The sequence below is a fragment of the Balaenoptera musculus genome, chromosome 2 (genome assembly GCF_009873245.2).
Source record: "Balaenoptera musculus isolate JJ_BM4_2016_0621 chromosome 2, mBalMus1.pri.v3, whole genome shotgun sequence".
NCBI classification, from domain to species: Eukaryota; Metazoa; Chordata; class Mammalia; order Artiodactyla; family Balaenopteridae; genus Balaenoptera; species Balaenoptera musculus.
This window is the reverse complement of record NC_045786.1, coordinates 15,321,565-16,208,433: the sequence shown is the minus strand read 5'-3', so window position 1 is coordinate 16,208,433 and position 886,869 is coordinate 15,321,565. Positions and strand designations below refer to the sequence as shown.

At 36.5% G+C, this 886,869-nt stretch overlaps 1 protein-coding gene, 2 long non-coding RNA genes and 1 pseudogene across 7 annotated transcripts; 3 read left to right on the top strand and 1 right to left on the bottom strand.

Annotated features, from left to right (window-relative positions):
• Positions 1-35,483: 35,483 nt before the first annotated feature.
• LOC118891295 lies at positions 35,484-36,398 on the bottom strand (annotated as a pseudogene).
• A 209,281-nt stretch (positions 36,399-245,679) lies between these two features.
• MALRD1 (MAM and LDL receptor class A domain containing 1) lies at positions 245,680-858,534 on the top strand. The gene is made up of 40 exons (XM_036841268.1): positions 245,680-246,043; positions 257,458-257,598; positions 274,992-275,086; positions 275,175-275,336; positions 297,940-298,036; positions 309,739-309,840; positions 310,511-310,657; positions 314,195-314,361; positions 319,481-319,573; positions 322,169-322,376; positions 331,055-331,204; positions 344,541-344,638; positions 352,292-352,465; positions 360,330-360,450; positions 398,869-399,021; positions 399,912-400,017; positions 400,496-400,863; positions 404,466-404,878; positions 431,877-431,964; positions 446,744-446,920; positions 449,411-449,573; positions 492,452-492,608; positions 496,446-496,556; positions 500,049-500,262; positions 533,691-533,938; positions 537,484-537,775; positions 596,455-596,700; positions 598,284-598,441; positions 651,055-651,238; positions 682,665-682,793; positions 691,458-691,619; positions 710,820-710,977; positions 737,051-737,252; positions 752,700-752,963; positions 761,673-761,798; positions 768,889-768,955; positions 828,703-828,782; positions 828,875-828,971; positions 855,684-855,759; positions 858,454-858,534. Exons 1-40 carry the CDS (start codon positions 245,680-245,682, stop codon positions 858,532-858,534), a joined length of 6,639 nt encoding a protein of 2,212 aa, XP_036697163.1.
• LOC118888701 lies at positions 456,344-459,396 on the top strand. 5 transcript variants are annotated; one of them, XR_005018347.1, is made up of 3 exons: positions 456,344-456,371; positions 458,860-458,988; positions 459,118-459,396. It is a non-coding gene; the product is annotated as an uncharacterized LOC118888701 (long non-coding RNA). The 5 variants fall into 5 exon arrangements; XR_005018351.1 differs by lacking the exon at positions 456,344-456,371 and adding an exon at positions 458,066-458,088; XR_005018352.1 differs by lacking the exon at positions 456,344-456,371 and adding an exon at positions 458,330-458,344.
• Positions 467,221-474,730, top strand: LOC118888714. The gene is made up of 3 exons (XR_005018353.1): positions 467,221-467,291; positions 470,895-470,913; positions 474,720-474,730. It is a non-coding gene; the product is annotated as an uncharacterized LOC118888714 (long non-coding RNA).
• Positions 858,535-886,869: the final 28,335 nt, after the last annotated feature.

Sequence of the window (886,869 nt, the reverse complement as noted above, 5' to 3'; positions counted from 1 at the left end):
AACTACAATGACAGAACAACTACTTTTTGTGAAATACTACTGTGTGAAAACTCACAAGTGTTTATTGGAAATTCTTTCTAAAACATCCGATGCTTTCTGTCCTGGAGCTTTGGGCTCAAAATCTTTGAGTTATTGGGTAGAATGCATTGCTCTAGCCCAACATTACAAGTACTAAGACACTTCTGTGGCTCCTTAAATTCAGTTAGTGATTTTGGTATTTGCAGATGATGTGTTAATTTTAAAAAAATCATTAGGGAGGCTTTTAAATAAGCACTGCCACCTAGGCCTGAACAAGTTCATGTCTCTTAACCCAGGGAGTTGCCTATATCCTGGGAAAATCAGATTTCACAAATATAATGATGTTATCCTTTACTTACCCTGGAAAGATAAGATGGGAAACTAGCACACCCTATTCAATAACAGATAAGAAACATGTACTCTTTTCTTTTCTGAGAGCTATGTAACCTTTGGGTCAATTTGTGTGTTTAGAGAATTTTTCTTTTTGCACTTTGTGGGAATTTAAAAGATATATATGTGTGTGTGTGTATATATATATATATATATATATATATATATATATATATATATATATATATATACACACACCAATGAGTTTATATCAAACAAAATGACCTATTTAAAATAGAAAAAAGAGAACTGGTTCCATTCATCTGACCCAGCAGAAGCTGAAAATCCTTGACACTGTTCTTTCCTACCAACTGTCTTCACTTCAGTTGAGTTTCTTTCAATTTCCCTGACACTCCTCCTCGAAGAGGGGCTGAAACCTATCAGCCCCAACACACCTTCAAATGTGCACCCCAGATTCTTTCTGGGAGACCTCTTGGGCTATTCACTCCAAGTTACTATCTGATAAGACAGGACTAACATCCAGAAGCCAACTGTCACTCAAACTCCGTCCACTCCGGCCAGCCTGGAGAGTATCCTAACAAAGGCAGATCTGTCCCCCCCTTCCCTGGGGCACGCCACTCCCTGGCTCAGTGCATCTACAGCAAGCCTTTCCCGTGCTCTGACACTCAATGGCCACTTGGCTTTTGCTGATCTTTAGGTGTCAAGATCTTGTCACCTTCTAGTCCCAAGTGTCTGCATCACCACGTCGTTCTCGGCTTCACTTTAGCTACTGATGCCTCCCAGAACCCAGGGAGCATTCAGAATGTGAAAAGTTTAGAAAGGTCGTCATAAAGCTGAATAATCTGATTTCCAAGGACTTTACTTTCTTACTTTCCAGTATTAATTTCTTTGAGGATTTTTGCTATTTTTTTCAAGATCATGTATGGCCAGTGGTGAGACTAACCTCCATTACTCACTTTCCAACAAACTGTAAACGTGAGCAGACATCAAACCTATTGCTTATCAGAGCCAAGGAGAGAAAGAGAGAGAGCTGTATGCATACACCATCCATGAGAAATTGGTATCCAGAATTCTAGAATTTTCTAAAAATTGAGATATAATTGACAAATAACATTATATTAGTTACATGCGTACAACATAATGATTTGATATTTGTATATATTGTGAAATGATCACCACAATAAGTCTAGGTAACATCCACCAGCACACATAGTTACAATTTTTTTTTATGATGAGAACTTTTAAGATCTACTCTCTTAACAGCTCTCAAATATACAAAACAATATTAATGACTACAGTCACCATGCTGAACATTACATCCCCATGACTTATCTATTTATAACTGGAAGTTTGTACCTTTTGACCACCTTCACCCATTTCACTCACCCCTCATGCCAGAATTCTAGAATTTAAAGGCCCATTTTGCTTATGCCAAATAATTACTGTATCAGAAAGGTCTAGTTCCTTACTTATTATTATTTTTTAATTAAAAAAATTTTTGGCCATGTCATGCGGCTTGCAGCATCTTATCTCCCAGACCAGGGATCAAACCTGGGTCACGGCAATGAAAGTGCTGAGTCCTAACCACTGGACCGCCAGGGAATTCCCCCTTTATGTATTTTTAAAATGAAAATTTCAGTTTAAACCATAATATCTTTAGTCATAACCTTACCTTCTTAGAACATTTTACTCTTAGAAAGCCATTCATTTATACATTACAAATCCAAAAATCCCATGAAATTATGTTGTTAGTTATGACGTTTTGGATAGATTTAGGGGAACTTTGTCAAACCAGAGATTGCTTTTCTAATACCATTCTCAAGGTGACTAAATTTATATACAGTTTTATGTAGGAACTGTTTACCTCATATAGGGACAACGTGGGACAGAAGCCAGCTATCTAGTGACTCGGGTATCTATTTGAATCTGTCTAAATTTAATGTAGCAAATTCAAGAAAAGAAATATTAAGTGATTCAGAATCCATTCAGATATTAAAATTCTAAAATAAAAATAAAAACCTTTACTTAAAAGATCTCAAGACATGAAATCCTATCAGTTATAATTTTCCCAGTGTTGACAGTGGGAGTAATTTAATCATATTTGGAAGCTGAAGTGACTCTTTCAGGCCACTAGGGAGTGAATTTTTTTGTAAACTAGAGTTTTGGTGTGTATCCGATCAAGATTTGCTTACTCTGTGAGGGAACCCTCTGAAAAGTATCTGAACAAACTTCATGGACTTATTCTCTGTTTGGCTCCCCAAATCTGAAATTTTAATGATGATATTTGGAATCAGTCAGACAAAATATTCTCAAAAATAAGTGGACTCTCCTTCCATGGTGAGAATGTTGACCTGGAGTTTTGAGTAAACCATGTGGGACAGTGGTCTGGTTGGAGTGCTTACCTCTCTGTAAGAATTTGCAGGGTATGAAGTGTCCTGAGGAACCAGAGAATAGTAATCAGGCTAATATTTATCAATTGTTGTCATTCTGAAGGTTTTTAAGTGAAAAACTCACTAATCTTACAAAGTGATTTATTATTAAGCCATTATAATTTTGTATTTCATAAATGTATAAGCATGCATACTGAAATACTTTTTAATAGAAAATTAGTGTCTTTTGTCAACCAAGAAATGCAGAAGGCTGCAAACAAGAAAAGAGTTTATATGGGGTCTAATAATCACAGTTTGGGAGACACAGATTTGGGTAAAACCAGAAGACTGTTCTGCAGAAGAGAAAGTCAGGGGCTTATAGGAGCAAAAGCCACAAAGTTGTTAGAGTGGTCTGGCAAGAATTATGACTGACCTTGATTCAAGAAAGGAAATATTTGTCCTTAGGGCATAGGCTATCACGAGTTATTTTAGGGTAAGCGTTCAATAAATTTCTGGAACATTGGGCAGATGGTCTGGATGCCTGCATTAAGACAATAAGTGGTCAAAGTTCAGATTCCATCCAGGCTGAGACATGTGTAAGCTACACTCTCTCAATGCCTCCTGGCTCCACTTTAGACAGCTCTCTTAGCAATAGCGACTCCATTTTTATTTTCCTTTCACACTTTTTAATCAGAAAATTGATGTCATTTATTATACCCAAGTGTCATTCTATTATTCCTTTCTGAGAAGCCTGGAAGTAACCTAATCAAAGAAAAGAGCATTACATTTATTATAAAACGATAAATTTTATGTCTGTTTGATATGAAAGAAACTATGCCGTAAGCAGTAGGAAAAAATAATGCCTTTGTCTTTGAAGCAAAAATTTTAGAAATGATTCCCTTACCCCTAGTAAATTGAAAGATAACATCTCTTGATCAGAAAGAATCACTTCTGGGGGCCACTTTCCCTTTCTTTATCTCAGAGGATTTTTGTGAGGATAAAGTGTGCAAATGTAAAACTGTGTTTTCATTTTTTCAAAAAATTTTTACTGAACACTCATTTTATGAAAGCGTCAAATGGCTAGTCTAATTTATATAATATCTAATCTGTAAAAGTGGTTTACATAACAATGTATTGTGTCTATTTTCTCCCACCTGACATGGTGCCTTTTTAAGTAGTACATACAACCATAGAGAGAAAAAAAGGAGCTAAGGAAGTGCTGACTATCTTTCTGTCTGTTAACTATGACCCCAGTGTTTTCCATTCCCTTTGCTACCTGTTCCATGCAGTCTTGTCATTAGCCAAGCCCATTAAAAATTCCTGGGAGGGACTTCCCTGGTGGTCCAGTGGTTAAGAATCCACCTTCCAATGCAGGGGACGCAGGTTCCATCCTGGTCAGTGAACTAAGATCCCACAGGCCGAGGGGCAACTAAGCCCGTGCGCCACAACTACAGAGCCCATGCACTCTGGAGCCCGTGAGCCACAGCTGGAGAGAAGCCCTTGAGCCACAACTAGAGAGAAGCCCGCACACCGCAATGAAAGATCCCGTGTGCCGCAACTAAGACCCGATGCAGCCAAAAAAAAAAAAAAAAACCAACAATTCCTGGGAAATAAAAATAGAATCTGGGTAATACAACAAAGTCTAACCTTTTTTTCTCTTCCTTTGTGCTTAGTTTAGTTTCACTTGCTCATAGGGTGCTGTGTGCAGATGCTTTGCACCTAGCACTTCAGACCAGAGTTTATAACATGAAATGGCTGCGCCCAACACTTCAACTTGGTGAGGTGTGTGCAGAAGTGCTTCGCACGACACTCATTTCAAGATGGTGATGATGTGTGCAGAGATACTGCACCTGGCACTTCGATCTGGGGTGCCTCTCCCTAATGGACCAAGTTGGTCAGGAACCAACATGTCTAAGCTTCCCTGGGCCAGAGGCAGTCCTCTCTAACCTCCTGTAGGTTATTCTGACTGAGGAGGGACTACCTATCTTAAGCACAGGCTGTTTACAAACTCAAGGGGGACCCCCAGTTATATCAGAGTTCATGCCATTTGGATGCCTCCTATTTTGGACTTTTGAGGAATCCATTAACAGTTTGGTGCTAGTCCCAAATCTCCCAAACCAGAAATCCTATGTAATACAGCCTAGCCCAATACCTGCTGGGAGATGGAGAGAGCTGGCCCATCAGTAGGTGTCTAAATTACAACACCATTTTATAATTGGGCCTACTATGCCAGAGACAAAATAAATGGATGAAATTCCCCATGTTCAGATTTTTGTGGCCTTACAGCAGAACAAAGGCTTTCAGAAGGGGTGTGGGTTCTCCTCCACTGAGGTAACAGTAACACCAGTCCTTGACTGTCCCCTGAGGACTTTCTTGATCTCCTGCCTAACCCTCCTCCTACTGCTCCCTCCCTCCCTCCTTCCTTTATATAACCCGATTTGGGCCACAGGTCCGAGGCCCCCCCTCCATACCAGCCCCCTTCTCCAGAGCCCAGACCAGCAAGTATATGAAGTAGGATTAATTACCAGCCAGGGTCCAACAACCTGCCAGGAAAGGTATTCCCCTTGAGGCAGGTCCCCAGTGGAGAAGGATGGCTCATCCAGGTACACATCCCATTTACCACTTCTGATCTATATAACTGGAAAAGTCATAGTAAGGGGTTGAGGGAAGATCCGGAGGGGTTCCTGAATCTGATTAGGGGCACCTCTCAGACCCATGACCCCACCTGGGCTGACATCCAGAGCCTCCTCAATGTACCCCTAATGGGGGAAGAAAAGCCACCAAGAGGAAGCCGACAAAGAGAACAGAAACAATGCAGGTCATCCTGTTTTCAGACCAGGAGATCAAGCGGTTTCAGATTAACGAACCCAAACTGGGACCACCAAGACAATGGAGAAGGGGTGGAGACAGAGGCTGATAAAAATATGATCCCAAAGGGAATCCAGGCAGCTGGAAAGAAACCAGTTGGAATAAGATAAGGGAAGTCAATCGGGAGCCAATAGAAAGCCCTTCGGCATTCCTGGAGCACCTCAGGGAATGCCTCTGAATCTATTCTACTGCTGACCCCGAGTCATTGGAAGGGAATGCAATCCTGAGGTCGTATTTCATTTCCTAAAGCACTTCTGACATTAGGCATAAACTCCGGAAACTAGAAAGGGAACCAGATACCACTACCTTTCGCCTCTTGGGTGTTTAATAACCGAGATCTAGAGGAGGAAAGGTCAGAGGATCAAAAGGCCTGGAGGCAAACCCATCTCCGGGCTGTTGTTCTCCAGTTTCAACCGGTCAGCATGGGAATCTGGACTAACTGGCCACGGAGACTCTCAACTGTGCTGAGTGACCCCCAGCCCCCAGTGAGGGACAGCAAGCCAAGGAAACTAGGACCCAATCGGTACATCATATGTAAGCAAGAGGGACACTGGAAGGGAGATTGTCCTTGCCACCCCCGAAGGGGGACAGAAACAGCAGATCCCGGCCACTACCCTCAAAGGCAGGTGGTCCAAATAGATGAAGAATGGCGGAGCCAGGGGCTCCTAAGCAGGCACTCTGATTGACCCTGGAGGAGCCCTGGTTGACACGGGACATAGCGGGAGAGCCTGTCAAATTCTTAGTCTACACTGGTGCCATTACTCCATTCTGAACACCAGATCCTGGCAAACTCGGTCACAAGAGTTGTAAAATTATGCAGCTATCAAGGAAGGCCCAAGAACGGGCGTTCATAGAGTCATTAGAATGCAAATTGGACGAATACACACTATTCACCCATTCCTTCCTGTATGTCCCTGAATGCCTTCTACCCCTGATAAGAAGAGATATCACATAAGTTGGGGGCTACTATCCACCTAATGGGAGACAAGTTGGAGATTGGCATCCCTTTAGATAAAGGGCACAAATGATAATGTTAATGACTGAGGACAAACCTCCCCAGACAGAATAAGTCGATCTCCCCAGAGTAAATCCTGGGGTCTGGGCCCAGGGATGGGTGTAACAAGCTGGAAGAGCCAGTCCCTTGATAGTCCATCTAAAACCCAGACATACATCGCCCAATAGAAAACAGTACCCTATCCGGAGGCCTTGTTGGACATCGCCCCTGTTATACAGGACCTAATTGAGCAGGGCCTTATTAGACCAGGCCAATCAGCCTGTAATACCCCCATTCTCCCCATAAAGATACCCACTGGGGAATACTGGATGGTACAGGACCTCAGGGCAGTAATGAAGCCACCAGGGATATACATCCAGTGGTCCCTAATCCCTACACCCTGCTGGCCACTCTACCATCCACCAGGACCTGATATTCTGTATTAGATTTAAAAGATGCCTTCCTCTGTATTCCATTAGCTTCAGAAATTTTGCTTTTGAGTGGCAGGACTCAAAAGTGCAACAAAAACAACACTGTTGCTGGACAGTCCTGCCTCAAGGGTGGGACAACTCATGGGAACCTCTCTCTGACCTGAAGCTTCTCTTCTGAAAAGCAACAAAAGTGTGACCAGGGAGATTCAGGTCCCGGCAGAGCACACTTGCCTACAGGCAGAAAACTGAGATACATGCTCTGTTAGGAAAAATTTGACACGTGACCATTATGCTCTTGCTAATATTTGGGCCACGGATCTTAAACTGCTTGGTGTCCTTTGTCTCTAAATGGTTAGACATCTCTCTTTCCACTGTTCTCTTTAATTCCATTATAGCCTCCCTGGCCTTCTAGCTGTCTCCAACCTTACTAAGCTCATTCCTGGGTCAGGATTTTGCTTTTTCACTTGCTATTTCTTGTAAGATGAAATGAGATGGCTTGTTCCTTCACTTCATATAAATCTCTGTTTCAGTGTCATCAGTTTAGAATGACCCAGCTTGACACCTTTTCCAAAATAGCATCTTCTTTCTCCAACCACTTTCTATCCCTCTAGTCTGCTTGAATTTTCTTCAGAGCACATACCAAAAACTAAAATTATTGTAACACACTACCTGTTTACATGTTTGTTGTTTGTCATGTCCACAATTGTATAAGTTCTGGGAGAGCTGTCTGAATCCCCAGCATCTAACACAGTGCCTGGCATGTAATACTGCCAGGAAATATTTGTTGGATAAGTAAGTGATAATTGTTTCCTTTATAGCATTCATCAAATATTACTTTCCTTTTATGTTTTTTCTTTGGCCTGGCCTTGTGACCTCTTCTCATCTGGAACCTGAAGGCATTAGATCAGTCAGTTGGTGTGGTCCATTATAACTTTAATATTAAGATTTCTAGGGGAATTCCCTGGTGGTCCAGTGGGTAGGACTCTGGACTTTCATTGCCGAGGCCTGTGTTCAATCCCTGGTTGGGGAACTAGGGTCCCACAAGCCCCGCGGCACAGCCAAAATTAAAAAAAAAGAGATTTTGGGCTTCCCTGGTGGCGCAGCGGTTGAGAATCTGCCTGCTAATGCAGGGGACACGGGTTCAAGCCTTGGTCTGGGAAGATCCCACATGCCACGGAACAACTAGGCCTGTGAGCCACAACTACTGAGCCTGCGCGTCTGGAGCCTGTGCTCCACAACAAGAGGCCACGATAGTGAGAGGCCCGCGCACCGCGATGAAGACTGGCCCCCACTTGCCGCAACTAAAGAAAGCCCTCGCACAGAAACGAAGACCCAACATAGCCATAAATAATAAATAAATAAATAAATAAATAAAGGGAAAAAGATGGTTCAATTAAAAAAAAAAAAAGCTCTGCCTATAGACTTTAAAAAAGAAAAAAAAAAAAAAGATTTCTAGAGAAGGTACCTGTGATAATTTGGCATTAATAAGCTGCCAGTTAAGTTCTGCATGCATGAAAATCAGTGCTTCCAATGGCCCGGAGTATAGTAGCTGTTGAAAAGAAATATGGACTTTTTGCAAATTGATAAGAAAATACTAAAATTCTAATAAAGAACAGTCAAAAAAGAGAGACCAATAGACAATCTGAATAGGCCTATATCTATTAGAGAAATTAAATCAATAATTAATAACCCTCCAAAACAGAAAGTACCAGGCCAACATGGGCCCGCTGGTGAATTCTACCAAACATTTAAGGAAGCAATTATATCAATTATCTGCAAACTCTTTCAGAGGATAGAAGTAGAGGCACGACTTTGTAACTTATCCGATAAGGTCAGCATTATCCCAATACTACAATTAGAATAATTTCTGGAACCCTAATGTATAGCATGGTGACTATAATTAATAATGAGGTATTATATCCTTGAAATTCACTAGGAGAGTAGACCTCAAGTGTTTTTACCAAACACACAAAAAGGTAACTATATGAGGTGATAGACGTGTTAATTGTCTTGATTGCGGTAATCATTTCACAAAGTATATGTGTACCAAATTATCATATTGTACACCTTAAATATATACAATTTTTATTTGTTAATCTTACCTCAATAAAGCTGGGGAAAAATAATTGCCTTTAAGAAATATATTTTCCTGTAAATTTTGTTTTATCTTGTAATTTTCCCTCTCTTTCAACATTTTCTGCATATCATTTATAATATTAAAATTGGATTTAAATATAAAATGTAAAATTACTTTAGAAAGTAACAGCTTTTAGATATTAGTTTTGATACTATATTCTTTTTCCATGGGTATTTCAAGTGTTTTTCAATGATAAGTTATTCATAACACAACCTTTTAAATATAAATACAACAGTTCATAAAATTCAGAGGTTTTGTTGAGGAGGGAGGGATATGTAATTGATACATGAAATGGACAAAGAGGAAAATTTTAAAATATTGATATTATTTTTAAAGTAGGGTGGTGGTGGGATAGATAAATTAGGAGTTTGGGATTAACAGATACACACTGCTATATATAAAATAGGTAACCAACAAGGAACACTGTATAGCACGGGGAGCTCTACTCAATATGTTGTAATAACCTGCAATGGAAAAGAATCTAAAAAAGAATATATATATATATATATATATATATATATATATGTATATAAACAGAATCACTTTTCTGTACACCTGAAACTAACACAACATTGTAAATCAACTATATTTCAATAAAAACTAAAAAAAAAAAAGGTAGGGTGGTGGCTATATTGTGCCTATTTTAGTATTATTCTTTACACTGTATATATAGTACATTTGTATGTATTAAATATTTTATTATAAAAATTAAAAATATTCTGCCTTTATGTATGCTATTACACCTGCCTTATACAAGTTCCAAAGATGACAACATGCTCAGGCAGAGACTCATAAAAATACTTAAATATCAGGAATTTGTCAGTTCCTGAACACAATGAAGTCTAAGGTCTATAGTAATATAGTACCTTAAAGTAATATACAGCAATATAGTAGTATCTATATATATAATATAGATATATATAACATATAGTAATATAGTCCCTTGAAGTCCCATTTAAGAATAACATCCCATCCTTAACAACTGTAATAAAAGTGAGAGTAGTGAATGCTATCACATGGGGGTATTAAAAACGAAGATTTAAGGGACATTGTAAGTGTATTAAAATTTTCTATATGACTGTGAAATATTTTTAAAAAGTTTAAATAAAGTGACCCTCGAGTTTAGCATTGATGTCTGAAGGAGAAATATATTTAAAGAACATGTCAGAACAACAGAAGTCTGAGACAATTTTTTTGTATGGGAAAAATCCTCATCGCTGTGCAGAAATCTCTAGATATGTTATATTCTAGGGTTTCGGAAGCAGAGATGAAGCAATAAAAAATAAACTTTCTTTTGGGAGAAATGTGAGGTGAAAACTGATGAAGCAGGACTAGTGAGTGCCAAGGTTCAGCTGCATTTTTACCTCACATGCCCACCTGCATTCATATTTGACCAGGTCAGGAGGTAAACTGTGTTTGTCTGTTCATGCCTGGTAGACATTTATCTCCATGACAAACCCACTCAATGATGAAAGGACAAGAATAGTGCAAACAAGCCATTTCCAAATGTAAATCAGCTTTTCTATTTTACATAAGGCCCTGTCTGACAGTTGACTAGATAATTCTGCTAATTATGTTAATAATTATATGTATTGTCAAAACTCCAGAAGTAGCAAAATTAAAACTACCAGATCAATAAAATAGTATTTAGTAAAAGTTTATTGTGCATGTAAGAACAGTTTTTGAACTGGGAGCTTTGAAATTCAAAACTGATATGAAGTTCAGGGGCATGGAGTTACAGGATGGCTTATAAAGTGAAAATGAGGAAGTCCATTAAACTGTACAATGATTGGTTATCACAGTAGGGGTCTCCATATGGCAGGAGACTGGTTAAAAGTGATTATCTTATACCGTTTTTAGGATGATGATTTAAGTTTCTTTCATGATTATCAGAGGTATTTGCAAGAAATAATCTAAGTTAAGTTTCACTTATGTTGAAATAAACTAGATTTAGTTTTGCTTATATGGCTTAAATGATTTTGTCTGGTGATTGTCAGAGGCAAGGGTTTGGGGGGGGGTGAAATGGGTGAAGGGGCTCAAAAGGTAGAAACTTCCAGTTATAAAATAAATGTCATTTGTTTGTAACATACAGCATGGTGACTATAGTTAATAATATTGTCTTGCATATTTGAAAGTTGCTAAGAAAGTAGATTGTAAAAGTTGTCATCACAAAGCAAAAAAAATTTTGTAACTACCTATGGTGATGGATGTTAATTAGACTTATTGTGGTGATAATTTCACAATATATACAAATTTTGAATCATTATGTTGCAAACCTGAAACTAACATAATGTTATATGTCAATTATATCTCAGTAAAAATTTTAAAAATGTAACTTATCTCTCAAAAAATCAAACCTATTGTGATATCTTAAAAAATCAACCAGGTTTACATATATCACAAATTAATTTCAAGTTAATGAATTATAGAAGGACTGATAAAAAATTTTTGAAAATCACCACTTGGTAACCACCACATTAATAATAATTTCAGGTGGGACTTCCCTGGTGGTCCAGTGGTTAGGACTCTGTGCTTTCACTGCCATAGCCCTGGAATCAATCCCTGGTGAGGGAACCAAGATCCCGCAAGCCATGCGGCGCGGCAAAAAAAAAAAAGAAAAAAGAATTTCAGGTAATACTCATCAATGGGTGTTAAAACTAGTGGGTAAAAGTTTAATCAGAAGTAGGATTTTACACTGTCTCAAGGTATTCCCTACTCCCCCTCCACTCTCCCATCCCTCCCAAATATTTGTCTGCTCAGAGAATTTCCAAGTCTGATCTCCATTTTATATTTAAACAGTATTTAATTACTTACTAATTTATACAACACCATGTTCCACAAATAATAGGAAGCAACTCAATTATGATATTTACATAGTTCTTTATATTTAATGTGTTTTAACCGGTTTCATTCAGTTCTAACAATAAGTCTCTGAGACCAGCATTAACAGCCCATTTTTATAGCTAGAGGAACTGCAGATCACAAAGATTAATTGACTTGCTCAGTTGAGAGGTAGGTATTAACACTGTCTTCTTGTTGGTGGGAAAGTGAAGCTTAGAGCAAAGAAGGAAATTGCTAAAGAAGACATACTTAATTTGAGGTGTTATTAGGAGGTGGGCTTTCAACTCAGATTTACTGACCTTAAAGACTGTCATTAACTGTTGTGGTATATTACCTCCTCAAAATGTTGCTTTTCTGATGGTTTTATCCAAGAAAAAAGAGTCATTCAGTTGACTCCTATTTCCAAATACCATTTTATTTTAGAACATGGATGCAATTTAGAATTAATTTCAAATTCTTCTGACAATATGAGACAATCCATTTTTATTTCTAAAAGATTGGTCCATCCAGGGTATTCTCCTTCTGTTTTCTCCTATAATTTTTACCCAGTAAATTCTAATAGAAAGTTAACCTTGGTAGGAAAACATTTATTGTTTAATCTGCGGAGAAACCTAAGTCAGTGTAGTTGATTTTTAAGAAAGATCAAAATAGTGTGTTAACCTTTCCTGTTCATCTTGTGCCCTCAGCAAATATGTTTTCAACCTAACAAAATAGAATCGATTGCCTGTGACTCAATTTCTTTCACCATTAAAGTGCAATTAGTTTCCAATTACATTATAGAGGTTGAAATAAGAATATAAGAAGTGACAAGGGAAAATTAACACTGGATACTATCTCTTTTTAAATCTGGACTTCATTTACTTGTGAGGATAAGCCCAAGGTTGCTTTGGGAGACATGTTCTGAGAGCTCTTTACCATGCATATAGATAAAGTAAATACTTCAATGAACTGTCTGCTCTTTGCTGAATACTAAAAAGCAATAAAATATTACTCTTCTGACGGCTGTCTGTCCTGGTTGCAGGATTTTGAGACTCTAGGGATCAGGTATGAACCTGGTACCATGCAGGTCAGTTTGTCTCCTCCAGGGGTCGCTGGAACGTAGCCTCTCTCTACAGTTCTTTCTATGTCTGGGGGTGGGATTGGTGGTCCTTGAGACGTTACACAAACTGCTATGTATCTTCTGTGTTCCAATTGATGTCAGGGATGTCACACTTCTGAAGTGCTTACCTAAGGAGCCCCCTAAGAATCTGAAGCCTGGAGCTTGTGCCAGTCAAGCATTTCTCCACAGCTCAGTTGCCGATGTTATCTATGCAAGATGCCTCCATGTGGTTACCTGAGACCAGCCGCTGAGATGGCTTGACTTCTGTCTCCTGCAGTAGGTGATGACGGCTTTATGTTTTCACATTCTCACTGTGCTGTGGGAACTCCTTTTAGGATGTAAAACTGATCCCCCACCACCAGTGTGTGTCTTTGAATGATTCTGATGATCCCCAGATGTGGTTGAGAACCTTCTATCTTGCATCAGCCCCTCTTCCCTGAAATCTGGTCCCTTTTTTCCTTATATTTCTGGCCAACCACCTCCCTAGGATTCTGTCACCAGATGAGACACAGGTCTTGTCAAAGCTTTTACAACACATAGGTGACAAGCTTTGCACTTACTAATGTATAACATAGACTTCTGTAAGTAGGTTGTGGAGAATTAAATTGGGAATTTCTATAATAATTAGAGAAAATTAAAAATTAATTATAAAAAATGAAGCATTAATTAAAAATTGGAAATGGACAAAAAATATAGCACTTAAACTTAAGGGTGGCATACAAACTTCTAGTTATAAGATAAATAAGTCCTGGGGAGGTAGTGTACAGCATGGTGACTGTAGCTAAAAATACTGTATTACATATTTGAAAGCTGCTAAGAGAGTAGATCTTAAAATTTCTCATTACAGGTAAAAAAAAATTTGTAACTATATATGGTGATGCATGTTAACCAGACTTATTGCAGTGATCATTTTATAATATATACAAATATTGAATCATTATGTTATACACCTGAAATTAATATGTTATATGTCAAATATAACTCAAAAAAATAAAATAAAATAAACTTAAGGGTGACAAAGATAGCATTCAACAAGCATTTCTTTAAAACCAAGTAGTTTAGGTTTATGCCTAGGTACGTCAAAACTCTGAATGGCTCACATATAATGTTGTCTTGAACTAAGAGTGTATTAATAGCGTGCAACTTTGGCCTAATGATTGGGAAATGGATACACACTGTGAGAGCCCAGTTGTCAATAAGACCTTCATGAGCTTTTGAAGAAGTGTTGTGCTCAGTATTGACTTTGCTTTTGGAATCTAGGGCACAGCTGAATTGCTTAGTGCCAGTGGCTGACTGTCTCATCTGGAGTAATCTGTCTCACAATCTTTCTTAGCCCAACAGATATTTCAATATCACACATTCACACCAGATATCTACTCTCTTCTCTTCTTTCTACTGTTTCCTTGAAGAGAAGTGATAGTTCAACAAAATGAGAAATTGAAAACAAAATAGCAAACTTTACTTTCTAAAACAGTCGTGTAGAACTAAGGTTACAGTTTCATATGAGATAACTTGTCCATATACCAAACTTTGGAACCCTTGTTATATACCCATAAATGGCCTAATTTAGCATTGAAAAATAATAGTTTTTATCTATTCCTCTTCCTCAGTAGAAGGACATTTGAGTTGTTTCCAGTTTTTGGTGATTATGAATAAAGCTGCTATAAACATTTTTATACTGCTTTTAATGTGAATCTAAGTTTTTGTTTCACTTGGATAAATATCGCTGGGTTGTACAGTAAATGTGTATTTAACTTTAATGGAACTGCCACATTGTTTTCTAAATTGGGTGGGTGTACATTTTGTATTCCCACTAGGAATTGAGGAGAGTTACATTTGCTCTGCATATTTCTGATCACTTGTTATTGTTAATTTAAAAAATCATAGCCATTCTATAGGTGTTTAGTGGTATTGCATTATGGTTTTAATTTTCATTTCCCTGATAACTAATGATGTTGAGAATCTTTTCATGTGCTTATTGCCAACCATATATCTTATGTGGTGCAGTAGCTGTTCAAGTCTTTTGCCCATTAAATAATTTTTAAATATTATTGTGTTTTAGGAGCCCTTTATATATTCTGCATACAAGTCCTTTGTCAGATATGTTATTTGCAAATATTTCTTCTTAGTCCATGCCTTGTCTTTTTAATATCTTAAACGTGTCTTTCAAGGAGTGGAAGTTCTTTTTTATGTGGTTATAAGTTTTTAAATTGAGGTGCAATTTACATGCAGTATTATATTAGTTTCATGTGTACAACATGGTGATTCGACATTTATATACATTGTGAAATGATCACTACAATAAGTCTAGATACCATCTGTCACCATAGAAAGTTAAAACAATATTATTGACTGTGTTCTCCATGCTGTACATTACATCCTGGCTTATCTATCTTAAAACTGGAAGTTTGTACCTCTTGATCCCCTTAGATAGCAGAAGTTCTTAATTTTGAAGTCTAACTCATCACATTTTTTCCTTTATGAATTGGAATTTTGGTTTCACATATAATGGAGTATAATTCAACAATAAAGGAAACAAACTAACCGATATACATAAAAATGTGCCTGAATCTCCTATACATTAAGTGAAAGAAGTCAAATTTGAAAGGCTACATACTGTTTGATTCCATTTACTTGATGTTTTGAGAAAGACAAAACTCAAAAGACAAAAAATAGATCAGTAGTTACCAGGGGCTGGGGGTGCAGGGAGAATTCACTACAAAGAGGGAAGGGGAATTTGGGGGTGGTGGTAATGGAACTGTTCTATATCTGATTGTGCAAATTGCGTAACTATATGTGCTTGTCAAAACTCACAGAGCTGTTCACTAAAAAGGGTGGTTTTACTGTGTGTAGATTATGCCTTAATTATTTTAAAAGCAATAGTTTTACTTAGTTGTCCCCTTACTGCAACTCACTTCCTTTAGAAGCCTTCATTAACAATGGTCAAAAAGTGGAAACAACATAAGTGTCTATCAATGAATAAAAAATATATGGTATACCTATGCAACTGAATATTACTCAGACATAAAAAAGAATGAACCACTGATTCACATTACAACATGGATCAACCTCAAAATCATTATGCTAAGTTAAAGCATCCAGATACGAAAATACATGTTGTATGATTCCATTCATGTAAAAAAGAATAGAAAATGCTATATTAGAAAAAATATATATCAGTAGTTATCAGGTGCTACTGGTGGAGGGTGGGATATACTGCAAAAGGGCTTGAGGAAACTTCTGGGGTGATAGAAATGTTCTGTAGTTTGGTTGTGGCAGTTGTTTTACAGTTGTGCTAATCTATAAAAACCCACTGAGTTGGGTTTTTATTAAATGTATACAGTTCATTTTAAATACATTCTACATCAATAAATGTGATTAATAAATGTGATTTAAATTGGGTTTCAAATTCTAACAGCTAATTTTTCTTAGCAGACAGATCTTCCTCGACTTATGATGGGGTTACAACCTGAGAAGCCCATGATAAGTTGAAAATATCCTAAATTGAAGTGCATTTAATATGCTTAACTTACCAAACATCATAGTTTAACCTAGCATCCCTTAATAATGCTCAAACACTTATATTAGCCAACAGTTGGGCAAAATCATCTAACACAAAACTTACTGAATATCTCATGTAATTTATTGAAAACTCTACTGAAAGTGAAAAAAAGAATGATTGCACAGGTACAGAATGGTTGTCAGTGTATTGGTTGTTCACCCTTGTGACCTCATGACTGGGAGGTGCTGCTCACTGCCACTGCCCAGCATCACAAGGGAGTATCGTATCACATATCGCTAGCCCAGGAAAAGATTAAAATTCAAAATTCAAAGTATGGTTTCTACTGAATGTGGATTGCTTTCACACCATTGTAAAGTCAAAGAATCATAAATCAAATCATCATCAACTGGGAAATCTCTATACATGTAATTCTACTGTCTTTTGGGTTCCATTGTTATAGATGATAATCAGCTGTCAATGTAATTATTAGTAATTATGATTCTCTTTAGGGTAATCTGTCTTTTTTTCCCCCTCTGATTGTATTAAAGGCTCCTTTTTTTTCTTTGATTTTTGGTAGTTTCATTGTGATGTGGATTTCTCTTTATTTTGCTTGATATTTGAGGCTTTTTGATTCTGTGGTGAGGGGTCTCCCATAAATTTTAGAAAGCTGAAGTCATTATTTCTTCAAATATTTTCTTTACTTCATTCTCTTTCTCCTCTCCTTCTATTAAACTCTTTTATTTGGGCATTATTTTTTATTCCTGCACCTTTAAAACCATGGAAACCAAAGCTTAAAATTCCTAAGCTCAGAAATTGGCTTCCTTCAAGGAATAATCTGTTTTAAGTTCTTAGTACCTAGCTGGGTTTCTGCCCTCACTTAATTTTTGGCATCTGAATATTCCTTACTTTCTTGCTGGACTTAGGCATTTGAAAAGATTTTAAAATATATTTTACTTATCATTTTAACTTGTTTTGAATTAGAAGATCAGTTATGGAACCCAGTCTCTACTGTCAGAAGATGGAACTGCATGGTACAGATGATGTCATTGGAAAAATTTATCATGATATATCCATTAATATTTAAATTCTTGTTTAACAATTATCCCTTAATCACTACATAGCTCAGGGTCTAAAGATGTTTTCATAAGCTGAAAGAGACTTTATAAACACAAAACACATCAGAAAATCCTGAAGAAATTTTGCTTTAGTGGTATTGAATAATCTGAGGTCTGTTTCCAATGAGATTGCAATGAAACCAAAGACGTAAATTGAACAAGAGCTTATATTGCAAAGGGTGCACTGTTTCTTAACAGTTCACATTAGAAATTGTATCTGTATTTCAAAATGATCTCAAAATTACACGAAGCAAAATTTGGTAGCTGTGAAGAAGATCTTCTGAGACAGGGCAATATTAAAAGAAAAAGGAACAATTCATTTCTCTAGGTTGGTGAAATAATATTTCAGAAATGACAGAACTTATTGATAGAAAGTTTTAACTCTATTATTATTAAACTATGACAATTTAAACCTGTATTCAATAGAGAAGTTATTCTCAATATTTAGGAATTTGATACCTAGTCATTTCATAGTCATTTTACTTTATTTTATAGAACCTTTGAATTTCAGATATTGTGGTGGTGTTAATCAAGTTTGAGCTTCAGTATTCCTAATGTGCATTGGCCACCATGCTATCTTCTGCTTATGTAAGACAATTTTAGCTGTTTCCCAAATCTCCCAGGGGAATAACTGTACTTATAGGTTGTCAAATTGATCATGCACACACATACATACATAAGCATATACATCAATGAAATATGCATTGTTGATTTTTAGCTCTGAAAGATTTATTTAAGCATTTTAATGAACTAATTTAGATGTCTGTGTTATTTTGTTACTGTTATCAATGTCCTAAATATATTTGTTTGATATATTTTAATGAAGAAGGAGATTTTTAAATTATACCTTATTATGTATCATTCTGGAGGACATTCTTACTTTTTTTGAATAAAACTTTTCTAAGTTGTCACTTCTTGCAATGCACATTAAAGTTTGTTAGTTGTGCATTTGTATTTCAGATGCATGATAATTTTATATAAGGCTCTATTTCTGAAAAAAGTATTATTTTAATAAGCATTCCTTTATATCTCTAAACAGAAAATAGTATGGAAGACTGAGAGCGGTATTTGATATCATAGAAGGAGGGTAAATTTTGAGATTTGAGTCAAGCTCTGCTGTTCACCAGATATGTAGCCCCAGAAAAACATTGCATCTCTACAAATTTCAAATAGCTTAAATGTAAAATAAGTTGAATATTACCCAGGGTTGTTATTTATATTGATTAAGTAAAATATATGTGATGACTGCAACACAGGTACTCAAAAAATTAGCTTTTCTATTTTTGGGTCAATTCTGCTCATTAGCTCAAGTTTATTTAATTTGTGGGGAAAGAACTAATGGAGTCTACAACTTATGCTTAAAGCTGTAAAAAAGACTTTATGGTTACAGCCTTAGTGGCACTTTTCTAGAGGTTCATGGTAGGAATGGTAACTTGAGTATCTCTCTCCATTCCATTTACTCTCATTGTGTGACAATCAAGGACCAGTTGTGAACAATGAGGAAAGCAACCACCTTAGCTGAGAGGAGGCACTCTATCACCTTTTTGTCAAAGAAAGTTTTTAGATGAAGGAATGCATCTATTTTTGTATTTTGAAAACCTCTGCCCCTGCAAGATGTCATGTTAGGCACTTACATAATTATGTTAAAATGACAGTTCTTATCTCCAACAAATTTGAAGACACACAATTGGGACAGATGTTAAACTGAAGGCAGCACACAACGAATTCTCAAGAACTTATTATTTTTAGTATTTCTTAAGCCCCACTGAGATAAATGATTTCTATGGAGGACTGTCTGAAGCAACTCATTCTTCTCTGTGAACTAAGCCAGAGCATCAAAGAGCTATGGAGTGGTCCATATTATTTTGGTTTCCTTACAAAATTCCTTTTAAATTTCTCTTGCATATGCCCTCCCATAAATTACATTATAGGATGCATATATTTTTTCATTTATTGTAAGCAGTTGGGAAAGCAGCTGAAGATATCATCTACTACATCACTGAGTGGCCCTTGTAAGGAAGATCCAAGGCACATATAGGGAATTATAGACTTAAAAATTATTCCTTTGTTGGCCATCAGGAAGTTCTAGAATTAATATGTGGCCCAATTTTTATAACTTTAGAACCTATTAACATCCATAACTATATACTAATGTTTAGTCTTATAGTTCAGGTTTATCTTATAGTTTTCTGACCTTGTTTTATATTCACTTGTTTATATTGGGTTGGCCAAAAAGTTCATTTGGTTAATGAATACGTTTTTCAATAAAGTTCTCGGTGAAAATGAAAAATGTGTCTTTTATTTTTATTTAAAACCGAATGAAATTTTTGGCCAACCCAATATTTTATTTTATTAAATTAAGCTGTCAGTTTGTCAGTACTTGTCAGTGCTTCATATCCTTTGTGTCTTGGTATATATGTAAGTAGATAATTCCTCTAAATAATATTTCTCTTATTATCAACTTTCTGGAAATGCTAGTTCACTTTTGTATTAATTCCCTAGGAATATCTTAGTTTAAAATTCAGTGTTGTATTTTCAACATATTGAGGAGAATTAAGGAGAAAGAAAATGGGAAGTGTGCAAAGATTGGAAAGCTTAATAATGGTAGTTATCACAGAAGACAGAGCTATGCATGAAATAATTACTCACTCATGTAAAATTCAAACTATTCTTTATATAATAGTTTCAAATAGTCAGGCTTTTAAGAAAAAACAGCCTTTTTTCCAAAATAAAAATATACATCACAAAAAAGACTACTTATGAGGTTATACATCATAATGCTTAAAACTGAGTACTTTGTGCATTCTCAAGCTTCTCTCCCCACCAGAAAGTAACCCCTCCTACCATTTAGATAATAAAAATATGTCTTGCTGCTGGGGATTGGTGAAAGTATCATTTAATTTAAAAATAGCTTTTTAGGTGAATTTCATTTTATCACTTCCCTTAAGCATAATTCTGGACTCCTGTGTCCCTCATGCCATTCTTTCATCTTTCCCATTGCTTGAAGCAAATTTATAGCTATTATTTAGAATCATCCAAAATTTATTAATATTTATTCATTTTTATTGTGTATCAGGTACTGTGCTAAACAGTAAAAAGATGACAAAAATATTCTTAAGTGATCTATCATTGGCTCTTGCTGCAGTTAATTACTCTGCCATCTTTGAAACGCTTTGTTTTTCATTCTGTCTTGGATCCCTCCTACCTCACTCTCTTTCTTTTCCAATTTACTCCCTGGTATTTCTTATTTCCCTGAGGTTTGAAATTGGAATGTCCCAGAGCTCTGTCCTTGGCCCTTTTCTCCATCTACACAAACAAACTTGGAGATATATATGGTTTTGTGGTTTAAATATCATATAATAATAATAAATATTGTTATCTTGTGGTTTAAATATGTGCTATATATTATGTGGTTTAAACATCTCAGCCCAGACCTTGCCCCTAAACTTCAATCTTATGTGTCTAACAGTCTAGACAACATTTGTACTTGGACCTCAAACTTTACATTTCCTCAACTGAGCTCTTGATTTTCCCCAAAGCCTGGTCCTTTCTGTCTTCTCCAGCTCAGAGAGATGTAATCCCACCCTCCTAGTTGCTCAGGCCAAAAATCTTGGAGTCACCTTTGACTAGTGTCTTAAGCTCCCATCCCCAATACAATCTCTCAGTATTGTATGAACCAATGGGGCTCATTTTCAAGATATATTAAGATTCTGCCTGCTTCTATCACTGTTACCACTCTGATCCAAGCCATCATCATATTTTACTTGGATTATTGCAATAGCCTCCTGTGTTAGTCATGGCATTAACTGCTGTAACAACTCCAAAATCTCAGCGGCTTAATGCAACAAATGTTGATTACTTGCTCACATGACAGTGAGTGGGTGAAGGGGCACTGACCTACATGGTCATTCAGGGACCCAGGATTCCTCCATCTTTCTCTAGGACATGAAATTCTCCACTGGATTCTCTGCACGTGGCAGAGAATGTGGACAATGTGTGAGTTTTCTTGCCAGGCCTGGATGCTGCATCCATCACTTCTGACTGCTTCGCATGGCTGGAAGTCAGTCACATGGTCTTATCTAATTGCAAGAGAAGCTAAGAAATTGCATTGAATGTGAATACAGGGAGGAAATAAAATTATTTGGTGAACACACAGCAGTCACAGTGAGCTCGTTAAAATGTAAGAATCAAATTGCTTTATTGCTGTAAATTTTCCAATGGCTTAACTTCTCATTCGGAAAAACAGCTGACTCTGTACAAGGGGTTAAGGGGTCCTACATGATCTGGCTACCATTACCTCTTTCACTTTATTTCTATTACTTTTTATTTTCACTCCTCTCCAGTCACTCTGACTTCTTTGATGGTCCTCAAATGTGCATGATCTACCTCAGGGCTTTTGTACTTGCTATTTCTTCTGCCTCCAGTAAGTTTCCTCCAAATATCTGCATGGCATTCTGCCTTATCATCTTTGTATCTTGGTTCAAATATTGCTTTCTCAGTGAGTCCATTCCTGCTTACCCAAATTAAAATTGCAACCATCAACACCAGTACTCCTTACCTTGCTTCTTTGCTTAATTTTCTTTTCATAGCTCTTATCACTTTCTATTGCACTATTTTTGTTTCTTATCTCTCTTCAGACTAGAATATAAGCTCCATTAGGATAGGGATCTCGTTTGTTGTGTTCACTGCTATATCCTCATCTCCAGGAGTAGTGCGTGGCATTTAGTAGGTACTGAATAATAATTATAATAAATATAATTATGTTAAAAATAATTATGATAATAATAATAATGATTTCTTGAATGAATGAATTCTCCATTTCCAAGGACTTTAAAATCAAGCTAGGAAGACAGACAGATAACTATATTATCTCACTACAAGACACAGATACCAAGAGTTATGGAAACAAAGAAAACTCTGATTTATTCTGCCTGGAAGTCTGGAGGCTTCACAATGAGGACAATGTTAGACCTGGGCATTGAAGAATGAATAGGTGTTTTCAGGTCTTAAGGGGCATTCTAGGAAAAAAAATAGCACAAACAAAGGCTTGGAAGCAGGAGTATTGTGACACTTGGGAAACAACTGAGGAATCGGAGGGGTCTGGAGTTGGATATGCATGTGTGTATTTAAAACGGGGATATTAGACTAAAATGTTAGGTTTGTCTAAAAGTGTTTAGTACTGTAACACATTTGGATTTTACTCTGTTGGCAGGGGAGAAACTTGGCAGTCTTTAGTAGAAGTATGATGAATCCTGGTGTGCATGTATGAAAGATAAACTTGGTGAACTGTGTAGAAGACTGAGGGTAAGTGGCAGGGAACTTAGTGAGAGACTATTCATGACAGAGCAAATGAATAGCTGATCTAAAACATTCATCAAGGGCTCATATGGACAAATCTACTCAGTCACAAGGATAGCATCTAAATTGTTTGCCTATCTCTAAATGGCAAGGGAGAGAGGTCTGCGTAAATGTGGTTAACCCTTTAGACCAGAGCGATTGTTAGGAATATTGGCTTTGTTAAACCTAAGCATTCTATACCTTCATCTATGTGAAAACTGCTTCTAATGTTTTTCATGGCCATTACAGCAAGGGTCTCAAAGCCTGAATCTCAAGCATCTTCTTGTGAAGATATTTTGTGAGCAAGAGCAGACATGGGTATTTACATTACTAAATGTTGACAAATTGTTTGGTTTTGAATTTGATCCTTGATTCATCAGGCCTACTTGGCCTCTCTCAAATGAACACCATGATCTGTGAATGATTTATGCTACACTGATTTTATTCCATGCAATAATTTAAAAATTATTACTGAATGCCCACAACATTCACTTTATAAAGTACTACAAGGCATAAAAATACGACTAATACTTAGAGAAAAGCATTCGAGTCACAGTGCCTGTTTATCATTGCCTCAGCCCATTACAAGCATCCCCATAATAAAGTGATAGCAAAAACCTGTGGGCCTTGCAAATAATACTTGTAATAGGATTGCTTCCCTGGCAGTAAAACATCTGTGCTGATTTTAACTTTTTTTTTTTTGGCCACGCTGTGTGGCATGTGGGATCTTAGTTTCCCAGCCAGGGAATGAACCCGCAGCCCCTGCAGTGGAAACGTGGAGTCTTAACCACTGGACCTCCAGGGAAATCCTATATTAACTTTCTAAATCTGAGCTGAATCATTTCCAAAAGACACTCTTTTTGTTTTTGTTGTCTCTGAATGCTCTAAAATTTAGCAAGTGAAGTTGCATATAATAAGTTGTGTGTGTGTACTTATGTCCTGGCTAAGGCCCAGGACTGATAAGAAGCTAGACTGCAACTAAGTGAGTACTAAGACCAAGATCATCCATGAGTTTTTAACTGACATAATACATTTATCCCTTTAGAGAGCACAAAATCTGGAAACAACCTTGTTTTGTTTTATAATGATAGATGCTATTTCTTATTAATGATTTTTCTCTATTCAACATATGTGTACATTAATAGTGAAGAAATGTAAAAACCCAGGCTTACTAGGAAACTGCATATATGAAAAATCCTCTAAAGTAAACATGATGATGAATGTTTCAAGTCCTAGCACTTGGAAAACTGGTGATCTAAAGCATCTGAGCCTGGATTGTAATCCCTCTGTGAGTTCATTTCACACTGAGTGGTAGAACTCGATAAAATATACTTGACTTAATTCTGGACGCTGATGGTATTTCATTTTTGTGGGTGTTTTTAGCTTCATGGACTTAGCCTTGTTCTAGGAGTGTAAATAACAGTCTTCTCATATCCTTTTCATCTTTTATATTTCAGATGCAGCATCCCTTCTCAGCTTCAGTGTCAGCTTCTCATTCTTCCTCCATCTTTCCCAGCACACGCTAGGTACTCTGAACAAAGACATTTCTTTTGGAATCCTGAACTTAGCTCTTTTCATCATTGCATAATACATGGCTGCAGATACTTCTCTTTTAGATTCATTTTCCTATAATCATTAAATTGAAAAGGCTCTGTATCCTATTGGGTACTTACTTTTGGTTTTATTTGGAAGAAAGCAATATGGTCCTAAAAAGTTAAGCAAAACATGTTTTCAGTTGTTATAAGTGTTCTGAAGAAATAGGAGGGTAGAGGAGACATATTTGCATTATTTTAGTCTAAACAGATAAAAAATGCTCTCCATAGAAAAGTGAACTTGCTTATTCATTTTCTTGTTCATTTGAGGAAAATGCTACAGTTTTATATTTTGCTTTGGGAGGACTTTTGATATTTCCAACAAAATAAGTGGTCATTGGTGTGAAAGGGTGAGCAGATGATCATTGAGGAGGCTGCTAAATCCCAGTGGGGATGATCCAAGAATCAGCCTGGTTTTTTTTAAATTTCAGATTTATTGAGGTATAACTGACACATAAAATTTTAAGATATTTAAAGTGGTGATTTGATACATGTATACATTGTGAAAGGATTCCCCTATTGAGTTAATGAACACATCCATCACCTTATATATTTCTCTCTCTCTCTCGGTGAGAACGTTTAAGTTCTATTTTCTCAGAAGATTTTGATTATACAATACAGTATTATCAACTATTGTCATCATGTTTTATATTAGATCCTCAGATCTTATCCATCTTATAGCTGAAAGTTCATACCCTTTTACCAATCTGTCCCTATTTCCCAACCCCTCTCCCCACCCAGTCCCTGGCAAATACTTTTCTATTCTGTTTCTATGAGTATGACAATTTTTAAGGCTGTTATGTCGAATGAAGAAGGTTGAAGCAAATGAACTGAAAGAGCTCTTTAAAAAAGCAAGTGATTCTGTAGACTAAGTCTTCCCCAGTAGTATTTCAATATCTAACTCTGGCCAAAATATGTTTTGGTAGAATTTATCAGTATCAGATTTCCATTATCCATAGCTCATCCCAAGTGTTCTAGTCATGAACTGCTATATTAGAACAGTGCCTGGTGTGTTGTAAGTGCTCAATAAAATATTCATTGAATGAATAATTTTGGAAGTGACATTTATTGAGTACTTACTGTAAGCTAGGCATCATTCTAAGCATGGGAAATATGGTGGTATATAGCAGTACATGAATAAAACAGTTGGAATACAGTGGGAATTCTTGTACTTTCCCCAGTGGAATTTATAAGCCATTAAACCATAGTCATCTCCCCAAAAGTGGATGTACTGGACTCTGATACTCCTCACAAATGTGACATTTTAGAGTGCCTACACTGAGATTATTTTCAATCAATGTGGTTTGTAAACTTTTATGGAAACAATCCAAGTTAGTCCCTGGCATACTAAGGTACTTAAAGCAAATGAGATCTTCATTTTGTGTCTTAGGTGCTTGTCAGAGAGTCTGGTCTGGATTATACTATTCTTCTCTCTCAAAAGACAGATGAAGACACTTCATGTTTGAGAGTCATCATCTAAGGTTCTTCTCAACTGGTATTTCCACAGGTGGGTTGAGGGTATGCAGAGATACCAAGTCCTTGGTCTCCTGCAGTTGTAGATAGGCTTGTTCAAGGCCATTTGGAGGGACACGTGTGGGTCTGAAAAAGTCTCCAAAGATCTGGTCCAAGAGATAAGTGTATCATGAATTTTCTGGATTTTCTAATGTAATACCACCAGAAAGTTGGATTGATGCTTTAGATGACATTAATTTTCTGTAGAAATTCCCACAAAAAATTACAAAATATGTCCTAAGGTTTTGTTTTCAGAAGATTGTTATAAAAAAAAAAGCCACATGGACTAAGTATTTAGCAATATTCATTATGTTGTTAAATATTCTGAATGAGGTTACTGGCAGGAGACTTTCTCTCTCCTGAAAATAAGAAACAAATTGGTAGCAATCATTTTCTTTCTTTTCCATTTCATGAATAATTTTATTATTTTTTGTGGGAAGCCAAATGTTAAATTTTGTGCTTAACTGATGTATATCAAGAATTTAAAACTATATTTTCTTCAAATGGCTAGCATTTTTGTAACGGGAGTGTACCCTAAAGATTCCTTAAAAAATATGCTTTAAAGATTGCCATGGAAATGATAGGATTGAGAAAAATACCTATTTGGCTTTTTTCCCCCTTTGACTTTATAATGAAGCTACAAAACTCTGATATTTGCCAAGGGATAATATAAGAATGGATCCTTTCACATCTTTGAAAACATAAAAGCTGCTTGAAATATTTTCTATCCAAAAACCTTCTCGACTCCACATTTCCCACTAGGTCTTGTCCAATTTCTCTACGTCCTTCACTAGCAAACTTCTTTAAAATGGTAATGAGCACTTTCTGTTTTCTCATTCTCTACAGAACCCCCTCCAGCAGGGCCTTCTTTCTACATCCTCCTACAGCTGTTTCTCATCCATGTCCTCCATGTTCCTAAATCTAGCGGTCAACTCCCCGCCCTCATCTTACTGATGGAGCAGCAGCATTTGACATCATCAGTTGCCCCTTCCTCTTTGAAACTGTGTCTGCCTTTGGTCACCAGAATATCATTCCCTTTTTATTTGTACCTACCTTACTGGACTACTGCTTCTTTGTTGTCTTTGTTGGATCCTACTCAGCTTCAAGACCTCAAATATAGGAGTCTCTCAGGGTATCGTTGTTGGATCTTTCCTCTTCTCTGTCTATATTCACTCAACTGACTTATCTTGACCCAGAGATTTGACTCTCAAATGTTATCTGTTTTTCCCTTAAGCCCCATATTTCAAATTATCATAAAATCTTGTCAGCTCTACTTTCAAAATATATTCTAATTTTGAGCTATCAATTAAATATTTTTAGTCCAAGCCTCTATCGTCTCTCACCTGGACTGTTGCATCAGGTTTGTAATGTGTCTCCCAGCTTCTCCTCTTGCTCTGTGCTCATCCACCCCAGTAAGAGCTTACAAATGAAATACCAAGTGCTTACCTTGGCAAGTAACGTTCTCTATGAAATGGTCTTCACCTGCTTCTCTATCTGCATCTCTGGCCAATCTTGGCCTCACTCACTCGCCTTCAGCCACTCTTGCGGCCCTGTGGCATCTCAATCATGCTAAGTGCCCTCGGCCTTGGCACACAGGGATGCTTCCGCCAGAAGCATTAATGCGCTCGCCTCATAGCTCACTCTCATTTCAGGTTTTCTATATAATACCTGATCCAAGAGTCCTTCCCTGAACCTTTATCAAACATATGAGCCCTGCCAGCATTTTAACTATCTGTCCTCTTACCTGCCTTTATTTTCCTTAGAGTACCTATCAACATTAATTACCTATTGATTCAGTTGACTGATCATTGCCTTTCTCCAGTAGAATGTAGGCTCCCTAAAAGCAGGGTTTACCACTCCCCCCCCCCTTATTTTGCATTTATAGTCTCAGTGTTAGAAGAGTACCTGACCTGCAGCAGGTGCTCAATAAATTTTTTTTTCAATGAACGAACAGAAGAAATAGTAGATGGTTTTCAGTGTATCGGTATGGAAGTATTTGATTTTCTTATTTAAAATCTATAAAATGCTGGTTGTGGCTCTACGATTAATCAACTCTATGACTCTTTACCTCTTTGTTCCTTTGCTGAGCTCATACAGGGTAATGGAAGATTCATTCTAAATGGGCTTTGCTAGAAGACTCTCTTCCTGCTTGGAGTTCTACTGGAAAACTGATCCACCGCTATCAAGAAACATGATTTTAGAGAAATTTCCTCTGCAACACCACTGAAGATCTCTCCTACTCCAACAGTGATAGATCAGGGATTGAACAAGATCAGCACCCTTTGGTCACTTCTTCACAAGGGCAGCATTTATTTTCAACTCCATCTAATTATTTTCTGGAACCTTCTTTTGTAGACTCATTACTGTGTTATTTTATGGGAGGATGCTGGGGGTAAACTGCTCTAAAGCAAGGATATATTGAAAATGTTTCCTCTGTGGCCAGATTGTCCAAATTTGACTTTGGAGTCAATATTTTTATTGGATATTTAGTGCTTATCAAAATCACTTGCAGCCAAAATAAAATGTCAATCAGAGGCATACATTATACTGCTAGAAATTCAAGATTTCATAGGATTTTTGTGATGTATGGTATGGTATGACAGAAATTATATTGAATATGCCACTTAAAATAAATCCTGAGGATGGAAAAATATAGATAATTTTTAATATTTGCTAGAAATATATTATTCTCTAGCAGTGAATGCCACCGTCAAAATACATAACTAATTTTAAGCTAGATCCCAAACGAGTAAATACATATAAAATTTCAAATGTTGGTATGCACAGTAAAAAACAAATAAAAACTAAAAGAACACTGTAGGCAGACCTGTTTTATATAAGGTGGTCATAGACAATCTTCCAAGTCTGAGATATTAGAATGAAGACCTGAAGGGGAGGAGGGAACAGCCTGCAGGTCTGTGGAAGAAGAACTTCCAGGTGAAATAATAGCAAGTGCCAAGGTGTAGAGGTGGAGACATTCTGGGTATTGTCCAGGGAAGCAATGAAGCAGATGTGTTAGGGCAGAGCGAATGGGGTCAGGAGTGGTGTTAGATGAGTTAAGGAGGGTGGTGGGGGTGTAGGTGGTGTAGGACTTTTAGACCACTGTCATGACTTTGGCATTTACTTAGTGTGAGATTAGAATCCAAGACAGGGTTTCCACTGGAGGAGAAACGTGGTCAGGTTTCCTTTAAGGGAGTGACTCTGCAGCGAGGAAAATTGACTGTATAAAGAGACAATATAAAATGAGAAGGAAAAAAGGAAAATCAGTTAGCAATCTCTGTACAAAAGAGAGGTAACTTCAGCTTGGAAACAGTAGAGGTGGTCAGATTCAGGATCTATTTAGAAGCTGATAGGTCTTCTGATGGACTGAATGATGTTAAGTGAGAAGACAACCATGACTGAGACTTCTTGCTTGAGCAACTGGTCAGAGGGGATTGCCATTTATTGAGATACAAAACAGTGTGGGAGGAGCCACTTTCTGGTTCATTTTCAGTTAATTTTTGAATATGGTATAAGGTAAGGGACCAATCTTATTGTTTTGTGGATATCCAGTTTTCTCAGCACCATTTGCGGGAAAGACTGTCCTTTCTCCATTGAATGGTCTTGGAAGTCTTGTCGATGCCATTTGACCACATTTATTTCTTGGCTCTCTATTCTGTGCCATTGGAGTATATGTCTGTCTTTATGCCAGTACCACACTGTTTTGATTACTGTCGCTTTTTAGTAAGTTTTGAAATCAGGAAGTGTGAGAACTCCAATCTTGTTCTTCTTTTTCAAAATCGTTGTTTATATGTGCACAACATTGTGTAAATTTTATATATATATCTGTATATATAACATTATATCTAACACTGTGTAGGTTTAAGGTGTACACCATGATGATCTGATACATGTATATACTGTGAAATGATTACTTCAGTATGGTTAGTTCATATAATTTGATGCTATTTTATTTATTTTTGGTATTATTTATTTATTTATTTTGATCCTTTCAGGATCTTAGTTCCCTGACCAGGGATCAAACCCAGGCCCCGGCAGTGGAAGCTCAGAGTCCTAACCACTGGACCACCAGGGAATTCCCAATGTTATTTTAAATATGAATTGTTTTCTTAATTTCCTTTTGAGGTTGTTGTTATTAAATAGAAATAAACTAATTTTTGGTGAATCCTTCCCCGCCCCTCATATAATTATCTCTTAATATCCTGTGAAAATAGTGTTCTGAAGAGCACAGTTTGAAAAATACTGCCCAAAGGGATATCCTAATTTTTATTGTTGTTGCAGAGACTTTCTTTGAACCTATTTGCTTTTTCACATTATTTGGAGAACTTTCCTTATGTAATTTTTAACATTTATGATGAATCATGTTCTTATTTATTTTGAAGGAAAAAACCCTACAGAATTTTAATAATGCCCATAGTCCAATGAAAGTTAATTTATCCATCTACCAGAACTCCCTATTTATTTACATTTCACTAATTCAAGGGATGAAGTTCAAATTTAAATTCTATTGCATGTGAACTATATGACTTTGGGCATCCTGCTTCATGATTCTGAGCTTAAGCTTTCTAAACCTGTAAGACAGAGTAACAGCATCAGGCTTATTTTTGTTATAATCAAAAAATATACATATGTGTATGTCACTTTAGATGTTTCCGGTTGGGGAATGAAGAATGTGGATTGTATTTAGACTTTGATCTTGGTTCTTTATGTTCTAAGTTATGGTATTAAACTTTTAAAAACTTGCTTTATACCCTAAAAAATAAAGACGTATATGCAGATCATATGGTCTAATAATACCATTCATTCATTTCTATTATTTAGGCTTGAGAGTGTTACTAGACTTATTAATTTCTCTGATACGGTCTGACAAACTGATGTTTGAAAGCACAAAAGTGAGTGGTACTTTCTGAGGTGGGGGAGTTAGATGAGACATTTCTAAACATGATTTCTAGGAAACACTGTTTGAACAAACTAGTAAGTGAAAAAGAGTCAGGTCCTTGCTTTGTGGTAGCAATATTCCCTTCTCTTCATTATAAAATGCAATCATTTAATTTTATTTATTTATTTTGGCTGCACCACGTGGCTTGCAGGATCTTAGTACAGTACCCTGACCAGGGACTGAGCCCGGGACCCCTGCAGCTCAAGTGCAGAGTCCTAACCACTGGACCACCAGGGAATTCCCCACAATCATTTTAATATAGCCCAACATACTGTGTAAGAATAAACTCATTAATAAGGATAAAACACCACTGAAATCACTGACTGAAGAGGCTTTACCTGAGATCTTTTATTTCCCTTATTCAAAATTGTAGATTTGCCCCCAAAGATTGTAATTATTCTTGTCTTTAATCTCAGTTCTCTGGAGTTTAAACTAACTTATCACTAGCCTCAGAAGTGGCATTGCTGTTATCTCCATGGTGATAACATGCTTCCTGCTAGACAGAATACAGTTGCTGTTATTTCTCAAAGGGCTTACTTCCCAAGCAGGAAAGTCCATTCTAGTGTAAAAGATTCTAAAGGAGAAATGTCAGCAGTATGCGGTTTCTTATTTCTTAACTCTGGTTGGAGGTAGGAAGAAGAGGAAAGAGATTCTGGTTCCCTGAGAAGTCACTGTTATCAGAAGTGATGCATGTGTCCAGGTGCCGTCCCTGTGTTTCCGAGGTGCCTGGTGTCCTGCAGGCAGCTCTGTCCCTTGCTCAGGCTCAGTGAGATGGCAGGATTCCATATCATCGCTTCATCCCACCTGCCAAAACCCTCAGTCCCAGAAGGGTCCCCACAGTCGGTTGTCTCTCTGTCAAAACCACAAATGCTCAAGGATCCATTCATCCTTTCCTTCTTTTATTTGTTGACGTACTCACTTGCTCATCAACATGTATGTACTGAGCACAACGTGTAGGGCATTTCTGGGGATACAGAGATAAAAAAAAATTATGTCTTCAAGGGAATCTCAGTCTATTGATCTGATAAACAAATAGGTAATTCAACTCCAATATGATTATTGTCAGAACACAGAGGAAGGACACCTTATCCATGAGGTGGAGGGAGAAGGTTACACTTGAGATTAAAAGATAAATGCACTTTTTCCAATTTAAGGAGTAAAGTTTGAAATTCCAGGCACAGGGGACATCTCACGCGAAAGCGCAGGGCCATGGCACCAGGCAGTTCGCTACGGTTGCTGGAGGATGGACGATGCTCCGGCTGTTTACACTGAGTCTCTGCTGCAGGTGGCCAGGCTGCTGCCTGGTCCTAGTCTATGAAGGAACAGGTGCTTCCTCTTCCCCATCTCCAGGGCACTAGCGCCCAGTGGCAGCTGGGAATTGAGCCTGATGTCTTGGCAGATGGCAGGGTTGGGTGGTTCCTGTCCAGCTCCACTTTCAGAAAGTGGCCATTATCTTGCCCTTGATCACCTTATATGCATCTCCTGGAGTGATCAGACTTTTTACTATGACTTTCTTGGCCTCTGCCTCACTTGATGATCTGCATGTCTCTTTCAACAACTCACTGAGATAAAATCTTTACCGCTGGTGGGGCTAGCTAAGCCTTCTCCCCACATCTGCAGCTCTGCGATTACTCCCTGCAGGCCTCCTGTGAGGCTGCATATCCTCCTTATCTTCCCATAATGGCCAGTTGGTGGACAGTCCCCTCTTTCAACTTCCATCTGGGTCTTCACAGGGATAGAAAAAGAGATTGTTCCAGAAATAAGTTAGAGTTCACTTTTAAGAGAGTAGAGGACATAAAGGGAGTATAAATGGCCAACAGGAAAATAAAACAGTAAACAGTAGCAAAGAAGAGAAAATAAACACTAAAAATAGTAGAGTGGTATAGTCTTTATATATATTATTGAAATACATATAATTAAAGTGGTGGCTCCAAAGCCTTCTAGGAAGGGATGTGGCTACATTGGTTGTCTGGACAGATGGATAGCAATTATGGCTTAGAACATGTATTTTACGATAATGGTTTTAAAAACATTCCATATCTATTAATTCTTTACACAAACCCTCCACCATAAGAGTCCTCAAGTATAAAAATAATTTTGGCTTTATCTGTCATTTACCTTTATGGTGCAATCTGATACTCTAGCAAATTAGGGATGTCTTGAAAAGAGCTGCTGAGGGTATGATGTGGGAAGACACTGGGAGGGGCTTGCTGGGAGGAGGAAGTGTTGTGTCTCCACCCCTGAGGCTTCAGATTAGAGAGAATGCAGACATTCTTTAGGTGGCTTGCTGGGACTTGTTGAGGTGGAACTTTTCCCCAGTGTTCTGCAGGGGCTGGGGACAAGGCACTGACGGAACCCCAAGGTGCTGGCTTCACAATACACAAACTTCTAATCCATTTGCTCAAATACAATCCAAGTAATGGAAAGAAAAATAAAATCAGACAATCTAGTCATTGGACAGCAATAAGTTAAAGTAGTCACAATGTCGCCACTGGAGTCACAGCCTCACACCTTTGACAGGGATTAGTGTTAAGATTTCTAGGTGAAATCCCGGCCACTGGGAATTCCCTATGGGACACCAAGACAGCTGCTAGGGCTCACAGTCGCCATGTTTGCTCTAATATATTCCTCTTGCTCCAAAGACAAAACTTGGGTAATGAACTAGTGAATTTTGTGCAATTTTTCATGAGTTTCCCCCTCTTTTTTTTTTTTTTTGTCAGTTACCAGATGCTAATATGCTAATATGATGATGTTGGCTTAGATGGGGATCATAAATATTCAAATCAGTTCCATGAGTGCTTGTTATGTGCTTGGCTGTGGCTCCGATAAAAGATGAGTAAAACACAGTCCTGATCCTCAGAAAAGCAGGCTAATTGTTTGAGAGGAATGCTAAAAATGAGGTATGATGTTGTCTCACATTTATATCAGAATTATATCCTGAAATACTGAAATTCAGGGCAGTGTATGACAAAGGACCCAAATGAGCATCCCAGATAAGGAATTTTAGTATTTATGTATGGGTAGCAGGTCACATTAGCGTGGATTCACAGTAATACAGGAAGTTTTGGTGAGCTAGTTGTGTCAACAAGAACAGAAGTGATCAGGGGAAAAAAAAGCTAACAGGTAGCACTTGTTTGGGTTTTTTTCTTTTTTTGTCTTTTTTTTTTTCAACTCTGGTCCTGTGCCTCATCCCGTGTCCCCATCTCAATGACACTGCCTGTGGTCACCCAAGCTAAGAAATGAAATCAGCCCCATCTCTCCTTTCCCCACGTCCACTTTAACTCCTATTAATTCTAGCTCAATAATATGCCATATCCCTCCCTCCCCTCTAATCCCTCAAGGCTTCTTTGTGGCCTTGGAACCTTTACCCTGGCTTCCAGGGTCCTCAGTGGTCTGTCTCCTGCCAACGTCCTTGCTTGTTGTCCCTACCTTCCACCCCAGAGGACAGCTGCAAGCTCTAACAAGTCTGGCATGCAGGTTCAGGGGTTCTCTCCATAGGTCCCCAACCCCAACTCTCTTGACCTTAAGACCAGCTTCAATGCCACCTCTGAGAAGAGCCTCTCTAAACTCCAAGATTGCACTGAAGACCTCTCCTATCCAACAACTCCCCCATTAGAGTTCCAATGACAAGGGACTGCACTTGCCTGTGTACTTGTCCCCACTGTGCCATTCACTGGCTGTCAGTACCTATTTACTCACCTGCAGAAATGGAGGTAAAAGAGTTACCTAACTTTGGGATGCTTTGAGGATGAAAATGAGCTAATAATAATGTAGCACTCAAATTCTTTAACCTAGTGCTAAAGTTTCCACTATTGCTCCTCTTTACTAGACTGAGTTCCATGAGGTTCATGCCGGCTCACTCAAAGCTCTGCAGAATGCACTGCCTGTTGATCACGAACGCGCTAAATTTATGGACCCTTCCAGATCTGAGGTCATGAAGACATAACCAAGGGCCAAGCGTGGAATGACTCCACACACACACACACACACAAAATCAGTTCCTGGAACACTTTTGGGCTTATAGCCCCACTTGACTCCATGACAATTCACCTAAATCACCTAAGCCTGGGGAGACTCCCAACTTTACTCCTAATTCACACCCCACCCACCTCATTCACAGGCACGGGTGGGGTGAGGATATAATACTTTATTCACTCTAACACGGGCCGAGGGGATGTAATGAGGGGTAGGTGGGCGCGTTTCCAGGGACCCCGGTAGGGGATCCTCCCTGTCTCCCAGTTCCAGGGCAGCCAGGGCCGCCGTCCCACCCTGAGACGCAGGTGGCGGAGCGGGGAGTTGTCCAGGTTAACGCAGCCCCAGGTCGGGATACCAGCGCGTCCCTCCCCAGTTCGCACCCTGCGGAGACAAGAATGGCGGTTCAACTGCACTCACAATCTGGACAGCGCTCGGTGGCAGTGGCTCCGGCGGGTAGCTTGAAGTCTCGACCGCCGCCCGCGCAGATATAGAGACGGTGCGTGTGCGCGCAACGGTGGCAGACGAAGTGCGAGCTGCGGCGGAAGCGCCGGCGGCACTCGGCACGTGGGTAGGGCCGCTCGCCTGTGCGCGTGCACGCATCCTATGCCAGGTTGGAGCGGTGGCCGAAGCCGCGGCCGCCCACAGCGCAGCAGCGCGGCTTCTCGCCCGTGTGCACGCGCCGGTGCTTGGCCAGCGCCGAGCTCTGGGTGAAGCGCGTGCCGCAGTCGGCGCATGCGTACGGCCGCTCGCCCGTGTGCACGCGCAGGTGCTGTGCATAGTTGGAGCTCTGCGCGAAGCGGCGGCTGCGTTGTGCGCATGCGTACGGCTTTTCGCCCGTGTGGCGACGGCGGTGCTGCCGCAGGTTCGAGGCGGCTGAGAAGTGTTTGTCTCATTCCGGGCGTTCGTAAGGCCGCTCGCCCGTATGCGCGCGGCTGTGTTTGGTCAGCGCCGACTTCTGCGAGAAGCGCCGGCCGCACTCGGTGCACGCAAAGGGCCGCTCGCCCGTGTGTATGCGGGCGTGCTTGGCCAATGTGGAGCGGCGCGCAAAGGCAAGGCCGCAGTCCCAGCATGCATGTGGGCGCGCCGGGTACGCTGACGGCGCTGGCGCCTCGCTCGGGACCTCCTTGTTGTCCATGGGGATCTTGAGTTTCACCACTTCATACTTCTCTTCACCCTCATCCTCCTCACCCTTCACCAGCAGCACCATCTCTTCTTGCATCCTTTCCTCCTCCTCCTCCTCCTCCTCTGTCTGCTGTTCACCGGGCATCTTGGTGTCCAGCCGCAGGTTCGGGCGCTCGCGCTGCCCCAGGCCAGGGCGCCGGGCCCATGTAGCACTTGTGATGTGGCAGACACTTTTCTAAGTTCTTTACTTTGGGGACTTAACGTGGTGGTTCAGTGTAAGACTACACGCTCCCAATGCAGGGGGCACAGGTTCGATCTCTGGTCGGGGAAGTAAGATCCTGCATGCCACACGAGGCAGCCAAAAGATAAATAAGTAAAACAAGTTCTTTATTACATTACTCATTTATTCCTTGCAAAAACTATGGGGTATGTACTATTATAATCATCCATGACGGTAGTCTCTGCTCTTAACTGCTAAATCCCATTGCCTCTCTCTCCAATGGGTACAAGGCGTGTTTATGAAGAAATTTAGATAGCATTTGGAAATTCTATATTGTATGTGAAGAGAGACAGTGCCATCTCTATCCCGTGGGTAGCATTTAATTGTTTCTTCAACATAGCATATTGTTTGAGTTAAGGATAGATAATATACCTTCAAAATAGAATGATGACAGATAAATTTTAAAATTTTCTTCCTTGATTTGCTTTTAAAAGAGCAGAGATAACGTCCATATATTTATTCAAATGCCTCTAAAATGATAGTTTATATTTTCCAGATATAAATTTTGTATTTTGAGATGTCGATTTATCAGACTTACTATTTGCAATTGTAAACGTAAGTGATTGATTCATACTATATACAGACTCCAAAGGAGGACTCTTCTACATATTAGATTAATTGATTGTAGGTTTTGTAGCAAAACCCACACGTTTTCCTTTATACGGTGGGCAATTTGCCGAACAGCTTTTGGGTAACTTACTAATGTGCCAATAACCTGTTTTCAGCTTCACTGTGATGAGTCCTCAGTCCTTATGTCTGAAGACAGAAAAAGACCCATAGAGAAGAGTATATCACTTCTCCAGTTCTTAGTATTTAAGTGGTGAATTATACTTCTAAAGAGAGAACAATCTCATATTTGGCATCTGTTATTAAATATGTGGTTTCCATCTTCTTTGGGGGTAAATTTTTAAGTTGTTTCATAAAAATTCTAACACTTGTATTAGTAACTAATCAACACTGACAGAAGTGTAGAGCATTTTAATTAATATCATATCTGACTGGACTTGTTCTCAGTTTAATGATGGGAGAGAGAAAATATTAATGACCTCAAAATGAATGTATGAAAACATTTTATTGGTCTTGTCCCAATTATAATTTCTTTTAACTTGGTTTTTAGTTTGAAGCATTTTTTTTTCAAACAAGGAAGATACAGCAAGGATATATTTATTTATTTCAACACGGATTGGTTGATTTTAATTAATTTTTAAAGAAGTACAGAAAATGGTCTTATTAATGTGTAATGGAATATGATAGCTCTTATTTTAAATTTTTATTTGAATTTTTCATTTGTTGCATTGAGATGTTTTGGACACATTGAATATTCCAGTGCAAAGTTTCAAGTTCTTTCTTTATGGTTATTTGCAAAGAAGGACAAGAATATTAAAGACTCTTTTTTATTTTTTTAAATTAATTAATTTATGGCTGTGTTGGGTCCCCGTTTCTGCGTGAGGGCTTTCTCTAGTTGCAGCGAGCGGGGGCCACTCCTCATCGCGATGCGCGGGCCTCTCACTATCGTGGCCTCTCTTGTTGCGGAGCACAGGCTCCAGACGCGCAGGCTCAGTAGTGTGGCTCACGGGCCTAGTTTCTCCGCGGCTTGTGGGATCTTCCCAGACCAGGGCTCAAACCCGTGTACCCTGCATTGGCAGGCAGATTCTCAACCACTGCGCCATCAGGGAAGCCCTAAAGACTCTTGATGAAAGAGGCTGATCTTTCAGGAAAAAGCCTCTTCATTCAAGGGCTTTCCAAAATTTGCTTTGGGAGTACTGTTTGTCATTTAACTCTTGCTTGTGTTACCTTACTTTACAATCAAATTATTTCATTTCCTTGCAGGGATATGTGTCTTAATACACCATTTGTAAAAAGATTTAGAATTTATGGGTGAAAGATTTTAGTGAATCTATGACATGTAGACAGAACAGACAAAGTGAACTTCAGAATTGCTGGGACATAAAACACCAGACTGATTATTTGTAGAGTCTAAAGTCACTAGAATTATCTGGCGAAAGGAAAAGAAAAAAAAAAAAAAAAAAAGGATGTTTATCTCCAAATGGTATTCATTGTATATTTACTCAGTGATTTCTATGATTTTAATAGCAATATTTTCCAGAATAGATAATTTTGTGACATGCAAATGAAAACGATCCCCGATTTATAATAGCAAAAATATAGTTTGATAAGTTGCTATGCAGATTGCTGACTTTCTAGTGATCATAGACCTTAGGATAAGGAACTTAGTTAGTTCTCCATGTGCGTAACATTTAAATATTAACATAATAGAAAGTGCAAAACTTTAGTTATGTCTTTTTTGTCAAGACTGTGTAGGGTTGCATGAATTGTTGAGAAGAATGTGCATGAGAAGGAAGAGCAATAAATGAACATTCAAATATGTACTATTTCTGATTATAGAAATATTGTATTTGCAAAACTATATTGTTGGAGGGAGCTTCAAGATGGCGGAAGAGTAAGACGCAGAGATCACCTTCCTCCCCACCAATACATCAGAAATACATCTACATGTGGAACAACTCCTACAAAAGACCTACTGAACACTGGCAGAAGACCTCAGACCTCCCAAAAGGCAAGAAACTCCCCACGTACCTGGGTAGGGAAAAGAAAAAAGAAAAAACAGACACAAAAGAATAGGGACGGGACCTGCATCTCGGGGAGGGAGCTGTGAAGGAGGAAAGGTTTCCACACACTAGGAAGCCCCTTCGCGGGCGGAGACTGCGGGTTGCAGAGGGGGGAAGCTTCGGAGCCACGGAAGAGAGCGCAGCCACAGGGGTGCGGAGGGCAAAGCGGAGAGATTCCCGCACAGAGGATCGGTGCCAAATAGCACTCACCAGCCCAAGAGGCTTGTCTGCTCACCCGCTGGGGCGGGCAGGGGCTGGGAGCTGAGTCTCGGGCTTCGGTCAGATCCCAGGGAGAGGACCGGGGTTGGCTGCGTGAACACAGCCTGAAGGGGGCTAGTGCGCCATGGCTAGTCGGGAGGGAGTCTGGGGAAAAGTCTGGAGCTGCCAAAGAGGCAAGAGACTTTTTCTTGCCTCTTTGTTTCCTGGTGCGCGAGGAGAGGGGATTAACAGCGCCGCTTAAAGGAGCTCCAGAGACGGGCATGAGACACGGCTATCAGCGCGGACCCCAGAGATGGGCATGAGACGCTAAGGCTGCTACTGCCGCCACCAAGAGGCCTGTGTGCAAGCACAGGTCACTATTCACACGTCCCCTCCCGGGAGCCTGTGCAGCTCGCCACTGCCAGGGTCCTGTGATGCAGGGACAACTTCCCCAGGAGAACGCACGGCGCACCTCAGGCTGGTGCAATGTCATGCTGGCCTCTGCCGCCGCAGGCTCGCCCTGCATCCGTACCCCTCCCTTCCCCCAGCCTGAGTGAGCCAGAGCCCCTGAATCAAGTGCTCCTTTAACCCCGTCCTGTCTGGGCAGGAACAGACGCCCTCAGGCGACCTACACGCAGAGGTGGGGCCAAATCCAAAGCTGAACCCCAGGAGCTGTGGGAACAAAGAAGAAAGGGAAATTTCTCCCAGCAGCTCAGGAGCAGCGGATTAAATCCCCACAATCAACTTGATGTACCTGCATCTGTGGAATACCTGAATAGACAAGGAATCATCCCAAATTGAGGCAGTGGACTTTGGAAGCAAGGATGTATATATATTTCCCCCTTTTTCTCCTTTTGTGAGTGTGTATGTGTATGCTTCTATGTGTGATTTTGTCTGTATAGTTTTGCTTTTACCATTTGTCCTAGGGTTCTGTCTCTCCGTTGTTTTTTTTTCTGTACAGTTTTTAGCACTTGTTATCATTGGTGGATTTGTTTTTTGGTTTGGTTGCTCTCTTCTTTCTTCCTTTCTTTTTTTTTGTTTTTTTATTACTTAAAAAAATTTTTTTAATACTTATTTTTTCTTTTAAGAAGGGAGTGGCAGGATATACTTAAAGTGATGAAGGAGAAAAACCTACAACCAAGATTACTCTACCCAGCAAGGATCTCATTCAGATTTGACAGAGAAATTAAAACCTTTAAAGACAAGCAAAAGCTAAGAGAATTCAGCACCATCAAACCATCTTTACAACAAATGCTAAAGGAACTTCTCTAGGCAGGAAACACAAGAGGAGGAAAAGACCTACGATAACAAACCCAAAACAGTTAAGAAAATGGTAATAGGAACATACATATCGATAGTTACCTTAAATGTAAATGGATTAAATGCTTCAACAAAAACACATACACTGGCTGAATGAATACAAAAACAAGACCCATATATATACTGTCTACAAAAGATCCACTTCAGACCTAGGGACACATACAGACTGAAAGTGAGGGAATGGAAAAAGATATTCCATGCAAATGGAAATCAAAAGAAACTTGGAATAGCAATTCTCATATCAGACAAAATAAATAGACTTTAAAACAAAGACTATTACAAGAGACAAAGAAGGACACTACATAATGACCAAGGGATCAATCCAAGAAGAAGATATAACCATTGTAAATATTTATGCACACAACATAGGAGCACCTCAATACATAAGGCAAATACTAACAGCCATAAAAGGGGAAATTGACAGCAACACAATCATAGTGGGGGACTTTAACACCCCACTTTCACCAATGGACAGATCATCCAAAATGAAAATAAATAAGGAAACACAAGCTTTAAATGATACATTAAACAAGATGGACTTAATTGATATTGATAGGACATTCCATCCAAAAACAACAGAATACACATTCTTCTCAAGTGCTCATGGAACATTCTCCAGGATAGATCATATCTTGGGTCACAAATCAAGCCTTGGTAAATTTAAGAAAACTGAAATCGTATCAAGTATCTTTTCCGACCACAATGCTATGAGACTAGATATCAATTACAGGAAAAACACTGTAAAAAATACAAACACATGGAGGCTACACAATACACTACTTAATAACCAAGAGATCACTGAAGAAATCAGAGGAAATCAAAAAATACCTAGAAACAAATGACAATGAAAACACGATGACCCAAAACCTATGGGATGCAGCAAAAGCAGTTCTAAGAGGGAAGTTTATAGCTATACAAGCCTACCTTAAAAAACAAGAAACATCTCAAACAACCTAACCTTACACCTAAAGCAATTAGAGAAAGAAGAACCAAAAAACCCCAAAGTTACCAGAAGGAAAGAAATCATACAGATCAGATCAGAAATAAATGAAAAAGAAATGAAGGAAATGATAACAAAGATCAATAAAACTAAAAGCTGGTTCTTTGAGAAGATAAACACAATTGATAAACCTTTAGCCAGACTCATCAAGAAAAAACGGGAGAAGACTCAAATCAATTGAATTAGAAATGAAAAAGGAGAAGTAACAACTGACACTGCAGAAATACAAAGGATCATGAGAGATAACTACAAGCAACTATATGCCAATAAAATGGACAACCTGGAAGAAATGGACAAATTCTTAGAAATGCACAACCTTCCGAGACTGAACCAGGAAGAAATAGAAAATATGAACAGACCAATCACAAGCACTGGAATTGAAACTGTGATTAAAAATCTTCCAGCAAACAAAAGCCCAGGACCAGATGGCTTCACAGGCGAATTCTATCAAATATTTAGAGAAGAGCTAACACCTATCCTTCTCAAACTCTTCCAAAATATAGCAGAGGGAGGAACACTCCCAAACCCATTCTACGAGGCCACCATCACCCTGATACCAAAACCAGACAAAGATGTCACAAAGAAAGAAAACTACAGGCCAATATCACTGATGAACATAGATGCAAAACTCCTCAACAAAATACTAGCAAACAGAATCCAACAGCACATTAAAAGGATCATACACCATGATCAAGTGGGGTTTATCCCAGGAATGCAAGGATTCTTCAATATACGCAAATCAAAGAATGTGATAAATCATATTAACAAATTGAAGGAGAAAAACCATATGATCATCTCAATAGATGCAGAGAAAGCTTTTGACAAAATTCAACACCCATTTTTGATAAAAACCTTCCAGAAAGTAGGCATAGAGGGAAATTTCCTCAACATAATAAAGGCCATATATGACAAACCCACAGCCAACATCGTCCTCAATGGTGAAAAACTGAAACCATTTCCACTAAGATCAGGAGCAAGACAAGGTTGCCCACTCTCACCACTATTATTCAACATAGTTTTGGAAGTTTTAGCAACAGCAATCAGAGAAGAAAAAGAAATAAAAGGAATCCAAATCGGAAAAGAAGAAGTAAAGCTGTCACTGTTTGCAGATGACATGATACTATACATAGAGAATCCTAAAGATGCTACCAGAAAACTACTAGAGCTAATCAATGAATTTGGTAAAGTAGCAGGATACAAAATTAATGCACAGAAATCTCTTGCATTCCTATACACTAATGATGAAAAATATGAAAGTGAAATGAAGAAAACACACCCATTTACCATTGCAACAAAAAGAATAAAATATCTAGGAATAAACCTACCTAAGGAGACAAAAGACCTGTATGCAGAAAATTATAAGACATTGATGAAAGAAATGAAAGATGATACAAATAGATGGAGAGATATACCATGTTCTTGGATTGGAAGAATCAACATTGTGAAAATGACTATACTACCCAAAGCAATCTACAGATTCAGTGCAATCCCTATCAAGCTACCAGTGGCATTTTTCACAGAACTAGAACAAAAAAATTTCACAATTTGTATGGAAGCACAAAAGATCCTGAATAGCCAAAGCAATCTTTAGAATGAGAAAGGGAGCGGGAGGAATGAGGCTCACTGACTTCAGACTATACTACAAAGTGACAGTAATCAAGACAGTATGGTACTGGCACAAAAACAGAAATATAGATCAATGGAACAAGATAGAAAGCCCAGAGATAAACCCACGCACATATGGTCACCTTATCTTTGATAAAGGAGGCAAGAATATACAGTGGAGAAGACAGCCTCTTCCATAAGTGGTGCTGGGAAAGCTGGACAGCTACATGTAAAAAAATGAAATTAGAACCCTCCCTAACACCATACACAAAAATAAACTCAAAATGGAGTGAAGAACTAAATGTAAGGCCAGAGACTATCGAACTCTTAGAGGAAAACACAGGCAGAACACTCTGTGACATACATCACAGCAAGATCCTTTTTGACCCACCTCCTAGAGAAATGGAAATAAAAACAAAAATAAACAAATGGGACCTAATGAAACTTAAAAGCTTTTGCACAGCAAAGGAAACCATAAACAAGACGAAAAGATAACCCTCAGAATGGGAGAAAATATTTGCAAATGAAGCAACTGACAAAGGATTAATCTCCAAAATTTACAAGCAGCTCATGCAGCTCCATATCAAAAAAACAAACAACCCAATCCAAAAATGGGCAGAAGACCTAAATAGACATTTCTCCAAAGAAGACATACAGATGGCCAAGAAGCACATGAAAAGCTGCTCAACATCACTGATTATTAGAGAAATGCAAATCAAAACTACAATGAGGTATCACCTCACATCGGTCAGAATGGCCATCATCAGAAAATCTACAAACAGCAAATGCTGGAGAGGGTGTGGAGAAAATTGAACCCTCTTTCACTGTTGGTGGAAATGTAAATTGATACAGCCACTATGGAGAACAGTATGGAAGTTCCTTTAAAAACTAAAAATAGAACTACCGTATGACCCAGCAATCCCACTACTGGGCATATACCCTGAGAAAACCATAATTCAAAAAGACACATGCACCCCAATGTTCATTGCAGCACTATTTACAATAGCCAGCTCATGGAAGCAACCTAAATGCCCATCGACAGACGAATGAATAAAGAAGATGTGGTACATATATACAATGGAATATTACTCAGCCATAAAAAGGAACGAAATTGGGTCATTTTAGAGGCATAGATGGATCTAGAGACTGTCGTACACAGTGAACTAAGTCAGAAAGAGAAAAACAACTATCATATATTAACGCATATATGTGGAACCTAGAAAAATGGTACAGATGAACTGGTTTGCAGGGCAGAAATAGAGGCACAGAGGTAGAGAACAAACATATGGACACCAAGTGGGGAAAGTGGTGGCGGTGGTGGTGGTGGTGTGATGAACTGAGAGACTGGGATTGACATGTATACACTAATATGTATAAAATGGATAACTAATAAGAACCTGCTGTATAAAAAAATAAAATTCAAAAATTCAAAAAAAGTAAAAAGATAGTGTGTTATAATTTACTTGATTCTGTTATTTGTACATTTAGTTTATTTCTACTTGATCCTGTAACAATTTATGTATAATTAACATCTTGGTGTATAAATCTTTGTCATCTCCTTCTCATTATTTCCTTAGAGTGATTCCTAGAATTGAAACTACTGGGTTGTTTATTTATTTAATGATTCCTTGAGCAAACATTCTTTGAAAGCCAGCTTTCTGCTATGAAACATTTTTAAGGCTTTTGATACATATTATAAAATTGCTATCCAGTGTGGTCATACCAATTTATTGGTGATTATGCCAAATAAACCTACCTCCTGTTATTTATGCCCTTGTCTAATTCCTTCCATAATGAATAGGCTTGACCTGTGTAAGTCAATATTTTATTATAGAAATGTTTTATGGCTGGTCATAAAAGACATTGTGGCATTTCCTTTGCTGTCTCTTAAATCCCATGCTCTAGAGGAAGCCAGGTGCCATATCATGAGAACACTTACGCAGCCCCAAAGAGTGGTACACGTGGCAAGGAACTAAGGCTTCCTGCCAAGAGCCAGCAAGGACCTGAGGCCTCCATCCACAGCCGTAGGTGTGAGCCATCTTGCAAGCAGACCTTCCAGCCCTGTTTCAGCCTTTAGATGACTTCAGTCCTGGCCAACACTTCGATGGCCACTCATTAGAGCTCCTGCGCCAGGACCACCCAGCTAAGCCACTGCTGGATTCTTGACCCTCTGAAACCAAGTAAGATAATAAATATTTGTTGTTTTAACTTGCTACATTTTGGAATAATTTGTTACACATCAATAGATAAATAATACCCACCCCTACCAGCAGTTGGGATAGAGTCCTTGCTGACATTGTCATTTGTAGGCTAATTTGGCAGATAAAAATCATCTTATTGTTTTATTTGCACATTTTAGTTAATAATTTTCTCATGTTTATTAACCATTTTTTTTCACTTCTAATTTATAGTTATGTCCATCCATTTTGTTTTAATCAGTGTTTCATTTCTTTCCTGGAATTTGAATTTCCATTAAGAACCAATACAACAGCATAAAGATAACAATAAAAACCATAAAGAAGCCTCAGAAATGCATAATTCAAAGATTTTGTTAGATTAACTAAGGGTCTAGATTTGTACAAAAATTAACTCTTAAAGGTGCAGTTTGGTATTTCTCCTGGTACCTTCTTTGGTCATCAAAGCAACTGTGTACATTCCAAAAATGCTACAATATTTCCAATCTACATGCTCTTCCTACAATGTGAATTTCACACTCCTTCCGTTAATTGGTAGGGTCTGTGAACTCCATCACCTTGAACCTGGGCGGACTTGGGTGTGTAAGTGAGGCTATGTAACTTTTGAGTTAGATCATAGAAAATGATTCTTTCTGGTTCTCTTTTGATGCTCACCCTTGGAACTTAGCTTCTCTGATGCAAGGAAGTCCAAACTAGTCCACTTGAGAGGACACCAGGAAACACCACTCATAGGCTTTTCTGGCCAACAGCCCGGCTGAGATTCTAGTCAACAGCCACCATCAATTACCAAATATGTAAGTGGAGATGCCTCCAGATAATTCCAGCTCCCAGCCAAAGAGTCATCTCCAATCTTTGAGTCTTCCCAGGTGTGCTGCAAACATCTTGGAGCAGAAACAATAAAGTCCACTCTGCCCTGTTCAAATTCCTGACCGACAGAAACTGTGAGCATCATACAATTATTTTATACCTCTAAGTTTTAAGTGCTTTTGTTATGCAGCAATAGTAACTGGCACAGCAACCATATAAAGAAAGGTAGGTGATTCAGATGGTTTTAATCCTCATTTTGGTGCTGAGGAAGTACAAGCAAAGACAGAGAAGGAAGTGATATTTTCAGGGTCTCCTAGTAAGTTAGTGTCAGTACAATAGTGGATTATTTCCACCATTGGATGCTATTTCAATGTTATAACTAGTGGTAAAAATATAATGGAAACATTTTACACCCAATCATTGACTCAGAAATACTTACTGAGTAGTACTTCTAGGTTCCAGGCACTAAATGAGGTTTTAGGGTTCAATGGTGAGCAAAAAGCAGGCATGGGCTCCACCTACATGATTACAGTCCAGCACAGGAGATATACATTCATCAAATAATCACACAAAACTTAACGACTTGGCACATCAAATGAAGGAAATTATAACAGTGCTCTGAGAGGAAGAACAATAATAGAGATTAGGAAATTTTAAAGAACTGGCATTTAACTGAAGATGGGTGATTGTATTTAGCTGTACTTAGGTTTTCTTTTTCTCACATTATTCAGTTTTTTATTTGTTTATTCACTTTCCATTAAATTATATACTGCCTTAGGCCAGAAAGTGTTTCATTTGAATAACTCCACAGAGCATACTTATGCTCCTACTTATGCTCAGGCTTCTGCAAATGACTTAATGGAACACAATGGATTTAAAAGTAATTTAACCTAAGTTTCCATTTCTGTAATTGTTTCACAATGCTGCTTTTATGTCACTCACCTCCAGGGTTTAGCTGAGGTCTCTGTATCACTTGCACAAAGCTGTTCTGATGAGTATGAGAGTTTGGACCCTGATCTGCAGTGGAGGATTCAAGTGGCTGATGAGCCATGCATTTATTTGGCAAAATGATGGGTTTTGTTCACTAGTAACATCAGGGCCTCCTGTGCTATTAAGTACGCAGGGACATTTAGTGTTCATGAATTGGTAAACCAGGAATAGTTTATGAAGATTTTCAGAACTGAATTTGTTCTTACTAATAATGTAAGAATGGAAAGAAAGAGATGAGTAAGATCCAAAATCCCAACATTCTCTAAAACTCATTTTATAACTTACAACCTTATTAGGATTCTCAGTACTATATAACGAAATTTCTATGAATGAGTTGTAACTTTAAAGGAAGACTCCCAGACTTAGAGGGTCTGGTGGGACACAGGATGGATAGGCAAGGAGGTGGCAGTGGGAATGGAAGGGAACATGAGGCAAAACCCCTGGGCTCTCCGGTTTAGTCAAACACTGATACTCCATCAGGGCTGTAAAGAGCAGATATTCCGAGATGAATATCACTCCAGAATTGCCCTCTGATTTATAGTCTCCTTTCTTTTGGGAGACCTATCAATTGTGGTACTGTGCCTCTCCTAGACTTGCTGAAATACAGTCCCTTTATCTTCTTGTCAAACACCTTAGCTCTTGAAGGACTGAGCAGTAGTCGAGGTGGACAGAATAGTAGCAGGAGCTGTGATATAGCAGGGTTGGGGACCAAGAGATGCCCTGAAAGGATATATCCTCTGGCATAGTTTCTGATTTGCACCAGGGACAAATGGATGGTGCAATAGTCTTTCTAAAAGCTTGAGTTAAATTAAAGCTGTTTCTTGCATTTGAAGTTAACTTATCTGCTCTGATCAGTTGTATGGCGGGAAGGAAGTACAGTCATATCTGAGACTCAGAAAAGGTTACCTCAGATGTGAGACAAGATTATGAGCCTTTAGCCCATGGAGATGTCATCTGGGAAGTCATGGAGCCAAAAGTCTCATAAAAAGAGGATTTCACATTAGATACACTTACTGAAAAGGCTGATTGTTCTATATTCAAGGAAACTAGTAAACCAACAAAATTTGTTTTCAACCTGTTTAATCAGTCAATGACAATTCTATAGGCATGGTAACAACCAACAGACCTGGTTTACGTCTCTTTAGTCGACTAATAACAAACCACTTCAGTTAAACACACATCTAAAAGCCAGCCATGAATGACAGCTTCACATTTTGAAAATTGGACAATTGATGGTGGAGTCATTCTGATGATCATGCTTCTAAGAGGCTGATGGTAACCCAGTCCCATCTCTGTAACCAAAATAAAACATGTCCACATCAACTCATTCCTGCTAACATAACCAACAAAGCTCTGAAATGAATGCTTCCTTATAACCCTGTATAAAATCAGCAGTTTATTTTGTCCAGTAAGACTGTGCTTGGTCAGCATAGCTCTCCCTTACTTAGCTAAACAATAAATTCAGTTTTTAGTTTCAGATACCAAGATGCTCTTCCTTTGATGGTTTCAAAAGCCGACATGGGATAGAGCATACCATAGAAATCCAGAAAGGAGATGAATTGGGCTTTCTTGTGCTCCGTCTTGGACAAGGGACCAGACTTCTGATGCATGGTTATTGAGAGGATCTAGGCTCTTCTGGACTATTTTCCAGGATGTTTGTAAACATAGTGAACATAGAATAAACATAGTAGACATAGTGTCTTCTGGAATAAATTTGGTATGCTAGGAGGAAGGAGGCAGATCTTTAGAAGAGAGCAGATCAGGTGAGAGAAAACAAGGTGTTGAATTAATGGAGTAACAAGGGAGATAAAGGGGATGCCAACTGGGCTGATACCTTCCATTTGTCTCTCCAGAGCCTGTTCTACAGAGTGTTAGAATCCAGAAGCTGAACAGTTTGGACTATATCAATGAGTATTTTTACTTTCTGACTTCTAATTAAGTTCAGACAATGATGTGCCCTGGCTGGACATCAGAGGAATGAAAGAGGATGAGCTCAGGGTATTTATACCTCCTTCCCCCCCACTCCCCAACACCACCACCAGCTCCTTCTGTCAGAGATTGTCATGGTCTTACTGTGACCCAAGGCCATAGCTCTCGTTAGGTAGCCTTCTCCAAGTAGCTTCCTCTCTCCATTAACAATTTTCTACTCTTGTTCACCTTTTAAACCTAGGGGTAGTAACAGATTCTGCCCCCTCCCTCCACATTATTGCATCTGTATCTTTATTAACCTCTCTTCAAATTGCCCAATTTGAGTGTGTCATCCTAGTTCCTGACAAGACCTAATCAGTACACTATCGATGCGATGATGCAAAGGCAGAAATGATAAGATTCGACAACTGACTATGTTGGAGCAGAGGAGGGGAAGAGGCAAAGTCTGTGTTGTTTAACTAGTAAATAGAGGCTATTACAGAGACCAGAAAACCAGGAGAAAGTTGAGAAGAAACTCTGGCAAATTAACTTTAAGGAAATTGTGTTTGAGGTGTGGGCAGTTAAAATATAAGATTGGTGCTCAGGGCAGAAAGCAGAACTAGAGTTATAAATATATTAATCTATATAAGGAGAATATAGAAGTCATGGGAATGATTGAAAACAACCAAGGAAGACTCTACAGTAATGCTACTAAGCTAGAACTCAGATAGCCCAGACATAAAGCAGGGTGATAACCCAGCAGCATAAGGTATCACCAAGTCTAAGTCAAAGTAATTAAAATATTTACTTGTGTTACTCAAATGTTATTAAGGAGACAATAAGTAAATAGTAAATGCTTTAAAATTTTTTTCATGGATTATTTCTCCACTGACAATTTTTTTCCCCTTGGTAGTACCTTCTTTTCACCAAGTACATGCACATCATAAAACTTCCTTTCCTCCCATCCCATTTTCCTGATCTCTTTATCACAAAATTCTGAAAAGGGGGTTATAAATGAAAGTAGTGATAAGAGGTCAGATTTTAGAGATATTCAGAAGGTAGAGCCAATAGAGCATACTAACAAGTGTGACTGAAGGTGTGAGAGAAAGAGATGACTTAGCAGCTTTGGACTGAGAAAACATTCATAAAAGAGAAAAATGTTAAAGAATCAGTGGAGGGGGCTTCCCTGGTGGCGCAGTGGTTGAGAATCTGCCTGCCAATGCAGGGGACACGGGTTCGAGCCCTGGTCTGGGAAGATCCCACATGCCGCGGAGTGACTAGGCCCGTGAGCCACAATTGCTGAGCCTGCGCGTCTGGAGCCTGTGCTCCGCATCAAGAGAGGCCGTGATAGTGAGAGGCCCACGCACCGTGATGAAGAGTGGCCCCCACTTGCTGCAACTAGAGAAAGCCCTCGCACAGAAACAAAGACCCAACACAGCCATAAATAAATAAATAAATAAATAAATAAAATTAAAAATAAAAGAAAGAATCAGTGGAGAACAAAAGAAAATACACATGTCACTTCCATTACAATTTTGACCAGCCCTGATAACTTCCTATTAACTGTAAACATATGTGCATGCATGTGTATATGTGTATGTGTGTGTGTGTGTGTGTGTGTGTGTAACTGGTGTTAAAATAGGGGATGGATTGACATCTGTAACTGATACACTATCTATTGACAGGATGAAACTTAAAATAGCCCTGGAAGAGCCTCCTTGGAAGTCAGTATTTTTATCAATCTGTATTCTATGAGAATTACTTCTCTAAGACCTTGAAAAGCCCTTACAAAATTGCATTTTTATATTTCTGTTCTGTTTTAGCATTAGGTGTTTACAGTTCAATTTTTAAAGCTCTCAATGCATATTTATGTATTTTTATTTTATTTTTAGGTGAGTGTTCAATTGACATTCACCTGAACTGCTCCACAGAGGAAATCTCTAGGTGATGCTAAGCAAGAGTAATGATTCAGGACCCATTCAAGCCAGACTGCAGCAAGATGCTGGTAGAAGTCAGAATACAAAATGATAAAAATGTGGAACCGAGATAGACTACAGGCATGAAAGGATAGAAGCACTTAGTTTTGTGAATGCATAAATATTAGCTTTAGGACATAATAGCTGTCATTTGCTGTTCCAAAAACATCCCCATATTTATAGTTTTAAATTAAATTCACCATCACGAGTAAAAGTAAGCCTCAAATTTACCTATGTTCACAGATGTGTTAATTTTATAAATGTAGTCATATTTTTTGTGAAACTAAACAGTTTATCTTATATTACAATCAGATATATAAATACTTCTTACATGTTTCTCATCTTTTTTTATCTTCACTTCCTTTGACCCCCAACACTTATGGGGTAAAGTTAAAAAAAAGTTATATAGAATACTGAGCATATAAAGCCTTTATAATCTGGCATTTGCCTGCTCTTCTACTCTAATCTCCTACCATTTTTTACTGAGGCAAGCTTGGGTCCACTTGCCCAAGCGCAGTAAAGACAATCTACTGACACTGGGTTGTGGCGAAGGAAAGCACAGCATTTATTGCAGGCGCCAAACGAGGAGCATGGATGGCTAATGCTCAAAAGACCTGAACTTCCAGATGGGTTTCAGGGAAGGGTTTTTAAAGACAGGGTAAGGGAGAGGCTTGTGGGGTATGTGATCAGCTCACGGACATTCTTTTGATTGGTTCGTGGTGAGGTAATTGGGAGTTAACATCATCAACCTTCTGGTTCCAACTGGTCTGGGGTCTATGTGCTTATGGTCAGCAGGCAGTTAACTTCTTCCACCTGGTGGGGGTTTCAGTATCTGCAAAATAAAGGGTATGGCTCAGAACATTATCTATAGCCCTTTAGGAGGAACTAAAGGTGTTTGTCTTTGTTTAATGGCTAAATTATTATTATTTTGTCTTGCTAGATGGTTTTTCTTTGTTTCTGCCTTTTCTCACTTCTCTGATTAAATTTGTTCTTTGAAACTCGGGGAAGGCCTAGGTGGCTAAAATTTTTCTACAAACAAGCCTCAGGCAGAGGACATGGTGTGTGTGTGTGGTGTGGGTCTGTCCCGGGAAGTCCCTGTAGGGTCCTGCTTGGTTACACATTCTTACCATCTCCTTCCTCAACATAGACACACACAACAAAATATTAATCATCTTCTGTACATGCTAAGTCTGTTCGTGACTCTGCCCTTGCACATGTAGTCCTGATTTTTCTCTGCTGGGAAAGCCTTCTAGGATGTGCACATATCCTGATCAACTCCTTATACTATAAATGTCAGTTTGAAGAGGGCTTTGAAATAAATCTCTGTTTTCATCCCAGGAAAAGAGTGGATTGTTTCAAGGACTTACTTAGCATCTAAACATCTTCTAGCACTTACCACAAGGAATTGTAATTATTTTCTTACGTGTCAACAGACTCTTGACAGGAAGAGCTCAGCTCTTATTCTTCTTTGTGTTTCTAGTCCCAGAAGCAAAGAAGACTTACAGGAAATGGTTGTTGAATTACTGTAAAAAATTCTTTCCAATTGGTTTATGGTAACCAGTGCATGGCAGCTAGGAAATAATCAATGAATGATATATTGGGTGAAAACCTTCTATTTTTGACTATATTTCCTGAAATGTAAGTGGATTTTTAAAACTTTAATCATAATGGACCAAAATTAAAAAAAATAAATTCCACCTATCTTACTTGACACTTTTTTCAAGACTACAGAAATCACACCCAATTTCAACATTTTTTGGCAGTATTTGTTAATTATGATTGTTCCATTTGATAGGTTTTCTTAAATTCCATAAATCTAAACAAAGAATGTCTGCTCACAACATCTTTTTCTTGTGTTTTAGTAAAAATGTCCTTTCCTTGAATAGAATCTCAAGTGAAACAGCATTTCCAGTAGAAGAACTTTTCATCCTCTGTTAAGTGTAGGGACTTGTTTGCTCAGCCTGTTTTTCTGAAATGTGTGTTAATGCCTCTCTTCCTCATAGCTGCCATTAACAGGCTTTTAGGACCACTCCAATCAAACTCTAACAAGGCCTTGCTCAGAAAAAGGTAAAATGAAAAAGAAAAAGTGTATACAGATACACACAAACTCTAAAGTGTCTCTGGAAAATAATTAGTGTTTACTTCTAGTTTTTCCCTTTGAAGACATTTCTTAAAAGCAGATTTGTAGTTCATTAGGAAGACTAATGGGTAACACGTTTGCAAAGAAAAACTCCAGAGAAAAAGCACATTTCTTCCTGAGTTCTTTATGAATATAAACTCAGAATGTGTAATATAAGGGTTAGATTTATAGTTGAGTTTTTGGGGACTAAAACTCTTTTACAGCCAGGATTAATTTATGTCAAGAAAGTGGGAAGTATCTTTAGAAAATGTCAGGAGGGAACTGTTTTTATGAAGGGGTAAGTTTCTAATTGACCCAGAGCCATTCTGACTTTAAAACGTCATAGCACAAAGGTCAAAGCTATACTGAAGATCAATGAGCAGACTGTTGGGGTCAGTTTGTTCAAAAGCCCAGGTTTAACCTGTACTCACAGTGGGACGTTTATAAACCTGGGTTCTGGGTAAAGAGAGTAGTTAGATCAACCAAAATATTATCTCTCGACCCAGAACAGAACACAAAAAACAGCAAGACAAAACCAAGACCAAAAGAAGATGTTTAGCATCTAAACATCTTCTAGCACTTAGCACAAGGAATTGTATTTTCTTACATGTCAGCAGACTCTTGACATGCGTTCCCTAAAAGAGAATCAACATTTATGGAGGATAATTTATGTAAAATAGCATATTAAAAGAATTGTCTTCTTGCTTTCATTGCCTCTAAATTAAGCCTTTCTTTAAAATGGTTTGCATTGGCAAGTGTGTAATAGAAAGAATTGGGTTATGGTAGTACCAGGGGCCCAGAGTTTTGAGCTAAATGTGCCAAAATTAGCCATGTCACCTTGGACGTGACCTCTAGTCTTCAGCTTTTTCCATTTGCAAATTGAGAGAATTTAATTAGATAAACTGGAAAGTCTCTTCTGGCTTGAGTGTTATTTAAGAAGGATTTCAGAGGAAGGATGATTATATTTGGAAGCATAGGTCTGCAATGCCCACTGATGCCATATTAGGACATTTCCTACAGCTAAAAGTTTCTGGAAACTTGAAATTAATTACTTGCCACAGATGGTACAACATTCAGTTGATTTCTGGTTTGAGCATGGGAACAGATCTGAAATTTCTCTCTAGGAAATCTCGGCACAACTTGTAAGAATTCTTCCAGCAGGCTTCCCCTGTGGTCATATTTCAAGTCAGGAACTTTACTTCTCATACTAAAGTATCTTTTAATCCTTTCTCCCCCATTTATATGTCCAATGTAACAAAGATTTATACAAAGGCTATAACAAAGTTTTTCAAATTTTATTGTGCAAAGAATCACCTGCAGTATTAGTTAGAATGCAGATTCCTGAATTCTACCACTAACAGAGGGATTCTCCAGCTCTGGGATGAGTTTTAAAAATATGTATTTTTAGAAGCTACCAAGAGGAATGGGCAAACTTATCTTGGAGACCATGGTTCCTCCTACTTTCAACCAGTGTACCTGCCAAACTTTCACTGGGGCCTTCTACCTTGAATCAGAACAATTCCAGCAATGGCAACTGATTTTTGAAAGTGGCAATTCTAGGAGGTGGTTTTCCACAATCACTTGAGAATCATTTGTTCTATGTGTAGATTTCTGATCCCAACTCCAAAATCTAGGGACCAGTATAGGAATTTACATTTTTTAACTGCTCTTGTGTAATTCTTACATATGATTAGGGGAAACACAGGCTTAATGGACTTGTTAATTTCTCAAGATTTTCTGAGGATAATGTGATACTCATCATTCTTCTGTTAGAAGAAGTTACCAGAAGTCTGCATATCTTTACAAGATCATTACTACTATGTCCTTTGCTTTCACTGATGCTTTGATTGAAAAATAGCCATATGTTGAATAACAACATTCTTTATTCTTTACTGCTTTAGCATTCACAGCCCATTACATTCTCAATGTTCCTTATATAAAGACCCTTGGGACCAATTTTTCATAACACTCAGATTTGAGAAAAAGTTTGTTTCTTCTGATGAACTGATGTGCTTTCTCCTACCAGACAAGGAGAGGTATATAACAGATCAAAATTTCCTTGTTACTTATGATGCTAGGAAGCTCAGGGCAAAGCTTTGAGTTCAGTTTTTATAGCTTTCATCCGTCAGAGTTTTATGGATGTTAATTGTTATCTTCCATCTTTATAAACTGGCATTTAAATTTTATAATAATTATTAAATGTCCATGTATTTGTATTTTATTGTTAGCCAGCCCAAGTCGTTTCTTGAATTGGAAAGAATGGATGGACTCAATGAGAATAAGTCACTTTTAAAAGTTGCATTTATTGACTATTCTATATGCTCTGGTGAAATATTTTCTTCCTTTTTCTTTACATCTAAGGCATGGTTTTAATGACTTACAATCTACATTAGGTAATGTGATCATCAGCTGCCTTTCCTTATCTATTGGATTAAGCACTGATTGTTTCCTACATGTCTTGACTGATTTTAATTTTTCCCCTTATTCAGTGTTTCCAAATCTTGCCTAATCACAGAATTACTTGCAAGTGCTTGTTAAAAAAAAAAACCCAGTCCCAGGATATTCTCCCCTGTCCCAAGATTCTGATTTAGTAAGTGGATAATATAAGGATGCATACTATTTAAGTACTTGGTTGTCTTATTGATGCTGGACTTGAGGAATGATCAAGCCACACCTTTTGTTCCAAGATAGCTACTAATGTCAAGATTCTGCTATGCTTTCATTGAAGAATGAAGTACACCTTTCAGACAGGATTGAGACATGATATTATCTACCACCAGTTGGAGTCCTGGCTTCATGAAGAAAATATCTAAGTCAGATTGGTCTTGTTTTCATCAAGTCTTCCTATGAATTAAGAGACCAGTATTTGTGAAGGAACATCCTGTACCTGAATTGAGAAAGAGGTATAAAAATACTATTATAGGGACTTCCCTCGTGGCGCAGTGGTTAAGAATCTGCCTGCCAATGCAGGTTCGATCCCTGTTCTGGGAAACTCCCACATGCAGTGGAGCAACTAAGCCCGTGTGCCACAACTACTGAACCTGCGGTCTAGAGCCCGCAAACCACAACTACTGAGCCTGTGTGCCGCAACTACTGAAGCCCGTGCGCCTAGAGCCCATGCTCCGCAAGAAGAGAAGCCACCACAATGGGAAGCTCGCGCACCGCAACGAAGAGCAGCCCCCGCTCATCGTAACTAAAGAAAGCCCATGCGCAACAACGAAGACCCAACACAGCCAAAAAAAAAAAAAAAATACTATTATAAATCAAAAGCAAGATGAGTTATAAGATGAAAAGTCAAAGAGATTTATAGCCAATCATTCTTTGATCTATTCAACAACTATTCATTGAAATTTTATATGTTATGCTGGGGGCTCTCGACTTTGGGTGCTTCAGTATTACCTTTGGTGCTTTAAAAAAATACAAATGTTTCAACCCAAACTCTTTGCCTGCTGAATGAGTATCTCTTGGGTTGAGTCTGAATGTGTATACAGTCGTCCCTCAGTATCCACAAGGGATTGTTTCCAGGATGTGCCCCCACCAAGCCCCAACAGTACCAAAATCCATAGGTGCTTAAGTCCCTTGTATAATATAGCATAGTATTTGCATATAACCTATGCAGATTCCCCTGTATACTTTAAATCATTTCTAGATTACTTCTAAAACCTAAGACAGTGTAAATGCTATGTAAGTAGCTGTAAGTACAATGTAAATGCTATGTAAGTAGTTGCCAGGGTGAGGCAAAATTAAGTTGTGCTTTTTGGAACTTTCTGGATGTTTTTTCAAATATTTTTGATCTGCCATTGGTTGAATCCACACATGCAGAACCTGCAGTTATAGAGGGCCCACAGTATTTTGAACAGGTCTATTTGAGAACCCCTGAAATGGGCACACTCTTGCTGAAAAAGAGTTTATTATCTCATAATATAGACCGGTAATTCTCAATCCTGACTGTGAAACACCTGGGAAACATTTAATGATATAAATCCTTGAATTTCATTGCAATTTTATCAAATCAGAATCTTTTGGAGGTGGGACAAGAAACCTGTATTTAAAAGAAAAATCTGAATCGAATCCGATGATTTGGCTACCTTTGAGAACTAGTCATCTAAATTTCAAGGGACTTTGGAAGAAAGAATTTATGAGACAATTTAATAAAATGATCTTTTGAATAGGCAGTAGATCTCAAGCTAACATATGGGAAGTGGTAGAATTCTAGAGAAATATTTTTTCTAATTGTTGGTCTGAAGACAGCCGAAACAATCTTCTCTAGTACCTTCTAGTCTTCTCTTTTCATTTTCCTTCCTAACTCCCTGCCTTCCCTTTTTTCATTCATGCTTGGAATCTCTATTACAGAATTCAGTTTACTGAGTTGTATAATTTATCTCAGTAAACCCTAAGATACAATTGTGATTAGGTTTAGGGCAGAATTTCTCAGATCCAACCTTACATTAGATTTACCTGGGGAGCTTAAAAAAAAAGCCTGGACTCCACCTCAGAGTAATTAAATCTGGGGCTAGAATCCTGCTATGTATATTCTTCTGAAAGCTTTCCAGTTGATTCTAATGGTGTTCAGGTTTAAGAATAACTAGTTAGTTCATTTTGTTTGTCACTGAGGCCTTCATGTTTTAAAGTTAGGACTGAGATCTTTTGCATTCTGCCGTTTTTTGTTGTTGCTTCTCATATCTTTTTAATGCAAAAATTTATATTTTATAGGATAGACTTTAATGAGATGGTAAACTGTTTCATGGAGGTAAAAAAGAAAACAATGTGATAAGACATTACTTTGTACCTTGTAACCTGAGCACTTACCACCAAGCTCTGACATCATCAATGGGAAATAAGGATATAGTCCCCAAAAAACCAAGATTTGGGATTGTGTCTTGCTATCCATTTTCTTTATATAATTTTTAGATTCCACATATAAGTGATATAATATGATATTTTTCTTAGTCTGCCTGACTTACTTCACTCAGTATGATAATCTCTAGGTCCATTCATGTTGCTGCAGGTAGCATTATTTCATTCTTTTTTATGGCTAATATTCCATGGTGTGTGTGTATGTGTATATTTGTAGTGAATTATGCACCTTCCTTAGAGACTGAAGTATTTAGGCCTTAGGCCTTATAACTTCCAGGACATGACACAGCATATTTCTTTCTTTATTTAAATAAATAAATAAATAATTTATTTATTAATTATCAAAGTAAGGAAAACCTTAGATTGTAATTATTTTCACAAAATCTTTTAAAAGTCCATAAATAAGTGTATTTTGAAATACCTGTATAATTGAAGGAAGTAAAATAATGAGATATTACATTTCCTTCAGAACATTTGTATTTCTGTTTATCACACATTTAGGGAATCTCTACACGATGCAATACTGGCCATTGGGAATGAATACACAAATAGCTTTCTGCCCTCAGGGAGTTCACACTGAATGAATGGAAAAGACATGTTCAGTGATAAGATAACATATGTGCAGTCTAGTTGGGAAAATAAAACCAATACACGTGACACAAATATTAGGAAGTTGTTATTTGACCATGGTTGGAGAATTATTACAGAATAATTAAGGGGAAAGTAGAGTGCTGCTGTTTAAAGGGTAATAGGAATTGAGAAGCAATTGGAATAAGCTTTATGCAGAAGGTGGGTCCTGAAAAAGAATGGGACTTGGATAGAGGAGTGTGGAATAAAAGGCCATTCACGTGTGAGCCCCAGCAGAGCAAAGAGGCCAATGTGGAATGTGGATTAATGTATGTGTAGAGGGACGGGGTATAGCAGACACAGAAGAAGTTAGTACAATTTGGAGGGGTGTCCTGAGTCCTTTTGATAAGCTAGTGAAAGCTATGCAGTCTTTTCTCCAGAACAATGTGTATGTATACAAATGCAAAACTTTGTATTTAATTTTAGGGATTTACAACTTCTTTCAAGACTAATGGAGGAAATGAAGCAGAAGTAGTTGGTTTCAAAATGACTACTTATTTATGAGCAGGGGACTGAAATGGTTACACTGTGTTTAAGGATATTTTCCTGCTTTCGGGAAATTTTCCTGGTAGCAGTATGACAAATAATTGGAGCCAGGAAAGAGCTGGAAATAGAGAAATGTAAATATAAAATGAAGACGTCCTGGACTAAAAGGGCAGCTGTAGGCATGGAGATTAAAGCTATTAATGGAAGGTATTGCTCATTAATTAACTGAAGACACATTTTTAAATGAATGAAATGCAATGAGTCATTTTCTGTGTGTGTTTAAATTTTGATGTTTAACGTTCCAAACATTTTAGGAAGCCTTCTATGGTATCAGCGGTTACGTCGTTAGTTATTTTAGAAGCGAGAAGACTTCAGTTGAAGTTTTTAGAAGTGGCTATTGTAAATGAAGGAAAAATAGTATTTTTCACAGATTAGTTTGTGGGAGATGTAAGAAAGGAGGGTCACAATAGGATGGTGTTAGTAAATTCTTCAAAGTTGTTGGAATTTGGCAAGAAGGAAGGTTTGCTTATAATGAGTTCACTAAAAACCTATGGTTTTCATTTAAAAGTTTTCATTTACTAGTTTGTTCATAGCCTCCTTAGGTAACTTGGTTCTTTATAAGAAAACGTGAAATAGAAAATCTAATATGGAAAGGAAACGCACATGAGAGGAAAAGATGATGAATTTATGTTTTGAGAAAGACAGCTATTACCAGCAGAGGGAGCATGTTAACTGGATTTTAGATAGTGTTAACATTTCTCACAGTTAGCAGTGGCTGAGTAATATGAAAAGGGTAAAAAAGCAAAGTCATAAAAGTGCCTTGTATCCTGGTAAGTAGGATTAATTACATTCCTTCAGGAGAATCTCTGCATTGTGCTTTTATGAAATTGGACATGAGACTGAAACTGGCAAACTGAAGAAAATGTGATAATAAATGTTGTTTTAGTCATGTTTGCTGCTGTGAAGTTCATAACTTTCTTTTCCTGCCTTCTGTTGGGATGCAGGAAGAGACGTCTGATTTTTGAGAACTAAGATGTGGTTGTGCAGATGTTCACGTTTTTGACAAAAATATTATTCTTGTACAACTTTTTTTTTCCTAAGAAGCTTAATCGTGTTAACTTATCTTCCATTTAAATTTTATATACTAGACTTTTATGTGAAAGTTTTGCTTAACTTTACACAATCCTTTTGTAACAAAAGCAAACTGATTTTAGATCAGGCTGTGCTCATTTTGTATTACCTGCCAAAACTGAATATGTCATAGAAGGAGTAAAAATAGCTGTAGTTTAAGCAATCGATTCTTCAAGTTAATAGTTGCTTCAAGGTAAAAGTTTTTGGTAGTTCTTTTGGTTATTCTGTTTCAAATGTACAGAATTCCTTGAGATGGCACAGACATAACCAGTGTTCTTAAAATATTAGCCACAAAGGGAAAATATTACCCTATAATTAAATGAAGATGAGATTTTCAAATATGTGAAACTCAGTAAATTACATTTTTGTAGGAATTTTAATTTTGTCTCCTCTAAAAAACTGTAAATCTGGTATACATTGTTACTATAGACTAGGTATGCCCAAACCTGTTGGTTAAAAGAACGAAGTTTAATTAAGTTAATAATAACAGCTTAATTAATGGTGAATAGTGTGATCATTCCAGAGAGAAAATAAGACAGTGTACAAGTTTACCTGGAGACTAAATCGATGCAAAATAAATAAGTGAATAAATCAAGTCTAGAGGGTTGGGGACAGGAGAGATGAAAAGACAAGGGCAAGAAAATGGCAGATAAAGCTGGGATGAAATTAGTATCCAAAAACATAATCTGTAAAGTTTATACATTTACTGGAGTCGTACACAAGTTTGACTGACTTCTTCATAGTAGGAGATAAAAATGTTATATCATTTTCTTCTTTTTTAATTAAAAAAATTTAACAGCTTTGTTGAGATAGAACAATACACTTCACACTTGGAAAATATTCAATTTGGTGGTTTTTAGTATATTCACAGATGTGTGCACCCATCACTTCAGTTAATTGTAGAACATTTTCATCACCTCAAATATGTATACCTTGGCTTTTACCTCTCGGTTCTTCAGCCTACCCCCTATCTTCAGCAATAAGAAACCACTAATCTACTTTCTGTCTCTATAGATCTCCTTATTCTGGATTTTATATGAATGAAATCACATAGTATGTGGTGTTTTGTGACTGGCTTGCCTCACTTAGCATAATGTTTTCAAGGTGTATCTATGCTGTAGAATATTATCAATACTTCATTTTTTTAATGGCCAAATACTATTTCATTATATGGATATGCTGCTTTTTTAAAAAGCCTTTCCTCCATTGATGAATGGGATTATTTCCACCTTTTAGCTATCTTGAAAAATGCTGCCCTAAACACTGTGTACAAGTTTCTGTGTGGCATTTGTTTTCACTTCTCTTGAGTATATACCCAAGTGGCGTTGCTGGATCACATGGTAACTCTGTGTTTGATCATTTGAGGAACTGCCAGACTGTTTTCCAAAGTAGCTGCCCCATTTTCCATTCCCATTACCAGTGTATTAAGGTTCCAGTTTTTTCACATACTTGCAAATACTTATTATCCTTTTTTTTTTTTTTTTTTTTTTGGCTGTGTTGGGTCTTCGTTGCTGCGCGGGCTTTCTCTAGTTGCGGCCAGTGGGGGCCACTCTTCGTTGCGGTGCGCGGGCTTCTCATTGTGGTGGCTTCTCTTGTTGCGGAGCACGGGCTCTAAGTGTGCGGGCTTCAGTAGTTGTGGCGCACAGGCTTAGTTGTTCTGCGGCATGTGAGATCTTCCCGGACCAGGGCTCGAACATATTCCCCTGAATTGGCAGGCAGATTCTTAACCACTGCGCCACCAGGGAAGCCCCTATTATCTGATTTTTTTTGATTCTAATGATCACAGTGGGTGTGAAGTGGTATCTCACTGTGATTTTGATTTGCATTTCCCTGATGATTAACGATGGTTACTTGCTCTTTAATGATCATAGAATAAAAAGAAATAACTTGCTAAATGTCATACATCCATATTTCTGCTATGTACATGGGCCCGAGAGAATTTTATTTTATGCATCTTCTTGAAGAGGACTCTCTAGGGAATAATCTCCTCTAGAACATTCCTGCAGTCAACATAATAATATGCCTCACAGGGTAAAGAGCAGTTAATAAATGGCTCCCATGTCAGAGTTGGGGGATGTGAAACGTACAAGAAAGATCAGAATTTAGAACTGTGTTTTATTATCAGAGCCACCTAATGTTTCCTTTAATGATGTTGATTAAGGAGACAGCTATTGCACAAATATACATTTTCTCTGAAGCACATCTAGTGAACAACTGAGGTTCATTTATTTGTCATTATAGGTGTGATAAGCTTGCCAAATATAAGTCCACAATTCTATTTACTCTGTTTGCTCTGCTTGAAATTAAAAGGAAACTATTTAGGGCTGCTTTGAAGAGCTCATTCTAAAGAATACAATTCCTATTTTTCTTTCCAGGAATCTTTTGTTAGCAGGTTGGCTCTGCAAAGATTATGAATCCTGTCTCCTGCTGAATGTCTGCCCCATTAGAAACTCAGTTTCACTATGCTTTTATCCACTGTAGATTCTATGTTGATCTTCCCAGATTTCTACAGTTGGGTTGAAAATAATAATAGGCAAAAGCCCTGGGAAGGATTCATCCTCTCAGGTGATTTTGCTGCTGGGACTCAAACAGGGCTATTTTCCTGTGTCCTTTTCTTAAAACAGAGCAGCAGAGCAGGCTGAAACTATGATATTAAGAACCAAAAAGGTACTCTCTTTTTCCCTCAAATTAAACCCTGTGGTGTTGAGTTAGCCCCTGGAGATGATTGAATAGGCATACTGCATCTGTTCAAGAATTAGATACCTTACAGTTACTAAGACTGCATTTGATTCTATATTATTCCCTTGTCAGAACCTTATAAATCATTTCATAGTTTTGAAAGAACTGTAGGAAGTTGTGATAAAACTTGACTATCTCGTTGGCAGCCCTTTGTTACTGACATTTTCCTCTAGCTTTGGGGATTTAATCTTTTTGATGATTTGGTTAATGTGTTCTAGATTCTCTGAGTTTGGCAAAGAGAAGTTAGAATTTTAAAAAAATCACTAACTGCCCTCTTTGTGAAATTTATGAGTTTCAATCCCTCTACTGTGAATTTTCACCAAGCAGATGAAAAAAATTCAGCAATATACAAAGATGTTGCTAGGCTGCCCCAGCAGATACACAAAATAACCAGGCAAAATTGTTCTGATTCTGGGCTTCCCTGGTGGCGCAGTGGTTGAGAATCTGCCTGCCGATGCAGGGCACACGGGTTCGAGCCCTGGTCTGGGAGGATCCCACATGCCCCGGAGCAACTGGGCCCGTGAACCACAACTACTGAGCCTGCGCATCTGGAGCCTGTGCTCCCCAACAAGAGAGGCCGCGACAGTGAGAGGCCCGCGCACCGCGATGAAGAGTGGCCCGTGCTCTCTGCAACTAGAGAAAGCCCTCGCACAGAAATGAAGACCCAACACAGCCAAATAAATAAATAAATAAAATAAATTAAAAAAAAAATTGTTCTGATTCATTATCATATATCAAGCACATAGTTCTATATTCTTTTATCAGTTAACTTTCAACTAGTGGGAGAATTAAATTCAATCAAAATTTGTTTCAAATTTGTGAAGTTCCTTGGCACTACAGTGAACAAAAAAATATGTGGCTTGAGTAAAGAGGCAGAAAGAGGTTAAAAAAAAAAAAAGATTTACTTCCTTAACATTTTATAGTTATCCGGTAACAGGAACTCTGTTAATAATAGTATCGCCAATAATAGTAAAAAAAATGAGCCAACGCGAAGCGTTTCCCAGAAAGTCTCACCGTCCTCGCAGATTTGGTTAAATCTCCTTTGTTGTTCCCTGGCAGCTCACCAGAGCAGAGAAAGGTAAGGAAAGGAGGATTTTCCTGGGCCAAAGTAGCCACTTCCACTGGCTCTGTCCGCTCTAATTTGTCATCATTTAATTACTCCCTATGCCCTCGGTTTGGACCATTGTGAGTTATCAGGACCTGTGTGTGACCAGTGCAGGCAACTTGCGGTTTAATGCTCTGCAATTGCCACCTTGAAATTCTTAATCTTTGAATTTGTGCTAAATAAGTGAATTCTGATGGAGCAATGGAATATGCGGGGGGTGGGGAGGGGCTTGGAGCCTTGTTTCAGGCGGGGGCCGCCTCCTGCCACCTCAGTGCCTCCCAGGACAGACGCTCAGGCACCTGCTCTCCTGTCCCTCCCAGCATGCGCCCTGTGGCCTCCACCGGCAGGGGGGTGGGGGCGTGGGCGGGATGGTTGGAGTTGGGAAGCACCCTATGCCTCCACCGGCAGGGGGGTGGGGGCGTGGGCGGGATGGTTGGAGTTGGGAAGCACCCTATGCCTCCACCGGCAGGGGGGTGGGGGCGTGGGCGGGATGGTTGGAGTTGGGAAGCACCCTATGCGCGCAGTTGCGGGGCGGGGCTGTGAGGTCTCGGCTCTCCCAGGAGAGTGCAACATTGAACAGCAAGTAAAAAACACCGTGGCTGGTTGAGAGACGGACGGGGAAATGTAGGAGAAAGCTTTCTGCCAGTTTTGTGAACAAGAGGTCCCGCATTTTCATTTCGCACTGGGCCTTGCAAATTATGCAGCTGGCTCTGTCTGTTACACAGCGATTCTCCCTTCTCACCCTTGCTATCACGTTGTTTTCTTTTGAAACGCGTGGATAGCATAAAAATAACATCATGTTTTCCTTGTTTTTTTTTTTTTCCCCACGCGTCTGAGTGCTTTTACGGGTTTTTCCACTGGTCAGATCCACTCCTAAAGCTCAAGGATTTCAATGACACTTTCCTACAAAGGCCATTGTCCTAAGTATGCCAGGGATTAATATCTGTTTGAATGGATTTTTTTTTTAACCTCGAGGTAATCCAAGGAACCATGACATAAAAGATTTTTGTAATGTTTGTAATGTCCCCATACTTATTTTTGTTATAGTCTGTATCCATTAGCAACATAATTTTACAGTCACAGAGACTTATCCACTTACCTCTAAGGCATGACATAAAGGCTGGTCATTGGTTTTCCTATAGTTTTTTTTTTAAATTAATTAATTAATTTTTGGCTGTGTTGGGTCTTTGTTACTGTGCGTGGGCTTTCTCTAGTTGTGGTGGCTTCTCTTGTTGTGGCGCACAGGCTCTAGGTGCACAGGCTTCAGTAGTTCAGCTCTAGGTGCGCAGGCTCTAGGTGCACAGGCATGCGGGCTCAGTAGTTGTGGCTCACGGGCTCTAGAGCACAAGCTTAGTAGTTGCGGCGCACGGGCTTAGTTGCTCCACAGCATGTGGGATCTTCCTGGACCAGGGCTTGAACCTGTGTCCCCTGCTTTGGCAGGCAGATTCTTAACCACTGTGCCACCAGGGAAGTCCTCTTGTAGTTTTTTGATTGGAGTGCTTCCCTCAGTAGGGTGGGCAAGTCCCGGGGTAAATTTTGTTTTCAGATACGGAAGGCCACTGAATACTCCTCTCTGGCCCCTGTAAAGTAAAAAATGGTCATGGACCCTTATAGATCACTCAGAAAATACTTTCAGATATTATCTAGCCCTACATATTGATATGCCATAGGGCAAATTTTTGTAATTGGTAGAATTTGATAAGAAGCAAAAGACAAAAAAGTATCATATCTTTTAGCAGGAATTTGTAAGGTATAAAACAAAATATGGACATATTCAAATATGTGGTGATTAAATGAGCATGCTGGAACGTCATTTGGCTCAGAAAAGAAATATCTGTCTCTACAGTCATGACCACATGATGATATTTAACTTTTATTTACTTCTAAATTCCCATTCACACCCCAAAGCTTCTGCCTCTGATTTACTCCGTCTAGTCAGAGTAAAACCTTCATTTCAAAATTTGAAAGTCTTATGGAGGCTGAAGTAAATGGATGTGTGCATAAAATTGTATTTATTTTGGGAGGTGATACTTCACTAATACTAAAGACTGTCCATTGACGGAATGACCATCAAGGAGGAATCAGTCCACGTGCATTGATGCCGAGGATGGTCTGTTCTTCTCACGTCCAGAGCAAAGCATCATGGCCTGCGAAGCTGATTTGATCACCTCTGAAGTCCAAGAGCCAGGTATCAATCCTGGGTTCTGCTGCACATACAGGACTGGATTCACTGGCCAGTGGTCGGTTTAAATGGAAATGAAAAACCTTCCACACTTCATTGGCTCAAAACTGTCTTTTCTGAGCTGTTCTGGCATGCTGGCTGCTCCTGTTATTACCCCATCCCTCTACCCTCCCTGTCCTTCCTACAGCTACAGTCTTGTCTTTTACTCTGTGATTTAGAGGCATTCTGTGTATTCTGATTTCTATCTGGGCTGAATCTCCTGGACCAATTCTTCACCTATCTTTAGCAGGCCCTAATCTGTCCCCATGGCTAGGTTATAATTCTTGATGAGGCTCCCCACTGTTATTATTTTTTTCATTTTATTGTGGCACTCAGCTTCAAATCCTGATAATTGGGAACTCAGCATATTGGGGACTAGAAAGGATCATAATTTTTCTGTCTTTCTCATTAAATATTAAGCTCAATTATCTTTCCCCCATCATCAGCAATTATATAGCCTTGCATAAATTTACACTGCCACGGTAGTCATATTGCCCAACTGAATTTCTGGCAAGTATGAATGTCATTGTCAGAGGTAATTTATAGCACAAATCAAAGAGAGAGCCTCCTCAACTAAACTCTCTTTCCCCTTGACTCTCTGGAAGCGTAATTAGAAAACTGTAGAAAGCTTCATGTGAGGACACATGGAAATGTAGTTGCTATATTAAAGGAAAAGAGAATTAACAAAGTAAAATGATTATTGCTGACTTCTTTAAAGTGTGTCTGTGTGTGTGTTTGTGTGTGTGTGTGTGTGTGTGTGAAAGAGGTAAAAATCAAGGAGAGATGGCAAGTCCTTATTTTCCTATATAGTTGGGTCAGCTCACTTAAAATTTCTTTCAATAAACAACAGACATCACACATTTGTCAACGATACAACTCAACTCTCTGCAAGGCATTGTGGATACATTGAAAAATAAGACAAAACCTTGTTTTGTTTTCGGTGAACTTTCTTGGATGAAGACCACTCTGCAGCTTTGAAAATGAGTTAAAAGAGAAGGAACGATACCTTACTTGGGCCATTTGCTATCATCCTTTATGTCTATGTTGTATGGGAGGTTAAACAATTTTTCTCCTTTTCAGTGTCCAAGCTTGGCAAGGTAATTTACGTAATGTCACTGAAGCCTGAAATAGGCAATCTACTTATTTTCTGCAATCCAAAATAATTAAAGAAAGGGTGGCCTGATGCTTTTTTATGTCCTATGCTTGAAATATTTGTAGAGAAAAATGGACAGTGGTTTTCCCCTAAGATTTTGTCTATTTATCCTAGGAGATTCTGTGCCTTTTGGTATTCAGTGAGTCTGTAGTGTATAAAGAATATTTGGTGTACAGTAAGATAACACAAAAGGTGATTTTCAACTTACTAAACTTGTTAAAGTTAGATGGCATTTAATGAGACCCTGATTCTGAGAAAAAAAAAAACTTGCCCTATGTGTATTATTTTTCATTATAGTTTGTTCAATCTCTGTGCTTGTTTTCCTGCTTGAAGTTCTTCCTTTGCTCACACATTTAGTGGTGTAAGGGGAAGGAATAATAGTCAAAGTAGAAATAATAATCCGTTCCTGTTTCACACCATTCTTTGCATTTTTTAAAGGGAATAATCATGAGCTGTATTTAAAAGCAAAGTGTTCTTTTGAAGAAAGATTGGGTTTAAAAACCATCAGAATAAAACTACATTTTTCTCAAAGAAAATGACTTACTGTTTTCTACCTTAAAGTTTCCTGAAAAACATTGTCATAGTTTAAAGTAAATAGTAAGTGCAGTCATTCTAATATCTCCTGCAGGTATCTGACATTTACTCTCCAAGCTGTACCCAAATAAGTTTTCATTTTTGGATTTAGAATTTTATAATGTTTTCGAAATTTTATCTTTTTATGAGGATTATTCAGAAAGTAAAAATGACAACACAGATAATTAAATCCATTTCCAGGTGAAATATTAAGTATTTCATTCAGGAGGGATTTTAGTTGAATTAAATTGACACATAGTAAAGACTCAGTGCAAATATTGTATTCCCATAGGGAGTACATTCTGCTGTTAGGAATCACCCTAATATAGACACTTCACACTTCAGAAAAATTTACCTTTCAGTTTTATGAGGTACATGTCTTATACTAAAAGCAGAAATAGTGTGGTTTCCCCCCATCTACATATTTTACATCTGCATCATCAAACAATAATTATTTGGTGACTTTATTTTCCATCACTAATTGAAGCAAAAATTTACATTTCATTAGGAAGTGAGCTATTAGGATACAACGAATAATTAAAGGATATTTTTATTTTTTTATTACGCATTAGGAATTTTTTTAAAAGAGTGGATTTTAGAAAATTCATGTATGAAATGTTGGATTGCATAGAAGCTGAAAGTTCCTGTTACCATTTTAAACACACACAAAATATGATGGCAGAACTATGTCCACATACATTACTAATAATTATGAATAGAGATGGGTTTAAATCCATTAACACAATCTCTGAGATTCATTAAAGAAAATGAAACCAAATACTATGTTTCATTCATTCTAAGATGCATATTATTTTCACACTTGTCAACTCTGAAATTCAAAATACCTTATAACATGTCTAGGCAACACTTATGATGTAGTTGCCACTAAGCAGTGCAACTTGCTTATTATTCTTTGTGGTATGATTTGGCTATAGCAACCCTTTGATGTTTCAGTCAACAAATCTTTAAGGATCATTTGGAAGAAATCTGAGTCTGTGCTGTTTGAAAACCTTCTGTTGACATCTTTAGATAAGATTAAGAAAGCACTGACATGAAACGTTGCAGGGTGAATGTCAGCAGCTTGGAAGGAAATTCTGGAGACAAGTTTGATAATCTTTTAATAAATGATGTCTCGCCAGTCCTCTTGATGGCATAGAGGACAATATCATATGTGAAGAAATTTTGTTCTGAGGATATCTTTACCATTTTATTTCTCTTTTCCTTTTCTCAAGGCATGCACACAATTGTTATAAATTAACAACCAATTTCTAAGTATTGTATTTATGAGTTTCAATTAGTGCAAAATTGTAGTTCTAAGTAATAAATGCATTATTTGTTTTTATATATTTGTTTATGTTCATTTGTAATATACATTGTATTTATTATTGTATAGTTATTTATACATTAATTGACAGAAGTTTTTCTTTCACAGAGGTGAATAACAAAATGGTATACATATAGCCAGCTTACAATTCCCTGGTGACATATGGCATTGAGAATCTTTTCATATGCTTCTTTGACATTTGTCTATTTTCTTCAGGGTGGTATCCGTTCATGTATTTTGCCCATTAAAAAAAATTGGATTCTTTGTTTTCCTATCATTGAGTTTTAAGAGTTCTTTTTGTATTTTTGATACCAGTCCTTTACCAGATATGTATTTTGCAAATAATTTCTCACAGTCTGTGGATTATCTTTTTATTCTCTTAGTGCTTTCATAGAGCTGAAGTTTTTAATTTTAATAAAGTCTAATTTTTCCATTTTTTTCCCTGGCTACTGTTTTTGATGTTCTGTCTAAAAAAGTCATTGGCAACTCAAAGTCACCTAGATTTTCTTCTATGTTATCTTCTACATAGAAGATAGTATAGTTTTATAGTTTTACATTTTATATTTAGATCTATGATCCATTTTGAGTTCACTGTTATGAAAGATGGAAGGTGTGTGTTTAGATTCATTATTTTACATGTCAATATCTAGTGTTCCAGGACCATTTGTTGAAAAGACTATCGTTCCTCCAGTGACTTGTCTTTACTTCTTTGTCAAAGATCAGTGGACTCTATGTGTGAGGGTCAGTTTATGGGCTCTTTATTCTGTTCCATTCATCTGTTCTTTTATTATTTTGCTGATACTGCACTGTCTCAATCACTGTAGTTTCATAGTAAGTCTTGAAGTCAGGTAATGTCAGTCCTCTGACTTTGTTCTTCGATGTTGATATGTTGGCTACTTTGAGTCTTTTGCCTTCCACATAAACTTTAGAATAAGTTTGTCAATAGCTACAAAATAGCTTGCCAGAGTTTTGACTGGGATTGCATTGAATCTGCAGATAAAGTTGGGAAGAACTGTTTGCTTAACAATATCAAGCCTTCCTATCCAAGTACATGAAATATCCCTCCATTTATTTAGGTCTTTCTTCTTTGATTTCTTTCATCTGAATTTGGTAGTTTTCCTTATATAGATCTTGTACATATTTTGTTAGGTTTATACCTAAGTATTTCATTTTTTGATGGTAATGTAAATGGTACTGTGTTTTTAATTTCAAATAACAGTTGCTCATTGTGTATATAGGGAAGCAATTGATTTTTATATGTCAACTTGTGTCTTTTAACCTTGCTGTAATCACTCATTAGTTCCAGGAGTTTTTTGTTGCTTCTTTGGGATTTCCTGCATGTAATCTGTGAACAAAGATAGTTTTATTTCTTCCTTCCCAATTTGTATGCCTTTATTTCCTCTTCTTGTTTTATTGCATTAGCTGTGACTTTCAGTACAATGTTGAATAGGAGAAGTTAGAGTGGATATATTTGCCTTGTACCTGATCTTAGTGGGAAAATATGCAATTTCTCATAATTAAGTGTGATGTTAGTTGTAGGTTTTTTTGTTAATTGTCTTTACCAAGTTGAGGAAGTTAATCTTTATTCCTAGTGTACTAGTTATGGTTTTCCAGAGAAATAGAACCAACAGGATATATATTTACTGTAAGAAATTGACTCGTGATTGTGAGGGTTGGGAAGACTGAAAATCTGTAGTGTAGGCTGGAGACTCAGGGAAGAGTTGATGTTTCAGTCTTGAGTCTAAAAGCAGTCTGGAAGCAGAATAACTTCCTTTCCAGGGGATCTCAGAGCATCTAGACTGAAGTCTGGACAACCAACTGGGTGCCATAGCCTAGCCAACGTGACACATAAAACTGACCATCACATCTAGTTTGCTGACAGTTTTTAAAATCATGACTGGATTTTGGATTTTGCCAAATGATTTTTGAGCATTTATTGATATGATCATATGATTTTTCTTCTTTAACCTTTTGACATGATGGACCACAATAATTGATTTGCAAATGTTGAAGCAACCGTTTGTATCTATAATAAATTTCACTTGGTTGTGATATATAATTCTTTTTATAAATTGTTGGATTTGATCTGTTATTTGTTAATATTTTGTCAAGGATTTTTGCATCTGTGTTCATGGGAGATATTGGCCTGTAGTTTTCCTGTCTTGTAATGTCTTTGTCTGATTTGATATTAGGATAATGCTGGCCTCAGTTAGGCCATGAGTTAGGAACTATTTCATCTGCTTTAGTTTTCTGGAAGAGGTTGTAGAGAATTGGTTTAATTTCTTCCTTCAGTGTTTGGTAGACTTCATGAGTGAACCTATCTGGGAGGGGTGCTTTCTCTTTTAGAAGATTATTAATCATTTATTCAATTTCTTTAATAGATATAGATATATTAAGATTATCTATTTCTTCTTGTGCAAGTTTTGATAAACTATCTTTCAAGGAATTTGTCAATGTCATCTATCAAATTTGTAGAGATGGATAATATTTCTTTATTATTCTTTGAATGTACATGGGATAAGTGGTAATAGTTCTTTCATTTCTAATATCAGTAATTTTTGTCATCTCTCTTTTTTCTGGCTAGAAGTTTATCAATTTTATTGATCTTTTCAAAGAACCAACTTTTATTTTTCTTTTTGGCCATGCGGCATGCAGGATCTTAGTTCCCTGACCAGGGATCGAACCCGTGCCCCCTGGAGTGGAAGCATGGAGTCTTAACCACTGGACTGCCAGGGAGGTGATGTCAAAGAACCAACTTCTGATTTCATTGATCTTCTCTGTTTTCAGTGTCATTGATATCTAATTTTTATTATTTCTTTTCTTCTGCCTACTCTGCATTTAATTTATCCTTCTTTTTCTAGTTTCCTAAGGTGGAAGTTTATATTATTGATTTTAGATCTTTCTTTTTTTCTGATATATGCATTCAATGACATAAATTTCACTCCATGCACTGCTTTCACTGCATCCTACATAATTTGTGTTTATTTAATTTTGATTTTTAATTTTTTTCATTGAAGTATAATTGATGTACAATAATATATAAGTTAGAGTTGTATAATACAGTGATTAACAATTTTTAAAGGTTATACTCCATTTATAGTTGCTATAAAATGTTGGCTCTATTACCTGTATGGTACGATTATATCTTTGTAGCTTATTTTATACCTAATAGTTTGTAATTCTTAATCCCCTACCCCTATGTTCCCTCCCTCCACCCTCTTCCCACTGGTAACCACTAATTTGCTCTCTATATCTGTGATTCTGCTTCTTTTTTGTTATATTCACTAGTTTGTTGTATTATTTAGATTTCACATGTGATATCATACAGTATTTATCTTTTCCTGTCTGACTTATTTCACTTAGCATGATACCGTCAAAATCCATCCATGTTGTTGCAAAAATGGCACAATTTTATTCTGTTTTATGGCTGAGTAGTGTTCCATTATATATATTTATGTATGTATACTGCTTCTTCCTTATCCATTTGTCTGTTGATGGACTTTGGTTGTTTCCATGTCTTGGCAATTGCAAATAATGCTGCTATGAACATTGATGAATCCTACATAATTTGATCTTTTGGATTTTTATCAACCTCAACATCCCCTTTTTCCTTCCACAAAAAGCACATGTAACTTAGATTTTATTTGTGGATACAAATCATAAAAAGACAATAAGGCTGATCAATTGAGAAAAATTTCATTTTAATAAGTTCAATAAGGCTTATAAGTCATGGATCACATCCATAGATCGAGGTTAAAATCATGTTTATGCTTTACAATTTTTAAACAGCTACTACTTAACTAAGTAGGAATACTCAGGCAATGATTTGGATTCTCAGTCTCCGTTTGGTTTTGTGGAAATTATATTTTTAATGTCTTCACAGTTGGTAGATTATTGTCATTCATGTACAAAGCTTTAAAAATCAGCATATAATTATTTGCAGGAAGCTTGTCAAACAATATAATGCATCATGAAATATCCTGTTTCTCATTAGTGTAAATGTTTTATAGCGTCTTTGTTTTTTAAAGATGTAAAAACCAATCATCTTTCATGCAATATAAAAGAAGAACATATTATTAGGTCAATTCCTCTAATAATTCTACATAAAATATCATTTCTAAGTTTGAGACTTACTTTGGAAAGAGAAATTTCTGTTTTGAATATTTGAGACCAGCACTAGTTAGTGATGTTTTGCTTTAGGTTTGAGGTAATCTAAATTAGTAAATGTCTCTCATTCCCACCTTTATTTCAGGAAGCCGTACTCCCAGCAACAGTCACCTCTGAAGCTGCCTTGATTAGTTATGGTTCTAGACAACCAACTATATAAAATATACATACAGAAAAGACCAATTTTTTGCTTTTAAGATGACCTTTTCCCTCATGAGTTTCTATAAATTGATATTTATAGGACATTCCATCCAAAAACAACAGAATACAATTTCTGCTCAAGTGCTCATGGAATATTCTCCAGGATAGATCATATCTTGGGTCACAAATCAAGCCTTGGTAAATGAAAAAGAAATGAAGGAAACAATAGCAAAGATCAATAAAACTAAAAGCTGGTTCTTTGAGAAGATAAACAAAATTGATAAACCATTAGCCAGACTCATCAAGAAAAAAAGGGAGAAGACTCAAATCAACAGAATTCAAAATGAAAAAGGAGAAGTAACAACTGACACTGCAGAAATACAAAGGATCATGAGAGATAACTACAAGCAACTATATGCCAATAAAATGGACAACCTGGAAGAAATGGACAAATTCTTAGAAACGCACAACCTTCCGAGACTGAACCAGGAAGAAATAGAATATATGAACAGACCAATCACAAGGACTGAAATTGAAACTGTGATTAAAAATCTTCCAACAAACAAAAGCCCAGGACCAGATGGCTTCACAGGCGAATTCTATCAAACATTTAGAGAAGAGCTAACACCTATCCTTCTCAAACTCTTCCAAAATATAGCAGAGGGAGGAACACTCCCAAACCCATTCTACGAGGCCACCATCACCCCGATACCAAAACCAGACAAAGATGTCACAAAGAAAGAAATCTACAGGCCAATATCACTGATGAACATAGATGCAAAAATCCTCAACAAAATACTAGCAAACAGAATCCAACAGCACATTAAAAGGATCATACACCATGATCAAGTGGGGTTTATCCCAGGAATGCAAGGATTCTTCAATATACGCAAATCAAACAATGTGATACACCATATTAACAAACTGAAGGAGAAAAACCATATGATCATCTCAATAGATGCAGAGAAAGCTTTTGACAAAATTCAACGCCCATTTATGATAAAAACCCTCCAGAAAGTAGGCATGGAGGTAACTTACCTCAACATAATAAAGGCCATATATGACAAACCCACAGCCAACATCATTCTCAGTGGTGAAAAACTGAAACCATTTCCTCTAAAACAGGAACAAGACAAGGTTGTCCACTCTCACCAGTATTATTCAACATAGTTTTGGAAGTTTTAGCCACAGTAATCAGAGAAGAAAAAGAAATAAAAGGAATTCAAATTGGAAAAGAAAAAGTAAAACTGTCATTGTTTGCAGATGACATGATACTATACATAGAGAATCCTAAAGATGCTACCAGAAAACTACTAGAGCTAATCAATGAATTTGGTAAAGTAGTAGGATAAAAATTAATGCACAGAAATCTCTTGCATTCCTATACACTAATGATGAAAAATCTGAAAGAGAAATTAAGGAAACTCTCCCATTTACCATTGCAACAAAAAGAATAAAATACCTAGGAATAAACCTACCTAAGGAGACAAAAGGCATGTATGCAGAAAACTATAAGACACTGATGAAAGAAATTAAGGATGATACAAAAAGATGGAGAGATATACCATGTTCTTGGATTGGAAGAATCAACATTGTGAAAATGAATATACTACCCAAAGCAATTTACAGATTCAGTGCAATCCTTATCAAACTATCAATGGCATTTTTCACAGAATAAGAACAAAAAAATCTCACAATTTGTATGGAAACACAAAAGACCCCGAATAGCCAAGGCAATATTTAGAATGAAAAATGGAGCTGGAGGAATCAGGCTCCATGGCTTCAGACTATACTACAAAACTACAGTAATCAAGACAGTATGGTACTGGAACAAAAACAGAAATATAGATCAACAGAACAGGATAGAAAGCCCAGAGATAAACCCAGGCACTTACAGTCACCTTAACTTTGATAAAGGAGGCAAGAATACCCAATGGAGAAAAGACAACCCCTTCAGTAAGTGGTGCTGGGATAACTGGACAGCTACATGTAAAAGAATGAAATTAAAACACTTCCTAACACCAGATATAAAAATAAACTCCAAATGGATTAAAGACCTAAGTGTAAGGCAAGACCCTATCAAACTCTTAGAGGAAAACATAGGAAGAACACTCTATGACATAAATCACAGGAAGATCCTTTTTGACCCACCTCCTAGAGAAATGGAAATACAAAGTAAAATAAACAAATGGGACCTAATGAAGCTTCAAAGCTTTTGCACAGCAAAGGAAACCATAAACAAAACGAAAAGACAACCCTCATTATGGAAGAAAATATTTGCCAATGAAGGAACTGACAAAGGATTAATCTTCAAAATATACAAGCAGCTCATGCAGTCAATATCAAAAAAACAAGCAACCCAATCCAAAAATGGGCAGAACACCTAAATAGACATTTCTCCAAAGAAGATATACAGATTGCCAATAAACACATGAAAGAATGCTCAACATCACTAATCATTAGAGAAATGCAAATCAAAACTACAGTGAGGTATCACCTCACACCAGTCTGAATGGCCATCATCAAAAAATCTACAAACAATAAATGCTGGAGAGGGTGTGGAGAAAAGGGAACCCTCTTGCACTGTTGGTGGGAATGTAAATTGATACAGCCACTATGGAGAACAGTATGGAGGCTCCTTAAAAAACTAAAAATAGAACTACCATATGACCCAGCAATCCCACTAGTGGGCATATACCTTGATAAAACCATGAATCCTAAAGAGTCATGTACCACAATGTTCATTGCAGCACTATTTACAATAGCCAGGACATGGGACAACCTAAATGTCCATTGACAGATGAATGGATAAAGAAGATGTGGCACATATATACAATGGAATATTACTCCGCCATAAAAAGAAATGAAATTGAGTTATTTGTAGTGAGGTGGATGAACCTAGAGTCTGTCATACAAAGTGAAGTAAGTCAGAAAGAGAAAAACAAATACTGTATGCTAACACATATATATATGGAATCTAAAAAAGAAAAAAGGTTCTGATGAACTTAGGGGCAGGACAGGAATAAAGATGCAGAGGTAGAGAATGGACTTGATAACATGGGGAGTGGGAAGGGTAAGCTGGGCCAAGGTGAGAGAGTAGGATTGACCTATATACACTACCAAATGTAAAATAGATAGCTAGTGGGAAGCAGTCGCATAGCACATGGAGATCAGCTGGGTGCTTTGTGACCACCTCATGGGTGGGATAGGGAAGCTGGGTGGGAGATGTAAGAGGGAGGGGATATGGGCATATATGTATATGTATATCTGATTCACTTTGTTGTAAAGCAGAAACTAACACACCATTGTAAAGCAATTCTACTCCAATAAAAATGTTAAAAAACACAAATGTTTGATTTGCCATTTGGCAAAAGAAAAAAAGAACCTCATGACTAAATGGCACAAGGAAAATTAAAACCACTATTTCTGCTCAATTTAGCCATAATTTTACCCCAATTTAGTATCACTGGGGCTATTATTGGCATTTAGATTTCCTAGGCCTCATATTTATATGTGTATACGTATAAAAACCCAATCCTTACTTAAGGGTATAAAAATAAGAACACATATGTCTGTAAAACACTTTATAACTTTGAAGTGCCTTTAATTCCTAATATCAACAGTACATTCTGATGTTCCAAGTGCGGTACAAATTAGAGGCATTGAAAGCATGGATAATGCATTTCCATTTTCAGCCATTAAAGAACACCCATAGTAAAAGGTAATTATTTTCCCTTGATTATGAAACGTTAGGTTGTGATGCTGTATGCAGAAATTTTGTTTAATTATAAACAGAACAGCCTGGGATGACATGGTGACAATGACTAGAAAAGCCAGGTTTAAGTGCTTTCCAAGCTGTGCTTGTTTGATGAATGTGGAACTGTCATTTTTGCTGACTTCTGGTTACTTGCTGTGGAACTGACAAGGGAAAATGTCCATCTCTAGTTTCTAATACTAATGTTAATCTAATCTTAAATCCAGCACATCATTTTCTCTTATATAACAAAGTTATCAGTCAACACCCCAGTGTCTCTGGCAGAAAGAATAAAAGCATATTTTAAAAAAAAAACATGACACACTTTATATTTTCTCAGTGCCCACTATTAGAGCTATCATTTGTTGACCATTTGTGTGCCAGAACATTTACAGACCTCTTCTACATGCCTCATAACTACAGCATAGGGTAAATTTTGTTAGCCCATTTTACAGAAATGACTATTTCTTGTAGTTGTGTGTGAAAAATTGTAGCGTGATTTTGAGGCTCTGCGTGCTATCCTCCTGCCGAGAGAATTTACCTTTGCTTCTGGCATGCAGGAAGTTAGAGGAGGAGTACTTCAGACTCATCTGGGAATGAGTTGATTTGCAGCTGTATTTAAATTTTTTTGAAAACTATTCTATTTCAAGTTGCTCTTATTCCTATAGCACAGCCCCTGATGAGTCCTAAGTGAAAGCTAGGAGTGTTTACTAGGATCCTCCCCTTGGTGGGATCTCATCTTTATTTTCTTAGTCCAATGAGACCACTGAACTCTCTGTTGAACTCTACTCAGCTTTTTGGCCTCTGAGTTGCTGCCTCTTTGACTTTTCAGCCTCTTGGCCACCACCTGTAAAAAGCCAATGACTGAAGGGAAAATATAATGATGAATTTGGGCCTTACCTCTTTGTACTTTCCTTTTCTCGGGGATATTGGCTCCTCCTCCTCAAGTCCTTGCTGCCTTGGTAGCACATTGCCTTCAGGTTTTTTGTTTTTTTAAAAAAATCTACCCAGCTTTTCTAGTTGTTTTCAGTAGAGAATGGTCTGACAGCAGCTAGTCCCCCATAGCTGTAAGTAGAAGTCTTTCATGGAGGCTTTGTCTGGAAGCTCATTGATTTTTTCCCTCAAAACAAACTCCAGCATTTTTGTGGAATCACATTGATTTTGTCGTTGCCCCTGCTCTACCAAAAACAATTCATGATCCACTAAAGCTGAAATAATACATTGCTTTCTACAATATTTCTCTTAAGTGGAAAGCTCTGTCCATCTCACAGTTGGTTGACAGGTACCCCATTCCTAATGCTGCTGTAATTACTGTTGTAATAACTAGAAGAGAGACAAACAATAAAATTAGGGGATGAGAATTCAGGAGACTTCTTTGACTCATATTCTGATTATAATATAGAATATACTGGATGTTTAGTAAAGCATTATAAAATGCAATATTTCAAGCCTACTGTGTGTATAGTGTAAAGGCCAATTAAAACTTTGGGGAAATTATCTCATCAAAATTTGAATTTCATTTACTTTGCTTGATATTTTCTTAACAAGTCAAGCCATGAGGCACTAAATAGTACAGTGATGATCAACCATGGCTGTATTAGAATCACCTGGAGAGTTTGAAAAATTAAACTATACTCCAGGTGCCATCCACAGAAATTCTGATTGAATTGATCTGGGGTGGGACACAGGTGTCTTCCTACTTTATATCCCTGATCTGAATCCTACTTAACTAAAGTGTTTTCTTCTCTGTAAAATTTTCGTCCATATCTCTGGTCTGTTTTTTTGTCTTAATCTGAATTTCCAAGTTTACTATACCCTTATAGTATTAGAACACATTTATATATTAATTCCTTATCAAATTATCTTACACAGGTCTTGCCTCACCACTAAATTGTCAACTCTTTGATTAGGGATTGTATCTCAAACTTATTTTGTATAACCATGAACCCAGCCTAGTCCCTGGCAAAGAGAAGGTACATAAAGGTGAAAAAATAAATAAATAAATAAAGAGGCAAGAGAAGATACCACTCAGAGAAAGCACTATCTTTGCATAAGAAAATAATTGATAAATCATTTATGATGGAATGTGAGAACCTGAAGTTGGTATTAGTAGAAGGATACACCTGAGGCAACCAATAAGCTTGTTAAATATCCTTGCTTTAGAGATGAAGAGAAATCCAGGGGTGAGGACAAAGTAAAGGCTGGATGAGATAGAACCTGAGAGTGGAGAGGTGAGAAAAAAACAGAAGAAAGTAGAGTATGGCTGAACATAGTAGGTGGCTGGGGAAATTTCAAAGAAAGAACATTATTATTCAATTTTAAGTTGTTTCTCTTCCTGCAATTAAAAAAAAATAACAAACTCTGTCTCACCCAAGAAATCAGTAGTTTGCTACATACTGCCTTATTAAACATATTATGACTTATTTAGCTTAGTTTTTCCTTTTTTAAAATAGTGGGAATTGGCCGATTACCATGTATGTTTGTCTCATGGGCCAAAAAAGAATAAAACATAAGGAAGGGCAAGACCAAGCGCAGGATGGACTAATTCAGTGAAGGTCAGGGCTTGGAGTTAGAACTCACCACTTTAAGACCCTGTGTAGAAATTTGGGGAAGGTAATAAGACTTTCACAGATAATACAATGGACGTTCAAGCCAATCTCATTTAAATTTTAAGGTCTTTAAGCTTTAAGATGATAAGATTTAAGATCTTAAGCCGTGACAAGGGCTATAGAAAAAAATTGCTCTTTCTTATTTGATGTAAGGAACACATATATATATATCAATATCTATCTATCTATTTCTCTATCGAAGACTGCCTGGGTTTAAATCCCAGCTCCACCATGCATTTCCTCTGTGACCTTGCGAAAGTTATTCCACTTATCTCTGCCTCAGATTTCTTAACTGAAAAATAGAGATAATAATTTTCCCAGTATTGGAAGGTTATTATGGAGATCAAGTGTGCTGAGACATGTAAATCCCTCAGCCAAGCACCTGGCACATGGCAAGCATGCAAAAATTGTTAACTACTATCAACCTTTTTTCTGCAGTGGTATAGTTCTCCACCTTGCTATGCACCAGTCACCCATGGAGTTTGGAAAAGAAAGTACTTTCTCGGGTTCTACCCCAAACCCATTAATCAAAATTTCTGGAATTGGAGCCTGGGCATGTGTGGAAGAAAACCACAGGGATTCTGAAGTGTAGTTAGCTCTGAGAAGCACTTCTAGGATATGTTCTTTGGTAGAAAAATGTGAGGATACATGAGAATGGCGATCACCTACAGAAATTTTACCACTAGAGACACATAACTCAAGCTACCAAGCCCTAAACCCATTAGCACCAAAGTGAGTAATGTCCATGTGTCTTTGGCTGTCAAATGCAGATGTGGAAAAGCAGCTGTTGAACACATTTGAGGGTCTGCCTGGAACACATCCTTGAGGGAAAAATGTTTGCCTGTGTATTACCAGGAGGCTCTTATTGAAAGACAATAGCATTTTTCTGTTTTGTCTTGAGAATGAATTCAAGGACTCAGAGAAACCAGTGGTTCCGTGGTTATGAGTGTTCGCATTAAAATGCAGAACTGTCTTTTCCCTTCAAAGTGAACCCAACTGTTATTGCTTATTAGGATTTTTGCATTGCAGAAGGCTAGAATGGGAATAATGATGTCCTGACCCTTGTGACAGATGAGGTGGACCTTTCCAAATAGTTGTGGTTTCCTGGAATCCCTCTTGCCTACCACTGACTACTACAGGTTTGTTATATTTTTGTTGCTCAAACTGATACCTGACCACATGCACATGTTCTTAACTTCTTTGTCAGGTTCTTTAAAGGTTCTTTATTATTGTGATTGCTGGATAATAAAGCCTAAACTAGTTGGCTTGCATTCAAGATTCTCCAGTGTGATTCCTCCAGTGCAATTACTTTATTCTTGTTTTAGCCAATTTAGCCTCTTTCTGGTGTACCAAACACTCTAAAGATAGAGGTGATTTTTGATATAATTGTTATAATTAGCCTGGATATGAACATTTGCCAGAAGACTCAGTTCTTTTCTCCTGATCTTCCTTTTACAACCTGAGGATAGGCCAATGATAATTATAAGGAGGCAAAAACTTGTAATAGGGATTCAGGGTGTGATCATATACTCCCAACATTGATCAAATTTTTAATTTGGAGGGAGGCAGAAGACTGCAATGATTAAAGGAAATACTTTGGAGGTAGATTTTTCTTAGAAAAGTTGCTTAGCTTCTACCTGATTCTAGCTAGTCCCCATATTTCATGGGCAAGGTAAAAGCCACTGGGCAGTGTGGACTGAAAGGAGTGTTCAGAGCCGAGGAAGAGATGTGAATAAAAAAACATTTAGGAGAGTGGGGGTGGGCTACTTGAGGGAATAAAACAATGCTGGTTTAAATCGTGCTTTCGTCAGTTGTGTATAAAGAAACATTACTTCATGTAATTCTCATTAGATAGTGAAGTAAATTTTGTTGGGAGGGGGCTTCAAAGAAGTTGAACAATTTGCCTTAAATGAAACAATGGTAGGTAACAGAGCTGGGATTGGCAGATAGATTTAACTCTGAAGTTAACTTCTTTCTACTGGTTTTGGATAAAAGACTAAGAGAAATGATGTGGATCAAAGACTAGCCGACAGGCAGCATTCTGTTTCTCACGTAACTGTTGGAGAGACATTATGTCAGTGTTCATCATGGTCAGTCACATCAAGGTCAATACTTACTTGTGGAGTAAGTATCTATTTAGGGGTGACCATTATTAGCAATGAAAACACACTGGAATTCTGAGATGATTTTGCTTAATGGTGAAGCTAGATACTTTTAAATATATTTTCAGAACCATTTGAGCAAGTGAAATGAAAAGCTGAAAAAAATAGAGCTTTATAAATAATGGAAGTCTTGACATTCTTTAATATTACAGAGCAAATAGCTCTACATTCTAATTACTGGTGTATAATGCTGAATATCTTTGGTGAAGTTAATTAAAGAGTGGCTCTTGAATATTTTGCCTAAAATGTCCATGCCTCACTTTTATGCTTCTAAGTCCTTTAAAAAGCACATACTAATAACTGAGGAGAAGCACAGTCTAGACTACATTTCTTTTCAGACTCTGTATCCCAGTTCTTCGCATTAAGGGGCTGCAGCAGTGGCTATTATTTATGCCTGGAGAGAAGACAGAGGGGTATCCTAAGAGTCAGTATTAGTGCTTTTTGTTCTTTTACATTCTTGCATTAATTTCTTGGGTGAAGTCAATGAGCTATTCTATTTGGGGGACTTTTCATTCTTTTGCTTGTGGGTTTTTTCTTTTGTCTAATGCTGTAGTCTTGCACAATTATGGAAAAGATGTCAGACTACTTTTAATGTTCAAATCATGATAGACCTGGTAGAAAGAAAATTTTACTGCTCAAGGACGTGTATTGATTTTCGACTTTTTCACTACGCGGAGTTCTTTTTTAAAATTATTTATTTTTTTCTTATTTTTATTGAGGAGTTCTTTTTAAAGTAAGAAATTAATAGAAACATTCATGTTATATTACTTATAATTTTTATGGTGGTTGACATGACAAAAATGCTGTGAATTTTAAAATACATTCAAAAAATTTGTAATGTATTAATCACTAAAATCTATTTGAAATGCAATAAGTACATGTGTTAAATACATTATTTGTTCCACCAAAATTCAATGCTTAGTGCTATGTGGATCCACCAACTTATGATAATACTGCCTTCTAGCATTCAACAGAAATGATCTAGAAAATGCCTTCACAGAGGAGTGAGAGGGAAGGTAAGCAAAATAGCAAAGGGCAGTAGATCTCTCAGGAGAGGATGCTAAGTGTCAGATGGTTTTCAGAAATTTCTAAAACCCCAAATAAGAGACATCTAGCCTCACAATCTAAATTTTTACATTCAGTATGGTAAAGTAAGTGAGGGATGTTCATAACAGACTCAGGTTACTCTGAAGATATATTTGCCATTTGAATTTTCTAGTCACTGCTATATTAATTTAGAGAGATTATGAGGGGTTACTCTGAAATGTTTAGCCTATTCTTTTGCCTCTAATATAGAAACCTCTAAAAGTCTAAAACCAAGTGAAGCCATTTTTAATGAGAGACCACGTTGTATAGAGGTCGGGATTCAGGTACTGACGCACGTTCTAGCTCAGAGGCTTATTAGCTACCTGCCCTTGGTCATTGCATTTGACCTCATTGGTTCTCAATTTCTTTAACTGCAAAAAGGAGATATTAATAGGATTGCTGTGGGGATTAAATAGATTATATTTAATGCACTTAGTACAAGTTTGGCACATTTTAGTGCTTATTAAATGATAGCTATTATTATCATTGTCATTGTTATTATTAAATTCCATCCTTTCTAGATGTAACAATAATTTCTTTTTTTAAAAAAAAATTTATTATTATTTATTTATTTTTGGCTGTGCTGGGTCTTCGTTTCTGTGCGAGGGCTTTCTCTAGTTGCGGCAAGCGGGGGCCACTCTTCATCGCGGTGCGCGGGCCTCTCACTATCATGGCCTCTCTTGTTGCGGAGCACAGGCTCCAGACGCGCAGGCTTAGTAGTTGTGGCTCATGGGCCTAGTTGCTCCGCGGCATGTGGGATCCTCCCAGACCAGGGCTCGAACCCGTGTCCCCTGCATCGGCAGGCAGATTCTCAACCACTGTGCCACCAGGGAAGCCCTGTAACAATAATTTGTAAAACAGAAGCTATGATGCCAGAGTTGTACAAGTAAATACTACTAGAAAAAAAAGTCCTTATATTTTCCTGTATGGATGTGTTTTGCTAATATTTCCAGTAAAACTCTTTAAACCTTTTGGAATATGAATTTGTATTAGGGAGTGGCTCGACATTTAAAAAAATCAGTTTGAGGGCAGTAGTCAATGTCAAAAGGGGTTTATGTGGAGGCCTTGATGTTTCTGTTGTGGTCAGTACTTAGAGTGAGGGACTGGCAAGCCACATTGATATTTCAGTGGTTTACATGATGCTTTCTTTGTCATGGATACCACATCCTTACATGTAAAGTTGTTGGAGAGAAAGCAGCCTATGCTACTTATTTTCTCTCTATTATTCTAAAGCTGTTCTCATTAGAGGGCCTCGTCAAGAAAATAAAAAATATAAAAGGAAAACTAATGATCTCTATCCAGTGATTTTTTAAATAACAAATCTAGAAATATGAGAAGGCAATGGATTTTTATAGGTAGTTCTGATGGTACTTAAACTGAAAAAGATAAATATTTACTTAAAATGAGAGTTCAGAAGAGAAACAGGAATGGAAAGTAAACTAATTGCCAAATAAACAGAATGCATTTTTTAGGTAAAACCATGGAGCAATTAATTTATTAAATGAAGACAGCAGCTGGAGTGGTGACATTTGTCTTATTATTGCATATTATTCCGTATAATGTATGTAAGTGTTGCTGTGTAAAAATATAAAAGTAACCAAAAACGTCTCATTGAACTGCATCCTATTACCTTGAAATAAGGAAATACCACAAGCTAGAAAACTAGCTCTGCCTTTTTTTTTTGAAGCTTCAGGGTGAATTTTTGACTTTTCTAAGAAGTAACATAAATAATTCAGTGACTAGACATAACCTCGTTTAAAATATTTAAAGTACAATATTACAAGAGCAACAGCATAAACTCCCCTGAAAACTCACAAAGGTGTTTAATGTCTCTAATTACATTTAAAGAATACAGTGGCTGGGCCTGGGGAATAGCCACTGAGGAAGTCGGCTTACTCACTGATCGACCCATTTGGATAAATAGAAAAATCTGAACTCTTTCTGTGTAGTTGCTTCAGCTGGGGACCCTTGAGGCAATCTCATTTTGCAAGTATCCTCTGAGACTCCAGAAGTGATTTGAGGAGGGAGTAGGTTGAGTGAAGCAGAAATAAAGCTCACTTAAAAACATGGGGTCTGTAAAGATGATTTCCTATCTAAGGGTATTTTTATCATAGCGGCTAATTACTACTGCTGTGGACTGAATATTTGTGTCTCCTCTAAATTCATGGATTGAAACCTAATCCCCAGCGGAATGGCGTTTGGAGGTGGGGCCTTGGGCGGTAATTAGGTCATGAGGCTGGGCCCTCACGTGGACTAACGCCCTTATAAAAAGAGGAAGAGACACGGGCTCGCTGCTTTTCCCAGCATGCACCCGGGGTGCGGGGCAGCGTGAGGACCTGCGAGGAAGACAGTCCTGCCCGGGACCCTGACCTCGCTGGCGCCGTGAACTCAGACCTCCAGCCTCCAGAACTGTGAGTCGTGAATGTTTGTTGTTTAAGCCCTCCCGTGTGTGGTATTCTGTTATATCAGCCCATACTGACTAAGACAACTACCAATTTCAACCTGTCCGTACAGAAATATATAAAAACTTTTTCTCTATTACACTTTTAAGAGGAACACCTGTGAACACTGAATTCTTGTTTTTTAAGGAAGTTTATTTATAGTTAACTATTTTCTTTTGAACTTCTTTAGATTTTTTTTGATACTGTAAGTTATTGTAGCTTGAGTTGCCTAATGATTTGGGAGTAATTGATAATATTTTAAGGCAGCTCTACCTCATGCAATCAATTCCAAAGTAAATGGCGTTAAGAAATCTGCTGTGTCATGGTAAGTTGTTTGGTATCTCAAAGAAGTATTTGTAAACAAATGAGAACACCTGTGTTATTGGCAAAAGGTGAAATTAGAAAAGCAGAATGTGAGAAATTGATATTGAGGGACTAATTCCCTTCTTATAAAAAGACTCTAAGAAAACCTCTCAAGAAAATAGTATTAGAAATAGCTGATACTTTTTTTTTTTTAACAAATTTATTTTTTGGCTGCGTTGGGTCTTCATTGCTGTGTACGGGGCTTTCTCTAGTTGTGGTGAACTACTCTTTGTTGCAGTGTGTGGGCTTCTCATTGTGGTGGCTTCTCTTTGTTGCGGAGCACAGGCTCTAGGCACACGGGCTGCAGTAGTTGTGGCACGCAGGCTTAGTAGTTGTGGCTCGTGGGCTCTAGAGCGCAGGCTCAGTAGTTGTGGCACACGGGCTTAGTTGCTCCGCGGCATGTGGGATCTTCCTGGACCAGGGCTCGAACCCGTGTCCCCTCCATTGGCAGGCGGATTCTTAACCACTGCGCCAGCAGGGAAGTCCCAGCTGATACTTTTTAATGACATTTACCAAATCAGGGTAATGCAAAGAAAACGATTTACTGAGATTCATTTATTTGGAGAGGCACGTGGCAGGTGGGATTGGAGTCACGGTTTTCACTGAGTCTTTTGCATTATGATGATTCTAAGAACCTTGAAATATTTGGGCTTTTGAGGGAAGGGGTGGCATATAAACAAACATGTAGAGGACTATAATGAAGAGTTTAATGGTCAAGTGTTCACCACCTCCACTGTGGGTGCAGGTATTACACAAGCAAACAAAACAGATAGGATGGGCTAAGTGGAAGGAAAGCCACTGTTGAACATAAAATTGGCTCATGGGTTGTTTCATTTCCTTTAATACAGATTTCAAAGCAGCCAAGTATTAATCTTTGTTTAGGTAGAGCTCTTTGTTTAGATACAGGTCTGATGAGTTAATCATCTGATGTAGGAGTTAGCAAACTTTTCCTATAAAGCGTCAGTAGTAAGTATGTTTAGTGTAGGGGACCATGTGACCTCCGTTGCAGCTACTCAACTTTGATGTGGTAGGATGACACAGCCTTAAACAATATGTAAATGATGAGCATGGTTGTGTCCAATAAATCTTTATTTAAAAACAGGAGGCAGGTGGGATTTGACCCCTGGGTCATAGTTTGCCAACCCTGTGGGCTGATAACACTTTCCTGTGTAAGACTTGAAAATTTGCTTGGTAGAGTTTAAGAGGAGTGATAACAAGTAAGCTCTATCTCTGTGACTTTTAAAAACTTGATTATTTTATGCTTTAAAAATTCTGTAATAGCTCATCTTGGATACGACCTTTTATGGAAACAAAACAAATTTTTATAATTTTGCACTTATTTGCCTATATAACCCTGAGACCCATTCCAGACCACAAGCATCTTAAAGGCAGAATGGATTTATTTCACTTCTATATTCTCAGTGCACTGTATAGTGCCCATCACTAAATAGATACTTAATAGACATCTTAACTGAAGCATCAAGTATTTAAACATTTTTAGGCTGCTTCAAGTGAAATAAAAATTCTAAAAATCTTGAAACAAGGAAAGGACTCAAGGGTTCCTTTTTATACAATAATGAGCCCACCAGTCAATGTTTTGCTTGCCTTTGGAAGCATTTTTATTGCTGCAGTACAAAAAAGTTCTTGACTGAAAGCTTTTACTTAGTGTTTCCATGGAGTCAAAGACGTAGACCAGGGTAGGTTTATGTCAGAGGAATATCAAACACAGTGTGTGGAGCAGTAGAATCCAATTTGGTGATATTGTAAAGATTCTTCTATCTGTGACCCTGCAAAAACAACTTGCAGGGTGAAGCCTGATTCCATTGTCAAATCCTTTTGTGTGAGCAGTAAATATGACCAGGGTGTAACAGGTTTCCTTTAAGTTCCAGTGGCAGCTGATGGGCAGGAAATGTTGACTTGTAAACTTTACAAGGACAAAGTAAATGCCTCATTCTATGAGAAAGTTTCACAATTATCATTGAATAGAGGGAGGTTGCAGTTATACTTAATAGCAGTAAAGGATTGCATGAATGAGTGAATCCCATACATAGAGTCATCTAAGTTTTTCTAGTAGTTGAATAACTAGTACAATGAACAGAAACAATTTGTGGGATATAATGAAAAGGTAATTCTCTCTCTTTTTTTTCTCTAATGGTCCCTCCACGTTTATTTGGTGGGTCTGACTTGTCCTCTGCCCTGACTGAAAACCCTGGGAGCCCTTATCTGATGACTCTTAAGAAATAGAAAGTCCTACCATCACTTAAGTCATAAATTTCTAAAATTAAATATGTCTTGTGTCTATTGGATTTGCTTTAACTCCTGAAACAAACAAAACTAGACAAAATATATGAAACAGTTTTGAAGGCATTGAGCATCAGGCATGGAGAGACAGTGATGACGGACAGAAAACAAATTAGTTGAGCCCTATGATTGTTGCAATAGCCTTGAGAAAATTCCTAGGCTGTAGTGCAGAGTGGGGGAACTCAGGTAGAATCCAGTTGACTCCCTGAATTGAAGAAATATAACTGAGAATTCAAGGTGACCAAATCAGCTTGAGTCCATGGGGCAGAGTCCTGGAAAAGAGTTGTAAAAGCCTTGTACAAAGAAAGAATCCTTGATCTGCAAGAAGATTATTGTAAGTGTTTAGCAGAGTATTGACTAGCTCATCATGTGAGAAACCAACAAACCTGAGTTGAGGGAATAAACCATTTGAAGGGATTAGCTGGGGCAGTTATGTGGCAATCAAGGTCAAAATAGTGCCTGTCTCATCAGCTAGACTGGAAAACTTTACAATTATGGAGCCCTGAGTAGAGTACTCAGAGGGTCTTGCCTCAGTAGTGTGGAATAATTATCCCAGTAAAAGGCAAGGGTTGTAAGATTGGATAAAACTAACTATACAGATAGTATACAGATACATGAAAAGATACTTATCATAATTAGTGCTTAGGGCAATGCAAATTGTCTCAATGGGATACCACTGGGTATCTAATAGAATGGATAAAATTAGAAAGACTGACTAGCAAATGTTTGTAGAGTGTGAAGGAACTGGAACTCTCATAAACTGCTGATAGGAATGTAAACTATTACAACTACTTTGGGAAACTGGCAGCTCCTTACAGAATTAAAATACACCTGCCATATAACCTGTGCATTCTGCTTCTGGCTATTTACCCAAGAGAAAAGAATGCATACATCCATACAAAGACTTGTAAGTGTATGTTCATAGCATAGCAGCTTTCTCTGTAATAACCAAAAACTGGAAACAACCCAAATGTCTATAGCTCATGAACAGATAAACAAATCATGGTATATTCATACAATGGAATACTAGTCAGTAGAAAAATAGAATGAACTCTTATTACACACGACAACACTGATTTGTCTCAGAATAATTATGTTGAGTGGATGAAGCCAGATAAAAAATATTATGCACTATATGATTTAATTTATATAAAATTCTCAAAAATGTAAACTAATCTATAGTGACAGAAGGTAGATCAGCAGTGGCCTGAGGGCACAGTGGGGGATTTGGAGGAATGAGAGGGAACAGGAAGTGATGTGTTGGGCCATTGCTTTTCCTTTGAAAGCCCAGTTCTCTGGTATCCCATCCCTGTGGTCTCTGCTCCAGTTCAGAGATGTTGAGGCTGGATTTCGTAGACCAAGTCTGAAGCATTATTGCACCTCAAATATCAATGGTATCTCCACTGAGAAACGCTGTTTTTGAGTGTCGGCTGAAACATCTATTTTAATGTCACATTGCAGTCATCTATACAATTAGAAATAAATGCAGACCACACACTGTTAAAAAGAAAAAAAATTACAAATCAAGAGAATCTCTTCACAAAGAATTAGTGTTCAGTGTGACTCAAATGTGAATCAAGTGTGTTTGCAAGCTTTATTCACATCTAGCCCCTTCTCTACTTCCATATGTTGTTTTAGGGGAGTTAGCTTGAACATCTAAAAATAACAGAATTAAAGACATTTAACAGTAATTAAAATTATTACTTAGTCAAAGCCTTTTATTACAATACTTGGTGATAGTTACACAATGGTACTGCCTTGTGGTTAGGACCTGCTAGCCCCATAGTACATGTGTGTTATCTAGTTAGGGTGTCTACCTTTTTATTCCTTAAATATCAGATGACTAGAATTCAAGACAATATTTCTATGGTATTTGGACAGGAAGGTGTAGACCAGAATCATAAGTACCTCTCTACTTTCATCTAGTCACTTTTCTACCATAAGCCATCCTTTCTATGACACACCTGCCCACCACCCCTAAAACATTCTTGGAAACTAGGAGTAAGTAGCAAAGCTTACCTGGTTTGAGATCTAACTTGTTTCCAACCTGTTCTCTGGTAACGAGTAGCCAAACAATGGAAAGGTTGGAAAAGTATGACTTCCACTTTTGAAATGCTATTTTTCTCTAAGTTTTATGTTTAAAAATTTAGGAAATATTAAAAAAATTTTTGAACGATTGATACTGTATCAGTAGCGCTTTTAACACCTGACATCTGAAGAGAAACCGCTTTAGTTATTTTTTCATTTCTATAATCTCTGCAGTTTCCTCCCCCAGTACACTTTCTGGTGCTTAAAACAATCTCACGAAGTATCGTTTGCATTTTAAGGCTTTCCTTTCTGTTCAGGCAAGGGCCTTATGATATCTGGGAAATATCACTCTTTCTTTAATTTGGACATTCTGGCCCATCTCCTTGAAGTATGAGGCTTACAGGCATTATATCAGTTTTGTGACTCTCCTCCAGGTTGCAATTTGAGATGTTGAGTTTAAATGAAAAAATGTTGTGATTGGACTTTAGTTACCTTAGAAAAATGCCTTTTCCCATGTAGTCTCAAAAATAGGAAAGACCAATCTGTGTGCTCTCAGTGCTGTTTCTGTGATTAAACTTCAAGGGAAGTGGTGATAAGATATGGTTCTCATATCTTTGGATTTCGAATCTGTTCTTGGTCTGTCAGTTACATTGAAATAAAAAATTTTTAAAGCACTGCAAAACCTGTATTTTGAAGAGTTTATCTGTACAGGTGGAACTTGGCCTGGCATATTTTATCATCCAGGTCTGGCAATTTAAAAGGATAATTCTACTTAAAAGGATATGCTTATAAGGTAACTGAACAGTTCCTTTTCTTTAGAAGCATTTCTGTAGACATTTAAAACTGATCATTTTGTCTGCAGGTCATAGGCTTAAATTTTTTATATCATTACTAAGAAATCATATTTATACTGCTGGTTTTGGTAAGTGCTATGCTGAGTAATTTAGACAGTAGTGCTGAATCTCACTCTAATAACACTAATTTAGGGAATTTTGAAAAATGTATGAAATCTTAACATAACTGAATTATAGAACTGTATTCATAAGAGAGCTAAATGTACTTTAGAGGTGATCAGGACACATTGTGGTTTTTAAAAATTGTTTTGAAATATTACTGTTCACTATATACAACAAAACATTTATTTCTAAAATATTCTTTTTTAAAATAAAAGTGTTAATTGCAGTACTTGACCAGAAATCATACAATTATGAGTAGTTGGAATATCTTTACAATCTGCCAGAATGTCTTAGCCAACTTTGTCATAGAGTTTCTACTACATGATTCGTTCATTTGCCAACTCAGATATTTTTGGTTAAAGAAGAAACGTATTGTAAACATAATTGTTTCTATTGCCTTATGAGAGGCACTAAATTGCATCTCCCATGCCGTAGCTATTTACTACCAACGCAAATTCTTGCATTTTTTTTAACCTTAGATAAGGTGTCATTATTTTACAATGCCATGTATAAGGTATTTTTAAAAAGTTTTTTCCCCCACGTAAATGTATTTATTTATTTATTTATTTTTGGCTGCATTGGGTCTTTGTTGCTTCATGCGGGCTTTCTCTAGTTGCAGTGCTCGGGCTTCTCATTGTGTTGGCTTCTCTTGTTGCAGAGCATGGGCTCTAGGCGCATGGGCTCAGTAGTTGTGGCTCTCGGGCTCAGTAGTTGTGGCTCGTGGGCTCTAGAGTGCAGGCTCAGTAGTTGTGGCTCATGGGCTTTGTTGCTCCATGACATGTGGGATCTTCCCTGACCAGGGCTCGAACCTGTGTCCCCTACATTCGCAGGTGGATTCTTAACCACTGTGCCACCAGGGAAGTCCCTATAAGGTATTTCTGCAGAATAAAACATATTGAGGATTATGTTGCTTATCCACATTTACCTTTTAAGCTATTACTACAGGAATATAATTTTTTCAATTTATATTTTTAGATATTTCTCCCAGACTTTTACATGTGCAGAATTTTACTAATGTGTATATTATAGCTGTTTTCTTGTAATGTTCATTTTAATTTTATTTTTTATGACTCCAATGAACATTGATATTATCCTCAGTAGGTATACTTATTTTTTATTCTAAGAAAAATATTGCTATAGGTAATTTAGAAATAACTTTGGTCCTGCCCTTAGAAGTAAATATAAAAATTATGTATATTATAATAATCTGGTATTAATATTATTGGACATTTCCATACATGGTAACATATCCTGGGGTGCTGTGGTAAAAACGAATGAATTTGATTTGGTGATGCCTTTCTCCCCTATCATGGTTAACAATGACTTTAACATATTTCTTCTCCTTCCTCAAAACTTGGCCTCTCAAGCTCTCAATTTTAAGCATTTCCTTGATGATCTCTAACCTGTTCCATTCATTTTCTTTGACTCCATGGAGACCTCTAATCCATTGAGTTCACCTCTAATCCATTGATTTCACCTCTAATCCATTGATTTCACCATTATTTCTATCAATCCTTATTCCCTTTTATATTCTCTACTACTCAACATAGATTTTATGATCCAGCATTATAGTTACTCTCTTTAAATTCTCCAATCCCTTGCCCTTTTCTTCTTGCATGATACTCATCTTGCAAAGCCTAACCTCCCGTTAAACTCAACTGTTTGACCTCTGTACCTGCTCTGAGCAGTTTATTGTTTCTAGAGCAAATCACATACTCTGTTGACTGATTTCACTTTAATTACCAAAAACTTCAAATAGGAACTCAACTATCCATCAGTGCTCCTAGGAGGCTTTTTCTCTCACGCACGCACATACACATGTGTACAAGTACAGATGCATGTATATGAAATGAAGAAATCAATGAAAAGGAGATGTCAGGGAAACTTTCTTTTTTGGCATGTAGAACTAGGTCTTGTAGGGAACACAGGAGGCAAGTTGGGTTGAGGGCAGGATGATGAATACGGTTTTTTATATATTACAAAATAACTGTGACATCTTAGACATGTCAAATAGGTGCTTATGTAGTTGTGAAATTCAGAGAAGAGTTCTGGGTGAGAAATGTCAACTTAGGGAATACTGGTGAATCTAGGAAGAGAGCATATAATGGTGAAAGAAAGGGGTAGAACTGAGCCTGGCCAGATAATAACCTCTAAAGGCAGTGAGTGGTGGATGAGCCTGCAAAGGTGAGGCCAGAACATGAAGAAGTAACCAGAATAGTGTGATGTCAGGGAAAAGATGGCTTTAGAAAGGAAAGAGGGGACATCAGTGTAGAATGATGTGGAGATGTGAAATAGGATAGTAAAACTCTAAGACTAAAATGTTGTATTACTAACATTTAATAGGCAGTGAGGTCGTGAGTGACCTGAGGTGGAGAGTAGCATTTATGAGTGTGGCAGCCAACTTAGAATGAGTGTAAGATCGAAAAGACACATGCAGCCCAGTGTTCATAGCAGCACTATTTACAATAGCCAAGGCATGGAAGCAACCTAAGTGTCCATCAACAGCTGAATGGATAAAGATGTGTTATATATACACAATGGAATACTACTCAGCCATAAAAAGAATGAAATAATGCCATTTGCAGCAACATGGAAGGACCTAGAGAATATCATACCAAGTGATATAAGTCAGAGAAAGACAAGTATCATATGATACTGCTTATATGTGGAATCTTAAAAAACAAACAAACAAAAAAAAACAAATGAACTTATTTCCAAAACAGAAAGAGACTCATAGACATAGAAAACAAACTTATGGTTACCAAAGGGGAAATGGGGGTGGCGGGAGGGATAAATTAGGAATTTGGGTTTAACATATATACACCACTATATATAGAATAGATAACCAACAAGGACAATGTATCGTTTTCCAGGTGAAAGAAATGAGGCTCAGGTAAAATTTTTTGTTTAGATTTTACTACAGTAATATTCAAAGATACACAAGAATAAGGAAAATAGTGTAAAGGAACCCCATGAAATCCAGATTTAAGAATTACTGATACTTGCCAATCTTGTTTCATTTGTGCTTTCTCTCCTGCATCTCTACCATGTTTTCCTTTCCTACAGCTCAGAATTTAAATGTCTTGCCCAAGGCTACACAATTAGCATACTTTTCAAGTCTCTCTTATGGGTTAAACGCTGGGTGAGTCTTCGAGAGTATAGACACAAAGATTTGGTCCTTTTCAACATCACCACCACCATCAAGTATTTGATAGATCTGTAATGAATAACTGAATCAGTTCTTATAGAACAACAATCCCATGAGGTTAGTAAGTATTATGCCCATGTTACAGATGTGGAAACTGAGTTACAGAGAGGACAAGTGACTTGACCGAGAGTGGTGAAGCTGGTTTCCAACCCAGATGGTCTGGCTCCAGAACTGGTACAGTCTGTTAGGGAGAGCAACTCGTAAGTAACTAGAATGACTGGTGATATGACGAAAGGATATAGAAGTTACAGCCTCCTAGTCACCAGCCAGCCCACCCCTCTCTATCTTTTGATCTCCATCTCCACAAGGAGAGCAAATATTTGTGTGACGGCACCAACATCATTTAGAGCAGTGGCCTATCTGGGTCTGTCTCTCCTGTAGTCTGAGCTGCTAAGTCAGAAAGAAAGCAGAGAAAATTCAGAAATCAGTGGCAGACTTTAGCCTGCTTGTGTTTAAGAGGCTGCTAACCTAATGATGTGTACAATTGAGAATGGTAGTATAAATTGGTAGGGTCAGCCTCTGAAAAGCCTTTCGGGGGAAATGAAACTAGAGGCTTTGTAACTGCCAGGTAGACCTTGTTTCGGCCATGCTGAATTCAAATATGCCGGGCTCTGCCTGGAGCATGTCCACCAGATCATCATGTTACTTTAAACTACATAATATCTCAGTCGTTAATAAGCATCGTTCTTTGATCTGGAGTAGAGCAGAGTAAAAAAAATTGCCTAAGGAAGAAGATGTTCCTCTTGATCTTTTTTTTTTTAGTTCCCTATGTATATTCAGGATATTATGCGACTTACACTCAGATTAATTGCTTATATGGTTAGTAGTGGTTTTCGTGCCTGCTCTAGGGACTTAAATGGTACCTTTGTTACCCCATAATTCAAAGGCAAATGGATAGGGATGCAAACTTACATACAGCTGTGGTGCTGGTAGGAAGAGGGAAAGGAGAAAAGGAGGGAAAACTGAGTATGTGGTAGAATAAAATTTGTCTCCTTTGTTAAGAAGTGTGATACTCTGAGTCAGACATTGGGTACACAGAAATCATCACTTATAAGTGAAATTCTTCTCGGGGGGGGTCAGTTGATGTCAGAATTCTTATCTTTTGGTTTGAGGTCCAGAATTGTGTAATTGCATCATTTTTATTTTGCCTTGGAATTCCTTTCTTAGAAATTCAAGCAAAACCTTCTCATGCCTGAGAACTGAAGGGCAGTTCCCTGGGTTGATGTTGAAAGTGTGCCAGTGGGAAGTTAGGTTGCTTGTGACTGATGAAGTGTTTTGGAGAATCGTTGTACTCTAAATTGCTTCCAAGTGTATTTTGTAAAACACAGTGGAAGGTTCTATTTTCTAGATGCTTGGCAAACGTTTGGATATCTAGTGTTCAGCCAGTGAACCCTTTTAGCTATTCATCAAAACAAAGGCTTGCAAATCCTCTTTGAGCTTTTGATGGAAATAAACTGTGACTCTCACCCAGCTCACTTTCCTATTAAAAAAAAAAAAAGGGGGTGGGGAGGAAAGAAGCCTCTGTCACAGTGATTCATTAGAGTCAACCGCCCATATCCCAGTTCATCTAAAGTTCATTAAGTTCCAATTCCCCCAAATGCCAAGTTCCAATAACATTGTAATCCAAGAAGTCAAGGAAATAATTTATCCCAACGGTTTATATACTTGTAAATGCCTTGCTAGGCTTGTGATGTACACTGTTGTGTCTGGCTCATTACTATATTTGACAAGTTTATACATTAACTTTGGGCAATACGATTTCACACAGTGGAGAGCATACCCATTGGCCATGTGTTAGTTTAGCCATACATTGGAATTCTATGTTTGTGTAATTTCAAGGTGTGGAATCATTGCTTTGAAGAATATTTTACTCTTTTCAAAAACTTTTAGAATTTAGTTTGAAGAACGTCATTGTAAATTCTACTCCCTAACTTATATGCCTGTTAAAATTATTTTTGAGGGGTATTATACATTCTTGTGGGGGTAATGAAAATTAGAAGGAACTGTAAAATATTAGCGCAGTTGTTTTAGTTTATGCATAGTTAGTAAGAGCATGAAAGTTAAAAAAGGTAAATTTGACTCTGAGAAAAATGTATTGGTGAGGGTTAATGAACACACTAGGCATATTAATAATTACTGTGAATATATACCTATGTTTGAGTAAAACATCAAATTTGAAAGAAAGCTACTTGCTAAATTTGCATTCATTTTAGATATTGAAATTGTTTTTTGTGACATTGTCTATAGGATCAATTTTTTTGAAGATGAATTTTTCCATATTACTGAATGGGATTATGAATGAGTGAATTATTACAAATATTGGTTGTTCTGAGTGAGAAAAAGAGTGATATTATAGACTATAGGAAGGGAAACATAAATTTCCATTTTGACCTAACTATTGCTAGAATGTGTGATATTCATAAAACACAGTTACTTAAACAAATGTATATTAAAAATCGTGAGTCAGAGTAAATAGGACATACATTCTCTCTTTTGCCATCCCTCTTCTGAGGACTATAGGCTGTATTCCTTCCTTTATTTTTATTTTTTAAGCACAGCACATTTCATCTTACTCGGCCCATGTGGGACATCTGTCCAGACCTCCTAGTTACTCTTGCAAAGATAACCACTAGATAGTACACGGAACTGATCTTCACCTACTTAACAACAAATATTTGTTCAACAGGTATTATGTTCCAGGCACTGTTCTAGGCATTGAGGATATAATAATGAACAAAACAGGCAAAGTCCCTGACCTCAAGGGGCTTACAATCTAGTAGGAGAAACCAGATAAAAAACCAATAAAAATGTAACAATAAACCAGTAAGTCAATATATCTCTAGATATAGACATATAAAGACATATTAAGAAAAATAAAGCAGAGTAAGGAAATGTAGGGAAGAGAGATTTACCATTTTTTAGTGATTAAGGGAGGCAACTTTGATAAAGGATCTTTTGACCAGAGATCTATAGAATGTGAGGGAATAAACCACAAAGTTACCTGTTTGGAGGAAGTGTGTTCTGGGCAGAGGAACACACCAGGAAGCTTGGCATGTTTGAAGGTCATCGAAGTAAGCCAGTGTAGGGGAAGAACAGTAGGAGGGAACGTCGAAGAGTAGCAGATGGCTGATTATGTGGGACCCTGTGGTTCTTGTAAGGACTTAGGTTTTTATGCTAAGAAAGATGGGAGGCCATTGAAGGATTTTGAGCAGAGTGACACGATCCAATTTATATTTAATAGGATTGCTCTTTTTGCAACGGAAGAGATAGAGTATAAGGACACGAGAGATCAGTTAAAAAGCTGCTACAAGAATGCAGTTGGGAGATAGTTGTGGAAGTGGGAGAGGTGATTGTGGTGGTGTTGGTGAGGGGTGGAGGGTTCTGAATGTATTTGGATGGAAGGAGGATTTGATGATGGATTGGATGTGAGGAATGAGAGATTAACCTAAGACCTATTTTTCTGATTTGCAGAACAGCACACTTTGTCCTATACCCCTTCTGTCTTGTTGGGGTGGTGGTAGGATGGAGTAGCTGGGCATGGTAGGTGGGGGACTGTTGAAGTTCAGTTTGGCCTTTATGTGGCTTTGTATATGCTGTGCTCATGGGTGTAGTCCCAAGATATAGGTTGTTGTCCCCAAGATATAGGTTGTTCCTCTACTGTGGTCATTACGTCAGTTCCCTAGATTGCCATAGCAAAGTACCACAATCTGAACATGTAAAAAAAAAAAAAAAAAAAAAACTCTCAAAGTTCTGGAGAACAAAAGTCTAAAATGAAGGGTCAGCAGGGTCATGCTTCCTCTGAGACTTTAGGTAGAACCCTTCCTGGACTCTTCCTAGCTTCTGGTGGTGGCTAATAATCCTTGTGTTCCTAGGCTTGTAGATTCATCTCTCCAATGCTTGTGGCCATTGTCACATGGCTGTCTTCCTGTCTGTTTATCTTCTCATAAGGACATCAGTCATATTGGATTAGGAGCCCACTCTGCTCCAGTATGATGTCATTTTAACTAATTACCTCTGAAGCTACCCAATTTCCAAATAAAGTCACATCCTGAAGTACAGGGGGCTAATCCTTTAACACATCTTATTGGGGGAGACAATCCAACCTATACCAGTCATAGAAATGATGAATCCTGCTAGTGTTCACTGCAAACATGAATATCCTATAGCGATTGTAGTAGTTTTTTCTTGACATTTTGGGGGGTTTCCATCTTTCTCCCATGACAGGTTTCTTTTAAGATTGAGAATAATAGAGTTTTTAGTATTCTCTTCTTTCACCAATACCCTCTCTAAAGGTTGCTAGTGAGATTAGCAGTCACACAGAGCCAGAATTTTCTATTCTCCATTCGACATACCACTCTTTGAGATCTTTTGAGTTTGGGGTTTACCTATTGCTGCTACTTTTTATTAATTTCATTAGTTTTATGAGGAGGAAATCTGTGGTCCAGCTTAACTCTGCTATCATTACCTAGAAGTTCAATATGAAAATTTGAGCATTATATTAAACATGTATTGTAGGTTGTTGTCAAGAGCTGTGAATAGTCTGAGATTTTACTGTACTTGCAGACTGACAAGTCAGCCTAATAGAGTTTCATGGATGCTGGTAGAACAAACCAGCATCCTGGGTCAGAGATAATGCTATTATTCATAGTAGTAACAGAGTATAAGCATTTTTACACCAGTTTCCCAGCCTCCTTTCCTACCAGGTGCTGTGAAGAGAGTCTGAAGATCCCTGCAAACATAATGGACTGCACTGCAGGAGAGGAACCCTGCAGGGAATCTGAATCTTCTATTTTGGACAGTTGCTCTGGAGAAAGATACTATTTCTGTCTGCCAAGGGAGCAAACCTACTCTCCTTTGGTCCTGAGGGGGAAATTATCTGTCTTCCAAGGCTATTTTTCAATCAGATATCCTTGGAAGTCCAGAACAAAGGACAGTTAGTACCTTGCTTGCAAGGCATTCAGAGATGTAAAGGCCTTGTGGAGAATTGTCTTCCAACAATTGTTATGAGGGGATGTTTTCTCATGAGAAGCACTTATAGCAATGTTGCTGTATTTTCCAGAAAATGTGATCATATGCATGAAGTTTTGCAATGACAATATATTTAAATGCTGGTTTAAAAAAATTCCTGCATAGAATAATAGCTCTGTGCCATGTACTGCAGTACGCATTTCATACATGTTTTTAGAAATGGTATTGTGCAGTAGATACAGTGGGGCTTTGGAGACAGACAACAGTAAGTTTTATTGCTAATTGGGCTGTTTCTTCATCCATGGGCAAATTTTAAAAATCCTCAAAATTTTTTTCGTACTTAATCCAATTTACTCCTTGTAAAAGCAGGTCAGATTGGAGAGGTTTAGTATCTTGCCCAGTGTCATAGTGCTAATAGAAGATAGAGTTGGGATTCAAACCAAGGTCTCTCCAACTCCCAATCCTGAATTGTTAACCACTGTATTATTACAAATCCATGGAGTATCTGGTATAATCTATAATGGGTGTTTTACATCTAGTAGTTAAAATTTATGGGAGAAGCTTCATCAACATATCCTTAAAGCGTATTCTGAACTACTCTTAGAAGACACAATTGTGCTAAGGCCAGAGAAATCAAAGCTGAGAACATCCCCAGAAAAGACATCTGTCATTGTAGTTATAGAAGTTGTTTTTAGAGGGAAATTTGATATAAAAAATGTCTTCCATCCAGGCCTGGACATTGTCTATTGGCTGCTGAGATTGTTTGGCTAGGAAAGCCAGAAACACGAACAATGATTTAGATTTATATATTCATCTGATTCATCTGGCCCAAAACATTGGGACAGGAGAAGGAAATATTTATTTTATTTTGCTAGGCAGAAGGACAAAAGGTTTTCTGTTTCATTGGCTTGGTGTGGAAGGGAGTCCTGAGCAGTGCTTCCAGTATTTTCGTTGAGTATATAAACAAGATTGATAGTCTGCTTACATTTTCTCCTTTGTGTGCTTGGCTTTCCCAGGTTTGTCTAACCTCTTCCACGTGGTATTTTATTCTTTGATTTTGTTGTTATATATTTACTGAGTGTTAATGATATGCAAGCAGTGTAGGAAATACCAGTTACATAGGGTCCCTTCTCAGTAAATTAAAAGTGGAAACATCACATGATATTTTCTGGAATGGTAGGTGGGTATACGTTTTTAAATTTATTTTTACAGATGGATCAGTGGATTCTCGAGTTGCATACAATCAGAGCCTATCATCTGACATTTTTGCTAACCTTTAACATTTAATTTGGCTGGCTATTTTGTTGTTGTTATTGCTGGAGTTGACGCTATTCTGTTCTCCTTGCTTAATGGTATAATTGACTGTACTGCCCAGATGTTTGGATAGAGTGCTGTTGCCAATTATTCATAAATACTACTCTTAAGGCTTAGAAAAGGGACTTTGATATTAAAATGTTTATGTTTGGGACATGCATTTGACTTCTGCATGATGTTAGTTTCCTTTGCCCTGATTAGTGCTGGAATTATCTTTTGAAGACTGCCAATTAAGTGCAGACCTGCCCTAGAAAATAAATACCTTTCAAACATTTGCAGAGGGGCACAACTTATCGGCAAAACATCAAAGTATAAGGCTGGAGGATTGTATTTTAATCTTGATGACTTTCCTCATTACATTCTTAATTTGGGGCAAATCTCTTAACCTTTTGGTGACCGTCTTACTTATAACGAGAACAAATGAACATCTCTTAAACTGATATATGTAAATATATCTGACATATGGCCATAAAATGTATATGTATTTGTTAATTTTAATTCTTTAAAATTTTGTGCAGCGTTTAAGAGTTTATTAAGGGGTTACCCAATCACCCCCAAATTTGTTGGCTTGAAACAACAATGTTGCCGCCCCCTTTTTTCTTAATGGGTCTGCAATTTGGGCAGAACTTGCAAGGGGGCAGCTCATCTTTACTGGATATCAGCTGGGGCTGCTTGTATGGAGATTAGCAGGTCCATTTTTATCCATTTTGCTAGCTCTTGTCTCATGGCTAGCAAGTTGGTACAGGCCACTGTCTGGGAACTCAATCAGTCCTGTGGACTGGGGTTCTGGTTCCTGTTTACCTGGACCTTTCCATGGGCAGTTTATAGTTCGTCACAGCATGGTGGCTGGGTTCCAAGAGCAAGTATGCCAAGAGACAGGAAGTGAAAGCTGCCAGTTTCATAAAACCTGGGCTCAGAAACAGATGCGGTGTTGCTTTTGCTATATTTTTCAAGTTTTCACAGATCTCCAGTTCAAGGGGAGGGAACACAGACGCTACCTTTCAATGAGAGGAGTATAAAACGAAACAAAACAACCACCACATCCTATAGATGGTTCCTGAATTACTGACAATATATCATGGACCATCGTACATAGCCTTCCCAGTGTTTAACTCTTTTTCCCTATAAAAACATGAATTATCACTTGATATCCTACATCTGCCTTCACCATTAGAGTTGTTACTGAACTCAGGTTTGACTCATGTCCCCAAAAACCAACTCCAAAGATGCTCAACCATGACAACTTTTAAGGGGAAAAAGGGGGAAACAAATCTGTTAGTCTTTGAGGCAGAAGATCAGATACTTCATTTTTCCATTGTGTGCAGACCTGCTGACTTGTGATTTTCCTTTGGATGCTATCTTGCCTGTGTGGTCTGCCTGCAGATTTTCTAAGGGGGAAGCTGGGTGTAGAGAGTCAGTCATTCTTTTAACTACTTAATTCTTTGTTCTTACCCATTTTAATCCAGGAAAGGAATCAACAGGTTAGGCAAGGCATTGTGTACATTCAGTAGAGCAGAAGTCAGGAGTTAGGTTAAATGTTACCTGGTGATCTCATTTTTATAATTAAGGTTTAAGTGGAACAGAAATAGACAGGAAAAAAAGAGCTGCTTACAAATCCTCACTTGTCAGACATCATTCTGTTTCCATGAGATTAGGGGTGAAGAGCAGTCTTCTGTAACTTCTTCATGCTCACATGGGCATCATATTCTTAGAGTGGAAGATGTCGACATGGGTCTGTAGCATCTCTTTGCTGACAATTTCAGTTTCCTGCTTACATATATGGGCAGAGCAAGCTACAATTATTTTGATGCCCACTAAGATACAGATTATTATGAGCAATAGTGTTAATCCCATTCCCTTGAGGCCAGTTCTTGGAATTGTGTTAGCCATAGACTCAGTAGTGCTCAAGATGGAGCAACATGTCATGGCTACAGTCTGGTTATCAGTTAGCTTTTTCCCTCTGGTGGCAATTATAGTATCTGTAAGAAGACTTAAGAATGTGCATCCGACACTGAGTCTGTGACCCTATTGTCCTAATCTTTAACTGCTTGAACCTGCTCTTTGTGACTCGCGGGGGCCTGGGAGATTTCAACTTTTCTACAAACAAGAGGCAGGGGACATGGAGGGGCCTTTGTACTTGGGGGTCCCTGTAGGTTTTTGCTCGGTTTCAGAGTTGTTTATTTCATACATTCATGTAAGAAATTCTAATGGAGGAAATGGGAAAAAAAAGACTATAAAACAGAAGAAAAATGCCACCTATTTGTTGCCACCTATCTCTAAAAGTATTCAAGGCTCTCATAAAAATAGGCAATATGATTGAATTAAGAAAAATAAAACATGTTACTGAGAAATTCTCATTCAGTGTGATATCAATGCATCGGCACAGGAAAGCCCAAAGCAGAACTAGTGGTCAGTTTTTGATAAATTGTGCTCATACACGTGTTATTTATATGACATTCACACCTTCCTAATCAATGTCACTGATAAGCATCCTCAGCAAGAAAGGGCAGGAGTCACAATCAAGGTAGAGAAAACGCTCCACACATTGGGGTAGAGTGGCCTTTGTGAACGTTAGCTCGGTGTAGAGTAGTAGGATTTTTAAGCAGCTCTGGATATTGAGAGAGAGTTGGAGTAACTGAGCAAAAAGAATGGCCTCAAGTCTTTAAAAATGTTCACCGAAGCACAATTTCAAAAGCTTTAGAACAGTTGAGGTTGGACGATACATAAACCTGATATGAAATAATCTAAAATGGGAAGAGTTTTTTGGGGGGAGAAACTATGAGTCAAATAAGGGGGAATTGAAGTTAATATGGGGCACTGAAAATACTAGCCAAAGCTAAATCCTGAAGATTCCTATAAGAGCAAGGGCATCTCTTGTGGCCCATCACCTTCCAGGAGTTCTGAGGAGGAAGGAGATGGTCATGTGAGAGTAGCTAGTATTCTGGTCACCATCCATGAAGGGTTTTCTAATTCCTCAAGCATACCTAATTCCTTGACACTTCTCTCTGTGCTCCTGGCAATTAGCACTCACCTGGGGTGGCACTTTCCTGTCAGTTATGGTTTATTCCGCTCTGTGTGCATTTCCTTCACTCGATATGCCATAATAGCGTAATTCATTGCATGGCTATGGATCTTTCTATTCCATAAAGCAGTCCATTCCATTTTGTATAGTTCTACTTGCTTTTCATTATTGGCATAAACTACCTCCTTGCTGTCCATGGTAAGTTTAAGCCTGCCTTTTGTACTAACAGAAATATTGTAGAGAAATAATCATCTGTTGAAAGAGTCTTGTGAATCACAAACAAACACAGCCACATCCAATAAGGATTTGGGATTATACTTTAATTGCTTTTGCCATAATATCATGCACAGTTATGTTAAGAGTAAATGCATTGATACTTACACTACTAAAATGAAAGACCAAATGAAACTGGTGGTGCTGGACTCTAGTCAGATTATCACAATGTTTTTAAGATATACTTAACTTATATTTGCTTTTCTTAGTGCATAGTGAGAGAAATAATTTATTTTTTAAAATAGTTCATCTGAAGCTTTATTAAATACAGCATATATTTGAAAATATAATTAAAATGATGTTTAAAAGGGATAGGAAATCAGCAGTGTTGCTCACCTCTTGTGTCTGCCCCCACTCCCCCCTTGTTTATATCCTCATGACCTACCTTTTTACTCCAGTTGTTGCTGTGGCAATGGTTGTATGGACGTATAACCTGATACAACTTTGTCTCAGCTGATCTAATGTTTCTGCCTCAGGACTATTCTGCTATGGTTGTGTTGGATTCCATGGGAGTATACTCAGCCCCTTGGACCTATGCATACATCTGCAAGGGTGAGAGAATGAACACTTCATGGGGGTAGCCCTTCACGAAAGAGCAGAAACCTATAGATGAATACTTCTCTTTTCTGTTCTTCATGTAAACAGTTCTGAAGTGAATTCAGCAAGGATAGCAGGACCACCCACAGTTGTGGTCAGCTCAGTAATGCACATTGAGATGGGCTTTTCCTCCTCCTATGTGTTTTTATTCCATCACTCTCACACCAAATGTGAGGTTTATTTCCCCACATCAACCAATTCTCCCACACCAATTGAGTGTCCTATAGTTCAGTTCAGTTCTGACACTGACTACCTCAAGTTTGCACAGACCCCACAGGTGAGGGGCTCCGTTCTACAAAAATGCACCCACTTTAGGTGCCAGTTGTAAGACTGGGCCACCTGTACTTCTGACCATTTTGTTATAAAGTGAGGCGGTTCCCCCAATCCTGCTCCTCAGGTTTGATGATTTGCTAGAATGGCTCAGGGAAATACTTATGTTTACTGGTATATTATTGTCAACTTAAAAAAAAAAAAACTCAGCGTGAGAGTTGTGGGTTAAGTTTTATTGGGGGCAAAATGAGGACTATAGCCTGTGAGACAGCAACTCAGATAGCTCTAAGAAACTGCTCCAAAGGGTAGGGGGGAAGGTCAGTATATATGTGATTTTGGTGAAGGGGGAGTACATGTACTCAAGCAGAAGGTTTCTGCTAGTCTCGTGAAGGTTACTGCTAGTCACGAGGAGCAGACATCACCATGAAGGATTTTAGTGCTTTTCTAGATATGAGGAGATACAAGAGTTGGGCTCATAAAGTCGGCTCCTGAAAATACCTACCTGAAGACCTGTTCTGCCAGTTTTTCCCAGAGCACAGAGTGCCTCATCTCTGCTTTCCACCCAGAACTCCTTTCAGGGGGTGTTGAAAGTCAGCAGCTGCAGCAACACATGATTTAATCCTTGTAGAGGTAGATGGCAATTGCCAATTTGTAGTTGACATTACAAAGATATAACTCAGGGTGAGCCAAATGGAAAAGATGCATAGGGCAAGGGGAGAGGAGTGCACAGAACTTCATACCCCCTCTGCGTGCACCACCCTCCCAGCACCAAAGTGTGTTCACCAACTGGGGAGCCCTCTGAAGCTTATTGTTTAAAGGTTTTTATGGAAGTTTCTTTATATAGTCATGATTGATTAAATCATTGGCCATTTGGGATTGAGGTCTATCTCCATTCTCTCTCCGCTCCCTGGAGGTTCTAAGACATGGTTGGTTCCTCTGGCAACCAGCCTCCATCCTGACACTATATAGGGGCCCACCAGGAGTCACCTCATTAGCATAAGCTCAGGTATGATTGAAAGGGGCTTGTTATGAATAACAAAAGATGCTTCTGTCACCCCTATCACCCAGGAACTTCCAAGTGTTTTAGAAGTTCTGTCAGGAACTGGGGACAAAGACCAAATATTTATTTCTTATGATCATACCTTCTGTTTTTATTTTTCCCAGTCTCCCATTTCTGTTTCTTTTGATTACCTTCCAGACTAAAGTAGCTGCATGTAAATTCTTATCTCAGATTCTGTCTTTTGGGGGAAACTGAGCCAAGATAGCAGGAAAAAGGGCAAAGGCAGGAAGGATCATGTTCTCAAGTATTCCTAAACACAAGAGAACCTTAGTTGTTCACTGGGCTCTCCATCACTGCCTTTGAGATGCTGCTCTTATTTTGTTATGCAAAATGTGTGCTGCACACACTCTATCCAATCTCCATGGCAATGACATCATGGAGATATTTACAAGTAAGCATGATGGTATATGAAATAAAAAAACTCGTCAATGATTTGTGCCCTATGAGTGTTTTTCATTTGCTCAATTCTAAATTCAAGTACACAAGTCAACCCATAAAAATGGTGCTACTGAATATGTAAAATTCATGTGGAATTCACTCTCCATGCTTATAGAATTGAAAAACTAAAACCACAGAATAGATTAGAAGCACCACTGTAATGAAAGAGGAAGAAAATATGGGAAGCAAAGAATTCACTACCCCAGCAATGTTTTTAAAAGGGAGAACACATAATGGTTGGAATCTTTGTTTTAGCAGCTTAATTGAATTTATGTATAACACAATTACGTTCTTGCATTTTCTTCCTAGTTTCTTATTTTTGCCTGTCTTTTCCTAGTAAGATTTGGCTTCATCTTTAAACATTGCTATGTGATCTTTGTCCTGCTCTGGCCTGGTAATAACCACTTTGATAAGATGAATGTATACCAAACATAGCACATTTCACATTAAGCACATGCATATGACAAATTTCTTCCTGAAATCCTGGAAGATTTGGCTGATTTACTAATCTTTTTGGTGTCCTTGAATAACCTAGGTGTCTGAGTGTATATTTTTTAGTGAAGAATAGCTTAAGTGTATGAAAGTAACTTGCAGAACCTAATAATGAAAGTGTCACTGGGCCATGCAAAAGCTTAGATAAGCAAAATGGAATATTGTCAGGAGCCAAAGCAGCGATTCTTACTATCCCACATAAATGTTCTCTTGTCTCTCTCTGGGGCCACAAGGTCTCTCATCTGTCTTTCCTCTATATGTTTGCTTCATTCTTTATCTTCATAACAGCTCCAGACCTATGTGGTCTCCCACCCAAGTGTACAGGAGACACATACTATATCCCAAATACTTTAAAAGGCACCATTACTTTGTGTATTACTAAGAAAATATATTGTCTATCAAATATGATGCACAAGCTTCTGTAAGATGCCTTCTGATTTTATAAATTATAAAATGTGCAAAAATGTGCATCTTAGCATCAATGAAATGTGATACTAGAGTGTCTGGTGTCTGGACTCTAAATCACTGGATAGAGTGTCAACTAAAAAAGCACAACCTGGGAATTCCCGGGCGGTCCAGTGGTTAGGACTCCAAGCTTCCACTGCAAGGAGCACAGGTTCGATCCCTGGTCAGGGAAGATCCCACATGCCTCATGGTGTGGCCCTCCCCCCCCCCAAAAAAACCCCCACAACCTAAAAGTTGAGAATTATGTTTAATTCCCTGTACTTTCTGAGGACTTCAAGCCCGGGAGGCAGCCTCTGGGATAGCTCTGAGGGACTGCTCTGAAGAGGTAAAGGAAGAGCCAGGATATATAGGGGTTTTTACAATAAAAACCAGGTAGTGGGAACATCAAAAGATTACTGTTAGTTAAAGAAAACCAGATATCTCAAGTTAATGAATTTAACGCTTTTCTATGTATGAGAAGATGCAAGAGTCTGGGCTTATTGAAATCATTCCTTTGATATGTATTTTAATTATGTGTGGCCAGTCTCCTATTCTTTCTCATCTTGAGTCCCATCAGGGCTCACTACTGGGGACGACTGTAGTGGCTTGATGGCTGCAACATCTTTTGTTTACTGATTTGGCAGGCAACATTTTTCATTCACGTGAGAGAATCTGAGTGAATCAGGCCAGTCAGAGGAGCCTCTTTGAGGCTCAGGTGTCTACCCCAGCCTTCATCAGCCATGGCAAGAAGGTGCTAAAGGAAGGTTCTCAGGCAAGGGGCGGGGGGGGGGGGGCGGGGGGGGGGGACAAGAATTACAAACGCTGCCTATTGAATACTGTTCTTTAACATTTTCTCGAATTCTACTTTCAATATTTTGGCAACACAAAACATTTCCATACTTACTCTTAGATTTTCTGTTGGTTTTGAATTGCTGTGAAATGAGTTGAAAAGCCATGAAAACAAAAATCTGATGTATCTATTAAATTACTAATAATTTAAAAATGAAAAAGTGCATTTGAGTGTTAAATTCCATTATGGGCACAGCTATAAATTTAAAATTTTCCATTTTGTTGAGGTTTTAGGTATGACTTAACTTTTAATGAACTTTTAATTTTGAGGTAATTTAGACTTACAGAAGAGTTGCAGAAAAATAGCACAGAGTATTTGGATGCCCTTCATTCAGCCTTTTCTTATGTCAGTGTTGGGGAAGAAGAAACTTTCTTCTGTCCTTCTGGGTTCTTCTGGATGGTCTAAGAATTAATTTGACATGAGACAGATTCAGAGGAGAAAATCAAAAGTTTAATAACGTGTACACAGGAGAGACCCAGGAGAACTGAGTAACTTGCCAAAATGGCTGAAATTCTCACCTTGAATGCCATCTTCAGTTCAAGACAAAAGAGGATGTTGGGGGTAACGGTTTGGGACCTCAACAGGGAGGAAGGCAATTTACATAGAGATGGAAAGCAAATATTTGGTAAACAAATGTTTGCTGGGCCATGCTGAGACAATGAGCAGAGAGGAATTTTAGCAGACTTTGCTAGGTCCTTCCCTGTTTACCACACCTAGTTCGTATTATAGTTGTCTACGGTGAGAGTGCCCTTCCTGGAACAGGTCCTCTACCTACACTCTTTAGGCAGTCAGGGGCAAGGTCAAAGATTCTTCCTGAGTCTTTTAGGCCTTGATTGTTTTCAGCTGGAAATAAAATTCATGCCAAAAAGATACTTCGGGGTGGCAAGTTTTGCTCCCCTACGTCAGAATCTACTGTAACCACAGAGCAATGATCAAGACTAAGAAATTGACCAAGTATAATACTATTAACTAGCATACAGAACATATTTGGATTTCACCAGTTTTCTAGTAAAGCCCTATTTCTATTGCCAGGATCCAATCCTGGATTCTGCATCACATTTAATTCTGTGTATTTTAAGTTCTTCCAATCTGTGCCGGTTCCTCCGTCTTTTCTTGTGTTACTTCAACCAGTGCTCTTCAAAAGTGTGGGTCATGTAGAATGTCCCTCAATCTGGGTTGAGAAGATGATTCTGCATGACTAGAATGTGGTTATGCATAATTGAGAAGGATACCACTGATGTATCAGAACATAGTATCAGGGGTCTTTAATGTCTGTATATTAATAGTGATATTAATCTTGATCACTCGATTAAGGTGTTTTGTCAGGATTTTCTAATAGACAAGTAACTATTTTGCCTTTGAAATTACTGAGTATTTTGGGGGAGATGCTTTGAGTCTAATACCCTGTTTTTAACATCCAGATTTATTCCTATGCTCTTTGATATGCTATCGTCCTTTTTCTTCTCTAGTTTCTGACACCAGAAAATGCTCTAGACTCAATCTTATAATCCCTACCCTTGAAATCAACCAGTCTTCTAAGGACTTGCTCCTTGTGTTGGAGGATGGTATCAGTATTTGGAAACCAGGATTTGAGTACTCAGATGTGTTATTTTTTACTGGTTTCATTGCTTCTAATACCCCTCAGTAAATAGAACTAGGAAATACACGTATATGTAGTAACCCATGTATACACACATCTGCATTTCCCTCTGTCTCTGTCTCTCTATCTTAAAAACATTATGATAATCTGACTACAGTCCAGCACCACCAGTTTCATTCTAAAGGAGTTAATTATTATTACAAAAAATTTTTTTGGCATTATGTTTGGAAAAGAGTGTGCACAACATTTTTGCTTTGGTATTTATTGAGGCTCCCTTGTATTGGGGCCTAATAGTTTATTTTAGTAAATATCCTTCATGTACTGGAAAAGAATGTGTGTTCACTGTTAGATATAGATTCTGTATGTATGTAATAACATATTAGTTTATTTAGCTATTCCATGTCTCTGAATTTTTTTTTTTTTTTTCTGTTTGATAGTTTGAGTGAAATATATTACAGTGGTTCTCAAAGTGTGGTCCCTGGACCAACAGCATTAATATCACCTGGGAACTTGTTAGAAATGCATATTCTTGGGCCTCACTCAGTGATTTTTATTCTTTTGTAGATGATCAGCTCTTTCTCTCTGAAAGGCTTTTAGAACTTTCTATTTGATGTTCTTAAAACGTACTGTTGTTTGTTTTATTTGGGGTTTTTTTCTCTCTCATAGTTGGTACTCTGAGCCCTTTTTGAATTGAGTTCTTTCACCCCTCTTCAATTCTGAAACATTTATCTCTGTTTCTTATACTTTGCCCCTTCAATATTTTACTTTTCTTCTCTCATGACTCTTACATCTGTATCTTGCCTTATGTATTTCCAAATTCTTTAACTTTGAAAAAAATTTTCCACCTCTTTATCCTTTCCAGCTATTTTCTCAGTTTCTCAGTTTGTTTCCAGCTCTCTAATTTGTTTATTTTAATGATGACCACAACAAAAGCAACAATGATTGCAATTACCAAACACGAAACACACTCATACTATGTCATAATATTGACATTCAGTCCAGTAATCCACTGTAACAGCTCCTTTACTTTTCAGTGAAAATTGATTTGTATATTTTTTGCCTGAGTCTGTGTGGGATTTTTTTTTTTATTTAAACAAAGTCACAAAAATTATACTCATCCTCATCAGTTCACTCAGTCCCATGTAATTAATTTTTTTTTTCATCTTGATCTTTTGTTAACACTTTTATGAATTCATCAGTTTTCCATTAGAGTTCTGAAAATGCTTATTCATTCAGTTCAGCAGTATAGTCAGTTACCAGAAACCTGTACTTGTCAGTCTTTTCCATGAATTCCTTGAAGATGAAACCCTTTTATAGGAACATATTTGCAAAAGCATCAGAGTACACCCAGAACTGTCTGTAAATGACAAAAGACTTAAAAATAACCACGGTTAAAGATTTGATGAAAGTTCATAATAATGCAATTGACAAGGAAATTTAGTTATTTCTGAGATACACATTTTAAAGTAATAACTAGAATTATGACTTACAACATTATAGCAGAACATATAAGATTTTTAGAAATTTCATGTAATGTCTGTAACATTTATATTAACATATTTCCATACAAATAACCCAAAGAAAGTTTAGTATTGGTTGTTTTTTTGTTTGTTTTCTTATACTGCAGGTTCTTATTAGTCATCAATTTTATACACATCAGTGTATACATGTCAATCCCAATCGCCCAATTCAGCACACCACCATCCCCACCCCTCTGCGGTTTTCCCCCCTTGGTGTCCATACATTTGTTCTCTACATCTGTGTCTCAACTTCTGCCCTGCAAACTGGATCGTCTGTACCATTTTTCTAGGTTCCACATACATGCGTTAATATACGATATTTGTTTTTCTCTTTCTGACTTACTTCACTCTGTATGACAGTCTCTAGATCCATCCACGTCTCAACAAATGACTCAATTTCGTTCCTTTTTATGGCTGAGTAATATTCCATTGTATATATGTACCACTACTTTATCCATTCGTCTGTCGATGGGCATTTACGTTGCTTCCATGACCTGGCTATTGTAAATAGTGCTGCAGTGAACATTGGGGTGCATGTGTCTTTTTGAATTATGGTTTTCTCTGGGTATATGCCCAGTAGTGGGATTGCTGGATCATATGGTAATTCTATTTTTAGATTTTTAAGGAACCTCCGTACTGTTCTCCATAGTGGTTGTATCAATTTACATTCCCAGCAACAGTGCAAGAGGGTTCCCTTTTCTCCACACCCTCTCCAGCATTTGTTTGTTTGTTGTTTTTTTTTTCACACACACACACTGTATTTTATTTTTACAAGAGATAAATAGACTGACACCAAGCATTGTACATGGATGACCACAACAAAAGCAACAATGATTGTAATTACCAAACATGAAACACACTCATACTATGTCATAATATTGACATTCAGTCCAGTAATCCTCCACTGTAACATCTCCTTTACTTTGCAGTGAAAATTGATTTGTATATTCTTTGCCTCTGAGTCTTTGTGGGATTTTTTTTTTTAAATTCAGACAGAAAGTCACAAAAATTATACTCATCCTCATCAGTTCACTCAGTCCCATGTAATTAATTTTTTTTTTCATCTTGATCTTTTGTTAGCACTTTTATGAGTTCATCAGTTTTTCATTAGAGTTCTGAAAATGCTTATTCATTCAGTTCAGCAGTACAGTCAGTTACCAGAAACCTGTACTTGTCAGAGTCTTTTCCATGAATTTCTTGAAGATGAAACCCTTTTATAGGAACATATTTGCAAAATCATCAGAGTACACCCAGAACTGTCTGTAAATGACAAAAGACTTAAAAATGACCACTGTTAAAGATTTGATGAAAGTTCATAATAATGCAGTTGACAAGAAAATTAGTTATTTCTGAGATATACATTTTAAAGTAATAACTAGGATTATTACTTATAACATTATACCAGAACATATAAGATTTTTAGAAATTTCATGCAATGTCTGAAACATTTATATTAACATATTTCCATACATATTTCCATACAAATATAAGATTTTTAGAAATTTCATGTAATGTCTGAAACATTTATATTAACATATTTCCATACATATTTCCATACAAATACAAATATAAGATTTTTAGAAATTTCATGTAATGTCTGAAACATTTATATTAACATATTTCCATACAAACCAGCATTTGTTGTTTGTAGATTTTCTGATGATGCCCATTCTAACTGGTGTGAAGTGATACCTCATTGTAGTTTTGATTTGCATTTCTCTAATAATTAGTGATGTTGAGCAGCTTTTCATGTGCTTCGTGGCCGTCTGTATGTCTTCTTTGAAGAAATGTCTATTTAGGTCCTCTTGCCATTTTTGGATTAGGTTGTTTGTTTCTTTAATATTGAGCTGCATGAGCTGTTTATATATTTTGGAGATTAATCCTTTGTCCGTTTATTCATTTGCGAATATTTTCTCCCATTCTGAGGGTTGTCTTTTCGTCTTGTTTATGGTTTCCTTTGCTTTGCAAAAGCTTTGAAGTTTCATTAGGTCCCATTTGTTTATTTTTGTTTTTATTTCCATTACTCTAGGAGGTGGATCAAAAAAGGTCTTGCTGTGATTTATGTCAGAGTGTTCTTCCTATGTTTTCCTCTAAGAGTTTTATAGTGTCCAGTCTTATATTTAGGTCTCTAATCCATTTTGAGTTTATTTTTGTGCATAGTGTTAGGGAGTGTTCTAATTTCATTCTTTTACATGTAGCTGTCCAGTTTTCCCAGCACCACTTATTGAAGAGACCGTCTTTTCTCCATTGTATATCTTTGCCTCCTTTATCATAGATTAGTTGACCGTAGGTGCGTGGGTTTATGTCTGGGCTTTCTATCTTGTTCCATTGATCTATGTTTCTGTTTTTGTGCCAGTGCCGTATTGTCTTGATTACTGTAGCTTTGTAGTATAGTCTGAAGTCAGGGAGTCTGATTCCTCCAGCTCCGTTTTTTTCCCTCAAGACTGCTTTGGCTATTCGGGGTCTTTTGTGTCTCCATACAAATTTTAAGATGATTTGTTCTAGTTCTGTAAAAAAATGCCATTGGTAATTTGATAGGGATTGCATTGAACCTGTAGATTGCTTTGAGTAGTATAGTCATTTTCACAATATTGATTCTTCCAATCCAAAAACATGATATATATATCTTTCCATCTGTTGGTATCATCTTTAATTTCTTTCATCAGTGTCTTATAGTTTTCTGCATACAGGTCTTTTGTCTCCCTAGGTAGGTTTATTCCTAGGTATTTTATTCTTTTTGTTGCAGTGGTTAATGGAGTGTTTCCATAATTTCTCTTACAGATTTTCCATCATTAGTGTATAGGAATGCAAGAGATTTCTGTGCATTAATTTTGTATCCTGCAACTTTACCAAATTCATTTATTAGCTCTAGTAGTTTTCTGGTGGCATTTTTAGGATCCTCTATGTATAGTATCATGTTATCTGCAAACAGTGACACTTTTACTTCTTTTCCAATTTGTATTCCTTTTATTTCTTTTTCTTCTCTGATTGCCGTGGCTAGGACTTCCAAAGCTATGTTTAATAATAGTGGTGAGATATGAGTATAGCTACTCCAGCTTTCTTTTGATTTCCATTTGCATGGAATATCTTTTACTGTCCCCTCACTTTCAGTCTGTATGTGTCCCTAGGTCTGAAGTGGGTCTCTTGTAGACAGCATATAGATGGGTCTTGTTTTTGTATCCATTCAGCAAGCCTGTGTCTTTTGGTTGGAGCATTTTATCCATTCACATTTAAGGTAATTATTGATATGTATGTTCCTATGACCATTTTCTTAATTGTTTTGGGTTTGTTTTTGTAGGTCCTTTTCTTCTCTTGTGTTTCCCACTTAGAGAAGTTCCTTTAGCATTTGTTATAGAGCTGGTTTGGTGGTGCTGAATTCTCTTAGCCTTTGCTTGTCTGTAAAGCTTTTGATTTCTCCATCGAATCTGAATGAGATCCTTGCCGGGTAGAGTAATCTTGGTTGTAGGTTCTTCCCTTTCATCACTTTAAGTATATCATACCACTCCCTTCTGGCTTGTAGAGTTTCTGCTGAGAAATCAGCTGTTAACCTTATGGGAGTTCCCTTGTATGTTATTTTTCATTTTTCCCTTGCTGCTTTCAATAAGTTTTCTTTGTCTTTAATTTTTGCCAATTTGATTACTATGTGTCTTGGTGTGTTTCTCCTTGGGTTTATCCTGTATGGGACTCCCTGCACTTCCTGGACTTGGGTGGCTATTTCCTTTCCCATGTTAGGGAAGTTTTCGACTATAATCTCTTTAAATATTTTCTCTGGTCCTTTCTCTCTCTCTTCTCCTTCTGGGACCCTTATAATGCGAATGTTGTTGTGTTTAATGTTGTCCCAGAGGTCTCTTAGGCTGTCTTCATTTCTTTTCATTCTTTTTTCTTTATTCTGTTCTACAGCAGTGAATTCCACCATTCTGTCTTCCAGGTCACTTATCCATTCTTCTGTCTCAGTTATTGTGCTATTGATTCCTTCTAGTGTAGTTTTCCTTTCAGTTACTGTATTGTTCATCTCTGTTTGTTTGTTCTTTAATTCTTCTAGGTCTTTGTTAATCATTTCTTGCATCTTCTCAATCTTTGCCTCCATTGTTTTCCCGAGGTCCTGGATCATCTTCACTATCATTATTCTGAATTCTTTTTCTGGAAGGTTGCCTATCTCCATTTCATTTAGTTGTTTTTCTGGGGTTTTATCTTGTTCCTTCATCTGGTACATAGCCCTCTGCCTTTTCATCTTGTCTATATTTCTGTGAATGTGGTTTTTGTTCCACAGGCTGCAGGATTGTAGTTCTTCTTGCTTCTGCCCTCTGCCCTCTGGTGGATGAGGCTATCTAAGAGGCTTGATGGGAGGGACTGGTGGTGGGTAGAGCTGACTGTTTCTCTGGTGGGCAGAGCTCAGTAAAACTTTAATCCACTTGACTGTTGATGGGTGGGGCTGGGTTCCCTCCCTGTTGGTTGTTTGGCCTGAGGTGACCCAACACTGGAGCCTGTCTGGGCTCTTTGGTGGGGCTAATGACAGACTCTGGGAGGGCTCACGCCAAGGAGTACTTCCCAGAAATTGTGCTGTCAGTGTCCTTGTCCCCACGGTGAGCCACACACCGCCCCCCCCCCCGCCCCCAGCCTCTGCAGGAGACCCTCCAACACTAGCAGGTAGGTCTGGTTCAGTCTCCCCTGGGGTCACTGCTCCCTCCCCTGGGTTCCTATGAGCACACTACTTTGTGTGTGCCCTTCAAGAGTGGAGTCTCTGTTTCCCCCAGTCCTGTCGAAGTCCTGCAATCAGTTCCCACTAGGCTTCAAAGTCTTATTCTCTAGGAATTCCTCGTCCCGTTGCCAGACCCCCAGGTTGGGAAGCCTGACGTGGGGCTCAGAGCCTTCACTCCAGTGGGTGGATTTCTGTGGTATAAGTGTTCTCCCGTCTGTGAGTCACCCACACAGCAGTTGTGGGATTTGATTTTACTCTGATTGCGCCCCTCCTACCATCTCACTGTGGCTTCTCCTTTGTCTTTGGCTGTGGGGTATCTTTTTTGGTGAGTTCCAGTGTCTTCCTGTTGATGATTGTGCAGCAGCTAGTTGTGATTCTGGTGTTCTCACAAAAGGGAGTGAGAGCACGTCCTTCTACTCTGCCATCTTGGTTCTGTTTTTTAAAAATAAAAACAACATTCATCTTATTGCTTAAATTATGTATTGCTTCATTATTTCAAATATAGTATTTTTCATAGTTAATATTACACTTGGCCCTTCTTGTGACTACTTTTTCTCCCTTCAAATTGTCATTTCTTTGAATATCACTCCAAAATTTTTCAACTCAATTTCTTGGTCCTCCTGACAGTAATTCTGCTGTAGATTTTATATGTTGCTAATTCATCTGATTTCATTTGATGTCATCTTAAGCTTCAGTTGTCTAGTTATTTTTGTCTGTATTTGTTTATCTGGGGTACCCTCTGGCAATGTGAATTTGGGGATAGCAAAAACTCAGGATCTTATCCCTGTTATTCTGGGATACTGTTAGGAGAGGAGAGATGAGAGAACACTGGTTATTATGGAACTCTACATGGCATATCCACACCCAGAACCAACTTTATTCCTTGACAGAGAAACAGCATTGGGCCATAGAGATCTCTCAGGTTTTAATTCTCCAGCCCTGGGAGACTTGAACTGGAAGAAGTGGAGGAGGAATGCAGGAGGTCCTACCTGTTTGCATCAACCCCTAACAGGTGTTGTTTGTGTTGTAGCAGGTGTTGTTTGTGCTACTTAGACAGCCCCCTCCCTAACTGGCACCAGGGGCCTAGGCTGTTGCTGCAAATTCCTGCAAGTGTGGATATAACAGGTGTCCAGGGCAGCACAAGGGAGAGGAAGGGCCTTCCTCCTACAGCTGTCACTCCCCCACCAATGTACCCCAATTCGAGACAGCTTGCATTCTTACTGGGAGTTTGTCACATTTGTTTACTTGATTTGGTTTTTTGTTCTGGAATCTGTTTGCTTCCTAATTCTATATATTCTCCAGGGTTGAATTTTGGGAAGAGGTATCAGCAGCTCCATGCTACCTTGCCATGTTGGCAGGTCACTTAATTTGCCGTGATATATGAACTGATCACTGCTGGTGGAAGCCCAAGAGCTACCACAGCCTGTCCATTTCAGATTCCCATTGACCAACTATTCCTGCCCTGAACCGACCCTTCCTAGGGATGCACGCTGCACCTACAATAGCAACTTTCCTTCTCTTTCCTTAAATTCTCAATTTTCTCCTTGTCACTATCAATCTCAGTAAATGGCCAAGATTTCTGTTTGAGAAAGACAGATGAAACATGAGCTCCTCTGCCCAAGTTCTTATTTATTTCTTCATATTCTTTTCTCATCCCAACCTTCCATCCAGTTCTAGAGCTGAGTAGTTATTCCTGAAATAACCTTTCCACTTGTTCTCTGGATCCCATTTTCCCTGGGACAATTTATCCATATTCATCTTTTATATTGTTAGCATTATTTTTGTTTTAAAATAATTTTGTTACCGTTTCCTAAAACTATATAGATTTACATAAAAACTTAAATATATAAGATAATATAAATTTTAATAGTAATAATAAAAAACAGATGTAAAATAATAGTCTTAGTTCTTGTTTGCAGGCAGAATAGAGCCCGAGGCAAAAGCTTTCTGTGCTAAGCTTTATGGGGACCGAACAAAGGCGTGTGAGACAGGGAAGAAGGGTGAGCAAACACGAAGCTGTAGGTCACTGATGCTCACAGCTTTCTCAGGGAGCCTAATGGTCATTTGTGCCCTGATGTCCTCGGAGGGGCTCCATGAAGCTATTGTCCAACAGATAGTCTACTGGGGGCAAGAAAAAAGAATTTGACAAATGAGAGGAAGAACTCAATTGATAAAGTTTATCTTGTCAGAGTGCCACTTTCCTTGCATTTTCTGTCCTGCATCATTGATCGTGTGCCTCAGCAAAAACAGGGGACGTCCAGGGTGGAAGTCGAGGTGCACAGGGAGGGGTGTGGAGAGGCAGGGGTGACTTGTGCCAAGACACATGAAGGACTAGGAGTTGTCACCTCAGAGGGTTGCTCTGTCTAGACAGCAAGGCAAGGGTGTCCCATGTACTGAACTCCAGCAACAGTATATAACGGGTACAAAGAATATGAGGTGGAATATCCAGGTACTCACCATCCAGATTAAGGAGGAGAATAAAAAAAACCAGTAACACTGTGGCTTACTAGATATCTTTTCTCCTTTCAAATCCTCTTCTTCCCCTTCCCAATGAAATCTGTTCTGATTTTTGTATTATAATTCCATTGTCGGTTGCATTTTTAAAATACATAGTACATATTCTTAACAATATATTTATTAATTCTGGATCTTGAACCATCTATAAATTGCATCCTGCTCCGTATTTTTCTGTGATTTGCTTTTGCAATTGTTGAGGAAATGTAGCTAAAGACAAAATCTCCTGCCAACCCAGGCAACCTGTCCATGAAGGCAGAAGAGAAAGAAAACAATTTTATATTGGGTAAGCATTAAAGTAGAGTGTGATGTAGATCGCAGGCAAGTGGTGTTATAATTTGGCAAAATAAGTTTACCAAGATTGTTGACTGAGGTTACCTCACATTAATGGTGTATTGTTTGTTCATTTTATTTATCATTACGTGTAAAAGTCAGGTTTTTAAGTTTTCACCAATCTGATGTATGTAAAATATTCTCTCAGTTTTAATTTTCATATCCCTGGTTAAAAATGAGATTGGGCATATTTTCATTTATTTATAAGGCATTCATATTTCTTGCTCATCTTTCAATTGGTTGTTTATCTTTTTCTTTTTGGTTTACAAGACTTGATTATATATTTTGATTTATGCTCTGTGAATTGCAAAAATACCTTCTAGGTTTGGAACTTGATTTTACATTTTCTTGTAAAATACTTTCTGGTGAAAGATCCTAGTTGTAATGAGTCAAGTTTATTTTTCAATCATGATTTATGCTTTTGTGTCTTGTTTAAGAAAGTCATGCTCACAGGGTCCTGAAGATATTCATCTGTATATTTTTTTTCTTATTTTTCTTTTTCATTTTTTTCTTTTTTCATCTATATTTACTTTTTAAATTAAAAAAAGTTTTCATATGTAAGTATCTGATCTTCTAAAAATGATTTTTCTGTATGGTGTGAATTCCCATTTCTGTTTTTTTATGTGTTTAATCAGTATTCCAACATCACTGTTTTATTAATCCATTTTCCATCATTATTTAAGCTCCTAGTTCATCTCTACTGATCAGCATTGCCTTCCCTGTCATATATCATGTTTCCTTGTATATAAGGGTCAATTTTAGGGCTTTTTATTCCTGAGGGCCCCACTGGGGAGCCACGTGTTCATTGGTGTGACAGGGATAAATTGAAAATTTTTGCATTTCTATTTTTAGTTTCTGTTTCATTCTGCTATTGATTCTCTCCTTTATCTTTCTGTGGTTTATTCTTTTGTTTTTTTTCCAAATGACTTTTTAAAGAATCTTTTCTGCATCTTTGGTTTTCTGCATTTTTAATAGGATGTGTCTGGAGTGTGATTTTCTATATTTTTAAATCCTGTTTGTGTGTTTTGTGTTTTATCATGTCTAGAAAATTCTTAGACGACATTCTCTTTTTTTTAACATCTTTATTGGAGTATAATTGCTTTACAATGGTGTGTTAGTTTCTGCTTTATAACAAAGTGAATCAGCTATACATATACATGTATCCCCATATCTCCTCCCTCTTGTATTTCCCTCCCACCCTCCCTATCCTACCCCTCTAGGTGGTCACAAAGCACTGAGCTGATCTCCCTGTGCTGTGTAGCTGCTTCCCACTAGCTATCTCTTTTACATTTGGTAATGTATATATGTCCATGCCACTCTCTCACTTTGTCCCAGCTTACCCTTCCCACTCCCTGTGTCCTCAAGTCCATTCTCTACGTGTGCATTAGACGACATTCTTGAGATGGTTTTTAGTCCAATCTCTGTATTCTTTCTGTCTGGAAGAGTGACTCAATATATTTCAAAGTTTCTCATTCTATTTTCTGTACCTCTTAAATTCTCCTATTTAACTGCACTGCATCTGGGTCATTTCTTCAGATTTATTCTGCTTTATTAATTCTCTCTTTGGTTTTGTTTCATGTGCTGTTTAACTCTTCCCTTGAGTCTTGAACTTCAATGATTATCTTTTTTAGACCTTTTTCTTGGTTCTTTGTCAAATTGGCTTGGTCATTTTTAATAGTGTCTTGATCCTTGGCTATGGTTTGATTCTTTGTTCTTTAAACATTTTATTGCTTGTTTTTATCTTCTATGTATTCTGGTATTAGATTCCTTGGGGATCTAAATCTGCTTTCTTTGTTTCTACTGGCTCTCACCCAAGATGACTGGTTTTCATATGTATTTGTTAATTATTTTGGACTAATATTTGACTGTGGGAAAATCCTGTGGGAGCTAAGTGGAGGATACTTTCCTCCAGAGAGGATTTGTGTGATCATCCTGGGTCCACTTGAATAAATATTTTGGCTTTTACTTCACAGATCATATGTGTGATATGAAGTCAAGCCCAAGATGCATGTGGTGGTAGGTCCATGGCTAAACTATTTTTATGAGAGACCATTTGTCTTCTTTATTTCTCCCCTAGAACCAAGACTAGGACAGACAGGTTTAGCTCCCTTTGCTGCAGGGCTGAGTTGTCAAGTCATTCTTTCCCTCTGGTTGTTTCTTTGTTGGGGCTGGGGGGGACTTCTGTCCAGTTTCCATCTGCAAAGGTCCTGTCCTCAGATATCAGCATGGTGGAGCTCTAGACTCCTGTTGTTGGTATTTGTCACCAGAACATTTCCAGCTTCATATTCTCTTTATCACTCTATTTTTAGCTTATCATCATTATTTCTTGCCTCTTGGGGATTTTCCCAGACTTCCTTTTTAGAAGAGCAATGCATTTTAAAAATATGATTTTGTATTTTATCAAATATCAATTTTTTAATGCAGTAGGTTGGCCTAGTGAGTTCAGAGTATTAATTCCCAAATGGCCAGAAACAGATGTCTCAGTGTCTTTCCAGAAATATATATGAAACAACATTTCAGTTACTCTGAGCTTCTGGAGAAGAAGGAAATAAATAATTGCCTGGCAATGTGGGAAGATACTTTGCAAATATCTCAACATTTTGGGAGGTGGTATGGCTAAATATCATTAAGAGAAGACATTTTACTGTAACCACAGCTTCTGCAATGCCTGCAGGATAGAAGAGGTTGATTCATTAATTCTGTTCTCTGTGTTAACTGTGAACTGTTGCCCTAAATTACTTTGTAAGGGCTATAGATTATAGTCAAATCCTCATGGAGAGGACTAGATGTATAGAAAATCTCAATTATAGAATCTGTAATAAAATTTTCTTAGCCAAGTCTCTGTTCTAAGATTCTTCTTTCTGACACTATCTACGACATGAATGTTATCTTAGAACTGATAAAATTCAGTATCTGCTGAATAGCCTCACATTTTGAGTGTCCTGACTTAATTTTAATAATGAACCAAGTGATACCACTCCATTAATGAAATTAAAGTGTTTTTTAAAATCTTATTAAAGATGTAAAACTCAGGGAAAACTGAAAATATGTTGAGTTAAATTTCTTGACACTGGAATAACACTGGAAAATTTAAATGACCTCCTGCCTTTTCAATTCATCCTGCAGACAACTATCATAGTATTTTCCTTTTTTAAAAAAATTAATTAATTAATTAATTAATTTATGGCTGTGTAGGGTCTTCGTTTCTGTGCGAGGGCTTTCTCTAGTTGCGGCAAGCGGGGGCCGCTCTTCATCGCGGTGCGCGGGCCTCTCACTATCGCGGCCTCTCTTGTTGCAGAGCACAAGCTCCAGACGCGCAGGCTCAGTAATTGTGGCTCACGGGCCTAGTTGCTCTGTGGCATGTGGGATCTTCCCAGACCAGGGCTCGAACCGTGTGCCCTGCATTGGCAGGCAGATTCTCAACCACTGTGCCACCAGGGAAGCCTGTATTTTCTTAAAGTACAGATCTCAGTACATGACCCTTCCTTTACTCAAGGAACTTTAATTTCTGTTTCTAACTTCTTGCCAGAAATTACTATGCGGATGCTCAGTTTACAGTCAAATGATACCTATCTGAACTGAGCTTAGTTACACTTACCCCCATTAAATCAAGATTTATTGAAGTCTTCCTTTATGTTTTATTCTGTGCAAGGCAAAGTGAGTCAAAGATGGATTAGCCATGGTACTTACCTTCCAGGTGACTTTCAACCCAATGGGGGTGGGTAGGAGGGACAGAAAGCGTGTTTAAAAAAAAAAATCACATGGTATGATAAGGGCTAAAGTGGAAATTTATACAAGTGATCCTTTCTCTTTCTCAGTTTTCACGGTATTTTATCTTTATCTCTCATGACATTATTACTTTCACCTTTTAGTAGTTCTCTCCTCTGACTTCTATGACTTCAAACTTTTTGAGGTGCAAAGTATAGATATTATGTTGTGTGCTTTTTAAGACAATTATTTGGGCAGTTTTAGGTTACAGAAAAATTGAGGGGGAGGGACAGAGATACCCCATTTACCCCTTCCCCACCAACCCCCCCCAGCTTCCCTCACCAGAGTGGTACGTTTGTTACCACTGATGTACCTACATCGAAACATCAAAATTACACCAAGTCCATAGTTTACGTTCGGGTTCTTTCTTGATGTTGTACTTTGAGTTTGGGCAAATATATAATTACATGTATCTACCATTAGAGTATCAAACAGCATATTTTCACTGCCCCGAAAATCCTCTGTGTTCTGCTTATTCAGCCCTCTCTCCCCCCATCATCTCTTTTTAAATTCTCTAACATCTTTAGCTGAGTGCCTTGCATGGAAAAGTAACAATAACAGAACAACAGCAGTAACACCAATAACAATATAAATCACTTCAATAGTGTTAACTGTGTGTTAGTCTCTGTTCTAGGGTTTTGTATGTATTAACTCATTTAATCCACACAGCAACTCTCTACTGGGCTCTATCACTATCCCCATTCAACTAATGAGGAGACTAAGGCACAAGTTAAATGAAATAATTTGCTCAGACTCGCTTAGCTAGTAATGCAGAGCCCAGAGCTGGGCTGTAGATAGTCACTAAATATATTTTGAAAACATAATATCAGGTAGCTGTTTAAAGAAAAATTTAAACACAAAGTCAGAAATTCTACATCTAATACTAATGCATTTTCCTTTGGTGTTCAGGTTACATAATTTGTGGAGACTGTAAAACTATATCTGTATTAAAGATTTTATTTATATCTGGTGGGAAACTCCTTAGTAGTGTTTTTGCCCTAAGACATAAAAGATTGACACATTTTACCCCTAGCAATTCAAGTTGGATTGTCCTCAAAGGACAGAAACTTCATCAGCATGCTGGACATTTCTTGTGTTCTACATGGAAGCTTTCCTAATTCTCTGAATATAAATAAGCTTTACCTGCAATATGTAACAGCTGACTTTATAACTTACTTATTAATGGAATACACTAAACTGAAAGTCATTTAGAAACCTGAACTTTCTGCCCTCTTCGTCTTTTACCTTCAGGCCCGAAGATAATCAGAGCTTGTTAGAGTTAGAAGGGGCTTTGGATCATGTGGTCCAACCAACTCCTTTTATGCACAAGCAAGCTACAGTTCAGAGCAGCTCTGATTCACCTGAAGCCACGCCGTAAGTTAAGAGAGAACAGAAATGAGGATAATCCTGTTTAGAGATGAGATGGACATGCACAAAACAATCGAGGCATGTTTGGAGGATAGCATGAGCTTTTACTTTGGAAAAAAAAATATACACCATTCTCTGTATTCAAGTAATTTACAATAGGGAGAAGATAATGCAGGGGCACAAGGTACTACATTACAGAGCAGACTGCCAGGGTCCACACAGGTGATCGAGGCTGGTTTACATGGGATTACAGAGAAATAAGGGGTGCATTGTGGCTGTCATATTCAGGAAAACTCATTCATTTATTCATTTGATCATTCATTTTTATTTAGCATATGCTCTAAGCTCCACTCTACATGCTGGAGAATTAGTGATAAGCAAGATAGACATGCTTTGTCCTCATGGAGTTTATAAACTTATTGAGATAGATAGGTCTTCATTTATTTCTGCATTGTTAACAATGAAAATTCAGAATAAGCAAAGGCTATTTATTCAGAGCTTGTTATAGCAAGGGAGTCAGCCACTGCCATCACTTGAATTTGACAGAGACCCAGAGACAGGCAGAAGAGTGGGAAAACTATAATAGAGAAAAAGGGAAGGCTTCATATGTGCCCTGATTGAAGGCTGTTGGCAGGGGAAGCTGTAGGCAGGCTAATAAAAGTGGACACCTTATGGGGTTAGCTAGGGGTACATGTTTGGCTTTGTCCAGTTGACCCTAAGTTGGAAGTGGGTCAACAATTAGGGAAGCAGTTATTAACACTGGTCATTTAGGGGCCAATTTGTTACAGAGGTTATTGTTTGGCTTCCTGGAATGGCTGTTAGAGATTGTAGTCTGACTTCCGACAAGTCTGATTTGTAGAAAATAGGTTGGCTTCCTGGGCTGGTTGCTACAGAGTGTGGGTCTGAGTTCTATTTTTACATATGACCTAGGCACTATTTATTTACTTAGTCTCCACCAAGAAAACAAATGCTCTGAATCATATAAATAAATGCTACAAAAATAAAAAATGAGGGAAAGGAATAACGTGTGGTCAAAAGGTGAGAAGGATGTTATTTCAGACAGGGTAGTTGGAGAAGGCTTCTCTGAAAGTAACATTTGAGTAGAAATTTGAATAATGTGAATGAGAAAACCATGAGATTTTGGGAGGTAAGTGGAGAAGAATGTTTCTGGTGGAGGACAAAGCAGGTGTAAAGGCTCAGTGGTGGGAAGAGCCTGGAGAGCGTTGAAGGCAGTGAGGATTGTTCAGAGAGAGCTGGGGCTGGGGGATTGGTGTCCTCTAGATCTTACTCTAAGGTCATCAAAGAAATAATTCTACCGCATGGGATAAATACCACTTCATGTATTACAATGCACTGTTGTAGCAAAAACACAGCTCTTAACATCAGCCATTTGAGCTGGGCCAGGCGTAATTGCAAATAATAGGGAACAATCATAAAGCAATAAGATTCTGAAAAATGTAAGACACTCTTTCAGGCAACATTTGGCCTGGAGGATACAATGCCCATGCCTAAAGCTAGGAAGGTCTAAAAAACACATCACCTTGTGCAAAAGAAAGTCTGTGGTGGGAGGGATCGTGTAGAAGTTAGAGGTCTGTTTCAAAGCACATTTGTCTCCAGGCGGTCTTTTTCTCTGTGCATTTTAAAATAGCTGAATTTGGACTGCAGATAAAATTCCAAGTCATTTTTCACAGGCAATATTAGAACTTTCCTCTGGCTAAAACTCTGGTAAGCATAATTTTTAAGTATATTCCTGTCTGTATGTAAACCTTTGCTAATATTTCAGATTATTCCCTGAGGAAATATTACTAGAAGAGAAATGAATGGGTCATTTCTAGTTAGTTTTGTTCCTAACAGCTCTTGCATTATTCTTGAGAATGTAGGAAATTCAAGAGGTGGAGAGTCTTTTATTATTCCTTTCAAATGCAAATGTGAGAAGTTCAGACATGAATTATAGAAGCACATCAATGGCTGACGCAGAATGAAATAATAGTGATCACTGGAGTGACTACTAATTCGTACAAGGGTTTTTATATATTATCTTCTTTAATCCTCAAAGCCTGTCCTATGAGGCAGGTATTTTTATTCTCACTTTGCAAGGGTGGAAACTGAGGGTTAGCCCAAGGTCTTCAAACCTCTACGCTTGACTCCAGAGTCTGTGGTCTTAATCTGCCGACAAACAAAACTAGACAATAACTTGAGTGGGTAGGTACACCCTAGCCATTCGTGGCTAAGGGCTTCGTCCTTAACCTCATGAAGGAATTATTCTCACCTTAAACACTCCTGCCATCTTCCTCCCAGCCTTAAATATTCTGCTGAAACTCTTTCTGTCACATTTTGTTTCCTAACTGTTCTGTTTGCTTCCACCTTGTTCTGTGTTAACCCTAAAACTATAACCACAAGTTTACGTTCACTTAGTTTATAGCTCATTCTTTAGTGTAAGTGCAGTAGTTGTGAAGTAATTATTTTGTTGTCATCATAAAATATGTTGAAAAGACCCTGAACAACTAAACATTTTTGGTACGACCTTTACACAACCTTGGCCCCTAGATGTTTCTCCCCACCCTCTTGCTAAAACCCAAATTGTCCACTAACAGCTGCTGAGCTGCCGTCTTACTTCTGGTGCCCAGCCCCATGGTTAACCCAACCTATTTCCCTGAACCTTCTGAGAATTTGAACAACAAACAGTTCTCAGAATAGGGGTTGGGTTTTCTCCTTTCCAAAGGAATAAAAGATTTTCTTTAGGTATTTTAAGGACATACTTTTCAACTCAACTGACACGATTGACTTGTTTTAGCCCTAGTTTGGCTAAAACCGTGTGGTCGGTGGTCTTATGCCTCAGTAATAATATTAAAACAGCAGTAAAATCACTTACTGAGCAATTACTCAGTACCAGGCTCTGAGCAGTCTCTCTACACTATTTCTTAGAAGAAACGCATGCGATACACTGAGGATCTTGTTTTGAAAACAGTGAAACTGAAGCTTAGGTTAAATAACTCCCGGAGTCACACACGTGGTGAGTGTCAGAGCTCAGTTTCTAAGCCACGTGTACTTGACTCCAAAGCCTGGATTCCTAACTTCTGCAGGCCTGTATTTGTCCAGTCAAGACACCCCTTAAAACAACTACAATTTCAAACCGAAGGCATAATTCAGTTATGCTTAATTGTTTGTTATGTAACCAGATGCTTAAATGTATAGTGAAATTTCCTGTTTGGTCAGCAAATTATATTTCAAATGGGTCTTCCGTTGGCTCTTCTTACTCTCAGAATACTTTCATCTGTGTAAAAACAATTGTGACTATAATATCTTTTCACAACTGAAAGGGAAAGAAAGCACTTTACTGGGCCTAAAAGTCCATTAATTTGCACTTCAAGTACATTCATACCTTTGGAGACCACAGGGCACAGAACACATCTCTTTTATAGCTTGAAAGCACAAATTTGTTACTTATTTAAATTTTAAGAAAATCTTCAAGATTACTTGACAATAAATTTGTCTAAATGACTTTTGGACATTTTTTGTTAAAAGATCATTTCACTGATACTTTCCATAAATGTCTTTATTAAATAATACATGAGCCACTTTTTTAGCCATTTGTTCGTGCTTTTACTGAGATTGAGCCAAATGACCAGCAGAACCTTAGCTAGTAAAAACAAAACAAAACCCCTCACACCTGTGGGTCCTTGCTGTCAACCAAGTCCTTAATATCTAAAGGGCAGGTTTAAATAATCTGTTGCTACTTTCCAAAGATGATTTGACAGTTTTGTGCCATCTGCCAAGGATGTTGTTTGCTAAGCTTTAGGTTACAAATCCTCCAACTAAGTCTCATTTTGTTCAGTCTTTCTGCGTGTTATGTTGTTAACACTAAAGTCCAACAGAATGGCCACAATCCTAATCATCTGCTGTGCTGTCATTGTGCGGATGGGTTTGCATCAAAGCTATTAAAGTATCAGTAAGCATTTTAAGAGGGCAGGATTTTTTTTCAAAACTCTTTTTCTTTCCTTTTCTTTTTCTTTCTTAAGCTTTTTGTTACTGGAGATACTGAATTATACTCGGGTCATAGATAATTCACAAAATATAAACGTTGATAGCATTTTCATACTTTTTAATAAATCAGTGCACGGTGAAACCACTTTTTCTGCACTTTTATAGGAGAATCAGAATGCTTTGTAATAGTTTACAATTGCTTGGAAAGTTGGAATCAGAATGTGTAAGTGGATTTTTTTTCAAGGAAGAGTATACTCTTATGTTCCTTAATTTTCTTAATTCTAATGGGGAGGAAGGAGAAAGGAAAAGGAAACTGTTAGTTACTTGCTTTATTAATGTGGCTTCTCCTACGGAAAATGCTTTTATATGCGCTCATAACAAGCCTAGAGAAAAGGTAAAGTTAGAAAACAGATATTTAGAATTTTAGGTCAATAACATATTTATCATATGAGGCTGCACACATTAAAAAATGTACTAAGCTCTTTTAAGGATTTTCCTAAGTCCATTCACTGTTTTATTAAATGGTACGTTTTCCAAGAATTAATAATACAGCAACATTTCCTGTCAGTGAGAAGACTGAAGAGAGTGGAAGCATTTAAAGCCATGACTGCCTCCTAAAATATTTAATTTTAATCTTAAATTTGAATTAATGGCATCTGAGGAATTGACTTTTTTTTGTTTTAACCTCTGTCCATGTTTGCTGGGCTGGCCATGGCCTGTTTGCTCTCTGATTCCTTCCCAGCCTTTCTCTTGCTTGGCAGTGTAGGGGTCAACATCGTCGGGCTGATTTTTTTTTTTTTTCCCCCCCAGGTGATGTTGGCTTCCAGCTGGGCCTGGCAAATGGGAGGCTGGAGGAGCAGTGGGCGGGGATTAGATGGCAGTGGGAAGAAAAAGTCAGGGTATCCCCATACTGCTGTCTCCCCTGTGCCCACCCCTGACCTATCTCTGCCAGCTGCTCTATCCCCTCACGCGTCCCCTTTGTGCCTGGCAGGCTCAGCTACTTGCTTTAGCTACTACTTGGTGATTGGCATCCCTGGACTCTGATAACATCACTTCCCCTGTCTCTCCAGTGGAGGAGTGGGAGGGGCTTCTTCTGTGCTAGTGTCTGGGTCACCTCATCATCCTGTTTGATTTTTTCAACCTTCCAAATGCCACTGTAGCCGATTACTTTTATTAAATTAATTCTGTTTTAAATATTAGGAGTGGTTTCTGTCTTCCTGAATGGTCCCTAAACAATGTACTTGCCAAAACTGTCATGATGATTTTAAGAATTTTCTGTATTCTAGTATAGAAGCATAATCCCTTTCTTTGGGGCATACCAATGGTAATGGGGTGAAGGGTTTTTCCCCCAAATTTGTGTCTACCTGGAATCCAAGAATGTGACCCTACTTAGAAGTAGCATCTTTGTGGGTGTTACTAGTTAATATGAGATCATACTGAAATAGAGAGAGGTCCCCAATCCAATGGCTGGTGTCCTTATAAAAAGGCCATGTTACTATAGAGGCAAAGATCAGAGTGATGTATTTACAGGCCAAGCAACACCAAGGATTGCTAGCAAGCACCAGAAGCTAGGAGAGGGGCATGGAACAGATTGTCCCTCAGGAACTCTAGAAGGAACCAATGTTGCCAATACAGTTTATTTTAAGCTTATGGCTTCCTGAAGTGTAAGAGAATAAATTTATGTTGTTTAAAGTCACCGAGTTTGTGGTACTTTGTTACAGCAGCCCTAGGAATCTAATACACCTACTATTTTCAGTATCTGTTATTGTCATTCTTACTTTCTTAATTTATGTTAGGCCGAGGCTGCTGATTTTCCCCATGATTGGGACCAGGTAATTAGCATAGTTGGTCTAATGAAAAGCAAGCCATGACCTTAGAAGGGCTGGTACAATGACATTTCCCATAAGCCACATTAATCTAAAGACATGTCAATTCAGTAATCTAATCTAAAAATGCATTTCTCTAGGAACACTACATTAAAAATATATATAATGATATATACAAAAAATATGTAATATATCTGTAAGCTGTGAAGCACAATAAGCCAAGAAACCATCACTAAATTTATGAACTGGAACAGAGGTTGCTCATGTATTTCCTACAGTATCACAGATTGTTTTTGCCTGAGTATAATTAGATGATCATAGCTCTATTTTAACATAGTACACTTTATAACGTTATGTTGTATTTCATTTTTGTTTCCCTACTGTAGCATAGTGTCAGGAATATTAAATGCTATTACTGTTATTTTGGTGAGTGATATTTGAGTTGGAGGTCTAGAGACCTGGACTTCTGGAGTCCTGATTTATGTAATCAGAACTTCCACTAAGGAAAGGTCCAACTGAATAACGATAAAGTTTCTCTCTCTCCTCTCTCTTTAGCATTCATTAAGCCTAATTCCAACACAATTATTCAAATAATCCAATAAAAAATTATATATTGGTGTTCTCAAAATCATATTACTTTCTAAATATGATTTCAGATAATTTTCAGCCCTAAATTTCATGATTGTATACTTGATAGTGACTGTTTATGTCACCAGGCTTAGTCAAATGAATTTCTGTGGATGAGAAAAACAATTCAGTAAAATGTTTTTCTTAAGTGTTTCTTAAACCTCAATTTATTTTCATGTTTTTATATTGTGATTTGATGTAGTGAAAATTTCTTCTAGGTCTTTTATAGTTTCAAGTCTTTAATCAATTTTAGTTTGTGTATGGTGTAAGAGAGTGGTCAATTTCATTCTCCTGCATGTGGCTGTCCAGTTTTTCCAATACCATTTATTGAAGAGTCTATCCTTTCCCCATTGTATATGCTTGACTCCTTTTGTTGTAGTAAGTTAATTGATCATATATGCATGGGTTTATTTCTATGATCTCTATTTTGTTTCATTAATCTATATGTTTGTATACAAATACCCTACTGTTTTAACTATTATAGCTTTGTAAAGTAGTTTTAAATCAGGAGCATGATGCCTCCTGCTTGGTTCTTTTTCAAGATTGCCTTGGCTATTTTTTTTTTTTTGTGGGTGTGTGTGTTTCCATACAAATTTTAGGATTATTTCTTCTGTTTCTTTGAAAAAATGCTATTGGAAATTTGATAGGGATTGCATTGAATCTGTGGATTGCTTTGGGTAGTATGGACATTTTAACAACATTCTTTTAATCCATGAGGCTTACATATAACAACTTATATCTATAACAGTCTATTTTAAGTGGATAGCAACTTAAGTTTGGCCCCATTCTAAAGTTCAGTGTTTTTACTTTCTTCCACATTTTTATGTTTCTGATGCCATATTTTACATCTTTTAATCTTGTGTATCCCTTAAATAATTATTGTAACTGTAGCTTTTTTATACTACTTTTGTCTTTTATAATAGCTGTATAAATGACTAATCCACTACCTTTACTATATATTTATCTTTCCCATGAGATTTATTTTTTCATGTTTTCTTGCTTCTAATTAGCACCCTCACACTAATTAGTTCTTTCCCATAAAAATGTTATCTTTTAAAAACAAATCTATTTTTATGACTTGACATTTCTCTATTGACATACCCATCCCCAAAACACCCAACAAATTATACATGCTCACTTTAAGGAATTACCACTAAGTGTATAACCACCATCTAAGTAAAAAACTGATTCTTGCCAACATCACATAAGACCCTTTAATGCCCTCTCTCAATCTCCCTATTTTCTTTCTAAAAATAACCACAATCTTGACCTTTAACACTATGGTTTAGTTTCACCTTTATCAGCTTTAGTATATTTATATAATTGGAATCATATGTTTATTATGTGGCTGTGGTTGTTGTTGACTAATATGCTGATGTGATTTGTCCAAATTTTTGTGACTAGCTATAGTTAATTTATTTCATATATATATACATGTATAATTTCTTAAAATAGTTAAGATTTCTTTTGACTGGTGTTTGCATGATATACATTTTTCCATCCTTTTATTTTTTGGCCTTTATGGATCCTTATATTTAAAGTCAATCTCTTGTAAGCAACATACAATTTTTGTTGATTTTAATTCCAGATTGACAATATTAGTCTTATCCTTGATAAGTTTAGTCGATTTAAATTTATTTTAATTGGTAGTTAGGTTTGGAGTTGTTTATTTTCTATTTGATTCATATTTTTAATGTTCCTTTTATCTTCCTTCTCTTTTTGTATTATTTTTGTTTTTTTCCCTATACTACAAATTATTATACATTCTTTTAATATTCTTTTACTGATTACTATAGAAATGCTACTATACATCATTGCCTTATTACTAACTAATAAAAAGTATTAATTTTACCATTTCCCTAATATGGATAGAATCTTAGAATCTCTAACTTTTTTTTTTTTTTACCAACTTTCTAACTTTTATTCTTTTGTATTTTTTCTACATATAATTAAAATTTCACAAAATATCACAATTATAGTCAATTATCTGGGTTCATGCTTATTCATTCATATATATTATTTGCACAGTATTAACATTTATTTATATGTTCATATATATCCAGTATTCATTTACAGTTATTTTTACTGGTGATCTTCATTTTCTCTTGGTTTACACATTTTCTTCTGGAATAATTTTTCTTCTGCCAGAGAAGCCTCATTACTATTACTTTTTTTCATAACTGCAAGGAAGAAAAACTCAGTCATTGGTTGCACATTTCTTTGTTAACCTTTATTTTTAAGAATTATTTTCAATGGATATGGAATTCTAGGTTGAGGGTTATTTTGTCTTAGGCCTCTGGAATTGTCTTTCCACGTCCTTCTTATTTTTATCATCACTGTTAAGCATTCTGTCATTATTGTTCCTTTGAAGGTATATTTTCCCACATTGTTTACTTTTAAGTTTTATTTGTCTTTGGTTTATTGTGCTTAGGATCTACAGAGCTTCTTGAATCTGTGGATTGAAGTCTTATATTAATAAGTTTTGGAGTTAACTCATGCACTAACTGTTCAAGTATTTTTTTTCTTGCTCCATTCTTTCCTCTCATTTTGGTACACCGATTATACATATGATAGATTTTTTGAGCATTTACCATTTGCCTGTTCTACTCTGTTCTTTTATTTTTTCCCCGCATTTCTTTCTCTTCATCTAGTTATTTTTATTGACTTGCTTTACAATTTACTATTCTCATGTTCTGTGTTCAGTCTGTTATTTAACCTATCAATTGAGTTCTTTATTTTATATATTCTGTTTTGCAATTTTCAGTTCTAGATTGTCCATTTGATTCTGTTTTGTAGATTCTAATTTTCCATTAAATTTCTCCATTCTTTTATCTATTTGATCCATATTTTCTTTCTTTAACGTATTAAAGTCTTTACTAACTCTATAGTTTATCTGTATTTCCATTTCTATTTACCATTTCTTTTTCAATTTCAGTAACATTTTCTTCTTTGCTGTTCTAGTAATTTTTAAGTTATATGTTCACCATTTACATATGTTGGGCATATAAATAATGGTAGAGATTCCTGATGTTACAAACTTCCACTAGAGAGGATTCTTTCTTATGTTGTGCAGATAAGAGTGAGAATCTTGTTATCTCAATCCAGTTAAAAATTGAACTGGGTTGAAGCTGACTTTGAGTTTAAGTTACACAGTCTGCCTCTGGCTCATCTTTGTTCAAGGATATGGCTCTCCCAGACCTCTGGTTTAGAGCCTGGATGGTCTTATTTTTCTTAGGTGTGAAATATTGTTGTAGTTCCAGTTCTGTGCTTCAGAGCCAAATCTCCAGGTTCACACCCTGCATATTTTCAAAATTTGACAAATATTGAAAGAAAAACTTGACAGTGTGCTTGAAGCAAGTTTTTGTTTGCCTAAGCACTGAGAAACTAAGAATTTCAGTCTGCTTCTAGATTTTGACCTATGTCTTCTTATACCTTTATAGCCTCAAAATTCAGAAAATCTCCTGTTGAATATATCAACTATTGTTTTAGTTCTCTCAAGTTTTCAATTTGCCACACTATTTCTTTAATTACTCAAAGCTTTTCACTTTACATTTTCCCCATTAGAGGCTCTGTTCTTAGGCAGACTTGAAACTTGGACAAATCAGACCTTGAGTCTACAACAGAAATTATTTCATGTTCCATGGGAAAAGTAATCGGATGTTGTTAGCTCCCCTGAGAGAATTTCTCCTCTTAGATACTTCTTAGAATTCTCCTTAGAATTTTATTTCATCTAACTCTTTGCTTCCACAGATTCTGAGTACCTTTTAAAAACATGCTTTGAATAATTAATTTTTTACTAGTTGTTGCTGCAGGAGGATTGGCCTGCTGTGAAATACCTATAAACTAAAGTTTGTCTGGATTGGTTATTTTTATTATCCTTCTTCCCCTCTTTGTTGGATTTTTAGTTATATAGTCATTTCTCTATTTTAGTTTTTACCCTAGATATTATATTACAGCATACACTTTTACCTTATTCTTAGTGTCTAGACAATGAAAGGTGTTTCAGCTATCTAATTTTGCACAAAAAAACATCACAAAACTTAATGCCCTAATCCAATAATTGATTATTAGTCTCTTCTTTCTGTGGAGACTGGACTTACCTGGAGAATTCTCACTTGGATTCTCTTACGGTTCTAGTCAGATGATGACTAGAGCTAGAATCATTGGAATGCTCAACTGGGCTGGGTGTTTTCGATGGTTCACTCACATGGTCAGCAGTTGATGCTGGTTGGGAGCTCAGCTGGGGTTGTCGATCAATTAAGTTCTTTCCTATGACGTAAAGTTCTTCTATAGTAAGCAGTCTCCAAAGATGTCCTCCTCAGTGAATCATGTCCCCAGTATTCACAGCATTGTACATTCCCCTACCTTTGAGTCTAGACTGACACTTTGACTCAATGTTTCCAGTAGACTATGGCAAAAATAATGCCATATTGTTACTGAGGCAAAGTCGCAAGAAGCCTTGCAGCTTCCATCTGAATCTCTTGGCATGTTATCCATGAAGGTGCTTATTCTTGGAATTCACTTAGCATGATACGACAAGCTCAAGTCAGGTGGAAGGACCATGGAAAAACACTCAGGTTGATATTCCCTTCTTAGTTGATCTTAAACTCCAATTTTTTGGTCCACTAGCCTCATGAATCTTTGTAAAGCCCTGCTCAGCTACTCTTCCTCTTTTCTGCCTCTTTTGGAATTAGAAAATATCCCCAGGAGGGAAATAGCCTCAAATTCTAGCTTCATCTCTTTGGATATTCCTCTTTATCCAGGTCTTGGCCATGCAGGTTTTTTTAAATGCCTCATTAGCCACTTGTTGCTGATTATAGATCTTTAAAACATTTTATGCAGCTTTCTGGTTTTTCTCTGCAAGAAAGTTTGCATTGTCACTACAGGAAATAAATAAATATAAATTTCACTTAAAAGTGAAATGAACCACAGCAACTACTAAGTGAACTTATTATTCCATGTATGCTTAGTGTTATTAAATCTGAGTTTTCTGTGATTTTAAACTGTAATCAATTTTTTTTAACGAAAGCAATTTAAATTGAACAGTGTGTACTTTGACCTTAGTTTAATTTTTATAACAAAGGTGAAACACTTTTCTCCTTACCTCATTTTTCCTTTTGGAAAAGCATGAACCATTTAGAAGCTTGGTGTGCTATATTCCTCTTCATCTGCATTTATCCTGTCTCTTCTAGTTCTACATCTAAATACAACTTGTAATGTAGAATTAAAAAAAAAAAAATAGGACTTCCCTGGTGGTGCAGTGGTTAAGAATCCACCTGCCAATGCAGGGGACACAGGTTCAAGCCCTGGTCCAGGAAGATCCCACATGCTGCGGAGCAACTAAGCCCGTGTGCCACAACTACTGAGCCTGAGCTCTAGAGCCCGTGAGCCACAACTACTGAGCCCGTGTGCGTGCCACAACTACTGAGCACGCGTGCCTAGAGCCCGTACTCCGCAACAAGAAGCCACCGCAATGAGAAGCCCGTGCATCGCAATGAAGAGAAGCACCCGCTCGCCACAACTAGAGAAAGCCCACGCGCAGCTTTCCTATATCTTTTTAAAAACTTATAACATTGAACTTCTAACATCTCATTAGAACAATCAGAAGGCTTTTCCTCTGCCTCATTCCAATATCATTAGCCATTCAACAGAATGTACGGACCTTTTATATTGAGTAGAGATAGGACTCTGAGGATGATGATAAAAGAAAAATTGCTTTGATTTTTTTCCCCTTGATTTTGTTCTCAAATTCTCTTTTCTTGTAGTTCATACATTTTGATTTTGGGGCTTATGTTGGCAGGGTGACAGTTTTAATAGCAAAGTCATGTGGAAATATTTCTGATAAAACCTGGAGAACAAATCTTTCCAACACAGCCACTTGCCTACTATGTAGGTTTTAAGTCCTTGAAGTTGTACCGTCTTGATAACTCATTGTACTTTAATACATTGCATTGGAATCCTCTACTTACGTTTCTAAGTCCACAGTGCAAATAAAATTTCCTCAAGGACAGTGACCATTCCTATTCATCTTCTATCCCCAGTACCTAAACACAACTGTCATATAGTCAGTGCTCAATAGATGTACATTGATCTGACCTGATAGGAGGCACAAGCTGCAGTTTTGTGATCAATTATTGAAAGATTTTTAACAGTTTAAGTCCTGTGGCTCTTAAGTATGAAGAGCTAAATATAAATAGCAGAGAGGTTAATTACTTATTCATCTTTTTTCTTTATTTTTAATTGAAATATAGTTGATGTACAATTTTGTTAGTTTCAGGTGAGCTACACAGTGATTTGACATTTACATACATTATGAAATGATCACCACCATAAGTTTAATAACCATTTGTCCCCATACCAAGTTCTTAATATATTACTGACCATATTCCTTACACTGTATACTACCTTCTGTGGCTTATTTTAAAGCTGGAGGTTTATACCTCTTAATCCCTTCTACATATTTTACCTCCACCACCACCTGCCCTCCCCTCTGGCAACCCACCAGTTTGTTCTCCTTACCTATGAGTTTGTTTTCATTTTGTTTTGTTTTTCTGTTTTGTTTTTTAGATTCCACGTAAAAGTGAGATCATGAGAGTTTAAATATTTTGCTCAACAATAAGGACAAATCATCTAGTATTTTCTGGTGTAAAACAGGGCTTAATTCAATATCAAATGATTGCAATGGTCATTAAGTAAAAGGAAAAAAATGAACATTAATTTGGCAGGAAAAAAAGCACTCACTGCATTTCTCCACCAATCCTATTGTTTTCTTTTGCTAGATCTCTCCCTACTTTCTTTAATTTTTCTCTTCTAATCATAATCATCAACTGACATTATTTGATCCCCACCTAGCACTAAGTGTTAGAAATACAAAATCAGATTATATTTTCGAAGGCAAATGTTGATCACTTATTTGCCAGATATTACCTTAGGAACTTATGATACAATAGAGACCAGAAGCAGATATTGTCACTACTTTCTTGGAAGAGTTGATAAGGTAATCACTGTATTTGATTGCACAAGTGATGTGTAAATAGAAAACGCAGCCAAATAAGCTTCATAGATTTGAAATAAGTCATTATTGCTGAAGACTGATGGGATTAGGTCTCAATGTAGAAGTAGAACTTGAATAGTAACATGATTTTTAAAAGTAGAAAGATACACTGGTTAGTTAAAATTCTTGGAATTTTAGTCGTTTGAAGCATGATCCCATAAAATGACAAATTGATACATTAGACACCAAAACTTAAAATGTTTACTTTTCAAAAGATATTAAGAGAATGAAAAGACTTACTGAGAGAAAATATTTTAAAATAACATGTCTGATAAAGGACCTGTATCCAGAATATATTAAAGAAATATCAAAACTCAATAATAGAGCAAACAACCTAATTTTAAAAATGGGCTAGCGATTTAAACAAAAGACATACAGGTAGAAAATACGCACTTGAAAAGATGTTCAACATCATTTATCTTTAAGGAAATGCAAACGAAAACTACAATGGATACAACTTAAACACACCTTTTAAAAAGGTTGAGCATATCAAATGCTGGTGAGGAGGGAGAAGAACTGGAATTCTCATACACTGCTGGTAGGAATATGAAATAGTGAGACCTACTGTATGATCCTATCCATTCCCCTCCTGGGTATTCACCCAAGAAGAATTGAAATGTATACCCATACAGAGACTTGCACATAAACATTCATGGCACCTTTATTTGTAATTACCCAAAAGTAGAAAGAACCCAGATATCTATTGTGGTGTGTCTATGCGATAGAATACTATTCAGTAGTAAAATGGGGTGACCTATTGATACATCAAACAGCATGGATAAATTTCAGATACATTGAGTAAAAAGCTAGACAAAAAGAGTTCGTACTCTGTGTTTCCTTTTATATAAAATTCTAGAAAATTCAAATTAATCCATGGTGATGGAAAGCAGGTTGATTGTTGCCTGGTATATCATTATCTCTTACTATATAACAATATCATCAAAATTTAGCAGCTTAAGACAACATCCATTTATTATCTCATGCTTTCTGTGGGTTAAAAGTCTGGGCACAGCTTAACTGGGTACTCTACAAGGCTGCAATCAAGGTGTTGGCCAGGAATGGGCTCTCATTTGAGGCCGGACTGGGGAAGGATCAGGTTCCAAGTTCATGTAGTTGTTGGTTCATTCAGTTCCTTGCAGGCTGCTGAGCTGAAGACATCACTTTCTCTCTGGTTTTGGACTGGAAGCTGACCTCAGTTCCTTGCCTCATGGCCCTCTCCATATGGCAGCTCACAAATTGGCAGGTTGCTTCCTCAAGGCTAGCAAGGGAGAGATTAGGTGGACATTACAATCTATGTGCACAATCATGTACATCCTATCACCTTGGCCGTATTCTGTTCGTTAGAAACAAGTCATAGGTCTAGCCCACACTCAAGGGGAGGAGATTATGCAAGGGCATGAACAACAGGAGGCCACCTCAGAGTCTGTCCACCACATTTGGGGATAGGAGGACTGCTGAAATGGGGGATATATATACAGAGGGGCAGAGGGAAACTTTGGAGGTGATGGATATATCACTTTATTGTGGTGATTGTTTCATGGGTGTACACATATGTCCAAACATATCAAATTATATAGTAAAACGTAGTTTATTGAATGGCAATATATATAAATCTATTAAAAAATTATATTTGCTTATATATCCAGATTCAAACTGAAGCCAAGTAAGAATAAGGTGAGAAAAAACATAAGCATTTCCTTAGCTGCAGACAAGTGAGCCTATGTAATGACCTTGACTGTTCTCTAGATGAAACTGTACTAATGACATTAATGCAGTCAGCTTTCTGTAAAGAAATGCAAAGTATACAAAACATTAGTGCCAGTGATACCAATTCACATGTTACAAAAATTATGAGCACTTGTGGTTTCTGTCTTGTAAGCGATAATGAACAATGCAATTTATATATAGTTTGACTAGCAAGTAAATTCCCCACATAAAGTATGAACAGAATAAAAAAATAACCTGTCACATTTATGAAGCTGGAATTAGAGCTCTTAGAGAAGGTATATTATTTTAATGTCAGAAAGCAAGTTCTTTTTCATTTTATGATAATGAAATTATCATAATGAAAATTTGTTTTACAACATGGAAAGCATGGTATAACTTGATAGAAATGTGGGTATTAAAATTGGGTCACTTTTATGTTTACTGCTAATTTTGAAAGTGTATGGGGAAATATATCATCAAAGAAGGAAAGAATGAAAGCACATAGCAGTGTATTGCTTTCTGATGAGAAGAAATACTCACAGGTCAATATAGTCTATGTTAATGAAACTAGAATCAAAATGATTTCATTCATGATGGGAAAAGTAATTGACAACTGAGTACTGACCCTCTGTTAGGAAAATATAGTAGGCATTGATATTGTGAATTGAATATTCAATTTTTATGAAATCCTATGAGTTATTTTTTAAAAGGCAGGAATATGGGCCTGACATCACATTGAATCATCCACGGTGATACTGGGTTTCCAGTGATGGTCTGCTTCATCCCAAGTATTTTGTTTCTTAATATAAAAGGCAGGGTACCATCGTGGTTAGAAGCACAGATTCTGGAGCCATTGTGCATAGATTCAAATTCTGGTTTTATGAACTCTTCCAAGTTATTCTACCTCTCTATGCTTTTGTTTACTGTAAATATCAATAGTATCTGCTTCATAGGATTGTAAGGGATGAGGAAATTTTTATAAAGGGCTTAGGACAGTGCTTGCTGTATAGTAAACATTCTGTAATTATTTCTTCTCATTGTTATTACATGCTCTCGAGCATGTGTATTACTTAGGGTTTTCCACAGAAGCAGAACCAATAGGATTTTTTTTTTTTTTTTTTAAGGAATTGACTCAAACAATTATGGAGGCTGTTAAGTCCCAAGGTGTACAGGGTGAATCAGCAAGGCAGAGATCCAGGAGACCTGATGTTTCAGTTTGAGTCCAAAGGTAGGAAGATGCTGATGTCCCATTCTGAAAGCAGTCAGGTAGGTGGAATTCTCTCTTATTCAGCATAAGATGCGGGCAGGACTATTACTCTGTTTTTGTTCAGGTCTTCAGTTGATTGGATGAGGCCTACCCACATTAGGGAGGGCAGTCTGCTGCACTTAGTTTACCAATTTAAATGTTAATCTTATCCCCAGGCATCTGCATAGAAACACCCAGAGTAATATTTTACCAAATATTTGGGTGCCCCATGGTCCATTCAGGTTGACACACAAAATTAATCCGCACAGCATGGAAACCATCAGACATAACATCAACACTATGCATAACTAGTTTCTATATTCTGTCATATTTTTGACTGAGATTTATTGATGTTTAAATGTTTTATTAAAACATTTCATAGTTAGGTTCACCCCTCTTTATTACTGAATGCTTGATGGTTCCTTGCCTTGTCACAATCATTATGATTTCTCTCCCTTTTGGAGTGAACAATTTACAAGTTGTATTGACTATAACATGACAGGCTGGCTGGTTACTGTGAAAACAAGTCAGAATATTTGAGTGATGAAGTGCCAAATCTTGTGTTTTTTCATTGATGAAAGGCTCATTTATTTTTTAAAATTTTGAAGTAATTCAGAAATGTGGGGCCTTGTTGGATCTTAACTACCATTTCAGCAGCAAATGAGACATGAAACAAAAATTTTAAAATAATTACAGTGATATTAATAATACTGGTAATAACATTTACTGTTTATTGAGTACCTACTCTGTATGAAGCAATGTTAACAGGAACTTCACAGCTGTTACTTCTTTAATTCTCACACACACCATGAGTTTGCAAGCATTATCTTATTCATATTTTACAGTCAAGGAAACTGATGGTCAGATATGTTAGGGCAGCAACGGAGCCAGTCTGGGATTGTAAGACTTGAGGGGTTAGACTCTTGATACCCTACTCTGTCCTTCTGAAGGAAGAGGTGATGCTTCAAAGCGTGGGGCCGCTTGGGAGATGGGTTGCTTGCTGCTGGTCTTCTCTTCCAGATGACAGTTACTGGGGAGGGACGTCTTAGCTTTAGTGTCTGGTTTATGCATTCCCCACCTAGTCACTGTGATCACTCCTCCATGCGGCCTTATAGTGAGAGTTAGTGCCTGTTCTTTTTTGTGATTTTTTTTCATCTTTATTGGAGTATAATTGGTTTACAATGTTGTGTTAGTTTCTGCTGTACAACAAAGTGAATCAGCTGTATGTATACATATATCCCGATATCCCCTCCCTCTTGCGTCTCCCTCCCATCTTCCCTATCCCACCCCTCTAGGTGGTCACAAAGCACCAAGATGATCTCCCTGTGCTATGCGGCTGCTTCCCACTAGCTATCTATTTTACATTTGCTAGCGTATATATGTCAGTGCTACTCTCTAACTTCCTCCCAGCTTCCCCTCCCCCGCCATGTCCTCAAGTCCGTTCTCTATGTCTGCGTCTTTATTCCTGCCCTGCCCCTAGGTTCATCAGTACCATTTTGTGAGATTCCATATATATGCGTTAGCATGTGGTATTTTTCTCTTTCTGGCTTATTTCACTCTGTATGACAGACTCTAGGTCCATCCACCTCATTACAAATAACTCAATTTCATTCCTTTTTATGAGCAGCTGTTCTAAAATGCTCTGGATTAATAGAAAACTTGAGGTATAGTAAGGCTAACATATCGGCACACAATGTTCATTAAAAAGATAGTTTATTACTCACAGTTTCTAAGGGGAGAGGGCATGCCATGCCCTGAGGGACCACCTGGGGAAGCATCGGGGTTGGTCCTGAGGCTGAGGGCTGGGGGTGGGGGAACTGTGCGCACGAACCTTTACTGTGGCTTCCATGGGAGGGAATGGGTGAGGCAGAGCAAGCAGGTTTAGGATTGGCAAGTGGGCACAGGGGCTGTCCCTAGTTGTTGGATACCTGGCTCCGGGGTGATTAGGCAGGTGTATGGTGGCCTGGAATGTGAGCGCCCAAAAAGGAAGTTGGTTGGGAGTGTGGACCCTGGATGGGTTGGTTTGTATTTGAAAAGTGCACCCTCTGAGAGTAGGACTCCTTGCAAGGAGAGTGGATGCTGAAGGAGGCAGGGGGCCAAGTGGAAGTGAATCGAGCACATTGTCCTGTTGTCCAGAACAAGGCATGTCCAGCATATGCATGTAGGGCAGATGGTAAAACATCAAGTTTGTAGAAGCTGGAAACATGGTTAATAGTAACAGCTCAACTTATTTCCATTAGAGAAAGGGGATTTTGTGAGGTTTTAAGTCTTAAATTAGCCCTCTAATTTACCTGTTTGGGCAGAATTGTGCAGAAGTGTTCTTACAGTGCCTCTTCATTCCCTGGTGGTCCACAGACTCCCACCTGCAGTGACAAAGCCCTTTGTTTGCATCAACAGGAGCAGAGAGAAACAGCTCCTGAATGTTTGCTACTCAGCAGTGAGAGTTAACCTGGGCAGACAGTCTCTGCCTGGGCAGAGCAGGTATGAGTGGGCAGACAGGTCTGTCTGGGCAGACAGGTATGAGTGGTTGTCACAAAGGGGAAGAGGGTTAAAGACGGGAATAAAGATGCAGACCTACTAGAGAATGGACTTGAGGATACGGGGAGGGGGAAGGGTAAGCTGAGACAAAGTGAGAGAGTGGCATGGACATATATACACTACCAAATGTAAAATAGATAGCTAGTGGGAAGCAGCCGCATAGCACAGGGAGATCAGGTCAGTGCTTTGTGACCACCTAGAGGGGTGGGATAGGGAGGGTGGGAGGGAGACGCAAGAGGGAGGAGATATGGGGACATATGTATATGTATAACTGATTCACTTTGTTATAAAGCAGAAACTAACACACCATTGTAAAGCAATTATACTCCAATAAGCATGTTTAAAAAAAAAAAAAAAAAAAAAAAAAAGCCTCAGGAAGCCTTGAGGTTTGTGTGAAGGGCCTGTGTTGTGCCGAATGCCTCCCCCCTGCCCCCATCCACAACTCCCTGGGAACAACACATGTCGGGGCCTGCACTGTAGATCTTTGTCTCATTCTCCATTTTCTCCTGGATTAAAACTTTTTTTTATATTATATATTGAAACTAATCTCTCTTCTGAGTTCCTCCAATCTTCTTCCTCCCTCTTTCACTCATTTTCTGTATTCTTTTGGATATGGTTGCAACTTTCTAAAGAAAAAAATAAAAAAAAGTTTGCTGGAGACAAAATGTCTTCACTGACGAGGAAAAGAAACTGAGTGAACAAGTGCTTATAGGACATAGAAACATCCTTTTAAAAGAGAATGAAGAAAAGAAAATTTGGGAATATTTACAGTTGAAAGTGAAGGCCTGTTAGGTTTGTACGAAGCAGATGGATTGAACTGAATAGGGTAATTTATGGATTTTAATGTGGCATGAACCTGTAGTGAAAGATTGCTCTACACATCTGTGCAGACCCAAATGTTGTAATATGTTAGCTGTCAGAAGAACTTTAGGAGAATTTATGGGTGATATCCTATTTCCATTCTAATGTTAAGTGCATGGCAAAGGTGCTATGTTTCTGGGTGACCCTGAGGAACAGGATGGAAGTCTTCCTTGGATTGTCAAGGTTCTAGTGGGACAAGTTGAAAAGCATAGAGAACCCATTCCAGATGAACTCTATGTGGATAACAATGTATGACTTAGCTGAAGGAAAGAATTGTTCTGTGTATCCTTCTAGAATTCATGAGGGATTAATTAATCCATAAGAAATATTAGTTAAAAGAAGACTTCCTTCTTTGAGTCAGCCTTACTTTCCTGCCCCTTTGATGGTCAAGGCATAGAAATGTATTACAAATGGAGCAGTAACAGAAAAGGTATGAATTTGGTGATGGTCCAAGAATATTTCTCAAAGCTCAGGCCCATCAGACCTTGAAGAAATCTTTTTCAAATAGATTATGCAGTTGACTTTGGGTCTTAAATGAAATGGAAGCTAGAGAGATACTAGAAAGTGAAAATTCCATGTATAATCTAATGCAGAACTCACAGACCAGTGCACTGTAGAGTTGCCAGACTGGACATGGAAAGGCCTTTCATTTACTCCAGTATTCCTTGTACACATGACCATGTTACAGGTATATCATGATGGAAAAATGGTTGGAAAGTGCTGATCTGACTTGACTATGAAGTAACTGTGGTCTAGAAGGATAATACTATTTGTTATAGTCACACTGTACCATTGCCTGTTTAGCACAATGATAAGATTTATCCCTTATTATAAGGGTACTTTCAAGGGCAAAGCATATGTGTTATTCAAAAGGAAAAACCTGAAGATATGGGGTGAGTACATGTGTTTACATGAGTGCACATGAATGAAGCACTAAAAATGATCTTGGCTTTAGCATCAGATTCATCATTGTTTATTTTGTTAATGGGGGGGGGCTCTAAATTAGTACATCAAGTTGGATTTATGGAAATCTATTCTGTAGGTGAGCAGTTGAATAGAAAACTACCATCTTTCCTTCTAATATAAAATATTCTGTTTAGGTGAGTGCATTTTATAGCACTACTCTCTATAGGTAACTCTAAGCTGAAAATTAAGCATTCTTTCTGGGTCAAGATATCACACAAGATACATAAATCAAGAATGCTTTGTGTTTTTCCTTTACAAATGGTGCTGAATTGCTATTATTTTCTTTTGTACGTTTAATACAACTTTTGGAAGCATTCTTTTATCCATATTTTCTATTTCAATGACTGAAGTCACTAAATTCTTAGTCCTGTGAGCCAGAAATGTGTGGGTTATCTTTGACATATGCCTCTCTTTTACCTGCCATATTGAATTAGTCCTCAAGTACTTTCAATTTTCTCTCTATTATTTCTGCCTTAGTTTATGACCCTGTGGATTATTGCAACAACTTCTTTATTGATTTCTCAAAATCCAAGCCTCCCCTTCCTCTTCTGTCCCTACTCCACATTGCTACCAGAATGTCCTTCCTAAAATGCAAGCTTGCTTTTGTTATTTGTTGTTGTTGTTGCCTGTAAGATGAAGACCAGGTTCCTTAGCATGGTTGTGAGTAAAGTGTTAACAAAACTCTTTTCTCTTCTACATGAGAAATTTATCATGAATTAAGTGCTTCCTTCCCCCTGAAAACTTGGTAAAGGTAGAATGTCAGCTGTATTACGAGGCAATATTTCTAATGGTAAAGTCGCCTGTCACTGGGATACTGCATCTCGTCCAGGAGAGTTTTGAGTGGAAAACCATAGCTTTGGGCTCCTCAAGTGTGGGGTGGTGCTTGTAACTGGACATGTCTCTGGCTCCCTGGAAGCTTTGTCTATAGAACTGTTACAAGAGATACTGGCTTCTGTGTGGGTCATGGGGCTGCTAAACTGTTGTGACTCCTACACTCACCAATAAGACCTCACTCTTTGGCACCAGAGTATTGGTTGGGATGGGGCCAAAGAACACTAAACTCTGTAAGGCCATGAAGGCTTCTTCTGAGGAAATATGCCTGATACTGCCCTGCTGGTATGTCCATGTCCTTCTAAGTTAATCTTATGCCAAGCATAGATGATTACAGTCCTGTGGGCTTGATGGTTTAGCTGAACTCAAAGATCAACAAGAAGGGGACATGGCAATGACTTACCAGTTCCTGTTCCTGCTTTCCGCATTTATCTCCATCCACTCAAATTCATATCTTATACAGCAGTTCTATTTGTAGTTCTCTGAATGTGTTATACTTCATCCTCATATCTTGTTATGTGTTTCTTCTTCCTCCTTCTCTTCCTCTTTTTTCCCTTCTCCTTTCCCTCTGTCCTTGCTTCCCTTTTTTTCCTCCAGAATATTATTATCCTGATGAGTTCTACTTCTTTAGGTTTCAACGAAATAAAACCCCTCTTGGATGCATTCTTGAACATCTAAAGTAGGAATTGGATGGTCTGCAGAACAAGTGAGGCATACTCTTTGTTTTTTGTATGGTCTGATGCTAGGAATGTTTTTTACATTTTGGAATGGTTGGGAAAAAAAATCCAAAGGAGAATAATATTGTGGAGAATAGAATTAATATTATTATTAATAATTAATATTATTAATATATTAATAATATAATAATGTAAATTATATGCAAATCAAATTTCATTGTGCATAAACAAAGTTGTATTGTACAAATAGTGTAACCACACTAATTTGTTTATGTATCGTCTATGGCTTTTGAACTCTAGTGGCAGAGTTGAATAGTTGTGATGGAGACCATATGACTCACAAAGCCTTAAATATTTATTATCTGGGCTTTTTACAGATAAAATTTTCTAATCCCTAGTCTACAGCACTACTGTTCAATAGAAATTTCTGTAGAGATGGACATGTTTAAATTTGTACTCTTCCTTATGGTAGCTTCCAGCCTCATGGCTATTTAAAATTAATAAAAATAGAATAAAAAATCAGCCCTTTAGTCTCACCAAGCCACCTGTGTGGCTACCATAGTAGATAGCACTGGTGTAGAGATCTGGCTTTGTTGTGTTGGCTAATTTCATAGCACCCTGGACACACATACAGTTAGGTATGCTCTTGCATTTAATATATTGTTTAATGACATTATTTCTTTTTAAACTTTTTTTGGACCCAGAGAGTGAATTTTGGGGAGAAAGTTACTTTTATTTTATTTGACTTTGGATTTGTAGGGCCTATTATAGTACTTGGGGGATGGCAGCACCTCAATACAAGTTTATCTAACAGCTCTATCTGGTGGTCGTGTTTTAAGTATATATATTATACCTCTGTTAAGCTACTTTTTTCAGACTCATTATAAAGGCTTTAGGAATCTACTATAATATGACTACACTTGTCAGAAAGACCAACAGGATGTTTATTGCTCTCTGTCAGCCAGGCTTTGTAATAGGCATTACATATTGAGCATCCTAATTTGATTTCTACAAATTGGCAAAGTAAGTTGTTTACTGTAGTCATCATTATATAGCTAGTACTGATTCACTATTCTCACATTATGGTTTCACTTCCCCACCCCTTGGGGATTTTAGATTTTTAAAGGAACATTCTTTAATCCAATTGAATGATTCTATAATGCAAAATTTCAATAATCCAGAATAACTGAAAAGGGATGGTATTGAGGGACAGAAACATAATCTCTGCTTTTCTTGAAACCTTATCACATGGGTGATGGTCTGCTTGTGTGCCTCATTGGTGGATTCCAATGGTGTTTAAATGATATAATTCCATTTATTTATACAGTGAGGAAAGGTATCCGAATGGGGGTCAGGACATGTTACTGCAAGATGTGGCACCTTGGCATATTGAATATTTTAAGCTGAAGGAATTTGAGAAAATGGCAGAATCAGACCTTCTCTCCGACCCTTCCCTTTATGACCCTGAAACAGGTCATAAAACACTCATGTGAAAGGTGCCCTTTTTACACCCAGAGGAAAAGGAGCATCCTTATCTCTGAAAACAAAGGGGCACCAAGAAAAATCAGAACAAACTGTCCTTGATAAGTTTCTCTCAGTTTACCCATTTTACCTCATACTCGCCTACCTATTGTATTTCTCCATAACTGTCCACTCTTCATCAAACATGGCATAAAAATACACAGCTCTGTTTCTTTGGGTCTTAATTTTCTTAGGAAGGCTCCCATGTTATGTAGGTCTTACATTAAATGAATTTGTATACTTTTCTCCTGTTAATCTCTCTTTGCCAATTTAATTTTCAGACCCAGCCAGGGACTCTAAGAGGGCTGAGGAACACTTTTTCCTCCCCTACGTATTGTATTTAATCTCCACAGTTATCTTGCGAGAGCATAACATTTCACGCTTTTGCACCGATAAAAATAGAAGTTCAAAAAAAGACTGAGAAAATGAGCAAATTGGGATGAAAAAACTGGATTCCTTAACTGAAAAGCTGTGACATTTGTCTTTGTCCTTTCACACTGCTCTAACAAAATGCCACAGACTGGATAGCTTCTAGACATCAGATATGTATTTTTCATACTTTTGGTGTCTGGAAGTCTGAGATCAGGGTGCCAGCATGGTTGGGTGAGGGCCCATGCAGGTTGCATGCAGACTTCTTGTATCTGCAAGTAGTGGACCCCATGAACTAGCTCTTTGGAGTGTGTTGTATATGAGCATGAATTCCTTCATGAGGGCTCCACCCTTACGATCTAAGCACCTCCCAGTGGCCCCACCTCTTAATATCATCACATTGGGCATTAAGATTTCAACATATAAATTTTGGAGGGACACAAACTTTCAGACTGTAACAACTTTCTTAATGGAAACTTCTTTAATAGAGATGTTTAAGAATTAGGTGCCCTAGAATGACACATCTCCAAACATTGGAGACAATTCTGGGCTCAAGGAAATGGTGTTTATATCCAGTATGGTGACAAGGTAGGATTTCCCAGGTAGTTCAATAGGATTCTGAGTGTTGCTCTGTCTTGTTTCTCATCTACCACAATTAAGGCCACCATTAAATAGTATCAACAACTCTGTCAACCAGGGATCTACCCTTAGGTCTGTTGTCCACCCATTTAACTATGCCTTTCTTGAAGAGGCTCTTTCAAGTTCCTAGATTTTCAAAGTGTTCTGCAAGTCAGGTGAAACTCACTAAAATATTTATCAGCTGTAGCCTAATGTTCTTTTAAAAAATGGGCTAAGAAGAGAAAATACCTCCTTGTGCAAGTTTGCTATAGCTATGTTTTATTTTAAAGATGCTCTTAAAATTCTGTCAGTAATATGTGAAAATATACTCACTGAGAAGAAAATTTAAATAAAGATTGTATTGTAGTGTAAGCCCTGACAGTTTTTGGGGGGTGTTTTGTTTTTGTTTTTTTGCTTTGATAAAGCAGGTGCCTGGCTTAAGCTATGATTGCTGAGGCATCCGGTTCATGACTCGGCAGAGAGCCAGGTGGCCTCCCCCAGCTGAGGTTCCTTTGTTTTAGAGATCTTGGTTGATTTTAATAGCCGACCAGTTGGGCTATTTTTTGTCTTCCTGCATGTTAAATTCCTGCTCTTATATTTTAAATTCCCATAAAGAAAGCCCGTCCACTATATATATATATACTATACCATCTTTATCCATTCATCCATTGCTAAGCACTTGAGGGTATTATGCTCAGTGAAATAAGTCAGATAGAAAGACATGGCCTTTTTCTCCATGTGTCTCGCACATCTCAAGAGGCTAGCTCATGCATGTTATAATTGTGGAGGCAGGAATCAGAGTTGAAGAAGCGTACAAGAGTTTGTCAGGCTTCTGTTTGCATCACATTTGCTCTTGTCCCAAAGCGTATCACAAGGCTAAGCGCTGAATTAGTGTGGGAACATACAAATAAAGATGTAAGTACTGGGAGATGTGAAAAATTGACATAATTAATACAGTCTACCACAATACAAATGCAGCATGATTTTATTTTCTTCATCTTTATTGGAGTATAATTGTTTTACAATGTTGTGTTAGTTTCTGCGGTACATCAAAGTGAATCAGCTATATGTATACATATATCGCCATATCCCCTCCCTCTTGAGCCTCCCTCCCACCCCTCTAGATCATCACAAAGCAGTGAGCTGATCTCCTTGTGCTATGCAGCAGCTTCCCAGTAGTCATCCACTTTACATTTGGTAGTGTATATATGTCAATGCTCCTCTCTCACTTGGTCCCAGCTTCCCCTTCCCCCCTGAGTCCTCAAGTCCGTTCTTTACATCTGTGTCTTTATTCCTGCCCTGCCACTATGTTCATCAGTACTGTTTTTTTAGATTCCATATATATGCATTAGCATGCGGTATTTGTTTTGCTCTTTGTGGCTTACTTCACTCTGTATGACAGACTCTAGGTCCATCCACCTCATTACAAGTGACTCAATTTCATTCCTTTTATGGCTGAGTAATATTCCATTGTGTATATGTGCCACATCTTCTTTATCCATTCATCTGTCAGTGGACATTTAGGTTGCTTCCATGTCCTGGCTATTGTAAATAGTGCTGCAATGAACATTGTGGTACATGACTCTTTTTGAATTATGGTTTTCTCAGGGTATATGCCCAGTAGTGGGATTGCTGGGTCATATGGTAGTTCTATTGTTAGTTTTTTAAGGAGCCTCCATACTGTTCTCCATAGTGGTTGTATCAATTTACATTCCCACCAACTGTGTAACAGGGTTCCCTTTTCTCCACACCCTCTCCAGCATTTATTGTTCCTAGATTTTTTGATGATGACCATTCTGACCGGTGTGAGCTGATACCTCATTGTAGTTTTGATTTGCATTTCTCTAATGATCAGTGATGTTGAGCATCTTTTCATGTGTTTGTTGGCAATCTGTATGCCTTCTTTGGAGAAATGTCTGTTTAGTTGTTCCACCCAGTTTTGGATTGGTTTGTTTGTTTTTGATATTGAGCTGCATGAGCTGCTTGTATATTTTGGAGATTAATCCTTTGTCAGTCAATTGCTTCATTTGCAAATATTGTCTCCCATTCTGAGGGTTGTCTTTTCATCTTGTTTATGGTTTCCTTTGCTGTGCAAAAGCATTTAAGTTTCATTAGGTCCCATTTGTTTATTTTTGTTTTTATTTCCATTACTCTAGGAGGTGGGTCAAAAAGGATCTTGCTGTGATGTGTGTCAAAGAGTGTTCTTCCTATGTTTTCCTCCAAGAGTTTTATAGTGTCTGACCTTACATTTAGGTCTTTAATCCATTTTGAGTTTATTTTTGGGTATAGTGTTAGGAAGTGTTCTAATTTCATTCTTTTACATGTAGCTGTCCAGTTTTCCCAGCACCACTTATTGAAGATGCTGTCTTTTCTCCATTGTATATTCTTGCCTCCTTTGTCAAAGATAAGTTGACCATATGTGCATGGGTTTACCTCTGGGCTTTCTATCCTGTTCCATTGATCTATATTTCTGTTTTTGTGCCAGTACCATACAGTCTTGATTACTGTAGTTTTGTAGTATAGCCTGAAGTTAGGGAACCCGATTCCTCCAGTTCTGTTTTTCTCAGATTGCTTTGGCTATTCGGGGTCTGTTGTGTTTCCATACAAATTGTAAAATTTTTTGTTCTAGTTCTGTGAAAAATTCCCTTGGTAATTTGATAGGGATTGCATTGAATTTGTAGATAGCTTTGGGTAGTATAGTCATTTTCTCGATGTTGATTCTTCCAATCCAAGAACATGGTATATCTCTCCATCTGTTTGTATCGTCTTTGATTTCTGTCATCAGTGTCTTATAGTTTTCTGCATACAGGCCTTTTGCCTCCTTAGGTAGGTTTATTCCTAGGTATTTTATTCTTTTTGTTGCAATGGTAAACGGGAGTGTTTCCTTAATTTCTCTTTCTGATTTTTCATTGTTAGTGTATAGGAATGCAAGAGATTTCTGTGCATTAATTTTGTATCCTGCTACTTTATCAAGTTCATTGATTAGCTCTCATAGTTTTCTGGTGGCATCTTTATGATTTTCTATATATAGTATCACTCTCAGTGACAGTTTTCCTTCCTCTTTTCCAGTTTGGATTCCTTTTATTTCTTTTTCTTCTCTGATTGCCGTGGCTAAGACTTCCAAAACTATGTTGAATAATAGTGGCGAGAGTGGGCACCCTTGTCTTGTTCCTGATCTTAGAGGAAACGCTTTCAGTTTTTCACCATTGAGAATGATGTTGTCTGTGGGTTTGTCATATATGGTTTTTATTATGTTGAGGTAGGTTCTCTCTATGCCCACTTTCTGGAGAGTTTTTATCATAAATCGGTGTTGAATTTTGTCAAAAACGTTTTCTGCATCTATTGATTATCATATGGTTTTTCATCTTCAATTTGTTAATATGGTGTATCACATTTATAGATTTGCATATACTGAAGTATCCTTGCTTTCCTGGGTTAAACCCCACTTGATCATGGTGTATAATCCTTTTAATATGCTGTTGGATTCTGTTTGCTAGTATTTTGTTGAAGATTTTTGCATCTGTGTTCATCAGTGATATTTGCCCGTAGTTTTCTTTTTTTTGTGACATCTTTGTCTGGTTTTGGTATCGGGGTGATGGTGGCCTCATAGAATCAGTTTGGGAGAGTTTATTTTGGAAGAGTTTGAGAAGGATAGGTGTTAGCTCTTCTCTAAATGTTTGATAGAATTTGCCTGTGGTCCTGGGTTTTGTTTGTTGGAAGATTTTTAATCACAGTTTCAACTTCAGTGCTTGTGATTGGTCTGTTTATATTTTCTATTTTTTCCTGGTTCAGTCTCAGAAAGTTGGGATTTTCTAGCAATTTGTCCATTTCTTCCAGGTTGTCCATTTTATTGGCATATAGTTGCTTGTAGTAGTCTCTTGTGATCCTTTGTGTTTCTGTGGTGTCAGTTGTTACTTCTCCTTTTTCATTTCTAATTCTGTTGGTTTGAGTCTTCTTTTTTTTCTTGATGAGTGTGGCTAATGGTTTATCAATTTTGTTTATCTTAAAGAACTATCTTTTAGTTTTATTGATCTTTGCTGTTTCCTTCATTTCTTTTTCATTTATTTCTGATCTTATCTTTATGACTTCTTTCCTTCTGTTGACTTTGGGTTTTTTTGTTCTTCTTTCTCTAATTGCTTTAGGTGTAAGGTTAAGTTAGTTGTTTGAGATTTTTCTTGTTTCTTCAGGTAGGACTGTATTGCTATAAACTTCCCTCTTAGAACTGCTTTTGCTGTATCCCATAGGTTTTTGTTCGTCGTGTTTTCATTGTCATTTGTTTCTAGGTATTTTTTGATTTCCTCTTTGATTTCTTCAGTGATCTCTTGGCTGTTAGTAGTGTATTGTTCAGCCTCCATGTGTTTGTATTTTTTACAGCTTTTTCCTGTAATTGATTTCCTGTCTCACAGAGTTGTGGTCAGAAAAGAAGCTTGATACGATTTCAGTTTTCTTAAATTTACCAAGGCTTGATTTGTGACCCAAGATGTGATCTGTCCTGGAGAATATTCCATGTGCACTTGAGAAGAAAGTGTATTCTGTTATTTTTGGATGGAATGTCCTATAAATATCAATTAAGTCCATCTTGTCTAATGTGTCATTTAAAGCTTGTGTTTCCTTATTTATTTTCATTTTGGATCATCTGTCCATTGGTGAAAGTGGGGTGTTAAAGTCCCCTACTATGATTGTGTTACTGTTGTTTTCCCCTTTTATGGCTGTTAGCATTTGCCTTATGTATTGAGGTGCTCCTATGTTGGGTGCATAGATATTTGTTATATCTTCTTCTTGGATTGATCCCTTGATCATTATGTGGTGTCCTTCCTTGTCTCTTGTAATAGTCTTTATTTTAAAGTCTATTTTGTCTGATATGAGAATTGCTACTCCAGCTTTGTTTTGATTTCCATTTGCATGGAATATCTTTTTCCGTCCCCTCACTTTCAGTTTGTATGTGTCCGTAGGTCTGAGGTGGGTCTCTTGTAGACAGCATATAGATGGGTCTTGTTTTTGTACCCATTCAGCCAGTCTGTTTTTTGGTGGGAGCATTTAATCCATTTGCATTTAAGGTAATTATCAATAGGTACTTATTACCATTTTCTTAATTGTTTTGGGTTTGTTTTTGTAGTTCCTTTCCTCCTCTTGTGTTTCCTGCCTAGAGAAGTTACTTTAGCATTTTATGTAAAGCTGGTTTGGTGGTGCTGAATTCTCTTAGCTTTTGCTTGTCTGTAAAGCTTTTGATTTCTCCATCAAATCTGAATGAGGTCCTTGCTGGGTAGAGTAACCTTGGTTGTAGGTTTTTCCCTTTCATCACTTTAAATATGTCCTGCCACTCCCTTCTGGCTTGCAGAGTTTCTGTTGAAAGATCAGCTGTTAACCTTATGGGGATGCCATTGTATGTTATTTGTTGCTTTTCCCTTGCTGCTTTTAATATTTCTTTCTTTGTGTTTAGTTTTTGATAGTTTGAGTAATATGTGTCTCGGCATGTTTCTCCTTGGGTATATCCTGTATGAGGCTCTCTGCACTTCCTGGACTTGACTGACTATTTCCTTTTCAATGCTGGGGACGTTTTCGAGTATAATCTCTTCAAATATTTTCTCAGGCCCTGTCTTTTTTCCTTCTTCTTCTGGGACACTTATAATTAGAATGTTAGTGTGCTTAATGTTGTCCCAGAGGTCTCTGAGACTGTCCTCAATGCTTTTCATTCTTTTTTCTTTGTTCTGCAGCAGTTATTTCCATCATTCTATCTTCCAGCTCACTTATCGATTCTTCTGCCTCAGTTATTGTGCTCTCGGTTCCTTCTAGAGTATTTTTAGTTTCAGTTATTGTGTTGTTCATTACTGTGTTTTTGCTCTTTAGTTCTTCTAGGTCCTTGTTAAACGTTTCTTGTATTTTCTCTATTCTATTTCTGAGATTTTGGATCATCTTTACTGTCATTACTCTGAATTCTTTTTTTCAGGTAGTTTACCTATTTCCTCTTCATTTATTTGTTCTTGTGGGTTTTTATCTTGCTCCACTGCCTGCAAGATATTTCTGTCTTCTCGTTTTGTGTAATTTACAGTATTTGAGGTCTCCTGTCCCTTGGCTGAAGGGTAGTAGTTCTTCTTGCTTCTGTTCCCAGTGGTGAGGTTGGTCCAGTGGCTTCCATAGCCTTCCTGATGGGAGAGAATGGTGCCAGCATTCTGGTGGGTAGAGCTGAATCTTTTCCCTCTGGTGAGCAGGGCCATGTCAGGTGGTGTGTTTTGGCATTTCTGTGAGCTTAGTATGAGTTTAAGTAGTCTGTGTGTTGATGGGTGGGTTTGTGTTCCTGTCTTGTTTGTTGTTTGGTGTGAGATGTCTAGCGCAGGGAGCTGCTGGCAGTTGGGTGGAGGTTGGTCTTGGATTCAGATAGAGGCCTCCGTGAGAGCTCTTGGTGATTAATCTTCCTTGGGGCTGGGAATTCTCTAGTGGTCCAGCGTCCTGGACTCAGTACTCCTACCCCAGAGCCTCAGGCCCGACTTCTGGTCAAGGAACCAAGACCCCACAAGTCACTTGTCCCTGCAATAAAGGGAATCAAAAAAAAAAAAAAAAAAAAAAGACATGACTAACAAAACCCCAGAGAAATGGTAAAAAGTAAAATCAAACAAGCAAAAACAGAAACAAGGAGACACGTACACACACAAAAGAAACAAAAACAGAACCAAAAAATCAAAAAGCAAGAGAACAACCAGACAAAAGAACCCAAGAATGAAATCAAACACTTAAAAAGAAAACTGACAAAAAAACACTAAACCAAAAAATAAAACCAAAGCAGAGTGCCAACTGAAGAATGAAGCAAAGAAAGAAAACAAACCAACAAAAATGATGCAAAAAAAAAAAGAGGGGAAAGAAGACAGTACAACAGAAAAGCAACATAGAAATAGAAATATAAAAACAATAAAATAGAAAAATATATTAAAGAAAAAAACCCCAACAAAACCCCAGGGAAATGGTAAAAACAAAATCAAACAAAAACAGAAACAGGGAAACACACACACACATGCAAAAGAAACAAAAACAGAAACAAATAAAACAAAAACAAGAGAACAACCAGACAAACAGAAGAACTCAAAAATGAAATCAAACAATTAGAATCAAAACTAACAACACAAAACCTAAAAACAAAACCAAAGCAGTGTGCCAACTGAAGGATAAAGCAAGGAAATATAACAATCTGATAAAAATGATTAAAAAATAACAAAATAAAATAGGGAAGAAACAGGACAACAGGAAAACAAAGTAGAAATGGAAATGTTTAAGAAAGATTAAAGAATATATTAAAGAAAAAGAAAAAAATAAGGGAAAATAATACAGCACAACAGAAAAAGTAAAAGTAGAAATATATAAAATAAATAAAAATAAAAAAATTAAGAATGTTATAGAACACGAAGATCCCCAAAAGACTAAATAAAAAAATACTAAAACAACAACAAACAAACAGAAAAAGAAAGAAAACAAAAACCCAGAACCAACAACAGAATGAATCAAAACATAATGAAATTAATGGTAATAATTATGTTTCCCTGGGGTCTCAGCTGAAAGTGTCCTTGCACATGCTGTGAGCCACAGCCCACCTCTGCCTCCCCAAGAGGCTCTCCTCTGCCTCTGGGCTGGTCTCTGGACCTGCTGTGGGTCCTGTGGGGACCACTCTGATCTGGCCCAATTCCTGTGTGCGCTGCCCCCAAAGTCCACAGCTGCCAGAGCTAGACCATTTTCCTTTGTGGGAATACTCATTGTCTACTCAGATATTCCATAGATGCAGGGTCTATCTAGCTGATCACGGGGATTTAATCTGCAGCTGATACAGCTGATGGAAAGATGTTCTATCTTCTTCCTTAGTCACCCCATCCCTGGGGTTCAGCTTTGGTTTTATCCCCACCTCAGGACCCACAGGAGTCTGGTCCTGAGGCTGCCTTGGAACTCGTAGGTCTGCCTCAGTGAAGACAGTGTGCAGGGTGGTATGACTGCTTGGATTGCGGGAACGCTGGCAGCACCAAATTCACAGGGAAGCTGGTGGCCACGGGCACAAGAGATATGGCCCTAGTGAGGGTCTTTTCTGGCACTCGGAATAAGGCATGTGAGGGCCAGCCCTGGCCGGGCTTTTTCTGGTGCCTGGCAGCAGGTGTGCAAGGGCCATCCCTGAGGGGGCTTTTTTATTGCTAGGTAGCTGGTGTGCAAGAGCCAGCCCTGAGAGGGCTTCTTTTATCGTTCATTGGCAGGCGCTGGCGTGTGGGGAGAGAGAGGCTACAATAGTGGTTCCACCCCCTGCGTGTGACTCAGCAGTAGTGCCCTGCTTCCATGACAGACCGGTCTTTCTCTGTAGGCATTCCCTGCTGTGGATTTCCTCCCTCCCATCCCCTCAGTCCGTCTCCCCACAGCCGACGGCAGTTCTTGCTCTGGGCCTGTTTTCCAATCCCACACTCCAGCTTCCAGCCCCCTTTCACGCCTGTGAACATACGTCCCAGTCTGGGGCACATATGGCTGTGGTACAGACCATCTGTATTTCTCACTCTGTCCCGTCTGCTACCGATTGCCCACTTCATCCTCTTCCAGCAGCCTCAAATGCTTTCCTTCTGTCCCAGTCGATTTCCCTATCAGAGAGGGGGTTTCCCTGAAATCGGGAATCTCTCCTCTGCTTCAGCTCCCCTGCCCCAGGGTGCAGGTCCCGTCCTGCTTCCTCTCGTCCTCCTTCTCCCTTCTTTTTCCCATCCTACCCAGTTATGCAGGGATCTTTAGTCCTTTCCAGTGTCCAAGGTCTTCTGCTAGTTTTCAGCCAGTGTTCTGTGAGAATTGTTGCATCTATAGGTGTATTCCTGATGCATCTGTGGAGAGAGATGAACTCCACGTCCTCTTACTCCTCCACCATCTTGAATCTCCACATGATTTTAATATGCCGTGGTCATACCAGCATTTATTAATCTGACCCCCATGATGGATATTGAATGCTTCTCATTTTCACTGTTACTAACATTGTTGTGAAGAACATGTTACTACATATAAATACATTATGGCCACATTTAAATTTTAAATAGGAATACATTCCAAGAAAATCTAGAATTTTATTTTTCAGTGAAAGGAAGAGAAAGTGTTTATGGTAAGAGACTTTTAATCTAAGTTCAGGAAAAAGGCTGCTTCCCCAGTTTACTGTTTTCTGCTTTGGGAAGCAATATTTTGTGTCCTCAGCTTGAGCTTTTGACTTACTATTGAATCAGTAAAGAGTGAAGGCCATGCTTCTTTCAATTCTTTTGTCTCTATTCATGATTTAAAATGGGGTACAATAAGAAGTAGGAGCTAAGGAACTGAATAACACTTAATGTCAGGTGAACACTGTACTTTATTCTATACTTTTCTTTTTCACGTGTTGTTGATGCCAGAACAACTGGTACCTTGTCTCATTAAAGTTTTTTTTTTAAATTTGGTGTACGTGGTTATTTTCCTCTTGGATCTACAGGTAGAATCAATTAAGTTACATTGAGACAAATATAATCACTAACAACTCCATATATCTTGTTCATGTTCTAACCCCCTAGATGGATCAGCGCCTAGAATGTCATAGGTGTTTAATACATTTTTTCTGAGTAATTGTCAAAAACTTGTTTACAACACATGCTGTAAGCCCTCTGTAAGGGAGATTATATGATGGGAGAAGCTGAGCTGATATTTGGCATCTGGAAAATCTTTTATTTTAGCTTCTTAGGGACAGTTTTACATCATGAGGATTCTCTTTTGCTTCACTATTCATTCAGTGTCTAAGATGCTGGGAATAATAATTCTCCACCATGATGCAGTTCCATTCAGTCTGAGATATGAGCCCTTAAGGTACGGCATACAGATCAACACATTAGAAATTGATTTGTAAAGAGCCCAGGGCCTTATTTGGGGTCATGTAATTGAAGACAATTTTCCTGAATATAATGAGAGCAGCCAAGGCCTAAAAGCTAAGAGTTTAAAAGGAACAGATATATGTAAGGATGAGAAATGCCAAGCCATTATATGAAGAAAGTAATTTTTCTGTTCTCAAATTGCACTTTCTAAAAGTCAAGGCTCAATTTATTTTACTTATAAATGAATATACCCTTTTGCCCTGCCTCCTCCCTATTTGATTGCAGGGGTTTAGTTCAGAGTAGGAAAAAAAAAAATACAGTGCTGTTGGTCTCCCTTAGAGGAGAAATGATTATATAATCACCAAATTCAATTAAGAATATGGAAAACATCTTTTTAAAATCTTCATTAAAAAGTATGCTTTCATTGCCACTGACAAGAAAAAATGTAGTCTAAAAGCAAGATAACATTAGCAATCATTTTTTGTCATCCTGGAAAAATAGCTTTAAGAGGTGAAAGCTGATTCTTTCATTAACTGTAATATTACCACTAGCACTATGTAAGTCAATCTCCTGTATTTGTGCTTCCAAGTGGACAAATATGCTGAATACATAGAAACTCTTTTGTCCTATAAATTTAGACTTCTTTAAGAAATAATGGGTTAACCACATTCAGATTCTGTCTTAGAAGGAAAAACATAGAAATATTGTGTAATGTAACCTGTATTTCTCCAAGTCTCATGAAGGGTACATGAGGTAGCGGGAGGGTCCAAATGGGATCACTTCAAAAACAATCATCCTTTATTTGCCTACTGTTAACATCACCTACCCACGCACATCCTTGTCTCCCTGATGCAGGATGCCTGTGACATTGATCGTCCTTGAGGTGTAGTAATGTAGAGTTAGAAAAATAGTATATGTTAAGTATTCCATTTTCTTATGAACAAGGTCAAATACAAATTGTGCATGACTAGCATTTCTGAAGGAAGGAGTTCAGGCTGCCCTGTATTTAACCTAAAATGTGGGAGGGTAAGTGGTGATGGCAATGGTGGTGGTACTTGTAGGAAAAGCTTACAGTACAATACGGTCTGGTGCCATGTTTATGATTATTTTCATTTTCCAGTTTGGTGAAATTATTACTTTGGAAGTAAGACCGGGTAATTCCTGTTTAGTGATGGCTTTAGTGACGTATAGATTTCATCCTGACATTTTCATAATTTATGTAATTCCAACCATAACAGTCATGCAGTGCAAATTTTGCAATTTATTAAAATTATATGTACATTATAGAGTTAAACCTTTGTAACAACCTTGCGGAAGTACCTCTATGGGTGATATTTCTAATTAAATTTTACAGATGAAGAAACTGAGGGTCTGGGAGGTTATTTAACTTGGCCATAGTGACAAAGGCAAAATCTGAAGCCAGGTCACTTAATTGAAATGAATACATTTCTTCCTTTACTGTAGTGATTTAAAGAGTCTATTATTTTCTGATAATTTATTAAAACAGTTCTTTGGTTAAATTCTTCACATGTGCATACACACGTGGGCATTCCATAAGTTCATGTTATATTATGCATCCTCCTCTATTTTTTTTCTGAGCTTCCCCTCTGCTGTTTTTTCCCTCTCCCATCAAATCACTCTGATCCTCCACCTGTAACACAGGTATCCAATGCTAAAGACATCTTCTTCCTATTTTCTTCATGCTTAAATAACCATTTAAAATATACATATACATGAAGATGAATAATAATTACATAATATACACAGTTGTCTGCATTTTACTTTTCTCACTTAATAATGCAGTCTGGAAATCTCTCCTAATTTAAGCTTTATTTCTCATTCATTCTTTTTACTGACTACAGGTTAGATCATGGTTGGGCATACTATAAGTTGTACAGTATTCCCTCCACAATGGGCATTTCAGTTTGTTTGCAATTTTAGCCTCTATCAGCAGTGCTGATTTAACATTATTATAATACATATGTCTTTGTATGGTTGCTGTGTTGAAGGGGTACAATATTCTTAAGTTTAATTGTTGTTGATAGATTGCTTTCCAACAGGCTTACAATAAGGTAGTAAGAGGCCCTATTTCCATAGAAAGTGTGTCAGAGTACCCTTTCCTTTTCATTATACCTGTAAGAGATGATAAAAAAAATTTTTTAGTTTTTGCCAATCTTATGGGGATAAGATGATATCTCACAGTAACTTTAATTTGCACTTCCCTTACTGCTACTATAGTTGGACATCTTTTTCTAATCTATCTTATGTCATTTGGATGAAATATTTTGTGAATGGCCTTCCTGTATCCTTAGTGCATTTTCTACAGGTAGTTTATCTTTTCCTTGGCTATTGGTAAGAAATTACACTACATTATACATTAATCCTTTGTTTGGATTGTGATATTTTCAAAATCTTACTCATCTGTTAGGCTGTGATATCTTCTATCATATAAAATTGTAAAACTTTTAATGCTCAAGTAAGTTTATCTTTTATAGCTATTGGGGTTCTATCCATGGTAAAGAATATTTCCTTAGATTCTATATTGTGCAGGCATTTTATTGTTTTATGTCTTATATTTAAGTTTTTTTGTTCTTCTAAAACTTGTTTATGAGGAAAGAATGAATCTGCTTTAATTTTCTTCCAGATGGAAAGCCAGTTGTTCAGATAGCATTTGTTAAATGTCAGTTTTTCACTGAAATAAAATTCCTCCTTTGTCAAACAGTAACTTCTCAAATACACTAGATCTGTTTCTGAATTGGGTTTTACACTTCTCTTCCAACAACTATGAAGGCTCTGAGATTTTACCTTACTTCTAAGTTAACAAGAGAGTCTGCCACAGTTTTATAGATTCAGGGAGAAAAGTCACGTGAGCCAGAGGCAAAGGACAGTTTATTACTCACAATAACAATAGCCATAGTTCCATAATTCTCTGCCCCCCATCCAGGTTCTCTGAGCCACAGTTCTACAGATTAATGTGGTCAAATCTGGGTACTTTAGCTACATTATTTGAAGGTTGATAGATTATGATTTCTTTCACTCAATTCAAGAAATTTGCTAATTTCCATTGTGAATTCTTTGGCTCATATATTATTTAAAGGTGTTGTTTAATTTTCAAATAGTTGGGGGTTTCTCATTTTTCTTTCTGTTACTGATGGCTAATTTATAATAATTCCACTGTGGTCAGATAACATACTTTGTATTATTTAAATGCTTAAAAAATTGGACTCTTTGTGGTTTGGATGTCTTTTTAATATGTTTTTCTTGCCTAGTTGCTCTGGGTAGGATTTCCAGTACTATGCTGAGTAGAAGTGGCAAGTGTGAGCATCCTTGTCTTATTCCTGATGTTAGAGGAAAAGCTTTCAGCTTCTCACCATTGAGTATGATGATGTTAGCTGTGGGTCATACATGGCATTTGCTATATTGGGGTATGTTCCTTCTATACCTAATTTATTGATAGTTTTTATCATAAAAGGATGTTGAGTTTTGTCAAATGCTTTTTCTCCATCTGTTGAGATGATTGTATGATTTCTAGCCTTCATTCTGTTAATGTGGTGTATCACATTGATTTGTGTATATTGAATCATCCCTGCAACTCGGGGATGAATCCCACTTGATCATGGTGTGTAATCCTTTTAATGTGCTGTTGAATTGTGCTATTAGCTTGTATTTTGTTGAGGATTTTGGAGAAAAAAAACTTTTTACACTGTTGGTAGAACTGTAAATTGGTATAACCATTGTGGAAAACACTATGGAGTTTCCTCAAAAAATTAAAAATAGAACTACCATATCATCGAGCAATCCCACTTCTGGGTATTTATCCAAAAGAACTAAAAATAGTAGCTCAGAAAGATACCTCCACCCTCATGTTTATTGCAGCAGTATTTACAATAGCCAAGACACAGAAACAGCCTAAGTCTCCTGTAATGGATAAATGGGTAAAGAAAATGTGGTATGTATATACAATGGAAAATTATTCAGACTTAAAAAGAAGGAAATTCTGCCATTTGTGACAGCCTGGATGAACCTAGAGGACATTGTGCTAAGTGAAATAAGCTAGACACAGCTTGCACAAGGGTTCCCTTTTCTCCATATCCTTGCCGGAATGTGTTACTTCCTACCTTTTTGATAATAGCCATTCTGACAGGTATGAGGTGATATCTCATTGTGATTTTGATTTGCATTTCCCTGATGATTAGTGATGCTGAGTACTTTTTCATGTATCTGTTAACCTTTATGTCTTCTTTTGAAAAATGTCTATTCAAATCCTCTGCCCAGTTATTAACCAGATTTTTTTTGGTATTGAGTTGTATGAGTTCTTTGTGTATTTAATATTTAATATTTTGGATATTAACCCTTTATCAGATATATGATTTGCAAATATTTTCTTCCATTCAGAAGATTGCCCTTTCCCTTTGTTGATGGTTTCCTTTGCTGTGCAGAAGCTTTTTTTTTGTTTGATTTAGTCCCATTTGTTCAAGTTTGCTTTTGTTGTCTTTGCTTTTGGTGTCAAATCCAAAAAATCATTGCCAAGACTGATATCAACAGTTGACTGCTTGTTTTCTTCCAGAGGATTTATGATTTTAGGTCTTAAGTTCAAGTCTTTCGTCCATTTTGAGTTGTATTTTGTATACAGTGCAAGATAGTGGTCCAGTTTCATTCTTTTGCATGGGGCTTTTCAGTTTTCTCAGCATCATTTATTGAAGAGACTACCCTTTACCCATTGTATATTTGTAGCTCCTTTGTCATAAATTAATTGACCATATATGTGTGGGTTTATTTCTGGGCTCTCTAATCTGCTGCATTGACAGGTGTGCCTGTTTTTATGCCAGGACCATACTATTTTTATTACTATATATTTGTAATATAGGTTGAAATCAGGACGTGTGATGCCTCCATCTTTGTTCTTCTTTCTGAAGATTGTGTTGCCTATTCAAGGGTTTTTCATGGTTTTGTGCAAAGAATTGTTTGTTCTATTTCTGTGAAAAATGCCATTGAAATTTTGATAAAGATGATTTCAAAGATTTTTAAAATACTTTTTTCTCTTTATTCCTTAGATTGGAATATTTAAATTTATCTCTACAAGTTTGTTCTAGTCATTTGGAATCTCAAATACGCTATTAAGACTATCCAACAAAATTTCAATTTTAAATATTGTGAATTTCAATTCTATAATTGCTATTTGGTTTACTATTATGGTTTCCAAATTTATAACATTTTCATCTGTTCATTTGAAAAAAATTTTCGTTACATTTTTGAACATGTTTATCGTAGCTACTCTGAATTAGGTGCTGATTCCAACATCAGGGTAATCTTAGAGTTGGTTTCTCTTGGATGGTTTTCCTCTTGACTGTGGGACAATTTTTTGTTTTGAATTTTTTTTTCCTCCAAAGTATCTTATGAATTCCAGGTTCTCGAAAGTATATTTTGGTTGATGTGAATACTAGTTTTACATTATTTTTTTTTTAATTTTTAAGAGTTTTAAAAAATTGAAGTATAGTTGATGTGCAGTATTTAAGTTACAGGTGTACAATGTGGTGAGTCACAGTTTTTAAAGGTTATATTCCATTTATAGTTGTTATAAAATATTGGCTAGATTCCCTGTGTTGTACAATATATCCTTGTAACTTACTTATTTTATAAATAGTAGTTTGTATTTTCTATTCCTCTGCCCCTATGTTGCCCCTCCCCCCTAACTTCTCCCCACTGGTAACCACTAGTTTGTTCTCTCTGTGAGTCTTTTTCTTTTTTGTTATAGTCACTAGCTTGTTGTATTTTTAAATTACACATATAAGTGATATTATACAGTATGTCTTTCTCTGTTTAATTTATTTCACTTAGCATAATACCCTCTAAGTCCGTCCATGTTGCTGCAAATGGCAAAATTTCATTCTTTTTCATGGCTGAGTAGTATTCCATTGTATATATTACATACCACATGTTTTTTATCCATTCATTTGTTCATGAACACTTAGGTTGCTTCCATATCTTGGCAATTGTAGATAGTGCTTCTGTGAACGTTGGGGTGGATGTATCTTCTTGAATTAGTGTTTTTGGTTTTTTTCAGCTATATACTCAGGGTGCAATTGCTGGGTCAGATGGTAGTTCTATTTTTTGTTTTTTGAGAAACTGCCACCCAGTTCTCCACAGCAGCTGCACCAAGTTACATTCCCACCTACAGTATACAAGTGTTTCCTTTTTTCACATCCTCATCAACATTTGTTATTTGTGTTCTTTTTGATGATAACCATTCTGACAAGTGTGAGGTGATACCTCGTTGTAGTTATGATTTGCATTTCCCTGATTAGTGATGTTGAGCATCTTTTCATGTGCTTGTTGGCCATCTGTATGTCTTCTATGGAAAAATGACTATTCAGGTCTTCTGCCCATTTTTTAATAGGGTTGTTTTTGTTTTTTTGATACTGAGTTGTAGAGCTGTTTATATATTTTGGATATTAACCCCTCGTCAGTCATATCATTTGCAAATATATTCTCCCATTCAGTAGGTTGTCTTTTTGTTTGGTCAATGGTTTCCCTTACTGTGCAAAAGTTTTTTAAGTTTAATTAGGTCCCATTTGTTTGTTTTTGCTTTTATTTCCTTTGTTTTAGGCAACAGGTTTAAAATAATGCTATGATTTATGTCAAAGTGTATTCTGCCTATGTTTTCCTCCAGGAGTTTTATGGTTTCTGGTCTTAGATTTAGGTCTTTAATTCATTTTGAGTTTCTTTTTTTATATGTGTTAGAGAATGTTCTAATTTGATTATTTTACATGTAGCTGTCCAGTTTTCCCATCACCATTTGTTGAAGAGACTGTCTTTTCTCTATATTCTTGTCTCCTTTGTCATAGGTCAATTGACCATAAGTGCATGGCATTATTTCTGGGCTCTCTATCCTGTTCTACTGACCTATGTGTCTGTTTTTGTGCTGGTATCATACTGTTTTGATTACTGTAGCTTGTAGTATAGTCTGAAGCCAGGGAACATGATTCCTCTAGGTCTGCTAAGGTTGTTTTGGCTATTTGGGGTCTTTTGTGTTTCCATACATATTTTAAAATTATTTGCTCTAGTTCTGTGAAAAATGCCTTTGGTATTTTGATAGGAATTGCATTGAAGCTGTAGATTGCCTTAGGTACTATGGTCATTTTAACAGTATTGATTCTTCCCATCTGAGAATACGGTATATCTTTCCATCTGTTTGTGTCATCTTCAATTTCATTCATCAGTGTCTTATAGTTTTTGGAGTACAGGTCTTTTGCCTCCTTAGATAGGTTTATTCCTAGGTATCTTATTATTTTTGATGCAGTGGTAAATGAGATTGTTTAATTTCTTTCTATGTTTTTTTTTTAATGTCAAGTATTTTGTTGTTGTTGTTGTTCAATGGGCATTACTGTTGATATATTGTTGGGGTTGTGGATTTTGTCTTGCACTGTAGAATCTTGGCTTTTGTCCTAGCAGGCATTTTAATGTAATATGAATTGCAGCTCCCAGCTCTGTAACCTTTCTGGTGAGGAAGTTGCCGAAATTCCCTCTCAGTTCTTTAAGCGTCCACCTATTTCTTTCACCTGGTGACCTGACGTCCATGTAGTTCAGGGATCAGAGAAGGATTGGGGTAGAGTCTGTAAACAGATTTAGCCCCCCTCCTTTATAGCTCTCTTCATAGGCAGTTTTCTCTCAGATCTGAGTTCACATTGTACTGAGCTGCTCAGGCTGGAAAGTGCCCTCACAGAAAAAGCTGTGTGAACATAAATTTCACACACTGCAGTTACTCTTTCAAAAGTCTTTTCTCCTTCAATTCTGAAAGTTTTGCTCACTTTCTAGTCCCTTAACTTAGAATGATTTTTTTATTCACATTTTGTCTAGAGTTTATAATTGTTATCTATGGGAGAGTTATCCACTCTGCCATTACTGGAAGAAGAATCTGTACTGATTTTTAGTATGCTAAAGTAGCCATAAATTATGGAACCTGTCTTAAGGTATCTTGGGAAAGAAAAGCCAAAAAGCATTTTTGAAGCCACAGATTATTATATTTTAAATGAACAATCAATCAAACAATAAATGTTTTCTATTTGCAACTCATCCAGTTCACACTGTTAAATAAATCAATTATAGATATTCTAGCTTGTTGCCTAATGTAGTTTCTCCTAAACACATAGTAAGTACTGTGTGTTTACAAAAAAACAAAGGCTGATCAGCTAATTTGTAGCAAAGCTGAACCTTGTGATGAGTACTTGTTTATCAATGGATAGATTTATATGTGGACTTGAAAGTTCATGGGTCAATAAAAACATGTAAAAAAAAATGTCAATGGCAACATGGACTTTGGAGCCTTAGGATTAGTGTATGGAAAAATGTTTTGTGTTTTTGAAACTATTTATATGGAAACTGGAAATGAGTATAGGTAAAAGTTACTCAAAACACCTGGTTGAAATGACGAGCTATTTCCTTTCTCATGTCACTGAAGCCAATTAAAGTTTGGTTACATTGGATGAATAAAATGGGTTCAAGGTGACCTTTTGCTCTCTTTTAAATCACATTTTCTTTGCCTTTTTTGCCAAGAAGGCTGTAATTTTTATGAAACGAGTTTTATAATATGTATTTGTTAAAAACAAACTAACCAGAGTCATTATGTACTTTTCCTTACTATGAATATATGCTTTTGTAGGTTGTTGAAGAGAAGCAAAAAGAGCAAATTTCAATGTTTTAGGCATATCTGGTAATGAATTTGTATGGGAAATAATAGTCAATTATTAAGAATATTGCATTCTTCTTTTTGAGGTGTCTTAAAGTGACTAGTTTTGTATGTAAAGATAGATTAGAATGAGTACTTTGGAGATGGAACTGTATCATACTCCTTTGTACTCTGGTGTCTAACACAGTACCTGACTCACGGTAGAAATCAAAAAATATGTTTTCCCAAAAGTGTTTTTTACTATAAATATATTTTTCAAGCAATGAAGAATAATTTAGATCATTGGATTTTTATCATTTCTATCACTTTACACATTATTTTCATGCCATATAGTCTTTGTATGAACACTTCAATTCTAGATAAATTTCCTCTTTAAACTATCATAATTTATTGGATAAGAAAAAACTTTATTCTTGAAGTAAAATATTAAATTTAAAAACTAAGATCTCCTGCTTTGAAAATGAAACAGTTTCAAATTTTAAAATTCAAACATTGCTAAGGAGACCATTGTTTAAAGGGGAAAATGAGGAGGCTATGAGAATCTTAAGGTGATGGTTGTACTATTCTGGTTTTTCTATTTGAAATTCCTAGCTCATAGTGGGAAATCAATAAATGTTGCATTAAATTGATGGAGAGTGAATGCTAAAATGTTATTAAAATGTTGTCTTAATATTTCTTAGCTAATAAACTGTCAATGAGAAAAAATTCATAGAATAAGAGCAATCTATTTCATGTTTGCACACTCCATCAGAATTTTCAAATATAATAACTTTCAGTGACCTACCTAAATATATTTATCCCTCCCCCTTTTTTGTAGAATTTTATTACATATGTTAACTTGTTTAGATTTGCTGTTTGTTTACTGTTTCTGGCAGCTATTACACAGTATGATGAAGAGTTCTGTGTTTTGCAGTTATTCTGACTGACAAGGATTTTGTTAGAAGGGCTATATGTCAGTGAGTGGATACCAACCCAAGACTTATTTTAGGAAAAGACCACCCCAATGCTCATTGTTTTCTTTTCACCTAATACGTACTGGGACTGTTGATCATGAATATGAAGATAAATTGTCTGTAATATAGCATATTGTGCAATTGCCCTTTATTCCCAACTTTACTCTTTTTTTGACCTTGTGTTTTTCCATTCCTTTTTATGCAACTTCTATGAAATGACAGTAAGAATAATCCATAGTTGTAATATTGTTGATATTTTTCTAGTTTCTTTCATATATACCAACTACCCAGATAAATTGAAAATAAAACAGAAGGATCTGTTTCATATTATCAGTCAGTAGTGTCTAGTCAGAGAAAAGAAACCACTTTGGGTATTTAGAGTAGAGAGGGATGTAATGTAGACGTCATTACAATGATGCTGATTGGGCTGGAAGAAGAAAGAGGATGATAAGTGTTACTGTCCCTTTGCTGGAGCCCAAGATTCCCCCTTGACACCTGTGTCTGTTGAGAACCTCACAGCTGCTGGGGAACCGCTTTCCTCCTCATTTTGAATTTGGAGATAGATTTTTTTGTTTGTTTTAAAACTTTGAGAATGTAGCTCAATAAAAGTGAACTGTATTTAATATGAGTTATTGAGTATAAAGCCAAGTTAATGAAAACACTTCTATTAGTATCGGCTGGTGTAATACTACGACGGCCCCGTTAGCTTTTGAATTCCTATGTGCAAGGTCCCTATCTTTATTCAGTGTTTGTTGAACTGAGTGAAGGAATTTGTGTTTTGTGTCTTCATAAAGGGTATGTGAAAGAGGGAATAGCTAGGTAACTAAATTTTAATACCCTTTTTACTCAGTCTTGGAAAACTGATTAATTTTTATGCTTCCTATTTGCTTCTAAGAATTTCGGGGAGAAACTGATAGAGTTGTTAGGATTGGGATGTGTCTGCTAGTTCATACTTAAAAGTATAATATTGTACTAGGCATAATAGACTATGTTACTTGAAATTTATGTTTATATATTTGTATTAAATATTTGAATATGAAGGTATAATCGTAAAATTCTAAGTTTCAGAGATTTTGTTGTTGTGGAATGAAAAATTTTAAAGTATTGAATAAATTCTATATAATGAAGGATTTCAAGGGTACAGAAAAGTGTAGAGACTAATAGGATGAATATTATTTGCCTATCACTTATTTAGCTTCAGAATTTGGAAAAGATTTTAAACATAAGAAAGCACAGTAAGTAACAATTACATTTTAATGAAATCTTTAAAAATTTGAGTTGATTCTTGAAAGTTATTTCTATCTCCAAGAACTAAAAATCCTATTTCTAAATGAGATATTCCAGAAATGGTACACTTTAGTTATTTTAACATTTCAATAGGTGCATTAAATATTGTCAGTTCAATCTCTTTGACTGTCAGTTTTATATTAAAAACTGTTTATCATCCTATTTTTGGAAAATTATCTCCTTCTATTCCTCTAGTTTATAGTATATGGCACATGAAAAACTCCATAAAAAATGTCTAGACCAAAATCAAAATATGTGAGAACTTGTGCACATAATAATAATACAGGAATATCATGTATGTTCTGGGCATGTGGCATTATCAAGCATGTTTTTGTTTCACAGAATAGTTTACTTGGAATAAAATTATGGATCTATTATTTAAATAAGGTAAAGGATTATATGGTTCTTTATGCAGAAAATATGTCTCGTTTCTCTTTATTATCTCATTGGGTTTTAGGTGAAGGATGTCAGGTTGTATAATGAGGAACCTATTCTCATTTTCACCAAGACTGCCCAAATTTAATACATGTGCTTCAAGCTTCAGTATCCTTCTAAGTAATAATCTGCTATGTCTCTTACTATTTTGTTTGTCAAATGTGGGCAAGGGCATTGTGAGACTTATAATTTTGCTCTGCTCAACTGCCGGTAACAATATTAATTGAAATTATTATAGTGTTCTATGATATTAAAAGTTGTAGTTTTCTCCTATTTCTAATTTTTTTTCAAAATTTTCAGAGTTATTGGAATCATTTGAGGTAGCACCCAAAGACACTCCCATAAAATATTTCTAACAAATAACATAATGAAATAAATACTTAGGTCTAGGCCCGAAAGAGTTTTTTTCTTCCAATAAAATCAATTCAAAGTAAATCATTCAGTACCTATATTCTTCATGTCTTTGTACACATTTAGAAAAATAAAAGGACCAGCGTTATCTAAATGTCTTTTGTATTTTGCATCTATGTGGAATTTACTCAAAAAAGGATTACTTAAGGCTAATGTAGAATTATATTTTACTTATCCCCTTCCCAAATAATGTACACACACACACACAAACACACACACACACACACACACACACACACACACACACGTATATCACATCTTGTCAGGTAGTCCACACTTATTTTACCCAAAGGAAAAATAAAGTAATGATAGTGGTAAAGTGCAGGGGAAAAGATAAAAGGGTCAGCTTTAACAGGCGTGCCCTTTCTGGGAATAAAAATAGCAGGAGGGTTTCAAGTAATTCTTAAGAGGAGTAGAATGGCAATTTACTTAATACCACATTAAGATGAAGATATAAAATTTATACTTCTTAGAAGGACATAATTTGATTCTCCACGTTTAATAAAATAAGGCCACCATTTACCTGGAAATGCATGCAGGAAACAAAATGGCTGCTGTTGAAGAATTACCTTGATCAAATCAACCAAATAGTATTTAACTGTTTACTGCCATACTAGGCACTCAGAAATGCAAAATAAGATGAATAATTTGTGAGGATAAGAAATTATATTAAACTACAAAATAATGATTTCTTAGGGAGTATAGGGTAGATAAGATTAGGAACCCTGGTTTTTAACTTGAAGGATAAGCCCTATTAGGTTAGGCAGTGGGTAGAGTTTCGGACACACAGGTGAAGAAAATACATAGGTGTGCAAGTGAGTGTTAAGTATGTAGGTAGGATCTGGGAAAAAAGGCCTGATGACACTCAAGCCCTTAGCATTACTTTAGACCTGATTTATTTGAAAAGTTTAGCCCTAGAGATAAAGGTTGACTAATGGGGCAGGGTTTGATTTACCTACTGATAAGGAAGACAAGCTGTTGTCCAGAAAACTGATAGTGAAAAATTATCAGAACCTTGGTCCTGATAAGGCAAGGGAAAGATGCTGAAACTGCACAGGAGACTGGTGATGTTCATGAGGACATATTTACACAGTGAGAAAACATTCAAGTATTTGTAAAGGCCCCCTTTTTGATTAACTAATCAATCTATATGGTGTAGTAAACTGTGAGACAAAATCATTAAAAGAAAGTTAAACACTTTCAAAGATATTTCCTGGTTTGTTGTTGTTTGACAAGAAATGAGGAAAACCTGCAGCTTTTCTCCTCTGCTAGAAATTTGATAAAGACCTGCTTTTTATTTGCAGTGCTGGGACATTTCTCCATTATTTCCTTCTCCTAAGTCTTCTGCCTTGAGCTCATATTTCCTTTAATGTAAGAGCAGAAGTGCTTCTACATAATAGAATCCAATTCTTTGATTTCCTGTGATAAGTCTTTATTTTAAAATGACTGTAATGCAATGGATTTTGTTCATTCTCTATCTTGCATATTTTTGACCCCTTTTGAAACCCCAACTAATCATTTTACTTTCTTTTGACTATGCCTGATACAAAGAAAAAAAAAATAGGAAGCTAAAATTCAGTGATCTCAAGGTGGGATTTGGGTGGGTGGGGGTAAATTATTTGAAATCAATGGGAAACTTTTCGTTTTTGATGTGAACATTTGGGGACATCTGGTAAATGGGGAATATGTGTTGGGCAAGTCGCTTGATCTCTGAGGGCCTTGTCATTTGAGAAGGCGGGACAACATGACTTTTAAAGTGACTTAACCTTTCAATCATTCCATAAGGACATAACATGTCCTACTGAAAAGTCATACTGGGTTTTTATCAGCCTTTGCACATAACTTCCTGGCACCCAGCATAGTACTCTGCAAATAGTTAAGTACTCATTCATACAAGGAATGAATGGCATGGATTTTTCTGGTGTAATTGACTCCAGTTGGAAAGTCATATGGTACATAGTGCTATCTGTAAGCATTAACAGTACCTCTGTTTCTACCTGATATGTTTTCATTATCTTCCTTGTTTATTTCCTTCCTCAAACTATCAATGCCTCGTTATGTTACTGATTCCAAGAATTTGAAAAAACCTGAGAAAAGTCTCACTTTTAAAATTTGATAGTAAATCTAACAAGTAAAATTAATTATAGCTGAAAGGATTTTCACCACATCTCTCAAATTTACCATTAAACTGTAACCAGGAAAGGTAAAGTGTAAAACCAGCAGAGATTGTTCAGAGGAGTTATATGCTAGTGAAAATAGGAAATTTTAATAGAAATGGTTTTACACACTTTACTTTGGTGATTGTTATGATTGGAGATCCTGAATTTAAAGTGGGATGAAAATGTTCAGTGATAGACACTTTGATAGCTTTCTGAATGAAAACATCCAGGTACTTTGTAGTTTTAATTCTTTTGAATGCTTAATCTCTGTTAGTTGTCCTGATCTAATTTATTTCTCTATATAGTGTCAATGTCAAAAATCTGATATAAAATTTTTTTAAGTTAAACATGTAGCTATTTATAAAGTTTTCATTTACATTAGTATTTAGCAATATGGCATTACAACTGTATTTTGAGCAATGAAATAACTTCACATTTTCATTAATTGAGAAAGGATGGGAAAAATCAGAGCATGACCATGACATGGCACACTCTTGCCAGATACTAGTAATGTCTTATGTGTGAAAGGCTTTACACATTTGTTAAAATGTTCATAAAACTTTTTCTAAGTGTGCAGCATAGCCTCTTAAGTAATTCCTTGAATGTTAGCCACACTAATTCTACTTCAATAAATTAATTTTTTTTAAAAGATGAAAAAAACAGGCAAAATTGTGGGCAAAGATTTTTGCCACATCACTGTTTCAAGATACGAATAAATAGGTAGAAACTGTTACCTGAAAACTGCGTTCACCTCTTGGTGGTCATTGAACCAGAAAGCACAACCAAGGCAAAGAGCAGGAGAATGAAGGATTTATTACTTGCAGCAAGAGAACACCAGGGATCTTTCCCAAAGCAATGTCTCCCCAGTCTGCAAAACTGGAAGTTTTAAGCTAAGGGTTCATGCATATTCATGAAGGGGCCTGGATCCGGGACAGATTCCAAGCTTTAGTTGATTGAAGTCACGAGGGTCAGAAAAGGTCTACATCATCATCCCTTAGGTACCAGTTGATCTGGTAGTTGAGCCTCAGGCTAATCTTCACCATTGAAACAGAAGTGGGGGTCTTTACACCTGATACATATCTTTGCTATTGTTACTTCTCTTTCCTGATAACAGTTTGTTTCTGTTAAGATCACTAATTGTTCCCTTAAGATCACTAATTCCTGAGACCTGTTCAAGGACAATCATTGAAGCCAGGCTTAGATCACAAAATGGCTTAGGTCAAAAATGGCTTCTCTTATGTCAGGAAAGCATGCCTGGTTCTTTCTCTGGGGACCCCCTACCCCATCTGCTTATAATACTACTTATATATGAAGATACAATTAAATATTCAGCAATAGAAAAAGAATAACCTATTACATTCATAAAATTTATAAAAACTGACATTTTTGTGCAATTTTTACTTGGTGAAACATCTTACACACATAGTAAAACATGGTGTGATGTTAAATGGAAAAAACAGAATAGAGGAATGAATATATGGCGTGACCTATTTGTAAGTAGAGCAGAATATATTAATTGGAAGTAGAAAAAAATCAGAGCAGTTGGCTCTGGGGGATATTATTAAAGGTGATTTTAATGTTACCCTTTATAACTTACGCAGTTCCCACATTTATTTTGTTTTTACTCCTTTAGTTTTTTATAATATACTTTATTTTTTAGAGCATTTAAAAAAAATTTGTGTTCAGGTTTTTGTGTGGTCATAAGTTTTTAACTCATTTGAGTAAATACCTAGGAGGGCAATTGATTATTTTTATTAAGGAAATCTAATTTATCCGTTTTTTTCTTTCATGAATCATGCTTTTGTTATCCTATCTAAAAAGTCATCACCAAACTCAAGGTCACGTAGATTTTCATACTATGTTATCTTCTAGAAGTTTTATCATTTTGTATTTTACATTTAGGTCTATGACCCATTTTTGACTTAATTTTCATGAAAGGTGTAAAATCTCTTTCTAGATACTTTAAAAAACTTTACGTATACTTGATTTACAATGTTACATTCATTTCAGGTGTACAGCATAATGATTTAGTATTTTTATAGATTATACTTCATTTAATGTTATTGTCAAATATTGTTTTGTACATAACATCTTTGTATATTTTATAGTAGCTTATATCTCTTAATTCTTTGTAGATTTTTTTGGCATGTGGATGTCCAGTTGTTCCAACACTATTAGACTCCTTTTTCCATTGAATTATCTTTGCTCCTTTGTCAAAGATCAGTTGACTACATCTGCGTATATCTGTTTCTGGGCTCTCTATTCTGATCTGTTGGTCTATTTGTCTGTTTTTCTGGCTCTGCCACACTGTCTTGATTATTGTAGATCTATAGTAAGTCTTGATGTCAGGCAGAGCCTGTCCTCTTACTTTGTTCTCTGCTTCAGTCTTGAATTTCCATTTGCGATCTTAGCACATTAATCATTGTTCTTTAAATTCCCCATCTGATAATTCCAAAGTCTCTGCCATATCTAAGTCTGCTTCTCATGCTTGCTTTATGTCTTCAGTATGTGCTTATTTTTAGCATTATCGTAATATTTTGTGAAAAGGTGGACATGATGAACTGGGTAAAAGGTCAGGTAAACAGGCCTTTAGTTTGGGGTTTTGTGTTTACCTGGCTAGAAGTTAGGCTGTGTTTACTCTTTGCTGTAGCTGGAGGTCTCAGAGGCTAAAATGTCCTCTGGTGGCCTTGTTATTGTCTCCTCTGTCGTCTTTGGGTTTCTCTAGAAAATTCTCAAGTAGGGTCTGAGATTTCTAGTTCTTGGAGCTGTAATTACCTGCTATCATACCAGTGTCTGATTGTGTTTCTGGACTGTAAACTTGTCCAAATGCTTCTCAGCCATCCACACCCCTCACACCCTCCTAGGAGAGACAGGAAGACTAGAGGGGGCTGGAGTTGGTTAGGTTGTGGTGGAACCTACATTAATTAGGATCTGGTAAAATAGTTTTCCTTGAAGGCAAGTCTTTGTTGAGGAGAACAGAACCCTCTGAGAGTATTTCAAAGTGGTTACTTTTTCCCTCTCCCTGCTGGAAATATGTGAGGTTTTTTCACCAGTCTTTACCCTAAGAACCTGATAGGGCTTCTAGAGGTCAACTCATGAAAGTGGTGGAAGTGGGGAATCTCCCTAAGGCTGGGTTCTCAGGAAGTTTTATCTCTCAATCTTGTCCCTGCTCATTTTGCAACAATTCATTAATTACCCTTTAAGTTTTCCTACCAGTTACTGGCTCCTAGGATGGTTCCTGCTCCTGGTATACTGTGATCATCTGTGTTTGCCTGTTATCTCCAGTTTTGGGGGTGACCTTCTGTTGTGTAACCTCAATTGATGATTTTACGTATATATAAAGTCAGTAGTCAGGTATTTTTTGAAGGCATTTATAAAAGTGTTCCCAGTTTGTATTGATGAGCCAGACTCATCAAGAAAAAAAAGGGAGAGGACACAAAATCAATAGAATTAGAAATGAAAAAGGAGAAATCACAACTGACTCCACAGAAATACAAAGGATTATAAGAGACTACTACAAACAACTATATGCCAATAAAATGGACAACCACGAAGAAGTGGACAAATTCTTGGAAAGGCACAATTTTCCAAGACTGAACCAGGAAGAATGAGAAAATATACACAGACCTATCACACGTAATGAAATTGAAACCGTAATTAAAAATCTTCCAACAAACAAAAGTCCAGGACCAGATGGCTTCACAGGAGAATTCTATCAAACATTTAGAGAAGAGCTAACACCGATCCTTCTCAAAGTCTTCCAAAAAATTGCAGAGGAAGGAACACTCCCAAATTCATTCTACGAAGCCACCATCACCCTGATACCAAAACCAGAAAAAGATATCACACAAAAAAAATTACAGACCAATATCACTGATGAACATAGATGCAAAAATCCTGAACAAAATTCTAACAAACAGAATCCAACAGCACATTAAAAGGATCATACACCATGATCAAGTGGGATTTACCCCAGGGATGCGAGGATTCTTCAATATACGCAAATCAATCAATGTGATACACCACATTAACAAATTAAGGAATTAAAAACCATATGGGGCTTCCCTGGTGGCGCAGTGGTTGAGAATCTGCCTGCCAATGCAGGGGACACGGGTTCAAGCCCTGGTCTGGGAAGATCCCACATGCAGCAGAGCAACTAGGCCCATGAGCCACAACTACTGAGCCTGGACGTCTGGAACCTGTGCCCCACAATGAGAGGCCGCAACAGTGAAAGGCCCGCGCACCACGATGAAGAGTGGCCCCCACTTGCCACAACTAGAGAAAGCCCTCGCATAGAAACGAAGACCCAACACAGCCAAAAAAATTAAAATAAATAAAATAAAGTCAGGAGCTCTTTAAAAAAAAACAAACAAAAAAAACACCATATGATCATCTCAATAGATGCAGAAAAAGCTTTTGACAAAATTCAACACCCATTTATGATAAAAACTCTCCAGAAAATGGGCATAGAGAGAACCTACCTCAATATAACAAAGGCCACATAGGACAAACCCACAGCAAGCATCGTACTCAATGGTGAAAAACTGAAAGCATTTCCACTAAGATCAGGAAGAAGACAAGGATGTCCACTCTCACCACTGTTATTCAACCTAGTTTTGGAAGTCCTAGCCACAGCAATCAGAGAAGAAAAAGAAATAAAAGAATACAAATTGGAAAAGGAGAAGTAAAACTGTCACTGTTTGCCGATGACATGATACTATACATAGAAAATCCTAAAGATGGCACCAGAAAACTACTGGAACTAATCAATGAATTTGGTAAGGTTGCAGGATACAAAATAAATGCACAGGAATCTCTGGCATTCCTATACACCAACAATGAAAAATCAGAAAGAGAAATTAAGGAAACACTCCCATTTATCATTACAACAAAAAGAATAAAATGCCTAGGAATAAACCTGCCTAAGGAGGTGAAAGACTTGTACTCAGCAAACTATAAAACACTGATATAAGAAATCAAAGATGACATGAACAGGTAGAGAAATATACCATGTTCTTGGATTGGAAGAATCAGTATTGTGAAAATGACTACTATCCAAAGCAATCTACAGATTCAGTGCAATCCCTATCAAACTACCAATGGCATTCTTCACAGAATTAGACCAGAAATTTTTACAATTTGTGTGGAAACACAAACGACCCCAAATAGCCAAAGCATCTTGAGAAAGAAAAACGGAGTTGGAGGGATCAGGCTCTCTGACTTTCAAGCTATACCACAAAGCTACAGTAATCAAGACAGTATGGTACTGGCACAAAAAGTGCCGGATAGAATGCCCAGAGATAAACCCATGTACATATGGGCACCTAATTTATGACAAAGGAGGGAAGAACATACAATGGAGAAAAGACAGCCTCTCCAATAAGTGGTGCTGGGAAAACTGGACAGCTACATGTAAAAGAATGAAATTAGAACACTGCCTGACACCATACACAAAAACTCCAAATGGATTAAAGACTTTAATGTAAGACCAGACACTATAAAACTCATAGAGGAAAACATAGGAAAAAAACTCTTTGGCATAAACCACAGCAAGATCTTTTTTGACCCACCTCCTAGAGTAACAGAAATAAAAACAAAAATAAACAAATGGGATGTAATTAAACTTAAAAGCTTTTGCACAGCAAAGGAAACCATAAACAAGACAAAAAGACAACACTCAGAATGGGAGAAAATACTTGCAAATGAAACAACAGACAAAGGATTAATCTCCAAAGTATACAAACAGCTCATGGAGCTCAATATCAAAAAAACAATCCAGTTAAAAAATGGGCAGAAGACCTAAATAGACATTTCACCAAGGAAGACATACAGATGGTCAAGAGGCACATGAAAAGATGCTCAACATCGCTAATTATTAGAGAAATGCAAGTCAAAACTACAATGAGGTATCACCTCATGCCTGTCAGAATGGCCATTATCAAAAAATCTAGAAACAGTAAATGCTGGAAAGGGTTTGGTGAAAAGGGAATCCTCCTGCACTGTTGGTGGGAATGTAAATTGATACAACCACCATGGAAAACAGTATGGAGATTCCTTAAAAAACTAAAAATAGAACTACCATATGACCCAGCAATCCCACTACTGGACATATACCCTGAGAAATTCAAAAAGAGACATGTACCACAGTGTTCATTACAGCACTATTTACAATAGCCAGGACATGGAAACAACCTAAATGCCCATTGACAGATGAATGGATAAAAAAGATGTGGCACATATATATACAATGGAATATTACTCAGACGTAAAAAAAATGAAATTGAGTTATCTGTACTGAGGTGGATGGATCTAGAGTCTGTCATACAGAGTGAAGTAATTCAGAAAGAAAAACAAATACCATATGCTAATGCATATATATGGACTCTAAAAAAAAGAAAAAATGGTACTGATGGACCCAGTTCCAGGGCAGGAATAAAGAGGTAGACCTAGACAGTGGACTTGAGGACAGGGGGTGGGAGGGCAAAGCTGGGTCGAAGTGAGAGTAGCATCGACATATGTACACTACCGAATGCAAAATAGTTGGCTGGTGGGAAGCAGCAGCATAGCACAGGGAGATCAGCTCTGTGCTTTGCAATGACCTGGAGGGGTGGGATGGGGAGGATGGGAGGGAGGCTCAAGAGGGAGGGGATGTGGGGACATCTGTATGCATCTGGCTGATTCGCTTCGCTGTGCAACAGAAACTAACACAGTATTGTGAAGCAATTATACTCCAATAAAGATCTGTTTAAAAAAAAAAAAAACTATCGTGAAGAAATCCCTCCTCTTCACTTAAACAATACATCTTTCTAGAATAATCTCATTTTTAATCTAGTATTTTGACCAAATTATTATCTGTGTTCCCTAAGAACAAAGCAGTAATTTTGTTATTCAGAACCCTTGTGATATTATTTATTTTTGAGATTTTTTCACTGTGGTAAGATACAACTAACATAAAAATGACTATCCAACATTTTTCAGCATACAGTTTAGTGGCATTAAGTATATTCACAATGTATGATTTTCAACTACAAGAAGTTTTGGAAAAGGCAAAACTGTGGAGACAGTAAAAAGATCAGTGATTGCTAGGTGTTGGGGGTGAAGGGCATGAATAAGCAGAGCACAAGATTTTGGGGGGCTGAGAAAACATTCCATATGATGTTATAAAGATGGATACATGTCATCGTACAAATGTCCAAACTCATAGAATGTACAATACCAAGTGTGAACTGTAATGTATACTATGGATTCTAGGGGATTACGATGTGTAAATGTAGTCTCATCGATTGTAACAAATGCACCCTCTGGTGGGAAATGGTGTTAGTTGGGGGGAGGCTGTGGATGTGTGGGGGCAGGGAGAGTGTGAGAAATCTCTGTACCTTCACTTGAATCTTGCTGTGAAGTTGAACTAGTTTGAACAAGTCTTAGAAAGAAACAAAAAATTTAAATATTTTATACTACAGTTACTATTATACTACATAGACGAATATTTCTAAGCAACATGATTTCATAAGCTTTTGCATATATCATCTAGTCATTTAAACATCATTTAAAATTAATGCTTAATATCCCATTTGATATATGGTCTAAAGTATCTAACATATATAAAGCACCTATGTGCCAGGTACATTTCTAAGTACTTTATATTTACTATTTTTATTTTTGACTTAAATAATTACATAGTGGGGACTTCCCTGCTGGTCCCGTGGTTAAGACTTCGCCTTCCAATGCAGGGGGTGTGGGTTCGATCCTTGGTTGGGGAGCTAAGGTCCCACTTGCCTCGCGGCCAAAAACCCAAAACATAAAACAGAAACAATACTGTAACAAATTCAATGAAGTTTAAAAACGGTCCACAGCAAAAAAATCTTTAAAAAATTACATAGTAAAAGTGACTTTTTGGTATACAGTTCTAGGAGTTTTGACACATGTATAGATTCATGTAACTACCACCACAGTCAGGATATGCAGCAGTTTCATTATTCCCCACCCGCCAAAACAACCTTTTGCTACCCCTTAGTGGTCAAATTTTCCTTCTGCCCTTTACCCCTGGCAACCACTGAACTTTTAGTTTTGTCTTTTGTAGAGCAACATATGTATAAAATTATATGGTACATAACCTTTTGAGACTGGTTTCTTTCACTCATCCTAATGCCTTTGATAATCATGCAATTTGTTGTGTGTATTGATAGTGTACATCTTTTTATTGTTGGGTAGTATTCCATTGTATGGCTGTACCACAGTTATTTTTTCCATTCATCAGTTGAAGGACATTTATGTTTCCAGTTTGGAGAGGGATTATAAAAATGTTTTTGTAAACATTCACATCTGTTTTTTTTGCAAAATAATTTTTCCTTTCTTCAGGAGTGAGATTTCAATTATCATATTACCCAGCAGTTTATATATTGTAAGAAACTGCCAAGCTTTCCCAGAGTGGCTGTATCATTTTGCATTCCCAGCAGCAAAGCATCAGAGTTCTAGTTGTTCTGCATCATTGCCAGAATTTAGTATTAAAGGTAATTTTAGTTATTCTAATAGGTGTGGAGTAGTAGCTCATCATGATTTGCGTATACTTAATGACTAATGAGGTTAAAACATCATTTCATGTGCTTATCTGCCATCTTTACATTCTCTTTGCATTTTACACTAATTTGCTCATATAATTCCCACAACAATCTCATGAGGCTATGAGGTAGGTAGTATTGTTATCCCCATTTTACAGACAGGGAAACAGACACAGGAGAAGTTAAGTAATTTGCCTACAGTCTACAGTTACACAGCCAGAAAGTGGCAGAACCAATATTCATACTCAGGTCTCTATAAATGGACATTTAAGCTGTTTATAATTTTCTCACTATAAATATTTCCAAGAAGAAGGTTTTGGGCATGAAATATTTTATGTATGAGATTATTTACTTAAGATTTTTCTTAGAGGTGAATTCAGTGGATCAAAGGATAAGAAAACATTTTATAAATGTCTGTTGGTAGTATCAAATTGTTTTTCAAAAGGGCTATATAAATTTATACCACTCAGCAATCTATAAGGTTACTTGTTCCATTTTTTCTTGGCTGTGCAGTGACCCCTGGGCTTGCTTGAAGTCCTCCTAGTCTAGGTAACTTCTTATTCTGCCTCCTTAATATGCCTGTAAATGCAATAACTGTGAAGAAGAGTGAAGGAGCTTCTATTTTTCTTTTATGCTGTTAATTTAGAATTATTTATGAGATACTAAATAGACTTTACATAAAAGTAAGTCTTTTTATACATAATTAGGTGGGCCAGGCAGTCACATGTAAGTCATATTGAGAAAGGTACCATGAAAGAAGTCCTGCTTACCCATCAAAACATAGTTTTCCTACTGACATAACAAAGTATTCTACCCTGTGTGATCTGTAATTCCAATTATCAGAGGCCAGAATAGCAGAGGTGTAAGACATTATTAAAAAGTTTATTTTGTTGGCTAATTTTTCTTAAATGGGGAGGAAGAAAAGAGAGAGAACTTTCCCAGAAGGGATGAGATTTAATTGTATTTGACTGCAGAGTCTCAGCCACTAGTACTGAAACTCTGGGAAGCCAGCTGAGGAGGTGGAACCCCCAGGGTTCAGGCCCAAGGATGACTGTGTGGAGGGCCAGGACTTGGGTCAGAGGACAGCCACCTTCTGAGCAGTATGCTCCAAGCCCACACTATACTATGTTACCATCAAAAAAACATTGTATGGATTCGATCTTTAGATTTTAAAACTAAATTTCATTTTCCTCAGTTTATTAAATTATCCTATATTCTTCCTCCTGGTAATGCAAGCTATTTATTTTCATCCAGTGGGTTCAATTGGTAGACTTTTAAGATCCTTACTGTCCCACTAGGGATAAAGGGAAACAGTTATAGAAATTGTTAAATCAACTTGATGGATTATTTGAAGACACTGGCTACTTGGCAACATGAAATTCTATGTAAGCCATCATGATAACTATAAAACTGTGTGAATATGGATGAGAATATTCAAAGGAAGACAAAAAATGTACAAGTGTTAGTTTGGTTGTACTAAGGGTCATCATTGTGTATTCTTAATTGGTTTAAGGTTGAAATAGTTAAACGGTTTGAAAAAAGGAAAGATATGGTTTGTTGAGATATGACCTTAATCCTCCAGGACCTCAGTTTATAATTTAGTAGCAGGAAGATAATACATGTGTGCATAGAAAGATAACTGAAACTCTAAGGTTTCATATGATAAGAGTTCAATGAATACCCTGGACAATAAGAATTTTAGTTCTAGCATTTTTCTTCTTTGCTGGCATTTCCATCTCATGAGGTATTGGAGAGGTGGTCAATTCAGATTCCATCAGATGCAGAAATGTATTCCATAAAGAATAACATCCCTAATGCATGACTCCTTCATTTCCAGCTCATTTATTTTCCATCTACAAATCCATCTGATGCTTCTCTTACACAGTGAATGATTTTCCAATTTAAACCATATTCCCTGATATTTTTACTTTTTGTTTTATCATAAAAAGGAATACTCTTTTGGATAAGACAAGGTTCATTGCTAATTAAATTAAAAAAATATTCCACTTAATTCTTGTGAAGTTTACATTTGCATAGGGAATTGGGGACATTGTAATTCAGTTCATCCTATTTCTGAATAATTGTAAGTAAAATGTTTTTGAGGAAGTATGATTTTAATCACTTTAGAGAGGGCTAATTTTCAAGTCTGCCCTTAATGCAAAGGTTGGTGTCTTATGACTGCATATGGTTAGACAAGAGGCTAATGGATCAAGATTGTAGCCTGTTTCCATATGGCCAAGTTAGGTCTGGAAATATGCTGGTAGCCTGTGTCCTGTCTTAAGGACCTTACTAATATTATAGGTTGAATTGTGTACCCCTCAAATCCATATGTTGAACCCATAGCCCCCAATGTATTTGGAGATAAGGCTTTGGGAGATAATTTGGTTTAGATGAGGTCATGAGGGTGGGTCTTCATGATGGGATTAAGACCCTTATAAGAAGAGATACCGGAGAGCTTGCTGTCTCCCAGACATGTAAGGACACATGGGAAGTTGGCCATCTACACGCCAGGAACGAGAAACCAACCATGCTTGCACCTTCATCTTGGACTTCTGGCCTCCAGAACTGTGAGATGATAAATTTCTATTGTTTCAGCCACCCAATCTATATATTTTGTTGTGGCAGCCTAAGCTAAAGCACCACTTCTTGCCTAAAGGTCAGGTTCAATAACCATTTTCTGCACCTTGTCTGAGAAATTTCTCTGAAGCATCCAAAGGCAGTTCAGTCTGCAGTCTGAGAAGTGCCAAGAAATTAACCAATGCTGTCTCAACCCTTAAAGCTCTCAACCACTGGCTGTTGGTGTCTGACTGCTGGCCTCTGGAGAATAACTCTGAGGGTGTGTTCTGCATCATTTATTATCCACATTGGTATCTGGCTTGGTGTTGGAGCCTTTTTTGGCTGCCTTCCCTTTGCTGTTATATCCTCACTCCTTGATAGGAATTTCCTGCACCTCTCAAACTACTGGTACTTGAATATTTGCTCAAGGTCTACTTCTGTTGGAACACAAGATATGCTGAAACCTTCTCTTGGCCACTTGATGAAAAGACTGTGGCTGGTTACCATGGGGAAATTGCAGGAGTCTGGAAACAAACACATGAGCAGCATCATTGTTGGAAAAAGATTTAAACACAGGATTAAGCTCTGATCCTTGGTGGGTTAACAGTATCTTTATTCTTTTTTCTTCTTGCCTAGAACACCTGGGCAGCACATGCGTGGTTGTATTGAATGTGCATGTATTTACAGTGAATATTTTATTTTTCTGCTGGGTCATATAACAGCCTCTCCTATATAGTAGATTTCACTCAAGCAGGGGCAGGCCTTATTCAGTCATCGTGCTGTAAGGGATGCTGCTTATTTGGTTGGTTTACTCTGGGTGCCATAATCTTAACTGCACTTGTTCATTGGAGGTGCTTTTAGAGTACATACTGACCCAGTCAAGTAGTTGTTGAAATATTCAAATAATTCCCTGTTCCTCCTAAGTAGCTTTCTTCCCCTGCCTTCTCCCTCCAAGCTGTCGAGACCCTCCTGAATATTCTCACCATTACGGATCTGACAACTGAAGTGTTGGTGCCTACACACCATTTTAAATTGCAGCACTACATTTAGGACAAATTAAGAAAAAAAAATATGGGTGTTCTTAATGTAAGAATTTAAAAAACATCCTTAGAATGAGTCCACTCAATGAAATAAGCACTATTTATTTTTGCTTATCAATTAACTTATTATCAACTGGCTAAAACGTGAATATATATACATATGTATGAATGTATGTATACACAATTATGTATATTTTATGTATGTATATTATATACATATGCATATACATGTAATCACATATATAACAAATATTTAACACATTCATAACTAGTGAGTATGCAGTATTATTCCCACTTCTGTAGTCTGATCCTGGGCCATCATCCTCTGATCTTCCTCTTCATACCATATTGTCCCTTTTTTTGGTCAACTCTTAGTACGTGTACAGGAAAGCTCAGCTTTAGCTTATCGAGTCTGGGCACCTAGCAGGATAGTGGGGTGGCGCCGCTAGGAAACAGCACTAATCTGAGCTCAGGGTCTCTGCAGGTTGCTAAGAATCAGCTAACGGTGTCCCCTCCGTTCTGTTGACTTGTGACTATCTTAGGAAAGATGGTTCATAAGAAGATTCTTCATTAAAGTTCCTGAGAAATACCTGTAGCCTGTTATCCTAGGAATGGGTTTCTATCCACTATGGAGTTTAGTCTGATCTTTGTGAACTTGCTGATCTGTGCTGTGCCAGTGGGAGGAGTTTATAGGATTTGGACAAGAAAAGAGCAACTTCTGGACTTGACAGTAACCTGGAAAAAGTCTTGTCTGGCACAAAGAACTTATGACACTTCTTTTGTGTTAATAGAAAATATTTCTCTTGCTGTAGTGGCCTCTCAGTTTTCACTGTTTAATTGTATCAAGTCCACTGTGTGTATGTTGTACTTTCAAATGCATCATCTTCTTTAATTTCCCCAACATCAGTGTGAATTAGGATGTTGGAAATTCTACATTTTACATTTACAGATGAGGAAATTGAAGTTCAGTTTTTTGCGGGCTGCATTTCGGTTCACCAGTATAAATGGCCAGATTAATAATGGCAAGAACAACAGCTTGAATGCTGTGTAAGAGCTTTGCTTTCTCGAGTCTCCTGGCATAAATGCAAACTCCTGAAGTTATAGCCATACGTAGGCAATTTGTTTGAAAAATGATGCTCAAAGATAAAGATTTTAGAAATGATTGGTGGTTTGTAAATGTGATTTTAAAGATGCTGCTGGTAATTCAACATGTTTCAGTTCTAATTACATGCTTCTGGCTGTCTTCATTTCTCTTTATTTTTACCTCTTCATCATGCTACTTTTTTTCTTGCTATTGTTTTTCCTCTTTACTTTTGCACTTGTCTTAGGCAGGATCATATACTTAGAGCTTTTTGTTTTTTTGATTACTAGAAAGCTATTGAATGACCACAGTACTCTTCCCCACTTATACTTGGTTTCTATGAAGTACACTGAAGACATTTTGAATTCATGGGGAAGATTTTTGGAGGTGGTGACCATACCTTATTCAGTTTGAACCTCCTGGAGTATCTAACATGGTGTCATATGGGCATTGGGTACCTGCTTGTTGAATGAATGCTTAAAGGAGAGGAGAATAAGACCAGTAATAAGAGTTTATATCCTTTTAATAAAAGGAGAAAATGTACAAGAGTGACAATTTTTAAATGATGGAAAAAGATTCATAAAAATGTGTTTATCATTATTGGGTTGTACATAAAATATTAAGTAGTCAAAATAAATTTAGGTTGATGTGACAAAATATATCAGCTTATATTCTATATAGAAAACGAAATACAATTTTTACATACTCATTAGTCTAGTCATTGATGCACTCAAAAATGAACTATCTCTATGTGCCAGCCATTGTGGTGGGTACTGTGGGTAGAAATAGATATGGCTTCTGTTTTCCTAGTTTATGGACTAGGATATAAAGAGAATAAATACCATCTGTGTGATATATAGGATTCTTTTGATTGTAAGCAGAACAAATGGAAAATCAACATGGTGGAGATAAAAGCGGTAGATGTGGGTAGGAATTTTTGGCACATAACTGAAAAGTGGAGGTTATTTTTCAGACCTTCTGGGACCAATGGACTGCTGTTCTCCATTTCCCAGCTTTGCTCACCTTGGGTAGTTTATCAGACAGGCTTTCTCTATGTCTTAGCTGAGATGACTCTGTACTGCAGGTTTACATGGTTCTTAGCACCAATGACCTCAGAAGCAGATAAATGTTCCTTTCTCTATTGTCCCAGCTCAGATGGCTTCTTATTGGACTGGCAATTACTATGGCTTGGAAGGATGGGTTATTCATGCCTGTGTTTGGAGCAGGTGATAGTTTATCCCCACACAAAACATTTAAATTTTGTTCTTCGTGATGAAAAGTGTTTATATTTGAGAAGAAGGAAGGAGGGATGATAGGCAGACAAAAATATTATAATACATAGTATTTACTATATTATACTGTAAATTCTAGTATATAAATACTATATTCACTATAAATACTGGTGAAAATATACAAATTATTTATTTGAAGGAATAGAATACAATTGTATAAAATCAAGTCAATGCAGTAAAAGTGGCTAACAATAAAATGGCAATAAATATTGCTAATAGTTGAATAGCACTTACGATATGGACACAACAATCAACTTTCTAAGTGAAGAAACATTAAAAGCATTTCTTTTAAAATCTGCCAAAAAAAAAAAAAAAAAAAAAATCTGCCAAAAGCCAGATGTTCCCTTGCCATTATTTACATTCACCAATTTACTGGGGGTTTTGGCTATGCAGTAGGTCAAGGAAAAAATATTAAAAGCATAAAGTTTAGAAAGGAGGAAATACAACTATTGTTGATTTTGTTTGATATACTTGTCTACATAGAATTTTTTTAAATCTACTAGCAACTTATTACAAATTATTAGATCTAAAGGAAAGGCTAGCAAGCTGACTCAATGCAAGGTCAATATAAACAAATCAATTATGTCCTCATTCACCAGCAAATCGTTTTTTGAGCACCTTTTATAGTAACAACAAAAACTAGAAAACACATAAATGAATCTAACAAAAGATGAGCAAGATATGTAGTTATAAAACTTTATAAAAAACATTAAATAAGCCTCAGAAAATGGGGAGTTCTGCCAAATTCAGGAATGAGAAGACTTTATATCATTAATAATTCAGTTTTTCCCAATCTGTTTATAGAGTCCATGCAGGGCCAATAAATATCGCAACAGAGTTATTCATGGAGCTGGACAAAGTAATTTTCTTGTTTATAGGGAAGAACAAAGGGTCAAGAAAAGTCAAAACACTCCAAAAAAAAAATAATAATTACTTGCGTTACCCTATATCAGGATTCTTTGGAGCTATAGTAATTATGACCCTGTGGTGTTAGTGCAGAGGTAGACACATTGAATAATGAAAAAGGATAGAATGACTAGAAATAGACCATGCATACTTGGCACTTGATATTTGGCAGAGGTGACAAAACAGATTTATAGTGGAGATACTATTTCATAAATGAGATTGGGAAAATGGGTTAACTATATGAAAACAATAATAAAAATTCAACCCCTAATGGATTGAAGACATAAATATGAAGAGTAAAGATTTAAAACTTTTAGGAGAAAATACAAGGAAATGCCCTGCTGTCTTTAGCATGAGAAAGGCTTTCTTAAGACAAACAAGTCAACCAGTAGAGAAATTATAGGTATATTTGTTACATTAAAATTAAGAACTTCTGTTTACTAAAAACACCTTGAAGAGCATGAAAAGGGAGGCTACACCTAGGAAGAGATATTTATATTACAAATATCTGACAAAGTACTAGTAACCAGATTATTTAATTAACTGCTACTAATCATTAGGAACACAAAACAGCACAGCATAAAAATGGGTAAAATTGTTCTCGCTTCAGCAGCACATATACTAAAAATGGGTAAAATATATGAATAAATATTTGACAGAAGGAGAAACTTGTACTGGCAGTAATTGAGAAGGCTGACAATTGCCAGTGTTAGAGATATGGATTAGCTGGATCCTTTATACATTGCTGGTAGCTTATATGCTGTTAGTAAAACTACTTAAAAACATTGGCCATTCTATTTTAATCCCTTACCCTATAATGCAGCAATTCCAATCCTAGCTATAAATTCAAGAGAAAATTTTACTCACATGCTCCAAGAAAAATAAAAAATAATGTTCCTATTCTTAAGAGCAAAAAATTGGGGGAAAAAATCTAATTTTTTTATCAGAGTGATAAATTATGCAATGCTCCCACTATAGAATACTTCAACTATGAATAACAGCATAGATAATATTTGTTGTATAGTTTTGAAAGAAAAAATCAAGTCCCAGAAGACTATGTGCTGGATATAAAGTTCAAAAACAGGAAACACTGAGCAACGTATTGTTTGGCATCTATAGAGGGATTAGCATTAATTTAGATTAGTTGTTATCTCCAGGAGGGGTTTAAAGGAGGAGAAAGAGAGATGGGATAGAAGAGGAGCTTGTAGGTAGATTTAAGTTATTGTTAATTTACTAGTTCTTAGTTTGAGTTGTAAATTAAAATTGGTCATTATATTTTTTAAATTGACTAAATGTAAGGCCATGCATAGGTTGATAATGACCAATAACCAAGGATTAATTAAATCCAGTGTTGGATTTTGGTTGCACAGCTGAAAAGATGATAAAGTCATTCACAGGGAAGCTGGAAAGAAGACCAGATTGAAAAATAAAAGACCTGTATTGAATTTTAATGTGTCTAGTTCCTTATCACTAAGGAAATTGTTGTGGTATCGTTTAATCAGAGTGACTAAGATAATTTTTGCAGTGTTCCTTCACGGTCCACATTGTCTTATTTCTTTTTTTTCTTTACTATGATGTACACTATTTTATTCAGGATCCATATCACTAACTTTGTTCATACATATTTTATTTGTGGGGTGATCTCTACGTATGGAAGAGGGTCCCAGATTGAGCTAATGCTAGCCTATAAGTGATACTCAGACATGTCTGAAAACTAATAGGGAATGTGTGTTAAAATCCTACTTGCCTGAGGGACTGAGATGCCTCCTTGAGAACTGTTCCAAAAGGCAGAGCAAGTTAGGCAGAAAATCTTGACCCGCCACAAATTAGAGCAGTTATCATGTGTGGGGTGATACTAAATACATCATGGTGTCTGTCACTTGAATCTCGCTTCTCTGATTTACATGTGTGTTTTAGGGAATGGGGAATCTGAAAATCTTTTATAAAAGAGGAAGTCTATGTTAAGGAAACAGAATGGTTTGAGTTGATATATAAGTATTCTCCTGGTACCAAATACATAGAAATACTGGATACAATACAGTACAGTACAATACACTTTTTAAATATTACCAAGTTCAAGAGACAAGGTAGGGGAGGCATTTCCAGATGCAAAAGACAAAAATGAAAGGAATAGTTGCAAATTATAGTTGATGTTAAAACAATCCATGAGGCATTAGACCTGGATGTTGACCTTTGGGGAAGGACGTTCTAATTTTAACCAGAATATGGGGACAGGGCTTATGGCCCTTGTTCCGCACTGAGTGGAGAGCTGCAACCAGTTTTATTTGTCTTAAGTTGAATTCTTGGAAGTGTTTTCCAGTCAGTGAGCTAGAGTAGAAAAACTAAGGACCATGGCTAAGTAGTGATATCTCAGATGCTCAGTAAAAAAAAAAGTTACAGAATTTCCATCAGAGAAGTCAAACATCAAGATATGGAAGTGAGGTCTGACTTTACACAGTATACTTGCTGTGCGAAATCCAAGCTAAACTGTAAACATAAACATTAGTCCAGAGGTGGAAAAATAACAAAATCTCCAGAAAAATAAGGGGAAAACAGTCTATATATAGACATATGCATGAACTAGAGCACACTGGACTCTCACAATAAAAACCTTGCGTTAAAGGTTATCTCACAGTTAAAAAATTATAAACCTTACAAGGAAGGGAACCATCAGAAGGTAAAGTCAACAGATAAAATAATGGGAGAATTGATGCTCTCAAGATTATAAATAAAATCTAAGAATACAACATGTTTGAAATTCTTCAAGCAGTAAAAAATAAATTGGAACTATAGTGAAGAGCCAAACACGATGAAGAAAGAATAGACGGTATTGTTATAAGTATCAACCAGAACATCTAGAAATGAAAACTATGTTCATTATAATTAACAACCTGACAAAATCTGAAATTAACAATCTGATGGTTTTAGAGAATATTAGACAATGCTTTAGAGAGAATTGATAAATTAGAAGATATAGCTAAGGGATTCAGAATAGACTCCAGAAAGACAAAGAAATGAAAAAATATGAAAGATTTAAAAGTATAAATGTTGTACATAGATCACGAAATACAATCAATTAGAAGTCTACAAGGAGAAAATAGAGACTAAGAGAGAGAGAGAGACAGATTTAGTAAAAGATAATTGGTAGAAATTTTATTGAATGAACAAGAATCTAAACTGAAGATACTTACTGATTCTTAAATACGATAAATAAAACAGATCCTACCTAGATACATTGCAATAGAACACTAGGCACATGAGAAAACTTAAAAGCAATCAGAGAAAAGACAATTATTTTAAAAATGACAAATATATCAAAAACAGACTGTTAACTCTAGAGTGTCCCAACAGGAACAATATCTTTGGAAGTTGGAACCTAAAACTCAAAACCTTTTAATTACAGATAATTGCCAGAAGTGCTGATAAAGACTGCACTTCAATAAGCAGGACCTTGAACCCAGAAGTAAGAAGTGGGGTTCAAGAAGCAATAATGTGTAAGGAGAACTGGTATTTACCAGTTCAGTATATGAGTAATTCTATATAACTATTGACTACAACAAAAGGCAGTAAGAATTACCCCAACAATAACAATAAATATAGTGATAACTAATTTTGAGATTAAATATTTTAAAAACAAATCACTGAGATAAATAAAAATATGTATACTAACTTAAATGGTATGCAATCAGGTCAGGATGTTATGAAGGGAAAAACCAGTGGGAAAATAACATTCAATACTGTATGGTTGCAAGCAATAAAATCATTTACACTAGTAAAACAGAAAATGCCATCAAAAATTATAAAGAAAATGAGAAATTACAGGTAAAGAGTTTTAGGAATGAAAATGACTCACAAACACTCTGGAGATTTCAGAAACAATGAGAAAATACCATGGATAGCTTTTTTTCTCACAAATTTGAAGATAGATGAAATAAACAACTTTCTAGAAAAACATGCATTACAAAAACTTGTCATGAAGAAAGAGAAAAACATGAATAAACCAACATCTTTTTTTTTTTTTAAATAAATTTATTTATTATTTTTATTCTTGGCTGTGTTGGGTCTTTGTTGCTGTGCGCGGGCTTCCTCTAGTTGCGGCGAGCGGGAGCTACTCTTCGTTGCGGTGCACGGGTGCCTCATTGCGGTGGCTTCTCTTGTTGCGGAGCACAGGCTCTAGGCGCACGGGCTTCAGTAGTTGTGGCGCGTGGGCTCAGTAGTTGTGGCTCACGAGTTCTAGAGCGCAGGCCCAGTAGTTGTGGCGCACGGGCTTAGTTGCTCCGCGGCATGTGGCATCTTCCCAGACCAGGGCTCAAACCCGTGTCCCCTGCATTGGCAGGCGGATTTTTAACCACTGCACCACCAGGGAAGCCCCCAGCATCTTTTTAAAATAAAATTTAAATTGATATTTAGAAATTTACTCATAAAGAACATGCTGATACAAACTTATGTAAACTTCAAGTTAAAAAAACTTATACATTTAAAGGGCTATTATTATCTTGAAAAAATTATGACAAATTGACTTACAAATTTAATAAGCTAACAGTTACTGTTTTTATGTGCCAGATAGTTTTCTAAATGCTTTACATAGATTAACTCATTATCATCCTCAAATCCTAGATCAAATATTAGTGAACATAATTCAGCAATATATTAGAAGAATACATGATGATCAAATAGAATTATCTCAGAAAATTAAGAATGATTTAACTTTAACATTAGATAATCTATCAGTATGGTTTTCTACATTAATATAAGAAGGGAGAAAATCATGTAATCTTTAGATACAGATAGTTGATAAAAATTATTTTTCAGCCCCCTCTACAGTTTGGTATGGCCACATTCTGGGTAATAGCTTATAATCATCTGGGATCCTTTCCTGGAGACAGCAGATTTATGTCTTTCTCCTTCTCTTCTTTGGTCCTTCCTCCATCCTACTCTTTGGATGTTGCCATCTTGGACTGTGAGATTGAGACCAGCTATGACAGTCAACAATGTAAAGGAAGCTGGGTCTCCAGTTCAGACACTCTGGAGCAGTGTTTGTCTGATAATTTTTTGATCACAGATGACTAAATAATTACTCATTAGTTTCTGGGGCAATTTGTGATTTTCACATTGTATACACTGAAAGGAAAAATCAGAAGGGTTAACACCTAAAAAATGCATCTACTGAGCCATGGTTTTACTCCGTGCTGAAGCCAGTTACTCTGAGAGATGGATGTTTCTGTCTTTGTGATATTATACCTTCAACTTGGAGGACTTTTATGTAGAGATAATACAGACTAGCATACATTCTTATTTCAAATTTATTTGACTTCCTTGAATAAACAACCATTTGACATCTAAAATAATAATTTCCATAATAATTCCCAAGATTGGATTTTCAACAGCAAAGAGAGAAATTTGTTTCCCCAAATAGTAAAACGTAAAAACAGAACATCCAAGTTTAATAACTGGTAAACTGCAACTTAGATAAAAACCACCAACAGACTGATTACTTTAAAATGAAAGTCACTATCAATGTTGTTTTTGATTCTTTTATAACACTAACTCAACCCTTATCCTCATCTTGATCTTCCCTGTGGTTATAATTAGTGCTGTGGATTTATTAGGCCAAGGTTCAGACACAAGGAACAAAGATAAAGCAACATATATTTGAACTTTGATCTGCTGCTGCTTCTTGGTGATAAAATCTTAGTTTTACTAAGTGGCAAGTGAAATGACACCAGGCAAAAAAATAGCATTTGTCAGTGGGAAGGAGAAATGATAAAAGAAAACATTAAGAAACAGTCAAGAGCTATCCAAAAAATTCAAGAAACTGTTAACACCATTTCAGCCAAAGAATTCTTTCTTTGCATCTATTAAGGCTAATATTTCAAAGTATAATCCAGATTGTACACAAAGTAACTATTTTAATCTCTTACAAATAAATGGTTTGGTAAAAAGGAATGGTAGTTTGAAATTATAGGTTACTTTTTACTGAAAATTAAGATATTGTTTTCTTCCTTTTCCCCCTATATCCCTAATTAGCACAGGCAATTGGAAAAGAGCTATAGCAGGTGTTAAGGTGATTTTTGGGACTCGATTTAAAGGTTCTAATAGTTTTGTGACACTTCCTGGTCCTCAAATATAAAGTTAAGGAAAAAAATATTTATTATGGAGAGGATTGAAATACCTCAGAGTTTTTACTTGGCCTTATATTTCTAGTTTCAGGTATCTATTGATTCTGTTTTCAACCTAGATTTAGAAGAAAGAAGTAGTATTGCAGAAGCTCCTCCCAAATAAGCTTTCAATTCCAGCTTTGTTTTTAATCTGTAAATGCCATATCATGCAAATCTCATTTTAACCTCAAGCACCCAGAAGCTGCCACTTATAGAACACTAAAAATTTCAACCAATGTCCAATTTGCAGCATGAAATGAGCTATTAATACAGAAACAGCAAATGACATGTGAAAAGCTGGAGTAAGATAATGTGTCATGCATTAACAAATAGGGTAATATACATTTTTCTAGTTCCTCAAAATGGAAATGGAATATGAAATAATGAGAAATAAAACATGTTTTGTTCAGCCTTAAAAAATAGAGAGGGGGGCTTCCCTGGTGGCGCAGTGGTTGAGAATCTGCCTGCTAATGCAGGGGACACGGGTTCGAGCCCTGATCTGGGAAGATCCCACATGCCGCGGAGCGGCTGGGCCCGTGAGCCACAACTACTGAGCATGCGCGTCTGGAGCCTGTGCCCCGCAACGGGAGGGTCCGCGATGGTGAGAGGCCCGCGCACCGCGATGAAGAGCGGTCCCCGCACCGCGATGAACAGTGGTCCCCACTTGCCGCAACTAGAGAAAGCCCTCGCACGAACCGAAGACCCAACACAGCCATAAATAAATAAATAAATAAAAATTAAAAAAAAAAAAAAAATAGGAATAACTAAAATTACTATGAAACCTTTGAGAGAAATAAATTTACAACAAATAAAATACTGGCCTAAAAATAAAAATAAAAACTAAAAAAAAAAAAAAAAAAAATACTGACCTATATAGCTGAGAATAAAACAAGGACTTTGTAAGATGTTAAAGGACTCAAAAACTCATGGATAGGAGATAAAATAAATCCTCATTATTCACAGATATCATATTTGCAAATTTGCCTACTTGCCAAAGATTATTTGTAACCCCCAAATTAATACTTACTCTGCATTTGTCATCATTTGTGGAAATGCAGAGTGGTGAAATATTTGAGTTGGCTGAAGCTCATGTTCTCAACTGAAGTTGAACAGGTGATATTCTTCCTTCTTGGTTCAGCTGTCAAACTGTAAACAAAACACAACAAAAAATACCCTTTTCATGGTCTATTTAGTACCACATCTTACTCAATGTCACTAGTCATCAGGGAAGTGCAAATGAACACCACACCTGTTAGGATGACTGGGTGGAATTGCAAAATGGTACCACTGCTCTGCAAAATGGTATGGAGTTATCACATTTTTGTGCTTTTTTTTCCTTTTCTTTCTTTTTTTTAAAATTAATTTATTTTTATTTTTGGCTGTGTTGGGTCTTTGTTTCTGTGCGAGGGCTTTCTCTAGTTGCGGCAAGCGGGGGCCACTCTTCATCGCGGTGTGCAGGCCTCATTATCGTGGTCTCTCTTGTTGCAGAGCACAGGCTCCATACGCGCAGGCTCAGTAATTGTGGCTCACGGGCCTAGTTGCTCCGCGGCATGTGGGATCTTCCCACACCAGGGCTTGAACCCGTGTCCCCTGCATTGGCAGGCAGATTCTCAACCACTGTGCCACCAGGGAAGCCCTTTTTTCTTTTTTTTAAAGCACCTTTATTGGAGTATAATTGCTTTACAATGGTGTGTTACTTTCTGCTGTATAACAAAGTGAATCAGCTATACATATACATACATCCCCATATCTCCTCCCTCTTGTGTCTCCCTCCCACCCTCCCTATCCCCCCTCTAAGTGGACACAAAGTACCGAGCTGATCTCCCTGTGCTATGCAGCTGCTTCCCAAGAGCTATCCATTTTACATTTGGTAGTATATATAAGTCCATGCCACTCTCCACTTCGTCCCAGCTTACCCTTCCCCCTCCCTGTGTCCTCAAGTCCATTCTGTACCTCTGCGTCTTTATTCCTGTCCTGCCCGTAGGTTCTTCAGAATGATTTTTTTTTTAAGATTCCTTATATATGTGTTAGCATAAGGTATTTATTTTTCTCTTTCTGACTTACTTCACTCTGTATGACAGACTCTAGGTCCATCCACCTCACTACAAATAACTCAATTTCGTTTCTTTTTATGGCTGAGTAATACTCCGTTGAATATATGTGCCCCATCTTCTTTATCCATTCATCTGTCTATGGACACTTAGGTTGCTTCCATGGCCTGGTTATTATAAATAGAGCTGCAATGAACATTGTGGTACATGACTCTTTCTGAATTATGCTTTTCTCAGGGTATATGCCCAGTAGTGGGATTGCTGGGTCGTATGATAGTTCTATTTTTAGTTTTTTAAGGACGCTCCATACTGTTCTCTGTAGTGGCTGTATCAATTTACATTCCCACCAACATTGCAAGAGGGTTCCCTTTTCTCCTCACCCTCTCCAGCATTTATTGTTTTTAGATTATTTGATGATGGCCATTCTGAATGTGTGAGGGATACCTCGTTGTAGTTTTGATTTGCATTTCTCTAATGATTAATGATGTTGAGCCTCCTTTCATGTATTTGTTGACAATCTGTATATCTTCTTTGGAGAAATGTGTATTTAGGTCTTCTGCACAGTTTTGGATTGGGTTGTTTGTTTCTTTGATGTTGAACTGCATGAGCTGCTTATATATTTTGGAGATTAATCCTTTGTCAGTTGCTTCGTTTGTAAATATTTTCTCCCATCCTGAGGGTTGTCTTTTTGTCTTGTTTATGGTTTCCTTTGCTGTGCAAAAGCTTTTAATTTCATTAGGTCCCATTTGTTTATTTTTGTTTTTATGTCCATTTCTCTAGGAGGTGGGTCAAAAAGGATCTTGCTGTGATTTATGTCATACAGTGTTCTGCCTATGTTTTCCTGTAAGAGTTTTATTGTGTCTGGCCTTACGTTTAGGTCTTTAATCCATTTTGAGTTTATTTTTGTGTATGGTGTTAGGGAGTGTTCTAATTTCATTCTCTTACATGTAGCTGTCCAGTTTTCCCAGCACCACTCACTGAAGAGACTGTCTTTTCTCCATTGTGTATTCTTGCCTCCTTTATCAACGATAAGGTGACCATAGTTGCGTGGGTTTATCTCTGGGCTTTCTATCCTGTTCCATTGATCTATATTTCTGTTTTTGTGCCAGTACCATACTGGCTTGATTACTGTAGCTTTGTAATATAGTCTGAAGTCAGGGAGCCCGATTTCCCCAGCTCCGTTTTTCTTTCTCAGGATTGCTTTGGCTATTCGGAGTCTTTTGTGTTTCCATACAAATTGTGAAATTTTTTGTTCTAGTTCTGTGAAAAATGCCAGTGGTAGTTTGATAGGGATTGCATGGGATCTTTAGATTGCTTTGGGTAGTATAGTCATTTTCACAATGTTGATTCTTCTAGTCCAAGATCATGGTATATCTCTCCATCTGTTTGTATCATCTTCAATTTCTTTCATCAGTGTCTTATAGTTTTCTGCATACTGGTCTTTTGTCTCCTTAGGTAGATTTATTCCTAGGTATTTTATTCTTTTTGTTGCAGAGGTAAATGGGAGTGTTTCCTTAATTTCTCTTTCAGATTTTTCATTGTTATTATATAGGAATGCAAGAGATTTCTGTGCATTAACTTTGTATCCTGCAACTTTACCAAATTCATTGATTAGCTCTAGTAGTTTTCTGGTAGCATCTTTAGGACTCTCTGTGTATAGTATGTCGTCTGCAGACAGTGACAATTTTACTTCCTCTTTTCCGATTTGGATTCCTTTTATTTCTTTTTCTTCTCTGATTGCTGTGGCAAAAACTTCCAAAACTATGTTGAATAATAGTGGTGAGAGTGGGCAACCTTGTCTTGTTCCTGATCTTAGAGGAAATGGTATCAGTTTTTCACCATTAAGAACGATGTTGGCTGTGTGTTTGTCATATATGGCCTTTATTATGTTGATGTAAGTTCCCTCTATACCTATTTTCTAGAAGGTTTTTATCATAAATAGGTGTTGAATTTTGTCAAAAGCTTTTCCTGCATCTATTGATATGATCATATGATTTTTCTCCTTCAGTTTGTTAACATGGTTTTTCTCCTTCAATTTGTTAATATGATTTATCCCATTGACTGATTTGCATATATTGAATAATGCTTGCATTCCTGGGATAAACCCCACTTGATCATGGTGTATGATTCTTTTAATGTGCTGTTGGATTCTGTTTGCTAGTATTTTCTTGAGGATTTTTGCATCTGTGTTCATCAGTGATATTGACCTGTAGTTTTCTTTTTTTGTGGCATCTTTGCCTGGTTTTGGTATCAGGGAGATGATGGCCTGGTAGAATGAGTTTGGGAGTGTCCCTCTCTCTCCTATATTTTGGAAGTTTGAGAAGGATAGGTGTTAGCTCTTCTCTAAATGTTTGATAGAATTCGCCTGTGAAGCCATCTGGTGCTGGGCATTTGTTTGCTGGAAGAGTTTTAATCACAGTTTCAATTTCAGTGCTTGTTATTGGTCTGTTTATATTTTCTATTTCTTCCTGGTTCTGTCTCGGAAGATTGTGCTTTTCTAAGAATTTGTCCATTTCTTCCAAGTTGTCCATTGTTTTGGCATATAGTTGCTTGTAGTAATCTCTCATGATCTTTTGTATTTCTGCAGTGTCAGTTGTTACTCTACTTTTTCATTTCTAATTCTATTGATTTTAGTCCTCCCGTTTTTTTCTTGATGAGTCTGGCTAGTGAATTGTCAATTTTGTTTATCTTCTCAAAGAAACAGCTTTTAGTTTTATTGATCTTTGCTATTGTTTCCTTCATTTCTTATTTATTTCTGATCTGATCTTTATGATTTCTTTCCTTCTGCTAACTTTGGGGTTTTTTTGTTCTTCTTCCTCTAATTGCTTTAGGTGTAAGGTTAAGTTGTTTATTTGAGATGTTTCTTGTTTCTTGAGGTAGGAGTGTATTGCTATAAACTTCCCTCTTAGAACTGCTTTTGCTGCATCCCATAGGTTTTGGGTTGTTGGGTTTTCACTGTCATTTGTTTCTAGGTATTTTTTGATTTCCTCTTTGATTTCTGCAGTGCTCTCTTGGTTATTTAGTAGTGTATTCTTTAGCCTCCATGTGTTTGTATTTTTTACAGGTTTTTTCCTGTAATTGATATCTATTCTCATAGCATTGTGGTCAGAAAAGATATTTGATATGATTTCAATTTTCTTAACTTTACCAAGGCTTGATTTGTGACCCAAGATATGATCCGTCCTGGAGAATGTTCCATGAGCACTTGAGAAGAAAGTGTAATCTGCTGTTTTTGGATGGCATGTCCTATAAATATCAATTAAGTCCATCTTGTTTAATGTATCATTTAAAGCTTGTGTTTCCTTATTTACTTTCATTTTGGATGATCTGTCCATTGCTGAAAGTGGGGTGTTAAAGTCCCCTACTAAGATTGTGTTACTGTCGATTTCCCCTTTTATGGCTGTTAGCATTTGCCTTATGTATGGAGGTGCTCCTATGTTGGGTGCATAAATAATTACAACTGTTATATCTTCTTCTTGGATTGACTCCTTGATCATTGCATAGTGTCCTTCTTTGTCTCTCATAATAGTCTTTATTGTAAAGTCTATTTTGTCTGATATGAGAATTGCTACTCCAGCTTTCTTTTGAGTTCCATTTGCATGGAATGTTTTTTTCCATCCCCTCACTTTCAGTCTGTATGTGTCCCCAGGTCTGAAGTGGGTCTCTTGTAGACAGCATATGTATGAGTCTTGTTTTTGTATCCATTCAGCCAGTCTATATCTTTCGGTTGGAGCATTTAATCCATTTACATTTAAGGTAGTTATTGATATATATGTTCCTATTACCATTTTCTTAATTGTTCTGTGTTTGTTTTTGTAGGTCTTTTCCTTCTCTTGTGTTTCCTGCCTAGAGAAGTTCCTTTAGCATTTGTTGTAGAGCTGGGTTAGTGGTGCTGAATTCTCTTAGCTTTTGCTTATCTGTAAAGGTTTTAATTTTTCCTTTGAATCTGAATCATATCCTTGCTGGTAGAGTAGTCTTGGTTGTAGGTTTTTCCTTTTTGTCACTTTAAATATGTCTTGCCACTCCCTTCTGGCCTGCAGAGTTTCTGCTGAAAGATCAGCTGTTAACCTTATGAGGATTCCCTTGTATGTTAATTGTTGCTTTTCCCTTGCTGCTTTTAATATTTTTTCATTGTATTTAATTTTTGTTAGTTTGATTAATGTGTGTTTTGGTGTGTTTCTCCTTAGATTCATCCTGTATGGGACTCTCTGTGCTTCCTGTACTTGATTGACTACTTCCTTTCCCATATTAGGGAATTTTTCAGCTATAATCTCTCCAAATATTTTCTCAGTCCCTTTTTTTTCTCTTCTTCTTCTGGGACCCCTATAACTTGAATGTTGGTGCGATTAATGTTCTCCCAGAGGTCTCGAAGCTTGTCCTCAATTCTTTTCATTCTTTTTTCTTTATTGTGCTCTGTGGTAGTTATTTCCACTATTTTATCTTCCAGGTCACTTATCCTTTCTTCTGCCTCAGTTATTCTGCATTGATTCCTTCTAGAGAACTTTTAATTTCATTTATTGTGTTGTTCATCACTGTTTGTTTGCTCTTTAGTTCTTCTCGGTCCTTGTTAATCATTTCTTGTATTTTCTCCATTCTATTTCCAAGATTTTGGATCATCTTTACTATCAGTACTGTGAATTATTTTTCAGGTAGACTGCCTATGTCCTCTTCATTTGTTTGGTCTGGTGGGTTTTTACCTTTCTCCTTCATCTGCTATGTATTTCTCTGTCTTCTCATTTTGCTTAACTTACTCTGTTTGGGGTCTCCGTTTTGTAGGCTGCAGGTTCATAATTCCCATCGTTTTTGGTGTCTGCTCCCAGTGGGTAAGGTTGGTTCAGTGGGTGTGTAGGCTTCCTGGTGGAGGGGACTGGTGCCTGTGTTCTGGTGGATGAGGCTGGATCTTGTCTTTCTGGTGGACAGGGCCTTATCCGGTGGTGTGTTTTGGGGTTTCTGTGAACTTGTTATCATTTTAGGCAGCCTCTCTGCTAATTGGTGGGTTTGTTTTCCTGTCTTCCTAGTTGTTTTGCATGGGGCATCCAGCACTGGAGCTTGCTGGCCGTTGGGTGGAGCTGGGTTTAGCTTCAGAAAGAGATCTCTGGGAGAGCTTTTGCTGTTTGATATTACGTGGGGCCAGGAGGTCTCTGGTGGACCAATGTTCTGACCTTGGGTCTCCCACCTCAGAGGCTCAGGCCTGATACCCGGCCAGAGCCCCAAGACCCTTATTTTAAAATAAAATAATGTTATTAAAATAGAAAAGAATTACTAAAAAGTAAAAGATAAAAAAGTAATAGAAAAAAGAAAGAGAGAAAGAAAGAAGAGAGCAAGCAGACCAAAAAACCAATCCTCCAATGATAACAAGCACTAAAAACTATACTAAAAAAAAAAGAAAAACAATAAATCCCCCAAAACAGACAGTCAGAACCCTAGGACAAATGGCAGAAGCAAAGCTTTTTGGAAGTCCGAGGTCTTCTGTCAGCCTTCAGTAGGTGTTTTGTAGGAGTTGTTCCACAAGTAGATGTAGTTTTGATGTATTTGTGGGGAGGAAGGTGATCTCCACCTCTTACTCCTCTGCCATCTTGAAGGCACCCTCCATGATACGGACCCTCTCCTAGAGGTCTATGTGGAAATCCGTCTTGGATTGAGGGAGTTCCATTTTTGTGCTTTTTGTTGATGACTTCGTTGTTTAAAATTGGCCCCAAGGATAGTGCTGAAGTACTGCCTACTATACACAAGTGCAAGAAGGCAGTGGTGTGTCTTATGGACAAAATACGTGTGTTAGATAAGTTTCTTTCAGACATGAGTTCTAGTGTTAATGAATCAGCTGTTAGCTGTGAGTTCAGTGTTAATGAATCAACAATATATGTAACAACAGTATGTATACATACAGAATTTTTCCTTGACTTATGGAGCGAGTTGGAAGTTATATTTAGGGAGAAAAAGAATGAAGACCAGATGGGGACTTTAATAGATGACTTTTGGTTTTGCCATTGGGTATTTATTTTTCTCTGGGGAGAATACACCTGTTATCTTCTGGAGAACCATATATTCCTCTCTACCTAGAAAAAAAATCTAACTGTGCTTTCCGTTACACTCAGTACCTTTACGTCCAGTCACCAAATGTGTGGATTTTTTCTCACATCAGCCAATTTTTAATACCAGCTGGGTGTCCTACAATTCAATTCATTTCTGATACTACCTACTGGAATTAGTGTCAAATCCCTCAAGGTAAGGGCTTTGAAGTCTCAGGTTGTCACCTGTACTTCTGACCAATTTGCTATAAACTGGAGGTCTTGGGAACCTTGGGTTTGTTCATTTACTAGAGCAGCTCATAGAACTCAAGGAAATACTTATAGTTTACCAGTTTATTATAATAAAGGATACAGATGAAGAGCCATATGAAGAGATACCTAAGCTAAGGTCTGAAAAGGTCCTGAAAATGGGAACTTTGGTAACTTCTGTCCCCATGAAGTTGGGGTGTGCCACCTTCTGGCAAGTGGATTTGTTTATTAACCTGACAGCTCTCTGAACTCCATACTTTTAGGATTTTTATGGAGGCTTCATTATATAGGTGTGATCAATTTTTAACTCAATTTCTTGCTCCTCTCCCCACTCTAGAAATGGGGGTAGGCCTGAAAGTTCCAAGCTTCAAATCATGGCTTGATCTCTGATGACCAGCCCCTTTCCAAGAATCCACTGAGAGTCACCTCACTGGAACAAAAGATGCTTCTAACACCAAGGAAGTATCAAGAGATTTAGGAGCCCTGTGTCACATACTCCTGTCACTCAGGAAATTTCAAGGGTTTTAGGAGATCTATGTTAGGAAATTAGGAAATGGAATCAAAGGCCAAATATTAATAGGGACCTGGGGCAGAGACTAGGTGCTTGAGTAGTAGACCTTTAACTCAGTCTTGGCCCCTCTGAGCACCACATTTCACTGGCCAAAGGGATTGATTTAATGATGGACTTGAAACCACATCAGAGCCAAGAACATGTCTGCTGGGACTGTTGGAGGAGAGACGCGTGTGCTTTCATTGTTGCATTTGGCTCCCTGTAATCAAGAAGAATGGCTGTCTTAGCCAAGGATAAAATCTGAGAATGAAGCCAATCCAGGGAAAGACAGATCGGAGAGAAGGAAACTGAGTCCTGTGACAGTGCTTCACATTCTGGATTGGAGTTTTCAGCTGTCTTAGCAATAGCTTCCTTTTTTAAATGAAAAATACTAATTTTATTCAGATTTTTAAATTTTACAACTAAGAGTACTAATAGCTGCAGATACCCAACTATTGCCAGTCCCAAATTTCAGAGCTGATGAATGCTTTAGCATCAAATCTCACATGTTGCCTTGCTTAGCATAATATAGACGGAAGTGGGCAGTGATTTAATTTTGAAGGAGGAATGTACTAGGAATCCTTCCTAACCTGTGGAGAGTTTGTGGTTGGCCCTATAAAGGCTCACTAAACATAGAATAGTACCAAGGAGATGCTCAAATACTACTTCAATATTAGCTTATACATTTTTCTGGTTGTTCGAATTTCTGTTTAAGACTGAAAATATTTTAAATAAGATAGAACACTATTCACCTTGGCTTAGAATATTTTGACAACAAATATACATCAGAGGCAGTTCCACTGTGTTTTAAAAATGCTTTTCTATTTTGAAAGAAAAAACGCTGACTTCTCCATTCATTAAGTTAAAATAGATTGAATTAGCCGTAAACAACATGGGCAAAAATCAAACGATCATGTCTGTAATATTGCATTAGTTGTCTCAGTGGGAAGGTTCAGATACAACTGCTCTTGAGTTCTAAGATGCTTTGTATAAGAAAGTTGAAGCTTGTGTACTGTAAAAGATTTCATGCATAACTATACCAAATTGGTTCTGCTTTTCTCCCTTTAGTATCTGTTAGCAGAATGTGATATAGCATTCAGTAACCTTCCTAGTAGGGCCTATACTGTATATTTGGGTTACCAATCAAGGTGATTGAATCAATACATCTAGGTCTTATCTGATAAAGTTGACAAGCAGACCTGTGCCTTTGAGAGACATTTTGTAAATTTGACCTTTAATGTGAAAAAGCAAATTGTGCTTCTTTGGTTTTGGAATTTACCTTGTCATAAACCAGTCAGGGCTCTCTCTATCATTAGTCTTAGCACAAAATTCGTTTTCAAAAACATAACTATAAATTCAAAAAAAGAAAAATGTCTTTAAAGTCATTTGGAGGGGCTTCCCTGGTGGCGCGGTGGTTGAGAGTCTGCCTGCCGGTGCGGGGGACACGGGTTCGAGCCCTGGTCTGGGAGCATCCCACATGCCGCGGAGCAGCTGGGCCCGTGAGCCACAACTGCTGAGACCGCGCGTCTGGAGCCTGTGCTCCACAACAAGAGAGGCCGCGATAGTGAGAGGCCCGCGCACCGCGATGAAGAGTGGCCCCCGCTTGCCGCAACTGGAGAGGGCCCTCGCACAGAAACGAAGACCCAACACAGCCATAAATAAAAATTAAAAATAAAAAAAAAAAAAAAGTCATTTGGAAAATATGGGCAAGTGCAGAAAATGGGAACTACTTTGTATCCCAATAAGCCATCTCTTTCTTAAAAGATCATTCTACCGTGAAATTCACAGACATTCATCAGCTTTTAAGGATATGCTGCTGCTTAAAGGTGGGAGTGGAGAGATGAAGATGAGCTACATTACATCAATAATAATCTAAGGGTGATGCCTGGATGAGTCTCGAAAACAATGTATTAACTCAGCAAATGTGAACTCTAGAAAAGAGCTCAAAAAATGAATTCAATGCTCTATTTCTTTACACATTCATAATTCTTCTCCACCAGTGGAATGGAATAAATTGTCTATGGACACATAGACTCATAGAATAAACAACAGAATTGGGAGAGAACATAGAAATAATTTGGTCCAGCTTATCATTTTAGAGACAGGAAATTAAGCTTATTTAAAATAAAATGAAAACCTTGGAAATAACTTTAAACATTTAAATTGTTTTCCTTATTTTCTTTTATTTAAATCAAAAAATTTAATCAAAGAAATAGCTGGTCATAATTTAAAAGTCAAGTAGTACCATAAGGCTTATAATATTAAAAAGCAGTTCCCTGTCCCAACCCTCTGATAATATTGTTAATATAATAATATTGATAGTATGTAAATATTGTTGACAAGTGAACTACATTGCATCAATAATAATGTTTGCAATGATGTATAGTTTTTTCCTTGGAAGATACTTTTTTTTTGGCTTTTGGCTTAGTTTTGGACCAAACTGTAAAACTCCTCTCAATATAATCAACCTTTTTGAGAAAGGTTGCTTTGGTAGCAAATCTTTATTCTCCCCATACTTTTAATTGAGTGTTTAGTGTTAACGTAGAATTCTAGGTTAAAAATGTGTACTTCATTATTCCAGAGCACTGATACAATTGTTTTACCTTCTAGGGTTCTGGCATGACATTCCGGCTCTCGATCCTTTGTGTATATATATACTTTTTTTTCTTCTGAAGACTTGTGGGACCTTTTAATAGCTATGGTATTCTGAAAATTCGTTTTTTCTTTTTTAGTTAAAAATTGCCTCTAGAATTACCATATGTGTGTGTGTGTTGTGTGTAATGAGAATTTTTAAGATTTATTCTCTTAACAACTTTCAAGTATACAATACAAGGTTGTTAACTATTGTCACCATGCTGTACAATAGATCTCCAGAAATTATTCATCTTATAACTGGGAGTTTGTACCTTTTGACCACTTTCTCCCATACCCCCACTCTTGGCAAGCAATAATCTAGTGTCTGTTTTTATGCATTCAGTTTTTTAGATTCCATGTTTAAGTGAGATCACAAATTATTTGTCTTTCTCTGTCTGAATTATTTCACTTAGCATAATGCCCTTCAGTTTCATCCATGCTGATGCAAATAGCAGGATTTCCTTTATTCTAATGGCTGAATAATATTCCATTGTGTGTGTGTGTATCTTTATCAATTACCCATCTATGGACACTTAGGTTGTTTCCATGCCTTGGCTATTATAAATAATGCTACATGGGGAATACAGATGTCTCTTAGAGATAGTATTTTCATTTCCTTTTGATAAATACCCAGAAGTGGGATTGCTAAATCATGAAATAGTTATATTTTTACCTTTCTGAGGAATATCCATACTGTTTTCTATAATGGCTGCAACAATTTACATGAAGGACAGCTTTTTCAGAAAAATAACATTCTTCATTGAGTTTTTTTCTTATATTTTAAATACATCTTCCCACCCTCTCCTGGCCTACAAAGTTACTGCTCAGAAACCACTGATCATCTTATGGGGGGCCACCTTGTATGTGACAAGTCAGTTTTCTCTTGCTGCCTTCAGAATTTTCTTTGGTTTTGACTTTTGAATATCTAATTATAATGTGTGTCAGTGTAGATCTCTTCTGGTTCAAACTATTTGTGGTCTTTTGAGCCTCATGGATCTGAGTGTCCATTTTTCTCTCCAAGTTTGGGAAATTTTCATCCATTATTTATTTAAATAGATTCTCTGTCCCTTTCTCTTCCTGTTCCTTCTTCCAGGATTCCCATAATGAGTGTATTGTTTCTTGTTTCCCATCAATCCCATAGGTTTTCTTCACTCTTCTTATCTTTCTTTAAAAAAAATTTTTTCTTCCTTTGCTCCTGTGGATAATTTCAAATGATCTGTCTTCAAGTTTACTGGCTCTTTCTTGTTTTTTGAGTCTGTTGTTGAAATTCTTCAGTACAGCCACTGTGTTATTTATCTCTAGGGTTTTTTATTTTTATGTTTTGATGGTTTCTATTTCTTTGTCTAAACTGTTATTTTGTTCATGCATTGTTTTCCTAATTTTCTTTAGTTGTCTGTGTGTTCTTGTAGTTCCCTGAACTTCTTTAAGAGAATTATTCTGAATTCTTTCTCAGTTTATAGATCTTTATTTCTTTTATTAGGGCTTTATTAGTTACCTTCAGTGGTGTAATGTTTGCCTGATTTTCATAATCCTTGTATCTTTGCACTGGTGTTTGCATTTTAGTAAGTGGTCTTTTTTCCCCAGACTTTATGGGTTCATTTCAGCAGGGGCATACTCTCACCATTAACTCAGCTTGGGGTACTGTTGTTTCATCTGGTAGCATCTGTGGGCAGGTGAGTCTTGCTATTTGGGTACTTAGTTGGGCAAGGCCACAGCCTGTGATTTGATTTCGGGGGGTGGGGGAGGGAGTGCTGCTAGCAGGGCTCTGTAGTTGGGTGGGCCTGCTGGCTGGGCTGTGTTTTCAAGTAGGTCTACTGGGTGGGCTTCCTGGTTGGGCAGGGCTGCTGGCTATGTTCCACAGTCAGGTGGGCTCTGCAATCACCTCTGGTCAGACAGGGCTGCAGGCTGTGTTCTCTGGCAAGGTGGTGCCAAGATTCCACAGTTGGGCAGGGCTGTGGGCCATGCTCCACATTTGCTCTTGGGTGGGTGGGGCCTTAGGCTGTGCTCCCAGCCTGGATGTTTACACTGGCTGGACTGCACATGCAGGCAGGGTTTTTTGTTTGTGTTTTGGCCGCACAGCATGTGGGATCTTAGTTCCCCAACCAAGGATTGAACCTGCATCCCCTGCGTTGGAAGTGCGGATTCTTAACCACTAGACTGCCAGGGAGGTCCCTGCAGGCAGGGTTATATGCTAGGCTTCATGGTTAGATGGGGCATCAGGCTGTGCCCCAAAGTTGGGCAGGGCTCCAGGCTGGGCTTTACAATCAGGTAGGCCATTGGTTGTGTTCTGCCTTTGGTTGAGGTCACTGGTCTGGCTCTCTAGTTGGGGAGGGCCTTCAAATGAACCCCACAGTTGAGTGAGTCTGGATTTTTACCAATCAGGCAGGGCTGTATGCTGGGCTGCACTGCTTGGTGAGACTCTAGGCTGGGTTCTGCGTGTGGGTGGTACCATAGCCACTATGTGCTCAGAATGAAAACAACGTGGGGAAGATCCACACTGGACATGCAACAGAAGTGAGAAATGATCCTGTATTGTAATCCACGGAGATCTTGGGGTAGTTTGTTGCCATCGTGTAACTTAATAAAAGCTGAGTGATGCAGAGTTCTGTTTTATTGTCTAGATGTAGTCTGGAACTGTGACCTTTTTTATTTTCATAAATTTTAGTTCCTTTTTAAAAGTAGAAGCTAAATATTTTTGATTGAATAAACACTCTGTAAAGTGAGTATATCATTTTTAATGAATTTGGTTCTAAATAAAACTATCTCAAATTGGCCTAGACTGTGGGTGTGGGGAGAGTTCATGGTTCACATATCAGGAAAGTACAAAAGTGAAAGGGTCTTTGATGCTGGTTTGACACAGTGGCTCATTCAGTTCATCAAGGGTCAAGTTCATGTATACTTCTCCAGTCTGCCTTTGACAATGTCAGCTTTATTCTCATTCTTCCTCATTTAGGTAATGATGCTGCCAATCATTGCCAGGGGTACATGCTTTCTTGTCAATGCTAGGAAAAGAGAAAGACCCATCAAGAAGGTCTCTCACAGAGGTGGCTAAACATCTTTCTTAGAATCCACAGTAAACTTCTTACATGTTAGTGACAGGAAGTGAGTCACTCATCCATTTCTGAACTAATAACTATAACCTGTTAACCCTAACCTCAGATATAGATTGAACATCTTGAACCAGGTATGGAGGTATGGTTAAACCATTCCTAAAAAACAAGAGGAAGGGAGTTTGCCCAAAGAAAGTTATATATGCAGGACAGAATTACAATGAACACTATGCATTAACACAGCTTTTTCATCAATTCTGGTACGTGAATATGTGGTACATTGTGCCAGATGATTTGTGTTTCTGATTTTTTGCTGGATATTCGTGTGCATTTAGCATAACCCAAGAGAAGTAGTAATTGAAAAGTTGTGATCTGGCAAGCACACAGCCTGTTCCACAGGGCCACTAGGTTCATCCAGTCCAGTTTTGCAAATTATCATCTCACCAGTTCCTTAACACACTTAACATGGTCACATGTGCCAAATCTTTGATGTCTTTCCAGATTTTATGCTCTTATACTCTCTCTCCCTGCCTCTCTTTGATATGTAGATATAGCTATATAATTTATTTATATCTATATGTGTGTATGTTTGTTTATAGTCTGTTAAGCTTTGTGTGACTTCTTTTTTTTTCATAAGCACTAATCTTGTTGATTTTTGAAAATATCTTCAGGCTTATTTAAGATTCATTTCATAGCATATTACAGTCCTGAAAAAGTAGTTGTTTAACATATAACCTCAAAATGAATAACCTTCATAATTTTAGTGGAACATTCTTGATTTTATCTTTTTCCATTAAATATAGCAACAGTAATATAAACATTGGGCTTATTTTAGTATTCTAGTAACTCCTAATGGGTGTTTGAAGCATAATACCAATTTAACCATGAAAATCCATTTAAAACCTTGATTTTTTTCTTCCTTATTTATCTAATTCTCAGACAGAGATGGTCTAAAGATTTTGCTGAGACACCATTTCACTTGAATAATTTATAATTAATGTGTTTTTTTCTGGTTGTGCTAGATGACTGATCATTTATTTCATGTTTGGGTGTTTTATATTTCAAAATAGAATTTTAATGGGCATTAAATCAATTAGAATACATTTGACAATCATTGCAGATTAACCGTATGTGAAAGTCTAAACTTTTTTATTTTGATAAATGTGCACTGGTAAATACAATACTGAGAATTGCTGAGATTCTCATTAAAATGGGGAAAACATTACAATGAAAAATTTCCTACTCTGTTATATAAAGTAGGCCCTTTAATGCACCCTAGATTTTGAAAACTTCCTGTTTGGTAACAACAAAAGAATTATAAACCATTAGTTTCCTAGTGAAAATGCCTATGCAATACTTAAAGTAAATCAATCTGTAATGAATATTTGCATTTTAAATAAAATGTACTTTTTTTTTGTAAGGGAGTTCCATTTAATTTTCTAATCACAACACTATAAACTTCTTCAGTTGACTCTTCCTCTTTTCACCTCTTACTTAGTTCACAGTGAATCCATCAAGAAGATGCCTAGGGGACATCAAAGATGGTGAAACCCTAATACCAAGCTCAATAGCAAAGAGAGGAAGAATAGTGGTTCAAGTGCTTGGCTACAAATGAAGTTTTTGAGTGACGCAGTCATATATGTTTTTGATGTCAATTCGGACCAAAGCCAGGGTGGCTAAAAAGAGGCATTTGTCTATAATGGGGAATAGGGGACTTGCCCTGTTGTCTGAAATTCTTTTATTAGAGTTTTATCCCAGGAAGGGAGAGAAGAGAGAGTGCATATATCTTAAAGATGTAATGGGAAAAGCAATTACTTTTGATCAGGCAGAACTCAATTTTAATCTCCATTGCACCTCTGAGTAGTCCTGTAATCTCTGGGCAAATTATCTCACCAATTGAAGACCGAGCTTCACCATTGGAACAAATATTTAATTCACTGGCTAGTGGGGAGAATAATGTTAAATGAGTTAATATGTGCGTAAATAATCAGGCATGATGGCTACCACATGGTAGGGGTTGAGCAAGTGCCTGAGTCCTGGCTTATCTTCCTTCTTTACTCATTCTTTCTCTCCTCTCTTTCCCCCACAGAAGGAAGTGAGAGGTCCTAGAAATTAACATAACCACTTTAAAAAAAATTTTTTTATTTTATATTGGAGCATAGTTGATTAACAATGTTGTGATGGTTTCAGGTGTACAGCAAAGTGATTCAGTTATACATATACATGTATCTATTCTTTTTCAAATTCTTTTCCCATTTAAGAGTGTAACCACTTATGGTGTAGTTGAGGAATGGCTTACAGTGGAACAGCTCTTTCTAAAATGCACAGTGAAACATGGAAGATGTCTAATTTCTTACACATTAGGCTTCTCCCATCACAAGATGGTTTTAAGAATTAGGCAAATGATGACACACAAACCCTAACGTGCTGTACAAGGAGAAAGCACTTTGGAGTCAGAAACATCTGAATTCATATGTGGCTAGTCCTAGAGTCATGGTAAAACTCTATCTTCTCTGGGTTCTGGTTTTCTCTGCTTGAAATTGTAGTAAAAAAACGAGTGTGAGATTATAGGTGTGAATTTGTGCAGCAGAGAGTTTGGCATGTAGGAGGCTCTCGGTATCTTGGGGTCCCAGGATCACCAATAAAGTGGAGCTGGTTGAACTGTGTCAAATATTAATCCAGTAACTGTCAGCTGAAAGAATTAAAAAGCTGGCTGTGTGTAGGTCCCGCTTGGCGTAGCCCTGAGTTACAGCTGTCACTGATAATTGCTTAACAGCTCAGTTAGCGCGGCAGCAAGTTGTTGCTTTCAGACGGCTTGTATATTTGGGAAGAGACTTCAAATCATTCCAGAGAATGTACCTGAATTTCAATTAATTCTAAAAGGAGTCTCAAGCACTTTGATGACCTTGGTTTTAAACTTTTATTCAAGTTATTTGACGTAACCTGCTCTCTCTTCTTAAAAAAGTTTATGTGGGACCTAATGAATCATCTTGACAGTCAACACACACAGTGGCAACTGTATTACATGTTCCATCAGTCAGGAGAGCAATAAGAGTTTATTGCTGCACTTAAAATATCTAATGCTAGACATAACCACTAAATTAGCTTCAAATGTTTTAAATTCAGAGTGTATGAAATATGATTGGCCATGCTTAAAAAACTTAGCTGCTGCCAGCAACTGATACATAAATTTAACAGAGGGAACCAAGTTTGGGGATTATAGGTGAGGTGGTTAAAATATGCATATAGAAAGGGTATTAGCAACGGCTGTGAAATTAGCTTTGACCATGATGTGGCCTGTTGAGGGGTAGGGCCTCTTGTAGGAACTACTACCTCCCTCTCCTTCCAGTAGCTAAATTTTCAATATCTCTCTTGAATAATTATGCTTTGGAGAATAAACTTGTGGCAAAGACCACAGTTGCTTCAGACTTAACACAATTATTCCCATAGATTTCTTGTTTGTGGTTTCCAAGATGTAAGCGTGGATCTTTCAACTGAGGTAGATTCTCAGTCCTGCCCTGGTAGGACCTGCATTTAGGAGTCAGAATCTAGGGGAGTGGAATGAAAAAAAAAAAAAAAAAAATTTTTTTTTAATCCATCTGTTTCTGCTCATTAAAATACTGAGCAGGGATTCTCAAAATGGAGGTGTATCAGCATCACCTTGTTAAAATAGATTGCTGGACCTCATTGCCAGAGCTTAGGCTAGGGCTTGGGAATTTTATTTTCATAAATTTCCAGGTGAGACTAAGAGTGCTAGGATAGGGATCACATTTTGAGAACCACTGGTGCAGAGGAAGTGCTGCAGGTGCGATTACTTTATGTAACAAATACTAGAACACCTGACTGAAGATGATTTAACAATAGGAAGCATTATCTTGCATAATCAGAAATCCAGAAATAGAAAGTCCCTGAGTTTGTTCAGTGGCACGAAGGTCAAGAGCCCACACCCTTTCCATCCTCTGTGACATCCTCACTGTGTTGGTTATGTCTTCCTCATATCACTGGGCATGATTTCCACCTATCCCTGGACAGCTTCGGCAGCTCCAAGCATTAGGAAGCAGTCCAACAGCATTCAGAAGCAAGACAATGGAGGAATAGATATTTTTAGTATCTCCAGTGGGAACCCTCATCCAAAAAGGAGGAAGGGGAGGATTGAAATGACTGCTGATAATTAACTAACAACCATCAGAGGTAGACTTGCAAGATGTTAGGAAAAGGTCCTCTAGCTTTTGTTTTCCACAAGATATTTGAAATGACACAAAAACACTGATTGCTTATATCATCCTGCTGACTCTCTCCCTCCCTGCCTACCTGCCTTTCTTTCTTTTTGGTTTTCTATTTCTCTGAATTCTCTCCATGATACACTCTTGTTTCCACCATCTCTTAATGCTGTTTCTATTTAACTTCCTTCTTCCTATGCACTATGAATCTAAAATTTTATTTTGGACAATAAAAGACTACAGTCTGAAATTTGAGAGTCACATGGCTTCACATTCCATAGAACAGAGTTGGATTTCCTTTCTCCCTCACGCCATTCTAAATTTCCCACCTTCACCCTCTTTGGAAAGAAGCTTTTGGACAAGACATAAGAAAAATTTGGATTGCCTTGAAGAGTTCCTCTCTTAAGAGCTGAGAAAAACCCTATAACCTGTGAGATCTGATGTTGAGCCTTTAGGGGGGAACCATGACAGATGTTTAAAACCCCCAGGATTCCACCTTGACCTCCTAGGATGGAGTGCATCCCCAGATCTACTCGTTCTACAGTCTTCCCCATTTCCATAAAAAGGAAGTTCCATCTTTATATTTGTCAGGGCCATATTTGGGAGTCGTTCTTGATTTCAGAAATAAAGCTGCACAGCTTGGCAGCTTTAACTGAAGAATGTGCCCGGGATCTGATGCAACTTGCATAACTCAGACACTGTGGTACAAACCAACATCCTCAGATCTAGTTTCTCTCTCATCTGGATGTTCTCCCTGCTCCCACCTTGGCCTTCTTAAATTTATTCACAACACAGGAGCCAGACGTTTCTATTAAAATGTAAATAAAATCACATCACTACTCTGTTTAAAACCCTTCAATGGCTTCTCATCTCATTACAATTAAGAGCCAAAGTTTTGGGACTTTCCTCGTGGTGCGGTGGTTAAGAATCTGCCTGCCAACGCCGGGGACACAGGTTCGAGCCCTGGTCCGGGAAGATTCCACATGCCGTGGAGCAACAAAGTCCATGCACCACATCTACTGAGCCTGTGCTCTAGAGCCCGCGAGCCACAACTACTGAGCCCACACCCCTGGAGCCCATGCACACAACAAGAGAAGCCACCACAATGAGAAGCCCGAGCACCGCATCAAAGAGTAGCCCCTGCTTGCAGCAACAAAGACCCAACGCAGCCAAAAAAAAAAAAAAAAAACAGCTGGTTTTTACACTGGCCTACAAGGTTCCTTAATGACCTGTTCCCCTCCCCACTTTGCTGCCCCTTGAACATGCCAGGTATACTCCCACTTTAGGATATTTGCCTGTTTTGTTCCCTCTCATGATCTATTTCTTCCTCACATATCACCATCTCAGTGAGTCCTTCATCACTCTATTTATTATGAAATTACATCACTGGCCCTTGTCACTCATGATTTCCCCTCTCTGTCCACTTTTCCTTTAAAGCACTTATACTTCATCTTTAACTTATTTATTGTTTCTTTATTTACTGTTTTATTTTTAAAATCTTCCTCCACTAGAATGTGACCTCCATGACAGTAGCAATGTTTGTTGTATTAATTGCTCTATCATCAAAACTGAGAACACCTAGCACATAAACACAAAGCAATGTTTGTTGAATGAATGATGATTATACAATAATTTAAAATTAATATCATAGTAAATATCAAACATATACAAAGTAAAGGCAATAGTATAATGAGCCCCTTGTACCAATCACTCAGCTTCAACAGTTACCATCATTCTACCATTTTTATATCATTTAGCCTATTTATCCCGTGCTTGATAATTCAGTGGGGACACAATTCTTTTTTGGGGGGAGAGTGGGTAAAATTATATATATTGAAATGCATAAATCTTATCTGTATGATTTTTGACAAATATATATACCTTAGTATACCATGTCTGTATCGTGATATGAAGCATTTCGTCTGCCCAGAAAGTTCACTCGTGTGCCTTCCAAGGCAATCTACTTTTGCCACCATCCCCCTTCCTCCTAACCCAGGCAATGATTGTTCTCATTTTTTTTTTTTCACCTTAACTTGGTTTCGTCTGTTCTAGAACTTCATCTCTAAGTTGACCGTATGTTAGGGATTCTTCATTTTTTCCTGCTTTCACTCAGAACAATGTAAGATTCATTCGTGTTTTTACATGTATTAATACTAATTAGTTCCTCTTCTTGTTGTAGTGTTCCATTGTATGAATATATGGCAATTTGTCATTTCATTCTCCCAATAACGGATATTTGCCATTGTTTTATGTGGTCTATCTAGCTGAATGTTTCATGTGCAATTGAAATGAGTTTGGTTTTGGCTATGGTTCAAAAGCTGCTATATACATTCTTTAAGTCTTTTTTTTTTTTTTTTTGGACATATGTTTTCACTTCTCTTGGATAAATGCTTAAGAATGGAGCTGTTGGGCTAAAGTGTTGGTGTATGTTTTTTTGTATAACAAATGCTAAGCATATCTACAAAGTAGTTGTACCACTTTATATTTCTATTAGTGATGCTTTATGGGTTTAATTTGCATTTCCCTGATGGTAAATGGTATTGAGCATTTTTTGATGTGCTTACTGTTGATTTGTCAAAAAGAATTTCTTATATATTCTGAATACAAGACTGTGGTCAGCTACATGTTTTGTGAATATTTTCTCCCAGTCTGTGATTTGCTGTTAATTTTCTCAATGATGTCTCTTGATGAGCAATTTTTAATTTTGAGAAAGCCTAATTTTTCTTTATTTTTCTCTTGTGATTATTTCTTTCTGCTTTCCAAGAAATCTTTGCTTAAATCTGCAAAGATTTTTTTCTATGTTTTCTTTTAAAAGTGTTATAGTTTTATCTTTTACATTTAGGACTCTGCTACATTTCAGAATAATTTTTGTATATGGTGTGAAATAGGGTGGAGGTTATTTACTCATTTTTCCATTTGGACGTCCAGTTGTCTCAGTACTGTTGGTTGAAAAGATTTTTCTTTCCCACTCAATTGCTTTGACACCTTTGTCAAATATTGATTAACCATGTAACTGTGAGTCTATTTCTGGACTCTATTTTCTACCTGTATTCCAAACTCAAACTGATTACTGTTGCTTTATGGTAAATCTTTTAGTCAGACAACATAGGTTTTACAACTTTGTTTTTTCTTTTGCAGGACTGTTTTGTATATTCTAGGTCCTTTGTATTTCCATATGAATTTTAGAAATAGATGATCAATTCCTGTAAAAAATATCTTGCTGGGATTATGACTGGAGTTTTATGGCTCAGCATGTGGTCTCTTTAGCTGAATATTCGCGTGCTTTTGAAAAGAAATACATCCTACAGTTTTAGGGTATAGTGTCTATAAATGTCAATAAGATCAAGCTGGTTGATAGCCTAGTAATTCTACCAGTTGCTGAGAAGGAATACAAGACTATCCAACTCTGATATTGTTAGATTTATCTAGTTTGCCTTTTAATTTTGTTAGTTTTTGCTTCTTGTAGTTTGAAGCTTTGTAGTTAGGTGCATACACATTACAAGTGTTATATCTTCATGATGTATTAACTATTTTTCATGATGAAAAGTCTTTTATTTTTGATACTGCTTGTCTTGATGTCTGTTTCGTCCAATGTTAACATAGCCCATGATAACTCTTTTTTTCCTCCCTTTCATTTCTATTAAAGTGCATCTTTTAAAGACATATTATAGGGCCCTGATTTTTTTTATCTAGCCTGACAATCTTTGACTTTTTGGTGAAAAGTTCAGCTCATTTAAAATTAACATAATTGTTATGGTTGGATTTGAATCTACCACTTTATTAACTCTTTTTTCGTCCTTTGCTTCCTTTGTCCTACTTTCTTTAGGGCAAACCAAATATTTGAAAAATATTCTATTTTGATAATTATGTTGACATTTTAGGTCTTCCCCTTTGAAAACATTTTAGTGGTACTCTAGAATTTGCAATTCGCATCTTTAATAAAAATCTACTTAGAGTTAATATTGTACTAGTCCATACAAAGTATAGGAATCTTCCATCAGTGTAATACTACTTGCCTCTCTGTCCCTTGTGCCATTGCACCATATACTTACAATTACATACATTTATAAACTTCATAATACAGTGTTATAATTTTTGTTTTAAACTATTATATAACACAAAGAAATGAGCATTTTGTGATTGATTATATTTTATATTTTGTGATGGATTAAACATGGCCACAAATATTTACTTTTGCTACTACTTCTGTTGAAGTGTGGAGTCTAATTTCCAGTCCTCTTGACTTGGGGCTGACTTTAATGCTACATCAATAAAATACAGTGGAAGTTATGTTATTCTCTCAATGATAGCTCATAAAAAGCCTTGCAGCTTCAGTTTGTGTTTCTTAGAACATTTCCCCTTATAACTCAGCCACCATGCTGTGACTAGCTCAAGCTATATGGAGAAGTCTCAGGTAAGCTTCTAGCCAGCAGCCATGGTGTGAGTCATCTAAAGTTGTGTCTTTAGATGACTCTAGCCTCAGCCATCATCTGGCTGAAACCACATGAGAGATCCCAAGTAAGTATTGCCCAACTGATCTCAATTAATATACAGGACCATGGTAGAGAATAATACATTTTTATATTAAGCTACTAACTTCTGGGATGGTTTGTAAGGCTGTTATAGAAAATGTAGTCATATTCTTATCATTTCTTCCACCAGTTATCACCTGGTGTCATTTGCTTTCAGCCTGAGGAATTTCTGTTAGTATTTCTTGGGAAGCATATCTGTTAGTGCTGAATTTTTACATTTTATTAATAATCTGAAATGTCTGTGTTTCACCCTAATTTTTGAATAGTCTTACTGGAGGTAGAATTCTGGGTTGACTGTTTTCTTTTTCCCTCAGTGCTTAAATATTGTTGTTCCATTGTCGTTTAGCCTCTTCTGTTGTTAATGAGAAATTAGCAGTAATTTTTAAAATAATTTTTCTCATGCTACTTCAGGAATCTTTCTTTTGATTTTAGCATTTGATTATGATGTGTCTAATTGTGCTTTCTATGTATTTATCCTGCTTGGGACTTGGTGAGTTTCTTGGTTTTAGAAGTTGGCATTTTTTATCAAATTTATGGAATCGTTGGCCATTATTTTTTGTTTTGGAAGTTTCTATTAACATATCCTCAAGCTCAGAGATTCTTTCCTCAGTCATGTCCAGTTTACTAACGAGCCTATTAAAGGCATTTACAAATTTTTATTATGGTGTTTTTGATTTCTACCCGTTCATTGTGATTCTTTCTTAGGATCTCTGTCACTCTGCTTACATTTTCCATCTTCTCTTGCAGGTTGTTTACTTTTTCCATTAGAGCTCTTAGCATATTAATCATAGTTGTCCTAAATGTACAATCTGATTATTCTAACATTCATGCTGTATCTGACTCTCGTTTTGATACTTGCTCAGTCTCTTCAAACTGTGCTTTCTGCCTTGTAGTATGCCTTGTAATTATTTCCTGATAGCCAGATATGATGTACTAGATAAGATGAACTGCAGTAAATAAGCTGTTAGTAATGTGGTGGTAAGGTATGGGAGTAGGGGAAGTGTCAGAGTCCTATGATTAGGGCTTGGTCTTTTAGTGACCCTGTGCCTCTGGAATGAACTTTACAAGTGCTTCTTAGCTTTCCCACCCCGCCCCCCATTAGGTGGTATAGGATGGCTAAAGGGGACTGGAATTGGGTATTTTCCCTTCCCCTCAGGTTGGTTTGGCTCTGATAAAAGCCCAATACGTTAAAATAGTTTCTAATAAAATAGTTTCTCTTGAGGTCAGACCTTGTTAAGGACGGAATGCTCTGACATATTTCAAAATGGTCACTTTTTCCTTCCCACTCCCTGAGGCCCAAGGGGATTTTTCTCTCATCTTCACTGTGAGAACATAGTAGAGCTCCAGGAGGTAAAACTCAAAATAGTGTGAGCCCCTGGCTCCCCTTAACTGCCTCCCCTTGGAGTTTTTAACTCTTAGACTTGTCCATACTGAGCCTTTAGAAATTTCAGAATGAGGGAGGGAGGGGGGTAGGCCAGGACTAGATTGATAGGAATTTAGAGTTTATTCCAAGTATGATTGGACACCCTTGGAAGGTTTAAATCAAGGGTGATTGGATCTGATTTACTATCTTAAAAGGTTTTTCTGGCCAACTTATGGAGACAGGAAAGTGGTGTGGTAGGTAGGCCAAATGTAGAAGTTGGGGGACCGGCTAGGGGGCTGTTACAGTCATTCAAGTGAGGACTGATGTGGTCTGAGAGTCAGTTATGCAGCTAGATTCTAATCTTGAAAACAGCCGAAGCAGAAGGGACAAGATTTAGACTATTCAATCTAGGCTATTGGCAATAGATCATTGATTCTCCAATCTAAGCCGCCGAATAAATACTGCATGCCAGAATGCAATGCCTTTATATTTAGCTTTGTTTTCATCACTTCTCTCGTCCAGCCAGAAGAATTGTCACTTCCTAAACTTGTATCCTATTTCTCAGTTCTGTACTTTTACACATGACATTTCTTCCTGTTTGAAATTTATTTTCTTTATTCATTTAAACATTTGTTTATGAGATCTTATACAAGATCTGAGTGTCTACTGAGGACACTTTTTTCTTCCTCTCACTTCTAATGCAATTTTATTATATTTTTCAAGGTGTATGCTATATGGTTGTTTATACCATGATTGCTATTTCCTATTGTCAAGTATTATGAATAATCTGAGAATTTATCCTAATTGCTTGCTAAAAAGTTAGCAATTCACAATTTCATGGGTTCTGGCAGAAGACATGAGACTTCTGAGTCAAAGGACTTTGATATTTATGGCATAGCAGGCAGCATGAGCTTTGTTCAGTTGGTTCCTCTTGCTCCCTGAATCCCATGGGAGTAACACAGAGAAGCCCAGGTGGATGCTTTGTACTCAGGGGCTTTGTACCACAGTAGAGGAACCCCAAACTTAGGGAGTATTTTACAGTGGGCTACAAATAAGTCTTGTAGACTCTCTGAAAGGAGACATATTTTTATACTGGACAATCAACAAACTTGCCCTCTGTTCTTTCTGTCTTCCAAGCCTGTTCACTCTACAAACATCTTTGAAAAGATAGTCTGAAACAAAAAGCAGTTGGTGCCCCTGCTCAGAAGATGTGCAGAATCATGAGAGACCAATAGGGAATTTTCTTTCAATATCATTAGTGTAAGGACCAAGCTTCGAACATGCTATTATGGACTGAATGTTTGTGTCCCCCCTAAAATTGATACATTGAAATTCTAACCCCCAATGTGATACTATTAGGAGGTAGGGTGTTGAGAGGTAACTAGGACATGAGGGTGGAGCTCTTATGAATGGGGTTTGTGCTTTCTAAAAAGAGACACGATAGAATTTAGAGCTTGCTTATTCTCTCTGCTCTCTGCCGTGTGAGGACCCAGCAAGCAGACATCCATCTGCAAACCAAGAAGAGGGCCTTTGCCAAGAATGTGAGCATGCTGGCACCCTGATCTCTGACTTCCAGCCTCCCAAACTGTGAAAAGTAAACGTCTGTTGTTTAAGCCACCCAGCCTATGGTATTTTGTTATAGCATCCCAAACTGACTAAGACATATGCTTATGTCACCTATATCCCTAGCCCAGTGCCTATACACGTAGTGGCTCAAGAAATACGAGTTGAGTAAATAAAAAACTCGATTATACGGCCTCTTGCCGCTGCCTACATCTACCTAAATCCTAGCATTATGGATTCATACCAACTTAGTATATTTATTTTTTTTTAAAACCATTGTCTCTTAAATTTTGTTTAAGAGCTATAATGCTGTCAGTTCAACTCATTTTGAGACCATAGATCATGGGGAAAAAATCAACTTTTCAGGTATTTACTAAAATGTTACAGATTTAAAGTTGTGAGATACACAACTGAGAGTTTTACCTTAATCAGAATTGAAGAATTCTTGGAAGAGGCAGCTCAGGAAAAGTTTCTTGGCTAAGGGTAAACATGTCAGCAGAGGGAGAGAATTCTTAAACTAGACAGCAAGCGGGTTCAGTTGTTCAAAAAGAGAAACAGCAAATTCTCGGCTACTTAGCCTCAGCAGCTGGGGAAGCTATGAAGCCTTGCCCTGCATTGTCTTTGAGGGGAGCAGTAGTAGTGTTTTTTTTTTCCCCTCAGGGTAATTCTTTGTGGTGAGGGATTGCTCATTGCATTTCAGGACATCTAGCATCCCTCACTCTCAGGCCTTAGGTGCCAGCAAAACTCTCCAGGTACTGTTCATTGTGTACATTTGTCAAAAAATACCCCATAGCCAAGAGAAAATAAAACAAAAAGATATGCCCAAAGTGGGTGGTTTTTCAAGAGCTACTGGGTGAGATGTAAAGATCTCACACTAACATACTGTGTGTCAAGATCAAGATAAATTCTAATGCCCTATGGGGACAGCTACCCAAATTGTGGACACTAGCTTCCTGGATAGAATATTATTTTCCTTGTGGTGACCCCCACAGATACTAAGATTCTACATAGATGCCAACTTGCCAAGAAACTGTTGAATTCTCTGTATCTGATATATGCATTCTTAATCCAACAACGGTCAGTCATTTGTTCAAAATGTTCATTGAGCCACTACTACGTGCCAGATACTGTTTCTGCATAAGGACATTGGCTAAGAAAATGCCTTTGGTTTTATAAAGTTTACGTTATCATAGGAGGAGAGAGATAAGAAAAGTATGCAATTAAAATGGGTGATTTCTTGTGGTAACAAGTCCTTGAAGAATCCTGGGCTGAGACAGAGCCATAGGAGGGAGGAAGGAAGGAGAGGCTTTCTTAGGCTCAGGGAAGTTGAGGCAAGTCCTGGGGGTGGGTAATTAAATGGCGATCTAAAAGATGATAAGAGGTGGGGGGCTGTGAAGAGCTGGTAGGAGTGAGTTCCAAAGGGAGGGAGGAGCAAAAATGCTGAAGAGAAAAATGAGTATGTTTTTTATACTAATTAATCATTTGGCACGTAATTAGGTATTGTCTTGTGAAATAAAATTCATATTTTATGGCAAGACAAGAAAAATTTAAACATAAAATATTGTCTTTGCCCTTTGGCCTCCTCTCTCCCCTCTACTGTGCATTGTGTATCTGCTTTATGCATCAACCAAACCTTCCCCAGTCGGCAGAAATACCTGCTTAACCAGAAAGAGCAACCTCCTCCTAGCAGCAACAAGGCAACTCCTTAAAAGGTAACATTCCTTCTTGATTTTCTAAGGGGCCCAAGACACTTAGATCTGGATTGTGTGAACTGTCAATAATACATCATTTAATACACAGCCCTCTACTTCCAAAAGCTTATATAACTATGCCTTGACTCCTAATGAATGGAACAGGTTTTGGAGCTTTCTGAGATGCTCTTCCCAGGTTATAATCCTCAAATTTTTCTTGAATAAAATTTCCCATTTCTTTTCTAGATCAACTGATTAATTTTTCTTCGACAGTCTTATGACATTGTTTGTTATCATAATGGTGATGGTTATCACTTTTTGAACTTTTTACAGGGACTTCATGTTTATTAACTCAATCCTTACAACAATTCTATGAGGTCAATATGATTATTAATTTAGAGATGTGACAACTCTGTCTTGGAGAGGTTTAGCCACTTGAAGAATTTAGATTCAAAACCAGGTCGCTTTATTCAGTTCTGCCTGTTTCTGATATTGTTTTCTGGTTTTATTCTGCCTTCCTAGGTAGATTTTGAATTTTATAAAAAATGTTTTAGTTGGCTTGGGCTACCATAACAAAATACCTGAGTAGCTTAGCCCAGGTATTTTGGGTAGCTTAACCAACAGAAATGAATTTTCTCACAGTTCTGGAGGCTGGAAGTCCAAGAACAAGATGATGGCTGATTTGATTCCTGGTGAGAACCCTCTTTCTGGCTGGCAGCCTTCTCAGTGTTCTCCCATGGTGGGAGAGACCTCTTGTCTATCTTCCTTTTCTTTTCAGGACATTAATCTCATCATGTGGGCTCTACCTTCATGATTTCATTTAAACCTAATTAACCCCCAAAGGCCCCACCTCCACATACCATCACAATGGGATTAGGGCTTCAAAATACAAATTTTGGGGGGACACATTTTATCCATAGTAGATGGGAAGAATGTGTTGTATATATTGGATATGCTCTAAAATTCTCATCAACAAATACTAAGTTAATATTACTTAGAATGAGAACGAATACGTTTTGCCCAGATAATTCCTACCTGTTTTCCAGGTTTCAGTTTAGCTGCTAGTTTTCCAGGAAGCCTGAGTTAGCTGCCATAGTACCTTACTTATCCATTAGTGTTTTGTCATCTGTCCTCTCTGACTTTGTAAGGTCCCTGAAAACCATCACCATAACATTCCTAGTGTGTGGTGGTGCAGTATCTGGTATACAGTAGCTGTTCAATAATTGTTCAGTTAAATTGATCTATCATCTATGATCCTTGGCAAATTGAAAGCTCTCTGAACCTTAGTTTCCTCATCTGTAATGTGTAATCTACTTCATTCAGTTAAGAGAGTTCGATGAACTGATGGATATGAAAACGTTGTTGTCTCTTTTTTCCCCTTTGCCTCCTTGTCCACCATTTATTTATTCTCTTTTAAAGCTCTTCACTTTACTTGCAACATACCTTATGATTTAGCTATCTGAAAAGGTTAAGCACACGGTGACAGGTGATTGCAAAATGGATCTATATTTTTAGAATAGTAGCTGTAATTCTTTAAATGCCAAGGCTAAAACAGCACAATGATTGTTTCATCTGAAGGTGATATTTATCACACTGAAGATATAGGCAATAGATTTTTCTGTATCTGGTGTAAAATGTTGACGATAGCACAGCATTAAGTTCTCTGATATGCCTAAGTTCAATTAGTGATAGGTTAAATATATAGTTAGAGTAACAATAAGTTTCAAGCAGAAAATTAGGTCACACTATCTGAAAAGCATAAGCATATTTATCAAAATAGTGGGATTAAATATTTGAAATTGTAACTATTCTGGAAAATCTAATGAGGTATGAACAGATGAGCATGGGTCTCACTGATTTTAAGGTACATCATTACTTCCATTCCATGGGTTATTTATTTCCCAAAAGCTCCTTGAAGATAATGACATTTATCTATAATTATAGATATAAGTAATATAGATATAAATATATTTTACATGAAGGATAGGACATATAAGGAATACTTGGTCATTGTATTTTAATTTGTTATTAATTTTATTTTTATCAAAGTAATGTATGCACTTAATGTTAAAATGCCAAGCTTACCCTAAGTAACAGGGGTCTGCCTCCCTAACCCCATTCAACCCTTAGTCTCTTTCTGCAAAGGCAATAACCTTTAACTCCCTTGCTGTTTCTTCTGGCATTTACATCCATGTTTTAAAACAACATGCAAATGTTGTGATTTCTTTTTTATTATTATTATTATTTATTTAGGCTGCGCCTGGCCTTAGTTGTGGCATGCAGGATCTTTAGTTGCAGCATGTGGACTTCTTAGTTGCGACATGCATGCAGGTTCTAGTTCCCTGACCAGGGATCGAACCCGGGCCCCCTGCAGTGGGAGCACTGAGTCTTACCCACTAGACCACCAGGGAAGTCCCGTGGTTTCTTAATTATTAACGTTTAGACTTTATTTGCTTCCTGTTGTGGTGATTGACAGTATGCCTCTCTTAGACCATCTTACTCATTTACTACCAACACCATCGTCTTGATGAGTTGTATTATAGTTTTTATTTATGCCAACAGTCAGTGCATATTATTATTATTCACAGTGCATACCATTATTATTATGATTTGACCACTGTTGATAGTCTTCTTTCTGGCACAGCCTTTTGTCTTTTTCTCCTGGAATTAATGGCAGTCTCTGTCTCTCTGTCTCTTTGTTTCTCATCTCTCTCTTCCTTTTTCATTCATTTGCTTAGTTTTCTTTTTACATATCTTTTCCCACCAAATACTCAATAGACCAATAATTTTCAAAATATTCAAACACATCAATTAACCCACAACTTCCTTTTTGTTTCCCCTGGAAAACAAATGTCCTGCTCTAGCTGTTCACCCCTGCTCCCACCTCAACCGACGGCTCTAGGTGTGCTGCCAGCTGTCATCCTGGGGCTTTCCACTGTCTAGCCCCAGGGATAGAAATGCTATTTCTTGAATTCCGTGTCTTCCTCTCTTGGTTTTCTACCTCGTTTTGCTATAACACATTCTACTGTAGCTTCCTAAGGAAAAGAGCATCCATGATAAATTTTCTTCAGTCCTTGTGATTTTTGAAATCTCTTTATTTTAAACTTATAACTTGATGAACAGTTTGACTGGGCTCAAAATTCTAGGTTGAAAGTAATTTTCCCCCAAAATTTTGACATTATAAATTCATTGCTTTCACATCCCCATTGTTGCTGTTGAGAAGTCCAGTGCCATGTTGATCCTTTGTAAGTAACATTTTTTTCTTACTTGAATATGTAGCCAAATAAAATTTTATGTATATATGTATGTACATATATCATATATATATAAACTTTTCACTTTGAAATAACTTTTAAATCACAGAAAAGTCACACAAATAACACACATTATTCTTGTATATTGCTCACCCAGATTCCCTGATTTCTTTAATTCTTAATCATTCACTCTTTGTTTTCCCTGCTCTCTTTTTGGATTATTTATTAGTGGGATATTGGATACCCTAGGTCAATGCCCAAACCTTATTTTCTCTCCCATTTTCGTGTTCTGGTGTTTTTCATTTTCTTTCTGAGAGATTTTCTTTTTTTTTTTCAATCACCTCTATTATTTTATTTCAGTTAGTTAAGTTTTTAAATTCCAAGAGTTTTTCCTTCTGATTGTTTCTGTTCTCTAACATTCTGTTCTTGTTACTAGATGTACTATCTTAATATCTTATTTCTCTGATATTTTTTGTATCTTCTGTCCCTATGTTACTAGCTATTTCTAAAAAGCTAGTTTGAGTTGATCTCTCTCTTTCAAGTCAGAGACTGTATCAGTTAGGATCCTAGTAGGTAATAATATTTGGAAGATATTATTGTCACACTTAGGAAGATCTGTTTGCGGGGTTTAGGGTAAATAAGAGATGGTGAAAAGCAGAGGTTTACAGCAGCAAAGAGCTGTTAATGTCCCTGGACCTAAAGGGCTATGGAGGGAGAAATTGTTGGGACCTGAAGAGAGCACTAGTTATAGCTGCAGCTCGGGGAGAGGGTTGCTTGAATGAGGCTACTAAAGAAATCATGATTATATTGCTTATAATAAATAATATTATATTGTCTAATAAGGGAATGTTGCTACCGATAACCTTTAGCCCCGCAGAGAGGGAGATTTGACTCTTGCCCTGCCATCTCTGGCTGGTGCCTCCCATTCACCGAATCCACATAGGAGGCAGAATTCAGGAGCCTGGGTATAGTCTCTAGGGCTTGGCCTCCTGGGTCACACTGCAGGGTAGAGATGGAAGGGGGTGGCTCTGAGAGACAAAGGGAGAATATCTAGCACTGAGCCTCCTTAAAATATTAGTGATCCTTTGCTATGCACTCATTTGCGAATGATGCTGTATAATTTGAGACTCTAGGATTTCTTAGAGGCTGATCTTTGGTCTGCTCTATGGTGAATGGAGGGAGAAAGGACTAGATTTGAGGACAGTGACCTGATGTGCTGGGTTAGGGAGAGATCTGAGAGTCTAAGATTTGTATACCAGCTTTTAATAAAGTCCTAATTTTCATTCCTGCAACTGAGCTCTGCTTTCCAAATCATCAGTGTCTCCAGTGGCTGAAGTTCTAAGGATTTCTGTGAGACATACAGCTTTTCAGTCCTCCTCTTCTCTGCCAACTCCTTTACAATTTCTCTATCTACTTTGCATCTTTCAAAGTTTGTTGATCTCGTTTCTGCTATCATCTCCTTTCCTAATATCTTTGTATCTATATCTCTTTGTCTTTTGTCCTTATATCAGTTAGCTTAGGGATCAGAGAGACTATCTGCCATGTGTGATGAGAATTCTTAGATATTTTTATAAGCTGACTCATGGAGAATATAAATTTCATAAATGGACTCAGAATTGAATGAACTAAACAGTGATTAATAACAATTTCATCTACTAAATGTTTATGTCTAGAAATTCATGAATCTGAACACTACAGTACAATGAAAAATACTGTTTCATAGTTACCATGTAGGTGACTAGCGTTTTGGTCACTTTTTTTGTCATTTAAAACAAGGAATGTTATTACTGTTTTTAACGTGGAGTCATATACCTGGCAGGGATATATGTATATTCATCACTTCTTGTTCTGCTCATTCTCTGACAAAAGTGCTCATACACTGAAATTGCTAAAGCATGAGGGGGAAAAAAGGAAAGGGGATGGATTATCCACCCTTCAATGATCGAGAGTTGGCTGCACCAGACGCTGCCAAAAGAAATCTGCCCAGTGTCTGTTTTAATCAAACATATTTATAACTCAGTCCTTTACATTTGTAATTTAACAATTGAATTATTTCCATTTAACTGGCAGCAGATGGTGTGTGATTATTGCCTTCCTAATAAAAAAAAAGCCTGTCAATACTTGTTAAATATGGATTAAGCCAAGGGTTACTGAAACTGCTTGGGTTTTCATGAATACAGTTAATTCAACTTGAATTTGGCAATTAAAATGTGTAGAAATCACATAAATTATATATGCATTATGCATCTTGGCACCTCAGCTTCAAAATGAAGTAGTTGGGTAGTGAATTCCTCTTGGAGATAAAACTTATTTTTGCTATTTTAAGTTAGAAAATAAAATTGTCCCTGTGTAAACATGGGCGGTAGTTTGCATATTTTAAAGTTCATTATGCTTGTGAGATGTTCTCCTCCAGCACGGAGTCCAGGGAGACTGTGCAGCCTGTTTATCTGCCCGGCATTCTCACTGGTTTAAAGGAAGGCAGCTCGGAGGTACTGCAAACACAGTCTCACTTACCACCCAAGCAGCAGATTGAATGTAACTGATATTTTCAGCTCTTCAGAAATTGTGATCACATTTTTTAAAAAGGTAAATTATTATCCAGCAGGTGTATAAGCCTGTTCAGAAGAGTTGAGGTTCCTTTAAAAAAATTGACTCTTTGGGTAGAAACTGGAGTAACTGCAGTATCCTATAAAGTTTTTAGGATGGATGAATGTTTGATTCAGTGGAACCTATTGCATTATGTATTGAAAGAAAACAACGCAAGTCATTTGGTCTCAAGCTTGAGGTTTCTGTGTGTGGTATATGTATATATTTTTATGAGAGTTGACTTTTTAGAGGGTTTCTTTGGTTATTGTTTTCAGGGTTTTTGCCTCTCAGGGCTTTGCCTCATCTTTCATCTTCATGCTATTTTTCTGGGAAATCTGTTTCAGGCATGGCGCAGGGATGGTCCCTACTGAAGCTCCCTTTGCTCCCTCCAGGCCTCAGTTGAACTTTCTGCTCAGTGGATCCAACACTTTCCTTTCAGCTCATGAGAGCTCATCACTCATTTTTCTCCTGACCGGCTTAGATGCCTCTTTCTTCAGTTTAGAAAAATACCTTTGCCAGTGATTTTTTTAAAAGAAAGTTTTTAGAAGGGGTGTGTGTGTGTGTGTGTGTGTATGTATGTGTATGTATGTATGTGTGTCTCCTGAGATTCTAGAATAGAATAGGAATAGACATAGAAAAAGATATGGGAAGGCTGTGAAGGTAGATGTATTTTGGCATTTGAAGGAACTTTCCAATAAAGCAGGACAAAAATTCCACCGTCTATTAGGGTTTGGGTCCCTCATCTAAAGTCAGCCTGACACAAGTTAGGGAACACAATAGGTTGAACTGTATACAGATCTGTAGAAAATCAGCAATTGAATATCAGTAATTTTATATGACGCAACATGATATTTTAAAGTTGTTTTTTTTTTTCAATTAGAATTAACAGGACTTGGTAACTTATTGCATTCGGTGGTGAAAGAGGAAGGAGTTAAGTGACTTTGATAAATGTTGATCTTTGGTGTTTATCTTAAATTTAAATTCATGGTCATTAACATCAGGGTAGATAATAGCTATCATATAAAACTTTGTTTCAGGCACATTTCTATGCTATTTATCTCCGTCTATCTATCCATCCATCCAATCAGCGAATCTTCTATTCTATGAGAAAGTATTATTATTATTCCTGATTTATGGAGCAGGAAAGGGAGGGTTAGAGAGGGAGCTTAGCTAACTTGCCCAGATCACATAGGTGAAGGGTGCTGGCGGCTGGGTTCTCATTCAAGCTCTCTGACTCCAGAATCTGGCCCAGAAGCCCCACGTCATCCCCCAGTGGGCTCTGCATGCCGCCCCCTGTCACATACTTGTCCCTGGTGCATTTCTTCTCCCCTCCTCTCCTGTAGGACTCTTTTATACATCTCCTTTCTCCTCGAACCTCCAGTATCTCCTCTCCTACACGCATTCTCAGCTCATGACTTTGTTTCTCCACCACTGTTAATTCCCCGTCCTCCTAAATCTGCATCCATGTATATACTCTGCCTCACCTCCAGCGGATATGGGATCAACTGTCCCAGCAGCTCCTCCCCTAGATAGTAGAGCACATCCCCTTTACTCAGCGATATTCCTGTAGCAACTTTCTCCTCTTTTGTATTGTTAATTTGTCCCTTTCTTCTGGGTTAGTCTCATAAGCATCCAAACCAGTTTTCATTTCTCTTCTTAAAAAGACAAACTCCTTTGATCTCACATCTTTTTGTCAGTTACTCTCCCACTCCTATCCCCACTGTGATAAAACTCTTGGAAAGAGTTACCTGTAATCAATTCTCCAAATTCCTCTCCTCCCGTTCAGCCTTGAACACTGAGTAGGCTCTTGTCTGCTGCTCTTGACAGGCACTGATGAGCTTCACGTTGTTGCAGCACCCATCTGTTCATCTTTTCTTAGTTGATCTCTCAGCTGCATTTGACATAGATGATCACTCTCTCCTCTTGAATTCCGTCTTTAGTTTAGTTTCCGGAATGCCACACTGTCATGGCTTTCATCCTACCTTCCCAACTGTTGCCTCTCTGCCACTTTTGTTCCTTATCTTTCTGACCTCGAAATGCTGGAGTGGAATAGCATTCAAAGTTTTTCTTTGCACTACCTTGGTGCTCTCATCTGCATCATGGTCTTCAATATAGTTTGCATCAGCTTTTCTCGGATACCATTTCAGATCCTCAGAGACTCCTTTGTTTCAGCTCTTCATTGCCTTCGAACTGCACCCCTGCACCTTTTGTTTTTTGCCTCCTGCATGCCATAGATCATTGGTGTTCTCTGAAAACTCATATGTTGAAACCAAATCCGCAAGATTTGGGACATGATTTGGTCAAAGTGAATGCAATCAGAGACCTAACTTTTATAGAGACCTCAGATTGCTTCCTCCCCGCTTCCTTCATGTGAGGACATGGAGAAGATGGCTGTCTGTGAACCAGGAAACGAGTCCTCACCAGACACTCAATGCGCTGGTGCTTTCATCTTGGACTTCCTGCTCTCCAGAACTATGAGGAATAAAGTTCTATTGTTTATAAGCCACCCAGTCTGTGGTATTTTGTTACAGAAGTCCAAACGGACTAAGACACTGCAAGAGGCTTTTTGGTTAATGCCACCTGGAGACCTCTGCGCCTGTGGAACCCATCCCTACTTGTGCAGCCCGGGGTTTACACCACTGGGACATGAGATCCAGCGGGTAAATTCTCTCCTCTTTCACACTTTTTGGCTCTCCTATCATAGTCACTTTTGCTCTTCCATCCCCTGCTGCTTTAGTTTTCATCACTACTTCACAATTCTCCAAAGAAAGGCAGTGAGCAATGAATGTCATTTACATTTTACTCTAAGTACTCCAAATAGAGCCTTGACAAAAATATATCTTTTCATTAGATTACAGAATTGTCTACAACAATCATATTCTACAATCTTATTTCAGGCTGGATGCTCTCTATTCAACGCTAATTTGCTGCGTTAAATTACACTTACTATATAACTGTATACCTTTGGATTGTTTCATAAGTAATTTCCCTGTGTTTCTACAACATACCCACACATCATAAATGATCATTTTTCCTTTCCTAATTTTGCTTTCTACTTACTAGTGAAGCAATGATAGTTGTCTGGCCTTCGGTATGGGTACTATTCCAACTTCTTATTGATAATTTGATCTTATGTTTACCTTAGTTAGTGAATCTTTCTAATTTCTCTGTTAGTCCTGCTTGCTTTTGTTAATCATCTGCCTTAAATGTACCTTTCAATGTCTTGCAGCAAGTGTCTCTGACTCATGCTTTCTCACTTCAAACCCATACCATACACATCTTATATTCTCTGACTGGATTTTATTCAGCTGTAATTCTAAGAACTCTGAACGCAAACAAGCCTTTAATAGGTTGAAGCAAAAGTAGTTCAAGAGAGAATAGAATGGTGAATAGAATGAGAAATACCAGACATGTCCTTGTTAACAACTGAAGAGCAAAAAAAGAAAAAAATCATTCTCTATTATTCACTTGGACATCTTCCTGTTCTTGCAAGTTTTTTTTTTAATAAATTTATTTATTTATTTTTTATTTTATTTTTGGCTGCGTTGGGTCTTCATTGCTGTGCGTGGGCTTTCTCTAGTTGCAGGGAGCAGGGGCTACTCTTCGTTGTGGTGCGCGGGCTTCTCATGGTGGTGGCTTCTCTTGTTGCAGAGCACGGGCTCTAGGCACGCAGGCTCAGTAGTTGTGGTGCACGGGCTTAGTTGCTCTGCGGCATATGGAATCTTCCCGGACCAGGGCTCGAACCCATGTCCCCTGCATTAGCAGGTGGATTCTTAACCACTGCACCACCAGGGAAGCCCTGCAAGGTTTTGAAGCACCCTTCTATGAAGTTTTTTAATAATTACAAGCAGCCTGTCCCACGGCTCCCTCCCTTCCACCCTTACCTCTGCACTCTTGCCAAAGAACAAAGGGTAAAGGGCAAGTACAAAAGCAAAGGTCATAGATGTTAAAAATAAAAAATAAATAAATTTAAAAAAACGCAAATGTCAAGGAACTGTGCATCACTAAGATTTAATCACATTTGGCATATTCCATGTCTGATTTATTTGTGTAGCTTCTATCTTTAAGCCTACAATGCCAGGTCTTCTGTATATCATGTGGAGTGATAAGAGTTTTGGTCATTTGTTAGTTAACATAATATGGTCCAAGTTCTACTTTTTTTTTCTAAACACAGACACATATGAACACCCAATGAATTTGTTTTCTTTATTTACAATCATGTATTTCCTGAACTGAACTGGTCACCTTAACATGTGAATGTCCGTCACTGTTGTGATGTTGCCAAGCTGTTAATGCCTTACTACTTTAATCTTCCAATATGTTGGTTTCTAATCCTTCTCTCTGTAATGATTATTATTTGTTGTCACTCTTCTCTAGCTGTCTTTGTCAAGGGTTGGCTTCCCAGACATTACAACAAAAGCTTTTGATAAGACAAATATTCAATAACTGTTCAGTGGAAGGATGGAGTTGTACTAGACGCCTACATATATGGTTTAAGTACAAAAATTAAATTGTGAGAAGACTGGAATGAGATTCTTCTAAATCATATAGAATATCTTTGTGAAGATTTGTAAACCTATATGAATTTTATTTTAAATAGAATTCCTTTTCCTAAACAGGGTTTCAGTGTTGCCAAGTTTAGGGATTTCATATATGCATCAGCTTTCTTTGGTATAGATTTTTACCTGGGAATATCTATCATACTAAAACAGTGTTCTTCCCTGTGTACCATTCACAGTCTGATACAGAATTAAATAAATGAGGTAAACTCAGATCAAATAATATTGTGGATGGCTACCTTCTCCAATTATTCTGCCTTACCAAATCCTACCCTTATGCAAATACGCTGTCCCCATTGTGGGAAATACGGCAAGGCTTCCCATCAAGCTTGCTTGTTGCTTCAGCATGAGATCCTGAAGTTTACACTTGGACCTCAAGCAGTCTAGTTTCTCCTCTTCTGGGATCTATGCGCCAGTGAGTGCTTGCTGGTTGCTCAGCTTAAGCTGTGTGCTGACCATCCTGCTCATGGAAAGTACCCTTAGTAGAAAAACGGGCCCTATTTCCTTCATCTTTCATTTACTACTTGATATTTCTTAGATATTCTCTACCATCCTACTCTATCAGAGAATCACTTTTAATTTCCAATAGAAACATTTGTTTTTGCAACTGTGCAACTAGAATTCCTATGAATTTCCAGCAAGACTGTGAGACCACTATTGATATTCTCATTATAGTTTAATGAAAAGTTATCTTACACAAACCATTTTTAAGTACCCTTATATTAAAATCCACGAGGTAAGTTTCTGGTTTGGTTATAATTTTTAGAAAATATGTCTTTAAGTTTAATAATAAAGTTTTCTTAAAGCTGGTTGAATAGAGAGTAATCAGAAGAGATTCATTTCAAAATATGCCCTTTCCCTTAAATTTGAAATCAATGTTTGATCTTCTTAAAATCAAAATCAATATTAAATACAATGAAAGAAGAGTCCAGTGGGGCCAGAAGGCTATGTTAGACAGCCTGGCTACTACGGCATCATATTTCAGTAAACTCGACTGCAAGCTGGGGACGTGAACCGACATGCTCCTGAATCTCGCAAGGTCACTTTTCAGTGGGATGGACTTTGAACTTGGGGTTGGTGGTCGATTGAGATCATCACCTGCCTCCACCTGCTGTCAAGACTTTGGTTGAGAAAAAGTTTAACCGTGTGCTCATAGATACCTTGAAAGAGATACTCTAATATTTGTGGAAAATCTAACCTCTTTACACCCTCTTCACTTCTGCACAGTTAGCTCTCTAGAGTTGTATTTATTTTATGGCAGAAACCAGTAATAACAAACACCCACCCCACTGTGGAGGAAAGCAATAGAACCCCGCAGTTTGAGAGATCATACAATTTTGATTACGCCAGGGTCTCTGGATGGCTCTTCTTCAACTAAGAATGTGATCATCACACTATATGCCCAAGTCCTGTGGGAACAAAATTGTCAGCAAAACATTCTCAAGTCTTAAAGGCAAAAATTATATGTTTAGTTTTGGGGGAAAAAAGGCTATTATAGCACAAAACTTTCTCTAAGGTGATGTCATTAGCTTTGTTATAATGTCTAAACAGTGAAGGGATGGTTTCTGGAAAATTTTCTGTGCTATAGACCCAGATTCTTGCTATCCAAGCTCCCTTCTCGCTTCTCTACAAGGTGTTAGAAGACTCTTCCTGCTCCTCCATCTCCCAGCCCTTTATTCTTCATGAGGACCGCCCCTCCTACTGCCTACTTAGTATCTTGTCTTCCATTTTAGCATCTGCTCTTAGACCTGCATAACAAGAATGGTCTAGGAGAAAAGGTGGTAAGATGGGGTTTGGGGACTGGTGCACTCATGACCTTGTGGGTAAAATGGACACCACTCAGAATGGTATGTGGGGCAAAATAATTCCTGACACAAGGTGACAGCCCAACTGCTAATGATTTTACCAGTAGTGACCCGGGAAATAAATGCCCTCGAGGATGCAACGATTAGGTTATTTGAAACCAAAGCTTTCAAAGACGGCAGAGTTGGCTGGTTACTGCTAAGTGGTATTGGTGCCCTGCAGAGGGATGATGAGAAACTGCAGGTCTTTAGCAAGCAGTTCAAGGCTCAGAGTGAGAGCTGGCAGGCCTGCTGTTCTAAGGTCAGGCCCTGGCTGGGAAAACCTTAGACCCTGAAACGTGAGATTAAAACATCCACGTGAATGCCCCGAACCCTCAGAACCTATGGGTGGTGTGGTATCGTCAAGGGGTGAGGGAAGGTTGACCTTCTGTTGACCTCTCTCTCCACCCTGGAGTCATGGGGAGTGGGGGGGGAGGTCCTGGTTGTGGGTGTAACGGGCTGGCCGGGAGCCCCTCTCGGCAGGTGTGCTGGCTGTCCCCGCCCCAAGCTGGCAGTGCTATGGCATTCACGAAAAGAGTGGCTAGCTGCTAGAAATAACATAAATTTCTGCACACACTGAGTATCTGTACTTTAAACACATCTAATGCACTTTCATCTCTGAAATCCTGAGTTCATGCATCCTTTCTCCCAGAATGGGCAGAACAGCTTAGAATGAAGGCATGGGGAACGGGTGTTAACCTTCTTACTGATGTGGAAATAAACAAAGACCACCCAAATGAGAACACACAGAGACTCTTTATTCCGAGCTTGGTATAGCAATAGAGTTAGTCGCCATCATTTGCACAGACTCAAAGGCAGGCAGGGAAGTAGGGACGTTTTATAATGAAAAAAAGGGCTTCAGGTGTGGCCTCATTGGATGTTGTTGTCATGGGGAAGCCAGAGGTGGACTAACAAATAAAATGTGAGGCATGTTATCTGACTGGTTTGGGGACCGTGTTTGACTTTCTTTGGTTGATCTTGAGTTGGAAGCAGGGGCATAAAAGGAGAGAAGCTGGCAGTTACTGAGCAAGTCCTAACCATTCTGTGCCAGTTGCTGCAGTGGTTGTGGTTTAGTTTCCTGGCCTGGTTGCCACAGAAGTGGTGGGTCAAGTTCTATCATCCCATGTGATCTGGTCGCTGTCTATTTTTCTACTCAGTCTCTCACCAGGGCGGCTCCAACAGCTGCACCTTGGCACTTTCTCTTGTAGTTGGTGCTCCTTTCCCCACATGCTACCCCATTCTCTTCCCCCACCCTCTCTGAAATCTTTCCTTTGGGGGGCTGGGGGAAAGTAGGAGAGGGCCCTCCAAGGGCCAGCGCTTCCCCCGTGCTACAAGATGCTGCAGAGATCTCTCCTCAAGGCAACAGATGCCCTCCTTAGGAGCTGTCCCTGTCTCCTCTCCTTGGCTGCCAGGCCCATAACTAGAGTTAAATCCAGCATAACCTGGCTGTGGGTGGGCTGGGCTTGATAACAAAGGAAAGAAATTATACACTCTGGAAGTTGTAAGAATCAGTCATACATGCCATACCATCCAGAGCCTGAAGAGAGCCCCCGGACTGGATTTTGAAGGCGCCGGAATGTTAGCCTGAATAAGCAATAATTCAAGGACTTGGGAGAACTTTTTCACAACACAAGATTTTAAACCCTAGCAAAGAGTCCAGGGGGTGGGGTGAACTCATTTCTCGGGTGATGCTTACAAGCCTGGAGAAAGTGACGGACAAAGGCAAACAAAGTAGATGTGCCCGAGTTTCCGGGGCAGAGAGTATTGCTGAGGGAGACACGCTAGAGGGTTGGTGGGAGCCCAAAGGGCACATCACTGACCAAGACCATGAGGAATGTGCTGATGAAAGGGTCACCAGCAACGCCACGTTCAGTGGTGACTCTCCTTTGCAGTCCAGACCTTTTGATAGGATAAGTGGTCACAGAATGTGGCTTATTCTTATCCAAGGGAATGGTGGGGCCCTGAAGTAATAGAGACCAGGTAGCAGGATCTAACTGCCAGAAGCCAAGAGTCTGTAACTGAGGTTCCATAATGATCCTCAAGGTCAGAGGGGCAGCTGAATGGCCTTGACCTGCAGGAAGTTGTGGATATGGTTATTAGAGCTTGGCATCGGAAGGGGAAACACAGATGGGCAGCCAATGAGGGCGTTGCTTCGCATCTGCCAGCAGAAAAGGGAGAAATGGAGGTGCAGAAGGTTGATGGTTGTCAGTCCAATAAAAATCATGATCTCTTGCTCAGTTCCTGGATTCAGCCTAATTTTTTTATATTAATAGACTTTACTTTTTAGAGCAGTTTTAGGGTTACCGAGAATTGCTCATTGCACAGGAAGTACAGAGAGTTTGGCATAACCCCTCTCCCCTGCTTCACCCCCACAGGTTCTCCTATTATTAGCATCTTGCATTAGTGTGGTATGTTTCTTACAACTGATGAACCAATATTGCCATTATTATTCACTAAGGTCCATGGTTTACATTAGGGTTCACTCTGTGTTGTGCAGGACTATGGGTTTTAACAAATGCATAACGTCATGTATCCACTTTTACAGTATCATATAGGATACTTTCAACACCCTAAAAATTCTGTGCCCCATCAATTTCTTCCTTCCTTGGAACCCTAGCTACTACTTATCTTTTCACTTTCTCTATAGTTTTTTTTTTTAATTACTTTGAAATCTTTATTTTTTTATTTTTTAAACATCTTTATTAGAGTATAATTGCTCTACAATGGTTGTGTTAGTTTCTGCTTTATAACAGAGTGAATCAGCCATACATATACATATATCCCCATATCTCCTCCCTCTTGCGTCTCCCTCCCACCCTCTCTATCCCACTCCTCTGTAGTTTTGCCTTTTCTGAAATGTCATACAATTGGAATCAAATCTTACTTCTTTTACTTAGAGTATTTAATTTCCTCCATGTCTTTTCATAGCTCATTTCTTATCACTAAATACTGTTCCACTGTATAGATGTACTACAATTTGTTTATCAACTCAGCTGTTGAATGACTTCTTCATATTTTCCAGTTTTTGGTGATTATAAATAAAGTGTTATAAATAACTTGTGTGAACACAGTTTTCAAATAATTTGGTTAAATACCAAGGAGTGTGATTGCAGGATCATAAGGTAGAGTGTGTTTAGTTTTATAAGAAACTGCCAAACTGTCTTCCAAAGTGACTGTACTATTTTGCATTCCCATCACCAGGGGATGAGAGTTCCTCCTTTTTTGGATTTTAGCCATTTTAATAGATGTGTAGTATTATATCACTGTTTTAACTCACAGTGACCTGCACACGTGTTATGTTGAGCATCTTTTCATATGCTTATTTGCCATTTGTATATCTTCTTAGGTGAGGTAACTATTCATACCTTTTCCTCATTAAAGTTTTTTCCCCAGATTTATGGAGATACAATTGATGTATAACACTGTGTAAGTTTAAGGTATAAAACATGTTGATTTGATGCATTTATATATTGAAAAATGATTACCACCATGGAATTAGCTAACATCTCTGTTATGTCATATAATTACCATTTCTTTTCTTGTGATGAGAACATTTAAGATCCATCCTCTTAGCAATTTTCAGGTATTATTAATACAGTATTATTAAGTATAATTGCCATGCTGTACATCATATCCCCAGAATTTATTCATCTTTTAAGTCAAACTTTGTATGCTTTGACCAACATCTCCTCATTTCCCCCTTCTCCAGTCCCTGGTAATCACCATTCTATTCTCCACTTCTATGAGTTCAGCTTTTTTGGATTCCATATACAAGTGATATACATTATTTGTCTTTCTCTGTCTGGCTCACTGCACGTAATGCCCTCAAGGTCCATCTATGTTGTCCCAAATGGCACCATTTTCTTCTTTGTCATGGCTGAATAATACTCCATTGTATACGTATACCACATCTTCTTTATCCATTTATCTGTTGACAGACACTTAGGTTGCTTCCATATCTTGACTGCTGTGAATAATGCTGCAATGACTATGGGTGTGCAGATATGTCTTTGATATCCAGTTTTCATTTCCTTTGGATATATACCCAGAAGTGGGATTATCCAGTTTTCATTTCCTTTGGATATATACCCAGAAGTGGGATTACTAGATCATATGGTAGTTTTACTTTTAATTTTTTGAGGAAACTACATACTGCTTTCTAGAGTGGCTGTAACAATTTACATTCCCAACAGTGCACAAGAGTTCCCTTTTTTCCACATCTTTACCCACAATTATCTCTTGTCTTTTGATGACAACCATTCTAACAGGTGTGAGGTGATATCTCATTATGATTTGGATTTGCATTTCCCAAGTAATGTTGAACACCTTTTCATGTACCTTTTGACCATTTGTATGTCTTCTCTGGAAAAATGTTTATTCGGTTCTTCTGCCCATTTTTTTAATTGGATTATTTGTGGGGGGTTTTGTTATTGAGCTGTGTGAGTTTTTTAAAAAATATATTTTGGATATTCGCCTTTTATCTGATATGTGATTTGCAAATATTTTCTCCCACTCCATAGGTTGCCTTTACATTTTGTTGTTGGTTTCCTTTGCTTTGCAGAAGGTTTTTAGTTTGATATAGTCCCACTTGTTTAGTTTTGCCTTTGCAGCCTTTGTTTTTGGTGTCAAATCCATAAACAAACAAACAAACAAAAAATTGCCATGACCAACATCCAGAAGCTTACTCCCTGTGCTTTCTTCTGTGAGTTTTATGGTTTCTGGTCTTGGATTAAAGTCTATAATCCATTTTTCTTTTGTCCATTTTTGAATTAGATTTTTTTTAGTTGTTGAGTTTTCAGAGTTCTTTGTTATATTGGATTACAAGTCTTTTATCAGATAAGTGTTTTGCAAAGATTTTCTCTCAGTCTGTGGCTTGTCTTTTCATTCACTTAACAGTCTTTCAGAGACACATTTTTAATTTTAATAAAATCAAACACCCATTTTTTTTTTCTTTTATGCATAGTGCTTTGAGTGTTATATCTAAAAAGTCATTGCTAAACCCAAGGTCACCTAGATTTTCCTCAATGTTAATTTCTAGAATTTATAGTTAAACTTCTTACGTTTAGGTTTATAATCTATTTTGAGTTAATTTTCATGAAAGTTCTAAAGTCCGTGTTTATATTAATATTATTTTTGCGTGTGGATGTCCAGTTTTTCCAACACATTTGTTGTAAAGGTTATTCTTTCTCCATTGAATTGCCTCTGCTCCTTTGTCAGAAACCAACTTACTGTATTTGCGTGGGTTTATTTCCAGACTCTCCATTCTGTTCCACTGATTAATTTGCCTATTCTTTTACCAGTACCACATTGTTTTGATTACTGTAGCTTTATACTAACTTGTGAAGTCAGGTGGCATATTCACACTTGTGAAGTCTTCCAGTGTTGTTGTTCTTCAGTATTGTGTTGGTTATTGTGGGTCTTTGCCTTTCCATATGAACTTCAGAATCACTTTGTGGATATTCATAAAATAGCTTGGTGGAATTTTGATTAGAATTGTGTTGAATCCATACATCAAGTTGGGAAGAGCTGTTAACAACATTAAGTCTTCCTATCCATAAACATGGGGTATCTCTCTATTTACTTAGATTTTCTATGATTTTTTTAATCAAAATTTTATAGGTTTCTTTATACTACTCTTGTACATATATTTTTAGATTTATATCTATACATTTCACTTTTTGGGTGCTAATGAAAATAGTTCTGTGTTTTTAATTTCAAATGCTAATTGTTTATTGCTGGTATATAGGAAAGCAATTAACTTTGTATATTAACCTTGGATCCTGCAACCTTGCTTCAATCACTTATTAGTTTCAGGGGTTTTTTATGTGTGATTTTTTTAAAAGATTTTCTACATGTAAAATTATGTCACCTGTGAACAAAGGCAGTTTTCTTTCTTCCTTCCCAATCAGTATATCTTTTCTTTTCTTGTCTTGTCTTACTGCATTAGCTAGGTCTTCCAGTGTGATATTGAATAGGAAGAGAGGACATCCTTGCCTTGTTTCTGATCTTAGGGAGAAAACACCTAGTTTCTCACCATTAAGTATGATGTTAGCTATAGGTTTTTGGTAGATGTTCTTTATCAAGTTGATAATTTCTTTATATTCCTAGTTTTCTGAGAGTTTTTATTATAATTAATGTTGGATTTTAATGTTGGATTTTGTCCAATGCTTTTACTGCATCAGTTGATATGATCATATAGCTTCTTTAGATTCTTGATGTGATGGATTATATTAATTGATTTTTGAATATTGAACTGATTTTACATACCTGGAATAAATTCCACTTGGTAATATATACAGTGACATATAATTATTTTTATACATTTTTGGATTTAATTCTCTAGTAGTTCTTTGAGGATTTTTATACCTATGTTCATGAGAGATTGGTTTGTAACTTTTCTTTCTTTTAATGTCTTTGTCTGATTTGGATAATAGGGTAATACTATCCTCACAGAATAAGTTAGGAAGCATTCCCTCTGCTTCTGTTTTCTAGAAGAGATTGTAGAGAATTGGAATAATTGAAAGGACTACTTCCTTTATCAAGGGAAGGTGGAGGGGAGGGGTAAGGGGTTCCAAGTACTTGCAGTCATTGCAGTCATCTGAATCCTCAGAGTGCATGACTTTCTTCATTTCTGGAAAAGTTTTATTTCAAATACTGCCTCTCCATTCTTTTTTAAAAATCTCCCCTGTAAGTTTCATTTAGTCATATTTTGGACCCTACCATTCTGTGTTCCACAGTCTTAAACTATATTGTAAAATGTGTGCATACATCTCTATGGTGCATTTTGTACATTTAAAAAATATCTATCTTCCAATTCACTAAATTCTTTATTCATTTGTTTACTTTCTTCCTACTTATACCATCTACTTTTCTTTCATTCTCAATGATTATATTTTTCCTGGTCACTTTAACAAAAGCATGGCTAATCCCTTCTTCCTAGTGCTTATTTTAAAAACTTAATCTTTTTAACACTTGATACATAATTATTTTGTAGTCACGATGACATACTGCCAATATATGACATTATCAGTTATCTAGTTGTACCTTTGCTTATTTTTTTGTGCTGGCCCTGAGTCATAGAGTCTTGTTTGTCATTTGCTGGTTAATTTTTCACTGTGAGCTCTTATTTGGATGGTCATAATCTATGGGAATCCTTATTGAAGGTGCCAGGAATTTTTTTTCCTAGCATACTCTTCTTCTGGCTTGCTGTAGTGATAGCACTTCTATTTCCCTATCTTATGTAAATAGAAATCTTTTAATGACCTTTCTCAGTTCATCTTTCAAGATTAGGGTTCTGGGTCACTTTAATCTGCAATAGAGCTTCAGTATTTACTCACCCCTTCTTCTTGCATCTCATACCTTCTTTCAATGATTATTTCACATTAATTCTGGAGTTTTCCTTAAAATATTCTTTAGGACGGTCATTCAGTAATAAACTCTGTTGCGTTGGCTATGTCTCCTTCTATCTCCCTTTCAACTCTTGGGAATCTGCTCTGCATTTTGTAGGCTCAGGGCTCATTTATATATTTTAAAGTATTTTGTATCTCACTCCATCCAGCATCTACCTTTTTTGTAGCTTGAGAGTTGGCTTATTTTTTTATAGAAAATATAATCCACTCTTTTTAAGCCAAAATTAGAAGCAGTGTGTGTACATTTTTTATAAAGGTCTTATATGCACTTCCCAGGTTGTAAATTCTTGTAAGTTAGGTATATTGTCTTATCTTTCATTGTATCTCTCCTATCTCCCTACGCCCAATATCTAGTGTAAAGTAGGTGCTCAATCTTTTAAAAAAGATAAAACAGTATGTCATTTCTTTTTAAAATGAATTTGCTCTGTCACTTTGCCTCTTGGAAGTCTCGTCCAGAAGCAATATAATTCAATTAAAATTATATAGTCAAGCTCCATCATTTGTGATCTTGGACAACTGAGTAATATTTTTTTTAAAGTAGAAGTAGGGAACAATGCAAGATGTTTTGGACATAATGAGACAATATGTATGATGCCTGCAGCCCAGTGTTACAGCACTGGATCTCTAAGACTTGTTAGCTTTCCTCAATAAACTAGATAAAAACAACCCTGGTTGCTACCAGTATCAGTTTATTTTTTTGCCCCTTTTGGTATATGTAGAGAGAAAGTGATAAAGAAATTATCAGTTGAATATAATTTTTTCTTTTGGCAACAAAATATAAATTTGCTTTATAAACTATTATACTACTGGATTATACTGATTTACCTTGGGTGCCACCATTCCAGTTCATTTCTTGTCTGAATGATGAATGGCACTTGAAACAGTATAGAGTAATATTATTTTTAGTAGGTGGTAACAGTTAATAAAGGAGTTTCCCAGCTGAAACTAGGCAGTAAACAGTTATGACAGCAATGAAATATGTGATTTTTTTTCCAAATGGAAAATAGTGAACGTATAAAATGTTACGGGACCTGAATTCAGAATCCTGATGTAAAACTGAAATGTTTCTATGTTTGCATGCCTTTTTACACTCTTCTGCTTCATCTTTCTCTTCTTTCTTCTTTATAACTTTTTCTCATTTTTACTCTCTCCCTTCTCTTCCTTCCTTCCTTCCTTAAAAAGGAAAACCTGGAATGAGCTTTGACATGATGCATTCCTATTTAGTGTAGGGGGATGGTGTAGTGCATTGCCAATGAAACACAAATTGCGATTTCACAATCTAAAGGACCTTTAAAAATAGCATGAGATTTAGAAATAGAAAAGCCACATTGAACACAAGAAATGTATATCTTATTTTTTTCTTTTTGGATAAATACCTCTTATTTCAGTGAGACAGCAAATTTGGGCCCTTTCTCTTGTCCTTACCTATAAGAATTATATATCTTTTATGTAATGGCATTTAAAAATTTCACATCTTGCATTCATTTACATGTGCCTAGCAAAAATTGAAATGATGGTAAGCCCTCATAAATTACATTCAATAAGGAATTACTTATTGAGCAACATCTATCTGCCAGGAACTTTGCTAGTAACTGGGGATACAATAGTGAGAAAGTCACAATCCAGCTCCAATCTTACAGACTAACGGAGGAATCACTGAAGTAAGCATGTGATGACCACACCAGTCCCAGAAGTGCTAAGATCAGTGAGAACAGAAGGCTGTGAGAGAACCCAGGAATGAAATTTAACTCAGCCTGAGAAAATAAGCCAGGATACTTTAGAGGTAGTCCTTGAAGCTGGAAACTAAAGAATAATTAGTATTCACCTGATGCTTGGTGTGGGAAAGGGATCTCAGATCTGGAGTCTAGAGGTGGCATGTTCAGAAAACTGCTAGTGTAATAACTGAGTAAGATCGTGATTGAGAGCACAGAGGAAGATGTAATCAGCAGTGAACTGCAGAAGATAAGCTGTGTTTGCAAGCCGTGCTAGGAAATATGGCACTTCCGGAAATATGTAGGAGTGGCCTTATGCTTCAGAATGATCACTCTGCCTGAAGAATGGGAAATGAGTTTTGGGTAGTGGAAACATCTGGTTCAGGGTATTGCTGAGATGAGAATTGATGGAGTCTTGACATATATAGGATGCGTGAGACTTGATGATTGATGGGTAGAACGGGTAAGGGTAGTCCAGGACCAACATATAAGTTCTTGGCTTGGCAAGATGGACAGAAGAAGGCGCCATTCACTGAAATATAGAATAGGCGGGTAAAGACAGACTGGTTGGTTGGGTGGGGGTAAGGAAGATGAAATTAGTTTTTGATTCAAGTAGGCAAGTCAATTAGGCTATGTGTTTTTTTTGTGTGTGTGTGTGTGTTCCGGAAGAACACTTAAGATATTGGTTTGAGTAACATGTCATATCAGGACTTCAGATATAGATTTGGGAGACAACAATGTACCGATATTACTTGAAATTATGAGCATGAAGAGAAAGCCTAGAAAAAAGTATAATCTTAGCAGAGAGGAGGACTAATGTGGAACTATAAGGAGAGTCAACATTTAAGAGATACAAAAAGAGAGAGAAGTAGGCAATGTGTTTCTTAGAATTCACTTACAAAGCAGAGAGGTAAGGAGAATAAATATTTCTGAAATTGGAACGGAGCACAGAGCAATGAAATGCTAAATTATGTGGAGTGGTCAATTATAATAGGTCAAATTATGGATTTTCCTCCTAGAATCCTGAATGCTCATACCTTAGAACATTGTTTTTACTGAGTCTTTTTTCTTAGAATATTTGGAAAATCTGCTTTCTTTGTATCTTCTTTAAAAACACAGAAGCGTTTTCTGTCCCTGATCTATGGTTCTTTCCACCTGCATTCTCCAGTCGCTTCTCATAGTCTTGGTGTCTCCATCTCTTGCAGTTATATTGCAGAAATTAAAAGAAGATAGTTGAATAGAACTTCAAGATGCCTTTAAGAAATCAAGTATAAAGGAATATTTTGAATATTTAACTCCATATAATTTCTATAATTATTCACCTTCATAAAATTTTATTATTTATAATATAAAGTTCAGTTGTTCTGAACTTTATTGTTCATTCTGAATATGGATCCTGATATTGTATGTTTCACTTGTAAAAGCATATGAAGATGAATTGACATGAAAATCCGTGTACTGCAGAGGAAGAAACACTGCACTCGGTAGCAGGATATTTGAATTCCAGTTTCTAATACCAAATTACTGTATTTCCTCATAAGTATCCCTTAACTTTCTTGGGTCCAAGTAATGTGATTTGGAAAATAATGATCCCCGATGTCCCTTCAGTTTTTAAAATCCTGTGGTTTTCAGTTTATCTAAGCAAGCAATGCAAAGTTTCCATTCAGTGATAGAGGACAAGCATTTCATTCTCATGAAACAATTCTAATAATCGGGCCTGAAGTATTTGTATAAGTTTTAGTGACAATAATGTTCTAAATTACATGAACATGATTAAGCATAGGAATTAATATAGAACATTTTTGTGTTACTTATAACTTTATTGTAATTTTCCTCCCATTTATGTGCCTGCCCTTTAGTTGTTAATGCTATCTCCTGAAAGAAAAATTTCTCATAAGGGCTTAAATTGTTTAAACATGGTATACATAGGGCAATAAACATCTATGCTTAGCTAGATAGAGAAATGTGCAATTGTTCAAGTTAAATATTTTCTAAAGACACTCCCCTGAAAGAGTAAATGAACTGCCTTGGACTCATTTGTCAAGAGTTGCGGATAGTTACCAGCAGTTTCAGTCATAAGAGGCAAATCTGGAAATCAAAAAATAGAGAAAAGAGAAAGAATGTTTTTAATTATGAACCCACCCATTACAACGGCCTGATCTCTGAGAAGACGTATCAAGCACTGCTCTTCTGCCTGGCCAGAATGTTAGCTTTCCCAAAGAATGAAGCTTTTGGTATCCTTTGGATTTCCTGCATTTTCACCTCTGTACTGGTTCAGCAAGGAATGGAAGCCTTTCAGTGTGACAATGGGGTCTCCTTGCCTCCTGACAATGTGTGTGACTTCACAGATCAGTGTGGCGACATGAGCGATGAACAGCAATGTAAGTTCCCTTCCTCTCCTTCCTCCAAGTCCTGTTCACCTTTCGTCCAGAGGCTGCTGAGCTGCCTGGGGAGGCTAAGACACCTGGCCCTGCACGGATCCCATTTATATGCCTTTAGAGGCAGTCAGAAACTAAAATACTCTTTTTAAGAAAGAGACAGATCCACAAATAAAAATAACTCTAATTAAATGGTATCAAATTGCTAAGATTCTAACTAAATGGGATGTATTTTGAATCAGTTTTTACCGATTATAAAGAAGGAGTGAAATGTAGAAAGGTAGCTTTTAATGGTATATCAGTGAAACAGGATTTGAAAGAAGCTTGTGACTGCAGTTTTAAAATGCTGTGATGGAAATTATGAGCTTAAGTTTGAGTTCAGTATGGGAATATTTGAAATGAATTTTAAGTTGGGTGAGAAGGTTTTATTTTTGCTTATAGGACACTACCACCAAGTGAGTTGGTACGTCTCATACACAGAGCATAACTCTGACTTATATCCTTTGATTCTAAGGCAGAGGAAAGAGTGCAAGCCTCAGAGAGTGCAGGGCCTAGACTTGGATCCTGGGTAAACCATCTACTAATTGTGTGATCTTGAACCTCCAGTTTATTAGGAGGTCATAAAGTGAGATAAACTGATCTCACTGGCAGGCAAATACTCCAGGTATAACATTAATAAAAAGTTCACCAAGGGAAGATACGGGTAGGAGACATGCATGTTTCTGTAGTTTCTATTTGCAATATCACATCCTGAAAGAAGACTGCATTTCATCAATGGAACTAGTGTCCTTCCTACAGTCACCTTTCATAAAAAACATTATCATACAATTAAATAGGTTCATTCATGTTGATTTTCAGTAACTATTGACTCAATTATTTGGAGGCACTAAGTCTAGTATTTTAGAGCAATATGCTCAAACGTATTTTCTACTTTTTATTCAGATACTATATTAATTAGTGTTTACAGAATTCTTCATTTTCTTCTCCTACTACATAAGGTTCTACATGTTTGATTTTACTATTGTTGGAATTCTATTCAAATATTCAGGTGTTATTACTTTAAAGCAAGAGGAGTGATTACTGAATAATTTCTTCTCTTTAGAAGGAAACAGGTGGAGGATTTTTCGCCCATAGTTTGGGGATTGTGATCGTGCTGTTTGATTGCACTTTGTGTTTAACAATTCCTAAGATGGGGATTCATTTTATATTTGTCCCATTTCCCCAGAGACGCTACATGTGGATGTGCTGCCCTTTCTCTGGACTGTCTGGGGAAAGCCCTTGCTGTTCTTTGGTGAGCAGCTAAGACGAACCATTCTGTTGGTTTGACAAGAAATGCAAAGTCCCTTCCATTGTTAATCCCTCTGAAGCTTCCTTTAGCATGGTTGCTGTGATAACATGCGTAGTGCTGCTTCAGGGAAAAGGTTAATGCGAAAGAAGGGAAAAGCCGCTGAGTGGGAAAGGTCTCAGCTGCATGAAAGATACAATAACCCCAGCCTTAGAGGAGAGTGAAGGAACAGATTTGTCGAATAAACAAATTTCATTTTAAATGTTACACTGGGAGGTCACCTTTTGGCTTTTTCGCTTTTCATTTTCATTTCTGAGAAGTTTCCACTTTGGTATTTTATTTAAAATGGGATAACCTGTAGATAAAATTGAGAATCGCTTTAAAGCATGAGTTTCTTTTGTACACCACACTAGGGGGAAAATATTGTGGAGGAATAATGATGGCCAAGCAATTTTTCTCTTGAAAATTTGTGATGCTAAACTTATAGACAAGATTTTTTCTTTTAACTGAAGCTGACTTTATAATGATGTTTCAGTAGTCACATTTTGGGAAAAAATTAATCTGTGACCCTCTTTAAAGTCCAAATGGTGTGAGGTTTAAAGAAATAGATTAATATGTGGACTTTTCTGAATGAAATTGGCATAGTTGAAGTTGAATTTCAGATGCAACTGATTCTATTAGTAGTGTTTTTGAAAATTTTTTTATTTTACATGATGGACCTGTTTTTCAGAATACTTGAACCTATTATTTTAACTCAGTATTTTTTTTAAGATATTAGATTTAAAAAGACTAAATCTTCACAATGAAATAAATTCTATTTATACACAATATTGAACACAATCGTGAGCAAGAAAAATAATTTTTAGGTGTAACAACTATTGGTTCTAATGTTGACAAGAATCTCTCTTTATTAGAATTTATTAATATCCTGAGCCAGGGAAGTACATGTTGTGGTACTGATCTGGGTATTTTTAAAAAATTATGTTTCTAGTGTTGCAATGTCTGCTTCTACACAGAACCCCATTGCCTGGTCTTCCTCCTTCTATTAAGCACAGCAATAATCTAGTTTCTCTTCTAATAATTGCTCAGAATTATTTGATGTATAAAGGCTTTACTCTGTTTTAGTTTTACTCAACAATAAAACAGTAATATTACTTATGTTGCTGTTCAGATCCAAGTCAACCATAAGACTATAATCTGTACTATTGATACAATGTTGAGATACATCCCCTGCAATGGGTTTCTACCACTGGAATATTACCAGAAAATACTCCAATATTTTCTCAGAAATTACTCCAGTAATTAGGTAATTACTTTAGCATACCTGAAGTTAGTATTAACATTAACTGTTCCATACATTTACTTTTAGAGCTAAATTTACTGTGACTCAAAATGGAAAAATATATTCAGTTAAATAATTTCTCCCTTACCTACATGTCTTGCTTAAGAACATTTCCATTTGGTCTATTTTTAATACTTTGATTTGATGAAATATAAAGTTTTGAAGTATTACCTAACTTCTTTTGCAAACTTTTTTGGATTTAGGAATAATAATTTTTTCAAAAGATCTTCATATAAGTCTAAATTTGGATGTGAAATGTGTGAAAATTAAATTAGAGGTTCATTCTGAAAATCTGAGAGGTGATAGTGTTTAATCAGATGATAGTAAGTACATTGTTTCTTCAGTAGGATGACATAAATGTCAACTACTTTTAAAAGTAGTTGTAGAAGTTCATTGAAATACTTGAAGGTAAGCATTAATAGAGTGAAATGTGAGATTTCATGAGCAATATTTATCTTACCACTACATTGGATGCAAAATGTTTTAAGCATTTTTTTTTTTTTTTTTTTTTAGAAATATGTGCAGTGCTAGTTTTTTTTTTTTTAACTTTTGGGTTTATTTATTTATTTATTTATTTATTTATTTATTTATTTATTTATTTATGGCTGTGTTGGGTCTTCGTTTCTGTGCGAGGGCTTTCTCTAGTTGCGGCAAGTGGGGGCCACTCTTCATCGCGGTGCGCGGGCCTCTCACTATCGCGGCCTCTCTTGTTGCGGAGCACAGGCTCCAGACGCGCAGGCTCAGTAAATTGTGGCTCACGGGCCTAGTTGCTCCGCGGCATGTGGGATCTTCCCAGACCAGGACTCGAACCCGTGTCCCCTGCATTGGCAGGCAGATTCTCAACCACTTCGCCACCAGGGAAGCCGTATTTTTTTTTGTTAATCAACTAAAAATCCTATTCATCATAGCAAAATGTCTCAATTTGGGCTATTATAACAAATTTGTAAACTGGGTGGCTTAAACAGCAAACATTTAATTCTCATGGTTCTGGAGGCTGGGAAATCCAAGATCCTGGTGCTGGCATATTTGGTGTCTGATGAGGGCTTTCCTTCTGGTTTGCAGACAGCTATTTTCTTACTGTGTCCTCACATCGTGGGGAGAGGGAGAGAGAGCTCTGGTCTCTCCTCCTCTTTTATAAGGGCACTGATCCTATTTCATGGGCTCCATCCTTATGACCCAATCACCTCCCAATACCATCACATTGGGGATTGAGGCTTAAACATATGAATTTTGGAGGGATATAAACATTCAATCCATAGCACAACAGAATTATAAGTGTAAGAAATCTAATAATAAATATGGGGAGACTAGTTGAAGAAAATTAGAAAAATAATTACAGATATCTGGAAGAAAGATTCATGACAAGACTGTTTCTTTATGGGATGCTTCAATGGTGTAAATATATACAATTTAGTGAAATCAGTCTACATGTTAATTAAATTCTAATACAAAATATAACCAGGATAAGTTTTAACTCTAATAAAATGACTTGCAAGTTCAGCTAGAAAAATGAGAATATCTGGAAAAGGGGATAAGAAAAATATAAGAAAATGAATAACTTTCATTAGTGGGTTTATAATAGTGTATCAGGCACTCTCAGAGCATTCTGAAAATTGGCTGGATGGTGACTCTTTCTCACAAAGGAGAAGCTAAAACTTGAATTTTGTCTTGACCCATCCTACAGGGTTTCTATCATGGTTTCAACAAAAGAAGCCATATAACAATTCAGGCAAACTTGGTGGAGTCATGCTTTTATGAAATGATGCCATCCTTCCAGAGCTGCCAACAGTTTCTTTAATATTTTCAGGGAGGTCATGAAAAATCAAAATGTTAGCTCTTTTAGGGCAGGAAATTTACCTAGTTTTCCCCATTTCCTAGAAGACTGAGTCACACATAGAGTCAATAAATATTAGAGTGACTGATTACTGGTTTACCGACTGGCTGAATTTCTCATCTGCACTATCTTTCATCCTGGAATTGGCTAGAACTACTCAGTCTTGCAGTGTGGTCTGTTCTTGTTTTGTGGCTCAAGTGTGCAAATTGACATAATCCAAGAAGGACGTTCAGTTTGTGAGCTCTCTTTGAAAATCTCAAAGACACCTAGTGACATCAGATGGTGAACTGTTTCTTCCACAAGCAAAATGTCTGCTGAAGTCAATCTGTATAGATAGAATTCCTGCCATGTTTGTCATCCCATATACCTTTTTTGTGTGTCAATGATTATCATTTCTATGTGTAAGTGTTGCCACTAAAGATTTAACTAGGAATCCTGGGAGAAGGCTTGCATTCTGTTGTCAAAGTTATCAATTTAATGAAGGTAAGGACCTTGAATCACAGCTTTTAAATATGTTTCCATCAAAGAAGCAAGAATAGAATATAATGTTCTCTACTACCCAGAAATAATTGTGACTTTCCAGTGAATAGTCTTAAAATGCTTGATTGGATTTGGAAGAATACTTATTTTGAGAGAAATTGAAAACCTATTTAGGGGAAAAAAAATGACAGTTCATTTGTTCCTGAATTAGTTTACTTGATGGAAGTTTTCTCTATGCAAGAGAGATAACTTTCCTAAGGCCCTGTATTCACCATTATAGAAACTAGTGAAAAGTCATAAGATCTTTTGGCCAAGCTGCTACTCTGGAATAGAGAATTGTATGCAAACAGCTATGCAACTTTTATAATACTCACGTGAGTACTGCTACAGGCTGGAGTGAATGCCACACATTGTCAGTATTTCTGCAGAAATCACCAGACAATTACAAACACTTGGAGGACTCCTTTGAAATTTACTAATCTTGAAACAGTGTTAAAGTTAAAATATGGTTTGGAAATCTTTTTCTCATGTGACACTGATGGTATCTATGTCAAATTCTTGCCAAAGATGTGCTCAATGGCTTGAGATTAAAGTCAACTATATGACAAGATTCCAGCTTAAGTAATATTAGATACTTCTGGTGTGAGCTATTGAAGTTCTAATTCCATTATCACATCCTATCACATACCTTTCTGATTTACAGTTCTTCCTGTTTTTGTCTCAATGAAACTAATAAAACTAATAAAATTAGTTCAGTGTGAAAGATAAACATTTGCCTGATAAAAATTAATTAATGGTTTCAAATTGCCAGGCCAAATAATAGTACTTTTTCATGGAAATCTACTTTTGAGAATAAATTTTACTTTCATTTAATTGGACTATTTTGGATTTATTTCATCCTTTGCAGGAACTGGCCATTGATTTTTACATTAAATGAGAGTAAGGGAGATAATTCTTTGTACAAATGTTTTTATATGCTATCTACATGAAGGAAATCATTTTCTAAACAGTAAAATGTATGTAAAATTTTGTGACTACGTAATAAATAGCTTTCCTCAATAAGGGAAAGAGATAAAAGCACTTAACAATCTTGGAATAGAAGGAAATTACCTTAACACACAAATGGCTGTATATGAAAAACCCACAGCTAATGTCATACTCAACGGTGACAGACTGAAAGCTTTTACTTTAAGATCTGGAACAAAACAAGATGCCCTCTTTCATCACTTCTGTCAACATAGTACTGGAAGTCCAAGCCAGAGCAATTAGATAAGAAAAAGAAATAAAAGCAATTCAGATTGGAAATGAACAAGTAAAATTATCTCTGTTCACAGAAAATGTGATCCTAAATGTAGAAAACTCTAAAAAGTCTATGAAAAGAATGTCAGAACAAAGAAACAAATTAAGCAAAGTTGCAGGATTCAAAATCAACACACAAAAATCAGTTGCATTTCTGTGCACTAACAATGAACAATCTAAAAAGGAAATAAAGAAAAAAAATTCCATTCATAATAGCCTCAAACAATATAAAATACTTAGGAATAAACATAACCAAGGTTATGAAAACAAAAAATTGTTGCTGGAAGAAATTAAAGAAGACGCAAATAAATGGAAAGGCACCTCATGTTCATGGATTGGAAGAATTAATATTGTTTAGATGTCAGTAGTACCCAAAGTGAGCTATAGATTCAAAGTAATCCCTCTCAAAATCCCAAGAATATTTTTTGCAGAAATAGTAAAATTCATCCTAGAATGCATATGGAATCCCAAGGGACCCTAAATATCCAAAACAGTCTTGAAAAAGAACCACCGTATAGCCCTCACACTTAATGATCTCAAAACTTACTACAAAGCTACAGTAATTAAGAGTATGGAATTGGCATAAAGACAGACACATAGGCCAATGAAATACAATAGAGAGCCTAGAAATTAGCTGTCTCATAGATGGTCAGATGATTTTTGACAAGGGTGCCAAGACCATTCAATGGGGAAAGAATAGTCTTTTCAACAGTGTGGTAAAAACTGGATATCTATATGCAAAAAGATTAAACTTGGACCCCTACCTTACAGCATATCCAAAATTTACTCAAAATGTGTTAAAGACCTAAATGTAAGAGCTAAAACTATAAAACTCTTAGAAGAAAACACAGGGGAAAAGCTTCATAACCTTGGATTTGGCAATGATTTTTTGGCAATCACAGGCCACAAAGAAAAACTAGATAAATTACAGCTCATCAAAATGAAAAACTTTCGTGTGTCAAAGGACACTATCAGAATGAGAAATCAATCCATGGAATGGAAGAAAATATTTTCAAACTATATATCTAAGACATTGACATGCAGAATAAATAAAGAACTCGTACAATTCAACAACAAAAAACAAGCAATGAACAAAGGACCTGAATGGACTTTTCTCTAGAGAAGATATCCAGATGTCCAATAAGCACATGAAAAGATGTTCAATATCATTGATCATTTGGAAAATGCAAATCAGAACCACAATGAGATACCACCTCACATCTATTGGGATGGCTATTATAAACAAACAAACAAACAAAACCCAAGAAAATAACAAGTATTGGCAAAGATGTTGAGAAATTGGAACACTTGTGCATTGGTGGTGGGAATGTAAAGCCTTTTTGCTTCTGTGGAAATGGTATGTCAATTCCATTCAATATTAGAAATAGAATTACTGTATAATACAGCCATTCGAATCTGGAGACATAACAAAAAGAAATGAAAGAAGGGACTCCAACAGATACTTGTACACCCATGTTGATAACAACCTTATTCCCAATAGCCAAAAGGGGGAAGCAACCCAAGTATCCTCCAACAGGTGAAAGAATAAATAAAATATGGTAGATACATACAGTGGAATATTATTCAGCTTTAAAAAGGAAGGAAATTCTGACACATGCTACAACATGACTGAACCTTGAGGACAATTATACTAAGTGAAATAAACCAATCACAAAAGGACAAATATTGCATGATTCCACTTATATGAGGTACCTGGAATAGTCAAATTTTTAGACAGAAAGTAAAATGGTGGTTCTGAGGGGCTGAGGGGAGGGAAGAATGAAAAGTTTCAGTTGGGGAAAATCAAACAGTTGTGGACTTGGATGGTAGTGATGTTTGCATATCAATGTGAATTATTGTTTTTATCACAGAACTATATATGTGAAATGGTTAAAATGATGCATTTTGTATTTTGGCACAGTTTTCCAAGAAAAGCAGGATTTAACATTAAGGAAAGTCTACAACTATGCCTCATAGAACTTTCAGGAGGAAAAGAAATGTGCATTATTAATATAGGCCCAGGCAAAATTGTGAAATAAATGGTTTGCTTTTAATACCTTCTACCTCTCCTTTTTAGAGTTCTCCTAACTCTTACAGTTTCCCTGTCTTCTAAGAACTTTATATTGTGATGATCTACTCATACTATACTAAGTTAATCCCGAGTTCTGCATCAATTTCTTCACCACTACCACTATTAAAATTTTTTTCTATTCCTTACCATTTTCTCAGAAGTGTGCCCTATGTTAACTATCACTTGAGGATATAGTTTAATATTTGTCTCCACTTATGGTGTTAATGATTGAATCCATGAATGGCTCTGCGGTAAAATTTTAAAGAGAGAATCTGGCATGGTGGCAGCCAATTCAGAAGATAATTGGGTCTTCCAAGCAACCTCAAAGCACAACATGGAGATACCCTCTCTTTTTCACTGCAATATGCTGGACCTGTGGGATCACAAAATTAAAAACAAAATGATGAGTTGCTCAAGTTCAAAAAGCCCAGGAACATGGATTCTCCTAAGTTCCTGCATCCCATTCCTCCTGTTCCATATGTTGTCCAACTGCAGCACTGCTGTGGTAGCAGGAAAATCTCCACGCAGACAGACTTTAGTAAGTACTATCAGATTTGAATGTAAATGTGTGGGATATGAGATTATAAAAGGCAAATCAACCACAATTCAGGAAAAATTTTTCAAATGGTTTAAAATACACAATTCTCTATTGGGAGGAAAATGAATACTTAGAAAATTTTCTGATGCATTTTTGAATAATCTGGCCGTTATAGAAGTTCATGATTGCTTTTTAAATAACAATTAGTTGAAAAATGAATGCTCATTAGATTCATTTTGTAACAAAAGGAACCCCTGTTGAGACTATTCAGAAATAAAAATGTTTTATTTAGCTATTTTTCTAGTTCTAACACTTCCAGAATACATCATCATTATCCTTGTTTATTAAAGAGAACAAAGAACATTGGAAACAGACATCAACTAAATAATTGTAATGCAAGGTAATTTCTTGGTATTTAAAAACTGACACCTATGTGAGTGTGTGTGTACATTTCATACACATAATTGCTGAAATATGGTGATAAAAAATAGTTTAGAATATTTTGTAATCACGAGTAGATCATTGGAAAAAATGCTGGGACTAAAAGAGACTTGAAAACAGATACATACTTATGAAGATACATGCATAACTAATTGAATGACATGCACATTCATATACAAATAACTATATAATTTAGTTCATTTTCTGTTTAACCAGCTTCCTTGGACCACTAGGGGTCCATGACGTAATGATTGGGATATTCTGGATATTCTAAATATTTCAAAGGCCTTAAGGCAATTGTAAATTTAACCACGGTATGATTCACAGACTAATCAAGTTTCTTAGCTTTTAGATAGAATGACATGAATTCTGCCTGGAAATACTGGTTTCCTCAGTATTAGAAACTCTGACAGGCCTCTAATTCTAGGTCTTTGGTAAAAATGGGTTAGTGGCTTAACAATGAGACCTTGGAACAGAGCTTTAAGAATTCAGGTTCTGGAGTCAAAAAAGACCTGGTTCCAATCTTGGCCCCAACGTTCACTGGCTGCCTGCTTCATAAGGTTTTTGTAAGGAGTAAATAAACTACCGCAATTAGAATGCCTAGCACTGATCTCCCTCAGTAAATTGTGGCTATTAAGATACCTGTTAACATTACAGAATACAGCTGCTTTGTAAAATCTTTCAAAATAAGGAATCTAGGACTAAAAATAATAAAATAGACCACTGGTAATAAAGCAGGTTTAGATAATGTTTAAAAATGTAGTTTCTAATTCAGCTTTCAGTACTCACATGGATGTTCTCAAGGATATGCACCAGATGTATTATTACTAAATAATATTTTTCTGAAATGTGATTAAATAAAAATTATGTTTTTGTGACTGGGTTGCCAGGCACTGTCTATCTATTAATCAGAATAACCACTGTGGCTAATGCAACCAGTTAGCACAAGAACAAGCTTGTCAAAGGAACATCTCCAGTTACAACCCAGGGATGGTATAGTTGCTGTTGAATTAATCTGTTTTTTAGAGAGTGACATTTACAGATGGTGGATAATGGAATAAAGCCCTCCCTGGGGGGTTATTGTGAGCAACCAAGTGTCCAAATCTTTCTCCCTCTCCCAAGCCTCTTGGATCACTTATACCAAGAGAAAAAGAAAAGAAAAAAAAAAAAAGCCAGAAAATGCCTTGCTGTGATAAAAACACCAGGGATTTCAAGAACATTGAGATTCAACAGGGAGTGCTATGCTTAATTCCAGGGGTCCATCACAGCCACAATGGCTGAATTTGTATCAGAGGGTCCTCTCTGAATTGGTCTGCCCAAACCTGAAATTCTGATATGGCTGGAACATTAAGGTGGATTTGAAGATGTACCCTTAATAATAATGCCTCATATTTTGTGGTGCCTAAGAGTTATGTTTATATATACATTATGTCGTAAGATCCTCACAGCAGTCATTTGAGGGAGAAAGGGCAGGATGCCATTATTTCAGTTTCACAGGTGAAGAAAAGGGCTTGGTGTGGTTAAGTGGTTTAGCAAGGCCCTCAGTGAATAAGAGACAAAATCAAGGTTAGGTCCTCAGTCTTTTGACCTCATGTGTGGCATTCTTCCTATATGACCACACTGGTTTTTAATATGGGGTGATTTATTCGAATGTCATAGGCAAAAAAGCTTTACATTGATAAAGTAGACTTAAATTGTGAGAAATTATCCTGATGTTAATCTCTTTGTAATTTGTTCCTAAGCTTTCTTTTTCACCTATTGTTTTATTTCTTAAAAAGCCACATGTGGGGGCTTCCCTGGTGGCGCAGTGGTTGAGAGTCTGCCTGCCAATGCAGGGGACACGGGTTCGAGCCCTGGTGTGGGAAGATCCCACATGCCGCGGAGCGACTGGGCCCGTGAGCCACTATTGCTGAGCCTGCGCGTCTGGAGCCTGTGCTCCGCGATGAAGAGTGGCCCCCGCTTGCCACAACTAGAGAAAGCCCTCGCACAGAAATGAAGACCCAACACAGCCATAAATAAATAAATACATTAAAAAAAAATAACCTGTTAAAAAAAAAAAGAACCCATTTAAAAAAAAAAAAGCCACATGTGGGGTTGTGAAAGTGGATTTCTTTTTTCTCTCATTAGGCTCACACTATGAAAGATGTGATTTTGAGGATGGACTCTGTAGTATGATGCAAGATCAGAGTCTGCGACTCGGCTGGACAAAGAGGAATGGGACGACTGGCCCATCACCTCCATTGCATGACCACAACGGTGATACGTCTGGTAAGTGCTTTGAACTTCTTTTTTTTTTTTTTTTTTGGTCAAGTGGTTGGTAAGGACAGTAGAATCATGGCTGATGGTTAGATATTAATGATGATAATGTCTAATTTTATACATTCTTTAACTATATTCAAGATATTTATGATTCTAAAATGTCATATTAAATTCTTATAATTGGGTTCCTGGGACCCCAAAGGTCTATCTAGATAATAATTGGGATTTTCTAGCTATTTTGACTCTGTAAGGAAACTGTGAAATTTAAACATAGTACTACATAGATTAATTTGTCAAATATCTTTGCTTTTGTTTAGACTGATTTTAGCTTTCTCTAGTAATACTTGTTTTCTTTGGCTGACTAGAAAGCTCTGATGGGAGTTCTGGAGCCAGACATTTATTAATTTCTTTATTTGTTAACTAATGAAGTTCATTCACTTGCCATTTTATACCAGATATTTTAGTGAGCAAAACCTGACTCTGTGCCTGCCTTCATCTGATGGGCTTACACATGGTATGAAAAGAGGTAATCTTTTGCCTGGTATAACTAATTGAAGGCTGGTGATTTGTTAATAAAATTTATACTTCTCTCAAATAAATACAATTAAATGTTAAATATGAGTATTCCCTAGAGACAATTTAAAGCGATTAGATGTTAGTAGTTTGGAAATGTTTACATAAATACAATACATGTGGTTAGAATCCTGGTGCTGTGACTTACTAGCTATATAATCTTGAGCAATTTACTTTGTTAAACCTTGGTTTTCTCAACTCTAAAATCTATCATAAGATAGGATTTGAGAGCTAAGATGTTGTAAGTAGAACTTGTCATAAAATATCTGATAAAAGTTGATGTTTAGTACATTTCTGAATAATTTTGGTGTTCCTAATTTTAACTCTTATGTAAGTAAAATGGAGTTTATTGTCCTTGGCTTTGATGACAAAAATAAGTTTTAAAAAAGAATTTTTAACAATTGTTAGGAATAAGCCAAGTTTATCACCAAAAATAAAAACGGGGGGAGCCAGACTTCACAAACAGGACCGACTCACTGGAATTACGTAAAACATTTATTATGGATACAGTTGTGTTAGATGGTGATATTAAATCTGGTTCCCAAATTTTAGCGATTGTGATACCATTTCCCTTTTAGAACCTCCTCACTGTTTTTTCCTTTTACTTAGAAGATTTTTTCACAGTGTACAGTTACTTACCTTAGTCTCCATCATGGGCAGCGTACTTGGTATTTTCTTTTTGTGTTATATGTGGCTCTGATTCTCTCCTTCTTGCCGCCTCGTCTTGAAGTTAGACAACATCAGGGTCTCCACCTCTTTTCTTTTCTCATTTCCTCCCTCTTTCTTTCTTCCTTCTCTTTTCTTATTTTGCCATGCTAATTTTTTGATAGCCTAGTAAAGAGATAAAATGGGATCAATTCACATCAAAATTGAGATGTTATATAGGCAGACACTATCTTAGCTATATCGCTTGGTTTAATTTAAGATCTCTGGAGTCAGACTGGTTGTGTTTGAACCCTGGCCCTGCTAGCCTGCTAGCTGTGTGGTCTCAGTTTCCTCATCTGTAAAATAGAAATAATAATAATAATACTATAAGCCTCATAGGGAAAGAGGGGCAAAATGTTGCCTAGCGTAATAATTGAAGGCTAGTGATTTTAATAATAGTGATGCATCTCTTATAACTACAATTAAATGTTAAAATATGAGTATTTCCCTAGAGACTGCTTTAAATAAGCAAATGGTTTGCCTTCAGATGTAAGGTGCTTGAAAACGTTTATGGAAAAAATAGTCATGCTGGAATCTTGTCTCCATTCAACAATCCTTATTTCATGAGTATTAATAAAATTTTTGATTAACTTACACTTGAAATAATTTGTCAGTGCTCCAGATTAATATTTTTCATCATGTAATCAATGCCTTGAGAAGTTTTCAGAGCTAAGTTTGAAAATCTATTAGAACATTAAAAACATCACTGTGTCAATATTTGAAGTCTACTAAAGCTTGAGGCAGAGTGATTAAGATGTAGTATTGATTTTTAAAAGTGTGTATAGCATTGTAATTAGATAAAATAGTATCATTACAGAAATTCAAATACATCTTTGCAATGATAGTAAAACTTTTTTTTTTTTTTTAAAGGCATGATGGTGGAAGGATGCTTGATTTTCTTAAAATTTTATTTTATTTATTTATTTATTTTTTGGCTGTGTTGGGTCTTCGTTTCTGTGCGAGGGCTTTCTCTAGTTGGGGCAAGTGGGGGCCACTCTTCATCGCGGTGCACGGGCCTCTCACTACCGCGGCCTCTTTTGTTGTAGAGCACAGGCTCCAGACGCGCAGGCTCAGTAGTTGTGGCACACGGGCTTAGTTGCTCCACGGCATGTGGGATCTGCCCAGACCAGGGCTCGAACCCGTGTCCCCTGCATTGGCAGGCAGACTCTCAACCACTGCGCCACCAGGGAAGCCCAGTAAAACTTTTTTAAAAGAATGGAATATAATAGTTTTTCTTATAAGAATATAAAAGTTTTTCTTATAAAATATGAGCTTTTCTTAATTCTTATAAAAATAAAGAGTTTTAAATAATTCTAGAATTCAGCTCATGGTAAAGGTGATATGTGAGGTTTTTAAAATGTATAGTTCTCTGTAAACCTAAACTGTGTAGGTTATCAAAGATAAAAAGAATTTATTTGGAAAGTTAATATTTCCTTTTATACCACAGATTATTTTTCTTATTTGGGTATTTAAAATTAGGTTTAAATGGGATTATGAGAACTTTTGTTATTTTACCCAATGGCTAAATTGGGTCTAAAACCCATATATTATATTATGAAACACACACACTATTAAACAGCATCCAGTCTTTTTATTTTGTTCTAGGGAGGTATGATGATAATAGTCTAGGACTGGAGGTCCTTTGCTATTCTCCACAGACACACCTGCAGGACCCATTTCTGGGGCATTTCTTTGGTCATGTGGGATTGTTGGGCAGCACATAATAGCTTTGAAAGTTTCATCTACACTGTGTTTCTTAATTTATGGCCATATTAGCTCCATTTTGCCTAGTAAGCTATGAACAGGATCTATGAACCCACTTATTTTTTATTTGTATGTCCCCCCCACAAGAGTTTATTATAAACATTTTCAAGAAGGTGAAAAAGTTTGAAAAAACTTACTGTGACTAACCATATACCTACCACTTAGGTTATATAATTAAAATTACTATTCTATGTTTGTTTTTCAATATCTATCCATCCACCCATCCCTTTCTCCATCCATCAATCTGTCATATTTTCTATGCATTCAGAGAAAGTTGCAGGAATAACTTTACCGCAAATACGGCAACATGGTATCATTAACTAGACGTAGAGATCAACAAACCATGTCCTGTGGGTCATTTTCCTATTTTTGTAAATACAGTTCTATTGGAACACAGCCATGCCCATTCATTCACAAATTGTCTGTGGCTGCTTTTGTACTACAGTCTTGGAGTTGAGTGGTTGTGACAGAGACCATATGTCGACAAAGCCTAAACTATTTGGTCCCTTAAGAAAAAGTTTGTCCTTGTGCTGGAGTTAGGTATTCATTACAGTTCTTTTTTTTTTTTTTTTTTCCCCTTTGAAGTAAAACTTACATTATATGAAAATACCAATTTAAGTGTATCAATACTATTGGATAAGTTCTGACAAATGCATTCACCTGTGCAACTCAAACCCCTAACAAAATGTGAAACATTACTGTCACACCAGAGAGTTCCCTCAGGTCCCTTCCTAGCAGTCCTTACTCCCATCCTCTGCTCCCAAAATAATCACTGCTTTAATCCCTTTTCCTCCTCCATAGATTAGCTTTGCCTATTCTAGAACTTCATATAAATGAACTAGTGCATTATATGCCCTTTTGTGTAAGGCTTTTCTCACTTTGCTCTCAGATTCATCCAGCTTGTAGCATGTAACATGAGTTCTTTCATTTTTATTGCTGAGCAGTTTGCAATTGAATAAGTTTACTTGTCCGTTCTCCTATTGATGGACACCTGTGTTTTCTTCCTGTTTTGGGCTATTATGAATACAGCTGCCATGAACGTTTTTGTACAAGTCATTGTGAATATATGTTTTTAACTCTCTTTGGTAAATACCTAGAACTGAAATGCTGCGTCAGTGGATGTTTAGTTTTATGAGAACTGCCGGAGCTTTTTCTAAGGTAGCTGTACAATTTCACACTTCTACCACAATCTATGAGACCTCCTGTTGTTCTACACCTTTGTTAATATTTTCTATTTACTGGTTTCATTTTGATCATTCTGCTAGGTATGTGGTGGTATCTCACCGTGGTTTGAATTTGAATTTTCCTGATGACTGTTGATATTGGTCTCTTTTGCATGAGCTTATTGGCTATTAATATATCTTCTTTTGTAAATTTTCTGCTCATATTTTGCTTAATTTTTATTGGGCTACTTGTTTTTTATGAATGAGTTGTAATTTTTAAAATAGGCTCTAATTTTGGAGTACATTCACAGCAAAATTGAATAGACATCACAGATTTCCTGTACACCCCATGGTCCCACATACACACAGCCTCCCCCCACTACAAAACTTCCTCACCAGAGTGGTACATTTGTTACAATCAATGAACCTACATGGACACATCATTTTCACGCAACGTCCGTAGTTTATATTAGGGTTCACTCTTGGCGTTGTACACTCTATGGATTTGGACAAATGTATAATGACATGTATTGATATGCATTTAAGTTTCATCCATGTCTTTTCATGGCTTGATAGATCATTTCTTTTTAGTGGTGAATAATATTCCACTGTCTGGATGTACAGTAGTTTACCCATTCACCTGCCGAAGGGCATCTTGGTTGTTTCCACATTTTGGCAATTATGAATAAAGCTACCATAAACATCCAGCTGCTGGTTTTTGTGTGCACGTAAGTTTTCATCTCCTTTGTATAAATACCAAGGAACATGACTGCTTGATTCTATGGTGAGAGTATGCTTAGTTTTATAAGAAACTGCCAAAGAGTCATCTAAAGTGGCTGTACCATTTTGCATTCCCATCAGCAATGAATGAGAGTTCCTTGTACCAGTTTTTATATATCTTGGCTTCCCATTCTTTCTAAGATTTATGCTTACAAATATTTTCTCCAAGTCTGTGGAATGTATATTAATCTTCTTATTGACATTTTTGATGAGAAGTCTTTAATTTTATGAAATCCACTTTTTCTATTTTTACTGTGTCAATTTTGTTGGCATGAAGTTGTTAAGAGTCAGTTATCCTTTCAATGTCTGTAGAATGTATAGCAACAACCCCCCTTATTCCTGCTGTTGATTATTTATGTTTTATCTCCTCTCTTCTTCTCTTCTCTTCTACCTAGGATTTTCCTTTTATTTATTTTTCTTTTTTTTCTTATTTCCTGATGTGGACATTTTGGTTCACCAGTTTTGATATATACTATTCAGTTAAAACATTTTCTAATTTCCTTTGTAACTTATTCTTTGGTCCATGGATTATTTAGAAGTGTGCTGTTGAATGTCCAAATATTATGTTTGTGGGGTTTTGACATACTATTATTGACTTCTAATTTTAATTACCTTTTGGTTAATACATTCTTTTATTTCAGTCTTAAAATATTTTGAGACTTAGTTTATGATACAGCATATAATCTGTCTAGGTGAAAATACCAGGTGAATTAGAAAAGAATGTGTATTCTGCAATTATTGGGTATAGGGGTCTATAACTATCAATTAGGTTAAGGTGATAAAATAGTGTGCAAGTCATCTGTCTTTTCTTATGTTGTTTTTACGATATATTTTTTCCTATTGTTTGTTTTCAACCTGTCTGTGTCTTTATACTTAAAGTGTGTCTCTGGGAGACAGCATATAGTTGAATCTTGCTTTTGTATCCATTATGATAATTCATTTCATTGGAATGTTTAATCCATTTAATTTAATATAATAATTGGTATTGTTAGATTTATCTCAACATTTTATTATTTGTCTTCTGTTTGAACATTCTGTTTTTGATCCTTCTGGTTTCCTTCTCTGCCTTCTTTGGGATTATTTGAATATTTTTAAAAATCCTGTTTTAAATGGCTTTTTAGTTGTATGTCTTAACATTTAATTTTGTGGTAACTCTAGGGATTATGGCATATACTCTTAATTCTTTATAGTATACTTAAAATTGATATTGTAAAATATCCTTATAATATAGAAAATTTAGAAAAGCATAGGTCATTTATCCCTTTCTCATTGTCCTTTACTTTATAGTGATCCCATGTATTATGTCTATAATCTATAATATGTAAGTTATAAATCTTACAAGTCAATGCTATTTTTCTTTAAATATTATTAAAAATAAATTAAGAGAAAAATATTCTTTTATCATATTCATTACTTGCAATAATCTCCATTTCTTCTGACTATCTGAGTGTGTCTCTAGTATCATTTCTCTTCAGCATAAAGAATTTCCTTTAGTGTTTCTTGTAGTCCAGTTCTGCTGATGATAAATTGTTAGTTTTCCTTTACTGAAAATGTCTTTATTTTCCCTTTATTCTTGAAATATATTCTCATTAGATATAGAATTGTTCATGGACATATTTTTCTTTTAGTGCTTTAAAGATATTATTTCCCTGTCTTCTGGCCTCCCTATTCCCTGATGTGACATTCACAGTTATTAAAATGATTGTTTTGCTATATTTAATATAGCTTTGTTTTTCTTAATGCTATCAAGATCTTTTATGTTGGTTTTAATCAATTGGCTATAATGTGCCTAGGCATGAGATTTTAAAAGTCCTAATCAGGTTAAATAAGCTTCATGAATTTTAAATTGTTTTTCCACCAGTTTTGGAAAGTGTTCTCCCCTTATTTATTCAGATGTATTTTTCCATCTCATTCTTTCTCTCCTCTCCTTCTTGGACTTCAATCATCATGATGTTAGACAACATGTCTAACATATTGTTATTGAGGATCTTATACATTTTGATTGTTTTCTCTTTTTTCACGTTGAATAATTTCAATTGATTTATTTTCAAGTTCTGTGATTTTTTTCTGTGTCATCTTTAATATGCTTATAAGCCTATCCAGTGATCTTTTAAAAAATATCAGATATTCTATAAAAATTTTCATTTGATTGCTTTTAAATTGTGTTAATTTCTCTACTAAGATTTCTTATCCTTTCATGCATTATGAGTGTATTGTCCTTCACTGAGCATTAGTATAATTGTAATTTTAAAATCCTTGTCTCCTTCATCTCAGAATTGACCTCTGTTGACTGTCTTTTCCCATGGCATGGTCATATCTTCCTGGTCCTTTTTCTGTCAAATAATTTTGGATCATATCTATGACATTGTAAATTTACTACTGTAGAGTTTCTGGAGTCTGTTATATTTATTGAGAGTATTTATGATTGATTTCGTTTAAGTAGATGATTAGCTTGCTTAGACTCAAATTGAGAATTCTGTTTTGTAGTTTAGATATCAATTCAGTAGTTCAAATATCAATTCAGCTCTTTTAGCTTTAGTTACTAGAAGTGTTCCTTGCACATTCATGCTTCAGTTTTAGGCAGAGATTTGGGTAGAGTTTATTCATAGAACATGGGTCACCCCTTTTTCTGGCTCTTTTCTTTCTAGAATTCTGCCCTTTATTTATGGCGGACCTGCATGTCCCTGGCTTCTTTACCTGATTCTTCAGGCTAAGGAAATAGCAACCTTTCTATCAGTGTTTTAGCTGCAGTGGTAGCTTAACCTCAGGCCAAAGCTTTTAGGTTTTCCTTGTTTTTTTAATATAAGCATTATATTCATCACTGGGTTTTCTAACACCAGGATGTCCTAAACTGATCTATGCTGCCCTTTCTGAAGGGCACTAGGAACCATAATCTATTTCTCAATACTTGGCAGGCTGTGTTATTTAGACAGTGATTTAGATTCTTTTATTAATAAGAAACAGCAAAAGACAAAAAGTAGAAAAGAGTCTCATATTCTCACTCTCTAGATCAAGTTTTTATAGCCTTTATAGTCTTAATATCCATTTATTTTGATGTTAGTGAAAAAGTAATGTTTATTTATTATTTTATATATTAATTTAAAAACTTTTTATTGGGCATATATATTATTCCACACATTGTGTATGTGTAGCTATAATAGTGAACAAGAACACAGATCTTGTCCCCAGTGAAGCTGCAATTTAGTAAGGGAGACATTAACCTGAACATTAATGTTCTATTCCAGGGATCTGCATATTTTTTTTAAAGGGCCAGATAGTAAATAATTGTGGCTTTTTAGGGTATACAGTCTGTGTCCCAACTACTCAGTTCTGCCACTATACTGCTAAAGTTGCCATAAACAATACTTAAAGATAAAGCATGACTATATTATAATAAAACTTTACTGATGGACACTGGAATTTATAATTCATATAACTTTCACATGTCATAAAATACTATTCTTTTGAATTTTTTTTAACCACTTAAAAGTGTAAAAACCCTTAGCTCTCAGGCCATGCAAAATCAGGTGGAAGGTGAGATTTGTCTGCAGGTCATAGTTTGCTGTCCCTTAGTCTGTTCAATAAACATTAATTGAGCATTTTTGCATCTGACAATATGCAATGGAGATACATAAGTAAAGGATAAAATTCCTCCACTAACAGATAAGTTATAATCTTAATTTTAGTGGTCAGTATTCAATTCATTTTTGTAGCAAACATAGGTGAAGCTTACTTTGATCTATACTCTGATTTTGCAAAGAAATCAACTTCATTACACTGTTATTTAAAAATTCATCTGAATTTTCAATTATGGAAGAGATTTTGTTACAGTAGTTAAGCCTGTTTCTTATAATAAAAATAAAAATAAGAATTGTGTTCATTAAGTGGGTATACAGTGTATTTTTCCACTTGTGCATCTTTAATATTGTAGTTACACTAGTTTAAAAGTAAAAATTAATTAATGATGAAAAATTTATTACGTTTATGAACATATATTTTTATATGTTGTTATCAATTGTTAATTTCAGTTCAAAAGCTCTTATTAAGCCCAGTGTGTGTAAGGCATCATGATAAAGGCTGCGAATGTTATAAAGACTTTTAAGATACATGTTGCATATTAGAGTGTTTATGATCTCTTTGGAAAGCATTCTCAAGAATAACCCAGTTAATTTTAATACAGGGAGAAATTTGAAAAGTACTATATTAGTCTGAGCAGATTGCTCCGTGGCTATAGGCAAATTCTGACACTGGAAAGGAGAAGGGCATTTGAGAAAGGACTTGAAAGATGAGTGATATTTCAATGGACAAGGAAGTGAAAGAAATATTTCAAACTGAAAGAACCACATAAGGACCATATAGAGTTACTTGGTGTGCCCAGGCAATGATACAGCAGTCTGCTGTGGCTAGAGAATACTGTCTCTGGAAATGAAGATTAGGCCAAAAGTGTATTTGGGAATGTCAGGAATTATGTCACCCAAAGGTTACTGATTTTGCTCATCAGTACCATTTCCTTCCCTCTTTTCCCATCTCTACCCAAACTCCTTCACAGCTGACAGTCCTATTACCAATAATTACCAATACTGTCCAATCAGGCAGTGGAAACGAGAGGGTTGATGGATAATGCAACTCCTCAGCCACACCACATAATTAATTTTAAAGGCATACACGTTTGGTACTTCATAATTCATTCTGCCTCAAGTAGTGTTTTGCAGAGAGCTTCCGTTTTTGTTTTTCTTTCCCACAAATTATTTGATTGCGAGGTTCATGATATCAGGGTTCTTGATGTGTGCCTGCATGTGTGTGCATTTAAAATAAGCTACATGAGGTTTATATAATTCTTCTATAAACGTGATGCTTATTTTTTATTGGATAATATATTTGTTTATTTCCTCATTCCTTTTATTTCAAATTCAGGTAATATATCAGTCAGGGAATCATAATTGACAGCCCAGATGATTATTTGAATTAACTGATATGACATCAATGAAATTACTCCACGTAAATTAGTAGTCAACCTATCTTAAAGTAAATGATATTATTTCACTAATTAGAGCCAAAAAATAATATGTGCTACAATTTCTCTGTAGACATAGAATTTTTTCCTTTATACCATTTGCTTTCCTTTTGGCAGAAATTTTATCTTTACAGGCAGGTGACTTATTTGTTAAATTTATATGAGTATTAATTCAAACTAATTCAGCCTCATACTGAATCCATACTGAACAGAAATACATAAAATAAAATAAATGTATATTGAAATAAATATGATACACATTTCAAAGAATGTACCTTTTGAATCATAGCCAAATGGTCAGTAGACTGAGATTCTGCCAAATGAAAGTAGGCAGGGACTTTTACCAATTAAAGTGGTTGGAAAGGACCCAGAAGATTTTAGTTCTCTGCAAATGAAGTCTCGCAACTCTGATGATTAATTATGCTGATTCGGTGTCCTACAACCGAATCAGTAAAGGGAGAACTCATAGGAACATAACTGCTTTAGGCCTCATAGATTTTGGTCAGTGCATTATAACCTAGCAAATGGAACAAGGGAACCAAATTAGTGACTACTGATTGTAGTAGGCAGAATTCTAAAGATGTGCCCCCAAGATTCTCATCCCCTGGTTATTCAAACACTAATCTAGGTACTTCTATCAAAGGACTTTGCAGTTGTAATTAAAGTTACCAATTAGCTGATCTTAACATGGGAAGATTATCATCGACTGTTCAAATGGGCTGATGTAATTGCATGGTTCCTTAGGACCTTCTATGTACAAGACCATGTCATTTGCAAATAGAGTTTTACTTTCTGTTTCCTTTCTGGCTGCCTTTTATTTCATTTCCTTGTCTAATTGCCCACCTAGAAACTTGGGTGCAATGTTGAATAGAATTGGTGATAGCAGATATCCTTATTTCCATTAGTGGAAAACTTTTTAAACTTTTACCATCAGGTTTGATGTTACCTGAGGGTTTTTTGTAGTTGCCGTTTATCAGGTAAGCATGTTCACGTCTCTGACTAATATATGAAGTGTTTTTTATCCCGAGAAAGTGTTAGACTTTTTCAAATGTGTTTTCTGCATCTATTGAGATGATCATGTCATTTTGGGCCTTTATTTATATGGTGTTTTATAGTGATTAGTTTTCATATAGTGATTGGTTTTCATATGTTGAACCAAATTTGCATTCCTGGGATAAATTCCACTTGGTCATGGTGAATAATCCTTTTTATATCTTTATGTCTTGCTTGATGAGGCTTTCCAGTGTTTTGTTTAGTATTTTTACATGTATGTTAATCACGGATATTGATCTATAATTTTCTTTTTTTTGATATGTTTGTGATATGTTTGCCAGGTTTTGGTATCAAGGAAATAATGGCCTCACAGAATGAGTTGGGAAGTCTTTCCTCTTATAATTTGTGCAAGAGTTGGTGAAGTTAGTGTCAATTCTCTAAATGTTTTATAGAATTCACTAGTTCATCCTTCTGTGACTGAGAATTTCTTTGTGGGGAGCTTTTTGGTTACTGATTCATTCTTTTGTTATCTATTCAGATTTTCTATCTCTACTAGAGTCAGTTTTGGTCCTGAATCAGTTTTTGTGTCTTGCTAGGATTTTTTTCATATTATCAAGGTTATCTAATTTGTTAGCCTGCATTTGTTGATAATATTTCCTTATAATTCTTTTTATTTCTATAAAGTTGGTAGTTCTGACCCTTGTTTCACTATTCATTCAGTAAATTGAGTTATCTTCTTTTTTTTATTGGTCAGTCTAGTGAAAGATTTGTTAATTTTGTTGATCTTTCCAAAAACCAACTTTTGGTTTATTTAATTTTATTCTATTGGTTGTCTATTCTCTATTTGATTTATTTATGCTCTAATATTTACTATTTTCTTCTACTACTTGCTTTGGGTTTAGTTTGCTCTTCTTCCAGCTTTGTAAGGTGAAAGTTTAGATTGTTGATTTTAAAACTTTTTTTTAAATTTAATGATTTATAGCTATAAATTTATTTCTAAGCACAAATTTAACTGCATCTCATGCATTTTGATATATTGTATTTTCACAGTGCTTCAAAATGCATGAGATGCAGTTAAATTAGTTATTCATCTCAAGTATTTTCTAATTTCTCTTCTGATTTTCACCTTTGACCCATTAGGAGTGTGTTATCTAATGTCTACATGTTTGCAAATTTCCTGCATTTCTTTCTGCTCTTGACTCAAATCACTCCATTGTAGCTGTAGAACATACTTGTATGATTAACATCCTCTTAAATGTATTGAGACTTGTTTTGTGGCCTAAAATAAGGTCTTTCCTGGAGAACATTTTGTGTGCACAATAGAAGCATATGCATTTTGCTGCTGTTGGATAGAGGATTCCACATGTGTCTGTTAGGTCTAATTGGTTTACAGTGTTGCTCAAGTCTTCTATACCCTTACTGATCTTCTGTCTAATTGTTCTATTCATTCTGAAAAATGGGGTGTTGAAGTTTCCAACTATTGTTGTTGAATTCTCTGTTTTCACTTTGATTCTATTAGTTTTTGTTTCTTATATTTTGGGGCTCTGTTTTTAGGTGCATATGTATTTAAAATTGTTATTTGTTTGATGGGTTGATTCTTTTCTCATTATAAATTGTTCTTTTATGTCTCTAATAACATTTTTATTGTGCATTAAAATATGTGTTTTGAATTTCCAGCTCTCTTTTAGTTGTTTGTATATTTTTTATATTTCTTTATTTTCAGCCTCTTTTTTTGTAGTTGAATTGTTGGCTTATGTTTTTATACAATATATCAACCTCAGACTTTTGATTGGAGACTTTAATCCATTTACATATAACATAATTACTGATAAGATAGGATTTACACCTGCTATCTGCTATTTGTTTTCTGTCTATGTCTTTCTTGTTACTCTGTTCCTCCATTACTCTTTTCTTCTCTGTTACATATATATTTTCCGTATGTATTATATATTGTATGTATATATATAATATTTGGGACTAGTTTACTGGATGCTTTAGGGATTACAACAATCTATGTTGGATTAGTACAATTTAATTGCAATAGTATTTAAGAAATTTGTCCTACCTAGCTCTATTCTCCCCACCTTTATGCTGTTATTGCCACAAATTGCATCTTAATATATTGTGTGCCCATTAACACTGAATTTTGAGTTTGATTTTTATCAAGTATAACAATCAATTATAGTGATTAGTTATTGATTTTATAATTTATATCTCTTTACTGATAGTCTCTACTTTGTAAGATATCATTCTCATGGTTTCTTAGTTCTTTAGACATGGTTTCCTTTAGCTCTTTGAAATATTTTAAATAGCTGATTTAAAGTCTTTTTTTCAGTAGGTCCAATGTCTGGGCTTTCTCAGAGACACTTTTGTTTGATTGTTTTTTTCCTTTGTATGAGTCACATTTTTTTGTTTCTTTGCATTTCTCACAATTTCTTTTGAAACATGGACATCTACAACAATATAATGTGGCCAAGTGTGGAAATCTTTTTCCTTCACTTTTACAGTTTGTTGTGGTTTGTTGTATTTGTTGTTTTTTACTTTAGTGACTTTCCTGGAATAATTCTGTAAAGTCTTTATTCCTGTCATGTGTGTCCATTGAATTCTCTGCTTGGTCAGCTAAGTGGTCAGCTGGAAAGAGAGTTTCCTAAATGCCTGGAACCAATAAATTTCCCAGTGTTTGTTGAGGGACTCTATTGTGGTGTATCTTCAATACTTACCTAGGCAGTTGATATCTCTGTCTTATTCTTCACTTCCTACCTTAAGAGAGCCTCAAAGTCAGCCAGAGATGAGAGCTTAGGGCCTTTTCAGGTCTTTCCAGAGCATGTGTACAGCCCTATGCATGCACGTGTCTCTATAGGTTTGCGGGAAGATGTTGGAGCATTTCAAAGCTCCTATGGGACATTTCAGTTTCCAGTTTTGCTTTAAGCTTCTGGTTAGTCTCTTGTTGGCCCCATATGTTATGTACTGCACCAAGCAACAGTAAAGTTAAAACACTTGCAGTAATTGTTTTCAACACATGCCTACTGTAAAGAGTCTATTTGCACTGGACAATTTCAGACAGCCTTATAAGTGGTGTCTTTCAGGAAACACCAGACATATCAAATAATGATAATTATTTGATAATTATTTGGTAATGAGGTTTGAAAGAGTTTTAACTCTATTCTGCTCATTTCTGTGGTTGCCATGCTGCACCAGGAATGTGGGCTGCCATTTTTTATAGTTGCTGTGGAGCTGGAGAGTGGTGGGAATAGGGCCAAGTTAAAAAAAAAAAAGGAAAAGAAAACCCCCCCTAAAATTTACTGTTTTTACTGAGATTCAGTTATTTATTGAATAAAAGGTCTCCAGTTTGCCGTAAGCTTTACTGTGGCCATTTTTGCCAATATTTTCATTGCTTTTATTGAGGAGAAAAATTTCAGCGGTCTTTACATTGACATTTTTATTAATATCACTCTCATTTTTATTGCATATTTTATGATTCCCTAAAGTGATTCACCTAGCCCTTTATCACTGAAGCAGACCTAAATGTGTATGGCAGCATTTATTTACACATTGCTAGCAATTATAGGGGATTACTATTTGAGGGTATCCTTTGATACAGTTTTAACAAATATTATGTGCTTATGTCAAACTTGTTAGTTTAATGAACAGGAATGAGGCAAAACTTTATGATTCAATAAAAATGGAATTTAATAAATAGAAATTACCAACTTGAAGGAGTTTGTATCTAAGACTGTCATTTAACCTCTGTTATCTGAACTGAGCCATATTTCTGTCACAGATGAACACACTTTTCCTGTTCCAAAAGTTTTGACATTTTAACCTTTGCTTCAGGCTTTGGATATTGTCACAGTGATCCATTCCTGCAGCCTGATTTTTTTGGATATTATCTTACTGTTAAAATACTCAGTTTTTCGAGTTCCTTTGAGCCCATTGGTTACTCTACAGCATGCAATAGGATTTCTGTTTCTCCTGCTTGCATTCATTCCCATTAATCACTTAGAACTTGGGAAATGGAGGAAAGGCAAGACTGCCTATCAGTAGTTGAAGGAAGTGAGACTGAAAATTCTACGTTATCTTTTCTAAGGATCAAGGTTGGTGGAATTCACTGCCAAAGTTATTGAATTAGCCCTCAAAACTTGATTCATGGTTTTTGTTGCTTTCATATTTTATTTACTCCTACATGTACCCAGCTACTAAGAAGAAAAAGCCCTTTAACATAAACATTTAAGATTATAAATGAAATCATCCTGTCTTATTTTGTAATTTTAATAATTCTTATTTTGTAGCTTTAATAATTAACGACTTCATCACAAGGTGGTTTTAAATCTGTTTTGAAGATAGGCTATGCATTTGCTTTTATTGATGCAGGAATAAAATGGGAATTTATGAATCATATGAACAAACTGAAATGAATACGGTAGAGATTAATAGGAGACATGTGATGAGGATGGTGTTGTATGTGTGGTATGATGTTACTAGGCTCCCTCAAGGACTAAGAGGGGTGTGTGGAGAGAATATTGAATACCTTTTTTTGTTTTTTTTTTTAATCAGCTTTGAAAGTCTCTTCTTGATGCTTAGAGCCAGCAGTAGGAGAGGATATCAGATGAGGGAATGGGCATGTGGGAAAAACTTAGGCTGCCAAGGATCTGCTTCTTTCTTTTATACTCATAGACCTGATAACTGAAGTCCTAGGGAAAGCAAGATAACTTTCTATAAGATGATCTCTAAGGAACATCTCCAATTGTGAATTAAAGAACTTCTATACTCATAGGGAGCAAGGTAAAATTGTGCATTTGAAAGAATGCTATTGTCACTAAATTGGAATTTTTTAAAAAAATAAATAAAAAACAAAAAACCAAGTATTGCTATTGGGTGCATTTTTTACCCCATGAAAAGAAATCTTATTACTAGAACAAATGCTAAAGGATCTCAAGTTGTTTCTGAATTTAAAACTTTACTTTTTATGATAACCTGAAGGTTAACCTCATTTAATTTTTGACAAAATACAGAATAATTTACAGTGTCATAAAATGTGCTAGATGACATAGTTTGTATTTATAAAACACCTAGCTTAAATATTCATATAATTTATTATTTTATTGAAAATGCTGTTCTATTATTTAATAGCTTAATGTATCAATCTGATTTTTAAGACCAAACTTTCAAAAATAAATATGGTTAATTTAAGTGATTTCCTTGACAAATGAAAATAATTTTTACTGTATGTATGTATCACAAATTCTTTTTAGTAGCTGAGTATTTATAAACAGTAATTGAAGGCCTGTTGAATACTATTACCATTTGTATTGCAAATAATTGTATTTAAACTGCAAACAATAAATCCATATGGCTTATTATGCTCTTTTGATTATTCACTTGCTTAGCATTTGCTTTCCCTGCTGAATATGAAGCAAGAGCAAACTAATGGTTGTCCACTTGTGTCACCATGATACCAGCTCTTCATCTAAATTATATTTATAAAATTATTCCAGGTAGTACATTCTGAGAACAATTTTCTGTTATTGCAGGGACTTCAGTTATGCTTATGACTATGTTATATGCAATCATTAATGTTCTTTTCTGCTTCATTAGGGTACAATTTTGGAATAGCTGTAGGGAAGAAGAGGTTTTTTAGGTTTCATAATTTTACTATTGATTCTCTCAATGATGTGACAATAAAATTTGATTTCCAAGACAGCTTTCAAATACCACTGAATAATTTGGGTAGGTATGCCATCATAATCATCATCAACATCATTTTTTCATTCTTTTTGACAAATAGTGGCATACCAAATAGATGAGCAGGAAACAGTGGCTCCCATATTATACACTATAACCTTGTCAAGCATTGCAAAAAATCTATGAAAGCCCAGGGAATGTTCCACATTTATTTTATAGGCTTCTAAATAGTAAGTTGACCGGCATCGTCTGTACTGCAGCATACAGAAGAGCTTCGGGACTCAGTATCATTTTCCATAATCCTGGCAAAAGCTGGGACTATTTGATCCAATTCTTTCCGGAGAAAAACACAACAAAATAGGATCTCTTTTGAATTCTTCATTGAATTACTTATTTTGGTGGGCAGTCCCAGTATAATGTTTTCCCTGGATATCATCTTTGCTGGGTTATAACTTTCTAAGTTATGAGATGTATTTGGTCATGGACTACAGCCCATAACAGTGTTTTAGGGAGTATACTCACAATTAATTATTTTACTGGGGAATATATTGAAGTAACAATATCAGCCAGACCATTTGCAAAAATAAATGGTACGGATAAATATTTCATTCTTTAAACAAAAATATATTGACCCAATGTGGATATAGGCCTGAATTATTGCCTGGTGTATTAAATAAGTTTACCAGTGATGGCTCTGCATCTAACACACTAACCCTTGTTTTTAACAGCTCACTTCCTCTCATTGGTCTCTAATGTGGATTCTCCTTCCTCAAACTTACGAAGCAGAGTTTTTCTTTCCACAAATAACCAACATGCTTGTCAGGTATTTGAAAGCACACAGCATTTGAATTACTTTCCACATTTGGGAACTTCTTTATTATAATTATTTGGACATTCATTATTTTTCACAGATTACATTTTATTACTTCTCCAGCCAGATGAATGGCAAATTAACAGTTGGCTTTCAAACTACCTGTGGTGGTCCTACACAGCATTTATGGCAAAGCACGGCTGGGCTCCAAAATCAGTGGGAGAGGACTGTCCTCAAAATCCAGAGCCCCCAGAGATTTCAGGTATGCACGTTGTATTTTCTGTGTTTGAAGGAAAAACGATAAAGTATAGAGGTTTTGCACCAGGTGAATTAAAAGCAGGATGATTAATCATCCCAGTTGTCTGAGGACTGAGGAATTTGCCAGAACTTCAAGTGCTGAAACCAAACAGTCAGAAAATTGGGATGGCCAGTCACCCTAAAAGACAATTTTAAAAAGTTTTAAATTTATGTATCAAAACTAAGGTTGTTATGTATTAACATACATTGATATATAAGTAAAATATGACCTTCTAATACTCTTCCTAATTTCTTGAATCCCTCCACTTTTCTTAAAAACTCTCACTATTCCAATCCTCTCTTTTTTTTCATTTCTTATTCTTAAGAATCACTTCCCTTCCAAACTTTTCTCATGCTTTTGAGAGAACGGGACTATCTTAGGTAATGAGGAAATAGACAGTTTGATTTAAATACTAATTCCAAATGCTGTTGAAGTGGAATCATTGTCATATTCGTTTCATGGTGAAAGTCAAATTATTCAATACAGCCTTTATTTTCCAAAATAAATTTGAGAATTAAAGCCAATGCAAGCCTATAAAAGACAAACTTACTTATGCAGCCTAATAAAACTTATGGATGGTGGAAATTATAATCTAATAATTATTATGGGAGTTCTTGGAAAAGTATTGCCCACTTTAACATTTTGGACAGCCAAGCAAAATTTTCCAGTAAAAATGGGATCCTAAAGCATTTTATCCTGAACGAATTTGCTTTTTTTTAAAAAAAATCTTTATTGGAGTGTAATTGCTTTACAATGGTGTGTTAGTTTCTGCGGTATAACAAAGTGAATCAGCTATACATAAACATATATCCCCATATCTCCTCCCTCTTGCGTCTCCCTCCCACCCTCCCTATCCCAGCCCTCTAGGTGGTCACAAAGCACCAAGCTGATCTCCCTGTGCTATGCGGCTGCTTCCCACTAGCTATCTGTTTACATTTGGTAGTGTATATATGTCCATGCCACTCTCTTACTTCGTCCCAGCTTCCCCTTCCCCTTCCCTGTGTCCTCAAGTCCATTGTCTACGTCTGTGTCTTTATTCCTGTCCTGCCCCTAGGTTCGTCAGAACCTTTTTTTTTTTTTTTTAAGATCCCATATATATGTGTTAGAATGCGACATTTGTTTTTCTCTTTCTGACTTACTTCACTCTGTATGACAGTCTCTAGGTCCATCTACCTCACTACAAATAACTCAATTTCATTTCTTTTTATGGCTGAGTAATATTCCACTGTATATATGTGCCACATCTTCTTTATCCATTCCGTCTGTTGATGGACACTTAGGTTGCTTCCATGTCCTGGCTATTATAAATAGAGCATTGTGGTACGTGACTCTTTTTGAATTATGGTTTTCTCAGGGTATATGCCCAGTAATGGGATTGCTAGGTCATATGGTAGTTCTATTTTTAATTTTTAAAGGACTCTCCATACTGTTCTCCACAGTGGCTGTATCAATTTACATTCCCACCAGCAGTGCAAGAGGGCTCCCTTTTCTCCACACCCTCTCCGTCATTTATTGTTTGTAGATTTTTTGATGATGGCCATTCTGACTGGGGTGAGGTGATACCTCATTGTGGTTTTGATCTGCATTTCTCTAATGATTAGTGATGTTGAGCATACTTTCATGTGTTTGTTGCCAATCTGTATATCTTCCTTGGAGAAATGTCTATTTAGGTCTTCTGCCCATGTTTGGATTGGGTTGTTGGTTTTTTTGAAACTGAGCTGCATGAGCTGCCTGTATATTTTGGAGTTTAATCTGTTGTCAGTTGCTTCGTTTGCAAATATTTCCTCCGATTCTGAGGGTTGTCTTTTCGTCTTGTTTATGGTTTCCTTTGCTGTGCAAAAGGTTTTGTAAATTTCATTAGGTCCCATTTGTTTATTTTTGTTTTTATGTCCATTTCTTTAGGAGGTCCATCAAAAGGGATCTTGCTGTGATTTATGTCATACAGTGTTCTGCCTATGTTTTCCTCTAAGAGTTTTACAGTGCCTGGCCTTACGTTTAGATCTTTAATCCATTTTGAGTTTATTTTTGTGTATGGTGTTAGGGAGTGTTCTAATTTCATTCTTGTGCATGTAGCTGTCCAGTTTTGCCAGCACCACTTATTGAAGAGGCTGTCTTTTCTCCATTGTATATTCTTGCTTCCTTTATCAAAGATAAGGTGACTATATGTATGTGGGTTTACCTGTGGGCTTTCTATCCTGTTCCATTGATCTATATTTCTGTTTTTGTGCCAAAGCTACTGTCTTGATTACTGTAGCTTTGTAGTATAGTTGGAAGCCATGGAGCCTGATTCCTCCAGCTCCATTTTTCTTTCTCAAGATTGCTTTAGCTATTAGGGGTCTTTTGTGTTTCCATGCAAATTGTGAAAGTTTTTGTTCTAGTTCTGTGAAAAATGCCATTGGTAGTCTGATAGGGATTGCATTGAATCTGTAGATTGCTTTGGGTAGTAGAGTCATTTTCACAATGTTGATTCTTCCAATCCAAGATCATGGTATATCTCTCCATCTGTTTGTATCATCTTTAATTTCTTTCATCAGTGTCTTATAGTTTTCTGCATACAGGTCTTTTGTCTCTTTAGGTAGGTTTATTCCTAGGTATTTTATTCTTTTTGTTGCAGTGGTAAATGGGAGTGTTTCCTTAATTTCTCTGTCAGATTTTTCATCATTAGTGTATAGGAATGCAAGAGATTTCTGTGCATTAATTTTGTATCCTGCTACTTTACCAAATTCATTGCTTAGCTCTAGTAGTTTTCTGGTAGCATCTTTGGGATTCTCTATGTATAGTATCATGTCATCTGCAAGCAGTGACAGTTTTACTTCTTCTTTTCTGATCTGGAGTCCTTTTATTTCTTTTTCTTTTTCTTCTCTGATTGCTGTGGCTAAAAATTCCAAAGCTGTGTGTTGAGAGTGGGCAACCTTGTCTTGTTCCTGATCTTAGTGGAAATGGTTTCAGTTTTTCACCATTGAGAATGATGTTGGCTGTGGGTTTGTCATATATGGCCTTTATTATGTTGATGTAAGTTCCTTCTATGCCTACCTTCTGGGGAGTTTTTTAAAATCAGAAATGGGTGTTGAACTTTGTTGAAAGCTTTTTCTGCATCTACTGAGATGTTCGTATGGTTTTTATTCTTCAATTTATTTATATGGTTTATCACATTGATTTGTGTATATTGAAGAATCCATGCATTCCTGGGATAAATCCCACTTGATCATTGTGTATGATCCTTTTAATGTACTGTTGGATTCTGTTTGCTAGTATTTTGTTGAGGATTTTTGCATCTATGTTCATCAGTGATATTGACCTGTAGTATTCTTTTTTTGTGACATCTTTGTCTGGTTTTGATATCAAGGTGATGGTGGCCTCGTAGAATGAGTTTGGGAGTGTTCCTCTCTCTGCTATATTTTGGAAGGGTTTGAGAAGGATAGGTGTTAGCTCTTCTCTAAAGGTTTGATAGAATTTGCCTGTTGAGCCATCTTGTCTTGGGCTTTTGTTTGTTGGAAGATTTTGAACCACACTTTCCATTTCAGTGCTTGTGAATTGTCTGTTTATATTTTCTATTTCTTCCTGGTTCAGACTTGGAAGGTTGTGTTTTTCTAGGAATTTGTCCATTTCTTCCAGGTTGTCCATTTTATTGGCATATCACTGCTTGTAGTAATCTCTCATGATCCTTTGTATTTCTGCCGTGTCAGTCATTTTTTCTCCTTTTTCATTTCTAATTCTGTTGATTTGAGTCTTTTCCCTTTTTTTTTTTACACACACACACTGTATTTGATTTTTACAAGAGATAAATAAACTGACACCAAGCATTGTAAATGGATGACCACAACAAATGCAGCAATGATTGCAATTACCAAACCTGAAACACACTCATACTATGTCATAATATTGACATTCAGTCCAGTAATCCTCCACTGTAACAGCTCCTTTACTTTGCAGTGAAAATTGATTTGTACATTTTTTGCCTCTGAGTCCTTGTGGGATTTTTTTTTTAATTCAAACAGAAAGTCACAAAAATTATAATCATCCTCATCAGTTCACTCAGTCCCATGTAATTAATTTTTTTTTCATCTTGATCTTTTGTTAGCACTTTTATGAATTCATCAGTTTTCCATTAGAGTTCTGAAAATGCTTATTCATTCAGTTTAGCAGTATAGTCAGTTACCAGAAACCTGTACTTGTCAGAGTCTTTTCCATGAATTCCTTGAAGATGAAACCCTTTTATAGGAACATATTTGCAAAAGCATCAGAGTACACCTAGAACTTTCTGTAAATGACAAAAGACTTAAAAATGATCATGGTTAAAGATTTGATGAAAATTCATAATGCAATTGACAAGGAAAATTAGTTATTTCTGAGATATACATTTTAAAGTAATAACTAGAATTCTGACTTATAACATTATACCAGAACATATAAGATTTTTAGAAATTTCATGTAATGTCTGAAACATTTACATTAACATATTTCCATACAAATAACCGAAAGAAAGTTTAGTATTAGTTGGTTTTTTTTGTTGTTTGTTTGTTTTTTTATACTACAGTTTCTTATTAGTCATCAGTTTTATACACATCAGTGTATACATGTCAGTCCCAATTGCCCAATTCATTACACCACCACCCCCACCGCCCCACCGCTTTTCCCCCTTGGAGTCCATACGTTTGTTCTCTACATCTGTGTCTCAACTTCTGCCCTGCAAACCAGTTCATCTGTACCGTTTTTCTAGGTTCCACATACATGCGTTAATATACGAGATTTCTTTTTCTCTTTCTGACTTACTTCACTCTGTATGACGTTCTCTAGATCTATCCACGTCTCAACAAATGACTCAGTTTCGTTCCTTTTTATGGCTGAATAATATTCCATTGTATATATGTACCAAATATTCTTTATCCATTCATCTGTCGATGGGCATTTAGGTTGCTTCCATGACCTGTCTATTGTAAATAGTGCTGCAATGAACATTGGGGTGCATGTGTCTTTTTGAATTATGGTTTTCTCTGGGTATATGCCCAGTAGTGGGATTGCTGGATCATATGGTACTTCTATTTTTAGTTTTTTAAGAACCTCCATACTGTTCTCCATAGTGGCTGTATCAATTTACATTCCCACCAACAGTGCAAGAGGGTTCCCTTTTCTCCGCACCTTCTCCAGCATTTGTTGTTTGTAGATTTTCTGATGATGCCCATTCTAAATGGTGTGAGGTGATACCTCATTGTAGTTTTGATTTGCATTTCTCTAATAATTAGTGATGTTGAACAGCTTTTCGTGTGCTTCTTGGCCATCTGTATGTCTTCCTTGGAGAAATGTCTATTTAGGTCTTCTGCCCATTTTTGGATTGGGTTGTTTGTTTTTTTAATATTGAGCTGCGTGAGCTGTTTATATATTTTGGAGATTAATCCTTTGTCCGTTGATTCGTTTGCAAATATTTTCTCCCATTCTGAGGGTTGTCTTTTCGTCTTGTTTATGGTTTCCTTTGCTGTGCAAAAGCTTTTAAGTTTAATTAGGTCCCATTTGTTTATTTTTGTTTTTATTTCCATTACTCTAGGAGGTGGATCAAAAAAGATCTTGCTGTGATTTATGTCAAAGAGTGTTCTTCCTATGCTTTCCTCTAAGCGTTTTATAGTGTCTGTCTTACATTTAGGTTTTTAATCCATTTTGAGTTTATTTTTGTGTATGGTGTTAGGGAGTGCTCTAATTTCATTCTTTTACATGTAGCTGTCCAGTTTTCCCAGCACCACTTATTGAAGAGACTGTCTTTTCTCCACTGTATATCTTTGCCTCCTTTGTCACAGATTAGTTGACCATAGGTGTGTGGGTTTATCTCTGGGCTTTCTGTCTTGTTCCATTGATCTATGTTTCTGTTTTTGTGCCAGTACCATATTGTCTTGATGACTGTAGCTTTGTAGTATAGTCTGAAGTCAGGGAGTCTGATTCCTCCAGCTCTGTTTTTTTCCCTCAAGACTGTTTTGGCTATTAGTGGTCTTTTGTGTTTCCATACAAATTTTAAGATGATTTGTTCTAGCTCCGTAAAAAATGCCATTGGTAATTTGATAGGGATTGCATTGAATCTGTAGATTGCTTTGGGTAGTATAGACATTTTCACAATATTGATTCTTCTAATCCAAGAACATGGTATATCTCTCCATCTGTTTGTATCATCTTTAATTTCTTTCATCAGTGTCTTATAGTTTTCTGCATACAGGTCTTTTGTCTCCCTAGGTAGGTTTATTCCTAGGTATTTTATTCTTTTTGTTGCAGTGGTAAATGGGACTGTTTCCATAATTTCTCTTTCATATTTTTCATCATTAGTGTATAGGAATGCGAGAGATTTCAATGCATTAATTTTGTATCCTGCAACTTTACCAAATTCATTGATTAGCTCTAGTAGTTTTCTGGTGGCATATTTAGGATTCTCTATGTATAGTATCATGTCATCTGCAAACAGTGACAGTTTTACTTCTTCTTTTCCAATTTGTATTCCTTTTATTTCTTTTTCTTCTCTGATTGCCGTGGCTAGGACTTCCAAAACTATGTTGAATAATAGTGGTGAGAGTGGACATCCTTTTCTTTTTCCTGATCTTAGAGGAAACGCTTTCAGTTTTTCACCATTGAGAATGATGTTTGCTGTGGGTTTGTTGTATATGGACTTTATTATGTTGAGGTAGGTTCCCTCTATGCCCACTTTCTGGAGAGTTTTTATCATAAATGGGTGTTGAATTTTGTCAAAAGCTTTTTCTGCATCTATTGAGATGATCATATGGTTTTTATTCTTCAGTTTGTTAATATGGTGTATCACATTGATTGATTTGCGTATATTGAAGAATCCTTGCATCCCTGGGATAAATCCCACTTGATCGTGGTGTATGATCCTTTTAATGTGTTGTTGGATTCTGTTTGCTAGTATTTTGTTGAGGAATTTTGCATCTATATTCATCAGTGATATTGGTCTGTAATTTTCTTTTTTTGTAGTACCTTTGTCTGGTTTTGGTATCAGGGTGATGGTGGCCTCATAGAATGAGTTTGGGAGTGTTCCTTCCTCTGCAATTTTTTGGAAGAGTTTGAGAAGGATGGGTGTTAACTCTTCTCTAAATGTTTGATAGAATTTACCTGTGAAGCCATCTGGTCCTGGACTTTTGTTTGTTGGAAGATTTTTAATCACAGTTTCAATTTCATTTCTTGTGATTGGTCTGTTCATATTTTCTGTTTCTTCCTGGTTCAGTCTTGGAAGGTTTTACCTTTCTAAGAATTTGTCCATTTCTTCCAGGTTGTCCATTTTATTGGCATAAAGTTGCTTGTAGTAGTCTCTTAGGATGTTTTGTATTTCTGCAGTGTCTGTTGTAACTTCTCCTTTTTCATTTCTAATTTTATCGATTTGAGTCCTCTCCCTCTTTTTCTTGATGAGTCTGGCTGATGGTTTATCAATTTTGTTTATCTTCTCAGAGAACCAGCTTTTAGTTTTATTGATCTCTGCTATTGTTTTCTTTGTTTCTATTTCATTTATTTCTGCTCTGATCTTTATGATTTCTTTCCTTCTGCTAACTTTGGGTTTTGTTTGTTCTTCTTTCTCTGGTTCCTTTAGGTGTAAGGTTAGATTGTTTACTTGAGACTTCTCTTGTTTCTTGAGGTAGGCTTGTATAGCTATAAAACTCCCTCTTAGAACTGCTTTTGCTGCATCCCACAGGTTTTGGATCGTCATGTTTTCATTATCATTCGTCTCTAGGTATTTTTTTATTTCCTCTTTGATTTCTGCAGTGATCTCTTTGTTATTTAGTAGTGTATTGTTTAGCCTCCATGTGTTTGTATTTTTCACAGATTTTTTCCTGTAATTGATATGTAGTCTCATAGCATTGTGGTCGGAGGAGATACTTGATACGACTTCAGTTTTCTTAAATTTACCAAGGCTTGTTTTGTTACCCAAGATATGATCTATCCTGGAGAATGTTCCATGAGCAATTGAGAAGATAGTATATTCTGTTGTTTTTGGATGCAATGTCCTATAAATATCAATTAAGTGCATCTTGTTTAATGTATCTTTTAAAGCTGTGTTTCCTTATTTATTTTCATTTTGGATGATCTATCCATTGGTGAAAGTGGGGTGTTAAAGTCCCCTACTATGATTGTGTTACTGTTGATTTCCCCTTTTATGGCTGTTAGCATTTGCCTTATGTATGGAGGTGCTCCTATGTTGGGTGCATAAATATTTACAATTGTTATATCATCTTCTTGGATTGATCCCTTGATCATTATGTTGTGTGCTTTTTTGTCTCTTGTAGTAGTCTTTGTTTTATAGTCTGTTTTGTCTGATATGAGAATTGCTACTCCAGCTTTGTTTTGATTTCCATTTGCATGGAATATCTTTTTCCATCCCCTCACTTTCAGTCTGTATGTTTCCCTAGGTCTGAAGTGGGTCTCTTGTGGACAGCATATGTACAGGTCTTGTTTCTGTATCCATTCAGCCAGTCTATGTCTGTTGGTTGGAGCATTTAATCCATTTATATTTAAGGTAATTATCGATATGTGTGTTCCTAGTGCCATTTTCTTAATTGTTTTGGGTTTGTTATTGTAGGTCTTTTCCTCCTCTTTTGTTTCCTGCCTAGAGAAGTTCCTTTAGCATTTTTTGTAAAGCTGGTTTGGTGGTGCTGAATTCTCTTACCTTTTGCTTGTCTATAAAGGTTTTACTTTCTCTGTCAAATCTGAATGAGATACTTGCTGGGTAGAGTAATCTTGGTTTTAGTTTTTTCTCTTTCATCACTTTAAATATGTCGTGCCACTCCCTTCTGGCTTGCAGATTTTCTGCTGAAAGATCAGCTGTTAACCTCATGGGATTCCCTTGTATGTTATTTGTTGCTTTTAGTTTAGTGCTTTTAATATTTTTTCCTTGTATTTAATTTTTGATAATTTGATTAGTATGTGTCTTGGCGTGTTTCTCTTTGGATTTATCCTGTATGGGACTCTCCTTGCTCTCTGGACTTGATTGACTGTTTCCTTACCCAAGCTAGGGAAGTTTTCAACTATAATCTCTTCAAATATTTTCTCAGTCCCTTTGTTTTTCTTCTTCTTTTGGGTCCCCTATAATTCGAATGTTGGTGCATTTAATGTTGTCCCAGAGGTCTCTGAGGCTGCCCTCAATTCTTTTAATTCTTTTTTCTTTATTCTGCTCTGTGGTAATTATTTCCACTATTTTATCTTTTGGGTCACTTATCCGTTCTTCTGCCCCAGTTATTCTGCTATTGATTTCTTCTAGAGAATTTTTAGTTTCATTTATTGTGTTGTTCACCATTGTTTGTTTACTCTTTAGTACTTCTAGGTCCTTGTTAAACATTTCTTGTATTTTCTCCAATCTATTTCCATGATTTAGATCAACTTTACTATCATTATTCTGAATTGTTTTTCATTTAGACTGCCTGTTTCCTCTTAATTTTTTTGTCTGGTGGGTTTTTACCTTGCTTCTTCATGTGCTGTGTATTTCTCTGTCTTCTCATTTTGCTTAACTTACTGTGTTTGGGGTCTCCTTTTTGCAGGCTACAGTTTCGTTTTTCCCATTGTTTTTGGTGACTGCCCCCAGTGGGTAATATTGGTTCAGTGGGTTTTGTAGGCTTCCTGGTGGAGGGGACTGGTGCCTGTGTTCTGATGGATGAGGCTGGATCTTGTCTTTTTGGTGGGTAGGACCGCGTCTGGTGGTGTGTTTTGGTGTGTCTGTGGACTTACTATGATTTTAGGCCACCTCTCTGCTAATGGGTGTGTTTGTGTTCCTGTCTTGCTAGTTGTTTGGCATAGGGTGTCCAGCACTGTAGCTTGCTGGTCATTGAGTGGAGCTGGGTCTTCACATTGAGATGGAGATCTCTGAGAGAGCTTTTGCCATTTGATATTATGTGTGGCCAGGAGGTCTCTGGTGGACCAATGTCCAGAACTCGGCTCTCCCACCTCAGAGGCTCAGGCCTGACACCCAGCCGGAGCACCAAGACCCTGTCAGCCACATGGCTCAGAAGAAAAGGGAGAAAAAGAAAGAAAGAAAAATAAAATAAGGTTATTAAAATAAAATGTAAAAAATATATTATTAAAAATAAAAAATTTAAGAAGTAATAAAAAAGAAAGAAAAAAGAGAGCAACCAAACAAAAAACAAATCCACCAAATGATAAGAAGTGCTAAAAACTATACTAAAAAAAAAAAAAAAATGGACAGACAGATCCCCAGGACAAATGGTAAAAGCAAAGCTATACAGACAAAATCACACAAAGAAGCATCCACATACACAGTCACAAAAGGGGAAAAAAGGAAAAATATATACATAAAAAAAAAAAGGAGGAGAGCAACCAAATCAATAAACAAATGTACCAGTGATAATAAGCTCTAAATAGTAAACTAAGATAAACATAAAACCAGAAACAGTTAGATGCAGAAAGCAAACCCCAAGTCAACAGTTGCTCCCAAAGCCCACCAGCTCAATTTTGGGATGATTCATTTTCTATTCAGTTATTCCACAGATGCAGGGTACATCAGTTTGATTGTGGAAATTTAATCTACTGCTCCTGAGGCTGCACAGAGAGATTTCGCTTTCTCGTCTTTGTTCGCACAGCTCCTGGGGTTCAGCTTTGGATTTGGACCTGCCTCTTTGTGTAGGTCACCTGAGGGTGTCTCTTCCCGCCCAGACATTATGGGGGTAAAGTAGCAGCTGATTCGGGGGCTCTGGCTCACTCAGGCCAGGGGGAGGGAGGGGTACAGAATGCGGGGCGAGCCTGTGGTGGCAGAGGCTGGCGTGATGTTGCAAGAGTCTGAGGTATGCTGTGTGTTCTCCCAGGGAAGTTGTCCCTGGATCATGGGACCCTGGCAGTGGCGGGTTGCACAGCCTCCCGGGAGGGGAAGTGTGGATAGTGACCTGTGCTTGCACACAGGCTTCTTGGTGGCTGCAGCCGCAGCCTTAGCATTTCATGCCTGTCTCTGGTGTCCATGCTGATAGCTGTGGCTCGTGCCCATCTCTGGAGCTCATTTAGGTGGTGCTCTGAATCCCCTCTCCTCGCACACCCCGGAACAATGGTCTCTTGCCTCTTAGGCAGGTCCAGACTTTTCTTGGACTCCCTCCCGGCTAGCTGTGGCGCACTAGCTCCCTTCAGGCTGTGTTCACGCAGCCAACCCCCGTCCTCTCCCTGGGATCTGATCTCTGAAGCCCAAGCCTCAGCTCCCAGCCCCTGCCCACCCCGGCAGGTGAGCAGAGAAGCCCCTCAGGCTGGTGAGTGCTGGTCAGCAGCGATCCTCTGTGCGAGAATGTCTTCACTTTGCCCTCTGCACACCTGTGGCTGCGCTCTCCCCTGTGGCTCTGAAGCTTCCCCCCTGCCCAACCCCCGTCTCCACCAGTGAAGGGGCTTCCTAGTGTGTGGAAACTTTTCCTCATTCCCAGCTCCCTCCCAGAGATGCAGGTCCCATCCCTATTCTTTTGTCTCTGTTTTTTCTTTTTTCTTTTGCCCTACCCAGCTACGTAGGGAGTTTCTTGCCTTTTGGGAAGTCTGAGGTCTTCTGCCAGCGTTCAGTTGGTGTTCTATAGGAGATGTTCCTCATGTAGATGTATTTTTGATGTATTTGTGGGGAGGTAGGTGATCTCCACGTCTTACTCCTCTGCCATCTTGAAGCTATCTCTCCAAATTTGCTTTTTAAACCTGGTTTGTGAGCCAAATTAACCCAAGTAGGTTTCTTCTAGCATCTATTATTAGATTAGTATAATAATTTTATAATTTTGATATGGAATAGAAAATCATCTGATATGTGATGGATTTAGCACTTGCCTGAATATAGAGATTGAATTGGATTGAATTTTGAGTGGCGAAGAGGGAAGATGGGAGAATGAGCAGGACCTCTACTATAAAAATTGAATTATAAACTATAAGAATGGCACATTTTCTTAATTGATCTGTCATAAAATCACTGAAGTTTGGAATTTTCAGGGTTTTGTAAAACTAAATGGGGTTCCAAAGAAGATGAAAGAAAATCACTTAGTAGGCAGTTAAGTGACTCCTAGATCATAGGACTTAAGGAGAACAGAACTGTGTAGCTGGAAACATAATTCTGTCATTTGAGGCATTGTACTCTCTTGAAATCCAATATTATTGGTGTATATGGGGGTGGGAGGTGGTATTTTAAGCCATCAGGCATTTAAGTCCTCCTATGAGGGATTGATCAGGCATGGGGCCGAGACACCCTGTGTCCCTGCCTTTAGTGACAAGTGCTGTGCAGAATGAAAACCCCTGGCCACCAATAATGCATCCAATTTGTTGTGGATGTTCAGGTGTCATTAATTACTATAGAGAAGTTTCTAGTTTATTTCTTATACTTCTTTTTTTTTTTACATCCCTGTGTCTCTCTCTTTTTTCAATAACAACAAGAGCAACAAAACAGAGCCAAGAGTGCCTTTGAAGGGACTGAGTCACATTGACTAGATGCTGACGGATGGGCTTGCTGAAGTCCCTCTGCACGCTTGTCTAAACTTTAAGGACTGAGATGGGACTCTTGTCTATGTATAAACTTTATCAGTATTTATACATCTTTTCCAACTTTGAAACAGAGTGGATGGTAAAAGAGTCTTAAGCTGTCTTTGTCAGGCATTGTGCCTTCTTATATTTAACTGTCTCTGTCTTTCAGTCAAGGTCTTTATTAGTAGCACAACGGAGATTTGATGCTGGGCAGAGGAGAAACTTGCTGCTTGTAGGTTAAACCTTTTAAAATAACTTCTTTGCTTTTCTCAGCTGTCCATTCCCAAATAGCATACTATGGGGGTTGATGATTAAATATGTGTAGTAGATAAACATAAAACTTAAAATTCCCAAATATATTATCTCCAGGGCATTTCAGCTTCAGCAGAGGCAGCGAGGTTATTCACCTGCACACTTGAAAATGCAGCAGTATCTTCAACCAAAGCAGATGCACGTGTAGCATATTAATTTGTTTCTCTAAATACTTTATTGCTGACATGAAAACAGTGCTTCTACCTTAAAGGCTTTGTAAAAAATTAGAAAACCCTATGACTCTCTTGGGATCCTTTGGCTACACCAATCTTTAAGATTGTAGGTATGTTTTAGTTCTATCCTGTCAGCAAGTGAACAGATGTTCATTTGCTTTTGTTGAGCTGGGCCACAGAGATGTGCAGTGCTTGGAATATTGCCTGCCACCGTGTAGTAGCTCTTTCCTAAAAAGCTTTAGCAAGAGGCTTATTTGAGGGCATTTTGTAATCAGCGTCTCCAAGCAATTTCTGCTGCCTCATAAATCTACAGGCCTCCGAGAATTATTCTGTTTTTTGCAATTTCTCCTCCATTCTGCCTTCTGATAGTTTTTAAAGCCGTTTATGCTTCCTTTAGAAATACCCAAATAGTAGATTTTAATCCCAGCTGGACCCTGGCTTAGCATGGGTTTCTGAGAAAGCCTCTGGATCTGGCTCTTGTGTGTGGGCTTTGTCACCTTCATCTGTAAAGGACTAGGTCCATTTCTTAGTAAACCTGAATCATATGTTAATTTCTGAGAGAATAAACAAGGAATGGTGTTTACACATTTAGTCCACAAAGATGGCAGCATTTCAGAAAGTTTCTGAAGATGTTTAAGGAATAGCATCTAGCATTGATTGATCACTTACTATGTGTAAAGCACTGCATTTAGTCTTTCATGTATATTATCTTATTGACCCTTCACGGCAGTCCTCTGAACTATAATTTACCCCACTGTTCACATTTGTATTATAAGCTTTAGAGAATGAAATAACCTACCAAATCCCATATAAGATTAGAACCTAGGATAGTTTGATTTCAGATCTCAATCATTTAGTCACTGAGCCGTGATAATTTTGTATCATGTTGTAGCAGTATAAGGATTTATAAAATATAGAAAAAAAATTCCAACCTCTAGATTTGGTCAGATCTAATGTGACTCATTAAATATTCTTTTGTCTGCTGTGTTAGATGAAACATTACTATGCATTGCATGGTGCTGATTAACTGCAATCACATTTCTCAAAATTGCAGATATAAGCAATTAATTTTACTATTGTCTTCAAATATTCATAGAAGCAAAGAATATAGGCTAAATGTACAGCAAAAATTTAGTCTCAAATTCAAGTGAAAAATTCCCTCATCCATGTTTTTTTCTGGTTCTTGAAGGGAGTTCACCTGTTGGTTTTATGGGTAGGAAGGAATGAATACTATGTTACTAATTATATCACTGACTATGGTTTGCAAGTTGAATGTTTGGATTCTTGAGAAGTCAGTGCCTGAATTTTAAAAAGGTACTGAAGCATTTTTAATATGCTACTATCTACTTGTTATTTCTTTGATATTCCATTTAGAAATGCCAGAGAGTTCTCACCACTCTCCTATTCAGAAACAATAGGCTTTATTGATATGAACAAAAGATGTTACTAATAATAATAAACTGTTAATGTTACTCTCAAACTTTTCAAAATCATAATCTGAGAGACATTTTATCTTTTAATTCAAGAATACTTACTGTGTGAACACATGATGGAGAAAAGATTACTGTCATCTTTTTGTGTTTCACGTGTTTGCTTGAGAAATAATATTGAATGTGTACTACTAATTAAGAAAACTTTCGCACGGTAACTATAACTACAAGGGTTTCTGTTCGTGTAGTTATTAGTGTAATCCAAGTGAGTTTATGTCCATTATTCACCTACCATCAAAGTTTCCTCTAAGATTTAAATCAAGTGTTCTGAGCCCTAAGCTTCGCTTCAAAAGCCATCTTCTCTTAAAATGTTTGGTGTGAAAGGAATTTGTCTCATGTTTGTTGTTTGTTTGTTTATTTATTTTATTATTATTTTTAAAACATCTTTATTGGAGTATAATTGCTTTACAATGGTGTGTTAGTTTCTGCTTTATAACAAAGTGAATCAGCTATACATATACATATATCCCCATATCTCCTCCCTCTTGCGTCTCCCTCCCTCCCACCCTATCCCACCCCTCTAGGTGGTCACAAAGCACAAAGCTGATCTCCCTGTGCTGTGCAGCTGCTTCGCACTAGCTATCTATTTTACATTTGGTAGTGTATATATGTCCATGCCACTCTCTCACTTCGTCCCAGCTTACCGTTCCCTCTCGCCGGGTCTTCAGGTCCATTCTCTACGTCTGCGTCTTTATTCCTGTCCTGCCCCTAGGTTCTTCAGAACCATTTTTTTTTTTTTTTAGATTCCATATATATGCGTTAACATACAATATTTGTTTTTCTCTTTCTGACTTACTTCACTCTGTATGACAGACTCTAGGTCCATCCAATTCACTACAAATAAATCAATTTCATTTCTTTTATGGCTGAGTAATATTCCATTGTATATATGTGCCACATCTTCATCCATTCATCGGTCGATGGACACTTAGGTTGCTTCCATGTCCTGGCTATTGTAAATAGAGCTGCAATGAACATTGTGGTACATGACTCTTTTTGAATTATGGTTTTCTCAGGGTATATGCCCTGTAGTGAGAGTGCTGGGTCATATGGTATTTCTATTTTTAGTTTTTAAAGGACTCTCCATACTGTTCTCCATAGTGGCTGTGTCAATTTACACTCCCACCAGCAGTGCAAGAGGGTTCCCTTTTCTCCACACCCTCTCCAGCATTTATTGTTTCTAGATTTTTTAATGATGGCCATTCTGACTGGTGTGAGGTGATACCTCATTGTAGTTTTGATTTGCATTTCTCTAATGATTAATGATGGTGAGCATCCTTTCATGTATTTGTTGGCAATCTGTATACCTTCTTTGGAGAAATGTCTGTTTAGGTCTTCTGCCCATTTTTGGACTGGACTGTTTGTTTTTTAGATATTGAGCTGCATGAGCTGCTTATATATTTTGGAGATTAATCCTTTGTCAGTTGCTTTGTTTGCAAATATTTTCTCCCATTCTGAGGATTGTCTTTTCGTCTTGTTTATGGTTTCCTTTGCTGTGCAAAAGCTTTTAAGTTTCATTAGGTCCCATTTGTTTATTTTTGTTTTTATTTCCTTTTCTCTAGGAGGTGGGTCAAGAAGGATCTTGCTGTGATTTATGTCATAGAGTGTTCTGCCTATGTTTTCCTCTAAGAGTTTTATAGTGTCTGGCCTTACAGTTAGGTCTTTAATCCATTTTGAGTTTATTTTTGTGTATGGTGTTAGGGAGTGTTCTAATTTCATTCTTTTACATGTAGCTGTCCAGTTTTCCCAGCACCACTTATTGAAGAGGCTATCTTTTCTCCATTGTATATTCTTGCCTCCTTTATCAAGAATAAGGTGATCATATGTGCATGGGTTTATCTCTGGGCTTTCTATCCTGTTCCATTGATCTATATTTCTGTTTTTGTGCCAGTACCATACTGTCTTGATTACTGTAGCTGTGTAGCATGCTACACAGCTACAGTAGTCTGAAGTCCGGGAGCCTGATTCCTCCATCTCCGTTTTTCTTTCTCAAGATTGCTTTGGCTCTTCGGGGTCTTTTGTGTTTCCATACAAATTTTAAGACTTTTTGTCTTAGTTCCATGAAAAATGCCATTGGTAGTTTGATAGGGATTGCACTGAATCTGTAGGTTGCTTTGGGTAGTAGAGTCATTTTCACAGTGTTGATTCTTCCAATCCAAGAACATGGTATGTCTCTCCATCTGTTTGTATCATCTTTAATTTCTTTCATCAGTGTCTTATAGTTTTCTGAATACTGGTCTTTTGTTTCCCTAGGTAGGTTTATTCCTAGATATTTTGTTCTTTTTATTGCAATGGTAAATGTGAGTGTTTCCTTAATTTCTCTGTCAGATTTTTCATCATTAGTGTATAGGAATGCAAGAGATTTCTGTGCATTAATTTTGTATCCTGCTACTTTACCAAATTCATTGATTAGCTCTAGTAGTTTTCTGTTAGCATCTTTAGGATTCTCGATGTATAGTATCATGTCATCTGCAAACAGTGACAGCTTTACATCCTCTTTTCCGATTCGGATTCCTTTTATTTCTTTTTCTTCTCTGATTGCTGTGGCTAAAACTTCCAAAACTATGTTGAATAATAGTGGTGAGAGTGGACAGCCTTGTCTTGTTCCTGATCTTAGAGGAAATCATGTCAGTTTTTCACCATTGGGAATGAAGTTGGCTGTGGGTATTTCATATATGGCCTTTACTATGTTGAGGTAAGTTCCCTCTATGCCAGCTTTCTGTAAGGTTTTTATCATAAATGGGTGTTGAATTTTGTCAAAAGCTTTTTCTGCATCTATTGAGATGATCATATGGTTTTTCTCCTTCAATCTATTAATATGGTGTATGACAGTGATTGATTTGCATATATTGAAGAATCCTTGCATTCCTGGGATAAACCCCACTTGATCATTGTGTATGATCCTTTTAATGTGTTGTTGGATTCTGTTTGCTAGTATTTTGTTGAGGATTTTTGCATCTATGTTCATCAGTGTTATTGGCCTGTAGTTTTCTTTCCTTGTGGCATCATTGTCTTTCTTTGTGACATCTTTGTTTTGGTATCAGGGTGATGGTGGCCTCATAGAATGAATTGGGAAATGTTCCAAAATATTTTGGAAGAGTTTGAGAAGGATGGGTGTTAACTCTTCTGTAAATGTTTGATAGAATTCACCTGTGAAGCCATCTGGTCCTGGGCTTTTGTTTGTTGGAAGATTTTGAATCACAGTTTCAATTTCAGTGTTTGTGATTGGTCTGTTTATATTTTCTGTTTCTTCCTGGTTCAGTCTAGGGAGGTTGTGCTTTTCTAAGAATTTCTCCATTTCTTCCAGCTTGTCCATTTTATTGGCATATAGTTGCTTGTAGTAATCTCTCATGATCCTTTGTACTTCTGCTGTGTCAGTTGTTACTTCTCCTTTTTCATTTCTAATTCTGTTGATTTGAATCTTCTCCCTTTTTTTTTTTGATGAGTCTGGCTAATGGTTTATCAATTTTGTTTATCTTCTCAAAGAACCATCTTTTAGTCTTATTGATCTTTGGTATTGTTCCCTTCATTTCTTTTTCATTTATTTCTGACCTGTTCTTTATGATTTCTTTCCTTCTGCTAACTTTAAGGTTTTTTTGTTCTTTCTCTAATTGCTTTAGGTGTAAGTTTAGGTTGTTTATTTGAGATGTTTCTTGTTTCTTGAGGTAGGATTGTATTGCTGTAAAATTTGCTCTTAGAATTGCTTTTGCTGCATCCCATAGGTTTTGGGTCGTCGTGTTTTCATTGTCATTTGTTTCTAGGTATTTTTTGATTTCCTCTTTGATTTCTTCAGTGATCTCTTGGTTATTTAGTAGTGTATTGTTTAGCCTCCGTATGTTTGTGTTTTTTACAGATTTTTTCCTGTAATTGATATCTAGTCTCATAGTGTTGTGGTTGGAGGAGATACTTGATATGATTTCAATTTTCTTAAATTTACCAAGGCTTGACTTGTGACCCAAGATATGATCTGTCCTGGAGAATGTTCCATGAGCACTTGAGAAGAAAGTGTATTCTGTTGTTTTTGGACGCAATGTCCTATAAATATCAATTAAGTCCATCTTGTTTAATGTATCATTTACAGCTTATGTTTCCTTATTTATTTTCATTTTGGATGATCTGTCCATTGGTGAAAGTGGTGTGTTAAAGTACCCTACACTGATTGTGTTACTGTCGATTTCCCCTTTTATGGCTGTTAGCATTTGCCTTATGTATGGAGGTGCTCCTATTTTGGGTGCATAAATATTTACAATTGTTATATCTTCTTCTTGGATTGATCCCTTGATCATTATGTTGTGTGCTTCTTTGTCTCTTGTAGTAGTCTTTGTTTTATAGTCTATTTTGTCTGATATGAGAATTGCTACTCCAGCTTTGTTTTGATTTCCATTTGCATGGAATATCTTTTTCCATCCCCTCACTTTCAGTCTGTATGTGTCCTAGGTCTGAAGTAGGTTTCTTGTAGACAGCATATATACAGGTTTTGTTTTTGTATCCATTCAGCCGGTCTATATCTTTTGGTTGGAGCATTTAATCCATTTACATTTAAGGTAGTTATTGATATGTATGTTCCTATTACCATTTTCTTAACTATTTTGGGTTAGTTTTTGTAGGTCTTTTCCTTCTGTTGTGTTTCCTGCCTAGAGAAGTTCCTTTAGCATTTGTTGTAAAGCTGGTTTGGTGGTGCTGAATTCTCCTAGCTTTTGCTTGTGTTTAAGCTTTTGATTTCTCCATTGAATCTGAATGAGATCTTTGCTGGGTAGGGTAATCTTTGTTGTAAGCTTTTCCCTTTCATCACTTTAAATATGTCCTGCCACTCCCTTCTGGCTTGCAGAGGTTCTGCTGAAAGATCGGCTGTTAACCTTATGGGGATTCCCTTGTATGTTATTTGTTGCTTTTCCCTTGCTGCTTTTAATATTTTTTCTTTGTGTTAATTTTTTGATAGTTTGATTAATATGTGTCTTGGTGTGTTTCTCCTTGGATTTATCTTGTATGGGACTCTCTGCACTTCCTGGACTTGATTGGCTATTTCCTTACCCATATTAGGGAATTTTCAACTATAAACTCTTCAAATATTTTTTCAGTCTGTTTCTTTTTCTCTTCTTCTTGGACCCCTATAATTTGAATGTTGGTGCATTTAATGTTGGCCCAGAGGTCTCTGTGTCTCATGTTTATTTTTGCATCAGTGCAGGCCATACCTGACTTTGTGATGTTGCCAGACTCATAACTCCATTATCTATGTTGTGATCTGCTTTTATTTTGCTACTTTGCTATTCTTTTTTTTTTTTTTGGCCATGCCCCCGGCCTGAGGGATCTTTGTTTCCTGACCAGGGATCGAACCCTTGCCTCCTGCAGTAGAAACACAGGGTCCTAACCACTGGACCACCAGGAAATTCCCTTTTCTTTTCTTTATTTCACCTAACACAGAAAAAGTGAGGTGGGGATGTTTGGAAATCCTTATTTGCCAAAGTTTTGGAGAAAACAAAGAATGTTAATCACTTTTCTTAGAAACACAACTACCATATTACAAACACAGCTTCTGACTATAGGGCCTCCCTTTTTTAGAAAATTATCATGGGGTTCCACTTTCTTTAGCTCATTCAACCTATCCCTCTTTGCAGGATCCCAGCCAAAATCCCTGGAAAATCTTTTTGTTAAATACGTTTAACTGGAGTATCTCATTGTGCCTGGTGGGTCTTCTGTTTCACAGCCACACAGATCCATTAGTAATTTCCCTACAGTTAGAGAAATAGTTCTTTACCTAAGGAAAACGTTTCCTCTTTCTGTGCCAGTGGGCTCAAAAGGCAGCTGATTTTCATACTAACATTTCTTCAGTTGAATCCAATAAATACATATTGCAAACTCTGGTGAGGAGAGGATTGAAGGTAAGAAGGTAATTTAAAATCTACTTCAGGGCTTCCCTGGTGGCGCAGTGGTTGAGAATCTGCCTGCTAATGCAGGGGACACGGGTTCGAGCCCTGGTCCGGGAAGATCCCACATGCCGCGGGGCGGCTGGGCCCGTGAGCCACAATTACTGAGCCTGCGTGTCTGGAGCCTGTGCCCCGCAGCGGGAGGGGCCGCGATGGTGAGAGGCCCGCGCACCGCGATGAAGAGCGGTCCCCGCACTGCGATGAAGAGTGGCCCCCACTTGCCGCAACTGGAGAAAGCCCTCGCATGAACCGAAGACCCAACACAGCCAAAAAATAAATAAATAAATTAATTTAAAATCTACTTCATTAGATCAGGTGTGAAGATATACAAGTGGAAACAAGGATGGAAAGGAGGGGGTGTTAATAGGTCCTGACTGATTGGACATGTGACTGGAGGAGAAAGTCATTCCAAAGGTCATTTTAGAGTTTTGAACACTGAAGTTTTGAGCAGTCTTCTGAAGTTTTGAGTGTCAGGGGAGAGGTCCAAGTTCAGGAGAAAGAACGTTATGAATCAGAAGTAACTTCATGTCATTGGCGTGAAAATATCCAGCAGACTATGGAGATGTGGGAGGAGCGCTCAAGAGAGAGGTTGACATTCCTGATGTAAATTTGTCATCAGCCTGGGTGACAGTTAAAGCCCTGAGGGTGAATGGGTTTCCAGGAAGGGTGTAGAGGAAAAAAGAAGAGACTGGTGATTAGTTAACACTTATTTCCACTTCTCTCTTTAAATGTGGCTGCTACAGGTATTTGCTTAGTTTGGCAAGAACTAGGGAATATATCTATGTGAGAAAGCTTTCAAGAAGAATAAAGTTAATCTGTAGAGAATAGATTTTTTTTTTAATTGGTAGACACTATTCATCCAATAGCTTAAATATTTTAATCACTATGTTATAATAATAGCTAACACTAATGCCAACTATAGGCCAAGTGCAATTGTACGTGTAATAACTCATTTATCCTTACATAAACCTTATCATATAGGTAATAACTTATTATTTTTATCAGTACCTTTTTACGAAGAAAACTGAGGCACAGAGATATTAAGTACCTTCTCCAAGGTCTTCTTGCTATGAAGTGGTGTATCTGGGATCTGAATTCAAGGAGTCTGGTTCCAAATATACACTTTAATCACTGTGCTATATTGGCCTCATATGAAATATCCCTATGTAACAAACTTTTGATAGACCTTTTCCAGCATGGTCCTGACTTATAATTAGTCACATGGTTATTCTGTTTTATGTGAAGAGGAGATGACTTTCTGGGGGCTACATATTGATGGTTTGCTGGACACATTATGGATGTTTCTTATATTTTTAATAGACTAGTAGATAGCATCTGGTTCAAGAAGAAATGTATTAGTACATCTTGTTGTACAGAAACAAAAGAGAATGCAGCACAGAAAAATGCAGACCATCTGTTAAGCTAAGAAGCAGTGTGATGTTTTGACATAATAAAATGTTTATATTATGAACAAGGCTGAGCAATGCACACAGGTTTAATGCATCCATGAATTAAGCCTCACACATCATTGGTATTCATTAGTGAAAGTGGGATAATACTTTCCACCAACACACCAGTTTTCTATTGATTTAAGTAATTAGGATTACTTGATCTTTCCAAGTTTCTAGATTCATTATACCAGACTATTTCCTGGTGGAGACTGGGCTGGCTTCACATCACAATATAACATTCAGTCATTTTAACAATAAGTCACTGAACAACGATTTCCAGTCAGTGTCCCAAGCTATGTCTAGGTGATGGCAGAAAATGTGCAGGAGGATACCACAAGGTCATCCAAGGCAGGACTGTGAGTAAAATTCAGAGAACCAGAGGTGGAAATGGAGCACAGATGAAAAATGCCAAGAATCAAGAGTTCAAGATGGAGCATGGGTCCAAGAACTGGTAAATACTAAATAGTATGAACGCATAGGAACCAAACTCAGGAGATGATATGGGGCAGAAACCAGGTGACTGTTGCTTCATTTCACAAACATGTTACCTAACCTAGACATGTGGGATAGAGATGACTGTACATTTTCTTGTTCTTCAAAATGTATGTTTAGATCTCTTTCCACTTGGAATTGGCATGGTCACCCAAGTGCTTCTAGGAAGTGACATGTTTCTAATTTGTAGGCTCTGTGCTATAAGACTGTGAGGTAGTAATGTTCCTTGCTCTTTGTTTTTGTTTTATTTCATTTTTCTGATCCAGGTTGTTTTTGAAGGCCAGATGATTTCAACTCATGAACAGGATGAAGTCATAGCTATTGATGATATATCCTTCAGCTCAGGCTGCTTGCCTGCAAATGGTAAGAACTTTTTCTTATTTTGATCCTTATTGTATAATAAATCCAGTGCAGTTTAAATATTGTGTAATGACTTTGATCTGCTCTTTATTTTTACTTAATGCTTTAGAGTGAGCTATTTTCTAATACACTGTGTAACAATGACTAGATTTAATGCTAGAGGTGAAGATGGTATTTTTCACTGCTGATGCTATAAAGAGCTGAAAGGTGTAATTTAGTCTCAGATTTGGAACCTTGTAGCAACGTTTACACTGTTTAGTTAAATCTTACCCAGCGAACTCTATGCCTTCTAGGAGATTGGGAGAAAACTGGCCTCCATAGACTTGAAATTGTCTTCTTGGAGAATCAATTTGACTATGCCACTGAAAGACACAGATGGAGAAATATATTAATTATAATCTATTTTCTATTTAGACTGAAACGACTAGATCAATAAACCACACAGATCTAAAAAGTTATCCATATCGGTCCCTTGACTATATTAACTGTATAATATTCAATTCACCAGTCACATTGTTCTCAATAGAAATGTTCAATGTTTAAAATATAAATTGGTAATGATAAAATTAACTTAGTCGAATAAGCAATAACTATACATATTCAGATATATGTGATTATAGATATTTGATATTTTTCCTTTTGAAATTTTATTATGATATAGTAGAATAAAGATAGCAATTTTGTAGAGAGTATTCCCAGTTCTAATTTTGTACAAAGATATGGTAGTCGTGGTAAAAAATATTCCAGTAACAGAAGAGGTGGATTGGTCTACCTAAGAGAAATCAAGGAAACTTGATAAAGGGTGTTTGTATTGCACTTTGATGTTTAAAAAGCACTCCTACTGTTATGATAAGAGCTTACAGGTATGTGTCTTTTGCCACTCAAACCAAGATAAGGTTTTACAGGAGCTGATGACAGCACCTTCTAAACACTGGAACACATAAAGGTCTCTTTCATCTTTGTACTGTCAGTTCTCAGTATATGTTAGTAAGAAATCATGATAGGATAAATTGAAACATAGGTAAATTGAAATGGAGAACTTTAAAGGAACAGACTATAACCTCCACCCATTCCTAGAAGTAAATAATTTAAGTATAAACATCAGTGCCTTTTCACTAAAAGAAGATAATATTTATTAGATTTATCAGAAGAGAATCAATATACCAGTGTAGAATACATTGTTAACTCCAGACAAAGCATGATCTGCCATTCAAATGTCCCCTAATAATTCCTCTTCTGTTACCCTGCATAGTTGTTCCTGAGGCCAGAGCACAGCCTGCTTATGCTTGATTTTTAATGAGACATCTAGTCCCTGACCCTGATCACTTCAGCAGGGCCTTTATATATCTCAGTTTTATAGTTTCTGCAGAAATTGACATCTGCCAAACAAAATGATCCCTAATAGTTCTGTTTATTGCCCGGTCTGGCTGATCACCCTCAAAGGAGAATAAAGCAGTGAAATCAGCTATTGGCTGGACTTTCTGAACCATCAGGAAGTTAGGAACTGGCTGTTGCTATTGAAACTTTGTTTACATTACAGATTTACACAGAAGAATGCTTGGGTTGTGCTTGGGACTTGAGATCGCTTGTAATAGGACTCTGCTATCATTTCAGACATGAACTTACTCTTCATCTTTGGCTCTGGGAACCAAAGCCATTTCCCTAATTACCCATGATCCATACACTGGGACAGACGCCGGTGTAGATGGGCCATAATTATTCAGAAGACGACTGCCAGATTTTTAGTTATCACTTAAAAGAACTCCTTAAAATCACTATAGAAGTAAAAAAAAAAAGCAATAGTAGTGGGAGTGAGAGCATCAGAAAGTTGGACATTCAAGGAAAAGTTGTGGTCACATAGAAAAATATTGGAGTCTACAATTTCTAAGAATAGTTCTGGGTAGTGTTATCACCGTATTATTTTGAGGTGGTGTGGAAATAAAGTTTACTGAAGATGAGACATGAACTTTAAAGCTAAATTATTGGGCAGGCCTTTTACATGGATATTAAAGTTATACAATATTACAAGGTAAGGGCCTAGAGAAGAAGACTTTGAAATCCAAGACTGAAGTGTTAAGTGAATATGGAAATCAGATCTCCTGCATGGATGACACAGGGCTATAAGTTGGATGTCATGGGCCAAGATGTTTTTGCAACATGGAAGAATGAATCATTGTATAGAAGCAACATTGGGGATTTAGAAGGATGGCAATTTTAATTTTAGGCCTTTTGTTTTATGGGGCATTGGAAAAGAAGGTCTCCCCTTGGGAGAGCTACAAAGGAAGTGGTGTCTTTTTGGGGAAAGCCAGTACTCAGGTAAGGTCACAGAGTGTTCTTTGACTCTTTGAAGGTGAGAGTGCAAGAGTTTTGTTTTTCAAATAGAAGGAGGATTGAGGGGATATTTAAACTTCTGGGAGGAAAACACAGCAGCATGAGGATTAATAATGGAGAAAAAGGATAAAGCATTATGCGATAGGACTGGCACTTGGATGGGGTTCCATTTTGTAAATGGTGAGAATGTGAGAGGTGGTAAAATTAAGTAGCATTAAATTTTCAAATGAGACTCTCCAGTCACGTTCAGGCACTATCATGATAGACTACACCTAGTTAACCATCAGAATCACATAGAAGAGTGATAGATTCTGGGATTCACTCCAGACCTGCTAGATGGGAATCACTGAGGATGGAGCCTACATTTAAAGTAATGTTCTCAGGAAATTTTTGTGAAGTCAGGCAATCCTAGGTTTAAGAACAGAACTAACCTTTTGGGAACCGCAAGACCTAGTCTCGTGTTGATTATTGCACTTGGCAATGACTGCCCTGGAGCAGGGTTCTGGATGACTAGAGTCTGTGGTTTCAGTCTCATGTGGTCCTGGTGGTGACAGCCAAGGTAGGGGAAGCAGGCAGAGACAACCCAACATCTTCTGGACATTTCCATCAGAAAATCCTACTCCAATGGACAATAGGGCTAGATATGCATTTGGAAGCAAGAAAGCAGAAAAGTGTGCTTAGATGACTTAATAGAGGATATAGCCAGTCATGGCATAGGTTCTTCAACTCTGATACTGCTAAATTCAAGGACCAAGGGATTTCCTTTGTACTTCCCTCATGCTTGTCATCTTATGCTCATAGAATAACCTCTCGCATTCAGGGCAGGAAGAAGGAAGGAATGGGAAGGGACGTAGTTTTGGACATGTCATTCATCGGCTAGGTGATTTTCAGGCAGACAACCTTAGTTGCTAGGGAGGCTAAGAAAACTGAAGATTTAGATTTGGCCTCTGTAATAAAGGCAGGCAAGGAGAACAGGTTTATAAGTTGAGGGCGCAAATATATTTGCTGCAGAAACTCAACATCAGTATGTTTAGAATTAAATTCCAATCTTCTTTCAAACTCTGTTCCTTCTCCTGCGTTCCCTGTTTTAGTCATTGGCGTCTGTTTGGTCTCACTCAGGAGCCAAGGAGTTGTCCTTAAATTCTTCTTTCCTTTTCTCATCTCCACATTAATTTGGTTAAAAACGTTATTGAGGACATGTCCTTATATTTCTCAAATTGTCTCCACTTATTTATTCATTATTCTTATCCAACTCTGATTTTGTTTGCCCCATTTTTTTTCTCTTGGATTTTAAAAAATTCCAATTTCAGTCTATTTCACCCCACTATTCACTACTCCCTGCTATCCACCAGATTGTACTTTCTAACATCCAAATGTGACCAATCTCTATTTTGTTTAAATCCATCAGTAACTCTCATTGCCTTCAGAATGGAATTGAAATTTTTTGTCATGACATAAGCTCACCAGGATCCTGCTCTTAGACACCAGCCCAACTTCTTCCTTCTTAATTTCCCCAAGAATTCCTGTCTTCTGGCCAAAAAGAACTACCTGTGAATCCAGCAACACAGTGTTAGCTCATTCTTGGGTATCTTTTCAAACCTTGCTCCCTCTTCTTATTTCATGAAAAAAATTTTTGGCCTGTTCTGCTACTAGATATCCTTCCAGACTGAGTCAACGTCTCTTTTCTGAGAAGCCTTCTCTTACAGAAAATCCCCCCACACTCCCACTCCCTGTACAAACACACACACACACACACACACACACACACACACACACACACACACAGTGTATTTATCTCTACAACTAAATGCTGAGTTTCTTGAGGGCAAAGTTACTAGTGTCTTACTCATTTGTGGATCCCGAGTGCAGATCAAGTACTTAATAAATAATTGATTGAATAAAGAATATGTGCAAGTATGTAAATATCAAGTATTTGGGATTTTGTATGAATTCTTCTTCTTTCCTCTAAGCTACAGCACCATTCTATAAAAAGCAGGTTTAAATAAAATATCATGGGAATATGTTTAAAACAGTACTTACACTTATGCTAAGAAATATTATATTATTTTTAGGTTTTTGTTTTAGTATCAAAAATAAAGATACGTCTTCAAACTATATAATGTGATTTTTTATCTGGGGTGAATTAATCTGGGATAAGCATTTGCCATATTTTAGTAGAAACATAGTTCTTTTGTCATTTTATAGCCAAAATATAGTACTTGGAAATGAATACTGCTTGGAAGTGAATGCTGTAATATGTCTTTTGGTGGTTATTTTGGTTATAAAAATGGTTCTAAGATATATAGGTTTTCTGACAAGATTTCTTTATTTTCTTATTTCTTCAAACCAGTGTGGTTTCAAAAATTTGTTCTAATTTTTTTTTTTTTTGAGACTAGGGAGCAATTCTATTACTGTGTTTTTATTTTCTATGTTCTGATGCTTTGATGTCTGGGGTCTTGCTGACCCTGGAGGGACTGTCTCTTCCAGGGTGAGCCAATTCCTAGAGACAGTAAAACAGCTCACCTTACAGTGTATTTTTCAAATGCAAACCAACCAATCCAAAGCACCCACCCCAGCCACTTCTTTAGGCTTTCACACTCTGGGTCACTATGTACCTGCCCTAATCACCCCAGGGTCAGTGCATGTTTTCTAAGACCACCATAAAAAAATACCACAGACTGGGTGGCTTAATAAGCAACAGAAATTTATTTTCTCATGATTCTGGAGGCTGGAAGTCCAAGATCAAGGTGTCACCAAGTTTGCTTTCTTTTGAGTCTTCTTTCCTTGCCTGTGGATGACTCTCTTCTCTCTGGATCTTCAGTCTTCTCTCTGTGTGTGTCGATGTCCTAAATGCCTCTTCTTATAAGGACACCAATCATATTGGATTAGAACCCACCAATATGACCTCATTTTACCTTAATTACCTCTGTATACCTCCAAATATGGTCACATTCTGAGGTGCTGAGGGTTTGGACTTCAACATATGAATTGGGGGTGGCGGGTACAGTTCAGCCCATAAGAGCAAGGTACTAAACAACTAGGGACAGCCCTGACTGAATAAATGAAATATTGATGGATTTGCAGATCATCGCTCTATGTTTGTCAAATCTCATGGAAATAAATACCCAAAAGTATAATTTTACTTATATAATTTTTTAAAAAAATTTTAAAAAGAAATAGTAGCTTTTTGCAATTGGAAAAATTCTGATGATGAGGAGTCCACCATATAGATTATTAAGTGCAGTATTATCTTTAGGGAAAAAACATAACTGATTCTCTCTACTTACTCTTTACGGTAGAAATACAGCTCTCTTTATAAAAGCGCTAAATATAGGTATTTTCGTGGTTTCTGAATATTTTCAAGATGGAAAATAAAACTAAATTCTTTTTATAATATTAAAGAAATCTTATAGATTTTTCCCACACTTTCAAACAGTATCTTTCTAATTACTGCCCTTCCCAAGATATGAGTATTCACTGTACATTTATTGAAAGGAAGACCTGTTTAGACTTTATCAAAGTGTAAAAAGACCCAGGTTTGTGACTGTGACTAAATAAGAATGTGCTCAATCACTGATTCTTAGATACATTGCTTCTTAAACAAATTACTGTATATTTTTATAAAGATTGCATGTTAGGGCTCATAATCAAATATGAATATTCTGTGAATATTTTTAGGTTGGTTTGCCAGGACTTTGCCTTAGTCTCATTTATAAACATTCCAAATACACAAATTATTCCTTAATGAGAACCTGAATAATGCTTATATATTATCCAGTTAAATAAGCATTATTTAACTAGTTACCTTTTTTATCTTATTAACTTCTAGCTACCGTTAAAGATCTAATGACTATTCATTGAAGTTCATTACTGTTTTAAGAAAACTGATAAAGAAATTGTCAAAAGCCCCTGGAGTCAAAAGTGGATGTCAATTATAACTTTTGCTGCAATAGCCTTGAGGCTTGGACTTCATTCTCTTCCATCTGAGTTATGTGGCCAATTTCACATAAGCTGTTTGTACAAGATAAGATTTGAAGGATGGCAGGCTCTACACATGTGGCTTCATTGGTATAGAGACTTTGAAATTGTTGGCAAAGCTTCATCCTGCTGATTGTACATCATTGATGGAGAATTTTAAAATGCCAAACATAATTTTCTACTGTTGGATTGTGGTGCAATATAAAAATGAAAGAGAGAGGGTGTGGGGAGGGAGAGAAAATGAATATGAATATAAATATAGATGACATCTTTAAATAGCTTTGAGCTCTGAAATAGAATGCACTAAAATAAAAAGCTGTCCAGATTAGTTGATTGACAACTTATTAACCCCCCCCATATCATTGTTTTTGTGCTTGCAAATTCCAGTTTGGGGGACTAAAGGTAGTAGAAGTGGTTAACATTGGTGAAAGATATTTAATAACAACTGATACAAGCTGAATTTTAAATTCCATGCAATTTATAATTGACTATTCGCTATTTTTGTTTACAGTACTTTTGTGGTTATTGTATAAATAGTGAAAAATTAAAGATAATATACAACATTTAATTGAACTATGGCAAACATTTAATTATGCAGCTCCAGGGGCTGAAGATTTGTAGCTATTATACGAATCTACAAAAATTACAGTTTTAATTGTTTCATGGTAATTGTTATTGTGCAATCTTAGTTTCATTTATTGCCCACACTCCCTTAATTGCATATGCAGTTTTATTTTCAGTGGATCTTATGTTCAAGAAGCTTTGCATATTCATCATTTGTTAGCTTCCATTATGAGAAACCAGATTATGGATGTTATTCATAAATCATTTTCACAACCAGTTGCTTCAATTTTATTTCCAATACAAATGGGAACAATTTATATAGAGTCTGTGCTGTTGTAAAAGATTTCGTTGAATTGGTCTTAGGTCATTTATTCATTCATTCATTAAACAGGTATATATTGAGCATCTATGTTATGTCAAGAATTTTTCTAGACATGAGGGAGAAGCAGTGAAAAAACAAATGGTAATCCCTGAGTTTATGGAATCTATATTTTAGTCAGAAAGAGAAAGAAGCTAAGCAAGTAAATAGAAAAATGTACTTTATGTCAAGTGGTGTTATGTGCTATGGGTACAATAAAACAGAAAACTGAGATAAGGGTGCCACAGGTAAGAGGGAGATAAGTTTTAAATAGAGTGGTCAGGCATGGTCACATGAACATATTTTCTGAGCAAAAAAAAAAAAAAAAAAGTTGAGAGGTCAAGCCATGTGTATATTGGAAGGAAGCCACGTGTCAAGGCGAAGGTCCTGAAGCAAGAGTAAGCCTGGTTTGTAAGAGGAAGATCATGGAAAGGACTTTTGCATGCATTTCTTGTATGATAGAAGCCCGTGTGATGATTTTGAGCAGAGGAGACATGATCTGACTTGCTGCTTGATTTAGCTTTAATATGTTCTTCTTGTCCTCCTTTCTGTAAATGGATAGTTAAATTACAGGATTTGAGGTCAATCATTTTTCATTCCTAATGAAAACTTTTATAATTACTAATTTCCTTCTAAGTACTGTTTTAGCTATATGACACAAATTTTAGTAAATTTTCATTCAGATCAAAATACTTGGTTATTTCAAAGTCTGTTTTATTTAAACGTATGATATTTAATTACCGAATAAATGAGGATTTCCCAGATTTGTAGTTTAATTTTGTTTTAGTCTGAGGATACTGAAAGATAATAATGGGGCAAGGGCAGCGACAAGGAGGCAAAATAAGAAGTTTTAACTATAATCCAGAAAGAATGATGTTCCCTTGACTGAGAATTGGTAGTAGTAGTGAGTACCTCGATGTAGTGAGATTCTGGATGTGTTTTATAGATCAAGCAAAGATTTGCTGATGGATGGCATGTCCGATGAAAGTCAGAGATGTATCATACATGACTCTACTCTTTTTACCTGAACTAGAAGGATGGAGTTGTCATGGACTGAGATGAGAAAAATGTGGGAGGAGAAAGTTTGAGCCGAGAAAATCAGAAAATATGCCTAGTTTCAGGCATATTTCTTTTGAAATGCATGTTGGTTATCCAAGTGAAGTGGCCAAGTCAGCAACAGGATATGTCGGAGTCCAGTGAAAGGTCTGGACCTAAGTTATAGTTCTATGAGTTATTGGCATTGGAAATGTTTTAAAGGCATGAGACTAGGTGATATTAACAAGACTGTGAGACGAGACGAGATCCAAGGCTGATGTCACCTTGTGTAACATCGATGAGATGAGGGAAAACCAGCCAAGGAGATGAGAATAAATGCTAGTCATTTAAGATGAAAACCAGGAGAAAATTATGTACCAGGATCCAGTGAAGAAAACATTTCAAGAAAAAGGGAGTGATCAACTATATCAATATTACTGATATGTCAGGTATGTTGGGAAGGAAAAATTAAATATTATTGTAGATTAACAATGGAGAGGTCAACTTTGATATATGCAGTTTCAGTGCAGTGGTGTTAAAAAAAAAAAGGAATAGAGTTCTGATATATGTTACACCAACATGAATAAACCTTGACAACATCTGAGAAGTAAAAAGTTAAACACAAGAAGCTATGTAATGTGTGATTCCATTTTATAAAATGTGCGGAATAGGCAAAGTCATCAGAAAGCAGATCAGTGGTTGCCAGAGGCTGAGGAGGGGGAGAGAATGGGAGTGATTGCTAACAGGTACAGGGTTTTATTTTGGAGTGATGGAAATGTTTTGGAATTAGATAATGGTGATAATTGCATGACACTGAGAATGTATAAAAGCCACCAAATTGTGTACTTTTAAATGGTTAAAGTGGTGAATTTTAGGTTATTTGAATTTTAACTTCATTTTTAAAAAATTGAAAAAAACCTCATTGGAACAGATGCAAGAGAGAATGGGGGGAGAAGAAGTGGTGCTGGAATCAGTGAGAATAGGCAGAACTTGGAGAAGTTAGTTGGAGGGAGTTGGAGGTTTAAGAGATTTTCTTAAGATGGGTGAAATTGTGGCCTCTTGTATACTGAAGGGAAAGAAAGCATGTGGGATGTAAAAGAGGGGAGGAAATTGCCGGAATGATTGCAAAATAGGGGAGAGGAGATGCATTTCCTGGGTAAATGAAAGGAGTGGACCTAGAGAGGAGCAGGACTGGTTGATCACAGTTAAGAGGAGGAAAGACATGTGGGTGGCGGTGCAGGTGGTGGGGCTTGTGAGGTTTTCTTCTGGTTTCTTTCATTTTCCCAATGAAACATAAAGCAAGATGATTAGCTGAGGGGGAGGAGGAGTTGGAGGTTTAAGGAGTGGGTAGAGGGTTTTGAACAGTTGTCTAGATGGAAGAAAAGGAAAGAATTAGGAAGATGTAGCGGGATGGCCCCAGTGCAATGAAGTGAGTAGTCAGGGATATGAAGTCATTTCAGTCAGCTTGGTGTTGACCCATCACTCCCGTTCATCTGCACGGATGCAGGTGGAGCATGTCGTGTGGGTCTCAGCCTATTCACAGTGACGCTATCTGCCAGGAATCTCAGGCGCTCACCTGGACCCAGATTACATGTGGTGAGTCCCCACAGACATTTCCCAGACCAGAGCCAGTGTTGTGATGCTGTGGCTAGTCCAGCCCTTGCGGTTCTTATGATTACAAGACACACCTCTGCAACAACCATCAGGGAACTTTGGAAAAACAAGGTTTGCTTCTTACAGGTCCTGGAGGGTACCCAGCGCATCCAAGGGCCATACAGTGAGGTTGTGGGGAGAGAGAGTAAACCTAGGGTTCTGCCTTTGTTGGGGTCGAGGGTGGGGTGCCTCGGGTTTCCCGGTTTTACTTTTTATTGTTGAATTTAAAACATACAAGTGGGAATTAAAGTGCAGTAAGGGAAAAGCTGGGTCACTGGAGTGCTCAGTTATCTAGGTCACCAAGGGCTTTGAAAAGGGGAACTTCATGGGTGGGACGGCCTGGCTCTTTATCCAGTGTGTAAGGGGCAATGTGTTTATTGGAGATAGATGTCTTTGAAATGGATGCCTCAGCAATCAAAAGGTTGATGTCAGACACTTACATTACAATCAAGAAAGCTAATTGTCAGGCACTTAACACTATGTGAAGGATTGTACTTATCAGAGCTTTTGTCCTGAGTTTGTGGAAGCATGAGAAGAGCCAGCAGGTGACTGTTTTCTAACATCAGTAAGAAAAGAAATGAGGACATGAGAGAGGATGAAAGGAATTGCAAAACTGGAGGACCATTATCTTGTAGGTCCTGATGCTGTCAAAAATTTTTTACAGCAGAGATACTAGAGGGAGTGAGTGGAAAGATAGGGGTGATGGTTGGGGAGTGGGCCCCTCATAATTAAGATAGAGGAAGTGTTGTCACCATTAGTAATGATCATATTCAGCCGAGTGGTGGCAGAAGTGGTTTTACATCAGCAGTTCTCCTTCATGAGCATCAGTAAGAAAAATCGAGAAACTGAGGGGCAAGATGAATGTGAACATTGAAATGACAAAGAGTGACATTGAGGCAACGGGTAAAGTAGTCAGGGATTGAGGGGTAGGGCACCAGTGTCTGTAGATGACTGTAACAAGATGTCAAAAGATTCAAAGCTCAGATATTTAGGAAGGTGAGAAACCTCCATACTGTTTTCCATAGTGGCTGTACCCATTTACATTCCCACCAACAGTGTATGAGGGTTCCCTTTTCTCCATATCCTCGCCAACATTTGGTATTCGTGTTCTTTCTGATGATAGCCATTCTGACTGTATAAGATGATATCTCATTGCGGTTTTGATTTGCATTTCCCTGATAATTAGTGATGTTGAGCATTTTTTCATGTGCCTGTTGGCCATCTGCATTTCCTCTTTAAAAAAATGTCTTTTCAGTTCTTCTGCCCATTTTTTAATCAGGTTGTTTGTTTTTTTGATGTTGAGTTGTATGAGCTTTTTATATATTTTGGATATTAACCCTTTAGCAGTCATCATTTGCAAATATTTTTTCCCATTCAGTAGGTTTTCTTTTCATTTTGTCCATCGTTTCCTTTGCTGTGCAAAAACTTTTAAGTTTAATTAGATCCCATTTGTTTATTTTTGCTTTTATTTCCTTTACTTTAAGAGATGGATCCAAAAAAATATCGCTGCGATTTATGTCAGAGTGTTCCGCCTATGTTTTCCTCTAAGAGTTTTACAGAGATCTGATTGAAATCCAGAAGCACACTGGCATGGTTGTTTTTTTCTCTCTCTTCTCTCTCTGAATCGATCTCTCTTTTTCTGTTTGTGTAATGAGTCTCCCTAAGGCATGATGCCGCCTTACAGAGGAGTTGGGTTGAGCATGCTCTGTAGAACAAATGTTAACATTTTCAGAAATAATGATCCTTTCTAGTGACACCTGCATCTCACTTCTTGCCAATCTTACAGATGAAATTTTACCATGTCAAGAAACATCGAATACCAAGAAGGAACAATGCCATCCAGATATAAGTCTCTGCAGATTTGATTCTACAGATGAAGGATTGAGGTGTAAGTGTTAAAATGAGATGTCTGCCTGCCTTGTCAGTGTGTAGGCCATCCATGAGACTCAGAAGCCTAACAGGAATATCAGACCACTAGTAGGGATACTCACTTGACAAACTCTGTTGACATCTATGTCTTAGTTTTAGCAGGAGTATCATTGGGGTTTTAGCTGGAGTGTTATTGCAAGTCTGTTGTTTATTCAAAAAGTGAAAGACAGTAAATATGTTAAGATAATGTTGTTTTGTAAAACAATTACATTAAAGGTCTTGGAATTATATACAATGTTTCTTCTTTAAAATTTCAACGTGATTGTGAATAGTAAATTATTTAAGTTAACTGAATTCCATAAAGTAGGTAAGGTCAGATATTATGCCATTTAAAAAACCACAGTGGAAGCAGTGGTACAAGAAAAAGTAGAAATCTCTTCTTTTTTTTTTTTTTTTTTTTTTTTTTTTTGGCGGCAGTGGTTCTCATTCGGAGGATGCCCATCTGGATCAAATGAAGAACTTTTAAAAAGTAGAGGACACTCTAAGACTTATTGAATCAAAATTTCCAGATATGAATTTGTGTGTGTGTGTGTGGTGTGTTTAAGCCTTGATTGCAACTATAACCACTGTTAAGCAGCCACTCCAGTAGACTGTGATAGTCCACCGACATCTTTTTCTCCTCTCTTTAGTGTGTCAGGCCTGTGGATTTGATTTTGACATGTGTGACTGGGTATCAGAAACATCTGCTGGGCAAACTTCCTGGATGCGCACAAAAGCAAGAGAAATTTCTGTGTTAGAATCTCCACCTCAGCAGGATCAAAGCGGTGATGATGAAGGTAGCAAATAAAAAATCATATTGATTATGCTGCCTTTTTAACTTCTTTTAGTGGTTGCTCTAGAGTTTGTGAAATACATTTACAACTTAATCCAAGTCTACTTTCAAATAACTCTATACTTCCTTATGGGTAGTGCAAGCCCATTATAATAAATACTCCTAAATCTTCCCTCCTTTCCCTCGTATTATTGCTGTCATTCATTTCATTTAATTATCAAATACATTAGGACTATTACTGTTTTGAACAAACTTATTTTTTTGATTAACTAAGCAAGTTGAAAATAAAATGTTTCATTTTACTTTCATTTATTCCTTCTCTGATACTATTCCTTTGTTTATGTAGATCTGAGTTTCTGACCTGTATCATTTTCCTTCTCACTAAAGAATGCCTTTTAGCATTACTTGCAAGTCTACTGGCCACAAATTCCCTCAATTTTTATTTGTCTGAGCAAGGCTTTATTTGTATTTCATTTTTGAAGGATAATTTTTGCTGGACATAGAATTCTAGGTTGAGTTTTTTTCTTCTTTTAATACTTTAAATATTTTACTCCACTCTCTTCTTACTTACATGGTTTGGAAGAGAAGTCTGATCCAATTCTTATCTGTGTTCCTCTATAGGTAAGATTTTTTTCTTCCTGGAATATTTCAAGATTTTCACTTGTCTTTGATTGCAGCTTTGAATATAGTAATGTGCTTAGGTGTACTTTCTTGGATATTTATCCTGCTTGGTGTTTCCTGAGCTTCCATGATCTCTGGTTTGGTGTCTGACATTAATTTGGATGAAAATTCTCAGTCACTGTTACTTCAAATATTGATTCTCTTCCTTTCTGTCTTTCTTCTCATATTTCCATTATGCATATGTTGCACCTTTTGTAGTTTTCCCAGAGTTCTTAGATAGAATCATTCCTTTTCTTCACTGTTTTTTTTTTCTGTTTGCTTTTCAGTTTTGTAAGTTTCTATTGACATATCCTTAAGCTCAGAGATTCATTCCTCAGCTGAGTCAAGTCTGCTAATGAGCCCTTTGAAGACATTTTTCATTTCTGTTATACTGTTTTTTACCCCTAGCATTTTTTGATTCTTCCCTAGAATTTCCAACTCTCTGCCTGCATTATCTTTTTTGCATGTTTTCTACTTTTTCCACTGGAACTCTTAACTTATTTATCCCAGTCTGATAATTCCAGCATCCCTGCCAGATCTGGGTCTGGTTCTGGTTCTGATGTCTATTCTTTCTCTTCAGACTATATATTTTTTGCCTTTTAGTGTGCCTTGTAATTTTTGTGTGTGTGAAAGCCAGGCATAATGTACTGCATAAAAGGAATTAAGGTAGATAGGTATTTAATGTGAGCTTTTATGTTTATCCAGCTACAGATTAGGCTCTGTTTACTGTTGGCTGTAGCCGTTAATGTCTGAGGCTAAAATTTCATGCAGTGTTCTTGTTTTGGTCCCACTGTTGTCTTTGGGTTTCTCTAAAGATATCTTCTGAAATAAGGTCTGAGACCGGCAGTTCTTTTGGTAATATTTCCTTGTTATCATACAGGACCACTTTTGATGTGGTGATAAGTTGTGAGAGGAAGGGAAGCATCCTATAGTCCAATGAATGGATCTCAGTCTTTGATCCAGTGGGGGCTGGATCTGGGTATTTTGCTCCTGTTATCTGGAAGGTTAGAACCTGCTGGATTTGATATCTCACTTCTTCCAGTTAGGATCTCCAGTCGGTTAGCTGGTTGTAAAGCTTCTCTTGAGTGAAAGCCTTATTAAGAATAACAGGACAGTCCAGGTATATTTCAAAATGACTACTTTTCCTCTCCCCCAGCTGTAGGCACAAGAGGATTTTTCTCTGATTTTTACTGTGAGAAGCTGGTAGGGCTCCTGAAGGTAAAACTCACAAAAGAGTGGGGTCCTCCCTAAGATGGGACTGCCTGGAGCTTTTAACTCACAAATGTGTTCACACTGAGCCTCCAGCAGTTCACCAATCACAGTCTAGTTTTTTCCACCCCTGTACTTTCCCATACAATTTTGGGATTCTGCTCTTGAAAGTTGTGATTCTCTGTATCTGCTTACCTCACCAATTCTTGCACAATGGTTTGTGCCATGACCTCAATTTTCCTAGGGGTCTAAGAAGAGTTGTTGATTTTCAGTTTGTTCATATATTTTCTTGCTAAGTGGACAGGAGTAACAACTTCCAAGCTTCTTACATGGTGGTCCAGAAACTGGAAATTTTGCAGGCTTTTTTTCAATTAGATTTGTTCTCTTTCTAAACCCCCTTTACTCTTTCCTGCTCTTTTACTTTGTTCCTACCTCCTTGTTCAGCAATTTTATCGTGGTATTACTCAGCAACCCAGAACCTTATCTGAGTAACAATCCTAGTTTAAGGTTTCATACTTGATGGTAATGCTTGGAGTTTTGCACATACTGTCACTTAGCCATAGCCCACAGCAGTGAGGGTAAGTATCTTTCCCACCTCAGTTTATGAGAAGGATTTCCCCCCTAATCTTTGACCTCATTGAGAGAATTTGACTCTGTTCATCCAGGATTTTGCAACATTTAAATTAGTCAAAATTCTAGCTGCTACAGCCTGCTTCTGGTCCCAACATCCAAGAGTTCTGTGGTTTCAGCCCTGCTCATCACTTGGCGTATCTATTTTTCCTTATCTTTTGAGATGTTTTATCTTGTTTAATCTGTCTCTGCTTTTGTAAAAATGTGTTTTTGTTTTATTTATCATTTCCTTACGTATAGGTCAGAGGAAAAGTATTAACTTATTATATACTACTTTGATTAAAGGCTAACATGTCTAGTAAATAAATTTCACTGAATTTAAGTTCAAAGTTTTTACATGTTGCAGGAATATTTGCTCTCTTACAAAGAAATAAAACATTTGAAAGACTTTATATTTGAAAATTGAAGTTATAAAACATAGAAATATCTTTGTATCTCTGCATTATATATATTATTGAGTTCAAAAATAATCCAAATTGGTTTTAAGAATCAGATGGAAAAAATTGACAATATTTTTATGTACTATACAATCCATATGTGTAGTTTAGTAGGACTGTAAGTATATGATGCTTCCATGTAGTTTGGTAAGAAAGAGGGCAGTTTAAATTATATTCCCTTAAACGATATAAGTTTTTCTGTGAAGAACAGAAAAAATAATCAAAAGGGAAAATAATTCTGGGAAGAAAGATGAGGAATTTTTGATTAAAGAAAGATTGCATTGTTATATTTAAAAGAATCATCATTTGGTGGCACAGAAATTTTTATATCAGTAGATTTCTTTTTATAAGAATATTGGCATATTGAAGGTATTGTCAAACTTTGATTTTAGGAATTAGGAGGAGATTACAATGCATTTTAGAAATCAAATATGGAAACGAAAATCTGTAATTTGTAGTTGATGCAATCTTTTAAAAACATCGTATTCTTTTAAATAAAATATTTGTGTTTCAAGCTTGATTTGGAAAAGTAATACAATAATTTTGTTCAAAACAGAAAGCAGCTAATTTTTTCTAAGTTGCTTTTTTCCCCCTTTATTTTTCAGGTTACTATATATGGGTAGGGGCTAAGCATGCTTCTACTCTTAACCGTTTAGACAGCAGGGCTTATCTAAATAGCTCTGTGTGTCACTGCTTGGGCAAGAGCTGTCATCTTCAATTCTATTACTCTATGGAAAACAGTGTTCTGAGAGTAGGACTGTATAATAAAAAGGTGAGAAGAAACTTGCATTAATTTCAAATTCATTGAATAAATGAAATTTCTATTCTTGGCAACTTTTGTTTCTATTTCTCAGTTGCATGTAGGCTATAGGTATTCCTTATCTTGACTTTATTTGGTATACCTTTTATTTTATTTTATTTTTTTTTTGCTTCTGAGGGGGAATTTTTTTTTTCTTTTCCATTATGGTTTATTGCAGGATATTGAATATAGTTCCCTGTGCTATACAATAGCACAAATGTTGTTTAATTGGTATATGTTTAAAAAGAAGTATTAAGAAGCTGGTTTAGGAGATATTGTCACATACACCGTGGTAGTTTGCAAAATATTTCATAAAATTGGTAAAATTCATGAAAATATATTAAAAACTATGGTGTAATAATATATTTGAGATTCTATATTATTAACTCTATACTGAAGCTCTGATGTGATCTGTTCTGGATTTTTGATCTCTGTATTCTTAAAGCTGTAAATATGACAGAAGCAAATTACTTGTTCTGGTACAGTAGATACAGTTTTAAAAGATTGGTAATTGCTGATTAAATACAGCCAAATGAGTCATATAAATTTAAAAAGTGGTGTGCTGGGCAGAGTGAAAGTTGTAGTGGTAATGCTAGTGAATAAACAAATCCATGCTTTTTTTTTTTTTTAACCTAACTAAAAACAATTCTCTACAATTGGGAAAACACTTGAGACACTTTGAGAACTTCTATTGTGAAGAAGAATTTATTTTTACGTAGGAGTAAAAAAATCATAAGGGTAAACAGCAGTTATCCTACAAATGGGAAATATTTGACAATAATTGCAGGAATTCTGACATTGGAAAAGAAAGACAGTAAAAGTATCCAAGCAAGTAGTTTCCTTTGGCTCAGGATGCTTTGGATAAATCCAGTTGAAACTTCTGCATGACATCAGCCAGATTCATTATTCAACAAAAGTTTGTCATCTGTACTTAACAAGTGCCACTAACCATCTGTCAACAGCATTTTCTTCTGTTCTTTTCTGAAGTTTGCAGTGACTTCATAATTAATCCGCAAGTATCAGACTGCTTATTACCAAGATACTTGAACATTCAAGAGGCATTCCCCTTTTCTTCTGAGTTCTATCATATCACCTCTCCCTTTTCCTTTTGTGTTGTTTTCATCATATCCAGTCTTTTTTCTTCTACTTCTCTTTTCCAGACTTCTAAAGCATGAAGTTGAATGAATACTCTCATTAGATGGCCTAATACATTGTCCTTTGTTACACAGATGAGACACAATTTGTAGCATTTTTAAACTATATTTTGTACATTTTTTTGTAGCAATATTTGGCAGTCCACTGCCCTAGAATCTACTTGATATATTTCATTCAATTTGACATGGTGTGGGGTGGGTGGAGGGGCAGAAACCTCTCCCTGCCCTTTGTGTAATACTCCAAACTTTCCAGATAATTGGGAGAAATTTTACCCCAAAAATAGGTTAAACCTTATCCGTATATGTTATACCATTCAAGCTTTAAGCACCTTTTAGTTATTATCACCTGTGCCATGTAAACCAAGCCCATTGAGCTTTCATGCAATTTGAAATTTTCTGTAATTTCCAAATCCTTCTTCAACAAAGGCATAATAAAAAAAAAGTCTGGAATAATTTTGTTGAGCTTATATTATACTTAAAGATGCTTTAAAAATACACGGTCCTACAATAGTGTTTTTCACATGGTGGGTAATCAACAGTCATTAGATTTTGAATGAATCACTGTCCTAAGTTTGAGTAGAAACTTGTTATCTATCTTCTAATACTAGGGATTATTTTAATCTACCCTGAACATCAGTGATGGATTTTAAGTTTCAGCATGTGGATATGGAGTTTTGAATTATTGAAAGTGAGCAATATCATTCCTCTGGTGGCTCTGGGATTGCACAAGAAAAAAGTGCAAACAAATTGGCTTCAGATACCGCCTCATAATAAGAATAGACTTACCAAGATTCCATTTCCCACATTATAAGAAAAGAAGAAGTTAATTCTGGAGAACTGACCTAATGTGTTAATCAGAACCAATTGGGGGTACATCTTAGAGAGCATTGACTGATGTTTGATCCATTAGTTTACCCAGTATTCTGCAAGGCAGTGTCCAGTCTTTTCTGACACTATTTGCTGTGCTCTATACACGTAAAACGTTGGTCACCAATGCAAACTGCATCAAAGTACATTTAAATTACAAGTTGATGTTTTATCACAAAGTTAAAAAGGACTTCAAACCTATCATTTAAAAAACTAGCTCTTGATGAAAATGATCATTTACATATTCCATGAATAGAATAACGAAAACAACCCTTAGGATGAAATGTGCTGATGAACCAAGAAATATCTAGTGAGAATGCTGAGGGTAATTTTCTTTATTTTCAGAGTACTTTAGAACTTGAGAAATAGAAAATAGGTAAAAGACAAGTTAACTAAAAAGTTGAAACTTTTAAAGTCAGCTTCAGTGTGTAGCAGTTCTAGTTTGTACCATTGAACTATTCTTGGGATCAAGTCTCTGTCCATCATCTATAAGAAAATAATCATAGCAACGGCCTATCTTTTATCCTGAGAACAGCTGCCATGTCAGTGAGCCAAGGATAGTGGGGGTGTCCAGCTTGTGGTGCCTTTTATGTATTTTAAAATTCCCACTGGCAAATAAATAGGAGGATACATAGCTGGGACAGGAGAGAAAATGCCTTAGAAAATATCTTTTCTTGTATGATACAGATTTTAAAGCTATAATAAGCTCTCCTTGAAGGAAGGCTTTTGCCACAGTACATGGTCCTATCACCACATGCAATCAAAAGTAGTTTAAAAAAAAACCCTTGAATTTGATACCTTGATTTTTTTCATTGAAAGGGGGAAGGATAAGCTGGTCTCTAAGAGATCTAGTGATAAATATTTTTCTTGAAAGGTAAAATGGCATTATTGATCCTGGTCTAGGGGGATAAAGACATTTAAATAATTTTGATTGATTGATTTTAAGATAATAGGAAATTAGAACATCACTTGAAAGGCTTTTCTGAACTGAGGGTTTCTTTTTTACATTGACTCCTGTTGAAAGTAACTAGATAAGAGTCTGAGAGTAAGGACAAAAATAAAATAAAAGCTGATTTCATTTAGTTGGGGTAAATCCTTTTTCCTTTTCATTGCTTCTGTTGTCAGATAGGAAAATGTGGTAGAAAAATCTGGATTTCATACACAGTATACCATTAACTTCTTGTGTGAAAAACCATTTAAGTTTAGAAAGAATTCTGCTCAGCTTTCTGAAAAAAATGTAAATGCATTCTTCTTCAAGTAGAACAGGGGGGAATCAATTAGGCACTGTGAAGAAAGAGCACAATAGCTGTAAATTATCCTCATAAAATTAAAGTGAGGGGACATGGTGAATGCAGCTTGCCAAGTAGTGTCACTAAAAGCATCTGTGGAGAGTGTAGTGTCTGGATGCTAAATAATTGAAGTTGCATAAGAAATTATTGAAAGAAAAGTTTGCTGTATTAACTTTTTATAACTTCACTTCATTGTGATGTGACCTGGAAGCTATCAGCTGAAAATGTGTCCACCATGTATGTTTCATTGTCTTGTGGAAGTCTTAACCATTGATATGAATAAGTAATGGAATGAAGTATATTTTAATTGGTTTAGACTATCTTCTGAAATACTTCAGACTTGGAAATTGGAGTAGATAACAAAGGGCAAAGGACTAAGTTAAAAATAGATTCATTTTTAGAAAACCTTAAGTATGAATGAAATAAGTGAAACCAAGTGAGGAAATAAAGGCTAACGAGAGTCTGAAAAAGTATGAGTGTCGTGTGTCATTTGAATTACAACTAGTTGTCACCTTTCAGTGCTGTTTCCTGTCTCGCAGAAGGAGAGCACAGAGATAGTCTCAGAGCTCAACCTGAGACATATTTATGCCACTGTCTGCATTTTCACTATAGTTCATTATACATATATTTCACTAAATCTAAGGAAAAATAGAATTATTTCAGAACATAAAAGCACAGTCATAAATCATAAAGTCCAGTACCATAGGCAAAATTGTGGAGTACGTTATAGACTTTTATCGAATATCTGACCTCATAGTATATAGTAACATAATTTTGGATACACTTTGCAACCTAGAAAATGATCATCATACAGATGCATGACATAGCATGCTTTAGAAGACATGAAAAGGTCTTTGATTGAGTGACTGGAGAGTCAAATAGACATATAATCTCCAGAAAACAACTGTATTATTTGGAACTTGGAATGAATTCTTCCATAGGAAAAAATATTTAAGGTGAGATTGTACAGAAAATATATCTGATAACAATTTTTTTACTTTCATGTTAAATATTTGCCTGCCATTTTTTCTTTCCTATTATCATGGCAATATTGCAAAATGAAGTAATGTCAGTGGGATTAAGATATAAATAGCTGGTTTATTAGTTGCTATTTAGAATTTTATTTTTCGAAGTGCAGTACTTTATTCAAGATTCCATTCAAATTTTTGTTCTGTCCTTACTCTCCATCAGAAAAAAAAATAGGCAGCTTTACTATGTAGACATGCTTTATTTCCTTATTTTTAAAAACAATAATTTTTATAGAGCAGTTTTAGATTCACAGCAAAATCAAGAGGAAGGTACAGAGATTTCCCATATACCCCCTGTCCCCACACACCCCCTGTCCCCACACATACTTAGCCTCACCCGTTTTCAGCATCCTCCACCAGAATGGTACACATGTTACAATTGATGAATCAACACTGACACGTCATCATCACCTGAAGTCTCTAGTTTACATTAGGGTTCACTCTTGGTGTTGCACATTCTATGGGTTTGGACAAATGTATAATGAATGACATGTATCCATCATTATATTATCATAAAGAGTACTTTCACTACCTTAAAAATCCTCTGTGCTCTATCTTTTCATCCCTTCCCCTCTCCTTTTCTTCATTTTTCTTTTAAAATGTTATATAGCTTTTTAACCAATACTTTAGATTTCTTAGTACTTAATATCCTACAGGTAGGGTAAAATCTACTGAAATATAATTAAGAGAGCACATATATAACTATGAGAGTAGAATTTGGGGAATGAGTGATGTCTTTTTCTTTGGATCAAAGGAAGAAGAAATATTTTGGACCTACAACATATCAACTCACAGAAAATGGGTGAAAGCGGATGTATTAATACCAGAAGGACTGAAGACATTTAAGGTATAACAGGGAAAAACAAGTATTTTTTTTATCATGAGTTCAATTTTTAGCTTTGTAGTTATGAATTTATCACCCATTGCTTCATTTAAATTAGCATTGAAATTAGGGATGTTGACTTGTATGTCTGGGGAGAGCAATTACTTTTCATTGTACCTATAGCCCTGCTCAGGTCAAATCTTGTTGAATGGAGGGGCAAGAGCGTAACTGCTCTTGTTTAAAGCATCCTCACCCTCCATGGGTTCCCTCCCTAGGACCCCCAGACGCCATGCAGTACAACCAGGGAAGCCAGGTACATTATGAAGCAGATAAATAATAAACTGGTATTGGAAAATCAGTAGAGTATATTTAAATGCTTTGAATGCAGTAATTCATATCTTTATAACACATGGGTAACTCTACCTGTACAAAGATGCATCTGAAATAAACATAGGCTCAGTGGGAATGCTATCTCTTAAAAATATTAACTTGGGGTTTTGTGTTGTATATAGAGCTGAGATTGTGCAGAAAAATGTATCTGATAATATTTTTAAACTTTCATATCAAGTGTTTGCCTGTCATTTCTTTCTTTTCTAATATCATGGCAATATTGCAAAGTGTAGTAGCGTCAGAGAGATCAACATTGAAATACTGGTATAATTAATTGCTATTTAGATTTTTATTTTTGAAGTGTAGTACTCTAAGTTTCCACCCATTTTGTTTTGTATATAGAGTACATAAATATATTTATGCTGGAGTGTGAGTGTAAAATAATGAGGCTGATTGTATGTGTGGCTTAGGGAACCAATTTCATTCGTTTAAGGTAATATCACACTCATACATTTTTCTAGGTATTAAAAGGGAGAGCCCAAATGATACTGAACTGTGACCATGGAGGTTTTTAGAATCCAATTTACTGCTGAAGTTGGAATTTATGAATCAGCATTTTTGTAGCAATCTCAGAAGAGTTGAGGTTTATATCATAGCACCCTGAGTTAAAATTTTGACACTATTTTAATTTTTCTAAGCTGATATCTTTATAACTTCTGAAGGAAGTACTGAATGATTGGACCTTTATTCTTTTTTACATAAGCTGAATATTAAAGTTTGTTTTTATGCTTAACTCAAAGATAAAACAAAAAATATAATGAAAATAATATTGGAGTTATCTGAGGTTTCCAAGTACATATTAAATGTAACTGGCTTTTCAGTAATGGCAGACTTTTGAGATCAAAGTTTAAATGCATAAATTTTTGAAACCTAAACTTATCATTTCTGCATGTCTGTTATCTTGCTGCTATGAAAATACACAGCTGTAGGTCCAATAATTTTAACATATAAGATATTCATTATGGAGAAAGATACAAAGTGTTCTTATGAAATATTTAAATTTAATATTATTTTATAAATTGTTAAATATTTATGCAAACTTCATCTTAAGTAATTCTTAATAAACAAATATATATCGCTCATGTTTTTGAAAAGAAATTCTGTCAGAAACTTTAAGCTGAAAGAGACTAAAAGGAGTCAGTCTTTGTTCCTAGCATCTTATTTACACATTAACAATATCTATGCAAAAAACCCTGAATTACTATGCTGTATACCTGAAGCTAACACAATATTATAAATTAACTATACTTCAGTAAAAAAGAAATACTTTTGCTCTATCCCATGAAAACAAAACAAAACCCAGTATCTAGTTCAGTGCTGATCCAAAGAACTTTCTGTGTTAATGGAAATTTTATCTATGCTCTCCAGTATAGTAGCCAGTAGCCACATGTGGCTATTGAACAGTTGAAATGTAACTACTGAAGTGTAGAACTGAATTTTAATTTAATTTTAGTTAATTTAAATTTAAATAGCCCTATGGAGCTAGTGACTACCGGTTTGGACAGCAAATAGTTATTTGCTATACAGTCTTTGATTTCTATCTCTTCTGCACTCTTGGTGTTAATTAACCATTGCTCTTGTTAGAACCTCAAGGGATATTAATACTTGGACATTGTCTCACACTAGACTAGCAATGTATGGTTGTTTCACTTGCTAGTATTGTATATCTTCAGAAAGCTAGCAATTCGATTGGAGAAAATGAGATTCATTTCCTTTAATTAGTGCTTCTTTGATTATTAGAGCAATTCTTCTATAAAAATTAATAGATTTTTAAATTTATTCTTTTAAATGTTCTATTGTGTATCTTACTGTCTGCCTGACATTTCCCTTCATGCATTCCAATAACTAATTTTAGTAGTTAAAAAACCAAATGCAGTTATAGCTCTCGTATAAGTAGTGATAACACTTATTCTTTTCCTTGAATATTAAAGTAAGCGGACTGTGAAGATGACCAAACAACAAGTTTGCAGTCAGGGACATTGTCGGTGGTTAAATGGGATGCTTTCCTCAGATCATGGGTCATTTCTCAGAGGCCTCAGTGGATCTAATGTGCCCATCAGTCTTATGTGTGTGGGTCAAGCTGATCAAATAGGAACTTTGTTCTTAGTTGTTATTGGCTTGCTCTTTAAACAGACATTTTTCTTAATAATTCTTTAATCTCTATTATTCTTTTTTGGGTCTTTTTGAAGAGATTGAAGCTCACAAATTGTTCTTTGTTTTTCCCTGAAGATTATTTTTGAAGGGACTATTTTGAGCCAGAAAGGTTTTATTGGGCTCGATCAGCTCTGGGTCTACGCCTGTGCACAGGCCCCATCCAGACAGCTCTGCTCTGCAGATGAATTCCCTTGTGCCAGCGGCCAGTGCATTGCCCAAGAACTGGTCTGTGACTCTCAGCAGGACTGTTCTGATGAGAGTGACGAGGATCCAGCGACTTGCTGTAAGTAAATTAATGGTTTACTCACTCATATGCTCACATTCATGACTACGCTTGGATTTAAGAGTCTTTGTCCTGAGCAAGGTACATTTAATTTGTATGAAGTAAGATGAATGTACATTCTCATTCTGACGCCATTAGTACTACTCCTTGTGGGCATCTCTATGCTAACATCTCTATGATGTTTTGGTGCTTTTTGCTAACACTTGAAATCTCTCTATTTGTTCAACAAATGAATAGTTGTGATTAGTTGTGTGTGTGTGTGTGTGTGTGTGTGTGTGTGTTTTGATTAAAGAGGAAAATGGATGGGAGAGGGAACCTATTTGTACTCTGCTCTTTGGAGACATATATTATGGATTGCTAACCTTTATTAATTGTAGGGCTTTTTCCATTCTGACCAATCATGTAGGAAGCTGTGGGGAAAGGGTAAAGAGGAGAAGGGCTGCCATGGCCTTCCAGACAACCATGGTGACATAGAAATCATGTCAGCCATGGTTGGTATTCATGACTAGGCAAGAAAGCCCAACAACTTCATTTCAGACCGTTTATGGAGAGTCTTTGATAGGAGTAATGACGAGAAATTCCATTACTATTCAAACCTAGTTGTATTAGAAAGGAAATATAATGTAATTTACAACCTACATGATGGTTCTCATAGGAGGTAACTTAGCAACTAAGATATTTGTGTCTCTTTAGAAACGAATTAAGACTACATGCATCCAATTTTTATGTCACAAACAAGAGGGTTTTTTAATTATTAAAAATTTGACATTTATTTTGCTGCAGTGTTTTATTTTAGTGATATATTTTGTTGAGCAAGAGGAGTATGGCACTAAGATAAATGTCACCTTTTTAATGAAAATGCTTCTGCTGATGGGCGAGTAAGCATTTTATTAACAGCAGTGGACCGGGGTGTAGAAAAGAGAAGATGGGAAAGCAAGCGAGAAATCCTCTGCCTGTTTGTAAGCAGGAATTCAATTAATTCCTCAGACACCTGGTCTTAACCATAGATTTAAGCAAAATAATCTCCTTACCAATATGATCTCTGTGGATATTTTCGGTGCTCTCTTTTTGTTCATTAAAAAATATGAGGACCATTCGTTTTCTCTAATGTGAGTGTCACATTCCTCTTTATGCTTCATTTAAATGCTTTTTTACAGACAATTTGGTTCATTTCTTTTGAAGAAATTCACCTTTCTAATGGTTTGTATTACTCTCAATTCCAATAACTGAAAGTAAATATATTTCTTATCTTTTCAATTCTACATATGGAAACTTAGCTTCTTTTCTCCTTTTTTTCCTCTGGTGAAGGCTCTCCTTTTAATTGGTTTTCTTAATCGAATTCCACCTAGAGTATTGGTAGATACTTTAGCATTTGATTTTGGACATATTTTCCCATTTCTCCTCCTTTATTGAAGTTTTATTGATTACTTATCTGGCATTTTCCCCATAGGGTATATCTTGATACCATCCTGCTATTTCCTTTATGTGAATTCAGGGACAGATGGCTGTGCTTATCAACAGATAGTGTTACTTCTTAGTCTGATAAGTATTCCAAATAATGTAAGCTCATTTGGCCAAAGAAAACCTGTCATGCTTGCTTGAGATCAACTTTATATAAGGGATATGACCAAAAAAAAAAGGTAGCCATGTTACATATTACAAAATATCCATATACTTTGATGTCAGCATGAGTATTTCATGTAAATATTTGTACAATCATTTTTGCTTTGAGGAAATTATTTATATAGTAATTGAATTATTAGAATTAATATAATGTTACAATATTTTCTGCACTAAAGTGTTTAACATATTGTGCATATATACACATGCATACATATGTTATTACAAATTAAGAGGCTTTCCTTTGAAATTTAAAACCACTTTCAAACATTTTCCACATACTTTTAAATTTATACTTTACAAATTTGAATTTGTTATACAAATTTTTCTTAAAAATAGAATTTTAAAGTTCATGAAGCACAAGGAAAATGCTTTTATATCTTCTTTTTATCCCAGTATAGGATGAATCTCTAGAACGGTGTAGCTCATAGATATAGTTTGAATACACCAGGAGTACTTACCATTTTCTGGAGACTCGGTAAATATTAACTCATGAATATTGTCAGTTGGTATCTGTAGCCTGTGTGATTTTTTGCAAAAGGCACATTCACTCAGGTGTTCTTTCTTTACCAAGTTCCTCTTAATTTTATACTATTTTGACAAATGTAGTTGGTTGAGCCTGTAGCCTAGTGCCTTTTCAAAAGCAGTTAATGGTAAAGGGAAAATGGGTTTTGCTAGAGTTTGCTATTATAGCGTTACTTCCTTGACCAGCAGTATCAGCGGCAGCATCTGAGAGTTCCTTTGAAATGCAGAACTTCAGGATATATAACCCAGCCTTACAGAACCCAGAGTTTCATTTTAACAATGTCCCAGGTGATTCACCTGCATATTAAAGTTTGAGAACCACTGTGCCTAAAAGACTTCAGAATTGAAGAGATGGCTGAGAGAGAAAACAGGTGGCAATAAAAAAAAAGTAGTTTTAAGAGGCAATTGGAGGCCTTTCATGATAGAAACAAAACTCCCAGTACTTCGCTAATCCCTAAGGGCATCATTATAATTCCAAACAATACATTTTAAAATAGTTTTATTAAGGTATAATTATTGTACGAAAATCGGCACAAAATCAATGTATACAGTTTGATTAGTTTGGACATATGCATACACCTGTGAAACTGTCACCACATCCTTCACCTCCAAAGTTTTCCTTGTCCTCCCCTGCCCTCCCCCCGCTTTTGTAGTAAGAACACTTGACTCAAGATTTATGTTCTTAACTAGGTGGGGCTATGCATATGGGTGCCCTGGAAGCCGAGGTGCTGGACGGTTGCATGTACCCGGGTTGCGCCCCCGCGCTAGGATCCTTACCCCTATCCGCTGGCAGCCAAAGCCAAGGGCGCGGCTGGGCGGGGCCGCTGGCGGCACCCAAGCCGGCGCGACCCTCCCACTTCCTCTGCACAGCCTCGTGGTCTTTCCGGGGCTACGGTGAGCTGAGGGCCGCCGAGTGTTTCCACATCTCCCAGCGGGCACGGTTCACGGACCACCTGCCGCAGGTGAGGCCCCGCCTCGCCCTGCAGTCAGCAGCCTCGATGGGCCCTTGCAGGTGAACGCGCGCCACGACATCGCGGTGCAGCCCTCGCTGGGACGGTGCATGGGGCTGTGCAGACCCGCGACCCCCTGCCCCTGTGATTCCGGACCTGAGGGTGCGGGTGCAGGTGGCTCGGCCTCCCCCTCAGGGCACCCAGGTTGGGGGCCTCCCCGAGCAGGGCATCCCCCCAGGGCGGTGCCCCGGGACGCGTGCGCTTCCCGCGCTGTCCCGAGTCCTTGCCTCCCGCCGCAACACCTTCCTTGAAGGGGCCGAGAGGGCGAGCGGAGCTGGGGGCGCCGGAGGGAGAGGGAGGGCCACCATCTCTGACACCCCGAGGCAGGAGAGGTGTCGCCGAGGAAGGCGCCCCAGTGGCCATGGTCCCTGGAGGAGGACATGGCCCGGGCCATGGTGCGGGTGATCTGGGAGCCGCGGGAGGCCTGGGGAGGCGTTCTCCCAGGAGCCCGAAGCAGCCTCCGCCGGTGCGGAGGCCCCAGACGGCCGTGACCGTGACCGAGGCGAGCCGGCCGCTGCGGGAACAGGTGGTGGCTAGAGCCCAGAGCCAGCGAGGAGCGCGGCGGGCGTTTCCAGTTCTTAGAGCAGGAGAAAGGCTGTGATTACTGCAAGGATGGGAAAGTGCAGGTGCCAGGTGTGTACACCGCGCTCACGAGGTTTACTTCAAGCAGTTTTGTAGAACTTGTCCGAAGTCATCTAACCCTTACCGAGTGGAGGATGTCACTTGTAAAAGTTCTAAACAGTCTAGACGCTCTTGCCCAGTAAAACTTTGCCAATTCCACCCTAAAAGGCTCCATCCTCACGATTGGTGCAGGAGATGCACAGGAAACGCCTGTCCTCCACAGCACCTTCAGCTTCAAATACATCGTTCACATGAACATAAAAAAGGCCCTGCTGAACCGGTGTTAGTGGCAGACAAGTGAGCTTTTTTTCATGCTCCTCCTTTCTGCTTCTCCCTTCTCAAAATACTTCACAAAAGGCTGTATTTTTGACAAGTATTAAGTTTTGCAAAAGTATTTTAAAAGCATTAAGTATTGCAAAACAATTGACCAAAAAAGTACATAATACAGTATTGTTGACTACAGACATTACCTTGCATAACTGAAACTTTATACCAACTGAACAACATATGAGTTTGAGTATTTTAGATACCTCATGTAAGTGGAATCATTATGCTAAGTGACATAAGCCAGTCACAGAAGGACAAATACTGCATGATTCCAAACAATAGATTTTTGATCGTTATTAACATGATCCTGTATAAAATAGGGACATTTAAGAATAAAATAAATATGCAATATATTTTTAAAACATTTCTAATAAAATATAACATGTGCCAGCCATATCTAAAGGTATACATTGACTAGCTGAACAACTTACAAAGAAAATATACCTAATGCTTACATGTAGACACATGCTACAACGTGGCTGACCCTTGAAGACATGCTAAGTGAAATAAGCAAGTCACAATAGGACAAACATTGTATAATTCTTCTTACCTAGAGGAATCAAATTCATAGAAATGGGAAGCAGAATGGTGGTTGCCAGGGGTGAGGGGAAGAGAAAAATGGGGAGTAAGTGTTTAATGGGTATGGAGTTTGGATTTGGGATGATGGAAAAGTTCTGGAGGTACATGATTGTGTTGGGTGTACAATAGTGTGAAGGTGCTTAGTGCCACTCAACTGTACACTTAAAAATAGTTAAAAAGGTAATTTTTATATTAAGTATATTTTACCACAATAAAATTTCGAATATATATATATATATATCTAATTTTCAATCATAACATACAGAAAAAGACTGTGTGTATGTTCCAAAAAGGATGGCAGGATTGACAGATGTGTGTTTAAATCAAAACCGTTTGGACAATTCCATGGGGAAAAAAGCTCTTTTAATTGAATAAATAGGAGTTGTTAGAGCATTTAACCTGCGAATATAAATTGTTACACTTCAAAGTAGAAGTTGGTACAATATTCAAGTGAAAGAAGCTTAAACCAAGAATCCAGTGCAATGCATTTAATCTTTACTGTGATACTGTCTCTGGATGTCTTCCATATTTTGAAAAATAAATATTGAATACTAAAAATACTTCCTGAGAGTAAGGGAAATACATGTATATTTAGTGGAGAAAAGATCCTTGTGGGTTCTCAATAAATATTAACAAAATGTTTATATATTATAATCATATTAAAGCCTAATATATGCTTATTGAATGGAACATTCCCATACAAACTTTTTTCTTACGTAATAGAGAACTGATTTACTTCCAAACTGGAGAGTTCATAAATATTTTAATTTTCATGATCCAGAATTTTCCTCAGCTGCCACAATGAAATTCTTTTTCTTCTGCCAATATGCTTCAGTGGTTAAATATGCAAGACAAAGCTTTGTCATAATTTAAAAATATTACTCTAACTGATGAACTCAGTGAAATTTCACTAAAATTATGAACTGTGGCATATCTCATCTTCTGATTAGAGATGATGAAATGTGTTTTGTAGTTACAGAAGTTTAAATAAAAGAAACCACATAATCAAAATCACTGTTTTTAATGAATACATTTTGTTTATATGAATACATGATTTTTTAGATTTTGTAAACATTTAACATTTAACACATGTGGTTTCATAAGACATTTATTAGCTGCCAGAATGTGTTTGGCCCTCCTGGTTTTCTTCAGATATTTATAACTTCACCTTAAATGTTTTGAATTATGTAGGGGAAATATTAATGGAAGAACTTCAACTTTGGTTTGAAGCTTGACTTGTATTTTATAGTGCAGTTAAGTTCTAGAATATTTAGCTTTAAAAAATGTCCTTTGAAGTGTACTGGAACGAATGTCTTTGGTAAAAACACCTGAGAAGTTCACCAAGAGTTTTACAGAGGTGATTGCACCATTTTGCTTTCATATATCTTTATAGTGATGGACTTTAAAAATTAATTTTCATTTTTCAAAGGACAGTGGTGTTTAGTGTTCTGTGGAAAGTGCAATGATTGACATTTTAACTGATAAAACATCCAGGTAATGAAAGAAATGGTTTGAACTTTTCTCCTAAAGCCAAATTTCAACATTTATTCAATCCAAAGTTATTTTGTCTTGAAATCTTCTTTACATTTTTGCAGTTGAGTGACACAGGCACAGATGTGAAGACTCTGCGGAAGGGTTTGGTGATGCTTGGGTGACTTTGACTTTCCATTTCCACACTCACTGGTCTTATAGCTATTTCACACCATTGCATATAACAATAAGATTGTTATCTGCATGGACTTGCTTCCTTTGTGAATTAATATATAATTTATTGCCCCAATAGGGCAATATTGAATTTATTGCCCAAACAGAGTCACTTGAGAGGAAAGAGAGGAGAGGTATTATTATCCTTGGACAACGGGTGTAACCTGGGACAATCCTGGGCCAACCCAGATGGAAGATTTTCTATTCCAAGGATGTGTGCCTTTAGGAATTGAGGGTACCCGTGGTGGGGGAGGTGGAAGGATTCCTTGACCAAGTTCACAACCAAGAATTTGCAACCTATAAGCACATTTCAGAGGTCAAGTATATATTTCAAATCTTGTCTATTTCTACATTCTACCAAGTGACTTAGAAGAGCTGGGAGGTGGCTTGGCAGGTGGCAAAGTTCACAGAGAACCAAAGAACTAGATCAGAGGATTTCCTGGATGCCCAGGGAGACAGTCACAGCTAGGTCATAGGTTCTTAAGACTGTCACAAAACAGAAGAGGCTCTCCTTGGAGCATTAACTTTTTATCAATAACAGTATCTTATCAACTCTGTAGCCAGAGCTGTGAAAAGGAAAACATCCAGAAGCAATAGATTTCCAGCTAAGTACTATGTGGGTGAACAGCATCTCCTTGTCATGTTGATTCACCATTAGGTGATGTGCAACAGTTTTTCATTATTATATGATAGTTAATTTGCTTGTTTTTATTTTTTGGGAAATATATTTAAGGGGAAAATAATATTTGCTTGTAAAGAAAAATATCTTTCATTATATATCCATTATATGACTGTCTAAACAAGCATAGCTCTAAGATCTATACGTTTAATTTACATGTAGAGGAAATTTAAGTGGCCCTGTCACTTGCAAAGTGCACTTCAGTGTTTTAAGAGTTGACACGTTAGTGATGAAATATCTGGTCATGAAACCAGGCATCCATTTTTATAGAAATTTGAAGATCCTTTGATTATTAAGATACAGTGGGCTTATTCAATATGCTGATAAAATTGCTCACATTATTTAAAACTGAAAATAATGGTTCAGAGCAAGCATACAGAGAAGCAGTCTTTTAAATTTTGAGACAGAGTCCCAGGTGCAGGGAGGCTTCAAAGTATAAGCTTTGGTGTCAAACAACTCAAAGCCTGGATATTCCATTTACTAAAATTTACCATAGGTGAGTTGCTTAGTGCTAAAGTTTCAAAAAGAAAATCTTTTGGGGATAATTACACTTGCTGTGTAGGGCATTTGTGAAAACAAATGGTAATATATGCAAAATACTTGACACATACTTGGAGCTCAGTGGGAACACATCTATTATTACTTTTATTAAAGATGATAGAATTGTGTTGTTAGGGAGCTTGTCAAAACTTTAGGTGTTTTCTGACCAAGAATTATTTTGTCCTCCCATCTGTTATGAAAATGTGTCTGCATAAAGAGGAATACCTGGAAATACGTTTTAAATTAATTGTATTAATTTATCCCCCAAACTAAGATAGGCTGATACTATGATTCTTATTTCAGGAAAAGAAAATTTAAACACATAAAAGCTAATTTCTTGAAAGCACAAATCAAGTTGTTAGAACTTCTGGTGTATGGCCCAGTCCGCTGAAACTTTTGTTTTTTCCTCACTAACTTGGTGAAAAAGCTAGGAAAGGTGCTTAGGAAGCTTACCCCAAATCCCGACTTTCTCTAGAAGTCGTGCTTTGTGATAAATGTAGGAACTTAAGTATTTTTCAACTTTTTAGTTGTGTGTTAAGAAGGGGAAACAAAGCAAAGTTCAAAATATCTAATTTACCTGCAATGCAAAGTGGCTAGGGATTTTTTTTTTTTTTTTTTTTTTGAGAAACTGTTAAACTAGCATAATAGAATGAATTCTAAGGTGCTGACCTCAGGGTCTTCAGGTGTCTAGAATTAATTTAAATACCATCCTTTCAAATTTTTTTTAACCATCTTGGCGGGTGAATCTTTTTCATCTTGGCAGGTGAATTGGTTACTCTCTGTAAAGCTGTAGAGTTTCACCCTGTGTCATTAAATGCAGTGGAGATGGCCAACCAGGGTGGAATGTGCCAGGCTTGGAGACAGAAGAGTGTGGAAGGGCAATGCCTCACACAGCACATGGAACACTTTGTGAAGCTGGAAAAAGTAAAACTACTCTGATGATCAGGAAACATTCTTTACGAAGTGGAGTGACAGTTCTGACTGCCTAAGTTGATTGGCTAACATAGAGTCAGTGTTTCCCTGCTGGCTCCCCCTTCATTTCTCCTTACCAGTTTTCTTTTCGTGCATAACAGCAAATCATCTCAGGTGTGGCTTTGAGTCTGGTTTCTGTGGCTGGGAGCCACTTCTCACAGAAGAAGATTCACACTGGGAATTCGTGAAAAGGTTGACGAGTGTAGACCGCCATCTTCCTGATGCTGAGAACACAACAAACACAAATCATGGTAGGACATTTTCCTCTTTTTTTTTTTTCTTCCCCCCCCAAAATTGTTGTCTTTCTTTCCTGTTGTGGAATGATGATACTATGTATTTTCACTTCTATATATAGACTTTATAAATGGAACTCTGGTTTGTCTTGCTTTAAATTGTCCTGATCAACTTAATAATTTGTGCTTAATTGAGTTTCCTGAAAGGAGCATTGTTTTAATAACAAAACTTTTTGTTACACTTTTTAAAAGGTTGGATTGAAGCCATGAAGAGGGGAAAAAGTCTTCTGGTAATTTTCTCTGGTTGTCATGAATCATGTACAGTAGGGTTTTCTTCTTTTTAGAGCAATCCAAATTTCATAAAACAGAAAGAAAAATAGTTTAATCCTTTTTCTAAGAACAGAGAACAGAGAGTTAGCACTATCTTTAAAATAAATCTACAAATACTTGAATGCAATGTAATCTACTCTTATGGCTTCTTTGTAATAAACAATCTTACTTCTTCCCCATATATACTTTTCTTTTTTTTTTTTCTCATTTGTATATTTATTCTTTTTTTTTTTTAAAACATCTGTATTGGAGTATAATTGCTTTACAATGGTGTGTTAGTTTCTGCTTTATAACAAAGTGAATCAGTTATGCATATACATATGTTCCCATATCTCTTCTCTCTTGCATCTCCCTCCCTCCCACCCTCCCTATCCCACCCCTCTAGGTGGTCACAAAGCACAGAGCTGATCTCCCTGTGCTATGCGGCTGCTTCCCACTAGTTATCTATTTTACGTTTGGTAGTGTATATATGTCTATGCCACTCTCTCACTTTGTCCCAGCTTACCCTTCCCCCTCCCCATATTCTCAAGTCCATTCTCTAGTAGGTCTGTGTCTTTATTCCCGTCTTGCCCCTACATTCTTCAGGACCTTTTTTTTCTTAGATTCCATATATATGTGTTAGCATACGGTATTTGTTTTTCTCTTTCTGACTTACTTCACTCTGTATGACAGACTCTAGGTCCATCCACCTCATAACAAATAACTCAATTTCGTTTCTTTTTATGGCTGAGTAATATTCCATTGTATGTATGTGCCACATCTTCTTTATCCATTCATCTGTTCCCACTACTGGGCATATACCCTGAGAAAACCATATTTCAAAAAGAGTCATGTACCAAAATGTTCATTGCAGCTCTATGTACAATAGCCAGGACATGGAAGCAACCTAAGTGCCCATGTATACTTTTAATCAGCAGTACAATTTTTACATATCCCCTTAAAATAGAGCAACCATAACTACATATGGCATTCCAATAAGGCTTTGTGAAGCTCCAAGGAAAACAGAAGGGTTTTGTTCTGTTTTTGTTTTGTTTGGATAACATTACAAAGGTACATTAGTATCATATTAACTTAATAATAAGACAACTGTACTGTAGATCCTCTTTAAGCTTGTATAACCCCACTGGACATTATTATATTTGTTTCTCCTTTGAGATTTCCAAAGAAGTATGTGAAAACTAACAGTGTTGACTGTGTCTTTAGCCATTGGAAATTGGGGTTAGTTGGGGAGGATGTTAGGGGATGGGAGGGAGACTTTGGCTATCCATCCGTTATCTAAAACTATAAATGCAGCTTATTATTTAACAGTGGAGTGAGATCTTAATTTTTGCTTTTGTGCCAATGAGTCTTATTTTTCCCTTAAGATTCTGTGACAGATTGGATTAAATTTAAAGTTTATGATAGGAAGGAGACTATTAATTATTAGAACTATATGTATTAATAGTACATTTCCTCCAAGCTCATATAATGTTTTTTTTTTCCTTTCTCAAACCAGTTATTGAGTATATATCATATTACTAGAGTTGGGTGTACACAGGTGGAAGAATATTTGGGTTGTTTCTAAATTTTGGTGATTATGAATATTCTATAAGATTTGCCTACAGGTTTTGTCTGGATATAAGTTTTCATTTAACTTGAGCACTCTTTCCAATTCCTATGTATAATTAACATTTCCACTCTGGTTAGTGAAAAGACCCTACTATTGCTGGCCCTTTGTGACCTTGGGGCAATGTTTCAGCTGCCCCTTTTAGAAGGTTTTCCTCCAGCCTCAGGTAGTTTCCTTATATCCATGCCCTGGTCAGTACTCAGGTGGAAATTTGGGGGGAACTCTCTGGAGATCTCTGGAGCTCTCTCTCTTTGCAGCTCTCTCCTCCTGGAACTCTGCTTTATGAACTATAGCCACTTGAGTCTCCCCGAGGTGCTATCTTTTCAACTTGAGGAGACCACCACACTCCTCCTGGCTTCCCCCTCCCTGAATGGCAGCTGGAAACGCGGTTTAGGCAGTAAGCTGGGGAAATTGTATGGCTTAGTTCATTTGTTTCCCCTCTCAGAGATCGTTATCCTGTGGTTCTACATTCCCATTGTCCTACATTTGAAAACTATTATTTAGTATATATTGTTTTGATTTCTTTGCTACTGTTAGACAAAGACTAAATCTGGTCCCTGATACTCAACCTTGCCTGGAAACAGAAAAAGCCTAATTCTTTTTGTTTTTTTGCTTTATTTCTTTTGTCTGGATATGCCATTATATATCTAGCCATAATCTTATTGAGTGACAATATTATGACAATGCTGCAAAATCCATACTTATATGCATTTTCTTATATGGGGAACTTTTATTCTATGCAGTAAATGACTAAAAGTGAGACTCCTATTTTTTTACCAAAAGATATGTACTTTCCCCTCAAATTTTAATACTTAAAATTCCAGCAGCAAAAAAGAGTGCTTTTTTTCTATTTGCCTACCATCAATAGACATTATATTCTCTTAATTTTTAAAAAACTATGGGTATAAAATGATTTTTCGTGTGTAACCTTGATTTGTCTTTCACTGAAAAATGATTTTTCAGATGTTTCTAATTTTTCAATTTATTTAGATCTTTAATTTCTTTAAATATTTGAAGCTTTCAGTGCATAGACTTAAAAATATTTTGCTAGTATTTTCTTAGGTTTTTAATATTTTTGCAGCTACTGTGTCACCTTTTAAAAACTTATTTTTTTGGTTGCTGTATATATAAGTGCAATTATATTTTTAAATACTGACCTTGTATTCAATGACCTTGTTAATTTTTTTTATTATAGTTAAGAATTTATAAATGTTTCAAATTTTCTGGGTTCATAATTACTTTGTCTTCAAATAATGACAATTTTACTTCCTTCTTTCTAAATCTTAAGCCTTCTGTTTTTTTTCTAGTTTTATCGCCCTAGATAGGACTTCGGAAAAATGTTAAATAGAGCTTGTGATAGCTGCTGTACTTGTCTTGTTCCTATTTAGGGGAAAAGCTGTCAGTAATTCAGCCTTGAATGCTGTAGATCCTAAAAGATTGTTTTGTTTCAGATAAAGATGTTTCCAAGCATAGCACAAGGAGATCAGCTCAGTGCTTTGTGTCCACCTAGAGGGGTGGGATAGGGAGGCTGGGAGGGAGATGCAAGAGGGAGGAGATGTGGGCATATATGTGTAGCTGATTCACTTTGTTATACAGCAGAAACTAACACACCATTGTAAAGCAATTATACTCCAATAAAGATGCTAAAAGAAAAAAAAAGATGTTTCCTTCTATTCATAGTGTGTTAAGTTTATATATATATATATATACACACACACACACATGTATGTTAGCATGTTAAAACTTGTCACATGCTTTTTTCAGCATATGTTGTGATAATCATATGATCATGATATTATCCTTTTTGTTTCTAATAAAATGAATGATTTTTCAAATATTAAACCATCCTTGCATTCCTGATCCAAACCTCCTTTCGTTGGTTTTATTTATGATTTCTTTCTTCCTTCTTAATGGTAATATTTGTGATATTTTTACCTAAATTCATTATAAAGTCATTATAAATGTTCTCACAGCATGTAAGGAGTCCCTTCCGGGCCATTGTATTAAGGGGGCCCATCCTTTGCAAAAGGTGAGGTTGAGGCTGGCCTGGAAAGCTTAACATGGAGAGACTGACCCCTCCATTCTTTTTTATTTTATTTTTTTTAATTTTTGAACTTTATTTTATTTATTTTTTTATACAGCATGTTCTTATTAGTCATCAATTTTATACACATCAGTGTATACATGTCAATCCCAATCGCCCAATTCATCACACCACCAACACCACTCCCCCGCGGCTTTCTCCCCTTGGTGTCCATATGTTTGCTCTCTACATCTGTGACTCAACTTCTGCCCTGCAAACCGGTTCATCTGTACCATTTTTCTAGGTTCTGCATACATGGGTTAATATACGATATTTGTTTTTCTCTTTCTGACTTACTTCACTTTGTATGACAGTCTCTAGATCCATCCACGTCTCAACAAATGGCCCAATTTCGTTCCTTTTTATGGCTGAGTGATATTCCATTGTATATATGTACCACAACTTCTTTATCCATTCATCTGTTGATGGGCATTTAGGTTGCTTCCATGACCTGGCTATTGTAAATAGTGCTGCAATGAACATTGGGGTGCATGTGTCTTTTTGAATTATGGTTTTCTCTGGGTATATGCCCAGTAGTGGGATTGCTGGATCATATGGTAATTCTATTTTTAGTTTTTTAAGGAACCTCCATACTGTTCTCCATAGTGACTGTATCAATTTACATTCCCAGCAACAGTGCAAGAGGGTTCCCTTTTCTCCACACCCTCTCCGGCATTTGTTGTTTGTAGATTTTCTGATGATGCCCATTCTAACTGGTGTGAGGTGATACCTCACTGTAATTTTGATTTGCATTTCCCTAATAATTAGTGATGTTGAGCAGCTTTTCATGTGCTTCTTGGCCATCTGTATGTCTTCTTTGGAGAAATGTCTATTTAGGTCTTCTGCCCATTTTTGGATTAGGTTGTTTGTTTCTTTAATATTGAGCTGCATGAGCTGTTTATATATTTTGGAGATTAATCCTTTGTCCGTTGATTCGTTTGCAAATATTTTCTCCCATACTGAGGGTTGTCTTTTCGTCTTGTTTATGGTTTCCTTTGCTGTGCAAAAGCTTTGAAGTTTCATTAGGTCCCATTTGTTTATTTTTGTTTTTATTTCCATTACTCTAGGAGGTGGATCAAAAAAGATCTTGCTGTGAATTATGTCAAAGAGTGTTCTTCCTATGTTTTCCTCTAAGAGTTTGATGGTGTCTGGCCTTACATTTAGGTCTTTAATCCATTCTGAGTTTATTTTTGTGTATGGTGTTAGGGAGTGTTCTAATTTCATATTTTTACATGTAGCTGTCCAGTTTTCCCAGCACCACTTATTGAAGAGACTGTCTTTTCTCCACTGTATATCTTTGCCTCCTTTGTCATAGATTAGTTGACCATAGGTGCGTGGGTTTATCTCTGGGCTTTCTATCTTGTTCTATTGATCTATGTTTCTGTTTTTGTGCAAGCACCATATTGTCTTGATTACTGTAGCTTTGTAGTATAGTCTGAAGTCAGGGAGTCTGATTCCTCCAGCTCCGTTTTTTCCCCTCAAGACTGCTTTGGTTATGCGGGGTCTTTTGTGTCTCCACACAAATTTTAAGACTTTTTGTTCTAGTTCCGTAAAAAATGCCATTGGTAATTCGATAGGGATTGCACTGAATCTGTAGATTGCTTTCGGTAGTATAGTTATTTTCACAATATTGATTCTTCCAATCCAAGAACATGGCCCATCTCTCCATTTGTTGGTATCATCTTTAGTTTCCTTTATCAGTGTCTTATAGTTTTCTGCATACAGGTCTTTTGTCTCCCTAGGTAGGTTTATTACTAGGTATTTTATTCTTTTTGTTGCAGTGGTAAATGGGAGTGTTTCCTTCATTTCTCTTTCAGATTTTTCATCATTAGTGTATAGGAATGCATGAGATTTCTTTGCATCAATTTTGTATCCTGCAACTTTAGCAAATTTATTGATTAGCTCTAGTAGTTTTCTGGTAGCATCTTTAGGATTCTCTATGTATAGTATCATGTCATCTGCAAACAGTGACAGTTTTACTTCTTCTTTTCCAATTTGTATTCCTTTTATTTCTTTTTCTTCTCTGATTGCTGTGGCTAAAACTTCCAAAACTATGTTGAATAATAGTGGTGAGAGTGGACATCCTTGTCTCTTTTGGCTAAAACTTCCAAAACTATGTTGAATAATAGTGGTGAGAGTGGACATCCTTGTCTCGTTCCTTGTCTTAGAGGAAATGCTTTCAGTTTTTCACCATTGAGGATGATGTTTGCTGTGGGTTTGTCGTATATGGACTTTATTATGTTGAGGTAGGTTCCCTCTATGCCCACTTTCTGGAGAGTTTTTATCATAAATGGGTGTTGAATTTTGTCAAAAGCTTTTTCTGCATCTGTTGAGATGATCATATGGTTTTTATTCTTCAGTTTGTTAATATGGTGTATCACATTGATTGATTTGCGTATATTGAAGAATCCTTGCATCCCTAGGATAAATCCCACTTGATCATGGTGCATGACCTTTTCAATGTGTTGTTGGATTCTGTTTGCTAGTATTTTGTTGAGGATTTTTGCATCTATATTTATCAGTGATATTGGTCTGTAATTTTTTTTGTGTGTGGTATCTTTGTCTGATTTTGGTATCAGGGTGATGGTGGCCTCATAGAATGAGTTTGGGAGTGTTCCTTCCTCTGCAATTTTTTGGAAGAGTTTGAGAAGGATGGGTGTTAACTCTTCTCTAAATGTTTGATAGATTTCACCTGTGAAGCCATCTGGCCATGGACTTTTGTTTGTTGGAAGATTTTTAATCACAGTGTCAATTTCATTTCCTGTGATTGGTCTGTTCATATTTTCTGTTTCTTCCTGGTTCAGTCTTGGAAGGTTTTACCTTTCTAAGAATTTGTCCATTTCTTCCAGGTTGTCCATTTTATTGGCATAGAGTTGCTTGTAGTAGTCTCTTAGGATGCTTTGTATTTCTGCGGTGTCTGTTGTAATTTCTCCTTTTTCATTTCTAATTCTATTGATTTGAGTCCTCTCCCTCTTTTTCTTGATGAGTCTGGCTAATGGTTTATCAATTTTGTCTGCTCAAAGAACCAGCTTTTAGTTTTATCGGTCTTTGGTATTGTTTTCTTTGTTTCTATTTCATTTATTTCTGCTCTGATCTTGATGATTTCTTTCCTTCTGCTAACTTTGAGTTTTGTTTGTTCTTCTTTCTCTGGTTCCTTTAGGTGTAAGGTTAGATTGTTTATTTGAGATTTTTCTTGTTTCTTGAGGTAGGCTTGTATAGCTATAAACTTCCCTCTTAGAACTGCTTTTGCTGCATCCCATAGGATTTGGATCATCGTGTTTTCATTGTCATTTGTCTCTAGGTATTTTTGGATTTCCTCTTTGATTTCTTCAGTGATCTCTTGGTTATTTAGTAACGTATTGTTCAGCCTCCATGTGTTTTGTGTTTTTTACGTTTTTTTCCCTGTAATTCATTTCTAATCTCATAGTGTTGTGGTCAGAAAAGATGCTTGATATGATTTCAGTTTTCTTAAATTTACTGAGGCTTGATTTGTGACCCAAGATGTGATCTATCCTGGAGAATGTTCCGTGTGCACTTGAGAAGAACGTGTAATCTGTGTTTTTGGATGGAATGTCCTATAAATATCAATTAAATCTATCTGGTCTATTGTGTCATTTAAAGCTTCTGTTTCCTTATTTATTTTCATTTTGGATGATCTGTCTATTGGTGTAAGCGAGGTGTTAAATCCCCCACTATTATTGTGTTACTGTTGATTTCCTCTTTTATAGCTGTTAGCAGTTGCATAATGTATCGAGGTGCTCCTATGTTGGGTGCATATATATTTATAATTGTTATATCTTCTTCTTGGATTGAACCCTTGATCATTATGTAGTGTCCTTCCTTGTCTCTTGTAACGTTATTTTAAAGTCTATTTTATCTGTTATGAGTATTGCTACTCCCGCTTTCTTTTAACGTCTATTTTATCTGATATGAGTATTGGTACTCCAGCTTTCTTTTTTGTTTTTTTTTTAAATTTTAATTTATTTATTTATTTTATTTTATTTATTTATGGCGGTGTTGGGTCTTCGTTTCTGTGTGAGGGCTTTCTCCAGTTGCGGCAAGTGGGGACCACTCTTCATCGCGGTGTGCGGGCCTCTCACTATCGCGGCCTCCCTTGTTGCGGAGCACAGGCTCCAGATGCGCAGGCTCAGTAATTGTGGCTCACGGGCCTAGTTGCTCCACGGCATGTGGGATCTTCCCAGACCAGGGCTCGAACCCGTGTCCCCTGCATTGGCAGGCAGGTTCTCAACCACTGCGCTACCAGGGAAGCCCTCCAGCTTTCTTTTGATTTCCATTTGCATGGAATATCTTTTTCCATCCCCTCACTTTCAGTCTGTATGTGTCCCTAGGTCTTAAGCGCGTCTCTTGTAGACAGCATATATATGGGTCTTGTTTTTGTATCCATTCAGCAAGCCTGTGTCTTTTGGTTGGAGCATTTAATACATTCATGTTTAAGGTAATTATCGACATGTATGTTCCTGTGACCATTTTCTGAATTGTTTTGGGTTTGTTTTTGTAGATGCTTTTCTTCTCTTGTGTTTCCCACTTAGAGAAGTTCCTTTAGCATTTGTTGTAGAGGTGGTTTGGTGGTGCTGAATTCTCTTAGCTTTTTCTTGTCTGTAAAACTTTTGATTTCTCCATCAAATCTGAATGAGATCCTTGCCAAGTAGAGTAATCTTGGTTGTGGGTTCTTCCCTTTCAACACTTTAAGTATATCATGCCACTCCCTTCTGGCTTGTAGAGTTTCTTCTGAGAAATCAGCTGTTAACCTTATGGGAGTTCCCTTGTATGTTATTTGTTGTTTTTCCCTTGCTGCTTTCAATAATTTTTCTTTGTCTTTGATTTTTGCCAGTTTGATTACTACGTGTCTTGGTGTGTTTCTCCTTGGGTTTATCTTGTTTGGGGCTCTCTGCGCTCCCTGGACTTGGGTGGCTGTTTCCTTTCCCATGTTAGGGAAGTTTTCAACTATAATCTCTTCAAATATTTTCTCTGGTCCTTTCTCTCTCTCTTCTCCTTCTGGGACCCCTATAATGCGAATGTTGTTGCGTTTAATGTTGTCCCAGAGGTCTCTTAGGCTGTCTTCATTTCTTTTACTTCTTTTCTCTTTATTCTGTTCCGCAGCAGTGAATTCCACCATTCTGTCTTCCAGGTCGCTTACCCGTTCTTCTGCCTCAGTTATTCTGCTATTGATTCCTTCTAGTGTAGTTTTCATTTCAGTTATTGTATTGTTCATCTCTGTTTGTTTGTTCTTTAATTCTTCTAGGTCTTTGTTAAAGATTTCTTGCATCTTCTCGATCTTTGCCTCCATTCTTTTTCTGAGGTCCTGGATCATATTCACTATCATTATTCTGAATTCTTTTTCTGGAAGGTTGCCTATTTCCACTTCATTTAGTTGTTTTTCTGGGGTTTTATCTTGTTCCTTCATCTGGTACATAGCCCTCTGCCTTTTCATCTTGTCTATCATTCTGTGAATGTGGTTTTTGTTCCACAGGCTGCAGGATTGTAGTTCTTCTTGCTTCTGCTCTCTGCCTCTGGTGTATGAGGCTATCTAAGAGGCTTGTGTAAGTTTCCTGATGGGAGGGACTGGTGGTGGGTAGAGCTGACTGTTGCTCTGATGGGCGGAGCTCAGTAAAAGTTTAATCTGCCTGACTGCTAATGGGTGGGGCTGGATTCCCTCCCTGTTGGTTGTTTGGCCTGAGGCAACCCAACACTGGAGCCTACCTGGGCTCTTTGATGGGGCTAATGAGAGACTCTGGGAGGGCTCACACCAAGGAGTACTTCTAGAACTTCTGCTGCCAGTGTCCTTGTCCCCACGGTGAGCTGCAGCCACCCCCCTGCCTCTGCAGGAGACCCTCCAACACTAGCAGGTAGGTCTGGTTCAGTCTCCCCTGGGGTCACTGCTCCTTCCCCTGGGTCCCGATGCACACATTGCTTTGTGTGTGCCCTCCAAGAGTGGAGTCTCTGTTTCCCCCAGTCCTGTCGAAGTCCTGCAGTCAAATCCCACTAGGCTTCAAAGTCTGATTCTCTAGGAATTTCTCTTCCTGTTGCCGGACCCCTAGGTTGGGAAGCCTGACATGGGGCTCAGAACCTTCACTCCAGTGGGTGGTCTTCTGTGGTATAAGTGTTCTCCAGTCTGTGAGTCACGCACCCAGCAGTTATGGGATTTGATTTTACTGTGATTGTGCCCCTCCTACCGTCTCATTGCGGTTTCTCCTTTGTCTTTGAATGTGGGGTATCTTTTTTGGTGAGTTCCAGTGTCTTCCTGTCGCTGATTGTGTAGCAGCTAGTTGTGATTCAGGTGTTCTCACAGGAGGGAGTGAGAGCATGTCCTTCTACTCTGCCATCTTGGTTCCTCCTCACTATACACCTGGTGGTGCAGTGGACAAGAATCTACCTGCCAATGAAGGGGACACAGTTTCAATCCCTGGTCCGGGAAGATCCCATATGCAGCAGAGCAACCAAGCCACGACCACTGAGCCTGTGCTCTAGAGCCCGCACGCCACAACTACTGAAGCCCGTGCGCCCAGAGCCCATGCTCTGCAGCAAGGGAAGCCACCAAAACAAGAAGGCCGCACACCACAACGAAGAGCAGCCCCCGCCCACCACAACTAGAGAAAGCCTGCGCACAGCAACAAAGACCCAACACAGCCAAAAATCACCCCTCCATTCTTTATTTTTATACTGTGCTGGTCAGCTAGCCCATCTGGGGTATATGGGTGTACAAGAGTTTTACAATGAACAGTTTGGATTAACAGGAACAGTCTCTTTGGCATACTGTAATTCCACAGGTCTCTTAACTCAGTGTATTCTGTGGAGCAGGCTTGCAAGAAAATAAATCCAGAGACGTATTCCTAGAAGTACATGGGTCTGGGGTCAGAGTTCAGTATCTTTAGGCCTAACCTGCATATATAAACTTTAAGTCAATATTATCTGTTTTTCAAATATTTGGTTAAAATTCTCTCAGGATTACATTTAGCGTCCACATCAGTTTTTACTAACATAATATTTTCATAATATCATCTTTCCATCTAATAACATGTTATCTCTTTTCATTTAATCAGAAGGCTTATAGTATTCCATGGAGTTTTATAATGTTCTTCATATAAGTCCTGTCCCATTCTTGTTAAATTTATTCCTACGTATTTTGTATTATTGTTGTTAACTGTGAGTAGAATATTTCTTACCACTCTACATCCCGTGTCTTACTGCTAAAATAAATAAAAATGACTTAAAAGTGTTTCTCTGTTTCTATTTACCTTACTAAATTCTTTTATTCATACTTGTCTTTATTAAAAGATAGCATCTGTTGGGGTTTCTATTTTTACAATTATATTATTGGCAATACTTGTGGAACTCTATCTCTACTTTTCTATTGTGTTTACTAGAAATTTTATTCTCTTGACTTCCACATTTACTAGATTTATAAGATAATCCTAGTCCACGATAATATTATCTCATATATCCTCTAATTACTAATGGTGACACAATTCTCTAGGTAGTTTCTCATTTTAATTAAAATAGTTTTGTTGTTTACCATTGAAAATGTTATTTATTTTGTGGTTGGTCATTAATCTTTATTAATTGTTTTTTTTAAATATTTTATTGAGGTTATTTGGAATGGCTGACTGTTTTTCACAGTCTTTTCAATATTTGTTGATATGAATCTATGATTTTACTCTTTAATTTGTTGATCTAATTGACTGTTGATAGGTCTGTTAATCAAACCAAACCTCTATTCTTGGAAAGCTCACTCATCAGGATACATTATTTTTTGATAAGAATTTCAGATGCAATTGAAACATTTTAATTTGAATTTTGTATGTATGATCATGAGTGATATTGCTCTATTTTTATTCTATTTTCATCATTCTTAACAGAGATATCTGGCATCATAAAATGAGTCAGGGAGCTCTCCATAGTTTTCTAAGACCTGAGATATATGCAAGTCATGTGCTAGTATTTATTCTTTAAAAATTAAATAAAATTAAATAAAATTCAGCTGTAGGGCCATATGTTCTGGTAGATTTTTTTCCTATCACTTTTCCAGTTACTTTTGTGGCATAATCAATTTGTTCAAACCCTTTGCTTCCTTTAGATTGTGGAGTTTTAGTGTTTATATGTTTCATCCTTCATTAACTGCTTGTTTGAAATCATCCATATTGTTTTAAATGACCAGGGGAGTAAGATCTTTGAATGTATGTTAATTTTAGAATTTTAATTACTCTTGACATTATTCAGTTGAGTTTTACTTGAACCTCAAGTAAAGGATTTTTAAGCTGGATTAATTTTTCAAAATCATCTTTTCCTGCTCTACTCTTTTATAGGTGAAATAGAGAATTTAATGAGCTCATATATGCTGTTTCTATTACTCTTAGTTTGGATTTTGGGAACAGTGATCTTTATCCTTCCCAATTGGCTTTGAGATTTAACACCCATATAAACTGGGTTCTATTTTTCCCACTCAGAGACCACACTGCTGACTTGCAACCTTGGTTGTTTGGTTAAACATGTGGTGGTATCTATAAAGTAATATGTTTTAATTCTGAAATCCTTTTCATTCTGTGCAGTCAGCATTGATCTGTGTCTAAGAAAATCACCTTCTGAATGTGTTTTTTTCATCAAAATAGTTGGCTTTCCAAGTTGCCCATCACTCTATGATTATCAAAGGGCAGGATCAGAACTTGACATTGTTTAGCATAACCTTCCTTGTAAATTTTCCTTATTCAAGGAAGCTACCCCTGACAGCTGTTCAGAATGTGTGATCCTTCCAGCTGCTAAGAGATGTTATCCCCCGCGTACATTTGCCATGAGCACATCCACTGTAGTTAAAATCTAAAAGCAGTTATTTTGTTAACACTAGATTAGATCTTTAATTAAGCTTTCATCCCCACTAGCACAGACAACAGTGTCAAACATGTAAGCCCCAGGAGAAACCAAACGCATTCTATAGGCTCCTATCCTTCAGTACATGGCGAAGAAACTTACAAGCAAATGTCTCATGGGAATTTTGTAAGGGTATGTTGAATATCTAATTGTAAACTTAGAAGCTTCATTTAATTTGATTTCTAACTGTGAGGTGAGTTAAGCCAATAAACATATTTGCTGAGAGGATTTAGATCAAGAGCTTGTTTTTCATCACTTGGGTTTTATTTTAGATATTTAATGTTATCCATATGAAAGCACTTTTTTTGTTATCTACAGAGCTTAATGGTTAAGAAGTAAAAATAATTTTCTTTATCTGATTGACAGTTGAATGTGTGCATGTTAGTGCAAAGAACAACTAAATGTCCAACAGTAGAACTTGTATCCCTATGGCTTTACGTTTGTTTTTGCAGGATCGTTTATTTATTTGGGGGCACATGGATCACCTGCAGTGGCCAAGCTTGGAAGTCCTGTTCTTACCAAATCACTCAATGCCTCTACCCTGTGTCAGGTACCCAATTATTGGAATTTCCATTGGCCATTCTGTAGTTGTAAACTGTTAAGCTTGGGTTACTCTAGCTAGTACATGCCTGCTGTGTTTTACTAATATTTTCACAATGAACTGAGAGATTTATATGAGCTATTTCAACATGAAATGTCATTTTGTTCCGGAAGACATTTGCAGTATATAACTTACACCCTTCTTTTGGGGGGCCTATTCAAAAATATTTCTGTCATTTTGCATTCTTTCCATGTAGTTCTTTCAATAATTTAAAGCTGTGGATACAGGTTGCGCAAACTGCTTGTTATCTTGGCCAACAGTGTTAGTTGAGGAAAATAAAAGCAGTTCAACAAGTTCTACTGAAAGAAAAATGAAAGGATGAATAAAGAAAGATAAATATGTGCAGAAAAAATAATTACATTTCCAAAATTTTATTTTTTCAGTTAGTCCTTCTGGTGCCAGGTAAACACAGACCAAGGGATAAAATACTCAGGTCATTTCCACAGCACAACAGAGAAGAAAGAAGAGGGACTTTGGAGTCAGATGGACCTAGTTCCACCTGGTTCCAATCTCAGTTCTGCTACAAACGATATGCTTCCTTTGAGACTCAGTGTCCACACTGGAAGCATAGTGTTAGCCTGCCTTCTTCACATGGTTGTGAGAATTCAAACGTGATTAAGTAAAGCACCTGGAAAAGTACTTGGCAGGTATTAGGTGTTCAATAAACATAATCCCTTTACTTTCCGTAACATGAATGCCTATTAGATGCTTCTGTTCAGCTTGCCTTGCTTTCCGTCCTTTTGAGAGTTCTGACATGTCTCTAAGCCTTTAGGATTTCAGCTTTTTTTTTTTTTTTCTTGGTTATCAGAAAATAATGAAGGGATCAATAGTGCCATGCACTAAATTCATTACCTAGAAACGCAGGGTTACAGCACTAACACAGGCATTCCTGAGGATAAATTACAGATCATCAGACCTTTTTAATTAAAGTATAAATTTAATTATACTTTCAGCTTGATATAATTCTCAGTGAGTGTGTCCAGAACTCTTAATAGGTTGTCCTTCTCTTTTTTTTTCCCCTTTGGTTTTTGCTGCCCATTTCTCTGTGGGAATTTAGATTAAAGCAACTGCCTGGACTCCACTTCCACCTCACCCAGATGGACTCTGGAGTCTCCCACCTGTGGTTTATTTTAATTAAATCTTATGTGATAGATGTAGGGGTTTTTTTTTTGTTTTTTGTTTTTTTTTGAGAATTCCTGAAGCGTTTACTTGCTCTTTAAAAGTACTTTACAGGCTTACTGAACTTTAATTTACGGTCATATACCAAAGTAATGCAATTGCTGTTGTTAAATTCGTTAATGACACTGGATAAAAAAAGAATAGAATTTGTTAATTCTGCCTCTTTTACAGAAATGTGAACACTAACACTAAGAGCTTATTAGAAATTCTGAGACTCACTGAGAAATCATACAGTTTTCTTTTTTTTAAAGATGATCTGCATTTCCCATTGTTGTATGTGGGTAGCCATTAATTTGTGGTCATAGGGATTGACCCACAATTTATGATTGTTTCTACTTGACATTTTTCTCTATTGTGGCTTAAATTTGGAGCTTACCTGTGGGAGCTATTGGGGCGGAGCCTCAGTGAAAGCAATGGACAATTTAGATACTTGGTGGTTTATCTCTCAGAACCAAGTCCTCAACCTTCCAAGGCCTTGGATACTGATTTAGAGGTTTGCCTTGGTTTGTGGAAAAGTAAGAGTATTACAGACTGCCAAAGAGGTATTTGTTTTTTCCCTTTTATCTATATCTGCTTGAATGTTGGTAATCTTTGAGTTAGAGGGAGGGATATTTGGATTACTTTATAGTACTTTCCAGCTTAGAATTACTATTAGATTGTTAGAGGTTATTTATAGTCTGAGATACACATGGCCAAAGTTCTCTCCCATAGGAGTAGTCTAAGAATATACTATTACTGTTTTATAAGTTTGTGGTAATGTGGGATTCTTTCTTTCATGAAATTTACAAAATAAGCTAACAAACCAAATTCTTATCTTCTCGAGTAATCAGAAAATCCAGCTGATCTTCCTGATTGGAACATACTGATTGATAATAGTTGTATTCATGGAATAGCGAATGTTCTTTATTATAAAATGGTAAAGTGGGGTGGTGAAATAACCAAAGTTGGGCACTTTGATATGATTAAAGCCTTCATTTTATGAAATTACATTTTTTTCTCTACATAATCATACCAGGCTAACAGAGTTAAGAATATTTGTTTGAAAGGACTTTAAAGGAATATGAAGCTTTCTTTTGAGTCCTTTTTTCTAACAGCAGCTTTTTAGGGTCTTTTTGCATGAATTACCCTGTACTTTATGTGTAGCCAACACATGGCATCAACATGCAGAATTGTTCCTGTAACTACTCATTGTTCAAGATGTGGACTTTTATTTAAAAGCTTCAAAAGCTCCTTTGGTCACTGGTGGAAATTTGGCATTTTTCCTTGGAATAGCCAGGAGATAGGACAAACAGAACATGTGGGAGCCAGAAGCTACTATTTCTTATTGCTGTTGAAATACTGTTACTGTTTTTTTCTTATTTTAAACTTTTTCTTTTTTTAATTAATTTATTTTATTTTGTTATTTTGTTATTTTTGGCTGCGTTGGGTCTTCGTTGCTGTGAGCTGGCTTTCTCTAGTTGCGGCGAGTGGAGGCTACTCTTTGTTGCGATGCTCGGGTTTCTCATTGCGGTGGTGTCTCTTGTTGAGCATGGGCTCTAGGCACGCGGGCGTCAGTAGTTGTGGCACGCGGGCTCAGTAGTTGTGGCTCACGGGCTCTAGAGCGTAGGCTCAGCAGTTGTGGTGCACGGGTTTAGCTGCTCGGCGGCATGTGGGATCCTCCTGGACCAGGCCACGAACCTGTGTCCCCTGCATTGGCAGGCAGATTCTTAACCACTGCGCCACCAGGGAAGCCCTGTTACTGTTTTTAATAAATTAGGAAATGTAAAATCTGAAGGAGATTTATGTGGATATTAATATTTTCTCACTCTCATATTTGAGTTACTGTATAAAAGACATATCTCACTTTTAGGACTTCATAATTAAATACAGCAGGACTGGTAACATGAAGCTTCCGCTTTCAATGCCACTTTGTGTGTTTGTCTTTTGTTTTTTTGTATTCCCCAACTCATTTTGCTATTCTAATCCTCTTTAATCAAAAAATTCATAAAATTAAAAAGAAGTGAATAGAGATACCAGGAAAAAGACAGATGAAACGAAAGATAGGTTGGCTCCAAAAATAAAGTTTGTGAGGGCCAGGCTACATTTTTGAATCTAAGTTTTCCAGCAGCCAGTGCAGAGAGAGACATGTGAGAACTCAGTTGGTTCAGATTCAAGGAAGTAAAAAACAAAACAAAAATAGTTCTTCTGAGACTTCTCCCCTCATTGCACACATACCAGTGTAAATGTTCTTTCTCTGATTCAGTGCACACCTATTGCTTCCCTACTCCATGCTCATCATAGCCTTTAATGCTGGGGATATACTAGGGACAATGCAAACACGTTTGCCATAACAAAATATAGAATTTAGTGAGGCATACTGATAGCAGTTCAGTGTGAAGTGCTACAGAGAGTGATAAAAATATAAAATACATATAATATATAATACTATATGTAAATATATATAATATATAATGTAACAATATATAAATTAAACATAAATATATATTATATATAATATATAACATACACATGTATACATATAAACCATATATATAAGTGATAACCCACTTATAACAACTCTCTCAATGAGTTTGAAAAGGCCATATCTTGTAATGTTCCCCAAGTAGAGTGATGAGCTCATAGCAGAGAGAAATTTAGAAAAAAAAGTAATATGCAATGAGGCTTGGAACGGTGCACTCATGATCTGTTCTCTGATTGTTTTGTTTACTCCAATGATAGTATTAGAGCATGAGACAGATTCTAGAGGAAGCAATGGTTTATTGGGGAAAGGTTGAGCAGATATTCTCCCCAGTTGTACATTGTCAAAACACATGAAGATTAATCATTTAGATGAGAAAAACAGATTATATTTTATTGAAGATTGCAAACTTTTACTTAAGCTTGTTCAGATAAAAATAGGCAAAAACATGATAATGAATAGGAGTCGTAAGAATCACTATGGTAATGATGAGGGGGGTGTGTGTGTGAGAGAGAGATGAATGATCCCCCTCGCCTACACTGACTTATTCCACTTGAGTTTTGAGGAGTTACAGATATCTTGTTTCTTTTCCTTTTTTTAAAAAACTTTTTTGTGTTTTACTCTTTTTATTATTCTAGACCTTGAAGATATAACAGGTGTAGCAAATACCAGACAGGGGTCGACATGAAGCAGAGAAGGCAGAGGTAGCTGAGAATTTGGAGAATAACTGAGAAAAGACATGAAGATCTGACCAAAAAGCTCCCTAATAGGGAAGCAAGTGGAACAAAGACCATAGGAAAATTGAGGAAAAAAGCAGAAAATTTGAAGAGTTCCAATGGGAGACAGACCAAAATAAAATGAAACAGAAAAGAGAAATAAAGAAGACATTATTTTGAACTTCTAAATAATGTCCTGTTAATGTCCTTTGCAAAATTTAGTCTCAGAGATTTACTAATTAGTAATTACTAATTGTTCCTAATTACATTCTTCTGTAGAACTGGCCATTCCTCTGGGAATATCACCGGGCCCTGTAGAAACCAAAGAGCAAGATTAGTTATTCACCTACACTCGGTAACTAGTAGTATAAGTCACCTGATATGGTGTCCTTTCTTTTTATAGTAAAATGAATGATTCAGTGTGTGTGTGTGTGTGTGTGTGTGTTTTGGCCGCACCAAGTGGCATGTGGGATCTTAGTTCCCCAACCAGGGATGGAACCCATGCCTGCTACAGTGGAAGCGTGGAGTCTTAAACGCTGGACCTCCAGGGATGTCCCAGATTCAATATTTCTAAAAATATACAAATAATATAAAATCAGAGAATACAATTAAAAACAGTAAAGTAATTTGAGCTTCATTTCTTTTCTTTCCAATTTGCAATTAAAGGAACTGCTTTGTTGGAAGTTTTTTAACCACAGGAAATTCTCTTGAATAAAATGATTCACGGTCTTGCATAGTCACCCTATACATACAACCCAAGTTGTACATGTATATACAACTTAGTGAAAACCGAGGAGAAATAAAAGCAAGCCTTTAATATTAACATTTTATATAACTGCTTTTTAATGAATCAGGCATGAATCAAGACAATAATTTCCTTTAAAATGAAAAGTAGTAAATAAATTTTAAATGGTTGGTATAATTTTAACATACAGCTCTTTTTAATAGAATTTTCTGTGATGGAAGTTTTCCTCTGCTATGTCCACTATGGAAGTCACTAGCTACAAATAGCTATTGAGCACTTAAAATGTGATGAGTGTAACCACGAAAGTGACTTTTTCATTTTGTTTAATTCATTTACATGTAAATAGCCACACTGTTTTCATACCTTTGTCATCATATGCATTATACTTAATTGTTCCTTTTCTTTTCACTCTCTCCCATAAAGCTCTGAGGTCCTTAAGGACACTTAATTCCTTGCACATTTTATAACACAGAGCAGGTCTCTCTTTCTGTGTCTCTTTGAAGGTTTATAGACATTTGCTTTAGCAAGAATGCTGATGGTCCCACTCAAACGTCCTTCTTTTCTTCAATACCTATTAACTGAATACCTACTAAATACAAAGTGCCTTGATATGTTCTAAGAGGAATTCACAATGTGCATTGTGATTCTGAGTTTAAGACTTAGTGTTCCACTGCTAGTGTGTATCACAGTGAGAGCCACGATGTTGGCTAAGTTCCTATCGAAAATCACAGCTGTATTTATAACTTTTGTCCAGTGATTTTACCCTTACCAATATTAAATTTGAAAAGACTCTGGAAAGTTTCTTGGTCTATACCAAACTAAAGAATTCTCCTTAAATCTCTACAATGCCAATTCTGTTTTTAAAAAAGTAAATTAAATATAAGTTCTAAGCTCTTATCTTATTGAATATAGATCCCATTGGTATTTACTCTTAATGCACTATTAAAATAACTTCGCACTGGTAATGTACCGAGCGACAATATGACAGCTTGAAATTCTGATGGGGCTTGCACAGCTCTTGTACAACTAGGTTTAAAGCTCCATTTTGCATATTTACAAGCTTGGAACATGCTGAAACTACAGCAGGGATCTAAAGTTTAATTGCGGTTGAGGAACATACATCCTCCCTTTCCATAGAATTTAATCAAACACTTCTGTTTGACTTTGCGTTTCTTGCTTAAAGGCCTGAGTGTAGGTGAGCTTGGTAGTAAATCTAATATGAAATGGACAGTCAGAAAGAATGCTTTGATCAGGTGGTGGCAATTAAGTAGACATTGAAAAAAAATGTGTAGCACATTGGAACAGAGAATGCTTGATGTTTTGAACAATTTTTTAAAAGAGCATTAAAAATTTTTTTTCAACTTTCCTCTCCACTGAAATTGGTACCAACAGTGAAATAAATGGGATAATAAAGAAATAATATATGTAATAACATCTGTCCACATAACAAAATAAAAGCCCAATGACAAAGGAAAAAAACCAAAACTTTAAAATGTAGTGAAACTGAAAAGGAGTCACTTTGAGTCCAAAGAGAGTGATTTCATTTCTCAGGGGCCTCATCTCTGAATGATACTGTGTTTTTTTTTGAAATCTGCAGCATTAGAACTCTCTATGGCATAATGAGAAGAAGAAAAAATTGCTGTGTGTCTGCACTTGCTTTTGTGGGGTTTTTTTGACATATTTTGTATTGGGTCATCCAACCACTGAGGCAATTAGTTTTCGCCTTGCACAGGGCCCAGTATTTAGTAAATGCTCAGTAAGTATTTGCTGAATAAACGATAGTGCTGAATTCCACATTATAGCTACTGCTATCGGCACCTTAAAATACTCCTCTGTGTTTTCTCCACTACCTAGTTAACCTGTCAGTCGTTTAGATTATGTCATCACTGGTGGTGAGTAGGAACCAAATTGATCAAGTCAAGGCTCCCTAGCCTCAAAAAGAACATTTTCTAGTTGGATTAAATTATTGATGAACAGTATTATATAATCTCCCAAGTTTTTTGATAATGTCACAATGGAGAAGGAATTAATGAAAAGTATTCATAGCAGTTTTCTCTTACCTGAGAAATCAAGTTTTTGAGATAACTTTTTCTTGGATTGAGACATCAAGGAGAATGAATAGTAATACATGGTTTTGTAATTTTTGAGTCAGATATAGAACGTGTATCTCCCCAGATTCATAAGAAGCAATAGTGAAGGTCCTGTAAAACTTCCATGACGGTGTGGACAAATATATGTCCTCACACTTGTCTGAGCAGGATGCTAGTGTCCCAATTCTTTAGATGTCTCTATGGCATGTGTTAAAAATATCAGTTAATGTAGCTACCTTGAGCCTTTTTTTTAAGGAGGGAATACAAAGGCTGGCAGAAGATGTACTTAGCATTTTCTGGGTCTGCATGTTTGGAGGAGAATTAAGAAGTAGTTTGGGATATTTTTAACTATAGAAGAGCTACTGGACACAGGTAAATGGAATATTTATATTATTCAAACACATTTTTCACCAGGTGCAGTTTTGGTATCGTTTGTCTCAGCATTCACATCTCTCGGTTTTTACAAGAACATCACTGGATGGGGATTTGCAGAAGCAAGGTGATCTAATTGGAATCTCCAAATCTCAGTGGAGACAAGCAAAAATCGATCTGTTGGCGAAGGCTGGAGAATCTACTCTGCCTTTTCAGGTAAGCACGTAAGAAATTAATACAACTGAGCAGAAGATGCTTATTTAATGCTGATCTTTCCAGATAATAATATAGTACATATATCCCATAAATGTATCTGATATTAATAAAGCAAACATTCACAATCAGGTATGAGTAGAGAGGTTATCTTGATTAATTGCTCAAGACTTACTTGTGGAAGCATAGCAAAAATGGAGATAAGAATTGAATAGGATGGCGGAGAGAAGAGTAATTTAACGGGAAAATATTTGTTTTCTTAAGTGAGGATGGTGGATTATATGAGGTAGTGAAAAAAATCTGGGCTGCACTCATATTTTAATCCTATTGCCTTATTTTCTGCTGTCCATTAATGCTGAGAATTTTATCACACTTTTATGTCATTTACTTTGTTAATAATGAAAGAAGGAAACTGTAGCTTATCAAATGGGTGCACCAGCTTCCACCCTCCTGGACATGACTCCCTTCTAGATGATGTTTGAAAAGAGCTAGTTTAGAAACTAGATTAGATGGTGGAACATAGTGGAACACTCACTGCCTTAGGAGTCACGTAGTCTGAGTTCCCATCTCTGCTCACCCCATGGGTTGTTAAGTGATTGTGTACATTACATCTTTGAGCTTCAAATTTTCCAATCTGTGAAAACCACAGTGATAATAAAAGCAGTGCTTGAGAGGAATCTGAATTAAAGAGAATGTAGCTAAAATGGTAGCTATGAACATGAGCTCTGGAGCCTGGGGTTCAAACCCATGTGTCCAGTCAGAGGGAAGTTGCTTAATCCTTCCGTGCTTCTGATTCTTCCTCTGTAAATGGGGGTGGGGAAGTAAGAACATTGTTGGGGTGTTAGGAGCCTCTGAAAAATAACACACCTCATCTGATACTCATTTCCAAACTGAGGTAAATATAGAAATCCAACAGAGAGAGCACAAGATATTTTGGAGAAGATGTATTTAAAATAATACCTCACCTCAGAACGAACAGCTCCACCCAGAGAACAACAGACTGCTAGAGAATACAGGACTCATCCTTTGGGGAAAACCTTTTGCCATGAGTGATTATGATGTGTGAGTGTTATTTTATGGGTTGGAATACATGTCCCCCTCTGGTGGAGGACGTTGATAATGGAGGAGGCTATTGGACGCCTGGGGGCAGGAGGTGTGTGGGAACCCTCTGTACCTTCCTCTCAGTTGTGCAGCGAACCTAAACCTGCTCTAAAAGTCCTAATAAAAAAACAAAAGACAAAACCCAGAATGTCCTTTGTTAGAACTGGCTATTTGAGAAATATTATGAGTTGAAGCTTGTGCCATTCTTTCCTGGCCTCATTAACCTACCATCGTTATTGAAGAGTTTCGGCACTGGGTTTTTTTTTTTTTTTTTTCCTGTTTAATATTTCTTCTTTTGGGGTTTTTGTCTTGCTTTGTTTTGAGGTGCAAATTGAGACTGCTGTTTATTATCTGGGGGCATATTAACTAGTTTTGAAATTGACCAGTGGTTTGATGGAATTTTGTAATTTGGTATCCACAGATTGGTGATGTTTTCTGTCTTCACTCCCCTCCGTGCTGGATCAGCACCACGTGTTGGCTTTTCTCTCTCCTACCTGGGGGCTCCCAGTCAGCACCAATCGGCCTCTTTTTCTTCTTCTTTTTTTTTAATGTATTTCTGTGGCCGCACCATGCGGCATGTGGGATCTTAGTTCCCCGACCAGGGATCGAACCTGTGCCCCCTGCAGTGGAAGCGTGGAGCCTTAACCACTGGACTGCCAGGGAATTCCCAGCCTCTGCTTAATTGTGCTGGCTTTTTGAGGGGAATGAATTGTCCTGGGTTCTTGCTAAGCCTCAGCCATGTTTAACTCAGCCCGAGAAGGTAAGGATTTTTAGCGTGCACCTCTGTTCCTTCTTATGTAATCCTGTTACTTGGCCGAAGTACAGGCTTGTTTTAGAAACTACAGTTCAGTGAAAAGAAAAATAAGAACTGTTCTCTCAGATGTCACTATTCAGAAGGCCATTCATTACAAGTCCACAGTCTCTAATCAGCAATTTGGAAAATTAAAATTTGGAAAGCAATAAGCTTTTGAAAAACAAATTTAGAGGTAAAATTTCTCCTGACCTGAACCAGTGTTAGGCAGTTCATTTAGTGATGTGTTTGATGATAAAGTGCTGCCCCCAGTCTCCCTGAGGGTATCAAGTAATATACATGATACATTTTAGATGAACATCCTCAACTCTGAACTATTCAGATTTCAAAACCCAGCTGGACTCAAAGACTTTGGCGAAGGAATTTGGAGCCTGTGTTAACATTCTGGTATGAATAAGTCCAGATTTTATACACATACACACGCATACAAGATACATAAATACACACAGTCACACACAGATACATATACAGGGTTTTATTTAATACATTAATATTACTTAGATATATTATTAAATCTTTCAAACAAATAGAAAATATATAGAGAGGCAAATACCCATGTACTCACACCTCAGAATGAACTAATATGAACATTTTGTTTGCTTATAATGTTGATAGGTTTGCTTCTAAAGATGCAGCTTTTGTCCTCTTGGTACCCTTTTCTATTCCATTTCTTGTCCTTTACTGGAAAAAAAAATTCTAATATGTTGTTTTTAACCTGATTTTTCTAAGTCTATTTTCATAACTATGGAAATATGCATGAGGATTCTAGCTAGGTGCAGTTCTACTTCATTCTTTTATCAATAGCAAATGGAAAAGAGATTATACCCACAAATAGTCAGTCTAGCTTTTAAATATTCAAATATTTAAAGTTTATCTTCTTGGAAACAGGCTCCTTTGGCACGTTAAATTTAGTGGACTGAATTACTTAAGGGTGACCTTTGTCATTGCCTGGTCATCAGTTCAATGTGACTAAACTCTGAACATGTATTTATATGGCGTCATCCTATATAAACATTGGAAAGGAGAAAGGCATAGGACTGTATGACCTCTCTGTTCGTTCTCTTGTAGCCATGAAATTCAGATTCATTGTGGTCCTTTTATGTTTCTTGTACACATCACAACAGAATGCAAATTGCTCTGAGTTCCTTAGGAAATCAGCACCCCTGGTTAGGTAGGGCTTTCATTTTTCCTAGTGGAAAAGGATTAGGCTTACTGTTTATTTTGTATGAACAGCAAATTAACAACATTTCAATATTCTCTCCATTTCCTGTGCAGTTTTTATTGGAAGAATGTAAGTCAAGTAGTTAATAGAATTTTTTCAATCTGTTTTAACTGGGCCTACTCATTTTATATGTTCAGCTTTTTACACAAATATTTTCATTTAATTTACAGTTTCTTTTTTCCTAACTGCTCTTCTTAATTTCATATCTAGAGGTAGTACTTTTTCTGAATACTGTCCATTGATTTCCAGTTGATCTACTGTCTTTGAGTTTGCTACTAAAGTATAATTGTGTCATATTTCAGATTTCATTTAAAAATGACCCTTTTGTGAAATTTTCCACAATGATTGATACCATGTTCGCTCTTGATCAGAGTCAATGGGATAGATCAATAACAATTTCCTGATATTATTTGAAGATTCAGTGAAGGGTAAGATTTATAATACAAAGTAAAAGCTGGTCTAGTCTCTGTAATGTTGCTCTGTCCTCAGCCTTCTTAACCTAGGGCTTCATTAAATCTTGTTTTGCCAGGTAGCTCTGTTCTGCAGTATCTGCTAAAGACCAGTTATCTCTTTATTTCATGATAGTGATATAGTACAGCAAAGTCATCCATGGCTCAGGTCACACATTTTTTGTGCTAGATATGTGACCTTCAACCAATAACTTCAACTCTCTAAGCTTCTGTTTCCTTTGCTTTAAAATGTGGAAGAAAATAACACCATCTTCACAGTGTTAAAATAAGTGAACGTGCCTGGCATGCAGTAAGCTCTAAATAAAAGTTTGCTGTTGATCTTATTTTTAATACCACCATCATTTATGAAAAATTACTATAGTCGAATTTTTCTTTACTGCTTCTTACTATATTCCTATTGTCTCCATTTCCTCTTAGATTCTTATTTATTCATTCTCATTATTCTTTTTTAAAGCAAGATATCAAAGAACCAAAATTTAAATATGCTAGTTGAGTATTTCTCTGGAAAAGTTTCTTTCTGTTTTGCAGATCTAAAAAGTAATCACTTGATTATAAACAATATTTAGACGTTGCTGTGCTTCCTGAAAGAAAAACAAGAAGTGATTCTGTTCTCTCAGGGAGTAATATAATATAATTGGATAAGACAAAAATCAGCAAGATCCTAAAAAATAGTTTTAGAAGGAAAGATATTTACATATAATTTGAAATTTTAACTCTCAAATTACCTTGAGAAACTTATAAAATGAGGTTTTCACTCTGCCTTTGTCAATGATTGAAACATTTCTTCTGAGCAACCTCTGGCTCACATACCAATTATTAACTGATACTGTAGTTCCCAAAGGGAACTGCCTTTGGTGACAAATCGAACGATCAGCTTGGTTAAAGCAAGTAATACAAAATAGGAACAGTGAAGATGATTTTGGAATAATCAGGTGATATTATTTACAGATATGAGATATATTTTTTTTAAAGGAAGTAACATTACTCTCTGTTTAAAGGTGGAAAATTTTAATTAATGGTCAAATTATAATCGTTCATTACATGGTCCTGAATTTAATTATATAGAAGTAAGCAAGCAGACATGTAGATGACCTAATATCATCTTTATTTTGCTCTGGGAGTTGTTTTATACTTACATTTTAATATGAAGATATAAAAGAGCCTAGTGGTTTTCTTCGGACAAAATGAGGTAACCATATTTTAAAGACCTATCCCATCATTCAGCTCATCCCAGGGCGCACCCACTCCATTCAAAGAATAGGAGCATGAAAAAAAAAAAAAAAAAAAAAGAATAGGAGCATGTACTTCTCCTGGGACACAGAAGTGCCCCAAACAAACATTCTGTCTTTTTCCGGCTTTCCTTTGAGTAGTGTAGTCCTTCAAATATGGTTGTCATAACTACCTGTCTAATGAGTTTGAAGAATTAAACATCTGTATTTTAATTGACTTCAATGTAGGACATACTACAATAATGAATAAAAAAAAATCTTCCAAATTAAAGCTGTCCAAATACATTACAATAACTTAATGATGTTAAGCATAATTTATTTCTCACAATGCTTGTATACATTTCATCAAAGTCCTTCTTTAAAATCTATTACTATTTTCTGCCTCTTGTATGAAGGCCAAATTTCTTGGCTAAGACTCTACAGAAACCAGATCTAATCAGAATTTAAAAAATCATTAAAATTATATACATCTCATTATAAAGTATCAAAAATTTCAAATAAAGAAATAGTCCCTCCTGAGCATTGTTACCTTCCATCATAGTCTGTATCTTCAGGTACCTATAACACTAGTTTATTTTTACCTCTAGACCCTTTTCTATTTAATTAATATGTATGTATGTACCACATATATCTAGAAATCTGAACCATGTGTATTTTTAGCCTAAGTAGTACCATACTATAAATTTTTTCTGTAATTTAATTTTTACTCAGAAACTTATGTTGAAGGTCTTTCCATATTAGCATACAGAGAGAGATTTTTTTTTAACTGGCTCAGTAGTCCATGATCTATATCACCATTTATTTATTGATTCACATTTGAGTTGTTCTGATTCATTTGCTATCAAAACCGACATTAAAGCAAACATTCCTGCCCAGGTCTTCATATGTGTGCCTATGAGTGTCTCTCTAAGGTAAACCCTGAGGATGGGCTTAATTTTTGTAGTCTATGCTATTTATCTTTTTAATAGATGTCATCAAATTGCTGTCCAGTTGGGTTGCACCAATTCATGTGATCAGTCCTCTTCTCTTAACAAATATTTAGGCAATAATTCATTTAGGCAAAAAATCCTATACTCCTACCATAGGGGAGGAAATAGTTTTTCTTGACCCTCTTAGAGTACCTGACTGGGTCTCAAAATTAAACTGATAAAGCAGATTAACAGGAGAAAAGCATATAAAGTTATTTAATGTTAGTTTTATCTGACATGGGAGCCTTCATAAGGAAATGAAGACCTGAAGAAATAGTTAAACCTGAGTGTTTTTGTGAGAGGTTTGATGAAGAGTGGATAGTTGTAGAAAGGTACGATAGGGCAAAGATATGAGCCCAGTGTAATAAACTGGGGAACTTAGCTAGGCCTCTTTGTTCAGCTTCTCTGTGTCCTTTTGTCTTCAGAGATAAGGATATCGCTGGCATAGGGAGGGCTCCTCTCACATGAGGGTTTGATCTGCTTTAGAGGAAAGGTCAAAAAGTCCATCCTGCACATACCATTTCTCAAATTCCTTTGGCTAGAAATATTCCATATGCTGCATAGGTGCCCTATTTTGGGACAGCATGTCCTAAACCCCATCATCCTACAATGCCCAAAGTTTTCTAAATATGCTCTACATGTTCACATTTCCTTTTTTTTTCTTGTTATGTTACCAGTTTCTCATGGTAACAGAATATTAGGCAACAATTAAAACTGAAGTTTAACATTACCCCTTTGCTAAATTTTTTTTTTTTCAAATTCTATCTCATATTCTTGACAGAAATAATGAAGTGCTTTTCTTTGATTTTTAGTATCTTGTATTTCTCTCTTATATAGTACTTATGGTATAGCTTAGTTGTTAATGTATCATATCAAGTAAATTGTAAGATCTTTGAGACCAGAGATCCTCCCTGACTACGTGGAGATGCACTTACTAGGCGTGTCCTGGTCTAGTGGTCCTGCTATGCATCCTTAAGACTCTGGATATAAATTCATCCTTCCTTCCTTCCTGCCTTCCTGCCTTCCTGCCTGCCTTCCTTCCTTCCTTCCTTCCTTCCATGGTGGAGTAACAACATAATAATGTGAGTGATTAACAAGAAAGAAAACAAATTATACCAGTCATTATTTAGAATGTTAGAATAAATTAAACTTAAATAGGTGCCTCCAAGTGCTTTAGCATATGAATGTTATTAACCACTGTATGTGGTTATTTACCTCACTAAGTAGGTTTCCATATATGTATATATAATATATATATAAGTATTTAAATGTTCTGATACAGAAATGAATCGTTGCCTTCAGCCAACCTGTTATAAATGAATTCATATTTCAATTAAACTGAGTTGTGAACCACACAGTTGATTACCCCAAAGAGCTCATTTTAAATGCTTATGACTCTTAATGGCTCCAATGGGAAGGCAGCCTTCAGTCATGATGAATGTTACAACTTCTAATTGAAACAAGGTTACCTAAGATATTAGGGTTACCTAAGGTGCTGTCAAAGCAGTTATGACTTTATAAATTCCTAATTTGAATGTTCTGGTCAAACAATTTTCTAAAATTAGTTTGGAAGTTTGGGACAGATACAAATGAGCTTCTCTACACCAAAAAGTATGATTGTAATAAATTTACTTTTGTTAAAAAATGGTTAAAGAAGACAATTTAGGTGGTACAAACAAGGTTTATTCAGCACTTCATGAAGCAGACAGTCTCTATTTGGAGAACTGTAAAATGGGGTGGAAGGCAGGAAGCTTTATAGGGTAAAGAATAAAGAATAAGAAAGAGTAAAACAGAAAATATCGAGTTGACTGGGACCATATAGTCAACCTTGTTTAGGGTGAGAAGGAACAAGGAAATATAGAGCCCAGAGTTGGTTTGAAGTTGGGGAATTGACTGCTGAATATACTGTTTCTGGTCAAGGGGAGCATTAAAGGGGCATGAAAGTTATCTAAGTTTTGGTTTGCTGTCATGGCATCCAGGGCAGGAATGGCTCTATTTTGGGCCTAGAAAGTTATTTCAAGACTTTTATAGTATATTTTTAATAATTTATCTTTCTGTAATTATAGTTAATTTTAGAAGCTACTGTTTTATCATCACATGCTACCGTTGCTTTAGATGACATCAGTGTATCCCAGGAATGTGAAATTTCATATAAGACACTTCCAAGTACTAGCGTTCAAAGCAAAGGTAAGTTTTTTTCTTGTGGTTGCTGCAGTTTTGAACATTAAAATAATTAGTTTTCCTTGATATAAAAATATAAAATATATTAGAATCCTTCAATAATATAGTTCACTAATGCCTAATACCAAGATGTGGATTATATCACGTGTCCCTGAAAACTAAAGCATATTTTTTTACCTTTTTAAAATATATTTTTACCTTTTTAAAAAAATATGTTATATCACAATCTAGGCCTTAGGCTCTCTTCTAATAACATTCTACATTTGTGGCTAAAATTGTCACATACAGATTTTTTTTAAATTATAAAAGTTATGAATTTAAAATATTTTGCATGTTTTAAAACACCGCTATAAAAATTCAATTGTATTTTAATTTTGTTTGACACTTCAAGTGAATATGTAATTAAATTCATGTTTCAGAATCACTCAGGAGTTCAAAAAGATTATCATGGTTGAAAAAGTGACTTAAGACCAATGAAAAATTTCAAATTTGACCCTAAAATTCTGTGTTTAAATTCAGAACATAATATTTTCAAGAAACAGATGGAGTTTGGCTAATTCTCTGACTAAATATTTTGTAGAGAATTTCAGTTAAGAGACAGGTATATTGTCATAAAAATGATCCCAAATAGTAGAATAGGCATTTTTGAAAATCTAACCGTAGTTTAGGTTCTGAGAGTGTGTTGAAGTGGTATACATTGTGCCTGCAGTTACTTTGTTATTTTAATACTAACTGATGTTTCTTTCTGACCACCCCTACAGTCAGGTCTCAATTAACAAATAGAAATAAATATTAAAAATGTTGCCTGAAAACTGAAACACTTCATTTTTCTTACTCTCCATACATGAAAAATAACTGCATGTGGACATCAGGCATGTCATACATTCTGAAGTTATGTTTCCTTAAACAACATATTTAGTGAGAGGAAAAGCTGCATTCTTAACAAGAGCTAAATGCACTCACTAATCAAGGATGATATAGGAGAATCAATTCTGGATTGAGATCCGAGTTAAAGAATTTTTAAAAGTCCTTTATTAAAGACCATCTTTCATTGGTAAGGCTGTATATTCTATGTCCGAACTCTGTATTGTGTTAACATGCATTTACATTACTCAGAATGTGTGTCCTGAATTTATAATAAACCTTTCTAAGCTCTGTGTATGTGAGTTGTTTTGATAGACATTAAAGAATGCAAAGCTGCAGATTTAATGATTAATGAGTTTTGGAGGGTTAACCAGAATTACTTATTTCTGTTAATTAATTAAACATTTTCATTCTTCTAATCATATACTGCATCACCAGAATTGGAATAGTAGGAAGGCATTAGAGTTGACATTGAGGAGAATGTATTTGGAAGCAGAAGTGTGGTTAAATATTTTAAATTATCACTAAAATTAACCTTAGCGGAAGGCTCTGAGAATACTCGATCTCACATACAGAGAATTATTTTCATAAATTAACTCAAAACTCATTTATGTGTGCATCAATCTGAACACCAGCTCAGTTGGTTAGAGCATAATTCTCATTAGACCAAACTTACATGAATTATTCCTGAAAGACCAATGATTTTACACAAAGGAAAAAAAAAACTTTCTCACCATTTTTGTAAATTTATCCAATAGGCAATTATAGAATCTCCTTCATTGAATTTAGTATTATTACCAGCCAGGAGTTTAGGGACGGGAGTGGAAGGGGACTTATCACGTCCCACTGATAGGGACTTATGTTATATTAATGGCCAGAGGTTTATTGAGATCCTCCTGTGCTTGCCATTTTTAGCATATTTAAAAACTAGTGTTCATGAAACAATTATGCATCCCATTTATGTTGGAGAAAAAAAGATGTTTTATTCTCTCGATCTCTTAATTTTGAAGCTGGATTTGGGCCACATGAAGATGCAGGCTGTATTTCATCCAGCAAGCTCTCTGATTTTACATCTGACTGCCCAGATGGAGCAGATGAAGCCAATTGTGGTGAGTGAAAGTCCTGACTGACTGGACTAAGATTTGTGTGTGCATATTTACTCTCTGAATGTAAAGTGCATGTTACTTAAGTGAGTGTTGTTTAAATAAGAATGTTTCTTTTTTTGTTATTAAATTTTAAAAATATTTTTATTGAGGTATAATTGATGTATAACATTATATTGGTTTCAGATGTACAACATAATGATCTAATATTTGTATATAATGAAAAATAACCATGAAAATAAGTCTAGTTAACACCCATCACCATACATAGTTACAAATTGTTTTCTTGTGATAAGAACTTTTAAAATTTACTCTCTTAACTTTCAAATATGCAATACAATATTATTAATTATAGTTGCCATGCTATAAATTACATCCTCATGACTTACTTGCTTATTTTATAACTAGAATATACCTTTGTACCTTTTGACCCCCTTCACCCATTTTGCCCCTACCCCCTAATTCCCTGCCTCTGGCAATCACCAATCTGTCCTCTGAACTAGGACCTTGGTTTTTTGTTATTGTTTTTTGTTAGTTTGTTTGTTTTTTAGAGTCCACATGTAAGTGAAATCATATGGTATTTGTCTTTCTCTGTCAGACTTATTTCAGTTAGCCTAATGCCCTGAAGGTCCATCTGTGCTGTCACAAATTGCAAGATTCTCTTCTGTTTTATGGCTGAATATTATTCCAATGTGTATATGTACCACTTTTTCTTGGTTATTGTAAATAATGCCGCAGTGAACATGGGGGTGCATATATCCTTTCGAGTTAGTGTTTTTGTTTTCTTCAGATAAATTCCCATCTTTTGTGTTCCAAGGACTCAATTCTGGTGTAGGGAGGGGTGTTCCCCACACCAGATAGTGCTCAGGACATCAGTTGGGTGTCCCACAGTTTAACTCAGTTCTGACACTATCTACCCAGAGATGCCATCAAGTTCTACAGGTTAAGGTTCAGTCCTACGAGGCTGCCTCCCCTCTTCTTCCACTTACTTCGGATGATGGTCTCAAGCCCAGGTTGTTACTGTTCTTCTGATTGACTGGCTATAAGTCAGAGGTTCCCAAGACTCCTTCCTTGGGTTTGATTAATTTGCTAGGGCAGCTCACAGAACTCAGAGAAACATTTTACTTACTAGATCACCCATTTATTGTAAAAGAATATAGCTCAGGAACAGTTAGCTGGAAGAGAAACATAGGGCAAAGTATGGGGAAAGGACGAGGAGCTTCCTTGTCCTCTCCAGGTGCCACTCTCCCAGCACCTCCACATGTTCACCAACCCAGAAACTCTCCAGGCTCTGTCCTTTGGGTTTTCATGGAGGCTTCATTTCACAGGTATGATTGATTAAATCATTGGCCATTGATTCAACTTCCAGCCCATCTCCTCTCCCCAGAAGTCAGGGGTAGGACTGAAATTTCCAACCCTCTAATCATATAGTTGGCTCCATTGGCAACCAGCCTCCATCTTTAGATACTGTCCAAAGTCACCCCATTAGCATAACAAAAGACAACTTTTTCACGCATAACACCTCGGAAATTTCAAGGGTTTTAGGAAGTCTGGGTCAGAAACAGGGATGAAACTGTTTGATGTAATCCCGCTTATGTTTGCTTTTGTTGACTCAGCTTTTGGTGTCAAATCCAAAAATCATTGCCAAGACTGATGTCAAGGAGCTTCTTACCTATGTTTTCTTGTAGAGTTTTTATGGTTTCAGGTCTTATGTTCAAGTCGTTAATCCCTTTCAAGTTAATTTTTGTGTATGGTGTAAGATAGTGGTCCACTTTCATTTTATTTGCATGTGGCTGTGCAGTGTTCCCAACACCATTTATTGAAGAGACTATCCTTTCCCCGCTGTATATTCTTGCCTCCTTTATTGAAAATTAATTGATCGTATATGGGTTGGTTTACTTCTGGGCTCTCCATTCTGTTCCATTGATCTATGTTTGTTTTTATGCCAATAACATACTGTTTTAATTACTATAGCTTTGTAATATAGTTTGAAATCAGGGTGCAAGATGCCTCCATGTTTGTTCTTCTTTCTCAAGATTGCTTTGGATATTTGGGGTCTTTTGTGGTTCCATAAAAATTTTAGGATAGTTTGTTCTATTTTTGTGAAAAATTCCCTTGGAATATTGGCAGGGATTGCATTAAATCTGTAGATTGCCTGGGGTAGTATGGGCATTATAACAATATTAATTCTTACCATCCATGAGCATGGAATATTGTTCCATTTATTTGTGTCTTCTTCCATTTCTTTCATCAATGTCTTATAGTTTTTAGTGCCCAGGTTTTTCACCTCCTTGGTTAAATTGATTTCTAGATGTTTTGTGTTTTTTGATGCAATTATAAGTGGTATTCATTTCTTAATTTATCTCTCATACTTCATTACTGATGTATAGAAAGGCAATAGATTTTTGTATATTGCTTTTGTATCCTGCAACAATACTAATTCATTGATTGGTTCTAGCAGTTTTTTTGGGAATCTTTAGGGTTTTCTATATATAAAATCATGTCATCTGCAAATAGTGATAGTTTTACTTCTTTGTTTCTGATTTTGATGCTCTTTTATTTTATTTTAATTTTATTTTTCTTGCCTAAATGTTGTGGCTAGGACTTCCAATACTATGTTAAATAAAAATGATGAGAGTGGGCATCCTCGTCCTGTGCTTGATCTTAGAGGAAAAACTTTCAGCTTTTCATCATTGATTGTGATGTTGGTTGTGGGCTTGTCATATATGGCCTTTATTATGTTGAGATACATTCCCTTAATACCCACTTTGTTGAGAGTGTTTGTCATAAATGGATGTTGAATTTTGTCAAGTGCTTTTTCTGCATCTATTGATATGATGATCATATGATTTTTATCCTTCATTTTGTTAATATGATGTATCACATTCACTGATGTTGAATTATCCTTGCATCCCTGAAATGAACCACTCTTGATGATAGTGTATGATTCTTTTAAGGTGCTCTTGAATTTGGTTTGCTAATATTTTATTGAGGTGTTTGATGAACATCTCTGTTCATCAGGAATATTAGCCTGTAATTTTTCATCTTGTGGCATCCTCTTCTGGTTTTGGTATCAGGGTAATGTTGGCCTTGAAAATGTGTTTGGAAGTGTTCTTCCATTTTTTGAAGAGTTTAAGGATTGGTATTATTTCTCCTTTAAACGTTTGGTAGAAAAAAATTTTTTGGTAGAATTCTTCAGTGAGGTCTTCTGGTCCTGGACTTTTGTTTGTTGGGAGGTTTTTGATTATTGATTCAGTCTCCTTACTCATAGTTGTCTATTTAGATTTTCTGTTTCTTCATAATTCAGTCTTGTCAGGTTGTGTGTTTCTAGGAATTTATCTATTCTAGGTTTTCCAATTTATTGGTGTATAATTGTTCTAGTAGTCTCTTATAAGTCTTTGTATTTCTGTGTTATCAGTTGTAATGCCCCTCTTTTATTTCTGATTTTATTTATTTGAGCCCTCTCTTTTTCTTTGTTAGTCTAGCTAACAATTTGTCAATTTTGTTTATCTTTTCAAAGAAATAGCTCTTAGTTTCATCGATCTTTTCTATTGCCTTTTAATCTCTATACCATTTATTTCAACTCTGATCTTTGTTATTTCCTTCCTTTCACTAGCTTTGGGCTATGTTCTTTTTCTAGTTCCTTGAGTTGTAAAGTTAGGTCATTTGAGGTTTTTCTTGTTTCTTGAGATAGGCATTTATCCCTATGAATTTCCCTCTTAGAACTTTTGTCTCATCCCAGAAGTTTGGTATGTTGTAGTTCCATATGTATTTGTCTTAAGGAATTTTTTGATTTCTCTTTTGATGTATTCTTTGACCATTGGTTGTTTAGTAGCATGTTTTTAACCTCCACATAGTTGTGTTTTTTTTCCAGTTTTTTCTTGTAATTGATTTCTAGTTTCATACCATTGTGGTTAGAAAAGATGCTTGATATGATTTCACCCTTCTTACATTTATTAAGACTTGTCTTGTGGCCTAACATATAATCTGTCCTGGAGAATGTTCCATGTGTACTTGAGAAGAGTGTGTATTCTGTTGCTTTTGGATGGAATGTTTCATATATATCTAAATATCTGTTAAGTCCATCTGGTCCAACATGTCCAAATATTTCCTTTTTGATTTTCTGTCTGGATTATCTATCCATTGATAAAAATGGGGGTACTAAAATCCTCTACAATTATTGTATTGCTGTCTATTTCTCCTTTTAGGTCTGTTAATATATTTTTATATATGTAGGAGAAACTATATTGGATGCATAAATATTTACAAACATTGTAGCCACTTGTTGGTTTGACCCTTTTATCATTATGTCATGCCCTTCTTTGTCTCTTATTACAGTCTTTATTTTAAGGTCTATTCTGTCTGATATCACTTATCTCCAAAGCTTAACTCTTTCAGTTTGTATATCTGAAGTGAGTCTCTTGTGGGTAACTTTATAGATGGGTCTTATTTTTTATCCATTCAGCTACTCTGTGCCTTTTGATTGGAGAATTTAGTCTATTTACATGTAAAGTAATTATTGATAGGTAGGTACTTTTTGCCATCAAGTTAATTGTTTTCTGGCCGTTTTGTAACTCCTCCATTCCTTTTATTTTCTCTTGCTCTTTTCCTTTTTGATTTGATGATTTTCTATAGTGGTATGCTTAGTTCCTTTTTCTTTATCTTTTGTGTATCTACTATAGGTTTCTGCTTTGTGGTTGCCATGAGATTTACATGTAACAACTTACATTTATTAAGTCTATTTTAAGATGATAACTTAAATTTGAATGCATTCTAAAGCTCTATATTTTCACTCTTCTCAACCCCCATGTTTCTTGTTTTTGATGTCACATTTTACATCTTTTTATCTTATGTGTCTCTTAACTAATTATTGTTGTTACAGGTTTTTTTTTTGCTACTTTTTTCTTGCAACTTTTATACTATCTTTAATAGTGATTAAACCACCACCTTTACAAGAGTAGACTATACCAATTTTACTGTGTGTTTATCTTTGCCAGTGAGATTTATACTTTCATTTGTTTTCCTGTTACTAATTAGCATCCTTTCTTTTCAGCTTTAAGAAGTCCCTTTAACATTTCTTGTAATGACAGTTTAGTGGTGATGAACTTCTTTAGCTCTTGGTAGAAAACTGTTTATCTCTTTTTCAATTCTGAAGGATAACTTTGCCAAGTAGAGTATTAATTGGAAGTTTCTTTCAGCCCTTTGAATATATTGTGTCACTCCCTTCTGGCTTGCAAAATTTCTGCTGAAATATATGCTTATTTCCTTATGGGGGTTCCCTTGTATTTAACAAGTTATTTTTCTCTTGCTGCTTTAAAATTCTCTCCATGTCTTTAACTTTTGACATTTAAATTTATAATAGTCTTGGTGTGGGTCTCTGGGTTCGTCTTCTTTGGAACTCTCTGGGATTCCTGAATCTGGACGTATCCTTCCCAATTTAGGGTAGTTTTCAACTTATTCTTCAGGTGAGTTTTCTGCCCCCATTTCTCTCTCTTCTCCTTCTGGGACCTCTATCATGCACATGTCAGCCTGCTTGATGTTGTCCCATAAGTCCTTTAAACTAACTTCACTTTTTAAAAATTCTTTTTTCTGCTTTGATTGGGAGAGTTCCACTGCATTGTCTTTGATTTCACTGATCCTTTCTATTGCTCTTGAACCCTGCTTGTGTATTTTCAGTTTAATTATTGCATTCTTCAACTATGTGACTTCTGTTTGGTACTTTCTTATATTTTCTGTCTCTTTGTGGAAGTTCTCACTGTGTTTATCCATTTTCCTTCTGAGTTTGGTGAACATCTTTATGACCGTTACATGGAACTCTTTAAGAGACGAGTCGCTTAACTCCATTTCATTAAGGACTTTTTCTGAGGTTTTGTTCTTTCTCTCAGAACATATTCATCCATTTCTTCACTTTTCTTATCTCTCTGTGTTGGCTTCTATGCATTGGATAAAACAGCTACCTCTCCCAGTCTTGAAGAAGTAGCCTCGTGTAGAACTTTATGGTTCAACCCTAACCTAGCTCTTGGGTTATCGCTAAAACATTTGTGATTGTCCAAGTAGCCTATTTTATTTTTAGTGGCTCCCAGTAGTTGAGGGTGTGCTAAGTCCTGTCAATGTCCCAAAGCAGAGGCTCTCAGGCAGCACCTAGATTCAGGCTGATTGGAAGCCGGACTCTCAGGCAGCCAGACCTCCAGGCAGCAACTTGTAAAGTATGCAAATATATACATTTCTGTGAGATTGCAAGCCTAAGTCCTCCTGGACCCCATAGCCAGACCATCTAGAGGTGTCCTCTCTGAAGCAGTTGAAAAAATCAGGATGCCAGATGAGTTTCTTGTAGGGAGACACCATGTGACCTGGAGCAAGGCAGAAGGAGATTGCAAAGATGGCGTCCACTGACCTCCATCCCTGGAATGCACGTTGGTAGGCCCCTAGAAGTGTGCCAAACCAGAAGCCTGCCCCTCAGACCAAAGGTCTGGGACAAGCAAATAGGCCTCTTTCACAGAAATATTGGGGGTGTATTTTGGTTTGCTGTCTGCACAGGGCCCTGGGGGTGGTAGCCTGCCAAGCTCTGTCTCTCCATTGCTCACGGTCTAACAGGACCTGGGAATGTAAACCCTACTGGCCACCAGAGCTGGGCAATCAAGGGCTGTCCTCTGGGCGGCAGCCACAACAACCAGGACACCAGACACTGTGCAATTCCCCTCTGGGAGATACTGGCGTTCTAGAATCAGGCAGAGGGAGGGCATGAGGCTATTGCCCACCCTCTGAGGTCTCTGGAGGGGATTAGAGTGGACCCTTACATGTTTGTGTGATTAGAAGCCTGCCCTTCAGGCCACAGCTATGAAGATAAGCTAATGTGTTTTTTTCATAGAAAGACTGGGTATCTCTGTCTGTTGTCTCCTGGGGGTGGTAGCTAATTAAGAACTTTTTCTCTGTTGGTTACAGTCTTGTGGATCCCCCTAGCATAAGCCCTGCTGGTGACATAAGCCAGTGACAGGTGACTTAGAGGTGTTCCCTGGGCATCAGGCACAGGAACTGGGGAGGGTGCAAGCCATTTCCAAGAGGTACAGCAAGTTGGGTGGAGACAGAGAGCTAGTGCAAAGATGGCGTCTGCCAGCCTCCATTCCTGGGGACCCCAGCAGGCCCTGGATGTGTGTTAAAGTAGACGTCTGCCCTTTAGGCTGACACTTTTTAGATAAGCATATAAGCCTCTTTCACATAAAGGTAGGCACCTCTCGATCAACTGCTTCTGCACTGGTCCCTGGGGTGAGTCTGAGACTGTGAGCCCTTTAGGAGCCATTTCTCAGTTCACTATAATCTGTGTGTCTCCTGGATGTGAGCCCCATTGGTTTTCAAAGTTGTATGTTTGGGGGGGGCTTTTTCTCAGGTGCAGGTCTTAAAAGTTGGGGTACCTGATGTCGGGGTTCCAGTCTTTCACTCCCTGGGGAGAAGCTCTGGGTTTTGAGTTTCCTCCTGATTGTGAATCGCTGTGCTGGGTGTCAGGTTTAGGGCAAGACTGTGTCTCAGCCTCTTCTACCCGCTTTGTAGTGGATTTTTTCTCATTTGCGCAATGTGTAAGAGTCACTCACCTAGGCTTTAGTTTTGTTTTCTTTGTTTTTTTCAAGAGAAAATTGCTCCATATGTAGCTGTAGATTCATTGTGTCTGTGGAAGGACGTAAGTTCAGGATCTTCCTATGTCACCATCTTGTATTAGAACCCAAGTAGGAATTTCTTAAAATATTTTCTGTTTTTCTTACTATATCAGAAGAGTTATCTATTGAAATATCTGCCTGGGATTTTACAGTTGTAAGCCTGTCCCTGATATACATTAAGACTGTTACCAAATGTACATGGTTTAAGAACTTTATCTATATAAACTCTTTTAATCATCAAAACAAATCGCAGAATTCAACCCTAATATTATCCTCATTTTACAGACTTTCATTATCAGTTAGTATTCATTCAGGAGACAGAAACCACCCTAGTAATTGGAACAGAGAAAATGTAATATGAAGAATTATTACCTTTTGAGACATGGTTAACTGCAAAAAGAACTAAAAGAACAGTAGAGAAGAAAGGAATTAACAAATGTAGGGAGCAGCTACTACCTCTAGGATTGGGACAGAGAATTAAGGAAAGGATACATTTGGAGGAGGGGTGGCCTCCACATCGCAACACTGAGAATTAAACTTTACTGGAGAGGGTGTGACTGGAACCCTCTGGAAGGTGGAGAAATTTGCTGGGATGATGTGGGCCACATTTGGTTAACAATTTCGTGTCCAAGGAAGAAATTATCCACCAGGATGCCTGCAGAACTCACTGAAGGGTGACCGTAACTGGGTTGCTTTATATTGCTGGCAGTCATGGCCCAAGAGCACAACAAAACATACACTGGAACCAAAAAGAGAAGCTCCTTCCTCTGCTATGCTCTGTGGCATCCTGTGCTCTTTACTAACGAAGCCAAGCATTGTGTGAGCTATTCAGAAGAGAAATGTTTGCACCGTCCAGCTCCAGATCTCAAAGCAGGGCAGAGAGGGTAGATTTGGAGCTGAGACACAGTACATTTAGAGCTGGCACACGTGCCTAATGTTGTGTAGTTCATAATTGGTGGAAGCCCATCTTACATCTGGTTAATCTGCCCCCAGAACACGTTCTTAACCACACATTATGCAACCTTTCTGTCCTTTCAAGGTCATCATTAAATTGAAAATGATACTTGCCCGAAATGAAAAGTTGCTTCCTTGATCAGTTTGAGCAATAGGGAATTTGAAGCCAGTGAAAGATTTCACTTTTGGAGGAGAAATCAGGCTCTTAGGCCCCTAGAATGTCAAATGGTAATTTAGTAATTCTGTCTAGAAGTTTGAAAGGATTAATGTCCTTTAAAAAAAAAAAAAAAACCTTAAACTTTTCCCTTTAGTAATTATTTTGTTTATCACATTACATTTCATAAATCTGAAATGTACTAAATTGCCTTCATTTCCTATAGTGTGTTTCAGGGACTTAAAATACTGTTTTATAGACACAAAAAGAAGATGGAGATCACTGTTTGGCAACGGACCCATGATCGTGGTGAAGTGAGTTAAAAAAAAATAGCAAATGAACTCCAGATCTCTAGAATCTTATGCTGGGAATCTGTTTATTCATAGAAATGCTAATTCTTCATCCCATTTTTATGAATTCATACATTAAAGATTCCAGCAGTGAGTTGAGATGAGGTAAAGGCACAGTAAAGAATTTAGAGGAGTAAAAGCAGGAGTCTTTTGTCGTCTTTACAGCGAAAAAGGAGAGAAGTAAGCACAGTGATTTTAGGCTGAGAGTCTAGCATGAACTAACCCACTTGTCAATTTTCCCATAGAAAACTTAATTGCTTGGAAGAAACACAGGTTTTCTGTAAGGAGAAAAAGACAATGCCAGTCTCAGGATTCTACTCATAAACATAAATCCTCCTTAAAGGAACCTTGCTACTCCGGAGTTTCAAATATTAGTATTTTAATGCAATTTATTCTAATTTTCTCATTTTCACAACTATCTCTAACCCAATTTGAGTTCTCTTTCGTTACAGTAAGACTGATTATGGCTTACCTCAAAAGAGTTGTTAAACTTACTATGATTTAGGTTTTCTGTGCCTCTGAAATATCTTCAGACTAAAATACCAAATGTAAGTTTTAACCAATTTTGGTAAAAGAAATAGTTTATCATATAGATGAGAAAGCCAAAAAAAATTTTAAACAACTCTGTGTGTTGTAAAGGTATTTTAATATTCCCAAACATCATCTTCTGAGCACTGTAATTTATTTCGGTCTAAAAATTGGTTAGTCTGAAATGCATATGCTTTTTTCCTAAAAATAGATCTACACAATTTCTCATTTTCTACTTTTCTCTCTGCTCACAGGAAAAACCACATACATCAATACTTAGTATTTGAATTCAATAAAGTCTAAGCAAAGGCAGGTTGAGCAGTATAGGAAGAAGGAGTGATTTATTATTTTTCTCATTTGCTTTTTCAAACTTAAATACTGGTTGTATATTTTTCCAAAACTACTGTGTCTGCTCAATATACAAACGTATGTGTTAAGCACTGGCATTTCCACAGCTGACAGTAAGGTAGAGGCTAAGTGATTTTATGTGCTGATGCTTTGGAGGCCATCTCCATGTATTTTTTTTTACTAATTGATTACCTTCCAATAGTAATTGTTATATTCTGCATTGAGTCTTAAAAATTTCTTTCATCACATAAGTGCATTGGGAGAAAGCTTGAATTTTTTATAGCTATGTTTCTTCTGCTCTGTATTTGTTGAGAATGTGTGTATGTTTGTGTCTGTGTGTGCGTGTGAGAGAGAGAGACCTAATTAGGGCTGTGTTTTTACTGCCTATTTTCTAAAAAAAAATGTTTTTGAGAATGTATTTTTTGGTGAGATTGAACATATTTAAACTTAATTATAGAATTAAAGGCTTCCTGAAATGCAGCTCTCTGTATAACCATAAATTGCTGTTTATTTTAATAAAAGATGGGAAAATAAGCTGCTATTTTCTATTTTCTATCTTATGCTGTTTTCCACAGGCCTAACTTCCAGGGAAAAAAAGTGTCTCAAAATAAACCTAAATTTGCTAATTATTTAGCATCTTGCTTTTCTATTAAATGCACATCAGTGTGCCCATTCTTGTAGAAAGAAGGCTATCTTGCTATTTTTTCTTAGTGAACTGGATTCTCTTTCTCTTCTTCATATTGTCCTCAACAATTTAGATACTGTTTGCCAGTCAAAAAAAAAAAAAAAATCTCCTTAGATGGGGGTAATTGTAAGACTGGAATGGGAAATTTGTTCTGGTGAAGGCTCATCATTTCTGTGACATAAAACTGAGAAGTGGAGAAAAAATCCATTCATTCTCATTTGTGGAGCCATTGATCACTGAGGGGGAAAAAAAATAGAAATGATTTTTGTAGACAAGTAAAATCTGGTAAATAACCCATGATATTTTGATCAATCTTTGCTGTAGATAATTATGTTGTTTGAGAAATCAGGACGGTAGAGGGAAAATAATAAAGTAGTCAATAAAGTAGATAATAAATTCTCTCAGTTGAAAACTCTATTGAGAATAAAAATCTATGTATATAATAAGAAAGTCTTTTTCTGTGATCATCAGTATCTGTGGAAAGGTTTTGTGTGTGTCATTACTTTGAGCTCATTTGGATTTTATTTTTCAACAAGATCATTGTTCTTCTTCATTTTGAAAATTATAAATTAGAAGTATAAGTGGCATTTCTGTTTTGCTTGTATACCCAAACTACTTCAGTCCTTCTCTTTTCTTTCACACCTGCTACTCTTGTCCCTTTTGTTTCTGTTTTCAGGTTAGTGATGTTTGTGATGACAAGTATGAGACTTAATGATCCTCTCCTGTTCAACACCAGGTTTTCTTAGCAATCCTGTCTCCTTGCCTTGTAGAACTTTACCACTGTGGATAGTGAGATTTACGTTTCCTTCCAGGGTTTATATAAACCCCTATCTTTGGGGTTAGATTTTAAAACAGACTGAAAGATTGTATGATAATGATATTCAATATAAATACTGTCACACACTTATAAAGCACTTATTTTGTACCTGGCATTGTTGGAAATGCATTTATATGTATTAGCTAATTTATAGATAAGAAAAGCAGGGCACAAAGAGAATGAATGTCACGGCTCTTCCTGCGGTCACGGTCACACAGTTAGTTCAATAGAGATACAGGTGGGAGTGGAAAATGGACCTCAGGTTGGTTTTCATTTTGCCTACTGAGTCTTCCAGGGCAATTCAATTTGTAAAGTTCTCAAAGAATGTAAACCTCTTCACCCCCATGGGCATTTACAAGAAAGGCTTTAAAATAGGCTAGTATTTCCATTGACTTTGTATTTTAAGAGTGTTTGAGCATTTCTAACACTTTGTTAGTTTTGTATGGTAGACGCAGAAAGGAGGTTTTATTTTAGGGAAAAACAATCTGGTGAGAGAATCTAAACATGTGTGCATAAAAGAAACTGTGATAATCTATTGCCAGTCAAATCTAGTTAATAATAATAATGATAATAATAAACAACTACTTAACACCTGCTGAAAGAAATGTGTGCAGAGGATGAAAAGATGTTAGTATATTTGCTCTGCTGTGAGTAGTTTAAATTTAGATGAAAATAGGCATAAAAATGTAACTACTAGAAAAAGCTGGTTTTGCTCCATAGACAGTAAGGATGGGCTAGGATAGGCATGGATGAGATTCTGAGAAGAGGAGCTTGAGGGGAAGGTTTAATGAAAAGTTTGGGAATAAACATATTTCTTTTTTTTGCTTGTTTTTGAATTTTATTATTTTTTTTATACAGCAGATTCATATTAGTTATCTATATTATACATATTAGTGTATATATGTCAATCCCAACTTCAGTTGGACATTCCATAAGGCACAGGGGAAGTTGGCTAGAAGCACAGTTTGCAATGGCAGAATCAAATTGTTGCTAAAAGTAAAGTGAGGCAAGTTAGCTAGAAAAGTTTTTACCTGGGGCATTAGTGTTGTATCACTGGGGTAGACGAGTGGGTGTTTTGGGAGAGTGGAGAGATAAGATAATAATAGGAAGCAGGTGTTGTATAACACTTGCTGTCCTTGGGGTTAGTTCATTCATTCAATAAATATTTATCAAGCACTATACTGACTCTACAGCTGTTTACAGAGTGAGCAAGACATAATGTAGTTCCTGCCTTCCTAGAGATTACAATCTAGTGGGGAGAACTACATTACACTAATATAGCTATAATTCCAATTCTAATGAGAAGTATGTAAAAGTTATAGAGTGGCCTATGAAAGTTATAGATTGACTCTTTGGCCCTAGTGTGAAGATATCAGGTTTTTTTTTAGTACATTAACCTTTTTTTTAAATAAAGATAATCTTTAGAGCAATTTTAGGTTAACAGCAAAATTGAGGGGAAGGTACAGAGATTCTCTATATAACCCCTGCCCCGACACATGCATAACTCCTACTATTAACAGCATCACCCACCGGAATGGGATATTTCTTACAGTTGGTGAACCTACATTGATGCATCATAATCACCCAAAGTCCATAGTGTACCTCATGGTTCACTCTTTGTGTTGTGTATTCTGTGGATTTGGGTAAATGTATAAACACATGTATCCATCATTGCGGTATCATACAGAGTATTTTCACTGCCCTAAAAATCCTCTGTGCTCTGCCTCTTCATCCCTTACCTGCTCCCAACTGCTGGCATCCAGTCATCTTTTTACTGTCCCCATAGTATTTATTGCCTTTTCTATAATGTCATGTAGTTGGAATCATACACTGTATAGACATTTCAGATTGGCTTCTATCATGTAGTAATACGCATTTAAGGTTTCTCCATGTCTTTTTTTTTAATTAATTAATTTTTATTGGAGTATAGTTGCTTTACAATGTTGTGTTAGTTTCTCCATGTCTTTTCATGGCTTTTAGGTGCATTACTTTTTAGTGCTGAATAATCCATTGTCCAGTACTCCATATGAGAAAAGCTGCTGTAAACATCTATATGCAGGTTTTTATGTGGACATAAGTTTTCAATTCCTTTTGGGTAAACACCAAGGGACATGATTGCTGGATTATGTGTAAGATTATGTTTAGTTTTGTAAGAAACTGCCACACTGTCTTCCAAAATGGCTGTACCATTTCGCATTCCCAGCAGCAATGAATGAGAGTTCTTGTTTCTCCACATCCTCATCAGCATTTGGTTGTCAGTGTTCCAGATTTTGATCATTCTAATAGGTTGCAGTGGTATATCGTTGTTGTTTTAATTTGCATTTCCTTGATGATGTACAAATGTGAAGCATATTTTCATAGGCTTATTTGCCATCTGTATATCTTCTTTGGTGAGGTGTCTTCAAGTCTTTGGGTTGTTTTTTAATCAGGTAGTTTATTTTCTTATTGTTGAGTATTAAGATTTTATTGTTTATTTGGGGTAAGAGTCCTTTACCAGATGCGTCTTTTATAAATATTTTCTCCCAGTCTGTGGTTTGTCTTCTCATTCTTTTCTTGACATTGTCTTTTTTATTTTTAATTGAAGTATAGTTGACTTACAGTATTATATTAGTTTCAGGTGTACAACATAGTGATTCTATATTTTTATAGATTATGCACCAAAGTTATATATTCCCTAGGCTGTGCATTACATCCCTGTAACTTATAAGTCAGACAGAGAAAGGCAAATACTGTATGTTGACATTGTCTTTTGCAGAGTAGAAAATTTTAATTTTAATGAAGTCCTACTTATTATTTCTTTCATGGATTATGCTTTGGTGTTGTATCTTAAAAAGTCATCACCATACCCAAGGTCATTTAGGTTTTCCCCTATGTTATCTTCTAGGAGTTTTATAGTTTCACATTTTATATTTAGGACTGTGATCCATTTTAAGTTAATTTTTGTGAAGGGTGTAAGGTCTGTGTCTAGATTTATTATTTTTGCATATGGATATCCAGTTGTTCCAGCATCATTTGTTGAAAAGACTGTTTTTCTTCATTGTATTATCTTCTCCTTTGTCAAGCTCAATCAACTATATTTATGTGGGTTGCATTAACTTTTAAAGGGAAGTGATAGAGAGAATTTGAATAGCTAGGTGAAAGTAAATAGTAGATTCCAAACAGAAAAACTAGACTGTGACAAGGCATTAAAATGTGTGAGGAGGAAAGTATTTTTGATTTATTAAAGAAACTGAAGTAATAAAGGTAGCTTGAGCATAAGGGCAGGAGAAGCACAGAGATTCTTGGGAATTAGCTTAATGTTAAAGATTTTGGACATTATACTAAATAATAGGGAAACAATGTAAGGATTTTTAAGCAGTTGCAAGATCAAGTTTGAATTTTTAAGGCCTTAAAATTTTTATGCTCTGGTGGTAGTGTGTAGCATGAATTGAAGGGGAGAGTATGGAAGTAATGGTTTCAGTTGGAAGAATTTAAGAGTAAATATGAGAAATTATCATAGACTGAACTGACATGTAGAGATATGTCATAATAAAAATTTATGACGTAGAATAAAGAAACACTTGATTGAATTTTGGAAGAAAGGGAAAAGGGGTATTTTAAGTAATACTTACCAGTTTCTATCTGGAGTCACAGAATATAGAGTGAGAGGGGGAAGTAGGGTTGAGGGAGGAGATCATTATTGTCCGTAGTTTGGACAGTTCTGGCACTAACAAGAGGGGAGTGAGTTGGAGAAATAATTATTGGATTCTTTTTATTGACATAATAAGGTAATTGAAGCTTTGATATTGGATGGAGTTTACCAGAGAGAGAGAGTGGACTAAGAGCCAGTATTTTTAACTAAAACTCTGGAAATGGTGACACCACTTGCAGTTTTCCATTCCAGATGAAGTATGATATTTAATTGCTTCTCCTTCGAGAGGCAATTAAATACAAATATAAATAAGAAAAATAAAAGGTCAAGTAGAACTTAAAGAGAAACACACAATTAGGGAACTATGCCAAAAGAGAAACCTAGTGAAAAAAAACTAGGAGTGGAGGGCTGATAAGTCGGCTAGTATTGGGGTACCAACTAAGTAGTCTAACTCTGTAATAGAATCAAGAATTGGGGGGAAAATAAGAAATGAGAAAAAATTAAGTTTTGGAAAAAGGAAGGTCACTAATGCTTTTAACAGGTGCGTTTTGAGTGCCTGCTATATTCCAGGCATATGGATCCCACGGTAAGTAAAACTGACAGACATCCCTCTCCTCTTGGAGCTTGCTTCCTAGTAAGGGAGACACTGACACTATGATAAATGAGTAAAGTGCATAGTGTTTTGGAAGGGGATATATGTTATAAAAAAAAACAAAGCCGTGTGAAGGCAATAAAGTAATGATAGAGGGAGGGACCTGGCAATTTTAAATAGGGTTTTCATAGTAGCTCTCAAGGACAAGGTGATTTAAAGCAGACTTAAGAAGGTAAGGGAAATAAGCGTGGAGAATATCTCAGGGAAAAGTTTTTCAGGCAGAAAGAAAGAACTAAGGGATTGAGATAGGAAGGAACCTGGTGAGTCTGAGCAATAGCAAATGATCTGTGTGGCTGGAGGAGAGTGATTATAAGAAAAAAGTAATAGGACATGAGGTCAAAGAGGTAAGCAAGCCATCTAGAGCTGTGGTTCTCAACCTTGGCGACATTTGAGAAGTACCTGGAGAGCTTCTAAAGCTGTAATTGCCATGGCCAATTACATTGCAAGCACTGCAGGTGGAACCCAGGCATTAATAATTTTAAAGCTCCCCATGTGATTTTTAATATACAACCAAGTTTGAGTGCCATTCAGCTAAGACCTTACAGGTCAGTGTAAGGACACTGGCTTTAAATGAGTGAGAGGGAACCATTGTGGCACTTTGAAGAGAGGACTGATGGGATCTGACTTAACAGAATCACTATGCTTTCTATATTGAGAACAGATAGGAGGGTATTAATGCCCATCAATCAAAGAACACCAGTAAAACGCCTAACAAAGTTGTGTTTATTGATACTTGCTGAACAAGGAAAATGGCTTACCATGGAGACCTGTGGGGCATCTCAGCAGGAGTGTTAGGAGGAACTTGTAATTGGGTTTAGGCTTTTGTTGTGTAATTTGCGGGAGGGTTCAAGGGAGCAGGAATTCCCTCTGGATTGGGTGTTTTCAAGAGACAGGATAATTCTGTGATTGTGTACCTAAATAAATTTTATTTGGGAGGTGAGAGAAATAGAACAAACATGGTAATTGGTGAGGATGCAGCAGTCACTCATGTCAGCCAGGTGAGTGGGATATTTGAGCAATTTTTGAATTTGCACAGTACTCTTCCTGTACTCAGACATGTTACAGAGTGGTCCTCTTTTTATCTTCTTTTTTCTCAATCTACAGAATGTCTTTGGTTCATGGTATGTGAAAATCTATTTGTTCAGCAGGAGAGCAATGTAGCCCTACTGTCATTTCCAGATTCTAGCAACACCAAGGTCTAGCTGAAAGTGCCAGGCAAACTGCTGTCTGATGGCCATCAGGAGCAAGGTTGGAAGCAGGGAGACCAGTTAGAATATTCCAAAAACTGAGGGAAGAAATCATGGTAAATTGAATCAGGGTGAAGCAGTGGAGGCAGTAGGCAGATTCTGGATGTATTTTGAAAGTAGGTAGAAGTAAAAGGATTTGTTAATTGTATATGGGGGAAGGAAGAAAGAGTGGAGTTGAAGAGGACTCCAAGGTCTTTGCCTATAGAAACTGGAAGAGTGGTGTTGCCATTTCTGACCCAGGAAATCTAGAACATGTTTGAGATGCCAATTAGATATCCAGGTGAAGCTGTCTAATAGCGAGTTAGGTATATGAGTCTGGAGTTCAAAGGAGAGGTTCAGGATAGATTACAGCTGGTAAGACATCGACATATAGATGGCATTTAAAGCCTGAGCTAGAAGAGTTTCTTAAACTAGTGAAGATGAAAGAGCTAAAGATCTAGAAGTCAGAGTAAAAGGAAAAACCAGCCGAGAAGATAGAGAAGGAACAACCAGAGAAGAAGGAGGAAAACTTGGAGTATTTACTGTCTTGGAAGCCAAGTATACAATGTTTTAAGAAGGTGGAAAACATGGTTAACTGTCAAATATTGCTGATAGAAAATGAGAACTGTGAATTGACTTTGGACATAACAGTATGAGGTAATTGTGGACCTTGATAAGATGGGTAAAAAACCTGATTGGGGGAGCTCAGTAGAAAATTGGAGGAAAGAATAACTTTTGACAACCTCATTCTAAGACTTTTTAAAGGAAGATTGAGAAATGAGGTGGTAGCTGTTATATGAAATGGGGTCAAGAGAGCTTAACGACAAGTTTATAAAGGCTTATGGAGAAAATACAGTAGAAGAGGGACAATGTGTGATGCAGAAGGCGGGGGTGTGTTTCTGGAGAGATGCTATTGAATAAACAAGAGAGGATGGAATCGAGTGCACAAGTGGAGAACGGCCTTGGCCAAGAGCCTGGACACTTCATCTAGGGTAACAGAAAGAAGCTGGAATCTATGGAGACAGATGCTAGAAGGTGGTGATAATTGTGGAAATTTTATTTCAGAAACTGTAGGAATAATGATGAATAGATGCCGCTGAGTAGTAGCAAAGCTCTGATAATGAAAAAGGAAACATTTTTGTTGTCACTGGGTTTATAAGTCCTAATTTGGATCTTCTATCTCTAGACTCCTTAAGGGAAGAGCAGTCAATCGGCTATTGTAAATATTTCAAAAAGACAGGGGAAAACTGTACAGTTACCCGTATTAAATTTTTAAAGAATTCTCAAGAACCTAAATTTATTTTCTTTGAGTTATATTTAGAAATAAATATATGTTAAGTCAGGCTCATCAGAGTCTCTGAGGGACCCCCATAATTATGTTTGAATTGTGAAATTTCATTAATGAATCAGTGAAATTAATAATAACCATTACTGTGCTTATACTTAGTAGAAGAGCGTTAGTGCTCTGGTAACATGTAGTGGATTGTTATCAGACTTGCAAGATGGACTAGGTAAGACAGAAGTAGGATAATCAAGATTTTGTTAGAGAGATGAAGAATCAAGTTGGAAAATGTTAAATGGAAATAATGCTACGACCTGCCAGACTGCAAACCAGTAGGGGAGAGGGGCATCATGACTTATAGTTCCTTTTATTCCCAGGCCCTATTTTCAGGCCTAGAATGTAGTTGATATTCAGTCAGTAATTATTATGATAGTGTCTGGATTTATGTTCTCAAATTTCTGGGTAACCACCAAGCATGGAAGATGGCATGGCTAGAAAGAAAATAAGAAACTATAAGTGACTGTGATGTGGACCATTAACATACAGTTGTTTTATTTGCTTTATTGTTCACCTGACATTGCTTTAATCCTTACTAGATTCCCCGCCTTGGACTAGATTGGATTTAGCATGAAGTAATGGGGAGTCTACTTCATCAAGGAGATATATAAGAGAAGGATAAGTGAAATAAAAATTACTGTACAAAGTGATAGTGTAAGAATCTGGTGTGAATGTTGTCCTGTGAAACACAGAGAAGGACTTACTAGTTGGGAGTTGAGAAGAGTACGGTTGGGAACTGAGTAAAGAAGAAAATGTGAAGCAGGAAATTATTATGGTAGCAGACAGAAGGCCTAGGAGAGCCACAGAATGGCCAAATTCTCAGTGATTTTAAAAGGGTTGCTATGACTTCAGTACTCGACAAGATTATTGAGTAGTGGTCAAGGGATCAGGAACTCTCTTCTAGACTCGTTCTACCTCTCCCTGAGTGTCTACATTTTTTCCTGCCTCAATTCACTACTTCCCTAAGCAATTACATGAGCTTGGCTTCTAAGATTTCTTACAAATCATCCCTTCTTCCTCAGCACCAGCACCCCATCCACCAGTGTGATTTTCTCCAAATACTCAGTCTTTTTAATTTGAGGATTTAGTAAAGAGATATCCTCTCTTATTGCCCATATTTGAAAACTAATAATCATATCTACCATTTTTGGACTTACGTATTGTGAGAGTGCACTGGATGCTGTCATATACCATTGTATTTTATCTGAGGTTGGTGCTGTTGTCACTTTACTTATGAGGAAATTGAAGTTCAGAGAGATTAACAACTAAAATCACAAATCTAGTAAATAGCAAGGATAAAATTCCACCTTGACTTATCTGTTTCTAAAGCTCATGCTATATCTATCCATGGCAATACATATATAGAGCAGATTTCTGGAACACCATTTTAGAAGTGAAAACATCTTTTGTGCTCAAAAGACCACTTTGAGTTCCATTATAAAGAGAATATTCTCTGTGTTTACTTTTCAGTTTAAAAGAAAAAGCAAACTTCAAATTTTTCTCATCACCTTTTTTCAGCTAATCGTATACGTACATTTTAGAAGCCGCTATTCATACTGCTGGTATCTGAGCCATTAATATTCTTCAAGAAAACCATTTTAGTAAGAGAAGAAAGCTTTGAGGTGACATTATTTTAAAAATTTTAATTTTATTACCATCTTTAGATTTTTGTGTCTGGGTATTTTTTTTTTTTTTTTTTTTTTATTTTTGGCTGTGCTGGGTCTTCGGTTCGTGTGAGGACTTTCTCTAGTTGCGGCAAGTGGGGGCCACTCTTCATCGCGGTGCAGGGACCGCTCTTCATCGCGGTGCGCGGGCCTTTCACTATCGCGGCCCCTCCCGTTGCGGGGCACAGGCTCCAGACGCGCAGGCTCAGTAGTTGTGGCTCACGGGCCCAGCTCATCCGCGGCATGTGGGATCTTCCCAGACCAGAGCTCGAACCCGTGTCCCCTGCATTAGCAGGCAGACTCTCAACCACTGCGCCACCAGGGAAGCCCTGTGTCTGGGTATTTTTAATGTGCATGTTTCCTTTTTAATTTTAGTTTACTACTGAAATTTTTAGTCAATTATGAAAAACATTCTCTTATTCTTGTTTTTACACGTAGTTTTGTTTATTTACTTATTTAAAATAAATTCTGTATGTTTATATAATTTTTAAAGGTATTAAAGTTTTTGTTTTTATACACTTTTAAAAGGTTACATTCTATTTATATTTATTACAAATATTGGCTGTATTCTCCATGTTGTACAATACATCCTTAAGACTATCTTACACCCAACAGTTAGTACCTCCCACTCCTCCATCCTTATATTGCCCCTCCCCCTTTCCCTGTCCCCACTGGTAGCCACTAGTTCGTTCTCTATATCTGTGAGTCAGTTTCTTTTTTGTTATCTTCACTAGTTTGCTGTATTTTTTAGATTCCATAGATAAGTGATATCCTACAGTATTTGTCTTCCTCTGTGTGACTTATTTCACTTAGCATAAAGGCCTCAAAGTCCATACATGTTGCTGCAAATGGCAAAATTTCATTCTTTTTTATGGCTGAGTAATATTCAATTTTGTGTGTGTCTGTGTGTGTGTGTGCGTGTATATACACACAAACATACTATATATACACCACAACTTCATTCATATGTTGATGGACACTTAGGTTGTTTCCATGTCTTGGCAATTGTAAATAATGCTGCTGTGAACATTGAGGTGCATCTATCTTTTTTTTTTTAAATATCTTTATTGGAGTATAATTGCTTTACAGTGTTGTGTTAGTTTCTGCTGTATAACAAAGTGAATCAGCTATATGCATACGTATATCCCCATATCCCCTCCCTCTTGCATCTCCCTGCCACCCTCCTTATCCCAACCCTCTAAGTGGTCGCAAAGCACTGAGCTGATCTCCCTGTGCCATGCAGCTGCTTCCCAATAGCTAGCTATTTTTTTGGTAGTGTATATATGTCAATGCTACTCTCTTACTTCGTCCCAGCTTACCCTTCCCCCTCCCCGTGTCCTCAAGTCCATTCTCTATGTCTGTGTCTTTATTCCTGTCCTGCCCCTAGGTTCATCAGAACCATTTTTTTTTTTTTACATTCCATATATATGTGTTAGCATACGGTATTGGTTTTTCACTATCTGACTTACTTCACTCTGTATGACAGACTCTATGTCCATCCACCTCACTACAAATAACTCAATTTTGTTTCTTTTTATGGCTGAGTAATATTCCATTGTATATACGTGCCACATCTTCTTTATCCATTCATCTGTCAATGGACACTTAGGTTGTTTCCATGTCCTGGCTATTTAACTAGTCCTGCAATGAACATTGTTGTACATGACTCTTTTTGAATTATGGTTTTCTCAGGGTATATGCCCAGTAGTGGGAGTGCTGGGTCATATGGTAGTTCTATTTTTAGTTTTTTAAGGAACCTCCATGCTGTTCTTCATAGTGGCTGTATCAATTTACATTTCCACCAACAGTGCAAGAGGGTTCCCTTTTCTCCACACCCTCTCCAGCGTTTATTGTTTGTAGATTTTTTGATGATGGCCACTCTGACCAGTGTGAGGTGATACCTCACTGTAGATTTGATTTGCATTTCTCTAATGATTAGTGATGTTTAGCATCTTTTCATGTGTTTGTTGGCAATCTGTATATCCTCTTTGGTGAAATGTCTATTTAGGTCTTCTGTCCATTTTTGGATTGGGTTGTTTGTTTTTTTGATATTGAACTGCATGAGCTGCTTATATATTTTGAAGATTAATCATTTGTCAGTTGCTTTGTTTGCAAATATTTTCTCCCATTCTGAGGGTTGTTTTTTCGTCTTCTTTATGGTTTCCTTTGCTGTGCAAAACTTTGAAGTTTCATTAGGTCCCATTTGTTTATTTTTGTTTTTATTTCCATTTCTCTAGGAGGTGGGTCAAAAAGGATCTTGCTGTGATTTATGTCATAGAGTGTTCTGCCTTAGTTTTCCTCTAAGATTTTTATAGTGCCTGACCTTAATTTAGGTCTCTAATCCATTTTGAGTTTATTGTTGTGTGTGGTGTTAGGAAGTGTTCTAATTTCATTCTTTTACATGTACCTGTCCAGTTCTCCCAGCACCACTTATTGAAGGGGCTGTCTTTTCTCCATTGTATATTCTTGCCTCCTTTATCAAAGATAAGGTGACCGTAGGTGAGTGGGTTTCTCTCTGGGTTTTCTATCCTGTTCCATTGATCTATATTTCTGTTTTTGTGCCAGTACCATACTGTCTTGATTACTGTAGCTTTATAGTATAGTCTGAAGTCCAGGAGACTGATTCCTCCAGCTCCGTTTCTCTTTCTCAAGATTGTTTTGGCTATTTGGGGTCTTTTGTGTTTCCAGACAAATTGTGCAATTTTTTGTTCTAGTTCTGTGAAAAATGCCATTGGTAGTTTGATAGGGATTGCACTGAATCTGTAGATTGCTTTGGGTAGTATAGTCATTTTCACAATGTTGATTCTTCCAGTCCAAGAACATGGAATATCTCTCATCTGTTTGTATCATCTTTAATTTCTTTCATCAGTGTCTTGTAGTTTTCTGCATACAGGCCTTTTGTCTCCTTAGGTGGGTTTATTCCTAGGTATTTTATTCTTTTTGTTGCAGTGGTAAATGGGAGCGTTTACTTAATTTCTCTTTCAGATTTTTCATCATTAGTGTATAGGAATGCAAGAGATTTCTGTGCATTAATTTTGTATCCTGCTACTCTACCAGATTCATTGATTAGCTCTACTACTTTTCTGGTAGCATCCTTAGGATTCTCTATGTATAGTATCATGTCATCTGCAAACAATGACAGTTTTCCTTCTTTTCCCATTTGGATTCCTTTTATTTCTTTTTCTTCTCTGATTGCCGTGGCTAAAACTTCCAAAACTATGTTGAATAATAGTAGTGAGAGTGGGCAACCTTGTCTTGTTCCTGATCTTAGAGGAAATGGTTTCAGTTTTTCACCACTGAGAACGATGTTGGCTGTGGGTTTGTCATATATAGCCTTTATTATGTTGAGGTAGGTTCCCTCTATGCCTACTTTCTAGAGAGTTTTTATCATAAATGGGTGTTGAATTTTGTCAAAAGTTTTTTCTGCATCTATTGAGATTATCATATGGCTTTTATCCTTCAATTTGTTAATATGGTGTATCACATTGATTGATTTGAGTATATTGAAGAATCCTTGCATTCCTGGGATAAACCCCACTTGATCATGGTGTATGATCCATTTAATGTGCTGTTGGATTCTGTTTGCTAGTATTTTGTTGAGGATTTTGCATCTATGTTCATCAGAGATATTGGCCTGTAGTTTTCTTTTTTTGTGACATCTTTGTCTTGTTTTGGTATCAGGGTGATGGTGGCCTCGTAGAATGAGTTTGGGAGAGTTCCTCCCTCTGCTATATTTTGGAAGAGTTTGAGAAGGATAGGTGTTAGCTCTTCTCTAAATGTTTGATAGAATTCGCCTGTAAAGCCATCTGGTCCTGGGCTTTTGTTTGTTGGAAGATTTTTAATCACAGTTTCAATTTTACTGCTTGTGATTGGTCTGTTTATATTTTCTGTTTCTTCCTGGTTCAGCCTCAGAAGGCTGTGCTTTTCTAAGAATTTGTCCATTTCTTCCAGGTTGTCCATTTTATTGGCATATAGTGGCTTGTAGTAATCTCTCATGATCCTTTGTATTTCTGCAGTGTCAGTTGTTACTTCTCCTTTTTTATTTCTAATTCTGTTGATTTGAGTCTTCTCCCTTTTTGTCTCTATGAGTCTGGCTAATGGTTTATCAATTTTGTTTATCTTCTCAAAGAAGTAGCTTTTAGTTTTATTGATCTTTGTTATCATTCCCTTCATTTCTTTTTCATTTATTGCTGATCTGATCTTTATGATTTCTTTCCTTCTGCTAACTTCGGGTTTTTTTGGTTCTTCTTTCTCTGATTGCTTTAGGTGTAAGTTTAGGTTGTTTATTTGAGATTTTTCTTTTTACTTGAGGTAGGATTGTATCGCATTAAACTTCCCTCTGAGAACTGCTTTTGCTGCATCCCATAGATTTTGGGCCATCGTGTTTTCATTGTCATATGTTTCTAGGTATTTTTTGATTTCCTCTTTGATTTCTTCAGTGATCTCTTGGTTATTTAGTAGCGTATTGTTTAGCCTCCATGTGTTTGTATTTGTCACAGACTTTTTCCTGTAATTGATATCTAGTCTTATAGCGTTGTGGTCGGAAAAGATACTTGATACCATTTCAGTTTTCTTAAATTTACCAAGGCTTGTTTTGTGACCCAAAATTTGGTCTATCCTGGAGAATGTTCCATGTGCACTTGAGAAGAAAGTGTATTCTGTTGTTTTTGGATGAAATGTCCTATAATTATTGATTAAGTCCATGTTGTTTAATGTATCATTTAAAGCTTGTGTTTCCTCATTTATTTTCATTTGGGATGATCTGTCTTTTGGTGAAAGTGGGGTGTTAAAATCCCCTGCTATATCTATGTTACTGTCGATTTCCTCTTTTATGGCTGTTAGCATTTGTCTTATGTATTGAGGTCCTCCTATGTGGGGTACATAAATATTTACAATTGCTATACCTTTTTATTGGGTTGATCCCTTGATCATTATGTAGTGTCCTTCTTTGTCTCTTGTAAAGTCTATTTTCTCTGATATGAGAATTTCTACTCCAGCTTTCTTTTGATTTCCATTTGCATGGAATATGGTTAGAGCATTTAATCCATTTACATTTAAGGTAATTATAGATATGTATGTTCCTTTTACCATTTTCTTAATTGTTTTGTGTTTGTTTTTGTAGGTCTTTTCCTTCTCTTGTGTTTCCTGCCTAGAAAAGTTCCTTTAGCTTTTGTTGTAAGGCTGGTTTGGTGGTGCTGAATTATCTTAGCTTTGGCTTGTCTGTAAAGATTTTAATTTCTCCGTCGAATCTAAATGAGATCCTTGCTGGTAGAATTACCTTGATTGTAGGTTTTTCCCTTTCATCACTTTAAATGTGTCCTGCCACTCCCTTCTGGCTTGCAGAGTTTCTGCTGAAAGATCAGCTGTTAACCTTATGGGGATTCCCTTGTATGTTAATTGTTGCTTTTCCCATGCTGCTTTTAATATTTTTTCTTTGTATTTAATTTTTGATAGTTTGATTAATATGTGTCTCAGCATGTTTCTCTTTGGGTTTATTCTGTGTGTTATTCTCTGTGCTTCCTGGATTTGATTGACTATTTACTTTCCCATGTTAGGGAAGTTTTTGACTATAATTTCTTCAAATATTTTCTCAGACCCTTTCTTTTTCTCTTCTTCTTCTGGGACCCCTATAATTCGATTGTTGGTGCGTTTAATGTTGTCCTAGAAATCGCTGAGACTGTCCTCAATTCTTTTCATTCTTTTTTCTTTATTCTGCTCCTTGGCAGTTATTTCCACCATTTTATCTTCCAGTGCACTTATCCGTTCTTCTGCCTCAGTTATTCTCTTACTGACTCCTTCTAGAGTATTTTTAATTTCAGTAATTGTATTGTTCATCACTGTTTGTTTGTTCTTTATTTCTTCTAGATTCTTGTTAAATATTTCTTATATTTTCTCCATTCTGTTTCCAAGATTTTGGATTATCTTTACCCTCATTACTGTGAGTTCTTTTTCAGGTAGGTTGCCTATTTCATCTTCATTTATTTGGTCTTGTAGGTTTTTGCCTTGCTTCTTTGTCTGTAACAAATTTTTTTGTCATTTCATTTTTTATTTTTTTGATGGTGGTCTGTATTCCTGTCTTACTGGTTGTTTGGCCTGAGATGTCCAGCAGTGGAGTTTGCAGACGGTCGGATAGAGCTGGGTCTTTGTGCTGAGATGAAGACCTCTGGGAGGCCTCACTCCTATTGATATTCCCTGGGGTCTGAGGTTCTCTGTTAGTCCAGCAGTTTGGACTCGGAGCTCCCACCTCAGGAGCTTGGGCCTTACCTCCAGCCTGGGAACCAAGATCCCGCAGCCGGTCACTGGGGGTTCCTCCCATCCCCTTAGGTGTCTGCGGTCCCCCACCGGTGCCTGGTAGGTGCCCTAGTTGTGAGGAGACGTGAAATCTGTGTCCTAGTGCGCTGTCTTGACTTCACCTCATTCTCTTATTCTTAACTCTCTTTAAAACTTGAGCAAGGTTAAGAGAATCTTAGATTAGGATAACCATGTGTTAGACTAACTCTGCCTTAAGTAATAATTCAAGAATATCACAAGGCCTTCCCAGTTCAGAAATATAAATGAAGAGAACTCCCTACCTTCTGCTGAATAAGAGCAGAGATTCTGCTTCGTCACATTTACATGGAAAAATGTCCAGTAACCTCTTGTTTTGTGCCTGCTACCACAGAACAAGAATAAACCATGGCACAGGCATGTAATAAACTCATTATGTTCATCTCCCTAACCTGAACTTTCTAGGAACAATTTTTGAGATAATAATCACCTTAAATGTATACTGCAGTAATATAAATGAACAGAAAATACTGTTTGTAAAAGGTCGTACTATTCTTTGCCTAAGATAGGCAGAAATAAATGATTTTTTTAAATGGTTAATTTTTTTTCTATCCTGTTAGATTTTTATTTATATCTTCTTTGTGTAGTTAATATATTTCTTTCCTCTGACTAACCTAATGATTTCTAATGTTCTGTACTTTTTGGGAAGAGCCCAATTATCTGTGGAGTTAATAAGCTCAGATTATTTCATTAAAATTCATAGGGATCTTTCAGTACCCAAGATATCCTGTTCTTCAGTCACTTCTGAGTCACTTATATTATTATTTTATCCATTTTTAAGATGCAAGTCAAGTCCAGTTTTATTAGTATTTTCCTATCTGTATCACTTCTTAATGATGCCTTTTTATTCCTTGATTTTGTATGCTTATCTTGTAAGTTATTTTATTCCTACATCCCATTTCCTTGTTAAAATTATAATTTTTATTATGTGGTGGAAAACTATTGGCTTTTCAGTATTCATTGTGGGACTGAGTGCATTTTTAAGGATTTCTCATCCTCATGGATAAATGAATTAGTACCTCTTGGAGCTCTAGCTTTGGGAGAGACCTCAAATTGAAAAACGTATTGACATTAATAATTAACTGACTTTAAAAGAATCCTAAAGTGCTCAAATTTAGCTTTTTCTGGCTCTTCCAACTTTTTCCACTCTTTTCCTTTCCCAAACAAAAATGAAAGACCATTTATAACTAAGTTTGACTACGTATCCATTTTGACTTAATATCTTATGAATGTATTTAATAGTAATTACTGTTTTGGATATAGAGAACCCATTATAACACCTGTTAATAAAATATTTTAGAATCTATATAAATACAAAAATTTATTAAGTTTAACTATTAACATAATATACACAAAGTAGAGTGGAAAGTTACTAAGTGAATATTTTTTATTATGTATTTGTGTATCACATATAGGTCAATTTGCACCTTATATACACGTCTAGACACACACATATATTTTCTTTGTTCTTTATTTCATAATAAACAATTTGACATCAGGAAAAATAACTTTTCCCCATTCCACAATATTATATAATTCTACCAGAGCATTATGCACCCATAATTACTCCACAAATATTTTAATACAGTAGTCCCTCTTTATCAGCAGTTTCACCTTATGTGGTTTCAGTTACCTGTGGTCAACTGCGGTCTGAAAGTATTAAATGGATAATTCCAGAAATAAACAATTCATAAGTTTTGAATTGCACACCATTCTGAGCAGCATGATGAAATCTCCCACTGTCCTGCTCCGTCCTGCCATGGACGTGAACCATCCCTTTGTTCACTGTATTCCACCCTTTAGTCACTTAGTATCATCTCAGTTATCTGGTCAACTGTCATGGTATTACAGTGCTTTTGTTCAACTAACTCTTATTTGAATTAATGATGGCCCCAAAACACAAGAGTAGTACTTCTGGCAATCTGGATTATGCCAAAGAGAAGCTGTAAAGTGTTTCCTTTAAGTGAAAAGGTGAAAGTTCTTGACTTAATAAGGAAAGAAAAAAAATGTATGCAAATATGCTAAGATCTACAGTAAGAATGAATCTTTTATCTGCGAAATTGTAAAGAAGGAAAAAAATTAGTTCTAGTTTACTGTTGCATCTCAAACTACGAAAGTCATGGCCACAATGCATGATAAGTGCTTAGCTAAGATGGAAAGGCGTTAAATTTGTACAGGAAGATATGTTGAGAGAGAGACCATATTCACATAACTTTATTACAGTATATTGTTATAATTCTTCTATATAGTTATTATTCTTACTGTGCCTAACTGATAAACTTTATCTTCGGTGTGTATGTGTAGCACAAAACTTAGTAAATGTATGTAGGGTTTGATACTCTCTGCTGGTTTCAGGCAACCACTGGGGGTCTTGGAACATATCCCCCATGGATAAGGGGGGACTACTGTATATACTATTATTATATAAAATTTGTTCTAAAGTACTATTTTTAAAAATGGAAATTAAAAATTCTAGAACTTCTATTTCCAGTTATGGTGGATTGAGTAATTCGGGACACCCTCTAACTGAGAACAACTAGAAAATCTAAACAAAATGATTTTTAAAAATCTACTTGAATTCACTGAAGATGTAAAAAGGAAGGGACAAATTAAGTGACCAAATAAGAATAAAGACCTTGATATCTGAACCTGGTATTTAACACCACTTTCATATGCCAACATGGAACAAGTAGTTGGGAATCTGAGTATAGCACTTTGGAAATCTTATAGCACTTTGGAAGTTGGAGTCCAGGCTTAGTATAAATATGGATTGGTGTACTCCACAGAATTTTATCTGTAATGCCTAAAAGTCTGCATCCAAGAGGTCTGTGTGAACTGCAAGTTATTGTTCCTCACAGGGCCTCAAACCCAGCCCCAAATACTCTCAATCCCTGAAGTTAGTTTGATGTAATCCTCAAGTATTATTTACTCTATGTGCCTGCAGAAACAAACATAAATCTTACTGAAGGGCGGTAACATCTTAGGCCCCAAATTATTTTACTTTTTGTTATATACATTGTCAAGCACTTAGACACAAAGGAGATGAGGCCACAGGAAAGAAAATAAAGTACAACAGTTAAAACTGAAACCAAAGAAAAAGCCCTCCAGGTAAAGCAGTTATATCCTTCATCCCCTCATGCACTCACTTCCTTTCTTGCGCAGTTTAAACTCCATGGTCTAATCTTGTAATGACTGCCATACACTGTCCTTTAACTGCCTTGGTGTCTTCTGGTATATCATAGTCACTAAAGCACAAACTGTTTAAATGTGGCTCTCAACCCTCTCAGAGCCAGAATCTGCATAGCGGAATGTGGCTGGAGAAGAAAACAAAACAGTGTTATCTGTTCTCACTTTAAATAGATGTTCACAACCCTAGATGGAATCTCGTACTCCCTAGGAATCACATTATGCTTCCCCACTCCGTTCCCTCTGCCCCCTCCCCCTCTTCTCAATGAATAACATTTTTCTCCTGTCTTCTCCAACATCTGTCTTACTTCCCTTTCTCTAGCTTGAGCTGATGCTTTTACAGCCTATTTCACTGAGAAAATAGGAACACCCGGAAAAGGACTTTCATGAGCTCCAGTATCCCTTCTACCCACTTTAAACTCTTTTCTCCTTTACTCTGAATAACATGCTCCTTCTAATGGTCAACTCTTTCTCTTGTAAGTAGAATCCATCTCTGTTTGCCTGTTCAACAACCTTGCTCCAGCGATTTTCCCTGTCTACCAGATCTTTTCTTCAGCATAAAAACATGTTTTTATTTCTCATGACTTAAAATCTTCTCTTGATCCCACTTCCTCCTCAGCTATCACATCATTTTTTCCCCTTTACAAAGTATAAACCTCAAAAGAATTAATTGTATTTTACTGTCTTCAACTTTTCTGATTTCTTTTTATCAATGGGGGCCTTGCTGCCACTATTCAAAATAAACTGTTCTCATCGAAGTTAGCAGTGATCTAGATTCAGTGGTCTATTCTCATTGTTCACCTGACCCATCAACAGCACTTGACAGAGATAATATTACCTGCTTCCTTAAAACACTTAACTTGCCTTGGATTCCATGACACTAGGAACCACTCTTCTGATTTTTCTCCTATGTTTATGCTTTATTCTTGCCACTCTGATTATTTTCTGATGTATATCTCCAGCCTGGACTTCTGATCTGAACTCCAGACTTGTATATCCAGCTCTCTACTTGACATGATCTCTTGAATACCTAATAGGAATCTCAACTCTAGTACTTCTGAAACTATAGTATTTCCTCTTCCTCTACTTCCCCCCAAACCTACTTATTCACAGTCTTCTCCACTTCATAAAATGGTACCTCCATTGTTTCAGGTCAAAGACTTTGAGATCATATTGATTCATTTCTCTTTCTCACACTCCATATCTGATGTCAGTTAATCCTATCATGTCTACCTTCAAAATACATCCAGAACGCCTCACTCATCCTTATTTTCATTGCAATCACTCTGGCCCAGACCATTGTCAGGTCTGGATTTTTGTACTATCTTCCTGCTTCTTTTCTTGCCCACCCCACCCACTCTGTCTTCTCTGAATACAGCAGCCACAGTGATCAGGTTAAGTCAGATTTTGTCACTTCTCTCCTTAAAACATCTCAATTTTTCTGCAATCTGACTCAAAATTAAAGCCAAAAAATTAAAGTAACCTCTCTGATTTTATGTCCATGAGGACAGATTTTTTTTTCTGGTTTCTTCCGCTCCGCTCTGACCCCCCCCCCCCGCCGCCGCCCCGCCGCTTTTTTTCACTGCTGTGTTCTTAGGCTGTATATCTGTGCCAAACATATAGCATGTACTCAATAAATATTTGTCAGATGAATGAAGAATGAATGAATGAATACATGATAGTTATTATGCTATTACAATTGCCTATTTGCTTATAAATTTCCCATGCTAGATTTTAAGCTACCTAATGGTGGGTACTATACATATAAAGTTTAATGTAGTTTGTGTTGACAACTGTGAAGGTTCTGAAACTTTACCCTAGTTATAAGCTAACAAGTTATCTGCCATAGTTTTATGGATGTCAGGAGGGGTGAGACTCCTGGGTCAGAGACAAAGGACTTTATTACTAATAGTATAACAAACAGCATGATAAACATCATGTTTGCCTTGTTTCCTCTTGCTTTCTGAGTCCCAGGGCAACACAGAGGGGCCCAGGTGGATGTACATATAAAGTGGGTTGGCATTACAGTTAAGAAAGCCTGAGCTTATGGAATCCAAATCTTTTATAGTGGGATTCAAACAAATTTGTCTGACCTTTGCTTTAGAGGGAAACATTATCTTTATTATATTATATTGGGTAAGAACTTGCCCTCTGGTAGACAGAATCACTATCTCTATTCTTCATGATTATTTGCTGTTTAAACATCCTTGAAAAGATGTTTGGAACAAATAGACAGTTAATGACTCAGCTTATAACACATGCAGAAATATGAGAGACCTATGGGGAATTGTCTTCCAGCAGTGTCTTTATTGGTCAGATCACAGGAGACCCTGAAAGTCATATGTAGAATAATGTAATTAATCATTCTTATTTCAAATGCAGTAATTTTGAATGCCAAATGTTATTTAGTTATTTATGCTTTAGTATTCTTTAAAATATTTCATTATTGCTATTTATTTTTATAGGCTTTTTAAATTTCATGGTACTTTTGCAAATATTCCCTTACTATTATATGTTTTAAATAACTAATGAATATTAACTATTGATGAAGTCTAGAGTTCAGTTACTTCAACCTTATCGTAATTCCAAACATATGACCATTTGAATGAATGGAAAAGCCTGAAGCTCAAAGCAATATAATTAGTAGAGAACATGTTTTAAAATAGGATATATAGTATTAATGCATTTGACGTTTGTAGTAACCTCTGCTTAATCAAACAAAGTACAACCTCAGTGAACTGAAGCCAACATACTGGAATACTCAATTAACTTTTGTCCTTCATGGAACTTTTAGGAAGGTCAAAAGGCTAGAGAAAAAAAAAAAGCTTCAAATAAACAGGGAGAGCCAATCTAGTGGACTTATTATATAGTTTAGAGTCTGCTTCCAGAGCATATCCTGTGGTTATGCATGTTTAGATTTTATATGATCTTGCATTAAAAACACATAGTACGTGCCTGGCATATAAGAATTGTCCAAAAATTGTTAGATATAATTATTATTACCTTTTAAACTACTAGAAACAGTATAATTTTTTTAAGAGCACAGGCTTTGACATCAAAGGTCTGGGAAGGAACTGTGTCAACAATAATGAGCCCTGAGAAATTATATGTTACTCGTCTTTCAGCCTTATGTTTCCCAGCTCTAAACTGGGGACAATATTCATATGTATATTTCAGGAAGAATAAGTAAGATAACATACGTATTGAATGCATGTCTTCCACACTGCATTTGTGCCTTTGCTGGTTCTCTGTAATCCACAGTGGTAGGCTCCAGTTTTCTAACTTTTTACAATTACCACCTGCATGTTTAGCCATTTTTTTCCCCCTAAACTTGGGCATCTTTTGCCTGTGTGGCTAAGACCAAAGGGAGTTTGAAGTTTAACCACATGATGTGTCAGGACATATTTCTGCCTATAAATTTTGTGTTTTCTTTAGAGCACTTATATTAATTAGTAGTTAACTATTAAGACTTTTTAAGAGTAGTTTCAGGTTCACAGAAAAATTGAGAAAAATGCGCCAAGTTTTCTCATATACCCCACACCCCCAGGCATCCATAGCCTCCTCCATTATCAACATCTCCCACCAGACTGGGACATTTGTTTACAATTGACGAACCTACACTGATACATCATAATCACTCAAAGTCAATTGTTTACATTAGGGTTCACCCTTGGTGTTGTACTTTCTATAGGTTTGGACAAATGTATAATGACAACTATCATTGTGGCATCGTATAGAGTCTTTTCACATAAAATATCCTTTGTGCTCCACCTCTTCCTCCTTCCCCTCACCCTCAGCTGCTGGCAACCACTGACTTTTTTATTACCTTTATAGCTTTTTAGATTGGCCACTTAGTAATATGCATTTAAGGTTGCTCCATGTCTTTTCATGGCTTGATAGCTCACTTCTTTTTAACACTGAATAATATTTCAGTGTCTGGATGTACCACAGTTTATTCATCCATTCACCAACAGAAGGACATCTTTGTTGCTTCCGAGTTTTGTCAATTGTGAATAAGGCGGCTATAAACATCTGTGTACAGAGTTTTCAACTCCTTTGGGTGAATACCAATAAGTACTCTTCTATACATTTTTAAGTCTTTATGTGAGGCCCAAATTGTCAGCCAGATTTCACCTTTGTATACTTCATGTTTATTCCTTACACATGAACCTCGGTAGGAATCATCCCAAGCCATCAAAGAAGTTCTAAAACGGTGAATCTGAAATGAGACAGCATCTGATTCTGTTGTTTCCCCCGCCACAAGTTTTCTTGGCTCCTACAGAAATTCATCTTCTTTTCCCTCAGTGAAAAGCTCTAAAAATGGCAGGGATAGTGTAGGGTGATGGACCTATTTGTTAGTCTACCAAATACCCCCTAGCACCCTTTCCCCAGGGACAGAGACTATAATTATACTGACATAACTAGTAGAAGCCACAGGGTAATATTACTCAAAAAATTCAAAGCTGCTAGAGTTACTAGCCTTTCTATCGATAGCCATAGAATAGACAAGCATAATTTTTGGAAATTCTGTGTCAGTAGACAACCTGTTTTGAATGTAACAGCCCCTAGCACAAAGCTCGGTGCACAATAAACCTCGAATAAATGATAACTGCAGTTGTTATTGCAAAATGTCGATTCTGATGATGATGATGATAATTGAGAAAGTCCATAATGTTGCTCTAGAAAACAGCGAAATATCCTTCAACCTCAATTATTAAAACTTACCCAGGATATTGTATTTCTAAGTAAAAGATTACATATTTTTCAAAAAACTGTTCTAATGAGGTGTATATTTGATTCCTGGCTAACAAGAAGGTTAATTTCATCTGATTATTACATCTCTGATTAATCAAGGTGAGGTTTTAATGTGTAGAGAAATCTAAATATATAGGAACAAAGTATACTAGAAAGGCACATTTGAATTTTAACAGCATAATCATCCCTTTAAAAATCACTATCTTTGAAGAGCCTTATCTAAGAGAACTACAGAATTGCTGCAATAGTTTCTTAAATTTTACTACTATTTGAATATTCATTTATTTCCACAGCAATATCTCCTGAGATAGCAGATGATAAGTTTCCCTTTCCAGGGATCTATGTGGGATAGATATATAGTAGCAATAACTTGTTTTCTTTCTCTATTTGCATAACAAAAACTGCGGGATCCTATTTTTTTGGATTATCTGAAATAGGAATCAAAAGTATTTGCTTTCCCTGGGATTGAAATAGCATCTACATACTGGAATCTATATATATTTATGAGTTATTTATATTTATAGAGATGGCTGTTGAAAATACGAAGAGTTAAATATTCTTAGCATTTATCCCTAACTTGTCTTATCATTATTGTTTTTCACTTTTGAGTAGCATTTAATTTTGCTTCACCACAGATTTCTAAACTTGAGAAATCTTTATTCTAGGTATAGCAGTAGTCTCTCCATTTTGCTGATTTCTATTTGTCTCTATTGAAATATAGTTATCTCTTGCTTATTAAAGTTGATGAAACATTCTTAAAGCATTTATTTTAAAATGTATTCATGCATTCTCATTGACTTTTGGTAAAATTTGAAAGTATTCTGCTGGCCATATTTTGGACCAGGAGACCTGATAGAAAACAAATATTTTTTGAGATCACATATTTCGTAGAAACTTAAAAAAAATCAATAGTGATTATGATGTTACTACTCAACTCACATTCCTCCCCACGTGGAAGGAAGCATTTTCAAAATTAAGCATGATTTATCATTAGGTAAAAATGCCTTTACAATTTAACTTTTTTTAATCTCACTGAGTGATTTACTTTATACTTTTATCTTCTAAATTTATTGTTTACTTCCTAAGTTATTTTTTTAAGGGAAAATCTATATAGTTTATTACTATATCCTTGGATAAAAATATCCAATGGCCAAGGATCCCAGTGTAGTAATCATCAATGGGGGCAAATCTTATTTTGCACTGGAGTCTGTAGTAACACCTGAATATCCACAGTAAGCAAATTCAGATTATGCCTTTTTGGTTCATCCCTTTTCCAATCTAATGACAATTAAAAGTTATTGTCAACAGTTGAAGAAAGAATATTAGACTAGGAGTTAGAATATTTGGATTTCAATCAGCCTCTACAACTTTCTAACTATATGACGTTGGTTAAGTTAAAAACTTCCCTAAACCTTCCTTTCTTCCTCTGTAAAGCAGCAATAATAATACCTTCTCCCAAGAGCTATTGTAAAAGCTAGATTTATATAAAGCCTTCAGTACAGGGTCTATTACATTAGGTATTCACCACATATTAGCTATAATTTGATACTGCTATTATTATAACATCCCATTCTTTCCCTTTCTCTCTCTTTTCTTCTTTTCCTCCTCCAGAATGTATTTGTGTAACTTAACTATTTCTCTTCATATTTACTTGAAAAGTAGGTCAAATTATTCTGCCTTCTGCCAATTAGGTGATGTATTCAATGCTTTGGGAAATAGTAAGCTCTACAAAAATTAGAGGTGAACATTCATATTAAATATAATGGATCTGAATTTTTCAAACATTAAATTTTTTAGAAGTAACTTTTCATGGTTTAGTGTAAAATACTTTGTAGGAACAATGCAGTCTTCCAGATGATGTAATAGCAGCAGAGAAACTAACATGAGTGTCAAAATAAATTAGGCAGACCTTGGCAATTCTATAAGCAATGTGGCTGAATGATGCTGTTTCTTAGAATATTTGGAAAATATTCTTAAATTGATAATTTTGCCTTATCAATTTCCATTATGAAAAGCACAATTCTGAGTTTTTGGGAGGATCAGATAGGATCCTTTTTTTCATCAACTGTGGCTTTAATGTACTTAGGGAAGAGTAACAAGGTGATTTCCAAGGGAAGAAGGGTTGTCTACCCTTCTTAAAGTGTGTGATCACCTTGGAGAGCCAACCTAAAAGCTACGTTTTTGTTCTTCAGTTTCCGAATGTGGCTTTGAAGCAGATAGCTGTGGTTGGTTTGAAGCAGCTAGTGAGGATGATTTTGACTGGACCTGGAGCTCTAGAAGCAACCTCTCTGCTGATTTTGAGCAACAGGCTCCACCTTGGGATCACACTCGCAACACATCTCAAGGTAAGAAGCATGCACAGTGTCTCTGTACCTACAGACTTTCCCCAGCTTACGGTGGTTTGACCTAATGATATGTCAACTTTATGATGGTGTGAAAGGAGATACGTGTTCAGTAGAAACTGTACTTCACATTTTGAATTTTGACCTTTCCCTGGGCTAGCAGTATACTTGTGATACTCTCCCCTGATGCTGGGCAGAGGCAGAGCCACTGCTCCCAGTCAGCCATGCAATCACCATGGTGGACAATTGATACACTGACAACCGTTCTGTTTTTCACTTTCAGTACAGCATTCAAAAAATTACATGAGATATTCAACACTTTAGTATAAAATAGGCCCTGAGATGATTTTGCCCAACTGTGGGCTAATGTAAATTTTCTGAGCATGGTTAAGGTAGGCTCGGCTAAGCTGTGATGTTCGGTAGGTCAGGGGTATTAAATGCATTTTGGACTTTGATATTTTCAATTTACGATGGGTTTATCAGACGTAACTTCATCTTAAGTCAAGGAAGATCTGTAGTTCACTTTACCTTTGCTCGGGTCTGAGAAGAGAAAGAGAAGCAGTAAAGTTCTGTGTTAACTACAACAAATAGTAGGATAGTTGAATATTGTCGATTATATTTATGTTGTCAACATAGAACCACTCCTTTATGGGTTTTGGAGATAGAATATAGATACATTTTTGGCTGAATTAACTGGAATTACCAGTTGTTTTTGGCATAATTTTGACCTAGCTCTAGATAATAGTTTAATATTTATAAGAGTAAATTTGACTAACAGTCACTTTTGTTGATTTTTAATTGTTGTATAATCTTCAGTGTAGGGTTTACAGACAGATGTCTCATTTTAGAATTTAGTAGATTAAACTTATGGTTTCTTTTCTGTATCCCAATAGGGCACTTTATGTTCATTCTGAAGAAAAGCAACAGCTTATCACAAATTGCTAAACTCCAGAGCCCAACTTTCAGCCAGACAGGACCTGGATGCACACTTTCCTTCTGGTAAATAGTAAAAACAATGGTCAACTACTCTAGCAGCCCGGCGGTTCCAGGCATACTCCGGCATTTACTAGATACTGTAATTTGTCCTGTAATCTGGCTTTGCTTTAAAAATAGCTATTGCATTAGATCCACACAATTAGCATTTTACTTAGGAGCACATTATCAGTATTTGTTGTGTTCTTTCTTAAGATGAAAGGGACTCTCCCTCCAACAATGGATTATAATTTAATTAACACTGCTTCCTGTGTTCTGGACTAAACTCCTTGAGAAATGTTCATGGGGTCCTGAGAGCCAGAATATGCACCTCGGCAGATAAGCTCTTGCAAATAGGTGGCCACAATTACTGCAATAATAAATAAAGGCATCTATTTTTATAACTCATTTTTAATTGACTGTTAACTGAGTGGAAGAGTCTAAAAGTTAAATATTTAGTCTATTCCATAAATCATTTCCATTTCTTTTGCTTGTTCTCTTTCAGGTTTTATAACTATGGCCTATCAGTGGGAGCAGCTGAGTTACAGCTACACATGGAAAATTCCAGTGACTCCACAGTACTCTGGAGAGTATTATATAACCAGGGCAACCAGTGGTCACAGGCAACTGTTCAGCTTGGACGCCTTACTCAGCCCTTCCATCTGTCACTACATAAAGTCAGCCTTGGCATTTATGATGGGGTCTCGGCTATTGATGATGTCAGATTTGAAAATTGTATTCTCCCACCCCCTTCGAAGAGCTGCAAAGGGCCAGATCATTTCTGGTGTCTACACACTAAGACTTGCATAAAAAAGCTTCAGTTATGTGATCTGGTGGATGACTGTGGTGATTATACTGATGAGGTCAACTGTGGTAAGTACTTTTCTTTCTGGTCCCTCTTACTCATTTTGATGTGGTGATCTTGATTGGTTCACTGTTTTCTAGTCAGTCAAGACAAAGGCCCTAAGCATTGTTCCAAAGTCAATGAATGTTATGTGTGATTAATTAGTCAAGCCATCAGTATTTATTATGTACATTTATGAATTGGATACTAGAGATATAGTGATGAGCACAGTTATACAGAGTCCCTGACCTCAGGGAGCTTACAGTCCAATTGAGCAGATAAATATTCACATATTTAAAAAATAAATGTAAAATGACAGTTTTGACAGGAGTTTCAAATGGGGGTGCTATGGCTTTCTATAATTATGGCATTGGACTTTCTAGAGGTGGTGACTTAGCTGAGATCTGAAAAATAATAAGTAAATGCATGTATGCAAAGCCCTGATAGATGACTGCATGGCAGCTGCAAGATACCCAGTATGGCTGGAGTAAGGCAACAGGGGGAAACAGGATGCAACATAAGGATGGAGATGGAGGCCAGATTAGCAGATCTTTGTGGACCGTCTTAAGGAAGTTTTCCGTCATCTGAAGGTTTTTAAGAAGGAAGGTAATATAATAAAATTGGCAGATTTAAAAATGTCACTGTGGATACAGTGTAATGAATGGATTAGAGGAGAGTAGATTCAGGAGATTTACTAGGAGGCCATTGGCAGTAGTTCCCCGGAGAGGGGTTGGCAGCCTGTATCACAGTGACAAGTGGTGGAGATGGATGGACTAAAGTTGGAGGAGGGATATTTAGTAGAGACGTTTAAAAATCTTCTGGCTATAGGGAGCAGAGAGTGAGGTGTCAAAGATAAGCCCCGAGCTTCCGGTTTAAATTACTAAAAAGTTTATCGTACCTGATGATTATGTATGTCTTGCAATTTAATAAACCTGGCTCCTGGTAGTGCCTAGTGCATTTGCTCCTGAAAATGAGTCAGAGGCTAAGAGATGTTTTTCTTTTTTAATTACCAACATCAGTCAGAAAGTTTGCATCTTTCTTTACCCAGAAATAGCAACAATTCTTTAAATTCAAGTTATGTGCCTATTAAATTGGGAGGCTTACCATAAACCAAAGTAAAGCCATCAAATGCTTGGTACATCATAGGAAACATTACATTGAGAAATTTCCATATAAACCATTGTAGAGAGTTTTGCACATATGTGGTATTTAATAGTCAGGCACATTAAAGTCAGAATTACCATGCAGCTCGTTACACAGCTAATACCTTTAGTGCATATAAATAAAATTGATGATTTCGACAATGGCTGTTATAAGAAGTGTTGCTTGTCCTAAAGTAATTTATTTTTGCAAATTTAGAAAGCCTTTTCATCTTTTTCATGCACTTCAAATCCCATTTCTTAAAAAACGTTGATCTGTTACTGAAAATAAGCAAATTATCCTTCAAACTTCTCAGCATTAACTGAGTAGAAGGGGATTATCAAAATACTTCTTGTGACTAAGTATCAGTGAAAGGAAATGGTAGTGACTGTCAGTTTCTCTCGCAGCCTTCCATCTAGACATAGTAATTTTTTTTAAATGGAGACTTCCTTTTTTTTTTTTTTTTTTTCCTTGGCTGCGCCACACGGCATACAAGATCTCAGTTCCCCGACCAGGGATCGAACCACACCCCCTGCAGTGGAAGTGCATAGTCTTAACCACTGGACCGCCAGGGAAGTCCCTAGACATAGTAATTTATTAACATAGAATGCGTTAGACATCCAGAAATTGATGCTCTATTTTCTAAAGTATGTTTAGAACGTGGTCTTTCATTTAAGGGTGGAGCCACGTGCCTTCCCTTTTGAAATAAAAATTGAGCATGCAGTCAGTATGAAGACAGGCAATGTAAAAATCTGTTGCCTTTAGTGCCAGTTTTATGTCAAAAACCTCAGTAGCTTGACATCCCCCTTCCTCTGCACAACCCAAGACTGACACCTGCAGGGGACCTGTGGGGTCCAGTTCACGTCCCAGCTGCGTTGATTTGTCACAAGTGAGGAAACATCAAAGGAAAGCTCATCTCCCATTTGCCATTTACTCACTTGATTCCCTTCATTAGGTCTAAGCTCCTGTTCTCTGGTTTTCAGAGACAGATGATTTGTTCTTGCCTGGCTGCATTTATTCACATATCCTTTTATTTATTGTTTCAGAATATTTGTTCACTTTGGCACCAAGTGCCGTTATAAGATGAATGGTTAAAGGCCAGCTGACGTTTGTCTTTCAAAAATATTAACTTATGTAAATGAAGCTAAAATGTGGAACTCCTCCTTAATTTAAAATCCTGTCCCTTCTGCCCAAATACTGTCAAATGTATTTGTATACATTTGTATACAAATACAGTGTTTGTATATTCTATCCCATTTATTCTAAACAAGTACTTGGTGTTGACAAAATCATCACATCTTGAAAAATGCATACATTCCTATATCCTACAAATGTAGGTAGAGTATTCAGTTGATAAGGGACTGGTCAATTCTTTAAAAGTGCTTTGAATTCTTCTACTGACTGAAGGGAGTTAGAGGTTTAAAAGCACCAGCTCAAAGGAGCCACAATCCAGTGAGAAGAAAAGATTACCACTGAGGAGACACAGCTAAGAACTGGCAAAACAGGCATAATAATAAGCATAAATAGAGATAGAGAGAGGGGTGAGAGGTTTAGGGCACGTTGGTAAATTGGTGCATGCCAAGGGGAAAGGTAGTTGGGGACGAACAGGAAGTTATTTTAATCTGGGAAGAGTGAAGCTTGAAAGATAGAGAAGTTTAGATTTAAGCTGAGATTAAATGAGTCAATATTAAATGATTCTCCATGGAGAAAAAAATAAACTACCATTTAAAAGATGGTCATTCTTTTACAAGTGTGGAGGGATGCTTGAAACTGGGGCAGGGTGGAACCAGAGAGAAGAATTTGATTTCACAGTGAGGTCTGGAGAATACCTGCATCAGAATCATCTTGGGTGCTTGTTAAAAATATGGATTCTTGGGCTTCACTCCATACCTGACATAGTAGTGTTTGTGCAGGACTTTACCATGGAGTAAGCAATTTTACCATGCGCCCCAGGGGATTCTGAAAGATAGAGATTTGTTAAATTATGACTCTTGTTAGCCCTGCATGTTAGAGTCACCAAGTGAGCTAGTAAAGTATCCTGATGTTTGGCTACACCATTTGAACTAATTAAATCAACATGTCTGGAGGTGAATTCTGAGCTTTATTGTTATTTTTTTTTAATGTTCACTGGTGATTGGAACATTCAGCTAAAGTTGAAATCCACTGAGCCAGAAGTTTGTTGCAGCAAGCCAGCCATGGGGTAGTGATCATTTGCATAGAGTTATGGTAATAACAGTGGGCAAGGGATGGGTAGAAAAGGCATTTGGGAAATAATGGCCAAAGTAATTCCACCTTCTGGCTATAAAATATTATTATTTGATGTATTATCTAAGATTTAGTTACTCTTTTAAACATTTTGCTTTAATGTTGCATTAAAAAAATTAAAGTGGTTTACCTTGGCAGGAGCAAAGTATCTACTATTGATAGTATTCCCATTCATAGTTATTTTCGTCCTTGATTATCTTTTGATTTTATTTCATGCCAATTTCAGTACCTGAACTTCAGTGTGACTTTGAAAATGGAATTTGTAACTGGGAACAAGATACAGAAGATGACTTTGATTGGACCTGGAACCAGGGTCCAACGTCAACACTTAATACAGGGCCGATGAAGGATAATACTTTGGGCACAGCTAAAGGACACTATCTCTATATAGAATCTTCCGAACCACAAGTTTTCCAACACCGAGCTGCTTTACTCAGCCCGATCCTTAATGCCACTGACGTGGAGGGCTGCACCTTCCGCTTTTATTACCACATGTTCGGAAAGCACATTTACAAGCTGGCCATCTACCAGCGAATCTGGAACAACACAAGAGGACAGCTGCTATGGCAGATATTTGGGAATCAAGGCAACATTTGGATAAGGAAACACCTCAACATTTTCAGCAGGAGGCCTTTTCAGGTATGGATAATGAGCTTCACAAGGTGTATTGGAAATGCGTCAGGATGTGTAAGTAATATGAAAGATCACTATATTCTTGAATTAAAAGTAAGTGAAATTTGATCAGTTACTTTGACACACATTTGTCATTTAATTAAGGGTGTACCAAAGCTCGTTAGGCTGCTTTCCTCCTTGACTACCCACAATAATGTGTGATTAAAGTCTCTAAAGCTGGACACATGGCATTGGACACAGCTGCAGGTTCCTCCAGTTTTAAGTAATTGTTGTGCTGAAATGAAAAACTTGGAGGAAAAGAGTTTCACACAATCTTTTGTCTTCTGCAAAAAGTTCAGACTCTCAAATTTGTTATTTTGAATCTATCATTTGACTTTTTCACATTTTCGTAGGTAAGCAAAAAACATCCAGGAAGAGTGCAGGCTTTGTTGGAAAAGCTATTCTGGGGCAGAACCAGAATCTAGGTTTCGTACTCCTGGTGGAATATTCTTTACTCTAAGTCTTACCTACCTTCTCCTGAAAGTCAGACTTGCAATAGAAAGTTCAAATGCTTATGTGGCTTTTACAGTTTTGTGAAGGACTTTTGCATATATTATCTATTTGATTCAGCAATTCCTTGAAGTGGGTAAGTCAGAGATCCTTTTTGCCAATTTTATAGATATAAAGGAAAAAACTCAGGTTGTTGTTTACCCCTGGCCAAATAGATGGTAAGCAGGAAAGCAAGGACTTGGGCTAGAACCCACAAGTGTCTAGTTAATTCATGTTCTTTCTGCTTCCAATATATCATACAGCCTGTAACGTGTAGGAGCGTTGAATATTGTTTTCTCCTTTTGGCGAAATAGATCTACTACGTATGATATATTGGAAGAAACTTCTTACCTTTACTGGCTAAACTTTTTTTTTTTTTTTTTTTTTTACATATACCAAACTTCTCAGTTACCCTAATTGAAAGCACTGTCTTTATCTGAATGTCTCGAGTTAACAGTTTTGTAGCCAAGAACTTAGCTCCAGGCCAGCTGGTACATCAATGCCATCATGGATGTACATTGTACGTGCTCAGTAGAGAACACATTGGGATTGGTGATTTGTCCAGATAGACGTAAGCTGAAATCATGAGAACTAATCTGCCATGTGCAGAGTGATATCTTGCAGTTCAGCCCCAATGGTAAGATGCATGTAATCGTGTGAAATGAAATTGAAGCGGGATCTTTGACTTTTATTTAATAATGGCTTATCCACTTCAAATTAATTCTTAGCCTAATCAGGTCAATTGTAATTTGGGCTTAACTAGTATTTAATGGATAAACTCTACTTATGATATTTAGTCGAGCATTGGTTTCCAGAAGAAAATCAGCTTGACACGGGAACAGCTTCAGAGTCAGTTGACCATGGAACTAACCAAGGAATCCTTTGGTTGTGAATCTAAAACATAAATATTGAGGTTTGAAACCCATCCTGGCTTACACAGAATGCTCTATTTGATTTTATCCAAGGGTTCTTTTTTTTTTTTTCAATGAATTTTAGGTATGAAAAGGTGAAATCAGAGATTTTGCATGCTGTGTAGATGATTTGTTTAAGATAGTAAGGACTGGGTCCAGTTTAAGCAACAGGATGTGTTTGTTCATTGGGAAATGGATATACGTAGCTTCTGTTCCAGCGAGCAAGAGCAGCAACAACCAACGTTTTCATTAACTGTGATTCTGCAGGTGAAATTACCTGGTATCATGCCCAGCAGATAACAGGTACTCATTAAATATTTGTTTAAAAGAAAAATTCAAAGATTTTTCAGGATCATTCATTTAAAATGAAATACATAGGATAGGACCAGATTGTACATGCAGGTATAGGAACTGTTTGGCTTATTAATGTCAGTTGAAATAATCAGCCACTGCTTTTATGCGTGGCATGGTCAGCAAGTCATTGCATATAAAACTTCAGGTCAAACTTCTAATTTTTATTATGAGCTTTACTGAGATATAATTGATGTATTATAAACTATACATATTGAAAGTTTTGAAACCATCACCACAATCGAGATAATTCAAATATAAATGTACTGCATTTCTAAAACTTTCCTGATATCCCTTCGTAATACCTCCTTCTGGCCCTCACTTCCATCCCTGATAACCACTGAACTTCCTCTCAGTATACATTAACGTACACTTCCCAAACTTTTATACTATAAGTGAAATAGTACAGTGTGTACGTTTTTTCTGATGTATTTCATTCAGTATAATTATCTTGAGATTCATTCTTATTACAGAATATATCAATACTTCATTTTCTATTGCTGAATAGTATTCCATTATATGGATACAGCACAGCTTCTCCATTTACCTATTGATCAGAATATGGGTTGCTTGTAGTTTGGGCTATTATAAATAAATCTGCTGTGAATATTTGTGTGTAAGCATTTATATGAACATCTGCTTTCATTTCTCTTGGGTAAATACCCAGGAGTGGAATGGCTGGATCATATAGAAGGAGTATGTTTAAGTTTTTAAGAAACTCTTCCACTGTTTTTCAAAGTATACCATTTTTTTTTAACATCTTTATTGGAGTATAATTGCTTTACAATGGTGTGTTAGTTTCTGCTTTATAACAAAGTGAATCAGTTATACATATACATATGTCCCCATATCTCTTCCCTCTTGCGTCTCCCTCCCTCCCACCCTCCCTATCCCACCCCTCTAGGTGGTCACAACAAAGTATACCATTTTTGATTCCCAGCAAAATATGAGAGTTCCAGTTCCTCCACATCCTAGTTAATACTTGTTATTATCAGTCTTCTTAATTTTAACCATTCCAAGCATACAGTGGTTATCTCATTGTGGTATTGATTGCATTGACCTAAGCATTAATTATGTTGAGCGTATTTTTATGTGCTTATTTGCCAAATGAATGTCTAGTTTCAATTGTCTGTTCAAATCTTTTGCCCTCTTTTTAAATTGGGGTTTTTTGTTTTCTTATTATTGAATTGTGAGCTTTTAAAATATTTTCAGGATGCAAACCTTTTATCAGTTATATATGAATTACAAGTATTTTCTCCTAGTTTGTAGCTTGTCCTTTCATTCTTTTAAGAGATTTTTTTGAAGAGCATATTCTTTTGAATTTTGGTGAAGTCCAACTTACCAATATGTTATCCTATGTATCAAGCTTTTGGGTTGTATCTAAGAAAGGTTTAACTCAGAGTCCCCAGAACTTTCTCCTCCTCTCTCTCCTCTCCTTTAGAAACATCAATTACACATAAATTAAGCTGCTCAAAGTTGTCTCACATTAACAAAATGAAGACTAAAAGTTATACAGTCATCTCAATACTTGCAGATAGAGCATTTGACAAAATTCAGCAATTTTTTTCTTATTAAAAATCTCTCAACAAATTAGGTACAGAAGGAATATACTTCAACATAATAAATATGGTAGGTCCACAGATAACATTAACTCAGTCATGAAAAGCTGAAAGCTTTTCTTCTAAAATCAGAAACAAGACAATGAGAGGCTCACTCTCACCATTTCTATACAAGGTAGTACTGGAAGTCCTAGCCAGAGGAATTAGGCAATAAAAATAAATAAAATGCATCCAAATCAGGAATGAAGTAGTAAAACTGTCTGTGTTTGCAGATGGCATGATCTTGTATATAGAAACCTCTAAACACTCCACCAAAGAACTTTTATAACTAGTCAATGAATTCAATATAGTTGTATGATAGTAAATCAACATACAAAAATTAGTTTCATTTCTATGCGAACAGTGAATGATCTGAAAACAAAATTAAGAAAACAATCCCATTTACAATATCACCAAAAAGAATAACATATTTAGGAATAAATTTAACCAAAGAGGTGAAAGATCTGTACACTGAGAACTATAAGACATTATTGAAAGAATTTGTAAGACTAGTAAATTGATAGATGTCCTATTTTCGTGATTTGGAAGCATTAATATTGTTAAAGTATTCATACTACCCAAAGGGATCTATAGATTCAGTGCAATCTCTCTTGACATTCACTTTTTATGGAATTAGGAAAACAATGCTAAAATTTGTACAGAATCCCAAAAGACCCTGAATAGTCAAAGCAATCTTGAGAAAGAGGAACAAAGCTGGAGTCATCACTGTTCCTGATTTCAAACTGTAGTACACAGTACTTATATTCAAAACATTTTGTTTCTGGCTTAAAAACATACACATAGAGAACCCAGAATAGAGAACCTAGAAGTGGACCCAAACATATAGTCAACTAATCTTTTTGAAGGGTTGCAAGAATACATGGGGAAAGGATAGTCTCTCTTTAGTAAATGGTACTGGGAAACCGGAAAAATATAATATTATCTTGAATGTTTTGATTTTCAAATTCAATATGTAACAACTCAAAGATTAATAAATCCAGTGATTCCTTGAGTAAACTGTTTTTCCAATAAGATCACAATTTAGTAAACTAATAATTTTGACTCTCCAAATGCTACCCTGGTGGTCTGAAAAATGTGTTTATTTATGGAGAATGATAGATTGATTCCAAAAGGCTAATTTTCAAAATATATGAATGTTGTGAAATTGTACCTATTTTCCCTACATGTTTCCTAAATATATTTTAGAGGACACTTCCAGATTTCCATAATACAGAAAAAAAAATTATGCTGTAATAGCCTTATGTAGGAGAATAATGGCATGGAAGATACCTAAATGTCCATCGACAGATGAATGAATAAAGAAGATGAGATATATATATATTTATATATATATATATATATATATATATATAAAATGGGATATTAGCCATAAAAAAGAATGAAATAATGCTATTTGCAGCAACATGGATGGACCTAGAAGTTGTCATACTAAGTGAAGTAAGCCAGAGGGAGACAAATATACTGCTTATATGTGGTATCTAAAAAAAGAAGATACAAATGAACTTATATACAAAACAGAAATAGACCCACAGACATAGAAAACGAACTTATGATTACCAAAGGGGAAGGGGGGGTAAATTAGGAATTGGGATTAACATATGCACACTACTATATGTAAAATAGATAACTAGCAAGGACCTACTGTATAACACAGGAAACTATACCCAATATTTTATAATAACCTATAAGGGAAAAGAGTCTGGAAAAGAATATATATACACATATTTATATGTATAACTGAATCACTTTGCTGTACAACTGAAACTAACACAACATTGCAAATCAACTATACTTCAATTCAAAAAAAAAAAAAGACTTCCTTCAGTTTTTTAAAACATTATTTAGAATTTCTTAGAACTCCCTGCTAATTCATTTTCCCAGCATGCATTTTGGATAGGAGACATCTCTCTTTTTTCTGAGTTTATACCATCAGCAGGAAATTTCCATGAAAAATCAATGCATCAGAACTTGTTAATAGAGCACCCTATTTGCAGGATCATATTCGCATGTCAGCAAGGAAAAATATTTGAGCCATGCTCAGTTGTAGAGGTTGCTGAATGAAAATGAGAAAGAAGGGACACTTTATTACAACTATTTTGAAGAAAACTCAAATGATAGCTTCTAAAGAGGTTTCAACTCTTATAATACTGATCATTCTCCTGCCCTGCTGAAAGGACAATTTCTAACAAAGGGAACAGAATGAGATTCTTCACCATTTCTGCTCTCACCTACACATCACATTTTTACTTACACTTAAATGAGGGTCTAGGTACATAATGAGAAGTAACTGTTTCACACAAATACCTATTATCTGATGTTTTCAGCAGCCTTTATTGGTGGTGCACCGTATCAGAATCATAAAATACTCCATTTTGAATTATTTAACAATAAAATCAGCTCAAGCACTTTCTCACTGAGTATTTGACCGAGCTGTACTCTTGAACCTCCAATATTAAGAATTTATTACTTCACGGGGTTTTCCCATCCTACCTTTGGACACACTGACAGAAAATATTTTCTTATTCAGAATTGAAATCTGTCTCCCTTTTGCTTTTCTCTTGGAGGATTGAGTTTCTTGGCATGGATTCAGTATCAGCAGCAGTCACTGATAAGTACTGCAAAAAACCTTGTTTAATGCAACTTATTAATTCTTTGGCACCACAGGAACCAGTATTTACAAGCTTCTGCTTACTTTTTCCTGACATGACCTCGTTTCCTGAAGTATATCTTTGTGTATGAGGTAGGCCCAAGGAGAGGACATGGGCTTTCAAAGAAAATATTCTTTGGCCAGACCTCTTAACGCCACAGAACTTTCTGACTAAATCTGAAAGAATTGTGTAGTGTTCTGGTAACATCCTTCAGTAATAAAGAAAAAGAGATTTTTCCCCGATGGGATTTTGTGAAAAGATTTTAAAAATCTTATTCATAATCATAATTTACTTTTTTATATGTGGGATATATCTTTAAATCCTAGGTGATGCATCATTTTTCAGTACTTCTAGGGAAAATGTTTCATAAGTTATGTTGCAAATAAAATAGGACCATATGTAATAATGTTAAGTTGATCCCACTTTTTTGCGAAATTATATACAGAAATGCTAAAAGTATAAATTATTTATGCAGCCTCATATAACATTTGTCTTCCAAGTGTGTAGAGTTTGCTAGAATTTGCATTGAAAGGTTTTGAATAGAATCTGCTGGCTTGAAGCCTGTGTAAGCAACACTCATAGATCTGTTGCTTACTGAACAGCATACTAAATCTTACTTTACAATCTTAAGTTTCTCATGGGCTAAGTTCTTCCACTGAATTCAAATATAACCACAGCTTTGTGTGTCAGCTCTTCATCACATCCTGATACAAAGTGATGAGCTTGGTTTCTGGTGTGAAGAATGTGTGAGTAGAGAAGGGAAGAAAAGTTTAGGTAGAGAGTATTACAAGAATGCAAGGTTCAGAAAGCAAGTCTAATTTCTTAATAAATCCATTATTTAAATCCTACTCATTATGACTTATGTAATACTAAATGGCATCTAATATTTTTGACCCTCCAAAATTACAGTAGAATATTAATATGGGTCATTAAACATTGGAGATATACTTTATATATATTATTAATATATATTATATACTATGGGTCATTTAGAAAGCGATAGAAATTAATACATGCTATAGTAGTATCCAAAATATTTATATAATCCATGCTGAAAAGAAACAGAGAAAGAGAAAGACAGACTTGGGTTGTTGGGTTTAACTTTTTAAAATTGCTGATCGGTTGGTAAAAAAAAACAAAACAAAAGTTAGAAAAATAGTAATTATGAACGTTTTAATTCCAGTGTGTCTTATCCCTTTTCAGTCTGTGGCCTATTTGAAACTTCATGTAACTATGCTTTGGTTTGCTTTTGTCTCTGGTTTGGTTTCTTTTTGTCCCTGGTGTTGCATATATGAGCCATTTGGGTCCTTTCTACTCATGCATACTTCCAATTCCAAATCCTTTTACCCTCCCTTCTGGCTAGAGTGGTAAAATGGAGTGAGAAAACATAGACGCAGTGTGTGTGTGTGTGTGTGTGTGTGTGTGTGGAGGGGGGGTGTCACTGTGTCTGATTTTGCAAATTTTGCCATAGCGAGGCTGTACGGCTGAGGGGCTCTGAATGCAGTTGAAATCTCAGTTGTGAGGTTTATTTGCCATTTTGGAATTTGCGCAAAAGTGCTGGCTATGCTAACAGCTGCCATGCTGGTCTCTTTTCAAGAAAGTTTTAAACTACACTTGTGTGAAGCTCCAATATGAGGAAAAGTGCATTAGATTATCAGGGCAGAATTATTTTGCTAAAAACTGTTCTCTAGGTAGCATACGGGATATGTGTCTTCTTATTCAGACAGTGTCTGTGTATTAATCTGGATAAAGAAAAGCAATAGTTTATTCCCCTCTGATGTATCATTCACCCTCTAGGAATAAACTCTATGAAATGTCTTTCAAATGTGTTTTTCTCTGCTGATACAAACTTATTTTAATCATGTGTAACATTTCAAATTTGCCTTTTCTTTGCAAGTGTTTTCTTTTTTAGATATTTTTAAACAGTATAACATATTGAACCAAATAGTTTTGCTTGCTTATATTAATGACACATGATTTTGGCTTTTATCTTCAGTAGAACATCAGTGTGTCAGTGTTCGCCAAGAAAAAGATATGGGACCTGTTTGTAATTCTTTGTCAGGTGATTGCTTTATCTTGATTTATACCTTTAAACTTTTTCGCATTCAGCAGAAAATATTGTGTTGCTATCTGTGAGAACAAAGCGATATATACCAATTTATGCTCTGAGTGCAGCCTCCTTCCAGAATTGTTTATAGAATGTATCAACTCACAACAGATTAGGGACACAATGCCTTCTTCCTTCTTAAACATGTCAGATTGATGATTTTGGTTCAATCCAAATTTTTATATTAAAATTTTTAGTAAAGTGTTCCTTTATAAGATAAAAGGAGATTGTAGGTGATTATTATTCTAGTGCTTCCCAGAATTTCAGTGTCTAAAAGAAACTGTGTTCTTGGTCTTCGCAAAATTACCCCCTCTTTTATCAGGCTTGCCGTTTTTAACTGCTCTAGGACGTGTATGGAAATTATTTTCAAAACAGCATTGTCAACTATGGCCAAACTGAAATCTGATTATAAACTTTTGAAAGCTAATTTCTTGAAATAAAATTCAAGAAATCATCTTCCAAGTAACATTTTTTTTTTTACCCAAACACCCATTCTAGTTTGCTTTGTCATGTCATTATTTGTGTTGGAAACACAATATTTCATTGTTACCATCTTGAACATTTTATTGAACTTAAAAATGATTAGGCCCATTTTGCACTTGTGTAGAAGATGTTCTTTACATTTTATGATATAAAGCCTTCTGCCAAGGGGAGAAAAAAAAAACATGAATAAATGTAATTCTTTTTTTTTTTTTTTTTTAATTTTATTTATTTATTTTTGGCTGTGTTGGGTCTTCGTTTCTGTGCGAGGGCTTTCTCCAGTTGTGGCAAGCGGGGGCCACTCTTCACTGCTGTGCGCGGGCCTCTCACTATCGTGGCCTCTCTTGTTGCGGAGCACAGGCTCCAGACGCGCAGGCTCAGCAGTTGCAGGCACGGGCCTAGTTGCTCCGCGGCATGTGGGATCCTCCCAGACCAGGGCTCGAACCCGCGTCCCCTGCACTGGCAGGCAGACCCCCAACCACTGCGCCACCAGGGAAGCCCTCTAAATGTAATTCTTAAAAACGTTTAAGGTTAAAGATGTTTACTGATCCCTGAACTAGTCTCCAGGAGGATTAAGGGTGGAGAATGAAGATGGAGAAAAATTGTAAAAATGGTGAAAAATAGAAGTCAGGCCCCATAATCCCAAACTTATGATCTATTGGGGAATTCTGTGAAGTACCTAAAGCCTTTACACTGAATATCTGACAAAGGACTTTTTTCTTCCCAATTTCTCTGCGAGTTGCTGTCTATGGAAATTTTATTTGCATTTGGAAACTTTGAAATTTTCAGGACATTTGAGAGGGTTGTAAGACTACTTTATGATATTTGAAATGAGGACTATTCTGGAAAATCTGGAATGTGTGTCCTTGTATATAAATACATCCTTATCAGGTATAGGCTATTTGCATACTTCTGTGTCTCCATGCACATATGTATATGGGCAAATGCATATAAATATATTTTCTATTATTAGCAGGATTACTGTGGTTTTCATTTGTATGTATCATAAGTATGATCATCCTTTTAACTGCAGGGCTCCGATTATTGCTTCAATCAGTACAGAGCAGTCCTTTGCCCACTGTGTTCCTGGCTGTAACTTCATCTTAATTATAACACAGTCAAAAGCAATTAAAATATACTAGGAAGTGTCAAAAAAGCTAGGGAGCACCCAGGCTCTATCTTAGGATAAGGCTGTATTTTTCTTTATCAAATACATTGTGTAACTACTTGTTTTGACCTCCAAGACTCTATTGCCCCTCCTATGTTGTTGTCCCTGACTTTCGGATCTTTGATTTGATTACATTCTAAGATTTATTCTTGCTACTTTCTTGGCTTCTCTGCTCTCATAGGTAGTGACAGCTTCCTCTATAACTCTTGGCATTATCTTTGCTCAGATAACTGCTAATGATCAAGGTAGGTGTATTATGTGTCATTCTATCTAAGTCAACTTTATGCATTTGGAACTACAATTCCTAGTGTTATTCTTACATTGCAAATTATAGTGCTATACTGCTGCCACAATTTATGCAGTGTTGGAGAACTTTACATCAACTTGGAACTACTGTTTGGTGTAAAATATGAGTTAATTTTAGTTTGTGTTTTCAGTAGCTCAGATTTAAGTGGTATTTTTGGTACAATAAATTTAACTTTTACTCATTTGTCTTTTGCTACATTTTGCATTTGTTTTCATGGCCCATTAGTTTCCATCACAGTGATAGCCAAGTTGATAAGTCATCCTTATAAGCAGCCTTGCTTCCTTCCATGTCTCGCTCTCCTCATTCTTTCTTCCTGAGTTAACTTCTCAAAATATGTACTTTCAGTATTTAACCTTATATTAGGTAAAATACATTGATATTCTATTTATATCTCCAAATCCTAGACTCCTGCCTCTAAAACCACCAAAAGCACATAAAATGGAAGGTTACTATATAGAAAATTTGGCTTTACAGATTAAGCTATAATTTTCCAAAATACTTAAAAATCTTGTCACGGTTATGCTTTTCATCTTTGTAAGCTTCACCTAAAAGCAGGGCTCACCCAAGGTTATACCTAAGAGTAGAGTACATAAAATATATTTTGCATTTCAAAAGTTCATCTAAGACGTTTAAAATTGAGAGCATCTACAAATATTCCTAACACATTTTTTTTCCGGTTTTGGATCTAAATTGAACACAAAACGTTTTGACTTTGATAGAAAGGAAATAAGGTTTCTAAAAACAGCAAGTTCAAAGCAGTTTAGCCTAAATTATTCAGGGTTCAGTGATTTAAGATATTTTCATATTTTTAAATTATTTACTTAAAAAATGAAAGGCTGTGAAAGAACCTTTCAATTGTTATTGATTCTGACAGTCAAAACAGATTTAATCTATACCAGGGGTTTGCAGACTTTTCTCGTCAAGAGTGAGGTAGTAAATATTTTAGGCACCATGAGCCATAGGGTTGCTCTGTGACTACTCAACGGAGTCATGGTAGAATGAAGGCAACTTAGAGACTTAAAAACAAATTGAGAGTAAAAAAATTGGTATGTCTGTGTTCCAATTGAGAAAACAAACTTTTTTTTTTTATTAAGCTTCCAATTAAAGAAAAAAAAACTTTATGACTTTGTTGAAGCCCGATCTTTACAATATGCCACTATGGATTCCACAAGATCATTATATTCTTTCAATATTATAATAGAAATAGGATTATTGTTGTTGTTGATCTTAGAAATTGTATGTCATCCTTAGACATGATTCTTTGTTTTGTTTCTGTTTTTCTCATGTTGCCTCATTACCAATTACCAGTTTGAACATAACTTTTGAATATTTCCAAGCATTATGATTTGTTTACGTTTGTTTAAAAGACTGCATAATTAGACAACACTTTCAGGCCTTTTTTCTCTTACCCTGTAGACAGACCACACTGATTATTAACTGAAAGGTATATGGGGAATTGTATCAATTCTTCCCAATCATCTAGGTTTAGGAATACATACTAAAAACAAGCTTGGAAAACAAACGGTCTTCTGCCGACTCAGAAGGCTAGGATGTGAAGTAATGGTTTTCTGATGAGGTGAAAACAAAATATATGTTTTCCGAAGGCTTAATAGAAGAGGCTGTAAAGAAGTCACTAACACAAGGATGGAGGAGACGCAAAAGAGCATGAAAGTGAGGGTTTGACAGGGCAACCTTGTTTTTAACTCTCAAGATTCTTATGAATTATATGGAAGTGAATGTCCTATCCTTAAATTACGCCAAAGGAAACACTTTTAATAATCTGTATGGTATGACTTTCTATTCTCCTATCTAACACTGTGTCCTAAACTGTCTAGTTTTTAAAGAATAGTCTCTTTAACCCAAGGTTTAAGATGTTAGGTGATATTGATTTTTGTATTACCACATCACACCATGCCGTTTGTACGCATGATTTACTACATTTATTCCTCCATTCACTGCTTCCTCAGGTGTCTTACCTTCCCTTGCTTACTTAGATAATTTTATGTAAAATTAATTTTTAAGAGATTAGTGAGAGGTGAAACTTTGTTTTCCATGGGATTCAAAATTAGGAGGGCTTCAGGGCTCATGACTTTTGTTTTTAAAGGTCGTTGCTTACTTGCATTTTCTACAGAACCAGCAGATATGTCAACGTGCAATTCAGAAAGCAAACTGTTTTATATGTATATTTAGATTTTAGATTTACTTTTAGACTTAATTATTGCAAAGTTCATCTACCTACCAGAAAAAATGTAGACTAATGGTTTTGTGTCTTGGTCTCTTTAACACCTGTTGAAAACATTGTGGCCTTGGGTGTGAGTTAAGAACAAAGACAGCTGTCCCTGTCCTGTGGACGCCTGTCTGTACCTCCTGCAGAGGCCCCATTGAACCAGGACAATGAGGACGGGGCAGTGAGGATGGTATCTCAACTGATGTTCATTGCATTAGGGTAACTGTTGATTTCTATCCGTGAACTTGCAGCATTGCCCAGCATACCTCTTAAAATCCTGGAGATGAGAAGCAGGTTTAAATGAAGTCTGTAATAAGTGGCTTGCATATTGTGCTAGTTTTAATTTTGTTTCAACATTGAAATATTACCGTTAAAGGAGGCTCATATTCTGCATAAGCCTGAGTGCTGAGAGCTCACTGTGAGATGCAGTATTATTTTTAGGTATAGCAGAGGTGATGGTAGACACCTAGAGGAATAGATTCTTAGGAAGTAGAAAGAGGGGGCTTATCAAAATTGAAAATAATTTTCTCTCAAGGCTTTAGTTGATATACAGGAGGCTACAAGATAAAACTAAAGATCTCCAGAGTTTAGGAAAAAGACAGCAAACTTTTCCTTTTGAGAAACAAATCTGTGCGTAATGTACATTCTCCTGGTAGCACTGAATAGACAGAATCTGGTTTAAGAGGCATTCATATACTATGTCTTATCTCAGCTATTAGGTAGAATACTTTTTATCTGTAAGGCATGTGTGTGTGTGTGTGTATGTGTGTGTGTGTGTGTGTGTAAAGTGTCTAAGTTATCTAGCAAGGGATTTTATTTCTCTAGGAATCCACTTTATCCTTTCAAACACAGCATTAGGATTAGATTAGTAGTTCTCAAATGTTCCTAATTATTAGAACCATCTGGAGCATTTTAAAAAAAATACAGATTCTCAATCTTTACATGTACTATATCAGAAGCCCCAGAGGAGAGTCCTAAGAACCTGCATTTTTAATAAAAACCCTTGGTGATTCTGATGGTAAGACAAGTTTAGGAAATATTAAATGATATCTAAATTAGGTGTCACGGTTACTTAATTTATTTTAAAAATAATTTATTATTTATATTTATTTATTTTATATTTATTTATGAATTTATTTTAAAAATACCTGAAGATGTACTGTAAGTGTGACTATTCATTCAAGCTTATCTCTTAAATGGCATCAGGAGGCCTATTTTCTCTCTTAAACTGTATTTAAAAACACCAACTTAAATGTAGTTAATAGAAGATAGCTGAATTATAATAAATTATGTTGTTTTACACTTCTAGCACAAGCTTTGCTTACTGGTGAAGATTTTATCTGTTTTTAATTCTGCCAAAGGACATTCTCCCTTTCTATCTGATAGACAGCTGACTGTGTTAGCTTGCTGATACTGTCTCTTCAGAATATTCCACACTGCCTTCCCTCTACTGTCTATTCACCAAACATGCTTCTGACCTTGATTTTGTTCAAGATTTCCTCTCCTGATGACCTTAATTTGATTACCTTAATTTGGTGACCAGCTGGCATAGGTAGTCAGACACATTTCTAGTTATGTTTTTATTTTCCATTAATAAATTGGCATTTTTAGTTTATTTTCAGTTTCTGGAGAAACTGCCTGGGTCACTGAAGACCAGACCCAAGGTGACTGTGTCAGGAAGCACACACTGCGAGAAGGCTGGCTTGAGACACTAGTGCATGTTTCCTTCTGCAGAATGGCTCGGTATGAAGGAGAAAACCCCGGATGGAAATTGATCTGGGATTTCTGACCCAGTGCCCTAGAGTCAGTTCTGGTTTGAGGCACTGCTGGAGACTAACTCATCCTCTTAAAAAGAAACCTGGGGACAGAGACTGGACACCAGAGGGCAAGAACGAAAAAGAAAACTTAGGCTTAACTCCTCCTGTCAGATATAGACGAGGTGACTGAGTGTGGATATTTTCCTCAGGCAGAACTGGGATGAAAGCTGTCCTGCTGAGCCATCAGAGTGCAAAGAGAGAGCTTTCGAGAATAAGTTCCCTGTGTTCAAGGGGAAGTGATACACTAATTTGTCAGAAATTGATATTTGATTTTTATTTTTGTTTGTACAAAAAATGCAATGCTTTATGAGTTTAGAAAAAAAAGTTAGCAAAATCATCAGAAGTGAGGGATGTTCTCTATCACTTAGTTTAATATGAAGATGTGGCTTTGTATCAATCATGTGTTTGTTTTTGTTTTGCTTTTGACCAACATTGGGAATCCTATTATCCAAATGTGTGCAGTGAGAAGGGCTGCTACCCCGTTTGGTGAAGATTTTTTTTTTTTTTTAATTTTTATTTATTTATTTATTTATTTGTGGCTGTGTTGGGTCTTCGTTTCTGTGGGAGGGCTTTCTCTAGTTGCGGCAAGCGGGGGCCACTCTTCATCGCGGTGCGTGGGCCTCTCACTATCGCGGCCTCTCTTGTTGCGGAGCACAGGCTCCAGACGCGCAGGCTCAGTAGTTGTGGCTCACGGGCCTAGTCGCTCCGCGATGTGCGGGATCCCCCCAGACCAGGGCTCGAGCCCGTGTGCCCTGCATTAGCAGGCAGATTCTCAACCACTGCACCACCAGGGAAGCCCTGGTAAACATTTTTATGAACAATATATGGCAAAATTTTGAGTACTCACACACACACACACACACACACACACACACACACACGCACAAGAAAATTGAATTTGCCCGGCCAGACTAGATAATGCACCCAATCTCACAGACTCAAGATCCAGAAAGTTCTTCCTACACATAGATCGATGTATAAAGATTTTTTACATAGAAAAGCTGAACAGCTTTCACATTGAAAGAGTAGTTTTTGTGCTAGCTGCCACATCTTCTCAAACTGAGAAAAAAATTTAAAACTTAAGAAATTAATGACCCTTAGCATGATAGAAAATTTCATAGCTTCATTAAAATATTCTCTTAATATTTTTATGGTAAGAAATAATATAACTTAATAAAGATATTTCTTAAATATTCAAGCATAACTTGGGTTGCAAGGACTTCCCAGGGTGTAAAACACTATGTAGATTTTGCTTTAGATTTCTATAATTAAAATAATCCACTTTCCAAGCAGTTAGGGAGTGATATTTAGTTACTATGTTAAAGAGTTTTCAACATTTATGGATATTCCTGTATGTTGTTCTTGTAATTCTGCAGTTCAGTAATACGGTCTGTTATATACTTTAGCCTTATCCTAAGCACAAATATATGAAAAAGTATGGGTTTTGATGAACTAGATATTTTCCCCCTAAACTACATTATAATGCTCATTGTGTTAAAGTTAACAATCAAAATACACTCAAACACCATTTTACTATCCCCCATGGGGATACTTACATTTCCCCCTGTAAGTAATAAGAAAGATAACTATAAAATCAGATTTTTATTTCAAGAAGTCAAATTTGAAGAACAATTAGAAAATGCACATGTATCTGACAATAGCAAATACTTAAAAGATAAATCTCAAATGACATACCATAACTTTTTAAAGAAAAAAAATGTTATTAAAAGCACTGGTTTCAAAAGCAATTATTTTAACTAATGTGATACTTTAAAAATCTAAAATGAAAAAAGTGTTTGCTTTGGAAGAACATTTATATGGGACATTCTCATCTATGCTAAGACTTTGAAATACAAATGACATAATGAGTATTAATGTGCCACAAAAACTTAAAGTGTCACACATATAGAAGATATTTTATTATTAATATTATTACAGTGCTAAACACTTAGTAGATGTTACATATTTATAATCAGGATTCATTATTATCTAAATACAAAGAACTGCCTGAATTGGTCTTGTATTATTTGCATAACCTCCCCCATTGTTTAACTCCTATCATTACTATCAGATTAGTAAAAAAGTTTAGAAGCCTAATAAAAGTAGAAGGAAAAATGAAAAGTGAAAATTTGATTAAAGCATTTGGGATTTTTAAACCAGTCAAGAATGAGACTTTTTTTTTTTTAATGTTTTGGACATTATTTTACCAACTGAGCATATCTGTAGACTATGGGTGAATTATTTAGACTTTCTGGGTCTCAATTATTCAAACAGAAAATAAAGGTTTTGGATTCTAAATGCTCTGTAAGGCCCCATTCTGCACTTAAATTTAAATAATTTAAAAGATCTTTTAAAATGTTGCATAAGTGTGCATATAATTGATATAGCTATCAAATATGTATAGATAGCTTAGAAGAAATCCTCCAATAAATAAGCTTTGTATTATTCCAGATAGAAGGTGATGCTTGAGGAAAAGCTGGAAGTTGAAGGGAAGAAGGGTCTGGAAATATAGAAGTAAATTTAGGAAAAAGGGGAAAGAAGTTAGCAAAACCATATAAATACAAGTAGACCCTGAGTTGGAATCCAGGAAGAGGGCTGTGTAAAGAAGAGAAAGACACAGGGAGTTGTAAAAGAAAAAAGAAGCAGGATTTGTAAACAGTTTAGGTGTATCATATGAAATACTGGGACAAATCAGTATATGTTGCACCTTTTTGTCTCTTTAATAATCATTTGCCATTTGAAATGTGGGCAATGAAGTATGACATCAAGAGTAACATCTATAGTTTTAGTTGAAATGAGAAGTTTTGTTTTTCCCTAACATAGTCAAGTGCTCACTATGCACTCATCAGGGTGCTGGGTGCCGTGTGTACAGCTTTGTGTGTCCCTCAGTGAGCTTCATGTTGCTTGTCCTTAAAATCTCCAAGAAGAGACAGACATTGAAATGCACACATACCAATATAATTAAAAATTGTGAGAAGTCTTTAAAGGAAAATACCTTCAGCTTGAGTGATTAAGGAAGGCTTTTCTGAGGAAGTAATATCTAAACTGAGACTTGAAATGGGATTTTTAATTCACAATCATCATTGGGTGGCTATTATGAGATGCAGAACTAGAACAAAGGACAAATGTGTGTTATCATTTGGGTTTAAATGAGTGATCTGATTTTCTCACTTTTGGTCGAGATCAGTTTTAAGAAGCACCTGCATAGAGGTAGGGGTAAATTTGGAGCTTCCTTTCATGAGGAGAATGAGGGGCACATGATTATTTTTATAAAAAGGCTTACTGTATATTAAAATAATACATTGCAGTTCCACTCCTTTTCCTCTAAATATTAGTTTTAATGATGTGGAGGGTAGAAAAAATGTGTTAATTGAAGAAAGATAACCTTTAGGAATTTTAGTACTGTGTTTCTTAAATGAGAATTTAATTTTGGCACATGTGAACCAACCACTCGGACAGTATTACATTCTATTCTATTAAAATCCTATTGGAGGAGCTTCAAGATGGCGGAAGAGTAAGACGCGGAGATCACCTTCCTCCCCACAGATACATCAGAAATACATCTACATGTGGAACAGCTCCTACAGAACACCTACCGAATGCTGGCAGAAGACCTCAGACCTCCCAAAAGGCAAGAGACTCCCCACGTACCCGGGTAGGGAAAAGAAAAAAGAAAAAAACAGACAAAAGAATAGGGACAGGACCTGCACCAGTGGGAGGGAGCTGTGAAGGAGGAAAGGTTTACACACACTAGGAAGCCCCTTCGCGGGCAGAGACTGCGGGTGGTGGAGGGGGGAAGCTTCGGAGCCACGGAGGAGAGCGCAGCCACAGGGGTGCGGAGGGCAAAGCGGAGAGACCCCCGCACAGAGGATCGGCGCCGAGCAGCACTCACCGCCCGAGAGGCTTGTCTGCTCACCCGCCGGGGCGGGCGGGGCTGGGAGCTGAGGCTCAGGCTTCGGTCAGATCGCAGGGAGAGGACTGGGGTTGGCGGCGTGAACACAGCCTGAAGGGGCTAGTGCGCCACAGCTAGCCGGGAGGGAGTCCGGGAAAAAGTCTGCAGCTGCCGAAGAGGCAAGAGACTTTTTCTTGCCTCTTTGTTTCCTGGTGCGCGAGGAGAGGGGATTAAGAGCGCTGCTTAAAGGAGCTCCAGAGACGGGCGCGAGCCGCGGCTATCAGCGCGGACCCCAGAGACGGGCGTGAGACGCTAAGGCTGCTGCTGCTGCAGCCACCAAGAAGCCTGTGTGCGAGCACAGGTCACTCTCCACACCGCCCCTCCCGGGAGACTGTGCAGCCCGCCACTGCCAGGGTCCCGTGATCCAGGGACAACTTCCCCGGGAGAACACACGGCGCGCCTCAAGCGGGTGCAACGTCACGCTGGCCTCTGACGCCGCAGGCTCGCCCCGCCTCCTCCGTACCCCTCCCTCCCCCCGGCCTGAGTGAGCCAGAGCCCCCGAAGCAGCTGCTCCTTTAACCCCGTCCTGTCTGAGCAACGAACAGACGCCCTCAGGCGACCTACACACAGAGGCGGGTCCAAATCCAAAGCTGAACCCCGGGAGCTGTGGGAACAAAGAAGAAAAAGGGAAATTTCTCCCAGCAGCCTCAGAAGCAGCGGATTAAAGCTCCACAATCAACTTGATGTACCTGCATCTGTGGAATACCTGAATAGACAACAAATCATCCCAAATTGAGGAGGTGGACTTTGGGAGCAAAGATATATTATTTTTTCCCCTTTTTCTCTTTTTGTGAGTGTGTACGTGTATGCTTGTGTGTGTGATTTTGTCTGTATAGCTTTGCTTTTACCATTTGTCCTCAGGTTCTGTCTGTCTGTTTTTTTTTGTTGTTTTTTAATTACTTAAAAGAATTTTTTTTCTTAATAATTATTTTTTATTTTAATAACTTTATTTTATTTTATTTTACTTTTATTTTATTTGATTTTATTTTATTTCCTTCTTTCTTTCTTTTTTTTCTCCCTTTTATTCTGAGCCTTGTGGAGGACAGGCTCTTGGTGCTCCAGCCAGGCGTCAGGGCTGTGCCACTGAGGTGGGAGAGCCAAGTTCAGGACACTGGTCCACAAGAGACCTTGCAGCTCCATGTAATATCAAACGGCGAAAATCTCCCAGAGATCTCCATCTCAACACCAAGACCCAGTTTCACTCAACGACCAGCAAGCTACAGTGCTGGACACCCTATGCCAAACAACTAGCAAGACAGGAACACAACCCCATCCATTAACACAGAGGCTGCCTAAAATCATAATAAGGCCACAGATACCCCAAAACACACCACCAGACGTGGACCTGCCAACCAGAAAGACAAGATCCAGCCTCACCCACCAGAACACAGGCACTAGTCGCCTGCACCAGGAAGCCTACACAACCCACTGAACCAACCTTAGCCACTGGGGGCCAACACCAAAAACAATGGGAAGTACGAACCTGCAGGCTGCAAAAAGGAGACCCCAAACACAGTAAGTTAAGCAAAATGAGAAGACAGAGAAATACACAGCAGATGAAGGAGCAAGGTACGAACCCACCAGACCAAACAAATGAAGAGGAAATAGGCAGTCTACCTGAAAAAGAACTCAGAATAATGATAGTAAAGATGATCCAAAATCTTGGAAATAGAACAGAGAAAATACAAGAAACGTTTAACAAGGACCTAGAAGAACTAAAGAGCAAACAAACAGTGATGAACAACACAATAAATGAAATTAAAACTTCTCTAGAAGGGATCAATAACAGAATAACCGAGGCAGAAGAACAGGTAAGTAACCTGGAAGATAAAATAGTGGAAATAACTACTGCAGAGCAGAATAAAGAAAAAAGAATGAAAAGAATTGAGGACAGTCTCAGAGACCTCTGGGACAACATTAAACGCACCAACATTCGAATTATAGGGGTCCCAGAAGAAGAAGAGAAAAAGAAACAGACTGAGAAAATATTTGAGAGATTATAGTTGAAAACTTCCCTAATATGGGAAAGGAAATAGTTAATCAAGTCCAGGAAGCACAGAGAGTCCCATACAGGATAAATCAAAGGAGAAACACACCAAGACATGTATTAATCAAACTATCAAAAATTAAATCCAAAGAAAAAATATTAAAAGCAGCAAGGGAAAAACAACAAATAACACATAAGGGAATCCCCATAAGGTTAACAGCTGATCTTTCAGCAGAAACTCTGCAAGCCAGAAGGGAGTGGCAGGACATATTTAAAGTGATGAAGGAGAAAAACCTACAAGCAATATTGGTCTGCCCAGCAAGGATCTCATTCAGATTTGATGGAGAAATTAAGACCTTTACAGACAAGCAAAAACTAAGAGAATTCACCACCACCAAACCAGCTTTACAGCAAATGCTAAAGGAACTTCTCTAGGCAGGAAACACAAGAGAAGGGAAAGACCTACGAAAACAAACACAAAACAATTAAGAAAATGGTAAAAGGAACATACATATCGATAATTACCTTAAATGTAAATGGAATAAATGCTCCAACCAAAAGACATAGACTGGCTGAATGGATACAAAAAAAAGACCCGTATATATGCTGTCTACAAGAGACCCACTTCAGACCTAGGGACACATACAGACTGAAAGTGAGGGGATGGAAAAAGATATTCCATGCAAATGGAAATCAAAAGAAAGCTGGCATAGCAATTGTCGTATCAGACAATTATTATTAGAATTATTCTAATTCCCTTTTCTCTCTCTAATATTGATCAGGCTTTTTTCAATTAAATGCGTCTTTGTAACCTCCAATCAAATAGGTTCCGTATAAATTCTTAGAACTAGGGAAACTGAGAGCTATTTATTTGTCTTCATCACATAATAGATGAGATGTGAAATGGGTTATGTGCTATATGAGTCCCTGGAAGATGCTTTAAAATAGCATGTGAGTTTGTAGAGTTTTAGGTAGCAAGTTAATTTCAAATTGATCACCATTTATCCCTTTTAAAATCCAGTTAGGCAAGTTCCACAAAGGCACTGTGAAGAATTAGAGGGGGAAAAAAAACTCACCCAAATTTTGGCCCTTCCTGTACATCTAAAATGGCTTAGAGAAAAACGTAGCAGAAATAACCTTTGTGATTTGCCAACCCTTTAAAACCGTGGAAAGCAAATCAATCTAATATGACCTGAATAACTCAGAGATGATTTTTTTTAGGTTTCTTTCATTCAAGATGAATAACAGAATTCTGTCTAAATAAAGAAACATGAATGAAATTTTCAGTGACCTTATTTCTTCAACCACGTCCTTCCCTCCTTGATTTTTTTTTCTTTTTTTAAATCTCTACTCTTGGACTTCCCTGGTGGTGCAGTGGTTAAGAATCTGCCTGCCAATGTAGGGGACACCGGTTCGATCCCTGGTCTGGGAAGATCCCACGTGCCGTGGAGCAGCTAAGCCCATGTGCCACAACTACTGAGCCTGTGCCCTAAATCCTGCTCTCTAGAGCCTGCGTGCTGCAGCTACTGAGCCCGTGCACCTCGAGCCCATGCTCTGCAACAAGAGAAGCCACCGCAATGAGAAGCCTGTGCACCGCAACAAAGAGTAGCCCGTGCTTGCCGCAACTAGAGAAAAGCCCACATGCAGCAACGAAGACCCAACGCAGCCATAAATAAATAAATAAATAAATAAGTTTATTAAAAAAAAAAAACTTAAAAAAAATCTCTACTCTTAATATAGCAGAAGCTCTGATGGGAAAAGATTTTGTGGGTGGAAAAGGACCTGGGCTAACAGCAGGTGGGTGGCCATCTCTGAGAGACTCTAACAAGTTACACTCATTCAGTTCAGTATAGTATAAAATGAGGTATAAGAGGAAAGGAGGCTGAATTTAGATAAACATTTCAATTTACACATACATGAAGGGATCATCATACTTCCACAAATTAAATATATCAGCAATGTAGCACTGTCCAGCTTCCCCACTGGGAGACAGTTCTCCATGCATTTCTTGTGCCCTGCATTATTCAGCTTCTGAGCAAAGGATGTATTGCATGGAGTTTACCCTGAGACGTTTGCTTACATTCTGGAGTAATTTACCTACCTACTGCCCCTCCCCTTCCTTCCCTCTTGCTTCACCTCCTCCTTCTCCTCCTCCCTCTCCCTCTCCCTCAGATGTGCCAGCAGCCTATAACAGCTAGAAATTCCTAATGTTGGGGTTCTTCTTCTATGGTGCAACCCACCACTCATGCAGGGAAACATCTGGCACTTATCATGTTTCCCTGTGGGAAGTGGAGAACCAGTGGAAGATATTTCTCTGGCTGATGAGTTTTGCTATCTCTGTAAATCAAGGATCTTGTGTCTTCTGTCAGTATATGTATATGAAACAGTGGCAGGCTAACGTTAGCTTGCGAGTAGGGTAAAGTCTCAGACCCTTCATGGTTTCTGACCTAACTAGTATGCAAAAGGAATTGCAAACCCAAGTGCCCCTGGAAGCAAGGGATGTGAATTAAGAGAAGTAGTTCAGGTGTAAAATAATTAATGGCAACTGACCCTCCGCCTTAGAGTTAGGTGTCGTAGGGAGTAATGGGGATTATGGCAACTACAGCAGTATCTTCTTGTGAAATATCCTACTTTAAAAGTACTTGGCAAACTATTCTACTTGAAAGCACTGTTTGGGTTAAACTAAACTCATGGGAATTGGGTCATCACCATTTATTCTCTTCTGTCGTTGATGGTGAGAAACTCCAGACTTTTTTCCTGCTTGGTAACCAAGGAAACAGTTGGCACAATACCAAAGTAGACACTCAAAGAAAAAAAAATTCTTAGCAATCCATATATTGTAAAGCCTGACGTTAGCAAAGAAGAAATACAGTATTATTTTTTTTTCAGATATATACCCAGGAATGGAATTGCTGGGTCATATGGTAGTTCTATTTTTAATTTTTTGAGAAACCTCCATACTGTTTTCCACAGTGACTGCACCAATTTACTTTCCCACCAACAGTGTAGGAGGATCCCCTTTTCACTACGTCCTCACCAACATTTGTTATTTGTGTTCTTTTTGATGATAGCCATTCTGACAGGTATGAGGTGATATCTCATTGTGGTTTCGATTTGCATTTTCCTCATGCTTAGTGATGTTGAGCATCTTTTCATGTGCCTGTTGGCCATCTGCATTTCCTCTTGGAAAAATTCAGTTCTTCTGCCCATTTTTAAATTGGGTTATTTGTTTTTCTGTTGTTGCGTTGTATGAGCTGTTTATATACATTGGATATTAACCCGTGATAGGTCATATCATTTGCAAATATTTTCTCCCATTCAGTAGGTTGTGTTTTCATTTTGTCAGTGGTTTCCTTTGCTGTCAAAAGCTTTTTAAGTTTAATTAGGTCCCATTTGTTTATTTTTTATTGTCTTTGTTTTAGGAGACAGATCCAAAAAAAATATTGCTACGATTTTTTGTTGAAGAGTGTTCTGCCTATGTTTTCCTCTAGGAGTTTTATGGTTTCTGGTCTTAGATTTAGGTCCTTAATCCATTTTGAGTTTACGTAGGGAGTTAGAGAATGTTGTGATTTCATTCTTTTATATGTAGCTCTCCAGTTTTCCCAGAACCACTTATTGAAAAAACTGTCTTTTCTCCATTGTATATTCTTACCTCTTTTGTCATAGATTAATTGACCATAAGTGCATAGGTTTATCTCTGACAAACCATTTTCCAAAGTGGCTGTACCATTTTGGATTCCCATCAGTAATGCATTGGAGTTCCAGTTGCTCCACATAGGATACATGCTTTTTATAAATTGTAAACAACAATTCCTTTCTTTCAAGTCTTCCTGAAGATGTGTTATATTAAAAATTGGTATATTATGCTGGAATTTCATATTTTTTTCCAAACACAGGTTGGTTAAACTAGGTGGCAGGCTGAGTCAATTCCATTTTTCTTTCTTATGAGTTAATAGAGACTATTTTATTTATAAGTGTATATATATATATATATATATATATATATATGTGTGTGTGTTAATTATATATATGTTAGGAAATCAAAGATATTTTGGTAAAAATTATGATTAAATTCTGTCTTACATATGTATGATAATAGTTTTCATATCATTTAAATATTTTGATGAATAATTCAAAGTTTCCTAAATATAGAAAAAAAATCTGTTAAGACAAGTCTTTAGAGCCTTATTAATATTAGAGTCTTTGGTTATATTAGAACTAAAATTTCCAAGGTAGTTGACAAGGCCACTCCATCTTTATTTGGAGCATGCAACAGCCCATGAGAAGAGCAACTTAGAATAGCTGGATTACTTTAGAAAATTTCCACGGCAGTAATAGTTCTAATGTAAGTAGAATTGGCCTCTTCAGATAATGCAGGTCATTCAGACCAAACTGGAATTTTCAATTGCCCTTTAAGTCATTCAGTAAGGTGCTAATGAAACTGAAGGGTAAAATTTGGCTTCCCTAATGTCTAGAGTGGCAATACTGCCTCACATACGATAACATTAGTGTTTTAATACCCTTCCATTTATTGGAAAAACACCAAAAGTGAAAGTGGATTTTCCAGAATAGACACACTTGGGTTTGCTCTTTTTTGTGACTAGTTTCTGAGGGTAATTTGCAAAACTTTTTGCAAGACTAAATTAAATACAGTACAGAAGTAAAATTGAACTTCAGCATTCATAACTTTTTCTCAAGATGTGATTTGTTATCAGGTAGGCTTTTTTTTAATGGCTGGCTTAATTAAATATTCAAAAGAGGCTGAGATTGCAGTTATATATGCAAATTGACATTTTTTAGTATCTCAGCTTGAAATTATTGTTCACTCTTTCTCAAGAATGCTACCATTTAGAGACTAGAAAATAGAAGATATTTTGGTAAAAAATTGTGATTAAATTGTGTCTTAGAGCAAGACCCAACTGTCACTGCCTTGGATTATTTGTGTCTTCCCTTTGGCAATGAATGCTAGTAGAAGCAATATCAAAATGCTTATCATGTAATGTGAAGTAAACTCCAATACAAATACTACTTGTGTAGACAACATCCACTCAGAAATGCTGCTCACCTGGTGTAGACCATAAATGAGAAAATTTGTAACTTTCACAAACGGCCAATTCTTTAACTTGTGACCATATAAAGACAACCAAAGGAATGCTTTGGGACAGTTAAGTCCACCTACACACTCGAATGGAGCTATGTATGTGTATATATCCCTAAAGTTAGCTTACAGATATTTATATGTACAGGTATGCTTTTCATAGACTTGAGATTCTGTTTTATCAATTTTCTATCCCTTCTCATGAATAAACTAAGATAATCATGAGCAGTGTAGTCACGTTGGTAGTGTTTATTTTTATTTATCCTAGTTTTTCCTTTTTCTTGCATCTTCTGAGCTTTTTATTACCATGTCCTGTGTTCTATTGGGATAGACAAATATTGATCCAAAGAATGTATTTGTAATTAATTAGTGTATTAGTTATTAATCAGTCCTTGCTTACACCTTTTCCCTATTGTTCACCCAACTGCAGTCTTTTTTTTCCTATAAAACAGAAGATATTTAATTACAGTATGTTCTGCCAAATTCTGACTGCTGGCTTTTTGTTTATTAGAATAATTGTATGATTTTGTACTGAGTATTCTTTTTGTGTTTTTGTTTTCTCTGCTTACAATATTTCTTTTAATCATGCTGGTGGTGAAAAGAAGAGTGCATTTTATATTTGCAGTGACCCATTTTAAAGCAGTAGGAGACTGCCTGTTCCCCAGGCAGTATTAGGTGAACTATATTTGCCCATTAATTAAATGAATAAACCTTTTCCAAATTGAGTCATTTCCTCAGTGACAAATAAAGGAGAAAATTCTAGTAATTCTCAAGAAAACCTAGAAAGTTGGTGGAAGATGTCAAGAGGCTTAAGGTCAGTAATTTGACCGTTTAATTATCTTCTTTAATTAGGAATAAATAATGTATGAAACAACTTTTAATGGAGGATAGAATTTGAAAAATGAAATAAAATTTCAACTTCCACATATAGCATTTGTGAGGAAAAATGAAACAGAAACATATATTCATATAATAGTGGAAAAAAGGAATGTGTTTTTTAAGTTTGAGTTTGCTTAATGTTCTTCATTATTAAATTATAGCAGGATTCCTAGTAAGTATGCAACATATTTGCATGAGTATTAAAATAATTCATCATGATTAATTATATTACAGTAAATCTCAGCCCTAATCACAATCTGCCATATACTATAGTGGTTTGTCAGTATTTCACATTTTATTGGAGTTTCAGTGGAACTGCAGCTCCTGTAACAACACCGATGTCACCTGAGTTCACTGTGATTAATGAGGTTCTGAAGGAGATCTAATAACAATTCGCCAGTTCCATAAAATGTTACAGAATAAGGTCGATGGGAGAAAAATCTTAAAGCTCTTCAAAATGTGCATTTTAGAGAGTACCTCTGGCAACAAATTTGGTTTCTTGAAGGATGAAGAGGTTTAACCTTGGAAACAGCTGAACTATTGGGGCAACGGTGGGAAAAGGTTCAGTAATTTGCCTTCAGATACTTAAAGGCTCAGAAGAAAGCAGGACCAGTCTAGAATTAATGGTTGAAAGTTATAAGGAAGTAGATATCAATCTGATATACTGAAATTTCAAAAAATCAGTACTCACCAGAAGCAGAATGGGCTTCATGGATTTAATGGGCCCAGTAAGGTGTGGAGCTTCCTATTACTGGAAGTATTCAGGTAGAGACAAGATACCAACTTATGGAGACTTCTGCAAAGTATGTTTTTAATGGTTCAGAAGAAGGTTTTCTTTAGCTAAATTCTGAATTCCTTTTCAACCATGAGTTTCCAGAAATTAATTTCCTTCACAGTATTAACAAATTTCTTATATTGTTCTTAGATTTCAGTGGAAGCTTCAGTGGGAGATGGCTTCACTGGAGACATCGCAATTGATGATTTGTCATTTATGGACTGCACCTTCTACCCTGGTAAGGAAGGATATTTTAGTATATGAGTTTTTTCAAACCTGTTTACTTGGAAAAACTGCCAAGGAAATCAGTATTTCATTTCCAGAAATATTCAAAAATACTCTCAGTTCTACTCTATTCTACTAATATGTTAACCCTGGAAAAGGTTGTGAATCTTTTCTAGTAATTAGTCTAAAATCTTTGCAAACATAGTAAAGAGGTTTGAATCAGTTGTGTTTGTGTCTTATCATATGCAAAATATTAGGAAATTGTATCTGAAGTTAAACTGTAATTCCATCATATTTGGGGGGTTATAAGAACAGAATTGGTTGCCTTATAATCACATTGTTTTGGAGACTTTAATAACCGCTCAGGTACCTTCAGTGATGGTTTACTCTCGGGCTGCACTTTAAATATTCCTGAGGATTGTTGCCAGCCATTTCCTTTCCAAGTTATAGACTTCTTTCCATTAAAAATCTAATACATGTCTTCCAGATTTATATCTCCATCCTCAACCTTTCCCCTGAACTCCTGACTTAGATACTAACCACCTACCCAACATCCAAACTTAGATGTACTAGACATCCCAAAGATAACTAGGGAAAATAACCTAAAACAAACACACCCCAGGGGAAACTCATTCTAGGCAGTGCATAGTGATCTGAAAGGGCTGAAATTCAAACTCCTGGGACTGAGGTTGTAGACTCTTTAATTGCATGACAAGGGAAAGCACAGTCTCCTTCCTAGAGTGATCAGAGGCTGGATAATTTAAAAATCAATCACAATAATCCATGTGGAGAGCACTTTCATGTGCTGAAAACTTAACCTGCAGCCCTGGTCCATCACGGTGCAGCATTATTGGTCAGAGGAGTACCAGCCTCTCCCCAGACATACTCAGAGGGCTGGATTCCAGTTCTTTCTGCTGTAGCTAATGTCACACCTCTGATTCTCCACCTCATCATTCTGGCAGGATTAATTACCATTCTCTGTGCAGTGGTTTCTATGAAACTCTGCAGAAAGCCAAACCCCTCTCTGGAAAGCCAGCAGAAGGAAATCAGAATTCAACAAGTTTACCTTTATCCCTCAGTGTCTAAAAGTAAATTCTTGATGACCCATTGCTCCCTCAATCCGACCATTCTTGCACGCCTCCCTGTCTCAGTAAATGATAGTTTATCTCCAGTCCAGTTGCTTCTTCTTCATCAGCAAATCTGATCAGCCACTACCTTCACATATATCCGGAGTCTACTGCTTCTCGTTGCTCTCGATACTTTCCCCTTGGTCCAAGCCACTGTCGTCTCTATACAGATTACTGTGGTTCCTTTGTAAATGATCTATCTGCTTTTACCCTTGAACCACGTAATCTCTTCTCAAAACAACAACCAGAATGATCCTTTTCAAACTTACATAAGCTAATGTTACCCTATCATGAGTCTTCCTATGACATCCCATCTCATTCAGAACAAAAGCCAAACTTCTTCCAATAACTTGCAAGGAATAAATGACCGGCCCTCTCATACGGCTCTGACTTTACCTTCTACCAATGTGCCTCTAATTGATGTCTCTCAACTACAAGACCTCTTGGCTGGTCCTTGAGCACTCCAACCCATTCATGCCTCAGGGCTTTTATACCTGCTGTTCTCTCTTCCTGGAATGTACTTCCCCCAGATATCCCCTTCACCCCCTTACTTCTTTCTGATCTCTGCTGGAAAATTTCTCTAGTGAAACCTTCTCTCAATCTGTGTCTCTCTCTCTCTCTCTCTCACACACACACACACACACACACACACACACACACACACCCCTCTTCTTATCTCCTTACCTGACATTTTCTGTCTCCTTCCCCTGTGTTTTCTCCACAACACGTATCCCCTTATAGTCAAATTTTATTTCCGCCATAATAATGTTAGTGGCATGAGAGCAGGGATTTTATCTGATCACTGCCATACCTTCAGTAGCATAAACAGTATCTGACACATAGTAATACTCAATAAACATCTATTGGATAGGTGGGTGATAGGTGGAGAGATGTTTATATCTTTTTAAGTGTTTATATATTTTAGTTTATCATTATTATTGTTAAAATGTTAATTACTTCTATATGTAAGACACTATGCTATATGTCAGCTTCTGTTGACAGCCAAATCTCAGTGGCTTACAACCGCAAGCATTTATTTCTTACTCTTAAGTTTGTGGTTTGGCGAGAATAATAACAGCAAACACACGTAATTCTTGTTCATAGCTCTGTATAATTCTATGTAGTTCCAATCTATGTATCCCTGTTCTGTGGGTCCTGTCTATATGCGACCCAGGCTGATGGACCAAGTCCCTGTCTGACACATTCTGTTTTTAAGTCAGAGGGTTGGAAAAAGAAAGCATACTTAAAGCTTTTATTAGGACATCATGTGTATTCACTTTCATGGGTCAGAGCAAGTCAAGTGATCAAGCCCAACAATGGCGCAGGGAAGTATTTGCCACAGACAAGGAGCTTGGCAGGGACAGAGAATACAGGAAGTCCTTACAAGGGAGGGAGCTGATAAATGGTTACATTAATACCATCTATCACTCTGTGTATCATCTCATATAATCCTATTTTCTTTTATAATCTCATATAATCCTATAAAATAGTGCCTGGTCCATCACAGGTGAAGAGATCTTGAATGTTGAATAGGATGGATGCCTTTGTTATCCCAATTTTATGGAGCAAACTGGGAAGGAGATAACCAGCCCAAGGCTATCTAGCTATAAAGTGGCAGAGTACAATGTCTGCTTCTTTGGATCATAATGTTTATCACTATTATTATATTGTTCATCAAATACATTAACCGCCCAAGGAAGAGAAAGCAATTTCCATTTTATGGGTGTGAAAAACTAAACTTAAAGAGCACCGATGACCTGGGTAAGAATGCACAATTGAGGGTAGGAATGAGATTTTTCACCTAAGGTGTCTGATTTCAGGGCCAAATCGCCTCCCACTCTTTGCTTAGGGAGAATGGCTGTGACCCCAGTGGCAGAGGGGAACAAAAAGGAATACAGAAAGGGAACACAAGTCATGGTTGCTACTGTTGCTGCTTTAATTATCCTGCTACATGCATTCTGTGGCTGAGGTTTCCAAGGTAGAGGGAAAAGAGCTTCCAGAAACAAGGGCAGAGATGTGAAGTATCAGTTACACACCGTTAGTCCCAATTTTCTGCTTTAAGTTTTGGAAGAAAAATATGGAATTTTAAAGACTCAACTGCGTGGTTTTCATGTTGGCTTCATAGCAAAAGAAACTTTGGGCAGAAACCACAAAGCCTGCTGAAGCCATAGGTTTCATAACGGAAGCTGATGTGATCTTACCATAAGATGAAAACAAAAATAAAAATTAGGTTTTTAATAGAAATATTGCTCTTGATTATCAGCCAGTGTTTTGTCATGACATCATGTTAGCTGAGGTGGGATCAGTCCGCGTAGGTTCACTTACAGACATTGATTTGCTTTCAATATGAACATTATCTACAGCATGTTTCCTCCTTGATTAACAAAACAAAACAAATAAAAAACTAAAAAAACACAAACTATTGACCTCATGTCCAAAGAGCAGATTTGTAACCTGTAATTTTATTTTATACTAAAAGTGACTAAAAAGGAGTAGATTATTTCATTTTCACCTATTTCCTCAAAATCAGCTTCTCTTTCCTCTATGTCTCCCTTGTTCCTTTTGATGACCTCAGTATCCTTGAGCAACCCAGGATTGAAATACCATAGTCGTCTTTGGCTTTCCCTTTAAACTTTTAAGTTTCCCCTTAAACTCCAAAATATTTCTCACATCTGTTCTGCTTTTTCCATTACCTCTGCCATGACCTTGGTTGAAAACAGTGTTGACTCGAATGACTGAGCTTCTTAACTGCAAACTTCTATTAATTTTCCTCAATAGTTTTTATGCCATAAACTTAGTTACTTTTCACTTTGTCCTAGACCATCATTACTTGCTCCTCTAGGTCAAGTGTCTCTCATTTTCTAACTTCTAGTTGTTTCTAACAATTTTCAAATCCATTCTCAATTATGGATCGTATCTCCTTTGTTTCAATACTTTGATGATATAAATTATCATCTTAAATCTAATTCAGGAGGAAAATAGAGAAACGGCTGTTTATGCAAGATTAATTACATTTCTAGGGAAAGTAGACAGTCTTAACCATGCAATAGAATCCTATGATTCTTTGCATCAGTGTGTGAAGATGTTGTCTGTTCCCAGAGTAGATAATGATGCGGAATAATGGCAAAGTTAAATAGCTTTCCCTTCACCTTGAATTAGACCTTCAGAGTAGATTATTTAGGAAGAATTGTTGCCAGACATTCAGATTTTAAAATATTATCCCAAAGGAAGTATCTGTTTTGCATTATTCCTTCCATCTTCCATCAGAAAAGCAAGGAGTGTGTTTCTTTTAGCAGAACACATGCAACAGGAGTTTTCTTTCTTGTGTCCAAGATTATTGGTGAGATAGCTGGGTTATTTGGAAAAATAAATCTGTGACGACATAGCATCACAACACACTGTTTGCAAGCTGAAAAAAAATACCTACGTGCTTTTCATCGAAGTTAAAATTTCAGAATTCAGCATGTGTATTAGATTTATTAGTTACTAGAACTACTAATTATTAGAATGAGTATCACTATCTAAGGTATTAGTGTTTTGCTTTTCCCAGGAAAGTTTTTACTAAGTCAGTGGCATATCTTGCAACTGATGATACCTTAAAATTGAGAAAGTATGGTAACTCTTTAGAGAACGCTTAACAATTTTTTATGATGTTCCTCCCCTACCCACCGAATGGTTTTTGTTGTTGTTATTGCTAAACTGGCTGAGTTGATTGACTTTTTGACATCCCTCCTCCTTCACCTCAATATCTCACCAGCTTTATTTGTGCTTGATCAAGTCTCCCTTCCTTCTGCAAAGAGTAATGTTTGTTTCAGTGGCAAAATGTGAGTTCTTTTGTGTTCATTTTTCAGATATCACCTGCAGCTTTTTACCTTCTAATACTAAGCTGTTTGGTGTATCCATTACATTTTTTTCAGGATAGTAAATTAAATGAAAGCATTTTGCTTTGAGGTCCTCTTTTATCCGTATTTTTCAAAAGGAAATACAGACTCTGAAGAAAGTTTTAGAAATGTGGGAAATATTTGCAGTTCAGTAAAAGACTTCAAGGCAAAAATGAAGAAATGTGAGACTCAGTGATTGTAATCTAAAATATTCTGGTTTTAGTGTCTTTGGTGTAGTGTCGTAAAGTGATTTAGCATATACCTAGGGAAAAATTTTGCCCAAAGCCTATGGGCCATGCAACTTAGTATTTTATTTTTAAGATCTTATGAAAAACCCAAACGAACTTTTTGGCCAACCCAATAAATTTCTAGAAAATAAAATTCGACAAATAACTGAATTTATTTGGTTTATAAAATTCGACAAATAACTATCTTTGAAAGATGGTAAAATGTCTTTAAAAATGGAAAATATATTGTGTTACCTGGAAAATTTTATTGAATCCATGTGGTAGAGCAAAAATATTTCAAAAAGAGCTGATTTGCTACTGGATAAAGAAAAAAAAAGAGACAATGCATAATATGAGGCAAAGAGCTGTGTTAACAATTGTTAATAAATCATATCCAAAGAGTAGCTATGTTTCAGTAAAACCTACTATCCTAGGAAGTAGACCTAGCACAGACACTTTAGTACGATTATGCTAAATATAGTCGTTTCAGCTTGTGGTTATAACTCCAGGTTATTATGTTAAGTGCAATAGGAAAAATAGGAAACGCTTTTCTCCTGGTGCTGTAGATATTTCAGATTTTTTTTCTGAAGATTGATTATGTTTAAACCTCAAGTAGACTTTTAGATTTTTAAATTAAATGTGTTTCTTAACATCAGAAGTCACAAGAAAAACATGTGCATTGTTCCTTGGAGATAAAGAACAACCATGCATATTAGTCAAGTAATTCACACAGTTGTGATATGTCTAAAGCTGGCAATAATATATCAAGGGCTCAGGATGTTAAAATATCAGTTTTATTTGTTTAATTACCAGTGTGGGAATAGCTGTAGGGAGGGAAGTCTAGTATAAAACAAGTTGGAAAATCTATTTTTACCAGAAAGATTATATTAGGGTAGCATGAAGTATATCATATTTGTTACAAGGAATTCACAGAGCAAGGAATTAGAACACTGAGTCCATCTGGAGCCTGAGTCATCTAGGGTGACAGCTGTGCAGGTGAGTTGGTTTCCCTTTGGCTTAGGGATGTGGAAGAAAATCAGATCAAACCAGACTAATCTCTGCTTCTTGGTGTTCAGTTATTTGCATTTCACCTTTCAATTTTGTCTCATCTGCAAAGCTTTTAGTGTTTTTTATTTTAAGAGTATTAACTCTACCATTGCTACCAACTTCAGCACTTCTAAACAATCATAGGTTTAAAAAAAATCACAAGTTTTGGTATGGAGTGAATGTTCCAATATTCATATGTTGAAACCTTAACCCCCAATGTGATGGTATTTGGAGGTGGGGCTTTTGGAAGGTAATTTGGGTTGATGAAGTTGATGCCCTCATGATGGGATTAGTGCTTTTATAAGAAGAGGAAAAGATATGAGATCTCTCTCTCTCTGCATGCATGTACCAAGGAAGGCCATGTAAGGACATAACCTGGAAGAGAGCCCTCAGAACCCAGCCACATTGGTACCCTGATATTGGACTTTCAGCCTCTAGAACTGTGAGAAATAAATTGTTGTCTAAGCCCCCCAGTCTGTGGGATTCTATTATAGCAGCCCAGACTGACTAAGATGGGCTTATTTTTCTAGGTATGTTTTACTATTAAGGTTGTTCACAATTTATATATTTTAAAAATGTGAAGTCTATCCATATACTGTATGAAGTCATTTCTTGTATCACCTGAGTTAAGAGCATGATTCTTTAATAAGAAATACTGCTCTGAGTCATAGCAAAGTAAAACAAACTGACTTCGTGTTCCTTACATGAAAGTATAAACCATCTGTGAGGGTCAGAGATGTGTCAGGAGGCTTGCAGTCCTTGCCATGCCTCAGGCTCCAAATGATGTCTTGGTCTAACCATGTGTCTGGGCTCTGTTTTACTTCTACATGGCAGATCCCAAGGACTCAGTGGCAACTCCATCTTTCCAGTTATACCACCATTTCCAGAATTGGACTTTGGAGTAAGAAACACTTTCTTCCAATAATTCTTTTGGTGCTCTCAAATACAAACATATTACACTTATCTTTTAAGATTCACTAATTCTGGTAGAATAACAAAGAGTAATGAGGAAAGGACAAAGAATTTTAAGATTTTCCTATTTCTTTTTTAGAGTAGTGATATTGTTACCTACCTGGGATCCAGGTCATTTTACCTGGATCATTTCTGAGATAGAAAATGAGTTGTCTCTATTTTTCCTGAGTATGGACTCATCTACCTCCTTTTTCTAAGATAGCCACGCATGTCTATGATTTCTTCTTAAGTGAGGGACTGTTTCCTAGTATAAATTGAAACCAGGCCTAAAGATGCAGTTAAGACTACTGATTTTAATAATGTGGCAGACCAGATGATCTGAAAACTAACACTACATATACCTAGAAATATCAAATATAACATGCATTTTTTAAAATGTTAAGCTGAGGTTAAAAAAAAGAAATGCCCACATGAGAGAAATAGAAAATGGAAAAATAGAACAGAAAGCATAATGTGATTGCCAGAGTTAAGGAGTAAAGAGAATATAGGATGGATGAGAGGCAGGGAAAGGGGAGAGGAGGGCCAAAAGGGGTATATCATTCCTGGGTGGAGGTACCAGTGGGGTTCCAAAAGGAACAACTCAAAGTTAATCTAGAAGGACTCTTCTGCAAACTAAATGATAAAGGATTCTCACATAAAAATCAAGCACAAAAAATTATGGTTGCCAACCTCCAAAATAGCCCCCAATAATCCCCACCTCTTGGTATTCATGATCTGTGGACCAGGCCCCTCCCATATTGAGTAAGGCTGACCTGTGTAACTAATGACCCACGTGGCAATGACTGGGTGTGATTTCCAAAGCTAGGCTTCTGCTGTCTTCCTTTGGATCACTCACTCTGGGGGAAGTCAGACACCATGTCCGAAGGATACACAAGCAGCCCTATGGAGAAAGCCCAGGAACTGAGACCTCCTGCCAACAGTAGCCTAAATTCCCAGGCATGAGCCCCCTTGGAAAGCAGGTCTTCCATCCCCGGTCAAGCCTTCAGATGACTGCAGCCTTGGCTGACATCTTGACAGTAATCTTATGAGACCCTGAATTAGAACCCACCAAGCTAAGCCTCTTCTGCGTTTCAGACTTACAGAAGTTGTGTGAGATAATAAGTGTTTATTAGTTTAAAATTCTAAGGTTTGTGGAAATTTGTTGTGCAACAAATAGAAAACTAATAAATAATTTAAAATATTAAAGGACTCTTAAGCCATAAGAAAATAGCATGATGTTGTCCAAAAAAAAAAAAAAAAAAACCCAGAAAATTTTGAAAGTATCAAATTGGCCATCGTGAAGTGAGAAATAAAAATCCCAGCGGATGAATTAAATAGCTGAATCAATGCTGTGATTAGTCTTCTGGAGAATAACTGTGAGGAAATTTCAGGGAGCAGCAGAGAGAGATAGAAAAGGAAAATGGAAGGGATAGATTTACTTGAAGGATAGATCATAAAAGCTAATGGAGTTCCAGAGAGAGAATAAAGAAAATGGAGAAGCAATTTTCAAAGATATAATGGCTAAGAATTAACATAAGATTTAAGAAGCCTATTCAACCTCATGCAAAATATTAGAATAAATCCAGGTCTAGGCTTATGGAAATGAATTAGAAAAAAATTAATGAAAGAGAAGATTATGGTAAAAATAGCCAGAGATTAAAATACAGTTACAAAAGAACTGCAATCAGATTAATAGATGACTTCACAATAGCAAGAATGGAAGTAGGAAGACAGTTGAAATTATTTTCAAAGTTCTGAGAAAAAATAACTGTTAGTCTAGAGCAAAGCAAAATTCTTTCAGGAATGAGGGTGAAAATAGGCACTCAGAGCATGACATCCAAAAACAAACAAAAAATGATTTCACTGCACCAGACTCCTACCAAATGAACTATGTAAATGTGAACATTTAAAGGAGACAGAATGAGCTCAACAAGGGCTGAGATGCAAAAGGGAAGGGACAGCAAAGAAAATGGCAAACGTGCGGGTAATTCTAGATATACCAGTGGATGATGAGCATGTGGTATGACCAGAATGTTTATACACTACTGAGAAGTATAGAAATTGATACAACTACTTTTGAAAGCAGTTTGGCATTATCTAGTAAAGTTAGATGTGCATCCTCTGTGACCAAGCGATTCCACACGTTGGTACCTCAGGAGAAATGTACAAAGAAACAAAACCTCAGAGTCAACTCAAAAACCACTGATGGTAGAATAGCTATATAACGTATGTTACATATTCATATAGTGAAACGTTATACAGCAGTCAACGCAGCTAAACTGCAAGAACACACATTAGTTTGGTTGGATGAATGTACAATGTTCAGAAAAAAATCAAGTTGCAGATTATATAGAGAATGGAGTCCATTCATCTAAAGTTTGAATCTAAACAACATTTTATTTATTTAAAAAGGACCTACATGGTGCTCCATGTATATGGTCACTATTCTAAGAATTTCACAGTAAGTTATTTAGTCACATAAGCTAATAAGTAAGCACTGTAAGACGTTATTTGGTATATATGCAAATGAAGAAAATGTAAACACAAATGAAAGCAAAGAAATAAAAAACACAAATTTCAGTGTACTGTGAACCAGGAGAGATGCCAATGAGGGGATGGAATCAGCAGGGAAACACTGGAGAGTTCAAAACTGTTTGTGAATTTCATTTCCATAAACTGGAAGGTAAATATATGGCTATTCTTCTTCTTCTTTAAACCAGGCATATATTTTATGTTCATTCTTATATATGTATAATATATTTCATAATAAAATATAAAATGATAAGTGAGAGAAGTTTGAGTTGCTCCAATAGATTAATAGATCAAAAAGTGGCCATTCATGTGAAAAAAAATTGTATTTAGATTCTCATCACAGATAATAGATAACAGTAGAGCCCAGATGGAGGAAAGATCTAAATATGAAAAACTATCAAAATTTTATGGAAATTATAGAAAACATATTTATGATATTAGAATAGGGAAGATTATTTTTTGGTGAAATTTTAAAGCACAAACCATAAAGGAAATGATTGATATATTAAAATTAGAGTTTTTTTATTCTGAAAGACACCATAGAAAATGGAAAGACTCGATTAGGAGAGCATATTTGTCACTTAGACAAATGATTGAGGATTAGTATGGAGAATATGGGATTAATTTAAACCTGTAAATTAATAAGAAAAAGACAATGGATTCAGTAGAGAAAAAGAGCAGGGTATGTGAATAGTTAGTCAAAAACGAGAGTAAGATACTGTGTGGCCCCTAAAAAAAGTCTCAGTAATTAGGGAAATACAAGTTAGAATATCAAGGAATTATTATTTCAGACCTGTTACCCTGGCAAACATTAAAAAAAATCTGATGATGCCAACTGTTGGCTGGAATTTGAGAAATGCACACATTTCTGGGTGGAAATGGGTAAACCACCTTTGAAAACAAGTACTTAAGTTGACTGATTACATACCCTGTAACTTTGAAATTTCATTTCAAGGTACCTTGCCTTGGAAATACTCTGGCATATGTTTGCAAAGAGAAATGTACAAAGACATCCATTGTAGCACACTTTATAGATATTCTTACTGTCCTGCTTGAGAAGAGATATACCAGCTACAGACTATTCATACAATAAATATTTGACTCCAGGTATTCATTTAATTGAATACCCTAACCAGTTAAATGAATGAATTGATTCTGTATGCAACAATAGAGATAAATCTGAAAAATATGTTTTTAGTCAAGATTGCAAATTCAAAAGAAATATGAATATTATTTATGTAAAATTTTCTAAGACACAAAATAGTATATATTTGAAATGGAACATGTATGTTTTTTTTTTTTTTTTTAAACATTGCTTTTTTTTTATTTTTTATTTTATTTATTTATTTAGTTAGTTAGTTAGTTATGGCTGTGTTGGATCTTCGTTTCTGTGCGAGGGCTTCCTCTAGTTGTGGCAAGCGGGGGCCACTCTTCATCGCGGTGCGCGGGCCTCTCACTATCGCGGCCTCTCTTGTTGCGGAGCACAGGCTCCAGACGCGCAGGCTCAGCAATTGCGGCTCACGGGCCCAGCTGCTCCGTGGCATGTGGGATCTTCCCAGACCAGGGCTCGAACCCGTGTCCCCTGCATTGGCAGGCAGACTCTCAACCACTGCGCCACCAGGGAAGCCCGAACATGTATGTTTGAGATAAGGATACAAAAACATGCATGAAGACTCACTATATTCAGGATGTTAATTCTTCCTAACTTGATCTATAGAGTTAATGTAATCTCAATTAAAATCCCAGCAAATTATTTTGTGAATATAGAAAAACTAATTCTGAAGTGTATATTGAGAGGCAAAAGACCCAGAAGATCCAACACAATATTGAAGGAGAACAAAGTTGGAGGACTGACACTACCCAACTTCAAGACTTATTATAAAGCTACACTAATCAAGACAGTGTGGTATTGGTGAAAAAACAGAGAAATATATCATTGGAAGAGCATAGAGAGCCAAAAATCTACCCATGTAAATATAGTCAACTAATCTTTGACAAAGGAGTAAAGGCAATTCAATGGGAAAAAGATGGTCTTTTCCAAAAATGGTGCTGGAACTAGACATCCATGTGAAAAAAAAAAAAAAAAAAAAAGAATCTAGATACAGACTTTATACCCTTCGCAAAAGTAAACTCAGAGTGGATTGTAGACCTAAATCTAAAATGCAAAACTATAAAATTCCTAAGATAACATAGGAGAAAATCTAGATGACTTTGGTTATAGTGATGACTTTTTAGATACTACACCAAAGAAAATCATTTAAAGAAATAATTGATAAATTATACTCGATTAAAATTGAAAACTTCTCTGTGAACGACATTTTTAAGGGATGGAGAAGACAGTTCACAGACTGGGAGAAGAAGACCTATCTGATGAAGGAGTTATCCAACATATACAAGGAACACTGTAAGCTCAACAGTGAGAAAATCAACAGATTAAAAAACAGGCAAAAGATCTGAGCAGACATCTCACCACAGCAGATATATAGATGTCAAATGAGTATATGAAAAGATGCCCAGTCAACCAAGATGTCCTTCAGTAGGAGATTAATAAACTGTGGTATATCCAGACAATGGATATACTATTCAGTGCTGGATTAATATCCAGACAATGAATACTATTCAGTGCTGAAAAGAAACGTACTATTAAGCCATGAAAAGACTTGGAGTAAACTTAAATGCATATTAATAAGTGGAAGAAACCAACATGAAAAGCCTACATACTGTATGATTCTAATTATATAACATTCTGGAAAACACCATGGGGACAGTAAAAGGATCAATATTTGCCAGGGATTGGGGGCAGGGACGGAGAGATAAGCAGAGCATAGAGGTTTTTTAGTGTAGTGAAACTATTCTGTATGACACGCTAATGGGGGAAGCCTGTCATTATACATTTATTAAAACCCACAGAATGTAAAACACCAACAGTGAACGCTAATGTGAACTGTGGAAAAGCAACAATGGATTGTTGAGTTTGCAAGGAGAGCCTGCTGCACATGCATACCTGGTCTCTTAGTTTCCTCTTTTTCTGGAGACAGTTAGCTGAAGGAGGCATGAGATCTGCTCAGCTCCTCCTTGCTGTAGTTCACAATGGTCAGCTTCTGTATAGAAATTTCCAGCACAAGTTATAACTTAGTCTGTTTATGTCTGAGATGCACACTCTGAAAGATTACCTGCCTACAGATATAGGCTATTTTTTTCCAGTAGCAACTTCATCCGTAAAAAGGTTGATATTTTGATCTACTAGCTGCCTTACACTTCAGTCTTAGTTCTTAATTACTTCAAAACCTGAGCTAAGAAATAAAGTACTCTTTATTGGACTCTCCTCAAATTCCCCAAAGCACCCAAATCCCCAGTCCTCTAGACACTGGATGTGTAATATTGCTCAGGTCTTTGCTGTCCCCTGCAAAACATCTCTGCTTTGGTTTATTAGTTGCCTGGAATTAAAGTAAAAGCTCAGCTGTTCTCTCTTCCCCATGTCAGAGCCACTGGCAAATCATTCTTCATGCTAATGCCTGATAAGTATTTCTTGAAGTGGAAATTTTATATCTTGGTGTTTCTCCACAGCTTTTTATATTTACTTCAAAATCCTAGTTGGTCCCACTTAGCTGTGACCCAATAACCCTCTCCTCTCTAGTCCCGTATCTAATGACTCCATCAGATGCATTCTTACCATATCCCAAGATAGTCTTCTTGTCAAGCTCTCACAGTATTCCAGAAAACAACAGGAAAATATATTCCTCTGTCTTCACATGAGTCTTTTCTCCTTGCCTCAAAAGACCTTGTACCCTTCTTTATCTACCCAGCAACAAATCATCCTTTAAAACTAAAAAGTGTGTATGTATAACTGCATCGCTTTGCTTTACATCTGAAACTAATACAACATTGTTAATCAACTATACTCCAATATAAAATAAAAAGTTAAAAAAACCCAAAACTAAAAACTTAGTTTAAACATCACCATGCCAGGAAGTCTTCCCCATCTGATACAGACTTTTCCTGTGTTCTCTTAATATACTGTACAATCTTAACCTTTGTTCATCTATTCATTCATTCACTCTGTCATCCATCCATCCTTCCTTCCATCCCTCCTCCCATCCTTCCATCCCTCCTTCATCCTTCCATCCCTCCTTCATCCTTCCATCCCTCCTTCATCCTTCCATCCATCTGTATATCTATTCACTCACTTCACAATGATAGTGTACCCACCATATACCATGGTCTGTGGATGTGAATACAGGAGTTAAGGGATAGGTGTCATTCTTGCCTCCATCATGTTAAAATCTCTGTCCTAAACTTATCCCATGAGACTGTAATGAAAGAATTTCCTGACTGCCTTATCCACTAGTCTGTAAACTCTTTTATGGCAGTGACAGCATGTTTGGCTTTAAATCCACTACATCTACCATGTATATGACACAGAGATGTTATTAATAAGTGCTTATTGGATAGCTTACTGTCTAAATTAATCAACTTCTATAAATTTCTTCTAAACTCTGTAATATCAGAAATTATAGCTTATTTAAATATTTCTGGGTGAATACTTTTGGTTTGGGTCTATCTTGCAACCTTGAATTCCAACTATGTGGGGATATGTGAAACAAAGAGGAGATGTTAAGTTCATTGTAGCAGTGGAAGAACAAAGTTTATTCACCTAGTGGACGAGGAGGTTTAACCTGACCTTGACTCTGGTTCCTACTCCAGCACCCAGGATTCACTTGGTTCCTGCTGATCTTCCAAGCCCTGTTCTTGAGCCTCCCATTTGTTTAGTGAGCTCTGAAGAGCTTTTCAATAATTTCCATCTGCACCTTCACTTATTTTTATAATCAAAGATATCTAAAGTTATTTGCCATGACTAAAGCCATGAACCCCAACTTATATGCTTACATAAAGAAGTTCAGCAGATTAGCAAATACTATCAAATATTCTTTATAATGTTGTGTGAAGCATACTTAATAAAGTTTATTGTGTGAAATCTTTAAAGAAATGGAAAAATCTGCAAAATGACACTTGTCTATTATTTCAAGGTAATTTGCCAGTGGACCTTCCAACTCCACCAGAAACTTCAGTTCCAGTAACCTTACCTCCACACAACTGTACCGACAATGAATTTGTTTGCAGGTCTGATGGTCAATGTGTTGAAAATATCCAGAAATGTGATTTTAGATATGACTGCCCTGACAAATCAGATGAATCATCCTGCGGTACGTGAATTCCTAAATTTTGCATTAAATATAGCCATAAAACTGATAAGAAAATACTAGTGTTATCTCAAGTAGCGTGGCATAATATCCTAGTTAGAAAATTTCAACCTGGCTTAAAGCAGTTTCTTAACATAAAGACTATTTGTATAGAAAATGATAGAAAAATCAGCATACATTCTTGTATCATGTCCAACAAGAGGTGTCTTTAAATTAATATTTAAATTCAAAATACTTGTTTTCATGGACTTAGCTTGATTCCAGAGCTATCATTTATCATTTTTATTCATCCCCCTTTTTGTCTCTGTTTGTCACAATCACTAAATAGAAATGTTTAGGGAAGAAGCATAATACCCTCAAGTTAGATGAATCTGCTCAAATTTTGCCATTGTCAAAATGCACACATAAAATGAATACTATGTCAAATGTGCAGAGATAATAAGAAAACCAATCCTAATACATGTGGACACTTCAGCGGCTAGGTACTGTTGAAAGATGGTTTTCATTTATTGACACGTGCCAATCTATGGCTTCTCCTAAATGGATCAAGGCAAATTATTTAATTTAGAAGTGAACTTCTCAGTCAAAGATACAAACTGAGAGGAGAAAAATTAATCTGTGTCTGAATGGGCAAAACACAGGATCAGAAGGAATAAACACTTGTGATTTTTTTCCCCTTCCTTGCTCTTTATTAAGTTGTATGTGAATTTACCATAAAATTGCTCAAGTGTTTTGATAATACTGACAGTTTAGAACATACAGATAATACAGCGTATAGTGAAATTCTAATTTGTCTCATGTCAGCCTCGTCAAGGAATTCTAAAACTTAAAAAATACAAATACACAATAAACTAATCCAGACCAAAAAACCTCATAAAATCAAAGCTAATTCACTCTGTGAATAAGATGGGACAGTAATTAACTCAAGTTGGTCAGGAAGATGTACTGTGCATCACAGATGTAAGATAATATAATGGACTATGCTGTGGTATTCAGACTCCCTCATGGGAAGACACTAAAATCCTCTTCTGATCACACATAAGTCGTCTTTGTAAAAGTTTACACAAAATCTAATTAATTACACCTAATGAGCATCTTTAGTAAATACTGACTTTCTTCTTAGTTCAACTTTGAAATTTTAGTAGTGCCATTTATGATTGGATGGGAAGTTTTGGTAAGTTCTGTAAATGTCCCGAATGAATGTCTACTATTAAATTATTAAAATCATGGGGATATTTATTTATTTTGATTAAACATGAATTATTACCGTTTATTTCTGAACAAATTGTGTCTTGCCTTCGCCATCTCTTTGTAAAATGAACTATTGTGATAAATCTGCTTGTCACCTACAGTCATATTTTGTAATTTTTTCATTGTGATAAGAATACAATATAAGATCTACCCTCTTAATAAATTTTTAAGTGTACAATACAGTATTGTTGACTGTAGGTACAATGTTGTACAGCAGATCTTAGCTTGCCTGAAACTCTATGTTCTCTAATTTTTAAAAAATCTACAATTTTAAAAATCTTTTTTAATAATATGATGAACAGGATTCTATTGAATTCTAAATCTCTTCACAAAATAAGTATAATTATATGATCAATATTAATATCAGAGATTAAATAACACATCTGAATGTCATGATTAAAATCACTTTTTTTGATGGAGTTTTCCTTCTCAAATTTTATGTTAAATCGTGAACCCAAGTTTCTAAGTGATATAGTAGTGATAACCTATGCCATCACCGTTTATGCCATTTAAAACCTGGAGTACACACCAGGCTTTCCATTGTATACACAAGACCTCATTGAACTGAATCTTTTCTTTTATTCAAGAAGTAGAGGATTTAAGACAGACAGACACATGAACACATCAGAGAGAGAAGGAGAGAGAGAGGAGGAGAGAAAAAGAGAGCATTTGTTTTCACACACAACTTATGTATTTAAAAAATCACTGGACTTTTAATTTTGTTTGATATTAGAATACAGTCATTACAAGAATATTGAAAACTTTCAACGGAAGAGGTTCAATATAAAAGCTGTTGTAAATCTTATAGCTTTGAATTTAAGTAATTTGGAATTTGGGATTTAGCTTTGCGATAATACTGTGAAAAAAGAACAGACTTATCAGAACTTGCAGGTCATATAAGCAATGTAAGTGTTGTGTCAGAAGAGAGTGGCAATTCTTAAATTGCTGCTTTCAGAGCGAATTAAAATCTCACTTCTTTATGAAAGCAGAATCTTCAGTATGTGCATTTATTTCCACATTTCAGTTAATATAGATATTTGAATATAATACACCTAGATTTCTTTAAAACTCTTCTAGTGATTATGTAAACAATTTGCCTAATTATTTCAGTTATGCTTAAAAGTTAGATTATAATTTAAAGAAACCCCAAGAGTAAGAAAGTGCTGATGCAGATGGAAATCGCCTTTTATTAATACATTTATTGTGATTAGCTCATCTTATCTCTGTCCCATCCTATTCAAGCTATGGAAGTTTGCAGCTTTGAAAAAGGAAGCCTGTGTAAATGGTACCAGCCAATCTCGGAAAAAGTAATTCAAGATTCAAACACATTCAGGTGGGGACTTGGTAATGGAACCAGTATTCATCATGGGGAGGAAAATCACAGGCCGTCGGTGGATCATACAATGTAAGTGACCACGCATTTGGAACATGTCTGCTAGGGACTATTTATTAAGCAGTTCCCAAATTCCTGCCACACCACCTTACCCTAAGTTAGTGCTCTTGTAAAGATGAAGGTTTAAGTGAAAACATAAGTGGGCTAAGTGTACTCTTTCTTACAAAATTAAAAAAAATTTTTAATTAAAAAATAGTAAATGCTCTTATAAAAGTCATAGAAACCAGAGAAAAGCATGAGTAAATAAAGAAAAAATATTTGTAATATCACCACTCATCGAAAAGCACTGTTAATATGTTGTTTTAGAATTATCTATTCATTCCTTCCCCTCCAAATTTCTTTTCTCCTTTTCTTCCTTTTTCAGCTCCTCCTCCAACACCTTGCCCCTTTCCCTCTTCTTCCAGTCTTTGCTCTTTATCATCATTTATTTTGGTCTTTTCTTTCGAGGTTTAATAACTCATACCTTTCCCCTGTTTTGTAGTCCACAAATATATTGAGTGCTCACTTCCTACAAGATCCCATTCTTCCTCTTTCCTTTTGTTGATTTCAAGGAAATGTTACTGAAGACAACAAAGGAATCCCCATTTATATTACAGAGAATCTTTTCCAAACCTTTATGCCTTCACACTTCTCCTCAGTTAAAGCTTCATGACCCCCAGTTCCTAGGCTGCTGCTTCAAAGAAAACTAAAGGTATATCCACTGTCCAGTCCATCATTGCCCTGGCCAACTTGACCTTGCACTCAAGGGGACCACGGTATCTTAAGTGTACAATGATTTTTCTTTCCCTGGGCTGACTTTTTCACCCTGGTTTTCTGAGCTCCCTTTTGTTCTTTTTGTTCTATTAAAATGGTTCCAGTTTTACCATCATTTTATTTAAATGTCTGCCGCCAGGTTGCCCAAAGTATATAGAGTAGTAGATATTCATACTGCTTTGTTTTGATCACATTTGACAGTTGGCAAGTAATTTTTGAAATTTCAGGATACAAAATTTCCTTGGGCTGCTTCTGACATAAAAAAGTACAGGGTAATTTCAGAAAGTTTCTGTGGCTCATGCAAATAAGCCATACTTCATTAATAAACTATATTTCTGTAAAGAAAAAGGTAGACTAGAATCTAACTTCTAGGTGGTAAAAGTATAAACAGAAATATGGCAGCATATAAGCAAAGGAATATAATCGGCTTTTAACTTGTCTCTGACCCTCACCCCCTGCTTCCAATAGACTGCAAATTCCTTGAGGAATTTGAAGGACTGTGATTCCCATTTATTGCATTATTTCTAAGGCTCTTTATGTATTAAGTCCCAGTAGTTATTTGTTGAGTGAGTTAGTTGATGATTAGGATCAATATATTTATGCTTTATAATTAAAGGCTACAAGGCACAAAATTAAATATATTTTAAATAGGAATACTTAATAATCAGATAATGTTTAATGGATGTGCTCTACATGACAAAATCCTGGAGAATGGGGCAGTTCCTCAGCTTCTATCTTCTCTAGTTTTCCTCTCCCCTTCTCTCTAGGTTCTTTCTTCAGCCAAGGAAGGTCTGACATTTTTTACTTTGTCAAATAGTTCTTATGCATCATTTATTCTACTCTATGGCTTATAGTAGAACTCCAAGCTCAGTTTGTCCAAATTATGGGGTTTTTTTCTTTATATTTAAAGGGGAGCTTTTCCATTTAGAAAATGCTTTTCTCTCTCAGGTATCTGGCTCTAGAGATTTAAAGCCAGGTTTTTAGACTACTGTCTCTGAAACAGTTTTCAAGACCAGTTTTGAAAATCAAAAAGCTCTACACCAGTTCTTTCTTTCTCTTCACTTTCTATGATTCCACTTCACCCTAAGGTAAAGATTGCTTCTGGCTTGGGTTGGTAAGGAACATTCATAAGCAAGTGCAAAAGAAAAAAAAATCACATTACTATATTTCAAAATATTCTCTCACTTCATACACCTAATGAAGCAATAAAACATCTAGAAGAGTCATGGTGGGGTAGGAATATGTAGGGAAGTTTTCATTGTGCAGATGAGTCTTCAGTTACGTCTTAGCTTTTACCGTTTCATTTCCATGATGGAAAACAAGGTAAGTAAAGTCATAGTCCAAGTCACAATCTACTGTTTTGTGTTCACACTTTAATGGACTATTCTTTGTACCTGAGGATCTAAAGTGCACTCTGGGTCTAAATTAAGGGTTGCATCTTTATTTTTTACTTGTTTGTTTGTGGGAGAGTAACACCATTCCATACAGCTGGTGCATTCAGCATTTGTATATGAATTAGAAATAGTCATCTCTTCTTCTAGGGCTTCTTCTGTGTGGCCATGGTCTTAGTACGGGGCTTGGTGAGTGGATTCTTTCTTCATCCCGCTCAGCAGGGACCAACTAAGGGCACCTGGCATGATTTTTTTTCCTAGGATTGGAATCTAAATATTTATTTAGAAATAAATATTGTTCTCAACTACAACCAGAGAAAAAATAAAGTAAAACCCCTTCAATGTAAATATCATCAGTTGCAATTTGCATGTTCTTTTGAGATTGGAGTTGGATGAAATTTCTGTTTCCTCTAACTTATGCAGTGAGAGGGAATATTTAATAGAAAAATTCTTTTCTTGGTATTTTGGGAAAAGCACCCTAATCTAGTTCAACAACAACAGCAACAACACACGCACACACACCACAGAAGAAAAACAAGTTTATATCCATTCATGCTCCAGGAACTACTAGGAAACTTGGCAAAAACATTAGTCTTACTCAGCTGAGAATTGTTTAAAACAATTGTTATTTGCTTATCATTGAATCAAGGTATTTGGATTACCTAGCATCTGAGCTTTGTAGCTAATTCAAATTTACATATGTTTAGAACATTGAAGATTTGGAAGTGTTGTGTAATGATTCCTCGTGGTTTGTAATTTCATAAGATCTTAGAATCCTGTACTCTGACCTCCATAATCAGTTCAATAAGCCAAGGCAGTTTTACATTAGTATGTAAATTAGTAAACTAGCTTATAACTAAATACCATAAAATTTTTTTTAATTTATTTATTTATTTATTTATTTATGGCTGTGTTGGGTCTTCGTTTCTGTGCGAGGGCTTTCTCTAGTTGCGGCAAGCGGGGGCCACTCTTCATCGCGGTGCGCGGGCCTCTTCACTATCGCGGCCTCTCTTGTTGCGGAGCACAGGCTCCAGACGCGCAGGCTCAGTAATTGTGGCTCACGGGCCTAGTTGCTCCGCGGCATGTGGGATCTTCCCAGACCAGGGCTCGAACCCGTGTCCGCTGCATTGGCAGGCAGATTCTCAACCACTGCACCATCAGGGAAGCCCCTAAATACCATAAATTTTATGATCATTTTTTACTCATAGGAAAACCTTTTTTTCACCCAACTTCCTTTTCACAGCCAGAAGCCAAGGAGAGCAACATTTTGAGCCCTTGGCCCTCAAATCCATTTTATTTGACTGCAGTAAATGCCCATCTATTGGTTAAATAAGGTTTAATATTAATGCCTCTTAGGAGTCTTAAATCATTCCCTCAAGCAAGATGAAGCTCTTCCTATTTATTGCTCATATGGAAGTACACCTAGTGGAGTACGTATGCATATTCTGGGTCTGTGGTTTCTAACTGTGCTCACAGAAGCTTTAGGGAAGTTTCTCAAAGTGTGGATCAAGTACCGCCGAAAATGTTTGTGTGTTTATTAATACTTAAATATGTAATACATTTAAAAGCAGATTCTGACACTTGAATCAGAATCTTGGGAATAGAGCCTGGGGCTCTGTATTTTTAGTGTAATTCCTAGGTGGTTCTAGAACCTCATTCTTAGGGGCCCTCCAGGGCAGAAAGTGGGGAGGGTATTGCTAAAAGACAGAGGGTGGCTTTCTTATCAACTAATTCCAATTTTGATTAGAGCAGACTCATTTTCCTCTAAATCCAGTGACTAATTTAAAAAAAATAGTACAAAATATTTCAGGAAAAACCAAGAAACAATAAATATCCTAAGATGATTTTACTTAAAAATAAAATTTGTGTGTTATAAAGTAACATATAATTGAGAAATCATTTGGGAGAAAACTCTACCCTGTGTTAATCTAAAAGGCATGTGGGCTTCCCTGGTGGCGCAGTGGTTGAGAATCTGCCTGCCAGTGCAGGGGACACGGATTCAAGCCCTGGTGTGGGAAGATCCCACATGCCACGGAGCAACTAAGCCCATGCGCCACAACTACTGAGCCTGCACTCTAGAGTCTGCGAGCCACAACTGCTGAGCCCGTGTGCCACAACTACTGAAGCCCACGCACCTAGAGCCTGTGCTCTGCAACAAGAGGAGCCACCGCAATGAGAAGTCTGCGCACCTCAGCTAAGAGTAGCCCCTGCTCGCCGCAACTAGAGAAAGCCTGCACGCAGCAATGAAGACCAAACACAGCCAAAAATAAATAAATAAAATAAATACATTAAAAAAAATAAATAAAAGACATGTAACTCAAGGCACCCTCTATGCTGCCTCTTTCATTGTAAAACACCCAGCCATTTCTCTCAAATCTTTTTGCCCATGTGTTCTCTTCTCTACCTCTAAAAAATGATCTGTCTGTCTTTTGGATCAAAACCAAGCATACCAATTTTATTATCATCTGGAAAAAACAGATATTTTTAAATATTTTGCATTTTTAGGTTTGCTTACAGACTGTTGAGAAACTATTTGAATATGAACCATCTCATTCAAAATGCAGATTAGATAGAACACAGTTTTGTGCTGCTTGTTTATGAAGTAGAAGTACTTTTTCTTAGATTTTTCTTTTTATTTCACGACACTGATCATTGTCTTTCAGGTGGAAATGAGTTATAGTTCCCGCTGCTGCAGATGCACCTACATTCCTATCTACATTATGCATTTGTACAGGCTTGACATCATTATAAACTAAAAGCCACATAAATAATGCAAGCTGTCTCTGTGACATAACTGTGCATATCATAATGTATCTAAGTGCTGGATATAAATGTGGATAAAGCTTCAGTAAAACTGAAAATATTTTAATGTTTTCTGCTCTGCAGCGGTAACAATTTTCAAAGCTTTAGTCTCGGACATTAAATGCCAGAATTACTGCTTTCTCGGAGCCTTTTCTGGTAAGCCAATTTTTTATAGGCCAATTTAGATGCCTTAACACTCTCCCAATATAATTTCTAAAAGATCCAGTTTTAAAAATCCATAGTAATGGTTAAATACCAGGCTTTAGAAACAGTTTTGCTAAAATAAAAATAAAAATGCAAACAGGCAAAATAAAAATTAACCGTAATAATTTTCTCTTAAGTGTTTTAATACTGGTGGGAAATAGCATTTCTGGCAGTGTTTTCACAGGACTGAATATAAAGCATAATTGCACCTCTAAAACACAAGAAAAATTGCTTTTGTTTTAGACTGACCTTGAGTTAAGCACCTATTCTTTATTTTTGCATACATATCAATAATTTGTTTTAAATCACTTTAATTTTATTTCAGTGTATTTTAGCTTGATAATAATTTTAAAAATTAACTACAATGACTTGAAAACATGGAATTTAAGAGAAATCTATGCTGAAAATAATACTTGTAAACCGTACCTAAAATAATATATATACAGGGGTTAGGTAATATGTAGTTGCTGTACATGGTAAGGTTTTAAGAATGTATTCATAATACAGTGTATGATTTATATTATGTTACCATAATGAAATTAAAAATTCATTTTCATTATATAATTTTTGAATGTGCCTTCCCTTTAACCACATTAAGATGAAATAAATTTATTTGCATTCCAACTCCTGCACAAAATTGTTATAGTTATACAAAATGTGGAGGAAAAAATATGTTTTCTCAACTAAGTAAAGATAAATTAGATTTAATTCTTATATTAAGACAAGGACTTGAAAATATGAATATACTATATCACATATGAACCAATATCAATGTGATCTAATGACATTTATATATGCAGATACATCAAATACTCAAAGATCCTTATGGTCTGGAGGAGAATTAGCCTTGACTAGGCACACAATTCATTCTTACATTAGGCATGTATTTCCTGAGCATCTGGTCTGTGAGAATAGTAAGCTTAATCAGACATGAAACCAGCACACACATGAATAGATGTGTAATGCCCAGCAGAAAGAGAGGCCCACTGTGGACCCTCAGGTCTATTGGTCTATCTTGGTTGTGTCTCGGTATTTAATAATACCTGAAAAGACTCTCTAACTTTGAATTTTAGTGGCTAATATAAATGAACTAAAATAATATTATGGGTAAAGACCATTTACTGATTATTCTAAGAATTTGACTTTTTTATTGTTACAAAAATAACTTTCTTTCCACAAAAGAAGAAAGGTATTTTTACTGTAGGGAAATATTTAAATATAGATAAGAAAGGGAAGTAATGTTAACAACTATAATCTTGCCACTATGATAAAAGCACTGTGCATGTATACATATATATTTAGCAAAAAATAGGTTCTATCAATCACACTTTTTTAATATGCTTTTAATTTTATTTACAATCTATAAGCAATTATTTACCAATACTTTTTTTAATGGGGCAATAGTTTTCAAATAACAGGATGCACCATAATTCACTAATTTAATTCCTCAATATTTGATATCTGAGTTGCTTTTAATTATACACAGATTTTTTTTTTTTTTTTTTTTTTAATGTGCGCCCTGTCGTGTGAGGTGGTTTCTCAACCCCTTTGTGATGTTGTCCCTGTGGTGCGAGGCGGTTTCTCATCCCCTTTGTGATGTTGTCCCTGTGGTGCGAGGCGGTTTCTCATCCCCTTTGTGATGTGGGCCCTGTGGTGTGAGGTGGTTTCTCATCCCCCTTGTGATGTGGGCCCTGTGGTTTTTGGTGGTTTCTCATCTACTTTGTGATGTTGGCCTTGTAGTGTGAGATGGTTTCTCATCCTCTTTGTGATGTGGGCCGAGTGGTGGGAGGTGGTTTCTCATCCCCTTTGTGATGGGGGCCCTGTGGTGTGAGGTGGTTTCTCATCCCCTTTGTGATGGGGGCCCTTTTGTGTGAGGTGTTTTCTCATCCCCTTTGTGATGTGGCCACTTTGGTGTAAGGTGGTTTCTCATCACCTTTTTGATGTGGTCCCTGTGGTGTGAGGTGGTTTCTCATCCCCTTTGTGATGTGGGCCGTGTAGTGTTAGGTGGTTTCTCATCCCCTTTGTGATGTGGGCCCTGTAGTGTTAGGTGGTTTCTCATCCCCTTTGTGATGTGGGCCCTGTAGTGTGAGGTGGTTTCTCATCCCCTTTGTGATGTGGGCCCTGTGGTGTGAGGTGGGTTCTCATCCCCTTTGTGATGTGGGCCCTGTGGTGTGAGGTGGATTCTCATCCCATTTGTGATGTGGGCCCTGTGGTGTGAGGTGGTTTCTCATCCTCTTTGTGATGTGGGCCCTGTGTTGTGAAGTGGTTTTTTCATCCCTTTGTGATGGGGACCCTGTGGTGTGAGGTTCATTCTCATCCCCTTTGTGATGTGAGCCCTGGGGTTTTACGTAGTTTCTAATCCCCTTTTTAATGTGGGCTCTGTGGTGTGAGGTGGATTCTCATCCCCTTTGTGATGGGGGCCATGTGGTGTGAGGTGGTTTCTCATCCCCTTTGTGATGGGGGCCATGTGGTGTGAGGTGGTTTCTCATCCCCTTTGTGATGGGGGCCATGTGGTGTGAGGTGGTTTCTCATCCCCTTTGTGATGGGGGCCCTTTTGTGTGAGGTGTTTTCTCATCCGCTTTGTGATGTTTGACCTGTGGTGTAAGGTGGTTTCTCATCACCTTTTTGATGTGGTCCCTTTGGTGTGAGGTGGTTTCTCATCCGCTTTGTGATGTGGGCCCCGTGGTGTGAGGTGGATTCTCATTCCCTTTGTGAAGTGCGTCCTGTGGTGTGAGGTGGTTTTTCATCCCCTTTGTGATGTGGTCCCTTTGGTGTGAGGTGGTTTCTCATCCCCTTTGTGATGTGGGCCTTGTGGTGTGAGGTGGTTTCTCATCCCCTTTGTGATGTGGGCCCTGTGGTGTGAGGTGGTTTCTCATCCCCTTTGTGATGTGCCCACTTTGGTGTGAGGTGGTTTCTCATATCCTCTTTGTGATGTGGGCCCTGCGGTGTGGGGTGGTTTCTGATCCCCTTTGTGATGTGGGCCCTGTGGTGTGAGGTGGTTTCTCATCCCCTTGGTGTTGGATGATCTTTGTTGTGAGGTGGTTCTCATCCCCTTTGTGATGTGGGCCCTGTGGTGTGAAGTGGTTTTTCATCCCCTTTGTAATGTGGGCCCTATGGTGTGATGTCGTTTCTCATCCCCTTTGTGATGTGGGCCCTGTGGTGTGAGGTGGTTTTTCATCCCCTTTGTGATGTGGCCCCTTTGGTGTGAGGTGGTTTTTCATCCCTTTGTGATGGGCCCTTGGTGTGAGGTGGTTTTCTCATCCCCTTTGTGATGGGGGCCTTTGGTGTTGAGGTGGTTTCTCATCCCTTTGTGATGGGGTCTCGCTTGGTGTGAGGTAGTTCTCATCCATTTTGTGATGTGGGCCCTTTGGTGTGAGGTGGTTTCTCATCCCCTTTGTGATGTGGGCCCTTTGGTGTGAGGTGGTTTCTCATCCCCTTTGTGATGTGGGCCCTGTGGTGTGAGGTGATTTCTCATCCCCTTTATGATGGGGGCTCTCTGGTGTGAGGTGGTGTCTCATCCCCTTTGTGATGTGGGCCCTGTGGTGTAGGTGGTTTCTCATCCCCTTTGTGATGGGGGCCCTGTGGTGTGAGGTGGTTTCTCATCCCCTTTGTGATGTTGCCCTGTGGTGTAAGGTGGTTTCTCATCCCCTTTGTGATGGGGGCCCTGTGGTGTGAGGTGGTTTCTCATCCCCTTTGTGATGGGGGCCCTTTGGTGTGAGGTGGTTTCTCATCCCCTTTGTGATGGGGGCCCTGTGTGTGAGATGGTTTCTCATCCCCTTTGTGATGTGTGCCCTGTGGTGTAAGGTGGTTTCTCATCCCCTTTGTGATGGGGGCCCTTTGGTGTGAGGTGGTTTCTCATCCACTTTGTGAAGTTTGCCCTGTGGTGTAAGGTGGTTTCTCATCTACTTTGTGATGTTGGCCCTATGGTGTAAGGTGGTTTCTCATCCCCTTTGTGACGGGGGCCCTTTGGTGTGAGTTGGTTTCTCATCCCCTTTGTGATGGGGGCCCTGTGGTGTGAGGTGGTTCCTCATCCCCTTTGTGATGTGGGCCCCGTGGTGTGAGGTGGTTTCTCATCCCCTTTGTGATGGGGGCCCTTTGGTGTGAAGGGGTTTCTCATCCCCTTTTTGATATGTGACCTATTGTGTCAGGTGGTTTCTCATCCCCTTTGTGATGTGGGCCCTGTGGTGTGAGGTGGTGTCTCATCCCCTTTGTAATGTGGGCCCTGTGGTTTAAGGTGGTTTCTCATCCCCTTTGTGATGTGGGCCCTGTGGTGTGAGGTGGATTGTCATTCCCTTTGTGAAGTGTGTCCTGTGGTGTGAGGTGTTTTTTCATCCCCTTTGTGATGTGGGCCCTGTAGTGTGAGGTGGTTTCGCATCCTCTTTGTGATGTGGGTCCTGTGGTGTGAGGTGGTTTCTCATCCCCTTTGTGATGTTGGCTCTGTGGTGTAAGGTGGTTTCTCATCAGCTTTGTGATGTGGTCCCTTTGGTGTGAGGTAGTTTCTCATCTCCTTTGTGATGTGGGCCCTGTGGTGTGAGGTGGGTTCTCATCCCCTTTGTGATGTGGGCCCTGTGGTGTGAGGTCGTTTATCATTCCCTTTGTGATGTGGGACCTGTAGTGTGATGTGGTTTCTCATCCCCTTTGTGATGTGGGCCCTGTGGTGTGAGTTGGGTTCTCATCCCCTTTGTGATGTGGGCCCTGTGGTATTAGGTGGTTTCTCATCCCCTTTGTGATGTGGCCCTGAGGTGTGAGGTGGTTTCTCATCCCCTTTGTGATGTGGGCTCTGTGGTGTGAGGGGGTTTCTCATCCCTTTTTGATGTGGGCCCTGTGGTGTGAGGTGGTTTCTCATCCCCTTTGTGATGTGGGCCCTGTGGTGTGACGTGGTTACTCATTCCCTTTGTGATGTGTGCCCTGTGGTGTGACATGGTTTCTCATGCCCTGTTTGATGTGGGTCATATGGTGTGAGGTGGATTCTCATCCCCTTTGTGATGTGGGCCCTGTGGTTTTAGGTGGTTTCTATTCCCCTTTTTGATGTGGGCTCTGAGGTGTGAGGTGGATTCTCATCCGCTTTGTGATGTTTGACCTGTGGTGTTAGGTGGTTTCTCATCCCGTTTGTGATGGGGGCCCTCTGGTGTGAGGTGATTTCTCATCCTCTTTGTAATGTTGGCCCTGTGGTGTAAGGTGGTTTCTCATCACCTTTTTGATGTGGTCCCTTTGGTGTGAGGTGGTTTCTCATCCCCTTTGTGATGTGGGCCCTGTGGTGTGAGGTGGGTTCTCATCCCCTTTGTGATGTTGGCCCTGTGGAGTTAGGTGGTTTCTCATCCCCTTTGTGATGTGGGCCCTGTGTTGTGAGGTGGTTTCTCATCCCCTTTGTGATGGGGACCCTGTGGTGTGAGGTGGATTCTCATCCCCTTTGTAATGTGAGCCCTGTGGTTTTAGGTGGTTTCTAACCCCTTTTTGATGTGGGCTCTGAGGTGTGAGGTGGATTCTCATCCGCTTTGTGATCTTTGACCTGTGGTATTAGGTGGTTTCTCATCCCGTTTGTGATGGGGGCCCTTTGGTGTGAGGTGATTTCTCATCCTCTTTGTGATGTTGGCCCTGTGGTGTTAGGTGGTTTCTCATCCCCTTTGTGATGTGGGCCCTGTGGTGTGAGGTGGTTTCTCATCCCCTTTGTGATGGGGGCCCTGTGGTGTGAGGTGGTTTCTCATCCCCTTTGTGATGGGGGCCCTGTGGTGTTAGGTGGTTTCTTATCCCCTTGTGATGTGAGCCCTGTGGTGTGAGGTGGTTTCTTATCCCCTTTGTGATGTGGGCCCTGTGGTGTGAGGTGGTTTGTCATCCCCTTTGTGATGCGGGCCCTGTGGTTTGATGCGGTTTCTCATCCCCTTTCTGATGTGGGCCCACTGGTGTGATGTGGTTTCTTATCCCCTTTGTGATGTGGGCCCTGTGGTGTGAGGTGGTTTCTCATCCTCTTTGTGATGTGGGCCCTGTGGTGTGAGGTGGTTTCTCATCCCCTTTGTGATGTTGGCCCTTTGGTGTTAGGTGGTTTCTCATCCCGTTTGTGATGGGGGCCCTTTGGTGTGAGGTGATTTCTCATCCTCTTTGTGATGTTGGCTCTTTGGTGTGAGGTGGTTTCTCATCCCCTTTGTGATGGTGGCTCATTCTTGTTAGGTGGTTTCTCATCCCCTTTTTGACGTGGCCCCTTTGGTGTGAGGTGGTTTCTCATCCCCTTTGTGATGTGGGCCCTGTGGTGTGAGGTGGTTTCTCATCCCCTTTGTGATGTGGGCCCTGTGGTGTAAGGTGGTTTCTCATCCCCTTTGTGATGGGGGCTCTTTGGTGTGAGGTGGTTTTTCATCCCCTTTGTGATGTGGCCATTTTGGTGTGAGGTGGTTTCTCATCCCCTTTATGATGCGAGCCCTGTGGTGTGAGGTGGTGTCTCATCCCCTTTGTGATGTGGGCCCTGTGGTGTGAGTTTTTTTCTCATCCCCTTTGTAATGGGGCCCTTTAGTGTGAGGTGGTTTCTCATCCCCTTTGTGATGTGGTCCCTTTGGTGTGAGGTGGTTTCTCATCCCCTTTCTGATGTGGGCCCTGTGGTGTGAGGTGGGTTCTCATCCCCTTTGTAATGTGAGCCGTGTGGAGTTAGGTGATTTCTCATCCCCTTTGTGATGTGGGCCCTGTGGTGTGAGGTGGATTGTCATTCCCTTTGTGAAGTGTGTCCTGTGGTGTGAGGTGTTTTTTCATCCCCTTTGTGATGTGGGCCCTGTAGTGTGAGGTGGTTTCGCATCCTCTTTGTGATGTGGGTCCTGTGGTGTGAGGTGGTTTCTCATCCCCTTTGTGATGGGGGCTCTTTGGTGTGAAGGGGTTTCTCATCCCCTTTGTAATGGGGCCCTGTGGTGTGAGGTGGTTTCTCATCCCCTTTGTGATGTGGCCCCGATGGTGTGAGGTGGTTTCTCATCCCCTTTGTGATGCTTGCCCTGTGGCATGAGGTGGTTTCTCATCCACCCTGTGATGTGGGCCCTGTGGTGTGAGGTGGTTTTTCATCCCCTTTGTGATGTGGGCCCTGTGGTGTGAGGTGGTTTTTCATCCCGTTTGTGATGTGGGCCCTGTGGTGTGAGGTGGTTTCTCATCCCCTTTGTGATGTGAGCCCTGTGGAGTGGTGGTGTGTCATCACCTTTGTGATGTGGGCCCTGTGGTGTGAGGTGGTTTCTCATCCCCTTTGTGATGTGGGCCCTGTGGTGTGAGGTGGTTTCTCATCCCGTTTGTGATGTGGCCCCTGTGGTGTGGGGTGGTTTCTCATCCCCTTTGTGATGTGGGCCCTGTGGTATGAGGTGGTTTCTCATCCCCTTTGTGATGTGGGCCCTGTGGTGTGAGGTGGTTTCTCATCTGCTTTGTGATGTGGCCCCTTTGGTGTGAGGTGGTTTCTCATCCCCTTTGTGATGTGGGCCCTGTGGTGTGAGGTGGTTTCTCATCCTCTTTGTGATGTTGGCCCTGTGGTGTGAGGTGGTTTCTCATCCCGTTTGTGATGGGGGCCCTTTGGTGTGAGGTGATTTCTCATCCTCTTTGTGATGTTGGCCCTGTGGTGTAAGGTGGTTTCTCATCCCGTTTGTGATGGGGGCCCTCTGGTGTGAGGTGATTTCTCATCCTCTTTGTGATGTTGGCCCTGTGGTGTAAGGTGGTTTCTCATCACCTTTTTGATGTGGTCCCTTTGGTGTGAGGTGGTTTCCATCCCGTTTGTGATGGGGGCCCTTTGGTGTGAGGTGATTTCTCATCCTCTTTGTGATGTTGGCCCTGTGGTGTTAGGTGGTTTCTCATCCCCTTTGTGATGTGGGCCCTGTGGTGTGAGGTGGTTTCTCATCCCCTTTGTGGTGGGGGCCCTGTGGTGTGAGGTGGTTTCTCATCCCCTTTGTGATGTGGGCCCTGTGGTGTGAGGTGGTTTTTCTTCCCCTTTGTGATGTGTACCCTGTGGTGTGAGGTGGTTTCTCATCCCCTTTGTGATGTGGGCCCTGTGGTGTGAGGTGGTTTCTCATCCCCTTTGTGATGGGGGCCCCTGTGGTGTGAGGTGGTTTCTCATCCCCTTTGTGATGTGGGCCCCTGTGGTGTGAGGTGGTTTCTTATCCCCTTTGTGATGGGGCCCTGTGGTGTGAGGTGGTTTCTCATCCCCTTTGTGATGTGGGCCCTGTGTGTGAGGTGGTTTCTCATCCCCTTTGTGATGTGGGCCCTGTGGTGTGAGGTGGTTTCTCATCCCCTTTGTGATGGGGCCCTGTGGTGTGAGGTGGTTTCTCATCCCTTTTTGATGTGGCCCCTGTGGTGTGAGGTGGTTTCTCATCCCGTTGTGATGTGGGCCCTTTGGTGTGAGGTGGTTTCTCATCCCCTTTGTGATGAGGGCCCTTTGGTGTGAGGTGGTTTCTCATCCCCTTTGGGATGTGGTCCCTTTGGTGTGAGGTGGTTTCTCATCCCCTTTGTGATGTGGCCCTGTGGTGTGAGGTGGTTTCTCATCCCTTTGTGATGTGGGCCCTGTGGTGTTAGGTGGTTTCTCATCCCCTTTGTGATGTGGCCCTGTGGTGTGAGGTGGTTTCTCATCCTCTTTGTGATGTGGCCCTGTGGTGTAAGGTGGTTTCTCATCCCCTTTGTGATGGGGGCCCTTTAGTGTGAGGTGGTTTCTCATCCCCTTTGTGATGTTGGCCCTTTGGTGTGAGGTGGTTTCTCATCCCGTTTGTGATGTGGGCCCTGTGGTGTGAGGTGATTTCTCATCCTCTTTGTAATGTGGCCCTGTGGTGTTAGGTGGTTTCTCATCCCCTTTGTGATGGGGGCCTTTGGTGTGAGGTGGTTTCTCATCCCCTTTGTGATGTGGGCCCTTTGGTGTGAGGTGGTTTCTCATCCCCTTAGTGATGGGGGTCTTTGGTGTGAGGTGGTTTCTCATCCCTTTTGTCATGAGGCCCTGTGGTGTGAGGTGGTTTCTTATCCCCTTTGTGATGTGGGCCCTGTGGTGTGAGGTGGTTTCTCATCCCCTTTGTGATGTGGGCCCTGTGGTGTGAAGTGGTTTCTCATCCCCTTTGTAATGGGGCCTTGTGGTGTAATGTCGTTTCTCATCCCCTTTGTGACGAGTGTCCTGTGGTGTGAGGTGGTTTCTCATCCCCTTTGTAATGTGGGCCCTATTGTGTGAGGTAGTTTCTCATGCCCCTTTTGATGTGCGTCCTATGGTGTGAGGTGGTTTCTCATCCCCTTTGTGATGGGGGCTCTTTGGTGTGAGGTGGTTTCTCATCCCCTTTGTGATATGTGACCTATTGTGTCAGGTGGTTTCTCATCCCCTTTGTGATGTGGCCCCTTTGGTGTGAGGTGGTTTCTCATCCCTTTGTGATGTGGCCCCTTTGGTGTGAGGTGGTTTCTCATCCCCTTTGTGATGTGGCTACTTTGGTGCTATGTGGTTTCTCATCCCCTTCGTGATGTGGGCCCTGTGGTGTGAGGTGGGTTCTCATCCCCTTTGTAATGTGGGCCCTGTAGTGTGATGTGGTTTCTCATCCCCTTTGTGATGTGGGCCCTGTGGTGTGAGGTGGATTGTCATTCCCTTTGTGAAGTGCATCCTGTGGTGTGAGGTGTTTTTTCATCCCCTTTGTGATGTGGGCCCTGTAGTGTGAGGTGGTTTCGCATCCTCTTTGTGATGTGGGTCCTGTGGTGTGAGGTGGTTTCTCATCCTTTTTGTGATAGGGGCTCTTTGGTGTGAGTTGGTTTCTCATCCCCTTTGTGATGTGGGCCCTGTGGTTTGATGTGATTTCTCATCCCGTTTGTGATGTGTGCCCTGTGGTGTGAGGTGGTTTCTCATCCCCTTTGTGATGTGTGCCCTGTGGAGTTAGGTGGTATCCCCTTTGTGATGTTTGCCCTGTGGTGTAAGGTGGTTTCTCATCTACTTTGTGATGTTGGCCCTATGGTGTAAGGTGGTTTCTCATCCCCTTTGTGATGGGGGCCCTTTGGTGTGAGGTGGTTTCTCATCCCCTTTGTGATGTGGTCCCTTTGGTGTGAGGTGGTTTCTCATCCCCTTTCTGATGTGGGCCCTGTGGTGTGAGGTGGGTTCTCATCCCCTTTGTAATGTGAGCCGTGTGGAGTTAGGTGATTTCTCATCCCCTTTGTGATGTGGGCCCTGTGGTGTGAGGTGGATTGTCATTCCCTTTGTGAAGTGTGTCCTGTGGTGTGAGGTGTTTTTCATCCCCTTTGTGATGTGGGCCCTGTAGTGTGAGGTGGTTTCGCATCCTCTTTGTGATGTGGGTCCTGTGGTGTGAGGTGGTTTCTCATCCTTTTTGTGATGGGGGCTCTTTGGTGTGAGTTGGTTTCTCATCCCCTTTGTGATGTGGGCCCTGTGGTGTGATGTGATTTCTCATCCCCTTTGTGATGTGTGCCCTTGGTGTGAGGTGGTTTCTCATCCCCTTTGTGATGTTGGCCCTGTGGTGTGAGGTGGTTTCTCATCCCCTTTGTGATGGGGCCTTGGTGTGAGGTGGTTTCTTATCCCCTTTGTGATGTGGGCCCTGTAGTGTGAGGTAGTTTCTCATCCCCTTTGTGATGTGGGCCCTGAGGTTTGAGGTGGTTTCTCATCCCCTTTGTGATGTTGGCTCTGTGGTGTAAGGTGGTTTCTCATCACCTTTTTGATGTGGGCCCTGTGGTGTGAGGTGGTTTCTCATCCCCTTTGTGATGTGGGCCCTGTGGTGTGAGGTGGGTTCTCATCCCCTTTGTGATGTTGGCCCTGTGGAGTTACGTGGTTTCTCATCCCCTTTGTGATGTGGGCCCTGTGGTTTTAGGTGGTTTCTAATCCCCTTTTTGATGTGGGCTCTGAGGTGTGAGGTGGATTCTCATCCGCTTTGTGATGTTTGACCTGTGGTGTTAGGTGGTTTCTCATCCCGTTTGTGATGGGGGCCCTCTGGTGTGAGGTGATTTCTCATCCTCTTTGTGATGTTGGCCCTGTGGTGTAAGGTGGTTTCTCATCCCGTTTGTGATGGGGGCCCTCTGGTGTGAGGTGATTTCTCATCCTCTTTGTGATGTTGGCCCTGTGGTGTAAGGTGGTTTCTCATCACCTTTTTGATGTGGTCCCTTTGGTGTGAGGTGGTTTCCATCCCCTTTGTGATGTGGGCCCTGTGGTGTGAGGTGGGTTCTCATCCCCTTTGTGATGTGGGCCCTGTGGTGTGATGTGGTTTCTCATCCCCTTTGTGATGTGGGCCCTGTGTTGTGAGGTGGTCTCTCATCCCCTTTGTGATGGGGACCCTGTGGTGTGAGGTGGATTCTCATCCCCTTTGTGATGTGAGCCCTGTGGTTTTAGGTGGTTTCTAATCCCCTTTTTGATGTGGGCTCTGAGGTGTGAGGTGGATTCTCATCTGCTTTGTGATGTTTGACCTGTGGTATTAGGTGGTTTCTCATCCCGTTTGTGATGGGGGCCCTTTGGTGTGGTGTTTCTCATCCCCTTTGTGATGTGGGCCCTGTGGTGTGAGGTGGTTCTTCGATACCCTTTGTGATGTGGGCCCTGTGGTGTGAGGTGGTTTCTCATCCCCTTTGTAATGGGACCCTGTGGTGTGATGTCTTTTCTCATCCCCTTTGTGATGGGGGCCCTGTGGTGTGAGGTGGTTTCTCATCCCCTTGTGATGTGTGCCCTTTGGTGTGAGGTGGTTTCTTATCCCCTTTGTGATGTGGGCCCTGTGGTGTGAGGTGGTTTGTCCATCCCCTTTGTGATGCGGGCCCTGTGGTTTGATGCGGTTTCTCATCCCCTTTCTGATGTGGGCCCTGGTGTGATGTGGTTTCTTATCCCCTTTGTGATGTGGGCCCTGTGGTGTGGAGTGGTTTCTCATCCTCTTTGTGAGTGGGCCCTGTGGTGTGAGGTGGTTTCTCATCCCCTTTGTGATGTGGGCCCTGTGGTGTTAGGTGGTTTCTCATCCCCTTTGTGATGTGGGCCCTGTGGTGTGTGGTGGTTTCTCATCCTCTTTGTGATGTTTGCCCTGTGGTATAAAGTGGTTTCTCATCCCCTTTGTGATGGGGGCCCTTTAGTGTGAGGTGGTTTCTCATCCCCTTTGTGATGGGGGCACTGTGGTGTGAGATGGTTTCTCATCCCCTTTTTGATGTTTGCCCTGTGGTGTAAGGTGGTTTCTCATCCCCTTTGTGATGGGGGCCCTTTAGTGTGAGGTGGTTTCTCATCCCCTTTGTGATGTTTGCCCTGTGGTGTAAGGTGGTTTCTCATCTACTTTGTGATGTTGGCCCTATGATGTAAGGTGGTTTCTCATCCCCTTTGTGATGGGGGCCCTTTGGTGTGAGTTGGTTTCTCATCCACTTTGTGATGTGGTCCCTTTGGTGTAAGGTGGTTTCTCATCCCCTTTCTGATGTGGGCCCTGTGGTGTGAGGTGGGTTCTCATCCCCTTTGTAATGTGGGCCCTGTGGAGTTAGGTGGTTTCTCATCCCCTTTGTGATGTGGGCCCTGTGGTGTGAGGTGGATTGTCATTCCCTTTGTGAAGTGCATCCTGTGGTGTGAGGTGTTTTTTCATCCCCTTTGTGATGTGGGCCCTGTAGTGTGAGGTGGTTTCGCATCCTCTTTGTGATGTGGGTCCTGTGGTGTGAGGTGGTTTCTCATCCTTTTTGTGATGGGGACTCTTTGGTGTGAGTTGGTTTCTCATCCCCTTTGTGATGTGGTCCCTTTGGTGTGAGGTAGTTTCTCATCCCCTTTGTGATGTGGGCCCTGTGGTGTGAGGTGGGTTCTCATTCCTTTTGTGATGTTGGCCCTGTGGTGTGAGGTGGTTTCTCATCCCCTTTGTGATGTGGGCCCTGTGGTGTGAGTTGGGTTCTCATCCCCTTTGTGATGTGGGCCCTGTGGTATTAGGTGGTTTCTCATCCCCTTTGTGATGTATGCCCTTTGGTGTGAGGTGGTTTCTCATCCCCTTTGTGATGGGGGCCCTTTAGTGTGAGGTGGTTTCTCATCCCCTTTGTCATGTTTGCCCTGTGGTGTAAGGTGGTTTCTCATCTACTTTCTGATGTTGGCCCTGTGGTGTGAGGTGGTTTCTCATCCCCTTTGTGATGTGGGCCCTGTGGAGTTAGGTGGTTTCTCATCCCCTTTGTGATGTGGGCCCTGTGGTGTGAGGTGGATTCTCATTCCCTTTGTGAAGTGCGTCCTGTGGTGTGAGGTGGTTTTTCATCCCTTTGTGATGTGGGCCCTGTAGTGTGAGGTGGTTTCGCATCCTCTTTGTGATGTGGGTCCTGTGGTGTGAGGTGGTTTCTCATCCTTTTTGTGATGGGGGCTCTTTGGTGTGAGTTGGTTTCTCATCCCCTTTGTGATGTGTGCCCTGTAGTGTGAGGTGGTTTCGCATCCTCTTTGTGATGTGGGTCCTGTGGTGTGAGGTGGTTTCTCATCCTTTTTGTGATGGGGGCTCTTTGGTGTGAGTTGGTTTCTCATCCCCTTTGTGATGTGGGCCCTGTGGTTTGATGTGATTTCTCATCCCGTTTGTGATGTGTGCCCTGTGGTGTGAGGTGGTTTCTCATCCCCTTTGTGATGTGTGCCCTGTGGTGTTAGGTGGTTTCTCATCCCCTTTGTGATGGGGGCCCTGAGGTTTGAGGTGGTTTCTCATCCCCTTTGTGATGTTGGCCCTGTGGTGTAAGGTGGTTTTTCATCACCTTTTTGATGTGGTCCCTTTGGTGTGAGGTGGATTCTCATCCCCTTTGTGATGTGAGCCCTGTGGTTTTAGGTGGTTTCTAATCCCCTTTTTGATGTGGGCTCTGAGGTGTGAGGTGGATTCTCATCCGCTTTGTGATGTTTGACCTGTGGTATTAGGTGGTTTCTCATCCCGTTTGTAATGGGGGCCCTTTGGTGTGAGGTGATTTCTCATCCTCTTTGTGATGTTGGCCCTTTGGTGTTAGGTGGTTTCTCATCCCCTTTGTGATGTGGGCCCTGTGGTGTGAGGTGGTTTCTCATCCCTTTGTGATGGGGGCACTGTGGTGTGAGGTGGTTCTCATCCCCTTTGTGATGGGGGCCCTGTGGTGTTAGGTGGTTTCTTATCCCCTTGTGATGTTGGCCCTTTGGTGTTAGGTGGTTTCTCATCCCCTTTGTGATGTGGGCCCTGTGGTGTGAGGTGGTTTCTCATCCCCTTTGTGATGGGGGCCCTGTGGTGTGAGGTGGTTTCTCATCCCCTTTGTGATGTGGGCCCTGTGGAGTTAGGTGGTTTCTCATCCCCTTTGTGATGTGGGCCCTGTGGTGTGAGGTGGATTGTCATTCCCTTTGTGAAGTGCGTCCTGTGGTGTGAGGTGGTTTTTCATCCCCTTTGTGATGTGGGCCCTGTAGTGTGAGGTGGTTTCGCATCCTCTTTGTGATGTGGGTCCTGTGGTGTGAGGTGGTTTCTCATCCTTTTTGTGATGGGGGCTCTTTGGTGTGAGTTGGTTTCTCATCCCCTTTGTGATGTGGGCCCTGTAGTGTGAGGTGGTTTCGCATCCTCTTTGTGATGTGGGTCCTGTGGTGTGAGGTGGTTTCTCATCCTTTTTGTGATGGGGGCTCTTTGGTGTGAGTTGGTTTCTCATCCCCTTTGTGATGTGGGCCCTGTGGTTTGATGTGATTTCTCATCCCGTTTGTGATGTGTGCCCTGTGGTGTAAGGTGGTTTTTCATCACCTTTTTGATGTGGTCCCTTTGGTGTGAGGTGGATTCTCATCCCCTTTGTGATGTGAGCCCTGTGGTTTTAGGTGGTTTCTAATCCCCTTTTTGATGTGGGCTCTGAGGTGTGAGGTGGATTCTCATCCGCTTGTGATGTTTGACCTGTGGTATTAGGTGGTTTCTCATCCCGTTTGTAATGGGGCCCTGTGGTGTGAGGTGATTTCTCATCCTCTTTGTGATGTTGGCCCTTTGGTGTTAGGTGGTTTCTCATCCGCTTTGTGATGTGGGCCCTGTGGTGTGAGGTGGTTTCTCATCCCCTTTGTGATGGGGGCCCTGTGGTGTGAGGTGGTTTCTCATCCCCTTTGTGATGGGGGCCCTGTGGTGTTAGGTGGTTTCTTATCCCCTTGTGATGTGAGCCCTGTGGTGTGAGGTGGTTTCTTATCCCCTTTGTGATGTGGGCCCTGTGGTGTGAGGTGGTTTGTCATCCCCTTTGTGATGCGGGCCCTGTGGTTTGATGCGGTTTCTCATCCCCTTTCTGATGTGGGCCCACTGGTGTGATGTCGTTTCTTATCCCCTTTGTGATGTGGGCCCTGTGGTGTGAGGTGGTTTCTCATCCTCTTTGTGATGTGGGCCCTGTGGTGTGAGGTGGTTTCTCATCCCCTTTGTGATGTGGCCCCTTTTGTGTTAGGTGGTTTCTCATCCCGTTTGTGATGGGGGCCCTTTGGTGTGAGGTGATTTCTCATCCTCTTTGTAATATTGGCCCTGTGGTGTTAGGTGGTTTCTCATCCCTTTGTGATGGGGGCCGTTTGGTGTGAGGTGGTTTCTCATCCCCTTTATGATGGGTGCCCTGTGGTGTGAGGTGGTTTCTCATCCCCTTTGTGATGTGGGCCCTGTGGTGTTAGGTGGTTTCTCATCCCCTTTTTGATGTGGGCCCTGTGGTGTGTGGTGGTTTCTCATCCCCTTTGTGATGTTTGCCCTGTGGTATAAAGTGGTTTCTCATCCCCTTTGTGATGGGGGCCCTTTAGTGTGAGGTGGTTTCTCTTCCCCTTTGTGATGGGGGCACTGTGGTGTGAGATGGTTTCTCATCCCCTTTTTGATGTTTGCCCTGTGGTGTAAGGTGGTTTCTCATCCCCTTTGTGATGGGGGCCCTTTAGTGTGAGGTGGTTTCTCATCCCCTTTGTGATGTTTGCCCTGTGGTGTAAGGTGGTTTCTCATCTACTTTGTGATGTTGGCCCTATGATGTAAGGTGGTTTCTCATCCCCTTTGTGATGGGGGCCCTTTGGTGTGAGCTGGTTTCTCATCCACTTTGTGATGTGGTCCCTTTGGTGTGAGGTGGTTTCTCATCCCCTTTGTGATGTGGGCCCTGTGGTGTGAGGTGGGTTCTCATCCCCTTTGTGATGTGGGCCCTGTGGAATGGAGGTGGTTTCTCATCCCCTTTGTGATGTGGCCATTTTGGTGTGAGGTGGTTTTTTATCCCTTTGTGATATGTCCCCTTTGGTGTGAGGTGATTTTTCATCCCTTTGTGATGTGTCCCCTTTGGTGTGAGGTGGTTTCTCATGCCCTGTTTGATGTGGGTCCTGTGGTGTGAGGTGGTTTTTCTTCCCCTTTGTGATGTGTACCCTGTGGTGTGAGGTGGTTACTCATCCCCTTTGTGATGTGGGCCCTGTGGTGTGACATGGTTTCTCATCCCCTTTGTGATGTGGGCCCTGTGGTGTGAGGTGGATTCTCATCCCTTAGTGATGGGGGCTCTTTGGTGTGAGGTGGTTTCTCATTCCTTTTGTGATGTGGGCCCTGTGGTTTTATGTGGTTTCTCATCCCCTTTGTGATGTGGGCCCTGTGGTGTGAGTTGGGTTCTCATCCTTTTTGTGATGTGGGCCCTGTGGTGTGAGGTGGATTCTCATTCCCTTTGTGAAGTGCGTCCTGTGGTGTGAGGTGGTTTTTCATCCCCTTTGTGCTGTGGTCCCTTTGGTGTGAGTTGGTTTCTCATCCCCTTTGTGATGTGGGCCCTGTGGTTTGATGTGATTTCTCATCCCGTTTGTGATGTGTGCCCTGTGGTGTGAGGTGGTTTCTCATCCCCTTTGTGATGTGTGCCCTGTGGTGTTAGGTGGTTTCTCATCCCCTTTGTGATGGGGGCCCTGAGGTTTGAGGTGGTTTCTCATCCCCTTTGTGATGTTGGCCCTGTGGTGTAAGGTGGTTTTTCATCACCTTTTTGATGTGGTCCCTTTGGTGTGAGGTGGTTTCTCATCCCCTTAGTGATGTGGGCCCTATGGTGTGAGGTGGGTTCTCATCCCCTTTGTGATGTTGGCCCTGTCTAGTTAGGTGGTTTCTCATCCCCTTTGTGATGTGGGCCCTTTGGTGTGATTTGTTTTCTCATCCCCTTTGTCATGTGGGCCCTGTAGTGTGAGGTGGTTTCGCATCCTCTTTATGATGTGGGTCCTGTGGTGTGAGGTGGTTTCTCATCCTTTTTGTGATGGGGGCTCTTTGGTGTGAGTTGGCTTCTCATCCCCTTTGTGATGTGGGCCCTGTTGTTTGATATGATTTCTCATCCCGTTTGTGATGTGTGCCCTGTGGTGTGAGGTGGTTTCTCATCCCCTTTGTGATGTGGGCCCTGAGGTTTGATGTGGTTTCTCATCCACTTTGTGATGCGGGCCCTGTGGAGTTAGGTGGTATCTCATCCCCTTTGTGATGTTTGCCCTGTGGTGTAAGGAGGTTTCTCATCTACTTTGTGATGTTGGCCCTATGGTGTAAGGTGGTTTCTCATCCCCTTTGTGATGTGGTCCCTTTGGTGTGAGGTGGTTTCTCATCCCCTTTCTGATGTGGGCCCTGTGGTGTGAGGTGGGTTCTCATCCCCTTTGTAATGTGGGCCCTGTGGAGTTAGGTGATTTCTCATCCCCTTTGTGATGTGGGCCCTGGGGTGTGAGGTGGATTGTCATTCCCTTTGTGAAGTGTGTCCTGTGGTGTGAGGTGTTTTTTCATCCCCTTTGTGATGTGGGCCCTGTAGTGTGAGGTGGTTTCGCATCCTCTTTGTGATGTGGGTCCTGTGGTGTGAGGTGGTTTCTCATCCTTTTTGTGATGGGGGCTCTTTGGTGTGAGTTGGTTTCTCATCCCCTTTGTGATGTGGGCCCTGTGGTTTGATGTGATTTCTCATCCCCTTTGTGATGTGTGCCCTTTGGTGTGAGGTGGTTTCTCATCCCCTTTGTGATGTTGGCCCTGTGGTGTTAGGTGGTTTCTCATCCCCTTTGTGATGGGGCCCTTTGGTGTGAGGTGGTTTCTTATCCCCTTTGTGATGTGGGCCCTGTAGTGTGAGGTGGTTTCGCATCCTCTTTGTGATGTGGGTCCTGTGGTGTGAGGTGGTTTCTCATCCTTTTTGTGATGGGGGCTCTTTGGTGTGAGTTGGTTTCTCTTCCCATTTGTGATGTGGTCCCTTTGGTGTGAGGTAGTTTCTCATCCCCTTTGTGATGTGGGCCCTGTGGTGTGAGGTAGTTTCTCATCCCCTTTGTGATGTTGGCCCTGTGGTGTGAGGTGGTTTCTCATTCCCTTCGTGATGTGGGCTCTGTGGTTTGATGTGGTTTCTCATCCCCTTTGTGATGTGGGCCCTGTGGTGTGAGGTGGGTTCTCATCCCATTTGTGATGTGGGCCCTGTGGTTTGATGTGGTTTCTCATCCCCTTTGTGATGTGTGCCCTTTGGTGTGAGGTGTTTTCTCATCCCCTTTGTGATGTTGGCTCTGTGGTGTAAGGTGGTTTCTCATCTACTTTCTGATGTTGGCCCTGTGGTGTGAGGTGGTTTCTCATCCCCTTTGTGATGGGGGCCCTTTGGTGTGAGTTGGTTTTTCATCCCCTTTTTGCTGTGGTCCCTTTGGTGTGAGGTGGTTTCTCATCCCCTTTCTGATGTGGTTCCTTTGGTGTCAGGTGGTTTCTCATCCCCTTTGTGATGTGGGCCCTGTGGAGTTAGGTGGTTTCTCATCCCCTTTGTGATGTGGGCCCTGTGGTGTGAGGTGGATTGTCATTCCCTTTGTGAAGTTTGTCCTGTGGTGTTAGGTGGTTTTTCATCCCCTTTGTGATGTGGGCCCTGTAGTGTGAGGTGGTTTCGCATCCTCTTTGTGATGTGGGTCCTGTGGTGTGAGGTGGTTTCTCATCCTTTTTGTGATGGGGGCTCTTTGGTGTGAGTTGGTTTCTCATCCCCTTTGTGATGTAGGCCCTGAGGTTTGATGTGGTTTCTCATCCCCTTTGTGATGTGGGCCCTGTGTTGTGAGGTGGTTTCTCATCCCCTTTGTGATGGGGGCCCTGTGGAGTTAGGTGGTATCCCATCCCCTTTGTGATGTTTGCCCTGTGGTGTGAGGTGGTTTCTCATCCCCTTTGTGATGTGTGCCCTGTGGTGTGAGGTGGGTTCTCATCCCCTTTGTGATGTGGGCACTGTGTTGTGAGGTGGTTTCTCATCCCCTTTGTGATGGGGGCCCTGTGGAGTTAGGTGGTATCCCATCCCCTTTGTGATGTTTGCCCTGTGGTGTGATGTGGTTTCTCATCCCCTTTGTGATGTGTGCCCTGTGGTGTTAGGTGGTTTCTCATCCCCTTTGTGATGTGGGCCCTGTGGTGTGAGGTGTATTCTCATCTCCTTTTTGATGTGGGCCCTGTGGTGTGTGGTGGTTTCTCATCCCCTTTCTTATGTTTCCTCTGGTGTGAGGTGGTGTCTCATCCCCTTTTTGATCAAGGCCCTTTGGTATGAGGTGGTTTCTCATCACCTTTGTGATGTGGGCCCTGTGGTATACAGATATTTAATCAATCTGCACTGAACACTCTGCAGCTTTACACACGTTGTAGATTATATCCTGAGAGTACAGAGTAGAATTTTTATATTTGTTGTTATTTATATTTTAAAACATTTGATTTTTAATTTTGTGTTACTTTGCAAAATACCATTTTTGAAAGCAGTGCTTGATGTTGTCTGTTTTTCTGTATGCTTGCCAAACACTTGAATGTTTAATTTTTTTTTTTTGTATTTTCCAATTTAATAGGTTAAAGTAGCATCTAATTGTATTTTTTCATTTCTTTAATTCAAAAGTAGGGTAACCTGTTTTTTTTCTTTGTACCTTGTCCATGTGTATTTCTGTGTGTGTGTGTTTTCTGTTTGTGCTCTTTGCTTGGTTTTCAGTTTGTAGTGCTTGTTTTTTCTTGCTGATTTATAAGATCTTTTAAAGCAGTGAGGTGATTTTTTATCTGTTACGAATGTTGTAGAGATTTTCCCCTATTTTTTATTGGTCTTTTGTTACCGTTTATAATATTTTTGACATCTTAAAATTCTTAGGATGTACGTAGTTATGTCTCCCAAGTGTGTGAAGGGGTTTTATTGACATGAACTAGAGAGAAACACTATTTCTATAAAGTAAAGACCTTGTATGTCTTTCCTGGACCGCAAGCTCAGGAGGGCAGAGGTAATGCCATTTTGCTTAACACTGATGATGAGTGATTGCCTCTTTAGGGTAACAGAGAAGAATTTTCTGCTATGTTGTAACACATTCCACTCCCAGTACAGTATGAATTACTATCAGGTATAAGGGAAAGAGAATGGTTCTCTAAAAGGGAATAGAAAAATTCACAAAAATAAAGGAAAAAAATGCAAACAAGTTATCACTCTAGAGAAAGTAACAGTAACGTGCTTCTGATGTCGGCATCATATCTTTGATAGCAGTGGAAAATAGTGTGAAAAAGTATTATGTGCAGAATATGTCTAGAAAATAACATTATAAATCCCCAAAGCAACGTCATTATATTAAGGTTTAAGGGCACTGAGTATTGATATCAAAATTAAGTCGAATGAGAACCTTGACCAGAAGTTGATGGTGATAGTGGAGAGCATATTTTGCTGTGATCAAGATGCCAGGAAGGAAGTAGTATCATTTAAACTTCAGAATATTTGTTAAGAAAACTGTATTTGCAAGTGGAGATTAGAAGTGGTTGAGATGGAATGAGAAACGTTTTTCTGTTTCGAGTTGTAATTTATTTCAGTAATATTCTTCATGGCTATCGTTACTTTCCAGATATTTAACATTAATTCCATCAATTGAGTTTTGTGCATATATCCATCTGGGTTTATTTTCCTTTTTCCACTAGGTTGTAAGTCTCATTAGAATCCAGTCACTTAGTATTTTCGCTTTTCCTAAATACAAGCACTAAGTAAAGTGCTTTGAAGATGCTTCTTTTGAGTTTATAAAGTGGCTTCCTATTTAGCTAAATTCATCTCTTACTGTAATCTGTATTTAAACTCCTTAGGTAATTTTATTCTAATGGAAACATTTCTTCACCTGAACCTGCTTGATTTAGTTCTACTTTCAAGTTGACATTTCGAACTTCATTGTAAACATTATTAACTTAGTTTAATGTTTTCAATCACAAAGGATTACCATAAAAGTGGTTTTTTAAAATTTCTGTCCATTTAAAAGAAACTTACTGAATTGAATTTAAACTTTAGGTTTTGAGATATTAAAATAAATTGAACAAGAGTTGCCAAAGTCTACATAAGGCTTTAGAATAAAAAAATTTATTTATTTTTATTGTCTCTATTGTCTCCTATATTTGTTGTGTGTTCATTCAATAGACACAGAGATACAAGTAAGGAAAGACAGTGCATTTTATTTATGGTGTGAAGGTTTTTGCTTAAATGTGATGCCTGTGTGTGCATATTGAAAAAGATATTTATTTGCAAGGTGATATGACTTTAAGGTAGTCACTCAAATATCTCTGACATTAAGAACATAAATTGTTCCTGAGAGTTTATATGATACTTAAATTCAACCATAAACTGTGAGCAAAGGTAGTTTTTATTTAGTAATCCTATCTGGCACAGACTTTCTCTGAAGAATTATTTACATTGATGTTACAAAGTCTATCTTTTAGAAATTGCAGACATAATGAAATTCAAAACATAGTTCCTTAATCTCATGGTTTGAGTAAAGCTCAGTAAATTTGCTATTTAGAACTAATTTTCTTCAAGTTCTTCGTAACATTACTATCCAAGAAGAGTAGTTTTGCCTGAGTTATTCAGGTGGAGCAGATCGACTAAAAATAGTTTATTAAAAATAGTTTACAAAAAAACGTTTGTTTTATTTTTGTTCTGTATTAATGGCCAAATAACCAAAGGATGAAAGATTGAGGTATGACATATAGAATAACGATTATCTTTTCATGCCCAAATGAATGAATATATCTCTTCATAGATTAACTCCACAGTGCTTATTTTAAAAGTATCTACAAAAAAATACTTTAAATGTATTTATTAAAAAAACATGCATAGTTTTATACATAATAGGTACTAATGCCAATATGCTCACCAATTTGTCGATAATGTATTGGCTAATGGAAGGATGTTATATGAGTTCAATTATATCTTCTTTAAATCATTTTTCTCCAGAAACTTCAGGTGATTTATTTATGATTAATAAACTTTAAATAGAATTAAAAATTATATCTAATTTATACTTAAAACCTACCTTTGATTTTCCTATTTCAAAGAATAATACCTAAACAGTTAAGTGGAGTCTGTTAATGAAAAGGAGAAAATGCCAAGTTTATAAATTTATAAATTCTGATATTTACATAGGCCTGTGTTCCCCAGCATGTCCTCTTTGACTACACAAAACTAACAGGGAGGTCTGACAAATGAGCAGTGGTAGCTTTCATATAGTGAAGCATCTCAGAAATGAAAGCAATACTAATTGAGTGTTTATTATGTGATAGGCATTAGGTGGCTGCCTTTCGTCCATAATCCACATTAAGTCCTCCCAGTGAACTTTGCAGGCTTGTATAATTATCCCTGTTTTACATGTCAGCAAACCAAGGTTTAAAGATGTTAAACAGCTTGCCTTTGTGCACACTATTTAGTAAGCTTGGGAGCTGGAACCTTTGAATCCAAATCACAGATGTTCAAATCTGTACTCTTAAACACTATCCCACATCTTGGGAATATCTCCTGCTTAAAAACCAAACATTTTTAAGATTTCTGACTTGATTTTTTTTTTAAACATCTTTATTGGAATATAATTGCTTTACAATGTTGTGTTAGTTTCTGCTGTATAACAAAGTGAATATATGTATACATATATCCCCATATCCCCTCCCTCTTGCATCTCCCTCCCACCCTCCCTATCCCACCCCTCTAGGTGGTTCTGACCTGATTTGATTGCAGTTTTATGCCACAGGAGATGGAGAAACAGAAAACTGGTACTCTATAAATAATTCTGAAGAAAAAGGAAGGGAAGATAGGTGAAGTGTTAGTGATGGTAACCTGGAGAGAAAACAATAATAAGAAATGTCCAGTGCCCAAATCCATTCTTGCCTTCTTTTATTCTTAATGTCCAAAACACAAATTTTGTTGGTATAAGGCAATCTTATTCTGCTTTGCTGGGGATTGTTTTAGTCCAGAGGTTCTCAAGCACGCATCAGAATCACCTGGAGAGCTTATTAAAACACAGGAATCTTGGGCTCACTCCAGAATTTCTGATTAAGTAGGTCTGGGGTGGACCCTAATATTTACATTTTTAAGTTCCCAGGTGCTGCTGGTGCTGCTGGCCTGGCAGCCATGCTTTGAAGACCCATTTGTTTAGTCAAGCTCAGGTTCTCAAGATTGGCAGCACATTGGACTTACCTGGAGACACTGTTAAAAGATACCAATAACCCAAAACATAACCTCTGGGGATTATTTTTTTTTGGCCCTGATACTCATACATGAATGGCTCCAAAATGGGTTTCTAACTTTGCTTATTTTTTTACCTTTATCAACTTTCTGTCATATTGAGAAAGGTAGACCATCAAGAGTGTGTGTATGTTCCCTGTGACTGTAAGAAATCATTGATGCCAAAGGCTAATACAGTCACTTTGGCTTCGTATTTTCTTGAGGCTCTGAATTATTTTGCTATTTATACTTCCCTGTTTATATTGACTCACAGAAAGAATGAAAATTTTAATCTAGTATTAGTGATTCTATAAAACTTACAGAATGCATTTTGTGATCTAGTTTTACCTGTGGCTCCATTTAGTGTCTGAATCCTTATTTTCTTTTGTTCTTACCTCATATGTATATATGAGGTAAGAACAAAATATATATATTTGTGTATATGTATCTTTTAGTCTATGATGTTATACCGTATCACATATTTTTGTAAATAGCAGTACATTTTGAGAACAAGGTGAGAGTTAACAATAAAAATTAAGTTAAGGAAGTATAAGTAATATGAATGATCTCACTAAAATGCACTAGTTCTGTGAACTTTGTTTTAATTGGAATAATTATTGACAACTATTTTCATTTTTATAAATAATTCCATTTTCCTCATTATTACTATTCAGCATAAAATAATTAGAAAGAGTTCTTAAAATTCTATAATCACAAGATTAAAAGAACAAGTGTATATACATGATGTTTTCTTTAGACAACTAAAAATATTTAGATATTTTATTTGTGGCCTAATAGTACAAATAATACATTCTGGGATAATGTTTGGGTCAGATTCTAGATTTGAAAAACTGTATCATCATTGTTTTTTTTCAGATTTGTCTCTATATATCTAGTCAAATTTTTATGACTGTAATGCCATCATACACAGCCTCATAAATGTGTAAACTATATTCATGACATCATTTATATTCCCTAAGAGGTATTACTTCTGAAGACACATTATAATGCAATTTAAGAGATATTTTTGCATACCTGTTATGAGAAATACTTTATGCAAGTAATAGAAGGAGATGCAAGGATTTTAAAATCTAGGAGATAAGAGAAATTTTAAAAATTAAATATCATTTAAAACAGAATACAAGGATCATAAAGAAGGTACAGTGTTATTTGGGTGCAGAGGAAGGAGAGTTGATAGTACACAAAGAAAAAAAAAGTGTTACGAGAAGTAATTTTTGAGCTGGCTTTAAAGAGCTGCACAGAAATTCACCAAGCAAAGATAAAGTAGCAGTTATACCCATCATGGAGCAGTAATAAATGTTAGTTTTCTCTTCGTCATTAACTTTTGTCAATTTGATTAATATGTGTCTCGATGTGTTCCTCCTTGAGTTTATCCTGCCTGGGACTCTCGGCGCTTCCTGGATTTGAGTGAGTGTTTCCTTTCCCATGTTAGGGAAGTTTTCAGTTTATTATCTCTTCAAATATTTTCTCAGGCCCTTTTTCTCTCTCATCCTTCTGGGACCTCTATAATGTGAGTGTCAGTGAGTTTAATGTTGTTCCAGAGGTTTCTTAGACTGTCCTCATTTCTTTACATTCTTCTTTCTTTATTCTGTTCTGCAGCAGTGATTTCCACCAATCTGTCTTCCAGCTCACTTATTCTTTCTTCTGATTCATTTATTCTGCTATTAATTCCTTCTAGTGTATTTTTCATTTCAGTTATTGTATTGTTCATCTCTGTTTGTTATTTAAAGCTTTTATCTCTTTATTAAACATTCCTTGTATCCTCTCGGTCTGAGCCTCCATTCATTTTTCGACATCTTGGATCATCTTTACTATCATTACCCTGAATTCTTTTTCGGGTAGACTGCCCACCTCCTCTTCACTTTGTGTCTCCCTGCCACAACCATGGTGAGGCAGAGAGGGAAGGGGATGGGGTTGTGGGAATAAATACCCTTAATGCTCTTTCCTTCCACCCTACAGTCTTCTGCCGGTGTCTTACACCAGCCAATTCTAATTGGAAGTTAGAAGCTAATGGAACCTGGGTGATTCATTCTATAGCAGTCTTCAGAGTTGGGGCCATTCTGCAATAGTAGAGTGATAAAACAGACAGTTAATGAAGGAAAAGATGTGCTTGGATTTGCTTTTCTAAAGTTATTGGTAACAATGACTGACTGGAGTAGCATGTCACTTTGTGCTTGGTAGCTATTCCATTGTTGAAATACTCTAAGTGATGAGTAAGGAGTGAAATTAGGAAGGACAAAAAAGAGGAAAGGCTATATAATTTGATGTAATACATGTATCACATAAATGCAATACAGTTGGATTAATTGGAAATGCAAGGCAAAAAACAAAGAGCTGCTAAAGAGCACTGTTAGTTTTTAACTTGGAAGCCTGGGTTGGCAGAAGTCCAATTATGACCTTTCTGTGGGAACAGAAAAAGATACCTGATTTTGTTTTTGAGTTCTTTAGCAAATATCCAAGTCGACGTTCTTCATCTCCTTAGCTTGGTATTATAATTTTTTTGTTGTTTCCAACTTTATTGAGATAAAACTGACATATAAGCTTACGTTGTGTAAGCTTAGGCTGTACAATGTAATGATTCTATGTATGTACATATTGCAAAATGATTACCAGAGTAAGGTTAGTTAATACATCCATCGTTAAGATGTTTTCTTGTCTGACTCAGGCTCCTTATTTTGGTCCCATCATCAACAGCCTACTCTCCTGTTCATCCAGCAAATCTATTTATTCTCTAAATGTGACTCTGTGTCATGCCATGGTACTTTCATTCGACAGTCTCCTAACCATCCTTTCAAACTTAGTTGAAAGTCAGTTCTTCTGGGAAACTTTCACTGATTCCTGTCTCCAGTCAAATCCAAATAGTTCTTCTTTGGGTATTAGCTGTAGTACAGCACGTGTCCCAGAATACCACCAATGTTAATTTACTTGTCTAACTCCTTCATGATACTGTAAGTATCTCAAGGAAAAGGGTGCTGACAATTTGACTGTTTTATAACACCTACCATAGTGCTGGTCTCATACCAAGTGACTGTGAGAAAAGAGGAGTGATGAAAAGATAAGACAACACAGTTGAAACATTTAATATTTGGACCAATGTAGGAGTCCTTAAAAGATAAAGCGAAGCTGAAAGCAAAGCCAGAGGAGATTGGTGGCAATAATAAAATTTTGAGGATAAAATTAGTTCTCTTTTCTAAGCTGCTATAGATAGAATTATAGTGCTTTTATGGATTATTTCCTGATCTGTTATGTTCTTAACTCATATGCACGGATATATTACTTTTATTAACTTTGGATATATTTTACATGAGATATATGCAGTTTCTTGTAAAAGAGAAGAAAGACACAGAGAAATATCTTGACCTAGAATTTCTTTGGGGAAATCACTAAGTTTAAAATAAAAATTTCTCATATTCTTTTTAAAGTGGGATCTAAATTTCCTGCCAGGGATTACTTTTCAGTCTCTTTTAAGTTAAATACAAAGTTTTCTAACCAAACACAGTTATACTGTTGGTTAGGATGTCATGAACTCAAAATAGTATTCTGGGAAAGCTTTTAGTGAGTTAATTAGAAAATGTAGATTTTTAAAATTAAATGATTTTTATTTTATTTACTATTAAATTATATTTTAATTAAAATATTAAATTCAGTAATTCAGTTTTTATCAACAAAATTTCTGAAACATAAATATGAACACCCAGTAGTTCTAATCAATAGAATTGGTGTATTTCAGAGACCAGTGTAAAATGAAAGGACATGAGAGGCTTTTTATAAAGTGGAAAAATCTGCTCCAGAATTATCCTGGACTAGACCCATTCACTATTCATGTTCCATTCAAAAAAGATTTCCCTCTTAACAGCACTTAACTGTCATAGCTTGTACCATTTCTGTTTCATTACCAGCATTGCCTTAGTATAGATTCCAGTTGTGACATTCTGTATTCACGTTATTAGAAAAACAGAATCAGCCACAAAACACTGTGATAGTGTTTGTTTACATTTTCAAATGCTTCTAACATGATCTCCATCTTTTATATATTCAGAATTTAGATTGTCCTTTCCATCACAGACCAGCGATACTATAAATAACTGATAACAGCAATTGCTGATGAGCAATGCTGTAGAATAATGTAAAGGTCAAAGAATGATAATTCATGATCATCCTTAGCAAAGTATACAGGTGTTAAAATACTGATGTTGAACTCTGGTGGCAGCTCACAGAGAAGAAATGGCACAACATGAATCCCCTTTGATAAATGTGATTGTGAGGAGGTTAAGAACCAGAACCAAATCATCTGCTCTCTCTACAAATGCACAAATCTGAGGGTCAGCTTTCTGTGTGTAACACAGGAGAGCAGGTAGTTTTAGACATCATAGCGGCTTCTTACTCATGCTTTATTACTAATTTAATCTGTAGTACAGTGTGGCATTTTAGAAAAAAATGGTGCAAAGGGAGAAGTGTTTAATCTCAAGGCACCATAGCTTTAATCATCTTGAAAAGTATTCAAATACAGGAATCATTTAAATTTTGGGCATAGGACAGCTCACTTTTTTTCAGACCCTGGTAATGTTGAAGGAGTCAGAATCTGACTGGAAAACCTGACTCATTTGCATACTTGTGATGGTCATTTACATCTGACAAGCCTATTACCTGTTAATGTAGACTGCTTGTACATAGATTTTATCCCCTTGGCATTAGCAGGCTTATACTGATTTTAGATTATGGAATAAGCCAAACTGCTTTTCAAAGGAAGATTTTCCAAGCAGTTGTTATCTCCCCATTACAGATATTACTTTTTTGAGACAGAGTGCTATACTTCTGCTTACTCTCATTTCTCCTTTGACTTTCAATTCCTATATTCCTACAACTAAATTAACTAGCCAATAGATAGGAAAGGAAGCTGGAATATAGCTGGGCTTCTCAATCTTTTTCATGACATGGAACCTATAGAAAATGATAATACTTGTAATATCCACTGGGTAAATTAGAGATTTGAGGGTATATTTATATATATGATACTTAAGATAAAAAGTCTTTATGTTTTCTTTATATATAATTATGGTAAGAGGAATAAAGCAAAGTATTGGAAGATATTAAATATTGGATTTGAATAGAGCTAATGCTTTTTCTCTCCTGAAAGGTGATAAGATCTTTAATTTGCTTCCTATTAAAATAAATCTTTAAAAATTTTTTTATTATGATAAAATATATGTAACATAAAATTTTACATATATAACAAGCATTTCTTCCTCCACGTTCTTGACAACATTTATTTTTTGTTTTGTTTTGTTTTACAATAGCCAAGATAATGGTGTGAAGTCATATCACATTGCAGTTTTGATTTGCATCGCCCTAATGCTAGTGACATTGGCCATCTTTCTATGTGCTTATTGGTAATTTGCATATCTGTTAAATTCTTTTGCTCACTTTGAATTGGGTTTTTTTTGTTTTTTTGTTGTTGAGTTGTAGGAGTTCTTTATATATTCTGGATACTAATCTCTTATCAGGTTATGATTTGCAAATATTTTCTTAGATTCTATGTGTTGACTTTTCACTCTGTTGATAGTGTTCATTGATGCACAAAATCTTTAATTTTGATGTAGTTCAGTTTATCTATTTTTTCTTTTGTTGCCTTTGCTTTTGGTGTCATATCCAAGAAATAGCTGCCAAATTCAGTGTCATGAGGCTTTTCCCCTAGGCTTTGTTCTGAGAGTTTTATAGCTCTTATGTTTAGGGTTGTGATTTAGTCTGAGTTAATATTTGTGTATGATATAAGGTAAAGGTCCAACTTCATTATTTTGCAAATGGGTATCTTACTGTTCTTTTGCCTGCTGTGTGTGTTCATCTTTGATAAAGGGGTGTTGAAGTCTCTAACAATGATAGTGGATTCATTTATTTCTGTTTGCAGTTTTATTAGTTTTTGCCTCACTTTGACACTCTGTTGTTAGGCTCAGATATGTTGAGGATTGATATGTCTTCTTGAACTATTGAACTTTTTGTCATTACGTAATACCTTCTTTATCCCTGATAACTTTCTTTACTTTGAAGTCTGTTTTGTCTGGAGCAAATAGAGTTTTCATTCACAATTACATGTGAGTAAATTCTTGCATAAATATGAGTCATTTCGTATAACTATGATGCATTTTTTAAATTTTAAAATTATTTAAAAATTCTCAAAAATTTAAATTATTCTAACTTGCTTTGAAAGCTAGGTCAAAAAATTTTATTAAAAGGTATTTAGTGATTCTCAAAAACAAGTCATTAGTATTTTTTATTTACTCAGCTGACAAATACTTATTGAGTACTTACCATGTACCAGACTTTTTGTTCTTGTTGTTCAAATACATTAGGGATGCATGAGTTAAAAAAAAAAAAAAAAGAATATAATGGCTACAGTTCTTGTCTACAGAACTCCTGAAGGACTATTTACATCAAACTGTGTGTGTGTGTGTGTGCGTGTGTGTGTTTAAATGGAACCCTTGAGTTGTGCCCTGTGTTTCTCAAATACACTCGACTAAGAATTTCAACCCATAATTCTCCCAACGATTTTCTTCTTCTCCTTCTCCTTCTTCTCCTCCTTCTTCTCCTTCTCCTCCTCCTAAAACCCCAAGTTCTTTCCTCTACAGAATACCCTCCTCCTTCTTCTCCTTCTTCTTCTCCTTCTTCTTCCCCTTCTTCTTCTCCGCCTTCTTCTTCTTCTCCTTTCTTCCTCTTCTTCTTCTTCTTCTTCATCTTCTTCTTCATCTTCTTCTTCTTCTTCTTCTTCTTCTTCTTCTTCTTCTTCTTCTTCTTCTTCCTCTTCCTCTTCCTCTTCCTCTTCCTCTCCCTCTCCTTCTCCTTCTCCTTCTTTTCCTTCTCCTTCTCGTTCTCCTTCCCCTTCTTCTTCTCCTTCTCCTCTCTTCCTCCTCCTCCTCTTCTTCTTCTTCTTCCTCCTCTTCCTCTTCTTCTTCTTCTCCTTCTACTATTAGAACATAGGAGCTGTTTTCTACACATTATGTAATGGAAAATGAGGTATTGTAATAACAAATGTCAAAAAATTCTTTAATCTTATAGTTATCTTCCCCACAGTTTTTATTTTGGGAAGGATAATAAAGCTTGAATAGCTGTTTTTCTATGTATTCCTTTTGGATTAGCGTCTTGATTTAACAACTTGGAATTGGAAATACTCTTAACTATTAGTGTCAGTGGTTTTGAGCAGTGGGTCTCAAAATTTAGCATGCAGCAGAATAAGCTGAAACAATTTTTAAACAGATTGCTGAGACCTACCCCAGAGTTCCTGATTCAGTAGGTCTGAGATAGGGCCCAAGAATTGGCACTTTAAATAAGTTTCCAGGTGATGCTGATGCTGCTGGTTCAGACACCATCTTTAGAGGACAACTAGTTTAGAGTATAAAATATGGGGAGATGAATCTAACTCCAGTCCTGACTTCAGTATTTACCAAGGGAATTACCATTGGCAAATTGTTTAATTTTAGACATCTCATGTATGAAATAGTAATGTATAATCCTATCTTCTTAGGTTTGTTGTGAGTATCAAATAATAAACTATTATTTAATACTCCCTAATTTAAAGGCTTACTAACTTAAAGACTGATTCTAAAAATTCCAATATTTTATACATTGTAGAAGCTAGTGTTTCTTTGACCTGAAATCTATTTAACAAAGAATATACATACTTTAGTGAGCCTTCTAAATTCCTGTTTTGGAATTAGATCATAAATAAATATAACTACATTGTGTAATTTCTTAGAGTTTTAAATTTATCAGTTGGTTATTTTTTAAATGTGTTTCTTCTTGGCTCACAAAGAGCTATTCTCCAGTGAATGTCGTACAATATTGAAACAAAAACCAATAGTGCTCCTAATTAAAGTAGTTGACTGTAATACCTTTGTTATTGAATTTGAATTGGTAAAACAGGTGGTTATATAAAATTTCAACAAATGCTTTTTCTTCATTTTTGGTTTCATAAGACTAGGAAAGAGAAATTCAAAAGCTGCTAAAATTGTAAATCCTTTTTCAAAATTGAGATGCAAATTGTATGTGTAAAGGAGAATTTTGTTATAGAAAAGAAATATCTCCTTATTTAGCAACATATTCAGGAAACATTGAGTTTAAGCCATTTTATAAGGTGTTCTAGATACTTTAATAAATAAGTTAAAATATGTGCCTTGGTATATTTATTATCTAGTGGGGCATATAACTTCATATTCAATGAATTAAAATCTAATATGAAAAATGCATCTAAAAAGTTATGTATAAAATGATATGGAATTTTTAAGTGAGGGGGTGATTTTCAATCAGGGAATTTTGAGTGTAGGAATTTAAGAAGGCTTGGAAATGAGAGTGTACTTGAGATATGTTGTGGAAGGTAAATCAAAGTAGTATAGGGGAAAGACCAATAGTAGAGGTTATATGTGTGCCCAGGAGAAAGACCAGTGTAAGGGAGACAGAGAAAATAAAGTACATGATGTATCCAAGTAACTGCATGAACACATACGATGGGTATAAATCTTGGTGTCTGAGTAAAGTAATATATGAAAGATGAAGCTGGATATTAGTATAGAAAGTTACTTCTCAGATCCTGATGAGCTGAGAATTTTATCCATAGAATGGTGGTGAACAAATTATGGCCTGTGGGCCAATTCTGGTCTGATGCCTGTTTTTGTTAATATAGTTGTATTGGGAACATGGCTATAATCATTCATTTAAGCAGGCCATAGATGCTTTTATGCCACAAAGACAGAGCTGATAGTTGTAACAAAGACCGTATGGCCCACAAAGCCTAAAATATTTACCGTATGGCCTTTACAGAAAAATATTCTCTGACCCCGGTTATATACCAATTCAGTATGAAAGACCACTCTGGGTGATCTCGGAGAGACAGCAGTGAGTGGTCCTGAAGGGAGATCTTAGTTTCCTGCCCAGGAATTGAACCTGGGTAGCCTGGATGAAAACCAGGAATCCTAGCCACTAGACCACCAGGGGCTAGGGGCTAGAAGCAAAGTGGCCCTAGCTCTTTCCCCCATTTGAAAGCAAGAATGTTTTAAGGAGGCAAAAACTGTAAAAACAGGTACAAAGTTTATTATTGGAGACACAGCATAACATGTGGGAGAGCACACAGATGAACAGTTTGTTTATTTAAGACAGCAGCAAGGCAGAAATACACATCTAGAGAGAAAGGGTATGGTGTCCTCTCTAAGAAGGAGAGCAGTAAGTCAGAAGCAAAGCAGGGATACACACCTGGAGGGGACTGGGGGCATCCTGAATGAGGAGTGCCGTAAAGACGTGATTTAAATCACTTACACAGGACAGTCCTTCCAGGTCTTTGTTTACCTTTGGCCAATTTTTCTCGTTTCTTTTTTTCACACCTGAACGTTTCCAGGACCCTCCCCAACATGCGTGCTCAACTTTTTGCTAAGATTGATCCCACCACAGAGGCCTGTGGGTGCATGTGCACACATATTATGGGGTGGCGTCCCCCTCCCTTTTTTGACCCCCAAGAAGCCTTCCTGCACATGTGCAGAGGGAAGTCTTCCTTGACCTCAGGAGTGGGCACCTTATCTCTTTACTTCAGCGGAGTTCAGCTTCTGCCACTAGCTTTGTCCGTGGAGTTCCTGGGTGAGAACAAAGCTTCAATTTTACTCCACTTGACAAGCACCAGCTGTCTGGCCCAGGGGCGCATCTATCTCCCACCTCCTGTGGACTGTTAGTTACAAATACATAACGATATAAAAGAGCTTGCACCAGAATGCAAATTTATTCACTGCTTCAATTATCAAGAAAGTCTCACTATGTAAAAAAGTGTCAGCTGATCTGACAGTGTGTGTAATGAATTGATGTGTATTTTACTGAGGCTTCTTATGTACTTGCAATCCAGGAACATACAGTTTAGTTCAAGGATCTCACTTTGAGTCAGTAAAGGTGTGTTGAAGATTTCTAGCAGGATGGTAGGATCAGATGTGTATTATAAAGGACCAATAAGGTCAAATAGAAACTTTTTTGTTTGTTTGGTCTCTTCTGCAATACTCCAGCAGAGTCTAGAGGGCGTGTGTGGAATTTTGGAGTCCGACAGAGCCGGTTACAAACCTTGGTTGGTGGGGTGGGAGGTTGGAGGGGAAGCATGCCTTGACATTCAAGAAGGAATGTTCCTTTTTCCTTAATTTATATTCTAAAAATCCCACATAAGAACTCTGAGTGTTCCGTCTTATTTAAGAAGCTCCAGCAGTTGGTGGGTCAGACCGTGGAGTTGGTGGGAGGGGCGGGGAGCAGTTGCACATAGCAAGGTTGGTGCACCACGGACACGAGGGTAATACTATGGAAACCCCTAGGAGGATTGTACTGTTGAACAGTTTGTATTTTCTGTTACTCATGAAAGTAATCAAGTTCATGACAACTTTCAGTAGCTCATATCCCATCAGGTATGTTATAACAGCCTACATTATCATAATCAATCACAGGCTATATCTCAACCCAAAGGATAAGCCTGAAGAATATGTCCCTTACACTGTACAAGTATTAAAGGTCAGTTGACCTAACTCAAGAATATTTTTATTTGTCCATGCAAGGGTATTTTTTCTTATTAATTTAATTAGGGTGAATACCCAGGAGATTCTCAAATAAGGGGGAAAAATGTCAATTTTTAAATTGCTTAATATGTGTAATATTAAGACTTTAGAAACTGATTATCCTATGAGGCGTAGGCAACTTTTTTTAAAATAGCTTGGACTGTAAATCAGATCTCTTTTTGTTTGTTTTTTTTTTTTTAATTAATTAATTTATTTATTTTTGGCTGTGTTGGGTCTTCGTTTCTGTGCGAGGGCTTTCTCTAGTTGCGGCAAACGGGGGCCACTCCTCATTGCAGTGCGCGGGCCCCTCACCATCGCGGCCTCTCCCGTTGCGGAGCACGGGCTCCAGACGCGCAGGCTCAGCAGTTGTGGCTCACGGGCCCAGCCGCTCCGCGGCATGTGGGATCCTCCCAGACCAGGGCTCGAACCCGTGTCCCCTGCACCGGCAGGCAGACTCTCAACCACTGCGCCACCAGGGAAGCCCCAGATCTCTTTTAATAAATGACTTTTTAATGACTTATACATCATCACCTGGGATCTTTATTTTTGCAACACCTGAGTGTAAAGCACTGCTTTCTTTAAACCTTTACTACTGTGTGGTTTATGATGTGTTTTGTTAGGAAAGGCATATTTCTATAAAACATCCTACTTCCAGCCCTGTATGAGAAATGACAATTTGAAGGCTGGTAGAGAGATGCTGATATTTTATGAGTGACAGCACTGTTAGGTGTGATCATTACTGCTGTGTTCATCCCAGGAGGGCAGTGGATTTCCTTTGCAGGTACATGCTCAGATAATCTCATCTCAGACATAGGCAAGTGTTCGTATAATTCTTCATTTTTCCATTAGGAATCATACATACATCATGTGCCCCCAATTAATGCATAAAAGACTGGCGACCGAATGATATACTTTTACACTAGTACGGTGTTTGTGGGGCGGTGTAAAAACACAAATGCAGTTTTGTTATTTGCATTTTTCAAATTGATCTCCTGGCATGTCTCCCTTTTTTCATTTTCCTTGCAGTTGAAATATATATATTTCAAGGATATATAATTATAAAGAATTGTTTCAATAATTTATTTTAAATTTATTATTGTGACTGAATTTTCTCAAGTTATACTGTATTGGGGAAATTAAACATTAACATTTTTCATCGTGTAGTTTCTGGGAAATTAGTACAGGGACCTCTAGTTGAAGAACCATTGAGTAGATGCTTTTATCATTACTAGAACTGGGACTTTTAGTCACTTAATTCTTCCATGGTCTGTAACATTGTTCTGTCTTTTTATGGTTTTTTTTCTCCCCCAGCCTGGAATATATTATTATCAACTTTTTCTGTGTAATTTCATCTGACTCTACAGTTCTGTCACTCCCTTGGTCTATTTATTTCCACATGTGCTGTACTGATTTTAAACTACCTTGTGTATTTTGTTTATCAAGTACTTTTGGAGAGTCTACTGTGAACCAGGCACTGTGTAGGAAACAAAATAGCCGTGGCCCCCAAACAAAGATAAAAACATATTAGCATTTGGGGACATTTCATTCTGTTCTTCCTTGTATGTATGTAGTTGTATAATATGTATGTATAAAAACACACACACTACACACACACACAGGCATTGTTGAACATCTGGCATAGTGCATGACATATAGTAGATAGTAAGTGTAACATTCGTTAAATGGGATGCAAATGTTTTCTCCCATTCACTGATTGGCCTTCATCATCATATTGGTATCTTTGATAAACAGAAATCCTTAATTTGAATACAGTCCTGTTTTTTGTATTTCCCCTTATGGATAGTAATCCTTATATATTATTAAAAATTAATTCTCAGTCTCATATCATGAAGATATTGTTATGTATCTTAGGCAAGCTTTGTTGTTTTACCTTTCACATTTCAGGTACATTCTACCTGTAATTTATTATTTTTGAATGCTGTTAAATAGGGGTCAAGGTTTGTTTTTTCCCCACAAGGCTACCTAATTTATTCAATCCACATTGAAAAGATCGTCCTTTCCTTCACTGCTCTGAAGAGCTAAGCTGTTCATAAATCAGATGTATAAATATATGTAGAATTTTCAGGACTCGTTTATCCATTTCTCTGGCCCATTTTTCCGTCGTTACTTCAATACCGCCCTGTCTTGATTATTCTACCATTATAATGAATCAGTATCTGATAGAGTAAATTCTCCAACTTTGTTCTCCTTTGTGATAAAATTGGCTATTCTTAGTCCTTTGGATTTCCATATTAAGCTTAGAATCAGTGTGTCAATTTTGGGGAAAATACATCTACTAAAATTGTGCTGGATCACAGTGAATCTGTGAACCAATGAATAATTCATGTATTCATCTTTGTTCTCAGCATCTGTGGGGTCCTGGGATATTAAACACACACAAGGAACAAAGCTGGAACTTTTTATTCATTGACACACAATTCAGACAAATTAATATAATAATCCTAGCTCTTAAAATCAGTCTTAATTCATACCCTGTGTAGTTCACAGGGCACTAAATTCTTTATTAGCAGCAACTAATGACATAAACATAACCACAAATCACATCTACCATTTATTAAATATATAAGATGGGCCAGTACTGTGATAGAAAGTCCACTTATTTTATTTCTAACTCCTAGTAATAACATGGAGCTATCCTGTTTTATAAATGAAGAAACCGATAGGTTCAGAGAGGTTGAATAACCTGCCTAATGTCGCCCGTCTAGTAAGTGCTGAGGTCAGAGGCCAACCCTGCCATGTCTTTTGCCCACAGCACATTCCCAGTGCCTTGGACAAGTAACACTGGAAAGACTGACTCAATAAATACGTGGTGACTGAATGAATACCTCTCTTTCTCTCCATCTATTTTCTATTAATGATTCATGTCTTTCCTCAAAAAAAAATGATAAAACTTTCAAAATGGTTTTAATAAGTAGCAAGTTTAAACTCCATGGTACTAGTATCACATGTGGTGAAAAAGTGGGGTGAAATATAATTAATCAAAGAAAGAGTGCCAGAATGTCCAAATTTTGAGGAATCACTTCCTTATTGAATATTTCAAAAAGCTGTGTGTTACATAACATGTCTTTAATGTTTTATTGTTTCTTTTTTGAATTGGTAATTAAAGTGGGGGCATAAACTCTATCCCTTATGGCAAGATTACATTGATATTTAAGTGTTTCCATCATTTTTTTCCCTCTCTGGTTTGGAACTAGGGGAAAAAAAAGAAACACTTTAAAAATTATCTACCCACTTAAGCCAAATGATGGAGAGACTTGAGTCCTGATAATAGTGTTTGTGCCCCTGGATCCAACTGTGCCTGAAGCTAGTGTATCCCCCGTACTTTTCAGTTATGTGAACCAATAAATACCCTTCTTTACTTAAAACATTAAAAGGTTATCTACCTGCTTATTAAAATATGTTTAAGTAAAACTGACTTAAATCAAAAGATAAAATAAATTTGAACCTGAAAGCCTTTTAGACCAGTGAGTAGAACTCCAAGACAGTTTCCTTTCTCTTTTTCATACTTTAATTATTTATATTTTTGTTCTTTTTATGCCTCTTCTAAATGTATTCAATGCTTCAATGTCTCATTTTACCCACATAAAAAAACTCTACAAAACTGATCAGAGTATCAGCAGTATTATTATAAAAAAAATCAACCAAGTTATTACATATTAGGCCTAATGATTTCAACCTTAACCATAATTTTTGTACATTGTACCAATGGACACATGGATTCAAAATCAAAATAGTAGAATTATTTATGCATCACCATTGTTCTAAAAACATTGTTGTACTTTTAGGACAAATTTTAGAACACTAAAATATGGTTAATGACAAACTGTATTTTATGATTTTCTTTTTTTACCTGATAAATGCATCATTCTTTCCCCAGAAATACCGCAGATGGCTGGTACCTGTATGCTGATAGCTCAAATGGAAAGTTTGGTGACATGGCTGACATCCTCACTCCTGTTATTTCACGCACGGGACCAAAATGTACCCTGGTGTTCTGGACTCATATGAATGGTGCCACAGTTGGTTCTCTCCAGGTACTGCTTAGGCAATTGCATTTTCTGAATTTCTTCTACAAAAATTCATATTGTATAATTTAGTGTTATTAAAATATGTAGTCTGCTAATAAATGAAAATGGGCAGTTATCAACACTTCACTGGTTTGAAAACAGTATGATTGAAAAAAAGCTTTAGTAGAATTGGACCTGAATGGCTAATAGGATTTCTTTAAACTATTCTATTTATGATTATGGTCTTTATTCTGAGGTTGCAGCTTCTATGCAACACTGTTTTACCCTTGAAATATGTCATATAGGTTTCAGTATCAGTATTCTGAGAATAACACAATCAAATGAATATACACATTTTGGTGATATTCGGATGTGCCTTCTTGCTGTCTTTGATATAGTGGTGCTACATTCTCCAATATTCTCTTTCAAATTGTTTTTTGTAAAAAAAAAAAAAAAAAAAAAAAGAAATTAAATTATTTCATACTCACAAAAGGTTGCAAGAATCTCACAGACAACTGCATTCTACCTTTCACTCAGAGATTCTGTTTTTTGCCCATTGTCCCAATAACATCTTTTATAGGAAAAATTGAGTTCAATACAGAATTACTTATCACACTCCACTGTTACTTCTTTCTAGTGTCTTTATTTTTTTATTTTTTATTTTTTATATATTTATTTATTTTTATTTTATTTTTGGCTGCGTTGGGTCTTTGTTGCTGCGTGCGGGCTTTCTCTAGCTGTGGCGAGCAGGGGGGCTACTCTTCGTTACGGTGCACGGGCTTCTCATTGCGGTGGCTTCTCGTTGTGGGGCACAGGCTCTAGGCACGCAGGCTTCAGTCGTTGTGGCACGTGGGCTCAGTAGTTGTGGCACGTGGGCTCAGTAGTTGTGGCTCGCAGGCTCTAGAGCTCAGGCTCAGTAGTTGTGGCACATGGGCTTAGTTGCTCCGTGGCATGTGGGATCTTCTCGGACCAGGGATGGAACCCGTGTCCCCTGCATTGGCAGGTGGATTCTTAACCACCATGCCACCAGGGAAGTCCCTAGTGTCTTTAAAACTGAAGTAATTCCTTCATTTCCCCTAAACTTTATGATCTTGATACTTTTAAAGGTTATATCCAGTCATTTTGTGAAATGTCCTTCAAATTGGATTTGTTCAATGTTAAGCATTTTTTCCCCCTGTAATATCACCAATATTGTATTCTTTTTATTGCATCCCATTGGTTAGTACATGATGTCTATTGTTCCCTTTGTTATCAATAAATATTTTGCGATGAGATATTTTGAGAGTATGTAAAATCCTGATCTCAACTCAATTATACCCACTAATTTTTGCTTCCTTTAGTATTTTTTGCCACATTAATTTTACTATGATGATTGCCTATTTGTGTCTAACTCCATTAGTCTGTCTACATTTGTAGGTTGGTTTTCTCTTGTTAAAAAAATTCTCCATTTATTGATTTATATCAGTGTGGACTCATGGATTCCTATTTTATCCAATTTGTTGTCAACATTATTACTATTTATTGGTTCTTAAGTTGTCCCAGATACAGTTATAGGAGACCCTTTAAACTGATTTCTATGTCTCTTTGACAAGTCCAATCATTCTTTGATCATTTCCTTTCTTTCTGGCCAAGAAGATGTTCCAGACTCATCTTTTTGTTATCCTGTTCCATCCCTGGAGGTAACTATTTTCCATGGGGTCCTGGTTTCTTTTGGACGACCAAGTTATATGGACAAAACAGAAAGAGGTTCTGCAATTTTAATGCAGATCCCCTAGATCCTGTCTTCCCCTATTAGACATGCCTTATATAATAGATAAGGTTTGTAAGTATATGTATAGACACATTGTTTACACAGAGAAGCCAACTCAATTTTGAAGCATCTCCGTTTATACTCTGTGTCATAGCTTACGTGACATTTTCCAAGAAGCCATGTCTGAAAAATAAATCCCCAGATTTCAGAATTGTTTACATGAGCAGTTTTAGACCAGGGATATCTCTCCAAAAGCAGCCATAGATAAGGTCTCTCCCCCTGTCAAATAGCATTAATTTGTTTTCCAAGAAGTCTATGTTTAGTATATTTGCAAAGAGATTACACTTGGGCTACCTGCTTTATTTTTCCCCAATAAATAGAAATCGACTGCAGATCAGCTGCTTAACCACTTCTTTCCTAGTAGCTTGATGTAATTTTAATATTAGGTATTTTTTCTCATTTTTTAACTGTCTTATTCTAGGATTTTCCTGGCCATATTAAATATTATTTTCCTCCCCAAATTAGATAAACATATCTTATTTTAAAACTGCTGTTACTTTTTTTTATTGGAAACATGTTAAATTTATAAAGCAATTTTGGAAGAATAGTTTTATTTATTATAGGTGAGACTTCTCACCAAAAACAGTTTAAGAGTAAACTTGTTTGTGTATATGTATGTGTGTATGTTTAATAATCTGAGAGCATCCAAGTAGTCTTGTGGATTGATGTGGCAATTTACCATTTGTGTCGCATTGAGTTTTTAAAAATGGTTTTAGACAAAACAATCAATACAGCTAACTACAGGGTTTGCATCAGAAAAATGAGAATTACTTACCAGGTATATTTTGTGGTTGAGATTAATTATCTGAAATAGGCTTTCATTTTTTCAGAATAAGATTTTGTGTTAGTAGATGAAAAATTATAAAACAACCTTAAAATTTTATAAGTAGTTTATTATCAAATAATTAAAATGGTAATACATATGAGCCTTATTTTGTGCACAGCTGAGTAAAATAACATTAAATGTTGCATTACTATGTTGCATGAACACAGTTTTCCTTAGTGATTTGTGTATAGAGCAGTATTCATACAAAGAAGATCTAATTCCTATACATTCTTTTTAGTATCCTTCAAAAATGATTTTTATATTTTTTAGAAATTCTATTTTCTTGACTTTAATAATATGTTGATTCAACTTGAATTCAAGAATTTAGTGACATCTTTGCTAGCCACATACGACTTTTTATATGACTCTAGAAACTCTAGCTCTATAAAAATAACCATTTGCATCTAATTTTTAAAAAACTGATCATGAAAGCATTCAAATTTACCTTCACTTTCAAAAGTCAAAATCTCCCCAAACCCTTTATGTGAGTCATGAATTAGTTATACACATTGTATTGTTAAAAATTAGTGTTGTGAAATAATTAAATACATTATCTAAGTCAGTTATTTTAAAATGTGGAACTCTACTGCTCTTCCCTATTTAATTACTTTCTTGATGGCTCATTTTGTGTCATTCTAAAAGAGGAGCCATGATAATTTGTCTGCTGAGATGAGTCTCAATTTCCCTTTAGAATGAGGGTCCAGTAGTACTGGTGAGAGTTTGTTGGGTGGGGAGCTCTTGCTGGCTTAGATGAGTACGTGCCCACTCACATCACCCATATGTGCTGTTGGAATTGAATGGACTCCCATTGTAACATCACCATCCCCACTGAACCTAATGTCATTCTCAAAAGTGTGTTTAGTAAATAATTCTGTGCTTTTCATGTGACTACATGAATATTATTTAATATTGAGACTTCCAATTGTTCTTGCTGTCAGATTTTTAAAAACTAAGGTAGTTAAGAGTTCTTAATCCAATGGTGCCCAGATAACTTCAGACTTGACTGACAGATATTCATGCACAACTTTATTACACAAAGCTCATGAGGTACCCTGGGGGCACAGTGCTGTTCTAGAAAACAAAGACATCTAATGAAAAATGTCTGAGCTTTTCTCTCAGGGATTCATGTTGATATTAAAATGAAAAAAAATTACTGGGAGAATTCTACATGTTTAGAATTTGTCAAGGTAAAATATTTCAACACTTCTTACTTGATTTATCTCTGCAGGTACTCAGCAAGAAAGACAATGTTACTTCTAAACTGTGGGCTCAAAGAGGACAGCAAGGTGCACAGTGGAAAAAAATAGAGGTGTTTTTAGGCGTTCATTCCCATATACAGGTTTGTAATCCAAGTATTTAGGTGATGATTGAGTTTTGTTGATTCTTTAATTTTAATTTATTTCCTCTACCCCTTGTCTTCTTGTCTCTCTTTCCCTTTCTGATGTGCTGTATGAACGTTTACCACTCCATACAGCATTTTCCATAAGGAATTTGCAGTTCTGAAATGCCCTAATTTTTTTTCCCAAAGAGGCAACCATTTTTCTAGGAACATCTCATTTTAGTGACAACCATCTCCTGCCTCCACAATCAGCCTCCTACATATTAAGAACACCTCCCACTATTTTGCAAATATATTCTCAGAGACTGCAGAGTAATTACATTAGTTTATTTCAAACCCAATTAAAGAGACCTTTGAAAGCACACTATATTGTTGAACCTTATTAGAGAAAACAGATTTACTTGACTGAAAAATATTTTCAGAGGCACAAAATTGGGTGATGCTGTATTTGTCTTCATGTAGATTGCAATAATATTAGGAGGATAAGACCTAAAAATAAAGGAAAAGAACAAGTAATACATAGAATAAAAGGTTTAAACTGAAAGTAATTATGTGCCAAAATATTTAGTGTGAATTTTATTTTTTTATGGATTATCAGGAAAACAGGAGCTCCATGGATGTGTGTGTTTTTTGCTTTTGGAGTTTTTGTTTGTTTTGTTTTGTTTTGTTTTTGGCAGAAGGGGTGTTTATTGGAAGGTAAAGCTTAGCTGTTAAGATTTAAGATTAGATAAGGGAGAGTGGGAATCCAGAGCCATTTATGTCAGAGAACATTTTTTCTTAGTCATAACAGCACAGGGCTTAATTCCTTGAATTTAGAGCCACTTATCTATAGATACAAGGTATAATATCTTTGCTAATTATACAGAGGACTGGAAATGCAATATGTAGCGAGAGTAACCAAATCAGCTGTGAATATTCAGTAACTGTATCTACAATCACATGCCATATCTGATAGATCAGCCCCTTTCAACTCCGCTGGAAGCACAGGCTAGATACAGCTGTTTAAAGGCACTGATACAACATTATCCCCAATTTCTTAGAATGTTAGCTATAATAAATCCCATATATTTTTGACCTCTTGCTGGGACACAGTTTTCTTATGGGTCATTTGTAGATAATTTAGGAAATGGATAAGAAGTAAGTTCAACCTGAAGAAGAAAAGATTGGACAGCAATTTAGTGGCCTTGCACAGTATGAAATTTATCATTAAGAGGATTCCACCTGTTTAACCTCCAAGACCTTTTAACTGAGGGAAGAAGAATCATCAGCAAGAACGTGCAGAAGGCTGTGCTGCTGCCAGGCATCGGCTTCCACTTCGGGCAGTGAATTCTTAACTAGTCTGTGCAAGTAGAATACTTGCATGGTAAAATCATGTTCAAAACAACATTAAGAGGGATTTAAGCAGAGGAATCAATTATTAATTTAGCCTTTCTGAAATTTAATTTTTCACATATTGAAATTTGAAGAGAAATATGCCCATGTTGTTTGAATCTTAAAATGAAATATTAATGGTTTCTGAATATTTGATGTTTAATGTGATTCATTCATTCCTTCAGTAAAAACATATCAAGAACCTACTATGTGCAAGCATATTACTATGCACTGGAGAAATGGTGGTGAGACACACATACTATCCATGGTTCTTCCATTTTTACAGTATCAGTCCCTTTAGCCTCAGAAACATGAGTGCCTTTAACCCTTGAGTAAAAGTATACAGCATTGGGTAGTTTTCAGAGTTATATTTGGGAACCCCCAATTTAAACATAACATTTAATTATAATAATTTTTATAACTAGAGCAATCACATACCTGGCACTTACTAAGTGCTAAGTTCTGTTCTATGAACAAAAAATTTACTCCTGTAACTGTATGAGGTACCTACCTTTATTACCTGCATTTTATAGATTAGGCACAGAAATACCTAGAGCTTGGGTAACTTGCCCTACTTATATAACTACAGTGGCAGTGATACGCTTTAAACACAGGCAGGTCATCTACAAGTCCATAATACAAATGCTATGCTCTATTGCTTCCTAAATTTTACAAAATGATTGACCCAGCTTTTATTTTACCGGAAAAAAATATATCATAACTGCTCTTGAAAAAAAGTTTAATCACATTCAGTATTAAAATCTATGGAATCTTAACCAACATCGTGTGGCATTGGATTATCTGATTTCTTAATCACAGAGCATTGCCTTACAGATTTAAATTAAATGTTCAGATATATCCAGATAATACAGTACCTTTTTCAATTTGTGTATCCATGTTCTTCTTGGGCTCAATTCTCTTATAAAAGAGTTGTAGTCATTATTCTTTCTAGTTTCACCTCGTCTTAATCACATCCAAGCTCTTAATCTATCTTACAAATTTATTTTTCTTTTCCAGCACATCTATTCTGAAGAAAAAAAAAAAAAGTATGCCTTTTATGTAAATTTGATACATGAATTTATATAAAAATTGTACGTTTATTTGCTTTTTTAAAATAATGTGAAAGGCATGATTTTCAGTTATTCTATTTTCTCATCTTAAAAGGAAAACAACTAGGTTTTCATACAATAGTATAAAAGCATAACACATCTTAAGGAAAAACTAATTACTTCTTTCAAGAAAAATAATTGTTTAGATTTGGTAAAAAGATGTTTGGGAGTTTGATGACAGTAACTATTCTGTATAAAAATCATGGAGGTAAATAGGTATTTCTTGTTAACGCATCTCTAATTGTCCTAAATTTACTTTAAAATATATGAATATTTCTTATGTTAACACACAAATACATATTTAGCTTGCAGACAAATTCAATAGAAGCTGTCTGAATTAGTTTCACTTTGGAAACTTTAGCGAGTCCTGTGACTATTTTTCATCAGTTCTATCAAAGTCTGTAGAAGTGGGATCTCACTGTCCAGCAGTGGCACACAGGAGAATTTCATTCATCACATACATTAATCAAAGGCAAATCACAATCATTTCAAGTCCAAAGATGTGGCCAATTTAAAAAATTCATAGTTTTGAGGTTAGACATGTTTTCGATTTCAAATAGTTGAGTTGAACGTATCAGAGGAATGGCAAGAAGTGGATGAAATAAAGTAAAAGGTATGCTTGCATCTTCTGTCTCTTGGTGCATTCCGTCACCTGGTTGACCTCCTGCTTCCACGTGTGATGGGGCTGTCAGCAGTGAGCAGGTCTTGTTTGGGGTCTGCGAGTTGCAGAGGCTGCAGTGGTAGGTGACTCCTGCCTGTTTCTTAGGCCCTGTATCCTAAAAATCTAGACAAGAGACAGTGGTGTTGCCACTTCCACATTCTTTGCCTGTTGAGTGTGGTAGAGATCTTCGATATCCCTCAAACTTCCTGGGTCAGTTTCATTGTAGTGATTACGGGGTCATTTTTATCAGATTCAAGCCCTTAAGTTCTGTACTGTATTTACTGTTTGCCCCAAGTTTTGAATTCTTGATGGACGAGTCGACTGATATTGGCTTTATTTTTTTTTTTAAAGATTGTCTTCAGGGCAAAACGTGGTATCAGTTACATAGGAGATGTAGCAGTGGATGATATTTCCTTTCAAGATTGTTCCCCCCTACTTAGCGCAGACAGAACGTGTACGGCTCAAGAATTCACATGCGCGAACAAGCACTGCATTGCCAGGGACAAGCTGTGTGATTTTGTGAACGATTGTGCTGATAATTCAGATGAGACTCCTTTCATCTGTGGTGAGTGGAAGTGTTCTGTCTCCTTACTTTTGCCTTTGTCTCCCACAACCTTCCTCTGTGCAATGGGTTCATTGATGAAAAATACAGAGTATATATAACTCAGCAGCCAAGGCAGGTAAGGTGATTTAACCACTTAAATACGTTCCTTTCTCCCTCTCAATACTTAATTTAGAACCGAAAGTCATTTAAAACTAATCAATGGCTTTCTGTTTGTATGTGAAGAATTGGAGATTAACTGGAAAGCAGGTGTCTTCAAAGACAAACAGAATGCAAACAAGTATTTTCCATATGAAATAAACTTTGGGAAAGAAGGCAAGCAAAACGTCCATCAACGGCAACTCATGCAAGGTTGACAAGCCTTTGTGCTTTGACGGATTTCAGGGAGTTGTCATTCCCTTGGGTCAATTATGAGCTGGGATAAGTGGCTAAAAAAACAAAAAAATCAATATCCAGATAATGTGTAAAATAGACAATGTGATCTCCTAAGGGAAATACATATCAGCTGTGTAATATTGTTACAAGAGATCATAATAAACGGCACCTATTAAAATATCCTTAGCTAAATGGGCCATATGTGCTCATTCAGGGAAGTCTGTAAAATCATGGAACACAGTGCATTGTTGCCTCATTTCATTGCAAATGAGGTGAATACAAATTGTCAGAATTAAGGTTGACAAATTATTCCACTATTACCAATAATTTCTGAGCTAGCGTATTACAGTTTGATCTCTTTTTTGCCTCTTGAAACCAAATCTGGAATCACAAGAACAACGTCAGTATAATAAGAGCTCACATTTACGTAGAACTTTTAACTTTCAAAGCTCTTCTATCTACTAATCTCCACTTGATCTTCACAGAAACCCGACAGGTAAGTGGGGCAGATATTATTAGTGCATTCCATGGATAAAGCTGCTGAACAACAGTGGCTAAGATTTGGTCAAATTTCATAAAACTGGTACTGACAGAGTTGATCCTAGTTTCCAAGTACTTTGATTTATGATTCACTGCTTTGCCCAAGCTACCATACTACCTCTGTGTACAACTGAATCTTAGGAAAACCAAAAAAGTTGTAGATGTAGAAATCCTGTGTATATCCAATAACTATTTGTTTCTTCAAGTGTGGATTATATCTTATAATATCAATTATTACTATTATATGAACCAAGCAAAACTGTTTGACTAATCTTGTATTCTGTATTAATTTTTACCTTTATCTTATGAATATTTTTGCTGAGTTTTTAGTTATTTTCTGCATCAAATGCTTTTACATTTTCTTCATTGCCATTTTCATTTGAGTATCTCACAAATCTATTAGGTTATCAGTCAAACAGAACAGATATTATGCTTTTGAATTTTATTTGTCATGTTGCCAACTTATCTCTTTCCCAAGATGTGATTTAATGCAATTTTTTCAGTGTTTAAAGTATTTTATTTCTGGCTAAATTTTCCTTGAACTCTTTGTATTTAGATAATAACTTTGCGAATATTTCTAGGAATCCTCTATCTGTATTTGGGAGGGTATACTAATATACTAAGAAGGTCAGAGAAATGTACTGAAATTTATTGTCTTGGTAGTTCTTTTGTATGGAAAATAAAGACAGAAGTAATTACAAGCCCTTGGAGGGAAAGTTTTATCAGAAGGTGCTTTCTGGTGAACTGATTACCAAATCACTGTAACATTTGAATGGGGCTGTGATATCAGTAATACTGAAGCAAGAGAGATGAATTAGTTCCAGATATTATATAAGAAGAAGAAAAATTTTTCAGCTCCTTAGAACAAATAAACAACAAAAAAGTTAGAACAAACCTTAAAAGTAACCCACATTTTAATATTGGTTCTTATTACATGAATATGATTTATTTTTATATAACACTGCTTATTTTATTATGTATTTAAAAATTCAATTGTATTCCTATGTTAATGGTTTTAAATGTTTTAATTATAGAGTGGCTAGAACCTGCTATATGAATTATGAGTGCTGTTATTTTTCCTGCATATACTATAAACTTTGATGTTTAATTAGACCCAGAAGAATAGGAAGAAAAACTTAAAAAAAAAATCACCATAGCAACTGATCTCAGAAGTTTGGCTGACAACCTACCAAGAATTTAGGCTTACGTTTCATGATCTTTGGAACTTGTGTGAGGTTTTTTTTGTTTGTTTTGGGTTGTTTTTTTTTTGTGGGAAGTCTTAGTAAAGGCTGAACATGTATCACAACTCTAAAAAAACGTCTAAAATATCATTTGGTATAAATACACCACCTAGGAATAGAAGAAAGAATGAAACTGCTGAGCTCTTTGTAAAGGCATAGACTGTCTCTGACAAAGGAAAAGAAAATAATCCTTTATAAAACAAAAGTACCTGTGGCTTTAATTTTCTATAGACCAATATAGGCTCAGAAAGCAAGATTTGGCAGAAAGATTAAACTGTTTTTTTTTTTTTTTGCTTTATAATATAAATATAGCTAAAATATAGGACATAGTCAAAAAGAAAGTGATTTGTGTATCTGAGAAATCTGAAATCTTAGTTGAACATATTTTGCCATTGGTATAGAGGCTCCTTTGGCAAACAATCATATTTTTGTTTCTCTGTACTTTCCAATTAGCATATTTATTGGTGATACACAAGAGTATCTCAGGCATGCTCAAAATAATTTAATTCTGCACTGTGATTAGTAAGGATGCAGGATATTTGACCAGAATAATTAGTAAGGAATCTGAACCTAATGGGCACATGTAATACTGTATTTCCCAACTGCAGACATCTATTTCAAGTACACACAGAATATATGTTATTAAGCACTAAGCAAACTTCAATAATTTTAAATGGATTAAAGTGACATGGATTACATCTTTTGAATTAGGCTGGAAATCAGTTGTAAGACAAAAGCTAGAAAATTCCCTGTTAGTTAGAAGACACTTTTCATAACCCATCTCCCCACCAAAAAAATTACAGTAAAATTAGAAAATGTTTTAAATAAATAATAATAATAATAGTGCATTAAAAAACCTGTGGTATTTAGTTAAGAAAATGCGTAGTGAAAAATTTATATACTTAAATCCTTACCAAAGAAATTAATTAGCTGATAATACAAATTAATGGAATAGAACACAAATGTCAGAGAGAGAGGATTTGGAAAGACTGATAACATTTTCAAGACCCTGTCAAGAATGATCAAGAGAAACTGAGAAGACAAAAATATCAAGTTAATTTAACATATATTTACTGAAAAGGTATATGTCAAGCAGTGTTTGAGACATCTAGTGTACATCCATAAATGAAACAGACAAAAATCATATTACCCATTCTCCTGTGTTAAACAGAAAATATTCTCTCTCCCTCTACACACACACACATACACACACACAGAATATCCATGTGTGTGTGTTTGTGTATATGTATATTACAGAGTTTGTCAGAAGGTGATAAGTGATACATTTTCTGTGAGAAAATATAGAATAAGTTAAAGGAGATGAAAAATGGAGGGAGAGCAAATAGCAATATTAGGGAGCTTGATGAGGATAGGCCTGATGAAAGATATTTAAACAATTTTTTTTCATTTTACTTATTTATTCCCCCCCCACAGCTTTACTGAGATATGATTAACATACAGCCCTGTATAAGTTTAAGGTATACATCATTGTGACTTATTTATATTGCGAAATGATTACCACAGTAAGTTTAGTGGTAATACATTAACATCCATTTTCTCATATAGGTACAGAAAAATAAAAAGAGGAAAAAAATGTTTTTTCCCTTGAAATGAGGACTCTTAGGATCTAATCTCTTTCAAATATACCATACAGCAGTGCTAACTATAGTCATCATGTTGTACATTACAGCCCTAGTGCTTATTTATCTTATAGCTGGAAGTGTGTACCTTTGGACTCCCTTCATCTAATTCCCCCTCCTGGGCAAATTCTTGAAGGAGATCTGGGACTTAGCCAATACTTGTTATTTTCTTTCTTTCTTTCTTTCTTTTTTTTAAAATTATAGCCATCCTAGTGTGTATGAAGTAGAATCTCATTGTGGTTTTGATTTGTCCTTCCCTAATGACTATAATGTTAATCATCTTTTCTTGTGCTTATTGGCCATTTGTGTATGTTCTTTGGAGAACTGTCAAAGTTCTTTGTGCTTTTCTTTACAGGATTGTGTGTTTTTTATTGTAGAGTTGTAAGAGTTATTTATATATTCTGGATATTAAGCCCTTATCGTATGTATGATTTGCAAATATCTTCTCTCATTCTGGAGGCTGTCTTTTAAATTTTTCAATAGAATTTATTTTTTAAAGGAGTTGTAGGTTCACAGCAGAACTTAATCCCCACACATGCACAGCCCCCCCAGACTATCATGTCCCCAACCAGAGTGGTGATTTGTTACACGGGAGATGTCATTATCACCACAGTCCATAGTTTACGTTAGGGTTCCCTCTTGGTGAAAGAACACGTGATTAACAATAAGTCAAACTCTTATACTCAGTTACTTATAGTAACCTTGCTAAAGTCATTACAAATATTTTTAAACACATTTTTTCCTATTGGATGAATGTTTTTAAAAATATCATTTTTTAATGTTACATCAATGTGCAATTTAACACTGCTGAAAAATTATCTAAACTCAGTTACTCAAATCTTGGTCTAGAGACAAACAGCATTTTTGTCAGAAGTCAGGCCCCACCCCAGACTTAATCATAAACTGCATTTTAACAAGTATATGTGTACTAAAATTTGAGAAGCAATCATCTAAACAATACAAACATTTGAAAAAGTTTTCTGGTGAGAAGGAAGAGCTCTTATTTTATTCGTTGTTTCCTTATTGACATATACAAATATATCAGGATTTTAATAGGGGCAATAATTAGCTTTTTAAATATTAAAAATGATTCTGTGTATATTTTCTTAATGAATTTAATTGAACCATTTATAATTAAGTCAAAATTTAATGCCTACGTATGTATTTAATTGCCTGATATACTTTATTGGCAATTTTAAGAAGTTTTAAAGAATTGACGTTTATGCATTTATTCAGCAAATATTTATTGAGCATCTACTATGTGCGAGGGTTTGTTCTAGTTACTAAGAATAATGCTGTGGACAGTACAGACAAATTTCCTGTTCTCATGGAGCTTGCATTATGTTTGGTGGTAGTGGAAGGGGACACAGACAAAACAGAGTAAGTAAAATAACACAGCATATTTCATAATGATAAGTGCTCTGGCAAAAAGTAAAATAGGGAAAAGTGAGAAAGAAGATGCTTGGAGTGGTGGTTATAGTTTTAAATAGGGCCATCAGAAAAGTTCTCACTGAGAAATTGACATTTAAATAAAGATGGAAGGGGATATGGGGATATATGCATACATATAGCTGATTCACTTTACAGCAGAAACTAACACAACATTGTAAAGCAATTATACTCCAATAAAGATGTTAAAAAACAAACAAACAAAAAAGATGGAAAAAATAATGGATTTGAGCCAAGTGATACTTGATGTATTTGAATGAATTTTTTAAAAATTCAAAAAACATTTAAAAGGTCAGCAATAATTTAAACACGGTCCTTTCTATATTATCACCACATCACTAACAATTTCCTTTGATTTCTATGAATGTATAACTGTAATTCACCTAAACAGTTATCCTTCAGGACACATTTGAGTTGACTCATTTACATCCTGACTACCCTTTCTCATTTGTTATAGCAGAATTCTCTCTGTTTCAGGTAAACTGATGAATTTTGGGGGGAGAATGGGCTATTGTTTGATGCTATGATATATATGTGACTTTTTACTCACAGTAAGGTTATATTATAGCTGTTACTTCTACACCATATCCAGTGCTCCATCTAAAACTTTTTAGCATATCAGAATTTGTGCTCAGTTGTGGCAAAAAATGAATTTAAAGGTGTAGAGTGCCTCTGTGGGACTCTACTGGCACCAGTGTACACCATCCTGACCTAGCCTTGCATACTGGAAATTTGTTTATTTGGTTAAACATTGGGCATCTCTAATATAAGTGGCCCTGGAGCAAAAACAAAGAAAAATAAGATATTACCTGAAGAATTGTGGAGCTTCTTGTCTAGTTAGAGAAATAGGTACATAAACATTCACCTTGCGAATGGGAGTTAGAATAAGTACAAAGCACTTTTGGATGGGTGAGGGGGAAATAATTTAGTTAGGGTATTTAAATACTAATCCCAGCATGGATTTTTACATCACCTTGAAAACAACTAGTGTATTTTCAGAGACTTTATTAATCATGCACTATGAATAGCTTTTGTTTTCTTTAGGAGATTATGTTCAAAAGTAGGTCAGGTATCATAATGTTAATAAACCAGGCTTCCTGTGAAGGATCTGCTGTCCTAAGCTTCAGGAATTCATTATTTGCAGGCTGTAGCCTAGTGACTGAGGCTTAGAAAGCTTTCACTGTCTTTCCAAGATTATCAACACTGATCCCTTTCTCATGAACTCAGTGTTGTAAAGTGACATGCATTAGGGTAATATTTTCAGAATTATGAAATCAGGTAGTCATCACTGAAGGAAAAATTATGAGAAATTTTGAAAACCTGGTATTATAAGTAGGATTTTTCCAAATTACCCGCAAACTCTTTTTTTTACATGGAAATAAGTATACTCCTTATAGAACAATTGTTCTGTGAAACAGTTTGGAAAGTATTGTTTACAGAATTTATTATTATTACTTCATAGAATAAGGCAATACAAAGGAAATCACTGTATCACAATTTCCTGATGATGTCATGCAATAATAATTGGCACATGACATTAATTTTTTGAATTTTGAAATAATTGTGGGTTCATAGGAAGTTACAAAGATAGTACAGAGAAATTCTGTGTACCCTTCATGTAGTTTCCCTCAGTGGTTACATTTTATAGTATAGTATAATATCAAAACCAGGAAACAATATGGTTCAATATGTGTGTATAGTTGTATGGCATTTTATTATATGTGAAAACTCGTGTAATCATCACACTACAATCAAATATTCTGTCTCCACCAAAATCTTCCCTGAGCTATTCCTTTATAATTACATTTAGTCTCACCATCCCTAACCTTGGGAAACCACTATTTTGTTCTCCGTCCCTATAGTTCGTAATTTTGAGAAAGTTATATAAATATGTAAATGCAGTTTGTGACCTTTTGAGACTGTCTTTTTTTCATTCAGCATAACCTCCTTGAGACCCATCCAAGTTGTTGTGTGTGTAAATCATTTGTTCCTTTTTATTGCTGACTCATGTTCCATGCATGGATGTAACATACCATAGTAGTATTTTCCAGAGTGGTTATGCCATTTTATGTTACCACCAACAATATTTGAGAAATCCAGTTTGTCCACATCCTTGCGAGCATTTGGTATTGTAACTATTTTATTTTTATTATTGCTCTTCTTATAGGTATAGGATAATATCTCATCAGGGTCTTAATTTGCATTTTCCCTGATAGCTAGTGGTGTTGAACATCTTATCATGTGTTTCTTTGTTATCTGTATATCCTCTTTGGTGAAATGTTTCTTCATGTCTTCTGCCCATTTTCTAATCAGAATTTTTCAAACTGTTGAGTTCTGAGAGTTCTTCATATATTATAGATATAAGTCCTTCGGCAGATGTGTGAGTGGCAAATGTTTTCTAATAGGCTTTAGATTATCTTTACATTCTCTTTACAGGGAAAGAGTAATTTTGATGAAGTCCAGTTTATTGATCTTTCCTTTTAGGGATCATGCTTTTGATATCACGGTCAAAAACACTTCACTGAGTTCTAGGTCCCAGATTTTCTTCTATTTTTCCTTCTAAAAGTTGCATAGTATTATATTTTACATTTAAGTGTATGCTCCATTTTGTTAATTTTTGTATAAGGTGTGAGGTTTGGGTCTTTTTTTTTTTTTTGCCAATAGTTATCCAGTTGCTTCATCACCATTAACAAAGCTGTCCTCCCTTCATTTAACTGCATCTGCATCTTTGTCAAATGTTAGTTGGTTGTGCTTATGTGAAGCTGTTTTGGTTCTGTTCCATTGATCCAAGTGTCTGTTCCTTCATCAGTCCCACACAGTCTTGAAAATTAAAGCTTTATAATAAATCTTAAACTTAGGTAGAGAGAGTCCTTCTAGTTTATTTTTCTTTTTCAACTAAATAGCCTTAGTTATTCCAGTTCCTTTGGCTTTGCTTTCACATTTAAAAAAAAATCATCTCTATATCTACCAAAAAAAGTGATGTAACTTTGACAAGAATTTTATTAAATACATATATCAGTTTGGGAGAAATAACATCTTTAATAGGATGTCTTCCAATCCATGAGCAGTTTGTCTCTCCATTATTTAGACTTTGATTTCTTTTCACCTGTGTTTTGCAGTTTTTGGCTTACAAGTCCTGTACATATTTTATAAGATTTACACCTAAGTATTTCATTTTTTAAGGGATTATAAATGATATTATATTTTAAATTTTGGTTTCTACATATTCAATGATGGTATATAAAAGCACAGTTAATTTTATATGTGGATCATGTGTCCTGCAACCTTGCTGAGTCATGTATTAGTTCTCAAAGTTTTATAATACATTCCTTAGATTTTCTATGTTGACAGTCATGTCATCTGAAAATTGGGACAGTTTTATGTCTTCCTTTCTGATCTGTGTGCCTTAAAGATTTGGTAGAAATCTCCAGTGAGACTATCTGAGCCTGGAGATTTCTTTTCAGGAATTTTAAAATTATGAGTTCCGTTTCCTTAAAAGTTATAAAGCTGCTCAAATCATTTTGTGTTTGTTCTTTGCAAGGAATAGGTCCATTTCATAGAAGTTGTCAATTTAATGCATTAGAGTTATTAATACTATTCTTATATCATCCTTTTAATATCCATAGGGTCTATGATATCCCCTGTTTCATTCCTGTCATAGGTAATTTGTGTCTTCTCTCTCTTTTCTTTGACATTCCTTTGAGACTGATAATACTAATTCATTAAGAAGAAAAATCTAGAAATAATAGGTATAGCTACTAACCTTTTTATAAATACAATATAAACAACTTGTCAAAATATGATATAAAGTTCAAGTTATTGAATCATAAAATCAAAGAATCATAGAGTTGGAGAGAATAAAAGAAGTTATTCCATGCTCTTTGAAACAGGGATCTAACACTAAGACTTCTGTGAAGGATTCACTTTTACTCAGTTACAATTTATCGTAAATTTTTTATCTATATCCTAGCACTTATCACAGTCTATTAATATATGAGAGAACTCCACTAAGACATATTTATTGATGAATCAGTTCCAACATCTACTGAATTGCTATTGATTGAATTGGTAAATGAGTCACCAACCAATGAAGGAATCATTTCTATAACTTCTCTGATCTGGCAGACAATGGAGGTGGGAGGGGAAAAAATCATCTGATTGCTGTTTGAACACTTTCATAGGAGAGAATACTCTGTCTCACATAAAAAGCCTTTTCAACTGTCAGGCGCCCCTTGATATAATGATTTTCCTAATATTGAATCTACGTTTCCATCTTTGCTCAGTATGGGTTTTTGATGATAGTATTTCTTACTACTTGTAGTTCTTCATAATAATACAACTTTAAGATTCAGAAACAGGTACCATTGATTCTGCACGTTTTTTCACATTCCCCTTTCTCATGTTCACAGTTATGATGTCAATATATATATTCTTAGAATCCTTTAGTAGCATTTTATATGCACAGTTCAAGGCCTCTATTATCTAGTCTCCCTCTCATTGGATGGTTTAAATTCTCAAAGTTTCTCATAAACATGGAAATTAAATATTCAGCAAATACCACCGTACTCTAATTATGTGTAAATTATCAGAATATTGTGTCATTTTTTTGCATAAGATAACATTCACAAATCTTAAGAATTTTAATACTTTAGTTTTTATTTTTTTAGTTAGCCTTGTGTTGATTATATCTATGAAGAATGAATAGGGAGTTGGTTAAATAAAGAATAGTAAAGAAGGTTCCAGATGATAGGAATTACAAAGGGTGGTAGCAAAAAACCAGAGGAAAGACAGATCCTGATGAGTTTGTGGAGACAAAGCTTAGCATGTCTGGAGCATTTCATTTGAGAGTGGAGAGTAGCTAGGAATGAGTCCAGAGAGACAAGCAGGGGTACTTGGTCATCTGTGTTAAGAAATGTCTTTTAACTTAGAGTAACAGAGAGACATTTTAGGATTTTATACAGAGGAATAATATAATCAAATTTGGATTTTAGGAAAATCACTCTGAAGAGCAGTGTAGATGATAGCAATTTTGGAGACAGGAGGATCAGTCAGGAGACTATTCCAGTATTTCACTCAAGAGATAATGATGACAAGGTGCATTCAATGAAGATGGAAAGAAGTGAATAAATATTTGGGAGAAAAGTCTACAGATCTGATGATTAATTTACTGTGGAGGATTTCTGGGTTGGACAAGTGAATAACTGGCAGTTTCATTCACTCTTAATTAATGAAGCAAAAGGATGAGGTTTTAAAAGATGTGATTTTGCTTAATTTGTGATTGAGATATCGTAAGATCTTAAAAATGGAGATGTGGCCAATAGACATCTCAACCTGGGAGAGGCATTTCTGCAGGAGACATAGAATTGGGGAATATCAGAGGAACTTCAAGATGGCGGAGTAAGACGTGGAGATCACCTTCCTCCCTGCAAATACATCAAAAATACATCTACATGTGGAACAACTCCTACAGAACACCTACCGAATGCTGGCAGAAGACCTCAGACTTCCCAAAAGGCAAGAAACACCCCACGTACCTGGCCATGTCGCTGACAGGGTCTTGGTACTCTGGCCGGGTATCAGGCCTGGGTCTCTGAGGTGGGAGAGCCAACTTCAGGAAACTGGTCTGCCAGAGACCACCTGGCCCCATGTAATATCAGTCGGCAAGAGCTCTCCCAGAGATCACCATCTCAACACTAAGACCCAGCTGCACTCAATGACCAGCAAGCTACAGTGCTGGACACTCCCTGCCAAACAACTAGCAAGACAGGAACACAACCCCACCCATTAGCAGAGAGGTGGCCTAAAATCATACTAAGTTCACAAACACCCCAAAACACACCACCAGACGTGGACCTGCCCACCAGAAAGACAAGATCCAGCCTCATGCACCAGAACACAAGCACCAGTCCCTTCCACCAGGAAGCCTACACAACCCACTGAACAAGTTTATCCACTGGGGGCAGACACCAAAAACAACGGGAACTACAAACCTGCAGCTGCGAAATGAGAACCCAAACACAGTAAGTTAAGCAAAATGAGAAGAGAGAGAGATATGCAGCAGATGAAGGAGCAAGGTAAAAACCCGCCAGACCAAACAAATGAAGAGGAAATAGGCAGTCTACCTGAAAAAGAATTCAGAGTAATGATAATAAAGATGATCAAAAATCTTGGAAATAGAATGGAGAAAATACATGAAACGCTTAACAAGGACCTAGAAGAACTAAAGAGCAAACAAACAATGATGAAAAACACAATAAATGAAACTAAAAATTCTCTACAAGGAATGATTAGCAGAATAACTGAGGAAGAAGAATGGATAAGTGATGGGGAAAATAAAATAGTGGAAATAGCTACCGCAGAGCAGAATAAAGAAAAAAGAATGAAAAGAATTGAGGACAGTCTCAGAGACCTCTGGGACAACATTAAATGCACCAACATTCGAATTATAGGGGTCTCACAAGAAGAAGAAAAAAGAAAGGGTCTGACCAATCACAAGTAATGACATTGAAACTGTGATTAAAAATCTTCCAACAAACAAAAGCCCAGGACCAGATGGCTTCACAGGCGAATTCTATCAAACATTTAGAGAAGAGCTAACACCCATCCTTCTCAAACTCTTCCAAAAAATTGCAGAGGGAGGAACACTCCCAAACTCATTCTATGCGGCCACCATCACCCTGATATCAAAACCAGACAAAGATACTACACAAAAAATTACAGACCAATATCACTGATAAATACAGATGCAAAAATCCTCAACAAAATAGTAGCAAACAGAATCCAACAACACATTAAAAGGGTCATGAACCATGATCAAGTGGGATTTATCCCAGGGATGCAAGGATTCTTCAATATACGCAAATAAATCAATGTGATACACCATATTAACAAATTGAAGAATAAAAACCATATGATCATCTCAATAGATGCAGAAAAAGCTTTTGACAAAATTCAACACCCATTTATGATAAAAACTCTCCGGAAACCTACCTCAACATAATAAAGGCCATATATGACATACCCACAGCAAACATCATTCTCAATGGTGAAAAACTGAAAGCATTTCCTCTAAGGCCAGGAACAAGAGAAGGATGTCCACTCTCACCACTATTATTCAACATAGTTTTGGAAGTCCTAGCCATGGCAATCAGTGAAGAAAAAGATATAAAAGGAATACAAATTGGAAAAGAAGAAGTAAAACTGTCAGTGTTTGCAGATAACATGATACTATACATAGAGAATCCTAAAGATGCTACCAGAAAACTACTAGAGCTAATCAATGAATTTGGTAAAGTTGCAGTATACAAAATTGATGCACAGAAATCTCTTGCATTCCTATACACTAATGATGAAAAATCTGAAAGAGAAATGAAGGAAACACTCCCATTTACCATTGCAACAGAAAGAATAAAATACCTAGGAATAAACCTACCTAGGGAGACAAAAGACCTGTATGCGGAAAACTATAAAACACTGATGAAAGAAATTAAAGATCATACCAACAAATGGACAGATATGCCATGTTCTTGGATTGGAAGAATCAGTATTGTGAAAATAACTATACTACCGAAAGCAATCTACAGATTCAGTGCAATCCCTATCGAATTACCAATGGCATTTTTTACGGAACTAGAACAAAAAAATCCTAAAATTTGCGTGGAGACAAAAAAGACCCCGAATGGCCAAAGCAGTCTTGAGGGGAAAAAATGGAGCTGGAGGAATCAGACTCCCTGACTTCAGACTATACTACAAAGCTACAGTAATCAAGACAATATGGTACTGGCACAAAAACAGAAATATATATCAATGGAACAAGGTAGAAAGCCCAGAGATAAGCCCACGCACCTGTGGTCAACTTATCTATGACAAAGGAGGCAAGGATATACAATGGAGAAAAGACAGTCTCTTCAATAAGTGATGCTGGGTAAACTGTACAGCTACATGTAAAAGAAAGAAATTAGAACTCTCCCTAACATCATACACAAAAATAAACTCAATATGGATTAGAGACCTAAATGTAAGACTGGACGCTATAAAACTCTAAGAGGAAAACATAGGAAGAACACTCGTTGACATAAATCTCAGCAAGATCTTTTTGATCCACCTCCTAGAGTAATGGAAATAAAAACAAAATTAAAAAATGGGACCTAATGAAACTTAAAAGCTTTGGCACAGCAAAGAAAAGCATAAACAAGACGAAAAAACAACTCTCAGCATGGGAGAGAATATTTGCAAATGAATCAGTGGACAAAGGATTAATCTCCAAAATATATAAACAGCTCATGCAGCTCAATATCAAAAAAACAAACAACCCAATCAAAAAATAGGCAGAAGAGCTAAATAGACATTTCTCCAAAGAAGACATACAGATGACCAAGAAACACATGAAAAGCTGCTCAACATCACTAATTATTAGAGAAAGGCAAATCAAAACTACAAAACTAAAATGAGGTATCACCTCACACCAGTTAGAATGGGCATCATCAGAAACTCTACAAACAACAAATGCTGGAGAGGGTGTGGAGAAAAGGGAACCCTCTTGCACTGTTGGTGGGAATGTAAATTGATACAACCACTATGGAGAACAGTATGGAGGTTCCTTAAAAAACTAAAAATAGAATTACCATATGATCCAGCAATCCCACTACTGGGCATATACCCTGAGAAAACCATAATTCAAAAAGACACATGCACCCCAGTGTTCACTGCAGAACTATTTAGAATAGCCAGGTCATGGAAGCAACCTAAATGCCCATTGACAGACTAATGGATAAAGAAGCTGTGGAATATATATTCCATATATACAATGGAATATTACTCAGCCATAAAAAGGAATGAAATTGGGTCATTTGTTGAGACGTGGATGGATCTAGAGACTGTCATACAGAGTGAAGTAAGTCAGAAAGAGAAAAACAAATATCGTATATTAACACATATATGTGGAACCTATAAAAATGGTACAGATGAACCGGTTTGCAGGGCAGAAATTGAGACACAGATATAGAGAACAAACGTACGGACACCAAGGGGAAAAAGCGGTGGGGCGGTGGGGGTGGTGGTGTGATGAATTGGGAGATTGAGACTGACATGTATACACTGATGTGTATAAAATGGATGACTAATAACCTGCTCTATAAAAAAATAAATATGATAAAATTCAGAAAAAAAGAGTATTTGATGAAAAGAAAGGCTGCAGTAGACATTATACAGTTCTCATTTCATTCTTTACATACAAAAGATGATTTCGCCAAGACCCCTTGCTTTTGGAAAGGACATGAGGCTGCTTCTGACCAATGGTATCACCTTTGAGCCAAAGAATAAAAGAGAACGTGTATGATCAGAAAAAAAGAAAAAAAGAAAAAGAAAGAAAGAAAAGAAAGGGTCTGAGAAAATATTTGAAGAGATTATAGTTGAAAACTGCCCTAATATGGGAAAGGAAGTAGTCAAAGAACTCCAGGAAGCACACAGAATCCCATACAGGATAAATCCAAGGAGAAACATGCCAAAACACATATTAATCAAACTATCAAAAATTAAATAGAAAAAATATTAAAGGCAGCAAGGGAAAAGCAACAAATAACATACAAGGGAATCCCCATTAGTTTAACAGCTGATCTTTCAGCAGAAACTCTGCAAGACAGAAGGGTGTGGCAAGACATATTTAAATTGATGAAAGAGAAAAAGCTACAACCAAGTTTACACAGCAAGGACCACATTCAGATTTGATGGAGAAATTAAAATCTTTAAGACAAGCAAAAGCTAAGAGAATTCAGCACCACCAAATCAGCTTTACAACAAATGCTAAAAGGAATTTCTCTAGGCAGGAAACACAAGAAGAGGAAAAGACCCACAATAACAAACCCAAAACAATTAAGAAAATGGTAATATGAACATACATATCGATAATTTCCTTAAATATAAATGGATTTAATGCTCCAACCAAAAGACATAGACTGGCTGAATGGATACAAAAACAAGACCCGTATATATGCTGTCTACAAGAGACCCACTTCAGACCTAGGCACACATGCAGACTGAAATTGAGAGGATGGAAAAAGATATTCCATGCAAAGGGAAATCAAAAGAAAGGTGGAATAGAAATTCTCATATCAGACAAAATAGAATTTAAAATAAAGACTATTACAAGAGATACAGGACACTACATAATGATCATGGGATCAATCCAAGAAGAAGATATAACAATTGTAAATATTTATGCACCCAACATAGGAGCACCTCAATACATAAGGCAAATGATAACAGCCACAAAAAAGGAAATTGACAGTAACACAATAATAAGAGGGGAATTTAACACTGCACTTTCACCAATGGACAGATTATCCAAAATGAAAATAAATAAGGAAACACAAGCTTTAAATGATACATTAAACAAGATGGACTTAATTGATATTTATAGGGCATTCCATCAAAAACAACAGAATACACTTTCTTCTCAAGTGCTCATGGAACATTCTCCAGGATAGATCACGTCTTGGGTCACAAATCAATACTTCGTAAGTTAAGAAAATTGAAATTGTATCAAGTATCTTTTCCGACCATAACGCTATGAGGCTAGATATCAATTATAGGAAAAAAATCTGAAAAAAATACAAACACATGGAGGCTAAACAATACACTACTAAATAACCAAGAGATCACTGAAGAAATCAAAGAGGAAATCAAAAATACCTAGAAACAAATGACAATGAAAACACGACAACCCAAAATCTATGCGATGCAGCAAAAACAGTTCTAAGAGGGAAGTTTATAGCAACAAAATCCTACCTCAAGAAACAAGAAACATCTCAAATAAACAACCTAACCTTACACCTAAAGCAATTAGAGAAAGAAGAACAATAAATACCCCCAAAGTTAGCAGAAGGAAAGAAATCATTAAGATCAGATCAGAAATAAATGAAAAAGAAATGAAGGAAAGAGTAGCAAAGTTCAGTAAAACTAAAAGCTGGTTCTTTGAGAAGATAAACAAAATTGATAAACCATTAGCCAGACTCATCAAGACAAAAAGGGAGAACACTCAAATCAACATAATTAGAAATGAAAAAGGAGAAGTAACAACTGGCACTGAAGAAATACAAAGGATCATGAGAGATTACTACAAGCAACTCTATGCCAATAAAATGGACAACCTGGAAGAAATGGACAAATTCTTAGAAAAGCACAACCTTCCGAGACTGAACCAGGATGAAATAGAAAATATGAACAGACCAATCACAAGGACTGAAATTGAAACTGTGATTAAAAATCTTCCAACAAACAAAAGCCCAGGACCAGATGGCTCACAGGCGAATTCTATCAAACATTTAGAGAAGAGCTAACACCTCTCCTTCTCAAACTCTTCCAAAATATAGCAGAGGGAGAAACACTCCCCAACCCTTCTATGAGGCCACCATCACCCTGATACCAAAACCAAACTAAGATGTCACAAAAAAAGAAAACTACAGGCCAATATCTCTGATGAACATAGATGCAAAAATCCTCAACAAAATACTAGCAAACAGAATCCAACAGCACATTAAAAGGATCATACACCATGATCAAGTGGGGTTTATCCCAGGAATGCAAGGATTATTCAGTATACTCAAATCAATCAGTGTGATACACCATATTAACAAATTGAAGGCTAAAAACCATATGATCATCTCAATAGATGCAGAAAAAGCTTTTGACAAATTCAACACCATTTATGATAAAAAGTCTCCAGAAAGTAGGCATAGAGGGAACTTACCTCAATATAATAAAGGCCATATATGACAAACCCACAGCCAACATCATTCTCAGTGGTGAAAAACTGAAACCGTTTCCTCTAAGATCAGAAACAAGACAAGATTGCCCATTCTCACCATTATTATTCAACATAGTTTTGGAAGTTTTAGCAACAGCAATCAGAGAAGAAAAAGAAATAAAAGGAATCCAAATCAGAAATGAAGAATAAAACTGTCACTGTTGACAGATGACATGATACTATACATAGAATCCTAAAGATGCTACCAGAAAACTACTAGAGCTAATCAATGGATTTTTAGAGTAGCAGGATACAAAATGAATGCACAGAAATCTCTTGCATTCCTATACACTAATGATGAAAAATCTGAAACAGAAATTAAGTAAATGCTCCCATTTACCATTGCAACAAAAAGAGTAAAATACCTAGGAATAAACCTACCTAAGGAGACAAAAGACCTATATGCAGAAAACTGTAAGACACTGATGAAAGAAATTAAAAATGATACAAATAGATGGAGAGATATACTATGTTCATGGATTAGAAGATCAACGTTGTGAAAATGACTGTACTACCCAAAGCAATACAGATTCAATGCAATCCCTATCAAACTATCAATGGCGTTTTTCACAGAACTAGAACAAAAACTTTCACAATTTGTATGGAAACACAAAAGACCCCAAATAATCAAAGCCATCTTGAGAAAGAAAAACGGAGCTGGAGAAATCAGGCTCCCTGACTTCAGACTCTAGCACAAAGCTACAGTAATCAAGACAGTATGGTACTGGCACAAAAATAGAAATATAGATCAATGGAGCAGGATAGAAAGTCCAGAGATAAATCCATGCACATATGGTCACCTTACCTTTGATAAAGGGGGCAAGAATATAAAATGGAGAAAAGACAGCCTCTTCAATAAGTGGTACTGGGAAAACTGGACAGCTACATGTAAAAGAATGAAATTAGAACACTCCCTAACACCATACACAAAATAAACTCAAAATGGATTAAAGACCTAAATTTAAGTCCAGACACTATAAAACTCTTAGAGGAAACCATAGGCAGAACACTCTATGACATAAATCACAGCAAGATCCTTTTTGACCCATCTTCTAGAGAAATGGTAATAAAAACAAAAATAAACAAATGGGACCTAATGAAACTTAAAAGCTTTGGCACAGCAAAAGAAACCATAAACAAGATGAAAAGACAACCCTCAGAATGGGAGAAAATATTTGTAAACAAAGCAACTGACAAAAGATTAATCTCCAAAATATATCAGCAGCTCATGCAGCTCAATATCAAAAAAACAAACAACCCAATCCAAAAATGGGCAGAAGTCCTAAACAGACATTTCTCTGAAGAAGATATACAGATTGCCAACAAACACATGAAAGGATGCTCAACATCACTAATCATTAGAGAAATGCAAATCAAAACTACAATGAGGTATCACCTCACACCGGTCAGAGTGGCCATCATCAAAAAAATCTACAAACAATAAATGCTGGAGAGGGTGTGGAGACAAGGAAACCCTCTTGCTCTCTTGGTGGGAATGTAAATTGATACAGCCACTAAGGAGAACAGTATGGAGCTTCCTTAAAAAAGTAAAGATAGCACTACCATATGACCCAGCAGTCCCACTACTGGGCATATACCCTTAGAAAACCGTAATACAAAAAGAGTCATGTACCACAAAGTTTATTGAAGCAGTTTTTACAATAGCCAGGACATGAAATCAACCTAAGTGTCCATCGACAGATGAATGGATAAAGAAGATGTGACACATATATACAGTGGAATATTACTCAGCCATAAAAGGAAATGAAATTGAGTTATTTGTAGTGAGGTGGATGGACCTAGAGTCTGTCATACAGAGTGAAGTAAGTCAGAAAGAGAAAAACAAATACCATATGCTAACATATATATATGGAATCTAAAAAAAAAAAAGGTTCTGAAGGACTTAGCAGCAGGACAGGAATAAAGACACAGACGTGGAGAATGGACTTGAGGACATGGGGAGGGGGAAGCTGGGACGAAGTAAGAGAATGTCATGGACATATATACACTACCTAATGTAAAATAATTAGCTACTGGGAAGCAGCCACATAGCACAGGGAGATCAGCTTGGTGCTTTGTGACCACCTAGAGGGGTGGGATAGGGAGGGGGGAGGGAGAAACAAGAGGGAGGGTATATGGGGATATATGCATACATAAAGCTGATTCACTTTGTTATACAGTAGAAACTAACACACCACTGTAAAGCAATTATACTCCAATAAAGATGTTAAAAAAGAAAAGAATTGGGGAACATCAATATATAGTGGGTATATATATATATATATATATATATATAGATTGATATTGATATATATATATCCATTAAGTGGATAATATCACATAGGGAAAGTAGATACAGTGGGAAAAGAAGGAATAGCATGGGAATAGAACCCCAACTAACACCGATATTTAAGACAAAGATGCTTACAAAGCAGACAGAAGGAGAGTGCCTGGAAGGAAAAGAAAAGAACAGACATTGGTGTCACAGAAGGTCAGGAAAGTTATAATTCTAAAAAGAAATATGTGACATTGTCAAGTGTGTAAACATCAAATAATATAAGTCCTGAGAAATTTCTATTATATTTAATAACAAGAAGGTAATTGGTATCACTTTGTCAGTGTTAGAATGTGAGGGCAATATAGGTTTGGACCTTACTTTTCACATGTAATGGTGTTAAATCTCTTCCTCACCTGTAGTCACCCTGGCCCACACCTGTCTCAACCATTTACATTTTAAACTGAAAGGCGGGATTTGCCATTTTTTCATATTAAAATTCCATTATTTTGGTTTCTACCAATCACTGAGCTTATCCAGGCTAATGTAATCAATGTAAACAGTCTACTTGTATATTTACATACCCTCCATAACCTTCCTTCAGTTAAATATTTTTAAAAAATCAAATGTGTTTCCTCTACCTATATGAAGAGAAATAAAATTATATATCTACAGCTTTTGAATTACACTCGTCAATATAAAGATAACTACATTTTTTTTAGTAACATGAACTAGTGTCCAGTTTCTTAAGAGTCAGTTTTCCCTCCATAATTTTATCAAAAGAAGACCTATTTATATTTCTGTTATCCCCAAATTATTGATTCCCTGAAGTGAGAGACAAAATAAGTGAAGAGGCTGCATTTGACTCATACAGGACTAGTGAGGACTGTCATTTGAATTTAAAATACAGGAATTGAATAAGGATGCAGTCAAGAACATGCTAGGAATTGGTGCAAGTTATAAGTGTAGGTTTTCTGGTTTGCTGAGTTGTCGCTGTTATGATTGTTTTGTGTTCTGTTGATTAAAGAGTCATAGGCCAGGAAGTGGGGTAAGAAATAGTTCCACCTTATTATAAAACATTACATTAATTACAATCTACTGTGTACTAGAAATTGCAATGTGAACAGTGCATGAACTCTAGGCATAGTTCTGAGAAAGGGCTTCCACAAATGAACAAATAATATTAAATGAGCCAAAGGAAAGCTACACACTCCATCTTTTGACAAAAACCAGCTCTGGAACATTATTTAAATGGGGACCAATAAAACAACAACAAAAATTAGGAGCGTCAGAGGGATCTAATTATAAAATGTATTTATTACAATTACCCAGATAAATCAAATACATATGTCATGCGTATTCAACATGTTATAAGAAATTATGGGTTGTGTGAAATATGAGAAGAGGACCATAAGAGAGAAAAGATTAAGATGAAATTGGATAAGACAAGGAAGAATTATAAGTAAAGCAATTACAATCCTAAATGAAATTTTACACTGGAATGACATTATGGAAAAGTGAATTGTTGCCAAGGAATACAAATTTGAAAATATGTCTCAGCACAAAGAAGAAATATTCAATAAAATGAAAAGACTGAGAGGAAATAAGGGATATGACAGGGGATGAGAATTAATACTATGTGTAACTGGTGATGATGACAGTGGATATATATAATATAAATAATACGTATATATATAATATATATAGACAATAGATATATATAAATAATAGTTAATATATATAAGAAATATAACTTTCATAAAGTTAAAAATATTTAAGCTACTTAAAATTAAGCTAAATTAAAAATAAGAACTTAGTAAATCATGATATAAAAAGAGTATTGTTAGTGAACTCTAAAAAGTGTAGCTAGTGATGTAAACAGACTGGAAACATGGACAAAGATTTATGATGCAATTAAAGAGTAGTCAATTAAACATTAATTTCTGAATCAAAATTATTGAGTGTTAAAAGGTGAAATCTAGAATGAAAATACAGTTTTGAAGCTTTCTGCTTAAAATGACATAACCAAATATATGAAGCAAAACAGTTAGCAGTACAACAAGAAAAAGATGAAAATCCAGTTGTTGAATCATATTTCAAAATCCTCTGTCAGCTTTTGCTGATAAGATAAGCAAAAGTAAAATAATAAAGGCATAGAATATTTGGAAAAATATGATAGAGTTATATATATGATATATATATAATAAATATGATATATATTTTATATGTATATATAAGTCATATAAAATATATATTTTATTTATATATAATAAAATATGATAGAGTTATATACATATTAATATATATATGAAATTTTGGACCTTATAAATAAAAGCATTATTTCAACCATATTTGGTATATTTACAGATTCATCACAATTTAGGAGACAGTCGATACATTCCATATAGAAAAGTTGTATAATCCATATTATTTGATCAAAATACAGTCAAAATATAAAACTAAATATTAATTTAAAAGTTTAAGCTAAAATGTTGAGTCAGTTAGATACATAATTTTATACTCTTAAATGAATATAGAACAAAAGAGAAATAAAAATTTTTTGATTTACCACAATAAAAAGTATATTTAAAAGAAAACAATAAATATGAAAAGGTTAGATATCATAACATATTATATGCATGCATACTTTTACCCTGAGGGGTGTATATATATATATATATATGTGTGTGTGTGTGTATATATATATATGAATCAGTCTCTCTCTCTCTCTCTTTCTTTCTCTCTCTCCCCCCATGTGTGGGTGTATCATATAAGATTTTTATTATGGCAGTAGATTACTAATGAAAGAATCAGAAAACTTACGACATTAGAATATCAAATAATGTTGAGGGACTTATGCATACATTCATGATAGAAAAAGCTGATACTGGATTTATTCTTTGTCAAGAGCAATAGAATGGGACGTAATATATGAGGCAAATGTTTTCAGGCATTACACAACAGGCAGCATAGAACTGTGATCTTGAGAGACAGGAATACAAAAGGTGACCTCCATGATCACCCACTGACTGTCACATTTCTTATGATGAAAGTCTTCTTCCACAGAACAGAGATAGAACCCCAAAATAGTAACAGTGCCACTAAGCTGAGAGAGAAATAATTCCTGGCTGCTGAAGTGGCTGAATACCTGAGGAAAGAGAACTGAGCAAAACAACTGTTCTAGAAGATTTTATGGGGATTAACTTGGCTAAGAGTTAGACTGTACATGCACAGAGTGAGACCCCATGAGGAGAGATGACATGGTGCAGGACTGAGAGAGAGATCAGTAGTTATTCTAGAGGGCATGCAATTTGGGAACACATTAAAATTCCAGCACAGCCAGAATTGGGATGGTACTAAACACTTCAAGCTTTAAGATGATACTACAGTAAAAACCCAATTTATTAATAAGCAACATAACCTAGGAATAAGTTGAAATTTTCAATAGGTCTAACCTAAAAATAATAAAACTAAGCCTGATTGTACTAAAAAGACCTCTCAGAAACTGTGAGAAAAAATATAACACACATTTAAAGAGCATGACATAACCCAAATTTGCTACAATGTATCATCTACAATTTCAGCATACAAGTAAAAAAAATTACACATATCAAGAAAGAGGAAATTTTGACCTATATTTGAGAAAAAAATTAATAGAAATTGATTCCAAGATGATGGAAAACTGAGATTTAGTAAACAGTGGATTTAAAGCAGGTAGTACAAATGTGTTCCAGGACTTAATAAGAATATCACAATAATGAATAAGCAGATATAGAAGATCTCAGCAAGGAAATAAAAATGAAGATGAAGAGAGAGAGAGGAGGTGGAAGTGAGAGAGAGGAGGAGGAAATGAGAGAGAAGAAGAGGAGAAGGAGGATAAAAAGGAATAGGAGGAAGAACCAAAGGGAATTTCTAGAATTGAAAAGTGAAATACCTGAAATAAAAATTTACTGGATGACCTTAGAAACAGATTAGAGACAACAGGAGAAGTATCACTGAACTTGAAGACAGATCTACTAAATGGAAGTTATCTGATTACTTAAGAAGAAAAAAAAATGAAAATAAATTGATCAGAGCCTTAGTGATCCACAGGGCAACATAAAACATTCTTATATACATGTAAATGAAGGAACATAAGGTGGGGGGAAGAAGAGAAAAATATTTGAATAAATAATTATCAAAAAATTCCAAATTTATGGAAAACATAAACTTAAATAAAATGATCAGGAAGATCAAGACAAAGAAAATGAAAATCACCACATCTTAGTACCTTCTATTTCAACTGATAAAAACCAAAATAAAAGAGAAAATCTTGAAAGACACCAGAAAAGTAAAAAACAACTTAAAAATGAAACAATGATATGCTTGATAGCTTATTTCTTGTCACAAGAAAAATGGAGGCCCAAAGATATTAGAAGAATATATTTAAAATGCTAAAATGGGGTTGGAGAGAGGACTTGTCAACAAAGAATTTTGTATCCAGTGAAAATATTTTCCCAAAACTAAGGCAAAATAAAACATTTTCAGATAAATGGAAAATAGGAGATGCCATCATACTTCAGCATACACTATAAAAAGTGCTAATGGATATTTTTCAGGCTGAAAGTAAATAACACCAGGTTGAAACTTGAATCTTCAGGAAAAAATAAAGAGAATAAGAGTTTATAATTATGTGAGTTAATATGCAAGACTAAATTTTTCTCTTTTCTTTCATTAAATTCTTTAAAAGGCATGCTTTTAAAAGAAGACATACACAGTATTGAAGCTTTTATATCATATGTAGATATATATGACAAAGTAGCACAATTAAGAGGAGGTGAATGGAACTAAACTTTACCAAGTTTCTTAAATTTTGCATGAAGAGCAATATTAACTCTGGATTGTGATGGTTAAGTAGGCATATTACAATCATTAGACCAACTATTAAAATATAATGTAAAGAGATATAGCTAAAAACCCGATAAAGAATTAAAGTGGAATACTAAAAATATTCAAAAAAGGCAGAAAAGGAGGAAGATAATAATTAAGAAATGGATGTATATAAAAATAATAAAAGAATGATCTAAATCTTGCAATAACATGAATTATATCAAATGTAACTAGCCTAAATACACCAATTAAAATGCCAAGATTTATGAATGGATTTTTAAAAAACATGATACAACAATTTGCTTGGTGTGTACTTTGATATCCTTTCACTTTTAACCTATCTCTGAATTTATATTTAAAATATTTCTCTTGAAAAAGCAAATAAAAGGCATTCATAGTTTCTAAATTAATATAAAAATAGACTTTTGGAAAAAGAACATAAGAAATGGTAGAGGGACATTTGATTATAATAAAGCAATCAATTTATCAAGAAGACATTAACAATCAAAAATATGTATTTTTAACAAAGCTTCAAAATGCCTGAAATAAAATCTGACAGAACTAAAATAAAAATATAAAAATTCACAATTGTAGTCAGAAATTTGGTCACCTCTCTCATGAATTCACAGAATGCCTAGACAAAATATTCATAAGGATATAGGAAATCTGAATTGTACTAGCAACTACCTTTATCTAATTTAGCTATAGTTCACTCCTCAGTAAACACATTCTTTTCCAAGTGTGAATGGAATGTTCACACCAAATGACCACATACTAAGGCATAAAACAAGTATAAATAAATATCAAAGGATTAAATATTAAGAGTATGCTATCTGATCACACCATAATTGATATATCAATAATAATATATATCTATAAAATGTCCAAATTTTGGCAGAGAAATAACTCACTGAAAAATAATGAATGCATCCAAAGGAGAAATTGCAAACATAAAGAGGAAAGTATTTCAAAATGAATGATAATTAAAATTCACAGATGAATAAAATATGGTTACAATTCCTGCTAAATCAGTGGTTAAAAGGAAATACATAGCAATAAGTATTTATATTACAGAGGAGGAAGATCAAAAATCATTGATCTGAGTTTCCAAATTAAGAAGATTGAAAAAAAAAATCAAACACAAAGTAATTATATGGAAGGAAAAAGTAAAGATTAGGGCACAAATTAAAAATAGTAAATATTTAAACAAAAGGAGAATATTAAAAAGGCCAAAATTGTTTATTTGAAAGATTAATAAATCCCTGAATAAACTGATTAAAATTAAAGACAGAAAACACAATTTACTAATGTCAGGAACAAAAGAGTAAAGATCACCACAAACTCTACTGACATTAAAAGCATAATAAGGAATAGCTATTATAAATAATAACTTCATTCCTAAAAAATTCAACAGCTTGGAAGAAATGAGCAAAAACTTTAAAAAGACAAAACTGAAACAAATCTGAATAAGACTACATCTGTTACAGAAATTGAATTTATAATAAAACATTTTCCACATATCTATATTTAATCTCAGATGACTTCATGGGTGAAATCTATCAAACTTGTAAAATAATACCAACTTACCCAGGACTCTCAGAACATAAATTAGGAAAAGGGAACACTTCCCAACTCATTTTATGATACCAGTATAAGGCTGATGCCAAAGTCAGACTAGCAGCTATAAGAAAAGAAATTTAGAAATCAATTACCCTGATGAACACAGACGCAAAAATCTTTAATAATATATTTTACAAAGGGATATGTTTGACTTAATGTTCAAAAAATGAAATAATGAAAAAAATCCACACCTTAACAGAAGAAAGAAGAAAATTCATGTGGTCTTCTCATTTAGGTTCAGGAAAGGCATCAATAAAAATTCAATACTCTGTCGTGATAAAACTTTTTGTAAACAAGGAGCTTTTTGTAGAAGGGAGCTTCCTCAGACTGACAAAGGAGAGCTGTGAAGAACATATAGCTAATATCATACTTAAAGTGAAATATTGAATACTTTCACCCTAAGGCTGGGAATAGAGTGAAAATAATGTAAATATAAGTATAAATTAAAAACTAAATAACTAATTAAATAAATAAAGTGAAGGCAAAGCTCTTCTTTACATTAGAAAACCAACTTATGTGTAATGAACTGTTAGAAAATAATGGGTAGACCACATAATCTAGCAGTCCTACTTCTGAGTATATATCCAAAAGAATTGAAATAAAGATCTTGAAGAGATATCTGCACTCCCATGTTCATTGCGGCATTATTCGCAGTAGCCAAGATATAGACACAAGCTAAATATACACTGATGGATGAATGAATAAAGAAAACGTGGTATATACATATAGTGGAATATTATGCAGTCATAAAAAGAAGGAAGTTCTACCATATATGATAACGTGAATGAACCTGGAATGTCCTCAGTGAAATAAGACAGTGACAAAAGGGCAAACACTGCGTGACTGCACTTATTTGAAGCATCTAGAGTCAAACTCATAGGAGCAGAGAATAGAGTGGTAGTTGGCAGGATCTAGGGAGAGAGGGAAAATGGGGAGCTGTTATTCAGTGGGTACACAGTCTCAGTTACTCAGGATGAAAAGGTTCTAGAGATCTGCTGTACAGTGTAGTGCCTGTAGTTAACAACACTGTGTTATACATGTACAATTTTGTTAAGAGGGTGGATCTCACGTTAAGTGTTCTTACCACAAGAAAAAAAGGAAGGGAGGGAGGGAGGGAGGGAGGAAGGGAGGAAGGAAATCAGTGGAAGTTAAAACTAGTTGCTAAATATTTGACAAGGGAAGCATATTTTCATTGTCACCTGTATTTGCATACAAATTAATTATTTAAGGAAAAAGTGTTACTTTTCAGTAGAGAGATGTGACTGATTCCACCTTAACCAGTTGTTCAAAGTGAACACCAAGGATATTAGGACAAATTAATATCATGCCTCCTGATACCATGTGCGAGAAGGATCCATGTTTACTTCGGTGGTAGTCCTGCTAAAATGCATGACCTGAATCTAATCATAAGGATTCCTCAAACACAAATTCAAATACTTGCTAAAATAACTGGCCTGCCCTCATGGATTATATCCAGGCAAAGGAAGAAAAAGATTCATGTCAACTTAATATAATGTATGATCTATCTTGGATTGGATTCTGAACCAAGGGAAAAGATAACTATAAAGGAATTAGGTAGGATAATTGACAAATTTAAATATGAACTGTGGATTAGATATTAATGTCCCATTTTCTGGTTCTACGATTTTACTGTCATTATGTAAGGAAACATCTTTGTTTATAGGAAAGAAACATGAAAGTGTTGATAAAATGACTATCTCTAATTTACTTTCAAATCCTTCTGAAAATGCATGTATAGAGATGTATATCCATATGTAGATAGAACAAATGGGGAAATAGAAATATTTGTGAATTTAGTTAAAGAATAGATGGAAAATACTTATACTATTCTTGCAACTTTTCTATGAGCTTGAAATTATTTCAAAATAAAATGTTACAAAGAATAACGTCATATTAAGAAAATCAAGAGAAAGAAATACTAACGTGGAAACAAAACCAATTCAAATGATAAATACAAGAGTATGTTATTTTTAAAAATAGACAAAACTCCAATTTTTTAATTTTAAAAAAGGAGGAAAAACACAAATGCAGGTTTGCTAAAGGGGAATTAATAAATATATGGAGACCAATAACTGCACTAGTTTGGAGATGTCAATGAAATGGTTAATTTTTTAGGAGAAAAATGACCAAAATCAAACTAATGAAGGAGAAAACCTGAATAGACCATTAACTATCAAATAAAGTTATCAACAAACGTCCTCCAATTTTGTCTCCTGGGATAGATACTGCTGAGTTCTATCAAATTTTAATGAACTGATAATGTCCAAATAAACTATTCCAACTATATGAAATATAGAATTTATTTTATGAAGCTAATGTATCACTGACAGTGAAGCCTCCAGAAATCAGAAAGGTATGAAAACTATAGTTAAAATTCCCTGTGAATATAAATGTGCAAAACTTAAAATATGAGCAAACTAAATTCAGTAATGTAATAATTATATCATCTGCTTTGAGATGAGGATCTTGCAACATCTTAAGGATATTTTAAAGTAACAACTGTTCATGTAACAAATAAGTCACTGAAACATGTCACAATAAACTGATAGGTTCTGAAAATATTCACTTAAATTTAACAACCATTTATTATACATAGAATGGTATTACTTTAACATATTTAAAATGATATATCAAATTAAAGAAGGAAGCAATGGAAGTGTTCCCATTAAAATCAAGATCATGTCAAGAACTACTTGACACTATATTACTATTTGTATTCTTTTTGTGGTCGTGGTTGATATGTAAGACATAAAATGAAACAAAGGAATACCAAATTATATTTATTTTCTTTTTTATTGAATTATAATTGACATATAACATTATATTAGTTTCAGTTGTACAACATAAGGATTCAATATGAGTATATACTGTAAAATGATTACCACAGTAAGCCTAGTTAACATCCATCCTCATACATAGTTACGAATTTTTTGTGTCATGAGAACTTTTAAGATCTTCTCTCTTCGCAATTTATAATTATTTTCTAATGATATGATTATATACCTTAAAAGCCCAAGAGATTTACTTTAAAAAATGTAAACATTCCAGTACTGGATTGTATAGTGTACCCCATAAATTGCAACTAGAACCTGTGAATGTGACCTTATTTGGTAACAGGGTCTGTGCAGATGTAATGAATTAAAGTGAGGTCATATTGGATTAGGTGGGTTCAGACCCAATGATTGGTGTCCTTATAAGAAGAAATATGAACAGAGTCACCCAGAGGGAAAACGATGTGATAACACACAGGGCAAATGCCATGTGGCTGGAGTGGTGTGGACAAGCCAAGGAATGCTCAGATTGCCAGTAACCACCAGTAGCTAGAAAGAGGTAAGGAAGGATTCTCCCCTAGAGCCGGTAGGGTGAACATTGTACTGCTGACACCTTGATTTCAGATCTTTAGCCTGAACAACTGAGAGAGAATAAATTTCTGTTGCTTAAAGCCACCCCGTTTGTTGTACTTTGTTACAGCAGCCCTAAGAAATGAATACAATTCCCAAAGTCACATAGCTAGAAAAGTGCCCCACTCAGAACTGATGGAAATGAACTTCTCTAATTATGCTTTTTGCTCGTTTGTTTTTAATTAGGATTTGTGAACTTGCTCTGTGCATTATCAGTAGTGTAGTAATCTAAAGATGTTCATAGTTCTAATAAACAAGTAAGTAAAAAGGTTCCTTAGTCAAATAAATTGGGAATATACTTGTTGTATAAAGAAATAGTTTCTATATTGTTGGAATTCATGGAGCCTTTAATATGCTAGTGTATTTTTAAATCTCTCAGAGAGAGAGATAATTTATAGGGTTTATCATATTCTGTTCTCTTAGCAAGTTTGAAGAACATTCTTCCTTTGCACAACAAACTGGCATCCATAGAACGTTCATATTCATATGAACAGAGTTAAAAGAAGTGATGAATGACCTCATGCCACCTCAAGAAGAATCAAGCCAAACTGGATGACTGCCATCTTCATGTAGCTACCTACCCTAGGGGAGGAGGTCTTTTAGAGCATTTCTTTATAGACATATGCATTTTCTTATCCTTCATTATTTGTAGATTTATTTTATTGCAGCCGCCATCCCCAACTGCTGCATACCACATTATAAAGGGGAGTCCTGGTACAGGGGCTGTGCCATATCATTCTTCAACTCATAGTTCTGCTACTTACAGGGTAATACTAAGCAAAGTACTTTAACTCTGAACTCCAGCTATCTCTTAAACCAAAGTAAGAACAGTAACAATTATGTAGAGATGTGGGAATTAAGTGAAATAAAACATATGAAGAGACTACTCAGGCCCTGGTATACGTTATGGTCAATACACAGAAGCCCTGTTTCCAGGCAGTTTCCCATTTTCTTAAATGTGCTTTATTTATAGAATATGCTCAATAAATACTAATTCAAAAGGATACATGCACCCCAATGTTCATAGCAGCATTATTTACAGTTGCCAAGATATGGAAGCAACCTAAGTGTCCATCAACAGATGAATGGATAAAGAAGATGTGGTACATATATATATACACACACACACACACGCACACACACACACACAATGGAATACTACTCAGCCATAAAAAAGAATGAAATTTTGCCATTTTCAGTAACATGGATGGACTTGGAGGGCATTATGCTAACTGAAATAAGTCAGACAGAGAAAGATATGCTGCATGATATCACTTACATGTGGAATCTAAAAAATACAACAAGCTAGTGAATAAAACAAAAAAGAAGCAGGCTCACAGATACTGAGAACCAACTAGTTGTTACCGTGGGGAGAGGGAAGGGGGGAGGGGCAATGTAGGGGTAGGGGAGTCAGAGGTACAAGCTATTAGGTGTAAAATAAGCTACAAGGATATATTATACAACACAGGGAATACAGCCAATATTTTATAATAACTATAAATGGAGTATAACTTAAAAATTGTGAATCACTACATTGTACACCTGTAACATACACTCTTTTACAGAAACTATCAATTTAAAAAATAAATAAAAATTTTATATGAAATGAATAAATGAATAGAATGATATATTTTAAAAATTTGATGGTAGGATCTTAAAAGGCATTAGGTTGTGTTCTTTCAAAAGTATGTCTGTTTTAAATGAAACATTTTTATACTTATAAAGATTGATCGATGGAAAAATTGTAGCATTTGGAAAGGGAGAAACTGGTTTGACTAATGGTACAGCTGTAGACAAAGGGATCATTTTCTTCCTGATGGCACACCTGTCTGGCACTGGCATTAATTGCTCCATGAAATGCCAGGAATTGGCATCTGCACAGAAGGCTATTTGCTACTTGTCTCACATGGCACCTGTGGGAAATAGTAGAAAATGAAATTATAAGTTGCTCCCTCTTACCACAGTGGTGTGAAATTCAAACAGCTTAGGCCTGCTTGCTGTGTTTTCCTCCACTGATATTTTAGAATTAAACTTTCCAAGGAAATATATGTTCAGAACTATAGTAAATATCAAAAGCAGAAATATGATTTACACTATAGAGATTCATGTAGCAGTATTTGTATGATTTTTTTTAAACAAATCTGTTTTTCAGCAACACACATCATTTCCTTATACAAATGGCCTTTCTAGATGCTGGTCTATATGTAAATCTGGTCCTCATGGGCTGCTAAATTTTCCAACGTAAGGGCAACTGAATTAGTTACTTCATTTTATATTCTTAACCAAGATAAGAGTTCAGGTTATAAACAAGATGGTGAGTTGGGGTTCATTATTATTTTAGTGAGATTTACTTCCCAGTCCTTTGAGAGGATACTTAGGAGAACTTTAGTATTCTGAACTAAAAGAGGCTGTAGGAATTACAGTCTATTTTAGAACAGAGTAAATTTTCAAAATAAGTTTCAAATGTAATTTAAAAACTGAAAAAAAAATAAAAATAAAAATAAAAAAAATAAAAAAAATAAAAAACAAACAAACAAACAAAAAACTGAATTAACAGTTGAATAGAAAATAGGACCCAACTACATGTAGTCTACAAGAAACCCACTTTGAATATAAAGATATTTATAGGTTAAAGGTAAACGTATGCAGAAATATATACCATGCTTACACGAATCGAAAGAAAGCAGGAATAGCTATTTTAATTTCAGACAGAACAGACTTCAAAGCAAGGAACATTATCAGGGATAAATACGGGCATTACACAACAGTAAAGGGGTCACTTTTCTAAGAAGACATGACAATCCCTAACGTGTATGTACCTAACAACAGAATGTCAACCTGTGTGACATAAAAAACTTCTAGAACTGCCAAGAGAAGAGATGAGTCCACTATCATAGTTGGAGATTTTCACACCCCTCTGTCAGAAATGGATAGATCCAGCAGGCAGAAAATCAATAAGGACATAGTTGGACTTAGAATTCTTGCTATCCTGGAAATGGAAGAAAAACTTAAGCAATGTTAATAATAAAATATTTTTAAAAGAGATAGTTGGTATTTAATGTGACTCAACATATTTAATTTCTGCAACTTATAATAAATTAAATCATTACAGTTTTAACCTTTTCTGTTTCACAATTTTCTTATCTCTAAAATAAGTCTATGTTTTAAAAAATAATTACCATGATTAATAACTTTTGCTTTAGGAAGGATTTCCCAGCTAAACTGTGTTGCAGAATAATAAACTTCCTAAATTCCCTACCAAGATCTGAGAAGCAAAGATGAGAAGAGAAAAGAAATAAATTACATTGGCCAAATAGGTGTTTGCAGGAGGAAATGTGTGTAATGCTGGAATATTTTCTCATGGATTTTGACACAGGGACCAGACTATTGAAGAAATAAACTTAAATGAGCCATGGAAATAGCTGTGTGTAACAAACTAAACTTTCTATTTTAATGTTGCTGTCAGGATAATATTGTAAGGTTTCTAACATTACATGATGTGGCAAGATTACTGCAATATTTTCAATTTTTTAATTGAAGTATTGTTGATTTACAATGTTGTGTTAATTACTGCTGTACAGCAAAGTGATTCCATTATACATATATATACATTCTTTTTTATATTCTTTTCCATTATAGTTTATCACAGGATATTGAATATAGTTCTCTGTGCTATAGAGTAGGACCTTGTTGTTTATCCATTCTATATATAAAAGCTACATAAGATTACTGTATTTTTTTTCTTTTTTAAAAGTTCATTTATTTATTCAACAAATTGAGCAATTATTTGCCAGGCACTGAGAATATAACAACAAAACTGAGCAAATTCTCTCCTTTATAACACATGCATGCTGATGAGTGAGGAGCGGGGGAAGACAAAAAATAAGTAGGTAAAACACATAATGTGTTAGAAAAGTGCCCAAAATAAAAATAAACAAGTGAAGCAGGACAGAGTTGAGGACAGGAGATTTTACGTACACTGATAAATAAGGACCCACTGAGAAGGTGATGCTCAAATACAGATCTGATAGAAGTGAGTGGACAGGCCATTTGGGAAAGAATCCAGGCAGAGAGAGTAGCAAGTTCAAAGATCTTGAAACATGAGTGTGTTTAATAAGATTACTGTACTTTGTGGTTGCATGCTTTATCTACTAACTTCCTTTTTCTCTCCACCATAAATTGGGAAATGTTCTCCAGGTACCTCCAGTGGGTGCTGTGATTTTGAGTTTGATCTTTGCTCCTGGGAGCAGGAGCAGGATGACGACTTTGACTGGAATCTGAAGACTAGCAGCATCCCTGCCTCGGGCACAGAGCCAGCTGCTGATCACACCTGGCGAAATTCATCTGGTCATTACATCTTCATAAATAGCTTGTTCCCTCAGCAGCCCATGAGAGCAGCCAGAATTTCAAGCCCAGTCATAAGCAGAAGAAGCAAAAACTGCAAGGTATGGGAAGAAACCCAGAAATATTATGAACAACTTCTGATGGAGTTAAGTACAGAAAATGAAACGGCTGGCACCAGACCAACAAATGAGTTTGAATGTATTCAACTTGGAATATGTGAGGGAGGGAGAAAGTGAAGTAAGGGTGAAAGGGAAGGACCATTAGAGCTGTTGGAAGAATTTATCCTGTGGATAAGTTCCATAGATAAGGAATTTTGGAAACCATTGGAAAATGTCGTGGTTATTATCCATAACCATGGGTAGAAAAAAAGAAGTAAAATATCAGTTGTGTCCACTCAGGGAACTTGGTACTTACTGGAATTATGGGAATTTCACCATAAGAAAGAGAATTAAACAGTGAGAAATAGTATAAAGTTAAATATTTCCAAGAACTAATACGAGTCATAGTTGGCACCATGATAAAATGTTTGAAGACGTCTTCACGGAAAAGGAAAGACTGAAATTGACCCTTTAAAAAGTAGAATTTCTAGGGGCAGGAAGAAAAAATGGTTTGGCCATTATGCTGTGGAAATTTGAAGAACACATTTATAGAGTGTTCAAAGTATAAATATGGGTCTTCATATGATGGCTATGCATTTGCAAGGACCTTCACTTTATTTATTGTTTGCATGATTGTCTATTTTTATTCCCCAAAGGATTTGAGTCAGCTAGGCTAGGGGCTAAATTTATCTTTACGTATAAATTAAGCACTCAGAGATGATTTCACAGAATCTTGCTTATAAGAGATTAATGCATGAATAAATTTGCCATTTATTTATATTTACAGCAAGAAATGCAATCTCCGTAAGCTCTGAACACATGTGTTCTGACTGGTATATTCCCCAATGTCTGAACACTGAAAGGAAAACAAATTATATTCAGAAAGTTGCTAGCCAATCAAAGAATCAGGCTGGGAGACAATAACATGATTTAAATCTATATTATCTTCAAATTGTAATATTCTTGTGTATCTGTCTCCACAATAGAGAGCCCTAACCCCAGAAGGGGACATATTAAATCTTTGCTCAAAGGCTCCCCAGCTGTACCTGTACTTATTACAGATGTTTGTTCCTCTGTTTTATACTGACCATCCTTTACATCCTACCATTTTCCCAGTCTTAATACATGTTAAACCTTCAGTTTGTCTTAGGAGCTTTTCTGTGTCATCTTAAATTGATTTCATAGTTTAATTCTCAGGGAGTAATCACATCTCTCTTCTCTCTTCAGGCAAATTTCATAGATTTTCTGCAAGAAAGTGACACGCTCAGAGTTTTAAAGATGTAACTCAGTCAGCAGTCCAGAATGGATGTAATGAATCATACACAATTATATTAAACTTTATTTAATTAGTTTGGCAAACGTTGAGTTTTAGAAAAGCAAATAAGTCAAACTGAAAGTGTATATATTTCATGTTTAATTTTTAATTAGCTTTCTAAGACTAGAACTAATTTGCAAATTTCAGAATATCTATGGGTATATAGATTTATAGATAGAGACTCAACATATATAAAATCTGGTATGCTGGGGTTTATTTTCAAGAAAGTATTGAGTAATTTGAAAGACATTGAAAACAGACTCCTTAGCTTTTCTTTTTAGACTTCCTCTAAGAATGTTCAAAAGATTTTTTTTTTCATACTGTAGTTACTAAGGATCTCATTCATCTCTATTTTCCCCTGGTCCCAGCACTATAGTTCCCACTGTTTTAAACACCTGTGTGAGAATAATGAAGTATGTCTAGGAGAAATGTCAAAATATTAATGATGAATGGTTCACTTTATGAATATTTATGATATAGATTGAATACAAAGAAGTAAGGAAAGGTCATGCTGGGAATGATTGGGTCCCTCATATATAAAAATTTGTTTATCAGGTAAGCAGAGTGACCTTCCATATTTTCATGAAAATCCTTTCTGTCACTTGACCTTGTGGAAAACTTCAGGCAGAAAAAATCAAATTGGAGATTTTTCTTCCTTTTGAGGGAGGGGTGGAAGGCAGGAAGGGGTGCAGACATAGATTGATGATGATTGAGGTTCCAGTGAAAATGCCTCCTTAGAAGAATTTAATACTTAAGAGATTTTTATTCACTCATGTTGCCCTGTGATTAGGTTACATTGTCATCAAGTGTTCTCTGTAGAAATGGAGTATTTAGATGCTTGTTTGCATGTTGACCCAATGGCATCATTCAGAAAATGACCTCAAGAAGATAAGGAAGTATTTACTGTGACATAAAACATATGCCTTATACTTTCTGTGCAAATAAGAAGACAAAACAAGGGAGAATACTGGGACGACCACACCTATGACTGCAAGGGCTCCAGACAGACATGTGCTATGCCTGTTGGGTAGTTTCCTCTCTTGCCTATTGACGCTGCTCAAGAGACTTTCCTCAGACTCTTTTTGTTTCTCACTTTGTGACACTCAGGTTTGACCAGTCCTCCCCAAACAAGCCAAAGTGGTCATAGAGCTCATGTTTTCCAACAGTAATGGATTAATCAATAGAAGAAACATTTTTGGATCATAGAATAATACCTGAAATTCAGGTATTATTCATCAGCTAGGAAATTTGCATAGAGTTACTTACATGGCTTAGCTCTTCTTGGTGCTCTTTGAAGTATGCATTGCATATATTGTCTAATCACATTCTTTACCCTTTAAACACATTCATTTTTCTTCTCTAGAATATAATATCCATGAGTGCTAGTGTTTCCAAAATGTGATTTTCCTGTGTGAAGATCACCCACCATTACTCTTTTCCCTCATTCATAAAAAAGACAAGACAAAAGCTTAAAAACACTCTCAGTCCCTATTGTTCCTAACTCATATTCTTCTTCCTCCTAGAATTTCCCCTGACTTTCTCCATCTGTGTAACAATCACTAAAAATCTAATAAACTCCTTCTTTGAAACATTGAAATGTTAATCCCTGGAAATACTTACATTAATTTTTACTTGGGGGTACAACTCTCAAGTCTGCTCTTCTAAAGCATTTGAAGTAAAATTTAGAAATTGCTATTCTGGTGGTTTTGCTATGTATAGTACAGCCCTGAGGATCTTGTAGAACTAAAGATGTGTTTCAAGTGCAAGGACGTGGTGGAATAAGCAATAAAGTACTCTTCTATTTTGAAGAAAATGACTTAAGTTTCATGAGATTAGAAATGATTTTCTTTAGTACCTGATATTTCTTAATCATGAAAAGTCTTTCTATATAATACATCACTTTTTAATGATATTTTTATTCCTTTGACAGTGGATCTTAAGAGTTTTTGGAGGAATCCTACTTTTATAAGTCACAGAAAGGAAGTGAACTCTTCTCATTTTTCAGCTGAGTTTCTATTTGATCCTTATTGTACTATTTTGCATGTTTTGCAACATATGATTTAAGGCTGGCCTAATTTCATTCATTGGTAGAGTACTCACAGAGCAATAGAACATACAGATCTAATTTTCCTTCAGGAATCTGTTAAGAAAGGAGAGGACAATATGATATAATTGAAAATAAGGTGAAATTAATTATACTAATTATATATAATATACTGATTCTTGGTTACAGATAATTTTTCATTATCACATGTATGGACATGGCATTGGAGCGCTCACTTTGATCCAGGTATCAGTCTCAAACCAAACGAAGGTCCTATTTAACCTCACTGTAGAACAAGGCAATTTCTGGAAGCGGGAAGAACTATCCCTGTCTGGTGATGAGGACTTCCAACTCAAATTTGAAGGCAGAGTTGGGAAAGGCCACCATGGAGATATTGCACTGGATGACATTGTGCTTACAAAGAACTGTCTATCATTCCATCACTCCATGAAAGAGGAACTCAACATGCCTCTTCCAGCAGGTACATTTTAATTTGTTTGTGTGGTGCTTTTACAGAGTGGTAGGTGGGAAGGAAGGAAATGGAAAAGAAGTGACATAAACACCTAGTAAATTATTGTTTTCATAAAGAAAAATCTTTTTGAATCTAAAATGTTATCTTGCAAGCCTTTACTCATAAACTTGCCTTCCAACATTTCTCCAAGCTTTGGTATATTTACCAGTTTCCCACTTCCTAGTTTAGTCAATTTCTTCTTAGATCAATAAACTAAGACTCCTTTGTTTTCAGTCTGATTCAGAATTCAGTCCTTAGTAAATATCAATTCACTCTTAATACAATATAAGAACATCAAGAACAGACTTACTCAACTTTAATTAGATGTTACTGTGGTTACGTTATTTACTGTATTCTTTTTAGACCAATACTTTATTCATTTGAATGTTGAGTTTATATATTTAAATAGTTTAGATGATTGAATATGTCCATCCATTCACCTAAAAATTTAGGGGTAATTTGTCTAAATAATTAGATTATTGGTAGATGTCCAATATAATACATACAGTGACAATATTGTAAGAAGTGGGAATAGCAAGTAGCATTAATTCATATAAAATATTAGAGGATGAGATGAAAATGCAGTATATAGTGTTAAAATGACAAAAGAACAAATTTTGGAACTTCCCTGGCGGTCCAGTGGTTAAGACTCTGCACTCTCAATGTAGGGGCCATGGGTTCGATCCCTGGCCTGGGAACTAAGTTCCCACATGCTGCATGGTGTGGCAAAAAAAACAAAAACAAAAAACCAAATTTTATCAGTTGATAATATGACATATATTAATATTTAAACCATGAGTTTGGAGTAGAAAGTAAAAGTGCCATTCATTTTGTATATGAATTATATCTTGTAATTAACAAAAACAAAAGTGCTTTAAGAAGAATGAACTAGTTTGTTTGTACTGACTTTTAACATGGTGGGTGGAATGGGGAACACTGCCATTTCTGCCATAACTTCCTCATACATTTTAAAGGGAGTGTTTTAATTTGGTTAAGAGTAGGTTTCCAGATAAATATTTTCCCATTGACACATAGTTAAGCCAGGCTCCTTGCCTGATGTTTGCAGCACTATATGGAATAGTACAGAGGAAAAGAAACATTTCAAGGCTGTGTTGAGGGATAAGTATACTTATGTGAATTTAATGTAAAAGCATTTCAGATACCTCAGACTAATCTACTTTCTTTTTCTTTTTTAACATCTTTATTGGAGTATAATTGCTGTACAATATTGTGTTAGTTTCTGCTGTATAACAAAGTGAATCAGTTATATGCAAACGTATATCCCCATATCCCCTCCCTCTTGAGTCTCCCTCCCACCCTCCTTATCCCACCCCTCCAGGTGGTCACAAAGCACCGAGCTGATCTCCCTGTGCTATGCAGCTACTTCCCACTAGTTATCTATTTCACATTTGGTAATGTATATAGGTCAGTGTTGCTCTCTCACTTCGTACCAGCTTACCTTCCCCCACCCCGTGTCCTCAAGTCCAGTCTCTATATCTCTGTCTTTATTCCGGTACTGCCCCTGGGTTCATCAGAACCATTTTTTTAGACCCCATATATATGTGTTAGCGTACAGTATTTGTTTTTCTCTTTCTGAGTTACTTCACTCTGTATGACAAACTCTAGGTCCATCCACCTCGCTACAAATAACTCAATTTCGTTTCTTTTTATGGCTGAGTAATATTCCATTGTATATATGTGCCACATCTTCTTTATCCATTCATCTGTCGATGGACACTTAGGTTGCTTCCATGTCTTGGCTATTGTAAATAGAGCTGCAATGAACATTGTGGTATATGACTCTTTTTGAATTATGGTTTTCTCAGGGTATATGCCCAGTAGTGGGAAGGCTGGGTCATATGGTAGCTCTATTTTTAGTTTTTTAAGGAACTTCCATACTGTTCTCCGTAGTGGCTATATCAATTTACATTCCCACCCACAGTGCAAGAGGGTTCCCTTTTCTCCACACCCTCTCCAGCCTTTATTGTTTGTAGATATTTTGATGATGGCCATTCTGACTGGTGTGAGGTAATACCTCGTTGTAGTTTTGATTTGCATTTCTCTAATGATTAGTGATGTTGAGCATCTTTTCATGTGTTTGTTAGCAATCTGTATATCTTCTTTGGAGAAATGTGTATTTAGGTCTTCTGCCCATTTTTGGATTGGGTTGTTTATTTTTTTGATATTGAGCTGCATGAGCTGCTTGTATATTTTGGAGATTAATCCTTTGTCAGTTGCTTCATTTGCCAATATTTTCTCCCATTCTGAGGGCTGTCTTTTCATCTTGTTTATGGTTTCCTTTACCGTGCAAAAGCTTTTAAGTTTTCATTAGGCCCCATTTGTTTATTTTTGTTTTTATTTCCATTTCTCTAGGAGGTGGGTCAAAAAGGATCTTGCTGTGAATTATGTCATAGAGTGTTCTGCCTATGGTTTCCTCTAAGAGTTTTATAGTGTCTGGCCTTACATTTAGGTCTTAAGTCCATTTTGAGTTTATTTTTGTGTATGGTGTTAGGAAGTGTTCTAATTTCATTCTTTTACATGTAGCTGTCCAGTTTTCCCAGTACCACTTATTGAAGAGGCTATCTTTTCTCCATTGTATACTCTTGCCTCCTTTATCAAAGATAAGGTGACCATATGTGCGTGGGTTTATCTCTGGGCTTTCTATCCTGTTCCATTGATCTATATTTCTGTTTTTGTGCCAGTACCATACTGTCTTGATTACTGTAGCTTTGTAGTAGAGCTTGAAGTCAGGGAGCCTGATTCCTCCAGCTCTGTTTTTCTTTTTCAAGATTGCTTTGGCTCTTCGGGGTTTTTTGTGTTTCCATACAAATTGTTATAGATTTTGTTCTAGTTCTGTGAAAAATGCCATTGGTAGTTTGATAGGGATTGCACTGAATCTGTGGATTGCTTTGGATAGTATAGTCATTTTCACAATGTTGATTCTTCCAATGCAAGAACATGGTATACCTCTCCATCTGTTTGTATCGTCTTTAATTTCTTTCATCAATGTCTTATAGTTTTCTGCATACAGGTCTTTTGTCTCCTTAGGTAGGTTTATTCCTAGGTGTTTTACTCTTTTTGTTGCAATGGTAAATGGGAGCGTTTACTTAATTTCTCTTTCAGATTTTTCATCATTAGTGTATAGGAATGCAAGAGATTTCTGCACATTAATATTGTATCCTGCTACTCTACCAAATTCATTGATTAGCTCTAGTAGTTTTCTGGTAGCATCTTTAGGATTCTCTAAGTATAGTATCATATCATCTGCAGACAGTGACAGTTTTACTTCTTTTCTGATTTGGATTCCTTTTATTTCTTTGTCTTCTCTGACTGCTGTGGCTAAAACTTCCAAAACTATGTTGAATAATAGTGGTGAGAGTGGACAACCTTGTCTTGTTTCTGATCTTAGAGGAAATGGCTTCAGTTTTTCACCATTGAGAACGATGTTGGCTGTGAGTTTCTCATACATGGCCTTTATTATGTTGAGGTAAGTTCCCTCTATGCCTACTTTCTAGAGACTTTTTATCATAAATCGGTGTTGAACTTTGTTGAAAGCTTTTTCTGCATCTATTGAGATTTTCATACGGTTTTTAACCTTCTATTTGTTAATATAGTATATCACATTGATTGATTTGAGTATATTGAAGAATCTTTGCATTCCTGGGATAAACTCACTTGATCATGGTGTATGATCCTTTTAATGTGCTGTTGGATTCTGTTTGCTAGTATTTTGTTGAGGATTTTTGCATCTATGTTCATCAGAGATATTGGCCTGTAGTTTTCTTTTATTGTGACATCTTAGTCTGGTTTTGGTATCAGGGTGATGGTGGCCTCATAGGATGAGTTTGGGTGTGTTCTTCCCTTTGCTATATTTTGGACGAGTTTGAGAAGGAGAGGTGTTAGCTCTTCTCTAAATGTTTGATAGAATTCGTCTGTGAAGCCATCTGGTCCTGGGCTTTTGTTTGTTGGAAGATTTTTAATCACAGTTTCAATTTCAGTGCTTTTGATTGGTCTGTTCATATTTTCTGTTTCTTCCTGGTTCAGTCTCAGAAGGTTGTGCATTTCTAAGGATTTGTCCATTTCTTCCAGGTTGTCCATTTTAGTGGCATATAGTTGATTGTAGTAATCTCTCATGATCCTTTGTATTTCTGCAGTGTCAGTTGTTACTTCTCCTTTTTCATTTCTAATTCTGTTGATTTGAGTCCTCTCCCTCTTTTTCTTGAAGAGTCTGGCTAATGGTTTGTCAATTTTGTTTATCTTCTCAAAGAACCAGCTTTTAGTTTTATTGATCTTTGCCATCATTTCCTTCATTTCTTTTTCTTTATTTCTGATCTGATCTTTATGGTTTCTTTCCTTCTGCTAACTTTGGGGTTTTTTGTTCTTCTTTCTCTAATTGCTTTAGGTGTAAGGTTAGGTTGGTTATTTGAGATTTTTCTTTTTACTTGAGGTAGGATTGTATTGCATTAAACTTCCCTCTTAGAGCTGCTTTTGCTGCATCCCATAGGTTTTAGGCCATCGTGTTTTCATTGTCATTTGTTTCTAGGTATTTTTTGATTTCCTCATTGATTTCTTCAGTGATCTCTTGGTTATTTAGTAGTGTATTGTTTAGCCTCCATTTGTTTGTATTTTTTACAGATTTTATCCTGTAATTGATATGTAGTCTCATAGCGTTGTGGTCAGAAAAGATACTTGATGTGATTCCAATTTTCTTAAATTTACCAAGACTTGATTTGTGACCCAAGATATGATCTATCCTGGAGAATGTTCCATGAATACTTGAGAAGAAAGTGTATTCTGTTGTTTTTGGATGGAATGTCCTATAAATATCAATTAAGTCCATCTTGTTTAATGTGTCATTTAAAGCTTGTGTTTCCTTTTTTATTTTCGTTTTGGATGATATGTCCATTGGTGAAAGTGTGGTGTTAAAGTCCCCTACTATATCTGTGTTACTGTCGATTTCCTCTTTTATGGCTGTTAGCATTTGTCTTATGTATTGAGGTGCCCCTGTGTTGGGTGCATAAATATTTACAATTGTTATATCGTCTTCTTGGATTGATCCCTTGATCATTATGTAGTGTCCTTCTTTGTCTCTTGTAAAGTCTATTTTGTCTGATATGAGAATTGCTTCTCCACCTTTCTTTTGATTTCCATTTGCCTGGAATATCTTTTCCATCCCCTCACTTTCAGTCTTTTTGTGTCCCTAGGTCTGAAGTGCATCTCTTGTAGACAGCATATATATGGGTTTGTTTTTGTAGCCATTCAGTCAGTCTATGTCTTTTGGTTGGAGCATTTAATCCATTTACATTTAAGGTAATTATCGATACATATGTTCCTATTACCATTTTCTTAATTGTTTTGTGTTTGTTTTTGTAGGTTTTTTCCTTCCCTTGTGTTTTCTGCCTAGAGAAGTTCCTTTAGCATTTGTTGTAAAACTGGTTTGGTGGTGCTGAATTCTCTTAACTTTTGCTTGTCTGTAAAGGTTTTAATTTCTCCATCAAATATGAATGAGATCCTTGTTGGATAGAGTAATCTTGGTTGTAGGTTTTTCCCTTTCATCACTTTAAATATGTCCTGCCACTCCCTTCTGGCTTGCAGAGTTTCTGCTGAAGGATCAGCTGTTAACCTTATGGGGATTCCCTTCTATGTTATTTGTTGCTTTTCCCTTGCTGCCTTTAATATTTTTTCTTTGTATTTAATTTTTGATAGTTTGATTAATATGTGTTTGGCATGTTTCTCTTTGGATTTATCCTATATGGGACTCTCTGTGCTTCCTGGACTTTATTGACTATTTCCTTTCCTATGTTAAGGAAGTTTTCAACTATGATCTCTTCAAATATTTTCTCATACCCTTTTTCTCTTCTTCTTCTGGACCCTTATAATTTGAATATTGGTTCATTTAATGTTGTCCCAGACGTCTCTGAGACTGTCCTCAATTCTTTTCATTCTTTTTTCTTTATTCTGCTCTGTGGTAGTTATTTCCACTATTTTATCTTCCAGGTCACCTATCCGTTCTTCTTCGTCATTTATTCTGCTATTGATTCCTTCTAGAGTATTTTTAATTTCACCAGCTGTGTTGTTCATCACTCTTTGTTTGCTCTTTAGTTCTTCTAGATCTTTGCTAAATGTTTCTTGTATTTTCTCCATTCTATTTCTGAGATTTTGGATCATCTTTACTATCATTACTCTCAATTCTTTTTCAGGTAGGTTGCCTCTTTCTTCTTCATTTATTTGGTCTTGTAGGTTTTTACCTTGCTGCTTCTTCTGTAACATATTATTTTGTCGTTTCTTTTTTTTTTTTCTTTGATGGGTGGTGCTGTATTCCTGTCTTACTGGTTGTTTGGCCTGAGACATCCAGCACTGGAGTTTGCAGGCAGTTGGATAGAGCCAGGTCTTGGTACTGAGATGAGGACCTCCAGGAGCCCTCACTCTGATTAATATTCCCTTGGGTCTGAGGTTCTCTGTTAGTCCAGCATTTTGGACTCGGAGCTCCCACTATAGGCTCTCTGGTCCAAATCTGGCCTGGAACCAAGATCCTGCAAGCTTCGTGGCACGGTAAAAAAAAAAAAAAAAAGGAGGAAAGAAGAAAAGGAGCAGTATAATATCAAAGAATAAAAAACAAAATAAAATTAGAAAGATAAAAAATATATTAGGAAAAATAAAACTGTAATGGAAATAACTGCAACAAGGTAAAATAAATCCACAACAGAAAATATAAAAGATAAAAAAAAATTTTTTTGAAAAGAGGGTGGGGAACAAGCCAAAAGGATAGGCAAGAACAAAGTATAAAGAATAAAATAAAATAGAAAAATAAAAGATTTATTAGGAAAAAATATATATAAAAGAATCAATAGGAATGAATCTACAAGGTAAAACAGAACCCCAGTCTAAAAGGGGAAAAATAAAAAAATAAACCCTTGGCTATGGGGGCGGAGTTTAGGCGGGGGTGGAACTTAGGCAGGGGCGCGGTTTAGGGTGGAGCGGGACCTAGGCAGGTGGGGGAGCGATGTTCAAGTATGTGGCGGGGCCTCTGCTTAGGACCTGTGCAGAAGGGGAGAGGCAGCATGTCGAAAGGAGTGCCTCTGGAGTGTGGAGTTCCGCAGTTTGGAGGTAAGACCCTGAGTGAGGGTGTGTGAGTGGGGTTTAGTCCCAGCTAGTTGGAGGGGGTCTCCGAGTGTAGAGGTGGGGCCCTGGGTGGGGGTGTAGGGGCGGGTCTTGGGCTCTATGTGGCAGGAGGTAGGCTCCGAGGGCAGAGGTTTAGGCCCCAGAACCCAACAGGCTGCCCGGTGTCTGAGTGGACAGGGAAAGCACTGGCCGTGTTCCCTTCCGTTCCTTCGTGCCCCTCCCCCACCATCTCCCCCAGGGTCGCCCTTCTACCCCTAACCGTGGGTGGGTTCCGCTGGGTGTAGGAACTCCTCGCCTCCCCTAGCTGCCCCTCAAGCGTGCTGATGCCAGAGGTCCAGCCTTTACTTTTGCTCCCCCTTCCTTCCCTCCCACTCCCTCAGGACGTGTGTGGCTGGAGGGGGCCTAGGTAGGCAGAGGATCAGGCCTGGCATCCCAACAGGTTCCTGGGGGCCCAAGTGGGCAGGGGAAACCTGGCCATGGTCTCTTTTGATCCTCTGCCCACCCAACGGTTCCCCAATTTCCCCCTTTGGGCATGGGATCCTTTCCCTTCCCCCAGCCACCCCTCAGGGGCACCTGCCTCCACTTCTCCTCCCCCTTCACTCCCCCCATGCCCCACATCCTACCTGGTCACTGGGGCTTCCTCTTGTCCCCTTAGTTGTCTGTGGTCCCTGGTAGGTGCCCTAGTTGTGAGGAGATGCGAATTCCACATCCTCCTAGTATGCCAACTTGACTCCACCCCTAATCTACTTTCTTAAGAAAAACCTTCACCTTTCATTCTGTGTAGGAGGTTTGTTGGCAGCTATGCTAGCTCTTGTACAGGTCTGGCCTTTTAAATAAGAAATTTTTGATCATAATAAAAAGTAATCTCATAGCATCCAAGTAGTGAGGGAGCAAAAGTTTTATGTTGAACCACTTTAAACTTTAGCAAACAACTACTAAGTGGGATGTCAGAGGAACAAACCAATCTCATTGAGAATTTAAAATTTTTAAATCTGTGAAATCTGGAATAAAGTTTCTTAAACAAACAAAAAAAGACTTCCAAAAGGAAAATTCAAAAATATATACAAAGTGGTATAAATTATATATTAATTATAAAATTAAGGGTATATATTGCTAGAGTAATTTGTATATCCTTTTGCTATTTTAGGTGTTTATTAAAAATTTTAATGAATAGAAATTAAGAGAATCTCTGCTCTTAAGAATATCTCAACATGGTAATGGAGAATAGGAAAAACACCTCAAATAACTCTAATATTAGGTTGGATATAATAAAGTGCCAGGAGAAATATATAAAACTTTATGAGGATGTAAAGAAGATAAAGAAAACATCCAGTGGAGGGGGCTAGTTTGAGACTTCTGCACAGTATGGGCAGGAGTTTGGAACCACACTTGGAGCTCATAGAAGGGAAACCCTTTGCGGCACAGGGAGACCAAGTGTGAGCACAGTCGGACCATGTAATGAATGAGGTGGGGAGAGCACTGTGGCCAGGCCCTAAGGCACAAGGCAGAGCAGAGATTGTGTCATGCAAACCTTGGAGGTGGATGTGGGCGGGTAGTTTGACTGAAGCAGGACCTTGTGTAGAAGTATCTCAGATAATTTCCTTTATAAAGCTAAACTGGGTTTTAAACGGGAACTATACTGGGACCACCTTGAATATCAATTTTCTTCCTCAAAATGAACATACACTGAAAGGATATTGAATGGTCTTAGAAAACAAGCACACATAAAAGAATGAAAGAATACAAAGTGAGCCAAAAAGAGATACAGTATTCATTCATAGGAGGTATGATAACTGGTAGGGATGGCTGCAGTAGAAAGAGTCTATGCCAAAAAAAAAAAAAAAAACAAAAACACCAATGAACTGAAAAAACCAATTGCCGTTATTTATATTATCAGGAGCATTCTGAAAATTGAGGTGAAATAATTTAATGTTTTCATAGCTATCTCAGTTGTGAGGCTTACATTCAAATGCAGCAAATAAAAGAAATGCTTATGGAGTTAACATTCCTAAAAACTACTCAATGTACCTTTATGTACCTCCAGAAATTAAAAGTATACGCCTTTCTCTTGGTAGAAGTGAAAAGCTAAGCATTTCCAGACGCAAACTGTGAAATGATTCAGGAAAACTATGACTGCATCGTGAGTTCAGAGGACTCTTTTTGGAGTCTCTGACATTTTAAAGGAAGGCAGTATGTATGTGTACATATATGTATATAAGTGTATATGTGTATACACTTGTGTATATAAGGATATATGTATTTAAATATATTTGGGGGGTATCCTGAACAAATAAAAAGGAAAAGCCAAACTGATTTTTATTGATATTAATGAAAGTTGGTGTAAGAGAATTCAGAAATATCACGGACGTTTAGCAGAAGTATAATACAAGCCACAAATGTAAGCCACATGTGTAATTTTACATTTGCTAGTAGTTATGTTTAAAAAAAGTGAAGTTAATTTTTAGAATATATTTGCATTAACTCAGTATACCCCAAATATTATCATTTTAACACAAAAGCAATATAAGATAATAATGAGGTATTTTATATTCTTGTTTTCATATTAAGTCTTTAAATCCAGTGTGTATTTTATACCTGCAGCCCATCTCAATTTGGATTAGCCACATTTTGATTGTTCAATAGCCACTCGTGGCTAGTGGCTACCCCAGTGGACAGCACAGGAGATGAAGTGAATATGGTAGGGCACTTTCGTGTCTGTCCCTGACAATGGGGTTCCATTAGTCGGGGTAAAATTTGTGAATTCTCAGGAATTGCAGTTGTATTCTTATTTGAATAGAAGCAAAAAAATATACTTCCGGGCTAAATGGGAAAGCACAGGTACCATGTTCTAGTGGACCAGGTACTAATTTCAGACTTTCTTCTTACTAGCTATATGTTGTACAACTTCTCTGAGACTCAATTTCCTCATCTATAAAGCAGAGAGGACCTATTTCTTAGATTCTTAGACTCTTAAAAATAAAAAGATGTAATCACCTACATAATTTGCCTAGTCTCATGTCTGGTATATGGTAGGCATTTATTCAATAAAAATCATATCATTTTACATTATCCTATATTTTGGGCATCTTTACCAGTATTCCTTAGATGGAGTAGACAATTGAGTGTAAGCCTCCATTATTTGCATTTTATTAAGGATATATTTCTACCATTTGTTTTAGCAAAATTTTCTTTCTTGCAGAGATCACAAACATATAATTATTTTATATTACATTGTAATCATTCAATCTTATCATTTATTGAAAACATCTTTAATTCAGTATTTTTGATTTGTCATGACTGATGTGTATGTATGTGTGTATCTTTAAAATGTTTAATGTTTCTCAATTTCTCATTACTGCAAAAACACTTAACTTGGGACTTTCACAGCTTAAAGAAGGATAAATGGCATTATGTTCCACAAGCAGTGGCTACATCCATTAAACTTTTGGAAGTGACTTTAATTCATGCACACTTTTCACCTATATTCATGTACATAGGCTAACAACTTCGTCAAGGACAGGTTAAAATAGAAAAGACAAGAGGAGGCAAAACATATATATTTAGGAAGATGCAATTGAACTGAATCTGGAATCAGTGATTCTAATCAGTCAAATAAGACCCAGAGTTTTATTAGCAAAAATAATTTTAAGTTATTATTGAGTCTCTAGAAGTTACATTTAAGAGCGTATTTTGATGGCAATTTTGTTAATTGCTAAATGATGATGGATAAAAATAATTGTTTAAAGAATTTTAATAAGAAAAAGGTAACCAAGATTCCTCTTCTAAATGTCCATATGCAGATTCAGCCACTATCATATTCTCTGTGTTATTGGCAGATATTTAATAAAAAATTTAAGTATAATAAGGACAGGGATCAAGTCTTAATTTGTGTGGGCATGTGCATGTGTATTTTAAATCCCCATAGTAATTTCCAAATATGAGTTATACAGCAACTATATTTTGGGATATAACATGGGAATCAACTTTTGTTTAAGAAAATGTATGTAAGGCAATGGGGGCTAAATGGATTAGCTTCTCTTTGAGGTCAAGTATTTCCTTGAAATACTTGGCAGTAATTTATTCATTCTACTGATGAGAATGCTGACATAGCAACTCAGAGTCCTGAGTTAGGGAAATCTAGCTGATTATACTTGGCTTTATAATTTAGTGAACCCTATACACAATGTTTAGTGCAAAGTGCATGTGTTTGAGGTTTAAAGAGATGAATTTGGACTTTTGTACTGCTTACTACCTATGAAATGTCACCTGATCTACTAACCTCTCTCTTATCTTTCTTATCTATAAAAATGGGGCTCTTGGAATCTATTTCTGAATGATTTGAAAGATAGTTGAGATCATGTATAGTATGTTTTAAACAACCATTGGCATACAGTCAGTGTTTTGTAAATGTTATCTCCCTTTTTTCTGCGAGTCCTCTTCCCTGCTGAAGGGATTATGAAATTAAAGTGTGCATACGTTGAAATTTCTTAAAAGCATGTTGTATACTTGCTAGTTTTCCTTCATCGTGTTCCATTCATTGCTTAAAGCAAAGGTTCAGACCTCCTCTGCCCCTCCTATTCCCTTCAAAGAATTTACTCTCACAAAAGAGCTGGCTTCGAAGACGTAGATTTAAAAAATAATTAAAGAGCTCTTATAATATCTCACTGAAGGATTCACTACTAAGTTTGTTCATGTAAACATGTAATGTTAGTCTAAGGAAGACTCAAAACACCAGCTAATCAAAATGATAGATATCACTGGCTTGATAGAATTTATGGCTCTTATAAATGTGGGGATAAACATAATACCTTTATTGGTGTTCCTCTGTGTTTCATTTGCATTTTTAGAACTTAGGGTTAGATGGGTAGATGTGTCATGCATTATAATTTTTCACACTTAAATAATGGGAAATTGGCTATGGATATAGCATTTCAAAACAGAACATCTGAATTTTAGAAACACATTACTAACGGTATTTAGGAAGGAGCTATACTTGAAGTTTTCAAGGGGACATGATGGTAGATACGTTTGGACAGCACTTGGACTTGTGAGGGTTCAGATTTGAATTGGCAGAGATGAACTGGGACTTTTAAAGTCTGAAAGCTGTATTTCTTTTGTGCTACCTACGTCTGTTGAAAAAATACTCATCTCATGTTCATGGATGTAATAATAATAGCCTAACTAACTGTATAGCCTCTCCTTTCTCCTTTAGTACAATACATTTTTTTTTTTCTGAAATCCTTCTGCTTTTTTACATATTTGTTCCAAGGAGAACTAAAATTTCCTCACTATGGTAGCAAGGTGCCTGCCCAGCCCTCCTCTTTCTTATGTCCCAAATCTCTCTATTGCTAGTGATAACTATATTTTATAAATTATCCTTCTTCTAATTTCAGATATAGTAGAACAGATATTGTATAAAGTTCTCTACAACTTGTATAAAGAACATTCCTGAAAATGCTAGCCAACATTTTTAGAGTATTTAAAATTAGTTATGGTTTTATTTATTGTTTTATTTTTTATTTTTAAGATTCCACATATAAGTGATGTCATACAGTATTTGTCTTTCTCTATCTGACTCATTTCACTTAGCATAATGCCCTCCAAGTCCATCCATGCCATTGTAAATGGCAAAATTTCATCTTTTTATATCTGTGTGTGTGTGTGTATTTAAAAAATAAAACAAACTAGTGAATCTAACAAAAAAGAAAAAGACTCACAGATAATAGAGAAAAAACTAGTGGTTATCAGTGGGGAGAGGTTAGGGGGAAGGGGCAAGATAGGGATGGGGATTAAGAGGTACAAACTACTATTTTTAAAATAAATAAGCTACAAGGATATATTGTACAACACAGAAAATATAGCCAATATCTTATAATTACTATAAATAGAATATAAGCTTTAAAACTTGTGAATCACTTTGTTGTACACCTGAAATTTATGTAATATTGTACATCAAATATACCTCAGTAAAAAAAAGAAAAAAATAATAAAATTAATTTTGATAAGCTGTTTTATAAATATTTGTCCAGCAGTTTCTCCCTCATTACTTATGAGGGAGAAGCTGCTGAATAAAATTTAAATAAATGACATCATTATGTCTTATTTAAAAATCGTAGAATGTTTTAGTATAAGGTAGTAATAATAAAGTGTTAATATTGCCTATTGTTAATTATAATTCATATTAGTTAATATTGGCATAATATCAATTTTTAAATTCTCTTTATTTGGTAAGCAACTAATGAATTTTTATTAAAGTTTATTCTTTCATATAGTTTTACTACAGTAGGATTATTATACAAGTTAACTATATAAAAGTAAGTTCTGCTGTCTAAACAAGGTGTCATTTTTTATTGAATCACCCAAGCCTGAAGCTGTGGTAGTCAAATAGCCATTTATTTTTCTTGTAGTATGTAAAATATACCTATATTTAGATAGGCACATGGCTAAACATTTCACTGCTTCAATAAATGGAAAAACATGTTATTTCCATAGATTGAAATATTCAATAATGTATTATAATTTATGGTAAGGGTGTTTAATATTTTTTATGCTTTTGAAAATTATAATTTTTGTAAGTGGTATCTTTAAATTTTTGTTTTCTTTTTGTTGCTGTAATATAGAAAAGCAATTGATTTTTTAAAATATTAACCTTGTATATGGTAAGGATAAACACATATATTTAGGTAATCTTTAATTTTTCTCAGTAATGTTTTATAGTTTTTATGGAAGGAACATTATTATATAATATTTTAAATGCTAAAGGCAAATGATTTTCAAAAATAGTCTCTTAAAATTTTATTTTCTCTTTGTTTTTGTTACTGGTATATGCAAATATAATTGCCTTTTATATGTTGACCTTGTACTCTTATCAACCCATCTTTAATTCGAAAAAAACCCCCTCTGTTTCTCAGTTTCCCTTTCAGTGGGTATAGACCATGTGACTAAATTTTAGCCAGTGGAATCTGAACAGATACTACATGCACCCTATAGGTTGTACAATTAAAAAGAAGAGACATTCCCTCCATTTTCCATCTCTTCTCCCCACAGGCTGGAATATGGTTGTGATCTTAGTTCATGAGGTTGGGTAATTGCCTCTTTAGCACCCAACAAATAGAAGGAGTCTGGTCTCCCAAACACCAAAGAGCTAGGGCATCAGCCCATGGTTGTTTAGCTCACCCTATTAAGTGAGAGGGGAAAAAACTCTCACTTTGTCACTGTTATCTTGTGGTTTGGAACAGCAGCCAAAATGTATTTCTTAATAAAGGAACTTATTTTCAGTTGTTACATGCTATGTAATTATGATGTTTATTTGGATGTTGGCTTGTCCCTAGTTACTCTTAGAAGATCTCTAATTTTCCGCCTGTCACCAAGAACAATGTTCTGTGATCTCTGTATCGGCAGTTGGTCTCTTGGGGAGTCAATTACGGGAGTCATTCCTGTGGGAACTCACTATACATCACTTCTCCAACTATTTCAACAGTTTTTTAGATATATAAGTCTCTCTATGAAATCACTTTCTGTTTTAAATATTTAGAGTGATTTGTATTATCTGCTTTTAAATGCTGACTGATCTCAGCATTTGGTAGCAAATGTTTGATTTTATTGTTTGGATCACTTGTGTTTGTATGAATTTTCTAAACATGCCATTCTGATTCTAATGATAGAACTTCTTCCCAGCCAGTGTGCCAAATGTCACTTAAAAAACCTTGCTTGCCAGCTTTGATTTCAACCCTCTGTTATAATTCTGCAATCTGGTAAGTCAAACTCTGTGTCTGATTTTTGCCTACATCAACCTCGTGCCTACAGGCAAAAAGAAATTCCTTTAGGGCCAACACGGCAACATCCTGAATCTCTGACCAGGCCTTAAACCAAGAACTGAAAGTTCTGAGCCAGTAATTTCTTCTTATAAACTCTCTGGCTGTAAACTCCAATGTGGCCAGCTCACTCCAGTAATGCCTGAATTTCTTATGCATTGCACATTGTCCTACGGAAACTACCACTTGGATTTGTACAGTTTCGCTTTTAATGAACACTGCTTTCTAGGTAACTACAGGTAATATTTAAATGATAACTGAGTGGAGTGGAGTGCTAGTAATAACTTTCTTCTAATGGTAACAGAACCTCACTTCTTCTGAATCTAATCAGATCATGTAAATAATACAGATAAAAACAGACAATGAAAATTTAATGTAATGAGGTTATTTGAGCAAAGACTTAAAGGAGGCTTGGGTATTAGCCAATCAATTATCAAAGGGCATTCCAAGAATAGGAAGGCGAATGTCCCCAAGGCAGGGCATGCCTGACATGTATAAAAAGAGGCCAGTGTAGCGGGAGAGGAATCAGAGTGGAAGTGGTGAAATAGGAGATCAGAGACACAATGGGGAGGTAGGTTTTGTGGGTTATTATAAGGACTTTGGCTTTTACTCTGAATGAAGTGAAGAGCCACGCAACATTTTAAAAGGAGTGACATGATCTGACTTCCATTTAGAAAGGATAACTTTGGCTGTAGACTGTAGTTTGGAGGATCACCAGCCTTGAAAATATAGTGAGTTTCTTTACAAATTGAATCATAGGGCATGATGGAAAAGATTGGGAAGGGAAACAGAAAGAAAAAAGAAAAAAAAGCATGGGAGAAGGAAGGAAAACCCAGTGTTTGTATGAGAGAATAAGAAAATATTGGCACCTGGAAATCACTTCTTTTTGGTTAAAGTGTTAGGATCATAATGAAAGTCAAGGATGGAATTATCTAAAGACAGTGTTCTGTGAACTTTGAACTGGTAATGCCTTACACTGTATTTGTTGAATAACTACTGAAATGATTTAAATTTTAGTGCCTGCTATACTAGCTTGTAATGATTATCTCATTTCCTGTTAAATGATTGGTAGTAGTGATATTGTTACATAATTCTCAATAATATGCTTTTGTATCTTAGATATGTTCCTTTACATTTACAATTTGGTTCTTAGGAACTCTAAAACAAAACACTACATTTGCATTCTCTTAAATAATATATGTGTTTGTGTTTCTCATAAACTTGATCCTTACTGAAATATTTATATTATAAGCAAATTTAGAAATTACAATGTTGTTGGCATTATCTTGGTTATCAAGCTAAAATTAAACTGTTTTTACTCTTTGAGCCCCCGAAGTATATTCTAGTTAAATAAAAACCAAGAAAGGTTGTATGATAAGCTATTTTAATGGTTGAATGTAAGTGAAACAACATAGATTACATTTCTCTTGGAAGAAAAGTATGATCGTGTGAAATCAAATATATTTTATGTCCCAATGAACTTAATATGTTGGAAAATTTCAGCTTCATTTGAAATGCCCATTGGCTCTACTCTACTAATGTAGTAGAGGAAGGATATGCAGTTTAATTTTTAACTATATCATTGTTCCAAGAACATGTCCTTTATTCAATTCAGGATTTTTTTCTACATAAATTATTTCTATTACTTTGTGGAAAGAATATTGGGAATTAGAATATCTGGTGCTATTATTTTAACTGATATTTGATCTTATTATTGCACATTGTCTGCTTTAACAGACATATGGGTAGATAATCAAAATAAAATTATCTATTCAGAATGTCATTTAAAAGCCCCAAATTGCTGATACAAAATTTTGTGTCAAGATATACATATTCTTTCTTTGAAATCTTCTTACCTAAAAAGATTTTAGTAAAGGAAAAAGGCGTAAGATTTTTAGATCCAGTTTTCTTCCTTATTTGTTTCTATTTGGATCTCTGATCTTCCTTCTGAAATTATCTCCTTGCTCCTTGAAATATATCTAGAAGAAGATCCTTTGGTGACCATCTTTTGATAGTAAATTCTAATTAGATTAACTGTTTGAAAGGTAGTTGCACTGGATATCCAGATTTAGTTTGGCCATTGTTTTCTGTTAGATATTTTTTTCATTTTAATTTTTATTGTGGTAAAAAATATGTAACATAAAATTTACCATTTTAACTATTTTTAAGTGTATGGTTGTGTGGCATTAAGTACATTCACATTGTTGTGTAATCATCGCTGCATCCATCTCCAGGACTGTTTATCATCCCAAACTGAAATGCTATAACCATAAAACAATAGCTCCCCATTTACCAGTGCTCCCAGCCCCTGGTAACCACCATTTTGCTTCCTATCTCTAAGAATTCAATTGCTCTAGGTACCTCATGTAGGTGGAATCACACAATATTTTAAAATATTATTTTTGAAACCTACTCTATATAGGAATCAAATAGTAAAGTACTAGCACAAGTAACTCTAGTCCAACTACTTATTTAATTCTATTATGATTAACATACAATTTTATATTAGTTTCAAGTGTACAATGAAACTAATGTAATTCAATATTTTTATACATTATGAAATGATTACCACATTGTCTAGTTACCATCTGTCACTATACAAAGTTGTTAACACTATTATTGACTATATTCCCTATGCTGTGCATTACATCACCATAACTTACTTATTTTATGGCTGGACGTTTGTATGTCTTAATCCCCTTCACCTATTTCACCCTTCGACCCAACCCACTCCCCTCTGGCAACCACCAGTTTGTTCTCTGTGTCTATGATTCTGTTTCTGTTTTGTTTTGTTTGTTCATTTCCTTTGGTTTTTTAGATTCCACATATAAGTAAAATCATACAGTATTTGTTTTTCTCTGTCTTACTTATTTTACTTAATACCCTCCAGGTCCATCCATGTTGCTACAAATGGCAACATTTCATTTTTTTTTTTTAACGGCTGAGTCATATTCACAATCTCTTTTTTTAAAAAAGAAGCTTTATTATTTTACTTTATTTCATTTCATTTCATTTCACTTCATTTTATTTTTTGGCCACATCATGCGGCTTGTGGGATAGTAGTTCCCCAACCAGGGATTGAACCCAGGTCCTCAGCAGTGAGAGTGCGGAGTCCTAACCACTGGACTGCCAGGGAATTCCCTTATTCACAATTTCTTTATCCATTCATCTATTGATAGACACTTAGGTTGCGTCCGTATTTTGGCTATTGCATGTAGTGCTGCAATAAATAAAGGGGTACATATATCTTTTTGAATTAGTGTTTTTGTTTTCTTCATATAAATGCACAGAAATGGAATTTCTGGGTTCTTTGGTAGTTCTATTTTTAAAATTTTAGGGATATCCATACTGTTTTACACAGTGGCTGCACCAGTTTACATTCTCACCAACTGTGCCAAAGGCTTCTGTTTTCTTCACATTCTCACCAACACTTGTTGTTTCTTGCCTTTTTGATAATAGCCATTCTGACAGGTGTGAAGTGATAGCTTGTGTTTTCTAACTGCATTTCCCTGATGATGAGTGATATTGAGCATGTTTTCATGTGCCTGTTGGCCATCTGCATGCTTCTTTGGAAAAATGTCTATTCAGCTTCTCTGCCCTTTTTTTTAATTGGTTTCTTTGTTTTTGTTTTTTATACTGAGTTGTATGAGTTCTTTATATGTTTTGGCTATCAACCCTTTATCCAACATATCATTTGCAAATATCCTCTCCTATTCATTAGGTGGCATTTTTTGTTGTTGGTGGTGGTGGTGGTTTCCTTTGCTGTGCAAAAGCTTTTTAGTTTGATGTAGTCCCATTTGTTTATTTTTGCTTTTGTTTCCTTTGCCTAAGGAATCAGATCCAACAAAAATATTGCTAAGACCAATGTCTAAGAGATTACTGCCAATGTTTTCTTCTATGAGTTTTACAATTTAAGGTGTTCTATTCAAGTTTTTAATCCATTTTGAGTTTATTTTTATATGTAGTGTAAGAAAGTGGTCCAGTGTTATTCTTTTGCATGTAGCTCTCCAGTTTTCCCATCACTATTTTTTGAAGAGACTCTCCTTTCACCATTGTATATTCTTGCTTCCTTTGCTATAGGTTAATTGACCATATGAGCATGGGTTTATTTCTGGGCTCTCTCTTCTGTTTCATTGATCTATGTGTCTGTTTTTGTGCTAGTACCACATGGGTTTGATTACTATAGTTTTGTATTATAGTTTCAAGTCTGGTGGTGTGATACCTCCACCTTTGTTTTACTTTATCAAGATTGCTTTGATTATTCAGGGTCTTTTTTTGTTCTATACAAATTTTAGGTTTATTTTTTCTAGTTCTTTGAAAAATCTCATTGGTATTTTGATAGAGGTTGCACTGAATCTGTAGATTGCTTTGGGTAGTATGGACATTTTAACAATATTGATACTTCCAATCCATGAGCACTGTATATGTTTCCATTTATTTGTGTCATCTTCAATTTCTTTCCTGACTGTTCTATAGTTTCCATAGTACAGATCTTTCCTAGGTATTTTATTCTTTTTGATGCAATGATAAATGGGATTTTTTTCAATTTCTCTTTTGATATGTCATTATTAATGTATAGAAATGCAACAAATTTCTGGATATTAATTAATTTTGTATTCTACAGCTTTACTGAATTCATTTATTAGTTCTAATAGTTTTTTGCTGGAGTGTTTGGGGTTTACTACATACGGTATAATGTCATCTGCAAATAGTGACAGTTCTACTTCTTTCCAGTTCGGATGCCTTTTTTTCTTTTCTTGCCTAATTGCTGTGGCTAGAACTTCCAATACTATGTTGAATAAAAGTGGTCAAGAGTGGGCATCCTTGTGTTGTTTCTGATTTTAGATGAAATCTTTCTGCTTTTCACTACTGCGTGTGAGGTTAATTGTGGGTTCGTCATAATGGCCTTTATTGTGTTGATGTACATTCCCTCTATACCCACTTTGCTCAGAGTTTTTATCATAAATGAATGTTGAATTTTGTCAAAAGTTTTTTCTGTGTCTACTGAGAAAATCGTATGATTTCTATCCCTTGTTTTGTTAATGTATTGTATCATGTTGATTGATTCATGGATGTTAAACCATGCTTTGTAATTTAATTGTATCGATCTTGTCCACTTACAAAAATTCTCCAAAAAATACCTCTAACTTTTAAATATTTTAGTGCTATTGTTATTGGTAATGTTTTATTTTATCTTATTTTACGAGGTTCATTGCTAATTTATGAAACTATAATTGATTTTTGTGTGATAAATTTATATCTTTGCAGAATTGGCATATTAGTTCTAATAGTATCCTTTTCATAAGTTTTTTATGACTTCAAATCATGGAACATGTGATAAAACACAATGTTACTCTTTCTTTCCAAACTTCAAGCTTTTATTTATTTTTCTTGCTGGCTAGAATATCCAGTACAATATCTAGAATAAGTGGTGGTCAGATACATTTTGCCTTGTTTCTGATTTTAGCAGGGAGCATTCTTTCTTCCATTAAGTATGATGTTGCCTGTGCATGCTTAATGTACAGCTTTATCTAAAGTTGAAAGACGTTTCCTCCTATTCCTAATCTTCTAAGACATTTAATCATGATTGGGTATTAAATTTTGTCAAATGTTCTTTTTGAATCTGTGAAGAAGAAAATCATATAATATTTGTCCTTTATTATCTAACTGTAGATATTACCTTAATTGATTTTCAAATCTTGAATAAGCCTTGTAATCTTAGAATTAAACCCACTTGATTAGAATGTATTATCCTCTCTACATATTGCTACATTTTAGCTGATAATGTTTTTGAGTATCTTTGCATTTATATTAATGAAAAGCATTGTTTTGTAACTTCCTTTTTTGGTAATTTTTCTTATAGTGACTTCATCTTTCATAGCATATATATCACATATATTTATAGATTTACTTTGTATTTCCTCTCACAGAAATTTAAGTTGCATTTTTTAAATTGCTTTAAAAGCATATTTTAAATTGCCCCCGTTTTTTTTTTTTTTTAACTGCCTGTCACATAGTAGGAGCTCACTAATTATTTCCTAAATAGATTGAGAAGAAAGCCAAGGGGAACTCCCACAGATATGGGCATGCAGGAGGTCCACAAGGCAGTCAACTAAGATTGGGTCAGGAGGCATAAACTGCAATAGCAATATCTTCCAGAAAACATACAAGTGGACAATTACTTCATAGATTTGACTCTATTTAGAGGAATTTTATATCTAATTTATATATTCAAGTGAAAGAAAAATAGGAAATAGTGAAGTACAGGAAAAATAATAATTGTTTAAGAACTTTACTGTATTATAAATGTAAATATACATATGTGATTAAGTCAAGAACAATATTTGTATAGCTATAATAATATGAACATATATTCATATATGCACAATATAATAAGTATGAATTTAACAAAAAATTATAACAATTCATGAATATATGTGGAAAGAGAATATATGTGTTGGGGAAGGGAGTAGCATGACTTATATCCTTATTCCCCATAGGACAAAAGCAATAGATTATGCCTAAAATTGAAAAATCAAGAATTAACATCATAAATATCTTATTTAGACACATCAGAAAATACCAAACAAAATAGAAAAGAGTTAAAAATGAATGTATGCAAAGTAAGGCAATATAGTGAGGATGGAACGAGACATGGGCTACTTGAAATAGTCTTCAACTTTTAAAACTCCATTTATGTATCATTTTAATAAAAATTACAAGTAATTTAAAGGAAATTTTATCAGGATAAGAGAGGTTGTGTATGATGAATAGATAAGACTGTTCTAGTTATTAAAAAAACATTAGGTTTCTCAAGACTGGAATTACCATCAAACCATGTATTTTTCATTGTGATTATAGTCTTCATAGATAATCTATAGTAAGACCATTGATGTTGATAAAAGGAGTATGCTTGTGAATTAAAGTCCCCTGGCCAAATGCTTATTCTCAAGTAGACTTTTAAAGATTAAAATTCTTTAAAAAGGTGAATTTACACTTTTGTGGAAAAAAATAAGCCATTGCTGAAATTTATGTTGTTTCAATAGACAGAAAAGAAAGACAGAAGTTGATCTCAGTTTTTTCCAGAAAATCTACTTTTTGCATTTTAGTATATTCTAAACACACACCAAAAATGAATGACAAGGTAAGCTGTAAGGGAAAACATCTCTATAACACTTTTTAAGGAAATGACTTCTAAGTTTCTTCACACTTTACTGTGTATTGTTCCTCACTTTGAATAAATTGCCCTTGGATCTATAGGCTGGACATTATTTACAATGTTTTTCTAAAAATTATGAATGTCAGTTGGCCAAGAAGCTTTGGCAGTTTTCACACTGTTTTGTGCCTCTGACCCAGACTTCAGAGTGAAAATATAGGTCAGCATGGAAACTGAAAAATTGGAATTTTCTATTGGTTAGATTTGCACTGAATATACAAGAACACACATTTATGAATTCAAAACAATTTCTTACTAGGTTGTTTCTCCCTCACATGGGATAATGCAAAAGCAATTGAACTGAATGAATTGCAGTTCTTTACTGCTCACTTAGCATAAATTATTGTTTGTACAGGAAGTTGTTTGAGAAGCTATTTGTGAAGGGACTTTAATTTTGGCATCTTTATTGCCTTTCCAAAGAAAGATTATTTAAATATGTGCATGCATTAGCTACTTTTTAAATGTTTTCAATGACTTAGACTGCATTTATAAACACACAGTTTATAAATTCTTTTTTTTTTTCTATTTCTTTCAATGCTTTAGTTACTTAGACTGCATGCGTGGTACAATAAAGTAGTGATGCAGAAATCCATTTTCTTATGATAGAACATTTTAATATACTGGAAATTATATTGCATAATCTTGCCAGTGTCTACAGCTCAGATTTCAATTTATATTAATAGTATAGCCTATTTCAGATAAAATAAAAATTTCAGTGTATACCAAGGGGGGAAAGCAGGAGGGTAGTGGTGGCATGAATTGGGAGATTGGGATTGACATATATATGCACTAATATGTATAAAATAGATAACTAATAAGAATCTGCTGTATAGCACAGGAAACTCCACTGTACAGTCAAAACTAACACAACATTGTAAAACAACTATATGCCAATAAAAAAAAATAATAAAAAAATAAAAAGCACTCAGTTGAGGTGACAGAGGATTTCAAAAAAAAATTTCAGTGTAATATTCTTCATGATAAATGTTCACATTAAAGATTTGAAAATTGGTATAAAGCCCAGCAGCACAGATGGTATAGGCTGTTTTCTTCAAGGTATCACAAATCTAGTTAGTATATTTTCTGAAGCTCTATGTACATTTTTAGAGGAAGTTACATACTCTAATGTTGCATCTTATTTTATAATTGGTTTGAGGAAGCACTTAAATAATATTTATATTGAAGTATATATGCACATACATGTATGATGAGATTTGCTTATTAGATATATCACTCCAGCAATAGTGTGGCAACCAGATTAGGATGAGCAATAAAGACTGTTACAGTCATCACAGTATAATTTTCAAAAGTTAAAACATAACTCTCATGGAAATAGAAAGGAAATAAATGTCAAAATTATTTAACCAGTAAATTAATGAGTGAACTCACCAAGATCTTAAAATGAATTCAAACAGCATTTGAGGAACCAAAAAATATTTTTTTTTTTTGGTTAGAGACAAATTTGGTTAATTTCCTAAAGGACAAAAAACTAGAGAACTTTTTTGGAACTTTTTTTTTTGGTTTTTGGTGAATTTTTTTTGGTCGGAAATTATTTGTATCTCTACTGATCACAAGCCTACAAGTTACAATGTAATTTCCTAGAGTCTATCCCTTAATAGTAAATAGCAAAGCCAAAAATGATACATTCTCCTAAAAAATCAAATAATCTTTGGGTGGGCTTATTAGTGTCCCAGTATGATACTGAAAGGACGTACAGTCCTCTTTTGTGTTTTATTCTCAAGTATTGGATAATTCTCCCTAATGCAATAGGCCAGAGAGTAGTTGATTGTTGCCCACTATGGTGAGAAATGGATTAAAGAGATATTTAGGTTGTAGAAGCAACTGGACATAGAGATTGGTAGAATCTGGGATATAATCAAGACAAAGCTTGGGTTTCTGACATAAGAAACATAGTAGTCTGTATTTTACTTATACTAAAAGGGAGAATAGGTAGCATTTATGTGAGTGAGGAATCCATTAATTACACATGTTTATAATCCAGAGAAATCTCCAGGTTTTCCATAACAGTGACCTCAGAAATCTGGAGGCATTTTTGATAACTAGATGGGAGTAGTCTTGGTTATATCATAATAGACACATACCCTCCCCATAAGAATGATGTGAGGAGAGAAGGAGGAGAAAAAACATGAGTAACTATAACAGCGACATTGCTAGAAAATTTACCTTTACTAGTCCTTACAAATACACTGGTAGGTTACAGTTTACCAAAGATATTTTCCTGAGTGTTAAACAGATTAAGAGAGCTAAGACAGAGGCAAAACCACAATTCCCCTCCTAGCATATTCTACAAAAAACCTTTGCTAATTCCACTACCTTTGTGATGGTCATGTATGTTTGGCTTCTTGCTGACAGACATGCTTTGTATGTAAGATGCAAGATGCAATAGAAAGTTGCAAAAATTTTTTAAAAAACATTAAACAATTTGGTAAACGTTGACCTTTAACAATTGACAGAAGCATACACACACTTACAAAACAATGTTTTTGTATGGGTTATTTGCCTAACGAAGGCATGCCAAGCTGAAAGGACAGAAAAAATTGGCAGGAGGCCTGAAGTGAAGGCAACAAGAATAAGCTGAAAACAGCCAACGCTTAATACAAAACATAAACATGAGGCCGCCAAATTTTATAGCTATTTTCTTTTATTTTTTATGACTAACCTTTCAGTGAAGCCATCAAGCAAATATTTTGTGTCCATGAAGTGCTATGTAGCATGACCATTCCAATATAGTCATAGGCTTCAATCTCTTAACAGGCATGGAAGATTAAAAAAACTGTCAGAAATATTTACGGCTGAATGTAAATAAGACATTATAGAGACAAGCAATTCTTGTAATCCTCCAGATACTAGAGAAATCCAGTTTTACAATAAAGTATTCTGTATTTTTAACCACTATGCTTAACATTGTTCTGGACAAACAGACCTAAGTTAATGTTTGTTGCAGGGATGATAGAATGAGTTCAATAGCATAAAGTTACTCTTACCTGGTTCCTCTTCTTACTAAGTTCAATGAACATGGGAGTATTGTCACAATTTAAAGTTAAAAATTCTTTTGTCAGACAAATGTGCATAAATATAAAAATACAGCGTATCTGAAAATGGAAAATAAAGAAAAATGAGCACAAAATAAAGCTAAGGGCATTGGATATAAAGATGTAAAGATAAGCATTCTGCTATAGGGGCAAAAGCAAGAACTGATTAATGTGCTAAGATCTTAAAGACACCATACAAAGTGAGACACAGAAGAAAAAAACATGACACATAAGTAATATCTGGTTAGTTCCTTTATTTTTGAATCTTTGTTAGGGATCATTGTGCTTAGTAGAAGTAGTTATTTCTAATTCCTGTAAGCTAATCTTACTGGGAAGTGGATAGAGGAGCTAAGAAGCCTTGGGTGCATTGGTTTATGTAGACAAGCCAATGTGGATTGTATGGACCAGATATTTTTACACATAATTCTTTTGAAAAGTAATATTCAACTTTATGTTAATGATGGTGGTATTGAAATAGGATGGAGAGACAAGAAGCATGATACAATTTTTTTCCTCACCAAGGGAAGTCTTTACTTTTGAAGAATCCTTTGTTTAAGTGGTATTTAGTGGTAACTAAATGTTAGTATCCATTGGCATCTCTTTTAATTATTTGTGAGAATTCTACTGATCTAAGGCTTAACATGTTTAACACACAACCAACATGTTCCTTAACACATTTTATGTCCTAAAGAGAGACATATTGGTAGTTCAATTAAGTGTTACATAAAGGAAGAAGAAATATGATATTGACATTTTTCAATTAAGATAACAGCACACTAAAGATTTCTACAGTTGATAGTATGGATGTGATTCAATAATAACGGTGTAGAGCATCTTAAAGTTATTTTTTGTTTGTTTGTTTTAAGATGATTTCCAATGTGTTTATATAATAGTTTGACAAGGCATCTTCAAGATGTTGAAATCAAACAATAGTGATATTCAATCTATTATTTATTATGCATACTAGAATACCAAGCCAATTTAGATAGGCATCTATTGCTAGATCCATACAAATTTATAGCATCTTTAGTCAAAGTGGCTACTATCTGGAGACCATAGCGTTAATGGTAAATAAGGCCCATTTTAATCATATTTTCTAGAGGAACAAAGAGAGCATATTGTACCTCAAGCAGAATGTAACTGAACTCTTACACTCAATAACAAAAAGAATATATAATATAATCAATGAAATATTCATTGACAAGTACCTATACAAACACTTCTGTGCTTGACTTTGATATAAAGAAAATAACTTTATGCATTGGTCTTCAAGGAACTTGCAGAAACGTTGGAAAGACAAGTCCTAATATGAAAATGAGTAGAGAAGAATTAGGTACAAAATGGTATAGCACTATTACTATGTTTTAAATTAGTAGGTCTAAAAAATTATAGAGGAGGACTTCTTCAGATGCTCTTGCCATGGTCCCTATAATATGAATAGTGGCCGGCGGGGAGTAGGAATCTGCATGAGCATTGGAAACTGGGTACAGGCAGCATGTCCAGACCAGACTTACTGAGGAATTTCTTCTCCGTGTACTTCAGAGAGGAACATCTGGAGAAAAGGTTAGCTCATCCCATGCTCTACACATGTGAGCAAAAACACCTTATATAGGACATCAGTGGAAGACACTCCAGAAGAAGCCAGGTGCCAGCTGCTAATTCCTATAAACAGTTGCCGGAATGGAGGAGGCAATGGGGGTATTTAGAGGACACTTGGGGATGGAGACACAAGAGGCTGTGCACTTCTGCTTGTAATTAATTTGGACAGTCGTGCCAGGTCAAAATATAGGGCCGCCAATAATTTCTGTTACCATGTCAAACATAGGGGGTGGCAGGAGACCCGAACAACAAACAAAACAAAAATCCTCTAGCACAGACATGAAGCTCTCAGCTAGAAAACCTCAAAAATAGTGCTTTTTCCTGCTCTCCTGCTGACACTTAGTCACCACCCAAGGTTGCTTGATCATTCATTAAAAATCAAGCAGGGACCCATGAAATTTCCAACAGAATCTATCACAACACCCAATACTGAACATCCTTGTACTTCCCTTAACAAGAATTAGAAGATGGTCAAAAAACGATCAGCTTTTTACTATGTGCCTGTCTCTGAGATAAACATTCTCTCATTTGATCTTGGTATAAACTCCATGAGGTAGGTAGTGTTAAGTAATCTTGGAGAGATGAATTAAATCTCCCAAGGGTACACACTGTAAGGATGTGTGAAAAAGAGTCCACCGCTCAGAATAATTACATAACACTAAGGAATCAAAAGAGTAGACCCTGACAGCCCCCTATCCATAACCCCTGGTCCTTACTACTTCAGAGTATGAAACCCGGCTTCCAAATGCCAGAACTTGCACTGCTTTGCTTGTGAGCATCCTCTGACCACAGAAGCCAAGTATTGGATTGGCCAGAAAGTTCATTCGGTTAGTGAATACATTCAATAAAGTTCTTTGTGAAAATGAAAAATGTGTCTTTTATAGTTACTTAAAACCGAACGAATTTATTGGCCGATCCAATAGATCAGGTAAGTAGTGCCAGGAATTCAATGCCTGGCTGCCCAGCAGGCTGAGCCCATGAGTGATGTGAGCAGGTGTATAAATACCCTGCTTTCTTGCCTGCATATGGTGGAGGAGGGCAAATATCTAAAACATGCTCTAAACTTGCCCTCATATTCTTGAGTGGGAGTAACCTCTTATCCACAGTTGCAAATAGCTTGATTATCCATCTTAATTGCCTGCCTATCTTTCCTTTTTATTTCTCTACTCACTTAGTGGTGTTTTCTTTACCTCTCAAATAATTATCTCAATTAAACTACTCCAGTGCAAATCCTTGTCTTGAGTCACCTTCTGGAAGAACACAAACTAACACATTGTTTTATAACAAAATTTTTGAGAGAAGCAATGATTTTGTATAAGTTCTTAGCAAAATTTAGGGGAGTGTTTAATTAATTAAACCATTTGATGAAGGGGCTATCCTTTTCCCATTGTGTATTCTTGGCACTCAACGTTGAAGATCAGTTGAACAAATATGCCTGAGTTATTTCTGGGCTCTCCATTGTGTTCCTTCAGTCTATATGTTTGTCTTTATGCCAGTACCATGCTGTTTTTATTACTGTAACTTTGCAATATATTTTGAAATCAGAAAATATGTAGCCATCAACTTTGTTTCTCTTTATCAACATTCACTTGGCTATTCGGAGTCTTTTGTGGTTCCATTTGAATTTTAGGACTGATTTTTTTGTGACAAATGACATTGGGATTGATTTTGATAAGTATTTCACTGAATCTGTAGGTTGCTTTTTGTGGTAATTTTAACAATCTTAATTCTTCCAATCCATGAACAAAGGATATCTTTCCATTTATTTGTATCTTTTAAAATTTCCTTCATGAATGTTTTATAATTCAGTGTACAAGTCTATCACTTCCTTGGTTAAGTTTCTAAGTATTTAATTCTTTTTGATGTTATTGTAAATGAGATTATTTCTTAATTTCCTTTTCAGGTAGTTTGTTGTTAGAGTATAAAAACACAACTAAATTTTTTTTTAACTTTGTGTCCTGCTAATTTACTGAATTTGTTTGTTAATTCTAACAGTTTTTAATGGAGTCTTTAAGGTTTTCTAAACATGAGATCATACCATCTGAAAACAGACATGTACTATGTTGGATAGAAAGGAGGCTTCCTCTTCTTGTTCCTGATCTTAAAGGAAAAGCTTTCAGTTTTTCACCATTGAGTATGATATTAGCTGGGGGCTTGTCATATACGCCCTGTATTATGTTGAAGTATCTTTCTTCCATATCTAACTTGTTGAGAGTTTTCATTGTGAACAGATTTTGAATTTTGTCAAATGATTTTTTTCCTCTGAGATGATTATGTGATTTTTATCTCCTATTTTATTAATGCAGGATATCATATTAATTTATTTGCATAATTTAAACCATCAGTTGCATTGCAAGGATAAACTCCACTTGTTCATTGTGTGTGATCCTTTCAATGTGCTGCTGAATTTGATATAGTAGTATTTTTGTTGAGGATTTTTGCATATATATTCATCAGGCATGTTGGCCTGTAGTTTTATTCTTTTAGTGTCTTTGTCTGGTTTTGGTATCAAGGTAATGCTGGCCTTAAAATGAGTTTGGAAATGTTCCTCCTATTCAACTTTTGGGAAGAGTTTTGAGAGGGATTGATAATACTTTTTCTTTAAGTATTTAGTAGAATTCACCAGTGAAGCGATCTGGTTCTTAGCTTTTGTTTGTTGGGAGGTTTTCAATTGAATCCTTACCAGTAATTGCTCTGTTCAGATTTTCTATTTCCTCATCATTTAGTCTTGGTAGGTTGTGTGTTTCTAGTTTATTAACTTCTTCTAGATTTTCCAATTGGTTGGCGTATAATTGTTCATAGCACTTATGATGCTGTGATGTTTGCTATAATGTCTTCTCTTTTCATTTCAGATTTTGTCTTCTTTCTTTTTTCTTTGTTAGACTAAGACTTTGTCAACTTTGCTTATCTTAAAAAAAAAATCTTAGTTTCTTTGATCCTTTCTATTTTCTTTCTAGTCTCAATTTCATTTATTTCTGCTCTAATACCTCTGCTTATTTTGGGGCTCAATTTGTTCTTCTTTTTCTGGTTCCTTGAGGTGTAAAGTTAGGTTGTTTGAATTCTTTGGTCTTTATAATGTAGCCATTTATCACTCTAAATTCCCTCTTGGTACTACTTTTGCTGTAGTTCAAATTTTGTTATGTTTTCATTTTTCTTGAGATATTTCCTAGTTTCTTTTTTTATTTCTTCTTTGACCCATTGGTTGTTCAAGAATGTGTTAAATTCCACATATCTGTGAATTTTCTGGTTTTCTTTCTTTTTGTTCCTTCACCTGGATAATTTTAAATAACTTCTCTCTGAGTTTGCTGATTCTTCTGCTTGATCAAGTCTACTGCTGAAGCTCTCTATTGAATTTTTCAGTACATTATTATATTCTTCAGCTCCAGAATTTGTTTGGTTCCTTTGAAGAAATATTCACCTCTCCCAGTCTTATAGTCTAGTTTCAACAGGAAAAGACCTTCAACAGTGAGCACAGCTAGAAAGTCTAGGAGCTTCTCAAAATTTTTCTATGGATTGTGTTTTCTGGACTTGTGAGTATAAATTCCTAAATAGAAAGATGTACTGGTTTCTTTTTTCACAAGATACCATAATCTCTTGTGCCTTCTCATGTCTTACTGCTGTAGTGTGGGCTCTCCCTCCTCACTTGTGGAGAACCTTGAGTTCTGCATCTTCTCCCTATGTTTCAAGGCTGTGCTGGGCATGGTAAGCTACCAGTCCCTTTTCCTTTGTTTTTATTTGCCCCCACCAAACCACGCTAGTTCCATCAGCATTTCAGGTGAGGTGAGATAGAAACAAGTCCCTTGGGCTGTGCACTGAAAGGATGGGGTGTTGGAAGCATACTCCACTCCTTTCGCTTCTGCCTCGGGGAGAAGCCTAAGGTGTTGTGCACCTTTTCCCAGTCTTGCAGAGCCATGGTGGATACAGTAAGATTCCCAGCCCTTTACTTTATTTTAGCTGCTCCAACACATCCAAACTGTGCCAATTCCCTCAGCACTCCAGGTGAGACAAGACAGAAACTCGTCCCTAGGTCAGTGCACTGAAAGGGCAGGATGTTGGAGATAAGCTCCACTCTTTCCCTACGTCCATAAGCCACAAGGTGTGCACCTTCTCCCAATCTTACAGTCATGCTGGCAGCGGTAAGCTGCCAGCACCATTTATTTGTTCTTAGCAGCCTCCAGACATCAAAACTATGCCAGTTGTATCAATGCTATGTGTGAGGTGAGATAGAAACCCGTCCCTCAGGCAGTGCAGGGAAAGGCTAGGACATTGGATGCACACTCCACTCTCTCTTTCCCCCAAGAAGGAAATTGAAGGCTAATGCAATCTCTCTTGGTACTGAGCTGTGCCAGTTGTGGGGAGGGGCTGATGCAGGTAAAGTGAAATTGCTCTGCTATCCATTGCAACGTGGCTGTTGTCAGTTTTGTGCTTGCCTGGAGTACTGTAACTACTTACCTGGCTTCTAGAATTCTCATAAAGGTATTTTGGTTCACATGTCATTATCAAATTGGTGTTCTGTGGGTGAGAAGGGCAAGGACTTCCTATTCTGCCATCTTGCTGATGCCACTCTCAAGGCCAGACTCTTTAAATGAAAGAAACAATGAGATACTCAATAAAGTTATATTTTCAATGTCCATCATGCAATCAAAACTTACTAGATATGATAAAAAAAAGCCAAAAAAGGAACAATAACAAGAAAAATTAATCAATAGAAACAGACTCAAAAAAGACAGAGATAATAGAATTACTAGTAGAGAAGGAAATAAAGACATTAGTTATAAATATAATCAAAATTTTAAAGAAAAATATGAACATAATGAAAAATGGAAGATCCATAGAAAAAAAATGGAATTTATAGAGATGAAAAAAATACTAAATAAAATTCAGTAGGTAGGATTAACAGAAGGTTAGATGCGACAGACAGAAAGAAAGATCAGTGAACTTGAAGACATAGCAAAGGAATAATCCAAATTAAAGCAGAGAAAGAGAAAAATGTTGAAAAATAAATAAACAGAGCTTTAGTGACCTGCAATACAATATCAACTGAATTAAAATACAGGTAGTTTGAACCCTAGAATGAAGCAAAGGGTAGGAAATAATTTGAAAAAATGTCTACAACATCCACATATTTGGTGAATTCTGTATACCCACTGATTCAAGAATCTTGGTGAATACCAAGTAGGTTACATAAAAAGAAAGCCACTAAGACATAAGTAAAAAAATTGCTGAAACAATATCAAGAAAGGATTGTAAAAGCCATCAGAATGAAACTGAAACTTTTTTAAAAGCTGAGAGAATTCTTCGCCACCCTAGACACACTACAGAATTGTTTATGAGTTTTCCACAAGTGGAAGGAAATAATATCATCTAGAAACTCAGATCTAAACAAGAAATAACACCAGAAATACTAAATATGTGTATAAATATTGCATATTTTTCCTCATTAAAAAGACTTTAAGATATAATTGACTGTTTAAGAGCATGGTATCTACAATGAATTGTGGGATTTAACAAAAACAACAATAAAGTAGTAAAATATGTGGAACACAAGCACAAGGGAGGGCGTGGATAATAAAGCGTACTTTTGTAAGATTCTTATATTTGAACAGAGATAATATTAGTTGAGAGTAGACTATTATTATAAGTTAAAGATGCATAATTTTAAACCAAAGTAAAAAATATAGTAAAGTAATAAGTCAATAGAGGTGATAAAGTGAATTATTAAAAAATACTCAAAAGAAACTTAAAAAAGAGGAAGAAAAGGAAATGAAGGACATAATGCAAGAAAGAAAATGCAAAATAATGCTTGTGTAATAAAAAAAATACAAAATAGAAGCTAAGGAAAGTGTGAGAAAGACAGGCAAGAAAGACTCCATGGGGCAAATAGAAAACAATTAATAATAAGGGAGATTTTTTTTAAAAATTAATTTATTTATTTATTTTTGGTTGTGCTGGGTCTTTGTTGCTGCACGTGGGCTTTCTCTAGTTGCAGCGAGTGGGGGCTACTCTTTGTTGTGGCGCACAGGCTTCTCATCGCAGTGGCTTCTCTTGTTGTGGAGCTCGGGCTCTAGGTGCCCAGGCTTCAGTAGCTGTAGTACATGGGCTCAGTAGTTGTGGCACGTGCTCAGTAGTTGTGGCACGTGGGCTCAGTAGTTGTGGCTCACGGGCTCTAGAGCGCAGGCTCAGTAGTTGTGGTGCACGGGCTTAGTTGCTCTGTGGCATGTGGGATCTTCCCGGACCAGGGCTCGAACCCATGTCCCCTGCATTGGCAGGCGGATTCTTAACCACTGCGCCACCAGGGAAGTCCAATAAGGGAGATTTAAGTACAATCGTCAATTATTTTAAATACCCTAAACAATCAAAAAGCAGGTATTGGGTTAAAAAGCAAGATCCAACTACATGCTGCTACAAGAAACTCACTTTAAAAACAAAGAAACAGGGCTTCCTTGGTGGTGCAGTGGTTAAGAATCCGCCTGCCATTGCAGGGGACACGGGTTCGAGCCCTGGTCCGGGAAGATCCCACATGCAGTGGAGCAACTTAAGCCCGTGCACCACAACTACTGAGCCTGCGTTCTAGAGCCCGCGAGCCACAACTACTGAGCCCGCGTGCGCCCAGAGCCTGTGCTCTGCAACAAGAGAAGCCACCGCAGTGAGAAGCCTGCACACCGCAACGAAGAGTAGCCCCCACTGGCCGCAACTAGAGAAAGCCTGCACGCAGCAACGAAGACCCAATGCAGCCAAAGATAAAAATAAATAAATAAGCAAATAATTTTTTAAAAAATGGTAGAAAATATTTAAATTTCAAAAAGGGATAGAAAAGGATATAGCATGAAAATACTACTAATAAGAAAGCTGGAGTGGCTGTAATAATTTCACACAAAATATATTTCCAAACAAGAAATATTACCAGCTGTAAAAAGGGAAATTTTATAACCACAAAAGGATCAGCTAATAAGAAAAGGATACATTCCTAAAAGAATATGCACTCAACGGCAAAATTTCAAAATACATGGAAAACTGAGAGAACTGAAAGGAGAAATGGAAAAATTACAATTGTACTAGGAAATTTTAGTGTTCTGTTCTCAGTAATTGAAAGAACAAGAGATATAAATCAGTAAAGACGTTGAAGACTTATAAAACATTATCAACCATTTTGTCATAATTCACAGTTATGGGACCCTTCACCCAGTGTGTGGCTGGAAGAATTGTAATGGTGCCCTTCCATCCCCACCAAGATTCCTGTTCCATGTTTGTTCAGTCAAACACTAATCCAGGTGTTTTACCTGTGTGATGAAAGTCTCCAGTCAGTTTATCCCTCTGAGCTTGACTCAAGTGAGCCCTTTAAAAGCAGAGCATTTTCTCTGGGTGGTAGGTAGAAGTTATTGTTGATTTTGAGAATGAAGTGCAGGTCGCTTGTAGAAGCGGAACAGCAGTCCCTGGGTGACAACCAGCAAGAAAACTGGGATCTCACACCTATGGTTTCAAGTAACTGGACTCTGCCAATAACCTGAATGACCTTCCAAGAATATTTTTCCCAAAGTCTTCAGATAAGAGCCCAGCCCAACCAACACCTTGACTTCAGCCTTGTGTGACCTTAAGCAGAGAACCCAGTATAGCCTGTCCAGACTTCTAACAACCAGAACTTTGAGCTAAATGTGTGTTGTGTAAGCTGCCAAATTTGTGGAAATCTGTAACATGAGAATAGAAAACTTACATGCAATTGTAGAAGAAACACTGATTTCAAGTGCGCATGGAACATTCGGCAAGATGTTCAACCCTAAATCTAGTCGCAGTAAATTTAAATGAATGGAAATCATACAGACCATGTTCTGTAAACACAATGGAACTTAATTAGGCATTAATATTGTCATATCTGGAATATTCCAAATACACAAAATTGTCATACTCTTCTAAATAAATCAGTTTTCAACGAAGACATCACAAGAGAAACTCAAAAACATTTTGAACTGAATTGAAATGAAAATACTGCCTATCAAAATGATTCAATAGGTGCCACTCCAATGCATCTCTCAATCAGTTTTAAATGTGTCCATTTTACCTAAATTCTCCTAATTCCAATCTCTTCTAAAAATGTTTCCTGAGTCCTTTATACAATCTGTTGTTGGGAGTAAGAACACTTTCCTTTGCTGTCCTGTCAAGCGAGTGCACAGCCCAGAGACCAGTAACACTGAAGGAATAGGAAGTAAATGAATTGCTCCACTCTGACTTTATGTACCATGGAGAATACTCAAGAGCTCTTTTTTTACAAACTAGCCACAGAGTAATTTATCTTATATACTAAAACCAGCGGATAAGGCTACCAGATAAATACCTGCTTGAGGTTATGCTGCCATTCATTTCCTTCTCTAAAAGAACCCTTAAATGGTGGGCATGTTTATAGAGGATAAATATTTAGTGAGTATATAACAGGAAATAGAATTAAGCCTCATGTGCCTGGAGAGCTAGGAACCATAAAACACACCAAACACCAAAGCCTTAACTGCAAAAGTCACAGAAATAAGGAAGACTACAATTGATGAGGATGTGGTTGTGTACCATGTCACTGTTACTCTTGGTTGTTAATATCATTTATTTCAGCAATAAAGAGCTAAGAATAAGTTTGTATGCTTTTTTAAATAAACTCATCCCCCCTCTTCCCTTTTCTCGCCTTTCCCCTCTTCCATCCTTCCCTCTTATCCTCTCTTTAAATAATACATGCTTGATATGGATAGTAAAACTGGAAGCATGACCCTTACCCACTTGGGAAATTGCATTGAAAGAACATCAAAATAAATCATAAGATTTCCCCAGCTGTCTTTGCTAATTGAATGAAAATCATAGCTCTCCAAGTGGTTTTCTATGTATCTACTGCACTACTTAAAATATTTTGTGATAGTTTGACTAGTATTCATTGTGTTTCATCTTATTCATTTTCTGCATGTATTCTGACTACTCCAAGACCAACAAGCAATTCTCATCAAAATTGTGAATATTCTTAGGACCAGATTGCAGTTCAACTTAAGTATTTAGAGTGCCTACAATGTGCAAGACACATGTGAGCTGTAATTGCTATCAAATTCCTCATATACAATCCTAGAAATGGAATGTTGGTTTTAAATGATACATCAAAAATATTTTGTATTTACTCAGTCCCCATTTTGATTGTGTATCAGATGTTTTTTTTTTTACTGATGCCTTTGTAGTCATGAAGCATGGTGGGTATTGCTTAAGGTAATAGGAACAAGGGGCTCAGGTGATGAGTAGGTTTAAGTTGTTGTCTTATGAAGTAAATGTGAGAAAGGGACAAAGAAGGTTCCTTTCTGGGTTTTGTCTATATTTCCTGTTTCTTAGTGTCAAGAAAGGAGTTGGGGTTGGGCTTTAGGGAGGAGGGGGTCAGATAAGCACATTTCACATATGCAGTGATTGGTTATCCCCTTGGGCAAAGGAACAAATTCATATATTCTTATACTAATGTTTGTGTTAACTTTGTATCCTTTACTAAAAAGCAGTCCCTTAAATCAACTAAAAAATTAGGACTTTTTTCAAGTTTATAGATGTGTATTTGTATTGGCTTTACTTTGCCATCTCAAAGTTTATCAACTTTATTATAATATATAGTATTAAAATCCAGAAAAGTAGAGTTTAGCATAGCATGCATCATGTGATAATAGTTGACTCCATTTTGCCATTGCTTCTGCAAATAATTCAACAACTACTCCTTAGTTTTCATCTATTGTTGGGAGAGAAAGTCTACCATCACCGCTACTCATGTCCTTGTTCAGTGTGCCAACTTATGCCTTGATGTTGAGCAGTCTCTGTAGCTAGTCACAAAGGCAATTAAGTAGGTCAAGTGACCAGAGAGTGACTATATATCGTATGACTGGTTCCTCCATGGGGGAGAGGAACTGGCTTGTTTGCTGCTTGTTTCAAAAAGAGTTGAGCCCGAGGTCTTAGGTGCCTCCGAGGTAGCACGTGTAGAGCCATCACTGGATGTCAGGGTGCCTGTGTAGTACTGAGATGCTGACCTATAATTAGAGAAAAGGAAGGGAAATCCAGGACCACTTTAGACAATAGACTGCAGAGCTGTTTGAGCCTTGGCTGGTGCCTCTCTGAGAAGATGAGAAAGGTTATGTTCTTAGAGGGTAAATGGCAGCACCTGGGTCATCTCATATATGACCTCATGCTGCAAGCCACAATGATACAGTTGGGGACAGAATCCGCCCCACAACATAGCTTGCTACTTTGGATTTCTCTTTCTATGACTATATTACAACTAACACAGGGATACTTCTCCAAGGCCAATAAAATTTTATACAATCCCGTGGAGGATGTTAGTCAAAGCTGCTTCATTCTGGCTACATAATTTGATAGAATGACAGCCCTGATCATGAGTCCCTCACACAGAGAATAATTGATAAATTTTAAGATCTGTTCCAACCACCCTACTCCCCAATGTGAAGGACTCCACTAAATTTGTCGTAGGTACCAGGAGACCCTATGTAGGAGGCTGTGATCATTTTTGTTGTCGAACTTACGTTCGTGTGTCCACCATACGGTGAGGCCAAACACACCAAAATGTCAGATTTTGGAGCCGAGGAAGTTTTATCGCAGGGCCAAGCAAGGAGAGCAGAGCAGCTCATGCTCAAAAGACCCGAACTCCTGGATGGGTTTCAGAGAAGCAAGTTTAATGGCAAGGTGAGAGAATGGAGTCGCAAGGTATGTGATCAGCTTGTACACAATTTTCTGATTTGTTGATGGTGAGGTAATAGGGCAGTGACACAGGAGTCAACATTATCAACCCTCAGGCTTCGGTAGGTCTAATGGCTATGTGCTCATGGTCATCAGGTAGTTAACTTCTGTTTGCTGGGGGTTTTAGCATCTGTAAAACAACACAGGAAATGTGCATCAGATACTGTTATCTGGGTACTTCAGGGAGGAGCTAAAGATTCTGTGACTGCCGTATGGCTGATTTACTGTTTAAATTCTTACCAGTTCTCCTGGTCCAACTGCTACTTTTGTCACTACATGTTCACATCCTTTCAATCATTAATTCTTGAACCAGGCTTTTGTGATTACAGCTTTCTACAAACAAGAGGCAGAGGACATGGAGGAAGGGTCTGTCACAGAAGACCCCATAGGATCCTGCTTGGTTATATTTTGAGCAGAAAGATGCCCAGAATCAAGATAGACTGTCCCCTAAGCCAGCAAAGTCTGTAATCCAAGCCAATCAGGCAATTGTGCAACTGGTTGAAACAGAAGGTGCCTCTATAGGACCAAACTCTTCCATAGAGATGAATCTTCCTATACTGGAGAAACTAAGGCAAGGTTGTGGCCCTTAGAACAAATTACTCCTTTAGCTCCTCCACTATCTGACCCTAGGTCCCAGTAGCCTGATTTGACAGCTTTCAAGGAAAAGGGTGATCAAGGGTGGTCCTCAGGTTTCCCATCTCCAGGTGAAACAGAAGACCCTACATCCCAGTGAAGGTACGACAGGGTACAGGCAAAAAGTGATGGATACAAACATTTATGTTATTTGAATATCATGTTCTCTTGAAAGGTGAGAGCCAGGCATCAATTTGGCTGGCTTTGGAAATGAAATAGAATCAGGAAAGGAAGTAACTGCAACCATTTGGAGAAGATGATTCAGACACTTGCTGTCTTCCACCATGGATGCCTCTGAAAGTATAATCGGCACTGATGTTTTACCTGTTTATCCCGTGAGTGCTCATCAAGTCCAGGTGGGGCTTAGCTGACTGCAAAGAGCATCTTGTTGGGAGGCAGTAGTGGGACCAGTGCCTAACAGGCCACCAGATAGGCTTCCCATGTTATATTGAAAACAATACAGCATTCCAGGGAGAGAAAAGGAGACCACAGCTTTCATTAATGACTTCAAGACAGCAGAGCTCCCTTGCTGAAAGATGCAATATCTCTAAATATCAACCCTGCATGCCCAGTTAAAAGTGTACTGTTGACTGTTACCAGTTCAATTTAGTGTGGCTAAGGTAGCCCTAGCTTTTCAGACATTGTGACTATAACTGAAGCAAATGTACAACTGACAGTATCTGTTATGCCACCAGGGCCATTGCTCATGCCTTTGTCTTGATCCCTTTGGTACCAGATCAAGATCAATTTGACATCACCTGGTTAGGCCTCCAAAACATAATTAACATGCTAACAGAGTTTGAATTCACCTGTTTTATTTTAAGTGAAGCAGGCAAGCAACAAGAGTATTTGAATTCACCCGTGGATGGACCGAGACATAGGACAAACAGCTCTCTCCCTTACAGGTTAATTGGCTCTATTATATAGATGATACAATGATGATAGGCCTCAAAAAGAATAAATGACAATGGCTTTAGAGTGGATACTAACTCACATGAGACCCCAGAAATGACTCATTAGTACTGGTGAAATATTAGGGACCAATCACCCAATGTTGGGAGACAATTTTCCATGGATGTCTTGCATTTCTGCACATTTCTGTTCTTTGTTTTGAACCATCTTTATATGGATGTTTGTATAATAAACAGCCTTGGAAGATACAAGCATTGTCTCCCCCCAAAGCAAAGTTCAGGTCTGCTAAGAGCCTTGGAATGTCGAGTTTCTCTTTCTGAAGCAAAGGGCAGGCGTGCTTACTGCCCATTATCAAGATTCAGGTTGTTTATGCTCAGAGTTCCTCTCGTAATGCAGCCCTTTACTTGTGCAGGTGCTGTATATTCTTCTTCACTTCATCCTGTGGAAATTGAGGTTCAGAGAACTAACACATGCAAAGGTGATGGTACTCTGGCTACTTCTGTTACTGTGAATGATAAACTGTCCATCTCTGATCCAGGAGTCTTCTGTTTTCTAATAAGTAGCATCCATTAAAACAAGGACAGGCTAATTTATTAGCTTGCAATTCAGGTAGAATCTCAGACCCTTCACAATTCTTGACATACAGGTCAAATCCTGAGAAACAATATAAGCTGAGGCTCAGAGACTGATCCCTAAGATGGGAAAGAATAAATGTACTTGCCCTGTGTCTCCCTTTACCAGCAAAAAAGGAAGTCCAGCACCAAATTGAGTGTTTGGATATTAGAAACAATGTTTGCCTCATCTAAGGATTTTGTACAAGTTGACCAGAAAATGTGCCAACTTTTTAGCTGGGGTCTTGAGCAGCACACAGTGCTAGAGACAGTGCAACAGGCTGTCCCAGCATCATTCCTCTTGGGACCTAAATTCCCCAGGGCCCCCTCTGAACTACAGGTGTCTGTTACTGATAACTAAACTGATTTCAGCCTCTGGCAATTGGAGGCAGCTTCTGCCTGGAGGTTCCCTTTAGGGAACTAAGGTTCTACCCAATACATTCATTCTGTAGGTCTACCCAATACGTTCATTCAAGAAATAGACACCGGCCTGCTGATGGGAACTTCTGGAGACCAAGTACCTTTCAGAGGATTTCCAGGTACCACTGTGTCCAAATATTCCCATACCGGCGTGGGGGGCCATTCAGGTGCTAACCATGGAGTTGGAAAGGTTCAACCGTCTTCTCTTATGAGATGGAGATGGTATACTCAAGAGACACCCCCATCTGGTTCTGCAGTTGTGTCTTCCTTAGGTAAAAATGTCACAGGCACATCTTTAGAACCTTTAGCTCCCCCTCGATCAATAACAGAGGAAGCCTTGACTACCTCGGCACCCTGGTAGTCCTTCCAGGAGTCTCTCACGGATGCGTGGACTTGGTTTATCAATGGCTTGGCCAACCTGAAAGCTGATAATGTCCACTGGGTGGCAGCAGCCATCCAGCCCCAATAACTACTGTAAGAGACTCTTGCCTTGGGCCAGACACAGGCAAACAAGTCTCTACTGGTTACTTTATGTTTCGTGTGTGAATGTCTTATTCTACTAGGAAGACTTTAAGCTCACAGAAGGTAGGGATCATAGCTAGCTTAAATTGTACGTTTCCTGCCAGGTCCAACGTGAATTGGACCCCAATTCAAGATATATATTTTAAAAGAATTTATCATTTATTATAGCTGAATTGAAACTTAATCTTAAAATTTTTAAAGAATATTTTTATTTTATATCTTGCCTCAGTGTATTTGAAACATATAATCTAGTTTGGTTGCATCCTGGTTTGGTTGTTCTAAACACCATCCTAAGGCCCACAACAGTTCCCTTTGATTCAAAGAATCCTATTAGGCTAAATGATCTCTATTTATAATTCTGCCTCCAGTAATTATTATTATACTTGGTTCTTCATTATTCTTAATATTACTAGTCTTATGAGACCTAATGTAACCTGAAACTACTGTAGGCATATACTCACAGGAATAGCTTTACATGATTTTATGTCTGGTTTCAGTCCTCTGAATTGGTGCTTCCTTGGAAATTAAGCTGGACCAGGGGAGGCTGTCCCTGGTTAATTTCCCATTATACTTTGAAAAGTGGGTACTGTCTGGCAGGTGCCTTTCAGGATTCTGCATTAAAGTTCACCATCAGACTCTGAACCACAAGTAGCAATGCTATATAGTGGGAAGAATATTGGACTTGAATTTTTTTTAATGAGTTTTAGCCCTTTGTCAGCTCAGAGTTAAAAATAGAGCCTTAAGTAAGTCCCTTCACCTCTCTGCATCAGCTTCCTAATATGTTAAGTATCAAATGAAAGAGGCTAATTGAAACCTAACTAGTCTCGCTGCCTCCAGTCACTGCCAATTTCAATTCATCAGTCAGTTTAAAGAGATTAAACTTTCTAGAACAATACTCTGACCACATCACTCTCTGCTGAGAATTACTGAATAGCTTTCCTATGCTAAAAGTTAAAGTTCAGACTTCTTAGATGGATATTCCACTTTGGTTCTATTCAACATATGTTTATTGAGTGGGCAGTGTATATATGAAAGTGTTCTAGGCTCTAGTGATGCAAAGAGAAATACCATAAGCCTCTTGCTCTTCTCTAAGGAGCTTAGGGTTTAGTAGAAGAGGCATCCTTGTAAATGAATAATGACTTTTAAAAATCCTACTGTGTGCTATAGTATTATGATAAACATCAGCGTTATAAGAGTCACCCCAAAATAAATAAATAATGAAGTAATAGTAATAATGATAACAGCCATCATTTGCTGATAGTCTGCCATGTATGGTGTACCAGGGCACTGTTTGGCATTTTAGATGCATTTTTGTGTGTGTGTAAGGTTATCTTCCTTTTACAAATGATATAACTCAATGAAAACATGACTTACCCAAAAGCGTATGAATAAAAGTGAGATTCAGACTCATATTTGCCTAATTACAACATCCCTGTCCCACTGTATTACTTTTATATGGTTGCCATAACAAAATACCACAAGTTTAGTGGCTTTAAAAGAAAACAAATTTATTATCTTACAGCTCTTTAGGTCAGAAGTCTGGCATGGGTCCCACTGAGTGAAAAATCACAGTGTCTTTAGGGATGTACTGCTGCCAGAGGCTCTAGGAGAGAATCTGCCTCTTTGCTCATTCAGGTCTTTGGTGGAATTCAGTTCCTTGTGGTTGTAGGGCTGAGGTCCCCATTTCCTAGCTGGCTATCAGCTGCAGGTCATACCCAGCTTTTAGAGGCCACCCGCATTCCTTGGCTGGTGGCCCTCTTGCTGCATCTTCAAAGCTGGTAATAGTGGGTCAAGTCCCTCTCATAATTTGACTCTTTTCTGCCTCTTCTTCAGTTTTTGTACTTCACTCTTCTGCCTTCCTCTTTTGTTTTTAAGGACTTACGTGATCTGATCAGGCCCACCTGGATAATCCAGGATAATATTCCCATCCCAAGATCCTTACCTTTAATCACATTTGCCAAAATCACATCTTCCCCCCACCCCGACCCCACACACACAAAGTAACATATTCACAGGTACTACGGATTTGGGCAGGAACATTATGATGTGTCATTGTTCAGACTACCACACCCAGTTTCTTTCCTTATATTTTTTTCCTAAAGAATGAGGGATCAACCGCATAGCCAAGAGAGATCAGCTCTGTGCTTTGTGACCACCTAGAGGGGTGGAATAGGGAGGGTGGGAGGGAGGGAGATGCAAGAGGGAAGAGATATGGGAACATATGTATATGTATAACTGATTCACTTTGTTATAAAGCAGAAACTAACACACCATTGTAAAGCAATTATACTCCAATAAAGATGTTAAATAAATAAAGTAATAAAGTAATTCGTTAAGACCAAAAAAAAAAGAATGAGGGATCTGGTAAAGTGGGATTAGTTTGATCTAATGGAATAGTAGCCTTTTAATAGAGAAATATATACTTAAAACTAGGAAGAACATGATCAAGGACTCAGGGACATAAAGGTCCATGTGTGTTTAGAGGAATGGAGAGATATCTGGTTGAATGAAAAGGTGATGCTATAGTGAGGATTTGAAATAATGATGCTAGAAGATGGGCTGGGACTGGCATGTGAATGTCTTTGAATGATGTTCTCAGGAGTTTAGACTAAATCCCATTAAAGAAGAGGAGTGAGGAAATGTTTTGACCACCAAGCAGACAGCTGAGAATCCTATATGATCATATCTCTACTAATTCCATACATGAATTTTGGAGTGAGAGGACACAGATTTTGAGTTCTGGCTCCAGTATTGACTAGTTCACTCTCTACATGATTGCTCTTAAGGTTTGATGCAGAATAAGTACCGTCATACACGTGTACATGCATGTACGTGCACATACACTTCTACAGGTACACACACGTATGAAAGTGCTCTGTAAATTATAAATGCTACAAAAATATTAGTTTGGATCTCAAACAAGGTTGATTTAATTCTTATCCACAAGCATGCTGTGAATCATAATTCTCATTATTCATAGCACTTGCTGATTGCTGGAAAGGCATTTTCTGCTCTCTCTGTTTCTTCCATGAATCCTACTCTTCTTTTTAAGGTTGTTAAGTACCGCACTCCTCTGTGGAGCCATCGCTGGTGACCCCAGTGCTACGTCTCCTGGTGTCACTGATCTTTCATAGAATTCACTTATGCCATTCAGTTCTCCCATCATATACTGATTTGTATTCTCAGTGAACCTTTAGTTTAACTGTGTACATTGTTGTTATTTATAAACTCTATTAGGACAGAGATGTCGTCTTTTGCTTCTTGTTATTTGTTAGTTTTTCTATTTGGCCTAGGATTTTATGTAATGAGCTATAATGAAAAAGAACACACACCTCAGTGTTAGATCCATCTGGGTCTAAATCCCAGCTCTGCCACATACCAATAATGTGAATTTGCACAAGTTAATTAATATTGGTGTAAAATCAAGATAATATTTATTTTCCAATGTTGTGAGAATTAGGGATAATATGTATAAAATGTCCAGCTTTGGTTGGCATTCAGTTAATTTTAGTTATGATAATGAAAGTGATGACTATTAAACGGTATTTTCATTTTTTTAACCAAAGCATGTGTTCACCTAAATTTGGTTTTATATAGTTATTTAAGTAGTGATCCATTTTTTCCAAAACATCTTACAATCATTTATTTATATTTCAAAACAGCCTTGTAAATGAAGTCAGTTTTAACAACAATTTTAGTAATGGAAAATTTTGTACAGGAAAGTTAAAGGAAGTGATTAAGACCAGACTTGGAATCACTAAGGCCTGTGAATTGACCTTAATGTGGTGACTTTAGCTGCTATGCTTAGTTAACTATTAGCAATTAGCCTTCTCTCACCAAAACTGGAATTCATAGTCCTAAAACTATCTGGCATTTACATATAGTCATCAGAATTTTTTGGCCTCTCGATTATGCGGCAGACAACCTGAAAAAAATCTAGATTGTTTTTTCCATTGATTCTTTGTTACTTAAGTTTTTTCTTGTATTTTTCAAAAACTTCAGGAGGAAATTTTTGTTTACCTTTGATTAGCTTCATTACTTAAATTGTTTCAGCCTTCATTCCATCTCTCAACCTATCCCACACAATGTATGACTCTTCCCCCTTCTCTTTTTAAATACATCATATATATGGTTACTTGTCAGTAAATTTCAAGGAAGATTCAGCATTATCGTCCTCCAGAGAGAACACTTGAAAACAGCAGATAGTCAATATTTGCCAGTGCGTGCTATGCCGTAATAATATGTCTTGGTGGATTTATAGTCTTTGAAGCCATTTACACCTCCCTCAACCTCAATTTTCTCATCTATACAAAGGAATCCTGGTCTCTAATCTCCCTGGGAATTGAGATGAGGGTAATATAAGATAATATGTGTTAATGTTCTATAAAAATAAGGTATTTATGTTATTGTCTAGTATGATATTAATTTCTCTTTTTTTGCAAATAATAATGGAATAGGAGTTTATTCTGCCTCAGATTTTACTCAAAACCCACACGTGAATAAATGCTTAAATCATTCAGCCAGATTTTCATACCAAAAACCTAAAAGCAGTTCTTGACCTCTCACATGCTGGTTATCCACCTTTAATCTATCAGAAATTTCTGTGGCTCTGTCTTTAAAATATTACCTGATTTCAGCCAGTTTTCCCCATCAACCCTGCTACCCTTCTAATGCCAATGATAACAACTCACATGTGTTGATTACTCATTATGTTCCAGGCGCTGCTTATTTAATACTCTTATTCCTGCTAGTCTGAACCTACTTCATCCCTAACTATAATAGCCTCCTAATGGGTCTCCTTTTAGGTATTCATGCTACTCTTTCCATGTGCCAGTCAAGGATTTTTTTTTTTTAATATTTGTTTCTGGGTGGTATTAATTATAGGCAAAAGCTGCCAATGGCTTCCCATCTCAGAGTAAAGCCAAGGTCCTTACTGTGAACATAGAGCCCTCCTCCTGGCCCCCTCTAAATCCCCTCCCACAGCTCAGAACCGCGCTCATTAGGATCTAGCCATATGGCCTTCTTGACGACCCTCCATGACTCTAAGCTCTTTCCCACCATAGGACCTTGAACTTGTGATTCCCTCAGTCAACATGCATGGCTTTCTCCTTCATTCTATTCAGGTTCTCTAGTTAAGTATTATTTCTTTAAAGATGACTACAAAGGACCACCCCCTCTTCCACCCACACTCCACTTACTATCATTCTCTCTATATGTGTGTTCCGTCATTGTCTTCTTCTCCAGTGGAGGAGAAACACCATGAGGACAAACACTGTCTTCCCTACTGCTATGCTCCGTGTGCCAAAGCAGTGTGCCTGGCACAAAGGAGGTGACTGTTAATTCTTTATTGTATAAAGGAATAAATGAAACAATGGCATGAAGACTCTTGTGATACTTTTGGTCTTAGTGAAAGCTTGTTATAAAGATTAATTCCCTTAGCTCCTTAGCTTTAGCTTACTTCTTCTTCTTCTTTTTTATTTTCTTAATATGTATATACTTGACAATACTGAAGACCCATGAGAGAAATTTCTTTACAACCTTGTGTCAGGGAATGCTGTGGTTCTCCTAAGCAAATAGTGTGACTTTAATCTTACAGATACTGATTTTTTATAATTCCTTATGCCTCCCTTTTGTAATACTCTCAGAGTGCTACTCTTGTAGCCCAATTATTATAACTCTGCAGGATGATTTTTGTGTTGTAAGCTTGTAACTAGATTCAGTGTACTAGTTTCTCTTTATCTTCCGATTCCATCAGTTTACCCGTTTGGCCACTTCAGTTCTTACTGAAAAGAAATAAAATATTAAAATACTAATAGAATGTACCTATAGCAACCTCTGAGGTTCTGTTTATTCATTCTTTGTCATGTGTATCAGCTCATCAGGCTTTAAAGTAATAGACAAAATGACTTGCCCTCAATACAAGAGGCTGGCATTGGCCGGATGAAATATTTAGTGATCCTAACCATTTTAGCTCCTTGATTTGTTTATTCTTGCATTTTGTTGGAAGATTCTCCAACAAATCTGGAAGCAGTGCACTCAGGGCTCCCATGTTGATGATTGTTGCTGCCCATTCAGTGTTAAACAAGGGGCTTTGGATATTCTCTCTCTTATCATCCCCACACAAAGGAATGGAACAGTCATACTATTCCCATTAGGCTCTTGAGAGTCATTGGTGACACAGCAACCAAACTTTACGGCTCAAGTGGACATCTGAGATTAGGGCTTTTAGCCTTTCCCTGGAGCATATTGGATTGGAGTGGGTTAATCAGATTAGGTATTTGATAATATGAGATACATTTTCTAGTCCAACACTGTAATAGATGTTCAGTGTACCAGAGGGGTGATTTTGATGATTACATGATTTATGCACAGCAAACACCTACCACAGAGCCAGACAGAATTAAATATTTGATAATTCGATCATTAGCCATTACAACCTGTTATTAATATGGTATTATTTTGTTTTGTACATGTGTGATAAATTTTAATAAATTTAAGAAATTTTTTCAGACACATACTATATGTGTGTATATGTTATATAGATTGCAAGGTTTATTTTATAACATTGGAAATTGTACTTTAGCCATCTTATCCTTAATTGCCACATTTGAAAATGGAGATAACATTTCTTACAGTGTTGTTATGAATATTAGATATAATATAAAATCCTTAGCACAAAGCACAGCATATAGGAGGTGATTAATAAATAGTAGTTATCATTATGATTAATTTTACCATTCACTTTAAAATTGCTCTTCAGTCATTTTAACCATATTTTAATATATGTGCATATTCATGTATGTAATACTTTCATATGTACATACACAAAATATACACACTTGTATATATGTAATATGTGTGAATTGTGCAACACATATGTAGCATATATACACATACACATGCACACAGGTACATACACACAAATACTGAAAACTAGTTTTACCCGAGTTAGATGATACATATTTTAAGGAAAGGGAACCTAATATTTTAATCCTGTTTTAAAAGGATTTTGCACTCTACTCACTATGAATGATGTATACTAAATCAAAAATACATAAACCAAAACAAATTCAAACATAATTTTAAACATAATATACTGCACAAATGGGAGTAGCATTTAGGCACACAAATACTGTGGATTTGTTTTGCTTCCTATTAATAGAATTTAGCTTAGATGGTCTGTTTTATTTTCCCCTTTGAATTAGATAATTGTCTCAGTTTCATTACATAGAATTTTTATTAACCAGGTCAGCAGTGTTTACAAATGGAAATTGCTTTGTTACAGGATCAAATTGCATAAAGGTGGTATTAAATTGGGATTGTGACTATAATGAATTCTGTCTGTAGACATAATAGGTAAATCTTTGCTTAAAGTATTAAAAAATGTATATTTTGAACAAACTGAATAGCTACTGTCACTCTCCAAAACAAAAGGAAAAAAACCCCAGAAATGTTTATTTTCATCACAGCAAATAGGTCCAAGGTGATTGACTCTGTATAATAGCCTCCGTCTTGGTATCTCAAAGTTCATCAATCCAAACACAGCCCTATCCCTGTCATCCTTGTCCAACAACCAGAGTATCAACTCATCTTCCAGTCAACCATCTCCTAGGAGGCTCTCACTATATGCCCTCCTCCTTGCTTTATTCAGTTCGTTCATACTCACTCATTCATTTTTTTGTTCAGCCAGCAAATGTATAGTGAGTCCTTTGAAATACATGCCAGTTGCTATCCCCTCTGGACCCTACTGACTAGGGTGGAAAGAGTCATAATGCAAATAACCATGCAGACAAGTACAACACGATGTTATTAAAGTCCTTTGAAGAAGAGCTGCCTGTTATGTTAAGAGGTTATAGTAGAGGGATTTGAACAATCAAGACTTCCTGCAGGAAGTAGAGATTGAGCTGAAATCTGCAAGATTTTCAAAGGGAGGTTCGAGAGGCAGGTGGTCCAGCATGTATAAAGTGTCTGTGGCTGGTGGGGCTGGAAAAAGGCCAGTAGGTTTGTGGTGGGGAGTTGAGGGGGACAGCATGATCAGAGAGAAGGCTGGAAAGGTGAGGAGCAAACAGACTTTGAGTTGATTCTCTGTCACTTTAGCAAATTTGGTCTTTTCCCTAACTGTGATAGGTACCCATGAAAAGCTTTCAAGCAGGATGGTGATCCAATTTGCATTTTGAAAACATCACTGGACTTACAACGTGGGCTATGAATTTCAGGAGGACCAGAATAGATGCAGAGCAATCAATTAGGAAGCTATTTCATTAGTCAAGGAGAGAGATGCGTATCCCTTGAGAGAAGTGGATGATTTAAGAGATATTTAGAAGGTAAAACGAGAAACTGTTAGTGACTGATTGAATATGGGAAATGAGGGGAGAAACAGGGATCAAGGGGGAGTACTGAATTTCTCCCGGGTTCTCTTTTATCACTACTCATTTTCCCTTTTTGCTCTACCTTTTGCAACTCATACACTACCCTATATTTAGTATAGATCTTAGATATTTTCACAGGGCATTTCATTCCTTATAGCTCCTTTTGAAAACTGAAATTTGGTTCTCCCTTCATTTCAACATTTCTTCCATAGCCATCTGGAGTGGAGGGTTCCACTTCCCATAAACCGTGGTGTCCAGAAAATTGTCAACATTCTTGCCACTCATTTCAGGTTAATACTCCTCAAAGGAGCTTCAGCCTTTGGATTTCCCAATTATAGTATAACTTTACTAATTCAACCCTTTCTTTAACCTGGGATAAGGCCCTGGCGTGTTCAGGCCTTTGTTCTAGCCTATTTCTTTTTAAAATAAAACAAATATTTATTTCATTACACACACACACGGTATAACCAAAAAGGGGCATAGATTAAAAAATCATTTTCTTCTGACTTCAGTCTTTATGTTTCTAATTCCAGAGGAATTGTTTATTGCTTATGTACCTTTCCAGAGACGTTCAATAAATACACCGGCACATGTGTATGTTGTGCCTGTGTATGTATTCCTCTTTTTCACTTTAAAAATCTTGTTGTTCATTTGTAGCCAAAGTAAATTTCAGGTGCATCAAAGGTTTAAAATCTTTTTAAAAATGAAATCATATAGTAATCATATAACACTAGAAAACATATGGAAGATTTTTATTTAATGTTGGATTGTCAAAACCCATTCAAGGAAGGATTGAAAAATTCGACTGCATAAAAGTACAAAATATAATTTTCCTAAAGTGATTTTTATCTTGAGATTTAGCCCTAGGTCATACTTGTGGCTCTAGCTCTGTCTTATGGCAGCGGCTCCATTTGCGATGTCTTACATAAAAATAATTCTCTGTAAATACGCAAAGCCTCTATTAGGTACACTGAAAGAAAACAAAGGATTATTATAGTTTACATTTCCTGACAGCAAAAATAATCCACTGGACTGTCTTCGTGTCCCTTCTTTGATAGTTGAATTTAAGACTTCAGAAAATGATGATGCTTAATGATTAAACTCATTACTTTACCTTACTAAATATGATACACTCAAAACTCAAGGTATGCAAATTGTTCACCACCAAGACATTAGAAATTTTCTCCAAGTCAGAATTATTAAGAAACATTTATCTTTATAGGTTCCTTTGTATTTCGTATTTGTGTGCTCTTCTAGTAGAGAGAATTAGGTGAATGTTAGCATGTAATGTCAGCCTAACATTTCTTCGATGTAAAGTATTAAAAATGAGTAATTGAGAAGTTGAGAAATAAAGTGTTCTTTCTGAAAATATCTGAATGAACATGAGTGGTAACTTTGTTAGTATAAATTTTGTCACGCTGATCAAGACAGTTAGAAAGTGCTTTGAGTATTTGGATTGCTACTATTTGGAATGAAGAACATGGAGGCTGCAGGCACAATATTTTGGCTAACAGGCAGTTTGTTCCCAGTTGAGGACTGAGCCTATGGCTAGTAAACATTGCCCAGGAAACATGTAAGTATGGAATGCTGCTGTTCTAAACTAAAGCCTCAGCAATACTGCAGTCACAGTCAGTTGGAATCACGTTAGTTCCTTCTCCTTGAACCCTGGAGGCTTCTTTTCTGTTTAGACTTCCTTCCATGCTTTCCTCTTTTTCTTAATGCAAATCATGATTCCTCTACCTGTTTTGTTTTGTTTTGTTTTGTCAATTCTTTAAGGCTACCATGATCTATTTTATGGAATTTCTTTCCACGTATTCTCTCCTTCATGCTAACATTAAAGGAGATCCCACAGCAACTTGGTATTTTCAAGTTTTTGCTGCAAGTTACTCTGGGAAAATATCAAGAGGCTTAAAAAATAACAAATAGGAAGGCCTTTCAAATGTTTCAGCATCTCCCAAAGCAACTGCCATGTTTTACCTACTGCAAAGACAGTAACCAGAAGGGTTTTATTTTCTATCCTCATGTCACCTAGAAGGCTTGGCTGCTCTGCTGAACTCTCTTGCCACATAAATAGAATCACAAAGTGAGAAAAGGAAACGCAGGCCCTGACATTCAGGACCTGGCCTGGAACTGTCAGCTAGGCCTTGGGGTTGCTATGAGCTGGTGTTTCTCCTGTTTAATGTAAACAGTTTCACAGAATGTCAGCATCAGACAAAGCCATTCTGGTACCATGATGGAGCAAGATGAAAATCAGATCACTCTGTGACTGTGCTTGGACACAGACGAAACATGGACATTGTTTCAGCAAAAAGAATGACCAAACATTCCCCTATCTTTACTCATATGAATGAAACCTGTTCCTAACCAATTATAACTTTAGCCTATTCTAGTCTTCCCTTTGTTAGCTAAGAATTATTAAGATACCTGCTTCCTGACAGCACCCAGTTATCCCTGCTTCCTGATGGCACCCAATCTGGAGCAAAACTCCACTCTCTTGGAGCCTCCCCAAAATAACCCAACCAAAGCCCTAATACTATAATAAGTCATTTCTAATACTCTCTTACTGAGCTGCCTTGTGGTTCCCGAGGGTATTTGTTCTCCATCGCTACAATGAGTAACGAACCCAACTTGCTTTCGACTATAGATGTGTGCCTTGTTGTCCTTTACTGGAGGGCAGTGTACCAGAGAGAGAATGGGGCAAGACTGTACAGTACGTGTGGGCCACTTCAAGGACTGAGGTTTTTACTCTGAGTGAGATGGGGTGCCATGGGAAGATTTTACTTTTTTAACTTTCAAAATTTTATATTTTAAAAAATTTTGTAGTAGTTTCCAGTTGAGAGAGACATTGCAAGAACTATACAGAGAACTCAAACATATACTACATACAGATTCACAGATTATTATCAGTTTGCCCATTTGTTTTATATATAAACTTACTTTCTTCTGAGTCATTTCAGAGTAAATTGCAGACATCATCATGTCCTTTTACCTCTAAATAATTCATAGTCTGTTTTCTAAAATAGAGGACAGTCACTTAAATGTATAATGATTAAATCAGAAAATTTAATATTTATACAATATTATTATCCAATTTATAGGCCTCATTCAGACTTTACCAATTGCCCCAAAAATATCCTTTATGTAATTTTTGCTTTTTACCTGAATCATAGATGAACACATTAAGCACATCTATGATAACTGCTTTAACTTCTTTGAAAATTCCATCATTTCTGTCCTATCTATTTTTGCTTCTATTGACTAAATTTTCAGGATCCAATCAAGGATCATGTGTTACATTTAGTTTTTATGTATCTCTAGATTTCTTTAATCTATAACAATTACTCAGCCTTTCTTTGTCTTTTTTGACATTGATACCTTTGAGAAGTATAGGCCTTTTATTTTGTAGAATACCCCTCAATTCGTGTTTTTTGATTTCTCCTCATAATTAGATTTAGTTTATGCATTTTTGGGTGAAAATGACTTGTCAGCTTTTTTGGAAATTAGTTGATCATATATTTGTGAGTCTATTTCTGAACTGTATATCCAGATCCACTAACCAATCTGTCTGTACATAAGTCAGTACCATACAGTGTTAATTTTTATAGCTCTATAGTGTATATAGAAATCAGGTACTGTAAGTCTGCCAACTTTTTAGCTAATGTAAGTGCTTTGCATTTCCATACACATTTTAGAATCATTTTGTTAATTTATACAAAATCCTACTGAAATTTTGATTGGGGTTATATTGAAATTATAGTTAGATTTGGAGAGAATTGAGTTCTTAACAATATTGAGTTTTATAATCCATAAAACTGATATGTACCTCCATTTATTTAGGGTCTCTTTTCCTATCAATATTGTGTAGTTATCAGTGTAAAGGCCGGGCATGTATTTTGTTAAATTTATCCCTAGAATTTCATGTTTTGGGATGCCATTTTAAAGGATTTTTTAAAATTTCAGATTCCAGTTATTTATTTGTAACATATGGAAATGTAATTGATTTTTGTATATTGATGACATGTAACCTTGCTAAACTTACTTGCTGGTACGAATAGCTTTTTTGTAGATTTTATAGAATTGTAGGTGAACACATTGAGCGCATTTATGATAGCTGCTTTAACTTCTTTGATAATTGCATCATCTCTGTTTTATCTATATTTGCTTCTATTGACTGATATTTCTCCTGGTTTTAGATCACATTTTCCTACTTCCTCATATGCTCTTAATTTTTAATTTGATGCTGGACATTGTGATTTCTATGTTGCTAAGTGCTGAAGTTTGGTAAATTCCTTTAAAAAGCATTGAACTTTGTTCTAGAGACACTTAAGTTGCTTACAGTTCTGTTTGGTCCATTTGAGTCTTATTTTTAAGTTTTTGTAAAGACAGGTTTAAGATAGAAGTCAGCAAATTTTTAGTCAATTTTTTTTTTTTAACTTAAGGGAAACTTTATTTAGTCTTCTTTTTAAAGCAGTGTAGTTTAAAAACAAGTTGAGGGACTTCCCTGGTGGCGCAGTGGATAAGACTCTGCACTCGTAGTGCAGGGGGCCCGGGTTCGATCCCTGGTCAGGGAACTAGATCCCACATGCATGCAACTAAGAGTTCGCATGCCACAACTAAGGAGCCCACGTGTTGCAACTAAGGAGCTGGTGAGCCGCAACTACGGAGTCCTGGAGCCACAACTAAGGAGCCTGCCTGCCACAACTAAGACTTAGTGCAACCAAATAAATAAATAAATATTAAAAGAAAAAAAAGATGAATAAGGTCTAAGAACCTAATGTACAACATGGTGACTATAGCTGATAACACTGTGTTGTATAATTAAAATTAATTTGCTAAGAGAGTTGAACTTAAGTGTTCTTACCAAAAAATTAAAAAAATAAAAATAACAATAAGTAAATAAATAAAAACAAGTTGAGGTTAAGAGAACAGTATGTTCAGAGAGTGAATATGTTCAGCTGTGCAGGTCATATGGTCCTGACTGAAACTACTCAACTACCATTTCAATGTGCAAATAACCATAGATAATATCAATATATAAACAAGTGGGCATGGCTAAGTCCCAATAAAATGTTATTTACTGAAACAGGTGGTAGGCCAGATTTGGTCCTGAGACTATAGTTCCAATCCATGGTCTAGAGACTACTTCCTGCTAGAGTCTCTTTGCTTGTTACTAAATTGTACCCTTTCTGGATTTCCTACTGAATGCCCTGTTTATTCGCCAAGGACTCTCCACTCTGGCTGGCAGTAACTCAAAGATATCTGGCCTTCTGTAAATTCTGGTAATTTTTCAGCTTATATCTCCTAGTTATTGTTTTCTTAGAAGTTGTTCTGTGTCTCTCTTTGTGGATTTTACCCTGCAAACATGAAAATAAGAATTCAGCAAAGCCTTAAGCATATCTCTGGATCTCCTTAGCTACATACCTCCTGTTCCTCCACCACACTGCCTTGCAAATTCTATCTGTCTGAGACTCTGTCTTCTCAACTCACTGCAACCTCACTTTCTGCTGGGCTGACCATTTTGGAGCTACAGTCTAGAAAGTTCCTCCAAGAAGTCTGGCATGATCCTATATAGGATTTGCCTTTTTTTCCCGTTCTCTAAGAGATCACAGTCCTGTGCTTTCTGTTGTGCAGTGTCTGCGAACACTTGTTTCATAGATTTTCCCCAGGTTTCTAGTTGTTTATGGCTGGAGGATAATTTCATACCTTCTTACTCTTTCTTACTACGTGTGCTAAGAACCAGAGTCCTCTCATTACTTATTTTGATGCTGAAATTATTTCTGATTTGACCAGTAGTTCAACCTTTCATCATAATGATGTAATTTTTGGAGAACTTCATTAATTTTTGGCACACACACAAAAAAATTCCCAGGCTCATCTTGGACTTTCTTTTCCTTAGCTCCAAACAGACCATTTTCCCAAGAAGACCTAGTTCCTTGTAATGGGGAATAGTATTTAAATAACGTAGACTTCGGGGCAGAGAAGTAACATTCAATTTATTTAAAATATCACCAAGTAAATATCTTTGTAAATATTTGTAATATTTTTATTGAAGTATAGTTGATGCATAATGTGTTAATTTCTGCTGTACAGCAAAGTGATTCAGTTATGTGTGTGTATATATATATATCTACACACACACATATTCTTTTTTATATTCTTTTCCATTATGGTTTATCATAGGATATTGAATATAGTTCCCTGTGCTATACAATAGGACTTTGTTTTTTATCCATTCTATATATAATAGCTTATATCTGTTAACCTCAGCATGGTTCTTTATTGTTTAATGGACCATACAGGGCAAGGGTTGGGTGCAGAGATCAGGAAGGAAAGCACTGCAATGCAATCACAAAAAAATGATAGTGGCTTGAGCCCAAATAGTAACAGTAGAGGTAATGAGATATATTCTAATGGTAGGATTGACAATTGACAGAATTCACTGGAAGATTACATGTGAGTTATGAGATAAAATGTTGTGTATATTATTATTACAGCTCCTAGAACGTGGGGCCATCCTCAATTACAAGATGGTCCGTCATCCAAAATTTGGTTCAGATATCAAGACTGATGACGCCACATACACACCAAGATGGTTTGAAAATGTCTGTTACTCACATAATGAGGCTTTCTAGGAAATCAAGGTAGCTCCTAGGCATGTCCAAAAGTAGTTTTAGAGAACGAGGAAAGAAAACTGGGATAGAGTTTTATGGTGGTTAGGTGGTGGGACCTGGCTAAGGATTCCTGTGCACAGGTAGGGGCTTGCGTAGTTTGAATCTTCTACCAACAGGGGGAGCACCTGGACTTTCTTACCAGCTTTCGCAGATGTGGAACACAATGGGAAGGGCTCTCAGCAATCACGTCATACATCAAAAAGTGGAGTCAGACTCTACCATACAGAGCTCCTCACAAGATATTTTTTCTCTGAATAACTGGAGTTGCCATTAATACAGATGAGAAAGACTGTTCAGTGAGAAAGTTTGGAGGGGAAGAATCAGAGTTTGAATTTAAGCGTATTAAGTTTCAGATGTCTCTAAGGTTTACATGGGAGGTTTTTAACTTTTATAATTAGTTCTTTCTTACAAAATTAAACTGCCTATCAACAGGGTCACTGCCTAATTTAAACAATAGTTTTTTCTGTAAAAATGAACACAGTTTCATAAGAACCTTAATATCAGAATCATTTAAAGGTATACACCCTACTTCCAGGTAGCTGATTTCTTTGGACAAAACAACAGGCATGGAAGATAATTTAGAAATAGGTAAATAACAGTAGTTGATAACTTCCCTTGATGTTTACCAAAAAATGTTGTTTGTTATTTTATGAATAGAATGCATTATAGCAGTGAAATTTTCTTTATTAACATAGAGGGCTTTCTGTTCAAAATTAATCTTGGGTAATATTCGGATTACTGTGTTTTTAAATTATGCAGGTATTTATGTTTTAGATATATAAAACTTAATCACTGTGACTATCTTAAAATACTAGCTATATTGATTGTGGGATATATCAGGCTCTATGTTTCCATTTAGAAACATGTCCAAATTATTTTCTTGTGTGTTTTAAAAGAATTGGATTTTAGCTTGATTCACTTGCTTTGGAGAAAAGCATCTTTAAAACCAGTAAATTTGTTTTTACTCCCCAAACAAATTGGAATTGACAGAATCAATACAAATATCAATTGTATAACATCAAATGATCTAGTAATTTCTCAGGTTCTCAACAGATCCATGAGAGATACTGCATCTAGTAGTCAACACCACCATTTCTGTCCCTCGGTGGTCTTGTGTTTGCGATAGTTGACCTATCACTGCTCTTCAAGTCAATGGATTTTTAAAAAATAATTCTGAAGACAACAGACCTGGGTCCAAATTGCATTTCTGCTCTTGAAAAATCAGCAAGTCATTTTACATCTATAATCCTCAGTTTTCTCATCTATAAATGAGAGGGTTAATGTAAGTGATCTCCATTTCCATTAAAGCTCAAAAATGCTTTAATGTTACAATTCTGAGTCAAGCTCTGTAATTGAAACATCAAATGTATTTTGTCTTAACCTCCAATCTGCTAGCTGAACCGGGCACCTAAATAAAAATAGTTTAATCCCACACTGCAAGAAAAGAAAATGGTAGCAATTAACCCAGACAAGAAAGTTTTGTTAGAGACAGAATGCATGGTTGAAACTTATTTTCAAAGGCTTTGCAAGCGTGAAGGCCATTTAATTAGGCAATCTTGAGCGTGCAGTCCAAGAAGAGTTTAGCACACAAAATGGCTAGGAGGCTTCAGAACACCAGCCTCTTCCCCAGTGGTTTCTACATGGCCTTCCATTCCTCTCCAGCCACTTCTTCTCTCTTAGCCATCTATTTTCTAAAATGTGACCGATCCAGAACATAAAAGCTTTTCTATGAGATTTTATCAGCAGGAGTTTCCAATTCCCAGAACACCTTCCATTAAATCCCTGAATCACTTCGTACCTCTAATGCACACCAATCCTCAATCTTCGGACACTCTGCCTCAGGCCATGGAAGCTACCATCTAAAAATGAAGTAGAAAGTGGTATTACCAGCTCCCCTAACTGGCAGACAAGGAAGATGGGAAGGAAAAAACTTTCAGATACTATAGTGTCACAAAGCAAATGTGAAGCTGATGTCCCAAGCTGGATCTCAGAACAACTTTTCCTGCTGAAATATTGTCACCCATGGTGGTTATGTTCTATTGTAATATTGGAGCAGGACAATAATAGTACCTTGACTGTGCATGTTGAACTGGTTTATCATTTCCAAAACACTTTGGCTCATTCATTTATTTAACTAATATTTACTGATTGCCTATGAAGGGCCAGGCACTGTTCTAGGTACTGGTGATATAAACTAGTCTCTCTAATTAGCTTAACTTCTCTGGTTTTTACTATTTTTCTTTCTCTTTAGATAGGGGCACTAAAGCTCATCAAGTGTAAGTATGATCCAAGTCGCATAACTGATAAGTATCAGAATCAGTTCAAACTCAGTTGTTCAAAAGCATTGCTCTTTATCTTAAACTCTGTGGAAAAGTCTTTATGGTTGACATTGCTTTGTCAGGAAATTGCTCCTAAAATTCCAAACAACTGACAAATAAATAAGTGTTTTGGAGAAAAAAAATCTGTTGGAAAGTTGGATATTACTTGTATATTCATGTCCCTGCTTCTGAGGAAGTATCATATATGTTTGACTTCTGATAAATGTTGGAGTGCAAGGATGCTGATGGAATGTACTTTCAAATACCCTGTAATATATAAAATCTTACTACCCTAAAGGTTTTGTTTCAGGATAAAAAATGGGAAGCCTCACTTTGCCTTTTATATTTTTTGAGTATAGCTTACAGGGAGTGCTGTATTTGAGGAGGATTGGGGTACTTTCCTAGATCAATAAATTGATGCTTAATTTTTTTTTTTTCATTTTGAATGGTGCTTGTGAGTGATCTATAGACCAGAACCTAGAGGGGATTAGGAGAGAGAGAGGTAGGGGTCAGATGCCCCAAACTCCGAAGGACACCATGTTTCTTTACACATTAAAGGGAATCTACTCTTACTACCTTTTAACCTCACTAATGTGTTAGGAGTGTCTCCTCATCCTTTCTTTGTTTGTTTTCTGTTTTTTAGGTTACTGTCCGTATGGTTATCGGGAATGTCAGAACGGCAAATGTTATAAACCGGAGCAAAGCTGTAATTTTGTAGACGACTGTGGAGATTATACTGATGAAAATGACTGCGGTAGCTCCTGTACTTTTGAAAAAGGCTGGTGTGGTTGGCAAAACTCTTTGGCTGAAAACTTTGATTGGGTTTTGGGGGTTGGCTCTCCTCAAAGCCTAAGACCTCCCAGAGACCACACACTTGGAAATGAAAATGGTAGGTTATTAGGTTGTTCCAGGCACTCTAATCACATTCACAGTGAGCATCACGTTATCTTCCCTGAGAGCATCTGGAGAGACCACCGTGGTGCCAGGGCAACTAAGTTGAACGTTTAACAAGTGTATTTGTCTCCCGGGACTGCATAACAGACTGCCACAGACTGGGTGGTGTAAACAGCAGACATTTATTGTCTCACAGTTTTGGAGGCTAGAAATCTGAAATCAAGGTGTCAGTAGGGCTAGTTCCTTTTGAGGTCCTTGAAGGAGAATCATCTGTTCCATGCCTCTCACCTAGCTTCTGGTAGCTTCAGACACTACTTGGCTTGTAGGTGGTACTCTCCTTCTGTCTTTGCATTGTCTTCCCTCTATGCATGTCTATCTCTGTGTCTAAATTTCCCCTTTTTATTACAACAGTCTTATTGGACTAGGGCCCACCTTCATGACTTTATTTTAACTTGCTCATCAGCACAGACCCTATTTCCTAATAAGGTCACAGTCACAGGGCCTGGAATTAGGACTTTCACATCTTTTGGGGGGACACCATTTAACATATAACAGTGAGTAATTAAAATTGTATATTACTTTGATAATTGTAGATAGATGATAATATATGCTGCTCTCAGGTACCTTTCCTAAATGACACATACTTGTAATCAATAACCGTGAATTCTGCCACTCATTTGATCATTAGAGAGTCATTTAACTTTTCAGATTCTCAAACTTCTCATCTGTCCAATGGAGATAATAGAATTTGCCCTGCGTACCAAACAGGGATTGTCAAGATCAAATGAGATGATCTGTATGAAGGGGAAAGCAGTTAGAAAGCTGTACAGGCGTGCAGTTGTAGCTGTAAGATCATCTATGTGAAGGGTGCTAGGTATGGCTCGTTTTTACAGTGAACTGAGGTCAGGTCTCAGATTCATTGGTCAAGGGGCAAAAGACATTAGGAGAATAAAGAAGGGATCCTGAATTCCTGGATGCTACAGAGTAGGAAATATTGACATTTCACAGGCCTGTGATAAAACAGAGCTCTCCAAGCCAGACCAAGCATGCCAAAGAAAGGTAGGTGTAAGTTTCATTCAAACACTCAGCTATACATACATAAGATGTTTTGGATATTTGGATACACAAGCAGAAAACTCAATATCTTTCCTTGTGTGTTATATATTAAAATCCTCAGCATTTCATTTATGTACTCAACAGATGACTGAATTTTTGAAAGTATGTCATATCCCTCTGTTTATATTTCATAGACAATCTTTGCATTGTTTTACAATAACTGGAGAGTTTGAGGAGTCCATGAAATAATTTCTATAACTCTCTTGTTGAGTCCATGGCATAAATATCCTGTCAGATCAGTTAATCTGCATACCGTGAAGTACTTTGCTTAAAACAGAGACAGTTGGAAATTGTTCTGTCAGTGAGCCAGAGGCAACGCTATTAGATTTCCTTTCTCTTTCAAGTAGAAATACCTTTGGCAGTTCAGATCATAGAAATGTAATTAAAAACCCGAAGATGGAAAAGCTAACATAATCCCCTCAATGTCATTTTTGCGTTATCTGAATCCCATCTTGTTCCCAGGGCACTTCTTGTATCTGGAGGCTACTCCGGTGGGCCTTCGGGGCGAAGAAGCACACCTCAAGAGTGGTCTGTGGCAAGAAGCCAGCGCTGCCTGTACCATGAGCTTCTGGTATTTTATATCCAGAAAAGCCACAGGGTCCATTCAGGTCCTCATTAAGGTAGGATCTTCTCCTGCAATGCCTCTGAGCTTAGTGAAGTTTCCTAGAGACAGCACATGGCCAAAAGGAGATTATCACAACTCTGCTTACCTGGCCCTGGGAAGCCTCCTCCCATCAGAGGGAGCTGCTACTTGTGGTTCAGATGCTCTGTGGGGTTTGGTAAACTGGGCGTGGGAAGCAGCTTTGAGCCCAGTGTCATGCCCTGTGGTTATGACTGAATCCCAGAGACTCCTTTTTATGGTAACAGTAAGTCTAAGACACGCAAGTTTAGGTATTTCTTTCCCAGTCCTTCTCAGTAAAAGAAACTAGATTATTTGTACATCTGAAAGGAGAGCAGCTATCCATTTTAACTCATATATGAACAATCATTAAGGGAATTAATATTAGACATTCTGGTTCTAAGCACACACCATGCAAAGGACAGAACCGATCAGGAGAATGATGAAGGTATGATTACATTGAACTGCTTATTAACTGTGACACAGTAATGCATTTTCTTACTGTGGGTTAATTAGATGTTTCTGTCAGGGCTTTAATTTCATTTAACAGAGAGACAGTGTTCAGGGACCAAAATACCAAAGTATACATTAATATTAATGAGACGTGGTTCATATACCTTTACTCTTTGGCAAGTTACAACAGCAGCAAAAAGCAGATAAGTGTGTGTGTGTGTATGTGTGTGTGTGTGTACACACATGTGTGTTCATTTCAAGAATCTCGTTAGAATTCCAAGCAAGCTTACTCTAAAACCATGCTCTAGAGGCCATTGCTGTTTTATCACACATGGGCTTTGGTGAAGTGCCCTGACACTGATAGAAAATGCCTGACCAGAATACCAAAGGCCTCATATATCTGAATAGCTAATGCTGCATAGTTCATGTTTTATCTAAAACCTGAGTTACCTTTATATGTTAGGACTCTTCTATAATAATGCAGAAAGGCCTGCCTAATAAAATACGTGCAACAATACCACAGTGATTTATTCTTATATTTAAATATGAAAACTTACTGAAATGTAAGGCTTCAAGTTCTTGTAAGAGTATTTTGCCAGTACTCTATTGAATGTGATACTGGATTATATGGTCTGTACTGCTCAGTAACAAAAATTCAACTGAGTAAATTTAAAGATCAAATTGCTTTATTGAACGATTCAAGAATTGGACAGCATCCCATGTAGCAAATAAATAGAAAGGAGCCCTGCCAAGTTGTGGAAAAGGAGAGGTTTTTAAAGGCAGAAAGGAGGCAGAAAAAAGAAATTACTAGCAAAAAATGCATTGCTTCAGGGAAGGTTGCCCTTCGGAGGAGGATGGAAGGGTTCTGTTGGGCAGATTACTTTCCTAGTGCTGACTGGTTATGATTACAGTCCTGAGGGAACTTGAAACTGCAGTTAGGTTAAGTGTTAAGTGTTAGTTTCCTGTCATGGGGCTTAGCACAAGTGACTCCATTTTGAACCTCTTTTCTCTTTTTTCAACTGTACCATGTGAAGGACTTGGTGCACTGGATTTTGCTTTTATTATTTGTTTCACTCATATTTACATTTCTCCTCTCTTATAGTAATAAACTTTATATTACTATAAAATGCAAAGTTAAACTATTTTGAGATATAAGTCTTCCTATCAAGTCACGTTGAGCTCCCATGGTTCCTCCAATTGATTCCTATGGACATTTAACAGCATCTTTAGAGACCCGTTTTCCTACTGTATTAAAAAAACACATAAAAAAATATGCCTATTATTATTCAGTGACATTTATTACAAAGGAGAGAAATCTTTCATAATATATATTGATTTTATATTCATGAATTTTAGGTCAATTGTTTCATTTTTGGTAATTAACAATACATATTTTTGATCATCATTACAAAGTACTTCTTAGGCTTCTCTCTGTGTGGAACCATGCTGGATTTTTACCTTGCTCATTCGTTGAAAATTGTCCTAGCCAGATGGCAAACACAGTAGGGGCAGGGATGCGACCTTTTCTTTCTTTCTTTATTCCTCATCTTTTAAAATGTTCCCAATCTATACATATGTTGCCCCTGGCCCAGTTTCCTCTGCCTTTCCTCAGGAATGCCTCCTTCTGTGTTCCCCTCTTCCCTCCATACCAAGGCCAACACAATCTGGTAGATTCAGCCTTTCACAAAACATTCCTTGACCGCTTTTGCCCACCATGATTATTCCTTTTTATCTGAGTGTCCATCACAACTCCAGAAATTCTTCTTGCTCACTGGCTGTTCATTTATATTTATTCTATTTCAATAGATACATTATAAAATATTTAAGGCAAAGCCTTGAGGCTTTAGTCCTTATGTCTCTCAGCTCTTCAGAGAAGGGACTGCTGGGTGAAGGGATTGCAGAGCCCAGTGCTGGGCTCAGGACACCCCTTGTTTGAGATAATCCTTGCGCAGGAATGGCTGTTATGCCTCATGCACAACATTAAAGTCTAATCTGGAGAATCTGAAATCTAGGTCTGAAATATATACATGCAATCAGATGCAAAAGGCATGTAACCACTGACCAAGAATTTAATGACAATCTAGTTTTTTTTTTTTTTTTTTAAAGGTAAATCTTTATTTATTTATTTATTTATTTATTTTTGGCTGTGCTGGGTCTTCGGTTCGTGCGAGGGCTTTCTCTAGTTGCGGCAAGCGGGGGCCACTCTTTCATCGCGGTGCGGGGACCGCTCTTCATCGCGGTGCGCGGGCCTTTCACTATCGCGGCCCCTCCCGTTGCGGGGCACAGGCTCCAGACGCGCAGGCTCAGCAGTTGTGGCTCACGGGCCCAGCCACTCCGCGGCATGTGGGATCTTCCCAGACCAGGGCTCGAACCCGTGTCCCCTGCATTAGCAGGCAGACTCTCAACCACTGCGCCACCAGGGAAGCCCCTCTAGTTTTAAAGGGTAGTATTGATTACAGATCACAACCAGAATAATACATACTGAGAGTTACATTTACCAACACACACTATTTCAGGTAATTCTTAGCACAACCCTCTGAGGTAAATAAAGTGAGCCCCATTTTACTAAAGAGGGTCCCATAGAAATAACCTAATCATCCTATAGCCACATAGCCAGTCAGTGACAGATGGGAGTTTGAATCCAGGTATGTTTACATCCCAAACTTATGTGTTCACCCCTCACCCTTATCCCCAGTGTTTCTCACTGATAATACTGAGTTTTCTACTCTTCATAATGAAATCGAGATTCTGTTTTACTGAGATCCATATTCATTGCACAGAATCATTTTTTAAGGGGAAAAATGAATAATGATTCTTATAATGGATATGCGTGATTCTTAAACTATCCTGTTATAAAGGAGTGAATTCAGGGAAACCCCAGCAAGGCAAAGCTACTGTTTTAGGAAACACTCAGTAAAGAACAGTACTATTTTACATATTGTTTGTATTATATTTTCCTTCTATATTTCTTGCTTTCAGTCACGTGAAGACTACTTTTCACTAAAGAGATGTAATTAAATCAAATGTAATCTATGTGTCTTAAAGTGACTGGTGAATTCTGAGAAGAGGGAAAGAGCATCTTATTGAGAAATTAACCTTAATTTTTTTCTTTCCTTGAAGTCTGCTTTAGTTATAAATGTAAAGCACACACAATAAAATGAAGTAGCTACAGTTTTTCAAGAGAAATTACTTTTTAAAATACAATAGTTTGCTTTTTTAAATGAGAACAAAGAGTCTACCAGGTAGAAGGATTATTAGCTATCCCTCACTGCTTGGGCCAAGCCACTTTGTAAGTGGGATTTAGTCCATGGGAATTGCTTGTGACCCCTGCCATTCCACTGTGTTCATTTAATGGGTGAGTCAGTCAAAACTCAGATGGCCTAAGTAAGAAGTCCAAGGTTATAAGTAAGTGGATGAGCTAGGACTTGAACTCAGGTATTATAAAAATTAAGATGAGAATGTTACACAATCTGGTTTCTGTCTTTCTATGAGAGAAGATTGAAAGTTCATAATCTAAATTAAAATTCATGGGTCATATCTTTTTCTGAATGTAGTAATAATTCATTTTTAAAATAGTATGTTTGATAACATCTATCATTTTTACCTACCATTTAACTCATTTACATTCAGTATTAAATTTTGCATTAAATTTAAATGTATTACTTTTCAAACCATCTAAGATTTAAAGCAAAATATGAAACAAATGTTCAGGGGTAGAGTAAGAGTTCCACAACATAAAAATTAACTTGTTTTTACAAATATATTTAATTTTACACATTTTTCTGGTCACTTGTTTTCTGATGGGGTTAATTAATTATGAGTAATATGTCGATTTTAATATGCTAAAAAGAATTTTGGAGGAATTTTAAAATTTACTTGTGTTTGATAAAGTGTTTTCATAGGTAAAAAGTCTATCTAGTCTCATCACGAAACAAAAGACCTTTGCATCTTTTCAACTAGCCATGTGAATAAAATGCAGGAACACCTGCTACCTGAAGGGCAATATTGGGTTTTAGAAATACTCCATCTTTGATAAACTGTTGATATTTTAATCAAGATGACTGCATGCTGTAGGGAATTTGAATCTATTTGACTGAAGGCATTCAGGACTATCCATTATGCCATCGTGATAGAAAACATAATATATTCAAGCCAGAAGTGGAGAAAAATAATGTATTTCAGGAGAGCCCTCCTGATTATAGCAACCTAGTTATGCTGCAAGAATGTAATTAAATTAGCTTATTGCTTTATCTTGCTTAGTGATTCAGAGAATTTTAGAGCTGGTGGGGTCCTTCGAAATATGTTTAAACTATTCATTTTGCAGATGAAGGAATTAAGATTATGAGGTTGTATTTCTTGTCCCAGCTCATACAGTATTTTAAGAAAAAAGTTAAGATGTAAATCCAATTTTTCTGACTTCTAATTCAGAGCTCTTACATACTTCCTGGAAATTCTATCTAAAAATCATATTCAATATGGAAATACAGATTTTGTTCAATAGGCAGTGGAAAATGTCAGATCAACAAAGGAAAGGCCAGATTCCTTTGCCTACTTAGAAGCCTGGAAGTTCTGGTTCTGTTTTACCCTCAACCTAGCAAACAATGAGCATCAGTTGGGTTTAAGAGTCAACTGACAAAAGTGGGCATTCTCCATCCATCCTAACCTGCCACTGCCCTGTCCCCGGCACGCACACTCACCACAGTCCTAATGTGAGAAGGTTTACAACTAATTGCTAATACTAATGTGCCTAAGAGTATGTCAGACAGATTTTTTTTTTTTTTTAAAATGATGGAGTTAGGGGTTTTTTTTTAAATTATTTTATTTTATTTATTTTTGGCTGTGTTGGGTCTTCGTTTCTGTGCGAGGGCTTTCTCCAGTTGCGGCGAGCGGGGGCCCCTCTTCATCGCGGTGCGCGGGCCTCCCACCACCGCGGCCTCTCTAGCTGCGGAGCACAGGCTCCAGACGCGCAGGCTCAGTAGCTGTGGCCCACGGGCCTCGTCGCTCCGCGGCATGTGGGATCCTCCCAGACCAGGGCTCGAACCCGCGTCCCCTGCACCGGCAGGCAGACTCCCAACCACTGCGCCACCAGGGAAGCCCAGACAGATTTTTATATTTAGGCATCTTTTGATCTCTTCAGCCTACTGAATATCTGATGCTATTTTAGTCACGTTGTTGAGATTTTATTCATTATTTCAGAGTAAAGGATGTAGAGAATATGTGTAGAGAGGATACATGGAAGCTGGATAGAGAAAATCGATTTTTCAAAGACTGTCATGTGCATTGGGGGCTGTAAATCCATTAAACTAAACTTTAGTACCAGAACTTTATTTGCTTTTCTGGAATTGTTTCAGCACGTTAACAATTCAATCTGCGTAGTTTGGGCGCTACTATATTAGTGACCTTGACCAAATCAAGGGAGAAAAGTTGATCTTTGCATTTCAAGCTATAGCCTTGCAAGAGATCAACACACCCAGAGTTTTATTAATTAGTTGCCACAAGATCACAATGCCATGATTTATGTAAAATAAATGTTCCTTAGAGAACATGATAATATGTATTCCAGGTTTATTTTTGACTAAGTGAGATTTTTCTAAACTTCTCAATTCTCACTTCTTCCTTTACCTCCTAGTGCTGCCCACTAGGACTCACAGGCAGCCAGTGGAATCCCTTCTATTAAGATTTCTATTAAGATGCTAACAACTTAGTTAAATTGATCCCAGAAATTTACTTTTCAAGAGACTCATATGGTCAGCTCTAAAGATTGTTCTCACTACTATTACTGCTGTTTCACTTCCCTTTCTGTTCCCACTACTGCTCTTGTGACAAGCCTCTAGTTATTGACTGATTTCTTTTTTCTTTTTATTAATTGAAGTATAGTTGATTTAGTGTTATATAAGTTTCAGGTGTACAACAGAGTGATTCAATATTTTTATAGGATATACTCCATTAAAAGCTATTATAAAATATTGGTTATTTTCACTATGCTGTACATTTCATCCATGTATCTCATTTATTTTATGCCTGGTACTTTTTACCTCTTAATCCCTTCTTCTATCTTGCCCCTCTCCCCACCCCTCTCCCCACTGGTAACCACCAGTTTGTTCTCTGTATCTATGAGTCTGTTTCTGTTTTGTTATATTCATTCATTTGTTTTATTTTTCAGATTCCACATATAAGTGAAAACATACAGTATTTGGCTTTCTCTAACTTATTTCACGTAACATAATATTCTCTAGGTCCGTCCATGTTGTTGCAAATGGCAAAATTTCATTTGTGTGTATATGTGTATATACATATATATATATACACACACCACATCTTGTTTATCCATTCATCTGTCGATTGACACTTAGGTTACTTCCATATCGTGGCCAATTTCTTTTTTCTATACAATGTGCTAAGTCTTTTTTTACACATAGTAATTCACTTAATCTTCAGAGTAAATCTGTAAGGTAGATATTTTGTCCTAATTTAACAGACCATGAAATTGAGACCCAGCTCACATAAATTATAAGTGGTATCATCAGGATTAAAGCCAATTCTAACTCCAAAATCCATGCTCTAAACCACTGCATTCAACTTCTGCTGTTAGATTTTAAAACATTCTCATTCCCAGGAAACAAATATATTACTGTTCATCAAAGTTGTCCAGTGGCTCTGAGATCATACAAATTAGAGATTTCCATCTCTGCATATTAATAAATCCACTGGCCTGTCCCCACACATGTTAGAGAGGGGAGGGGATTACTTTGTGTTTAGCAGCTTCTGTAGTTTCATTTGTTTGTTTTTTAACAGCTTGTCAACATCTAGTAATAATAACCGTATTTATCTAAATCACTCTACCTCATATCTAAATAATTCAAAAATTTCAAAATCATGTTTAATAGTTACATTTTAATGTTGGTGAAGAAAGAATGAATTGGAAGCAATGTAATTTGATTTTTATAAGAACAAAATTAGCTAGATGAAAGCTCTTAATTTTTATTCAAACACGAAATCTTTAAAACTGTTGCAAACATCTATTCTTTCAGAATCTTCCCCTCTCTCTCTCTCTCTCTTTCTTTCTCTCTGCTTTCTAGTATGATCAAACTTGATAACTATTTTCCCCTCTTTGAAAACTGAGACCTCTAAATTAAAAGCAGAAATCTTCAAGATCAGGGGTTCTTAATCAATAGTCTGTGTATGTGTTTGTGTGTGTTACAGACTTCTTTGGCAGTCTGATGAACTTCTGAATTACTTCTCGGCATACTGTTATAAATGCATAAAATACTAGAATTACAAAGAAACAAGTTAAATTAATACTAATTATTAAAATATTTTTTAAAATCCAAAATTGTGACTTAGTAAACTTGTGTTAAATGACAAAATCTAGCAGGGGATGAAATAACTGCTACTATTTCAAAGGGTGATAAGCATAAGTGATATTTTTGAGATAATCACGGCACTTTAAAGTGATATTAAAATATTTGTTATTATTATTGGTGAGAAAGTCACAGGTACTATTAATACTTATGATTTGTTGCCTATATTCACAATTGAAGAAAATACCAAATTTTAGTTGAAGTTAGTAAAAATAAAGATGTATTTCCCTCATCCATGTTCCAACCCTCTTGAAAACCAATATTCTGTATATAAGGGGTCTTGAGAATTTTTTATTTCGTAAGGGTATCTACCTTATATGTTCAGTGTTTACATTTATAATCAACATACCTTATCTGAGTAGGAACTTTCTGCATGGAAAAGCAACTCCAGTTCCCAATAATTGAAACATAAAGGCATTGAAACATAAACATAAAATGAAGATAACATTCAATCTGAACCAAGTTCAGAGCAGGGTAGTTTTAAATGGGCTTAGATGCTGCCACAGCAAAGAGCTGTTTCAGCCTCTGGTTATCAGGCTCACAGCCAGGTAGAGTCAGCAACTTCCAAACTGACTGCTGATGGATTAAAATATTGCGAGATTTGTCACCCAGGTTCAGGAGTGTCTTTTCAAATGTCGTAAATAGTCACGCTATTGACTTTCTGTGTAATATAAGATCTGGGAGAAGAAAGGGAAGAAAAACAATATTGTAACTTACCTCATTTTTAAATTTAACTTTAAATTTTAAATTAATTTTAAGGTATAATTGGCCCGTAGCTTCACTTGCTTACTCCTTATCTGCCGACAGAAACTTCATAGGTGCGATTGTTGTATATGGACTGCCCTATGAGGAATCCTGAGGGCAGGTTAGTTTCCTTTCACCTTTTGCTTACTTCCCGATAGTATTTGCATCTTAACCAATTTACCATGGCAAAACATTCCTTTTCATTTTATTTCATTTGGGGGAGTGGAAGCAGTGCATGAAAAATTAAAATAGTCTTCAGCACCTGATAGTAACTCTTTCTGGAACTCATAAGTTCTTGTCAATTAACTTTTAACGCCTGCTCAGTTAATTTTCTTTGGAGTTTGCAACACACGTTTCTACTAAAATTGGTTAGAATTGCTTATCTGTGGGCTGACTGCTGTAACTGAATCACACGCCTGACTCAGGCGTATTATTTTTCTAATAATCTGTAAATTGTGTCAACAAAGCAGTGTAGCAAATTCTGCTGTGATCCTTCCTCTGTGGATCCCATTATGGGAGAGATGTAAATAAAGAAAAGCTGGGCAGTTTGGATGTACTGTGTACTAACTTAGACTGTTTACTGCTAACTAACAATATTCCTAGTTTAGGACTACAACTTTTCTTTGCAAGCTCAATCCCAACTCTTTTCACCCCTTGCTTCCATTCATGCATTTAAATCAATCTTCCGTGAACTTCTACTGAATATACATGCCTTGCGCTCATGGAGCTTGTGAGTTTAGAGTGGACTTAACTGTTGGCAAAAAGCAGCAGTGTGGTACTCAGTCTATCAGAAACAGTTGGAGCTCTCCCACCAAAACTGAATGTTCTTTGATATTTAATTACCCTCTTTTGAAGTTGTTCTCTTTCTGAGAAGATGAGTTACGACTTGCTGTGCCATATTCCTGGAACAGGAAGCTCTCTGAGGTCCACAGGGTGGGTCCTAAATGAGTGGCATGTGTTCCCATACCACTGAGTCTACGTCTCATGACCCCACCACACTGCATCCTGACTGTCTACGTGTAGAGCTCTATTGTCTGATGGCTAGGGAGCTTTCATGGTACAGAGACTGCATCTGCCTTGTTTACTGTCTTTTCTGTAGCATGTAGCATAGGGCCTCGTGTATAACATATAATAGATGTCTGAAATGAATGAGTGAACGTACAGGATTTCCATATATAATTAAATGCCAACTATAGAGAACAAACCATCCAATATTCTAGGAATTCAAAAGCTATTAAAATATTTGTGGAATGAAAGTGTTTAGAGGAAATAAGAGAAATTTGAACTGGATCTTGAAAGGTAAGAAGAATTTGGATAAATAGAGGAAAGAAGGGAGAATATTTCAAATGAAAGAATGCATAAAGGTAGAGAAGTCTAAGATGTATTCAGTGGATCCTGAATTTACCAATTATCAGGTAGTGATTAAAGATATAATATTAATGATAATAATAAAGTAAGCATTTATTTGACCCTTTAAAGTTTACAGCATACATTTGTTTATCTGGTATTATGAATTTATTTTTGTTATTTAATACAGTATTGCTTACTGTTACTGTTTTTGTAATTTTCAGTCATTTCTGACTTTTTATTATCTTTAGCTTTAACTTTATAACCATATTTATTGAGTAACTTGTAATACATTTATATTAAATAATGTTCCAAATTATAAATGCAGATTAGCAATTTGTATAAACACTAGTCATAGCGTTAATCAAATTTAAAATAATCCCAAACTGCTTTTTGAACAGCAGAAGAAAATCAATTGAAAAATCAAATTCTTAAAGATTATTTTTAATGAACTTAACTTTAACTTCTGCTTGAATGAGAAAACACATTTCAGCTTAGCTGCTAGATATTTATTCAAGCGTTGTTGACATTATTTTCTTTTCAGCAATTGACATGATGGGTTGAATAGCTTTTGTAGATTTAAATAAAAAATATATAAATTCTTCATTTAGTTCTTATAGCCCAAGTTATATACAAAATCACTTAGGCTTAAACATAAACAGCATTGACAAAACAGTCAATGGCAGCCAATAGGCCCACAGTGGTTACTTCTCATGATATGACCTTAAGATTGAACTATCAATCAAGAGAAGGTTCTCCAGTCAGCACCATCTATTCACCAGCATTTTGTAGCACTCGTCTTGCACACATTTTATGTAATTTTCCGTGTCAGTGCTGCTCATGTGATATTAAAAAAACCCAACAAGATTAATTAAATATTGAAGAATAAGATTTTTCTGGGTAACATTGAACTTTGGAAGGCCACACACCCTTATAATATCTAAGATTTTACTCCCCAAGAACTAATTTTTAACCCCATTAAAAAATGTATGTTATACCCTCCTACATGCCTCTCTGCAAGTCCCATTTGTGGTGCTCTGGGAACCTTCTTCTTTTGTGAGGGATATAATTCTTCATCGTTTGTAAGGGCAAGCTTTCCAACTTTTAACACCATTGCTAAACTTACTTTTTCCCTTAAAATATTTCTCATCAAGTAAATAGTGCCACACGTTATCCATTCACATTTATCTTCTATGCTCTTATCCATGCCTTTTCATTATCCATAACTTTTAAAAATCTGTGACTTTTTCTACATTCTTCTGGCCCTTGTCACTTTCTACCACTATCTTGAAGGTGGGATACAAGTACAATTTATTTTTGTTTCCTCCATAATAAATAGTTTGTTTTAGGCACATAAAATACTTGTTAGAATAAATAAGACAGATTTCCAATATCTCAATGAACTTAAATATAAACAAGGAGAACAATAAGTATATAATAAAAGGAATTTACAAAATGGAAGATCTGGGGGAAAATTTGGGGTGGGACATAAGGATGGAATTATCTATGCAGTCTAGACTGAGTCTTTATTCTTTATAAAACCACTACCTTTGTGGTCCTAATTTAAAACCCTGTATCATGTTGTGGTTGATGTCATTCTCTCAAGAATGGAAAAATAGAAAGATAAGCATGGACTTCACTGAATTACTGTTCTTTTTATGAATTAGACCATTTATTTATGGATCAAGAATTTAACATTTTATTTCCTATATCATATAGTCATATATCACGACTTTAACATGCACATTTCCATAACTGAGTCATTGAAGACTGTTATGGATTACAAATATGGATCAATTTTATTTTCAATTCAAGATGTGCCATTTACTACATCCTACAGATGATCATTGTACATTGCTTTGTCCTCTTTTATGCTAACCTCCTGGTGGCAAGAGAGCATACTCCTTCAGTTTTATGAGCTGAGGGATCATTATTCTGAGTGCTAGCAATTGAAGTGACATACAGACTTGAGGTTAAAGAGAAGGGTGAAATAATATTTTCTGTGAATTTATGGATTTCTTTTCATCAGCATTCATGAGCCCTAAGGACTTTTGGCGGTCATATTTTTAATGAGTTAACTTGACTCTTTTTGACTTCACTGGGGGTCATTCAGCAAATAAAATCTCACCAAAGTTAGAGATGCGTATGGCTTCTGAATTATGACAGAATGGTGAGAAAATTATTTAGTTTAGAGGAGGACTCAATTTTGCAGGGGAGGATATTTAAATTATTTTTGAGAAAAGTTATAAGTTAGGATGAAAATAATAACTTTCTTAGCTTCATTAAAATTAGAGCTAATTTTTCTTTGTAGTCAAAAAACATACAGAAACACACATACGGAAACACACATATATTGAAAAGCAGAAAATAATACTTCAAATGGCACTAAACAAGCTAAGTTTGTGCCAAGCAATTTTTTTCCTTTTGAGGTTTTTTTCTTTTTTTTTTTCCTAAAGATGTCTAAACAGAAGATAAATTAAGAAAAAGAAATAGTCAAAATTAGAGGACATTTTTTTCTTTTTCATTTTCTTTCTACATTTGAGCACAAAATATGATGGGGACATGTAGTTGTTGTTTTTTTTTTTTTTTGCAATTTACTTTATTTAGATGAGGAAAGATTATGAACAGTTTTATTTTTATAGATATACAGTTAGTAGTGATTTTATAGGGCATTTATGCTTTTTTATTACTACTCTATCCACACAGCAATAAACATCATTTGCAAAAACTCATACAATATTTCAAACAGATACCTCAGTACTTGAAAAATATTTTTATATGTTATAAAATGATTAAAGGCACACTGTTGATCTGGAGCTCCAGATAATTTTTTTCCAGATAATGTATCTGTAGCTAAGATGTGGTATTTTCTATTTCACATTAGAAGTTTCTGAGATATCCTGCTTTCTTGAAAATCTCTCATTTTTTTCCTCCAAACTTTCTAGCCCCAAACATAAAGGATTTTTCTGAGTAGCTTAGATACTATTAAATTTCTAAGAAAATTTTATAAATGCAAGCATAGCTGGACAGTGACCTAGAGCTGAATAAATGGCAGTGCATGGTTTTGAATGACTGATGGATGACTGTAGATTCACTTTGTTTTCCTAGATCTCTGGGGGGAAGTGATAGCTCCATATTATATTTTTGCACACAATGTGTATTAACTTTTTTTAAGTCAGCACTTTTGAAAAGTTCTGTTAAATTTAAAAACTTCAAAGTGAATCACTAGGATCAGAATCATTATACAAGGCACAGTACTCAATTCATCCCATTTGTACCTTCTCATATATGATAATTGCTTTGAAAATACATGAAATCCTATACACAGAGAAGAGAAAGAAACTTACTAATTTTTTCCTTGTAATGGCCTATGAATATATCCATGTGAATAAAAAGTCTATGTATGTATTCATGAAAATAATTAGCATTTTATTCAGTAGGAATTTCATAATGATAAAAAAATCAATCTTGCAAAAGGTTAATTTCTGAGAATAGTTGAGACTGGAAATGAGGCATTGGTAGTCTTTTGCATGTATTGACATTACTTTAATTTTCTTAATATTTCTGAATTTGGTACGAATACTTAAAACATCTTCCTTGGGACTTCCTTGGTGGTCCAGTGGTTAAGACTTCGCCTTCCAAAGCAAGGGGTGCGGGTTTGATCCCTGGCTGGGGAGCTAAGATCCCACATGCCTCGTGGCCAAAAAACCAAAACATATAAAAACAGAAGCAATACTGTAATAAATTCAATAAAGACTTTAAAAATGGTCCACATCAAAAGAATCTTTAAAAAAAAATCTTCCTTGCTATATCTGAAGAAGGAAGTAAGAACTACAAGTAGAATGTAGAAGGAGCTGCATGAACAAAATCATTACTTTTATGGAAATTTATGTTCATAAGAAGGGCCATCTCCCCTTTTCTCTCCCCTTTGAAGGGTAACCATTATCTAATATTTTTGAGATTATTTTTATATCCCCCAGTGAATTGCTTACCAGGAAGCTGCTTCTCAGCATGGTGTACTTTTACCTGAAACTCTCACCAATGTTTTCAGCCATTGATTATTCTGTTCTAGTTTCTGTCTGGGATTCTGAGACCCCTGACTTGATGCTCTGCTACAATTACCTTGCTGTTTTCACTAAACATAGAAAACCACATTCCCCTTTGATCTTATCCATTCATTCAAAACAAAACCACCAACACAAGACTTAGGTGTATGTCATAGATTTTACAGAAGGGTTGGATCTAATGAGTATTTTGGAAAGTAAGAAGGGAAGCAAAATTAGTTCTCAGTCTTACTCCTTTGCTTCAGTTTTGACCTTCCTTTGAGCCTTTCAAGGAATCACATGATCCTTCCAATGCATAGATAGATGCCAGTTTCAGATAACACCACTCCTAAACAAAGCAGTTGATCTTGACTTTGGATGCATTTTTTTCTCCTTTTTGCCAGAGTGATCAAAAGACACCACAACTTATATCAGCTCATCTCCCAAGGTGTGAGGTATTTAACTGACAGAATTTCACAGTGGACTTCAGGATATGTCAGAAGATTACTGGACATGTAGCCAGAGAGAGAGACATAGATTTGAATCCCAGATGTGCCACTTATTACTCATGACCTTGGGTAAATCACGTAACATCTATGAGCCACTATATATATATATATATATATATATATGTATATGTATAAAATGATGGTCATAATATGAGCTAAAGCAGTTTTAGGATCATCAAACCCAAATAATAATAGGTGAGAGTGTGCTTTGGAAACTATAAAGCATTTAACAAGTTTTAGGTCATTTTTTTTCTATTAATTCCTAATGAAAAGTGAGCTTAGGAAAGGGAGAAAAAGTAAAATTTAGAATATTTATTTTTGTTCTTTTGTCAAAAATAAACTGTATGAATATATGTGTCATCCAAAAATGTGTTCTGTGACTTGTCTAAACAGGAGTTTTCATATTATTTCCATTTAAGTGTCCTTCTCTTTGATGCCAGAATTCATTATCTGTGTTTATTTTCACACAGTGTCTGTTTGGATGCATAGAACTTTGTGCCTGTGTTCACTGATAGCTGAGCCGTGATGAGATTCCATCAGGCATTAAGCTTAGAGCACAGGCTGTTATTGTTTACTTCCCGTAACCTGGCTAAGGATGTCTGTCATTTAGGAGATAATGTTTAGAAAAGCAGAATGTTGTCATGAGGTGGGTTATTCATGACAAATACATACCTAGGTAAAACTAAGATATTTGTTTTTAAAGTAAAGGAAGGGCATTGAGATATGCCAACATAGTCCATTAGAAAAACATTATTCCCCATCTCCCACATGAAAAATGTTCAAATAATCACCATATCTCACACATAGAAGTGTGTTAACATGATGTAGTGCCATAGACAACTCATTCAGTAGCTCTGTACGGAGAAAAAATCCAGTGCCCACACTTTGTTATCAGAGTACCGGTTCTCCAATAAAGCACTGAATATGAGGAGGATAATCTAATGATTAATATGATTTTAGATTTTTTTTTTTTTTAGTCTTCTATGTATAACCCTTGTGTCCACCTTCTTTCTCCATATACAAGTACAACTTTTCTTCCTATTTTAAATGAGGTGGGATCTCTCTTGGCTGATGAAGGCTAACTCCTCCACCTCTGGTCTTGATTGTACCCCCATCCATTCTAAAACCTGGCTGGACATAAGCCTGGATTAAGTCTCAAGATTTAAGATCCAGAATATGTACTTTAAACCAACTTACCCTATTTCCTCTATAAATAAATAAAGAATTCCTGCAGATTGCTAAAGCATAGCCAAATGGGCAAAAGACATAAATAGGTATTCCACCTAAGAGAAGGTACAAACGGCCACTAAACATATGAAGAGATGCTCCCCGACTGTAGTAATCAGGATAATGCAAATCGAAACACAAGCAGCTATTATCTGTATGCAATTGCTGAGCAAAAATTTAAAAGGCAATACCGAGTGTTGCCAAGAAAGTAGAACAAGCAATGAAATGTTTTGTATATTCTCGGTAGGAGTGTAAATTGGTATAACAATTTTGGAAAATAACTGCAATAGTAAGTAAAATTGAGATGGCATATATCCCATTACCCAGCTCTGTTTCTTGTTTGTATATTCTCTAGAGAAATAATTGCTTGTGTGTCCAAGAGTCATGAAAAAAATTCAAAGCAGAGAGTTTGTAAAAGCTCTAAGCTAGGACTGACCCAAATGTCAGTCAATAGAAGAATGACTGAATATGACTATTCCCGTAGCACAAAAGGAAAAGCAAATATCAAACTTTCACACATGCTCTTCCTTCAGCACGTTCTGGTTCCCATCTTTGCTCCTTCACTTCAGTTTTGACCCTCCTTTGAGTCTTTTCAAGGAATCACACATATTCTATCCTCCTAATGCATATATAGACTCCATCAAATAACGTGTGGTATGTTCAAACAATGAAGATCATACATTAGTGAAATACATTAACAAACTAAACAATTTACTTAGATAACGGGCAAAAGACATGAAGAGACATTTCACTAAAGAGACTATAATAGATGACAAAAAAATTATGAAAGGGTTTTCAACATTATTAGCTATTAGGGAAATACAAGTTAAATCCACAATGAAATATCACTACACACCTATCAGAATAGTTAAAACAAAAATAAATAAATGTCAACACCAAAGGCTAAGAAGGATGTAGAGATACTGGGTCACTCATATGTTCCTGAGGAGACTACAAAATGGTACAGCCACTCTGGAAAACAGTTTGGCAGTTTCTTAAACAAATTAAAAAAAAATAAACATGCAACTACCATATGATCCAGTCATTAAACCTCCAGGTGTTCCTTCCTGAGAAAGGAAGACTTATGTTCACACAAAAACTTGTACACAAATGTTTATAGCAGCATTATTTGTCATAGCCAAAAACTAGAAATAACCCATATGTCCTTCAGTGGGTGAGTGGATAAATGAACTATGGTACATCCATGGATACTGACTCAGTGATAAAAGAACATATTATTGATATATGCAAGAACCTGGATCTATCTCCAGAGAATTATGCTGAGTGAAAGAAGATAATCCCCAAAGTTTGTAGACCATATGATTCCATTTATATAACATTTTTAAAATGATGAATTTATTAAAAAATGAACAGATTCGTACTTGCTAAGAGTTAAGGAAGGGATAGAGGTGGGAGAGATGTGGGTGCAGCTACAAGAGGACAGTGAGGGATAGGAGTGATCCTTGTGGTGATAGAATGTTGTGTACCAATGTCAGCATCCTGGTGATGATACTGTACTAGAGTTTTACAAGATGTTTTCACTGGGGGAACTGAGCAAAGCTTATCTCTGTATTATTTCTTAAAACTGTATGTGAATCTACAATTATCTCAGAATAAGAAGTTTAATTTAAAATAATCGTTAAATGTTAGATTCAAATCCAAATGGTGATTTTGTTTCATTTTATATACAGCTAAACTTTCTCTGCAATTTATACAATGTGAAAGTATTTCCATCTTCTTAATCATGACATTATATTTAGCTCTGTGGAATCTGTAGGTCATTATATTACCACAAATGGACACTAATAATCTTAGTTTATGGTGTTCCAGATTTTGGTTAATTGGTAGCTTGCTCTGTGTCTGTTATAAGCCATGTTCTGAAATTAATACACAGATAATATTTGTGGCTACTTACAGGTCAATTTTACTCTTATTTTAGCAATCCTTATTTTCAAATGTATTATTTTCATACACTTTGCTTTTCATATTGCCTATATTATCCCATGTTGGGTTTTAGATTTTAGCTGATAGTATGATAAATGTTTCCTTTTAATTAATTAGTTTTTTTTATTGAAGTACAGTTGATTAACAACGTTGTATTAGTTTCAGCTGTACAGCAAAGTGATTCAGCTACATATATGTATGCATATATATATTCTTTTTCAGATTCTCTTCCCATATAGGTTATTACAGAATATTGAGTATAGTTCCCTGTGCTATATAGTAGGTCTTTGTTGATTATCTACTTTATATATAGTAGAGTGTATGTGTTACTTCCAAGTTCCTAATTTATCCCCCCCCCAACCACGTTTCCCCTTTGGTAACCATAAATTTGTTTTCTATGTCTGTGAGTCTGCTTCTGTTTTGTAAATAAGTTCATTTGTATCATTTTTTTTTTAGATCCCACATATAAGTGATATCATATGATATTTGTCTTTCTCTGACTTCACTTAGTATGGTAATCTCTAGGTCCATCCATGTTGCTGCAAATGGCATTATTTCATTTGGTTTTCTTTATGGCTGAGTAATATTCCATCGTGTGTATGTATTACATCTTCTTTATCCATTCATCCGTCGATGGACATTTAGGTAGCTTCCATGTCTTGGCTATTGTAAATAGTGCTGCAATGAACATTAAGGTGCATTTATCTTTTCTAATTATGGTTTTCTCTGGATATATGCCTGGGAGTGGGATTGCAGGATCATATGATAGTTCTATTTTTAGTTTTTTAAGGAACCTCCATACTGTTTTCCACAGTGGCTGCACCAACTTACATTCCCACCAACAGTGTAGGAGGGTTCATTTTTCTCCACACCCTCTCCAGCATTTATTATTTGTAGACTTTTTGATGATGGCCATTCTGACTGTTATGAGATGATACCTCATTGTAGTTTTGATTTTCATTTCTCTAAAAAACTAGTAATGTTGGGTAAATAGTTTTGATACTTTGTACCCAAGTTTAGTTTAGATTATTTTTACCTCATTTCAGATCACTCTAAATGAACCTTGAAGCAGTCCTTGTGAATGTCAAGTCTAGGAAACAGACACTCTTCTCACTACTTTAAAATTTGAGGTGAAATAATTTGCATTTGGGATGAAGCTGCAGTCAGGCATTTCAAATCAAAAGAATTGCATAGTACAAGCCTGGCTCTTGACCTCTGGAAATCTAAATTAAATCTCTCAGCTAAGTGTGAACATTGTACACTTCAGGAAATAACCTTGCTGGTAAAAGCAAGGAGAGTGGAAATAGAAGTTAGTGAACTGTCTTCCCTCCCTTTCCGTCCCCTTCCTTCCTTCCTTCCTTCCTTCCTTCCTTCCTTCCTTCCTTCCTTCCTTCCTTCCTTCCTTCCTTCCTTCCTTCCAGTGTTTAGTGAGGACCTGTTTTAAACCAGCCATAGTTGGGAATAAATGTTACATGATAGCAGCAAATTGATCATTAATTTATTATTCTAAGAATTCCATTTAGCTTGTGGGATAGCTCAGAGGTTACAGACTTGAACACCCACTCTATCAAAAATTGAACTTTGGTAAAAGAACATTAAAGAAAGAACCTTCTTGGTGTCAATGTTTCCTAGCAACATAGTCTCTCTTGATGTTATTTGACCATAAAGGTTTTTTTCCAGGTTAGTTTCATTAACTACCTCTCAACTGGACGTTTTTGGTAAATGTGCTACAATTTGATTTTCAGGAAAGTATTGTCAATGAGTACATGATTTAGTATGGTATGATGGTGGACAGTTTTTGGGTTGAAAAGAAGTTGAATATTGGGTCACCCTCTTAGGCAACGGTGAGTGGAAGAAGGATGTTTTTAAAGTATGCTGTAGCAATTGTCTATCATGCTGTATGGACCGGCCCTGAATGTATCAAATTCAGGGTTAAGGGAGATATTGTTTAGACTCTATCATCTTACCCTTTTCAGCTACGATATGAAGATCATAATTTAAAATATTTAGGTTTGTGAATAGATATAGCTAATTCTGAAAACTGGTAGCTGCAGCAGCTGCTAGCATTTACCTAGGGTTCTCTAATATCAGTATTATCCAAACACCACCTAACAGGTAATAGGCATAAATGTGTGCTTAATGGAGCAATGAATGGTAGCTATTCTTATTCTCTTCCTATTAACTAAGCACCCTTTTAACTAAATGCATTATCTCATTTATTCTTTACACTAACTCGATGAAAAGGGTGTTACTGTAATACTCTTCTTCAGATGGGATAACTACATTACAGAGTACTCATTAACTTGCTAAATTGAGGAAGTGGTTGAGCTGGAGTGTACATCTAGCCAGTCCAGCTTGAGGACTCAAGCTCTTAACCATCACATAAGGCTGTCTCTCAGTTTGTAGGATGTAGAGATTTATGAATTCCACACACAGCCTTCACTCAACAACTAGCAGGCAGACAACCAAGAGACACTAAGTACTTTCCTAGACTTCTCTAAGCATAACAGTGACTTGGAGTTTCGTATGAGAAAATTTTGCTATTTAATTATAAAACTGTATTAAAGAATTTTAAAGAAAGTATGAGCTTTGTGGGAGAATGGTACACACACGTTCTCAGATCTCTTTACTTCATACTGATCATTGTGTAAGTAAATTGCATAATACCTGACTGTCTTAGAAAAAGCTTAGAATGGAATCTACTCTTTTAAAGAAGGGCAAGTGCGTTTGGGCTCACATAAATTACCCTGCATAAATTGAATCAATAATTAATAAAAACAGTACTGGAAAAACTCCGTCAACCAGCAAAGAAAAGCAACAGGGGAGTTTGCCATTTTTCAGGAGACTTGTGTGGGGCTAAAAAGTCTCCGAAATAACTTGAAAACCCAGATTTGTAAAATGCTTCAATGAGAAATCCCAATATATACTATCTGCATGATGGAGACATGCTGAGCTAAGAAATTAGCATTAAAATAAATGTAGGACAACTGGAACCTGTAGGGTTGAACTTAAAGCCCCATAGGGACACATTCAGGACTTAAACACACAACCTAATGAAATGAACTCACAAATCAATGTAGGAAAATGAGCCATGAGGAGGATGAGTCAGCCACTAGAAAGTCAAAGAATTATCCTGTTAGTTTTACTAATAAAAATAGTAATCTCTTGCCATTCTTCCCATGAAAATCCTACTCATTGTCTAGGGAAATCCATGATTTGTGTATTACTTTTTCTCTCTCATAGTAATGTTAAGTATAGATACTTAATACATTGAGTAAATTAAAAGTTATTGCTATGTAGATCAAAGGTTTCATTTTACAGGGAAAATATGTCATTCTTGTATGATGTATTTTAGAAGATAATTTTATTCCTATAAATTGAACTCCTATGCATGGATTGAAACCTTTGGGAAAAAAAGTGATAATAAACATCAATTTTGGAGTACCTTCTATGTGCAGGCACACCATATGTCAATACATGATGTACTATAATTCCCTTAAAAGTATCATGAAACAGTTACCCATGTTACAAATGAGGAACTTAAGCTCAAAATTTTTAAGTCTCTCTGACTTCATAGCCTGTGATAACAATGAACTACTACTAGATAGTTTTGAAATTTGGGGCCTATTAATAATTTTACACTGACATTTTGTAAAATGGCTTTAACTTTTTATTGTTTGGCAACACTACAGATTTAGGTCTGAGACACTGATAGATTTATGTTCTCAGAGAAAGCACACACAAAAAAAATACTTCAATAATAATTCTCAGTTACTATGCTTGCCCTGGGCTTCTTTTGCCAATTTCCTGCTTTCTATTAGATTGATTTTGAGAGATTCTCATTTTTGCAATTTTTGACCTGTGCTTTGAAAATTATATGTTAAATATCTGTTTATTTAGTGGACACAATTTAATTTGACTATTTCTCTTTTAATCATGAAAAATATAAGAATTTTAGGAAACATTAATGTGTATCCCCACCCTTCTCCATCCATCTACCAGATTATTTTTCTCTATTTTCTCCTTGTTTTTCTACCCCCACTACATAGCCAGCAAGTTTTTGTTTTAAATAGAGTGTTTACCAGTTTCTTTCCCCATCATTGCTCCTAACTCCTTCCCTCTGAGTTCAATTTCCTTTTAAATGTGGTACATCGTTTAGTAGTTTTTTCAGTGAAGGTCTCCTAGTTCTAGACCATGCAGAGTTTTATATGATGGCATACTGTGTTCAGTAATTAGACTCCTGGATAAATTATCTCTACTCCTTTTCCAGAAGGTTATTGTAACGTTAACACATGGGATGCACTATAAGGGGGGAAAGAGTAAAATCCATTCAGGTGTAATTTCAAACTGTCATAAAGAAATAATTGATAAACCGTTTTGTCACAAATAGGATGGAAACCATAGGATACATTTTTGAAAACACATTGTCAACTAAGTGGTTTGTGACTTGAAATTGGGAAGCCAGGTAAAGAGAGATACAACAATCCTAACTTAGTGTGAGTGATTAGGGTAAAAAATTATAGGTAGGAAGAATAGAGAAATCAGGAAGAAGATCAACCTAGTGTGGGGGACGAAGCTGATGAATTAGCGTTAGGTTGTGTTTTAGTGTTTACGTGACACACAGCTTGTAATCTGAATTATGTACATGTGGCCAGAAAGATGTTGGAGTTGGAAGTGAAAATTTGGTAATTACTCTCAGAAATATATTAAAGTTCTGGGAAAGGATGTAATGATTACATTTCAGTATATAGGACAAGTGTAAGGACTTAATGACAGCTATTGATAATCAGTATTGTAACCAGTATCCTCTGAGTCACCTCTTCCCCCCAAGAATTCTGTAGGCTAGCGATTTTCTTGAACAATCGGGGTCTTATGAAATTGCTTGGAAAATTTATACATGGCATAGTTTTCTACATAAATATGAAAAATGCAGGGAGCATCTTGATGCACCATAATACTTTACTACAGGCCAAATACTTCAGACATCATATTGTTCTTAGGCAGCCTCAAATGTGTGAATGATTTATTTTCCAAAATATCATCAGTAAATCCACTGGTTGGGACTTGCAACACATTTTTCTGTAGAAACAATATTGTAAATCATGGTTTGTTTCAGGAACTAGTCTATAAAACCCTATTGAAACCATAATATGGCTCTACATCTGAAAATAAAATAATAGGTATAGAAAACATCTTTTTTTTCTTCTAAATGCCAAAAATATAATTAAGCACATGGGACAGTCAGAATAATCTTTGGTGGATACAATGATTTTTAAATGTGTTGGGTTAGAGATAACTAAACCAAATGGAAAACATGCCCTGAATAAGATGAGTTTTTAGATTTACTTTTTTTATGTATATACATCTTTATTGGAGCATAATTGCTTCACAACGCTGTGCTAAGTTTCTGTTGTACAACAAAGTGAATCAGCCATATGCGTACATATATCCCCATATCCCCCCCTCCCTCCTGAGCCTCTCTCCAACCCTCTCTATCTCACCCCTCTAAGTCGTTGCAAAGCACGGAGCTGATCTCCTGGTGCTATGCTGCTGCTTCCCACTAGCTATCTATTTTACATTTGGTAGTGTATATATGTCATTACTACTCTTACTTCACCCCAGCTTCCCCTTCCCTCATCCCATGTCCTAACACCATACACAAAAATGAACTCCAAATGGATTAAAGACCTAAATGTAAGGCCAGACACTATAAAACTCTTAGAGGAAAACATAGGAAAAACACTCTTTGACATAAACCACAGCAAGATTTTTTTTGACCCACCTCCTAAAGTAATGAAAATAACAACAAAAATAAACAAATGGGACCTAATTAAACTTAAAAGCTTTTGCACAGCAAAGGAAACCATAGACAAGACGAAAAGACAACACTCAGAATGGGAGAAAGCACTTGCACATGAAACAACAGACAAAGGATTAATCTCCAAAATGTACAAATTCATGGGGCTCAGTATCAAAGAAACAAACAACCCAATTAAAAAATGGGCAGAAGACCTAAATAGACATTTCACCAAAGAAGACATACAGATGGCCAAAAGGCACATGAAAAGATGCTCAACATCACTAATTATTAGATTTACTTTTGAATGTTGACATGTGAGGAAAATTAAATTTATTTTGGGAGTGATAAAGTAGATGGAGAGATGTGGAGACTAAAGGGATTTCATGAACAATCTCAAAGTCCTTGAATGTTTATTGTACTTTTCTGTTTATTGTATTTCAACACTTTTCATTTTTTTCCTCTTGGTATTGGTATATTGCCCACACCAACAATTAGGTTCATTTTATTTATTTGGATTTTAATTGAAGGAAACATTTTTATTTGAAAACACCAAACTTTTCTAACTAACCACCTCCCCTAATCCTTCATAATTAAAAATTCCTTCTTTATTCTCCCTTGGATTGATTTTCTCTATCTTACTTTTCTGTATTTTCCTTAAGTTTTTTTTGTTTTTTGTTTTCTCCCTCAGTGGTAGATCCTTCCTGACACATCAGTATTCTCCTTTTTCATTTACGTATTCTTTGTTTATTTTGTGTCTCTGGCCAGACCTCAGCTTTTAGCCGGAAGATTCTGAGCTGAGTCCCAGATCTTCACACTGTGTCCCTCCCTAAGGCAGGTATCCCTCCATAAGAAACTCAGACTGCTGGCACTTCCCAGTCCCATGTTCAGGTTCCTCCATCCCAGAGGTTTAAACTAAACCATAGGACTTAAGACATTATGGAGGTTCTAGAGACATGCTCTAAGGAATTGGTCATGGAACACTATGGACTCTTACCAAAAATAGCATCATATCTTCAAAATCGAAGAAGTAGGATTGGATGAGAAGGAGACTTCTAAATCGGGTATTGTGGGCATGAAGGGTGGTCCACGAGTCTGTTGAGTCAAAGAGCTAAAATTAATGGATGCCCACCAGGAAACGGGCAGGGTATGGGGAACTTGGGTGGGCATGACAAGAACCTCAATAGCCACCCACATACTGCCAACCAGCTAAGCAAATATACTAATACGACACAGCCGTAAGAGGATTCTTCTGTTTGGGCATTGATCATACCTTCAGATTTGTAGAAGATTTGTATTCATTTAAATGAAGGTTGGTTAAATAAACTTTTCAAAAAAACTAGTTAATGATATTGGGATTCCCCTTCTGAGTTATTAGGTAAAATCAATAATTCAAAGATATAATCCCTCTGATTCTTGAGAATCTGTTAAAGATGATTTGTGTTTTCATAAATAATGTATTATTACACTGTCTTCAGGCTAATTAAGTTAATTAGCATATTTAAACATGATAAATGGCAATCAAAATGCCATTTCTACATGTAGACCAGACAAGGAAGCAGGATATTTTTTTTAATAGGACATATACAAATTACCAGACCATGTTAACGGTTGGGTATTTTTTTAAAATTAAGAAATAGATCCTAGAGAATGGATGATTTCTGCAGACTTTCACAGAAGTATTTTTTTAAAAGATCCTAGTTTAGTTTTCATGTTTTATGGGGATAGTTTAAGAATTTTAAGAAGTGAAAAACCCTGGCTATGTAATACTGCCAATAGGAAAGGGTGTGCTCGTGGTCTTTGTGATCTCTGGACAATAAACTTTGTTTTGAAGTAGTCAGGGACTTTTGTCTGTTTTGTCCACAGATGGATCCCAAGCATCAGGAATTGGGCTTGATAAAGAGAGGTACTCAGATATTCACTTACTAAATGAAATGGGGTTTTTAAGGAAAAATAATGTAATGTAAGTAAGGGATGTTTTGTGACTTGTTTCTGGCTGTAAACAAACTATATGTTTCTAAGATAGCACTGGTTATAGTCAACGAATTTGCCTAAGAGAACAAGACAGGAGTCACAATGTCTTCACAACCTAGCCTCAGAAGTCACACACTGTCATTTCCACAATTACCCATGGTTATATAGGCCAGCACTCTTCAATGTGAGAGGGGGCTACACAAAGGTCGGTCAGGCTAGAACTCAGTAAATACAAGAGGATGGAGAGTGGGGTCATTTTGGAGGCTGGCTGCCACAGGGACATCCTGATATCCACTCCCAGCTTAAACTTCATTGATGTAAATGCTGAGTGTTCTCATTTGCTCATATATATTCAGCAGTTCCTCATTCCCAGCTTGGGGAAAAAAAAAAAATCCAAACCTGTAAAGCTCGCGTATTACTCTCAGCTGTTGACACTGACCAACTTTGACATCCCTACTCATTCAGTTCCTCTCCGGTTAGCATCTGGGTATGTTCTGGATTGTAATCCCTCCTTCCTTCTGTATTTGCTCCCATGATGATGCCCTTTCTCCTGTTTTCAGTCTCACCCTCTCACTGCGTCATCCAATCAGCTTTTTAAATCTTTCTCTTTTTTTTTAAAGGGCCGATGAGCTTTTTTTTTTTTTTTAAATTAATTAATTAATTTATTTATTTTTATTTATTTATGGCTGTGTTGGGTCTTTCTGTGCGAGGGCCTCCTCCAGCCGCGGCGAGCGGAGGCCACTCCTCATTGCGGTGCGCGGGCCTCTCACTATCGCGGCCCCTCCCGTTGCGGAGCACGGGCTCCAGACGCGCAGGCTCAGCAGCTGTGGCTCACGGGCCCAGCTGCCCCGCGGCATGTGGGATCTTCCCAGACCAGGGCTCGAACCCGTGTCCCCTGCATCGGCAGGCAGACTCTCAACCACTGCGCCACCAGGGAAGCCCCAGCTTTTTAAATCTTTTAAAACTCCTTTGTCTATCTAATTTCTTGCTTTAGTTACCACTTCTTCACTTGGCTTCCCTTCACAGTAAAACTTCTTAAGAAGTTGTTATTCTTGCTCTCATTTCTTCAACTTATATTCACTCCTCAACCAACTCATATTCATCTTCCCAAAACGCCACTGAATCTTCTCTTGGAAAGGTTACCAGTTTCATCTCACCAAAGCCAATTAGCACTTTTCTAGGCCCAAATTGCTTGGCAGCTCAGCAGTCTTTGACATCTGTGGCCATCCTTGCTTGGAAACACTTTCTTTTCCTTGTCTTAGCTTATGGGATACAATACCTTCATGGTTATACTCTAACTTCTCCATCTTTTCCTCTTCATATCTTTTCCTAACTCTTCTTCCAGGATCTTTGCCTCATTATTCTCTTTATTCGAGTCTCCTTATGTTTTCTTGTTCTTCATATAGCTTTAAATGTTGACTGTTTTGTTCGTTGTCTCACATCAAATGACTTAATGAATTGAATTTCCAGTAAGTTTAACATATACAAATTAAACTTTGATTTTGGTGCATGCTTTTAAGTTCCCTGATCTTATAATAGCTTCATGTGTATATGACTTATGTTTCCCAGAGTGCTTGTAAATAGAGTTTCAACAATGCATTTTACACTTTTATATTTGTTATGACACATAACACAATGAGAGGGAACTATTTGGTGCTTAATGCCCATTGAAATCAAATAATATATCAATATGGCAGGACAAGTACACACTATAAAATAAAGGTTGTCTCAATTCTAGGCAGTGAATCAAATTTACTTCTAAGTGAAGTTGTTAATTAACCTTACTATAATAATTCAAATGAGCACAAATATCTAACACTGTAACTTAAGTAAGCATACATAGCACATCTAAATGGATAGAATATGCTTTAAGAAATATCCTTAAATGAATACAATATGCTTTTTCTAGACTGACATCATTCATTTTTGTGTATTATTTGTATAGTTGCTGAGTGCTATTTCTACTCATTCCTTTACCACAGTGTAGAGTGTAGAGATTTCAGTTCAGAGTGGCTGTATATAGATACAGATATAAAATGTATATGTAATATATATAATTTATATCTAATATATAGTGTACATACAGCATATATGTGTGTATATGTTAGATATATGTATATTTGTAATGTAACATGTATTATGTTACATATCACATCATGTAAGTATGTGATGTAGTGGAAATACCATTTCCTTACCTTTCAACAAATAGTTACTGAGTACCTGTAGTGTGCGTGGCACTGGGGTTACAACAGCAAACACATGCATAGACCGCCCCCTGCCCTATGGATTCACTTCTCTTAAGGCAAACATACTAACCTATGAAAGGTCTTGACAACTTTCTCTGTATTCATGAACTCCTATGAGTTCATCATAAAGAATGCAAAATCTTAGTATAAATGTAGATCTCCAAAAATAACTATGTGCTGATAAGCTATCGTTATATTTGCGCTTAGGAGCTAGATATATTCAGCTAGCCATCTAGTAACCTAGTTAGCTAAATGACATAGATAGATGGATAGGTAGATGGATAAAATACACACCACTCGCCCCACCTCACTGCCACACACACGTACGCATTGCTTTCAAACATAAATGCCATGGTTTAGAAGATTCTAAACTAAAAATAGTTAAAGGTTATATTTTTCAGCCTAATATACTACTTCTAGGTATGACTTTGGGAATGAATAGAAATATACATTTTTTTTCTTACATAGAGGAGAAGACATCTTCTCTATGTGCCTCTGAAAGAAACTTTTGCTTGTGTTTAATGTATAGAATAAGGCAAGTCCTCATTTTGTAGGAATTTCAATAATCAGAATTGTATCTGTTACTTTCACTGCCCTTTATTAAGTGGAAGAATACAAGTTTTAATATTCATTGTTATCTTTTCCTGTCACCATAGATGTTTCTGATGGCTCTGTCTGCGTGTGTGTGTGTGTGTGTGCATGTGTTAAACCTAAAATTTGTTATATACTATGTTCCAGAAACTCTGCTAATAAGAGCCAGCATTTGAACCGTGGCTCTCTAATGCATTCTGGTTCTAAGCACTGACATTATAATCCTGGCTTTGGAGATGTGTAGAGAAACTCACTAACTTAAATAGGGAATAATAAGTAATACCTGATTCACCTGAAGTCATTGTAGGAGAAGACAGGGAATCGTAAAAGAGAGCACTTTTAATTCTTGATTAGAGGCCACAGTGAAATGAGTACAAGATATCACAGACACCAAAGTCCTATAATTACTGTGTCCCTGGGTAATTACTCCAGAAGTAGAGAATGTTTAAAAGCTTTGCACACTGACAAGTATAAGAAAGAACCACATTTTATGACTGCAAATCTGACCAAATGCAGCAATGATTAATTACTGCTCTAGTTAAAATATCCTGTATAATCCACTGAAATTAATATAGCTAAAAATACCATTTATGCTTTTTCTACTATCAGAGAGCCAGCTTGTCAGTAAGAAAGAATATTTTGGTAATTCATCCTATCCATCTCTAGTCTTCAATGGCAGATTGTTATGGCATTTTTTTTGGACCAGGACAGGGTTAAAACCCTTAACTTGAAAGACATGTCCAGAGTTTGGCTTAGAGACAGGGATTTCAAAGACCAGAGCCAAGGTTAGAGTGCTTGTGCCAAGAAGAAGGGTGGAAGGAGCATATGACTGGACCCATCTGTAGCAAATTGCCTTTGATGATGCGACAAAAAATAATGAAAACACAGCAAAGAACAGTGAATGATTCCAGTCATGAACAAAATCCTCTGGAAGACCGATAAAGATACTAGTGCAGAAAACATCACATTTCTTCCAGGAAGAAATTTTGAAAAGGAAAATCCATTTCTTTAACTTTTAAAGTCTTATGGTTCTCTGTGGGCTCTGTCACATTTACATTCTCTCCTAACCTCATGTTGGCACTAATAATATTCATTAAAATTGACGGTGAAGCCCTGAGATGGAATGTCACTCTGCAATATCTTTGCAATTTTATGATCAATAAAATATCCTTATTCCAGAACATAGTAATCAATGTATGAGAAATGAATTTCAAACAAAACAATAATAAAAGTATTAGCAAGACAGATATCTTTTAGATGTAAAAACGCCATATGCAAAAAATAAACACAGCAACACATAGACTAAAACCAGCATAGCTACAATTTTTGGAGAAGTCCTGAAATGAAAGCTTGAAGGCTTATGAGCCAGCCTGCTAGAGAGAATTTAAGAATGACAAAGATAATTATTACCCCATAATATCTGTGCATAGTGTAGTAATTGCTTTCTGGCTCCAAAGCTACAGGTTCAGAGTGAAATGTACCAAATGAGAATTGCATTTTTTTATACCTAGTGATGAGATGTAGAATATTCTGGATCTATGGTTTATTGGAACAATGTAAAATAGTTAATGCATTATATAATCTTCTAAGCCAGATTTCACTTTCTCTCTAGATTGCTTTCCTGAAGTTTATTCATCTGAATTTCCATTTTCCTTTCCATGTGGGAAGTTTATGAAGCCTCACTAATTGGGCTGGACATTTCTAAAATGCAAAGTGCAGAATAATGATAGCATTTTCATTCTTCACTCGTGTGCTCCAAGAAGGCCCCCAGGAGAAGTAGTTTGGGTCTGCACTCACTTTCTGTCCCACTTTCGGGCAATTCCATCACTAATCAGGCTATGCTCCCACTGGTAGTGTTTGTAACTAATCCACTACTGAGAGTGGAGCCCATAATGAGATTCTTGAGCCCGTGCAGTGCTCACTCTGCACTCATGTCTGCCTGGGCCATGCTATCAGGTTGGAAGATGCCCCTTAGAATGGAAAGACTGAGATTTGACCAAAAAAAGTACTCATTCCAATTGAAGAAGTTTTGTGAAGCCTAATAATTGCTGTATGAGGTTCAGCTAAATCTGGCTTAGAATATTTTATAAAGTTGTAATTGTTTATACTCTTCCAACAAAGCACAGATCTAGATATTGTGTATTCTCATCATTCCACAGTAAAATGAAATTTACTTAGTTTTACTAAGTAAAACTGTTTCTTCGGGAGATAGAAATTTACTACTACTCTAGGCACAAATATCATAATAATTATTTCTATTATCTTTAAGGTAGTTTAACTCAAATGATCATGATTTAGGAGTAATAGGGTTTCAAGTTAATATGATACTAAAATCACAAAAAAAAAAGACCCTACAATGAAGTTCTCTATGCCAATGGTGATGCTAAAGTTTAAACTAAGTGCAGTAAGCATTGAGTCATTCTGCCTGCAAGAAGTATACTACATGTGGCACTTTGAGTGTCCATGGAAGAATATCAGAGTATTGAGATACTCTAGTGGCAGGTCATCATGCTTTTAGAGAGATGAGACAACTAACCTTGGTGTCAGTAATGAAAGGAGGAGAAATCAGGGGTTGAGGCCTGGGGTGGAAGGCTGTGTGTTCCTTCCCCATGTGATGCGAAGAGCCTAACTATTAACAAGGCTGAAAAAGCCTTGCAGCTTCATGTCACCCTGAAGCACTTCCTTCTGTCATTCATGGGGGCCAGGATGCACCAGGAAGTCTGATTGCAATCAGCATAAGGACGACCATTCTAACAATGAGCACAGTTTGACATAGGAACAGGATGAAAAATAAGCGTGAAATGAGATGATTATGTCATGTGAATCATTTATGTTGGGCATTCATCTAACAGGGATGACATAAAAATATGGATGAAACCAATCACAGAAGAGATTGATGTAACATGTACAGCCAAAAGAAAACAAACAAAAGAAAACAAGAAAAGCAATTTGTTTAGAATATACAGTCAGTTAAATCAATTGAGCCAAGAGTTAGGAAATCTAGCTCATATTTCTGGAATGATGACAGTTGTTCCTTAATGTAATCTTAACTGATTTCAACTCAAACAAAACTAAAAAAGAGACATCACTGACTGTCCTACACAGAAACATACATTATTATGAGGTTTGCCTCTTTACTTGGGACACTTCAAAAACCGGAGCTAAAGTCACTTTCAGTGCTACAATTAAAATATTACAGAAAGGTATTTGCTGCTTTTGTGAAATGGACAGTTCACCATAATCTGCTTTTGTACTCAAAACTGCCCCAATTGTGTTGGCTTTAAGTATTAACATTTGCTTTAAAAATCACATTAGTTCTTGCTCTCTGAGTCTTGAAATGGCCTTTATCCAAAAGTGATAAAATTCTGAGCTGAGTTTGCTTGGCAGCCAATACCAGCCACCAGATCAACATCAGGTACCAGAGAAGTCTGGGTCTCTAGCTGACAAAAGGATAGCTCATTAAAACTGAATGTCAAGAGATTCAAAGAAATAAAATTTTAAAAATAATGCAACAAAGGGTAAGAGGATAGGATTGGAACAGGGGGACCACTTTTCCAAAAAGTGTAGGAATGGTTGACCTGAATTATTTTGGGCTCTGTCTTCTTACATATTGTAGTTGTATATTTAATCACATCATTAAAAAAATGATTGGGGGCTATTTCCTCCCTATCTTTTCATCTGCCAGAGGGACTTTGCAAGACAGTGGTGACCTGCCCTTAAACAGCTAATGACAATGTGAAGTAAACCCCAGCCCTTTCAATTATTCTTTAAAAATCAGTCTTGACCCCCCCCACCAACAGGCAGTAGAGTTGACAGGTGTGGAATTTGCCTCTGTGCCATCTTGCCGTTGGCTGCTATCCGTGCCATAGTTGGAATCTGAATCTTGAACTTTCTGAGGAGAGCATCTGAGCTTCAGAGTTCCTATCAGCTGATAAATAAATAAATAAGAAATTAGAGGACCTTCAAGATGGTGGAGGAGTAAGACGTGGAGATCACCTTCCTCCCCACAAATACATCAAAAATACACCTACATGTGGAACAACTCCTACAGAACACCTACTGAATGCTGGCAGAAGACCTCAGACTTCCCAAAAGGCAAGAAACTCCCCACATACCTGGGTAGGGCAAAAGAAAAAAGAAAAAACAGAGACCAAAGAATAAGGATGGGACCTGCCCCAGTGGGAGGGAGCTGTGAAGGAGGAAAGGTTTCCACACACTAGGAAGCCCCTTCGCGGGCGGAAACTGCAGGTGGTGGAGGGGGGAAGCTTCAGAGCCACGGAGGAGAGCGCAGCCACAGGGGTGCGGAGGGCAAAGCGGAGAGATTCCCGCACAGAGGATCGGTGCCAACCAGCACTCACCAGCCCGAGAGGCTTGTCTGCTCACCCGCCAGGGCGGGCGGGGGCTGGGAGCTGAGGCTCGGGCTTTGGAGGTCGGATCCCAGGGAGAGGACTGGAGTTGGCCGCGTGAACACAGCCTGAGGGGGCTAGTGCGCCACAGCTAGCCGGGAGGGAGTCCGGGAAAAGGTCTGGAGCTGCCTAAGAGGCAAGAGAACATTGTTTCAGGGTGTGCAATGAGAGGGGATTCAGGCCACCGCCTAAATGAGCTTCAGAGACGGGCGCGAGCCGCGGTTATCAGCACAGACCCCAGAGATGGGTGCGAGCCATGGCTATCAGCGCGGACCCCAGAGACGGGCATGAAATGCTAACGCTGCTGCTGCAGCCACCAAGAAGCCTGTGTGCAAGCACAGGTCACTATCCACACCTCCCCTCCTGGGAGCCTGTGCAGCCCGCCACTGCCAGGGTCCCATGATCCAGGAACAATTTCCCTGGGAGAACACACAGCATGCCTCAGACTGTTGCAATGTCATGCTGGCCTCTGCCATGGCAGGCTTGCCCGCATTCCTTACCCCTCCCTTCCCCTGGCCTGAGTGAGCCAGAGCCCCCTAATCAGCTGCTCCTTTAACCCTCTCCTGTCTGGGTGAAGAACAGATGCCAGAGGGCGACCTACATGCAGAGGCAGGGCCAAATCCAAAGCTGAACCCCGGGAGCTGTGCGAACAAAGAGAAAGGGAAATTTCTCCGTGCACCCTCAGAAGCAGCGGATTAAATCCCCACAGTCAACTTGATGTAGCCTGCGTCTGTGGAATACCTGAATAGACAACAAATCATACGAAAACTGAGGAGGTGGACTTTGGGAGCAACTGTAGACTTGGGGTTTGCTGTATGCGACTGACTAGTTTCTGATTTATATGTTTATCTTAGTTTAGTTTTTGGCGCTTGTTATCATTGGTGGATTTGTTTATTGGTTTGGTTGCTTTTTTTTATTTTTTAATTTTAATAATTATTTTAAATTTTTTATTTTAATAACTTTATTTTATTTTTCTTTCTTTCTTCTTTTTATTCTCCCCTTTCTTCTGAGCTGTGAGCTGTGTGGCTGACAGGGCCTTGGTGATCCAGCCAGGTGTCAGGCCTGAGCCTCTGAGGTGGGAGAGCCAAGTTCAGGACACTGGTCCACCAGAGACCTCCTAGCCCCACATACTATCAATTGACTAGAGCACTCCCAGAGATCTCTGTCTCAGTGCTAAGACCCAGCTCCACTCAATGACCAGCAAGCTCCAGTGCTGGACACCCCATGCCAAACGACTAGCAAGACAGGAACACAACCCCACCCATTAGCAGAGAGGCTGCCTAAAATCATAATAAGGTCACAGACACCCCAAAACACACCACCAGACATGGACCTGCCCACCAGAAAGACAAGATCCAGCCTCATCCACCAGAACACAAGCACCAGTCCGCTCCACCAGGATGCCTACACAACCCACTGAACCAACTTTACCCACTGGGGGCATACACCAAAAACAACGGGAACTACGAACCTGTGGCCTGCAAAAAGGGGACCCCAAACACAGTGAGTTAAGCAAAATGAGAAGACAGAGAAATATGCAGCAGATGAAGGAGCAAGGTAAAAACCCACCAGACCAAACAAATGAAGAGGAAATAGGCAGTCTACCTGAAAAAGAATTCAGAGTAATGATAGCAAAGATGATCCAAAATCCTGGAAATAGAATGGAGAAAATACAAGAAACGTTTAAAAAGGACCTGGAAGAACTAAAGAGCAAACAAACAATGATGAACAACACAATAAATGAAATTAAAATTTCTCTAGAAGGAATCAATAGCAGAATAACTGAGGCACAAGAACGGATAAGTGGCCTGGAAGATAAAATAGTGGAAATAACTACTGCAGAGCAGAATAAAGAAAAAAGAATGAAAAGAATTGAGGACAGTCTCAGAGACCTCTGAGACAACATTAAATGCAGCAACATTTGAAATATGGGGGGTCCCAGAAGAAGAAGAGAAAAAGAAACGGACTGAGAAAATACTTGAAAAAATTATAGTTGAAAACTTCCCTAATATGGGAAAGGAAATAGTCAATCAAGTCCAGGAAGCACAGAGAATCCCATACAGGATAAATCCAAGGAGAAACACACCAAGACACATTAATCAAACTATCAAAAATTAAATCCAAAGAAAAAATATTAAAAGCAGCAAGGGAAAAGCAACAAATAACGTACAAGGGAATCCCCATAAGGTTAACAGCTGATCCTTCAGCAGAAACTCTGCAAGCCAGAAGGGAGTGGCAGGACATATTTAAAGTGATGAAAGGGAAAAACCTACAATCAAGGTTACTCTACCCAGCAAGGATCTCATTCAGATTCGATGGAGAAATCAAAAGCTTTACAGACAAGCAGAAGTTAAGAGAATTCAGCACCACCAAACCAGCTTTACAACAAGTGCTAAAGGAACTTCTCTAGGCAGGAAACACAAGAGAAGGAAAAGACCTGCAAAAACAAACACAAAAAAATTAAGAAAATGGTAATAAGAACATACATATCATTAATTACCTTAAATGTAAATGGATTAAATGCTCCAACCAAAAGACATAGTCTGGATGAATGGATACAAAAACAAGACCCGTATATATGCTGTCTATAAGAGACCCACTTCAGACCTAGGGACGCATAAAGACTGAAAGTGAAGGGATGGAAAAAGATATTCCATGCAAAGGGAAATCAAAAGAAAGCTGGAGTAGCAATTCTCATATCAGACAAAATAGACTTTAAAATAAAGACTATTACAAGAGACAAAGAAGAACACTACATAATGATCAAGGGGTCAATCCAAGAAGAAGATATAACAACTGTAAATATTTATGCACCCAACAGAGGAGCACCTCAATATATACGGCAACTGCTAACAGCCATAAAAGGGGAAAATGCCAATAACACAGTAATAGTAGGGGACTTTAACACCGACTTTCACCAATGGACAGATCATCCAAAATGAAAGTAACTAAGGAAACACAAGCTTTAAATGATACATTAAATAAGATGGTCTTAATTGATATCTATAGGACATTCCATCCAAAAACAACAGAATACACTTTCTTCTCAAGTGCTCATGGAACATTCTCCAGGATAGGTCATATCTTGAGTCACAAATCAAGCATTGGTAAACTTAAGCAAACTGAAATCGTATCACATATTTTTTCTGACCACAACGCTATGACACTAAATATCAATTACAGGAAAAACACTATAAAAAATACAAACAAATGGAGGCTAAACAATATGCTACTAAATAACCAAGAGATCACTGAAGAAATCAAAGAGGAAATAAAAAAATACCTAGAACCAAATGACAATGAAAACACGATGGCCCAAAACCTATGGGATGTGGCAAAAGCAGTTCTAAGAGGGAAGTTTATAGCAGTACAATCCTACCTCAAGAAACAAGAAAAATCTCAAGTAGACAGCCTAACCTTACACCTAAAGCAATTAGAGAAAGAAGAACAAAAAAACCCAAAGTTAGCAGAAGGAAAGAAATCATAAAGATCAGATCAGAAATAAATGAAAAAGAAATTAGAGAAACGATAGCAAAGATCAATAAAACTAAAAGCTGGTTCTTTGAGAAGATAAGCAAAATTGATAAACCATTAGCCAGTCTTATCAAGAAAAAAAAGGGAGAAGACTCAAATGAATAGAATTTGAAGTGAAAAAGGAGAAGTAACAACTGACACTGCAGAAATACAAAGGATCATGAGAGATTACTACAAGCAACTATATGCCAATAAAATGGACAACCTGGAAGAAATGGACAAATTCTTAGAAAAGCACAACCTTCTGAGACTGAATGAGGAAGAAATAGAAAATATAAACAGACCAATCACAAGCACTGAAATTGAGGCTGTGATTAAAAATCGTCCAACAAACAAAAGCCCAGGACCAGATGGCTTCACATGCAAATTCTATCAAACATTTAGAGAGGAGCTAACACCTATCTTTCTCAAACTCTTCCAAAATATAGCAGAGGGAGGAACACTCCCAAACTCATTCTACAAGGCCACCATCACTCTGATACCAAGACCAGACTAAGATGTCACAGAAAAGGAAAACTACAGGTCAGTATCACTGATGAACATAGATGCAAAAATCCTGAACAAAGTGCTAGCAAACAGAATAAAATAATATACTCTTGCCTCCTTGATAAAGGAGGCAAGAGTATACAATGGAGAAAAGACAGCCTCTTCAATAAGTGATGCTGGGAAAACTGGACAGCTACATGTAAAAGAATGAAATTAGAGCCCTCCCTAATACCATACAGAAAAATAAACTAAAAATGGATTAAAAACCTAAATGTAAGGCCAGACACTATAAAACTCTTAGAGGAAAACATAGGCAGAACACTCTATGACATAAATCACAGCAAGATCCTTTTTGACCCACCTCCTAGAGAAATGGAAATAAATACAAAAATAAACAAATGGGACCTAATGAACCTTACAAGCCTTTGCACAGCAAAGGAAACCATAAACCAGATGAAAAGACACCCGTCAGAATGGGAGAAAATATTTGCAAACGAAGCAACTGACAAAGCATTAATCTCCAAAATATAGAAGCAGCGCATGCAGCTCAATATCAAAGAAACAAACAACCCAATCCAAAAATGGGCAGAAGTCCTAAACAGACATTTCTCTGAAGAAGATATACAGATTGCCAACAAACACATGAAAGGATGCTCAACATCACTAATCATTAGAGAAATGCAAATCAAAACTACAATGAGGTATCACCTCACACCGGTCAGAATGGCCATCATCAAAAAATCTACAAGCAGTAAATGCTGGAGGGGGTGTGGAGAAAAGGGAACCCTCTTGCACTGTTGGTGGGAATGTAAATTGATATAGCCACTATGGAGAACAGTATGGAAGTTCCTTAAAAAACTAAAAATAGAACTACCATATGACTCAACCATCCCACTACTGGGCATATACCCTGAGAAAACCATAATTCAAAAAGAGTCATGTACCACAATGTTCATTGCAGCACTATTTCCAATAGCCAGGACATGGAAGCAACCTAAGTGTCCATCGACAGATGAATGGATAAAGAAGATGTGGCACATATATACAATGGAATATTACTCAGCCTTAAAAAGAAATGAAATTGAGTTATTTGTAGTGAGGTGGATGGACCTAGAGTGTGTCATACAGAGTGAAGTAAGTCAGAAAGAGAAAAACAAATACCATATGCTAACACATATATATGGAATCTAGGGGGAAAAAAGGGTTCTGAAGAACCTAGGGGCAGGACAGGAATAAGACGCAGATGTAGAAAATGGACTTGAGAACACGGGGAGGGGGAAGGATAAGCTGGGACGAAGTAAGAGAATGGCATTGACATACATACACTACCAAATGTAAAACAGATAGCTAGTGGGAAGCAGCCGCATAGCACAGGGAGATCAGCTCAGTGCTTTGTGACCACCTATAGGGGTGGGGTAGGGAGGGTGGGAGGGAGACTCAAGAGAGAGGGGATATGGGGATATATGTATATGTATAGGTGATTCACTTTGTTATACAGCAGCAACTAACACAACAATGTAAAGCAATTATACCCCAGTCAAGATGTCAAGAAAAAATCAGTCTTTTCCTTATTCTTAGCCTAATAGTGGAGGTTTGGCTGTTTATTTTGATTTTTACCTCAGTTTTGACTTTACCTGTTATTCATGATTTCTTCCTTCTTCCCTTTATTGTTAGTGCCTCACCCCTGTGGAAAGAAAGAATGGCTTCTAGTGACTCTCAAGAAATAGTAGCATTGAATAAGTTATGGTAGATATACATGTGTGTGTATATATACTCAGTATGGTGTTATGTGTATGTACATGTATGTGTATACATACGTATCTACATGTGTTTATATATATATATATATATTTTTTTTTTTTTTTTTTTTTTAACTAGAGGTTGACAAGTGTGGAATCAGAAAAAGGGTGTGATTGTTGTTGGTGGGTTGTCGTGAACTGCAAGGGTGAATCAAAAAATGAATGATTCTGTGCCTTTTCTGTCTATTGTATAGGAGGAGCTCTGTACATTGTCCTGAGTTGCTTAGAACTGGAGAGGGAAATAAGAGGGAAAAGACCTTCAGTGGGTATTTGGCTCTACTTCTTGAGAGGACAGATGGATTTTACGTGGAGACCTCTGTGGTCCTGGGCATTGTGGAGTGGGATGATTGCAGAGAAATTGTTTGTCCTTAGAGTCTCCTTTGAGCCACAAGCTACCAGCCCATTCATTAGTCTCCCCTCCCCACCAAATCCTAGAGCACTAATCTAATTCTTGAGTATGAAGATGTATATATGTATATACATTTTTCTTATTTTTATTTTTCTTCATCTCACTCCCAAAACATCTCACTGGAAATAAATAGGGTGAGAGATGTTACTGTTTAAACAATTATGATTTATATTTTAAAAATATATTTTTAATTTGCTAGAGATCTTAATAAAATATTCATGTATGAACATATATTGGTAAAATGTGAATGTCTTCTATGTCAGACATTGTGTTAGATGCTTCAAGCACTTGATCTCCAATCCTTACAAAAGACTGCAAGGTTAATATGATAGTTTTCATTTTTCAGATGAGGAAAATGAGGCTCGTAGTGGTTGAAAAACATACCTAATTAGTACAGATAGGGGTTATTTCCATTATACTCCATTGTGCTCAGAATAAAGTAAGTATAGATAAGTCAAGTTTGAAAATAGTGAGACATTTTAATTCATTTATCACTTACCATGTGGCTTGAGGGATAGGAAATACCTACAGAAAGCAGCAGTGTTCTACAATCCAAACCTCATTCTTGGAAGCTGTGACATTCGTTACTGCTAAGCCCACAAGCAGTTTTGGAATACTAGTCTTTAATAGATGAGAGGAAATTCTAGCACCTCAAATCTATGGATAGAACTTTATGTTTTTTTCATCCTTTTAAATATGTTCTCCCTTTTCTAATTACCCTCCTCTTTTAGATCGTGTGTGTGTGTGCGCGCGCACGTGTGTGTGTGTGTTTGCAGCTTCTGTTTAGTAACAGGTGCGGCTACGAGGAATATCTGTGGCCAACGTCTAGGTCAGTGTACTAGGATTTGCCCAATTTTTACCGCATGAGTTTTCCCTTAACCACATTTTTATCACTTACTTTCATCTTGTTATACTCTAGTGTCCCCATCTTTCATCCTTGGAACAAGGACATGAATAAATAAATGCAATAATTATTTCTTATTCTTGTCCTTAGTAAACTTCTTACCATTTATTGCTGAGTAATTAATCTACCATTCATGGGCATTTGGGTCTCGGTACTGTTGCCTGAGGCTTCAAGGGACATGCACAGCTCTTTGTATTAAACCTTAATGAGCATGTCTCTCATATTTTTTTATATGCATAATAAATTGAAAGGCTAAACCAAATCAAACTTTCATTTTTTAGTTCTTACCCTGGCATTTCAGCAGCTAAAATGTTCAGATAATAAATTATAGACTGAGTGTTGTTATTACCTTTTTAAAGAGAAATATTCCATTTGGCTTAGCGGAGGCTTAAACCATGCGGCATTAGACCTCTTGTTAGCGTGGCTTTCCTGTTCCAGGTAGCAGGTGGTGGCATGAGCATTAGATTCAGACAAGTCTGAGTCCAACCTCTGCTCTATCCTTATATTTCTTGGTATGTGTTCTCAGTCTCAAGAGTCCTAAGTCCTCTGAGCCTCAGTTTTCTTAGTTATAAAATGGATTCATAATAGGTACTTTTCAGGATTGTTATGAGCATCATAGAGACTGTATCTAAGACCCCAGTATAATTGTAGCTCCTATGTTAATATTATTATAGTTTATATACAGTACATACGCATGAAAGCCAAAGAGGATCAGTTATTTTATGATTTATTGAGCATCTTCTATATAAGACAAGTTGTACTAGGCATCTTTGATAGAGGAACACAGAGAAATAAGACATGGAATTTCCCATGAATGAGTTCATCCCAAAAAGATACATATGTATACTACATAGAACCATACACATACATGTGCAAGATGGCCAAGTATCAAACACATACCATAAATTCCTGAACTAGAAACATCAGGAGCTAGAAAGACTTGACCTCTTTCTCACCACCTGTCGAGAAGCTCCGACCAGTGTCAACTGTTCTAGGTCAATGTCCCCACCTTGTGGACAGAATAAAGAACAGTTTGACCTAATATCACTTTCCATTACTACCTTCATGTCTTCTTCAGGTAGGGAGAGAGGCTTTGGGAGACGAAGTGCTGGTGATTAGGAGGTGAGTGGATGGATAGTCTCTAAAAGTTTTACCTACTTTTCACTGCATGCTACATTTTTTGTTAATTTCATCAAAGGTATTCCTTCTTTATAAAGCACAAGCAGTATGTTTACCTGCTTCCTGCAACACCTCAGAAAACATTTCTTTACTTGAAATTGCTCTAATTCTGAATTCTTTAACTCTGAAATACTAATCTCTGAATACTACCTTTTGTTACTTTATTTCTCAAATTACTAATCATTATCTTCTATCTCATGGTGACCCCCAATCCTCCTTATTCTCTTAATCTCTGCCTCTTCTTTGTCATGGTCACAGCCATCATCCCCATCATAAGAGCTATCATTTCCCATGTGGTAGGTGATCTTCAAAATCCTTTACATATACTTTACATACTCTTTTAATCATCACAACCCTATGAATTAGGTGCTACCGGTTCACACACTACCCTACCCATAAATTCAAAATATAAAAAGCTCTGAAATTTTTTTTTAAATGTTTTAACTCACTCAACGTGAAAACCTGATACAAACTGACATGAGGCTATTGGTAGTCTTTATTTATCCCGTTGAACGTAAATAGCCATATATTTTACTTCCAAAGTATTCATATATTTTATTAGGGAATTGATAGTAAAAACTTGCTGGACATACACCTAAAATATAGTATGTGAACCATAATATCTGCCTAAATTTTGAAAAATTCTGAATTAAAAAATCTCATTTTTTGTCACAGAGGTTTGAAATAAAGGGTTGTGAATGAGTTTTGCTGTCATCTCCATTTCACAGCTAAGGAAACAGAGGCTGGAATGAATTGAGTGACTTGCCCAAAGTCACACACTAGTAAGTGACATAGCTAAGATTCAAACAGAGTCACTCTGTATGTAGAGGCTGATTTCTAAGCATGTGCCTTCTTCTGACAAATGCTGTAGCCTTAAGTTTTCTCAGCTCTGCTTTACACATTTTACATCCACATTTTCCACAATCTTTATCTGATTTCTAGTTTTGCTTTTGGACTACTGGGAAAGCCGTGTATTATATTGATCAGTTCCATTAGGAATTTGATTTCCAATTTCAACTAGGTCTTCAATGCAGCCCCGTAAGTCTCCCATTCATTCCATAGTAATATCTACTCTTAGACCCCTCAGCCTTTGCTCCCCACATTTCATACCTTCTTGATGACACCTGCCCTATCCAAGTCTACTTGTATATTGCATCCATTTCTTTCCTCCATAGCTCCAGAATTAATTGCCATGAATCCATCCTGCCCAGGGTCTTCAGCTCTTTCTACTAAAGAGCAGATCTTTCTAAAGCAGATCTGGTCAGGTTACTCCCTTATTTAAAAATTGTAGGGAATTCCCTGGTGGTCCAGTGGTTGGGATTTGGCATTCTCACTGCTGGACCCCAGGTTTGATCCCTAGTTAGGAGAACTTTAAAAAAAAAAAATTGTAGGTGGCTTTCCATTGGCTACAGGATTGAGCTCTTAAACCCTCACAATGGAATTAAAGACACTTTCCATTGTATGGTCTTGGTCTCTATGTCTAAGTCTTACATCCTCAGTCTTTAACATACTTTTGATATTCTAATCATATCAGACTATTCAGGGTTCCCCAAATATTCCAATACTTCCATACCCCACTGTCTGCAGTCATGTGATTTTCTTTACTTGGAATGTCCTCATATACTTTATGTACTTGTCGATATTCTGTTCAGTTTCAAAGCCCATTTCAAATGCTATGCCCTTTATTACACCTTCCTAATTTCACACAGGTCCTTCATTTTACTGCAACCCCACCAAAGTACTATATTATTTTTCTGTAATATAATAGGATTTGCTCACACTCAAGTTAAACAGTTGCATGGTGGTTTTGTTTCCATTTATTTGTGAGTCCCTTAAATCATAACAGCTTCTTATTTTTCTTCTTGACACCCATGTCAATTAATGGCCTATACAAGAACCTAATAATAATTGATTTAAATTAAAATTCAACATTCATGTGAATCATAGCTATTCATTTCTTTCATTACTTGCAATAGGGAATATTAAAATGTAGTGAGCAAGTTAAACATGTCTGCTTTGAGATTATGTAAAACAAGCTGAATATTAGGTTGTGTTTCTATCATTATAACATTTTATCAGCAAGTAGAAGGGTGTCTGACCTAGACTTGATACTCAGTATACGGGTTAAGTAAGTAGAAAAATGATAAATTCATTTTATCATGTTGGGATTCTAATCTGTAATTAATAAACCTTTGTTTATCCTACTTAATTCCTATCCTGTGTGAATTGATGACTAGACTTATTCTTTTGTTATTGATTTAATTCTCATACTAGTATTATCTTTTCATCTTTATGCTCAGATTTTAGGTTTGTAATCCTTTTTTCAATGCACTTTTTGTTTCTTTAATATATTTTGAGAATAAAAGTGTGGATATATTTGACTTTGTTAAATACCAAACAGCATTCCTGTTTTGGTGAATCCAATGATTTGTGCAAGTCAGAAAATTCACATTCTTTATACACACATAATATATACTTTTCTGGGTAGTAATACCTTTATACCTATAATTTTGTGCCTACTATTAGACACTATTGGTTTTCGGAGGATTTTAAATTGAGAATTTTATTTTTTAAATACTCTACTGAAAGACCATTATTCACATTGTATAAACACTGTATACCAGTGCCCCTTTTGGGAGAAAACTTTGCACAAGGATCTTACCTTGAGGTTTGCCATTGCTTTGTACACATTTGCTGTTTCACACACATATATTTGTTTTTTTCTCTCTCATATTCCCAACCCCTGAGGAAGACAGTGAGCTGAGTTATGTCCAATAATTTTGTCATAAAATGCTGTCCTGTTTGCATCGAGTGGTTATCAACCCTCATGAATGGCAGCGTGCCATACAGTCATTCATGACTGACGTTCTGCTCCAGACCTTGCTGCCACCTCTTCTTATTCTTCCTGTCAGATGCTTCCTAAATGCTCCTCATTTTAAATTTTTTCCCATTGTTCTTCTATGTTCAACCATATGAATGTTTTTCTCCTTCAGGAACCAAAGGTAGTGTGAAAGACACTAGAAACAAGCCATCAACCACTAAGTAGGAAATCACCTTGGACATCATAGATTGGGAAGCTTAATTGGGTTAGCGAGCCCTTTCTTTAAAGTGAGTAAAGACCTTGCAAGACTCATTCTGAATGTAACTTTGTCAGAACAATCAGCTCCACAGCCTATTTCTTATTATAAATAATTCTTACTCCTTTTTGTATCAACTAAGATTTAAAACAATCACAGTATGTCTGAGGAAATTACCTCTATGAATATAGTAACTCACTGTTTAGAGAACATATCTGTTAGTGAATTTTTAAATGTTTGTTATGACAAGCTATGCAATGTAAACCCATTAAAACTAGTTTTTACCGACATCAGAAAAAGAATCTGAAATCCAGTAGAAATTTTATAAAGAAGCCAATTTTCAGCTAGAACTAACAATTCCATGCAACATCTTAATTCACCAGTTTGAATTAAGTATGTATTCATTGATTAAACAAATGCTTTTTTAGTGCCTACACAATGCCAAACTTGTTTTAGGCATGGGAGATGCAGAGGTTAATAAGATGGAGAAGGTTCTTGTCCTCATGGACTTTAAATTGTAGTGGTGAAGACAGACAGTGAAGAATTATTGAAATAATTAAAACACGAGATGATATTGGAAAATGAGAGGTGAAAGTGCAATAAACATTAAAGCAGGGTGATGCCATATGAGTGAGAATGGAACCCACCCTGAAGTCCTGGGAAGGCTTCTCCAAGGTGACATTTGAAAGGAAAAAGATAATCACTCATACTGGGAAATATACATATCAAATTTGTGTATATGTATGAATGAAAGAGAAACTAAACTATCTTGTACAGTGTAAATGAGGTTATGATTCTGTAGTTTGGCTTAGGTGTAGGTTCTAGGATCACCATTTTTGTTTATCCTTTGTTTTCTTTTGCTTCTGCTTTGTTTTCCTCAGAAGCCTGAAAATTTTGCTCCACTGTTTTCTATATTTAATATTTTAGTTGAGAGGACCCTGATTACCAATATAATTCTCACTTTTTGTAAGTAAACTACTTCCTATTTCTGGAAGTTTGAGACATTTTCTTTTAAACTCTGAGTTTAGAGATTTCACCAGGAAGTGCCTTGATCTTAAAATCTTGAGTTGTTCCTATCTCAGAAATTTTCTTTTATTGTTCTTTCTGATTATTGCTCCTCCAAAATCTGTTCTCTCTTTTTTCCTGGAACTCTTGCATTCAAATGTGGACTTTCTAAATCTACTCACGTCTCTTATCTTTTCACTCATAATGTTTAATTCTTTTTATTTTTGCATTTAGCATTTTTGCATTTGTTAATAATAAATATTATTACAATATAATATCAACAACTAATGTAGGTTCTCTGTTAACATTCCTTATTTTAATCCTCACAGCAATGCTGTGAGATAAACACATTTACTCTCCATTTTATAGATGAAATAACTGCTAGTAGGGGCAGAGCTCAGGTTTAAACCTGACTGTCTGACTTCAGAGCCTGGAGGCACATCAGTATGACACGTACTGTATTTTGAGATAATAATTCCATTTCATCTTTCATATCTCATATTTGGCTTCTAGAAGTTTCAATCCTAGTTCAGTTTTTTTCTGAAATCAATTATTTTTTTAATATCCCTCAATCCTTCATGTTCTCAAATTACCCATTCCAACTACTTCTTAAACTTCCTTAAGATTTCTGGTAGTTTCTTTTTTAAAAAAAACAAACTATTTTTTAAAGAACAATTTTAGGTTTACAACAAATGAGATTTCCCATCTACTCCCTGCCTCCCTCATGATCAACATCACTCACCAAAATGGTACATTTTTTTACTAAGTATATTAAACCTACTTGGATACATCATCGTCACCCAAAGTCCATTACTTTAGGGTTCACTCTTGGTGTTGTACATTCTATGGGTATGGACAAAAGTATATAGTGGTATATGTAATACCATGCAGAGTATTTTCACTGTCCTAAAAATCCTATGTGCTTTGTCTCTTCACCTCTTCTCCCCCTCCTCCTGGTGACCACTGATCCTTTTATTGTCTCCATGATTTTGCCTTTCCTAGCTTTTCCAGATTGGCATTTTTCACTTAGTAATATGCATTTACGTTTCCTCCATGGCTTGATGGCTCATTTCGTTTTTAGCGCCTGAAAAAAAACATTCCATTGTATGAATGCACCACAGTTTATTTATCCATTCACCTACTGAAGGACATCTTGGTTTCTTCTGAGTTTTGGCATAATTTATGAATAAAGTTGCTATAAACATCCATGTGCAAGTTTTTGTATGGGAATAAGTTTGCAATCTTTGGATAAATACCCAGGAGTGAGATTGCTGGATCATATGATAAGAGTATGACTAGTTTTGTAAGAAGCTGCCAAAATGTCTTCCAAAGTAGCTCTGCTATTTGGCATTTGGCATTTCCACTAGCAATTTGAGAATTCCTGTTGCTCTACTTCCTTACCAGCATTTGGTGTTGTCAATGATCTGGATTTTGGCCTTTCTAATATGTGCAGTAGTATATCATTACTGTTTTAATTTGCTTTTCTCTAAGTACATATAATGTGGGCATCCTTTTATATGTGTATTTGCTATTTGTATATCATCCTTGGAGGGGTATCTGTTAAGGTCTTCGCCCTATTTTTAAATCAGGTTGTTTGTTTTATTGTTGAGTTTTAAGTGTTTTTGTGTATTTTGGATAACAGTCTTTCTGAGAAGTATTTTTTGCAAATATTTTCCCCCAGTTTGTGGCTTGTCTCTAATTCTTTTGATTTTGCCTTTCACAGGCTAGAAGTTTCTAATTTAATGAACTCCAGTTTAACAATTATTTTTTTCATAGATCATGTCCTTGGTGTTTGTTGTATCTAAAGGCATCATTATCCAAGAAGTTAGAACATTCTCTAGCACCATATACAAAACTAAACTGAAATAGATTAAAGACTAAATGCAAGACCGAATACTATAAAACTAGAGGAAAACTAGGCAGAACACTCTTTGACATAAATCACAGCAATATTTTTTTGGATCCATCTCCTAGAATAATGAAAATAAAAACAAAAATAAACAAATGGGACCTAATTAAACTTAAAAGCTTTTGCCCAGCAAAGGAAACCTTGCACAAAGCCTGTTAAAACTCTGATTCCATCTGTTTTTAAAATTCTGCTTTAGATGTTATATGTTGTTCAGTTTATTGTCATCCTTTAGTAGATATTTGGCCTCTTAGAGTCTAGTTACTTTGGCCTGTGAACTCTTGCATCTATAGTAATGTGAGGTGCTCTCTGGTGATTTAGGAAAAAGCAGAATACCAGCCCTTTGCCTGTGTCCATCCAGGTGAATTTAAGGAAATGTGAATGAAGGGTGAGCCTTACAGCAGAGAGACCTAAGGACCACAAAACAACTATTGATCTCTTCCATTAGTTGCCACTGGGCAGCATCTCTTCTCCTATCATCATTTGAACCTTTTAAATATTGGAAGCAGAAGTGTAGGTGGCAAACTCTGTAGATTGTAATTCACACCCCTAAGAATTTGAAGGGGAATTGGGTAGGAAGAGTGGACTTATCACCTCTTATTTGAGCAGGATTTTAACTGCTTTGATACCTCACAGATATTACAGCCTGAAGTTGAATTACTGTTTTCTTGAAGAGTCTGGCAATCATTGTTCCAAGCAAGAGGAAGGAAAACATGACCATACAGGAGCTCTCGACTACAACATACACTCTTATTGCTATTTCCAGCCACCTCTTCCCCAGACTGCTGCCACAACCACCACCATCACCACCCCCACTATTCGACACCGGTGTTCAAGACAACGTATAGCCTTCCCAGGTGTTTCTCAGTTTTTGTCTCTTTCTTTCTTTCTTCTTTCTTTATTCCTTCCCTCCCTCCTTCCCTCCTTCCCTCCCTCCCTCCCTTTCTTCCTTCCATCCTTCCTTCCTTCCTTCCCCCCTCTTTCTTTTCCTTTTACTGTTCCCCAAATCCATCCATCCCGTAGATTCTGTAGTTTTTCAGGATTGATAGTGGGTGATGGAGCCACCAGCCATTGTTAGCTCACCATCCTGACAATATGATTGTTTCTTGTATTATCAGTAGTCCGAAACCATAATGGAGAAGTATCACCATTATAACACACACTGTAATATAATCTAGAGATAAATTTATAATAAGTGTTAAGTTATTTATATAAAGACTATAAAATTTTAGTTAGTAGCATAAAAAGAGACCTAAACAAGTTGAAACATAAATGATATCTCAGGGTAAAATAATTCAATATTAAGTATTTCAGTTATGCATTAAATTATTCTAAGATTCATTTGGGAGAGTGAATGTATGAGGAAAACAAAAGAATAAAAAAAATATGAGGATAAAAATGTGACCTATTAAATATAACATTACGATTTAACCAACTCAAGTGTAGAAAGCTTAACTCCCTTTACATGTCTTTATTCTCACCCATTTATAATATTTTATGCCTTAATTATTTCCTTTATATACATTTTAGAATCATATTAGACAGTGTTTTAATTTTTTCTTAACCAATCAAATATAACTTAGAATTTAAAGAGGATAAGGAAATTTTGTTTGTATTTACTAATATTTTTGCTATTTTTTCTTCCTTCCTGGTGTTCCAAGAATTTCTTTTTTTTATCATTTTCTTTCTGTTTAAAATGTTCCTTTCGCCATTCATTTAGGGTAGGTCTACAGGTGATGTATTCTTTTAGTTTTCCTTCATTTAAAAAAAAGTCTTGGGAGGAGAGGTCTTGGGGCCCTTGGGGCATGATATAGGTGAAAGTCTAAGCTCTCTGGTCAGCCTTTGCTATTGGGAGTGGGGGTCAGATAGTAATTTTTCATATGGTATTTGGCTGTTTGTAGAGCTATTATTATCTAAATATTTTCATTCTCGCTGGACTTTCCTTTCCTGGTCCCTTGGCTAAAGAAAGAAGTAGTCTGCTATGTTTCATTCCAGGTTGTCAGATTTTGTGTCAATTTTGGAATATATGATGCAAAAGGAAAAGCTAGGAAACTCACCACCTTGTGCTCCCTTGAGTCCCAAGCTCCCTAGCTAATCTGCCTTCTCTCCACTTTTCAGAGTCTTCTTCTGTTTATACATAATTATGTATGATCTCCAGGGGTTTTAGTTGTTCATAGCAGGAGGAATATAGAAAAGGAAGTCCACTCAAATCTTCCCAGAAGAAGAAAATCTAGTGGCTTAATAAGTATGACATTGATGGAGGAATAGAAATCAGAAATTCATCAAGAAACTGTAGAAACAGGTTCAATATATGTTAAAGGTGTCAGTGGAAGAAAGAGTTTTGATCAATTGGTTTTGGAAATATTGGTTCATAATTTGGGGAAAATTTATATCTTTACCTCAAACATATGAAACAAATTCCAAGTGGCTATACTCCATTAATACATATCTATAACTTGAAGTGGCTCTATCTTTTTAGCATTTCTTATTGCCTTTCTTTACATAACCCAAAGGGAATGAGACTGGCATAAAGCAGGAAGACAAGCATACTGCCGAAACAAATATGCAATACATAAGGTAAATCATCGATATGCATAATACTTTTGGGAAATAAATTCAAAGTTGTGTAAAATGTTGAATTCTAAGAAGAAAGTATTTTTTCAATTTCTATAACTTAACCATTATTGTATTAATGTCTATTTTTTACAGTTATTAGTGTGTTTACTCACTTTTCAAATGTTTACTGCCTTGGGTTCTTGAATGTAACAACCACATGAACGCAATAAATGTATCCTTGGGCAGTAGCAAAGCCATGGTTGGAATTGAGAGATTTTTCTCTTTCTTAAAGTATTTAGAAAGAATTGGTATCAGAATTTTAACTAAATAAAGCAACAATGTCTGCAGAACAACAGTTGGGGGAATGGATATATAACCACTTCTTTAAAAGTTGCTCTGTTTTATGTTTCTATAGTAATTTTATGGTAATTCACTTTTATAGCTCACCTCTATTAAATGATTACCATCACAGGGTAGGCTTCCTCTCTTTTCACCTTCTTATTCCTGGTGTCTAATGTAGTATATGGCAACTGTGTGAGCATCAAATATTTGCTGAATAAATGATGAAAAACACTGGCTGGATAGGTCAATAAATAAATAAATCTCCATTGCACATTTGGATTAATACTTTTGATAATTATGGGAATATGATTTGGTATGTTATATCCAGAGTTGAATGAGAGCAAATATATTAGAATGATATATTACAATAACCCATCATTAGGTTGATCCATGGTTGGTTTTCTGAAGACTTAACCCTCATTTTTTTTCCTACCACATAAAACGACAATGAGTATATTATTTAAATCTCATTTATTAGAAAGCCAGTTGTCAGAGTAAAGAAATGGTTTGTATTTTATTGGTTAAAGTGATCACACAACCTTCTTTGTTGAAAACCCTTTTGGGGATTGGCATAGTGTATGAGTTGCTGAAACTGACTAATAGGAAAAATTAGCAAAGTGAATTAAGTTTGTTAATTAAAACAGACTTTTATCTATGCCTGTTATAGTGCTAAGTGTTAGATGCCCTCTACTTTAATCTTTAATTTAACTAATAATTCCTTTGGTTCCAAATCACTAAGACATCACTGGCAGTCAAAGACTAATGTTGAAAAAGCTTCTCTTCCTTAGTCATTAAAAAGATACGAAATTCCATTAATTAGGTGTGACTTTCCCATCCCCTTCAATGAAGAAGCTACGTGTGTCTCTGGGTGTAAAAATGTGTTTGTTGTTTTGGGGAGGATGTTGAAAGCTGTATCTATGCACTGTTAGTTGTTTTGCAAAGTTAGTTTTAGAGTAACTGATACAGAGTTCTACTTTCTCTCTGTTATTCTACAGAAGAGCCGCTTGATTTATCTGTATCTCCCGAAACAGAACAAGGTGTCAGCCACATTTATTAACATTAGTTCCCCTAAAGCATGGACCTATGAATGTGTAACTCTTTTGGATCCCCTCTTCAAGCATTTCTGTTTTTCTTTAGTGTACATTTTTTTAAAAAATCCGTAGATTATGTATATCACAGTTGTGTGCTATAAATCAATTGGAACATCTTGCTTGCTTTTCTAGATGCCGTTCCATTAAATATTCTCTTCTATTCCACTGTTTTGATTATAAGCTTCAGTGACAAAGTTTACTTGTGAATTCATCATGAAAACACAATACTGGACCCTGAAATATTAATTTTGGGGGCCTAACCATAAACATAATTCTATATATATTTCTTCTCTTTCTTTGCTATATATCCATCACCATGATGTGTTAACCTCTAATTCCCAATAAGGGCTATGCCCAGAATAGCAAAGAGCAACATATACAGTCTAAGCCTTGTCCTTGTGCTCGACTGACTTATATTCTGTTTTACTGTTGGTATCATTTTTTTGTGTCATTAGGGTTATGCTACATGTCATGTCATATCTTGTCATGTCATGTCATGTTATACCAGGATTGTTCATATATTAGAATATTGTACTGCTAGCAGACCAACCTTAGACATTCAGAGTGTTACTGACCCAGGTTCTTGAACTCTTTAATCAATAGAAATTGATAAGAGGTCAGACAAGAAATTCAGGCAAGGCTTTATTGGGACTCATGATACAGCACAAGCGAGCGAAAACAAGTGCCAGGTTCCCTTGCTCGCTCCCTGAGGGGGGGGGGGGTCCCTTAAATGGCGTGAGGGTATGGGGTCGGGCTGGAGGAATGGCTTAGGTGGTCTGCCCACCCCCTTGGTGGTGCTGTGTGCAGGAATCATGCACAGTCCCCTGCTTTTGCTCCTGGCACCTCAGAAGTGGCAGTTGGGTTTCAGTCTTTTTGTATCTTATTGTTCATAATTTGCCCCAACTGTGCATGCGTGCATCCCTTATAGTTTCTTTGCATTCTGTTGCTGAAGGAAACTTTTGTCTCAAGAGGAGATATTTAAACAAGTTTTCTTAGAAAATTAATTTTTCCTTTACCATTGAATAATTTGGTATAAAATAATTATTGTTGGTGCTCATATAATAATTATAGTAGAATTTTATACATATCCAAAATCATATAATCATATAATCGAATTTTTGAAATCTGGTCCTAGAAATGATCACTTGCCCTCTGTGCTCAATTCACTTCACAATTTCTTATCATATCCATCAGGGATATGTGATTTCTCCCACATATTCCTCCTCTTATCACTCTTTTCTCTTTCCTTATGTAAGTTATTTAAGCTCTGTAAAGGAAGGTGCAATACCAATGATTCAAGAATGTGAGTAGAAAGTTGGTGGGAAGGGTACCTAGAGCTGTAAACCCAGGGCTTCTGTAAACTGTTCAGATTCCATCAAATATCCATTGAGAATTTTGTGTGCAAGCAAGGAGAAGTGGATTTAACTGAGTAGGCCACTTTCTAATAATGATGTCTCTGAAAATAGCGAAACAAGTTTACTGCTAATCTTGCTGTATTGCTTTTGGGAATACTTAGTAGATTAATGAGCCTCTGTTTTGATGAGGTAAAGTATATCATGAATATTATCAGTTTTTTTAATCAGTTTTCACTGATCAAATGCTTCTGTTCTAAATAATTGTTGTTGTTATTTTTTCCTTCTTTTGTGTTTAATTATTTGCCTAATGCAAACTTCTTTACCTTCAGACAGAGAAAGGACTATCAAAAGTATGGCAAGAAAGTAAGCAGAACTCTGGTGATCATTGGCAAAAGGCTGTCATCCTTCTAGGAAAGTTAAGGAATTTTGAAGTCATATTTCAAGGTATCAGAACAAGGGATCTAGGAGGAGGAGCTGCAATTGATGACATTGAATTTGAAAACTGCATGACTGGTAAGTTTCTGGAAAGCGCTGCCATTTGGAAGCGCATTTATAATCTAGCCATTTTATCTTTGCTTCATATTTATAAATTGTTCTGCAGTTACGTATTTTGTACATATATAAAAATCAATCGAAAGAGATAATTTCATAATGGTTGAACTTAGTTACATGTTAAGAGATAATAGTTTCTCCTTCCTTTAATTACACAAGTAATTCCTCTCTTCCTTCTGCATCATCCCCTTTCTAACATGCAGAAGTGTTGTCCTTTGAATTAATTTTCAACAAAATTTAAAATATAAGCCTAATATTCACATACATTTATGTAATTTAATTAATTTTAAATGAATCAGTAAAAAGGGTTAGAAAGCTGGAAGTTAGTGGATATATAAGAAATACATACAACCAGGTATAATTCAAGCAGAACTTAAATTGAGAGCTATGCTTAAGGAATTTAAAATGCTACCCTAGCAAGTGAATAGTAACTTGAAAAAATATGCTATCATTTATCATGCTTCTAAATGTGAAGTATAATTACACTTAGATTTTCTTTACAAAACTACCCAGAAAATGTCAAAAATAATTATAAATACATTTGTACAGTTTCACAGCTGGCAAAGTTTCTTTCTGAGGAGTCATTCTATCTGATTTCCAAAATAGTACAGTGTGATATATCCTGCCCATGAAAGATATGCCTTCTGTGGTTTCTTACACTGACTCACTTAGAGGCAAGCCCCTGGGACTGAAGAGCTAAACCTGAATGCTGTTTAATTCTGTTGCTGCTTTCATATTAAAATATCACTACACCAAGGCAGTTCAAAAATGTGACTTTGGTTTTTGGTGCTGTTAAAGCATTTGCTCTCTTTATGACCAGGGCTGGTGAAAAGGATTCTGCTTAGAAGTCAGTCTTTTGGAGTTTGAGTCTCTCCCACACACCCCACCATGTTTCCAGCAAAGGTGGCTGATATTCAGCTACTATATATATATATACATACATGCATACATATACACATACATACACACACATATACATAGGTACATATATATTACATAAAATCAGAATTCATGCGCCCTAGGTGAGCACAGGGAACACAGAGCCCCAGGTATCTATGTCAAGCAAAAGACAGGGTTTGGGCTTGGAGATGTTTAGGAGAGGGTTCCTGGACCACAGAAAATGGGATCTGAAAATATAATCATGAAAAGGTATCTTAGAACGTGCTTTTTAAACTCTTTTCTAGTAACTTTCCTAGTAATATGCTAAATTTCTATTAGAGTTTGTTACTCAACTTATAAATGATTCTGGCAAGTTCAAAAGGAAAAATTCTTCAAAGCTTTTTCTAAGATTTTTAGAAAGAAAGAAGCTTTTATTAAACAGGAGAGCTTCTTTTCCTCTCAAGGGAAGCAGAATGATTCTTGGATGGGCTGATTCAGGGCAGAAGAAAACTGAGAGTTATTATCCCAGCTCTGCCAAGTTTCATGTAGAAATGTGGACTGTTTTTTCCCTTCGTTTTCTTTCCCTTCTTTCTTAAGTCTGTGAAAATTTACATGATTATAACTCATTTCGTTCAAGTTGATCAAACATTCACCATACTGACTAATACTTTAATGTCTTATACATTTAGTGATATATGACTTTAAGGCTTTCTTTGTCATAAATAAAAAAGGCAAATTTTTGTTAATTGTAGTGAATATGGTCAACTGTATGTTGAATATATTTTAGGAAGAAGTAACCATTTTTTAAATAGCTAGCCTGCTACAAATAATGAGGATTTTCAAATTATGTTTTAGTTAAGATAGGAAAAAAAAGTATTTTGCAAAAGTTTAAAAGACTATGTTTGGAACTAAAAAACAATGATTTTTTTTGTCCCCCTAGTTTTAAATCATATGCCAGTAAAATAGCAGTGCTGTGAAAAATGAGTAACAGGAAGCAAATTAGAGCATAAGTTACCCTATGTTGTTTTCTAGTATAGCCAATTTGGAAGAGAATGGTATCTGACAAAACACCTAAACATCAGAGAGGCAGTGTAGAATAGTGGTTAGGAACAAGGTGTCCAGTCAGACTACCTGGATGTGGAATCTGGCTCTGCCACTGACTAGCTTGGGTGAGTTTCTTCATTTCACTTTGCCTCAGTTTCTTCATCAATAAAATGGGGTTGATAAAGATAGCACTTCTGTCATAGATTTCTGTGAATGTTAAATATGTTAATATATGAGAAGTGCTTAGAATAGTCTTGGCACATAGTAAAATTTATGTATTACATTTTATTGTTATATTCCATCATCATTATTATTAACTATGCCATATTTTCAAGTGGTGCTTTATTGCCCCATATTAGGAAACCAGCTTCAAATCATATGCAAACAGGTCACCATAAAATCTATCATGGAATTGTTGCTGTTCCCCACTTGAGACGAAGAACTTAAAAAATGACAGTGTTCATTTCTCTGTCACATCCTGCCAATCACAATAGAGCACATAGTGTATGATACCATTTATGTGAAATGCCCAGGATAGCAGATATGTAGAGACAGAAGTAGATTAGTGGTTACTTAAGGCTAAAGAGTATGGGGTAGGGAGTGACTGCTAATGAATATGGGGTTTCTTTATGGGGTGATGAAAATATTCTAAATTTTTATTGTGATTGTAATACAGCTTCATAAATATACTAAAGCCATTAAATTGTAAACTTTATATGGGTGAACTTAATGGTATGTAAATTATACTTCAATTTTTAAAGAGTATTTTAAATAAATTTTTTTAAAAAGTCAAAGCCTAGTTAACAAAGCCTATAAGCTATGGAGAACGTATGCAACAAAATTAAGTGAAAATACATCCCTGTAAAACCCAGTATAAACAGGATCTGTATGCTGTTTATGTCTATAAGAGAGAAGCCAGGAGAATCATGAAAGGGCCAACAGATATTCACTGGAAAAATGCAGTCACGTGGTTTGAGAATGACAGGTAAAACTGGGAGGGGTTTCACCCACTTTTAGAATAAGTGGGTCCAAGGGGTCTGTGGTTAGGTCTGTGGGGCTAGAGCAGTCTAGACCCCATGAAAACTCAAATGGATCCATCAGGATTCCTTTCTAGGACAGTAGCCCGCATTCAAAAAACAAAACAAAAAATGAACAAACAAATAAAAACATCCCTGGGAGTAGAATCAAAATTAAATAGACTAAATACAGATGAAGGATAGTGAAGACCCACATCAAAGAGCTGGAGGGGAATAGAGCCAGGAAATTTCAAAAAGCAAATCATCATATTTTTTATAGATTTATATTGAATCTATAGACTTATAATCCTTTTTAGGGTCCTAACAGACTACCTCTGAAATTTTTCTTGGACTTTCTGACAACTCTGTAATCTTTGCATAGTTTTTTAGACTTGAAAGTAATGCAGAACAAAGTTTTAAATTGATTAAGAGTGAAAGTGGAGAAGGCAGAGGATATAGATGAGATATATATTTGATGGTTATCTACCTTACCCGCAAATAAGAAAGCTACTTGAGCTTCATATTTATTTTTTACTTTCCATTCAAAAACATATAACTCAGTTTATTAGATAATATTTAGTACATGGCCAACATAAAGCTAGATATACGCTTTTTTATTTCTTTGCATTCTGAACACATCATGGTGCTATCTTCAATTTGCTATCAAATTTATCATATTTTTCTAAAAAGAAAAATAAAATAAAAGAATAGGCATATCTTTGTTCTGTCCAAAGATACATTAAGAAGCATATCTCCTTTTTGGAAGCAAGTAGCTTATTCATTTTTACAAAGTGACATTATGAATTCAGTATTTCCTCTTTTTAAATTCAAGTTGATTTAAAGATGATTTGTACAAAAATCTTATAAAATGCAACCACCATTCTATGGAATAGAAAAGTAGAAAGAGAATTCATATAGAGAGGAAAGGAATATTCCATCACTGTAATTTATAAAAGTGCCAATTCTAAATTTAAATGGTTACTCATTTTCAATCAACATTAGTTATTAAGTGCAATCATTTATTACATACAATCATCCAGCTGATACTTATTGAGTCTACTATTAATACTAAATATCATTTATGTCAGTTTTGCAACAAGACCATTAGGTGCAAATCCTGGTTTACCCACTTGTACCTGCTCCATGGTTTTAGGTAAGTTATGTAATCTTCCTTTGTCTTATTTTTCTCAGCCGGAAAATGGTGAGAATACTGCTTCCACCTCAAAGAACTCTCACAAGGATTAAATCATTTACTTTATATGAAGTACTTTGAAGAATGCATGGGGTACAGAAAGCACTGAATATTTTTGGCTAAAATATAGATGAATAACATTGGCAAAAATCTTAACATTGTTCTAGACACAACACCTTTAAACATATCAACGTTTAAAAGCTTGTTCTGTTCCGTTCACATGTCCAGCAAGCCTTTATCGCTTGGCTAGCCTGCAGAAAACTCTGTGCAATGAACTGTGTGCACCTCCTCGGAGCAGGGCTGAAATGCCTGTGTCACACAGCGTTTGGCTTTCCTGATTTTTCCATTTCCACTCTCACTGCCCCTTTCATGACGCCCGGCATTTCCTCCTCTTCCCCGTGTGCCTCTCCCCCGTCACCATGCCTTCTGCTGCCAGGACTGCTCTGTGAACAGTCTCCAAGACACTGGTAAACCCAGGACCTCAGGGTGGGAGCCAATAACATTATAAGACGTTGCCTTTTCCACTGAAAAATCTGGAAGATCCAACTGAATGATGACCAGTTTTCCATTGGGGGAAAAGGAAGAAATAATTCAGGGACTAGCAAATGCTTCCAGAAGTCAATAAAATCTTCTAAGTAGACAGTAGCACAGTAGCTACTCTGTCTGTCTCTAAATTCATACAGAGCAAAGCACATCATGTTTCCCTAGATAATCCTAAATGTGAAAGGAAGGAAATACCTTGGGGATAAAGTAAGAGAAGACAGAATCATTATAATTTCAGATGTTTAGTACATTGTCTTCACACATAACTTGAAAAGACTTTCCTTTTTATTGTAACCCCTTGAAAACTGTGTGTATGACTCCTAAGTGTACTGTCAGCAGTAATTGATTTGGAGTGAAAAATAGTGGCTTGATGATAATGATTTCAGGGCAGCATCACTCTGAATTAAACTGAACTTGGGAGATCACAACACAGTGATTGCTCTATACAGAGTTCACAAATACATTAATCTATACACAGAACCCTGTGGAGTGACTTCAAAACTTAGTTTCTTCAGTTAGTTTAGATGAAAAGCTGTATTTCTTCTCAACACGTGAGTGTTCCAAGTGCTGCATTTAGGTCTCCCACAGTTTTCTTTTAAAGTAAATGTGTGTCAGAAAAGAAAAAAGAAAGGAAGATGATAGTCAGTAGAAAAAATAAATATCTCACCCTAAAGAAATAATTAAAAGTGACTTTTATTTTTAATAACTAATGGCTAGATAATATGTAGCGCTGTATAATGTAAGGGTACATAAATGATGGATGAATGGGTGGATGGATGGAAGGATAGATAGATGGACAAATAGATGGGCAGACAGATGGATTGATAGAAAACATTTATTCAAATCTTGTTATATGTGTGAAAATTCAGAACAGATCCCTCATTGAGTTACATTCTGCTGGCTGATGCAGACAATAGGCAAAGTAATGTGTAATATTGTGTCATGTAGTATTAGGTGCTGTGAAGGATATAGGGAGAAAGTGAGGGAGAATTATTACCCTGATAGAGTAGTCAGAAACAGACTCTGAAAGTTACAGTTGAGCAAAGGCTTAAAGGTACTAAGAGGCAACCACGCAAATGCCCTGAATAAAGCACTCCAGGTCTCGGGACCAGCAAGGGAGACTTACTAGGAGGGAGCGTTTTGCTGGAGCAGAAGGAAGTAAGGGTGGGGAGATGGCAGTGGGCCTCATCATGCAGAACTTTGTCATCAGAAACACCTGCTCTGTACTAACGATCATCTCACAGCACAGAGGGTAAGCAAGCAGACTCTGGCTTCCTAGGTTTAAATCCTGTCTCTGCCACTTAGGTGCTGTGTGACCTTGAATAAGTGCTTATCAACTCTTTATCTCAGTTTCTTTATGGCAGTAAAAATTGAACCTACTTTATAGGGTAATTGTGAGGATTTCACAAGTTAATATATGCCAAGAGCTTTGAACAGTAACTCTCTTCGTAGTAACTACTCAGTAAATGTTAGACATGATTATCATTGAAATCCTCACCATCATGTTTAATTTAATTTTCATTACAACTCTGGAAAATTGAGGGATCCAGAGGTTACGCTAAATAATACCAGCCAGCTTGATTTCTTTACTGATGCTTAATGGCACAGAAACAGCTATATTTAGCCGTAACAGCATAGAATACTACAAAAATCATGATGAATACTATGGCGTAAAAGCAATCAGACAACACCTGCCACATCTAGTTTGCCAGTAGTTTCAAATGCTCTTGAAAGAAAACAAGCAATATCAGACATATCACTTGTACTCCTAACAATGATGTGTTTTAGTAACACTAGTTGAAATATTTTAAACATGGTATATCCTGTTTTTTAAAAATTTAATGTTCAACCAGTCTTCATTGTTACAGACTTGTTTTATTTTGGATCAGAAAGTTTTTCAGTAAGAGGAGGGAGGGAAAATAAAACAAACTTTATGAACGGATGTTATAGGACTTGAATGAGATCCAGTTCACAGCAGTTTCTTTCTTATCTGATTATATATAACTTTTTATTCTAGGTTTTCTTAAACACCTTTTGTACATAAGGCTAAAAATTTCTGCCAAGAATTGAATGTAATTTTGTTAAATATATTCTATATGTCAGAGCCAATTCATATCTCTAAATTAAAACCTGATACTTTCTGTGAACTTTATCTGTTTGGCTGGTGAAATGCCCAGTGGTTCTCAAATAGTCCTGAAAAAGACTATGAAAATTAGTCTTAACTTGAAGTAACTACTTTACATTTCTGCAAATATCTTTTCTTGATTAACAAAAAGTATCACAGTCATGCTTAAAAATATTCATTATAATTATATATATCCTGATTATATTCCTCTCCCAACTTACATATCAGTATCATTAAGATATCCATCCATACATAAATGCATATTTACTAAGTATATACCATATATTATGCAGAAATTAAGCATTTTGACTTTTCAAAGAAAGGTAACTAATTTTTATTGATTCAGAAGTTTAATTCTTTATCAAAAGGGAAGAATGGTGATCTCAATTCATTGATTTATAAACAAATTATTACAAAATTTTTAAACCTACCATTGTACGTTATAGAGATATTTACTATTTTCGAAATATCAATTTTCTCCCCCATGTGTCCCAGACCCTTTCAGGTAGGTGGATCTGTGTAAAAAAGCTCTGGCCAGAGTGCTGTGAGGAAGTGAGATGTGTCACTTCCAGGTTGAAGCATTTCCAAGCTGGTGTACAACCCACCTGGTCTCCCTTCTGCTGCTGTGGTAGAGGACACCTCACTTTCCAGGTGATGTGTCTACATCTGCCTGGTCCCCTTGAGTTTGCAGAGGAAAGTCCCTCTGCCAACTTGTTTTAGACATATATAGCAAGTGACCCAAAAACTGGTGTTTTTGAGATATGGAGATTATTTTTTAAGTGTCTTATAATCTAGTCAGATCTAACTAACACACCGTGCAATTTCCTACCTTAAATAGAAGAATATTATTTACAGTTAAGGCTATGATATAAAAAATATATGTACCCTTCAGATTCTAATACTCCAAATATATTAAGAGAGAACATCTAACAGCATCCCTAGCTCCAGTCTTACGGGGAAAATAGTCAGAAAATGAAGTCCACACTAAACAAAATTCAAAACCAATAAGTAGAGAAAGTCCTTGTGGCATCAACCCTCTCCTTCCAGTCATTGACAGCTGTAGCCCTCACTTTGCTTTACTGCTTGAGTTGATTTGAGCCAGGCCTCAAGGGAGAGACTTCCTTGTCATGGTCAACCAACATTGTTCTTCATTAAGCCTGAGAGCCAAGTTATTTGCTTCTCGTAAAATCAGGGAATAGATTCTTATTCCTGGTTCCATGACCATATTTTAGACAATAGGACTAAGTAATTGAGTTTATTATATCTTTAATCAGCGATTTTAAATTAAAAAATCAAAACCATGAATGGATCTAATTACTTTAATGTTGTGTTCAAGGCAACCATTATTACATACCTAGAAAATATCAGATATTACTTTATCGTTCAATAATCTTTATAAAATTAGCATTTCAATGTCAAAAGGTCTACATTTAAAGATGTAACTGTAATCATATCATAGTGATAAACTGAATGTTATAATTAATGTGATTATACTTGATTATAATCAAGCACAATGATATAACTTGGCTCGTTCATAATATTAAAAAAAATATAATTACTTGAGCATACGTTTTAGTAAGCCTTAAACAGCCCTTGAAATGTCCCTAGGTTCAAATGAAGGCTACTGTAAATCTGAATCCTAACATTATCCTCTATTCATGAAATTTCTAAGTAGAATTTGTTTCAATTACAATGAACATTTCCCCACTTAATATCTAGGTCAGTAAGACCATTACATAGAGAATTTGTGACAATATGGCATTTCAATTTTTACTGAATTATGTTTTATTAATTATTTTCTAATCAAAATGAATATTAATGTTTATCAATGAGACTTCCATTTTACACTGATATATATATATTTTTTTCATTACACTATTGAAAGATAAACTCTTCAGTCCTGAAACAAATGTGTATATATATATATATATATATATATATATATATATATATATATATATATATATATATGTAGGATATACAAGCTACAGGTGTACTCAAAATAAGTAGATGTGGAACTCAATAAATTTATATCCAGGTGGTTCAAACATAAATAGGTTTCAACTAAATCCACAGGTATTTATACATGCACAAATATTAGGCCAGGACCAGAAACCAATTTTTTATCTATTTGATGAAACACACACACACATACATACACACGGAGGCATGCATGAGTTTCTAAAAAATCTCCTATTTTGAATGATCACATAAAAGGGCTTATGGGAAAACAGGATTAGGTCAAACCACTATAAGCATAGATAACCGAGCTATATAGCACTAGTATAAACAAAAGCAACCATAATAAAAATACAGGCACAGTTTAAAGCATTTTAAAATCCTAATAAATAGAGGAACTTTTCAGCAAATGTACTACTTTACCTAAAAAGGTGGGTAGGGTGCGATGCAAGGAATCTTGATGAAAGGGTGGTGTAAACAAGAGTTTAAGGTTGTTGAATTATGGAGACATGGGAAAAGTGACAAAAGACCAGGAAAAAATTTTAAAAACATACAACAAATAAGCATTTCCAAAAGAGAGCATGTGGAGAAACAGAGAAAAGAAAGACGGGCTGAGGTGCATACTCAACAGCCCATCATTCTTCTGTGGCTCTCCGGCTCAGCTGTGTTAGTGTCCTTCCCTCTCATCTGCTATGCCTTGGAGGCACAAGACATTACTGTAGAGGGAAGAATCATGCAGGCATCCACACAAATTCTGTGTTGTATTGACTTAATTCCTTCACTGATTAGTTGCATACAAACTTCACTGTTTTACAGAGACCTGCGTAGCATACGTGAACTTCAAGACAATAGAAGGAAACTAATATATATTGAACACCTACCATTGTGGTTGACATCATGAAACTAGACCCAGCGCATCTCTTTTAAGAAGGGAATAAAGATGTTTAATACAGAAGGAATTCTTGAGGGATTTGAGCAAAATGAGTCACACACATTGTTTGGAAAGTTACCTCAGAGGAACTGGGAAATACAGTTTTAAACTGTTGATTAAAAGGTCAGGAAGGAGCTCAGCAAAAAAGAAAAAAAGTGTGGTTTGGATTTCTTTCCACTCATTTACTTTTTGGCCTTTCAGTCTTTATACATCCTCATGATCATTTCTGGGAAGCCTCTAGTTTAATTAGGTCTAGTTTAATCGCCAGTAGCGTCAAATATAAAGAGTTTATTTAAGGGTATGAGGAACCTCAGGAAACCCAAGCTCAGGAGCGCAGTTCAGCTTCAGGAAGGTTCTAAAACCAGGGATTGAAAAGAGGGAACTTGAGCTGTGATCTTTCTGTGCCTCTTGTCTCTTTTAACTGCTTCCCTCTGCACATCTGTTTCGGGCCCCTCTCTGTGGAACCAGCTTTCTATGCTTCACCATACATAGGCAGAAAATGTGACTACACTGCAGGATTCAAGAGCCTCAAAACACTGTTGCAAAAACACATTAGTTATATTTCTAAATTCTCTGGTAGATGATTACAATTGACCTATCTTGGGTCAAACAGCCATCTTCAGACTAGTTAACTAGTCTGACGTCAGGGATATGTACAGACATGCCTACTGAGCTCCCACCTTGGTGACCATATGGATGAGGGGATGAGGGGGAGTCATCAGATGAAGGGAGTGGGGTAAACAAGTCCACTCTCGACTCACTGAACACGTATTCTTAGAATAGTATTCATTCAACAAGTACTAAAACAATACCTCCACAAATAAGTACACAGATGAGTTGGTTATTCCAATAGATGGCTGGTCTAATGGAGTAGGTAAAAAGTAATAAATTGCGCTAGAGTATTGCAACAGAAATAGAGAGGGGAAGATGGCTGAATGAACTAGTGGGGGGAGACACTAGTTCAGGATGGATGCTTTAGTTCCAGTCATGATGTCAACCTCCCAGCTGGCAGGAAAAAAATAAGGTAGGAGAAAAAAGCAAAGGGCACATACCAACTGTCCTTTAAAAGGTTTCCTTGAAGCTGTTGCACATCAATTCCACCTATAACTAATTAGCCAAAATCTTGTTGCATGGTCAAACTGGAAGGAAATCTAGGAAATGTGTTTATTCAAAACTAAGGATGAGGAAGGAAATGGACATTTGTTTAGAGAATGACTAGCCTACCACCAGTTCCTACCAGGTAATATCCCAGCCTAAGGGTATACAAAATTATGACTTTAATATATAATGTCAATAAGAATGATTATTAAAATGTAAATTTCCACTGGCAACCCTTCATCCGCTGTTGTTTGCTGTTTCTTCACATGCCACCTGTTAAGGTTGCTTATTGCTTAGTTCTCCTCAGCCTTTGGCCATGTTCGCCTGTCTCCATAATTCAACACCTTGAACCTTTCTTAAACCCCCATCTCTTCCATCAAGATTGCTTTCCCTTTTTAGTTTAGATAAATTAATTTATCTATTTCTTTAAATCCTGCTCAACATCGGTTTTCATTCGATTTCTGCAAGGAGTTTTTTTCTAATTTAGTAGGTGAAATGATATAGCATTTTAATTTACATATGTGGTTAAATAATGCAGTTAAATCTTTTTCTTTAAACCAGTAAGCCTGTCGTTGGTCATTCACATTTCATCTTTTGAGAACTGCCCATTCATTTCCTTGTCAAAAATTTCTGTTGAGCTGTTTGCTTCTTGTATTGATTTGGACATGCTTTTTCTTCACTAATTATATAAACATTCTTTTATAAGATAAAATATAAGTATGCTTTTCTTGCTTTTTATTGTCTTTTGATATTGTTTATGGTACTTTTGATGAAAACATCCTCATCCAATTTATTTAATCTAATTTAATCAAGATTTTACTTTATAAGTTTGCTTTGTTGTTTAGCTTAAGAAACACCCTGAGATTAAATACTCTTCATGTTTCTTTCTGTTTTCCATCTTTACATTTTGGTGCTTATATTTAAATGTTCTTGAACCATACTACTTCATCACCACATATATTTTTATTAACTTTAATTATGCTTTATATTTTTGGTTATTCCTTCTTCCCAAGTGTTCTACCAGAAAGAAAAGTCACTGTAAGATTGTTTGTTTGTTTGTTTGCTTTTTCCTTTGCAACATGCTGGTACATTTTACTTTCCTAGTATTGTAATCTATTCTTTTCTTTTTTAATCTGTTGTACTTTGCACTGAGGGAACACCCTACATTCATTTCAGTTGTTTAGTTCTTAGTGGTTAATTAGGATTCTCTTAATTGTCCCAATCTAGTGGAAATTAAAATGTGGAATTAGGTGATTATCCTGATTATCAAAGACTCATGGGAATTCATTTGGAAGGGTGATGCTTTCATTTCCTTAATTGCTTTAAATATAAGCATAGCCCAAAGTATTAAAAGGGTCTTTTAATCTATAAAAAGCTAAATGTGTTGGTTGAACTAATAAAAAAAAGAAAACAAAAATATGAAAGTATTAATCAATAATTTTATTATTCATTAATTGATTTTTTACTCTTGTTAATATATTTCTAGGTCATTTTAGTGTGTTATTTTATGCCTAGATATATTTTTATGGGTTGAATCATTGAAAGTTATCTCATATATTAAATATTATAAACACATTGAAATGAAGTTGAGTGGAATACAGCTTTCTTTGAGCATTGGATGCAATTGCCCAATACGTTACGCAATGTCTGAAAGAGATCACGAGAACATAACGTATGCTCAGTAAAGCATATGGAGGCCTTCAAAAAGGCATAAAACATAGCCCCAGTGTTTAGATGATCTGAAAAATTCAGAATCTCCAACTTTCCAGGATTGGTCAACCTCTTTCTCTCTCTCTCTCTCTCTCTCTCTTTTCCCCCACTCTTTCTTTTTTCTTTTTCTTTCTTTTTTTTTTAACCAGGTTTACTTCCTATTGTGAAATGCATCAATGTTTGTGGCCCTTAACTCTGGCCTCACACCAAAATCTCCTGGGGAGCTTAAAAGAATATCTCTTCCCAGGCCCCATTCCAGACCAATTAAATCATTATCTCTGGATGTGAGCTCCAGGCATCCATAATTTTTAAAGCTTCAGATAATTCTAATGTGCAGCCAGCTATATGAGCCCTTATTATACATATAAAAGTGTATTTTAAATGTGTATTTTTAGCTTAATATTAAAATAAAATGATTCCCCCAAGTTACTCTACAGAAATTATGCTTATTACCTGTACTTCGGAAATCCTTATATGCACTTCTCCAATCATATATTTTTCCGCGAGAGGAAATCATTACCCTGCCTTTTATGATAATCATCTTCTTGAATTTAATTTTAGTTTTGGCATAACTATATTCCTAAATCATATTATTTAATTTTGTCCAGTTTCATACTTTATGTAAATAGAGTGATACTGTAAAATTGTATGTATTTTTGGTGACTTGCTTCTTTTTTAGCTAAAGTTTTTTTGAGATTCTTCACTACGCATGAAACTGTGACTCATTCGTTACCTCAATTTTATGTATTTATGAATGAATATTCCTAGAATAAGAAAGAATTTAATTCTATTTCTAATTTTTGCTTTTACTGAAATAAGTGCTAAGACACCTTATTCACATAAGATTGTGATGTTTGTTAAGATTGAATTTTGTTACAGCATCGACCTTCAAGTGCTTGAACTGGATTGCCAAAAATATAAGTCAAAAATCACAATATTTTATAATCAAAAATTATTTTTTGAACTAGCATCTGAAAACGAAGTCACTGTTCAAATTTTTGGAAGCGACAAATTAGAAACCACTTGACTTATAAAAGCATTTATTACAATATAGTCAGTAGAATTATTCATTCTCTCAATTTGTGGGAATAATATCCAAGAATGATTTATGTAACAAGACTTAAAAAGACACTATTAGTAATCCTTTTTACTCTTCCATTTAGTGGCTCCTTTTTAAACATAATATACTCAAAGATGTGAGAAATTTGAAACAAATAATTTTAATATACCTTTGTCAATTATTTGTGATAAAATAAGTTTATTCACCACATGATTCAAGCATACTTTACATGTTACTAAACAACCAATGGGTCACTGAAAAAATCAAAGAGGAAATTTAAAAAAAAATACCTGGAGACAAATGAAAATGGAAACACAACAATCCAGGATCTATGAGACATAGCAAAAGCAGTTCCAGGAAGGACATTTATAGCGATACAGACCTACCTCAAGAAACAAGAAAATTCTCAAGTAAACAATATAACCATACATCTAAGAGAACTAGAAAAAGAAGAATAAACAAAACCTGAAGTTAGTAGAAAGAAAGAAATAATAGAGATCAGAAATAGATGAAATAGGAAGTAAAAAAAAAAAGAAAAGATCAGTGAAACAAAGAGCTGGTTCTTTGAAAAGACAAATAAAATTGTTAAATCTTTAGCCAGACTCATCAAGAAAAAAGAAAGAACACCCAAATTAATAAAATCAGAAATGGGGACTTCCCTGGTGGCACAGTGGTTAAGAATCCACCTGCCAATGCAGGGGACACGGGTTCCAGCCCTGGTCTGGGAAGATCCCACATGCTGCGGAGCAACTAAGCCTGTGTGCCACAGCTACTGAGCCTGCATGCCGCAACTACTGAAGCCCGTGCGCCTAGAGTCCATGCTCCGCAACAAGAGAAGCCACCGCAATGAGAAGCCTGCACACTGCAGAGTAGCCCCCGCTTGCCACTACTAGAGAAAGCCCACATGCAGCAATGAAGACCCAACGCAAATTTTTTTTTTAATAAATAAATAAATAAATAAATAAAATAAAATCAGAAATGAAAGAGAAGTTAACAACCAGCACCATAGAAATACAAATGATCGTGAGAGTACTATGAACAATTAAACTCCAATGAAATGGACAACCTAGAAGAAATGGATAAATTCCTTAAAACATACAGTCTCCCAAGACTGAATCAGGAAGAAAAAGGAAATATGAATAGGTCAGTTACCAGTAATAAAGTTGAATCAGTAATAAAAAACAACAACAACAAAAGTACATGAAAAGATGGCTTCACAGGTGAATTCTACCAAACTTTTAAGAAGATATAACACCTTTTCTTCTCAAGCTATTCAAAAAAAAATTGAAGAGGAAGAAATGCTTTCAAACTCATTTTAAGAAGCCAGTATCACCCTGATACCAAAACCAGACAAAGACATCACACAAAAAGAAAATTACAGGCCAATATCACTGATGAATATAGACACAAAAATCCTCAACAAAATATTAGCAAACTGAATTCAGCAACACAGTAAAAGGATTATACACCATGATCGAGTGGGATTCGTTCCAGTGATGCCAAGATGGTTCAGTATCACGAATCAAGCAATGTGATACACCACATTAACAAATAAAAGAAAAAAAAATCACATGATCATCTCAATAGGTGCAGAAAAAGCTTTAGACAAAATTCAAAACAGTTCTCATTTTCAAACCAGCTGGTTTTCATCATAATAAGCCTGAGTATATTTTTAAAATTTACGTAAGTGTGTAAATACACATCCTCCCGACAGCTGTCCCACTTCTAGATGCAATAATTGCTGAATATTAATTTATACCTTATTCCTTATATATCTCTTTTTAAAATATGAAAGTTTAATATCCTAGACAATAGTATTTTCCATTTTAATGGCAATATCCTATATTTTATGTAAATCAAGGTTAAATGTTTTTGGCAATCCAAAGCTTGTTTGTCAGTAAAAATGTTTCCAAATTTAAGCAGAGGATAAAGTCAGGCTCTGCCATAATACCTGCTTCTAAAACAGTGCCTATCAGTAGACAATCGGCAAATATTTTTAATTTTTTAAAAAATTGTGGCAATATACACAGAACATAAAATTGACCAGCTTACTCATTTTTAAGTGTACAATTCAGTAACATTAAGTATATTTACATTGTTGTATAGCCATCACCAACATCCATCCAAGAAATCTTTTCATCTTGCAAAACTGAAACTCTGTACCCATTAAACAATAACTCCCCATTTCCCCCTACCCTCAGCCCCTGGCAAGCACCATTCTACTTTCTTTCTCTGTGAATTTGACTACTCTAGTTTCCTCATACAAGTGGAATCATAAGAGTATTTGTTCTTTTGTGACTGGCTTACTTTGCTTAGCATAATATCCTCCAAGTTCATCCATGTTGTACTATATATCAGAATTTCTCTCCTTTTTAAGGCTGAATAATATTCCATTATATGTATATACCACTTTTTGTTTATCCATTCATCTGTCAATAGACACTTGGGGGATTTCCCTGGCGGTCCAGTGGTTAAGACTTTGCCTTCTAATGCAGGGGGTGCAGGTTCGATCCCTGGTGGGAGAGCTAAGATCCCACATGCCTCACGGCCAAAAAAGCAAAACATAAAGCAGAAGCAACATTGTAACAAATTTAATAAAGACTTTAAAAGTGGTCCACATCAAAAAAATCTTTAAAAAAAAAAATAGACACTTGATTTGCTTCCACCTTTTGGCTATAGTGAATAATGCCGCTATGAACATGGGTGTACAAATATCTGTTCTTGTTCCTGCTTTCAATTATTTTATGTATATGTTCAGAAGTGGAATTGCTGGATCATATTGTAATTCTATTTTTAATTTTTTGAGGGCCAACTCAATATTATTTATGGTGACTACACTATTTTACATTCCTGCCAACACTACACAAGCATTCCAATTTCTCCACATCCTCACCAAAACTTGTTATTTTCTGGAGTTTTTTGTTTTGGGGGTTTTAAAAAATATAGTAGCCATCCTAATGGGTGTAAAGTCACACCTCATTTTGGTTTTGATTTGCATTTCCTTATTTTGAATTAGTGATGGTGAGCATCTTTTCAAGTCCTTCTTGGCCATTTGTATATCTTTTTTGGAGGAATATCTTTCAAGTCCTGTGTCCATGTTATTTGTGTGTTTTTTTGCTGTTGAATTTTAAGCAAATACTTTTAAAAAGAGTAAAGGAATGAATATGAGCAATAAGGGCACCCTTCTGCTTAGTCATTGAGCAGCTATATCAGAAAAAATAAACAAATGTAAATACAAATATATAAACATTTATAAAAATACCTTATTCCCAATGTAACTCCAAATATACTTGTGCAAAAGTGTCTAAATTTCAACAAGCTCTTCTTTGCTTGTTGTAATCTCAGTAGTAACATACCTTTCTTTGCTCTAAGGCATAGCATTATTTTAATCTGCCATGATTTTTGATGCACTCTGTTGAACAATGGCTTCTGCCGTCACATTCATTCATGAAGCACAGTGATGTCATTACAGGGAATCAACTTTCTGATATGCTGAAATGAACATTTAACTTCCGGCTATTCACAGTACATCAGTCATTTTTCTATGGAAGTGCATGTTTCCCTAGCTTCCACTGTGAGCAATGCTAATTTGTATCAAACTTTCACACTTCGATGGGAGCTTAAAAATATCAAAGTTATTTATATTTGTACTTATATATTCAGATTTATTCATTTTAAAATATAGCTTTATTTTTAGTTATGAATGCATTGTTAGTAAATAGCATTGCATGATAAAATTGTTTCATGCTAATATTTTTTCCCTTCAATCTCATGAAACTCCATCAGGCTGAAACATTCTTTGAAAATAGGGAATAAAAGAAGTGAGACTTTAAATGAGCTAAACATTATCATGTTTCTACTGTCACAACTTGCCCGTGTATACTTTTGAATGTCAAATAGAGGGAAAGATGCAAAGCTCTACCTTCTATAAAGCGTGGAGTGTGGTTGTGAAAGAGTGTGTGAAGGAGAACCAAGATGATCATAGGTGCATTCTTGGCACATCAATTTCAGGAAGCTTCATATTTGGAAACGAAGATCTAGAAATTGATTTCCTTAAAACTGTATGCCTTTATCTCCCTTGCAACAATTTTTATGTACTCTCTGATGCACCCATAACTTAGCCTGAAGACTGCTTATACATGATAGATCCATTCTTTCCCTTCTGATGTGCATGCCAAGTCTGCCAAAAATCAAATATCTAAACACATGGGGTTCAATTCTAGGTCTTCTATTATGTTCTCTGGTCTATGAGTCTATCTCTGTTATTCCACACCTCTTATTTATTATAATGTTTAAGTTTTGTTATCTGAAGTATATAGTCTCTTGATTTTGATTTTCTTTTTCAGGAGTGTCTTGGCTCCTGTTAGCCTTTTGTTATTCTGTATAAATTCTAGATTCAGGAGATATATATATATATAGAGAGAGAGAGAGAAAGAGAGAGAGAGCGAGAGAGAGAGGGAGAGGGAGAGAGAGGGAGATCTCCTATAGGTATATATCTATAGAGATGGATAGATAGATAGAGAGATAGATATTCAGGTGATTCATGTACATCTATATCTCCACCACTTCTGAGAGGCAGGTTTATTTCTCATTTACTCTAAAGCTGCAAATATAAACCCTATTGATTCCAGTTTTGTGTGGGAACCTCCAATAAATCTCCTGCCCTGGGTAGTCCTTAGCCCGTGAAGTTATCTCCAGATTTCAATAGAAATTCCAGTTGGCTGAATTCATTTCATTTCTGACTTTGAAGAGTCTTGCATTTGAAAATATATTTCAGTATTTTATTACAGATTGTAGATATTTTCTCTCAGTTGGCCTTAATACAGTGACTAAAATCTCATACTGCCAAAAAAAGGAAGTGAAAAAAAGATTTTCTATCAATATTATTTAAAATATTTTAAAATGTAAATGTAAAATACATTACTAACACAAAGGTATTTTGCAGTGTTTTATAATGTATTTTATGGAAAATTATATCATTTTTTAATGTTTAGCTACTTAAAATGTACATCTTTTCTCAAGATGTCAAGTCCTGCTTTATTCTTTTGGACATAATGTACTATTTGGTGAGTTTATCTTTAAAATAACTTATGCAACATATTAAGCAATTTAAATATTATGTTGAATTTGACAGTGGATCAAGTGAGCTTCCAGGAGTTTCTAGTCTAAGAATTATCTCATATTCCAAGAAATCCTGTATTTTTAAATACTTTTAAACATTTTCAAATTTCCTTAAAATCATGGAATATGCAATTTAAATTATATTCTTTCATCACCATTTTGATTGGAAAAGCAATAGCTTAGAGGTTATATAACATGATAGGCATTGGAATCATTAGCTCAGTTTGAATTTTAACTTCACTGTTTCTCAGGTGTGTGACCTGGGACAAGTTACTTCACGACTCTATGCCTTTTCTATACAATTGAATTATTGTGGAAATCTATTGATTTAATCCTTGCAAAGTGATTAAACCAGTACCCAATCCATTGTAAGTGAAAAATTAATATCTCTTAATACTGATAGCATTTTCTAACACTATTTAGAAAGTAAATGATAGTGTAAAATGTTATTAATGATTTCTCAAGGAAGCGTTTTGTTGTAGAGAGAATGCTGACCTAGGATGACTACAAAAATAATTAGAACTTTTAATATCTCTAAATCAAGGACAGTTTTACCAGCTTTATATGCTTTACCTTCACTAAATCTTGGTTTTTTTACATATAAATTTATTTATTTATTTACTTATTTTTATTTTTGGCTGCATTGGGTCTTCGTTGCTGCACACGAGCTTTCTCTAGTTGCAGCGAGCAGAGGCTACTCTTCGTTGCAGTGCGTGGGCTTCTCATTGCGGTGGCTTCTCTTGTTGCGGAGCACGGGCTCTAGGCGCGCAGGTTTCAGTAGTTGTGGCACGCAGGCTCAGTAGTTGTGGTGCACGGGCTTAGTTGCTCTGCGGCATGTGGGATTTTTCCGGACCAGGGCTCGAACCTGTGTCCCCTGCATTGGCAGGCAGATTCTTAATCACTGTGCCACCAGGGAAGTCCTTTCACTAAATCTTATAAGAACCCACTTTATAGATAAAGACACTAAGGTTCTGAGAGGGCAGGTTCTCAAGAATCAAGAAAAAATTTGGAAAAAGTAACATTAAATAACTAATTACTAAATGTCAAGCATGTACTGAAAACTTTGCATACATGATCTCATTTAATGTTCATACACCTCTGTTATTCATGTTGTAACTTCAGTATCTCCATTTGTCAGATGAGGAATCTGAGCCTCAGAGAGATTAATTACTTTAGCCAAATGACACAACTGGTAGAGATATTACTCAGGGAGATTTTAAGATTTTGTTAAAAAATATCGTAAAGTTTCTTTGTTGTGGCTAAACTCTTTGTAAACAATTAAAAAGTGCATCAAAATATTTTTCTTTAGTCCACAGTAAACTTATTAAATTCTGAAGATTTGAATGAAATATTATGTCAAAAATACAGTGCAAATTAAATTTTTATACATCTCACATATATGGCAGAGTTCAAAGGAAAGGGTCAAAGATAATATTATGCGGTGATTAGACTTACTTGTATTCGTTTTATGCAGAAAAACATAACTTGATCACAGTTTGATGCTGGAATTTGCATGTAAGTTGAAAATTATTTAACAGTGTCCTGCAGTGACCTTACTATACAAATAATAGACAAGACAAACTAATTCAGAAGTCTGAATCAGATTGCTCAGCACTTCAAAATCTCTTATTCTTCATTAAAACTCATTAATGGTATCAATATCAACGAGGTTCTAGAATCTTATATTTTTAGGAGGCCGTATATTTCCTCGAAGTGGTATTGTTTTCCTTTATTACACATATCATTGATTATTGTTGCAGCACTCCTAAAGTAGGACCAAGATAAGGTAATAATAGATGCAACTAACAGTTTATATCCTTTTTTAGTGCACGTACTAGAAACCAATTTTACCAATCAAATAAATCGGGGTCATTTTTTCTAAAGATTCTGGGATGGATCAGAGAATTGAAGAAACAATTGTGTAAGCCATCCTTGAAAAGAATAAGCTCCAAGGACCTAAGTAACAGGGGCTCATGGAAAGTTGCTCCAGTGAAGTGCCCATTAGACACCTGTGCCCCCCAGAACTGCTATTTCTGTGTGTCTTGGTACAACATTCAATCCCAAATGCAATAATCCTGTTGGCTTATCTTTAATCAGTTATCTCTCCTTTGATCAATCAGCTATGTAACACCACACTGAGATTCTGGGTGATGGACATTAGCTGGCTCTTTTCTGTTCTTCCTCACGCCATACCCCGCCCCATTTGGCAAGGAGTCTGTTGAGAGCTAAAAGGACATGCCCACTCAGAGCCTATGTTCCCGGTTCTAAATCTCAGATTACTCTGATCATGCAGCTCCAAGCTGGCTTCAGGGGTCTTTCCTCACCTCTTCCCCAGTTCTGTCTTCTCATGGAGGGACTGCATTGCTGGTACGCATACCCTGAGCTGCAAGGTTAGCTATGAGATGACCATGGAGATGAAGATGGGATTGTACCTACAGACTGGGGTGTCCACTGCAGATCCCATGCATGTTAAAGGTGGACCTATTGCCATAGCCTGCGTCATCACCTTGAACCAGGAAGCTCATTCACCTTGTGTTTATTCTGAACATCAGTCTATAACATATTTTATAAGACCCTAACTATTCATGTTTTATATCCATGTGATATATTCTCACACATTAAACACAGATGATTCATAATCTGCTCTTGGGAGGTATGTACACTTCAGAAATATGTCTCTACATTTCAACACAGACTTCCACATTCTCCATCTCCTTAAACTAAGTTTTTTGCCTAATTATTTTTATGTATTTTATATGTAAAAATGTTAGTGTTTTGGTTTTTTCCAGTTATTCCCACATTTTATTTATGTAGGATCAATGCTGGTAAACTCTTGGGCTTTATACAACTCTTGATTTCTTCATTCTAGTGGAAGTATAGTTATTGGAGTGGGGCAGCCTATAGCTGAGACATTCTACATGAGTAACTTTTAACTCTTTAATGCCCAACAATTTTAATGGAATTTTCATCTTACATTTTAGCTCGTAAGAGAAATGTGCTTTTGGATGGCTGAAAATAATAATCTTAGATTACTTGTTACAGCATTTTTGTACTTGCATTTATATTTTTAAAAAGCAACCAGAGAATTTCTAGTGAATTAACTAAGAAAGTGTCTTTGAGATAGTATTCAAAACCCCTAGAACTTTAATTTATTTATTTACTTATTTTTGGCTGTGTTGGGTCTTCGTTTCTGTGCAAGGGCTTTCTCTAGTTGCGGCAAGTGGGGGCCACTCTTCATCGCGGTGTGCGGGCCTCTCACTGTCGCGGCCTCTCTTGTTGCAGAGCACAGGCTCCAGACGCGCAGGCTCAGTAGTTGTGGCTCACGGGCCTAGTTGCTCCGTGGCATGTGGGACCTTCCCAGACCAGGGCTCGAACCCGTGTCCCCTGCATTGGCAGTCAGATTCTCAACCACTGCGCCACCAGGGAGGCCCAAAACCCCTAGAACTTTAGAGTGGAAAGACCTTAGGGATCCAGAGTGTTTGAATGATTTCATTCCAGGTTACTTGGAGGTTTGACACTGTGGGAACAGAAATACAGCTTATTGCCTCTCAATTTAATGATTATTCTGTCACTCCATAGTAGGTGTAGGAGAACATGAAGCAAACACACATGATAATTACTGACTTGGGTAGTAAGATGTGTAAAAATAGTTGTTTTCAATTTGGTCAAAATGAATCAACTATTATAAAATATATTTAAATAAGCTTGTATCCCTACTATGTATTAATATTTCGAGCAAATCAGCAAGTACTTCTGTATAATTTCTATGCAAAAGTTACCTGAGCAAGGGAAAAAAAATAGTATTCTGAGACAAAAGCTAAACAAGCAATTGCATTTGCCTCCTGTGCCATTTTCTATCAGATATATATGACATTGGTGCTTTGATGTGCAAATTTCCTCTTACACCTCATCTCCAGTGGAATGGAGATAAACTTGAGCAAAGTGTGTACTCCCCTCTTAATACAGCAATTAGAAAATTTTAATTAGGTCTAAACAGATGACATATTCCATCCATTATGGGTCTTCTTCAAGTTAGAGTTGGAATCCAGCATGTAGACAGACATCCTTAATAAAGGGCCACTTGTGAATGATGATTACAATTTCCTTGGGTGAGTTTTTTTCTTTCCTTACAATTTTATGTCTCACACCAAAGTCGTCTTCTTCACAAAGAGTATTTATTGTCTCCATACTCCAGGTTCCTGTGCCTCGCTTCTCTTTAGATTATCTTTGCTTTCTGTCTTGTGTCATCACACACCGTGGGCCTACTTGTCTGTGTAGAAAGCAATAAATTGCATCATTACCTGCGCTTATATAGACTATCAAGCTCACAGTATATATTACATCTCAGAAATTATCTTAGGCAGTGACAATAATTATCCTGCAACCTATTTATCCTCTAAACAGTTTTCAAGAGTTGACAGTTTTCTTGTAACCATTTTTAACTGTGAAGTTCTATAGGAATGATTTTGCCCAATATAGTTTAAATTCATTAAATGTAATTCTTAGTCCTTAGTACTCATAGCATGTTTAGAATTTATTTTATGTTTAATTAACCACCTATTCTGATTGTAGTGGTAAAGTCCAGGCAATTTTACAAATTTAAACACAGTTCAGCAAATGTTACTTAATCACCAAAAGGTCCCTGGGATCTGTGCTATGGTTTAGGGATGTAGTAATGAATACAATATAGATCCTTCCTTTAAGGATTCTTTCCGTTTTTTTCCAGAAGAAACATGTCTAGTTTTCTGTTGTATAGTGGATAAATCCAACAGGAAATGTATCAGTGTACTGTATTTCAATACCACGTGCTATAATTGATATTATCCAGAGCACCAACAGAGCTGGATGGATAAATGGGACATGGAAAGAGTAACACTTAACTTATGGCTTATGGGATTGGATATTTGCGCAGGATGAGAGGAGGAATGGGGTTTATTGGTTGAGTAAAGGCTGTAGTCAAAGCATGAATTCTGGCTTTGCTATGAAGTAGTTGTGTGACCTTCAGTAATTTTAATAAGACAGAAAATTATAGTACCTGCTTCGTGGAGCTATCTTCGGAATTAAATGAGTTTATATACGTAATGTGCTTAAACAGGATGAGACATGCAATCTAGTCTCCTTAAGAGTCAGAGCCACCATATTCATCAACAGAATCATCCTCATTGTATACAAGTTATAGTAGGGGAGGCTACAGCTAGATCACAGTTCAAGTTCATTTCTTATTCAGCTTGCAGTAGTTAGGTGAACAGATTAGGGGGACCACTCTTCTCATGCATTTATTCAAGGACCCAGGCCGGTCTTTAGTCTCTGACCTTCAAGGTCCACCCTAGTGAACATCACATTGTTTCTATCCCGCCGAGAGAGGAAAAGAACGTGGCGAGCTGTGCGTGGAAGTTTGTGTGGCTTTGCCTGGAAGTGGTGACTATCACCTCCACTCACACTCCACTGGCTAGAACTCACCCTTGTGGCCCCACCTGGTTGCACACGGTGTTGAGAAGTCAAGTGCCTGGCTGAGCAGCTGCTACTCAGCAACAACCGTCTGCTGTAGAAATTTGAAGGTATATGTTGTAAACAGCCAGCCATCTCCACCCCACGGATGAGACAGGATGAAGGCGTAAAAACAAGAGTAAGGACCAAAGTAGGTGAGAAAAGATGTTATGCTTCTGTGGACCATCCACAGATGGGCATTGTGAGGTTTAGTGTGAGTCAAGAAATAGAGAAAGATAAAGTAGGAGGCAAAAAGAGAGAAGAAAGTGCATTTTTTGGTCACGTTTAGTGTGTCTGATATGTTATAGAGAAATCCAGCAGAAAATGTATCATAAGTGACTAAACTCAGGAAAAGGGACAGATTGGGTTGTAGATATCAGGTCATCAACCCCCAGATGTCAGGTAAAATCATGACAGTAAATGTGATGCCCAAAGAAGAACAAAGGGTCACAATTTGCTGCATTGGCATTAAAGACCTGAACGGGAAAAAGAGCCAAGAGAGAGAAGGAGGGTTAAGATGTGATGGAGTAGTAGGAATATGGTGGCCAGGAGCTAAAGGAATTGAGGGTCACAGAAAGGAAGACATTTTTGGTATATCAGATGCAGAAGTAAAATCCAGAATGGACACAGAAAGGAAGACATTTTTGGTATATCAGATGCAGAAGTAAAATCCAGAATGGAAAGGGTCAACATTTCTCTTAAAATGGTAGTTAGGAAATTACCAGAAAACGAAGCAAGCGTTCTTTTAATGGAGCATTAGGACCTGAAAAGGGATGAGGGGTGGATGAGGACTTTTGAATCACTAACCCACTAAAAGTGCTTCTTAAAGCGGAAAAGCATACTGGTCATTGTCAAATACATCACTTCTGAGTTTTGTTGATTTTGCTTTATTTTCTTATTATTTCCTTTTCCTTCATTGTAAACCTTCTAAAAAGGTTTTTTGTCTAAACCTTTAAATTAATGATTTAGAAAACTAGATACTTAAAATATATCCAGATCTAAAAAAAGCTAAAGATAAAAATCTGAGTTGCATGTCTGAAAAGAGAGGTTGACATATATAATTTTCTTTCAAACAAATATAGAATCAGTTTATAAAGTCACCTTTTTGCTTAAAAAGCTGAAAAGTTGATCTTTAAGATATTTTCCACTTCGTATACACCTTGCCTCTGTGTAGCACAAGTGGATTTGTATTTTTTATATTTTCCTAAGCTCTTGCTATCCTCTAAGACATGGTCCAGTAACTCTGATAACACTTCTGATAATTTTGGCACAAACTGTACTTTGCTGTCACTGAGCTCACAGAGGTTACACATTCAGATGTGTTGCTCTCAGTTGTCTGATATGTGCAGTGACCTTCTTGAAACCTAGCAATTTTTCTAACATAAGATAGATTTAAACGCTCACCCTGAATAGAAAATATGAAAGGTATTTATTGTTATTTTCTGGACATTTAAAAATCCTGGTCATGAGATATGTAGTCATCAGCAGTGTTGAGATTTCCTTTTATTTGCAAACTTGCCCCTGATCCTATTTCTAGAACAAGAGAGCCGTCAGGTGAAATAAGCAGTTCATCTGTGAAGGAAGATTTCAGGTGCATGATCTTTCCCAAAGTATTTTTTTCTTGAGCCTATTCCCCCCCCCCTTTTTTTTTTTTACCCAAGTGTTATTCTTCAGATAACATTGAATCTTCTGTATTTGCAACATGTGGCCAAATGTACTTGATAAGGAAACTGAAATGAATGGAGTTTTATAAAGGACCTGCTTCTTCTCAGTTGAGTGGTCTGGCCTCTTTTTCTAATTGGCTACATGACAAGCTGAGATGATATGCATTTTGAAAGGTCAGCACTGAATAAATGTATTAAATATTTATTAACATACCAGTGCAAACTAGGGCTACATTTTGTTGTCCTCTGACAGCAAGCCATTAAATATCTTCCATTACAGCACTAAACAGCCTGTTTTACACATAAGTTTTCACTACCAGATTATAAATTCTTTGATGGTAAGAACTATCCACCATGGTGTCTGACAACTGTTCAATATATGTTTCTAGGATGAATAAGTAAAGATACTAAATGGATGATGTCACTAGATTTAAAGGTATAGTACTTTGTATGAGAGAGTGATTACCATTGTTTTCATTTAGAGATTGATAGTAAATGAGTTACCTAAGGTTACAGAGCTTTCATGAGAATGGAGGTTCAGATCAATACATTGGCCACACATATTTTGACTTTCCACTAGCAATCAATCAATATTACTGTCCAGTATTACCAGCTTTAACTAGAGGGAAACTTTTACTTAGAATGATAAAACTTTTGAAGCATACCTACAATAAAGACTATCCAAAGATAATTTAACAAGTTAAAACAGACAAATGACGAGGAAAATGTATATATTAACAAACAGAAAGAAACTATGTTTATGAAAAAGTTCCCTCTTCTAGCCACTACAAATATATCTTTATGTTTCTGTTTCAATGAACACACTCAAATGTTCATATATGTTTACCTTTATAGGAACACAAGATAAAGAAAATGATATATGCCAATTTCAGAGGGTTTCTTTTTATAATAAGGAGCATGATTTGGAGAAAATTGTTTTATGGGACTTTCTTGAGATTATTTTTAGAATTCATGATATAAGGTTTTAACAGTTTTTAAATATTAAATTTATATTGAAAATTAGACTACAGAAAAATTAACAAAATCGTATCATAGGATGTGCTTCCCACTCACTACAAACATATAAAAATATCTTTAAAAAGTACTTATTAATACTCCAAACTGAAATTTGAAAAAGAAAAGAAAATATACCAGTTCCAGAACCAAAGGGGGACTCAAACATAGATCATAGATGGAAGCTAACTTCCCAGTGGCTTAAAGGACTTGGGAACATGGACATAGTAAATGGTATCTGGAGACTGGAAGTTTTAACCCTATATCAGAATAGGAGAGCTAGACATGTACCCTTGCATAAAACCTGGTCCTTTCCAGAGAAAGCCCAGAGAAATTTGTTGTCTGTCCAGGGACTTGGAAAAAATTAAAGAAAAATAGATAAACAGAACAGGAGCTACCAACATGAAACCAAAACCCTAAAACTTGTGCCATACCACATATAGGATAGTACATGCTGTGCAAATGAGAACTCAAAAATAACACATTAATATTAAAATTTCTAGAACCACTGAAACTTCAAGGATAATGCATGAAGCCAGTGTAAATTTATGCTGTTAGGACCACATGCTATCGGGATCATAATAGAGAAAAAGGAAAGCATAAAATAAAATAGGCAGGATACTAAATAAAATAATTAAATTTCACTTCCAGAAATTATAACTGAAATAAATATCAATGGAAAAGTTAAACAGATTAGAGGCACAGCTGAAGGATAAATCATCAAATAAGTGTGAGCTTACTCACCAAAATGCAACACAGCAAGGTAAAGAGAAAAAAAAATATGAACAGAAATTGAGACATTGAAGATAGACTAAGTGAATCTAACACTTATAATAGCAGCCGCATAGCACAGGGAGATCAGCTCGGTGCTTTGTGACCACCTAGAGGGGTGGGGTAGGGAGGGTGGGAGGGAGATGCAAGAGGGAGGAAATATGGGGATATATATATATGTATAGCTGATTCACTTTGTTATAAAGCAGAAAGTAACACACCATTGTAAAGCAATTATACTCCAATAAAGATTTAAAAAAAAAAAAAAAAAGAAAGTTCCAGAAATAGAAAACAGAGACTTAGGGAAAGATAGTACTTGAAGAAATAAAATTGATCATTTTCTGTAATTTAAAAATGACATGACTCCTCAAGTTATCATAGCATAGAAACAATGACATCCCAGTAGCAGGGGGCAACCTAGTACCCAGATTTTGGTTTTTGACAGCATTCTCCAATAAAAGGAACCAGGGCTGCTCAGAGAAATGACTGATGGCTGATTCTAGGACTGGGCTGGGAAAAATACAAGGTAAGGCTGAAGCAACTTATGGTGTTAGAACAGCAAGCAGTGTGCAAAAAAAAAAAAAAAAGGCTACATTGATGGTAGTATGTCAAAGGGACATAGAAGCCAACTGAAAGAGCTCCCCTTTGCCAATTTGAGCAATAAAAAAATAAAGTAGCATTGTATTATGACTCAAATTGTAAAATAAATATCCTTGAGTCCATATTGATATAAATTACTAAATAAATATATAAATGGGAGAGAAAAGACCAATCTCCCATATGTAAGAACACTAATTTATGTAGATTCTCTACCCTCAAGGAGGGAAGCATAGATCTCCACTCCAGTATGTGTTCTGCACACAGTGACTTCCTTCCAAAGAAATATTGTATTTAAAGAGATAGAAAAAAGAAAGTAACTTTAAAGTGGAGAAATATGACAAGAACTACATCAGCCTGGTAGACAAGGTCAACATGAACAGTGACAAGTTGTGTCATAGTATGTGCCCTGGTCATGATGTGATGAAAATAACACTTTACTTCTGTAGTCTTCCTCCCCTACATCCATAATCCTACCTAAATTATAGGGGGGGAAATCAAATTCCAATAGAAATCCTACAAAATACTTGACCAGTACTGTCCAAATTGTAAAAGTTATCAAAAACAAGGAAAATCTGAGAAACTGTCACAGTGAAGAGAAGCCTAAGGAGACATGACGTGGTCATGGTTATTCAGTCTCCTTCAGCCTAAGGAGCCTGAATAACATGGTCTTCAGTGAGGGGGAGTCTGGCCATTGCTATCACGTCTTTTATGTCCTTCATGTGGTAATATTCTGCATGAGAAATAAAGGTGCCAAAAATGTGTGCCCACGGGAAATTTACTGTCTGAAATCCCAGAGCATACTGAATATCATCACTTGAAGGAGATGATAAAACTAGTGTGTACCCACAAATATAATCTGTAAAATGAATATATCTAATTCTATGTAATGAATCCTGTGCACAAAGCTGTTTTAATCCAAAAACAAATTTATATGAGCAAGGATTTCTTTACTGTAACTTCTATTTCAAAGAAGAATAATGTGAGTTTTCAACTGACGTCACTTTAACTTTGGGGACAGTGTATTCAAATCCACAGTGGATTAGTCCTATATGTTCCTCGTGCTTTTAGTGGATTAAATATTCGATTCTTATGGCTACATTTTTTTGCAGACATTTTCTTCTTCCTAGGATTTTTCCATTTATCATGTTTTAGTTTTAGGTCTTTTGGACTCTGTCAACCTTTATTTTTTAAGCTAAAATAAATATTTAGTCTGTTTCATGTGCCGTATTCTGCCAGCCAGGTCATCTTCAACTCGCTTATGAGCACCAATGCTCTTTCCATTCTCATATCATTAACTATAGTATGTGTTAGATTATCTTTCATTTCATATATTTGTTGACCAGGTTAATAGGTACTACTTTTATCATTTTGGCTAAATGACGAAATTGAAAATGGCTAAACACATGCAAGACATTCTCACTAAAATAATGTTCCTCTTCTATTTACCATGCTGTTTTTGCTAACAGCAGTCTGACTGACTATATTCTTGTCTTAAAGAAGATCTACTTTTCTTAGAATTGCAGTCTCTTTTTATTTTTAATTCGTGCAACCCATATACCATAGATACTCTGGTTTATGCTCAGTTTACTATAATTCAAAGCATTGACTTGATTCCTCTTCATGTTTTTTCTATTCTATATTGTTAAGGTAATAATCCTCATTTAGAGATGGAGTCTATTTCAGTCATTTTTTTTTAAACTAAAGAACCAATTATTTAGATTATAAGTCAAAACCCATATCCTCTGTGGAGTAATTTTATGACTCCACAGCCTATGGCATAAAAAAATAAAATAATCTCCAATGCATAGACTTGCATACTAAACAATGTCCACATAGTTCTCTGGGTTAACTGTAAATTCTCACTAGTGTTAATTAAAATTATGTGGCAAAGTTTCTAAATCACTCAAAGAACACGACCTTTAATTCTTCACCTTACTGATACCCACGATCTAATAAATATTGGCTGTTCTTTTAGATGCCCTCTCTCAATCTTTGTATTTAGACTACATTTTACTGGTAAATTATTTCTGGAAATTACTGAGGTTTTAGCTATTGCATTATGGGGATGACTATGGAAAGACTATAGAAATGCACTTTTATGAAATCTGTAGAGTTTTACTATTTTCCTTCATGAAAATACTCCCTAACCTTGAGTAACCTGCCCCCACTGCAGACACCCTATCCTGAACCCATACTAATCTATGTAACAAAGGAATTGCTGAGCTTTATTTAATTTGTTGAATTTGATAAAGATAGTTTCAGACCTTTAATGTATATCACTTTGAAGCTATAAAATATTATCATTAGACTTCATATCAGTTGAAATGATTAGACTTCATATCAGTTGAAATGATATGCCAACATGTGAATTGCTTTGAAAATTCTATGTCAATTTGCTTTTCTAAGCCCCCTTTAGATGAAACCATTATGCCTTCAGTTATTGTAACCAGCATTTATAAAGCACAAATTGTATTATTAGGTGCTGTGTTAGGCCCAAGAAAACACAGCAAAAACTCCTGTGTTGAAGGAGCTTAGAGTCTGGGAGGACAGACAGAAGTGTAAACAGCTCTTATACGAGGTGGTAAGCATTTAATATAGGAATAAAAGTATCCTTAGACAGCATGAAATAGGGAGTGTCCGACCAGAGGCTTGGATGGCAAAGAGAAAGGCAAGACAAGGGTAGAGAGAGAAGTTGTTTCCTTGAGTCCTAAGGTTGAACAGACCACCAAGACCACAAGTGGGAATGAATGGTCAGTACAGGTAAAGGAAGCAGCATTTGTGAACACGTGGCAAAATGCAGACCAAGTGGCATATTTGTGAAGCCCTCAGTCCTAGGATATAGTTTACCTGCAGGTGCTTAAGAGAAGAGTTGCAGAAAATGAGCCTGGAAAACTAAGCTGGAGCCAAAAACCAAACTATTTTTAATGCCTTGATTGGGAGTTTGGGTTTATGGTCAGCCCTTGACTGATTAAAAGATATTTTGGAAGTACAATCTATGTTACTTGCTGAACAGTTCCAGGTGGGACTGAGATGGGGAGTTGTCTACAAGTCTACCTTGGACAACAATTAAAATCTTTAACTTATCTAATAGTGTGGGAACTAAAAGGAGTATTCAAATTTGATGCCGGTATCACCAAATGATGTTTGTGTTTGTTATTTTGTTTTCCCCACAGTGGGAGAGACTTCTGAGATTTGCCCAGAAGCCACTGATTTCTTGTGCCACAACAAGAAGTGTATTGCATCCCACCAGGTCTGTGACTATCAACCCGACTGCTCTGATAGGTCTGATGAAGCTCACTGTGGTAAGTGTATTTGTCTGTTGTAACGCTGCGAGTTCAGCACAGATTTTCACTTTATTAGCAGAGTAACTTATTGGCATTGATGACTGAGAAGAAATGTTCTTTTCATGCACCAGAGTAGATTTAGAATAGACAAAACATTTTTCCAACTTCTCTATGCCAATATTTAAATGGCAGCCCTTCCATCCTTTTTACCACCAGACTAAAAACTGCAACAAATGTATAGCAAATCATGTTACCAAAATTTCCCATCATGTCATTATATAGAACTGTGTGCAGAGTCAGGGTTAAAATTGGCAGAAACTGAACTAGCAGAGCCTACATTTCTTCATCAGTTCTCATTACTGATTCCATTCCTTTTTCCCCCAAAAATAACTGATTTTATAGATGAGGTGAAAAAAGAACACTAAATACTAGTTTAATGATTAATTTTAATAATTACATTGCCCTGGAAAAAGAGGAATACAAGAACCACTTTGGTTTTTTTGTTCAAACTTTGATTCAAATGATTTTAAAATTCATGTATAAAGCCAAGTGTGTAATTTTTAAATATGAACACATATTTAAATCCAAAGAATTTTTTTTCACATATCTTACTGATGAGCATTCATATGGAATCTTGATACCATACAGGCTGCCTGTTGCCGTTAATGTTTGCAGCATAACAAACTACCCTAAGAGTTAGTGGCCTAAACAAGTTTCATTTTGCTTGCAATTTTGTGGATCATTCATTCAGGAAGAAATCGGCTAGGCAGCTTGTCTCTGATCCACATGGCTCAAACTGGTACAGCTGGACCTGGAGGATCACTTCCAAGATGCCTTTATCCCCTACATGTTTGGCACATGTGTACTCTTTGGTTTCTCTGTCTGGATCAACATGAAATCAACCTCCAGGGCAATCCCTGTGGCTTGGGCTATCACAGGTTAGTCAGACATCTTACATGGGATTGGCTTTTACCATGTGTCACCTGTAAAAGAATGCACAACGTAAAAGTTAAGAAGTATGTTTTATTGGCAGACTTTCTGAGGACTTAAGCCCAGGAGGCAGCCTCTCAGATCCCGCTGAGGGACTGCTCCCAAGAGGTAGGGGGGGGGAGCCAAGATATACAGGAGTTTTGCAGCAAAGACCAGGGAGCCCAAACATCAAAAGATTACTGTTAATTAAAGAAAACCAGATATCTCAAGTAAAGCTTTTCTGTGTTTGGGAAGATGCAAGAACCTGTGCTCAGTGAAGTCATTCCTTTGCTATACACCTTAGCTATCTAGGGCCAGCATCCAGGTTTTTCCCATCCTAAGTCCCCTCAGGGTGCAGCTTTGCGGGTGGCTGCAGTGACTGAGGGCTTGATGGCGGGCATCCTGTTGTTTCTGCCCTGAGTTCCCTCAGGGCAGTGGCAGTGGCTGACGGCTACAATGTCCTTTGTTTACTGACATGGCAGGCAACATTCTTCATTCACAGAAAGTTCCAAGAGCCTGAGGAAAAATAGCAAAGAGTTTGTATGACTTAGCCTCAGAAGTTCCAGAATGTCCCTCCTGGCTCTTCCTAATGGTCATTCAAATAACAAAGTCTAGCCTAGATTCAAAGAGAGGAAGGGAATAGACTCCTTTTCTCAGTGGGAAAATATCATACATGCACAGGGAAGGCGTACTACACAAGGCACGTTTAAATGTTTATTTTTAGCTCAGTGTTATTTTTATTCCTCGGGATGTTTGCTTCTGAAGTGTTCATTTCTCTTTCTTGCATTCGCTATTTTTTTTAAATTGTGGTAAAGTATACATAAAATATACATAACATAAAATTTACTGTTCTAACCTTTGTAACTGTGCAGCTCAGCGGCATTAAGTATATTTGCATCGTTGTGCAGCCAACACCACAGCGTCACACTGATGCCAGCTTGCGTGAGTGTCATCAGAAAGGTTTTTCCCTTAGAGGGCATCCAGAACCCATATCCAGAACTTTTTTTATCTTGAAAAATTGAAACTCTGTACCAATTAAACAAGAACCCTCCATTCTCCCCATTCCCCAGCCCCTGACAACCACCATTCTACTTTCTGTTTCTATGCATTTGACAACTCTAGGTGCCTCATGTAAGAACTGTATTATGAATACTACAGTATTATAATCTTAATTTCATAAAATATTTATTTCCTTTATAATATATATATTCTCAAATGAAATTTATAATACATTAAATAATACTTTCTAGTGTTATTTCTAGCTTCTTTTAAGTGAACCAAAAATATATATATATTTTTATATTGACTGTTAGGAATTGATTTCAGTAGAGTTCTAAAACAATGCTCTGAAGCATTTTGAAGTCACCATTTTCCCCACAAGATATAACAAATAGAGCATTTAATAATCACCAGTGAAACATTAGAAACGGGGCCAGATTTATGAAGGTTCTAAAGAAAAAATAATTTGAATGTGATGGCATTGACATACATAATCCAGTGGGGTGAGAAGGACAGCTATCCCATGCATGTGGAAAACTTATTACAGACAGTAAATATCTTCCTCTCATGTAAAAATGTACATATACTGAAAATGTTTATATAAAAATTATACTCTTCCATTTATTCCTATTCCTAGTAGGGCTAGGAACAACTTTCTAAACATTGGGTATATAAAAATGAACAAGACATTGTGTTAGGCTTCAGAAATTCACTTTCTACTGTGGAAAAAAAAAAATCTAGAGGAAAAAATGTATTAAATATAACGTTCTTTGCTTTTTGAAAAGGTAGTTAGTAAATGAAAAGATTCCTGATTATTTTTTAAGTGTAACAAGTGCTTTCAGGAATAAGGTTATCACAGCTTATGTGGGGAGTACATATGAAGAAAAATATGTGTGTGTGTATGTACATCTGTATATGAAATATAAAAATAGACCTAAAAACATCAGAAAGAGTTACAGGTGTTTTGGTTTTTCAAATGTGAATGCTGCCCATGTTCTTTTTGCTTCACTCATTTTTCTTCTCAGAGTACCTTATATGATTTTTATTTTTTCCCACAGCTATTTGAGGTATTGATATAAAACACACAAAGGCAGTTTTGATTATCAGAAACTGAAGTCAGTTACATATCCATGTCTGTTCGTGTTACCCATGACTTTGATGGACAACTGCAAGAAGTATTTGAATTTATTAAAATAAAAGCAATATGTTGACAAATGAAATAATCACTTTTCTTAAAACTTCTTGATAGATTTTGTTCATTTCCAAAAGGAACATTGCATAGCACACAGAGATATACAGGTGACTTATTGATGCTGCAAACTGACTCCATCAATATTTTATATTGATGGTCTTTTGGATATATTGGAGGCATCAGGGCTGGATTCCTGCAGGCAGAGACTCTATTGTGGATAATGGAATAAATTACAACATTTTCAAAGTGACCTTTGGAGAAATATAAGGAAACAATTGACCTTTGGGTTATTAAACTGAAGTCTTCGTTTTGACTTTGACCATCATTTGTTGGGCAATTATTTAAATTTTCACAGGCTCAATTTCCTTATCTATATAGTACATATAATAACATACAGAGTGCTTTGAGAATTAAATGAAATAATGTAAAGAATATATTTGTTCAGTCTTCCAGGATTAATGTTAGCTTCTTCCATGCCATTATTTTTATATTCTCTTGAAATTTGTCAGTCATTGTGAATGCCTTATTTACATGTCCTTTATACTTATCAGACAATAAATGCAGTTATTCCTCATGACTAAATTTTTACCTTAGGTTATGAGCAAAGATAAAATCTTCTTTTGCATCGCTACCTCTTGTTGCAAAAATGCATGGTTGATAACAAATAAGATCAATTCTTTTTAAAAGAAACATTTAAGTTAGAAAATATGCCTTTTTCATGGAGGAAATTATTAGCTAAAATGTAGTAAGTGTGCCTTGTATTCTAGGCTAGGGATGCACAGAATGGGATGGGTACTTTCTCTCCTGCATCTTACAGTGATAAACATCATTAGTCAGTCATGTCACTCTTCCCCACTGTACCCAGATTCTCCAAAATCCTTCTCAGTGCAGCTTTCCAAGAAGGCATTTCACAATGAGGAGAAACCGTTTAATAGTTCTATGTTATGTATGTATGGCAAAATAAGGTTGCTATGTGGATGTGAGAATTAAAAATAATCAATTACGGAGCCATCTCTTTAATATAACTGAGTTGATTAATATTTATACTGACCTACAACAATATGGCTGAATATTGTACCAGTGGAAAAATGCCAGTCGTTTAAAACAGTGTTAGTAATACTTTGAATCCATTCAAGGGATCATAATAAAGATCACAATTTGGAAAATATTTTTTCTAAAGCAATAGCCATTTTGAAAATACTGATACATATTAATCATCAAGATATATTAATATTACAGTCTTCATATCATCTATCATTCAGTAATTAGTATGGAATCATGGCTTATATAATGCAGTTCAATAATAATACCTGATCACATGGAAATGTTTACAGTAATTCAATGGTAAACAACAATTAAGGTGGCAGTGCAAAATAAAGAAGTAATAAGTTGCCATACGAATAGTAATAACTGTGATTACTGTTATAAAACACACACACAGACCCTGAGAACTGACATGATCTGGAAAGAGAAAGATAGTACATAAGTTGGACATTCAAGAAAGAGTATTATTTGCTAGATGGAATGGAGAAGATACATTAATTAATACACTTGTAACAGAAATTCCAACCTTGACAGGTGTAGACATCATAGCAGTCCCTGCTTGTTGCCTGTCCATTTCTTTTTGTTCCTTAGAAACAAAACTGCAGTTTTATCCAGGGCAACGTTATGACTAACCACAGGTACCATCTTCTCCAAACTTCTTTGTAGCCGCCCTTGAGCACTCGCCCGCCAGTGAGATATACGTGGGAATTTGGGGAAGGAATCCCTTTAAAAAAGAAAAAGCACCAGAATAGGAAAACGCTTTTTTCTTCTTTCCTCTTCCCATTCCTTTCAATGCCTTGAATATGTGAACTTTTCAATGCTGGAAGGTGCAGCATCATCTTGCAACCATGAATGAGCCTGAGGGTGACAAGATGACAGAAAGGAAAGATGGAAAATATGCGCTTCACAACTACACATTTGAACTACAGTCACAATGCCAACCTTAAACTGACACCTTCCTGACATATTGTTAATTGAGATAAATGAATAGTAGCTGTTTAAGCTACTATTATTTGGGTTTTCAGTTACTTGAAACTAAATGCATCTCTAACTGATACAGACAATAAGGAAAATGTATTAGCTCAAATAGCAAGAAGTCCAAAAGCAAGGGAGCTCTAGAGTTGGTTAATTTAGTAGCTTTTGTCATCAAACGTATAGAACTATATGCCCTCCTTCATTCTTTATGTTCTGCCATCTTCAGATAATGGATTTTCTTATAAAGTCAGCTCCCCATAGAATCTCTTTAGTCCCAAGCATCGCATCTTTGCAATGATATCCTGAGAAAGGACAAATAGGTTTTCTTCCTTTTGATTTATTTTTAAGAATAAAGAAACCTTTTCCTAGGTGTCTTTTCCCTAGTAAGTCTCATTGTCTAGAAAAGCATCCCAAGACTATCTTAAACCAGTCAAGACAAGGGAAGTTTGAACATCGCATCATGATTGCTTAGATAAACCATGAGCCGCCTCTGGAGTTACAGGGGGCCTTTTCGCTCTTCAAACAAATATCTGAGTGAAAGAAGGTGAATTCCTAGATAAAACTGCAGTTCTGTCCTGAACAAGAGAGGGAAGGAAGGACTGACAAATGAGCATCGAATTGCTAGAGAACATATGCAAAAAAAGAGAGAGAGAGAGAAGTACTTCAACATAAAAGTTGAAAAAAAGTCAGTTTTATTCAAAAGAAATTTTTCTGAAAAATTTCATTGAAGTGGAGGCAGTTTTGGAGACAAGACAGATTTGAGCCTAAAAAAACATTGCATCAACAGAAAGGTTATTGTATTCAAGCCTAGAGGTTTTGAGGGCATTTTCAAATAATGTGAACACCTGAATATTTCGAGCAAGGGAAATAACATGAGAGCAGTCTTAAAGATGAATAATGTGGTTTGGGTGTATAAGGTTGATAGAATGAAGGTTACACTAAAGAAAGAGGCTCTTAACATAAACCAGGGGCTTGAACCAATGGAGCTGGAACAGGGACTATGGAGCTGCAAAGAAAGGAATGAATTAAACAAATTCTCGAAAGGGTAATCTATAGGTGTTGGTGATAGATTAGATATGGAAATAAAGAATGCAGAATCAAAGATAACTTCATAGTTTGAATCTTTAGAAAGAGAGAGAAGATTCATGCTATGAAATTAATCAATAATCTCAGAAAGAAGAACCCATTTGGAGGGATAAATGATGAGTTCATTTTAGGCTTGCTGGTTTTGAGATGATAATTGCATATTCCAAGTGGAATGTTCAACAAACATTGGTAGATAAACACTTGCATTTCATTGTAGCTGTAGATTTGTAGGTCATCTGCACAAAAGTATGAAAGGCTATGGGAAAGAATGAGTGAAGATACATAGAGTGAGACTTTTTTAAATTATGTAATTTTTTAACAAGAGAGGCACCCCAGCTAACTCTGCAATATAAGAAAGGAATTAGTAGAGAATGTGTGATTGAAAGATGTGGAAAAGTTGTATAACTTTGAAATAAATGCAGCTGTGGAATGCTAATAACAGTGTTTGGTAAGCAGTTGAGATCATAAACCAAGGTTAACCCTAGAAAAGGGAAAAGTAAAAGTGATATAATTTGAGTTAGAGAGGCTGAAATGTAAGAGAATGAATCCTGATTGTGTAGATATCTTTAGAGTCAATGATAAAGTCATATATTAAATATGGTGGAAGAGGAAGGACAAGAGTGGTCACAGAGAATAGAAGAAGAACAATTATCGTAAGGCCTATGTGTCGGGGAGTCAGTTACACAGAAATACTATAGAACCTGTGTGTGACATCATTCTAACAAACACACAGTGGCTGTCTTGTTTGTAACATTGGAAGATTCTACATGTTTGCGGTTGTGTTAACTAAACACCTGGAGAACCACATTCCTCACTTTTATCCATATTATATAAGCATGGTATAAACCTATGTATAAGCATGGCATAAAAAGGATATACAGAGCCCATAAATAAGCATATAAAAACCAATGGAGCATAAGTCATATAGAATGAATGAAAGAAATGTATATAATTAAAAACGATTCTAGTTTTTAGGGATAAGATGCAATCATGCCAGAGAAGTAAAATGCTGAGATTTTATGAAAATACTCTTAGAGATCCAGAAAATTTTCTATAAAAATATTAAAGCTTTGTTTTGCCAAATGTTTGGCATCCATTTTAATAGCAAGTTTTTCCTTGCTGACAAAGTTTCTATATATGCTAATAATAGTTTTATGTTAAAAAAAAGTTACGAACAAGAAACCATCTAGAGAAGAAACATTAAAAATAATACAAACTTCATCTTTCTAAAAAAAAAAAAAAAAAAGTCAATGACAATCTCAGTTGATTCATACTGATGAAACCATCCAATAATTCATTCTGTCTCTGTAACACAGTTTTTACAGTGAATGCTCAAAAATAATAACTGCTATGCAAAAAGAAAATTAAAGAAAAATGAAAGCAGTATCAGGGTATTATGAAGGCACTTTTCACAGATGACTAGGTAGTAGACAATCAGTTATTATCTAGTAATTTTTCTCATTGTGAACAACTTAATTTTTTAATGAGTTATGAATCAACACTTTTAGAAGAGAACTTCTTTCATTATTTAGTGACTGACTCTGAAATGTTGTACGTGGGTGATGGGTATGGTATGCTGAGAGAGTTTGCATCCTATATGGTTTACTACTTCTACCAAAGGCACCTTTTCTTTAGCTAATGACTTTTCCTCTCTAATGGTCTATGCTGTTCAAACACCAGAGTGGACAGAGGGACGGAGTTAAACATCCAGACAACTGGAGATATTGATTTATTTGACCTGAATTATCTATATTATCATAATGTTTTGTACATTGTTCATGTGTAGATACAGTTTTATCTATCATCTAAAATGTTATTAGTCAATCCATGTAAATCCTTAATGGCTAAATGACAGTATTCATGCACTGCTTCTAGACCCTGTGATAAAAAAAGTTTCAGTGTACAACTGATATTTCCAATAAGTGCAAATACCCTGGTTCTTTAAATTTTTAAATAAACAGAGTATGCAAATACTAATTTTATTTATTTATTTATTTTATTTTTAATTTTTTTAAAAATTCAATGGAGTTTTTATTTATTTATTTATTTATTTATTTATTTATTTTTGGCTGTGTTGGGTCTTCGTTTCTGTGCGAGGGCTCTCTCTAGCTGTGGCAAGCGGGGGCCACTCCTCATCACGGTGCGCGGGCCCCTCACCACCGCGACCCCTCGCGGGGCACAGGCTCCAGACGCGCAGGCTCAGCAGCTGTGGCTCACGGGCCCAGTTGCTCCGCGGCATGTGGGATCCTCCCAGACCAGGGCTCGAACCCGCGTCCCCTGCATTAGCAGGCAGATTCTCAACCACTGCGCCACCAGGGAAGCCCACAAATACTAATTTTAAATCATCACAAATGTAGTGTAATATCAAGTGTGACATACATTTCCACAACATTCCATTAATATTTTTGTTTCCTTAGGCCAGTATACAAACACAACAGGAAGCTGCAATTTTGAAATAACTTCAGGAAGCTGGACCACAGCTTGCAGTCTTACTCAAGACTCTCAAGATGACTTGGATTGGGTCATTGGCAGCAGAATTCCTATTGAAGCATTGAGTCCAGACCTTGATCACACACCAGGTAAATGCAATAGAGATAGTCAGGCCATGTAGTTCACTGGGCTGGAAATTTGCTTTAACTATTTGAGTGAATGTCAGAGCACCTTCCTTATGTCTTTGTGGGGGTAGAGCTCAATAGCCTTTATGAAAAGAGAGTTAGTTCCTTCCATCTAACCCCTGAATTATTTAATAGACCTAGAACTGATATTGCTACAACAAGGAAATCAATGACTCTATTTAAGAGACTCACAGATTTTATGTACCCTACCCTAAAGGTGGCCTTAAAGTCCCCAGTTGGGGCAGGGACATGTAGGGAACATTCAGATTAATGCATGCAGTAGGCAAAGGTGTACAGTTGGCATGCTGCCACGATGATCGCTAGCTTGCCACCAATTTCATTCCAGACCCTCTGAAGTACAGGGGCAGAGATTTAAAAGGTAAGTGGTGATAAAAAGAATGAGCATCAGCAAACTCTGAACAAGTTTTGCTTCCTGCCTGTGACATGAGATCAATGTAATCTTAAATGGTTTTCCAATTAATAGAGTCAGAGTAGAAGGAAGCTTGTATTCTTGTTTACTTTTACCCTGAAATCTTGCCTGATACTCAGCACTTTTCTTAGGAATCTAACTTTCTTAGGAATTAAAAATAACTTTTTTCAGTGATAACTTTTCTTAGGGACAAAACTTTTCTTAGGGATAAAATCTAGCTTTTCTTTGGGATAAAAAATAATCTTAAATATTTGTGATGGTGAATTTTAAGTGTCAACTTGGAGGGTGTTTTTGGGTGAGGTTAACATTTAAATTGGTGAACTTGGAGCAGATTACCCTCCATAATGTGGGTGGGCCTCATCCAATCAGTTGAAGACCTGAATAGAATGAAAAAGACCAGCCTCCCTGAGCAAGAGGTAACTCACCAACAGCCTGCCTTTGGACTTTATCTGCCCTGTTGGCTTTCTTGGGTCTCCAGCCTGCCGGCCCACACTGCAAATGTGGGGCTTGTCAGCCTCCATAATCACATGAGCCAGTTCCTATAATAAATGCCTCACTATATTTACACAACATCCTATTGGTTCTGTTTCTCTGGAGAACACTAGCTAATACCTCCTCAAAAAAACTGAGGCGTAGAACAGTGAAAAAGAACAAGAACACATGGAGTTAAAATAAGTTTTCATAGAAAAAGTATACAAGATTGGCTCAGCCATTTTATGTCCAGTGAAAAGAGAACAGTAATTTTAGCATTTATATAGTCCATGAAAATATCATGATGTTCAATTACAGCACGGATGTTCATTCTCATTTTAAAGCTGTTTCCTAATTCAGCTTCAGATTGAATATTTCTATTCCTTTCGACCTGTCAAGTTGTATTTTTTCTGCCTTTCATCAAGTTTTTTTTCCTTAAAAAAAAATGAGATTAGTATACACCATGTTATAGGTTAATGGAACAGGACAGAGAATCAAGACACTTAGGTAAGTAATTAAGAGGATTTAGTATATAACAAAGGCCAATTCAGTGGGAAGAAGTTGTATTATTTAATATGATGCTGGCATAGCTGGTTGTCCACCTGGAAGGAAATGAAATTAAATTCCAGTTTTTCTTCTATATATTTCATATACGACATATATTCCAGATGGATTAAAGATGTAGATGTAACAAATTAAAATAATAAAACTCTTACCAAGAAAACGTAGGGTAAACTACATGCAATTTAAAGGCAGTATCTAACTTCCAAAAGCCCAGATATAAAATTATAGCTATGATCTAAAAATTTCATAAACAAAATCAACAGGCATATAATAGATTTGAAGTTTTTTTCTTTACATATTACAGGTAGACTATATATACAGATAACTCTCACAAACTTATTAGAAATGGCAATTTTAACAACCAGGAAAGATTTGCCTAGCCAGTTCACAGATGATCAAATTCAAATAATCAACAAATATATTAAATGATGCTCAAGTTCACAACTCATCAGAAAAATGCAAATTAAAGTAATCAGATGGGAAGAGATTTTCAAAAGCCACTTACAGATGATTGAGAGATGGAGTTGGGGGAACAGAAGGGTACTCATTGATGGTTATGGGAAATTTTCTGTTTTGGAAGGCATTCTGGCCACACAGAAATACAAGGACCAAGACATAGGTACATGTGTGTAAGGATATTTACGTCAGCATTGTTTGCAATTGAAAAAAATGAGAAATAAAATGAACATGCATCATTCATACAATCATTTATTCATTCCTTTGTTCTTTTATTTGTTCATTTATTAAGTGCCAGGCACTGTTCTAGGTCCTGGGGATACATTAGTGAATAAAACAGACAAAAATCACTGCCACAGTGGAGTTCACATTCTGGACAGAGGGAAACAATAATAAATAAACATAATAAGTAAATAAGTTATATGGCCTGTTAGAAGTTAGAGGAAAGAAAGAATAGAGGAAGTAGGATCGGGAAGGCCAGGGGATGGGTTGGGGGAGGATGGCAATTTAAATAAGCTGGTCAGAATAGGCTGCACTGAGAAAATGCCATTCGAAAAATGACTTGACGGAAGTGAGAGAGTGATACAGGTAGGTACCTAAGGAAAGAGTGTTCCAGCCCCAGGGACAGCCAGTGCCAAACACCCTGAGATCAGAGTGTGCCTGGTGGGTGACTCAGCCTGGACACTAGTGATGTTCCGGGTAATCTAATTAATTGTTGTGCGGCTGCCCTGTGCACTGCGTGATGCTTAGCAGTATCCCTGGCCTCTACCCACTTGATACCAGCATCACTCCTCTCCCGGGTGCTGACAACTCAAGATGTCTTCAGAAATTGGCAACTATCCCCAAGGGGCCAAAATTGAGAACCTAGAGGAGCAGCCAACATAACTGGTTACATCCACAACACACAATATCATGCAGCCACTAAAAAGAGAGTTTAGTGCCATACAGCTGATTTGCAGGGATTTCCAAAAGATATTCTAAAAGGAGTAAAGCAACATGCAAAATGATTATATGGTGTGATCTAATATTTCTAAAACAAACAATGACTGCCCCCCCATCTGTGCATATGTATAACTCCATACCTAGATATTTCCAGAATAACTACGTGAACGTGGAAAAGAGGATGAAAAAGGATACATACTCGTTTATTAACGTGAATTACTTGGATGGGTGATAAGGTTGGAGGAGAGGAGAGGAGGAATAAATCCAAAAATAAAAAGAAAATAAGTGAAACCAGGAATCACACCTCAAAGGAAACTCTAACATACATGATGGTAGCACATTTATGTGTGTGTGGAAAATGTGGTGGATATTTTTAAATTTTACTCCTTAAAAAGCCTGAACTATTGTATTTCACTCTTTTAATATTTATTTTTTTCTTCAGTATTTCTTTTCATCAATTTTACATTACTGAGTAATACATCTTTTTCTAAAATTTTAAAAATATAAATAACCAGAAAAAAGAAAACCCTAGTTGTTCCAGTAGAGTAATATAACCACCTTTAAGCTTCGTATTTGTGTATCCTGCCATTCTTTCTTAATGCACATATTGGCCAATAAAAAGAAAGTTTCTATTTGATTTAGTAATTTAAAAAACATAGTTCGAACAAGTTTATGTTATGAAATATGTTTAGCAACATAGTTTTTATTATATCATAGTATTCTACTTGTTGGATATACCACAATTTATAAAATTATCTAATGGTAAATTCTTAAATTATTTCCTAATATTAAACATCACAGTAATCAATATACATTTAGATGGAACTTTTTTTACTTTTCTGATAGTTCCTGAGGATAAATATTAGTTTCTGTTCCTTGAGAAACTGTAAGAAATAAACCAATATTTATTTCCTACTAAGATCCAGACAGTAACATCTAGATAACAAATGCTGGTGGGTTCTTTTGATAACATCTGCAGCAATCTTTCCTTCTCTTAAGACAATATTTGAAAATTACCGAGCATGTCTGCTTGTATAATACTACTAATGGGACAAAAAGTATTGTAGGCTCAGTTTAAGAAAAAGTAGAAGTATAATCGATGGACATGAGAAAGTTTCCACACATTGTCCCAAAAGACAAACATGAGTAATCTATCGATACCTTTTAATGCAACAATTAAGGACTATTAATAGTTGTGTTTATTTTCTTTTTTTGAACTTTTATAGCTTGTGTGAGTTCATTAAAGACCACATGAAAAGTTTTCCATCTGGTTATTTATGCAATATGGTATACAAGTAATGTCATCCACAGATAAGGAAAACTAATCATTCTGACAGAATACTTTATTATCCTCCCTGTTAATCACTACACAAGACAGTATATTTTTGCAGAGTGCTCTTTTCAAAGCACTCTGATTATATCATCCTGGCTACACCACTGCGGCTCACTAAACTTGTTTAGGCATCACTGAGACAATGGGCTGCTAAATAGATTATAAGGACATTAATTAATGTTGACCCTCTGGGAAAAACAAAATTCTTTATGAGAAGGCCAGCAGATTCAAAGAGCCTACCGTCTGTTTCTAAGCATCACAACATCGCTGTTAATTAAAGCTGCATTTATAGATCTTTTCACTTATTGTTACCAAGATGAAGCATTAGATACATAAGGAGGACATTTTCAGTGCCCATCACAGGCCTATTTATGAGTCTTTTTGGAGCCATTGCCGAAGTTGTAGAGAGAAACTACAAGCATTAATCCACTCTCCAGTCTGCACATGAATAAATAGTGTTTGGGCTTAGTATATACGGGATTTAATGGCAGGAATGACATTTGCGTGACATGAATTAACAGAGGTAAAATTCAAAAGGCTGCTGTCTCTTTTTTATTCCCTTCCCTCATAACTTTATTTTCTTTTTAATGTTATAATAAATTAACCATCTCCACAATTAGATTGTAAACTCCAGTAGGGCAGAAGTCACATCTTTTGCTATTTTTATATTCTCTCCAGCATTTAAACTTGAATAGCACTTGATGAATACTTGTGTAGGCCTCATGTGACCTGGATCTATCTCCTTCTGTATTTATTGCAAATATTTTGGATTAATTAAGGCAACGTATATTTCCTGAGTGCCTACTAAACACCACACACAATGTGTTGGGAACTGAATTAAGAAAATGTTTGGAAGGTAACTGGAATGGAATATGCTGCCTGATATAACCCACATGCTTACTGTTGTGCAATTCTGTGTTCACAGCCCAAGGTCAAAAAGTACCCACAAACAATCTTAGTGACACTAATGCTCTAATGTGTATGACAGCAGTTTAAAGTATTAAGTGTTCAACAAACAGAACTTAGTTGGTACTTGGTTGACAGAGCCCTGCAGGCTAACGGGTGATAACTGTGATTCCTGTTGGGCAGACAGGACAGATATTATTATTCCTACACTAGAGATGAGGAACAAGAGCAGTTAAAGGTCTTCTCTGAGCCTGTATACTGAGGAGCCAAGCCAGAAATGAACCCCTGGTGTTTGGAGCCTCATCCAAGCCCATTCCCAGGACATCACTATCTTCCTTCATCCTTATACCGCTCTGTCTGAATCTCCTTAACATCCGTATCTGGGGCCACTTAACCTCTATTCCTTCTAGAATTATATCGGCATCTCACCCTGGTCTCTGATAGAGTAGGGAGGGTGGAGGCTTGATCAGGGATATGGTGTGTTATACACAAAAGCCAGCCCTCGATCACATGTTTATCAGACCACTCACTTTGATCATGTCCACACACACTCATGCACACATACATACACATGCAGAAAGAGATAATAACTGTACTGTAACACATTTTTAAAAGTTCCAATCATTGGACCAGAAATGTTTGAGGTATTCCAGAAGGGAATAAAAAAAAGCTGATGGGATCAGAAAGAATGGAGTAAAAACAGCAGAAATCCCATCCTAGGGAAACATGGTTCACTGCAGATCTTCCCAAGGAAGCTACACAAATATTCGAAGATTAAAATCAAAAGCACTGTCCTGGACAGAATTGTGTCCCCCGCCCCCCAAAATTCAGATGTTGAGGCCCTAACCCCCAATGTGACTGCATTTGGAGAAAGGGCCTTTAAAGAGGTTTTAAGGTCAAGTGAGGTCATAAATTTGGGGCCTTTATCCAGTAGAACTTGTGCCCTTATAAAAAGAGGAAGAGACACCAGGAGGAACCTACACAGCGTAAAGGCCCTGTGAGAACCCACAGTGAAGGTGGCCATTTGCAAGCAAGCAGAGAGGCCTCAGGAGAAACCAACCCTGCCAGCACCTTGATTTTGGACTTTGAGCCTCTAGAACAGTGAGAAAATAACTTTCTATTGTTTAAGCACCCAGTCTGCGGTATTTTGTTATGTCAGCCCGAGCTACTACAAATACCGAGAAACATTATGAAGAATTGTTGAGAGTAACTGACTGAGGAACAGCACTCAGAACACCTGGCTGAGCTGGGAACCTGGCCCCACCCTTTGTATTTCCCTGCCAGGACCAGTGTTTCAAACACAACTGCTCACAGAAGTAGCTTTTTCTCCCAGGATAAAATCAGAGTACTGTCATCTAAAGAAAACTGGGCATCTGCCTGCCTGGGAAAGGATTATCATGAGATAATTAGATCCTGAAAAAGAGACAGGGTCATACATGGGGCTGCACAGGATCAACACTATAGGTTTTCACTACTAGACAGCCATATTCTGAAGCTTCTTGAATAGGAAGAACTTGGTCTTACTACAGAATTGAGTTGAAAATAGTGGCAATCACTGCATCATGAATCTCAAACGCCACCACCCCTACAACCATCACCACAACTGTGACCACCAGCGTGATCATCAGCATGACCAGCGCCGCCACCTGGGCCTTTACGGGTCGTATAAATTGATTTCCTTTGGATGCTCTGCTTTAACAATGAATTAGACGGCATTATCCCCATAATTGGATCTGGTATCATGTGGGATCTCTGAATTTATCTCAGATTCTTTTGAAAGCTTTCTCCGTTCTACTTAATTTTAGAGCTGTTTCTTTGATTTGGCCTAGACAGATCCCTTTATGTTTAGCATAACTACAAAATATTTATGTAGTTATTCTAACTTTCTTTCGTTGTCAATATTTTTTCTTTATGCTCAAGTTATGCATTATAGAATGTATGTAAATTATGAATATTAGTATTTTTTTCTCATTTCCTGCTATTTGTACCTCCTTTTTCTTTCCCCTTTACTTTTCTCTCGTGATGCCCCCAAAACATATAAGCATTAGGTAAAAGGAGACATAGAATATTAGGATAAAATGAGTAATAATAAATAGCATAACATATTTTTCTGACTTAATTATAACTTTTGGTAACCTTTAATATCATCTTCTAAAGGTAGTTTGGCTCTGATATTTTCTAAAAATGTATTAATTCAGTAATTATATACTTTAGAATGAAAGAGTACTAAAGAGTCTACTTTCATACAGTACAGATGAAGAGAGGTTTTTTATTGTTATCGTTTATTTCTTTTTACTACTAAAAATTGATAATTGTTAAATGTAACTAAATAGAACAAGTCTTGTTGTCAAAAATTGTCGTGTCCATGTAGCTGGTATTCACTGAGTGCCGATCACCAGGTCCCTGGCTTTCTTCTGGCTTCCTTGTTTAATCCTCACAATACCTTGAAGTTTTACAGCAGAGGAAATGGGTGCACAGGGAGAATAAATAACTTGCCCCCAGCCACACAGAAGACACTTGTGGAATCCAGCACTGGGACCCATGTCTATCTAAAGCAAAAGCCTACATTTGTAACCCTTAGTCTCTAAGGCTTAACATGACATTCTCAAAACTTCCTGAAATGTAAAATGTGTTGATCAGATAAGTGAAGAATACTCAGTAGTTTCTCTTCTAAAACACAAAAATGTTGGAAGACGGCATTTTATCAGTATAAAATAGCTCAAAGCAAACAAGTATTTTTTTCTATATTTCTTATTGACTCTAGTTGCCATTTTCTTACCACAGTTCAGTATCATTTCTACTCTCTTTGTCTTGTGTTACTTTTTAGAACTACAAACATTCCACTCCAAATATACAGCAATGCCAAGGAAAAAAAACAAGGAGACTTTTTTGGCTGCTGAATCTCAGAATATGTCTTGCAGGTTTAGATTTCTCTAAACCATTGCAAAAAGGCAATGAATGACACTCATCATTTGTTTGTGGTTAACAATTAACAATTCTCTTTCTCACTTCATCTTCATGAAGTGAGAAAACAAGGGCAATTCTCTTCATGAAGTGAATGGTTAAGCCAGGGTTATTCCTCTTTTCCTTATTTTACTCTGAGACAAAGGGTAAACTCGACTTTGGTGATGTTTAGACAGCAAGAACAAGCCCAGATCATCTATAAGTCCTCTATGTGTCTTCAAAAACTCTCATGATCTGACAGTGATTTCCATTTTGTTGCCAAAAAGCAATGCTGGTGATGTTTAGACAGCAAGAACAAGCCCAGATCATCTATAAGTCCTCTATGTGTCTTCAAAAACTCTCATGATCTGACAGTGATTTCCATTTTGTTGCCAAAAAGCAATGCTGGTGTCAAACCTTGAACCACTACCAATCATCCACATGTACCATTTTTGTTTTATTTATTTATTTATTTATTTAATTTATTTATTTATGGCTGCGTTGGGTCTTTGTTGCTGCACGTGGGCTTTCTCTAATTGCGGCGAGCGGAGCTACTCTTCGTTGTGGTGCGTGAGCTTCTCATTGAAGTGGCTTCTCTTGTTGTGAAGCACGGCTCTAGGCCCATGGGCTTCAGTAGTTGTGGCACGTGGGCTCTAGAACGCAAGCTCAGTAGTTGTGGCTCATGGGCTTAGTTGATCTGCGGCATGTGGGATCTTCCCAGACCAGGGCTCGAACCTGTGTCCCCTTCATTGGCAGGCAGATTCTTAACCACTGCACCACCAGGGAAGTCCACACATGTACCATTTGAATCAATACCCCAACCAATTTATATCAACGTTTTTCTGCCTCTGGGGAGAAACAAAATCTTAATTTCTGTTTTTCTTTTCTTTGTCTTTGTTTTGTCTGTGTTCACTTAAAATACTTCCAGGAATACTTAATAATTGTTTCAGGTAGGACCCAGATGATGCTTTCTTTTTTTTGAAATGCCAGGAGGTATCATCTGTGAGACATGGTGTTCAGTGAAAGGCATGTGAATGAAGCAATTCTTTTAGAATCCTGTAGGGCAAGATTAAACCCTGAATAAATAATCTGAAATCTTTCAGGTTAGTTATCATTTTACAAGTATCCAGGAATCATTGTTTCTCTAAAAGGAATTTACTAAATGCATATTTATTTACAGACTTTATTTCTCAATAAAATAATGAACCATTAAGCTTATCCCTTTCTATCTTCTCAGAACCTTGCCTCCTTGTATTTACTTCCTTTTTTGTGTATCCTTAAATTGCCTCTTTATCACTACTTTGTGCCTTCAAGCATCACAGTTCTCTCTTACCTAAAAAAACAAACAAAATGAAATACCTAACTACCTAACCTTAACTTTGTTTCCCATCTAAGTATTATTGTTTTTTATTTTTTTAATCTCCAATTACCATTTCCCACACATTGAGGTCCACCTACCTCACTACACACATCTTCTTTGACTCCCTACAATCTGTCTTCTGCAAAAATATTATTTCTTCAGCATATAATTATTGGTCACTGACTTTTGGTCACTGATGCAAAACTGTAGAGATAATTGTTTATCAAAGACATTCCTGACCCTCATGGAGCTTGTATTCTAGCTGTCTTTGAGGACTTTATTGGTTTCAGAATCATAATGACCTGATTCTTCTAATGCTGCATTTGATCAATCCAACCTTCTTGAAGTGTTCACCTGTGTTTTCAGTACAGTGGACTGTGGTTTTTCCCCCTAATGTTATATTCATATTTTGTGCTTTTTCTTTCTCCTTCTAAGACCTAATTGTGAGTCTCACCCAATATTCTGACTTTGACCTTTTTATGTCTTTTCCTACATATTTTGCTTATTTAGAGGTTTTATTCTCTCAGTGCTCAAAATTTGCTCATTCCTGCATTTATGTAGCCCTTATTTCCACAACCTCGTCCCATATTTTCAATTGCCAGTATCTCCAAGTCACATATTCAGACTCATACTTACCTTCCTTTAAGAAAGAATCTCCCATAAAATAAATGAAATTGAGTTATTTATAGTGAGGTAGGTGGACCTAGAGTCTGTCATACAGAGTGAAGTAAGTCAGAAAGAGAAAAACAAATACCATATGCTAACACATATATATGGAATCTAAAAAAAAAAAAAAAAAAAGGTTCTGAAGAACTTAGGGGCAGGACAGGAATAAAGACTCAGACATAGAGAATGGACTTGAGGACATGGAGAGGGGGAAGGGTAAGCTGGGACGAAGTAAGAGAGTGGCATGGACATATATACACTACCAAATGTAAAATAGATAGCTAGTGGGAAGCAGCTGCACAGCACAGGGAGATCAGCTCGGTTCTTTGAGACCACCTAGAGTGGTGGGATAGGGAGGGTGAGAGGGAGACGCAAGAGGGAGGAGATATGGGGATATATGTATATGTATAGCTGATTCACTTTGTTATAGAGTAGAAACTAACACACCATTGTAAAGCAATTATACTCCAATAAAGATGTTTAAAAGAAAAAAAAAAAGAATCTCCTACTCCTGATTTTATTATTTCAGTTATTGACATTATCATCAACACAGTTAATTCTCTCTGAATTGCAAATTGTCACCTCTTCATTCTCGACTTATATCCTTTTCTTTCTTTGCATGTCCACCTCTGTCATCTTAGTTAACTCCTGGGCTATTGCACATGTCAAGGCAACTCATCTCCATGCAAATATTCTCCTAAACCAGGCCACTCTTCACATTGATGCAGGGTTAATATCCCTAAATAATGACTCCTGATCTCCAAATCATCAGAAGCTCTTCATTGCCTTTTAACTGGCTTTAAAGTTTTCCTATGTTCTTTCCCAAATTGCATTTCTGATTTCATCTATTATTCTTCTACAAACTGTGTTCTTGTCCCTCAAATATGCTTTGGGTATTATAAATGTCAACTTTGGGCCATATCATTTTTTTAGTATGACCTGTAATTTTGTGTCAGTGGTGAACATGATGAATTGGTTTGAAGGAATCAAGGTAAGCAGGCCTGTAGTATAAGGTTTTTTGTTTATCTGGCTAGGAGTAAGGTTGTGTTTACTAGTTACTGCAGCTGTAGATGACAGAAGGTAAAGTTTCCTCTGGTGTCCTTGTTTTTGTCTCCCTTGTATCTTCGTGTCCCAAACTTCTTAAATAAGGTCTGAGAGATGATGCTCTTTCAGTACAGTTCCCTGTTAGTATGTCAGAGCCCTACGGATGTGATGATGGGGTGGAAAGGTGCTGAGTGTAAGGTCAGGGGAATGGACGCATTTTACAGTCCTACGGTTTGAGCTCAGTCTTCTAGTGAGTCTGCGTCCTTTCACTGTGACTACTCTCACCCTACCCAACCCCACCCCAGACCCCTTAGGTGAGATAGGAAATCTAGAATTTGCCAAGAAAATTAGGCACACTTCCAAATGGCTACTTTTTCCCCTCTCCCTGTAAGAAGCAGAGGAGATTTTTCTCTCCAGTCTTCACCGTGAGAACTTGGTAGGGCTCCTGGAAGTAACATTGTTGGGGTGCCCCTAAGACTGGTCCCCCTGGAGTTCATATCCCTCCAGCTTTCCCACACTGAGCCTCCAGCAGTTTGTTAATTACAGTTTACCTTTTCCTCACCCAGTACAGGCTCCAGCCACCGTTCCTTTCCCCAGGTTTCTGTTTTGCTAAGTTATCACTGTCTATATCTGCCTGTTGTCTCTTCAGTTTTGGGGCGGCAGTTTCCCCTGTGATTTCTATTCTCTGAAGGATCTAAGAAGAGTTTTTTGAGTTTTTGTTGCTGTGAAGATGAAACTGATGCTTTCGAAGCTTCTTACATGCCAGACTGGAAACCAGAAGTCTTCCCCCATTGTTTTTTTTAGAATAATCTTTTCCCACTCCTATACAACTTTCTTTGCCTACTTCACCTCCACTGTATTCTTTAATATCCTAATATAATCTACCATCTTTTATGAAGTCTTTCTATATCCACCAAATTTAAGCCATCTTTTATCTGTTGAACTGCATAACAATTATGATCTACATCAATACTTGGTATTATATGCTCACAGTAACCCCAATGAGCTGTATATCATTGTTATTATTATTATTATTATCATCCCCATTTGATAGATGATGAATATGAGAGACAGTGGGAATTTAGTGTTTTGCCCAAAGTCATAAAGCTCACAAGTATCAGAGTATGGATTAGAACCCAGCTAGTCTGACCCAGAGCTTATCTTCTAAATAGTACATATTGTTAGCTTTTATTCTTAGAGTCTTTTGGGTATGTTTCGTATTTTCCCAGTCATAACTTGTCCATCTCCCTAACATCCAAATGCAAGACATGGTGTCTTCTATATAATAGTTATCCAATCAGTAACTTGTGATTGATTATTTAATCAATTATTAAATGATTATTTCCACTGCTAAAATCATATTATATCTATTCTCTAAATTTTTCATGAGAGTAACAATAATTTGCAGCTATGTTCTAAGCACTTTACATGTAGTGTATTGTTTAATCTTTACTGCAACCCCATGAGGCTAAAGTATCTACTATAATTATCTTATTGCTTCTGAGTCCTAGAGAATTTAAATAGGCTGCCCAAGGTCACATACCTAATAAGTGGAAGAGTCAGGATTTGAATCAAAGCCTCCAGTACCTGCAGGCTTAACTAGTGGAATATCCAGCCCACAGTTTCTGCTATTTTTTTATTAAAAGAATATGATAATCCTGTTTTCTGTTTCCATAAAAATAAATATTCTCTTCTTATTTGCTTTCCATGTAATAGATCGAACAAAATCAAAGTTCTTACCATATCTCACTTACCTAAAGAAAAGGGTTTATGATTTATATTTTTATTTTACTTTTTAATCTCAACTTGGCAAATGAAATCAAGTTACAGAAATGCTATTAAGCCAATAATATTTCCAAAGGCATCTTGACAAGAAAAGACACATAAAGATGTTATTCAGTGTTCTTTTAGTATAAGAATTAAGAACTACAGAGTCCTTTGAAATTCCTACTTATAGGAAGAACCAGCCAATTCCATTCATATTTCATCTTCGTGTGATTGAGACATTCTTGCTTCTGAGCAAATTAGAAGCTTTCAAAATAAGATGAATCTACCCTGTGTTGGCATGTCACAACTAGAAGCTTCACTTTTATATCAGAACACTGCATACTGAGGGGAAAAACTTGCAGCACCAAATTTGGTAATAGTAAATAGTACTGAAATGAGACATTCAGCTGAAAAGCGTGTTTTAAAAAATAGGTAATAATGACTCTCAAGAGAATAATGTCTATAGAATAAACTGTTGGAAAGGGTAAAAATAAAGAAATGCCAAATCTATTCATTGCACAGCTCTACAAAAAGCAAATAGAAGTGATATAGTGACAGACAATGTCTGTCAAATACCATGAGAAAATTTCATTTGACTTGAGAGGTGCTGTATCTGGTTGCCATTTTGACAACTTTGAGGAAACTTTTGTTCTCTGAGTATGTTTACATTTCACAGGCTGTAAAACTTGCAGATGCAAATAGCCAGCACCTTGAAAATCTGGGGGTGGGGGGAATGAAAGTAAAAAAAGAGATTGAGGGCATTTCAACTGATAGTCATTATGCACCCTTCTAGTTTAGAGTGAGAGACAGGTAGAAATTATAGAGAATGTAGAGCCCAGCTAAGTAAGTCTGACTCTGAGGAAGGGAGAATTGCTATCTTGAAAGAGAGACATATTGCATCGCATTTAAAAAAAAAACATTAGGCAACTTTATTTTATGAGCAAGAAAAAAAAAAGATGAAAATTGCCTACAATTTAAAACAGGGAATGAATTCAGATCACTTGAAGTGGGAAATTGTCTTTTATGATTTGACCCTAGTGCAAACGAGTATGATTCTGCTGAGGGCACTGGAGCTTTAAAAATACAGCTTTCTTTTAAAAGTATTAACTGTCTATTTTAAAAAGACATGTCAAATTTATTACCTATGGCATAATAACTCAATGAAACATTTTTGAAAACTCAAGATTGTAGCTAATAACATCTAAAAGACAAATTAGAATCTTTACTCTCTACAGACACCAAAGTTAAAAAAGAATGTCCATGAAGCATGGTGATGGATTCTGAATGTGGCTAATATATTTTGGCCTCTAATGTCAAGAAACAGTAGTGATTTGAACAAAGTACACTTTGATGCTGAATTTGCCCTATTTGACACTAAGTCAATTTTTGAAAACATGTCCAATTCTTTGAAGTTTTTAAGGTAAAAAATTGAACATTAATGAGAAATTTCTATCCAGCTCTTATTTTAACTAAGTAAGATGTGAAATATAAAAGCTATACCCTAAGAATCTTAAGAACTTGTAATCATTACACCTGTACAAGCAAAATTGAAGTATTAATCTGAAAATTTACAGAAAATGTCAGGAGGCAGAAAGTATGGGGAGAGGTAAAATTCAGACAATATTTAGTGAATGCCTATGTTCTAGAGTATTACATCTAGTAGTGTTTAATTAAAGTATGATAGATTTTACAAACTTAATTGAATGCATACTGTCTAATATATGAGAGTTAAGTAACATTTTAAATGCCCAGTAGAAAGCTGTGAAACAGTGCAAAATCAAACCAACAAACAAAAAATTCTGCTTCTGTAGAAATCTGTCCCACGAATGAATGTTGTCGATCATTCCATATAGTTACGTTTAAATAAAGCTGGTTTAATGATTTATCATTAAATTCTAACTATGTTGTGGCAGTTGAGACTTTTCAGTTTATTATCTGCTTTAACAAGTTCTGAACTTTGTGTGAGAGGCTAGATTGACCTTCCCCAAGGATTTTGCTACATGTAAATAGGTAATTCTCAATGAAGCAACTGAAAGTTTATAAATGTTGGAAAGCAGGTCTAGTCTGAGCTTGCTAGATAAAGAACGAGTCTCTTTCTGAAAATATAATTCAGTGTAAGGTTTTATAATGTTGTGATACAGTACATAGTTCCTGGATAATTCATAAATTTCTATTAATAATTTTAAGAGGCTAAGCAACTTTTCACCTTGATGATTCTCCAGAAAAATATGACATTGCAACAAGTCTATTCCATTTACAAAGTCAGACTTACATATGCTTGAGTTCTAGAATTTAAAATCCCCAAAGACCAAATTTGCAATGGTGGCTTCTAAATTGCCATGCACGGTTTTGCAATCTTAAACTTTTTAATGGATAAAACTTTACATTTACATGCACTAATACATCACGCAGGAATTGACTTTCTCATTTTTGTGTTTGACTGTGGGATTTTGTAAGACCAAAATTGAATATGCAAATCAGAAGAGGCCAGGTGGGGTGTGCTTTGGAAACTCACCCCAAGTCCCCTAACTAATAATTGGAATTGCTAACTTTGATGTTACGCCGTATATAACATTGTTTGTCTTGTACTGAAAGAAGTATACTGCAGTGAAATGATGGATAATTATCATCCCCAGTGAACTATAGTTTTTTTGCTGTTTTTTTTTTTTACACTGAGTTCCATGATATAGCCCTAAAATAGAAACATCAGATTGTCCCACGTTCTTTTCAGTGATGTATCTTTGCTAAACTGCTTTTCAGTAGTCGCTGTAAGAAAAATTAAGTACTGGGGAAGATAAATGTGAAATAGGGAATGAAGGTGAGGGTGTTCGATCTGATTTCAAGGTTTGATAATGTGTGCCCAGTAGGCACACATTCCAATAGAAAGTAATTGTGGCTAATTAAGAATGAAGTAATTTGTTTTCAGTTTGTGTGTTTTAGTTTTTAGATGCCTGTAATATTGTTGGAATACCAATAAGCATTAAGTTCTTTGGACTTAAATACTTAATAAACAAAACTGCAATATTGCTCCCCACCTGGGCTGCTGTGAAAAAGGTATTGGACACTAAGGATGCTGTGATCTAAGTCACTCTGGGCGCCTATAGGCAATGACTGAGAATGAAGAACTTGGTTAGACTGAACTCAGGTTGCTGGGCAAACTTAAAATTTACCTTTTAAAACTAAATATTTTTGATGAAAATCATTCAAGAGAAACATCCAAATTAGTGACGTTTTAATGTATTTTTGTAGTTAGAGGAATAAATTTACTGAAATACAGGGTTTTAAATCAGAATTCCTAACTTTGTAAAACAGATTAAATTTGTGTCAGTGAACACAATTACTTTTTTCCCACTGCCCTAAATATTTGATCTTCAGCATCAGGTTAGCAGTAAAGCATAGAATGAAATATATTTGCTGTCTGAATTAAACATAATCTGCTTTTGAGTTAGAAGTTCATCAGTCTCATTATGTATGCCATACTATTTAAGAGCTGAGCTACTAAATGTGGAATAGTTTCATACAAACATAGTGAACATTAATTTACCTTGTTTGGCACTAGATCAAGGCTATTTCTTTACATCCAGTATAGGTTGAATAGATTCCATATTTTCAGTAAAGTCTTAACTATATAAAAAAGTAATTATTATAGCTAATTGTATTATATTTCCTCATTCAGGGTAATATTTTAAAGCATGTTTCATAAAGTGTAGTCTAAATGTACTGGAAGTCATCAAGAGTGTAAAAAGTAATAAAATGAAGGAAAACTTAGATGTTCTTGTTTAATCAAAATAGCATGGGTTTACAAGGGGGGAAGGTGACGGGGGTGATGGTGGTGGTGTGATGAATTGGGCGATTGGGATTGACATATATACACTGATATGTATAAAATAGGTAACTAATAAGAACCTGCTGTATAAAAAATAAATTAATTAAATTAAATTTTTAAAAATAGCATGGATTTAAAGAATGCATGTTCTTAATGAATAAGCCACGGTTCTTGGTAGGTTTGACAGATGGAGTGTAGGTGTATCTTGGTTGTGCATGCCACATGTATGTCTTCATTTTCCAAACAAGAAAACAAACAAGTGACATCCTTGCAAAGAAATGTGAAAGAAAACTTAGAAAACTGTTTCATTGCTGAATTAAAATAGTGTGTACAATTTTCCTAATCCAATATTTGCTAGCACATAAAATATATTTCATAGGACAATGAAGATAGAAGACTGTTCACTGATGCAATAGGGAGACTTTTCAACTTTTCAAATTATTTCCACTACCACTCTTTTATATTGAGGAAAATCTTGCTATAATAATTCACATGTCATGTTCCTTGGTTATTTTTCTTGATTAAGATTTTTTTCTTTATTTTGCCAGACATTCTAAGGGTTCTTAGCGAGAGAAATATTTTCAGTAAGGAACATTTTTTAAAAAATAGATATGAGTCACTTTCAGTTTCTCATCTGACATGTAAGTCATTTGGAAGTCATTATTCCCATTCCCATAACAAGACAAAAAGCTGAATAAACTAAAAATCAACAACTCTTCCTGATCTGTTAGAGAATTGAGGCCAAAGGCAAACCACTGCCTCCAAATTGGAGACAAACAGGAGAAACAGAATCACAGCTTCCTGGGGCAGAAGCTCATGAAGAGAAACCTCTGCAGGAATCAGAACTGGGGTAGGAAATCCTAAACTATAACTGATGAATTGTTGCAGACTCAATGTGCACACATTTGAGAGATTAAAAAATCCCAGGGGATTCAGTGTTAGGGGGCTCCACACTTCTGTAAGTTTTAACTTCAGGAGTCCTGCCATTTCTCACAGTGAAGATAGAGACCTCCTCTCTGCTTTGAGCTGGTGGAGGGGAAAAGTAGCCATTTTGAAATTTACCCAGAACAATGTGTTCTTAATAACAAGACCTGCCCTCAAGAGAGAACACAAATAAGTATTGGCTATTGCAATAGCTAAATCCAAATCACTGATAACACCAAATGTGGATGAGAATGAGAAGAAACAGGAACTCTCATTCATTGCTGATGGGACTGCAAAATGGGACAGCCAGCTTTGGAAGACAGGTTGTCAGTTTCATACAAAACTAAACATAGTCTTACTATAAGATCCAGCTGTTGTGCACCTTGGTATACTCACAAATGAGTTGAAAACTTCTGTCTACACAAAAGCTTAACACACTGATGCTTACACAAGCTTTATTCATATTTGCTAAAGCTTAGAAGAAACCAAGATGTTCTTCATAGGTGAATGGATAAGCAAACTGTGGTACATCCATACAAGGGAATGTTATTCGGTGATAAAAATAACTGAGCTATCAAGCCACAGAAAGACATGGAAGAGCCTTAAATGATACATATTGCTAACTGAAAGAAGCTAATCTAAAAAGGCTATGTACTGTATGATTCCAACTATATGACACTCTGGAAAAGGCATACTGTTAACTCACAATTTATGATTTAAGAGCATATATCTCAGTAACAATAATAAATACCACAGGAAAAAAATATTTTTAATTAGAAAATATGTTAATAGCCTTAGTTTAGAACTACAAATAAAATATTTAACATAAGAAAGTGTGTACATATATATATATTTTTTTTTCATTCTCCCCCAGTAAATGCCACGGAGGGAATAATAACTATGATGAATTTTGATGATGTCAGCAGAAAAATAAAATCCAATTGTGTTTAAATGGAGAGATCTTTCACATACTAATGCAGTTGAGAAGAACAGAAGTTATCTATTGCTCAGAAAAATAACGTGGTGACTTTCAGAATTACATTTCACTTTGCAGTTCTTGCCTACCATTCACTGTTACTTTGGTCAGTGTGGGAATCGGAACAACCAAAAATGAGATACAATATCAATCAGCCCCAGCAGCCTCTGAACCTGCTCTACATACAGCATACAAAATATTTTATGTACTTGAAACTGACAGACAGGTTTGAGCAAACTAGGAGAAAAGGAATACACTTTCAGAGTCAACACAACTATTTGATCACTTTATGCACAAGTCACATACCAAGGTGAATTTTATGAATCACATTATCATAGTGACACTCTTTTTAATATTGGTTCAAAGAATTAAATATTATTGATCTATAACTGACAAAAAGAAAATGAGTTGTGTTTAATTTTCTCTGTGTGTGTGTGTGTGTGTGTGTGTGTGTGTGTTTGGGGAAAAAATGAAATCTGTACTTGATTTAAATATATTCTGCCTCATGCTATAAAACATATTTCACTAAATAAAAAATATATTCATCTGTTACAAGGTAGTGGCCAGCACTTCCTGTATGTCAACTCATCTGGCCCCAAAGAAGGATACACTGCAAGAATCACTACTTCTCAGTGCTTCCCAGCAAGCCTCGGAATGTGTACTGTTCGGTTCTGGTTCTACATGGTCGATCCCAGGAGCATGGGAGTATTAAAGGTACAAAAGGAAGATAGAGATTTGTCTTTCACTGAAATATTCAGAGCATGTGTTTAAACATTTTTTTTTTTTTTAGTAGTCAGACAACACCCATCCTGATTCTATTAACTTCTCATTTCTTTCTGGGGCGATGGGACTTTGGCAAGCAGTGCTGTCATTCATCTTAATCTCATTCAAGATTTATCTCTTTCATGGCTGCCACCTGAACTCAATTATGGCTCATGCTATTTAAAAGACTGTCTAGAGATAAAAGATAATGGGCAGATTCTACATATATCTTCTAATAACAACTTAGATAGGGACAATGAAGAAATGTGATGAGAGGGATAATAATGGAGAGAATTTTCTTCCACAAAGTAAAGGCAAAGCACACTTAAGATTATAAATATATATCAGCTCACACTAAAAACAACATACCTGCTTCATTTTTAACTAATTTAATATAAGAATCTGCACCAAATGCAAATGTTTTTAAAGAAACAAGTTGCTGCATTTATACTTCTTATTGCATGAGAGATCAATGAATGAGCTTTTCATTCATTAGGAACCAATTTTGAAATCTTAATTTCTAATTAAAAGATTGTATATTAGAACACAACATGTAGTGTTATTGCTTTGAAATTATACAGTCATTTATTATTGGGATATATACAATTTGGAATTTTTGTCTTTATCTCAAACATTGTCCCTTATAAATAATAACAGCTATTATTAAGTGATTCCTATCTTTCTGGCTGTTCATTTTAACTTTATATGTGTTATCAGTTTTAATTCTCACACTCACCTGATGAGGTAGTATCTTTTTCCCAAATTTTCAGTAAAGAAACTGAAACTCAAAATGGCTTAGTAATTTTTCCATGATTACACAACTAGCCAAAAGTCTGATTTCAAAGGTCTGACATCATTTATCCAGCATTGTTTCTCAGATTTTCTGCAGTATTCAGAGATGTCTAAGGAGAAACATGAGGGAAGGAAAGAATAAATGGCCTTATCAATTCTAGCCATTGATAGGAAAGAGAGCTCTTATCAGGTAAAAATAAAAACATGCAAAGAAAGTGGAGGAGTTATACAGATTCTATTTAAATGTCCATTTTCCTAAAGAGAAGCCAGTAAAAACAACAGAAAAAGAGATTCATTTTTAACAGTTTCAATACATGTGAGTCTATGTAGATCATGAGAAAAGTTTGCATTTTTTTTCATTGTTTTTACATACAGTATGTGAATATTCAGTAGATTAGCCTTTTGCTTATGCTAAATTTTGTCCAGGGTAACTTATAACTACTGATCTTAAAAAAGACTCTCTAACATGTTGTTTTACCGACATTTTAAAACATCGATGCTGCAATTGAAGAGGACACTAGTCAATGGTTATTTGTTACACACGGAAGCAAATAAGAAATGGAAAGGCCAATGAACCATTCAATGGAATGCATGCAGATTCCAGTCACTTTCTAACAAAATGTTGCTTCCTCATTCAAAAACAGTGTCCATATATCCTTTAGCTCTTCACCAGCTGGTCATTCAGTGCTATAGACTGAATGTTTTTGTCTCCCAAAATTCAAATGTTAAAGTCTAACTAAGACAGTCAACTAGTTCAATTACCTAGTTAAACAGCCCACTGCTTTAATCCATGCTTCTACAAATAACCTTTGAAATGGAAACGCTGGCCTCAAGTCTTGATTTCTGATAGCTTGCTTTTGGTGAGTACAGGTTTTTCTCACTGGAGGCCAGCAGTTAAGTGTAGCAATGCTTTTCTACTCTGGGCTGCCTTCAGAGAGGTCTACTGGAAAGAACAGTGGAGGCCAACGGTAGTCAGGCTGACACCCAGGTTTTGTAGAGGAACTGCCCTACCCTACTCCAGATTGTCTTGGTAGGTTTGACTGTCAACATGGCTTTTTTTTTTTTTTTTTTTTTTTACCGCCTCCGTAGATGACCCAAGCGGGGCCAATCATAGTCATTTACAGTATTTGATGCAATGTTTATAAGAGGCTTTCTCTTTCTTCTGTGTTGCAAGTCACAAGGAAGTAGGCTAAATCTGGGGCTATTGGAAGCCATCTTTCCCAATATGGGGAGAGAGATTGTGTGAGAGAGAAGCTAGCACACAGAGGGACATAGGACTAAAAAAAAAAAGGAGGAAACAGAATTGTGCCTGCTTTGTTTAAATCCTGGAGCCTACTTTACCTGAGCCAGTAAAATTCTTTTTGTTACTTGCTATTGAAAAATTCCTAACTGTGACAGACACCCAGGGAAAAACTGTTTTCCTAACGTGTCCTTACGTCTCGGGCTGATCACATTTCCTGTGGCAAGTCTCTTTCTCAACTATTGCTTTTAATCTTGAGTTATTCCCAGACTGAAAAACTTCCTGAGTATGCCATATTTTTATATGTGAGTGAATCAATTAAGTGGAAACCCGTTCTTTTTACCCTTTAAATCAAGGCTTTCCAGCAACATGCTGTTCGTTCACATGCAAGTTAATTCTTTCTTTTCATCTCTAATTTGGGTATAACAGTGTCACATTTTACAACATTTTCTACGGTGGGGTTTTTCCACTGATGTGTTCATTTGAAAGAACCATCTGTAGTTACAGCATTGGCAAGTCTGATGGACAGATAGCTTCTTACAAAAGGTCTGAGAACCCAACTTTGTGCATGTATTTTCTAAATTAACCAGAAGTCCGGCTAATATTATCTGGATTTGTGGTGAGGAAGAACCTCCTCTTTTTCATATTAAAAAGAAATTTTTAAAGAATAAAATAAATGATAATATTCACTGAGGGCATGGATGTGGAGAAATAGATAGTCATTGCTATCAATATGCAATTATAAAGAGCATTTTGGAAATTAAAAGCTTTATAATTTTTATACTACCTACCAAAACATTCCACATCTATAAATATTTATAAAGAAATAAAGATAGATATGCATGATGTTTTATTTATAAGGTTCTTCATCTCACTGTTGTTTATAGTAGGAAATATTTGAAACCACCTGTATGTCAAATATTAAGAATTGGTGAAATATAGTACATTCACTCTTATAATGAAATACTATGGAGAAATTAATTCTATGAATGAATAATTAATGATAAAGAGAGGTATTTATGATTCATTAATAACCAAAGTAACCAAATTAACAAATATGTATTTTAGAATGCCATAGAAAAATATATCTAATTTTGTATATGTTAACATATGAATATCTATATCTATATATTAATTTAATAAATATCTGTATCTGTGTGTATATATATATATATATATATATATATATGAAAAATATATGGAAGGATAGACACTAAAATGGTAAAAGTAATTACCTCTAGATGGTGAAATGAAAAGATTTTTTTCATTACTTTTACTCTTATTTTATAATTTTTCTACATTAAACATGTATTACCTTTTTAATGAGAAAAATATATATTTCTAAAGGGTCTTCATGTTTGAAAAGGTTGAAAGACACTGCTCTAGGATATGCCATAAATAGGTGACTTCTTGAGTTAATAAATAACAAATACAGTTCTGGAGCATGTGGTAGATTATAACTGTGCTAATCTGAAACTATTTCTTACACTGATTACATAAATCCTTTAGAAAGGATATGGCAAAAAAAAACCCTAAAGTGAAGTTTCACGATAGAGTATCTATGAGGCCATAAAAATAACAAGGTATTCCTAAAAGAGATTTCACCTTGCAGATTGTGCGAGAATGCTTTCTTGTCAGTACAAATTTTATGAAATTGTATTAAGTGCTATGTATTCCTTGCCCTTCTGTGCTCTGTTCTGTATCCCAGAGAACTATACTTTCCCAAGTCCTTTGCTGTCTGCATTCCTGAATAAGTTTGGCCAATGGAAGGTACTGGCCAAAGATCTGAGGGCAGAAAGAGGAGACAAGCCTTCCTCCTCTCTCTGTCTCTCTCCCTCTCCTTCTCTCTGTCTCTCTGTCTCTCTTTGTGTCTCTATATCTGTATCTGTCTCTGTCTCTGTCTCTCTGGCTGAGTTTCTGCTGCATCTCATCTGTGACTCAGTTCCCCTAGAGAGTCCCTGCTTCCCTGGCTCCAGCTCCCACCAAGGATGCCTGCCAAATGCCATCTTCTTCCAGCAACTTAGCTTCACTACTCCCTCCCTTTGACCCTCTAGTTTTCAGGTTGGAGACATCTTCCTGTACATACTAATCTAGAGGTTGCCTCATAATTTCCTTGGTAGTTTCTCATCTCTTCCATAAACTTTGTACCCATTCCCTATATTAAAGTTCCTCTATTTGAAATATGTTAGTTTATATTTTCTAACTCAGCCCTGTCTAAGTGCCCACGCAAATGAAAACACAAATCTTTTGAAGACATTAACTGATAAAACAATGAAAAATTTTGAGTGAGCTTCATTCAGTTTAAACTTGTCCTCCTTACATTAACTTATTAAAAACTTACTGTTTAGTAGGGGGGACAGAAATTTAAAAAACACAAATATGAAAACTTCAATTTGTGATACAATACTCTGGAGCAAAGTAAACTGTTTTCTGTTATAAATAATTACTCATGGTCTGCTGAGAGAGTTATTTTATATTGAATGGTAAGAAAGTCTCTCTGAAAAATATGAAGTTTGAATTTAGATTTGAAAAACCAGAAAGATCCATTCTTGTGAATAACTGAAGTAAGAATGTTCTAGGCAGAGGAAACAAGCTAATGGAAAAGCTCAAAAGTGGGAGGTATCTGAAGGCCAGTATAGCTGGCACAAAATAAGCAAGAGAGCGAGAGACGCTAAGAGATAGGTAGGAACCAGCTCCTTCGGGCCTTGTAAGGATGGTAAAGAGATTAGATTTTATTGTAAGAATCACGGGAAGTCATTGGAGAGTCTCTTAGCTTAGCCTGCTATAACAAATTAACAGGGACTAGATCGCTGAAACAACAGAAGTTTATGTCTCACAGTTCTGGAGGTTGAGGAGTTCAAGATCAAGGTATGGGCCAATTTGGTTCCTGTTGTGAACCCTCTTCCTGACTTTTCACTGTGTGCTCACCTGTCAGAAAGAGATCATCTCTCTGTGTCTCTTCTTATAAGGACACTAATCTCATTCACAGGGACCTCACCCTCATGAGCTAATAACCTCCCAAAGACCCTACCTCCCAAAACCAAAACATTGGGAATTAGGGCTTCAATATGAATTTGAGGGGACTCATTAAGTCCATAGCAGAGAGTTTAAAATTGAGGGATAATAACAGCTCATTTGAAAATTTAGAAGATCTGTCTGGCTGCTGAGGGGAAAAAGGACAGGACCTGGGGGTAGGAGGAGGCCAGAAAGTGGAAGTGAAACAGGGAGACAAGTTAGAAGATGATTTCCAGGGGTCTCCAGCAGAGAAGATATGGCTTGGATTAAAGTGGAGTATAAGGATAAACTGGAAAACAATTGCTACAAATAATGAACAAGACTTAGATCTTCACTGGCATATTAAGATTATTTTCTAAATAAAGCACACTTTAATTTTATTAGTATATTAGTGAAGGACATCATATAAAGCTAGTGCAGTCAAAGAAGACATACAGTTGATGAGATCAAAGTGAAATTCAATTATGATGTCCCTATTACTTTTTAGGGTAAAAAGCCAAACAATTCAGTTTTATCCCGCCTGTAAAGTAGAGTGCTGCATGATGGAGGAAATGTTTTACAGAAACTGGAAAGCCTGGTAGTATAATAAGTGAATAATATTCAGGATAGTGAATGAATAATATTCAGAATAATAAGATATCTATACAGGCATCAGTATCCCTTGATTCACAGGCTCACGAATTATGGAACAATGCTACCACATACTTTATTTTCTAGGTCAGTTTCTTTGTGTCTTTCAGTTACCTACCTACATATTAAATTAAAAGCACTCTTTAAAATGGTTCTGGTCTCTTTCTGATTCACATTGCCAAAAGAGCCCTAAGTGAAACCAAATTAATTTCCCATGAGATTATTTAGTTTCAGTAGTTCATCTTTCTAGCTTCTGGCTTGTTCTGATATTTAATGCTAGCTCAGGTGAGTTATTTAATATCTATGGAAAGAGGTAAAGTTTGACACAAGACAAGAGAATGTCTCTGCAAATGACTAATATCCTTTTATTACTCCAGATTCATTTTTTAAAGACACAAAAAGGAAGTGAACTTTTATAATTAATACTTTTCATAATACTTTTTGTAATTTATAGAAATTTCTAATTGCTCAGGGGGGAAAAAGTGAACTATTCCCTAAAACTTCTTTCAGTGTTAACAGATGGGTTAATATATCTAAATGGGCTTCTAGAAGGCTGTTGTTCATATATCAGAACAGTTAGCCACCAGGTTGAAGTGGTCTTTATTTTAAAGTTGAGTTTTAGAGCTACATGATTTCTGCTAAAACCTATGGAATTTAGCATGTAAATATTCCATTCGGGAAGCCATTATTGCGGTGGCCGCATGCTTGTGAATTCTGCTTTGTTTTGTTTTAATGTGATATTTACGAAGCTGGTAAGATCAGAGGAAAAAAAAAAGAAAAAAGCTGAGAATAATATAGGAGGGTTACTGTATGCCGTACACTGAAGTCGTTTACATGTATTGATTGATCTAATCCTCACACCTTCCATGAGGCAAGTAATGACATTACCTACCTACATTTTAACAGATGAGGAAAATGAGGTACAGAAAGCTTCAGGAACTTGTTCAAGGTCACAGAGCTATTTACAAAATGGCTCCAGCATATGCTTTTAATTACTATGCTTACTGCCTCTCAGAACTAGATGGGTTTTTTATGGCATATTTTATTTTCCATATTTTATTATTCAAAATCATCTTTTATTTTCTACCAGTAGTTACTGAAATCTGGTTCTTTAAAAGGTGCTTTGCATATTTCTGGTTCTACATATTGTAGTTTTCAGTATAAATTTGATTTGAATTACAAATGTAACAAAAAACAAAAAAAAATTAGTGTAACAGTTATTTAAATCGTCCTCCTAAATGTGCTCCCTAAATGTGTAGTGTGTGTGAGGTGGTGTGGGAGATGCTATTGGTATTTCTTTTTCCTATAATTGGCTGTGTGACATACCATTTAATCCTTTCGTGCTGCTGCTTTTGATGATTAACTTGTGAATGAGCCGTTCACCACGGATAAGAGCTACCAGAAGACATACATCCTCTTTGTCAAACTGATCCAGGCCTCCTCTGGTCAGTTTCGGAGTCCTCTTGGGTTTGTCATTAGACCTATAGCTGTCCTTTTAGAAGAGTTGGACCTTTCAGGGACCCATTTTCTAGGATAAATGCAGGAGGAACTTCTGTTTATTCCCTGTGATGCTTCCAGGCTCATGAACTTCAGAATAGGAAGTTTAGCAGAGAAGGAAAATAGCCTCACTTCAATTCAGCCTTGTTTCTTAAATGCAGGATGACCTTGGGCCCTCTGGGGGATGGTGCAGAGGCACAATGCACCAGCGAGGGCCAGGTACTACGAGATATTCTGGAAAGGACCTCTGATACCTCAATCAGCAACTACCCTTATCACTATATATAATAATATAATCAGAAATAATTGAATAATGAATCAATGAAATATTGTGTATGAACAGTTCCTAGTTAACAAAGGAAATGAATTTTAGATTTACATTCACTTAATCAGGGCACTGGGTTACCACTTAGCGCAATGAAGTAATAATTTACAAAATGGTAACCTGTGTTAATGACTTGCCCCAAAGGTTCTGGTTATTACCATGAGATGTTACCACATAGATGAGGACCTGGCCCATTTCTTAATTATCACTAGTGCTCTAGAAATTCTTCCAGTGATATGTTGAGTAAAAAGAGAAAGGAGAAAAATGTTAAGTTTCAAAAAGGAAAAAATATATTTTAAAAGTTGAATATGTACTTGTATTCATATAGAAATATATATACAAAATTAAATAGCTACTGGTTTTTATGGCATATGCTTAAGACAGTTTACACATCAGATTTTTTTGTTTAATCCTTTTCTTTATTATTAGTGCTTAATTTAACAATGCATTTTTTATGATGTTATGTTATTGTGAAAGTTGTTGGGAGGCACTATCAGTATTCGGTCAATAATTTTATTCCCTTTTTATATGCATTTTAACTGTCCCAGACTAACCAGTTCTCTCTCATTCCTGTTACATGCTAAACTTCATGGTCATTATTTCCACAGGTGGTGGTACACTGCTTATCATAGGCAGCTTTTGAGAACAACGTTAGATAGTGTTTAAAAGCAGAAACAATAATATATGCAGATATTCCCAGGCATAAAAGGTTGGAAGTATGTGTTGGAGTCATTGAGCATACTTAGCAAATTTCTGCCCTCTAAGCAGACTTGTCGAAGCTCTAGATTATACCCTACATTTGAGCATTTCATACTAATTTAGCATAAACATGGCTAGTAATGTACTAGGGCAGTAATTCTCAACGTGTCACACACACTGCTGTGTTGCAGTCATTTGTAAGATGTGACACAGGTAATACTCAAGAACAGTAGTTAAAATGAACCCAAGTACTTTTTAGTGATTTCCTCCCTTTTTGAGTGTAGATTCAAGATTCTCCCTATATTTTATCAGTATGCTGTATTTAATCTGACAGGTCTTATTGAATAGAAGAGAAGAAAGGTAAGGTTGTATCTGATGTGTCAGGCATTTTGTCAAGCAGTTTGCATGACCCTCAGGACCCTGTGATGAGGGACACCAAGGATAGTGTGTCAAACACAACATATCATCCATCACGTAGTGAGAATCATGAGCTTATGTTAACTTAGCAGAGGTGGGCACACAGACCTTGACAGCAAAGATACTTGGATAGGACAGATAGAGGAAACGATGCTGACATGTGCTGTGTATCTTTTATTGCAGATAATAGAAAAATAAACCTCAGGATGGTAAAAAACACTGCTGCAAGTTTCTATTAAAGTATAAATTATTAGGCTGGGATGGCACTACGTGAAATGCAAAGGGTGACACTCAGGAGAAGGAGCTAATCGAATATGACCTTCAAATTAGACTTTCCCTTTAGAATATAATAAAAGCAGGAAAAGAAAAGTGACCTCAAGTTGAAGAGTTATGCTGCTAAGAATTAAAATCAAGTCACAGTTTTAGGACAGAGACATGGGAATTTGCAAAAGAAGGTATTTCTTACACCTGCCTACAAGCAGGCTAGGTGCAAAGTCACCTTGAGAAAGAACCAAAAGTCAGCTTCGCTTAGATGTCTGGGTCCCAAGCTGAATATTGCTTCTTAAAAAAAAACCAAACCAAACCAAAAAAAAAAAAAACATTTAACAGATTCATAGTTAAAGCAACCTTTCTTTTACATTTTTATTTTGTGAAATCTGTCAGTCTCTATTTTCTTTGTAGATTTTGGCCTTAATGCTTTGCTTAGGAAGCCCTTTCCTGTCATAAAGTAAAATATTCTCATTTTTTTAAAGTTATCTCATAATTTTGATTTTTTAGATTTAACTAATTCGTCCACTTATAACTGATTTTGCATATGTATGGTGAGAAGTTAGAAATTCATGATTTTCTTTCCAAATAGGAAGCTCGTTCTTCCAACATAACTGATTCAATACTGTGTCCTCCCCCTGTTGATTTGACATGCTTTCATAATATGTTAAGTTCATATATGCATGTGTAAATTTTCTACAGATGTATGAAAGAATGATTGTTTCTTCTTTGGATGCAAAGATAGATGCACAGAGAGATGATAGAAACACAGAGATAAATTGAATCATAATCCTCTACGTCCTTACTCACTGTTATCTACTTAATTTGTCAATTTAGGGAAAAAAAGGTATTTTAAGTTCCTCCAGTATAAAGTCTCAGTTTGTCTTTCTGTTCTTACTGGTCTCAGCCCTTATATTTCAAAGCCATATGGTTGAATGCATGAAGATTCAAGACAGTTATAGGTGCTCAAGGAATTATAACTTTTATCAGTATTAAATACCTCCTTTATATTTTCCTGAAATCTTATTTTGTCTGTTAATAATATGGACATTCTTACCATTTAAAAAATAAATGCCCTGGATATATATACACTACCAAATGTAAAATAGATAGCTAGTGGGAAGCAGCTGCATAGCTGAGGGAAATCAGCTTGGTGCTTTGTGACCACCTAGAGCGGTGGATAGGGAGGGTGGGAGCGAGGGAGACGCAAGAGGGAAGAGATATGGGGTTATGTGTATATGTATAGCTGATTCACTTTGTTATAAAGCAGAAACTAACACACCATTGTAAAGCAATTATACTCCAATAAAGATGTTAAAAAAAATAAAAAATAAAAAATAAATAAATGCCTTAACATCTTACTCATCCCTTTATTTTTAACAATCCCATGACTCTTGACTTTAGTTATGTCAGTTATAAACAACATATGGCTGGATTATTTTTTTCCATAATCTGAGCTTCTGGTTTTTTTTAATAAATCAATTCAGTCCTTTCACATATGTACAAAACATTTTTCGTGTGTGTTTTCTATTAGTCTTTTTCTTCTTTCATTATTTTCCCCTTTACCTCTGCCTTTAATTAGAGTGATTGTATTTCCTTTATTCCTCCTTATTCCCAGTGTTTGTAAGTTTTAATTGCTGTATCGTTTTTCTAAAGTGGACATTTAATTTTTAGTAAATCTATTCAAAATATTTATCCATTTTTATTGAAAATTAATTGCATACTTCTAACCTACCCACCCCTCAAATAAAAGAAGACCTTTGGCAAAATTTTACTGACCTGGCTCATCCTCCTAAACAGCTCTATGACTTACTAAAATTTGTTGGAACATTAGGTTCATGGTGTAAATAATTTATCTACTCTCCTGGCAATCATATTCTTTAAAATGCTTTAGACCTCACCGGTATATAATTATCAAGTAAAACTATATGTTTTACAGTTACCTTTGCTCGCTACTCTTTATTAATTCCTCTGCAGTCCACTATATTGGATTCTTTTTGTTTGATATGTATATCAGTTTGCTCAGGGCTGCCATAACAAAATATCACAAACTGGGTAGCTTAAACAGGAGACATTTATTTCCTCACAGTTCTGGAAGCTGGTGGTCCAAGATCAAGGAGTCGGCAGTTTTGATTTCTTCTGAGTCCTCTTTCCTTGGCTTGCAGATGGTTGCTTTCTCACCATGTCCTGGTCTTTCCTCTACGTGGGTGCATTTTTAATAACTCCTCCAATGTACAAATTTCCTCTTCTTATTAGGACACCAGCAAGATTGGATTAGGGTTCACCTTAATGGGCTCCTTTTAATTTAATTATCTCTTTAAAAGCTCTATCTCCAAATACAGTCACATTTTAAAGTACTGGGGTTTGGGGTTCAACATATGAACTTTGGAGGGTCACATGCAGCCCATAGCATGTTTTATTCATAGGTATTTCAGAAACAGTGCATGGCTGGTAAGCTTTTTGAGTTCCTGATTGGCTGAAAGAAACATATCATGGATCCATACTGGAAAGATAGTTTGGGTATGAACTTCTAGGTTCAAAATTATTTTCCCTTAAGTAATTGAAGGCATTCCTGCATTGTATTCTAATGTCCAGTATCTATCTGCCATGTAGAAGACAGCTATCTGACTGATAATTTCTCCTCCAGGATTTTCACATGTCCTACTTTTCTCGCAGGAAGTGGGTAAAATATTCTTTTAATCCCTGGAGTTGATCAATTCTCCTGGGAATTTGATGGGCTCTCATCATTTTTCACCTCTGGGAGGTTTTCATTTGTAATTTATTTAATTATTTCCTTCTAAAAACATCTATTAGACTGATGCGGAAACTTCTGGATCTATCCTTGCTATCCCCTATCATATATTCTCAAAATTTTCATCTCTTGGTCCTCTGACACTGTGGTCTTGGGAGGATCACTTGATTCAGTTTTCCAGTTCACTTTGTGAAATTTAATCTGTATCGATTCTGCTATGCAGTTCATCTCTGGGGGCTTTACTTTAGCAATCATTTCATTAATTTCCAAGAACTCTGAATGCTTCTTTTTCATATTAGTTTGTTCTGTTTTATAGATATGATGGACACTTCAATCTCTCAAGGGAATTAATTACATTTCTTTATATATTTCCCCATTTATTCTATTAGCAGTTGTTCTCGTGGTGGTCAGTACTGGTCTCAATTTAATTCCTGTCTTTCAGAATTTTCCTCAACTGTCAGGTTACTTACTATTGGTTTTCTATTCCTATATGTGGATGAGTCTAGATTGGATAATATTACCACGTGTATTTCATTGCATCAGACCAAGTAAGAAATTTTATTTTCCTAGCAGTGAATATGCATTCTAATTCAAGATCTCCAGTTTTGTTGCTCTGGTGTAAAGAAGGAGATGCATTTTCTAGTGGACTTACATTTCTGATGTACTGCTGGCTTGTTTATTTGTTGAGGGAGGTACAAGTACTTTGTGGCAGTCACAAGGCCACCACCTCACTTCTTTGGTCTCAGTGCCCTTTCGTGAAAACTCCTGTGTCAGATCTCCCACGCCAGCAGTATTTTTTTTTTAAACATCTTTATTGAAGTATAATTGCTTTACAATGGTGTGTTAGTTTCTGCTTTATAACAAAGTGAATCAGTTATACATATACATATGTTCCCATATCTCTTCCCTCTTGCATCTCCCTCCCTCCCACCCTCCCTATCCCACCCCTCTAGGTGGTCACAGAGCACCGAGCTGATCTCCCTGTGCTATGCGGCTGCTTCCCACTAGCTATCTATTTTACATTTGGTAGTGTATATATGTCCATGCCACTCTCTCACCCTGTCACATCTCACCCCTCCCCCTCCCCATATCCTCAAGTCCATTCTCTAGTAGGTCTGTGTCTTTATTCCCGTCTTGCCACTAGGTTCTTCATGGCCTTTTTTTTTTTTTTTCCTTAGATTCCATATATATGTGTTAGCATACTGTATTTGTTTTTCTCTTTCTGACTTACTTCACTCTGTATGACAGACTCTAACTCCATCCACCTCATTACAAATACCTCCATTTCATTTCTTTTTAATGCCAGCAGTATTTATCCACCCTGTGTGTCCTAGGTATGAATGCCTGCATCACTAACTCCTAGCATAAGGACTGATCTGGCTTTTTATGGAGTTCTTTGATTAATTATGAGCTAGTGACACATGCATAGCTTCTTCTCTATTCTGTCCACCTCTTAGAGTTATTCCAGAATTCCACTGGGAACAGTCACTTTTTTGTTGGTCTTTTTTTCACCTGTAGATGTTTGCAAGTTCCTCAGTTTTGTTTATGTAATTTCAACCAACAGTTTCCACTCGGTTTAAAACTTCCAGAAAGTCCTTACTATTTTTGTATGTTGGTAGATGTGCTCCTAATTTTCCTGTGCTTCTGTGGATTTCTTTCAGTATTTTTCCTGTCTCTGCAGTGGAACATTCTTGAGGTGTATAAGTAAACATATGTTTTCAGTTAGCCGTCAGAACCAGGAACCATTTTTCCAAATATTTACAATTTTGCAGAATACACTAAAAAAGTAAACTCCCTTTTTTTTTTTTCTGTTTGCTGTTTTACAGTCCAAAATTTCCTTCATTTTGAGAGAAGATGTTTTGAAGGCATTTTGAAGGTAGTCTGTACAGTGATTAGTTGGGAGAAAAAACATGGAGGTATCAGGCTAACACTGAATGCTACACAAGTCATTTCTACTATTGAGAAACATTTGGTTGGTGCTTTATTTCTGATTACTCCTAAATAGTCTGTCTCTTTCAAAGAATGTGAAGTTAATGTTGTAGAGCTAAATACAAATCAGCCACTTCAATTTCCACATGCATAGTAGCTGTAATTTTTCTCAGTTCTTCTTCCTCTGATACAGCCAGTGATGTTTATTGCAAACAAGTGATGTTCAGGAAAGGCAATCGACTGGAAACCTATGTCCTAGACCCAGCTTTCTAAGTTGCTAATGACTAGAAACTTAGAGAGTTTCTAAAGCTCTCTGGTTCTCATTCTCCTTATTTACAAGCACCCTAGTGATGCATTTGTAAAAAATCTGAAAAACCTGAAATTGTGCCCTGAAATCATTTTTTAAAATCCCATGAATCTGTCAGCTCGTTATGGTGAAATTGCCTAGTTAACTTTCTTATTAACATGACTCATCCTACTATATTAACTCTTTTTTTCTGAATGGATGATATATGATATGTAATAGCAAGCTCTTGAATAATAATAAAAAGGAAATGTATTTAGTCTTGGTACTTACTTTATATACATTATTTTAATTTAAACCTAATAACAGACATCTCAGGAAGATATCAATATTTCTTCCATTTAACAAAAGAGAAATCAAAGCTTGAAAAGATTACATAATTTAGCCTAGGACATCCAGTTAGCATTGGCAGAGCCAGAATTAGAATCTGGGTCCTAGCCCCTGACCATAACACTGTTCAGCCTTCTTATTTATAGGTAGGTAAAACCCTGAAGGAAAGTTATATGCTTTTTAAATATGATAGAGGGACCAGAAATGCCTCCTTTTACCACAAATATTCACCAGCCAATTTGGCTGGTCCTTTATAGTTTGAACAGGGTTTTCATGTCAGTGAACTCATTTAATTTGCTCTGAGATGTTACAGAAAAAACTGGATTCCCTTTTTCTCATCTCCAATGAGAAAGGCAAAGAAAAAAAGAGTGATCTATTTCCTCAGCCTTTAGGGACAGAGCTGAAATGTCGATTGTTCTGCAGTTGAAATTCTGATTGTTCTAAGGTTTTTTTTTTTTTAAAAACAATCATCCATTCCCCTACTTACCTATGGTGTATTTTTAAATTTTAAGACACCATAGCTTATTTATAACTCACTGACCGCCTAACCCAGAAAGAAAATTGTGGTGATGTTTTAGTGCGAACAAGGAACTATTTGTAAAAAATAGTGATTAGGGTATTGCTAGCTCTCACGGCAGTACCTGAATAATCCTGGTTTTTATAAGTAGATATGTTTTCTTTATCAGATAAAATGATGAATTTGCCAAGGTAGAACTTGTGCAGTGAGAAACAATGAGAATGCTGCTTCTACGTCCACCACTGGTCAGCGAGTTACTTGGTCTCTAGTCCCTGTAAAGTTTTTGACTAGACGATCTCCAAGATCCTGTCCAACTCCAAAGTTCTTAAATCTTTAGCTTTTTTATTCTTTCATTCTTTAGCAAATGTTTACTGAGCCCCTATTATGAACCTGGCAGTGTTCAAGGCATACATAAATAAACAAAACTGACAACTCCCTGTTCTCATAGAATTTATGTCATAATGGGGAAACTGCCATTAAACAGCAGGAAATGGGATCAGTGAGTAAGCTGAGCAGTCTTTTTCAAGACTCTGTGACAAAGTAAAGCAGTGTAAGAGGATTGGTGGGGCTGGGTATGGTCAGAGTGAGCCGCTTTAAGGGTGTAAGCTTAGAGCAAACGCTTGAAGGAGGTGAGGCTGTGAGCCACGCAGATACAGGGCCCAGAGTGGGAGAACAGACAGAGAGAAAAAAACAGTGCAAAGACCCAAGTCAGGCGTGTTCATGGGGTTTAGGGAGCTGGGCAAGGGAGTCTTGTGGCTACAGCACAGGGAGGGAGGAGAGAGTAAGAAGACACAAAGGAAGGGGAATGGGGAGAGGTCTTGAAAAAACTTTTATACCATTGCAAGGACATTTTTATTACCTTTGTTGTGGGACCCAGTTCTAGAAAGTTGCTATTACTGAGTTCTTAAGTGCCTCCTTTGATAGCTTAATATACCTGGTACTTTGATAATTCTTGCCTCTGATCAGGCAAAGGAGCTTGGTCTTAAAGAGGGAGTTGGGAAAAGGAGCTGACATTGGCAAGCTTAGAGGTGATGTGCCACCTGACTTTTTTAAATGTCCAAAATTGGAAATAGAAAGTGTGATGGAAAGAGGGTAGGGAGGAAAGAGAGGGTGAATAAATGTGTTTAGAGGACCAAGTGACCATTTGAATAATTGCTTTAATTGGCATTGAAATGGATGAGGCAATTGTGTTTTTCCAACAGAATAGGCAATTGAGTGAATCAAAGCAAATCAGGAAAATTCCACACTAGCTCTGTCATTCTCTACTGTGTATATTTGGGGTTTTTAAAAATATTCTTTAGGTTCATAGACTTTATTTCTTTTAGCAGTTTTAGGTTTACAGAAAAATTGAGCAGAATGCCCAGACGGTTCCTGTATACAGTACCCACTCTCATTACCCCCAGCTCCAAGTTTTCACTATTATTAACATCTTGCATTACTCTAGTATATTTGTTACAGTCGATGAGCCAAAATTAGCTCTTTATTATTAACTAAAGTCCATAGTTTACATTAAGGTTCACTCTTCATGCTGTACATTCCATGGGTTTTCACAAATGTATAATGATGTGTACCCACAGTTTCATACAGAATAGTGTCACTGCCCTAAAATTCCCCTGTGCTCAATCTACTTGTCCTTCCCTACCTCTCCCACACCTCTGGCAACCATTGATCATTTTTTACTGTGTCCACAGTTTTATCTTTTCCAGAAATTCATATAGTTAAAATCATACAGTATGTAGCCCTTATAGATTGGCTTCTTTCACTTAGAGATATGCGTTTATCCATGTCTTTTTTGTGGCTTGATAGCTCACTTCTCTTTTATCACTGAATAAGATTCCAGTGTATGGATATACCAAAGTGTAACTATTCATCTGTTGAAAACCCTGTTGGTTGCTTCCAAGTTTTGACAATTATAAATAAAGCTGCGATACACATTAATATGGAGGTTTTTGTGTGGATATAAGTTTTCAAATCCTTTGGGTAAATATCAAGGAGCGCAATTGCTGGATCATGTGGTAAGGATGTGTGTAGTTTTGTGAGAAACTGCCAAACTGTGTTCTAGAGTGGTTGTACCAGTTTGCATTTCCACCATCAATGAAAAAGAGTTCCAGTTGCTCCTTGAGAAAATTTGGTATTTTCAGTGATTTGGATTTTAGCCATTCTAATATGTGTTATAATTGTTTTAATTTGTATTTCTCTGATGACGTATGACATTGAACATTTTATCCTATGCCTATTTGCCACCTGTATTGCTTCTTTAGTGAGGTATCTGTTGGACTTTTTGTGTATTTTTAAATTGGGTTGTTTGTTTTCTTATTTTTGAGTTTTAAAAGTACTTTATATATTTTGTAATAGTCCTTTATCAGATATGTGTTTTAAGGTATTTTCTCCAATCTCTGGGTCATCTTTTCATACCCATAACAGTGTCTTTCACAGAGCAGAAACTTTTAATTTCATTGAGGTCCAATTACCAATTTTTTCATTCATGGTTCATGATTTTGGTTTTCTATCTAAAAAGTCATTGCAAAACTCAAGATCACCTATAGTTTCTTTTATGTTATCTTCTAGATGTTTTATAGTTTGCAGTTGACATCTAGGTCTGTGAACCATTTCGAGTTAATTTTGGTGAAACATGGACGCTCTGAATCTAGATTCACTTTTTTGCACGTGGATCTAGTTGTTCTAATACCATGTGTTGAAAACACTAACCTTCCTCATTGAATTGCCTTTGTTCCTTTGCCAAAGATCAGTTGACCATATTTATGTGGGTCTGTTTTGGGCTCTATAGTCAGTTCCTTTGATCAATTTGTCTGTTCTTTCACCAATACCACACTGTCTTAATTAACATGCCTCTATAGAAAGTCTTGCAGTCAGGTAGTGTCAGTCCTCCGACTTTGTTCTTCTCCTTCAATATTGTGTTGGCTATTCTAAGTATTTTGACTTTCCTTATAAACTTTAGAATGAATTTGTCAATAGCCCTGAAATAACTTGCTGAGATTTTGGCTGGGATTGAATTCAGTCTATACGTCAAGTAGGGAAGAACTTACATCTGGACAATGTTGAGTCTTCCTCATGGAATATCATTCATTTACTTAGATAGTTTTTTCATCAGTTTTTGTAGTGTTCTTCATATAGACCATGTACTTTATTGTTACATTTTTACATTTATATTTCTTTTTTCAGTGCTAATATAAATGGTATTATGTTTTTAATGTCAAATCCAACTGTTCATTGCTGGAATATAAGAAAATAATTGACTTTTGTACATTAACCTTGTATCCTACAACCTTGCTATAATTGCTTATTAGTTTCAGGAGTTTTTTCATTGTTGTTGCATCTTTGAAATTTTCTACATAGACAGTCATGTCACATGCAAGCAAAGGTATTTTTATTTCTTTATAATCAGTATACCTCTTATTTCCTTTTCTTCTCTTATTGCATTATGTCGGTTTTTCAGTACAATGTTTAATAGAAACAGTGAAAGCAGACATTCTTCTTTGTTCCTGATCTGAACAGGAAAGTCTCCAGTTTCTCACCATATACCAGGCAAAAGTGATTTAAAGAACTCCAATTTCAGACACATATTGAAAAAAACAATATTTAACTTTAAATATATTGAAAAAGAATCTTATAAGTAAGTTGGATAGCACAAATTAACTACTATGGTAAGACTGTAAGACTGAGCTAAGATTTTTCTGCTGTATGTGAAACAATGCCTGGTACTTAGCCAAAACTCAGTAAATATTTATTAACTGAATGAATGAAATGGTAAATGAATGTGTGATGACAATGAAAAACAGGACTCAGAACATAAAACATCTATGTTCTTCATTAAAAAATAAAAATAAAAACTGGTGACATAAAAATAAGAATGAGATTAGCTATAGGTTCTTTGTAGGATGTTCTTTACCAAGTTGAGGAAGTTCCCCTCTATTCCTAGCTTCTTAAGAGTTGTTATCATGAATGGATGTTAAAATTTGTCATATGATTTTTCTGCATCTATTGATAAAATTATATGATTTTTCTTCTTTAGCTTGCTGATATGATAGATTACATTAATCGATTTTCTAATGTTTACCAACTTAACATACCTGAAATAAATTCTACCTCATGGTTGTGTATAATTTATTTATACATTGTTGGATTCATTTTGCTAATATTTTGGAGAGGATTTTTGCATTTATGTTCATGGAAGATATTGGCCTATAGTTTTCTTTTCTAGTAGTCTCTTTGTCTGATTTTGGTATTAGGGTAAAGCTGGTCTCATAGAATGAATTTGGAAATGTTTCCTCTGCTTCTATTTTCTGGATACAACTGTAGAGAGTTGATACCATTTCTTCCTTAAAATTTTGGTAGAATTCACTGTCAAACCCATCTGGGCTTATTGCTTTCTCTTTTGGAATGTTTATTAATGATTGATTCAGTTTCATTAATAGATAAAGGCCTATTCACATTATCTGTTTTTCTTGTGTGAGTTTTCATAGATGTGCTTTTCAAGGAATTGATCAATTTCATCTAGATTATCAAATTTGTGGGCATGGAGTTGTTAATAATTAATAACCCTTTATTATTCTTTCAGGGGATCAATGATGATGGCTACTCTTTCATTTCGGATATTTATATTTGTATCTTCTCTCTTTTTTTCCTTAGGTAACCTAGCTAGAAGTTTATCAGTTTTATTGTTCCCTTCCAAGAACCAGTTTAGATTATTGATTTTAGATCTTTCTTACTTTCTACTTTATGAATTTAATTCTATGAAATTTCCCTGTAAACACAGCTTCACTATCCCACAAACTTTGATTAATTGTATTTCCATTTTCATTTGGTTTGAAATACTTTTAGTTTTTCTTGTGACTCCTTCTTTAGCCCATGTTTTATTGAGAAGCGTGTTGTATAATCTCAAAGTATTTGACATTTTTCTTCAGCTATTTTCCTGTTACTTATTTCTAGTTAAACTCCACTGTGATCTGAAAGGATACATTGTATGATTCTATTCTTTTAAATTTGCTATAGTGTGTTTTATGGCCCAGATGTCTTCAATCTTGGTGAGTGTTCCCTATGAGTCTGAGAAGAATGTGTATTCTGCTGTTTCTGGATGACGTAGTCTACCAATGAATTAGATCCAGTTGATTGATGTTATTCAGTTCAACTATGTCCTTACTGATTTAATGCCTCCCGCTCTGTCAGTTACTTATAGAGGGATGTTGAAGTCTTCAACTGTAAGAGTGGATTCGTCTACTTCTCCTTGCAGTTGTACCACTTTTCAAGTTGTACTTTCTCAGGTATTTGATGTTCTGTTGTTGGGTGCATACACATTCGGGATTGTTGTCTTCTTAGAGAACTGACCACTTTCTCATTGTGTAATGCCCTCTTCATCCATAATAGTTTTCTTTCTCTGAGGTCTGTTTTGCCCAAAATTAATATAGCTTTTCCAGCTTTCTGTTCATTAGTATTAGCATGGTATATCTTTCTCCATCCCGTTACTTCTAATCTACCTGTGTCTTTATATTTAACTTAAGTTTCTTACAGACAATACATAGTTGAGTCTTGCTTTTTAATCCACTCTGACAATCTCTGTCTTTTAATTGGTATATTTAGAAAACTGACATTTAAAGTGATTATTGATAGTTGAGTCAATACCTAGCATATCTGTTACTGTTTTACATTTGTTAACTTTGTTCTTTTTGTGTGCACGTGTCTTATACTCTTTTTTGCCTCCTTTGTTTTAAATGAGCATTTTTTATGAGTCCTTTTTTCTCTTCTCTTAGCATGTCTTCTTTTTAAACCTTTTTTTGTTGTTTGCCCATGAGTTTGCAACATGCATTTACTAATAATCCAAGTCCACTTTCAAATAACATTATACCACTTAATGAGTAGTGCAAGTACACAGTATTCTCAATTCCTCCCTCCCTTCTCATAATGTGCTGCCATACATTTCACTTGCCCAAAAGCTAAAATCACTGAATACATTCTTGTTATTATTATTTTGACTAAACTATTATCTGTTACATCAATTAATAATAAGAAAAGTAAAATATTTTATTTACCTTTATTTATTCCTTCTCTAACACTTTTCTTTTTTTTTTATGTAATCTGATTTTCTGACCATATCATTTTCCTTTTCTCTAAGGAACTTCTTTTAACTTTACTTGCAAGGCAGATCTACTAGCAAAAAATTTCCTCAATTTTTATTTGTCTGAGAAAATCTTTCTTTCTCCTTTATTTTGAAGGATAATTTCACTGGATGTGGAATTCCAGGTTGGAGTTTTTCTTTCATCACTCTAAATATTTTGTTTCACTGTCTTCTTGTTGGCATGGTTTCTGAAGAGAAGTCTGATGTAATTCTTATCCTTGCTGCTCTATAAGTTGTTTTCTCCCTCTGGCTTCTTTCATTAGATAGATTTTCTCTAACCTTTGATTCTCTGCAGTTTGAATATCATGTGCCTCAGTGTAGATAAATTCTAGTGCTGGTATTTATCGTGTTGATGTTCTCAGATCTTCCAGGACCCGTGGTTTGTTGTCTATCATTAAGTTTGGGAAAATATCATTTATTATCACTTTAAATATTTTTTCTGTTCTTTCTTTCTTCTCCTACTGGTATTCACATTATGCATGTTATACCTTTTATAACCATTCAACAATTCTTGGATAGTCTGTTCCATTCTTTTGTTTGTTTGTTTTTTGCATTTCAGATTTGGAATTGTCTATTGATGTATTTTCAAGCTCACTGATTCTTTCCTCTGCTGTGTCCAGTCTGTTGATGAGCCTATCAGAAGCATGCTTCATTTCTGTTAGAGTGTTTTTTTTTTTTAATTTCTAGCATTTCCTTTTGATTCTTTCTTAGAGTTTCCAGTTCTCTGCTTACATTGTCCATCTGTTCTTCCATGTTGTCCACTTTTTCCATTAGGGCCCTTAGCTTATTAATCATGCTTGTATTAAATTTCCTGTCTGATAATTTCAACATCTCCACCATACCTAAATCTGGTTCTGATGCTTAGTCTGTGCCTTGACAGCCTGACATGATGTACTGGGTAAAAATTAGGCCTTTAGAGTGAGGTTTTGTGTTCATCTGGCTAGAGGTTAAGCTGTGTTTGCTGTTTGCTCTAACCGTAGGATCAGGGCTCTAATTTTCCCTCTTGTCCTTGTTTTTGTCTCCTCTGCTGTCTTTGGGTTTCCAGAGAGATTTCTTCCTAAATAAGGTCTACAATGTACTGTTCTTTAAGTTGAATCCCCCTATTATTACATAGAAGCCCTACGTATATGTTGGTAAGTTGTGGGGTGAGAGAAAGCTCTCTGTAGGGCTACGATTAGGTCTCAGTCTTTTAGTGAGTCCTTTACTACCCCTGGGTTTTATTCTTTATAATTTCCCCTCAGATTTTTGCTTTTTTCTCTCCTTAGGTAATACAGGAAGACTAGAGGGAGCTGAATTGGTAATTTCCCCCTGCATGGAAAACTACCAGGGACTGGAGTTGGGTATTTTCTTTTCCCCAATTCAGTTAGGCTCCAATGAACCTAGTCAGTTAAGCTCTTTTTAAATAATTTGTCTTGAGGATAAGCCTTGCTGAGAAGAACAGAATGCTCTAAGTATATTTCTGGGTATATTTTCCCCTCCTCCTGCCAAAAAATTGAGGGAAATTTTTCTGTGATTTTTCCCTGTGAGGACCTGATAGGACTCCTGGAGGTCTAACTCACAAAAGTTTGGCGATCCTCCCCACTGCCCCCTGCCACCCAAGATTTTTTAACTTTCAAACTTGTCCACAGTGAGTCTCCAGCAATTCATCAACTACAGTTTAGGCTTTTTGACCTCATTACTGGTCCCCACAGGGGTTTCTGTCCCTTGGTTTCTGCTTTAGTAAGTTGTGATCTCAGCATCTACCTGTCTCTCCCTCCAATTTTGGAGGCAGCAGTTATGATTGCTCTGTGACCTCAATTCACTGAAGAATTTAAGAAGAGTTGTTGATTTTCAGTTTATTCAGCTTTTCTCTTGTCGTGAGGACTAGAGTAACAATTTCCAAGCTCCTTACATGGCTGTCCTGGAGACTAGAGGTCTGTGCTGTACACATGTAATGAGTTGTTTAACCTCTCTCTACATTTCTAACCCCAGATCTGTAAAGGGAAGTTAATAGTCTTACCCTACATCTACACATGTGGTAGTGTTCATGTAACATAACATATGTGAATGTTCTAAATTTTATTAATATGGGCAATATTATTGTTATTTCTATCCTTTATTAAATGAATGTAAAGCCTATAACCTCCCTTTTGAGGGAAATTTCCCTTTTCATTACTTTTGATTATTTTCTTTCCTCTCATAAAATTTGAGTGTTTTCAAATGAAACCATGAGAAATTGTGCACTGCTAAGGATTAAGCACAGTTCAGTTCATTGCTTTGGCCTATCAGTAGTGATTAAAGAGCAGACACCTAGCAGAACAGCTGAGAGTAACTGAGGGCCAAGTAAAGCCAAGGTTTCCTCTCACTGATGCATTTTACACCCTAACTTTAGTGAGCTAAGTATGTGATGAAATGGATAAATGTTTCCATTATCCAAAAGTGTCCATTCAGAGTCTCTAAATCAGCACTGGGACCTGCCTTCAATGTTTCAGGAACCTGGAGACTGACTAGTTGAAGGAGAGGAACTTTAGGAAAAGCTACTGGTTGAGTTCTTTTAATTCTTTACCTGGACAACCTAGATACATGGATATTGTTGAGGAAGCTGGTCTCTAAGAGTCATACTCTTCTGGAATTTAATCATCATCTCCCATATTTTCTATTACCTGTTGCTGAGTGTTTTCCTCCAGAGGAATGTTCATTCTAAATAAATGCTGAGGAGTTGCTTCTCAAATCCTTGACATAAATTTAACTGGTTAATATTATAATATTTGTATTTAAATGGTATAATATTATTTTATTCTGACTATGTTTTTGATTTAGCAAGTTCTCTTTAAGTTTTTCCTACCCTACATTATAAGCTTGGATTATAATATCACCTTTGAATATAATATAAACTTGATTATAATATCAATATATAAACTTCATTATATCTTTATATATTCTTTGAATACATTTTGCTTTTATAATAAAAATCAGGATAACAATGGTTGTTTTAAGTATATAATGTTAACAATTATTATATTAATGGTGAGTGTTCAACCAAAATGTAGACTATCAAAATAGAAGTAACCAGATTATTTATCTAGCAGTTGATTTTTAGAAAGCTATTTCAAATAATGTTATTATTGCAACATGAATTGCTTTTCAGTAAAATCTGTGTAATAAAGTACAAAATTAGAAACAAACGAACTTAGAATTAATTAGTTTTGAAGATATTAGCCACTTTAATTTTTCAAAGTGATAGTTGTTTAAAAGTTTTTTTAAAATAAATACTTTGCTGAGCATTATCATACACATACACACAAAAAAAATCTCAGGGGACAGTGAGTATTATTTCTGTTGAAAGGCAAAAAATACATACCATAATTTTAGTCTTTAGTGGGTGTCCCATTGGCCATGAATAAAGTCCAGCATTAAAAGGAGTCCATAAATGATTCTTCTAGTTTTTCCATTGGCCATTGTGGCTACAAAAATCACTTTACATGACATGCAGTTGTTCAATTTAATACACTGATGGTTCCATAAATATATATTACTATTGAAACAACTAATGAGCTTGTCAAAAAGTTTTGTTGAAATTAAGTAGTGAGTTAGTAAACTCGACCATAATTAATTTGGACTGTAGTAGGATGAAATAATGGGATAAAAATAGGTTGACATATATTGGAGAGTTAATGCTCATGATGAGAGGGTACAAGAGAGATGGCCAGGAGATGTCATGGTGGGGTTTTGAGAAGTAGAGTAAAAGGAGAATGGAAGGAAAGGGAATTTGTCAAGAGCATGTAGGATCGATTGAAGATTAAAAAGACTGAAAGCAGAGAATAAAATGAAGTGTTAAAACAATAAAAATGATACATTAATAAATAAAACACACGTATGCTAGAGTTTTGGATAAAACCAGAAAAGGTTGTGTTATATTTTCATGAAATTTGGTTTTCTGAAATGATTTTCCCAGAAAAAGAGTTATAAAATAAATAAAATAAAGCTATTTCTTTTTAAATCTCTGTGATGTAATCCAGGATTTATGCAAAAGGAGGGCTCAATTTAGTTTGATTTTGTAGAGTTGTCCTGTTATCAAGGTCAGTCAGAAGCTTCATACATATTTATTTTTAACTTTTAAAAAATGGGGAAGATTTGTATGAATTTGAAAACTAAGTATTCACTAAATCTTGGAACTGAAGACTCTTTGGAGTGAGTGTTTGCTTATGTGTGAGACGGGAAACAGTCAACTGACCCAAATTCCTTTCATATTGAATCTTAGCTTATTTTATATTACCATCCATGAGTTTTCTTTACTCTGAGTCTTAATTTTCCCATGTAAAAGAAAGGATTGTATAAGTGATTGCTGAAGTACCTTAAAACTACATTATATATGTATAATATATATGTATATATTATACATATGTATAGCAACTAAGGAAATGGTAGTCATAAAATTTTGGTGCAAAAAAATGTAGGAAAGTATCTTTTCAACTTTATTTTTTGTTGTTTAAATAGATTTTTTTTGAAGAGCACTAGGAAATGTCTGTTTTGTTTTGTTCTGAATTGTTTTTATTGTTTAAAAAAAGATCAGAACTTGTCACGGTGGTTGGTTTCAAAACAAGCTCTCTTTCTATTTCTCTTCCTTTTGAATCTGTTAGTCCTTATACTTTAAAAAGTCCTGAATATTGACGTTAGTTAATTCACGTAGATTTTTTCTGTCTGTCAAAATGTTAAATATTTTCCACAGATTGCTTTCTGAAATGACTTGTTTACTCTCATATTCATTTACTATGAGGATTTTCTACAGTAACACACCTTAGTCGAGATGGATGAAGTTTTTTTAAGTGGTGAAAAATTCTAGTTGTACACCTCCACCAGCTTTTTAGATACTTGAAATAGTTACAGTTTGGGGCCATGTCTAATTTGGTACACAGAAATCGATATGTCAAAACTAAACAAAGGTCTAAGTCACCAAAGGAAATATAACATCCATAGTCTCACTTTATAACCACAACTTGCCTGAGTATAAGCTGGATCTTGCCCACAATGTTACAGAACAGATTGTACATCAAGGATGATTAAAAGTATTATTATTGAGCTGTTGCATTGCTAGATTCCATTCTTTCATCAACAACCTGGATGCCCATATGCCTCTAACATCCAAACAATGAAGAGTTGATCTTTCTCTGTTTGTTTCTTTTTCTTCCCCATTTTTAGGTGTATACTGTAGAGGAATCTGGACTAAACATCCTGGTGTGGTCAGTGATTGGCAGTAAAAGAACCGGTTGGATGTATGGACATGTACCTCTCTCCAGTAACAGTCCATTTAAGGTGGCATTTGAAGCTGATCTGAGCGGAAAAGAGAACATCTTTATTGCCCTTGATGACATCTCCTTTACCCCAGAATGTATATTTGGAGGTAAGCCATCCCTTCAGAAAATGGGATGTGCAAGGATTGTTTTAAATATCTGAATATAGAAGAATGGGGAATTTCTGAGGCATTGCATTTCTTTTCACGTCCAGTCCTACTCATACATTGTAGAAAGAACAGTATATACTGTAGGAGGTAAAGTTTATCTCCCCATGAAACTTTATCATGAAATTTTCATATCCTCTAGGCAACAAAATAGCTTTGACTAGAATTCTTTAAGAAACCCAGAGAAAATTTAGTTCCATCAATATAGCTTTATTGTCTACTTTCTTTATTTCCAAAGGTTCGCAGCAACTGCACGAGGTAAAGATTCCTCTGTTCACCTGTCATCTTCCAGACTGTCTTTTCCATCCATATTAGCTTTTCCCTTTCCCTGGGCCATTTCCCTTCTGTTTCTACACTACAATCTAGAACTCTTATTCTATTGCATAAAGAAAAAAAAAAAAAAATCTTGTCAGTAACTCCTTTTCTTAGAAATCATCCCCTTAACTGAAATCTGAATTTCTAATGTTTAAGATGCTTCCACTTTAGTGGCTATTTGTTCTCTTATAAATTCTTCACATTATCAACATTAGAGAGTAGGGTCATTGCCTTTCAGACTACTCCATGCCTCTTTCAAAATTCTGTTCTTACAGCCTTTATTCAAAATTTTCTTCTCTTTTAAAGCCACACATCTGGGTTCTTCTTTTTCTCATGGTTTTCCACTGGATTCTAAATCCTGGGCAATCTCAACCTCCAGGTGAATCAAACTGTGTGAAACATTGACCTCTTAAATTCTAGTCACTTTCATAAATATTTTTCCTCATTAACCAACTCCCATAGTTATATTATGAACTTTATCATCCCCTCTGAAAATTTACGGTTGAAAAATATAATCTAATTATTATGTCTTCTACTTTTTGATTACTCCTCCTAAACCTGTTTTCCAACGTAAGTAATAAGAAAAAATACAACTCTAGATTTGCAATGTTTCCTGTTTTTTTCCATAAAACGACCTCTTTATACTTTTCCCCTAATGGTCTCAGATTTAATGATCTAACACCTCAATTCCATTCTTTATCAAGCACTTTGAATTCTGTCCTATTTTTTTTCATTTTAACATAAATTTGGGTCCTAATTATGTGCCAGGAACTCTGCTAAATACTTTGCAAGTATTAACACATTTATTTATCAGACCATTCCTGTAGAATAGATACAAGTATCTAGCTCATGTTCTGTCATAATGGGTTTATCAGTCTTTGAAATTGACTTACAGTAGCCATAGCCATTTGCATTTTCCAAACTGCTACTGGTCATACTCATTGGGACCACTAAAAATTTCAACTTACCACTTTAGCTGGACTCTCAACAGTCCTAGATGCACGTTTAGGACCATTGCCTGGCACTACTTTTCTACAACAATCCTCAAATCCTCATCTCTTCCTTGAACTTTCTTCACTCTGCCAATGTTCTTATATCCTTTGAACAGAAAATAGAGCCCATTTATAACGAACTTCCTTAATTTTCTCTTTCCCTCCTGCAAATGTGCCTGTATCTGCAACCAAATTATTTTTGTCACCATTCGTCTCAGGAAAAAACCCTTGAAAAATCCTGCTGAGAAATCTGCTGATAGCCTTATGGAGGTTCTTTTGTATGTGGCAAGTTACTTTGCTCTTGCTGCTTTCAAAATTCTTTCTTTTCTTTGACTCTTAATGATTTAATTATAATGTGTATCTGGCTAGACTTCTTTGAGTTGATCCTGTTTGGGCACTTTTGAGCTTCATGAGTCTGGATTTCTATATCCTTTCCAAGATTTAGCACGTTTTTGGTCATTATTTCTCTAGGTAAACTTTCTGCCTTTTTCTCTTTCTCTCTTGTTCTCTGGAAATCACATGATGCAGGATTCAAGCCAGGTCACTAGGCTGCCTCAGGGACCATAGTCAGATTGAAGCCAGCAGGCCTGTTACTGGGAGCACACACTGTGCTCCTCCTGGTTCCTGAGTGAGCAGGAACTGAACCGTGGCAGAACAGGGTTGGACCTGAGTCACAGGACAGCTCCAGGGTCCACAGCCAGGACTGACGTCAGCGGGCCTGCTTCCAGGGGCACAAATGTGTGTAGGCAAGACTAACTCCTGGAATGCAGTAGAGCAGGGCTGGAACTGGGTCATAGGACTGCTGCAGGATCTGCAGTCAAGTCCAAGGTCAGCCGGCCTCTTAATGGGGCACAGACAGGCATGGTTCCTCCCACATCTCTTGGCAGGTTGGGCTGGTTGTAGAACTGTGGCCAAGCATGGCTGTAGCTGAGTCCACTGGGAAATGGGGCTACTTTTGGTCTGTATCCAGGACCACTTTCAGTGAACCTGCCACCAGAGCATGGGCCTCCCTTCTCAAAGCAGTTCTCCTTGGTCTTGGGCTTCACCAGAGTTTCACAACTCCTGCCAGGATCCTAAAGCTCCCACGAAGGCACTTTTGTCCATGGATGACTGCTAGTTTGTTGTTTGGGGTTGGAGGGATATGAGCTAGGGACCTCCTATTCTACCATCTTTCTGATGTCACTCTCCTCACACGGAATTTTTAAAGGTTTTTTAAGAAGAAAAAAATAGCAATTATATATTTATGCCTCAGAAACGTTTGGTAAAAATGGTCTTTTAAGTGTTAGCACTTAGCAGGGAAAACTTCATTTCCTAGTAATGCTGTATAAAGGAAGCATTATTATCACATAAAATTTAAAACTGATCAAATTTCAATGAAGTTCCCTCCAAATATTCTATTTTTATTGAATGAAAATGCCCAGGATCGGACACAGTTTTCCAATGGAATATAGTTGTAAAAAAATGTGAAAATTCAGATGGTACAGGGCCTTCTACAATGAATATTTGTTGAACAAAGCAAGAGAAAGATTAGATAAATGTTTCCAGTATTCATCTATGTGTGTCCTTCTTCATTCAGCTCTCAGAGAATGTGAAAAATACTCTACCATCAAAACTATTGAATACTTGCTGCTTCCATCTTTCCTTAATTAGCTCAGTCTCGATTCAAATGAACTAAGCAAGCTAAATTGACTTAGATAATATTATCCAAATCTATAATAAGACATCCAGATTTTTACATTTAGCATATTACATTTTCTGATGTCCAGATTAACATCCTAAGATTAAAAACAGCATCCTAAGATTAAAAACTCTCAACTTCATTTCAACCTCATATTAGGTTTTTTGGTTGTTTTGACCATTCTCCCCACACATCCCCAATAACATACATTCTCCCATAATATGAAGGGATGTAGAAATACAGCATTTGTCGCCATAAGTTACCTGTAGTTTTCTTTCCATTTAGAAGATTGCCCTATAATGGCGACCCCTCCCCTACCCCACAGATCTTTAGTTTCTGCGTTATTACTTCTCTATCCTTCCTTTAATTACTTCAGGCTTCCCAGGGAAACATTTTCTAAATGGATACATCCTTGATGCAATAAAGCATCTCCAGCAATTCTGAGTCAGTAGAGAAATGCATTTATTTGCATAGAGTCTGGTTTTTTTAACCATGTGAGTTTCCAAGGGTGGAAGGTGTTTTCTATTTTTGTTCTATAATTTGAAACAAGAAGGAACACGTTTTTCTCCCTGGTGAAGAAACATTTTACAGGGCTGGTAGGACATTGCTGCCTTTAAAACTATACAAGACATTGTACAGTATTTGAAGTAAGAGTGAGTGAGGAAATGTAGCATACTTGAAGGTATGGTGCATATCTACAGAATTTTTTTCAGGAGTCTAATAAGGGGGCAAATACCAGTAGACACAGCTGGAAGGGGAATGATAGGTAGGAAGCAGATTATTTTGGTGTTCTGGGTTGAATAGTGTCCTCCTCCAAATCCATGGCCTTCCCAGGTCCTCAAAATGTGAGCTTATTTGGATGTAAGGTCTTTGCAGATGTAATTAAGATGCGAGTTAAGATGAGGTCATACTGGAGTAGGGTTGGCCCTTAATATAATATGACTGGTGTCATTCTAAGGAGAGGAGAAGGGACACAGCAACAGACACACAGGAAGAACATCATGTGATGAAGGAGGCAGAGATTGAATTGATGCATCTCTGAGTAAAGGCATGACAAGGATGGCCAGGAAAACCAGAAGCTAAGAGAAAGGAATGGACTGGGTTCTCCCCTAGAGCCTTCAGAGATAGTGTGTCTCTGTCAGCACCTTGAATTTCAGACTTCTGGCCTATGCAACTGTGAGAGAATAAATGTCTATCATTTTAAGCCATCCAGTTTGTGGTACTTTGTTATGGCAGCCCTAGGAAACTAATACAACTGGGAACACTGATGTCTACTTTATAACCAAGAACTGGGTTCAAATTGTCATTAAAACACTTACTAGCCATTTGACCCCATTTTTCTTATCCATGAAATAATTATCAAGATTTAGGAAATGTGCCTTTCCTGAAAAGAGTTGCAGTAACTTTTTTTTTTTTTAATTTTTATTGGAGTATAGTTGATTAACAGTGTTGTGTTAGCTTCAGGTGTACAGCAAAGTGAATCAGTTATACATATACATATATCCACTCTTCTTTTTTTAGATTCTCTTCCCACACAGACCATTATAGAGTATTGAGTAGAGTTCCCTGTGCTATACAGCAGGTTCTTATTCATTATCTATTTTATATATAGTAGTGTGTATATGTCAATCCCAGTCTCCCAATTTATCCCTCCCCCCACTTATCCCCTGGTAACCATAAGTTTGTTTTCTACATCCATGACTTTACTTCTGTTTTGTGAAGCATTAACTACTTCAGTCAAAAAAAACCTAAGAATAATTCTGCAACATATTGTCTTCTACTAATTAACATTCCTAATTGAAATGCACTGAGTCTGATGCTCCATTATTTAAATACACAGTAAATAACAAGGGACGCCGCTATGGATTTTAAATCTAAGAAAACTCCAGTTTTAGGAATTAACTTTATGAACAAACTTTCCAACTAGATTTTTTTGTTAAATTGAAAGAAAATGATCTTCAGGAAGTGAATGTAATTCCAAAGAAAAGAAATATTATCCTAGGGCATCCTTTTTTAAATTGACTTGGTAAATATAAAATGACAGCAACTAGCAAGGTGCCAAACAAATAATGAAATTCATAAGGCATTCAAGGGGAATAAGCAGCCACAAGTTCTCCTTGTTTATATTATCACTGCTAAACGACAGTGGCTCTCACATCATTCTGGAATAGAGATTTTCATTCTTGTTTCACATCTCTGAATTTGAGCAGCAAGTATTATTCTGGAGCATTTCCAGGACAGATATATTCTCTTGAATGCAAATTATTTAAAGATGGAGACATTTGTCTGTTTTCCTCATCTTCATCATTTATATCATCTTCAGTGATGTATTCTACATGCCTAGAAGAGTCCTGTTATATAGGAGATACTCAATAAACATGTCCTATGAATAAAGAAATATGTCAAATGAGTAGATGAATAAGTAAAAGTCATCAACTGAATTTATCAACATATGGTACCTCCTTTCACTACCACCAATGAACTCTGCCTCCAGTCTTATCTTCAAACCCGTGTTTGGGAGGTAAGAGAGACAGAGACAGAGACAAAGAGAGACACAGAGAGAATCCAGTAGATTCTGTGTGGCTATACTGAGTGATAGACAGATGACAACTATACTAAAAATTTGGAGACATGAGTCTAAATCATGACTGTATCACTAAATTCTTGTATAATTTTAAGAAACTAATTTAAACTCCTTAGACCATGTTTTGTCATCAGGGAAATGATATAGACAATCTCTTAAGTCCCTTTCAGGTCTACCGTCTTATGATCACACAGGACTTGGTTTGTAAAAGAGGATCAGGAAGGCAGAAGGAAGGCATAGAGAATGACATAGAAAAGAAGAGAGTCCAGAGAGAATGAGGAGGGAGTTCAAAGGGATCTAGGGTTATGGCAGAAATGTCATTGCAGGAAGACACAGAAGACTTCTTGCTGCTTTCTCTATTTGTGAACTTGAGTAAGTCTGCCCTTCATTTAGTCAAAGCTGAGAATCTACTGTGTGCTGCCCTGGATTTAGATCGGAAGGACATATGTGCCTATAATATTATCGCCAACTCTCCAGGAATTTACAAACTAAGGACATATTGGGATAATGATGCATACGTGGAAGCTTAAAATATTATAAAGTGCATTTGAAACTCTCTCAGCTCTAAAACTATAGTTCTAAGATGATTTCATTTGACTTGAAGGCAGTATCAAGTATATGGAAGTAACTTATAGAGCCATCAATGAATAGATTTTTTTTTAAATAAATTTATTTATTTATTTATTTATTTTTGGCTGTGTTGGGTCTTTGTTGCTGTGCGCGGGCTTTCTCTGGTTGCGGTGAGCGGGGGCTACTCTTCTTTGCGGTGTTCGGGCTTCTCATTGCGGTGGCTTCTCTTGTTGCGGAGCATGGGCTCTAAGTGCGCAGGCTTCAGTAGTTGTGGCACACGGGCTGTAGAGCGCAGGCTCAGTAGTTGTGGCACACAGGCTTAGTTGCTCCGTGGCACATGGGATATTCCTGGACCAGGGCTCGAACCCGTGTCCCCTGCATTGGCAGGCGGATTCTTAACCACTGCGCCACCAGGGAAGCCCTATCAATGAATATTCATGAGAAATATTCAGTGGTGTGTTGGTAGACTAGCTCTCAAGGGGGGAAAAAAATCCCTGATGTGTAGCATTTCCCTATTTCCTTGGTTAAATACCCCAGCATGGTTAATTTCAGGTTGCCAGTATGACCTCACTGAAGGTGTATTTGAGAAGAAAAGCACACAGTCAGCTTTGGTGAAGCAGTACAACAGGCTGCCATACACACATGTCAGAGGAAGGAACCTCAGGGTTAATGATGCTCCCTTCCTCCCAGCTGGACAGAGGAGTGAAAACTATGGCTGTGGTCCAGGGCAAAGAATGAGCACATTTACTTCTCATAATGGATGAAGAGTTTGCTAATGAAAACATCTCATAATAAGGATATTTGTACCATTTGTATGAGTTGATATTTTTTTAAAAAGGCTCAAAAACCTCTTGGTTATGAACAATAAAGAGATGTCATCAATTTTTTAGTGCCTTTATCTTTTTCTCAATATCCACTTTGAAACCAGAGATTCTGCCTTCTTTTTTCCCCCTCAGTTCCATTTTACAGCTCAAACTCTACTTCAAGGCCTTCTTATTACTCATCGGAATCCCTGTTACGGCTGCATAACTGATTTATCTAATTTACACACACACGGAACTACCGACTTAATCTTCTAGCCCCTACTATAGTGTAAGTTCCAGAATAGTAGACCTTGCATTTTTCTTATTCACCACGATAACAAAAAGAATTTTTTATTGCAAGCAACAGAACCTGACTCGGGCTAACTTAAAGGCAGAAAATAAGTTTATTGAAAGAATATTGGATTGCTCCAAAAATTAAATGTAAAACTAAGAATCTAAGACAGAAAAATAAGTGGGAAGTGAGTAAGACTGAGTAAACCAGAGGTTGAAACTACCTAAGTCCACTGCCTATGAATACTTCCTTCAGAGCTGGGCTATCTACTTTCCTGCCACCATTATGAGTAATCTCTAATCGTCACTTTGTCACTCCCTCAAAATTAAAGGAGCTGGTTGGAAGCATACTGTTGACCAAGCCCAAATCATATGTCTACACTTCAGAGTCTTGTAAGTTACACTTTCATTTCTAATTTCCACATCAGCCACCTCTGGCTGACGACCATTCCTCTTCTTTTTTAAAAAATCATAATCGAGCTTGAATATTCTGCAACCATTTGGACCAATTTACAAAGCTGACCAGAAACAATAAATTTTCTATCTATACTCCAATGGTGAGAGATGAAATAAAACTGAGACTAATCAAAATACATAAATTCATACGAGTTATAAAGAAGAAAAATGCTTAGAGGCTCTCAATTGCCTACTGAATATGTTTCTTATCCTTTGTCGCAGCTCCTGTCTTATCTCTCTGATTCTGGTTATGAAATGATCCCTTAAAATAGGACCTCTTGCCTTTCTCTAGTCATGTCCCATATTCTGTCCTCTCATCTCATTGACTTTAATCTTACTGCTCTCAGGCTGGAGATGCCCTGCCCTTTATCTCCTCTTGTGTAAATCCTTTTTCACTTTCAAGGGCAGAGCAAAAGCCACCTTCTTCATGAATTTATCCTTAATATTCCCAGCAGGAAACCAAACTCTGTTCCAGATTGTTAAGGCCTTAAGTTTGCAGCTCTCCTGTAATATATCTTACATGGTATTTTGTGATATGTGTAGCTTGTTTTCTGTCATTTTCAGTTCCTCTCCATTGAAAAATCTCCATTGTCATTATCTTGTCTTTTAAAGAAAATTTTAGTGAGTATGAGTATCTTTAACTTTAGGTTGATTGATAAAAATATAAATTTGAAATAAGTGTATGATATAGAGTAGTTATGCATTTTATATCGGAAGAGATATTATAGCACTGTAGATAAATGATTTAGAACATGATTTTAATGCATGGGTCATTTTTATAATTTTGGTTCAGTTAGTGATTCATGGGCCTAATTTTTAAACAAATAGTGATGAATGTACAAAAAGCTGAACGAAAATGATTATCAGTCAATCCTGATTCGCTTATCGGCTTATAGAATATTATTAGGTTTTAAATCTATTATTGCAGGTCGTGAAGTCCTCCCAGTTTGTCAAATGATGGGATAATTCTCCTTTATTCCTGGAAGGGACATTAGATTAGAAGGAAAAAACACAAGAACTGGAAAATGGCATTAAAAGCTAATACCAAACAGGCTTATGAGAGTAAGATCTAGATTCCCTCTTAACTACATTTGGTGGAGCTTGTCTGTTATACTGTGAGGTGGTTCTTATTGGGTTTCCTGCTGATCTTCAGGCTGGAAGGAATTTTATTGAATTAGGGGGAAGAAATCTAAATGACAACCATGGACAAATCAGTCCCAGTAGGAACCATACTCCATTAGCCTGGGTTTGACAAGTTCCTCATATTGAATGTGAAGATAAACCACAGTTCACTGTCCCAACACTGTCTTAAAGGTGAATGCTTTTATATGAACAATGATGTTTACCACATAATCATATATATTTATGTATCCATAGTATATAAATATATATGTATATTTAAAATAAAATATGGTATGGTGAGTTAGTCATTTCTCTACCGTATAGTCATTTTTGAAAATTATCATAACCTTTGCTGACTCTTTTCTTTTTACTTGGAAATATTCAGCAGGCCAGTGTTTTACCAGACCAAGTGTGTCTGAGGGATTCTGGGAGTTTTTCAATAGCCAAGGTCAATCTGGGCCTGTTTTGTTCTCTTGGGCTATTAAAGTCTACTTCTATTATGGGTTTCCTGATTCCCTGGAACACATATGTTGTTATCTGGAAAACATTCAGACTTTATGAAAACAACCTTGTTTGTTTGTTGCCTAAGAAATAAAATAAGAAAGTGACACTGCTTCACTAAAAAAATCTGTTTTAAGAAAAGTTTTTTTTTTTCATTGAAAACAAGTGACTTCAACAGAATGACCAGTTTTTCTGATAGCATCTTATTGGCATATGAGAACATTTTACCCAGAAAAGACCAGTTACTCTTTGTGGAAATAGTTGGAAATGGGGAAATAGAAAACAAAAAACAAGTTTCTTGGCTTAACAAAGAGTAAATACATAGGTTTATATGTATGAGTTATCATTTTCACTAATATAAACTTGGTCAAAATAGAAAGCATGAGTTTAGAGAAATAACCAGTTTTTGATAAAAAGGGGTCTAAAGGAATGACAGGCCCATGGTTGGTCTTCTCTGCCTGATGGAGCAGATGATTGATCAATTAAGAGGTCAGTTCAAGTGCTAAAATATCCAGATCTTGCATTTTGCCCTTTCTCCTCTTTCTGATCACAATGTAATTAAGGTAATGTTAGTTGGGTATGCCTCATGTAGGGTTTCATATGGGGCAAGATAACCCAACACACATTAATCATTTTTTTATCTTCTCAATAAATCAATTTTTGTTTATTATTAAGCAATGAACGAACTACTATTTCTAGTAGTTCTTTTTGACTTCAAGTGTATTTTTCTTTTTTTTCAGTTTTTATTGGAGTATAGTTGATTTACAGTATTGTGTTAGTTTCAGCTATACAGCTGTACATTTTAAATTATTTTATTAGAAAGGCAGAAATTAGTCTTAAAATTATGTGGTTTTAAAAGTAAAACTAATTCAATCATGTAGAACACTCCAAACTTTAGGTAAAGCTACTTATTCATATTCCTCAGAAGTTAATATTAAGTTAAACATAGTTGTATGTATTTGTCTTTGTGTTTAGTGCCAATGCCCTGTTAACTGGAAGTTATGAGGTATCACAGCCACTTTCTCTAGTTTCTCTTTCATCGAGGCAGTCGAGACAATACACCTGGGAGGGCTCTGAGAGACCACCACGTCTAACTCCTGAGTGGTCTTCTCTACTGCCCACCTCGATATCTCCATCTCAGTACCTGCCACTCTCTCCTTTGACCTGCCTGAGACATGTAAAACAGGTGTCCCCAAAGTGTACTTGAAATTCGGCAATATTCCCTCACAGACAGATTGCCTAAGACTCTTAGATTTCCTTCAATTGTGTATATTTGTGGTGTGTGATGAAGAGACAGCTTCCCACTCTCCATCTCAAGCCTTCTACACTGAGACAAAGATGTAATCATAGGTGCCAAAACACCCACTCATGATATCTGTAAGTGAAAACCTTCCCACTCACAGGAATGACAACAGCGTTCTCCTTCCTGCCCCATCCCAGCCGGCAAAGAGTACAATACAGTCATAATTGAAATAGTCATGATTTCCTCTGCAATTTTAGGCTTTGTTGGGAGAATATAGGTGAGGCTGAGTCAGGAGTTTGGTCATTGAATAACCACAGGACAGTGGACCTTAATCTGGTAAGGACAGCGCACTTCACCCTGTGAGGCATTGGGGAACCAGTTTTGAACAGGATTCTTCCTTTGGGAAATGTATTTTGGAAGTAATGTGAAGCAGGAATTAAAAGGGGAATCATTTAATAATATTGGCCCTAAAGTAGAAGTTAAGAGTTTAACATTTGGGAAATTCTTTGACTATTAAATAAAGTTCAGTTAATATGGAATAGAGCTATCAGTGAACAATAGCATTAAATTAGGTCAAGTACATAACCTGGCCCAACATTACGCATAAAAGAGGCCATACCAGCACAGATATGTCAGACCAGGAAATATAGTGTAGGACCATCTGGAGATGATAAAAGAGGAATGTATCTCTTATCCTCTGGGGTCTCTCTGGGTTCCAGGCCTCATGACAAGAAGGAAATGACCAGCAACTGCTCTAACATTTCATATTTTTGTATATGTTTCCACATTCATGTATGTTTTAGATTATTTGAGGTTATATGAAAGCAGAAAATTCTTCATTTATGCAATTTCAGACACTTGCAGTGGTATCACTATTCATAGTTAGGAAGGAATTCACTATCATTGTGGCAAATATTGATGCTGAGTAACAATGATAACTCTTTGGGGGCCTCTTAATATGTTCTGCTTCTTCAGCTCTTGATTTTCCCTAGCACGGAAAATATATTCTTGATTTTCTTTCGAGTCTGCAGCCTCTGTGTGTTGGGGGACAGAGCGAGCTCCATCACAGCTTCATGTTGTAGGTAACCCAACATCCACTGCCCTGTGTCTCTCCTCCACCCTTTCCATCACTAGTGAAGAGCTTGGGCTAGAATGTAGATTCTGAGGGATATTGGTGCTGAGATTCATACACATACACATTTTCTTTTTTAAAACAGTTTTCAGTTCACAGCAAAATTAGGTGTAAATTACAGAGAGTTTGGGTATACCTGCCTCCCCCATAATCAACCTTCCAGCACCATAATGTTATGTTTGTTACAGCTGACTAATCAACATTGACACATCCCTGTCACCCAAAGCCCATAGTTTACATTAGCATTCACTCTTGGTATTACAATTTCTGTGAGTTTTGACAAATGTATAATGGCATGTCTTAATCTGTTCAGAATGCTGTAATGGAATATCATAGACTTGGATGCCTACAAACAACAAATATTTCTTTCTCATAGTTTCGGAGGCTAGAAAGTCCAAGACGAATATGCTGGCAGATTTGGTGTCTGGTGCAAAACTATTTCCTAAACAGTGCCTTCTTGCTGGGTCCTCACAAAGTGGAAAGGGCAAGAGCCAGTTTTAATAAGAGCACTAATTGCATTCATGAGGGCTCCACTCTCATGACCTAATCAGCTCCCAAAACCCCACCTCCAAATGTCATCACATTGGGAATTATGTCTCAACATACGAAATTTGGGGGGGATGTAAACATTCAGTCTGTGCCATGGCATGTATCCACCATTACAGAGCCATGAAGAAGAGTTTTACAGCTCTAAAAATCCCCCCTTGTTCCTCCCTTCCTTTCTACCATCTCTGGATAACCAACGACCATTTTACAATATCCACTGTTTTGCCTTTTCCAGAATATTATATAGCTGGAGTCAGACAATATGTAGGCTTTTAAGATTGACTGTTTTCACTTAGTAATATGCATTTAAGGTGGTGCTAACCTTTTTCAGGTTATAAAAGAGAACAATTAATATCGTTCATTTTTTATAGAATTATATGAGAAAGACATTAACTGTCTTAATTAGGTAACTCCATGGGTGATACCCAAGAATAAACACGTTAATATTAAAATTTTAGGGAAACCTTCTTAACTTCTCAAAGAGGGTATGCAGTAGAAGGCATTCAATTCAGAAGATATACATAGTACATCTTCCGAGAGTATTCATTTTATTTGAATTCCTGGAGGCAGTCTTTTATAGTGAAAAAGCTTGAACGTCCTATGTCGTAGAATGTAGAATTTTCATCAGATAAAACAAGAGACTTAAAAGAAATGTTGAGCTTATGGAGAACTACTTCTGGCTAAGGGTCTACCTAGACTCCCTTTACGAGTGCAAGTTCAAATTCCTCTTGCATCAAAAGTATTTCCACGGAAAATTTGAGAAGTGATTCGGCAGTGTGGGGAGGGCGTTTAATTTAAAACAAGATGCATTTTGATGGTGGGATAGTATCTTAGGTTCCCAGGGAAGTGAACTCTGAGGCCCTGATTCCTATGCAAAAAGTTTATTGGAAATTGTCCCAGGAACAACCCCTGTGAAGTGAAGGAAGCAGGACTGGGCAGAGGGAGGGTTGAATGCTGATACAGGTGCCATAGGGGGTCTCACGCTGATGCCGTGGGGAGCTTGGGAGCTGCGTTGGTCCTAAACTGATGCCTAGGGGCTGGACCATCTTCCCCAATTCGCCAACGAAGGGAGCCGATCCTGGGAGGCTGTGTGACTTTAGAGGGAAAATCCTAGAGGTAGACTCAGCTGTGAGCTGTCATCTGGTAACCTCCCAGCAGCTGGGGGCATGAGGGCCTTGATCTTGATAAAAAACTCCAGACAATGCAAGACAGAATCCACTACAGACAATAAAGCCCACCAGGTTTCTTGTAAAGAAGGACCTAGAACAAGTGAGTTTGAATATCTTTTGATATAAATGATTCTAGAATTTAACAGAATTACTGCCTCCAAATAAAAGAGAACTTTATTTTGCATATCTGATGTAAGCAAAAATATAAAGGAACACACACATGCAACTCATTTTGAATAAGGCGAGAAGCTTGTCTTGAAATAGAGAAAATTATTCCCTTGTGTTTTGTCACAAAAGGTTGGTACCTTAGCTTAGCTAAGTAATAGGTGTATTACTAAGGTTGGTTCAAGATTTTCATCACATGCAAAACGTTTATTCAGCCTTTTCAACCTACAGTTGACGTTCAGCCTTGAGGTGAGTATATAAAGATGAAAGTTTAGTCCATAAAATATATGAGAAAAAAACGAAAGTAAGGATGTCTGCCCTGTCTTCAATGTGAGATTAATAAAAACAATGAAGAGAAACTATTTGACCATGGTTAAATAGTTAAATATCAAAAGATATATATAGTTATACATGTAAATTTATAAAAATTGAAATCCAATTTACTTTCTAAGTTTGAATTCAGAATGTTTCCATTGGAACACTGCAATTGCATGCACTGCTATGACTTAGGTAGTTAAATAAGAATATGACACAAATGTCTCAAAGTCATACATTTATCCCTCTCCCGCTTAAATATGCTTATTTCCATGAACAAAGATTGTCTTAGATACATGACTTTCATCACAGAGTTTGAATTTAAATATATTCTAGATATGTCACCACTACTGAGTGAGTGGTAAAGGAGAGTAACTTTTAAATTTCATTTCTAAAATGAATTCACACCACCATCCTTATGTATAAAACAAATCATTCTTATATTATCCATAAATAATAGTAGTTTTAAAATGTAAAAAACACAAAATAAGGTATTCCTGAACTGGTCCCCACTACTTTTGATTTTCTTTTCCCTTAAAATACTGATGAGCCCGTCAACATCTGTCCCAGAGACAATATGAAGTATAAGAACTGTTCCACTAATACGAATACTGTTCCACAATACGAAGTATAACAATGTTCCAGCAAATTAGTGCAATCCTGTATGTTCACAGATATCCCCTGACCTCTAGAAACAGCAGCAAGTCAACACTCTTCGCTCATGCTTTAAGTGTTGACTTAAACCATTGCTATGGAATAGTTTCACATGATAAAATCTCATTAAATTTACATCATGTCTTTGGACGCTAAAAATTTATAAGCCTCAGTATCCTCATCTATAAAATGGGTTGGTTGGGTGTGAATCACATTATCCTGAAGATTCTCACTAGTGTAATATCTTAGCTTAAACTATGATTGCATCTGCACTTTAGATATGGCTACACATATCTGCACTTTTTAGACCTTTGAAATGTGATCAAGACTCAAGGGCAAAGAGCAGTGTGACAAAACCGTAGCAGACCTCAGGTCTGTGACTCAGTCCTCCCCAGGTTCTCAGGAACCAAATTCCCCTAGCTGAGGCCACTAAGAAACTGTTACTAAACTGTATACTGATATAATGACATAATGCCAATTTACTTAAATTTTTAAATTGTGATTGCAACTTTTCAAAGTGCCTAACTTACTGTATAAAAGTATCTTTACTCCTCAAGGAAAATCTGATGATCAAATTTAAGAGCATGAATCAAAATTTCTTCTTTAATTTGAAAGTGTCATTTTTTCACAGTAATGATGCCCTTTATATAAATGTTTCTGAGGTTAAGATAAGGTGTATTCTCTAATCATGTTGGCCTGTTTTGTTAGAGTTCATATTACTCCTAATAGAAAATTGATTTACTTAAATTAGCTAAATGTTTCATGTTTATGCGAGATGAGAGTATCCTATAATGTTTCAACACTAGACAGAGAGAGAACTCCCCTAACGTGAAAATGACTGGCTCTCTTTTTAGGTCCTGTCACAATACAGCCGTCACCGTGTGAAGCTGGTCAGTTTTCTTGCATCTACACACTCCAGTGTGTGCCCCTCTCAGGGAAATGTAACGGACAGGAAGACTGCATGGATGGATCTGATGAAATGGATTGTTCTCTCAGCCCCCCTCCTCAGCTCTGCGGTCAAATGAAGTTCCAGTGCTCTGCCAACGAGTGTATCCCATCCCTCCTGCTATGTGATGGCGTGCCTGACTGTCGCTTTAATGAAGACGAATCCGGCTGCTGTGAGTTATTTTCATTCACCCAGTGTGCCAGGGGGGAAATGCTGTTTGGAAATGATAGAGAGAGCATGACAGATAAAACAAAGTTCTCTAGAGTGTTACCATGATCGTATCATCAGTAACATAGTTGTTTGTGTTATATTGCTAAACAAAGCATATTGTCCTTGCTTAGCATTTCTGGAAACATTTTGTTTGTAGTCACACTAATCTCCGTTAAATGTGTCTGATTTCCTTTTTTATTTACAACTGGGTCATTCATATAGGGGATGCTCTTATGTATCCATTATCTTTTTAACAAATGTTTGTGGGAATGGATTGAAGACGTGTAATTATAATTTCTTCCCACCCTAAATGTTCATGAAGATGGCTCGAGCAAATGGGCAAATATCCATTGTAGTGAATAGATGTAGCTAGGGGATGGACCTGGACCTGGGTAGATGTTATGTCATTAGAGTTAATGCAGATGGGGGTCCACCTGCCAGTGCCGGGGACGCGGGTTCGGGCCCTGGTCCGGGAGGATCCCGCATGCCGCGGAGCAGCTTGGCCCGTGCGCCACGGCTCCGGAGCCTGTGCTCTAGAGCCCGCCAGCCACGGCTGCGGAGCCTGCGTGCCACAGCTGCTGGGGCCCGTGCGCCTGGAGCCCGTGCTCCACGGCAGGGGGGTTCGCCGCGGTCGGGGGTGGCGGGGGCCGTCGCGCAGCGGCGGGGACCCAACGCAGCCAAAGATAAATAAATTTAAAAAAAAAACAAAAAACAGAAAGAGTTAATGCAGAAGTAAATCTGTGGGACATTAGGGTTGACCTTATCCTTATCACTTACTACCTGTACAATCTGCAACATTATTTGAGTCAGTCTTACCATCCATGTAATACCTAACTTACACGGCTGTGAAGATTTGAGAGAATGCATGTAAAATTCCCAGTCCTGCATCCGTCAACTTCTGTCTTTATTATAATTAGCCTATGTCAGATAGGGAAGGAAGAGTGTTAATTAAGTAATTATACAAAGTACACAAATCTTTAAGGTGAGCACATAATCATGGTGGAGTCAAAGCATCACTAACATTTTATTTAATTACTTGTTTGCTTGGTTTCACATTATATCATACTGTATTTGGGCTGCAATGATAGAGCTCCATAAGCCCTATGTTACTGGCCACTGTTTTGGGGGTGGGGAGCAGTAAAGTTTGGAAGGTAACTGTAAGAGGGGGATATTGGGAGAAATAGAAGGGTATTTCAGTGCCCTGTTTTGTGTGGGCATCCAGAATTATGATAACTATTGGAAAAGATGTGAAGATGAATAAAGGAAAAGGAAGATGACTTGGATTTTTGAAGGTTTTAACCTTAAATCAGTGAATTTCTTTTGCTGGTTTAGGTTTGCAGATTGGCTTTCTATCTCCCAGTTATTTCCTGCATGTATATTCTTTCTATAATAAAGCCTATTTGTGAGGTATTATAATATTTTCTTAGGAGCAAGTTAAACAAATGGAGGTGAATGAGGAAGAGGAAGCCAAGTTACTTATCCCTGTTCCCATCAAGGCTCTAATGGAATTTGGCTGATAGACATCAGATTAAGTTCAATATAGTCATATGGTATTTGACTTCAAATAACAATGCTATGTAAAGAGAAGCTTAGGAAGGTACTGTATCCTTATACTTTTAGACATATGTTGGAAAATTGGTGTTTGATGGGATAGTAATATACAAAATTCTGCTCCTAAGGGGAAATAAGTCCACATTAGGAATAGATGGCATTGTAAAAGAATTGCTTCTCTCCGTGTCCAAAATATTTATTGAGTTAGGACTCTGTAGGGAAAATTGCATGAAAATAAACCATGGACAAAATGCTAGAGCAAAATTACAGAATAAAAGCATCTGATGGTGACAATTTACCAAACAATTGAAAGCATAACAGTTTTTCCCCCCCCTCTGGGCTCACCTATTTATTTAGAATGGTATTTTGTAAACTCTCCTTCCTTCCTTCCTTCATTCATTCATTCACAAATCTTAATTAAGGATGTATTTTATGCCACATGTTGTATTGGACATTGACGATCCAGATGGACATGACATGGTACAAGCTCAGGTTGTTAGATACATTACATATTAGTGAAGGAGATTAGTGATAGTTGGAATACCATGTGATAAGTTCTGTGACAGAGATAAAAACAGTGTTATTGAATAACATAGGGTACTCCCTAGCTATGGTGCCAGGGAGTCTATAAATTTTAACAAGAAAAATGATTGCAGAGCCAAATTTGGAAAGACAGGTACTCATTAGGCAAGTAGAGATGCTTGATTCCAGTGGAGAATGTTCCAAGAATAGAGAAAAAGTTGTTTGATTGAAACATATTTCATATAACTAGAGTGGAGTTTGTAGTACAGGGACTTTTGCAGAAATAGGTTGGGAGAGATAAGCAGGGACTAGGTCTTGAAGAGTCCACCCCATCATGCCAGGAAGAAGTGTTTAAGTAGTAAATGGAATGGATTGCAGTGAGGACGGGGGACTGGTTAGGAGCTGTTACAGTGGAAATATAAAGGGATTGAGTAGATTAATGGCATGAGGTATGAAGATTATGAATAGATTTAAGAGACATTCAAGTGAAGAGGAGGAGAAAGTAATCGAGAATAGTTTCCAAGTTTCTGATATGGGCAACAAGACAGCTAATCAGCCATTCCTTGAGCTGGGAAAAATAGGAGGAGAAGGACCTCTTAGGGTAAGAATGCGGGTTCATTTTTAAACATGTTGTATTTATGGTATCTGTGGCACATCCACGTGGAACGTTCAGGATGTGTTTATAAATGGATGTCTGGAGCTCAGGAATGAGCTAAAGGAAGATATATAAAGATACATATACATAGCTATCAGCATACGATGATTCAAGCTGCAGATATAGGTGAGATAATGGAGAGAGGAAAAAGGTAAGGTGGCAGACAGAATCCTAAGGAACACCTAAAGGACAGTTAAGAAAAACCAAACATCGAAAGACACGGAGATGTGGTCATAGACATGGGAGGGCAAACAAAAGAGAGTGATGATCTTAAGTCAAAGGTAGAAAGCCTACGTATCAGAGAATATTCAAAGGTTCAAATGTTTCTGAGAGATCATGTAAGATTAGGACTAAAAAATACAGACTGGGAAATAGCAAAAATGGTTGCTGGTGGTCTTGGAGCAAGAACATGCTTAGAGTGGTAGGGCAGAATTGTGATGTCAGTCTTTTGTGGAGAAGATGGGAAATGGCAGAGGGAAACAGGCTACAGAAAACTTCAAGAAGCTGGCATTTCGAGTGGGATATAGGATAAAATAAGAGGTTTGGTTCTTTGGTTTGTTTGTTTTGTGAGGCTTGCACATGTTTAAATGTTGTAGGAATAGAATTCTGAAAAGTTTGCAATTTTGTGCAGGAAGATCGATAGCAATTGATCTTTGAAATCCTTTTATTCTTGCAAAAATACATGTTTAGTGATCAGAATGCTTAAACAAAGCATGTGATGAGTCCAAATTTTAAAATAATTCATATTTAATGTTGTCTTTCCACTGGAAACATGTTTTTTTATAAACTGAAGTGATACTTTTACCAAAAATATTTCCTTTCCCTAAAATAAATGGAAAAATAAGTATGGTTTAATTATATGGGAAAATAATGCAAAACCAGGAGCATTCTTCTCATTGATATTCCTCTGATATTCCTGTTCACCAAGAAGATTTTGATTTCATCAGATGTATCGGTCAATATCCTAGCAAGAAATGGATGGCACGCTGATATTATATAATTTGAGATTGTTTTAATAAAGGGATTATTTATTAGGGAAATAATATGCATAGGGAAACCATAAGGAATAGTAACAGCGGGGCCTTTTATCATCCATAGAGCAAAGGATGTGAGAGGAGGGAACAGTTGCCTGAATCTAGAGTCAAGGAGAGCTACTTGATAAAAGGCGTGGCATTTGGTTACGGAGCAGCTAACCAGTGGTGATCTCACAGTCTCTTCTCTCTGCATCAACCTCTTGCTGGTGCTACCTATCAACCAAACCCAACCAAAGCTAGAAGGCAAAGAAGCACATTGATGTACCCTTAGAGTTCAACCTCCCAGGGCTCAGAGCAGGGAAAGAAGATGGAGAATGGCTCAGGAGAGGCACATTATCCATCAATAATAGAGATAACTGGGAAAAACAGATGGAGAAGTGGATAGTTTTCCTATTATCTAACTTTATGTTCCAATAGTAGTTGATACGTCTTATCAAGTTGAGTGTCACTTCTGAAGATTGGGAATGGATCATGCTCCTAAGACTTGTGGATCAGCCTTTATCATCAACAGTTTTATTATTGGCCTTTCAATTTGTTAGCTATGATCTCAGCATCCTTTGGTGCTTCTCCATCACACTGTAAAGATCATCCACTGCATTTGACAGCTTCTAACTAGAGTGTTCCTCAGTTTACTCAACATTAAAATCATAGAGATTAAGTCTTTTTTACAGAGGTATTGGAGAATTAAATGAATTAATATGGTAAAGTGCATAATACAAACATAATAAATTATTATCCTTTCCACTTTAAATTATATTTATAGTTCTATTAAAATTATTTAAGCTGCTAAGATATTTCAATAAGAGTAGTGATTGATTTTAGTTCAGGGATAGAATACATTTCCATGCTAGGTGTGTGTCTGCCTTGAAGGGCTTGTAGCCTTTATTCCCACGGCCAAGATCATAGTTTCTTTGCTGTTAGAAACGTTAATCTGCTACATACATGAGTTTCATTTTAGTAGTAAATGGATACACACCCATAGTCATACATGCCTTACTTTTGTGTATATTTCTTATGCAGCAACTATAATCTTCAAAAGGGATTTTGCTTTACAGAAGTAACTCCGATGAGCCATTCATGAATTGTTGATCTTTAATGTATCATCTACCTGAGTGAGTGAGCTAAAAGCCATAAAATTCTCTGTGTTACTTGGCTTATTTCGATTAGAAAGAGTATGAACCTCTAGGATGATGACAGATTGAAATAAGTATTTTTATAGACATTAAACCATAATGTTTGAAAGAGAATGTGGCAAAAGTAGGTATTGTCCAGGGCAACATTTTGAAACCTGAGCTTCCTATAAATTTTATTTATAACTGGTTTGGACTAATTTTGGAAAATGTTTTTGTTGTATATGTGTTAATAATGGAGGATAAAAAGAAACTAATGATTCCATTTGCTTTGCTGCGTTCAGTCCTTTGCTGTATAGGTGTCAATAAGTATTAATTGCATACATAATTTATTTTCAACCCACTTTTAAGAGGAAATTAATAAATACTAACTTTAATGTTATACCATTTAAAATGCCACAGAAACTAAGCTTTTAGTTTCAAATTTCATAAAGTGAAAGGCCAATTTTTAACTATCTAAACTAAACTTTCGATAAAAAGGAAAAAGTAAAACTTTCTACAAATGAAACCATTTATTTTCTTATACACTTTTTATGTGTTTCAATGCTGTTTGGGCCATAGTTGAGCATTTATACTGCTTACAAGTTAGAACTCTTCATTGTACAGTCAACTTGAAAATAAACTCTCAGTCACACTGGAAATTAGGTTAAGGAGTATGGATTGGATTAGTATTTCTGAGAGAAGAAGGGTCCAAAATAATGCTTTACAAGTAGATGAGTATCTATCATCTTTGTATACAAATTTCAACACATTATATTGTTTAAAACCATAAAACTATTATCTTGTATGGTCCCTCAGCTCCTTGCAATGAAAAACAATGATAAAAAAATATGAATACATACACATACATGGATATATTGAGACATGTATATATTCACACATTCATTTTTTACAAACATCTCTTCATCTTATAGGAGTTGGAAAATTATTCTATTTCTTAGTTTACTTGGTTTGGAATATTATTTATCTTGTTGATGTATTACATATCCTAAAATTATGTCACCCTTTGGAAAAGCTTAAAGGTCATCTATTCTCCTGGCACCTTAGCCATTTCTACAATCCGGTTTCAGCCTCATTTTTTATATTTGTCTATCCTACCTCTTCACACAGACTCCCCAGTCCGAGGCAAACTGCTTTTACTCACTGTTCCAGTATCAAACTTATTGATTCCCAATCTGTAGACTTGATTCCCACTCTGCTAAATGGCTTTTCTCTGGAAACATTAAAATTTAAAACATATCTCAAGACTCTATTCTTACTTTCACCCTTTACAGACTTCCCTATACTAAAGGAATCTCTTATTTTTATCATACTTATCTATACCAATGCTTTTCTAACTAAGTCTGGCTGTATGACATTTCTCTTATTATTATTTTGAACCATTAATCATTCTTGTATTGTTATCTTGGTTTTGTTGCTGTATATGTTTTGGTTACTGTTTTTAAAAATTTCTCTCCTGCACTCACTAGTGGAAGTGCTAAGCATAATGTCTTACTTATAGTGGCACCTCAATAATATTTTTTGGTGTGAATTAATGTTCTAGCAGGAAGAATTGCTCAGTGAAGAGTAACACTTTAATTTTTCAGATCCAGCATTTTTAGTCAATGGAAATACATACTCTTTTTTAAAAAATTTTTATTGGAGTATAGCTGATTTACAGTGTTCTGTTAGTTTCAGGTGTACAGCAAAGTGAATCAGTTATACATATACATATATCCACTCTTTTTTTAGATTCTTTTCCCATATAGGCCATTATAGAGTATTGAGTAGAGTTCCCTGTGCTATACAGTAGGTTCCTATTAGTTATCTATTTTATATATAGTAGAGTGTATATGTCATCCCAATCTCCCAGTTTATCCCTCCCCCTCCTTATCCTCTGGTAACCATAAGTTTGTTTTCTATATCTTTGACTCTACTTCTGTTTTGTAAATAAGTTCATTTATATCCTTTTTTAAGATTCCACATATAAGCGATATCATATGATATTTGGCTTTCTGTGTCTGACCTACTTTACTCAGTATGACAATCTCTAGGTCCATCCGTGTTGCTGCAAATGGCATTATTTTGTTCCTTTTATGGCTGAGTAATATACCACTGTATATATGTACCACATCTTCATCCATTCCTCTGTTGATGGACATTTAGCTTGCTTTCATGTCCTGGGTATTATAAATAGTGCTGCAATGTACATTGGGGTGCCTTAAAAAACATTTTTATGTTCCACTTGACAATAAATTTTGATAGGCAGTTCTCAAACTGAACTTTATCAGTAACCTATGATAACTCAAATAAACAACTCCTTCCAGCCCATAAATATACTTAAAAAAAAGAAAAATTTGTGACGTAACTGACAATATCTGTGCAAGACCCATGCATGGGGATATTTACTCCTGAGTCTTCTAAACTATCAATTTAGCTTGAGAATTTTGAACTTAATTGTCTTTATTCTAGTAGAAGTAACTTTCCAGATTAATCCTTTTTAAATTTTTGGCACTAGATTTGGGTTAAAATATTCAAATAAGATATTGTATATGAAACCATTAAGTACATCAGAGAGAAGCAGAGCTATTCTTGTTGAACTTGGGGTAAGTGCCAGAAAGCCCTGGCTCTTCACTGCTGCCTTCCACATATCTCTGCAGAACCCCAGGGCTCAAAGAAACAGGAATAGAAATGCAGCTTAGATCAGTATCATTATTATTTAGTGCTTTTGAAATCGATCCAGAAATCCTGACAAGATGGTGCAGTAGGTTCATTCTTTGACACTTTCCCTCTACTCCAAACACATAACAATGCTAGATAGAAGAAATGACCCTAAAAAGGCTCAGGGACATGATTAATATAGGGCTGGAACAAAACTGGAATAGAACCAGGCTTGCTGGTTTGCAGGTTCTGAAGCAAACAGGAGACTGGAGATGCATGATGGTGGCCTGGAATGAAGGGTTCTGGTTTAGCCCTAACTCGTAAAAGGAGTGTAGAACAGTCCACTGCCTTACAGGAAGTTGTAATCCTGAAGAGACTAGAGAGCAAGAGGGAGGAACACAAGAAAACAGTTACAGGACTAAGAGTAGCATCCAAGGGAGGTCAAGTACTTTGCAGAACTAGATTGCCATTGAACTGTCAGTATCATTGATGGGTTCATTGATAAGGACAATTTTCTGAAACAACCAAAGTGCTATGCACAAGACGTATGCTTGTCCCTTGAAATCAAGCCCGCAAGAGACTCTGAAATTAGTAAAATACCTACATCATGCATTGACAATGCTATAAAGGCACATAACTCATATTACGTTGGGCTACAGTGATCTACATCACTACCCAGATCTAACAGATACCCAGTGACTACCCATGACTTATAACCCAATTGGAAAAGGATGAACATTCAAACAAATTACAGTCTCTGTTAGTTCAGTTGCACGTAATATAGAGATGTTAGGGGAGCAACAGAAGTACGAAGAGATCTGCCTTGATATTAAAGTTGACTCTAGTCTAAAATCAGTTTGGACTATATAGTACACACAATGCATTTTATACACACATACATGAATAATACTACATAATGCACAACTGGGAGATGATTCTATTGACAAACTTTTTGTGAAGAAATTTTTAACTTAATAAATTTCAATTTAATAAATTGAAGTTTTCTTCACCAAGAGCTCTAATACATAGTTTAAATGTAGAGCTAGAAAAATGAGGGGTAAAACAATAAACTGTCTTATTATTTTATTAGAAGAAATTTGTTTTTTAAAAACAGTGATAATTATTGTTCTTTTTTTCAGCCAATGAAAACTGTTCTGATGGAGCTTTGATGTGTGCCTCTTCTAACAGCTGTATCCCAGTACACAAGCGCTGTGATGGTTTTGCCGACTGCATGGATTTCCAACCTGATGAGTCCAGCTGCTTAGGTACTGTATATCCATTAAAATTCTTTGTAATATAAGCCAATAACTTAACCTGCACACAATAAAAATATTAAAACTTGAAATTCTAAATAATATCAAGCATGGAATAATTGAATTACTGTTATTGGTTTGGGGGCAGAAAGAATGTTAACATTAATTTGCTACATTTATAAAAAATGTACAAGTATATAATATAATGAATTCATGTATACTGTACATAAACCATGCTCACGAAATAAAAATCAAACCATTTTAATTTAATATAATATAACTTAACATCATTAGCATTTAATAATCTCTTCTATGCAAATTGCTGGTTTCTATAATAGGGAAACCCCTACATGATCTAATATGTTATTAATTTTTTTAAATTGTAATTTTTTCTCACTTCTTCATAAGAGCTCCCTATTTGCATGATCTAGTCATGCTTAAAAGTCAATTTATTTAACTTCAGACTAACTTTTAAACATTTTTCTTTCTTCTGACCCTAGAACATTTATAAGATCTGATAATGTGTTTTTGTGATTATACTTTTATCAAAACTGCTTTAATAGTCTCAATTTATTATAGTCCATTGTTAACATCTCTCCTGAGTAATCGAATTTTTATTTCATGCAGGAGATATATAAAATAAAAGATAGTTAGGGGCAATGTAAATGTCACAACTAAACAATATTATAAATTGGTGATAAAAGATGTATTCAATAATATTTTCTAAATGAATTGGGGATATTTCATATCAAAACTAGGAAAGAATATATTTTTTGTATCTTTCAAGATAGAAGAATGTTGTAAGTGACAAAAGCATGATAATTCAAATAAAATCATAGTGCAAAAAATATCTTTTTTTTATGCTACTAAAAATGAGCACTTGTGCAGCACTGAATTTTATGAGTACAAAGGGAAATCAAGAAGTGCACAAATCTGGGCTTCCCTGGTGGCGCAGTGGTTGAGAATCTGCCTGCTAATGCAGGGGACACGGGTTCGAGCCCTGGTCTGGGAAGATCCCACATGCCACGGAGCGGCTGGGCCCGTGAGCCACAACTACTGAGCCTGCGCGTCTGGAGCCTGTGCCCCGCAACGGGAGGGGCCGCGATAGTGAAAGGCCCGCGCACTGCGATGAAGAGCGGTCCCCGCACCGCGATGAAGAGTGGCCCCCACTTGCCGTAACTAGAGAAAGCCCTCGCACGAACCGAAGACCCAACACAGCCAAAAATAAATAAATAAATAAATGAATAAAGTAGCTATAAAATTAAAAAAAAAAAAAAAGTTTCTCTGCATTTCTAAAAAAAAAAAAAAAAGAAGTGCACAAATCTGATTCCATAAAATATGTGAAGATGAATGCTCTTTGGCATTACTTCTCTACTATGCATGCTTATACATCAGATTAGATACCAGAAAGGAATTCTGTTACTCTCTTCAGAGAGTAAGAAAGATATTAATGAGATAATTCCATTATTTGAAACTATTAAGACACAGCACTTATGTCCAGTACCCAAATGTATTTACATAAAAATGAGATTTTCTTCAGGATAGACCTATATGAGAACAAATATATTATAACATATTACGGTTCATTGTCTGCTTTGACATGTTCTATATTTAAAAATACGAAGAAACAGAAAACAGAAGACCTGTCATTCATCCTGCGTGATAGACAACCTATAGTTAATAATATAGAACACATTTTTGTTGTCCATCATTTCTGTTACTCACCAATTCATTTAGTTCATTTACAAAGTATAGGTCATATTGCCACAGCTATTGGGTTAAAATGAAACAAAGAACTAGTGAAACAGTTCTCAGAAATAAGATCCATATTACATTATGCATTCTCTTATTTATATTTTCTATGCTCTTTAGTTTGTCAATCAAATATGATAAAGTCACTGTTTTTAAGAAAGCCTTTAAGTCTCATCCATGCTGTGCCCATGCACATTCCACCTTCCTCTCTCTTTTCAAGCATCATATTCTTTTAAGGTCAGCATTTCATAGACATTTATGAGGCCAGTCCTTACAGCATCCAGTAATTCTCCCAGTGGTCACACAACAGATGGTGAGCATCTGGTCTCCCCTCACCTCAAGGTTTAAGTCATTAACAAAAACATCAAGCTCAGGCATTGCATGAGTGTTGCAGGTTAAGTATATTTCAATGAGTCCTATCTATTCCCAAATTACATTAAAAAGGCATATTATTTGCAACTTTTGGTTGCTTAGGCAACAGAAAATTATTGAACAGGATACATCCGAGTTAATGTAAATTGAAAGTCTTTTTCCAGTCATTTGCAGTAGTAGAGGTTAATAAAGGTTATGTTAAGGTGATACTATAATTATGATAATCACCTATTTGAAGGAGAATTAGGGAAAGGCACTAAAAATATACAATTATAGGATGAGATATTATTAACTTAATATATGAATAATAACAATATAGCTTAACAATGTTTCAGAAGTTTTTTTGTTTTTTTTTTTAAACAGTGTCCGTTTTAAATTTATTTATTTTTATTTATTTATGGCTGTGGTGGGTCTTCGTTTCTGTGCGAGGGCTTTCTCTGGTTGCGGCAAGCGGGGGCCACTCTTCATCGCGGTGCGCGGGCCTCTCACTATCGCGGCCTCTCTTGTTGCGGAGCACAGGCTCCGGACACGCAGGCTCAGTAATTGTGGCTCTCGGGCCCAGTTGCTCCGCGGCACGTGGGATCTTCCCAGACCAGGGCACGAACCCGTGTCCCCTGCATTGGCAGGCAGACTCTCAACCACTGCGCCACCAGGGAAGCCCCAGAAGTTTTTGAAAACCAAACCAAAATATAACACAAAACTTCTCATACAAGCACTGTGAAGCTACTTCAAGTTTCTGAAATATGGTTAATCCCTCCTGCAGTTCTTGTGCTGGGATTTCAAGATAAAGAAACAGTCCATGCCCACGAGGAATTTGGTTTGCTGCACAAGCTTCTGGTGAACTCTTGTAATCCAGCTCCTGAAACGACATGCAGTTTATTGTGTATATATATATTGAATCCATGACAATGCATAAATACCATACAATTCAAAGGGGTTCTTGATCCCATAATATCAAGAAGCACAAGGAGTGATAGAAATTCTGAACTGAATAATTATTTGACATTTTTATACTAACAGGCTTTAGAATTAGAGGACCAGAATTTAGTTGAATATCTGGTGCTCCCTTGCTATTAACTTGAGCAAATTATATTATTGACCAGTTTCTTCCTCTGTAAAAAAAAAAAAAAAAAAAAAAAAGGGTAAGTATGGGATAGACCACATAATGTTGTGAGGAATAAATGAAGTAACACCAGTAAAACTCTTGGGACAGTCTCTGACATAGAGCAAGTCTTCAGTAAACAGTAGTGGTGATGGTGATCATGAGGATAGAAGAGGGAAAATAAAAGAAAGAGAAGAATTTGGAGAGAGAGCAGTGGTAATAGAAATTAGGTTTCATGGCAAGCTCAAAGGACCTCCAAATATAGAGAGATGGATGAGAACAATCATTTAATACTTTATGCATACCATTCACTAGTGTAAAATTGTTATAAATAAATTTAATTTTATCCTCCCAAGAGTCCTATAAAAAAGGTCACCCTCACTTTAAACATGAAGAACATTATACCTAAAATACCTAGCCCAACGACAACACATAACTCATTAACTAAACTGAGTATCACAGAAGGAAAAACCAGGACTCACATGATTATCAGTCTTCCCAACAGTCCAGCATGGAATAGCCATCACTTCCCTAGTCTCCATGCAATTTAGAAGGAAAAAAAATAAAATATATATGTTTGTGTATGTGCCTAACTGCAAATTATTTAGATTTAAGCTTAAAAGTTGCTTTTGTTTTTATACTGATCACTTGTCCAGCTTATATGTGTTTTTCTGCTCATCCAAAGTAACACACCAGAGTGGGATTGAATGTGAATCCTTTACAGAATGATATTTCCACGTAGTTTACTGTGAGTCCTATTGGCTTCCAGACACATGGTCATAATAACCAATTCAAGAGGGTACAAGGCAGTGAGACAATAATTGTGCTAATTCTAATATTACACTTATGGATTTCTAGGTCCCAACTATTATCTACTGAAAATATTTAATCTCTTCATTACTAGCTAGTGTACCCGTGTCTTTCCCCATTTCATCTGCTCTCTGCTGTAAATTGTTTTGAGTAAATTAAAGATGAAAATACTTGTACTGTGTCTTTCCATCTTCTGGATAAAGAACCTGGGTCTAAGGCAGAAACTTAGAAAAACTTCTCGCAGAGGTAATCTACAAATCTTCTGTCCACCCAAACACCAGGATTCACTCTTTATTGCAGCCAATGCCTGTGTTCTTTCCACTGTGCTCCACTATCTCGTGTAAGAAAATACATATTTAGATTCCCACAGAATCATTCTGATGTAAAGCAAGCATCAAAGCAAATTTTAATGACCCCAGAAAAAAATGTGCAGCTGTGTATATTTTGATGTTGTGCAGTATCAGACACTCTACTGATTTTTTTCTAAAACACAACTCTTATTTGAGGAAGATTAAAATTGTACCTAAGACCCAAAATAACCATAAAATGGTTTCTCTAGCAAGGTATGTATCTATTTATGCTTTATCATATTGATGGGCTATTTTTAGTGAGACCAGCTAATTTCTCATTTATGAAGGCAGTTTCACATCTGCTCTGTTCAGCTGAGTCTGCCCCCGAAGCCTGAGGGCTGTAGGTCTTTACACTCATCTCCAGCACTGCACTTCCCTCTTATGGTTAAATGGGAAGATTTGAGGAAGGCAAGATGGGAAATACACCCCTGGGAAAGCAAAACACTGAAAACTTTTGAAGCAAACAAGATACCAAACACATGGTATATTTCAAGTTTTTTCCCAAAATGCACCCTCCCTCCTTCCCTATTTTCCTCTTTCCTAATGCCTCTTGTATCCCCTTCTGAACATTCAGAGACTGGCATGACAATCTGACTCTCTCAAGACGCCCTATCCTCCCACGTTTTCCTTCAATGAATATTGCCTACATAATGTTTCTATTTCTCCTCTTTACTTTCCTACTATGCCTCACGATCATCATTCTTCCTCTACCCAAGTAAATGGCTTCTCTCTGTGTGTTAATATTTCATCTTGGCTTCAGACCTACAAATCCTGCCCACCGAATACTTCCACTTGGATGTCCCTTAGGCACCTACAGCACAGCATCTTTCCCTTTAAAATCTTCCTTTCCCATAAATCCCCCAACTCAAGGAATCGAGCCATCAATTAACCAGTAGCCCGGTCAGAAATGTGAACATCATCCTTGACTTTCCCAAATAATCACCAAGATGTTTCAATCCCACCATTTAAATATCTTATAAATTCCCACAACTCTGAATGCTCCCACCCCATCCCTTTCATTCAGGCATTCCTGGATTGCTACCAAAGACTTAACTGTGTTCTCAGATTTTACTCTTGGCCCTTCTGTTGACTGTAAACTCTGTAGCCAGAATTATCTTTCTAAAGCACAAGGCATTACTACTTCCCTTCTTAAAATCCTGGTCTCCTAGGATAAAGTTTAAACTCTTCACTGAACCCAGATGATCTGGCCCCTGTGTGTCTCTGACCTTCTCTCATACTTACTATACTTCATATTGCCAACAATCCAACCAGGCTGAACTTCCCTCAGTTTCTCAAGTACACCACACTCTCTTCTCATGCCTCTGTGTCTCTATGCTTACCTTTACACACAGGTACGCTCATACACACACACACACACCTGCCCAAATAAAAGTTTTTCTGGAAAGCTTTTCCTTATTCCCCAAATTTGACTTATGTGCTCTCCTTGGTGTTCCCATTACCCTTGTTACATTCGTCCCAAATTAGACTACTTTTAATACTGTATTTTAATCCCCTCGTCACTTTTTTGCATCCTCCATGAAGGTGGAAGGTCAATGAGAGCAGAGACTGTGCCTATATTATTTTTAGATCAACATTTCTTAAACACATACTATGAGCCTAGTGTTCTAACATTCTCAACAGCCCTGTGAGATAGGTACTGTTTTTAACCCTGTTTAACAGAGAGAAACCTGAGGCACAGAGAGATTAGTTACCTTACTCGGTATTACACAGCTAATAAATTGAGCTGAAATTTCAACTCAGGTGGTCTGGCTCCAGTGCCCGCAGCCTTAACAGCCGTGTAAGCTTCCTATATTATTTATCATTCCATATCCAGTGCCTAGCCAAGTGCCAGACATTGAACAGGGACTCAGAATAGATGTGTTGAATTACAAATTAAAGGCAGTGTAGGTTTCCATCAAGTATTAGAGTTATGGTAGCCTAACCAGGGAAGAATGGTCTCCTACAAGAGAGGAGGTATTAAAAAAGCCAAGAAGAGTAACTAGGGGATTAAGTAAGGAAATTGACAGGTCTTAATGGATCAGGATTTTGTAGTGACAATACAAGGAGACAGTGTAAAGGAAAGAGCTGAAATCACTAATCACTTCTACAACCGTGACTACGTGAAACTATTTAGCTTCTTTTTAACCTCTAAACAAACCACCTTTGAAAATAAATGTTCATGCTAACCTAAAACTCAGGAATATACGAGCAGCAAAATAAGCAGGGCCAGGGCATCGAGGATCCATTTGAGCTGTGCTGACATCTGTCACGGACGTGGAGCTAGGACAAGAGCGTGCACACGAGTGACATCTTGTCAAAATGACAGTCACCCATGCAAAGCATTTGTCTGCCGTGGTACAGTGACTGCAGTGTGTAGCTGAAGAAATGTTTCAGTAAAGAAAACATTTCAGTGTAATCGCAAATATGTCATGCAGACATTCTAAATAAGTAGATTTTACCTAATCCACGGGAGAAAAAAGTCTCTTGTGGTCAAGCACTGCGCATGTAAAGAGAATGAACACGTCCAGGACAGCAGATGGCATTGAACAAATTTAGGGGGTACAGGAAAGTAACCTAAAAGAATTCTGTGCTTTTAGCAACTAGAAGCAATTGACTCTCCATGATTAGATTTAATGCAACGACTAACAGTAATACATTCTCCTTCTTCCTAGTAATATTTATAATTAACTGTGGGTTTTCAAATGCTTTGTTTTAGAGTGTCCAAGAGGTTACTGCAGAAATGGTGGGACTTGTGTAGTGGAGAAAAATGGTCCTGGGTGTCGGTAAGAACCATTGCCTTTTTTTTTTTAACATGTATTGTTGTCGTCTTATTTTTCTTGAGGCTGATCTAATGAATGAACATGTGGTTATTAAGGTAAAAAGAGTGGATAATGACACCATTTACACTTATCTGTCTCAATAAGAGAAAGAAAGATGTGAGTGTATTTTAGAAAAATATCAATTATTTCACATGATTTTATGTCTCTCAGCATTTTATATTGTATGGGATATATGGCTTTAATAGTACTCATTATTTCTTTTTTTAATATTTACATCAGGTTATAAAAATGTTTTATATGGGTATCATCCTATTTCAGATGAGCTTAGTGTCTGTATTTCCTATCTCCCTTTTTATTTCAAATTCCATATTTTTCTTTTCTAACAAGGATAAAATTAATTCATAAATAAAACCTTTTTCCGTTTTTTTCAATGGATGCTTATGAATAGCTAAAGTTAAGGTACAGATAAGGAATGTACTTGCATACTTAAAGCAAAAATAAACAAAAACAGTCCTTGTGATTTCTTCTGGGAATTATTTATATTGCATATCAAAGATGGCTTGATTTTTTTTTCCCTCACCCTTTAGGAAATTGTGCAAACTGTTTCATAAATTCTAAAGGAAATGATGCATATTCCATTATATTAGTGTTTATGACTTGTTAATCTAACAGACTGATGGATATATTACCTTGCTTATTAGACAAATGGTTTCAGGTTGATACTCAAGTCATAACAAAGCACGCAGAAGTATCTGGAAAAAAACTGATTAATAGTTGTTTAGATTCTTATATCCTTCTGAGTCAACACTCATATTTTAGGAAAAGTTGTTTATCCCTAAAAAAAGCAAAAACCTCTACCAAGTAAAACAATAACAAAAAATTTTATGATGAAATATAACACTGTTTTAACATTGTTGAAATGGAAATATTAATGGGTTTTTCAAAGTATTTGGCTCTCAAATGCACTACATAATTTATCTCACAACATCTTAGCAAAATTATACTTTTCCATGGAAAAGTATATTTCCATCGGTTTCCATGGAAATTAACTTAGCACAAACTACAACTTGATGGAAATACAGAATAAGTAATATTAATTGCTAAAAATCTCCTGGAAGAAATTGAGAATGATGGCGTAAATGTTTATTAAACATCAACTGAGTGGGTAATGTTATTTAGTGTCAGCTGTTTACAGTAAGGACGTTTGAATTTTTGTCTTCTCTAACCCTGATGGTTAGACAAGAAAGCTCCCAACTGTACTTAGTCTCAGCTGAGCAAGCAAAGAGTTTTGCGTTCTTGGCAACGTCCTCATGTACTTAAATAAACTTTAAAAATTGAAATCCAGATGGTGATGTTCGAAACTTCTTTCTCTCAAGTGAGAAAACTCTAATGTGGGGAGAAGATGTGACAGGAGGATTGACAGAGAGATGGACCAAAGAAAGGAAATTAATGCAGCAAAATGTATAAAGGAATTCACTAACCAAAAAGCTAATGAAGTATTTTAATATGTTACTTTTGATAGTAAATAATACTTTGCAAATAGCTAAGTAACTGTAATTACCATCAAAATAACTGTCTGGACTGAGTGCTATCCGCTATGTAGGGGTGAAAAAAAAAGACTTTTGAACATTTTTTTCATAGTATAATATGGTAGTCTCTTCATTCAGATTTTTATTTCTTTAAATTGTGAACTGCAAAAGTGATACATGTGTATTGCAATAAAATTTTTTAAAAGCATAAAATAGTGTATGAGGCAAAAAGTAGAAATCCCAACACCTAAATCCTACTCTTGAGTAGTGTGGCTTATATCCATATGGCTTTCCTTTCACAAACATGCACACACGAGCACACATTTATTTCTTACCAAAATGTGAATTACACTTTGCAATATACTTTGTGCTGTGTTTTTTTTAAATCTCTTCATGAAATATCATGCTGTTCTTCCACGTCAGTAAACATGACTCTAGATCCACTACTTACCAGCTGTCTAATATTGGGTAAATCCCTCAATCTGACTGTGTTTCTGCTTCTTCTTTGGTAAAATGGAGAAAATAACGGCACTTACCTCATACAGCAGTTATGAGACTTAAAGGGGTTAATATATGTAAGACATTCTGCACAGAGCCTGACACGTAAAAGACATTACAGGAATGCTAGCCATCAGTATTACTATGCCACTGTTTTAGGCTGTGTAGTATACGGTATTTAATATATGGGCTTGTCATCATTTAATTAACCCCATTAATCCTACTACAGGTTATTTGGTTCTTATTTTTTTTAATAAATTTATTTATTTATTTATTTTTGGCTGCGTTGGGTCCTCGTTGCTGTGCGCAGGCTTTCTCTAGTTGCGGCGAGCAGGGGCTACTCTTTGTTGCAGTGCGCGGGCTTCTCACTGCGGTGGCTTCTCTTGTTGTGGAGCACAGGCTGTAGGCTCGTGGGCTTCAGTAGTTGCAGCACGCAGGCTCCGTAGTTGTGGCTCGCGGGCTCTGGAGTGCAGGTTCAGTAGTTGTGGCGCACGGGCTTACTTGCTCTGTGGCATGTGGGATCTTCGCAGACCAGGGATGGAACCCGTGTCCCCTGCATTGGCAGGCGGACTCTTAACCACTGCGCCACCAGGGAAGTCCTGGTCATTTGGTTCTTAAATATTTTGTTTCACAGTATCTTGCAATACCCATCCTTTGACTTGTCCTTGCACAATTCCTTACTTTAAGCATAATGTGTTTTACTGAAATGCCAAATAACAATGAAATTATTTCTGATTGCACTTAGTGTCAGATTCATTTCCAGTTAAATTTGGTGTCCAGTTCATTTGTCACATACAGGTAGTCATTTTTGGATTTAAGGTTAAGTGAAGACAGCTTTAGAATATAGTTTTAGAGTAACTATGGGGCACTGTGGAAAGGTATTAGCTTTATGTCAAGCCCTATTCTCTTATTCCCAAGAGTGGGAATTCATTGTCTTTGTCACCCAAAGAAGTAAGGACAGAAGGCCAAAGCCCACCTCTCATCCAGGCCATTGTGAATACAAGAATTTCATGGTTTCCTGCGGAAGCCTCTCACAACAACCTTTGGATTTCCTCTTGGAATCTAAGGTTTTATCTATAATCCAGAGGAGAGAGACTTTATAAGGTCATTTATGTTGCTAGGAGCTTGTAATTATCCACAAGAGTAGAAACTACTAGGCGAACCATGGTTTTCCATTACTTGAGAAACATTAACAGCTTGGCATGTTTGAGGGCTGAAGACGCAAACCGTGAGCCGAAAGAGGTAAATTATTCCTCACTTAAGGAGGCTCGATCATTATTTCAATTATACCAATATGTTTATTAGAAAAATAGAGTGAGCTATGTAATATAAATTCCAAATTAATATGGAGGGCAGGAAAGAGGTTCCAAGAAAGAAAAGAAAATCAAGTTAGCCAGGCTAAAAGAGAGACATAGGAAGCAACATCAGATTTAAAATACATATATAATTACATACATATATAGAATTTTACTATATATATTTATTTCATATATATTCTTATTACATAAACATTTTATATTATATTTATATTTCATGCATGATTTCATTTTAAACAAGAAATATATCTAGAAGAACTGAAACAAAAGGTAAGAAAAAACGATTTGGCTAATAAAAATAAAAATACACAGTAATGACCTTATTAATATCAAAAACCCCACAGAATTATAGTATAAGCACATTTTTAAAAGGCTATATCATTAAATTAAAATGATACACTCTAAAAAGTTACAACAGGCAAAAATCTCTATGTATCAAATGACATAGTAACAAAATACAGAAAGCAAAAATTCCTAGATATCCAAAAGAAATAAAAAACAGACGGGTGACAAAAAAAAAATACCTTTTGGAAATTTTAAATACCATTTCTAGGAAGCCCTTATATTAGAATGGCACTTTAACCTGGAATTTAAAAGGCAATAAAAATGGTAATTTCTCATTTCTTACCTTCTCTACATGGGAGTATTTGAGAGTGAATTACCCTTTTCCTTTACCTGATTTTGGGGATATCACTGGCCATCACTCACTTTTCTTTACTTGTTCCTTCTCTTTCCTGCAACACTGTAGTGCTCCAATCCTCAGTGCTTGAAATTCTTCTCTTTTCTTCCTACCCTCACTTACTATATGATCTCATCTAAGCTTGCGTTAATTTATTGGCTTTGAATATAATTTATCAGCAGCCCAAACCTATTCCACTAAATTCCACATTCTTAAATTCAGTTCCCCAAAAGACACCAGATCGCATCTGGATATCTAATAAGCATCACACATTTAACATGTCCAAAAAGATCTTTTGCCTTGACAGGCCGTCTTCTCCTCTTTCTCCAAGCTTTGCACACACTGTTCCCTCTGCCTAGAGTTTTCTTTTTCTACCTTATTTTCCCAAAGGATGCCTTTTAATGCTTAAGATCCAATATAAATGGCATTTTCTCTGGGAATCATTTCCCATCCAACCAGGAAGAATGGCTCATTGCTCCTTCTGGGCTCCGCTATTGCTTCCCTCATTATGTTTTTTTACAAATGTTTGTTTTACAAAATTACCTATTTAAAACCTGCCCTACCTATCCTATTAAGAAATATATTTCCAATGCAATTTTATTTTTTATGACTATCAAAATTTGTTTTTCCCAATTTTTACTAGTTCTATATGTAAGGATAAACTCTTAGACAGTTATGCTCACTGAAAATTTAAAAAAATAATCTGTAATATGAAGGATAAAAATCAGTTGGAAAAGGAAATCAAAATACTAGTTTAAGGAGGAAAAGGAACTATTAAAAATTCTAAATATTAAAGGCAAATGTCTTCATGTATTTTTTGTTGGAAGATGATGTGTATCCAATCACCATGGTATTTACATTTCAGTGTCTACATTTGAGCGGTCTAAGAGTTTTATTTATACTAGCCTGGAGAGTGCATCCTTTGCAATTTCTTAAAGTTAAGATGAAAAAAATTTACCTTTGACTTAAAATTAAAAGGACTACGAAGTTTTTTTCAAAAACTCTTTTGGGGTGTGTGGGCAAACATTCTGAAGACCATTGTCTTCAAAAGGTATGTTTTCCATACCTTTTCATGACTAGTACCAAATTCATACCTGACATTGTAAGAACCATTTCAATGATATATTGAATGAAGGATGAACAAATGAATACAAATAGAAAGTTCTGAAGTTTCAAGGAAAAAATATCAATACTTTTAAATATGTTCTTAAATTATTGATATGAGCGTATGGCCTCACCATAACCCAAACTATCAACCACAGAGGAACTATTGGGTACTTTCTATGTGTGCTGCAAGAAGTATTGGGTTGGCCAAAAAGTTCATTTGGGTTTTTCCATAACATCTTACGGAGAAACCCAAACTAATCTTTTGGCCAACCCAATATATTGAGTGAGCCTATGATGTGCTCATTATACTAAAAAGAAATTACTCTCCAGTTTGTAGGACAGCATGGATACCAAAAAAGAAAATTGTCACCCATTAAAGAAACTCTGGGAATTCTACAATGACAGAAGAGGGTGCTCTTAAACTAGGAATCTTGTAAACTACCTCAAATCTACAGCCCTAGGCTTGAAATGAAGAATAAATGCAATTTCCATCTCTACAAAACCACTGTTTAAAATAAAATTTAGCTTATGAACACTCTCCTTCCCCCACCAAAAAAAGAAAGAAAGAAAGAAAGAAAGAGAAGAAGGAAGAAAGAAGGAAAGAAAGAAAGAAAGATGAAGCAAAAAAGAAAATACTCTAAGATCCCAACTCCAAAGTGAATTAAATATTGTCAGAAAAAACATTTAGGGATATTGGAAAAAAATTCTTAATTGAGAAATTCAAAGTCTAAGTACAAATGGACAACAAAACAGTAAGAATCGAATAAGAATCAATGAAACTCAGGAAAGAAATTAAATAAAAAAGAAAGAAACACTAAATTACAGTTCTCCCAAGGGAGGACATATTCAAATTAAATTTATTAAGGAATTGTGAACAAAGGTGGGGAAATAACCAAGGGAATGAAAATGACATAAAGTAAAAAGAATCAAAGAGAAAGTATTTGAAGTGGAAGACAAAGAATATGGATGTACAGTTGACCCTTGTACAACATGGATTTGAACTGCACACAACTTATATGCAGATTATAAGTCCACTTATATGCAGATTTTTTTCCAAAAAAAATATGCACTACAGTACAACACGTTTCATGAATGCTTGGATCTGAGGATGTGGAACTTCAGATACAGAGGGCTGACTGTAAAGTTATGCATGGATTTTCAACTGTGCAGGAGTTGGAGTCCTTAAACCCCAAGTTGTTCAAAGATCAACTGCAGTTTGAGTCCCTAAAAAGGAAAAACAAAACAAGGGAACAGAATTAATATTTAAAACTATAATCCAAGAAGACTTTCAGCAATGAAAGAAAACCTGAATTTACATAATGAAAGGGCCAACAGTTACCTGGGAAATTTGACACAAACCTAGCAACTCCAAGATATAGCCTAGTAAAAATATTAAGCTCTAAACCAAAGAAAAATATCCTCATGACCTCTAGGGAAAAAGACCAAATAATAAGGAAAAGGGATTAGTCAAGCATTAGACTTCTGAAAGCAGAGAGACAAAGAAACCTATTATGATTTTCTCCAGGGTTTTAAAAAAAAATCTTAAGTCTTTTCAAAAAAAGCATTAAGGAAAATAGGAATTGATATCCAATTGATGCTTCCTTAATATTATAAAATATAAATTCATTATTCCTAAATTCAGTATCTTAATAGAGAATCACAAAAGGCATTTCCATGAAGATGTTAGGAACAAGGCACATATGACCACTATCTTCACTGATATTTAACATTTTTATGAGAGATAGTAGTCAACACAATTTGACCAAAAACAAAACAAGACAAAAAAACAAAAAAAGATGCATAAAAATTAGGAAAGAAGTTAAATTATCATGATAGTATACCTGGAAAACCTTAGAAAATAATCATAAATTTTAACTCAAAAGTTAAAATCAATTCAATAAGTTTGGAGGATATAAAATTAGCATTCAGAAATCAATAGTCTGTATACACAAAACTAGAGGAAAAAGTGGAAAAGGAAGCCCTACTCACAACAAAAATAAAAAGATAAAATATTTAGGAATAAATTTAAAAAATAAAAGCAAACCTGTATGTTTAAAAACAATCCCAAAAGTCTTAAACAAGTAGAAAGACATTTTCCTTTTCTGGGTAGCTGATGCAACATCTTAAGGACCTTGGTTCTCCCTCGGTTAATCTATAAATTTAACACAATCCCTACAAAAATACCCACAAATTGGGGTAAACAATTTGGTACTAAAGTTCCTATGGAAAAATAAACGTGGAATTAACTGGTTAAACACTGAAAAAGACAAGCTACTAGAGGCTGAGTAGCCCAACTAGTATAAACAGAATTAAGTCCTTATTATTAAAGCAGTGTGGTACAGGAACTTCAATAGGCATTATAGACATTTCAGACTAACAGAATAGAGTAAAACTTCTAGAAATATATCCAATTGCACATGAAAATTTAGTAAATGGTAAAGATGGCATCTTAAGTCACTGAACAAGATAGACTTTCAAGCAGTGTTGGGGCAACTAGTTAGCTATTTGGAAAAAGATAAAAATTAGAACCATACCTCACGCCATACACACATAAAAATAAACTTCAGGTAGATCAGAATTCAAAGTGAAACTATACATGCTAGGGTGAATTTAAAACCATTTACATACATGGTGAATTCCTCTATAATCTGGATGTAAGAATAAAGCTTTTTTCAATGACTCAAGTCCAAATGCAATCAAATATAATACTAATAAATTTGACTACATAGAAGTTTGGTTAGAAAGAATCTTTTGCTTGGCACAAAATATACAATATGCAACATCAAAAGGCAGCTGGCAATCTGAAAGAAAATGCTTGTATTATTATATATCTCAGAAAAATGAAAATGTCCCTAATACTTAAAGAGCTGTTTTAAAATATGGGGAAGTCCAAACATCACATTAAGAAAATGGACAATGATTAGTTTAAAAATATGTAAAATTATGCTTAAACATATGAAAATAATTCTACTTCATTCATGAGATAAAGACAAATTAAAACCATACTAAAATGCTATTCCCCACCTCTCTGATGAGCAACGTATTCTGTTGGTAAGGATATAAAGAAACAAGCACTTTGCTAGTAGAAATGCAAACTGGTATAATTTTTATGGAAATGAATTTGGCAACATCTAAAAAAACTACGTATTCATTTACTTTTTGAACCTAACAATTCCACTTCTAGAATTTATACTGTTGGTACAATTCCAGCACTATGAGAATGAATGTCCACAAGGTTACTCACTGTAAGCATTTTTATAATTTCAAAATATTGGAAACAACCTAAATGCCCACATATAGGAGAGTGGCTGAATAAACTATGGTACATCCACACAACAGAGTACAATTGGAATGTGGGACAGTTAAGGAGTGTCCCTTCTACCAGGTGTGGGGCAGGTGTTGCCTGGGACAGGCTAAAGGAAAATGAAAATATGTAGTCATAGTTGCTAGAACCACCCTATGGCTTTTCTTTCATTTGACGCAAATGTTAAAAATCTGAGGTATGTTACTGGCACACATCAGGCACCTCTTAAGTGTTTGACGTGCCTTTGGCCTTCACATAAACCTACAGAGCAGATGATATGGTGCCTAATTTGGCAGGTAAGGAGATGAGACCATGAAATTAAGTAATTTTACCAAAGACAAAGAGCAAGAAAGGTGGTGGAGTTCAGGTTTAAACCTCAGTCTTCTGGCCAGCGTCTGTACTCCTAAGTTATGAACCATCGTGGTATTTTGCCTCTTTGGGGATTTGACTAGGTGGCTCGTGATTCTATGATTGCAAGATTCAATGAGTATAGATTTGAATCAAATGCCTGAAGAAATTCTAGAACTAAGCTTTATTTGCATTTGGCTGTTTTCTGTTCTTTAACATACTGTGCACTTCTAGTATTCTTATGAGTGTTCATGTTGTTCCTTTTTGCCCATATTACTCTTTCTCACCTTGACTACCTGAAAAACTCCAGATTTATCTTTTATGTCCCAACTTGTGTAGAACCTCCTCTCTATTTTCCTGAACCCACATGAATATGAGCTGTATCCTGTATGCAGTATACAAAAGAGGACAGGGATATGACCCTAAAACCACGTAAACCTGGGTTTGGGTATGAACTCCATCCACCATTTACTAACTCCATGACTTTGAATAAATTACCTAACCTTTTTATAAGGAGGAGGGGAAAATGAACGTTCGCTAAGAAACCAACATTCTCCTCCATGATGGAGCTGTGAATTGAAAAGAGCTTTTGTACTGCTGAAATGTGTAATTCATAATCATTTTATTTACTTAAGAACACTTTTTAAAATGTATCTAAGTGGGAAGCACTAGTAATCCGTTTGCCAGTTTCTTATTTAACATTGTTGAAATCATCTCCATAGCAACCAACAATAGTTCTTTACTGGTGGAATACAGAACAAATGATCAAAATTTAACGTCATGGCCTCTGTTTATTTTTTTCAAACATAGTACTCAAGTGCTAAGGACTAACAAATATATTTATAATAACACTTGAATGTTCTGTAAATGAAAATTATTTCAAAGTTTCAAGAAGTCAATTTAAAGAGGAGGGCATTTAGATATCTTTTGTGTAGTAAGCTTAAGAGGCCATGTGGTTGTAGTTTTTTCATATCCAACACATGGAAGAAACAATTTTATGGGAAAATATAAATTACCAATATTGGCCCAAGCAGAGGTATTAAAGTTGAGTAGCTTAAATGACACAATAGAAATTTTAAAAGGCAAAGATGTAGTCCCTCTCTTCCAATTGTGAATCTATTTTTAAAAACTGAAAGTATTTTCCCTTAAATCCAGGAATAAGAAAAAAAGGATCTGCTGCCACTGAGATTATTCTATTTACTCAAGAGGTTTTAACCAAAGGAATAAGGAAGAAGAAGTAAGAGTGAGACATATTGAAAAAGAAGAAAGACAAATATTATTGCAGATATTCACAGTCTAGGAAATTCAAGCAAATTAACTGTGACACTATTAGAATGATAAAAAAGGTTCAGCAAGGTAGATGGATACAAGATAATATGCAAGACTAAGTAAATTTCCTTTTCATCAGTAGGAAAAATAATTGAGCAAGATAATTAGAAAAGAGCTCCATTCTGAAATAGCTGTGTTATTATAATATATACAGGCCTACACTTAACTGTAAATGTTTAAGACCCACATAAAGAAACTGAAGGTACAAATGAAGGACACTCAAAGACCTGATCAAATGGATAAGAAAGAAGCAAATGAACTTACTTTCTAGAATTAACCATATTCAGTAGTGTACAAATGACAGTTAACAAAGGACATTTTTAGTGTTTTAGATTTTTATTTATTTTTTGAAATAGACCAATGGGTCTTAATGTTCACCAGAAAAATAAATATAATATTTAAAGACAAAATTAAGGATTGGTATTTGCTGTACTTCATAGTAAAGCTTGTCATAAAGTCATGGTAATAAATATTGTGGAGCTGGGACAGAAAGAGACAAAGAGACTATTGGAACAGGTAAAGAGTCTACTAATAGGTTGATGTAGCTATGTGAAATTAATGTAAAATAGGTGGCATTTCAAGTTGATGAGAGTGGATGGGTTGAAGTATGTAATAATTGGTGTTAGGACACCTGGTTAGCCATTTATTTAAAATATAAATTGTTATTGACATTATACCCAAGGAATTAATCCCAGATTTATTAAAGGTATAAATAGGGAAATCTTACAAAAATTCTTAGAGAAAATATACAATAAGGGAATAGCTTAAAATCTTGACAAATGGAAGTCATTTATAAGCTTACTAGCAGCCATAAAAGAAAAGATGAACAGCTTTGGAAATTTGACCACATGGATGGTTTCTAAACAAAAATAAAACTGCAGTAATGGTGAAAGACACCATAAACAAAATTTTTTAAAAACACAGTTACAGGCCACAAGAAAGATATACCGTATATACTACAGATGGGGATTAGCTATACTATGTAGTGTTCCCTCAAAACAATAAAAATTATACAATAAATGATAGACAAAGATTATTCACAGAAGAAGGAATATAAATGGTCAACACATATCTAAAACAATTCAACCCTCTTTAATAAATAAGTGCAAAGTTAAACCTTTGAAACCTTGGTTTAACCTATCAAAGTGACAAAAAAAAAAGTTGAGTAATATCTACTATTTGTGAGAATGTAGAAACACTGACCCTCTTTTACACAGATTATAAGAATATAACCCGTATATTTAGGAAACTAAACATACAACATTTAGGAAAAGAAACTTGTAGGAAAGACAAAGTGGCAATATCCATTCAAGATTTTTAATATTCATACTCTTAAACTCAGCCACCTCAATCCTAGGAATCTAGCCTACTGTCATATTAACAAGAAATATGCAGATAAATGTGTTGATTTTGATATTGTGCAGTACTATGTGGAAAACAAATTTAAATGTAGGATACTATGTAACAGTTTTTTTAATGGAAATATAAATCCTGACATAGGAATGTGTCTGTGTTGTTAGGTGAAATGTGCAAATTCCAAAATAATATGCGTATTAAAATACTATGCAGGGGACAGAAAGTATGTGAAAATGCAAAACAAGTTTAACAGCATACACCTCAAAGTATTCAGAGTTGTCAGTGACCTGTCTAGAAGGAGGCTGGCTCTGGAGGAAAGGGCAGTTTCATATTTTAGTTTCTGCATTTGTATTTTAACAAGAACTTTTTTTGTCCAAAAAGATCTTAAAAACGGTTACAATATTTAAAAAATAACAACACCTCTTACAGTAAGAGGCAGAGCCAGCTGGCTGCTTTCAGCAGCGGCTCTGAGATGAAATGTGCCTGTCCCTCGGTTTTCCTCCCCTGTTGTCAGAAAGCATTACACACTTTGTGCCTCGTGCAGAGTCAGACAAGCCAGGCAGGCCAGGAATGCGATTGAAGATGAAGCAAATAACCTCTCTCCCCAAGCCTCCCTCCCTGCCTCACTCCCAGAGCTGGATTCTTCTCCGCTCACATACGCCCAGAGAGTCATGAAAATCAAAAGCACAGTAATACCTAATTTTCCTTCTCTGACCCTTTCCCAGAAAGGAAGCCTCGTGATGTGTTGGTACACTTAACTGTCCAATTGTTTTTAGACTTTCCGTGCCAGCCGTAAGCTTTCACAGCTGAAAACGGCATTGCTTTGACAGTCTGATGCAAGTGCCTCTTGAATGACCTGTGGACTCATCCAGGGAGGACATCCTCCAAGGAAGGACATGGCCCAGATTTCGTTCACTGGTCGTTGCTGACAGGGATTTGTGATCCAGATATTTTCCAAAGTCTCTGGTATGACCTGACTGTTAAGTAGATATCTCTCTTCTCCTGGAAGAAAAGTGGTGGGTTATTTCTGGGGCAGGATCTAATGCCAACGGACTGGCTTTAAAAGAGAGAACAAGAGATAGCTGTCTATGTTGTGAAGATCAGGAACTTGGGAAAGCTCAGTACTTCACCAATCCTAAAATAGCTGCATAGGAAAATGTTTCCTGTTAATCGACACAGGTTTTACTTTATCACTTTTCCTAGCATATGCACAATTGAACCTTAATGGGGTAGTCATTGATTGGAAATGACATCTTTTCTTTCTTCACCGTGCGTGATGCGTGTGTGTGTGTGTGTGTGTGTGTGTGTGTGTGTGTGTGTGTTTCCAATGCAGTCTATTGAATGGGAGAGAAAGAGCCCAGCAGAGGTGCTCAGAGACGTGAACTTCGAAGAATGCTGACAAAAAGTCATTCCTCAGACTGAATTTCACAACTTCCCAAACCAGACTCCCTAGTGGCACTGGAACTACAGGCCATCCAGTTCTGCCCTGATCCTACATAGCTTTTCTTCCTGCTCAGCCAGCATGCGTTAAACTATGTCAGAGTGGAATCTTTTGTGGTGTTGCTAGGTGGCTGATCTCTGCCTTACAGAAGCAAAATCTAGCAAATGAGGTAGAACTTTTTGAACTTTTCCCTCTTTCTAGTGAAATGTTGACACATCTAAGTAGTTCAATGCATTTTCATTTTGAAACCCCCGTGGGACTTTTCTCATCCTCTGAAAGCCCTAGTTTATGTTTGCCATTGCCTTAATCTGCTGTCCATCTGTAACTCTGAGATGTAGGGCATCCCTTTGTATTCTTCAGAGAAAGACTTTGTTTATTTTCCTTATTTTTGCCAGGAGGAAGAAGGAGGTAACGGAACTTGTTTATGTCTCTTAAGTTTAGGATTAAATTATCACTACTCATTATCAGTGGCTAGATTTTATATAAGCTGTAAGTCTATAGGTCCATAGTATCCTTCTGTTTACTATGTATTGATACGTAAAAACTTGTGAGAGTCAGATATATGAAAACTAGAAAAAGTAACACACAATACGGAACAAATAATTTTATGGAAAGTATGATAGTGTTTGTAGACATTCTTGCCTTTTCATTCTCTATGTGGGCAATGACTGACCACACAAATACACTGGAGTAAATACCAAAGGAGTAGCAAAAAAAAAGATAAAAGAGAGAACAGGCATTTTGGTATTAAAGAGAAGTGTATCCCTTTTGAATTTATTGCTTGGGGATCCAGAATGAAAACATATAAGATCCCTTCACAGCAAAACTTTCGTTTTAGTGTCACCACTATCTGACAATGTAGAGGACTAAAGTGACATGCTTTCTGAATATATATGGGGAATTCTAATTTTGGAGTAAGAATATTTTCTAATAATTGCTTTCTTCATTTTGTAGATAAAACTGAAAAACACTATTCTCTTGTTAGAATGTCAGAATGAGAATGTGTTTAGTTTGACTAAAGACTTCAATAAAGGAAACAAGGCTTTACATATACTATTCTTTTCCATTTTGTTGGAATTTAAAATGATACTACAAGAATTTTCTCTGTAGCAATGTAAGTTATAATACATTGTCTTTTCCTATTGGTTATGGAGGGACACAAGCTCTATACAAAAAAAGGTATATGTTGATAGATGATATATAATATATTCTTTTTATGGTATATTTTTCACTAGGATAAATCACCCTAGGGAACAAATATATATCCATGTTGACAAGTATTTTGCTATTTTTTAAATTTATTTTTATGGTAAAACATCACAATACATAAAACTTAGTCATTTATTCAATGTCAAGTATATGAAATATTGTGAGGTATAAGAGAAGAAAGAGTGGACTTATAATTAGAAGATCTGCCTTGACTACAATTAATAATTATATAGCAGTATTAGTCAGGAGTCTATCAGAAAAGACAATTCACTCCAGATGGCTAAAATAACAAAACTTTCAAGAATACTTACTTTAATGAAGGTATAGGCAAGGTTTAAGAAATGACAAGTGATGTTGAGACTCCAAGAGACTAACAGCAGTAGAAAGGCTACACTGAGGGAACAAGGAGTAGGTCGTAGATACCCAGTTCCTGGTGAGAGCTGGAACTGTGGGGAGGGGGCCTTGTAGCAGGAGTGGGAGTTGTGGAAGCAACTGCCTTGGCAGAGAAGCCGGAGGAAACAGATAAAACATATGCAAATTCTCTCTTCTCCCGCCCTTCAAACTCCAACTTCTGTCTCCCCTTGGCTAAACCCAACAGAAAGCCAACCAGGGACCATAGATAAGGAAGTAACCCATAGTGGTTCTTATCCCAGGCCACAGATAAGGACGTAGAAGGGAGTGACCTGTAGAGTGACCTCGGTAAATCTTTTAACCTCTCTCTATCATAGTGTAATAGGGGAGAACCTTTTGTAGTATTCTATTAACAAGCTAATTACTAAAGGAATGTTGCCTATAAGCTTAAATTATACATAATGGCCCATCTCTGGGAACCCTGACTCCCAGGTAATGAACATTAAGCTAAAATACCTTTGTTTAGCTCACAAGAAACATCCTGACCAGGCCCGCCTGTGAATGACTGCAGGGAGAAGGAAATGAACACATCTCCTCTGGAGGCTGATGGGAAGCAGGAAGTGTTTGATTTACTCCCCTTTTAGCATAAAAGGAGCCTGAATTCTAATTCAGGCAAGATGGTTCTTTCGGGCATGAGCCCACTGTTTTTTCGGTTTGCTGGCTTTCCAAATAAAGTCGTTATTCCTTGCCCCGACAACTCATCTCTCGATTATTGGCCTGTCATACGGCAAGCAGTACGAGCTTAGACTCAGTAACAATAGTATATGTATCAATTAGAAAGCCCATGCAGTTTCTACTAATACAGATCTGACTACAGTGACTTAAAAACCTAAGGACAAAAAATATTTTTTAATAATAAAAATCCTGGAGATAAATAACTACTGGCATTGTTTCACTTCTTCAAAGATGCCAAAAGCAAATCTATGATTCTTCTGACCTTACATTCTGGGCCTGGTCCTCCATCATGACCCCTTTCCAGACAACTCAAAAAAAGATAGGACAGACGGGGAAAAGAGGCTTAACCAGAAGCCCCACCTAACAATTTCCACATCTGTCTCATTTTCCAAAGAAATGACCAGTGACAAGATATTCAGTGGCAGTTTAGATTAAGGGGTAAAGGTCAGTAGGATTATCAAGTTGTTAAGATATTGTGATTCTTTTAGACACCTTGTGCAACACTGAGGCTATTAAAATTGTTGAGAGGGGAATTTTGAAGGAGTGGATTTATGAAGATTTCTTGGCTATGCTGAGTCCCACTCCATCCCTCAAGGCAAAGCACAGTGAAATTGGCTTCAAAGAGACCTCTTGGAGAGCACTGATATGTTTCCTATCGTTTAAGAGCTCATAGACTGGAGTTTGTCATGCACATGAGATACCTACAGGTGGTTGGTAGTGGCTGTTGTCCTACAGTGTCAGGGCAGAGTGAAGCAGTAGAGGGGACATCGGAAAACAGCTGCATTCCTCCTCTTATAAGTAAGTCAAAAGTATACAAATCCTGGAGACAGAATGTTCTACTCATGTTAGTAATGTCAGCCTAGTGGTTCTAAAAATGGTTTCCTCAAGGTGGTTTTGCCAGAAGCTGAGGGAACCCCAAAGAGAAAGGACTGCAAAACAGCCTTCTGAAAAATCCAGATTCTTTAAACACTTGCCAGGCCCAGAGAACTGGAAGAACAACTCAAGTAAGAATATACTTTATCTGTTTTCCCCTGGCCTTCCCCAGACTCCCATGCCAGGTAGACCAGAAGCAGCTGGGAGAGGAGGAGCTGAGGGAGAAAGAAAATGCCAGTTCACCTTTTCTCCAATGGGGCAGCCCTCTTAAAGCTGGCCCCTGCTAAGGGAGGGGAAGAAACACAAGTTTAAGTTTGGGGTTTTGATTATTACATAAGATTAAGCATTCAAATCACCAAAACAAGGCACTGAAAGTGACCATCACATTATTGATTTACCTAAAGTGAGTAGGAAAGTCATGAGGGCTACTGGAATTTTTATTTACCTGTACTAGATTTAAAGACCATGGAAGACAAAATGGATTTTATTTTTATTATATTCCAAAAGCCATGCTTGTGCAATGCACAGGTTTACTAGTTTTCAGTTGGGCATTTTTCAGGGTTTTGTTTGTTTGTTTGTTTGCTTTGGAATGAGGAGAGAACAGATATGGTGCCCAGAAGTTTCTTCTATAGAACTCATATGCAGATTGAACAGGATGAACTAGACTCAGGGTCCTCAAATATGACTGCACAGCTATGAGAAATAATATGCTATTAAAAGGCAAGTAAACTATAAAAATTTAGTAAGAAGAGTTTGGTTCCAGAGACTTATTTGGTGAGAGCCAAATAAAAAGTGCTATAAAATGGGCAAAATTGACTGGACATTTAACTCCTGAAGAAGAATCAGTACCAGAAATACTTCCAGTTTGGTGGAAGAATATATGAAATGAGATATGAAAGCAAGATTCTGCACTCATGAAATTAGGATAAAAGAAAATTGCAGTTGTGGCTTTGATCTGCACCTTTTATAAAGCTGAATGCCTATCACAGCAAAGAGCACAGATTGCCTTGCATCTAGTACTTGGGCCAAGCCACCTATGGGAGCAAGAACTACAAATTTGAGATCTCTGGTATCATGACAGCACAGTAGCCTTGAAACAATAAGACTTGATAGGAGAATGAAAGGCAACCTAAGAAAAGTAACCTAAAACCACTACACAGGGGAGAATCATGAGAGAGAACTCTAATTCATGATGAGCTCACCAAATAACACTCTAAGGCAATAAGAAAACCTAATCATAAGAGAGAGAGTAAGGAAAATCAACAATTTGGAAATATACTCCTGGTGAAATAAAAAAGCAATTTAAAATAAATTTTAAATAGGTATGTTAAAGAGCCTCAAAAACCTAAAGGAAGAAGTATGACCCACAAAAAAGCAAAATAATTTTTTTCAAGTAAAAAGGCTACTATGATTCAACAAAAAATGAACTGAAAACTAGTCATGGAAATTTAAAATAAAATCCAATTCTAAGTTGAACACAGTTGAAGAGAGAATAAGTAAATTGGAAGATATTATTAACAAATTAACTCAATACAACACAGAAAAACAAAAAAATTAAAGATATGAAAGAATAGTTGTGATATATGAAGGACAGATTGATGAGCTTCAATATACACCACTATGATTTCTAGAAACATAGAAAAATAGAATATTAGAAAAGCAATTTTGAAAGAGTAAAAATGCTAAGAACATTTTTCATTTGAGTAAAATTGACTTCAAATTTAACACATGAAGTACTACACAATATGAAAAACAACACAAAAAAACAAAATCCACTCCTTAATGAGTCATAGAAAACTTGCAGGATATCAGGGGAAAGAGAATAGTTTATTGATAAAAGCATTTGGAAGAAAAGATACAAAGTACTTATAAATCTTTAGCAATTAAATTGACCATGGATTTCTCTCAAGACTAAGGATGCCAAATGACAACAGATGGAAAATGCCGAGGGAACATAACTGTCAAACTAGAATTTCATGCCCTAGTAAACTCTTTAAAATAAGGCATGAGTGAAATAAAGACAGTGTCAGTCATATGAAGATCAGGAATATTTATTACCCATAGACTTTCCAGTAAAAGAAACAATTCCTTGGTAAGTACTTAAACAAAGAGAAAACTTTATCCCAAAGGAAAAGTGTAGATTCACAAAACAATGGTGATTAAAGAAGTTGGTAAACCCTTCTATAAATTTATTAACTATTAACTCTAAAAATAATACTGTTTTTAAAAGTCAGAGCTAAAATCTGGAAAGGAATAACATTAAAGAGGAAAGAGAGAGTTCAGAAGGTAGTTATATGGGCTAAATTCTTTTTTCATTTCAGAAGAAGATAAACATTCCAAATTACTTTAGGATTTGCTTGAGAAATATTAGTTATGAATATATTTTTTCATAGTTTTATTGTGGTAAATATACATAACATAAAATTTAACCAAATTTTAGGTGTAGAGTTAAGTAGTATTAAGTATATTCACATTGTTGTGCAACCATCACTACCATCCATCTGCAGAACACTTTTCATCTTATAAAACTGAAATTCTGTACCCATTAAACAATAACTTCCATTCTAACCCCATCCCTTGGCAACCTCCATTCTACTTTCTGTCTCTTATATATTTGACTACTCTAGGTGCCTCATATAAGTGGAATCATATTGTATTTGTCCACTGGCTTATTTCACTTAGCATAATGCCCTCAAAGTTCGTCTATATTGTAACATGTGTCTCAATTCCCTTCATTTTTAAAGCTGAATAATATCCCATTATATGGATATACCTACCACATTTTGTTTATCCATTCATCCATCAATGGACCCTTGGGTTTCTTATACCTTTTGGCTGTTGTGAATAACACTGCTGTTAACATGGGTATATAAATATCTGTTAGAGTTCCTGCTTTCAAACTATGAATATATTTTAAAATATAAAGATAGCCAGCAAAGAATAAAAATAAAATGTGTACTTCCAAGAAAAAGATAGAAGAAAATAAATGGCAGTCTACCAACCAACAAAAACCATAAGAGGAGAAAAAAATGAAACAAATAAAAGCAATACTAAACAGGAAGCACAAAATAAAATAATAAAAATATTGAAACATCAGTAATCACAATACATTTAAACAGATGAAAATTGACTATTTAATGGTATCAATTATATTATTGGTTTAAAAAATATCCAATTATGTGCTACTTAAGGGGATATATACAAAAAGTTTGAAGAGAAAAAGGGGGGATGTAAAACACACCCAGGAAAAAAATAATAAAAATAAAGCTGCTATAGAAGTAAACTAAATAAAAATGAGGCAAAAAATTAAAATAGGAATGAAAAGGGAAAAAAGTATTATATAGGAATAAAGGTAAATAAAAGAATAATTCCTCATGAACCTAAATGCACATAACAAGACAGCATCAAAATACATATAGCAAAAATTGATCAAGTTACAAGGAAACTTCATTTCCATGATTGAATTAATTTTTTAGAGTATGAGATTACTATGTTGCATTGCTAATACCTTTTTAAAAATATATAAAATTGGGATTTATCTCAAAAAATTAAATTTCCAAAAATGACTTATGAAGAAACAAAAATAATCACCTTAGATAAATCAAATAAACAAAAGGTATTCCCATCAAGTGGCCATTGAAACCAGACAAGTTTTTTTCTTTCCTCTTTTAATGTGAAATATATCGTATATTTAGAAAATTGAAGAAAACATATGTTAATTTAAAAAACAATTACAAAGCAGATTCCCATATCTGATGGTTTTAAAAATGAGCTTTACCAAAATTTCATGGAAAAATTATCCCTATTTTATACTAATGATTTCAGAAAAATAAAAGGAAATAGAAAAACCATCCTATTTACTTTATGAGACTTAGGATAATATTGATACCAATGATGGATAAGGACAAATCAGAGGAAGTGTAGAGCACGTTTACTTCTAAACACAAAGGCAAAAATCAAAAGTGAAATACTCATAAACTGAATTTATCAATTGTTACTAGATAAAGTAACTTATTCCTAGTGAGGTTCAGGAGATTGCCACTGTGCTAGTGCATGACAAAACTGGATATCGGGTCTACCTGGTTCCAGATCCAGAGTCAAAGGGGAGTCATTGATGGTTTATAACCACATTAGTCATATGGTCAAAGTTCTGTTTTAGGAAGGTTAATGTCCCATTTTATTTACAGAAATAAGAAATGAATCAGCAAACATACCAGCCACATGCTGGGATGGGCATGTGGGGTTAAGTCACAATACTAGTATGCCAAGATGTAATCTCCAAAACAAATTTGGGATCACTTTCCCAGAGAGGAACCACTCAGTATGAGAAAGACAGCATCACATAACAGATCAAAGAATTCAGGAGAGAAGGCAAAAGTTTTAGTCCTAAAGATCAACAAAAGGAAAGCCAAGGATATTTAAAGCTAAATGTTTAAACAAAGGCAGTGAATAAGGTCATATGCCAGTGGACACATTTTTTCCTCTATTGATTTCTCTCCATGGACTATGAAAACATGTTAAGTGTGTTAAAGGCACAGGACAAAAAGTTAGGTGGGGATGAAAGTGGAGAGAATGCTTAAAGAGACTGAAATTAATCATAAAAGTTACAGACACACCATTCACCTAAAAGTAAAGTGATACTGCATTAAGGGAGTAGCAGAAAATTAATTTTGGAAAAGAGATTTTAGAACTTACTAATTAATTAACTATGAGAGATAGATGATAAAGAAGAAGGAAGAATGAAAGATTACCCTAACCCTTTTTAACAACTTGGAAAGTGGTGGTACTGTAAACAGGAACCTGAGAGTCTAGAAGAGTTGTTTTCAAGAGAAGAGACCTACTATTCTATTAAATCTTCAGAAAGTATATTTCCAGCTACTTCAGGAATGTGAACCAACCAATCCCTCCCCAGAACTAGGGTTTGTTTGCAATTATTATGGCATTTTTTTTAGCCTTTGCTCTTAGATTCCAATGAGGTCACCTCCCACAAAAGATTGTCTGTGGAAGCTGAGTGTTTGGCAAGAGTCCTAGAGAAGGAAGCCCAGACTCAAACCATAAGAGACATGTCAGCAAACAGTTTAACTTCCTTTTTGTCATGTGGGTGACCACAGTAACAGGAAGGCTAGGGTTTTTTCTTCTTAATTGAAGCCTCATGAAAACTAAATTCTTAAACTTTGCTTTATCTGAGGGGGGAAAAAAAAAAAAAGAAATAGCTCAGAGCTCCATAAGGTACACAACTATACAGAAAGTAAAAGTTAGGATGTCGAAGTGAGGAATGGTCCAGAAGTTCAAACATAGAAACAAATACAGTGTGAAAAATATACAGTGTTATTCTCCTTTAAAAAATTATATAGCAAAGAAAAACATTTAATCTTGATACTGCACTTTTATTTTAGAGAAAGCATCCATCGCATCACCAAATAGAGTTCAATCCTACATAGATGGATGAAACTCATGTGCTTATTTGTCTCTAGGATGCTGGCAGGATGTAGTCATCTTTACATGCCCTTGAATAGAAAAATGGCTGAAATGAAGTAGTTCAAATTCAACAGGCACTTGTCTTTGATCCCCACAAGAATCCTGTAAAATAACTCTGCCCATCACACATGGAGGTTCCCATACCCTTTAAAGCAACTTTTCCCCAGCTCACACCATAACGTTTGGGAAATACGCAAAAATAAGTAAATAAATAACACTTCAAAATCGAGTTTGACCCTCCACAGTATACCTGAAAGGGTCACTGACATCTACTGAGATCAGTGTTCCATTCCTTGAGTGCACAGGAACCTGAGCATACATCTCTAGTCTTCCACCATAAAATCAGTGTGAGAAATGGCAGATACAAATTATTTCATTGGCAGAAGGCATTAAATAAGAGTATGAATATACAACCATCGAACATTTATATTTTCTCTGATCATATTTGCAATGTATACACATCTGGCCAGCAGCTAACCACCATATTACTTTCAGAATACAGATAATTTGTATGTTTTTAGCTTAGCAGGGTAGGATATAGTTTGAGTCACCATTAAATAAACCTCAGAGTTGCTATTGCCCTAAAGAGTCAATGTGTGGTTTTGTGTCTATATATCACATATATCAGAATATATAGGATGTTTTTTAGGAGTGATGGTAGTAGAGATGGAGGTGATTTTCACAGTAGAGCTGGGCAAATTAAATGAAACTAGCGCAAGTCACCTCCCCTCCCCTCAACTTGAAAGTATTGCAGTAATTCCCCCATTGAGTATGATGCCCACCAGGGGGTACTGCTTCATTGTGTCCTACTCCTCAGCTGCTATTTCCTGAAGTCCTGTTGCGGTATCCAAGGGTGTCTCCAATCCTGAGAAAGAAGAAGGAGAAAAAGAAAGTCTGTTTTAATTTTTTAAATAGATAAACGTCTATAGGGTCTTTCAAAAACCACAATTGAAACTTAACACTCAACATATTATTAATGTTCCTTTCTACCCTAACCATATTCTGTACTTAAAATATTCTGATACTTTATGGATTCTCATAACACTAGACTATTTTGGAAAATGTGGTATCCAACAGCATCTAATTCTAATTTGTATCTCTCTGGGTCACTGTTACTCTGTGGTTAAAAAGTTCCTGTCATTTTGTTTCTTGAACTTATCTAGTTTCCCCCTTTCCCCTTTCTACACAATCCAGAAATAACTGTATTCATGGTATTACACAGCAAAAGAGCTGAGATGTGGAAATTCTATAATAATTTTTTGTTTTTCATATGAAAAGGAAAAGAGATGAAGAAGGAATTTGTCAGAATAATGGAGTTTTGTCTTTGAAAAAAAAATTAGTGCTATGTGGTTTTCATTTTATTTTCATATCCAACTAGAAATCATTTAGGAATTGCTTTCTACTCATATTATCATCTTAATGCCATCTGTGTTTTTTATCTTAGACATTCATTTTTACTAATGGTCCCAAAGGAAGATAAAAATAGGTTTAAATAAGAGAAAAAAAGAGAAAATGATCAGATTTAAACATCCCAAAGGTATGTTTAATGTAGTATAAATCCTATGATGGTGGGTTATATTTTTATATGATAGCATATATAGTATGATGAATCTTATAGACAGCAAGTAATACATAAGGACATTCTAGAATTAACATTCAAAATCTTATTGTTAGATAAAATGGTTGAAGTGAATAATGAATACCACTAAAGATATTATAAATAAACTATATGTATTGCAGTACCAAGCAATAATTATATGTACACCCATTGCTTTTTGATGATCAAAGGCTTTACATTCACAGGGAAAAGTGAATTCTGAAATACAGAAAGGAAATGGCAGTGGATAATACTTTATAAAAGAGTATGGTCTTAAAAGCAAAGACAGCATCTTAAGACATTAATAGTTTTGTTTTACTTTTTGACCAAATGTTTTTTCCCCAGTACAGTATTAGACTTTGTTTAGAACTTTTGTTTGTGGGGCTCTAATTCTCCATTACAGATTACTTATTGGATCCAACAGACAAATTATGGAAAAAGTAAGACCTTTAAGGAATGATAGAAACCATTTGTTATATTCTTGGAGTGAAAATACTTTGTTAGGAGAGAATGAGCATTGTAGCTACCTTACAATCTAATGTGAGTTTGCCTGTCTCTTATGCAAGCTCATCAGTTGATTTTTAATGCCTGGTACAAAATTTTATTACAAGTATATATACAAAATATTTCCCAACCACTAGACATGACTTCCTCTGAGTTAAACTGTAAATTCAACATATATTAAATGACCCAAGTTGTATTACAGTCCATACATCTAAACCCTGTCCTTTTGTTATTGATAATAACAAGTAAGCCCATAATGGTAGGAACTGGAGATTATCTTTGAGTGAATAAAGGTTAAAGCATACTTTTCCTTAAAATTAAAACTAATTGTCATCATTTGTGGCACAGTTTTAAGATATTTTTGAATGATATATGTCAAACTCAACCCCAGACTAAATTTATTGAAACTTTACCACATACTTTGTTTTTAAGGGTTAGGCCAGCAAAACAATGTTTTTGTTTGTATATTTATGCATCTCCCTATATTGGCTTGAATCATTGTAGAAACAGGATAACAGACTATTTCAGAAAATCTATTGGACTGTCTTAGTGGCTAATCTTATCACTCTTCTGTGAAGGTATATTGAACTCTGTGATCTTCAGAATTAGCAAAATGGATACATTTTTGACTGGGGCTTGGTGCCGCTTCTTTTGAAATCCATTTAGAGGTATAGAAATTATTTATAAAGAGCTAATCTAAGCAACCAAACATATTGAGGGTTTTTTTTTTTTAATTTAAAACTCTACCTACCTACGTAGTTGACTCTCCTACATTGTTACTTCCAATTTTTCAGTAAAAGTAAAAAAAAAAAAAAAAAAAAAAAAAAAAAAAAAACAAAGGTAAAATAAACAATATAAAAACAAGCTAGAAGAAGTTTATTGAATAGAATGGCAGGGGAAAAAGATCAGAATAATCAGTACTGTAAATACACATATAATCCAACTGAACAAACCTATTTCTAAGGCTAGGTGCAATAGTCTGAGTAATTTAGAAAGAGCTAAGAACAAAAAATATATAATCTGCACAGAAATCCTCAAGTTCAATTTAGGTAACATTCCTATGAGAAGATCTGGGCCTTTTAAAATTTGAAGTCCTCGGTTAGATGCCTCAAGTTTGAGAGTCTAGAGTGGAAGAACTAAAGATAATTGGCACCCATGTATTACTCAGCAAGGGGATATGGCTGTGAGGTTAGAGGGAGCTTTCAAGGAGTGGTCTCAGAGTTATGCAAACAAAGCCATTGCCATTGCCTCCGGAAAGCTGTCTCTTCAGGCTCTCACTGAACTTGATTCATATTGTGACTTAGTAGCTGTAAGAATTTTGTAGTTAGTTTGAACATAGCTTCTTATCATCTCCTTGTGGGTAATGGTCAAGTCTAGTTTGCCTTTGCATTTCTTTTGTATATTCTCTCCTTTGTAGGAAAAATTTTGCATACCAACTAGTATGGTAATTATTAGTCGTTTGGGTAAGATAAAATGATGTAAGTTTTTGTGAATAAGACTGTGCATATTATTTCTTCAGTTAACCAAAATTGTACTTGATTAAATTGTCCAATAAATTTAACATACTTTTTAATGTAATCTCTTATGAATTCTGTTAATAGAGGGGGAAAATCAGCACCCATTCTTCTTATTTTGGCCCCTGACTCCACTAACAGATCAAATTAAATGTTTGACATTAGGATTTTTTGAAAAGAGGCGTATTTATTAGTATGCAGTGTCAAGACCAGGAATACTTGCATATTCTGTCCCCTCATTGCAGCACGTATTCCACTTGCCCCCATATCTATTCTCCACTCCCTGTTCCCACGCTCTGTTCTGGCGATGCTGACCTTCCTGGACTGTGTCAACAGGCTCCCTTGCCCTTTGGCTTCTAATTGAATTCAGCTGTGGGGATGCACTGGTAGAGAGCGGAGAGCAGAAGGAGAATGAGATTATTTTCCTGGACCCCTACCTCCTGGGTTGTTGCAGGCTGGCTGTACCTTCTAAGACATAGCTTCTGACCAGGAACCCTCCTCTGCTACAGTTCTATTTCTGAGCTCAGGAAAGAGCTCTCTCCTCTTGTCCCTTCAGCTTCCTACTGTTAATTGTCCTGATATACAGCTCTATCCCTGTGGCTTTGCCTAAGCCTTGCCTTCATTTTTGTAAAATATCCCTTTACTAAACTCTCTTCAGTGAACCGAAAGGGCTATGTCATCTGTTTTCGGCCAAAAGCCTAACCGAACACTTCCCTTCCCAAATCTTGATTTTAAAAGGGGAGAAGACTTAAAGGTAGTGCTCTGTAGGCTTATAGGTCCTGGAAGTACACGAACCAGGGATCCTGTGGGATACTATCTTCTGAGCTCACTTTAGGTAAGTGATCTAATAAAGAAACCCCATTGTTATTCATTTGAAAGAGATAAGGCTTAGGAGATGCTCACCACAACTGCCTATCAATCTGCTGTGTTGAAGGGAACTTACCCTTCCAATTGCTCTGCTTGTGGACATCAGAGCAGTTCATTCAACTGGATCATGTGCGGTGATGGGGGAGGGGGGTGGGCTCTATGTAAATATATGGCCTTTATGTTTACAGGCAAGACAGCATCTGATTCTATGTAATAAAACAGAGTTCTTAAGTGAGCATCACCTTAAAAATTAGCACTTAGCAAGGTCTTATCTCATGACAAGAGCTCAGGACAAGACCAAAACAGTTGTGTTAGTGGATACATATTATCATTTAATAATATAAATGGCCATCACTTTTGAATTCTATGGGTCAGGTACCACTGTCTCTTTTAATTTTAAGAATAGAAAGTCCATGAGGGTGTTGTTTTCAGATGATGAACCTGAGGATCGAACACATTTAGTGGCTTCCCCAAAGTCATGCAGCTAACAAGCAACAGAAAGTAAACCCATTCTGACTATAAATAATATTCTCCTAACCCTTAACCCTTATAATTAGCCTTCTGGTGCATATGTAGAAAAGCAACCATTTATAAAGCTATACGTTGTCTTTGGGGATAAGTAAAAATTGTATTTTGATAACAATATATAAATAATTATCTTGTACTGATTATAACTTGGAATAAACTATGTATCAGTTCTAATTGAAGGACATTATCAGATAATTTTCCTCCTTTTTTCTTGTTTAACGGTGCCATTATATCTTGTAAAATCTTAAACAATGATCTCTGAATTCAGTATATTAAAAAATGGGTAGGAAGCAAATTATTTTCTTAGCTCCCAAATAGTACATTAAACAATGGTGTATCTTTTTTCCTACAAAAACAAATTCTGGTTTTCCTTTATTGGCGTTTTCTTTGTTGACTAAAATGCAAATTTTGTAGCTCATGTAAACAAGGAAAAGCAAAGTTTTGCTAAGTTAAATATGGATCCAGTTTTCACCAATTTTCTTTTCTTTTCTTCTTAAAAAACGACAGTTTCTTCTTTTGTTTATCTTCTCTGAGACACATCCAAAGGTTAGCATTTCCTTTTTCAGCAGTTCATTAGGGAGGCTGCTGGCATGTGGCCGCTGGCTGGGATTATTAATAGGAAAGCTCATTCCACGTCTCAGCTACTGCATTGTTTCCAACTTTTGGTTAACCAATGGCCCAACATATTTGTAGAATATAAAATATTTTAGGTTTAAAGTAGGTTTTAAAGCTTCCCTCTGTTATTTTCTCAGTTACAGAGCTAAGTACTGTTTATGTCTGTGTCCCTGGCACTCAGGGCACTGTTGGCACATGCATGCTTTAAAAAAATAATAAAGCAAATGATAATACATTTTTTTCATAAAGCCATTGGTTTGTTGAATGGGGTTACCTATGAACGGCCTTTCACTTGTCCTGGTTCAGGAGTAAAAAAGGACAGAAGTGTGTGCTGCTTTATTGTTTAAGACATAAAATGTGCTGGATATATATGTAGTTCTTTTTTTTTTTTTTTTTTTTTTATTTGGTTCAGCTGGGTCTTAGTTGCGGCACGCAGAATCTTCATTGCAGCATACGGGATCTTTAGTTGCGGTGTGCGGGATCCTCAGTTGTGGCATGCAGCATGCAAACTCTTAGTTGTAGCATGTGGGATTTCGTTCCCTGACCAGGGAGCGAACCCTGGCCCCCTGCATTGGGAGTGTGGAGTCCCAGCCACTGGACCACCAGGGAAGCCCCATATATGTAGTTCTTAACAGAAAACTTATAAGAACCGTGCTGAGCACTGAGTGATAAAAGACCTACGGGCAGACAGGGGAAAGGCACAGACAAGATTTTTAACAGCTGGATAAGGTTTGAAAAATGTCCTCAGGTGACCTAGTGGTAAGTGTTCCTCAAATTTTTCATCAAAAAAGCCCTAGTAGCAGAAAGAAACAAAAGCATATCCCTGGAGAAGTTAGGAGTACAGCCTGTAGAAGCTTACTGCAAATGTGACATTTTCTGATAGTCTGCTGCTTTATCTTTAAAAAGTTAGCAAAATTTGAGATGCATACATGGTATATCTCTATTTCCATATACACAGCAATGTTTTTCAAGATTATTTTAGTATAATTGATGCCCATAAAATTAGGTATAGCATTTCTATCATGTTTTGTGTTCTCCTTAGCACACCACTATTATACCAACCTAAAGGAGTTTCACATGCCCATTCTCCTTAGGAGTACATGGCAATTTAACTTTCCATAGGAAAGTCACTATTATGGATTGGCTGTACCTGAACAGGGATGTATAGGTGGTAAGTAAGGTGACCACATAATGTATTCTCATAACTGGAACATGTTGGAATGTGAAAGTGGGCACAATTTAAGCAGGATAAATTAGCTAAGACTGCTCCAGGTAAATCAGGTCTGAACTGTCTTCACTCACAACACTTCTGACACCAGCTGTTGTATTTTCCTGACACCAACCACTTCTCCAACTCTCAAGAGATCAACTGTGTGTCCAACAATTCAATTCAATTCTAATACCATCTACCTGGAATTAGCACCAGATCCTACAAGTTAAAGGGCTCAGTCCCACAAGACAGCCCCCACTCCAGGTACCAATCACAAGTGCTGGGCCTCCCATACTTCTGACCAACCAGCTATAAATTGGGGCTTCCCACAATGTCCTCCTCAAATTCAATCATTTCTTACAGCAGTTCACAGAACTTGGGAAACCGCTTTACTTACTATAACCAGTTTATTACAAAGGATACCGCTCAGGAGCAGCCAAATAGAATGCATGTCTTAGACAAGGTATGGGAGAAGGACCTGGAGTATCCATCTCTCTCTGGGCATGCCACCCTTGCAGCACCTCCATATGTTCACCAACCTGGAAGCTCTCCAAACACCATCATTTAGGGGTTTTTATCGAGGTTCTAATACCTAGGCATGGTTGATTAAATCATTAGCCATTGGTGTTTGAACTCAAATCTGCAGCTCCTCTCCCCTTCCTGAGGTCCAGGAGTAGGGCTGAAAGTTCCAACCATCTAATCCAGTGGTTGGTTCCTCTGGCAACCACACCGAATGCTGACGCTATCTAGGGGCCCACCAGGAGTCACCTCATTAGCATAAACTCAGATGTGGTCAAAAGGAGTTGTTATGAATATCAAAAGATGCTCCTGTCAACCCTGTTACTAAGGCAACTCCAAAGGTTTTAGAAACTGTGTCAGAAACTAAGGACAAAGACCAAAATACATATTTCTTACTGTATCACACCAGGACGTAGAGTAATCTAATTTATATATGGAAATTCAAAGTAAATTGGGCAACTGGTAAAGCAAGAGGATTTAGCCTGGGATATAGATATCTTATGTATCAAAAATACTGCAGAAATATACTAAATAGAATATTTTAATCAACAATATAAAATATTAGGACTTTTGCTTCTAGCTATTATGGAGTAACTGATACCAGACTAACCATCTCATTGTAAACAATGATAAAACTGGGTAAAATACATGATGCAAATATTTTCAAACATTGGACTAATAGGCAGCACAAGTCTGCAAACCCTGAGAGAAGGGACACTCATGAAGCAAGGCTCACAATTTCATAGACTCTCTGCCTGGACATAATTTCCCAACTGGCACAGAAAGCAGGTGTTTAAGCAGAGCATGATGATTAGGGCAACTGAGGCTACTGGAATTTGCAAAGCAAGGCACCAGTTAGAAGGAAGCTATGAAGATGAGAGGTCCGGAAGTCTGTGAAGGTTGGGCTCTACATGCACAGTGTGAAACTACTCAAGGATTACCAGAGAACAAATGTTATGAGGTCAAAAATGGAAAAGAAATTCTAGAAGTCAAGGGTGGGGTGTTGGGAGTCCAATTCAGTCACAGTGGGAAGACCTCATTAACACCTTGTTAACACCACTGTTATTCATCTGAGATACGTAAAATCAGACATGAGATAAAGCCTCATTTTAGGATTAAGGACCACATCTCAGAATAAGGCCTAATCTAAACCATCCCAACAGGGCCTAAAACCAAACCTTGACAAATGTGCCAAGGAGAGAAAGTTGAAGGTTGAGTCATGCCAAGTTAGAGGAGCTTGGGGAACTCCTTAGGTTTCCCACAGATCAACCATAACACATAACACAGCTTAAAATCAAGACTTAATGAGTTTCAAGGTAATCAATAATTGAGCTGTCTACTAGGACAAAAAAAAAGCAAACAATACTCTTCAGAGGGAGATGACCAGAGTCTCATCAATATATAATCAGCGGGGCTTCCCTGGTGGCGCAGTGGTTGAGAATCTGCCTGCCAATGCAGGGGACACGGGTTCGAGCCCTGGTCTGGGAAGATCCCACATGCCACGGAGCAACTAAGCCCGTACGCCACAACTACTGAGCCTGCGCGTCTGGAGACTGTGCTCCGCAACAGAAACCGCGATAGTGAGAGGCCCGCGCACCGCGATGAAGAGTGGCCCCCGCTCACTGCAACTGGAGAAAGCCCTCGCACAGAAACGAAGACCCAACACAGCCAAAAATAAATAAATAAATACAAATTAAAAAAAAATATATATATATATATAATCAGCAACACCCAGTATACAGATATGCAGAGATGAAGAAAAAGGTAACTCACAATCAAGGGAAAAGTTAGTCAACAGAAACCAACCCCCAAATACTCCATTTAACAAAGACTTTTGCATTTAACAAAGACTTTAATGCAGCTATTATAAATAGGTTCAAGGAATTAAAGGAAAATATGGTCTTAATTTGTAAGCAGACACGGCATCTCAGCAGCGAATATAAAAAAGAACAGAATGGAAATTATAGAATGTAAAAATCCAATATCTGGAATAAAAAATTCCCTGGATAAGATTAAGAGATTAGAGGTGGCATAAGAAATATTCAGTCACCTGGAGTATAGAAATTATCCTATCTGAAAAATGTGGAGAAAAAAAGATTGACAAATAAAGTGAACAGAATCTTAGGGATGTGTTAAATAGTATAACATATGAAATTATCTAACATATTTATAAGAAGAGCCCCAGAAAAAGAACATAAGAATTGTCCATAAAAATATTTAAGGACATAAGACCAAAAAATTGCCAAATTTAGTGAAAACCATCAACTTATAGATTCAAGAAACACAGCAAACCCCAAGCAAGATGAATATGAAGAAGCCCACATTTAAACACATTGTAGTAAAACTGCTGAAAATCAAACTTAAAGAGAAAAATCTTAGGGGCTTCCCTGGTGGCTCAGTGGTTAGGAGTCCGCCTGCCAATGCAGGAGACACGGGTTCAAGCCCTGGTCCGGGAAGATCCCACATGCCGCAGAGCAACTAGGCCCGTGCGCCACAACTACTGAGCCTGCGCTCTACAACCTGCAGGCCACAACTACTGAGCCCGTGTGCCACAACTGCTGAAGCCCGTGCTCCTAGAGCCTGCACTCCGCAACAAGAGAGGCCACTGCAGTGAGGGGCCCGCGCACCACAATGAAGAGTGGCCCCCGCTCGCCCCAACTAGAGGAAGCCCGGGTGCAGCAATGAAGACCCAATGCAGCCAAAAATAAATAAATTAAAAAAAAAAAAAGAAAAATCTTAAAAGCTGCTAGAGAAAAAAAAGTATGCATTATGTACAGAGAAACAAAGAAACAAATGAAGGTTGACTTCCTGTCAGAAGCAACAGAAGCAGTAAGACAATGGACCAAAATCTAAAGTAATGAAAGAAAAAGAAACAGTTCAGTAAAAATACCATTCAAAACAAAGGTGAAATACAGTATATTGTCAGATAAACAAAAACCAAGAAAATCTGTCATCAGCAGCTATGTACTATAAGAAATGCAAAAGAATATCATTCAGGCTGAAGAGAAATAATATGAGGTGGAAACTTGCATCTATGGGGAAAAAATAAGGGCATTAGGAGTGGCAACTAAGTAGTATATATAAAAGACAAAGTTTCCCCCCCACCTCATTTTTCTTTAAAAGACAACTGACTGTTTAAAGCAAAGCAGTAAGATTATAAGTTAGGAAATAAGAGATATACAGTGAGGTAAATAACAATAGCAAAAGGACCAGGTGAGGCAGGTAAACGGAGTTGTGAGTTTATTACATTTGTGAAATGGAAATAGGAAATTTAATTGAGAAGTGGAAGTTGAAGTATCCCTAATTAGAAATTGGTAAGTTAAGGATGCATATTTGTAGGCCTAAACAGCTACTAAAACAATTTTTTTTAAAGGTATAGCTAAAAAGTCAATAGAAGAACTAAAATGGACTACCAAAAAATATTCAGTTAATTCAGAGGAGGCGAAAGTAGGGATGAAGCATTAAAAGAACCAAAAACAAAACAAAAAGAAGGAACAAATGGGAAACAAATAACATTATCAGTAGTCACATTAAATTACATTAACTGGGGCTTCCCTGGTGGCGCGGTGGTTGAGAGTCTGCCTGCCAATGCAGGGGACGTGGGTTCAAGCCCTGGTCCAGAAGGATCCCACATGCCGCGGAGCAGCTGGGCCCATGTGCCACGGCTGCTGAGCCTGCACTCTGGAGCCCACGTGCCACAACTGCTGAGGCCTGTGCGCCTGGAGCCCATGCTCTGCAACAGGAGAGACCACCGCAGTGAGAGGCCCACACACCATGGCGAGGAGTGGCCCCCACTCACCACAACTAAGGAGGGCCTGCGCACAGCAACAAAGACCCAATGCAGCCAAAAATTAATTAATTAATTAATTAATTTTAAAAATTACATTAAATGTAAATGGACTAAACATTCAAATTAGAAGGAAGATTCTCAGATTGGATGGAAAATCAAGACCCAACTCTATCCTGTCTACAGGTGATACTCAGTAATTTAAAAGACACAAATAGGTTGAAAGTAACAGAATTGGAAAAGATGTACTATACAGACAGTAAGAATGAGAAAGCTTGGTTCTATTAATATCAGATAAAATAGACTTCAAGACAAAAAATACTATAATAAAGAAACACATTTATAATGATAAGAGGGGGATTAACTAAGAAGATTTAATTATCTAAATACATATACAACTAATACAGAGCTTCAGAATTCATGAAGCCAACAGTGGCTAAACTAAAGTGAGAAATAGATAAATTCACACTCTGTAAATGATAGAACAAGTTGACAAAAATTTAATAAGTATAAAGATTATTTGCACTACACTATCAACCGACTTAACCTAAATGATATTTATAGAATGCTATACCCAACAACTGCAGAACAGACATTTGGAACCTATACTAAGTTAAAAATTCGAGATGGACTAGATAATAACAACAAGTAAAATGCTCAACAGACTGAAAAGTCAACAACTCTTTTTGGAGCTTAAAAGAGGGGAGGACAAGGCAAACTGATGCTCCCAAGATTGCAGAGACAGGCAAATACAGGCAGTCGAGGTTTACCCAGCAGAAACCACTGCAGGAACCAGTGCTGGGGTAGGAAAGCCTGAATTTTAATTGACAGATTTTCAGAGACTCAGTGTGGACCGGTCTGAGAGTTGAAAACTTCAGAGGGACTCAGTCACAGGGAGCCCCCACAATATTGTGAGATTTATCTCCAGGAGCTCAACAAGTTTCCCACAATAAATATCAGAGAAAGATCCACACATGCTTCCAGCAGAGGGAGGGGAAAAGGAACTATTTTGAATACTCCAGAGCACTCAGTCCTTCTTAATAAGGCCTGCCCTCAGGGGAAACTAGTTAACCAGAGCCTAACTGACCAGGATGAAGGGAAATAGCTAACTCCAGCCATTTCTAGCTATCCTGTCTCACCTGGGGGAGAAAAAAAAAAAAAACCTGAAAAACACTTGTGAAGTTCACAGTCCAGAGGTATAGATTCACTGAAAGACTGAGACCTAATCATAGACCTATAGAATGCTTCCCATCCCCCCACACCTTACTACCACATTACTAAAGGCTCATTTATAGCAGTTCCTTTTACCGTGTATTATGCCTGGCTATCAACAAAAAAATTACGAGGCATACCAAAAGGCAAAAATCACAATGTGAAGAGACATAGCAAGCATCAGAGCCAGAAATGGCAGAGATGTTGGAATTATCACACTAGGAATTTAAAACAACTATGATTAATGTGCTAATGGCTCTAATGCATAAAGCAAACAATATGCAAGAAGAGACGGGCAATGTAAGTAGAGCGATGGAAATTCTAAGAAAGAACCAAAAGAAATGCTAGAAAAAATAAAAACAACACTGTAACAGAAGTGGAGAATGCCTTTGATGGGCTCATTAGCAGACTGGAAACCGCTGAGGAAAGAATGTCTGAGCTAGAATATATATCATTAGAATCCTCAAAAACCAAAAAGCAAAGAGGACAGACTCAAAAAAAACAGAACAGAATATCCAAGGACTATGCAACAACTACAAAAGGTGTAACATATGCATAATGGGAATTCTCAAATACTCAAAGAAAGGAACAGAAGAAACATTTGAAAAAAACAAATGGCTGAGAATTTCCTAAAATTAATGCCAGACACCAAACCATAGATCCAGGAAGCTCAGAGAACCCTAAGCAGAATAGATGCCCCCAAAACTACACCTAGGCATATCACTTTCAAACTACAGAAAATCAAAGATAAAGAATTCTGAAAGAAGTCAGGGGAAAAAAAAATACCTTACCTATAGAGGAACAAAGATAAGAATTACATCTGACTTCTCAGACACCACGCAAGTAAGAAGAGAGTGGAATGAAATAGAGTGTTGAGAGAAAAAAATCACCAACCTAGAATTCTGGGTCCCATGAATTTATTCTTCGAAAGTGAAGGAGAAATAATGATTTTCTCAGACAAACAAAAATTGAGGAAATTTGTTTCCAGAAGACATGCCTTATAAGAAATGTTAAAAGTCCTTTAGAGAGAAGGAAAATAATATACATTAGAAACTAGGGTCTTACACAAAATAAGGAACAGCATCAAAGGAGGAATAAGTGAAACTAAAATAAAAACTTTTATTTTTCTTATTCTTAATCTAACAGATGACAGTTGAAAATAATAGCAACAATATATTTGATTATATATGTTTATATATAAGTGAAATAGGTAACAGCAATGATACAAGGGGCAGGAAAGAGAATTAGGATTATTTTGTTATTAAAAGATACTCACACTACTCGTGAAGTTACCACTTACTGTTATTCGAAAGTGGACTTAGATTAACTGCAAATATATACTGCCAACTGTAGGGCAACCACTAAAAAGAATTTTAAAAGAGTATCACCAATATGCTAAGAAAGGAGAGAAAACTCAGTTATTTAAATGTTTAATTAAAAAGGCAGAAGCGTAGAAGAAAAAATAGGGCAACAAAGAATAAGGGCAAAAAATAGAAAACAGTAACAAATATGGTAGATATTATTCCAATACTATCAATAATCACTTTGAACATGAATGGTCTATATGAACCAATTAAAAGATAGAGATTGTCAGAGTGGATCAAAAACAAGACCCAACTATATGTTTTCTACAAGAAACCCACTTTAAATATAAAAACACATATAGATTAAAAGTAAATGAATAGAGAAAATCATACCATGCTAACACTAATCAAAAGAAAGCAGGAGTAGCTATGTTAATTTCTGACACAACAGACTTCATTCAGAGCAAGGAGAATTATCAGGGATAAAGAAAGGAATTTCATATTGATAAAGGGGTGAATTCTCCAAGAAGACATAACAATCCTTAATGTATTACGCACCTAACAACAGAGTGTTAAAATACATGAAGCAAAAACTGATTGAGCTGCAAGGAGAAACAGGTAAATCCATTATTATAGTTGGAGACTTCAATACCCCTCTATCAGAAATGTACAGATATAGCAAGAGGAAAATCAGAAGGACATATTTGAACTCAACAACACCATCAATCAACTAGATCTAATTGACATTTATAGACTACTTCATCCAACAATAGCAGAACACATTCTTCTCAAGCTCACATGGAACATTCAACAAGATAGACCACATTCTGGGTCATAAAACACACCTTAAATTTGAAAGAACAGAAATCAGTAACAGAAAGATAACTGGAAAATCCCAGAATACATGGACATTAAACAATGTGCTTCTAAATAACACACGGGTCGAAGAAGGAAACTCAAGGGAAATTGGGAAGTATTTTGAACTAAATGAAAACAAAAATATAACATCAAAATTTGCGGGATGCAGTGAAAAAAATATAACATCAAAATTTGCGGGATGCAGTGCTTAGAGAGAATTATAGCATTGAATGAATATATTAGAAAAGAGGAAGATCTGAAATTAATAATCTGTTTCTATCTTAGAAAACTAAAAAGAAGAGCAAATTAAAACCAAAGTAAGTAGAAGAAAAGAAATAATAAGAATTAGAGCAGAAATCAATGAATCTGAAAACAGAACAATAGAGAAAATCAATGAAAAGATGGCCTTTGCAAAAATCCATAAAACCCAAAATCCTCTAGTCAGGCTAATTAAAGTTAAGGTTTAATTTACTTTTCTGTTTTTAAAAAAATGAACAATATAAGTAGATGGTGAATATCCTTGTGCATTCCTAGTTATATTCTGCCAACATATTCTGTTGGTTTATTGCCAACAGGGATTTTGTCATAGCTCTTTCTAAATAGTGAGCCTTCCATTTAGAATAAGCACTCTTATTATTAATGCTGCATTAAGAGTGACAAGAATCCTTTCTACATGAGTTTTTTTAAAATACAGTTCTGATAATATAGGTTTTTATTTTCAGAAAGCAGACCCATTTTTGTTTTCCTGGAGGTTATCCATATGATTTAGATGGTATGATATTTTTTTTAGAGTTTTTCAGTGCCAGGCATTTTGCTGGGCACTTTTTATGCATTATCTCAACTGATTCTCAAAACTCCTCTGTGGAGTAATACTATAGATATCCTCATTTTATGGATGAGAACGTTGAAAGAAGTCACAACATTAGCAGCAAACAAAGCCAGGATTTGACATCTTAGCTGCCATGGAAACCGGAAAAGCAAAAGTCTGGAGTGTTCAATTTCTATAATGGGATGTGGGATGTGTGCTGTGCCTCTCACTTCTTATATGAAGTGCCTTTGAGGTGAATCTTGAAAAATAAATTGATGTTTACTAAACAGGCAAGGAGTTACATATTCTAAGAAGAAGGGAGCAAATGTGTAAAGACGTATTTACCCAATGTGCTGATCAAGTACGTGGCCCATGTGAGAAAGGCGTAGGAGCTAAACTTCTAAAGGCAGACAGTATCCAGATCACGAAGGTTCCTGTGTGCCACATAGGAGGGTAAGCCTGGGAGAAATGGGAAGGGACATTCTTGGATTTGAATGTTACACAAATCCCTATGCACAATAGGGGTTGCTCTGGGAATAGAATGTGTGTCAGTGGTACACTGAAGCAAGAAGGATCAGTTAGGAGGCCACTGAATTAAATTCAGGCGGGGAAAGATGAGGGCCTGGATGATGGCTATGGCTCTGAGAACAAAGAGGAGGCTACAAAAATAAAAATATGTAAAAGAGAAATCAGCGAGACTTGAAAACTGATCAGATATAAGGATGAGTGAAAATGAATAGCTTAAGATAACACTCAGAGGACTTCCCTGGCTGTCCAGTGGTTAAGATTCCACACTTCCACTGCAGGGGACACAGGTTCGATCCCTGGTTGTGGAACTAAGGTCCCACATGCCTATGGTGTGGCTAAAAAAAAAAAAAAGATAACACTCAGATTTCTAGAACTAGGTTGCAAGGAATAAGAGTCTCTGAACTAAGAAAGGCAAGTGCATTAGAAGGTTTTGCAGGATGTTGTTGAATTCCACCTTGGATATGCTGATTCTGAAGCACCTGTGGAATATCTATATGGAGGTATCCTCTAGGAATTCAGTATGAGCGTCTGGCACTTAGATGAGATTCTTGATCAGAAGCAGTGTGGTGGGAGGGCTGGGGCTGAAGCTTTTGGACAAACTGTCTTTGGTTTGAGGTACCACTCTAGTAATTAAAAAATGTTATCACTCTACTAATTGTCTAGGTGTATGACCTAGGCAAGTTACTTACCCTCTCTGAACCTCAGTTTTTCAATTATAAAATGAGAATAATTTCTACCTCTAGGGTTCATATATATAAAGAACAAGATAATGTGTATCAATCATGATGTGCAGGTAGTTCTCAACACTTAGAACTAGAGGTTTTAATTTTGGAATCATCAGTACATAAACACAAAGGATGGGCAGAATGCAGAAAAGAATACAAGGAAGAATCTGAGTAAGGACGATATCTGGGAGAGTTGATGTCATGAAGTCCTAGGGAGGATTCAACCAGAGAATCTTAGAGAATTTCAACCAGTGTCGTCTGAACTGTCAAATGGTGAAGAGCCCAGTAAGATAAAGCCTAGAAATCGTCCACTTGTGAACAACTAGAATGCTACCAGCCACCTTACGTAGAGCAGGCTCAGTGTATTGGGAAGGTACATGAGATATAGACCTGACAAGTGTTTCAAAAATAAAACATATGGGGTAAATATTAGAAGCTAATGACACTTCTTAAAAATGAAAATTACTTTCAGTTTAGAAATGCAAAGAATCCTCTGATCCCTAGCAAGAATAAACCTAAACAATTACTAAATATGATTTTTCCTCAAAGTTGCATTTTCCTGTAGGTTTAAAAATGGGGAAGAAAAGATAGCAGAGAAGAATCCTTGGGAAAGAGTTTAAAGTTCATTTGCCCTCCTCTATTCATGTTTACCTTTGTTAATTTCTTTTCTTTTTCTTTGTACTTTAAGAAGACTTTGTTCTTCTTTACCTCTATGCAGATAATTCAAAGGTAACTTCTGAACAGTCTGTCTACACTTCAGAATAATATCTAGGTTATTCTTTGGTGGTCCATGGTGATCCATTTTAATACAGTTTTTCCATTAATAATAAAAAACTTTTGAATTCCACAACATTGCTGGTGGCTCCTAATTATCATTATGAATATATATGCAAATGTATGCAAGATAAAGTTTTCAGTTGTCTAAAGACTTTAGCTAGTTTCGTTTGCTGTGGAACCCTTTGGATATTCTACAAATTATGAGCATCATTCCCTTAAACCCAGGTGCCTCTCAATTCACTGATGTAGCAGCTAACCATGAAGATAAATGTGACTTTTTTTCACCATTACAGCTCTCACAGTCCAGGGTTTAATTAGCCAATTAATTAATTAACTAACTTTATAACGAATGAAACAGGATAATAGAAATACAGAGAAAGACGTGTATAGATTATAGAAAGGAACCTAAAATATCATATAGGTCTTTTCTCCTTCCTCTATTTTTTTTTTGAATCCTTGACGGAGAGAGATTTGAACATGTCTTTGTTGCTGAGAAACGATCCTTGATTCCAACAGTCACCCAGATGGATAAATCCAAGTGGGACCATAATCTCATGTTAACAGTTTAATGAATATTTTTGTTAACAATGAGCAAGGTTATCATGGATATACTGAGTGGCTTCCTGACATGTACAGCATTAAGAATAGGCAGCCATAGACTTTACAGCATAATATTGTCTCCTGTGGGGCAGATGAATTTGTGATTTCCTCAAAATGACAAAATGATTTATCACCTCCCATATGCACTGCCATCCACCTGGCAGGAGTAATGTTTCTCCTTGCATGCTCCCTCCGGTGGGAAGAAACAATTTTGATGGATAAAAGACTAAACCAAGATTAAGAAAAGGGAAAGAAAAAAATTTCATCAAAAAATGGGGAGTTTTTTTTTTATGCATCTTATTAGCAAGATGTGTAGCATAACACATTTCACGAAGCACAGTCATCGTTCAAGCCTTTAAGTGAAGGCCTGTTTCATGTTATTCATGCTTTGCTGATTTATATGGTAAGCACCAGGGAAAACAGATATAAAGGCTGTCTTTGGCTGGGACAAATGACCATTATCCATATTTCTACGTAGGTGAACCCAAAAGGAGAATCATATTAAATAGTGCAGTTTCTTGTTCTCACTATATTTTGGAAAGGAAACCTTTGTTGTAATAAATGGCTACATTTGTATGCTTTCACTTACTCCCAATTGCAAACAAATAACTTTCAGGTGAATCTAAAATTCAATGTTCTTAAAGTAAAAAGAGGTTAGGGAACAAAGTTCCCAAAAGAAACTACCTCTGTCGTTGAATACAGTAAAAGAGAAAATGAGGCAGGATGAAAATTGAAGCTGAAAATATCCTCATACAGAGAGGAAATCAGAAAGTGACTATCAAGAGAATCAGATGCAAGCAAGAAATGTAAAAGATAGACACAGCAGTGTGTGCTGGGATTGAGGGCTTGAATATTTATGGACTGTTTCAGCTTCCTGCCCCACCTGCTACACGAAAGTCTTATGAAGATTTGAGGTATTTGGCTTTGGTAGAACGTAAAGAACGGCAACTTTTTTCCTGTTTATTTAACAGAAAGAAATCAGTCCTCCACTGGTAATAACTTTACAATAATCACAGAATTTATGTGAATCTAAAGACTCATTTTAAAGAACAAAGAACATGACATAGTTGGTCAATATTTTGCCCTGTTGTGTGGGATAAAAATTACAAATAGTGGGAATTTGTAGACAGAATAATGCTGCAAAAGTTACAGAAGCTGCATCTGAGATCAAAAAGAAACGTGTGCCTCAGTTTGGGGGTTTGTTGTTATACTTCTCCCTCAGTCTTCTGGTCAAATTAATTCTAAAAATGAAATGCAAATTGAAGGACTTTTAAATTTCTGCAGTAAGACTTGGAAGGGTCTGTTTCTAGGATTTTGACCTTTGTATGCAGGAAGAGGGAAGTGATTTTATAAACCATTTCTGGCCTTGATTTCTCCATATATTTACTACTCTGAGCCTGACTTTCTTCAATGTAACTGTTGATGATTTGAAGATACACTTGACATCACAGAACCTAGAGATCCCAAGATGGCACGTGCATTTGTGGAGATAAGACAATAATTTTATCCACAATTATTCCCATTATACCTAACTGTGATAAAATGATTGCTCTGTGAGATATATCTAGACATATGTCATACCCATTGCTGAAAATAACACCAGTAGGATAAGGCAATTTTTTAAGGTAGGTAGTGACTCTAGTAGGAAGACCTGTTACCGCCTTTCTGATTTCCCTTCTTACAGTTTTCCGCACACGTCTGCTCCACTAGAGGGCCACTTACCTTAATTGTGTGTGAACTTGATTTGAGACAGTACAGTGTCATGATTAAGTGTATAGAATTTAAGGTTCAGGGTGTCTGAGTTGATATCTTGGCTCTGATACTAGCTGGCTGCAGGAGTTTGGACAAGTTAATTACTCTCTCTTCACTATTTTCATGTGTAAATTGTAGATTGTTACAGCACCTACCTCATCATGTAGGTATAAAGGTTAACTGGGCTAATACTGATAGAACATCTGAAACAATGCCAAGTACATAGGTAGTGCTGGATTCTTGCAGCTATTATAATTATTTGGTAGATTGGCACTAAGAAAAAACTCTATCCTTTAACAGAGCTTATCAAAAATCAGAGTATCTGACGTCTTGACCCAAATATTAAACCTCATATATATTGGAGTGTCTAAGCATCCCAGGTCATTTTTATGTTTAATTATGCTAACCATTTATCATCTCATATTTGAAAAAAATATCTATAATAGATCAATTCTTTTAGAATGCTTTATTTGGTATTGTCCACAAAGGCCAATATATAGCTTTTATAGTTAATATTTTTTGAGACAATAATGAAACAGATTCACCTAAAGTTCCAATTTACTATTCTATAAATAAATGTTTTTCTTTATTAAATAGAATATTTAAAATACTATTAATGGCAAATTTCTTCTTGCTGAATTGCCACCATTCATTCTCTGTATTCCTTTTGCTCTTGTGATCTAGGGAACTCTGGCAATGTTTCACACACCAACTTTGTTTTTTCTGTCTGACTCAGAACTAACCTCCAGCCTCATGCATTTGTTTATCTGCAACCTCCATGTAATCTTATAAAAGCTTCCCAAATAGATAGAAAATTGGCATTCTAGGAAATGTTTCTAAGCTATATACCTGCTTTATGTGTAGCATGATGATTTTACAGCAGACAACAATGTATTCATTAGGGTTGTCCATCAGATTGCCCAATACTGTTCTTGACCTTGTCTTCATGAACCATTTTCCTTTGGGACTCTTCTCTGTATGACATCCTCAATCTTTTTTGCTCAGTTGGTTTTCCTCAATCTGCTTACAAACATTTGGAGTTCTAGTCTATTGTGAACTATCTCTTCAGACTTTTTTTAATTTATAGGATCTAAGAGAATAGTTGCTGCTGAATCAATATATAATACTAGTATAGATATGGATCAAACAATGTTTGGCCAAAATGGTTAGTGATGTTTTTATGTATCTCCTACCTTCCGTCACCAAATTTCTCCATTTGTACATTCAACCTGCTATCCTCATTCCCTCCCAATCTTTTCATACCTTTACCCCGTGTCTTTTGGTGTGCTGGCACAGTTGTTCAACCACCCTTGATCATCTAATCCAATCCTTTTTCTCTTTAACCTGTCTTCAACTTTTGCTTTGTTGACTGATTTGGCCTTTGCACTAATTGGATTTTTATTTTTCATTGAATTCATTCCCTCTTCCACATCCTAACAATGTGCATTCTCCCACACAATCCTCAGACCTTTGCTTCTCTCTTTCTTGAGAATGCAGAGTTCAGGGTGGCTTCTCCAGAAAACCCAATGAAAGCATTTTCCAGTGTCCACATCTGGGACCTCTGTACTGGTGGTCCAGATACCTAGTCAAGGTGAAGCCCCACCAAGCCCCACCTTGGTGATTGAAATACCTAGTCATTTCAGTCACCAAGAAATGACTGCAAGGACAAATGAAGAGCTGTTTTTGTTTGTTTCCTTTAGAAATAAAGGAATTAAGAGAGAGGAATCAATATTACAGATTACATACACATTTATTCAACAATCGGTTAAATATACCACTACTTTCAAAATGTACACATCATGAATCATTAAAAACCTTCATGATCCCCCTCACTAAGAGTTTAGGTGACACTTGTCTTCTGCTATTATTGCTTGTGAGACTTCTATAAACACTCATTTCTCCATCTTTAAAATGGGATGACAATGTTCGTCTTGACTGCTTCATAGGGCTATTTTGAGAACTGGACAAAATAATGTAGATAGAGATCTTGATATTGAGGGTCAAGAGTTGTGGGCTGTGATGGCTGCAGTCCCAACTGGGTCATTTCTATGCAGTTAATTCACTTCTCTGATCTCCAATTTCCTTATATATAAATGGGAACGGGGACAGCAACTTGGACCAGAAGAGCAATAAGGGCCCTTCCAGTGCGGATTTTTACCGCCCTCTCCTATTTACCCACCATGGTACACGGCACAGCCTCTAATTTCATACCAGTTATTTTTCACTGTCATGTTGACCACACGTGAAAAAACTCTACATGTCTCTTGGTAGTTTACCTGTGTAAGTAATCATATTGCTGCACTGCTTTGTTAGAGGAATGCCATTAAAAACAATCATGATTTTTTTAAAGAACAAATGAAAAATCAATTGAGCTAAATGTTTACTCTGGAAGACAAATGGTTTGATATCTTGTAAGTGTTTTAATCGGCAAAGCAGAAATCTGCCTGTTTGCTGAACTGACTATAACAACGACTCGTCTGTGTATTTTCCTACTTTTTACTCTTTAGCCATCAGTGTCATGTTAGGATAGGGAGCTCTTTCCTATCTATTTCAGTCTTTTGATATTTGCTCTGCTAGTCGTTTGATTAACTTTTCATCAATATGTCAGTTGCTTTAGCCTTTATATTTCTAATAATTAGCCCTGCACACTGCATATATTAGGAGCTCAATAAAATATTTGTTTATGATAATAGCTAACATTCACAGAATGCTTAATATGTATCAAGTACAATTATAAGCACTTTGACATATATTAAGTGAGTCAAGCCCTAAGGTATATAGGTGTTATTATGTTTATGTATTTTACAGATGAGGAAACTGAAGCACAAATTAAGTAATTATCTTTATCTTCTACATACTGGATGAGATTCTCAAATTTATTTTCTTTATCAATAAACTATTTTTTGAAATGCCTATTTCTATATTCATTACCTCCAACATATAATTTAATTTTAATTTTTTAACTCTTTTGTTTTAAATTTCCACATACTCTTCCTTATCTTATCCCTGTTCATACTTATTTCATTTTCTTCTCTCTCCACCACTTGTCTGCTTCATAGAAGCCATTTCTTCTTACAGTAGATCATTCTCTGGATCTTTGGGATAATGTTCCTTTCACCTTTTCCTAACATAATATTTAAGGTGGCATATTTATTTTTCCTCGTGGACTGAGGTCAGTAAACAGAGTATATCAGGCACCCACGTCCCCAGTCCCCTTCTGCCTGGGTGATATGAAGCCCGTCTCCAATCGAATGGGGAGTTTGGTGATGGGCACAAGCCAACCCATTTTCAGCTCTCCTTCATGATGCTAACTGGCCCTTGGATCTGCCGACTTGATGAATGTGTTGCTGACTTGATGCTGAATTGTTTAAGATACAATGCACAGCATAGCCTGAGCTATTAGAGGATTTGCTACCTAATTCCATAGTCACCTTCTGTGACTTGCTGTGAGGGCTTTATCTCACAGGACATAATGTGCCCCAAAATCAGTATCTTTGGGTCATGGTACTTTCTGGGGGTTCCCTCCACTGAAAAGACATAGAGAGATGAAAGCACACCTTGGCAGTAATAAAGTGACTCCTTGTTCTCTGCTAGGCACAGACTAAGCTTACAATTAAAGTCTGCTTACACAAGATGTCGAAGCTTGGGTATGTTTGTTGTAATCTGCCTGAATTGTTATTTGAAGAAATTTCTCCCAGTCTCTGGCAACAGGTGGACCATCAATTTTAGTTTGGGATTTCTGAGTTTTCTTCTTTTAGGGGTTCATCAGAGATATCCATACAAGAAGTTATAAGCATCCAGCATAGTTTAATTCAAAACGTGTGTACTGAGTGACCACAAAGCGCCTCTTGTCCCAGGCTGCAGATAAAGCAGTGAACAAGACAGTCATTACTGCTGCCATCCTGGGCCTTGGAGGCTGGGAGGGAAAAGACACTCTTAACTAGTTATTACATATTCGTGATGAGGGTATGAAAATGGAAGAAGAGGATACCAGGTGTATTTACCGAAGTCAGGTATCATTTCAAAATGCTCAAATTATTTTATAAGCTACCTTCACCTTTCTCTCTTTGAAAAAAACAGTTTTGTTTTTTCTTTGGTTTACTTTGCTTTTGAGAGTTCACAGTAATTGTAATCACTTGAAAGCATCAAATATTTTCTCCCATAAGCTCCCAATCAAACAAAATAGCATGCTATGAAAATAGTGGCCTTAATTCTAGAAGGTTTTTCTACTTCCCTACGTTTTCCTAAAAAAGGAAACTAATTAGCTACAGTGATCATAGTTCTTTAAAGAACTGTTTTACAATTGGACTTTCTTGTTAAACTCTCTTTCCCCAGGTTCTTTTGTTTCCATGTGGGAGGAGGTGGTAGATAACATCAGTTATTCCAATGCCATCATTCCTAACACACTAACAATTTTTCTTTGGTAGAAAGGAAAACAAATGACAGATTGATATTAACAACAATGTAATCACAGAGAGCAAACCAAGGGAGACAGCCTCTCTTTCTATTGTGAGAAGCAGTGCATATACCACTGTGGTACCATGGCTGGCACCACAATGGACAAAATAGGTGCTTCAGATAGAAAATTTGAGGTTTTGAATTAACTTTCCAACCTACAGATGGATTCAATGCAACACCCATTCCTTCATTATTTCCTTTAAAAGAAAATGTATCTTAAAAATGTAGCATCTGTTAATACAATCACAGACTACTTTAATATGAAAGAGTATAATTAGCACATACTGTTCTAAGTCCTAGGGAGAAAAAAATAATCACCAAAATATCAACAAAGAATAAAAGCCATATAAATCCACAAGGACGAGGCAGTGATGAATAGACAACAAAAGATAGGAGAAGTTGATAACATTTTAAAAGGGAAACATAGGTGAAGGATGACTTATCTGAGTGGAACAAGCTGACGCCTAAGCACCTGCAGAAGGGGCTTCCAATGAGGCATAAGTGCATTTACCCCATAGACACCCAACAGGGCCCAACAGTTGGAGAACTGAGTACCTCAGTGGTAGAATGGAGCACTACGTTGGAAAATAACTTGTTGAAAGCCTGTAAGGAGTTGTTAGATATCCAAACCCCAGCTGTACCCACCCATTCAGGAGGTGTATTCTCTGGAGAAATTGTGTCACTCTGGATGCAAGAAGAGTAGGTTCAGCAGAGAACAGCCATGAGCTGCTGCTTCAAGAATTGCCAGTTTGCATTTTTAATGATGAAAATCTTGTTTTTCTTTTCCTTTTCCTTCACAGCCCCCAAAACTCCAGCAGTTAATTTTATATCTTCCCCATGCCAAACTTCCACCACCACCACACAGTGAAAGACTGAAGTCTCGCTCAATTGAGAGGCTAAATGACACCAGAATAAAGACGTACAAATTCTATAATAGGGCAGTGCCGAGAAAAGGAGGCTTGTTGCCTTAAAATGTAGCCCATTAGTCAACCAGTTCAGCCCATGCTAGAGACCCAGTGATGATCTTTTCAGGGCTTTACTCTTAACACCTAGAAAGCTAAGAATAACCAAATGTAGAGGAAAGATGCTAATATAAAAGACAGATAAAACTAAGAAATCAAAAGATTCACGTAGAAAAATGGAATTCATATGAAACAGAAACAGTGTGGGGAATCTAAAGAAAAATGTTTAATTCTATTTAATGTGCTCAGAGAGTTAGGAAATATATTATACCCGGTGTCTATAAAAAATAAATAATTAGAGAAAAAAGCTTAAAGAAATTTAAAATATCTCTCAGAATTTTAAAACATTAATAAAAATGTTGGCAGATAAAGGCAGAGAATTCTCCTAAAAAATAGAATATAAAGACAAAGAAAATATGTGATAAAAATAAGAAAATTTAAGGATCAATTCAGAAGGTTAGTATCTAAAAAATAAGAGTTTCAGAAAGAAAGAACAGAGAAAATAAAGTAGGAAGAGAATTGTAAAAGAAATAATGCAAAAACTTCCCCAGATTGATGAAGTGTCAGATACAGTGAGTGAAAAAAGAACCCTACAAAGACTCTCCATGGGGGAAGTTCAGAAAACCTGGGGATGACAACACTCTCCATGAATGTCACTGTTCACATACAAAGAATGAGGAATAATCCGAGACACACTGGAAACTAGAAGAGAATGGAGGGATCCAGAAGACAGTACATCTTCTGGCTTATTTATTAGGTAACATGATGTTCAAAACTGAGTTCCAAAGTAAAAATTGAATATGAGTGTAGTATTTCAAACAAAAGATCTCAAAAAATGAACATCCCACATAGTCTGTGCCCTTGCAAAATGAAGGAGGAAACCAAGGAAGAGGAGGAAATGGGATCCAGGACACCGGGGTGATGTTCAAGAGAAGTCCCAGGAAAGTCCCTGGAAAGCAGGTCTAGAGAGTAAGCAGTCCAGGTTGGCCCAAAGAATCAACCCAAAGGGGACTTTGGAAGTCTCCAAAAGAAATAGTGTATTAATAGTCTGTCTGATATTTTAATCTAGTGGAAAATTGTATTTAGAAGTTATTGGAGAGATTAAGGATCAGCCATAAAGCCTAGAAAACTTAGCAAATTAAAAGAAATTGGATAATTAGCTCCAGGAAAAAAGCAAAAAAAAAAAAAGTAAACGGATGGTTAATTTTCATACACTATTGGCTCAGCAGTTAACAGCAATATTTATGTAGTAATAATATTATAAACCCTGAATATGGATTTAATTATATGGAGTGGTGGAGGGAGGGCTCTAAGAGGCAGTGAGTAAGGAGCTGCTGGTTTTATAACACAATGAAATTTTTAGCTATAACAATAAAATAGATAAAAACCACCACGTATGTGTATCATTAATAAAAATAGAGGTTCACACTAGAAGAAACAGTTAAGGAGATTGAAAGTATTTGTCTTAGGAGCTTAAGACTTTTAGTGCAACTTGAGTTTTTGAACCATATGCATGCAATACTGTAATGAAAATATAAATATAACAAAATCCCCCTGATCTCACACACACACACACACACATATACACACACTAACCCTAACCGTAACCCCAACTGTTTGAGGTCATATTTATGACCTCAAATGAGCACTCAGCACTGCTTGAACATGCTGTTATATGTTTCTAGATTGAGTGCTTTTTGAGTCAGAAATTACTCCAGTTTCACGCATTTTCCTCTCTTCCTCAAGCCCCCCACCCCAAAGTACCATCTCTGCCAATTAATTACCCTCAAATTTCTTTATAAGATTATAAGATTTTCTAATTTTCTAATTTTTTCTAAGATTTTTCTTTATAAGATTTGTTAGCAGAGAACTCCCAAGTCTTTCCATCAGCAAATGACCCATTCTTATCCATATCCTCTCTCAGAAAAGACCCTGTTCCCCATGGGCTCTGGAGCCCATTCCTTCTCCACACCCCAAGAATTTCATCACCCCCCCTCTCTCTATCAGACAGAAACCTCTCCATATCTACTGAATTATCAACAAACATGCTCTGTAGCTATACCCTTAAAAAAGAGAAGACAACACAACCCTCACTTGTTCCCACTTGCTATTCCAGCTCCCAATAAATCCATCTTATCCTCTTCAAAGTGTTGTCCACGCTCACTGTCTCCAACTTGGTCCTTCCATTGGCGCTGCAACCTCTCTAATTCCACCATAAACGTAGTTACTGATATATTTGCTTATTGTCTTTCTCTACAACCCCCTCCCTCAATAAAATGTACACTTTGTGAGGGCAGGACTTTGGCTTTTATGCTGCTATCCCAACACTTTGGACATAGCACCTGGCCCTCAATAAATATCTTCAAACAAATGAATTAAGTATCAAATCTTTGTTTCAAAACAACACAATGATTTTTTTTTAATTAATTTATTTATTTATTTTATTTATGGCTGTGTTGGGTCTTCGTTTCTGTGCGAGGGCTTTCTCTAGTTGCGGCAAGTGGGGGCCACTCTTCATCGCGGTGCGCGGGCCTCTCACTGTCGCGGCCTCTCTTGTTGCAGAGCACAGGCTCCAGACGCGCAGGCTCAGTAATTGCGGCTCACGGGCCCAGTCGCTCCGCGGCATGTGGGATCTTCCCAGACCAGGGCTCGAACACCGTGTCCCCTGCATTGGCAGGCAGATTCTCAACCACCGCGCCACCAGGGAAGCCCAACACAATGATTTTTAAAAAGATATTTTAGTGCATAATATATGGTACACAATACTGGACATACAGCGTGACAATTACTTGAATACTTTTTTAAAAAACATTTGATTTAATACAAATATGCAATGCAAATCAAATGAAAAGATGTATTTAATTATTTTGCACTAATCTGTGTTTATATTATGTATATATAAATATAACATCCCACTAAAATAGTTAAATATTTAGTAATGTAATCACAACCAATACATGCTGCATGTCAGTTCTAATTGCTTAAAAATTCCATTTTTAGTGCATGTTTATCTCCTTGCAAATGTAGTAACGTGCTCAGAAATAATTTAAACTATATATATATTTTTAAAATTTAACGGGAAATGCTTATTGCTCTGTGGATGGGGTGTCACAAAATCATCTAATATCGGGATTTATTGTAACAGAAACTGTTGAAACCTAAGGAGAGATGAGGCAACATCTCTTTGGTAAAGATCCATCAGCATCACCAGTTTGTTCTTGCCCTGACTTTTTCTTTTTTCCAATTTCTCCTGCTATGTACCTAGAGTATCCCAAGCCAGGTGGTTAACGACCTATTATCCTTAAAATTTATGAGATTTTCACAAGGTGAAATAGCCTCTAACAGAGTCATTTTTCTTCCGTTGCCAGCTGCACCACCCTATTCTTATTCAGAGGTTCCGCCCACAGAGGCGGTCATCCAGAGCTCCATCCTCACCAGGTGTTACACATGAAGGACCATCATTCTTCATTATGTCTAAGGGTGTGAAGTTTTAAGAGATCATCACATACTCTAACAACAAAGATATATAAACAATGGAAATATATGTGTTTGTGTAATAATTTTTTTCTGTATTGTATTTGGGAATTTTTGCATATCTTTGAGTGAGATCGATCTATGATTTTGTGGGTGTGCTATACTTGATTTATGTAGCAGAGATATGTAACTTTATGGAACAAATTAGTTAACCTTCCTTTTTCATATGTTTAGAAGGGAATTAGAAATTTTATAAATTTCTATTTACAAATCTTATAAAGAAATTTGAGGGTAAGTAATTGGCAGAGATAATTAGCTGGGAATTATCTGTTTATTAAACATTTGAGAGAATTCACCAGTAAATTGATCTAAACCAGGAAATATGTTAGGAGATTTTTCATTAATAACAGAATGGTTCTATTGTTATTATCCATTTTCTATGTTTAGAAGAGTTTATATAACATGAGGATTATTTATTCATTAACAACTTTAGAAAGTTCATCAGTATAGTGATTCAGAGATAGAAACTTTATTGAAAGGAACCTGTGGATAATTTAGAACAATAGGTTCTTCTACTATTTTTACTTCTCTCTCACAGGGTCCTCTGCTTCTTGTACAGATTGATTTGCCTTTTACCCATGAGTTAAAACTACATACCCAGTGAAAAGCAAGTGTTTAATAAATCTTACAGCACAATGTACTCTTATATTCAGATTGCTGGTAATTTATTTAGGATTTTGGCATCTATAAGTGACATTGCTCCCAGGTTTTCTTCTGTGTATAATATTTTTTGAGGTTCTGTTACCAGACAAGCATTAGATCTCTGAAGTAAATTGGGTAGCTTTTTATTCTCTGAAACGGCACATAAAGCATGAGAATTACCTTTTCTCGAAACTTGGAGAGGACAAAACAGCCAAATAGCCTGGTCTTGAAGCAGTTTTTAAGGCTTTTTCAATATCATATGTGTTATTGAACTACTCTAGATTTCTACTGCTTACATTAATTGTATAATTTATAGTATCATTGCAAAATCATTCATTTCATTGAGGTTTTCAAGTTTCTGTTTATAGAGCTTAGTATATAAATATGTATGTATATACACATAATACATAAATTTATTTTATATACATTATATATAATCTATATATATTTACACTTACAAATATATGTTAAATATACACACATGTATAATATATATGCTTGTGTGTGCATGTGTGCATTAAATTTGAATAGTAACAAGTGCAATGAAGAAAAATCATTAGGGTAAGCAGGTTGCTAGGAAGGGACGGGGAAGGGATGATGGCAGTGATGTATTTTAGATAAACTTGCTGATTAAGGCCTCTCTGAGAAGGTGTAATTTGAGTCAAGATCACAATTCCATGAAAGTTCAAGCTATTCCAAGATTTGGGCACACTACTTAACTGTCAGGAAAAGCAGAAAACATGAAGTCCCCGAGGCAAGAACAAGCTTAGTGTGTTTAGGGAAGAGCATTACCAGACAACATGTGGTCTAATAGATTATGATGCACCTAGAACAAGCATACAGAAGGTGTTCAATAATTACTCACTGAGCAAAGAGTGCAGGGTTTAGACTTTTTTCTCAGTTGACTGGAAAGTCATTAGAAGATTCTTTGTTTTGTACTGAGCAAGTAGAGGGCCTTGTTACTTCACCAAAAGGTCAAAGTGAGTCCTAAACACCTGTGGATTCTCACCCTGGGCTTTGTGAGTACTCTGGTTAGTGGACGTTCCTTCCAGAGGCTGACAATTCATTGTTTGTTCTTTCTAATTTTCAGCCTTACCATCTTGTGTGTTTTCGTATGTATTTCAAAGCACATATATTCAATGAAGGAGAGAAAACAAGAATAAAGCCTTGCTGGAATTAAGTCACAATCTATGTTTTAAAGGAAAATTCTTTCACACTTCATAGGATGACAGGAGAAAAAGTTCAGAAACCTATTTCTTGCTAGTTTACACTCCACAGCAAAACTTTAATGCCTTTATCTTCTTCATCTTAGAACAAGACTGGTTTCTATTGACTTGCAGCCATTTTCAGTTGCCCAGTTTGTGAATTATTTAGTTTCTTTTCTATTTCTTCTTTCTTTTTGCCCCCTTCCATCCAACTCCAGGGAAATAATGCTTCATAACAGTTGCGAAAAAAAGCAGAAGTGGGAAGCTCAAAACATCAATTTCGGGAGTTTTCTGGGGGTTTTTTAGTGTCACATCAGCTATCTGTATGAGCAAAAGGGAAAAAGAAGGACAATTTTTATCTGCTTTATTTCGTCTCTGAAGTAGTTAAAGTTGTTTCTATTGTAATAATTTGAAATAACATGAATGTGCTTCCTTCCTACATTTGCAATTCTGTGCAACTTGACTACCAATCCAAGTGGAAATAGCAGTAAAAGACACACAGGAGCATGTGATTTGTATTTTCAAGTAATCATCCCCTAAGGACAAAATCTGATCATATATACGCTGCTTTTTTGTTAGGAAATTGAATATAGTAAGAATTTTACAAATATTCATATGGTGCAATGACAAGAACATAGGCGAAGCAGTTTCGAGAACCTGAATTCACCACTTACAAAACCATTGCTCTCTGAGCTTCCATTTCCTCTCTGTACATTGGGAACGATAACACTTAACCTCAAGGGGTGTTCTAAGGCAGTGGTTCTCAAAGTGTGGCCTCAGACCAGCAGATCAGCGTCACCTCAAAAATTGTTAGAAATGGAATTCTGGAGTCACCTCAGACTTACTGAATCAGAAACTCTGTGGATGGGCCAGCAATCTGTTTTAGCAAACATTCCAGGTGATTCTGTTACATACTAAAGTTGTAAATGACTGTTACCATGGTTAAACAAGATACCATTTGGACTATTTGGACTTTAATTAAAATGAATGTGCTTTGATAACTGTAACACATTATCCACTTAACTACCGTTATTGTGATGACTGAATATTTTCAGTAAATATCTATGAGCAGGATTGTGCTCATTAGAGCATACAAGAGTATAACAGGTATAGTCTTTACCTTAGAAAAATTTATAGTCTAGAAAAATTTGTAAGGAAACCGACAATTAACAGTACTGTGTGTTAAGTGCTGTCACGGGAGTTTGCAGAGTGTCCCAGAACCAAAGATGGTCCATTTAAGTTAGGCAGGAGCATAAAGAAGGCTTCCAGGGGGACATGTTATTTGGTCTGTGTCCTTAAGGATAAATATGAGTTGGCTAGATGGATAAGAAGTGAAGCCATCTTCCAGCTAATGAGAATGGGTGTCCTAGAAAGTCCTAGGAGTGTGAAAGAGTATCTTAAGTGAAGGGGTTTCAAATAAGAGTAAAGGGTGTGTGAGCAAAGGGAGAATTGAGCACCTGCTGTGCCATCAATAGGCCCTATTGGAGTAGAGCCTCTGTATGAAACCACTTCATCTAGACAGGATTCTCACAGCTGTGTAAACGCAGTGACGGCGTAGAATCAGGGAAGTTACATGATGTGACATCAGCCTGTAGGCAGGAAACCCAGTTACGGACCTGTTACAGCACTGGAGCCATGAAGGCCTTTGGCCATGTGGCCAAAGCAGGATGGGGCAGGAGGATGTATGTATGAGATGTCTAGCAGGTAAATTGATGAAATTTTGGTGATTGAGATGATGAAGTGGAGAATGGATATGGGGATTCAGAAACTTTTAAACTTATACATCTTTTTTTTTTTAAACATAAAATTCTTATCTCTTTCTGATGCTTGGAATGTCATATTTCAAAATAAGATTAAGATTCCCTTTAAAGGGTTTCATAATTGTTAGGAAAAATGCAATCCAGTGTGTTCTCCCCATTATCCTGAATCAGTAAAAAGTATTGGATCAGGTCAGCTAATTAAAATCCAATGTATTCTTCCCATTATCCTGAATCAGTAAAAAGTATTGGATCAGGTCAGCTAATTAAAATCTAAAGTTAAATATTCAAATATCAACATGCTATGAAATAACTGACAAATAAAATTTGTCTTTTGTTACTTTACACTTATTTGAACAATTCAAGTAGTTTAAAAAGGACAGAGTAAACCCTCTGCTGGTTCCCACCAAATTAATCCATGAACACATTCTTAGAAAATGTGTGGCTCCTCATTTGTTTTTCCTGGCAATGAGACAGATGAACTGGGACCTGCACACAAATGACAGAAAGGATGGGAGATCTTTTTGTTCCAGGTGTTAGTAATGAATGGGTGTTCCCAAGCACACCCAGAAATAAGTTGTTATTTTATTATAACTCCTCACTTATTACCTACTAGTAGCAGAAGACCTGTTAGAAGTTAGGAAAGATTAGGGTGTTGGCTCTGGCTGAAAGAGTCTAATCACATTTTATTTCTCCCTTTCTCCTGTTTGTGTTAAGAAAACAGGCCCTTATGCATGGATAGAGTGGGAAGTTTATCTTTCTCTTTCAAGAGGGCTCTATCTAATACTTCTATATGTTATAAAATATGCTGCAGCTAATTAGTCAAGGAGGAAATTAGTCCAAGCAAATTAATCACTGGTACTCAATGTGGAATTTCAGTGCTTTGTGACTCAGAGATTATTTAGTGGCTTCTCCTGCTTTCTTGTTTTCTGTTAAAATGAATTCATCCATGACAACAAGGATGGCCCATTAGGGGCTACCTCAATTGTCCCACTCCCCTTCTGCTGGCACAGGCTCAGCCTAGGGATCAGAAAGTACTCGGTCTGAGCTGATGCTTTCATGCAAAGTTGGGACGGCACTACTTTCTCCCCCTTGGAGTACTTCCGACGGGTAGAAACCACAGAGGATGGGGCGGGGCGGGATGGGGGGAAGAAATGTTCATCACAAGCAGCGAGCATCCTAAACACCTGCTTTCCCTTCCCCTCCCTGTATAACTGGCTCAAGAACCTCCAGGCATATTCAGATGTAAAAATGCTTTTTAAATGGCATAATTAATAAGTCATGAAAACAGAAGCTGTGGCAATGTCTTTTCACTGCTCCCTAAGTCTTACTGATGCTCAGGCAGGGATGGAGACAGGGCAGTTGTCAAATGCCAGCTCCCTGGAGGGCCAGTATGTTAGGGCAGGGCATGGTCAGGACCATGATTTACACCAGAAAGCAAAAGGCTGGGTATCAAAGAGCCTGACACAGATAACACTTTACAGTTAACAATGTACTTTCACATGCATTGTTTTATTTAATTCTCCTACACATCTTGTTAGGTAAGTTGTAATTCTTACTGTTTATAAATAGGAAACTGAAGTGATTTGACTCTCCTAAAGCCACATAGCTAGAAAGTGGCAGAGTCTAGCCTGAAATCCAGGTGCCCTGACTCTCATTACTTACTCTTTTCCCAGCTCTACATCTGCCTCCCCTACACCTAGATATTTCCAAGGTAAAGCTTAATGTGATAAATGGGAGTTTTCAGACCATGAGGCTCAGGAATATCCCCACTGTTTCTCTCCTAACAGACAAAAATTGCGAAGTTGACTGCTATTATAAACAACTATATTCCAACTTTAGGAAGACCATGGGAAGCAAAACCGTGTAGTGAACAGAGCATAACACGAGAGCCAGAGATGTAGTTTAAAGTCTAGTTCAGAGTGTACCTCTGGTGACTTACTGCTCATCCACTCTGGGCCTTTATTTCCTCAACTATGAAATGGGGAAATAACTCGTATCTTGTAACATTAGTGTTTCACAAGTAATACATTAAAGCATTTAGAATATTGTTTAGCACACAGCAGGTGTTCAATTCAATCTCTATGGGGCTTAGTATATTGTAGTTTTCTGAAGCATGAATGTCATTGTAGGATGATATTGGTTTCTATAAACAAAAAATGATATTCATGATTTTAATAATCATAACGTGTTGCTGTAAACATGCCTAATAAAAAGAAAAACAAGTCTACTGCTCTAATGCTAAATGATAAATCTAATCTGGACTATATTCAAAATGCATGCTCCTTATGAAGGGATTTTCCTTCTACAGACATAAAAAACTATAAAATTAGAGTAAGTATGGCTAAAATAATATACTGCAGTAAAGAATTGGGAAATCCAGAAGTTAGTTTAGCATCCCATTAATAATCTGAACATAATTCAAACATATCTCTCGAGATCCCATCAGTCATAGATGATTTCTATATACTTAGATGACCATTTTTCTCTGAAACATTGTTATATAATACATACATAAATTTATAATGCTTTGGAATAAATATAACTTAATATATCACCTGTTCCGTTCATGTCTAGTTGAGACTACACATTTTTTCACTTTCTGGCTCTGGAAAAATAGATTCTTGAAGCTATTTTTTTCATCTTCTTCTTTAGCACTTTTCTTTACCTTTCTTATACTTCATATATTTTATTTTCTGCTTTGTCTCTTATTTATTTTTAAATGTGTTTTTTATCTCCCAAGTTTATGCTCCTACAAATTCTCAAGCATGTCTTGCCCATCCTTTTTATATCTAGCAGACCACCTTGTACATAGTAGACATTCAATAAATATTTTTTGAATAAAGGATTATTGATTTAATGAGGAGAACTTCAGGGATCAAAATGAAAGAGTAGGAAAACTGGTTTTGTGTGTGTGCTCGTAATAGAAGACCAAACTCAAACTGGCGCAGACAATTAAAGAATTTATTGACTCATGTATCTAAAAAGTCTAAACCCAGAGCAGGCTTGAAACAGGAATGGATTGAAAAGTTTTCAATGCCATTAAGTTTGTTCCTCCATTTCTCCATGATTTCCTAGGCTCTGTCTTCCTGTTTGTTTTATCCTCAGGCTTGCTTTTGTAACAAAATGGTAGCTTCACAGGGCTATACTCTTCCTTTTTCACATCAGAGTTGGGCAGAGGATATTTCTTACCACAAATATCCATCAATATGTACCCACTGGTGACAAAATTCTTACTGGACAAACTTACGTCCATGTCTCTCTATGAACCAATCACTGTTGATTAGGAATGCATTGGACAGGGTCCTGAGGCAAAAGACTACACCAAGGAAAATGAGATTAACTCTAGAGGTCAGGTTGTGGTTCCATCCCAACCAAACCATAGAAATGCTTATGATTTGGTGGAGGGAAGGGAAGGAGTGTGGGTGGTTAAATGAATCTGGGGGATAATTAAGTGGTAGTGTGAACTTCCATCATTCTAAAAATAAGGCTGAAATTCTCCAGTGTTAGACTTACACTCATCAGGTATATGAAATAAGTGATAAAACACACAGCCTCAGATTAGCTCAGAATAAATCAAATTTTCCTTAAAAGCTTTTTCTTATGGGTGCTTTCTGAATAAAAACAAGTCATTTTCTTCCCTTTTGTCAAGCTATCAGTTAATTTTTTTTCATTAAACCGATTCTTATGACTCATTATGAAAAAGACCTGCAAAATAATTTCATCACATCTAACATTTCTTTTTTCCTGACATTAAAACAAAACGAACATGCATTCTAATTTAGACTGAGGTATCCTAGTCTTTAGCACAAATATTATAAAATGTTTATCGTCCTTATGGATCCTTTTGGATTACACAAGAGGTGGAATCACCACTGCATTTGATCTTGTTTAATCATAAAATAGCTAAAACATTACCTAAAAAGCGCTATCTAGTCCTTAATTGTCAAGCAAATAAGGTGAATCTCATTGCCCCATTCTCTTAGGGACCTCACTCTTGGCACCAATTATGCAGCACTCCCCACACCCACCGGACTCTAACAGCCACCCAGCTTTCCCACTGCTGTGGCTGGAATGGCCACTGGGACTGGTCTGCTCTGGTTGGCTGGCGTCCACTTAGCCAAAGCACACCCAGTTCTTCCCAATATCTCATCCACTTACCCTATCTGATTTCTCCCCACAAGAGCCTTCGCCCTTCACCCCCAACAACTATAATATTACCCAACACGCTACCACTAAAAACAACAATCTTTGCATTATGTCTTCAGGAAAAGTCAGTCTCTTATTTTTCCTTTGGTATGCTAATATTGCTGATTTGCTAAGGAGAAATAAATAGTTGAGTGAAATGTCTACGCTTCCCTACCCAGATTGCCTGTGAAAAGTAATAGAGAAGATGACTAGCCTTTTCTTTTTAAAACGTCTCAGTGATCTTTAATACAGATCTGTGGTCACCTTGGAGGAGATGAGTCCACCAAACTGTAGAGCAGACGGGATGCTCAATTTTCACTTCTAGCTTGCAGTCCTCAGGGAGATGGGACCAGAGAAACTCCTTTCACTGCCATTGGTCAAAGCGAAAGGAACTTCAGTGTGCCAATTCTAGCATACCATCACTGCAGGTCTCCGTGTTCCAAGACAAGCATTGAGGACCCACCCCATTCAGGAAGATTTTAAGGGAGTCCAGGCAAAATGTGAAGGACTTACATGCAGATTCACATTGCCAACCTGAGAACTGATAAGGAATACATATTAAGGTTTATGAGAATAAAAAACAAATACTCCAATCTTAAACATTCTAATTTATTTTAATTTGAATGTCAGAGACATCAAAAACAATCAAATTATCTTAAATTTCTACTTTTTAAAGAGTATTTACTAAGGAAAGAAGGCATTCTTATGGGCCTCCTTGAACCACTAAGCTTTTTATATTTAGACAAGCTATTGCTTTTTTGAAGAAGTTGCTATTGGTCATTCAGATTTTCAAATTCAAAAGAGAGACAGAAAAAAAAAATTAACTGTGTGCTGAAGAAGCATTGCTTCTAACACACCACTTCTAAGCACACACGTTCAAAAGCTAGTTTTTAAACCTATTTTATAGCATGTACCATGAATTTGGCAGGAAATTCAACCAAACCCTTCTTAATTTGTATCCTGTTATTTTTGGTAAACAAGAATGTATACATAAGCTTTCACATTCATATGCAAACACATTCGACCAGAGAAATTCTGACACATTCACTGCTTAGAAATAAACCTCGTCTCCCTTTGAGGCACAAGCTAGTCTCCAATTCTGAACTTTCTGAAGGCCATCCATATCAGAGGAGATGTCCCTAGTGTTACAAGTTTCATCACGTATGTCCCTAAATATAGCAGAGGTAGTGAAATCCTCTAGGACTGATGGTATATCCAATTTGATCCTTAACCTGATTCCAAATCTATGAACTTGAAGGATCATCCCCTTGTAACGAGAAATAAAAATACTGATTTATATTTATGTTAATCTATAATTTGAATATTCTCTATTGGTATCTGAAAGAACTGAAATCCATTCACTGTTGAAAAATGTGCTAGCTTTTGAGTTTGAGTCAAATGAAAAAGTAAAGTAATATTTGACACTGGTGAAAAGTGAAGTCAATTCTTGAAAACAAGAAATTAGCCTTGTTCTCACCTTATAGATAAAGAAATCAAGTCCCCACCTTACAGATAAAGTTAAGAAGGGAATAAATATTAAAAAAAAATCATCTTACACAATAATGTAAGAATACAATTTAATTATCTTTTTGCTTTGGTTTAACATTTTTGGTTTCGTATCAAAGTTACCCACATTCCTGGTATCTCACTGTTTATTGACATTCATCATTTTATTCCATGACAATACTGCTAAAATATGTTTCCACTTCTTTTTTTGCCAACTATTACATTTTATCTCATTTCCAGATGTGGACAAGGATGGAAGGGAAATCGTTGCCATATCAAGGTTAACCCTCCCATTGCTGATTTCACGGACACTCAGAACAGTAGGTTACATTGTGACCACAGTCACTTGAGTTTTGGAGTCTCTAATATTTTTCACTGAATATTTACATTTTTCATTGGTTTGAAATTCCAGATATATGGACGCTCCTGGGTATTGGATTAGCTTTCCTGACGACTCATATAACAGTAGCGGTCTTGTGTTTTCTTGCCAAGAGAAAAGTACCAGTAAGGTAAGTGATGCCTTTGATTGCTGTGGCAGACCAATTTTCTGAAACATTTCATTTGCTATATTTTCTTTCACCCCATATTACATACTGGTAACTTTAGTTTTCCATACTTTATGGATTTATTTTTCTGGGTAGAAAGCAAGAGCTACTTAATGATAATCACTCTTGTTTTAAATAAGAAGCATTAAGTTTACTTTTCCAATTATATTAGGAACATTTTTGATGACACCAGAAAACAGAATCCGACATTCTCCCCAAATTAAAAAGGCATGAGGCGATGGATGTCCCACTTTCTGGTAGCCCCTGGGGAAGGCAGCAGAACTGCCAAAGGGATCCTTTCTTGACTTGCTTAGGGAGGCTGGCTCTAAGCACCAGTGTTCCAGACCAAGACTCCCATGTTCTAGCCAACATACAGAACAGAGGCCAAGAGCTGCTGCACCTGGAGGACCTCTGTGGGCTGGGCTCATGCATAACTAAGACCTCACAACCTACAGTGCCCTTCAGGACCCTGGGGCTTCCTACCCAATACCCATCTTCCCATCACCTGTATGGGAAACACATCACCCCAATAATGAAAGCGATTGACTTTCCCATAACCTGAACAAGGTAAGGGCTAAGAATAAGATTTAATGAAATTTTTTAATGGATCTTTATTGGAGTATAAATGCTTCACAATACTGTGTTAGTTTCTGTTGTACAACAAAATGAATCAGCCATATGCATACATATATCCCCATATCCCCTCCCTCTCGAGCCTCCCTCCCACCCTCCCTATCCCACGTCTCTAGGTCATTGCAAAGCACCGAGCTGATCTCCCTGTGCTATGCTGCTGCTTCCCACTAGCTATCTATTTTACATTTGGTAGTGTATATATGTCAATGCTACTCTCTCACTTTGTCCCAGCTTACCCTTCCCCCCCTCCATGTCCTCAAGTCCATTCTCTACGTCTGTGTCTTTATTCCTGTCCTGCCCCTAGGTTCATCAGTACCATTTTTTTTTTTTTTAGATTCCATATACATGTGTTAGCATACGGTATTTGTTTTTCTCTTTGTGACTTACTTCACTCTATTGCAGACTCTAGGTCCATCCACCTCACTACAAATAACTCAATTTCACTTCTTTTTATGGCTGAGTAATATTCCATTGTATATATGTGCCACATCTTCTTTATCCATTCATCTGTCGATGGACACTTAGGTTGCTTCCATGTCCTGGCTATTGTAAATAGTGTTGCAATGAACATTGTGGTACATGACTCTTTTTGAATTATGGTTTTCTCAGGGTATATGCCCAGTAGTGGGATTGCTGGGTCATATGGTAGTTCTATTTTTAGTTTTTTAAGGAACCTCCATAGTGGTTGTATCAATTTACATTCCCACCAACAGTGCAGGAGGGTTCCTTTTTCACCACACCCTTTCCAGTATTTATGGTTTCTAGATTTTTTGATAATGGCCATTCTGACTGGTGTGAGGTGATACCTCACTGTAGTTTTGATTTGCATGTCTCTAATAATTAGTGATGTTGAGCATCTTTTCATGTGCATGTTGGCCATCTGTATGTCTTCTTTGGTGAAATGTCTATTTAGGTCTTCTGCCCATTTTTTAATTGAACTGTTTTTTGTTTTTGTTTTTTTTTAATTTATTTATTTACTTATGGCTGTGTTGGGTCTTCGTTTCTGTGCGAGGGCTTTCTCTAGTTGTGGCAGGCGGGGGCCACTCTTCATCGCTGTGCGCGGGCCTCTCACTATCGCGGCCTCTCTTGTTGAGGAGCACAGGCTCCAGACGCGCAGGCTCAGTAATTGTAGCTCACGGGCCCAGTTGCTCCGCAGCATGTGGAATCTTCCCAGACCAGGGCTCGAACCCGTGTCCCCTGCATTGGCAGGCAGATTCCCAACCACTGCGCCACCAGGGAAGCCCTGAACTGTTTTTTTGATATTGAGCTCCATGAGCTCTTTGTATATTTTGGAGATTAATCCTTTGTCCACTGTTTCATTTGCAGATATTTTCTCCCATTCTGAGGGTTGTCTTTTCGTCTTGTTTATGGTTTCCTTTGCTGTGCAAAAGCTTTGAAGTTTCATTAGGTCCCATTTGTTTATATTTCCATTACTCTAGGAGGTGGGTCAAAAAAGATCTTGCTGTGGTTTATGTCAAAGAGTGTTTTTCCTATGTTTTCCTCTAAGAGTTTTATAGTGTCTGGTCTTACATTTAGGTCTTTAATCCATTTGGAGTTTATTTTTATGTATGGTGTTAGGTAGTGCTCTAATTTCATTCTTTTACATGTAGCTGTCCAGTTTTCCCAGCACCACTTACTGAAGAGGCTGTTTTTTCTCCATTGTATGTCCTTGCCTCCTTTAAATGCATCATCTCTTGCACACCTGAGTTTGTGGTCAGAGATTTAGATTTGCTGCAGATCACTGTGTCACAGAGCACTGGATAACTGCATTTTCGTTGGTGCCAACTTGTATGTGCTCCCACTTGAATTCTCCTCAGATGTCCAGTCTGCAATCATGTTAATTAGCAGACACCAATCTTGATATCATCAATTAAGGCAAATTTATTACAGAATTATAGTGTTCATTAGAAAAAAAATACAACATTTTAATCCATTACTATTAAGAAGATCTTACTCATCTATTAATTCTTTTTTTTTTTTTTAATTTATTTGTGTCTACGTTGGGTCTTCGTTGCTGCACACGGGCTTTCTCTAGTTGTGCTGAGCGGTGGCTACTCTTTGTTGTGGTACGCGGGCTTCTCATTGTGGTGGCTTCTCTTGTTGTGGAGCACGGGCCCTAGAATGCGCAGGCTTCAGTAGTTGCTGTGCGTGGGCTCAGTAGTTGTGGCTTGCGGGCTCTAGAGCACAGGCTCAGTAGTTGTGGCACACTGGGCTTAGTTGCGCCATGGCACATGGGATCTTCCAGGACCAGGGATTGAACCCGTGTCCCCTGCATTAGCAGGCGGCTTCTTAACCACTGCGCCACCAGGGAAGACCCCTATTAATTTTTTAGTGCTTTCTTATGTGCCTAAAATATGTCAGACAGTGTGGATACAAATATGAATGAAAATCAGTCTGGACTTAACGTAGTGGGGAAAAACAGAAACAAAGCTACTAAGTGAAATACTGGTTTTGTGCTAGGAAATACATGTATTAGTCAGCATTCTCCAGAGAAACAGAAAGATAAGATAGATAGATAGATAGAAAGCTAGGTAGCTGGTTAGATATCCTATTGTTTTTCTCTTTCTCTCTGTGTATATATATATATCTTTAAATATCAAATACATAATATATACTTAATGTATAAACATAATATATTATGCAGTATATATCATTAATACATTGGTTATTGTTATATTACTATATTGTCTTATCATGTTTAAATATATCAGTATATAATATATAATATATAAAGATATCTCAAATTAACATATATCTCTATATAAAGAATTACATATTCATATATTACATTTATGTAATATTAGTTACATAAATTATATTTATTAATATTAATGAAATAATTAATCAATATTTTAATTGTATTAATAAGAAAATTAATACTGTAATATATTAAGAGAGAGGGATTTATTTCAAGGAGTTTGCTCCTGTAATAGTGGGGACTGGCAAGCCTGAAACTTGCAGGACAGGCCTGCAAGCTGGAAATTCAAGTAAGAGCTGATGGTGCAGGCTTGAGTCCAAAATCTGCCAGACAAGCTATCAGACTGGAAACACAGGTAGGATTTTCTGCTGCAGGCTTGAGGCAGAATTCTTTCTTCTTCAAGAAATCTCAGTCTTTTCTCATAAAGCCTTCAAATAAGTGAATGAGGCCCACCCACATTACGGAGGGTAATCTGCTTAAAGTTTGCTGACTGTAAATGCTAATCACATCTGCAAATTCCTTCTCAGCAACATCTAGACTAGTGTTTGAGCAAACAGCTGAGCTCCATAGCCTAGCCAGGTAGACACATAAAATTAATCATTGCAGTATATAAATAAGCTGTCATATTAACACAACCAGTGGGAGTCCTCAGAAACAACCCTAAATTTCACACCTTCTCCAGATTCCTATTGGACAGCCTGTACCGTCAGGGCTATGGAGAGACCTCTCAGGCAAACGTTGGTGGCAGCACAGCCCAGCCTGACAGAGCCACCTCTCCTTTCTCTCTTCCATTTCTGTCATTCTTCTGTAAGTTTACACTTTCTCTTCCTCTTTGCTCCTCACTGCTGAGTTACCGCCCTGCCCTCTTCTCTCTCACTAGTACCTTCTCTTCTGATTTCCAAAATCTCAAGATGGTGCTTTTATTCCCTATAACTCCCCCAAACAAATATCACTCCAGATAGTGATATTTGTATTTCTCTTGTAAGTGATCTCCTGAATTGTTCACTGCACACCCTGCCCCAGAGGCCACAGTGAGGAAGTTCCTACTTTGGACCTGCCTCGGCCCAAAGGTGGGGAAGACCCAACCCAGAGCTACCACCATCCCTCTGCCAGTCCTTTGGACTGGGGGAGGTTTACCCTGAGGCCTCAGAGACTTCTCAAGGATTTGTGGCACAAATAGTTTCAGGGAGTCAATTTACAGATGCTCAAACTTCAGAGGTTCTCTTCTGGCTAAGAAAGGTGCATTTGGCCCCAGGGCATTGCCTCTCTTGTTGCTTCTTTCCCAGATGTCCTCATTACCTTACACTTATCCTGAAACTTACCAAAAAGAGATCCCTGTAGCAAAAGAGATTTGAGATAAGCAATATTGAAAGGGGAACAGGAGATGAATCTTTGCCAAATTTATCTTCTCAGTTTCCCAATCTTTCTCTGTCTCTCTTCCTCTTTCTCTCCTTTCCCACTTAGATTTTGAAATCATGATTTCTTTTAATTGAGGTATATTGTTTTACAATGTTGTGTTAGTTTCTGGTGTACAGCAAAGTGATTCAGTTATATGTGCATATTACATATATTCTTTTTCAGATTACTTTCCATTATAGGTTTTTACAAGGTATCAAATATAGTTCCCTGTGCCATACAGTAGTACAGTAGTACAGTACAGTATTTTGTATACACTAGTGTGTATCTGTTAATCCCAAACTCCTAATTTATCCCTTCCCTCCACCCTTTCCCCTTTGGTTTATTTTCTATGTCTGTGAGTCTGTTTCTGTTTTCTAAATAAGTCCATTTGTACCATTTTCTTTTAGATTCCCTGGGACACATTTTAACATATGCATCTGAGTTTAACAATGAAGTCAGTCTTTTTCTGAAAATTAAGTTTGATTTGGTTGATTGGATAGTTAGCAGGACTGGCTTTGTCATTTAGATGAGATGGCAGACAAATTCCATAATTTTAAAGAACTCAATATAAAATATTTCAGAAATTATATTCTTTTCAACCACTAAACTTATCATAAAAACTTTAGATATTAACATGAAAATGTAAGAGGAGATGCGTATTTTTCTAAATTATTTTAGGGAAAACTCAAGTGGCAGGGTTCAAAGACCACCGCACCAAGTTTAATTTTCCACCATCTGCACCCTCCACATACACCCTAGCCTTGGGAAAAGTCTCACCATTTCCCCAAAGTGCATGGCTTTTCACACCCTCTGCCTGGCGGAGCTATACAAACTCATGTATTTTTGATATTAAGCAAAAATATCCTGGCATCCCTTCAGGGTTAGTCACTGAGTTGTCAGCATGTTATCCTAAAGAAGACAGTTATAGCTCCATTATGTAGTGTTACTACTAAACTATTTCCATATTAACCAGTTCTTATCTTTACATCCCCAGTTTCTAGCATTGTATGCATAAATGATACCCAATACACGCCCACTGAAGGCTATCTATACTTTATTGAACATTATCCATACTTCTGACCATCACCAAAAACATTGCTCCTGTCTACTAATTACTTTTAAATTAAAATGTTGCACGTTAACTTTTAAAAAATGTCTTTTTGAAAAAAAAAAAATGTCTTTTTGCATGAAATCTTTTAAGCCCTAAAGCAAGTTAGAATGCTTGGCCAAGAGATGGCTAAATGATAAAAATGACTCACCTTGAAAATAATACCAAAACTTTGAGATAGGCAGGAATTAATGTAAGCAGGAAATTCATCATCCTTTCTAAATAAACCTTAACCTTAAGATTTTTCATTAGATTTTATAAAAAGAATCTGTAGCATAAGAGGCCCTTCGGTGACTTGAAAGAAACGTTTTTGTATTGATTTCTTAAAAACATAGGATGGAGCACTGCATGCTCAGACAATGCTAAGCACAGCAACGAGACTCTTAAAGTTGTTTTTAGAGATGCAGTTCTTGGATTTTATTATACATTCTCTGACCTTTCTGTTAGCTACTTGCCATTGAATGTATTAGTGAGGACACTCTGATTGCAGGGGAAGAAAGCATCTCAAGCACCTTAATCAAAATAAAGAATTTAGTGTAACAATGCACATGTCTTCCAGAGCACAAGGGTAGGAATAAAGAGATCAGACCTCAGGAAGGCCTGGACCCAGCAGTATTCTTCATCTGCCTCTCATCTCTGCTGCTTTTTGCTTCATTCTTGTTGGTTCTCTCTCTGAAGACATACTTCCTTTTCTCTCTGTCTATATAAGAAAAAGGTGTGGACTAGAGAATGGATGTTTGTTACTCATTATGTCCCCAGATCTGTGGAGAGACTATATCTTTGTTTTTACGTCTCCGTTCCATATTCCAAAGGATAACCCTCTGATTAGCCCACTTGGGTCAAGATCCCATTTCTGGTCAAATCAACTGTGGGTGAGCTATGGGGCAGGATCAATAGTACAAACATGGCTGCTGGGTGGGTGGGTGGGGTCATCATGAAAGGTCTCTGAAAGGTATCCACTACACCTGTCCCCATGGTCCAAAATCCACCAGATTTTTACTCATGACACTTTAGAGGAAGCAACAAATGTAGCTGCCTTCTAGAGCTGTTTGTGGTTCATACGAAGTAGATGTGACAATCCAGCCTACACCTAGAAATCTAGATTAAAGGATACAAAATAAATAGTGGACTATTTATTCTTAATTTGCTGAAGCCACATAACACCCACAGCTTTCCTATTTTGGATTATATCATCTTTGCCTGGGGGAAAATATGCAATAAATTGCTGTTTATTATGCTGCATTGTGGCACTTACTCCTAAAGAATTGTGTTAATTTAATAAATACACTAACAAAAGTTAAAAATTAACAAACCTATTTCATTCAGTTATGCTGAGAAATAAGATATGTCTATGTCTTTTCTAAAAATTTTCTAAATAATTTCATAGGATTGTATGTATGTGCAACAGTAAAAAGATTGCTGATTAGGAAATTATAAGACCTGAATGTGATCTTGGGAATGCCTCATTATTCAATGCCACAAACATGTGCTAGTCTTGAGAAAGCTCAAAGGTATATAAGATTATCATCTTATATGCTTTCTGACTCGTTACTCCATTATAATATGTATTTGACTATGGCATGTGTAATGGTAGAAATGTAAAACAAAATACTTTGGGGGTAAAATGGAAGGAAAGAAGGATCCAAAGAATGACTGTTGTTTGTATTTCTGATAAGAAAGAAGGTTATTAGGATCCCAAAAGCTATACCAGCTGCCCATGAGGATTACAGGTGTTCTTGTTTGAGATTTATGAATAAGTGGCCCTGACTTCCAAATAAAATATCTATCTCTATAATATTATTCTTTCTCCCAGACCCTTTCCCACTGCTGACACCCTGTATGATAATGTGGCTCTTTGGAGGCAGAAGTTTTGCTTCTCTTCCAGTGTGAGATCCTGGCATAGACCTAACCTGGACCCAGCGATGGGTATTTATTCTTAGTCAAAATCAAAACCTTACTTACTCTCTGCCTCAAGGCATTCAGCTGCTCTTGCAGCTAGAATGTCACTAGTGAGCCTGTCCTTGGTCCCTGAAATGAATACTTAGTCTTAGCAAACTGGAATTCCACTAGGGGCAATGACCAAGGTCGTCTCATAACGCTTGCGAACATTTGCTCTCTCCACATGTGCATTTGCCCTCAAGAAGTACAGCTGTTAAGATCCACGAACCGAACTCCCCAGTCTCAGTCCTTTGTGCATACATTGGCCATGCTCCGCCAAACCCTGCTAAATGTTTACTTTGAGCTAGAAAAGCCAAATGGAGAGCAGGGTTTCGAAATCTTCCCCTTAAAAATGGGATTGGACCATGTGTGATAATGATGATTTCTCCTCTTCCTCCTTCTTTTTCTTCTCTCTTTTTTTTTTTAAATAAGAATCTTATGCAGCCCATTCTTTTATACTTTTCCCTTCATCCTCACCTTTGTTTGTTTGTTATTTTATCCTGAAATGGTAGAACAGGCCCATAAAAGAGGCCTCAGAGGAAAAAGAGTCTTTGTCCCAAAGTGATCACATCTCTGCTCCTCTCAGAAGAGTCCCATTCCCTACCCTGTGGCCGGGAATTTCATGAAGTCAGAACTCCTCTTATTCAGAGTGGAGTGAGTAGTGCACCGGGGCAAGCCTTGGCATATCACATAGAGGTGATATATTCTGGGGAGCCAGCAATTCAGATGGATGAAGAGGGCTGCAAAGGGAAGGTAGCAATCGTATAAAGACTTGAAGGATGGAGAAGCCAGGCAGAGATGAAGAAAGAGGGTTCCTGAAAATAAAAGAGAATGTGGAAACTTATAGTTTTCAAATTGGCTGACATAGCTATAGAATGGGGGTGGGAGAACAAATTAGATTACACTTAGAAAAGGATATGGTAGAGAGGTGGTTAAAAGTTTTGAATGCCTATTTTAAGGAGATTTCAACTTATTTTAAAAAATTGGGCTGAGTGCTGGCTATCTTCTGTCTGTCCCCCCAAGTCCACCCTCTACACTTCTCCACCAAACAGGATGGAGAGGGTAGAAGGTGGATCTGGAGACCTGACCTCTATGCACTGCATTAATGGGCTGAATTTATATTCATCTGAATTTATAATATGTTTGGCCAAAGTGGAGCACCTTGAGGGAGGAAAGAGAGAGGGGGCTGGGTATTCATAACCCTGGCTCCTGCCTGCAGCATGGTTCCAGGTGGCTGCTGGCAGTGACAGGTCCATGAGGAGCCCCTATGCATTCCACAGCTGTACCCTTCTCAGTCTGCCTCCTTCCAGCCTAGGGTGGTAACAGGCATGATGTCATTGGCCCAGCCTACTGCACCATTGCTACTGGTTTCTTTATATTCTGGCCAAACCTTTGCAAACTGTCACTTGATCAAACGCACCTCAAATTTCCCAGTTTGAGTATGTCAGCTATTTCCTGCTAGGGCCTTAACTGATGCAAGCCAGGGAAGTGTTTTAAGAATGACAAGAAGTGTTTTAAGAATGTAAGAAGAATGACAAGATCATATCTATGGTTAAAAAAAAGAATGCAGAGCATGAGAACAGATTAGGAAAAGATTAAGAGAGCAATCTGCAGTCTAGAGGACATAAGCCTGTTTGAGAGGTTAGATGAGAGACAGTGAGAACTTGAACTTGAGCAGTGGTGACTGACCTAACATAGGAGGTGAGGAAAAAGCAGGGGTCAAAGTTGATCCGAGGATGTCATGTCTAGGCAACTGCACAGCTGGTAATGCCACTAACAGAGATCCAAAAATCCAGGAAGAAAAACAGGTTGGGCAACAGGGAAGAAAACTATTTTGACATTCTGTATTTTCTTATACATAAAATGAGGAAGTTGAACTAAATTTTTCCCAAATGTGTGTCATGTATATAGGCCACATCCACAATTTAGGGCATGACTATATATTATGTTTACTATTCTTTTTATTTATTTACTTATCTTTAAATAGACTTCAGAGTTTGGTCCTTTGGGCCCTGAGTATTCCCTGGTTGTAATGTAACTGCATTAAGCCTTTCAGCTATTAGAGTGCCTTTTACCTGACTGAGTAGTGTCCTACCTTTATCTTTGCATTCTGAGAGAGTTAATGCTTATTTTTAAAAAATTTTAAAGTATCTAACTTACGATATTAAACCAGGCACTTGGCAAATCTTTCTGTATGGTGGTCTTGACCATGCAACTGACTGATGGTTAAAAACAGCAATATCTGGGACTCGGTTATAATTCTATCCACTGATAAAATCTCTGGGAAGCAGAGACAGCAGTGTCTGTTTACTCTGCTCCTTGCCTAACACACAGTGTGCATTTCATAAGTAACATGTAGGGCAGATGAAAAATAAGATGGCTAGGATCTGTAGATTTGCAGTAATACATCAAAGTCTTGGAATTCAGGCTCTATGGGCTGATTATGCCCAAGACATTGAATGAGTGGTGCCAGCTGCCTCTTTCCAGACTCTAATGGCCAAGAAGAACTTGTTGATCAAAGGAAGATAGAACAAATTTTCAGAAGTGCTAGGCTTACTTCTTCCTTTGCCATAAAAATAAAACATAAAAAGGGAAAACTTTCGCAAAGGCTAACCACAGAAGTTGTGTCATCTGCGAATTTTCCGAAGTCATGTTGGACAAAAAGTAAGCACTCCTACCTCTGAGCTTCCAAAGCGCTTTGTTCTCAGCCTTGTTTTTCCCTCGTCACATTGACTTTTGATTTGATGTCTCCCATAACAGATTGTGAGCCTCTTAGTGGTAGGGTCCTTGTCCTATTTATATTGATATTCCTTAGAAATTCATCGTAGAAAATATCTGTTAAATCAAATGTCTCAGCCTGTTTCCAGTAGGATGTTTGAGCCCAAATGAACAATTTATTTTCCAAGAAATATTTTACTCAGCCTCAATGCTCCAGGATTTATTCCTACTAGAATACTCACAGATGACTCAAAGTTAGGATATCATTGTTCGGTATTCTTGAAGAATTTCAATCTAACTTGATTGACCTTCATGCCATTCTACAGAAGCTGAAAGCAAATAAAGGAATCCCAAATGAGCCCTACATGTATGGCTCTACATGTACCCTTAGCAAAATCATTATTGGGGTCCATGATGGGCTACAAAATCAGCCCATAGTCAGAAGCTTACATCCTAGAATATTAATGAAGGACATTAGAGAATACCAAAAACCTACAAGTATGAACATTCATAATCTATGGAAGAAACTGGGCATCAAAACACCTGGGCATGTCAGGGAGGCAGGAAATTCAATTTACTTTAAAAAGTGACGATATTCACTCCTCTCAATATTGTCCTCACACTATACCATTTAATTTGGATATCTATATGTGTGACAGATTTCACCCTGAAGTTTCTGAAAACAGTGCCTGGCATCTGACAATCGAATCTAATCAATATAACTGGTAATCTAATTACCAGTTTTATTAATAAGGATATTATTACTCTCATTCTACTTTCTTTCGTGAGTACACAGATTAACTCTTAAAGTAATAGTCATATTTATCAAATGAACAAAATTAGAAATTTCACATGAATTTCAAAATGATTTGCTATTTTTACTAAATAAGTAGTAGCCCTTTAAATAACCAGTTCCCTGGTCATTTATTATATTATTTGACTATGCAAAATCAGCTTACATGCAATGTGTCAGGAATATAAGTCTGGAATAATGCAAGCTTCATTGGTGTGTACGTGTGTGTGTTGTCACTGCAAACTCTCCCAAGTTGTTTCAAATCTATTGTCATTGGATACAGACTCCAAATAGTCTAAGAAATAAATTCTGTGTAAAAAATATAAAGAGCACTTTACTGTATAATAGCCCCATGTTCTAATTATTTGATCTGAAGATAGCTATTTGGCCATTTTAATACAGGTGACTATTTGGCAGAAATAGTCCCCAGGGCAGGATTCAAGGCCCTTTTCAGCGTCTTCTCTCTGTTCACTATAAATCTTACATTAGCAGGAAGACAGCATTTCAGTCCTGAAATATTTCAGTGTTGCATGTGTTTCTTCATATCCAAGCAATCAGAGTAGAAGAATGTGTTGTAGGAAATCAGAGTTGCTCCTTGAAAGACGTAACCTGTTTAAATGAGGAAGGACAGGAAGGCAGTAAAGAAAAGCGTGCTATTAGCAAATCATTTAGCTCTGCTATGGCATGTAGCAAATACATTTCGTTCCTTTTGCTGGAGAATCAGAATTCTAAATGTTGTTCTTTATTAATGTTACTAGAGGGTAGGGAATTTCAAAGAGGGGAAGATGGGATCAGCTTCATAATTTTTCTTCATAACTGCTTTGCCATCCTCCTGATAGACTCTTTTCTGCTTTCAATTATGTTTCACACAATTTCTCCTTAACAGCATCCTTAGGGACACTCTTACAAGTTCAACAATCTGTTTACTGTGTTGGAATTTCTAGTTCACTAATGAATCAAAGGACAGAATGACAAGAGAACTTGAAAGACCAGCTTATTTTTGTCTTTGTGAAAAGAAACATATATCAGAAACTCTCAACGATTCATTTATGTACTTGTTGGCAAAAATTTATTAAGCATCTATTATGTGCTGGGCACTGTGCTAGTCACTGAGAATATAGAAGTCAATGATAATTTACACTCTGGTGGAGACAGCATATAGAAAAGCAAATAATGTCAATTCTTCAACAAGCATATATGAAACACATGCAGTTGCTTCCTACAAAGTTCTGGAGAAACACAGGTAAAAGAGAGGCCAAGTCTCTTTCAGAGGTGAAAATAATATGGTGGGGAAATTGAGGAAGGATTTAGTGAGTATATGCTGCATCACTCAAGTCTGAATTCATGGATTGAAATCCCCAAGATGAAAATGAGGAAGCGCAGACAGAACAGCTTGTGTCAAGGCACAAGCTGTAATGGAGAATGGTGTGGTTAGTGTGAATAAAACATAGGTCAGGTAAGGAAAAATGATAGGAAATTTACTGAGAAACAACAGGGATAGACTATTTTTAAGAAATCTATATAGAATGCTAATCATGTGCTTGTGTACTTATAATTTCTCTTTATGTTTTAAAAATAAGTTGTTCTAAAATAACTACAAGAAAATGCAATTTTATTGCTTTTTTTCAAATTTTAAGTATTATAAGCTGAACTAATTCATAGACCAAAGAGAGTTTTAAGTAAATGTATTAATAAATCCAAAATAGGGTATATTTAAAGGAATTTGTAGGTATTTGTAAGTCATAATGAAATAAGTAAGTTTTTCTAGATAGATTGTCATATCGTGTTGTCAACTTTAGATTGTCTAAAATGATTTAGAAAGAAGCAAGTTGCTAGGTGACTGCTAAGGGAAATCACGAAGACTAATAATTAACTTCAACATTGCAATCAGTTTCAATCAAACAGATTATGTGTCTATGGGAATTCAATAAGAGAATTAGAGGGTGTTTTCATATAGAGCAATTTACATGAAAAAATATTTCATTCTGATCGAAGAAAGTTATATAGTACTTGGCCCTTCCCAACTGTGGGACTTTGAGGTATTACATTCATTCAAAGAGAAAGGAAGAGAAAATATTTTCAGAAGAGGTAGCTAGCAAAAAGTTAGCCAGGCAAATGTGTATTTACTCATATTTGAACACCCAGTGTTAGTAGAACAGAGCCAGCAAAACTATGTGTGATGAAGGACCGGATGTGTTTTGCTTTGTTTTGTTTTCAATCCATCACATACCAATGCTTTTGTAAGAAGTATTGGAAAAGTGAAATTAAAAGACACACAAAATACTAGTCTAAATTTCTTATTCTGAGCCTCAACAGACATAAATTTACTCTGTCAAATAGCTACAAACATTTCTAAACACCTATCCTCAATTTTTGTATTTATCTCATCACGGAACCATAAACAGAATAAGACCATTACCATACATAAATCACACTCTCAGTAGCTCTGCAGCAGAGTACATGGCACATATTTGGGACTCAAGTAACGTTTCTGAGATAAATTGGAAAATAAAGATTTTATCTCTGCCCATAGGAAGTTAGCATTCAAGTGGGAGAGACATGAATGTAAATAGATAAATGCAACTAAGTTCATTTTTGTAGACAGATTCTTACATAGCGTTGTCAACTTTAAATTGTCAAAAGATTTAGAAAGAAGCCAGTCGCTAGGTGATTAATAGGGAAAATCACAAAGACTGATAATTAACTTCAATACTGCAATCGGTTTTTAAGCAAAGAGATTACGTGTCTAAGGGAATTCAATAAGGAAATTAGAGTGAGTTTTCATATGGAGCAATTTACAGGGAAAAATATTTCATTCCAATTAACAAAAATACCATATATCCTGATAGTAAAATGCACACTGCACAGGGGAGTACAAAGAAGAGAAATGGTTTATCTGGCTCCAGAGCTGGCAAAGGCTCTGGCCAATGAGGAGGGTATTTAAGAGCAAAAACAGGAATTATGACCTACTTAAAACCCCTAAGAAGTGCAGCAGGGACGGCAGGTAGACGTTGAGAAGAAATGCTGAAAAGAGAGGAGCCAGGAAAGATTGCGGTAGGGATCTTACCTTTCAGGCAAATGATTTACAAGGAGCCAGGGCAGGGTGGAGGCGAGGAGCTCGTGCAGGGGAAACACCTCATGATCTTTTCCAAATTGTAAAATCACCACCCCACTCCCAAGATTCTGATATACAGCAGCCTAATGAATAGAATTTGGAAAATACAACAAAGTGCCAGAAAAGAATTAAAAATTACATTGAATGTCACTACCCAGAGATAGAGATTGTTACCATTTTGATGTGTCTTCTTCCAAACTTTTATCAATGTGCACACATGTACATGCACCTTTCATCTTGAAAATCTGTGTTCCACTGTGTGTCCGGTTCATGTTAGGTGGTTGTGCATGTGCTAGAAGTCAGTGGAGACTGCCCTCCCATTGGCAACATGGGGTCTCCTTAGGGTTAAGCTACAGGAACCTGGGTCAGCTTTATTCATACTAATTGCTTCCATGTTCCTGGGCATGTTCCCATGTAAGCACTCTGCCACAGCAAGATCGTATTAAACAGTGACATGTTTTGTGGTTAGTGATATTTATTTCTTGCCTCAAAAGAGTAGGAGAAAAATATGGCAGCTGGTGTATCATGTGAATGAGTTTAGCAAACTTTGGTGTCCCAGTGGTTTGGTTTTGTGACCCCGGATGATTAATCCTTTCCTCTCCCTTTTGGGGCATTTCTGGTTATATTTCCAAGCCCAATTCTTTCTGAACTTTTTCACCCAAAACATTTGGTTCAGCTTCTTCCTTAAGGACTGGGAAATGAAAACTTGAGCTCATGGACATCCCCCCTAAATTATCCCTGCTTTTTCAAATTGACTTGCTTCTTTTCTTTCTTTCTGTCCTGTGTTACAGATTGATGTTGTAATTCTTTTTTTAAAAAAATGTCATCATCTTGCCAAAGGTAGAGACCATTATATAGGTGAATATTTTTGTTTACTACTCCCATGATGTCTTCCCTTTTTTCTTCAGCAGTGGTCAGGTAATACAGTATTTTACAGGAGTATACATTCAATGAGAAAAGGATGATTTATAGACTCAGTTTATTCTTTCTTATAATGCTTTATGATGTGCAATTTTATTCTATCTATAGATTCTTTTTTTTTAACTGTCCTTTTTATTTTTAACTTTTAATTTAATTATAAGTGACACACAGTATTATATTAGTTTCAGGTGTAAAACACACCTGATTTGATACTTTTACACATTAAAATATGATCTCCACCATAAGTCTAGTTACCACCTGTCACCATTCAAAGTGAGTACAATAGTCTTTTTTTTTTTTTTTAACATCTTTACTGAGTATAATTGCTTTACAATGTTGTGTTTGTTTCTGCTGTGTAACAAAGTGAATCAGCTCTATGTATATATATATCCCCATATCCCCTCCCTCTTGCGTCTCCCTCCCACCCTCCCTATCCCACCCCTCTAGGTGGTCACAAAGCACCGAGCTGATCTCTCTGTGCTATGCAGCTGCTTCCCACTAGCTATCTATTTTACATTTGGTAGTGTTTATTTGTCAATGCTACTCTCTCACTTCATCCCAGCTTACCCGACCCCCTCCCCGTGTCCTTAAGTCCATTCTCTACATCTGCATCTTTATTCCTGTCCTGCCCCTAGGATCATCAGAACCATTTTTTTTTTAGATTCCATATATATGTGTTAGCATATGGTATTTGTGTTTCTCTTTCTGACTTACTTCACTCTGTATGACAGACTCTAGGTCCATCCACCTCACTACAAATAACTCAGTTTCGTTTCTTTTTATGGCTGAGTAATATTCCATTGTATATATGTGCCACATCTTCTTTATCCATTCACCTGTCAATGGACATTTAGGTTGCTTCCATGTCCTGGCTATTGTAAATAGTGCTTCTATGAACATTGTGATACATGTCTCTTTTTGAATTATGGTTTTCTCAGGGTATATGCCCAGTAGTGGGATTGCTGGGTCGTATGGTAGTTCTATTTTTAGTTTTTTAAGGAACCTCCATACTGTTCTCCATAGTGGCTATATCAATTTACATTCCCACCAACAGTGCAAGAGGGTTCAATTTTCTCCACACCCTCTCCAGCATTTATTGTTTGTAGACTTTTTGATGATGGCCATTCTGACCAGTGTGAGGTGATACCTCATTGTAGTTTTGATTTGCATTTCTCTAATGATTAGTGATGTTGAGCATCCTTTCATGTGTTTGTTGACAATCTGTATATCTTCTTTGGAGAAATGTCTATTTAGGTCTTCCACCCATTTTTGGATTGGGTTGCTTGTTTTTTTGATATTGAGCTGCATGAGCTGCTTGTATATTTTGGAGATTAATCCTTTGTCAGTTACTTCATTTGCAAATATTTTCTCCTATTCTGAGGGTTGTCTTTTCGTCTTGTTTATGGTTTCCTTTGCTCTACAAAAGCTTTGAAGTTTCATTAGGTCCCATTTGTTTATTTTTGTTTTTATTTCCATTTCTCTAGGAGGTGGGTCAAAAAGGATCTTGTTGTGATTTATGTCATACAGTGTTCTGCCTATGTTTTCTTCGAAGAGTTTTATAGTGTCTGGCCCTACATTTCGGTCTTTAATCCATTTTGAGTTTGTTTTTGTGTATGGTGTTAGGTAGTGTTCTAATTTCATTCTTTTACATGTAGCTGTCCAGTTTTCCCAGCACCACTTATTGAAGAGGCTGTCTTTTCTCCATTGTATATTCTTGCCTCCTTTATCAAAGATAAGGTGACCATATGTGCATGGGTTTATCTCTGGGATTTCTATCCTGTTCCATTGATCTATATTTCTGTTTTTGTGCCAGTACCAAACTGTCTTGATTACATAGCTTTGTAGTGTAGTCTGAAGTCAGGGAGTCTGATTCCTCCAGCTCTGTTTTTCTTTCTCAAGACTGCTTTGGCTATTCGGGGTCTTTTGTGTTTCCATACAAATTGTAAAATTTTTTGTTCTAGTTCTGTGAAAAATGCCATTGGTAGTTTGATAGAGATTGCACTGAATTTGTTGATTGCTTTGGGTAGTATAGTCATTTTCACAATGTTGATTCTTCCAATCCAAGATCATGGTATATCTCTGCATCTGTTTGTATCATCTTTAATTTCTTTCATCAGTGTCTTATAGTTTTCTGCATACAGGTCTTTTGTCTCCTTAGGTAGGTCTATTCCTAGGTGTTTTATTCTTTTTGTTGCAATGGTAAACAGAAGTGTTTCCTTAATTTCTCTTTCAGATTTTTTGTCATTAGTGTTTAGGAATGCAAGAGCTTTCTGTGCATTAATTTTGTATCCTGCTACTTTACCAAATTCATTGATTAGCTCTAGTAGTTTTCTGGTAGCATCTTTAGGATTCTCTATGTAAAGTATCATGTCATCTGCAGACAGTGACAGTTTTACTATCTATAGAATCTTATAACAGATTTAATGTGCCACACTGTAATTACACACTACAAATTGTAATCTTGGTGCTGGCTTTTTTATGATAAACACAACCATATTAAGATGCCCCTCATGGGAATTCCCTGGCTGTCCAGTCATTAGGACTCCTTCCTCTTACTGCCAAGGGCTGGGTTCCATCCCTGGTCAGGGAAGTAAGACCCGACATGCTGCACAGTGCAGCCAAAAAAAAAATGCTCCCCAAATCAAATTCTCTAACACACTGTTGTGCTTCAAGTGTTCCATTTAATCCCTCTCCCTTCTTGCTACCACCCTCTCCTAGATAGTTTTACTGAGGCACACTTTGTCATAGTCTCAGTCTGATATTTTGAAAGATATTTATTGAAACAACCTAGCGAAACCCATTGCTGGTCTTCCTAAAATAATGTTATGGGCACTTGTTACCTTTTTAGCCTAGAGTATGGTGACAGGATGCATACCATAAAAGTCTTCTCTCCTGAGTTGGTGAAGATGTGCTTCTAAGCAACGGGGTTTTTTTTCTTGTTTGTTTGTTTGTTTTTTGAAAGTGTGACCTATGTGATTGATTCTTTTGTCCTGCTTAAATTTTAATTGGAGAATCTTAAAGTCAAATTTGTATCCTACATTAAGTAAGTAAATAGACTCTTACCATACCGATGTCATATACTGTCCCCATCTCTTTCCCTCTGGCTCAACTCTATTTTCCAGTTCTAAGAATTCTTTTCTCCACTTCCTATCTGTTTCCTATTTTTTAAAAAAATTTATTTATTTTTGGCTGTGTTGGGTCTTCATTGCTGCGTGTGGGCTTCCTCTAATTGTGGCAAGCGGGGGCTACTCTTCGGTTGTGGTACCCAGGCTTCTCATTGCAGTGGCTTCTCTTGTTGCAGAGCACGGGCTCTAGAATGCAGGCTCAGTAGTTGTGGTGCATGGGCTTAGTTGCTCCGCAGCATGTGGGATCTTCCCAGACCAGGGCTTGAACCCATGTCCCCTGCATTGGCAGGCGGATTCTTAACCACTGCACCACCAGAGAAGTCCCTTCTCACTTGGTTTATATTCTTCTATTGTGCTTATCTTTGCAAACTGCCATAAAATTGCTCTCATTACAAAAAGGACAAAGTAGTGTCTAAATTAAAAAATGTGTGATACCTCTCCTTAAAAACAGTCTATTCAGACAGGCTAAAATTTGGATTGGAAACAGTCAGAGACCAGGTATAAAATAAAACTTGTCTAAGGTTTTGAGAAAAGAAAGATGATGTATGTCAATCGTTTGGCACCGATAATTGCACAGGAAATGCAGTGCACCAATCGCCTCCTATTACTACAAGTTAAAAATGAACAAACCAAAAAAAAAGAATAACTCATTTTTATAGGTTCTAAAATCAGGAAGCAAAAATTAGAGCATTACTCATTAATTTTTATAATGAGACAGAGAAAAAAAAATTATTAGTACCCAAAGAAACAAACATTTCTAAAAAGATCTCTTCTTGACAGAAATATGTTTAATGAACATTAAAAATAGGTATGAGTAAAAGTGGGGACCAGAAATATATTATTTTTGTTAGGATTTTATAATGTATTTTCCCTTTATGTGAAAGATTAGCACACTCAGAAAGACTTCATAGAAAGTCTTAGGACTGGAAACATTTGGGAAAACCTAATTGAAGAGTTTAAAATGACATAGGTGGAAATGAGTAGAGTAGAATTGAGATTTACTTCTCTGAGACACTCCAGATTCACCATTTATCAGGCTAAGCAAAATTTAATATAATAGGCATGACTCCCAGAATAAATGGATTCCATTTCCACCAGTGAAATGATTGTATTTCATAATTTAGATGGGCCCTTTTTTAAAAAAATATGTCACATGTACTTTTATGGTTAGAAAACATTTTTCCCCAGCAGTAACAAATCAAATACTTCATAGCCTGAAAACTCACATCAACCCCTGATATTTATACATGGATATTTCATACCTCTTATTTTTCAGAGATATATATGAGATATAAGGGACACAGACCTTTATTTTTCAAATATTGTAAAATGAGTTACTTGTACCAAATTAATTTTTCTCCAATAATATGACTTTTTCAGTTTCCATGTAATGAAATAGATAGAAGGACCATCCCTATTCTATTATACTCTGCTCATCTTCAGGAAAGCCCCCAGGCTGCTCCTCTGGGCTGGCACTTAACCAGTTAAAAAAAAAAAACAAAAATGGAAAGAGACAGAGGTCAAAAGTAGGCTCCTGGCCCACTAAAAGTCTTGGGCTAAGTGGAACAGAAATCTAAATACAAATGTGACTCCATGGTAACAATAATAAAAATGAATGTCTTTTCTCTCTGAGTATTGATGATGTATATTGCTGGGAGTAGGCATGGAAGAACAGAGTAGAGAGCTGGTTAGTGGCTTTTTTTCCATCATTAAGCCTTCGGACTATGTGCATTCATTAAGGTATCCTTTCTATAAACATTCAGTTGATTCCTGCCGCACTAGGTACTGTATTAGGTGCTGTGATTAAGAAAAGAAGGTAAAAGAATAGCACTGGACTGTTAGTGGGCATCTACTTGTGGTAGGCATTTTATAAATGTAATTTAATCTAAGAGACAGAAATCTAGCAAGCTGCCACCCTCCAAAAGAAATTCTACAGGCAGGAACAAATAATGATCAACTTCGTAAGTATAGGACCTAACACAGTGTTTGATAAATAGTATGTGTCCTAGAAATGTTGGATAAATTTAAATAAACATGAAAGATGATAAATAACATAATCAGCATTCTAGCATTTCACCACCTTAAGGAGTGAGTCACCACATTATAGACATCATTTTCCTTCAGGCCCTTAACTCAGGACAGTTATTTCTTGGATCTTAGAATGTTCTTCAGCATTTAGAAACAAATATAGAAATCATTTCTTTAGTGGAAGCATGAGAGCAAATTCCTCCACACACACATGCACAGCAAATATCTTTTGGTAAATAAATTATCATGTTTATCTCTTCAAATCACCTTGATAGCTGCATTAGGATTACCCAATTTCAGAAAGTGTTGTTCTCCATACTTTTTAGTAGACAGGTTTTTACAGTAGAGTTTTATAATGCAATCCACCTGGATGTAACAGGAATCATCATGCATGGCCATCTTAAATGGCATACCACCTTACTTTTATAATTTGTGCTAAAGTTTTGAGCTCATCTGAACATTTTCTAAGCCTATTTTTAAATACGAATACATTGTGACAGATTTACTCCCATGAGATGGTAGTGGGGACTACCACTTGGTGTTTGGTGGATTTGACTAAGAAGTGTGAGTAGTTTCTCAGACACACGAAATGACATACCAGTAAATTGGAGAAAAACATGTCTGTTCTTAACAGAAAGAAAGTAAACCACTGATGGATAACCAAAACAACAATTAATTTAGTAAATAAAATTAATAATTAATAAGACATACTCAGTAAAACAAATTATAAAAGCTGATTAAAATTATTAATTAATAAACTTAAAATATGTGTAAATTGATGTTTCTTTTGAAGTATAGACTTGTCAATAAAAACAATTCAGGCATTGTCTTGTCATTCTTTCTTTGTAACCCTCCTGATAGCCATTCTTCAACATGCAGAGTGACACCTATGCTCACTGTCACCTTGTTTTTCTTTCAACCTAGATAAAGGTTTATTCACTTATCCAGTCTAAAGGTTTCACATTAAGTGACAATCAGACTCTACCCAAAACTGTCCAAACGTTGCCATAATAATTTGCCTCATACACTAGCATTACAATTTATTTTTATATTAATGAAGGTTTTATAGCACCACTAAGCTAGAGATAAATGTGTTTACCAATAAGGAACCTTAACCAGAGCAATTAGACAAGAAAAAGAAAAAAAAAGCCATCCAAATTAGAAAGGAATAAATAAATCTATTACAAATGACATGATCACGCATATACAGAAAATCCCAAAGAATCCACCAAAAAGCTACTAGAGCTAATAAATGAATTCAGCAAAGTTGCAATATACAAAATCAACACACAAAAATCAGGTGTGCTCCTAAATACCAGCAATACAATCAGAAAAAAAAATTAAGAATGCAATCACTTTTGAGAATAGCATCTAAAAGGATAAAATACCTGGGAATAAATTTAACCAGGGAGGTGAAAGATTTCTACACTTAAAATTACAAAGCATTACTGAAAAAAATTAAAGAAAACCTAAATAAGTGGAAAGACATTTCGAGTTTATGGATAGGAAGACAATATTGTCACGATGTCAATACTGCCCAAAGCAATCTACAGATTCAACACAGTGCCTATTAAAACTCCAACAGCCTTTTTTGCAGAAATGGAAAATTGATCCTCAAATTCATATGGAATTGCAAGGGCACCAAAAAGCCAAAGCAGTCTTGTTAAAGGATCAAGTTGGAGGGCTCACACTTCCTGATTTCAAAACTTACCACAAAGCCACAGCAAACAAAACAATATGGTATTGGCATATGAATATACATAGAGACTAATGGGTTATAATTAAGAATCCAAATATAAACCCATATATCTATGACCAGTTGATTTTTGACAAGTCCATTCAATAAGGAAAGAACAGTCTCTTCAACAGGTGTTGCTGGGACAACTGGATTTCTACATGCAAAGGAATGAAATTGGACCCCTACCTCATACCACACACAAAAATTAACTCAAAACAGATCAAAGACTTCAATATAAGAGCTAAAACCATAAAACATTTAGAAGAAATCATAGGAGTAAATCTTCATAACCTGGGATTTGGCAATGCATTCTTATATATGACACCAAAAGTATAAGAAACAAAAGAAAAAAATAAATTGGACTTCATCAAAAACTTTCATGCATCAAAGCGTCTTAAGAAAGTGAAAAGACAGCCTACAGAATGGGAATATTTGAAATCATATATATGATAAGAGTTTAATACACAGAATATATAAAAACTCCTACAACTCAACAAATCGACAGACAACCCAATTAAAAAAAATAAGCATACTTGAATAGACATTTCTTCAAAGAAGATATACAAATGGCCAATAACCATATGAAAAGATGCTCAACATCATTAGTCATTAGGGAAATGTGAATCAAATCTATAATTAGATACCACTTCACACCTTTTGGGACGGCAATAATAGTAATAATAAAATAGAAAATAACAAGTGTTCGTGAGGATGTGGAGAAATAGAAACCTGCATACATTATTTGTGGAAATGTAAAATGGTACAACTGCTATGGAAGACAGTTCGGTGCCTCCTCATAACTTAAAATAGAATTACCATATGACCCAGCAATTCCACTCCTAGTTATTTACCCAAAGGAGTTGAAATGGGGCCCAGATACTTATACGCCAATGTTCAAAGCAGCATTATTCACAATAGTCAAAAGGTGGAAACATCTCAAGTGTCTATCATCAGTTGAATGAATAAACAAAATGTAGCATATGCATACAATGGAATACTATTCAGCCATAAAAATTATTGCAGTTCTTATACATGCTACAGTATGGATTAACCTTGAAAACATTAGGCTAAGTGAAATAAGTCAGACAAAAGGATAAATATTGTATGATTCCACTCATATGAAGTACCTAGACTAGGTAAATTCATAGAGGCATAAAGTAAGTTAGAGGTTACCAGGGGCTGGAAGAAGAGGAGAACAGTTTTTATTGTTTAATGGCTATAGAATTTCCTTTTCTACTGATGAAAATGTTTTAGAAATAGGTAATGGTAATGGTTGCACAACACTGTGAATGCAGTGAATGCCACTGAATTGTACACTTTTAAAAAGTGGGTAAAATGGCAAATTTTGTTATATATATTTTACAGTTTTTTAAATTAATAAAATTAATTTTATTAAAAAACTTGAATTATATTCTTTAAATGGGTGAAGTGTATGGTGTGTGAAAGTCATGTTTACTGGATGCAACATAGATAAGTTTTATTTTTTGTTTTTCTTCATTGCCCATCTACAGTGATTTCAGATATCTATTTTAAATACTTTCATGTTTTTAATCAACACTAAAACAATTTTGTTAGTTAATAAGCCATGAAGTCAATTCCTTTAGAGGTGTTCATATGCTCACTAAATTTAAATTGGAAACTTGCATCAGAAACATTTTCTCTGTTTAGCCCCCTCACAATGCCACCTTATACAGTGCCTGCACATATTGGATGCAGCCAGAGCTTAATAATGATTTAAGTGAATTCATCACAAGTTAGGGGAGGAAAACTCATGTGATGCATGCAGCTTCCTTTCCTCTACTCTAAGCTTCTAAGTCAATGCCTTGCTGGTTCCTAGAGGTCGCTCCATTCTTCGAGACCTCAGCTCTTAAAGAGCTGTCTGCCTAATGACAGATACAGTAAGTTAAACAAGCATTTTTTATCCTAATGCAGACTATCATTGCAGCATACAGTGTTAGAAGTGGTAGAAAACTTCATAGTCAAACATTTTGTTTTCCTCATATCAGGATCCATCATTTTAAGTAAAATTGTTTATGTTTGAATTTATGTAATTGATGAAGGTGGAAAATTATATCATAGAACTTGAAATGGTAAATATATGGAGTTGACATTTAAAATTTTTCTTAATGGAAGTATCTATGGGCAGTGGGTAATATTTTACCTTTTAAATAGGAAAGACATTAAGAATTAAGCCCAACAATTCAGGGATATCCAATGTTGGGAGACATACACTTGATCTGGGAAAAATAAAAGTTTGAGATTACTAATAAACATAATTTGAAGTAAACAAATTTGCTCACCTTCCACTACTCCTACTGTGACCCTTTCTTGTTTTATTACAACTCCGTATCCTGACACTTATGTATCACCCTTCTTTCTTTATAGTCACCCAATCCCCAAAGGCTGGCCACTTAATTTTAATAGAAAATTATTTAAGACTTAAAATCCTTCAGACGAAAAGTAGCTTCAATAGCTGAATCAATAGGGTTGGAAAATTGATCAATTTACTTGGCTTCTGCCTGCCAATATTGGTTTAGGTCATCTGGGGTCTCAGCAGTTCAAAGCCAAAAATAATCACCTCATATCGAAATCTTTTGTCTTGCATGTGCCTCAATTCTATCCACCTGACAGCCGAGCCTGTCCCTCCAGTTCCTGGTTGCCTGCCCAGTCTTTGGACCATCTGTCCTGTCTAGTCTTATGGTTTGGGTTTCCTCCTGTTTCCCGATTTCATGCCTGCTTTCAGCCAAGAATAATTTTTCTGAGCTGTCGGTGTTTGTGGCTGTCCCGTCTTTACCTAGTTCCTAATTTCCATTTTGTTCTAATCCTCCCTCTCTGCATGTTGTTTCTCCTGTACCAGCCTTTGCTTTCACATTTTGACATATTTCAAAACACCACTTCATGTCCCACCCAGTCTCAGTTTTGAGAGCAGCACTGTCTAGGCTCTTGCTCTAACTATGCCAATTACTGAGCTTACTACTCTGAGAACGTAACATTGACTAGTCTTGGAGAGAGAAAAGGCAAAGAATCAAGCACCACTCATTCAATTTAATTAGAGCAACTCATAAGTTTTCAATTAGTGGTTAAGGAATTAACTTGTTGCCTCACCATTTAAGAGTATATCTATGATTTTTTTTTTTTTCGCAAAATAACTCACAAAAAATGGCTGCTATGGCCCTCTTCATCAATAACCAAAACGTAGATGCAATGAAGGTGAACTGGTTAAACTACTGAATATTTAAGCCAATTACATAGAAACAGCGGAGGTCAGGAAGCTTAGAAGACACTGAATCCACAGGAAGAATGTATTGTCAGCCAAACACAATTACCCTGATTATGCTATTGGGCTCACGAACACTGTTATTTTTTAGAAGAGGACCATGCGGTTTGGTAGATGAAATAAGAGGTCATACCTCTGACAGTTTCTTTTCAAAGAGTAAATCAGTAAGACTTCCTCTTTATTATCTTTTCTCTTAGGATTTAAGGGTACATTACTGACAAACATTTATTGTCATTATACTCTGATTGGGCAAAAATAGTCATGCATTATATATTTTTTCTTCCTGGTTGCCTCCTCAAGACACTGGCAATCATCCTGGAATCGGTCTTCCATTCTCCACTATGTGTATGTGTACGTGTGTGTGTGTATGCATGCATGTGTATGTGTGTGTGTGCATATTTGGGATTTTCCTTATATCTTCAATAGGATGTATTTAGTTATCTGGTTATATTTATTTCTTTCCTGTGATGAGCATTTTTTCTTCATCAGTTGTGACCAGCTATACCAGGGCTAGTTGTCTTCTGATAAGTCTATTGACTCTTAAGTAACTGAAGTATAAAAAGGAAATGATCATTTAGGAGCTCAGTTAATCAGAGTAAATTATGCAGATCTAGACCAGTATGTGAGATTACCAAGGACATGCCTCTATGATCCATGAAAGGAAATACTAACATAAAGATCTCTTCAAAATGCTCATATTTAAATTTGCTGTTTAAAATGTTAAATACTATGACATGCACTACATACAAATCTCTATGACAGACACTGTCATGGAAAATAGTCCTCAGGATGTGGTGGGTTTGGCAACTCTTGGAGTCGATGGGACTTCAAGGTGGCCTTTCCTTATAACCAATTCAACTTTATATAACATTGTTCTTTCTAATCTTGTACACCTTGGTATTACTTGAATAATATTTAAGCAATCAATTTTAAGAACAACTTTTTTTTATGTGCTTGGGTTTTTTTTGGATTTAAATATTCAGAGGTCAAATTACATTTACTTTCAAGAATGTGTTTGCCTTGGCATCCTGCAAAAAAGTCTTTACTTATGGAAATACCTTCATAAAAATAAGTACACTGGCTAGATAATGTGTCTCCCAAAGATTTCTATCAGATAATAGCCTGAAAATGTCCTGTGGTGCATTTTAATACTTACTTTTCTTTTTGTGGCCCTGGGTGCTTTAAGGAAAACGAAAAGAAGTGTTAACTGTGCACTTGTTAATCCAATTTATGGGAACTGGAGCAACCCAGAGAAAACAGAGGTAAGTGGTAATGAACTGTATTGTTTCAGAACGGGGAACAAGCCTGCACATGCATGCACACACACACACACACACACACACAGTGTTGTCTGGACATGTTCCCATATCATGGTTAAAAGATGTGTTTTAGTGGAGTTATTTCTCCACTAAAGAGGTGGGATGGGAAGGAGTTTCAGTCTCTCTAAATATGCAATGAGAATTTTCCATTTCAGGATGGTTTCAATCTGCTTGTAGAATCAGTTCACTGTTAAATGGCTTTGTGGTCACTGTTCATACCCAAATAGAGCTGACAAATCTGGAAAATATCAGTTTAACCCACAAAGTATTAGTCATCTACTCACAGTAACTCTTCATTGACTGTTCTTCATATTTTATTCCCAAACACAAAAGGGAGAATAGCGTTCTGTGCTCTCTTTCAATTCAGGTGTGGGCTGTGAGGGTCGTTACCTGATAACTTAGAAAGAGAAAGGAGAAAGTGAAGTGTGTTACATCTTTCTTGGCCTTTTTTAGGGCTACTCCTTATCAGTGCAATATGAAGTAGGCTAGAGAGAAAATGGCAAGTATAATAAAATCTCTCTCATCCCTTTCTTAAATAGGTAATATGAGCATCCATCTGGGTATAAAACAGGATTAGGCATAACACATCACTTCTTCTGTATGAAAGCTTCCTTACATCTGATTTTAGAAATATTGTATCAAATTCATTCTCTTGTGAAAGTGAACAGGTAGAAAGCCAGCTTTCATTTTCTCCTATTATTCTTTTAATTAAAATCCTCCATAAAACAGTTGTTACTGTTGCTGAAACCGAGTAGCAAAGGTTTCAGATCAGGTGGTTTCTAGTATTTTTGAGTGATGTGGTTGAAGTCTAACACAACCCTTGACTTTTTTATTTCTGTTACCTGATAACTTAAAAAGAGGAAAGGAGAAATTAAGGGCATTGCATCTTCAATAATGATGTCATATACACTTTTAGTATTGTTTTGTTAGGAATGAAAGGAAGAAGTAAGATATTTCCCAGAACACAGAGAGAATTAATTTGGATGATTTGCCAAGTCAGTCAAGTCATAGACTAAAAATGAAAATGTAGCCCTACTTAATGGATAATAAGCAAATAAATAAATGAATATTTAAGAAACAAAATGTAATACATCTTCTTGACAAAGTAGGAAGGTGTAATATAAACCTATTTTCATTTTTACTAAAGAAAAGAAAACTTAATCTTTTTAATCTTTAGCTTAGTTTAACTTTTAGTATCTGAAAGTTACAAATGATGTAAGGAATTAAAATGTGTTTTAAATTTGACATTTTTATATTTATCATTCCTCTTTCATGTTTTTTTCTTTCCATTAAGAATGGCTAAGGAAGAAATCCTGTCATAGCTCTAGACTTTTGTTGCTATTTTGATTTCTGTTGTTTCAGAAACAAATGACTTTGTATTAATTAAACTAAGTGCACCTTCCCTGACATTGTAACAGAAAAATAGACTTCCCCGAAAATACTCTTCTGAACATTCTTAGAGAAAATTCTCATATTCTGATATAGAAATTGAGAGAATAGTATAATGAAAACCACATACCCATCAGCCAACGTCAACAATTATCAACCTGTGGTCATTCTTGTTTCACCTCTACTGCCATCTATTCCCTTCACCCACCAGAATGGTGGTGATATTTTTTAAAATAGACTAAATTTTCTTTAGAGCAGTTTTAGGTTCAGGGCAGAACCTAAAACTTTCCATATACTCCCTGCCCCCACCCATGCATAGCCTCCCCCATTATCAACATCCACCACCAGAGGGGTAGATTTCTTACAATTGATGAACCTACACTGATATGTCATTATCACCCAGAGTCCATAGTTTACATTATGGTTCACTCTTGGTGTCAACCAGAGTGTTTTTAAGCAAATTCCAGATATCATTTAATTTTACCTGTACAGACTTCAGTTGTACCAGGATAAGAACATAAAAAATATGTAACCACAGTAACACGCTTAAATATTTAATAATAATTCCTTGACACAATCAAATATTCAATCAGTGTTCAACCTACCCCAATTGTCTCATAAGTAAGTAGGGGGTTTTATACTTTGTTATTGTTGCTATATTTTTAAAATCATGATCCATATAAGGTATATGCATCCAAATTGGTAGACATGTCTCTTAAGTCTCTTTTAATCTCTAGGTTTCATTTTCTCTCTCTTATTTCCCCCTTGCAGTTTATTTGTTGAAGAAATGAGGTTGTTTGTCCTATACAACTTTCCATGTTTTAGATTTTCTAATATACACTGCAAAATATAATTCTCTGAGCTGAAAGCTGTTGGTTGTTGTTTTTTAAAAATTTTTTGTTTTGTTTTGTTTAACCTAACTATAATCAAAACAGCAGACTTAGAGAAACCAGCACCATAGAAAGAAGCAGTCAAGATCCTGGCCACTACATTCCCCCATCCCACCAGAGGTGAGGATGAGGCAGTGGCTCCTATGCCACCAGAGGACGCTGGGCATACACCAAGACTAGGCCTGTGTCAGTGGTTCAGGCAGTGTGGACTGGAGGTGCTGAAGTAGGAGCTGGCGATGCTCTAGTTATTACTGCAGTGAAAATCCATTAAAAATTCACCTCAATCTGCATGATCTGGAAAGAAGTCTCTTATTTTAATGCCTAAAATCGTAACTTTTTTCAATGTGTTTTTCTTTAGAGTTCTATATACTCCTTCTCAAATCCATTATATGACACAACATCAGGAAGCCTGGAGACTGTATCTAATCATCTCAAATAGTACCATCAAGATCAAGTATGCTTGGGACTTCCCTGGTGGTCCAGTGGTTAAGACTCTGCGCTTCCATTGCAGGGGGCGCGGGTTTGATCCCTGGTTGGGGAACCAAGATCCCACGTGCTGCATGGTGTGGCAAGAAAAAGAAAAACCAACCAACCAACCAACAAACAAAAAAAAGATCAAGTATGATCTTGTATTCCAGTCCGTGAAATCTGATAGAAACTCATGCAATAGTAAAAATAGGAGGGATTCAGAATACTACTCTAATTATTACATTTACAAATAAATTTTCTTATGGAATATATTGAATGTTTTCATGGAATCTGAATCAGAACCTTATCTTCATTACATATGTGAATATTTTAATAAAATGTTCCACGTAAGTTTCTTGTTTTCCTTTCATTTTATTATGGTTATTTTTTTAAAGGATGAATCAAATTGTTTCAGATCCTGAATATAAAGAAGTTTTAAAATGCTTATTTATATGCCATTGACCTTAGAAACAAAGTTGAACTGACTTAGTATACAAACTAACTAGCAGGAGTGGGTGGACAAATCATAGTAATCCTAACAACATAACCATGAGTAAAATTTATTTCTGCATTTTGGAAAAAATGTGATAAATTATCATCCTAAACTTCCTTTCATTCAAATAATCATTTAACATCTATCCTTACATAGATATAAAAAATATTGCTAAAATATATGTTAAGAAGCTTTGTTGTTCTGAACCTAATAGCCCAGAAATAAACCCACACACTTCTGGTCAATTAATCAACAACAAAGGAAGCAAAAATATACAATGAAGAAAAGACATTCTCTTCAGTAAGTGGTTCTGGGAAAACTGGACAGCTACATGTAAAAGAATGGAGTTAGAACATTTTCTCACACCATCGACAAAAATAAACTCAAAATGGATTAAAGAAATAAATGTAAGACCTGAAACCATAAAACTTCTAGAAGAAAATGTAGGCAGAGCACTCTACGTAAATTGTAGCAAGATTTTTTGGATCTGTCTCCTAAGGCAAAAGGAACAAAAAGCAAAAGTAAACAAATGGGTCGTAATTAAACTTAACTTTTGCACAGCAAAGGAAACCATTCACACAATGAAAAGACAACTTACTGAACGGGAAAAAATATTTGCAAATGACATGACCAATAAGGGGTTAATATCCATATCCAAGATATATAAACAGCTCATACCACTCAATATCAAAAAAAAAAAAAAAAATAACCCGATTAAACAATGGGCAGAAGATCTGAATAGACATTTTTCCGAAGAAGATATACAGATGGCCAACAGGCACATGAAAGGATGCTCAACATCACTAATCATTAGAGAAATGCAAAGCAAAACCACAATGAGGTATCACCTCACACGGGTCAGAATGGCCATCATCAAAAAATCTACAAACAATAAATGCTGGAGAGGGTGTGGAGAAAAGGGAGCCCTCTTGCACTGTTGGTGGGAATGTAAATTGATACAGCCACTATGGAGAACAGTATGGAAGTTCCTTAAAAAACTAAAAATAGAACTACCATATGACCCAGCAATCCCACTACTGGGCATATACCCTGAGAAAACCATAATTCAAAAAGAGTCATGTACCACAATGCTCTATTTATAATAGCCAGGACACGGAAGCAACCTAAGTGTCCATCAACAGATGAATGGATAAAGAAGATGTGGCACATATATACAATGGAATATTACTCAGCCATAAAAAGGAACGAAATTGAGTTATTTGTACTGAGGTGCATGGACCTGGAGTCTGTCATACAGAGTGAAGTAAGTCAGAAAGAGAAAAACAAATACTGCGTGCTAACACATATATATGGAATCTAAAAAAAAAAAATGTTCTGATGAACCTAAGGGCAGGACAGGAATAAAGACTCAGACGTAGAGAATGGACTTGAGGACACAGGGAGGGGGAAGGGTAAGCTGGGACGAAGTGAGAGAGTAGCATTGACGTATATATACTACCAAATGTAAAATAGATAGCTAGTGGGAAGGGGTGGGATAGGGAGGGTGGGAGGGAGATGCAAGAGGGAGGAGATATGGGGATATATGTATACATATAGCTGATTCATTTTGTTATACAACAGAAACTAACACAACACTGTAAAGCAATTATACTCCAATAAATTTGTTAAAAACAAAACAAATATAATCAGGATCTTTGCCTAACCTCTTAAAGAAGCAGTGAATTAAAATTCAGGTATGGTTTTAGTAAAGACCTCAAAGCTACTGCATGAAAAATGTAGAGAAAGTGCAAAAGAGATAATAAAAATGATTATCCAACTTAAATTGACTTGTTTTATAGGAATATTGAGGGAATTCATAACATATGTAGCTCCTGATTGAGACTAATGACAGAAAATCTACAGAGCCTAAAAATTAAGATACTCTTAAAAGTGTTCAAAATTTTCTTCGGGAGCAAGTTAAATGTGCTCTAAAATATTTAAATCAAATATGGCAATTCTATGATACTAAAAGAATAAAATTGATTTTGCTTTTCCAATAAGTAGAAGAGGTAGATGCTTATGTTGTTTTCATAATTTAATGTAAGATTTAGAAAAAAATTTATTTTTATTTGCATATTTCTTCCTCTGAAAACTTTTTGATATAAGTCCAGATTTGCACCATTGTGATTTTTAAAATAGGCAAAGGAAGAAGAAAAATAGAGGAAGGGACAACAGGAAGTATACGAGTCCACAAAGTATAGAACTCAGCTTTAGTCATAAAAACATCTCAGAATTCACAATGGACAGAGAATCTATTGAAAACAATTTTTTTTTTAAGCTGGTGGATGTAAGGAGAACAGATACTATGAGTAGTGCTGACAGATTCTTAGGACTTTGAGTGCACAAATACTTAAGACAATATCTTATTGTTAACTGGATTCACGTGACCAACCTGCTCTTTCCCAAAATATACTTTAAGCATATTAATAACAATAGCAACATTAATAACAAGCTAATAAGTACTAATTGTCTGCCAAATGCTGTTCAAAGTAGTTTATGTGTTTTAACTCACATACATGGAAATAATGTGCTGTATATTATGTTACCCACATGTGGATATTTAATATGAAATTTAAATTAGCTAAAATTAAATAAAATTTAAAAATGCATTTCTTTAGTTGTACTAGCCACATTCCAAGTGCTCAGTAGCCCCATGTGGCTTGTGGCCACTGTATTTCACAACACAGAGAACATTTCCATCATCACATAAAGTTCTCTCCGAGAGCACTGGCTTAGAACAATATTGAAATATTTTCCTGTAAATAGCACAGCAGTAATCCCTATAAATCTAATAAGCACTAAAAATATTTCCCAGTATGTATATTTTAACTAGAATCATCCAAATTTTAGCATAGTAATGTTATAAATAAGACAAAGCATGTTTAGCTGTAAGCAAACTAGCAAATATATGTGATAAAGAAGCATATTTTAATAGTGCTTTCTTGGCATATAAATATAACATATCATTCTGTTATACCCATATCATCTTTGCCTACTTTTTTCTACATTTAGATGGCATTTTGAAAGAATTGTGTAAAAATTTGCTTTTCCCTTTTCATCTTCATGACTGTTATTTTTCACATTTATCACACCAAGAACTGAAGATTCATGACTCCTTTAAATAATAACCGCCTTGTATTTTGCATCTAAGGGCATGTACTTTAGGTAAACCAACTACTATATTCATGGCAATGTCTTTCGCAATAAGTAGTCTTAAACTTTATTCTTAAAAATAAAAACCAGGGAACATCCATAAAAGGACTCTGAATTTTTTTCCAAAAAGCCTTTTAAAAAATAAGATTTCAAGTATATATTTCACTGTCTGAACAATGACAACTTTGTGAGTCTTAAAAGTAGTTATTCTGCTTTTCTTTGTATCAACTTGCAGAACGCTTGGGATTTCTTTGCTATTGTATCTAGAAAACCAGTTCAAGGGTTAATGTCTAAAATAAGTAATCATCAAATTCAAGACCTTGCTCTTTAAATAATTAGAGGTGAAAAGACACCACTTTCTACAAGCACCCACTTTGTGAAATTTCAGTGAAACTGGTTACATGCCATATCTTGAATTAAAGAACTCATTAACTATGAATCAAAGTATGCATGCAAATAAATAAAAGAATGAATGAATGACTATGATACTTAAAGATCCACTTAAAAATTCACACTGATACATGTCATTAAACATTCTGAGAGAGTAAAGAACACATTCTCTTCTCTAGAATGTGGAAGCAATAATAAAGAGCTTTTTATTCTAATTTTTTAAATGTTTATTTATTTAGGCGTGGTTCTTGCCCCTTTCAAGACAACTTCCTCAGAGTTTTATAATATTTTCCCAGAGTTGTGTTACTAAGAAATCAGCTGAGGAAATTAGCATAATTATCTGCAGTCAGTATATAATTTGGGGCCAATAAAAGAAATGTCAGCATAAGAGATCAGGAATAAGAAACCTTGTTTCTCTATCTAGCTTTTTATTTTTTATTTTTAATAACAGACAATTAGTCTATCACTAACCATAAACTAATAGCTAAAGAAAAAAACTAGTCACTGTAGGATAACTATATTGTCATTAATTTGTTCAACAAATATCTGTAAAGAAATATTTACAGTGAAAGAAGTGAGACAAGGCAGTGAGACAGTGAGAGGAGAGGTAAGTAACAAACACTCTATATAATGTGGATTCATCCCATCTGGGACTTCTATCCTCCCCTCGATGCTGATCTCATAACTCTTCTCTACATTGTTAGCACCCCAGTTTCTTCAAATATCTAAGGTAAGAAATTAATAAAATAGAAAACATATATAAAATGAAGTGGATCAATAAAATTGTGTTGTTTCTTTAAGAAGAGTAATAACCCCCTGATGAAACTTTGGGGAAATAAAGCATAAAATGAAAAAGCCCTTAGGAAACAAATCAAAGAAAAAAGATAATGTACAAATAGCCAGTGTCAGAAATGGAAATGATAAAATCATTACAGATACTAGAAATAAGAGGGTAATGACACTATTGTAAAAAAAAAAAAAAAAAAAAAAGACAAAAGAACTTTACAACCAAAAATATAAAAATATCAAGCTCTAGAGGAAATAAACAAATTCCTGGAAAATTACAAATTTCTAAAACAAACTTAAGAAATAGAAGACCTAAGTAATCCTATACCAGTTAAGGTAACTGATCCATACTTAATCTTCCTTCAGAAACTCTAGGTTCATAAGATTCACTAGCAAATATTATAATACTTCAAAAAAATAAATAATGCCAGACATATAAACACTTCAAGAGAACAGGAAAAGAGATAATGCTTTCTAACACATTTTATGAGGACAGCAAAATTTCGATACAAACTCTGACAAAGACATCACAATAAAGGAAAATTTTAGGTCAATGTTACTCATAAAAACAGATGTGAAGTACTAAATATATATTTTTTGTTATGAATATAATATATTACTGTTTTCATATTTATTCCATGAATCTAAGTTTAACTTTAAAAATCAATCATTAACAGAATGAGAAAAAAAGCACATGGTCATTTTAATATATGCATAAAAAGCATTTGGTCACTACAACATCTGTTCATAATAAAAAATATCTTAGAAGACTAAAAAGAGAATTTTCCTAATGTGATAAAAAGCGGCTACAAAAATACTCACAACTATACTTAATGGTGGGATGTTGATTTCAATTTGGTATTAGGAATGAGCCAAGAATGGCCACTATTACTGCTTCTTTTAAAATATTTGAACTGTTTACTGGTGATCCTAGTGAGAAAATAAGACATGAAAAAAGAAAAATATATATATATAAGTATTAGAAAAGAAAAAATATATTGTCATTATAGATAGTATAACAAGTTTGTTAGATACAAGAATAATATATAATGTTCAATTGAATATATATCTTGAACAAACAGAAAACAAATTATTTTAAATGAAACTATTATAATAAATTTTAAATACATTGGAATAATAAATCTTACAAAAGACATATATGGCCTAAAATATTGAGAGATACTAAAATAGGCCTATAAATAGATACAATATTTGATTTTTCCAAATTGATCTGTAAAGTCAATAAAATCCCCATCAAATTCCTGTCAGATGGTTAAGACCTGAGAAGCTGACTCAAATTTATATGGAAACACAGTGGGCCAAATTTAGCCAGGAAACTCTGAAAGAATATGGTCTGAGGAGTTCTTTACTGTATATCATATACAGAGTTAGAATAATTAGTGCATTGTGGTGTTGGCATAAAGATAACCAAATCGACCAATGACACAGAATAGAGATCCCAGAAACAAATACTATATATATGGGTACCTGACTTACCCATGTGGCATTGTGGAACAGTGCAAAAAGGAGGACATTTTCAATGATAGGCTCGAACTTCTGTTTCAATTTAGAAAAATAAGGGCAATCTGACTCCCACTATAAACTTAACATGAAAATCGTCTCTAGGTGGATTTTACTGTATATGTAAAGGTAAAAGGCACAACAATTAACCTCCCAGACTGACCTAGAATATAATATATAGAAAAATGTGATTATTATCTCCAAGAAGGGAAGGACTTCTTAAACAACCAAAAAATTAACCATAATTAACAATCAATAAATTGGATGACATTATATTTAGAAACTTCTGCTCAACAAAATTGAGACAGTGAAGAATGAAACACAAGGTGTGAGAAGTTATTTGCAGCCCATAAGCCCAAAGAAAGAACTTATATGTCTAATATGTTTTAAAACATTATAAATCAAAAAAAAAAGAAAAAGAAAAATTGACAAGCCACTTGAATAGGAAGTCTACAAAAGAAAATGAGTCTATAAACATATGAATAAATCCTTAACCTTATAAGTCATCAGGCAAATCCAAACTAAATGTGCCACTAGGTAACACTAGATGTTAGGCTAATATAGATTGCTATATGCAAGATAGAATGGCTGAAGTTTTAAGACTGACAATACCAAATGTTGCTGTTGCGGACTGAATATCTGTGCCCCTCTCCCGCAATTTAGTATGAGGTCATGAGTGGGGGGCCCTCATGATGGGATTAGTGACTTTATAAGACAAGAAACCTGAGAGCTTGCCCGCTCTCTCTCCTCCCTTAAGCATACAAAGAAGAGATCATGTGAGCACGAAGTAAAATGGTGGGTGCCTACAAGCTAAGAGAAGAGGCCTCAGAATGAAACCTGCCTTGCTGGCACCTTGATCTTGGACTACTCAGCTTTCAGAAATGTGAGAAATAATGTTTATTGTTTAAGCCACCCAGTCTATGGTATTTCGTTATGACAGCCTGAGCTAACTAAGACAGTGAGCAAATACCAAGGACGCTGCCTATACAAAGTATACAATGACAAGGAAATGAAGCAACTGAACCCTTCATACTTGCTGGGGATGTGTGTAAATTTGTTTGTAATTATCTACTAAGGCTGAGCATATTGCATACCCCATAACCCAGCAATTCACCCTCTTCAGGAATTGCATACATATGTGAATCCAATAAATATATGCATCCAATAAAATGTACAATCAACAAAATTGCATACATATGTGCATTAAGAAATGATGATTCTTGCATTATTTGTAATAGGGAAAATTCCAAATAATCTTGTCCATTGTATATACATATATTAAATAAAGTGTAGCATATTAAGCTAGAAAAATATATAACAATGAAAGAACAAACTATAGGTACTTTCAACAACAGTGGTGAATCACATGAGCATAATGTTGAGTAAAATAGGGTAGATGCAAAAATATCATATATATTAGGAACAGTATTTAGGTGTGAAAGTCCAGAAGGTAAAACATGAAAGGAGATATGCAATATTGGCAATGCCCTACTCTTTTTGACTTAGGTGCTGTTACACAAGTATGATCTTTGTGATAATTCATGAACTATGCATTTTTAAATGTTTTTGAGATATAATTCATATACCATAAAATTTACTATTTTAAATCATAAATTCAAAGGTCTTTAGTATATTCAACTACTATGCATTCATCATCGCTCACTAATTCCAGAATATTTCTATCACCCCCACAAAAGAAATTGTATGCTTTTTAGCAGGTCATTCCCAATTCCCGGCTCCTCAATCCCCTGGCAATCACTTATCTACTTTCAGTCTCTGCAGATTTGACCTGGATACTTAATAGAAATGGAATCATACAATATGTGACTTTTTTATGTCTGACTTCTTTCACGTAGAATAATGTTTTCAAGATTATCCATCATGCAGCATGTATAAGTACTTCATTACTTTTCATTTTTGATTTATATTCCATTGAATGGATATACCACATTTTTTTATCCATTCATCAATTGATGGACATCAGGATTGTTTCCACTTTTTGGCTTTTCTGAGTAGAACTGCTATGAACATTCATGTACAAGTTTTTATGTGAACATATGATTTCAGCTCTCTCTTGTATATACCAAAGAGTGAAATTGTGGATCATAAATTAACTCTGTTTACTTTTTCAGGTACAGCCAAACTGTTTTCTATAATTGCTACATCATTTTACACTTCTACCTGCAATGTTTAGGGTCCCAGTATCTCCACATTTTCACGAAGATTTGTTATTGTCCATATGTTTTTTATAGCTACCCTAGTTTTTATGAAGAGGTATCTTATGGTTTTGATTTGGATTTCCTTAATAGCTAATAATGTTGGGCATCTTTTTATGTGCTTACTGGCCATTGTATATCTTCTTTTTTTTTTTTTCTCCTCTGGTTGTTTGTGACCTAGGTGAAATAGGTCAGACAGAGAAAGACAAATACTGTATGATCTCACTTATATGTGGAATCTAAAAACAAAATAAAACAAAACAAAAATGAACTTATAGATACAGAGAACAGTTTGATGGTTGCCAGAAGCTGGAGTGGGAGGTAGGGGAAATAGGTAAAAGTGGTCAAAAGGCACAAACTTCCAGTTATAAGTAAGTTCTGAGGATATAATGTACAGCATGGTGAGTATAGTTAATAACACTGTATTGCATATTTGAAAGGTGCTAAGGGAGTAGATCTTAAAAGTTCTCATCACAAGAAAAAGAACTGTAACTATGTGTGGTGACAGATGCTAACTAAACTTATTGTGGTTAGCATTTCACAGTACACACATACAGCAAATCATTATGTAATACACTTTAATACAATGTCTTATGTCAATTATATTTTAATAAAAGTGTAAAAAATATAATTATTATAAAAAAGTAATTTGTATTAGTGAATATTAATGAATTTGAAAACCTGGATAAAATTAATAATTTTCTAGGGAAATGCCAATTATAAAAATTGATTCAAGAGATCACAAATAGCAAATAGCAAAGAAAAATACAATTTTGACTCATGTTAGTTATAAAAATTGATACCAAAGTCCTGGATTAAATTTTACCAACTCTCAGGCAGGCTAACTGATTTTTTTCTGATGGGAATTAGTCTATTAAGCAATATACCTTTGTCTTGCTTAAGTTAGTCAGGGTAAGTTTCTGTTGTTAACAACCAAAGAAAACCAACTGAAGCATAAATTGGGGCTTGCCTTAGTCAGCTTGAGCTGCTGTAACAAAAAATATTTTAGACTGGGTGGCTTAAACAACAAAATTTTGTTTCTTACAGTTCTAGAGTCTGGGAAGTCCAAGATCAAGGAGCCAGCAATGTAGGTTTCATTCTGAGGTCTCTTCTCTTGGATTATAGGCAGCTGCCTTCTATCTGTGTGCTCACACAACCTCTTCCTTGTGTTAGGGCAGAGACAAGGAGAAATAAACTCTCCTTGTGCCTTTTCTTTTCCAGGCATTAATCCTATAATGAGGCCCCACCCTCATGACCTCATCTTAACCTAATTACTTTCCGCAAAGCCTTATCTCCAAATACCATCACATTATGGTTAGTGCTTTGACATGTGAATTTTGGAGAATACAAACTTTCAGTCCATAACAGTGCTGTTACATGGGACCTGCAATGGTTTTTTGTTACATTTTTCATAGATCATAGGTGTGGGAAACATATTAAGAATTGGCTGAGAAAATAATAGAATAAGAATGTAAAGTTCAGATCTTCATTTAGACAGTGACCTGTGATTGTAGACCAAGAATGGATTACAAAATCTATCCCTTCAGCTTTCTAGTAATTCCTTCATTCCTTTTTACAGATACAGTCTGTATATTGTCCATTATTAGGGATTAATCATATCAATGAAAAGTTGTTTTAATAAAAATATCATTAAAGTAATGTAAAATATATTTTTATAGATTTCAGAAAGCATTCTGTGATATGAGAAACAGACTGTAAGAGCAGGATGGTTAACTTTTAGAAACTTCAGTTTTTAGAAACTTTTAAAATGAAAACTCATAGAAGGTTAATTAACACTGAGTGAAATTTTTGAAATTCTTTAAGTCATGACGAATCACAAAAAATGTTTATTTGCCAAATTTTTCATAGATTTGATATAGTAGAACACAAGTCCTCTTAACTTTGCCAAATTGTATTTGTTCCCAATGAACACAGTTCCACTTAACTCTGACTTTCCTAATAAACATTTCATGGCGAAGATTAGGAAATATATTATTACTCAGAAATCAATTTACACGGCCTTACTTTTATTTCAGATGTAAACATTTTAATACTGAATTGTATTAGACTTGGAAACAAGATAAATAAAATAAAGGTCTCAATATTATTCATTATTAATCTTCACATGGCAACAATTTTCAAGAAGTGGAGGGTATTTAGTGCTAAATTAAAGCAGACTTATGATAGAACTTGACATTATAATGACATTAGTATCAAGGATGATAATAATTTATTTAAGTGTGTCCACAATTTAGTACTGATTTCCCAGTGTACTAAGTAGGAAATGTATTCATTTAAATGAGATTAATTCTGTCCAGGTAGGTAAGTAGCATACTCAGGCCCATGAATAATTCTGTCCTGTGTCTGTACATAGGTGTTACATTGTATGGAGAGAAAGGAACCGTCCTCAGTCCAGACAACATGCAATTCAATAGATTTGCAATGATGGAGCAAACAAACTATTGATGCAAGTTAGGCTCTTAAGAACAATGTAGAGATAGAGATAGAGATAGAGATAGATGTAGATAGCTATAGATACAAATACAGATGGGTGTATATAGATGTGTGTGTGTATATACAGAGAGAGAGAGAGAGAGAGAGAGAGAGATCATATCACTCTGGTTTGTGTCAAATCATAAGATTGAGGCCTTAATCCTTTCTTTTGCTACCTTCTCTACTTTATCCAAATCTAAGACAGCCTTACCATGGCCATCATGGAAAGAAGTCACCTCTCCACACCTGCCCAGCTGAGCCAAGACAGGGAGTGCTTCTAGTGGTCAAATTCTTAGGTGACCTCCTCTCTGTCTGCACAGTTCTTGGGTTCAGGGGGCTCTGTTCCTCAAGAAAACCCACTGCAACAGACTGGAGGCAGATCTTCCCCTCCGTGTAAAAAACATTAGGGAACTTACAGAGAAGCTATAAACTTAAAATCGGTTGACTTACATTTTTAATAATGTGCCTATCAGAAAATTTATGGGTTTTTTGTAGTGCCTATAAAACTATAAAAATCCCCCTAGTTTTTAATAAATTTTTACATCTTTCTACAAAACGAATCCCCTGGGAAATTTTTATTGAAAAAGACTTTGGAATTTCACTTTTTGAAGCACATTCGATGAAGTACAGCATAATCAGAGATATTATATTGTAAAATTAAGTAGAATAAAATATTGAACATTATCAATTAAGATTATAAATGTTAGCAGGAGAAAATGGTGCGAAGTATCCAGTGCCCTAAGTATAAAGACAAGACAAATTAGGCCTGTGCCAGGTAGGATTTTCATGATCTAGAGATTTCTGAAAACGAATTTCAAGACTCTCAAGAATGCTAGACATTTTGCTCTTAATGGATACCTATTTGGCAGATCCCCATTTGCAGCTCCCTGAAGCATTTGCATTTCTCCATACTTAAGGTGCTTGCCAGATATAAATATGAAAATAGACAATTTCTAATTCAAAGGAGTGCCAGTTCCATGCTTGGTATTATACATTCCAATGCTTGGTCATTTAGCATTGCCACCGCAATTAAAACCAATTCTTTGAAACTGGATTACTCATTTGATGTGCCTTACATTAACCGCAGCACCGCCTACCATACTGAAAATACACGTCCAAAAGAGAGAGGATATCTTTCCCAGGAAAGCCTGCCTCGGAATGATTATTTCTAGCTGATGTTACAGAAAAAGCTTCGACAATAGGCACATATCAATTCCGCACAATTCAGCTCGTCCTTCTATGATTGATGCATAATGGATACTATTGTAGCTGTTCCAAACACTCTTGTTCCTCTTCGTCACTCTCTATCATACCATGACTCGAAAGACAATGAGCATGTTGCTGCTTTTGAAAAGCTTTGATCTACTGCAGCATCTAGAAGCAGAACTGAAAAGAAAGAAAGGGGGATGGGAATATCAGAAAACTAGCCCAGTGGCTGCTCATTCTGATGCAGAGCATAAACCATTAGCAACCCAAAGATTAGAATGAATGTAGTTCAATTAATGCAAGAAAACGGCCAGTGCTTGATGTGTTTCTATCAATCATATTACAGCAATAACTATAATTTGGAAGTTGAAAAAATAGGAAGGCTTATATTAGGATTAAAAGCTCAAGTTTTTTTGTTTTGTTTTGTTGGAATGGAAATGTGTTTTATGGCAACTCAAAATACAAATATTCTATTTTCCCTATGCTTTTGGATCCAAAATATCAGCATAAATGAAAATGAAGTAAAACGTATTAGGAACAAATAAACAATGTTATTTCCAATAAAAGCTCTACATTTAAAATTCCTCTTATTGTCTTGGGCTCTTCACACTGTCTGGTATATTTTGAAACATGATACCCTGGAAGGTGATTTTATAATGCAAGTTTATTATTTTTCCTACCATGGTAAGGAATAGAAAGTGGAACATTTCATCTTATTGCTTGTTGCTTAGAATAAAATACTTTTAAACTTCCACTACTGTGTTCCATAGTGCTGAAAGTATATATAGAACAAAATATTGTCTACCTTGTCCTTGTCTTTACTATATTAATCCCAGTTATTTTATATTTGTATTTGTAAAGAGAAAAAAGATAAAGTTTACTGACTTTAGGATTAAACACTTAAAATATATTTGTTCTTTCAATTTATAGCAAATGCTTTATAAGAAGAGGGCATCAGTCTTCATTAATTAACAAGATTTTTTTTAAGTATAGCACTTTTTATTCAAGAGATTTTCTGTATTATATAGGTAAATTATTATATTATTTTTAAGTGATTGCTGTAGAGTTTAGAATGTACGTCAACCTTGAAATATAATTTCATGTATAGTGTAAGAACCCTACAATAGTATTCTTCCATTCCCTCCCTCTTAATCCTATATGCTATTTTTGTCATAATTTTTACATCTATATATGTCAAAACTACACAATGCACTGTTAATTCTTCTGCATTATCTTTTAAAGCAACTAAAATTATGAAAAAAAAACTACTGTAAGTTACCATTATTTTTACCCTTTCCACTCCACTATTTCTCTAGGTAGGTCTCAATTTCCATCCGACATCATACTTCTCTGTCTAAATAACTTTCTATAACATTCCTTTTAACACAGGCCTGATGGCCATAAGTTCTCTCAGCTTTTGATTCCCTGAAAAAAGTCTCTATTTTGCATTCACTTTTTAAAAGATATTTTTGCTGAGTATCAAAGCCTGTGTTGAGAGATTTTTCTATCATTACTTTGAAGAAGAGTGAAGAAGATGCCATTCCATATTTTTCTAGGCTGTATAGTTTCTAATGAAAAGAGCGGTGACATTATTATCTTTGTTCCTCTTTATGTAATGTATTTTTTTGTTTGTTTTTTCTGTTTGCTTTCCATATTTTTCTTTTTATCATTGAGTTTTAGCTGTTTGACTCTAATGTGTGTAGGTGTGTTTTGGGGTATTTATCCTTTTAGAGGTTCTTTGGGATTCATGGATCTGTGGCTTTTTTTCATAAATTTTGAAAAATTTTCTGGCCATTATCTCTTCATTCTCTTATTCTATCTCATTCTTTCTCTCTTCTTTCGAGATTCAAATTTCATATATGTTAGACCATTTGATATTGTCCTGAAGTTCTTGGGTGCTCTGTTCTGTTTTGAGTTATTTTTTTCCCCCAGTTTTTATCTCTGAGTTTCTCTTTGGATAATTTCTATTGATGTACCTGCAAATTTAGTTATTTTCTCAGCTGTGTTTGGTCTGCTGATGATACCATTAAAGGAATTCTCCATCTCTGACATTGTATGTTTTATTTTTAGTATTCTCATTTGAGATTTAAAATAGTTTCTTTCAGCCTGCTGAATCTTGCATCTGTTCATACATGTTATCAACTTTTCCAGCAAGATTTGTACTAATTATAGTTATTTTAAACTCTCTTATCAGATTAACATCTCTGTCATTTTGAAACTGGATCTTCTGATTACCTTGATTATGGATTGGCTTTTCTTGCTTTTTTGTCTGATAATTTTGCATTGAATGCTGGATATCATATGTAGAATAGCAGAGACTAAAGTAAATAGTATTTATGCCTGAAAATGAGCATACCTCTTCTTTTGTCATGCTTCTATTGTGTGGGGTTGTTATTCTAATCAGGACTTGGCTTGTTTTGGGTTTTGTTGCTGCTCTCCTAACCTTTTCCCACAGACTTCAAACACATATAGCAGTTGGTTATCATTACCTCATGCTTAGAATGGGAACAAAGGTGCCAGAAGTTCTCCGTATTCTTGCTCCCCCTTCATGGTCAACAATATCAGCATGATTTACAAATATCTTCTGCCATCTTGGCGGGTGTCTTTTCACTTTCTAGATGGTGCCCTTAGAAGCACAAAAGTTTTAATTTTCAAGAAGTTCAATTTATTTATTTTTTGTCTTGTTGCTCCTGCTTTTGGAGCAGTCATATCTGAGAATCCACTGCCAAATCCAAGGTCATTAACATTATCTCTATGTTTTCTTCTAAGACTTTTATGGCTTTAGCTTTTACATTTAGACTAATCCATTTTGTGTAAATTATTGTATATGGTGTGAGGAAGGGGACCAAATTCATTCTTTTGCAAATGGATATCCAGTTGTCTTAGCCATTTTTATTGAAAAGGTGATTGTTTTCCCATTGAATGGTGTTGGCACCCTTGTTGAAAAGTAGTTGACCATATATAGGTTTATAAACCTATAAACCATAGGTTTATATCTGAACTCTGAATTCTATTCTACTGATCTATATGTCTATCCTTGGTCCAATACCACACTGTGTTGGTTACTCAAACTTTGCAGTAGCTTCTGAAATAGGGAAGTATGCATCTTCTAACTTTGGTATTCTGTTTCAAAATTATTTTGGCTATTCTGGGTGACTTGAAATTCCATATGAATTTTGGAGTCAGCTTGTTAATTTCTATAAAGAAGTCAGCTGCAATTTTTATGAGGTTTGTGTTGCATCTGTAGATAAGTTTGGGAAGTATTGCCATCATAAAATATTAAGTATTCTGATCCATGAACAAGGAACTTTTCCAATTATTACATCTTCTTTAATTTATTTTACTATTGCTTTGTAATTTTCAGAGTATAAGATTTATATTTCTTTTATTAAATTCATTCCTAAGTATTTAATTCTTTCTGACACTATCATAAAAAGATTTTTAAAATTTCATTCTTGGATTGTTCATTGCAAGTCAATATAAATAAAATTGATGTTTGTATATTGATAATGTATCCTGCAAACTTAACTGAACTTGTTTATTCTAATTGTTTCTTTCAGTTCACTTGTTTGTCTTGTTATTTATTAGTTCTAATTCTTTTTAGTGAATTCGTCAGGATTTTCTATACATAAGGTTATGTCATCTACAAATAGAGATAGTTTTACTTCTTCCTCTCCAATCTGGATGACTTTTATTTCCTTTGCCTGCCTAATTGCCCTTACTAAAACCTCCACTACAATGTTGAATAGAAACAGTGAGGAAGGATATCTTTATGTTTTTTTGATCTTAGGGGATATCCAGCTTTTTATCAGTAACTATGATATTAGCTGTGATTTTTCAATAGATGCCCTTTGTCAAGTTGAGAATGATCCCTTCTATTCCTAATTTGTTGAGTGTCTTTATTATCAAAAGGTATTAGATCCTGTCAAATGCATTTTTGGCATCTAATGAGATGACTATGTGACTTTTATTTTTTACTACATTGATGTAATGTATTATTTTCAAATGTTGAACCTGCCTTGCATTCCTGGGATAAATCCCATTGTCATGGTGTATAATTCATTTTTTATGTTGCTGGATTTGGTTTACTAGTATTTTGTTGAAGCTTTTTGAACCTATGTTCGTAAGAGATACTGGTCTGTGTTTTTCTTTTCTTAAAATGTTTTTGTCTGATTTTGATATCAGGGTAATACTGGACTCATACAAAGAGTTGGGAAGTGTTTTCTCCTCTTCTAATTTTAAGAAGAAGTTGTGAATAACTGTTTTCCATTTTTCTTTAAATGTATGGTAGAATTTAGTGGCAAAGCCATCTGAGTCTGGGCTTTTTTGTTGGATTTTTAAATAAACTATTTCCTCAGTCTCTTTATGTTATAGGGTCCAGTCAAATTGCCTTTTATTTTTTGGAGTCAATTTCAGTAGTTCACACATTTTAAAAATTTTGTCCATTTCATCTAAATTATCTAAGTTGTTGGCATACAAGTGTATATAGTATTCTCTTTAAATCCTTTTTATTTCTATAAGGCAATGGTAATGTCTCCTCTTTCATTTCTGATTCTAGTAACTTGAGTCTTCTCTCTTTTTTTCTTGGTCAATCTAGCTAAAGATTTGTCAATTTTATTGATCTTTTCAAAGAACCAGCTTTTGGTTTTCATTGATTATTCTCTATTGTTTGTCTATTCCCTATTTCATTCATTTCTGATCTATTCTTTATTATTTCTGCTTGCTTTGGGTTTAGTTTGCTTTTCTTTTTCAGTGTCTAAAGGTGAAAGTTTAGGCTATTGATTTGCAATCTTTCTTCCTATTATAGGCATTTACTACTATAAATTTACCTCTAAGCACTGCTTTAGTCTCATCTAATAAGTTTCAGTACATTGTCTTCATTTTTATGTATATCAAAATATGTTCTTATTTCCTTTTTGATTTCTTCTCTGACCCATTGCTTATTTAGGAGTGTGTTGTTTAATTTCCAAATATTTATGAGTTCCCCAATTTTTCCTGCTACTGATTTCTAATTTCATTCCATTGTGGCCAAAGAACATACTTTGTATAATTTCTGTTCTTTTAAAGTTATTGAGGTTTGTTTTATAGCCTAGCATATGGCCTATCCTGGAGAACTGTCCACGTACACTTGAGAAGAATGTATACTGTGTTATTTGGGAGTGTTCTATAAATGTCTGTTAGATCTAGTTGGTCTATAGTGTGGTTCAAATCTTCTGTTTATTTGCTGATCTTCTGTCTAGTTTTTCTATCCATTATTTAAAATCAGATATTCAAGTTTCAGATGATTATTGTTGAATTGTCTATTTCTCCCTTAATTTCTGTCAGTATTGCTTCATGTATTTTAGTGAAGTGTCATTGAGTGCATATAAAATCATTATATCTTCCTGATGGATTGACCCTTTCATCAGTATAAAACATCCCTCTTTATCTCTAATATCATCTTTTATTTTAAAGTCTATTATGCTTGATATCAGTATAGCCACCCCAGCTTTTTTGTGGTTGCTGTTTGTTTGATACATCTTTTTTATCTTTTTTCTTTCAATATGTTTGCATTTTTGAATGTTCACTGTGGCAGTTTCTTAAATCAAATCTGAAAAATTCCTACCTTTAATTGGAGAGTTTAATTCATTTGCATTTAATGTAGTTACTAGTATGATAGATTTACATCTTCCATTTTTCTGTTTGTTTTTTATATATCTCACCTCTTTTTTCTTCTATTCCTCCTTTATGACTTTTTTAAACATTAAGTGAATATTTTCAAATGTAGCAATTTTAAGTTCTCTAATGGTTTTTTTTTTTTCACTACATTTTTTAGTTGGTTGTTTTTCTAGTAGTTGCTCAGGGCTTACCATATATATCTAAATACTACTCCTATATAGCTCTGTTCTCTTTCCCTTTTTTGAGGTACTATTTTTATACTTATTATATCTGTTAATATTACAGACCCAACAATACATTGCTACAATTATTACTCTACAATCTAGTCATTTCCTTAGCCCAAAACACTGTTTCTCCCACTCACCTCCTTTGTGCCGTTATTGGCACATTTCTTTATGTTATAAGCCCAAGATTACATTATGCACATATTTTATTATTTTATACAATTGCTTTTGAAATCATTTAAGAGAAAAAAATATGTATATCTATTGTCTTTTACAACTACATAATTATGTTCTCTGGTACTCTTTGTTTTTTCTCATGTATTCAAATTACCACCTAGAGTCACTGGCTTTTGGCTTGAAGAAGTACCTTTAGTATTTCTTAGAAGGTAGGTTTGCCTGAAACAGATCATCTCAGTTTTTGTTTATTTGGTAAAGTCTTTATTTGGACTTCATTTTTGAAAGATAGTTTTTCTGGATATAGTATTCTTGGTTGACAGTTTTTTTCTTTGAGTACTTTGAATATGTTATGCCATTGCACTTTGGTCTCTCTTGTTTCTACCATAAAGTCTGTTTTTAATCTCATTGGGGTTCCTTTTTAAGTAGTGAGTAGTTTTTCTCTTGCTACTTTCAAGATTTTCTCCTCGTCTTCAACTTTCATCATTTTTACTATGACATGTCTGTTTGTGGCTCTCTTTGGGTTTATCCTTCTTGGAGTTCATTGACCTTCCTAAATGTGTATAATATTGTTTTTCAATAAAGTTGGGGAGTTTTCATCCATTATTATTAATCTTTTTGCATATATTTTTCTGCTCCTTTCTCTCTCTCCTCTCATTCTGGTACTTCCACTACATGTTTGTTGGTATACTTAATAGCCTCCCACATTTCTCTGATTCTTTCATCATTTTTCCTCATTTCTTGTTCTTCAGCTTGCATAACTTCTATTGACCTATATTCTAGTTTCCTTATTCTTTCTTCTGCCTGTTAAGCAAATCTAATATTGAGCCCCTCCAGTGAATGTTCTAATTACTGTACTTGGCAATTTCATAATTTCCATTTGCTTTTTTATAATTTCTATCTCTATTTTTATTATATATTTTATGTGGCATACCTTGTTTTACTTCTTTAATCATGGTTTCATTTAGTTCTGTGAACATGTTTGTAATGGCTACTTTATAGTCTTTTTCTGATATATTTGATATTTGATCTCTCTCATATGCAATTTCTATTACCTGAATATTTTTCCAGTGTATCGGTTATATTTTCCTGTTTCTTTACATGTCTCACAATTTTTTTTTGTTGGAAACTGGACATTTTATATAATATATTGTAGCAACTTTCAGTACTACCTCATTATTATTATTTATTTGTCTAGTAACTGATTGGTTCATTTCACTGAAGTTGATTTCCCCCCACCCTCAGTGTCAGCCTCTGACATTGTTCCTCAGGGTGGTATAACTTTGGGTATGCCCACAACACACTGGGATGACAGTGGCACTGGTAGGATTCTTTTCATGTCTTTTCCCTGACTACCCCTAACTATTAAACTATACTAATTACCAGCTGATTGCTCTAGCATTTTAAAATAATGCCTTGGGGCATTATTAAACCAATCTAATAAAATGTGTCCCCTTTGAAGGACTAGTTTCTGATATGAACAGCTGGGTTTTTGTTCTGAAACCAGGAGGACTCAACCCAGCTGTATTATTTCCTACTTCTCTCCTTCAAATTATCTGACCTACAGTTTAGCCTGAAGCTGGAATCTTCTCCCAATTGCCTTCACCACAACCCGAACTCTTCTTGAGAGTGCCTTTAGGCTGGAATTTCTTCACTCTGTTGCAAATGAAGGCAATTCCTTGGAAATAAATTAGTAATGATTTGTTTTTTTGGCCTGTTTCTCCCCCCAGGCAAAATCTCTGAGCCAATGTTCTGGAGTTAGGGCTGGGGACAATTGCAATCTTCTGAATGACATCCTGCTCTAGAAACCCAGAGTTCAGTGGGTGGGGTCCTCTTGCCTTCCTCTTCTAGTGTGAAACCACCACTTTGTCAGGGCAAGAGAGATGAGAGTCCCATTTAAGCATGCTGCACCAAGGTAGAGTCTCTGTTCCATGAATGGGGCTGGACAGAAGAAGATAGAGAACTTAAAAATTTTTAAGACTTAATAAAGGTGATAGCAAGAGCTAAGTCTGAAGAATGAACAAGAGTTTTTAAAGCAAGAAGTACTGGGAAAGTACAGTAAGGTAAAAGCCAGAACAAAAGTGCAGAAATAGAAAAACACTGTAATTTCTAGGAGAGTGGAATGAGTGTGAGGCGTGAAATACACGATACAGAGGCAGGAAATAAGACCAGAAACATAAGTCAAGGCAAATTAATAAAGGATACTGTGTCTTGATAAGGAGTTTGGATTCTAGCCTATATTGGCCAGAATACCTGTGGTGGTTATTTTAGCAAGGAAGTGGCATAACCACACTTTTTCGAAAATTATTATTTTAGGAAAATAACTCTGGTTTCAGTGTGGTAGATGGTTTTGGATAGGGCAGTGAGACCAATGTAAAGGCTGTCATATGTACCAACAATTATTTGGATTTGGAGTAAAAACATGGCTCTGTAGATAGAAAATTTTTAAGACTCACTTTTATGGTATAATTGGCAAGTTCATGATTATTAGGCTACAGTAGGTTAGGGAAATGAAGGAATGTAAAATGAACCTTGGCTTCTGACTTGGGAAGCTAAGTAGATATTGATATAATTAACTAAATTAGGAATGCCAAAGAAAGAAACTGATCTGGGAAAGAAAATAATGAGTTTAGATTTAAACATGTTAAATTTGAGTAACCTAGATATCCCAGTGAAGAGTCTAATAAACAGTATGTAATATGGGTCTCCAGCTCCAGGACAATGTGAAGATGAAAACAGAAAATTTACATACTGGTTTTCTTAAACAAGTTATTTAAATTTCATTTTTAGAATGCAGATAATACTAGTTACCTCATAAAGTTTGTAGTGGGTAATTAAATGAGATATACACAGTGCCTCAATAAATGACAGCTCTGTTGCTATTTATTTTTGAAGTTATTTGGATTAACAGAAATGAATTAAATCATCCAGAGGGAGTACATAATGTATCTGAAGTTAAGTCCAAAGAAGTGTTTCAAGGTACATTTTCTGTGGGTTAGCAAAATACTCCAACTTCAGGTTAAGTTTGATACTTTGGATAGCAGATCAAGAGAAAATCTAGAGCTTAAAAGTTGTGTAATTTTGCACTTTTCAAAGTGCCTTCCCGTGTAGCATCAAACTCAAAAAAGTCATCCTTTGAAGCAGATATTATCATCTCAATTTTATAAGGCTTATGACTTAACCTGCCTAAGATCAGCCACAAAGAATAGTTATGAAACTGATCTTGCAAGCCTGGCTTCTGACTCTTTGCCTACATCTCTCCCACATCAAATCTGCCACTCAGTGGCTCAACATTCATCCTCTTACTGTGGAACTTGCCCTGGACCTCAATAAAATAGCTCTGTGAAATACTGTATTTGGAAGGCAGCCCTAATAAACAAGCTTTTTGATCTTGAAAGCACATCAGTAGTTTATCACCCCTGTTAAAAAAAGAAATCTCCAAGAGGGAGACAAAGGTTCATAAACTACAACCAAATTAAGCTGTCAAGTGCACAATTCAATTAAATATTTTGGAGATATAGGTGATGTTGATTTTTTGCAGAGTCAGTGTTGAAATTCTGATGCTGTTATGGCGTTAAATCAATCAAAATTTTAAAAGGTTACTGTTATCTCTAAAAATTTAGCCATACATATTCAGTGCTGTCTTGAATACTACTTACCCTTACAGAAAAACACACATCTTGTTAACTCTATGCCATATGATAAAGTTTAAAATGAAGCAAAAAAAAAAAAAAAGTGCTATAAGACTTTTTGTTTTTACCCTTTTATCCGTTCAACACTAAATTTTTTTCTTAGGTTTAAAAGATAGGTACTCCTGTTATATGAAGAAAGTTAAGCATAGGAACAGTATTTTGTTACCAAGTGTATGATACAACATTTCTTGAAAACCTACTCTTTTAGTGGCATTATTCGTTACCATGTGAACAGTCAGTTTCATCATCTGTAAAACGGAATTTATTTTTTACATGAATTAATAGTGGCATTTGGCAGTTTGCTGTCTTCCAGGAACCTCAACTGCTACTTTTGCTATTATAAGAACAGTTTCTCCTCAAGCTAGTTTCTTTTTCACTCTCATCTTCCGTGGCACAGGATGACGGGAACTTAATTCTGTTCAGGCACATAACAGCTCCAGCCCATGGAAAATAACAGCAATAGATCTGAGATTCATCTAAAAGGTATAATTATGTATTAAATGATCCAGTTTATGTTGGACATCTGCAGCATATCATTGTAATTAATCAAGAATGGGTAAGTGTAAAAATATTAAGTATGAGGATAAGCATGCTCTGTCTCTTGTTTTTTTTCCCCTTCCACTAAAAGAGAAAACAAACCTCCTGAAAGTATCAATAAATTAAGAAAAGTTTTATATAAAAGAAAAGCTTGAGTCTTCAGAGTTGTCATAAAAATAACCTTCAGGAAAATTGGTTCTAGCTAAAACCTTTATTGATAGGTCCAAAATGGAAAGAGTAAAGAGGGAAAAAAAAATTATGATGGATAGAAGAAACAGAAAAAGAAAATGGAGGCAAAGAGCATTTTGGGGGAATTTCAGGCTAGCTGTCATCCTTTGAGGAAAAGTTAAATGGTCAAATATGATTCTAACATTCTATGTCTACCCAGTCCTAGGAAAAACTATTAGGTTTTCAGAAAGATATGGGGAAAACACTCCAATATAAGTCCGAACATTATGTGCATTTTATGATAAGCATACTTGCCCCCCCCCCCCAAAAAGTATAATTGTAATGGTAGAATTTCAGATGCTCTGACATCTGCACAGAAAAGGAATTTAAATCAGTAAACAACTACAGGACCTACCATATTACCTGTGCTGTTCCTGATCCTGGGAATACAGAGATGAGTAATTCCTGGTCCCTGAATCCAGGCAGTATGTTAAAGCACACCAACCAACCAACAAACCAGCAAACAATCAAAAACTATAATAAACTACTAATAATATGAACAAATTATCATCAGGGCACAGAGAAATAAATGCTTAGCTCTTTAGCCTAGAGGAAGCAGAAATGCAGAATAATAAACAGCCTCTCAGAGAAAGTGGCACTTAAGCTGGCATTTGACAGTTGAATAGTTGTCTCCAGGTAGGCCTGGGGAAGAGGTTCTCTGTAAATTCTAGATACTCTTTGAAGTACTTAATGTCACATCAAACACTTTTAAAATGTGACCATATCAGACACTAAAGTGTACTTTATAATTTATACATAATCATATGAGTTGGATTGTATTTGAAGATGCTGTAAGGCCACATTTTGGACAACAAATGAAATGTTTATTAATTCAATTTTGTGATTATTTTTTCTTATATATAGTATAATATCTTTTTCCCATTGACATTTTTAGACTCTTGGGAAACGCATAGTCACCAAGCACTGTTCCTGTGGTGCCTAATGGAAAATGATGCCTAAGGAGAAGGCATACAAGCCACAGGATTCAGTTTGAACAGAGGCTCTGGAAAGATGTATATTTGAGTCGGAAAACCTCTCCAATAGTAAGATCACTGATTAACCCTTTATACATGAACTCATTTCCACACTTGGAGAAGCCATTCTCTCTACCCTGTGGTCAGATGTCATCAGCATAGTGCATCAGTAAGGGTTCACTCTGAGAATTTATTTTCCTATTGACTCTGTGATCGTGGATGAGCCCCTCAACCTCCTGAGCCTTTTTTCCTCCATTCATTAAATAAAGATTGTACTATAGCACTATAAATGTGACGTATTTGAAGTTTCATATGGGAGACTTTCTAGAGATGTGAGGCATTATAGCAGCCACAATAACCAACCCAGTGCTTTTTATCTAGCACTCTTCTTCGACCTTAGAAATGGCAAAAGTTCTTAAAGTATTTTCTTCACTAGAAAAACAATATGTAATAAGACGATGAAAAGGACTCTTCTTTAAGAAATCATTGAAACAGAGCTTTTCTAAAACAGAAAACACTTGAAAAATGTTGATTTTTGTGAATTATCATATGCAAAATCATGCCTGACTGATGTATGGATGCTGTTGACTTTGAACACTTTTTTTTTCCCCAGCAAGGTCTCCTTTTACTCATTGGGGTGGGTTTTTGAAATGCGATGCAATTTACAGAAGGTGTCAAGCCTGCGGTGCAGAGAAGCGCAAGAGGCTTGTGTAACTTCCCCGCCTGATGGGCACCCTCATCTCACCGTGGCCACACCTGCTGGCCTGGAAGGGGCCAAATGGACCTTAGAATGAGATCTGGGTACCTGCTCCGTCGGAAGCTCACGACCACGTCCATCTGCCCTCCTTATGTACAACGGTGCGCAAAAATACCTGAAAATATCTTCACACAGGGTCACAAAATAGGCTCTGCTTGGCATCTTTCGGCCTAAGAAGCGTTCTAGCCACGCAGGAAGGGTCAAGCAGTTTCCGTCCTTCCAAACGCCGGGGCATCACCAGCTGCCTCTGCCCCTGCCAGCCCGGCCTTCTCATGGCATCTCCTCCGCCGCCGCCTTTTTCAGGAGTCCAGACGCCAGCGAGCTGAGCTGGGTGCCTCGAAGCCATGCATATCCGGGCTCTTCAGCGCACTTTCTCCACTCGGAGCACAGCTGGACTTGGCAGCGGAAGGAGACTGGCGTCAGAGGCTGTAAGCGGCGTCAGAGGCTGTAAGCGGCGTCAGAGGCTTGTAAGCGGCGTCAGAGGCTGTAAGCGGCAAAGAGGCCCAGGGTGAGGCGTGAGCCCCTGGCCTCGAGGCGGAGGCGGAGCCGGAAGTAGCCCGCGCCCCGCGCCGGCCCTGCCAGCGAAGATGGCGGCCAGTGGCGTGAAGAGCTGGAAGCGGGCCTGGTCGCAGCAGAGTGCTCCTTTGTGCGAGGCCCTGGGGCCTTCAAACCGCCTGTGAGGGGCTGGGCCACTTCTCCGCCACAAACACCGTGTGGCAGAGCTCCAGTAGCTGGTGGTGGACGAGGAGAGCCACCTTTCTGGACAGCTCTCGTGCACTGGGCCCAGCGGGCCGGTGCATCCTGCAGAGACCGCAAGCTCTCCCCCTTCGCTCCGTCCCGGCAGATCCGTAGAAGGGCCCGTCTCTTGGCGCGTCAAAGGCCTGGATGCCGGTTGAGAGGAGCAGGCCACCCTTTGAAGTCACCTGCGCGTACTGCCGTGGCCTGAGGCTCTTGGCCTCCAGTACCATGGAAAAGGCAGGGCTGCCGGAGCAGTCGCTCTTCCTCATGGACGCAGGGAGCCTCGTGTCTTCAAAGCCTGACGGTCCTAGGAGCCTGAGCCGTGGCCGGTTGCCCACGCACGTCCCTCTTCTCCTCCGGGTCCCCTCTGGCTGCAACGAGTCCCTAGCACCGCTCCGGCGCCTCCACCTGCGTCCAGACACCAGTTTAGTATGCAGAGCGGTAAGTTATTGCAATACATTGAGCTAATGCAGCAGCCTTCATAGTTGAAGCTGTGAGGAGTTGGGTTGGTGCTTTTCACTCAAAGGGTGACGGCATTAGGGTTGAGGTGTTTCCCGTGGGGAAAGATGGCCGATGGTGTTAACGTGGCAAATTAGTGAATATTTAAAAACATGGTAAGAACAAATTTTGAAAATGCATACACTGAATATTTTATGGAAAAAGTCCACAATTGAAGTTTCGTGTCTAATTTACACAGATTTAACCAGCAACTTGTGCTACATGTTACAACTCTTACATAGCTCTGCTCTAATAATCCTAGAGATTGGAGAACAATTTTTTAAAAATTTCCAGTTATGTTGTTATTGTTGCTGTTACTAGGTATTATTGATTGATGGACTGCTTGATTGATTGTTAAGGGTCTATACTTATGTGCTTCAAAGACCAAAAAGCATTTAAAAGATAAACAGTGAGAAGTCCTCTCCCGTCTCTGTCCCCCAATTGCCAAGTCTACACCCCTCTCTCCCATGTCCCCAGCCCCCCCTACTCCACCCCCTCCTTCCACACACACACACACACACAAGTAGGCACCATTATTAATGCTGACCTTAAACACCTTGGTTAAATAATTAGAATTTAAACATTTAGTCACTTGTAGGAGAAAACTAGTGGACATTTTTGTCAATTGAGAGAATATAATTGTAGAAGAAAAGTCCTTGAGAAGCAAGGAAGGAAAGGGATGTAGGGAACAAGCAGAAGGACCATGCCTTCATTAGAATCTATTTCCTTTAACAAATTCTTCCCTGAGAAGGAGCTATTGCAGTTAGCCTTGTGTGTGCCTGCAGCCGTAGTTTTTGTTTTTTCAAGGAAAATCCAAAAACACTGAAAACTGATGGGATTGGGTTATGCCTTGAGAAATTCATGATACAAAATTTTCTCACAGGATGTAATGTCAGAATTCTCTCACCACCTTTTTCTTTTGTAGATGAGGGAAAAGGAGCTCATAGATATTTATGAGACTTTTATTCCTTTCCTTCTAAAGGATATTTTGAAACAGTTGTATGATAAGTTTGGTCACCTCTGTAAAATAGGAATAATCAACATAATTTAAATATTCTGCATTGGCAAGTATAAAAATGTATTTGTGTAGTGTAATTAACTATGTATCAAGACAGATTCAATATTAATAAGTCAAGGTAAAAAATATTTTCAGGTTTCTTTGGGATAAAGTACATATAAATGGCAACATTCTTCAGTTATCAGAAAGACGTATTTAAATTTTTCTATTGACTGAGCTATTCTTCGTTTCAAAACCAGTGGGTGTTTTGATTTCGTTGTTGAAGTATAGTTGATTTACAATGTTGTGTTAGTTTCTGGTGTACAGTGAAGTGATTCAGATATATATAGATATGTATCTGAATATATATATTCTTTTTCATATTTTTTTCCATTATGGTTTATTACAGGATATTGAATATAGTTCCTTGTGGTATACAGTAGGACCCTGCTGTTTATCTATTTTATATATAGTAGTTTGTATTTGCTAATCTCATACTCCTAATTTATCCCTCCCCCACCCCCTTTCCCCTTTGGTAACCATAAATTTGTTTTCTGTTTCTGTTTCAAGAATAAGTTCATTTTTGAGAATAAGTTCATTTGTGTCATATTTTAGATTCCACATGTAAGTGATATCATATGGTATTTGTCTTTCTCTTTCTGACTTACTTCACTTAGTATGATAATCTCTAGATCCATCCATGTTGCTGCAAATGGCATTATTTCCTTCTTTTTTATGGCTGAGTAGTATTCCATTGTGTATATATACCAAATCTTCTTTATTTATTCATCTGTTGATGGACATTTAGGTTGCTTCCATGTCTTGGCTATTGTAAATAGTGCTGCTGTGAACATTGGGGTGAATGTATCTTTTCAAATTAGTTTTTTTTATCTTTCCCGGATATATGCCCAGGAGTGGGATTGCAGGATCATATGGTAGCTCTAATTTCAGTTTTTTTTTTTTTTTTTTTTTTTAAAGACTATTCTTTTTTATTTATTTATTTATTTATTTATTTATTTATGACTGTGTTGAGTCTTCGTTTCTGTGCGAGGGCTTTCTCTAGTTGCGGCAAGTGGGGACCACTCTTCATCGCGGTGCGCGGGCCTCTCACCATCGCGGCCTCTCTTGCTGCGGAGCACAGGCTCCAGACGCGCAGGCTCAGCAACTGTGGCTCACGGGCCCAGTTGCTCCGTGGCATGCGGGATCTTCCCAGACCAGGGCTCGAACCCGTGTCCCCTGCATTGGCAGGCAGATTCTCAACCACTGCACCACCAGGGAAGCCCTAATTTCAGTTTTTTAAGGAACCTCTATACTGTTTTCCATAGTGGCTGCACCAAGTTACATTCCCACCAACAGTGTAGGAGGATCCCCTTTTCTCCACACCCTCTCCAGCATTTCAAACCAGTGTTTCTTTTTTTAATTGTTATTTATTTATTGGGATGTATAATGACATGAACGAGATGGATACACAGAAATAATTAACTTTCATCAAATTTTGGCACATGTGAATGAGGAGATATGCCTTGAAATTTGAGAAGGCAGAAACTTTATGAAATATCACTTCAAAGTTT

Excerpts from the sequence above, each read along its gene's own strand:
- MALRD1 (XM_036841268.1), top strand. The coding sequence starts at position 245,680 with ATGAACTGCCTTGGACTCATTTGTCAAGAGTTGCGGATAGTTACCAGC. Across the intron at positions 314,362-319,480 it reads TAGGACTGTATAATAAAAAG|GAAGAAGAAATATTTTGGAC; the intron begins GTGAGAAGAAAC and ends TTTGGATCAAAG. Across the intron at positions 400,864-404,465 it reads TACTGATGAGGTCAACTGTG|TACCTGAACTTCAGTGTGAC; the intron begins GTAAGTACTTTT and ends TGCCAATTTCAG.